General features: G+C 43.7%; 3 protein-coding genes across 8 annotated transcripts; all 3 read left to right on the top strand.

Moving 5' to 3' along the window:
- The first annotated feature begins 32,027 nt into the window (after nt 1-32,027).
- On the top strand, nt 32,028-214,958 carry ACYP2 (acylphosphatase 2). Of its 2 annotated transcripts, XM_033939916.1 has the most exons (5): nt 32,028-32,329; nt 63,048-63,064; nt 75,592-75,701; nt 127,423-127,455; nt 214,191-214,958. In XM_033939916.1, the coding sequence occupies exons 1-5, from the start codon at nt 32,206-32,208 to the stop codon at nt 214,303-214,305; spliced, it is 399 nt and encodes a 132-aa protein (XP_033795807.1). In that variant the 5' UTR covers nt 32,028-32,205; the 3' UTR covers nt 214,306-214,958. The 2 variants fall into 2 exon arrangements, with proteins under 2 accessions (XP_033795807.1, XP_033795808.1); XM_033939917.1 differs by lacking the exon at nt 127,423-127,455 and having other exon boundaries at nt 32,043-32,329.
- A 13,517-nt stretch (nt 214,959-228,475) lies between these two features.
- On the top strand, nt 228,476-288,032 carry C3H2orf73 (chromosome 3 C2orf73 homolog). 3 transcript variants are annotated; one of them, XM_033935729.1, is made up of 6 exons: nt 228,480-228,860; nt 241,262-241,472; nt 249,651-249,879; nt 257,923-258,082; nt 282,785-282,900; nt 286,894-288,032. In XM_033935729.1, the coding sequence occupies exons 3-6, from the start codon at nt 249,703-249,705 to the stop codon at nt 287,377-287,379; spliced, it is 939 nt and encodes a 312-aa protein (XP_033791620.1). In that variant the 5' UTR covers nt 228,480-228,860; nt 241,262-241,472; nt 249,651-249,702; the 3' UTR covers nt 287,380-288,032. The 3 variants fall into 3 exon arrangements, with proteins under 3 accessions (XP_033791618.1, XP_033791620.1, XP_033791619.1); XM_033935727.1 differs by lacking the exon at nt 241,262-241,472 and having other exon boundaries at nt 228,476-228,860; XM_033935728.1 differs by lacking the exons at nt 228,480-228,860; nt 241,262-241,472 and adding an exon at nt 228,973-229,116.
- Nucleotides 288,033-375,149: 87,117 nt separating this feature from the next.
- SPTBN1 (spectrin beta, non-erythrocytic 1) lies at nt 375,150-944,279 on the top strand. 3 transcript variants are annotated; one of them, XM_033938992.1, is made up of 36 exons: nt 375,150-375,277; nt 454,636-454,827; nt 612,068-612,219; nt 635,991-636,164; nt 650,327-650,418; nt 654,712-654,792; nt 655,668-655,783; nt 663,050-663,162; nt 666,059-666,246; nt 690,833-690,950; nt 692,096-692,254; nt 706,544-706,846; nt 724,616-724,769; nt 727,205-728,075; nt 728,204-728,341; nt 744,691-745,447; nt 758,999-759,201; nt 777,936-778,026; nt 790,704-790,850; nt 791,816-792,079; nt 817,174-817,398; nt 817,599-817,688; nt 826,631-826,909; nt 828,830-828,960; nt 829,955-830,159; nt 831,990-832,364; nt 846,400-846,644; nt 859,161-859,299; nt 868,815-868,899; nt 881,192-881,388; nt 891,310-891,422; nt 891,517-891,583; nt 900,717-900,952; nt 911,394-911,567; nt 923,513-923,555; nt 942,945-943,166. In XM_033938992.1, exons 2-36 carry the CDS (start codon nt 454,686-454,688, stop codon nt 943,164-943,166), a joined length of 7,089 nt encoding a protein of 2,362 aa, XP_033794883.1. In that variant the 5' UTR covers nt 375,150-375,277; nt 454,636-454,685. The 3 variants fall into 3 exon arrangements, with proteins under 3 accessions (XP_033794883.1, XP_033794884.1, XP_033794885.1); XM_033938993.1 differs by lacking the exon at nt 375,150-375,277 and having other exon boundaries at nt 454,686-454,827; nt 942,945-944,279; XM_033938994.1 differs by lacking the exons at nt 375,150-375,277; nt 454,636-454,827 and adding an exon at nt 555,532-556,061 and having other exon boundaries at nt 942,945-944,279.
- The last annotated feature ends 12,101 nt before the right edge of the window (nt 944,280-956,380 follow it).

The following is a 956,380-nucleotide window of genomic DNA, read 5'->3' as shown; positions in this document are numbered from 1 at the left end:
ATTGACACATGAAATGTATACCGTATTTGCACCTTTTTGAAAAGACTGAGACATTCCTAGAAACTCCTAAAACAGAGTTGGCAATTCAATTCCCTGTTTTTCTTTGGCTGTGTTCCCTAATTATATCATCTTTTCATGGCACAAATGACCCTGCATTATCTATATGCAACTATAAGCAGGGTAATTTTCATAATTACAGGCTTGGCTGACTCCTTGTGTGCAAGAGGAGGACAGACGTAGGCTGCTATTTTTAGCAGTTGTGACTCATCAGGATTATTTTATTTTATACCATGAAAAATTTGTCCTTAGGTTAATTAAAGTTAGTTGTCTTATAGAAAAAATAAAGGGCCTCTTTCACAAAGCCATGGTAGCAAGTCCCAGCACAGGAAATGCGATGCACACGAATAGCTACCATGGCTTTGTGAAAGGAGCTCTAAAATGTTGCTTATGAAGAAATATCATAAGCCATACCATTCATCAACATATTTTGTAACACTGTTTAGGTCTTGTGAACAAAATGTATTTTCTTTCTTGTGATAAGTGTGTTACTAGAAGAAAGACTATTAAAGCTTTCCATAACCATCACAAGTGGGAAGTTTTTTCCATTCTAAATATAGTGCTGAAGGTGAAAGACAGCGTGATAATTATTTTTCTAATAATAAGCTAAACATCTGAGAACAAAGCATCAATTGGAATACCATGGAAATAGTATTCTAAAGAACTAGATTCTACTTTAGTTGTACTTGGTGCAAATATAAATGTTTGCGTTAAGCTAGTTTTTTTCATCCATTTGGATCAAAGGTTTCTTTATGTTGTGCTGTGTAATACTGGTATGGTGCTGTTTATGCTAATAATGCATGTGACAATATAGTCTGACTGTGTACAGGGGTACCTTGGTTTGCGAGCATAATTCATTCTAGAAGCATGCTCATAACCCAAAGCACTCGTATATCCAAGCGAATTTTCCTATAGGAAATAATGGAAACTCGGACAATTCATTCCACATCCCAAAAACTTTAATAGAAAATACAGTTCTGTACGTACTTGTATTGCAAGATCTCATTCGTTTCGAACAGCCACTACACTGCGGGTGAATTGGGCATGATGCTTTTATTACGTTCAGCCGCACTCAGCGTGAGATGTGCGTATGTTATGCGTGCTTAAACTGCGGATACATGTATTACATTCAGACGCGATCAGTGATACAATACGCATATATTGTGCTTGTACTGCAAGACAATGCTTGTTTATCGAGTTAAAATTTAAGAAAATGTTTTGCTCATCTTGCAAAACCCTTGTAAACCACATTACTCGCTATGCAAGGTTTGACTGTATTTGACTGTACTGATGTGTCATGTAGAGTGCCATCACATGAAATACTGTGGTGTAGTCGTCATGCTATTTCATCCACTAGAAGTGATATTTTCTTAAACCTGGTAAATGAAACAAAGTGATCAAGGCATGTGTGTCTCTTTCAATTGAGAGGAAACTCTGGAATGAGGGGGCATAGGATGAAAGTGAAAGGGGATAGACTCAGAAGTATCGTAACCTTAGAAAACTTTGCTTTTCTCGCATTTATAGGCTAAGAACTACAGTTACTAATTTGTGGTACCACATTGGTACACACTAATGCCATTAATGTGGCATTTACTACATTTCCTATTTTATGAAATGCAAGTTTCAAGTTTATTTAAAATATTTGATATAATCGCAGTATCCAAATCCAGTGCGATTTACAAAATTAAAAATAGAAAAAATAAAAAATTTCCAACAAACAGGACATTAAAGACAATTATGACGTAAAAACACTGATGAAGAGGAGGGGGGGGAAATGGATTAAATACAATTCGAAAATAAATAAAAAGGAAGGATAAGGAAACAAAAGGTTGGGGAATGGTACCCACTTAATTTCTACTTAATAGTGTTCCTTGTCCAGATAAATTCCAGGGAATGAGATAATGTGATTATGAAAAGGGTCAGTTAAAGGCATCCTTAAACAGCCAGCTTTTTAGTAGGCCTTTAAATTTAGTAGGTAATTTTTCTTCTCTTATATTGAGAGGAAGAGAGTTCCAAATTTGGGGAGCTGTAACAGAAAAGATCGAATCCCTCCTTGAATAAATAATTTTTAGTGAGGGAGTTACCAGCAAGGATTTTTCTTCTGATCTAAGAGATCTTACAGGACTGTATGGTATTAAAAATCATTCTAAAAATGCTGGGGCTTTGTTTACTAATATCTTATTTGTCAGTAAGGCAATTTTATAAGTGATTCTGTGGTTTATCGGTAACCAGTGATTCAGGACTGGTGTTACACATACACATGTTATCTGTAGCAGGTTTCATTGGAATCAGATGGGTCCTGTGGCAGATAACATACGTTAATCTTTAGTTTAAAAAAACAAAATGTGTTAACAGTATTTGGGTATATTAGCACCATTAGTTGCACGTCTGCTGACAGAGGAAACAGCATCACCTACTGACAGAACCCAGCAAGAACATCAGAGGCAGTCAGCGCAGTCTCTACAGGAGGAGGTCAGGGACAGGACTCATACCTTCGTGTGGTATTTCAGGGCAGTGAGGGAAAGGAGATGGGATTTGAAATACCGACTACACATGGGTGTAAGTTCCAAATGTTTATATGATCATAACAAGAAGAAATTTTATGAGTTGCAATGGAACATGGGAGCCCGAGACCCCGTGTCGATGGGCGAAATATAATACAGGGCTGGTGGGCCTCTGTGTCGCCCATTGGCCGGGGCGGTTGGGGGGGGCGGAGGAATTCACTTGGTGGCTGATTGGCCTGCTAAAAGGCATGAGCCAAACTTTAAATTCGATTGGAGGAAAGGCGGAGTGCGCGCGGAGGCGAGGGGATTTAAGGGGGGAGGCAGTGGAGGACTCAACCGTTTGGATCCTCCAGGGTGTTTTTCCCTCCCACCCTCCCTTTGTTTTTTCTTGTTCTAGGGAGTAGCTTGGGGGCGGATCTCCCGAGCTACTGGATCATTGGGGCTCATCAGGTGATGAGCGGTGGGCCGGCGGGCCGGCGGGGTGCCGTGCCTGGGGGTCAGGTGACCCGGATAAAGGGGCATGAGGGACATGCCACTCCTCTGACCCTTGCTGAGGTGGCAGGGTCGAGGGCACTGAATGTTTGTTTTTGGTAGCTCAGGAGGAGCTCTTGGATGTTATGTTAATTAAAGTTGTGATTGAAATTATAATATGTTAATTGTATTATTAATAAACTGAGCTGCGGCTAATTACCAAAAAGTAGTTGGTGTGTTTTGTTGAATGGGCAGGACGAGTATCAGGGTGTTAAGGGAGTGGGATTATAGGGGACAAAGGGGCCCATCCAGATCCCGTTGTTATGGAAATTAGTGTAATGTCAGTAGCAAAGCATACTCTAAAGTGGCCTGATACCAGCACCCCTAAGTTGATGATGCAGAATATCAAACCAGGACAGTCGGACAAAACAAGCCCCAGGCAACAGTTACTTTTAGCATCCCTTTTGTCTTTGGGGCTCATTTATTCACACTCTTACAGACTGAATAAACCCAAATTTTGTGCCCTGGACAGTCACCCTTCTTGTCCACCTCTTTTGATGATCCTGCATCAAACTTATAGCTTAATACCTTTGCCAATAATGTCTACAGTATGAGTAGTTTGATGCCTTTGTTCACCTTACTGATTTGTGATGCGTTTCTGTTATCAAGGTTTTCAGTTTTTAATATTACTTTTGCTAATCTGTTATTCAGGTCTTTAATTATAAGAGTTTACTTTCATAGTAACATAGTAAATGACAGCCGATAAAGACTTGAACAGTCCATCAAGTCTGCCCAGTAATCACACACATTATAAATTCATTATTAAATTGTATTTTTTCTTTAATATTTCTGGGACAAAGACCATAGAAGTCCACTCAGTACTGTCCTAAGGTTCCAACTACAAGAGTTGCCATCTAAGTTCACTCAAGCCTATCCAAACCATCTTGCTATTTATGGGATACAGATGGTAACAGTGTCCTCATGTTCCAAATTATTGGATTTGATGTCAAAGCTCTCCCCAGCCCATCCTAAACTAACCCCCTTTTTTTTTTTTTTTTTTTTTTTTACTAAGGTGCACTATGTGTTTTAGCACACACTAAATATACATGCGTGCTAACCACTAACACGTCCATAGACTAACATGCACGCGTTAGCATTTAGCGTTTGGTTAGTGCGCACTAATATTTAGTGCATGCTAAAACGCTTAGTGCATCTTTGAAAAAGGAGCCCTAAATTGCCAAGTATGGGACACAGATCATGAAAGTCTGCCCAGTACCAGCCTTAGTTCTTCATTTTATATCATTTTCTAATTAGAGTCCTCTGTGTTCACACCACACTTTTGAATTCCGTCATCTTTTTCATTTCTATAACCTCCCTCGGGATGGCATTCTAGGCATCAACCTAGCATTACTCCTGTCTACCACCCCATAACCTCAATTCATGCCCTCTAGTACCATTTTCCCTTCTCTGGAAAAGATTTGTTTCTATATTAATACCTTGCTAGATTATGTAATCAAGTTATTTTTGTATGCTTTATTTTGTGATGTAGTTAATACTTTATGGTTGTGAGGATGCTGTGGGGCTCATAATTTAAACAGAAATATGTCTAAAAACCTGCCTAAATCAGCACTTGGATAACCTAAAACCTCGTCCAAGTGCTGATCAAAACAGGTTTTTAAACGTATCCATGGACTTTTTAGGCCTCTGAATGCCACTGTATGCCCAGAGCTGAAAGGGGCATTATAGCAGGAGTGGTGAGGGCGGGATTTGGATGGGACATGGGCCGACCTGGACTTAGTCGTACTGCAAGTATAACTGAAAGTTTTACAAGGCTGCATGGACGGAACTTATACATTGTGACTTATGTGGTCTTAAAACAAGTCTAAGTACCCAGAAGTTATCCAAAGTGACCAGTTAACCACTGTAGACACAAAGTACAGACCCCCTCCAGTGATCACTGACCCCCCCCCCACACACACACCGCCATACAAATTGGAATAAAAACGTAAATACCTGGGTTAAGAACACGCACAGGTCTGATCCAAGATGGCCGTGAGTGGCTGAATTTCGGAAGCATCTCTTGAGTGTTCGGTAGAATTTTGAAATTCTACTTTATTATACCTGCTCAGCTTTGTTTGAGAGTTTCCCTATGCCTAAGAGGAGAGGGAGAAGTGCCGCTGGAGCCTCGTGGCACTCTGAAAATTCTCCTCCTCTCACTATCGAGCAGCTCTTGAACTGGCTTCAGAGGGAGTCAACTTCAGGGAATCGCCCGCAGGACTTGGCGGTGCAGAGTGACACCGCAAGGATCTCTGGGCTAGAGGTCACACTGAGCCCTGAAGCGAGAGACACTCCTCCCCAACCACATTGTACTAGCTCGCCGCAGGTATCAGGCGCGTCCAATAAGGCAGTGCCTGTAACCAAAGAGGCTTGTTCATCAGCGAGCTATGATACGGATTTATCGACTTTTTGAGTCTGGAGAGTGGTACTACGGTTGGAACATCGAGGAAGAGGAAGGCACAACAAGACCCAAAACCTACAAACTTGGGAGGTGAGGTTTCTTCTTTCATGGTTGAAAAACCCACTGAAATCACAATGGAGTCTCTCTGGGACCTAGTTGTTAAATTGGGAAACTCATTGAATCCACAAATTAAATTGCTGGAAATGAAAATTGATAAACAGGAACAAGAACTGACTGTATTACAATCAGAAATGACCTCAGTTAAAACTATTTCTCAAAAAAGTGAAATTGAAATAATAGGGGTCAAACAAGTACAAGAAACTGTGATTAAAGATTGATTGAAAATGGCTATCGTGCCAATAATTTGCGATTTCTAAATTTCCATAGGGTTCTTTCCATGTCCTCTAGAGAAATGTTAAAAAAATATTTCCTGGAAATTTTTTCAGTTTCAAAAGAATTAATTCCACCATTCATACAAGCATTTTATTTGCCTGATAGAAAATTGGACCAGCAATTGATTAATGAGGGACAACAGGAACCACAACTGGATATTGCTGCATTATTGGAAACTTCAATGAGTGAACTGGTTAAACCGGCAACATTGTTGGTGACTGTTGCATTGATGCCAGATAAGAACTGGATAATGAAAATAGAACTAAAGAGTTTCTGGGTCAGAAAGTGCAGATCTTCCCAAAGAGACTCAAAAACGGAGAAAGCAGTTTCTGTTATTAATTTCTGGAGTAATTTCAGTGGGGGGGGAGGAATTTTTCCTCGGATTTCCTTGTAAATGTATTATTCATTATGGTTCAGATAAATATGTTTTCTTTGATCCGACACACCTAACAAAATTTGTAGCGTTGAAATGTCTTGAGAAAGGTGAAATAATGGAAGGAACAACTGAGTCACATGTTTAATTACTCCCCGCGACTTCAGTCACTCAGATTTTCTTAAGATTATATTGATTTTCCTAGATTGTTATAGTCACTCTTTTGAAGTCTTGGATCATAAATTAATTGTGGACTATAGATTGTTTTTGTAAGGAGAATATGTTAATATCTCTTATACTGTAATTCCTTTATTTTTCTTTTAATTTTATAGTTTTCATTACAATCTTACTGTACAAGATGTTATGCTTGGGAATATTGTATAAAATTGATAAATCAATAAATAATTTAAAAAAAACAAATGTACATACCTGCCTCCAGAACATCAGCACCTAGCTTAGGAAAGCCTAGTAGAGCTGCACAGAGGTGGCTTAATTAGGCAGGGGACGGGGGCTAGTGAACCATAGAGAAAAAGACCCAGGTCCCATAAGCCACTCTAACCACTGCATTCATGGTGAAAAATGTGAGTCCACAAAAAAAAAAACCACTATTGTATTGCTATATAGCTGGCACCTGCAGCCATAAGGGCTATTGGGGTGGTAGAAAAGTGGATATAGTAGGTTTTGGGGTTGTTTGGGGGGGCTCACCATGACCTGCAAGGGAGTTGTGGTGAGATGTTTATGTAGCACCCTTTTTGTGAAGTTCACAGCAGTGCCCTGTAAGGTGCCCCACTATTCTGTTGCCACATCTGGGTGGCCAGTCCATCACTTTGCTGGCCCCTCCCATGTCCAAAAGATCTTTTTCTAGGCATTTGGGACTCTGATGATTTTTTGGACGAGAATGTGGTATAAAGATAGATGACTTGGCGATCTGGATGATCAAACAGCTGCCATTGATACTGTAAATCACAGCTTACTCCTTGATATGCTGTCCTCGTTTGGATTCCCTGATCCTGTCCTCTCCTGGTTTGCCTCCTACCTTTCCCAACGCACCTTTAGTGTATGTGTTGGTGGGTCCTCTTCTGCTGCTACCCCGCTAGTGGTTGGTGTACCCCAGGGTTCTGTCTTAGGACCTCTTCTCTTCTCTCTCTACATCTCTTCCCGCGGTGCCCTGATCTCCTCCCATGGCTTCCAGTATCACCTTTATGCTAATGACTCCCAGATCTACCTCTCTACACCTGAAATTTCACCTAAAGTCTAAGAAAAAGACTCTGCTTGTTTAGCTGACATTGCTGCCAGATGCATTGGAGGACACTTTCATTAGTGCACATCATTCTGTTCTAGACAATTCCACTCAGCCTTTGGTACATTTGAGTTTGTGGTTTTGGTTTTTTCCCCTGTTTTTGCCTGGATGTCCTGCCATCATCTGAAACTAAATATGTCCAAGACTGAGCTGCTCCTCTTTCCTCCTAAACCCTCTGCTCCTCCTTCTCCTTTCTCCATCTCTGTAAATAATACTGTCATTGTTCCAGTCTCCTCTGCTCGCAACCTTGGAGTCGTCTTCAATTCTGACCTCTCATTTTCTACGTATATCCAACAAGCTGCTAAGACCTGTCGCTTCTATCTCTTCAATATCACCAAAATTCACCCCTTCCTCTCTGAGCACACTACCCGGACCCTTGTCCAAGCTCTCGTAACCTCACGCTTAGATTACTGCAATTTACTCCTGATATCCCTCAGGGTCGCCTTTCTCCCTTGCAATCTGTGCAAATCTCTGCTGCGCAACTCATCTTCTACCAATCTTGCTACGCTCATGTCACCCTTCTCCTTAAGTCACTTCACTGGATCCACTGCATACAGTTCAAGATCATATTGCTGACCTACAAGGGTGTTCATTCTGCCACCCCTCAATATCTCTCCTTGCTTCTTTCTCCTTATACACCTCCCAGAGAACTCCGTTCTTCAGATAAGTCGTTCTTAATGTTACCCTTCTCCTCCACTGCCAATTCTAGACTTCGTTCCTTTCATCTAGCTGCCTCCTATGCCTGGAATAAATAACCTGAGTTTGTCCATCAAGCCCCTTCCCTTGTTTAAAAACAGACTGAAAACCCACCTTTTTGATATAGCTTTCAATCAGTAACCCTACTCCTCTGCCCTCCAACCAGCCAGCTGATTAACTGTTCCCCTTAACTGTATCCATGACATCCTGTTTGTCTGTCTTACCTGTTTAGATTGTAAGCTCTTTTGAGCAGGAACTGTTTTCTTACCCTTTGTGACTCTGTTCAGCGCTGCGTGCATCTGGTAGCGCTATAGAAATAATTAATAATAATAGTAGTAGTAGGCGAGTTTTGGGAAAAAAAAATATATATATTTTGGACGTATTTTTCAAGCATGGTCTTTAGACGCTGCCGACTTTGGGCAACTAGTGCCCTAGGCCCAAACTGGACTTAGACATATTTTTTGATTATGCCCCTTTATGAATTCTGAAATGTCTACTTAGTTATTTTCCCTGAAATTACATTACATTACATTAGTGATTTCTATTCCGCCATTACCTTGCAGTTCAAGGCAGATTACATAAGAGTTGTCATGAAGTTACAAGATGTATAGGTGGATTACATAAGAATTGTCTTGAAATTAGGTAATACATGTTGGGTAATTTTAACATTTTAGATATGATAAGGAGTAGACAGTGTTGTAGGTGGAGCTTGGGAAAGAATTGGTGGTGTTAAATAGGTTTTATGTATTTTTTGAAGAGTAGAGTTTTAGTTTATTTTTTGAAGGTTATGTAGTCTGTGGTCGAAGACAGCAGATTGGGTGAACTGAAAGAAGAGAAGAACAAATAAGGCAATCGAAAGTTCAGGATTCTAAAAGGGTCCCTTTTAAAAAGCTGTGCTAGAGGTTTTCAGCATGGGATGGCACAGTAAATGCTCCAATGCTCGTAGAAGTCCTATGAGCGTCTGAGCACTTACCTCACCGGCCTATACTAAAAACCTCTCGCACAGCTTGATAAAAAAAAAGGAGGAGGGATATATTTTATGTATAAATAGCTTTGATCTGCGCAGTGGCTGAAAATGTTTTATCAAATGCTCATAAACTAAACTAAAAGCAAATTTTCAAATTATTTCATACGAACTTAAATATAAAATACCCAAAAATGCTAAGTCAGGGGTATCTTTTTTTCCTCTGGTTTGGAAAACAAACATTTTTATAATGCAATAATATCCATAGTAATGTAAAACATTTTATCAATTTGAGTGGATTTAACTGAGTAGCCCAGAAGGATTGAAATCCAAGAAGCAACCGTATATGAATAGTGTTTGAGAGATGGTAAACAACAGTTGAGGAGGGTAAGATAATTAAATAATTATTGAAAAACATGAAAGAGAATAATATCAAGCCAAAGAGTGGGTGGTGGATCATTATCTTGATGAGTCATGTGTGTAAATCTTCAGTCTTTTTAACAAATTACTAATTTTGAAAGCAACAATGACAGATGCAGAAATAGATAGTATTGTAATTACTCTGAGCACAACTTTGGCCTGAATGATGAGAAATGTATCACTCAGGTGGCACACCTTTCATCTCTTTTTGAGTGCTTATGATGAGCGATGAGTTCAGACACTGAGGCTACCCCTGCAGTGGGTATTAGTTGAATATTGACTAACATGCATTTCACACTAATCTAATTACCCCTAATTTAACCATATATTTGATATTAATGTTTGTGAGAAGGTGGGCCAAAAAAAGGTGCATAATGCTAGCTTTAATGACAGCAAGAATATCATGACTGCATGGATCCATAGAGATTTGGAATTATTATACAATAAGTTGTGCATAGCTGGCATGCTGCCAGTCAGATATTATTAGCTGCAAAATGTGTGGTTTGTGGGTACATGTATTTGCTTACAGCAGGGGTGCCCACACTTTTTGGGTTTGCGAGCTACTTTTAAAATGACCAAGTCAAAATGATCTACCAACAATAAAATTTAAAAAAAACACAAAGCACACTGTACGCTGAGAAAATGGTAATTATCATTCCTATTCTGGGTTTTTTTCAAAGAGGTCAAGGCAGATGACTCTATGCACTGTCACCTCAGTAACAACCATACAAAAATAGGCAAATATACCCCCCTCCCTTTTTACTAAACCACAATAGCAGTTTTTAGCGCAGGGAGCTGCGATGAATGCCCAGCGCTGCTCTCGACGCTCATAGGCTCCCTGCGCTAAAAACCGCTATTGTGGTTTAGTACAAGGGGGACCATAGTGCAAAATATAGACAGCAGATAAAAATTCAGACACATTTTGATCACTAAATTGAAAATAAAATCATTTTTCCTACCTTTATTGTCTGGTGATTTCATGAGTCTCTGGTTGCACTTTCTTCTGTGCATTCAATCTTTCTTCCCTTCTTTCAGCCTGTATGCTTCCTCTCCTCCAGACCTCATTCCCTCCCCCAACTTTATCTTCCTCTCTCCCTGCCCTTTCTTTCTCCCTGCCTCCCTTTCTTTTTTTCTCTTTTCATGCCTCCTTTCTTTTTTTCTGTTTCCCTTCTTTCTCCCTGCCTGCCCCCTTTCTTTCTTTCTCCCTGCCCTCGACCAAGCCACTGCTGCCACCATTGGGGAACAGGCCCCCAAGCCACCGCCACCACCGCCATCGGGTAACAGGTCCCAAAGCCGCTGCCGCCCCAAGCTCTCCCTGCTTCCCTGCGTCGGGCCAACCAGCATTCCTCTCCCCGATGTCAATTCTGCCGTTGGAGAGGAAGTTCCAGCCCAGCCAGGCAGCGATTGGCTGGCCCGAACTTCCTCTCCGACGGCAGAATTGACGTCGGGGAGAGGAAGGCTGATCGGTCCAGTAGATCGCCAAGGCAAAGTGAGTCTATCACGAAACCTGGGATGGGCTCCGCGATCAACTCACTTTGCCTTGGCGATCCACCGGTCGATCGCGATTGACCTATTGGGCACCCCTGGCTTACAACATCAGAGACCATTAATGTATGGAATAGCAATGGTGCAGCAACTGGAGTGTCTAGGTAGCCCTTTCTTGGCCTTCACATATTGGAAAGTATAGTAAACTATGAATGATGTGAAGCATCTATAGATCACCCTAATGGGTACATCATGCATAGATACTGGTGAAAAGCATTGATGGATACATAATCACTAGTGAAGGCTTAGTGCCAAGGATTGTGTACAGTAGATGTATTATTGCTTTGGGCTATGGAAATGCCTAGCCTCTAACACTCTATATTTATTATGAGGGGGTTCTGAAAAGTTCTCAGTCCAACAATTAAGAGAATGACGTGGATATAGTTTAATCATTGATCTGAAACAATATCAAAACATAGACTTTTGTGTCTGCAAATTGGCACCTAACAAAATAAGATAACACTCTTTTCAGCGACAGGCAAAATGACGCTCAGAATTTAGGAAGTTGTTTGGGCTGAGAACTTTTTGGCAACCCCTCATACATGGAGTCCAAAGACCTTGATAGTTGTCTGTAGACTTACTCATTGCTGAAGTCTGTGGTAACAGTGGTTAGCATATCTGGGTTTCAAAAAGCTTTGGGCAAGTTCCTTGAGGAAAAGTCCATAGTCTGTTATTGAGATAAGACGTTGGAGAAGCCACTGCTTGCCCTGAGATTGGTAGCATGGAATGTTGCTACTATCTGGGTTTCTGCCAGGTACTTTTGACCTGGATTGGCCACTGTAGAAACAGGATACTGGGCTAGATGGACCCTTGTTCTGACCCAGTATGGCTATTCTTATGTTCCTATATGAAATCAAGTGCCATTAAAGTATGTGAAAGATATCACAAAGATAGTGTGCTTATTGTTCATTGGTGTGACAAGTCTGGCATTCCTCAGTGTCACTGACATATGTGAGTAATGGCTAGAGACTGTATAGGGTCCATAGGGTTGTGACTTCATTGTCCTGTACTGGTAGGCAATGGTGCATACATGATGTTTGTTGCATATAGATTTTTTAATGGAATATATAGTAACATGGAAACCCTGAGATTTGGGTAAATGATATCATACTTCCTTACCAAGATAGATACCATACACATGAGTCAGTAAGTACTGATATGCATGCATTAATATGATCTGTGGTCAGGTCTCAACAACAAGATGATATATCTTTTGGCAATCCAGTGATACTCCAAAACTTGAAATGCAATATGAGATTTACTGTATAGGCGAGTCATTCTTTGGGGAATGGTCTATAATGATTGTCATAGGTTTGGGGATCTGTCACCCATGCTCAATGAGCACAGGTTTTTGGTAGATGATATGTGCCCCTATAGGCAAAGACATGCAATTTTTATATTGCAGCCTTTTTTGTTGCGTAACAAAAGTAATGCAACAGAGGCGCACAGGCAGTATGGGGAAAACCATGATAATTCCAATTAAAATGTGAACTACTTTATACCACTACACATTTTCCATCTATAATGGACTTTCTGTGTGTTATGGCCCTAATAATGCTAAACCTTGATTCAAAGAGTGTATTACTCAGAGGGTCAAAGGATCATGTGCATATAAATTTGCATCACAGAACAGGTAGTATCATGCATGTAGAAAAAACATGCATAATAGTAGTATAATAGGATTACTACCACTACTTATCATTTTTATAGTACTGCTAGATGTGTAAAGCACTGTACATGGAACATGTAAGAGACAGTCCCTTCTTGACAGAGCATACAATCTAATTAAAAAAAAGGACAAATAAGGGATTAAGGAATTGCTTAAGTTGGGAATGATTAAAATAGGCATAGATATTTAACAAGTGAGTAGGAGTTAGGACTTAAAAGCAGCCTAAAAAATGGGCTTTTAGGATAGTAGAGGACGATGTAGTACATTCTTGTGTTATAAGCGCCCTGAGGCTGTGGATTCAAACTTCGCACTGCTCCTTGTGAACCTGACCAAGTCACTGAGAGCTGGACGCACTAAAAATGGTTGTTAAGACCGTGTGGGTCGCTGCGGGCCAATTTTTTGGCCGATTTCAAAACTGCGATCGATGTTCAAATGGCTTCCCTTGCAAATTAGTTTTGCGGAGCTCTGCCATCATCCCATCTGATTATTCAGAAAGCAACTCTCACATTTGCGCAGAGCCGACAGGAAGCCCCAAAGCAGCCTCCTGCCACTCAGCTGTTTGGGGCTTTTTTCAGTGGTACAGATGTTGTGCGTGTTACACATGCAAAAAAACATTCCTGCCCCCTAATACCATAGTCAGTGGTGTAGCAAGGGTGAGTGGTGTCCCTCCCTTGCCCTCTTCCCCACCCCCCTGCCGCGTGCACACCCCTTCCCTGTACCTTTACAAGACTTAGAAGAAATTAATAAAAGGATGCAGCATTTAGCAGCAGTACTTTGAACAAGGGAAAAACAAGGGGAGGTTATTGGCCTAGCGAAACCACATAATAACAGTGTGAGATGCAACAGGGCTTGAATGTAGATCTCCTAATCAAATTGCAAGGGCTTTTACTGAATTTTATCACACACTTTAAACTCCAGAGATGGTGGTCAACTCAGATTGTATGGATGACTATTTACAAAGGGCCTATCATCCCAGTTTGTCACCGAAAGAGGCTGCTTGCCTCTCAGCCCCCATAACTGAGGAAGAAACACTTTGGGCAATTCATTCTCTGCCTTATGGAAAGGCCCCAGGCCTAGACGGTTTCACTAATCACTTTTATAAGTGCTATAAGCGGCTATTAACCCTTTCAGGACCAAGGGACATATTTGTCCCATAACTTTAAAATCCTATAAATTTTGATTGGGATAGTCTACAGTTCTAAATTTGATATGTACGGATTCCATATGATACTGCCTTTATGTAAACAAACTGGTTCCGACATTCATTCATTAGCGTCGTTGCTAGATTGACGAGAAGATTCACTTGCCACACTGTCCATAAGCCAGAAGTGTGATTTTTTTAAATAAAAATAATGATATTTCACAAAAAAAATCAATTTTTTGGCATCTGCAAGCCCTTTTTACCATAAAAATGTCGTCAAAACCACAAAAATTGGCCTACGATCCTTATGGTCCTGAAAGGGTTAATTAAACCCTTAACAGCAGTATTTAATTGTTTTGAAGGGAAATGTGAACTACCCCTTTCTTGTTGGCTGGCAGGTATCACTTTAATCACAAAACACGGTAAGGACCCTACTAACTGTGGCTCTTATAGGCCTGTCTCTCTGTTAGACACCAATTACAAAATCTTCACTAAAATACTAGTACACAGATTACAAGCTCATATGCCCAAATTGGTTAGGGATGATCAGGCTGGATTTATAGAAGGTAGACTTTTGACAACATCAATGATTCTATGACACTTCTCTTAAGCATTGATGCAGAGAAAGCCTTTGACAGAGTTTCCTGGCCTTACTTGCTGAGTACCCTGTTGAAGGTGGGAATAAGTACAGACGCTGAGGAATAATAATCATATTATATAAAGCTATGTGCCCCATTAAGGATAATGGATATGGTTACCAAACATGCAATTTGTGCTCCATGACCTGTAACAGTGGAAGAACATTTATGTTCACCAACTACGACAGATCTATGGGGATTCAGACATGCAAGTATCGAATAACCTCATCTGCCCAAGCAAATGGAAACTTTCCCACCCAATTTGTCTGTATGGACATTGGAGCTTCTAGCATCACCAATTTATGTTTATTCAAGCAATAACCAGAATAATACCTAAACTCATCTACTACTACTAATACTACTACTGTTATTTCTATAGTGCTACCAGATGCATGCAGAGCTGCACAATGTCACAAAAAGTAAAAAAAAAAAAAAAAATAGTCCCTGCTCGAAAGAGCTTACAATCTAAACAGGCAAGATAGACAAACAGGATGTCATGGATACAGTTAAGGGGAACGGTTAATCAGCGGGCTGGGTTGGAGGGCAGAGAGAGTACAGGACAATCAAGCTATTGTGATATCACTGAGGAGGTTGGCTCTTATTGGTGAAATGAGGCATTATGACATCACAAGCTCAGCTCTGCTTCCCAAAGACAAACAGGATGTCATGGATACAGTTAAGGGGAACGATTAATCAGCTGGGTTGGAGGGCAGAGGAGTAGGGTTAAGGATTGAAAGCTATATCATAAAGGTGGGTTTTCAGTCTGCTTTTAAACAAGGGAAGGAGCTTGACGGACAAACTCGGGTAATTTATTTTGGGCATAGGGGGCAGCTAGATGAAAGGAACTAAAGTCAAAGGGACACAGAAACAGTACAATTTAATATATGTGTACATTAGTAATGTAGCACTATCATTGATTTTAATATTTTACAAGTGTTACTTTTCTACTATCTAAAAGCATTAGATATACAGTAAACAATGGCATGTATTCTTCATTTGAGAAACCATGAATCAAACATAATTAATGCATGAATAAGTGTGGCACATATGTCTTAGTGTCACTTTGGAACTAAAAGCACACATTGTATCTGAGTCATAAAATACAAAACTGAGCTGCTGTATGCTGAATCCATCTGTACCACTTGCGTCAACAAATTATTGCAGTAGGAGGAATTCCATTGAAAAGAAGCTTAAATAGAATTGCTAACCTTCAAGAGTAATCAATGATTTCAAGGTCCTGGAGTGCCAAAGCTCTGAAAACTATGAAAATAATGTATTTCATTTATCTCATCTTTTCCTGTTTTACTATTGGCATGCTTTAAAGTGGGGGTGTTACTAGGTGCCCATAATTACTTTTGGCCTTAGACTTGTAAAATAAAATTTGAAACTGTTCCACTTACTAACAATAACAGGGGTCTGAACCTCCAAAAGTTGACAGAATATAATGACAGAATATAGTGACAGAATATAATGTTTTTGCAAATGTCTCCTTCCAAAGGTTTTTGTTTTTTTTTAAATAAGGTTGCAGGAGATAAAAGCATGGTTGGTTCTTTTTGGTTTAATTGATGAATTGTGGTAGGTACAGCAATATTGTTTTGCTACATAATGCATCTCAGTGCACAAATTCCTTTATTTCTGTGATTTTATTGGCTCCCTTTTCCTGTTCATATGTCCCATTCTTATATTCCCTATTCACTCTCTCGGCTTCTCATCCACCATGCATCTCTCACACATTCTCACATCCTGGAATCATCCCCTAATCAAGCTGGACAGGTCGGACACTATCATATTTAACTATTGTCATGTCATTCTGAACTACTTGCTCTTTTGAGGGTATGATACTGTATCCACTTGGACTTAGTCTTAAACCTAGCATTATGCAGTTCATAGGATGCCAATTCACTCATCCTTGGTAAGTGGGGGGTACATCTTCTCCCACCAAGTGTTTAAGACTTGTACTTTTTAATAGGAAGCAGTACCTATTTATGTACATTTTATTTTTGCTGTCTGCAGCTTCTTTGCACCCAGTAGCTTCTCCTCAACAATAACAAACTATCCCCCATCATTCTATAATCTTGCATGCAGATTGTCTGGCTTGGTGCACCAAATTATGTACAATACTGGTGTAGTATGGGGGGGCGGATGACCCCCAGGCACGGCATTTCTACTCTTCCTTCTCCCCATGCATCCTCCCCCCCATACCTGTTAAAATTTTAATCGGCTGTGAGTAACATCTTTTACTCACTGCTTGCACCAGCCTCATCCCTCTTTCTGATGTCACTTCCTGTACACAGAGACCAGGAAGAGACATCAGAGGGATAGCATATTCCAGGAACAAAAAATTTAAAAGAAGTGTTGAGCCCAGCCATTTTTGATGGTGGCAAAGAGCAAGAGAGGGTCAGTAAATGGACATTATCGTTGTGGCTCATATAACACATGTGCAATAACTTTACAAGGGAAGAACCCTTGTTAATCCAGAAAATGGCAAAAAAAATATGTGTTGAAGAATTTTACTAACTGAAAGATTGAGTTTATAATATACATGATTGTTTGCCTATGTCCTAAAATTTACATCGGTATGATCTCAAGAAATTTAAGACTAAGAATGAATGAGCATTAGTCTAACTTGAAAAATATGAGGAATTAACCTATTCTAGAGCACTGTATAGTTTATTCCCATGCATTTGAAGATCTGAGTTGTTTCATAGATGATGAGCTGACACATATAGTAGAACTGTCATCTGTTAAGAACTATAAATTGATTAGCAATCATCTGAGGTTAAGATTTCTGAATCCTAGAGATATTAAATATAAAACAATACACTCTATAGGGTCATTCCATGTCAAATGGTCCAATTTTGAAACATGTCCCCAGTTCCCAGTTGATCATCTCAGAATTCCATTAAATTTTATATATAAGTAGCCTAAGATCTTAAACTAAGCTGTGCAAAATATTAGACTCATATGTATTTTTTCCTGAATTAGAGCATCCAACGCAAGGGGTACTCTTGTTAGTCTGCACGCGACCGGACCAAAGTGGCTACTTTCAGTATCTACAGTAAATAAACCAAAACTGGCAGAAAGCTCAAATGTGTCTTATCTATACAGTCTTTGAAGTTTAATTCAGATATACTGATGGGATTATCCAGATCAGATTACTTGTTTCATTATTGCCCAGCAAAATGGGCCAAAAATTTAATCACACAAAACAAGGCTCATATTTTGGTCATCAATAACTTGGAAAATATTTTATCAAATGCCTCATAACTTTACAAGAATATGAACAATGCTGGCTTCTGTGCATATATGAGGGCAAATCAAAAATTAAAGGTAATTGTTAAATTATGCGTACTCGTACATTGTCTGTTGGATTGTTTGTTCACGCACAGTGCAGCGTTCGGCCTTTAGTCGTGTGGCAGCCATGAGGTCAAAAACATGGACGCTCCATTGCAAGATTGCACCATGAAAGAACAACGTGCAGTAGTGCGCTTTCTTTGAGCAGAGTGAGTGAAACCTGTGAAAATTCACCATCTGCTATTGACTTAGTATGGACATAGCACCAAGAATCAATTAAAGGTTTATAAGTGGATAAAAAGTTGACAAGCAGTAAGAACTGGTGTAACCAACGAAGATCATTTTGGTTGTCCATCAATATCACATACACAAAAGCACATTGACAGGGTGAATGCCTTGATTAGAGAAGACCAATGGATAATGGTGTCTCAGTTGGCTGCAAATTGGGAAATCAGCTATAGATCTGCATTTGCTGTAATGCATGACGACTTTGTGATACAGGAAAGTCTACACATGATGGGTTCCTAAACAGCTTACTGATCTGCACAAGCAACAGCATGTGGAGGTTGTGATCTTGTTCCTAAGGCGGTATGAAGAAGATCCGAGTATTCTAGAGAAAACTGTCACTGGCAATGAGACATGGGTGCCTTACTATGACCCAGAGAGAAAAAGACAAAAGCATGGAGTGGAGACATACGTCTTCTTAAGTGAAGAAATTATAATGTCAGCCCTCCTCCAAGAAAATCATGTTAACCTTCTTTTGGAACATGAAGAGGCTTATTCTGGCACATTTCCAAGTGCACGGGCAAATAGTGAACAGTGAAAATTACTGTGTATTGCTGCAAAATGAACTTAAACCTGCAAGTCACAGCAAAAGAAGAGGAATGTTATCCAAAACAGTCTTGCTGCACCATCCTCATACAGCGACAAAAGAGAAAGTGCAACAGCTTGGGTTCAAACGTCTTCCACATCCTCCTTACAGCCTGAATCTGATGCCTAGCGATTATCACATCTTCAGTCCACTGAAGGAGATGCTGCAAGGTCACAGATTCACCTCTGATGATGAAGAAAAGGAAGTGATGATCACCTGGCTTTGGGAACAGCAAAAAACTTCTCTGCAGAAATGCAGAAGCTAGTTGAATGATACAACAAATGCACCGTCTTGCATGGGGACTATGTGGAAAAGTGATATTTTCAATTGCTCACAGTTACTTCTATTACAGCCATTAAATGTATTTTGCCTTTACTTTTTCATATACCATAGTTTCTGTGCATATATAAATTATGAGCTACCAGCAAGAGTTCCTGCTAAAATATAGCATAGTAAAAATGAGGCTCCGGACTACTCCCTTTGGCGATGTCGTCTGATCCCGCTTCTGATGTGGGAGCGCAGAGGAGTACAGGACATTTCCTCCCTGCTTGGACGGGCTTTTCAAAGGACCTGGGAACCCTTTTGGAATACGATGACGTCAGCTGCCCGGAGCCGAATATTGAATTGTTAGACTTGATTTCTTTGTATCTTGAGTTTAGTCCCTTGTACTTCTGCCTTGCATAGTTCTTGGTAGATTTTTCGGGCGCCTTTCTGGGTGTGGACTGATGGGAGGACAATTGGGTGGGGGACGGTTGGGTGGGGGGGGGTGGAATTGGAGGCTGGGATGGGTCATACCTGGGGCAAATGTTGAGAGGGTCTTGCTGTATTTTGGGTATCTGCCTTTGCTGTTTTTCTTGATGCTCAATAAAATATATTTGACAATAGCATTGTAAAAATACCCTTGTGAACTTGTGCTTTAATTTTGCCTTGTTTTCAGGGCAATATCTCTCATTTGGGCTATCTTAGATTTTTAAAAAATGTTTTATATCAAAAGAAAGAGTATCTTTTCTTCTACAAAGGACAATATTTATTATTTATTTATTTATTTAGATTTTTATCTCGTCCTCCCAGTAGCTCAGAACGGTCTACAAGTGAACATACACAATGGAGAGTAATTAGACATATAAGAAGTACAATAGGTTTAAATGTTTGGACATACAAGACTGTGTAGTAATTTAAATACAGGGAGTATACAGCAAATTAAGAGTAGAGTTTAAGTATAAGTAGTTTAGTTTAAGTACAAGTTATTTGAGTTTAGATACAATTTGTCAGAGTATAGACTTAAGAGAGGACTATACTGAAATTTAGGGAGAAGATAGACAGGGGAGAGAGGTGGGGCTTAAGGGGGGAGTAGACTGAGGGTGATCTTTAGTTGAAGAGGAGGGTCTTTACCATTTTACGGAATGTTAATAATGAGTTCTGTTGTCTGAGTTGAGGGGGGAGTTGGTTCCAGAGATGTGGAATGAAGTGGTTGTAGGATCGTTTGTGGACAGTTTCTGAGAGGAGGGACCTTCCGGGGGGAGTGCATAGGCGTATCTCCGATTTTGAGCGGAGGGTGCGAGTGGGGGTGTAGATGGGAAGCTTGGATTTTATGTAGGAGGGGGTGGTGGAGTAAATTCTCTTGTGGGCTATTGCCAGGGCCTTGAAAGCACAGCGCTGGCTAATTGGGAGCCAGTGTTCAGCATCTTGCTCCCAAACCTTCTACGCAGTGTTTCTCAACCTTTTCAAGCCAAGTACCCCCTAAACCTAACAAATACCATACGAGTACCCACGGCCAAACTCTGCCCCAGACTCCAGCCCCATAATAATAATACTAATTGTAATGCAATTTCTTCCATCCATTTTTCATAAACACACAATATAATCTTAATACATAATGGTAACCACAAAATTAAAAAACACCCAGAAAGCATACTGTACGCAGAAAAAATGTTAATTATCATTTATATCTGGGGGGTTTTCAAAGATGTCAAAGCAGATAACTTTAAAATATGCAATATCACCTCAGTAATAACTATAGAAAAATAGACAAATATGGTGCAAAATATAGACAGCATATATAAATTATCAAAACTGTCACATTTTGATCACTAAATTGAAAATAAAATCATTTTTCCTACCTTTGTTGTCTGGTGATTTCATGAGTCTCTGGTTGCACTTCTTTCTGACTGTGCATCCAATATTTATTTATTTATTTCTTCACTCAGGCCCAACAGTTATCCCTTTCTATTCCCTCCCTTCCTCCCTCCTCCCTCCCCTCCCTCCTTCCTATGTCCCAAGTTAGTGCCCCCTTCCTCCCTCCCTCCTTCCTATGTCCCACGTTACTGCCCCCTTCCTCCCTCCCTTCTTCCTATGTCCCAAGTTAGTCCCCATTCCTCCCTCCCTCCCCCGAAGCTGTGCCGAAGCCTGCCTACCCCTAAGCCGACACACCGCTGATTCCTCCTCTCCCCCAGTCCATCTCCTCCTGCTGCTGCTTGCCGCCTGCCCGCTCTATTTAATTACCTCCCCACTGCTACCACGACTCCAATGCTGAAATTGCACACCACCGGCCCATGAGCCTCCCCCCACGACATCAATTCATACATCGGAGAGAAGAGTCCGGGCCAGCCAATTGCTGCTTGGCTGGCCCAGACCTTCTTTCCATCAGAATTGACATCAAGGGGAAGGCTTATGGGTCGTGGCGTGCAATTGCTGCACACACCTGGCCCTTTTGGAGTTATGGCAGCAGCGGGGCCGGGAGGTAATCAAATAGAGTGGGCAAGCAGCGGCGGCGGGCAGGAAGCGGTCAGCCCACATACCCCCAACAGGCGGTCTGCATATCCCCTAGAGTACGTGTACTGCAGGTTGAGAAACCCTGTTCTATGGCCTTTAAAACTGCTTGAAACAGAAGCATATTCCGGGATGCACTGCACATTGTGAATATATTTTGTATTACTATTACAGGTTCACACCAAAGGGTAAAGTGGTTGAAACTTGATATACCACTTTTTCTGTGTGGTTACAAACAAAGCAGTTTACATATTTTAGACAGGTACTTATTTTGTATTAGGTGCAATGAAGTGTTAAGTGACTTGCCCAGAGTCAGAAGGAGCTATAGTGAGAATCAAACTCACACCTTCCGGGTGCTGGGGCAGCTGCTCTAACCACTAGGTCACTCCTCTACTCCATTTCTGAGACACTAGGCACACAGGATAAGGTGTTTTATGGCAAACAGATAAGTGGTCCCCTTTTCTTATATAAAATGGATTTATTGAATACATTTGAATAAATGTATGTTTAATAGTGATACAAGTACTTATTTTTAGAGGGAGGTGGGTTTAGATAAGTGATAGAAACATTTTTCTAGATCTCCGGATCTGGAACAACTGTGTGTTGTAGGACACCCTATGTCCTGTTTAAATTATTTACTTATATATTCCCCCCTCTTCACTGTACACATCACTGGATAACAAATTTTTCCAAAGGTTTTGCTTCCTTAAAACAAACTGGTGATTATGATAGACCCCCTTCAAAAATAAATACAAATATAATTTCCAACTGACTGTATCATGTAGGAATTTTGAGAAACATGATGGTATCTTTAATTGACTATAACATTTTTAATGCACAAAGTTTCTGATATGCTTGACAGCAGGGAAAACACTTTTAGCCACGGTAAACTGATTTTCATTTGTACTCAATGTCTGGTGCATCTCACTCATTGTCCAATGATAGCCAGCATTGATGGATTCTTCTTTCCCTGATATCTTTTTTTCCATAGTGGCAATGTCCTGGTGAGACCTTTCACCATGTTCGTCGCTGACTGCACCAAGATTTGCGGGGAAGAAGTCCAAGTGTGAATGTAGAAAGTGCATCTTCAGTGACATGTTGCACTTCATGGTTTTGTATGCTCTAAGAAGTTTGTCAGCCAGTTGAATATAGTTTGGTGCTCTGTAACTGCCAAGAAAATTCTCAACGACATCCTTGAATGCATTCCAGGCAATTTTCTCTGGCCCGGCTAACAGATCTTCAAATCTCTCAGTATTGATGATGTGACTGATCTGTGGACTGACAAAAAATGCCTTTCTTAAAACCTTGGCGTCAGTTATCCTTGGAAACATCTGTGTTAGACAAAGAAAACCTTTGCCTTCCTTGTTCATTGCTTTTTATTTGTAGAGGAGGCAAAGATATCTTTGTCGAGTCAACAAGTAGTTAATGTACCACATTTTTCTGTCCTGGAACCAAATGCTTATGGAGTGGCCAGTTCTTTTGAATGTAATGCAACTCCTTAGTATGGCTGTCCCATTCACAAATAAAACAACAGTACTTGGTATACCCAAGCTGCATTCCAAGTAGCAGAGCTACTACTTTAAGATCACTACCGATGTTCCAGTTGTACTTTGTGTACTGGATATGCTTTAACAGCAGTTCCATGTTTTCATATGTTTCTTTCATGTGTGCAGCATTTCTCTCATGTGTGCAGCATAGTCAAAAGGTATTGACAGGTAGATAATGCCATTGTGTAACAAAATAGCCTTGAGGCTTAACACTGATGAATCAATAAAAAGACGCCACTCCTGTGGGTCATGCATACAACCCAAAGCTGTGAAAAACCCTTCAATGTTAGTGCAACCTCTGCAAAGAAATTTGCTAAATAGCGGCTTCGAGAGCAAACACCATCCCTGCAGTCTTGAACCCAATAATTCTGCTTTTGCTTTTGACTAACCTAAGTCCCCTAACTAGGTCGTTTAATTATGACTGTGTTATAAGATGAGGCTCAGAAGAATGAACCAAAAACTCTGTGAATTGTTTCTGTTGTTGCTCTTATAAGACGAGGCTCACCCGACGTAACCTGTAACATAGAAACATGATGGCAGATAAAGGTCGAATGGCCCATCTAGTCTACCCATCCACAGTAACCATTATCTCTTTCTCTCTCTGAGAGATCCCACGTGCCTGTCTCCACCACCTCTTCTGGGAGACTGTTCAACGCATCTATCACCCTTTGTGTAAAAACGTATTTCCTTAGATTACTCCTGAGCCTATCACTAGAGAATGACACGGGGAAAAAATCTGTCCCCGTCACCGCCCCGTCACCGGCCCACCATCCTCTGCACCGCCCCGTCACCGCCGTTCCCTTCACCACCCCGTCACCGTCACCGCCATCCCTTTCACCGCCCCGTCACCGCCACTGCCATCCCATTCACCGCCCCTGCCATCCCATTCACCGCCCCGTCACCGTCCCCGCTGCATCCATATAAGCCTTAGTACTGTAATATTTAGCTTATTCCTTTCTTATAAATCAAAGTTCCTGCTGCTGAACTAGAGAAAGAGATGTTCAGCTGGCAGGGCTTTGTTTATAAATTTTTATCAACACAACTAATATACTATTTTATCCTAAAGCAAAAAATAAATAAATAAATATAATTTTTTTTTTCTACCTTTGTTGTCTGGTTTCTGCTTTCCACATCTTCTCATTGAATTCCTTCCATCCACTGTGTGTCTTCTCTCTGCGTCTTCCATTTGCTGTTACTGTGCCTCTCCCTTAACCCCCCCCCCCCCCCCCAATTGGTCTAGCACCCATCTTCTTCCCTCCGCTCCCGCATAGTCTGGCATCTGTCTTCTTCCCACTCTGTCTTCCACATTTCCCTTGGGGGTCTGTTCCTCTCCACCCTCCTTCAATGTCTGTTCTATTCCTTTCCACCAACACCCTTCCCTCCCTCCTTTACCATCTGTTCCTTTCTACTACCCTTCAGCTCCTCTCGCGTGGCCTATCTACCTTCCTTCCTCTTATTTTCATGGCACGTTACAATGTAATTTGTGCAAGCCACTGGAGCCTGCAAGCTCGGTCCCTGTCCCATCCCCACAAACCATCTCGCTTCTGTGCTCCTATTTTCTCCATTTCTAATATCTCCCCTATGTATCTGTCATTGCCCCCCCTGTGTCCATATACCATCCCCATGGCATGTCCCCTTTATGTCTCTGTCCCTATGCCCCATGCACATAATTTCCCCTCTTTCTGTTACCTTCCTGTGTCCAGATTTCCCCTATCTTCCTCTTCCATACCAGTGTGTCTCTTCTTTTCAACCCCATCTAGCTTTTTTCCCTCTTTCTTCCCCCCCCCCTGCTTCTAGCATCTGGCTCACCTGCCAGTCCTTCCCTTTCTTTCCTGCTGTGGGTTTTTCTTTCCGACTTCATCCCCTTGGCCCAGAATCCTTTTCCCTTTCACTCCCTCCTTCCAATTTGAGCCGGGAACACTAGCGATCGCATGGTCCCCGCAGCCACTACCTGCCTGCCCAATCGATCCTAGTGTTTAGCCAGCTCTCTCCCTTCTCCTCACCTTAGTTTATAGGTTTTCTTTTTCGGCGACCTGCACGCTTTCCCAAAGAGCCGCGCATGCGCGGCTGCTCTGTGTTCAATCTTCTGCTCTGCTGCAACTTCCTGTTTCCGGTTGCGTCAGAGCAGAAAATCGAAACTGAGCAGCAGCGGGTGCGCGGCTCTCTGATAGCGTGCGGGTCACTGAAAAAGAAAATCTACAAACTAAGGTGAGGAGAAGGGAGAGAGCTGGCTAAACACTAGAATCGATTGGGCAGGCGGGTGTGAGCTGTGGGGACTGCGCGATCCTTCATGCCTCACTGCGGGGACAAGACCATTCACCGCCCCGCGGGCGGTGAATGGCCTTGTCCCCGTCGCTGCAGCGACTGCTAGTTTTCTTCCCCGTTTTTGGCGGGTGACCTGCGGCTAAAATGCGGTGGCCGCGGGTAAACCGCCACCGTGTCATTCTCTACCTATCACCTCTTAACTTCATCCTATGCCCTCTCATTCCACAGCTTCCTTTCAAATGAAAGAGACTCAACTCATGTGCATTTATGCCACGTAGGTATTTAAACGTCTCTATCATATCTCCCCTCTCCTGCCTTTCAAAGGATACAGATTGAGATTTTTAAGTCTGTTCCCATACACTTTATGCTGAAGACCATGCACCATTTTAGTAGCCTTCCTCTGGACCAACTCTATCCTTTTTATATCTTTTTGAAGGTGCGGCCTCCAGAATTCTACATGATATTATAAATGAGGTCTCACCAGAGTCTTATACAGAGGCATCAATACCTCCTTTTTCCTACTGACCATACCTCTCCCTATGCAACCTAGCATCCTTCTAGCTTTTGCACTTCCAGGGCCTTCCAGCTGGGGCACTGAATTTAGTGTGCCGCTGGACGGAAAGTATGCGAGACACTGCTCTACAAGCATACTAAAAATCCTGACATTTTTTGTTATGTTATTTTTTAGGACACATATATACAATGCCCAGTCTCCTCTTAAATGTTGTTGTTGAGGGGGGGGGGGAGTGTGTATACTTGTATGGATGGTTGTGTGTATAGGACTCTGTGAATGTGGTGCTCCTCCCCTAGGGGATGTGACTGGAGGACTGGAGGCATTTGGGGTATTATGAAAAATTAGGTTTCTGGGAAAGTTCATTGGAGAGTTTTCTTCCCTACCTAATGGTGGCATCACACTCTGATATTTTTTGGACTGATATTAGTGCATTATCATGTATTCCATCTTTCAGAAGGAAACCTCTGGACAATGGGGTTGTTATTGATGCAGTTGATATCTTTGTTAGTAGCCTTTACCAAGGCAAGAATGTATTGCAAACTTTTGAGTGGTTTTTTTTTTTTGTTTGAAATTTTCTGCTTTTAGTGCAGCAGAATTGTTTGTACTAGTCTGTGCTTAGTTTTCAGAAACCGATTTTGCCCAATTACTGCATGCATTTGTGTTATCCTGCTTAGCTTATTACAACGCACTACTAGTGGGCTTACCTGTAAAAAACCTTTCCCACCTCCAAAGTGTGCAAAATGCAGCCATCCGACTCCTGAAAAACCTGAGCTTCCGAGCCCACGTCACACCAGCACTAACATCCATGCACTGGTTACCTATCCAAAAATACTGTGCCTTTAACGCCTTGGTCCTAGCCTTCAAGACCTTCCACAAGATGATACCGAACTACATGACATCAAAACTACAAATTTACATCCCAAACAGATCACTGAGATCTCAAGCAGAGAAACGGCTCACATTACCACCTGGCCACTCACTCATAACTGAAACAGCCCGCAAACGCTTTTATTCAGTTTGTACCCAGATTTTGGCACATCATCCCCCACATCCATTAGCTCACTAGACAGCCTATGGACCTTTAGGAAGGCCGTGAAAACCTTCCTCTTCAATAATCCAGCTCCTTAATGACCGACACTACTCATGGAAACTTAACTGCCGATCACCAATCATGCACTCTCTTACAACACTAAGGCCTCCTTTTACTAAGGTGCGTTAGCGTTTTTAGCGCACGCAGGATTTTAGCGCATGCTAAACCCGCGCTACGCTTCTAGAACTAATGCCAGCTCAATGCTGGCGTTAAGGTCTAGTGTGTGCGGCAATTCAGCGTGCACTATACCACGCATTAAAGAACTAAGACACCTTTGTAAAAGGAGCCCTAAAGCTTTAGTACCTTTATGTTCTGTTCTGTTAGTATAGTGAATGCTTCTCTAAAACTATGCTATGTCATGTAATATCTTCTATTAATGCTGCAAATTCTTCTAAGCTAGGTCTGTCAAATATGTCTCTCTTTGTAACCCATTCTGGGCTCCTTTGGGAGGACGGGCTAAATAAATGAATAAATAAATATCAAGTTTTAAGTTTATTAGGTTTTTATATACTGCCTATCAAGGTTTATCTAAGCGGTTTTTTTTTACAATCAGGTACCCAAGCATTTTCCCTATCTGTCCCGGGGGGTTCACAATCTATCTAACGTACCTGGGGCTATGGAGGACTGAGCGACTTGCCCAGGGTCACAAGGAGCAGCGCGGGGTTTGAACCCACAACCCCAGGGTGCTGAGGCTGTAGCTCCAACCAATGCGCCACACACTCCTTGTGTTTTTGACTGTATGCACACTGCTATTTACTCCTGTGATACCTTAATAAAAATTATTGCAAAAAAAAAAAAAAAAAAAAGTAATCCTACAGGTAAACGCCTATTTTGATACTTAAGTAAACGTATAGTGAAAAAAATTAAAAATTTACTCAAGTAAAAGTAAAAAAGTGTCTAAAATAATACTTGTTGAATAAAAAGTAATACTGCAACTACAATGTCTGCTAATCAAGAATTGCTACCAGCTTCAGCTTCATCTCTGCTTTAAAATGACCCAGCTCATCAAACCAGTTCAAAAACACAGACAAACTGCACTGTTCTTATACCAGGTCTGCAGTAGCAAAATCCTGTCCCAGTTTTGCTGTTTCATTTGGTTTACTGAGGAACTATCATTTACAGCTCCCTTCCACTTTTACTTTTTTACCGCAAGCATCAAATGTAACTAGGAAAAAGTAATAAAAATTAGCAAAATGATGACTTCGATAAAAGTCAAAGTACCAAAATGTTATCCTGTTCTTCTTTACAAGTATCAAATGTGTACTTAAGTACAGTAATTACTTACATTCACTAAGTTACTATACAGTACTGTTCAGGATACAGTTGAGAGTAGTAATTTAGTGCACTGCTTTCTCAGAATTGCTGTCTATAACCAGGGCAGGATTAATTTGTTGAGGGCCCCTAGGCACACAAGTACACTGGGCCCCCTGCGCCCAGGCGGAAACAGGAAGCTGTGTCAGAGGGAAGCTTTGGGCAAGCAGCACCACTTGTACAATTACAGTTCCCGTTGCCTTTCTTACCCGCGTTGCTTGCTTGTTTTACTTTCTGTTGATGGGAGGGCTGCATTGCCGATCAGGGAGGGGAGAGGCGGGGGCAGGGGGGGCCCACGTTGCTGATCGATGCTGGAGGGGCCCATCGCCGTTTGGAAAAAAACAATATTGATGCCTTCCTTCATCGGGCCACCCTGATCATTTTGGGCCCTAAGCACGTGCCTACTTGGCCTATTGATTAATCCTGCCCTGTCTATAACTAACTGTTCCCCAGGTTAGCTTGCTGCTTTGAATCAGCAGATCCAGAGAGAGCAAACCACATAGAAAATGCAACGCAACTGCCGCCTCCTGCATCTTATATCCTTATGAAACGCGGAATTTCCACGTCCTCTTCCAGATGCTTGACTCTTGGACGGGAAGGAATAAAATGCGGACCTCGCGGATCTAAAAAGGTCTGTCAGAGTCAGAAACTAGAAGTGGTGCGGACCCAGTGGCGTACAAAGGGGGGGGGGGGCGGTCCGCCCTGGATGCATAGCTTTGGGGGATGCACAGTCGGCCAGGTCCGGGTCCTCCTGCCCTTCCTTTCCCCTGGCCGCGCCACTACAATCCTACATCCCCCCGCCGACAAGAAGTCTTTCCAATGTCAATTCTGATGTCCCCTTTTGATGAAAAAAATAAATGGCCACGTTACCTCTGACTTACTTTCTCTGCAGCAGAGTTGGCAGCCGTGCTGAGGTGCAGGAAGGTCCCGCATTGACTCGTCTGCCGGCTCTGCTCCGGAAGAAGTAAGTTACGTCGGAGGGGGTGGACCCGGCAGACGCAGTCATTGCGGGACTTTGCCACAACTCCCTGCGTCCGCCGTGTCCACCCTCTCCAACGTAACTTACTTTTTCTGGAGCAGAGTCAGCAGACGAGTCATTGCGGGACCTTCCAGCATGCGGCTGCTGAGTCCGCTCCACAGCAAGTACGTCGGAGTGGGGTGGACTGGCAGCTGGCAGCTACAATCATCGTGGGACCTTGCTGCATTTAGGAAGAGAAAGGAGCAGGATTGCTGGAATGGAAGAGTGGTGGAGGGAAAGAAAGGGGGCAGGGTGGTATGAAAGGGTGGTGCTTATAGAACTGATGTACAGAGAAAGGGGAGAGACATAAGGGGGAAGGATATTGGAGGGAGAGAAAGGGGCAGATGCTGATTGAAAGGGGTGGATGGCAAGAGAAAGGGCAGACATTGGATGGTAGTGGGGAGCCTATGCTGGAGAGAAGTGCAGATGGGAGAGATAAGGGAGCAAATGCAGGAAGGAAATGGGAGGAAAGAAAGAGGGGAGCAGACGTTTTGGATGGAAGTGGACAGAGAGAGGAGAAGGTACTAGATGGAAGGGTTGGAGAAAGAGGGTATATGATGGAAGGAGGGGATAAATAAAAGGAGAGCACATGATGGGGAGAAAAGGATTGAGTTAGGGAAATACTGGAGGGTGAGGGAAAGAAGTGGCAAGCTTTAGGTAGACAGTAAAAAAAGACATGATGAGAGGGTAGTAAGAACGTAATCTAGACAGATGCAGAAAATAAATTGAAAGGAAAATGAGGGGAAAAAAGGAAAGGGATTGTGGGAGAGAGATGCCAGACCAATGGGGGTGAAAGGAGAGATGGAAGGGGAGGCGTACAGTTTCTAGAAGGGACATAGGAGAGAAGATGCCATATAGGGGAAGAGAAACGGCAGACAGTGCATGGAAGGAAGAGAGTTACAAGAAGATGAGGAAAGCAGAAACCACAGAAGACAAAGGTAAAAAAAAAATTTCTATTTATTTATTGTTTTAGGAGACATGTGTCACTGTTTCTGTGGTGCACTGTATGCAGAGTCCAGCTTCTTACTGGTTCAATTTAACCTTTGTCTATGTATTTCTATTTTATCCCCCTTTTACAAAACCGTGGATCGTTTTTTAGCACCAGCCGTGGTGGTAGCAGCTCTGATGCTCGGAATTCTATGAGCGTCAGAGCTGTTACCACTATGGCTAAAATCCACACTACAGTTTTGTAAAAGGGGCAGGGGTTAGTATGTGATTACATATTCCATACTAGGCGAAGGTGTTTTCTGTGTTCTGTGTGTTTGAAAGACATGTTTTTTTTGTTAGGATTGACTGCAGGATTGATCTGTACTAGTCTGGCTTGTTTAGTTTTACAATGGGTGTATTGATGTTGTACTGCTCACTGCAGTATGTAAGACTGCCTTTTCCTAGGTACTACATAGTAACATAGTAGATGACGGCAGATAAAGACCCGAATGGTCCATCCAGTCTGCCCAACCTGATTCAATTTAAATTTTTAATTTTTTCTTCTTAGCTATTTCTGGGCAAGAATCCAAAGCTCTACCCGGTACTGTGCTTGGGTTCCAACTGCCAAAATCTCTGTTAAGACTTACTCCAGCCCATCTACACCCTGCCCATCCTCCACCAAACGGCCATACACAGACACAGACCGTGCAAGTCTGCCCAGTAACTGGCCTAGTTCAATATTTAATATTATTTTCTGATTCTAAATCTTCTGTGTTCATCCCACGCTTCTTTGAACTCAGTCACAGTTTTACTCTCCACCACCTCTCTCGGGAGCGCATTCCAGGCATCCACTACCCTCTCCGTAAAGTAGAATTTCCTAACATTGCCCCTGAATCTACCACCCCTCAACCTCAAATTATGTCCTCTGGTTTTACCATTTTCCTTTCTCTGGAAAAGATTTTGTTCTACGTTAATACCCTTTAAGTATTTGAACGTCTGAATCATATCTCCCCTGTCTCTCCTTTCTTCTAGGGTATACATATTCAGGGCTTCCAGTCTCTCCTCATACGTCTTCTGGCGCAAGCCTCCTATCATTTTCGTCGCCCTCCTCTGAACCGCCTCAAGTCTTCTTACGTCTTTCGCCAGATACGGTCTCCAAAACTGAACACAATACTCCAAATGGGGCCTCACCAATGACCTGTACAGGGGCATCAACACCTTCTTCCTTCTACTGACTACGCCTCTCTTTATACAGCCCAGAATCCTTCTGGCAGCAGCCACTGCCTTGTCACACTGTTTTTTCGCCTTTAGATCTTCGGACACTATCACCCCAAGGTCCCTCTCCCCGTCCGTGCATATCAGCTTCTCTCCTCCCAGCATATACGGTTCCTTCCTATTATTAATCCCCAAATGCATTACTCTGCATTTCTTTGCATTGAATTTTAGTTGCCAGGCATTAGACCATTCCTCTAACTTTTGCAGATCCTTTTTCATATTTTCCACTCCCTCTTCGGTGTCTACTCTGTTAGAAATCTTGTGTGACATGTGGCTTGTTACTAAAAATCAAGTTTTTTGTACAGATGGGGGGGGGGGGGGGGGGGGGTGTCAAAAAATGATGGGCCCCGGGTGTCACATATGCTAGGTATGCCACTGCGCGGACCTCAGATTTTTAAGGACGTGCGGTTTTACCCCTTCCTCTCTTAGACAGAGACGAGCAAAGACGTCTCATAAAAAAAAACCCAAACAAACAACCGGTGCCACAGTAGGAGGGGAGCTCGAAATTATGGGGCGTGGTCGTGAAAATACAGGAGTCGAGCAGAAACGGTGGTTTTCCGCCTTAAGTTTATGAGCCGTTCTTTATGTTGCTACAGAACGACAGAGAGCTGCGCCCGAGAAGTTCGCACTTGGCCGCTCCCGCGGTGGTTTGACCTCTGTGGCGTCCCGTCCCCCAGACGCAGGCGCGTTGATGCATGAGAGTGCCGGTCCGCCGCCTCCTCCTCCTCTTCTGCCTCATAATGGTTTCTAGAGCCTTGTCCAATGTGGCTAGACCTAAACTGAAGTCGGTGGATTATGAAGTTTTTGGCCGTGTTCAGGGTAGGTAGGGGGGGGGGGGTTGTTGTTTTAAGGAGAGCTAAGATCACACACACCCTCCACCACATGTCACTTACTGAGGAGGGGGTGGTGGTGTATGGAAAGTCTGGTGGTTCAGGTGCATGATACGTCAAATTCAGTGGTTTACAAATGATAAAAGCTATATCGTTTATGAGGCTTTGTTTACCGCCTTTTTGAAGGAGGTCACTAGAGCCGGTGTAGAGCAAGAATGCCTGCTTAAATCTTGCTAAAACATTGGCGCGTTATTTTGCCTTTCTTGGACAGATATTTTTAGGCGCTCCCGAAACCCATGAGTACTATAATAACACTGGCAGAGAACGCCTTGCAGCTGTCAGCCCTGTGCTACCTAAGCAGTTTATAAATGATCATCCAAATTCATTTTGGCTTCTGGAGGGCAAATAGAGCAACAATTCTAAGCTGCACCTGTCAAAAAGTTGTTTTTTAACCAGCACTGCTACAGTTTTAATCGGGGAACTAATATACCATACATAACTAAAATCACATTACAGTAAAATAAGTCATAAAAATAAGTATTCCTGGTTGATACCAATAACCAGAAAGAAATGTGTTGCTTGATGTAGTAGCTTTTTACATGTGGGGGTTTTGTACTTCCAAAACAACTTTTTCACTGATCAGTTCTGGAGAAAATGTTCTGGAGAAGAGGGGCAGGCAGAGAGGATAGTAAATGTGTGGAATAGTCTCCCTGTAGAGGTGGTGGAGACAAACACTGTGTCTGAATGGGCCAGAAATGGGGGACTCCTTTTATATTCGGGTCAGCGCCCACCTGCCTCCCTCCCGGACTTCTTTCAGGCCTCTGCTGGCCTGCCGTATGACCTGATGATCCAATCAAGTAAAGCAACCAGGGTATTGCAACTCAGAAGTGGGAGATCAGTAAAATATACTCAATATATATAAATGTAGACTAACTCCTATACAGTCAAGATAATTTTTTTACCTCCCTGCTGCCTCCCCCTGCATACCTTTATGAATCTCTGGTGGTTCAGCGGTGTACCGGGCAGGAGTTATCTTTCCGCGCTCCTGCTCCACACTGAGCCCCTCTGAATGGCTGCTGCGAGTTCTTTCAGTCCAGTGGTGTATTGGGCAGAAGTGAGCTTTTTGCTCTCCTGCCTGGTGCTGAGCCGCTCGCTGAATGGCTGCCATCAGTTCTTGCGGGACTCGTGAGAACTGGTGGCAGCCATTCAAGGAGTGACTCAGGGCCAGGGAGGAGCACAAAAAGCTCACTCGTGCCTGGTATACTGCTGGGCCATAAGAATTCGAGGCAACCATTCAGGAAGGGGCTCTGCGCGGGTCAGGAGTGCAGAAAGCTCGCTCCTGTCCAGTATACCGCTGGACCACCAGTGATTCAAAAAGGTATGTGGGAGGGAGGTAAAAAATTGTCAGTCGATAGGGACAGGAGGCGGGAGTGATCCCTCCTGTCCTGGCTTATCGGTGGAGGCCTGCAGGACATCGGGAGAGAGGGGAGACATGGTACGAGACAGGGAGGTGGGACAGGGTGCAGAGCCTGGCAGGGAGGGAGTGAGGGAGGCTGGGTGCAGATCCTGGCAAGGCACATGAATATTAAACCCCCTCGCCCCAGTTTATATTTGAGTCAACCTTTTTTCCTCCTTTTTTGGGGGAAATAGGGTACCTCAACTTATATTTGGATCATCTTATATTCGAGTATATACAGTATGTGTATAGCCCTTGATGGAAACTGCTCCAACTTTGTTGGTGGGCTGAGAACTTCATGGTGGCCCCTTGTAGTGGATGCTGTGGATGGGCAGACTGGATGGGCCATTTGGCCTTTATCTGCCATCATATTCCTATGTTTATAATCAAATCTCACGAGTAACACAAATACTTGTAGCAAAGGAAGACGAATGAGGTACACCAAAATGATACACTTTATTGAAGGGACTTGACACGGTCATGTTTCAGCAATGATGCCTGTATCAGGAGCCCATCAACCTTGGTGGCAATGATGTAAGGTCAAGGCAATCTTTGCTGGCCATCTGGTACTTAAGACTAAAAACAACTTCAGACAGCAGAGTCATCACCAAAACAAGGCCTTGTTAAGTCTCTTCAATAAAGTGCATTTTTCTAACTTTTGGCACTTATTTTGGTTTACCTCATTCCTCCTTTGCTATCTGGAGAGGAGGGGGTTATATCAGCCAACTGCAATGGTATTACCTCTTCCTTACCTGAATCTGGGTGACAGTATTATATGCTTATAAGAATAATTCTCAACCAATAAAATATATCACTCAGAGGAATATATTTTATGTTTAAATGATTTTTATTATTCCAGCAGTAAGAAGCAAATACAAACAGTAGTACCATTCAGGAAATAACATTTTCAACAACATAATCAGTTCCCCTCCCATCCCCCCTCCCCTCCCCAAGAATCCAAGGCCAGTCCAACAGCTGAGAGTGGGATTAAAATCTTAAAGATTCAAAAGTCTACTGTGAGCACGCGGTGTGAGGTCCTGCCAGAAGTGCTCTCACACCTGACAAAATTTGCGACCCGGGCCAAGAGTCAAGTCTCCCACCATGCGTCTCTCCAGTGTTGCGTACACTATCATTAGGGATCTCCATTGTGCATATGACGGGGGATCACGGGAGAGCCAGTTGGTGAGGATGGCTTTTTTTCCCATCAAAAGGGCTCTGGAGATAAATGCTGACATTCCCCTGGGTTTGGGCGAGGCTATATTATAAAATCCAAATAACGCCCTCGGTTGCGGAAGCCATCTTCGTCCCCAAAGCGATGTGGTATATAGGCCAAGATGTCTCCAAAACTGTTGGATTGCGGGGTAGGCCCAAAACATGTGACTCAAATATGCGTGAGCCTGATTGCATTTCGGGCAAGAATGTGACGCAGTAATCCCCATCCGGGCTGCACGTTCCGGTGGAATGTAAAGTCTAAGAACAATTTTCAATTGTATTTCCCAGTGAGTAATATTGGGTGACACCTTCTGAATGTTCTTCAGGACCCGTTGTAACTGTTGAGCAGTCAACTGGCAATGCAAATCCTCTGCCCACGTTGTCGCTAATATATCCAGATTCGTACTTGGTTGGCAATCCCGGATCCCCACAATATGAAATCGTAGAGGAATCCTCTGTTGGGCTGAAAGGCTGAAGAGTTCCGAAAGCGCCTCCCTGCAGACTTCAGTAAGGGCAGCCACTGGGAGGGACTGAACATAGTGACGGATCTGGTAATAGGCGAAGAGATCATTGGGAGGAATATATTTTATAAAGCAGTATTAATTTGGGGAAAGCCTTGCCTTTTTTCAAAGTAGAGAATGATTTTCCCCGTCCCCGCAGAAACTTAATTTCCATGTCCTGTCCCCACAAGTTTTGTCCCTGTCCCATTCCTGCAAGCTCTGCCTTAACTGCACAAGCCTCAAACACTTATAATTTTAAAGTGTTTGAGGCTTGTGCTGATGAGGATGGAGCTTGTAGAAATGGGGCAGGGACAGGAAAAGAACTCGACAGAATTGGAAAATGAGTTCCCAAGGGGACAAAGAAAAATTTGTCCCTGTGTCATTCTCTATTTCAAAGCTTAGATCTGTATAATATATGTTAAAGAGCAGAAACTTAGAGCATGTGAAGACAAAACTGGAAATTTATTCTTACAGAGCAGATTTATTTATAAGATCAGGCAGGTAGAACAGTATATTCAGTTACAAATTCAGGGATCTTTAAACAAGGGAAAATGTGCCACAAGATAAAATATTGCTAGAGAAGCAGAATGATTAAATTTAGCTGGGTTTAGATTCAAACGGTTTTATTGATGCAAACATCATCAAATACAACAAATATAACATCAAGGCACTGATTGATTACAAGAATAATGCATCAATCAAATATAATAAAATAATATACATAATAAAATAAACATATTCCATTTTCAATAAACCCCCAATTTTATCTATATGTGACTATGGGTTTGAACCTTTCAATAACCTCTACCACCCCTCTCCTCACCCTCCCCACCCCACCCAATGGTACTCTCTACCCTACCTTATCAAAACATACCAGTATTATTTTCATTTAATTAAAAAAAAGCCCAATTAAGAGACCCAACTTAGAACCGCACTACAACCCTTAGGATGTAAATCTTGCAAATATGAATCCCAGGTTTGTAGAAACAACATCTTTCGCTTTCTAGTAAATCCAGCATCTCAAATGGCCAACTGATGTAATTGGTTTCGCCAATGCCAAAACCACGGAGGGTCAGGGATCGTCCAATATTGAAGTATACATTTTCTAGCCAATAGACTCATTTTCCTACACAGCGCCTTATGTCCCTTAGGCAAATGGCCAAAAGCTTCTGTCAAATCCAAAATAAAGAGGGAAGGAGAACAGCGCAAAGGTCTTCCAATTATCTTTGACATATAATTTATTATTCGCTTCCAAAAGTGCTGAATTATGGGACAAAACCAAAATGCATGACCTAAAGTATGACCCTCCCTCCCACATTTATGACATAATGGTGTAGGAAGACTTCTACTATAAAACAATTGTGTACGCGTATAATAGGCACGTAATGTAACCCTATAATATGTTTCTCTTAACCATGTACATGACGTCACCCTAGTTGTCGCTCTTAAAGTATGGGCAACGGTCACCTGACGCTATGAGCGAGTGAGGACGTGTTCCCGCTCAGCTCCAAGACCCCGTCTCTACCCTCGCGTTCGCCGCCGACATTCGGACCGCACACGGACATAAATTGCCTAGCAACGGGCGCCGGATTGCATGGAACGTTATTTAACACGTTCCCAAGAAGCGGCGCGCATGAAACCAGTGCGCAAAGACAAGGAGCGTGCGAGCCCCAGGGCGGGCAAGATGGCGGCCGCATCCGGAACGGTGGTCACAGAATTTTCGGCAGGGGCATTACTGGAACTAAAGGCGGCGGTGGCACAGGTCCTGGCTCCCCAGATGGAAGCGCTAACATCCCAAATGACTAGACTCGAGCAACTAATGTCTGACACGACGGCCAGAACGTCTGAATTAGAGCACCGAGTCTCAGCAGCAGAAGACACCCTAAACTCACATGAACTGGATCTCTCGACCCTGCAAGAAACGGTTCACCTACAAGCAGCTAAAATAGATGATTTGGAGAACCGTTCGCGCAGAGGAAATCTGCGTTTTATGGGTGTGCCTGAAACAATACCGGATAACCAACTAACTGCTGAGCTGGAAGGCTGGCTGGAGCTGGAATTTCCAGACACTGAATCCCTGGGCCCACTGTGCCTAGAACGGGCACACCGCCTTGGCCCACGGCCGACCAAGGATTCGAGGCCTAGGGTGGTGATCGTAAAAATCCTCAACTACAGACACAAACTGGAGATCCTGCGACAGTATCGAGCTAAACGTGACACCGTGAAGTTTAGAGGTTCTGCAATCCGAATAAGCCAGGATTATTCAGCAGCTCTCACTGAACGCAGGAAAGCCTTCTACCCACTGTGTTCTAAGCTGGAAGAAAACAAGTACCGTTTTCAATTCATCTATCCAGCGGTCCTAAAGATACACCATGAGGGCTCATGGCACGTGTTCACCGAGGCTTTGGCAGCTGCAGACTATATAAACAAGGCAATTCCACCAACATCCGAGCCGACATAGGCACAGACGAAGAGGTGGCGTGATTCGCACCGGAAAGCAGAACCTGCTATCGTAATGTTGAATACTACTGAACTGTTATTAGTCTGAAATGATGGGGGCACTGTTGATTTCTTGTTTACAGGGGTGGGGGTGGGGTCTTGTGAGGCGCCATTCTCGGACCTACCACATATTCCTTCGGGGATATGGTATTCGGGATTTCTGGGGGTAAGGGGGGGAGGGTGATGGAGTGTGGGGAACAGCCTACTGATTGGTTATTGGGGATGTTGCTTATTCATATCTGCCTGTTTACTAGTTGCTACGGGGACATAATGGTTCACCTGGGTGAGGCTGGGCACCTGGGTGTTGATCACTTGCGGCTGGACGGTTCAGGCTGTTGGTGCTTTGACCCTGGGTGACCACTCTCTCCGAATCCTGTCATGGAATGTGTCTGGGATCACATCACCAATTAAGCGTACGAAGCTCTTGAGACAGATAAAACATCATAGGGCTGACTTAGCATGCCTCCAGGAGACTAAATTGACCCGGGAAGAACACCAAAAACTGCAAAGGGGATGGGTGGGATCAGTTTATTCAGCCTCCTCTTCTGGGAAAAGAGCCGGGATATGTCTGCTAATACGCAAGGGATTACACTGTTCAGTGACGTCACTTGCTGAAGATCTTGAGGGTAGATATTTACTCTTAAAGATATCTATGCAGGGCACAGATTTCCGGCTGCTGATTGTATATGGGCCAAACACGTATTCACAAGTATTTTTTGATAAATTGGTATCCCTGGGCTTGCAAGACACCACCCTGCCTTTGATAATAGCTGGGGACCTTAATCAAGTGCTAGATACTTCCTTAGATCGTTCCGGTCCCCAAACGTTGACGGTGCCAAACTTAAACAAAGGTATCCCCTTTCTCTGTCAATCATTGGGTTTGGTAGATCCATGGAGACTTCTCCACTCAACAGAACGAGATTACACACACCAATCTCGGGCACACGGATCATTCTCACGTATAGACTACACGCTAGTTTAGGAATCCTGGTTTGGTCGAGTCACAGAATCTACTATAGGCCCTATGGAGGTATCGGACCATTGTCCTGTTTGGGTAGACCTGGCTTGGGGACAGCCTCCTCAGGGAGCCTGCCGGTGGAGATTCCCATCCTATCTTCAAGAGGACCCAGACTTTGGGGCTTACCTCCGAACACGTTGGGAGGATTTCTTAATAAATAACGCACAACATCGTACCGAACCGGGCCTATTTTGGGAAACCGCAAAGTCAGTTCTCAGGGGGGAGATCATTGCCTACGTTGTGGCAAGAAATAAACGCATAGCGGCCAGTATTATAAGCTTGGAAAGAAAATGCACAGCCTTGAAGGCGGACTTTATAAATACACCAACCACTGCTTTGAGGGAAGAACTTCATGTAGCACAAGTAGCTCTCAATACATTAATACATGACCGTACCAAACGCTCTATAATTTACCGCAAATATAAATTCCACAGGTACGGAAACAAACCAGGCCGGATGTTAGCATCAATAACTAAGAACTGGCAGGACTCCAGATATATTCCAAAAATTAAACATGGACCCACTACCTATCACACCGCACCAAAAGACATTGCGGACGCATTCTACCAGCACTTCTCGACATTCTACGCGAATCCCAAACCATACTCAGGCCCTGATGTTTTAGATTATCTAACTGATGCTGGCCTGCCTAATTTCACTGAACACCAACGGGAAACTCTGAACAGACCCCTGCAAGGCCAAGAGATACAAAAAGCCATTAAGACCTTGCGTTCCTGCACTGCCCCGGGCCCTGACGGGTTTTCGGCAGAATTTTATAAGATGATGTCACCCCAGCTCTGTGAGCCATTGATGTCTTACTATGAGGAGGTGACGGAGACTGGAGCTTTCCCGGCCTACGCTAATTCAGCCACTATTACACTGATCCCCAAACCGAATAAACCTAGGGAGGAGGTTGACTCCTACAGACCTATATCCCTACTTAACGTGGACATAAAAATTCTATCCCGTTTGTTGGCAAACCGTCTGACTCCGCTTTTATCACACATTATATCATCTGCACAGGTGGGCTTTGTTCAGGGTCGCCACTCTGTCCTCAACGTGAGACGCACTCTTTTGGCTATGGCTAGGGCGCAAGAATCGCGCGTTGGGGGCATTTTGGTGAGCCTGGATGCGGCCAAAGCATTCGATCAGGTCCTGTGGCCCTACTTGTTTTCGGTTCTTGAATATGTAGGTATAGGCGGGCATTTTCTAGCCGCACTGCGAGCACTGTACACATCCCCCACAGCATCCATACTGGTAAACGGAATCCATACACCATCCTTTGAGGTAGGCAGGGGGGCACGCCAGGGTTGCCCATTGTCACCATTACTATTCATACTATATCTGGAACCCCTCCTCAGAACAATACAAAAAGATGATGTTTTAGTAGGATTAATGGAGGGAACATCCCAATTACGGGTATTAGCATTTGCTGACGATATTTTGCTAACCCTGGCTTGCCCCCAGCAATCCTTGACTAGAGCCCTCGAGCTGTTGGATGAGTTCCATTTATTCTCTGGCCTAATCCTAAACAAACAAAAATCCTTAGTCATGCCTTTGCAGGATGATGTCCGAACCTTCTGGCAAGGGCCTTTCAATTGGAATGGGCCACGAAATCTTTACGTTACCAGGGGATATGGATCCCACAAGACTTAACTCAATTATACAAACTCAATGTTCTCCCCCGTCTTCAACAAACGGGACGGAGACTTCGAGCCTGGCGCTCTTACCCTTTATCTTTATTAGGACGAATAGCCCTGTATAATATGATGATCATCCCCCAATGGCTGTATTTATTACAGACCTTACCCTTGCTGTTACAACACCGTCATCTTAGTGTTCTTCACAAGTCATTAAATGGGTATCTGTGGGGCGGCAGGCGTTCGCGTATACCACTCCGTACACTATTTCTACCCGTATCTCAGGGAGGCTTAGGACTCTTACATCTGGGGAGAATGAATATGGCATGCCAGCTTCGACATCTAAATGATTGGCTATGTGGGACTTCCCATTTTTCGGTGGCCGAGGTCGAATGCCTAGCATTTACCCCCTATCATTGCAGCTACTTGATACATGTTCCCACACTGCCTCCGCGTACACAACATTATGGGGATATTTTACTGGGTCCGTTGAGGAAAACCTGGAAGAAACTGTGCAAACAACTGCACATTAGACCGGAAGTGACACCTTATTTACCAATACATGGCAACGTTGCTTATGCTCCTGGAATAGGTCTCAAGGCCCCTACTAGGTGGGCTCGAGGGGGAGTGTTTTATCTGTCTCAGATTTTAAACGCGGATGGGACCCTCTATTCATTTCAGAAATTGTTAGATACTAAAATCCTTTCTGCTAATGACTGGCTGAGTTATGGGCAACTGTCTCACTATGTGAATTCCTTACCTAGACAGGCTTTGTTGGACATTGTTCAAGATACGTTATCTGAGGCCCTCTGCTTAACAGCTCAAGACCCCACCCCACTCAGTGTTTACCATCGCTATTTGCAGGGGTTGGCTGGAGACCTGGACTACAGAACCTTGGCTGAATCCTGGTCCTTGGACCTACAAACCACAATTACAGAGTCCATGATAAAGAGGAGCTTTAAATTGAGATCACATATCCTGGTAGCAGCAATAGAGAGGGAACGATATTATAAATTCTTGGTTCGTGCCTATATGGCACCCATAAGAGCACACCAAGCCCACATCAGTACTTCAGCAAGATGCCCCAGATGTGCGGCTGCCAGAGCTACTCTTGGACACATGTTTTTGCTATGCCCCGGTATTCAAGCCTACTGGCGGCGCATAGGACGCACAATACAGTCTCTATGGAATTGCTCCTGGACACGGACGTCGACTTTTCTCTTTACATTGAAATTCTCATTGGACCCGGTTAAACCAGGGGTGAATGCATTTGTACAAAGGGCTATTCTGGTGGGCATAAAGACTATTTTACAATGCTGGTTGTCCCTGCATACGCCTTCTGTTTCGCAATGGCGGACACAGATGATTTATTGGGCTGGTTATGAAAGACAAGATGTTCTAGACATACATTCTAGGAAAGGGGTCCAATTTCTTCGATGCTGGAGACCCTTTTGTTCAACATTGTCTCCCGTAGCAAAAGCTAGATTATTGGAGTGAACCTATTCAGGCGAACTTAACAGTGGCTGTTCCCTAGGGGGGGGGGAACGGGAGGGGGGATCATTCTTTTGTGTATTGCACTATGTTATGACTTGCATCTTATGTTTGTTGTTTATCGAAACTAATAAAACAAATTTAAACATAAAAAAAAAAAAAAAGTATGGGCAACATCCCAATGACTCAAATTAAGCTGCAAATCTTTCTCCCATTTCTCCCGAATATTCTGATAGTCCTTATCTGGTTGTAATTTTTGTAAAATAGCATGGATACTAGACACCGAAAAAGACATCCCCTCCTCCTGAACAAACAACTCTCTCAATCTAGCCCCCAAATGCAAACTCAACTGTGCTCTATCAAGGGATCTCACATAATGTTCCACTTGTATACACGCAAACTGCGCTCCCCAAGTCTCTCCCACCTTAGCTAACAATTCTGCACGGGTCAATAGCTCCCCCTCATCTCCCAGTATATGTTAAATTTAGCTGGGTTTAAAAGTTACTCACTATGATGCAGGGCCATGCTTGTTGCAGACTCTGCAGAGTTCTTTTAGGAGCACATGGCATGTTGATTGAACAGCGGAGAGAGCACCGCACGTGTTTCCAGTGATGGTCCAAAGAGAAAGAGCATGATGAATTTTCCTCTTTTCATGGATACTGGGGGATTGAAGTCTGGTCCAATTACTGAGGTAGGAACCCAAAAGCAGTGTCCAATCCCTGAGGAGCCTGGCATAGTCTCCAATCACAATTCAGAAATTAAATTCAAAACTTTTTTTCCTGTTCCTGATGAGGATCATCTGATTGAATTTTAATAGTGTCTGTTGTCTTATCTCAATCTGAGTGGCTTAAGTTCTGCTATGTATTGGTAAGGTTACTAAGCATTGTCCTTGCAGACTGGGGCAGTTCACACTGTTGCTTAGTTGAATGTGGTATGAGGAGATACTGGGCACACTCCCTGCCATTCTTTGTTCTTCATTGAACAGGTGTTTAACTTACAGCAGATGGCAGTTTCTTAGAGTTCAAATCAGAAACACACTTTATTTCAAGCCATAATTTCTATAATCGCTAAATCCAGCCAAAATTAATCATATCTTGGCTCAGGTAACAATTTATACTTTAAATCCAGCAAAATTAATCATATCATGCTACAACAGAAGTGTTTGCATCAATGCAGCTCTTCAACATCAAAGGAGACTTGAACCGGGGAGGTATCGGATGAAGTGGAGGCTGAGGGATCCTTAGCTGCGTCCATCTTGAACATCGATTCCCACAATAGGCAACGCCGCTTGAATGAGCGTGCCGTAAGGGTAGAGCAAGGCCTGCACGATTTCGGAATGTGGTCAGGGCCCAACCACTGCAAACAGCGCCAGTGAGGGTCCGTGAGTGAAATCGCGCGTTGGCACTTGCTGCACTTTTTAAACCCGGTGATTGGCCGGGACATAGGCCGGAAAATCTCCGCCGCGAGGTCGAAGCCAGTGGGCCTGAGCCACGTGGCTGGCCCGTTCGACCCGCCGGAGGAAATAATCTTCTCTTTTTTTTTTTTTTTTTTACCGAAAAGAAAAGAACTGTTAACTGTAATTAAAAGAAAGCGAAAACGCGGACAAGGAAGGCAAATTTAACTGAATTCAGCTAGCGCATGATGAAGTTGAACTTCTCAGCTCCGCGGAAAAGAAAGAACTGAGGAGACACGCCCGGATCTCCGGGTAGGAAGGCACCGGCGCATGCGCGGTGCGGGCATCTAGAAACTTTAAGTTTCTACAAGCAACACGTGCTTGTGAGACGTCCGTACCGGGGCTCTGTCTGATGACATCACCCACTAGTGAGAATACCTGCCTGCTTGTCCTGGGATAATTATAGCTACTGTGGTGAAATCTACAGACCTTATGGACAGGGTAATTTTTATAACAAGTGGCCTATAACTTGGCAGATAGTAGCTGCCCTGTAGCCTTCTCTTCACCCATCGCTGCCTTGCTCTCTTTTCTCCTTCCCCTTCCTTTTGCAAAAAATCCAAATGGACTTAAAGGCCTGAGAATATCTACTGCCAGCCTGGGGATCAAAGGGTCTCTTGAAATTAGCTCATGCTTATTTCAGTTGTAGCTCAGGGCAAGTTACATTCAGCAATCCCCAGAGGGTTTCCAATCTAAGGAGCCCTTCTACTAAAGGGCATTAAGATTTGGGCTTAGCATGCTATAAGGTGGGATTTTAACAAGCGGTAAATCCAAAGCTAACGCTGCATCAAGAAGGGGCATGCCTACTATTTTCTATTGCATTAACTCAGTGTTAGGCAATTAACCACCTGCCAAACACCTTCCATGCCCACTCTCTGTCACGTCATACCGGGTAAAGCTTTGGATTCTCGCCCAGAAATAGCTAAGAAGAAAAAAAAAAAAAAAAAAATTTAAATTGAATCAGGTTGGGCAGACTGGATGGACCATTCGGGTCTTTATCTGCCGTCATCTACTATGTTACTATGTTACTATGTTTTGACCGAGAAATTCACAAAAATGAAGTAACACATGTGAACAGGCAAACTAGAGAATGACACGGGGAAAAAATGTATCACCGTTCCTGCCCCGTCCCCATGAGCTCAGTTCCCATCCGTGCCCTGTCCCCGCGAGCTTGGTCCCCATCCTTGCCATGTTCCCGCAAACTCAGCCCCCGCCCCATCCCCGCGAGCTCAGTTCCCGTCCCCGCCCTGCATGCTCGGTCTCTGTCCCTGCCCTGCAAACTGTCAGATCCCATCCGCACAAGCCTCAAATTGTTATGATTTTATACTGAACTTATTTTATTAAAGTATAAAGAAACAATATTCTTTAAAATTGTCATTTTATAAACACAAATAATACAGAGCAAGGATCAACAAAACCCCTGTCTCCCCTCTCTTTCACAAATATCCCCTCCACTATTGTGAAAACTGAACAAACCAGATTACTGCAGAATGCTACATAGAAAAATCAAGCTAACAGAATACTTCAGTCATACATGGCAGGAATAGTGTTAGGGGAGTGCAACTAGGGCAACTGCCCACTGGTCAGAGCAAGAGTCCTAAGCCATCTGGAAGCTAAAGAAGCACAGCCTGGGCTTTGCAGTCCCCAGTTATGTCTAATACCAGCTCTAGCAGGATGCATATTTCAAATCTGTGTTCTCTCTTCTCGTCTTCTGCTTATTGGCTGCGGTGTGGATGCCGCTGCTTGCATCGGGTACTGAGTTGGAGTGGTTCTTGGGGACCGCAGCTTCCCTTTCGTGCTGGCGGGACTGCATTGTACCTGATGGCTGCACTGTTGGCTCATTCCTTCTGGCGCCAGAGATTGTTGTGCATCACTTTTCTGGCAGGCCGGGACCAAGGACAGTTGACAGAGGCTGTGTTGTTGGCTTGCATTGGTGGGTCTTCCTGGATGCTGTGCAGTGGGTTGGCGACTGCGTCAGATGACCTTTCGTGGCCTGCCTTTTCTTCCTGGTTTCTTTGCCTTCTGCTCTTTGCCCAGATTGCAGCCGTTGATTCCTTCACCTCTGGCAGGGATGGCCCCACAGCCCACCATCACTTTTTTGTGTCGATCCTTCCTTGCAGATTTAGCACCAGATTGGAATGTATTTTGCTCAATCTCCAATCTCTTAAACTTATTTGTATATTTTAGCTTTATTCTTTTTTTATTATTTGAATTGTACCTTTCCCTCACAATTCTTGGAATTTTGTTATATCTTTTTTAATAATTGTTTACTCAGGAACTTTAGCTAGATTGTGACCACTTAGATCTGTAATATGCTTAAGTGATATATCAAATGTTAATAAAATATAATCACAAAATATAAAATAAATTACTTTTTTTCTACTTTTTGTTGTCTGGTAATTTTATTCTTCAAATCACATTGGTCTCAGGCTTTGGTTTTGGGTTCCTTCTGTCTTCATTGTGGCATGGCTGGCTCCTGAAGGTAAAATAGGCGCAAGAGGAGCTGGGGAGGAGATGCCGAGTCTGACACAGGTGTAATTTTTTTTACCACAGGAGCAAGACTTTTCACCGCTCCCATGGGGCGGTAAAAGGTCTTGTCCCCATTCCTGCGGTAAACTAGTTGCAAATGTCTCCATTCCTGCGGATTTACTGTGGTGACTACTGTTTTCCGCAGTACGCGGTGCCCATGTCGTTCTCTAAGGCAAACTACTGCAAGACCCCTTAATATGACTGTGTATTAGCCATAAGGAGGTCATTTTCAAAAGGCCGCCTAAAGTTGGGTGCCAGAATAATGTACACTAAGGCCCAAATACAGTAACCAGCGCCTAAAGTTAGGCACCTATTTTGGAGGTGTCCAACTAGATAGGCGCCTATCTAAATTGAATAAGAAGCTCCATTAAGCTTTTTAATCAGCACCGATTGAAACATAGGCACATATCAAGAAAAGCGCAATTCTGTAACAAGGCACTTCTAAAAATTTAGGCGGCCTTCAAAAAATTAGGCGCTATTGCTGCTGGTTGTCAAGGCCAGCAGCGTGCCAGATTTTAAGAATAAATGGGATGCGCATGTGGGATCTCTAAGAGGATAATAGTGGGGGGGGGAGTCATCGGAATAGGCAGACTCGATGACATATAGGATATCTGGGAGAATAAATTTAGGGAAGGGGATCTTTAGTGTGGGCAGACTGGATGGGCTATGGCCCTTTTCTGCCGTCATTTTTCTATGTTTCTATGTTTCTGTACATGTTAGGAATGGGCGTGGCTACATGTTAGGTGTCTTGTTGCAGAATCACTGCTCTTAAGCTTTCTTAAGCACTTGCATGGGCGCCTAACTTTTAGCTGTGCCTAGAGCTGGCCTATTTACTGGGCGCATCCAAAATATGTGCCGCTCAGCGTGATTCACTAAACAACACCCGATTGTGCTTGAATCGCACTGAACGGTGCCTATATCGGCGCCTAACTTTTGGCCGCTTCTTATAGAATTTGCCCCCAAGTGCTGATTCTATAATAGGAATTGTGTACATTATTATTATTATTATAAAATATATCTTTATTTATGTGCCTGACTTTAGATATGAACACTTACGCAAGCCAAAAGGCTGGTGTAAATGTTTGCATCCAGTTGTAGGTATTCTATAACTTGCATATGTAACTGATAGGCATGCTCCTGACCCACCCATTGGAGGCGTAGGTTGGTGGGGTGCAAGGGGAATAGCTGCTCCCCTAAACAGACTTCAAAAGAAAATGGCTTCTATGCAGTTTTATAAATCTACTCGTGCTCCCACCTATTTTTTTTACACTGTCTGCGCCCCCGATGCCAAAACCTGTCTACACTTCTGTCTGTTATGCACTCTGGAGTTTGGGTAACTGGAGGCAGTTATGCACGTAACTGCTAACTACTGCCAGTTTTTGGTTAACACCAATTATCAGCTTGTTAGTTAATTGCATGCATAGTTAACCCTCTTCTATAAATTATGTTAGTCACAAAGATGGGCGCACAACTTTAATTAGGGAGCAAGCATTTAGGGGCTGATTCTTTATAGGACGCTGGTCTCGGTGGCCGCCTAAAAAGCGACTGAGAATTGTATACTGGCATCCTAAGAAGCGACTGAGAATTGCAGCACCCAGCGCCAGTTAGAGAGCGTGGTAGATGCGGCCGGCTGAACTGATTGTGGCATGAATCCCTGATCAGCTGAGCTGGCAGGACTCCCCAAAGCTGCGTCAACTTCGAGGCTTCCCCTGCCACTCAACGCTGAGCTGATGGGGAAGCCCCAAAGAACTGAGTGGCAAGGGAATCCCTGAAGCTGCCAATTGGCACTTTGGGGACTCCTGCCGGCTCAGCTGATCAACTGGTAGGGAGAGCAACAAAATAAAGAAAAAAAAGTGCCCCCCTTTCTCCCCCCTTCTCCCTCGTGCAAGCCCCCAAAACCCAACCCACCCTGCTGAGCCCCTTACAAAAAAAATGCACCTGGTGGTCCAGTGGGCCACCACCACTGCCCCAACATCCCCAAACCCCCTAGTACCTTTTAGTTGCAAAAGTTTAGTAGGAGTGATGCCCACTCCCTCCTGCTGGCAGGTCTGCCTCTTCAAAATGCTGGCCTCTCCTTTCCTGGTGCATCTTGGGATGCATTGGGAGGGGCCTAAGGCCCTGATTGGTTCAAGGTGCCTAAAGCCCCTTCCAGAGGAAGGGAAAGAGGCGTGCCTGCCATTTTGAAGAGACAGGCCTGCCAGCAGTAGGGAGTGCACATCTCTCCTACTGGGTTTTCATAAAAAAATTATCCCAGGACAAGCAGGCTGCATATTCTCACAGATGGGTGATATCATCCACGGAGCCTGGTAGAGACAGTGCAAAAGTGTACTGTCACTTTAATTTCCTAGAAGTTTCAAGACTACCCATACTACACATACGTGAGTGTCTTCCTACCCAATGCCGGCTCACGGGACTATCAGTTTTTAGCGGAGCTAAGAAGATGTGTGTTTTTGGAGTCTCTCCAATTGTGCTATTTTTTTTCCTTTTTGTGCCTTTCTATATTGATTTTCTTCATTACTTTCTTTTTATTCGATATTACTTTATTTTCTCTGAGTTCTGTTTAAAAATGTTTACTTTTTCATTTGTGAGCCTTCAGCCCTCCTTCAGTTGGTTTTCTGGCCGGTGGCATTGACTTTTTCGGTCGCAAATTTACTTGACCTTTGAAGGAAAAATTAATTCCTTCGATCGCGCATCGTGTTTTTTCCCTTGATGTCAAAGCCTTCTAATGGCTTCAAGAGATGTTTTCAGTGCAGTAGGGCCATATCAGTCACTGACCCACACAATTGGCTTCTTCAGTCCTGAACACTGGGTAGACTCTTGTAATTTTGTTCTAAGTTACAAAAACATTTACAACTTCTAAATTAAACACCCCTTAATGACCCGCTGTGATTAAAACCACCAAAGTGGTGTTTAATTTGGAAGTTGTACCAGTGCAGTACTTCATGGACACACCACTTCTCCTCTAAGAAGTTTTATTCATCTAAGATAAGTAATTTATTTAACAACATGTTATGCTTATACTTAGAGTGACTTTGTATTATATTGAAGGCGATGTCTGGGACTCATTAGTGCCATGATGGTCCTGGCAAACAACTAGCGCTAATCTAATCTAATGCTTAGCTTTATATACCGAGTCTTCATTCTAGGAAAGCTTGACTCGTTTTACAATAGTTGACTTAGACAGATAAGAACCATAAGAAGAAAAAATAAGAAAAAAATTAATTTCCAAAGTGCTTAGTGAATAAAAAGGTTTTCAAAAGCTTACGGAAAGATGGGAGAGAACTGGAGCTTCTTAAAAGAAACAGGAGATTATTCCAAAGTTGGGAAAACTTAAAAATCAAAGATTGACCAAAAATCTTAACTCCTTTAATCCCTTTTCTGGAATGAAGAAATAGTTTAAATTGTTGGTTGCCTCTTACAAAAGAGAATCGATAGAAATTCCAGGATAAAGAAACCAGAGGAGTGAAGATACCATAAAGAATTTGAAAAATGACACAAGCACATTTAAATTGAACTCTAAAATAAACAGGGAGCCAATGAAGACTTTGAAGCAACTGTGTCATGTGATCAAACTTGCGTTTCCCGAAAATCAATTTTGCAGCAGTATTCTGGACCAGTTGTAATCTATGAAGGCAAGTTTTTGTAAAACTGATGTAGGGATGGAACACAGCGAACACACACACAGGATACGAGTTGGGAAGGAGGCGTTGCCAGTGGCTAGCTCTGAGCCCCTTTTATTATGCTTCTATGCTATTGACATCATAGTAACTCCCTCGATTACATGTCTAATGATTGGTGGAAACAAAGTCACATGCATTTACATTGTATTACCCTCAACTCTGCACGTAGGCAATGCCTGATTAACACGTTGACAAACCCTGAGTCTCTGCACGTATCCAAGGCCTGTCAGCTGATGTCCTTTCCAAATGACTAGTTAAATTAAGATAAGGGTTAATTTGTGACAGGTAGAGGGGGAGAGAGGGAATGATTCAGCATTTCTTTCACAGGGACCAGGAAATCAGTGTGCTGATCTCGCCCTGTTTCAGAATGGCATCCTCAGCGTCCCCACATTTCTCCTTACTTTACTATTTTTAAGGGCTTTATGGAGGTAAGGCAAATCTGCTCAGGATAATTTGCGGTAATGACCATGACATGGCCTTACACATAGGAAAACAAAGAAGGCAGGCATTGGACAAAGCAACAGAGAGCGATCAAAAGACCTATTTCAATGAGTAAATACTGCATAAGGACCCGGATCCATTGGCCGGATGGAAGCCAGGACCATAAAGCATTCCACTACTGTGGTAAGATATCTTGTTGCATTTGAGAAGCCAATTCATGTAGTTGTTGAATTTGTTCTTCGATTCTGTTGCTGTTATCGGTCAGATTAAAACAGCACATATTTTTAATGGTTTCGCAGCCGTGATGATGTAATAGTAAGAGGTAATCTATGGCTGCTATGTTGTCTAACACAGCTGTCCGTATTTTATTTTGTTCTTGATTTAGCAAACTAAGTGCGTGTGAGGTATGATTAATGTTTTTTTGCCAATGCATATGCTAATCGGGCTAAAGTTTTATGATTATATAATGCTAACCCAGGTACACCAACTAAAGATACTGCCAAAGAAATATATTCAGCTTTTGATAGCAAGTCGACATTACTATCACACTGGTTGTCTAATGGATAATTATTAGAGGTTAAAGAGATAGAGCGTCTTTCTTTAGTAGTCCTGGGATTAATCAGTTGCTCCTTATTTACCAATGCTGCCACTAATCTACTTAGGCTGCATTGGGTATTGTATGTTAAATTAGCTGGAATGTAATTCCATGTTCGCTGTTCACAGGTCCAAAACCAATCTGCAGGCAGGACAAGGTGAGCATTAATATATGACTTCAATTATAGGGAAGATGGTGGAAGCTATGATCAAGGACAGTATTTGCGAGCACATCGAGAGAAATGGCCTACTGAGAACAAGCCAGCATGGATTCTGTAAGGGAAGGTCATGCTTAACGAACCTTCTGTACTTCTTTGAGGGAATAAGCAGTCGGGTGGACAATGGGGAACCTATAGACATCATTTACCTCGATTTTCAAAAGGCTTTCGACAAGGTGCCACATGAAAGGCTGCTTAGGAAGCTGTGGAACCACGGGGTGGGAGGGGATGTACACAGATGGATCGAGCACTGGTTGTCGGGTAGACTGCAGAGGGTCGGAGTGAAGGGCCAATATTCTGACTGGCGGGGAGTCATGAGCGGTGTGCCACAGGGAACGGTGCTGGGGCCGTTACTCTTCAACATATTTATCAATGACCTGGAAAAGGAGGCAAAGTGCGAGGTTATAAAATTTGCAGATGATACCAAACTGTGCAGCAGAGTTAGGTCCAGGGAGGAGTGTGAAGATCTACAAAGGGACCTGGACAAACTGGAAGACTGGGCAAACAAATGGCAAATGCGCTTTAACGTGGAAAAATGCAAGGTCATGCATATAGGGAAAAAGAACCCGTTGTTCAACTACAAATTGGGGGGGGGCATTGTTGGGAGACAGCAGTCTTGAGAGAGACTTGGGTGTGCTGGTGGATGCATCACTGAAGCCATCTGCACAGTGCGCAGCAGCCTCGAAAAAAGCCAACAGGATGCTGGGCATCATAAAGAGGGGCATAACAACCAGGACGCGGGAAGTCATCATGCCATTGTATCGAGCAATGGTGCGTCCACATCTGGAATACTGCGTTCAATATTGGTCGCCGTACCTCAAGAAGGACATGGCAGTACTTGAGAGAGTCCAAAGGAGAGCAACGAAACTGGTAAGAGGGCTGGAACACTGCCCATACGCCGAGAGGTTGGATAGGCTGGGGCTCTTCTCTCTGGAAAAAAGGAGGCTCAGAGGAGATATGATAGAGACCTTCAAGATCATGAGGGGCATAGAGAGGGTGGATAGGGACAGATTCTTCAGGCTGAAGGGGACAACAGGTACGAGGGGGCATTCGGAAAAACTGAAGGGAGACAGGTTAAAAAAAAATGCAAGGAAGTTTTTTTTCACACAAAGGGTCGTGGACACTTGGAATGCGCTACCGGAGGAAGTGATCAGGCAGAGTACGGTACAGGGATTCAAACAGGGATTGGACGGATTTCTGAGGGATAAAGGGATCGTGGGATACTGAGAGAGGTGCTGGGATGTAACACAAGTATAGAAAGCTAACCAGGTAATAAGTATAGAAACCCAATCAGGTCGTGCATGTGCAAGACCGGAGGGTTAGGACTTCGATGGGAAGATAGTACTTCAATGAGAAACCAAGGTGGCAAGGGAGCCCCTTCTGGTGATTCAGACAGGTCGTGACCTGTTTGGGCCGCCGCGGGAGCGGACTGCCGGGCAGGATGGACCTATGGTCTGACCCGGCGGAGGCACTGCTTATGTTCTTATTTACAAAATGCGAACAGTTCCACAAGGGTAGTCCACTGTTAATGCAATTTCTAGTACAATTTTGTACCCTAGCACATGACAGATTTTTATGATTTGCTACTATAGGGGTATAAATAGTCATGGTCAGGTAATTTTCTGACTACTTTTCCCCATGATGTAAACATGGTATATAATACTTCATCTTCAGTCATAAAATTGGTTAGTTGGAAAATATCTCTTATTCCCCCTGGAGCTTTACACACTGGAATTAAACAGGAACCTAACAAAATGTGTGCATCTATGCTCTGCTGTAAACAGAAGTTGTCATTACCTGAAATATCTGCTATTTTTCCCCAAATGTTATATTGCATTCTTTGCTCCCATGATTTCCCAGCAGAAGGTAAAAGAAAGGCTAAGAAAAGTTAACAAGCAAATAACAATCATTAAAGAATTATAAGTTAATTGTGCAAAAATAGCAGCAGTAAAATTTTCAGGTGTCATTTCTTTATCAGTCTTTTTCAAGGTGAGAATGGCTTGGTCACTCAAGCTTTTAATGTGTCCCCAAGTCACAGGATCAGTCTTAGAATGACGCTTTCTTTTCCGGTCGTCTTGCTGTGGTATGGGGATTTGTTGTGGTTTCCATAAGATGAATTCGAATTCAGGAATGGGATTCTGCAATTGTTGATGCCGGGACATTCCCTTCTTCTTCTGTAGTTTCTGAGACTGCGCGTGCCGGTCACACGTGTTTGCTCGGCACCCAAAACAGACCTGTAGGAGCTGAGACAGCGGCATAGCCCCTCCCCCAAGTTATTAAGGGAGCAGGTCCATGCCAGACAGAATTAGGAGACAGTTTATATTTAACTAAAGGTTGCTGTAATGGAACTGCCTTTTGATGATGTTTATCATGTGCAGAATACTCTGAAAAATAGTTCAAATGGTTAATAGAGAATAAAACAATGGATAAAGACATTTTAACCTGTCTCAAATTAGAAACGGCATATTTCACTGGTTTCTGTTTTAATAAATATGATTTTAATGTACGATTTGCTTGTTCTACAATGGCTTGTCCTGAGGAATTATAAGGCAAACCGTGAATCAGCTGGATATCCCATTGTAAGCAAAACTCAGAAAAAGCATTGGAAGAATATGTAGAACCATTATCTGTTTTTAAAGTTTTTGGCTTTCCCATAACAGCAATGCATTGTAACATATGATGAATTACTTGATTCGTAGTTTCTCCTGTTTGTGACGTCACCCAAAGAAAGCTAGAATAGGTGTCAATAGTAACGTGCAGATATTTCCATTTCCTGAAAGGGAGATATTACGTGACATCCATTTTCCATACTTGATTTACTGCAAGTCCCCTGGGGTTTACCCCGTACTCAGCCGAATGAAGCTGTGAGCATTGTGGGCAAGATTGAACTATAGTTGTAGCTTGATTTAATGGAATTTTAAACATTTTTACCAGGGCTTTGGCATTTTGGTGGAAGAATGCATGACTGTCTATGGGGGTAGTAAATTGTGCAAAAACCTTCCTGGTTGCAGCATCTGCAATAGTATTTCCTGCAGAAATGACTCCAGGAAGATTTTGATGGCTACGAATATGAAACGCGCTAAGAGAGTGTTTACGTTTTGACAATAATGAGCGTAATTCAAGAAACAATGATAGCAAGTTGTCATTAATTGATGGGGTGATGTAGGGACCAGGAAGCTGGTAAATTAAATTACAAAGGTACAGACTGTCTGTGATCAGGTTCAATAGACAGTGGGAAATGGTTTACAGTGCAAGAATAACAGAGGCTACTTCTGATCGCTGAGCGGATTGTTGCGGGGGAGTAAATAAGACCCGAGAAGCATTTTCTTGGGTCCAGTGCATGACGCTGCGTGGCTTATTGCCATCTGTATAGACAGTGAACGCGTCGATTATAGGTGTTAAGCTTAGTGCAGAATGAAAATCTAAAACGCCTTCTGCAACTAGAATTAATCGTTTATCTAAAGATAAATGATAACAAATATGGCCAATGTAATTTGTTAATGCAATTTGCAATTCATCATTATATTTAAAAAGAAATTCCCATTGCTCTTGTGAAATGGGAACGGTGATAGATACCAAGTCGAATCCCATAAGGTCTAATGCTCTATTTCTCGCCTTACAAATTAGCGAACTATACATGTATTGAGGAGAGCTGATATTCTTAGGGGGGTAAGTGGTAAATATATCCATTCCACTATATGTAACCGATTATCTGGGGTTAGCTGGCCTAAAACCGCAATAGGTTGGCATTTCTGCGGAAGGATTAATAAGGAAAGTGCTATATTATCAACCCATTGCATTAATAAATGCTGGTTAATAATCGCTGTCACTTTTTGAATGTCTGGTGTTATATAGATCAAATCTACAGGTTGTTTGCCTTTAGTCAAAAGATGAAATAAGGAGCTGAGAAGATCAGTAGGTATATTAAATAGGGGCGTAACCAATTAAGAGTGCCCAGAATTTGTTGCAGTTCAACATACGTGATTGTAGAATTAAGTTTTAAAGTGATAATGGTAGCAGCTGCATATGATTGTAGTAAGTTGTGACCCAAATAGATATAAGGATACTGTTTCTGAATTTTTTCAGGTGCAATGCACAAACCGTAATGTTTTAAATGTGTGGTCAACTCAGAAATCCATTCTGTTATAAAACAAGCCCAGAGCATTTCCTGTATACATTTCAGCGCCATCTACTGGATTGACACTGAGATAGATGACAGGATCCTATAGGAGACTTATAGGTTGTAAGATCTATTCCTACATTTTGCTCGAGTTGCTGAAGTCATGGGCTTGTACAAAGTGGTTTCAGTTCAGATGCTGAGATGCTAATGTGTGGCATGTGAGTGTGTAAGATTTCTTGCTGTGAAAAGTTTCTCAAGGACACAAAACAGTGCTGTAAAGACAATGAGCTATTTAACAGTGCTGAAAGAAAATGCAAGTCAGCAGAACACTCCATCCGGGAACCTAAGAACTGATAAAGAGATGCCAGGCTAGTGCACTGAGGCACTGATACCGATGTACCCGTGTGAAGAATGGAAACTTCAAGAAGGAGAAAGTTCAGAAGCTATGCCTGACCAGGGCCCGCCAGGGAAGAATGGAGGCATGGACTAGGAGTGGGCTAGCTAGGCAGCATATCTACTCCAATAGGGTGATACATATTCACAGGCAGGGGATGGTCTAAGTGAGTTTTTTCTTCTCTACATTGTATATGTCCAAACTGATTTATTTCTAATTTGCCAAATGCTGCTATAATACTTATTACTAGAATAAAAAGTTATTTGCTTTGGAATATACAATGTAATCTTGTGAGGTTTGGTTTTTTTTTTCCCTTCAGGGTGAATCCCCAGTGAGGTAAAGTAAGCAGCCTTTATTTCAGTTGTGACCCCCGTGTGATGCAATAGCGCCCTCTAGTGGTTGCTATGTAAAGGGTGGAGACAGACTTTTATTTTTCAGGTGAAACTTATCCAGGGGATGTGAGAATGTCTTAGTGCTGGGTAGAAGTTTAGAGAAACCTACCCAGGGGATGTGAGAACGTCTTGGTGCTGGGTAGAAGGTGCTTCAGTTCTAAGCGAGTCGCATTGAGACCATATGGATACAACATTGTACAAATTGTAAGTAGAACCTTTTATTTATTTTTTACAATTGTATCAGATATCAGTTTTAGTAATAGGGAAAGACAGTAGACATTGTACATTTGTGTGTGTATGTGTGTATATATATATATATATATATATATATATATATATACATACATACACACACACACACACACTAGGGGAAGGAATAGGGTTGAGTCAAGATCTGGATTGAGATTTTTCTGTGACACCTTACTAGTGTGTCAGTGACATGGAGAGAGAGTGAAGGTGGGATAACAAATCCTAATAAAACTTGGAACTACCATTCAGGCACTTGGTGACTGCTTTAGATGGCAAGACATGAAGCAACAACAAATGGGTAGGTCCCATTGGAAAAATGCTGGATTCTGCTAAAGAACTGGAAATAAATCCTGATTTCTTAAGGCCATGATCTTCCTTAACTCAGCGATGAGGTGATTAAAGAAAAGCACAGATCAAAGCTATGGCTATAGAATTGTAACTACCATTAGAACAAGTGTCTTGCCGAATGATCTGGCTCTGTTGGAAATAGGACCCGTGTCACATAGCAGATGTCTCACAACAGCTGTAAGATTCAAGAGAATATGGATTTCCAAGCATAATCTGAAAGGAAAGAGTCTGTAAAACTTAAGAAAGATTTTAGAGTTTTGTGTTGGGGTTTACATGGTAAACTGGTCTAATATAAAAATAAATAACAATTGGGCACAAGGTCCCAGGCATCTCCTCTTCCAACTGCAATGCTGAAAGAACATTGTGAAGAGATAAGGAAGGTGGTCATGCCTATAGTGAGAAGGTCAACTTGGTATGGTTATAGCGAGTCTTTTTGCAAGTTATATTGTGCCGTGAAGAGGAACAGGAGAGAAGACATGCTGCACCGGAGAAGATATTAAAGATCAGAAGTGAAGGAGATGAGAAAACACAACTTGGAGATAGCAGGATGAGACCCAGGAAAACACCATCCATTAACACTGAGGCAACTACACTCATCTATTTTCTTGACTGGGGCTCCGGAGTCTCTAAGCCTCCTCTTACTTGTACCATGACAACAGCAGAGATCAAGGCATTTCTGAGCAGGCCTATGGTGGTTCCATATTGGCTATTACACACCCAGTCCATAGAAAGGTGTGTAGAAATGACATATGTACCAGCAGGAGAGGTGGGGACATTATATTAGGAGTCAGAAGCAAGGAGTTCATGAGCTATAACAGAAGCAAACAAGATATGGCCTCTTTGCTGGATTTTGTTTAATAACAAATTAGCTGCATAAATGACATTTTAAAGATAATTATGTGAACATAAGAATAGCCTCACTGGATCAGACCAATGGTCCTTCTAGCCCAGTATCCCATCTTCATGGAGGCCATTCCAGGTCACAAATACCTGGCAAAAACCCAAATAGTAGCAGCATTCCATGCCACCATCCAGGGCAAGTAGTGTCTTCTTCTGTGTCTGTCTCAACAGCAGTTTATGGACTTTTCCTCCAGTAACTTGTCCAAACCTTTTTTAAAACCATCTATATTAACTGCTCTTACCGCATCCTCTGGCAACGCATTCCAAAGCTTAATTATTCTCTAAGTGAAAAAAATATTTCCTCCTATTGGTTTTAAATAATTAATCTGTAACTTTGAGTGTCTCCTGGTCTTTGTAAATCTTGATGCAGTAAAAAATCGATCCACTTGTACCCGTTCTACACCATTCAGGATTTTGTAGATTTTGATCATATCTCCCCTCAGCCATCTCTTTTCCAAGCTGAAGAGCCCTAACCTCTTTAGTCTTTCCTCATAGGAGAGAAGTTCCAATCTCTTTTTCATCTTGGTCGCTCTTTTTTGAACCTTTTCTAGCGCCACTATATCTTTCTTGAGATAAGGAGACCAGAATTGAACGCAATACTCCAGATAAGGTCGCACCATGGAGCGATACAGGGGCATTATAATATTCTTAGTCTTGTTAACCATCCCTTTTTTTAAATCATTCCTAGCATCTTGTTTGCTTTTTTGGCCGCTGCCGCTGCACATTGGACAGAAGGTTTCATCATATTGTCTACACTGATACCCAGATCCTTTTCTTGGGCGCTAATCCCCAAGGTGGACCCTAGCATCCAGTAACTGTGATTCAGGTTATTCTTCCCAATGCATCATTTTGCATTTGTCCACATTATATTTCATCTTCCAATTTCCTAAGGTCTTCCTGCAGTTTTTCTACTAAGGAGAGTACCGCAGGGATCTGTCCTTGGGCAGGCTCTTTATTACATCTTTGTGAGTGAAGTGATATTGAAGAAAGAATGTCTGGTAAAGTTTGTCTTTCTGAGAATGATGGCAAATTCTTTAATAGAGTAGACACCCTGGACGGTGTAGATAACATGAGGAGGGATCTAGTGAAGCTTGAGAAATGGTCCACAAACTGGCAACTAAGATTTAATGCTAAAAAATGCAGTGTCATGCACTTGGGCTGTAAAAATCCAAAAGAACAGTTTAGTTTAGGTGGCGAAGTACGAAAGATGGATGGATGTTCAGACTATTTGTACATTTAGATAAATATTACATTTAGCATGCAAAACTGCATAATTTGGTTATTACTGGTTTGTACAATTTGAAAAAATAAAAAAATCTATCTTTAAAATTCTGACACTACCTGTGGCTTTCTGGTATAAAATTACCCTCAAAATGTTAAATAAAATGTATTATTGAATAAGAGTCTGAAAAATTAGAAATCCTTATGAGCTAATCTTTATATCAGTATTATGCAATTAATGTATATGTTTATCTATTAAGCATAAAAATAGAAATTCATGCTCTCTTATTTGAAAATTGATGCATTTAAGTTAGCAAAATAGACAGGTTATATTGCTCTTTAGCTCTCTCTTGTGGCTACAGTGTGTAATTTGTCACACATTAAGAAAGTAGTATGAGAATCTGCTGTACCCCTCCCTCTTCAGAGTTTTATTTCTCTGAGCTAAGTTTTTGTATAGCGGGTCCTCCTCCTGGGTTATGTTAAGTTATTGAGTCAGTCTGTTCTTTTTCACAGTCTAGTTTTTCTGACTCCTAGTTACATTGTCCCTGCTGAAGTGGAAACGTACTTGTATTTTAAGCAGTAAAATTGATGCCTGCTCCTGAGTAGGCATAAATGTTCACACTTTATAGGCACGATTTCTGCAAAATATGTGCTAATATTATATAAATAATATTATATAAACATAAAATTAAAAAAGCCAAGCGCTACACCTCGTTTTTTAATTTTCATGCTGTCCAAACAAAAGACCTCGGCAGTAACTCATTTCACATGAAGTATCTCACTCCAAGACCCACTTGATCTCGTCATTGGTCTTAACCTATTACATTCTCCTGTGTTATCTACTCTTTAACATATTTTATTATTAAAGCCAACTCTTATGAATTATCCAATGAGTTAAAAATAAATTCACTTAGCTTTCAAATATGAAACTACTTCATTCGGTCCAAATGCCATGAAACAACTTCATTCGGTCCCAGTACCAACAATGGCCATGTTTCACATCCTTCCGATTTGTAGCAAAAAACAACTCGGAAATGTGAACAGCTAATAATGTTAGAACAAACACTTTCACCAATGCAATAGAATGTCACAAAAAACAGTGCTGCTGCAGTTTCAGTAAAGGAAGTTTCAAATGACTGGAGGAAAAAGCCTCAGACTGGAACCCTTCCACCACCACAATGGTGGTCCAAGGTGGTCAGGCGAACACCTCTCTGGCAAAAAACCTCCAGACCGACTCCCAATAGTAGTAAACTTGAAGCAGGGCTGTTGTGCAAAAGATAGAGGAAAAATCCACTTATCTAATTTGTTGATCGGTACACCATATCTGCTGCCTCAGGGTGTAAAGCAATCTTTTGATCTTGAGATGTGGTTTGCGTCCAGCTTAAAGTTTGATCGGATCGCTTTACACCCTGAGGCAGCAGATATGGTGTACCGATCAACAAATTAGATAAGTGGATTTTTCCTCTATCTTTTGCACAACAGCCCTGCTTCAAGTTTACTACTATTGGGAGTCAGTCTGGAGGTTTTTTGCCAGTGAGGTGTTCGCCTGACCACCTTGGACCACCATTGTGGTGGTGGAAGGGTTCCAGTCTGAGGCTTTTTCCTCCAGTCATTTGAAACTTCCTTTACTGAAACTGCAGCAGCACTGTTTTTTGTGACATTCTATTGCATTGGTGAAAGTGTTTGTTCTAACATAATCACATCCTTCCGATGACACCTCAGGGCTAGGACCAAAGTTCTCTGTATTTTCAGTTCATATTAGCATATAAAGGCTCGTAAGTGGAAAAATAGGCACTTCCTGCCCAGTTAATATATGTGACCTATTATAAAATAAGAACATAAAAATAGCCTTACTGAGTGAAATCAGTGGTCTATCAAGCCCAGTAGCCCGTTCTCAAGGTGGCCAATCCAGGTCACTAGTACCTGGCCAAAACCCAAAGAGTAGCAATATTCCATGCTACCAATACGGGGCAAGCACCTTTGTGCCTACGTTTATGCTATTTATGTGTAGGAGTTCCTGAGGCTTGACAGTGGATGGAATGGGGTTAGGACTGGCACTTATGTATATATGGCAAAACCACATCTACTAGGGTTGTCCAGAAAAACCAAAAGTTGGAAAAACTGTTCAGATTGAAGTTTTTCCCATGAATTTGATTGTGATTTATGGGGTCTCTCAAAGCCACTGATTATATAAAAGAAGACATATTTTATATGTTAACATGTACATTTTTAATTGTCTTTCCTGTAAATGAATTGTGTATATATAATTGTAACCCACCTAGGTGTTAGGTGGGCAAGAAATATTAAAATAAATAAATCTGTTTTTCTTAAAATTTGCTATTATTTTTGCTTAATGGGAACAAATTTCTTGGTATTATAGCTATAACTTTTAGGTTTTCACACTCAGCAATGAAATATTGTTAAAAAGACATTTTATGTCAAGTCTTTTATTGAGAAAGAACAATAAATCAATACAGAAATAACACTACAGAGTCTCCAATATGCTTATTATAACAAGTGGGGTTGGATTCCTTAGAACCTCACTAATACCGTGTTACAACCACAAAAGAATAGGAAAACATTCTCCTGTCATCAAATAATGATAAAAAAACATTTTATGCAAAACATCTAGCAGTATTTTATTAAATGAACCTTCAATATCTGTGCTTTTTTTGTGGAAAATAACAGAAATTTAACATACTTTGCTAAATATTTACACTTTGGTGTAGTCATTTCCCAATGGCATTCCAAACCCTTGAGCATTCAATGTGTGGCCTTGTTGCAAGGGGTTGAACAGCATCACAAGCTTTATCTTGATTATCTCAAGAAGTTATTGTGGGTCGGATTCTACAACCAGCGCCAGTCGCATGTCAATCATGTACCAGCACTGGTTGCCGAATGAGAATCGCGTCCACAGGGGCTCTTACCAGCACCTATGGTAATTTCCAGCACAAGCCACTCCCACTTTGACCATCGGCACCAATAGGCGCCTCTGTGGACAGGACATCGGCGGCCTATTCTGGAGGCGCCTACATTTTTAAAAATTAGTTTTTAATTGGTTTTAAACAACATGGTCAATTACCACTTAGTTTTTTGCCAATTAACCCCCCCCCCCTTTTTACAAAATTGCAAAACTGGCTTTTAGAACAGGCCGGCACGCTGAATGCTCTGCGCTGCTCCCGACACCCTGAGTTCCTATGAGCGTCGGGAGCAGCATAGGGCATTCATTGTGTCAGCCAGCATTCTGCTTCTGCAGTTTTGTAAAAAGGGGGGGGGGATTAGTTAAGTGGCAGCAGGACGTCTACCACTGCCTAACATTTGGCATCCTTATGAGGGGCTGAATGCTTGAATATTTGGAATGCCATTGGTAGATGATTACACCAAAGTGTATGTGTTTAGCTATTAGTGAAGTATGTTAAATTTCTGCTATTTTCCACAATAAAGTACAGATATTAAGGGTTCATTTAATAAAATACTGCTAGATTTTTTTTGCATAACATGGCTTTTTTTATCAATGTATCATTGCTGAGTGTGAAAATATAAAAGTTATAGCTAGAGAGAAAGTTATTAAATTACTCAGCAACCTGTAATTTAATAACTCTCTCTCACCTAATTACTACTGTCCATTTTTATTTTCATCTAATTGTAACATTCCATCGTTCCAGTGTCATACCTCTATTTCAGTGGTCTCAAACTTAAACCCTTTGCAGGGCCACATTTTGGATTTGTCGGTACTTGGAGGGCTGCAGAAAAAATCGTTAATGTCTTATTAAAGAAATGACACTTTTGCATGAAGTAAAACTCTTTATAGTTTATAAATCTTTCCTTTAAGCTGCCAGAGACTATGTTGAAGCATGTAAGCATTATAAATCAAGATTTCCTCATTCGGATGAAGTGTCTTAGGGGATAGAAATCATATATATAAAAGTTAAGTTGGCTTCATATATATACATAAAGTACATTACATAGATGAAATAAGTAAAAAAGAAAAAATTCGTCAAAACATCAAAAATGCTAGGTTGGGATTAATGATGATTTTACCACCATGAGTTACCTGGATACCTGAGCATTGGCGTATGCATAGTTAAACTCACTATAACACTGGTTCTTTATCACTTGTGGAAGTTATATGTTAACCGTGGGTGTGGCAGACCTATCTGAAAATCAATCCAGGACCTTCCATGTGGAAATATGCAGCACTGCCACCTATTCACCAGGCTAGACTGATTCACTTTTTGTTTTAGATTAATAGATTGGTAATGTGTTGGTTGGCAAGAATATTAGGAAAACATATCTACTGCATTCATTTGTTTTCACAGTCTCACGTTTGTTTTTGTGGTTTATGTTTTTTACAGGTGTTTGCTTCAGAATGGTAAGGACCCATTGATGCTTCTGTTTTATTTTACCCCATTGAAAATGTGGAAGGAAAGTCCTGAATCACAGTATATATATTTTACAACATAGCATACAATTTTCCAAAGCTTTTGTTTCATCTGGGAAGATAAGTATTCTCTTTGTGTTTTTGTGTATGTTCTGTTTGTGTGGTTCATATTCTATATTTTTTTAAAATATTTGCCGCCTTGTAGCATTTGATTGCATTAGTTGACAAATAGCGTTGAAGTTTTTAACCTTTGATTCCCCCCAAATCACAGCAGAGGAAAACAAGTGACAATAAAAGCAAACACCACCTCAATCCCTAGCATGCTAGCCACCCTTTACCCATACACACTCAATTCCTAATCTTCCTACCCATCCTCCCATCCCTCTACCATATAAGAAGGAACCTCAAATCGGACCACTCAGCATTCTCAAGCACATACACTGTCAGCCACATATACAAAAAAAAAAAAAAGTAACCCTAAGTAAGATATTACTGAGCATAAAAGTAAACCAGGGCAAGCAGTGAGTGTATTCTCTCTGTAGTTCCAAGTTCACACTGGGTTCCAGATAAGGCCAACATATCCATTAGCAGGCTCTCAAAACAGATATCCATCAGCTTACAGGAGCAGAAAAAGCCCCTCAAAACAACACAAACCATGGGACCGGTGAGAACCAGCAACTATTCAAGTTTCAAGTTTATTTAAAATTTCTTAAATTGCCTAACCAAACTTTCAAGGCAGTGTACAAAAATACCAAAACAGTGTACCAAATAGAGTCAGGGTGTAGTCAAAGACAAATTGGGGAAAAGGCAAATTTTTTAAAAACATTGACGAACAGGAAAGAAGGGTGGAACTACAATTGATAGAAAGAGAAAGAACATTTAAGGAAAAGAACAAAAGGAAGGGAGACTGGAGTTAAAAACCTTTCCAATCTGGTTTGTTCTTAAAAGGGCAGTTTAAGTAACAAAGACATCAAGGAATAAAAATGTCTTTAACTTTGCCTTAAATTTGGCAAGACTTGTTATTTCACGTAAGTGATTTGGAATACTATTCCAAAGCAAGGGGGCACTAACGGAAAAAATTGTAGCCCTCATTGTACTGATATACTTCAACAAGGGAATAGTTAGAAGGTTGTGAGCTATGGATCTTAAAGTCCTAGATTGATTATATGGAATACATACATAGATGGATCAGAAACTGGTTAGCGGGTAGGAAACAGAGGGTAGGGGTAAAGGGCCACTACTCGGACTGGAGGAAGGTCACGAGTGGTGTTCCGCAGGGCTCAGTGCTTGGGCTGCTGCTATTTAATATATTCATAAATGATCTAGAAACAGGGACGAAGTGTGAGATAATAAAATTTGCGGACGACACCAAACTATTTAGTGGAGCTCAGACTAAAGAGGACTGTGAAGAATTACAAAGGGACTTGAACAGACTAGGGGAATGGGCAACGAGATGGCAGATGAAGTTCAACGTTGAGAAGTGTAAAGTACTGCATGTGGGAAGTAAAAATCTGAGGTACAACTATACGATGGGAGGGATGTTATTGAATGAGAGTACCCAAGAAAGGGACTTGGGGGTAATGGTGGACATGACAATGAAGCCGACGGCACAGTGCGCAGCGGCCGCTAAGAGAGCGAATAGAATGCTAGGTATAATCAAGAAGGGTATTACAACCAGAACGAAAGAAGTTATCCTGCCGTTGTATTGGGCGATGGTGCGTCCGCATCTGGAGTACTGCGTTCAATATTGGTCGCCGTACCTTAAGAAGGATATGGCATTACTCGAGAGGGTTCAGAGGAGAGCGACACGTCTGATAAAAGGGATGAAAAACCTTTCATACGCTGAGAGATTGGAGAAACTGGGTCTCTTTTCCCTGGAGAAGAGGAGACTTAGAGGGGATATGATAGAGACTTACATGATCATGAAGGGCATAGAGAGAGTAGAGAGGGACAGAATCTTCAAACTTTCAAAAAATAAAAGAACAAGAGGGCTTTCGGAAAAGTTGAAAGGGGACAGATTCAAAACGAATGCTAGGAAGTTCTTCTTTACCCAATGTGTGGTGGACACCTGGAATGCGCTTCCAGAGGAAATAATAGGGCAAAGTACGGTACTGGGGTTTAAGAAAGGATTGGACAATTTCCTGCTGGAAAAGGGGATAGAAGGGTATAGATAGAGGATTACTAGACAGGTCCTGGACCTGTTGGGCCGCCACGTGAGCGGTCTGCTGGGCACGATGGACCTCAGATCTGACCCAGTGGAGGCATTGCTTATGTTCTTATGAATAAGTAGGTTGTTAATAAATTCAGGTTGATTATTTGCTCTGGTTTTAAAAGTAAGTGAAAGAATTTTGTAAGTGATCCTATGTTCTATTGGAGGCCAATGAGTTTCTGTAAGAGGGGAGTGACATGGTCATACTTTTTTGCATTGAATATGATTTTAACTGCGGTGTTTTGTACTATTTGAAGTCTTCTTATTTCCTTTTTTGTAATGCCTTTGAGGAGGGCGTTACAGTAGTCTAAGCATGAAATGACAGGTGAATGGATTAAAATGTTCAGAGATGAGGGATCTAACAATTTTGCTAAAGCTTTAATCATACATAATCGATGAAAACAATGTTGAACAATTGAACTGATATGTAAGTGATAAGAAAGTTTACTATCAAATGTAACTCCCAGTAATTTAAGAGAGGATACCACTTTGATAGGTAGATTTTTAAGTATTAGCTGGGATTGAAGAGAGAGGCCATTTTTAACTGGAAAATCCATTAGTTTTGACTTGTTTACATTCAAAGAAAGCTTGTGTATGTCAAGCCAGGAGTTAATCTTTTCTAATTTTTGATTGATGAGAATAATTTCATTAGGTTATTTAGGTCTATTGGGTGAACTAGTTGAACATCATCCGCATAAGCGAATGTTGTAAATCTGATAGATTGACCTAAGGTTATGGGAGGGGCTAAAAAGATATTGAAGAGTAAGGGAGAGAGAATTGAGCCTTGCGGGATACCATAAGCAGTAGTTTTAGGGTCAGAAGATGTTGAGTTAAAGACAACCTTGTAGATCCGGTCAGAAAAGAAAGAGGAAAACCAGTCAAGAACTAGATCTGAGATACCGATATCTTCTAATTGCACGAGAAGTTTGTGATCTATGGTATCAAAAGCTGATGAAAGATCCAATGAAATGAGTAATACCGACTGATGATGATCTAAATGATAAAGAATTTTGGTGGTCAGCCCAATAAGTGAAAGTTTGGTGGAGTGATGTTGACGAAATCTAATCTAATCTAATCCTTAGATTTGTATACCGCATCATCTCCACGTTCGTAGAGCTCGACGCGGTTTACAATAGGAGAAATAGGAAGGAACTACAACAGAGGGTTAGAGGTAGAAGTGTGAAGAAAATTTAGAGGACTTGGGATGCCAAGATATAAGAGTTTCCTTGATTCCTAAGTTGGAGGGAGACTTACATTTTTTGAGAAAAGCCAGGTTTTCAGATGTTTGCGGAAAACTTGGAGAGAGCTCAAATTCCGAAAAGGGGACGTCAGAGAAAGGGCGGGACCGCCGGAAGAGGAAGCAGCGTAGAGCAGGGCTCAGAGAAGGGACGGGACCGCCGGCAGAGGAAGCTGCTGGGCTCACTGGCATCCGGAAACAATGGTAGGCAGCTTCTCCATGCGGGAGGGGGAGGGGGAGGCTGTGGGGGTGCAAGCGGTCCTTCGGGTGGGGGTGCGAGAGGTCCTTCGGAAAGTAGAGTCGGGGCGGGCGAGAGGAGAGTCGGGACGGCATATGCGGTATACGCGTGTGCGCGCTATAGTAAAATTTTTTTACATAAATTTCTGTTCCCCGCGCGCTATACCCGTGTGCGCGTTTTACACGGGTGCGTGGTATATGGGTGAAAATACGGTAGTAACTAAACTTTCACGATGGATTATTGCTAAACTGCCTCCTTTTTTACCCATTCGGTGATTGTATTGGTAACAGTAGCCTGAGGCACATGAACGGGAGAGATAACTTTCTTCGCCCTCTACAAGCCAAGTTTCAGTAATACAAAGAATGAAGCCCAGAGTGCACTACAGATCCCAATCCACTATTCCCTCTTTCCTCTCCCTCATCCTCATTTACACATTATGCATTCATACACTCCCATTGTCAGATATAAGTCTCCAATACAACCAAAAGCGTCCAAAAAGAAAGATAAGTCTCTGGGCATAAAACAGATATCCCACCATCATCGCAAAAAACAATGCATTGTGAAAAGGTCCCAGAAATCCTCCATAACCATAGTCTTGGCTGTTGTTATAGGAATCCAGGTCTCCAAATAACGTGAAATTGTCATCAAGCTCCCCAAATTGAGCACTGAAGATACCAGGAGCTGGCTGTACATGGGTAGACATCCTATCACCAGAATGCCTTGGTCATTGTATTGAATCAAAAAGCTATTTCCAATGTTAGGAGCTGCCCAGCTGTGGGCAAAGTGGCTACAAAGGATTGGGCTTCCGCCACCGTGTCGTAATACTTTGTTGTCCCATTCTGGTGCACCTGAGGCATGCTGGATATAACAATGCAAATCTGATATTGTGGGCAATCAAGGTGGAACATACTGGGGCAAAGGCCTACCTTTGATGTACCACTTTAGTAGAATAGTCTTGAAAGCACAGTATGCATTTATTTGCATACATAAGAGATTGGCCTCCTCTCAACGCTCTTAAAATGGCTTGATTATGAGCTTAGTTCAGGATTTTTATAATTACCACCTGCTGTTTTGCTGCCGTTGTCTGGCGCAATCCAAGTCTGTGTGCCTGTTCTATATAAAGAGGGCCCAAACCAGCAGGCAAAGTAAGTGAGCTAGTAAGCCAAGTCTCCAGTGAGTCTGCTGTTGAGACAGCCATGGGGGAAACCACTGCTTGACCTGGATTGGTGGCATTGAATGCTTTTAATATTTGGGTTTTTGCCAGGTGCTTATAACTTGGATTGGCCTCCCTGGAGATGGGATACTGGGCTAGATGGACCATTGGTCTGATCCAGTAAGGCTATTCTTCTTATATCCTCAGACAAAGCGAAGATCACACCTCCTAGATCTATTTTCAAGGTCTTCTAGTTGGTCCTCCAATGTTGCAATAGATTTTTGATGATGAGTGTGGGCTGCCTCCACGGCTTGTACATGATCATCCAAGACCCCCACTCATTGTTGGAAGGCTACAAACTCTTGCCCCATATTCTCCAGCTTTGCTTGCACTTGTGTCAATTGGAAGAAAGGATTTTTCCAAAACCAACTCCATCGTTGAGGTGACCTCTGTTGTAATTTCTGCGATCCACACAGTCCTGACAGTGGACTCCATGGGGCTGGAGGAAGGCACTGCCATCTTGTGCTCTCCCAGCCTAGCACAATTGCAGTCCTCCTTTGTTGATTTTACTGATATGCTACCTGAAAGAATCACCTTACATAGGTTGGCAGCTCTCAAGGGGATTCACACTGCTGAATCGATGTTTAGAAGGTGGATTAAGGTAAGTTAGAAGGAGTTTTCTGGGAAGGTTGGCAGAAGAGACACCAACTAACGTCCTCCTGCAGCCATGGTGTCTTCTCCAGTTTGTTTTAAATTTACTACTTAGTAGCTTCATTGCATGTCCCTTAGTCCTAGTATTTTTGGAAAGAGTAAACAAGTGATTCATATCTACCCATTCCACTCCACTCAGAATTTTATAGACCTCTATCATATCTCCCCTGAATCATCTCTTCTTCATGCTGAAGAGTCCTAGCCACTTTAATCTTTCCTCACAGGGAAGTTGCCCCATCAGTTTTATCATTTTTGTTGCCCTTTTCTCTACCTTTTCTAATTCTGCTATATCTTTTTTGAGCTGTGTTGACTAGAATTGCAGTTGCACCATAGAGTGGTACAAGTCATCAAGATGGAAGAATGTTCAAAAATAAATAAACAGAATATTTCAATTTGGGTGGTTCAAAAATAGGTAATCTTGAATTCTGAAAAATATAAGTTGGATCAGGAGAATGTCAGCTTAACTGACATACCACAGAGATGTAAAGATAGGTAAAGTGACTTATACATTTGATACATGAAATTAAACTGTCTTGAAACAACCAGTATGAGTTGTTGTTCCAAGTACTGGTTTCTGGTAGTATTTGGTATTTTTGGTTTTGTTTTGTTTTTTGCTTTGAAGGAATAATGCTATAGTTCTGCTGACATTTTAAAATGGTATTGCATCACTCAAAATTAGCATCTGGGACTTGTTAAAGTGATGGGAAATTGGGTTCCAGCAGATCAGATCCACCAAAAATAATATTTTCTGACCGGCATGGAGTTTTACAGTAAAAAGAAACTAGACAGATAAATATTTTTCTTGTGCTAAGACTTTCTTAACCTGCTGCTACATCATTTAAATTTTTCCAGTGCTTAGAGGGAAAAGGGAAAAACGATTTATCCCTTTGCTGTACTCAAAATGAATAAACAAAGGATGTGTGGCCTGAAGGAGAGGGAAGAAGGCAGAGGATTTCCAGACTACTGACTCATTTTCAGAAATGGATCCATTAATCTGATCTGGCGTGACTCGAGATGCAAGAAAGATGAAAATAATGGTCAACAAACAAGTAATGGGTTATATTCTTGTACAGAGGCCAACCAAAACTGCTTTTTCAGTTTCAGCTGAAACCGAAAGCAACCAAAATGCATTACCTGATTTCGGCAAAAACAAAAACTCAGGTTTTATATGAATATGGATCGCTGAGGGCCACCAAGGGCATAGAAACATGATGGCAGATAAAGGCCAAATGGGCCATCCACAATAACCATTATCTCTTCCTCTTTCTAAGAGATCTCACATGCCTATCTCAAGCTTTCATGAATTCAGACACAGTCTCTGTCTCCACCACCTCTTCCGGGAGACTGTTCCATGCATCTGCCACTCTTTTTGTAACAAAGCATTTCCTTAGATTACTCCTGAGCCTATCACCTCTTAATTTCATCCTGTGCCCTCTCATTCCAGAGCTTCATTTCAAATGAAAGAGACTCGACTCATGCACATCTACATGTGTCTATCATTTCCCGCTTTTCCTCCAAAGTATACAGATTGAGATCTTTAAATCTGTTCCCATACACCTTATGACAAAGACCACACACTATTTTAGTAGCCTTCCTCTGGACTGGAGCCATCCTTTTTAATATCTTTTTGAAGGTGTGGCCTTCAGAATTGTGCACAATATTCTAAATGAGGTCTCACCAAAGTCTTATACAGGGGCATTAATACCTCCTTTTTCCTACTGGCCATACCTCTCCCTGTGCAATCTAGCATCCTTCTAGCTTTCGCCCTCACCTTTTCAACCTGTTCGCCCACCTTAAGATCATCACATACAATAACACCCAAGTCCCGCTCTTCTGTCATGCATATAAGTTCTTTACTCCCTAAACTGTACCGTTCCCTCGGGTTTTTGCAGCCCAAATGCATGACCTTGCATTTCTTAGCATTAAATTTTAGCTGCCAAATTTCAGACCATTCTTCAAGCTTTGCCAGGTCTTTCTTCATGTTATTCACACCATCCTGGGTGTCTAATCTATTGAAGATTTTGGCATCATCCACAAAGAGGCAAATCTTACCCAACAGCCCTTCAGCATCTCTCTGCTAAACCCACATGACCCGATATTCAGTACTATTTAGCTGGCCAGTTAACTAGCATTTGGCTGGCTAAGCGCTAATATTCAGCAGGAGGTAGCCAGCTATCTCTGCTGAATATTAGCACTCAGGCCCAAATTCTCTAAATGGCGCCATAAGTTAGATGGCAATAGGTGCCACCTAATTTAATCGTTTTAATTGGTGTTAATTGACGTAATGATTGACTGCATCATTTAAAACCCGATTAAAATGTCTTTAAAAGAAACACCTATAAAACGCCTATAAAAAGGATCATGTCTACAGAGGCGCCTAACAATGCCTAAGGTCCAAGTAAGCATGGTTTAGGTCAGAAATAACCTTAGGCGCCTCTAGGCACCTTTGTTTAACAAGAATCGCATCTACATAGGTGCTGGAAATGTAGGCCTTCAAAACTCTGATCTATATTACTAGTGCCTGTGTTTAACGGTAGGCATGATTCTGCATGATTGACACGTGATCAGCAGCATTTTGGTAGGCGGCTGCTGATATAGGTGCCGTTTTTAGAATTCAGCCCTAAGCCTTTCTCTATTTGCCTGCTTTATCTCCCTTCCCATTTCTGTCTCCACCAGTTTTTCTCACTCCCTCTCTTTCAGTCCCCACCACTCTGTCTCCTTTCCTCCTCATATCTTTCTTTCTATTGTTTTTTTTTTTTAATATCACTTGCTTGGCTGCCTTTCACAACAAAGCTCTTCCTTTCTTTCTCCTTTCCTCCCCTTTCGATGAGAGTCTCTTTCTGTTCCCCTCCAACCAGTCTTCACTACTCAGTCTCTGTCTCTTTTTCCTCCTAGTCAATCTCACCAGACTCTCTTTCTCTCTCTTGTCTTCCCCATCAGCCAGTCCCATCAACTTCTCACTCTCTTTCTCACTTTCATACAGACTCTAGCACTCTCTTCCCCCCTAAACAATAAAATCTCTTCCTGTCCTTATCTGTTGATGTTGAAGAGCGGGGCAGGAAGGAGAGAGTCGGCGGGTAGCTGAACAGGAGACAGGCAGAGAGCAGCGGGGAAAAGAGAGAGAGAAGGCAGGAGAGAGTGAGGGGCAGCGGTGAGAGATAGCTCCGCCCACCCCTCCGACATCATCCAACCTCTGAACCGTAGCTCCCCCTTAAAAGGGAGAGGCCAACGGCACTCAGCCATTCGGTGCGCTTTGCGAAGGGCCTTAAGAAGGGATGAGTCACTGCAAAGGAGAGCAGAGGGCAGCCGCAACACACAGAAGACACACAAGCAAGCCGGGAGAGCAGAGGGCAACCGCAGTAGACACAGAAGACACACAAGCAAGCCGGGAGAGCAGAGGGCAACCGCAGCAAACACAGAACATACACAAGCAAGCCAGGAGAGCAGAGGGCAACTGCAGTAGACAGAGAAGACACACAAGCAAGCCGGGAGAGCAAAGGGCAACCGCAGCAGGCACAAAAGACACACAAGCAAGCCGGGAGAGCAGAGGGCAACCGCAGCAGGCACAGAAGACACACAAGCAAGCTGGGCGAGCAGAGGGCAACCGCAGCAGACGCAGAGGACACAAAAACAAGCAAGGAGAGCAGAGGGCAACCACAGCAGACGTAGAGGACAGCCATAGTATACCGGCAAGCGGGCAGCAATGGAAGCAGCAGACAGAAGCAAGAAGTTGAGCTACCCAGTTTTCTGCCATATGTATGACTACCTCCCCTCTGGGAGGTGGTCTTATGTATGCACTCGATGCGGGGAACTGGAGAGCCTGAAAAAACAAGTCAGACTCCTGGAGGGCAGAATATTGGAATTGGAAGGACTTCGAGCAGTGGAGGAGGAGGATAGGGATGCAGAGAACGTCATGACAGAGGAAACCATCGAGGAAGAAGTCCGGGAGTTAGAGAAGTTCATCGAGGAGGCATACAGGGAGGCTGTGGAAAATCAACAGCAACAGTGGAACTGCCCAGATACAGATACACCTACAGAAAGTGAGGACCATCTGGAGGACAATCACAAGGAAGAAATGGGCGACACAGCAGCGAGATCTGGAAACAGCGGAGGGAACCCACAAGAAGACGAGTCCAGTGCAAGCCAACGCCAGGATGAGGGAAGATGGATGTGCACAGAGGACACGGACCTACGGCTGGAGAGATGGTCATACACCAGAGACATGGACCTGTGGCTAGAGAGGCAAGAGAAGATAAAGAGGATAGCAATCATCGTGTGGGACTCCATCATCAGATAAGTCAACAGCCACATAGCGGGAGGAAGACAGGATCGGCTGGTGATCTGCCTACCGGGAGCCAAGGTAGAAGACATACTGAGCCGCATCGACAGTATGGAAGAGGAAGATACGGCGGTGGTGATCCATGTGGGGACAAACAACATGAGCAACAGGAACTACAACAGGGAAATACTGAAGGACCAGTTCTGGACGCTAGGAAGGAAGCTGAAGACCAGAACGCAGAGGGTAACGTTCTTGGAGATCCCTCCGGTACCTAGGGTCAACGAGAAGAGGCAGACGGAGCTGCAAGCAGTCAACGTGTGGATGCGGCGCAGGGGTGAGGAAGAAGGAGTGCCATATTTATAAACGATCTGGAAATTGGTACGATGAGTGAGGTGATTAAATTTGTGGACAATACGAAGTTATTCAGAGTAGTGAAGATGCAGGAGGATTGCGAAGATCTGCAAAGTGACATAAACACACTCGAGAGATGGGCAAATGAGGTTCAATGTGGATAAGTGTAAGGTGATGCATGTCGGTAACATGTCAGCCCCCCTTTTCCTATCTGTCCAGCTGGTTTAGCTTTCATGTATTTTAGCAGCGGATTATCAAAACAGCTTACCATGGTCTTTTCCAAGTATCCTAGCAGTCTCCGACTCTGCCATGCAAATGTATTACAGCTAGGTCGTTAATATTTAAATGAGCATTCCGGGTGATTCTCTGTTATCGCCGAGTGATTCCCTAACCTCTACATTTGCGAGCAAAATTTTTTGGCAGGTCTGAGCTGTCCTAGCCTTACTTTTTGATCCGTGCCTGAGCGCTGATTGGCTCAGGCATTGACAGGAAAGTAAGGCTTGACAGCTTAGAACTACCAGAAAATTTTGCCATCATCAACCCCCGCACTTGGGCAGCAGGAGGGATGTCCACTCCCTCCCGCCGATGCCGTTAAATAAATCCCCCCAATACCACCCCCGATAGTGAGAGGAATGCCCACTTCTTCCCGCCACTGCCATTAAGCAACCCCCCCCCTCCCCGACAACCACTCTGGCAGCAGGAGAGATGCCCACTCCCTCCCGCTGCCAAGCAACCACCCCAGCACCTCCCCGACCCAGCAACGGGAGAGATGCCCACTCCCACCCGTCACCAAGCAACCACCTGCCATCTCCCTGGCAGTGGGAGGGATGCCCACTCTGTGCTTATCAATAGAAATCCTTTAAACGTGGTCAAATAACTTCCAAACTGGCCTGTATTCGTATCATAAGCACACACATCAATAGCCAGCAGACAAAACATAAAAGTTACTTTATTTAAAGAGCCATCAGAGACGGCGCTCAAAATGATTAATAAAACCCAACCTTACTCGATGAGCAATAGTATCTGCCACTGGCTTCCTCATTGGCTCAGAATTATCACTATTCTTCCCAATACGTATTTTCATTTGTATTCATCAATTTCAATAGATTTAAAGAAGAACTTATCTTAAACTGTTGTCCAAAAACCCAAGATATTTGGATGAATAGTGATATATCTGAGCCAATGAGGAAGCTAGCGGCAGATACTATTGCTCAACAAATATGTTTTTTTTTCTCTCATTTTGAGTGCCACCTGTAATGGCTCTTTAGATAAAGTAATTTTCATGTTTTAAGTGTGTGAGTTTACGAATCATAGAAATAAAGCATTTTCTTTTACTTGCAACCCTATGTGTAAAATTGTGTTTGTGCAGGTTTCGATCCTGATCATGTTACAACGTGGCCATTCTCTCGTTTGCTGTGATGTGCTCTTTCTATCCCCTGGCTACAGAGATAACTGAGAGGGCTAGGTGGGAGCAGCAGTTACTTAGATGAGCGAGAAAAATGGTGCTGAGGGATTTCTGTGCACCACCCTTTTTTGTTTCGCTGGCTCCATTGATTTATGACCCTCCTAGTTGCTTCCACCCGGGCTTTTACCTCTCCTCTCTCATTTGTCTCTCACTCTTACCTGTTCACTCCTTCTTCCTCCCCATTATGTGCTCTCTGCTCATCCTTCTTGTTCCCTCTCCCTAGTGTCCAAAGTGTGCTTAGGCTGTCGCACATTTGTGCCTGGCCCCTTTATCAGCTGGTAGCTTTAATCTCTGAACTTTTCATACTGTCAGAGTCATGGTTTTGAACTTTATGTTCACTTCAGAAAAGATTGCATCATAATAATAATCAGAGTACAACAGATAAGTAAATGAAACATGTTCCAAAGCTAATAATGATCTCAACTCCAGCCATTCCAAGCTTTGGCGTTCATCAGTTGATTCCCAGATGTTGCTTTTTGAAAAGGTCTGAATAGATGACCTCTGTTTTGAGTTTTTTTTCTTCATTAGGATATTTTAAGGGTAAAGGGTCAGGGATTTGATATTCTGCCTTTCTATGGACCAAGCAAAGCAGTTTACATTTTTATATGCAGGTAATTTCTAATGGGCTCACAAGCTAAATTTTCAAAGTATTATTATCTGCATTTTTTTCACAGCGTATTTTGGCAAGGAAAAAGATTTATAGTGCTACAATCCTTGCTGAGACAGGTTCTCAATAAACTGGATAAAAACACAGAGCCAAATAGAAAAAATATGAATTCTCAGTTGGTTACTAATTAGAAATCCAATACCTTCATTTTAAAGTATATTATGCTCACTTTACATGCAGTGTGGTTATGTTGGTTTTTCTCCCCTAGTATGCAGAAGATGAAGCCAGAAGACATGGAGTGGTTGGATGGGTCAAAAACACAGGAGAGGGAACTGTAACGGGCCAAGTTCAGGGGCCAGAAGATAAAGTCAATTTAATGTAAGTATTAATACATCTGTATTTGAGATTTTATGAACAATTAACAGCTGTAATAATTTTTAAATAAATATGATTTGAATTTCATTTTTCAAAACATGAGGTTCGTTCAAATTCTAGGGCTCTGTTTTGGCTTTAATACTCAACCTATTTACAGAGTGTGCATGGTGATATGGATTATATTACTTTGAAAGTAAAACTGAATGAGAGGCTTTTAAGAAGTTCATCTTTAGGTGAAGAAATCGGTTACTAGCTGATATTGAGCAATGCTCTGATGTTTCCATAAGCCTGACTTTGGAATGCAGGGAAATGTTTTGGAGAATAATGTGAAAAACAGATTTCTTTTCCATCTGTTGTGTCCTTGGGTAGGTGTGGTATTTGAGTGGGATGGCTATAGTTCAGTAGTTCAATCCACCTCTGGGCTAGCTGTTGAATTCAGTCGTATTCAGCTTAATTATTAATGTTTAAAAGAATAGTGCATCCTCAGCAGCTGCTTGCTGTATCTCTCTCAAGTTTTAATAAACTAATTCTCATCAGAATAAATTTAGAAAAGTAAATAAATGAAGCTGTCACATTCCTTTTATTTATTCTTAAAAATATTTTTAAAATTTTCTCTCTTTGATGAGCTAACATTGTCCCAGGGCTTAAAACTCTGTATTACTGATATTGTGCATTGCTTATTTTATTGGAACACTTTCAGTCTGGACTATGATTTGTACAATAGAGAACTTGGCAGTGTTTAGTTAGTTATTCCTGCTGAAGCATTGCTCGGTTAGGAAACTATTTACTGGACAGGTGTCAAGCAGTTTATATAAGAATTTATTTCTGGCATGACATCAGTATGCGTTGAAGCTGCATAAAAATCTACTCTGCTTTCCTTTATTTTTGAAGTTTGTCCTGTACTATATTAAAGATGCATTCTCAGGGAAAGCATAGGTAAGGTCTCTTGGCCGACACTTTTGCCCATCAGTTTCCTCCTCCTACTTTGGGTTCCCAGTTCTGTTAGAAGAATCCTTCATTGGGCTACATTGCACAAGCATTTCCATTACCATTTTATCCCATGCTGTACTACTCCTTCAACCACTGCAGTGACAGATTTCAGCTCCTTATGGAACTGGGTAAGCATTCACCCTAAGTTTGGCTAATAGGAATCACTGTTGAGCAGCAACTAAGACTCCTTTCCCAGTCCCTAGGGCTGTATGAACTGCTGCCACAGTATTTCTAGTTATCCTTAAAAAGAATAAAAAATAAAATGTAAAAAAGCAATTTACAATAAAATTTCCCATAAATATTACCAAAACAAAAAACCAAGGAAGTAGTCCAGAGGAATTAAAATAAAGCACAGAAGAAAGTAGCAGAAAGAGGAAGGAAATAGTAAGATCTCAATCTGTATACTTTGGAGAAAAGGCAGGAGAGGGGAGCTATGATAGAGATGTTTAAATACCTATGTAATATAAATGCGCATGAGTCGAGTCTCTTTCATTTGAAAGGAAGCTCTGGAATGAGAGGGCATAGGATGAAGTTAAGAGGTGATAGGCTCAAGAGTAATCTAAGGAAATACTTTTTTACAGAAAGGGTGGTAGATGCATGGAACAGCCTTCTGGTAGAGGTGGTGGAGACAGAGACTGTATCTAATTTCAAGAAAGCGTGGGATAGGCACATCGCAAAAGAAATCTGTGGTAGAGACATTTAATTTTCAAAAGGGAGACTATGATAAAATAAGGAAAATTGGTTAAAAAGAAGCTAAAAGGATCAATTGCAAAGGTAAGGACTGTAAATCAGGCATGGATGTTATTTAAAAATACCATTGTGGAAGCCCAGACCAAATATATTCCACATATTAGTAAAGGTAGAAAGAAGAGGAAATGAGAGCCGGCATGGTTAAAAAGTGAAGTGAAAGAGGCTGTTAGAGCCAAAAAAACATCCTTTAAAGAATGAAAAAAGGATACGAATGAAGAGACACAAGCACTGGCAAGTTAGATGCAAAGCATTGATAAAGAAAGCTAAGAAAGAATATGAAGAGAAACTTGCCAAAGAGGCAAAAAGCCCATAACAATTTCTTTAGGTACATCAGAAGCAGAAAACCAGTGAGGACCGTGGGACCTTTGCATGATCAAGGAGCAAAAGAAGCACTCTGGGAGGATAAGGCCATAGCGGAGAGACTGAATGAATTCTTTGCTTCGGTCTTTATAGAAGAAGATGTAAGAGATCTACCAGAATTGGAAATGGTATTCAAGGGTGATGATGCGGAGGAACTGAAAGAAATCTTTGTGAATCTGGAAGATGTACTAAGTCAAATCAACAGGTTAAAAAGTGATAAATCACCTGGACTGGATGTATACATCCCAGAATACTAAAGGAATTCAAACATGAAATTGCTGAACTGCTGTTAGTAATCTGTAACCTGTTGCTAAAATCATCTGTAGTACCTGAAGATTGGAGGTGGTCAATGTTATGCCGATTTTTTTATTTTTTTTTTAAATTTAATATTTCTTTATTGGGCAAAAGCAACAGCACAGAAAAGACAAAAATGCATCCGCCAAGTCACACCACCCACCCCATACAGGGCAGAATACAATCATAACAAAACAAGTACAAAAGGAGGCAGATGTCAAAATGGAAGCATAAGCCCAATACAGTAGTTTTAAAATAAACCAAGTCCTCCCACCCCCACAACAAGCTAGTCAACCCAAACAACAGAAGACAGAGATGTAAATCAACAACCAAACCTCCCCCCCTTCCCACCCACCCCCCCCTCCCAGACCTGTGTGGGAATCGGTCCGTACGGAAAAGAGAAAAAGACAATAAATAAGAAAGGAAAAAGAAGAAACAATGCCAACCAGACGCCTGTCTTGGAAAAGTAAGAAAGAAGAAAGGAAGAAAGAGAAACAAATCAAGGCTCCCCGTCAAGAGCAAAAAAGAAAGAAAAAGAAAGGGTAAAAGAGTAAAAGAAAAACCTCCAAGGGTAAGTCAAACACAGGGAGAGGCCACTCCTAACCACCCCATTAACAATTCAACAACAGGCTCCTCTCTCTGTGCGGAAGGGACAACCAGTACACCTCCCAGACATCCTGAAATTTAGTCCAAAGGTGCTCCACGCGTGTCCCCACTGCCCTCCGTTCCAAAAGAGCTAGATCAAAGAGCGATAATTGCCACTGGGAGAAGGAAGGAGCATGCGGCGCCCTCCAGAATATCAAAATGGCCCTCTTAGCCAGAAGGAGAGCTTTGAATACCAACATCCGCTGCCCAACAGAACATCGAGGAAAAGCAGCTCCATCATAAAATAGGGCAATGGTAGGGGTACATGCAGGCAACGAGGGAAACAAGGATGACAAAAAAGCCAATACCTGCTGCCAGAAGGCCCGGATCCGAGGACAAGCCCAGAACATATGTCCCAAGGTGGCAGAGGACGTCGGACACCTGGGACAACAGGCATGAGCAGCAAATCCCGCCCGATATGCCCTCTGTGGTGAGACAAAGGTACGATGAAAAAATTTATATTCCTATTCTCTATGCAGCATATTAAAAGAGAGAGTGCGCAGAGAGACAAAACAATGGGAGATCAAGGTGGAGGGGATAGTGCACCCCAAGTCAGCGCTCCATGCCCCAGCCAGCAAATCAGCCCGCTCCGTGGACTGAGAGAGCTGTGATGCAGTGACAAAGAAACGAAGCCGCGGGGCTGAATCCTCCCACAAAGCTAGACACCGACCAAAACACTTCGCTACCGAAGCACACAGGGAGGTCCCATCAAGACTTAGAATATAATGTCGAAGTTGTAAATAACCATAGGCATGCACTCGATCTAGTCCGTATAAGGACGCTAGCTCGTCCGAAGAAAGAAGAGTCCCTTGTTCAGTAAGAGTATCCCCCACTCTACGAATCCCATGCGCATGCCAATGTTGGAAGATGCGATTAGTACTTTCCGGGCTAAATTGTAAATTCCCCACAATTGGCAACATGGGAGAGATACTATAGTTAACACCCAATTGTTTACAAAGCACCCGCCAAACAAGTCGCATATAGGACCAAACCACATGCCCCCGTAAAACCGGATCCAGCTGGACGGATGGTGCATGCAGCAAAAATAAACCCGAAACAGGACGCAGAAAATCCCTCTCCACCGAAAAGGTCAAGAAGGAGGAGCTCTCCAAGCACCAATCCCAAACCTGGCGCAGGCCACACGCCAGATTATATGAGCGTAGATCTAAAAGACCGAATCCCCCCTGTTCCTCCGGCAGCAGCAGAACGCGCAGGGGCAAACGAGGCCGTCGTCCCCGCCACAAAAACACCCTCAGAGCACTATATAACTCCTCCAAATCCCTACGGCGGAGCCAAATTGGCAAAGTCTGTAATAAATAAAGCCACCTGGGAACTATCATCATATTATATAAGAAGATGCGTCCCGCAAGGGATACCGGCAGAGCCCTCCATAATCGTAGACTCTCGACAGATCTCCGAAGTAAAGGCCGCACATTCAGCTCATAAAGGCGCGCTAAAGAAGAAGGGATCAGAACCCCCAGATATTTCACCTGCCGGGAGGCCTCCTTCAGGGGGAAATCAGACCACAAATAAGAAATATTTAAATGAAGAGGGAGCGCTTCTGACTTGGACACATTAAGTTTAAGACCCGAGAGTTCCCCAAACTTCCGGAACAACTCCAACAAGACGGAAAGATTGGCGACCGGTTCAGTTAAGATAACCATGATATCATCTGCAAAAGCCATACTACGTAAAGAAGAAGTGCCCACCTCCACTCCGGTGAGCTCGGGATGCATTCGAATGTGAAGTAATAAAGGTTCCAAGAATAGAATGTAAAGCAAAGGAGACAGGGGACAACCCTGCCGAGTGCCCCGGTGCAAAGAAAAAACCGGAGAAGCAACCCCATTGACCAGCACAGCAGCCGCAGGATTAGAATAGAGGGCACGGAGAGCCCTCATATAAAACCCAGCCACCCTGTAACGATGTAGTAACGGGAAAAGAAAAGCCCACTCAACCCTATCAAAGGCTTTTTCGGAATCAAAGCTAATAGCCAGGGCAGGCAACCTCCGAGCATCACAATGGGCCAAAGCGATCAGGAGCTTTCGGACATTATGACCCGCCTGACGACCTCTCACAAAACCTACCTGATCAACCCCCACCAGAGAAGGAACCAGCGGAGCCAGTCTATCAGCCAAGATCTGGGCTAAGATTTTAAGATCAACGTTGATAAGGGAAATAGGTCTATAAGACTCTACCAAAAGAGGGTCTTTGCCCGGTTTGGGCAGTACGGTAATTAACGCCTGATTTGAGCAAGGTGGAAAAGAACCCCCAGTCACCGCCTGCTCATAAAACTGTCTCAGGGGATCAGCTACATAGCCCTGCAGCAGACGATAGAATTCCCCGCTGAATCCATCCGGACCTGGAGATTTACAAAGAGGTAAGTTTTTAATAACCCCCCAAAACCTCCTCCCTAGTAATAGGAGAGGCCAGACCCGCACTATCGGTATCTGAGAGTCGGGGCAAAGGCAGAGAGTCTAGATATGCTTGAATCAGAGAATCCCAGTCCACCACCTCCGCTGTGTAAAGGGAGCTGTAGAAGCTGTTCAAAATGGGACTCAGCTGTAACCAGCCGTCCCCCAGTATCTCTAAGTGAAGTGATGGAGGAGGAACCCCTTCGTGCCCTGGTCAACTGGGCCAGCATTCTGCCAGGTCGATTACCAAAGCGGTGTAACCTGTATTTGTAATAAAAAAGGGATTTTTGGGCTCTGTCATGTAAAAGGACATGGAGCGCTGACTGTGCCATCTGAAAATCATGCTTATGAGACACAGTGGGGGAATGCAGCATTAAAAGTCTACTCTCCCGTACTCTACGTTCAAGAGCCAAAATCTTTGCCGCCATCATTTTCTTCCGGCGAGCACTATATGCCAACACAGCCCCTCGAATCACTGCCTTGGCAGCCTCCCAAAAAAGAACACCATCACCTGCATATACCCCATTAAACTCAACATAATCCCGCCATTGCCTCTTGATACGGTTTAAAATCAGGGTCAGAGTAGAGCCCTACTGGAAAACGCCAGCGCCCACCACCCCCAGAGGGTCTATCCGCAAGACTGACATCCATCCATACCAGAGTATGATCAGAGAGGACCAACGCTCCAATCTCAGCTCTGTGAACTGCATAGAAGGAGGAACGCGAAAGAAAAATATAGTCTATTCTAGAGGAGGAATCATGCACCCTAGAAGTATGAGTAAAATCCCTCTCCCCAGGATGGAGCGTTCTCCACACATCTACCAGATCTAAGGTGTTCACCCAGCCATTAAGCCCATTATCCGATCTCCGAGAGGAACCGGCGGACCCCTTGGTGGAATCCAGCACGGGATCCAAAATAGAGTTAAAGTCCCCCAGGAAAATTTTTCGGGCCACAGGAGTCTGGGGCAGGGACATTAAGACCCCCAAGATCTTGTTATAAAAGGCCCTTTGAGCACTAATGGAGCATATACAGACATCAAAAGGACAGGTTGCTGATAAAGGGTGCCCTGAACCAATACATAGTGACCCTCCGGATCCGAAATTACCCCAGTCATGACAAAAGGCAGCGATTTATGTATCAGCAAAGCCACCCCTGCCTTAGCCCTTGGAGAAGAGGCAAAGTAACATTGACCTACCCAGGATTGTCGCAGCTTACCATGTTCCTTCTCATTAAGTTTAGTCTCTTGCAAGCCCACAATGTCAGCCCGATGTCGAGCCAAGTGCTGTAAAATCTTGGTTCTTTTAATTGGGGAATTAATACCAGACACATTCCACGTCACACAGCGCACACCCCGCTTAGGTATCATCCAAGACCAGAACCCAAAGATACCAGCACAGGAGAAAAACATAAAATAGAAAATTCCTGCCGAGAGTCCCAGCCCTCCTCTCGGCAGCCAAACATCCGAAACACATACAAACTCAACTTCCCATCATCCACACAGATCCAAGCCCCCCTCCCCACTCCCCCCCCAACCCCAACACCCCCCTCCCAAACCCCCCCAAACCCCAAAGACCACCACTCCAGAGAAGGGACACTAAAGGCCCAAGTCCCCCCCTCTCCAACCTCCCAGACAACAACAACCCCGCACCCAGTATAATGTAGAAAAACAAAAAAGAAAAGAGAGAAAGAAGGGCTAGAACATCAACTACAACAACCCCTCTTCCAACGTGTGCAGAAAGATAAGCCAAGTATGCCTGAGCACATTCGGGCAAAAGGCATATGCAGCACCAAACAATGGCAAAGATAGCATGAAGTATAGAAAAAAACAAAGGAAAAGCTCCAAACAAGTGCTGTATCAAATGCAAACAGTAAATTAAAGTCCAAGATGTCCCCGTAGTGGTATAAGCCACTCTCCACAGGGACCCCCAGTCAGGCAAGTATAAATATAAAGCCACAAAGAAGACCCTTCATTCTTCAGGTGCTGGGTGCCAAGTCAGGGTACCATAAAAGCACTTGTGCCTTGGCTGCATCACTGGTGTCGAACAGGAATGGCTGACCATTGTAGAGCACCCGGAGCCTGGCAGGGAATTGTAATGTGAAGCGCAACTTCTTTTCCGTGAGGTGCTTACAGACAGGCGAGAAGCTCCGACGGAGAGATGCCACCTGAGCCGAATAATCCTGGAAGAGCAGGACACGCTGATTCTGGAACTGAAGATCTTGTTTATGCCGGTAGTTCTTCAACAGCAAATCTTTAATAGCAAAGTTAAGGATATGGATAATCACCACCCGAGGCCTGGTAGAACCCTCCTGCCTCCTGCCCAGCCGATGCGCCCGCTCAATGCGCAAGGGGCCCAGGCCATGTGCCACCAGCAGCTCAGAAGATAGCCATTTTTCCAGCGTGGTGAGGAGATCCGCATCCAGTACAGATTCGGGGATGCCAACTAAATGCAGGTTGTTCCTTCTGGAGCGATTCTCCAAATCCTCCATTTTCTCCTCACAGTGGAGCACTTTACGTTGCAAACGCTGAAGCTCCTCCTGCACTGAAACCAGGGAGTCCTCCGCGGAGCTAACACGCTGTTCCACATCAGTAACTCAGGTAGAGAAGTCAGCTACAGTGGTGGCAAGTGTCGCTAAGGTGTCTTGCACTTTGTCCAAACGGGTTCCTAGGGCAGCCACCACCGCCTCAGTCAAACGAGCGATCATGTCATCGCTCCTAGAGTCCGCTGCATCGGCCGCACCCGCCATTTTCCCCTCACTACTAGGCCCCGATTTCAGACCGCCACGCTTCTCCTTACCCGATTTTGTAGCCATTTCCGCCCCACCTTTCTGCACTAATTTGTCCATAAGCCCTCCGAATCAGAAAATGAGTGCTGGGTGAGATATTAGCCGCCGATTATACTGCAGGGAGGCCGAAGTAGAGGGAAGACTGCGGAGCTCAAGGAAAGTACGTCTTCCCCGTTCTCAGCACGGCCACGCCCCCCCCCCCCCCCCCCCCCGTTATGCCAATTTTTAAAAAGGGCTCCAGGGAAGATCTAGGAAATTACAAACCAGTAAGCCTGACTTCAGTGCCGGGCAAAATGGTGGTAACAAATAAAATTGTGGAACACGTAGACAAACATGATTTAATGAGACAGAGTCAGCATGGGTTCAGCCGAGGGAGTTCTTGCTTCACCAATTTGCTTGACTTCTTTGAAGGTGTGAATAAACATGTGGATAAAGGTGAGCCGGTTGATTCATTGTATCTAGATTTTCAGAAAGCTTTTGACAAAGTTCTTCATGAGAGGCTCCTGAGAAAATTAGAGAGTCATGGGATAGGAGGCAAAGTTCAGTTGTGGATTACGAATTGGTTATCAATTAGAAAACAGAGAGTAGGGTTAAATGGTAATTTTTCTCAATGGAGATTATTATTATTAGGATTTTATATACCGCCTATCAAGGTTATCTAAGCGGTTTTACAATCAGGTACTCAAGCATTTTCCCTATCTGTCCCGGTGGGCTCACAATCTATCTGTGGAGTGCCACAGGGATCTGTACTGGGACCAGTGCTATTTAACTTTTAAAAGTTTATAAATCACAATCTGGAAGTTGGAACGACAAGTGAGGTGATTAAATTTGCAGATGACACTAAACTGTTCAAAGTTGTTAAAACGCATGAGGATTGTGAAATATTGCAGGAAGCTGGAAGACTGGGCGTCCAAGTGGCAGATGAAATTTAATGTGGACAAATGCAAAGTGATGCATATTGGGAAAAATAACCCAAATCACAGTTACCGGATGCTAGGATCCACCTTGGGGGTTAGCACCCAAGAAAGGGATCTGGGTATCATTTTAGACAATGCGATGAAACCTTCCACCCAATGTGCTGTGGTGGCAGTGGCCAAAAAAGCAAACAAGATGCTAGGAATTATTTTAAAAGGGATGGTTAACAAGACTAAAGATATTATAATGCCTCTGTATCACTCCATGGTGCGACCTCATCTGGAGTATTGCGTTCAATTCTGGTCTCCTTATCTCAATCATAAACTATATTTTTATATTAGTGCAATACTATATTCATTTCAGGCTCTATATACTGTATTAAAAATTCCACTATAGACCGAATAGAGGACCCAAGATGGCGACAGATTAGGTTGGCCGAGTGGACTGCTCCTGCGGGTTTCCTTCAGAAATTAGATTTTCCTCTTCTATTAAAATCTTCTTACCTGAAAATGCCGAAGAGGAGAGGAAGAAGCGCCGCTAATGCCTCGCGATGCTCCGGGACTCCCCCCCCTCGGAAACATAGAGGAACTTACCAGGCGTATGCAGGGCATGCCGATAGCATCAGAGTCTCCCTCGCTGGAGACGCTGCAAAGAAGCAGATCACAGCCGTTCTCCCTGGGGCTTGAAACAACTCTCAGTCCCGACATGAGAGCACCGCCCCCACATCTCCAGACTACCAGTTCCCCACGGGTGGAGGAGCTTCCGGGAGTCAGAGTGCTAGCTCCTCTGGAGGCTGTGGAGATCGTTCAGGGGAACGGGGATTCAGGTTCCCAGCTTTTACAAGGGAACCTGAATTTGGACTTGGAGGATTCGTCAACACCAGGGGCTGGAACTGCCCAACCAGAACAGCAACAGGAAGACTTGCCAGTTGCTGAGCACAAATCTTTACATTTACAATTTCTTCAATTTCATAAGCCCCAGGAAGTAACTTTGGACGCCCTGTGGGACCTGGTAGCTAATATTCTTAAAACAATTGCCCCTCAATTTCAACAGATAGAAGGATGATTAAAAGAGCACGATAAAGGTATTTCTGACTTAAAGAAAATGACTGGTGAGTTTAATTCACTAGTAGAAAAACATTAACAAGAAATAAAGTCTTCAAAATTAATACAAGAGACACTAATTAAGGGCAACACGAATTTAAGAAGAAAACTTGAATCATTTGAAAATGCTTCTAGAAGTAATAACCTTTAGATTGATTAATTTCCCTAGGATTGTCACGACAACTTCCAGGGCAATGCTGAAGCGTTACTTGACAGAAATATTGGAGGTCCCTGAGGGGTCATTACCTCCATTTACTCAGGTTTACTACCTTCCAAGTAAGGAACAAAATAATCAACAAAAAGTGATTCAAGACCCATTAAATTTATCAGCCCTATTAGAGGTCTCGGATAGGGAAGTAGCTATTCCTGCTACTTTGATTCTCTCAGTTGCTCTTAAACATGGCTTTTGAGATTGTATTTTAAAAATAAGCTAGCCCTTTGTTGACAAAGGCAGTTGAGAAATTTTAACTTATTTTAATTTAATATTCTTTCTCTGCCACCTTTTGACTGAACACTAAACTGGTTTAGCAATATAGAGAGAGTACAAGAAAAAAGAAAAGCACTGTACAGTACTGCCTTGGGTGAACCTCTTCATAAAGATGGTTAATAACTCCCTAAAAATTAATAAGCTATCCAAACCCTCCCCCCCCAAAAAAATGTATCTGTTTAACAGGAAAATGAAGGACACAGACTGAGGGACAGGAAAGAAAGACCCCTTTTGGGACTGCTGGGAAATAAAATCTCAGATCATAGGGATCCTATATAAGAGACCATAAACACCCTATATGTGCTTTCCCATCCTCAACCACAACCTCCCCAACAGAGTCAACTTGCCTGGCAACTAAACCAGAGTAAACACTAGTGCTGCCTGCTAGTTTGATTCCAAGTCAAGGCAAAAAGTGCCCTTTCTCCATAGTCCAGCAGCTTTCTTTACACTCCTTCTCCCCCACTGCTGCTGCTTGAGACGTGTGCCTATATACCACCTATCCCAGATAAAAGGCATAGGCAGTATATAAAATTATAAACTTGGATAGGGCTGTTGGGGTTGTTGTCGCTGCATATCGCTGCTGCCTTTGCCAGTTTCACCTTCTCTGATGTAGACTCCCTGTTTCAGAGGGAAAGACTAGCAGAGCTAGTAACGGCTGACCCCCCAAGGCAGTGGCCCCATTCCACTCTTCTGTTTTTATCCACTACTGCAGGTCCTAGGAAGAAACAGCAGCAAAGGTAGCGGCGAATGGATGGAGGAACTGGAGATGCTGAGCACAATGGGGGGGAGGTGGGGAGGGAGAAATAAGTAGGTCCTGGGTCTGATGAAAGGAGGAAAACCAGGACCTGCTGGATCATGAGTTGTGAGGGAAACAGGAGATGCTGGGGTAGAAGAGAAGAAAGAGGATTTGTGACTTGTATAGGGGGGATGGAAACAAGAGGGGAATAAAGGAACAGAGGGGTACTTTGGCTCACGGATAGGGAAAGAAAAGCTATAAAGGAGACATGCTGAGGGAAGGGCGTTGTAAATAGATACTGTAAATGCTAGATAAGGGGAATGAACACGCTCTCTATTAATCTATTATTTATAAAGTACCGTATGTACTCGAATATAAGGAGGAAAAATGGTTGACTAATATAAGATGGGGGCTTAATATTCAAGTGCCATTCCCTGCCAGGATCTGCAACCAGTGTCCCCTCCCTCACACCCTCCCCTGCCAGGCTCTGCACTCAGCCTCCCTCCCTGCCAGGTTCTGCACCCAGCCCCCTTCCCTCCCTCCCTGCCCTACAAGGCTCTGAACCCAGCCCCCTTCCCTACCAGGCTCTGCACCAAGCTTTCCTGCCCTACCAGGCTCTGTACCCAGCCCCCCTCACTCCCTGCCAGGCTCTGTACCCAGCCCCCCTCACTCCCTGCCAGGCTGTGCACCCTGTTCCCCCTCCTTCCCAGGCTCTGCACCCTGTCCCACTTTCCTGCCCTATCCCCTGTCCCCCCCTCTGGTGGACTAGTGGTAGGCAGGAACAGGAGGGATCCCTCCCGTCTCCTGCCCTGGCCAATTCTAACAAATTTTTTACCTCCCTCCCCTCACATACCTTTTTTCACGGTGTATCGGACAGGAGCGAGCTTTCCACGCTGAGTCCCTCCCTCCCTCCTCTCTGGAAGGCTGCCTCAGATCTTTCTCGCGAGAATTGGTGGCAGCCATTCAAGGAGCAGTACAGGGCTGATCGGGCGCTCGAAAAGCTCGTTCCTGCCGGGTACGCCACTGGCCGCGAGAAAGATCTGAGTTAGCCATCCAGGGAGGGAGGGGCTCAGCGCAGGGCAGGAGCGTGGAAAGCTCGCTTCTGCCTGATACATCGCTGGACCACCAGGGATTCAAAAAAGGCTAAAAAAGGTACACGGGGGAGAGGGTTAAAAAATTGTTAGAATCAGCCGGGACAGGAAATCCTGTCCTGGCCTACCAGGTCATACGGCAGGCCGGAAGAGGCTTGCAACAAGTCCGGGAGGGGGGTTGGGTGATGACCCGAATATAGGACAAGACCCCTGTTTTTGGGCCATTTTTATGGCCCAAAAATCTCATCCTATATACTGTATAGAATGTTGCATGCATCTGGATATTGGTGTAGAATGTTGGCTTCTATCATTAACTGATTGTTTTAGATTGTAGAGCACTAGATGGAGCCAGTTGTGTCACAGATGGCTATGCTGTTCCAGCTAAAAGATGCATTGCATGTACAGTATATTGCTGATTTTATAAGTATATTTACAAAGGTATTCTTAAAGCACTGTAGAGTGGGAGAAGTAGTTTTAGATAAAACTAGTCTGTGCTAGTTAGTTATCTAAAAGTTATTCAAAAAGTTAGTTTTGAAGTTGATTATATAATCATATTTTGCATTGCAGCTTTTTGAGTATATACTGTATTACATTTCCTTGCGTCATAGGATCAGACATTATTTCAGATATGATTACTTTAAAATTTTACTTAGGCTGCTATCTTGACTCTAGATTATATGGGTTGTGTCCTGAAATGTATAACTAACTATAAACTCTACAAAATACTTCAGCAGCTACTCCCTTATTACTGAAATTACTTTGGATTGTCTGTAGAATATCATGCTACATTTAAATTAAGCTGTTTGGTCTTTAGGATGCATTTAGGTCAGGCTCAGCTAATAACTTTTTCAAATTGCTTTAGATAACCATGTCAGGGCAATTTGACTCTACATTTTCTGGATACAAAAGAAATTAGACAATAAAAGACTGTTTGCTCAATCTTTGGCACACCAAGAAGTGCTGGCAGAGTTGTTTAATGCTTGAAATCATATTGCAAATTAATTATAAGATCTTCCAGAAAAAGCTGAAAACATACTTGTTGAGGAAATCTTTTGGGACATGTGCTGTATGTTTCTGATTATTGGTTAATGCCTATTTTATTCTTGTATATGCTAGAAAAGTCTAGATTAGTGGGAAACCCCCAGCCAGCCAGGTTTTCAAGATATCCTAATGAATATGCATGAGGCAGATTTGCATGCCCATCACCTCTATTATATGCAAATATGCATATTCTTTAGGGTTATCTTGAAATCCTGACTGGCTGTGGGTCACCCAGGACAGATTTAAGAACCACTCGTCTAAATGGCTCTCTTGTGATCTGCATTAGACCGAATTGATGATTTGTGAAATATTAGCTTTGTATTGTATTCCAGTGTACAGCTGTTGAGCCTTAATGACTCCAGTTTAGCTTTTCTTTTAAAATATATTTATTGAATTTGATGCAAATAGTTAAATACAGCATGCAAAAATAAGAAACTATCAATAGCATACAGTAATCTGTATAAAGTTACATTGACAATGAAATATCTTAACTACCGTATTTTTCGCTCCATAAGATGCACTTTTTTCCACCCAAAAGTGGATGGAAATCTCGGCGTGTCTTATGAAGCGAAGGTGCAAAATTTGAATCCCCCGCACAGCTGCAACAGCCCCCCCGCGCACCAGCCGCACCACCTTGTCTTTCAGCCCCCCAGACAATTGCAAAACACTCCCCCCCACCGCAGCCGCACTACCTTTTAACACCGCTTGACGCCCCCCGTTCAATTCCAAAAGACCCCCCGCACCGCACTACCTTTTTTTTTTAAACAAAGCCTCCCGCTGCTGTTGTTGCCATCGCTGCCAAACCTTTTTCCAAGTCTGGTGGTCTAGCGTATGGCTCTGTATTCCCGGCAGCAGGCGCACGATTCAGGAGCATGGCGGTCAGGGCCAAGCTTTACACTCTTCCGCTTGGGCCCGCGTCGCTTTCCGAATGGCTGGCTGCAGTTCTCGCGGGACTTTTGAGAACTGCCGGCAGCCATTCAGAAAGCAGTGCGGACCCAAGCAGGAGTGTGTGAAGCTTGGCCCTGACCGCCGTGTTCCTGAATCGTGCACCTGCTAGCTAGAAATAGCAAGGAGCCGTCGAGGGAGGGAGGAAAGAATTAAAAAAAGGTATGGGGTTAAAAAAAAAAAGTACGGGGGGAGTATGATTAAAAAGGTAGAAGGGGATGATTAAAGGTACAAGGGGGGTATGATTAAAAAGGTGCAAGGGGGATGATTAAAGGTACAATGGGGTATGATTAAACAGGTGCAAGGGGGATGATTAAAGGTACAAGGGGGATGATTAAAGGTATGGGGGGGATGATTGAAAAAGGTACTGGGAGTATGTGGGGGGGATGATTTAAGGTACTTGGGGGGTACGTGGGGGGTATGGGTCCTGCCTGTCACTAGGCCTGCCTGCCTGCCTGCCCTGTGCCCTGTCCCCTGTCCCAGCCTACCACTAGACCACCGGGGGGGGGGGGGGGGAGGCAGGGTACAGAGTAGAGAATGTCACAGTGACAAAATTCATCACCGTTCCCGTCCCCGCGGATAACCGCGAGAATCCATCTTCATGTCATTCTTTAAGGAGAGAGGGAAGAATCAGAGTATAAATGGCCACAACCACCGACCCGCAAGCTTTGCTTTGAAGAATGCTGGTGTAGAAGGACTGAGGTTGAAATAGACACTAGAAAATGACATGGGATTATTTCCTGCGGTTATCCGCGGGGACGGGAACGATGATGAATTTTGTCACCGTGTCATTCTCTAGTAAAGAGCCTGGCAGGAAGGGGGAACAAGGTGCAGAACCTGGCAAGGAGTAAGGAGTTGGGTGCAGAGCCTGGCAGGGAGAATTTGGTTCGGAATGGTTTTTTTCCTTGTTTTCCTCCTCTAAATCTAGGGTGTGTCTTATGGTCAGATGCGTCTTATGGAGTGAAAAATACGGTAATCAGTTTAGCTTTTCACATTGTTTGTAAAGTGAGTGATCTTGTCATTCTGAGTAATTTAAGCACTGAACTACCATTTTTAAAACCCTGTCCATTACAGCTTTCTTGTATCTTTTGGTACCATATGATTTTTAAGATATGGCTTCAGGGCAGGGGTCAGCAACCTTTTAACAGCAAAGAACCAATTTATCCAAAATGTTTGACCCAAGATTTACAAAGAGCCACAAGGTGTAGCTTCACTCCCCTCCAACCCCTCCCAGATCTCTGTACCTCTTATCTCTCCCTCCCCTGCCCATAGGCAAAGTTTTCTCCCCTCTCCAGGCCCCAACCCTTTAATCTCTCTCCCAACCTCAAGATCCCCCCCTCGCCCCGGCCTACTGAGGTACCTGGTGCTTCAGCGGGAGTCTTTGTGGCAGGAGCAGGGCCTTCTCACTCCGGCCTCCTCATGGCTGCTTTCTAAAATGTCTGCTGCAACCTCTCGGGACAGCTCATAGTACTATAGAAAATACCATGAGCAGCTGCGAGAGGTTATGGCAGCTAGAGGACCACGCTCCTGCCACAAAGACCCCCGCTGAACCACCAGGTATCTCGGTAGATTGGGGAGGGTTCTTGGGGTTGGGAGGGAGATTAAAGGGTTGGGGCCTGCAGAGCTGCAGCCAGATACAAGAAGAGCTGCATGAGACTCACGAGCTGCAGGTTGCCGACCTCTGATCTAGGGCAAGGCTTAACTTAAAGAATAACAGTATTTAGATTAGTGCTGAATTTAGCAAAAATTGAAGTAGTGCTGGTGGGAGAAATGTAGATTTAGAGTTCCTTTTACTAAGGTGCGCTAGTGGTTTTAGCGCACACGCTAATGCCTCCATAGAGCTTGCGTTAGTATTTTTTGTTTAGTGCTTGTGCTCATCTTGAGCGCGCGCTAAAAACGCTAGCATACCTTAGTAAAAGGAGCTCTTAATGGTGTTTCTTTTATGCTGGATGAATTATTTCTTCCTGTGAAACACAGATGAAGAATTTGGGCATTATTATTGATTCTTGGCTGTCCTTTTAGGAACAGATTGGACAAGTTGTAAATTCTTTTTTTTCATTTATGGAAATTAGTAAATTGAAGCCCTTGTTGATTGAGTCCCTATGATTTTAGAATGATGGTACAAAGTTTGATATTGACCCGGCTGAATTATTGTAATGCATTATATTTAGGGGTGGTTAAAAATCACATTGTCAGGCTTTACAAGTAATTCAAAATGATTATGGGTGTGAATAGGTATGAGCACGTGATATCACTACTTAGGCAACTACATTGGTTTCCTGTGGCATATCGAATACAATATAAAGTTGATATTGATTTGTCAAATTTTATGTCAGACAGTGCTTTGGCACATTTCACAGATAGTGCTGTTTTATCCTTCATGGTAGCTTAGATCTGAGAATGTTAAGGTAGGGTTGAATAAATTATGTGGAAACTAAAACAAGAACTTTTTCAATTGCTGGCCTATTGTTATGGAACAAGCTCCCTGGCCGTCTGTGTTTTTGTCCAAATTTGTCACAATTTAAGAAGTTTTTGAAAACTCACCTTTCTAGTGCAACAGAACATGTGGGTAGTCAATCTCTTCTCGCAAGAATTCTTGTAGGGAGCTTCATTAGCATTCTTTTGCTCCATCCTTCTGGGCTGTCCTCCAATTCCTCAGTTGTCTATCTAGAAGCAAGATGATAGAAGCCATATTTTACTGCTCGTGTTTATTTTTCAATTATATTCTTTATTTTTTTTGGTACTGTTTGCAAGGCTTTTCGTTGCTGCAGAGGATCCCACTCTTGGGACAGCTCTGGTTGCAGGAGAGTGTGGACTCTGAGGTTGAGGGTCTGCTTCCAAGGGGCAGAGTGCTTTGCAGTGCACCTACTTGGACAACCTGCACTAACAGTTTGGGGGCTCAGAGACCATTTCCTTGGGAGCAAGGTTCACCCCAGGTTTGGCTGCAGTGGCTTGAGTGCAGGCTGAGTGGCTCTGTGGTGGTTTTTCCAGGATTGGAAAAAACTTCTTTCCTCCCCCTATTTGCGTGTGCATGATCCGATGGGGGGCTGAGGTATTCGGCTGGTTCGTTGAGCCCGAGAGACAATCGGAAGACTCAAGCAGTCCAGATTCCAGGCTTGTTGAGGCAAAAGTTCTCCCTGAAAGCTGTTTGCAGCTTCCACACTTGCAGCTCCCAGCACACATCATGACACAATGAGTTGACAGCCTGACAAACAAAATTTGGGGGGGGAGGTTCTTTAAAATCAGGTTTTTGTATGGGGGTTCTGGGATTAGAATTAGGTTTCTCCACCTCTAAAATCATTTATTTTTATTTACCAGTGTAACTCCCCCGCGTTGTTTTTGGCACTAAAATCACTGCCATGGTGGCCATCTTGGATTTCCCAATTTGAAAATAAAAGCCTATATCTGCCTTAAAACACCTCGATTTTGCTTATAAACAGGTGCAATGGACTACTCAGGCCAGGATACCTTGGATTCATGCCAAGTTTGCAGTGAATGGCACATGAGGTGGGGGCGGGATCCTCTGGCTTAGCCTCCTCTGGTTCCTCGGGGGCTGTTACTACTACTATTAATTATTTATATAGCACTACCAAACGTATGCAGTGCTGTACAGAGTCACAAAGAAGACAGTCCCTGATCGAAAGTGCATACAATCTAAATAGACAAGACAGACAAACAGAATGTCATGGATACAGTTAAGGGGTACGGTAAATCTGCTGGTTGGGTTCGTGGGCAGTGGGGAGTAGGGTTATGGATTGAAGGCTATATCAAAAGGTGGGTTTTCAGTCTGCTTTTAAACAAGACAAGGGGCTTAGCGGACAAACTCGGGTAATTTATTCCAGGCATAGGGGGCAGCAAGATGAAAGGTACAAAGTCTGGAACTGGCAGTGGAGGAGAAGGGTACAGCTAAGAGCAGCTTATCTGAGGAACGGAGATCTATGGGAGGTGTATAAGGAGAGAGAAGGGAAGAGAGATATTGAGGGACAGCAGAATTGGTCTGAGGGTCTGGCAAAAAGTCCAGATTTGAACCAGGGAGCAGCGCAAGTGCGTCCCCAGTGAAATGTATCCATGATTACTTTAGCTAGATTGTGAGCCTTCGGGACAGATAGGGTAGTTTTTCTCAAGTACCTAATTTCATTTTAGTTTGATACATTGTAAACCGCTAAGGTAAGTAAAATGCAGGAGCGGTAAATACTGTAAACATAAACATGATGCGGCCGCAATACCCCTGAAAGGAGCTCATGGATGTCCTGGTCAGGGGTTTCCCCCTGTGTTCATCAATATGACATTTGAAGCTTACATAATTAACAAGGGCTGTATGGAATCCTCAGGGATCAGGGCCCTGTTGGTGCCCCGGGGTTCTCTCGCCAAGAGCGCAGTTCCCCAGCCACAGTGCCATGCGCAAAATGAGGAAGTTCAGTCTGAGGAAGACTGGGATGAAATGGACTCTAGGGGTCTACCAGGTCTAAGGCTTCACAAAAGTATGGCAATCCTTTACGGTGACTTAAGATAATTCCATGACTTGGCAAGGACCTATCTAACAAAGGGTCAAAAACTTGATTAAAGTCTCCAGCGAGCTGTTTAGTCTGTGTGGACAATTGTACAAGTTTTCAAAAAAAAGCATACTCATAGTTGTTAGGAGCATAAACTGTCAGTTAATAAATTTCCAGGCCCGGGACCTCTACTTGCAATAGGAGATAGCAACATAAGTATAACTTTTGGACTTGGGTAACCCGACCCATAAATCCCTTATGTACCAACACTGCCACCCCACCCCTTTTTTTCTGTGGGTTGGAAGACTAGAAATCCTGACCCACCCAGGTGGTCTGAAGTTTAAGATGCTCTTCATCAGTAAGTTTAGTTTCTTGCACACAACATAAGAACATAAGATTTGCCGCTGCTGGGTCAGACCAGTGGTCCATCGTGCTCAGCAGTTCGCTCACGTGGCGGCCCTTAGGTCAAAGACCAGTGCCCTACTAGAGTCTAGCCTTACCTGCGTATGTTGTAGTCCAGCAGGAACTTAGCTAACCTTTTCTTGAATCCCTGTAGGGTGCTTTCCCCTATAACAGCCTCTGGAAGAGCATTCCAGATTTCTATCACTCTCTGGGTGAAGAAGAACTTCCTTATGTTTGTGCGGAGTCTATCCCCTTTTAACTTTAGAGAGTGCCCTCTCGTTCTCTCCACCTTGGAGAGGGTGAACAATCTCTCTTTCTCAACTAAGTCAATTCCCTTCAATATCTTGAATGTTTCGATCATGTCCCCTCTCAGTCTCCTCTTCTCAAGGGAGAAGAGGCCCAGTTTCTCTAGCCTCTCATTGTACGGCAACTCCTCCAGTCCCTTAACCATTTTTGTCATTCTTCTTTGGACCCTCTTCAGTAGTACTATGTCCTTTTTCATGTACGGCGACCAGTGTTGGATGCAGTACTCCAGGTGGGGGCACACCATGGCCCAGTACCGTGGCATGATAACCTTCTCCGATCTGTTTATGATCCCCTTCTTAATCAATCTAGCATTCTGTTCACCCTTTTCGCAGCTGCAGCACATTGCGCAGATGGTTTAATTGTCTTGTCTACCAGTACTCCCAAGTCTCTTTCCTGGGGCTCAAGCTATATCTATTGCGTGAAATTGGGAGAGAATTTTAGTTCGTTTTACTAGTGAGGTAATCCCAGGAACATTCCAAGTGGCAATCTTCAATTTAGAGGAAGGCATTTTAAAAGACACATAAAACCATAGAATCAGATATATAGTTAAGAAAGCATCCCGAGTGCCCAGCTTCCACCCAGGACTACTCTATCAGAAGAAAGACTGTAAAGAAAAAATGTCCAATAATCCAGTAGAAAGCCTAGAAACCAGACTGTAACATCAGTGAGGAGCAAGCAAATAACCAATGCAGCTTCAAGTAAACACATTCCCTTGACCCCAACCCACCACCAAACATAATATCCTCCTGCTGAAAACCAAACATAATATCCATTGGTCTCAACCCTCAGATGGATGCTAGGTTATATAGAGAGAGGCGTAACCAGTAGAAGAAAGAAGGTGTTGATGCCCCTATACAGGTCATTGGTGAGGCCCCACTAGGAGTATTGTGTTCATTTTGAAGACTGTATCTGGCAAAGGACATAAGAAGTCTTGAAGCGTTTCAGAGGAAGGCGATGAAAATGGTAGGAGGTTTGCACTAAAAGATGTATGAGGAAGCCTTGAATATGTATACCCTAGAGCAGAGGTCCCGAATGTCCCTCCTTGAGGGCCGAATCCAGTCGGGTTTTCCGGATTTCCCCAATGAATATGCATGAGATCTATGTGCATGCACTGCTTTCAATGCATATTCATTGGGGAAATCCTGAAAACCTGACTGGATTCGGCCCTCAAGGAGGGACTTTGGGGACCCCTGCCCTAGAGGAAAGGACGGAGAGGGGAGATATGATTCAGACATTCACATACTTGAAAGGGATTAACGTAGAAGAAAATATTTTCCAGAGTAAGGAAAATGGTAAAACCAGAGAGCATAGTTTGAGGTAGAGGAGTGGTAGACTCAAGAATAATGTTAGGAAATTATTCTTGGGAGGAGTGTGTGACGCAGTGGTTGGAGCTACAGCCTCAGCACCCTGGGGTTGTCGGTTCAAACCCCGCGTGGCTTCCTGTGGGCAAGTCACTTAATCCTCCATAGCCCCAGGTATGTTAGATAGATTGTGAGCCCACCGGGACAGAAAGGGAAAATGCTTGAGTACCTGATTGTAAAACCGCTTAGATAACCTTGATAGGCGGTATACAAAAACTTGAAACTTCTTTACAGAGGGTGGCTGATGGAGAAGAAAACGGTGACAGAGTTAAAAAATAAAAGTGTGAGATGAACACAGAAGATCTCTGATCAGAAAATAATGGTATATATTGAAGAACTAAGGCCATTTCTGGGCAGACTTGCATGGTCTGTGTGTGTCCCGTATATGGCCATTCGATTGAGGATGGGCTAGGGAGGGCTTCTATGGCTGGGATGGTTTTGATAGCCTGGAGTGAGCCTTGACAGAGACTTCAGTAGATGGAACCTAAGCACAGTACTGGGCAGAGCTCTGGGTTTCTGGCCCAGAAATATCTAGGAAAAAGGACAATTTAAATTAAATCAGTAATTTAAAGAGAGTACAGTTGGGCAGACTGTATGGACCATCATTCACTATGTTACTATGAAACATTAGGAGCTTAGCACTGATTTTCAGCCCTAAACTCGTAAATTAGGGTCCTAAATACAGACAAATTAAAGGCAGGTAAACATACGCATAACTATGAAGCTCCTAAATTAAGACAAATTTTCAGCTGAAAACTTAGGGGCTCCTTTTACAAAGGTGCGCTAGCGGTTTAACGCGCGTAATAGCGTGCGCTAAACCGCCGGATGCGCTAGCCGCTACCGCCTCCTCTTGAGCAGGTGGTAGATTTGGGCCAGCGCGGGGGTTAGTGTGTGATGAAAAGTTGCGCGCGTTAACCCCCCCTCTCCCCCCGCTAGCGCAGCTTTGTAAAAGGAACCCTTAGGGGTCCTTTTACTAAGCTGTGGAAAAAAGTAGCCTTAGTGTGCCCTTGCACTGGCTTTTACCAGCAGCCGTTTCCATTTTTTGTATTAATTGCCCTGCGCTGTTGCCATTAGTATTCCGCATTTTAAAAAAAATGATCACATGAGCACATATCATCACCAATCCTGCATTAACCGGGGTAATGTAGATGCACTAACTGATAAGTGCAGGAACATCCCTGACGCTCCCCCTTCCCCCCCAAAAAAAATTTCTTAGCATGTGGATTAGCGTGTGCTAACATGGCACTTACAGTAGGACACCTAAGCACTTCCTGCAGTCTGTCACTTTAAAGTTGGCATTAGATATCATAACAATAATAACAGTTTATATATCGCAGGACCGTGAGGTTCTATGCGGTTTGCAATGATTAAAAAATGTTACAGATCGAGTAGTACTAACAGAGTTAAAGTTTAGCGGTCGGTTATTGTGGGGAAAGATTGTGCAGGGCAGCTGCCTACGTACTTTAGGAACAGATATGTTTTTAGGTGTTTCCTAAATTCCCCATAAGTACCGTATTTTCACGCATATAATGCGCGCGTTATACAAGATTTTACAAACCGAGCATAACCATGAGCACGTTATACAATTGTTTTCTGTCTTGCTGGCGCCCTCCTCCATCTTCCTGCAGCGTTCGCTGAAAGCCGCAACAGCGGCTTCCATGTGCCTCCTGCGGCTGGGAAGCGTTCCCTCCAACGTCTTGACGTCAGAGGAACACTTCTGGGCCGGCCGCAAGAGGCACATAGGATCCGCTGCCCGCGGCTTTCAGCGAACGATACAGGAAGATGGAGGAGGGCGCCAGCAAGACAGAAAACACCGCATCACAATAGAATAGGCATTACAATAGAAAACCTGGGAAACAAAATGAGGAGCGTGCGCGGTATACGCGTGGGCGCGCTATACCAAAATTTTTTTTACATAAATTCCTTGTTCCCGCACGCTATACCCGTGTGCGTGTTGTACACGTGCGCGCGTTATATGCGTGAAACTACGGTATTCGCAAGCATGAGTCATTGTTTCAGATCTTTGGCCCATAATGCTGCCTGATGTGAGAAGAGAGGTTGAAGCTGTCTTTTAAATTTACATCCTCTGACCACAGCTGAGTAAAAGAGCCCCTTAGGCTCCTAAACGTACCTAGAAGTAGGACACAAATTTAGGAGCTCAGTCTTTTTGTGAATATTGAGCCTACTGATTACAAATCATAATAGACATAATGGGACTTGGGAATCTCTTTGGAGAACAAAAGAGTTTGAGGTTACATTCTCTTTAAATAGACTGAAAACTGACCTGTAGGTGGGGATTTTAAAATTCAGATGAACTGAAATGCCACAGAAAGGTTTGTGCTAGATGTGTGAAGCAAGATTGTTTTCTTCACTGTCTGCTCCTTCCTTTTCTTCCTCCTTAACGATAAAGTGAAGCTTCAAGGCTCTGATGTCATATCTAGTCCCATAGTAACAGATGGTGCTACCAGGGGAAAAAATGCTTAGGGCTCCTTTTCCAAAGCCGTGCTAGGGCCTTAATGCACGGAATAGCGCGTGCTAATTTGCCGCGCGCACTAGCCGCTACCACATCCTTTTGAGCAGGCGGTAGATTTTCTGCTGGCGCGCGCTGTAGCACGTGCTAATCCGGTGTGTACGTTAAAACCGCTAGCGCGGCTTAGCAAAATGAGCCCTTAATCTTCCCAGCTGAAAACAGTTAACTTGGAATTGTTCAATTCAGATAAATTCAGAATCCACAAAGTGAGCAGAAAAGTAAAAAACTGCAGGAAGGACTAGTTTTAACGTACCAAGGACTCGCAGCTCTAGAATTTAAGTATATTTTTGCCAGCATGTTATGAAAGACTGCAAATGTGCTCATCTTTGCAAAAAAGGTACAATATAAACATTTATATTTCACTACATTGTCAAGACATTAGTGCAGATTACAAGAAAGTTAAATAAAAAGAAGCAATCCTCCTTGATTTATATGCGTAAATTCCATAAACATCTTAAGTAATATCTAATAATACAGTCTCAGCATATAAAATGACATCTTATAGAGATGTGTTTTCAATAATTTACGTAACCTTATATAAGTAGTAAAAATACATGACCCTGCCTTTATCCAAATATAATCTTAAATTCATCCATGAGGATAATGAGACTGTTTAGGTTGGGTTTTTTGTTGTGTGTTTTTTTTTGTTTTTGTTTTTTTTTATAAATCAGTATCTAAAGCTCATCTGTGAGGAGTCCAATTTATAATTTTCTAGGAACTCCTGAAACTGATTAGCCACCAGTGCCTCAGTCAATTTTCTAAGAAGAGCAAATTAGAGAGAGGTCTATAACTGAAGCACAGGCTCTAATTTTAAGTAAGAAGCAAAACTGCAGTTTTCAGAGAGCATGGGTATGGCCCTGATTTATGTGAATGATTCAGGAACATAACTTGTCCACCCAAGTTGCTTTGCTTATTTTTTTATTTATTTAATTTGATTTAGTCACTCACACCTTTTTCCGTAGTAGCTCAAGGTTAGTACATGGAAGTTCTAAGCTGACCAATGGAGTAGGTCAAATGGCCTCAAAGAAGTGGCACCAAGGATCTTCCAAAAATAGCACAAGTCTCATTTGAGACTTAAAGCACAGCCATCTTCCAATACCAGAAGACTGGTAACCTTACTCTGCCTTTCTCCTTCCCATTGACATTGGGAGAGCATGTTTTTCTTCTGTATGCCTTCTCTGCCAGCTTTAACTGATGTCTTTTAATTTCGTGGAGCCTATTCAGAGGCTGGATTGAAACCAGCAGAATGAGGCATACACAGGTATGAAGTGCTGATTGCCCCCAGCCACTGGGAGTGAAAGAGGTTGAGCGTCATTCAAGATTTGGTTCAGTGTGCCACAAGATCTGAGCAAACTTGAAAGTATGCTGCAAAATAAAAATGATTTAAGAAGCACTGCTGTAAAAGACTCGGCACAAAGTCAGATCTCTTAAAGGAAATGGGCCAGAGTGTTTGAAGAACAGGATCTCCTTCTACGCATCTCCAAGGTCACTAAGGTCTCAACCTTTTTCATATAATGGGCCACATTGTGAATACGAGACAGCTCTGAGGGCCACAAAAAGATATCAAGCTTTAACAAACTACTGTACTAATTTTATAAGCCACCTTGACCAACTTGTTCAGGCTGCATATTAAACATTAAAAATCAATACTAATATTGATTCTACAGAATATATTTTAAAAACTTTATTTTGTATTATCAACAGTAAAAATGTCATAAATGAGGAGATTGCAGTTACTATATCAAGTGAGCAAGATTGAAATTAATGCATTTACAATACTGTACTATACTACATGTGGCTAAGTAGATTGCAGAAGAGATTCCTCTAACACTTAAGAGGGAACGATTATATAATTAAAATACAATTCACATCTAGGTCAGTATTTGAACCTATTTACAGGATGTAAAGAGCATTTCAGCCAATTGTTTGAGGGCCAAGCCTTGAAGACCACTGTCTTAGGGAGTATCCCTAATCATGCCCTCTCCAAAGGACATCACACAATGTGACACCCGCCAGCAAGCCTTCTCTGAAGTAGCCCTCACACTCTGGAAAGCACTTCCTGAAAGGCCTTGATCAATGCAAGACTATGTCTACATCAGGAAGCAGGTAAAAGTTGGTCTTTTCTCACAAGCCTTTAATGGAAGAAGCAATTAACTTGCTGGTCACACAGGACAAACACGGGCTGCATGAACTGTAGCAAGACTTGTAGCATACTATATATTGTTATTTGAATGTTATTCCTGAAATAATTATTGCCTATTTTTAACTTCTTCTTGCTGTACATTGCCTTGGGTGAACATACATGTGTACAGGCCTCAGTTTAAGACAACTTCAAAGTTTCTGTCTGAAGCACTGGAGAAGTGTAGGCACCTCAGCACAGATGACCTTCAGGGTAAAGAATGACATGGGGACAAATTTGTCCCCTTCCCCGCTGGTACTCAATTTCCCTACCCCGTCCCCGCGAGTTTTGTCGCTGTCTTTGTCACATTCCTGTAAGCTTTGTCTTAACTGTACAAGCCTCGAACAATTATGATTATTTCCCAACTTTTATAGATATCATCAAGCCTATATTATGCGTCAGGGTATGTATTGGGTCCTCCCTGAGCTCATGAAAAATCTCCCAGATTGGTTATGGCTGGAATGGCAACTCATGTCACCATTGAGATTGAGTCATGTGTTAAGTATCAAGATGCTCAGGTTATATAAGGACAATAGACTACTAGTAGATACATGGAAAACATTAAAATATGTGAATAATTTAACACCTATTCCAATTCATAAATCAACTTATCAAACCTTATGACTGAACTCCAAGATTCAAATTGGCTGATTCAAAGTCATTTGGAAATATTGGATGAAGGCAGGTATACGCACTTTGGTTGATGTTATTTCTGATGGTAAGATGCTTGACTTTTCACAATTGCAACACAAATTTGGTTTTAATAAATCACAAAATTATAAATGGTTGCAGTTGAAGCAGGCTATTCAGGTGGGGTTCCTTGAATGGAAAAATCTTAGTAATCAGTATAGTCTGCCATTCTTATGTTCCTGGGACACCAGGCCGCTCAGTAGTATAAATTAATATCTGGATTTTTGAATAAGAAACCAAAGACTGGTCTGCATGACATTTGGAGCATTGAGATTAAGCATCAGATTACTGTGTCTCAATGGCCATGAATTTGGACTTGGAGGTTGAAATGTACGGTGTCAGCATCTATGAGACAAACTTGTTTTTTCTTATTACATAGAGATTTTTGGACCCCTGTTCATTTACATAAATTAGATAGTTCCAAGTCTAATAGATGCTGGCATTTGTCATCTTGAAGCTGGGACTTTTGATCATTTACTTTACTATTGTCCCTTGATACTGCAGTTTTGGAGGTCTATTTGGGATCAAGTAAATAATATGTTGGAGAATCCAGTGGCTTTATCTTATGATACTATTTTATTTGGTACTCTTATGAGAGCTAAAAGTCAAATATCTACAAAATAATAACAAACTTCTATTAGTAATGACAGGGGTTGCCATGCAGCTTATTTTAAGAATTTTGAAAAACTGGGATAGGATGAACTACTCATTTTGGTGGGAATCCCTGTGTTATACTTATAAAATAGAACGATGTATGGCTATACAACAGGGTCGTTTTAAGAGTTTTATGGGTGTTTGGGAACCATTGGCTAAATGCTGTAAAGAAAAATAATTGTGTTTCATTGAATAGACAAGTACACATACACATCCTGGGGGATGGGGAGGAAGGGAAGGGAAGGGAATGGTATTCAAATTGGTCTAAGGATTTTATGAATAGTTTCATGAAGGTTTGATATATTTACTTTTTAATTGGGAGGGTGGGATAAATTTTTTTGTGTTGCAATATTTGAAAGTTTTGTTGCACTTATATAATGTACATATATGTGAATCATTAATGCGCATTTGTAGTTTGAAAATCAATAAAGAATTCAAAAAAAAAAAAAGTGTTTGAGGCTTGTGCAGATGAAGACAGAGCTTGCAGCAATAGAGCAGGGACGGGGAAATGAGTTCCCACGGGGACAGGGAAAAATTTGTCCCCATGTCATTCTCTACTTCAGAGCTCAATCTCTAAGCACAAATCAGCACAGGCATCTTCTGTAAGAGACTTCAGCAAGATCACAGCACTGGCCTGAGGTTCTCTGTCCTCAGCTTAGACACCTCATTGCCCTCTTAAGCTGTTCATGACAGCTGTCTGATCAATAGTGATGTCTTCTTGTTTTCTAATCATAGCGCAGTTTGTTTATTTAGATTTGGTATACAGTACTCCCCCGAAATTCACTGGGGTTCCATTCCAGGAACCCCCGCGAATTTCAAAAAACCACATGGTTTTTCGTGGGGGAGACTGGAGAGGGCAGCGGGAGAGGCAGGAGAGAGCAGCCGGAGCGCCGGCGAGTGAAGGAAATCACTCGCTGTATGCTCCAACCGCCTCTTCCTGTACTAAAGTTGGGCCTTACCAACCAGGAGCTGCGTGTCAAAGTAGCTCCTGATTGGTGAGGCCCGACTTTAGTACAGGAAGAGGCGGTCGGAGCATACAGCGAGTGATTTCCTTCACTTGCCGGTGCTCCAGCTGCCCTCTCCTGCTCGGTCATTCGTGGTTGGAAAATACCGCGAATGACCGGAACCGTGAACCGCCGACCGCAAATTAGCGGGGGAGCAATGTACTGCAATTTGTAGGTTGCATCAAAACAGTTTACAAAATCAAAATTAAACTGCAATTTGTAGGATGCGATGCATCAAAGCAGTTTACAAAGTCAAATTAAACTAAGTGTGACCCCCCCCCCCCCTTGAAAAATCCTTCCACTGAAAACAGTGTGGAGAATTTTTCAGGTGGTCACAGTGGTTTCATTCTGTGGCTAGCACAGACTGAAGAGGGAGGAGTTAGAGGGCTTTTTCCCCTGTGAGAAGGGAGAGGCTATAAAAGGAAAGAGCAGAGTAAATTAAAGGCTTTTGGTTCTTTCTCCCGCCAAAGCCCAAGACCAAGGGAGACTGTCGGAGTGATTTGAGAGGGAACTGAACACTTAGACCAGGGGTAGGGAACTCCGGTCCTCGAGAGCCATATTCCAGTTGGGTTTTCGGGATTTCCCCAATGAATATGCATGAGATCTATTTGCATGCACTGCTTTCAATGCATATTCATTGGGGAAATCCTGAAAACCCGACTGGAATACGGCTCTCGAGGACCGGAGTTCCCTACCCCTGACCTAGACTCTCTTTTACTAAGGTGCGCTAACCGATTAGCGCGCGCTAAATGCTAATGCACGCATGTTAGTCTATGGATGCGTTAGCGTTTAGTGCGCATTAATCGGTTAGCACACCTTAGTAAAAGAGGGGGTTAATGTAAATAGTGAGGAATGCACATAAAATTGGAAGTAACAGGGAGAAATGTGAGGATAGAGCCGAATTATCTGTCTGCTCACTGAATGACTGTAAATAGTTTAAAGACTGTTTTGATCAACTTTAAATAAAGTTCCTGTTTGGTTCACTCATACCTTGGGCCGAGCTGTCTTTTCGTCCGAAGGAGAGTGAAGAGTTCGAGCGAAGTGAGTAAAGACCTCCGGAGTTGCCCATCCTCCAGCCTACTGAAGTTATCCAGCTCCGGCCTACGCCCAAGCTCGATTGCGAGTCAGTAAATGACTACCCCACCCCCACCCCCGGCTGTTGCTGCCAGAAGTAAGAAACACAGATTTAATACTCTTTTTGTGAGCCTTGGTGTTGGGCGGGAGACTCCCCCCTGACCCGACGAGTGGCCAGAGCCCTGCGCCATATGGTGGGGGGGTGGGACCAGGGCTACATAAGCATTATAGGAAAGGAATACCAAAAAAAAGAATTACAAACTTGGAATAGAAGACTAAGTAGAGAAAACAATGGACCAACGAGAGGCACTCAGTCATACATAAGGAAGCAGAAGTGCCCATCAAATAAAGGGAAGGAAAAGCTCATAGTAAAATATCATCAGGGCCAATGATAGTTTTTGCTCCTCCCTGTTGCACAGAAGCAGCGAACTGTAAATGGATTATGATGCTGCCGCAAGTGTGATGGATTCAGTCGTAGGCCCTAAGTGGGGTATGGTTGCTTCTCAAGATTAAGTGGCTTTCCCAAGACCACAAGAAGCTGCCGGAGGATTTGAACCTGGGCCTTCCTGTTCCCAGCCCCCTGCTCTAGTTATTTGGTTGCTCTCTGATCACAGTGAAAGAGCCAGGAAAAAGCCAGAGTATGCAAACCTGTTTTTGAGGGCTGCCTCAAATTTGGTGTATGAAAGCTCTGTTCTGACTTGTCAAGGGAAAATATATCATAATGAAGCAACCAAAAAAGAAAGAGCGCTGTGTTGACTCCAAATGGACTTGCTGAGGAGTAGGAAGGACTAAACGATAGATTTTCAATGAAGAATGGAAGCAGTGTGTTGAAACCTGAAAATTGACAAAGATATTTTTTGGGAGGGGGAATGTAAGTGAGTTATGGTCAAAATCTTACTGTACCTAGAATGTATTGGTTGCCAATGGAGCTAAAACAAAGAAGGGAAAACATAGTTATTTTCTTTTGCTGTAACATAAAAGACAGGCCGCTGTATTTTAAACTGTATGCAAGCCTCTGTAGTTGCAGAGAGAGGTGAAACAAAGGACTTTTGTTTATAGACATTTTTCCAGAGTGAAATAAAAAATGGAACCTAGCCCACATAAAACCATTCCAACTCAAATATAGAACAAAGAAAGAACTCAAAAACAAGAAGAAAATAGAGTTGGAGAAGGTGTGAGGTAATGTTGAAGCTCATTTTTGGAAACTGCCTAGGTTTAGGCCAGGGATCTCAAAGTCCCTCCTTGAGGGCCGCAATCCAGTCGGGTTTTCAGGATTTCCCCAATGAATATGCTTGAGATCTATGTGCATGCACTGCTTTCAATGCATATTTATTGGGGAAATCCTGAAAACCCGACTGGATTGCGGCCCTCTAGGAGGGACTTTGAGATCCCTGGTTTAGGCGGTGTATAAATTTTTTAAATACATTTCTTTTTAACTAGGTGTAGACAGAGAAAGTTCTTTTCTTATTGCAAATTTTGCAAATATTTATCTGTACATAATTTGTTGTCAGCATATCTTTGGGATAATATCTTAGGCCTGCACAATATATTCCACTTGTTTACTTAATTGGCAAACTTATCAAGTAGTGAAAATCCCTAGAACTACTCGGAGCAAGCTGAACAGGAAATGACAGCAAATAATGACTACACCGCTCATTATTTCTGTTCCATTTTTGTATCCTCTTTTCTTTACTTTCTTGAGAGTTCCGTCTGCCCTGAAGCTTACCCATTAAATTCTGTCATCCTGTGTAATACTTTTTGAATTATGATGCTGTTTTTCCCTCTGTCACCCAGTATAAGTACATCCAGCCAAGTCTTTCTGAAAAGATGTATTTTGTTATGGCATTCATGAATTTCAGACGATAAACTCCTTGCACTAGAGCTTCCTTTCCATTGTGAAGTAGCAATTGATATACTTAGGATTCTGTGTTCTTGATCACTATTTGTGTCATTCTTTAAAACTGGGGAAAACCAGCTGATGCATTGATATTGTGTTTTATTAAGAAAGTGCATCTCAGTCTTGTCATTTGAAGCTGAAAAGACTTTTGGTATGATTGAATGCCTCTAAAACTTTATGGAAACTTTTGAACTAAGGGAAAATAGATTATTGTAACCCCTTATATCAGGGAATCTGTCAGAAAGATATCAGGTGCTTACAGTTAGTATAAAATACTGCCATCAGAGTGATTACAAACTCTGGAAAATACGAACACGTTACCCCTCTTTTAAAAAAAAGCCCATTGGCTTCCAGGCCAATACAGGATAACTTATAAGATTGCCTTTTTAATATTCAAAACCCTCAAAACTAAAGAACCAGCATACTCTCTTGCTGGAGCTGGCGCTGCTTGAGATCTGATGCTGGCGTGCTGGACAGACAGTGTACAGCAGACAGAAGTGTCTCTGTTAATGTTTTCTCACTTACTTATATTAGCCCAGTTGCTATGAACCCTTGGACATACTTTGGGTGTTTTGTGACCTGAAAGAACATTTTTCTTTATTGTTGGTTGAGAATTGACATCGGGGGGAAGGCTTGTGTGGCGCTGCATGTGCCGAGGCCTGTCCCTTCACGGAGTTGCTTCTGGGTGGGGATGGAGTGTGTCGGCTCCAGCGAGGTGGCAGAGTTGGCTTCGGGGCTGGGGAGTGGTGCAGTGAGTGGCGAGGCAGGGAGGGATCCCCGGCAGCAGCTTCAGCAGGGGACAGGCAGGGATCCCTGGTGGTACCTGCGTCTTCAGGGAGGGAGGGGGCATGAACTGGACACAGAAGGAAGGGAAGAGGCATGAACATGGGGGCATTAACTTGGGACATAGGAGGGCGGGAATAGAAAGGGAGAATTGATGGGCATGAGTGTGTGAGTTAGAGATGGCGCACATGGGAAAAGGAAGAAAGGAAAATTGGGCAGAGAGAGAGAGGAGTGAGGTAGAGATGCATGGGCAATAGAAGGATGAGAGGGAGAAATGTTGGATATGGTGGTGGAAAAACAACAAGTCTCCCCTGACCCGAAAAACGGGGTGCGGAGCAGAGGCAGCTGAACCGAACCAACCTACTACAAATTATTATTGGTGAATGGGAAGCCCTCAGTCTCACAGCTTGCAGTGGGAACACGTCCCTAAAGCACCAGCTGTCACAGTCATACACCCAGATGGGTATTATCTGTGAAACATCCCTGGGCTCCCCCCTTTTTGGGTTTTTGTATTTTTCATGGATATGGTGGTGGAATAGAGGAACAGATTGAAGGTGATGCAAGAGGGAGGAATGTTTGACTTAGTGATGGAGGGAGTGATATAGCATTGTGCTGGAGAAGGGTAATAAAAGGAGAAATGGGCATGGGGATAATGGGCAGTGGTGAAAAATAATGCATATGATTCGGGGGATGAGAGAGGGAGAAATGTTGGATGTGACAATAAAGAGGGTGGGAGAGATGCCTGGATTTCTCAAGACAAATGGACAGTAAGAGAGAGAGAGAGAGAGGAGACATATTGCCAATAGGGGTGGAGGAGAGAGGAAGAAAAGTTGGACTCATGGAGGGACAGAGAGAGATAGATGTTGGTTGGGGAAGGGAATGGGTTCGGAGGAGAGGAAGCATGAAGGAGGCAGAAATAAATAAATATTGGAAATGCAACCAGAGATTCATGAAATCACCAGACAACAAAGGTAGGAAAAATAATTTTATTTTCAATTTAGTGATCAAAATGTGTTAGTTTTGTGAATTTATATCTGCTGTCTATATTTTGTTCTATATTTGTTTATTTTTCTACAGTTGTTACTGATTGCATATTTTAAAGTCATCTGCCTTGATCTCTTTGAACCCCCCCCGAATATAAATGATAATTAACATTTTCTGTGTGTACAGTGAGCTTTGTGTTTTTTTAAATTTTGTGGTTACCATTATGTATTAATAAGATTATATTGTGTGTATATGAAAAATGGATGGAAGAAATTGCATTATAATTAGTACTATTATTATTAGGGTGGGGGTACTTGGTATTTTTTAGGCTTAGGGGGTACTTGGCTTGAAGAATTTGAGAAACTGACCTAAGACTTCTGGGATTTGTTCACAAGGTCCAGCTAAGAAGACTCACTGCCTACTTTCTACCTATGCCATACTGCTAAAAGTCTAGTGGCTTTGGAGGGGTTTTCCTCCTTGACTCTAGCTTATAGCACTTCTTGTGTGAGCACAAGTTGCACTCCCAACTACTTGTACACTTCAAAAGGAGTTTCACAGCTGAACAGAGGAGCCGGCTGCAGATAGAATGCAGACTCACTAATACCAATGGCTGTTTCACCATCAGTAGGAAGAGGACCTTTCAGCTTTAGTTGGGATTCAAGGTTGTGATACTGGTATGCTGAACAACATTATGAAATTAGAAGTTCCTTTTTGCTTCAATATACTGCAGTTCCATTTGTTGGACTTACTGTTTTATGATTTTGTGTGCATGGGAAGAAAGGAGGCTCAGTGTTATGTAGGTTCATATGGGCTTGAAGTGTGGTGAGGGGAGGGGTGGTTTTGGTATGAGGATGGATGAATGGGGGGAAGAAGCTTACGCAAATAAGAATGCTTGGTCTGATATTGAGGATTTTGATAGGAATAAGAGAGGGGAAGGGTTTTGGGATGGGATTGGTAGTGTTTGGGGAAATGGTTGGAATACTGTTAACAAAGGGAAGTGTAACTGGTTAATGTTTGGGGTACCTGTGTATTATTATGATGGGTCAAGCACAGTGGGGGTTCTTTTGGAGTGCTTGCAGTCTTGAGGGGTGGTCCAGCTGGGGTATCTGAGCTTTCTTACTCTTGATACGATATACCTTGCTAATTTGTGGAGATGACTTAAGTTGTGCATTGCTATGCTAAACGTCAATGGAATTCATTCCCCAGTAAAGAGAACTAAAATTCTGTCTTAATGTAAGCAATTGCATATAGATGTACTTTGAATGCAAGAAACGTACCTTATGAGTACAGAGCATGGGAAATTGAAAAAGGATTGGATAGGTGAGCTTGCCTTTGCTTCTTTTAATGGCAGAAAGCATTGAGTAACTATACTCGTTCACAAAAGATTAGCTTTTCTTAATTTTAAAGCTATACAAGATCCTGATGGGTGCTGTTTTCTGGCTTGGAGAACTCATGGGGAAGAAGGTAACATTGGGCTCCATCTATGCTCTAAGTCTTTATTCTAAGTATTTCTTGTCTCTCCTCGCCACACTAATATTCCTTGCTTTGCAGGAATATCAACTTATTGTAGGGGGGGGGACTTTAATGTCACAGCTGAAAAGGGGACGCGACAGGAGTGCCCGCTTTCTCCAATGCTGTTTGAGTGGGATTTTCATATTTTGTATTTGAATGTGACCAATGCAGGTTCTTTGTCTGTACACATACATTGTTTAGTCTCCTCATTTCATGTTATTGTCTGCCATACCCTGCAACTGCATAGAAATCCTTCCGTAACCCTTACATGCACCTACCCACATGCAGCAGGGTTACCCTCATCAAACAACTAAAACTATGTACAAAAGGTTAAAAAAAACTCCAGCTATGTACAAAGGGTTTAAAACATTCACCTCCCCAAGTCCATTCACATGCCCACCTTCCCTGCTCAAAACAATAAGCACACAAAGAAAAAATGGGCATGGGGGCACTAATATAAAGACATATACATACCTCTTTGTACCTCTTCCCCCAGAAAGTGCTGCCACATCTCTGAACCAAGCCTGCCCCAAGCACAATGTTGCTGATAGTGCTAATTTGGACATCCAATGGTTGTTATGAATCTATTGAGTAATAATTGAAAACCATAGCTCAGAATGTCCAAGCATAATGCCAAATTAATGGTACAATTACGACTTTTACACGCCAGCTGTAAAATGGCAAACATACATGTTTTTAGGTTGTAACTGTTCACATCTGCTAACGATTTCAGAGACATCCATGTAGATTTATAAATATTTTCAGCCTTCCCACCTCAACATTTTTCTAAAATACATATATAAACATGCAGGTTGCCAGTATGCAATCTCTGAGACTTGTGCCATAGGGAACATTAGAATGGTTCCTAAGCAACAAGTTTTACATAGAAACAGAGAAAAATTAAGGCAGATAAAGACCACATGGCCTATCGGGTCTGCCCAACCATGCCATCTTCTATTCCCTCCTCTCCCTTAGAAATCCAACATGCTTGCCCCAAGCTTTCTTGAATTCAATGCTCCTTTGACCTCCTCAAGAACTGCCTTAATTCTTTAGTTGTGGAGCTAACTGAGGTTCTGAAAGGGTTGCGCATGCTGAGAACTAATTGCATCACTCACTTGTGGGCTTTTATCAGTGGGTTTTCTTTTACTGGTACTTTAAAATCGGAATAGTTCCCTGAAAATCTCGCATTTCAAGCAGATTGGTGTTTCTACCAGCAGGTGGTGCCACAGGCAGCAAAGCAATGAACCCAAGATGTAAAAATGAAAGCCTGAAAGGCAAAAAACTGAAACGGGGGTGGGGAGGACACAAAAAAGAGACAGGAATGGAGAAGAGGATGGGGGTTAGGGAAACATAATAGGAAAAAAATAAAGGGACAATGAGTCAGGAGTTGAAAGTTGCAAGTTTATTAAAATTTGATATACTGTGCCATTAACAGTGGTTCCGAGTGGTTCACAGCAATAAGTCATAAACAGATAGAAAGAAATACAAAATCAATAAGAAAAGGAAAATAGCAAGAGAGAAATATAAAATTCAATATTAAAAAACCCCCATAAATAAAGTAGACCACAATAACCTGAATGATTATGAGAAAGTAAACCTGAGAGAGAGAGAAGAGATAATAAATCAGAGATGCAGAAAGGTTGGGAAAATGTTTAGTTATCACAATCTGTCAGCTGCTGTTTGATATGTACTTTTTATACACACAGTTGCAGGATGTTTTTCTTACATTGGAGTCCTTCATTATAATGTATAAATATTGTTTAAAAATATTCCTTCCTGGTCTGGTATTCAGCGGTGTGGCTCTTTTCCTCCTGTTTGTTTGCTTTTCGGTACTAGAGAACCTTGCACCCATCCCATGGTTTGCTCTGCTGCCAGCATTACTGCCTGTTGGATTAGGTATTGATGCAGCAAGGAATCTTTAGCATAAGCTGTAACCAGCAGGCCACAGAGAATCAGCCTCATGTTCTGCATGATAAAACGTCTCATTTCGAGGCTAAGGAATTTTTCCAGATGATGGTAACGTATGGGTTAGGCCTGCACATAAATTTTACACAGAGCCGAATACATTTCTCCTGCTAAAATTCAGAGACTGTGCTTGAAGCAAAGAAAAACCTCTGACCTTCTGCTCTTTTAGTGTCTTAGCAGGGATGCACTGAACTGATATGACTGGGACATGTTATCATCACGTGTTCCAGCTTGGAGACTTTTCTGGGGTACACTGGCCCTTTTAGACAACTTAGAGCCCAGTCATTCTGGGGATCACCAGGAGGAGCCAAGGTTCCTGGGATTTCCCTATAGTAAGTCTAAAGCAATGTCTCACAAACTTTCCGGCCAGCGGCACACTAAACTCAGTGCCCCGGCCGGAAGGCACCTGGAACGCGCGTGTGTGCCGTCATTGCGTCTAAGTCCACACATGCGCGGAGGCCTGTCTGGTCACGACCCGCTTCAGTGGAGGGATCCGGGAGGAGGGGAGGTGCAGTGAGAGGAGGAGAGATGCTGGCAAGGAGGAGAATCATCCGCGCTGGCTGACTGCCTACAGGACATTCCTCTCGCTGTGAGATGCACATCCTGTAGGCAGTCAGTCGGCGCGGATGACTCTCCTTGCCAGTGTGTGGCAACACATCTGAAATCTCAGGAGGCTCACTGATGTGCCACAGCACACAGTTTACGATACACTGGTCTAAAGGATATTTCTGGAGATGCTCAGGTCAAGAGGTTGGAACAGGAGGTGTGGAAAGCATCATCTTCCCAGGTAGGAACTGAGTCCAAAAGACAATAAAAAATAATTCCTCATGATTCCTGATTATCATTGTTTAAGAAGGGACCCCCATGCTTGTGGCTTCTGACAAACACTGCTAAGAAGGAGACATTCTGCTAGTTCCTGATCCTGAGGTCTGCTTGCTCTGCTATGCCTGAGCTACCCTTCAAGTATGTAACAGAGCCTGAATGGCTGGACCCAGACTTCTGCCATTCCAGTGTATAGGCCTCCTCCAGAACACCTGCAGAGTTCCTGTTGCCTGAGAGACCTCTCTCCCGCACAGACCATTTTGGGCAGCATGCTTGATCCTGCGCCATACCAGAGTTCAAGGTGACCAAGGAAGGACCTTCCCTGCATGCACAGGTTGTATCAGCTTTCTGGGTAATAAGGGAGAAGTCAGGAGGCCCAGTTATTAGCCTGCACAGCAAACATGTTTTTGCTCTCCCAAATAAACCCTAGCCTACCTACACACTAACAAGTCTCATACCTAATTTGCACTTTCTGATTTATCATTATTATTTTTCACACTGCACCAAATATATCAGAATTCCTTCTCAGGGTTAGAGACTCATCCAGAACTAACAATCGTATGTATCCCTGATCAATAATAATTCCTTTTAAATTTGCACCATTATCTGCAATTTATAATAATAACTTTATTTTTGTATACCGCCACACCATATTAGTTCTGGGCGGTTTACATCAAGAGGACTGTTACAAAACAGCGATCATTACATGTCATATAGTATAGCAGTAATATTCAAATTACAAATCATTTCAATCCTTAAAAACTTTCCCTTTTCAGAAGTTTGTTTTATCCAACTTCTAGCTGCTAAATTGCCATTTTAACAGTTCCATGTATTTTTTAAAACTTTATTGTTTACTGAGAATTGTCCTAGTCATTAGTTTTGAAATTCGCATTGGACTGTGCAGGTAAATATGGAAAATAATCTTTAATGCAGTGTCTCGCAAACTTTAAATCCAGTGCCCCAGCCGGAAGGCACCCGGAAGTGCGCGGGTGTCGACACAATGACATCACGCACATGAATGACATCATCGCCTCGACATCCGTGCATGTGCAGAGGCCCATCTGGCTGCGACCCGCTTCAGTGGAGGGATCTGGGAGGTGCAGGTAGAGGAGGAGAGTGCTGGCTGACTTCCTACAGGACGTGCCTCTTGCTGGGAGAGGCACGTCCTTTAGGCAGTCAGCTGGCATGGATGACTCTCTTCCTCGCCAGTGTGTTGGGACACACCTGAAATTGCAGGAGGAACACTGGTGTGCCGTGGCACACAGTTTGGGATACACTGCTTTAATGTAATTATTGAATACACTTTTGGATTGCTCTAAACCTGATTTAGGTGCCTAGATAGATCGGAGGGGAGCTGCTCTACAGACCCAAAAAAGCCTACTGTATCTTGCATAACTTAACACTAAAGCACAGAATACCACTCCCTGAGGGACTGAGCCATAGGATGGGGAAACAGCGGAGAATGACAAGGCACCACCATCACAAGATTAGGTACATTCACAGCAGCAAGGCACTGCAGCAAGGGATGAACTCATATACTACTCATTTCATAGTAACATAGTAGATGACGGCAGATAAAGACCCGAATGGTCCATCCAGTCTGCCCAACGTGATTCAATTTAAATTTTTTAATTTTTTTCTTCTTAGCTATTTCTGGGCGAGAATCCAAAGCTTTACCCGGTACTGTGCTTGGGTTCCAACTGCCGAAATCTCTGTTAAGACTTACTCCAGCCCATCTACACCCTCCCAGCCATTGAAGCCCTCCCCTGCCCATCCTCCTCCAAACGGCCATACACAGACACAGACCGTACAAGTCTGCCCAGTAACTGGCCTAGTTCAATCTTTAATATTATTTTCTGATTCTAAATCTTCTGTGTTCATCCCACGCTTCTTTGAACTCAGTCACAGTTTTACTCTCCACCACCTCTCTCGGGAGCGCATTCCAGGCATCCACCACCCTCTCCGTAAAGTAGAATTTCCTAACATTGCCCCTGAATCTACCACCCCTCAACCTCAAATTATGTCCTCTGGTTTTACCATTTTCCTTTCTCTGGAAAAGATTTTGTTCTGTGAAGGTATGCTTTAATGTCTGAACAAGTTAGGCATGTGTACAAAATGCCAACTAAGTCTTTGAGATTTCTCATCCCATCAGTGTTAGCCCATACCATCCATCTCTTTTCACAAAACCTTTGGAACTTTGTGTGTCTAAGTCAGTGTTCCGCAAACTTTCTGAAGCTGCAGCACACTAAACTCAGTGCCGTGGTTGGAGGGCATCTAGAAATGCGCAAATGTCGATGCGATGATGTCATACACACGCGTGACATTACATTGACGTCTGCATGTGCGCAGAGCCTGCTATTATTACGCCGTTGGGGGGTGCTGGAGGAGGAGAGACGACAGCACTGACTTGATTGCCTACAGGACGTGCCTCTCACCACGAGAGGCATATCCTGTAAGCAGTCAGCTGGCGCCGATGCCTCTTCTCCTTGCTGGTCTCGTAGCACCCCTGGAATCTTGCCACGGCACACAGTTTGTGATACACTGATGTAAGCACTTTGAAAATATGCCTCATTATAATAATAATAATAATAATTTTATTTCTTATATACCGCTGTACCGTGAGGTTCTAAGCGGTTTACAGTATAAACAGAAGAAATGCAATAAGTAAGATTAATTAAGATGAAGAGAAAGTACTTAGAGTTCCCTGACTGTCCCAAAGGCTCACATTCTTGCTAAAGTACTTGAGAAAAATAAATTAGTTAGGTTATAAACATAGAGTAGAAGAAGGTAGGAAAACAGTTCATAGGAAAATTAATTTCGAATACATTATACATTATATATTGTTCAAGGCGGAATACAAATTATAGGAATTACTAAAAGAATTGCATAATATAGATTATCTAGATAAATTACATAACAGTGATTCGTGTACATTACATGGTGTGGTAGAGGATTCAATTTTGAGAATTACATATCAAGGGAATCAAGTGATAACAGAATATAGTGGAGATTATCAGTATATACTGTTTACAGATTGGAAGTTACCTAATAATGAAGTAAGAAATTTATTGGATAGTGTGGAAAATGTTTATATAGGAATCAGAGTATGTATGATAGGAAAGGTTCTAAGAATTGAATTAATGTGTTATTCTATCGAGGGAGAGCTTGTGCATAAAGGGAGGATATTAGTTGGTAATGACGTGTTTTCTGAATAGAAATGTTTTGATTTCTTTTCGAAACACTTTGATGTCTGTTGTATTGATCATTAGTTTGGTGATTGTGGGGTCAATTTTTGCTGCCTGTGTCGCTAGAAGGCTGTCGTATAGTTTCTTACACTTCTCCCTCTGTATCCGCAGTTTCCGTATCTGCGGATTTGCTTATATGCGATTTTTCGGCTGCTGACTCCGCCCTCAAAAATTATGTCATCATTAAAGTTCTTTTACTGTACCGATAAAAAAGTTTATCGCTTACCATTCACTCTGAAAATCGCTGCTTCCGTGCTTTCGCCCATAAAATCGCTGTTTCCCTGCTTCCAAGTGTGCACTGAGAAAAACGCTTTTTCCCCACATCCATAGAGAGAAAGGCTTCTTCCCAGCATGCATGGAAAAAAATCGCTGCTTGCCTGCTCCAGTATTGAACTTTTTTTTTGCCCTGAGAATTATGACTGTACAGGTATTGTTGTATAATAAAAATTTGCGAATTTCAATAGTAGTAATAGTGGCTTATTTCAAAAACCATGAAAAAACAGTAGAAAAGTTATTTGCGATTTTTCCATATTTGCGCCTATGGTCCGCCCGCATCCCCTGCGAATATGGAGGGAGAAGTCTAGGTACTTTCTCTGTCCCTAGTGGGCTGACAGTCTAAGTTTTGTTTGTTTGTTTTTTTACCTGGGGCGGTGGAGTGTTAAATGACTTCCCAGAGTGACAAAAGGAGCTACAGTGGGAATTGAACCCAGTTCTCCAGGATCTCAGCCCACCTGCACTAGCCATTAGGCTACTCCTCTATAAGTCTTGTTGCATAATCACAGGGCAGCTTGTGGATTTTTTCCCCCTTCTCCAGTATTATGCTTTGAAATTGAGACCCAGCTGGTATGATAAAGGGCAGATTGCTCCTGCAGGTGAGAAACAATTCCAATAAGTGATTTGATTTTCTTTGTAGAGAGTGTTTTCCACTTCAGCATATAGTAGGAATAAGCAGTAGATGCCAGCAGTGTGACGATGAGGAAACACCAAACTTTAATAGTTGGAGCAAAGTGCTTAGCAAGGCTGCAGTATGTAAATATAAATCAATAAATGTCAGGATCCAAAACCTTCTGAAGAAGCCATCTAATTTACTTACATATTAGTCTGTTTAGTCACTGCATCAGCACTTTTTCCTGTTTAAAGTGCTTTAGAAATCCTAAGTGGAACATCGCACAAAAAGGAAGTCTGGATAGTGCCCTTTAAGGCTATTAGTTTAGAACATTTACCCATTTGGCATTTAAGATGCTTTGAAAGTAAGAATGGTCAAACTGTTTGCCCAAGAATATTGGCTGCTTCTGCACACAAACCTCTGCTCAGTTCTTGAATTTCTTTTCTTTCTTGCTTTTTTGAATAGCATGACAATGATTATATGAATTCACTTCAATTCACAGAAATAAAGGTTAACAAACAAATAATATGAGCTGATACCTTTTCATTATATTAACTTAATCCATTTCTTGACTAGCTTTCCGGAGCTACATGTCCTTCCTCAGATTCATTGCAAGCCGTTTGCTGTATATGCTGAAGCTGTGACTGTGAAGAAATTTGCATCAACCAGACATGTCTAAGTTTGGCATTATTCCTACTGGATATTTTTTTACTTACCACTGACGCAGTCCTTGTAAGAGCGAAGCATGGTTGTATTGATCTTTTAGAGACTGTTTCATGTTTTAATCTGCTTGTGGTGTATAGTTTTATCGTGCTGGTTTACTCCATTTTGTTGCCTTCCTCAGATAAGAAAAAAATGAGCAAAACTAACACTGTGAGAACACATTAGTGAAACATGAAGTGTGCAGTCCGGTGATAGTGGGAAGGGGGGCAGTTGATGTGTGAGGGTCATCACAGGGTGATAGGCAGTGCAAGTTTATGCTGCTTTTCTTGTTATTGTTTATGTTTATTGAAAATTTTTCCAACCACAGCCATTCTCAAAACTGAATTGACAGACATAGGCCCTCTTTTACAAAGGCGAGCTAAACGTTAATGCGTGCATGTTATCCTATGGATGCGTTAGCGCACGCGTTGATTTAGTGCGTGCTAAAATTCTTAGTGCGCCTTTGTAAAATAGGGGGGATAATGTACAGAACATCAGTGAACTTTACCCGTAACCCCAACCCAACTCCCCCCCTCCCTATCCCTGTAAAATAAATCCAATCTCTAACTTAGGGTACCATACTCGGATGCCATGAAAGACCAGAATGCTATGGTACAATCGCAGCCGGAAATAAAACAGAGGATATAATCAAATAGTCTACTATCCAGAGAAGAATGTCCAGTTCATTGTGTGTTCAGAAACCAGGTCTCTGCTAAACCCTTTCTTCTCAATTTAATTAAAAAAGCCTTATGTTTATGGGTTGTTTAAAATTTCCCTTTGAGTATCCTAATCATAAGGTTATTAATTTAGTGGTCTGGTCCTGAAAAGTGTTCCCTTGCTGAGGTATTTTCTTAGTCTTTTCTGTACGTCTGATCTTGAGTCTCTGTAAGTTAGTTTGTTTTTTGCTTTTAATATTTCATTTTTAACATAACATACAGTATTTATTTTTAAAAATTCCATACCGTCTAGTTCCTATCCACATACATAATACCTAAAAACAATACAAAAGAGAGACAAATCATCAAAATTTAAATTCAAAATAATTCATCCGGTTTCCAGGAAGTATCTCTGTTTTCAAATCAATTGCTGTCATTACCAATACAAGGTACTTCCCTTTGGCCTGGCATTTTCCCCCAGAGTCTTCACGAAGTGCCTAATTGTGGCTGCCTCTCTCTGATCACACGGCCTTCAAGTTTTTCCTTACTTGGACGACTGGTTGATCAAGGCTGTCTCCTCTCAGGAAGTGGTCCAAGCAAGATCTCAGACCATCTCTTTTCTCCAGGTTCTAGGATTCGAAATCAACTTCCCCCAAATCACATTTCATTCCAACTCAATGTCTGCAATTCATTGGGGCAATCCTAGACACCACTCTCATGAGAGCGTTTCTTCCTCCAGATCGTCTTCAGGCTCTCATCCGTCTGTGTCAGCAATTGCTTCCTTTTCAAACCATCTCTGCCAGACGTATGATGGTTCTTCTAGGCCACATGGCTTCAACTGTACATGTTACACCACTGGCAAGACTACATCTTTGCACTCTTCAGTGGACCCTTGCTTCCCAGTGGTCTCAGGCGACGGATCGTCTCTCACAATATATATCTGTGACATCATCTCTTCTGTGGTTGCTTCACTGGTGGATGACCTCCTCCAATCTATCCAAAGGTCTCCTTTTTCATTTACCCCCTCATCACAAGATCATCATGACAGACGCATCCCCTTATGCCTGGGAGGCTCATATGGACGATCTGCAGACTCAAGGGTTTTGGACCGCCAAGGAGCTGAAATTTCATATGCTGGGCATCATAAAGAAGGGCATAACAACCAGGACGCGGGAAGTCATCATGCCATTGTATCGAGCGATGGTGCATCCACATCTGGAATACTGCATTCAGTATTGGTCGCCGCACCTCAAGAAGGACATGGCGGTACTTGAGAGAGTCCAAAGGAGAGCAACGAAACTGATAAAAGGGCTGGAACACTGCCCATACGCCGAGAGGTTGGATAGGCTGGGGCTCTTCTCTTTGGAAAAAAGGAGGCTCAGGGGAGATATGATAGAGACCTTCAAGATCATGAGGGGCATAGAGAGGGTGGATAGGGACAGATTCTTCAGACTGAAGGGGACAACAAGTACGAGGGGGCATTCGGAGAAACTGAAGGGAGATAGGTTCAAAACAAATGCAAGGAAGTTTTTTTTCATCCAAAGGGTCGTGGACACTTGGAATGCACTACCGGAGGAAGTGATCAGGCAGAGTACGGTACAGGGATTCAAACAGGGATTGGACGGATTCCTGAGGGATAAAGGGATCGTGGGATACTGAGGGAGGAGCTGGGATGTAACACAAGTATAGAAAGCTAACCAGGTAATAAGTATAGAAACCCAACAGGTCGTGCATGTGCAAGACCGGAGGGTTAGGACTTCGATGGGAAGATAGGACTTCAATGAGAAACTAAGGTGGCAAGGGAGCCCCTTCTGGTGATTCAGACAGGTCGTGACCTGTTTGGGCCGCCGCGGGAGCGGACTGCCGGGCAGGATGGACCTATGGTCTGACCCGGCGGAGGCACTGCTTATGTTCTTAGAACTCAGAGTGATGTTTTATGCCCTCAAGGCTTTTCATCATCTTCTTTGCCCTCAAGTCCTCCTTCTTTGCACGGACAATCAAGTAGCAATGTACTACATCAACAAATAAGGAGATACGGGCTCTCTCCTATTTTGTCAGGAGGCCCAGAAAATCTGGACTTGGGTGACAGTTTGCAATCTATTTTTGAAGGCGGTCTACATTCAAGGAGAGAAGAATTCCCTAGCAGAAAACCTCAGCAGAATTCTTCAACCTCACGAATGGACTCTCAACTCTGCAACTTTCCAGTCCATCTTTGCTCAGTGGGGCACTCCTCAAGTGGACTTGTTTGCGTCTCCTCACAATCACCAGTTGCCCCAGTTTTGTTCCAGACTTCACTGTCTTCTCCGTCTGGCAGCAGATGCCTTTCTCCTAGATTGGACGGGTCTGTTTCTATATGCATTCCCTCCACTTCTTCTCATGTTGAGAACTTTATTCAAGGTCAAGAGAGAAGCAGCCACCATGATTCTCATTGTTCCACGGTGGCCCAGACAACATTGGTTCTCCCTTCTGCTTCAACTCAGCTTCAGGGAGCCCATATCTCTTCCAATATTTCCTACTCTGCTCACTTAGAATCAGGAATCGTTTCTACATCCCAACCTGCAATCTCTATACCTGACAGCTTGGTTTCTCTCGGACTGAATCCATCTGCCTTACGTCTTTTCCAGCATGTTCGTCACATTCTGGAAGCATCCAGGAAACCAGCCACTCAGCAATGTTACTAACAAAAGTGGACTAGATTTTCTTCCTGGTGTCTTCTTCATCATCACAATCCAACATCCTTGGCAGTGGAATTGGTGTTGGATTATCTTCTTCATCTGTCTGACGCTGGTCTCGAGTCTACATCTATCAGAGTCCATCTCAGTGCTATTACAGCTTTTCACATGCCAGTCCAGGGAAAACCTCTCACTGCTCATCCTTTGGTCTCCAGGTTTATGAAAGGACGTTTTTCAATGTGAAACCACCTCTCAAGCCTTCACCTGTCTTCTGGGACCTTAACGTGGTACTTTCCAGTTTGATGAAGCCACCATTTGAACCAATGGCCACAGCTCATCTCAAGTTTCTTACCTGGAAAGTGGTCTTTCTTATTGCTCTCACCTCTCCCAGGAGGGTCAGTGAGTTACAAGCATTAGTAGCAGATCCACCCTTCACAGTTTTTCATCATGACAAGGTGGTTCTGCGTACACATCCAAAGTTTCTTCCAAAAGTTGTCACTGAATTTCATCTCAATCAGTCAATTGTTCTTCCAGTGTTTTTCCCTAAACCTCATTCTCATGCTGGAGAGACTGCCTTGCATACTTTGGACTGTAAGAGGGCTTTGGCCTACTACATTGACCGGACAAAGCCACAGCGAATTTCTCCCCAACTTTTCATTTCTTTTGATCCAAACAAGTCGGGGCACCCTGTATCCAAGCGAACAATTTCCAACTATCTGGCTGCCTGCATCTCGTTCTGCTATACACAGACTGGTCTGGCACTGGTGAGTCATGTCACAGACCACAAAGTTAGAGCTATGGCAGCTTCTGTTGTTTTCCTTAGATCTACGCCATTGAGAAAATCTGTAAAGCTGCCACCTGGTCCTCAGTTCATACTTTCACCTCTCACTATTGTCTGGAATCTTTTTCCAGATGGGATGGGCACTTCGGCCAATCTGTGTTACAACATTTATTTTCTTAGGCCAACACTCCCACCATCCCATCTCTGTTAGCTTGGAGATCACCCATTCATGAGAATATGCTGCCTGCTTGTCCTGGGATAAAGCACAGTTACTTACTGTAACAGGTGTTATCCAGGGACAGCAGGCAGATATTCTCACATCCCACCCATCTCCTCGGGTTGGCTTCTTAGTTGGCTTATCTTAACTGAGGGACCGCACACCCTACGTCGGGTGGGGAGGCACTCGCGCATGCGCAGTTTGGGCTATCGCGAACTTTCTAAAGACTTAAAGTGGCAATGCATTTTTAAAGTGGTCCATACCGGGGCTCCGTTGGTGACATCACCTATTCGTGAGAATATCTGCCTGCTGTCCCTGGATAACCTGTTGTTGGCAGTGTGGTATATTTCAAGGATTTGTGTCAGTTTTTTTCTTGCTGAGTTACTATTAAAAGTCGCCTTTTAAAGCTTTATGTTCTTGATTTCCATCCTTGCTGGAACTATTTATGTAAACATCTTTTGATCTTTTTGAGTTACGTATTTCTTTTTCACAGGAGCGTTTTCCCCACTGATATCTCTTGGAATTGTGTCTAATGACTGTTTAGGTAGGATATAAATTGTGTTGCCTGACAGAAGAAGTTGATTTGGCTTGAACTGGGGAAGGCTGACATGGCCAATAAAAATGGAGAACAGGAAATCTTGACTCCTGGGGAATAGATAGCAAAGTGTGAAACTTTCCACTGTCTAACCCCCCCCCCCCCCCCCAAGCATCCTGTCCATGGAACATAACCTTGTTTATCTCTCCAATCTAAGTGTTGGACTGAAGCATGTCAACTCATCTGCAGCTGTATCAGAGTGTACACAAAATGCACATAAATTAGCATCCTAGAACATTGTTCACATTTGCTGTGACTTGATAGAGGAAGCAATATGCTGGTTTCTTTGAAAATAGACTGCCTAAGTTGTTTTTTTTTTCACATAAGTTCATTCAAAATGCTTACACATCAAAGAACTAACCTAGCTCAGCTGATGTTTCAACTCGTATTTTAATAAACTGTATGCAGATTATTCTAAATGAGTGAAATGTTTTGACAGAAATCATATACAGAAAGTGTCTTCATTTTTGACAAATGGGTTTATCTCTGAGGATTTTATTTCATTTGGATTTTTTTTGTCAACAAAGCAAACTAAATTTATAAAAATTTCACATGTAAAGCTTGTTCTGTATGAAGAAACAACATCCATAAAAGTAGGGTTACCAGATTTTATTTATAGTAAAATCTGGACCCCCTAGACCTGACCCCCCCCCAGACCTGCCCAGTTTCACCCATCCCCGCCTCATTATGCCCCAGTCCCGCCCTAGCCCTGCCCCAGCTCCACCCCCCACTGCCTGCTCTCGTCAGGCAGGAGGGCATAAGCGCATGCGTGGATGCGACACAATGATGTCACGCACATGCATTTTAAAGTCGTCCGGACACCCGACATCATCGAAAAGGAGGACGTGTCCGGGGAATCCAGACGTCTGATAACCCTACATATGCGAAGACTCGTTTTGTTAGCCTCCAACAGCTCTTTTTAAATAAATAAATAAAGAATGTACTGTAGGGATCGTAGGCACCAACATTTTCAAAACTGAGTGGAGTTGCCAAACACGATACAAATTACCCCTTCCTGGATATAGGGCCTGATTCTCTATAGCACGCGCTGATAACTAAAGGCTACTTTTACTAAACCACAGTAGAGCTTTGCATTTCAAGCTAGTGCAATGAATTCATGTTGGAGTATGCTTATTCCCCAAGCTCAGTCTTATTATTTATTTAGAAAAATTCTTAAAACTTATCTATTTGAAAAATATGTGACTTAATTGCCATTTTGTATTTTGCGAGAAATTTTGATATGCTTATGTAAGTAATTCACTGTTTGTGCAGGTCTTTCTTGCTGTAAACCACCTTGAACTAATGGTTTGGCGGTATATAAGAATAAATTATTATTATTATTACTGCAGACTGGCGAGGTAAATGCTCTGATGCTCATTTAATTCCTATGAGCATTGGAGCTTTTATCTTGCCGGCCCACTGTACTGCAGTTTAGTAAAAGCCAGCATAAGATCATTATTTGGATTGTTTGCATATCTGCTTCTTGGGTTCTTTATATTGTTTTAAGCTTAAAGATGGGATGTTTTAAGACTAGTTTCCTGTTAAGAAAACAGCAATATAAAATCATGATGGCTGTGCACTTTTTCCTTCCTCAGTAATTTCAGAATATTGATCTATTGACTCCTGATTCACGCTTTCTGTATACTATAGATACAACATTTAGAACATCCTCTTCTTTATTCCAGTAGAGAAGTGGGCACTTGAGGTCAGTTGAATATTGACTCCTTAGGGACTTTTCAGAAATTATTGTATATATTCTCCTAAAGTATCTTTCTGGCTATGCACCTAAAGGAATCGCAGTCCAAGGAGGAGAGTGTGGTACAGTGATTAGAGCTACAACCCTGAGGTTCTGGGTTCAAACCCTGTGCTGCTCCTTGTGACCCTGGGCAAGTCACTTAATCCTCCATTGCCCCAGGTACATTAGATAGACTGAGCCCACTGGGACAGATAGGGAAAATGTTTGAAGTACCTGTATGTAAAAATCCCTATCCCTAATTGCAATTTTGATAATAAAATCCTTTAACTCCCACCCTTTGGTTCCTTTGTTTTATTTACCCACAACGTTCCATCTCCTTGTATTCTTATTTGTCTCGCTCATCATTTATCCATTGTATGGTGTTAATGTTAGAAGGAAAAATGTTTATAAAGCACCTTTCTTTATTCCTAGATTCAACCAGCTCACCTTTAACCACATGTTCATTCACCCCTTCAAAGAGGGAGGGAGGGGAGGGAGTTAAAAGATTTTATTACTAAAATGTAGGTTTCCCTTGATTAAATCCATGTTGGCTTTCTCTTATTAATCCATGCTTAAGTACATGTTTTGTCATTTTGTTCTTTATAATAGTCTCTGTCATTTTGCTCAGCACCAACATCAGACTCACCAGTCTATAATTTCCTGGATCACCTCTAGAACATTACATTGGCCATCCTCCAGTCTTGCACTCCAGTCCAGGCGATTTACTGCTGTTCAGTTTGTCAAATTGACTCATTACATCTTCCAGTGTCACAGAGATTTATTTCAGTTTCTCTTGCTCAATAGCATTGAATACCATTTCTGGCACCAGTATCTCCCCAGTATCACATAAGAGGGGCGTTGTGTCATAGACCAGTATCTCCCCCACATCTTTCTCGGTGAAGACCAAAGCAAAGAATTCATTCAGTCTCTCCACTATAGCCTTGTTTTCCTTGAGCGCCGCTTTTACCCCTCAATCATCTAGCGGTCCAACTGATTCTTTTCCCAATTTGAAGCTTCTAATATAAATAAAAACGGTTTTACTGTTAGGGGCATTTTCAAAACACTAGATGTCCAAAAATCAGCATAAATCTGCACTTGGACATCCAAGTTCAGATTTTCAAAACCATCATTCTGGACATCTTGCAAGGCATCCTAGCTGCTGTATGTCCAAAACTAAAGGGGGAGGCATGTTGGAGGTGTATTCTGAGTGGACTTTGGATGTGCTTAGACTGGGCATCTTGCAGTGATAAGCAAACGTTTCCCAAGACATCCTGGATAGAACTTTGACATCCGGCGCTATACCAGTTTTTAAAAGCATCTTAAGTGCTAAAAAGGTACCCAGACTGACCAGATGACCACTGGATGTAATGACCCACCCCACCCCCATACACACTCCCCAGTGTTCACTGCCCTCCTCCCACCTCCCAAAAATCTGAATGATACCTGGTATGGAAAAGCCTAGTAAACTGTCACACAGATGTCTTAAGTAGCCTAGTGAGTGGGCTAGTGAGGTATAGATAGGAGGACCCAGGCCTATAAGCCACTCTAACTACTACATTTATGGTGGAAAGTGTGAGCCCACCAAAATCCTACTATAGTGCTGTATAGATGCCACCTATCGCCATAGGGGATATTGGGGTGGTAGACAGGTAGGTGTAGTAGATTATGGAGTTTTGGAGGGCTTACCATACATCATAAGTGGGTTCTGGTGAGACATACACCTGGCACCCTTTATCATATCTCCCCCTCCTACCTTTCTGCTGTATTTGGATGTAATGTGGATGTAATTCGTCATTCCCCTGAGGTAGCCCGATTAAGGAGTGAATTATCGGGATTTGTCGGGATTTATCTTTTTGATGATAGATATTCAATTGCCTGATGGATTGTGGACACAGCGATTGAGATAAGGAATACATTTTTTCTAATGTTTTAAGTGCTGGGACATGGTTCACAAGAAGTTGCTGAATAATCACTTTCAACGCATATACATTTGGGTTCACTACTGTTGCCATTATTATCCTATATAATAAAACCCTAGCCGTGCATGCGCACTCCTACTTGCATGTTCCATTTTCCCTGATCTGTGAGATATAGGTCCGTGGCCGCAGGAGTGTGCATGCGCGAGTCCCCAGCCCCTACCTACCAGGACTGGCCGCCAGCGCTGGACTCCCTGCTCTCCACACGATCGGTAAGGCTCACTTACTCCCTTGCTGCCCCCCCCCCCTTCCCTTCCAGCGATCTGACCGGCTCACTTACTCCCTTCCCTTCCCGCGGTCCCGACTCCAAACCTGCGACTCCAGCAGAATCTGCAGCACTCTACCCACGCTGCTTTGGGGCCTTCTACTGCCCTGATTTACTCTGGCACGTCCCTGATGACATCATCAGAGATGCAGCAGAGCAAATCAGGGCAGTAGAAGGCCCCGAAGCAGCGTGTGTAGAGTGCTGCAAATGCTGCTGGAGTTGCAGGTTTGTCAGGACCGTGGGAAGGGAAGGGAAGGGGGGGGGCGGAAAAGGACTAAGGGAGCCTGCTAGACCGCGGGAAGGGAAAAGGGGGTTAGGGGAAACGCTGCTGCTGCACAGGGAAGTAGTGTGGGGGGGGAGGGAAATGGAGGGGGAGGGAATGCTGCTGTGGCTGCTGCACAGGGAAGTGGGGGGAGAGGAATGCTGCTGCATAGGAGGCAGGGAGAGAGGCAGACAGATAGATAGAAAGAAAGATAGGCAGTGGGAGGAAGGGAGACAGAAAGAAAAGAAGAAAGACACAGGGGCAGGGAGAGACACAGAAAGACAGACAAAGGAAGCCAGGGAGAGAGACAGTCAGAAAGAAAGACAGTGGGAGGGAGAGAGAGACAGAAATAAGGAAAGACAGACAGACATATATTCTAGCTCCCTTTAATGTAACGGGATAAAATACTAGTATTATATAAGTTTGGTGTTGTGGATTATTACTAAGAAGATACATACTGAAGAGAATTAAGATTTTGTATGAATGTATCTTGATTTTGATGTAGTGAAGTTTTTTTTTACAGACCCATGATGACATGGGCTCCAGTGGGTGCTGGGTAAGTTCAGGAGCTAATTATTGAGGTCTGTTTTTCTCCACTTGGCACTTTACTATTATTTATTTTGATTTCAGTTTTTGTACATTTGAATGGTGGTCCAAGCAACCCTTATAGTACAGACTGTATATTTTTGAGTATATGTCTGTGTCTGTTGGATTTGTGCTGTCACAAGGTTCATACCCAACAAGAAGGGAAGAAGAGGTCTTCTTGCCTTTACAATATACAAGAAACCACAAGGAAAATGCAAGTAGTGGAGCCTGGTAATTTATTTATACCAAGGTGACAATATAAACAGTCTCTGTTGATAACTCAGTGATCCTGAAATGCAGGCAAGAGTCCAGGCAAGACTAGGAACCCAGTTTCGGCATATAAAAATGCCTTCTTCAGAGGACACTTCAATAAACAAATAAATATGCATCAAGAAAAACATAATTAAACCATAATAAAAAAATTGAACAATTAATAAAAATGGGTAAATACAGTCATAATATATCAAAATAATCACATCAGTTAAAACCGTCAAATATAGCCTTGACCGGACGTTCTTATAGATCACTGCTTCATTCATTCATCCTAAACTAAACTAACCTTAAGTTTATATACCGCATCATCTCCACGGAAGTAGAGCTCGGCACGGTTTACAAGAACTTAAAAATGAGAAAGGGTAGGAAAATGTTTACATAAGTTTATAGATCGAGTGGTAAAGTAAGGGAAAAAAGAAATTACATGTTAGAGAAGAGCCAGGTTTTTAGTTGCTTGCGGAATAAGTGGAGGGAGCTCAGGTTCCGCAGCGGGATAGTAAGATCATTCCAGAGACCTGTGATTTTGAATAGAAGTGATTTTCCTGTATTTCAGGATTACTGAGATAGTATCAACAGAGACTCTATTTGAGACTGTTTATATTGTCACTTTGGTTTAAATAAATCACCAGGTTACATTGACATCTTACTTGCCTTTTCCTTGTTGTTTCAAGGTTAATACCCAGTTATTTATAAGCTGTAGAGCTGTAAATATTCTAGAATCATTTTAGTTCAAGAGGAAGAGCTCATTTATTCATGTGCATGAATAAATTTGCATATGTTAGTAAATGTGGACTTTGTCATTCCCATTGCCTTTATTTTTAGTGAAAAATGAGACCACTTTGAACTGATGTATCCAGGTAAATCCCAAGCCATATTTTGCGAGCACCTTTCACTCTTTTACTGTTCTATCGTGTGATATTTCTTACTTACCAGTATCTCCTTTTCCTTGTGTACACCATGTTCTTATTTTTCCATGCCAAAATGACATTCAGGGCAGTTTAGGTAGGTCCTAAACCATCTTGGGTAATTGAAAATAGATAACGAGTAGCATTTTTGCAGTGAATAGTGGTTGCTGTGCAACACTAAAAGTATATTTAGAAAGTTAACCTGACTTGGCTAAAAATAGAGTCCTGGCTTTTAGGGTGAATTTCTGTTTCTGTGCGAAGCTGATCAAATGTGGGCTTTGAAAACACATTCTGACATTTTCAACCAAAGCAGGAGAAAGAAAACTCGATGTTCTTCATATGTACACAATTCAGCTTTGAATTTTGATTTCCTTACAGTATATACCAGTATCTTAAAAGCCATCCATCCACATTGTTTATATGCTTGTAATATTTCTGAACCCGTTCTGAGCTCTTTGGGGAAAACGGGATAGAAAATGAATTAAATAATATTTTTGATCCCTACAACAAAATGTAAACCCTTGTAGCTCCAGAAGGAGCAAAGGTGAAATGGATTTTCTTAGTTTCAGAAGATAAGATCATAAACCAGAATCCATCCTAAATTCCCTGACAGCCTGAAGAGCAGGTACTTAGCCAATATAAGTTTTATTGTGAGGTTTCATGAGGCCCCTCTCTGTAAGCAAATTTATTGGACAGAGGAAAGCTCATGGAATATATTCAATCTAGGGGCAAAAATCCAAAATCCCATATAATAGTCATAATCCTGCATTATTTATACATTTTCTGCAGCACTTAGGGCTAGATTCACTAAAGATAGCAATTCAGTCACTGTTGGCTGATTCCTGGCCGATTTTTAAACAGCGATTGATTCACTATCTAGTTTGCATGCAAATGATTTGCACGGAGGTGCAAATCATTTGCATGCAAACTCCCCGACTCAATCACTCAGTGAGCGATTGAGTCGGGGTAGTAGTGACAGGAGAAGCAGCCTCCTGTCACTGCTGTCGGCGGCTTTTTCTTTCTTTTTTTTTTAAATGGGCCAGGTATTTTGCACGTATTACAGATGCAAAATATCTGGCCACTTAAAAAAAAAAAAAAAAAAGCCCCCCCCCCCCACCCCCGACAAGCTTTGTTAGAGTTTTTGAAAAGCAATCTCCACAAAGGGTAGGATACAAACCTTTGGGAATTCTTGGTACAAAAGGTAAGGGTGTGTGAAAACATTATAACACTGTACTTCCTTTCCTGTTCCTGCAATGGTCATTTAGTTGGCTTAGCATTCCTTTTCCCTTACGCTGAGGATTCCTAAAACTGTCAACCCCTCCACTCCCCCCCCCCATCACACACACACACACACACAGAGCTGGTCAGGTTTTTAAGATATCCACAATGAATATGCATGTGATACATTTCTATATAGTTGTCTTCAGATGTACCATAGGATCTAGAAGTTAGACTGAACATTGTTCACCTGCCTCTATCCAATAAGAGAGAAGAGACTAAAGTAATTCAGATTTGAAAGCTGGTATAGGAAAGTTATTAAGTATTTTCTTTTTTTTTTTTTGGGGGGGGGATGTATTGGAGCAATATCTTGCAAGATAAGGATCTATACCAGGGCTGGACAATTAATTTTCCTAAAGGGCCACATGAGAAACTGGGACTGTTTTGGAGGGTTCGACCAATAGGCTGAACTGCTACTAGTAAATGCTAAGATTAGGCTATGAAAATGTGAAACAAGCATAGTGAAAACACCAACATTACATCATTGGTAAAACCCCTTTTTGCAGCTTAGCTAACAAAGCTTCAGATATCCATGCCTGCTCTGCATCAATTAAGTTCTTATATTTCTCTGCGTGTTTAGTCTCATAATGACAATTCAAATTGTAATCTCTACAAACTAAGCGCATGGCTTTACCTTTGACTTCAGTAAATAAATACTTAGAAGTCCGTGTCTTGTTAAAAACTCTACGTTCTTTATCAGTCTTTCTTTTTTTATGTGAGATGACATTTGTGAGGCTTAACAGCTACCACATCTCTTGTAAACGTCTGTTCACAACACATTACAGTGAAGGTACATAACACTCATGCACAGACACATGCACGAACGTACGTAAATGATCATACCAAGTTTACAGTGACAATACTCATTCCTTCAGCTGGGTAAACTCATGTGGAGTCCCACAGGGCTCCCCCCTATCCCCCACACTGTTCAACATTTACCTGGCCGCACTGGGGAATCTATTGCAAAGTTTAAAAATCAAATTTTACATCTATGCTGATGACATCACCATAGTCTTTCCCCTAACAAACCTAACTCCCGAGACGAAGAATCACCTGGCATCTATCTTAAAGCAAATCGAACTATGGATGGCCAAATTCAAATTGAACTCAATTCAGAAAAAAACAAATTCTTCCTGGCGAGTCCGAACGACAAAATCAAAGATTCATCAATTTCCTTGTATGGTCAAGTCTTTCCTATTACAGATTCCATAAAAATTCTGGGAGTGACTCTGGACCGCTACCTTACTCTTGAAGCAAACACTGACTCACTGGTCAGAAAAGGCTTCTCAACATTATGGAAAGTACTTTGATGCAATCTCATTCCGCTTACTGGTGCGATCCTCCATTCTAAGCTTACTCTACTACTATAACATCATTTATTTGGGGTCTTTCAAAAAAAACCATTCAAAGACTCCGAATCATCCAAAATTTGGCAATCCAATTGATTTTTGGGTTAAAAAAAAATGGGAACACATAACTCCCTACTACCAAAAACTCAACCGGCTGCCCCTAGAAGCAAGAGTGCTATTCAAATTTGCCTGTCTCTGTTTCAAATCCATTCTTGGTTCGGCCCCCATGTACTTGGTTCCCCATTTTAACTTAGATTGTTCATCTAGACCTACACACAGAGTACATCTGTTTAACCATCCAACACTAAAGGCCTGCTGTTACAAAAATTACCTGAACAGAACATTTGGTTTCCAAGCAGATCAACTGAACGATTGGCTGGGTAATATTATCACATACTCTTCATCCTACCTAAGTTTCAGAAAATTAGTAAAAACAAACTTGTTTAACCGATTTTTAACCTAAGACCTCTTAAGCCTTATCTCTTCAACTCTAACCAAATTATTTCCCAAGTTCTCTTATGCCTTACCTCTGTATCCAAACAACACTACACTCAATAATGTGCCAAAAAATCCTCTGTATCCTGCTCACCTGTATTTTGATGACTTTACATTGTACCTATATTCGCTGATTGTCCAGCTCTTCTTTGTTGTAAACCGCCTCAAACTACTACATCTTTGGCGGTATATAAGAATAAAATTATTATTATTATTAAATTGATTAAAAACATAGAAACATGATGGCAGCTGAAGGCCAAATGGTCCATCTAGTCTGCCCATCCACAGTAACCATTATCTCTTTCTATCTTCGAGAGATCCCACGTGCCTATACCAGGTCCTTTTGAATTCAGACACAGTCTCTGTTTCCACCACTTCTTCAGGGAGACTGTTCCACGCATCTACCACCCTTTCTGCAAAAAAGTATTTCCTTAGATTACTCCGGAACCTATCACCTCTTAACTTCATCCTATGCCCTCTCATTGTAGAGTTTCCTTTCAAATGAAAGAGACTCAACTCATGCGCATTTACATTATGTAGGTATTTAAATGTCTCTATCATATCTCCTCTCTCCTGCCTTTCCTCCAAAGGATACAGATTGAGATCTTGAAGTCTGTCCCCATATGCCTATCATTTCTCCAGGATAATCTTAACAGGGGTGTGGCTGGTGCCCCCTCAAAGTATAAGTACTCTTGTGCTTTGAGGCTCGAATGGAAGAGGTGTCGGCCTCTTTTCCAGTTGTCTCCAGATTTTTGAAAGGATTGTGGCTCCATTTGCCTTTGTGACAGTTGTTCCCAATGTGGGATGTTACCTTGGTGCTATGGTGCCAAAATATGTCGGGCATTGTGTAAAAGTTGATTTTGAAGTCTGGATATACACACCTTGGACAACTCTTTGATGCTAATAAAGACTGAGTTTGAGCCTACATTTCCCTTGCTGCTTTTTTTAAACATATTTCCCAATGTATAGGCCCCCTGCTTTGTATAGGCTGCAGGAAACGCCTATTCTTGTTTTAAAACTCCTAGATAAGCCGCCCCATTATACAAGCCGTGGCGCTACTGGAATCCCACGTACCTTTTAAAATAGCTCCCTCGCTGGACGGCTGCCTCCTCCAATGTCGCGGCCAGCAGTGCAGGGCAGGAGCGATCTTTTTGACATCCAGCCTGGCCCCGCGCTGCTTCCTCAATGCCTGCTGTCAGTTCTCAATAATAATAATAATAATAACTTTATTTTTCTATACCGCCATAGTCAGACTGACTTCTAGGCGGTTCACATAGAAAAAAGGCTGGACAATCAGCGAATTACACAATGCAAGAAGAAGGGAGTTACATGATGATTAGGGGAGCATGGGGAAGGAATACATGAGAGAAAGAAGTTACATAATACATTGGGGTTATAAGGGGAAAGAATACCTGAGAGAGGTCATCTGATTAAGCAAGGAATTTGTCAAATAGAGTGGTTTTAATTGATTTTCGGAATGTGTTGTAGGTCTGGCTTTGTTTATGTGGTTTCCCAGCCAGGATTGCTGTCTGTTTGCTTGGAACATGAAGGTTCTGTCTAGGAAGGATTTGTATTTGTAGCCTATGATCTTTGGGTATGCAAGGGAAATTCGGTATATATTTCTCTACATTGGATTTGCAGTTTATTTTTTGTCTCTCTTTTTATCTATAAAATTACCCTCCACCAGTGTTCCCTCCAGTGTTCCCGCTAAGCTGCGCTGGCGTGCGCTGGCGCACAAAATATTACATCGCAGCACACAAGTTTCACATCACAGCGCACACTCGAGCGGAGGTGAGAGGAAGCGGCGGCGGTCTGCCCTGATCGCCTAAGATGCAGCAGCGGCGGCTCCTTTCATGATCCCCGTAAATTACGGGGATGCCGCCGCTGCTGCATCTTAGGCGATCAGGGCAGACCGCCGCCGCTTCCTCTCACCTCCGCTCGAGTGTGCGCTGTGACGTGAAACTTGTGCGCTGCGATGTAATATTTTGTGCGCCAGCACACGCCAGCGCAGCTTAACGGGAACACTGGTTCCCTCTAAGGTGAGCGCATGAGCGATCGCTCACTATTTTCAGTGGCGTAGCTCATACGCTTTCCGCTGTCACTCACTCGAGGGAGATGAGAGGAAGCGGCGGCAGCGGCCTGTATTTTCCAAAGTTGAAAGATGCAGCGGCGGCTCCTCTCAAGATCCCCAACTGCATCGGACTTCGTGAGAGGAGCCGCTGCCACGTCTTCAGTGGCTACCAAGGGGAGGGGGGGCGGTCCGCTCCGGCTGTGCACATCCCCTAAGGCTGCAGTTGGAGAGGAAGTTCGGGCCAGCCAATCGCTGCCTTGCTGGGCGGAACTTCCTCTCCGACGGCAGAATTGACGTCGCGGGAAGCAGAGAGAGCTTGGGGCAGCTGCGGCGGTGGCTTTGGGGTCTGTTTCCCCCCGATGGTTGCGGCGGTGGCTTTGGGGCCTGTTTCCCCCGATGGTTGCAGCGGTGGCTTTGGGGCCTGTTTCCCCTGATGATTGCGGCAGTGGCTTTGTGGAGGGTAGGGAGCAAGAAAGGGGGCAGGCAGGGAGACAGAAGGGAAACAGAAAAAAAGAAAGGGGGCATCAAGAGGAAAAAAAAGGAAGAAAGGACAAGGAGAGAGGAAGAAAAAGTTGGGGGAAGGAATGAGGTCTGGAGGAGAGGAAGCATACAGGCTGAAAGAAGGGAAGAAAGATTGGATGCACAGTCAGAAGATGAAAGTGCAACCAGAGACTCATGAAATCACCAGACAAGGTAGGAAAAATGATTTTATTTTAAATTTAGTGATCAAAATGTGCCTGAATTTATATATGCTGTCTATATTTTGCACTATGGCCCCCTTTTACTAAACCGCAATAGTGTTTTTTAGCGCAGGGAGCCTATGAGTGTCGAGAGCAGCGCTGGGCATTTAGCGCAGTTCCCTGCGTTAAAAACTGCTATTGTGGTTTAATAAAAAGGAAGGGGGGTATATTTGTCTATTTTTGTATGGTTGTTACTGAGGTGACAATGCATAGAGTCATCTGCTTTGACCTCTTTGAAAAAAACCCAGAATAGAAATGATAATTAACATTTTCTCAGCGTATAGTGTGCTTTGTGTTTTTTAATTTTATTGTTGGTAGATCATTTTGACTTGGTCATTTTAAAGTAGCTCGCAAGCCCAAAAAGTTTGGGCACCCCTGAGCTAGAGCGTTGAAGCTGTGTATTTCTATTTTATCCCCCCTTTTACAAAACTGTGGAGCGTTTTTTAGCACCAGCCGTGGTGGTAGCAGCTCTGATGCTCAGAATTCTATGAGCGTCAGGGCTGTTACCACTGTAGCTAAAATCCACACTACAGTTTTGTAAAAGGGGGAGGGGTTAGTTTGTGATGACATATTCCATACTAGGCGAAGGTGTTTTCTGTGTTCTGTGTGTTCGAAAGACATGGTTTTCTGTTAGGATTGACAGTGTAGGATTGATCTGTGCTGGTCTGGCTTGTTTAGTTTTACAATGGGTGTATTGATGTACTGCTCACTGCAATATGTAAGATGCTGCCTTTTCCTAGGTACTCATGTGTGACGTGTGGTTTGTTACTAAAAATCATGTTTTTCTTACAGATGGGGGGGGGGGGGTGCCAAAAAATGATGGGCCCCGGGTGTTACATATGCTACGTATGCCACTGTATGTAAAGATACCAGAAAGCTGGCGTAGCAAAAACTTTAGGTAAATTGTTATTCTTCTAAGTTTTGAGTATTTAACCCTCCCACAATCTCACGGGCACTCGTTTCAAGTTTATTGAGATTTTGATTTAAACGCAATATCAAATATTTTCAATGTGTATAACAAAAATAAATTAGGGGAAATAAATAAAATCATTTGAACAATAAACATACAAACATATCCATAGGTGATTAAAAATACATAAGGAGTACAAGGATAAACTACATTTGTTTAAAAATGCGTCCTCCGCGCCTGCTCATAAATTTGTGGAGTATGTAATTTGTCGCTCATGCATATTTTTTTTTGCACACACCTCATCAATCCTTAGAGGGAACATTGCCCTCCACATGCACTCAGCTGGGCTTTTGTAAAATTGTTCGGAAGTATCTGTGCATGAAAAGTGGATGTACAGAAACATAACACTTTTAACCAATGTGTGCATAAGGTGTTCTGAGGACTGAAAGCAAGCGATTGGGATGAGATTGGTACTTAGGTGCTTATTTGTAAAATATACACAAGTATTCATCTATTCTTAGCAGCAGAAATGTATTTATTTAAAACAATTTCTATTTCACTGTTCACAGCAATGAGAGCTTTATTTGGACTCTTAGAACCAGTACACACACACGCATGTACACACACGCGTCAATTACGCGATGGCTCTGGTTACAGAATTACGCCTCCAGCAAAGGTAGGCACTGGAATTGTAGGCCATGGTTTTCTAGGCCTACATTTGCGGTTTCCCCTCCTTTGAGGTGAATCGTACCTCCATAGGCACTTTAGGCTGCCTAATTCCACTTCCGGTGTTAGCCACGCCTACTGTGGAATTAGGTGGCATTAAGCGCTTATGGAGGCACGATTCCCACACCGATTTTTTTTAGACGACAGTTGGCGCCTTGAAACTTGGTCAAAAACGTCATTTAAACAACCTTTTTAGCTTGGGCACCAATCGGTGCCATTTAGAGAATCCAGGCCTTAGTGGCTCGCCGCTAACTGCAGATATCCAGCAGGAACTAGCTGGTTATTTCCTGCTGAATATCCATGGTTAGGCATTAAAATGCTATTTAACCAGCCAGGAGCCATTCCTTGATGGTTAAATAGTTTTGAATATTGGCTAGCAAGATGCCATTATAGAATACCAGTATAAGTTGGCATTGATACCAAAATGTAGATGCCAATCGTTATACACTTCTCCCTCCATATTCGCTGTGATAGGAGATTAACAGAACCGCAAATACAGAAAAAATAACTTTTCTATTAAAAACCATCGTGAATATGGTGAAACTGCAAATAACATGGTGGGAGAGCTGGCCTGTTCCTGAAGGAGAGGCAAAACACGGTGAAGAAAGTGCTGGGAATTGGCGATTTCTCTATGCAAATTGATGTAATTGGGGGGGAGGGGGAGGAGCCAGCAAGCTAAAAACCATGAATAATCGAAACCGTGAATGCTGAAACAGCGAATACGAAGAGAGAAGTGTGCCTGTCTGTGGCAGGCATAACTGTTGGCACTGAAGTTTGCCAAGTGGCACACATAACATAGAGTATTCTTTTTTGGTTTTTGTTTCAATCATGTTTATTAACTTTCAAGAAAATACAGAATCAAGAATAACAAGGCGACACAAAGAAAAGTTGTCATGTACAATAAACCAAAGCAGAGACAGTGTCACAAAGGTCAACAAAGTCAGTGACTATCCATCCCTACTACCAACTCCCCCTCCCCCAGGAATGTGAAGGATGAGCAGCACAAAACACAATTCAGGGCCAGCCAATTAAGACACGGCTGCGTGCATGTGGAGTCAAAGTATCCAAAAAGGGCTGCCAAATAGTAAGCTACACCAGTGATTCCCAACCCTGTCCTGGAGGAACACCAGGCCAATCGGGTTTTCAGGCTAGCCCTAATGAATATGCATGAGAGAGATTTGCATATGATGGAAGTGATAGGCATGCAAATTTGCTTCATGCATATTCATTAGGGCTAGCCTGAAAACCCAATTGGCCTGGTGTTCCTCCAGGACAGGGTTGGGAACCACTGAGCTACACAACATACAGGATTCTTTTAGCTATGCATATAACTGGGAGACCCACCTGTGCTCTGCCCTGTGTTTGCCTTTTTCATTTGCACACTAAACAGTTTGTGTGTGCAAGGTTATAGAATAGCACCTGGCCACGTGCACAAGGTCACATTAAACGTGCATAAGCGCTAGTGTTCTATAACTTGTGTGTGCAATTAGCACCTAAGTTTAGGCGCCAGGTTACAGAATGAAGCGGGTAGTGTCCAGCACTGTGTATCCTCTAGAGCAGGGGGTGTCACTAAGTCCTTCCTGGAGGGCCGCAACCCAGTCGGGTTTTCAGGATTTCCACAATGAATATGCATGAGATCTATTTGCATGCACTGCTTTCATTGTATGCTAATAGATCTCATGCGTGTTCATTGGGGAAATCCTGTAAACCCGACTGGATTGTGGCCCTCAAGGAGGGACTTTGACACTGCTGATCTATAGAATAGGTGCAAAATGTGCACCTATCAGGGATAGTTACTAAGCTGTAATAAAATCTCACTTTACCATGCGATTTACTAACCTTAGGCCTATTTTTACTGTTTTATGAGGGCTGATGCTACCCTGGTATTCTTTGTGCCTGATCCTTACTGTGCCAAAGATAAATTTGCTTAGTGGCTGGGCAGGAACGATCCCTAGCCACTCTTATCACGTTGCCTCCTGCCTTCAAAACTGTGCTTCTGAACCCCAAGCAGTAGTCTTGTAGTACTACCGCTAGGAGTGAAACAAGCCGAAACTACTATTAGGAGTAAAAAAAATAAAAATAAAATATATCGATAACAGGGCACTGAGATCCCTACTGTCCAACCACTAGCCACCAGGGAAACTTTTGGTAGGTGCTGTGCTGTTGTTAATTGGACCTGTTGTGGCAGGGGGAGGGGAGTGGATATATTGGATGGCAAGCATGGGGAATCAGGGGCGTGATCTTTTTTTTTTTGGCAATAGCCTCCTTAATAGGCTCCACATAAACATCAGACCATATATTAGTGACCTGACGTTCCAGAGAAAGAGCATTAAAATTGTGAGCCCACTAAAGATAAAGTATTTACTATATTACGTTATCTGTATATAATATGTAAACTGCAGTATATCAAGACTTTAATACTATATTAGTTGCTGTCCTTTTATATGTCTTGGTAGCCTAGGTGCCCTTATATAAACTTATCTCTTTCATGTTGAAGTTTTCTTTTATCCAGCTTAGGGGTTGTCATGTTTTTGCTAAGATATTACTAACAAGTATTCAGATGAACAGTAATAATGCACTGAAGGCTCTCCTCCTTGGCTCTGGCCTGCTCATCTTTGAAGTATTGTTCATTATCTTCCAGATTCACAGATAAAGCTGTCCTATTGGAATCCAAGGGAAACAGGAAGGTGACTTAAGCAGCCTTGTAGTAGAGGTCTGCACGGGAACAGGGATCGCGGGAATCCTGCGGATCCCGCGGGAATCCCCCCTAACCCACGGGACTCCCATGGGGACCCCCTCTAGCCAACGGGACTCCCACGGGGATGGAAGGCTTTGGAAGCAGGGTTCGTCCATATAATATAATGGACACGTCAGCCTTAGTAAAAGAGGGGGTTTATAAGTTAATTACCTGAACAGAAAACAAAAAAAGGGTTCCACCAAAGAGATTCCACAAGGAAAACAGCAGCGCAAACACAAAAGAAACTGGAATTGATGATCCTGTCAGAAGTAATTGCTGCTTTTTATGGGGACGGGTGGGGATGGAGGTAATTCCTTGCGGGAATGAGTGGGGACGGAGAGGATCCTGACGGGGACGGGTGGGGACGAGAGGATCCTGACGGGGATGGGTGGGGATGGAGAGGATCCTGGCAGGGACGGGCGGGGATGGGTGGGATTTCTGTCTTCATGCAACTCTCTACCTTGTAGAAAAGACTGTAATGAACTTTCTCAGTTATTATTGGCGAATAACCAGTTATAACGTAATAGCAGTGAACTAATTGAAAGGGGAGGGGCAGCACTGGCAACCTCATCCCACTTACTGCCTGCCATTGAAATCGTCACACTTGTGGCAGCCCCACGAGCCATTGACAGCTCCCCCCACTTGTGGGCAGCATGAACGAGAGAGAAAGTTGGAAGGAGCACTCTTCCATAAACAAGCAGGGGTATATGAGCAGGACAAAACATATGTATAAGTTTTAGCATATTTTGTGCAAATATGTTATAGACGTGAGGCCAGTGCGTTACAAATGCTGGTCATTAAATTTGTTTTCCGTTTTTATCAGCTTAAAAATGAATTGCATTGTAATATTGTTAGTGGAAGCATTTACTGTTGCCACAGTTTCTACTTGAGCAGAGATTCTCAAGTACTTGGAAGCTTAGAAAGCAAAATGCACTTAGTGGAAGTAATGTAATGCCTTCAAAAATCCATAAATGTTTGAATGTATTCATATAAAGGTCTTTACTGATTTGTACAGGCCGGTTGCCATTAAGTCCAATGCCCCTGGGCTCATAAGACTTGCTTTCTCCAAGTTGTACCCAAGCTATTCCTTTTATGTTTGTTCCAGGCTGACCTATTTGTTACAGTGTCCTTTTTTTTTTTTTTTTTTTAATGATCAAGACTCTCATTTTCTTGCAATTGCTCCTTATATGTTTAGTATAGATACTCCTTGAGCAGTGGTCTCAAACTCACGGCCTGGGGGCCACATGCGGCCCTCCAGGTACTATTTTGCGGCCCACGGTCTGTACTAGTGCTGCCCGCTCTTTGCAGGGTCCTCCGGCTTCCCCCCCTGGCCTCCAGCTCTTATCTTCAGATAATTACAGTAGCATGCAGAGAGGATTGCCAGTGCTGTAGCGATCCTCAGCATCATGTTCCCTCTGCTGCGATCCTGTCCCTGACGTTAAAGGAGGAGCAGGACCGCGGCAGAGGGAACATGCGGAGGCCAATGGCAGCCTGCAAGGAATGTTACAGCACCGGTGATCCTCTCTGCAGGCATAGTAATTAGCTGAAACTAAGACTGGGAGGCCAGGGGAGAAGCTGGAGGATGCTGCAAAGAAGGGGGGAGCATGCAGGCCTTTGGGGGGGGGAGATTTATAAACTATAAAGAGTTTTACCTCATGCAAAATTGTCATTTCTTTAATAAGACATTAACTTTTTTTCCTGCGGCCCTCCAAGTACCTACAAATCTAAAATGTGGCCCTGCAAAGGATTTGAGTTTGAGACCACTGTCCTAGAGTGTCCGTATTATCAGCCAAACACTTCTTAAATCTACAGTGGCAAACATGGCCATTGTTTCATAAAGTGTCAGAGTTTTATAATAGTTTAGGAACAAGACTATTTATAATTGATGGGGGTGGAGTGGGGGAACAGAAGACTCCATGTCCCATTTAGTCTCGTACTTCATCAGGACAGGCTGCTGCATTCCCAATACCCCTACGTCTAGGATTTTAGCTTGGGAAGGGACTAGGAAGGCGTGAGGATATGTTTATTTTGCATGATCTACATAGAAGCCTGACTAAATAGAAAGTAATCTACACACAGTCTTGATTATTGCAAACCTTTCTTTAGTTATGATGAAGGTAATATTGAGTTGTTTTGGTTTGGACTATAAAAGAGCTGATGTAAAGTTTGTCTTTCTTTTCGCTTTTCTTAAAGAAAATGGGGTCCTTGAGGGATAATTTAATAATAACAGGGATACAGAAGTTGGAACTATTTTCTATAGAAAATTAAGTACTTATTTCACCTTTCAGAATTACCACACAAGAAGTCCATGCACAGCTATTTAATATGCACAGATTTTAGGTACATCATCCCCAAATACAGAATTACCTACTCCTGGCTTAAACTCTGGGTTGTTAGTTATTAGATGCACAACCCAATTACATTTTCCCCCCTCCCAGCTTATCCTTCAACAACTCCACGCCTTTTTAAAGGGGTCTGAACTAGAGAATGATACAGGGACATTCTCTAAAAGCTGTTCCAACTAGATGGAACAGCATCTATAAAATGCTAGTATCAATAAGTCAAAACTTAACAAATCTACTGGCAACCAAATTAAATGATAAAAGTGCAGAAGCTGCTTTTAGATTTAAATGAAGCACTGTTAAGTGACATCATTTATGTCTTGTCTGTCTTTGATGTGGGAACAAGAGTCTTGTCTGTTCAAACTCCTACCATCTGCAACGCCCTTCTATCACCCGCCCAGTTACTCAAGCATCTTACTGTTACTGCAACAGATTCATTCATTGTTGCTGGCGTCAAGGAGCATTTCCAGCATTTAATAGACACTTATTTTCCTATTTTTCCAAAATTCAGTGTTGGTTTTCTTCTACACCCACATCTGAAAAACAATCCAATGATCTTCCCGGACGATGTAAAAGCACACGAATCTGAATCTTTGGGAAGAATGCAGCAAAACCAGATCAAAATGGAAGGCTCTATTTGTGATTTATAAACAGTTTTGCAGTATATTGCCCCTTTTGTTACTTTAATAAAAATATTTAAATATAAAATTATAAATGTTCGAGGCTTGTGCAGATAGGGACAGAGCTCATGGGGACGGGGCGGGAATGGAGACAGAGCCCATAGGGATGGGGTCAAAGCCTGTGGGAACAAGAACAAACTTTGTCCCCGTGTCATTCTCTAGTCTAAACATCTAGCTTTTTTTATCCACTAGTTCCTTCAGACAGGTTTTCGGCTGCAAGAGTGCAAAGGCACTAAATGGTTTAACTCATCTAGCAAATAGCCCCACAAGAGTATCACATACCTCCTTTACAGAGATGAATCCAGCACATGAGGAACAACTGTTTATCCTAGGACAAGCAGGCAGCATATTCTCACATATGGGTGACGTCATCCATGGAGCCCGGTATGGACTGTCTGACAAGTGAACTGTCACTTTAAGTTTGAAAAAATTTTGTAACTGTGCGCACCGCGTATGTGTGAGTGCCTTCTCACCTGCCAAGGTGCAAGACACCCCAGTTCTTCGTTTTCCATGTAACAAAGTTCATTTTCTCCTGAACTCTGTTCAGTTTGTTACTTGCCTTCCCGCTAGGCGTCTTTTTCTCTATATATTTTTTCTACATTTCTTTTCTTCAGGTTGACGGGGTTCTTAAAAAAAAAAAAAATCAACAACTTTCCATCAAGTCGATTAGCCAATATTCCATGTTTAGGAGATGAGCTGTTTAGAGATTCTATTGAAGCAGCTACACAAAAATTAACATTGCATGGAACCAATTGGGATTCTTTGGTTAAAACAAAGCCTAAACCTTCCACTTCAAGGCAGTCAACCAAGCCTTCTTATTCATGTCAGAGGCATTTTACTGCTAAGCAACTTGTTTCTAGACAGCCTCCTCAGAAGAAACAAAGGCAACAATGCTCTCAAAAGTCTCAATCAGCAGCCCCTCAGAAGCCTGCTCAATCTTTTTGAAGTGGAGTAGAGCGGGATACAAGTGGATCAATTTTTCACTCCATCAAAAATTACAAAGGCTAGGGGACACTCGAAGAAGTTACAGGGAAATACTTTTAAAACCAGTAAGAGGAAATTTTTTTCACTCAGAGAATAGTTAAGCTCTGGAACGCATTACCAGAGATTGTGGTAAGAGCGCATAGTGTAGCTGGTTATTGACAAAGACAGGGGGGAAGCCACTGCTTGCCATGGATTGGTAGCATGGAATATTGCTACTCCTTGGGTTTTGGTCAGGTACTAGTGACCTGGATTAGCCACTGTGAGAACGGGCTACTGGACTTGATGGACAATTGGTCTGACCCAGTAAGGCTATTCTTATGTTCTTATTATTCTTTTCGAGAGCAAGCATAGCTGCTCTTCCTCTCTCACAGCCTCTGCCTCAATCAATCAGAGTTCATCTGCAAATTTATTACCAACGTTGGACTCTGATAATGACCAATTTCTGGGTTCTCAAAATAATCAAGGATGGTTTTTCTCTCCTTGCCTCCAAATCATCCACCAAGAGAGTCCTCTTTCAACCATCAGCAGAAGTCCTTTCTTCTTCGGGAAAGAGAGGCTTTACTTCATCTGAATGCCGTAAAGGTAGTCCCTCTCTCTCAGAAAAATCAGGGATTCTACTCCAGTATTTTCTTGTCCCAAAGAAGATGGGAGGTCTGCACCCCATCTTCAACCTCTGACATCTCAACAAGTTTCTAGTAAAAGAGAAATTTTGAATGTTATTACATCTGTTCGCCTATCCCTCAGTAAAATTTTGCCAGTATAAAAGGTTTTGTGAAAGAATCTTTGCCTTTCAGGCAGCTAAATTAAATATTTGGCTTGCCTGGTGTGTGTTAGAAGCCTCTTCTTACCTGGATTTTAGAAAACAGATAAAAACTCAATTATTTAATAGGCTAGGGTCTTAATACTTTTTTATATTTTTATCTTGATTTGTAAAATTCTCCGCATTCTTTTATACTGCATGCACTTTGTATTTTATGTATTTCTTCTACCAGATGCCTTCAATTGCTGTCTTTTTAAATAACTTGTGCTATTTGTATCTTATCCAATTGTTGTGAACCGCTTAGAACTCTCGGGTATGGCGGTATATAAAAATAAATTTTTTATTATTATTATTATCTCTAGGAACTCTATACCCGTGTTAGATCACAATGATTGGCTATGCTCTCTAGATCTAGATCAAAGAGGCTTATATTCGCATACCAATTTATCCAGCTCACAGAAAATTTCTGCAGTTTTGAATTGCCCACCAACACTTCCAATACAAGGTCCTGCCCTTCAGCTTGGCCTCCTCTCTAAGGGTCTTCACCAAGTGCCTTGTTGTTGAAGCAGCAGCTCGAAGTAGTCAAGGGTTTCAAGTCTTTCCTTATCTCGATGATTGGCTGATAAAAGATGCCTCTCCCCAAGGCATATGCTTGGCAACTCAGTCCACAGTCCTTTTTCTTCAGCATTTGGAGTTCAAGGTCAACTTCTCCAAATCACAACTTCAACCCTTTCAAACTCTTCAGATTATAGGAGCCCTGCTCAACACCATACAACTCGGAGCATTCCTACCGCAACAAAGATAAGCCAACTTCATACAATTTTGCAGTCAAGTTACAAATTACAAAACGTAAATGTGCAAGTTCACTTTTTAATTCTTTTAGTACTCGGGGGCATAAACCATCCAGTCCAAGTGATTTGCTGCTCCTTAGCGTGTCAGTTTGGCCTATTACATCTTCCAGGATCATCAAAATTTGTGTTATTTATCTGTTTTGTCACCTTCAAATACCATTTCTGACATTGGAGGCCCTTACATCTAACTCAGTAAAGGCCAAAGCAAATAATTTTAGTCTTTCCACTATGGCCTTGCCCTCTCTTTTTACTCCTTGATGATCTAATGGCCCAATTGACTCTTTCACAGGCTTTCTGCTTCTAATGTACCTGAATTTGTAACCAGACATAATCCTGCTATGCCTATGTCTGTAAGTAGTAAAACATTTTACTAGATTAACAGAGAATTATCCAGAGATAATGTAGTGCATGAACCGCCCAATATTCAACGCTATTTAACTAGCCAGGAATGGCTCCTGGCTGCTTTAATAGCATTTGGCCAGCTAAGTACTAGTATTTAGTGAAAGGTAGCTAGCTATCTCTACTAAATATTAGCACTTAGGGCCATATTCTATAAACGGCACCATAAGTTAGGCAGTAGTAGGTGCCCTACCGCTGCCTAAATTCATTGTTTTAATTGGCTTTAATCAATGCGATAATTGACCATATAATTTAAAACCAATTAAAAATTCATTTAAAAAAAGTAGGCACCGGGAGGCATTTTCAGTGTAGTCTTCTAGAACCTTAACCTTTTCCTATTGTAATAAATTTTACATTACGCTGGTTCCAATTGTAATTATTTTAGCAAAGTTTTGTATTATTCACCGTTATCATTTACGGCTATCTAATATAATAAAAGGCTAAGCGCGCATGCACACTCTTACCAGCGTGTTCCCATTTTCCGTGTGCTATAGGTCCCCGCAGGTAGGAGTGCTCATGCGCGCTTCCACGCATCTCTCTCTCTCTCTCTCTCTCTCCCAAGGCGGATGTCGGCTTCAGGTGGCGCAGAGGCTGTCGGCCGCAGTGGCTCTTGGTGTCTGCAGGCTGTGGCGGCTGTCGGTGCCTGCAGGCCGCGGCAGCTGTCGGCGCTTGCAGGCCGCTGCGGCTGTCAGCACCTGCAGGCCGCGGCTGCTTGAGACGGCTGTCAGCAGAGGGCAGTCGTGAGGTAAGGGGTGCTGCTGGACAGGGGAAGAGATGGGGAGGGGAGAAAAAGGAAGGGAGGCCTACTGCTGGACAGGGGAGCAGGAAAGAGGTGCTAGGGGGGAAGAAAAAGGAAGGGAGGCCTACTGCTGGACAGGGGGACAGGAAAGAGGTGCTGCTGGACAGGGGGGAGATAAAAAAAAGAGAGAAGGGCTGCTGCTGGATAAGGGGAGCAGTGAAGGGGTGGTGGTGGACACAGGGAATGTAAAAGGAAGGGAGAATGGATGGACAGCCGAGGAAAAAGAAAGACAGAAATACAGAAAGCGGCTAAGGAGAGAGAGAGAGAGAAATAAAGACAAGACACACACACATATATTCTAGCACCCGTTAATCTAACGGGCCATAAGACTAGTTGTAAACATAATGTAAATGTCATAAGTCTGTAAATTCAAATATTTTGTGTTCCTGGCTCTTTATTAGTCCATACAGACTGTTTATCAACTGTCTATGTCATTTTTGGAATGTCCCGTCATCCGGGACACACGATAGGAAAAGGTTAAGCCTAAATGGGCGTGGTTAGGGGTGGATCAGGACTTAGACATGATTCACTAAAGAATTTAGGCATCTGCAATGTAGGCCAGTAAAATCCTGGCCTACTTTTCAGACGTCTAAGTTTTCTGGTAGGCGCCGTTAGCTGTGCTTCTTTAAATGGCACCTAAGCATGATTGACATGGGGCCAGTGCCATTTTTGTAGCTGGCTGCAGATTTAGGCACCTTTTACAGAATCTGGACCTTAGCGGTTAAAATTTAGCCAACTAAATTACACTATAGTTACTGATTTTAACATAACATAAGAACTGCCATCTCCGGATCAGACCTTCGGTTCATCAAGTCCGGCGATCTGCACACGCGGAGACCCAGCCAGGTTTACACCTTGCGTAATTTTAGTCACCCATATCCCTCTATGCCTCTCGTAAGGAGATGTGCATCTAGTTTGCTTTTAAATCCTAGAACTGTGGATTCCGCAATAACCTCCTCTGGTAGAGCATTCCAGGTGCCCACCACTCGTTGCATGAAGCAGAACTTCCTGATATTTGTCCTGGACTTGTCCCCCCTTAGCTTCAGTCCATGTCCTCTTGTCCATGTCACATTGGACATTGTAAATGTCCAGAATCAGGTTGGGCAGACTGGAGGGACCATTCGGGTCTTTATCTGCCGTCATCTACTATGTTACTATGTATGTTACTATGTTACTATGTTACTATGTAAATAATCTTTTTTCCTGTTCTATTTTGTTGATTCCTTTCAGTATTTTGAAAGTCTTGATCATATTCCCTCACAGTCTCCTTTTCTCAAGGGAGAACAATCCCAGTCTCTTAAGTCGTTCCTCGTATTCCAAGTTCTCCATACCTTTTACCAGCTTTGTTGCTCGTCTCTGCACCCTCTCCAGCAGTTTTATATCCTTCTTTAGGTTGGGAGACCAGTGTTGGACACAGTATTCCAAGTGTGGTCTGACCATTGCTCTATAAAGCAGCAGTATAATTTTCTCCGATCTACTCGTGATTCCTTTCTTTATCATGCCTAACATTCTGTTTGCTTTCTTTGCCGCTGCCGCGCATTGTGCCGACGGTTTCAGGGTCCTATCTATCAGTACACCCAGGTCCTTTTCTTGTTCGCTCTTACCCAGAGTTGCGCCTGACATTCTATACTCGGGTTCCTTGTTCTTTCTGCCTAAATGCATTACTTTGCACTTCTCCACATTAAACTTCATCTGCCATTTCTCCGCCGATTTCTCTAACTGACACAAGTTCCTCGCTATCCTCCAGCCAATTGTAGCAGCCAAATTGGGCCTTGCAAGTAGCTGGACTATCTTTGGCTGCTATAACTTAACTGGCTAGCGCTTAAAATCGACTTAGCAGGCTATGTTTGAGCCGGTTAAAAATAGGCTGGATATTCAATGCCGATCACCAGAAATGGCCTGGCATTGAGAATCTGGGCTTAGGACCAACCGCAGGAGTTAGCCAGCCACTATCACTAGAAGAAGGGACCTAAGTAATCTTAAAAGTTAATCATGTAACTGATATTTAAACTAAAATGTATTTAATTATTTTATTTATTTCAGATATTTATTACCCGCCTACCGCCAATTCAGTTTATAATAAGAACATTCATGATTACATAAAATTGTATATATATACAATCTCTAGTATAACAAGAATCAATGGTAATGGTGTTAGGCTTACACAGGCTACAGAGGCAAAAGTAGTAAATATTTTTTACTTCAGGAATTTACTCCTCCTTTTACAAAGCCGCCTTAGGCTTTTTTATTACCAGCTGTGGCAGTATTAGATCAGATGCTCATAGGAATTCTATCAGCATCAGAGCTAATACCATGCAGCCAGCGATAAAAAAAAAAAAAAAAGCCTAACACAGCTTCGTAAAAGGGGGCCTTAGATTATACTGTAATTTCTTAAAACTAGAGTAGAGAATGACACGAGGAAAAATTTTTTCTCAATTTCCCCGACCCTGTGAGTTTTGTCACCATCCCTGTCCCATTCCTGTAAACTCTGCCTTATCCGCACAAGCCTCGAATACTTATGATTTTAAAGTGTTTGAGGCTTGTGCAGATGAGGACGGAGCTTAGGCATTGGTGGAATGAGGCATTATGACATCACAATCTGAGCTCTAGAATGTTGCTACTTATGATTTTAAAATGTTTGAGGCTTGTGCAGATGAGGACGGAGCTTAGGCATTGGTGGAATGAGGCATTATGACATCACAATCTGAGCTCTAGAATGTTGCTACTTATGATTTTAAAATGTTTGAGGCTTGTGCAGATGAGGACGGAGCTTAGGCATTGGTGGAATGAGGCATTATGACATCACAATCTGAGCTCTAGAATGTTGCTACTTATGATTTTAAAATGTTTGAGGCTTGTGCAGATGAGGACGGAGCTTAGGCATTGGTGGAATGAGGCATTATGACATCACAATCTGAGCTCTAGAATGTTGCTACTTATGATTTTAAAATGTTTGAGGCTTGTGCAGATGAGGACGGAGTTTAGGCATTGGTGGAATGAGGCATTATGACATCACAATCTGAGCTCTAGAATGTTGCTACTTATGATTTTAAAATGTTTGAGGCTTGTGCAGATGAGGACGGAGCTTAGGCATTGGTGGAATGAGGCATTATGACATCACAATCTGAGCTCTAGAATGTTGCTACTTATGATTTTAAAATGTTTGAGGCTTGTGCAGATGAGGACGGAGCTTAGGCATTGGTGGAATGAGGCATTATGACATCACAATCTGAGCTCTAGAATGTTGCTACTTATGATTTTAAAATGTTTGAGGCTTGTGCAGATGAGGACGGAGTTTAGGCATTGGTGGAATGAGGCATTATGACATCACAATCTGAGCTCTAGAATGTTGCTACTTATGATTTTAAAATGTTTGAGGCTTGTGCAGATGAGGACGGAGCTTAGGCATTGGTGGAATGAGGCATTATGACATCACAATCTGAGCTCTAGAATGTTGCTACTTATGATTTTAAAATGTTTGAGGCTTGTGCAGATGAGGACGGAGCTTAGGCATTGGTGGAATGAGGCATTATGACATCACAATCTGAGCTCTAGAATGTTGCTACTTATGATTTTAAAATGTTTGAGGCTTGTGCAGATGAGGACGGAGCTTAGGCATTGGTGGAATGAGGCATTATGACATCACAATCTGAGCTCTAGAATGTTGCTACTTATGATTTTAAAATGTTTGAGGCTTGTGCAGATGAGGACGGAGTTTAGGCATTGGTGGAATGAGGCATTATGACATCACAATCTGAGCTCTAGAATGTTGCTACTTATGATTTTAAAATGTTTGAGGCTTGTGCAGATGAGGACGGAGCTTAGGCATTGGTGGAATGAGGCATTATGACATCACAATCTGAGCTCTAGAATGTTGCTACTTATGATTTTAAAATGTTTGAGGCTTGTGCAGATGAGGACGGAGTTTAGGCATTGGTGGAATGAGGCATTATGACATCACAATCTGAGCTCTAGAATGTTGCTACTTATGATTTTAAAATGTTTGAGGCTTGTGCAGATGAGGACGGAGCTTAGGCATTGGTGGAATGAGGCATTATGACATCACAATCTGAGCTCTAGAATGTTGCTACTTATGATTTTAAAATGTTTGAGGCTTGTGCAGATGAGGACGGAGCTTAGGCATTGGTGGAATGAGGCATTATGACATCACAATCTGAGCTCTAGAATGTTGCTACTTATGATTTTAAAATGTTTGAGGCTTGTGCAGATGAGGACGGAGTTTAGGCATTGGTGGAATGAGGCATTATGACATCACAATCTGAGCTCTAGAATGTTGCTACTTATGATTTTAAAATGTTTGAGGCTTGTGCAGATGAGGACGGAGCTTAGGCATTGGTGGAATGAGGCATTATGACATCACAATCTGAGCTCTAGAATGTTGCTACTTATGATTTTAAAATGTTTGAGGCTTGTGCAGATGAGGACGGAGTTTAGGCATTGGTGGAATGAGGCATTATGACATCACAATCTGAGCTCTAGAATGTTGCTACTTATGATTTTAAAATGTTTGAGGCTTGTGCAGATGAGGACGGAGCTTAGGCATTGGTGGAATGAGGCATTATGACATCACAATCTGAGCTCTAGAATTTTGCTACTTATGATTTTAAAATGTTTGAGGCTTGTGCAGATGAGGACAGAGCTTGCAGGAATGGGGCAGGGACAGGAAAAGAACTCACCAGGATGGGAAAATAAGTTCCCGTAAGGACGGGGGAAAATTTGTCCCCATGTCATTCTCTAAGTTAGAGCACTGCTTCTGCCATATTTCTGTTATACTTCTATTGCAAAATCTTTTTAGACTTAGGTTCAGTGGCAAATGTTGAATTTTTTTATTTTTTGCTGGTGTGGAAAATTTCATGTTTTTTGCTAATGATCATTATTTTATTTCACAAAAGGCTTCAGAAGCACATCTTTGGGCTCTTCTTTTGAGAGGGAAAGTAAAAACCCCTTAGAATAATAGCCTTACTTTGGAGTTGTCCTTGTGCTTAACTATTTGCCTTAATATTTTTATTACCTCAACATAGTTGTTTTTAGGATTATTTAGCCTATAGCACCTGTAATAACATTATGATGTATTTTGAACTTTTGTTCTGTTATGATTGGGCCTGGTGGCTCAGTTGCAGTGAAAATAGCTTTGAGGTTTCCTCTGGTAAAAATGAACTTACATCAACTTTTGGGTATGTTGAAAAAAGAGCTTGGAGTTAGAAGTGAAAACTTCATTTATCCCAGGACAAGCAGGCAGCATATTCTCTACATGTGGGTGATGTCACCGACGGAGCCCCCTAGTGGACATTTTCACAAGCAGACTTGCTTGAAGATCTTCAAGCTTGAGATTGGCCCGCGCATGTGCTCGTGCCCCTCCTGCCCGGCCTAGGGCATGCATGTCCTCAGTTCTCTGTTTTCCGCGGAGCCAGAAGCGCTGCTCCCTTGCTTCGCGTGTTCTCTTTGTCCCTCTTGCACCGCGGCTTGTTTGCTTATTGTTGATTGAGTCGCTGTGCTCACGTCTTTTATTTCTTTTATTTTTCAGTTCGTTTCAATTTGACCGGGTTCCCGGTTTTCCCTTAGCCGCCAGGCCTCGCGGGGCTGTGGCCATATTTTTTCTTATGTCCTGGCCTCGTTTCAGATTTAAAAACTGTACTAATTGCAACCGGGTTATCTCCATCACCGATCCTCATCGTTGGTATGTGGAGTGCCTGGGTGCAGAGCACGCGCTGAGTCATGTCCCTGTTGTGTGACTTTGCAACCGCGGGCCCTTCGTCGGCGGGTGGCCAAGATTCTCAAACTCTTTGGCCCCATGGATCCTGCGGGACAGGCCTCGAGCTCGGCCTCGGCGCCATCTTTGGGTGCCTTGGCCTCAAAGTCTTCGGCCTCAAAGTCCCCGTCAGCCTTGAAGCTCCGGCCTCGGCTCCTCCTGCTACTCAGCCTTGGGTAAGTCTCCTCTTTCCTCCTCAGGTGTGCCGGCTAAGAAGCCTACCTCGGAGTGTCATGTCAGTGCCACCTCGGCGTCTTCGAGACATCACTTTAAGCATGCCTCCTCACATAGGGAATACTCTTCCTCGAGGTCACCCCCAAAGGTGCGCACTGCTGCACCTATGACCCAACTTCCTTTGCTCTCGGTGCCTATGTTCGAGGACATGCTTAAGGCTATACTTACCACGCAGCTTTCCTCGATGGTGAGCCAACTGGTCCCGACTTCGACGCCTCTCACCTCGGTCTCAACCGCTCTCGGTCTGACCAACCTGAGTGTCACCTGCTTCGTGACCAAGTGGTGCTGGTTCGCATGGACAATTAGGTTGCCATGTATTATATCAACAAACAGGGGGGCACGGGGTCCCGGTCCCTGTGCATGGAGTCACTGCGGCTCTGGGCTTGGGCCATCCACCGCAACATATTCCTTCGAGCTGTCTACATTCAGGGCCAGAGAAATTGTCTGGCGGACAGGTTGAGTCGTTTTCTGCAGCCTCACGAGTAGTTCATCCACTCTGTGACCTTGCGTCAGGTGTTTGCTCATTGGGGGATTCCGGATGTCGATCTGTTCGCGTCCCCCCTCAATCACAAGTTGCCCTGTTTCTGCTCCAAAGTTTACACCCCTCTCAGGATCGAGGCGGATGCCTTCCTTCTGGATTGGACGAACCAGTTCCTATATGCGTTCCTTCCATTCCCTCTGATTCTGAAGACTCTCATCAGGCTAAAGTCTTTGCATGCCACCATGATTCTGATAGCTCCTCGGTGGCCCCGACAACCGTGGTTCTCCCTTCTGTTTCAACTCAGTTCCAGGGAGCCTCTTCCTCGGCCTGTTTTTCCTCCTCTGCTTACGCAGAGTCAGGGTTCTCTGCTTCATCCCAACCTCCAGTCTCTGCACTTAACTGCTTGGTTCCTCGAGACTTGATGCCCTCGTTCCAGTTCTCCCAGTCTGTGCTGGACATCCTGGAGGCATCTTGGAAGGAGTCCACTCGCCAATGTTACCATCAGAAGTGGACCCGTTTTTCTTCCTGGTGTGCTGCTCGACAGCAGGAGCCGCTGTCTTATCTGCTGTCTTGAATTATCTGTTGCACTTGTCTGGCGCTGGTCTCAAGTCCTCTTCGGTTCGAGTCCACCTTAGTGCCATTGCTGCTTTTCATCAGCCGATTTGATGGGAAGCCTGTTTCTGTTCATCCTGTGGTTTTCCGCTTCATGAAAGGCCTTTTTCATGTTCATCCGCCCCTTAAACCCCCTCCTGAGGTTTGGGATCTTACCGTGGTCCTTACTCAATTGATGAAACCCCCGTTCGAGCCACTAGCACGGGCTCACTTGAAGTATCTTACTTGGAAGGTTGTGTTTCTTATTGTTCTCACTTCTGCCCATTGGGTCAGCGAGCTCCAAGCCTAGGTTGCGGACCCACCTTTCACTGTCTTCCATCACGATAAGGTGGTCCTCCGTACCCATCCTAAGTTCTTGCCTAAGGTTGTTTCTGAGTTTCACATCAACCAATCCATTGTCCTTCCTGTGTTTTTTCCGAAGCCCCATTCTCACCCTGGAGAAGTGGCTCTGCATTCTCTTGATGTAAGCGTGCGCTGGCTTTCTACTTGAAGCGCACCTCTCCTCACCGTTCTGCTCCCCAGCTGTTTCTCTCCTTTGATCTTAATCGCTTGGGTCGCTTTGTTTCTAAGTGGACCATTTCTAACTGGTTGGCCGCTTGTATCTCTTTCTGTTACGCTCAGGCTGGTCTCTCCCTGCCGGGTCGAGTCACGGGCCACAAGGTCCGAGCGATGGCGGCGTCTGTTGCTTTCCTCCGCTCAACTCCCATCGAGGAAATCTGTAAAGCTGCCACTTGGTCCTCGGTTCATACGTTCACCTCGCATTACTTTCTGGATGTTTTCTCCAGGCGTGATGGCCACTTTGGCCAGTCAGTTTTGCAGAATCTGTTCTCCTAAATTGCCAACTCTCCCCCCCATCCCATTCTGGTTAGCTTGGAGGTCTCCCACATGTAGAGAATATGTTGCCTTCTTGTCCTGTGATAAAGCACAGTTACTTACCGTAACATGTGTTATCCAGGGACAGCAGGCAGATATTCTCGCAACCCACCCACCTCCCCGTGGTTGGCTTTTTTTCTAGCTATCTGAACTGAGGACACGCTGAGGAGACGCATGCCCTAGACCGGGCAGGAGGGGCATGCGCGGGCCAATCTCAAGCTTGAAGATCTTCAAGCAAGTCTGCTTGCGAAAACGTCCGCTAGGGGGCTTCGTCGGTGACATCACCCACATGTAGAGAATATATGCCTGCTGTCCCTGGATAACAACTGTTACGGTAAGAAACTGTGCTTTACTGCTTCCTCACAGGCATAATTGAAAAAGTGAGATATGTGTATTCAGTAGTATTTAGGATCCACTTGGTGTTCTTGCTTGCTTGCTTGCTTTTATGTGTTTGACAAGGATATATTTAGGTATGTCATTAGTAAAATGAGTAGAGACAGACCACACAAATTCCAGCTGTTTCTCTGTTGACCTGCTGCTTTTAGCTACATGTGTAATAATCTTCATTGTGTCATTGAAAATCACCCTGTCCCTGCATGCTAAATAGACTCACTATTTTGGATGCAGCTTGTTCTTGCTTGTGCAGCTCATCTGTATAAACATAGTGTATGCATCTATACCTTGTTTACAGTAAATTGTTAACTCCCAAGGCAGGCGCTGAAACACAAAAATGCATTAGGTCTTTAAAAAAATAAAATCCTTGTGCGCCTCCACTCTTCTTGTTTTCTGTGGTTGCTATACATAGAAGATTGTCTTCTTTTTTTTCTACATTAGTATAATTTCCATTTTCATAAGCTAAATGTACATGTAATGTCCCCCTCAGGGCAGCTCTAGGACCAGGGCACAACTTTGCTGGAATCCCCCAAAGGCAATCTCTGTCGGTCCCTCATTTGGTTAGCGCTCGGTGCCTCCACCTGGGGAAAAGAAATGTCGGGAAAAATCCAAAAAGAGCTCTGGGTACAAGTCGACTAATAAATGCCTCCACCTGGGGAAAAGAAATGTCGGGAAAAATCCAAAAAGAGCTCTGGGTACAAGTCGACTAATAAATGCCTCCACCTGGGGAAAAGAAATGTCGGGAAAAATCCAAAAAGAGCTCTGGGTACAAGTCGGCTAATAAATTAAACAGATTTATTTGAACTATATGCATAGGCCTAGTCATAAAACCATTTATCATAAACACTTTCAGTGGTTTCAGTGATCACACACTTAAAACAATACTTATGTAGTTAAACCAGCAGCATTAGCTTATATTTCAGATATCAAAACCCATTAACTCAGTCTTTTGAACCTTTTAACCTCTCAGTTCTACGTATTTTAATCTCTTGAAACTTTACACCTCTTCCATCTCTGACTGCCAACACTGTAACTGCAGCTCCTCCCAAATTTCTTAGTTCAGTCAAATAGGTGGACGTGACTGTGTGCCTAAACCCCTCCTCTCCTTTTCAATCCATCCTCACCCAGTCTCCAAAATCTCACCCATCTGTGGAAACTCTCAGGAGTAGGTGGCTGCTGTCCTTCCAGGCTGGCTGAGCCTGCTCCTGCTGTAGCATCTTAGGGGTTCTTGGAGCTCTGAAGGCTGATGCCATCCCAAAAGTTGTCCCTCTCATCTGGCTGTTCCCAGGGAGCTTCCTCCCTCATTGGGCTACTGATGCCGATTGTACCCCAGTAGCCTGGTTCCTCAGTTGAGCTATTAGTGCTGATCGCACTCCAGTAGCCTCCCCTGCCTTTAAGAGGAGCCTCTGAGGTAGTTCCTTGCTGGGATCCAGATTAGCAGCCCTTAACAAGGCTCTGTAACTGCCAGTAGCAGGGCTCCCTCTAGAGCACAGGTGTCAAAGTCAGGCCTCGAGGGCCACAATCCAGTCCTGTTTTCAGGATTTCCCCAATGAATATGCATGAAATCTATTAGCATACAATGAAAGCAGTGCATGCAAATAGATCCCATGCATATTCATTGGGGAAATCCTGAAAACCTGACTGGATTGCGGCCCTCTAGGAGGGTCTTTGACACCCCTGCTCTAGAGGGCTGCCTCTACTCTTCTCAGCCCTTAGGCACCAATAGTGCCTTCACAGGCCCTTTTCTTCTGTCCTGTTTGCCTTGAGCATAGCTCCCAAGGGTTATTGGTCTTTTTCTTCAGCCCTGAATTTCCAGCACCACTTCTGGTGGTACACCTCTGCTGGTACACAGAATACCAGCTCTAATAAGAGCTCTGAAGAGGCCAGTAACAGTGTTTCCCACAAAGATTGCTGTCTGCTCAATGAGTATATTGCACAGAGATGACTCTTTGCAGTGTAAGACTAATCGATTCCAGACTCTTCAACTTTTTCTTTTTTTCTGCATTTCAGTTCACTAGACTTTCCACAATTTTCTCTCTCCGTTGAATTCATGGGGAATAGATTTCCACTTCCCCTATTCTGATTCAGCTCTTCTCAGTTTATATCCCCCACATTAATTTGGGCCTACAAGCTTTATTTCCATTCAAGAAATAATCTCTTAAAAGGTATAACAGTCCTCCCAAATGTCTGTGGAAGGGGCCTTAGGCAACTGAACTAATCATAATCTTAAGCCCCTCCTTGTGAATCCCAGGATTCACCGGGAAGAGGAAGGCCTGCCATTTTAAAGAGGCTGGCCTACTTGCAGTTTGAATAAGATGTGGGGCGGGTACAGAGGGATGTGTTGGGTGGCCAAGGCAGGACAAAGTGGGCATCCCTCCTACCTACTGATCTTCACACTCACAACATCTATGCCCATTAAAAAAAACTACTACTCCTGCCCTGAACAGCTGAGTAACAGGAGGCTGCTTTGGGACTTCCCCTGCCACTCAGCTGTTCGGGCTTCCTTTACCAGCTCTGCACATGTGTCAGTCGCTTTCTCCAATGACTGATCAGATAGGATTATGGCAGACCTCCATGATACTCGGCTTTGGAATTCGTTGCCAGAGAATGTGATGAAATCAGTTAGCTTAGCGGGGTGTAAAAAAGGTTTGGATAATTTCCTTAAAGAGAAGTCCATAGGCCATGATTGAGATGGCTTGGAGAAATCCACTGCTTATTCCTAGGATAAGCAGCATAGAATCTGTTTTACTACTTGGGATCTTGCCAGGTACTTGGGACTTGGGTTGGCTACTGTTGGAAACAAGATACTGGGCTTGACAGACCTTCGGTCTATCCCAGTATGGCAATTCTTATTTATAAGCCTAGTACTAAAAATCAGTGCTAAGCAACTAAGTCCTCTTTTACTAAGGTGCGCTAACCGATTAGCGCATGCTAAACACTAACACATGCTTGTTAGTCTCGGTTAGCGCACCTTAGTAAAAGAGGGGATAACTTCTTTTCCCTTCTTAAATCCATCTGTTACTGTTTATGTTCCTAAATTTCTTGTAGTTCTCATAATCTTTATTCAAATTTGAGAAAAAAAACAATAAAATCAGAAACAAAAAGATATACAATAAATGGTAATGATCCCTAAAAGGAAATTTTTTTTTTTTTTTTTACAAAAGCTAAGCTAAGGATAGACAATATTATCTAAATTTAAGAGTTTAGTGAAATTATGAGCAAAACTTTATGTATTTAGCCCTAGTATATTTTCAAAGAGGCCAATTTATGAACATAAGTCTTGTTAATTTTCTGAGAATAACGCAGCTTGCAAACTTTAGCACAAGGCATGTTATTCTGCTTTGCATTGTGCTGGGTTTACAGACTAGAAAATAGCACACAGTATGATGCATTGATTATAATTTCCAATTATTATTTCACTCTTAGATGTGCTAACATGTTCTAAAATAGGGCTACTACACACAAACTTGATAATGCAGCTCAAGAAATCGGTCCCTTTGTTCTTTCAAGAAAAATCAGGCTTCACACAAAACGAGCATTTTTCAAAGATTAGTCTGGGAGCAGATACATACTTATAGCGTAATCGGTTTTGTGCAAAGGAATAGAGTTTCTAGAAATTTTTTGTCTGAGGGTATCTTAAAATTTCTACATATCTGGTTCACAGACTGCATTTCACAGCCAAAAATATATCAGAAAAGGTATAAGCATTACTGATGTTCATACACCATTGATCTTGCTTTTAGGTCCCATTTTTCTTCCAGCAGTTTCTAAAAAGGGAAATGAGTGACAGTATGAAGGGAGAGTCAAAGGTACTGGAAATTCAGGGACAGCTGGTTTATTGGAACAGGAGATGTTGCCTTGTTTTAAAGGGAGGGGGGAAGGGTCAAGGCTTAAGTACATCACTGCCGTTCATTCCTTGATATGAAATTATAGCAAAGTAAACATTAATATTTCATTGAATTAAGCCCTGCTAAGTCCCAGCTGTGGGCTTACAGGCAGGCTTTGTATGGATAAAAATAATATCTCTTCATACCTACAGCTGATGCCTCTGCGCAGCTGATAAGACTCTGTGTCCCTGACTCCCTACACTAACATCATTAAGTTTGGTATGTGAATCTTGTATGGCATGTAGTCTGCACCTTAAAACTTACATAAACAGTAGACAGCAAACTGGACTATAAGAATTATAAGCTTCTAAATTTAATGTTGGAAAATTCTCCACGCAATTAAATCAGTGTTCAAAAGAGACATGGAAGGGTAGAAGGTGAGAAGAACAATGGTAAAGCAGAAGAGACATGGAAGGGTAGAAGAGAGACATGGAAGGGTAGAAGGTGAGGAGAACAGTGGTAAAGCAGAAGAGACATGGAAGGGCAGAAGGTGAGGAGAACAGTGGTAAAGCAGAAGAGACATGGAAGGGCAGAAGGTGAGGAGAACAGTGGTAAAGCAGAAGAGACATGGAAGGGTAGAAGGTGAGGAGAACAGTGGTAAAGCAGAAAAGACATGGAAGGGTAGAAGAGAGACATGGAAGGGTAGAAGGTGAGGAGAACAGTGGTAAAGCAGAAAAGACATGGAAGGGTAGAAGAGAGACATGGAAGGGTAGAAGGTGAGGAGAACAATGGTAAAGGAGAAGAGACATGGAAGGGTAGAAGAGAGACATGGAAGGGTAGAAGGTGAGGAGAACAGTGGTAAAGCAGAAGAGACATGGAAGGGTAGAAGAGAGACATGGAAGGGTAGAAGGTGAGGAGAACGGTGGTAAAGCAGAAGAGACATGGAAGGGTAGAAAATGAGAACAGTGGAAAAGCAGAAGAGACATGGAAGGGTAGAAGAGAGACATGGAAGGGTAGAAGGTGAGGAGAACAGTGGTAAAGCAGAAGAGACATGGAAGGGTAGAAGAGAGACATGGAAGGGTAGAAGGTGAGGAGAGCAGTGGTAAAGCAGAAAAGACATGGAAGAGTAGAAGGTGAGGAGAACAGTGGAAAAGCAGAAGAGACATGGAAGGGTAGAAGGTGAGGAGAACAGTGGTAAAGCAGAAGAGATATGGGAGGATTGAAGAGAGGCATGGAAGGGTAGAAGGTGAGGAGAACAGTGGTAAAGCAGAAGAGATATGGGAGGATTGAAGAGAGGCATGGAAGAGTAGAAGGTGAGGAGAACAGTGGAAAAGCAGAAGAGACATGGAAGGGTAGAAGGTGAGGAGAACAGTGGTAAAGCAGAAGAGACATGGGAGGATTGAAGAGAGGCATGGAAGGGTAGAAGGTGAGGAGAACAGTGGTAAAGCAGGGATTAGAACAGTGCTCAAAGTTTTCTATTTCCTAAACTGCCAGCTTAGGTTTCCATGAAAACATTTCAATGGGTACTTTTTCATTAGGGAATTTTGAAAGTGAAAGTACTGCATATGTATAGTTTTCATTTTTAAAATTAGTAGAAAATCTATAAGTAAAAAGTCCTGCAGTATAAAAATTGATCTCTAAAACACAGTGCTGAAAATCGGTGCCCAAAAAACGTGTGCTGAGTGCTATTCTGTAAATGGTGGGCTGAGGTGGGCTTCAATATATGAAAACAAGCCTTAGTCCAAATGAGAGGGGTCAAAAGTCCTGTGTGTACAAATTGAGACCTGCCTAGACTGATTGTAGCAAATAAAGTTATAATACTGTGTCTAGGGGTGTTAATCAGTTGGTGGGAACTCGTGTGACCTTTTTTCTGAGTTTACCAGGTTCAATACCGCCAGCAACACCCATGCATGCCAAGCAGACGTTACCCACTAACATCACTTTATACACCTTATGAGCCAATTAAATATAAAAATCTCTAATACTAAAGTTTTTTTTTCCTTTTGTACTTTTTTAACTGTGTTTATTTCAAAAACTTGCTAGTCAACCCAAATACCCTGGTGTTTGATACCATATATATGAAGAATTCAAAGTTCATGATATAATATTGCATCATTTAGAAAGCTCCTGCAATACCCAGTCTTGTGATTTTACACTATTATAGAGCTAATTTATAAAGCTACTGAGAAACCAGGAACTTATCTTTTTCTGCATACTGCTGTTATTCCAACGGGGTGCCAACTGATTGCCCTACAGAGCCCCATTTCGTAGCCTTCATCAGGGGCAACCTCAGGGGCATCTCCTGTTGTAGTGTGAACCAAGGTGCTGGTTCTCCGCGGTGCAGTTGAGCTAAAAATGAAAGCGAGATTATTTAAATCTTATAGAGCGCTCCACAGTCCCTCACTCCAACTGTTTCAAATCCTGGTGGTTAGATTGGATGACATTCAAGATTTTTCACCCAATCCCCGTCCTCCCATCTAGTTGGGCACCATTTATAGAATATGCTTACTGCCAGATCCATGGCAAAGCTTTAGGCATGGGGATTTACACCAGCTGAAACCTGATATAATTCCCTGGGCCTAATTTAGGTGCCTGCATGCAAATCGTTGGAACACTCGAATTTGCGCGCACCTCTTTATGGAATGCGCCTAAAAAGATGTTGTGTAAATTCTAATGATTGCCAATTAGTGTTGACAACTGATTGTTACTGCTCATCATTGAGACTGATTGGCTCGTTTTACAATTAGGTTGCACATGCAAATTGGACAAGGATCCAGATTTGTGTGCGCACCTCAAAGCACTATATATAGAGTCTGGGGGTTAATGTGTAAAGTCCTTTTCACTGGCTCTCCATCTTATTTAGCCTTCTTGATTACATTTCATACTTCATCTAAGGACATTATGCTGTCTACATGATGGACAGTTTACCTTCTCCAAGTTTGGCATTTTTGGAATCAACATTTCAGAACTGATACCCTTAACATTGTACATAGAACCCTCTTTTCCAAAATTTAAGGCAGCTTTCAAAACATATCTTTTTCTTAAGACTTATGATGGGATCTGATGGTGGGTATAGAGAATGCAGAACATAAGCTCCATTTATTTCCCTTTCTGTGTTCCTTTTCCTTTTTCTTTCCTCCCCTCCCCATGCACAGCTAAGGGAGGAAGGGATAGGTCATGTGGGCTTTATCTACAATCATTTTCTATGTTTCTGTGTTACTGACTCTTTATTGTTTCTTTTAATAAACAAGGAACTTGATGTATTCAGGAAAAAGATCACATAAGAAATTTCTTTACTGCAGTGTAAATCCAGAGATAGATTGGTCTTTTTTCTTGAGCAGAATAGTGCATGCTCGTGTAGATAGAGCCAGCTCTCATTTGGTTTTCTCCCTCCATGGCAAGAATTCCACAAGTCACATTTTGTGGACTGGCCATGAAAGTAGCTCATAGATTATGCTTCTTTGTGTAACAAATATATTAACATCACAAATGAGAGAGAGACTAAAGGGACCTCAGATAAGGTGGTTAGGGCTGCAATTGTTGCTTCATGCAGGTTGCCTGCCCTTTCTATTTATTTGCATTTGTATACCACTTAATTTGTAAACCTTCAAAGAGATGTATAATATTTATTCTGTAAAAGCACATTAAAACAGATATTATAAAATATCAGAAGTGTTTCTATAAAACTAATAAAATCAACATCAGAATGCTATATAAATACATATGATATGTAGCCTGTGGAAATTTTCACACTGTTTCTCTGTGGAGGAAAAAAAAAATTCCCACAGCCTCTTCCAATCAGAAGAATTTTGTATGCAAAGACATTACCTGTCACTGGGAGAAGCACAGCTCTGAGGATTTCTTTGCCCTTTTCTTTTCTTAGTACCTGGAAGACCGAGCTTCGCTCGGGGAAGTATTGCAAATTATGTCTTGAAATCATGTTTTGATGTAAGTATTTTCAAACAATTTGTCACAGTAGGCACGCTGGAAGGTGTAATCCATAGGTACGCTAGAAGCACGTTGGAAGGTATATATTGTGGCCGAGCTAGGCCCCAAGCAAGTGGGAAAACCCGGCTCGGACCACAGGTAAGATTTTTATGCGCCTTTTGTATGTTTGGGAGAAGGAAAACCTGGACACTGGATTCAGTCCACACAAAACTTCACCAGGTTTATTGTAAGGAAAAAGAAAATCCAAAACATAAAACTACTTTTCACAGTCACTAGTCACACAGTTCACTTTACATAATTCCAGTGTCTGTTATATGAAATACAGTTCAGGGATTGGACAGTCCTTGTCACCAATTTATAAGCAAAAATCCAAAGTATGACTTCTCAGTCTCTCAGAATCCTAGATTGCCTTTCTTAGGGGCTGCTGGCTACTCCAAGCCACAGTCCTGGCCAGCACTGCTCAGGCACTTCAGGTGCCCTCACTTCTCCAACCAACAGCATAACGAGAAAATAAAAATAAAAAAAATCTTCTTCTCTCTGATTTTATTATTAGCACTTTTGTCCCTCCTAGGACTTTCACCGCCCTGCTCTGCAGGCTGTGTGGAAGCAACCCTCCCTTTTGCATTCAGCTGTTCAGGCCCTCCCATATGCCCCAAAGTCCTTTAGCTTTTGTTACCTAGGGACCTTGCTAATAAAGCTTCAAGCATGGTTCAAACTAACAGGCTCTGCTGCTTGGCTGCTTCTATGGCGTCAATTAAGCCCAGGCTTCTCTGTGCAGTTTTTACTTTAGAAGGAGGAATGTCACAACTTATAACTTTTAAATCAGGTTTCCATACATTCCTCTGGCACACTTAACTCTGCTTCAGCCTCACTGCACCATCTCCCCAAGGCTCAACTGAGGACTCACAGTACCTAGCTGGCTGCTGGATTCCTCTCCCTCCTTGCTCGCCTAGGGAAACCCCTCGTTCTTGGTGGCTTGCAAAAGTGGTTGGCCTCCTCTCAATGTGCCGTGCTCTGCTTCCCTTGTTAGAGTCAGCTGGTGTTAATTTATTCACCTGCCTTCCTCCTGCTTGAGGCTTATGTGACTGCAGAGATTCGTGACAAATTCTACCCCCTTCTGTGTTGACTCTCTGTTTCTCCTTAGAGCAGGGAAAGGAATAATAATAATAATAATAATTTTATTTCTTATATACCGCGTGAGGTTCAGTAATAGAGGCTAGATTGTGTTTTAGGTGCTCTTCCTGCCTGAATCCCTGGCTGCTGAATCACCTGGTTTTTTCTCTTTTCTCTCTGGCTGGGTTAAAGCTCGGCTTTTGCCTTGGTGTAAAGGCTTTATTTTAGAGAGAGCTTTACAGCAGGGTTTTTAGACTTGACAGGGGCTTCCCTGTCACAATATTCTGTTACATGAAACACAGTAGAAGTATAGTGCAAGTTTTTTGTCATCTTAGTACAAACAGTTTTTGTAGTGTCTGTAGTTGATAGGGTTGTTGACATGAGCAGTGGTGGTAAGCAGCCAGAACATATAACTGTGGAGAGTTAAAAATAGGAAAAATCTGTTCAGCAATAAAAATGGTAAAGTTAAAAAAAATAAAATAAAATAGTGCTTCTGTGTAGGGTTTGCTTGTGTATAAAAACAGAGACAGACAATTTTGCTCTCTTAGTGTGTTTTATTAAATTTACATTGATGGTAGTCAACAGTTTATATGATAAAGCAATGAATATGTTGTATTTTTGAGGATTTTTAAACTGAAAAAAGGATGTAGTTGGTGGTGGTTCTTGTAGAACTGTAGTGTGGGCACATATGGAGGTTGTGTGTTGAAATTATGTTTTTTCAGCCTAACTTCTCTGCTGTGTGTTTTTTAAGTGCCCAGGTTGTGTATTGAAATCATGGTTTTATTAACCTAACTTCACTTTTCTGTGTTTGTGAAGTGCCCAGGTTGTTTAAATCAGTGTTCTTCAACCACCGGTCCATGGACCAGTGGCGGTCCACAGAAATTTCCTGCCGGTCTACAGGGCCAGCATGTGCATCAGGCCCAAAACAGTGTTCTTCAACCGCAGGTCCATGGTGCGATCGATGCAGCGTTATCTTTGAGCCAGCTCCCTCTTCCTAACAAAGCCACGGGCAGTGGCTCCTATGGGCATCCTTTCTCCTGAACCGGAAGCCTTCTCTCTGACGTTGCAACATCAGAGGGAAGGCTTCCAGATGAGGCACGGGATGTGCACGGTGCAATTAGTACTATTATGGGGGTGGGGTCTGTTGTGGAGATTGGGTAGAGATGGGCGGGGTCTGGCCCACAACTTAGTCCAGTGTTCTTCAACTGCCGGTCCACGGACCGATGCCGGTCCACAGAATAATTCTTTTATTTCTGCCGGTCCATAGGTGTTAAAAGGTTGAAAAACACTGGTTTAAATCATGGTTTATCAGCACAACTACCCTCCTGTGTGTTTGTGAAGTGTCCAGATTATGTGTTGAAATCATGGTTTATTAGCCTAACTTCCTTTCTGTGTGTTTGTGAACTGCCAAGGTTGTGTGCTGAAATCATGGTTCTGTCAGTGTAACTGCCCTCCTGTGCGTTTAAGTGCCCAGCCTCCTTATCTGTTTAATTTTCATCAGGTTGTTTGCTGAAATTATGCTTTTATAAGTGTAACTGCCCTCCTGTGTGTTTGTGAAGTGGCAATCTGTTTAATTTGACTTAGGTTCTGTGCTGAAATCATGATTCTATCAGCTTAACTGCCCTCCTGTATGTTTCTGAAGTGCCCAGCTTCGTTACCTGTTTAATTTTCCTCAGGTTGTGTGCTGAAATCATGGTTTTATCAACCTAACTTCCCTCCTGTGTATTTGTAAAGTTACCCAGATTGTGTCTTGAAATCATGCTTTTATAAGCGTAACATTCCTCAGGTTTTTTGCTGAAATCATGGTTTCATCAGATTAAATTCCCTCCTCTGTGTGAAGTGCCCAGGTTGTGTCTTGAAATCATGGTTTATCAGCCTAACTTCCTTCCTGCGTGTTTGTGAACTGAAGTGCCCTCTTGTTTATTTGTGAAGTGCCTAACCTGATGGTTTTATTTGTCAAACTTCCCTCCTGTCTTTTTCCTCAGGTTGTGTGTTGAAATCTTTCTCAGTGTGTTCTAAGCTTCATTCTGAAGCTCCAATAACCTTTCAAACCTCGTACTCCAGCAGTCTTGTGCGTTCCATGCTTCATTCTGTTGTTCCAATAGAATTTCTTAGTGCATTCCAAACATCACTCTGGCTCTCCAATAGTCTTTCTAAGTGTGTTCCAAGCCTCATTCTGATGCTGCTCCAAATGTCTTTTCAAATCCCCAAAACACTGCACCCCAATGAATTTTCTCAAACTTGGCACCTAGCCAAATTGCTTTCTGGTACCCTAAAACATAACCTCTCCCCATTTCATCAAAATCCTTAGAGTCGTTTTCAAGGTAAAATTTCCAACCAACGTACTGTGCTCTTTATAGTATAGGATTAAGATGGAGGGGGTTAAGGAGTCCAGTATTATAATGAAAAAGAAGGCTTTCTTTAGGAGGAAATTTTGCTTTGGTACAGAAATCAAGGGCAAAATTCAAATCTCTTGTTTTTTGGTCTTCCCTGCTTTCAGGACTCTCACATCTAGGGAGATTCTCAAACAGGCAGAAGCAGCACGATATTTGTTTGCTAGCTCAGTGAACCATAAAAAGAACTAAAATGAAGATATAACTGTCAGGTTCTAATCATTAAGGAAATATTATCCTGCAGTCTGGGTGAAATAGGGATACTGGGGAGCCACTCCACCTATTTAACCTCCCTTATATTGAGCCTTGCTGCCAAGCCGCCCATAGGATTTGAATAGGCAGCTCAGCATTTAGCTCCTGCTGCTCAGCAGCATGCCTTGATAAAGTGGGGGGGGGGATAAGGGAAGTATAAATGAAAGTAAACTGCTTTCTTTTAACTAATCTACTAGCTTGGCATCCAGCTGAGTATTTAATTCAAGGCTAAGGTGAGGAATACTCACACCATCTAACAGTGCCCTGGAAAAGACCCCCAGGAGATTCACCATCTCCAAAGTCCCAGGTGCCAGAGAGATCGTCAAAGTATTGTAAATGTTGTTTTCTTTATTATAATCAGCAGTCCTACTAAAAATACTGATAATTATAGATGTGAATGTTAAAAAATGGTCTGCTCTCCTTGTGGAATTTTAAAGGTTTTGGATTTAAGAAATTAGAGCCTCTGCATTTGTAAATGTTTGCTGCCTGCCCCTTCTGAAGAGTGCCTGTTAAACTGATTTGAAATAATTCAGTAAACAAGAAATGGTTCAGAGTAGTATTGTCCGATTCGCTGATTCGAATCGATTCACTTTGGTGAATCAATTCATTTTAGGAGAAAGTGAGATCTGACATACCTCCGAGACCTCCTAAAGCCGTCGTTGTGGCGGTGGCAGCAGTAGACGGTCAGCAGCAGTATCATTCTGAATGGGCTGCTCGCGGCCTGCCCTGCCAGGGCCTTCCCTCTGCCACATCACTGATGATGTCACTGTTGATGTAGCAGAGGGACGCCCTAGCAGGGCAGGCCGTGAGTAGCCTGTTCAGAGTGATGTCTCTGCTTACAGGCCACTGTCACTGCTGCTTTAGGAGGCCTTGGAGGTACGTCATGTCTCTCAGTAGGAGAGTTGGTGGGGGTGCTGCTACACAGGGGGATGGTAAGAAGGGATGGAAAACTACTGCACAGGGGATTGGGATGGTGGGAGAGATGGAGAGCTACTACACAGAGGAATGGATGGGAGAAGAGAAAAGCTGCTGCTCAGGGGGATGGGAGGGGAGGAAAGATGCACATGGGGGGAAGAGAGGAAGAATTTTTGGAGTGGAGGAGAGGAAGGAAAAGAAGGAGAGAAGGGAGAGAATGGGATGAGAAGGAGAAATCCAGCCTATGGTGGAGGGAAGGGAATCATGCATGGAAAAGAGAGAGGGAGAAATGTTGGTCATAGAGTGGAGGGCAGGGAGAGATGGTGCATGGAGAGAGAGAAAGAAATGTTGCACATGATAATGGAGGGGAAGGGAAATATGCTGCATGGAGGGGACTAGAGACGTTTGACCCAGGGCACACAAGGCAGGGAGAGAGAGATGGTAGACAGTGGGAAAGAAGCAAATGTTGCAGTGGAAGGTAGAAAAAAATAATTTTATTTTCTATTTTGTGATTACAAGATGTCAGACTTGAAATGTGTATCCTGCCAGAGCTGGTGTTAGACAGCAAGCGTGAGCTAGGACCTAACAGAGAGAGGAAAAGCCTTTTTTGTTTATTTTGTTTACACTACAGCACCGGTGTAGGGTTGGGAAAGGAAAATGGGGGTGGGGGTGTTGGAAAACTACAAAAGAAACCTGCCAGGATGTTTGGGGAAAAAAACAAAAAAACTACAACACCCAATTGGGCAGGAAAAGCAAATTGAAAACGATTCAATAGGCTGAATCAAATTGAAAAAAAGTTCCCTGAATTGGGCAGCACTAGTTCAGAGCACATCTATGGTGTTGTCTCTATTTATTGAGAAGGAGAATATACAAATTTTGTGTATAAAGATCACATCTGAGAGTGCCACCCTAACATTTGGACCTTAGGCACATGCCTAGTTTGCCTATGCCATCCTATTCACCAAGACTCTTAAATTGTATGTGTTTCTTTTATTTGATTCAGTTCTCCAGGGTGATCCTCCCCCTCCCTTCCCCAAGGGAAGAGAGTAACTACATTATCTTTAGCTTGTGATTGGAACAATAGTAGATAAATCAAAGATACACATTCCTTAGGAAAGCACAAGAGTCATTTCTCCCTATTTGTTATGGTATCTTTGACAATTGCTAGGGCCTCATTCAATGGAATGCTTGTATAGAGAAATTGAATGTCTAGCGAGGTACAGTGTTGTCTTTCATTCCCCTTATTCCCTTTTACAGACATTACTATTCTTCAATCCTTACATTTACACAGCAGCATCTTTTCTTGGTCTCAGTAAATACTTGGATCTCTTTAGACAAACATTCCATATAAGGAAGTCATAGAAACTAGATACAGTACTTTAATGAATGGGAATGGCACACATTTCTGTTGAATTTTTCTAAGTAGAGCAATACTAAGTTTTATGAGCAGATTAAAAGCACTGCTATGGGTGTGTCTATGACCACAAATATATCTATATAATTTATATATAACCAAATTTGAAAACAGTCACTTATTGTGGTATTGAGGTGCAGGTATATCAATTACTTCAGTGTAAGAGATATTTAGAAGATCTTCACACATTATTCAATTGGTTGAACTCTGAGGGAGAAATTCTGTAAGAGGCCCCCTTTTATCAAGCCACATTAGGGTATTTTATCGTCAAAAACAAAAGGAATTGACCCCAAATGCAAATGCAAGCAGTGTCTCACTTCCTGCTCACCACACAATTGTTTCCCACGTACTCACCTTTATAGGACCCCCAGGGACCCCTGAAGAAGACTTTTTGTCGAAACGCGGACCGTGTTGGGTCCTATATCCTTAGCGGACTAGGTCCTTTAAGGCTCTTATGTGGATGATTTACTTTTATGTGGATGGAATTATTTTATGTGGATGATTTTAGTGTACCTTTGGAACTTTGATACTTTCAAATAAAGTCCATTTGGGAACATTGTCACTCCACAGAGTTTTTTTGGTTTTTTTCGGTATTTTATCGATAGCCACTCACAGAGGCCGGCGATAAAAAATCCTAACGCGGCTTGATAAAAGGGGACCTTAATTAGTAAATTGGCTTCAATTATGAGCTTTAACAAGCTCATAAAATAAATTAATTGGGCAATAGGCGCAAATCTGCAAAAGATAAGAGCCCAACTCCAAAGCAGTCATGTTTAGGAGCGGAGAAGGGCAGGCACCACTAGGCGCAATTCTCTAAAGGACTTAGGCGTCTATAACGTAGGCCTTTAAAACTCTGGCCTACATTACAGGTGCCTAAGTTTTAAGTTAGGCGCAATTCGGCAATAGGGCCTAAGGCCCTATTCTATCAAACTGCACTAGCAGTTTTCAGCACGGTGAGCCTTACTGAATGGTCTGCGCTGCTCCCGACGCTCATTGAGTTCCTATGAGCGTCGGGAGCAGCGCGGGACATTCAGCGTGGCTCCCCGCGGTAAAAACTGCTATTGCAGTTTGATAGAAGAGGGTCTAAGTGTGATGGACAAGAGATAGGTGCCTATCTTTTTAGACACCCATTTACAAAATTTCCCCCTTAGGGCATTAATCTGAGGTTTCAAATAAAGGTGAGTATTGGGGACATTCCATTTATCAAAAATCTTGATTATAAAGATAGACAGTGGGTTTTCTATTACAACCTCTAGGAAACCAACAGAATGGAATAAACTGTCTGCAACACCAAAAGGAGACCAAAGCAAAGAATTCATTTACAGTCAAACCTCAGTTTGCAAGTAACTCGATTTGCGAGCACCCCCCCCAAGAACCGGCATTGCTCCCTCCTGCTTGCAAAGGCCCCCCAGCTGGAACCTACACCCCCCCCTCACGCAAAGTGGCACCCCCCGCCCGAACAACTTGAAACTTATACCCCCGTCTGGCACCGGCACACACCCCACAGGACGTGCCGGTGCCGCTTGAAGAACTTCCTGCCTCTGCCGGGCCTTGAGCATGCATCTGCACATGCTCAAGGCCTTCTAATTCTTCCTTTTACTACTATTTTTGTAAACCATTTAGCTAATACTTGATAGATGATATGTCAAATGATAAATAATCTAATAATACAACTCTGATACTTGGAAACTTAGGATAAAATGAGGAGAATGGTAAAAAAAAGAAAGAAACTTAGAGAAGCAGATGTAAAGATCAAAGATGTAAATCAGACTTGGATGTTATTCAAAAATACCATCCTGGAAGCCTAGACCAGATACTGTATATTCCATGCATTAAAAAAGAGGAAGCAAGACCAAACAGGAATTCCTTCAGAAAGTGGAAGAAGGAACTGACTGGAGATAAAAGGAAACAGTATAAAGAATTGCAAGTCATATACAAGGCAAGGATAAGGAAGGCAAAGAGCAACCTTGAAAAGAATATTGCACTGGAAGCAAAAACACACAGTAAAAACTTTTTTAGGTATATTAGAAGCAAGAAACCAGGAAAAGAATCAGTTGGACTGCTAGATGACCAAGGGGTAAAAGTGGCACTCAAGGAAGACAAGGCCATAGTGGAGTGATTAAATGAATTCTTTGTTTCACTCTTCACCGTGGAAGATGTGGGAGAGATACTGATGCCAGAAATGGTATTCAGTGCTGAAGAGTCAGAGAAACTGAAGAAAATCTCTGTAACACTAGAAGATGTAATGGTGCTGGGGCCAATTCTGTTCAATATGTTTGTGAGCGATGTTGCCAAAGGGTTAAAAGGTATAGTTTGCCTTTCTGAAGATGATACAAAGATTTGTAACAGAGTGGACACCCTGGAGGGAGTGGAAAACATGAAAAAGGATCTGCAAGTTAGAAGAATGGCACCTAAAATTCAATGCAAAAAAAGTGTAGATTAATGCATTTAGGGAGGCAAAAAATTGAGGGAGATGTATATGCTGGGAGGCAAGAGGCTGATATGTATGGCTGTGGAGAGCGTATGAGGATCTGAAGACGATGAAACAGTGTGACAAGGCGGTGGCTGTAGCCAGAAGGATGCTAGGCTGTATAGAGAGAATTATAACCAGCAGAAGAAAGAAGGTATCAATGCCCCTGTTCAAGTCATTGATGAGGCCCCACTTGGAGAATTTTGTTCAGTTTTGGAGGCCATATCTGGCTAAGGATATAAGAAGACTTAAAATGGTCCAGAGGAAGGTGACAAAAATAAGAGGGGATTTGTGCCAAAAGACGTATGAGAAGAGACTGGAAAGTGGAGAATCCAAACAAAAAGAATAGAATGGAGTAAATTATTTTCACCTCGGGGGTTCGGGACTTATCATGGCTGCGCAGTGCTGGAGAGTCGCTAGGAGCCGGCTGCTGCTGTCAGTACCATTGCGGTGCACAGACCGCCTTTGCAGCAGCGGGTTTGAGATTGGAGGCTCCAGCAAACCTGCCTTATCCAGGCCAGGAGGCTTAGTGGTGGTGCTGGAACCAGAAAGTTCCTCGGCTGCTTCAGCTGAGAGCGGTAAGAAGGGACCTGCAAAGCGTACAGATTCTTTTGCCTATCTTTTGAGACAGTCTCCTTTAATTCAGTTGGGACCTGCCAAAGATAAAATAGTCATTGGCAAAATCATCCATGTTTTGGAAGATGACCTCTACATAGACTTCGGAGGCAAGTTTCATTGTGTATGCAAAAAGCCAGAAAAGGATGCAAAGAAATATCAAAAAGGGACCAGAATGCGGCTAAGATTGGTGGACTTGGAACTTACTTCAAGATTTCTTGGAGGAGCCACAGATACAACTTTACTAGAGGCTGATGCAGTGCTACTGGGGCTTCAAGAAAGTAGAGAATCCAAACAAAAAGAATAGAATGGAGTAAATTATTTTGTATGCCTTATACTTCTGTTTCCTTGTAATTCAATGGGTTTTGAATTTTTAAATCATTATCCTTGTCTTAGTACTTTAAATACATATTTTCACATCAGTATCAGTTATAAGATTATTTAGTATGTCATGTTTAATTCACATATTATAGAAGGGTAATTTGAAAAGTTTGGTTAAAAAAAAAAAAGCAAGTTAAACAACGTTCATATACCTACTCCTCTCCACTTTTTACCATTCAAATACTGACAAATGTTCTACTCTTTACAACTTTTGAAATGACAAATGTTCTTCCATTGTAACCCCCCTTTCATAAATCTTTTGTAATCCACCTTGAACCGCAAGGTAATGGCGGAATAGAAATCTCTAATGTAATGTAATGTAATGTAAAGGGAACCAATCAGAAAAAAATGCATTCCTAAGAGCAAATCAAACCAGATTGCATCCTTGGTGGGCCAGTCATGGTAATCTGCATCATCAGGCTTTGCTTTGTGTAAGAGGCAAGAAGAGGCTATAGCTCACTTCCTATATGAGGGGAGCTTGTTATAAACACGACAGTGGAAACTGAGCAGCATTTAGTTACATCACTAGGTCAACACATATTCAAGATATTTGCTAAGGAACCCATTTTCATTTGAAAACAGTTTTCTATCTGGTGCCTCACGAATGATCACAATCTCATTCACTGTCCTCAAGTTATTTTAAACCATTTATACTATTGCAGTTGTCTGAGACTTCAAAGTTCTTCTATTAATTAATTTTATTTTCTATCCCGTTCTCCCCAACAAGCTCAGAATGGGTTACAGGTTAACATGCATAATATACAGTCAAAAAGGGTTACAATTAGCAATACTTACAATACAATGTGTTCATCCTAACTCGACATATACAGAGGATCGAGTTCCAATATACATCTTTTTTTTTATTTTTTATTAATCATATGACAATAGGCAAGGAATTAGGAGAAGAGGTAAGTTTTTATTGCTTTTCAATTTCAGGAACCCTTCGAGGGATTTGATCTCCGGGAGCAGTTGATTCCAGTAGTATTTAGAGTGCATTTCAGAGCTCTTGTGACACATCATACTCAGAATGACGTACACTCATTTGTCGATTCATGGAAGGGCTTCTTCCTGTCAAACCATCATTGGAGAAACTTCCTGTGCCATGTGACTTTAACATTGTCCTTACCTCACTTATGAAGACACTCTTTGAACTACTGGAGTCTGCCTCGCATCAGTATCTTGCATGGAATGGCAATTACCTCAGCTAGAAGCACATGAGCTTCAAGTTTCAGTAACCAGTACCTATGAGCCTTACGCTCAGTTTCAACCTGATCAAGTATTTCTCTGAACTTAATCCCAAGTTTTTGGTCAAAAATAGTATTGCCTTTCCACATAAAAGAGGACATTCTCATAAGAATCTACTTGAGAAAGCCTGCTACACTGCAATGTAAAGCTCTTGCTTAATACTTCAAAAGAACAGAATCCATCAGAAAACCCATGCAGTTTGTCTCCTTCTACCCCAGCAGAATTGGCATTCCAGTCACAAAATGACCTTTAGAAAATTGGCTGGCATCATGCATCCAATCTGTTATGAACAAGCTGATGGTCCTCTGACTAAAAGAGAACCTCACCAAATCAAAGCTGCAACGGTGGCTGTTGCTTTGCTGAAGCCTTCTTCATTAGACACCATTTGTAAAGCAGCTACCTGGTCCTCACTTCATACATTTTTATCACATTATTGCTTGGGCAATCCACAGTAAGAGCATTTGATTGAATTGTGCTGGCCAATGTGACTCTGTGCTATTACAACTTTCATGCAGCTTTTCCTGTTGTTGTGGACTGTTGCTGGACAATGGACAGTAAATGAGAAGCTAGACAGCAATAAGCTTTGGAGTCGCCCACTTGTTTGATTGACAGAGCATTGTTTCTCGACTGCAACAGATGTCTTCCATAATCATCAGGACTGATTCAGTACATAATAAGCCTTCCATCTCTCTCAGAGCTGCATTCATTCTTGCACTGAGCAGCTGAGGAGACTGTTCCATGTGGGAAGAACCATACAAGCTTAGAACTTTAGACCAAATTCTAAGCTCTGGGAGAGCTGTTCCATCCCAGAAACATGCAACGATGTCACCCAGTGGTGGGCCTGATCACTCCTGCTGTCTGCATACAACATCTGTTACAGGTGAATAGTGCTTTTTCCCTTCCTTCTCTTTCCCCATGTCCGCTGATGACTATGCTATAGTTAGGACTCCCCAATGTTCAGAACGAGTTAACAGTTTGGCAATGGCCATTTTCAGCAGGAGATAACAGGTTATCTCAACTGAAAATTGCCAGTTAGCACCAGAACGCTAGTTGACGATCTTGGGGATGTTCTGAGAACTTATAGGGGGCTGATCTGATATAGACTTGATTTTCAGCGCTAACCAGCCAAGGTTAGCGTATAGATAAGGACCGTATATATAACAATCCTATTTTTGTGCTGGCTGATGGAGAGGGGTAAGAAAATAGAGATAATAGTGATGTTGCAGTATTAATACGTAATCAAATAAATTCATGCCACACTCTATTGTGTTTAATTATTATCAATATCACTTTTTGCTTACAGAAATTTCATACATACATCTTTCTTTCTTTTTTTTCTTTTTTTTTGCACTGAGGATATTTTATCTGTGTTTACTGGTTAAAAATCTAAAAGCAAAAGCTTTAATTATAAGCAACCATTTGTCCCTGTTTGTATGAGAGCCCTAATCCTGTCATTTTCTTATTCTTTTCACCACTTGTTTTGTTCTAATTACAGCTCTGCAAAAGTAATTGAATACTTTCCTTCTCAGGTGAAAGCTGGAAAGATCGAGTTATTTTAAGTACACTACGTGACCTGCATTCACAGAGAGTGACAACATATCTCTTACTCTCTCCTGACTATTGAGTTAAGCTGTTGCATCCAGGAGTCTCACCTTGATTAAACCATTAGGTCAGACTTTGTTCCTTTCATCTAGCTGCCCCCTGTGCCTGGAATAAATTACCGTATTTTTCGCTCCATAAGAAGACTTTTTTCCCATCCAAAAGTGGATGGAAATCTCGGTGCATCTTATGTAGCAAAGGTACAAAAATATGTACCCCCGTACCATTTAAAAACACTCCTCCTGCTGCGCCGCCACACACACGCTGCGCCTTTGTTAAACACTCCCCCTTGCATGCCCACCGCCGCCGAACCTTTTTAAAACCCCAACCCGCCCGCCCGCCATCCGCGGCAACTTGTTGCAAATAACCTGGTAGTACAGTGTGATATCTCCCTCGCTAGCTGTCTCCACCTATTTCCCAGCCAGTGGCGCGGAGGTCAGGAGCAAAGCTTTCTACACTCCTGCTTCAGCCGCGCTGCTTTCTGAATGGCTGCAATCAGTTCTCACGGGACTCGTGAGAACTGATCACAACCATTCAGAAAGCAGCGGGAGCGCGGAAAGTTTTGCTTCTGACCTCCGCGTCGCTGGCTGGGAAATAAGAGGAGACAGCTATTCAGAGAGGAAGGGATTTTAAAAGGTACCGGAGGGTGGGAGGATGTTTAAAATACCAGGACAGCCGTCTAGGGAGGGATTTTAAAAGGTACTGAGGGTGGGGGGATGTTTAAAATACCAGGATAGCCGTCTAGGGAGGGAGGGAGGGATTTTAAAAGGTACGGGGGGTTTGATTAAAAAAGGTACTGGGGGTACGTAGGGGGGATGGGGGGATGATTTAAGGTACTGGGGGTATGTGGTAGGTATGGGGGAATGATTTAGGGTAAGTGAGGGGTATGGGGCCTGCCTGCCTGCCTGCCTGTCTGTCAGTAGGCCTGCCTGCCCTGTGCCCTGTCCCTGCCTACCACTAGACCACCAGAGGGGGGACAGGGTACAGAGCCTGGCAGGGAGGGGAGGATAGGGTGCAGAGCCTGACAAAGAGTTTGGGGTGCAGAGCCTGGCAGGGAGAATTTGGTTCAGAATGTTTTTTTTTCTTGTTTTCCTCCTCTAAATCTAAGGTGCGTCTTATGGTCAGGTGTCTTATGGAGCGAAAAATACAGTACATGAGCAGGGCTGTCAGCTCAGATTCCTTTGTCAAACCTCTGGCTGATGTATGGAAAGTGAGGTTTGATAGAGGGAAGGCAAGCTGATTGCGCCACCATCTAAACAGACTGTTCCTACCATCTGTTTACAATTTGGTTTGTAGATCAGACATAACTTTTGACATTTCTGCCTGTAAGGAAAGGAACAGTAACGCCTGGGCTTCCAGCAACGATAGTATCTCCCAGAAACTTGCATCTTCCTGCCTGACTTCCTATCTGTTTCTCTGGCCTCACATATGCAAATATGCAGATGGCTATTTAGATTTAAAGAACCCTCAATAGGCACACCAGAAATCATTTTTAAAACCATGAGATTTCTACAGAGAATCTTTAAGTTATAAGTATGTAAAACTCTGAAATTGGCTGATTTCAGCATTTTTATGCCCCAGGAATAGGCAGATTTGAGGGGTAACCTTCTGTTACCTTCTGTGTTTAATCTCACAGATACCTGAAGCAATCTCTGTGCTCGTACTCGGAGACTTGTAAAAACATTTAGCCTCACTTCTCCAAAGCTTATGAGTCTGACAAAATGAATGAAATGCCAGCAAAATTCTGGGAGAAAGCATGAGTTGTTTCTGAAATGAAGCCACGAATGATTTTAGGAGATAATGAAAACAGAGCAGAAACATTCACTCCTTGAATCAGTTTGAATCAAGCTCTCAGTCTCTAGAGAAGAACTATAGTAATAAATTGACCAGTGATTAACTACAGGAACTTAAATTAGGAAGAGGGGTAGAGTTTGGAAGAAATTTTCTAGAATTGCGAAAATTAGACTCATTTGAGAGATGTTTGTAGCTCAGACACTGAAAAAGAGGCACAAGTTTGCTTTTAAAGAGGGAGGTACCATGAAAAATCTGTTTTCCAGTATATTTGCCCCTTGTGTAATAGCTTACCCTCCCACCCTTTAAATTTTATAAGTCAGATTGAAAACCTTTTCCTTTCCACATTTAGAAACTAGAGTATGACTTGTTGGGTACACCCTTCCTCAGTGGAGCGATAGCTAGGTCTGAAAAACTGAGATAGGAAAATAAATTCATAAGAGATTTTTTTCCTGTTAAGAATTAAGGAAACATGCATAAAAATGACTTGCCTCACCAGCTGTTCATGATCTATCTTTTATATCTGAATAAGCTGAAGTACAACACCAAACATTTCATCAATACAGTGAAATTGACTTGTTTACATTTATGAAGCATTTGCCCTCAGAGGGTTTATTCCTAATATGGAAAAATATTAAACAAATTTGCTGCAAATGTATTTTGGACCACTGCACTAATTGTTTGGTTTTTTTAATATGTACTCTACCAGATGGCTACTATTGAAGTCAGACCCACCATCTTTAATGAGATTGGTACCACAAATAGCCTCTGTTAAAGTAGATATGGACAGCTGGAGTCCTGTTTGGAAGATTACATATGCAAAGTCACAGAACTTCAGCTTGGTGTAGGGTTACCATATGGCTTCAGAAAAAGGAGGACGGCATGAGACATCCGGGTTTTACTTCCATTGCTTTCAAGGACGGATTGGGACATCCGGGTTTTACTTCCATTGCTTTCAATGAAAGTAAAACCCGGGATATCTTAATCCATCCTCCTTTTTTTCTGGAGTCATATGGTAACCCTAGCTCGGTGTGATGAGCCATGCTGACAGTCCATAGATCATATTACAGCTAATTTTGCCACTAGAAATTAATGTTTTAAAAATTGTGTGAGGAAAAGGTACAGAAACTGGGAAGCAGGCTTATGAGCTAGCAGGCTGTACTTTATTTGATTGTGAGGTGGAGATGGAAGGAATATTGTCATGCCAGGTGGGAGACTAAGAGTATGAGTGGGTTTCGAATTTGCCTTTAATAGGTGCCACAACTGTTGCCGAGCGAGGGACACGAGGGGACACCACCAGGATTTACTGTTGGGTAATACATTTACAAACTAGTGTCCCAAAATGTTGAAACATTCATCAAAAACAATAGATAGGAGCACTACAAGCGTAAGATCACTTTATAAATTTCCCGAAGGAGCTCCTTCAGGAAATTTATAAAGTGATCTTACGCTTGTAGTGCTCCTATCTATTGTTTTTGATGAATCCTTCAAACTGAACAGCATGGATACCAGAATCTTATGTGGCCATGGCCATCAACAGGCTGTCTTTACTGACTGTCAGTGTACAATCCTGGCACAGCTATGCAAGTAACTGCAGTTGGCTGGGTGCAATATAAGAATAAATGGCGAGCTATAGAGCACAGTGTTGATGTTTTTACAAACAGGGTTCTAGTCAGAGGGGCCTGATGAGAAATAATGCATCATAAAATCATCAGACTTTCTGCTTGACTATGCCGCTTTTTCGGTATGCATTTACTTCTCTCTCTGTGTTTTCTGTCTCAGTCTTCCATGACTACTCCACCCACAGTAGAAAAACACTGGAAGTAGCTACTGTTGCCATAGCTACGGAAGCCTGGGAGCTCACACTTTTCAATGGCAGCCAATTTATGAATTAATCGGCACTGAAAAGGTCAAAACCAGTTCAAAGCTAAAATGCAGGATGGGTGAAAAATTTAGATTTCAATCCAAGGTGCATTCATTTCAACTTGTAAACCTAGCAAAAATCCAAGCCAGGGAACAGTATTCCAGTCACACAGCCATACCAGCTTGCAAACTCTTTAGCTTGTCACTATTAAACTTCCTGGGGTGTTTGTTATTTTGGGGGCGGGGAGGAAATTATTAAAAGAAAATAAGGAAGATTTGGATAGGTTCCTGAAGGATAAGGGGATTGAGGGGTACAGATAGAAGCAGAGGTAGGTTATATAAATGGTCAGGAACCACTTCACAGGTCATGGACCTGATGGGCCGCCGCGGGAGCGGACCGCTGGGCGTGATGGACCTCTGGTCTGACCCAGTGGAGGCAACTTCTTATGTTCTTAAAATGAATTGTATTAGGAAACTTTATGCTGTAGAGCAGAGATTCTCAATATATGGTACTCGTATCTCAGGAGCTCCGCACCATTGTCAGGGGGTACCCGGTACAGCCCTGGAAGTCTCCCACCCTTCTGCTGTCTCATATTCCACCATTGTTTTCTCTCCCCAGCCCTCCCAGTCTAGCAGCAGCAGCTGTATTCTTAACTTCCCCACACAGCTGCCGCTAGCATTACTTTAGCGATTACACCAGGCTGCAGCCTTGGGGCCTTTGCTAGTGGCCCGCCTCTAATGATGCAACTTCCTCTTTCTTCAGAGGCGTACCTGCGAACTGGATCCCAGAATTGAATCTTGTGGGACACCACTTGTAACATCCCTTTCCTCAGAGTGGAAGGTATTGCGTTGAGGAAGCTGTTAAGTCCGGGACAATTCTGGAAACTGAACAAAGGTCTCATTATCCCATAATAGTCCCCAAGTATTCAGGCCCACTGATTCTATCTACTAAATGCAAAGGTCTCCATCACAGGTTGAAAAAGAGAATTAAAAGCAATATGAGAAAATCTAGAGAGCCAGAAATTCTCAACATCATCCATATGATCCCAACACTTAAGTATATTCAAAACAGTAGGACAGACCCCCAGCAGAGCCCAAAACCTCTGAGGAAGCCTCAGCAAGTGAGCCAGTTTTAACCATCCCACAATCATCTTCTGTTCAGTTCTGATCCAAATATTTGGGGGTTGATTTTCAAAGAACTCTGAAGCAGATTTGACTTGTGCTGCTTGATAACTTAAAAAGCAAGATGGGATACTCTCAGTCCTCCCTTTCTCTTCTGATTTTGATTTAGCAAGGTCTTAGAAGTCAAGAACATTTATTATTCCAGATAAACTGTAACTTGTAGCAATCTGTTCTGGAGCATATTAGAACCGCAAGGCACAAGCGGAATAGAAATCACTAATGTAATGTAATGTAATGTAATGTAAATTATTTAGATGCCAACATTGAAAGGGATTGAAATAAGTAAAAGAACCCAGGTAATATGGTCATCTTTATAGTGGCAAATCTATCAAGAAAGCAAACAGGATGCTAGGAATTATTAGAAAATGAATGGTAAATAAGACTGAGAATATTATAATGCCTCTTTATCGTTCTATGGTGCAACCTCACCTTGAATATTGCAATCAATTCTGGTCGCCATATCTCAAAAAAATGTAGCAGAATTAGAAAAGGTTCAAAAAAAGAGTGACCAAGATGATAAAAAGGATGAAACTCCTTTTGTATGAGGAAAGACTAAAGAGTTTAGGGCTCTTCAGCTTGGAAAAGAGACAGCTGAGGGTAGATATGATTGAAGTCCACAAAATCCTGAGTGGTGTAGAACAGGTACAAGTGAATCAATTTTTTACTCCATCAAAAATTACAAAGATTAGGGGACACTCAATGAAGTTACAAGGAAATACTTTTAAAACCAATAAGGGGAAACATTTTTTCACTCAAAGAATAGTTAAGCTCTCGAACTCATTGCCAGAGGATGTTGTAACATCAGTTAACATAGATGGTTTGGACAAGTTCCTGGAGAAAAAGTCCATAGTCTGCTATTGAGACCAACATTATATTTACTTATTTATTCAATTTTCTATACCGTTCTCCCAAGGGAGCTCAGAATGGTTTACATTAATTTATTCAGTTACTCAAGCATTGTTCCGTCTGTCCTGGTGGGCTCACAGTCTATCTAATGTACCTGAGTCAATGGGGGGATTAAGTGACTTGCCTAGTGTCACATGGAGCAACGTGGGTTTGAACCCACAACCCCAGGGTGCTGAGGCTATAGCTTTAACCACTGTGCCACACACTCCCCATGAGAAAAGCCATTGCTTGCCCTGGGATAGGTAGCACGGAATATTGCTACTATTTGGGTTTCTGTCAGTGTCTTAGATTTGCCACTGTGGAAACAGGATACTGGACTTTATGGACCATTGGTCTGACACAGTATGGCTATTTTTATGTTCTTATGTCCTGTTTAACCTTCAGGACTTGCAGTGACAACCTGCTATGTCTGAATTGAAGAAAGCATGGGACAGACACGTTGGATCTCTTAAGGGGAGAAGTAGATTGTGGATGGGCAGACTGAATGGGCCATTTGGCCTTTATCTGACTTCATGTTTCTGTGTAACACCACACTTTTTGTTGCCCACTTTATCTGAGGCAAACGGCATCTTAGAATACTGTGGATGGTAGAAAGGATGTTCATGCTCACGTTGGAAATGTGTTTCCTGCAGCAGCCCACATGAGGGATTAAGGTAGATAGCTCCTGGAAGAGTAACTGCCCTTAATGTTCAATGTTAGTACCTTCAGATTAGAGCTCATAACCTGAGCTTTGATAATACACTAACATTCTTTTAAACTTTAACAATATGAAGAACAGGCTTTACAGTATAGTTGTACCATGGTTCCCTACCTTTACCCTCCATCTCCTTCCCCCATGTGAAGAAGCCCAAACAAACCACCTACCTACCTGATGTCCTCTGTGAAGGAAGAATGGGTGAATATAGTAGAAGAAGAGAGGCATATAACCCACCCAGCTTTCAATTCACCTCTCCCATATATCTACATACAAATTTTACTTTGGGGTGTGAGGGTGTGTTTACTTTGGGGTGTCAAGGGTTGTCAGGGTGTGTTGGGGAATGTCAGATGAGTGATGGGGAGTATCGGAGAATGTCAGGTGGATGTTGGGGAGTGTCGATTGGGTGTTGGAGAATGTCGGGTGGATGTTGGGGAGTGTCAGGGTTTCAGAGGATTGATGGGGCTGGTGGTAGGAGCAAGTGGGCATCTTTCCTGCCAATTAGATGTGAGGAATGTCATGGGATCGGTGGGGTCAGCAGCAGGGGGGAGTGGGCATCCCTCCTGCTGTGGACAGTGTCGGGTGGTTCGGGGTTGGTGGTGGGAGGAATTGGGCATCCCTTCTGCCAGCCAAGTTCACCGGGGGAGGGGGAATCAGGGATTCCCTGCCGCAGTCGCTCAGCTGATCGCGGCAGGGGGATTTCCTTGCTGTGATCAGCTGATGGCAAGGGATCAGCCGCAATTCTCTAACCGATGCCTGTGACATGTGCACCAGTTAGGCGAGGTTAAGCATCTGTCCCTTAGGGCAGACGCGATTCTATATAGGATGCCAGTGTGCGATTCTCAGCTGCTTCATAGGTGGCTGCAGAAACCGGTGTCCTATACTGAATTTCCCCCTAATATTTTAATACAATTCTATTTATTATGAGATACTTTTTCTAAGCTGCACAAAAAGTGGCTTTTAGAACACTCTGGATCTTCCCCATGTGCTAAGGCTATTTGTAGCACAGCCAGAAGATGGCCGATTTTCCAAATTAATGGTCACATGCTAATTTTGCTTTAGCACATAACCATCAAAAAAGATTACCACATGAGCCCTTACAGCTACCTATTTTGTAGATGGTAAGAGTTCACATGCTAAGTACAATCAGTGTACGGGAAAACAGATGTGCTAACTGATTAGCACAGAAATACCCAATCTGCCTTCTCAGACATGCCCCCTCTGTGAAAGCACAATTTTTTAGCACACAGTTTGCGTCCGTACTTTGCAAAATTACCTTGGGACATTACAGCACATCCCACAGTAAGCCCTTTTTGAAAGGACCCTTGTATATTCTTTATTTCCTTTTGGCACATCCCTTGGTCATGTCTGTCTATTCACTGTTCTGATTCATTTTGATGATCTGCAGGTGTTATACTTACCTTCTCTCCTTTTCTTGGATGTTTTTGGTGCATGAAATATTAGGCACCTCTGAATAAACAGAGATGATTTTTTTAGGTTCATAATTCATTCGAAAGTGCCGAGTTCATTTTTCCAAGACAGTTTGCTCATGGTTGTTTTCTTAAAGATGATGGTCCTAATTCTCAGCATAATACTGTACAAGTATTTAATGCCATAAATGACAGTTCAATAATCCTCAGACACTATTTCTAAGCATTATGAATAAATTTCAACTTAAGTATTTCCAGATGAGCTCTTTCTTTGACAGAACTTCAGGAAGCGAATTAATGGAGTAGAAATCTGCATAAAAATATAGACATTTCTTCTGCAAATAGTTTTTTGCACTTATATACCAAGTTTATTATGTACTTGACATGCTATCAATCAGTAATTTATCTAGACGGTTTACAATCATTAAAGAATAAAAACAAGTTAAAAGAAAAATAATATCCTCAAACAGATAATAACATTTGCTGTGGTGAGGGGGGTTACAGGACCAAAAAGACTTAACAGGACGGGAGAGAAGAAACAATAAGTGGTGAAAAATACATCGAGATTAAAAAAGAAAACTATTTTTTTTTAATGAGGGAGGGGGGAGGATGTACAAGAGGGAGGGATTCACTTCAAAAGAAGCGTTTGGTAGAGAGAGCCTGGATGGAATCTTTCAGGGCAGAGATACAGGCTCAGGCAATAACTATTAAAGGCTTTCTTGAATAAAAAGGTTTTGATTTTTGACCAAAATAGTTTTTGAGAGGGATCTTGTTTGATATGAAGGGGAAGAGCATTCCAGAGTGAGGGTTCCATTATGGAGAAAATAGATTTTCTGGTGTAATCATAGAATATTTCTCGAGTGGAAAGGACTACTAGCAGATCTTGATTATTTGAACATGGTGTTCTGATAGCTGTATAGGGAATCAGATGTTTGTCAATGAAGGATGGGATATTGGAAAGTTTGGTTTTGTAGGTGAGAAATAGAATTTTAATTGTGATGCGGTGGAGGATGGGGAGCCAGTGTGCATCATGAAGAAGGGGAGTGACATGGTCAAATTATTTTGCATGGTACAAGCAAGAATATACTTCAAATTCTACTGCCTACTTTTCAAAGCTATTAATGGAGAAAGTCCATCCTACTTGAACAACCGATTAACTTAATCCACCTCAACCAGACAAAGGAGAACCCACTCACTCTTCACACACCCACCAACCAAAAATGTCAAATGAAGAAAATTATATGACAATCTAATGGCCTCCAAAGCAGCAAAACTAGACAGACAAATCACCAATCTGCTGTCCTCAACCACAAGCTACAAAACCTTCAAAAAAGAAACTAAAACCCTACTCTTCAAAAAATACATAAAACCTATTTAACACAACCAGTTCCATCTCAATCTCCATCCACCACACCCACTGCCCCTTGTTTCTAATTACCCAACATGTATCGCCTCAAGTTCCCAACAATTCTTCTACAACTCCTATGTAATTCCTATGACAATTCTTATGTAAAGTTACAATTCTTGTAACTCCGGATAAATCTTATGTAATCTGCCTTGAACCGCAAGGTATTGGCGGAATAGAAATCACTAATGTAATGTAATGTAATGGTATATGAGTTTAACTGCTGTATTTTGCAGTATTTGTAGTCTATTAATTTCTTTCTGAGTGATGCCTAGGTAGAGTGAATTGCTTAGTCAATGTGGGATATTACTAAGGAGTGAATAAGAGGAGTCAAGTATTGAGCTAATTTGCTCATGGAATGTTAGTTTTCAGTCCAAGATTACTCCTAATATTTTGACCTTTGTGTCCATCTGAACCGGAGTAGAGTCTACATAGATAGGAAGGGATAAAGTGTCCGTATCGGGGCTGGAAATAATCCACTTTTTGTTCTGTTGACATTCAATGCGAGCATGTTCTGAAGCCATGTGCTAATTTTAGTCAGTTTGGAAATGATTTCAGAAATCTCAAGATTGTTATTTGGGTTGAGAGGGTGAATGTCATCTGTGTAAGTGAAGATGGTGAATTCTATTGAATGAGCAAGTGTGAGCAGGGGAACAAGAAAAACATTGAATAGAAGTGGTAAAAGAATGGAACCTTGAGGGATGCCTTATGACTGAGAAATGTTTGTCAATGTAGAGTTGTTAAAATTTAAATTTGTGGTTCTAAAAGTAAGATGAGAACCAATTTAAAGCTGTACCTGTGATACCAGTGGAATGGAGGATGTGATCAACAGTTTCAAAGGCAGCTGTGAGATTTAGAGAGATTAATAATACAGATTTTTTATGGTCCAAAACTCCTTTGGCTCGGCCCAAAATTAGACCATCTACCTTCCTCCATCCCATTGTCCTCCGGCCCCCCATTACAGCTCGAGTTCTCAAGCAAAGTTCTGGGTGTCACCTTAGACTCTTCTCTATCCTTCAACGAACATCTCCAATCCCTGGTGAAGAAATGCTTCTTCAGCCTTCACATGCTAAGGAAAGTCAGACCCTATTTTCACCAAAAACACTTCGCAGTCTTAGTACAATCCATCATCCTCTCCAGATTGGATTATTGCAATTCTGTCTACCTCAGCCTAACCAAGAAAAGCCTCCACAGACTTCAGCGGATTCAGAACGCCGCAACTAAGCTTGTTTTCGCGAAAAGCAAATTTGATCACGTCTCACCACTCCTGTCTAAGCTCCATTGGCTCCCAGTAATCCCCAGGATCCACTTCAAATGTGCGTGTCTGGCCTACAAGATCCTACATGGCATCCTTCCTGCCGTTATCCCTCTATCCTGGAACTCCCCAACCCCTACTTCCTCCAGATCCTCCCAAATTTTTAAACTATCCTTCCCTTCCATAAAAGGTATTTCCCATGCAGGCAAACTTGGGTCATCCCTCCCCTTTAGAATCACTGAGATCTGGAATAACCTCCCCTCCCCACTCCGAACCTCAAGCTCCCTCCAACTCTTCCGCAAACACCTAAAAACCTGGCTATTCTCAAAACTGTAACACTTCCCCCCTCTTAGGCCTCTCACCTTCCCCCTTTACACCTAACTCTTTAATCTCTCCACTGTACTTCCTCTCTCATCCTTCTTCCTGTAAACCGTGCCGAGCTCCGCATTCGTGGAGATGGTGCGGTATATAAACCCAAGGTTTAGTTTAGTTTAGTTTAGTTTAGATTTTTTATGGTCCCTATAATAATGGATGGCTGTAGTTAGTCCAATTAATGAAAGTTCTATGGAGTAATGTTGATGAAAACTGGTTTAATTCGGGTGGAAAGCAATAGTTTTTTCAAGAAAGGTAGAAGTCTGGTTAAATATTAATTCTTCGATTTTGGACACAAATGGAAGATTAGCAATGGGCCGATAGTTTAAGCATTGATCTTCTGGTAAGTTTGTGTTTTTGAGTTTAGGGAAGACTTGCCAGTTTACATGATTTAAGGCTTGTTCCTGTTTGGAGGCTTTTGCTGATCATTTCTTAGATAAAAGGGCCAAATATCACAAAATGTTTTTTAAGGGTCAGAGGATTGATAGAATCTTGAAGAGTTATTTGATGTATTCATCGTCTGTATGGTTCTATAAATACCTTCTGATGATGGGTCATGGAAATCAGATAGGGAGCTGAATGGAAGATGGGTGAAAGCATCAGAGAAAATGAGTGAAAGTGAAAGAGTATTGCGGACTTGTGTGATTTTATCATCAAATAACGATGCTAAGTCAAGGGACATTGGTTTGTCCAACTGAGAGGAATTTGATCTGGGCAGTGACGTTAGAAAGCGGACAATTGAATAGAGGGCAGAAGTATTACAAGCTTTAGAAATATGTTTAGAGTAATAGGTTTATTTTTGCCTTTTGAAATTAGAGTTTATATTGGGTAGCTTTTACACGGTAGAGATTTTGATCGAAGCGAGAGCGGTGTCATCGCCAGCGATGTTCAAGAGAACGTAGTTGCCTGCGGAGGGCTACTAAAGGCCAGCGTGACCCAGCCTCTCTCCAGCCCACTGCGGGCCGATGAAAGTTTTACCTTTTTTCCCCGATCCAGCGCCTCCAAGGCAGAGGAAGGAGGAAGCTTCCTCCATCTTGTTCCTCCTTCCTCCACCCGACGCCACTCCTGCAGGAGCGTGCGGACCTGCTCTTCACTAGCAACTTTGCCCCACAGCCCACCCAAGAGCTGCCAAAGCCCCTGCAAGACTGTACTAGCACGCTTGGGCTCCTCTCTGCCTCACCCCACCGCCCTCCCCCTCCTTGGCCTATCAAGGTCCACTGAAGGCCTCCAGACTCTCAGCTCCCCTTACCCAACCCGGATTCTGCCCGTTGTCAAAGTTTACCATTGTTTATACCCCTGTTTTCTGTACCATATTTTACTATTGTATTTGCTTCTGTTTTGATGCCAAACTTTTACCTGTTTTTTTGCTCAGTTTCTGCACCATACTGTACTCTCTGCCAAAGGTTTTTTACCAGTCTCTCACTTCAGTTGCCCCGTTCCCCTAGCACATCCTGGGCTACTTATATATCTTAACTGTGCAATCCCCCTATTACCCATTTATTACCCCAAGTCTCTCCGCTCTAGACACCACACGGAAAGCGCTTAGCCACAAATTGTCCTCACTAGCCCCTTTAGTCCCTAAAAAAAAAAAATATATATATATATATATATAAAAGAAAAAAAAAAGGCTCTCCTCCCCTCTCTCGGCCCCGTACTTAGTAAGCTCAATTCAAGTTTCCCCTGCTCCTTCCTCAACCAACTCTACTCCCCCTTGCTGCAGACTCTCACACACCAACCACCCCACCATGAATCCATCCTTCTGGATCCTTCTCCTCCTACTCTGCTCACCTCTCTATCCTTCCCTCTGTCTGAAACCTCCCTCCCCCAACCTTCTCGACCCCGCTAACACCAATACCATCTGCCCCGGACTCAGAATCCCCACATTGATACGCACCAGAAATTCCCCTCCCAAGAAAAACCCCCGAAAAGTCAACCAAGATTCCCTAAAGCCCCTACCCCCCGCCAATCCTCCCAACACTGTCCCAGACTCTCTCACCCCAGTCCCGACACTTTATTGCAATGCCAGATCCGCGTGCAACAAGACCCAAATCTTGAAAGACCTTCTAGATGAGCTCGACCCTGGATTCCTGTGCATCACAGAATCATGGATCACCAAAGACGACCTATTCACACAAAACGAACTCCTCCCCCACAGTTACCAAGGCCTCTTTTCCCCCAGACCCAATCGAAAAGGAGGTGGCCTGGCACTCCTCTACAAATCTTTCTTCGACGTCCAGCTCCTTGAGACGGGCACCCATCCTTCTCTAGAATATTTGCTTGCTTCAGTCAATGACGAACTCCGCACCCACCCATTGGGCATCCTATTACTATACCGGCCACCCACCCCTTGGGCGAAATCTTCAAATCTCGTCTATGAGACCATAACAAATGCCTTCCTTAAATTCCAAAGACTTCTGATTGTTGGTGATATCAATCTCCACCTCGACGACACAAACAACAATGATACATCCGAATTCAACAACTTCCTTACCTCTCTTGGCTTTCCCTCACCCACCCCATCCCCAACCCACGAAAAAGGGCATACTCTAGACTTCACCACCTTCATTGATCTTACCACCTTCAAAACCTCAACCGACGACACTCGCTGGGAACAAGTCCCTTGGTCAGACCACTTCTTAGGGACTACCTGTCTCCCCGTCTTCATGTCACATCTTGACTCCCCACCCCACTCCTCTCATTCCATAACCTTCCGCAAAAAAAACCTCGAGCAACCTATTCTGGCCCAAATTTCTCAACAAACTCTCCTCCAACCCTAGACCTATAGACCCCGAATCACATTGGCACAACTGGACCGTCCTCTCCGAGTCCACCTACCACTCCCTTGCTCCACTAACCACCAAAACCATCTCCTACCCCCGAAAGGCCCCCTGGTACCTACCTCTTCACAGAGAATTGAAACAGAAGTGTCGCGCTTTGGAGCGCAAATGGAAAAAATCCAAATCCCCCTCTGATAGACAGACCTGGAGGGCTAATATTAAATTTTACAATTCAACATTAAAAAAAGCCAGGAAAAACTTCTTTGGAGACAAGATCTCCAGATCCAACAACCAGATCAGTGCGCTGTTCAACATCTGGCGCTCCCTAACTACAAAAAAAGACCCGTCTTTGCTTCCACCATCTCTATCAGCCGAGGCCCTTGCAAATTTCTTTAATGAAAAGATTTCCACCCTAAGATGCTCCTTCCCCCCCACAGTCTCCTACAATTCCCTGACCTCTATTGTTCCCAACTCTACCTTACCTGTATCCATTCCTGCCGACAGATCCTGGACCACCTTCGAGCTTGTCTCTGAACCGCAAGTCTCCAAACTCTGCCTCAAACTAAAAACTTGCAAGTGCATTTTGGATCCTTTCCCCTCCTACCTATTCGAGAATATCCCTACACAGGCCATCGCTTCCCTCACCGAACTTATAAACTCTGCCCTAACATCAGGCCTTTTCTCCCCTGACATGGGACACATTTCACTGTCCCCTCTACTGAAAAAGGCCTACCTCGATCCCTCCATTCCATCAAATTACCGTCCTATAGCAAATATCCCTCTCCTAACCAAGCTATTAGAATCCATCATATCCACCCAACTCTCATCCTACCTAGAACGATTCTCTATCCTCCTACCCCACCAATTCGGCTTCAGACCCAACTTCAGCACCGAATCCCTCTTGGCTTCACTAATCTCTAAGGTGCAACAACTCCATTCTCGCAACAAATTTGCTGTTCTTCTTCAATTCGACCTCTCCGCAGCCTTCGATGTCGTTCACCACGACATCCTAATCTTCCAACTCTCCGAAATAGGCATAAGCTCCACAGTCCTGGATTGGTTCTCGAAATTCCTACGCTCCCGCTCCTACACCGTTAACACAAACGGTACCTCATCCCCCGCCTGGAAGCCGAAATGTGGAGTCCCGCAAGGCTCACCCCTCTCCCCTATCCTTTTCAACATCTACATGTCCTCTCTGAAACTCCTTCATTTATCCCCCCTAGAAACTCTCTACTCCTACGCTGATGACATCCTCATCCTCCTCGAAACCGACTCGAACCTCTCGAACCTCGCTGAGAACATCTCCACATGTATTACGAACCTCCAATCCTGGGCCCAATCTGTACAAATGAAACTGAATGAGTCCAAAACCAAACTACTTTGGCTCGGCCCAATCTCAGACCATTTACCCACCTCCATCCCTCTACCTTCCGGCCCCACTCTTCAGCTTGAGTTTTCAAGCAAAGTCCTAGGCATCATCTTAGATTCCTCTCTCTCCTTCAACGATCACCTCAACTCCCTGGTAAAAAAATGCTTCTTTAGCCTCCATATGTTGAGGAAAGTAAGATCCTGCTTTCATCATTCTCATTTCGCCATCCTCGTCCAATCCACCATCCTCTCTAGACTGGACTACTGCAACTCCATCTATATAAGCCTAACTAAGAAAAACCTCCATAGACTTCAGCTAATTCAGAACGCCACGGCCAAGCTTATTTTCGCAAAAGGCAAGTTCGACCACGTTTCCCCACTCCTCTCCAAGCTTCACTGGCTCCCAGTATACTCCAGAGTCCTCTATAAATGTGCCTGCATAGCCTTCAAGATTCTACACGGCGTCCTCCCTCCCGTTATCCCACTCTTCTGGAATTCCTCAAACCCGCTCTCGACTAGATCCTCCCAAAAACTGAAACTATCTTTCCCTTCTATAAAAGGTATATCCCGCGCAGGAAAACTTGGAACATCCCTCCCCTTTAGAACCACAGAACTCTGGAACAACCTTTCATCCCCGCTCAGAAATTCTAGCTCCTTCCAATCCTTCCGCAAACACTTGAAAACTTGGCTCTTTTCAAAAATCTAATCACCTCCCGTGCTCTAGTATCCTGTCCCCCTCTATCTCCTCAGTCCCTCTCCTATATCCTTTCTTTGTAGTTCCTTTCCTCTCAACCTCTGTAAACCGTGCCGAGCTCTGCGCACGCGGAGATGGTGCGGTATACAAACCTAAGGTTTAGTTTAGTTTAGTTTAATTCTTCTGAGAACCAGGGTTTTCTTTTTGATCTCGGTCCAAGATGTTGTTTGCTAGGTGCTAATGAGTCTATAAACTTCTGAGTGGAGATTTTCCAGAGTGAACATTGATTCTCTAAGTCGAGCTTGGAGAAGTCTTCTAGTTGGAGATCGAATGTGCTCATAATAGCTGAAGTGGTAAGATTTCTGTAATCCCTGGTGACATAAGAGTGAGGAGGTTGATGTAAAATTGTATCCTGAATTTGAAGATTTAGTGAGATTAAAAAATGGTTAGTAAAGGTGCATCCCAAGATTGTTGAAGTTAAGGGAGAAGGAGTAATAATCATATCAATAGTATGTGTGAGTGGGAATGGAGATAAGCTTTGTGAGGTTGATGTCTGTCATGAAAGATATGATTTCAGATGTGCATTAGTTGTTGGGTTGGTCAAAATGGATATTATAATCCCCCCAGAATTATGGGATTGACATGGGAAATACAGAAATCAAGAATTGCTGTTTGGAGAGTCGACAATGAGTTTTTGGTTATTGGGGGAGGGCGATAGAGAAGGAGGAAATGAAGCAAGGAGGGGGGTCTGAGATAAGAGTCTCGAGATAAGAGGGGAAGGATGGGGAAGGTGATTCAAATTTAAGGGAATGGTAGAGAGATGAATTACTGCCAGCCCTCCTCCTTTTCTGTTTTCACGACAGTGCATTTGAAATGTATAGCCATTTGGGCAGGCTTGCGAGATGCAGGCTTCTTCTCCATTGATTAACCAAATTTCTGTAAGGCAAAGAATATGAAAACTGTGATGTAGGATAAGATCATGTAAAAAGTGGTGCTTATTTCTGACATATTGAATATTCAGCTTTGGTTGTGTTTGAGAGGGAGTTGCATGGGTTGGGAGAGGGTGGGAAGAGATGAATGGAATGGTTGTTAAGCAACTGGGTCTAATTGAAAAAGATGTAGAACTGCGAGATAGGGGGGCGATGTCCCCAGAAAGAAGGAATTGGAGAATTCATGAAAATTATTTATATTATGAACTGAGGGGTAATAGGTGGTCCTGGTAAAGTTTGGAAATAAGAGAAAAGTAGATATGGTTAGCAAAAATAACATTTTAAAAGTGAGAAAACTATTAGTGAGTGTATGAAGGAAGCGCACCAAGGAGCAGGAAATGCTCCTTAAGTGCGCTTTTGCGGCATGTGCCGCAGAATGCGGGAATTTAAATTATTGCCTACCGGAGCCATTTCGCAACGCAACGGCAGCAATCTTCAGGAAAAAAATGGTGGTTGACCTGGGGAGAAAGTAAAGTTTTAAGCAGAGGCTAGGCAACAACAAGGGATGATTGTGACTTTGTCAAGAATTGGGGTAACAACAGAAAATTGTACAGAAAAGCTATAAAATGATAGATATAAAATAACAGTTTTTGAGATGGTGAATTTAGGCCTTAAAGCAGCTGTGGCAACGCCCTGTGTGGCATGCGCCTGTCTCTCTCGGCTGCGTACGCTGGAGACTGATTCGGTGGATCCGCCTCCTCTGCTTCTGATGGCTGGGATAGACTACATGGCAGATGCCTTATAGGGCCTTTTGAAAGTCAGCATATTCTATTTTGGCACGCCGAATGCTGTGGGTTCAGCAGTGGGCTGGTGATTCCACCTCCGAGGCAACTTTAGCACAGCTGCCTTTCAAGGGAAAGATATCGGAACCAAGTTCCTTCGTGTTGCAGTGCTCAGCACTACCTCTGAGCCACCAGGTCAAATCAACCATTATTTTTAAGACATCTTTAATGCAAGAAATTTATAAAACAGATATTTTAACCATAGATTTTATAACTGAAGTTCAAAAAGATAGACGTACTGAGGACAAGCACATCAGAGAATTGGCCATTTTTGAAACAAAAAGATAGATGTTTTTCTGTTTCAAAAACGGTCATGTTTGCTACTGGATTTTTGTGCATGTTCTTAAAATGTACAAAATCCACATCAGTTAGGAAAAGTCTCCTTTCAAAATGCTTCACCTCTGATCTGTACTGTCCTCACCCTAGCTACCCCATCCCCCCAAACTAACCTAATCCAAAAAAAACTGTCCAATACAACTGTCTCACCCTTACCCCAAAAGTTACACCCCACAAGTGCTTGTCACCTCTCAAACTGCTTTCAACCCAAAAAAACAACCACCTGTTACTGCCTCACCAGCCCAACTCCAAATAGTATTCCTAAATTGTCCCAGCCTCCAAAACTAGCCCCCACAACTGCCCCATGACTCCAAACTGCTCTCAGCCCTCAAACTCCCTTTAACTACTCTAAATTCCTCCAATCCCAAGTATTATCCACAAACTTCCCAATCCCCAAAATTACTTGTCCCAACCCCATATCTACCCCCAAACTTTCCCATCATTTCACAGTCTCCCAATCCCCACAAACTTTCTCCAGAATTGACCCCCCCCCCCAACTGCTCCACTTCTACAGTGCATCCAAATTCCAGAACTACTCTTCCTCAACCATTCCACCACCTCACAATCTGCCACAGCCCCTCAAAACTAGCTCCTCATAACTACCCCACTCCCCAAGACTCCGCCTCACAATTACTTCTCTATCGCCAACCCCCAACTGTCTCCTTATAGTGTATTAACAGTTTGAAACATTTTGGTGCATTCTATGCAGCTAGAAATTGTACAGCTTATGTCTCCCTCCACATTTAATTTATTTATAAAATGTCAATATAACTGTGGTTCAGTGAAAGGACCTTTGGGACCCTTTTTACCTTTTATTCCACTTGGACTTTATGTTGTTATTTATGTTCTGCTTATATCATCTGTTTAGCCAATTCCTTATCCATTCTCAAATATTACTGATAACTTCCAAGTTCTGTAATTTGTAAACTGGCTTTCATAAGACTGCTATCTGAAAAGATTTAACAAAATTCAACGCCATACTTCCTACTTACATTGCTAAAAGCCAATAAGATTGGTCTGACCCCATAATGACCTTGATTTACCTGCACAGTAATGCTTACAGTATATGCTCTGTAATAATCTCGCCCAGTATTTTTCCTAGAATTTACATTAATCTACTCAGTGCATGGTTAACTAAGAGAAAGGTCAAAGAAGCAATTTACTATTCATTCTACTCAGAAACAAAGTAAAATTAAAAGTTTTGGAAGTTTAGAATGTTAATAATTCACAGCTGGAACTGTTTCTTGTGATTCGGTGTGACATATATCATACCCTTCAGCAACCTTTCCTTTTAAAGTACACAATGTACACTGAACACAGGTGAAATAATTTTAAAAGTGTTCTATATAAGCTTTTTACCATTGAAAATCTTCAAAGTGTTTTGCTTCTGCTGCATATTTTTTTCTTACCCTAAAGAGGTTGACATTTTGATTCTGAATGCTTTTATTTAAATTTACGTTGCAAGGTTAATCTGAAAATATTCAGTTTAACAATATTTCACAAATCAGGTTTCAGGCTAGACTTAGGATAGGAGTAGACTTGCTTTCTAGTACAGGTACAAGATCATTTGATTTGTTTGTTTGTTTTATTTATTTCTACATATTATCTGAAATTCTAAAAACCGAAAAGCTCCAAAACCCAAAATTTTTTGTAACCTTGTTGCATTACTAATCTGCACAAAAAAGCCTACTTTTCAGCATCAAAAGTGAAATCTGGCCCCAAAGTCTCCTATGGGGTATCTGGGCCAATCAGAGTCTTAGGCCCCTTCCTGTGGCATCTGGGGAGAGGCCTGAGGCTCTGATTGGACCAAGTTGTTTAAGGCCCCTCCTACCCCATCCCGTGCTCCACTGATTCATTTCCAATTTGTCCTCAAATTAATAAGCCCTAGGTATTTCATAACTATTATATCGGTACTTTATATAAGCTGGAGGGATACAAATTCAGTTCTAATCATGAACTCTTACTATATTTATTTTGATTTAAAATAGACCACAAAGGCATGTTTCATTTAGAACTCCTCCAAACAAATAATTATAGCCAGTCTCTCATTGGGGGGGGTGAGGATAGCCATGGAGGTCTTCAACAAAAACATCAAAAAATTATAGAAGTAACTGGTACTTTAAATAGAAAGAAGATATCAAAAACAAAAAAACTAACACCCACCTAACATGAAGTGGAAGGGCATTTTCAATACGATGTCTGTCTAATTTGGCTGTTTAGGGAAAAAAATATCTGGAAATCCAGTAGAGAAAAAGTCCATTCTCAAAACAGCCAGTCATGTGTCTTTTATTTTTTAAAATGACCTATATAGACATTTTCATCCTTAGTAAGTCTGTCTTTTTTGGCTATTCGCAAACTTCCTGAAGGAATGAGCAGCTGAGTTCCACAGTGGGAGAAGAAGAGGCATCATAGACTTAAACGTCCTATCAAAAATGCCACTCAGTGCTTCTAGAGCAGGGGTCCTTGAGAGCCACAATCCAGTTGGGTTTTCAGGATTTCCCCAATGAATATGCATGAGATCTATGTGCATGCACTGCTTTCAATGCATATTCATTGGGGAAATCCTGAAAACCCGACTGGATTGTGGCCCTCAAGGGGGGACTTTAAGATCCCTATTCTAGAGCCTCCCAGAAAAGAAAGGAACTTTTTTTTCTTTTCTGACCAGGTGTTTTGTATCTAGGTGTTTTGTACTGGCTTAGTTTTTCCTATCACAGCTTACTAAATGGCCCTATTAAGAGGCTCTAGTAAATGGGCTTATCCCATCCTAAAGCTTGACTTTCTCGCATGCTAAGCCCATTTCTAGAGTGGACATAAATATAACCTTTTTTTCTGTTATATCCTATTTAGGAGGCACTAAGGGGTTTATAATCAAAAAAAAATAAAACATCAAAAAAAACTGCCTATGTTGGCACTTGGACATCCTAATCACGTCCAAGTGCTGATAATGAAAACCCTTTTCCTGGACATCTAGCGAGATATTTCTCCCACTGTGTGTCCAGAGTTCCAGGGGGTGTGCTAGGAGGTAGAGAATGACACGGTGACAAAATTCATCACCGTTCCCATCCCCGCGGATAACCGCGGGAAATAATCCCATGTCATTTTCTAGTGTCTATTTCAATCTCAATCCTTCTACACCAGCATTCTTCAAAACAAAGCTTGCGGGTCAGTGGTTGTGGCCATTCATACTCTGATTCTTCCCTCTCTCCTTAAAGAATGACATGAAGATGGTTTCCCGCGGTTATCCGCGGGGACGGTGATGAATTTTGTCACCGTGTCATTCTCTAATCGAAACTTTTCCAAGATGTCTTGGATGGAACTTAGATGTTCAGAGCTAGAACTGTTTTAGAAGCAGCTAAGTGCCACAATGGTACCCAAACTGGCCAGATGACCCCTAGATACATTAAGGAATGATTCCCCATGCTCCCCCACTTCTCACTATCCCCCTCCTACCTCTCAAAGATCTGAATGAAAGAGTACAAAGCTGTTTCTAGAACAGCAGCACTTGGTATGGGAAAGCCTAGTAGAGCATCACACAGGTGTCTTAAGTAGCCTGATGGATGGGCTAGTAAACCATAGAGAGGAGGACCCAGGCCCATAAACCACTCTAACCACTACATTTATGGTGGAAAGTGTGAGCCCACCAAAACCCTATTCTACTGCCATATAGGTGCCACCTACAGCTATGAGGGTTATTGGGGTCTAATAATTATAGCCAGTCTCTCATTGGGGGGGGGGGGTGAGGTAGCCATGGAGGTCTTCAACAAAAACATCAAAAAATTATAGAAGTAACTGGTACTTTAAATAGAGAGAAGATATCAAAAACAAAAAACTAGCACCCACCTAATATGTTTTGGGGGAGTTTTGGAGGGCTCAGCATAATAAGGGGTGAGATATACTTCTGGTACTCTTTATATGAAGTTCACAGCAGTGCCCTTTTAGGTGTCCCACTGCTCTGTTTGGCTAGTTCAGAGGTCAGCAATTCCAATCCTCTAGAGCCACCACCCAGTCGGGTTTTCAAGATTTCCACAATGAATATGCATGAGATTAATTTGCATGGACTGCTTCCATTGTATGCAAATCAGTCTCACGCATATTCATTGTGAAAATCTTGAATACCTGACTGGGTTGTGGCTCTCGAGGAACAGAATTGCCTACCCCTAGCCCTAGGCTAGTCCATCACACTGCTGGTCTCTCCCATGTCCAAATGGTCTGGATTTGGACATTTCTCTAGTCGAAAATGGGGTATAAAGTTAGGCATCCTAAGGGTTGGATGTCCTGTTGGCCTAGACGTCCAAGTAGACGATTTTCAAAAAATATCTATTTTTGGATGTCTAGCAGTTTGGCTTTCGGAAATAGATGTTTCTGTGCTTCCGACTTTGAATATTTGACAGGAAATGTCCAAATCAGACTTGGACGTCCTTTTCAAACATGGCCCTCTACAGGTTCTCATGTTAAGTCCACTTTATGCAGTTTGGGGTGCTAATGTCAGTGCACTAAAGAAATGGCACTTCCATGCCCATTCTCTGCCCCTAATATCCCTCCTCTCAAGAAAAAAATACTACAGTTAACGCATGCAAATGACTAAACTAATGCAAAACGATTTACTGTGTCCTGTGTTAAGCGCACATTAGTGCTTAGTGCAATTTAGGAAAATGGTCCATAAATTTCCTACTTAAGAAAGCTGAAACTTTAGCAAGAGACCATTCTTCTATTGCATCATCTCTTCTTTAGATCTAGTTTCTTGGAATTGTGAAATTTTTCACCCCCTAAATTCTGGTCTATAAACATTTCCTTTTGTTGGCATTTTTATTTTTGTTTTCTTTTATATCTTGTTTTTCCTTATGCCAGCACTCACCAATTCTTCTTTGGTCACAGCCCCAGTTCACATGGCTTCAGAAATCGCATGACCCCCCCCTGACAGCAGATCATGACACCAGGTGTGGGTTTTTGGGTTTTGCAACCCTGTTTGAAGTCATGACCCACAGTTTGGGAAGCTCTAGCTTATGGTATGCTATCACAAGAATGTTTTTTTGTTGGGAAAAGTTGTAAAATTTGGAAAACAAAATAAGCAGCAAAACCAATCCATAAGTCTAAAAGATAAATGGTAGCTCAAATTCCTTGGATTTGAAGAACATCTCAATGCTCTTTCCCTTATTACTTCTCTCTGTTGGTGTCGTAAGAGACTATAGCTTCCTTTCAGATGATTGAGAAACCTAATTAATTAAATAAAAAAAAGTATAAAGACAGCTCCAGTGTAATAGCACTCTGGACAATAACAGTAAACTTCTTAAGTCCCTTCAGTTTATGAGAGGTATATCCCCTAGGTGGAGATATAATTCATGGGATTTAGTTACACTCCTTTCTAAGTGTACAAGAAAGATAGATGATGTTTTTTCTACCTATGGTGGATGGATGGTTGGGTGTTTTTTTCCCCCCTCCTGTATAACTGAGTCTTTTTCTTTTGTTGGCTTTCATATGGTATCAGAGTTCAGTTCTTGCTGCTGGGTGTTCAATTCTCTTGTGGGGAGATTTTGTAAACGGTATTTAGACACCCTTGACTGTGCCATATTCAAGTGGATAACTCTAGCCACTCCTTTTTCCTGGATTCTTTCCCAGAAGGAAGACACACTGCTCCTGCATACAAGGCTTTTTATACTGTAGCTCCTTCCAGCTTAGGAAGGGCACACTTGCCCATCTGGGTCTGAGGTAAGATGTCCACAATGACCTTCTCTGGCACACTTTTAAGGCTCCCGCAACAAAACTTTGCGGTTTTATTGCTCTGTATTACACTTCAAGTGAAATCTATGCACCGCGGAAAGTGAGATTGTGACCCTTGAGGCAGGCACTTTGGGCCAAAACACAGATCTATGTTGGGTCTTTTTTTGCTCTATCCAAATCCTTAGTGGTAATGCTTTATTTCTTTTTATTTTTTGTACCTACAATAAAATTGCTTTGGTTTCACCACTAGCGCCTCTTTTTTGTTAGTGCCCATGGTCCATCTCTACTTTTTGTCCTACATTTTGTTCTCCTTGATGTAAGGTTTTTGCGCTGTTCTTTTGCCTTTTGGTGCTCATTGAATACTTCATCCAAGTTTTAGTGGAAAGCTTGCGGCAGAAGCCATTTGGTTAACACCTGTACCTCAAAGCTTTCTGCATTGGCCCCTTGTATATATAAATTAATCCCTGAGAATAAGTTTGGTTTGGTTTAATTATATTCCGCCTTAAACAAGACGAAGTACATCAGTGCATCAGTACATTCACAATGGTTATCCAGATACTCGCTGGTGTCCGACCATTTTCAATGTAATATGTATAATAGTTAATTCTTATACTGCAACCTATGTTTACTTTTGCTTCTAACCACCTTGCACCTGTAATCACTGACTGCTCAGTGACCTCCTATCTATTTAATTTACTGTAATTCGCTGATTGTACAGCTATTCTTCATTGTGAACCGCCTAGAAATCGCAAGATTATGGCGGTATAGAAAAATAAAGTTATTATTATTATTATATATATATTCATGTTAATTTTTATTTTTGTAAAATAGTCAAAATGTTATATATATATATATATATATATATATTTATATAACATTTTGACTATTTTACAAAAATAAAAATTAACACCACGAGATTTATCTGACAAAGGAAGCCTCCCCGCATTTCCCAAAAAGTGGTGTGGGCTACCAGAGATTTAGGGGGTAGAGGGGTTCCCAATTTGTTTCCCAATTTCAGTCGGCTCAGCTCAGATTGCTATTGGATTGGGAAATAGGGGAGTTTAAGAGTGGAGTGCAATTAGAGTAGGCATGTGGGGGCCTGGACCCACTTAAATATAAGCTTTGGCTTTCAGGCACATTTCGTATCTGGGCAAAAAGTGTTAATAATCCATTTTTACGGCATCTTATCTTGTTGTGGAAGTGGGTGAGGGATCAGTTGTGAAAGTGGGTGAGGGAATGTTTCAGTGGTGTCCTCGTTGGCGCTGATCTGTGCAGAGCCCCACTTTGTAGCAGGGCAGGAGTGTTTCGTATTTGGGCTCGATTGGGTTTGATTACCTTTCGTGACTTGATGGAAGAGGAGGGGTTGCTATCTTTTGATCGGATTCAAAGGAAGTCTGGGATACCCGAGTGGGATTATTTGGCTTATCTTCAAGTCTGTCATTTTTTTGAGAGCTCAGGGTTGGGATTCTAGATCGCCAATTCAGGGGGAACACCTTGAGAATTTGTGGCTCTTATTGCAGAAGCTTCCTTGCCCTATCTCTGTCCTATATCAATATTGGAGGGAACACACTGTATCTCAGTTTACATTTATGAATAAATGGGAAGGGGATTTTGGAAGGAAGTGGGGGATTATATGTGGGAAAATATATAAGGTTTCCTCTTGTGCACTAGTTGAGGAGAATGCCTATAAGGTTCTGACCCGCTGGTGCTATACACCTAAGCAATTGCATAGAATGTTTCCCCAAGTTTCCAATCATTGCTGGAGATGTAGAACTCCAGTGGGTACCTGCCTGCATATTTGGTGGGACTGTCCAGTTTTGAGACCCTTTTCGAGGAGAGTGGTCCAAACACTAACGTATCTGTTAGGAAAGCCAGCGGGAGCAACACCAATCGGTTGCTTGTTTGGTTTGCATAACATTGAGGAATATAAATGGCAAACCAAACTTTTTCGTATAGGTCTGGCAGCCGCTAAATGCCTAATAGCGAAATGTTGGAAAAGCAGCACAGCCCCTTCACATGATGAGTGGATCAATAGGTTAGGATCCTTGGAAAGAATGAAAATCTCTGTAGCAAAGTGGCATCACTATTATGCATCTCAGGTGTCCACCTGGACGACAGGGGATAAATTAGATGTTCTTTAGATATTAGTCATTGCGTTCCGCTGTCCTGCTGGGGCGATGGGTGAAGGGAGGCATGGAGGGGGGATTAAGGATAATTTGTTGTTGCAGGGGTTTAGCTTGTTATATATTCTAGAACAAGGGAATGTTTACACTTTGTAATGTTGTACATGTGTGTTCCTCTTGGTTGTTTGTATTTTCTATTGAGAGTGCTATTGGTGGTGTGTTGTACATTGTACTTTATTTTAAAAAACCCCAATAAAAACCTTAAAGTTTTTTTTAAAAAAATTAACACCAACAAATTACATAATTAGACTGATATATCAACATTAAGATTGTCAAACAACCCTGCCTTTACATTACATTAGAGATTTCTATTCCGCCATTACGTTTCTGTTCAAGGCAGATTACATAAGATTTATTAATGGAGGTTACAATGGAAGAACAATTGTCATTTCTAGAGTTGTAAGCAGTAAGGTCGTTTGTCAAGTGGTAAAAAGTGGTGTAGAGTAGGTAGATATATATGAATGGAGGGTGACAAAGGAAGATCATTTGTCATTTCTCAGGTTGTATAGAGAAGGTCTGTGCCGGGAGGGAGGAGTGCTATTGTAAGTGAAGTTAGGGCTGTTTCAGGAATTTCTTGAAGAGTATAGTTTTTATTTCTTTTCTGAATATCTTATAGTTTGGGGTGGTTATCAGAAGGTTGGAGATCTGGTTATCTAGTTTTGCGGCTTGAGTGGCTAGGAGGCCATCGTATAATTTTGTCCGTTTTACTTCTTTGATCGGGGGGGGTGAAAGGGGAGTGCGTTTTTCTATGTCTGGTTGAGGATGCTTGGATGAGTCGGTTGTTCAGGTAGGATGGGCTGTCTACGTTTAGAGTTTTAAATAACATGCAGTATAATTTAAATAATATTCTTTCTTGGATTGGTGGCCAGTGTGAGTTGATGTAAGCTTCTATGATATGGTCATGTTTCCCAAAAGGATCAATTCAATGAGCATAACATGCAATAACATAACATCACATCATACCTATAAACTGTGTAACCATAAGTTCAACGCGGTTAACAAAAGATTAATAATCGTGTTTTAAAGCAAACTTTTGTGCTGCTTCATGAATGGGTGTATGAGTTCCAGGGGATGTGTTTGGTCAGCATGTGCATATTTCCAAGTTTATTAAAATCTTACTATCCTGCACCATGGGCAGTTTACAATCTGAAAGCCAATAATACAAATAATAAACACTTTCAAACAAATCAAATATACACGTTATAAAATATGCTCAAATGCACCCAAAATGAACCCAGATATTAACCCAAATCGAAGAGTAGATGTAAATTTAGTCACTTACTCCCTTTCCCCCCCCCCTCTTTATCAAGCTGCGCTAGAGGTTTTTAGCGCAGGCCAGTGAAATAAGTGCTCCGACGCTCATAGGAATTCTGTGAGCATCGAAACATTTACTATGCTGGATCACACTAAAAACCTCTAGTTTAGCTTGATGAAAGGGGCCCTTAGTTTCCAGGAAGTGAATGTTATTTGATTAGGACAAATATAAGCCTAAGTTCCCTTTATAAAATAAGTGTAAGTTTTGCCGATTTCTGACACACAGGGTAGATTCCAGTTACAAAGTCTAGTAACACATGTTTAGGCAAATTAAGTCACAAATTATCTGTGCAGATGAGTTTGAAACTTGTCCTCTATAGGACCTTTACTAAAAATATCTTTTGATTTCTCTCAAAATGTTCCATGACACTATAGCTATTTACAGAAGCTCTGTTCCACTGTGCAAAAGACTGACATAGTTTCTTGCTCAGCTTAGACCTCGCTTACATAGCTTGCCACCGCTGACATGATTATTGTATGAATTTTCGAATAATATGATCGGTGTCTGTTAATAACTAGACAGGTCAATGCTAAGTTGGCTGGTTTAATAAATGTTGTTTTAATGCTAATGCACTCAGGTTTATATTTCCCAAGGCTACTGTGATTTTTGGAAAACAGAGCCAGGTCATTCTGTTATAAACAAAGCCTGTGTGACATAAAGTACTTAGCATACTACTTCATCATTAAAAGGGGAGGAGTTATCAATATGTGCTATTGTTAAGTTGGCTTATTTCCCTGGAGTCCAATTATTTTAGCACAGGTTCTCATTGCTTAAACAACTCACTTAGCAGTAGCCCACATTGATAACTTTCCTGATGACTAAAATAAAGGTGCATTATTATCTGAAACTCTTTATTGCAAAATTCTTTTGTATTATGTACCATTTCCTTTTTAAATAAGAACTTCACTTTCCAAAACTCTTGAGTTAGAAAAGTTTCCATTTAAAAGTTATTCACAAACCTATGACCGTATGAAAAAGCAGTCTTTGTTCAATGTACTCCCAGGATGCAGATAAAATGCCCGATTTGGCCACATTTCACCAGAGATGTCTACACCAGGGTCAAAACAACTGAATTAATACACACAGGGGCAAACAGTGAAAATGACTGTGCATTGCTGCAAAATGAACTTAAACCTGCAATTCACAGCAAAAGAAGAATGTTGTCCAAAACTGTCTTGCTGCACCATGACAATGTACGCCTTCAAACAGCAGCAGCAACAACAGCTTGGGTTTGAGTGTCTTCCACCTCCTCCTTATAGCCCGGATCTGGCGCCTAGCAATTGTCATCTCTTTGGTTCACTGAAGGGGACGCTGCGAGGTCGCAGATTCACCTCTGATGAAGAAAAGGAAGTGGTGCTTACCTGGCTTCAGGAGCAGCTGAAACAACTTTTCTGCAGGAATGCAGAAGCTACGGTTGAACAGTACAATAAATGTGTCGTCTTGCATGGGGACTGTGTGGAAAAGTGATTTGTTCAATTGTTCACATTCACTTCTATAAAAGCTGTTAGATGTATTTTGCCTTATATAGATATATATTTTGCCTTTGATTTTAAGCTCTGGTTACCATGTGTTTTTGTAGTGTTGAGTTCCATGAGATGGTTTATCTAGTTATTTCATCGTGTTTTAAAGTTTTGGTTTCTACTTTTTGGGACACTGCAGACACCATATTTCATTTAACTGAGATGATTTTCTGTGGTTTTGGTTTCAGATGGTTTTAAGAGGTTCCTCGGCCTCTTTCCTTTTTTTAGGACTTTCAATTTTCTTCCATGGTTGGGGAATGAATCAATGATATTAGTGGAATGCATGGTATTGAAATCAATGGTTTCCACCACAATTTTAATGTTTTTAAAGTTATTTTTTGAGATTTAAAGGTGAATATTTATGGTGATTTGACAAGTTATGGATTAATATAAACTTCTCAGGAAAATGTTTTATGGGTTTGCTTTATTTTTCTAATACAGTACTACTTTCCCTCATATTGGGAATGCCACCATGGACTTTTTAAATGTTATAAAACCTACTTTTAAGCTTTGTGGTTTGTTATTACATCCTTTGCAGCTCTGATACTTACATCCTTAAGTTTCCCTCTTTTAGATCAAAGATTTTATGTCTTTCTTGAAATTTTTAGGGTTAGAAGGAAAAGTGTGTCTTTTTGCAGATGTCACAAAGATTTGCAACAGAGTAGATATGCTGGAGGGAATAGAAAACATTAAAAGAGATCTGTGAATGTTGGAAGAATGGGCTAATGTCTGACAGTTAAAATTTAATGCAAAGAAGTGCACAGTGATTCACTTGGGGAGTAAAAATTCAAAGGAGCTGTATATGCTTTGGGTTGAGAAGCTAATTTGCATGGACAGGGAGAGGGACCTTGGTATGATAATGTCTGAAGATCTCAGTGTGACAAAAACAGTGGCCATAGCCAGAAGGATGCTGGGCTGCATAGATAGAGGAATCACCAGCAGAAAAAGAGAAGTGTTGATGCCCCTCTACAAGTCATTGAGGCCCCACATGGTATATTGTGTTCAGTTCTGGAGCCTGAACCTTGTTAAGGATGTAAGAAGACCTGAAGTGGTCCAGAGGAAGGTAACAAAAATGATATCGGGATTGCGCCAAGAGACATATGAAAAGATTCTTGAATACCTGAATACGTATACCATGGAGGAAAGAAGAGATATACACTTCTCCCTCGTCATTCGCGGGGGATATGGGCAGAGCCGGACCACGAATGCTGAAAAACCACGATTATCTGGCTCTGACCCACCTCCACCTCCCTGCCGCCTTCCCGGCCTTACCTGGTGGTCTAGAGGGCTTTCGGGGCAGGAGCGATCTTCCTACGCTCCTGCCCTGTGCAGATCGCCATCAGGAAATGGCTGTAGGGAGTTCCCGACGTATTCTCGAGAGACTTCGGGAACTCCCAGCAGCCATTTCCTCATGGCGATCTGCACGGGGCAGGAGCGTAGGAAGATTGCTCTTGCCCCGAAAGCCCTCTAAGACCACCACGTAAGGCCGGGAAGGCGGCAGGGAGGAAAAAAAGATGGATTTTTTTTACATGAAGACTGTTTTTTTTATTTTCCCCTTCCCCAGAAAAAAAATCGCGATTATATGAAACCACGAGTGTAGGAACCGCGAATGGGGAGGGGGAAGTGTAGGTGTAAATTGTCAATTATCAGCAATGATTAGGCCAATTAATCAATTAAGTTGAACACATAGCTTCATGCACCAATGTGTGCTTACTATATTACTATGCATGGGATTAATTAAAAGTTACGTGCACAACTCAGTGAGATTCTGTAAAAAATAGTGCTTGAATGTGAAAAGGAGGCGTGTTCAGTCACAATTTAGTCACACTGTTTTATAATACACCTAATGCATACATAACTCAGGCACAGGCATTTAGGTCAGCTGAAACACAGGCCTGCACCTGAGTCAGTGTATCGCAAACTGTGTGCCACGAGACTTCAGAATCCCCCATCGGTAAAGTGACAGGTTCAGGGTTGCGGCCAGAGGGCCTCCGCACATGTTCCATCGTCGACGTGACGATGTCACACATGAACGTGATGTCATCACATTGACATCCACAGACTTCTGGATGCCTTCCGGCTGTGTCACCGGGTTTAGTGTGCTGCGGTGCCAAAAAGTTTGTGGGACACTGACCTAAGTTATGTGTTCCAGTCAATGCTGATTTTTTTTAGTCACCATATGTAGATATGGCTCTTAATGTGTAAGTGCTTGTCCTGCTCCTGCCCCTGCCCCGGCCCCGCCCTGCTCCTCTTGCAGGTATTCACTACAGAATTTAGGCACTAATATTATAGAACAACTCCCAAGTGTTTAACTGCAGTTAGTGCTAATTATTGGCAATTAATTCCAATAATCACCGATGATTGGTTTTTAATTTCAGTTTGCACCTAATTAGGCAATTAACTCATGCATTTAACTGGCATTAGTCTATAACCTGTCGTGCACACAATTTTATGCACTTAAGTACAAAAACGTACGTGCAAGATTTTAGAATGAGAGTGTTAGATTCATTGTCTTCATGTCACGATTGTTATGCATTTGATTAAATTTATAAACAATGTCAATCACACAAATGACTTTTAAGTTAAGTTTTTACTTTCATCAAAGATTATTTTACAAGAAGGGAATTGGAGTATATACTTTAGCACCCTATATTGATGGAAACTTAGAGGTTTGGCCAGCATCTCACGTGGAGTTCTTTATTCACATGCATAAAAGTCAAGAATTTATGATATTTTCAGGCATTTTTCAGAATGCGAGTTGTTTCTTTGGTAAAAGATAATATAATTTAAACAGTGTTTGATTTGGCTTACCGTATATACTCGAATATAAGTTGAGATTTTGGGGCCCTAAAATGGGGGTCCTGGCTTATATTTAGGTCAGTGCCTACTCGGCCCCCTCCCAGACCTGTTGCACGCCTCCACCAGACCTGCCATAAGGCCTGGTGGTCCAGCGGTGGGCCGGGACAGGAAGGATCCCTCCCATCTGCTGTTCCGGCTGATTCTATAAACTTTTACTTCCCTCCCACCTCCCCTGCACACCTTTCAATTCCCTGGTGGTCCAGTGGTGGACTAGGACAGGAGGGATCCCACCTGCTTCCCAAGAACTCGCAGCAGCCATTCGCTAGCAGCTCTGCATGGGGTAGGAGCATGGGAAGACTGCTCCTGCTCCGGTTCACCGCTGGACCACTAGATATTTTAAAGGTACATGGGGGAGGTGGGAGGGAGGTAAAAGTTGTAACGGCTGGGATAGGAGGCAGGAGGGATCCCTTCTGTCCTAGCCCACTGCTGGACCACCAGGTCTTATGTCAAGCCCAGTGGAGGCCTGCAAGGCATCAGGAGGGTGGGGAGACAAGGTAGGGAGGAAGGGGGGACAGGGTGCAGAGTCTGGAAGGGCAGGAAGGGAGGAGGGGACAGTGTACAGAGTCTGGCAGGGAGGGAGAGGGCTGGATGCAGAGCCTGGCAGGGAGGGATGTGGGACAAAACCCGCAGTCACCGGCAGGAAGGTGTTCAACCCTTCCTGCTGGTATCCCCACCCCCGACAATCATGACAGGAGAGTGCCCAACCCCTCCTGCCCAACAGAGCCCACCCCCCCAAAGATCACCGGCATAGGGCACCCAACCCCTCCTGCTGGACCCCTTCTGGATCCTCGAACCATCCGGCCAGCAGGCCCGTCTCTGTTGAAATCAGGTGGGCCTGCCCCACCCCTGCTCAACCCACAGGATCCTAGGGCCTGATTGGCCCAGGTGCCTAAGGCCCCTCCTGCTATAAGAGGGGCCTTAGGCGCTTGGGCCAATCAGGCCCTAGGATCTTGTGGGTTGGCAGGGGTGGGACGGGCCCACCTCATTTGGACAGAGGCGGGCCTGCTGGCTGGATGGTGCGAAGACCCATCCAGCCAACTTGCAGGTAAGCCTGAGGGGCCCGTTCGAGGTTGGGGGTTTCGTTGGGAGGGTCTGTCAGGAGAGGTTGGGCACCCTTCTGCCAGCAATCTTCAGGGGGGGCCGTTGGGGGGGTCCGGGGAGGGGGGTTGGGGCATTTTGTTTGGGGAGATTGTTGGGGGGGTCCAGCAGGAGGAATTGTGTACCCTCCTGCCAGTGATCTTCGGGGGGGCAGGATCTGTCGGCAGGAGGGGTTGGGCACCCTCCTGCCACGATCATCGGGGGAGGAGGGGAGACTGTCGGCCGTAGCCAAGGCCGCTACACTAATCGCAGCAAGGAGATCACTTGCTGTGATTTACGTATAGCGGCGGCGTCTAAACAAACCCGATTCTGTAACCGGCATCTGCAACATGGACGTCGGTTACAGAATCGGGTTTGATTTCTTTATGAGTATTATACTGTTATGTCAGAGACAGATAGGGATTTGTTATTGTGGCCAACAAAAGGATCACAAGGTGCGTACAGAGCCCCCACTACATCAATGATAGAGTCATTTCCATCCACATCAAAGGGAAATCTCAGAATGTGACCATCATTCAAGTCTATGCACCAGCAGCAAACGCGTTGAAGCAGGACATTGAGGACTTCTATGCCCAGGTCCAAAGTGCATTCGATAGAACCCCAAGAAAGGACATCATCTACATTATGAGCAACTTCAGTGCCAAAGTTGGAGAATGAGAGGATTCAGGAGAGGTTGGCAGGCATGGCCTAGGGAGAGGAATGAAGCTGGGGACCACCTTTAACAGTTCTGCTAAGAGAGCAAGCTTAGAATCGCCAATACCTTCTTCACCCAGCTGAAGCGGTGCCTCTACACCTGGACATCCCCAAATGGGCAGCATCATAACCAAATTGACTACATCATCTGCCAGTAAAAATGGAAGGGATCAATTTTCTCTGCAAAAACACTACCAGGTGCAGCCTGTGACTCTGATCACTCCTTGTAGCTAAACTCGGGGTCAGACTATGCAAGATCAAGCATCCAGATATGCAGAGGAAGTCTGATGTCAGTAAGATCCCTGTGCAGTATGCAATCGAAGTGAGTAACAGGTTCAACCTGCTCAGGCAGGAAGGAGGGGGCCCAGACAAATTGTGGGCAGAGGTCAAAGGAATCATCACTAAAACTGTTCAAAAGCATGTGCCATAAAAGAAGCCAGTATGTGATAAAAACTGGTTAACTGCAACCACCCTCCAAATCACTAGTAAAAGGAGAGAGGCAAAGGCTAAGGGCAGGTTGAATGAGGTGGGCGACTCAATGCTGATTTTCAAAGAGCAGCCAGGAAAGACAAGAACAACTTCCTGAATGCTCAAAGCATGAACCTCAAAGAAGCCTATAAGAAGGGCCACACCAGGGAATTATTCACCATAGTGAAACAAATAAAAAAGCCTTAGCACACCAATCAACCATCAAAGACTGTGATGGGAATGAAATTAGCGACCAGCAGGACATCAAACAGAGATAGAAAGAATACACAGAGGAATTATACATCCTCACCAGCATGAACTACCCTAAAGAGCTTGGGGGTCATGAGGAAGCAGAAACAGACCTATTGAAAAGTGAAGTGGATTGGGCACTGAGGCAGCTGCCAAACAACAAAGCACCTGGCATTGATGGAATCCCTGCAGAGCTGCTCAAACCAGTCCCAAGATCCATACTGACCGCACTATGCCAGAAGATCTGGAGGACCTGCATATTGCCAAAGGACTGGTAAAGATCAGTTTTTATCCCACTGCTGAAAAAAAGCTACACCAGGGCCTGTGCCAACTACAGAACAATCGCCCTGATCCCCCACACCACAAGGTGTTTCTAAAGATCATCCAGAGACACTTGGGCAACATTCATGATGCCCAAGCTGGATTCTGTAAGGGCAAAGGGACCCTTGATCACATCACAAACTTGAGGTAGATCATAGAAAAGGTGAGGAAGTATCAGAAGAAGCTCCACCTGTGCTTCATTGTTTATACCAAGGCGTTTGACTGTGTTGAGCACTACAAGCTTTGGGAAGCACTGAGTAAGATAGGAGTGCCAGCACACCTGATCAGGTTAATCAGATCGCTCTACTAAGATCAAGAAGCTACAATGCGAACCAGGTACTGAGATACAGGTTCTTGGGAACTGGTTGGGCCACTATTGGAAACAAGATACTGGGCTTGATGGACCTTCGGTCTGTCCTAGTATGGAAATTCTTATGTTCTTAATGGTTCAAGATCAAAAAGGGTACATGACAAGGATGCATCCTCTTCTTTTCAACCTCTATGCAGAAGTAATCATGAGGAAGCTGGACTTAGATGATTCAAATGTTGGGGTGAAAACAAGTGGAAGAACCATCAGCAATCTGAGATAAGCAGATGATACTACCCTGGTGGCAGAGAGTGAGAAGGACCTCAAGAAGTTGATCCTGAAGCTGAAACGAGAAAATGGGACTTTACCTGAACATCAAGAAGATCAAAATCATGACTACTGCCAACAAGAAAGTCCACATAAAGATCAACAATAAAGAAATAGAAGTGATTGACAACTTCATTTTCCTTGGATCCCTCATTAATCACAGTTGCTGTTCGACAGCAGAAATCAAGCTTCGATTAGCACTGGGGTGTGCAGCCTTGATGAGTATGGACAAATATGGAAGTGCAAGGACGTCTCAATCACCATCAAACAAAGACTGATCACTGCCATTGTGCTCACAGTCGGACATATGGCTGTGAGATATGGACACTCACAAAAGCAGATAGAAGAAAAATCAACACCTTCAGGCTGTGATGCTGGAGAAGACTTCTACAAATCCCATGGACAGCTAGGATCACCAACAAAGATGTTCTTGATCATATAAACCCAGAGTTGTCCCTGGAAGGCAAGATTACCAGACAGAAACTGATCTATTTTGGACATGTGATAGCTAATTCACTAGAAAAAGAGGGGCTACTTGGAATGGTCAGTGGTAAAAGGATCCCCGTATATAAGAACATAAGAACATAAGAAGTTGCCTCCGCTGAGGCAGACCCTAGGTCCATCCTGCTCAGCGGTCCGCTCCCGCGGCGGCCCATCAGGCCCATTTCCTGAGCAATGGTCTATACCTATCTATACCCCTCAATCCCTTTTTCTTCTAGGAATCTATCCAAACCTTCTTTGAAACCATTTAATGTTTTCTTGTCTACAACAGCCTCTGGAAGCGCGTTCCACGTATCCACCACCCTCTGAGTGAAAAAGAACTTCCTAGCGTTTGTTCTAAACCTGCCCCCTTTCAATTTCTCCGAGTGCCCCCTTGTACTTGTGGCGCCCCTTAATTTGAAAAATCTGTCCCTGTCTACTTTTTCTATGCCCTTCAGGATCTTGAAGGTTTCTATCATGTCTCCTCTAAGTCTTCGCTTCTCCAGGGAGAAAAGTCCCAACTGCTTGAATCTTTCGGTATATGGAAGTTTTTCCATTCCCTTTATCAGTCTAGTTGCTCTTCTTTGTACTCCCTCAAGTACCGCCATGTCTTTCTTGAGGTACGGCGACCAGTACTGGACGCAGTACTTCAGGTGCGGCCGCACCATTGCACGATATAGCGGCATGATGACTTCTTTCGTCCTGGTTGTAATACCCTTCTTAATGATACCCAACATTCTGTTTGCTTTCCTTGAGGCCGTGGCGCATTGTGCTGATGCCTTCAGTGTTTCATCTACCATCACTCCCAGGTCTCTCTCCAGGTTGCTGACCCCTAGTGATGTTCCCCCCATTTTGTATGTGAACATCGGGTTCTTTTTCCCCACGTGCATGACCTTGCATTTCCCCACGTTGAAGCTCATCTGCCATTTTTCGGCCCACTTTTCCAGCTGTGTTAGATCCTTTTGAAGATCTTCGCAGTCTTCCCTGGTTTGAGCCCTGCTGCATAGTTTGGTGTCATCTACAAATTTAATGACCTCACACTTGATTCCCGCCTCTAGGTCGTTTATGTAGATATTGAACAGGAGCAGTCCCAGCACCGACCCCTGTGGAACTCCGCTCGTGACCCCTTTCCAGTCTGAGTAGTGGCCCTTTACGCCAACCCTCTGCTTCCTGTTTGCCAGCCAGACCTTGATCCATCGGTGGACCTCCCCTTGTACCCCGTGGTTCCATATCTTTTTAAGCAGTCTCTCGTGTGGCACCTTGTCGAAGGCTTTTTGGAAGTCAAGGTAAATGATGTCTATAGATTCCCCTTTATCCACCTGACTGCTCACCCCCTCAAAGAAGTACAATAAGTTAGTGAGGCATGACCTACCCTTGCAGAAGCCGTGTTGACTCGGTTTTAGCTGCCCATTTTTTTCGATGTGCTCACAGATGCTGTCTTTGATCAGTGCCTCCATCATCTTTCCCGGGACTGAGGTCAGGCTTACCGGCCTGTAGTTTCCCGGGTCTCCTCTTGCGCCCTTCTTGAAGATGGGCGTGACATTTGCTATTTTCCAATCCTCCGGGATCTCACCGGTTTTTAAGGATAGGTTGCATATCTGTCGAAATGGCTCCGCTATTTCGTTTTTTAGCTCCTTGAGTACCCTTGGGTGAATGCCGTCCGGACCTGGCGATTTGTCGTTCTTTAGTCTGTCAATCTGCTTAAGTACATCCTACATACTACTGGGCAATGTTTTAAATATAAGTGTGTCCCAAAGGAGCAATACTAATTATAGGAAACAAAAGGGAACACTAATGGGAAGTGAAAATCCGTTAAACTGACAGAAGGTGCTCAGAACCTGCTGCAGTGAAAACTTCAGTAACCCTTTATTTTTCATTCAAGTCAAGTTAAGTAATATTTTACTCTTCTAACTTTGAAGATACAGTATAAGCAACTTAATATACATTTTTTGATGCCTATATATACACATTTTTTGATGCCTATATATACACATAACAAAAATACTTTTCACTGATTAAAGAAAAAAGGTGCGATGATAGACTTATGAAACCGCATTTAGGGGCTTGTCCCCGTTTGTGAGCTTCCTACCATCTGGTTCTGAGCACCTTCTGTCAGTTTAACTGATTTTCATTTTCCATTTGTGTTCCCTTTTGTTTCCTATAATGAGTGGTAAAAGGAAGCAGGAGAGACCAAAGGCCCGTTGGCTGGATACCATAAAAAATGAACATGGGAATGAACATCAGGCAGTTGAAAGAAGCTGTGGAAATCAGAGAAGCATGACGAGGACTGGCCTACAGAGTATCCAAGGGTCAGATATAACTGAATGGATAGTAGTAGTATTATACTGTAAATAGTGACATAGTAAATGTTAGCAGATAAAAAACTACACGATCCATCCAATCTGCTCAACAAGGTGCCCAGAGTTGTATCTGGTTCTCTGCGCAGGTTCCACTTCTTCATGATTAAATATTGACATCATAAATAAGGCAGTTGGCAACGTGCCTCATCAATCTCATAGGGAAAGTTATATGATGCGATTTTGGAACATACAGTTGCTTTCAACCCTAAAATTGTCTTCCCCTCCTCCATCGTTGACTAGCATGATCTATTAACTAATATCAACTTTATGATTCTACCCATCCCCCATTCATATAGATACATAGCACCTGCAATCTTAGAATTGAGAGAGATTAAGGGCTCTTTTACAAAGCTGCAGTAGCGGTTTTAGTGCACGCACTGGATTAGCGCGCGCTATAGCGCGCACTAGCCAAAAATCTACTGCCTGCTCAAAAGGAGGCAATAGTGGCTAGCATGCGCGGCAGTTTAGCGCACGCTATTCTGTGCGGCGTTGTAAAAGGAGCCCTAAGAATGTGCATATCATATCACAATCTCTTCCTTCTAGTTTTGGGGCACAAATCGTATAGGTCTGCCCAGTACCAGTTTTATTTTCCAACTAATGTGAAGAAATACAAGCTATTTCTTTTTCATCTAACATCAAGCATCCCATGTATTAAACAATATTAGAAGTAGTCATTTGGATTGTAGCACAATTATAGACTAAATTTCTTTCTTAAAATTCATTGCTCCACAATGTAAACCAAGAGAGATGCTCATAATATTAATAGAAGGCTATATGTGGTCTAGAAAATTTGGGCACAATACGTTGTGAGTTTTTTGACTTGATGCAGACTTCTCTTATGATACGTATAATACAGTCAAACCTCGGTTTGCGAGTAATGCGGTTTGCAAGTGTTTTGCAAGATGAGCAAAACATTTGCAAAATTTGTGACTCACAAAATGAGCATTGACTTGCAAAACGAGCAGTCAAATACCTTTTTCCCGCTGGGAGTGCGTCCTTGTTGCGAGGTGACCGGATCTGAGGAAGGTACTGGTGAGCGCGCCTTCCTCTGGGGATGGGACGGTGCATGCGTTCGCTCGAGGCGGGGCTATTTCTCTGCAGCTCGCGCACCTGGTTAGAACTCCTGTACTTTGCACATTTGGAGCTCCAGGATGTGGGGTCAGCACGTGCATACAGGTTCGGCCAGTGTTGATGGTGTTTACATGGATGGTGCATGCGTACAGGTCCGGTGGTGTTTACGTTTCTGCAGGGTGTACATTGGGACCCTGAGGAGCCTGGGAAAGAATGGCGAATACCGCCTGCGGATTCACCGCTTCTGCTCCACACAGTGCCACGCCTGCTTCTGCAGCAGTACTGAACCCAGCTCCGGAAGCAACGGTGGCTGCTAAGACAGGAGCAACAGTACCGGGGAGCCACCCAGGCTGCAGTTCTTTTCCTCTTCCTCCTCTGGCGGTTCGGCTTCTTTCTCCTTTTTATTTTATTCAGGTATGTTAGTTTTTGGTTATTTTATTCTGTACATTAGTTTTGGGGTTGTGGGACGAATCATCTGGGCTTCCATTATTTCCTATGGGGAAATAAGCTTTGATATACGAGTGCTTTGGATTGCGAGCATGCTTCTGGAACAAATTATGCTCGCAAACCAAGGTACCACTGTATATGCAATTTTATCTCAGTAGTTTAGTACATGTCGTGATTTACGCCTGTATTAATATGCCAAAATGATCGCACATTGGTTATATCAGGCCCTTAGCAACAGATTGAGTGCTTATAGTTTAACTTCTTTTGAAAACAGGATCTACTAATGTATTGTTTCTTTTTTTAAAAAAATAGTTTTTTTTAATTAAAAGCTGTGGTAGCAAAAAAAACCCAGCAATAGCAAGTGTTACAAGATCAACGATATACATACAGAGATCATCAATACAGATCAAAATATCAGACCAGAGATATGATGCCTGGGCACTCCAGACGAGCACTCTAATGTATTGTTTCTATTCAGTCCATGCACAGGATTTGTTAGATCCGTATTTAATTTAGTATAAATAAGTAAGTATTTTTTTCAGGGTAAGCTAGTCTAAATTTTATAATCAGTATATAATGTTTTTTCATATCTCTAATTCTTTCTCTTTTCAGGATGGACTGGTTGAGCAAAGTTGGCAGTCCTAGTTCTCGGATTGATCAAATACAGTTCTCCAATGAGAAAGAAATCGATAAACTTGAATTCAAAGAATTTGTCACCAAATATTGAAGAAAATGTGGAAGACTAAGCACAAAATTAGAGTCTCAGCTGCACAGTAATTAATCATCTCATGCCTCATTAAGTACTTTCTCAGCCTGACTAGAGTTGCTGGAAGAGGGGAAGCTTTCGTATTTCTTATACACTTTAAATAAAACAAAATTAGCCTACTGTTGCATTAAATATTAAATGAGGGTAATTCCATAACTGTTTGCTTCCAGTTAGGTCCTCCGATTCCATGTGATTCTATAATGACATCTGGACATCTAGGTGTCATAAAATACTAAATAAACTCAGTATCGGAAGACCTAGCCTGTATATACTGGCATTTGCACAAGCTTTAGACCCGCAAGTATCTAAATGCGGCAGGGCCATATAACTTATATTGTTCTGTAAGTTATTTAATAATAATAATAATAACAGCTTATATACCGCAATACATAAGTAGAAGCCCTGCCCATGTACTGCACACATTTTTACCCATTTTGTGCTGGTTCCTTTTGCTTATTTTTAAATATGATTTAATTTTTTTATATAGTTTGATTTGAATTGAACTGTGTTTTGTTACAATTTTGTGCCTCTGACGCAGCCTTGGGTGAAACATGGCCACATCAGGCATTTTATTGTCATTTTATTTAATTAAAGTTCTTCAGGTTTTATGTTCACCTGGTCTGCCCTTTGTATCACAGATCGCCTGCCTCTTTTACGCTTCTTTGTTCATCTACCCACTTTGTAGTTACACACTATAGCACGTAACACATGCCCTTATAGAATAGTGCTTAGGGCATTTTATGCTTAATAGCTCACACACAAGGGGTGCACAACTACTGACACTTAGTTTTAGAATTGCCCTTGTTATGCTTTAAGCAGGTAATTTTATAAAGATTTTCACACTTACGTCAGTGCTTATAAAACACCAACCAGCATAAAAATATGTGCAGTGACATGATAATGTGTACTTTACCAGTAGGCATGTCCAGAGGTAGAGTTTGCGTGGAGCATGAGTGGAGTTCTCAAGAACATGCATGGATTATACAGTAAAATGTGCTGACTTGAATATTTAGGTACAGGTGTAAGTATCCACGCCTTCAAGGTAGGCACAAACCATGCTGCTTATGCTAGTCGCCTATGTTTCATTATAAAATAGTGCCTACTAGACCTCTTAAACTAGTTGCCGTCTAAAAGTGTTCTAGAATCATATCACATGAAATAATGCATGCTTGTATTACTGGATTTGAAGAAAAAGCACATTTACTTACCGTAACAGGTGTTATCCAGGGACAGCAGGCAGCTATTCTCACATATGGGTGACGTCATCAGCGGAGCCCAGATGCGGAAGCTCGCAAGCAGACTTGCTTGAAGAAACTAGAAGTTTCGAGTCGACCGCACCGCACATGCACGAGTGCCTTCCCGCCCAGCGTAGGGCGCATCTCCTCAGTTCAGATAGCTAGCAGAGAAGCCAACCAGGGGAGGTGGGTTGTGAGAATAGCTGCCTGCTGACCCTGGATAACACCTGTTATGGTAAGTAACTGTGTTTTATCCCAAGACAAGCAGGCAGGCTATTCTCACATATGGGTGACCTCCAAGCTAACCAGAATGGGATGGTGGGAGTGTTGGCAATTTAGAAGAAAAAATTTTGTAAAACTGTTTGGCCAAACTGTCCATCCCGTCTGGAGAAAGTATCCAGATAATAGTGAGAAGTGAAAGTATGAACCGAGGACCAAGTAGCAGCCTTGTAAATTTCCTCAATAGGTGTAGATCTGAGGAAGCTACTGAAGCTGCCATTGCTCTAACTTTATGGGCTGTAACTCTACTGTGTAGAGGTAATCCAGCCTGGGCATAGTACATCACGGGACGGGTACATAGTACATCACGGGACGGGTCAAGGTGGAAGATGATATCTTTCTTCTCAAGGGACCCTCGACCACAAGAGGACATCCGCTCAAACTCAAGGGAGGGAAGTTTCGTGGAGACGCCAGGAAGTACTTCTTCACGGAGAGAGTGATTGAGCATTGGAACAAGCTTCCAGTGCAGGTGGTCGAGGCACGCAGCATCCCAGACTTCAAGAACAAATGGGATACCTATGTGGGATCCCTACGAGGTCATGCCAAGGGATAGGGTCACTAGGACTTGAATGAGCAGGTCAGTAGAGTGACAATATAATTACAATTATACTTTAGGGGGTCAGTAGACTTAAGAGGGTGGGTAAATAGTGTGGGCAGACTTGATGGGCTATAGCCCTTATCTACCGTCATCTTTCTATGTTTCTATGAATGAGATACAAGTAGCCATCCAGTTGGAGATTGTATGCTTAGAGATAGGATGTCCCAACTTATTTGGATCAAAGGATAAAAAAAGTTGAGGAGCAGTTCTGTGTAGTTTAGTGCGTTCAAAATAGAAGGCCAAAGCACGTTTACAGTCCAGAGTATGAAGAGCTATTTCTCCAGGAATGAGAATGAGGCTTCGGAAAGAACACTGGAAGAACAATGAATTGGTTGAGATAAAATTCCGATACCACTTTAGGGAGGAATTTAGGATGAGTTCGAAGGACCACTTTGTCTTGATGAAATACCATGAAAGATGGATCAGCAACTAAAGCTTGCAGCTCACCTACTCTTCGAGCAGAAGTGAGGACAATGAGAAACACCACTTTCCACGTGAGATACATAAGATGAGCCTTGTCAGTTGGTTCAAATGGAGGCTTCATCAGTTGAGCAAGGACAACATTGAGGTCCCAAATCACAGGAGGTAGTTTGAGAGGAGGTTTGACATTGAAAAGTCTTTTCATGAATCTGGAAACCACCGGATGAGCAGAGACGGATTTCCCTTCAATAGGCAGATGGAAAGCCGCAATAGCACTGAGGTGGACTCGGATCGATGTAGACTTGAGACCAGAAGTAGATAAGTGCAAAAGGTAATCCAAAACAGAAGATAAGGAGGAATGTTGAGGCTCCTTATCATGAGAAAAACACCATGTAGAAAATCTAGTCCATTTTTGGTGATAGCATTGTCTAGTGGCAGGCTTCCTAGAAGCCTCTAAAACGTCTCGTACAGATTGAGAAAACTGAAGAGGAGTTTTGTTGAGAGGTACCAAGTTGTCAGGTGTAGAGACTGCAGGTTGGGATGAAAAACTGGAAGGAGGTATGGCTCACTGCTGCTGAGCTGAAGTAGAAGGGAGTACCAAGGTTGTCTCAGCCACCGAGGAGCAATCAGAATCATGGTGGCATGATCGTTCTTCAATTTGACCAGAGTCTTGAGAATGAGAGGGAATGGAGGGAATGCATAGAGGAAGAGATTCGTCAATGAGGAGAGTATATCCTGGAGCAGAACTGAGGCAGTTTGTAGTTGTGGGGAGCTGCAAAGAGGTCTATATGAGGGGTTCCCCACTGGGAAAAAATGTGATGAAGAGGCGAAGAATGGAGTGTCCATTCGTGAGGTTGCAGAAGATGACTCAAGTTGTCCGCCAAGCAATTGTCCGCCTCTTGGATGTAGACAACTTTGAGGAAGGTGTTGTGGCGGATTGCCCAGTCCCAAACCTTCAGAACTTCTTGACAAAGGAAGACAGATCCCATCCCTCCCTATTTGTTGACATAATACATGGCGAATGAGGACTGGTCGTGAAGAAGATGTTGAAAAGCGTTGAGAGCCTTGAAAATTGCTCTGAGTTACAACAGATTTATGTGACACTGACGATCTGTACTGGTCCAGTGGCCTTGTGTACGGAGACCATCGAGGTGAGCGCCCCAAGCATAGGTCGAAGAATCTGTCGTGAGGACCTTCTGATGGAGCATTTGAAAAAGCAAGCCTCTGGAGAGATTGGAAGAGAGCATCCACCAACGGAGAGACTGCTTCAAAGAGAGAGTGAGTGTTATGTGTTGAGAAAGTGGGTTGCAAACCTGCGTCCATTGAGATGCCAGGGTCCACTGAGGGATTCTGAGGTGAAATCTGGCAAAAGGAGTCACGTGGACTGTGGAAACCATGTGACCTAGTAGTTCCATCATGTGTCTCGCTGAGATGGAAGAGCTATTTTGGAGGCGGCCAAGAAACAGGCCCCGCTCTAGGCATACCTAAAAGGTGCCTAGCTGAGCGCAGAAGCACACTTAAGAGCAGTGATTGTGCAAGAAGGCGCCTAACACGTAGCCACGCCCAACATGCATAGCGTCTATTTTTTTGAAAGCCGCCTAAATTTTTAGAGGCGCCTTGTTACAGAATCGGGCTTTCTTGAGAGGCGCCTATGTTTCAATCGGTGCTGATTAAAAAGCTTAATGGAGCTTCTTATTCAATTTAGATAGGCGCCTATCTAGTTGGGCGCCTCCGAAATAGGTGCCTAACTTTAGGCGCTGGTTACAGAATTTGGGCCTAAGTGAAGACTTAATAAACGGTGTCCTGTCTTCTACAACCCTTTCTTCCACTTAGAAGTATATTTATACGAGGGCTTATTGAAAAGTAATGAGACTGCCTCTTGTTTTTCTTTCCAAAAATTTAGGCATGGCAACGCTGTGCTGGTTCTTGTGAAGCTCTTGTATCAACGTTTCTGAACCTGCAGTTGGACTGCCGTAGTCTTCATTGTTGGGTCACAGCGAGAAGAACTTCATACGTTTTATCTTGGCAGATGAGGAAGACGTGGCTGTGAGAGTACGCAGCACAGCTAATTGTGTCACCACCATAGGCGGATGGGCCATTTGGCCTTTATCTGGCCATTATGTTTCTATGTTTCTATATGCTTGCCGTAACAGTTCAAGAGTTTCATTATCACTCTTTCTAAGTTTGACACAAAATTCAATCACACACCTCTGGCGTACTCTCACCAGCACAGAGTTGCCACATCTACTTCTTGGAAAGAAAAACAGAGGCAGTCTTGTTACTTTTGAGTCATCCCTCATAAAATAAATGGCACAGAAAACAGACATTCTAAAATATTTTATTGTAAAATTGTATTTCTTATTGACCTGCATTTTCAAGTCAAATGTATATTGTAAAATTAAGGAGATTTTTGTTCTGCTTATACCAAAAATATTGTATTGTATCTAACATTCATGCTGTGCCCTGCATTTCCAGAAAAAATGGGGTTTTATTCATTAACAATATTTTCTTCAGTGGGAAAGTAAAATATCAGATTTCCTTGAATCAAAATATTTTGTATAGGCTAACATAACTTAGTACTTTATTTTCACAAGATAGTCAGGTATATGTGATGATTGTGCAAAGGTATCTAGGAGAAACATACTTAGAGAAACTGAGGGTTAGGTTTCATATGAATAAGCCTTTCTATATATTAAAAGGGAAAAATAACTTCTTGTGTTACATGTGTCAAAATTCAAATTAGCTATGAATAGGAAAATAATTTTAACTATAGGAAGGATAAAGAAACACCAGGGTGGTATTTATCCTAATGACTCTGTGCAAATTTGTATTTGTCAGAATCTTGTATAAACAGCCTGCCATTCTGAAATCCCAAAAGAGGATGTATAATCTCAAATTCCATTTTTTGTGTGTAGTGTCTGAAGAATATGTAGGGGCCTATTTACTAAGCTGTGATAAGGTTTTGCAGTTGCCACACGGTAATTGCCAAACTGAAAGCATGATTACCACACAACCTCTATGTTAACTGTTGGTATGCTCCTAGCAGTTTTTTCTTCAGTTAATGCAGATAAAATCTTACTGTATAGAAACCGAGGTAACCTTTTTTCCCCCAAAAAAAGGAGGAAAAAAGGTTGGTTCAAGTATAAACGGGGAGGGAGTGCAGTGCCCTGCCAGGCTCTGCTTCCAGCACACACCCCCAATCCCTCCCTTGCCCTGCCAGGCTCTGCTCACCCCCTCCCTCCCTGCTAGGCTCTGCACCATTTTTGCCCTTCCTCCCTGCTCTGCCAGGCTTTGCATCCAGCCCCCTCCCTTACTCCCTCACCTGCCATGCCAGTCTCTGCACCCAGTCCCCCTCCCTCCCTGCCAGACTCTGCATTCAACCTCCTCCCTCACTCCCTCCTCTGCCAGGTTCTGTACCCTGCCCCCCCCCCCTCCCTCCCAAAGCCTTACAGGCCTCCACCAAGCCTACCATAAGCCCTGGTGGTCCAGGACATGAGGGATCTCTCCCATCTCCTGCCCCAGCCAACTTTATCAATTGTTATCTCCGTCCCACCACCTCCCCCACCCCTGGGTACCTTTTAAATCTCTGGTGGTCCAGCGGTGGGCCGGGACAGGAGGGATCCTTTCTGTCTCCTGCCCCAATCAACTTTAAACAACTTTTAACTCACTCCTGCCCCCTACACGTACCTGTTAAGTCCCTGGTGGTCCAGCGGTGAACTGCAGCAGGAGCAACTTTCCTTTGTTCCTGTCCATGCAGAGCCGCTAGCTATTTGGCTGCCCACCGCAGGACCACAGGTCTTACCACAGGCCCGGCAAAGGCCTGTAATAGGTTTGGGAAGGGGGGGGGGGCGGATCATCGTTGATCCGAATGTAAACCAAGACCCCCATTTTTGGGGCATTTTTTGGCCCAAAAATCTCTGTTTTTGTGCCACATACTAATGCTGGACACCTTTTCTGGTGGAATAAAATATAGGAATTGTCTGTGCAGAAAACTTGAATGTAGAATACAAGAAAAGGGAAGATGAGGGGTGGCAGAATATGAGGGATATTGTTGTTGTGGTGGTGGTGGGGATTTGTATACAGTATATCCAGAAGATACCTATTTTAGGAGCCCTTGTATTAAAACACTTGAAAATCTAGGCTTAATGCATTTGAATGCAGGCATTTCCCCATATGCTAAGCCCAGATTTAATACAGTAGTACTTGAGGCTCTTTTTGGGGGGTCCTGTGCTATATTTTCCATTAGCACACAGTACCACTTATCCAATTCTGGCATGCAAGGTTAGGGCATCGATCGGATACCTGGTTTTAACGACCTCATTTGCATGCCAGAATCGGAGAATGTAGGACCACACGGAAAATCATGCGGTAAGCGGTCCTGTGCATCGGTTCTGCAAATTCAGTTAGTTGCTAAACCAGTATAGCAACGATTGTTAGACGATCGGGGACTTTAGTGCATCTAGCCCAAAGTGACACCAATGTTCATACTGCCAATGTACCAAGACCCTTTGAAAATGGCCCTCAAGAAGGATAATTCTTGAATAAGGCACCTAATAAGGCCAGTAGTTACAATGCCTATTCTAAGCCTATTCTATAAAGGAAAATAGTTGTCATCTTTTTATAGACTACTAATGCATGTGGCTGAAAACACGCTTATGTTTAAGGCACAATCACTTACACCAGCCACATAGCTGCAATAAATGGCTGTACTTGTATGTTAGGATGAACGGGGCTGATTCTGTATAGGATGCCTAAGCGGCAGCTGAGAATCAAACACCAGCGCCCTATACAGAATTGTGTCTGACTTAACAGACAGATGCCTAAAGCTGCCCGATTCTGTAACCGGCACCCATGTCACAGGCGCTGGTTAGAGAATTGTGTTGCCGCTGAGCTGATCACAGCAAGGCAATCCCTCCCCCCCCCCCCCCCTGCCATGATCAGCTCAGTGGCTGCAGCAAAGAGACCCCACTCCTGCAAATACCGCCAGTAGAAGGGATTTCCAATTTCTCCTTCCTCCACCCCTGAAACAATCCCCAGCAGGAAGGAATTCGGGAGCGGGAGGGCATTCAGTAAAGATCACCCCAAATTAGTTGCCACACAGCGCTGCTGTGATAGAATACTAGTTTAAGCCTGCATTTTTTCACCTAACTTTAAGCAGGAGCACTTATGGCAGACAAAGACAAAGGCTTCAGTAAATGATCATGTCCAACTACTAGCATTTAGGTGACTAAATTCAAGTATTTTGTAAAATTATGCTTAAATAGTGGGCATGCCCCCTTTGGAATGGCTCACTATAAAAATTAGGCACATTGTATGTAGAATATCAGCTACATGCATAACTACTAATTTGTGCAAATTAGCACTTATTAAGGCCAATTATTGATAGTTATTGTCAATTAAGCCAATTAATTAACATGCATGACTGACCCTATTCTTTAACTACGCCCCTTTGGGCGCCATTTATAGAACTTGAGGGCATATTGCTATTAATGTGCTTTCCTGGTGGTTACAACTACGCAGCTCCTTATAGGATTTCCTCCATAATGTGCATTTTTGGTAAGTGAAAAGAAAAAAAAATCTTTTGCATTATATAGGGAAATGTCAGGTAAGAATAGTTCCGAGAAGTATTTGAAAGATGCCATTGCAATCTATCCAAAGAAAATCCTTCCTAGCTGGAACCTGACAGTGCTAGCATACTGTCTGTTCTGTTGCTATGTATCAGAAAAATGCCTGCATAGCAGAGGAATATTTATTGCATGGAACATTAGTAGGATACAATATTAGGCCAAGGACATGCCACTATAAGCATCAATTACAGACTGTTTTGCAAAATATCTTTACATTGTAACACTGAATGAGAACACAACCGGAATACAAATATACAGCTATGGATTAGAAAATCTGTTAAAAGGTGCACTTTTCTCAAATAAAATTCACTGGTTTAACTTGATGTTTGAATTTCATTAAAGATCTGGGAAGTATCTTTTCTAAGCAGAATGTTTTATTTGAAAAAGGGTATATGTTCCATGATGTTACATTTTTCACTATAAGCTTGGCACTTTTCTTATAACTATTCCAGCCCACCTCCAGCAGACACAAATAGTCCCATGTAACTATAAAAGGATAATTTTATAACAGGTGCTTAGACTGTCAAAGGAAATTTTGCCTTTCCAATCTACCACATTTCTTTGAAGGGGTGAATAAAGGTTAGCCAGTTGATATTGTGTATCTGAATTTTCAAAAGGCATTTACAAAGTACCTCATGAAAGACTCTGAGGTGCCTTTCTGTAGTACAACCAAAGGAGTAAAAGCCAGCCCATGTACAAGATTACAAATTCATCCACATCCCCCCCCCTTACATACATAGTTAAAAGCAGTCCAGGGGGACCCTGAATTATAACCAAGATCATATACAAGATTAAACAGGTAGGCAAGGGCATAGTGTGACTGACTGCCTGTTTGTGGTGCACTAGAAAATTTGCTGCGGTCATGTGCCTTGAAAATAAGAATTTGAAGACAATTCTAGTCAAATTATATTTGATCCTCTGTCTGGCTTAAGTTCTCAGACTGCAATTATTCTATTTACGCTAGGCTACAAAATGTTAATTTAAAGTTAATGTTAAAATTAAAATGCTTTCAATATCAGAAGAAAGGAACCATCTGGCTAAGGCTCCTTCTCCAGCCCACAGTCTCCATTGCTGGCGCCTCAGCATATCAAAAAATATATATATATATATATATTTTTTTTTTTTTTTTTAACAGATCCCTTAGTCACACATGCAGAACACAGACCATTGCCCAATGCAGATTAAGTGAACCCATATTAGAACTAGAAGAGTGCAGACCAAATTTAAACTGGATATCCCAAAATGTCAGACTCTGCATGCCATGCAACAAAGATAGAAATCTTTTTTTTTTTGTACTAGACAAAGTACAGCTCCTAGGCAGCGAAACGCTTTTTTGTTTGGTGGGGGCCCAGAAGCTCTACCCTAGACCCAGCATGATCCTGAAGCACGACCTCTCTCTCCAACTCCCGACTCCCCCACCTACCTTCCCCAGTCACTGTAATTTTAAATCTTCAGGCAGCCCGCCGTGCAGCGTCAATGAGCAGGCCTGCCCCTGAAGTCTTCATTCTGCATCGATGCCGCGTGGCAGCTGTCCAAACATTTAAAATTACAGCGGCCAGGAGGAGGTGTGTGTGTGAGTTGAGTCATAAGGGATTATTTTGACTGTCAATTTTTGGGGAGACCATAGCCCCTGTGGCCTCACCCGTTCTGACGCCTATACAATACTATAACAGATGCGTATCGCCAAAGCTAACATTCTTGATTGCTAAATTAAAAAAGGGCTCTTGTTACAGAGCCACGATAGTGATTACAAATGCACCAGTACTTCAGTGCATCTGCCATGCAGGAATCGCTACTGTAGATTTGTGTAAAGGGGTCCGAAATGTTTTGTCTGATCAGATCAATCCCAGTCTCTCTTGTAAACTTTCCTCATCTGTCTTCATCTATGAGCTTGGCTATGGTCTTCTTTCCATTTTCTGTTTCTTCTCACTCACATATCTTCTTCCCCTGCATTTTTACAATTGATCTTCGCTTTCATTTCTCTTCTTCTGCACCTATCTATTCATAGCTAGATGTTACTTCTCCTTCTTCCTTTCACTTGCCAGTCCTCAAGTTGCTTTTTTGCACCTATTACCTATGCAGTTTCCTGTTGCCCAGCTCTCACTCCTTCCATAGTCTCCTTTTCTCTTAATCCCTATCTTTTGCTCACCTCTTCTACAGTCTATGGGGCTCATAAAACTTTAAAACGTCCAAAAACCAGCCTAAGTTGACATTTGGATGTCCTAATAGCAGGGAAGTCCAAGTGCCGATAAAACCATTCAGCGAGTGGCTCAGAGCTGGGTAGGAGTGAGGAAAGTTCGCTCATGACCAGTCCAGCACTGGGCCACAAGAACTCAAGGCAGCCATTCAGGGAAGGGCTCAACAAGGGGCAGGAGCACAGAAAGCTTGCTCCTTCTCAGTACACCACTGGATCATCAGGGATTTTAAAAGGTAAACTGGGAGGAAGGTAAAAAAACAATTGGCAGAGTCAGCCAGGACAGATGATACGAGGGATCCCTCCTGTCTGCGCACCCCACCAGGCCATTTGGCAGGCCTGACAGAGGCCTGCAACAAGTCCTGGAAGGGGGGGGGCAGGTGAGCAATGACCTAAATATAAACCGAGACCCCCATTTTGGGGCCCAATAATCTTGGTTTATATTCAAGTATATACAGTATATGGATTTCCTAATTGATCTGCATCATTTTTAATTGTGAAGACTTTTTAATAAATTTCCAGATCAAGATCATCAACTCCACAGTTTTGTTTTGGTTTTTTTGCTTGGTTTCCCCTGTTTTTCTGTGCAACATTTTGGTGATTTTCTTTGGCTTGCCTGGGACCCTTTCTGTCAATGCATGAGCCAGTCACCACTCATGTACTGACAGGTAGGATGACATTTCACAATGAGCTGTGTATTATTACTGCACAATTATAACACATCAGTAATATGCATGTTCATTGATTAGTTCAGGAATCTTGCATTAGAAATCATGCAATCAGTAGCTCTAATGCATGGCTTTCTGCAATGGCTCCTCACAGTAGAGGCTGCAGTTTCAATTTAGGTAGGTTTCCAGTTCTTTTGTTATCTATCTTTTCCTTCCTCTCACTATTTTTCCCTATTTACTTTTTGTGGTTCCTTTCTCTCGCTGTTTTCCATTTTGTAATTTGCTATGATTGTGCCCATTGAAAGGTGGTTTATCAAATACTGACATAAACATAAATAAGGGAATGTCCACCCCAATATCACAGCCATGTTCAGCTCAGTTTTGGAACTTGAATGCATTTGGTTCAATTACTCATCTTTTACTTCCACTTTGTCAGATTCCTTAGAAGCTTTTTCAGCAAAGTATATTACTATCCCAAGACTTTTTAATATAAATAGATAGATATGCCCTTTATTGTTTGTAATTTTAAAAAAATTATCCAAAAATTTAATTCTGCCTTCCACAATAAAATAGAAATAAAACAGCTGGCAGGGACAACTGAAGAAAACTATTCAAATAACAGTACCATGGGAACAATGGGTAGAAAACGGCCTAACAAGCCAACATAATACTTCTAAGCTGTTAGTAAACTAGAATATTTTCAGAAAATCTACATGAAAATTATGATTTTTTTTTCATGTACGTTTCTGTCTTGTTCCGGATGAGAGCCTCATACTCGGGAAGTCCAACATTAAAATGATAGAAAACTCAAAATCTGAGAATCTGCAAATTGCAGCATGCCTATCTTTACTGCATTTTCTCAAGGAATAGTATTTATTCCAGTTTTCCTTTCCTTAAGAGCTTTATCTATCTAGCCTTTCCTAATCCCATTTTACAACTGCAAACACTTATAAAACTATTCTGAGTCTGATCAGAAGGAATATGAATGCAAATAGGAAAGGGGTAAAATGCAGACCTTGCGGATCTTAACTGCACGTCCTTAAAAATCTTCATTTAATGACAGCTGAGATTTCACATTTCACGTCTGCAGGTCCGCGTTTTAGCCCCTAATTCCACCGCTGTATCTGTTGCCGTTTCTGACCCCATGGATCTGTGCTGACAGTCTTTTATTAATAATAGTTAATATGAGGAAACACTTTAGCTAAGGAAGGTCTGTGTTTTACCCCAGAGCTGCAGCAGGAAAATGTATCTTGGCTTGGTTCAAGCTGGTCTTGAACCCAGATCAGTAGGGCCCAAGTCAACTGCCCTAACCTCTAGGCTACTTTGGTAGCTTGTGAAATAGTAAGGTTCTGCCATTTTTAGTCTCAACATAGGTCATGGCTCTGACAGACCTCCATGACACTTTAGCTCTGATGGACCCTAATGCTTCTCCCTCCCTATGCTGAGACTAAAAGTGGCACGGACCTCACCGCAAAAGTTTTGTCACTTTTAGTCTCAGCATAGGGAAGAAGAAGCATTAGGGTCCGCCAAAGCTAAAGTGTCATGGAGGTCTGTCAGAGCCATGACCTATGCTGAGACTAGCTTGAACCAAGCCAAGATTCATTTTCCTGCCACAGCTCTGGAGTAAAAAGCAGACCTCGCTTAGCTGAAGTGTTTCCTCAAATTAATTATTATTAATAAAAGACTGTCGGGTCAGAAATGGCAACAGATACAGTGGTGGAATGAGGGGCTAAATCGCAGACCTGCACACATAAAACCTGAAACCTCGTCAATAAATGAAGATTTTTAAGGACCTGCGGTTGAGATCCATAAAGTCCGTGTTTTACCCCTTCCCAGGCAAATAGCACTAGAGCAACTTTTCAAAATAGCTGGGCATGCTAAACCCAACACAAAATAAAGGACACAGTGAAGGAGTTTAATCAAAGTTAGGGATGCTCAACAAACCCACTGTACCCATATAGATGAAACAAAGAGAGACAGATTTCCCAGATACAAACTTGCTCTGCAAAATTCATTTCATCTCCTGAAAATATTGTCTCGATCCCAAAGGTGAAACTATTTATTTATACTGTTCTCCCAGGATAGCTCAGAACAGTTTACATGAGTTTTTATTCAGGTACTCAAGCATTTTCACAATCTATCTAATGTACCTGGAGCAACAGGGGATTAAGTGACTTGTCCAGGGTCACAAGGAGCAGTGTGGGTTTGACCCCACAACCCCAGGGTGCTGAGGCTGTAGCTTTAACCACTGCACCACACTCTTCCTAACTAGGTAGTGAACGAGAGAGACTGCTCTCCCAAGTGGACTTTGAATAACATGGCACCTATGTGGATCAGCCCTTTAGCTTCACATTGACAACTGGATCAGGATGGGAGCATAGAATTTATTAAATATTTGAGTTTTTGTCAGGTGCTAGTGACCTGGATTGGCCACCATGAAGATGGGCTACTGGGCTAGATGGACCATTGGTCTGACTCCGGAAGGCCAGGGCAGGATTAACCAATAGGCCAAGTAGGCACGGGCCTAGGGCCCGAAATGGTCAGGGGGGCCCAATGAAGGACGGTATCAACATTGATTTTCCAAATGGTGATGGGCCCCTTCAGCATCGATTGGCAACGCTTCCCCCCTCACCCCCCCCCCCCCCCCATCGACAGAAAGTAAGACAAGCAACAATGCGGGTAAGAAAGGCAACGGGAACTGTAATTGTGCAAGCGGTGCTGCTTGCCCAAAGCTTCCTTCTGATGCACTTCCTGTTTCTACCTGGGCGCATGGTGGGGTGGGGAAGGGGGCCCAGTGTACTTGGGTGCCTAGGGGCCCTCGACGAATTAATCCTGCCCTGAGTAAGGCTATTCTTATGTTCTTATAAAAGGTCTGTCTCCTTGACATCAAAATCTGGTCAGGCTGCTGTTTGGTCCCTATATTCCCTATTACCACTATTAGTGCCAAGAAGATCCAACACAGTGATTGCCCTAATCAGACCAAATCCAGATGTTTTCTTACCCATCCCTGTTTCTAATGCGTAGACTGAAACCGCCATTTGTTTCGCCGATTATGGGCACAATCATTTAAAATAGGCCTAACTGGGAGACATGAAAAAAATATATAAAGATTTGTTAGAGGGAAGAACGCATGCATTACAACACGGTCTCCCTATTTCTCTACTGAGCTGATCCCCATTGCCTCATAAGCACAGATTCAAAGGAACTCAGTCCTGAGAAGACTTTAAAATTGCGCCATTCTCGAACAGCTCCCGCGCACCTGCCGAGCCGTCGACCTTTCTTCACTAAAGGGCGGAGCGCGCGCAGGCCCGGGGCGGTTGCCTAGCGACTGGCAAGCAACATTCGCGGCGTTCCGGCAGGTGCGCGAGGCGAGGCGAGGCGAGGCGAGGCGGAGTTGTAAAGTTCTGCGTTCTTCACTCCCCTTGTCTTAGGCACTATGTTTAATTCCATCGAAATCTGCATGGCCAGGAAGAAGAGAGTACCTGAACGTTACATGTAAGGTGTTTTTAGGATTTGTTTGTTTTTTAAGTTGCATTCTGTGTCCATCTTACACCAGTCATATAATTTCTGAACGCTTTTTTTTCTCATTCCGTATGTATAGGGAAAAAAAGGTTTCGTAAATCAGGCCCAACTAAAGGGGCTCTTTTACTAAAAGGAGTTAAACCCTAATGCACATTTAGTGGTATTGTTACTAAAGCTTAGAGCACGCTAATGAAGATTATAAAGAAATGTATATTGGCACCAAAACCCGGTATGTAAAGGAGACTTGTAAAATCTTGCTCTGTACTATGGCAAATCTAACCTATAAATTGTGTGTCAAGTTAGGATAAAACTTGTACAGGAAAATTTGTACTGCAAGGATAACTGACAAATTGTAACAGGTAAACTGTATATTATATATTAGACCCCCTTGTATGTGTCAAGTTAGCATAAAAACTTGTATCATAAACTTGTTCTTGCAAATCCATTGCAAATCATAGCCTGTTAACTGTACTGTATATTAAATATGTTTAACCTGTAACCCAGGATAAAAACAAATTACATAAATAAATTATTAACATAAGCAGGCTGCACCTCCTCTTCCGCCCAGCCCTAGCATTAAGAACAAACTCACAGAGACAGTTCTGGGAATGAAAGGCCACAACTTTATTAATAATATGCATGACATAACACCCTAGGAAGCACCCGAGCCAAAACCCCTCTCCAGGACTTGCTCCCCGCCTTGCGCTCCAGCGAGGGAGCATGCGCTTCAGTCCCTTCCGTGACCTGCCATCCTCCATTTATTAGCAGAAGTTATTTATCTGCTTATGCTCTCTGGTTTGCTGTATAGGCGGACCTTTTGTTTCTGTGTGTTTCCTACATTCCGTTTTTTCTGCACTATTGTTATCTCTTGCCTTGTTTCAGATTTGGGGACCCTATAGATATTGCTGACTTGATTCGGGGCTCGGGGAGGCATCTTTTTGTGATTTCACACACCTTCAGGCCTTCATTGGTGGGATCTGTAGATGTGTCCGATCCAGGGGGGGTATAGAAATTGGGGGAGGGAAGAATGGGGGAGGTGGGGTAGGGTGGAGATAGTCGGGGAGGGAGGATTTTGGATGGGAGATGTTTCTTGCAAGTGCTTAGTGTGAGTTGGTTCATTTATTCTTTCTTTATTTGTATTATATCATTGGAGTATCCACCCTGGGTTAGGCTGGGAGCCTGGGGGGAATTTGGGTTGATGGGTCAGTTTAGTTTAGTACTTCAATTTTTTGCCCCTGTATGGCCCTAGCCAATGCTCTCCGCATAGTTTCTTGGAATGTTTCGGGTATCACCTCCCCTATTAAACGTACAAAAATATTGCACCAGTTGAAACGCTATAAAGCAGATATAGTGTGTCTCCAAGAAACCCGCTTGAACATTCCAAGTTAAAGAGATCCTGGGTGGGTGAAATTTATGCAGCTTCTTCGCCGCATAAAAAAGCAGGTGTAGCCATTTTGATTAAAAAATCCGTGCCACAGCAGACACGCCTAGTTGAACGCGACCCACAGGGCCGTTTCATATTGCTCCATGTTACAGTGGGCACATACTCTTTCTATCTTATGAGTTTATATGCTCCGAATGTTTATGATCACTCCTTTTTTGAGCGTTTGGCGAAAGTGTTGGTAGCGGACACAGGAGATCCATTGTTTTTGGCGGGCGACTATAATCAGGTTCTTGATCCTAGTTGTGATCGCTCTAACTCTGGACCCTCTCTGTCGGGGATGGGGACTCATGGAGTCCCATTTTTATGTTCGGCTTTGGATTTAGTGGACCCCTGGCGCTTACTGCATACTACGGAATGGGATTATACTCATAGATCTAGAGCGCATGGAACATTTTCTAGGATTGATTATATTTTTACTTCTAGACACAACTTTCTGAATGTAGACTCGGCCGTCATTGGACCCGCGGTTATCTCCGATCATGCTCTGATTTGACTGGATGTCAATATTGGTTTTGGTGTCAGGGGACCTACTCGTTGGCATTTTCCTAGTTATTTGTTCCATGATGCTTATTTTAGAGAATTTCTTTTTTAAAAGTGGGAGGAGTTTTTGGAGTTTAATGGTCAACATATGAATAACCCGGAATTGTTTTGGAGTACTGCTAAGGTAGTTCTTAGGGGAGATTGTATTGCTTATGTAATAGCCCGTAATCGCCGGTTGTCTCAGGGTATTATTCGTCTGGAGAGGAACTTAGCAGCTGCTAAGCGACGTTACACGGCCTGTCCATCTTCAGCCGCTAAAGAATCTATACTTTCCATAGAGACATCTCTGAACACCCATGTTCATGAACAAACGATGAAAATGTTATTTTATCAAAAATTTAAATATCATAAATATGGTAATCATGCAGGCAAATTGTTATCTTATGTCACGAAATGGGCGAGAGGACAGCGTTTTATCCTGGGGATAAAAGATGGAACAGGGAGGCTTCACCATAAAACATCCCAGATTGCAAACGTCTTTCGTTCCTATTTTCAGGATTTTTATGCAGAGCGTAATCAAGAAGCGGGTTCCCTGATTGGGGATTATCTTGCGGATTCGGGTTTACCCAAGCTTCCTGATGAAGACATTGCGACTTTAAATGTCCATATCACGTCTAGAGAATTACAGTGGGTGATTCAAATTCAAAGGAATTTCTCTGCTCCTGGACCTGATGGCTTTACAGCCGAATTTTTCAAATTGTTGTGCTCTCTGATTGGTGCTCCTTTGAGAGATTATTTTACTCATGTCATTGTACAAGGGAGTTTCCCTTTAGGTGCTAATGAGGCCTGGATTACACTAATTTTGAAACCCGGAAAAGAGGCTATTTCCCCTGAGTCTTATCGCCCTGTTTCACTTAATGTAGATGTAAAAATTTTGGCAAAGATTTTGGCAGACCGTTTGTCCTTACTTCTCCCGGATCTTATCGGGGTGGAGCAGGTGGGATTTATGAGGGGCAGACAGTCTGTACAAAATGTTCAAAAAGTACTTTTAGCTATGGCCCATGCTCAAGTCCATGACATCCCTCTACTATTGGTGAGTTTAGATGCAGCTCGTGCTTTTGATCAAGTTGACTGGACATTCCTGTTTGGTGTCCTGGATTATATGGGAGTGTTGGGTTGGTTTGCATGGGCGATAAAGACTTTATATACCTCTCCAGTAACGCGTTTATTAATTAATGATACCATCATTGAGAGTTTTCCAATAGAACGTGGAACTCGGCAGGGTTGTCCATTGTCCCCACTTCTTTTTTTGCTTTATTTGGAACCTTTTTTAAGAACCGTAGTGCTATGGCGGGGATGACATTTGCTAATCATACAGTAAAGGTTTTGGCCTTTGCTGATGATTTAATATTCACACTGACACAACCTCTTTATTTGTTGCCCCATCTTTTGCAGTCTTTGGAAGAATTTAAGTTTTATTCGGGGTTCACATTGAATTATTCTAAATCTAAGGCCTTAGCTATTCCTATAGTTCTTCAGGATAGGGGTAGGGGAATTTCCTTTTTCTTGGGCTCCTAAGGCACTCTACTATTTAGGGGTCTGGTTACCTCGTGATCTGTCCACTCTTTATACATATAATGTTTCTCCGTTATTGGAGGAAACAAGGTGCCAGTTAAAAATTTGGCAGACTTTTCCCCTATCAGTTGCAGGGAGGGTGGCCCTGTTTAACATGATATTGTTTCCCAAATGGCTATATCGATTCCAGGTTTTACCGCTGTTATTAACGCATGCCCACTATGTACAACTCTCCAGATTGTTACAATTTTATTTGGGGGGGGGAGCAAGAAACCGCACATGACCATTTTGCGTATGTCAGCCCAGGGAGAGGGGAGGTTATGGTTTGTTGAATATTCGATGATATGCCCTGGCCTGCCAGATGTGACATATTAATGATTGGTTTCGAGGTATGTCTTATTTTTCTGCCACACAGATGGAGTTGTTTGTTTTAACTCCTTATCATATTAGTTATTTATTACATGTCTCAGCCCCAGCTCTCCGCTATGTAGTGGCAAACTATCCTTTCTTTGCCCCTGCGAGGCGGACGTGGCGATGGGTTTGTGCTTGTTTAAAACAATCCTCTTTGATTTCTCCATACCTCCCAAAACAGGGGAATTGTGCCTTTGTTCCCGGATTGCAGAACCCCCCTTTTCGGAGGTGGTCATCCCAAGGATTACAATATCTTTCTCAACTATACACCGAGGAGGGGACACTGGCCTCCTTTCACTCCTTACAGCTGATGGATGGGGAGGAATCCCCCTGCTGCAATCGGCTGCTGCGGTCTGGCAGCAGATAAGTGGCTGAAATGTAGACCTGGCTTTTCCGGGCCTATATGTCAACCGCCTATCTTGGCGTAATTCTGTAACCGGTGTCCTGGAATGATTGACAGGCGATCGGTGGCTGCTTTTAAGGCGGCCACCGACTTGGGCGCCAGTTACAGAATCCGGCCCTTATTGGCTACCAGTGTACTTCTGAAAGCTTTTCTCTTTTTATTTTGCAAATTATGATTCATGCCCCAGGGGTTTAGGTTTTATAAATTTTTTTGTGATTTATCAATCATCAGTTCATATAAGAAGCAATTTTAAGAGCCACTGACCTAGTTGAATGGTGAATTTGGTCTATCTGAAAATTCCCCTCATTCAAGCTCACTAAAGTATGTGCAGTCTTTAGCCAGAACAAAAAGAGGTATTCCTCGAGGTATTTTACTTGGAGAAGGAATCATATGCTTTCATGCTATTATAGTTTCCTCTATCATTCGTACAAAATAACGGACACAAAAATACACAGGTACTTATAATGTGCATACATTATACTAGCATTCAAACTTACAATGCTTTTTTGAAAATTATGGGGCTCATAATCAAAAGAGAAAAACATCCAAAAACCGGCCTAAGTCAGCACTTGGACAAACATTGTCAAAATACGTCCAAGTGCCGATAATGAAAACGGGTTTTGGACGTATTTCTAAATGACCTAAGCCTTCACAGTGCTGCTGAATGACCAAAGCTAAACGGGGCGTTTCAGGAGGAGTGTCGAGGGCGGGACGTGGGCGGGATGTGGGCCAGCTTAGACTTAGTCATACAGCATGTATACAGCCCAGCATAGACAAAACTTGGACGTTGTGACTTAGACCATTTAAAACATGGTCTAAGTCACAAAAGCCCACCTAAAGTCACCAGATAAGCACTGCAAACACATAATACAGACCCCCCCACACACTACCTCAGTGATCACTGACCCCCCTCCCTAATCCCCATAAAAATCGTAATCACACCTTTAAAATTTAGCCTCCAGACCATCATCACCTGGCAGCCTAGCATAGGAAAGCCTAGTCATCCAGCACAGAGGCGGCTTAAGCCATCTTGGGGGTGGGTTAGGGAACCATGGAGAGGAGGACCTATGCCCATAAGCCCCTGTAATCACTGCATTGATACTTAAACATGTGCATTCCCCTATACACCCGAAAACCCTTTTGTACTGCCATATAAGTGGCTCCTGCAGCCATAAGGGCTATTGGGGTGGTAGATAAGTGGGTCTAGGGGATTCTGGAGGTGGTTTGGGGGGCTCACTATGACCTATAAGGGAGCTGTAGTGAGGAGAAGACATAGCACCCTTTTTGTACCCCGCTATTTAGGTGCCGTGTCTGGGTGTTCAGTCCATCACTTTGCAGACCCCTCCCACATCCAACAGGGCTTGTTCTAGGTGTTTTTTGACTTGGATGAAAAGTCAGACGAAAATGTGGTATAAAGATGGACGATTTAGCGACTTGGACGATCAGATCGACAGGATGTATAGTTAGACGATTTTCGAAACAAAAAAAATTTTGGTCGTATTTTTTGAAAATGTGTCCTAGGCTGTTTTTTTACTTTGGACGACTTGCGACTTAGACGAAAACGGATTTAGCCGTTCCTTTCAATTATTCCCCTCCACGTCTCTAGCAGGGCTCAGGCTAGGGTTTTAGGCACCCTATGTGAACCATCAGCTTTGCATTCTTCCCCATATTTTCAATTACCCTTCAGGCCTCCCCCAATGAGATTTTGGTAATTAAACTGTAGTAGTCATGATCACATCAAAATCACCCCTTCTAGTCAAAACGATCCCATAAAGACACATAATTGGAAATCATACTTTTAAACATAAAACCTTATTTTGCATGTATTGTATATATAGATACATACACACTGAAGGCAATTTCCATTAACCAATTAACTGAAATGGGCAGTTTGAAAACTGCCTACTGTCTCTGCACTTAAAAATATGTGCTGATGGTTCTTTTGACTTGGCATGATGTAAGAAGCTAGAATTTTGCATGAACCAGGGTCCAGTGCAAGTGTACTATATACCCTAGGAATTCAGCCTCTAGGGATGCCCCTGTCAGATCTGATATACTTGCCACTCCCCACCACTCTTCCTTCATAAGGTGGGCACTGCAAGCATACTCATGCATGGTTGCAGATCAACATAAAGCAATGGTAGCCATGCGACCACATGTTTTTTTGTTGGGTCTTTTTTTAAATTCTTTATTCATTTTTAAAACTACAATTGTGCACAAGAGATGATACATTTACATAAAATATAAACATTATAACACAATAAACTTAATTGAAATAATGACAATACTTATTTTCCCCCACCCATTTTCCAATTGAACAACAACTCATAAAATTACCTGTAAACAACCTATCTATACCTCTTAAACAGTGCCAAAACATACCCCTCCCCAGGATGAGTATGTTTTCCTCATTTATATAAATAAATCAATCTTTACAATATTTAGTTAATGGTTCCCAAACTTCCATACATTTTTTTATAATATCCCTTCTGAATAGCCACAAACTTTTCCATTTTAAAGACATAACATAGGGATTCCCACCAGAATGAATAATTTAATCTATCCCAATTTTTCCAATTCTTTAAGATAAGCTGCATGGCAACCCCCGTCATTATAAACAAAAGTTTGTTATTTTTCCCCGAAATTTGACTCTTTGCCCTTAGATGTTCCAAATAAAATGGTATCATATGGTGGTGCCACTGGATTTTCTAATAAATTATTAACTTGATCCCAAATAGATCTCCAGAATTTTAGTATCAAGGGACAGTAGTATAGTAAGTGATCCAACGTCCACGACCACATGTTTTGAACTTGCCCATAGTGGCAGCCTTAACGGGTGGAAGAGTGGTAGAGTGCCATTGCCCTGCCAAGTCCACTTAGTTCTCTTTTCAGCTGGTGTGAAATGCTAAGACGCCCAGAGAACATAATGGGCGACTTAGTATTTAGCATTCGATAAATCGGTTAGCGCGCCTTAGTAAAAGGTCCCCTATGTTTGTATGGTTTTTCTTTTACTGTTAACCACACCCAATGGCAAGTTTTTGCGGTATATAAATAAACTTTTATGTTGTGTTAAAAGCTGAGGAATTTCAAAATTAACTGCTGTCATTCCTTGGGATTAACAAAAAACAAAAAAGGAAACAAAAAAACCAAAATGAAAATGACTTTAAACCTCGAAGGTGCTCAGAACCAATATATGGTAAGAAAGTGACCAAACCGGGGCAACAACCCCTGTAAGGGCTTTCAAAGAGTCTATCATTGCACCATCCTCAAACGGTAGAAAGATATCTTTTTTTTCTTCTTTTTTCTATTAAGTGTCCATTTAAAATGTCCAATGTTTAAGTGAAAACTATGATCCTCAAAGTAGGCAAAACTTAACTGTGAGTATTTAGGAAGCCAACTTGCTACAGCAGGTACAGGTGGGTCCTAACGCGTTTCGCCGACAGGCTTCTTCAGAGAACCCCCCCATGCTGGATGGAACATCAAGTTCAACAACTTCCTGAATTTTCACTTCTAAACCGATTGCATTTCCTTGGGATTAAGCAGGGCTCCCCATCAGTTTCCGTGTACACTCCAAAGATGTAGAAACTGTTGGAAAGCAAGCAGATCATTTGTATGGGCCCTCCCAAAGCTTCAGTCCCGCATGTCTGCTCTGTCCAGCCCCATTTAATATGACATTGAGGGCTCCTTTTACAAAGGTGCGTTAGAGCCTTAACGCGCGGAATAGCACGCGCTAAAATGCCCCGCGCGCCAGCCGCTACCGCCTCCTCTTGAGCAGGCGGCAGTTTTTCGGTTAGCGCGCGCTAAAAACGCTAGTGCACCTTTGTAAAAGGAGACCTGAGTGTCTTATTATGTCCTGAATAATGAAGTACAGTCAAACCTCGGTTTGCGAGTAACCCGGTTTGCGAGTGTTTTGCAAGACGATAACCGATTACCAGCATCGCTCCCTCCCGCTCGAATCAGCACCCCCCCCCCCCCCGCGAGAACAGGAACCCCCCGCCCGACCAACTTTAACTCACCCCTCCTTTGGTACCGGCATGCAGCCCACAAGTGCTGGTGCCGCTTGAAGATCTTCTTCTTCCCAGTCTCTGCCGGCTTTGAGCATGCATCTGTGCATGCTCAAGCCCTTCTAATTCTCCCTCTCGCCGTATCAAAGCGAGTTTCCATTATTTCCTATGGGGAAACTCACTTTGATAAACGAGCATTTTGGATTACGAGCATGCTCCTGGAACGGATTATGCTCGTAATCCAAGGTACCACTGTATGAGGAAGCGGTTCAGCTCCTGGAATATCCTAGGTCTGTAGTTAATTTTGTTTAAATAATGTCAAATATTAAAATGGATTCCAAACGATGTATTATATTTCTTCAAACTGAAATATTCCCACTCTACAACATAGAAAGTAAAAACATCTGCTAGAGTTCTGAGTCGATTAATAGCTGATTTAAAGAGCATGCAGAAGATGCAGATGATTCTCTTTTCTCAGAACAGAAATTGAAAAGTAGCGTGAAGGAATCTGAAAAGTGTTGACAGTGACCTGGACAATTGTCAAAATAAAAAAGCAAGCAAAAGATTCAACTCTGGTGTGTTTCTGATATTGACAAATGACATGTGGATGTCATATTGCCAGAAATCATTCTTCAAGAGCAGACATTACTCAGACTCCTGGCACCACCAAGTAAAAACATGCACACTTAAATTATCCCCACTCCCCATCATCACCTTTTCGCTAACCTTTGCAGTACAAAATGAAATATTCTTTTTTCCTAAGTCCCTTGAAAGGAAGAGTTCATCCCCCCACCCCCCACTCACTCACACATATTTCTTTAATCACATTCCTCTTTTTCTCTCTGTCCATGTGCATGAAGTGTTATTTTCAGAAGTGCACATGGTTTACAAAATAAAACTTCAGTTGTTTTTGGTAGTGTCCTTATGACGCAGAAGAAGACCCCGATGCCAGTGGGATCCATTTGCTATATCCCACAGGTCTTATATGATCATTTTATTTCCTTTAGTCCCATCAGACCAGTCCATATTCCCTCCCTGTAATATTAAATACTACACCATGTTAAGAGCCAGGCTAATTGTGTCAGCTGGGTTTCTATATCACCAGTCATTACTTCAGCTATGTCTAACCTTTCTCTCCACATTCAGCAAGCGCCTACAGGAGTGAAAGACATACTTAGTAATTGGTATACTTGGAGTACTCCAGGTTCCTTCTGCTTTTCTTCCTCTTGGGATCTTTGCTTGGACATTCTTTTTTTTGTTAATATACAGTGGTGCCTCACACAACGAACTTAATTCGTTCCAGGAGCAAGTTTGTTATGCGAAAAGTTCGTTATGTGAAACGCGTTTTCCCATAACAATACATGTTAAAAAAAATAATTCGTTCTGTAGCATAAAATATGCTAAGGTGACATAAAAAAAGATAAATTTTTGGTTACTATTTTTATTTAGATACATCTAAAAACATAATTGTTTTTTAAAACAACACACATTTTTTAAATTTAAAGACAGACTAAGTAGAGTCTAATTTTACAGTGAGAGAGGGCAGAGTCTCAGCGGCAAAAACTGGGACTTAACTGTTCATTTTTTTTTTTTTTTCTACCGTGTTTCCCCGATGATAAGGCAGGGCCATCAAATAAGACAGCCCCCCCTTTTTAGAAAAAAATGTAAAATAAGGCACCCCCCCCGCAAATAAGCCACCCACCGATACCTGCGCTTACCCGAATCGGGTGGTACGGTGGGTGACTCCGTGTGGTCCCTGGCACCCCCGACACGATCGGGGCAAGAGGGAGCTCAAGCCCTCTTGCCCCCCCGACTCCCCGACACGATCGGGGCAAGAGGGAGCTCAAGCCCTCTTGCCCCCCCGACTCCCCGACACGATCGGGGCAAAAGGGAGCTCAAGCCCTCTTGCCCCCCCGACTCCCCGACACGATCGGGGCAAAAGGGAGCCCAAGCCCTCTTGCCCCGCCGATTCCCCAACTCCCCGACAATATCGGGCCAGGAGGGAGCCCAAGTCCTCCTGGCCACGGCGACCCCCTAACCCCACCCTGCACTACATTACGGGCAGGAGGGATCCCAGGCCCTCCTGCCCTCGACGCAAACCCCCCCCCCCCCCAACGACCGCCCCCCCCAAGAACCTCCGACCGCCCCCCCAGCCGACCCGCGACCCCCCTGGCCGACCCCCACGACACCCCCAACCCCTTCCCCGTACCTTTCTGTAGTTGGCCGGACAGACGGGAGCCAAACCCGCCTGTCCGGCAGGCAGCCAACGACGGAATGAGGCCGGATTGGCCCATCCGTCCCAAAGCTCCGCCTACTGGTGGGGCCTAAGGCGCCTGGGCCAATCAGAATAGGCCCGGGAGCCTTAGGTCCCTCCTGGGGGCAGGGCCTGAGGCACATGGGCCCAACCCGACCATGTGCCTCAGGCCCTGCCCCCAGGAGGGACCTAAGGCTCCCGGGCCTATTCTGATTGGCCCAGGCGCCTTAGGCCCCACCAGTAGGCGGAGCTTTGGGACGGATGGGCCAATCCGGCCTCATTCCGTCGTTGGCTGCCTGCCGGACAGGCGGGTTTGGCTCCCGTCTGTCCGGCCAACTACAGAAAGGTACGGGGAAGGGGGTTGGGGGTGTCGTGGGGGTCGGCCAGGGGGGTCGCGGGTCGGCTGGGGGGGCGGTCGGAGGTTCTTGGGGGGGGGGCGGGCGTTGGGGGGGGGGGGGGTTTGCGTCGAGGGCAGGAGGGCCTGGGATCCCTCCTGCCCGTAATGTAGTGCAGGGTGGGGTTAGGGGGTCGCCGTGGCCAGGAGGACTTGGGCTCCCTCCTGGCCCGATATTGTCGGGGAGTTGGGGAATCGGCGGGGCAAGAGGGCTTGGGCTCCTTTTTGCCCCGATCGTGTCGGGGAGTCGGGGGGGCAAGAGGGAGCCAGGCGGAGAGAGGGCAGTTAAGCGCAGTGCCTGCGCGGAAGGATGCAGCTCGGGCGACTTCGTTGTGTGAAACGAAGTTCGTTGTAGGGAGCAAGACATAAAGTTCGTTGTGCGCAGCGTTCGCTGTGCGAGGCGTTCGTTATGCGAGGCACCACTGTATTTTATTATTTTATTATTTTATTTAGTTACAATAGTGTAATACATTTGATTTAAAGTAACAAAATATTACAAAGAATACACTATCTCAAACAATAATATTACAGAATCATAGCTATACCAACCCCTTTCCATCAATTATTAATATTGACAATATTAAACATTTTAAATATGAAGAATTAATATCCATATATATCAGAATAATTCCCTACCCCACCCCCATCCCAACCCAGATGTGTAATGAAAAAAACTCAGAAGGTATTATATTATCTTTTAATGTGAACCAGCAAGTAAAGCCAATGGACTCCATATTTTGTTAAATAAAACACTAAACCCTAAACATTCTGTGTTCATTTTCTCATATCTATATGTATTACATACATTTGTCCACCAAAATGTATAATTTAACCTGTCATGGTTTTTCCAGTTTGTTGTGATCATTTGAACCGCAATTTCAGTTAAAATCAAGAAAAGACGACTTCTAAATTTATCAAGGGGAGGTTTAATATGTAAAATAGTACCACAAATTATTGCTTCGTATGTTAACAGAATATCTGATTCTAAGACTATATTTATTTGTCCCCAAATTGACTTCTAAAAATCAAATATCAGCGGACAAAAAAATAACAGATGATCTAAAGTCCCTATGTCAGTATGACAGTGCCAGCATCTATTTGATCTAGAGCTATCTAATTTTTGCAACTGAACTGGGGTCCAAAAAATTATATGTAATAAAAATAACCATATTTGTCTCATAGATGCTGACGCCGTACATTTTAACCTCCAATTCCAAATTCATGACCAATGAGATACAGAAATATACTGCTTAATCTCGATGCTCCAAATATCTCTAAGACTTTTTTTGGTTTTTTATTCACAAATTCAGAAATTAATTTATACCACTGGGCAGCCTGATGTCCTATTAAATCTGTCTGGTAGCAAAGGATTTGCAGACTAAAATAATTTTTTAAATTTTTCCATTCAGGGAACCCACTCCGAATGGCCTGCTTCAACTGCAACCACCTATACTGTTGAGAATTCAAAATACCAAATAATTGTTGCAATTGTGAAAATTCCAGCAGTTTCTCATTAGATACAATATCATCCAATGTCCGAATTCCTGCCTGCATCCAATTCTTCCAGGCGATCCCAGCACCGCCCACTTGAATCATGGAATTTAACCACAAGGACTGAAAGTAGATTTCATTATAGGAACATCTGTTAATTTATCAATACATTTAATTGTTTTCCATGTATCCAATAAAATAACATTATCTCTAGCATAACTAGGTAATCTGATACTTAGTACATGTGCAAGTCACATGTACAAGTACTTCCATCTGAGAGTTCCTGAGGAAGGGACGGTAATCTCCCGAAACCGGGCTTGGTTGAACCCGCCATTCGGCACTCAGCTATTTTCAACAGTTCCATCATTGCTTGAAGATAAGTTGGTTGTGGCCTCTGTTCTTTGCATTTGTGGGAGTTGGCTGGGGAGGGTTCTCTGAGTGCTTTTTGAATCCTTCACATTGAGTATTATTATCACCTGATTGTGGTTTATTACTATTGATTTGTTTTATGCACACATGAGGCCACCAGTGATGGTGTGCAGGCAAGAGTATTGTACTTTTGTTCTTTTGTGTGAAGCGCTGGAGTTTTTCTCCCTTCGCTGACCCTCACACTGAGGTGGCCTCTATCACGTTATTAATTTATTATTGATTATTTACCTTGGTTATTTAACTCAGGTGTGTTGCTTTTTGCGTTTAGCACTCTCAGAACCCTTAGACTAGGTTTTGCCTCATTTTTGGATCTTTTAAGTATCTTTGGCAAAATTGTTGAGGAGTTATTTTGTACAAGTCACATTGGGGACATAATTTTCCATTCTAGATGTAACCAATCTGGCATATGTTCCATAAGCTCTGGGAGGATCCAATACATTCCTTGGCGCATAATATAGGCCTAGTGATACCTATAAAAGTTGGGAAAATTTACCCCCACCCTCCGCAATCGGCTTTTGTAAAGTTACCATAGCAATTCTAGCATTTTTACCCAGCCAAATAAATTTAACAAGAATATTATTTAATTTTTTATAGAAAGACCCCTGAAAGTAAACTGGTATCATCCCTAATTGGTAGCAAACTACTGGCAAAATCATAATTTTTACAGTCTGAACTCTCCCCCACCATGACAAATGCAGTGGATTCCAATGCTGACACATCTCTCAGACCTTTAGCAATATGGATTTTTCATTTACTTGCATCGTTTCTTCCAGTGTTTTTTGGATCCAAATACCTAAATATTTAATACCTCCTTCTTTCCACAAGAAAGAAAATTTATCAAATAATCCCTTGGTACAGTGAACGTGTAAAGGGAGAACCTCGGATTTACTCCAATTTATCTTATACCCTGAAAATTTCCCAAATTTTTCAATCAAATCAAGTAAATGTGGAATGATTGTTTCTGGATTCCTCAGGTGAAGCAAAATGTCATCTGTATAAGCAGAGACTTTATATTCCCGACCTGCATAAGGAATAGCCTGAATCTCCTCTGTTAATAATAAGGGTTCCAAAACAATATCAAACAGTAAAGGAGATAATGGACATCCTTGCCTAACACCCCTCCCCAGACAAAAACTCTCTGAGAAAGTATTATTAATGTACAATCTGGCAGAAGGGGAGCTATACAAGGTTTGAATCATTTGAATAAATCCAGACCCAATTCCAAACCAATCCATCGCTTGATACATGAAGGTCCATTCAACCCGATCAAATGCCTTTTAAGCATCCAAGGATACAGTGAAGGCCGGATCATTAATCATTTTTGATAGACTTAACATATGTAATGCTAGTGTTGTTAGAAGAATGTCTTTGAGCAACAAAACCTAGTTTGGTGCATTCCAATGATATAAGGGAGAGCCTTAGCCAAGCGTAAAGCTAATAATTTAGCCAAGATTTTACCATCTACATTTATCAAAGAAATAGGTCTGTAGTTTGAAACCAATGTAGGATCTTTATTTGGCTTCGGCAAAACAATAGTTAAGGATTCTGCCATAGTACCTAAAATGCAACCTTTAGTTATTTGTTAAATTTATATCAGGCTCAACTAAGGTGATAGGGTATTTTGAAATGATTTATAAAATTTCACTGTGTAACCTTCACCACTTGGAGCGGATCCAACTCTAAGGGACTTCAATGCTGTTTGTAATTCCTTTATCGATATGGGCTTTTCAAGACTATCTTTTATATGCTCGGGAATTTTGGGACCTTTAATTAATTTTAAAAATTCTACACCATCTTTTTCTTTGTTTGAATAAAGCTAAGAAGAATACAAAGATTTGTAAAAATTTAAAAACTTTCAGAATATTTGTACTTTGTAAATGAGTGTCACCTTTTTCATCTTTAATGGCAATTATTTTTACTTTCCTTTTTTTTGCTTTAAGCTAGTAATCTTCCCGCTTTATTCGAGTTTCCATAATACAGAGCTTGTTGTAAAAACAAATCTTTCCTTCCCAGCTGTGAGGAAATCTCATTATATTTATATGTGAACCTTTAATAGAGCTTGTAAATAATTTTTTTCCCAATTTGCTGATAATTTTGTTTCTAAATCCTTAATCTTTTTTTCCAAATTAGTAAGTTTCAAGTTTAATCTTTATTTGATAAATCGCTTATAATAATATCTAAGCGATGTACAATATAAAAACCATCAGATTGTGGTAATACATTTAGATAACAAAAGTCAATTAAAAGACAGACAATATTGGACTGACACGAGGGGTTGGGAAAAAAGGGAAAAAGTTACAATGTTGTTTTACAATAGAAATTAACTTCAAAAGGAATGCACATTAGGTAATAATGGGTTAAGAAAATCTAATAAGAATGTGAAAACTTGAAAAGTTATGTTCTATGAGTCGTATGCATCTTGAAATAGATATGTTTTTAAAATTTTCTTAAATGTGACAAGGTCTGTTTCGCTTTTAATATAGTTTGGAAGGGAATTCCATAATGTAGGGGCTTTCACAGAAAACATATCATTTCGTCTTGTACCTATGATTCTTAGCGAAGGGATTGAAAGTAATTGCAATGAGGAGGATCTTAACGGACGAGAGGATTTGTATGGGACAATCATTTTTGCAATGAATTGGGGTTCGTTAAAGGTCAGCGTTTTGTAAACCAAAAATAAAGTTTTAAAGGTAATTCGATGAGTTATGGGAAGCCAATGTGATTTGATTAATAAGGGGGTAACATGATCGAATTTCTTTGCTTTATGAATTAATTTGCATGATGTATTTTGGACGATTTGGAGACGTCTATTTTCTTTTTGAGTTATGTTGATTAGGAGAGAATTACAGTAGTCCAGTTTAGAGATGATAAGAGAGTGAACTAAAATATTGAGTGATTTATCATCCAAGAAAGTAGAAATTGAACGTAAGAGCCGTAATCTGTAAAAACATGATCTTACTATTTCACTAATATGATCATGAAAAGATAGATCTACATCTATTATTACGCCAAGGATTTTCAGCTTTGATACTGATTCTATGGGAGTGTTATTAAGTATGAAAGGTATGTTTTGAAATATATCTCCTTTCCAATTGAAGAGCATAGTTTTTGTTTTTTGGATGTTCAGGACCAGTTTGTTGTTGTTTAACCAGTTATTCATTTTTTCTAATTTACCGTTGATAATTTTTATTTCATCTGCATTTTCTGGATTGAAAGGATGCATGAGCTGAATGTCGTCAGCGTAAGAAAAAGTTGTAAAACCTAGAGACTGTGACATGGTGATAAGTAAACTCTATATTAAGTTTTTTTCCTAACATGTGTTGCAAATGAAATGATTTGTCCCCTAATGGTTGCTTTAAAAGCATCCTATAATATTTCCTCTGAAATTTCTTCTGATGCATTGATTTGAAAATATTCCTCCATTTTTTGTTGAATTTCCTCAATAAAGTTTGAATCTGCAAGCCATGTATTATTAAATCTCCAAACAGGTCTTCCCATATTTTCTTCATTCACCCTCAATTCAATCCAAACACCTCCATGATCTGATAAGATGATTGGATCTATATTAGCTTTAGTCACTTTTTGTACTAATGAATCTGAAACAAAAATATCTATCCTTGAAAATGAATTATAAACATGAGAACAAAATGAAAATTCCCGATCATTAAAATGCAGGATCCTCCAAATATCTTTTAAACCACAAGATTGTACCATGTTATTTAATCCCATTGATTTAATTATCCTACTAGGATTTTTGTCTGACAATGGGTCCATTACAGCATTAAAGTCTACAGCTACCACTAATTTAGAAGTAGCTAGTGGCAATAGCAATTTTTGTATGGATATAAAAAATTCTGATTGATTAGAATTAGGGGCATAGATATTAACGAGCGCCAAAGAATTTTCCCCAAACTTCATTTCTGTATGCACCCATCTTCCTGAGGGATCTCTATTTTTAAAAGTAAATATAGCCGTACACCTTTTATGAATCAGAATAGCCACTCCAGCTTTTTTCCCTACCGCTGGAGTGTAAAAACAATGTTTTATCCATCCTGTTTTTAACTTTTTTGATTCTATTTCAGATAGATGTGCCTCCTATATAAAATAGATATCTGCGGCCTGTTGATTTAAAAAATTAAGTGTTCTTTTACATTTAATAGGGTGATTTAGCCCATTGACATTTAACAAGAAGATTTTTAGATCCATTTACACAATTATTACTATCCTGTTCATCAAAGATAACATATAATAATTCAATGTCATACCCTTCCTTTGTTTCCTCATTACACATCTATACACCCCTATTCATAACCCATTAAAATACCCTCCCTCTACCCATATATATAGTACGAATACTTGAGAACACCTATAAAGACAAGTAACTGTAAAACTCCCCCCAGGTTATCCACAATTATTCATTATAAATAATGCATCTTCCAATTGAAAAATTAAATAGCCAATAATAAATTAATATGTCAAATTATTCTGTTAACTTATAATCAACCTTATTAAAAACTACTATAAGCTTTTCCACAATCAATCATTTAAGTGTCATATAATGCTTACGAGCTTAGATATTATAAAGAACTCATGTGATTAATTAACTATATTTCAGATTGTATCTAGAATACTTCTTATTATTTAAATAAATATCTGAACCAATAACATACATAACCAATTTAAAAATGTTCATTACCCATTCAATTATGCTATTATCTACACAACTCTCTAGTATATCCTAATGAAATATTTCATTTTAATTTTCCCATATATTGTCATCTTTAACTTACTATAATCCATTATCATCTCAGAAAATAATGTTATCTAGTTGCTTATAAAAATGAAGTTAATATATATAGATGAATCAGTTCACAAATTACAACTTTATATTGTCCCCATATTTTAAAAATCCAATGAAAAAATACATATTCCTTAAAAGTACTATAATGTATATTCAATCTTACTATTATTTGCATTTACCAATTTACAAGTTTTAGTAGAAAATCCTCATGCAACTCTTATACCTTTGAGTAATAAATTCTAAAATCCCTACAACATTGGAAAAAATGGATTTATATCCTCCTTTATTATATATTTTCCTATTGCTTAATATAGGCTAAATAAAATTCCTCTTATTTCTATTATAAATAAGCAATAAGCTACCAATTTTATCTAACTTTTCTCATTATATTACCACTTCCTATTTCTCCTACTGTAAACCGCGTCGAGCTCTACGAACGTGGAGATGATGCGGTATACAAACCTAAGGATTAGATTAGATTAGATTTAAATTAATCTTCAAAAGCCATCCTTCTATTTATCATTTTCCCCTCCCCCCTTTTTAAAGTATTTTATATTTATCTACCCATATCAATATAAACTCTAATCATTTAAACATTTCTCTATATAAAATAATATATCATTACAGATATCATTAATTTTCCCTATATATGCATTTTTTTAATTATTATTATTTTTTTCCCCAATGACTCATAAAGAAACCAGCTTTTCATTTCTAATTTCTATTCCTCAAAATTAATTCATCTTTACTTACCAACATGTTCCAAACATTCATCAGTTCAACTTATTCCAATTTAAGCATTTACTCTTTCATCATATACATTCTAACTATAATTTCTTTCAAAAAGCACAGTAGCTTCCGAGTTAAATTTTTCTCACTGTCAAACGAAACCGTATTATACATCAAAGTCTGCAATTCCATTAAGATATATATCAATCTGACAATCTTCAGCCTATTTGCCCGAGTCTCTTCATTATCCAACATTAACTCTTGAAAACACTCCTTGTTTAAATTACCTCCGAGACCTTTTTGATAGAGATGTCCGTGTTCTTTCTTTCTGAAAATAAAAAAGTTCCGATAAATGTTGACCTAGTAGTTGTCACATTTATTTCCTGTTGACCTTTTGATGATGATGATGTTGACGCTAACGTAGCCTTGAGCGCATGCATTAATGTTATTGTTATTACCACCAACAACCTTACACAAACATCATTACGCAGTCAGTCTATTATCTCGTGAACCAGCCAATCATTGACACTTTCATGAAATCGGATGCAGTCTTCGTCTCAATGGTAACATAACGCAATGTCATTCAACTGTCAAATCAGAATCCTTTGTGCAATTCATCCCAATGTATTCACTCAACTGGAATGAAATTCTTCCCTTTCAAATTTATCCTTTTTAAGATGAAAAAGAAATGTGATTTTCATATCCGCAACTGTAATCCTCTTTTCTTTACTACTCCAGGTGCATTCACATAACCTAGATGTGTTTTGAGTTGGTAAAACATTAATACATGGGTTCCTCCTGCTGAGAAATAAAATATTTTAGCTTTTCCGGACTATCAAATTGAGAGGTTATATTCTTATATGTGACTTTCATGATAGCAGGGCAAAAAAGGCTTAATCGTGCCCCCAGTTGCTTCAGTTGTGGTCTAAATGATAACATTTGTTTCCTTAAATTAGCCGTTGTACTGGTGAAATCAGGAACAAAGTAATTTTTTTTTCCTTTGAACTCCATGTTTCTACTTTCTTTGGCCAGTTTCAATATTTCTATAGCCTGCTGATATCGTAACATACGAAAAATCAGAGGTCTAGGAGTCATTTGACCGTTAGATTTTCTCACTGGAATTCTATGGGCATGTTCTATCTCTAATGAAAATCTTGTATTAATCTTAAATATTTTTGGAAGAAAATGTAATGTAATGTAATGTAATTTATTTCTTATATACCGCTACATCCGTTAGGTTCTAAGCGGTTTGAAGAAAATATGCATTAAGATTATAAATGAGAAGTAAGAAGGTACTTAAAAAATTCCCTTACTGTCCCGAAGGCTCACAATCTAACTAAAGTACCTGGAAATTAATAAAGAAGAGAAAATAAAGATGGTTGAAAAAAGAAAAATTCTATGTGAACTTATAGGATGGAAATTAAACTGACAGTGAAGAACTGTATGAAAAATACATATGGAATGCAGTTAGAGAGGGTAGGTTACAATCTATTTATGGTATTTGTTTAATTGGAAGGTGTTAAGGTGAGTAATTTGGGGGAAGGTTATCTGAAGGTAGGTGAATCTTCTGGAGGTAAAAGAGGAGGGGTTAAGATATTTGGATGAATTTTTTGAAAAGCAGGGTTTTGATTTCTTTTCTGAATGTTTTGAAGTTGTCTGATATTGTCATAAGATTGGAGATGGAATGAAAAGATTCCAGAAATGCAATAGCATCTTTCTCTTTGGCCCCTTCCTCTAACCCTAAAAGTCTCACATTATTTCTACGTGAGCGGTTTGTCATTTGAAATACTGATGAGCTTATGCTACACGGCACCCATATAGGATCTTATAGGGCAAAGCACACAGGACTTTTATATTTCTGTGTCTTCATCTGCTGGTTGATGGACCTAACCCACAAGGTCTGGTCTGGACTGGTCTGACTAAAGGAAAGAAAATTAGCAGGTAAGACCTAATTTCTTCATCTAGGCATACCACTAGTACTGCAGGCATATACAAACATAAAGGCCTGACCACACACACTTCTAGAGGCAAACACATAGGCAGGCAGGCAAACACACAGGCAGCCACACTCAGCAGGAGCAATCATGCAAATATACTCAAATAACAAATGAGCCAAAGCCCTGTGGTTATGAACTTGACACAATAATAAAGCAAACTATTGACAATTATTTAAAAAAACTATTTATTTGGCTTATTTCTGTCTGACAGTACTTCTAATGGAATATGTAATGGTTAGCATAAGGCATTTCAGACAACTGAAGATAATTCCAAACATAAATTTTTAACTATCACAAAATCAAAACCAATCTATTATTGCCTTGTGTTAACATTTTTCCTAATATTTTCAGCCCAAATACATTCCGTATATTTCATGCAAAAGTATCAGATGTGAACCTGGGAATGGAATGGTATGGTCCGTTACACCCATGGGAAATCAAGGAGCCTTCAGTGCATCCAAAATCACCAAATCGACACAATGTTCCTCATCCATATTATGCAAAATTCATTGAAAATAATTCCAGATATTTTAATGAGCCTGTTTGCCACATGAAAACAGCAGATACCATGAATGAACAGGTAAATCATTTTTCAAATCAGTCTAGGAAGTTTTCCTTTGAAAAATGTAGCACCAAACAAGTTCTGCAAAGCTGCGTAACCAGTTTTAAGCGGTACACCGACAAATCTGCGAACGACAAATGCACCCCAGCAATTGCGCACAAGGACAAGTTCGCGCACATGAATTACGGCCCGTCATTGCACCTTGTGACTGAATCTGCCATAAGTTGATATCAGGAAGGCCCCGATTTTCTCAGACTCCTCAGGCCCCCTCCCAAGGAACAGGGCCTGAGGAGTCTGAGGAAATCAAGCCCTTTCAGATATCACTTATGTAAAGGGTTCCCATAATCATGATGTAAACCTTATCCTAACACTAGATAGCAAGTGAATTTTTTAACTGTAGTGGGGGGGGGGAAGTCCCCCTCCACCTCTCCTCAAAAACAGAGGGTTACTTTGTAATAGAGAATGACACGGTGACAAAATTAATCACCGTTCCCGTCCCCATGGATAACCGCAGGAAACCATCTTCATGTCATTCTTTAAGGAGAGAGGGAAGAATCAGAGTATGAATGGCCACAACCACTGACCCTCAAGCTTTGCTTTGAAGAATGCTGAGATTGAGCAGCAACATTCCAGAGCAGATATTGTGATGTCATAATGCCTCATTCCACCAGTGCCTAAGAGCCAATCACATCAGTGATGTCACAATGACTTCATTATCCTTGGCTCCCATAAGAATCAGAGTATGAATGGCCACAACCACTGACCCGCAAGCTTTGCTTTGAAGAATGCTGGTGTAGAAGGACCGAGGTTGAAATAGACACTAGAAAATGACATGGGATTATTTCCCGCGGTTATCTGCGGGGATGGGAACGGTGATGAATTTTGTCACCATGTCATTCTCTACTTTGTAACCCTCAAAAAGACAAAATAGTATCCACCGTCGGGGCGCATTTGACAGGTCACCTCCCATTCAGTGCACGCATTTGTAGTGCACGCAATTGTCGGGGCGCAATTGTGTACGCATTTGATGGGTCACCATTCTACGCATATTACAGGGATAATTTTATAGCAGAACTCCTGTACAAGAAGTTCAAAAAAGTGCCTGTTTTAAACATATTTTATAAAGACAACATAGGCAACTATGTGCCCTATAAAACAGGCTCCCAAATCACACTTCCAGTAGTGCACGGTTGTCAGTGATCAAGATTATGCCTATTCCAAAGGTGTAAATTCTTGTGTGTACGCTATTCCCCAAGATTGCATCTATGGTGCCCAGTGTTGCACACACAAATTTGGTTACACATGCAATGTCATTGAGTACCAAGCCAATTAGCACCAATAATTGACTGCTAACAATCAATTATTGGCATTAATTAGCAATAATTTGGATTTGAATGCACATATTTCTATACACTATAAAGATGAGCGTGCAAATATTTTAATATGTAACTGGAAAGGAGCGTGGCTATGGGAGGGGCATGAATGGATCATGGGCATTCACTAAAGATACACACACTATTATGTAATTTGGGGGACCCATGCAAGGATTTACAGCAGGTTTCACTTGGTGTAAATCCTCACGCCCAAAGCTGAGTGTGGATCCTGGCGCTATGTGCTATTCTCTAAATGGTGCCCAACATGGAGCAATGATTAGAGCAGTGTGTCGCAAACAGTGTGCCGCAGCAGATTCCAGGTGTGCTGCGAGACACCGGTAAGGAGGAGAGGTGCCAGCACCAGCTGACTGTTTACAGGACGTGCCTCTCGGAGCAAGAGGCACATCCTGTGGGCAGTCAGCCAGCGCCGACAACTCTCTTCTTTGCCAGCGACTCTCCTCCTCTTCCCGCATCTCCCCTCCTCCAGAACCCCCATTGGCAAAGTGACAGGTTTAGTGTTGTGTCCGGAGGGCCTCTGTGCAGGACTGGAGGCCTTCCGGCTGGGGCACCGGGTTTAGTGTGTTACCACGCCGAAAAGTCTAATCCAGTGTGAATTAGAGAATAGAGCTCGGTGCTTTTTTTTTTGGTGCCTAAATGTGTGTGTCATTTACTGAATCTAGTCATTAGAGGGTATTTTATAACAGGTCCTCATGGGAAGGCGCTATTTTATAATGATATATGGGTAACTTCTGTACTTTTATTTTTAAAATACAAGTGTAAGTCGCCTATTGCACACCTGCATTCCAGGCCTGAGCATTTGCACCAGCTTAAGAGTAGGTGAAAATGTACCTATAGTTTTCAAGTATGCACGTAAATTATAGTAGTTCATAATCTATGTATATGCTTGTGCACACCCACCATGATTGACCAAACTCTGCCCAAGTATTCCCACTGGTATAGTATATGCTCCTTGATTTCAAAGTGCTTACTTTTATGCAGTCAGCATTTGGTAAGATATCATTTATGCATATAAAGTATGTGGCCACATACCTATGCACAGGGATGATTTTATAGAATTACCTTGGGGGCATTTTCTCCAAATGGGTTACCTAAGCACATAGAATTGTACATAAAAGGTAACAAAACTTAATGACACAACTATATCTCTTATTGTTACCTAACCAGTCAGTGGAAGGAACCTTCAGAGTATCCAGCAATCATCAAAAAAATGTGGAGAAAACTCACAAGGCTCGTAGTCACTTGTTAAATCCATAATTTCTTAACATCATGGCACACTGGAACTTGGCATCTTATTGTATAATGGCTGGATAGTACAGTTGAGTGGATGAGTGGGGCCTAGGGGGGGTAGGGGGAGGAAGGGTGGGAAAGGTATTTCATACAAACTGTTTCTGTATTTCTGATTTTGTATGTATTGAAAATTTTGAATAAAAATATTTTTCCCAAAAATGTGGAGGAAAAAAAACCTCAGTCTTACATGGCAGCATTAACATAGAAAATTTGAAGCTGCCCTCAGTCTTATCATTGGCATAAAAAAAATTCCACATACATTTGTTATAAATATCTCAGAAAGGACCAATCTACTACTATGCACAGGATTACTATTCAATCACTTAGCTTTAGCTGAAGAAGCAGTTACGTAGTCCACAGTCACAAAGGTTCAAAAAATCTTCAAAGAATAATTCTATTGGTCCAGAAAAACTGATCATTTTCATTGATCCAACAAAGAATCCATGATCCTGACAAAAGTCCTTGTTTTGCCTGACCACCTGGCTGCATCAGAGAAAATATCCAACTACCGTATAGACTCAAATATAAACTGAGATTTTGGGGCCAAAAATGGCCCAAGAATGGGGGTCTTGGTCTATGTTCGGGTGAGCACTGACCTACCCCCCTCCCGAACCTGTTGCAGTCCTTTGCTGGGCCTGCGGTTAAGACCTGGTGGGTCAGCAGTAGGCCAGGACAGGAGCAAGCCCTCCTGTCTCCTGCCCCAACAGTTTTTATCTCCCTCCCACCACCTCCCCCCCATACTTTTAAATCCCTGGTGGTCCAGCGGTGGGCCCTGACAGGTGGGATCCCTTCCATCTCCTGCCCCGGCTGACTTTAAACAACTGTTATCTCCCTTCCGCCCCTTCCGCGTACCTGTTAAGTCCCTGGTGGTCCAGCAGTGAACCGCAGCAGAAGCAACCTTCCTTTGCTCCTGCCTGGAGCTAATTGACTGCCGGGAGTTCTCACAGTCCCGCTTCTCTTACAATTACTTAAAACTATAGGAATTAAGGACCTAGCTCTAGACTGGTTCTCCTCTTACTTCTCTGAACGATCATCTAAGGTAATAATAAATAAAATCTCATCTGACTCCATCCAACAAAATTACGGTATACCACAAGGTTTGATTCTTTCCCCATTCCTCATTAACATCTTCACTGCCCCCCTACTGACCTTGGGACAATCCATCGGATTCACAATTTATGTCTACACTGATGACATTCAGCTACTACACCCCATAGCTCCCAATGATTCAAACGCAATCCAAAACATTAAACAGAAACTAGAACACATTAGCCAATGGCTAAATGATAATATGCTAGTGCTAAATACATCCAAATATAAAATAATGCTTTTCCCATGTAAGGATACTCACTACATCTCAATACCAGTCTACCTTAAATCAACACCTCTATAAACAGTACATACCATAAAAATTCTAGGCGTAACACTTGATGAAAAATTAAATGATCATAACCAGATCAGTACCGTTGTACAAATTGCTTCTACTGCCTATGAATGATCCGTTCTATAGCAAATTTACTACAACCTTCTTCCCTGAACATCCTAATACACTCCCTCATTATATCAAGATTAGACTACTGCAATGCACTCTATAAAGGCATCACCCAGAAATAACTAAGATTACAAATACAGTCAAACCTCGGTTTGTAAGTAACCCGGTTTGCGAGTGTTTTGCAAGATGAGCAAAACTTGTCTCGTAAACCGAGTGTTGACTGCGTCTGCTGGCTCTGCTCTGGAAGACGTAAGTGACATTGGAGAGGGTGGACCAGCAGCCGTAGTCATCACGGGACCTTGCCACAATTCCCTGCATCTGCCCCTCCAATGTCACTTACATCTTTTGGAGCAGAGGCAGCAGAAGCAGTCATTACAGGACCTTGCTGGTTTGGAGGGAGATAGGAGCATAGAAGGGTGGTGGAGGGAGAGAAAGGGGCAGGGTGGTATGCAAAGATGGTGGAAGGAGAGAAAGGGGGCAGATGCTGATGGAATTGGAGTGTAGGGAAAGGGGAGAGAGACATAAGGGGAAGGATACTGGATGGAATTAGGTTGGAGGAAAAGAAAGGGGGCAGATGCTGAAGGAATTGGTGTGCGGGGAAAGGATACTGGATGGAATTGGGTTGGAGGGAAAGAAAGGGGACAGATGCTTATGGAAGTGGGGGGAAGGGAGAGGAAAGAGAGAAATAGAGAGTTGCGCAGGGACAGAAATCCCACCCATCCCCGCCAAAATCCCACCCATCCCCGTGAGGAATCCCTCCGTCCCCACCCGTCCCCACGAGGAATCCCTCCGTCCCCACCCATCCCTGCGAGGAATCCCTTGCATCCCCACCCATCCCCGCAAGGAATCCCCTCCGTCCCCGCCCATCCCTATAAACTTCAGAAATAGTTATTTCATTTTTTTATGCTACTGGATTAAAGGCTCTGGTAGAGACCCATTTACAAATAAGCAAAGACACTTTATTAATTTGGAAATATTAATTGGGAAGAATACATACTTTGTAAATGGGTTTCTACCAGAGCCTCTAATGTAAATATAAAATATAAATACTCAGCTGATGAGAACCCTCCAAGCTGTCAGCTGATGACTTCCTTTGCAGTTGGCCGGGGGTCCCTTTTGCCAAGCTTGGCAGATAGCAGTAGCGTCCCTGAGTTACAGATGCTGGCACCTCAGTGGCTCATGGATGTTGCCAGCGACTGCTGTGCTTGGTGGAGGGGAGTTCTAGTCGTCTCTAGAGGAGGTCCTCTGCTGGCGGTGCTTGGTGATCCCTGGTATAAGGGGGGTTTGGGCTTACTAAATCTTCGCCATCTGACTATTGTTTGCAGTATGCGTCATATTAATGATCTTTTTAGGGGTACGGCTCACTTTACTAACACTTCTTTGGAGCGTTCTTGTTTTACTAAACTACACTTCAGTGCCTATCTACACATTCTGTGCCTATGACTCCATCTGATTCTCTTCCCCTTCCTCTCATGGTCTTACACTACCCCTTGCGTAAGGCTTGGCAATGGGTTTGCAAATTTCATTCTCTTAGTTCTAATGTCTCTCCCTTTTTGCCTTTACGCTCTAATGGAAATTTTTTGCCTGGGGTGTTCGGGGCCTGTTTTGTTCGCTGGGAAGCAGGGGGGATTCACTATCGGTTTCAATTGTTAGATGATGAAGGGAAGATTAAGTCTTTCGACACGTTGTGTCTGGAATTTAATATCCCTCGTACTGATGGCTTTGCTTATTTACAAATCCGTCATTATATTGCTTCTTTGCCACTCTGCCATTTGACGGCATCTTGTCAGGAGCTACTGTCCATGGCTTTTACCCTTGGCTCACTGTACCCCTTAAATTTCATCATAGAGATTTGAAGGATGAATCCCCCATGCTTGACCATACTAAACTCGGGGACGCTTGGGCTCAAGATCTTTTGGTAGTATTGCCTGATGATGTTATTCTTTGTGCTATACGCAAACTGCCTGTTTATTACAAATATACTACCTTTTGGGAACAGCATTACAAAGTGCTTTTTGCGCTTATATATCTCTCCTAAAAGGGCTCACCTTGCAGGGTTCCACACCTCTGCTGCCTGTCCTCGTTGTGACGCTCCTGATGCCTGCTTGGGACATATGTTCTGGACTTGTCCTGTTATTCAGTCCTTCTGGGAAGCTATTTTTCTCTTTGTGGAAACTATTTGGAATGTTGTTATTCAACATTCCCCACTGCTTATTTTTGGCGTTCCCCTCCACTTTTCACCTCGACGACCAGGGACTGCTGCCTTTCTTCGGTGGACTGTGGTGACAGCCCTCAAATGCATTCTGCTTAAGTGGCTGGAGAAAGAGGGACCTGATTATTCCCTTTGGCGATGTTGCCTGATCACACTGTTGATGTGGGAACGTAGGGATATACAAGACTTTTCTTCACTCTTGGGACGTACCTTTCAACGTACCTGGGAGCCCTTTTGGAACACTGTGACTTCGGTGGCACGTAGCCGCCTCTTAAATTGTTGACTTTTTGTTTTGCTCGGTTTCCCACACCTACTGCTTGTTTTCGTTTTTATTTGTTTTCTGCTTTTCTCTTGGGTTTCCACATAAGGAGGACTGGAGAGGGGGGTGGGGTGGAGGGAGTTGGGAGAGGGATGTACTTTGATTGTATCTCGAGCTGTATTTGTTGTATGCTGAATCTTGTTGCTTGCTTTGTAATTGGGGGGTACAGGGGGGTTTCATCTGTAGAGGTGGTTTTCTAGGGCTGTTTCTTGTTACCTAAATGCGAGCTTATTTCCTTTGGTTTTTTATGCTCTTGTACCTTCCCTTGTTGAGTTCAATAAAATATACTTGACAATAAAAACCTTTTTCACATTCAAGCTTTTTTCACTTTCCCATGGATCATCATGTAGATAAATATGATCAGCAGTCACAAGAAGGTTGAACTGCATAGGATTCTTACCTTTTTATTATTATTATTTATTTATAATTTTATACATTATTCCCAAGCATAAACATCTTGTACAGTAAGATTGTTTTGAAAAAAGTAAAGAAAAAGAAAACAAATTACAATACAATATAGAAGATATTAAATATCATAACATCTTCTTATAAAGACAATCTCTAGTCCACAATTATTGGATCCTAGACTTCAATAGGGTGAAATAAAACAAAAAGATCATAAGATTAATCTTATACTTAAGAAAATCTAAATGGATGAAATCGCAGGGAGCTAATTATGTATTTCTGTTGTTGTTTCCATTTTTTCACCTTTCTCAAGACGTTTCAATGCCACAAATTTGGTTAGGTGTGTCGGATCAAAGAAAACATATTTATCAGAACCATAATGAACAATACCTTCTTTTAATATAACTATGCAGTTTATACATATAATCTGAGCATAACAAGAATTAACTAGAAGCACAATAAAATATGTTAACACAAAAAAAGAAAGAATAATGAGCCAAGAAAAATCAACAGAACAGAGAAACTTACAAGTTAATGTTTAAAGGTGCAGAAAATTTGATAAAACGACCCCCTTTCCCTATGTAAAACCTGTTTTACACATATATCATGTGACAGTCACAGAGCATCTCTGAAAGAGAGGAAGGGTTTGCAGAGGAGTTGCCTACTGGTTAGGACTGCTAGGTCAACACCCTGAGGTTGTGGGCTCAGTCCCAGCACCTCTCCGTGCAATCCTGAGCAAGTCACCTATTGTCCCTGATATCATAGATAAGATTGTGAGCCTGCTGGGATGGATAGGGAAAATACTTAGGAGTACCTGGTTAGAAAGTGAACCATTCAGTTGGCTTTGTGGATTGATGGTATATCAAAAGCAAAACAAACTTGGAATGGATGAATAGGTCATGTGATATTTTTCTGCCATCATGTTCTTATGTTTTTGTGTTTTGTTACAAAGGGAGTTTGGTGGACATGCGATCTACCGAAATCCGCCCCATACTTCTCTCCCTACGACATGCAGAGCACTCAAAGAAGCGATTTTCAAGAATTAGCTTGTATAACGTCTCCTGCATCACGACACAGCATGAACCCCAACAAGTTTCCTGTTCATGGAATTGGTAAGAACACAAGTGTACACATTCCTTTCCCTAAATCTCCAGTGTTAAATTTAGCTTGTCACAGTCCAAAGTAACTCCAAAGCAAAGACTATAAACTACAATGTGCTATGATGTGGATATCATCATGAGTTTGGCAGCTGAAGCAGTATAGGGAGACATAGGAACTATCCACAAATAAGGCTGCAGTGCTGGTTTAATTTAAAAAAAGATCAGTCCAAATATTGTTGTACCAAGAGTTATGATCTTTTAAGTACTGTGGTTATGGAGTTTGCCTGCTTAGTGTTGTAGTGTATGATGATACCATGGGTAAAGCTGCATTGTCCTGAACAGCCTCTTTCAGACCATGCTTACCATATTTTTTTGCTCCATAAAATGCACCTGACTATAAGACACACCCTAGATTTAGAGGAGAAAAACAAGAAAAAAAACCATTCTGAACCAAATTCTCCCTACCAGGCTCTGCACCCAACCCCACACTCCTTGCCAAACTCTGCACCCTGTTCCCCCTCCCTGCCAGGCTCTGTACCCTGTCCCCCTCTGGTGGTCTAGTGATAGGCCGGGACAGGGGACAGGGCAGGCAGGCCTAATGTCTGGCAGGCAGGCAGGCCTAGCGGCAGGCAGGCTTGCCTCCCCCCTCCTAGGCAGCCCCCCAGGCAGGCAGGAGCACTCCCCCTTCCAGGCATACCCCCCCAGGCAGGCAGGCCTACCCCCTCCCAGGTAGCCCCCCCATTCAGGAAGGCCCCCCTTCTAGGCAGCTCCCCCAGGCAGGCTGGTAGGAGCCCTACCCCCTCCCAGGCCTACCCACCAAGCAGGCAGGCAGGCCTACCCCCCTCCCAGGTATCCCCCCCAGGCAGGCAATCAGGCTTCCCCCCTCCCAGGCCTCCCCGCAGGCAGGCCCAACCTCGCCCTCCTTATTTTTAATTCGGATGTAGGCAGGCAGGCAGGCCCCCGCCCACCCCCCTGGTACCTATTTTTAATTAGGCAGGGCAGCTCCTGGCCTCCCTCCCCCCCCCCCACCATTACCTTTTTAAAATTCTGAGGCCCTCCCTTTCTGGACGTGGCTGCCTGGAGCACTGACGTGGCTTCCTTGGAGTCCTCTTCCCTTGCAGCAGAAGGCTGCCGGCCTGGTCCCATGCCGCTTCCCGAGAGAACTCTCCTATTAATAACTCTCGAGGGAAGCGGCATGGAACCATGCTGGCAGCCTTGTTCACCGCTCTGCTGCAAGGGAAGAGGACTCAGAGGCAGCCGCATCAGTTGTGAGTGCTCTAGGCCGCCGCATCCAGCAAGGGAGGGCCTCAGAATTTACAAAAAGGTAACGGATGGGGGTTTGGGTATTCACTTCATAAGACGCTCCCTTATTTCCATCCCCTTTTTGGGGGTGGAAAAAGTGTGTCTTATGGAGCGAAAAATACAGTATATGACAAAGTGCAATCAGAGGATTACAGCTTTATTAATAGTGCATTGAATTGACTCGGCATAACTGAGATCAGGTTTCTAAGTTAAATTTCTGCCTGCGTAAATCGCTTTGAATATCCTCCCAGATTGTTACTCACCTGTAACAGGTGCTTTTTATAGGCTGCTGGATTGTTTAGGCTCCCCCCATCCCTCCCAGCTCCCTAAGAGTTGCGCTTATTTTCTTGGTCTATGGAACTAACCAGAGGGGCTGAGGAGATGGCTGTGTGCAGGAAGGGCCAGACACATGCAGAGCTTTCTAAGCTGTGGGAGAGCTGTTCTGTCAGTGCACCTTGGAATGACATCATCCACTTGGGGTATCCAGTGTCTATAGCAACGTATCGCAAACTGTGTGCCGCAGCGAGATTCTGGGTGTGCCGTGAGACACCGGTGAGGAGAAAAGGCACTGGCACCGGCTGATTGCCTACAGCAGGGGTGCCCACACTTTTTGGGCTTGCGAGCTATTTTTAAAATGACCAAGTCAAAATGATCTACCAACAATAAAAAATTTTTAAAACCCCCACAAAGCACACTGAAAGGCAGAGAAAATGTTAATTATCATTCATATTCCGGGTTTTTTCAAAGAGGTCAAGGCAGATGACTCTATGCAATGTCATCTCAATAACAACCATACAAAAATAGACAAATATAGCCCCTCCCTTTTTACTAAACCACATAGCAGTTTTTAGCGCAGGGAGTTGCGCTGAATGCCCCACGCTGCTCTCGACGCTCATAGGCTCCCTGCGCTAAAAACCGCTATTGTGGTTTAGTAAAAGGGAGCCATAGTGCAAAATATAGACAGCAGATATAAATTCTCAAAACAGACACATTTTGATCACTAAATTGAAAATAAAATCATTTTTCCTACTTTTGTTTGATGATTTCATGAGTCTCTGGTTGCACTTTCTTCTTCTGACTTCTTCTCACTTCACTCTGGCTGCACTTCTTCTGACATCTTCTGATTTCAGCCCACTCCTTCTTTCAGCCTCCTATATGCTTTCTCTCTTCCATACCTCATTCTCTCCCCCAACTTTTTCTTTCTTTCTCCCTGCCTCCTGTTCTTTCTTTCTCTCTCTCTCTCCATGCCCACTTTCTTTCTGTCTCCCTGCTTGCCCCCTTTGTTTCTTTCTCCCTGCCCTCCCCCAAGCCACTAGGTTTGCTGTCGCCACCGGGGAACAGGCCTCCAAGCCACCGCCCCCCCAAGCTCTGCATGCAGAAGCCTTGCACTGACCAGCATTCTGCTCCCCTTCAATTCTGATGTCGGAGAGGAAGTTCCGGGCCAGCCAGGCAGCGATTGGCTGGCCCAGAAATTCCTCTCCGATGTAAGAATTGATGTCGGGGAGAGGAATGCTGGTCAGCGTTAGGCTTCTGCAGGCCCAAATCTCTGGATCCCCAGGGCCGAGGAAAAGAAAAGAAAAAAAGCCAGTCTTCCATGAGAGCCGTTCCAGTCTCTTTTTAGCAGGACACTCAACTTCACATTTTCAGGCTCAAGACGTCAGAGCAGCAGCAGCAGCTCCGGCATTTTTGGGCAGAGCACCTCCTGCTCCCGACCGCCTTTCTCCAGTCTGGCTTGTCAATTCCACCAGGGGCAGCCGGCGCTCAGCTCTCAAGGGTCGTGACTTCCCTAGACCTCCCTCCCGCCTTCTCCCGAAGGAAGTGACTTCATCCCCCAGTCGGAAGACGCAGTCGGGCAGGAAGGGCGCAGCAAGAATGAGTGTGCGTGGGGAACCTTGGGGAGATTCCGGTGGGGAACCTTGGGGAGAGGAAGGCTGATCGGCCGGCCGATTGGAACGGCAACACGAGATCGACTGGCGTTGCCTTCCCGATCGACCGGTCGATCGCGATCGACGTGTTGGGCACCCCTGGCCTACAGGATGTGCCTCTCACCACGAGAGGCAAGTCCTCCTCCTCTCACACCACCTCCCCCACCACCACCACCACTGGTGTAGTAATAGCAAGCTCAGGGCCCCTTCTGGAGGGCCTTTATACATGTCAATGTGATGATGTCACACATGTATATGATGTCATCACGTCAACATCCATGCCTTCCAGACACGGCCCCGAGTTTAGTGTGCTGCAGCTTCAAAAGGTGTGCTGGACACTGGTCTACAGAAACATCTATTACAGATTAGCAACAATCTTCTATAACCTTTTTACATTTACCACACCCCCTCCCTTTTACAAAACCGCAGAAGCATTTTTTAGCACAGGCTAGCTTGCTGAATGCTCTGTGCTGCTCCCAACGCTCATAGGAACTCTATGAATGCCGGGAGCAGCGCAAAGCATTCACCATGCTGGCCTGTGCTAAAAACCGCTTTCGCGGTTTTGTTAGAGCATGAAGGGTTAGAAATATTAAAAAATGTAACATGTCAGCATGTGCATTTCAGCGAACAAATAATTAAAATTGAAATCCGTCACTGCATGCTGGATGCATTTGTTTAGAAATCTTACTGATGAAACAAAACATACTCCTTGCAGGAAAAGGAAACTGTAATACACTGGAAAGGGCATTTCTAGCTGAAACTGTCGGAGGAATTCGGCCATCCAGTCTTTTAGGCATTGCTCTTTCCTAAATTGACACTCTTGCTACCGTTATTGTTAGAAGGTGGGTTCGATTAACCTCCCTTGATTACCGGAAAAAGAGGCACAGCTTGGAAGTGTGGAGTGCCCACACAATGTTATTGTTTGTTAAATGCTTAAAAAAAAAAAAAAATTATTTTAATATTTCCATGACTACAGTAAGGGGGTGGAGGGGAATGAGATGGTCTGCTTCCCAGTAAACAAACAGCCATCAGGAAACAGGGAACGTGCACAACGTTTCAAACAAGTGGAATAACTTGAAAAAGTAGTACTGCTTGTATGCTCTTTGTATACTTCTGGTTTTAAAACAAAACTGATGGGTCCTTACAGGAAAGCGGAACTTTATAATACCTTAGCAGTGTTTAGAACTACAAATGCAGAAGTTTGTCAAGAGGTTGCCCTAAAGGCACAGAATGAAACAAAGTCTATTTTAAATTGATCTTTACCAGAGGAACTTATGTTGCTAAGGGCACTATTTTTGTGTCTTGCTTTATTTTTTTTTTTCTTGTCTTTTGTGTGTGGAGGGGCAGTAATTTCATCTTTCTCCTATTTCATGCTGCTCAATTGGACCTAAGGGCTAGAATAGATTCTCAAAACTTTGTAGTAGAAACCGATGGGCCGCTGTCGCAGCCGTTATTTTAGTGATTTCAAAAAGGCGAGTCATTCTTTAAAAAAAAACATGAACGCAAATGAGACTGGCGGAGAATAGCAAAGGTTCGCTAAATTTACATGAGATGAAATGCATGTAAATCTTATAATTTGTTTTTAATGTCAAAATTTATCATGAACCACAGCCAGAAACACATAAGACATGGCTATAATAAACACGCTCAAGAAGTGTACTTTTGTCCAACACCTCCACACACTCAAATTTAAGGATCAAGTTAATTCTCATGTTAAAAAAAAAAGGTTTTTTCAATCTCCGTGTTTTGCGGAAGGTTCGAGCGCTTTTTCATCAACAGCATTTCTCCATCTTGGTTCGATCAATCATTCTAGCACTTCTGGACTACTGCAATTCAATCTACGTTGGCTTATCCAAGGCTAATCTGCAGAGACTCCAGTTGATACAGAATACCGCTGCCAGAATCATTTTTGGCAAGAGTAAGTTTGACCATGTGTCCCCATTGCTCAGAGAACTACACTGGCTCCCAGTTCATTTGAGAATTCAATTTAAATGCATCTGTATTGCATTTAAGATTTTATTTGGCTTCTTAACTACTCTTGTCCTTTTGGACTGGAATGTGTGTAGATCTCACCTGGCCAGAAGATCTCAGACATTAAAACTCTCCTTTCCTTCTCTTAGGGGTAAAAATAAATCTATTAAGCAATTTAGTCATTCTTTCTCCTTCAAATTGACAGAGCTCTGGAATAAACTGCCGCTTTCGTTAAGAAGCTTAGGCCCCTTCTTATCATTCAGGAAGGCTTTGAAGACAATTCTGTTCGCCAAGCACTTTGGAAATTAACTACTTCTACCTCTTCTGCTTTAGTTCTTTTCTTATCTAGTTCTTTTTTATTTTTCCTTTTTTTAATGTTAACTGAGTCGAGCTCCAAATTGACTGATGACCCGGTTTATAAAACTAAGTTTTAGTTTAGTTTACTATAATTTATGTTAATCGTGTAATTTTTATTTTATTTCAGCAGCCACAGTCAAAACACACGCCAAAGATACGCTTTTCACAGTGCTGGCACAGTACTGGTTGCTGTTTTTTCTCGCCAAAAGCCGACTCTGTGCTTCGAGAATTACTCGGTGATGTTGAAGAATCAACCAGAGTGCTCGTTTAAATATTGATGAGCCCATTTGTATGACAGAATTGGAGACTGCTAGGAAGCTCAGAAAAGACCACGGTAATCTGTTTTGATAATCTGCCACTAAAATACATGCAGGCTAAACTGTCTGGAACCGATTTAGAGACCGCGTTAAAGGCAACCATGCCTCCTTTTGGGTTGGTTGTGTGTGAGAAGATTTGGGTGTAGATCTTTATACCTTAGAATCACACACAGCTAGATCCACACACAAAATCCAAATTAGAGATAATTAATTTCAATAATTGATAACAGCCAATTATTAATTGACATTGGCTCATTAACTGATTTATTAGTGTGCAGATCTCAGGATTGCGTATAATTTGGGGCACCTTTGGGAACACATGATAGTCATGATTCCAGCAATGCAAAAAAATATTGACTATGGGATTTACTAACCTTCAATGCTGAGGTACCCTGGGATTCATTAATCTCACAGTCAATTGACACACAAGCACACTACTTTGCTATGGGTTAGCAAAGGCCACAACTGTACTGTTGTGCTTTGGATTAGTAAATAGGGGCCTAAGTAACTGGAGCAGTGGAAGACAATGTGACGTAGCCAAGGTCACAAGGAGAGTCAGCTAGACGAAGATAATTTTAACCCTGGCTTCCGGGTTCTTAGCCTGCTCTTCTAACTAGGTCTTGCCTGCAGTAGAGGAGATTGATCAAATGCTGGTGGAAAGGATGGAAGAGACAGGAAAGAGAATACGGTGAAAAAGGAGAAGAGACAGGAGATTGAATAATTGTGTGAGGAAGGAGACAGGAGGATTGGGAGAAGGAAGAAAATAGAACAATGGATGCTGAAGGGGAAAGATGGTGGAAGAGACAGGTGGGCAAATGCTGGGGAAGAGAGATTGAAGAAGCAAGAATGGAAATGGAGGCATTATAAGGATAAGGGATTTTGTGGGCTTAAAGAAGTAGTGGAAGAAACGGGAGACAAAAGGAATTGAAGGTTAGGAGAGAGGAAAATGGGGTGGACTGACAGGTGAGAGCTGAAAGACATGAGAAGCTAGGAAGGAGTGAGAAGTGATGAAGATTAAAAGAAAAGAGATGGAAGCTGAGAATGAAGGAGACCAGCAGAGCATGACTCCCTGGTGTTGGTATGGCAGCTGCAGCATATCTAATCTAGTATTTTTGCATCGTGCATACCTGTGCAGGCTCAAGGCGACTTACAATGTAATGAGAAAAAGGATACATAAGACACGGAGGGGAATTGGGGGAAGAAGGAGAGAATAGATAGGAAATATACAGAGAAAGAAGCCTGGTCAATATCAAAAGAATATTGAGTGTTCATGTAGAGTTAATTTGTTGAAGAGAATTTAGTTATCAATTAGAAGGGTCTTCAATTTCTTCCAAATTGAGGTGTGGTTGGGTTCCGTTCTTATTGTCTCTGCGAGGTTATTCCAGGTTTTTACTCCTAGGAAGGTGAGCATGGAGTGGAATATACGCCAATATTTGAGGTTTTCTGTTGAAGGGAGGTTTTGTTGTATCTTATTGAGAGCTCTGCGAGAGGTTGACCATGCCTTAGAGAAGAGTTGGATAAGAGGGGTGGCTGCGTTTCCGTAGAGTATTTTGAATTTTATCCGAGATGAGATGGGCAGCCCAGAAGTTGCTTAAAGTAGGCAGAAATTGAGTCGTATTTTTTCAGTTTGAATATGAGCCTTATAGCCGTGTTTTGGATAAGCTGCATTTGATGGACTAGGTTGGCGTTGATTCCCACAGTGGTAGACTATCTCAGGAGGTGACCCCAGTCTCTCTGCTCCCTTGCAGAAAAGATCCGCCTGATGTTCAGCCAGCAGTGGGCAGCGCTTTGACTGCCCACCACTAACATTAAACCCGGATGTTCAATGCCGGGCTGTTTCCGGTGATCAGCATTAATATCTGAGTTTTTCAATGCCAGCTAGTGCAGGGCTGGTTAAGGTGATATTCAGACTTAACTGGCCATGGCTTAGCAGGCAAAGATAGACCTGCTTAGTATGCAGCCTTATTTGCTTGCTTAGCTTGGCTGCTTAAGTTCCAAATATTGGGACTTAAGTGGTCATGCTTCTGAAACACCTCCGGCATCGCTGGCTTGTTTTTTGGCATTTTCAGTGGCAATAACCAGTTAAATGCTGCTGAAAATGCCCGATTAGCCACCCAGATATGAGTTAACTGGTCAGCAGCCATTCCCAGCCAGTTAACTACTTAACCCCAGGATAATAACAGAGCGCTACCTCCCACCCCTTTCCAAACTGCAAAGCCAGTTGCTGCAGAAAGCTATATATAGACGGACTTCTAATTCCTCATGTCGTTGATTCTCACGCAGGCAGGAATAAAACTGTATTTGTGTCTTCCAAACTATTATTTGTTCCAAGCATGAATAATGGCTTTCTGGCCTTCCCTTTCCTGTGCACGGCAGGGAAACTGAAGCTGGCAAGGATAGATTATTATAATTCCTGTCATTTAGAAACAGCAGGCTAAAACAAGTCTCAGTGCTGAATAGGCCTTCACTCCAAGCTGCAGAACATCAACATCACTCACAATGCAGCACCTGAAAAAACAGCCATGAAATGATAGAATTTTCAAGCCTAGGTTGAACGTCCTCGGGAGACAGAGAAATAATGTACCTGAAATGCAACTCACCTTGAAATACTATTGAAATTAGCATAAGTTAAACCCAAATATAAAAATACATTTGTCAATGGTAAAAGGAAGAGATTTATTTATTGGGCAGATTTATTTATTTACTCCTTTTTTTTTTTTTTAGCCCATCCACCCAAAACAGCCCAGAATGGGTTACACATCAACATACATAAAATTATGTAATCAGCAGCAGGGTAGTACAAACACGTGTTCTTATACAGCCTACAATTGGTTTCCACGGTTACAGAATTGGAGACCCATCCAAGTATCAATTTAAAATTCAAGATCTAGATTTGCAGACATTTTATGTAAAAAGATAAGTTTTCACAGTTTTCCTGAAACTCAACATCCCATCCAATGACCTAACAAATGATGGGATTTGATTTGATGGTGTAGGCATGCAATGATAATAAGCTTGCCTGCGGGCACATTCTAAGTGGAGGGATCATCCTGAAAGCAAATACAGCCATCTCTCTTCTTATTCCACACTTGACACTTTTCATTTCATATCATATCATTAAAACAAAAGGCGTTAAGAAAAGTGTGGAATAACTTGTTTCATGGCTCCACATCATTCTCTTCTTGGTTGGGCTGAGAACTTTTCAGTTGCCCCTCGTAATATATAATCTGGAACCATATTATGAAAAACTAAAGGCCAAAACCAGGCTCTTAAAGATATATCTTCTGATACGCAACCAATGAACAGAGGCCAATGCAGGAGACAAGATCATGGAAGTCTAGACTTTTCAGCAGACAAACTGCTTCGTTCTGTACATGTTGCAATCACAGGAAATTCTTGGCTGACAAACCCACAAATAATGCATTACAATAGTCCATATGGGATAAAACAAGTGCATAAAATATTTGAGCAAAATCTGCTTCAGAAAAATCCATTCAAATTTTTCTTAGCTGACATAAATAGCAGAAGGAAGTTAATACAACCTGAGAAACATGATTTGTAAGTGACAATTCAAACAAAAGAAATATTAGACTAAACCGGGGAAAAAAGAAAACATGAAGCGGGAAGGCAACGCCAGCTGAACAGAGTTCAGTCAAAACAAACTTTGCTCCACGGAAAACGGAAAACGAAAAACTGAGTTACCACGAGCAGGCGTCGGGCAGGAAGGCACTCACAAAGTTTCTTAAAACTTAAAGTGACAGTGCACTTTTGATGCTGTCTGTCCCGGGCTCCATGGATGACATCACCCATATGTGAGAATATGCTGCCTGCTTGTCCTAGGATAAAATATGGTACACATCAATACTAACATACATTTTTCAATATAAGCTTGGCACTTTTCTTATAACTAGTCCAGCCCACCTCCAACAGACACAAATAACCAGTCCCAGGATAAGTTAATAACAGGTGCTTAGACTGTCAAAGGAAATTTTGCCTTACCAATCTACTACATTTCTTTGAAGGGGTGAATAAAGGTTATCCAGTTGATATTGTGTATCTGGATTTTCAAAAGGCATTTACAAAGTACCTCATGAAAGACTCTGAGGAAATCAGAAAGCATGGGATAGGAGGTAATAGCAAAATACACAGAACAACTCCACTAGCACCACTGCTGAGAAGCTTAAAATTTGAAGAGAAAAAAGCCTCAGATCGGAGAGAGCCACTTTTTAACTCAGTTCAACTCACAAGCATCATAGGCATAAAAAACCTTCGGAACTAACCCTGTTTGACTAAGGTGCGAAATGCAGCAGGGGACACACATAAGTTATACTATTCTGCAATGAGGGGGCATAAGATAAAGGGGAAAGGAAATACTTCTTCTTGTAAAGGGTAGTGAATGTATGGAATGGCCTGGGGGAGGTGAAGACAGTCTGAATTCAAGAAAGCTTGGGATAAATTTGTAAAGTCTCTAAGGGAGAGGAAGTAGGGTTACCAGATTTTACATAAGTAAAATCTGGACCCATAGACCCGCCTCCAGGCCCACCCAGTTCCACCCCATTACACCCACGCCATGCCCCTAGTTCCACCCCCTTCAGCCTGCACTTATCGGTGGGGAGGGCATCCGTGCAATCTGCTTTTCAAAACCTGGACAAAGTGTTGGGTTTTGAAAAGCGGTCCAGACACCCAGACCCTCTATAAAGAGGACATGTCCGGGTAAATCTGGATGTCTGATAACCCTAAGAGGAAGGATAGTCAGTGGTATGCATGGGCAAACTGAATAGGCCATATGATCTTTATCTACTTTAATATGTTTCTATGTTTATATTCTCCAAGTTACATGCATAAGTAGGAGTCCCGCCTGTGTCCCACCTAGGTAAGTTAAGCACAAATTTGCACCCTGCTAACACTTAAGTGGTTATATGAGCACAGCTATGTATAAACCAGGGATCCCAAAGTCCCTCCTTGAGGGCCGCAATCCAATCGGGTTTTCAGGATTTCCCCAATGAATATGCATTGAAAGCAGTGCATGCACAAAGACCTCATGCATATTCATTGTGGAAATCATGAAAACCTGACTGGATTGCGGCCCTCAAGGAGGGACTTTGAGACTCCTGGTATAAACCAAATTGTAACCACTCCAGTATAAAATGTTAGCTTTTTTTCTGCTGGTGAGGAAGTTGCAGGAATAGAATTTATTTAATATTGCTCACACTCTCTTGTGACTTGGACATTTGGCCCCTATAATATTTGAAGCATAAGAACATAAGAAGTTGCCACCACTGGGTCAGACCAGAGGTCCATCGTGCCCAGCGGTCTGCTCCCGTGGCGGCCCATCAGGCCTATGACCTGTGAAGTGGTCCCTGATTATTCCTATAACCTACCTCTACTTCTATCTGTACCCCTCAATCCCCTTATCTTTTAGGAATCTATCTAAACCTTCCTTGAACCCCTGTAGCGTGCTCTGGCCTATCACAACCTCCAGAAGCGCGTTCCATGTGTCCACCACCCTCTGGGTAAAAAAGAACTTCCTAGCGTTTGTTCTAAATCTGTCCCCTTTCAATTTCTCCGAGTGCCCCCTTGTACTTGTGGTTCCCCACAGTCTGAAGAATCTGTCCCTGTCTACCTTCTCTATGCCCTTCAGGATTTTGAAAGTTTCTATCATGTCTCCTCTAAGTCTCCGCTTTTCCAGGGAGAATAGCCCCAGCATTTCCAACCTATCAGCGTATGAAAAGTTTTCCATACCTTTTATCAGTTTAGTCGCTCTTCTCTGAACTCCATCAAGTACTGCCATGTCCTTCTTGAGGTAAGGCGACCAGTACTGGACACAGTACTCCAGATGTGGGTGCACCATTGCACGATACAGCAGCATGATGACTTCCTTCGTCCTGATCGTGATACCCTTTTTAATGATACCCAACATTCTGTTCGCTTTCTTTGAGGCTGTCGCACACTGTGCTGATGCTTTCAATGTTGTGTCCACCATCACCCCCAGGTCTCTTTCAAGGTTGCTTACCCTTAGCAATGATCCCCCCATTTTGTAGCTGAACATCGGGTTCTTTCTCCCTATATGCATTTCTCTATGTTAAAGCTCATTTGCCACTTTTTTGCCCACTCTTCCAGCCTCGTTAGGTCCCTTTGCAGGTCTTCGCAGTCTTCCGCGGTTCTAACCCTGCTGCAGAGTTTGGTGCCATCCGCAAATTTAATAGCCTCACATTTTGTTCCCGCCTCCAGGTCGTTAATAAATATATTGAACAGGAGCGGTCCCAGCACCGACCCCTGTGGAACTCCGCTCATGACCCATTGCCAGTCTGAGTAATGGCCCTTTACTCCAACCCTCTGTTTCCTGCCCGCCAGCCAGTGTTTGATCCATCGGTGGACATACCCTTACACCCCGTGGTTCCACAGCTTCTTAAGCAGCCGTTCGTGGGGTACCTTGTCGAAGGCTTTTTGGAAGTCAAGGTAAATTATGTCTATGGATTCCCCTTTATCCATCTGGCTGTTTATTCCCTCAAAGAAGTACAGTAAGTTCGTGAGGCACGACCTTCCCTTGCAGAAGCCGTGCTGGCTCGCCTTCAGCTGTCCATTGTTTTCTATGTGTTTGCAGATGCTGTCCTTAACCAGTGCTTCCATCATCTTTCCCGGAACCGAGGTCAAGCTCACCGGCCTGTAGTTTCCCGGGTCACCCCTTGATCCCTTCTTAAAGATGGGCGTGACATTTGCTATTTTCCAGTCCTCCGGGATCTCCCCAGTTTTTAAGGATAGGTTACATATTTGGCGAAGTGTTTCTGCTATTTCGTTTCTCAGTTCTTTTAATACCCTTGGGTGGATGCTGTCCGGGCCTGGTGATTTGTCGCTTTTCAGTCTGTCTATCTGTCGGAGGACATCCTCTTGGCTTACCTCTAGTTGGACCAGCTATTCATCCTGATCCCCACTTATGATCTCCTCGGGTTCTGGAATATTGGATGTGTCCTCTCTCGTGAAGACTGACGAGAAGAACTTGTTTAACCTGTCAGCTATCTCTTTTTCCTCCTTTACCACTCCCTTCTTGTCTCCATCATCCAATGGTCCCACTTCCTCCCTGGCCGGTTGCCTCCCCTTCACGTACCTGAAGAATGGTTTGAAGTTTCTTGCTTCCCCCGCTAGTCTCTCTTCATATTCTCTTTTTGCTTTCCTAACACTTGGTGACATTCCTTTTGGTGTCTTTTGTGCTCCTTCTGGTTGTCCTTGGTTTGGTCCTTTTTCCATTTTCTGAACGATGTTTTCTTGTCCCTTATCGCCTTTTTTACTGCATTTGTTATCGACACCGGGTTTTTTGTTCGATTCTTTTTGCACCCTTTCCTAAACTTGGGGACGTACAGGTTCTGTGCTTTGTGCACCGTGTCCTTGAGTGGGGACCAGGCTTTTTCTACGGTCTCCATCTTCCCTGATCTGCTGCTGAGTTTCTTTCCCACCATTTTCCTCATGGCCTCGTAATTCCCTTTTCTGAAATTGAGTGCTGTTGTTGTGGTTCTTTTCACCTTTGATGTTCCTATTGCTAGCTTGCACTAGTTTTCCTTCTTTCTTCAGCATTATGCATCATATATTTTATTAATATTTTTTTTACTGGAGTGGTTAGATGATTTTGGCTTATAGATTACTGGGTAATTTCCTCTAGTTCTATTTCCATTTTTCTGATTATACAAGCACACACATAAGTGCTCATATTTTAACCATTTATGCATAAAATAGGTGTATACCTGTAAATGTTAGTGCACAGCTTATAGAATGTATTATTTGGATTTAGTTCATATCTTTTCAGTAGTTGTTCAAGTTGCACTGAGTATTGCCCTGACCTCAGAAGCCTGATAAACTAGTGTAGCCCTGGAGGTAAGGAGTAGTGCATATATTCCCTATGACTGCGAGTAAAAAGTGTAAAAGTTTGCAGTTTAAAATTATCAGAGCTGTGTTGTACTGCGTTCTACAAAAAAAAGTGTGAACTTCTGACCTGTATGTGCTAAGCTGCCTTGCATCTGGGTTTCCAGGGAAAAGGGAGAGTAGCTTCAGACATTTAGGCACCTTTGAAACTGCCTTTGGTTTCCAGCACTGGCTCCCAATAATCTCCAGAATCCATTTCAAATGTTCCTGCCTGGCTTTCAAGATCATTCACGGAATCCTGCCTCCTCTTATCCCACTGTCTTTCAACTCCTCCAGTCCCGACTCCTCCAGAACTGCCCAAAGGCTTAAACTAGCCTTCCCCTCTCCACGCGGCATCCACTATGCAGGCAAACTAGGAAAATCCCTTCTCTTCAAAATCACAAGTCTTTGGAACGACCTCACCACCCCGCTGCGGAACCTGAGCTCCCTTCAGTTATTCCGCAAACAACTGAAAACCTGGCTTTTCAGCAAATTGTAGCTCTATCCTTCCCCCCTTTCTCTCCCCCCTTCTACACATAAGTTCATGTAATCCTTTTTCTTCTTCTCTACCCACTATTTTAAGTTCTTGTAAACCGTGTCGAGCTCCATACTCATGGAGATGATGCGGTATATAAACTTAAGGATTAGATTAGCAGTTTCCAGAAGACACAGAGGTAATGTGAGAAGCCAGACTAGCTCTTAAACTCCTGGAAGGTGGGCTCAGGAAAATGGCATCACTCCAGATGAGTCTTAACTCTACTCTAGCTCTGGGCAGGAAGTTGTCTTATGGGCAGTACAATCCAACTGATCACAACAGAAAACTCAGGTTTAGGTCTATCACTAACGTGACCATTTATTAATATTCAGTATAGGTATTATCCCAGGACAAGCAGGCAGCATATTCTTAACACATGGGTGACGTCACCGACGGAGCCCTCGGTACGGACCTTTTTAACTAGAAGTTTCTAGTTGGCCGCACCGCGCGTGCGCGAGTGCCTTCCCGCCCGACGGAGGAGTGCGTGGTCCCCAGTTTCTTCGTTTCCGCGGAGCGAAGAAGACGCGTGTGTTTTTTCAACGGCCGTTGAAACCACTTTTTGCCTTCCCGCTCGCGCTTTTTTTCCTTATTTTTTCTTTCTTTACCTTCGGGTTTATTTTTCTTTGATTTGCAAAAAAAAACAAAAAAAAAACTTTGCTTTTTTCCCCTTTTTTTTTTCGTTTTTGCCCCGGCGGGGCCTGTTGCCAGTATACAGGCCTCGGGCTTCGATTTTGCGGAGGCTATCTTCCCCTTCATGCCCCCGCAGGTCGGTTTTAAGAAGTGCCAGCGGTGTGCACGCCCGATCTCCATCACTGACCCACACAATTGGTGCTTGCAGTGTCTGGGACCGGAGCATCGGGCGGACTCCTGCACCCGCTGTGCCACTCTTCAAAAGAGAACCCTTAAAAACCGAAGAATTCAACAAACTCTTCTCTTCGGCACCGAGTCGGCGATGGACTCCTCAACTTCAACGGCGGTACCTCAAAAATCGGCACCGTCGACCTCGACACCGACCGACCCCACATCGGCGTCGCTGGCGCCAGGTAAGCCAGCTAAGAAGCCTTCCTCTTCCCTCGAGCGCCCTCCAGCTACGGTGGCGACACCATCCCTACCGGCATCGCACCGGTCCCGCAAACGCTCCGCCCCGATCTCGGTGAGTGCCTCGTCATCGGCCTCCTCATCGCCGGGGCGTGGAGCGGCATCCAAGGAACCAAAGAAAAAGAAAGCGGTTCCGATGCCACCCCTAGATGACCGTATCTCGGCCATCTTAAAGGCTCAACTCCAGGAGCAGTTAAAGAAACAACTTGAACACCTGTTGCCCACTATCCTGGCACCGCTCCTTCCGGTACCAGACCGGCCCGAGCCCCGTACCGAGCCCCCGGTGTCCACCCCTTCGGTACCTGTGAACACCTCCATGCCGATCCTTTCGGCCCAACAACTCCATGGCGATCCGGTGGTTCATTCTCAGGCCACATTGGATCCTCCTCGGCACCAGGCGGGACGGCATTCTTCCCGGGACCGAGATCGACGCCGGTCGTCCTCTCCTGGTACCGTTTCGGTGCGCTCTGGAAAGTCTTTGTCCAAGACTCGCCATACCGCGCCCTCCACCCCGGTGTCTCGACATGCACCAGAGGTCAGGGACCCTGACTTATGGGAGGAAACTCCTCTCGGTACCGAGGAGGATCCCTCCTCATCTGATGAGGAACCATCGGCACCCGATGCCACCTCTAAACCAGAGCAGTCCTCATTTTCCAAATTTCTGAGAGAAATGTCTGCTGCCCTGTCCCTTCCCCTAGAATCTGACTCAAAAAAGTCTCAAGCCTTTCTAGAGGCTTTAGACTTTGAGCAACCTCCTAAGGAGTTCCTCAAGCTTCCCGTGCATGACATCCTACGGGAAACGTTCTACAAAAACTTGGAAAATCCCCTCACGGTACCGGGAGCCCCCCGTAAACTGGACAACCTTTACCGTGTCATCCCTATTCCTGGATTCGACAAATCTCAATTGCCCCATGAGTCCCTTCTGGTTGAATCCACCTTAAAAAAGACTCAGGGCTCCAGTGTCTATGCCTCTACCCCTCCTGGCAGAGAAGGTAAGACCATGGACAAGTTTGGCAAGAGGCTTTACCAGAATGTCATGCTTGCCAACAGGGCAAACAACTATTCCTTCCATTTTTCTTTCTATCTGAAACATTTGGTCCAACAACTGTCTGCCCTCCAGAAGTACCTTCCTGAGCGCAAGGTCCCGCTATTCCAACAACACATCTCTGGCCTTCTCCAAATGCGCAAATATATGGTCCGCTCGATATACGACTCCTTCGAGCTCACCTCTCGGGCCTCTGCCATGGCCGTAGCCATGCGTCGCTTAGCCTGGCTCAGAGTCTCCGACCTGGACATCAACCACCAGGATCGTTTGGCCAACGCCCCCTGTCTCGGGGATGAACTCTTTGGAGAGTCACTGGATTCCACCACCCAGAAACTCTCGGCCCATGAGACCAGGTGGGACACCCTGATCAAGCCGAAAAAGAAGGCTCCGCCTGCCCGACCCTATCGGCCTCAATCATCTTACCAGCGGAGGTTCTCAGCCAGGCCACTCAATCCGCCTCCCCAACAATCTCGGCGACCCCGTCAACAGCAGCACCATGCCCAGGCTCGATCTCAGGCCACTCAACCCTCTAAGCCTCCTCAGCCTGCTAAACAATCTCAGCCCTTTTGACTCTTCTCTCCAGGGCATAGCCAGTCATCCACCCTCGCTGCTTCTTCCACAGCCTATCGGGGGTCGTCTCACCATTTTCTCCAGCCGTTGGGAAGTCATCACGTCGGACCAGTGGGTCCTCAACATCATCCGCCACGGCTACTCTCTCAACTTCCAGACTCTTCCACCGGACAACCTTCCCGTAGAGTCTGCTTCACACTCATCTCAAACCCCCCTCCTCCTGAGGGAGGTTCAATCCCTCCTCCTTCTCAATGCCATCGAAGAAGTACCTCCAGATCAAAGGGGTCAGGGATTCTACTCCCGCTACTTCCTGGTTCCCAAAAAGACGGGAGACCTCCGTCCCATTCTCGATCTCAGGGACCTCAACAAGTGTCTGGTCAAGGAAAAGTTCAGAATGCTCTCCCTTGCCACGCTTTACCCTCTTCTTTCTCAACACGACTGGCTATGTTCCCTGGACCTCAAAGAGGCCTACACTCACATCTCCATCAATCAGAATTCTCGCCGCTACCTGCGGTTCCAGGTGCTACACCACCACTATCAGTACAAAGTGCTACCGTTTGGCCTCGCCTCCTCCCCCAGAGTCTTCACCAAGTGCCTTATAGTGGTGGCGGCCTTCCTCAGATCTCACAACCTCCAGGTGTTCCCCTACTTGGACGATTGGTTGGTGAAAGCACCTTCATCTCAACTCGTGCTACAAGCTACTCATCACACCATCTCTCTCCTCCACCTCCTGGGGTTCGAGATCAACTACCCCAAGTCGCATCTGCTTCCCACCCAGCGACTTCAATTCATTGGAGCAGTTCTGGACACCACGCTGATGAGGGCCTTTCTCCCCTCTGATCGCCAGCGGACCCTGCTCCATCTCTGCCGTCAGGTACTCATGCATCCCTCCATTCCTGCCCGACAGATGATGGTCCTCCTGGGTCACATGGCCTCGACGGTGCATGTCCTTCCTCTGGCACGTCTCCACCTTCGTACGCCTCAGTGGACTCTCGCCAACCAATGGTCACAGACTACGGATCTTCTTTCTCATCCCATCTCTGTGACATCATCTCTTCAGCAATCTCTCCAATGGTGGTTGAACTCCTCAAATCTTTCCAGGGGTCTACTTTTTCATCTGCCCCCCCACTCTATGATCATCACCACAGATGCGTCCCCCTACGCGTGGGGAGCTCACCTAGGAGATCTACGCACCCAGGGACTTTGGACCCCACAGGAGCGTCGTCATCACCTAAATTTCCTGGAACTCAGAGCCATGTTCTACGCCCTCAAGGCTTTCCAACATCTTCTCTGCCCTCAAGTCCTCCTCCTGTGCACAGACAATCAAGTCGCCATGTACTACATAAACAAGCAAGGCGGCACCGGATCTCGCCCCCTTTGTTTGGAGGCTCTGCGCATCTGGACCTGGGCCACGGACCGCAATCTCTTTCTCAGGGCGGTCTATATCCAGGGCGAACAGAACTCTCTGGCCGACAATCTCAGCCGCATCCTTCAACCTCATGAGTGGACGTTGGACCCTCCGACTCTGCTCTCCATCTTTGCTCGATGGGGCACTCCGCAGGTGGACCTCTTTGCAGCACCTCACAACCATCAGCTGCCCCAATTCTGTTCCAGACTCTTCTTTCCTCACCGTCTGGCTCCGGATGCATTCCTGCTCGACTGGAGGGATCGGTTCCTGTATGCCTTCCCTCCACTTCCTCTGATGTTGCGGACCTTGTCCAAACTCCGCAAGGACAACGCCACCATGATTCTTATCGCACCTCGGTGGCCTCGCCAACACTGGTTCTCACTCCTGCTCCAACTCAGCTCCAGGGAACCCATTCTCCTTCCTGTGTTTCCTACTCTACTTACGCAGCAGCATCAGTCTCTACTGCATCCCAATCTGTCTTCGCTCCACCTGACAGCTTGGTTTCTCTCGGGCTGACCTCTCCAGAGAACCTATCTCAGCCGGTCCGCCTCATCTTGGACGCCTCCAGGAAGCCGGCCACCCTCCAATGTTACCATCAGAAATGGACCAGATTCTCCTCGTGGTGTCTCCGGCATCATCAGGAACCCACCTCCTTAGCGGTGGAAACTGTATTGGAATATTTGCTCTCGCTGTCCAATGCTGGCCTCAAAACTACCTCCATCAGAGTCCACCTCAGTGCCATCACTGCGTTTCATGAGCCTATTCTCGGAAAACCCCTCACGGCTCATCCTCTGGTTTCCAGATTTATGAGAGGTCTCTTCAATATCAAACCGCCTCTCAAGCCTCCTCCTGTCGTCTGGGACCTCAATGTGGTTCTCTCAGCACTCATGAAACCTCCGTTTGAGCCTCTTGCCACTACTTCGCTCAGGCTTCTTACCTGGAAGGTGCTTTTCCTAATTGCCATCACCTCTGCCAGGAGGGTTAGCGAACTGCATGCACTGGTTGCTGACCCACCATTCACTGTTTTTCACCATGACAAGGTTGTTCTACGTACCCACCCTAAATTCCTTCCCAAGGTGGTCTCGGCTTTTCACCTCAACCAGTCCATTGTGTTGCCCGTCTTCTTCCCTAAGCCTCACTCGCATCCTGGGGAACAGGCGTTGCACACGCTGGATTGTAAGCGTGCCCTTGCTTACTACCTTGATCGTACCAGAGCTCAACGAACATCCACTCAGCTATTTTTGTCTTTCGATCCCAACCGTTTGGGTCGTCCTGTCTCCAAACGGACACTTTCAAATTGGCTTGCTGCCTGTATTGCATTCTGCTATGCTCGGGCCGGTCTCTCTCTGGAAGGAACTGTCACGGCCCACAGAGTCCGAGCTATGGCTGCTTCTGTAGCTTTCCTCCGTTCCACGCCCATCGAGGAAATCTGCAAGGCGGCCACTTGGTCCTCAGTTCACACGTTCACTACTCACTACTGTCTGGATGCGTTCTCCAGACGGGATGGACACTTCGGCCAATCTGTGTTACAAAATTTATTTTCCTAATGGCCAACCATCCCACCTCCCTCTTTGTTAGCTTGGAGGTCACCCATGTGTTAAGAATATGCTGCCTGCTTGTCCTGGGATAAAGCACAGTTACTTACTGTAACAGGTGTTATCCAGGGACAGCAGGCAGATATTCTTACGTCCCACCCACCTCCCCGGGTTGGCTTCTTAGCTGGCTTATCCTAACTGGGGACCACGCACTCCTCTGTCGGGCGGGAAGGCACTCGCGCACGCGCGGTGCGGCCAACTAGAAACTTCTAGTTAAAAAGGTCCGTACCGAGGGCTCCGTCGGTGACGTCACCCATGTGTTAAGAATATCTGCCTGCTGTCCCTGGATAACACCTGTTACGGTAAGTAACTGTGCTTTTTGCGACTCACAAATGGAAGATTGGATTCGATTAGATTAGAATGGGTACAAAATTATCACCCGCTGGTGTTATATTCCTTTTAAATTTCATCAGATATATGGGACAGGCTCAGCTCTTTGTTGGCGTGGCTGCAAGCGACCGGGGGGGGGGGGGATTTTTGTCACGTGTGGTGGTGGTGTCCTGTTATACAACAATATTGGTAAGAGGTGGGAAAATTGCTGGTTAGTACCTTACGTAAACATTGCCCTCTGCTAATAGCGTGTTGTTTGCTTAGTGTTCCAGTCCCTGGATTTACGAAATCAGAACATCTGTTTGCTTTACATCTATTTTCTGCGGCTCGTATGGTGTTGGCCACCAACTGGAAAGGCAGGCTGATGCCAGATATGCAGAAAGTTCATTCTAGGTTGGACTATTATTTTACATCTCATGTCTAAGTTGACAGCCATTACATGCCACACTATGAATACTTATCATAAGGTATGGAATAATTATTTAGATTGGAAAACAAAAGTTGCAAGGATTTATGGGGTAGATCTTGGGAACCCCTTGTCCTGTTACCATTATTAGTTTTGCATGTTGCACCTGAGGTGAGACTTTCTCTTTTTTAGTTTGAGGAAAGTGGGAGGGGATAGGGATGTTGCACACTCTGTGATATTTTTTTATATCGCTAATAACTCTATAATATGAAGATTAGTAGTCATTTGTGATTATTCTGTTGTGTTCATTTGCGGCCTTTATGGGCCTGTGTATTTTGGAATATTCAATACAAATTATTTAAAATAAAAACAACCCTTTAATAAAGCCTTGATTGCTTTGTTGTTCAAGTTAGGATAACTACTGGATAAAAACTAAAACTACTTGTTAGTTTTCAAGGACCAATCACTTCAAAGAATGATACTTGTTTGGGCAGTTACATCCTTACGCACGCAGATGCTCATAACATTGACAGACTCTTGTGTACGTGACGTACATGTCATCCATTGTATACTTATGAAGGGAAATTTAAAAAAATAAAGTAAAACTCTGGAATCTCTTCAGGGCACACCATTGTGCCGTGGCACACAGTTTGAGGGACACTGCTTTATGGCTTGACTTAAAATGGACCAGGAGTCGGAACACTTACATGGCTGCTGTCTGTACATATTTTGTTCCCTATCCTTACAGCAGCCTTCATTATTCATGCGTTATTGCTTGTTAAATGGAAATCCTGCCTGTCTTTCCAGGCCCAGCTTTGGCAATGAATATGCAAGTTCAGATCCGAGTAAAAAAGATCTTGGTTTGCCCATGCCCTACAGACCTGGAAGGTGTCCATGCATTTCAACACCATTAAACAAACCGAGCTTTGAAAATGTAACCAATAGTGTTTGCAATGTAAAAATGGCAAGCTAGATAATAATGAAGGAAATATTTAAAGTTGTGAATGTTTTAATTTTATGTACTATTCAATAAAAGCTTTTGTCCTAACTCAACACAAACTAGGAATTTAAAACTAATATACATAATATACAGTTTACAAGTTAAATTTGTCATAGTTACAGTGCAAAATTTTTCAAAGCTACTACTACTTATCATTTATAGAGCGCTGAAAGATGTATGCAGCGCTGTACATTTTGACATTTATAGACGGTCCCTACTCGGAAGAGCTTACAATCTCACTCGGACAGAGAAGACATGACATAGAGGGTAGAACCCAAGGTGAAAGGAGTTAGGAGTTGAAAGCACTCTTAAAGAGGTGGGCTTTTAAACCTTAGAATACAGATAGATGGTGATGTTCAGTTGCTATCCGGATAGCTATGCAGATAGAGTTAGAGATCCAACATACTTGCAGGCCTCCCAGCGCAGCAGTAGCAGTGGCAGCCAGCCGGCACAGGCAACGCTGTGAACAGGCTGCTCGCGGCTGGCCCTGCTGGGTCCTTCCCTCAGCTGCATCATCTATCTACAGGAAGTGATTCAGCAGAGGGAAGGCCCCGGCAGGGCTGGCCATAAGCTGCCTGTTCACAGCACTGCCTCTCTACCCCTTCCATCTACTGTTCACCCTCTGTCTCGCCCCTTCCATTCTCTGCCCTCTCCAGTGTCCGCCCTCTCTCTCTTCCTTATGGTATCTTCCTTCTTTCTATGCTCCTTCCATAAACTGTCTTCTTTGTACATGATTCATTTCAGCTTCACCCCCTCTCAATTTTTCTGTCTCCCTATGCTCTGGAATCTCTCTCTTCTCCTTTCCTTCCTACTCCACCCCAAGGTCTGGTGTCTCTGTCTCCTTCCCTTCCCTCCCCCATGCCCTGGCATTTCTCTCCCTCCATGGTCTGGCACCTCCTCTCCCTCTGGTCTGGCATTTGTTTCCCGTCTCTCCACCCATGCCCTTGGCATATTTCTCCTCTCCTTCCAACTCCCCCTCCCCTTCCATTATCTGGCATCTCCTCTCCTTCTTTTCTCTCCCTCCCTCCTTCCTTCTTTTCACATGGTCTGATATCTGACTTCTCCCCCCCATGCCCTGGCATCTCTCTCCCCCTCCATGCCCTGGCATCTCCTTTCCTTTCCCTCCCTGCCATGGACTTGGCATTTCTCATTCCTCTTCCTTTTCCTTCTCCCTCTTTCTGAGTCAGCATGCCCCAATATCCAGAACCTCCTTTTTCTTCTTATTGCATCCACCCCGTGTCCAGCATCTCCCACCTGTCTTCCTACTCACTTCATGTCTGTTTTTTTTTCCTTCACCAAACAACCTCCATGTCCAGCATCTTCCCGTGTTTTTTTCCTTCCTTATCCTTCTAAAACGTTGGTTTGTCTGCCCCGCATCCCCTTACCTAATAGGTCCCTTCTACACCTCCTGAGTCCCCGCTGCTGCATCCCCCACTTCAGTCCGCAATACATTATCTTCCCCCCGAACACGGACCTGCAGTTGTTTACCCCGCAGAGCCTTGAAACACTCCTTCTTATGCAGAGCTTCGGCATGCAACCGGCCGACGCCATCTGCCATCTTCCCACAATGCACCGCTCCCGCCAGGCCCCACACAAACTACCGCCAAGCCCTGCGGCTGCTATGCTAAGGACCCATCCTATGGGACAGTGGAGAGGGCAGAACGCATCGATTGGTGCCTGAGCGCTGTTCCTATTCCATTAATGAAAGGGAAAGTCCAGAAGAAGCACTGCCCTGCCTGTCCTGTTGGCCCCACACACAGCTTCGGGATGCCGTCTCTGAAAATGGGACACTTTGGCGTCCTGAAGCTGTGCATGGGGACAACGGGAAAGGGGAACTGAAAAAGGGACAGTCCCGTTCAAAACAGGATGTATGGTCACCTTAAGCATTCCCCCACCTATCTCTCTTCCCCCATCCAGCATTGCCTCTCTATTTCTCCCTCCTCCTATGCTGTATTCCCTCTCTCTTCGGTTTCTCCAGCTCAGTAGCATAGACGGACCTCAGCTTTTCAGTGCCTGGGGATGAACTGGATAGGCACAATTCACTAATTTATTCACTGCCTGCTCCCCCCCCTCCAAAGTAGTAAAAATAAATACCTTGGGTAGCGGGGATCCCTGGGCTCCTTCAGCTGAGGAATCCTCTCTGGAGTACCCCTCATGAGCATTCTCATTTCCGCAGCAGTCAACAGCACATTCCCAGCAGGCAATATTGGCACTGCACCCCTCCATGCATGCTCAATTCAACCCCTATGCACACATGCATGGGGGTGCTAATTGGACTGAGCATGCATTGATGGGATGCCAGCATCAGGAGCTGGAACTCCTCTACTGACTGCTGTGGGGAAGAAACTACTTGGGGAACTCCAAAGAGGGCCCAGGGATCTCTTCCAGCTATGCTAACGATATGTGTCACATGGCTATGCCACTATTTCAGCCTATTCAACATTACCGTGTTTCCCCGAAAATAAGACAGTATCATATTAATGTTGGGTCAAAAAATTGCACTAGGGCTTACTTTCGGGGATGTCTTATTTTTTCATGTAAAACAATTCTCTCCCTTTCTCTCCTCCACCCCAATTCTTCCTCTTTCCTTTCTCCCTCACCCCAATATTCAGCATCTTTCCTCCCCCCTCTCACCCATCCCCTTGTGCAACAGAACTACCAACCCTCCCACCATGAGACTGACATACCTCCACTCTGAGGCCTCCTAAAGCAGCAGGGATGGGGTTTGCTGAATCGACGAGTCCAATTTTTTCAGCAAATCAGGCAGCACTCGTGTCAGGGATGGAGTCAGGGAGTGTCGGGAATATAGTATAAATTCTTATGCCTAAAGTTAGGCATGGATCCTGGTGATAAGCGCTGTTTTATAAACTGCACTTAACTTTTTCAGTGCCATTTATAGAATTGAGTCCAAAGTGAAGTACATATTCTTACTTTTTTCAGTCCCTTTTTTTTTCCCTCATAGTTCCACTTGTAGTTCCCAAGACAAAATCGACAGTACCGAAAATATTACAAGAACAGATATCTTTCCAGCATGAGCTTGACTGCAGAAAATCTCCTTCTGAGCCCATTCGAGGAAAGGTAAGGCAAGAATGCAGGGCTGCAGGGAGACATTTTGCTACCAACAGGTAGCATATTAGTTTTGTGCCTCTCCAATTATACAGTAACTTTAAAAATGTGCTGATCCCCTTCCACACATAGCCACAGCCACACCAGAGAAGAGCCCTTTTTCCCAAAACCTGCTATGGCCATGGATATGAACAGAAGTGTTACAGAGAAGAGGAAGCAATTTTCACCTACTTGCAAACAAGAATCATGCATTTTAAAATGTTCTTGCAGAAGACTGCAGTTGGTGTTCCTGATATAGACAGACTATAATATACGAAGGGCCGCTGAAAAGTTCTCAGCCCAACCAAGCAGAGAATGATGTGGAGCCATGAAACTTACAAGTTATTCTACACTTTTCTTGACACGGTTCGTTTTAGTAATATGTCTCCTCAGCTACTGCTCCCACCTCCCCCTGCAGCCTATAGGTCAGACATTCCTTAGCCAGCCAATAAGCAGCAAAATAGGCAGGACTAGTAGCTCAGGAAACACTACTGGCCTGACAATCCTTATACAGCCTGTAGGGAAAAACAGGACAGAAGGTTGATGTCTTCTAAATTACTGGTCCTCCTCCTCCCCTGCAGCTATTGACTGGCTAAGTAATGGCTGAAGCACAAACAAAGCAAAAGGCAAGAGAGATGTTCTAATCAACCAATATTCAAACTTTATTCTGAAAAAAGTCCCAGCAAGGATCCAAGTTTCGGCATCTATGATGCCTTCATCAGGGGACACTAAAAACATAAGATAAACATATGTATCTAAATAAACAAAGCAATTGAAAGACAATAAATAAAACACAATCGGTAAAAGTTTTGGTTTACCTGCAAGGGATCTTATTGAGTGCGCATGCACTCTTCCGGCTGTTATTTTAACTGTTCTTTTGTTTACCCTCAGTCAAGCATAATCTCCCGGACCCTAATTTTAGTCTGAATATACAGTACATTTATGGTTTTAATATGGGTGCCAGTTTGGTTTATGATATTACAAGTATATAAGTAGAAAAAAACTTGATGGTTACCTATCAATTAAATACAATATATAGAACCACCAAAATAAACCAAAATGACACTGGATATAGTCTCTTTTCTTCTCTCTATTTATAGACGGGGCAAGCCTCAGAATATTGAGTATTAGATTTTCACCCATACAGGGTTCTTTCAAAGAGAAAGACATTTCTTTTCTCTTACTCACATTCACATCACTGGCTTGAATCCATCCTCCCTACCTTTGTTTTGCTATTTTATGATGTTTTATACTTTTACTGATTGTGTTTTATTTGTTGTTGGGATTTTTTCACAATAAAGTTTGAATATTGGTTGATTAGGACATCTCTCTTGCCTTTTGCTTTGTTTGCTTTGTGTTCTCTCATAAGGCAACTACTCTCTCTGTTGGTTTGCTAAGTAATGGCTGAGCAATCGGCCCATAGTGGAAAGCAGAGGAGAACAGAGGGAGGTCAGAGTGGCTTCCTGCCTTTGGTCTACCATAGAAGGGAGGGGGGAGGTGCTGAGGGAGGCACTGGGAAAGGAATGCAGAATTGATAGAGAAGCAGGGAAAGGAAAGAGTAGCACAGGCACTGATAGGCTGTGAGGAAAAGAGGCTGTGGGAAGAGATTTGGAATGTGAAAGTGAGAACAGAGTTGAAGTGCATAGAAGCTAGGGGTAATGAGCTTAAATAAAAAGCTCTAAAGAAACTACACACAAGTTCCTCAGAATGCCACACAGTATAACGTATGGTAGCTGTCCTCATAGGAACCTTACAGTGTGCGATTTTTTTACTTTATATATTTTTTCAATAAATTATAAGGTGCTTGTGCTTAATAATTTATAGCATTTTATAGCATAGTAGCAATTACTTAGCTTTTTTAGAAATTGGGTCTGGCTCAATCCCCACCCAGTTTCTAAACCCCCAGACCCAGTTTCTAAAAAAGCTAAGTAATTGCTACTATGCTACTATCGCTACTATGCTATAAAATGCTATAAATTATTAAGCATTGGCTCAAACTCCTCTTACTGAGCTATGTGTATTCACGCTGCAGCTCCTCAATATTTCACCTCTCATATCTCTCCCTATACTCCGCCCCAGGAACTCTGTTTATCGGGATAAGTCTCTCTTGTCTGTTCCCTTCTGCTCTACTGCCAACACTCAACTCTGTCCCTTCTACCTTGCTGCACTGTTTACCTGGAACAACCTGACTCAGGCCTAGATTCTCAGAAAACCATGTTAAAAAACAACAGGCTGCTATCGTAGCCGTTCTGGTAGCGATTAAAAAAAAAGCGAGCCATTCTCCAAAAAACGCTCATGCAAATGAGGTTGGCAGAGAGTAGTGAAGACTTGCTAAATTTGCATGTGCCCATCGCTGGTGATAGCGATGGGCACATGTGCAGAATAAACGCAAAAAATAAAAACACAACAGCGGGAGAGATATTCAGTCTCTCCCACTGCCAACCAACACCCCCTCCCCCCCAGTAGTGGGAGAGATGCCCACTCTCTCCTGCTGCCAAGTGAACCCCCCCCCCGCAGCGGGAGAGATGCCCACTCACTCCTGCTGCTGGAGGGGGGGGGGGGGTTGCTTGGCAGTGGGAGAGAGTGGGCATCTCTCCTGTTGCCGGGGTTTTAAAACAGTGCTGTAACTGTACCAGCAGCCCTGGACCAGTCACTGATTTTTGTTGCCAAAAACTGACGCAGCTTTTGAAGAATGGCTTGGCGATTTTAAAGAATCCACTGGAGTGCTTACTTCAACGTTGAAGAGCCCACTGGCATGGCAGTGTCTGAGATGGCTAGAAAGCGCACTAAAGCCAGAGATAAGCCATTTTGTTAATCCACTGCTCAAATGCGTACAGGGCTAAACCGTCGGAAACCATTTTAGCGACCTTGTTAAAGTTTTTATGAGAATCTGGCCCTTAGTACTTCGGGCTCCATCTCTGGCGGCATTCAAATCCAGGCTGAAAGACCACTTTTTCAAAGCTGTGTTTAAGTGCTAACCCTATCAACTGGTAAAGCACCCTATTTGTTTGTCATTCCCTCTGTAGTCCCCTACCCTCTCTACCTCTTCATCCCTTTGTATTTCTCTACTTGAGCAGCTTATATTGATTCACCATTTTTGTCCAGTGTGTCTGTCGTAATTAGGTTGTAAGCTCTTTTGAGCAGGGACCATCTCTTGCATGTTTAATATATAGTGCTGCGTGTGTCTGGTAGCACTAAAGGAATAATAAATAGTAGTAGTAGAGGACAGGGGTTCTGATGTCACAGGGGTGTTTGGAGGTCAGCAGGTTCTGTGAGGGCGTCAGTTTTAAAAAGTTGTTCCCACACATGGGGGAGGAGAGGGTATATTGCATGAGTGTTTCCCCCACATGCTTTTTAAAATCACTGCCCCAACTGTACATGGGGAGCCATACTGTGCAGTCCTGCACCTATTATACAAAATGCTTTACATTTGGCTGACTCTCCTGTAAAATACTGTGGGAATTCTCCACACCCTGGCCTGGATGTCTGAATTCCCCTTCCAAGGCTTTTCTCAAATAAGGCTCAAAGTGAATAGAATAGTCATAAATCCTTTAGGTTAGAAAAGACACCAGTTTATAATTGTAGTCATGGTGACTCCTGTAGCAGGAAATGAGATCTGATCTGAATAGCCTTGCACAGGAGTGCTCTATTGCGACTCATATGCAGTGGGATAGACGCTCTGTGATTCTGAACCAGAGAAAATAAGACCGATTTTGTTTTTGGTGTTGCTTCTTTCCAAGATTTTTTTTTTCTGCATGCCTCTATTTCATGAATAAAGAAGTTGACAGGCTAGTCATTATTCCAGTGCCTTCATCTATCAGGTTATGGGCTCCTAGCCAATAAAGCAACACAGAAACAAGTGGATGTAGTGCCAGCTCTTGAGCTAATATATGAACGCAAATCACAGCTGCATGTACGAACTGCTTGTGTGCCCCTGGTTAACGTCAACCTTGTTTTCCTTCCTAGCACCATGGATCTTTTGTGTGGACAGAGATAAAACCAGTGAGTGAGCCGATAACTCCTAAGGGAATTAAAGCACTCCTAAGTGCCACAGGGTCACATCCACCAGAACAGCCAAAAACAGGGAAAGGAAACTCGGTGAAAAGCAGAATGACCTCACCCAGTCTCTGCGTCCAACATTCCCAGCAGATGTGCGATTCCGAATCTCACTTATCAAAAACAGACTTCAGAGAAGCAGCCAAGGCCTATCCCAGAATTCCTGCAAGTGGACAGAGCAGTTCAAGCATTTCCCAGACAGCTGAAGAGGACGCTGGCCATCTCACTAAGGAGGAGCCTTCCTGTTACACAATGAGCAATCCTCTCGGCAAACCAGAGGGCAGACTACTACCTAAGTCAATGATATTGCCAGCATCCACTGCGATAGTCACCGAGCTTTCAACCATTCCCTGCATCAATAACACCAAACACAAGCTGGCACCATTGAATTGTTAGAAGGAACACAGTGACCCTTTGATACAGCATCAGCTACACTTCACTTTGATGTTCTGTAATTACCGCAGTTTGTGTCCACTTGCATTTTACCTAATCCAATTGTCTGTGCGGCTACCTCTTCTAAGTTTTGCCCAACAGAGTTAATCCAGTCCAGGTTTTACCCTATTGCAGGTAGGAATTTGTAGTTCCCTAAGAAAAACAAGATGACAAGGCCCTGAATGCAATAGCGGTACACCCGGGACTGAATCAAGCCTGTTGAGCAAATCTACAGCCATTTGGCAACTCTAGCTGTGGGTTGTCCTAATTCTTACACAGGATTCATTTTTTTTCAGTCATAAAGAAAATCTGTAGGACTACTGCATATAGTTTGTACTGCAGATAACATGGCATTTAAATGCAGAGTAATTGCACAATGATTAGACGACAGAACTGGTCTTTATTTTAGAATTTTATGAAAGCGAGGGAAGCATAATGTTAACATTTCAATTATGCTTTTTCCTTGACCTCTATATAATGTCATTTATATGTAATCACATTTTTAATAAATATGCTGATTTTACATTTAGCAGCACATTTAATTTAAAACAATATATGGAAATGACTATAGGATCACATTACAACAGGAAATGGTATTAAAGCATGTTTGATATCTACTGGAATCTCGTGAAGTGTCATTATGACTTTTAGAATCCATGGTAACAGAACAGGAAAACCCATAGTAAATCAAAAAGCCTCAGTGCAACGGAGCATAATACACTAGGAAGCAGAATAAATGTTGCAGCGTAAGCCTACATGTAAGTTTTGTTTATTCTGAAACCTTTCTTTTCAGGCGCACGCATTTCTGACATATTTTATTTATTTAAAGAACTAATTATCCGCTTATCTCCAAAGCAGCTTACAAGTAAACATACACAGTAGAGGTCAAATTTTACCATACATTTTCCTCCCAAGATGCACCGGGGAGGGGAAGGCCCATTTTAGATGATGCAGCTGCTGGGAGGAGGGTGTCCATGTCCCTCCGGGTCATCTGTTTTGAGTCATTAGAAGCAATAAAGTTTTTTCTGTTTGAACACCATTCTTGCATGGTTCATTACCATCTACTCTGCTGTTGCTTGTTTGACAAAACTTCAACATTTCCAACAATTGTTTCAACATATCACAAGCTGAGGACCAGTACAGCAATCCAAGGTGGATTTGTTCCCTAGCAGAAGGAAGCTTCACTCCTTAGGTGTGTATGCTAGAAACCACAAAACTTTTTTCATGCACAACAGTATTATGGCAAAGTATTTACATATAAATGGTTTTCAGGCAGTAACAATTTAGTGTAAAGTGCATTCTCAGCTGAAGAATCAGTGCGCTTTGTTTATACATCCATAGCATTTGGTCAGCAAGTATTTCTTAAAATGCTCTATAGCAGTAAATTCCACTGGGTATGGCTAAGGAAATTCCTTTAAACCTCTTCAAATACCTGGAAATCCTGTTCCACACTGTTCTCAGTTTACACCCCTACAGACAAGTCTCTCCTTCTGTTCAGTACCTTTTTGGCACAGTTCCTCTTCACTCACTTTGTACCACCATTCTAGCCCGTTACACATACTAAATGAAGTTCACAAAACTCAAGGCAAGCAACCCTATGACAAATATACAGCAAAGAAAAAGTGGGGAAGAAACTGTACATATCAGTCTGCGATGAAATTAAGTTGATTAAATACAATCATCTATTAAAATACATATAAGATAATCAGTTCGTCTTTCATATCCTTCCAGACCCGACACAATCCGTGTTTCGACTTCAAAAGGGAAGCCTGCTTCAGGGGTGTAGATGTAAATCCAATAGGTAGTGCTGGAGCACTAAACATCTAAAAAGAAAATGCTTTAAGGTGCAAAATGAAATGTTGATAAAACTCTGTTAAAAAGGGTATCGATGGAGGAGCTGCGTGGCTGAATGTACTCAAACAGGGTAAAAAGTGAGGGGAAGCGCCAACGGGTCTCAGGAACCTCCTGGGACCTGCACTTCAGCGCGGCTGCCGGTCCACCCCTGCGACCAAGAAAAAGGCTAAGAAGCTGGCGGGAGTGGCAAAAGCGTCCTTTAAGGAACACCCTCGTGATCTGGCTCTATCCCACCTCCTTTGTGACGCCACCGGACAGCGTTCTCAGCCATTGGTTGACTTTGCCTGGGCGCTGCAACCCAGGCAAGGTTGACCAATGGCTGAGAACGCTGTCTGGTGGCATCACGAAGGGAGCGGGATAGAGCCAGATCAGGAGGATGTTCCTTAAAGGATGCTTTCACCGCTCCTGCTGGCTTCTTAGCCTTTTTCAAACTGTAGCAGTGGTGTACCAAGGGCAGAGAGGTGTGTCCAAAAAATGATGGGCCGGGGGGGGGGGGGGTGTCCAAAAAATGATGGGCCCTGGGTGTCACATAACCTAGGTATGCCACTGCCTGGCGGGCCGCAAATTTGAGACCACTGCTTTAGCATGTACTATGTTAGACCATTTTTCCTGAATTAGGCATGCATTAGTGTCTAATGAAAATTATTAGGTCAAATTGTTGCATCTGTTGAAAGAACGCTAAATTATATATTAAGTGGTCTTGATTATTAATACCATATTAGTTCTTTGAGATAATTCTAGTCTGCATGCCCCTTAGATTTATAAACTCCATCATATCTCAGCAACAGGAGAGCAAATAAACAGGATGTCACACAGGATTAACTCTCACAGAAAAGAGATTAGCTGATTGGAAGACTGCTGAGGAAAAGGTAGGGACTTTGGTATGTACTTCCTTTTCTTTCTTGTGTTTTTTTGTTTTTTTTGTTTAAAGATACTAGAGCTCTAAACAGCAATAAGATGACTGGGAAGCACTGTTGGGAAAAGCTATCACCACTGTTATTCCTTGTACCTCTGTCCAGACAGATATCCTGATTGATTGTGTGAAACCAATAAAGGCGCCTCAGGAAACAGGTGGCAAAACTGAGGGAAGCGGTAAGGCAGAGAAGCATCTGTGACAATGAGTATTACATTGTAGAAATATTTGAGGTGTATTATATGTCCAGCAGAAGGGAAGACATATCTGAACTATGAAATCACAGCTGGACAAACATGACTTCTTTTATCACCTGTTGGACCCTAAGCAAACTTTTATGCCCTCTCCAGCCACCCCCCCCCCAGTCCAGTAGAGAAGATTATTTATCCCCTTACCAAGGCAGTCACTTCCCAGGGGAAAAAAGGGCATAAAAGCATAGAGATAATGTCAGTCCATCCATGCCACTGAGGGCTCTGCCAGCCCCACTCCTACTGATTTCTGGTTTCTGAGGGGCAGGACTGGCAGAGCCATCAGTGGTATACAGCAGTGTTTTCCAATTCTGTCCTGGAGTACCCCCCTTGCCAGTCAGACTCTCAGGATATTCACAAGGAATATGCTTGAAATTTATTTGCATACACTGCATCCATTACAATGGGTTGCTGAAAACTTCTCAGCCCAACCAACAAAGTTGGGGCAGTCTCCATGGAGGGCTATACACTTAATCCAGCAATTTTCCATTTTATTTGTTCCGCATTTTTCCGATGGAATTTAAAAAGTGGAATATCACTGGACAAAGTGTATTGCTTTCCATGGAGACTGCCCAACTTTGTTGGTTGGGCTGAGAACTTTTCAGCGACCTCTTGTATATGCAAATCTCTGACTTGAGAAACACTGGTGCACAGTGATAGTGGTGCTATGCCTTTATGCCACTTTTTTTCCCCTAGGAAGCAGCAGGGCTGGAAGGGGGTATAAGGAATTTGCTGTACCAGGAAAGGGGAAGGGAGGGAAGGAAAATGTGTTTATCTCTTATGTCTAAGCTGTTGGAGTGTGTTGTCATCTTGGAACTTACCTCATTTATTGACAAAAAGCTATCCCTATCATACTATACTGGGACATTATTGGTCGCTTTATATAATGAAATATGCTAAATAAGTGATCAAATGAATTAAGCTATATTGGTGTCATTGGATCCTTCTGCATTTGGTAAAATAGATCATGATGTTTATTTACTCATCTTCACTCCTGTGACATCTCTAGTTCAGTTTACCAATGGTTTCAGTCCTACCTTACTCACAGGCCATTTCAAGTAAAGACTTTATTGTAGTTCCTCCTCATCCCCTTTTGTTAATTGTCTTTTATGTCTTTGTATTTAGTTTGTATGTATTAATTTTGCATTCCCCCTTTTTTATTATTATTGCATTTTCACCTAGAATTCAGGATAGGTGAGTAATCAAATCTATATATAAAAAATCAGATGTATGAGTGTATGTTCCAGCATAACTCATAACTACGAAACGCATGTCCAGATTTCATCCAAACTTGGTATACATATCATTTACTATCTGGGAACAAACACTGTAAGGGTGGGAAGGGATGACATGTAAAGAATCATTGAAAAAGACAGATATTGCTTTGACCAATTGTGTGAATCTTGGGGAATGATGTCACACTGTGCTGTGCTGTCATTGCTGTAACAATGCCTCCAAGGAAACGTAATGCAATTGGTCAAGTGCAATCAAAGTTACATCTAGAGCTTCAGAGACAGCAGCTGCATGAGGCCAATTTTATTCCTTTTCCTGTCTAATAGAAGATTAGAATAAATAAATAACCAGGATAAATAAATACCCGGGCAATGCCTGGCAATCTGCTAGTTTTAAATAAACTATGAAGTTAGTCTCTTCCACCTCAGTCTCCCAATCCTATTCTGCTCTGTATAGAGTCCCTCAGGGATCAAACCTTTGCACCTACACCTCTTTAATACTTTTCTTGCACCCTCCCCCTTCTATTGGTGATTCAGTCTTAAAAAGGGAAAGGAAATGGGACATGATATACACTACCTCTCTGTGGTTACAATCAAAGTGGTTTACATATTATATACAGGTAATTATTTTGAACTCAGGGCAATAGAGTAAGTGACTTGCCCCAGAGTCAAAAGGAGTTGCAGTGAATATTAAACCCAGTTCCCCAGGCTGCTGCACTAACCTCAAGGCTAAGTTCCTAATGATATGCCAGTGACATTCAGATCTTATTTTAGGTTTCTTCTCCACCAACTAACATTGCTTCATTGAATCACTGCTTAAATGCAGGGTTCTGCTCTCATCACCTGTTCCCTAACACTACCAAATGTGAAGCTATCCGCTTCCTTAACCTCTCCGTTCTTCAACACTACTTTTCGACAATAATCTAGTTCATCACCAAGACACTATTTGTATTTTTGGACATAAGTTCAATTCTCACAAAGAAATGCTGGACTGGAGCCAGCCTGCAGTTAAACTCTCTACCGCTGCTTGATATAAGCCAGCATTAATGAGAAAGCCCTTAGCATCTCCTAAATAGGCTCCCTTGTTCATTTTGGTGTTCAGTGGTCCCATTCTAATGCTAGTGTATGGCTAGAAAAATCTATAATACAAAAAAAGGCTGAATTTACACCTGCACTAGAAATGGGTTTAGTGTTTGGGAATGTCCCATGTTAGGATGCATCAAGCCCATTTACTAGTGCAGCTTAGTGAAAGGGCCCCTACTACTGAAGCTACTTAGTAAATTTAAAGTAAGTTGGAGAACGTGTATACAGTAAACTCTGGAATTCATTGCCAGAGAATGTGGTGAAAGCAGTTAGCTTAGCAGGGTTTTAAAAAAGTTTGGATAATTCTCTGAACGTAAAGTCCATAAGCCATTATTAAGATGGACTGGGGAAAATCCACTGCTTGTTTCTGTTGTAAGCAGTATGAAATCTGTTTTGCTCTTTTGGGACCTTGCTGTATTCTAGTGACCAGGATTGGCCACTACTTAATACTGGGATTAATGAACCTTTGGTCTACTCTGTACCAATATGGCAACTCATGTTCTTAAGTAACATGAGGGTATTGCCTTCCTAGCTCAGAATCTGAATGTAATTCACCCAGTATTAATTTGAGATATAAACGAGTATTTGATTCTTCTTCTCTAATAATGTAATCCTTAACAGTAACTTTATTCTGACAGAAAGTCAGAAACACTGTCTCTTTCACTTGCTTTTCTTCTGCATCATAATGTCTGTTTTTTGTTGTAGATTTCTGGTGTATTATGCAACATTCTTTGTTCAGAATTCATGGATCAAGCACGTTCCATATGAAGCTTTGGCAAGCAGATGCTCTCTTCATCTTTGTCAGGACTAAGGTGCTGGTGCCAGAAAGTCATTTAAAAACCCCCCTTTTTTTTTTTCTATACACCACAGTGCTCTCATCATGCTGAAAACGTTTTGAGGGGGAGGTTTAAAGCAAAAGACAGGAAGATCTTTGTCAAGGCTTCTGAGATGCCTGGTGCTCAGAGAGGTCATTTATGCATTATTTCCATTTCTGACATTCCTAGTGACTTAATGACTATATTTGCTAAATATAAATGGCATAATTCCCTTTCAAAATTAAATTATGTAATATCAGTAGCAATTATTCAAAGTGTCAGTGACCCTGTGGTTTAGAAAAATGTGTAAATGAAAATATACATGCAAACTTTTATTTTTAAAGTATTTAAAAATACCTTATGAAATACAGGCCTTACCTGTTTATTTTTGTCCCTCTCTGTTAGAAACCTTTGGTTTTGGCTAAGAGTAGTTCAATAGGTTTTATGCTCAGATTTTAAGTTTTATTTTTTGTTGATTGTCTATTGATTATGAATGTATGCTGATAAGCAGACTAGAAATGTATAAAAATAAAATTTTATATATAAACATGGCTAGTAATAGTTTATAAACTCTATATTCAGGAATTTTTCTAAATCTAAACTAAACTAAACTAAGCCTTAGGTTTATATACCGCATCATCTCCACGGAAGTGGAGCTCGACATGGTTTACAAAGCTTAAAAATATAAGAAGAGAGGAGAATGATTTACAAGAGTGTATGGGTAGAAGGAATATAAACAGGAGAAGAAATGATCTTATGTTAGAAAGATGATTATGTGTTAGAAAAGAGCCAGGTTTTCAGTTGTTTGCGGAATAATTGGAGGGAGCTCAGGTTCCGCAGCGGGATAGTGAGATCGTTCCAAAGGCCCGTGATTTTGGAGACGAGGGACTTTCCCAGTTTGCCCGCGTAGAGGATACCATGCAAAGAGGGGAAGGATAGTTTATGTCTGTGGGCGGATCTGGTGGTAGAAGGCCTTGAGGCGTTAGAAGATAGTGGGATTAGGGGCGGAAGGATGCCGTGAATGATCTTGAAAGCCAGACAGGAGCATTTGAAATGAATTCTGGAAAGCACTGGAAGTCAGTGAAGATTGGTAAGTAGTGGGAAGACGTGGTCGAATTTGCGTTTTGCAAAAATCAACTTGGCTGCGGTATTTTGGATAAGCTGGAGTCTGTGGAGACTTTAAAAATTTATAAGAACATAAGAATTACCACACTGGGATAGCTTGGAAAAGAGATGTCTGAGGGGAGATATGATTGAAATCTACAAAATCCTGAGTGAAGTAGAATGGGTACAAGTGGATCGATTTTTCACTCCATCAAAAATTACAAAGACTAGGGGACAATCGATGAAGTTACAAGGAAATACTTTTCAAAACCAATAGGAGGAATTTTTTTTCATTCAGAGAATAGTTAAGCTCTGGAACGTATTGCCAGAAGCTGTGGTAAGAGCGAGTAGTGTAGCTGGTTTTAAGAAAGGTCTAAACAATTTTCTGGAGGGAAAGTCCATAGTCTGTTATTGAGACAGACTTGGGGAAGCCAGTGCTTATCCTGGATCAGTAGCATGGAATGTTGCTACTCTTTGGGTTTTTGTCAGATACTAGTGACCTGGATTGGCCACTGTGAGGACGGGCTACTGGGCTAGATGGACCATTGGTCTGACCCAATAAGATTATTCTTATGTTCTTATGGGATAGATCAAATGTTAATCAAGCCCAAATATTCTGTTTCCAACAGTGGCCAACCCAGGTCCCATGTACCTAGCTAGATCACAAGTTATAAAACATTCAGAGCTAAATGCACTAAACAGGATTGGTAAGACCGTGTGAGACCACACCGATCTGATTTTTGGCCAATTCTAAAATTGCTATTGATGCACTAAAAATTTTGCATGCAAATGATTCACTTGGAAGTTCGTCATAATCCCCGACTCTCCTGTCTGATTGATCACTGTGAGAGCGACTTTCACACATGCACAGAGCCGGCAGGGGAAGCCCGAACAGCTGACAGGTAGGGGAAGTCCCAAACCAGCTTCCTGCCAATCAGCTGTTTGGGCTTCCCCTGCCCCTTTTTTTTAATGGGCACAGATGCTGTGTGTGTTACACACGTACAATATCTGCTTCATTAAAAAAAGGGGGGGGGGGGGAAACCCCTTACTGATGACAGCCCTCCCCAATGTCGGCTTAGCTGATCAGGGAGGAAAATACTCCTGCTATGAGCAGCTGAGGTCCCCTCCTACAAGTACCCCTGAAATCGTCAGGAGGGATATCCACTCCCTCCTGCCACTGGTCCCCAAACATCCCCCCCATCCCACAAAGCACCAGCAGCAGGAAGGATGCCCACTTCTTCCTGCTGGCACTCCGCAGAACCCCTGATGACCCCCCTGGCACCCCCACCCCACATACATTTAATGAAGAAAGGCTGGCCGAATGGATGTTTAGTCCCTCTGGCTGGCAGGCTCGTCTCTGCAAAATAGCAGGCCTTCCCCTTCCCAGTGCATCTTGGGATGGAATGGGCATGGCCTAAGACTCCGATTGGTCGAATCTGCCATCTGGAGGGAGTAAGCATCCCTCCGGTTGGTCTTTCTTCATTAAAGTTATGGGGGTGGCGGGTGTCGAGGTGGTCTTAGGGGTGCAGAGTGGGGGTCTAGAGGGTTGGGGGTGCTGGGGGTTCTGGAGGTTTGGAGGGTGTCAGGGGGGTCTAGAGGATCAGGGGGTATCTCTGGTTGGGGGTGGCGGTAGCAGTAGGGGGGAGTGGGCATCTCTCCAGCCGAGCTACATTCTAGGGGGATTGGCAGCAGGATGGTGTTTCATCGGAGGGGGTGGCAGGGGATCGCTGGCCAGTGGCAGGAGGGAGTAGGCATCCCTCCTGACAAATTTGGGGGAACCTGTCAGGGAGTCCCCTGCTGCAGCTGCTGAGCAGATCACAGCAGGGGTATTTTCCCCCAATCAGTTCAGCTGGCAGGACTCCCCAAAGCCATGGCTTCAGGGAGGCCTGCCAGCTCAACTTATCAGGGATTCTCTTGCCACATTGGCTCAGCTGGCTGCATCTACTTTTAACTTTAGAAGTGTAGGCCAGCATTTTGCTGGCCTACATTTCAGGCATCTGTCAGGGCTCTGAGACACCTAGGGCCGCTTAAGCTGCCTAAGGACACTTCTGTGCAAAACTGTGCCCAGCCATGGGCGAGCCTAAGTGTCCCTAGGCATCTCCCAGCACCTACAACTAATGCCTACAGTGTAGGTGGCCTGCCTCAGGTTTTGGTTTTTTTTTAAAATGTGCATCACGATTGGCTGCCAGACAGCAGTGGGATGCCTGATTACTTCTACACTCATTTCCTGTCCATGGCATGCATTCTGAAAAATTTCTGAAAATAAACAAATAATATGTGCTTAGCATGTGCTGACAAGTCTCTCTTCATAGAAACATAGAAACAAGCAGCAGAAAAGGGCTATAGCCCACCAAGTCTGCCCATTCCAAGTATCCCCTCCCCTGAATTTACTCCCTTAAAGATCCCACGTGAGTATCCCATTTTTTCTTAAAATCCATCACGCTGCTGGCCTTTATCACCTGGAGTGGGAGTCTATTCCAATGATCCACCACTCTTTCGGTGAAGAAGTACTTCCTGGAGTCGCCATGAAACTCCCCTCCCCTGATCTTCAGCGGATGCCCTCTGGTGGTCGAGGGTCCCATGAGCCAGAAGATATCATCTTCTGACTCGATGCGTCCCGTGATGTACTTATATGTACTTATACTTGCGTTAAGCATGCATTAATGCTTAACATGGTTTAGTAAAAGTGCTTCTACATTTTAAAAACTGAAACATAACCCGAAGTATTGTTGAAAATCTTTGAATGAACTGGAACAGATCCATAAAAATCATTGTTGATTTCCAGATCACTAATAAAAGCTTGAATTAAAATGAAACGTGACATGGTACATAGTTTTCCCCAGAAACAAACTGAACATAAAATCAGTATCTGGGAAGATTTAGATTTTGTGTTTTTCTAGGGAAGCCTTCTACATACTGTGCCCTTATCAAGGGCTGGAAAATATGTGAGGTAGAGTTTGGTCTGGAGGCCAGATTCCTCTTTCAAGAACAAGCCACTGCAACAGCCTAGTAGATGAAGGAAGGGGAAAGGGCATCATTCCAATGCACTATAGATTGTCTTTCCTATTCTGCAGTGCTCAGGCAGCTTCTGTTAGTATGAAAGATTAAGCAGCCCTTTTACTAAAGCTTAGTGCATTCTAACGGATATTAGCATGTACTAAGAAACCCATTATATACCTATGGGCTTCTTAGAATTTATTACACACTAAGGGCTCCTTTTACAAAGCCGTGTTAGCGGTTTAATACGCGTAATAGCGCACGCTAAACTGCCAGCTGTGCTAGACGCTAACACCAGCTGGCGTTAGTTCTAGCCGCGTAGCGCAGCATTAGCGTGCGCTAAAAAGCTTCATGCGCTAAAACCGCTGACACAGCTTCATAAAAGGAGCCCTAAGCTTTAGTAAAAGGACCTCTAAGAGACTGATGTCCTAAACTGCAAAAAGGGTGTTTAATGCAAAAGCAAAAGTGTTAAATGTAAAACACACAAAAATGTAAAAATTTTAACATCTTGCATGAATACCTGTTTTGTAAAACAACTTTGCACATTTTTCTTTTGCAAATAATAATTATGCATTAATGAGCTGTACTGAAGAAGGACACAGTAAATGTAAAAATTATTTTGCGTATCCTAACATAGAAAGTCAAAGGGTAGGGGTTTAAGCAAAGGGGTTGGAAAAAGCTTTTGCTTAAAGAATCTTCAGGGAAGACAAAGACTGTGAATGTAAGAGTTCTTCAGAGGAATCCAGAAGAGCTCTTGCATCCAAGCAGTAGTCTGGTATTATTTTAAGAGTGATGAGGATTAAAATGCCCCCCTAGTGCATGCACCCGGGGCGGTCCATCCCACTTCCATCCCACCCTTTGTACGCCACTACCGCCAGGTACTATTTTGAGGCCCTTGGTGTGTTTATCATAATCACAAAAGTAAAATAAAACAGTTTCTTGATCATATGTCTCTTTAGCTATAAATGACAATATTATTGTTATGACTTAGCCAAAAGGAAAGATTTGAAAACTATAAAGTTTTACCTCATGCAAAATTGTCATTTCTTTAATATGACATTAACTATTTTTTTCTGAGGCCCTTCAAGTACCTACAAATCCCAAATGTGGCCCTGCAAAGGGTTTGAGTTGGAGACCACTGATTTAAAATTTGATATATCGCCCATAGATAGTTTGAAGGTGGGGTACATTTAAAATTAGCATGTAGCCTGACAGAAGTCAAAACATTTATTAACAATTCACGCAACAAATTAACTTAGTGGAAATAAGAGCGTAGACAGGGAGAACTACAATATTGAATAGAAAAGAAACAATGAGGGCCAGAATAGGTAGGATAAAATAAAAAAGCGAATACAAGTAAAAAAGTCATCATAAAGATATTATCATTATTGTCACCTTCGAATAAAAATGCTTTAAGTTTTGATTTAAATTGGCTCAATGGTGTTTCTTCTCTTAGATTAATTGGAGCTGCATTCCACAATGTGGGGGCGGTTACCGAAAAAATCATGGGCTTTAATCAATGCAGTAGCTGACCGCACCATTTAAAAACCAATTTAAATCTTGTTTAAAAAAGTAGGCACTGGAATTACACCTACAGCATGGCGTCTAGCAGTGTCTAAGGGCAATGTAGGCGTGGCTAGGGGGGCGGAGCCGATTTTAGGTGCCACTAGGTGTGATTCTCCCAAAAGGTGCCAGTAATGTAAGCCTTTAAAACCCTGGCCTATGCTACTGACATCTACGTTTATTTCTTAGATGCTGGGAGCCACAATTCCGGGAACGGTGCCTTCACATGACTGGCATGCAGCCAGCGCCGTTTTTCGAGGCGCCGTTTACAGAATCCAGGCAACGTTGTCCTGGTGGACTGCGCTTTCTATCCCGTATTACAAATTCTGCACGTACGACGATAGAAAAGTGAAACGTACGTTTTTGCTCCTTGTTTTGCTGTATTTCATCTAGTTTGAGCCCTGAGCTATGTTTCCTCTTGTCCTCAAGACAGTGCTGGTTCAAGGGCACCAAAAGCCCGCTTCACTGGTTCATCCTTCTGTTTTCTTCACGGCCACCAGCACCTACAGATGAGCACAGGTTCTTCCTGTTCTCACGTTTCAACCTAAAGCAGTGCCGGCCATTATACAGATCAGGTCGCTAGACTCACTAATGACCGTCCGCAGAGCAGTAAAGACCTTCCTCTTCCGCCAATCGGGCCATTAAAAACTGCCTCCTCCATATACTTCTCTTAGTACTCTTCGCTATGACCAGTCTGGTCTCTAGAATAAGCTCTGTTATTTGTCTACTGTAACCTATTTGTTGTCATGACTAGTCTGTCTTCAAACGATTGTGAATGTCTACTTGTAAGACGTTCTGAGCTTCTGGGAGAACGGGATAGAAATCGAAATAAATATACACAGCAGCATGAGAAAAAAACCCCAAAATGTTCTCGGCAGATTTTAAAGGACAGATGCAGGCAAACAGGAACAGGGCGTTGCAAAGGGAACCACAAAGCAAAAATTAGCTCAAAGAGCCGCAATCCCTTGAGTCTGCACTGCTTCAAGGACTCTTGTCTTTTAAGTGCTCATTTTGATGTTTTCTTATATGACCCACTGAAAGCAGCAGCACATCTGGAGCTACGCACACACCCTCAGCCAGCAGCATAAACCCCCGTTTTACAAAACCGTACCATGTTTTTTTTAGCGCCGGCCGTGGTGGTAACAGCTCCGACGCTCCTAAAATTCCTATGAGCGTCATAGCTGTTACTGCCGTGACTGGGGCTAAAAAACACGCTACGGTTTTGTAAATGGAGGGGAACGCTTTTTGTTAATATTTTAGCCAGCTGTTTCTTCCACCCATACTTATTGCTATTTTGCTTTTTCAATGTTGATATACCTGCATTATTTTCAGTGTTGTCTTGTAACTAACCCCCCTCCTTTATTATCGAGTAGCGCGGGTTTTAGCGCTGGCAGCGGCTGTAACTGCTCTGATGCTCATAGGAATTCTATGAGTGTCGGGAACAGTTCCCGCCGCTGGTGGCGCTAAAACCCGCACTGCGCATTAGTAAAGGAGAGGGTAAGTGTAGCCTGGGGTAACTTCCTGCATCAGGCGTAGTGAGGTTAAGCGCATTAATTTTCCTAGCAGTAAAGAGCAGTTTCTGAACAAGGGCTGCAGGTACATTTCACAGTGAGGTTAAGTGAAGTGATTAACCCCCCTCTTTTACTAACATGTAGCATGGGTTTTAGCACCAGCAGCAGTGGTAACTGATCCGACGCTCATAGAACTTACTGCCGCCGCCTGCGCTAAAACCCATGCTACGCGTTAGTACGGGAGGGGGTAAGTGTACGTTTTTCAGTCTGCAGTGAGCAGCTTGTAGAAGGCTGACTCTGTAATTGTTACTTGAGGTCTACGGCCTGTAGAAGGCTGCTTTCCTGATCTGAAATATGAACCCTAAGGCAGTTGGTCGTTTAGCCTTTGAGTTCCAGCACTTTCTGGAACTCAGAGGGGTTTCATGTGTGACATCATCAGAGTTTAAAAGATCCTGTCTTAGGCAGGACAGTGTCTTCTGGCAGTCTTCAGACCTGGGTTCCCATCGATAAAGGAGTCTAACCAATTGGAGAATAAATAACTCATCATCTTGTACGAAAAATAACAGATGTACATAGTTTGTTATTTTCAAAGTTTGTAACTGAGTTTCAAGAGGTGCCTCTCACCTGTTCCCGAGAGAAGGAAAATAAACTTGGTCTGAATCATTAAGAAGAAAGCTTGCTCCAGCCTGCCAGCAGGCGTTCTGGTCCCGGCTCATGGCCCAACCTATAAAAATACCTTGTGGCAAACTCTAACCCAGCAGCCAGGTTAACAGGGGTCTGTTGCATAAGTAAATATAACTAGTTACTGTACTTAAGTAAATGATTTGTTCCTTTTACTTGTGAAGAAGTACAGGATAACATTTGCTACTTTTACTGAAGTAATAATTTCACCAATTTTCAATACTTTTACTAGTTATATCTGATGCTTGTAGTTAAAAGTAAAAGTGGAAGCAAGATATAAATGATGATTTCTCAGTAAAGCAAATGAAACAGCAAAACTGGAAACCTCAGCACAGAAACAGTGGATCATTACATCTTAAATTTTACAGTTCAGTGAATATAGCCTATCAAAAAAAATGGAGTTGCCTGTGTTTGTTGAACCAGTTACTGGTCTCCGGCCAACAGAACAGTGATGAGTTGGGTTACTGAAGCAGATATAAAGCTGAATCTGGTTGCAATTCTTGGTGAACAGATATCTCTACCACAACAGACAGATGGTCATTCGATGGAAAATGTAACATTGGGGTTACTGTCCATTTGATTGATATAGTCTTTAGAGAGGAAGTTGTCTTGTCTGGCCCCAAGACTGAAAGGTTCCCACACATTTGACTTTCTTGTATCAGTTCTTGAAGATATTCAAACAGAGTTTGCCATCAGATGAAAAATTGTAAGAACGACAACAACAGACAACGATTCCAGCTTTGTGAAAGCCTTCTCTGTAATTGGCCAACATGGTGATGATAACGAAGATAAAGATGAAGATGCAAACCTAATGCAGATGATAATGACCATGGCAATGATAAAGTGTTCTTCATTATATGAAAGCCAAGTGTTTTAGTCAGAGATTCCCTTGATCAATATCTGCAGACTCGGTCAAAAGACATCAGTAATACTGCAGCCTGGCATGATGTGAAGGAACCTTTTAATCAGACAGAAATCCACTTTCTACCAGTGCAGTTGCTGAACACTCTTTTAGCTGGGCTGATTTAATAATGGTTCCCTTTTACAAAGCCATGGTAGCAGCAGCCATGCAGCAAATGTTTCAACGCCCATTAAATCTCTATGGGCGTCAGAGCGATTACCACAGCCGCAGCCACTACCATGGCTTTGTAAAAGGAGGCCTTACTTTTACTAAGAGCAAAGTGGTTTGAATTGTAGAGCAATAAAATTGTTGGGATGAAAACCCATTAACAACAGTTACAATAATGATAGTTATGATACTTTTACTCAAAAAGTATTATATTAGATAATAACTTTTTCACTTTCACTTAAGTACATTTTTTAATATGTTCTTCACTGTACTTTTAATTACCCCCCCCCCCCCTTTTACAAAAGCATAGCGTGGTTTTTAGCATTGGCTGCAGTGGTAACGGGTCGGTAAGGTAAATGCTCAGATGCTCATTCAATTCCTATGTGTATCGGAGAATTTACCATGCCGGTTGACACTAAAATCTGTAGCACGGTTTGATAAAAAGGAGTCCTAAATTCTTAATTAATTAATTTTCTTATTGGTGTAGTCTATAAAACAAAGAATATGTTGGAGAGGAAGGGAACACAGAAGAATTTAGAAACTCTAAATGCTACTAAGAAAGATCTAACAATGGATGTTATCCTATAATCTGTTTTTAAAAAAAGGGCTCCTTTTACTAAGCTGCGCTAGTGGTTTTAGCGCAAGCATAGCGCGTGCTAAATTGTCACGCGTGCTAGACGCTAATACCTCCATTGAGCTGGCGTTAGTTTCTCTGCATAGCGTGGGGGTTAGTGCGTGCTAAAAACGCTACCGTAGCTTAGTAAAAGGAGCCCATAGTATAAGATAAAATGTCCCTTTTTTAATTTGATATTTCTAAATTTGAAAATAAATATTTCAAGAAACTTTGAATGCAGAAAAAAATTAGGTCATATATCCAAAAAATAAATTTAGGTCCTAACAAACAACAACCTAGTTATACAAATAAGAAATACATACAAAGAAACACAATGAATTTGATACTATTAATGACCATGTTAGACCCCCAACAAAGGGGAAAGGAGTTAGTACATAAGTGAGAAAATAATGAGATTTCCTAACTAGAAAAAATATATATCTTAGCAGCTTTTTTTTTTTTTTTTTTTTAATATCATGTTTATTAAGACAAGAAACACAAGGACAACCACTGTCCTCTACAATACGAAGCCAAATCAAAAAACAGTATCAAAAACAGTATCAAAAACAGTGTCAAGAACAGTACAGGGGTCATGAGAGTACAGGAATGAGCAGTGAAGTCCAATCTGCCCTGCTTAACCACAACAGATCAATGCGAATAACATACAAAACAAGCATGAGCAGAGGATTATGTATAGTAAAAAGGCTCAACACCCCCGCAGATAATGGATATCTAGCGGCAGGAGATATCAGCATGCCGTCCTGCATCCCTCGCCTTTATTTTCAAATGAGAGAGAACTACAACCATAAAATCCCCCATGCGTTCCAACACATCCGCGCCACAGTCACACCCCATGCGAAACATTCAAACCGTCACACACACCACGAACATTCTGACTGACACACGCTTATACTGTTTTATTCCAATGTGTAAAAGTTACTCTGGCCCCAATTAAATATGCAAGTACTCGATCAAGCAAGACACAGCGTTATAATTAAGAGAAGGGTACATGAGTTAGGAAATGGGGTACCGAGAGACAGAACTATACACAGACACAGGAGAAGTCCAGTCCACACATTGGCTATGCAACCTAAGCTAAGGATTTCTCCCAAAAGGAGCAGTAAAGTTTCCAATGAGGCTGGGGTCGGGACTCATAGGTGTCCAACTCAAACCTCGCTTGATGTTTCATGCGCTCCAGCCACATACCATAAGTCGGTGTTTCCTCAGCAGCCCAATATTTTAGAATGAGTTGTTTGCCCACAAGGATCGCGTGGAGGAGGTACTTTTGAGCAGAGAAATCCAGACCATGCTGATTGAAGTCCGTGACATCGCCCAGTAGCAGTGCGGGAGGGTTCCAGGGCACTGTACAGTTCAGGACCCCCGCCAGAAAGAGCTGCACTGAAGCCCAGAAGTTCAATACAGAGCAAGTAAAGAAAGAGTGGACAAAGTCGCCCCTGTGGCTTTTACATTTAGAGCATGTGTCATCGCACCATAGTCCCATGTGAGAGCCTCTAGCTCTAGTGATATAAGATCGATGCAGTATTTTATATTGAGTTTCTTGTAGGCCTGCAGCTTTCACATGTAAGTAAAGTGTTTGAAATAAGAGCCCTAAGTCATCCTCGGAGACCTGCATTCCAAGCTCTGTGGACCATTCCCCTCCCAAGACACTGAGGCATCCCTCTCCTGAGTGATTTCTTCCCGCCTTATACCATGTGGAAATCCTATTGGAATCAGTGGGGGTGGTGAGAAAGATCAAATCCAGAGGGCCACATCTCCAACTATCCCCGTGAGCTCGTACTAATGAATGAAAATAGTGATGGATTTGCAAATAAGTGTACATGTGTGCTGGAGGCAGGTGCCACTCCGACCGCATTTGGGCAAAGGAAGGGAATTCCCCCCCTCCCAGAGCCAGAACATCACCCACAGTCGTGGTACGGGTGGTGCGATCCCTCAGTCCCGCCAAGCCCCCCACTCCGGAAGCGAAGCTAGGATTCCATAGAAGAGAGAGAAATGGAGAAACAGTAGGTGTTTTATGTTGCAGGCTTTGCCACCAATGCCACGCCCTTCTAAAAGGAAGGAGGAAAGGAGAAATAGCGGCGTGGGGCTGCGCGTCCCCCCTCCCGCTCCATGGATAAAGGAGGAGAAGGACCATGGCAAGCAGCAATCCTCAAGTAAAGATTTGGGTGAATAGCGCCGAGAGGATACCAGTTGCTCATGAATCCATCTAAGGAGCGCAGCGACGTTATAGATGCGCAGGGATGGCAGGCCCAAGCCCCCTCGATTCCGACTTTGAGATAGTTTAATCGCGTTGATGCGTGGCCTTCTCCCCCTCCATACAAAAGAGCTGATGATGGATTGATAGGCGCGCTCGTCCGCACGGGAGATCCAGACAGGTATAGTTTGCAATGGGTAGAGTAGTTTCGGGAACATCACCATTTTTACCAGGGCCACACGTCCCAGAAGCGATAGTGGCAGCGAGTGCCACTTAAGACAAAGTGTTTTAATCCGTCCGATAGTGGCTGAAATATTAGCTTCATACAGTTTATGCGGGTCTGTGAAAAGCATGATACCGAGATATTTCAACTTTCCCGGGGCAATACTCACCCCGAGACCCCCATACCAGGAGTCCGTTTGTGAACCCCCCAGCAAGAGGGCCTCTGTTTTGTCAAAATTAATTTTCAGACCAGAGAAGGCGCCGTACTCGCGAATGAGTGACATCAGGGCAGGCATTGTCCGATCTGCGTGATTTACATACAAGAGCATGTCATCGGCAAACATGCTTATACGAAATTCGTTGGAGCCCACCTGAATACCCTCCAACCCCACATCCTGACGGATGCGAGCAGCCAAAGGTTCAAGCGAAAGTAGAAAAAGGAGGGGCGAAAGGGGGCATCCTTGACGTGTGCCTCGACCCAAAGAGAAGGTATTAGAAAGGCTACCGTTCACCAAAAGTTGGGACGTGGGGCAATGGTATAGAGCCAGCAACCAAGCGAGAAAGTCCCCCTGGATCCCGAACCGGGTCAGCGTTCAAAATAAATGGGGCCATGAGACCATGTCGAACGCTTTTTCCACGTCCAGGCTAGTAATGAGCGCCCGGTCAGAAACTGCGCGAGGGTGTTGTAACACCGCCAGGACACGGAGGAGATTCATGGAGGCGTGCCTGCCCGGTACAAAGCCGACTTGATCTTCGTGGATGAGTATTGGTAGGAATTTATTGAGGCGCGTCGCCAAGATGCTAGCCAAAAGTTTTACATCTTGATTGAGAAGAGAAATGGGGCGGTAGGATCCTAAAGCGTCAAGGGGACGCCCGGGCTTAGGGAGGATAATGACATGCGCTTTATTATGCGAGTTCCCTGGAGGAGTGTCACTGCGGAGTCCCATAAAGTATTGTTGTAAGGAGGCCAGTGCCGGAGGATCTAGTAGTTTATAAAATTCTGGGCCGAAGCCATCGGGGCCTGGTGTTTTAGCCAACTGGAGCTTTTTGATGGCAGCCTGCAGTTCTTCTCCCAGAATAGGGCCATTTAAAGCAAGACTTTGAGATTCCGTCAAGGTGGGGAGACAGAGGCCGTTAAAAAACCGCTCACTTGCAGTCTCATCATAAGGCTGCTCTGTGTACAGGTCGGTGTAGAATTGCACAAACTGTTGTGTGATAGACGAGTGAGTAACATGCGTGACGCCACGATTGTCTTTGATAGAAGTAATGGTGTGACGGGTGTTGTGCGGGCGCACCAAATTTGCCAATAGTCTCCCCATTTTATCCCCCCATCGGTAGAGTTTGTATTTGTAACAGTATATATTGCGAGTGGCCCTTTGATCTAAGAGTAGGTTAAGTTTTGTCTTAACGTCGTGCATGGCCTGCTTGGAAGTGTCGTCTAGACGCGAAATATGTAGAGAGCGATAGCTGGCAAGGTCCCGCGATAAGGCCAAGAGTTCCCCGTCCCGCTTCTTATGCCGCGACGCGGTGTATGCCAATATATGGCCTCGCATAACCGCCTTAGCTGCCTCCCAGTAAACAATGGGGCCTACATCTGTTACTGAATTAGTGCTATGAAACTCCTCCCACTTCTTTTGAAAAAATTTCCGAAATTCCGCGTCTTTGTAAAGGAATGGGGACATCCGCCAAATACGACTCTCGGTCTGTGATCCGAATTGTAAGTCAAGGCTTAATAGAGCATGGTCAGATACTAAAGGTGGGGAGAGACTCGCCGCCGATAGGTGCGGGAAGAGAGAGGCTGAGATGAGAAAGTAGTCAATGCGCGAGTGAGAGAGATGGGGGTGAGAATAGAAAGAGAAATCAAGTTCAGAGGGGTGCAGCGTGCGCCAAGAGTCCAGCAAATCCAGCTCCTTAATGAGAAAGTGTACCCCTCTAGCGAAGTGTCCCTTTGGCACTGTCTTAGCCGGTCTACGATCCCATTGGGGATGTGCAACAAAGTTAAAGTCGCCTCCCATTATGACCGGTTGAGGCATGAGAGGTGCCAAGTGACCCACCACTGACGAAAAGAAGGCCTGAGAATACGTATTAGGTGCATAGATATTGCACAAAAGTAAAGGTTTGCCCCATAGCTCGCCCACGAGGATAAGAAACCTCCCATTGGGGTCATCAATTTGGCTATGCAGGTGGAAGGGTAAATTCTTATTTATGAGAATAGCCACCCTGCATTTCCGAGAGGTAAATGATGCAGAGTGTACCTGTCCCACCCATCCCCTACGCAGTTTCCCATGTTCCCCAGAGCTCAGATGGGTCTCCTGTAGGAATGCTATGTCAGTGTGTTCACGCTTAAGATATGCTAAGATTTTAGTACGCTTAATGGGTGAATGTATCCCATCTACATTTAAGGATTTAACATGCAATTGTACCATTTAACCGACAGATATATATGAAGCATACATATAATAACCAAAAGAGGAGCAGTAGAGGCTGTCCCAGCCTGTGCCTCCACCCACTCTTGAAATATCTAAGTAACCTGCACATACCAGAACAGTGACTCAGCATTGAAGGACTCATACAAGCATCCAAACACCCCTCAGACATACCCCTCATACATACCCGAACCAGACGCCCATCCACACCCTCAGGCAAGTTCCATACGGTGATCCACCATAGAAAACAAGCATACAAACCCATACAAGCAACCACACAGTCCACAGGCACCCGAACACTCATTTGCCCCCCCTCCCAGCCCACCCAATAGGCATCACAGCAAGGAAAATCCTCACTAATCCCCAACTCTTAAATCAAAACCAACAGGTAGCCCCGGGCCGCAGCACTGCGTGATATGGGCTACTCCAACACGTCCAAGACCCCTACACAGAGAAAGCGGCCCAGACCCATATGTAAACAATAATAAAATGAGAATAAAATAAAGGTCAAATGGGAGCGAGTTATCAGACACTCAAGCCCCCAAAAAGAAAGAAACCTTGCAATAGTAGAGAACATGCTATGCAAGAGGAAGTAACTGTAGCTGATAAGATCCATAAGGCAAACATGGCTCACAGATACCACTGGGTAGGGTCAGCCTAAGCATGTGCACCGCAGTACATCCAAAGCATGAAAACAGGGAATCCAGTGTACCAGTCAGCCCCGCCTGAGCAGGAGTAAGAGGGCCGAGTATTGCTCAGGAGCAGTCCCCGACAGAGCACAGTTGCCCAATCTCCGCCACAAGACCACCTTATGCCAGGAACAGGCAGCTCCAGCGTACAGCCACCCAGCACAGGACGTCCAAGGGGGCTGCCCCCGGCACAACACAGCAGAGTGAAGGATCTTCATAACAGCATCAACATCAGCAGCCCCCCGTCAGTCTACGTGCCCAAAGTGTAACAGGATAACAAGGCATATGGGGGTTAGTCCGAGGACCGGTGTAGAAAGGAATCCCCTACAGGTCAGGAGATCCCCCGGTCCCCGCGTGCGGCAGCAGGAAGGGATTTGATGAAGCCCTCCAACGCCTCCGGAATATCATAAAAAGTAGTGGTGTTGTTGTAAGATACTCGGGCCCTAGCCGGGTACAAGAGGGCAAAGCGGATGTTGCACTTGAAGAGCTCGCTGCAGTAAGGCGCCATGGCCCGGCGTCTAGACGAGACCTGAGGGGAGAAATCTTGGAAGAAAAGAATCTTGTGCCCCTCAAACTGCAGGTTCAGATTTTTGTCACGTCTGTAGGCAGCCAGCACCCTCTCCTTCATAGCGTAATTGTGGAACCTTGCAATGACCGGCCGGGGCCTGGCATCGTCCTCTCGCCGGGATCCCAGTCTATGGGCGCGCTCGATAAAGAACGGCGCCGGTTTATCAGGCAGGCCAACAGCCTTAGGCAGCCATTCCTCCAGCCAGCAGCGCAGGTCCACGTCGCAGATAGAGTTAGGGACCCCCACAAACCGGAGATTATTACGTCGGCCTCTGTTCTCCTGATCCTCGAGGCGCTCCAATAAAGTCTTGTTCGTAGATTCCAGCGTGCGCAGCCTTTCCTCATGATTAGCCACAGTGTCCTCCTGCTGAGCAATGCGGTCCTCAGCCCTCTGCAGCCGCCCAGCTTGAGAGTCAAGGCTTTCCTTTATGCCCTCCATGAAGGTATGGATGGTGGCCAACTTATCTTCCATGACCAGCGTGAGGGATCGGGTCAGCTCCTGAACCACCGCTGCCTCCAGCGTAAAAACAGGCGCCTCGTGGCTGTCTGCCATTTTGGCGTCCGTTCCCCTCTGTCTGTCCCTCGCGGTTCGTGCGGGTTTAGCGGTCATCAACAGGTCCCGAGGCCGGGAAGATGACAAAAGACGCGGCCGCCCAAGGGACACCGAAGCTGCTTTTAAAACGGGACCGCCGGTCTGGGTAAAGCTGCGAAATGTAGCAAGATATATGCGCGCAGCCCGGAGCTACTCAGAGGCACGTCCGTTCACTCTCCCGGCATCACATGCCCCCCATATCTTAGCAGCTTTATCCTTAAAAAGTGATAGTATATCCATTGTTATTTACATTGATAGCAGGAGGGCTTGGGATCTTGAATAAACCACTTTGGTTGAACCACAGAAAGGTGGTACTGTACATCAGATCTACTATACTTTACCCTTAACTTGGACAAAATAATATCTTAGAGTCCAAAAAGAAATATAATTACTTGGGGTAAAGCAAGCATAATTTATACCAGAAAACTTCACCAAGGGTTCACATGGATATTTAAGGGAAAAGAGGCCCTCCAACTCCCTAGCATCCCTTAGCATAGCCAGGAAAGCTTTATGCCTGAGCCACTTTAGTTGAATCAGGAAAGATAAGTAAAGCTTGCAGTTTATAAATGTAGAAGCACATAATCATATTTATTGTAGGCCCCTCTTAAATATTAATGAAACAGGCAAAGTAGCCTTTTCCCATATCATCAGTCTAGAGCAGTGGTCTCAAACTCACGGCCTGCCAGGTACTATTTTGAGGCCCTCGGTATGTTGCCATTGTTCTGAAACGTTGCTCGCTATAACCTCACACAAGAACTTTCCTGTGTCTGTACGTGATTGTCCTCTCCACTCCACCTCACAGACGCAGGAAAGCGCTTGTGTGAGGTAACAGCGGTGAGGAGGGCAACGTCCCAGAACGTTCCAGAACCATTGGAGGCAGTGCAGCTTGTGAGTGTGTACGTAATCTCGCAAAACTCGGCACCTCTGCTGGCAATGACTGCTTGATGTATGATGGCAGTTGTGTCCAGTGCTGGAGGAGGTGAGAGCTGAAGGCAGTTGCGGACGCGACCACCGGAAACTTAAGGCACAAGTCGGATATTGATTCTCCCCTCTACAAAAATGCCTAGAGGACTACACCAAAATCTTGTCTCTTGCAGTTGATACTTTAGAATCTAAATCACAATTTTGTATGAGGTTAAACTCTTTATAGTTTACAATTCTTTCTTTAATTGCTTCTGATAATTTCAGCTATACACAGCTGAAAGCAGTGCAACATGCAGAAAGTGAAATTTAGATAGTTTTTCACTTTCTGCATGTTGCACTGCTTTCAGCTGTGTATAGCTGAAATTATCAGAAGCAATTAAGGAAAGATTTATAATCTATTACAAGTTTTACCTCTTGCAAAGTTGTCATTTCTGTAATAAGACATTAACTATTTTTTTTCTGTGGCCCTCCAAGTACCTACAAATCCAAAATGTGGCCCTGCAAACGGTTTGAGTTTGAGACCACTGGTCTAGAGTCTTCCAGATTTTCTGAGATGTCCAGCCCTAGAATCTCTGCCCCACTTCCTGTTTCAACTGTGCTGCTTGTATAACAGATAGCAGCTGTGTTATTAGGCAGCAAACCAAGAGAAATCACACCAACACCCTTTGAGAAAACTCACTTTCTTAATTTCCACTGTTTATCACAAAATAAACAACCAAGGAACTTGTAGATATGTGAAATCAAGAATGCTGCATCGAGTCCTTCTGTAAACATTTCATTGAATAACTGATAACTCAAAGGATGGTTTTCTGAATTTTTGTATGATAAGATGAGGAGGATAAAGGACAGCAGTCTAATTTGTTTTCCTGTCCAAGTTGGAGAATTCTCATTCAAAAGGTAGGGTTCAGCAGATTGCCCACAAGGAATAGAGGACCCTAGAGATGACTAATGGGTTAAGTTACATCATGATTTCATGACACGAAAAGGAATGGGTTGCGTCCAACATTCAAGCTAGACGATAAAGAACATATGGCCCTTGCAGGAAAATGGTTTGTTCTAGCACAATACAAAACATAATGTAAACATGCACACATGAACTGTGAGGGCAGAACAGCCACTGATGTTTCACTTCTTTGGGAATTCTGCAAATAAAACACTTTGCCCATTGGAAAAGAAACAGCTGGAATATTGAGGATTTCTGCTTATTATGTTAAAAAAAAAAAAAAATGACAAGGGGCCATTCCTTCAACTTTTGGAAAGTTCAACAAGCAGAGACTGAGATGTCTTCATAACATTTTTCAACTGCTCCACTTTCCTAGCCAGCAGAAGTTGTCCTGGATAAGAAAAGAGTGAGGAGATTTTGTAGTTACAAGTTTCAAGCTTCAAGTTTTATTTTAGTTTGATGAATCGCTTATTTAGTTTTACTAAGTGAGGTACAAAATTGGTAAAAGTATAAACATATATTTAAACATACAATTTAAAATAATGGGTTAGACAAATAGACTTACAGACTGACTAATACACAAGGAAAGAGGGATCAGAACTACAATTCAGTGTTTTAAAGTACAGAGGAGGACTATATATGGAAAGAACAATAGGGAGGGAAAAGTGCAATCAAAGACGAAAACTAATACCACATCTTTTCCCAAGATTACAATCCTCTCTTTGTGCTCCTTAGCTAAAACCTCCATCTATTGTAACAGTAGCTAGCATTGTATCTCACCTTATCAGAGTTCCCAAAATAGCATCCAGAGTAATTGCTGCTGGTTTTCCCAAAGATAGTCTTGTAAACACATGTGGTCTCAAATCGGAATGTGAGCTGCCTCCACCATTGCAGCCTGAGAGAAGCCTTTTCACCCTCCTCCGTGATAGGCAGCGCCTTTAGCACTGCAATCATTCTAGCAAGATCTTATGGAGTGGCAACATTTGCAGAGCTCTCCCTCTAACATCCATGACTTGCTGGGTGATATCGTCCTCCAGCATGGGCAAGCTGAACCCACACACACAGCAGCCACAGCAATCAATCTAGATTAAACAAGATCTCTCCCAGTAACAACAGTCTTTCCTCAGCAGCCAGAGCAGTAGCAATGCCAACTCCTGGTCAAGCCAAAATATTTACTTGGTACCACTGAAGGCTCCACCAGATAAGCCTTAGGTTTACCCTTCCATTTCTGCAAAATTAGAAGACATAAGACAAAGGAAAAACTGAGGAATATTTAATATAATGTCCTTCCCTCCTCTGGGATAGTACTGATGCAGCAATCAGCATGCCTATGCACAGAGACCTTGGGAATTCTGCAGTAGGGGTTATTCTAGAGAATTCCATAAGGCCTTACCAAAAAGCAGTAGAGTTTGGACTTTGGAGTGACATCACTGGGAAGGAACATTATATATCCGACCTCTTTAGCTCTGAATAGATCTGAAAGGTATGCGTGACCCTTCGTCTAATTTTCTAATCAGGAGATTAGTATTGGAAGGAGCTGCTCAGGTGTATATAGCCCTGTGCAAACATCAAGTCCTGGTCTTTGGTTTGCCTCTGACCACACACGTGCGAGTAGGATCTTTTCCGGGCTTTATCATGGTAGATAGTGCCGCTAAAAATGTCCTTTTAGTGCCTACTGCGAAATTGGTTATTTAGGGGATGTTCAGGGGCTGAAGTCAGTTAAATGCTGATATCCGGTACTTAACCAGCCAAGGTAACTCTATACATATAGGACTGATATTTATTGGGTCCTATCTTACACCCCTTATACTAAGGTTTTTACCGCGGCCCAAATATTCTGACACTGCTCCAACCTATGAGTGTTGGAGCATTTAGTGCACCAGATCGTGATGGAAACCTCTATCGCAGCTTAGTAAAAGAGGGCCTTAATGCATTTAACCATACTTAGTTACATGCTGAATATCACATTTAACTTGCCTTGATTTAGCTGGTCTTTATACTCAGAAATTCAAGGCCAGAGCCCCAACACAGCCCAGCATTGATTTTCTGGGGATAACACCAGCAGTGATCAGCAAAACACAGACTGCTGCCTGAATATTGGGCTCCTGGGGTTTACCATATTTTAATTCTATGCTGCTTTATTTTAAGGTTAAAATATGGAAAAAAAAAAAAAAAAATCTCAATATGGGAGAGAGGAAATTTACCTCATTCCCAAGACAGAGAAGTTACCTCTATATTTCTTCCCTAACTATAAAAAAATAATCTTTGTCAATAGACCGTGTGAATTCAGCCCAATTTCTCTCTAGTGTATTGTAACATGAAAAAAACCCACATAAACGTCATGTTCAAACTTTGGACAGAAAGCTCAAGCTAAAGTATTTTTTGGCATGCATACAAATAGAGCTACTGAACTGTTCTACAGGAATTCTAAGGACCTGCCTTAGAAATGTAAACAGGTCACACACGTTTAAATCCCAAGCCTACAGACCTCACTTTTTAAGAAAAACTAGAGCAGCAGGTCAAACGCATTTTCATATGCTACACCAGCCATACTCTAGATCAGTGATTCCCAACCCTGTCCTGGAGGAACACCAGGCCAATCGGGTTTTCAGGCTAGCCCTAATGAATATGCATGAGAGAGATTTGCATATGATGGAAGTTATAGGCATGCAAATTTGCTTCATGCATATTCATTAGGGCTAGCCTGAAAACCCAATTGGCCTGGTGTTCCTCCAGGACAGGGTTGGGAACCACTGCTCTAGATTCTTTTCACGACCTTATTATGGTTCATAAAATGAAGACAATCTCAGTTCAAAATATGTTTTTTTAAAAGAAAATGTAAAATTTATATGTCCCATAGAATTGTCCCTTAAAGGTCAGTTATAGACAAGTAGTCGCCTTTGGAGCAAAAAGAGCACTGAACCAATATAGCTACAATTTTTTCCATAGACTGCAGCAATTGCTACAGCCATACTGCTGGTGACATCATCACAGATGGAGCCAAGTCAGGATTACCTTCCCATAGGTCAGAAACACTCTGGAAAACAATTCTAAGACTGCGTAGGTTTTCCTGTGCTTCTGGCTTGCCTGTTGCTGTCAGTCTATTTTCATCCATGGTTGCAATCAGTTGGGAGTGGCACCCACACAGTGTGCCCGTGGAAAGTACTGCGACCAGCACGGAGCTTTCAGCATTGATGCATGCTCAAAGGGCTGCAATCCTGCTCCCTTCAAACTTCCTATTTTGTAAGGAGTGGAATCTGGTAGGCCAGCTGTGATGTATTCTGTATGTATATGTATATATATATATATATATGGGGTTTTATTAGTTTTCCTAAGGTTCTGTCTATTAAGTGCCCGGGAAAGGAGCAGTTCCCAGAAGCAATTACCAGACACAGCTCATTGGCTCCACAAGTTCTTGCGGGACTGCAAGAACTCGCAGCAGCCCATTAGCTAGCAACTCTGCATGGGCAGGAACGAAAGAAGGTCGCTCCTGCCGTGATTCACCTCTGGACCACCAGGGATACTTAAGGTACGTGGGGGAGTCGGGAGGGAGATAAAAATAATTAGAATCGGGCTGGGACAGGAGACAGGAGGATCCCTCCTGTCCCGGCTACCACTGGACCATGAGGTCTCCCAGCAAGCCCAGTGGAGGCCTGCAATGCATCAGGAGGTTACAGAACTTGGCAGGGAGGGAGGGGGGCTGGGTGCAGGGGCGGTAGTGAATGAAGGGAAAGAATGCAAAGCCTGGCAGAGCAGCGAGGGGGGCAGGGCAAGGCTCTGTACTTGAATATTAACACACACACACGGTTTATATTTGAGTTAACCATTTTTCCTCTTTTTTGGGGGGATAAAGGTTACCTCAGTTTATATTTGGGTCGCTTTATATTCGAGTATATTGTATACGGTATATTGTATGGTGAGCCCTCAAAAACCTACTGTAGCTACATTAAGATGACACCTGCAGGCATAAGGGCTATTGTTGTGGTGTACAGATGGGTACAGTAAGTTTTGGATGATTTTTGGAGGGCTCACCATACAATATAAGCAAGATATAGTGACATCTGTACCTGGGACTTTTAATGTGAAAATCACTACAGTACTTCTTAGAAGAGCCCCTCTGCTATGCTCAGCTGTCTGAACAGTTTGCTAAGAATGCAGGCTGCCTAGAGGAAAACTTTTGTGTGTTTTTCATGTGGACATATTTATATTCGAGAATGGCCAAAAACATAGATGTACTAAGGCCAAAATGTCTACATAGGTCATTTAAACAAACAAACAAAAAAAAGATAGACGTCTTACTGTTTTAAGAATGAACATTGTTTCTACTGGATTTCTTTTAAGTTCAAATATTTTTATTATATTTTCAATAAATGGTAACCAAAACAGTAACAATAAGATCAAGCTTTCATAAGGTAATGCATCTAAATATGTGATTTGAGAAATAAATTCTGAGTTCAGACATTGCATTACAAACTAAGAGGAATAATATGAAAGGAAACTAACATAAATAGTAAATCAATAGTAATGAGAGAGAAATGAGAAAGAGAAAAAAGAGAGAAAGAATGACTGCTTGGTTAGTTTTCATAGGTATGAGGCATAGAATATATATCTTATAGTAAACAACATCACATCAAGCGGAGCAATAGTCCAATAATGGTTTCCATATATTTTGTGTTTTGTGCAGTGATCCTTTTCGCTCAGCAGCAGCCAGTTCAAATTTAGCAGTAAGGCACCTCCTTGAAGGCCTGTCCCCCCCTTGAAGGCCTCTCCCACCCCCTGTCCCCCCCCTTAAAGGCCTGCCTGCCTGTCCCCCCCTTGAAGGCCTGCCTGCCTGTCCCCCCCAGAGCCTGTCTCCCCCCATGAAGGCTTGTCCCCCCCCTTTAAGGCCTGCATCTCCCCCTGAAGGCCTGCCTGCCTGCCCCACCCCGAAGGACCGCTCGCCCCCCCCCTCCAGACGTCCGGTTCTTCCCCTCTGGCCTTCCCGCACCATTTAGAGTAAAAGCAGCCTGCAGCAAGATTGCGATGTCAGCAATCTTGAGCTGCTTGTGCTGTCCTCCGCCGCGGACTCGCCCCCCTCCTCTGACATCAGTGGAGGGGGCTGGACTGCGGCGGAGGACAGCATGAAGCAGCGCAAGATCGCTGACATCGCGATCTTGCTGCAGGCTGCTTTGGTACTCTTAATGGTGCGGGGAGGCCAGAGAGGAAGAACCAGATGTCGGGGGGGGGGGAACGGACGCCGGAGCACCCCTCAGGGCTCGCACCCGGGGCGGACCGCCCCTCCCGCCCCCCCCTTGGTACGCCACTGCCTGGTGGTCTAGTGGGTTTTCAGGCAGAAGCAATCTTCCCACGCTTCTGCCCTGTGCAGATCGCTCACAGGAAATGGCTGCCTTGAGCTCCTGTAGTCTGTGAGCGATCTGCAAGGGGCAGGAGCGTGGGAAGATCGCTCCTGCCCTGAAAACTCACTAGACCACCAGGTAAGGCGTAAGGGGTGGGGTTTACAGGGCTTAAAATAGCCCGAAAAATTAAAATAAATTTTTTAAATTTATAACTGCGAATAAGCGAATCCATAGATTTGGAATTCGCGAATACGGAGAGGGAAGTGTACTATGTATGTAAACTTGTAACTCATTCTGAGCTCTTCACGGGGGGATAGGATATAAATAAATAAAGTGCTGCTAAATATGACCTGCTAGTCCTGGACACAAGATTTAACCACCAGGAACCATTTCTAGCTGGTCAAATTGTTTCGAATATTGACCCCTAGGTATTCTTTTTTTAAGTTCTTTTTCAAAGTGTTCTCCATCTCCATTTCTCTCTTTAAGAATACCTTTGGAACACAGGTTGTCATGTACAGTTTAAGTAGTGATATTAGTTCTGGAGAAAATCAGAGTCCATAAGTTCCTGGGTTTTAGATCTTTTACAAATCTATAATCTACAACTGACAAAGACACAAGAGCTCAAAACCCAGAACTGCAACAGATACTAGGAATTTAATCAAGCCAAACCAAGATTCCGCTTCACTAATAGGCAGGGGACAGATGTTGAAGCCAGATATATTGGCATGAAAATCAGATTTGATGAGGGGTTCCTTTAGGACTGGCTTGAGAAATACTGGCCTAGGGTACCAGATTCTGGGGAAGTGGAAGATGAGGGGAGAAGAAATACAAACAGAAAGAGTGACCGCAAAATAGGTCCTGAGTGCCACAGAAACTTAATGAACCATCAGTGATTTTAATCCCTTTGTCTTTACATTTTGCATGTGTATGTAAACATCTACCCCCAGTGATGTAATGAGGGGGTGGGGGTGGACTTCCCCAGGCACTGTCTTGGCAGGGCCGCCAGTACCTCTCCTCCCACCCACCTACCTCTTCAAATGATCACCAGCATATTTAACCTGCTACTCATGCAGGCCTCAGCCCTTCCTCGGACATCACTTCCTGGTTGTGGGACCATGTAGTGATGTCAGAGGTAGAGTTACCAGATGTCCAGGAAAACCCGGACATGTCCTCTTTTTAGAGGACTATCCAGGCTCCCGGATAGACTTTCCAAAACCCGGCATTTGTCCAGGTTTAGGAAAGCCCCGACGAGCTCTGGTCCTGTTTGGAGGGCCTCTGAGCATGCGCAGATGACATCACAAACATCCATGCATGCTTCAGGCCCTCCAGAAGGAGATGGAGCTCATCTGGAAGAAGAGAGGATGCTTTGTGGGGGGTGGGTCTGGGAGTGGAAGAAGGTGGGGCTGGAAGCAGAATTGGGCAAGGCTGTAGGTGGACCTGGGCAGGGTGGGGTCATGTGTCCGTGGTTTCCCAGGACAAAAATATGGTAACCCTAGTCAGAGGGAGAGCTGAGGCCAGCACAAGCAGCAGGTTAGAATTGTTGCTCACTGCCAGTGATCATTTCAAGTGGTATGTTGGGGGGGGGGGGCATGCGCAGCAGGGAAGGAATACAGGGTAGGTGAGGCTGCAGCGGGGAAGAATGCTGGGGGCGCATGATACGGTGATGCTGGCCACCTCCTTCCCTCGCTACACCACTGCCTACCTCAATACTGTTTACTTTTGTGGTTTACATTTTTTTCCTCACCTTTTCTGTATGTTTGTAACAGGACCTGGGTATCTAGCTTTCAGCTTTGCTCTCACTTCCCAAGGCTTATCATGTAGTACACGAAAAAGGATGGAAGGGGCTGATGTGGGACTAGCAGAGAAAATGAAAAGAGCTATACTGTACCCAGATTTCAACTCAGTCAAACCCAAACTCATCTCCACCGGTTTACCCTTCTCGCCAGTTGCTCTCTCCTCCCTCCCCCCAACAGATCCATGGAAGCTGCAGGGAATAGGATAGGAGGGGTGAAGATAGAGTAGAGATGCCATTGTGACATCATTGATGAGGTTGGCTCTTATTGGTTGACTGAGACATTATGATATTTCAATCTCAGCTCTGCTTTCCAAAGACTTAAACTCTTCACACAACTACTACTATGAATTATTTCTATAGTGTTACCAGACGTACACAGCGCTGTACAGAGCCACAAGAAGAAGGCAGTCCCTGCTATATCTAGGTCTCCCTTCATGTTCACAGGGGTTAGGGGCACAGCTCCTTCACAAATATTTAAAAAATCGAAATAACTTTAGGGTCCCCACCTTGACTCCCTCCTGCTTCCCAGACCCCTCCACAGCTTACCTTTAAAGCCCTGGTAGTTTAGTAGTGAACCAGGGCAGGAGCAAACTCCTATACTTCTGTCCTATACATTACATTAGTGATTTCTATTCCGCCATTACCTTGCGGTTCAAGGCGGATTACATAAGAATTGTCGTGAAATTAGGTAATACATGTTGGGTAATTTTAACATTTTAGATTTGATAAGGAGTAGACAATAGGTGGAGCTCGGGATGGATCTGATTGTGTTAAATAGGTTTTATGCATTTTTTGAAGAGTAGAGTTTTTGTTCCTTTTTTGAAGATTTTGTAATCTGTGATCGAGGACAGCAGATATATATCCACTATCAAAAATGGCTGCCTCAAGTTCCTGTGTCAGTCTCATGAGACCATAGGAACTCACGAGATCGATGTGGGAACTTCAGGCAGCCATTTTTTTAATAGCAGATCTGCATGGGGCAAGAGTATAGGATGATCACTGTTGCCCCACTCCACCAGGGTTTTAAAGGTAAGCTGTGGAGGCGGGAGGGAGGCTGTTTGTTTGTAGACTCTCAAATAACCAAATTTGTGAATCCCAAAACCGCAAATATGCACTGGGAAGGTGGCCTAGGACTCCGGTTGGCTCAGGTGCCTAAAGTCCCCCCTATGGGATGGGCCTTAGGCACCTAAGCCAATCAGGGCCATAGGCTCCTCCCTGGTGCATCACAGAATGCATGGGAAGGAGAAGGCCCACCATTTTGCAGTGGCAGGCCTGCTGGCCAGAGGGTGTATGCCACCCTCTGGCTGGATCTTCATTTCAAAAGATATGGGGGGAGTGAGGGGTGGTGTTCCTGTTAGGGGGGATGCCAGGTGGGGTCGCCAGGTGGGTGGGGCTGACCTGGAAAGGGAGTCTCTGGTTAGCTGGGGAATGTTTCAGGGGGGTTATTCTTTGGGGAGGTGGCAGGAGGAATTGGGCACTCCTCCTGCCAGGCAATGCTTCGGGGTGGTGGCAGCAGGTGGAATTGGGCACTCCTGCTGGGGAATGCTTTGGGGGGGAGGCTTGAGGCAGGAGGAATTGGGCACTCCTGCCGAGGTATGCTTCGGGAGGTGGTGGCAGGAGTAATTGGGGACTCCTGCTGGGAGATGCTTTGGTGTGCGGATTGCAGCAGGAGGAACTGGGCACTCCTACCAGGGGATGCTTTGGGGGGGAGGGGGGTTGCAATGCTTAAGGGGGAGTGGCGGCAGGAGGGAGTGAGCATCCCTCCTTACAGCTGACTTTGCATAGGAAGGTGAGTTCCCTGCTTCGGCTGCTCATCTGATCGCAGCAGGGAAATTTCCTTGCTGCTATCAGTGTAGCAGCCACGTCTAATTGAAATATAGGCCAGCATTTCAATGGCCTACATTTCAGGTGCCTATTGCAGCCCTAGGGAAACACCGAGGGCTGCTTAAGCTCGCACAAAGCCACTTCCGGGTGAAACCATGCGCAAGCCCAGCCTTGTGCAAGCTTAAGTGTCCCTATGCATCTTCCTTAACCACAACAGACACCTATAGTGTAGGCAGGCTGCCTCAGGGTGGTGTTTATTTTTTACGTGCATCCTAATTGGCTGGTTAGACAGTGGTAAGACACCTACCACTGACTACAATTGGGATACAATTTATAGAATTTGGCCAATAAGTATTCAAACTTAGTACCTAGACTAGCCCACTTCACAAAACAAAGGCTACTGGGGGGGAGGGGGGAGGTTTACTACTGAAAGAACTCAAACATTAAATTGCTAATATGCTGTTAGTGATCTGTAACCTGTCACTAAAATCACACGTTGTACCAGAAGATTGGAGGGTGGCCAATGTTACGCCAATTTTTTTTTTTTATGTAATAATATTTCTTTATTGAGCAAAATCAGCAATAGACAGAACAAGAAAAAGCAAACATACAGCCGCATCTCCCATTGAGGTGCTAAAATAAATCAACCGGAGAACTCAGTAACAATACAACAGGAGAGCGCCCAGGCAAGAATGCTAGAGAGTGCCCAATACAGGATTTTACCATAATAATAATGCCCGACACCCCCCCCTACAACCTCAACCCCCCAACCCCACCTTCCCCAAACCCAGACCCGTGTGGTTAGATGGGAAAAACAAAAGAAAACTGAGCAGAAAGAAAGAAAGAAAGAAAGAAGGAAGGGTGGAACAAGACAACGAGAAAAGAGGGAGTAGAGCAGACAACAGAGTAAGGAAAGCAGCACCCAACTCCTGCCAAAGATACCACAGCTTACAAGGTTAGCAGTTCAGCAACAAACTCCGCTCCCGGTGTGAAAGAGACAACCAATACTCCTCCCACACATCCTGAAATTTGGTCCAACTGCCTTCATCATGTCTCCCCACCATCCTACGCTCCAGCAGCGCTAAGTCATATAGGGATAAATACCACTGGGAAAAAGAAGGAGCATGGGGAGTCCGCCACGAGATTAAAATGGCCTTCTTGGCCAGAAGGAGAGCCTTAAACACCAACATCCGCTGCCCAGCAGAGCAGTGAGAAAGAGTCGCTCCATCATAAAAAAGAACTATAGGAGGGGTGCATGCGGGCAACGATGGAGAGATAGAGGACAAAAAGGTCCACACTTGCAGCCAGAAAGCCCGTATCCTGGGACAGTCCCAGAACATATGTCCCAGGGTAGCAGAACTCACAGGGCACTTGGGACAACAGGCGTGAGTGGCAAAGCCGGCTCGATAGGCCCTCTGTGGAGAGATATACGCTCTGTGAAGAAATTTATATTCCTGCTCCCTATGGAGCATATTGCAGGAGAGAGCACGCAGGAAGACAAAACAATAAGAAATCAAGGAGGGCAAAATAGCGCACCCCAGTTCAGCGCTCCACGCCCCAGCCAACAGATCCGCTTACGCCAATTTTTTAAAAGGGTTCCAGGGGAGATCTGGGATATTCAGACCAGCAAGCCTGGCTTCAGTGCCATACAAAAAAGTGGAAACAATTATAAAAAAAAATAAAATTATGGAATACATAGACAAACATGATTTAATGGGACAGAGTCAGCATAGATTCAGCCGAGGGAGATCTTGCCTCACCAATTTGCTTGACTTCTTTGAAAGTGTGAATAAACATGTGGAACAAAGTGAGCTGGTTGATGTAGTCTGTCTAGATTTTCAGAAAGCTTTTGACAAAGTTCCTCATGAGAGGGTGGCAAGATGGTGGCGGTGTGAGGAGCCGAGTGAGACGCAGTAAAGATCTAACTGCCTCTGCTTTCCTCATTACACATATCGTACCTTGTTTTTCCTCGATGCCCCATACGAAGAGGAAAGGGGTGATTAGGGCCATTTCCTCACCGGCCCTGGCATCCAACCTGATCCAGCAGACAATGGATCATTTTTTCTCAGCTCTCCCAGCAACTGTGCAGTCCGGAGTGGAGAGCCCGGTATTGGGCAGAGATGAGAGAGAATCTTTTGCTCTTTCGGGCATGGAAACATCATTTTCTCCTCCAGGTTCCCTCAATCCTCCATGTCCAGCGACTACCGGGGCGCTGAGGAAGGAGACACGGGTCTCCCAGCGAGGGCATGATGTCCACGACAGAACAGCTGATGGTTGCAAGCAAGAGAGAAGAGTTTTCATCCTCTCCCACGGAGGTGTCCTTGAATAACATTTGGCTTCTCCTTCAGAACAAAATGACCAAAATCATCGGAAGAGGTAACCAAAATAACAGATAAACTTGACTCCTTAAATAAAACTGTTGAATTAATGAAAATGGATTTTATAGGCCAAGCCAAGCAAATGCAGGATGAAATACATCATTTGCAGCAGTTTAAGATAGCATCAATTAAGGACAATACACATAGGAAATTGGAACAATTTGAGAATTTTAATATACGTTTAAATCTTTGTTTCCTAAATTTTCCACTAATTCCGGGTGTGTTACCCCTGGATTTACTAAAAAGGTATCTGAATGAAAATGTAAGAATTTCCTCAAACTGTATTCCTCCAATAAATAAGATCAATTATTTGCCTAATAAAAAGATTTCCGGAAGAGAAGAAGAAAAAGGGAAAAAGAACAATGTAATGTGACTGCTCTTCTTGAACATACCTTTGTATCTTGAATTTAATATAGAATGTAACCATTAATGAATTTTCCCATTGTTTCGATATAATTAGTACCAACTTAATTTTTTTAAATTGTGTTTGTTTTTTGTAATCTTGTCCATTTATATAATATTTTACCTATGTTTATATAATTTTTTACCTATGTTTATAATTATTTGTTTTATCTTGTACATCGCCTTGAATGTAGAGTAGGCGATTAATCAAATCATTTAATAAACTTGGAAACTTGGAATAACAGCTGACACTGATAGAGCCATGCTCTTGGTGTCATTTGTATTTGAGCAGGATGTTAATATGATCTTGAACTCATACTTTAAAAATTCTCAAAAACTATTTGGGGAACAGAAAATATGGATATACCCTGATGTTGCTAAGACTACTCAAGAACAGAGGAATTTCTTTCTTTGCGTTAAGAAACAACTAAATTAGGAATACCCCTGCAAGTGCCTGGTTAGGTACTTAGGAGCCAATTATACCTTTTTTTCTCCAGACCACCTGAAGGAATTTATAGATGTTAAGAAGATCGTCAAGGAATGACTTTAGAGGGGATTTGTAAAGCAGTTGTTTAGATACATTAAGCCTTTTAATTTTAACCAATTTCCTTTTTTTCACCTCTCGTTTAGTTTGACCACTCTCCCCATTATTGTGGTCTAAGAAGGGGATTATGATCGATTGATTGATTGATATTGTAAGTTTGATTTTCAATGCCTTGATTTGATTTTCTTCCCTGTGTTTAATGGTGCAAGATTTACTCTTGTGAAGTTTAATGTAAAATTAGAAATAAAAAATAAAGAAAAGTTCCTCATGAGAGACTCCTGAGAAAATTATGTTTCCTCAAAGGTATGTAGAGGACCAATTTATTTTTTATGTACTCTCAGGGCAGGATTAAAGCATAGGCAAACTAGGCATGTGCCTAGGGCCCAAAATGTTCATGAGGGGCCCTTTGAGATGTACTAATTCAATAGCTCCCAAGGTATAATTTTGCCCTGATACATCAGCAGCTGGCAGGATGAAGAGTTGCAGGTGAGAAAGCAAAGCAACCTTTGCCCATAGAGGTCAGTTTATGCTCCATCTCTCTGCTTGTCTTCTGGTCAGCAAGAGGAATTAAAACGTAGCACTTCTTACTTTCTCTTTCCTCCTCTGCTGGTTGTCATCTGCAGTCAGAACCAAGGGGCACTCCTATTTGTTGGAGATTTAAAATATATTTATATTTCAAAGGGGACCCAACATGCTTGTTTGTCTAGGGTCCCCTAGCAGGTTAATCCTGCCCTGTGTACTCTGGTGCATTTTGTCTGAAAGCTTTGAAAATCAAAGTTTAAATGTCACCTTGTAGGGTACTGGTAGACAGTGCAGTTTTTGCAGAAAGGGTGCGATGTGGTCATACCACTTGCAACCCTATATCAATTGTACTATTCCTAATTACAGAGTGGGTTAGCCTCAGAATCACACACAATAACTGAAAGCTGCTTTTAGATTATTTTCCAGTATTAAGTTATATATAGTATGCAATACTTCCAAACAATATGTCCTAAACACTTCTCTAGGTGAACAATTAGTTGGAGCTGGTGCAAACTCTTTATAGTTTGACCAATGTACAGGGTGTTACAGTAGTCTTGCTATGATGCTGTCAGACCATGATGCTGTCAGGGTGACGGGACTAAATCGCACGAGACAACGGAGCGCAGACAACTGAGCGCAAGGTTGACAGCGCGCCGAAGAAAAGCACTATTTTAAAGGGCTCCGACGGGGGTGTGGGGGGAACCCCTCCACTTTACTTAACAGACATTGCGCTGGCGTTGTGGGGGGTTGTAAACCCCCCCATTATACTTAAAACTGAACTTTTTCCCTAAAAAATAGGCAAAAAGTTCGGTTTCAAGTATAATGAGGGGGGTTACAACCCCCCAAACCCCCCACAACGCCAGCGCAATGTCTGTTAAGTAAAATAGGAGGGGTTCCCCACCAACACCCCCCGTCGGAACCCTTTAAAATAGTGCTTTTATTCGGCGCGCCGTCAACCTTGCGCTCAGTTGTCTGCGCGCCGTTGTCTCGCGCGATTTTGTCTATGAACCTGCTGTCAGACTGTGATTAGGGTTACCGGACGTCCAGATTTCCTCGTGACATGTCCTCCTTTTTGAGGACCTGTCTGGGGGTCCAGACGGCTTTTCAAAACCCGGCACTTTATCCGAGTTTTGAAAAGCTTTGTCAAAATCGCATCAGGCAGGAGGGCATCTGCGGATGTGTGGATGCCCTCCTGCCCGATGAGAGCAGGCAGCGGGGGATGGGGCTAGGGTGGGATTGGGGGCAAGACTGGGGCATAATGGGGCGGGAATGGGTGGAACTGGGCATGCCTGGGGGCAGGTCTAGGGGGCCCTAATTGTGATCAGTCTCACATGCTCAATATATGGAGAGATTTTGTAATTATCATAGTGACAAAGGCAGTTTTTAAAGGTTGTTTAAATTTGCCCTCTATATTCAAACAAGTTTTGCATACAAGTGGTGTGCAGTAACCATCAGAACACAGCTTGTTTAACTCCAGTGCTAATGAAGGTATTGGCTAAGGGGTCCTTTTATTAAGGCACGCTAGCTGTTTTAGTGGGCACTAGACGCTAACACATCCATTATATCGTATGGACACGTTAGCGTTTAGTGAGCATTAAAACAGCTAGCGTGCCTTAGTACAAAGACCCCTAAATGCAGACACAAAGAAGGGTGCAGAAGATGCAAAAGATGAGCAGAGGATTTCCTAACACTGGAGCTTTAACATCAGGTCTGAGGAAGAGTAAATATTCAGCTCTGTAGCATTAGTAAATGGATCCTATTGAAAAGAAAATGTAATTTTTAAATGTTAGTTCTTGAATTAGTCCCGAAAGTAAAGCTTTAATTTTAGCAAGGTTAAGCAGTATCTGTGTAATATAAACAACTGCGTATTCTTTGATTGAAAAGAAATTGAATTATCTCTTTCTAAATAAATCTCACCCCCTTAGACATAAACATTCAACTAAACCTGCAGCCCATTAAGAGTACAAATCAGATAATTTAATATAAATGGTTAATTTTAATGGCAACTAAGAAATAACTTGTGGGATTAATTATGCTTTAGGAGCACAGTAAATGGCGAATCACGGGTTTATTTTGCTTCAGTTGCATAGCAGTGATTAAACATCCATTCAATTCTCGATGTTATTTACCCCCGTTTTTAGCGCCGGCTGTGGCTGCAAAAGCTCAGACGCTCATAGGAATTCTATGAGCATCAGAGCTGTTACTGCGGCAGCTGGCGCTAAAAACAATAGCGCAGCTTTGTAGAGGAGGGGGTTAATGATCAAAGAAAGCAATGAGGGGATCAGAGATTTGCCTTGGTAAGTTCAGTGTCTATCTGTTAAAACTGTACTGAATGTACTTACTCGTAGCACTGACTGTATATTTATGTTATATAACTCCATTTCTTCTCCCTATAGTATTGTACTTGGGGATTTTATTTTACACTTAGAGAAAGATTCCTTAGATAAAACGGATCTTATTACCTTTTTTGTCTTCGTTAGATTACACCATTCCTGGTTTTTCACAATCTCATGAGAAAAGCCACCACTATCTGGTGACCTTTTCTACTAAAGAAATCCTTGATCTATCTATTTCAATAATCAACGGTTTATGGAGCACAAATATATGGTCAGATCACTTCATTTATAATTTTAATCTCAGATAGGGTTATAAATCAATTAAGCAATCATCACTTCAAAAAAGGGAAATAATTTCAAAGAGATGATTAGATCCGTTTTCCTTCTGGACAACTTATGAACAAATCCAAGGTCCAGACTCTCCTAAAGAGTTTGAATCGCATTGTGAAACTATTTTAGATAAATTAGCTCATAAACAAAAACAACATTTCATAAAGAAACATTTTTGTAATTCTAAACAATGGTTTGATAATGATCTCTTAGATTTAAAATGTAAAGTACAGAGATTGGAACGAGTCTGGTTAAAATCGGAATCAATTGGAGGAAAGAGGTTCATTCTTATAAACAATTAATCAAAGCAAAACGTAAGACATTTTACTTTTTCAAAAATCAGTATAACAGGTACTAACACCAAAGAACTATTTAAAATTGTTATTAGTGTTTTTGAAATAAATTACATTACATTGGTGATTTCTATTCCGCCATTACCTTGCGGTTCAAGGCAGATTACATAGTTTCAAGTTTATTAAGATTTGTTATCTACGCAATATCATATATTTCAATGCGTATAACAATTTGTTAAAAAAAGGGGAGGACAAGACAAGACATTGGATACAAATTATATACGTTCTGATACAAACTGGTACAAAAAGCAAGAGGGTGAACTACAATCTTTAGAGGTACATAAGTAGTCTGGACATTTTCTAAGTTGCTAAGGATTGGAGAGTATTGCAGGTGATGCTTGAGATAGATCTAGCTGTGTTAGTTTGGTTTTATGTATTTTTTTGAATAGTAGGGTTTTTGTTTCTTTTTTGAAGGTTTTGTAGTCTGTGGTCGAAATCAGTAAGTTGGAGAGTTGGTGGTCCAGTTTTGCTGCTCGAGTGGCTAAGAGGTTGTTGTACTGTTTTTTTCCACAGCAGGTTGTATATTCCTGGCTGCTCCATGAAAAAATCCCCTGGATTATTAGCAAAGGCTATATGACGCCATGTAATAGCCTTGCATCCTGTTACAGATTATAATGAGTGTCTTTCTGACAATTCTACTCCTGGATCCATGTTTGTGTTGAGAAAAGTGCTACTCTATTTCCAGTCAGTCTACCAAATTAGATTTTGAGAGTACATTCTGTCTCCTAGAAAACCACTTTTGTTGTTTGGACCACTCTACTTTTTGACAATATGTAAAGTGTATGTGGTGTGTTACATACAGTTTTCTCCATCATCATCTACCTTGAATTGGCTCGATATTATCTGTAACAGTATCTCAGAGACTCTGGTTCTGCTGAATCCTATAAGATGTATGTGACATTGGCAACCCATTATGCTTTTGAATACATACATAAAAAAGCACTTAACTTGAACAGAGCAGAGTGAATGGTGCAGTAGTGTCATCAGACGCACATAAGGCCTTTGACAGAATGCATCGGCTGTATCTCTTTGCCAATGTTGTAATGCGAGTGAAGACGGGCCTGGAGCTACACAACGGGAGCAGGTAAAGGAAAATACTATTTATTATAAGCGTCAGGTAGGGGTCCTGTTCTATTTATAGGTGGAGGAGAGAAAACAAACACAAAAATGTTCCTTAGATGTAATAAGATGCTCCAGAGGCCTGCTTCTGCAGGGCCATGGTGTATATTATTGTTTCCCAGCATGGCAGTACACATTTCTGACCTGGTTTCCCAGAGTTACCAATGTAGTGCCTCAGAGCTGGATTGAGGTACTATGGCATCCTGAGGCAAATCTTGTATCAGCACCCTCAACCCATGATCCATTAGCTTCCCCTCTGTCTCATGTCCCCCCCCCCAAAAAAAAAAAATATACTGGTGATAAAGGGCACCAAAATCCTGAATCACAATCCAGCATCTCTTCCTTCGCAGAGGGGAGGAAAGAAAGAGGGAGAGATGCTGAACTGGGATTTTGGTACCCTGCTGCCTCTGCACCCAGAGTTTGTGAGATCAAATCCCAGTGCTGCTCCTTATGACCCTGGGCAAGTCACTTAATCCTTCAGTGCCTACCGCTTTGAATGTCAGCTTTGAAATGCCAAAGCCACAAAAAGGCGGTATACAAGTCCCCCTTGTCACCAACACCCTAGGCCAAGGCTCACCTTGCTAGACACTCAGCCAACCCTGAGTGTCTAGCAGTTACTTGAGTCAAAAATGCAAAGTTGCAAGGTTCCAAGTTACCCTTGGCCTATTGACTGTAGCAGTTGCAGATAGGTGGTGGCGGCAAATGCAGTTTAGCATCACTGCTTCTCTCTGGGCCTTCTTAACCTAGCTGGGCTCACACTCTATCTAATGTACCTGGGACAATTGGGGATTAAGTGACTTGTCCAGGGTCACAAGGAGTAGAATGGGATTTGAACCCACAACCTCAGGGTGCACCACACACAGAGATGCCTCAAGGGGCTGGATACAGCTTGAGGAGGCACTGACAGAGAGATATTCTTTACCATTGCTGTTAGTTTCTCCTTCAGTGGATAATGGAAGCTACAAAATCGGATAATGGGAGCTACAAGAATGGATAGCATAGGTCAGTGTCCCGCAAACTTTTCCAGCTGGCGGCACACTAAATGCAGTGCCCTGGCCGGAAGGCACCCGGAAAGCGCGGAGGTCCATCTTGCTGCGACCCCGCTGTTATAGGGATCCAGGAGGTGCAGGGACAAGAGGAGAGATGCCGGCCAAGAGGAGAGTCGTCCATGCCAGCTGACTTCCTACAGGACGTGCCTCTTGCGGCACACCAGAAATCTCAGGAGGCACACAGTTTGCGATACACTGGTGCAGCTGGTTTTAAGAAGGGTTTGGACAATTTCCCGGAGGAAAAGTCCATAGTCTGTTATTGAGAAAGACATGGGGCAAACCACTGCTTGCCTTGGATTGGTAGCATGGAATGTTGCTGCTCTATGGGTTTTGGCCAGGTACTAGTGACCTGACTTGCCCACTGTGAGAACAGGCTACTGGGTTTTATGGACCTTTGGTCTAACCCAGTAAGCTATTTACAGTAAATCATACTGTAACCTCCATAAAGGGAGCACGTCTCAAACAAATTGTAACGGAGCCCACTAGGGCCCAGGCGATCCTCGACCTGGTACTCACCAACAGGGAAAGCGTCTCAGAGGTCTCAGTAGGAGATACGCTAGCCTCCAGCGACCACAACATAGTATGGTTCAACCTTAGGAAAGGCTTCCCTAGATCAAACACGAAAACAAAGGTACTCAATTTCCGGGGCACAGACTTCGCACGCATGGGAGATTTCGTCCATCGGACGCTGCAGGACCTAGCAGAGACCGATGATGTAGAAGCTAAGTGGTTAACACTGAAATCAACCATACATGAAGCAACTAGCCGCTTCATAAAATCAGTAAATAAACGACAAAGAAACAATAAACCCCAATGGTTCACCGCGGAGATCTCGCACCTCATTAAGGAGAAGAAAAAAGCGTTTCTCTCCTACAAGCGCACGGAGAAAAGAGAGGCAAAGGTAGAATATAGGATCAAGGTCTACAGCAGGTCAAAATGGCAGTTAGGGAGGCAAAACTTTCGAGTGGAAGAAATTCTGGCAAAAAACATTAAAAAGGGGGACAAATCCTTCTTCAGGTATATTAGTGACAGAAAAAGGAACACAGGCGGGATAGTACGCCTTAGAAGACCGGACGGAAGTTACGTGGAAGCAGATTCCGATAAAGCCGAACTACTGAATGAATACTTCTGCTCAGTCTTCACCTGTGAGGCACCGGGACACGGTCCACAGTTGAAGGCAACACAAAGCCCAGAAGACCCGTTTCAGAATTTTGAGTTCACACCAGGTGAAGTTTACAGTGAACTGGCAAGACTCAAGGTGAACAAAGCCATGGGACCAGACAATTTGCACCCAAGAATGCTCAGAGAATTGAGCGATGTCCTGGCGAAACCGTTGGCTGAGCTATTCAATCTCTCCCTAAGTAAGGGGAAAGTTCCCCTGGACTGGAAATTAGCTAATGTCGTTCCTCTGCATAAAAAGGCAGGGCAGAGGCTGCGAATTATAGACCGGTGAGTCTCACATCAATAGTGTGCAAACTCATGGAAACACTAATTAAAAGCAAATTGGACACGATCTTGAATGAAGGGAATCTTCGGGATCCCAGTCAGCATGGATTCACCAAGGGTAGGTCCTGCCAATCCAATCTCATCAGCTTCTTTGACTGGGTAACAAGAAAGTTGGACTTGGGAGAGTCTTTGGACATCGTATACCTGGACTTCAGTAAAGCTTTTGACAGTGTCCCACACCACAGGCTGCTAAGGAAGATGGAATCGATGGGGTTAGGAGAGACACTAACTGCATGGGTCAATGATTGGCTAAGTGGCAGATTTCAGAGGGTGGTGGTTAATGGTACCCTCTCTAAAACATTGGAGGTGACCAGTGGAGTGCCGCAGGGCTCGGTCCTGGGTCCACTCCTTTTCAACATATTCATAGGGGATCTGACTCAAGGGCTTCAAGGTAAAATAACACTAATCGCCGATGACGCCAAACTATGTAATATAGTAAGTGAATGCAGTTTACAGAATTATATGGCGCAGGACCTGCTTACATTGGAAAGTTGGTCCTCAACCTGGCAGCTAGGCTTCAATGCTAAGAAATGTAAGGTCATGCACCTTGGAAGTGGAAATCCATGCAGGACGTACTTCTTGAATGGAGAAACTTTAACTAGGACTTCAGCAGAACGAGATTTAGGAGTAATCATCAGTGCAGACATGAAAACTGCCAATCAAGTGGAGAAGGCTTCATCTAAGGCAAGGCAGATATTGGGTTGTATCAATAGAAGTTTCGTCAGCCGAAAGCCTGAAGTCATAATGCCGTTGTACAGGGCCATGGTGAGACCTCATCTGGAGTACTGTGTGCAATTCTGGAGGCCACATTACAGTAAAGATGTGCGCAGAATTGAATCGGTTTAGCGGACGGCCACCAGGATGATCTCGGGGCTCAAGGGTCTCTCGTATGAAGAGAGACTGAACAAATTGCAGCTCTACACTCTCGAGGAACGTAGGGAGAGGGGAGACATGATCAAAACATTTAAGTACCTCACGGGATGTGTCGAAGTGGAAGATGATATTTTCTTTCTCAAGAGACCCTCGGCCACAAGAGGGCACCCGCTCAAACTCAGGGGCGGAAAATTTCATGGCGACACCAGAAAGTATTTCTTCACAGAGAGAGTGGTTGATCATTGGAACAAGCTTCCAGTGCAGGTGATCGATGCAGACAGCGTTCCAGACTTTAAGAATAAATGGGATACCCATGTTGGATCCCTACGACGGTCAAGATAAGAAAATTGGGTCATTAGGGCATAGACAGGGGGTGGGTAAGCAGAGTGGGCAGACTTGATGGGCTGTAGCCCTTTTCTGCCGTCATCTTCTATGTTTCTATTATTAGAGTATTGCATCAAGATCAGTGGGTCATTCTGGGGGAGATTGTGTCTCCAAAAACCCTGCTGTCTAAAAATCTCCATATAGCCTATAGTACTTTTGTGTTTGAGATGGGAAAGTGGAAACAGCGAGGCTTTTGTTTTGTTTGGGACCTGATGCATTGTGAGCAATTCAAAGATTTTAGCTCCCTGGCTTGGGAATTTCAATAGTCGCCACAATTGGAGAGTATTTATATACTACTTACAGAGGCATTTCAAAGATTGGAGGAGCAGGGCTAGAAATATTGATGGCCACATCCTTTTGAGTTATTCTTGAGTGCTCTGGGTCCTGATTATAAGTGGATCTCTCAGTTATATTACGAGATATATTCTACTTAATGCTACTAAGTCTACAACACCATTGTAATGACTGCTCAATGGAACATGAATTTACAGGCAAAGCTAGATCAGTCTGATTGGGAAGTTGTTTAGCTCAGACTGATTGTTACATTAGGCTTATAGATCCCCATTCTTTTATGGCAGATATGCAGGCACAACCTCAAACCTATGTTGGCAGGGGTATAGGAGACAGGGTAAATTTATCACACATGGTGGACTTGCCCATTAATGGGTTCTTTTTGGTAGGCTTTCTATGGAGAGATCAGGATCATACTGAGGCAATCCTATTCTTTTGACCCCCCCCCCACCTCTCTTTATTATTTGATAGGATATTGGAGGGATATTGAGCTCAGGGAGGGAAGAGAGATAGGTGATTGGCAGGACTTTCTGGCCAGTTTACTGTGGCCACTTTATGGAAAACAGCCATGTCCATTGGTGGAGAATGCATTTATCAAAAAATTGTCTTACACCTTAAAGGGAAAGACTGATATATATACAATATATGATCAAATCTGGGATAAATAATGAAAATTTCAAAACAAACATGCTCAATGATGGCTTGATATGAGTTCTACTGTTGGAACCTGGGAGGGGAGGGGGGACTTGTCTGCTGCAACTTGATTCCCTGGCACTGTATACAGAAATATTTACACCCTCACATATGCTTTTCATCTGGCTTTCCCAGATATTGTTTCCTGTCTTTCTCTTTCTGCAAACTCCTGTAGTTTATAAAGGCTAACCTCTTTTTCCTTACTTTTCAGCGATTACTTTTGAAAACCAAAGCAGCCTTCTTCTCCTCTTCCTTTTGTTTACTTTCCTCACAAAAAGGTTTATAGTACCTGATTAAAATCATCAGCAAGGACCACTGGAAGCTGTTGGTCCTGCATAGATAGCTGTACAAGTTTGTGGAAGAAGGCATGCTCATAGTTGTTAGGTGCATAAACTGTTAGTAAATAAAAGGCTAAGCCCGGGGTCTGTACCTGCAGTAGAAGATACCTACCATAGATGTGCTTTTGGATTTGTTTAATATGGCCAGTACCACCATCCCTTTTTTTAAGTGGATTTGAAGAGTAGAAAAACTGGCCCACCCATGCGGTCTGAAGTTTAAGATGCTTTTTGTCAGTAAGTTTAGATTCCTGCTACAACTACTACTACTATTAATGATATCTATAGCACTACCAGACGTATGAAGCGCTGTACAGAGTCACAAAGAAGAAAACAGTCCCTTCTCAAAAGAACTTAAATCTAAACAGTCAAGACAGACAAACACAATGTCAAGGACACAGTTAAGGGAACAGTTAATCAGCTGGCTGGGATGGTGGGCAGAGGAGTAGGGTTAAGGATTGAAGGCTATATCAAAAAGGTGGGTTTTCAGTCTGCTTTTAAACAAGGTAAGGGAAGGGGCTTGGCAGACAAACTAAAGTAATTTATTCCAGGCATAGGGGACAACTAGATGAAAGGAACAAAATCTGGAATTGGCAGTGGAAGAGAAGGGTATAGCTAATAGCAGTTTATCTGAGGAATGGAGTTCTCTGGGAGGTGTATAAGGAGAGAGAAGAGATATTGAGGGGCAGCAGAATGAACACACTTGTAAGTCAGCAATAGGAGCTTCAACTGTATGCGATGGCGGATAGGGAGCCAGTGAAGTGACTTAAGGAAAGGGGTGACATGAGCATAGCAAGGTTGGTATGAGTCGAGTCGTGCAGCATAGTTTTGCACAGATTGAAAGGGGGAGAAGCGACACTGCGGGAGACCAGTTAGAAGTAGTTTGCAGTAATCTAAGCATGAGATTACGAATGCTTAGAGGGCAAGCTGGACCAAGGGGAAAACAGGCCCAAGAGACAGAACAGAAAGGAACTGAAGGGCTTAGAATGAATAACTAACCAGTTGCTGGAGGAAAGATGAGGCCAATCAGGACAGCATGCAAGCTATATCAACTGCATGGCGTTTAAATTGGGAGAGGATAGTTGTTCATTTTATTGGTGAGGTAATCCCTAAAACATTCCAAGTAACAAGCTTTAGTTAGAGGAAGGCTTTGAAAAATATACATAACTGCAAAATCCAAAGTCCAGACAATAAGGCGTCCTGGGTGCCTAGCCTCCATCTGGGACATCACTAACATGAAAAAAAATCTTGGGAGAAAAATAAGCCCAGAAATTCAGCAAAACAAAAGAAAAACCCTGTTGTAACAGTTGCAAGCAGCAATCAAATGACCAACATAACAGCAAGATAACTCTGAAGAATCAACAGGAAATGAGACAGTTGTCCACCATAACTATTCTCACCTCCCAACCCCCCTCCCATATTTACCCACCCTCCCAAAAGAATCCTCAGACAAATGCGAGTGCCTTAGCCTCCGCTAATATTCCTGGCCAACATAAATATACAAAGTAACATAGACCTTGCCCCAACGCACCCATAAACCCTCCTTTCCCATAACAGCTAGTTCCACTATACAGGCCCCATTCTGATCTGCTTAAAGTGAACCAGAACACGTGAGTCATACCCTGATGTGAACAGGTCCCCCATCCCATTGGGTCTCCCCAAACCCATATAGACTAACCCTCACAACCTACCCAGCATCCACACATGTCATCCAGGTAAAGTTATCTGTTAAACAGGAAACTAATTCTCCATTCATTCAAAATACATGCACACTACCGTGTTTCCCCCAAAGTAAGACAGTGTCTTATATTCATTTGGGGCCCAAAAAAGGCATTAGGTTTTATTTTCGGGTATGGCTTATGGTTACTGCGGATGGGCAGACTAGATGGGCCATTTGGCCTTTATCTGCCATCATGTTTCTATTAGGAATAGCAGGTCAAAAATGTGGCTCGGTGAGTTTGTAGCAAAAAAATTGCTCTTTCAAATGGTGCAAGAAAGAGATTAGAGGATGTACAGTTGTGATACATAACTTTAAATATAGGTAAAAATTTGCATAACTTTTTTTTTTCAATAATCTTACTCTCCTTCATATGAAGCCAATACCCATTTTACGCAAAACTGCAAATAAATACACCTAACTCATCCGGTCAAACGCTTTTTCAGTGTCCAGGGATAAGATCAAAGCAGGGGAACCTTCCCGATGAACATGTCACATCAAATGTAAAGCAGATTTAATATTATCAAATGGCTGTCATCGGGAAATAAAACCGGCCTGATTGACATGGACTAATTGCAGCATATAGGCCTGTAGTCGCAGAGCCAAAGCTTTAGTAAAGATTTTATAATCAATGTTAAGCAGCGAGATTGGCCTATACACCGCACAAGAGGATGGATCTTTACACTTCTTATAAATCAATGTCACCGCTGCAGTACGCCAAGTGGAGGGCAACAGATGGGTCGAATTAAAATGATTAAACACACGAACTAATACTGGTACCAATAACTGCTGGAAAGTTTTGTAAAATTTATTGGAAAACCCATCTAAACCAGGGGCAGTGTTCAAGTAGAGAGATTGAATAACCTCCGCCACTTCTGTGATAGGTCAAGAGAGTCGGGTTGCTTCTCCCTCAGACAGAGCCTCCAGGGGGATTTGATCTAAGCACTCCTCAATCTCCGGTTCCCGAGAAGCCGGATCCCTCTGATAAAGCTCATTATAAAACTGCAAGAAGGCACGCCCCATATGTGGTACAGAAGTACAGCAGGCCCCGTGGAATCAACAACATGGGAAATATCATTTCTGGTGGTCCGAGTTTTCAATTTATGTGCCAAAAGCTTACTGCGCATATCATTATACTCAAAATATTCCTGCCGCGTCTGCCGCAATGCTACCTCAATACTAGCTAATTCCAGAGCCTTCAAATCCAAATGCGATTTAGCTGAGCATTATCTTGGGCTGATCTACGACAGCCCTTAACCCAGGATTCAAGATTATAGAATTCCCGCCTCTTAGCCAATTCTGCTTTTGTTTTTTCCTTTTTAACATGGGCCTGCAGAGCAATTACTTTCCTCCTAATTACAGCTTTCAAGGCATCTCATAATATAATAGGATTAATATCATTCAGTTCAAGAGTCTGTAATATCTTTAGTCAATTGTATCACAGCAGAAGGGTCCGCCAATAAATTATCATTAAATCGTTAATAATCAACAGGACGGAGCTGTCTCTCTCCCACTAAGCTCAAACTTAAGGCAGCATTATCCGCCAAAATAGTAGGATGGATTTCACACTGCTGGACAGACTGACAGAAAGTCTCATCCCCAAACCTGTAATCAATACGAGAATCTGTATTATACACAAAAGAATGATACGTATAATCCTGTCTCCAGGATGTTTAAAAAAAAACAAAAAAAAAAAAACTGGAAAACTCCCAAGCCCCAAGCTGAAAACTGTAATCAGGGGTAGAGACCGCCCACAAGGAGAGCTTCCTTGTTTAAGACATCAAATATCCTGGAGTCCCCAATGTATAAGCAAGGTTTGCAGTCCCTTGCGATCAGCTGGCGCAGCTGAGGATTTACGAGAAGAGTTATCATAGAGGGAATCCAACAGGAGATTACAGTCTCTCCCTAAGAGCAATAAACCCTCTACTTATGGCTGAAGGGTGTCATCGAGATGGGAGCAAAATTCCCCCTGTCCTGAATTAGAAGCAAAGAAATTACAAAGAGTATATACCTGACCAGCAATGGACACACATAGTAAGATATAACGCCCCATCCGTGTCTCGCACCTCTTTCAACACTTGTAACTGAAATCTATTATGTATAAGAATAGCAACCCCCCTAGTCTTTTTAGCCTGTTGATTCGAAGCAAAGTAAATGTGAGAAAACCCAGGGTGCTGGTCTTTGACCAGAGGGCCGCCACGTGAGTGGACTGCTGGTCTGACCCAGCAGCGGCAATTCTTATGTTCCTATGTCTAGGCAGCAGGTGTGTCTCCTGTAAAAATACAATTTGAGCCTTTTGACATGCCAACTCCTTATAAAGGAGATGCGCTTCATCGGGACATTAAGCCCCCATACATTAAGGGACACAAATTTCAAAGCACATATATAGTCATACGCAAAGCAAAACAACAGCCATACACACTATCAACAGCCCACCAAAAATACCACAAAATTAGCCCTCCATCGCCCCCACCTCCCAAAACCCCTCACTCCCTCTCACCCAAAAGTCTCACACAAGAGAGCACTAACAAAAAGAAGAAAAGCACACTCCTGTGATCCTAGAAGGGAAGGGCCCCTCTCCTTGTGCCTTCCCAAAACTAGTGAGCCTACCAGCCCACTAGGCGGAGGCTCAATATGGAACCCTCTCTGACAAACCCTCAAAGGAAGATCATCAACCCTAGTGCAAAACTAAGCACCCCACACTCATGCCACACAGCTAAAAAGCTATGCCGAACTAGCACAGCACAGAAAATGCTTCACACAATGTAAAAAGATCAGGTCCCCTGTAGACCAGTCTCTTCAGGTGCCAGGCAATACTCAGCTCTGGATCCAGCGATTGATGTTTCAGGCATCCACCCACCTGGTGGGTATGCTGCCACCGAGGTTGCGAAAGCCCAGGCCTTCCAGGGCGACCACTAGCCATCCTATCTGGTGAAGAGGAAGAGGGCTCTCCAAATTGGACTCCATGAAAGATCTGGGAAGCATCTGACAATGATCTCACCATACACAGAGAGCCCTCCAAGTAAAAAAGGAGAGCAAAAGGATGGCAAAAACCAAAGGAAAATCCAACGAAGCAAAAGGATGACACCATATATACTTGATTTGGTGGTCAACCAGATAGCGTAGTAGGGGCTTCAATTTCGCCCGCCCGCGCAAAATAACAGCAGACAAATCTTGATAAAGTTCAAACTCCACCGAATCTCAAGTTTATTAAGATTTGTTATCTACGCAATATCATATATTTCAATGCGTATAACAATTAAAAAAAAAAAAAAAAAGGGTGAGGACAAAACAAGACATTGTATACTAATTATATACGTTCTAATACTAACTGGTACAAAAGGCAAGGGGGATGAACTACAATCTTTAAAGAAAGAAAAAGAAACATTTAGGGAAGAACACATATGGTGGGAGCACATAAAAAGAAAATAAAGAATAATTTGGTGACCTACTCATAAGATTCATTAAGGTCTAAAGATTTAGTACTTGGTAAGTTATACTGTCTATGTTTTGAATGCGTCCTTGTACAAAAAGCTTTTTAAGGAGCGCTTGAATTTTTCTAAGGAAGGTTCATTATGTAGATATAATGGTAAATTGTTCCAAAGCTGGGGTGCTATGACCGAGAAAATACAGGGAGAGATCTGGCCTTCTGCAAAATAGCTTCCTTGGTCTTAAAATCCTTAAAGCAGACCACTATATCTCTCGACTTATTGCCCCAGGGAGCAGTTAAAGCTCTGTGAGCACATTCGATAGGAATGTCCGCTTCAGATTGGTATTCCGAATCCATAGCCAAAAGTAGTAATGCAATTTGTTGCACCATCTTCTCACAGTTCATATATTCTGCAGATTCCAGTATACCCCGGATTCTTAAATTGGCCCACTGGCTCCTATTTTCAAGATCTTCTAATTTGTCATAGATATATACTTGCTGTGCTTGCAGATCCTTCAAGCGGGAATCCACCATGGTCAACGCTGCATGCTGATCCTCCAAGGAAGTCTCCACCTATCCCACACGGTTACCAAGGTCCACCATTTCAGAGCGAAGATTCTTTGCCAGTGTAGTAAACTCGCCATGAAGGCCCTTCATATCAGTGCAGATTTCTTTGAATAACTCTTGAACTTCTGCCAAGGGGTCAGGCGGGAGAGAAGAATCCTCCCCTGCAGCTGTTTTAGGCAGAAGCGGCGGAGCAACCACGCTGCCCCCCTTCGGCGCCATTTTAAAGGCATCTGCTTGCAGTGGGCCAAACGCAAAATCTTTCAGCATTTTGCGGGCAAATTGAGCCATAGAGACACGTCAACTGAGTGAGTTGAAAATGCTAGTTAGAGAGGGTTAACCGCTGAAATTATGATCGAGGCAAACGGAGCTGAGCAGTCACCCATCCATTCAGCCCAGTGATGTCACTTCTTCCCCCCCCCCATGTTAGGCATTTTTATCATCAGCCGTGGCGGTAAAAATTCCAACGCTCATAGAATTCCTATGAGTATCAGTTAATACCACTGTGTCCGGCGATAAAAAAGCCTCATGCAGCTTCTTAAAAGGGGGCCTTAATAAAGATTTATCTCAAAAAATAAAAGCACAGTGTGCCTAAAGGTTTATGGGGCAGTAACTGACCATAATCTCTTCCAGTTCCTAAAATCTGAGCTCTATTGTGCTTTCTATTCAGGAGCTATGTTGTGTCAAATATTTGCCTGTGCATTCCATGACAAACTTTTCATCAACTTTGTGGCCCACCCAGTGATATACCAAAGCATACACTAATGATCTGAGTGGTATATTTGGATTCAGCACAAAAAGTTATACTAGAAATATGACTTTTAGCTTGGTCAAGCAACTATCCTTTCCACAACCTGAACCAAAAGTTTACCTTTTTTTTCACTATCTTCCTAGAATAAAAAAATGTGGCCCCAATAAGAGGCCTCTAACCGGAAAAAGTTGAGATCCTGCTCTAAGACCATGCACATATTCATTGTATATGTCCTATTGTACTTCCAGCACAAATTTCATCAACTTCTGAGATGGTTAAGAGGGGAGGCCTAGACCACTTGATATGGAATGATCCATCCTATATAATAAAGAGCTAGCCGCGCATGCGCACTCCTATTTGCGTGTTCTGTGCGGTGTAGGTCTGTGGCTGCAGGAGTGCGCATGCGCGAGTCCCCAGCCTTGGCCGCGGCTTGAGGCGTATGCGCCAGTTAGCTGCATCGGGCGACAGGAGCGGCTCTGGCAGCGGATGGCGGGAGGAGGGCTCATGGTCCTGCCGCCGCTACCGCCCCTGTTCACAGCGCCTGCACGTCGCCGACTCACCCCCTCCCGCAACAACCGCTACCGCTCCTGTTCTTCCCCTCCCTCCAGTCACCGCTGCCATTCCTATTTAAAACGGCCTGCTGAGGTTCGCGGCCGGCTGTAGCGAACCTCGCAGGCCGCTCTCCACGTGGTAGCACGTTCCCTCTGACGCTGACACGATCGCGTCAGAGGGAACATGCTACTGAGGTGAACAGCGGCCTGCGAGGTTCGCTACAGCTAGCCGTGAACCTCAGCAGGCCGTTTTAAATAGGAATGGCAGCGGTGACTGGAGGGAGGGGAAGAGGAAAAAGAAGGGCCATGGAGCAGGCAGGAAAGGGGGCTGTAATGGTGGGAGGGTTGTGCTGAGTGCAGATAGCGGAGAGTTGGGCCAACCTCTCCTTCCTCACCGACAGCAAAGAAGCTGCAGGCCCTGCTCCCTGTCGCGCTCTGAGCACACACGATTGGCTGAAGGGTGTCGTGCCAGTGCTGCAGGTACAGGGGGATGCTTTTGTTGGAGAGGTGTGCTGGGGGGTAGACAGCTTTGCTCGGGGGGGGGAGGGGGAAGACACAAGAGGGTCAGGGAGAGGGAAAGGGGGCTGCTTTGGGGGAAGGGGTATGCTGGAAGCAGACAGCTTAGCTCTGGGGGGGCGGGGGAATGACACAAGGACACAGACACAAAGAATGACACACAGGGGGCCATTGAGACAGACAGAAAGGAAGATATTCAGGCAGCTTCCAAGGAGAGACAGCCAGTGTCCAAGGAGAGAAAAACAAATAAACATAGACAGACAGACAGCGGCCAAGGGGAGAGAGAGAAAGAAAGAAAAACAGACACACACATCTATTCTAGCACCCGTTAATGTAACGGGCTTAAAGACTAGTAAGGAGGGGATCACGTGATGCTGTGAGCTGAGCGGCTGTGTTTCCGTTCGGCTCCGGAGCCCTGCGCTTCCTCCGGCACAAATTAGCTAATCGGCACGAAAAATTTTTGACCCCCGCAACCGCGAAAAACGTGCTCCTTGTATGGACAGGTTCCTTTCACCTTCGGCGTCTCAAATGGCTACTAAATCGGGGAAAAAAGATCAGGAGAAGGTGCGGCCCAGCGAAGACAAAATGGCGGCCACACCTCGAGTAGACACACCGGCACCTGCTTTTACCCCTGAAATGATTATGGAGCTGCAACAGGTAATTTTGCAAGCGTTGGGGCCGCGAATGAAAACGATTTCCTCACAACTAACTAAACTCGAATCCCTCTTAGAGGACAACGCGAAGCGAGTGACTGAACTAGAGGGTCAGGTTTCAGCAGTGGAGGACGGGGCCATAGCATGGGATACCACGGTGTCCACCTTATCTACACAGCTTCGTTTTTGCCAAGAAAAAATTGAAGATTTGGAAAACAGGTCTCATCGGGGAAACCTGCGTTTCATCGGCTTACCTGAGACAATATCTGATTCGGTGCTTCTTTCAGTGGTGGAATCGTGGCTGGCAAGTGAGCTCCCTATGCCGTCCTCCCTGGGCCCTGCGAGATTTGAGCGTGTACACAGAGTGGGGCCTCGCTCGGGAACAGACCAGAGACCCAGAGTTGTAATTGGTAAACTCCACAATTATAGACACAAAGTAGAACTGCTGCGGGCATTTCGCACTAAAAGGGAGCCTCTGACGTATGAAACATTACCTGTACGCATAGGTCAAGATTATTCTGCAGCACTGACTGAAAAACGCAAGATTTTCCATCCTCTCTGCTCTAAACTTGTGGACCAAAAGCGGAGGTTTATGTTTCTCTACCCTGCAATCCTCAAAATACATCATAATGGAAAGTGGCATACATTTGATTCTGCGGACTCAGCTGGAGAATTTATTAACCGTCCGGATTTCACTTCTGGAGCTACTTGACTAACATTATTCTCAGTTCTTGTATGCCTGGTATTGGGGGTCGCTACAATTTAGATTGAGAGTTATAAGTTTTATTGTGCATATATTATACAATGATTATAGAAGGCAGGGCTCTGATAGCCTCTAAGATGTGATCTGCTTTCCTAAAACCTGGAGGGTTTTGGGTCAGTACAGATTCCAGAAGGTTGGGGAATAGATGGGATAAGGGGGAGTATGGGGGAACGGGATGGGGTGGGTAGGGATGGAGGGCAAGGGGGATTGGAGAAACTGGGTCTCTTTTCCCTGGAGAAGAGGAGACTTAGAGGGGATATGATAGAGACTTATAAGATCATGAAGGGCATAGAGAGAGTAGAGAAGGACAGATTCTTCAAACTTTCGAAAAATAAAAGAACAAGAGGACACTTGGAAAAGTTGAAAGGGGACAGATTTAAAACGAATGCTAGGAAGTTCTTCTTTACCCAACGAGTGGTGGACACCTGGAATGCGCTTCCAGAGGGAGTAATAGGGCAGAGTACAATACAGGGGTTTAAGAAAGGATTGGACAATTTCCTGCTGGAAAAGGGGATAGAGGGGTATAAATAGAGGATTACTGCACAGGTCCTGGACCTGTTGGGCCGCCGCGTGAGCGGACTGCTGGGCATGATGGACCTCAGGTCTGACCCAGCAGAGGCATTGCTTATGTTCTTATGTTCTTATATCTGTAGATGTGAATTTGGTATTATCTGTCATCTTTCATGTTTTTCCTTCCAGTGTGGTCTCTGAGAGTGTTCCATATACAATCTTCTGTTTAGCTTTACTGCTTTGGTTGCCTGCATTGTCCCCCTGGTATGGCTGGGAGCCGGGGGATATGGGTAAGAGGTATTGTGAAATGTACATTCTGCTTGATTTCTTGTGAATACTAAAACATTTCGCATTTTGTCCTGGAATGTATGTGGGATTACCTCTCCAATAAAGTGCAGTAAAATCTTACAGCGTCTCCAGCACCATAAAGCTGACTTGGCCTGTCTTCAGGAGACCAGGCTCTCAGATGCTGAACACGCTAAACTTCTGCGAGGCTGGGTGGGACAGGTTTGTTATTCTTCCTCCACTAACGGGAAGGCAGGTGTGTTTTTGTTGGTGAGAAAGGGATTTCCGGGAACAGTAGAACAAATCTATCACGATACTTTGGGGAGGACTTTATTATGTAAGGTTAAAATGTCCGGCTCTACACTTAACTTGCTTATGATTTATGCACCTAACCAATATGATCATACATTTTTTACCGCATTGACAGGGCTTGGCGTCCGGGACCCTAATAACCCTTTGATACTTTTGGGTGATTTTAATCAGGTACTGGACCCTAGCATGGATAGAACGGGCCCGGGTTCATCTCAGTCATTCGGTCTTACTAAGGGTATACCATATCTATGTGAAACATTAGACCTTATTGATCCATGGCGTCTGTTACACCCTACCGACCGGGATTTTACACATCAATCTCGTGCACATCATACTTTTTCCCGCATAGATTACATATTGACATCGTCAGCATATTTACCTAACATACAGGCTTCAGAAGTGGGTCCTCTTTCTGTGTCTGATCATTGCCCCATTTGGCTTGACATACTGACTGGTACCGATTCAGTACATGGGGGAACTTGGAGGTTCCCGTCCTATTTATTTAGAAACTTGCATTTTCAGAAATATCTAACTCAGAAATGGGACGATTATGTTACCTTCAATTCTCAGCATCAGGTTCAACCGTTATTATTTTGGGAAGCGGCTAAATCCGTGCTTCGGGGAGACATTATTTCCTATGTTAGTGCACACAGACTTCGGCTTTCTCGGGGAATTCTACATTTGGAGGACGAGTATAAACGTCTAAAGAGGGCTCATATTGCACATCCATCCCAACAGTCGCAGGAGGCATTGGCGGCATCCCAGCATGCCCTAAATACTTTAATGCATGAACGCACTCAACACTATTTTCATTACTGCAGGTTTAAATTTTACAGATTTGGGAACAGAGCAGGCCGTCTACTGGCTAACTTGACTAAACCTAAACGTCCCAATCGTCACATTTCTCGCATTCTTCTTAGTTCAGGTAGAGAACTTACTACAACGCCGGACATAGTGGATAGATTTCTCCAGTACTATAAAGATTTTTACGCATCCAGAGATGGCCGGGGGGGTCCAGAGGTGGAGGATTATCTGTCAGTTGCAGGGGTACCCAGACTAACCTCACCTGATCGTTTCATGCTGAATCGTCCCATCCAGGGCAAGGAGTTACAGGGAGCGGTTAAACAGCTTAAAGGGGGTACATCACCGGGCCCAGATGGTTTTTCCCCAGAATTCTACAAACTTCTTTTTCCATCTCTCTGTGGACCTCTGGAGGCCTACTATAACGCCGCTTTAGAGGGTGGCTCCTTTCCCCAGGGGGCCAATCAGGCCTTCATAACTTTAATACCTAAACCGGGTAAACTGGAGACGGACATTGAATCTTACCGACCGATATCCCTAATTAATGTGGATATTAAAATATTGGACAAAATATTGGCTAATAGACTTGCAACTTTATTGCCCCGCTTGATAGTTCCGGAACAAGTAGGCTTCGTACAACATCGTCACTCAGTTCTCAATGTTCGCAGACTACTTACCGCATTACAACGTTCCAAAGACTCTGCATATCAGGGGATATTGGTGGGCTTGGACGCAGCTAAGGCTTTTGACCAAGTTAATTGGGAGTACCTTTTTAATGTACTAACATATATGGGCTTCGATGGGTGGTTCCTAGACATGCTACACTTGCTATATAAAGATCCCACGGCTTGTATTTTGGTTAATGGTACGCGTTCCCCTGTCTTTCAGATAGCACGTGGGACGAGGCAAGGAAGTCCGCTTTCTCCACTTCTTTTCTTACTATACCTTGACCCCTTTCTGCGCACTATACTACGGGATGACATCCTGATAGGGTTACCAGAGGGGGACTCCCATTTACGAGTACTGGCTTATGCCGATGACCTTCTATTAACATTGGGATCTCCTGCAACATCACTCCCTAGGGCCTGGAACTGTTGGATGAATTTAGTATGTATTCGGGCATGCAGTTGAACAAATCAAAATCTATGGTATTGCCTTTGACTGTGGAGGTCCAGACGCAATGGCAGGGTGTTTTTCCCCTGGTCTGGGCGTCGGGTCACCTTACATATTTGGGTATCATTATAACACCTGATCCTGCTGAACTGTACAAACTTAACATAGACCCTCTGGTTCTTACTTCTGTTCAAAGGTTGGAGAACTGGAGGGTGTATCCACTCTCATTACTGGGTAAAATAGCATTGTATAATATGGTTTTGGTGCCTCAATGGCTTTATATATTTCAAATGATTCCTGTTTTATTAAGTGCACGACATGAAAAGCAACTTGGTAGAAGCCTACAACGCTTCCTGTGGAATGGAAAGAGAGCAAGAATATCTTTGTCTGGACTGGCACGCCCTAGAGACCGTGGTGGTTTTGGTCTTCGTAGCCTCCGCATGTTATCTTGGGCGTGTCAAATGCGTCATCTCAATGACTGGTTCAGGGGCACTGAACATTTCTCGGCAACTTCACAGGAACTATTACTTTGTTCTCCATATCATTTCAGCTACCTACTCCATGTTCCTCATTTACCACGGAAAACTTCTTCTGCAAGGGACCTATTTTTGATGCCTTTACGACGTTTATGGAAGATACTATGTAAACAACTTCATATCTCCTTCACGGCGACTCCTTATCTGCCTCTCCAAGGTAATGGCGCCTTTACAGCGGGCCTGGATTCGGTGTCCTCTGCTGTGTGGACATTACAACCTAATCAATACGTGTTTCAATTAGTGCATTCCTCGGGGGCACTGAAGACGTTTGAGGAGCTGCGACGTGATAACGGCTGGCGGCCCACTGACTGGTTGTCTTACCTTCAACTGTCGTCATATGTGACTTCTTTGCCTCGCAACGCCATCACTGACAGCTGTATGGAGTCCCTCTCGGAAGCGTTGAGTTTAACAGCACAAGTTCAGATCCCATTGCGATTTCATCATCGTCACCTTCAGCAACAATTAGGTGAGCCCTCTTATGAGTCAATTGCACTTAAATGGACTCAGGAACTTTCCTGTGAGGTGACCTCCTTCATGATCCGTAGGGGCACGTCTCGGGTGGCTTGAGTGACTCATAATGTGACTCTGTTTGAAATGGAATACAAATTTCACCATCGGCTCTACAGATCTACTTCATATCAATTTAGGGCAAAAATGTGCACTTCTGACCAATGCCTTAAATGTGCACACTCTCCATCTACCTTGGGTCACCAGTTTTGGACTTGCCCTAGGATTTTTACCTTTTGGCAGCGGCTTGGTACTCATATTCAAGCAATGTGGAATTACAGATTTGCCCTGAACCCGGTGATGTTGTTTACTTTGACTTATATTCCTTTGTCTGCTCCGAAGGGCTTCCGCAGCTTTTTGGCCAGAGCAGTGTTGCTTGGGAAGAAGGCAGTCTTACATTGCTGGATCTCTGTGGAATCTCCGACACTATCCCGGTGGAGAACCTTGATGATTCATCAAGCTTCAATGGAGAGATTGTGCTTTTCTTCTTTGGATTCTGAACAAGGCAGATTATTTTGTTCTCGTTGGACACCATTCTGTGATACACTGATGCCTAGAGCTCGTAGTAAATTGTTGAATGTTTGAGCTTATAGAGGAGACCATACTGGAATGGATTTTGTGTTTTGCTGAAGTTTGGGTAGGTTGGGGGGGGGAGGGGAGGGCGGGGTGGTGGGGGGAGAATTCACTGAATGTCAAGTGAAGAATAGCAGTGTTCTGGTGTTCATTTCTTTCAACTGTACACTTACATTCAGGAAGTTTGTGTTTTATTCTGAAAAATCAATAAAATATACTTTTCAAAAAAAAAAGACTAGTAAGGAATAATTGACCAACTAGCGTAAGACATTCTGTCCTCAATTCATATGTTTTAAGATAAGCCTTGTTGTCAAGGTGGAAGTTTGTGTATGAAATCAGTTGCTTAGCAATTTAATTCCTTGTAGATATTTAACATGCATGGAAATTTGCACTATTGCTCAGAACACTACTTTTCTGGAATTGTTTAACGAGCCAAAAGCCATAATTCATTACTGAAATACAGAGGGACACATCGCCATCCAGCCTAAGGGATCAGCCCTGCTAGCAAAATAATCTCTCCTTCATTAGGGCATCCCATACAAAATTATTTCTTCTTTGAAAGTCAAACAAGAACTCTAGTGAGTACAAATCATTCATACAGAACTGTTTTGATAGAAAATTCTGTCCTCTCTTAGCTAAGATTGATATCTGAGTGACTGATCTGAAGTTAGTGACATCTGCCTCAGGTCATACAGTAAAACTTAAGGGTCAGCTGTACATAAACTGAGGATGTACAAAAACATACTGTTCAAAGCTATTTGCTGGACTAGTCAAGCAAAAAAAGTAACATGTTATAAAAATCAACAGCCCAATGCTTATGAAAATCTAGAAAAATTCCTTTTATTTGTGTTGGGCTGGCCTCCATTCAGGATTATATCATACTTCATTATGCATAATCCTCACTATCCCCTTTTTTGTGAAGAATGTGTTGCCTTACATTGTCAACATCTGGAATTGGGTGGGGAAGGTTCAGTGAGAATTTTCCTGCCTTGATGTCATATCAGACTTAGAGCAAGAAACCAAAAATATTTGTCCATACTTCAGTGACTACAGTGATTTAAATATGTTTACAAGCTTTTATGCCGCAATGGGAAGTAATTAAGCTATAAGGAAGAATAAAATAAAAGTTATTTCTAAACTGAAATTGTCATAATTAGAAGTATGTAGTAGACTTTCATATTACTCTACAGGGTGAGGCAAAAAAAGATAACCCCTCTAGAGTTTTTTGCTGTTTTCTCATAGCTGCTTGAAATTTCAAAATGAAATTATTGCTTTGTTGTTACAATCTAAGTTTATGTGCAAAGTGAAATGAGATTATTTTTAAACATGGCAAAATTACAGACTTTATAGTGTGACAACTTAGTGATTTTTACATGTTCAAAAATGTTTGCACTGTAAAACTACTATCTGAAAAAAAGGGGTACCAGCTTACTGTTAATTATGTCACAGTGATGTAGACTTTTATCTGGGAGCTATTTTGGAGGCCTATCACAAGCTCCACCCAAAGCCACAAATAATCGCTAAATTCTAAGAAGCACTTTAGATGATCTGGAACAGTCTGCCACAGGAACCGACCAACAAAGCTGTTAAGAGCTTCCCAAAGTGACAGAAGGTCTTTGTTAAAAATAAGGGTGGATACTTTGGGCCAGATTCTGTATAGGACGCCCGGTCTCAGAAGCCACCTAAGCGGCTTTTGATAATCATGTCCAATGTCCTATACAGAATCGCGTCTGCTTCATGGACAGACACCTAAGCCCACCTAACACCACAATTCTCTAACTGGCGTCCATGTCACAGGCACTGGGCATCCCCCCTTGCCAGGGGATGTCTTGGGGTGGTAGCAGAAGGAGGAATTGGGCACTCCTCCTGCTGTGGACATTTGGGGAGGGCAGCTTCAGGGGTTAGGGCATCCCTCCTGCCGGTAGTCTTTGTAGGGAGTCACAGGTTCCCTGCTGCAGCCGCTAATCTGATCGCGGCAGGAAGATTCCCTTGCCACGATTGGATCAGCAGCCCCATCTATCTGAAATGTAGACCAGCATGTTGCTTGCCTACATTTCAGGTGCCTATCTCAGCCTTTTTTCCTCTCCCTATGCAGCCTAGCATCCTTCTAGTTTTCACTGTCACCTTTTCAACCCATTTGGCCACTTAAGATCATCACATACAATCACATCCAAGTCCCGCTTAAAATAGGCATCAATGTACACCAAGGTTTCAACCTGCGTTGAATGTTAAAATATGTTGGAGATGTAGACAGGCACTGGAATAATGAGAGAAACTTTGAAATGGAAATTTGAAACTTTCTAATAATTGTAAATTTTTATCAGGATGAAAATTTAATGTGATCAAAGAACAGTATGGTGAGAAAAGAGTAACAATTTCAAAGACAAATCGTGCTTCACAATCATTTCAAATGCTTTTCATCATGCAGCTAGCCTGAGTACAATGCCTTAAATTTGTTACCAATATTGGACAACACAGTTCATGAATAGCTTATTGCCTTCCTGTTGAGGTTGTCTTTGGAGCTTCAAGAACCATAAAAATATGTTCCTCTGAACAGGGCCACCAAGAGAAAGTCTGGGCCCTGGTACAAAGAAGGGGTGTGGGCCAAATCTACTAGTCGCGCTTGTGACAAAATTTTTTACCAGCTTTAGCTTGCTGAATGAGCGTTCTGTAGAGGTGACAGTGACAGGAATTGTCAACAGAATACGCAGACGGACGCATATATTTGGAAAAAGTCCTTCCAGTTTGTACTTCTTCAAGCAATTCAGTAGCTCCAATGGGCTCAGCTGCTTCTCTCAAAATTTGATTGATGAACAGTTGGCAGATGACTCATCTCCATTACAAGATCTCAGCAGGATATTGATTTGTCATTGATTTTGATTTTTCTTTCAGCTCATCTACAGGAATTGTTAGGTACTTCCAAAGGAAGCTGTACTTCTCAGAAATGTTCACTGCAGCATTGAAACAAACTATGAGTCCACCAATAACATTACATAGAAAACAGACTTTCTGAAATATGCTTCTTCAGGGGAATCATCCATTTCATGTTGTTGTGACAATTTGGCATGTTCACCATGGAACCTCCTTTTGCGTTTTGCGTCACCACAACTTCCAGATAGTTTAATTTCTATGTGTAAATTGGAAGCAATATGCATAGCTTCACTCCACATACTTTTCCAGCTGTTGCGGAGATCTGTCAGTTCTGAAATCAAGGTTTTTATGTTAGACACTTCAACATCCAGTGTTGCATTTCTGGATTGGATAACTTTGTTACAGATATCAACTGGAACTAATATTTTGTACCATACAACAGACATTATCATATAAACGAATGATGTCACATAAGACAAAGCTCCATTAATCTCTGTTCTTGTATTGGCAGTTAGGTTCAGCTTCAAGAGGTCTTCTAATGCTAATTTGATGCCAGGCAGATGGGCTACAAAGGGCTTTATACTTTCAACACGGTCTGACCACCGTGTGCTAGATATGCCATGAAGAGAACAGCCAATACGATTTTGCTAAATTTTCCATTAATGTGGACTACAGCTAAACAAGTTTTAAACAGTTTGTATAGTTCCAAAGTATGTTATGGTTTCAGGAATACATTCTGCAGCATTTCCACACAAATTGAGTGTGTGGCATCCATATGGAGGAAATATAGCTGTTGGACATTGCTCAAGTATTCTTGCTTGTGCACCTTTATATTTTCCTGACATGTTGGCAGCGTTGTCATAACCTTGGGATTCATTGGGCCCCCTTGAGCTTCATAGGCCCTGGAGCGATGTACCGGCTGCACCCCCCTCTTCTCGGGCCTGCATCTGAGGAGATTTCAGAGATATTTCCAATCCACCAATTGTCATACATGCAAGCAACATATTGGCCAGGCTGCAGGTTGACAAGTTTAATAAATTAAGGAGGATTATAAGCTTTAGTGACATCAGGAATGATAAATGTTTATCCCATGATATTCTGATGACACAAATTTTGGTATCATTAATTGACTTAAGCTGGTGATTTTCCTGAATTCCAGCTACTGTATGGCCATTCTCAAACCTGGATTCCTGAATAGGTCTTAATTTCTCAATATCTTCCTTTGAAATGAATAAAAATTTACACAAACTTTGGACTTTTCATGAGAATTCTTTGTATGCTTGTTTGATTTTTGCCTAGCGGCACTGTTCATCTGTATTACTGTTTCTTAAGTGCTGTATTTGGCTTGGCTGCTGTTTGTTTCTCTTGTGATTTGTTCATCCAATAAACATACAATTAAAAAAAAAGAAATGAATAAAAATTTGACCTCAGTAATATTTTCTTCACAAAAGCTAAACAAATTGGGAGTCAAGAACTAATTTTGCAGTGGCAAGCTGGCATGTGCATAAAGACGTTTTATAGTTCTCATAATACCATCACATGGTGATTTTCCTTGGCTAGTACCAAAAAAAATTCCATTCAGCAGGAATTTCAAAGTCTTTGTAATGGCTGCAAAGATTAACAAAATTTGTGTCATTTTTGTATTATGTTGCAGATCCATCGATAAAGTAATGCACATTTTTTTATCCAAGAATTAGTTGGTTCATAAACCTCCCTTTTACTAAGCTGCGGTAGAATTCCTATGAACATCAGAGCATATAGCGCCCAGGCCACGGTAGAAACCTCTACCACAGCTTAGTAATAGAGGGCCAAAGGCAATTAAAGCTTTAAAAAAGGCATGAACTGCAACAGTGTCATGCTTCAAGCAATTATTAATTATGCAGAGTCTCAAATTCTGAAGTCCTGAGCCAGAACTGAAGTAAAGCATAAAGGGATGCAAAGTTGCTTGGTTATTTTCCCACTGAAAGCCTTGGACTGTATCATAAGAATTGACATACTGGAACAGACCGAAGGTCCATCAAGCCCAGTATCCTGTTTTTAACAGTGGCTTACCTAGGGCCCAAGTACCTAGCAAAATATGCTGCTTATCCTAGGAATAAGCAGTGGATTTCCCCAAGCCTGGACTATAAAAGAATAGTTCTCTGCAAAGTCCATTAAGATAATGATGTGATCTTCCTTTAAGTTTTCTTTTAGGGTTCTAAGGTAGGAGCTCGTGGTGACTGGTAAGTTGGAATATCTTTGTTACAAGTTCTGCTACAAAGTCCTCAGTGCTCAACTGACATATCTAGAATTCAATTGGGTTGTCAGGGTCTGAATCTTTGAACATCTCAGACAAGTAATCCTCAAGTGCCTCCTTGCCTGGACACAATTCACAGCGATGTAGCATGCAATTTTAAAATCTAAACTGCATTCAATTTTGCCCATTAAAAATTTTTAGTCATCATTTAAGGAATTAGCTACCAACATAAGTTACAAACATAAGTTTTTATATTTTGATAAATTGCACAAAGGCACACAGAAGAGCTGGCTATATGTACCATTATGAACGAAGCTCACAAAATTTAGAAAAAATTTTCAAAAACATTGATATATATATATATATATATATATATATATATATATATATATATAATAACTTATCTTTTAACTACGACACCTCTCCCAACATGAAATCATGTTTCACCCTCTTTGTCAAAGTTACAACGCAAAAAAACTTCATTAAATCTTCTCATAACAACCAAATTCAAACCATCATGCTTCTTCCCACTGATTCACTAATCTTTATAAAAACTACATTAAAAACCCTTACCATTTATGCCTCCTTTTACGAAACTGCGATAGCAGTTTCTAGTGTGGGGAGCTGCGCTAAATGGCCTGCGCTGCTGCCGACGCTCATTGAGTTCCTATGAGCGTCAGGAGCAGCGCGGGCCATTCAGCGCGGCTTCCCATGCTAGAAACTGCTATTGCAGTTTCGTAAAAGAGGGGGGTTAGTGTTGCCACATTCATTTCAAAATGGCCACAGCGTTTCACACTGCAGAAACATAGAAACATAGAAATAGACGGCAGATAAGGGCCCACGGCCCATCTAGTCTGCCCACTTTAATGTCCCTCCCCTACCTTTGCCCTGTGAATAGATCCCATGTGCCGATCCCATTTGGCCTTAAAATCAGGCACGCTGCTGGCCTCAATCACCTGTAGTGGAAGACTATTCCAGCGATCAACCACTCTTTCAGTGAAAAATAATTTCCTGGTGTCACCTCGTAGTTTCCCGCCCCTGATTTTCAACGGTTGCCCTCTTGTTGTCGTGGGACCCTTGAAAAAGAAGATATCTTCCTCCGCCTCGATGCGGCCCGTAAGATACTTGAACGTCTCGATCATGTCCCCCCTCTCTCTGCGCTCCTCGAGCGAGTATAGCTGTAATTTGTCAAGCCGTTTTTCGTATGGTAGATCCTTGAGTCCCGAGACCATCCGGGTGGCCATTCTTTGCACCGACTCCAGTCTCAGCACATCCTTGCGATAATGCGGCTTCCAGAATTGCACACAGTATTCCAGGTGGGGCCTCACCATGGATCTATACAATGGCATAATGACTTCCGCCTTACGACTGACGAAACCCCTTCGTATGCAGCCCATGATTTGTCTTGCCTTGGACGAAGCCTGCTCCACTTGATTGGCAGACTTCATGTCCTCACTGACGATTACCCCCAAGTCTCGTTCTGCTACCGTTTTTGCTAGGATCTCGCCATTAAGGGTATAAGACTTGCATGGATTCTGGCTGCCCAGGTGCATAACTTTGCATTTTTTGGCATTGAAGTTGAGTTGCCATGTCCTAGACCATCGCTCCAGTAGGAGTAGGTCGTGCATCATGTTGTCGGGCACTGAATCTTCGTCTGTTGTGCATTTGCCCACTACATTACTCAGTTTGGCGTCATTGGCGAATAATGTTATTTTACCTCGAAGCCCTTCTGCCAAGTCTCTTATAAAGATGTTGATTAGGATTGGGCCCAAGACTGAGCCCTGTGGTACTCCACTAATCACCTCCGTCATTTCGGAGGGGGTGCCGTTCACCACCACCCTTTGGAGCCTACCTCCAAGCCAGCTCCCAACCCATTTCGTCAATGTGTTACCTAATCCTATAGAACTCATCTTGCTCAGTAACCTGCGGTGTGGTACGCTATTGAATGCTTTGCTAAAGTCCAGGTACACGATGTCCAGGGACTCCCCAATATCCAGCTTCCCCGTTACCCAGTCAAAAAAGCTGATCAGGTTGGATTGGCAAAATCTCCCCTTAGTAAATCCATGTTGTCGGAGATCCCGTAGATTCTCCTCATCCAGGATCTTATCTAATTGGTGTTTGATTAGAGTTTCCATTAGTTTGCTCACTATCGATGTTAGACTCACTGGTCTGTAGTTTGCTGTCTCCATCTTTGAGCCTTTCTTGTGGAGTGGAATGACGTTAGCCTGTACTAAGGGAGAGGTTGAAGAGCGCGGACAGTGGCTCCGCCAAGACATCACTCAGCTCCCTAAGCACCCTGGGGTGCAGGTTGTCCGGCCCCATTGCTTTGTTAACCTTGAGCTTTGACAGCTCACCGTAGACACTGCTGGGCGTAAACTCAAAGTTACTAAACGGGTCAACTGAGCCAACCCTTGTCTGTAGCTGAGGGCCGAGCCCTGGCGCTTCTCGGGTGAAGACTGAGCAGAAGTATTCATTTAATAGTTGGGCTTTTTCCGAATCCTTTTCCACATAGTCTCCGTCTGGTTTCCTAAGACGTACAATCCCGCCTGAGTTTTTTCTTCTATCACTGATATACCTGAAGAAGGATTTATCTCCCTTCTGGATGTTCTTTGCTAGAGACTCCTCCATGAGGAATTTAGCCTCCCTGACTGCTGTTTTGACGGCTTTTGATTTGGCCAGGTAGTCTGCTCTAGAGTCCTGCTTCCCTGATTGTTTGTAAGAGATGAATGCTTTTTTCTTCTCCTTGATCAGGTCTGAGATCTCCGCAGTAAACCACTGTGGCTTATTGTTCCTTCGCCGTTTACTTACTGATTTTACATAGTGGTTTGTTGCTTCTTGTATGGTTGCTTTCAAAGTCGACCACATGTCTTCCACGTTATCGGTTTCTTCTTGGCTTTGTAGCGCCTGGTGAACGAAGTCTCCCATTTCTTTGAAATTTGTGTCCTTGAATTTGAGGACTTTGGTTAGTGTAGTAGATTTAGTGAAACCTTTCCTGATATTGAACCATACCATGTTGTGGTCACTGGAGGCCAATGTGTCGCCCACCGAGACCTCTGTGACACTTTCTCCAATGGTAAGTATCAGGTCCAGTATTGCCTGATCCCTTGTCGGTTCCAACACGAGTTGCCTGAGGCTTGCTCCTTTCATAGAGTTTAATAGCCTCCTGCTGCTGCCGGAAGCAGAGGTAAGTGTAACCCAATCAAACTGTGATTCTTTATAGCCTGCCCCCTTTGATGTCAGTGTTGAATGGCAACCAATCAAATTGCCCTTTACTTTTTCATTCATTACTTTTTCATTCATAACTTTACTACCTGGATCATCACAAATCTGTTCTTCTAATATCTATTGATCTCTCATTTGCTTTCGACACAATAGATCATAACCTCCTTTTAGAAAGACTACAGACTATTGGCTTCAGGGATCAGGTCTTTCTTGGTTTAGATCCTATTTCTCTAATCGATCCTCGATTGTGTCTTTCAACAATAGTAGCTCAGAACGATTCTCATCAACACATGGTATTCCTCAAGGGTCCATTCTCTCACCTCTGTTATTTAATATTTTTCTTGCACCCCTGATGACTCTCTACCAATCCATTGGCTTTAACGTATTCGCTTACGCTGATGATATTCAGTTTTTACACCCGTTAGACTCCAATAACCCTTTTGAAACAACAGCAATCACTAAGAAATTTGAACAGATTCACCAATGGCTTGATGCTAATAGATTAGCTCTCAATGTTAATAAATCAAATGTTATGCTCTTCCCTGGAAAGATGGTCATAAGCTCATGTTCCCAATTACTATCAAGGGTTCCATCCTGAAGTCGATCAGTAGCATTAAGATCCTAGGGGTTATCATGAACATATTAGTAATATTAGTAATAACTTATCATGAACATATTAGTAATACTGTTAAATCTACCTTCTTTAGACTACATCAAATTCATTCAGTTTCTAAATTCTTATGCCCTAAGTCATTTAACACACTAATTCATTCTCTGGTGATTTCAAAAATTGACTACTGCAATGCGCTATTTAAAGGAATTGCCCAAAAAGAAATCAGATGATTACAGATCATTCAAAATGCTTCAATTAAACTCATAAGAAAAGCCAAGAAATTCGACCATGTGACACCTCTCCTTAAGAAAGCGCATTGGCTCCCAGTTGCTCATCGCATAACATATAAATTAAGTCTACTGACTTTCAAATCTCTTCTTTATAAAACTCCCGCCTTTATTCATAGATTACTGATTCTCCATACTTCTACAAGATTACTCAGGTCTACCGACCAACATCTATTAATTGTTCCCTCACTCAAAAACATTAATACACGGCGGCAATTCATCTTTTCTGTCACAGCTCCCCAAATATGGAATTCTCTCTCTATTTACATATGAGAAGAATGCAATTTAGACAGATTCAAGAGCAAGTTAAATGCGTTCTTTTTAAAGATGCATTTGACAGCTAGAAATCTAGATTAGGAGCCTTAATTGAATCTTAGTTCCCAATTTTTTAAAAAACCCACTGCTCTCCCCCTCCCTTTGTTTTTTCCCTTACTCGTCTTATTTACTATCAATAACTTGTATTTCTTTCCCCATTTTTTCCTTTTGTATTATATGTTTTGTCAGGTTAGTCGTATTTATTTGGTTTATTTCCCCCAGAAACTTATAATTTTACTGTTTTTGTACATTGCTTAGAATTTTGAATAAGTGATTAATCAAATCCATAATAAATTTGAATCTCCAACATTGAATATAAATTAGATTCTTTGTTGCTACGCTTAGCAATCATACTCAGTATTCACCTCAGTTCAAAACACAGCTAAATATGAACAACGTAAAGGCAGAAATAAATAAAAACATTTAATTGTCCACAATCAGGAACTGGGGCAATGGCTTACAATATATCCACAGTTGTATGGTAGTGATATTTCATAACCCCGTTCAACCAATCTAATAATTGTAAGCAGTCCACCGTATCAAAATTGATCTTCTTCAAAACGCCAAAGTCAATTTGCTCAGTTCTCTCAATCTATTAACGATATCCATTCCATGCTTTTATTTAAGCCTTTAGGGATTAATGTATTCAAATGGAAAATCTATCTTTGTTTCTTTAAATTTAATAATCTTTCAATATTACCATCCTCCCACCCTTCTTTAACTTAATCCATTATGTGCCATTTGATATCTTGAAATTTATGGCCCATTATTTGCCAGTGTCAGACCACAGGAGTAGTATCATTATCTGGATTCATTCTGGATTTGTGATCATTCAATCAAATTTTTACTGAATGTGTTATCCGAGTTATATAAAATTTATAGCAAGGGCATTGAATCATGTAATAAACCACATTGGGTGTATTACAATCTGTAGTATCTCTTGCATATAAAATTTTCCCAGTACTCTGATCCATCCAACTATGTTCAACCATGACATAAAAGTACCACTGGCATTTCCTATAGCTGTTATGAAATCATTTTGTTAGATTCTGTAATTTTGGTTGTATACTGGAATTAACCATCTCACCAATGTTTTTTGCCCATTAGTAAGAAAGCATCAAATTCTCAGTGATAATATCACATGCCAACCTTGCTACATGCTAGTGCTTCAGTATTATTTGGTTAATTTGGGATGATTCAATGCCCTTGCCAATAGGATTTTTAATTTGCTTTAAGTTTGCTATTGTTCAAACTTTCATTGTGTTACCATCCATTATCGTAGCATCCAAAGTTGTTTCTTCAATTGGAACTTCCTCTAAACTTCACACTGCTACCACACTGGGCAATCACACTCTGAGCAGCCTATCTCAACAGCATCCAGTGCAGAGCCATGAGACTGTAGAACGCTCCATGCTGTTTTCCCATGCTGAAGAGAGAAGGGTTTTTCAATATTTTTAGTAGGTCAGGAGCAATGAGGAATCAAAGTAGGCATTAAATTTCTTTTAAAACATTTTTTGTCTACTTTGCTGGCTTATGTGTAAATCTGTTTTATTGAATTTTCAAATAACCTACAAAATAGACAATCACACAATAAAGGTCAAACACAAGAGAAAAAGAAAAAACCCACCCCCTGCCCACCCCTCACCCCCCCCCCCCGGGATACAGCTACACCAAGACCAAACAAGTTGAGCAAGTCAATTCAATAATCTACTTCTAGCAGTAGGTGTCAAAGTAGAACAGAAAGGCAACCAACAGCGAATAAATAATGTGCCCTGTTTAGAGTCCATGTCATAAATAGCCTGATGTTCATACCCCGCCAAGTGGATCATTTGGGTCCACCAGTGTGACACCGTGGGAGTATGTGGAGACAGACAGCATTGAAGAATAGTTTTAAGTCCCATAAAAATAGCTTTTTGAATAAAGGCAGCAGCGCCTGGCCGAGCCGGAACCAAGGAAAGTTTCAGAGTAAAAAGAATGGTGTATGTGGGTACCCAAGTGCAGTTCCACAAAGATTTGATCTGAAAACAAAGATGTCTCCAGTAGGCCTGGATGCCTGGACATAACCAAAACATATGTCCCAGAGTGGCTCTGGGAGCAGCACATTTAGGGCAACTGTCTGATGAGCTAATGTGAGCTTTGTAGGCTCTGGCAGGCGCAAAGTAAGCTTGAACCAGGAATTTATAATACCTTTCTCGCTCTGCTGCCACGACCAATAGGTTATTCCCCAGCTTGATACTCCGCTTTAGCATGGTAGCAGGAATTTGCAGATGTAAGTCCTGGGTCCATTTTGTTGCCACTTTGCTGGCTTATAAAAGGAAGGTAAACTAATGTTACATTCTAAACTTTGCACATGAAGTTAGTGCCAGGGGTTGTATTAATCTGCAAAACCTAAATTCTCTTGGAGACTTTGTTGGGTGTAGTGGCTAGATAAAGTTGCTATTTTGTGTTATGCAGAGCAAAGTACTCTAAGAGTGACCTATATTTGATAGCCTCAAACCAATAGAGATCCAGCTGAAAATGTTTACATGGTTTCATTTGAGGCTATAGGGAACATCCACACAAAATTGTATTCAATTTGGAGGAGGTTGAGTGGGGATGATTTTCAATATTGGACCACTTGACATGGAATGATCCTTGTCATTATTTTAGATGTAGTAACTAGGGTACAGCTGGTTTCTTAATTCCTCACTCCCTCTCCCCATGGAATGTTTGGCTTGCAGCCAGAGCAAAAGTGTTTCTCTTATGCATAGTTAGTTTAAAAGCATGTTAGTTGAGCCCTTACCAAGCACAATAAGCAGATGTAAGAAGCTGTAATTTAAAACCTAAATTCCAGGAGATGAAAGATCAGAGGGAGAGGAAAGAAGTAAACCAAACAACATACCAACAGAAATAACTTGCAGTACATTGCCTTAATCAATCATCAGTGTAGTTACGAAAAAAGGAGCAACCCATAGGTACTTGGAGAGGCAGATAAATTACATTCAATGTTTTATTCAATTAGACTTTTTTTTTTTGAGAAATATATTTTATTAAATTTTCAAAGAAATGAGAAAACACTCAAATATACATGGTGTACAACATAGGAACATGGATACCAAAGAACTGCCCAAATTCACCAGTCATCCGAGCCACCCCCATCCCACCCCCCAACCCCATCCCGCAACCTAAACAGCAAACTAAGAACAACAAAAAATCCACTCCAGTGCAGTCCCCACAATCAAATCAGACATTCATCAAATGACTACGAGCTCTTGGTGTTAAAGTGTCCCAAAATGGTGTACAGCAAAGACAAAATAATCGGCCCAAGGCAGAGTTCATAGAAGTGAAGCACAAGCGCTCCATGGGATGCTTGATGTATCATCAGAGTCCGCCAACGAGAAAGGGTCGGAGAGTCCGAAGTAATCCAGCATAAGAGAATCGCCTTCTTCCCCAATAGCACGGAGCGGGAAAGAAAGCTCCGAAACCCCTTTGGGGCAGACAGAGGAATGTGATCCAGTGTAAACAACATCTTCTGATCCAAGGTAAATTTGTAATTCCACATGGTGCAAATATGAGTACACATCTGGTGCCAAAAGGTACGTATCCGAGTGCAAGCCCAAAACTGATGTCCAAGAGTAGATGGAGAATGAGAACATTTAAGGCAAAGGTCAGACAAACACATCTTTGCCCGAAATTGGTATGCAGTAGACCTGTATAACCTGTGCAAAAATTTATAATTCATTTCAAACAGGATCACACTGTGGGACACTCGAGCTATCCGAAGGACCCCCCTTTGAATCATGGTCGCTGTCACTTCACAAGAAAGATCCTGTGACCATTTAAGGGTGCAGGATTCATAGGAAGGTTCACCCAGGTGCCCCTGAAGATGGCGATGGTGAAATCTCAGTGGAATTGGTACCTGTGCTGACAGACTCAACGCTTCAGAAATGGATTCCATACAGCTGTCAGCAATGGATGCCTGTGGCAATGAGCAAATGTAGGAGGAAAGTTGAAGGTAAGAAAGCCAATCAGTAGGCCTCCAACCATGATCTCGTTGAAGTTCCTCGAACGATTTGAAGGTACCATTGGAATGGACCAGTTGAAAAACATATTGAGTAGATTGTAAGGTCCAAACCGGGGATGAAACTGGATCCATGCCCGCTGGGAAGGCCCCATTGCCCCGCAGCGGTAAGTATGGAGTCACCTGAAAGGGAATCAGAAGCTGTTTGCACAATAGTTTCCAAAGACGTCGCAAGGGCAATAGGAACAAGTCCCGTGCATTTGAAGTTTTCCGTGGCAATTGAGGAACATGAAGCAAATAGCTAAAATGATATGGAGCACAAAGGGAGAACTCCTGCCGGGAGGCCGAAAAATGGCTAGTCTCCCGATACCAATCATTCAAATGTCTCATCTGACACGCCTGAGACAATAAACGAAGACTACGGAGGCCGAAACCACCACGATCTCTAGGCGGGCCAGATGAGACAAAGATAAATGGGCTCTCTTCCCATTCCACAAAAACTTTTGTAAACATTTCCCTATCAGTTTATCGTGACGGGAAGAGAGTAATACAGGTATCATTTGAAATACATAAAGCCACTGGGACACCAGTACCATGTTATACAATGCTATCCTACCCATTAAAGAAAGCGGATAAACCCTCCAATTCTCCAATTTCTGCACAGTGGTTTGAACTAGAGGGTCTATATTGAGAGCATATAACTTGGAAGGGTTAGGAGAAATAACAATACCAAAATAAGTAATATGTTCTGACGCCCATGTGAGAGGAAAGGGCCCCCTCCACTGCGTCTGTACATCCGGGGTCAAAGGCAAAACTATTGACTTTAATTTGTTTAACGCCAAGCCTGAGTACATACTAAACTCATCCAACAATTCTAAAGCTCTAGGGAGAGAGAGTTCCGGTGACCCCAGTGTTAATAAAAGGTCATCCGCATAAGCCAATACTCTCAGTTGGGAATCCCCCTCTGGCAGGCCCTGTACAACATCATCCCGCATTATAGAACGCAAGAAGGGGTCCAAATACAGTAAGAAGAGAAGAGGGGAAAGCGGGCTACCCTGCTGCGTTCCGCGCGCTATGTGAAATACAGGTGTACGGGTACCATTGACCAATATGCAAGCTGTGGGGTCCGTATAAAGCAAGTGAAGCATGTCTAAAAACCACCCATCAAATCCCATGTATGTGAGCACTCGGAAAAGATATCCCCAATTGACCTGGTCAAAGGCCTTCGCTGCATCTAAACCCACCAGTATTCCCGGAAGTTCGGAATCCCTAGAGCACTGCATTGCAGTGAGTAATCTTCGAACATTGAGTACCGAATGACGGTGTTGTACAAAACCTACTTGTTCCTGTACTATCAACCTAGGTAACATGGTAGCCAGTCTATTAGCCAGTATTTTATCCAATATTTTGATGTCCACATTGAATGATATGGGTCGATAGGATTCTATATCTGTCTCAATTTTACCCGGTTTAAGTATTAAAGTTATGAAAGCCTGATTAGCCCCCGACGGAAAGGACCCACCCTCAAGGGCCGATGTATAGTATGCTTCCAGAGGACCACAGAGGGAGGGAAAAAGAAGTTTATAGAACTCAGGAGAAAATCCATCGGGGCCTGGCGATGTGCCTCCCTTGAGCTGTTAAACTGCCCTTTGAAGTTCCTTACCCTGAATAGGACGGTTCAAGTGTAGGCGATCTGGTGAAGTTAATCGAGGAACCCCAGCATCCGTCAGGTAATCCTCAACCTCAGGTCCCCCCTGCCCCTCCCTGGAAGCATAAAATTCTGTATAGTATGGAAGAAAGCCCTCCGCTATGTCTGGAACTCAATAGAATACGGGAAATATGGCGATTAGGGCGTTTAGGTTTGGTCAAATTAGCCAATAGCCGCCCCGCTCTATTTCCAAATCTGTAGAATTTAAACTTACAATAGTGAAAATAGTGTTGCGTGCGTTCATGTAATAAAGTATTCAAGGCATTCTGCGCCGCCACCATAGCCTCCTGGGACTGCGGGGAAGGATGCGCAAGATGGGTACGCTTCAGACGTTTATACTCACCCTCCAAGTGTAAAATTCCCCGGGAAAGGCGAGCCCTATGGGCACTGACATAGGAAATGACGTCCCCCCGAAGTACAGATTTGGCTGCCTCCCAAAAGAGCAAGGGTGTGTTCCGATGTTGTGCATTGAAAGCCACATAATCATCCCATTTCTGTGTAAGATACTTCTGAAAATTCGAATTTTTAAATAGGTAGGACGGAAACCTCCAGGTACCCCCGGGCATGTTGTCATGACCTCTTAAGATGTCTAACCATATAGGAAAATGATCCGACACAGAAAGAGGTCCTATTTCAGATGTGTGTATCTTAGGCAAGTAAGTAGTCGACGTCAATATGTAATCTATGCGGGAAAACGTTTGATGTGCGCGGGACTGATGAGTGTAATCCCGTTCCGTTGTGTGTAGCACTCGCCATGGGTCAATTAGGTCTAAGGTGTCATATAAGTATGGAATGCCTTTCGATGGGCCAAATGTCTGAGAGGAACCCGGGCCCGTTCTATCTAAAGTGGGATCCAACATCTGGTTAAAATCACCCAGCAGTATGAGGGTTAGTGGGATCACGAACACCCACTCCCACTAAGGAAGTATAAAAGGAGTGATCATATTGGTTGGGGGCATAAATCATTAACAAGTTAATAACGGACCCCGACATAGTGACCTTACACAGTAAAATCCTTCCCAAAGCATCCCTGTAGAGCTGTTCTATCTTACCTGGAAATCCCCCTCACACCAACAGTACCACACCTGCCTTCTTAGTAGAAGAGGAGGAATAAAACACCTGTCCCACCCATCCTCGAAGAAGCTTAGCATGTTCAAAATCCGAAAGTCTGGTCTCTTGTAAACAGGCCAAATCAGCTTTATGATGTTGAAGGCGCTGAAGAATCTTACTTCTCTTTACCGGGGAAGTAATGCCACATACATTCCAAGATAATATACGAAAGGTATGAGAGCTCATGGCTGAGAGAGAGAACAGATAACAACCCAATTCCACAGACAAGATCTCCCAGGCTCCCAGCCAGACCAAGGAGAATTCAAAACAATTACCTTCATAGATAAACAAAATGGAGACTGAAACCTTATGAACACAGAAACCGCACTGGAGTGAAAAACACAAAAAAATTCTGAATACTCAGTTCCCCTAAACCCAAACCCAAACTCCCCCCAATCCCTACCCAAACCCACCCCAATCCCCCCTTCATTCCCTACCTTACCATTCCCCTGCCCCACTAAATTCTGAGCTAACCTAAAACCCTCCAGGTCCTAGGATAGCAGATCACGCCATGAGGCTTTCAGAACCTTCCCTTCTGCAAGTAAATACAAAATGCGCATACAGCATACAATAGACATTCAGTTATAGCAAAACCCCCACAACCAGCATTGCAGAAATCACAAAACATGATGATCAAGTAGCTCCGGCAGTGGGCACAGCACGATTAATGAACTCGCTAGCAGAGTCTGCAGAATCAAACACATGCCACTTCCCATTTTGATGTATTTTTAAGACAGCAGGATAGAGAAACATAAACCGTCGCTTTTATTCCACCAATTTTGCGCAAAGAGGATGGAAGACTTTGCGACGGTCAGTCAACGCTGCTGAGTAATCCTGACCAATTCGCACCGGTGAGGTTTCATAGGTCAAAGGCTCTTTTTTAGTGCGAAAGGCTCGCAGCAGCTCTACTTTATGACGATAGTTGTGCAGTTTACCAATTACCACTCTGGGACGTTGTTCAGGTCCCACTCGAGGGCCCACCCTGTGTACCCTTTCAAAACGGGCCGGTCCCAGAGAAGAGGGCATGGGGAGTTCGCTTGCCAGCCAGGACTCCACCACTGATAAAAACACCATGTCTGAGATTGTTTCAGGTAATCCAATGAAACGCAAGTTCCCTCTGCGAGACCGGTTTTCCAAGTCCTCAAGTTTGTCCTGGCAGAATCTCAACTGGGTGGTGAGAGTGGTCACTGTGGACTCCATTGCCGTAGCCCCATCCTCCACCGCCGAGACCCGCGTCTCCAGCTCGGTGACTCGTGTGGAATTGTCCTCCAGCATTGATTCTAATTTTGTCAGTTGAGTGGAAATTAGCTCCATCCGCGACCCCAGAGCCTGCAAGATTACTTGTTGCAGCTCTGTGATCATTTCGGGGGTAAATGCCGCCACCGGCACCTCAGCACGAGGCGCGGCCACCATCTTTTCATCCCCAGGCCGCACTTTCTCCCGATCTTTTTTCGCCAATTTAGACGCCATCGGAACCGTCAAAGAAGTCAAGAATCTGTCCATATAATATGTAAGTAGTTTGCCGGCAGATATTGTTAAAGCCGCTCGCGCATTTGCGCTATTAATAGGCCGGATGAAGGGAAGGGCTCCGGAGCCGATCGATCACATAGCCGACCAGCTCACAGCATCACGTGATCTCTCAATTAGACTTTTAACAAGGATCTGGAATACCACAAATCTCTTGCAGTGGGACTGGCAATCTTGTATACTTTTCCACTTCTTTCAAAATACCTCTTCATGTCAGTGTTCTCCTTTTGGCTACAGTACAGATTTGAATATACCAGAGTCGTATTTGGAGGTATATAGTCTCCCCTGGACTTGAGTATCCAAGACTCATACTGATGGTACACAATACACTCAATGAGAAGCAGTGACCACAGCAAAAATTATTGATTTTACAATAAAGCAAAGGTTGCTTTTTTATTAAATGGCAGCAGCTTACAAGTCAGGCCAACTGTACCAAGTTCTTTTAGATAAAATGTCTGTGCCCTCTGGAATTTTCCAACTAGATTTCTTCCTCTGTGTTCATCAATGTTATTGCTTCTAGTTCATGAACTTCCATATTTTATGTAATGTGATTCTCAGAAAGGTTACACAGCATTGGGCAAAAACAACAGTAAATTGAGATTTTGATCATTAATTATTGATATAAGTTAATTAAACAGAAGATGGGGAAGAGGTGTCTTTAAAACAATTTTTCATGCTTCTGCCCCTTCTCTTAGGTCCCCCACCTCCAAAATCAAGCTATTAGTTACCACAATGTCATATCAAACTCTTAACATCACCACACCCCATGCTGTATGAGGTCTTGTCCTTTCATATCCTATTAAGTATTATCATGCTTTTTGAGTACCATCATGCTTCCCTATGTATTGTCCTATCATGTCATAATCTAAAATGTACCATCAAGCTGTACATTACTATACTTTATTATGTAAACCGTTATGCCTTATTATGTATATACCCTGTCATGTCTTATTATTTATGCAAACTTGTAACCTGTTCTGAACTCTTCTGGGAGGATGAAATATAAATCCAAATAAATAAATAAAAATCGCTGATTTTTTGTTTTAATTAAAGAGTTTTTGAGCCATTTTATGGTGCCAAAATGTAGCTGCCTTAGCTATCCTACATTTCCCAATGTTTTTTAAAAGATCGCCAGAACTTTCAAATCACCTAATTTTGCCTCATGACTGGCAGAGAGGGAGTCCTCAGGCTCCTTTACCCCTAGGTTTTCTAGGTTTGAGCTGGATGAGCAACAAAGAGTGCCCTTGTGCCATGTGCAGCACAGTATGTAAAGGGGCAAGAGCGGTTAGCTTAGCTTTCCCTTTGCTCTTTAGGGCTGAGGAATAGTCAGGGGGTTCGTCGGTTGGGGGTAAATCCCTTCCAGAGTCACAGAATGGTAGTCATTCTAAGCTCAGGGGAGAGCAGAGGGCGCGGATCCCAAGGGACGCAAGCTGGAGTTATCTAAAGGAGACTCCATGCTGCCTAATAAGGCATTTTCTTTGGAATTTGCCAATCTAATGTAGAGAGCTTATCTGGATGACTGAGATCCACAAGGGATATCTGGAGCGCACCAGGTGGCGCATGAGGGAGCAGGGGCTCTCAGGGTGCATCTGTCTCAGTGTCAGATACTGGCCAGGATCTGGTGGGCCTTTCCAAGGGAGACTCAGAAGATGAGGGTTCTATTTATATGCCTATACTATCACAGAGTTAGCCCTCCCTGTTTGGAGATGCAGTGTTGCAGGCAGGTGCATCTGCACAAGATACAGTGGTGGCCCTTGATCAAGGGGATGACCCCATGGTCCATTGGCTGTTCAGACCCTCGTCTCTGTTAAAGCTTATCGCTGACTCTATGCAGGAGTTAAACTTGAACTCTCAGCAGATCCCCTTTGCTTCCTACTTTGTAATGAGCAGAGGGAAAGCCTAGTCTTCTTCATTTTCCTGGCATCCTGATATCAGTGTATTGATCATGTAGCTTTGGAATGCCAAGACAATGGCTTGGCCATATCCAATGGCACAGGAGTGTCAGCAGCTGTTCGCTCAGCCCATGGTGGATTCTTTGGTAGCATAGGTAATCAAATGCACATCCCTACCAAGTAAGGGAAGCGTGGTATTAAAGGATATATGCAGGATTGCAGAGTAGATATGATTCTTAAAAGACAATTTGAAGTGCTGGCTTTAGGAATCAAAGCAGTTGCAGCATCTTCCTTTATGACACGTGCATATTATACTGGGTTGCAGGGGCTTAAGCTGGCAGAGGTTGAGCCTTTACCCTAGCTCCTATAGCTGGAGTGGATTATGTAGCCGATGCTCTCTACGACATCATCAGAGTCATGAGCAAAGTTTCGGCTTATTTGATCTCAGTCTGCAGAATGCTATGGATCAGACAATGGGTGGGAGATTCCACTTTCAAGGCTACCCTCAGCAGACTTCCTTTCAAGGGACAAATGTTCAGACCAGCGTGGCAGATTGTCAGCTGAAATCTCTACCTGACAGCAGACCATGAACCTCTAGAGGCTCTGGACGGTCTAATTTTTGTAGCTCCAGGTGCTTTCAGCAATACTCAGGAGGAGCCTCCTCTCAGAGATCCTTCCAGAGAATCAGAAAGAGACTCTCAAGTCCCAGGTGGAGCTAAGCCTCGAATTCTCATTCTGCTTCAATCTCCAAGAAAGAACAATAATGCCAGGTCTGGAGCAGTTACCCTGAAAATAGGGGGATGACTCTTACGGCCTCTTTTATAAAGGCGCGCTAGCAGCTGCGCTGTGCTAACGGCCCTGAAGCTCATATAGATTTAAAGGGTTTCGGAGCTGTTGCTGCGCAGCTTTGTAAAAGAGGCCATTAGAGTATGCGAAGGCCTGGACGCAGATCTCATCAGACCGTAGGGTACTGGAGATCATTGAGAGCGGTTACAAGCTTGAATTCACCCAGCCCTTAATGGACTGGTTTAAGGACACCCTGGTGGGGCGTTCAGAGAAAGCAAGGTCATGGCTACAGTTAAGAGGCTGATAGATATTCAAGCCAGAGTCTGTGCCGCCCAAAGATTTGAGCTTGCCCAAAAAAGGCTCAGATGATTAGAGACCCATTCTGGATCTTACAATATCAATGCAGTGCTGAAAGTTCTGCGCGTTCACATGAAGACAGTACAATCAGCCATAGCAGCAGTGATACTGGGGGAATTTCTGGCCTGTCTGGATTTGACAGAGGCCTACCTGCACATTTCCATGTTTCCAGAACACAGAGAGTTCCTGAGATTTCATGTCCTGGAAAACTATTACCAGTTCTTGGTTCTTCCCTTTGGGCTGGCAACAACACCTCACACGTTTATCAAGGTAATGGTGGTGGTAGTAGCTGCCCATCTACGCAACACAGGCTTGCAGGTTCACTCATACCTGGATAGCTGGCTGATCAGAACTCCATCATTCCCAGAAGAACAAGCAGGTGGTTCACCTGGTCCAGGACCTGCAGAACCTGAATTGACTAGTGAATTTCTGAAACAGCCAACTAGTTTTGTCCTAATCCCTGAACACCTGGAAGTCTTCTTCAACACGACATAAGGTCATGTCTATCTTCTAAAGGCATGCAGACAGAAGCTTTGCACCCAGATAATGAGCTTGTTGGTCAAGCCAGCTCTGTCTGTCTGACACTACCTTGAAGTGCTAGGCTCCATGGCAGCCGTGATAGATGTGGACCCTTGGGAGAAGGCTCACATACATCCTCTCCAGAACACATTGCTATGGCAGTGGTCACCTCAATCAGACTCCCTGCAGATGTCTCTGCCATGGACACCAAAATCCCAGGCCAATTTGGGCTGGTGGCTCCATCCACAGGCATTATCAAGGGGCATGCCCCTCAGGATAACCTTGTGGATAATTGTAACAACAGATGCCAGCCTGTTTGGTTGGGTGGGCTCACTACTATGGATGCCCAATCCAGGTGCATTGGTTGGCTTCTCAAAGGAAGTGGTCAATCAACAGATTGGAACTTCAAGCCATTTGATTGGCAATATAAAGCAATTATGCTATATCATCAATTTCTATATGGCACGATTCCCGAATTTTTTAAGTTTGATGTCTGGTTACCAACCATCAAGATCATTGTGTTCTGAAAATTCTGCACTATTGAAAACAAAGGCCAATCCCAAGTATGTGGAAACAAATGCTATGACCTTTTCGTGTGCAGGAGTATAACAGTGGAGTGGCCTTGTTGGCCAAATTTGGAAATGTGGTGATAGGAGTTCATTCAGGAAACTGCTGAAAACGCAATTATTTGTTGATGCATTTCTTTGAGCATTTGACCTATTGTAAGGATTGAATCTTTGTGCTTTTGCTTTTATTGGTTGTGACCTGTTTCAATATTTTATGTATGTAATTTTATTGTAAACTGTTTTGGAATAAAACGGTATAGAAATTTTAATAAATAAAAAAAATAAATTGCAGAGGCTGGAGAAGAGTCTGGAGGAACAAGTGGTCTAAGTCTTCTCAAACAATGCTATTGAGGTGGCATATGTCAATCACCTGGAAGGCACCAAGAGTGTGCAGCTGAGTCTGGAGGCCCACTTACAGTTCGAGTGGGCAGAGTCTTATCTTCAGGATCTTTCAGTGGTGCATGTAGTGGGAGTGAACAATGTCTAGGCCGATCTTCAGCAGATACTGGATACAGGAGCGAGAATCTCCTTTGTTCATCGCTGGGATGATTTGATCGCAACAGCAAGAAACAAAGGGGCAGACAGATTCTTCAGTCAAAGATCCAATCCCAGAATTGCAGGTCTGGACGCTCTGGTCCAGCTTGGCCAAAGAGCAACTTTTGTATGTGTTTCCTCTGTGACCTATGCTAAGCCAGAAACCCCATAGGATTGCAAGAAATCAGGGAACAGTCATTCTTGTGGCTCCAGATTGGCCATGCAGACCTAGTGCATATTCAAAGGGACACAAATCTCAAACTGCGAGAACAGCCAGACCTTCTTTTGCAGGAACCAGTAGATCCATGAGATCTGGATCGTTTTGCTCTTATGGCATGGCTCTTGCGCGATTTCCAGTGCACAAGGGATAATCAGGGGTGGTCATTGCTACTCTGCTCAGAGCCAAAAAGTGTATGACAATCTCTGCTTATGCTAAAGCATGGGAAACATTTCAGCTCTGGTGCATTAAGGAAAACAAGGAGCCATTCTCTGCTCCGATCTCAGTGGTGTTAGCTGTCTTCCAGGCTGGCATTGACAAGGGTCTTACAGAGGTGTTCCTCAGAGTTCGGAACTCTCTTATTGTAAGGCATGAGAGCATAAAGCTTTTTTAGCATCTCATCCGGATATAGCCAGATTCCTTAAGGGGGTGCTGTGATTCAGACCACTGGTAAAATACCCGTTTTCTTCAAGGAACCTTAACGTGGTTTTGCAAGGCCTCAGTCAGGCTCCATATGAACTGCTAAAGAAAGCATCCTTGATGGATCTGATGCTCAAGACGGCTTTTCTTATGGCTCTTACCTCAGCGAGAAGAGTCTCAGAGCTACAGGCTCTTTCTTGCAGACAGCCTTTCCTCAAGTTCACAGCGGCAAGAGTTTCTTTGCGCACTGTTCATGCAGTCATAATCATCAAAATAAACTCAAAAAGTACATGGAACTTTTGAAGAGCTACATTGAAGTGTGCAGGTACCCCTGTAAGATTTGTTTTGAGACCGTCTATTCAGCACGCTAAACTGACGTATTTATTTAATTCATTTTCTATCCCGTTGTCCCCAAAGAGCTCAGATGGGTTACAGGTTAAACATATGTGGAAGGCCATAATCAAAAGAAATGTCTAAGTCTGATTTAGATGTAGGGCGCTGTAGTAAGATTTATGGTTGTACTAATTAGTTACATTAAAAAGTTATGTGTCTCTTAGTTTTCTAGGGAAAAACATAAACTCCATCTAGGTTCAGCAAGCTTTGTCTACTTACACGACACAGAGACCCAGGCTCTATGAAATACTTTTATTATGAAAATAGAAAAATATTATTCATAAGCCAGCAGCAATAACTAATTATTGTTCACAAAATATCCAAATACATATATGAAACTCAGTACATAATTATCACACCACACTTGTTAGATAAATGAGTAAAACTAATTCTTACACTCTAAATAATTCCTTGTAATAATAATTCCTGATTAGCAGCAACTAAAAATATAGCTTATCACCACAGGTACTTCACGTCCTTGTCCCAAAGACAATAGAATTCTCTCTCTAACCCAGCTGAAAAGACAATAGAATTCCTTATTCTCACCACATAGATCAGGCCTCAGTAAAATCGGGGAGAAAGAATCGGTGTCTTTCCTCCGCTTAGCAGATATAAAAATTCTTCTGATTAGGAACAGTCCGTCAGCCACTGGAAAAGCTGTAAATTGGGTTGGCAGCAAAGGATTCCTTTATGTGATGGAATCCAGATGTGTAAAAGTCCGGTTCTCTCTCTCTCTCAGGCAGAGAGTCACAAGAGGTGACTTTTCAGGTCTTAATTATTATAGAAGAGGTGCAGAGAATCCAATGTTAAGATGCAAACTCCCTCACACCTCAACACAGAATAATTAATAATTAGGCACCTTCTATTCGGTTCTTGTCAGATGACCTCTCTGGACCAATCCAGAAACATAACTTAGATGAATAGCTTTTCTGTATAGAGTCTCGCACAGGCTGTAACAGAGGCGCCTTCAGTAGATAAGAACAGCAGAGGAGCAATGCCTCCCCCAAGATTCACACCGGCTGAGCATGTAGGCATAGCTGGATGTCCTTGACTAGAATACAGTTCTGGTACATACCCAGAATGCATCAGGCATCATAAATAGCAAAGATGTTTTCTTCTTTCTCTTCTTGCATGGTTCAGGCTGGAATGATTTCTTGCAGATAATGGTTCAGGTTTTATGATGTCAGAGAGGCCTAACCTTCAGGTGTGAATATGGAAACACCCCTACAATGCTAGCTGCCCAAAGTCAGCAGTGGCAAAATATCCATTCTCGAAAAGTACGTTCAAAATATTTTTTTTCAAAAATCATCTAATTCTACATCCAGCTGTTTGATTGTCCAGATTGCTAGTACGCCTATGTTTACATTACTTTAGTGATTTCTATTCCGCCAATACCTTGCGGTTCAAGGCGGATATGTTTATACAACATTTTTGTCCAAAAAAATCATCCAAGTCCCCAACACCTAGAACAAGACCTTTTGGACATGGGAGGGGCCAGCAAAGTGATGGACTGGCCATCCAAACATGGCAACACAACAATGGGGATGAAATCAGAGCACCAAGAGGTGTCAATGGAGAAGAGATCCCAGGACAGATTCCTAAGGTATGCCAACTGATAGTGGAATAGCAGTGGTGAAGGATCCTGCAGAGCTTACACTAAAGGTGTGACAGGATAAGAAGAAAGCCATGAAATAGCAAGAGTCCTGAAACCCATGTGAAGACAGCGGATTAATGAGTAGACAGTGATCTACGGTTTCAAATGCCACAGGTAGATCAAGGAGGATGAAGATGGAGTAGAATCTTTTCGATTTGGCCAGGAGCAGGTCATTGGAGACTTTAGCAAGGGCAGTTTCTGTAGACTAAAGGGGCAGAAGCCCAACTGAAGGGGGTCAAGGATAGCTTGAGCTAAAAGGAAGTCAAGACAATGGCGGTGGACAGTTCATTCTAGTAGTTTGGCTAAGAAGTGGAGAAGAGAGATGAGGCAATAACTGGAGAAGCAGGTAGGGTCCAGTGATTTTTTTTTCAGGAGTGATGTAATTATGGTGTGTTTGAAGGCATCGGTTACAGTTGCAGTGGAGAGCTATAGGTTGAGGATATGGATGATAGTAGGGGAGATGGTGTTCAGTAGATGGATGGGAATGAGATAGAGAGGAACAGGTGGCGAGTTTGGAGGAGGAAAGAAGATGTGCAGTTTCCTCTTCGGTGATTTCTGGGAAGGAGGAAAAGGTGGCAGGGGACAATGGAGGGTCAGCAGGGCAGGCTGGAGTAAGTGGTGGAGGCAGATTGGCTGAGAACTCTAGGTTAATTTTGTGTACCTTATCATTGAAGTACTGAACCATGGTCTGGGGAGACAGCAAAGGAGGAGTCGGAGGCGAGATCACCTTTAGTAGAGAGCATGGCAAAGAGACAGTGAGGGTTGTATCCGAAGGAATCGGTCAAATGGGTGTAATAGTCTTCTTTTTGCAAGCAAGAAGACATCTTGAAAGGAGGTCAGCATGACTTTGAGGTGTAAGAAGTCCGCATGAGTGTGGGATTTCAGCCAATGGCGTTCCGCAAATCAGGCACATGAATGTAAGTGGAAGATATTGGAGGTCAGCCAGGGCTGGGGTTTGGCGTGCCTTACGGAGCTTGAGATGGAAGAAACAAGGGTGTCTAGAGCAGAGGGGAGACTTCGTTGACAGATTAACGTAGCATAGTGCTCAAGGGGGGAGACCATGGCAGAGAGAGTACACAAGTCAATAGATTGAAGATTCCTGAAATTATTGGTGAGGGTCGGTTGTTTCTGGGAGGCAGAGTGATGACTCATGAAAGTTACGAGATCATAGAAAGGGGAAGAGTTGAGGTAGAGAAGTTGGCAATGGAGCAGTTAAGAGGAGAACATCAACGTAGTGGCCTTTTTGTTGCATAAGAGTGCTAGAGCACAGCTGGCGATTGGAGACGGATATGAGAGCAAGGAACTTTGAAGTATAGGCATGAATGTTAAAATCACCAAGGATGCAGTTAGAGAAACAGGAGAGCCAGGAGTCAAAGTCAGTGAGAAAGGAAGAAAGGGATTTCTCAGGGGGGTCAATGAATAACCGCTATTCGGAGAGGTAGGGGGGTTAAGTAATAACATACTCATGTACTAATGTAGCCCAGGTGGAAGATTCAACTTGTAGGTAATAATTTGATGGCTATTTATATATGCTGTTAATAAACAAAGCTGCTGCCTATTTTCTTCCAAAAATGAGTCTCATTGTCTTTTGTTTGTTATTAATGAATGAAGGGAATAAAGAAAAGGTAAAGGTGTTTCAAGGATGGGTATTCCAGAGGGCCAGTCCAGATCCAAGGGTTAGAGCTTTGCTTCCAATCCTAGGTTGTGATCAGCCTTCCTATCAAGCCAATCTATGTTTGCAGTGTGTAGCGCAGTAGTTCAAGCCACAGCCTCAGCACCCTGGGGTTGTGCGTTCAAATCCTGCACTGCTCCTTGTGACCCTGGGCAAGTCACTTAATCCTCCATCACCCAGGTACATTAGACAGAGCTTGAACCCACCGGGACAAATAAGGAAAAATGCTTCCGGTATATCAATGTAAACCACTTAGGCTATAAGTGGTATATAAATACTCAAAAATAAATAAACACGACATACAGTATGAAAGAATGGTCCTTGAAGTTGAGGCAGAAAGTCCAGCATGAAAACGAGGAAGCAATGCGTTCACTTCTTTTGGAATACCATTTTTTTTAAACCAAATACTTCGGAACAAGGTAAAGAGCAGATCCATGGAATACCATCGTTTACCCAGGTCCACAATTTCCATTTTCGACCGTTTAATAGCATCTGGAGAACGCCATCCGATCCAATGCGTGACAGATGTCTATGGGGGAGGTGGGTGGAAACCAAGACAAGGTGAAGTATGCGCCAACATTCCAGTAGTTCCCGGGTTGAGACCCACAGACAAGTTGGGGACGTGTTGAGACCTTCGCTTTATTTTCCACAGAGCTTCCGGCCGGTGCCCAAGAGCCCTTTGCCAAACAGCGCGCCATCCTGCTTCCAGTGTTAATTCACCCGGCCCGTGCACGAGACTAGCAGACTACAAGCTCGGAAAGATTCCGCTTTGCGTTCGTCACACAAGGTGGGGGGGGGGGGGGTGTGTGGAGGGTGAGTAGGAGGAGAAAGAGGGAGGCCTGCGCGAGAGTGGCGCTCCAGCTCTTCTCCCTCCCCCCCTCGCGGCCCCTCCCCTCGCGTTGAATCAGTGCAGCTGTTGCTGAGGCTGGAGGCGCGGGCTGCGCATTCCCACTGTCACTCCCTGCGCTGCGTCAGCATCCGAGCCCAGGTCCACTCGAGAGCGAGCCCTCAGGACTGCACCAGCCTAGCTCGGCAACGTTGCTGCTGCGAGAGGTAGGTGCGCCCCCCCCTCCTCCTTTGCCCCGCTGGTGGGCGTCGGTGCTGTCGTTAGTCTTCCCGACCTCGTTGGGCTGCTGGCGGGGAGGGGGGCTCGGCAGACACCGCCGCAGACTGTTGCACTGCGGCCGGAGCTTCGCGTGAGCCTCTAGGGACGCTTTCTCTCCGCGCGCCCTGCTCCTCCGTTCTATCTCGTCAACGGCTTGCGGTCGAATTGTTTATTGTATTCTCCTGAGCTGGGTTTTATGCCATCTTGTGTTTTGCTTATTCAGGGAAGGTGGAGGGGGAGGATGTAGAGGTGACGGGATTGAGCGCTCTAAATGGCCGTGAGGTAGTTACAGAGGGTGAGGGAAACCGTCGCTGGGTGTTTACAGGCTGCGGATGGATGTAACGGTCCAGGGATGTGAACAGGCGTGGCTGAGCCGGAGAGCTGCAGCCGCTGCCGCCTCTTTTCCCCGTAGCCCACTTGGCTTTTCGCTTTCCCCCGATTCTTTCTTCAACAGGTTTGCTGGGAGTGCCTCCTTGCCCTTGCTGTGCTGCAGCACCTGTCACCCCTGCTCGGCAGTAGGATAGTCCCCTTTCCTGGCAGGAACTTTGGTGGATTCTGGGCAGGGCAAAGCTGCGCAGTGTTGTTCGCGGATAGGGAAATCTGGTTGGCTGGGGCTGGGAGTTTTCAGCCTGGCAGAGGGATGCAACCCAGTGGTGCAGTCAGAATCTCATTTGCGTCTATCAGGGCGCCTTGTGCATCCTCTTTGTGGCTCCCTGTTCTAGCCCTGTCTGGGCAGAAATCGGTCCTTCGTCCCAGGATGATCATTCAGGAAGGAATGGAAATCTCGGTTGTCCTTGCTCTTGGCTCTTTACTAATGAGAGAGGGAGGGGGGTAATTGCAGTTCTGCAGCTGTAATGCGGTCAGACTCCAGCCTACAGCTGAGGAACATTAAACTAATACTACTGAAGTAGCAGTAATACCATTAAAGAGGAGGTTATTGCAAAAAAAATAAAAAATAAAAAAATGATGGTACACGATTTGTGTGCATAAGATCTGAATTATGGTGAATGGACATATATAATCAGTGTTTTTTTTCTGGAGGTTTTAAACGCTATTTAATAAACTTCTGATTAAAAGGTTGGTTGAGGATGGTAGAATTTGGTATGATGCACTTTCAAAATATTAGGTATAAAATTCCAGCCTTATGCAGGTATTTAAGTATGAATTTTCGTGGTTATGAAATCTGCCATACTTTGAGTAATAGGTTCTTGGGTTTTCTAGTAAGATACCTATACATTTAAGACCATAACACAGTTTCTACCTAATGTTTTCTGTCATTCTTTCTGCAATTTCTATTTATCCTGTTAAAGGCTGATCAACAGCTAGAGTCTATTACAAGACATTTTGCCCTTTTGATTAATCCTCTAGGTGCAAAATTCCCAGTTGGTAAAAAAAACACTTGTATCTTGCAGTCTCTAGAGCTAAAAAACTAGCCCATGACCAGATGAATGACAGGGATCAGAAGACACATTGAAGGAATTACTGTAGTTACTTTTCCTTATTTTGAAAGTTGATTTAAAAGCAATATATTTTCACTTTTTAGTATTAGATTCTACAGCATATTGACTACATTCTGGAGGGAAATAGCATGTGGATATGAAAGCTCTGAATGACCACTCAGTATTATTATTATTATAATAATATATTTTTACCTCACAGGGAGAATAGGTGGAAAAATACTACTAAAATCAACCCTGGGAGCTATTGGAAAGTCTGGTTGATGATTTAGAAGCAGTGTGGAAGATTGAGAGTTATAAGAAGCAGTCTTGCAGTGAGATAAAAATACAGTAGATTATATAGGATGCTCTCTAGAGATGCAGCTAGTTTTGCAAAGTCTTATTGCTATGCTTTGTTTTGTGGGGTCTCTTATGCCCAGGAAGGACTTGAATTTTTTTGGACACAGACTCAAGAATACTCCATGTTAAAAGCCTACCATGACCACTGTGCCCTGTGTGGTGTTACACATCAGATAGCTTATGCATTTCTAGCTGGTAGGTTCAATCCTGTTTTTGTATGTTCTACATATGCACATATTCATTTGATGTTTGTTCTTGAAATGTTCAGGATCCCATATACTGTACCCAAAATAGGAGATAAAAGGGGCTCTTTGTGGGTGTAATGAAATAGCCAAAGGTATCTGTAATTTCCTGAGGAAATGGAGAGAGTGAGTATCCCCATCTAAGGAGGTGGTTGACAGAAAAATAGTCACATAATCCAAAAGAGTTTGGACAAACATACAGGATCCTTGGTAGCAATAGAATGGAAATAAGGCCCAGAGATAAATTAAAACCTAAAACTGGGGGAGGTGGGGGGGGATGGGATTTGAAATCCCTTCTGTGGCCACAAAGTGGTACTTAGCAACAGGTGCACCCCTAAAACCAATGGCTCTAAGAGAAAGCAGGGGAGAGGGAATAACCTGCATGGAATTGCAGTGGTACCACTTTTATAGATTACCGTAGGTGAGAGACATAGAGAAAAGGCTTTGGGGTAGTGTGTAATTTAGAGCTTTACCAAATAGCATATTTTACTATTCATCTGAATACGAATAATGGGCATTAAGCTTTTTTTATTTTTTTTTTATTTCAATATGTTTATTAATTTTGCAAAAGAAGAAAAAACAGTCAATACGCATGAGTACATGGTGGTCAACTGAATACATGAATACCAACAGTCTCCCAAACTTCACCACATACCAAAACTCCCACCCTCCCCTACCCCATCCCCATCTCAGTCCCAATCCCAATACAACATGAAACACTCCATTCCAGAATAAGCTACAGAATAAAAATCAGACATTAAGCAAATGACTACGAGCTCTGTGTGTTAAAGTGAGCCAAAAGGGTTCCCAACAAAAACTAAAAGTTCGTCCCAATTCTGTGTCCAAAGAAGAAAATTGTAAACGTTCCATAGAGGCCTGTTGCAGCATCAGAGTATGCCAATGAGAGAGCGTGGGGGAATCCGAGGAAATCCAAATGGGCATTAAGCTTTAAACATAACAAATAATAAAAGAAGCAACATAAAATCAGTGATCAAGGATTTATTTTAGTAGGATTTAAAACAGCAGAGCCCTGGATTATTCATATTCTGTCAAATATGACTAATGTATTCATGGCATTATTCAGGGCTGAATTGAATCCGAATATTCAGTACAGCCCTAGTGTACATACTAGTTCTTATACAGAATCCATCTACACCATGTGGACAAATTCGTAGCTGAGCAGGCCATTTTTGGCTTTGCTACTGTCATTCACTAATACTATGTTCTGTTATGGTTGTCACAGTTTGACTCATAGAAGTTGTCTTGTATTGAAATGACATTCAGACCAGGATTCTCTAACTGTTGCCAGGTTTTTTTTAGGTGTTGGTAGGTGCCCAAACTCATAAAAAAAAAAAATCACCATTGAAACAACGTTTTTAATTGCATTTCAAAGCGTCTACCAGTGCCTAAATAATCTGTGCTGGAATCGTGCCTATAGAAGTGCAATTCACATCATAGGCACTGGAAATGTAGGCCAGAAAAACCCTGACCTACATTTCCAGTGTACCTATCTTTTGCCAGAGGCGTGATTCTGTACCTGGTGCCATCGTGATTGACGTGTATGGCAGCCACCTACAAGGGCGCTGGTTACAGAATCTGGTCCTCGGTTCATGAACCAGTTAAAGATGTTTTAATTAATTTATGATACACTTTTTAAAGTGCAAAGTAATTGCAGGAGACCTGCTTGAAGTTGAGTGTGAAAAAAAAGAAATAAAGATCAAAGCATACATGTACATTGCTGTTCATATGTTATTGGAAAGTGTGTGTGATGGTACTGTTTTTCCCAAGATGATATTTGGTATTTTGCTGACTCAGGTGCACTTCTCATTAATAATTTCTTTAACTCAGTAAACCATTGAAGTACAGATACAGACAGGATATATAGAAGTTTTAAGCACCATCTGAAAATGGATTAGAACTACTTTTATAATGGTGAAAAAGATTATTAATAAAACATAAGTGTAATTAAAATCCACTTTTATATTTTTCTTAATCTGATTCCTCTAGGCAATTTGGTGTTTAAACCTTTTCAAATTGCCAAATTTTAAAACTATGTCCAACTTTACAAATCTATAAAACCAAAGAAACTGCTAGTGCTGGCTCATGATATTCAGCAGTCTACATACAGCATAAAGATCTGTTACAGTTATTTTATTTGATATATTGCAATTTTTAATATGAATAGTCAAACCAAAGCGATTTACAGAATAAAACCAATGGGCAAAAGGTTAAAAAAAAATCAATAAGGATGGACAAGGTAAAAAGAGCTGGACTTAACAGTTAGCTAGTGACTAAGGGGCCCTTTTATTAAGGTGTGCTAACCGATTTAGCGCGCGCAAAAGATTAGTGTGTGTTAAATGCTAAGACATCCAATATATTCCTATGGGCATTTTAGTGCATTCTAAATCGGTTAGCATACCTTAATAAAAGGACCCCTCAGGGAAATGTTTTTCTTCAAATAGTGTTTGTAATTCAAGAAAGTGTGATTAAGTGTTAACATCACGATTACCTCATTCCTCCTATCTTCTTAACTCTCTGAAAATACCCGCCTTATTCTCTACCTTCCTTAGTCATGACCACTGATCTCTTCTTGTAACAGACCAACCATAAATCTTTTGTAATCCGCCTTGAACCGCAAGATAATGGCGGAATAGAAATCTCTAATGTAATGTAATAGGCACATGGGATCTCTTAGAGAGAGGAAGAGATAATGATTACTGCGGATGGGCAGACTGGATGGGCTACTTGGCCTTTTATCTGCCATCATACTTCTATGTAATTTCTGTATAATAAAAGATGTATCTAATTTAATTTATTAAAAAGTCTAAAAATAAAATATTTGGCACATGAAAGCACAGTAGACTTCCTTTATCTCCTTTTCTTGTTTAAGCAGGACAGGTTTGGAACCCAGATATAAACTGAAAAGGTAGGCCTTATCCCATCCTGCCGGATGTATTTCTGTTAAGCTGCAGATGAGTGTCGGTTGCTATAAATGTCACATCTTTTGCTGATGTATTTCAGTTGACAAACAAATCCCAGTCATTTACCCTTTCCCAAACCTTAATAAGGTTCTTGGTGGTATTTTACCTTTTTTTGTTAGGGGGTGGGGGGGTTGAAGTAGCTTTTATTTTTACAGTAGGTAAATGGAGGAGACATCAACTGGTATTTGTTAATAAACTATCAAATGTGAATTGAGCAGTGACTTAATACCTACTTTGACATTGCCCGGAAGAGGTGGTGGAAACAGAGACTGTGTCTGAATTCAAGAGGGCCTGGGATTGGCACGTGGGATCTCTGAGAGAGAAAGAGATAATGGTTACTGTGACTGGGCAGACTAGATGGGCCCTTTGGCCTTTATCTGCTGTCATGTTTCTATGAAGCTCTTCATAACCTTAGTAGTTTATCATTATAGCATGGCCTACTATTAGTGTACATTGGTTATGTTCCAGCAGGGGAGAGAACTACAGGAGGAGCAGCGCTGACGGTGCTCGGCGCCAACTGCCAGTTTCACTAGTGGCCAGATCGGGAGCCCTTTCCAGCAGGGCACCTAGAATCATCTACACCCCTCCCCCGTTCCAGCAGGGGAGAGAACTATGGGAGGAGCAGCGCTGATGGCGCTCGGCACCAACGGCCAGATCGGGAGCCCTTTCCAGCAGGGCACCTAGCATCATCTACACCCCTCCCCGATTCCAGCAGGGGAGAGCCAACAGAGGAGAGCTGCAGTCCGACGCTCAGACCAATGGTCGGTTCGGGAGCCCGTTCCAGCAGGGTACCCGACACCATCTTCACTCCTCCCCCATTCCGAAGGGTCTACCTCTGAGGATCTCTCATCATGTGCGGCAGCGGTGGAGATTACCTTGCCAGAGATGTCGCCTGTTCTTGGAGGAAACTCGGGACCCAGATGATAGCCATCAGAACTGGGGTTGACGGCAGTTAAAGAATAGAATGGGAATGGTGGTTGAAGTGAATTGGGGTGGAGATGGAGGTGGGTATGGAGAGGGATAGAGATATGATGTATTCCGGAAAGGCATTTAAGATCTGGTGTTAAATGATCATGATCTTGATGCTTTTTTGGAGTGTGTTTCTGTTTCTCTCTATGCTTATTTTTATCTCTATTTTGTTTACTTTAATTATTATTTTAATTCTATCTTTAAATTATTTATTCATTACTTGTTGGAATATTTCATTTCTATCTCTATCTCTACCTCTGTCTTTTTATTTTTATTTTTCATACCGTTTCTTCAGGTACTTTAGTTAGATTGTGAGCCTTTGGGACAGTTAGGGAATTTCCAAGTACCTATCTTATTTATTTAGTTTTTATTTATTGTATCTTTAATGCATCATTTTTGTAAACCGCTTAGAAACCTCACGGTTATTAGCAGTATATAAGAATTAAATTAAAATTAAATTTTATAATAGTCATTGGATATTATTAATAAGAAACTAAGACTAGTCATACTGAGTCAAACCAATGGTCCATCTAACCCGGTGGCTAAAACCAGGTCACAAATATCTGGTAGAAACCCAAGAACATGAGAATTGTCAGACCAATGGTCTACCTAGCCTAGCATCCCGTCCTCATGGTGGCCAAAACCCAAATAGTAGCAGCATTCTGTGCTATTGATCCCAGGACAAGCAGTGCTTCTCCCATTTTTGTCTCAATTAGCAGACTATGGACTTTTCCAAATCTTTTTTTTTTTTTTTAACCCAGCTACATTAACTGCTATTACCATAGCCTTCTGCAATGAGTGCCAGAGCTTAACTATTCTTTGAGTAAAAAAATTTATCCCAGGACAAGCAGACAGCCTATTCTCACATATGGGTGACATCATCAACGGAGCACGGATGCAGAAGCCTCGCAAGTAGAATTGCTTGTAGAAACTAGAAGTTTTGAGTCGACTGCACCGCCATGCGCGAGTGCCTTCCCGCCCAGCATAGGGCGCATCTTCTCAGTTTTCCGCGGAGCCGAGAAGTCCGTCTTTGACTCTCTGCGTTTAACTTCGTTACTTTGTGCTTCTTTGAACCGCGGTTTGTCTTTTTTCTTCACGAATCGCTGTTCTTGTTTTATTTCTTTTATTTCTAGTTAAAAAAAAAAAAAAAAAATTTTTCAATCTTCCGTCCGTCTGCCGGAGCAGGCCGCAGCCCAAGAGGTTCGATCTTGTGGTGGCTATTTTCCTTCTATGTCCTGGCCTGTCACAGGCTTCAAGAAGTTTAGCCAGTGCCAGCACGTGAAGCAAGGAGTAGAATCTTTGCAAGTGCCTCGGCAGGAATCTTCACACTCTATACAAGGAGCAGAGTCTTTGGGAGTGTATCGAGGTTCCTCCATCAAGCCTCTGGAGCTTCGATCTATAGCCTCCAGTCCTATCCATTCTTTGGTGGCATCGGCTGCTTCTGTCTCCGAGGTGAAGTCTCCTTGATCTTCGAGATCTGCTTCCAAGCACTGTTCTCACCGACGATCGAGGCCTTCATCGAGGCATGCTTTCAGGCATAGTTCTTCTTCGAAAGAACGTCCCTCTTCAACTAAGCCTAGCTCTACTCCTACTTCGACTAGACCGCCGACTCCTCGCTCGAGGTCTCCACTTCCACACCTCGAGGACGCAGCGGTTTCGATTGCTTCGTCCAATTTTCCATATTCTTTTGATGCCTTTTTTCCTGCCGAAGCTTCATCTTCGACCCAGGCTGCCTCGATGTCCTCGAGTCCTTCTTGAGGCAAAGCATTGGCGGATCAGCTATTTTTCTCATCTTTTCTTCGTCAGATGGCTGTTGACTTGGATCTTCAGTTAGATGCTGGTTCCAAATACTCTAAGGAGTACCTCAAAGTCATGCATCTCCTTCAACCTCCGGCAGAGTCACTTAAGCTTCCTCTTCACAAGCTTTTGTCTCAGACCTGGAGACCCCTTATACCATACCGGCTGTTCCAGGCTAATTGGACTCTAGGTATAAAACTGTACATCGCAAAGGATTTGACAACTCACAGTTATCTCATCAGTCCCTGCTAGTCCTTGAAGAAGTCCCATCCTTCCAAGGTTTATGCCACCGTTCCTCCTGGAAGGGAAGGGAAAACTATGGACAAATTCAGATGTCGCATCTATCAAAATGCCATGATGTCCTCTAAAGTCCTCAATTATAATTTTATTACTTATTTTGAGTTCCTCATTTCTCTATTACCAAAATTCTTGACTTATTTGGATACTCAAAAGCACTTTGAATGTCAAGAAGTCCTTGCTTCTTTTTCACAACTCCGATTACATCTCCTCCAGTCATCTTATGATGCCTTCGAGTTGTCTGCCCTGGCAGCTGCTTGCTCTGTAGCCATGCGTCGCCTGCCTGGCTTCGTACCATTGACATGGACCCTAATCTTCAGGATCGATTAGCTAATATTCCTTGTGCAGGCAATGACCTCTTTGATGAATCTTTCGAGGTGGCCACCAATAAATTTTCTGAACATGAAAAATCCTTTGCTTCTATTGTCAGACCTAAGCCAAAGCCAGCTCCTGCCAAACCTACACGCCCTGCTCCTATCTATCAACGGTGTTTTGCTCCGAGGACGGCTCCTTACAGTCGCCCTCCTCTTAAAAAAACAGCAGCCTCAGAAGCAACAAAAACCTCAACCTTCTGCTGCACCTAAGGCTATTCAGCCTTTTTGACTGTTTAAAACAGAGTATAACCTCCACCGTTCTGACTCTACCTTCTTTTCCCCCTATAGGAGGTCGTCTCCATCTTTTTTACCATCGATGGAGGTCAATTACATCCGACCTCTGGGTACTGACCATCATCAGGGAAGGATACTCTCTTCATTTCACTCAGGTTCCTCCAGAGCTTCCTCCAAGAGAGTATCTTTCTAATCCTTCCCAGACTGCCCTTCTTCAGGAAGCTCAAGCTCTGCTTCATCTCCATGCCATTGAACCAGTTCCTCTGGACCAGCAGAGTAGGGGTTTTTATTCCCGTTTCTTCCTTGTTCCGAAGAAAACGGGCGATCTGCGGCCCATTCTAGATCTCAGGGCTCTCAACAAATTTTGGGTTGAAGAAAAATTTCGAATGTTGTCCCTGGCATCTCTTTATCCCCTTCTAGAGCAGAACTACTGGTTATGCTCTCTGGATCTCAAGGAGGCCTAAACTCACATTCCCATTCATCTGGCCTCCTGTCAATACCTCAGATTTTGGGTGGGGAATCTGCATTATCAATACAGAGTGCTGCCCTTCGGTCTGGCTTCCTCTCCCAGAGTATTCACCAAGTGCCTGGTTGTGGTAGCAGCAGCTCTAAGGAACCATGGTCTTCAGGTATTTCCCTACCTCGATGACTGGCTCATCAAAGATTCAACATCCCAGGGGGTTATTGTAGCGACCCAACGGACTACCTGGTTCCTACAAAGTTTGGGATTCGAAATCAACTTTCCCAAATCCCATCTTCAGCCCTCACAGAATCTACAATTCATCGAACTGTCCTGGATACTATCCAACTCAGAGCATTCCTTCCAAAACAACGTCTGGAAGCTCTTTTTCAACTCTTGTCATACAGTGTCTTCCTGCTCTTCCATCTCAGCGAGACACATGATGGTACTTCTGGGTCACATGGCCTCCACAGTACACGTGACTCCTTTTGCCAGACTTCACCTCAGAATTCCTCAGTGGACCCTGGCATCTCAATGGACGCAGGATTGCGACCCACTTTCTCGACACATAAGTCAGTCCTTCATTGAAGCAGTCTCTCCATTGGTGGATGCTCTCTTCCAATCTCTCCAGAGGCTTGCTTTTTCAAACGCCTCCCCATCAGAAGGTCCTCACAACAGATTCTTCGACCTACGCTTGGGGCGCTCATCTCGATGGTCTCCGTACCCAAGGCCACTGGACCAGTACGTATCGTCGGTGTCATATCAATCTATTGGAACTCATAGCAATCCTCAAGGCTCTCAACGCTTTTCAACATCTTCTTCACGAGCAGGTAGTTCTCATTCGGATGGACAACCAAGTCACCATGTATTATATCAACAAACAGGGAGAGACGGGATCTGCCTCCCTTTGTCAAGAAGTTCTGAAGGTTTGGGACTGGGCAATCTGCCACAACACCTTCCTCAAAGCTGTCTGCATCCAAGGGGCGGACAACTTGAGTCGTCTTCTGCAACCACACGAATGGACACTCCATTCCTCGCCTCTTCATCACATTTTTTCACAGTGGGGAACACCTTAGATAGACCTCTTTGTAGCTCCCCACAACTACAAACTGCCTCAGTTCTGCTCCAGGATATACTCTTCTCATTGTCTCGAGGCAGATGCTTTTCTTCTGGAATGGACAAATCTCTTCCTATATGCATTCCCTCCATTCCCTCTCATTCTCAAGACTTTCCTCGGTGGCTGAGACAACCTTGGCACTCTCTTGTACTTCAACTCAGCAGCAGGGAGCCCTACCTTCTACCAGTTTTTCTATCTCTGCTTACACAGAGTCAGGGATCTCTGCTTCATCACATCCTGAATTCTGTACACCTGACAGCTTGGTACCTCTCAACATGACTCCTCTGCAGTTTTCTCAACCTGTCAGACATTTTAGAGGCTTCTAGGAAACCTACCACTAGACAATGCTATCACCAAAAATGGACTAGATTTTCTAAGTGGTGTTTTTCTCATGATAAGGAGCCCCAACATTCCTCCTTATCTTCTGTTTTGGATTACCTTTTGCACTTATCGACTTCTGACCTCAAGTCTACATTGATCCGAGTCCATCTCAGTGCAATTGCTGCATTCCATCAGCCTATCGAAGGGAAACCTCTCTCTGCTCATCCGGTGGTTTCCAGATTCATAAAATGACTTTTCAATGTCAAACCTCCTCTCAAACCGCCTCCTGTGGTTTGGGACCTCAATGTTGTCCTTGCTCAACTGATGAAGCCTCCATTTGAACCAATTGACAAGGCTCATCTGAAGTATCTCACTTGGAAAGTAGTGTTTCTCATTGCCCTCACTTCTGCTCGATGAGTCAGTGAGCTGCAAGCTTTAGTTGCTGATCCATCTTTCACGGTGTTTCATCATGACAAGGTGGTCCTCCGAACTCATCCAAAATTCCTTCCTAAAGTGGTATCGGAATTTCATCTCAATCAATCTATTGCTCTTCCAGTATTCTTTCCGAAGCCTCATTCTCATCCTTGAAAAGTAGCTTTTCATACTCTGGACTGTAAACCTGCTTTGGCCTTCTATTTGGAACGCACCAAACCACACAGAACTGCTCTCCTTTGATTCAAACAAGTTGGGGCATCCTATCTCTAAGCGTACCGTCTCCAATTGGATGGCTGCTTGTATCTCATTCTGCTATCCCCGGGCTGGATTGCCCCTCCACAGTAGAGTCACAGCCCAATAGGTCAGAGCAGTGGCAGCTTCCGTAGCTTTCCTCAGATCTACTCCCATTGAGGAAATTTGCAAAGCTGCTACGTGGTCCTCGGTTCATACTTTCACATCTCACTATTGTCTGGATACTTTTTCCAGACGGGATGGACAGTTTGGCCAAACAGTATTACAAAATTGATTCTCCTAAATTGCCAACACTCCCACCATCCCATTCTGGTTAGCTTGGAGGTCACTCATATGTGAGAATAGGCTTCCTGCTTGTTCTGGGATAAAGCACAGTTACTTACCATAACAGGTGTTATCCAGGGACAGCAGGCAGCTATTCTCACAACCCACCCACTTCCCCTGTTTGGCTTCTCTGCTAGCTATCTGAACTGAGGAGACACGCCCTACGCTGGGTGGGAAGGCACTCGCGCATGTGCAGTGCGGTCAACTCAAAACTTCTAGTTTCTACAAGCAAGTCTGCTTGCGAGGCTTCTGCATCCGGGCTCCGTCGATGACATCACCCATATGTAAGAATAGCTGCCTGCTGTCCCTGGATAACACCTGTTACGGTAAGTAACTGTGCTATTTCTTCCTATTTGTTGTAAAGGTATTTCTATGTAACTTCATTGAGTGTCATCTTTGTAATGTTTGAATAGTAAAATATCGATTGATTCTTACCCATTCTACACCACTCAGGTTTTGTAGACCTCAATAATAATAATAATAATAATAATAGCTTTATTTATATCCCATCATACCTTTTCAGTTCAAAACAGTGTACAGTAAAGGAGAGGTACATTGTGGGTACAGGTATCGATACAAGTATAGGGACTAGGGAGTACATTAGTACAGGGATATTACTGTGTTGGTTTAGAGTGTGAAAGGGTAGTCCATGGAGTAGTGAGATGCAAAGGAAGTAAGAGGAGGGGAAGATGGGGTATAATTAGTCTGGAAGGTGAGGTTGGAAGATCAGACATACTTGTCGAATAAGTGGGTTTTCAGGTTTTTTCTGAAAGATTGGTAAGATGGCGAATTCAAGAGAAGGTCACTTAGGGTATTGTTCCAAATGCCTGCTTAAAAGGACAGTGTCCTGTCCAGGAATCTTTTGAAGTGGTTGGAGGAGCTGCCGTACAATGAAAGATTGGAGAAACTGGGCCTCTTCTCCCTTGCACAGAGGAGATTGAGAGGGGACATTCAAGGTACTGAAGGGGATAGACTTAGTAGATAAGGACAGGTTGTTCACTCTCTCCAAGGTAGGGAGTACGAGAGGGCACTCTCTAAAGTTGAAAGGGGATAGATTCCAGACGAACGTAAGGAAGTTCTTCTTCACCCAGAGAGTGGTGGAAAACTGGAATGCTCTTCCAGAGTCTGTCATAGGGGAGAGCACCCTCCAGGGATTCAAGACAGGGTTGGACAGGTTCCTGCTGAACAAGAAGTGCGCTGGTAGGGCTAGTCTCAGTTAGGGTACTGGTCTTTGACCTGGAGGTTGCCACTTGAGCGGACTGCTGGGTACGATGGACCACTAGTCTGACCCAGCAGCGGCAATTCTTATGTTCTTATGTTATGTTCCTTGGGAGTTGGGAACAAAAAAAGTAATGTTTTGTGGGAAAGACGCGGGTTATCCTGTAGGATAAAGTGTTTCAGGAGGTAGGAAGGGGAGGTACCAATCATATCTCACTTCAGTTGTCTCTTTTCTAAGCTGAAGAGCCCTAACCATTTTAGCTTTCTCATATGAGGAGTTCCATCCTCTTTATCATTGTGGTTGCTCTTCTTTGAACCTTTTCTAATTCTGCTATATCTTTCTTGAGATAGGGCAACCAGAATTGAACACAGTATTGAAGGTGAGGTTGCACCATGGAGGATATAGATACATTATAATATTCTTGGTCTTATTTACCATGTCTTTCGTAATGATTCCTAGCTTCCTGTTTACTTTTTTTGGCCACCACTGCACACTTGGCAGAAGATTTCAGCCTATTGTCTATGATGACCATAGTGTGGACCATAGTATAAGATGCAGTAAATACTGCATTTTTCGCTCCATAAGACACACTTTCCCCTCCCCAAAATGTGGGTGAAAATTAAGGGTTTGTTTTATGGAGCGAATACAAGTTTACCTCCTTCCCCCCTCCCCCCCACCAGGTACCTTTTTAAAAATTCCTGTGGCAGTGGTCCAGCATGGTCTCGGCAGGAGTTTTCTGCTGCTTCTCTTTCTGCAGAGCAGCGCATAAAGTGCCGGGTCCCGTACCACTCACTGAATGGCTGCCATCAAATCACTGCACCAGAACAGCAACGTTCTACTTTTTCTTCGGTGAGAAGCCCCTCCCCCTTTTTGCCTGAGCAGCCATTTTCTGCCAGCCCTTGAAAGGACTTTGATCCAGAGCGTGGCAAGCTTATTCCAGCACAGTGAGGGGAAAGGAGGCCAGCAGTCCCCGTCACTATACCAGAACAGCAACATAAGAAGTTGCCTCCGCTGAGGCAGACCATAGGTCCATCCTGCTCAGCGGTCCGCTCCCGCGGCGGCCCATCAGGCCCATTGCCTGAGCAATGGTCTATACCTATCTGTACCCCCCAATCCCTTTTTCTTCTAGGAATCTATCCAAACCTTCTTTAAATCCATTTAGTGTTTTCTTGTCCACAACAGCCTCTGGAAGCGCGTTCCATGTATCTACCACCCTCTGAGTGAAAAAGTACTTCCTAGCGTTTGTTCTAAACCTGTCCCCTTTCAATTTCCCCCAATGCCCCCTTGTACTTGTGGTGCCCCTTAATTTGAAAAATCTGTCTCTGTCTACTTTTTCTATGCCCTTCAGGATCTTGAAGGTTTCTATCATGTCTCCTCTAAGTCTTCGCTTCTCCAGGGAGAAAAGTCCCAACTGCTTCAATCTGTCGGTATATGGGAGATTTTCCATTCCCTTTATCAGTTTGGTTGCTCTTCTTTGTACTCCCTCAAGTACCGCCATGTCTTTCTTGAGGTATGGCGACCAGTACTGGACACAGTACTCCAGATGCGGCCGTACCATTGCACGATACAGCGGCATGATAACTTCCTTTGTCCTGGTCGTAATACCCCTCTTAATGATACCCAGCATTCTGTTTGCTTTCCTAGAGGCTGTGGCGCATTGCGCCGATGCCTTCAGTGTTGCGTCTACCATCACTCCCAGGTCTCTCTCCAGGTTACTAACCCCTAGCGGTGTTCCCCCCATTTTGTATGTGAACATCTGGTTCTTTTTCCCCACGTGCATGACCTTGCATTTTCCCACGTTGAAGCTCATCTGCCATTTTTCGGCCCACTTTTCCAGCTGCGTTAGATCTTTTTGGAGCTCCTCGCAGTCTTCCTTGGTTTGAGCCCTGCTGTATAGTTTGGTGTCATCTTCAAATTTAATGACTTCACACTTTGTTCCCGCCTCTAGGTCATTTATGTAGATATTGAACAAGAGCGGTCCCAGCACTGACCCCTGCGGAACTCCGCTCGTGACCCCTTTCCAGTCTGAGTAGTGGCCCTTTACGCCAACCCTCTGCTTCCTGTTTGCCAGCCAGTTTTTGATCCATCGGTGGACCTCCCCTTGTACCCCGTGGTTCCATATCTTTTTAAGCAGTCTCTCGTGTGGCACCTTGTTGAAGGCTTTTTGGAAGTCAAGGTAAATGATGTCTATAGATTCCCCTTTATCCACCTGGCTGTTCACTCCCTCAAAGAAGTACAATAAGTTTGTGAGGCATGACCTACCCTTACAGAAGCCATGTTGACTTGGTTTTAGCTGCCCATTTTTTTCGATGTGCTCACAGATGCCGTCTTTAATCAGTGCCTCCATCATCTTTCCCGGAACTGAGTCAGGCTCACCGGCCTGTAGTTTCCCGGGTCCCCCCTTGCGCCCTTCTTGAAGATGGGCGTGACATTTGCTATTTTCCAATCCTCCGGGATCTCTCCGGTTTTTAAGGATAGGTTGCATATTTGTCGAAGTGGCTCCGCTATTACGTCTTTTAGTTCCTTGAGTACCCTTGGGTGAATGCCATCTGGACCCGGCGATTTGTCGCTCTTTAGTCTGTCAATCTGCTTGAGTACATCCTCTTGGCTTACCTCTAAGTTGACCAGCTTATCGTCTTGGTCTCCTATTACGATCTCCTCGGGTTCCGGAATGTTGGTTATATTCTCCATCGTGAAGACTGACGTGAAGAACTCATTTAACCTGTCAGCTATCTCTTTCTCTTCTTTTACAACTCCCTTTCGGTCTCCATCGTCCAATGGTCCCACTTCTTCTCTCGCCGGTTGCTTCCCCTTGACGTATCTGAAGAACGACTTGAAGTTTGTTGCTTCCTTTGCTAGTCTCTCTTCGTATTCTCTTTTTGCTTTTCTAACCACTCGGTGACACTCTTTCTGGCGTTCTTTGTGCCCTTTTTGGTTCTCCTCTGTTTGGTCCTTTTTCCATTTTCTGAACGATGCTTTCTTGTCGCTTATCGCCTTCTTCACTGCACTTGTTATCCACACTGGGTTTTTTGTTCTATTTTTTTTGCACCCTTTTCTGAACTTGGGGATGCATATGCTTTGTGCTTCGTGCACAGTCTCCTTGAGTAAGGTCCAGGCTTTTTCTACGGATTCCGTTTTCCCTATGTTGCCTTTGAGCTTCTTTCCCACCATTTTTCTCATGGCATCATAATTTCCTTTTTTGAAGTTGAGTGCCGTCGTTGTGGTTCTTTTCCCCTTTGTTGATCCAATTTCAAGCTTGCACTGGATCATGTTGTGATCGCTGTTACCTAGTGGGGGTAATACCGCCACCTCCTTTGCTGGCCCCCCTAGTCCGTTGAAGATTAGGTCAAGAGTGGCATCGCCCCGTGTTGGTTCCGTGACCAGCTGCTCCATGAAACAGTCCCTCGTGACTTCTATGAATTTTGTCTCTCTTGCGCAGTTTGAGTGCCCAATACTCCAGTCTATCCCAGGATGGTTGAAGTCCCCCATGACCACCACATTTCCGCTTTTGCATACCTGTTTCAGTTCAGCCTCCATCTCCTGGTCGATTTCTTCCGGTTGTCCAGGTGGGCGGTAGTACAGACCCAGTTTAATGTCTGCTCCTGCTCCTCCCTGTAGCTTAACCCATAGTGATTCCAGGCCATCTGCCCGTACTGTTGTTTCCATCCTGGCTGATGGTATGGAGTCTTTTATGTACAGCGCTATTCCTGTTCTACTCTTTCTTCAGTGGAAGCCTCGCCCCCTTCTTGCTTGAACAGTCATTTCCTGCCAGCTGAAAGGTTTTTTCCAGAGAAAATCATGGCAGAGGAAGGAGGAAGGTTCCCTCCTTCTTGTCCCTCCTTCCCCCACCTGACACTGCTCCAGGTGTGAGGACGGGCTCCGCCCACTACAGAGTTTCTGTTCCTCTTCAACTTTATTAGAGACCGCTGAAAGGTCGTCACAGAGAACAGCAAGGCAGAGGAAGGAGGAAGGTTCCCTCCATCTTGCTCCTCCGCCTGACGCTGCTCCAGACGTGAGGATCAGGCTTGGTTCTGCCCACTGCATAGTTCCTGCTCCTCTTCAACCTTATTTGAGGGCTGCCGAAAAAGCAGACACATCCTGCCGATGAACCCTTTGGGAGGCCCTTTATGCGGACCAAGACACCAAACTATACAAAAAAAAACAGTAAAAGATCTCGCTACAACAAAATAATCCTCTCCTGACCAAAACAATCACCAGTGAAAACACCAAAAGAAACACAGCTCAATCCACCCAATCCTCACCTTCCAACTCCACAAAAAATGAAGACCATTATACATCGCCCTACTACTCTTAAGAATATAACATAAGAACATAAGCATCACCTCTGCTGAGTCAGACCATAGGTCCATCATGCCCAGTAGTCCGCTCCCGCGGTGGCCCCCCTGGTCAATGACCTGTAAGTGATCTATTACTCAAAAGCATTTGTACTGTATAGTACCTCTCAATTGTACCCTTCAATCCTCTTTTCCTTCAGGAACTTGTCCAGTCCCATTTTGAAACCCAAAATCGTACTCTGCTCTACCACATCCTCTGGAAGCGCGTTCCAGGTGTCCACCACCCTCTGAGTGAAGAAGAACTTCCTGGCATTCGTTCTGAATCTGTCTCCCTTCAATTTTTTTTGAATTCCCTCTAGTTTCTGTTGCCCTCGCCAGACGGAAGAATCTGTCCCTCTCTATCTTCTCTATACCCTTCATGATCTTGTAAGTTTCTATCATATCCCCTCTAAGTTTCCACTTTTCCAGGGAAAAGAGCCCCAGCTTCTCCAATCTCTCATCATACGAAAAGTTCTCCATCCCCCTTATCATTTTTGTTGCTCTTCTCTGGACCCTCTCCAGTATCGCCATATCCTTCTTAAGGTACGGCGACCAGTATTGAACGCAGTACTCCAGATGCAGTCGCACCATCGCCCTATACAGCGGAAGGATAACTTCCTTGCTTCTGGTAGCAATACCTTTCTTGATAATGCCCAACATTCTGTTCGCCTTTTTCAATGCCATGGCGTATTGTGCCACCGGTTTCGTTCTATCCACCATAACCCCCAAGTCCCTTTCTAGGTTGCCTTCCCCCAATAATATCCCCCCCTAACATTCCTGAAAGCAAAAGAAAACTATAACTTGCCAATTCCAGTTATAGTTACAAGCAATAGAAACCACCACCCAGCAGGGAGAAACCATATAAACATGGTTGACTGCTCCATCCCCTTGCACCATAGCATCTCCCATACCTGGTGGAGAAGACCCACAAATGCCTCCCAAAACCATCCCAGCACCAAACCCACCCCCCAAGCAGATACCCTTATCTACCCAAAAATACCACACAACACTAAAACAGAATTTACATCGATAAAATGTACATGCATGAACACTTGGCTGGGCCTCCGCTTGTGCTGATTGCCGGACTTGATGTACCAAAGATCTGATCTGGAGATGGCAGTTCTTATGTTCTAGCCCAAAAACTGAGATCATATAGGACTGGATAGAAACAGAAAAACTAGGATGCCTCTTCCTCACAGAAACATGGCTAACCTCAGACACCGACCCTAGAATAACGGAAGTTTGCCCACAAGGCTACAAATTACAAGTAGTTTGCAGAGACAAAAAAACAAGGAGAAGGACTAGCCATCTTGGCCAAAAATACTCTAAATATAGCGCTACAGGACTATACCTCCACCCCTCACATGAATCTACTCGCCTGCCAATTATTGAGCCCCACACTCAGGAACCCTAACCTGCCTACTATGCTACATAACACCAGGAAAATGGAACATAGCAAAATCAGAATTCAAAGAATTTATACTCTGAAACTCCCTCATATCAACATACAACCTAATCCTAGGTGATCTTAACCTATACCTGGAAGACAACTCTTCCAACCAAACAGAAAGCCTCCTTTCTTTCCTCAAAACCCTATCTTACAAAATCCTGGACCCACAAACCACACACGAGAAGGGCCACCAACTCGACATAGCAGCCTTCATGTCCAAACAACCCACCACACCAAAAATTCACACCACAAATGGAACATGGTCACGCACCCTCTGGTCAGACCACTACTTGCACCAATCAAAATAACCAAAGCTCACAAAAAGATCGACCCACTTAAATTCTGGAACAAAGTAGACACCATGATACAAGATGGAAACCCCAAGGGCTTCATTAACCACTGGTGCACCCTAAGCACATCCATCCTTGAAGACATAACACAACCGCAGAAAAAGACCAGAATCTGCAGATGCTCAGATAAATGGTTTGACAACGAACTACTGCAACTCAAACGACAATGCAGATGTCTTGAAAGAAAATGGAGAAAAAACAACCGAGAACTCACAAAAACAACCTGGAGTACACTGAACAAACAATACAAACAAAAGCTAAAAGAAAAATAAAGTCATACTACACCAACTAGATAGGTACAGAAATCCAAGACACCAAAAAACTTTTCAAACTACTAAAGGAACTCAGACACCAAACCCTACCTGGCCACCAAAACTGGCCTTCTCCCCACAGCCAATCAATTGGCTGAATTCTTCAGAAACAAAATCTCAACAGCCAGAAATACCTTCACTGGAACCCCAAACTACCTTGACAAAATCTCAATACCACCTATATAAAATGATGCCTACGCAGCAGACAGAAACTGGTCAGACTTCCCAGACACACAATGGCACGACTTAGACAAATTCTACAAAAAATACAATCATACAGCCTCAACCACTGTCCCCCATACCTGTTAAAAGCCACCAGCACTAGATTCCGTACCCACCTCATGCGGTGGATTAGTTACATGCTCATAGAGGGCCAATTTCTACAAAAACTCGCCAAATTCATCATAACCCCTATTCTGAAAGACCCAAAGGGAGCAACAGATCAGCCAACCAATTACAGACCTATAGCCTCAATACTGCTATACATCAAACTAATGGAAGGTCTTGTAGCAAAACTTCTCACTGAATACTTAGAAACCCACAACAATCTCCACCCCTCACAATTGGGCTTCAGAAACACTACTAGTCTCTCTCCTAGACACAGCCAAATTCCACCTAAGCAAAAAAATGCTACTCATACAACTCGATCTCACAGTGGCATTTGATCTAGTAGATCATGACATCCTACTATAAACACTGGAGGCAATAGGAATCACAGACAAAGTCTACAGTTGGATTAAAGGATTCCTCCCCTCAAGAAGATACAGAGTAAAAGCAAACAATGAACAATCGGAATCCTGGAATAACCCTTGCAGAGACCCCCAAGGCTCCCCACTATTGCCAACACTCTTCAACCTTTACATAGCTACACGTGGCACATGCTTAGACAAATTAGGTATAATGTCATATAGCTAGGCAGACGATATCACCATGCTCCTGCCTTTCGACCAATCCACCCCCAACACAACAAGCAAACTACACATTCCACTAGAAACAGTGTCAAAATGGATGAGAGACCACAAATTAAAACTGAGTCAAGACAAAACCAAATTCTTACTTCTAGAAAGAAACAAAACCCCAACCATAACAAACCTACAAATAAACTCCATCACATATCCCTTACAACCCAACCTAAAACTGCTGGGAATAATAAGACAAAGGCTGCACCATGCAACTTCAAATCAGCAAAACGGTTCAGAAGAAATTCGCAATTATGCGCAACTTAAGACAAATCCGAAAATACTTCAACAACAAACATATCAAACTCATAGTACAAGTGCTAATCCTAGGACTCCTGGACTACTGTAATATACTTTACCTGTCTTCTCAGATCCCAATGCATACTATAGCCATCAACCTTGTAATCTTCCTGGGAATGCCCAGAATTGAAAACCGCCTAGAACTGTAATCCGCCTAGAGCTGAAAAGTATTGGGATAGAAGACACCAGCGTAATGTAAGGTATTGTTGGGGATGCAGAAGAATAGTGAATAGGCTTGTTGATGAATCCTCTGGTCAGACAGCATGTCTCATCAATATAACAACAGAACGGGGGGGCGCTAGCGAGCCCGATGAGCTAGGTAGCTGAACGCAAGAGCTCCGTTTGCTCAGGCTCGAAAAACAATCAAAAAGACTTCATTCCTGCCTTAACAAAAGCGCACTTACCTACATCGGGTGTTTAAATGTCTGCCGGTAAGCCCCATAAGCGCAAAAGCGCTGAACCAACAACGCCGACTAAGGCAGACGCCAGCAAAGCCGACGACGCGGCAGCCGCGGCTACGGCAGCCATATTGAGTGAACTTCGCTCAATAAAAGAATTATTACTAGAAACCAAGCAAGATGTAGGGGATTTGAAAACGGATTTCACTGCTTTGAAAGAAGAGCTAGCAGCGTTGCAAACCTCGACTGCACTTCTGGAGACAAGAACAACAGCAGTAGAATTGTCAATAAAATCGCTGTCTAAGCAAAAAAACCGCGTGGCAGCGCTGGAAAAAGTGCTTGAAGATGCAGATAACCGCGCAAGGCGGACCAGCTTCCGACTTTTAGGCCTCCCGGAGGGTCGGGAGGCTTGTGACCTGGTGGAATTCCTGGCTGCCCTACTACCTCAACTCCTCAAGATGAACGACGAGATCAAGCTGGATTTTGACTGTGCCTTCAGACTACCATAGCCTAACATCTTTAACAAGAAATACCCCAGACCTATATTGGTTACCTTGCTTCGGCATCAACAAGTGCTAAAAATAATGCAACAGGCGAAACTGCATTCTCCCATAACATTTGAAGGAAACAAAATTCTGTTTGTACCGGATTTAGCCAAAGAAACTGCAAAGAAAAGAAAGCTGCTGCTCTCATACAGACCACAGCTGAAAAACATTGGTGCTAAGTTTGGTATGTTATACCCAGCTAGACTTAGAGTTACTTATAATAACTCTACTAAAGATTATCTTAACCCAGCAGAACTCGCTAATTTTATTGAGCAAGTAAAGCCCACTGCTATTGATAAAACTTAATAGGAATGCATTTCTTGTGCTGTTTATTCAGTATATTCCATTGTACTTGTCCTGCTCAGCTCACAGTATTTTGCTGTCCATTATTGCACTACTAATTCAATCTTTTATCATTAGGATATGTTGCCTGTCCTGGCGGAGCCTGCTGTTTAGGCTTATCTCTCTTGTCAGCTTTCTTACCCATAGTGTTTTTTCCACTGTTAGTTACAGTTTATTGTGTTATTGCAGTTACTGATGTTTCTGGTTGTGCAGAACTTATTTTACTATTTTTCAGGTGGTATCCTCTCAATAACTGGATTGTTGACTCTCTGACATCTATAATACTCTATTGTGGCTCAAGCTGTATCTTTATTGATGTATTTCAATGTCATTTTAACATATTTTTCCTTAAATGTAAAAGGATTCCACAACCCGGTGAAAAGACAGAAACTGCTACGCTACACTGAATAGCACAACCCTGATATCGTATTCTATCAAGAAACACACCTTAATGACACTGAGGCAAAAAAAATAACCCCGAAATGGGCATCTGCCCCACTGTTTTCCCCGGCAATTGGTGGGAAGAATGGGGTTATTACCTTAATAAGAAAACGGCATGACATCAAAATAATCTTCTCTTCCCATGATATGGAAGGTAGATGGATCCGTGTCACACTAGAAATTGGGAAATATATTATTCACGCCTACAATGTTTATGCTCCTAATCTGGACTGCCCGGCCTATTTTGAAGCTTTGGCCAATGATATCAGCTCTGTAGCATCTCAGCCAATAATTATAGGTGGGGATTTCAATTTGATTTTAAACCCAGAGAAAGATAGGAAATCTAAGACCTCATATAGGAAATCCAAAGCTTGATATTGTTTGCAGGATCTCTTATATCAGCTGAAACTAGTAGACCCCTGGAGGCTGCATCACCAAAACGATGAGGCCTATACTTTTTTCTCTCATCCTCATGCCTCCTATTCGAGAATTGATTTTTTTCTACAAAGTTATTCTTTACTGCATAAAGTAGATTCAGCAGACATACATCCTATATCTGTTTCAGATCATTCAGCCATTACCCTTGAATTGAAAGATATTACTATACCAAAAACTACTAATATTTGGAGATTTAATTCCTCTTTGCTGCAGGATCCCTCATTCAAAGAACACGTAAACATGCATATAACTGAGTATTTCACTAACAACAGAGCAGAAGAGACCTCTTGGCAGACCACGTGGGATGCATTTAAATCATTTATTAGAGGAATAATCATCTCGTATGCTGCTAAGAAACAAGCTGACCGTCGCAGACAGTTAAGAGAGTTGGAATCCTGTATATCATCTTTGGAATCTGCCTGTATTACTGACCCTACCAACATGACTTTTCAAATGGATCGGAATAAAAAGCGTTATGAGTATAACCTTATTTTGAGTACTGCAGCTGCTTCTGAGGTTCTCCTACAAGCGTCACATTACTACGCTACATCCAATAAGGCTGGTCATCAATTAGCACAATATTCAAAACTGAAGATGGAAAAAACATCCATACCAGCCATTAAAATGTCTAACGGTGAACTTGTAATGTCTGACAAGGAAATTTGTCAGCAATTTCATTCTTTTTACAGTGATCTTTACAAATCGGAAGAACCGACAGCATCCGACATAGAGGGGTATCTAAAAAGTCTCATTGGTCCTAAGTTGGACGAGAGTGATAATGAAATTTTATCATCACCATTGGACCTTTCGCAGATCAAAGAGACCCTAAACTCCATGGCCAAGAGTAAAGCACCAGGCCCAGATGGATTAACAGTGGAATTCTATATGGCCTTTCAAGACACATTGTTACCATTTTTGTTAGAATACTTGAACCATCTTATAGAACGAGGCCTGGCTATGGGTACCTTTACAGAGGCTTTAATTATTGTACTACCGAAACCTGACAAGGATCCTTTATATGTTTCAAACTACAGACCCCTGTCACTGATAAATATTGATGCCAAGTTGTATGCAAAACTTTTGGCTTCTAGATTGCAGCTAGTATTACCAAAGTTAATTCATCAAGATCAAAATGGGTTTATGAAAGGGCGTCTAGCAAGCGACAACTCCCGCTTATTCTCACATATCGTATCACTTACCTTAGGTTCTTCTTTGCCATATGTCATAATAGCCTTAGACGCAGAAAAGACATTTGATAGGGTGGAATGGTCATTTTTATTTCAGGTATTGTTATGGTTTGGTTTTAAAGAATCTTTTCTCCAAATGATAAAAGTATTGTACTCATATCCATCTACCAGACTTCGCATTAATAATGTGTTATCAACACCATTTCGGCCATCAAGAGGAACAAGACAAGGCTGTCCACTGTCACCTTTATTGTTTAATTTAGCTTTAGAACCTTTACTAATTGCTATACGAGCTAATTCCTCTATAAATGGATTTCAACTAGCGGGTATACATTTCAAGCTGACTGCGTATGCAGATGATGTCCAAATATACACTCACTTAGATTCTGTTCCAGCTGTTTTGAGCACTATAGCTACATACTCATCGGTCTCTGGTTATAAACTCAATTTATCAAAATCCGAGGTTATGCCGCTTACTGGATTACCATGTGGTGAGGAAGTGAGGTCCATGGGCCTGAAGTATGCTCCTATTAAACTGAAATATTTTGGAGTCTATTTTGGAGTCTCAATGGATGAAACTCAGGACTTTAACATATCTTATATAATGGACGTCATTAATAACACCACCTCTAGATGGTCACCCTTGAAACTGTTGTGGTGGGGCCGTCTAGATTCCATCAAAATGGTTTTGGCACCGAAAATAACGTACATATTGTCTATGATACCGTTTTTGTTTCCTCCTGCAGCATATAAGAAATTTGAAACTGCACTGACCAAATTTTTATGGAATGCAAAAACCCCCCGTATTGCTTTAAAGAAATTGAAATGTACCAAGGAAAATGGGGGGGGGGGGGGTTAACTTTCCCAGCCTGTATGACTATCATTTAGCTTTCTTATGTAGGCAAGGATCTAAATGGATCAACGATTCCACTGATTCATTGCAACCGGCTTGGTTGCGTTTAGAATGTGCCTTGTTACCAGAGGAAAAACTTAAATTTCTTCCCTTTGCTCAAAAAGAGAATACCTTGAGTACCAATTTAATACTCTCCTCTACTATAACAGCTTTACGTGAATTAGACAAGATTGCTCCCATAAAATGGAATGATACTACTAGTTCTCCTATATGGCGTAATCCATGTTTACAGATTCAAGGTCGCTATATTGAGTGGAAGTCATGGCGAAGGAAGGGCATATGGTCCATTGATCAATTATTAATAGATCTTCAATGTGTGGATTTTGGAATACTAGTTAAGAAATATGACCTGGAGCAAGTTCACCATTATAAATGGCTTCAATTAAAGCACTGCCTTTCAACTCATCTCAAGACGACTAAGCTGACAACTGATATCCCTACTTTAATACAATGGTCTACACTCATTGACTCTGCTAAAGGACAGGCGTCGGCTTGGTACAAATTATTGCACAAAAATACCTATACTCCGCCTACAGTGTTATATGATATATGGGCTCATGATATTTCAATTCCAGTAGAACAATATAATTGGAATTAAATTTGGCTTACTTCATTTAAAGCACTAAAGTCAACTGCTATTTGGCATACTGTATTGTTCTTTTATCATAGAGCATACTGGACACCGCTCAAACTCTCTAAGATTGATACTACTGTTTCAAATAAATGCTGGTCCTGTATGACTGCTGTGGGTACCCTAGATCACATGATTTATTACTGTACTCAATTGATACCGTTCTGGACGGAGGTGTGGTTCATCATTAGTCAGATGCTACATCTCCATGAGGATATATCACTTGCTATAGTCATTTATGGTGCCAGTACCTTAAAAATTGTCGAATGGATAAATATGAAGCTAGATTGCTTAAATGTCTAATACTTATAGCATTCAAAACTATTTTATCCAATTGGAAGGACTTTTCAATGTTGCATTGTAATTCTTGGTGGAATACTGTGTGCCTCTTTTCTAAATATGAGTCGTTAGCTGCTGATAAGACTAACTCCAGTTACACCCATAACAAAGTGTGGGGCCCTGTCTTAAACTATTGTAAATCGGCATAATCTGTTATATAGCTGTCAGAATGTATTATGAGCATTTAGATCATTTCGATGATTGTATATTAGATCTTCTTTACCATTAATACCAGTTTGTGCACGACATGTAGCTCAATATATGTTTTGCTGCAATACATTTTTGTAGTTCTATGTTCTGTGTTTTGTACTGTTTACAAAAATTCAATAAAAAACTGATTGAACTTAAAAATATAACAACAGAACAAGGCACAGTTCATAGCAATGCCAGCAAAACTTGCTCCTATGCATCTTCGCAGAACAAGAGGAGCCCGCACTGGTAGATGACCTTGGCTGTGAACACACAAGTAAACAAGTCCATAATGCTTCTGGAGAGAAAAAGGTGGTTCATGGCTTAAGTTAGGCCTCAAGCCTCCAAACGATAAAACAGAGATACCCCTATAGGACCCTAACATCTGGTAACTATGATTTGGATAATTATCTCAATGTGCATCACTTTGCATTTGTCTACATTAAACTTCATCTGCCATTTGAATGCTCGGTCTTCCAGTTTCCTAAGGTCTTTAATTTTTCACAGTTCACATGTGTTTTAACAACTTTGAATAGTTTGGTGTCATTTACAAATTTAATCATCTCACTTGTCATTTTAATTTCCAGATCATTTATAAATATGTTAAATAGCACCAGCCCAAATACAGATCCCTGTGGCACTTCACTATTCACCCTACTTCACTGAGAAAAATGGCCATTTAACCCTATTCTCTGTTTTCTGTCCAATAACCAATTCAAATGTAGGAGTTCAGCTTTAGATATGTAGCGGTAGCGGTAGCATTCTATTGGAAGGAAATTTTGGCAAGGTTAATGTAATGGGAATTTGGAAATTTCTAAAGACTGGTTCTTATTCCATTGTTAAGCCTTATTTATTTTCTTTTCACTCCTTGTTTTAAAAACTTGTAATGAATACTTTGAGAACTGGAGCTTTTTATTCAGTCCCTGTGATAATGATGCTGCAAAAATAAAAACACAGTGGAGAAGGTGATGTTCAAGATGCAGGCTTTATTGAAAGTACAGTCAGATAATCCACATGACAAGATACCTAGTACCCAAGTTGTTGGGGACTATGGACCCAACACGGTCTGTATTTCAACAAAAACTGTCTTCCTCGGGGATCCCTGATGGACCTAATGCAAAAAACACATTGACAAATACTAAAACCAGCACTGGAAGAAAACTCTGCATGGTTGAGAAGTCCTCAATAGTGGGAGAAAAAAGCTTCACCACAGTTATAAATAGTAAACACTAGTTTCTCAGGATTGGTACTCAACTCTTTGAGTTAATACTATCGCATTATCTTGCTTCTAAATTGCTAAACAAATATTACAGCCTGCAGCTTAGACCTGGAAAAATATTAGAAAGTTAAAGCAGGACATTCTAATGATCATGGCAGGATGACAAATGTTGGTCCCTCGCATGCCATAAACAGGGTTGCTAAATTAAGAAACAAATCTGTTGTATGGAAATATCTCACATTTGTAAATTTGTTGTGAGATATTTCCATATTTCCAGGCAGCTCCTGCCTGGGCCCTCACCGATCTCCGAATGGCTGCAGTCAGCTCTTGCGGGACTCACGAGAACTGACTTGCAGCCAGTCGGAGATTGGCATGGGCCCAGGCAGGAGTGTGGAGGGCTTGCTCCTGATCTCTGTGCTTCTGGCCTGTGCGCCTGCTGGCTGGGAAAAATGAGAGCCGCCTAAGCAGGGAGGAATTTAAAAAAATATCGAAGGGATATGAATAAAGGTACTTGGGGGATGATTTAAGGTACTGGGAGGGCATGTGGTTGTATGGGGGAATAATTTAAGGTACTGGGGGATACATGGGATGATTTAAGGACATGGGTGATGATTTAAGGTACTGGGGGCATGTGGGGGTATGGGGGGATAATTTAAGGTACTGAAGGCATGTGGGGATATGGGGGATGATTTAAGGTACTGGAGGGCATGTGGTTGTATGGGGATAATTTAAGGTACTGGGGGCATGTGGGGGTATGGGGGATGATTTAAGGTACTGGGGAGCATGTGAGGGTATGGAGGTTGATTTAAGGTATTGGGGGGGGGTACGTGAGGGGTATGGGGTTGGCCTGCCTGCCTGCCTGTCACTAGGCCACTTGGTCTGCCTGTCACTAGGCCACTACGCCTGCCTACTTTGTGCCCTGTCTTGGCCTACCACTAGACCACAAGAGGGAGGGGACAGGGTGCAGAGCCTGGCAAGGAGAATTTGGGTCAGAATGTTTGTTTTTTTCTTGTTTTCCTCCTTTAAATTTAGGGTGCATCTTATGGTCAGGTGTGTCTTAATGGAGGGAAAAATACAGTATATGCTTTAAGTTTCTTTAATATCTGTGTTATTTTCCATTCAAACATTTGGACCTGGTTCATTTAAGCATTTTCATAACTCGGCAAATTTAACTGTTTAGTTTTTGTTCCTAACTGTACTTTAGGATACCTGTTGATCTATTATCACAGAAGGGTTAATCTGTACAAAGCAGGTTTTCTAAAATTCGGCATTAAGTTCAGCAATGCCTCCTACTTTCTTATCAACAGAAAATTGTTAGGCAAAGGAAGTAACATAGCTAAATAAACCTACTAACCAATATAGAAACTGCAGTGAAAGACGCCCAATAATTTAATTTCTTCAGTAATATGGGATAAGTAATAAAGAGAGGCATGCAGGCTGGGCATGTGCCCAACTTATGTCTTTGACATGACATTCTGTGCATCAATGGGGAATGTCAAAAAGAGCCAATTGTGAAAAAATAACGTGACCCAACAGCACTCCTGCAGTTTCCAGTGAAAGAGGGGACTTGGAAACCTTAAGCAAAATTTTTTAAAGTTGTGGTCCTGCAGTATTTATTAGACTGAACGCAATCTTGACTTTTACTGTCCAGCTGAAATCATGGTTTGGCTCTAAAACCCAACTTTTCATACAAATTGGATGCTGTGAGTTTCTCTTTGAGTCATAGCAATGCTGGTAGGCTCCTGTAATCTACAGCAGCCTCGTATAACAAAAGGATGCAATTGTCGAGAAATATTTTCTGTTTTGGCCTTACGCAATCACTACATTAATGACACTAATTTTTAGAAGTAGGGACAAAATCACTTGAGCATTTCTAAAGACACAAAAAGAGTAGAAACTTAATAGATGTGATCTAATGCAGTTTTCAGACTATCCACAATGAGTATGCATGAGATAGATTGCATGCTGTACCTTCATTATATGCAAATTTCTCTCATGTATATTCATTGTGGGTATCCCGAAAAACTGGTGGGAACACCTAATCTAAAGTGATTAAAATGTGTATGTGTGCAAAGTAATGGCTACAAGAGGAGGCGATATAGCGGGAGTAGTGCATTATACTATCAGCTATTCCCTACTTGTTTCTTGACCCTTTGACGTGTGTGCTTCTAGCACAATATGAGGAGTGGTTCATAGTCTCATGTTTTAACTTTCTAGTTCTTACTCATTGTCAAGTTTATTCATGTACCTGCTTTAGGTGTTACAACTTCTTTAAGAAAGTTTTTACTGAGCTCTGAAAACTACATGTGGTGGTCTTTTGAGGTAAATAATGACATTAGAGAAGACACATATTGTAACCTGCTTTTAATACTTTGTGCTGAGAGGTATATAAAGTGAATAAATCAAATCAAATGGCAGGTTGAGATGCCATTCAAAAACCTTTCCTTCTGTTTCCTTTGAATTAGTACTAGTATGATTTGACAAAAAATTATGCTCAGCTATATACCCTTTTTGTGCTCAGCAGAAGTAATAGAAGTTTTCTAAGGACATAAGAATTGCTGCTGCCATTTCCTTATTATGATTCGTTTCTAATGTGAACTATTTGATCTTTGTTCAAGTTATATTATGCTTGATTGTAAAACTAAGAAGTTATAAATAAATAAAATTTTAAAAAAGAATTGCCGCTGCTGGGTCAGACCAGTGGTCCATCATGCCCAGCAGTCCGCCCATGCGGTGGCCCTCTGGTCAAAGACCAATACCCTAACTGAGACTAGTCCTACCAGCGTACGTCCTTGTCCATTATGAACCTGTCTAACTTTGTCTTGAATCCCTGGAGGGTGTAGTGTTTCTAGAAACTGTTCTCATTTTGTAGTGCTTACTTAACTAGCAAGATACCTGTATTTTTCTCTCCATAAGACGCACCCTAGATTTAAAGGAGGAAAATAAGGAAAAAAACATTCTGAACCAAATTCTCCCTGCCAGGCTCTGCACCTAACTCTACACTCCTTGCCAGGCTCTGCACCCTGTCCCCTCTCCATACCAGGCTCTGTATCCTGTCTGGTGGTCTAGTGGTAGGCTGGGACAGGGCAGGCAGGCCTAGTGGTCAGATTTTTATGCCCCTACCCCCAGATTCCCCTATAGTACAACACAGAAGAAAGAAAAGGTGAGGGGAAGACAGTTTTAAGTTGACCTGCCTTTATCCCCCTAGTTTTTTTTAAGATGAAAAACATTGAAAGAAAAAATAAAGCACACACCAGAGAAGAGTCCTAGATGGGGATCCTAATGAGTGGTAACTAGAACTGAATTGTGGGGTGGAAGGGGTGTGTGGGGTGGAGCGTGCAAGCAGGCCTGTTGGCAGATACTGTTCTTAGCACGACTACTAGCTCACTCTACCTGGAATGAAATGACCCAGCCTTGGTATTACTGGGAACCGTGTCTGGGGTGCCCCCAGAAAGGGGATCATGGAGTTCCTGATCTACTTCCTGAGCCTGCCTTGAGTCCCATGGATACGGTAGTTTTGATGAGAACGGCAGGCATGTTGCCACCATTCTCCCATTTTGCAGAGCACAGTGGGTAGGGCACTTCTTTGGTGGTATGGTAGGGAGGACAGGGCCTTCTAATTCCCTGATTTTGAATGGGGAGGGGGGTGGAGGACTCTTACAGGCCTGAATGGATGGAGGCCTTGGTTCAATATGCCTATCAGGTACCTGCCCTTATGGCTAAAGACATGGCAGACATGGCTGTGCCAGTCCTCAAAGCCAGATCCCTCCCCTCCTGTATTTTATTTATTTATTTATTTTTTAACTCTGTACCTTTTAAATTTCTTCCTTCTCTCCCTTGACGGCTCCATACTATTTCTGGGCAGCAGTCACACAAGTCAGGGGCGTGGAGGTCAGGTGCGAGCTTTTCGCGTTCCCTCCTGGCCCTGTGCTGTTTTCTGAATGGCTGTTGGCAGTTCTCGCTAGTCCCGTGAGAACTGTCGCCAGCCATTCAAAAAGCGGCACGAGCCCAAGTGGGAGCGTGGAAAGCTTAGTCCTGATCTCCGCGCTCCTGGCTCGTGTGCCTGATGCCCTGAAATAGTATGGAGCTGTCGAGGGAGAGAAGCAAGAAATTTAAAAGGCACAGGGTTAAAAAAAAAAAAAGGTACACGAGGGGTAAGATTAAAAAGGTAGAGGACCACCAGGCTGCTTGAAAAAGGGATGGCGGTGGCGGCGGCTGGTGATGTGTTTGTTTTAAAAAAGTGGTCCTGCGGTGGCGGGCGGGCGGTGTTCTGAAAGGTGGTGTGGCTGCGCACGGGGGGTGTATGTGTGTGTGGTTTTACAACTGTATGGGGGGAGGGGTGTACAAATTTTGTATCTTCGCTTCATAAGAAAAGTGCATCTTATGGAGTGAAAAATATGGTAAATGAGGTTCCAAGAAAACATTAAGGGTTCTTTTTACTAAGGTGCGCGTGCTAGCCAAAAAATTACTGTCTGCTTATAAGGAGGCAGTAGCGGCTAGCGCATGCGGCAATTTAGCACACAATATTCTGCGCATTAAGGCCCTAACGCACCTTTGTAAAAGAAGCCCTAAGTGTTCATTAATAATGATTTGGAATGGTCAAGGGTTTTTCCACCCCCCCCCATTAAGGTAATTAATCTGTAAATGCACAGTGTTCTCCCCAGACATTTTTTCCAGCCGGGTGGCATGAAAAAGTAGCCGGGTGGGGCGCGATAGGAAAATTTGGTGGTGGGGAAAATTAACCCCCTCTTTTACTAAGGTGCGCTAACATTTTTAGCACGCGCAAACTCCTGTGCTACACGGGAAAACTAACGCCAGCTCAATGCTGGCATTAGCGTCTAGCGCATGTGGTAATTCTGTGTGCGCTAAGCACACGCTAAAACTATTTTCGCAACTTAGTAAAAGAAGCCCTAAATGTGTACTATTTTTATTAGTTAATTATTATTATTTTCCAATGCTCAATATGACTTCCTTTTTTAAGGTTTGACACTTGTGCCAGAATATTTTTACTTAATTTAAGAAGCATCCAATGCTAGAAGGGAATAATTAGATATTTGCCCTCTTTCGCAGGGATCTCAAAGTCCCTCCTTGAGGGCCGCAATCCAGTTGGGTTTTCAGGATTTCCCCAATGAATATGCATTGAAAGCAGTGCATGCACATAGATCTCATGCATATTCATTGAGGAAATCCTGAAAACCCGACTGGATTGCAGCCCTCAAGGAGGGACTTTGAGACCCCTGGTATAGAGGTTTAAAAAAGGGAAAGGCGTTAATGAAGTCATTAGGTTCAATTTAGCCATTTATTTCTGCATGAATTTAAACAACTAAAAAAAAAAGATAAATATAGCTCATCCAGTCATACAAGAATGGCTCTACAGCAGGAGTGCCCACACTTTTTGGGCTTGCGAGCTACTTTTAAAATAACCAGTCAAAATGATCTACCAACAATAAAATTTTAAAAAACACAAAGCACACTATACGGAGAGAAAATGTTAATTATCATTTATATTCCGCGAGTTTTCAGAGGTCAAGGCAGATGACTTTACGCAATGTCACCTCAGGAACAACTGTACAAAAATAAACAAATATACCCCCTCCCTTTTTACTAAACCACAATAACGTTTTTTAGCGCAGGGAGATGTGTTGAATGCCCTGCACTGCTCTCGATGCTCATAGGCTCCCTGTGCTATAAACCGCTATTGCGGTTTAGTATAAGTGGGCCATAGTGCAAAATATAGACAGCAAATATAAATTCTCAAAATGGACACATTTTGATCACTAAATTGAAAATAAAATCATTTTTCCTACCTTTTTGTCTGGTGATTTCATGAGTCTCTGGTTGCACTTCCTTCTTCTGACTGTAAATCCAATATTTATTTCTTTCTGCCACTTCCCTTTTCTTTCTGTCTCTCTTTCTTTCTCTCTCCCCCCTGACTGCCTGTTTCTCTCTCCCCCTGCCCCCTCTTTATTTCTGCCTTTCTTTCTCTCTCCCCCTGTCCCCCCCAAGCCAGCACGCCGATTTATCCACTTCCCCCATTCTTTCCCTACCCCCTAAGCCACCACGCCAATTTCTCCCTGCTGCTTCCCTGAGCTAGGCCAGGCATGTACAAGCGCCGGACTCACAAGACTTTACCTCTGACGTCAATTCTAACGTCGGAGAGGAAGTTCCAGGCCAGCCAGGCAGCGATTGGCTGGCCCAGAACTACCTCACTGACGTCAGAATTGACGTCAGAGGTGAAGTCTTGTGAGTCTGGCGCCTGGCCTGGCTCGGGGAGGCAGGAAGAAAAAGATTGCAAAGGCAAAGCAATCGACTCACATTGCCTTTGTGATCTACTGGTTGATTGCGATCGACCATTTGGGCACCCCTGCTGTTATGGTATCCTGTCCTGACCTGAGGAAAGGGGTTTAGTCCCAAAAAAACTGCCTTATTTCAATTTCCTATTTATAAACTTTAATTAATACAGTTACAATACTACTTGATTCTACGTAAAGCAACAAAAAAAAAATTTTTTTTTCTACCTTTTTGTCGTTTCAGCGTTTATCCTCGCTCCCTTCCATGCAACATCTGTCATCTCTTTGCCCCTTCCACCCAGCCTCTGCCCTCTCTCTCTCTACACCTTCCATCTACTGTCCACCCTCTCTCTGCCCCTTGCATTCTCTGTCTACCCTCTCTGCCCTTTCCATCCAGTGTCCGCCCTTTTTCTGTTCTATATGGCATCTTCCCTCTTTCTATGTCCCTTCAATAAACTGTATATCCTGTGCCCTTTCTCTCCTTTGTACATGATTCATTTCAGTTTCACCCCTCCCCTATGCTCTGGCATCTCTCTCTTCTCCTTTCCTTCCTTTCTTCCCACTCCACCCCATGGTCTGGCATCTCTATCTCCTTCCCTTCTCTTCCCCATGCCCTAGCTTCTCCCTCCTCCCCCATATGTGCTGACATCTCTCCCCCCTCCCAATGGTCTGGTAGCTCCTTTCCTTTCCCTGCCTCCCATGGTCTTGGCATCTCTTGCCTCTCCTCTCCCTTCCCTAATCTTCCTTCTCCCCTCTCTCTCCCCAATTAGGTGCTGCTGCAACAGCACTTCTCATCCCCCTCCCCAATTGGGTGCTGCTGCTGCACTTTTCTTCCCCTCCCCAATTGGGTGCAGCAGCAGCTTTTCTCTTCCCCCTCCCCCCCAAAAAAAATTGGGTCAGCAGCAACATTTCTCTTCCCTTCCCCCCAAAATGGGTGCAGCAGCAGAATATTTTTCTTCCCCCTCCCCTCCCCTATTCGGTGCAGCAACAGCATTTCTCTTCCCATCCTTCCTAGCTCACAAACTCGGTAGTCGCTAGGCAAGTTGTAAGTTTCCCTCCATCGCTGACCTATCTTTCATAGATCAGCGATGGAGGGAAGCTTACAACTTGCTGCTTTTACTTGCTTCGGGCCTTCCTCTTTGCCAGGTCCTGCCTACTTTCTTTTTCCGTGAAGGCAGAACCCGGCAGCGAGGAAGGCCCGAAGCAAGTAAAAGCAGTAAGTTGTAAGCTTCTCTCCGGGGCTCTGTGTGCGTGCTGGCTTCCCTTTTCTCCGAAACCGGAAGTTGCATCCCGTGGGGGGGAAGGAAGAGAAGGGAAGCCGGCATGCACACAGAGCCCCGGAGGGAAGCTTACAACTTACTGCTTTTACTTGCTTCGGGCCTTCTTCGCTGCCGGGTCCTGCCTTCACAGAAACAGAAATTAGGTAGGACCTGGCAACAGGAAGGCCCGAAGCAAGTAAAAGCATGCTGGAAAAGAAAAAAAAAAAAAGGCAGGCGTCAAACAAAATTTTCGGCGGCGAGTCAGCCCGGGAAGAAGCATCGGCAGCAGCAGCAGCAGGATTAGCTGGGCGGTCATCTAAATCAGCCGGGCGCAGCGCCCAGCTGTAAGGCCCTGGGGAGAACACTATGCATTCTACTTTCTCCTTAACTCATCTAAAGTTAGGAAGACATAACAAAAAAAGGTCAAAAATGTCTTGGCAAATTTATTTATTTATTTTAAAAATTTCTATACCATTTACAACTAAACGGTTTACATAGTTACATAATTTTAAAACAAAACATAAAATTAACTCTGAAAACTTAATGAAATGGGATGGAACTTGTCACTGGGGAAGCCCTACCCATCTAGTTAAAAAATGTGTCTGATTGGACCAAGGGTTCCAAAAATAGAAGCCAGAGCCCCCATCCCCTTAAAAAGGTCAGTTAATTTCCCAGCGCCCCACTTCCGGCATACTATTCTGCATCCCTCCTGGAAAGTGGCTAAAAGCTGAACCACAGCTCTCGGACGTCTCAAGAACCATGGTACAATATGACTTCACTTTGATCATAGGAGATCTCAACCTCCACCTAGACTCAACCTCAAACTCTCAAACCCTGACTGACCTCTTAAATGAGCTAGACCTCAAACCCTTGTTTCAACAATCCACACACCTACTCCTACTTCTAGAATTCATCATACCTACCACCTACTCCTAGAATTCACCATATTCTGGAAAAAGATATCAATAACCAAACTCCCCCAAGTAGCCTTTTATTATCCCAGGACTAGTGCTGCCCAATTCATGATTCAAATTGATTCACCGATTCATTTCGGGTGAATTGATTCGAATCGATTTACCCCCAACAAAAAATCGGCCTCACGATTCGTTGACTGATCCTCCACACTCGCCCTCTAAAGCAGGAGCAGCAGCGCTGCCTTTTGCTGGCCTGCCGCTCCTGCTTTAGAGGGCGAGTGGGGAGGGTCAGTCAGGAAGTAGCTTACCCGCTGGCCTCCCGCTGCTGTGCTGTCCTGTCAGTCTTCCCCACTGGCCTCCCGGAATGAATTTTCCTAATTTCAGCAGCCTGCAATAAGATCGCTGGCGCTAGCAATCTTTGCAAGCTGCCATACGGCTTTGGAGCATCTTCTCTCTGCCGCGGTCCCGCCCCTTCTCTGACGTCAGAGAAGGGGCGGGCCGCAGCAAATAGAAGAGAGCTCCGAAGCCGTACAGCAGCTTGCAAAGATCACTAGCGCCAGCGATTTTATTGCAGGCTTCCAAAATTAGGAAAATTCATTCCGGGAGGCCAGGGGGAACACGCAGGCCTTCCTAGGGGGAGCAGCCTTTCGGGAGAGGGGGGTACAGGCCTTCAGAGGAGATAGGCAGGCCGGCCTGCAGGGGAGATGCAGTCCTTCTAAGGGGGGTGGAACAGGCTTTCAAGGGGGGACAGGCAGGCAGGCCTTTGGGGGGGATGCAGGCCTTCAAAGGGGGGGACAGGCAGGCATGCCTTTGGGGGGGATGCAGACCTTCAAAGGAGGGGGGACAGGCCTTCAGGGGGGACAGGCAGGCCTTCGGGGGGATGCAGGCCTTCAAGGGAGGGACAGGCCTTCAGGGGGAGGTGTAGGCCTTCAAGGGGGGGGGACAGACCAGGGGAGGGGGGCCCTGGTGTAAAAGTACACGGAGGGAGGGAGGGAAGGGGGGGTTCAAAGAGACGTGCATATGCCGGACTTTGGGGGAGGGAAGAAATAATGTGTCTGAAAATAGAGGAAAGGAAGAGAGATGGACAATGGGATTTAGGGAGGGAAGGAACAGAAAGGGAGAGAAGTTGGACACAAAGGATGGTGTGTGGGGGGAATGAAGATATTGGATAGGAGGGTAGTTGGGAAAAGAAAGGGAGAGATGGTGGACCTTAGGGTGTGGTGGGGAAGGAGAGAGAGATGCTGGATGAAAGGGTAGTTAAGAAAAGGTGGATCTGTGGATGGAGACGAAAAAAAGAAAGATGCCAGACCTCCGGGGGAGGGAAGAGAAACGGAAGGGGAGGACAGAGATGGAAGATGGATGGTTAGAACGGAGAAAGAAGAAAGAAGGAGACCCTGGCAAGCAAGTTATCAGAAGAGAACCAGAGCCTGGGACCAACAAGATTTGAATAATGACCAGACAACAAAAGGTAGAAAAACTAATTTTATTTTTCATTTTGTGATTACAATATGTCAGATTTGAAACATGTATCCTGCCAGAGCTGGTGTTAGACCCCAAACGTGAGCTAGGATTTAAGAGAGAGAGGAAAAGTCTCTTTTGTTTGTTTATTTTGTTTACACCACAGCGCCAGTGTGGTTAAGAAAAGGCAAAGAGGGTGAAGAGGCTATAAAATAAACCCATCAGGATGTTTGAAAAACAATACCCAATTGGGCAGGAAAATCGAATCAAATCGAAAACCCAATTCAGTAGGCTGAATCGAATTGAAATTTTTTTTTCTTGAATCGGGCAGCACTGGTGTCAGGTCAAAAGCGCGCCGGGACAAAGGCGCGCCCAGACAATTGAGCGCAGCGCGGAGGTGCACGCCACTCAAAATTACTGTTTTTAGGGCTCCGACGGGGGGGCGTGGGGGGAATCCCCCACTTTACTTAATAGACATCGCGCCGCGTTGTGGGGGCATTGTGAGGGGTGTGGGGGGTTGTAACCCCCCACATTTTACTGAAAACTTAACTTTTTCCCTGTTTTTAGGGAAAAAGTTAAATTTACAGTAAAATGTGGAGGGTTACAACCCCCCAAATCCCCCATAACGCCGGCGCGATGTCTATTAAGTTAAGTGGGGGGGGTTCCCCAACAAAACCCCCCGTCGGAACTCCTAAAAACTGTAATTTTGAGTGGCGTGCGCCTCCGTCTTGCGCTCAGTTGTCGGCGCGCGCCTTTGTCTTTCGCGCCGTTGTCTATGAACCGGCAGCACTACCCAGGACAAGCAGGCAGCCTATTCTCACATATGGGTGACGTCATCCACGGAGCCCCCATGCGGACAGCCTCGCAAGCATACTTGCTTGTAGAAAACTTTAGAAGTTTCGAGTCAGCCACACCGCACATGCGCGAGTGCCTTCCCGCCCAGTAAAGGGTGAGTCTTCTAAGTTCTCAGTTTTCAGCGGAGTCGAGAAGTCTGTACTTTTTTTTTTTTGGTTATAATTTGAATAATACATTATTCAATAATACAAAGGAAAAAAAGAGAATCTACAAACATAGTAAATAATACATCATACACAAATCCTTTTTAAGCCCACCAAAAGGGGGATCAGAATACTAAATTCAACAAAAAAAAGAGTAAAGGAAAAGATAAGGAAATAATTCTTAGTTCACCTACGCGAACCTTCTCCTCAATATCTAAGCAATGAAACATACAAGAAAAATAAAACTATTTCTGTTCACGAGCTACTAGAAATTGTTGCAATTGAATGGGATCCCAAAAATCATATTCAACATCATGTAACTTAACTAAACATTTACAAGGAAATTTTAAATAAAAAGATGCCTCTAGGGCCAAAACTCTAAGTTTTAACCTCAAAAACTCTTTCCTTCTACATTGAGTAGCTCTAGAATCATCTGGGAAAATCCTAACTAAGTCACCACAAAATTTTAAAGTAAAGTTTCATGATTAACATTTTATCTATCTCACTCATGCATGTTACCACCAAGGTGGCCCAACTCTGAATCACATCCTGAGTATCTTCCAAAAATTCAGTTGTTAATTTCTGTTGTGATCAGGTGGTCCACCTCTTGTCCAATTCTTTTTTTTTTTTTTGAAGTACATAATAATTATTTCTTGGAAAATTCTCCGTATTGGGCAACCCCAGTATTTCTTTAAAATATTTTTTAACAAAATTTCAGGCGATAATAGATGAGTTACAGGGAAATTGACTAAGTGGAGATTTCTCGCTCTATTCATGTTTTCCGTAGATTCTAATTTAGCATGCATCACAGTAAAATCTTTAACAGCAGAGATTGAGACAGCTTGTAAGGTATTACATTGAGCTTCCGTAACATTTAAACGTTTGTCCAAACAGCTTAAATTGGAATCCACATTTTCTAATTTACAAGAGACAGATTGTGAAAAGTCCCCCATTTGATTCATCGTTGACCTAAGAAACCCTTCAACCCTAGTAACCACAAATCTTTAAGTGTAATATCTTGTGCATCCACCGAAGGTGCTTGTTCTTCCACTAGACCTGAAAAAACCAAACCTTTAGGTATTTCAGAGTAGACCAGCTTATTAGTCTGAGTGGATGTTACCACCTGTTCGGGGTATATAGCAGGAGCAATATTCCTGCTTTTACCAGATACTGGATGAAGGGGAGGAGATCTTTCGAGGGGACTCATTGATGCACCAGACACGGAAGAGTTCATGTTAATTGGTACTACAGCGGAATTATCAGTTACTAATGTTAAATGCCTATCCATGGGGCCAGAAATGGCTGGTGTAGAACTCTTTGGCTTAATTTTTCTTTTCCCCATGTTGACCCAGCTTTAACATTATATAGTTACCATCAACTATCAATTCCAGCTTCCCTGCTCCTTGTGGCTCCAAGGGGCACCCAAGGGGCTTGGCGTGCCCCTTTTGGGCACGTCCCTTCGTCCACACCCTGCAGCAGCAACCGTGGCGGTGACTCCACTAAATCCGATTCGAGATGGACCCAATGACGTCAGGGGTCCGTCTCCGTCGATGCCTGCAGGTAGTTTCAACAAAAAAGTCTCCGCTGCTGCGGGAAGTGCAGGGGCAGCCACAAACAAGCCCTCGTTTCCCTCTGGTATGGTTCTCCTGCTCCCTGAAGTCTGTACTTTGACGTTCTGTGCTGAACTTTGTTTGCTTCGTGCCTTCTCTCACCGCGGTTCTTTGTAGTCATGAATCGCTGTGCTACTTATTTTCTTTTACTTTAAAAAAAAAAAGAAAAGAAAGAAGACGACAACTTTATTTTATTTTTCTTCGTCGACGACTGGTGGGACAAGCTGCTCAGCTGCAGCCTGCGGGCTTCGACTTCGCAGTGGCTATCTTCCCTCCTATGTCCCGGCCAGTAACGGGCTTCAAGAAGTGTAGCCAGTGCCAGTGTGCGATTTCTCTCATGGACCCACACCGCTGGTGCCTCAAGTGCCTCGGGCCTGACCATAGTCCTAAGTCATGCGAGTGCTGTGCTACTCTTCAACCTCAAGCCCTTAAATGTTGTCGGGTTTTAATGGAAAAACTCTTCAGGATGGACTCTTCAGTGACACCCTCGATCTCGAGTGCTGCCTTGGTCCCACCTTCCACCGAGGGTCCTCCTGCTTCCACGACTCTGACCTCGAGTCTCATCAGACCGTCCTCGTTTGGATCGTCTTTAGCCTCGAGTGCACCTGCTTTATCTTCCCCTGAGCTCTCCTCAGGTCAGATCCCTAATCAGAAAATTCCGACGGTGGTCCTCAAGCTCTCCAAGACCTCCAAGTTGAAGCATATCTCCACTGCCACCTTGGAGCCTTTAGCCTCAGCATGTGGTCTGGTTTCAGATGCGGATCCACATTTCCAAGCTTCTCTCCAGACTATGTTGGAGCAGCAATTTGTTCAATTACTGAGCAAATATGGTTCTGCCTCGACAATGCCTCCTGTAATCCAGCCTGGGCAATCAGCAGTCTCCTGCGAGGTTGAGTCCCTGCTTGTGCCTCGAGCTGAAGCTTCACGCTCTATGCAAGGAGCAGAGTCTTTGCGAGTGTGTGGTCTGGCATCTACACACTAGATGCCAGGAGTAGATTCTTTGCAAGTATCTTGACAGGAATCCTCACACTCCATACAAGGAGAAGAGTGTTTGGGAGTGTTTCGAGATTTCTCGATCCAAACCACTGAGTTTCGATCTACAGCTTACAGCCCTATTCATTCACCAGCAACATTGTCTGTTTCCATACATAGGGCAAAATCTCCTCAATCCTACTTGAGACCTGCTTCTAGGCATCACTCTCGTTGTCGATCGAGGTGCAGGTCTCCTTCCAAAGAGCAGCCTTCCTCGTCTAGACCTCATTCCAGACCTTCTAGCTCTTCGAAGCCTCCAACTCTTCGATCGAAGTCGCCGCTTCCAGACCCAGAGGAGTCAGATGCTTCCATTGCCTCCTCCAAGTCTCCATATTCTTTGGATTGCTACTTCTCCAGAGAGGCTTCACCTTAGTTCTCCATTCAAGGTGCCTTGAGGTCATTGAGTCCCTCTCGAGGCAGGGCCCTGGCAGATCAGCTCTCCTTCTCTTCCTTCCTTCGTCAGATGGCTGATGACCTGGAAATTCAATTAGATGCTGGTTCTAAATACTCTAAGGCAGGGGTCTCAAAGTCCCTCCTTGAGGGCCGCAATCCAGTCGGGTTTTCAGGATTTCCCCAATGAATATGCATGAAATCATTGTGCATGCACTGCTTTCAATGCATATTCATTGGGGAAATCCTGAAAACCCTACTGGATTGCGGCCCTCAAGGAGGGACTTTGAGATCCCTGCTCTAAGGAGTATCTCAAGGTCATCCATCTGCCTCAATCTCCTGCAGAGTCACTTAAGCTTCCTCTTAAAAAGCTTTTGTCTCAAACTTTCAAATGATGTCTGGAGACTCCTTATGCTATGCCTGTTGTTCCAGGCAAGTTGGACTCGAGGTATAGAACTCTACATTGCAAAGGTTTTGAGAATTCACAGTTATCTCACCAATCCCTCCTTGTGGAGTTATCTTTGAAAAGAACCCATCCTTCCAGGGTCTATGCTACAGTTCTCCTGGAAGAGAGGGTAAGACCATGGACAAGTTTGGACGTTGTCTTTATCAAAATGCTATGATGTCCTCCAAAGTCCTTAACTACAATTTTATCTTCGTTACTCATCTCAAGTTCCTCATTGATATTCTTCCAGGCTTTCTCAAGAACCTGGATCAACATAGGCATTTCGAGTTCCAAGAAGTCACTGCTACTCTGTCACAACTCAGATTGCATCTTCTCCAGTCATCTTATGATGCCTTTGAACTGTCTGCTAGGGCCACTGCTTTCTCTATAGCCATGCACTGCTTGGCCTGGCTTCGCACTATTGACATGGATCCTAATCTTCAGTACCGTCTGGCTAACATTCCTTGTGAGGGCAATGACCTCTTTGATGAATCCATAGAGGCTGCCACTAAGAAATTGTTTGAACATGAAAAGTCTTGCTTCCATTGTCAGACCAAAGCCAAAGCCAGCTCCTGCAAAACCTCCACGCCCTACTCCAGTTTTCCAGAGGCGTTATACTCTAAGGGCGGCTCCTTACACTCGAGCACCTCCCAAGAAACAACAGCAGCAGAAGCAACAGAAACCTCAGCCTTCTGTTGCACCTAAGGCTGCGCAGCCTTTTTGACTGTTTAAAACAGAGCATAACCTCCATCGTTCTGCCTCTGTCCTCCCTTCCCCCCATAGGTAGTCGTCTCCATCATTTTTACCATCGATGGGAGACCATTATATCCGACCTCTGAGTGCTGTCAATAATCAGGGAAGGATACTCTCTTCATTTCACTCAGGTTCCTCCAGAGCTACCTCCAAGAGAGTATCCTTCCAATCCATCCCAGACTGCCCTTCTTCTTCAGGAAGCTCAAGCTCTGCTTCATCTCCTGCCATCGAAGAAGTTCCTCTGGAAGAGCAGAGCAGGGTTTTTTTTACTCCCGTTACTTCCTAGTTCCGAAGAAGACAGGCAATCTGTGACCCAATCTGGGTCTCAGGGCTCTCAACAAATTTTTAGTCAAAGAAAAATTTTGCACGTTGTCCCTGACGTCTCTTTACCCCCTTCTAGATCAGAATGATTGGTTGTCTTCCTCTAATTTTTAAATACTTTGTACAACGCTTTGAACTGTTGGATAAGCGTTTAATCAAATATTTTGAATAAACAATAAACAATCTCAAGGAGGCTTATACTCGCATCCCCATTCATCCAACCTCCCGTCAGTACCTCAGATTTCGGGTGGGGAATCTGCATTACCAATACAGAGTGCTACCCTTTGGCCTGGCTTCATCTCTCAGAGTGTTCACCAAGTGCCTGGTAGTAGTAGCAGCTCTAAGGAACCATGGTCTTCAGGTGTTTCCCTACTTAGACGACTGGCTCATCAAAGATTCAACATATCAGGGGGTTATTGTAGCGACCCAACGGACTATGTGGTTCCTACAAAGCTTGGGATTCGAAATCAACTTCCCCAAATCCCAACTTCAGCCCTCTCAGAATCTACAGTTCATTGGAGCTGTTCTGGACACTATCCAACTCAGAGCATTCCTTCCTCAACAACATCTGGATGCTCTTCTTCAACTCTGTCATGCAGTGTCTTCCCGCTCTTCAATCTCAGCGAGACACATGATGGTCCTCCTAGGTCACATGGCCTCCATAGTGCACGTGACTCCTTTTGCCAGACTTCACCTCAGAATTCCTCAGTGGACCCTGGCATCTCAGTGGACGCAAGCTTGCGAACCACTCTCTCAACACATTACAGTCACTCCTTCGTTGAGACAGTCTCTCCGTTGGTGGATGCTCTCTTCCAATCTCTCCAGAGGCTTGCTGTTTCAAACGCCCCCTCATCAGAAGGTCCTCACGACAGATTCCTCGACCTACGCTTGTGGGGCTCATCTCGATGGTCTCCGTACTCAAGGCCACTGATCCAGCACAGATCGTCAGTGTCACATCAATCTGTTGGAACTCAGAGTGTTTTCTTCAATGCTGTCAAAGCTTTTCAATATCTTCTTCATGACCAGGTAGTCCTCATTCAGATGGACAACTAAGTCGCCACGTACTATGTCAACAAACAGGAAGGAACGGGATCTCCCTCCCTTTGTCAAGAAGCTCTGAAGGTTTGGGACTGGGCAATTCTCCACAACACCTTCCTGAAAGCTGTCTACATCCAGGGGCGAAAAACTGTTTGGCGGACAAATTGAGTCGTCTTCTGCAACCTCCCGAATGGATACTCAATTCCTCGCCTCAAATTTTTAGAATGATCTCCACCTTACCATTTCCAATTTCAATGAAAATTGCATATAGACGCTCTGGCTTGAAAATCTAAGCCCTTGAAAACACGAAATTCATGTAGTAAGAGATGTCTAAATAGAGGCCTTAAAATTTTTGTGCGTGTCGTACAAAACAAATGGACAACTTCAAGGACCTCCTATACACAGAGTGCTAATATCAGCTTGAAATCTATTCTACAACTTTTTGTACTTAATAAGCTTTCAATTTTGAAACACTTTTAAGTGTTTGTAACAAATTTTAATGGTTTCTTCTCACAGTGGGGAACTCCTCAGATAGATCTTTTTGCATCTCCCCACAACCACAATCTGCCTCAATTCTGCTCCAGGATATATTCTCCTCATTGCCTCGAGGCAGATGCTTTTCTACTGGAATGGACGAATCTCTTCATGTATGCATTCCCTCCATTCCGTCTCATTCTCAAGACTCTAGTCAAATTGAAGAGCGATCATGCCACCATGATTCTGATAGCTCCTCGGTGGCTGAGACAACCTTGGTATTCCCTTCTACTTCAGCAGTAGGGAGCCATACCCTCTACAAGTTTTTCCGTCTCTGCTTACACAGAGTCAAGGATCTCTATTTCATCCCAAACTGCAGTCTCTGCACCTGACAGCTTGGTACCTCTCAACATAATTCTTCAGTTTTCTCAACCTGTAAGAGACATTTTAGAGGCTTCTAGAAAGCCTACCACTAGACAATGCTACCATCAAATATGGACAATGCTATCATCAATTTCTTCTTATGAAACAAACAAAAACTTGATTTTTGTCAAATTTTGGTCACAAAACTTTTAACAGGTCACTTGGTAAAAAAATTTGGTTTTCTTTTGGCCATTGTAAGCTTGCATGTATGTTGTGCATGGCTTGTACTAAAGAAATTCCACTCAGCATGAATACCAAAGTTTTAAAAGTTTTTGTATTGTGCAGCAGAGCATCACTGAAATATCTTATGTACTTAACATTGGCAGAAAGTAAGCTTTTTATGTGAAGAATCAACTTTTCCAAAAAAACGTGCACTGCCACTGTATCATGCCTTAAGCTGTCACTAATGATACAAATACTCATGCATTGAATTTCACTGTTAAGGTGGAACTAGACAACAAAAGGGTATAAAGTGGCTTGGCTATTTTCCTAATGGAAACCCTGAACAGGATCTTGAACAACAAAGGAATAAATTTCAGCAAAATCCATTAGAACAGGGGTGTCAAACTCAGCCGCATAAGGGGCTGAAATCTAAAACATAGGCCAAGTTGAGGGCTGAATTTTTAATTAAGATACTTAGGGGTCCTTTAATTAGGGTACACTAACCGATGTTGCTTGTGCTAAATGCGCCCATTAATAAAAGCACCCCTTTATCTCACTAAGACTTCTAAGAGAAGTATAGGATTACCCCACGCCAAAATTAAAAACATGGACAAAGTCATGGACCGACATTTATATTTATTTAAAAAATTACCATAAATATATGTGAAATCCAGGCAGCAGCAGTAGAGCTACAGAAATTATAAATAATAATGGGGGTTAAAAAAAACTTATTTGCAGTCCCTACCCCACCATACAGCATTAACCCCCCTCAAAAAAAATGTAACCCAATCAAACAAAACGCATTTCGAAGTCCTTTCCCAAACATACAGCATTGCAATGGTGATAAAAAAATTGCCTGCTGGGAGGATTAAGTTTAGGTAGGCGGGAGGACCAGCAGCAGGGAGGATCAGGCAGCCGCAAGCATCAACGTGAAGAAAACAATTTTAAAGACTCCCCCCCCCCCCCCAGGAATACCACAGCAGGAATGGGGACCATTATCATGGTATTCCCATGGTAATGCGGAGACGTTTTGGACCACCTTAGCTTTTTTTCTTATTGCTAACGCTGTAATCCTCCATAGTCTTTCTAGCCAGCATCTGTCCTCTCTCTGTCATCCATGCAGCATCAGCCCCTTCATGTCTGCCCTCTCTCTCTCTCTCTCTGTCCCTGCTATCCACTGTCAGCTCTCTCACCGTTCCATATGCATTTTCCTTCTTTCTATGCTCTTTCCATAAACTGTCTATCTTGTGCCCCTTCTCTCCTTTGTACATGATTAATTTCAGCTCTGCCACCTTTTCATTTTTCTCTGTAACCACCCCCTCCCCTATGCTCTGGTATCTCTCTCTTCTTTCCTTACCACCCCACGGTCTGTCTCCTTCCATTCCCTGATTCCCTGGCAACTCTCATTTCCTTTCATCTCTCCCTCCCTATCCATGCTCTGACATCTCCTTCTTCCTTTTCCCTTGCTCTGGCAAACCTTCCTCCTTCCCTCCATGTCTTGGCATATCTCCCTCCCTCTCTTCCCCCATGCCTTGACATCTCTTCCCTCCATGCCATGGCATCTCTTCTTCCCTCCATGCCCTGGCAAGCTTTAGTTGCTGATCCACCTTTCACAGTTTTCCATCATGACAAGGTGTTCCTCTGTACTTATCCTAAATTCTTACCTAAAGTGGTTTCAGAATTTCATCTCAATCAATCCATTGTACTTCCAGTGTTTTTTCTAAGACCTTATTCTCATCCTGGAGAAATCAGCTCTTCATACTCTGGACTATAAGCGTGCTTTGGCCTTCTACTTGGAACGCACCAAACCATACAGATCTGCTCCTCAACTTTTTGTCTCATTCGATCCAAACTAGTTGGGACATCCGATTTCTAACCGAACCATCTCCAACTGGATGGCTGCTTTTATCTCTTTCTGCTATGCTCAGGCTGGACTGCATCTACAGCAGTGGTCTCAAACTCGCGGCCTGGGGGCCACATGCGGCCCACCAGGTACTATTTTGAGGCCCTCGGTATGTTTATCATAATCACAAAAGTAAAATACAGTAAAACAGTTTCTTGATCATATCTCTTTAGCTATAAATTACAATATTATTATTAAAACTTAGCCAAAAGGAAAGATTTATAAACTATAAAGAGTTTTACCTCATGCAAAATTGTCATTTCTTTAATAAGACATTAACTATTTTTTTCTGCAGCCCTCCAAGTATTGACAAATCCAAAATGTGGCCCTGCAAAGGGTTTGAGTTTGAATTGAGACCACTGATCTACAGAGTCGAGTCATAGCCCACAAAGTCAGAGCCAGGGCGGCTTCAGTAGCTTTCCTCAGATCCACTCCTATTAAGGACATTTGCAAAGCTGCCACCTGGTCCTCGGTTCATACTTTCACCTCTCATTATTATCTGGATGTTTTCTCCAGATGGGATGACTATTTTGGCCAGAGTATTACAAAATTTATTCTCCTAAGTTGCCAACACTCCCACCATCCCATCCTGGTTAGCTTGGAGGTCAGCAAAACACAGGGGAAACAAATCCACAAAAGATAGAGCAATGATAAAAACAAGTGGAACTGTCCAATAAGAAAGGTGCAACAAATAAAAATGTCTTTCAACTCATCTGGACAATCAGGTTATTCTTTATTCTTCCAAAAATGCTCGACCCAGGTATCGAGTATTTTTGGAAGAATAAAGAATAACCTGATTGTCCAGATGAGTTGAAAGACATTTTTATTTGTTGCACCTTTCTTATTGGACAGTTCCACTTGTTTTTATCATAGCTTGGAGGTCACCCACATGTGAGAATAGGCTGCCTGCTTGTCCTGGGATAAAGCACAGTTGCTTACTGTAACAGTTGTTATTCAGGGACAGAAGGCAGCTATTCTCACAACCCACTCACCTCCCCTGGTTGGCTTCTCTGCTAAACTATCTGAACTGAGGAGACTCGCCCTGTGCTGGGCGGGAAGGCACTCGCGCATGTGCGGTGCGGCAGACTCAAAACTTCTCAGTTTTCTACAAGCAAGTCTGCTTGTGAGGATGTCCGCATCCGGGCTCCGTGGATGATGTCACCCACATGTGAGAATAGCTGTCTGTTGTCCCTGGATAACACCTGTTATGGTAAGTAACTGTACTTTACAGTAAGTAACTGCTTTTTTCTTTTAAGCCAGGGGTGCCCACACTTTATGGGCTTGTGAGCTACTTTTATAATGACTAAGTCAAAATGATCTACCAACAATAAAATTTTTTAAAAAACACAAAGCACACTGAAAGGCAGAGAAAATGTTAATTATTCATATTCCGGGTTTTTTCAAAGAGGTCACGGCAGATGACTCTATGCAATGTCACCTCAGTAACAAAATACAAAAATAGACAAATATACCCCCTCTCTTTTTACTAAACCACGATAGTAGATTTTAGCACAGGGAGTTACGCTGAATGCCTCAGGCTACTCTCAATGCTCATAGGTTCCCTGCGCTAAAAAGCGTTATTGCAGTTTAGTAAAAGGGAGCCAAAGTGCAAAATATAGACAGCAGATATAAATTCTCAAAACAGACACATTTTGATCACTAAATTGAAAATAAAATCATTTTTCCTACCTTTGCTGTTTGGTGATTTCATGAGTCTCTGGTTGCACTTTCTTCTTCTGACTGTGCATCCAATCTTTCTTCCTTTCTTTCAGCCTCCTGTATGTTTCTTCTCTTCCAGACCTCATTCTCTCCCCCAACTTTTTATTTCTGTCTCCCTGTTCTCCCTTCTTTCTGTCTCCCTGTCTGCCCCCTTTCTTTCTTTCTCCGTGCCCTCCCCCAAGCCACTCGGTTTGCTGCCACCGCCATCGGGGAACAGCCCCCAAGCCACCGCCGTCCCAAGCTTTCCTGCAGAAGCGTCGCGCTGACCAACATTCCGCTCCCTGATGTCAATTCTGACATAGGAGAGGAAGTTCCAGGCCAACAAGGAATTTCTCCCCATTCCATCCAGCCTGAGGCCCCATCTCTTCTTGATCCAGCATTTCCCTTCTGTGTCTGTCAGAATTACCATTCCACCTATTTTCTAGCATCACCCTTTTTTGTGTCCATCTTACCACTTTTTCAGAATCTTCATTTGTCTCTGTCCTTGTCTTTACCCCATGTTCACCATTTGCCCTTTCAATGTCTTTATCTCCCCCCCCCACACTTTTTCAGCATTACTTCTATGTCTCTATTTCACCTCCTCTTCATGTCCCCTCTGTATCTCTATCCTTATTCAGTAGGTCCTGCTTACCCTTTCTCTTCTTTGTGTCACTATCTCCATTTTCAGCTTTCCCCCCTTTTCCTTTGTTAATGCACTCTGTAGCCAGAATCCCTCCCTCCACTCTGGCCTAGCCCAGTATGAAATATTTCCTTTTGTTTCCCTCCCCTCTCTCTTCTGCTCCCTCACCCACGAGTCCTGCATCTGGCCCTCTCCCTTCTACCTGCACCCGGCAACACCCCCTGCTCCGCGGCTCTCTTCATCAACTCGTCAGCAGCGGTGATCAAGACAGGCTGCCGACATCAAGGCCTTCCCTCTACGAGTCCCGCCTTTGTGGAAAAAGGAAGTTGAAACAAGTGGGACTCGCAGAGGGTAGGCCCCGATGTCAGAAGCTTGTGTCGATCGCTGCTGCTGAGTTGCCGAAGAGAGCCGCGGAGCAGGGGGTGTGGCTGGAAGCAGGTAGAAGGGAAGAGGGCCAGATAGGAAGGCTGCTGGAAGAGGTAGAAGTTCCGGAGCATTACACCGACCCGGGCCAGGATGATTTCTTTTTCAGGCTGCTGCTGCCGCCGCCACCTCCCCCCCCAAATGACAAAAACAGCCTAAAGTGGATGCCCGGCGTCTTTGACGAGTCTATCACGGAGCCTGGGATGGGCTCTGCGATCGACTGACATTGCCTTCCTGAGCTACCGGTCGATCACGATTGACGTATTGGGCACCCCTGTTTTAAGCCATTTGTTGTTAACCTGGGATCTGTTAACTTGGATGGGAAAAATTATTTTTTCTTCTAGCCTCTAATTGAAATAAGAACACAAGAATAGTCTTACTGACCAGTGATACATCAAGCCCAGTAGATAGTTCTCACTATGGCCAATCCATGTCACTAGTACCATGCCAAAACCCAAACAATAGCAACATTCCATGCTACCGATCCAGGGCAAGCAGTGTTTTTTTCCCCATGCCTTTCTCAATAACAGACAATTTCCTCCAGCATACCTGATTTTAAGAAAGGTTTGGATAATTTCCTCCAGATAACACTAAACTGTTCAAGTTGTTAAAACGCATGCAGATTGTGAAAAATTGTAGGCGGACCTTAGGAAATTGGAAAACTGGGCATTCAAGTGGCAGATGAAATTTAATGTGGACAAATGCAAAGTGATGCTTGAGAAGAGAACTGTTGACTAAAAGTCTTTTTTGAGACTATGGGGAATAGTGGGAGAGAGGCCTGGAAAACTGTTGAATTAGGCCAAGCATTCTATACTTCATGGGGGTATAAATCCTCTCACTCTAACCTAAAAACACTCCTTGAGGAGAGTCCTCTGGCTGGTTTCAGCTAGAGAATGACACGGGGAAAAAAATTTACCCTGTCTCCGCCCCATCCCTGTGAGCTCGGTCCCTGTCCCCACCCCATCCCCATGAACTTGGTCCCCATCTCCGCAAGTTCGGTCCCTGCCCTGTTCCTGCAAACCATCTGATCCCATCCATACAAGCCTCAAATAGTTATGATTTTATATTGAACTTATTTTATTCAGTATAAAAAGAAACAATATTCTGTACAATTGTCATTTTATACACAGAAATAATATAGAGCAAGGATCAACAAAACCCCTGTCTCCCCTCCCCGTCACATATATCCCCTTCACTATCAAGAAAACTGAATAAGCCAAATTATTACAGAATGCTATACAGGAATATCATGCTAACAGAATATTGCAGTCACATATGACAGGAATAGTGTTAGGGGAGTGCAACTAGAGCAACTGCCTCCTGGTCAGAGAGAGTCCTAAGCCAGCTGGAAGCTAAAGAAGCACGGCCTGGGCTTTGCGGCCCCCAGTTATGTCTAACAGCAGCTTTAGCAGGATACATATTTCAAATCTGATATATTCTAATCACAAAATAGAAAATAAAATTATTTTTCTACCTTTTGTTGTCTCGTCATTTTATTCTTTAAATCAGGTTAGTCTCAGGCGCTGGTCTCTATTTTCTTTTGCCTTCTCTTAACTCATATGCCAGGGTCTCCTGACCATTTGACACTTCTTCTTTCTCAATACTTACCATTCATCTTCCATCTCTGTATATGTTTTTCCCCATATTCAGCATCTACTTCTCTATGCCTCCAATACATCCCTTTCTAATATTTCCCCTGTGCCCATCCTCCCTTCCTTCATCTCACCAGTCTATGATCCCCTGCCCCTGTGTACAGGGAGTGGGGAAAGAGAGAGAGAGAGAGATCCAGGGTGCATCTCTCCTATTCCCTCTACTGCCATATCCAACCTTTCTCCCTCTCTCATCTCCCGGATTATGTGCAGCATAATTTTTCACCATTGCCCACCAGCCCCATGCCCAATATTTCTCCTTCTATCACCCCTCTCCAGCACCATGCCATCTCTCTCCTTCCATCGTTATGTCCAACATTCCTCCCCCTTGCATCCCCTTCAATCTGTCCCTCTGTTCCCTCTCTACCATCATATCCAACATTTCTCCCTCTCATCCTTCTCTTCCCCATGTATCTCTACCTCACTCCTCTCATTCTCTATGCCCAACAATTTTCCTCTTTCTTCCTTTCCCCATGTGTACCATCTTTCCCTCTCACACTCATCGCCAACAATTCTCCCTTTCTATTCCCTCCTTTGCATCCGAAGTTCATGCCCCCTCCCTACCTTCTGTGTCCTGAGTTCATGTCCCTGCCTTCCAGCCTTTGTCCCAAATTCATGCCCCTCCCATGTCCCAACGCGCTTCCCCCCCCATTTTCTCCCTTTCTCCCACGTTCTCCCCTCTCTCCCATACTTGGTCATTTCAGGGGCGTCCAGCTGGGCATGCCCCCTCCGCCAAAGCTGACGTTGGAAGGAAGCCTTTCTGGTCAGCCGGGGATCCCAGTTACCTCAACAGTCGGACATCGTCCTCCTTCCAGCCTGGCTGCTCCTTCTTCAGTGCCAGCCACATTTGTTTGTCGGGACAGTACGCAGTGGCTCTTGTACGATGCACATGGTTGACCTGGAAGCTGACATGCTTCTGAATCAGCCACGTGCAGCGTGCAAGAGCCTCTGTGCACTGTCCTAGCAAACAAGTACAGCTGGTGCTGAAGATAAGAAGGAGGACAGTGTCCAAAAGTCAAGGTAACTGGGATCCCTGGCTGACCAGAAAAGCTTCCTTCCGACTTCAGCTCCTCAGCTCTGACATAGGAGGTAAGCCCGTGCGTTGGCTTTTGGTGGAGGGGGGCTTGGTGTGAGGGTGGGGACTGTTCCACTAGCGATGGGGAGGAAGGATGGTTGTTGGACTTGGGGGGGGGGGGGGAGGGTTGCTGTACGCACGAGGGAAGCTACCAGTGCTGATCTGAAGGGGAAGGAAGGGAGGCAACTCGGCAGATCCTTTACAGTTCCAGATAATTATTTCCCCCGTTCCAGTGGGTTACCCGGCGGGTAACTGTCACCATGCCATTCTCTAATTTCAGCCTCTTAGTTTGAAACTGAGGACTTTCTTAAGAGATCAGACTCCACAGGTGACCCTTGAGGGAGGAATGCTGGCCCAGTGTCTAATCCTCAGTAAGCCTTGTTCTAAGAGACAGATTGTCTTAGAGCCTTGTTCTAAGAGACAGATTGTAGAGGCTCAGCATTAAAGGCAGGAGAGGGAAGATATGATAGAGACGTTTAAATACCTATGTGGCATAAATGCACATGAGTCGTGTCTCTTTCATTTGAAAGGAAGCAGTGGAATGAGAGGACATAGGATGAAGTTAAGAGATGATGGCATCAGGAGTAATCTAAGGAAATACTTTTTTACAGAAAGTGTGGTAGATGTGTGGAACAGTCTCTTGGAAGAAGTGGTAGAGACGGAGACTGTGTCTGAATTCAAGAAGGCGTGGGATAGGCATGTGGGATCTCTTAGAGAGAGGAAGAGATAATGGTTACTGTGGATGGGCAGACTGGATAGGCCATTTGATCTGCCATTATGTTTCTATGTCTTGGAATTTTACCTTCCTAGCATTCCCTCATAACATAACATAACATCGTACTTATAAATCGCATAATTGTAAGTTCAATGCGGTGAACAAAAGATTAAAAATAACATAACCTAAGGATGATTTAAATTAGTTCGCTAAATATTTTGAAAAAAGATGAGTTTTCAATTGAGTTCTAAAGTGCTTGTAAGAGCAAGCACTACGCAACAGTGGCCTAAATTCCCTGTCATAGAAAGCAGACTGAAATGCTAGTGTATGTTCCAAGGATTTCTTGCTCTTACAACCTTGAACAGATGGAAAATTAAACAATGCATGTGATTCTCTCCTATGTTTAAGAAATGCTATGAGAAATCTATCAGTCATATAGTTTGGAGCAATACCATACGCAACTTTGTAACAAAGACAACCCAGCTTAAACAAAACACACGCCTCGACTGGAAGGCAATGCAACTCTCGGTGGAAAGGAGTCACATAATCATATTTCTTTAGACCATAAATTAATTTGACCCCCATATTTTGAATCAGTCTAAGCCTAGCTATCTCTTTCTTGGTACATGTCAAATAGACACTGTTAAATAGTAAAGAAGACTTAGAAGTAACGGCTGAACTAAAAGTTTAAAGGCCGGAAACTCAAAATATGATTTTATGGCACGCAGCTTCCACAATGTGTAATAACCCTTTGCACCACAGCATCTACTTGCTTTTTCATGGTCAAGTGTTGATCTATAACAACCCAATATTTTAATCGTTGGATTGATCTTATAAAATGTTGAGTCTATAGTAATTGATGGTTCATGTAAAATTCTAGGTGGAGACGCAACAAAGAATTTGGTCTTATCATGATTTAATTTGAATTTAAATTCTTGCATCCATGATTCCATCAGTTTCAGTATAGACTCAATTATTTGGGTAATATGAGATATAGCTGTATTACAAGGAATGTTGATCGTAATGTCATCGGCATAACTAAATAGTCTACAGCCCAGTTTGTTCAAATAAAACACTAGAGAAGATAGATACACATTAAATAATGTGGGGGAGAGTGGGGAACCCTGAAGGACCCCGTAAGAGTTTTTCCAAGCTACGGAAAGAAGATTGATAGACTTAACTTGATAGTCTCTATCCAAGGAACCCTTTGAACCATGAGAGAACATTCAACCAATTAGTGTTGAAGTAATTGAAATCACTACATTTATGCCCTATATGAAAAGTGAAGGAGCCCCCCCACCTCACCCCGACACTATCAAGCACTAACTGCAAGCACTCACACAAACCCCACTGGAGGGAGAATTGGTGTGCTGGTGTTTCATCAAAGAAGTGGGCCCCCTCCGGGCTGCTTTAGCGTCTCAACTTTTCTTCAGCAGCACTGTGAATGTACTTGGAAGATCTTATTTGAATGAAGGGGTGTATGAGAAGTGGAGTTTTTAAAAAAACAATGAAGCTGAATTGAGGTTTTTCTCCACTTCTCTTAGAATATTCTTCCTCCAGTTGGAGTTTGTGTGAGTGCTTGCAGTTGGGGCTTGGTAGTGTGGTGGTGGTGGGGGGGGGAAGCTCCTTCAGTTTCCATATAGGGCATAATTGTGTTTGTTGTGATTTAGGGGTCCTTTCCCTAGGTTTATTTAGTAATTGAAATCACCCATTATTATGCTGTCGCCCAATTCTCCAGCTTTCCTGATCTCTGAAAACATTTCTTCATTTGTCTGCTCGTTTTGTCCCTTCACATATGTAATTTCTATTCATATGGATTCCACACTGTTAGCCATATCATGCAGAATGTTTATTTTATTTGATTCAATTCCCTCTTTAACATACAGCGCAACTCCCCCTCCGATTTGATGTACTCTGTGATATAATTTGTACCCAGGAAATACAGTGTGCCATTGATTATTCTCCTTCCACCAGGTCTCTGAAATGCCTATTATTTCTACCTCATAATTCAGTGCTATATACTCTCCTATTTTATTTTTTAGGCTTCTAGCTTTTCCTTTAATAATGAATGTAAATTATGGCCTGTAGACTCCAAAAATGTTAAATTAATCTCACTATCCAAAATTATACTCTAAAAAAGCAAAACAGAATATATTTAGTTGTATGAAATACAATGGTACCTTGGTTTACGAGTGTACTGGTTTGCAAATGTTTTGCAAGACGAGCAAATCATTTGCAAAATCGGCGCCTCAGAAACAGAGCGTAACTCGATTTACGAGCTCCCCCACGCGATCCGGCACCCCCCACCGCGATCTGAAGTCCCCCAGATTCTCGGAGATCTCGGAGAGAGCGTGAACTCGCAGGCCTTGAGCATACTCAGATAGTCAAGGCCCAGCAAGAAGAGGAGGCCAATCTTCAGGCACCGGCACCAACGCAAAGGACATGCTGGTGCCGGTGCCGAGGCCGAGATGAAAGTAAGAAGCAGGTTCGGGTGGGTCTGGGGGACTTCAGGTTGCGGCGAGGGAGGGTGCCAGATCGCGGGGGGGGCCTTCGGGGGGAGCAATGCCGGTTCTCGTGAGGGGGGGGATAGAGTAGCGCCGCTGGCCTCAGGGGGTGGGAACGTATCAAAGCGAGTTTCCCCATAGGAAATAATGGAAACTCGCTTTGATATTTTGGTTTACGAGCATGCTTCTGGAACGAATTATGCTCATTAACCAAGGTACCACTGTACCTTTTTCTTTGAATGTGTGTAATTGATAATGGTGAACATCTTTTTAAATATTTTGATAACCTAATTGATAATATAGTCTACATTTTTCTCTGAAAAGGATCCACTACTTTCAAATGGGTCTGTGGCAGAAGAAGGTCAAGAATCTCTGTTTCCTTAGCAGCAGATGAATCCGGAAACATGTGGGGTTGTGACCATCTGCCAGCAGGTGGAGATAGAGAACATACTGGCTGAGTAAGGAGCATCTCGCTCTATAAGATAGGCTCCGATTCACTAAAGTCAGCGGCAACGATCACTGCTAACCGACCCAATTCACAAAACGGCCCACTGCAAGTTTTTCCCCTCAAGCGCCCATTTTCCAATCCGGCCATGCAAATTAGTAAAACCCTATGCAAAATAGCCAAGCAAAATATCTGCCCAATAATAAAAAATGAAAAAATCCTCCTGACAACGCCCCCTCCCTCCCTCCCTCCCTGAAACCAAAAAAATGGCAGGAGGGATGCCCACTCCCTCCTGCCGCCGGGTCCCCCCCTGCCATCACTTCCCCCCCCCATACCTTTAAGTTGGGAGCAGGAGGGTTGCTCAGTCAGACCCTCTTGCTCTGGCCTGTGCAATGCGGGCCTTAGGCCCCTTACCAGTGAATCTTGTGATGCATGGGGAGGGTCTAAGGCACTGATTGGCTAAGGTGCCTCGAGCTCCTCCCTTGGCTGGGGCCCGATGGCAGGAGGAAGTGGGCATCCTTCCTGCCATATCTAAGTTTGGCGGGGGGGGGGGGGGCCCGATGGCTGGAGTGAGTGGGCATCCCTCACTCCAGCTATGAAAACCAGATTGCTATGATTGCTATGAAAACCAGAGTGAGTCAAAAGTAAATAAGAAAACGTAAATTAAAGGATGAATTAGGTCACTAAAAATACGTAATGCGAACTATATGTAGGAAACAAAATGTTGTGTGAAAGACTATTCGTGAAAAATCATTAAAATTACATAGATGACTCAAAGGATATACAGTATTTATTTAAAACGACACATGCATATTTCCAAAGGGCATACATTTTGTAGTAGACATATATCTTAAAAAAAGTGTCAAACATAAGAACACAAGACAAAATTGAAGGTGTGAAGGTGTGCTACTGTTTTTTAAAATAAAACTACACCAAATGTGGCAAAACGTGCTGCTGAAGGGAGAAGCTAGACCCCTGGTAAAAAACACATGCAGCCTATCTGCAGGGACAGCTGGGCAAAGGGAAGTGAAGTGAAGTGTGGAATCTGGAGTCACAGTTCCTTCGATTGGGAGAGACTGAGGCACAATTCCAAGTCGCACTAGTGTAATCGCAGGGAAATCCTCTGGCACTTCAAAGGTCATGCCAAGAGGAAGAGGAGCAGTGGAGTGCAGTTTATAAGCCAGCATGCCTACTCTTTCCCTCTTCCTCCTTCACATCCCTTTGATCTTGATTGGGGGAGGAGTGCAGTTTACAAGTCAGCCAACTCAGGTTCCTTAGAAGCTTTGATGAGCAGCAATCAGCAACTGGAATCCAGCTCTGTGCAGTCACACAGCTTAAAGGGAACACTGCGCAGACACAGATCTCTGCTTTCTCCCACCACAACAAACTTCCACAGTGCTCCTGACTCTATACCCTCAATCACATTGTGTCCGATGCCTTTCTTATTCATTGGGGGAACAGGTTTGTCAATTCATTCCCTCCACAACCTCTCATCAGGAAAACTATTCAAGCTTCACCAAGATCAAGTCACTATGATAATCATAGGACTTAATTAGCCACACCAGGTTTGGCCCACTCCTCCTAGAACTCTTGACCAAGAAACTGTGCAAGTTACAAATCTTCCCAACAGTGCTGATGCAGAACGAGCGATCCCTCCTTCCCTGCAACCAACACTCTTTAACACTTAACAGCATGGTTTATTTCACCAACCAAGTAGATGTTTTCTCCCTCTTGTCTGCAGTGTCTGGTGTCATTGAAGTATCAGGGGTAATGTAAAAAATTGGTTTTGTGGCTTTTTAAAAAGTAGAACAAGGGGGCGTGGCCGTGCCGAGAGCAGGGAAGACGCGTTTTCCTTGAGCTCCGCTGCTCTTCCCCTGCCTCGGCCTCCCGGATCCAGACTCAGCGAGAAAAATCGCCACCAAGCATTTTCTCCCGACTCCTTGGGGCTTTATGGACAAATTTATACTAAAAGGGAGCGGAGACATGGCGGCGAAGGCGGGTAAAAAGGAGCGCGAACGACTGAAATCGGGGTCGGGCACGGAAGGCAAGATGGCCGGCTCGGGAGACGCTGCTGATTCAGCGGGGGCGGACATGATAGCGCGCCTCACGGAGGCAGTCGTGCTGGCGCTGGGGACGCGCTTGGATAAAGTACACGAGTCCATAGCAACCCTCTCTACATCAGTGGCTGAGTTTAACAATCGCGTTTCTGAAGCTGAGCAGAGGATCAGCACTGCAGAGGACACCATTACTTTTATGCAGGCAGAGATACAGCAACTACAGCGTAAAGTGGGGCAATGTGAGGAGAAGATGGAGGATCTGGAGAATCGCTCCAGACGAAATAATCTGCGCCTGGTGGGGGTCCCTGAAACCATATCGGATGGAGATCTCCTGCCTACCCTTGAAGCATGGCTGACGACTGAGCTGCTGGCTACGCGGGGCCTGGGTCCCTTGCGTATAGAACGGGCACATCGGCTGGGCAGGAGGCAGGAGAGCTCGACCAGGCCGCGTGTGGTAATCCTCCGCATCCTCAATTTTGCTATCAAAGATCTTCTGCTTCGCACCTATCGCCAGAAAAAGGATTTACAGTTCCAGAACCAGCGTATCCTGATGTTCCAGGATTATTCTGCTCAGGTGGCATCTCTCCGCCGAGGCTACTCGACTGTCTGCAAGCAACTCACCGAGAAAAAGCTGCGCTTCACTTTGCAATATCCTGCCAAGCTCCGGGTGCTACATGGGGGTCAACCCTTCCTCTTTGAAACCAGTGAGGCTGCCCGGGCTCAGGTTCTTCTGTGGTATCCTGATCTGGAGCCGAGCACTTGAGGGCCCCTGACAGTGGCTGGAGGTTCCTGTTTGCTATGAGTGGGGGAGCGCCCGTGGGATCCTGGTGGTGTTCCCCTTGAGACATGATGGCTCATATTATGTTGACTATCTTTGTTTAGTGGCTCCTCCCTGGGGGTCACTTTGGTTTGTTCTGGACACTGTTCTCTGGCTTTTTGAGCTAGATTGTTGTTGTGTCCTGCAGGGGTGAGACTTTGCGATTTGTTCTTCCTTTAGATGCTCTTTCCCTAAGGGGTCCTGCCGTTGTTGATGGTATTTGCCCCTTGGCTTTTGCCTTTTCTCCTTCTTGTTTTGTACTGCTTGGTATCTGTATGGGAGGTTGAGGGGGGGAGGGACTTTGGGCCCTTGGTGTACCCTCTTCTGGAGTGGTGGGCTGGGGTATCAGAGGGGGTATGGGAGGGGGATGTTGGGTTTGGGAGGAGGGGTAGGGAGGGTGGGAGGGGGAGTTGGGCTAGGGTGGGGTGGGGGGGGTATGGGAGGGGGGAGTTGGGGTTGAAGAGGGATAGTGGTTGGAGGGGTGGGGGACTTGGATCGGTGTGGTTGATGGTGGGAGGTCTGTGTGTGCGTGCTGGATGGGTGGCTGTCGGGAGGAGGGCTGGGACTCTCGGCAGGAGTTTTCTACTCCTTTATTTTGTAGACCATGTTGGTTTTCTTCTGAATGACGCCTAAGAGGGGAGTGCGATGTGTGACGTGGAATGTGTCGGGTATTAACTCTCCGATAAAGAGAACCAAGATTTTGCAGCATTTAGCCCGGCATCGGGCAGATATAGTGGGCCTGCAGGAGACTAAGCTTTCCGAGACAGAACATGGTAAGCTGAGGCAGTCCTGGGTGGGACAATGTTATTCTGCTTCTTCTCCTAAGGCTAAGGCCGGGGTGGCTCTCCTGCTACATAAGTCCATCCCTTTTGTTCACTCTCGGGTCCTGTCTGACTCGGAGGGTCACTATGTGCTGGTCCAGGGTACATTGTACCAGCGCCCGGTACTCTTACTGTCAGTGTATGCTCCCAATGCTGCCCAACGGTCTTTTTATAAGAAGCTTCTGGGGGTGATCCTGTCGGTGACCTTGTTACCTGGGACTCATTTGATTATCCTGGGGGATTTCAACTCTATTCTGGATCCTGTCCTGGATTCTTTTAGGGGGCCCTCTCGTTCCTCTGGGAGGTCGGATAACGGGCTAAGTGCTTGGCTGCAGGCTTTGGATGTGGTAGATGTCTGGAGAACCCTTCATCCTGGAGAGAGGGATTTTACTCATACTTCCAAAGTGCATGATTCCTCTTCTAGGATAGACTATGTTTTTCTCTCCCGCTCCTCCTTCTATGCAGTCCATCAAGCTGAGATTGGGGTGTTGGCTATTTCTGATCATACTATGGTTTGGATGGACCTTGGTCTTGCTGATGGGTCCTCTGCTGGGGGTGGGCGCTGGCGTTTTCCGGTAGCACTTTATTCTGACCCTGATTTTAAACAGTATCTAGAAGTGCAGTGGAGGGAGTATGTTGAGTTCAATGGGGTGCATGCGGAGGACGGAGCTCTTTTTTGGGAGGCAGCCAAGGTGGTGCTCCGTGGAGCTGTGATAGCCTACTGTGCCCGACGGAAGAAACGGATGGCGGCAAAGATATTAGCTCTCGAGCGTAAAGTGCGGGAGGGCAGGCTTCTAGTGTTGCATTCTCCCACTCTATCCCACAAACATGAGTTTCAGGCGGCCCAGGCGGCGCTCCATGCCCTCTTACATGAACGGGCACACAAGTCGCTCTTCTATTATAAATATCGCCTTCATAGGTTTGGTAATCGCCCGGGTAGAATGTTAGCGCAGTTGACTAGGGCGCGGAGGGGGTCCTCGTCCATCACCTCACTTCGAGGAGCTGGGGGGCAGCTGGTCACAGCCCAGCCTCAACTTGAACAGCTTTTTGTTTCTTTTTACAGCTCTCTTTACTCGGCGGAGGTGGTGGACCGGGACTCTGCGATTCAGGCGTACTTTGACTCGCTGCCCTTGCCTCGGCTCTCGGAGACCGACAGTGCGAACTTGGTCTCCCCTATTACTGGGGAGGAGGTCTTGGGGGTTATTAAAACCTTGCCTCTCTGTAAATCTCCGGGTCCGGATGGCTTTGGCGGGGAATTTTATCGTCTCTTGCAGGGGTTTGTGGCGGATCCGTTGAGGCGGTATTATGAGCGAGCGGTGGAGGGGGGGTCCTTCCCTCCTGGTTCGAATCAGGCGCTGATAACTGTGCTGCCTAAACCGGGGAAGGACCCTCTCTTGGTGGGGTCTTATAGGCCCATTTCGCTTATCAACGTAGATCTTAAAATTCTGGCCCGGCTGCTGGCTAATCGGTTGGCCCCGCTTGTCCCTTCACTGGTGGGACTGGACCAGGTGGGGTTTGTGAAGGGCCGTCAGGCAGGTCATAATGTTCGGAAGCTTCTACTGGCTCTGGCCCACTGTGACTCTCGGCGTCAGCCTACCTTGGCCATTAGTTTTGATTCTGAAAAAGCCTTTGACAGGGTTGAGTGGGCTTTCCTCTTCCCGTTGTTACTCCGCTATGGGGTGACTGGCTATTATCTGAACGCTCTTCGTGCTCTATACTCTAACCCCGAGGCTGCTGTGATTGTCAATGGGGTAGCTTCCCCGGTTTTTTCCCTGCGGCGGGGTACTCGGCAGGGTTGCCCCCTGTCTCCTTTGCTTTATATTTTATTTTTGGAACCTCTGTTGCTTTGTATCCGCACTCATCCGTTGCTTGAGGGCGTGGAGGTGGGAGCTTCCTCCCTGCGTAGTTTGGCCTTTGCGGATGACATCATGATTCTTTTGTCTGACCCGGTCTCGCACCTTTCTTTGTTGCTGGAGTTGTTTCGGCAGTTTGGAGAGCTCTCGGGCCTCAAACTCAATGTATCTAAATCGGAAGCTCTCCCTCTTCATCTGCGTGTCTCTCACCTGTGGTCGGACTTTCCTCTGAAGGAGGCTTCGGCTCAGGTGAAATACTTGGGGGTTCTTATTCCCTCCACCTTGACGCGCCTTTATGAGATTAATGTTCGACCTATGCTTCGGTCTTCTGTTGAGAGTCTGCGCTTATGGGGGGCTCTGCCGGTTTCCCTTGCGGGCCGCGTCTTTTTATATAATATGATGATTGTGCCGCGGTGGCTCTACTTGTTGCAGACTTTACCAATTTGGTTGAGACATAGGGATTTGGAGGAGCTGTACCGGGCTTTGCGGATTTTCCTGTGGCGGGGAGGGCGTCCTCGCCTGCCCCTTCGCGTTCTGATGCTGCCAGAGGCGCAGGGGGGGTTCGGTCTTCTAGATCTTCGCGCTTATAACTTGGCATGTGGCTTACGCCAGATTCGGGATTGGTGTCTGGAGAGTTCCTCCTTTTTGACCTTCTCTGTGGACAGGGACTTCCTGTCCCCTGTCTCGGGATTGTTCTTGTTGCATGCTCCGTCGGTTCGGTTAGACTCTTTCCAGAGGGGTCATGTGGTGTGGTCATATATGAGATGTATCTGGAAACAGCTGTGCCACCGCTTGGGGGTCAATTATAGTGCAACACCAATGTTGCCCTTAGTGGGCAACGCGCAGTTCGGTCCTGGAAGTGACAGCCGAGTATTCCGGATTTGGCATGCACATGGGATCCGTAGAGTGGGAGATGTGCTCACTGAGAGGGGGATTCTTCTTTCTCCTGCTGAGTTGGCGTCCCTCTACGGTTTGGATCATGTGGATGCATTTGGTTATTTACAGCTGAGTCATTATGTTCGCAGTCTCGGAGAGCCGTCCTTGCGGTACTCGGTGGCGCAGGGTCTTGGCTTGAGTTTGGGTTTGTGGGAGGATCCGGCTCCGCGCCTGCGTTACTTTGTTACTGCGCTATTGTCACCATTGTCAACCGAGAGGGCGGACATGTTGGCTGGGGCGTGGAGCGCTGACCTGGGGTGCACTATCTTGTCCTCCTTGATTTCTCGTTGCTTTGTCTTCCTGCGTGCCCTCTCCTGCAATATGCTCCATAGGGAGCAGGAATATAAATTCCTCCACAGAGCGTTTATTTCCCCACAGAGGGCTTATCGAGCGGGCTTTGCAGCTCAGGCCTGTTGTCCCAAGTGTCCTGTGAGTCCTGCTACCCTGGGACATATGTTCTGGGACTGTCCCCGGATACGGGCTTTCTGGCTGCGAGTGTGGACCTTTTTGTCTTCTATCTCTCCTCAGTTGCCTGCATGCACCCCTTCTATAGTCCTTTTTTATGATGGAGCGGCTTTCTCTCGTTGCTCCGTTGGGCAGCGGATGTTGGTGTTTAAGGCCCTCCTTTTAGCCAAGAAGGCCATTTTGATTTCGTGGCGGGCTCCCCAAGCTCCCTCTTTTTCTAAGTGGCACTTGTCCCTATATGACTTAGCGCTTCTGGAGCGCAGGATGGTGGGGAGACAGGACGAGGGCCGGTGGGCCACATTTCAGGGTGTGTGGGAGGGGTACTGGTTGTCTCTTCCGCACAGGGAGCGGAGTATGCTGTTGAACTGCTAACCCTGTCAGCTGTGGTGACGTGGGTGGGAGTTGGGTGCTGCAGTTTTCTCTATGTAGTCTGCCTCGTCTTTCTTTCCTCTTGGTCTTGTTCCACCTTTCTTTCTTTCTTTTTGGCCTGTTTTCTTTGTGGTCAGTTTTTTCTTGTCTTCCCATCTAATCACACGGGTCTGGGTTTGGGGGGGTATCTTTGGGGGAGTGGGGGGTTGGGGGTTTAGGATGTGTGGGGGGGGTGGGGTATTCTGGTAAAACCATGTATTGGGCACTCTAGCATTTTTGCCTGGGCGCTCTCCTGTTGTATTGTTTCTGAGTTCCCTGGCTGCCTTGTTTTAGCACTTTACCGGGAGCTGCGGCCGTATGCTTCTTTTTCTTGTTCTGTACGTTGCTGAATTTGCTCAATAAAGAAATATTATAAATCAAAAAAAAAAAAAAAGTAGAACATATGAAGTATTTACTGAAGGTAAATACTCTTTTTCATGGATGAACTCCTGTGGAGTTCCGCAGGGCTTTCCTTTGTCTCCAACATTTTTTAATTATATATTTAGTTTCTTTGGTGCAGTTACTCTAAAGTCTAAATGTGATGTTTTACATATACGCAGATGATATCACCATTTCCCTAGCAACAGCAGCAGATGAATCCAGAGACCAATGGGATAGCACACATCTACCAGCAGGCGGAGATAGAGAAACTGATTAACAGGTGGTCCCATTGGCTGGCACTCCTCCTATATCTCCAGTATTCTCTATCTCCCAGCAGGATTTGGTCGCTATTCAACTAGTTCCTGAATTCTGGCTGTGACTGGAACTTTATTTTCTCCTGTTGAGGTTTCTCTTCAGTGAGACTGCCATTCTGTTTCTCCTGTTGAGGTTTCTCTTCAGTGAGCTGGCAATGCTATTTCTCCTGTTGAGATTTTCTCTTCAGTGAGACACGAGTGTCCGGCTGAATGGTGCCGGCTTTAGGGGTTACACCTGGGCCCCCCCAGGTCCCTGCCTCACCCTCCCTGCATTGCTAGAGGGTCTGACTGGGTCTCAATTTTTTTCTTCTTTCCCTTCTCTGTAAAAAAAAAAAAAAGAGACCACAGTTGCTCCATTCTGCGATGTTACTGCTGCTCAACCAGCTTTAACTGGCTTCAACCGGCCCTAACAACAAGCTTGTGAGTATGTCTCTGTTTTTTAATATTGGTTGAACTTCAGGTTCTGTTTGGGAGTCTTAGTAATGTGGGTTCGGTCAACGTATGTTTAAGGAATGGATATTTTATTGAGGCTAAGTTTTATGACTAGAAATCCGTGGAGGGAGCCGGGACTTCCCGCCCTTTGCATGCATGCGCTTGGTTTCCTTGTTGGCTACAGCGCGGCAGTAGCGGTGCGATTTCATGCTCGCACTTGTTCTCATTGTTGGGTTTCAGTGCAGCAGTAGTAGTCCTGTTTATTCTGAGGCTCTCTTTCATCGGTGTTTGTCACCGCCATGTTCAGCTGATTGTGCAGGTGCTGGTTAATAGCAGCGCACATGAGATGGGACATGTTTTTTTCTGGCACTGTGGGCCGTTCTTCTGGTTATTCCCTGAGTCTGATTTTCTTTCTATGCAAGCCGCGGCAGGGTAAATTTTGCGGGGCTTGAATCCGTCTGTTTCTAGGAGCGTTGATGCAGCGGCCATGTGTCGGCGAGAATCAGGCGCGCACTTGGGTCTCCGGTGATGGCGGGAGAGCTGCAGCGTTCCGGTAGTTTATTTCCAGTTGACTTTGGTCAAGGTATGCTGCGGCTTCTCTCCTTTCCAGTTCAGACAAGTTGTTTGTGTTTCACCAGCTTTGGAACAAGCTTGGGCAGATTTATATGCCTATGTCTGTGTTCCTGCTGTATTCACTTGAAGGAAGTTGCTAGTTTAATCGGACTCTGGGGTTAGCACGCAAGGGGATTACCAGAGAGACTCTGACCTGTGCTAGGTCACCCAGTCTCGGTTTGTCTCCGGATTGGGTTGACATATGGCAAATCATGGCACAGTGAGATAAGCAGTAAGATAGTGCCCTGTATTTCACATGGGTATCTCATTGTCTTTCTTGGGGTCCCTGCAGATTGAGCCTTTGTCTGTTGGTAACTGTCCTTCTTATTTGGGCCTCTGTGCTGCGCTGCATGTGTCTAGTAGTGGCATAGGATATATATACCTAAAGGTAGTACAAACAGTTTCCAAGTTTGGGCTGTCTCTATGGGCATAATGACACTTCGCATCTTCCTGCGGCCAGGACTCTCTTTCTCTATTTCTGAGGGGGCCTGGACTTCAGATTTCCATGCTTACCATGGTGGTTTCTCCTGTCGCCATTTTCTCATGGCACATGCTAAATGGACCCCCTGACCAGACAGGAAGGGCTGTACAGCTCCTTATAACCAGGAGCCAGTTACCTATTCTATCAAACCCGCGGAGGAGCACATGCTATGTGGCTGTTAGCCTCATCTCTGAAGCTCTCATTAGCGATGTGAGCTTTGTCTGATACCTGTTAGGATGCTGTTGTTTTCCACAGGGTGGTAGATGCAGCATCTTGATTGCGTCTAGTACGTATTCACTTTAAAGGACATACGTATTTTGCTCACATTGCATGGAGTTAGTACTGTTTTCATGGTTCCAGTATACTCCTCTTTACATTGTGAAACTTGATGTTTCATAGGAGAGTTTCTTCTTACAGATCCTATAGTTCTCATCCTGCCGTTCTCTGACCTTCTGCACTTAATTCTGAGGGGATCTTGACTTCTTCCAATGACTCTTCAGGCTTTCTCATGAGGGAGGAAGACGCTATAATGTCAGGTCAGGGGGCTGTAAACATTTTTCAGGATGCTTGCAACTTTGCATCCTCCTCAGGTTTCCAGTTCGTTCTTGGAGTCTCTATGTTTTGTGTTTCCCTAAGTGTTACTGGTCCTCAGGGCAGTTCTTGTAGTGCTTCAGGAACTAAGGGACTTTGTTCCACTTACTGAATGGTGCCCAAGACGGGGGCATTGGGCAGGCTGGATCTCATTCTGCTGAATTAGTTTCTTAGGGTTACACATTTCTGTAGAAAAACTGGGGGAATATTTATATTTTCACTATGGACTCAGAATCGGCACTAGGTTTGCTTGCCTGTCTTGGAGCAGCGCTTTCAGTTTTGGCACATGCCATTTCGCCTGCCTAAGGCTTCACGAACATTTTAGAATATGTGGGCAGTGGTACCGTTTTGGCACTACCAGACGATTCACCTACTTTCTTCTTTACTGACTGCTTGATTTGGACGTCTTCCTGTTGGGCCATTTGACTGACACGAAAAGGGTGGTTTCTTCTCCTCTCTTCTTTGGACGTGAATCTTCGAATTTGCACAGCGCTCTTTTCTCCTGTACTATTTATAGGTATATCGGGGAGATGTTTTTATTCATATAGGAGAGAAATGTGTTTCTTCCTAGAGACTAGGGTGATGGGTCACAATCTCAGGTTTGCATTCTTTGGTAACCATGACCAAGAGTATGGGATTCTGTACAGGTTCTAGGATCCATGTTGCTGACTCCACTGGTAACTTCGGCTTGCTTTCCCATTATAACTCAACAGCAGGCACTTTTGTTCCGATGGTTCCCGGTATCTCAGGGCTCCAATTATTTGGTAGGCTCCTCAAGCATCGCGCTGTATGATTTGGTGGCTCAGCGAGATTTCTCTTTTCAAAGGCATGCCTCGGTCTTTGCTGGACTAGCTCATGGTCACCCGGGCTGTCGGGTTGGGGGGCTCGGTGCCTTCCATCCTCAGCTACAGGAGTCTGGTCTTAAGAGGTGACTCAGTACTTGTTCATTCTACTCTGGAACATGGTCAGGCTACTGTTTCTGGAGCTTCAGACCATTCTTCCGGAATGACACTGAAGGTCTTTTCAGTCAGTATTATGATGGGGGTATTTCTCTATAGCCTAGGCCCCCCCCCCCTATCTAAACAACCGCCTAAACCAGATCCTCACCGCAAGACAAAGAAGAACTCCGAACCCTTTTGCCTTTCCTCCACTCAAGGGCACTCAGCGCAAAAAGATGTTTGATAACCTTCTAGTGACACAAGCAGCAAAACTTAACCACTCCATCTCCAACCTGTTGACGGCAACGGGCGACTTCAAAACTTTTTGAAAAGAAATCAAAACCCTACTTTTCAAAAAATTTATCCAGATATCTTAACCCGACCCTTCCCCCCCTCCTAGATAAATTCTCCCCCAAAACCTCCACTTAAATAATCTCTTCCTCCCCAAAACACCAACCAAGTATTCAGATCCCTGAAATGTAACTTAATCTTATTTGTACTCTAACTGTAATCTATTTGTTATATCACACAGTAACGTACAGTCAATTTAATATTCAATTTGCAAGTTCTTCCAGAATTAATCCAGGTACCTCTCCTCCCTTGTAACAAAAAACAAAAAAACCCCAAAACTGTTGTAACTTCACTGGAAATGTCCAGTTAGTTCTTTTGTAATCCGCCTTGAACTGCAAGGTACTATAGGCGGAATAGAAGTCCTTAATGTAATGTAATGTAACTCAGTTGGCGGGTAAAGTTGTGGTTATACTTCAATGGGTGGACCCTCATCTTCCTCTTCTGTTGGCAGATCATTTTATGGGTCAGGAAAAGAGTTTGGATAGACTTTCTTTCTGCGAAATCTGAGCTTTGCCCATTTATTGTATGTTGCAGTGTACAGCACTGTGTATACTCTAGAAAGTGTAAATGTTAGTAATAGTGAATTCTTCTACATCCTGGATATTGAGAATTTTGGCTCAGGTGTTCCAGCTCTTTTTATGGAAGTGAGATCTCCTGGAACTAGACTTCATGGCCTCATCTCGAAATTCTAAGCTTCCTATCTTCTTCGGCGGGCACAGGGAGTGGGAGTCAGAAGGGGTAGCAGCGTGGCTTCTTTCTCGCTTCTGGTTTCTCTTTTTTCAGTGTTTTCCCTGGCTGATGATGGCTTGGATTTACCATCTCAAGTTCGCTTTCAGGGCATAGTATTTGTAGAATCTCTGGATTGGCTGCGACATCCTTGCTATGCGGATCTGATGAGTCTTTCGACAGCCGGACTGTTGAGTTTCCTGGTATCTCCGGATTTGCTTACCTGTTTGAGCAGCATGGATATTCGTACTACTTTGATATTACGACCTAGCTTTTGAAAAGTCATGGCTTACATGTAAGGGTTATGTGAAGCAGGTTGTTTCTTCTCTTATCCAGGCGCTACAGACGTCTTCACCTGTGGCTTCTGCTTCCTTTTGGAGGTTTTTCCTTTTTTGGATATGTCTCAACATTTGCACCCTTCTAGAGTTCTTTTTTGGCAGAAGTGTATTGCCAAGGGCTTAGCGTTCAATTCCCTTCAGCTTCAAGTGCCATTCTTAGCTTGTTACAAGGGCTAGGTATATTGATTTTCGCTTACTTCTCAGCTTCATGTAGTTCAGTTCCTAAACAGAGTATGGTATATTCGTACACCTCTTAGAAAGCCCTGTCTGGAGTACAGTTTTAAGGTACTTCTTAGCAGTTTACCGAAGGCTTCATTTCATCCTTGTCTTTGGAGACTCTAAAGGGATGTGCTGTTGAACACGGGGTTTCTTGTGGCCATGGCTTCAGCTCAGCGGTTTTCTGAGTTGCAGGCCTTGTTTGGCGGGGATTCCTATTTCTGGTTTATAAAATCTGGGGTGTCAAGTTCAGACGGTACCACAATTTCTTTCTAAGGAGGCGTCATCCTTTCTATTATGACACTCACTTTTCCTTCCTTCTTCCTGGGAGGAGAAATGGGGAGACGTGCTTTTATTCTCTGCATTTTTTTGAAAGTGCGTAGCATTCTCCGCAAGCTAGGTTTCTAATGACTTTTAGTTGTTTAGATCACTTTTTTATATTTTTCAAGGGACATCTCAAACGTATGGCGTCGTCGAAAGCCTCCATCGCTCGATGGGTCCAGGAGGTCATTCTTTACGCTTGCTTGATGGCAGAGAAGCAGTTGGTGAAAGAACTTCATGACCATTCCGCCAGAGCGATGGCTACTTCTTGGACTTGGTCCAGAGGTTTTTTTCCTTGGAGTTTTGTCTCGTGGCTACTTGGTCTTCCGAGAGTGCTTTATCTCAGCATTACTGGTTGGATGTGGGGGCGCATGTGGTGGATGCATTTAGTGCTTCGGTTGTTGCGGAGGCTGCGTTTGCTTCCCACCCAGATTGAGGATTGCTTTGCTTCATCCCATTGGTCTCTGGATTCATCTGCTGCTGTTGCTAAAGAAAAAAAAATTATGTTCTTACCTGTTAATTTTCTTTCCTTTAGAAGCAGCAGATGAATCCAGAGCCCCACCCTTTCTGGATATTGTCTGTCAGTTTTTTCTTTGCAACTTTTGAAGTTTGTTATTATTGATGGTTATTGTATTATTGCCTTTTGAGATTTGTTATGGGAAAAATTTTTTTTACATGCTATGCCTATTGATGGTACGGATGCTTGGGCAAGGAGCTATACTGAAGATACAGGAGGAGTGCAAGCCAATAGGACAACCTGTTAATCAGTTTCTCTATCTCCGCCTGCTGCTAGATGTGTGGTATCCCATTGGTCTCTGGATTCATCTGCTGCATCTAAAGGAAAGAAAATTAACAGGTAAGAACATAATTTTTCCATGCGCGTCCTGCACCTGAACCGGAAGCCTTCTTTCTGACGTCACAACATCAGAAGGAAGGCTTCCAGATGAGGCGCGGGACACACCACTGCCCACAGCTTTGTGCAATGCAGCACTCGGGGAGCCGGCCCGAAGACGCCGCATTGATCGCACTGTGGACCGGCACGAAGGGGGTGGGGGGCAGGCCAGAAGGCAAGACACAGCATGGAGGGAGAGAGACAACAATGGTAGGGGGAATGCTTTTAGTGTTTTATTTAGTGATTGATTTACATCTGCTGTCTGTTCAGGAAGAAATGCATTTGTTTCTTTTCCTCTGGGGTTGTACTGCTTGCAGAGTCTTGCATCTTGCGGTTTGTTTGTAAATATTAGTACTTTTAGTTTTTGGTCCTGCATTTGCATAAGGTTATCTGTTTTTTGATAGGAATGAATGTTGAAAAGCATACAGTGTGCTTTGTGTATTTTAATTTTGTGGATAACTATTATGTGTTGTTAATACGATTATACTGTGTATGTATGATAAATGAACTGAAAAAATGGTGTTACAATTAGTACTATTATGGGGGCGGGGTCTGGGGTGGAGATGGTCACTACTTAGCCCAGTGTTCTTCAACTGCCGGTCCACAAAATAATTATTTTATTTCCGCCGGTCCATAGGTGTCAAAAGGTTGAAGAACATTGAACTAACTGATGGTCCCACAAGCTGATGGGTGGGAAGGCACCAGCACAGGCATAGTATGGGCACTGCCTAAAGATTTGTGACAGTGCACTTGGTAGTGTCCATACCGGGTTCCATGGATGACATCATTCACATGTAAAAATATTTGCTTGTTGCCCTTGGAGAACACTTGTTACAGGTATCTTTGGTTTACTGAGTGCTGGCAGTATCTACTTTTTTTTCCTTGTAAACTGCATTGGATTTGTCAGTAGGTGGCACCAAAGAACCAGATGAGATCATGTTGATGTGAATACTTGTGCTTAACCATCAGTCTCTTTTTACAGTTTATATTTGTTTCTTCCTAAATTAGACCATTATTTTGTTGGTAATAAAGATGGTGACAGATTTTAGCCTTAGATAATAGGGCTTTGCCCAAGGTAGAGCTATATCAAAATCTAGTTTGCAGAGGGAGTTCTAAGAAAAGAAAAAGAGGAAGCTTCACTGGGTGAATATTACTTTACTGAGAGATTTGCTGACTTAAAGCTTGAGATAGAAGAGAATTGGTATTTTTAAAATTTATAAAAATCAGTTTAAATTTCATTAAACAAAGAAAACAGCTTGTTTAAATAGTTTAATTTGCTTTTCCCATTGTGCATATTTGTTAGAGCCCTACAGTGGTAAAAAAAATGTTTGTTAGGTTATTAGATACTTATTAGGTCTGCATAATTTTGTCTTAATTTACTCTTCTTTTCCACCCAACCTAGGCACATCTTTTAATTTATGGTCAGTTGGGTGGCTGCTAGATGTAAGGATCATTTAGTATTTGCCTGCTTGGTGTGAAGGTAGCATACCTCCATGCGAGAACCAGAAGGCCTTGAGCATGTGCAAGTGCAGATGCTCAAGGCCCAGGCAAGAGGCAGGAACTTCTTGCAGCGGCACATCCTGTGGGCTGCGTGCCGGTGCCAGATGGTGTAAGGCTGAATGCTGTTCAGGCGGGCAGTGCCAGTTCGCAAGCGGGGGGGGGGGGGGGGGGGGGGGTGATGCCGCTGGCCTCAGGGGGTGGGGTTGGGTGGGAACCTATCAAGCGAGTTTCCCTTACTTCTATGGGGAAACTCGCTTTGATATATGAGTAATTTGGTTTACAAGCATGCTTCTGGAACAAATTATGCTCGTAAACCAAGGTTCCACTGTATTCTCAGTGGAGAAAGGTAAATAGTAGGGTTCCACAGGGGTCTGTGCTAGAACCACTGCTTTTTAACATATTTTACAAATGATCTAGAGATGGGAATAACTAGTGAGATAATTACATTTTGCCAATGACACAAAGTTGTTTGAAGTTGTTAAATTGCAAATTGGATTGTGAAAAATTGCAAAAGGACCTTGTGAGTAGGAGACTGGGCATCAAAATGTTTGTTTATTGAAAGCTGGGTAAGTCAATTCAGATTAGTTTAATGAACTTCTGCACAGATATTATAATAATGTTAGAGTGTTTCTGCGATGGTTTTCAGTATAGCACTCACTCGGGATTGTGGTATGGTGTATACAGTATTTATACACTATTCTATTCATTTGAATTGTTGCACTATTGTATAATTAAGTTTATCCCAGGACAAGCAGGCAGCATATTCTCACATGTGGGTGACGCCATCCACAGAGCCTGGATGCGGACAGCTTCGCAAGCAGATTTGCTTGTAGAACTTCAGAAAGTTCATGAGTGCCGCACCGCACATGCAGGAGTGCCTTCCCACCCACTGACCCTCACTGACCCACATCGGTGGTGTATTCAGTGTTTGGAACCTGACCATTGTCCTGAGCCATGTGCCCGCTGTGATACCCTTCAACCTTGTGCCTGTAAACGTCGTCGAGTTCAGGTGGAAAAACTCTTTGGAGGTATGGATCCACTTGCCCCGGTCTCGACCTCGACTCCGGTCAAGCTTACAGGAATTCAGTCTTCTGCCTCGACCTCGTCTTCAACTTTAATTAAGCCATCCTCATTCGGCGAGTCCTTGTCCTCGAGTAAATCTGCTAAGTCTTCTCCTGACGAGACGCTTGCCTCACTGCCTCCCTCAGGTCAGGTGCCAGCAGTAGTTATCAGCAAGAAGCATGTCTCCAAGTCGAAGATTCATTCTTCTTCCTCTTCCTCGGAGACTATAGCCACACCAAATGTACCAGATCCTCAAGTCTCGGTGTCACATTTGGAGGCTTTGATCCAAACCATCTTGGATCATCAGTTTGGTAATATGCTTGCCAAACATGCTCCCAGATTCTGTACTTCCACCACTTTCTGCTCCAAAGTTGTTACTTTCTCCAATTGCTGAACTAAGCCTTGGGACTGAGAAACAATTTGTTCAGAAACATTTTTCATTTCATCCTCCATTTTATTCACTCTTCTCAAAAAAGAGGAATTTAAGTCCTGTAAAGCCTCCCAAAGTACCTCTAAGGTTATAACGGCTGGCTTCTTATTTTTCACACCTACAGAACTTTCAGAAGGGTCTTCCCCCCACATGTCCCACTCAGTTTCAGCTAGATACAAAGAAAGTCTGTGGAGTGTAGACACCTTCACCGACACACTTTGCTTTGGGGAAGAAAACTCTACTGAGGAGAGATTCCCGGACAGCGATAGAGAAGTCTGAGTTCAGCCTCCTCCCCCCAGGCTTCCATGCTGATTCTCTCGATCCAGTAGACTCCTTCCAGGCTTCAGCCATTCTATTCTTGGGACTCAATGAGATCCCGTTGCCGCTAGTGCAACTCACATGCGCATGTTGCATGTGATCAGAAGAAACAACTGACATGGGTCCAGTTGGCATTCAGTAATCCTCCAAGTTAGTTTGTTTTATCGGTGATACTTGGCTAACTGCCGGGACTTGAAATTTTGCCATTCCCTTTCTCTTACCCATTTTCTCGGCAAGAGAACTGATACACTCGCCACCACGGAGCTCCAGAAAAGCTTCTCCGCCGCTCCGTCTCTCAGCTGCTAAGCCTCTCAGCAAGACACCATCTTGGATTGAAAGTTGCCCACTTCAGAGATCTTTTTATTACTAATAACAATACATGCAAATGAGCGTTCAGTTCTGGTTTCCTTATCTCAAGAAAGATATAGTGGCACTAGAAAAGATTCAAAGAGCGACCAAGATGATAAAGGAGATGGAACTCCTCTTGTATAAGTAAAGACTAAAAAGGTTAGGGCTCTTCAGCTTGGATAAGAGACAAATTTATTTTCTACATATTGTAGGGCCCCAGAGGGCTTCACCCAAGTTCCCTAGGTACACACTCACACTCTCACACTTTGTACAGAAAAACAAGAAAGATAAAGACACAGAGCTCCTAATCCTCTAAAAGCAGGCTGCACTTTTTGTCTCTAGCTCAAAGGAGCAAGAGGGTGTAACATGATCTCGTGAGGGCAAAAGAATGTAAAGTATGCTACTGAGATAAGGTACTCTAGTTTACGTACAGGCAAAAAGAACCTACATTGCAGAAAGATAGAAAAAGAAACTTAGAGAAAAGAGTATATCATATATATGCAGGAAAGAGGTCTTTTCCTAAACAGCTGACTAGAGCCCTAATAGACTAATTCATTGATAGACAACATGCATACTAGAAAACAGGGAGATATAAAAAGCTGCAAGAATAATGAGAAGCAAAGGCTCAGAATGTAGGAAAGATTCCTCACTTAAGCTGATACTTAGTATTTCATCCCCAGAGACACAATTGAGGATGGTATACTGCAATTATCTGATCACACACGCACTTAGAAACTTGAGCCTTACAATAGGACCAAGAGAAATGCACGGATTCACACCAGGTGCAAGGCCGATGCAAGAGAATCAGATGAAGATAAATGCACATCACAAAGAGAGGAAAGAAAAAGTCTATAAGAAATATTCTCAGGTACTGTGGGATAGCAGCAAATCCAATCCCAAAGTCTATACAGGAACAAACACACAAATAGGGAAAGAATGGCTATCTAACCATTCATACATTCAAAGTCACAGACATAGAGAGTCACTTACGTACTTGGGGAGTTCTACTAAGCCGGGTCACAAGGGCTCACGCTGGCATTAGCAGAAGACCTCAAACCATGGAAATATAACCAGGTTTTTTACTCTTCCAGTCCTATAGACTGCAATGGGGAACCCTAATTGACCATCTTTGACATTCAGGATCACATAAATAATATTTTCCCAGTCTTTGAAGTTGTCGGTATTCTCATAACAATACTTTTGCAAAAATAATGAGCTAAAGATAACACTTTCTTGTCATAATGAAATCATACACAGCTGTTGCTCCTTGCCCAAAATAATTTTAAGGATACCACTAGTTGGACTTGGCTATAAATGAGGCAAACCTAGATGTTCAAGATGGGGGCAAAAGCACCAAACTATCCATCATTTTGGTAGACTAGATCACATGCCCAAAAACCTGCTCAGTACAAATATACCTTATCAAGGGGACAAAACAATTTAATTAGATAACCTTTGGCCTACCCTCCATGACCTGAGCAAAGAGAATGACCTATACCAAAGAACATGATGATTGAAAAAAGTCAGAACAAAAGTCAGATTAACGGTCATAAGAAAAATATAAGACAGTTTAAGGAGAATAAGGCCTGCAAGCCTTGTCTAGCTGGTAAATATTCTTGTGCACAATTTCTGTGAATATTTCCATTCATCTCACTTGGGATTAACCCTCTCTCTCTGTTTGCTCACCGGTATTTCAGCTAGCCAGGCCTAGTGCATGTGTCAAAAATGAAAAATTAAAGCTGTCTATACTGTTTGTTAAACTCCATGTACAGTGGTACCTTGGATTACGATTATAATCCGTTCCAGGAGCATGCTCGTAATCCAAAATGCTTATTTATCGATGCAAGTTTCCTCATAGGAATTAATGGAAACTCGCTTTGATATGTTCCCCCCGAAGAGAACCGGCATTTCTTCCCTCCGAAGGCCCCCCCTGCGATCCAGCACCCTCCCCCCCCCGCGATTCGGCGCACCCCCCGCTGCGATTGGGCACTCCCCTGCCGCTTCATACCGTCATCTGGGCACCGGCACCGGCATGTCCTGTGCTTGGTGCCGGTGCCCGAAGATTGGCTTCTTCTTCTGCTGGGCCTTGAGCATCTGCGCATGCTCAAGGCCTGCGAGTTTACGTTCTGAACGTGAACTCGCAGGCCTTGAGCATGCGCAGATGCTCAAGGCCCAGCAGAAGAAGAAGCCAATCTTCGGGCACCGGCATCAAACACAGGACATGCTGGTGCTGGTGCCCAGATGACGGTAAGAAATGGCGGGGGGAGGGTGCCGGATCGGGGGGGGGGGCGCTCGTAAATCGAGCCACGCTTGGTTTCCGAGGTGCCGATTTTGCAAATGTTTTGCTCGTCTTGCAAAACACTCGCAAACCGGTGCACCCGTAAACCGAGGTACCACTGTACTAACAATAGTCATTGTGGATACTGTGTTTCTTCCTTGTTCCCCTGATTCTTATGCCATTCTTATAGCTAATATCCCATGTCTAAGGGACAAACTCTTCGGGGGCAAAATAAAAGAGGCTACCCAGAAGATCACTAGGTATGAGCAGTCAGTGTCTACTTTATCCACATCAAAATCTGCTAAACTGCTACCTGCTAAACACTATTATACTACTAAGAAGCCTTCTTGCTGTTTCAGGCATCGGTATGTCCTCTCTTCCACCTCATCTAGAGCTTCTCAACAACTCCCCAGACAGCAGAGGATTCAAAAGTCGCAGCCATAATCTCAGCAAAAATCTCAACAGTCTTTTTGACTGTCTCATTCAGAGCCTCGCCATCATTCACCAACCCAGTCCTCAGACTCTACCCATAGGAGGCCATCTCACCTACTTTTACTAATGTTGGGCCCTCATTACCAGAGACTAGTGGGTACTAAAAATAATGACACCAGGTTATGCAGAACACATCTCCAGACCATCCTCCAAAAGAGTCTGTTCTCAATTCCCATCAGACCAATCTTCTTAAACAAGAGCTCTCAGCCTTGCTTTGGCTCAATGCCATCGACCAGGTTTCTCGACAGGAATGGGGCTGAGGGCGCTACTCCAAATACTTCCTAATTCCAAAGAAGACCGGAGGCCTTCATCCAATTCTGTATCTCTGCACCCTCAACAAATATTTAGTGTAGGAGAAGTTTTTTATGATCTCTAGGAATCCTATTACTCTTCCTGGACAAGAACAACTGACTCTGTTCTCTGGATATCAAGGAAGCCTATACACACAATTCCCATCAGCCCACAGAAAATACCTGTGCTTCTGTCTGGGGACACACCACTTCCAGTACAGGATACTTTTCTTTGAACTAGCATAGGCACCCAGAGTATTCAGAAAATGTATAGTTGTAGTGACTGCAACACTTCGCTCTTACAGCTTTCATGTGTTCCCTTATCTGGATGACTGGTTGATCAAAGCCCCCATCATCTCAGACTGTTCATTTAGCCATGACTTCAATAGTGCGTCTCCTAGAACTTCTAAGATTTGCAATCAATTACCAGGGTACAGAGCCTGGCAAGGAGTGTGTGGGGTTGGGTACAGAGCCTGGCAAGGAGTGTGGGGTTGGGTACAGAACCTGGCAAGGAGTGAGGGGAGTTGGGTGCAGAGCCTAGTATATTTTATGAAATATATTAGTACACCATTTGGCTCAGAATATTTTTTTTCTTGTTTTCCTCCTCTAAACCTAGGTGCGTCTTATAGTGCAAAAAATACAGTACTTACCTGTAATGGGTGTTATCCGAGGACAACAGGCAGATATTCTCACAACCCTCCCACCCTCTCCTAGTTGGCTTTTTAACTCTTATACTGAACTGATGGTCCTGTGAGCCAATGTCGGGTGGGAAGGCACCGACACGTGTGGTATGGGCAGTCTCGAGACTCTGAAAGATTTAAAGTGACAGTACACTTTTGCAAAGTGATGGTATACTTTTGCACTGTCCATACTGGGCTCTGTGGATGACATCACCCACATGTGAGAATATCTGCTTGCTATCCTCATAACAATCATTGCAGGTAAGTAACTGTGCTTTATATACTGCTAATACCTCTCGGTTCTAAGCAGCTAACGAAAGAGAAAGTTAAGACATACCTCTGGAAATTAAGGATTTGCTTTAAACTGTTGCTTCTGAATCTGTGCTTATTATACTATTTCTCCCACATATTTGGCGTCCTTTTTAACCCCTTATTCCCCTTGGTTTCTTGGGTTAGTTAGTTCAAACTTTCTGACTTGTATCTTCATTTCTTGTGTAAGACTTGATTTTCTTCACTAGATGACTTTCTGCTCTGCTGCTCCATTGTTCTGGAACCCTTTTCCTCCAAACCTCTACCTTCTCATTAGAGAATGAAACGGGGACAAATTTGTCCTTGTCCCTGTGGGATCTCTCTCCATCCCTGTCCCTGCTCCATACCTGTAAGCTCTGTTCTCATTTGCACAAGCCTCAAACACTTGTGCCTAGATTCTTAAAATTTTAACACCGTCGCTAAACTGTTTTCCGACGTTTTAGCTTGTACGCAGTTTAGCGATGGATTATCTCCCTCTTTAGCGAGGTTTCTAGCGGTCTACGACACTGACAAGCAAATGGACTCTTCAAGATTGAAAAGAGCTGTCCGGTGGATTCTTTAAAAATGCTGAGCCATTTGGCGTCTGCTTTTGGCAGTTATAAAAAGCAACTAGTCCAGGGGTGCTGGTCAAGTAGTCAAGCCTGCTAGAAAGCTCACCGCCACTAAACTGACCCCCCCCTCCCCGCAGCGGGAGAGATGCCCACACTCTCCTGCTGCCCCAAAACCTTCCCCACCACTAACCCGACCCCCCTCCCGCAGTGGGAGAGATGCCCACACTCTCCTTCTCCACTAAAACCATCCTTGCCACTAACCTGACTCGCCCCCCTTCCCGCAGTGGGAGAGATGCCCACACTGTCCTGCTGCACTAAAACCTTCCCCGCCACTAACCTGACACCCCCCCCACTGTTGGAGAGATGCCCACTCTCTCCTGCTGGCAAGTAACCCCCCCTGCTCTCCCCCATTACCTGCCAGCTGCCTGTGTTGTGTAAGGGAATTCCCCTCCCCGGTGCATCTTGGGATGCATCCGGGGAGGGACCAGAGGCTCTGATTATCCCAAGTTGTTTAAGGCCCCTCCAGTCACTCCAAGCTCCACCAGGCCCTCCAGCTTCTCAACTGCTCCCAGTCTAAGTTGTCTTCTCCCAGACACACACCCTGAGGACTCTCCTAGTCACTCAGTCTCTTCCTAATGATTTTTCTGGTCTCTCAGCTGCTCTCCGTGAGAACTGTCCCAGTCACTCGCTCTCTCTGAGGACTCTCCCAGTCACTCTCGCACTCTTCCACCAGGCCCTCTGCTGGTTGTCAAGCTTGAGTCCTCTCTGGTCACTCCAAGCTCTACTGGAAAGATCAGTCTAAGTCAGGCTTACCGAGGATTAGGCCAAAGCCAGCATTCCTACCCCCGTGGGTCATCTAGTTCCCGAAGGAGCTCCTCTTGCGTTTCCCAGCTGTCTGCCCTGGAACTGTTCTTTTCAGCAGGTGTGAAGAGAACCAGCAAGATCTCTATGCAAATGAGCACCACACACCACTGTTGAGGCTTCCTCATGACAGGAACTTTACTCTGTCACAGACACAAAAATTAGTCTTCTTCTGTTTCTAACTTCATTCAGCCATTGCCACCATGACAGTACTCAACCAGGGGCTGAAAACCATTGTATGATCTGGAACTTGGATAGTCTGGACCTTGAGTTTAGCTATATGTGTTGCTATTGAATAATGATTGAGATTCCCTTGTGAATGGTATGTTTGTGGCCTGTGTAGGCTTGAGGAGTAGAAGCCTAGCTCGGGAATTAAATTGGGCCATCTTCAAAGAAACTTCTGCTATTAAATAGTTTTCAGGAATAATGTCATATGCTGTTTTTGTCTTCCCAGAGTCATAAGAAGAAAAAACTGATGACGAGGAGCGGCTAGAGGAGTTAAAAATGACTGCGATTGCAACAGATTATGACAACATTGACATCCAACAGCAGTACAGTGATGTTAACAACCGTTGGGATGATGAATGGGACAACGAGAACAGCTCTGCACGGCTGTTTGAGCGCTCTCGGATTAAAGCCTTAGCAGGTAGGCTGCCTCTTGCTAGATGCCGAAGGTTATGCAGAATTCTGTACAACTAATCAGTCTTGGATATTTCACAAGTTGCTAACACACTAAATTTTTCAGGTTTCAATGGTAAATATAATGAGGAGAGACAGCTAGTTGACATAGTGCTGATGTTTTGCTGCTTGATATCCTTCATTGTAGATCACTTGATATGTCTTTGGAAGAGTAAAATAGCACTAGAATTAAAAAAACAACAACTGACAAAGATGATGAGTGATAATATTGAGGAAATCATTTTTGAGACACCAAGGATATAAAGGCTATAGAGGAACTATAGGCAGCAATAGGAAGGCAAATGTAGAAAACAAATCTTCGTAAATGAGGGTAGCAGAGGGAGGAGGATACGGATATAATACAGTTTAATAAAGAGACTGGAGTAAACAAATTGGGAAATGCAAAAATACAAAAAGAAGAAACAAACAAAAATATTAGCAAAAAGAAAGGCAGGGAAGGCAGTTAGACATATTTGCCCGCATGGTGGGAAACCTTTCCATTCAATAAAAAAGAAATATAATTTTTTTGATATATATAAAAAATAATGAAAAAAAAAGTATTCAAGGTAAATGCTAAATGTTTGTGTTATACTTATATTTACACTGTCTTTACAGAGGTAGTGCATGGTAAGTTACTATGTACTAACTGCAGTGCATAATACATGCCTATTCTTGTTTTAAAATTTCTCTGAGGATAAGCAGGCATAATATTCTCACATGTGGGTGAAGTCATCTACTGAACCCGGTACAGACACTGCCACGTGCACTGTCACTTTAGACAGTGCCCATACCACGTGCATGTTGGTACCTTCCCACCCAATATTGGCTTGCAGGACCATCAGCTCTTAGTTTTCTGCAGAGCCAAGAAACTATGTTTATGGTTTTGCCTCAGCGTGTCCATCTTAGTCATTTTTTGTGCCTTCCCAATTTTAGTTTTTGCCATTTTCTTCATAATTCTTTATTTTTTCTGTTTGGTTTTTTCTTTCACTTTTCCCTTGAGTTTGGTTCAGTTTGGTCAATTTTTTGTTTTTTGGCTTTCGTGCCACTTTGACACTCCCTGAGTCAAATAAGAGTGTCAAAGTTTCTCAGTATACTTTTCACTTGACCTCCTCAGATCGAGCCTTTTGACTTCATGTTTTTCCTTCCATGTCAAAGAGGGTGCCGAGCAGCTTCCATCTGCTTAGTTTGGACAATAGAGTCCAATTTCATTGTTTCCACAGTTTTAGTTAATGAGTCCAAACTCTCCACTATTTTAATTACCTCTTCAGATGATTTTTCCATTTTAGTCTCCATCCGCTGAAGCAAAGACCAGATGCTATGCAGGGAAACCTCCATCGGAGAGGACAGATTCTCCCCTCTCTTGCTTGCTTCCATCAGCTGTGCCCTTGTCGGGAGACCCCGCGTCTCCATTTCCGGGATCGCGTGTCTCTCGCCTCAGCGTCTCGGTGGTTGCCGGACATGGAGGTGTGAGGGACACTGGAGGAGACAGAGATGTTTCTATGCCCGAAAGGGCAAGCGACTCCCTCACTTCGCCGCCCAGTGCCGGACTCTCCACTCCGGGACATGCTGGCGCCGGAAGGGCCGAAAAGAAGCGATCCACAGTTTGCTGCAATGGGGTGGACGCCAGGGCCGGTGAGGAAAGGACCCTGACCACCCCTTTCCTCTTCACATGGGGCATCTGGAGAAAAGGTATAATTGATTAGGAGAAGCAAACTCGGAGAGATCTCATGGCTCCTGTCTCATGTCTCTCATGGCTCCTCACATCGCCGCCATCTTGGCTCGCCCCCCGCCAAGCAGCTTCAAAAAATGTATGTGATGCAATCAGACCATTTCAGGCTCTGAATCCCATAATTGGTGTATTCAGGGTCCTAACCATCGGGACATTCATTGTGAAATCTGTGTGTGTTAAACTTTTTAATGAAGGCAGACCAAAAAAGTTATTTGGATAGTGCTGGTGCAGTCTGTATATTCAAGGAAAGGGGAAGGAATATGATATACCACTTTCTCTAGTACTGCACATATTTAGATAGATATGGATTATTGGAATTCATTCTGGCAAAGATAACGACTGGTAGGATGCCTCAAGGTTCATTGCTGAGGCAGTCTTTTTATCTTTTTCTCATTTTTGCTTTTTAGGTGATAAATAGAAATAAAACAAAACAAAAGATGATAAAATGCATTTTTTAAAGAAAATTCTATTTAACAGTACTACAAATAATTATATAGTAAACATGTAAGTAAACCATCACAGAACAATTTACAAAGAGCAGTTGAATGTAATGGAACATTCTGATGTAGTGGTGCATTTTCCAACAAAAGGTAACCTAAAAGCATTGTAGCCTAAACAAGAAACACTGACTGAAGTTTATTTCATCTCTGTAATCACCAACTTAAAACCTTCTAACAAAATGAGCTATTTCCCCCCCCCTTCTTCCACCCACCCATTCTCTCAATCCAAACTCCCAGAGTGCTCAAGTAGAACCTAATCAAACCAATCAAATATTTAATAAGGCACTATGGGGGATGTTTTATAAATGGTGCTGAAACTTAGGTGCCTAAGTTAATTGAGAAATGCTGTTTAAATTGGTAAAAAATGGTAAGAATAAAGCCCCTACCTGTGCCTAAATAAAAGGTGCCAAAATTGCACCTGCATAGGCGCTTTAGGCTGCTGAATGCCAAAATAGGCTTGGCCAACACCGGAAGTGGTGTTAGGCGGCCTAAAGCACCTTCGTAGGCGAGATTCATGCAAAGACAAGTGCCAGAAATGTAGGCCTGGAAAACTCAGGCTTACATTTCTGGTGCCTTTCTTTGCCAGGGGATCGTGAAAATAGTGCACAGATTGCTGGTTCAGCTGATTGCAGTCAGGGGAATCCCTGATCAGCTGAGTCAGGGAATCCCTGATCAGCTGAGTCAGCAGGACTCCCCAAAACTGTGACTTTGGGGAGTCTTGCTGGCTCAGCTGATCAGGGATTTCCCTGCTGTGATCAGCTGAACCAAAAAGGAGATCCCCATTTCCTCTCTCTGTCCTTCCCCCCCCCAATTCCACCCATACCTTTGATGAAACATCAACAGGAGATATTCCCACTCCTTCCTACCAACAGGGCTGCCTCATCAGAATGTTTGCCCTTCCCCCTCCCAGTGCATCTTGGGATGCACTGGGAGGGGGGCCTAAGGCCCTAAGCCAGTCAGGTCCCTCCCAGTGCATCCTGAGATACACTGGGAGTAGACTAAGATAAGAATCTAATTTTTCAATGTACCTGCAAGAGTGGGTTTGTAGCCAAGTACTTTCACTGTTGGCTCTTGAGCCTTGGCAGTGTTTTTTCAACTTTTTGAAAGGACAAGTCACATTGCTGTCACTTTTTTGTGTAGTAGTATTGCCCACCTTCAAGAAAGAATAGAGGACATCACTCCGATTGTGTGTGTGTTTTTTTTTTCCAGGATGTCATCATTACACTTCCCAACATAATATTATATTTGAAATTTGTCCTGAGGGAACAATCTGAGCATTAAACTTTGATGAGGGAGTATGGTATAGTAAGGTGAGAGACCATTTGCTGGGTTTCGTACTATGTGTAGGTGGAAGGAATTTGATTTGCAGTCTCTTATGATACATCATAATTTGAGTAGAATATTTTGTATGTTGAGTTGTAAAGTGTGAAACCTCTTCCACGTTTCATCCATTATTTGGGGTATTTATTGGTTGATGTAGGAATGTTGTGTGTAAATTAATGCAACAAAGGAGAGGGATTGCAAGGCATAGAAAACAAAGCCAAGCAACAAAGAACAAGTTATATTGCTCTCACTTTTTTATTGGTGATATTGCCCACTGATACAGAACAGAGGACACCACTCTGACTGATAGTAATGCATCCTTTCATCCATTAGCGTAGTAAGGAGAGTGCGAATCGCCTCGGGCACCAAGTCTGTGGGGGCACTGGCACCTCTCTGTTCCACCCTGCCACCCTTGCACCATCCCTCCCTCCCTACCCTGTTCCTCCGTATTATCTTCGCTAGCGCAAGCAACATCTGCCTGTTGCTTGCGCCAGCCTGATTCCCCTCTGAATCATTTCTGGGTTGCGGGGCCAGGAAGTGATATCTGAGGAAATCCAATGCTGGTGCGAGGAGCATGCTTGCAGAAGTCACTCGTGCTGGCGAAGATTGAGATACTGGGGGAGGGTGGGGGTGGAAGGGAGAGCGCGAATGTGGGGGGGGGGAGTGGGCCACAGCCCCTCTTACTTACGCCAAGTGCTGCTTTTTTCCTCAGCCATATCTCTGAATTCTGAGATGCAAGTTACACACTGCAGCAAATTAGATACAACCTGCTCTGAATGCCCTAGTGAGCAGGATCGGATTAATCACAAGGCAACTAGGTACGTGCTTAGGGCCCGAAACTGTGAGGGGGGTCTGGTGAAGGAGGGCGACTCACCTTGCTATTTTTCAACGGCAACGGGCCCCCCTGCAGTAACGGCAACAGCCCCCACCCACACACAGTAACGGCAACGGACCGCCCGCCCGCAGCAACGGCAATATGGCCGGATGTGTTACTGGAAGGTCCCGCGATGACTGCTTCTGCCGGTCCAGCCCCCTCCGACGTCCCTTACTTGCTCTGGAAGAAGTGACGTCGGAGGGGGTTGGACCAACAGAAGCAGTCATCACGGGACTTTCCTGTAACACATTCGGCCACGTTGATGTTGCTGTTGCTGCGGGCGGGGAGGGCCCATTGCTGTTACTGCAGGGAGGGGGGGCGTTGCCGTTGCTGGGGGGGCGATGCTGTTCGATGCGGGGGAGAGACGTTGCCGTGGGGGAGAGAGAAAGGATGATGGAAGGGTGGTGGAGGGAGAGAAAGGGAGCAGGGTGGTATAGAAGGGTTGTGAGAAGGGTGGTGGAGGAAGAGAAAGGGGGCAGGGTGGTATGGAAGGGTGGTGGAAGGAGAGAAAGGGGCTGATAGAATTGGTGTGCAGGGGAAGGGGAGAGATATAAGGGGAAGGATACTGGATGGAATTGGGTTGAAGTGAGAGAAAGGGAGCAGATGCTGATGGAAGTGGGAGAAAGGGAGAGAAGATAGTGAAATGCCTGACCATGGGGATGTGGGAGAGGGAAGGAGAGGAGAGAGATGCCAGACCATTGGAGAAGGGAAGAGAAGATGATGGATGCCACTCCAATGTGGGGGAGGGGGGAAATAGAGATGGAAGAGAGAGGCAAACAATTTCTGGAAGAGGCACAGACGGACAGAAGATGAAAAGAAGATGAGGAGAGCAGAAACCAGAGAAGACAAAGGTAGAAAAAAATTTCTATTTATTTATTTTTTTGCTTTAGGGGACATCGCTGTTTGCTTTAGGGTACATCGCTGTTTCTGTGCTGTTGAGTCCAGCTTCTTGGTGGTTTTATTTAACCTTTGTCTACGTATTTATATTTTATCCCCCCTTTTACAAAACTATAGAGCATTTTTTAGCACTGGCCGTGGCTAAAAGCCATACTACAGTTTTGTAAAAGGGGAGAGGTTAGTTTGTGATTACATATTCCATACTAGGCAAAGGTGTTTTCTGTGTTCTGTTTGTATGAAAGACATGATTTTTTGTTAGCGTTGACTAGCCTTGTTTGGCGAAATGCATCAAGCATGGTTCTTGGGAGCACCTTGAATTAATCTGATTTGAATCTCCTTATTTTTTTGCCAATCTTCTTTTGTTTCATGTTGGATTCTTTGGTGGACTGCTTGCCTTGTTGTTTCGTTGCAAGTTAACATACATGGAGTGGAACATGCTAGAGGAGTTAACAGATTTGGTTGTTTATACATAGTAACATAGTAGATGACGGCAGATGAATACCCGAATGGTCCATCCAGTCTGTCCAACATGATTCAATTAAAATTTTTTAAAATTTTTTTCTTTTTAGCTATTTCTGGGCAAGAATCCAAAGCTCTACCCGGTACTGTGCTTGGGTTCCAACTGCCAAAATCTCCGTCAAAACCTACTGCAGCCCATCTACACCCTCCCAGCCATTGAAGCCCTCTCCAGCCCATCCTCCCCCAAATTGCCATATACAGACCGTGCAAGTCTGCCCAGTACTGGCCTTAGTTCAATATTTAATATTATTTTCTGATTCTAGATCCTCTGTGTTCATCCCAAGCTTCTTTGAACATATGGGTTACAGTTGGTTGATGTAGAGTGAGGTAGTTGAGAGGCGTTGTAAACTTGGTTATTAATATAGTCATATTTCGGATAGTATTACTGCTTTACAAATATTTGAACACTTTTATATATGCATGAAAAGGGTTCAGAGTTAAAGTCCTGGGTAAGTAGGTGGGAAGGAAGGGGGATTTGTTCAGAGATGTTTGGGGGTTGCATAGAAGAAAATCTGTGCACTGGTATGCTAATTTTTGTTTTGAATTAAAAAAAAAAAAAAGAAATACAAGGAGAAATAAAGAAGTAAATAAGAAAACAGATAAATGGGGGTGGGGCATGGATGGGGTGGGGGTGGGGCATGGGTAGGGGCGGAGCAGGGCAGGGCCAGGGGGGCCCAGCGTACTTGGGTGCCTAGGGGTCCTCGAAGAATTAATCCTGCTAGTGAGGATGAAATACAGTATGCCCTGTGAAGCACCCTGCTAATGCCAGCACTCCTTATATTCTCAAACTGTTCTGATTTTTTTAAAAATCTGTGTATGAATAATCTTCAGTCTCAGGATTCAGCTCTCTTCTGTACCAGATATTATGCATTAGTATCCATTGGTCTGCACCATATGTTCTGTGTTGTTTGTTGTGGTTTTATAAAACCTAATAAAACATTTTTGAACTAAAAAAAAAAAGGATTCAGTCTAGCTCTCCTTTCTTCCATAATCTTTCCTGCGATAGAAAATGTTCTTTCAGTAGATATGCTGGTAGCAGGAATGCACAGGATCCTTTGTGCAACCTGTGCTAGTTTTGGCCAGCTCTTTTGCTTATTTTTCCAAAATGTCAGAACGTTATTGTTGGCATTAGTTGAACATAAATAACTCATTAACAGTCTTCCAAGAAGACCTTATTGCATAAGTCTCTCAGAAACTGCTAATACTAACATACATTTTTATTCTTTTGGAGGGTCCCGGGGGCTCTTCCACAGATGTTACTCTTTCTGGAAATTCAAGTTGTGGAGGATCCTGAGATGTTGATGGACTTATCAAAGAAGCATTTACAAATAAGTCAATATCATGATGACACACATCCCACATACTGTCTCAGGTTGCTTGCTATAACTGCACACATGACGGTGAATTTCAGTTCAAAATCATAAGAATAGTCTTACTGGGTCAGACCAAATTGGTCCCTCAAGCCCAGAAGCCCATTCTTATGGTGGCCAATCCAGGTCACTAGCACATGGCTAAAACCCAAAAAGTAGCAACATTCCATACTACCGATTCAGGGCAAGCAGTGGCTTCCCCCATAGTCTGACTTTTCCTCCAGGAACTTGTCCAAATCTTTCTTAAAACTAGCTAAGCTATCTGCTCTTAACCACAACCTCTGGCAACACATTCCAGAGCTTAACTATTCTCTGAGTGAAAAAAAATTTCTTCCTATTGGTTTTAAAAGTATTTCCCTGTAACTTTGAGTGTCCCCTAGTCTTTGTAATTTTTGATGGAGTGAAAAATGTATTCACTTGTACCCGTTCTACTCCACTCAGGATTTTATAGACTTCAATCATATCTCCCTTCAGCTGTCTTTTTCTTTTCCAAACTAAAGAGCCCTAACCTTTTTAGTCTTTCCTCATTTGAGAGGAGTTCCATCCCCTTTATCATCTTGGTCGCTCTTCTTTGAACCTTTTCTAGTGCCACTATATCTTGAAATGAGACTAGAATTGAGATAAGGAGACTAGTATCCTATTTGGAGAGAGAACTGAAGAAGCGGCAGATAAAATTTAGAAAGCATTATGATGCAGTGACAGCTCCTTCAAAAACACATACATCTTAGTCTTCCACATCATCTCACTATTATCGGCCTTCCTTTTCATCTAGATCAACCAACCAAAGATAGAAACTTGATGGCAGATAAAGGCCAAATGGCCCATCTAGTCTGCCCATCCGCAGTAACCATTCTGTCTTCCTATCTCTGAGATTCCATTTGCCTGTCCCATGCCTTCTTGAATTCAGAGACAGTGTCTGTCTCCACCACTTCTTCAAGGAGACTGTTCCACACATCTGCCAACCTTTCTGTAAAAAAGTATTTCCTTAGATTACTCCTGAGCCTATCACCTTTCAACTTCATCCTATGCCCTCTCATTCCAGAGCTTCTTTTCAAATGAGACTCGACTCATGTGCATTTATGCCATATCGGTATTTAAACTTCTCTATCATATCTCCCCTCTCCTGCCTTTCCTCCAAAATATACATATTGAGATTTTATAAGTCTGTCACCATACACCTTATGATGAAGACCACACACCATTTTAGTAGCCTTTCTCTGGACTGATTCCATCCTTTTTATATCTTTTTGAAGGGGCAGTCTCCAGAATTGTACACAATATTCTAAATGAGGCTTCACCAGAGTCTTATACATGGCCACAAGTCACTTCAGACTTTCATCACTCCCTTCAATGGTGGATGCTTCCATCCAATCTCTCCTGAGATCTCCTCTTCTAGCTGCCATCTCATCACAAATGTTTCACCATAGATATTTTGATGCTAGGCTGGGGAGCTCATCTTGATGGCCTCCACACTCAGGGAGTCTGGTTTCCTCATAAGAAAACTCTCCACATCAATCTTCTAGAGCTCTGAGCAATTCAAAATGCTCTCCACACATTTCAAGACACTCTTAACTAAATAGTCCTCATCTGCACTGACAATCAGGTCGTCATAATCTATCTAACAAGGAGGCACAGGATCTCACCCTCTGCATGGAAACCAACCAGATTTGGACTTGGGCAAGTGTTCATAGCATTCTCCTCAGAGCACTTTATCTAGCAGGGAAGCAAAATGTGTTGGCAGACAAACTCAGCGGACTCCTTCATACCCATGAATGGTCTCTCAACATGTCCATCCTGTGCCAGATTTTCCCCAAATGGGGGAACCTGGACTTAGATCTTTTTGCTTCCCCCACAACAACAAACTTCCACTCTTCTGCTCCAGACTCTGTGTCTCCAATCTTCTGGAATCCAATGCTTTCTTCATCCACTGGGGGAACAGATTCTTATCCCAGGACAAGCAGGCAGCATATTCTTAACGCATGGGTGACGTCACCGACGGAGCCCCAGTACGGACCTTTTTAACTAGAAAGTTCTAGTTGGCCGCACCGCGCATGCGCGAGTGCCTTCCCGCCCGACGGAGGAGAGCGTGGTCCCCAGTTTCTTCGTTTCCGCGAAGCGAAGAAGACGCATGTGTTTTCAACGGCCGTTGAAAAACTAATTTTTGCCTTCCCGCTCGCGTATTTTTTCACTTTTTTTCCTTTTTTCTTAACGGATTCCCTTTATTTTTGTTTTCAAAAAAACAAACAAACAAAAAACTCGTCTAGTTTTCCTTATTTTTTCAGGCCGGCCCCGGCGGGGCCTGTTGCCACCATACAGGCCTCCGGATTCGATTTTGCGGAGGCCGTGTTTCCATTCATGCCCCCTCAACCGGGTTTTAAGAAGTGCCAGTGGTGTGCACGCCCGATCTCCCTCACCGACCCACACAATTGGTGCCTCCAGTGCTTGGGTCCAGAGCATCGGGCTGACACCTGCACCCCCTGTGCTACGCTTAAAAAGCATACTTTGAAAAATCGGCAGATCCAGCAAAATATTTTGTTTGGTACCGGATCTGCCATGGAACCGGCTGCGACGTCGACGGCACCACAAAAGTCGGCACCGACGACATCAACACCACCGGACCCTTCCTCGGGGTCGTTGGGCCCAGGTAAGCCGGCTAAGAAGCCTCCCACTTCCCTTGAGCGCCCTCCTGCCACGGTTGCGACACCGGCACTCCCGACACCGCACCGGCCCTGCAAAAGCTCCGCTCCGATCTCGGTGAGTGCCTCATCATCGGCCTCCTCATCACCGGAGCGTAGAGCGGCACCTATGGTACCGAAGAAGAAAAAAGCGGTACCGGTGCCTCCCCTGGACGACCGCATCACGGCCATACTCCAAACACAGTTACAGGAACAGCTGCAACAACAGCTCCAACAACTGTTGCCGGCGTTGCTGGCACCGCACCTTCCGGTACGGGACCGGTCCGAGCCTCACACTGTCCCATCGGTGTCGACCCCCTCGGTACCGATTAATACTTCCATGCCGGTGCTCTTGGCAGAAACACCTACAGTACATACCCGTGATGCTGCCGACCCTGTCCGGTCCCAGGAACGACATCGGTCTTCCTCACCCGGTACCGCTTCCGTGCGCTCAGGTAAATCTCTTTCAAAGACCCTCCATGCCGAGCCCTCCACACCGATGTCCAAACGTACGCACCCCAACGTTAGGGACCCAGATTTGTGGGAAGACTCCCCTCACGGTACTGAGGAGGACGCTTCGTCAACCGACGAAGAACCCTCCATGACCGACACCGTCTCCAAACCAGAGCAATCCTCTTTCTCAAAATTCCTTAGGGAGATGTCAGCAGCTCTTTCCATTCCCTTAGAGTCCGACTCTAAAAAGTCTCAGGCTTTCCTCGATGCCCTAGACTTTGAGCAACCTCCCAAAGAATTTCTGAAGTTGCCCGTCCACGACATCTTACGGGAAACTTTCTATAAAAACTGGGAAGCTCCCCTCACAGTTCCTGGAGCCCCTCGTAAATTGGATAGCTTGTACCGGGTTATTCCAATCCCAGGGTTTGATAAACCTCAATTGCCCCACGAGTCCCTCCTGGTGGAATCTACTTTGAAAAAATCTCAGGGTTCCAGTGTATATGCCTCCACCCCTCCTGGCAGAGAGGGAAAGACCATGGATAAATTTGGTAAGCGCCTTTTCCAAAATGCCATGTTAGCCAATAGAGCTAACAACTACACCTTCCACTTCTCCTTCTACATGAAGCATCTGGTGCAACAGCTCTCCTCCTTACAGAAATACCTTCCTGAACGTAAGGTCCCTCTTTTCCAGCAACATATTTCCAGCCTCCTCCAACTCAGGAAATTCATGGTTCACTCCATCTACGACTCATTTGAGCTGACCTCTCGCGCATCTGCCATGGCGGTGGCCATGCGACGTTTGGCATGGCTGAGAGTCTCTGACCTGGACATTAACCACCAGGACCGCCTGGCTAACACACCTTGTCTGGGTGATGAACTCTTCGGAGAGTCCCTGGACTCAACAACCCAGAAACTCTCAGCACATGAGACCAGGTGGGACACTCTGATTAAACCTAAAAAGAAGACTCCACCTGCTCGCACCTACAGACAGCAGTCTTCATACCAGCGCAGGTTCTCGGCCAGACCTCTCAACCCGCCTCAACAGCAGCCCCACCGACCTCGTCAACAGCATCAATCTCAGGCTCGCTCACTGTCTCACCAACCTGCCAAGCCTCTCCCTCCGTCAAAACCATCTCAGCCCTTTTGACTTTTTCCTCCAGGGCATAGCCAGTCTCCCATCATCATTGCCTCTTCCTCAGCCTATCGGAGGTCACCTCCAAATCTTCCTCAGCCGTTGGGAGGTCATCACATCAGACCAATGGGTCCTCAACATCATTCGCCACGGCTACTCTCTCAACTTCCAGACTCTTCCACCAGACAATCCTCCCGTAGAGTCTGCTTCTCACTCCTCCCAAACCCCCCTCCTCCTGAGGGAGGTCCAATCCCTCCTTCTTCTCAATGCCATCGAAGAGGTGCCTCCGGCCCAAAGGGGTCAGGGATTCTACTCCCGCTACTTCCTGGTTCCCAAGAAGACAGGAGACCTTCGTCCCATCCTCGATCTCAGGGACCTCAACAAGTGTCTGGTCAAGGAGAAGTTCAGAATGCTCTCCCTTGCCACGCTTTACCCTCTTCTCTCTCAACACGACTGGCTATGTTCCCTGGACCTCAAAGAGGCCTACACTCACATCCCAATCAATCCGACTTCACGTTGCTACCTACGGTTTCAGATACAGCACCGTCACTATCAGTACAAAGTGCTACCTTTTGGCCTCGCTTCATTGCCCAGGGTGTTCACCAAGTGCCTTATTGTGGTGGCGGCCTTCCTCAAGTCTCACAACCTCCAGGTGTTCCCCTACTTGGACAATTGGTTGGTGAAAGCACCTACGTCTCCAATTGTGCTACAAGCCACTCATCACACCATCTCTTTCCTCCATCTCCTGGGGTTCGAGATCAACTACCCCAAGTCGCATCTGCTTCCCACACAGCGACTTCAGTTCATTGGAGCAGTTCTCGACACCACACTAATGAGGGCATTTCTCCCCTCCGACCGTCAACGGACCCTGCTCCACCTCTGTCGTCAGGTGCTCCTTCATCACTCCATTCCTGCCCGACAGATGATGGTCCTCCTGGGCCACATGGCCTCGACGGTCCATGTGCTTCCTCTGGCGCGACTCTACCTCAGGACACCTCAATGGACTCTTGCCAACCAATGGTCACAGACCACAGATCTTCTTTCTCATCCCATCTCTGTGACATCGTCTCTTCAGCAATCTCTTCAATGGTGGTTGAACTCCTCAAATCTTTCCAGGGGTCTACTCTTTCATCTACCCCCTCACTCCATGATCATAACCACGGATGCCTCCCCCTATGCGTGGGGAGCTCACCTGGGAGATCTACGCACCCAGGGACTCTGGACCCCTCAGGAGCGTCAACATCACATCAATTTCCTGGAACTCAGAGCCATGTTCTATGCTCTCAAGGCCTTCCAGCACCTTCTCTGCCCTCAGGTCCTTCTCCTGTGCACAGACAATCAAGTCGCCATGTACTACATAAACAAGCAAGGCGGCACTGGATCTCGCCTCCTTTGTCAGGAGGCTCTCAGCATCTGGACCTGGGCCATGGCCCGCAATCTCTTCCTCAAGGCTGTCTATATCCAGGGCGAACAGAACTCCCTGGCCGACAATCTCAGCCGCATCCTTCAACCTCACGAGTGGACTCTGGACCCTTCAACACTCCACTCCATCTTTGCTCACTGGGGCACTCCGCAGGTGGACCTCTTTGCAGCGCCTCACAACCATCAGCTACCCCAGTTCTGTTCCAGACTCTTCTCTCCTCATCGTCTGACCCCAGATGCATTCCTGCTCGACTGGACGGATCGGTTCCTCTATGCCTTTCCTCCACTACCTCTGATGTTGCGGACGTTATCCAAACTCCGCAGGGACAGGGCCATCATGATTCTCATCGCTCCTCGGTGGCCCCGCCAACACTGGTTCTCCCTCCTGCTTCAGCTCAGCTCCAGGGAGCCCATTCCTCTTCCTGTGTTTCCTACTCTACTTACGCAGCAATGTCAGTCTCTACTGCATCCCAATCTGTCTTCGCTCCACCTGACAGCTTGGTTTCTCTCGGGCTGACCTCTCCAGAGAATCTGTCTCAGCCTGTCCGTCGCATTTTGGATGCCTCCAGGAAACCGGCCACCCTCCAATGTTACCATCAGAAGTGGACCAGGTTCTCCTCTTGGTGTCTACTGCGTTATCACGATCCCACCTCATTAGCGGTGGAAACTGTACTGGACTATTTGCTCTCTCTGTCCGACGCTGGCCTCAAGTCTACCTCAATCAGAGTCCACCTCAGTGCCATCACTGCGTTTCATGAGCCTATCCTTGGAAAACCTCTCACGGCTCATCCACTGGTTTCCCGGTTCATGAGAGGCCTCTTCAATGTCAAACCACCTCTGAAGCCTCCTCCTGTCGTCTGGGACCTGAATGTGGTTTTATCAGCCCTCATGAAACCCCCTTTTGAGCCTCTTGCCACAACTTCGCTCAAACTTCTAACATGGAAGGTGCTTTTCCTCATTGCCATCACCTCTGCCAGGAGGGTTAGTGAGATGCATGCACTGGTCGCCGATCCACCGTTCACTGTTTTTCACCATGACAAGGTGGTTCTGCGTACCCATCCTAAATTCCTTCCCAAGGTGGTCTCGGCTTTTCACCTCAACCAGTCCATTGTGTTGCCTGTCTTTTTCCCTAAACCCCATTCTCATCCTGGGGAACAGGCGTTACACACGCTGGATTGTAAGCGTGCCCTTGCATACTACCTTGACCGTACCAGGGCTCACCGCTCGTCCCCTCAGCTCTCTTTCTGACCTTCGATCCTAACCGTCTAGGTCGTCCTGTCTCTAAACGGATGCTTTCCAATTGGCTTGCTGCCTGTATTGCGTTCTGTTATGCTCGGGCTGGTCTCTCACTGGAAGGTGCTGTCACGGCCCACAGGGTCAGAGCTATGGCTGCTTCTGTGGCTTTCCTCCGTTCCACGCCCATCGAGGAAATCTGCAAGGCTGCCACTTGGTCCTCAGTTCACACGTTCACTACTCACTACTGTCTGGATGCCTTCTCCAGACGGGATGGACACTTCGGCCAATCTGTGTTACAAAATTTATTTTTCTAATGGCCAACCATCCCTCCTCCCTCTCTGTTAGCTTGGAGGTCACCCATGCATTAAGAATATGCTGCCTGCTTGTCCTGGGATAAAGCACAGTTACTTACCGTAACAGGTGTAATCCAGGGACAGCAGGCAGATATTCTTACGTCCCACCCTCCTCCCCGGGTTGGCTTCTTAGCTGGCTTATCTTAACTGGGGACCATGCTCTCCTCCGTCGGGCGGGAAGGCACTCGCGCATGCGCGGTGCGGCCAACTAGAACTTTCTAGTTAAAAAGGTCCGTACCGGGGCTCCGTCGGTGACGTCACCCATGCGTTAAGAATATCTGCCTGCTGTCCCTGGATAACACCTGTTACGGTAAGTAACTGTGCTTTATATGCAATCCCTCAAATACCTCTCTTAAGGGAAAATTCTACTCAAACTTCGCCATGATTAAGGTACCATGTTCCTTATTGCACCTCGCTGGCCACATCACCATGGTTCCCTCTCCTACAGATCTCAACTCAGGAACCCTATAAATTGCAAATGTTCCCAACACTACTAATACAGAATGATGGCTGTCTCCTTCATTAGCGCTCATAACATGGTATCTCTCTCCGGGCTTATAAATATCTATACATTTTCTTCTCCAGTCTTGGCTATCCTTGAAGCTTCCAGAAAACCCTTCACACAAAAGTGCGACTATTTCAAATGGACTCAGTTCACTGTCTGGTGTGGTCTCCATTCTCTGGAACCTCTCACTTGTCCACTACCTTCAGTTCTGGACTACTTCCATCTCTCTTTTTTTTTTTTAATTCTTTATTAATTTTCAAGCTTTGACAGTGTATTACAATTAATATAACTTTAACAGATTGCATAAAATGCACCATATTACACACATTATTAAAGAAAACATCCATTTTCCCCCTCCTCCCAATTATTAATATATTAAATCATATTATTTATTACTTCCATCTGTCTAATTCAAGCCTCAAGAGTAACTCAATTTGAGTTAATCTCGGTGCCATCAGTGCATTTCACTCCCCATTAAAAAAGAAACCATTTTCTGTTCATCCTTTGGTTTCCAGATTCATGAAAGGGTTTTACCATATTAAACCACCTATCAAGCCTCCATCTGTTGCCTGGGATATAAACGTGGTACTAGCTGCTCTTATGAAGTCTTCCTTTGAACCACTCATGACTTGCTCACTAAAACATGTTACTTGGAAAGTAGTTTTTTTTTTCATGGCCCTTATGTCTGCATGCTGGGTGAAGTGAGCTTCAAGCATTTCTATCATATCCACCCTATACAAGATTCTACCACGACAGAGTAGTCCGGCAGTCTCATCCGAAATTCCTTCCAAAGATCGTTTTGGGATTTCATCTTAGTCTATATAGTTCTACCTGTCTTCTTCCCAAAACATTCTCATCCGGGTGAAGCAGCTCTCCACACTTTAGACCGCAAACGTGCTCTAGCATAATACTTGAATCAGACTAAACCTCAAAAAACTTCCTCCTAGCTCTTTGCAGCTTTGAGACCCTAACAGATTTGGAGTTCCTGTGACCAAGATAATCATCTCCACTTGGCTCTCTCTCAAACGCATATACTTGGGCTTGGTTGATGCTATAGGTCAATGTTATAGCATATAGTGTACAAAGTATAGTGGCTTCAGTAGCCCATTTCTGCCCACTTCTTTCAAGGACATCTGCAAAGCAGCCACTTGGTCCTCAGTTCATACATTGACCTCACACTACTGTTTAACTCCAGAAGAAACAGTCTGTTTGGGCAAGCAGTTTTGCAAAATCTTTTTACTTTCTGAGTACCAACTTTCCCTCCAGCCCTTTTGGATTTTGCCAGGCTCATGCACTATATATTCAATGTTAAACCTCCTCCAGAGTAATGATCCTGGCATTTTGGGAGTCTCACATGAGAGTATTATCCCTGCTTGTCCTCAGGGGACAACAGGTATATATTCTCACAACCTGTTCACTAGTTGGCTTCTTAGTTTTGTTACTGAACTGCAAGTCCTATGAGCCGACATTGGGTAGGAAAACACCAACATGCACACAGTATGGGCACTGCCTTAAAATTTAGAATGACAGTCCATTTGCTATGTCTCTGTACCAGGTTCTGTGGATGTCACACCCACATGTGAGAATATATACCTGCTATCCTTGGAGAACACCTGGTACAGATAAGTATCTTTGCTTTTTCCAGTGGTTTTCCACATGTTCCCATTCCTACATCATGCTCCACTGCAGACTCGCTCTCAGAGGCCTATTGTGCATTGTTGTTTGGAATAGTCCACAGAGTATAATTGAAGACAATTATTGTGTTCACACCCTACTTAAAACATTAGAGAGTGAAGCAGAGTGGCTTAGTGTAGATTAATTTATAAGGTGGTAGGCAACTTATAGTGCCACTTTAACACCTTAACATATTTACTTCAGTTCTATAAATTGACACCTCATTTTAGGGTCCACAAATGGACATGCTTAGCGCCAATTCTATGATAGTTTAAAAGCATTCCTAAGTTGTTATAGAGTACTAGTGCAAAGTCATATCAATGTGCCCAAAGATTGCTGTTGTTACTTAGGACAATGGCTTGCCTAAGTGCGCCATGCATTGTGCCAAACTTAATATTCTATAAGTTGTGTGCACTGTTGGGTTACATGCCCATGCTCTGCCCATATGTACACCCCTCTGACAGTTGCATGCTTAGCAATTTAGGTGCACAGTTTAGAGTAGAGCAGGGGTGCCCACACTTTATGGGCTTGCGAGCTACTTTTATAATGACTAAGTCAAAATGATCTACCAACAATAAAATTTTTAAAAAAACACAAAGCACACTGAAAGGCAGAGAAAATGTTAATTATTCATATTCCGGGTTTTTTCAAAGAGGTCACGGCAGATGACTCTATGCAATGTCACCTCAGTAACAAAATACAAAAATAGACAAATACACCCCCTCCCTTTTTACTAAACCACAATAGTAGGTTTTAGCACTGGGAGATACGCTGAATGCCTCATGCTGCTCTCAATGCTCATAGGCTCCCTGCACTAAAAAAGGCTATTGCGGTTTAGTAAAAGGGAGCCATAGTGCAAAATATAGACAGCAGATATAAATTCTCAAAACCGACACATTTTGATCACTAAATTGAAAATAAAATCATTTTTCCTACCTTTGCTGTTTGGTGATTTCATGAGTCTCTGGTTGCACTTTCTTCTTCTGACTATGCATCCAATCTTTCTTCCTTTCTTTCAGCCTCCTGTATGTTTCCTCTCCTCCAGACCTCATTCTCTCCCCCAACTTTTTCTTTCTGTCTCCCTGTTCCCCCTTCTTTCTGTCTCCCTGTCTGCCCCCTTTCTTTCTTTCTCCGTGCCCTCCCCCAAGCCACTCGGTTTGCTGCCACTGCCATCGGGGAACAGCCCCCAAGCCACCGCCGTCCCAAGCTTTCCCTGCAGAAGCGTCGCGCTGACCAGCATTCCGCTCCCTGACGTCAATTCTGACGTAGGAGAGGAAGATCCGGGCCAACAAGGCATTTCTCCTCATTCCATCCAGCCTGAGCCCCATCTCTCCTTGATCCAGCATTTCCCTTCTGTGTCTGTCAGAATTACCATTCCACCTATTTTCCAGCATCACCCTTCTTTGTGTCCATCTCATCTATATCCCTATCTCACCACTTTTTCAGAATCTTCATTTGTCTCTGTCCTTGTCTTTACCCCATGTTCACCATTTACCCTTTCAGTGTCTTTATCTCCCCCCGCACACACTTTTTCAGCATTACTTCTATGTCTCTATTTCACCTCCTCTTCATGTCCCCTCTGTATCTCTATCCTTATTCAGTAGGTCCTGCTTACTCTTTCTTTTCTTTGTGTCACTATCTCCATTTTCAGCTTTCCCCCCTTTTCCTTTGTTAATGCACCCTGTAGCCAGAATCTTTCCACCCTCCCTCCACTCCGGCCCAGCCCAGTATGAAATATTTCCTTTTGTTTCCCCTCCCCTCTCTCTTTCTCTCTCTCTTCTGCTCCCTCACCCATGAGTCCTGCATCTGACCCTCTCCCTTCTACCTGCACCTGGCAAAAAACCCCTGGCTCCGCGGCTCTCTTAAGCAACTCGTCAGCAGCGGTGATCAAGACAAGCTGCCGACATCGAGGCTTTCCCTCTACGAGTCCCGCCTTTGTGGAAAAAAGAAGTTGAAATAAGTGGGACTCGCAGAAGGTAGGCCCCGACGTCAGAAGCTTGTGTTGATCGCTGCTGCTGAGTTACCGAAGAGAGCCGCGGAGCAGGGGGTGTGGCCGGAAGCAGGTAGAAGGGAGAGGGAGATAGGAAGGCTGTAGAAGCTGCGGAGCATGACACCGACCCCGGCCAGGATGATTTATTTTTCAGGCTGTTGCTGCTGCCGCCGCCAAGCCCCCCCCCCTCCCTCCCGAAATGACAAAAAACAGCCTAATGCCCGGCGTCGGCATCTTTGACGTCGGGGAGAGGAAGGCTGAAAGGCCCGGTAGATCAGGACGGCAACACGAGTCTATCACAGAGCCCGGGATGGGCTCTGCGATCGACTCGTGTTGCCTTCCTGAGCTACCGGTCGATCGCGATCGACGCGTTGGGCACCCCTGGAGTAGAGCATAGTACTTGGGTGCGAAACTTCCAAATGTTGGCACCAATCATACACACAATGCTACTATTCTATCAGTTGGGTGCAGGTGTCTAAATGTAGGTACCAGCTCAATAGAATTGCCTTTGTTTGTGTAGCTTGGCTTAACAGAGCTCATGCTTAGATATGATCAGATGATTGATGTCACATTACTTACAAGGAAACATTAGAAATATTAAAGCTCATCTTTTGTAGTATAAAGGATTGTGGGTTGTTGAAGGGGGCATGTTAGCTTGTTGGAAGGCAGTTGATGCTCCATTAAATCATGGACTGTATGATCCTAGGATGGACCGGGATGGGCCTAAGGCCCTGATTGGCTCAGACACTTAAGGCCCCTGAGCCAATCAGAGTCTTGGATCTATGCCTGGTACATCCTGTGATGCACCAGGAAGGGGAAGGTCTGCCATTTTGAAGAGGAAGGCCTGCCAGCAGGAGGGACTGAGCATCCCTCCTGCTGTCGTCTTCTGTATAAGGTACAGGTGGCTGAGGTGGAAATGGGGTGGGGGAGCATTGGAGGTCCAGGTGGCCACAATTTTCTTAGGGGGGGTAGGGAGTGTGGCGGTGGGGTCAGGATGACCGAGGCAGGAGGGAGTGGGCATCCTTCCTGCTGACGATCCTCACAGGGGTGTGTCAAGAGTGTGTGGGTGGGGGCCAGGTTTTGAGGCAGGAGGGGAGTGGGCATCCCTCCTGCTTTCTTCATGGAGATGGGGGGGGGGGGGATCGGGAAGCCGGGGATCTGTGGCTGACAAGGGCACACATAAAGCGCACCTTTAATGCACATGAATATGGCAGACTTGTCAGTAATTTTGGAGTCAGAAGTCGGTGCTATATTTTGTGCATGACTAAGCAATGTTAGGGCATTGGTCAGAGTGCTCGTTTTAATATTAATGAGCTTGTTTGCATAGTAGAATCGGAGGCTGCAATGAATGCACGGAAAAGCATGCAGTAAGCCTTCGTGTGCATCAGTTGGTAAATTACTTCAATGCTAAACCAATTCAAACTGGTTTAGCAACGATTGTTAAACGCACAGCGAGTTTAGTGTATTTGGGCCATAGTCTTTAAAGGCAACTTTAAGGTATGCAAGAAAGAACACCACAGGAATTGAAACACATTTTTCTTTCACCTATAGATTAAAAATAAGATGCTAGATTCTTGACTTAATTCTAATGACGTATTAACTTTGCCAAATTGTTCACAAGAATAACATCTCAAGTCCACCCAGATATTACTGATTAGTGCTAAATTCTGGTATATCCCTTCCAGATTCTATACGCAAGGTGTCCAATCCATTTCTGCAATCCGGGACTTGCAGAAATCCATACACTTTTCTCACCATGTGCTTCTACTATTACTGAGAGAGAGACTCCTGCAGTTTCAATTTCTGAAACAATGCGTGCAGAAGTCTTTCTGATCTGCTCTGCATCTTTTTCTTCTCTTTCGATTTAAAGTTTGTTTTCGGTGGCTTAGGTGCCATTAGATCCCTTGCAGTGGTTTTCTGCTGGAGGAAAGGAAGCAGCTTCAGTGGAGCCAGACTGTAGCTTCACAGAGAAACTTCAGTGGACCTATGGAGCCAACCTTCTATGTGTCATCTTTGGGCTCAGGGTCCATTCCCTTGGAAGCTAGCTTGCCTTCTGACCTTGTCAGAGGTTTAAGAACAGGCTGAATGTGTCCTGAATAATAGCCCCTCAGGGGTTTCATGGCACAGACTGCATTTCCTGCCCCCGATCATATGGAGAGGTTCCGAGGGGGCAGAGTTTTCATTCAGAGTTCACCCAACTGGCAGATCTTGAAGCTGGGTCCTTTTGGAACATTTCTGAGGCAGAAAATCCTTTTTCTCCATTCAGCTGCAATAAAAAAAAAAAAGCATCGGGGGTGGTCTGAAAAAAGCGTTTTTAAGGGTTTCTGTGGGTAGAGTTCAGGTCTCCCACCTCCCCAAACACCAAACCGCTATTTTTTTATATTTGAGAAAACTTTTTTTTTTCCCCATTTTTGTATGAATTCACTGTGGTGTCTATCTTGAATTTTATCCATCTCTTTTCTAAGCATTAAATTCTGCATCAAAAACCTCTCCGATTTGCTTAAAATCAGTAGGGATGGACTCCTCAGTCCTTATCGTGTCGAACACATGTTTGGATTGCACGAGATGATGGCAAAGAAGTACCTGTGTACCCAAACAGCAGTACGCTGGAAGAGGGGGCGGGAGCTTTAGGCCTCGCCGCCTCTGGGTCCTCGAGGGCTGGGGAGCCAGCAAGGGGTCCTTACTGGGCCAGAAAATCCTGCCCAATATCTGTTTTTTGTTGGTGGTGACAAACGCCTGCGCACCAAGTCAATTGACTCCTTCCAAGTAGCACCAGTGATTCATTGAGATCCGGATGGTGCCCCAGAGTATGTGTCTTCTTGGATGTTGTTCAGCTCTTGTGGAGAGTGTATTACCACAGTCCCAGCTCATATGACTTAGCATGGTAAATGCGTCTCCTTTCAAACCAGGTCTTTTCATTGCCTTATGTCTCTTTGTAGGGCTCCTCTATGCAGGCTACCACAGACCCAGATTGCCTTAGATTGCACAGGGATACAATTTCTGTCCTTTGGACACTGCTTCCATCCTGGTTGAGGCTGATTCCCTCCGAGTTATTTCAGAGAGAGATCTCTTGAGAGTCTGGATGTGGGTGAGGACCCTTCCATCTGCAGGCTCTTCAAGTCTATATCTGTCTTACCATATCATCACAGATGCCATGAAAGAGACTCAATTAGAATCTCAACCCTCTATATCACATTGTTCGGTCATAAGTTGCCTCTAATGCTCTGACCTCCCTTTTTTCCAACACATCCGGAGCTCACGGAGCTGGTTAAGGGCCAATGGGATGCCCCCGAAAATTTCTTTCCAGCTGTCTAAAGCTCTGTCTAGGCTTTATCTGGTGCCTCCTGCTTTTCAGCAGGTTGTTTTTTGACCTGGACGGATCTTTCTTCGGGTGAACTGAAAAAAAGGGGGAACATTCTTGAAAGCGTATAGCCTGCTTCAAGTCTTGTCTGGATAGCGCGACATGGGACATGCGAGTAGCTGCGAGCTCTGTGTAAGATTATTGTTGTTTGCATATGTTTTTGTATCTGTTTTATGGCAGTTGCTTGAATGTTATGTTTGTTGGTAATGTTTGTTACAGAGCAGAACAGAATTGTACTGTTGGGGATTCTTCCCCATTTCCCTCCTTCCGTTTATGTCTTTCATTACAATGCTACTTAATTGCTTTTGTATGAACTGAAGGGGCAGGAGCAGCTCCCTTAGAAGGAGGTGATTTGAAAAGATGATTGACAGTTTTTTGCAAGCAATTTGTGGGTTCAGATGCAAAACCCTATGATTCAGGGACCACTAGACATATCTACAAGAGAGAAGATTATTGAGGTAAGAACTTAATTTTTTTTTCCTCTAGACACCTCCTAATGACTTCTCTTATTTCAAGTTTCCCTCTGATGCTTTGTATAAAAAAGTTTCATTGCCCAGTCACATCTGAAGAAGAGGCCTGTGAAATCTTGAAGGCTCTTGAACATCTTTTCTGTTGATTTTTAAACAACCTATAAAGACTCCGGTTCTCTCCAGAACAATTATGACCAGTAAAACAAAGTTGAATGCTCTGTGTCCAGTGCTGTTTATTACTCTGCAATACATGCTAACCATGTATGTTTACCTTGGCAGAAGAGTTCTCTCACTATTTTCTAGCCATTTAAAGCAGTGGAGCAGAAAGAGCACTTGCTGGCACAATGAAATTTTTCTTTTAATTTTTTTTTCAACAAGAGCTGCTTTTGCCTTGATCACATTTTAGTAACAACAGTTACATTTGTTGCTTTAGGGATTTGCACAAGTCATCTCTCCTTTTACCAATTTCAAGCACTGATCTGATATGCTCTGCTTTTAGTTTTTCAAAAACCAAAATTGCTTTATTGTAGAAAAAATGGCTATCAAACCACTTTTTGTTCATTTGTTTAGCCTATATAATAGTTTTGATTCATGGGACTATTACTCCATCACGAGTGCTGCCAGACATTCTCCTAAAGGAAGTTGAGATGATTAAAATATTTAGCAAAGAGCTGACATGTCAAAGGACATTATGATCTGTTGTACTGAACATATTCTCTTTAAAACACTTGGGGCTTCTTCGGTTTAGAATTACTCAAATATGTGATTTATTTTAATGTCATAAAATGGGACATAGACTAACATAGACTAAAATAGTTCACTGTATTATATGGGTGTCAAATTCTGCATTTTTACTCTTGCATACAATTAAGTACGTTTTTCTGGGGAATTGTAGGGGTTTCCTGTCATGCTCTATGCTTGCAAAGCCATTTTTTGCATGTTCTGTAAATGATTTCCTGAAATCCAGGGTGGCATGCACACATTCCTGACCTCTGAGCAAAATGTCTCAATGGAGTAGGGAAAGCAGCTCCAGCTCCAAAGGAATCTAGCTCTCTGCTGGTTTATTTTCATCTATCTTTTGAACTATGCTATTGGAAATGAGCAGCAGTAGGGTTTTTATTTATTTATACTCTGCCCGTTTTCAGTGTTAAAAGGTGTATGTCTAGCAGCACTGTAGAAATTAGTAGCAATTCTGCTGGTTCATAGACAACGGCGCGAAAGACAAAAGCGCGCGCCGATAATTGAGCGCAGTGCGCGCCACCGCGCCGCTCTAAATTACAGTTTTTAGGGGCTTCGATAGGGGTTTTTGTTGGGGAACCCCCTCAGTTTACTTAATAGACATCGCGCCAGCGTTATGGGGGGTTTGGGGGGTTGTAACCCTTCACATTTTACTGTAAACTGAACTTTTTCCCTAAAAACAGGGAAAAAGTGAAGTTTTCAGTAAAATGTGGGGGGTTACAACCCCCCACACGCCTTACAACACCCCCACAATGCGGCGCGATGTCTATTAAGTAAAGTGGGGGGTTCCCCCCCACGCCCCCCCGTCGGAGCCCTAAAAACTGTAATTTAGAGCGGTGCGGCGGTGCGCGCTGCGCTCAATTGTCTGGGCGCACCTTTGTCCCGGCGCGCTTTTCACCTGACACCAATTCTGCTAATGTAACTACTTAAGAAAGTACAGTACTTATTTAGAGTATGGCTGTTGGAATTTTTTCCAACTCCTTTGAAAGATATATGTGTGGAGGGAGCAGGGCCGGCGTTAGGCAGGGGGAGGAAATAGGGCAGTTGCCCTGGGCCCTAAGGCTCTTGGGGGGGGGGGGCCATGGCCCTTCCCCCTTCTCTCCGTGCCAGTCCGATGTCGCCCTCACCTTCTGTCTCACAGAAAAATCTACCAGCCTTGGTAGCGATTCAGAAACATTGGCCACAGTTCCTCTACTTGCTTTCCGTCTGCTGTGGTCCACCTGGGCGGAAACAGGAAATTGCGTCATTGGAGAATAGACCATGGCAGATGGAAATCAAGAAGAGGAACTGCAGGCAATACATGGTGCTCACAAAAACACTCCTTGATTTTAAATGGTTACACAATCAAAACATATTGGAATATGTTTATAAATAATGACAGCAAATACAAGTCCCAAAATGCACAGTTAGCAAGATCTTGCACAATCGCACTTTCACCATTATAAGCTGCAATTGGTGCAGAAGTTACAACCTTCAGACAGAGCAATGCGACAAAATGACCATGTGTTCAAGTGGCCCACGAGATCACCGGACATTACTGTTTGTCATTTTTTCCTTTGGGGTAAGTGAAACACAGACAGAGTGTACGTACCTCAACTACCCACAACTACGGATAAAGCTATAAATGGTGATTCACGTCAGATATGCTTCGGAGAGTCTGGTCCAAGCTCGATTATCGCATTGATGTTTATCGAGTAACAAGTAGGGTGCACATTGAGTGTATGTAATCAACAGATACCACATGAAACTTTGAGTTGATGAAACTGTAGCCTCAAAGGTGAAAAAATATTCCAATAAATTTTGGTTTTGTAACCATTTAAAATCAAGAAGTGTTTTTGTGAGCACTCTGTATTTCTGAATCGATGCCGAGGCTGACGGATTTTTCAATAAGACAGAAAGTGAGTGTGACATCGGACCGGCGCAGAGAGAAGAGGGAGAACATGCTGGGCTGAGGAAGCCCACTGGACTAACTTAAAAAAAAAAAAAAAAAAAAGTCTGAAGGGCGAGAATATTAAAAGAAGTGCCAGACTAGGCGTGGGGGAGAGGTTATGGGGCCAGAAACAAAGGAGAGAGATGGTGGGAAAGGGTCTGAAGGGAGAGAAGTTGGGCCTGGGGAAAGGGATACTTGAAGGAAGAACTGTTGGAAAGAGAAGGAGAGAGATGGTGGTCCTGGGGGAGGGAGGGAGGCAGGTAGGGAGAGATGTGGAATGGGGAGCAGTTGGGAAGAGAAAGGGAGAGGCTGTACCTAGGGATGGAAGGGGGGAGAGAAATGTTAGGCCTGGTGGTGGAAGGGAGAGAGAGATGCAGCATCTCTTTCCCCCCTCCATCTCATTGTTCTGCTTCAAGGGGGAGGGAAGAACAAACAATAGAAAAGAGGGAGAAAATTGTTGGGACCATGGGGGGGATAGAAAGAGAGATGAGCTCATGGAAGGGCAGGAGGGAAGAAAGCTGGGATAAGAAAATGCTAGGGGATGGAGAGAAAGGGACAGGGAGATATAGCATGACCAGTGGAGTGAGGGAGGTGTATTCTAAAAGTGGTGAGCCATTTGGATGAAGTCAAAAGGGAGATGACAAGATGAGTGAGAAAACAGTGAGTACAGTGGTAGAAATGTGGTAATGAGGAGTAGATAGAAGGAAATAGGAGGCTGGGAAAGGAGTGAGATGGGAAATAGGAGAATTTGAGAGGCAGCTAAAAATTTAAAAAGAAGGGTGAGAAAGAGGGCAAGATTTGAGTGGACAGAGGCAGAAAAGAAAAAGTTAGGAAAGCTGAAAAATCAATATGTTGGAGGTAGGCATAAGAAGGGAATAGAACAAGAGAGAAAAGGAGAAAAATGGACAGCAGATACCGGAAAGAGAATTAGTAGAAGATAGACAAAAAGCAGAAAGAGAAACTAGGACCAAGATGATGGAAAAACAAAATGTCCAGGTAACAAGGTAGAACAAATTGTTTTATTTTGAATTTATTAACTGGAATATGTTAGCTTTGGGATATAGCAATTGTAGAGCTGGCTATCCAATGGCCGGAATCCAATATATCTAATTCAACATCAAAACTTCCAGCACTTAAATCAAATAATTAAGACCATACATAATAAGAGTTTGGAATAATAGTAGTAATGATCCTCAGAGGGCTAATCTGCCCCAATGGTTTATGTGAAACAAATCACAAAACCCGACCTTCATTGGATCATAGCTAATTTAATTATATTTTTAACTTTTTTTGAAATTATTTTTGAATTTTTCAAAATATTTTCTATTTATCTTCTTTCCTTCATAACTTCATATATTCATACTCCAATTTATATTTAACTTAATAGTACTTAGCTTTAAATAGTTAAGGGAGCGTCTCTACCAACATGTCCATGTTTCAATTGGCTTTCCTCAGGGTGAGGCTCCCAATGTTAGATATATAAATGAATAAATAACACGAATGAGCGAAGTGCATCAAACTTACTATCATGCATACGAGAAACTGCTCCTCTCCATAAAGTATCATGCTTTAATGGCGTCTGTCGCCAGTTCCGGTTAAAACTAGACTTTACAAACCAAACCAAACCAAAAAATCTGATAGGAGCAAGTTCCTGCCGTGCTCAAGCAGTAAGAGAGCTTGAACACTAACAAGATCGTAAATCTAACTTTATTTAACAGAACTATTTTAATAAATAGATTAATTCCTATAAGGGAAATAATTTAAATACTCTAAGTAATTCAGTTGAAAAGTTGCTTTTGAAAAACCTTATTCATTTTTTAAACTAAGGACATCCAGTCAATTTCTTCGTTCAGTCCATTAGGTGTCAAGGTATTCAGGATTCTCGGAGAGAATGAGAGCCAGAAGGCCTTGAGCATGCGCAGATGCTGAAGGCCCAGTCCGGCAAGCAGCACGATCTTCGGGCACTGGCACCTGCACCTCCTGTTGGTTGGTGCTGCGTGCCAGTGCCAGTTGGGGGTAAGGCATCAATTTGGGTGGGCATTTGTGAGTTGGGCGCGATGCCAGTTCGCGGGGGGGGGGGGGGGGGAATGTGGAAGTGCACCAGTGGCCTCGGGGGTGAAGGGGTCTTTTGGGGATGTGGTAGGTTGGGGTGAAGCAGCACCAATGGCCCGGGGAGGGGAGGGAGGAAGTGGTGGAACCAATCAAGCGAGTTTCCCTTACTTCCTATGGGGAAACTCACTTTGATATACAAGTAATTTGGTTTACGAGCATGCTTCTGGAATGAATTATGCTCGTAAACCAAGGTTCCACTGTACTTAGAAAGATGCAATTCCTCAATCACTGTGGCACAATTAATCAGCGTATGTATACTAGAGCTGGTATAACAGTTTCTCCCATAGAAATGCATTAGGGCATTTTTATTTTTGGGCTGGGTTTCATTTCTCTTCCATATCCCCACTATATGTAGAAACTTCATTTCTACAGCACAGACAATTTCCACCAGATGACCACCTACCATATTTACTCGAATATAAACCAAGGTATCCTTTTTTCCTTCCAAAATGTATATATATATTGTGTCCATGCAAAATTATTCATTTAACAATCATTAAAATAAAGTTTTTAACAATTTTCCAAAGATATAAGAAGAAGAAACTTTTCTTAGTGCAATTTTGTTTCTATAAACTCAAAAGATTTGTTGTTCATCAAAGATTTCAAACGACCTTATGAACTTATAGAATAGCCGAGCTCCAATGACTGTTTATATTGGGAAGTAGCTCTATTTATTGGGAAAGTTATATACTTTATTAAACCTTCTGGTCCCATTCCCTGCAACAATTTATATATTACCAATTTAAAACTTACTGTCTTCTCAACCTTCAACCAATGCAATTGATTCAGAGGAGGAGTAACCTGGTCATATTTTTTTGCTCTAAAAATCAAATGCATAGCTGTATTTTGAAGCAATTGCAGCCTAATTTTTAAATTCAATGTAACACCACAATATAAAGAATTACAGTAATCCAACTGAGGCAGTATGATAGCTTTTACCATTGTTTGAAAATTCTCTAAAGATAGAACATATTGCTTGTAATTGGCTCAAATGAAAAAATACTCTATTTGCCAATCCATTTATTTGATTCTCAAATGTCAAACCACAATCCAAAATAATTCCCTAAACCCTATATTTTTCTTCTATCATAAGAATTTCTCCAGTACTCGGTACTATTTTCTGACCAATAAACCTATTTGGATTACCAAAACAAACTAACTAATTTTTTTTTGTTCAGCTGCCTAATTATTGTCTGCCTAATTATTCACTAACTAGTGTTTAAGCCCGTTACAATAATGGGTGCTAGAGTAGATGTCTGTATGTCTGTTTTTTGTTTTTTATTTATCTCTCTCTCTCCCTGGATGCTGTCTGTCTGTCATTCTTTGTGTCTGTGTCTCACCCTGGTCCCCTGTCTGTGGGTCTTTCTTTCTGTCTGTCTCCCTGGCCCCCCTGCTTGCCAAAGCAGCCTCCTTTCCCTCTCCCCCTGTTGTGCAATGCCTGCCTGCTTCTTGGCCCCCTTCTGTTCCCCCCCCCATGATTGCTGTCTGCCCCAGAACAAACATCCCCCAAAGCAGCCCCCTTTCCCTCCCCCCCTGGCCCCCAGTTGTGCCATGCCTGCCTGCTCTGTGGCCCCCTTATGTCCTCCCCCCATGATTGCTTTCTGCCCCCAGAACAACCATTCCCCCAAAGCAGCCCCCTTTGCCTCTCCCTCTGGCCCCCTGTTGTGCCATGCCTGCCTGCTCCTTGGCCCTCTTCTGTTCCCCCCATGATTGCTGTCGGCCCCCAGCACATCCATCCCCCCAAAGCAGCCCCCTTTGCCTCTCCCTCTGTTGTGCAATGGCTGCCTGCCTGCTTCGTGCACTCAGCACAACCCTCCCACCAAAACAGCTCCCTTTTTTGGCTGCTCCAGGGCCCTTCTTTTTTGGCTTCCCCTCCTGTTCTTACCTTCCTCCATGCATCCATGTTTCCTGCCGCCGCTGCCGCTCCTGTTCCTGTTCAAAGCGGCCTGCTTAGGTTCATGGGCGGCTGTATTGAACCTCGCAGGCCGCTCTCCATATGGTAGCATGTTCCTTCTGACGCGATCGCGTCAGAGGGAATGTGCTTCATGTGGAGAGCGGCCTGCGAGGTTCGCTACAGCCGGCCGCGAACCTCATCAAGCCGCTTCAAACAGGAGCGGCAGCGGTTGGTGCGGGAGGGGGGAGTCGTCGACTTGTTCCCTACTGCTGTGGCGCGAAAGTTGCTGGGTTCTTCGGTGGGGGCGCTGAGTGGCCGCGATCCCTCTCCTCCCAGACCCCCCCCCCTCCAGGAAGGAACGGAGATCGGCGGTGTCTTTATCCACTGCTGAGTTACCGAAGAGCAGGGAGTCCAGCAATGGCGGCCAGTGCTGCGCGTGTAGCTAGGAGCTGGGGACTCGCGCATGCGCACTCCTGCTTGGCCGCGGACCTACTGAACATGGAACAGGGATTACAGATCACGAAAGTTGGACTGCGCATGCGCAGCTAGCGGTTTTATTATATAGGATATAATTATCTTTTGAACAATTCTCAAAGCCTCCTCCAGATTATCCAGGGCTTGATTTAAGTTAAAAATATAATCAGCATAAGATAAAATAAAAATTCCTACATTTGTCAACCATTTACCCAAAGAGCTCATATACAAATTAAAAAGCAAAGGAGACGCATGTGACCCTTGAGGAACATCACAATTTGCACTACAATATTCTGAATTTACATTAATTCCTTTAATACACAATACCTTCTTGTCCTTAAAAAACTTGAAAACCAATTCAACACCTTTCCACCCAATCAAATAGCAGTCAATCTAGACAGCATAACATTTATAATCTGTTGAATCAAACGCTGCAGATATATCAAACTGAAGCAATAATGTCCATTTTCCAAAACTCATAATCTTTATTAGAAATTAATAAAATAATTTCAGTATTATGGAGCAGTTGAAAACCATGTTGTGTAGGGTGCAGGCAACCCTTAGAAGATATATCAACAAACTGTTACGTTATAAATTTCCAGCAGTTTTGTCTGCTATGGAATACTTGCTGATGGATGATAATGCTTGACTTTACTCAAATTCACATTAAGTGCTTTCAGAATTGTATCATTACAATATCAGCAAGACAACCTGGATAGAAACCCTCAATTAAGACCTTGTTTACAAAACTAGTCGACCAACAAAGTATTTTTGTTGGAATTGATGTTAATAAGAAAGGACAAGTGTCCAAAATACAATGTTTATTCGACAACTGTGATAAAACTTTTAAAATTTGTTCCTCTGAGACCCGAACAAAGGTAGTCCAACATAAATCACCAACAATTCCTAGTTCTTCATTACATATACCATAATCTGGCAGTTCCTATGGAACTTGATTCATAAAAGACATCCTAATTTTTTCTACTTTAGTTTGAAAAAAATTGCCACCTTTTCTGCAGTAGGTACAGACTCTTGCTATGGAAGTAAAAGAATCCAACTTAGGTTATTTGAGTATTGCTTTGGTCCTAGTGTCTCTTCTGTTTTTCTTTTTTTTGTTTTCTTAACTCTCTTTAGGGTCTCCTGTCCTTTTGACATTTCTTTTCTATCTCCACCATCCATCTTTGTATCTCTATTCATACTGTCCAAGTGTCTCCTCTGTGTCCCTATCTCAATGGTCCCTCTAGAGCGAGCATCTCTTGCATCCCTGTTCTTACTCATGATTGGCTTCTCTCCTCTGTCTTCCTTTCCTCTTGCACCCGCTGACCCCCACCCACCTTCTTTAGTCTGGCATCTCTTTCCCTCCCTATGTTGGGCCAGTGTCTGTCCTCAATCCATTTTCCTTCTCTGGTTCTCTTCTCCCCCATCATTCTAGCATCTACCCTTCTACTTCCCCTTTGCTTCCAGGTCTTTCTATATCTTCCCTCAACTCCCCTAGTCCCCCAGGTCCAGCATCTCTCTTCCCCCTCTCCTTTGCTCCAGGTCTATCTTGTTCTCACTGTATTTCCTCTGCTCGCTCCCTCTACTCTTCCACTTGGGTCCAGCATCTGCTGATCCTCCAAACACTGTGACTAATCACTGCAGAAGTAGCACCGAAAGTTTTCTGGGGGAGCCTCTCCACAACTGTGTCCTGCCCACAGGAAGTTGCTGCAGAGAAGCAGGACATGGCAGAGGAAAGGCCCCGCTGGACAAAGCAGCTTTCAGCATGTTTGGAGGATTGGGGAGGGGGTAAGATAGACAGAAACTGGACTACGAATGCATATGGAGAGAGATGCTGGATCAAGGTACAGGAGGGAAGAGGTGGCAGTTTCATGTGACCTCGGCATTTTGCTGAGCTTGCTTAATGATAGCTACACAGCCTGGAGAAGAGATGGCTCAGGGAAGATATGATAATAGTTGTAAAGTATAAAATACTATTTGGAGTAGAATGGGTAGATGTGAATCGCTTGTTTACTCTTGCCAAAAATACTAGGACCATGAGGCATGCAATGAAGCTACTAAGTAGCTTGACTTCTTTGAAGGTGTGAATAAACATGTGGATAAAGGTGAGCTGGTGGATGTAGTGTGTCTAGATTTTTAGAAAGCTTTTGATAAAGTTCCTCATGAGAGACTACTGAGAAAATTAAAGAGTCAAGGGGTAGGTGGTAAAATTCAGTTGTGGATTAGGAATTGGTTATCAGATAGAAAACAGAGAGTAGGGTTAAATTGTCATTTTCTCAATGGAGGAGAGTAAACAGTGGAGTGCCACAGGGATCTGTACTGTGACCGGTGCTATTTAACTTATTTATAAATGATCTGGAAATTGCAACGATGAGTGAGGTGATTAAATTTGCAGATGATACTAAACTGTTCAAAGTTGCTAAAACGCATGCAGATTGTGAAAAATTGCAGACAGACCTTAGGAAATTGGAAGACTGGGCATCCAAGTGGCAGATTAAACTTAATTTGGACAAATAAAAAGTGATGCACATTGGGAAGAATAACCCAAATCACAGTTATTGGATTTATGATCCACCTTTGGGGTTAGCACCCAAGAAAAGGATCTGGGTGTCATTATAGACAATACGATGAAATCTTCTGCCCAATGTGCTGGATGGGCGCCTAAAGAGTTCCCTTGTGCCATGCAGCAAATGAACAGGGTGCGGGAGTGTCTGGCTTAGTCTCTCCTTTACTCTCTAGGAGCCCCAGAATAGTGGTCTTTCTAAGCACAGGAACATGGAGGCCGCAGAGCCCAAGAAACACAAGCTGGAGTCAATTAAAGGAAACACCGCACTGCTTTTAATATGGCATTTTCTCCAGAATTTGTCAGTCTGGTATGGAGAGCATTTCTGGATGGACGAGATCCCCAGGGGAAGTCTGGCAGCGTACAAGGAAGCGCCCGAGGGTGCTTAGGCTCACAGGGTACATCTGCCTCAGTGTCACAGCCTGGCAAGGATCCAGTGGGTTTTTCTTATGGTGTATTAAATGATCTATTTGTATGCCTTTACTTTCACAGAGCAAGCCCTCCCTGTTGGGAGATGCAAGATCACAGGCCAGTGTGAGTTCACAAGGTACAGTGGTGGCCCTCGATCAAGGGGATGACCCCATGATCTGCTGGCTGTTCACACCTCTGTTGGAGCTTATTGCAGACTCTTAAAAAGAGTTAAACTTGGACTCCCAGCAGGTCACCTCTGCTCCCTGCTCTATAATGAGCAGAGTGAGAGCCCAGTCTTCCTCGTTTCCCTGTCATCCTGATATCAATGTATTAGTCACAGAGCATTGGGAAGCTCCTGAAGGGTCCCTTAAAATAGCCAAGACAATGGCTCGACTGTATCCGATGGCACAGAATTGTCAGCAGTTGTTCACTCGGTCCTTGGTAGCACAGGTAACCAAACGCATGTCCCTACCAAATGAGGGAAGCATGGTATTAAAGATATGCAGGATTACAGAGTGGATGTGATTCTTAAAAGACAATTCAAAGCGCTATCCTTGGGAATCAAGGTAGCTGCAGCAGCTTCCTTTGTGACACTTGCCTGTCATACCAGGTTGCAGGGGCTTGAGCTGGCGGAGGGTGAGCCTTTGCCCCAGCTCCTATTAATTGGAGTGGATTACATAGCTGATGCTCTCGTTGACATCATCAGAGTCATGAGCAAAGTTTCAGCTTATTTGGTTTTTTTTTCGCAGAATGCTCTGGATCAGGCAGTGGCCTGGAGATTCCTCCTTCAAGGCAACCCTCAGCAGGCTTCCTTTTAAGGGATGTTGTTCGGAAAGGGACTGGCCAATCTCATGATCAAAGTGGCAGATCGCCGGCTGAATCTCTACCTGACAGCAGACTGTGAGTCTCTAGAGGCTCTGGGCAGTCTAATTTTCATGGCTCCAGGCGCATTCATCAGTACTCAGAAGGAGCCTCCTCTCAGAGATCCTCCAGAGAGCCAGAAAGAGATTCTCAGGTTCCAGGTGGAGCAAAACCTCCAATTCTCATTCCGCTTCAATCTCCTAGAAAGCTCAATGATGTCAGGTCTGGAGCAGTTCCTTTGAAAATAGGGGGATGACTCTTGAGTATGCAAAGGCCTGGACACAGATCTCATCAGACCATTGGGTACTGGAGATCATTCAGAGCATTTACAACTTCAGATTTGCCCAGCTCTTAGCGGACTGGCTTGTGGACTCCCCAGTGGGGCAACCAGAGAAAGCTAGCAAGGTCACAGCTACAGTTCAGAGGCTGTTAGATATTCAGACCATAAAGTTTGTGCCGCCCAAAGATTTGTGTTTTAGCAGATATTTCATATACTTTGTTATGCTCAAGAAAAGCTCAGACGATTGGAAATCCATTCTGGATATTACACATATCAATGCAGCGTTGAAAGTATCACACTTTCGCCTGGAGACAGTTCAATCAGTCATCGCGGTGGTGGCACCGGGGAAATTTCTGGCCTCGATGGATTTGACTGAAGTCCACTGAACATTCCCATCTTTCCAGAACATAGAAAGTTCCTGAGATTTCATGTCCTGGAAAACCCTTTGGGCTGGCAACATGTTTATTAAGATAATGGTGGTGGTAGCTGCCCATCTATGCAAGACGGGTTTGTAGGTTCATCCATACCTGGATGACTTACCAGATCTATCCAAAAGCTTAAGTTATCTTTCCCCTCGTTAAAAGGCGTTATCAATATTGGAAAATTAGGGAAATCTCTTTACTTTAAAATTACTGAGCTTTAGAATAATTATCCTGTCCAGCTGCGTAATTTGGGCTCTTTCCAACTATTTCGAAAACATCTGAAAACTTGGCTATTTTCAAAAATGTAAATTTTGCTGCTCTCTATATAATCGCTAATTCTTATTATATTTTCCTTTCTTTAAAATTTTTGTAAACCGTGCCGAGCTCTATCTTCATAGAGGAGATGCGGTATATAAGCTTAAAGTTTAGTTTAGTTTTAGTTTAGTCATTTCCAGAAGGAGATCAAGTGGTGGCTCACATGGTCTAGGTCCTGTAAAACCCAGACTGGATAGTGAATTTCTGAAAGAGCCAGCTGGTTCTGTCCCTATTCCATGAATACCTGGGAGTCGTCTTCAGCATGGCAGAAGGTCATGTTTGGGCAGAAATTGTATATGTTTCAAATTATTGGAGAGTAGTTTCTGAACACCTTTGAAGCCTGTGTTGGCATTTAACTTTACTGTTGGTTGAATTCTTGAGCAGAACAGTTGGTTTGAGCCTGTTGCTACAGGTGCCTCTACTTCACGTGTATTGGGTGGCTCTCTGTGCTTGGGTACTAACTGTAGATGGAGCTAAACAGCTCAGTGAAGTACTATAGAGGCAGAGTGAAAAACCTGGAATGGATTCCTTCTGCAGCATGTGGCTAAAGGGAAATAACCCTATTTTATCCTTAGACAAGCAGGCAGCATATTCTCACATGTGGGTGACGTCATCCATGGAACCCATACGGACAGTAAAAAGTGTAGTATCACTTTAAGCTTTTGCAAGCTTTCAGACTGCCTGCACCGCACATGCGTGAGTGCCTTCAAGCCTGATTCCAGCTCGCAAAGTCATCAGTTTTTCGTTTTCCGTGGAGTAAAGATGATGTATCTCTTGTTACTCTGTCGAGTTGCCTTCCCATTTCTTTCTTTTTCCAAATATTTTCTTCTATCCATTGTCTACTTTTCTTCAGAAAACAAAGAAGAAAAATAGAAGGAAAAAGAAATGTTGGACTTCAAATTTCTTTCTGTGTTTAGCAGCCTTCACACAAATTTCCATCCTTAGTTCCTTTTTGATCATCGATGGATTTTCAGCCTTGCTTCTACTACCACCCCGGCTCATCCTTTGACTGTTTCTGACTCAGAGGCTATATATTAGAGCAGGGGTAGGGAACTCCGGTCCTCGAGAGCCGTATTCCAGTTGGGTTTTCAAGATTTCTCCAATGAATATGCATGAGATCTATTTGCATGCACTGCTTTCAATGCATTTCATTGGGGAAATCCTGAAAACCCGACTGGAATACGGCTCTTGAGGACCGGAGTTTCCTACCCCTGTATTAGAGGAAGATTAACACTGTTGATGAATGTCAAAGATTTTCTTCTCTTGTCTTTTTCTTTATTTCAGAATATAAGTCTGGAGTCGGACTTGATACTACCATCTACTTGCATCGGTGGGATATTAGCATCATGCTTGAGTACCTGATTGTAAAAACCGCTTAGATAACCTTGATAGGCGGTATATAAAATCCTAATAAACTTGACATGAAAAAAAAAAACTTTGATGCATGCCTTTCTGTAACCGATGTTTCAACCATGTCAATGCAGATGCATTGCAGTGGATACCCTGCCAATTAAGCTTCGAGTTTGTTTGATGCATGGCTTTATGAGCGATACACTTTGTCATTTCTTAAGTGCATTGCCTTTTTAAGCACTCATGCTTTGATGCCTGTGGCACCTTCGATACTATTTGATATTATATGGTCTTGGTCGGGGGAGCCCCTTGTAGAGTCTCTTATAGGGGAGACCCCGTTTCAAGGGGCTGGAGCCGTGAGAGTTCAAGAAGAGCAAGGAGTTCTGGGAGCCGATTAGGATGCTAGCTCTGAGATAACAAGACATTCGGTGATGGCCTTGAGAGTATTTGGGAGGCTCTCAAGAGGCTGAACTCTTCGGTTGACAAGTCTTCCCAGGAAGTCACCAATCTTGTGAATATTGTTGATGGTTTGGGGAAATCCCTAAACAATACCAAAGAATATTTTGCCTCAGAAATAAAAAAGGTCAAAGACAATGTGTAATATCTGCAGGTTTTAACTAATGGATTGGTTAAAGAAAAAATTCTGCTTAATAGGAAAATCGACCAATTAGAAAATTACAATCGTAGGCTAAATATTCGCCATTTCTAGCTCTGCAAAGGCAGACCGAGCTGTACGCGCCTGAACAAAACAGACCCCTGAACAAGCCGTAACCAGTGAAACGGGTCCCGTTGGGCCCGCTTAATTCAAGCTCAACAAGGCAAGCGATTCATTAAAAAGATAAGTGTCGCTGTTTAACCTAGCTTTTGTTTGTTGATTTGCACAAAAGTTCAAGCATTTAAATTAAAATTTTAAAACAGTTCTAAAAATTTTATGAATGGCCCGATGAAAAGACAACGTGCAAAACCTGTACATAGCCGCTTCAGTGTGACTATTGTGATCACTGTGCAGCACAGGTATCTGAGGGCTTCATTCGTAAAAGCAAGTGTTAGCAAGTCCGTGTTTGGATTACTTTTTTCCCCATTTTACTGTGTCAGCTATTTTTTCTTCCATTTGTATCTTTGCTTTCCTGACTTCTCGACCAGCCTCTCCTAACTTTTCCAGATATTTTTGCCTGTCTTCCTCTTCTGCGATCTTTTTTAGTTTCAGAAAGTTAACCTCTTATTCCTTACCTTCTCAGCTACTACTTTTGCGAACCAAAGCAGCCTTCTTTTCCTCTTACCTTTTACTTACTTGCATCACAAAAAGGTTTGTCACCCTTACAATAACTCCTTTCAGTTTTGCCCACTGCATTTCTACTCCTTCCAGATGTTCCCATCCAGATAACAATTCTTTGACATAATCCTACATCCAAACAAAGTTTGTTTTGTTTTTTTTTAAGTCTAGAACCTTTACTTTTGAATGAGTCCTCTCTGTATACCCATCTTAATATTAAACCATATCATGCAGTGATCACTGGATGCCAGATGATCACCCACTTGTATCATCAGAAATACTTTCCCCATTTGTAAGCACTAAGCCCAGTATGACCCCATCCCGTATAACATAGTAACATAGTAAATCACGGCAGATAAAGACCCGAGTTGTCCATCCAGTCTGCCCAACCATACATGCTCCATAAATTAATTTAGTTTAAATGGTCCTTTTTCTTAGATATTTCTGGGCCAGAAACCCAAAACCCTGCCCAGTAGTGTGCTTAGGTTCTATCTACTGAAGTCTCCATCAAAGCTCACTCCAGCCTATCTTAACAATCTCAGACATCGAAACCCTCCCCAGCCCGTCCTTAACTGAATGTCCATATAGGGACACAGGCTGTGCAAGCCTGCCCCAGTACTGGCCTTAGTTCCTTCAATGTATACCCAATATTTTCTGATTAGAGATACTCCTGTGTTCATCCCACGCTTGTTTGAACTCTGTCACCGTTTTCTTCTCCACCACCTCCTTCGGAGCGCATTCCATGCATCAACCACTCTCTCCGTAAAGAAGAATTTCCTAACATTACTCTTGAATCTACCACCCCCTCAACCTCACATTATGCCCTCTGGTTTTACCATTTTCCTTTCTCTGGAATAGATTTTGTTCTACCTTAATACCTTTGAAGTATTTATTTGTATGTATTTTTAATTAATTTTCAAATACAAACAAGCAAACTTTTTACTTGCATACAGATTTAGAAATAAAATATCCACTTTAAATTGTGATATATATACAGTCTTAGGTAAATTATAGTAATTATTTAGTCCACAGTATTTGTAAGATCCAAGAAAAGGAAAGAAAAAAAAAAGAGACAATAATAAACAATTTTACGAAAAGGGTAGCATTAGGAAACACCCCAATTGCCTGTTTAAATTGTAGTAGATACTATTGTGCCTAACATCACTCCTTCCCCCTCTCTAGCCACAATAAATTCTAATAACTGTTTTGGTTCAAAAAAAAGAAAAATTTTCCCTTCTAATGAAACACAGCACTTAGATGGAAATTTTAATATAAAAGAAGCAACTAAAGCTTGGACTCTTGACCTGTAAATCAAAAAGTCCTTTCTTCTTTTCTGAGTTACTTGAGAAATATCAGGAAAGGTGTATAATTGAACTGAAAAATTTATCATTCATATGTCAGAAGTAAGTCCAAAGATTAAATTCCTATCAAATTCCAGTGCAAATGTCACTAAGAATAACCCTTTCTGTTATTACTTCCAAGGAATTTTCCAAAAAGTTGGTCAAATTCAGTTTGCCTTCTGCTCACATCACTTCAGTAGGAGTGGAATTAACTTGTTTATTTCCAAAGGAATATTTGTTATAGGTGATAAGCTCTCCGTAGGTATTAAGATCTCTTTCAAATACCTACGAACCATTTCCACTGGTGATACAATTGGTGACTTAGGAAAATTCATGAGTCTTAAATTATTTTTCCTTACCTTTTTATACTCTCAGCTTGTTCATGAAGATTATCTCCATGAGAGTTTACCTGTGAATTGATAATAGCGCAATCATTTCTAACCATGATTACTGCTTTCCTGTGGTTAGAGTCCACTACCTCAATAGCTTTCCACAATTCGTCCATATTAACTATTGCAGGCTTTACCAACTCACCAAACTGTTCACTTTCACGGAAGGTAGTACTTCACTTGTCTCCACAGTAAGTGCCGATGTTAATGGCCCAGTGGGATCCTCTTCTTCCACCAATTCTCCTCCCATTGCTCCTCCAGGGCTAGGCAGTAATCTTCCCTCTCGTGGGAGCAGCATCGCCTCTCTCTCTCTCTGCAGAGCCTGCCCCTGAATTGAGCTCAAGGAAACCCGATCATAACTGAGGCTTGCCAGAGAATTCGGCGTTCCTCCCAAAGTTGAGTGTGTCTCCTTTGCTTGGGGCACGATTCTTCCATCCAAAGTGGTCTGAATCAGACCTCACAGAGTCCCAGTCACTAGAGGAGATGCCCTGGAATTTCCTTTCCGCTTACCCATGGCCAGAAATGAGCAAGGAAATCGGCACCTCAATGCCTACACAAAATAAAGGTGAGATGAGATCTAATTAAGCAGGAGCTCTGTGCCCAGTGTCTGGTTTTGAAGTATTTGAACGTCTGAAGCATATCGCCCCTGTCCCCTGTTTGATCATGTAACACTCCTTCTAAAAAACACGCATTTGCTTCCAGTTATCCATCGGATAACATATAAACTCTGTTTACTCACTTTCAAATCTCTTGTTAATAAAACCCCAGCATTTATATATAAATTATTAATTCCATATTCTCCAAATAGAACTTTAAGATCTTATGAACAGAATTTACTAACTATTCCTTCGCTAAAGGTTATTAATACAAGACGGCAATTTATTTTCTCGGTTACCGCACCACAGACTTGGAACGCCCTTCCAATTTATTTAAGAGAGGAACAAGATCTGGGAAAATTCAAAAGTAATTTAAAAACATTTCTCTTTAAAGATGCCTTTGGTAACTAATTTAATAATCCTCAGGCCAAGTTATTTCTACTGTATTACATTATACCTTTCATTTGTTTACCTCTTGTATTTTTCCCTTTTTTGTTCTGCTTTCCTATATTGATTTGTATTTCGCATCCCCTTTTTCCTTGTTTCATGAGTATGTTAAGTTAATCTTTAATCCCAATGTTATTATTTAAAGTTTTGTATTGTATTGTTTCCTAACAAATGTAATTTTAAACTGTTCATCGCTTAGAATTATGATTAAGCGATTAATCAAAAAAACCATTAAACTTGAAACTTGTCCCTTCTTTCCTCTAGGGCAGGGTTGCCCAATTCTGGTCCTCGAGATCTACTAGCAGGCCAGGTTTTCAGGATATCCACAATGAACATGCATGAGAGAGATTGGCATACCAAGAAGGCAGTGCAGGCAAATTTCTCTCATGCATATTCATTGTGAATATCCTGAAAACCTGGCCTGCTAGTAGATCTTGAGGACCAGAATTGGGCAGCCCTGCCCTAAGGTATACGTATTCATGGCTTCCAGTCTCTCTTTGTACGTTTTCTGGCACAAACCTCCTACTGTTTACGTCGCCTTCCTCTGGACTACTTCAAGTCTTTTTATGTCCTTCGCCAGGTGCAGTCTCCAAAATTGAACACATTACTCAAGTGGGGCCTCTCCATTACCAACTGAACACATTACTCAAGTGGGGCCTCACCATTACCAATTGAACACATTACTCAAGTGAGGCCTCACCATTACCTATGGACTCTCTTTTTTAGGAAATTATCCAAACTTTTATTAAACCCTGCTATGTTAACTGATTTCATCACATTCTCTGGCAACAAATTCCTGTTTAATTACATGTGTGAAGAAATAGTTTCTCTTGCATTTTTTAGAAAGAGTAGACAGCGAGTCACATCTACACTTCAAATTCCACTCAGTATTTTATAGACCTCTCTATCATATCCCATCTTAGCCATCTCTTTTCCAATCTCTTTAGCCTTTCCTCTCCCTCAACATAACTTCCTGTTTCTATGAAGATGAAAAGCTCTGGATCAGATCTCAGGCAGCAATTCTATTCACCGTATCTCAAAAAAATACAGCAGAAGAAAAGGTTCAGAGAAAGGCGACAAAATAAAGGAGACAAAATAAAAGAGATGAGGCGACTTCCCTATCAGAAAAGGCTAAAACGGCTAGGGCTCTTCAGCTTTGAGAAGAGACAGCTGAGGGCTGATAATGATGGTCTGTAAAATACTGAGTGGAGTGGAAGGGGCAGATGTGAATTGCTTGTCTACTTTTCCCAAAAATACTAGGACTAGAGAGCATGTGATGATGCTACTAAGGAGTATATTTAAAACAAACCAGAGAAAATATTTCTTCACACAAAGGGTAATTAAACTTTGGAATTTGTTGCTGGAGAATCTGGTGAAATCAGTTAGGTTAGCAGAGTTTAAAAAAGGTTTGGATAATTTCTTTAAAGAAAAGTTCATAGGCCATTATTTAGATGGCTTTGAGAAATCCACTGCTTATTCCTAGGATAAGCAGCATAAAATGTGTTTTACTACTTAGGATCTTGCTAGGTACTTGGGACCTGGATTGGCCACTGTTGGAAACAAGATACAGGACTTGATGGACCGTCGGTCTGTCTAGTATGGCAATTATAGTTAATGAATAGCTAGGCTGCCTTTTCCTATCCGAAACCTGGCTTTCCTCCTACTCGGACCCAAGCATTACAGAATTTTGCCCCAAGGGATACAACCTTGAATTAGTCTGCCGAGAAAAAAAGCAAGGGGGCGGTTTGGCCATCCTAGTAAAAAACAACCTTACCATCACTGTCCTAGACAAACACTCCACCCCACAATCAGACCTGCTTGCCGTCCAAATTTCCAGTAACTCACTCAAAGACACCCTTACCTGCATCCTCTGCTACATAGCTCCAGGAAAATGGAACACCACAAAACACGATCTTGAAGATTTCATCTTCCGGAACTCATTAACCTCAACACACAACCTGCTCCTCGGAGACATAAATCTCCACCTAGAAGACACCTCCTCCAAACAAGCTTCTGGCATAATTTCATACCTCAACGCACTCTCTTACCAAATTCTATATCCTCAACCCACACATGAAAAAGGCCACCAACTTGATATTACAGCCTACATGTCACAACACCCCCACGCACCGAACATTCATATCTCCAATGGGGCCTGGCACCCCTCCCTCTGGTCTGACCACTTCAAATTCACCACTTCAAATTCACCTTCAACATCAACTGGACTCAAAGCACTAACAAGCACAAAACCCACAAAACCTCCTTCAAAACCCGACCAAAAATCGACCCTTCTACATTCTGGACCACAGTAGACCCATTAATCGTCTCCATAGACCACGATGTATTCATTCACCAGTGGCGCTCGCTGAGTGAAAATCCTTGAACGGTCTAGCCCCAGAAAAGACAAAACACAAACTCTGCAGATCTTCAGACAAATGGTTCGACACAGAACTTCTTCAACTAAAGAGACACTGCAGACAACTCGAAAGAGCATGGCAAAAAAAGAACCAAGAACCAACCAAAGTAACTTGGAGAAACCTAATAAAACAATACAAGATCAAACTTAAGGAAAAACGAAGAGCCTATTACTCCAAACTAATAGGCACAGAATCCTTAGACACAAAGAAACTCTTCCAACTTGTGAAGAACCTCACTGACACTCAACCATTCCTAACCACTCAAGGAATCCACCCTCCAACGGCCACCCAACTAGCGAACCATTTCAAGAATAAGATCGCCAATATTAGAGCCTCCTTCAACAACTCACCGTCCCTCCTAGACGAGATCATAATAAACCCTACAACTGATGAAGCCACTGCAGCTGACAGGCACTGGTCCAACTTTACAAAGGTGCAATGGCTGGACATGAACAGACTCTACAGAAAATACAGTCAAGCGTCATGCGACCTGAACAACTGCCCGTCATATCTACTGACAAACGCATCCCCCAAATTTAGAGCTTGCCTCTTGCAATGGATCCAAACAACTCTCACGGAAGGCCATTTCCCACAAGACCTAGGGGAAATCATAATCACCCCAATACTGAAAGATCCCAAAGGACCAATAGACACCCCCTCCAACTACAGACCCATCGCCTCAATTCCATTATATGTTAAACTAATAGAAGGTCTGGTTGCCAAATACCTCACCAACTACCTTGAAGACCACAACCTACTCCACCCAACTCAATCGGGGTTCAGATCTAACCACAGCACCGAGACACTGCTAGCTTCCCTTCTAGATATAGCCAGACAGCACCTTAGCAAAGGAAGAAGGATGCTGATAATTCAACTCGACCTCTCTGCCGCATTCGACCTGGTCGACCACACCATACTTCTTCAGATATTAGAAGCAATAGGGATCTCAGGCGAAGTATACAACTGGTTTCAAGGATTCCTTAAAACAAGAACATACAGAGTAAAAACAAAGGATCTTATATCGGAGCCTTGGACCAACCCCTGCGGAGTACCCCAAGGTTCCCCACTGTCACCCATGCTCTTCAATCTTTACATTTCCTCCCTCGGTACCCTGTTAGACAAACTCAAAGTAACTTCATTCAGCTACGCAGACGATATCACCATACTCCTCCCCTTTGACAAACAAGACCCCACCAAATCAGGCACCCTGGAAAAAACTCTAGAAGCAGTGGAAAAATGGATGACAGAACATAAACTGAAGCTCAACCCAGATAAAACTAAATTTCTACTGCTTGAAAAGGACAAAACCCCTTCTATAACTGAGCTAGAAATAAAAACCACCAAATATCCCCTACAACCCACTCTCAAACTCCTTGGAGTAACAGTAGACAGAGGTTGCACTCTTCAGGTGCAAATCAACAAAATCACACAAAAAGCTTTCTTCACCATGCGCAACCTTCGCAAAATCAGAAAATTCTTTGAAAAAGAACAATTCAGACTCATAGCTCAATACCTAGTCCTAAGTCTATTGGATTACTGCAATATCCTCTACCTTTCTTGTCCTACCTACCTAATAAAACAACTACAGACCGTGCAGAACACTGCCCTCAGAATGATCTATTCCCTTGGAAAATTTGACCACATCACCAACGCCTTCCTAGACTCACACTGGCTTCCAATACAAGCCCGCATCCAATTCAAACTATACTGTATTTTATTCAAAACCTTAAACGGAACGGCACCCACCCACCTAAACAACCGTCTAAACAGGAACCTCTCAACCAGACAGAGGAGAACCCAATCCCCTTTCTCCTTCCCCCCTTTTAAAGGAACTAAACGCAAAAAGATGTATGACAACTTACTTGCAACTCATGCAGCTAAATTGGACCCCTCCATCACCAACCTACTGACAGCATCAACTGACCTCAAGGCTTTCCGCAAAGAAATCAAGACCCTACTATTCAAGAAATTCACCCAAACGTCCTAATCCCTTCCTTTTCCTCTCTCTACCCCTCTTAGAATCTACTCATCAAAATTGCTTTAGACCTTACGCCTTAATTGTAATTTGTATTTCTCTTCCTGGAAATGTCCAGTTATCGTTCTGATGTAATCCGCTTAGAACTGAAAGGTACAGGCGGAATATAAGCCAGTTATGTAATGTAATTATGTTCTTATGTTAAAGAGGGGTAAGGGAGTAGGAGTGATGCCTGCCTGTGGATTGGGGACAGGAGGGGTGTTTGGTGTGTGGAAGTGCAACAATGAGAGTGAGGCAGGCTTTTAGCTTCCTTGAACTTCAGCGCCCTGAGCCAACGCCTCACCTGATACATACTTTGAGCTGGCCTACCTTGTGCTTACCATCTCCTTCCCACAGCTAAGGGCTGTCATTATAATGACTGGACTAAAAGTAAATTGGAAAGGGATATAATATAGGTGAAAAAACTGTTAAGACCAGAAAGTCCAAAGAGACAAGAGAAGACTGTTGGTTCCAAAAAAATCTAAGGGAGAGTTAATCTGCTTTTTTTTTTTTTTTTTTGCTGTTCCTTTTAAAAGGATTAAGGGTGTGTATTTTTCCGGTTTTTATCTTGGCATGGTTGTTTTGTGACTGGAGTATTTCCTCTTCCGGACATTATATGGTCTCCCCAGAGATAAACAGGAAACCTGCAAAGTTCCTTCTACAGTTGCTTAAGAACATTCCATATTAAACTTAAATTTTTCATCTCTTGGGAGTGAAACATTTCTAAGATCATAGAGATTTGACTCTTTATGGTGAACGTGCAACAAAATATTAGCCAATTTAATCATAAACAAAAGTCAGAACTTTGAGGCTTACTAAATGGACCAAATGTGCATTCATTAAAAAAGCAATGTTCTCTGAATAACCACTGAAATATCACATCAAAGTGTATTCATTTGACTTACATATTGAAGATTAAGACCCTCAAACCCCATTTCAAGTAAATTGGCAAAGACTAATAAATATACTGTAGCTTTTGCTTTGTTTTTCTTGGTGATTTGTGCCATACTTAACATTTGTCCCTAGAGACTGAGAAACAATTCTAGACTCCTTGTCTCAAAAAATTGGTGTAAATGATTGCACTTTAAAGGAATCAAATATAAATCTATTTTGATTGAAGGAGAGATCTTAACTGCCATTACACATTTAGGATTATGTAGATTAGAGGCTCCCAACACGATGTACGCATAACTCAAAGGGTACGCGAACTGCTAATGGGGAATATGCAGCACCAAACGGGTCTCCCGCACTCCTTCCTTCCTCCCCACTCCCCGTTGAGCCATTGTCGCCACTGCAATCATTTTACTTCCTGGATTGGGGGGGGGGAGCTCCCGTGCTAAGTGCTTCTCCTCTCATCTCAATCTCTTGCTTCAGTTGGTCAGTGGCAGCAATTCCTACATGCTGACTATCCCTGACCTAGAAGCCTCTCCTCTGTCATGTCCCAGCTTCTGTCAGAACTTCCTGTTTTGCCCAATCCGGGATGTGGCAAAGGAGAGGCTTCATGGTTAGTACCAGGCATCGTTTAGAAAGCACTGCCACTGACCCATTGTTCAAGAAAGAGCATGTTAATTGTGAGTGGGGTTGGGGGAGGGAAGGAAGGTAGGAAGGAAAGATGTTGCAGAAGGGGTTGAGAGAGGGAGAAAGATATAGAAAGGGAGGGGATAGATAAATGGATATAGGGGTGAAGTGGAGGGGAGTGATGGTGAATGGGGATAGTAAGAAATGGACATAGGGGTGGAGGAGAGAAAGAGATGGTTCTTGGGGGAGGGGGAGAAATGGACATGAGGTAGAGGGGAGGGGGGGAGAGAGAGATGTTGGACATTAGGGTGTTAGAGAGGAGGGAGAAATGCACAGCAGGGCATTGGGGTGTTAGAGAGGGGGAAGAGATGCACAGCAGGTGGAGAGGAGAAAAAGAGGGAGCAGAAGGGAGTGATGGATCAGTGCTGGCCAATGGGAATGAGGGATGGGAGGGCAGGAGGGAAGGGACAGGGATATATTAGCTTAGGAGAGCAGAAAAAGGAGGAAGAGGAAGCAAATGCTGGACTAGAAGAGTGAAGGGTGAAAGATGCTGGAAATAGTGGAACCATATTGAATAGGGGAAGGAAACGAATAGGAGGATAGTGATTACAGAGCATAGAAATGTGCTAATGGGGAGTAAATTTAAGATGAAAGGGAATGGAAAGTTAAGGAAGGGGTAATATGGGGAATGGGAGTAGTTAATGGGTGAATGAAGATGGAAATTTGATAGGTAGCTGAAAAGTAAAGAGGGAGAAGGGTGAGAGAGGCAGAAAAGAGCTAAAAAGGAATGATAGATATGTCAGAGATAGGTGTAGTGAGGGAATACTGTAGGTAGGAGAGAGGAGATAATAGAAATAGAAACAGCTGTTTGAAGAATTAGTAGCAGAAAACAGGACAGCAGAAAAGAAAAACTGGAACCAACATGATAGAAAAATAAAATGTCCAGGCAAAGGTAGAAAAAAAGCATTTTATTTTGAATGTTTTAAATGGAACAAATTACAGAGGATGTTATAATACTGGTTAACATAGCTGGGTTTAAAAAAAGGTTTGGACAAATTCCTGGAGGAAAAGTCCATAGTCTGCTATTCAGACAACAAAGGTAGAAAAAAGTATTTCATTCTGAATTTATTAATTGGAATATGCCAGTCATTGGAAATGCACATCTCTGATATATTGTATTTCTGTTCCTCTAGTATTGCTGTATATGCTGAGTCTAACTTCTTGAGGTTTCCAGTTAAGATTTTTGCCTTCAAATCTCTATTACTGATCTGTGGTTTGTTGAGGGTCTGCTGTGTCTTGCTTATGTGACCAGGGTGTGGTATTCTGCTAGTATGTCGTTTCTGTGTAGATGTCTTGCAGCAGTCTCATTGTTCTGTTTTCTCACTAGGTGCTGTATTAGTATTTTAGGACCTGGTATAATATTTACAGTGCATAAGTTTGTTGCTCTTTGAGTTTCAGAAGTTAATGCTATTATGATATGGTAAGGTGCCAGGTTTGTTTATTGGCCTTACTAGAGTGATATCAATCTTTAATATAGTTTTTGTCATAGCATCAGGCAGGGCTTTAGACATTTTGTAGTAACTGATATGTGTTGAGGTGCAAGAAGAGCCGGTTGATCTTCTAACTCTCGTTGATCTTCTAACTCTCAATCCCATGAGACAGCAAAATCAACAAATGAGCAGAGTGGCTGAGGGTAGATGGGATGTGTCAGAAGGAGAAGGACAGAGTGGCTGAGGGCAGGTGGATGTGTGTATGAGAACTTGTCCATAGTGACCAATCAGAGTTCATTTTTCATTTTCCCAGAGGAAAAAAGGAAGCAGTATTGGTCAACAATGGCAACTTTTGTTGAGGTCTTCCTTTTCTCCTGTTCTTATAAATAGGCCCCGTCTAAGTTTCATTGTTCATTTTCATTTTGTAAGAATGACACACCACCTGTCCAGAGGACAGTTTATAAGAGACTGAAATATATGAACTGCTCATGCCAAGTATGCCTTTGTCTGTATGCCAGTTTCAGTGACCTGTAGTTATGCATGTTGCCTAGTTAGTTACTATTTAACAATAAAATGTCCATTTCAAAATCTCTGCTGCTCAGAGCTCATGGGTACTCGGTTGAAATTTTTTGAACTTGGTGGTACTTGGCTTGAAAAAGTTGGGAAATTTTATGTAAATAATATGTGAGAGAACACACTTGTGCATTTGTGTATGCTCTAGTTGCAATGTATAGGGCTCGTGAAGTGTACTGAAACCATTTAATATGCATTCCATTGTTCTTTGTTGTTGTTGTATTTTAAAAATACAAACAAACTGAAATCTAATTTTTTTTTCTACTCGGTTCGTTTTTTTTCACTGAACATAAAAACACATAATGATGTTGGTAGTGATTGTGGTGTTGACATTGATTTGGCAATGGTCATTGACTACAAGCACAACCCCCATTTTCCTGCTATACCTTGGCTTGGGCAAAGGGGGATAGATTCTGTTGCAAGAATAAGACAATTCTACAGCAGAAGTTTGTTTATGCTCTATTTGTTGTATTAGTTTCCATATGCTTTTTCTTTTTTTTATATATTTAAATGTTTATTAAAGATTTGGTAAGATATAATAATCACACAATGCAACAGTCAGCAAACAACATCAAATGCAGAAAATACAGCAAAGACAAAGGAATAAAAAGCTCACCAACCTTACATTTTTTCTCCCCTGTAATTCCCCTTCCCCCCCTTCCCCCCACCCCCCTGAACTGAATTCCCTTGCCCAATACTCTCCAAGTTACCCCCCTCTACCACCGAACAGACGAACAAAGTATCAAGGGCCAAAGAACCCACTATAAAGCAGCCAACAGCGCTTCCAATTTGCGCCATGTTGAGGTTTGGGGTATATATACATGGCGACATTTAGCAACAGCCATCTCCATTCTCCCCAAGGAGACCGATCTATTGACCCAAGCAAGATGAGATGGGGCCACCCTATTTTTCCAATGATTGGCAATTAAACATTTTGCTGCCGCCAAACCCCAATGAAGGAACTTGGTCTGCTAGAGATGCTCCCTATTATTATGTAACCCGAGCAAGCAACTCTGAGGGATCATTGCAACACAGTCTCCCAGACACCCAGACAGGGTACGAGCCACTTCAATGCAAAAGGGGCTAATATACCTCCCTACAAATAACCCTCCAGTCTTTAGTGGTAAAATGCAACTCTAAGTCCCCCGCCCAATGCCTTTGAAAGGAAAAAGAAGTGGGCGAGTTACCTCTCCAATACTAGTACACCACTGAAAGCGGTCTAGGAACCTTCTGCAAAAGCAGCCACAAATTCTCCAGGTATTCCCGGTCACGTGGAGACTGAGAGCCCCAACCTTGAGCCCTCATAAAATGTTGGATCTGAAAATAGGCCAAATAGTCCCCATCAGGCAAGTTATATTTCCTCTGGAGCATAGCAAAAGAAAGGATCCCCGAGGACCCCATCAAGTCTCTAAAGACATGGATCCCCTTCTGAGATCACCGATGAAAAACCCGAATGTCCTTGCCCGCTGGGAATTTGGGCTCTGCCTGTATATTAGCCAGGGATGTCACTAAGGCTCCATTACCCAATGTAGTACGTGCTTGGGTCCACACCCTAGCCAAATGTTGTACAAAGTGGTTATGAATGCTTTGGATCCATGGACGCTGCAAACCCGACACCCAAAGCCTATGCTTCAACAACTCCCGGCCACCATACTGATGTTCCAGTTGTACCCCACTTTTGTGTTCCCCCCAGTTCCCAGTCAAGCACCAATTTAAGCTGTGCCGATTGATAATACCACTCAAGATTAGGTAGCCCCCTACCCCCTACTTCTCTAGCTGCCCATAATAAATCTGGGAGGCTTACGTTGCCAAATAAAACTACGAATCTCCTTTCCCAGCCCCCGCAACTCCCCTGAGGGCACTGGTACAGGCAGCGTTTGAAAGAGGAACAGCAACCTAGGGACAACGGCTATCCTACCCTACCAGGATAGCCATAAACCTGTAGATCAGTTCTGATACGACGATAAATAGGTGGATAATTCTGCTCATAAACTCGAGCAAGATCCCTGGGGATATAAATGCCCAGGTACCTAATCCCCTGGGCCGCCCATCGAAAAGGAAAACGCCCCTTAAGTCCATCAACCTCTAGTGGCGTCAAGGTCAAATTAAAAATTTCCGTCTTATCCAAATTTATTTTAAAACCCGAGACATTCCCATAAGTTTCAAAAAGTTGTAAAAGATGCGGAATGGTAACCTCCGGTTGCCCCACATATAAAAGAATATCATCTGCAAAGAGCGCTATGCGATGGTCCTCACCATGCCTCAAAAATCCAACCAGGTCAGGATGGTGTCGAATGGCCAAAGCCAGAGGTTCAATAGACACCGCAAATAATAAAGGTGAAAGCAGGTAGCCCAGCCGGGTCCCATGATAAATAGAAAAAAAATCAGTATAAGATTGATTGATCCGTAAGCAAGCCCCCAAACCCATACGACCCATCACATCCCAAAGAAACCCCCCCAAAACCCGATCAAAGGCCTTTTCAGTATCTACAGAGATCAAAACCGTTTTGTCCGGAAGGGAGCCAGCTTCCCAAAGCAAATTAAGAGTTCGCCGAATGTTATCACTCACCTGTCTACATTGTATAAACCCAGCCTTGTTACTATGTTCATAGATATTAAGTTGGAAGCGTTCACGTATCCGGTCCGTTTCTGCCACCTGAAATTGATAAAGTTCATCTCTCGCCCGCTGCAATTGGGCCAGTGTCTGCGCATCTCGCCTAGCCTGGTGATCCATTTCCAACTGGGAAAAACGATCGCATAGCTGGAGGAAATTTTGGGTTCGCTGATGCTTATATCTAGCCCCCCATTTAATAAGCTCACCTCGAACCACCACTTTAAGTGCGTCCCACAGAATAGCATCAGTCACCTCCCCAGTGTCATTTGTAGCCAAATAATCCTGCATAGTTCTTTCTACAGCTGAGGGGAACTCAGGAGAGACTCATTAAGTCTTCAATATCTACGACCCCTCCTGTTCCAACAGACCAGTACAAGCCATCCAAACAGGAGCATGGTCTGAAATATGCATCGTTTCTATTTCTGCCCTGTGGAGCCCTCTTATCTGGTTCCTATGAATCCATAACCCATCCAACCTAGTATAGGTATTCTGAGCATGGGAATAGAAGGTGAACACCTTCTGAGTGCCATGAAGCAAGCGCCAGCTATCTACCAAACCAAACGATCACATCAATGTACGAAGCGCTTTAGCAGAGCTCTGCAATGATCTACGCCCCCCCTTCCCGAGTTCATATGCTTTTTCTTATGATATGAAAACTAATAATTTCTGAAGAAAAAAGTTTTCATGCTGTGTTTCTTTTTTTTTTTTAATAAAAGCTTTTTATTTATCCTATATAATAAAACCCTAAGCGTGCATGCGCACTTAGGGTTTCGTGATTCCTGCCACTGTGTTTTCTGATCCGTGGCCGAATTCTATTTTAGAACGCGGCGGCAGGGAACACTCTGGTCACTCCCCTCCTCCTGCCCTGATTCACTGAAAGGTCCGCTGTTCATCGTCGTCGCCCTCCCCGTCGCATCCAAAACCCTGTTGACCAACCCACCGCGAGACGACCGACAAACCTCCTGGCTCCAGCGGCGTACGCAGCATTCTAAATACGCTGCTTCGGGGCCTTCTACTGCCCTGATTTCCTCTGCTGCGTCCCTGCATGGCGGCGGAGGGGGGGGGGGGAGATGGAAAAATGCTGCTCAAGGGTTCTACTGCACAGGGAGATGGGAGGTAGGGAGGCAGGCAGGCTTTGGAGGTGGGGGTGGGACAAAGTCTGAAAGGCAGTGAGGGGGACATAGGAAGGAGGCACTGGGGGCACTAAGGATATGGGAAGGAGGCACTGGGGGCACTAAGGACACGGGATGGAGGGACTGGGGGCACTAAGGACATAGGAAGGGGCACTAAGAACATAGGAAGGAGGCACTGAAGGCACTAAGGACATAGGATGGGACACCAGGAACATAGGAAGGTGGCACTGGGGGCACTAAGGACAAAGGATGGGACACTAAGGACATAGGAAGGGGGCACTAAGGACATAGGAAGGAGGCACTGGGGGCACTAAGGACATAGGAAGGAGGCATTGGGGGCACTAAGGACATAGGAAGGGGGCCACAGAGAGACAGACAGGCATGGCGCAACAGAGAAATATAGGCAGGCAGGGGGACAGGAAGATAGAGACAGAAAGAAAGACAGATAGACAGGGGGCCAGGGAGAGACACAGACAGAAAGAATGACAGACAGCGTCCAAGGAGAGAGAGAGAGAAACAAAGAAAAAAAAAGATAGACAGACATCTACTCTAGCACCCGTTAATGTAACGGGCTTAAACACTAGTTGAAAGTATAATAGGAAACAGCATCAATTAGAAACAAAACTAATGCAGTGTACAAAAGAGTACAGCACTTGAAGAATATGACAACCAGTAAAAACAGCCACAACATATTCAAAAGAACAAAGCAATACAGAGAAAATCCAACAATAGCCAATCCACAACAATTCCCCCCCCCCCACCCCAGGACAGATCACAAAACCCAAGTCACAGACAAATAGGCAGTCTCTTCCAACAAAAAGAAAATCCAAAACAATGGAAGAGCATCTTCTCTCTACTCCCACAACCCAGTAGGCCAGACACATTCCACCTATCTCCAACCCTACTATGGAACCCTACACAGAGCTCCCCCGGAAGTTTCGCCAAATAGAGGCATACCCATGCTGTTTGCCATGCTGCATGGCCATAAAATGGTACAGAAGCTGCCAATGCTGCAGATGCTGATTCACCAACTTCCAGGTGAGAGGTGCCGACTGGTTCCAGGCAGCAGCCAGAACCAACTGAGCAGCAGTGATAGCCAGCTTGCAAAACAGGGATTTCCCCCATTCTAGATCTAGCTGATGTCAAAACAGTAGGGCATGGCGCCAAGCAGCTGGGACCGGCTTACGAATAATCTGGGAGATATGAGCAAAAACCCCAGTCCAAAAGCCCCACACCCTCCCACAAGACCACTACATATGGAGATAGGTACCCATATCCCCTCCAACAGAGCCCCACCCCCTTGCCATTTAGTGAAAACTTGAGGGGTATAATACCACCGAAAAAGGACCTTATAACCATTTTCAACCAACAAGGCTGCTATACCCGCTGTGGACACCTCCCTCCAGATAACCTCCCAAGTTTCTGGAGAAATAGCAGATCCCCAATCCCCTTCCCAGACTATCATATAAGGCAATAAGGTAGCTCCCCGAACATACAGGGCCAACAACGCGCCCTTCCGGAGCACTGGACCGAGCAACAACTCAAAAGATGTCTTTCCCCCCGTCAGCTCACCCAAGATCCCCGACATCTGTATATAGTGAAGAACTTGCAGATTGGGGAATAAATCTCTAGAAGGCAGCCCATAGCGGATTTGAAGTTCCCTGAAGGACCGTACATGGTGCAAAACCAGATCACACAGTTGCCCACACACACCAACCCCTGGGCCTCCCAGCGCGCAAACACCCCATCTCCCCCTACCAGGCACAAATCCGGATTATAAAGCAACGGGGTATACCATGAGTGGTGCCATCCCGATAATAGCACCTTCCGAGCCAGCCGCCAAACCTTCAGAGAGGTGTCCACAGAGGACAAACCCCCCTCTGTCCTCACCCTCCCAGGCAGGCAGGGGCGATGTAACAACGATACTCCCCCTCACCAAGTCCTGCTCAGTCACCACCCACAGTTTCGGGTCCTGTGCTTGTCATTCCAAAAGAGCACGTAACTGAGCAGCCTGATAATATTTCAGCACATTAGAGACCACCAATCCCCACCTCTTTCCGCCCCAAGTAAAGAACTTGCCGACTCACCGGGGCTGACGTCCAGCCCAAATAAAGCAAAGGATACTACGTTGCATCCCCTCCAGAACCCGCTTACTAACCCATATCGGAAGCACTTGAAACAAAAACAAAAGACGTGGCAGTACCATCATTTTCACTATCTCCACCCTACCCAGCCAGGAGAAATATTGTGTGTGTCCCCTCCCCAATTATCCAGATCCGATTGAATGCGGCGAAACAATGGGGGATAATTCAGGTCATAAACACTGGTATTGGGCGGGCCAAAATAAACCCCCAGATATCTCAAGAAGTGCTTAACCCACCAAAATGAAAAACGCCTCTGAAAATACTCCACCCGATCCTTGGACAAGTTCACATTAAGTAGCTCAGATTTACCTACATTCACCCGAAATCCCGAAACGACCCCAAAGGCCTCCAACTCCTGCAGAATAGCCGGCAATGAATGCTCTGGGCCCTCCACTGTGAAGAGGAGATCATGAGCAAAGAGGGTCAGTTGATAGTCCCCCCCCCAGGCGTAGAGATACCCCTAATATCTCTATCCCCCGCACCCTCTGCGCCAAAGGCTCCACCATCAACGCAAAGAGAAGGGGAGAGAGAGGGCACCCCTGGTGAGTACCCCGTGCCAAAGAGAAGGTGTTAGAATAACCCCCGTTCACCTTAATACAGCCCAAAGGACAAGTATAGAGGATACGGATCCACTCCCTCATGCGTGGGCCAAGGCCAATGGATTCCAACACCTGAAAGAGAAAGGGCCAAGAGACCCTATCAAAGGCCTTCACAGCATCAATAGATTAAAAAACCGCCTCCTGGGCCTGGCCCCGGGCCCTCTCCAACAAGTTATAAACCCGCCGAACATTATCCCCCACCTGCCGCCCTACCACAAACCCCCGACTGGTCAGAATGAATCAGCCGTGGGATCCAACTCATCAAACGGTCCGCCAAAATACACGTAAAGATCTTAGTATCAATCCCCAACAAAGAAATCGGATGGTAAGAGGCACACTGCATAGGATCCTTACTCTCCTTCGCCAAAACGGTAACCCCAGCCAACCTCATAAAGAAAGGGAGCACACTATCCTCTTCCAGAGAATTAAGGTAATACAAGAGGGGCGGCAACAAAAAATCCTGAAAGCACTTATAATACCGGACAGTGAAACCGTCCAGCCCAGGAGACTTGCCTAGTTTCATAGACCGCAAAGCCCCCCTCACCTCAATCAGCGTAAGTGGCCAGTCCAACCACCCCACGTCATCCTCCGCAATCCGTGGCAACGACGCAGAGGCCATAAAGTGATCCCGATCCTGCTGAGTCCCTTCCGCCTCTGGTGTATAGAGTTGAGTAGTAAGCCACAAACCGAGCTCTAATATCCTCTTCCTTGCTCAAAATAGCCCCAGAGGCCGCCCGGATAGACAGAATATGATTGCGCATTTGCCTAACCTTCAGGTGGTGTGAAACCAACCTATTAGCCTTATTGGAGAACTCAAAATATTTCTGCTGTAAAAGTTGCAAATTGAAGAGCAAGCGCTCCAACTCCAAAACCTGTTGCAATTGTTTTCCCACCTCCACATTCCAAGGCTGATGCTTATGCATCCCCTTCAATCTCCCAATCCGATGTACCAGCACAGTAACCACCTCTCGACGACGTTTCTGCCTGGCTGAGGCCATGGTAATCAGACGACCACGCAGGGTGGCCTTCAACCCCTCCCAGATAGCCTCTGAGGAAGCCCCACACTCCAAATTCAAATCCAGATATTCGCGAAGCCACTCCTCAATCTGAGCCACCACCTCGGAGTCATTCAAAAGACTATCGTTGAAGCACCAATACTTCCGTCCTGAGCCACCCCCATCCCCCGCAAACTGCACCCAGATGGGTGCATGACCCGACCAAGTAACCGTTTCAATACCCGCCCTATCTATCCGCTGAAGGAGACCACGTTCCACAAAAATGTAATCGATTCTAGAATACAAGGCATGTGTCCGGGAAAAATGCACATAGTCCCGTACCAACGGATGTAGCCAACGCCAACCATCCTCCACATTCAAGGAAGCCAATGCTGTCCTCAACAATTTATGGTCTCGCCAGCCATAGCACCCAGCCCTCCCCGAGTTATCTAAGTGAGGCGTCACAGTAAGGTTAAAATCCCCACCAAAAATCAAGGAACCCTCTTTAATCTGCAATATCCGGGGCACCAGCTCTCGAAAGAAGGCTCCCTGACCCTCATTAGGTGCATAAATGTTAACCAAAGAGTACAAACTGTCCTAAATCAAAGCTTCCACCATGATATACCTACCCTGGGGGTCCCTCACTACCCTGCGTACCTCACAGTGCACCCCCTTACTAAACAAGATCCCCACATCACCCTTCTTAGTATTACCCGTTCTGGATGTCCAAAAGTACTGGGGAAACCTAGAGTCCCGTACCAAGGATTCATGAGATGTCAGTAGGTAAGTTTCTTGAACAAAGCAAACTGCAGCCCTCAGCCGTGTCTGCTCCCGGAAGAAGGTCCTGCATTTGTGAAGAGAGTTGAGACCCCTAATATTGTAAGATACCAGCTTAAGCCCCACCATAGGAAAAAATAGAAACACAGTGCAAACGCCCCCCACAACCATGATCTGTCCCATCCCCACCCCACCCCACCCTCCCTCCCCAAAGCACCGCACCACATCCCACCATCCCCCCTTCCCCCAAGTGAGATCCACCAGGCCTTTCACCAACATACAAGGAAGTAAACAGTCCCCATCGCCTATTGCCCCCAAATCCAAATCCAAAACCACAACTATCCCCCCCACACACACCTCACCCATAGAGCAAATGTCCCACCCCCCACCAAGCGCTCACCATTCATACTGTTTTTCTGCTTCCCTTTATTCTTTCCTTTTCTGTCCTGTCTCTTTCCATATTTCTCCATCTTCTGTTTTCTGCCTACCTTCCTGACTTGCATTCTCACATGTTTTGGGGTTTTTTTTAACCTGGATCACATTGGTAGTGGAAGGCAGGTAATCAGCTCCAGGCCTTACTTTCATGTTGATAGAATGAGGGTAGACCCAGCTCTTACTGCATTCGCAACAAGAGGAGGAAAGACAGGGTAATTGAGTGATCCCTAGGGCCAAATTTCTGATATAAATGCTTATCACAGGATAAGCAGGCAGCATATTCTCACGTGTGTGACATCATCCACGGAGCTCTGGTACGGACACTTTAAAAGTGCATCGCCGCTTTTAAGATTTTTAAAAAGTTCATGATAAGAGTGCTTTCCCGCCTGATGTAGGCGCGCGGTTCCTCGGTTCTTGAGTTCCAGACGGATTACAATAAAGCAGATGACTGGAAACAACCCCGGTTAAACAGGCACATATTGAAAAAAAATCATAAAAATAAACAGTTCAGAAATTTCTTAAATAAAACTGTTTTTACAACTTTCCAAAAACTAAATAATTAGTTTCTGATCTAACAGTGAGAGGAAGTTTATGCCAAATAGTCAGAGCTTGATAACTAGATGAAGCACTAAGTTGACGGAATAGCTTAATTGATTTAGGCAATGGAAACTGTAAACAGAATTGATTTTGTTGTATATGACCTTGTCTACCAATCATTAAGGAAACTAAATCCAGCCAATAAGGAGGAGCTAGGCCATGTAAAATATTAAAAACCAATACATTGACCTTATAAGTGATCCTGGCAGAAATTGAACAAAGTAAGGTGTAATCCTTTCATATTTGGGAATTGAGTCTTCACCAAAGGACTTTTATGATTCAGACTTAGTCTGACTCAGTGGATGAGTACCTCCATAGCCCCAGGTACGTTAGATAGATTGTGAGCCCACCGGGACAGATAGGGAAAATGCTTGAGTACCTGATTGTAAAAACCGCTTAGATAACCTTGATAAGCGGTATATCAAATCCTAATAAACTTGAAACTTAATAATAATAAACTTGATGATATCCCTGAGTCTACTACAGAGGTTTATGACACTACTTCTGAGGAGTCTCTTCAGAAGCTCCACAAAAAGCTGAGTCTCCTACTGAAAGGCTGTCTTTTACAAAATTCATTCGGCATTTAGGCAAAGAGCTTCCAGTCAAGTTAGAAGCCGATTCTGCTCATAGTGCTGAATATATGGAGACTTTGGACTATGATGAGCCTCCTAAAGAACTTGTTCATCTCCCATTACATGGTATTCTCAAGGAGAGTCTTCATAAGAACTGGGAGACTCCTCTTACAATTACTGTGGCTCCCAGAAAATTGGACTCTCTATACAAAATAATTTCTTCTCCTGGTTCAGCATCAGTCTCAGGTGGTAGAATCGACTTTGAAAAAAAATCTACTCCATTCAGAGTTTGTCTCAGTACCCCCGGGACGAGTGGGACGCACTATGGACAAGTTTGGCCGTCACTTATACCAAAACACCATGTTGGCTAAGAGTCCTCAACTACAATTTCTATATTTCCTGCTATGTCAAGCATTTGGTTAAGAAATTGTCTTCTTTTGATAGATACATTCCTTCAAAGCAATTTTTTACATTTTTCACGCCCTTTCCATATGGCTAAGAGGTATATGACGAGATTGGCTTATGATGCCTTTGAATTGTCTTCCAGAGCCTCGGCTATGTCAGTGGTAATGAGACATCTAGCATGGCTCAGAGTCTCTGATATAGATATCAACCTCTATGATAGACTGGCAAAAATCCATGCTTGGGTAATAAGCTATTTGAGGACTCTATTGAAAATGCCACTCAAAAGCTTACTGATCATGAAAAACATTGGGATGTCTTAGTGAAATCCAAGTCTAAGCCTTCAACTTTCAAGCCTTTTAAGTCTTCCTATCAAAGGCATTTTTCTTTCAAACCTGATGCTACTGCTCGACCACAGCAGAAGAAACAGAAGCAACAGTGTCCTTAAAAAGCCCAGGCAGCAGCTCCACAGAAGCCTGCTTAGTCTTTTTGACGTGCTTCTAGAGAGCATAGCCGCTGTTCTGTATCCCAGCCACTCCCCTAGCCCATTGGAAGACGGCTTCAACTCTGTCACCCTCACTGGGAACTGATTACCACAGACCTCTGGGTTTAAAAGTCATTCAAGAGGGTAGCATGGGAGGGATTGGTGCGGCGGCTAGGGGGGAATCCGCGGGTGACTAATTTGATGCCCCTTACGGGCAATCTTCTTTTTGTGCCTGGGATTGACAATCCTAGTTTTTGTCGCTGGAAGGTGCTGGGAATCTCTTTGGTGGAACATTTTATGCTAGCCACGGGGGGGGCTGAGGCCTTTAGCTGCTCTCCAGGATTGTATGGGGCGTTGCTGGGGGGACACTCTTGACTATTGTCAAGCTAAACACTATTTCAACTCTCTTCCTCAGGGGCCCTCCAACTTCCAATGGGTCTTCGTATTTGAGATTTTTTTGCCCGGGTTGAGCTTTCTCAGACCTCAGTGTCCGCCTTGTATAAAGCCTTGCTTCCCTTTGAGGCTCCTTGGGACTGTCAACGGGAGAAACTTCATATGGGTTTGGCTCCCTTGGAATCTGGTGAGTCTGCCGAGTTTAATCTGGCGTGCTGTATTGAGGGAATGCTATGCTTGCGTTTTGTATAGAGGGTACTTCACCCAGGTTCAGCTTCATAAAATTGGGGGTATTGCCTCGCCCTGGTGTCTCAAGTGTGGGAGAGCCCCAAATTCCTTTTTGCATGCCCTCTGGAAGTGCTGGTGCATCCGGGCCTTTTGGACTGAGGTGGTACAATACTTAATTTTTTGGGCAGCTCAGTTGCGAGCAGCATTGACCAAGTGGTGCTCGATGTTCCGGGCACTTTTGGGACCTTGCCTCAGGGGGGATCACTGGCTGTGTCGTAAGGTGTGTCTCCTGGCTCGCCATTGTATTATGCAGCAGTTGACCTCTTTTTGGCAGTGGCGAGCTCGCCTCCATGCCTTGGTTCTTTGGAAGGCTCAGGAGGTGGGGTTCTCTGTTAAACGCCATAGATCGTTTTTACTTTTATGGGATTCTTATTTGCGCTCTTTGTCTCCTAGGGGATGCAGGCTATCAGCACTGCACCAGCGCACTTGAAGTCACTTTACATTTGAAGTCTTATACTCAACACCCTTGCTTAATGGTTACTTGCCTTTAGGTTTGTTCTGGATCTCTGTATCTCTCTGCTCTGGGGGGAGGGGGAGGGGGGGTTGTTTTTTGGCAGGGATGCCCAGACTTGGTGTGTGCCCTGGGGCCATCTGAGTCCAATCCCTAGGGGGAACCTGATTCTTTTTCTTTTCGTTTTATATTAGGACTGGCTTGGGCTTTCCCTGCATCGGGAGTCCCTGGACTTTTTGGGGAAATTTGGGTGGATATAACTGACATGTGCCTTTGTATTTTTTTGCCTTATTCTTGCGAATTTCCCACCACTGTTTGTTGTATTTGATGGTTTGCTGTTTTCTTCTGATACCGCCTTTTTTCAGTCAATAAAAAATTGTTTGCAATCTAAAAGTCATTCGAGAGGGATACTCTCTTCATTTTATCGACATCCCTCCAGATCATCCTCCAAGAGAGTCGTCTTTTCACCCTCAGCAGACATCTTTTCTTCTTCAGGAGATAGAATCTCTTCTTCTTTTCAATGCCATCGAGCAGGTTCCTCCAGGTCAGAGAAACTGGGGGTTTTACTCCTGATATTTTCTTGTTCCGAAGAAGACAGTTTTGTACCTCAGGGATCTCGACAAGTTTCTAGTGAAGGAAAAGTTTTGAATGTTATTCCTGGCAACTTTATAGCCCCTCTTAGATCGCAATGATTGGCTATGCTCTCTGAATTTGAAAGAAGCCTACACTCACATTACAGTACATCTGGCCTCCCAGGAAATTCCTCCGATTTCAAGTGGCTCACCACCATTATCAGTACAAAGTACTACCCTTTGGCCTTGCATCCTCTCCCAGAGTATTCACCAAGTGCTTTGTGGTAGTGGCAGCCACGTTACGGACTCAGGGCCTTCATGTCTTTCCTTACCTGGAGGACTGGCTGATCAAGGACCCTAAAGGGGTGACAGTAGCAACTTGTATGACAATTCTCTTCCATCAACAGTTGGGTTTCAAAATCAATTTTCCCAAATCCCAGCTTCAGCCATCTCAAACTCTACAGTTCATAGGTGATCTGCTTGACATCATTCATCTCAGGGCATTTCTACTGCAGCAAAGACAAGACAATTTGATCCAGCTTTGCACTCAGACTTATCTGCCATCAATCTCAGCCAAACAAATGATGGTGCTACTGGGTCACATGGCTTCCACAGTGCATATTACTCCGTTTGCGAGGCTTCATCTTAGGATCCCTCAATAGACTCTCGCATCTCAGTGGTCTCAAGTGTTCGACCCTCATTCTCAACACATTACAGTCACTGCAGTGATGGATGAACTCTTCCAATCTGTCTAAAGAATTGTTGTTCCATACCACTCCTCATCAGAAAATTCTGACCACAGACTCGTCAACCTATGCTTGAGGGGCTCATGTGGACAGTCTTTGCACACAAGGTCTGCCTAGGACCATCTTTTGTCATATAAATCTGTTGGAAACTTAGAGCGATCTACAATTCTCTCAGAACTTTCCAGCACATTGTGACCAACACCGTCCTTCTTATCCGCACGGACAATCAGGTTGCAATGTATTACATAAACAAAGGGGCACGGGGTCCTTCAGTCTTTGTCAGAAGGCCCAGAAGATTTGGACCTGGGCCATTGCTTGCAATATATTCCTGGAAGCAATATACTTGTACATTCAAGGGGAACAGAATTCTCTTGCAGACAAACTCAGCAGGTTTCTTCAACACAAGTGGACACTCAACTCTGAAGTTCTACGTCCCATATTTTATCATTGGGGGACTCCTCAGATAGACTTGTTTGTGTCCCCCCCCAACCACAAACTACCCTAGTTTTGTTCCCGGCAGTACTCTCCTCATCGTCTGGAAGCGGATGCTTTTCTACTGGATTGGACTCACAAGTTTCTCTATACTTTTCCTCCAATCCCTATTCTCAAAACGCTTGTCAAGTTCAAACAGGAATCGGCCACAATGATCCTTATAGCTCCTCGGTGGCCCAGACAACCAGGGTTTTCCCTTCTACTTCAACTCAGTGTGAAGGAACCAATACCTCTTCAGATTTTCCTATCTTCTCTCACACAGAATCATGGATCTCTTCTGCATTCCAATCTTGCAGCATTGCACCTGACAGCTTGGTAACTCTCGGCCTAGCATCTGCTGATCTTCACCTTTCTCAGCCTGTCAGACTAATCTTGGAAGCATTTAGAAAACCATCCAAGCAGCAGTGTTACCAGCAGAAATGGAAATGGTTTTCCACCTGGTGTGTTCTTCATCATGAGGCTACATCCACCTCTGTTGCTTCAATATTGAACTTTCTTCTATATTTATCCAATTCAGGTCTTAAAACCGCTTCAATTAGACTTCATCTTGGTGCTATCAATGCTTTCCATGAGCCAGTTGATAGGGAAACCTCTCACTGCTCATCCTCTTGTGTCCAGGTTCATGAAAGGGCTTTTCAATGTCAAACCACCACTCAAACCACCTTCAGTAGTTTGGGATTTTAATGTGGTTCGTGCTGCTTTGATGAATTCTCATTTTGACCCAATGTCTGGGGCTCATCTCAAGCATCTTACTTGGAAAGAGGTCTTTCTTATCTCCCTTACTTCAGCTCAACGAATCAGTGAACGTGAAGCACTGGTGGCAGATCCTCCTTTCAAAGTGTTTCACCATGACAAGGTGGTGCTTCACACCCATCCCAAGTTTCTTCCAAAGGTCGTCACTGAATTCCACCTTAATCAATCTATTGTACTTCCAGTATTCTTTTCTAAGCCTCATTCTGTAGAAACGGCTCTTCACGCTCCAGACTGCAAACAAGCAGTAGCCTACTATTTGCAGAAAACTCAATCTCATAGAACATCTCCTCAACTTTTCATCTACTTTGATCCTAACAAGTTGGAACATCTAGTATCCAAAAGAACGATTTCCACCTGGTTGGCCTCTTGTATCTCCTTCTGTTATGCTCAGGCTGGGAGTCGTGTCACAGCCCACAAAGTCATAGCTATGGCAGCTTCTGTTGCTTTTCTTCGCTCAACTCCTATTGATGAAATCTGTAAAGTTGCTACTTGGTCCTCAGTTCACACATTAACATCACACTACTGTTTGGAATCTTTTTCCAGATGGAATGGTCACTTCAGCCAAGCAGTATTGCAAAATTTATTTTCCTAATGGCCAACTCTCCCTTCTTCCCATTCTAGTAAGCTAGGGAGTTCCCACATGTGAGAATATGCTGCTTGCTTGTCCTGGGATAAAGCACAGTTATTTACTGTAACGGGTGTTATCCAGGGACAACAGGCAGATATTCTCACAACCCACCCACCTCCCCTGGTTGGCTTCTTAGCTTGCTTAACGAACTGAGGAGCTGTGCGCTTACGTTGGGCAGGAAGGCACTCGTGCATGCGCGGTGCGGGCTATTGCAAACTTTCTAAAAAAATCTTTAAAGTGCCGATGTACTTTTAAAGTATCCATACCGGGGCTCCGTGGATGACATCACCCACATGTGAGAATATCTGCCTGCTGTCCCTGGATAACACCTGTTAACGGTAAGTAACTGTGCTTTATAGAGCTAGAAATCAAAGGGACCCTCCTTGAGTTCCTTTGCCAGGGACTTCTTCACCCCCCCAAGCTCTCTCCAGTCTTCCCTTTCCCTTTGTTGAATATTGTTCCACCCTTCCCCCCCAAGCTCTCCAGTCTTCCCTTTCCCTTTGTTGAATATTGTTCCAGGACCATCCAGATTTTCAGGTAGCAACAAAGAAGAAAAATAAGCAGATTCTTTGTTCTCAGAGGTCCTGTGATAGACTCTTCCCTGTTCTGAACTGACTTGTGTAAAGGCAGGACTGCTGTGGTACCTGACTATGTGCTGGTTCAGCAATGCAATTTTTTTTGGGTGCTGAAGATCTGATTGAGTATGCATGTCTCTCTGACAGACTGATGCTGGCAGTAGAAACTCATGGCAATAGAAACTCAAAAGTGGTGTCACAAACTCTTACCTTTAATTTCAAGTGGAAATTCAGGTTGGGTATGGCTCTTGCTCTTAGAGGGAGATATCCAAATAGAATACATTAGAAATTGTCAAGTAAGAGATGGAGTGTTATCTGTACGTTGTTTATCATATCCTCAGCAATTCTGGGTATCTCTACTATGTTCACCCTATCATATTACTAGTGGGAACTAGCCCACTATCTCCTCTGTGTTGCATTATCAGTGGACATTTTGCAGCAATCACTATAGAATTATAGGAAACTGAAGCACTGGTACACCATCTGGAAGATTATAATACATAATTCTCAAACATTTAAGAGTTCTGTGTCATACACACACACAGCTGTTGTTGAAGATGCATTGCTGCTGTTTGTTGTTGTGCAGGGTGTATGAATTTTGGGTGTATATTCAGATGAATTTTGTCTGACAAATTCACAAGCATTTTATTAGGAATTTCAGTATTTTTTCTGGATTTTAGAGACATTTGACCTGGTAGAAGGGCTGAAACTAGTCTAGAAGATGACAAGTTAAAAGCTTTGATTTAGCAAAAAGTATTGAGCGGAAGCAAATCTTAGAGAAGTGCTTATGAATAATGTAAAAGCCTTCAAGATTGCTGAGTGCATTAATGAAGGGAAGTCAGATGATAACATCTGAAGAATTCACGATACAGAAAGGAAACCAATTTTACTAAATTTTATTTATTTAGTCAATTTTCTAATCTTTCCTCCCAAAAGAGCCCAGAACGGGTTACAATTTTATATACAGAGTAGAAGGCTAGCATAAGGTTACAAGTTTACATACAAGCAGATATACAGAACAGCAGATTAAAAAAGATGAACAGCAACTGCCCATTTTATTCCGTTTCTCTGAGCTGATGCTTCAGGGGACTAAAAGGTTGGGCTGGAATAGAGATTCATTTTTTTTGCATTGGTGGTGAATGTAATTGATGGAACTTATCTAATAATTTACAAGTAAACACTTAGATGATTATTAATAATAAAAACTAAATTATACAACCTCACATTTAGATCAATCTTAAATGCATAAAACCACTAGTTGTAACCCCCCCAACCCTCATTTCTTTTTAACTATAATCATCTCAAGATGTTGTTAACATTTGGTAAAAGGAGCCATGGAGAAACTGATGGGTGCCCAGCAATGGTCAACTATTCAGTCTGTTTACTCTTTTTTGTAATTTATACACAAAAATCTTCTCAGAATATTGTTTTTTTCTGAAGGAAGACACTACTTTGAGAATCAACATGAGATGGACCTTATCATGCTGAACATGATGCAGTGAATTGATGGCATAGTTTCAGACTCCAGGGGATGTAGTTTAGACTCTGTATGTTGATATTGTATTTAATAAACAGCCTTTTTAATTGTTCTTCCTTTGAATAAATCCATAAGCATTGTTGCTAGGAGAAAATGTGCTCTTAATTGTATGGGGTTAGGCAGTTGGGAGAATTTTTGTAGCCTCTCGTTTGGAAATAAGAGATTTATTTTGAGCTCTGATTCTGTGTCCATCTGCATATATCCTGCAGAGTTGTAAAGGGATTTGGATTTAAATTCGTACCTTTTACAGTAGGTCAAGATGAGTTATATTTAGTGCAAGCAGTCCCCAGTTTAAGAAAGTTCAACTTATTTTGAACTCGTACTTATGAACCGGGGTACTGCCTGTCCCAATGCAACCCTTCTCCTCCCTTCCATGTCCCAATGCACTCTTTCTTCCTCCCTTTGTGTCCTAATGCAATCTTCCTCCTCCCTTCCATGCCTCAGCGCGCCCCTCACAATCCCTTCATTCTGGTAATGATACCTTTTTTGATAATGCCCAACATTCTGTTTGCCTTCTTTGAGGCCGCTGCGCATTGTGCCGCCGGCTTCATTGTTTTATCCACCAAAACCCCCAAGTCCTTTTCTAGGTTGCCTTCCCCCTGTACCATCCCTCCCATCATGTAGTTATCCATTGGGTTTCCTTTCCCTATGTGCAAGACTTTACATTTTAAACATTGTAGACTGAATTTGCTCTGTCTGATAAAAAAAAGAGTTACAGTAGTCCAGTCTGCTGGTGACAAGAGCATGCGCTATTTTTATCAAATTCCGTTCAGTCAAAACAAATTTCAGTTGATGTATCAGTAACAAGAAAAAACGCCAAGATTTTAGTATTGCCAATCTGAAGATTAAATTTCAACACGTTTCCCATCAGAAGCCCAAGGTTACTGTATCCTGCAGTCTTGGCACATATCTCAGGTAGAACAAACAATATATTTACATGAAACCGACATTGCTGATGAGTTTTCAGTGTTTATAATTATACTTGCACATTTATAAGAAACTTCACGTTCTAACAGACTAAAAGAGAAAGCATACTCTTGTGATGATAAGAAGCTGAATGTTGTCTGCAAAAAAAGTGAAAATGATACCAAATACTACTAGTATTATTTATTATTTCTGTATCACTACTAGATGCACACAGTGCTGTACATCAAACACACAAGAGGTGGTCCCTGAGCAAAAGAGCTTACAATCTAATTATGAAAGACACCAAATACTACTACTACTACTATTTATTATTTCTGTATCACTACTAGATGCACACAGTGCTGTACATCAATACACAAGAAATGGTCCCTGAACAAAAGAGCTTACATTCTAATTATGAAAGACACAGTGGACAAAAATGGTGAATCAATGTATGCTGCTCAGGTAAGGAAATACAAAGGGGGAGAAGAGGTAGTTATTGTCCAGCTGTTTTATGTGCCTTATTGCACTCTTATCAGCCGGAACGCATCCTGCAATCTGTTGACAGGAAATGGTTGCTAGTACCATCATTGAATACTGTGAAGCTATCTGTTAGTCACAAAACAATGTTTTCAGTGCATGGACCAGTGTGCTGGAATACCCTTTCCTTGGGATTAAGACAGGTGTCTACTTTATTGCAGTTCAAGAAGGGATTAAAAACTGCTTTATTTAAATGTTGTTTTGTCAAGTAAAGTGAGCTTTAAGCAGTTTGAGAACAGGTTTTTTGTTGAGCAGCTGTTTTAAGGTATTCTGTGTGTTTTATTGTTGACTGTTTGTGTTGTGAAGGGGGAGGGGTGTGTTTTATGAATCTGTGTATACTTTTTGTGCTTTTATTATGTATGTATGATTTTTGTTACCTGTTTAGAATTGTGGATTTGCGGAATATAAGTATTTAATAAACTTAAATGCAGTTTTGCAAAAGTGAGCCTTCATCCTAGACTTGAACACTGCCAGAAACTGAGTCAGACATACTGAGTCAGGCAAGTGGTTCCAGGCATACAGCACAGTAAGACATAAGGGATGGAGTCAGGAGTTGTCCATAGAGGAGAATGGTACAGACAAGAGAGATTCATCCGATGAATGGAGTTTCCTGGGTTGGAGTATAGAGAGAGATAAGCGAGATTGAGGAGCTACAGAGTGAATTCACTTGTAGGTCAGTAAGAGGAGTTTGAACTGTATGCGGAAGCAGATAGGGAGCCAATGAAGTGACTTGAGGAGAGGGCTAACATGAGCTTAACACAGGCAGAATATGAAGTGCGCTACAGGAGAGAGATGGCTTAGTGGAAGACCTTCGAGAAGCACATTGCCGTAATCTAGGCGAGAGGTGATGAGAGCATGGATGAGGGTCTTGGTAGCATGTTCAGAAAGAAAAGTTCAGATTTTAGCAACATTATAGAAGCGACAAGTTGTGGCAGTCTGTTGGATATGTGAAGAGAAGGAGAGAGAAGAATCAAAGATGACTCTGAGGTTGGAAGATGACAAGACAAGGGAGAATGAGTGTTATCTACTGAAATAGAGAACGGAAGGGGAGAGGCAGGTTTAGAAGGAACGATAAGGAATTCAAATTTAGATGATGGTGAGACATCCAGGTAGCAATGTCAGACAAGCAGGCCAAGACTTGGATCTGGATTTTTGTAGACTTTTTGTGCTTGAGAGGTAGATTTATCAGCATAGAAATGGTACTGGAAGCCGTGGGAGGAGATTAGAGTGCTAAGGAAGGAAGTGTAGATTGAGAAAAGAAGGTCTCCGGACCGAGCTCTGAGGTAAACTGACTGATAGCAGAATGGCAGCAGAGGAAGATCCTTCGGAACATAAGCTAAAAATGTGATGGGAAAAATAGGAGGAGAATCATGTGATAACGGAGCCCTGGAATCCAAGTGAGGACAGCATATCAATGATAGGCAGTGATCTGCAGTTTCAAAGATGGATCAAGGAGGATGAGAATGGAATAGAGGCCTTTGGATTTGGCCAGGAGCAGGTCATTGGAGACTATAGCAAGAGTACTTTCTGTAGGATAGAGAGGGCAAAAGCTCAATTGAAGGGGGTCAAGAGTAGTTCATTCCCTAATTAGCAAAATGTATGTTGGAATAATTTATTTATAGGATTTATCACCTTTTTGAAGGAATTAACTCAAAGCAGTTTACACAAGTATAAGTTAAACCTAGTAAAAATATTCAAACAACAATGCAAGATATGGCATAGTATGCTACATTACAACACAATACACAAACTTGTGAAGGTTAATTTTAAATCGTTAAGATCAGGACAAAAAGCTGTGGTACCCTTCTATAGGTCTAACATCATTTTCCAAAGGTATTATGCAACATTATTATTGGATTTGTGTTGTCCTGTAAAAGTTATCAGTCTCCAAAAGGGAAAATATATTCATTTTTCTTTTTTTTAAGTGGGAAGAAAACTTAGTAGCTGCCGATCAGAATAAAGTGATGTCTTCCTTTACTGTGGAATTCATATAGCAGAAAAGAAAAACCAAAAGAAACAGCTTAAGTGGCAAACAGTAAATTTAAAAACAAACAAACTATTTCTTATTCAGTGAAAAATCAGACTATAGAATTTGTTGCCAGAGAAATATAGCTGTTTAAAAGGGGTATAGACAATCATAGAGGAAGGCAGTCCATAAACTATCATTAGCTAGTTATAGGGATTCAGTCAATGTTTCTACCCCTCTTCAAGCACAGTTTGTTCCTCAGCAGATCTGTTGCTACCACTGGCACCTGTCTGCCACGATTCTGTCTACAGAGCTGTTTGATGCAGGAAGTCTTGTGAGATTTGCATCAGAGAATCAAAGTGCAATTTAAAATTTAGACGAGCTATGCTGGATGGTGCAGTTAGGGCCAGCAGCACAGAAGAAAAAAAATGATAAAATTATTATTATTATTATTATTATGTTCTTGTATACCGCCATACCCAATGAGTTCTAGGCGGTTCACATAAATTAATTAGGATCCGATCTGCACACGGATTTACAACATTTTGTCGGAGTTACAAGCAACGAGGAGGGAAATGTTGGAACATTTTAGCAGAAATTTATCAGAGTTACAGGCAGCGACAAGTGGATTGGCCGGAAAGAGGGAGGGAGATAGAAACATAGGAGGGGAGGGGGGGAGGAGAGTGGAGGGGGAGGGTGGGAGTTGGATTATTGCAGGGGAGTGAGGGTTAAGGGTCCTGTTCGCGAAATAGGTATGTTTTGAGAAGTTTTCTAAAGTCGAGGTAGGTCGAGGCCTCGAGAATCATTTGGGCTAGCCAAGGGTTCAGCTTAGCCGCCTGGAAGGCGAAGGTTTTGTCGAGGTATCTTTTGAGCTGACATAATTTTATGGAGGAGAAGGCGAACAGCTGAATTCTGCGGGATTTCTTATTGGTGCAAATCATAGCGAAATGGGGAGAGAGGTATTTTGGTGATAAACCAAATACTTTTTGTAACAGAAGCAGGCGAACTTGAAAAGGACTCTGGATTCGAACGGTAGCCAATGTAGTTGGTGGTAGAAAGGAGTGATGTGTTCCCATTTGTTCAGGCCGAAAATGAGGCGGACGGCTGTGTTTTGAATCAATTTTAGTCTTCTGGTGGTTTTCTTCGTGGAGCTCAGGTAAATGATATTGCAATAATCCAGTATGCTAAGAATAGAGGATTGTACTAGTAGGCGGAATGCGGTGTCACCTGACCGTGAGACCGAAATACAGTACCTTATAACAAACTGCATCATCGGCAGCACAGGCCCCCATCGCGGCTTTCTCACGCCTGGACGTTCCTCTGCCATGCTGCTGATGACATCAGCAGTGCAGCAGAGGAATACCCGGGCATGAGAAAGCTGCAATGGGGCCTGTGTTGTCAATGATGCAGTTTGTTATAAGGTACTGTATTTCGGTCTCGCGGTCTGGGTTCGGATGGGTGGGAGAGATAAAAGGGTCAGCAGGAAGAGGAGAGGTGCATGGCAGAGGAGAGGTGCGTGGCGGAGGAGGGGGGATGGGAGGGATTAAAAAATGCTCCATGGGGGATGGGAGGAAGTGAGGGATATAAACTGCAAGGGTTCTGCTACACAGGGGAATGGAGGGAGGGGGAAGGGATAGAAAGATACTGTACAAGGGGATGGGTGAGAGGGGAGGACAGATGCTGCACATGTGGGGGAGAGAAAGGAAATAGGAAGAATTGGGGTGGAGGAGAGGAAGGGAGAGATAATCATTGTACATGAAAAAAAAATAAGACCTAGTGCCTTTTTGGGGCCCAAAAATTAATATGACAGTGTCTTATTTGGGGGGAAACATGGTAGTTATTCACTACCTCCCACAAAATGTAAATTATAGTCAAAACAAGACCACATCTTAGTGTTTCAACAAGCAGTAGATGCATTTTTAATTACTTTAATAATTTTAATTCCAGCTTTAATTCAGAATTCTGAAATGGGTATAACTAGCTTGAACTATCGTTACAGGAAATGGGCAACAATCTGTTGCTTCATGTGAGGAAATGACAACTTGCATCAGTTATGTTCATGGTCATGTAATACAAAGCAGCTGCTAAAGGTGTCTGGTTTCCTTGCTGTGAAAGAATTGAAAATCCTAAGTTTCCCTCAAGAATGTAACTTGTATTGCTGAGGCATCAAGGGGCCCTTTTACTGAGCTTTGTTAAGAACTGAAGTGGGGTTTTCAGCACAGAAGACAATAGCACACTTGCATTACTGTCTACTTTGTGTTAAAAATCCCACATTGATTGCCTGTGACATGGGTGGAAGTGTGGCAAGTGGGGACAACTAGAGCATGGGTCAGTAACACGTACACCTACCATGACTATTTATAACCCAGCTGCTTTTACTAACATTTCTAGAGGAGGCAGTAAATGCTGCTGCCCTACCAGGAGTGCAGCCACTGGCTTAATGTTGAGGATGGTGGCCCTCTTGCACTTTTCCAAGTGAGTGATATGTTTAAACTCATTACTCTGACATTGACTCCCTCGGTACCGGCCCAGCCTGAGCATAAGGCCACCAGGTCCTGCGGCACTGACACTGGCTCTCCAGAGCGGCATTGACGTTCCACGCCCAAGAGTAGACCATCTCATCGCAGGTCCAGTTCTCCATTGAGGCCCCACTCCAGTTCATCAAGGCATCATCGTTCTTCCTTCTCATCTCCACACTCCAAGTCCAGTAAACATCGTTACTCTTCAGGAGCTTCGAAAAGAAAGCACCGCTGTCCCTCATGGTCCTCAAAACGTAAAAGAGTGTCACGTCATGCATCATCATTGTCATTGGATCTACACTGGGCTTGATGTCAGCATCAATATTTCCTATGCACTCCTTCACCAAAGCCCTTTTATGACTCTGACTTACAGTCTGATTCAGCATAGGACTTACCTGAGTCTACAAGGGAGGTTTATGACACTACCTCGAAAAGTCTCCACAAAAGCCTCCACCAAGAGCTAAATCTCCTACTGACAGACTTTCTTTCACTACATTTATTAGGAAATTGAGCAAAGAGGTACCAGTCAAGCTAGAAGCTGATTCTGCTTACAGTGCTGAATATTTGGCGGCCTTAGATTATGATGAGCCTCCTAAAGAATTTCTCAGACTGCCTTTGCATGGTATTCTCAAAGAGACTTCACAAGAACTTGGAAACGCCCCTAACCATTACGATGGCTTCAGGAAATTGGACTCTTTATATAAAATAATTTCTTCTCTGGGTTTTGACAAACCACAACTTTAGCACTAGTCCTTAGTGGTAGAGTCGACTTTCAAAACACATCTACTCCATCGAGAGTCTATGCCTCAGTGCCACCAAGGCGTGAAGGGCGCACTATGGACAAATTTGGATGTTGCCTGTACCAAAATTCCATGTTGGCGAATAGAGCTCTAAATTACAATTTCTATATTTCCTGCTATGTAAAGCACCTTGTAAATAAATTGTCTTCTTTTGATAGATACATTCCTCCCCAACATTTACAGGAATTTCATCATATTTCTCGTACCCTTGCCCTAGCTAGTATAGGGCAAGATCTGCTTATGATGCGTTTTAATTATCTTTCAGAGCCTTAGCTATGTCAGTGGCAATGAGACGTTTTGCATGGCTAATAGTCTCAGATATGGACATCTATCTTCAGGATAGATTAGCGAACATTCCCTGCTTGGGAGATGAGCTGTTTGGTGACTCTGTTGAAAATGCCACACAAAAGCTTACTGATCATGAGAAGCATTGGGATGCCGGTTGGATCTTCTCAGAACCGATTGTTTAACAGCATTATCTATAGCCAGCAGTGATGTGACTGAACATCACAAAACCTGTAACTGTTCTAACAGTAATCCGATTAAGAAGAGCAGAACATTTATTAGAGTTCTAAGATTTTAGAATATCCAGCATTGGGTCTCCTGAAGCAGACAACGAAACGGGGCCACGTTGGGACCCCCTAAACCACATTCAAAAGATAAGTGAATACAGTGGTGGCAGTTTGTTTGCTAAATTAGAGAAGATAAAAAAATATATTTTTTGCAAGTGATAAGGACTTTAATCTTTTCTATTTGAGTCTTGAAGTGTGACCTGGGCTTGTGAAGTTGCAATGAGTTTGACTGGAAGGTGAACTCTTTTCAGGGAGGTTTGACAGCCTTCCCTTCAGAGTTTCATATTTCTGAGCTTAGTTTCATATAGTCATTTGGGTCACATTTTATAGACTAGTCTTTATTGAAGCCAGTCTTTTTTGATATAACCATAGCCCTTGCCTGGCTTTTTTGATCTTTTGATATTTTCAACCCTGACTTACTCATAAGGAAAGATGGATGCAAGGCAGAAAGTGAAGAAGGAGCGAAAAACAGTCAATGGATAAGAAGGCACTGGAAACATAGTTAAAAGCACAGAAAAATATTCACCATACAACACAGGTAGGGAAAGTGATTTTATTGTCAATATAGTGATTGAAATATGTCAGTTTTGAGAATTTATATCTACTGTGTATATTGTGTGTATGTGAAAAATGAATGGAAATAATTGCATTACAATTTGTAAAGGGGATAGAGCTTGTATGGGCCTAAGGCAGAGCTTTAGGGGGTACTCAGTTCAAGGTTTCAAAGTTTTTATTAAAATTTGATTTGATCACTTATCCAATTTCTAAGCGAGTTTACAATATAAAAAATAAAAGAAAAAACAGAACATGGCCATAATAAAAATGCCAATAACAATACCATTAACACATAGAGAGAGAAAACAATTATAGAGAAGCATCAACTAATACATGGCATATTAAAAGGGGATAAATGTGACAGACAGACGGGAGACAAAAGGAAATAGAGTTAGAAACACAAATTGGATAGGAACGAAAGCCAAACAAGGAAAAAAAACAAAAGGAAAGGGCTCATTACTGCTTAATTCTTTAAGGGAGTTAAAAGGATACTGTAAATTATTAAATCAAATGTTAAAAGCTTCTTTAAATAAATGACTCTTGAGTAGGCTTTTGAAATGTTCAAAATTAGCTTCTTCCCTTATGAGAGCTGGTAGGGTATTCCAAAGTTGTGGGGCAACAACTGAGAAAATGTGCCTTTTGGTTCCTATTATATGAAGGGAGGAGACGATCAGCAATTTACGTTTAGACGATCTAAGACTGCAGGGTGGCTCATATGGGATAAGATATTTATCAATAAATTAGGGCAGTTTAGAATGAATTGTTTTAAATGTTATTAAAGAGATTTTGTAAGAGATTCTTTGATTAATTGGCAGCCAATGTTCATTTCGAAGTAAGGGGTTACATGGTCGTATTTTCTAGATTTTGTTATTAATCTAATTGCGGCATTTTGAATTATTTGTAGGCGTCTTTAATTCTTTCTGGGTTACAGTAATCTAATTTTGCAATGATTAAAGAATGAACCAGAATGTTAATGGATTTTGGTTCTAAAAATGTAGAGATTGACCAAATCAGTTGTAGCTTGAAAAAACATGATTTGATTACAGAACTTATATGGTTGTGGAAGGTTAGTTTTTTTAATCAAATATAATCCCTAGGATTTTTATAGAGTCAACATAGTCCAGGGGATAGGTATTGAGGAGAATTGGGGTATTCAGCGCTATTCCCTCTTTCCAGGGGAAGAACATTATTTTTGTTTTTGATGCGTTTAAGGCTAGCATATTTTCTTTCAGCCATAATCTAATCTGGTTGAGTTTATTGTTAATTTCAGTGACTTCATGGGTATTTTCTGGGTTTAGCGGGTGTAATAATTGGATATCATCTATGTAAGCAAATGTTGAAAAAATGATTGACTGACATAGGGTAAGTAGAGGAGAGAGGAAAATATTAAACAGTAAAGGAGAAAGAATAGAGTCTTGTGGTACTCCACTTTGACAAGCAAAGAGATCTGATGAGATATTATTGAAAATGACTTTAGATTGACGATTTGAGAAGTAGGATTTTAGCCATTTGAGTACCTGGTCTGTATTCCATTGAATTCAAGTCTTTCTAAGAGAAGTGTATGATCTACCATGTCAAAAGCAGCAAAGAAGTCTAGAGAGATAAAGACCACTGATTTGTGGAGGTCTAGATGGTAAAGTATGGTAGTTTGCATCCCTAATAGAGAATGTTCGGTTGAATGGTTTATCCTAAAGCCTGTTTGGTGGGGGTGCAGAATGTTAATAGATTTAGTGAATTTTGAAATCTGGTTAAACAATTTTTTCTGTCAACTTCACAAAAAACGGAATTTTCTCTATTGGGTTTAATTATATTTTTCAGATACGCTAACTTGTTGATCCTTAATGATGGGGTTAATGATAGAAGTTTTCCATAGTTGTGGTAAAGTTCCTGATTATAAGCTGTTAATTACTAGTGAGTGTATAAAGACCCCAAACCGAGAAAAAAATTTCTTCAAGATGAATGGGGGTTGATATTTGTTAGATTTAGGGGGTACTTAGCTTGAAGTAGTTGAGAAGCACTGCTGTAGGCAAACAGCCGGTGCCAGCGCCTCGCCTTCTCTCCAGCCCTCTTCCCTGCTGGCACCCCTACTGGGGTGTCAGGGCCCATGTGGAGGGCCTCTGTGCATGCGTGGACGTTGATGTGATGATGTCATGCATGTATGTGGTGTCATCACAGTGACGTCTGCCCACTTCCGAGTGCCTTGCGCCATGGCCACGCTTCTGTAGACTAATAATGTTTGTATTGCATCTTTGTAAACCAACGTCATTTAACTAAGAATTTGACCTTGTGTTCCTCTATGCATGTTGGTATGCAAGGAAACCATTTTAGAATAGTTTATTTTTTTCTTTTTCTTCTTCTTTTTTTTTTTTAGGGGTCAACAAATCTTAAAATTCATTCACTATAAGGTTTAACATAATAAAATTCATATTAGTTAAGGAATCCTGGTGGTTTTTCTGTTTTAACAGGCAGGTTCATACAAAGTCCAAAACTGTAAAAACAGTTTCAGGGCTTTGGTGCACATGAAAACCTTGTGATATTGACATAGAAACGTGATGGCAGATAAAGGCAAATGGCCCATCCAATCTGCCCATCTGTTATCTCCTCCTCTCCCTAAGAGATACCACGTGCCTGTCCTATGCTTTCTTGAATTCAGACACAGTCTGTCTTCACACAGCTACAGTAAACACAACACTAAACTTGCAGGTACTCTGTACTTGAGTTTATCAAAGCAGTCAAAAGACTGAAAAATGGGCCTGGCAAAATCTCAGTTGAATCTAGCTGGAAAACCTTTGAGACATCTTGTTGCTGTAGAAAGTCAGAAGGGAGAACACATGTGCATTTGTTTATTAGAAGCAAAATCTGCTTCTCCAATGCTCTTCCCCAATACATAACCCTTTTTTTTAAATTAAATAGTTCATTTACATTTGAAGAGCAGGAAGAAAAAACATTAAATATAGTATCCCAGATAGATCTTCTAAGCAGCATGCATTGCTAGTTACTTGTTAACTTGCAGCTATTTTCTGAAAACTCTTGCTTGAGACTGCAGGAGAGTGTAATTTGGAACTGTTTATTTCTGTCCTTTTTTCCACCTCCAGATTTTTTTTTGTTCTAGCATTGCTTTAAAAAATGGCTAAAAGATAACAATACTAGTGGATCAATTTTTTGCTTAAATTTGGTTTTAAGAAATGAAACAAACCCATTAATTCTCCTCCCCCTCTTTTTTATAATGTATATAATTTGTGAAAAATATTGCCCTTTTAACTTTAGGGTCATGTGTGTGTTTTTAAACATTCCATACTTAAAGTACACCTACCATTATCCATCTGATTGGGTTGCTGTTCTTCTGGTCCCTTTATTGGAACCCCATAGCATACAGTAATACATAATATTAAAAAAAAGGGGGGGCTCCTTTTACTAAACTGCAGTAGAGCTTCTTACTGTAGGCCAGTGAGATAAATGCTCCGATGTTCATTCTTGCGCCAGTAAGGATGCCTCTCAGTACCTAACAGCAACGCCAAATTGCACTCCTGCTCGTGCTGCTCAGCGGCTGAAGAAACTCATGGCAGCCGATTAGCAGCAGGGCAGGAACTTGGAAAGTTCTCTCCTACCCGCTGCACCTCCACCGGGCATCAGCAAGATGAGGTATGAGGAGGGGGCAGGGGGCAGAGCCTTGCGGCAGCGGCCTGCAATAATTCTGGGAGGGGGTGTATTGTTGGCTCAAATATAAACCGGGACCCCTATTTTTGGGCCAATTTTTTTGGCGCAAAAATCCCAGTTTATATTCAAGTATATATGGTACATATTCCTGTTAGAACTCTTGCTTTGATGGGTGCCAAACAAAATTTTCTTCCCAAGCAGGTCTGATATTTCTAAAATGGCAAAACGATAATTGCTGCTTTCATGGCTAGACTTATGTGTGCTGGTATAGTTTATAGAATTGGTTATGGGCAGTTAGGCCACTACCAGGCTAAAATGACCTCTTGTGGCATTTTTTCATGCCTCTTCAGATCAAGTTAGTGTCTTCTTCCCCCCCCCCCTTCTCTAAATTTTATTTACTAAGGATCTGGGTTATGTAATCTTCAAATAGTTTTACAAAAAGACTATTTTTTTACATTTGAGCAAAAAACTGCTTCTGCATTGGCAAACATTTACACCTAAGTACAAGGCGTAGGAAGACTCCTATCATAAAATGGAGGCGTGGCTTAGTGATTAGAACTTCTGCCTCAGCACCCTGAAGTTGCAGGTTCAATCCCTGTGCTGATGCTTGTGACTCTGGACAAGTGACTTAATCCTCCATTGCCTCAGGTACTGTAGATAAATTGTGAGCCTGCCAGGACTGATGAGGAAAAATATGTAGAGTACCTGTATGTAAAAACTGCATGTAAAAACTGCAATGTTTATTTAGGCAGTACACAAGTACCTAAATAAACATAATTGTTCAGCACACACATGATACCACTTTCTATCCATGTCTCCTAAATTCCTTTTTTTATCTAACAGTATTTAGGCTCCTAAATCCTTTGAAAATTGGCCTGACCTTGAGAGTAGAGAGCTGTACAGGGCCAACGGGAATCCCGTAGAACCTGTGGGGATCCTGCAGGCAGTAACGTAGTAACGTAGCTTTGGGAAATGTATATGCAGATGTCTTTGTATTGTGTTAAACAGTAAAGGAAATGCATTGCTGATTTTATTTCTCCAGTGTTGAAGTACTTGCTGACCCTTGCTGTAGCTGGTGGGGATTCGCAAGCACTACCTGCTGAGGACCTCCTCCAAAGGTGGCTAGAACTCCCCCTTCATTAAATGTAGCAGTCGCAGGCAGCATCCCTGAGCCACTGAGGTGCCAGCATCTGTGCCTCGGTGATGCTGCTTCTGCCTACTAAGCTTGGTAAAAAGGACCCTGGGTTTCCTTTAGAGGAAGTTCTCAGCTGACATAGCTTGAAGTTCCTCATTAGCTGGAGTATTGTATATTTTATATTTACATTAGAGGTTCAGGCAGTGACCCATTTGCAAAGAATGCATTCTTCCCAATTTATATTTCCAAATGAATACAGTGTCTTTGCTTATTTGTAAATGGGTCTCTACTAGAGCCTTTAATTTAGTAGCATAATTAAATTAAATAACTATGTTTGAAGTTTATGGGGACAGGCAGGGACGGAAGAGATTACTTGCGAGGATAGGTAAGGACGGATTCGATTTCCAGTAGGGACGGGTTTGACTTCTGTCCCCACACAATTCTTCTACTTGAGAGTGAGAGCCTTAAATTGGATTGTCTTAAAATTGACTAGAGCTGAGTTTCTAAATTTAGGATCCTATTCTACTTCTCTCTTAAATTTAGGTGAATAAATAGTGGTCAATCTGAGATAGGATTTTGACTTGGAGGGAAAAGTTAGGAGCTTAGGCACCTAACTTAGGAGTCCTTTTGCATTATCCCTAATGTGTGCTTAGGACATGGGAAAATGCTACTGCAAAATACGTTAATGCGTTTTGCAGCAAGTTGGCATTTTCTACTTGCTAAGCATGCATTAATGAATATTTTAAAATATTTTTTCAGAATGGGCAGTGTATGGGCGCATTAATTGATTAATACAGAGTTAATGCAAGAGCACTAAATAGGAGGTGGTAAGGGCTCTTGCATTAATTGGTAGGTCTTGCACGCTAATGGAACCTACTATCTGTTTCATCCATCAAAGAATTTTATTATACCAGGAAAACCAATTTTTCAGTAATTGCCCCATCTTTATGGAATGCTTTGCCCTCCCAACTCCGCCACGAAAATCTCCTCGATAAATTCAAAACTAAACTAAAAACATTCTTATTTTAAGATGCATTCCATAATTCCTAAATCTCTCATTACCATTTCTACCAACCGCTTTTAAGAAGCAACCCAACTCCTGATGTTATGTCCCCTCGCCTCTTTTCTTCTCACCTTTTTTTTTTGTTGTTGTTTGTTTGTTTCCCCCCCCATTAATTAGAACAATGTAACTTTACCCCCCTTTTTTTTCCTTTTAACCCCATTCTCATGTTTGCCTTTGTAAAACGTCTTTAATGTTCACTCTCCCCCCCCCCTTTTATAAGTATTATTTTTAATTTTTTTTTTTTTTTTTTTTAGCATTGTAAAACCAACTAGATACCTGTTGATGTATATTAAAAATAATAAACTTGAACTTGGAAAAATTAAAGCAAGACTTGAAAATGCAGTTCTGGGCTGCAGCGAGGCAGGGCCGACTCAGTTCTAGGCCGCAGCGAGGCAGGGCCAACACAGTTCTGGGATGCAGTGAGGCAGGTATTCTTTACAAATTCCGCTTTGCGAAGTTGCTTAGAATTCCACCAGCAGTAATTTGTAGTATTTCTTACAAGGCCAGTCATTGTCTAACCATATTAAACTTTGCTGGTGGTGAAAATAAGTTCTCTGCTGCCAAGGCTCCACCCTTTACAAACAGGTGTTGTCATGGTTGTAATATAGAGCTAGAATGTAACACTAGATAAGAGGCCAGTAATAGTTCTGTTTAAAGGGAACCTACACCTGTAAGGTAAAGGCTATGTTTAGAAAGATTTTACTCATAAGCTCCTGGGTGATCTAATCTCCTCTTGAGACTAGAATTCTTACATTTGCAAATTATAGCAGACTCCTTTTCTAGTCTGTGATGCAGGACTTGCACTGTATTGAGGCCCTGTGAAATGAAAGGAATATTCAACAAAATATCACATAAGTGTTCGGTTTGCTTGAGGAATTCTGTGATAGAAACATAGAAACATGACGGCAGAAAAAGGCCATATGGCCCATCTAGTCTGCCCATCCACAGTAACAATTCTCTCTCTCTCATCCCACATGCCTATCCCAGGCCCTCTTGAATTCAGACACAGTCTCTGTTTGCATCTGCCACCCTTTCTGTAAAAAAGTATTTCCTCAGATTACTCTGGAGCCTATCACCTCTTAACTTCAACCTATGCCCTCTCATTGCAGAGTTTCCTTTCAAATGAAAGAGACGCAACTCATGCACATTTATATTATGTAGGTATTGAAACGTCTCTATCATATCTCCCCTCTTCCGCCTTTCGTCCAAAATATACAGATTGAGATCTTTAAGTCGGTCCCCATATGCCTTATCACGAAGACCACATGCCATTTTAGTAGCCTTCCTCTGGACCGACTCCATCCTTTTTATATCTTTTTGAAGGTGCGACCTCCAGAATTGTACACAATATTCTAAATGAGGTCTCACCAGAGTCTTATACAGAGGCATCAATACCTCTTTTTTCCTACTGGCCATACCTCTTCCTATGCAACCTAGCATCCTTCTAGCTTTCACCGCCACCTTTTCAACCTGTTTGGCCACCTTAAGATTATCACATACAATCACACCCAAGTCCTGCTGTTCTGTCATGCACATAAGTTCTTCATCCCCTAAACTGTACCGTTCCCTCTGGTTTTTGCAGCCCAAAAGCATGACCTTGCATTTCGTAGCATTAAAGTTTAGCGACCAAATTTCAGACCATTCATCATGCTTCGCCAGGTCTTTCTTCATGTTATTCACACCATCCTGGGTGTCTACTCTATTGCAGATTTTGGTATCATCCGCAAAGAGGCAAATCTTACCCGACAATCCTTCAGCAATAAAAAGAACAGGCCCAAGAACAGAACCTTGAGACACACCACTGGTAACATCCCTTTCCTCAGAGCGATCTCCATTGATCACTACCCTCTGTCGCCTTCCACTCATCCAGTTCCTGACATAGCCTGCCACTTTGGGACCCATCCCAAGGGCACTCAGTTTATTTATCAGACGTCTGTGTGGAACACTGTCAAAGGCTTTGCTAATACACCACATCTAGCGCACATCCTCCATCCAATTCTCTGGTCACCCAGTCAAAGAAATTAATCAGATTTGTCTGAGAAGATCTACCTCTAGTGAATCCATGTTGCCTCCAGTCTTGTAATCCACAGGATTCCAGAAACTTGACCATTTTCTGTTTTAAAACTGTTTCCATTAATTTGCTTACCACAGAAGTCAGACTTACCAGCCTGTAATTCCCTTCTTCTTCCTTACTTCCGCTTTTATGGAGAGGGACCATATCCACCCTTCTCCAGTCCTCCAGTACCACTCCCGACTCTAGAGATGCATTGAAAAGGTCAGTTAGCGGAGCTACCAGAACTTCCCTAATTCCTTCAGTAACCTTGGATGTACTCTATCCGGCCCCATCGCTTTATCTACCTTTATTTTAGCTAGCTACTCATGAGCAAAACCCTCTGAAAATCGATCAGGGTCTATTACTCCTCCATCCCTATTCACATTTGTCTTCTGCAGTCCCTCTCCCGGAGCTTCAGCTGTGAACACAGAACAGAAATATTTGTTATGCAATTTGGCCTTTTCTTTATCGCCTTTAAGTCTCACAATGCCACTTTTGCACTTCATCCTAATATATCTAAAAAAAAGTCTTGTCTCCCCGTTTTACCGTGTCAGCTATTTTTTCTTCCATTTGCATATTTGCGTTCATGACTACACAACCAGCCTCTCTTAACTTTTCCAGATATTTTTGCCTGTCTTCCTCTTTCTGCAATCTTTTGTAGTTTATGGAAGCTAACCTCTTATTCCTTACCTTCTCGGCTAATACTTTTGAGAACCAAAGCGGCCTTCTTTTCCTCTTACCTTTACTTACTTGCCTCACAAAAAGGTTTGTCGCCCTTACAATCGCTCCTTTCAGTTTTGCCCACCGCATTTGCACTCCTTCCAGATGTTCCCACCCACACAACAATTCCTTGATGTAAACCCCCATCTGAACAAAGTTAGTTTTTTAGAAGTCTAGAACCTTTACTTTTGAATGAGCCCTCTCTATACCCATCTTAATGCCAGATGATCACCCACTGTAACATCAGAAACATTTTCTTTGTTTGTAAGCACTAAATCCAGTATGGCATTGTGGGTGGTTTGGGGGGTTGTAACCCCCCTCATTATACTGTAAACTTAACTTTTTCCCTGTTCCCCCCACACCCCCCGTCGGAGCCCCTAAAAACAGTTATTTTCTTCGGTGCGCGCCTCCGCGCTGCACTTAGTTGTCGGCACGCGCCTTTGTCTTCCGCGGTTTTGACCTGACACCCAGTGGAACAATACTCATCTGAGATGGAAAACAAAAAGCATACCACACATCAACGATGGCCAGTATTTCGCTTGTTATAAGCTGCCTCAGGATGTAAAGGTGGTTAATCTTTCACTGGAGCTCCAAGTTTCTCCATTTCTATTTCTATTTCCAGTGAAAATATAAGTATTTTCTAAACAGCCCCGTTTGTTTTGCATGATTTATATGTTTACTGTGCTGTGAACATTTTTGAGAGTGTGGTTTGATAATAACACTGTGCAACAGAGGTTTTGGGGCATGAATTGTAGTGGGTGGTCTATAGTGATTTGGGATCACTGAATTCAAAACTGACCTTAATTTTTCAGTATAACCCTCAGATTTTTGGCAAAAGAGCATTATAATGAAAAAAATTAACATATTTGCTATATTTTCTAATGTTTGGAGTAAATGTTACAACAATCTCTGAAATATTAAAACAGTTTGCCTCAAATTAGATTTTTCCCCCAATAATCTTGGTAGTGTTAGTGATGAGCATGGGGAAAGGTTTCACCAGGACACTGCTACAATGGAGAAGTGATATCAGGGCAGATGGAATTCATCAATGTTGGCTGACTATTGTTGGACATTAATTAGAGGTGCTCCTAATCTCGTTTATAAACGTACTTCAACAGCAAATAATATTTATAGGAACTCTTAAATTGGCGTAATAAGTTACATTATGAGTTCTCATGCTATAAATATTTGCAATTTGCTCAAAACTATACGTGATAGGAGAAAACTGAGGCTATTTTCATGTACAGGAGGTCAAATTCTATAAAGTAAACTTCATTTTCTTCTTGCCCCAGAAAAAAAGTAAAAATTTGTTGCGCAGTGTAATCTATTGCTATAACACATTGGGGAAATGTTTGAGCTCCATAAATATTTCTGATTGGTATGGTTATTTTGATGATTCAGTTTTTCAATTAAAATGTTCAACATATTTGTTAAACTTTTAGAGCAGGTCAGATTTGTATTTCGGAGAGTCTCCCCATACCTCCTCTTGTGTGTTCCTATATAGGGCTATCGCCTGCTTTGGTATAAACTGAAGGGGGCACAGAGTCCTCTGGAGAAGGGGGAGGAATTGAAAATCTGGAGTGGATTCCTTCTGCACAATTCATAAGCATGGGGAAAATACCCGTACTGTCCAGAATGACACACCTATCTATTAGAAAAGATTAGCAAGATAAGAACCTAATCTCTTATTTTCTTTCTCTGTTTCAAAAAAGCTTTAATCTAGTACTGAGAAATTCCATAGATGTAAATGAATTCTGCAGAACCCTGCCTGATCACTCCTACTGAGGATTACTTAGTAACAGTGACATAAATTCCATCCAAATAGCTCCTGTGGTGCAGATGAGCCAAAGAAGAAGAGGCCCCTCTGTAATTGCTCTTGAATTTTGAAATGGGCTCCCTGCTTTACTAGCTCTATCTGAAATTATTGCATTGGGGACCTTATATTTGAACATTGTTTGTTAGTTTGTTTGTGAGCTAGAGAGAGAAAGACGGCTGTGAATGGTTCTATACAAGTAGGTAGGAGGATACATAGACAGAAGTAGCCATTCATCAAGACAAATTTTGCTTCACTGTTCACAATTGCTGCTGACATTTAACTTTGCTAAATTCACTTGGTTTAAAAGTAGGGAAGAATTGTACCGTTATAATGTTAGGACATGCCATTTTTAAATGTGATGTAATCTTTAAGCCTATTGTGAGGTAGGAAGAGAAGAACTGACTTGCATGCCAAGGAATTTTGCCCACCACAAACAAACAAAACAGTGCTTCTGTAGCTCTTTGTGTAAATACCAGACACACTAAAAGGAAACTGCAAGGCAGCCAGTCTGGGATGTGAAAGGATGCATGTTGCTATTGAAGACCTTGCATTTTTCTAGTAGGTGGGGGTTTCAAAGGGAAAACAAAAATTGCTTTAATCTAGAATCGGTCCTGATTAGTTCTGTAAAGCCTACATAATTTAATCACCATATCATCATCATATCAGCTCACAAGTTTATTTCTCGCACATTGTTCAGGGCTAATTTAACCACTAGGGGGAAGATTCTCAAAATTAAAATGTGCCTTTAAAGTGCTTGCTAAATCAGTTCCAGCTGGTTTAGCGTGCATGTATTTTAGCAGCAGATTATCAAAATGGTTTACCATGGTTTTTTCTGAGTTTCCTAGCACTCTCCAATACTGCTGTGCAAATGTAGTGCAATCCAGGTCATTAATATTAAAATGAGCATTTCAAGTGATTCTCTATCATTGCCGACTGATTCTCTAACCTCGATGTGCCATATTTGTGGCCAAAATTTGCTGACAGGTCTGAGCTGTTGTAGCCTTGCTTTCTGATCAGTGTCAGAGTGCCTTTAAAGGCATTGACAGGAAAGTAAGGTTTGACTGCTTAGACCCTCCATGCAAATTTTTTTTTTTTTTAAATTATAATTTTGAATACTTACAATATCCAATAATTCAAAAGGAAAAAAAAGAAATCTCACAAACAATACATAATCATTCATACATACATAATTCCTTTTTAAGCCCACATTATGGGGAAACATGTTACAATTTCTAAACAAACAAATTTTCAAGAAAAGATAAAGGACAATAATTCTCAGTTCATCCTAACGAACCTTGAATCATTCCTTACTTAACTGGGATACTAATTTTCTCCTCTTTTTTTCTCAGCAAATGAAACAAACTCATTTCTGTTCTCTCGCAACTAAAAATTGTTGTAATTGAATGGGATCCTAAAAAACATACTCAATATCCTGTAACTTTACCAAACATTTACAAGGAAATTTCAGATAAAAAGATGCTTCTAGAGCCAAAACTCTAACCTTTAACTTCAGAAACTCTTTCCTTCTTAATTGAGTGGCTCTAGAGACATCCGGAAAAATCCTAACCAGATCCCCACAAAATTTCATTAACCTGTTTTTAAAATAAAGTTTCATTATTAACATCTTATCTATCTCACTCATGCATGTTATCACCAGGGTGGACCGACTCTGGATCACATCCTGATTATCTTCCAAGAATTCAGTCAAATTTACTTCAGTCATGATCAAATGGTCCACAGAATATTGTTTCTTTTTATACTTTAATATAATAAGTTCAATATAAAACAATTCAAGGCTTGTGTAGATGGAATCAGGTGGTTTGTGGGGATGAGGACCGAGCTTACGGGGGATTAGTCCAATAAAATGGTATTTTCTAATTTCTCATTATTTGTTTTATTTTTATTTGTTAATTTGTAAAGTGGTGATTGTTATGTATCAGTTTTTTCAAATTTACATCTACCGTCTTTATATTTTGCACAGTATTAGAGGACATGTATTACTGTTTTTGTGGTGTTGTGGTGTTGCATTGTATGCAGAGTCTGGTTTCTTGGCAGTTCCGTTTAACTTTTGTCTACATATTTCTATTTTTAGTTTGTGATTATTCCATATTGGGCGAGGGTGTATCTATCTGTGTGTATGAAAGGGACATGGCTTTCTGATAGCATCGACTGTACAGGATCAATTGACTGTGCAGGATCTGGTTTGTTTAGTTTTACAATGTATGTGTTGGTGTTCTAGTGCTCACTGCAGTGTTTAAGATGCTGCCTTTTCCTAGGTACACTCTTGTTGTGCGATATGTAGATTGTTACTAAAAATCATATTTTTCATATAGTTGGGGGGGGGGTGTCAAAAAAATGATGGGCCCCGGGTGTCACATATGCTAGGTATGCCACTGATACTAACCAGATGTTATTTGGATGTCCAGCTGTGAATACAGTGTGAACCAAAGGAAAAAATCCCATCATTCATCCAGAGGACTGCTACAAGGCGTAGTCAGGGTGAGAACTCAGGATTTACTCCTATAGTTGGGGATTTAGATTCTGTTATCTCTGCCAAAATCAGCATTATTGCCCTATTGCACAAGGGTTCGGTTTACTAGTTGGACTGGCAGAGGAAGGCAGAGGCTGTGTTCACATCAGGCTCCTATGATTCAGGTTAAATATTACAATATTTGTTTCTATACTGATCAAATTTTTACACACTTCTGCTCAGTCTATGTTGGGATGCCAGTCGCAAGTTTTATTTTGAGTTTTTTTCCTTCACTTATCCCCCCTTTAATGAAAGCTGCATTAGCATTTTTTATTGCCGGCTGTGGCGGTAAAAGTTCCGATGCTCATAGGAATTCTATGAGTGTCAGAGCTAATACCACTGTGGCTGGCAATAAAAAAGCCTAGCGTGGCTTTATAAAAAAAAAAAAAAGGGGGGGGGGGTAATTATTTTCATGTTTTCTTTGGATAAAAGCAACCTTTTGCCTCCCTGCACTTTTCAAGCAAGCACCTTTTCTTTCTGAGCCGTATCCACAACAAGAAGCTTCTAGTGATCTGCATCAATCAGATCTTCAAAGGACATTGGGATCAGAAACTGCAAAACGAGGAATCCATAACTGCAATCTGTGAGTTGAAGTTCCTATCTTTATCTTTAATTTAAATAATCTATAAATTTCTGATATTCTGCTCAATCTCCCTATGCATTAAAACTCCCAAATAATTTCACAGCACTGAATAGTCATTTGATTTAATCTCCAGTGAACAGAAGTTCTTTGCTAGATATTAGATGCTGGATTTTAAAAACTATTTTACCTTGTTTCAAGAAACAATTTCAGCACATTTATCAAGAAAACTAAAGTTTATGAAACTTTAAAAGAACCAACATGCGAAATCCTGTGAAAAGCACTTCATTCTGATCACATTCCAGAGGGTTGTTAAGCCTAAGGACTCTATTATGTTAAGTGGTTTTCACCAGCTATGTCTGCTTTGACCCAAAGCAATTGGAGAAATTAGAAATAAAAGTAGTTTTAACCTTCTTCCAAGTACATCTGGCGAGTCAGTGGACCTGCCCCTTCCACCTCCCACCGGGAATCAGGCAAGACAACTGAGCAGACCCTCACCCACCAAAAACTGCCCATTAAAGCCCCAAATGACTGCAGCGACCCAAAAAGCAATAGAGGAGCGGAGAGAATCTCTGCCCCCCCCAATGCCAATATTCCAAGTCCACGACAACTATCCTCCAGGACACCAGGGAGCAGGGAGGATGTTGGGGTTAGCCCTCGCCTACCAGGAGCTACCCATTGAAACCTCCAAACAACTGCAGCGGCCCGAGGAGCAGGGGTGGGGCCTGTGTGGGAAAATTGCTACACCCCTGATGCTGATGTCACTTGTGGTACCCATGGTAACCATCTTCCAGGGCACCGAAACCCTTCACCCACCAGGAATTGACCGTTGAAGTCTCTAAACAACTGCAGCAGCCCAAAAATCATCAGAAGAGCAAAGAGAGTCAGGACTGGCATGGGAGAATCGCTCTGATTCCCCCCTCTCCCTCCCCCAATGCTGATGTTACTTGTGGAACCCACAACAACCATCTTCCAGGGTACTGGGAAAGAGATACAACATTGGGTTAGCCCCTCATCCACCAGGAGCTGCCTATTAATGCCTCCAAATGACTGCAGTAGCCCAAAAAGCATCAGAGGAGCAGAGAGAATCGGGGCTAGGGTGGAAAAATCGCACTGTTCCCCCCCCTCCCCCCAATATGCTGACTTCACTTGCAGTGCCCACGGCAACCCTCTTCCAAAGCATTGAGCAGCAGGACTTTGGGTCAGCCTCATCAACCAAGACTGCCCGTTGAAACTCCCAAATGACTTCAGTAGCCCAAAAAGCATCGGGGCTGGCGTAGGAGAATCATCCCCCCCTCGATGCTGATGTCACTCGCAGCGCCCACTCAGACACAATTATAGCAATTAATCACACCTATAGGCTATAGGGAATCAACCTCTGAACATGAGCCAATTCAGATACAATTACAGCACCTAACTAAACTTACCTGATATAGTGAGTTCACTCAAATACATCTACAACACCCACCCAGTCTACTTTCTACATTGAACTAACTAAAATGAGTTGGTATCTCTTAACAATTCTCTGCCTACTGATTAGCACCAGATGAACCAAAGCCTACTCCATTCCTCCCAGCATTAGATCAAATAACCCTTCAGATACACAGTCCTATCATGGAATCGCCCTATATGATAAACTGCGCCAACCACATGCACTGGATTGAATCCCCCAGTCATCAAAAATGATGCCACAATCACATCACTAAACCAAACTTGGACAACCTAATAAGAATCTCAACCACTTAAACTAATGAAGTCCTACTCAACTCAATCCCATATGGATATGATCATGTGAGATCAGTGGTCAGCAAGACTTTAATTATAAAAGATTTTCTCTGAATTACAACCCAGCTTTCCAGTACAGATACTTGAAAAGTGAATTGCATCTTTAAATTTTAGAAAGTTCGCAATCAGCCCTCACTGCGCATGCACGCGTAGGCACGCGGTCCTTCAGTTTCTTAGTTTCCGTGGAGCTAAGAAGATGCGTTTCAACTGCCGTTGAAAATTTTCATGCCTTTCTGCTTTCACGTTTGTGATTTTTTAGTCACTTTCATCTTATTTTTTATTTTCTTTTGTTTACCTTGTATTTAGTTAAAAAAAAAAAAGAAATCTTTTTTCTCCCTCATGGGTTTTGGTCCTGTGGGGCCTGTTTGGCCACCTTGGCCACTGGTTTTAATTTGACTGAGACAGTCTTCCCATCGATGTCCCTCCCGCAGACGGGATTTAAGAAGTGTGGTCGCTGTGCTCGGTCCATCTCTGTGACTGATCCACATCGCTGGTGTCTCCAGTGTCTAGGGCCTGAGCACCGTCCAGAGTCATTACTTCAAAAAGTACTTTGAAAGCACCATCCAGAATCCTGTTCATCGCTTCAAAAAAGAACTTTGAAAGACTGCATTCTTCAACAACGACTGTTAAGTGTCGCTATGGAGGGTAAGCTGACATTGCTACCAACACCGATGGCACGACCAAGTCGACACCAGCAGAAACATCTCCGGTGTCGCAGCATTCAGTGGGTAAGCTGACTAAGAAGCCTTCCCCTACCCCATCTGGGACTCAGGTCAAAATGGCATTTAGTCGAGCCATGTTGACCGTAAGCATACGGTCCCGATCTCGGTGGGTGCCTTGACATCGGCTTCCTCATCACCAGACTGGAGTGCTGCACCAGTGGTACCGGTGCTTTCCTTCAGCAAAAGATTGACAATTTGCTTCGGGAGGAACTGGGTGAGCATTTTCAAATGCTGTTGCCGACTCAACTTATGGCCATGTTGACACCAACTCTCCAGGCTGATGGTTCAGTCTGAGCAAACGACGACACCGACTGCACCTAAATCTGATGCTCCACCGGTGCAGAGATTATCAACACTGGAGTTGATCCCTCTCCGCAGCACCAGTCGTCGTCGACACAAACATCAAGAGAGGTTACTCCAGTGCGATACAAAAAGCACTCTCATAAGACCAAGCATCTCGAGGCTTCGACACTGAGTCTTCGACACCGACCTCATTCCATACAGGATTCAGATTTATTTGGAGACTCAGAACAGGAACCACTCTCTACTGCAGATGAGGACTCTTCTGGTTCAGATTCACCTCAACGATCGCCTCAAGGACATTCTGTGTTTTCTGAGTGGTCCTCTTTTTCCAAATTTCTCTGTCAAATGTCTGAGGATCTTTCCATCTCGCTAGAAGCGGATTCCAAGCATAGCAAGGATTTTTGGGAGGCTTTAGATTATGACCAACCTCCTAAAGACCTGAAGCTCCCACTCCATGATATTTTATGAGAGACTTTCTGTAAGAACCTTGAAACTCCTCTCTCCATTCCGGTGGCTCCTAAACTGGACTGGTGGTTCCTACTCCAGGTTTTGCTAAACCGCAGCTTCTTTAATGGTTGAATCCACTCTAACGAAATTGTCTGGAGCTAGTGTCTATGCAACTGTACCTCCTGGCAGAGAAGGTAGAGCGATGGACAAGTTTGGTAAGCGTCTTTACCAGAATGCAATGTTGGCCAACAGAGCTGGTAACTATAATTTCCATTTCTCGTTTTACCTGAAATATTTGGTCAAATTGTCTTTTCAAAAGTATATTCCTTCCCATAAGCTGCTGAGTTTCCAACAACTCATTGCTTCAGCTTTTCAAGTGTGGAAATATATGGTTCGCACTACCTATGATACTTTTGAACTTACATCACGAGCTGCGGCCATGTCAGTGGCCATGAAGCGTCTTGCCTGGCTTCATGTCTCTGAGCTTGATGTGAATCACCAGGACTGCTTGACCAATGCTTCCTGTCCAGGGGATGAGCTTTGGGACACTTTGATTAAACCAAACAAGAAGCCTCAAGCTACCCGTACTTTCAAGCCCACTTCTTCATACTGGCACAGGTTTTCGGCTAAGCTTGCTCCTCCTCAACCTAGGAAACAAAAGCAGCAACCACGTCAGCAACCTAAACAACAGGCTGCTCAACAAAAGCCCACACTGCCTTTTTGACGTGTTCCTCAGGAGCATAGCCACAGTTCCCATTCTCAAATCTCTGCCTCAGCCGATCAGAGGGCGACTTCAACATTTCATCCACTGGTGGGAGCTCATTACTACAGATCTCTGGGTTCTAGACATAATTCGTCAGGGGTATGCTCTCCACTTTCATACCCTACTTCCGGCTCATCCTCCAAGAGAGTCTATTTCAGACCCTGCACAGTCTTCTCTTTTCATTCAGGAGATTCAATCCCTCTTTCTTCTAAATGCCATCAAAGAGGTTCCTCTATCTCAGCAGAATCGGAGATACTACTCCCGATATTTTTTTAATTCCTAAAAAGACAGGAGGTATACGACCCATTCTAGATCTCAGAGATCTCAACAAATTTCTAGTCAAAGAAAAATTCTAGATGCTCTCCCTTGCCCTTCTTTATCCACTTTTAGATTGGAACGACTAGCTATACTCTCTGGATCTCAAAGAAGCCTACACACTTATACCAATTCATCAGGCTTCCTGCAAGTACCTTCGTTTTCAAGTGAATAGATGTCATTACCAATACAAGGTTCTTCCTTTCGGCCTGGCATCCTCTCCCAGAGTCTTCACAAAATGCCTGATTGTTGTAGTCACATTTTTCCGATCCCACAGTCTTCAAGTCTTTCCTTACCTGGACGACTGTTTGATCAAAGGGGTGTCATTTCAGGAGGTGGCTCTAGCAACATCTCAGACCATTTCCTTTCTACAAGCTTTGGGATTCGAAGTCTATGTCCCCAAATTTCACCTAATTCTGACTCAACGTCTTCAGATCATTGGGGCTATTCTCGATACTACTCTAATGAGAATGTTTCTCCATCCAGATCACCTGAACACTCTTCTCATCCTCTGTCAACAGATGTTAAAGGTTCACACCATCTCTGCGAGGCGCATGATGGTTCTACTGAGCCACATAGCTTCCACAGTTCATGTAACCCCACTAGCAAGGCTACATCTTTGCATTCCTTTTTTTTTTTATTTATAATTTTAATAATTGACAATAATTACAGGTCAATAAAAGAAAACATGCAGTGTAAATTGAAATTAAATCAAAATTCCAAACAACTAAGGAATATCAAAATATACATCGCATTATTAGTCAACAATTTTGGAGACGAGGCTGATGAAAAAGACTGAAATAAGTCATCAAGGCAATTAGTATAAGGCAAAAAAGATAGGCGTTTTGAGTGCTCTTGAACCAATATTTTTGAGCTTAACAAGAGAGCAAGGAAGCTCATGAAGACTCTCTATCAGAAATAAATTTAGATAACTGCTGTGAATCATAAAATACATATCTATTCCCCCCATATGTCAAAACGCATTTACAGGGATATCTTAGAACAAAGGTTGCCCCTAGCTGAACAGCCTGTGGTCTCAATATTAAGAATTGTTTTCTTCTTTTCTGGGTCGAGCGAGATACATCAGGGTACATCCTAATTATATTTGTCATAAATGGAACATCTCTATGCTTAAAAAACATTTTAAGCAGCCAATCCCTGTCTGAGTCAATTGCAAACTGTACTATTAATGTAGCAGGGACCTGATTCTCCGTATCCGACCTCTCTAGAAAATGTGTTAAATCCAAACTATCAACAGATAAATTCTGTTGATTTGGATTTTGAGATTTAACTCTCGTTGGCAGGTAATATATTTTTGTGAGAGGTGGGTATGAAGTTTCTGGTACCTTCAAAATTTCTGACAAATATTTTTTAAACATAACTAGAGCAGTTATTGTTTGTACTTTTGGAAAATTAATAATCCGAAGATTACATCTTCTAACAGAATTTTCCAGCATTTCTTGTTTAAAGTGCAAACTAGCACTGTCCTTAATCCAAGTCTGGGCTTGTACTTCCAAAGTGTTTACTTTAGGCTCAATGTCACTCATTTTATTTTCCAGACTTGTAACTTTATCTTTAAGTTCCAAATTTTCCGATATAACAGTAGTGCAACTCAAAGATAATTGTTGAATTTGACTCCCCAGTAAAGTTTGCATATTGGATATGGCCTCCCATATGGATTCCATCGTAATTACCTTGGGCCTTTGCAAGGGAACAATCTCAGTTCCAGGAATCCCTGCAATGCCCATTGAGCCAGATACCACTTCATTTATCAAAAGATTTTCTTGGGCTCATCTTTGCATTCATCAGTGGGCCCTGGCTTCTCAGTGGTCTCAAGCGACAGATCGTCTCTCACAACATATTTATGTGACATCATCTCTTCAGCAGTCGTTTCATTGGTGGATGATATCCTTCAATCTATCCAAAGGTCTCCATTTTCATTTGCCCCCTCACCAAAAGGGTGATAATGACGGATGCATCTCCTTATGCCTGGGGGGCGCATCTGAATGGCCTTCAAACCCAAGGTCATTGGTCTGCCAGGGAGTGTAAATTTCACATCAATTTACTCAAGCTCCGAGCGATATAGTATGCTCTCAAAGCTTTCCAACACTTCTTGAGTCCTCAAGTCCTCCTCCTTCACACAGACAATCAATTAGCAATGTACTACATAAACAAGGAGGCACGAGCTCTCTTTTGTTATGTCAGGAAACTCAGAAAATCTGGCTTTTGGCGACAGCTCGCAGCATTTTCTTAAAGGCTGTCTACATTCAAGGGGAGAAGAATTCCCTAGCAGACAACTTCAGCAGAATTCTTCAGCCTCACGAATGGACTCTCAGCTCTACAACCATCCATCACATCTTCGCTCAGGTGGACTTTTTTGTGACCCATCACAATCACAAGTTGCCCCAGTTTTGCTCCAGGCTTTACTCTCCTCACCGTCTGGAAGCCGATGCGTTTCTCCTGGATTGGACGAGCCTGTTTCTATGTGCATTCCCTCCAATTCCTCTCCTGTTAAAAACTCTGTTCAAACTCAAACGAGAGTCAGCCACCATGATTCTCATTGCTCCTCGGAGGCCCAGACAGCATTGGTTCTCCCTTCTTCTTCAGCTCAGCACCAGGGAGCCAATTCCTCTACCAATCTTTCCTACTCTGTTTACTCAGAAACAAGGATCACTTCTATAAAGCACAAGCAAGAGCGCTTGATGCAGAGTAAACATCGGTGTTGTGATCGCAGCACTAAAGAGTGAGCAAAAAGAACAGAGAGCTCAAGGTCCAAACACCAAATGGTAAAACTGGAAGGCATAATTTTTATTTTTTTATCTTCTTTCATTCTTTCTATTTCTTTGATTTTTGATCTTAGAAATGTATTACATATTTTTATTTTAATCAGGTACTTTAGCTAGATTTTGAGCCTTTGGGACAGATAGGGTAGTTTTTCTCAAGTAGCTAATTTCATTTTAGTTTGATACATTGTAAACCGCTTAGGTCAGTAAAATGCAGGAGTGATATATCAAATTTTAAATAAACATTAATATAGTTTGAGGTTACAGGGAGGAAGACTTAGGAGCAATGTTAGGAAATTCTTCACAGAGAGGGTAGTAGATGCCTGGAATGACTTCCCGAGGGAAGTGGTGGAGAGGAAAATGGTGATGGAATTCAAAACGGTTTGGGATAAAAATTGAGGATCTCTAATTAGAAAATGAAGGATGCAAATTAAAGAACTAAGGCCGGTATTGGACAGACATGCACGGTCTGTGTTCCATATATGGTGATTCGGTGTAGGATGGGCTGGGGTGGGCATCAATGTGAACTCCACTAATATGGAACATGAGAATGTTACTGACCAGACTTTACGGTAGATATCCTGCAAACAACAGAATGGTTGGATAGGCTGGAGTGAGCTTGGATGGCAACTTCAGCATTTGGAATCTAGGACAATACCAGAAATATCAAAGAAGAGACAAGTTAATCTAATCATGTATTTTTTAATGGGTATAACTTATGGGCAGATTGGATGGACTGTTCAGGTCTTCATCTGCCATCATTTACTATGTTATGTTACATCCCAACCTGCAATTGTTACACCTGGTTTCTCTCGGGCTGAACCCATACGAATTACATCTCTCTCAGCCTGTCCGCAATATTATTGATGCCTCCAGGAAGCCAGCCACGCAACAATGTTAACAAATGCGGACTAGGCTTTCTTCCTGGTGTCTTCTTCATCATCATGATCCAACTTCTTTATCAGGGGAACTGCTGTTGGATTATCTACTTCATCTGTCTGATTCTGGACTCAAATCCACATTTATTCGAGTCCATCTCAGTGCTATTACAGCTTTTCACCTGCCAGTCCAGGGTAAACCTTGGTCTCCAGGTTCATGAAAGGACTTTTCAATGTGAAACCACCTCTCAAACCTCCTCCAGTAGTCTGGGACCTTAATGTGGTTCTTTCCAGGTTGATGAAGCCTCCATTTGAACCTATGGCCACAGCTCATCTCAAGTTTCTTACCTGGAAAGTTGTTTTTCTCATTTCTCTCACCTCTAACAGGAGGGTCAGTGAGTTGCAAGCATTGGTGGAAGATCCACCCTTCACAGTGTTTCACCATGAAAAAAGTGGTTTTACGCACCCCCCCCCCCCCCAAAGTTTCTTTTGAAAGTGGTGACGGAGTTTCATATCAATCGGTCAATTGTTCTTCCAGTTTTTTCCCCTAAGCCTTATTCTCATGCAGGAGAAACAGCCCTTCACACTCTGGACTGTAACCGTGCTTTGGCCTATTACATCGACAGGACAAAGCCACACTGCACATCTCCTCAACTCTTCGTCTCATTTAATCCTATCAAGTTGGGTCATCCCAACGGGATCCCAGTCAACACGGATTCATCAAGGATAGGTCCTGCCAATCCAATCTCATCAGCTTCTTTAACTGGGTAACAAAACAGCTGGACTTGGGAGAATCCCTGGACGTCGTATATCTGGACTTCAGCAAAGCATTCGATAGTGTCCCGCATCTCAGGCTGTTGAGCAAGATGAAATCAATGGGGTTGGGAGAAACACTAACTACATGGGTCAATGACTGGCTGAGTGGCAGACTCCAGAGGGTGGTGGTTAATGGTACCCTCTCTAAAACATCAGTGGTGACCAGTGGAGTACCGCAGGGCTCAGTCTTGGGCCCGCTCCTTTTCAACATATTCATAGGGGACCTAACTCAGGGGCTTCAAGGTAAGATAACGTTATTCGTGGACGACGCCAAACTATGCAATATAGTGAGCGATGGCTATTCACCCAATAGTATGACGCAGGACCTACATTTGTTGGAGCTTTGGTCCTCGACCTGGCAGCTGGGCTTCAATGCTAAGAAATGCAAGATCATACACCTCAGCAGCAGAAATCTGTGCAGAACTTACACCTTAAATGGTGAGACCTTAGCTAGAACCTAAACAGAACGAAACTTGGGAGTGATCATCAGCACAGACATGAAAACTGCTGATCATCTAAGGCAAGACAGTTAGGTTGCATCCGCAGGAGTTTCGTCAGCAGGAAGCCTGAAGTCATAATGCCATTGTAAAGAACCATGGTGAGACCTCATTTGGAATACTGTGTGCAATTCTGGAGGCCACACTACCGAAAAGATGTGCTGAGAATAGAGTCGGTGCAACGGATGGCCACCAGGATGGTCTCGGGGCTCAAGGATCTCACGTACGAAGAAAGGCTGAAAAATTTGCGGCTCTACTCACTTGAGGAACGTTAGAAGAGAGGAGACATGATCGAGACGTTTAAGTATATCACCGGCCATATCGAGATGGAAGAAGAGATTCTCTTTCTCAAGGGACCCTCAGCCACAAGAGGGCATCCTCTCAAACTCAGGGGCGGGAAATTTCATGGCAACACCAGGAAATATTTCTTCACTGAGAGAGTGGTTGATCCTTGGAACGAGCTCCCGGTGCAGGTGGTCGAGGCAAACAGCGTGCAAGAATTTAAGAGCAAATGGGATGCCCAGTGGGATCCCTTAGAGCACAGGTGTCAAAGTCGGTCCTCGAGGGCCGGAATCCAGTCGGGTTTTCAGGATTTCCCCAATGAATATGCATGAGATCTATGTGCCTGCACTGCTTTCAATGCATATTCATTGGGGAAATCCTGAAAACCCGACTGGATTACGGCCCTCGAGGAGGGACTTTGACACCCCTGCCTTAGAGGGTTAAGCTAAGGAAACCTGTCATCAGGTGTGGAATCCCTAGAATAGTAGACTTGGGGGTGGGTCAGTAGAGTGGGCAGACCTGATGAGCTATGGCCCTTATCTGCCGTCATCTTCTATGTTTCTATGTTTCTATCCTGTTTCCAAGAGAACGATTTCTTACTGGGTAGCTGCCTATATATCGTTCTGTTATGCTCAGACTGCACTGCACCTGTAGAGTCGTGTCACAGCTCTCAAAGTCTGAGCTATGGCAGCTTCTGTTGCTTTCATCAGATCTACTCCTATTGAGGAAATCTGTAAAGCTGCTACTTGGACCTGTCAGTATTACAAAATTTATTTTCTTGAAGGCCAACACTCCCATCATCCCTTTCTGGTTAGCTTGGAGGTCACCCATGTGTGAGAATATGCTGCCTGGGATAAAGCACAGTTACTTACTGAAACAGGTGTTATCCAGGGGCAGCAGGCAGATATTATCACAACCCACCCTCCTCCCCAGGTTGGCTTCTTAGCTGGCATATCTTAACTAAGGGACCGTGTGCCTACGTCAGGCGGGAAGGCACTCGTGCATGCGCAGTGTGGGGCTGATCGCAAACTTTCCAAACTTAAAAGTTGTGATTCACTTTTCAAGTGTCTGAACCAGGGCTGCCTGCTGTCCCTGGATAACACCTGTTACGGTAAGTTACTGTGCTTTTCCAGTGCAATAAGTATCATTCTGGACAACTGGGTTATCTCCCCATGATTGCAAGCCTCTGCAGAAGGAATCCACTCCAGATTTTTTTATGTAACCCTCCTACTTCACTGAGAGCTCTACTGCCACCAACAGTTTTTCCCTTCTGTACGTGAGCTGGAAGGAGTGTTTCTATTCTGCTCTGCTCATTTCTTTATTTTATTTGAGTTATTTTTGGATTTTCTTCTGTCTTTCAGTGCTTGGAGTAACCTGCAGTATATGCAGTGCTTCATTAGTACAATTTATGGTTTCACATATTTATTAGCATTGATTACTCCAAAAACAGTGACTGACTCCTGATGCAGGCATATTTGCCGAAACATGGCCTGTGTCAAGACCCTATTGTATGCTTAGATGACATTTTGTAGATGTTATTTTGGTTGCCATTAAAATGTGGTTTGTTTGAAGACCCAGCTCATTCTGCTCCTTCTTTGGGCTCCCTGGGACTTGTGCAGAGTATATTTTCTCTGGTATTTGGTAAAAAAAAAAAAAGGACACAGGACTAGGGTTACTAGATTTCCTCTAAAAAAGAAGAAAAAAAAAAAAGGGAACACTTGGCCCTGCTCTGTTCCGCCCCCAGCCCTGCCCCACATGAACCATGTGTCTCTTTCCTTGAGCTTTGGGCTGCCTCTAGACTCTAGAGCAGTGTTTTTCAACCGCTGTTCCGCGGCACACTAGTGTGCCGCGAGATGTTGCCTGGTATGCCGCAGGGCCGCCATCAGGGCAGTACTACCAGTCCTGCATTCAGGGGCCCGGAGCTGACAGGGGGCCCGAGGCAGGGGCGCCAGTAGCTCGCCAAGGCAAAGTGAGTCGATCACCCAGGACTCACTTTGTCTTGGCGATCTAATCTATCGAGCCGATAAGTCTTCTTCTCCCCGACGTCAATTCTGCAGTCGGAGAGGAAGTTCGGGCCAGCCAATCGCTGCCTGGCTGGGCGGAACTTCCTCTCCGATTGCAGAATTGACGTCAGGGAGAGCATGCGTCGGCGTCGGCTTTGGGGCCTGTTATCCATTGGTGGGTCCTGTTCCCCGATGGCAGTGGCAGTGGCTTGGGGAACGGCAGGGAGAAAGAAAGAAAGGGGGCAGGCAGGGAAACAGAAGGAAAGAAGAGAAACAGAAAAAAAGAAAGAAAGGTCAGGGAGAGAGGAAGAAAAAGTTGGGGGAGGGAATGAGGTGTGGAGGAGAGAAAGCATACAGGCTGATAGAAGGGAAGAAAGATTGGATGCACAGTCAGAAGAAGAAAGTGCAACCAGAAATCACCAGACAAGGTAGGAAAAATGATTTTATTTTAAATTTAGCAAAGTGGAGGCAGTATTTCCACAGTTTTCAAAGGAATTTGCCCAAATAACTTAATAGTTAACTGGGTAAATTCCCAGAGATGAAAACTTCCCTTCACTTACTATGCACAGTTCTGAATTTATATCTGCTGTCTATATTTTACAATATGGTCACCTTTTACTAAACCGCAATAGTGGTTTTTAGCGCAGGGAGCCTATGAGCGTCAAGAGCAGCGCTGGGCATTCAGCGCAGCTCCCTGCGCTAAAAACTGCTATTGTGGTTTAATAAAAAGGATGGAGGGTATATTTGTCTATTTTTGTATGCTATAAAAACCAAATACAGAGACTGAGAGCTGTTGATGAAGAGCTACGTGTGTGTCTTTCTTCGATTCCAGCCAGAATATCAGCTTTGTGTTCAGCCAAACAGGCCCAGGTTTCGCATTGAATAAAGTATTTTATAATTTTTCACTATTCTGTTTACTTAATATTTCATAATAAAGTAATTATAAAATACTTTCTTTGTGTTTATTTGATTCCTATTCAAGAGAATTACTTTATATATAGTCAATATAGGCACAGAGTTAAATTTTTTAACATTTTCTAATGGTGGTGTGCCTCGTGATTTTTTTCATGATTTTTTTCGTGATTTGCCCAAAAAAGGTTGAAAAACACTGCTCTAGAGGATGTCTGCACATGCGCAGATATTGACACAATGATGTCGTCATGATGATGTCATAACATCGATGTCCGTGCATGTGCAAAGGACATTCAGACACGTCCCTGAGCTCAGTTCAAAAACTCAAACTGCCAGGTTTTGAATATCCTCCCGTGCACCCAGATAATCCTCTAAAAAGAGGACATGTCTGGGTTTCCCCGGACTTCTAGTATCTCTCTCTTGTTGTCACTCCGGATGGCTTTCACCCTTGTCTGAGTTTTTTTTCCTACCTCTTGCTCCGCTGAAATTTAATCTTTGGGCTGGGCTGCAGCAGCAACATGAGCTTGATACTGTCGAGCTGCCCCAAAAGCTACCTCTCTGGAGCATTCCGCCTGTGTGGAAACAGGAAGTCGCTCCAGAGAGAAGGCTTCTGGGGCAGGCTGACGGTGGCAGGCTTATCTCGCTGCTGTAGATGGCTGCTTCTGGGGCAGGCTGACGGTGGCAGGCTCATCTTGCTGCTGCATCTGGGTGCCCGAAGATTACATTTCAGCAGAGCCGGAGGTAGACGGGGGACAGAAAAGAAAACCTGGACAAGGGTGACAGCTGTCTGGACACCAAGACAGTCCTCTAAAAAGAGGACATGTCCGGTTAAATCTGGACGTCTGATAACCTTAAATTTTACACTACTCCCTTCTAATCTCCAAATATATTGAGGCAATCTAACTGGCTGAAGGTTTGATTAGTTGGTTTTGGAATGTGCAGGTCAGAGGGGTAGTGGTGGTTATTTTCACTGAGCAGAATAACCTGCATCTATTTAAAAGTTGGTATGATGGAAAGGAAGTGATGTTTAAATCTAAGCTGTTTTTGTTTGGAGTCTTGAGATGCAGATGAGATTTATTTTTTCCTTAAGTTTTTTTTGTTGTTGTTTTTTTCCCATAAAGCATAGCTACCATAGTGACCGTGTTTGAGGCCATAGATGATTCTGAGCAACCTTTCTTATTGTTGCAATAACCACATAGGATCAGGCAGGTCTTGCTCACTGAGATGTGAACACATGGATCATAAAGAACAAACGATTAATGGTTTTTATACACACAACTTAAAAGTGTACTGGAAAGATAATTGAAGAAAACGCGATTGCACTTTAACGTAATAGTAATCTGATACTTTTCCGTTACATGAGGCGACTAACAAAAGGTTGTAATTCCACCAGGTTTACTTAGGGAGGTACCATCCTGCCCGCATTATTTATGGGTGTTGCCAGTTTGTTCCTGTCAGGGCTGGACTTCTTACTTTTGATATAAGTGGCCACAATAAAGGATAGCTTTATGGAATATACTGGGCTAGTAGCTGGTTTAGGTTGTAGTTCTACTTTCAGTGCACGCTTCCTTTTCCCCCTCTCTTACCGTGGTACAGCCTTTCCTTCCTCCTCAATGTCTTATGCTAATCCCGTGACATCATCACTAAATACACAGAGTGGCTACTGGTTAAATTACAAACCAGCAGAAAGGTTGGACGAGGTGTGCTGCTTCTGGAAGGGCTGGAAAAGAGGAGGGGGCATGCTTGCATTCCTCTCTTCAGAGCATGCTTTGAAAGGTTCTTTTAATTTCTCGGTTTGTTTACTTTTGGAGGTGGCTAGGCTGGGTTTCAAGCTAACTTAAGCCCAGAGAGGCTGCATGCTGAGGCCCCCCACCGCCCAGAGCTCACGCTGGTCAGGTTTGGATCCGTTACAGATCTCTTTGCCATCAGCTGGCGGAGCTGGATTTTGAACTGAAGTTGTATTTACTTAAGGTTCAGCCAAGTGTTTTCACGGAGAAATGAAGCCGCATTTCTGAGGACGCTAGAGTTTGGACGGATCTATGTTGGAACACTTTGTGTCTTTTGCATGTTTTAGGTCGGCGCATTGCAATATTTGTCATAAATGGAATTACAAAGGACCTCCAGTATGCCGGGGCCCCTGGTGCCTGGATACACAACCCAGGTACCATATAATTATAATCAGTTAGAGGGAAGATTCAAACAACTACAAGGTGAGTTCCAGCGTTTTCTTAGTTCTGATACTGTAGACTGATAGTAACAAGAGTTTTACTTTTGTTAAATAAAGATTGTGTTCACTAGAATGCGTTAATGATGTGAAAGAAAGAGACGTTTTGTTCCCGTAAAATTAGTGTGTGTGGATTTGGGGGGGATTTTTTTTTTGTTTTTTTTTAAATACAGTTGTAAATGTATAATGTGAGACTGTCTGGTACATACTGAATGGTACATACTCCATTTTACTCCGTTTTCTAAACTGTATTATAGTCTTAAATGTAATAGAGCTATCCCAGTCTGGGTCATCTGTAACAATAGCAAATGGGGGAGGAGGGAGTGGTCTTTGTTAAGAGTCCCTTGCAATTTACAGGCTTGAATAATGGTGAATCATAGGAAATTGCATCAGTTAGGTTAATTAGCAAAACACTTAGAGTATGTTTCTTGCAATATTTAACATGCCATTTGTAATAGAATGGGTTTCTTAATAGTAAGCATGTGCCAGTTATTGAGGTACAAAGTCCTGTGAAATGTGTTGAGATATTTTCATTATACTTTAGTTGTGAGACCCAGACAACTGCAACAATCATGGGGATATTTGTTCTAACTTTGTGCAGAAACAGGAGTAAATGCTTAAATATTCCACTAATTTACTATATCACCATATTTTATGCTCCATAAGACGCATTCCCCCCCAAAAAAAAGTGAGTGGAAATAAGGGTGCGTCTTATGGAGTGAATATAACAACTCCCCCCCCCCCCCCCTTTCTCGGTACCTTTTTTAAAAAATTCCGTCAGTCCAGCGTGCTTTCCACACTCCTGTCTCGCTGGACGGTTGCCTCCTGATCTATTACCCTGTTCTCTTCCGGCAGCGGCAGAGTGGCGCACGAGGCAGGCACACACTTTTTACATGCCTGCCTGGTCCTGTGCTGCTCCCTGAATGGCTGCTGTCAGTTCTCGCTGGACTCGCAAGAACTGATGGCAGCCATTCAGGGAGCTGTGCGGGACCAGGCAGGTATGCAAAAAGCGCACGCCTGCCTTGTGCGCCACTCTGCTGCTGCCAGAAGAGAGCAGGGGAACAGATAGGAGGCAGCTGTCCAGCGAGGCAGGAGCGCGGAAAGCGCACTGGACTGCCGGGATTAAAAAAAAAAAAAAAGGTACGGGGAGATTTTAAAAAAGGTACCGGGGGGCTGCCTACCACTAGACCTGTCTTGTACCCTCTCCCGACCTACCACTAGATCACCAGATGGGAAGGCAGGGCGGTGGGCAGAATTTTTCTTACTTGGGTTTCCCTCTACAGGGGGGGGGGGGGTGCGTCTTATGGTCGGGTGGTCTTATGAAGCGAAAAATACGGTATATGCTGCATGCATTAAAAAAATGTGCTTAGGATTTTTTCCCTCCTACAGTCGTTTGAAAAATAATGTTTATCGCCATACCTAACATAAAAAGAAGCAGCTACACTGAATAAACTGAATGTATCTTGATGTTTCATGAGACCTTTTTTTTTTTTTGTATCCATGAAATAGCACATGTTTGTACATTCAGGAAGGGGGAAGAATTTGTAAGTGGGTTAGAATCTTTTTGAAAGAACACCTCACAGTTCATATACTTTAAAAACCAGCAGTAAATTTACATTAGGTACCAGCATATTAGGTCTGGTCTGAAAATAACATTTTAAGAATTAGCAAGCTTAAAAAAAGTTTGTGTGGTAGCACTAGGATGTGTTAAGTCCTTTGTAATTCAAGCATACAGAACTGATATAGTAAATTGAAAGTTCTTGGAATGTAGAATTCATTTTTATTGAAGAAATAGTTTAGTATATCTGGGAGAGAGAAGCCCATTTTATAATCTTTTTTAGGGTCTAATTTCTAATTTTTGAAATCATGGCTCTTCAGAAATTGATGGACAGCCAATTCACATCAGATCATGAACAACAGAGTTTTGAGGCGAACATTGTTTGTACTTTATTGCAGTGCTAATCTCTTGTTCAAAAGCACACTTGGAATGCACAAGTACAAGAATATTTTCAGATTAGAGAAATCTAGTAACTGATTTCTCCCAGTCTCTTGTAATTTATTTGCAAGTATGGGCAAAGAAAAACAATCCAGTTTATTAGCAGGGTGCTGGGTGGAGCCTTTCAGCTGTCCACCCCTAATACAAGGCGCTTTCTCTGAGGAGAAGTAGGCATAATATTCTCACATGTGGATGTTGTCATCTGATATAGCTCAATGCGGACACTGTCAAATGTAGCATCACTTTAAATTTTAGAGACAGCATCCCTATTATGCATCCTCGGGTGCCTTCCCGCCTGATGTTAGAGCACAGGACCATCAAGCTTAGATTCTCAAAAACTAAGTTAAAAAACGAATGGCTGCTATTGCAGCCGTTCTGGTAGTGAATTGAAAAAAGTGAGTCATTCTCCCAAAATGCTCATACAAATGAGATTGGCGGAGAGTTGCAAAGACTCATTAAATTTGCATGTGCCCATCGCTGGTGATAGTGATGGGCACATGCGCAGAAAAAACATGAAAAAACCCCCCAAAACAGCGGGCGAGATGCCCATTTTCTCCTGCTGCCACACAACCCTCCCCCCTTGCAGCGGGAGAGATTCCCACTCTGTGCTGGGGTTTGAAACAGTGCTGTCACTGTACTGGCACCCCTGGACCAGTTGCTGATTTTTGTTGTCAAAAGCTGACGTCGCTCTTAGAAAATGGCTTGGTGATTTTTAATAATCCACCGAGTGCTCATTTTAATGTTGAAGAGCCCATTTGCATGCCAGTGTCGGAGATTGCTAAAAAACTCGCTAAAGCCAGAGATAAGCTGTTTTCGATAATCTGCCGCTAAAATGCGTGCAGGCTAAACTGTCAAAAACCAGTTTAGCGACCGTGTTAAAGTTTTGAGAATCTGGGCCTCAGTCTCTAGTTTTACATGGAGCAGAGAGATTGCTCTGTCAATCTTTCCTCAGAATATCAAACCTTTTTTTTTTTTTTTTTTTTTACACCTTATGGTGCCTTCCCTTGTGCTTTGTTGGTTTTTTTTTGTTTTTTTTTTTAAATAGTTCATATTGTCTTTTTTTTTTCCTTTTTAATTTTTTTTCAGGTTCATGGTTTTGCAGCCTTTGGGGCCTCAAAGGTCTGTTTTTCTCCGAAGAACATTGACATTTTTCAGTACATCTAGTATTTGAGCTCCCTGAGCTATTGAGCCATAGCAATGGCCATTTTTCCCTTCATGTCATAGAGTAGTGTCTCTCAAACTTTCTCGAGCCAGGGCACACTAAAGGTAGTGGCCATGGTAGTGGTAAAGGTAGTGGCCATGGCTCAAGGCACCCAGAAATTTACGGATGTCACCGTGATGAAATCATGCACATGCGTGACATCATCACACTGACACCCATGCATGTGCAGAGGCCCTGAAATGCCAGTAGGACATGCCAGCAGGGAAGTCTAACAAATATCAGCTGAGTATCCCCAACCACAGACCTCCCAAACTCCACCCAAGCTCTTCCCCCAGATCCCACCCCCCCTTTACTAATTGTAATGCAATTTTTTCCCATTCATTTTTCATATACACACAATATACACTAGAGATATAAATTCTCAATACTGACACATTTCAATCGCTATATTGAAAATAAAATAATTTTCCCTACCTTTATATCTGATGTCTTTATTTTTCTGTGCTTTTAACTGTTTCCAGGGCCTTCGTATCCATTGACTGGTTTTCTCTCTGTCTTCACTTTCTGCCTTGCATCTTTCTTTGGCATTAATTTAACATTCAATATTTCCATTTTTCTGCTTTCTTCTCAAAATCTACTTTTCCATGTCTTATCTTCCCTTCCTATCTCTCTCTCCATCCCTCCCTATTTCCATGGTCTGACATCTCTCTCTTTCCCTCCTTGCCCCCCGTGGTCCGACATCTCTGTCCTTCCTTTCTCCCTTCCCAGTCTGGCATCTCTCTACTACCACTATTATTTTTCTATAGCGCTACCAGACTCCCCTCCTTCCCTTCCATTCCCTGGTCTGGTATCGCTCACTCCCTTTAGTCATCTCTCCTCTATCCACCCCCCACAGTGTAGCATTTCTCTTTCCCTTCCTCCTTTCTGCCTCTTCCCAATCCAACATTTCTCCCTCCTTTCCACCAGTTCAACATTTTTTTTCTTCCTCCTGCATGCTTCTCCTCTGGTCCTCCTTCCTTCCCTCCCCCAACCAACATCTCTCTCTTTCTCCCCCTCCATGAGTCCAACTTTTCAATCTCTGCCCTCTCCCCCTTCCCTAGTGTAACATTTCTCCTTCCCTCCTTTCTATCCTCCCCATCCATCTTGCCCGCTCCATGAGTTGAACACTTTCTGCCTCCTGCACGCTTTCTCTCTCTGTCCTTGGCTCTTCTCTGGAGTGGCATCCCTCCTTCCCACCCCCCAACCAAACATGCTCTCTCCCCATGCACCATCTCACCCTCTCCTTCAGTGTGTAGCACATTTCCTTTCCCTCCCTTTCTGCCAGGTCCATCAGCACCTCTTCTCCCTTCCTTTTACCTCCCCCCTTTCCAGCAGTACCCCTTTCCTCCTCCCCCTGTCCAGCAGTACCCCTTCTCCCTCCCCTTCCAGCATTACCCCTTCTCCCTTCCCTCCTCACCGTTGTCCAGCAGTACCCCTTCTCCCTTCGCTGTCCAGCAATACCTCCCCTGTCTAGCCTAGCGGCAGCTCACTGTGTGCTTTTAACTTCGGCACACAGCTGCCGCTAGCAGTAGTTTAGCCATGGTTTCATCAGGCAGTCTCTGGGGCCTTTGCTAGGCTGGCCCTCTTCAATGATGCGATGTGGGCTGACCGAGCAAAGGCCCCAAGGCTGCCTGATGAAACCGCGGCTAAACTACTGCTTAGCGGTAGCTGTGTGCCGAATTTAAAAGCACAAAGAAATGCCGCTTCTGGTCTGGTGGTGTGAAGATGAGGAAGGCAGGAGTCCTGGCAGATACGCAACCAACACGACAGTAAGAGAAGTCAGCTGACACAGGTGCCGAAGCCTTTATTCCTGCCCAGTGAGCCGCAGCACACTTAAAATCTCAAAAGGCACACTAGTGTTTCGCAGCACAGGTCATTTCAGATTCTGATCTCCATAATTGGTGTTCAGTGCTCATAGTAACATAGTAGATGATGGCAGATAAATATCCGAATGGTCCATCCAGTCTGCCCAACCTGATTCAATCTAAAAATTTGTTGAGTTTTTTTTTTTCCTTCTTTAGCTATTTCTGGGCAAGAATCCCAAAGCTCTGCCCGGTACTGTTCTTAGGTTCCAACTACTGAATTCTCCCTTAAAGCTCATTCCAGTCCATCTACACCAGTGGTCTCAAACTCAAACCCTTTGCAGGGCCACATTTTGGATTTGTAGGTACTTGGAGGGCCTCAGAAAAAAATAGTTAATGTCTTATTAAAGAAATGACAATTTTGCAGGAGGTAAAAACTCTTTATAGTTTATAAATCTTTCCTTTAAGCTAAGTCGTAATAATAATTTTGTAATTTATAGCTAAAGAGACATATAATCAAGAAATTGTTCTATTTTACTTTTGGGATTATGATAAACATACCGAGGGCCTCAAAATAGTACCTGGCGGGCTGCATGTGACCCCCCCAGGCTGCGATTTTGGGACCACTGATCTACACCATCCCTGTCATTGAATCCCTCCCCAGCCCATCCTCCACCAAACGGCATAGATTCTACACTCTTCACCACGTTGACAGCCTGCTGGATACTCGAGGTCTCCTACACTTTGACATGCTATACCACAATCTGCCTCCACACCAGATTCCCAGCCTGCACTGATGCTTTCTATCCAGGAGGAGAGCTGGACTAATCTTAAAAAAGAAGCTTTCAGGGCTTTTATGAAGAGAATATTTAAATTGTGCTCCATCTAGTAGCTAGCAAAATTTTAGAATATTGTAAAACATTGCCATAAGGGTTTAACACTTGGCAGAACTACACTTCTCCCTCCGAAACTGCGGTTTCAGTATCCACAGATTCAGTTATTCGCGATTTTTTATTTAAAAAAAAAAAAAAGTTAATTCCGGACCTTCACTGCCTCCCTCCTGGCATCCCTCATAGATCACTCATAGAAAATGGCTGTCGTTTTCATCGTAGTCTCAAGAGACTACGGGAACTCACGTCAGCCATTTGCTATGAGTGATCTGCATGGGGCAGAAGTGTAGGAAGATCGCTCCTGCCCCGAAAGCCCGCTAGACCATCAGGTAAGGTCTGGGATGCTGAAAGGGAGGAGGTAAGGTCTGGAATGAGGCAGGGGTAGGTCAGAGCCAGCCGAAAACTTATTCGCGATTTTTCACACTTCGCGGTCTGGCTCTGCACCCAACCCCCGCAAATACCGAGGGAGAAGTGTATCTGGATCCTCGCTACTGGCAAGTTTTTGTCAGATATATAAGAACTTTTGTTGGTTGTGCAATAAGATTCTGGGTTTTTAAATTGTTTTTTAAAATGTACTATTCCATTTTATTTCCCTCTTAAGATTACAAATATACAGTACTCCCCCGCGAATTTGCGGCTTCAGTAATTTGTGGAGTTTTTTCTTCTAACTTATGATCTAGTAGTAGAAGCCAGAAAGGGCTGAAAATGGACAAATAGGTCAAGATCTAGCATTTCGTTCGACTATACTTACTTTGGCCAGTATTCCCATTCAACTCTCATGGCAAGAGAAGCCTTAAAACCTTGCTGGAAGAGCTCGATTGTGTAAGCCACAACAGAGGCTGTGACTGAAACAATTCCACACCCCTGCCTGTGTTCCGGCAGCTCAGGCTCTCTTATCTCTTTGTGAAATGAGCGAGGTGTTCTCGTGGTTTACGGTAGACAACATTGCCAAACTCCTACCGAGAGGCCCTCCCAGTCAGTGAATACTTCTGAATGACATTGCAGGAAATTAATATAGTACTCCCCCCATGAATTCGTGATTTTTTTGGACCACATCCATTTTTACATATTTTCATAATTCGCAGGGACTGAGATACCTAACCCCTGTGAATTTTGGTGGGGGTGGGGGGGGGGGGGGTGTACTGGGATCCAGTGTTCTCCCTAGAAATGTTTTCCAGCCGGGTGGCATGAAAAAGTAGCCGGGCGGGACGGGGAAATTTGGTGGTGGGGAAAATTAAATGTGCATTATTTTTATTATTATTAACTAGCTGATGCCCCGGTGTTGCACGGGTATTTAATTATAGCAATAACACTGTAAATGGATTCAAATAAAGATACTTTATAGTGGTGAATGAAATTATTTTTTTACAGCTTAATAAAAAGTACAATATTCAAATTATAATGTGAAATATTTGACAAAATGAATACAATACAACTAACGCAAAACGTGATTATAAACAACATTTTTAGTTTCACCTCCTGGAGCAAGAACATATAAATTCTTGGGTGAACCCACCCTTGAGCAAGCAACATAGAGTTGTGGGCCGCGAGACCCCCAGAACATATCACCCCAGGTAGTGAGGGATCTGCATACCAAGTTTCGTTCAAACCGGTCAAGCCGTTTTTTAATAACTGTGAGAATGGCAGCTTTTTACATTTTTTCCATTGACATGAATGGGTGAAATCTGAATTTATGTTTGTAGCTCCGCCCACGTGTGCAGGTGGGCCGCGAGACCCCCCAGAACATATCACCCCAGGTAGTGAGGGATCTGCATACCAAGTTTCGTTCAAATCGGTCAAGCCGTTTTTGAATTACTGTGAGAATGGCAGCTTTTTACATTTTTTCCATTGACATGAATGGGTGAAATCTGAATTTATGTTTGTAGCTCCGCCCACATGTGCAGGTGGGCCGCGAGACCCCCCAGAACATATCACCCCAGGTAGTGAGGGATCTGCATACCAAGTTTCGTTCAAATCGGTCAAGCTGTTTTTGAATTACTGTGAGAATGGCAGCTTTTTACATTTTTTCCATTGACATGAATGGGTGAAATCTGATTTTATGTTTGTAACTCCGCCCAAGTGTGCAGGTGGGCCGCGAGACCCCCAGAACATATCATCCCAGGTAGTGAGGGATCTGCATACCAAGTTTCGTTCAAATCGGTCAAGCCGTTTTTGCGTGATCGCGGCACATACACACACACACACATACACACCTCCGATTTTATATATATATATATATACAGTGGTGCCTCGCATAACGGTCGCCTCGCACAGCGGACGCTGCGCACAACGAACTTTATGTCGTGATCCGTATAACGTACTTCGTTTCACACAACGAAGTCGCCCGAGCTGCATCCTTCCGGGGTTCCTGCGGGGTTGGATCGCAGCGGGGTTGGTTGAGGGTAGTCTCCTTCTCCTTACCTGCCCTGTCGCAGCACACAGCCGAACGGAAATCTTCCCGATGTCAGCGCTGACGTCGGAGGGAGGGCTTAAGCAAAGCCCTCCCTTCCTCCGACGTCAGCGCTGACATCAGGAAGACTTCCGGTCGGCTGTGTGCGGCTGCGGCAGGGCAGGTAGGAAGAAGGCAATGGCGAACGAAAGAGGGGGGAGGGGGCGGTCCGCCCCGAAGAATGTGCACAGCTGGTCAGGTCCCCCGATCGACCGACAACAGGCCCGGCCGACAAACCTCCCTGCCCTGTAGCCGCGAATCTAAATTACCTCTTACAGCAGCTTCAATAATCCAGCTGCTGTAAGAAGGTAATTTAGATTCGCGGCTACAGGACAGGGAGATTTGTCCGACCGGGCCTGTTCTGTTGTCGGTCGGGTGCAAAAGCGCCACAAAGGTGGAGGCAGGGAGGGAGGAAAGGTGGAGTGGAGAAGAAAAGACGCTTAAGGGGGGAGAAGGCCGCTGAAAGCACATGTTGGAGCAGGGGATGAGAGGGAGGGAGAGAAGGGGAAATATTGGACAAGGGCAGAAGGGATGCTAAATCATAGGGTGACAGGCAGAGAGAACAACAGGAAAAAGAGTGGAAGCAATCTTGAACCCTGAGGGTGAGGGCAGAGAGAGGTGGTGAGATGATTGATCATGGGGAGAGGGACAAAAGGGAATAGAGATGGGATAGGAAGATAGTGGAAGTAAAAGGACAGGGAGATGTATGTTTTTAGATGTATCTAAATAAAAATAATAACAAAAAATTTATCTTTTTTATGTCATCTTAGCATATTTTATGCTGCAGAACGAATTATTTTTTTTTACATGTATTCCTATGGGAAAACGCGTTTCACATAACGAACGTTTCACATAACAAACTTGCTCCTGGAACCAATTAAGTTCGTTGTGTGAGGCACCACTGTATATATATATATATATAGATTATTTTCTAATGCTCAATATGACTTCCTTTTTTAAGGTTTGACACGTAAGCAGTGTTCCAGTAGCATTTAAGCCACCCTTGAAAAAAAGTAATGCAGATCCTCTTTACCTTAGCAACAGCAGCAGATGAATCCAGAGACCAATGGGATAGCACACATCTACCAGCAGGCGGAGATAGAGAAACTGATTAACAGGTGGTCCTATTGGCTGGCATTCCTCCTGTATCTCCAATATGCTCTATCTCCAAGCAGGTGATGGTTGCTATTCGAATAGCTCCTGGATTCTGGCTGTGACTGGAACTTTATTTTCTCCTGTTGAGGTTTCTCTTCATTGAGACTGCCATTCTGTTTCTCCTGTTGAGGTTTCTCTTCAGTGAGACAGGGGTGACCGGCTGAATGGTGCTGGCTTTAGGGGTTACATATGGGCCTCCCCAGGTCCCTGCCTCACCCTTCCTCCATTGCTAGAGGGTCTGACTGGCTCTCAAATTTTTTTCTTCTTTCCCTTCTCTGTTTAAAAAAAAAAAAAAAAGAAAGAAAGAAAAGGGAGACCACAGTTGCTACATTCTGCTCTGTTAGTGCTGCACATCCAGCTCTAACTGGCTTCAACCGGCCCTAACAACAAGCTTGTGAGTATGTATGTGTTTTTTACTGTTGTTTGATCTTCAGGTTCTGTTTGGGAGTCTTAGTACTGTGGGTTCAGTCAATGTATGTTTAAGGAATGGATATTTTATTGAGGCTAAGTTTTATGACTAGAAATCCATTGAAGGAGCCGGGACTTTCCTGCCCTTTGCATTCACACGCTTGGTTTCCTTGTTGGTTACAGCGCGGGAGTAGCGGTGCGATTTCATGCTCGCACTTGTTCTCCTCGTTGGGTTTCAGTGCAGCAGTAGTAGTCCTGTTTATTCTGAGGCTCTCTTTCGTCGGTGTTTGTCACGGTCATGTGCAGCTGATTGTGCCGGTGCCGATTTATAGCAGCGTGCATGAGATGGGATATGTTTTTTCCGGCGCTGTGGGAAGCACCGCACCGTTCTTCTGGTTATTCCCTGAGTCTGATTTTCTTTTTATGCAGGCCGTGGCAGGGTAAATTTTGTGGGGCTTGAATCCAACTGTTTCTAGGAGCGTTGATGCAGCGGCCATTTATTGGTGAGAATCGGGCGTGCGCTTGGGTCTCCGGCAATGGCAGGAGAGCTGCAGCATTCCGGTAGTTTATTTCCAGCTGACTTTGGTCAGGCTATGCTACGGCTTCTCTCCTTTCTGGTTCAGACAAGTTGTACGTGTTTCACCAGCTTTGGGACAAGCTTGGGCAGATTTATATGTCTATGTCTGTGTTCCTACTGTATTCCCTTGCAGGAAGCTGCAGGTTTAATCGGACTCTGGGATTAGCACTCAAGGGCATTACCAGAGAGACTCTGACCTGTGCTAGGTCACCAGTCTCGGTTTGTCTCCGGACTGGGTCGACATACGGCAACTCACGGCACAGTGAGATCATCAGTAAGATAGTGCCCTGTCTTTCACACGGGTATCTCATTGTCTCTCTTGGGATCCCTGCAGATTGAGCCTTTTACTGTTGGTAACTGTCCTTCTTATTTGGGCCTCTGTGCTGCGCTGCATGTGTCTAGTAGTAGCATAGGATATATATGCCTAAAGGTAGTACTAATAGTTTCCAAGTTCGGGCTGTCTTTGTGGACATAATGACACTTCGCATCTTCCTGCGGCCAGGACTCTCTTTCTCTATTTCTGAGAGGGCCTGGACTTCAGATTTCCATGCTTATCACGCTGGTTTCTCTTGTCGCCATCTTCTCATGGTACATGCTAGATGGACCCCATGACCAGACAGGAAGGGCTGTGCAGCTCCTTCTAACCAGGAGCCAGTTACCTATTCTATCAAACCCGCGGAGGAGTGCGTACTATGTGGCGGATAGTCTCATTCCTGAAGCTCTCATTAGCGATGTGAGCTTTGTCTGATACCTGTTAGGTTGCTGTTGTTTTCCACAGGGCGGTAGATGCAGCATCTTGATTACATCTAGTACGTATTCACTTTAAAGGACATACGTGTTTTGCTCATGTTGCATGGAGTTAGTACTGTTTTCATGGCTCCAGTATACTCCTCTTTACATTGCGAAACTTGATTTTTCCTAGGAGAATTTCTTTCTTCTTACAGATCCTACAGTTCTCATCCTGCTGATCCCTGACCTTCTGCACTTCATTCTGAGGGGATCTTGACTTCTTCCAATGACTCTTCAGGCTTTCTCATGAGGGAGAAGCTATAATGTCAGGTCAGGGGGCTGTGAACATTTTTCAGGATGCCTGCAACTTTGCATCCTCCTCAGGTTTCCGGTTCGTTCTTGGAGTCTCTATGTTTTGTGTTTCCCTTTTAAGTGTTACTGGTCCTCAGGGCAGTTCTTGTAGTTCTTCAGGAACTAAGGGACGTTGTTCCACTTACTGCATGGTGCCCAAGACGGGGGCATTGGGCAGGCTAGATCCCATTCTGCTGAATTAGTTTCTCAGGGTTACACATTTCTGCAGAAAACCTGGAAGAATATTTACATTTTCACTATGGACTCCGAATCTGCACTAGGTTTGCTTGCCTCTCTTGGAACAGTGCTTTCGGTTTTGGCACATACCATTTCATTGAGGAGGCAGCGTTTGCTTCCCACCCAGATTGAGGATTGCTTTGCTACATCCCATTGGTCTCTGGATTCATCTGCTGCTGTTGCTAGGGAAGGAAAAATTATGTTCTTACCTGTTAATTTTCTTTCCCTTAGACGTAGCAGATGAATCCAGAGCCCCACCCTTTCTGGTATTTGGCTGTCGGTTTTTTCATGTACAACTTTTGCGGTTTGTGGTTGTTGATGGTGGTATTCTGTATCATTGCCTTTTGCGATTTGTTCTGGGAAAGAAGTTTTTTACATGCTATGACTATTGATGGTTAGGTGTGCTTGGGCAAGGAGCTATACTGATGAGACAGGAGGAGTGCCAGCCAATAGGACCACCTGTTAATCAGTTTCTCTATCTCCGCCTGCTGGTAGATGTGGGCTATCCCCATTGGTCTCTGGATTCATCTGCTGCGTCTAAGGGAAAGAAAATGAACAGGTAAGAACATAATTTTTCCATAGCCAGAATGCAATTTCAGGAGTGTGTGTTGGGGGAGGGGGGGCACAGGGTTAACCTGGGAAGCAATAAACATACAGTCTTCCCCCTTATATCAATGTGTGTCATTCATAGCAGTAGTAACCAAGCATGTCACTCTACTCATCACTCTTGTCTTCCTTCTCTGATGTGTGGACATTAGTGCTGCCCGATTCAGGAAAAAAAAATTTGATTCGATTCAGCCTATTGAATCGATTATTCTACCCAAGTGGATGTGTTTTTCAAATATCCTGGTGGGTTTATTTTATAGCCTCGTTAACCACTTTGCCCTCTCCTGGCACTGTGGTGTAAACAAAATAAACAAACAAAAAACACTTTTCTCTCTCTCTTAAATCCTAGCTCACATTCGTGGTCTAACACCATAAAATAGAAAATAAAATTATTTTTTTCTACCTTTTGTTGTCTGATCATTATTTAGATCTTATCGGTCCTAGGCTTCGGTTGTCTTCTGATAACTTGCTTGCCAGGGTCTCCTTCTTTCTTTTTTCTCCATGCTAACTATCCATCTTCTGTTTCTGTCCTCCCCTTCTGTTTCCCTTCCCTCCTCGGAGGTCTGGTATCTTTCTTTTTTTCGTCTCCATCCACAGATCCACTTTTTCTGAATTACCCTTTCATCCTTCATCTCTCTCTCCTTTCCCACCACCCCAGGGTCCACCATCTCTCCCTTTCTCTTCACAACTAACCTCCTATCCAGTATCTCTATCCCCCCCTCCACACCATCCCTGTGTCCAACTTCTCTCCCTTTTTGTTCCTTCCCTCCCTAAATCCCATTGTCCACCATCTATCTCCCTCTCCTGTTTTTAGATCCTTATTTCTTCTATCCTTCCCCCATCTCCCCTCTCCATGATCTCTCCCAAGTCCATATCACCCCTCCACCAAATTAATTTCTCCCATCTATCTTCTCCCCATCTCTCCTCCAGTCCACCAACTCCACATCTACCTTTTTTAAATTTTTTTAATGGCATATCCCCACCACCACACTTCCACACCTTTCCCAAAGAGAGTCCGGAAGAGGTCTGCCGGTGACGGTAGCGATCCACTCCTGCCACTACTCCTAGCATCTTCTCTCTACTGCAGCCTGCCCTCAGTGAAAACTTCCTGTTTCCACTTGGGCGGCCGAATGGAGAGAAGATGCCCAGAGTAGCAGCAAGATAGTGAATTGAATTCGCTACCGCTGCTTTTGCCTGGCCAGGGAGGAGAAGAGAGAGCCGTGCTGCCTCTATATGCACCATAGATCCATTCGGGCTTCCCCTCTGCCACTGGAGTCCTTGCTTCGATGTAACTTCTGGTTTTGCAAGGACTCCGGTGGCAGAGTGGAAGCCTGAACAAGTCTCTGGTGCAGATCGGGGCAGCAAGGCTTTCTCTTCTCCTCCCTGGCCAGGCAAAAGCGGCAGTAGCAACGGGGCCAACGCATCGGTAAGTCCGATTTTGTTTAATAGTAAACCGATTTGAATTGATTCACCAAAAGTGAATCGGAGAATCGATTCAAATCGCGAATCGGCAGCACTAATAGACAGCATGTCACATTCATGATTTTATGAGATAAGAACATAAGAAGTTGCCTCTGCTGGGTCAGACCAGAGGTCCATCGTGCCCAGCAGTCCGCATCCGCGGCGGCCCATCAGGTCCATGACCTGTCAAATGGTCCCTGAGGTCTTAACAGGCGCCCTTGGTTTGTGGATATCTTCTGCCAGTGGAGCTTTGGTATACCCACTAGCTATGATAACTCAAGCTGACCGTGGTTTTACCAGAGGAATTTTAGGGCTTTCACCCCTTCAGGCTCACTTGTGGTTATGTTCCTAATACATATTTGAGGATTAGCTTAGCAATCAAAGTTATATCATTCAAAATAGTTGTAGAAATGACCCACAATTTACTCCCCCTATTCCTTCCTTTATGCTGCCTCTGTTGCTGTACATTAGAATTAGTAATATACAGTCTTCAATTAGTAATGTACAATTAGTAATGTACAGTCTTCAATTCTTTGGAGCCTGTACGGCAACAGAGCCACTGATTTAAACATTCCAAAAGTTTTTTTTAGGCACTTGAGAATAGATTCAGTACATGGCGGCCAAATTTGGGCTGAGTGCTATTTTATAACTGGTGCTCCAAGTTGTGTGCCTTAAAAGAACGCTTAGAGGCAATTTCTATGCCAAACTTTGGGTGCTTGGATTTACACCAACTGAAATCTGGTATAATCCTGGTGCACAAGTTAGGTGAGGACCCCGGTATTCAGTAATACTGTGTGCATCTTTAGTGAACACCTCTGATCTTCCTATGCCCTTCCTATGACCTCTATCCCATTTTGAGATATGAGCTAAAACAATTTGTGCACAGATTATAGAACAGTGCCTAGTAAGATGCAAGTGTAAATCCTAATTGGACCAATTAACTAATTTCTAGCACCCAATTATTACTAGCAAATTGAAGCATTGGAAGATTTCAAGTAGTCTGTACAAACTATCTTTTTTTTATTATTATTTATTTATCATTTTTCAATTAACATATCAAGTATAAACTTGTACAGAAAGGTAAGGTTAAGCAGAAAATAAAATACAATGCAAAATGCAATACAAAGCAGATTAATATCTGCTATCATAACACAAGTATATATAGCTTAACTTTAACTCAAGTCCTCATTAAACCAAGATGTAGAATCGGCGAAAATATAATAAAGAATTACAAACTACAAGACTACAAACTACAGAAGGATGTCAAATCACATATTTCAGCTCCTCCTTCTTCCCTAATGGAGTATAATGCCTTCTTCAGTGTTTTCCTTCTGAAAGCGAACTGAGGGTGCTCTGATCTGCTTTGTTCGGTTTTATTATTGGATGTTTTTTAATATCCATTTTATGAGAATTTGGCACCTAGAGGTCCCCAATTTAGGGCTACTCTGCCTGGGAGAGGATGCATATTTTTCATGGGTAGTCTGCAGCTTACGGGGCAGCCCCCAGGTGTACCTGCTGAGCCAGCCTTCTCTGTGTAACTTGGGTCCCTTTTCCCTTGGAACTAGCTCACCATCTGATTTATCAGAGGCTTAAGTGCAGTCCATGGGGCTACTGTGTTAGTCCCTTCAAACTTCAGGGAGCTAGCTGTGTTTTCTGCTCACTGTTGTGGTTCCCTATGCAAGAGCGCAAAGGGAATCCCTTTTCACCAGGTGGTCCTCCCAATATCATTCCCTCCAGATGCAAGGATCAGCTTGTGCTGGTGGCTCTGAGTAGACTCCTTATCAAGAGGCATTCAGTTCCAAACCCCTTATGGGTGATCCTAACAACCAATGCCAGCCTGTCAAGTTGGGAGACCCATTGTGGCAAGTGTCTGGTACAAGGCTGATGGTCTGTCCATCAAAGAAAATGGTTCATAAATCATCTAGAACTGCGAGCCATACATCTAGCCTTAAAGTCATTGGTGAAAGATCTGGTAGGCAAGGCAGGCAGAGTGTTCTCAGCCAATGCCACTGTGGTAGCAATATGTGAACTGGCAAGGAGGCACCAAGAGTGCTCTATTATTTTTGGAGATTCAGATGATGTTGAGGATAGAACATTCATGTTTCAAGCAAGTAAACATCAATCTTGGTTAGGCAATTATGTCAATGGAGCCAGGTTGACCTATGGCGCATAAGAACATAAGCAATGGCTCCACTGGGTCAGACCTGAGGTCCATCGTGCCCAGCAGTTCACTCACGCGGTGGCCCAACAGGTCCAGGACCTGTGCAGTAGCCCTCTATCTATACCTCTCTATCCCTTTTTCCAGCAGGAAATTGTCAAATCCTTTCTTGAACCCCAGTACTGTGCTCTGCCCTATTATGCCCTTTGGAAGCACATTACAGGTGTCCATCACATGCTGGGTAAAGAAAAACTTCCTAGCATTCGTTTTGAATCTGTCCCCTTTCAGACTGCATTGTTTGACAGATTTATTTCCTAAACAGAAGTCATACTAAATTTAATAATTCTATGCTGACTATCCTTGAGAAATATGTTGTACTTTTATTGTTTGTATTTTGTAAATCGCTGATTGTCCAGTTCTTTTCAGTATAAACCGCCTAGAAGTCGTATGATTGTGGCGGTATAGAAGAATAAAGTTATGTTATTCACAGTTCATGTAGCAGGAGTGGAAAACATGCAGGCTGATTTCTTAGCAGGTACATGCTAGATCCAGGAGAATGGCCACTTTATCGAAGAGCATTCAGTCTCATTATGCAATTCTGGGGAAGTCTGGTAATGGACTTGATGGTCTCAGCCAAAAACCTGAATGTGACTCTCTCCTACAGCCAAAGAGATGAATCAGGAAGCACAAGGTTGGACATATTGGTTCAGCCCTGGCTGGAGGAGAGGCTGCCTTATGTGTTCCCACTGTGGCCCATGGAGGGTTGGTACAGAAAAAAACAAGGGAAAAAACCTATACAAGAAATGATTCAAACAGAAAAAGTGGGGATGGAACTGTACATTAGTGCTGCCCGATTCAGGAAAAAAAATTTCGATTCAATTCAGCCTATTGAATTAGTTATTTGATTCGATTTTCCTTCCCAATTGGGTGTTTTTTTCAAACATCCTGGTGGGTTTATTTTACAGCCTTTTCACCCTCTTTGCCTTCTCCTAACCACACTGGCACTGTGGTGTAAACAAAAATCAACAAACAAAAAAGACTTCCTCTCTCTGTTAAATCCTAACTCACGTTTGCGGTCTAACTCCAGCTCTGGCAGGATACACATTTCAAATCTGACAAATTGTAATCGCAAAACAGAAAATAAAATTATTTTTCCTACCTTTTGTTGTCTGGTCGTTATTCAAATCTTGTTGTCTTCTGATAACTTGCTTGCCAGAGTCTCCTTCTTTCTTCTTTCTCCGTGCTAACCATCCACCTGCCATCTCTGTCCTCTAGCATCTTTCCTTTTTTTCGTCTCCCTCCACAGATCCACCTTTTCTTAACTACCTTTTCATCCAGCATCTCTCCCTCCTTCCCCCCCATCCCAGGGTTCACCATCTCTCCCTTTCTTTTCTCAACTACCCTCCTATCCAGTATCTCTATCCCCCCTCCACACCATCCCTTGTGTCCAACTTCTCTCCCTTTCTGTTCCTTCCTTCCCTAAATCCCATTGTCCATCATCTCTCTTCTCCTCTATTTTTAGACCCATTATTTCTTCCCCCCAAAGTCCAGCATATGCACGTGTCTTTGAACCCTCCTTCCCTCCCTTCCTCTGTATACTTCTACACCAGGGCCTCCTCCCTTGAAGGTCAGTCCCCCCCGAAGGCCTGTACCCCACCCCTGAAGGCCTGGCTGTCCCCCCTGAAGGTCAGTCCCCCCCTTGAAGACCTGTCCCCCCCTGCAAGGCTTGCACCCCCTTAAAGGCTTGTCCCCCCCTTGATGGCCTGTCTCCCCCCCTCCCCCTAAAGCCTGTCCCAACCCCCACACCGAAGGACTGCTCACACTCCCACTCCCCTGGAAGGCCTGCGAGTTCCCCCTGGCCTCCCACTGGTGTCCGGCTTCCCCCCTGGCCTTCTCGCACCCATTTACCTTTGAAGAGTAGCCTGCACAGAAGATCACGGCATTAGCGATGTCTGCAAACAGCTTCGGAGCTGTTTCCTCTGCCACGGTCCCGCCCCTCCTCTGGGGAAGCCAGGCGCCAAGGGGGTTAACAGGATGCCGGGGGAGGGACCGGACGCTGGGGGGCGAACTGGACAGCAGTACTTCGCGACTGACCCTCTCCCCTCGCCCTCTAAAGCAGGTGCAGCAGCAGCCAGCCAACAAGAGCAGCGCTGCCATTCCTGCTTTAGGGGGCGAGGGGGGGAGGGTCAGCCGAATTAGGAAGCAGATTTTTTGTTATTTTAAATCGATTCAAATTGATTCATCCAAAGTGAATCGGTGAACCGATTCGAATCGTGAATCGGGCAGCACTACTGTACACATCAACCTGGCATCAATACACAAAATTGAGTATGAATGTTGAAGAAATATACTTTATTTGTTTTATAACTCAATTTTTGGTGCCAAGAATCCTGATGGTGGCCCTCATGGATTTTAACAATTTTTTTTTTGTTTCCTGCAACTTCAAAGCTTTGTTTTGCCTCAAAACTTGTAGGGATGGAGTCCTTGGGCTCTTTTACCACCAATCCCATGCCAGGAATATGCAAAATGTGTGTCTCAGTCGGGCATCCTTGTGCCACGTGCTGCCCTGCATATGAAGGAGAGGCGGGGGCATCCAACTTAGCCTTTCCTTTGTGCTCTAGGGCCCAGTGGTTCGAGCGTTTTTCTTTTCTGGATATAGAAATGGCGACCATCCTGCACAGAAGCTGCAGAGCTCAAGAGATGCAAATTACAGTCATCTTTGGATGACTCTCTGCTGCCTAGTACAGCTTTTTCTCCTGAATTTAATTTAATGTGGAAAGGCTTTTAGGACAGCCGTCTTTCCCAAGCAAAGGTAGACTGTGCTTCGGATGCTGCATGTGAGTGTTCGGCCCCTCTAGGTGCATTTGCTTCTCAGTCTGACACTGCCCAGGGCTTGGGAGATCCCTTTTGATGGGATTTTGGGGGATGCAGATCCAGTTTTAGCCATGGATACTGGGGATGATTCCACGGTCCTGCATTTCTTTAAGCCCATGAAGCTATTGGATCTCATTTGTGAGTCGTTGCGTGAGCTAAATCTGAACTCTCAGCCAGTTCCATCTACTTCCTCCTCCTTTATGAGTGGCGTGAAGGTTTAGTCTTCAGTGTTTCCCTGGCATCCGGACCTTAATGTCCTAGTCACTGAACAGTAGGGTTCTCCAGAGGTCCCTTAAGGTTGCAAGTTCAATGTCTCGACTGTATCCTATGGCATTGGAGTGGCAGCAGCTTTTTGCCCAGCCTAAAGTGGATTCCTTGGTTATGCAGGCAACTAAGTGCACCTCTTTTCCAAGCAAAGGAGGTGTAGTGCTCAAGGACATGCAAGATCACCATGTGAATGTGGTTGTCAAGTGGCTTTTTGAGACGTTGGCTTTGTAAGTTAAAGCAGCCTCAGCGGCTTTCTTTATGATACCTGTCTGTCTTTCCAGGCTGCATACTATGGAGCATGAGGGTGAGGAGCCCGTACAGCAGCTCCTTTTGTCTGGTGAGGATTATGTGGCATATGCTCTCTACGACATTATTTGTGTCATGAGTAAAGTGTTAGCTTATTCAATCTCTGCATGCAGAATGCTCTGGATCAGACACTGGGCTGGTGATTCCATTTCTAAAGCTACTCTTATCAGACTCCTTTTTAAGGGGCAATTGCTATTCAGAAAAGGTCTGGACAACCTCATGTCTTGTGTGGTAGACCATTGTCCCAGGACCCTGCCTGACAGCAGACCCAGAACATCTAGAGGCTCAGGTCGCTCTAATTTTCACAGCTCCAAGTGGTCTCGTGGTTTTCAGCCTCCACTTCTCAGATTCTCCCAGAATTACAAGCATAAGTTTTCTGGGCCCAGACCAAACCCAACTTCATCACCCTGTGCAGTTCCCTCCACTAAGAAGTAGTAAAGATGTCAGGTTGAAGGCGGTCCCTCTCAGGATAGAGGGCCAGCTCTTGGATTTTCTACAGGCCCGGGTTCAGATTTTGTCAGATCGCTGGGTTCTGGACATCGCCTCTAAGGATTATTTTGTGGACTCTCCCATAGGATGCCAGGCAAAAGCAACCCGAGTTCAAGCCGCTGTGAGCAGGCTGCTAGAGATTCAGGCTGCTAGACATTCTATCTGTCATAGCGGCTGTGTCTCTGGGGGAGTTCATGGTCAGTTCTACTTGCATATTCCCATTTTCCCAGACCACAGAAGGTTCCTAAGATTTCATGTCCTAGAGCAGCATTTCCAGTTCTCGGCCTTGCCTTTTGGCCTGGTGATAGCTCCCTGCACATTCACCAATGTCTTGGTGGTGGTGGCGGCTCACGTGCAAAGAATAGGTCTGCAGGTGCGACTAGCTGATCCAGTCCCCCTTGTTGTCCGAGGCTCGGCACACGGTGGATTAGGTGCTAAGAGTCCTAGAGGGTTTTGGTTGGATTGTGAATTACCAAAAGAGCTATTTATCTCTGACACAATCCCTGGAGTACCTGAGTGTTTTCTTTGCACAAACCCTGGCGTACCTGGGTGTCTTGTTTGGCACAGCTGCAGGCTGTGTCTATCTTCTAGAGCAGGAGTGCCTGACGCGTGAGTCTGGCGCGTATAAGTGCCAGACTCGCAAGACTTCACCTCTGACATCAATACTGACGTCGGAGAGGAAGTTCTGGCCTGGAGCTGTCTCTCTGGCGTTAGAATTGATGTCGGCAGTGAAGTCTTGTCGGTCCGGCACTTGTATGCGCCAGGCCTGACTCAGGGAAGCGGCAGGGAGAACTTGGCGTGGTGGCTTCGGGGGGGGGGGGGTGGAGGTAGGGAAAGAATTGGGGAAGTGGAGAAATCGGCGCGATGGCTTGGGGAGAGAGAAAAAGAAAGACAGGCAGGCAGGGGGAGAGAGAAAGAAAGAGGGGGGTAGGGGGAGAGGGAAAGAAAGGCTGAAAGAAAGAAATATTGGCGTTACAGAAGAAGGAAGTGCAACCAGAGACTCTGAAATCACCAGACAAAAAGGTAGGAAAAATGATTTTATTTTCAATTTAGTGATCAAAATTGTTAATTATCATTTGTATTCGGGGGGTGGGGGTTCAGAGGTCAAGGCAGATGACTTTAAAATATGCAATGTCACCTCAGTTACAACTATACAAAAATAGACAAATATACCCCCTCCCCTTTTACTAAACCGCGATAAAGGTTTTTAGCGCAGGAAGCTGCGCTGAATGCCCCTCGCAGCTCCCGACGCTCAAATGAAGTGGTCGATCAACTGACTAAAACTTCATGTCATTTAGCTGACTCTGGTGGAACTGCAGAAGACTCTGGAAGGCCAGGCAGTCTGGGTCATCTTGGACAATGCTACAGTAGTGGCCTATGTCAGTCACCAGGTGAGAACCAAGAGTGCCCATTTGTGTCTGGAGGCCCACTTCCTCTTCACTTGGGTGGAACATCATCTGCAGGTATTCTTGGCGGTGCATGTAGTGGGAGTGGACAATGTTGAAACTGACTTTCTCAGCAGACAGACCTTTGGGTTGGCCACAATTCGACCTTATGGCTAAAGCAAAAGAACATATAAAGTGTACAGGTGTCTTTAGTTGAAGATTTGAGCCTGGAAGCGAAGGCCAAACTGTGGCCACAGAGCAAACTTCTTTGTCTTTCCCTTGTGGCCCATGGTGGGCTGAATTCTTCAAAGGATTGCAAGTCATCGGGGAAAGTTTATTCTCATTACTCTGGCCTGGCCATACGGATCATGGTATGTGGATCTGGTGCATCTCCAGATGGGTCCCAGTCTCAGGGCATCTTGATCTTCTTTCTCGAGGTTCTGTGTGCTTAGAAGATCCGGATTGCTTTGCTTTTACAGCATGGCTCTTGAACATGAAGCGTTAGCCCATAAGGGGTACTCTGAGGTAGTCATTTCCACTCTCCTCAAGTCTATAAATCTGACAAGGGTCTTAGCCTATGCTAAGGCGTGGCAGACTTTCCTGCAGTGGTGTGCCCAGAAATAGGTGGAGCTGTTTTCAGCTTCAGTTTTTGTAGTGTTGGCTTTTCTCTAAGCCAGCCTTGACAAAAGACTTATGGTGGCTTCCCTTTGGGTCCAGGATGCCGGGCTCTTGTGTTTCAGAGCTTGGGACTGCAGATTTATGCTAGTGCCAGATTTTTAAAGGGTACACTGTGCGTCAAACCCTCCCAGTCAAAGCCCTGTTCCCTTTGTGGAATTTTTAATGTGGTTCGGGGGGGGGGGGGGTCTCAGCCATACTCCATTTCAGCACTGAAGGAAGCGTCACGTATGGACTTGACTCTCAAGACAATCTTTCTAGTGGCCGTGACCTCGGCGAGACAGGTCTTGGAGCTCCAGGCTTTCTTGTAGGGAGATGTTCCTTAAAACCTGACACTGGTGTCTCTTTAAGCACTGTTCTTCCTTCGTGCCAAAAGTGGTTTTGGCGTTTCATGTCAATCAGAAAGTTTGATTAAAGGAGGATGATAGAACAGCGAACTTGCAAGTATACCAAAAAAAAAAAAAATGTTGTGCAGTATTTGAGGTGAATCATGTTCATTCTGTTTCCTAATTTTGAATCAGCAGATTAACAAACTGCTGTCTGTTTTCTTTCTTAGTAAAGGGCTGTAGGTGAAAGGAGAGGAGGTAAAGTGTCATATTCTTAAAATGTTTTAAGCAGTGTTTATTGCATACATTCATATCTTGTAGCAGATATATTAATGCCATATGTGGTAATAAGATACCTCAGACTATCCCAGTGTGATCTCTGAGAGGAACTGGTAATTAAAACATTGTGCTAGGGAACAGTGGGAAAGAGGTAATGCACCTTCTTGCTTAAAACACAAATTTGGAACATCTGGATAAAATACTCTTAAACTGTGCTTCAGAAAATATAAACAAAGGAATGTTGGTTTTGAGTGGCAAGCGGGAAAAGTTGTTTTGGATATTTTGCTGCATGCTCATTTCTTGTATATGAGGCAGCAGTAGTACTAGGCTGTTGGTTTTTTTTGTTTTTTTTTTAGCTCTTTCTCTAGTTTTTAGATCTAGTTTTTCTTATATTTTAATATTTAATATACTGTAATTTTACACTGCAATAGTAATGTAATATATACAAAGTTATCATTAGAGTCAAGGTGAGCTGTGGTTTAAAAAAATTTTCCTTGTCATCAACAGCAGATGAATCCAGAGACTAGTGGGATTATGTCCATCAACCAGCAGGTGGAGATACTAAACTAAACTAAACCTTAGGTTTGTATACCGCGCCATCTCCACAAGCGTAGAGCTCGGCACGGTTTACAGAGTCAATGAAGGGTTATAGGAAAGGAACAAGAAGAAAGAGAGGGACAAGGGTCCCAGAGAGCAGGAGGTGTTAGATTTTTGAAAAGAGCCAAGTTTTCAGGTGTTAGAGATAGAGAGAACTGAGTTGTCCTCAGCCTTATTAGATGCACAGCTCTCTATGTCCCGCAGGCTGATGGATGTGTTTCTCACAGCTCCTGGCTTCTGCTTGTGGATTTCGGTTCAGGCCTGGATATTTCAAGATGAGGGGTGTCTGGCTGAGCGGTGCCAGCTTTAGGGGTTACACCTGGGCTCCTCAGGTCCCTGCCTCACCCTCTTCTGGGATACACCTGTTCATCGCAGGTCCCTTTCCCTCTCTGCAGTTGTGACTTATTTATTTCTCCTTTCCCACGTTTACAAAAAAAAAAAAAAGTCACTTATAAGGACTGGCTTTCAACAGCGGTTTTCATCCTCAACAGCTTAAGCTCCCTTCATGCAAACATCATGTGTTCCTGCTCCTTCAGCTGCCCTTCATTATTGATTGCAGGGGGGTGTTTATTTTTCCCTTTTGCGGTGTCGGGTTTTCGATGCTGTTCGCGTTTTGGGCACCTGAAGGAGCTGACAAGTGCTCGGTTGAACAGTTTGGCCTAGCTCCGCCGTGATTCAGGCGTGAATCTGGACTGTCTTCGCTCCACTATAGAGGGCTCTGGCGGGAGAAGTATGTGGCCTTTTCCCGCGCGGGTGTGCTGAGACCGATTTTTGAATCAGGCATTTGCGGCCATTTTGGTTTGCCTGCAATGGCCGCTTGTGCACATTTCGTCCGCTGTTCACTGAGGTGTTAATGATGCTTTCATATGTAGCGTTCCTGCTGGGTTGCTGTGGCAGTTCGCTGTTCTAGGCGTACTCAATGTACAGTAGTCGGGACGCGGGATCGGGTGCTCTAGGGAGCCAACGATCACCGAGATTGTCTACCGGCAGTCAGTTTTTGTTGCGCTTCAGCAGCGGTTGTACCTATCTGCCCTGCCCAAGCTGCATAGTTGTCTTGTTATCTAGGTGGTTTTCTTCCTCGGAGGGGAGTTACTTACTTTGATTGTTCCCTCCCTGTCAGCATGGCACAGATATATCACAGCCTCGAGCTGTGGTCATGGAAAGTATGCTGATGAAACCCAATAGAAAGGCCAGAAAACCTGACTGCCTTGCACAGGTGGTGTGACTCCGTAACGTGTGAATGTCATCATAAAATAAAAAAAAAAAAAAGGGAACCTGTGGCGATGTACCGTACTACACATATATGCCTCGATTGCATGATACCCTATTTCAACTTCTTTTGCCTTGCGCCGCTAGACTTTAGGGTGTTCTGTCTACCTACTTATTCATTGCTGAATTGGTTACCTCCTGTCTTTTGACAGTTTTCTGGATGTCATGATTACCATATAGAGAACTCTCAGTTTGTTTCTCTTCTCTCGCATTGACACTGGTCTCTCTGTCTGTCTTTAATTCTGACTAGTAGAATGTTCTAGCATGTTAGTCAGACAGTTTTCACCTCTTGGGGTCTGGCCTTATGTTCTGTCCTTCTCTCAGTGTCATCTTTCTATGCTACCCTATGGGTATTGTAGTTTGGTTGTAACTGGACCCCCTTTTTTTTCCGGTGCTTGCGGTTGTTTCTTTCTGGCAGAATTATTTCTCTGTATGCGTGTCTGGGGCTCGAGTGGCTGCAATTTCTACTTGGTTTGTCTACTAGTCAGTTCTTCAGCCGTCATAGGTGTGCATCTGCACTTGAGCACATGAGGTACTCCTGACCTCTTTAGCACGCTGTCTGGGAAACAATTTCCAGTTCCTCCTTTTCCTGTCTGTTGAGTCTCAGGTGTCATTTTCGGTATGGTGCCTCATTTATCCATTTTGGGATACGAAGGGGGGTTCTCTTGACGTTGAGTCTTGTGCCATTCTAGGTTTGGTTTCTCATTTTTCCAGTTTGGGATACAAAGGGGATTCTCTTGACGTTGAGTCTCCTATGCCATTCTAGGTTTGGTGCCTCCTTCATCTCTTCATCTCTTATCATATGTGCATTTTCACGTACTGTTATGTTGTAAGCTTGCGTTCCCTAGGCACAGTTGGACGGGGAGGCAGCTGCTCTGGATGTTACTCTGGTTGGTATCTGTAGCAATTTGTTTTCGATCTGTCTGGGAGATCTTCTTCTTGTCATGCTCTGCTGGTCCGGTTTGCCGTCTTTTCCCCTGACTACTCTGTTTATTCAAATTTATCCATCGAATTATCTATAGGTTCTTGCGTTTTGCTCAATTTTTCTTCAAATTGGAACTTAAATTTCTTGGCCTGTCCTAGGGGTGGACTGAATAATCCACCCTGAGTTATGTGATGGCTCTTTGGTGAGAGCACACTCAGGTGGTCTGGCGTCTTGCTTGGGTAACACTCTGTTCTCTTTCTCAATCCAGAGGAAGTCACCACAAACATTACATTACATTACATTACATTAGAGATTTCTATTCCGCCTGTGCCTTGCGGTTCTAAGCGGATTACAAAATTGGGTAAAAACTGGACATTTCCAGGGAGTTTACATATCAGGCATATAACATATACATAACAAGTTTACATAACAATAGCAATACATACAAATTAGGAAGATTGTTACATAACGTTGAGGGACGGAATATTCTGGTTACAGATGGAGGTTGCTTACATAGTGTTAAGGGAAGCAATATTCTGATCCCGGGTGGAGGTTGTATTTTTAGGTTTCTGAGTATGATTTTGGGGAAGGTTTGAAGAATTTGGCTAGGGGATACTATAGGGGTGGTGTTTATGAAGGGGTATGCGTGTGCGTGTAGGTTAGAATGATGGAAGGTGTTTTTTGAATAGAAGAGTTTTGATTTCTTTTCGGAAAAGTTTGATGTCTGTTGTTTTGGTCAGCAATTTGGAGACGGTTGGGTCAATTTTCACAGTCTTTGTCGCTAGAAGGTTGTCACTTTGGACATCATAAGTGGGGCTGTCACAAGAAATATGGGACTGGCCTGCCCAGGAGCTGACGGCCACAGAAGGGGTAATGGTTGATATTGGTATTTCTTCTGCAGCGGTTGGGCTACGTTTCTTCTTCCATGCCTTCCTGGTGGGCTCATCTTTCTCTCTTCAGTTTATGGATCTCTGGTCCATGTGTCTGGATGAGTATCCATTTTATCGGAGGTTTGGGTCGGTTACCCTTGGTACAAGCATATCTGTTTCTGTTACAATATTTATTATAGCCCATCCTGTGGTGAGGGCGGTGTTTGCAGACTTTCTCGGTACATCTAGTTTGTCTCCTATGCTGGCCGCCTCTGCTGAGCGTGGTTTGTCTGCATTTTGTCCCTTCTTTTCTGTGTATTTTTGCAGTTTAGCCAATGTAGGTGGACTATATTCTACCATCTCACTTCGCCTCTACTTGGATCTGTATTTATTTCTCTACAGTAGTATCACGTATTCACTTTCAGTTGATTTGGTTACTCTAGGTTCCTCCAGCTTTCTTCTTGATTTCTGGAGTATGGCTTGGCGCCATTCGTTGGACCTAAGCGGCTAGAGGGTGGAGGCCTTTTGTAGCCTCCTACGTGTAGGGGTAGGGGTCTTTGCCTCTCCTAGGTGAGGATTTCTTCTTACCTTTGTTCAGCAATTTGACTCTTTTTGGAGTCCTGTTGATTTATTACTTTGAGATTGCTCTTCTTTAGGTTGTGACCCTTTACTTTTTTTGTTTCCTAACTCCATGCCCTAGTACCTTGCAAGGGGAAGGAGGTCTGTTATGCTTTTTTCATGAATGTCTTGGCTTTCCAATGGGCTCAGGGCAGTGCAGGATATAGTGGATTCAATCCTCAGTAGTTTTGTCGGTATCGTTAGGGGTCACGGCAATTTGGTGCTCTTTGTGGTGGGGAATGGCAGCTGTGGCTTCCACAGCATAGTTTTCTTAGATATTGTTTACACCTGCTCGCGGGTATTCCGAGCTTAGACTCTTATCTGCTTGTAGAGTCCGTTCACTCTGTAATTTCAAATCTCCTTGACCAAATCCTGCGTAGCATGACTTGGAGGGGGCAGTTTTCATGATATCTTGGTTGTTCTATACATATCTCCAGATAGTCTGGGTGTGGGGCTTCTTCTGACATAGTCGTTGGTACGTTGGAATTTATGCAGTAGTGTTTATTTCCTTCCCTACATTAGGACTGCTTTGCTACATCCCACTAGTCCAGGGGTAGGGAACTCCGGTCCTCGAGAGAGGTTTTCAGGATTTCCCCAATGAATATGCATTGAAAGCAGTGCATGCAAATAGATCTCATGCATATTCATTGAGGAAATCCTGAAAACCTGACTGGAATATGGTTCTCGAGGACTGAAGTTCCCTACCCCTGCACTAGTCTCTGGATTCATCTGCTGTTGATGACAAGGAAGGAAAAATTATGTTCTTACCTGTTAATTTTCTTTCCTTTAGTCACAGCAGATGAATCCAGAGCCCCATCCTGTTTCAGTATTCGTAACTATTGCGCGTGGTTTGGATATTTTTTTTATGCTGGAGTTGCATTTTCGATTGTTTGCATATTAGTTTTTCATGTTCATATGTGTGGGAAAGGGGTTTCTTCAGTTTGAGTTTATTTTTTGAATGCTCTGAGATGACCTGTACTGGTTGGCCTGGAGGCTGAGGACAACTCAGTTCTCTCTATCTCCACCTGCTGGTTGATAGATGTAATCCCACTAGTCTCTGGATTCATCTGCTGTGACTAAAGGAAAGAAAATTAACAGGTAAGAACATAATTTTTCCTTTGTTATATGTCCACATCTCCATGCATGTTTAAAGTTTATGTGTATCAGGGCAATATTATGTTCTTATAATATGTTTTCGTTTTTGTGTGTCAATTGAAATGTAGGCTCCTGAGGTAAGCCACTGAGACCGAAACACGTGCGTGTCGGGCCATCACACTTTTAGGCAGAATTTTGGAATAAAGTTGCACATCAGGAACTTTGAACATCTCCACTGTTGCTTTGTTCCTTTCTGATTACTATCTATCTCTATTAACAATTCATCACTAATGGGATCAATACATATTACAATTAATGTAAAATCTCCATGTTTAACAAAATCAGTAATGGTCATTCTAATCCAGAGAGTAATTGAATAGTCTTACAGAAAAGTGGTCTAACCAATGTTTCATACCTGAAGTGGTTGGCCCAGTTGTCTATGTAGCCAAAAGGGAGCCCATTCAGTCATGTGCAAAAATGTTTATTAAAATTCTTTATATACCGCTTAATTTGACAAATAGATCAAAGCAGTTAACAAAAAATCCAAAGAAATAGAAAGGAACTTCATTAAAAATAGAAAAGAAAAGAAAAAACAAAACAGAATCACAATATTCAGGGCTGCCCAAGTCTGGTCCTCGAGATCTACTGGCAGGCCAACTCTTCCGTAAACATCTGAAAACCTGGTTATTCTCAAAAATGTAACTCTACCTCCCTCTCTGATTATTCTAGTCCTCTAAATTTCCTCTTCCCTCCTAAAATCCTTCCCTCCTCTGGAGTTCCTTTCTACTCTAACTCCTGTTAACCGTATCGAGCTTTGCGAATGTAGAGGTGATGCGGTATACAAACCTAAGGTTTAGTTTAGTTTAGAATATGTATGAGTTAGATTTGCCTGCACTGCCTTCTTGGTATGCAAATCTCTCTCATGCATGTTCATTGTGGATATCCTGAAAACCTGGCCTGCCAGTAGATCTTGAGGACAGGACTTGGGCAGCCCTGCAATATATAAATTAAAATAACATAACTCATACTTTACAATATGTCTATAATGTATAAATAAAATTATAATGTGATATAGATTAAAACACTGAATTTAGGTCCTGTGATTGTAAAAAAGCCAGTTGAAAATAATAGGCTTTTAAATATCTTTTAAAATTTATTAAAGACTCTTCTTTTCTCAACTCCAATGGTAGACTGTTCCACAAAACAGCTATTGCTCCTTCCATGAGCTACCTGAAGTGTGAAACATCTCAAATTTAAATCCAGGTCCCTTTCCATGGCACTACCACTGCGTTAACCTAATTTGCATTTGTTCGAATGTGAGAAAATATTGCAAAAGCAAATGAAACTTTGCAGCTGAGCAATATTGTTAAAACTGGTTTAAGAAGATAATTACTGATAATCATGGGTTTTTTTTCATTCATACTTGAAGGGCACAATGGTAGATGAGATTCGTGTTACCACAAAGAACATCGTACATTTTGAACATGAACTGTGGTAGTGAGTTGTGAGAGTCTTTTGTGAGACACAGAAGGGCTGTGTCCAGTCTAATATTAAACAGTCTTCAAAGAATAAGATACACTGAATACACTACTTTGTTTCAGATTTCAAAGTCCTTTCATTTTTCAAGAGGAGCAGTACATTTAAATAATTAGAGACCAGAGGCTGCGCTAGTTAATGGGGGCCTGTGAAAAATGTACTATTAATAAGTAGTCTTTATAGTTCTCACATGATGCAAATGGAAAATTAGATAATTAATGTGCACACCAGTCCATCTTCAGGATCATAAGGAGGAACCCCAGTCTGATACTGTGAGACCAGTTTAAGCTTTCAAGTTACTCATATTTCATTTCAAATAACATCCCAAGGATTTCAGTGTTGTGCAGACAGAAGAGAAAACTCTGACTCCTGGCATGATTTGGCTGCTGTGCATTGCCACTGTTTGAAGAGACATTGTTGAGTAGGGGCCCTCTGGGGAGTTTAGTTTTAATCACTGACAATTCTTGCTCTGAAGGATCTTGTGGGTAACATAACACAACATCGTACTTCTTGACCGCATAACCATAAGTTCTACGCAGTTTACAAAAGATTATAAACTGAAGACAATTTAATGATGGCAGGAAAATTATTTGACCAAGTATTTTGAGAAAAGATGAGTTTTCAATTGGGTACTGAAATGTTTATAAGAACGAGCTCCAAGCAATAACAATTGAAACTCTCTATCGTGGGAAGCCGCTTGGAATGCAAAAGTGTGGTCAAGAAATTTCTTGCTTTTACAGCCCTGTACTGGTGGAAAAGTAAACAGGGCATGAGATCTACTATATTTATATGATGCTAAGGAAAATCTATTAGCCATGTAAAATGGAGCGGTACCATACATAACCTTAAAAGCAGAAACAACCCAACTTGAACAGGACACGAGACTCCATTGGAAGCCAGTGCAACTCACGATAAAATGGAGTTACATGGTCATACTTTTTAAGACCGTAACAGTTTTTGTCTTAAAATTTTTCAAACTGAATACAAATGAAAGGGATGGAAATATATTAAACTTAAGGTGCCTGGCAGGTTTTAACAGTTAGGAAAAATTTTTCCCCTATTTGACTTTGTTTTGCATGTGTTCCGATAATTTTGTTCTTTATCTCTATTTTTAGTATACTTTTTTTTTTTTTTTGCCTGTTCAGAATTTGAAATACCAATTGCCATATCTTAGGTTCTCAAGTGATCTGGCTGCATGGGGTTTTCCATTGCTGAGAATGAGAGTGCTTCTGGTTGTGAGATGTTTGTCCTGTTTCAGAGAGATACTGTTGAAATTCTTAATTTTATTCTAGAAATAAAGATCAAAAAAGTGCTTTGAATTTTAATTAATCGAAAACCCTTATAAATGTAAGAAGGGGTCCCAGAACTAAATACAAACTCTTAGAGGGAAAAAAAAAAAAAAAAGATTCTGAGCCTGGTAGAGGCTTAACCCTAGAGGAGCCAGCAATTACTCCACTGGATGTCCTTCAGCCTCTTCAGGAAATTGGAGGGTCCTTGGCCTCTAGCATCTAGCAGGGGTGAATACTACCTAGAATGCTATGTTTGCTCACTGCTGCTTGGTGTGCCAGCCGCGATCAGCTTCTGCAGCACCTCTGCATTGCTGGTGGCTCTTCCACAGTACACAGAAATTACTGTCAGGCTTCCCATGGTGTGTAGCGCTGTAAAAAAGAAAGGTGCAAATTGCATGGTAGTTTTCCAGCTTGCAGTGGAAGCAGGGGAACTAATAAAGTGGTGGCCGACCATGTGAAGTGCTGCTCCTGTTATGGGAAGCAGAGAACAGCGTCGGGTCTTTGCTTCTCCTGTTCTTTAGTAGCAGGATCATTGGGGTTACTTTGGGGTACCCCAGTATTGTTTCCCTCCACAGGAGGGGACTCTGTAGGCTTAAAAGTGGCCTTGGGCTCATTGGGAGCAGCTGGGACCTCACAGGGTCTTTTTGCTGCAGCAGCAGTTAGTGCAGCAAGGAGGTTCTCCTGCTATTATGGCTCACCAGAATGCTTCTGGTCAGTGGGCCACTGGACATTCAGCTTCTGGGCTCCCAGTGGATTTGGAGGGTCTGGAGCCTTTCGCCCTGGAATTTTTTCTTCTTCATCAGGCTTACCTCCTGAAGCAGTCTTAACTCCTCAGTGGGAACTCTTTTGGCCAGTTAGTCGCCTCTGGAGGATACGGCATTCAAGCACTAGAGATTGGAGGTGGACCCAGATTTACAGGGTCTTGCCACTCTCTTGAATGTTCGACAGCCAAGAGGTGCATGCTTTGGACTCCGAGTCTGATTGGAAATCTGAAGGAGGGTGAATTGGCTCTGGAAGGGTTAGATGATTTTTCCACCATCCAACTGTTTAAGAAGGAGGAGCTGCCTTCCTTTATTATTGAGGCCCTAGAAGCACTTGACACTTTTTCTTCTGAGATGGTTATCTCTTTCTCAGCCAACCGTAAGATGGCTCGTACTGGGTGACCCCCCCCCTAGATTTTTTTTTTTCCCCTTGTCCAAGAAGCTGTCCAGGAGTTGATTGCTGCTCAATGGACTCCTCCGGATACAGGCTTGCTTGTATCCTCTGCTGCAGAAGGAACTGCATAAGTTCAAGTGGATGAAGGTAGATGCGTTAGTGGTTGCTGTTACTAAAATCACGATTTTTGTGGAGATTGGAGTGACGCTTTAAAGATGCTCAAGATTGCAAGCTGGAGGCTTCTCTTGAGCTTTCCTTCAAAGTTGTGACTCTTTCCCTTCGAATGGTGGTATGCAGCTCGGGCCTGCCTTAGCTGGGCTCAGTAGGCAGCTGATGAGATTGCACAGTTGGAGTTGTCTGAGTTCCAGGAATGTAACAAAAACAAAATGAAAACCCAATATTCCACAGTGAAAACAACGATAAAAACAAGACTGTGTGGATGTAGATGTTCTGAAAGATGATTTATTATTCGTTCTTCACAATAAAAACATAATAATACAAGTATAAATCTAAGTATGTAGTACATGTGTGATTGTCCAACTGGGCCCTACACTGTCCATGTTTCGGCAAACATGCCTTCCTCAGGGGTCCGGATGATATAGGGTACACAGATAAAAGTATTTGAGCAGATAACTGAAAATGGCTTGAGACGAGCAAAGTGGTGTGAAAAATCGCAGGAACTGCTGTTAATAGAGACAGGGCCAACCTATCCTTTTGGCCTGGTCATTTTTATCAATGGAGGAGAGTAAACAGTGAAGTGCTGCATGGATCTGTACTGAGACCAGTGCTTTTTAACTTATTTATAAATGATTTGGAAATTGGAATGACGCGTGAGGTGATTAAATTTTTAGATGGCACTAAACTGTTCAAAGTTGTTAAAATGCATGTGGATTGTGAAATATTGCAGGCAGACCTTTGGAAATTGGAAGACTGGGCGTCCAAGTGGCAGATGAAATTTAATGTGGACAAATTCAAAGTGGTGCATATTGGGAAGAATAACCCAAATCACAGTTACCAGATTCTAGGGTCCACTTTGGGGGTTAGCACCCAAGAAAGGGATCTGGGTGTCATTGTAGATAATACGATGAAACCTTCTGCCCAATATTTGGTGGCGGCCAAAAAAGTAAACAGGTTGCTAGGAATTATCTAAAAAGGGATGGTTAACAAGACTAAAGATCATAATATGATCAAGTTCAAGGTTGAAGTAGGCATACCGAACGGAAAGAGAACCATAGCGACATCTTTCAACTTCAGGAAAGGAAACTATGAAGCAATGAGGGAAATGGTAAGGAAGAAACTTAGGAACACTTCCAAAAAATGGCAAACAGTAGAACATGCCTGGTCTTTTTTCAAAGACACAGTGAGCGAGGCACAAAATCTGCACATCCCCAGATTCAGAAAGGGGTGCAAAAAGGGTCGAACAAAAGACCCAGTATGGATGACTAAAATAGTGAAGGAAGCGATAGGCAATAAGAAAAATTCATTCAGGGAATGGAAAAAGGACAAAACTGAAGGGAACCAGAAGGAGCACAGGAAGTATCAAAAAGAATGTCACCGTGTGGTTCGAAAAGCCAAAAGAGAGTATGAAGAGAGGCTAGCCAGGGAGGCACGAAATTTCAAACCGTTCTTCAGATATGTTAAAGGGAAACAGCCAGCTAGGGAGGAGGTAGGACCGCTGGACGAAGGAGACAGGAAGGGAGCGGTGAAGGAGGAGAAAGAAGTCGCAGAAAGACTCAACATGTTCTTCTCGTCTGTATTTACAAACGAAGACACAACCAACATACCGGAACCTGAACAAATATTCAATGGAAATCAAGCAGAAAAATTAACATCCATGGAAGTGAGCCTTGATGATGTACACAGGCAGATAGAAAAACTTAAAACTGACAAATCCCCGGGTCCGGACGGAATCCATCCCAGGGTTCTGAAGGAATTAAAGGAGGAGATAGCGGAACTACTGCAGCAAATTTGCAACCTATCCTTGAAAACAGGCATGATCCCGGAGGATTGGAAGATAGCCAATGTCACGCCCATCTTTAAAAAGGGATCAAGAGGTGACCCGGGAAACTACAGACCAGTGAGTTTGGCTTCGGTTCCGGGGAAACTGACGGAAGCACTGATTAAAGAACACATCGATGAACATCTGGAAAGAAACGAACTTTTGAAAACAACCCAACATGGTTTCTGCAGGGGGAGATCGTGCCTAACGAACTTATTGCACTTCTTCGAAGGAATTAACAAACGGATGGACAGAGGAGACCCCATAGACATCATATACCTTGATTTCCAAAAAGCCTTTGACAAGGTGCCTCACGAACGTCTACTCCGGAAACTGAAGAACCATGGAGTGGACGGAGACGTACATAGATGGATCAGAAACTGGTTGGCGGGTAGGAAACAGAGGGTAGGGGTGAAGGGCCACTACTCGGACTGGATGGGGGTCACGAGTGGTGTTCCGCAGGGCTCAGTGCTCGGGCTGCTGCTATTTAATATATTCATAAATGATCTAGAAACAGGCACGAAGTGTGAGATAATAAAATTTGCGGACGATACAAAACTATTTAGTGGAGCTGGGACTAAAGAGGAATGCGAAGAATTGCAAAGGGACTTGAACAAATTGGGGGAATGGGCGGCGAGATGGCAGATGAAGTTCAACGTTGAGAAATGTAAAGTATTGCATGTTGGAAACAGAAACCCGAGGTACAACTATACGATGGGAGGGATATTATTGAATGAGAGCAACCAAGAAAGGGACTTGGGGGTAATGGTGGACATGACAATGAAGCCGACGGCACAGTGCGCAACAGCCGCTAAGAAAGCAAATAGAATGCTAGGCATAATCAAGAAGGGTATTACAACAAGGACAAAAGAAGTTATCCTGCCATTGTATCGGGCGATGGTGCGCCCGCATCTGGAATACTGCGTCCAATATTGGTCTCCGTACCTTAGGAAGGATATGGCGTTACTCGAGAGGGTTCAGAGGAGAGCGACACGCTTGATAAAAGGGATGGAAAACCTCTCATACGCTGAGAGATTGGAGAAACTGGGTCTCTTTTCCCTGGAGAAGAGGAGACTTAGAGGGGATATGATAGAGACTTATAAGATCATGAAGGGCATAGAGAGAGTAGAGAAGGACAGATTCTTCAAACTTTCAAAAAATAAAAGAACAAGAGGACACTTGGAAAAGTTGAAAGGGGACAGATTTAAAACGAATGCTAGGAAGTTCTTCTTTACCCAACGAGTGGTGGACACCTGGAATGCGCTTCCAGAGGGAGTAATAGGGCAGAGTACAGTACAGGGGTTTAAGAAAGGATTGGACAATTTCCTGCTGGAAAAGGGGATAGAGGGGTATAAATAGAGGATTACTGCACAGGTCCTGGACCTGTTGGGCCGCCGCGTGAGCGGACTGCTGGGCATGATGGACCTCAGGTCTGACCCAGCAGAGGCATTGCTTATGTTCTTATGTTCTTATATCTCTGTATCGTTCCATGGTGCAACCTCATCTGGAGTATTGCGTTCAATTTTGGTCTCCTTATCTCAAGTAGTCTCTCGAGACTACGGTAGGAGCTCACGGCAGCCATTTCCTATTGGCGATCTGCACGGGGCAGGAGCGTAGGAAGATCGCTCCTGCCCAAAAAGCCCGCTAGACCACCCAGGTAAGGCCGGGGGGAAGGTGGGAGAGAGGCGGGGAAGGTCTGAAACGAAGCTTTCCCCCCCCCTCAAAAAAAAAAAAATTGCGAATAACCAAATCCACAGATGCTGAAACCGCGGATTCGGAGGGGAAAGTGTACTTCAATCATATCTCTCCTCAGCATTCTCTTTTCCAAGCTGAAGAGCCCTAACCTTTTTAGTCTTTACTCATACAAGAGGAGTCTTTCCTCATACTTCAATCATATCTCCCCTCAGCATTCTCTTTTCCAAGCTGAAGTCTACAAAATCCTGAGTGTAATAGAACGGGTACAAGTGGATCGATTTTTCATGCCGTCAAAAGTTACAAAGATTAGGGGACACTCGATGAAACTGCAGGGAAATATTTTTAAAGCCAATAGGAGGAAATATTTTTTCACTCAGAGAATAGTTAAGATCTGAAACGTGTTGCCAGAGGTTGTGGTAAAAGCGGATAGCGTAGCTGGTTTTAAGAAAGGTTTGGACAAATTCCTGGAGGAAAAGTCCATAGTCTGTTAAGACATGGGGGAAGCCTCTGCTTTCTCTGGATTGGTAGCATGGAATATTGCTACTCTTTGGGATTTGACCTGGATTGGCCATTGTGAGAACGGGGCTACTGGGCTTGATGGACTATTGGTCTTACCCAGTAAGGTTATTCTGATGACTTAGTGATGCCTAGTAAAGCCTTTTCTCTTGAATTTGTAAATTTGATGTGGGGAGCTTATTTGGATAGCTGGGATCCTCATATGAGGTTTGGCAGTGAGTCAGGGGGTCACACAAGGGGGCTTGAGCTCCCAGGGCTCATCGGGGTCATTGGCAGCTAGGCTTCAATGCTAAAAAATGCAAGATAATGCACCTAGGCAAGAGTAATCCGCGTAGAACTTACGTACTGAATGGAGAAACATTGGTCAAGACCAGTGCAGAACGCGATCTAGGGGTGATTATTAGTGAGGATATGAAGGCTGCCAATCAAGTGGAGAAGGCTTCCTCCAGGGCAAGACAGATGATGGGTTGCATCCGCAGAGGTTTTGTCAGCAGGAGACCCGAAGTAATGATGCCGTTATACAGATCCATGGTGAGGCCTCACTTGGAGTACTGTATTCAGTTCTGGAGACCACACTACCTTAAGGACATACTGAGGATCGAGTCGGTTCAACGAATGGCGACAAGGTTGGTCTTGGGGCTCCAGGATCTCACGTATGAAGAAAGACTAAAAAAGTTGCGGCTTTACTCACTTGAGGAAAGAAGAGAAAGGGGAGACATGATTGAAACGTATAAGTACATCACGGGACGTATCGAGTTGGAAGATGATCTCTTCTGTCTCATAGGACCCTCAACCACCAGAGGGCATCCGCTGAAAATCAGGGGAGGGAAATTTCGTAGCGACTCCAGAAAGTACTTCTTCACCGAGAGAGTGGTGGATCATTGGAATGAACTCCCATTGCAGGTGATTGAAGCCAGCAGCGTGACGGATTTTAAGAGGAAATGGGATATTCACGTGGGATCTCTAGGGGAGTGAACTCTGGGGGGCGGATAATTGGAAAGGGCAGACTAGGTGGGCTATGGCCCTTTACTGCCGTCATTTTCTATGTTTCTATGTTTCTATCCTTTCCTGTGGACCTTTCTGACAGAGACTCAGAGGGTGAGGGATCAGTGTATGCCCTTGCTGTAACAGAACAAGTCTTCCCTGCTGGGAGATATAGGGTTGCAAACAGGAGCAAATACACAGGAAGCAGTGGTGGCCCTTGACTAAGGGGCGCATCTCACAGTACCAGTGTTCTCCCTAGGGCCTTTTAGCCGGGCACTCCACCCGGCTAATTTAGATGACCGCCCGGCTGTCATCTATCACGAATCCTGCTGCTGCTCAACATTTAAAAAAAAACCTTAGCCCGTAGCGAACTCATGCTTCGGGGCTCTAACGTGTGCGTGCCGGCTTCCCTTCTCTTCCCTCCGAAACCGGAAGTTACGTCCCGGGTGGGTAGGGGGGAAAAGAGAAGGGAAGCCGGCACGGACACGTTAGAGCCCCGAAGCACGAGTTCGCTACGGGCTAAGGAAGGAGACAGGTCAACGATGGAGGGAAGCTAAAACTTGCTTCGGGCCTTCCTCGCTGCCAGGTCCTGCTTACTTTCTGTTTCTGTGAAGGCAAGGCCCGAAGCGAGGAAGGCCCAAAGCAAGAAAGAGCAGCAAGTTGTAAGCTTCCCTCTGTCGCTGACCTATAGAAGATAGGTCAGCGATGGAGGGAAGCTTACAACTTGCCTAGCGACTCTGCCGCTGGGTGTGCGAGAATGGAGGGATGGGAAGAGAAATGCTGCTGCACCCAATGGGGAGGAAGTTCCAGGACAGCCAGGCAGAGATTGGCTGGCTCAGAACTTCCTCTCCGATGTCAGAATTGATCTCGAAGGTGAAGTCTTGTGAGTTCAGCACTTGTATGCGCCTGGCCTGGCTCGGGGAGGCAGGAAGAAAAAGATCACAAAGGCTGGATAGCAGAGTGCGAACCTCTAGACTAGAGAGGTTCTGGGCAGTCTAATTTTGTAATTCCAGGATCTTTTGACAGTATTCAGGAGGAGCCTCATCTCAGAGATCTTATCAGGGATCAAGATAGAGATTCACAGGAATTGAGTAGCCCTGCCCTAGAATGTGACTATGATGAACTATTTCCCCTGTTTAACTACTGCTACCAGTGGCTATCATGGACATTTTAATTCTCGAAGCCGTGTTCTAATACACTGGTCTCCAACCTTTTATTATAAGGGCTGCAAAGGGGACATGAGAAAGCGCCAGGAATCACCAAAAGATTTTAAGCTTACAAATGTAATTTTAAATACTAATTTTGATTCTGCCAGCATACTACTATCCAACAGTAGAAGACCATGCAAGTAGGTGCAAGTAATGAGAGTGCACACAACACAGCTGCTACATTCAAATACTGCCTTTGGCCCACCTTGTTGCAAAGTACCTCAGACCTTTTTCTAATTTTCAAACCTATCTAGCCAATTATAAAATGGGAGGTTTAGGTCACCAGCAACTAATAAACCTGTAACTCCCCTTTGCTGAGCTGGAGCAGAGGTGCACTGTTGGGAGGTTTTGCCGCTATTGCAGGTAGAGAAAAGGCCCCATGAAGTTCTGTTGGGTTATGTATGACTGCGTAGTCACGTTGATGTACATGCATGGGGAGTAGCAAATTGACTAGCATTTGCATATGCACACATGTTTATCAATATGATTCAGGGACACATGACCCAGCAGAGCTTTATGGGTCCTTTAATCTACCTGCAGTAGTGACGGGGATCGCTGGATATGAAGGCTGCAAAAATAGACTGTGAGGGCTGTGTTTTGGAAACCACTGCCCTTTACTTAAATTCCTGGTTGCGGACAGCTACATTGTGTGTCTGTAAAACAGTAGGCCAAAGTAACATCCTGCATCCTGACAGCTGGCTAAAGGCCACATTATTAGATGCCTGAAGATGTGTTTCCATGTACACTTTTGACCTGAAGTCTTACAATTCTAATAATTGTGGGAAGCTTGAAAGTTTGAATAGCATAATGCAAAAGCATGAATCTGGAAGAATACTTTTTCTTCTTCCTGCAATTGTGTGCAGTAAAATGACAAGTAATACATAATGAGACAATTGCTTGCCTGAAATTTTCTTTCAGTTTTGGAGTATTTGCAAGGCCAATTATTCTTTTATTCTTAAAAACACACTATAAGTTGGAAAGAATACAAAAGGGGTGAAAAATGTTTGGGGGCAAAATAACTCTGAAAACTTAACAGAATGGGATGAATCCTGACCTTTGGGAAAACCCAAAGAAAAAGACCATGGGTTTGAAAATGGACTAAATCAGCTTCAAGGTTCCAGAGAAATAAGTTGCCCTTTCCCCACTAGTCCCTCTGGGAGAAGGAGTTCCAGCTTCTGTAGCATAGATAAATTAAACAGAATAATATGAAACCTGGCATATGGGAAAAAAACAATAAAAAGATATATTTGATTTAAAAATGGGCCAAATCAGACTGGAAGTTCCAGAAAAATAAGCACCCCTCAAAAATGGGCTCAGTACATTTTCTTAGGGAAGGGGGAAATCTTCTGCAGCATAGAAACTTAAGCCAGGATTCTAAAAAAAAAAAAAAAAAAAAAAAAAAAAGCGTTAAAAGCGACGGTCTGCTAATGCAGCTGTTTTGATAGCAAATTGAAAAAAGCAAGACATTTTCAAAAAATCGCACATGCAGATGAGGTCGGTGGACAGCAGCGAAGATTTGCTAAATTTGCAGGTACCCTTTGCTGGTGATAGCGATGGGCACATGTGCAGAAAAAAAACATTTAAAAAACCCAAAACACAACAACAGGAGAGATGCCCAAGTTCCCCACTGCCAAGACATGCCTGCTGCTGTTCAGAGGGAGAGATGCCCACTCTCCCCGCTGCAAAGACATGCTCAACCACGCACACCTCCCACAGCAGGAGAGATGCCCACTCTCCCTGCTGCCAAGTGACCCACCATAGAACACCCCCTCCTCCCACATAGATGCACAGAGGGCAGACTCCCTCCTCCCAACTGCCCTGCCTGCGTTATCTAAAATGGGCCTTCCCTTCCCCGGTGCACCAGGGAGGGGCCTATAGCTCTGATTGGCCCAAGTTGTATAAGGCCCCTCCCAATGGTGCCAATTAGAGCCTCAGGCCCCTCCCGGGATGCACCATTGGAGGCGGGAGGAGGGGTGTTCTATGGCAGGGGGGTCACTTTGCAGTGGGGAGAGTGGGCATCTCTCTCGCTTGGGGGGTGGGTGTGCACGGTTAAGTGGCGGCAGGCGTTTCTTGGCAGCAGGGAGAGTGGGCATCCCTGATTTGTATTTATTTATTTGGGCTTCATCTCATGCTTCTTCTGTAATAGTTCAAAATGAATTACATTCAGGCACATGAGGCACTTTTCTGTCCACAGAGGACTTAGTCTGTAGTGATGCTGGTTGGTGCAGTATCCTCTTATCTATATTTGTGTAATGAATATCATGTGTTATGTATATGATTTGTATGCAAATTATAAATAAGAAAAAAAAATATTTATGCCTTTTTAAAATGTATTGCTTGGAAGACTGTATTTGAGAATGTCACTGAGTGATGTCACAGTACGGCATTTTGGAAAATTAAATATTATAGGATAATGCATAAGAGGGCCAATCTTGTTAAATCACAACTGTGAAGCTTGAACTGACCAACCCCAATAACTAATGGTAATTGGGTTTCCGTGAAAGGAAATTTCTCTGCTAGTGTTACCTTGAGATAAGTTTGATAAAATACTATTAGTACAGTCCTTAGGGCTACTTTCAGCTTCCTGCAGCATGTGCTTTGTAGATGCACTTTTTGTTATCCCCTGGGAAAGAAATGTTTTTCAAGCCTCTGGGCAATTGCATCTCCACCCATATCCTTTACATTACGTTTTTAAAATCTAAAAATATCTTATCTTTGAACATCTGCCCTACTTAGTTAAGAATGCATCAGTAATCAAGTAGCTACTGTATGAATACAGAACTCCATTGCATATGAAGTTATCTTTTCATGTCCCACAGTAAATAAAAATGCAGCTTGTGTGCACTAGTTCTATCAAAGAAAAGTCAAGTATTATACTTGTTCCTGTTTAGTAATTTCTCATTTCAATACACATGCCAATATAATGTAAACTTACATGTGTTTTCTTCAGTAAAATTATAGGATCACAAGATCTTTCACCCAGTTTATTGGTTGGAAGGCTTTGCTTAGGTGATCGCAAGAAGGAAGTTGTTGTGAAAGAAATGATCCTTTCACATGATTAGAACTTTTACTGAACCAGCCTTCACTGGTAGCACATTTTTTAAAGTATTTATCAAGCATCATTTTAATTAGAAGCAAGGGGTAGAATAGGTGGGAAGAAATTTATTAGGAGGAAGCAAGTATTAAATCTCTCATTCCTTAGTATTTTTAGCTACAGTGTTCTGCACAAATGGGTGGAGGTAGAGAAAACACAATTCTACAAGAGTCCTTACTCCCTGAAACAATCCAGTATTTTTCTTTACCTCTAATAGGTGATAGGTAGTGCTACTCCTTGGCCTTGCTCCCCATAGTGCACACAGTGAGATCAAATCTAACTACTGTTTCCAGGCTTTCCAGTCCCGGTACTGTATCTGGTTGAGTTCAGAGCTTGGGTCCACTTCCCTCAGTCATACTTAGTGCCACTGGGTGAGGCTTCAGCTTAGTCCTGCGTGGGATCTCTTAGAGCAGTGTCTCTCAAACTTTCTTGAGCTGGGAGTGGGACATACTAAAAGTAGTGGCCACAGCTCGAGGCACCCGGAAATGCGCAGATGTTACTGTGATGACATGTGCATACGTGACATCACATCAACACCCACTCATGCGCAGAGGCCCTCCAGACAGGCCCTGAAATGCCAGTAGGGCATGCCAGCAGGGAAGTCTATCAAATATCAACTGAGTACCCCAACCATAGACCTCCCAAGCTCTACCCTAGACCCACCCAAGCTCTTCCCCAGATCCCGCCCCCTTTACTAATTGTAATGCAATTTTTCCCATTCATTTCATATACACACAATATACACAGCAGATATAAATTCTCAAAACTGACACATTTCAATCACTATATTGAAAATAAAATAATTTTCTCTACCTTTGTTGTCTGGTGACTTTATTTTTCTGTGCTTTTAACCTGTGTAACATTTTCTCTCCCTTCCTCCTTTCTGGCCCCCTGGGATAAATAAATAAGATAAACTCAGGCGTATTATGCTATAAATAGATATAATAAAGAATATTCACAGAAGTCACTTAATTGTTCTCAGAGAACCACTAATAGGTGTAAACCGTACAGTGAGCTAGAGAGCCCACCACTGAAATGACACATTTCTCAATCACTGCATAAAATTGCTTCTTTTAAAGTGTTTGTCTCAAAATACTTCCAACTTTTATAATTGCTCAAAACTTTAAATATTATAGAAAGAGACTTAACTTGATGTGAACTTGTGAAATGATTTATAAGCGAGTCTCAGGTCCCCTTCCCATTCCAACATATCTCCTTCCTTTCCACCAGTCCAACATTTCTTTCTCTCTTCCCCCTTCATGCTGCTTCTCCTCCTTTCCTCTCTAACTGTCTCTCTCTCTCTCTCCCTCCATGAGTGCAACTTTTCACTCTGTCCTCTCCCCCTTCCCCCCGAGTGTGACATTTCTCCTTCCCCTCCTTTCTGTCCTCCCCATCTGTCTCGCCCTCTCCATGAGTCCAACCCTTTCTGCCTCCTCTCTCTCTCTCCCCCCCTCTCCTTCTCTCTCTCCCTCCCCTCCCCCTCTCCCTCATCTCCCTCTCTCCCTCCTTTTGTGACAGCCTTCCCACTCCCCAACCCATCGGCCTGCCTCTGATAAAAGAGGAACAGGAGTCCCGGGAGATACACGACGGCAGCAGCAAGATGTTGCCGGTAGACATAAAGTGTGTGATCTTCCCCAGGATTTCTCTGCAGATCCCAGGCTTGGCCTAATTTAAAAGATTTTATTTATAACAAAAAAGTCTTGTAGAGAAAAAGAGATTGAGACTAGTTCATCAAGAGAACCAGGGAACAGTGTCAGCCTGAGCAGCAGTGCAGGACATCAGCTGAGTACAGCTGCCACTTCTGTCTGCTTTGCCTGTGATGGGCCATTTCTGACATCAGAAACAGCCAGTGGGGGGTGAAGGAGGAAACGCCAGAGCTAATTCTGCGTTTTCCTCAGCTGAAGCATCACGATGACTTTGCTGTGAAAATGCCTTTTCTCCTACTGTTGTTTCTCAGCAGCAGTAAGCAGCTCAGTCCCTATTGGGACTCAGTAAGGTGGGGGTCTTCATTCCCTACTCTGTTTAAGTTCATCTGCTGGGGGTTTTGTTGGGGCCCTGGGACTTTTTTGACTCCAGAGCTTAGCCAAAATGGTTAGGCAAGCCCTGCAGGCAGATGCTGGTTCCCCTCTTAGTAGTATGACCTCTGAGGGCCCGGAGGGCAACCATCAAGTGCCCCGTTTTGGGTTCAAAGCACTGCAAGAGGATTCTGGGCTTTTCAGAGGCCTGGTCTCCTCAGAGGTTGTGACAGAAGACCCTTGGATTGTGATTCGGAGGACCAGCTCTTTCGTTGTGAGGAATTCTCATCTTAATAATGAGGTTTTTGATGGCCCTATTCTCAAGCCCCCAGCCATGGACCTTTCTGAGGGAGAAACCCACTGCTGGAGGGCCTTATGAGGCCCTTGAAGGATTTTCCACTCTGGAATGCTTGCATCCTTATGATCAGCAGTCTCAAACTCAAACCCTTTGCAGGGCCATATTTTGGAGTTGTAGATAGTTGAAGGGCTGCAGAAAAAATAGTTAATGTCTTATTAAAGAAATGACAACATTGCATGAGGTAAAACTCGTTATAGTTTATAAATCTTTCCTTAATTGCTTCTGATAATTTCAGCTATACACAGCTGAAAGCAGTGCAACATGCAGAAAGTGAAGTTTAAATGGTTTTTCACTTTCTGCATGTTGCACTGCTTTAAGCTGTGTATAGCTGAAATTATCAGAAGCAATTAAGGAAAGATTTATAAACTATAAAGAGTTTTACCTCATGCAAAATTGTGATTTAGATTCTAAAGTATCAACTGCAAGAGACAAGATTTTGGTGTGGTCCTCTAGGCTTTTTTGTAGAGGGGAGAATCAATATCCGACTTGTGCCTTGAAAACTTGTGCCTTAAGTGTCCAGTGGTTGCATCCACAATCGTCTTCAGCTCTCACCTCCTCCAGAACTGGACTCAATCGCCATCTTACATCAAGCAGTCACTGCCAGGAGAGGTGCCGAATTTCGCGAGAGTTCACGAGATTATGTACACACACAAGCTGCACTGCCTCCAATGGTTACCTTAAGTTCTGGAACATTTCCCGCCTCACTGCTGTAACCTCACACAAGCGCTTTCCTGCATCTGTACGCGATTGTTCTCTTCACTCTACCTCACAATTGTGTACAGACGCAGGAAAGCACTTGCGTGAGGTTACAGCAGTGAGGCGGACAATGTTCCAGAACAATGGTAACATACTGAGGGCCTTAAAATAGTACCTGGTGGGCCGCTAGTTTGAGACCACTGCTTATGATGATGGTGGAGTGGGAGATTCTAGAATGTGCCTCTGAATGTTCATGTGTTCCCTCTAAGGTGAGCGCATGAGCGATTCCTCACTATTTTCAGTGGCGTCGCTCATGCGCTTTCTCCTGTCGCTCACTTGAGGGCGAGGTGAGAGGAAGCGGCGGCGGCCTGTATTTTAAAAGTTGAAATATGCAGCGGTGGCTCCTCTCAAGATCCCCGACTGCATCGGACTTCCGACGCAGGTGGGGATTCGTGAGAGGAGCCGCTGCCATGTCTTCAGTGTCATACCGGGGGGGGGGGGGGGAATCCGCCCTGGCACCCGCCCTGGCACCCGCCCTAAGGCTGCAGTCGGAGAGGAAGTTCGGGCCAGCCAATCGCTGCCTGGCTGGGCGGAACTTCCTCTCCGATGGCAGAATTGACGTCGGGGTAAGCAAAGAGAGCTTGGGGCAGCCGCGGCAGTGGCTTTGGGGCCTGTTTCCCCCGATGGTTGCAGCGGTGGATTTGGGGCCTGTTTCCCCCGATGGTTGCAACGGTGGCTTTGGGGCCTGTTTCCCCCAATGGTTGCGGTGGTGGCTTTGGGGCCTGTTTCCCCCGATGGTGGCAGCAGTAGCTTTGTGGAGGGTAGGGAGAAAGAAAGGGGGCAGGCAGGGAGACAGAAGGGAAACAGAAAAAAAGAAAGGGGGCATCAAGAGAGAAAAAAAAAAGAAAGGGCAGGGGGAGAGGAAGAAAAGGTTGGGGGAGGGAATGAGGTCTGGAGGAAAGGAAGCATACAGGCTGAAAGAAGGGAAGAAAGATTGGATGCACAATCAGAAGATGAAAGTGCAACCAGAGACTCATTAAATCACCAGACAAGGTAGGAAAATTGATTTTATTTTAAATTTAGGAATCAAAATGTGTCTGAATTTATATATGCTGTCTATATTTGGCACTATAGCCCCCTTTTACTAAACCGCAATAGTGTTTTTTAGCACAGGGAGCCTATGAGCGTCGAGAGCAGCGCTGGGCATTTAGCGCAGTTCCCTGCGCTAAAAACTGCTATTGCGGTTTAATAAAAAGGGAGGGGGTATATTTGTCTATTTTTGTATGGTTGTTACTGAGATGACAATGCATAGAGTCATCTGCCTTGACCTCTTTGAAAAAAACCCAGAATAGGAATGATAATTAACATTTTCTCAGCGTATAGTGTGCTTTGTGTTTTTTAATTTTATTGTTGGTAGATCATTTTGACTTGGTCATTTTAAAGTAGCTCGCAAGCCCAAAACGTTTGGGCACCTCTGAGCTAGAGCGTTGAAGCTGTGTATTTCTATTTTATCCCCCCTTTTACAAAACTGTGGAGCGTTTTTTAGCGCCAGCCGTGGTGGTGGTAGCGCTGATGCTCAGAATTCTATGAGCATTAGAGCTGTTACCACCGTGGCTAAAATCCACATTACAGTTTTGTAAAAGGGGGAGGGGTTAGTTTGTGATGACATATTCCATACTAGGCGAAGGTGTTTTCTGTGTTCTGTGTGTTCAAAAGACATGGTTTTCTGTTAAGATTGACGTAGGATTGATCTGTGCTGGTCTGGCTTGTTTAGTTTTACAATGGGTGTATTGATGTACTGCTCACTGCAATATGTAAGATACTGCCTTTTCCTAGGTACTCATGTGTGACGTGTGGCTTGTTACTAAAAATCATGTTTTTCGTACAGATGGGGGGGGGGGGGGGTTGCCAAAAAATGATGGGCCCTGGGTGTTACATATGCTAGGTACGCCACTGTATGTAAAGATACCAGAAAGCTGGCGAAGCAAAAACTTTAAGTAAATTGTTATTCTTCTAAGTTTTGAGTATTTAACCCTCCCACAATCTCATGGGCACTCGTTTCAAGTTTATTGAGATTTTGATTTAAACGCAATATCAAATATTTTCAATGCGTATAACAAAAATAAATTTGGGGAAATAAATAAAACCATTTGAACAATAAACATACAAACATATCCATAGATGATTAAAAATACATAAGGAGTACAAGGATAAACTACATTTGTTTAAAAATGCATCCTCCGCGCCTGTTCATAAATTTGTGGAGTATGTAACTTGTCGCTCATGCATATTTTTTTTTGCACACACCTCATCAATCCTTAGAGGGAACATTGGTGGTGACCCCCTCTTTTCTTTTGAAGGTAGAATTGATGGACTTTCTCTAGCTGCAGAGCCAGATGTGGGTCATTTTTTTTAGTGCAATCTAGCAAATTCAGCTTCCATTGCAAGGGACTCTGATCCTTGGGGATATCAGTTTAGTCCTGTGGTCATTCTAGATATCCTCTGAGCCTTTGAAGCATATTATGCTGAAAGATTTGTCATTGAAAATGGACTTTTTAGTAGACATCTGTTTGATCAGGAGGATATCCAAATTGCAAACCTTTTCTTGCAGGGATCTTTTATCTTTCCTTTTTGGTTGACTTTTTCTATAAGGATAATGCCTTCTTTTTCTCTGAAGATGGTAGTGTCCTGGTGGTGTTTAGCTACTTTCTTTAGGACTGCTTTTTCCTGTTCATTATATGTAGTTTTCTGGAATCTATAGAGGGGTTCCCCAGTTGGTAATGGATTTTACCTGAATATAAGTTTCTTAAGTTAATTATTGTATGAAGAATAGGACTCCCTTTCCCACAAGTGGCTATGAGTATTGCATCCACATCTCCTGACCCTGGCCAGTTTGGAGAACACAGGTTCTCACGCTGGAATCAAGAACAGGTCCTCCACATAACAGTGCCATTGAGGCACCAGCTGGTGACATGTGCGAGACCTTCTCTGTATTCATGAAGATCTCATGAGTGTATTCTCACCATATAGGAAAATAGCTGAAGGTCAAGAGTTAAGGTGACAATTTTATTCATTGAAAGTTTTCCTAGTTACTATGCTCTGAAGGCATCGTAACATGTAGCATATGTTTTACCAATTTTTCCTGTAAAAATGGACTTCAAAGCACCCCATGTTAGTGATTATTTTAGATTTTGATTTATATATTGTATGTATAAATAGTACAGCAGGACAGACCCACATGTACCATCCAAATGGCTGAGCATGCCTGCTAGCAGGTTTCAGTGCCTACAAGAGCTACCAGATTAGCACATATGCCAGCATGGTCTATCTTCTTGCAATGGACCATTTCCAACCAGAAATGGCTTCAGTGGAGAGGAGTTTCTTCTACCTCTCCGTGCTCTCGAGCATCAGGACCAGCAGTCTTGATTTCTTCAGTGGGAGCGGCAAATTTGTCCAAATTTTGATTTTTTTTTTCTGCTGCTGTCTCTCAGTAGTAGGCTTCCTTTCAACCTCTATCAGGGCTTGGGGGTGGGGTGGGAAGGGTGTTTCATTCTGGCCCACTCTGGATCTGCCTGTCAGTGGATATCCCTTAGGATCCCCAGGGGCTTTTTAGTTCCAGAGCTTAGCCGAAATCGTCAAACAAGCCCTGCAGGGGGAGGCTGTCCCTTAGGAGCCCGTATATCCCCAGCCAGGGCCCTCTTGGGGGAATCAAGCGCTACAGGGTAGTTCAAGATGCCATGAAACCATGGTCAGCTCTAGGAAGGGGACCTGGATGTCTTCTCTCTCAGTCTCTTTTGGACTTGGATTTAGAGGAATCTCCCCCATGGGAGGAAGAGAAGGCAGAGCAGTCCTGTGTGATCAAGCTCTTCCTTTGTGAGGAATTCTCGTGTCTTACTGATGAAGTCACAGGATGCTCTAATATCCCACTGTGGACCTGTTTAAGGGGACTCACTCTTAGAGGTCCTTGTGAGATCTGAGAAGCAATTTTTGTTTCATAAGGTACTCAAACACATGATTCTGGCAGAATGGGAGTCCCCAGATAAAGCTCTCAGGAGGGCTTGGACTCTTGATTGCCATCCCCTCAGGGGCAAAATAATAAAGGCTAAGTATTGGTCGTATACCAAGGTGTATATGCTCATCACGGCATTTCTAAAGCTACCTACTACTAAACATTTCTATAGCACTGATAGACATATGCAGCACTGTACAACAACATATTTAAGATACCGTCCCTGCTCAGTAGAGCTTACAATCTAAAATTAACAGACAACAGGACAATTAGAGGCATAGGGAGTTACTCAGGGTGCTTAGGGTTGAGGGGGTTATGAGTTAAATGTACTCTCAAAGAGGTGGGCTTTTACTCTGGATTTGAATAGCTCAGATGAAAGTCTAGATCAGGGGTGTCCAACCTTTTGGCTTCCCTGGGCCACACTGGTACGTTAGATAGATTGTGAGCCCACCAGGACAGATAGGGAAAATGCTTGAGTACCTGATTGTAAAACCGCTTAGATAACCTTGATAGGCGGTATATAAAAACCTGAAACTTGGCTGAAAAAAATGTTTCTGGGGCTGCACAAATGCGCAAACACTGTAGCAAGACAGAGGAGGGAGCTGGCAAGACGGTAAACACCTGGGGGAAGCCTTTTCCTTTCCCTGCCAGGTAGATCTGCTTCAGTACATCCCACATAAGCAAAACAGTATAGCTAGGCACTAAAGAAGTAGTTGTCTTATCTGGTGATGATTTTCTTTCCTTTAGTCAGCTACACTGCTCTGCAATCCGCCTTCAGAATACTTAATCCCAGGGTTATGGATCTGCTTTGTGCTTTCCCCTACAGTTGAAAAGTAAAATGAGATGGACCAGTCCCACTTAACACAAGATTGCTGTATCCTGGAGAATGCAGGGTAGTGAGTGCCATTCTGGTGTTATGTTCTCTTTATTATCATTGCATCTGCATTATGGGGTATGTGTGTGTTGCACAAAAAGACCTGCTGCTGTTTAGGCAGATATATACTGGATATTTCCCGGGCGCGCCACAGTTAATACCTGTAAGGTCACTGGCTAAACTGTTTTCTCTACCTTTATAAGCTGGTAGGAAGGGACGTCACCCTACTTGAGCAGAATAGAGTTGGACAGAAAATTATCAGGTAAGACAGTTTCTCCTATAGATGTTAAATGGAAAGATACTTTATTATGGAAAGATACTTTATTTTTTGTATCGATAGCCTTGAGGTCCATTGTGCCTGAGAGAAGATTTTTATGAATTTGTTTTATCTAGTTCAACATTAGGATTATATCACCTCTTGTTGGGTGACATAAGTATTCATATGGATCAGATGAGTACAGATGTTGATGATTTATTTTCTTTTCTAAAGAGTTTGGATTTTGTATTACCACAACAGGAAAAAAAAACATATTAAGGGCCATCAATTAGATTTGGTGACTTTTTCTAAAAAAAAAAAAAAAAAAAAGTACATTCTAATATTACTATTGACTTTTCAGAGGTATCATGGAATGATACAGTCTGGTCTGACCATCGTTTACCTAATTTATTTTGCCATGATAAATAAAAATTACATAAAGAAAGCGATGTAATGAGAAATATAAAAAAGAAGGTTGGTATTACGGGAAAGGGTAAGGTGGATCTTGTAGAATTTTGGTCACATTATGAATTGAAGATTATAGACGGACAAGAAAATATTCTTTTATCCAATTGGGTAAATTTAAGTACTCAAATTTTAGATAATATATAGCACCTCATAAGAAAATGTTTAGGAGAGAAAAAGTACACATTTTGGTTAGATTCAGAGCCATTAGAACAAAAAAGGACACTCAGAAGGATGGAGAAAGTTTGGATAAAATCAGATAAAGAGGAACATAGAACCAATTGGAGATCGAAACTAGAGAATGACACGGTGGTGGTTTACCCGCGGCCACCGCATTTTAGCCGCGGGTCACCTGCCGAAAACGGGGAAGAAAACTAGCAGTCGCTGCGGCGACGGGGACAAGGCCATTCACCGCCCGCGGGGCGGTGAATGGTCTTGTCCCCGCAGTGAGGCATGAAGGATCGCGCGGTCCCCGCAGCTCACACCCGCCTGCCCAATCGATTCTAGTGTTTAGCCAGCTCTCTCCCTTCTCCTCACCTTAGTTTGTAGATTTTCTTTTTCGGCGACCCACACGCTATCAGAGAGCCGCGCACGCGCGGCTGCTCAGTGTTCAATCTTCTGCTCTGACGCAACCGGAAACAGGAAGTTGCAGCAGAGCAGAAGATTGAACACTGAGCAGCCGCGCGTGCGGGTCGCCGAAAAAGAAAATCTACAAACTAAGGTGAGGAGAAGGGAGAGAGCTGGCTAAACACTAGAATCGATTGGGCAGGCGGGTGTGAGCTGCGGGGACCGTGCGATCGCTAGTGTTCCCGGCTCAAATTGGAAGGAGGGAGTGAAAGGGAAAGAGATTCTGGGCCAAGGGGATGAAGTCGGAAAGAAAAACCCACAGCAGGAAAGAAAGGGAAGGACTGGCAGGTGAGCCAGATGCTAGAAGCAGGGGGGGGGGAAGAAAGAGGGAAAAAAGCTAGATGGGGTTGAAAAGAAGAGACACACTGGTATGGAAGAGGAAGATAGGGGAAATCTGGACACAGGAAGGTAACAGAAAGAGGGGAAATTATGTGCATGGGGCATAGGGACAGAGACATAAAGGGGACATGCCATGGGGATGGTATATGGACACAGGGGGGGCAATGACAGATACATAGGGGAGATATTAGAAATGGAGAAAATAGGAGCACAGAAGCGAGATGGTTTGTGGGGATGGGACAGGGACCGAGCTTGCAGGCTCCAGTGGCTTGCACAAATTACATTGTAACGTGCCATGAAAATAAGAGGAAGGAAGGTAGATAGGCCACGCGAGAGGAGCTGAAGGGTAGTAGAAAGGAACAGATGGTAAAGGAGGGAGGGAAGGGTGGTGGTGGAAAGGAATAGAACAGACATTGAAGGAGGGTGGAGAGGAACAGACCCCCAAGGGAAATGTGGAAGACAGAGTGGGAAGAAGACAGATGCCAGACTATGCGGGAGCGGAGGGAAGAAGATGGGTGCTAGACCAATTGGGGGGGGGGGGTTAAGGGAGAGGCACAGTAACAGCAAATGGAAGACGCAGAGAGAAGACACACAGTGGATGGAAGGAATTCAATGAGAAGATGTGGAAAGCAGAAACCAGACAACAAAGGTAGAAAAAAAAATTATATTTATTTATTTATTTTTTGCTTTAGGATAAAATAGTATATTAGTTGTGTTGATAAAAATTTATAAACAAAGCCCTGCCAGCTGAACATCTCTTTCTCTAGTTCAGCAGCAGGAACTTTGATTTATAAGAAAGGAATAAGCTAAATATTACAGTACTAAGGCTTATATGGATGCAGCGGGGACGGTGACGGGGCGGTGAATGGGATGGCAGTGGCGGTGACGGGGCGGTGAAAGGGATGGCGGTGACAGTGACGGGGCGGTGAAGGGAACGGCGGTGACGGAGCGGTGCAGAGGATGGTGGGGCGGTGACGGGGACAGATTTTTTCCCCGTGTCATTCTCTAATCGAAACTAAAGGAATAGAAAACTATGATTGTAGACAAACATAGCACTTATTACAAAGAAAAGATTGGTGACGTAAAAGCTAATAGCAAAAAGCTCTTCAAATTGGTTTATGGGTTATCTGAGACTTATTCAAAAAAAATGATCAAATAAGGAAACCATTCCATCTGCTGAAAAGATGGCAGAATTTTTCAAAAATAAAATTAGTGACTTGCAAATTGTTCTTAATGATCAAGAGAATAATGATAAAGTTAATAATTTTATAAACTTACCAGGACAATTAGAGGGAGTTAGGACACATATGAACTGAGAACATTTCGCTATTCCAGATTGGGATTTTTTTCTGTAAATTATACTCAAAGTATGCAAAAAATAATTATTATTTAGATCAGTGTTTTTCAACCTTTTTTGGGCAAAGGCACACTTGTTTCATGAAAAAAATCACGAGGCACACCACCATTAGAAAATGTTAAAAAATTTAACTCTGTGCCTATATTGACTATATATAAAGTAATTCTCTTGAATAGGAATCAAATAAACACAAAGAAAGTATTTTATAATGCTGCCACCGCCAACAACACCGTTGGCGGCGGTGGCACTCAAGTGGCTAAAGAGCCGCAGTTTGCCGGCCTAGGGACAACACTGGAGGGTGGCCAGCTGTGCACCCCCTTGGGACGTAAACCCGGGGTGGGGCAGACCGCCCCCCCCCCCCCACCCTGGTATGCCACTATCTATACCTCACTCCCTCCCTATGACCAAAAATTCTCCTTTCTTCTATTCCCCGTGTACACAACCATCTCTTTCCCTCCCTTCCTCTCCAAAGTCCATTTCTTCTGTGTCCAAAAACGCATTCCCTCCCCCACCTCAGCATCTCTTTCCCTCCCTTCCTCTCTCCCAAGTTCATGCCTTGTGTCCAAAACGCACTCCCTCCCCCCTTTTGTGTTCCGTGTTTGCCTCCCAGCCCATCTTTGCAACTTTCTCAGCAAAACGAAGCTCGAGCCGCAAGGCTTGTCTTCTGCTTCCTGCCTGCCCTGCCGCGCACAAATAGCCGAACGGAAGTATTCTCCGACGTCAGCGCTGACGTCGGAGGGCAGGCTTTGCTTAAGCCCTCCCTCCGACGTCAGCGCTGACATCTGGGAACGCTTGCGATCGGCTATATGTTAGCTGCAGGGCAGGCAGGAACAGAAGACGAGCCTCGCGGCTCGAGATGTATTGAACTCTGCGGGTCTCCCGTCCAGCTCTCTCCTGTCCACGTGGGGCGGACCGCCCCTCTCCCTAGACTGGTGGTACTGCCCTGATGGCGGCCCTGACCGTACGGCACACCAGGCAACATCTCGCGGCACACTAGTGTGCCGCGGAACAGCGGTTGAAAAACACTGATTTAGATATCTGCCCAAGGAACGTATTGAGGAATGCATCATTTACTTTTTGAACCCAGCTCTTTAAATGGATTATTATTCAGCTGCATTCTGGACAAGTTGAGAAAAATTTAGGAAGGATTATAATTGGACCTATTGTAAAAAAACCTAAGGAATCACTTAATAGTGAAAATAACTACAGACCAGTAGCTAGCATTCCACTGTTAGAAAAAATAATGGAGGGATTAGTAAATGCGGAATTGGTAAAATATTTGGATAAGTTCAATATTTTACATGATAATCAATCTGGATTTTGTTCAGAATATAGCACAGAAACAGTGATAGCATCATTACTAAACCAACTCACAATTCTGTTTAGCATTGGTACCAGTGCCCTGATCCTATAAATGGACTTGAGTAGCACTTTTGATCTAGTGGATCATGATCAACTGTTAAACTGCTTGGATTCAATTAGGATCAGTGGTAATGTAAAAAACTGGTTTAGAGGGTTCTTAAGACAAAGAACATATGAAGTGTTTATTGAAGATAACTATTCTTCTTCATGGAAGAATTCTTGTGAAGTTCCTCAAGGTTCTCCTCTATCTCCAACGTTTAATAAGCACATAAGCATTACCTCTGCCGAGTCAGACCATAGGTCCATCATGCCCAGTAGTCCGCTGCCGCGGCGGCCCCCCAGGTCAATGAACTGTAGTGAACTATTACTCAAGAGCATTTTGTCTTATATAGTAACCCTCTAATTGTACCCCTGGATTCCCTTACCCTTCAGGAATTCGTCCAATCCCTTTTTGAAACCCAAAACTGTACTCTGCTCAACCACCCCCTCTGGATGCGCATTCCAGGTGTCCACCACCCTCTGGGTGAAGAAGAACTTCCTAGCATTTGTTCTGAACCTATCTCCCTTCAATTTTTTTGAGTGCCCTCTAGTTTTTGTTGCCCCCGCCAGTCTGAAGAATCTGTCTCTCTCTACCTTCACTATACCCTTCATGATCTTATAAGTTTCTATCATATCCCCTCTAAGTCTCCGCTTTTCCAGGGAAAAGAGCCCCAGCTTCTCCAGCCTCTCAGCATACGAGAGGTTTTCCATGCCCTTTATCATTTTTGTTGCTCTTCTCTGGACCCTCTCGAGTATCGCCATATCTTTCTTTAGGTACGGCGACCAGTACTGGACGCAGTACTCCAGATGCGGTCGCACCATTGCCCTGTACAGCGGGAGGATAACTTCCTTGGTTCTGGTAGTGATACCTTTTTTGATAATGCCCAATATTCTGTTCGCCTTTTTTGAGGCCGTTGCGCATTGTGCTGCTGGTTTCATTGTTTTATCCACCAAAACCCCCAAGTCCTTTTCTAGGTTGCCTTTTCCCAGTTCCTCTGGCATATTTACTTAAAAGCCTGGATGTAATGTTTTATGTTTACGCAGATGATATCACCATATTGTTACCTTGTAAGACTATCTCGAAAGAGTTGATGACTGAAATTTCTAATATTTTTGGATAAGGTAGAACAGTGAATGTCACAGGTTAGGTTGAAACTTAACCCCGGAAAAACTAAGATTTTCTTAGCAAGCCCTAATGACAAAATACAGGAAACTGCTATCCAATTGAAGGGTCAAAGCTTCGAGATAGTGCCAAATTTGAAAATTTTTGGAATAACTTTGGATCGTAGCTTAACTTTTAGGAAGCATACAGATCTGCTAATTTTAAAAAGTTATGCAATAATGTGGAAATTAAGGACCATCAAGAAGTACTTTGATAAGAAGTCCTTCCGGTTGTTGGTCCAATCTACTGTACTATCCACTTTGGATTATTGTAATATTGTTTATTTGGGGCTACCGAAAAAAAACTTTATTAAGACTCCGATTAGTTCAGAATGCTGCTGTTCGCTTAATTTTTGGTCTTAAAAAATATGACCATGTTAGTCCTTTCTATGCCAAATTGCATTTGTTGCCATTTGGGGCTAGAGTGTTTTTTTAAGTTTGGGTGAATTTGTTATAAGGCACTTTTTGGATTATTGCCATCCTATTTGATTTCTTATTTGAAATTGTCTTGTTCAATAAAAGGTACCAGAAACTCGGGTATGTTCGTCTTCCCTGCCCCAAGGGCCTACCATTACAAAACTTTTTTGGACAGGCCATTGGAGTATCAGGCTGGGAAGATGAATTCCTGCTAAATCCACTGATTGCTCAAACCTACTCTTATTTTACATTTAGGAAATCATTAAAAACTTATTTATTCAATAAACAAGAATGCTGATTTTAATTTTACGATGTGTTTTATTTTTATTCTTCTAAACTTTTATTTTTTTAGTAATTGGGAACTGTATTTTAACTAATGCTGTATCTGACTGCTGTATGAAGTATTGTTTTATGAAATTGTATTTTTTCGCTGAGATGTTTCAGTTTTTCTTCTGTTATGAATCGCCTAGAACTGTTGGTAGGGTGCTATATAAGAAAATAAATTATTATTATTATTTAAAGTAACAGCATGTTTCTGTTTTATCAGATGAACGTGAGGCTGTTCAGAAGAAGACTTTTACGAAGTGGGTCAATTCCCACCTGTCTCGTGTGTCCTGCAGAATTACAGACCTGTATACAGATCTTCGTGATGGGAGGATGCTTATCAAACTGCTGGAGGTGCTATCGGGGGAGAGGCTTGTAAGTGTTTGACCACATACCATGTGGGGATTTATGTGAAGTTATGTCTTTGGCTTTCAGCTTTAAATATAATAAGGAAACAAATCTTAACATTAGATTGTTCATATCAATATTTCAATTCTTTAACATGGTTGTCCAAAGCACTTAAGACCTAAAACACATGTATCGCCATCAGAATAAAACTAAATAGTAAATATAAAACCCTTTAAATAAATCTTTATAAGACCTTGTGATGGCATAAGCTATACTGTTAACTTTATACATTATCCCTTATGCTGATATTAGGAACATCATTTATCATTGGTTTTTGCCATATCAAAGCAGTGTACAGACTGAATTAAGATAGAAAGGAATTCCACTGTATAAATAGCAAGTGGAAAGGAAAGACGGAAAAACAATTACACAATTAATTTTTAAACATACAAACTTCAGTATAATACAGCAAAAGGAGTCTCGCTGAAGGGGCACCTGTATACTTACAAAACACCTTAGTGAATAGAAAAGTTTTCACACCTGCTTTAAACTTAACGGAGGCAAACTGTTTTGGTGTTATCATCTTGGTGGACTTTGTATGTGCCCTGGACTGCAGCGCTTCTTTGTTATTCTGAAGCTGGAGAGTCGGGAGTCGTTTCCTACCGGGCACCCGTGGAGACAGACGCACTGACGTCACGCGGGTCCTTCCTCCGGGGATAAAAGGACGCCGCAACTGCAGGAGACCGGAGAGGCAAACTGTTTTGGCGTTATCATCTTGGTGGACTTTGTATGTGCCCTGGACTGCAGCGCTTCTTTGTTATTCTGAAGCTGGAGAGTCGGGAGTCGTTTCCTACCGGGCACCCGCGGAGACAGATGCACTGACGTCACGCGGGTCCTTCCTCCGGGGATAAAAGGACGCCGCGACTGCAGGAGACCGGAGAGGCAAACTGTTTTGGTGTTATCATCTTGGTGGACTTTGTATGTGCCCTGGACTGCAGCGCTTCTTTGTTATTCTGAAGCTGGAGAGTCGGGAGTCGTTTCCTACCGGGCACCCGCGGAGACAGATGCACTGACGTCACGCGGGTCCTTCCTCCGGGGATAAAAGGACGCCGTGACTGCAGGAGACCGGAGAGGCAAACTGTTTTGGTGTTATCATCTTGGTGGACTTTGTATGTGCCCTGGACTGCAGCGCTTCTTTGTTATTCTGAAGCTGGAGAGTCGGGAGTCGTTTCCTACCGGGCACCCGCGGAGACAGACGCAATGACGTCACGCGGGTCCTTCCTCCGGGGATAAAAGGACGCCGCGACTGCGGTGCGTGGCTGCAGGGCGCGGCCAAAGGGGCGTGCCCTAAGGGGCACGTTTGCCCCTTGGGAGCCCCTTGGAGACACTGGGAGGAACGGGAGGAACTGTATGTATTAAATTTTTACTATTATGGGGAAAAGGAAAGGTAAAGCAAAGGTGTCCACACCGATATTATTAGGTCCCATAGATCGGCACTTTATTCCATCCAGTGCCTTAGGTTACAGCCAAGGAGCGGATTCGCTATCAGGGGCATTTCTTAGCCCCCCAGGTAGAACTCCTCCCCCTCAACCGAATAATCCTGATGTCTTGGAGCCCAAGATTGGCTCCAGTAGTCAGTCGGAAGAACTCCCTGGGCAGGTGGGATCACCTTCATTGGTTTATGGGGTGATGCCCAAAGCCTTATCTTTTCAAGATGAGGCTTTGTTTGCCAGAGAGCCTCCGACTGAACCTCAGGAAGTTACTTTAAAAGATCTTTCGCAAATTAACACTCGTATGGAGGGGTTATTAAAATCTGTGGCAACACAAAATGTAAAATTTTCGCAAGAAGTGATTGAAAAATTTGCAAATGTTGATTCAAATTTAAAAATTATGGAAAAATCGATTAGAACAACTGAGTCTCAAGTGGTTACATTACAAGCAGTTTCTTCAACAGCAGTTAAGGATTTTCATATCACTCATATGAAATTTGAGAAAATGGAGAACTTACATAGAGCAAAAAATCTACGTCTAGTTAATTTCCCCAAAACTCATTTATTATCTCCAGAAATATTGGTTAAGAAATACTTTAAGGAAGTTTTGGGTATGACGGACGTAGAAAATTTGCCTTTGACAAATTTGTATTATATTCCACAGAGGAAAAAAGTTCCCACAGAATCAGGTATAGATCAGTTGGAACAAATTGATTTTGATTTAACTGGTTTTTTAGAAGACTCACAGGATATAATTCAAACTAGATCTACACTCCTTATAACTTGTACAAGAGAGATAGATAAATCCTTGATAATGAAAGCTTATTTTCAAAATAAGCAGACTAAATTATGTGGAGATAATGTACTGATTTTTCCAGATGTGGCCCAAGCAACGCAATTGAGAAGAAAATCCTTTTTGGCTTTGAAACCTAGGGTGTTGGCTTTAGGAGCCACATTTTATTTAAAATTTCCCTGTAAATGCTTGATTAAATTTAAGGAGAATGATTATGTTTATTGGGACTCAACTCAGTTAGAACAATTTTTGCAACATCAAGAATCTATTAGTATTTCTTCTGCTACCACATAATTAATTATTTGGAGTTTGAATTTCTAAACACTAATATGTTTGGTCTATATGATCATGTTTATTTGACTTTTTGTTATGATATATAGTATTTGCTCTCCCACAGTTATGAGGACTAGAGGAATTTTGTGATAGCCTTTTGGTTGTAATAATGTCTTAATTTTATTTATGTATTATCCTTACTTTATTATTATGTATATGTAATAATGTTATAAACTTGAATAAAAAAAAAAAATAAATAAACTTAACAAAATTAAGTTCAGTCTGCAACTCAAAGATAATTGAATGTCTACTTGAACCCAAACCTGCATGAGAGGAAAAGGCCCCTGACATTAAAAGCTCAGTAGAAGATCGAAGCTGATGTGAAGATTGATAAGGGAAAACCAAAGGAACTAAGGCTCAGATGCACTAAAGCCAGTGATTTTCGCTGAACCTATTTTAACAGCTTTAGCAACGATCACATTTGCCAAACCAATGCAGAAAACGACTCACCATTGGTTTTCTGCACGATTTCTCATTCTCCGATCTGACTATGCAAATAAGATAATTAATATTAAAATGCCATGTAAACTAATAGAGTGATTAATGCTCTAACGTGGCTTCCCAATGTACTAAGGCCCCTCCCCGTGCATCACATGATGCACATGGGAGGAAAAGTCCACCATTATGGAGAGGCTTTTTTTCCTTTTTTTAATGGGGCAGATATTGTGCTTGTGTAACACGCACAGCATCTGTTCCCATTAAAAAAAAAATTAAGAAAAAAAGGTATCCTGCACTGAACGGCTGAATGGCAGGAACCTGCTTTCGAAGCATCCCCTGCCTCTCAGCTATTCAGGCTTCCCCTGCCAGCTCTGCACATGTGTTAGTCACTTTCACTGCAGTCAATTGGATGACAGAGTTGGGGATTGCAAGGAACACCGCTTGAATCATTTGCATGCAAACTTTTTAGTGCATTAATAGCTCTTTCTGAATCGAAAAAAAAATCAGATTGGTGCAGACCCACACAGTCTTACTGTTCCTCTTAGTGCAAGGGTGTCAATCCAGTTGGGTTTTCAGGATTTTCCCAATGAATATGCATGAGATCTATTAGCATACAATGAAAGCAGTGCATGCAAATAGATCTCATGCATATTCATTGGGGAAATCCTGAAAACCCGACTGGATTGCGGCCCTTGAGTTGAGACTGACACCCCTGTCTTAGTGTATCTAGCCCTAAGCAGGATGAGACCAATGGTTCATCAAGCCCAGTAACCCATTCTCACGGTGGCCAATCCAGGTCCCTAGTATCTGGCCAGAACCCAAGGAGTAGCAACATTCCATGCTACTGTTCCAGGGCAAGCAGTGGCTTCTCCCATGTCTTTCTCAATAACAGACCATGGACTTTTCCTCCAGGAAATTGTGTAAACCTTTCTTAAAACCAGCTAGGCTATTTGCTCTTACCACAACCTCTGGCAATTTGTTCCAGATCTTATCTGTTCTCTGAGTGAAAAAAAATTTATTCCTATTGGTTTTAAAAGTATTTCCCTGTAACTTCATCTAGTGTCTTCTAGTCTTTAATTTTTAACGGAGTGAAAAATCGATCCATTTGTACTCATTCTACTCCATTCAGGATTTTGTAAACTTCAGTCATATCTCCCCTCAGCCCAAATGTAGCACTCTTGAGTTAGAATAAGAATTTTAAACTATAATAGGAAATTCTTTGGAAGCCAATGATATTTTTAAAAAAGAGGAGTTATATACGGTTCAAATTTCTCATATAACATAAAATTCTGATAGCTGTATGTTGAACTGTTTGAAGATGTTCCAAAGAAGACTGCTCACTTAGGGTGAGATGCACAAAACTCTGACACCACAGGAAAAAATTACCATAGTAGGAGCGATTTATTTTTTTTTTTTTGGATGGGAGATACCAGTAGCTAATTTACCCCCTCTCCTTTTTACTAAACCGCGAAAGCTGTTATTAGCGCAGGGAGCCGCTCTGAATGCTCTGCGCTGCTCCCAACATTCCATGCTCATTCCTATGAGCATCGGGAGCAGCACGGAGCATCCAGCCCTGCTCCCTGCGCTAATAACCGCTATCACGGTTTAGTAAAGGGGAGGAGTGTTAAAGTGTAAGTTATGACTTTTAGGGATGAATTTATCATGTGTTTAGAAGTCTGAATAGTAGATCTAGGTTTTATAAGGTGTTTTACTCCCATCTGTTTAATTAGAAATGCTTGTATAGTAATCCTTGATGGTTTTGGATTAATGTGCTTTAAAGAAAAGGATCCAACATTTGTTTATTTCTGTTGCAAAGATAAAGGATTCTATACTGAAGCAGTTGTCCTCCTCTACTTGCAAACCTTGCTGAAGGGTATCGCTCATATCCTTCAACTCCTCCCCTTCTGCAGTGTAGTTCAGTTTTTCCAAGTGAACTGAAGTATATTCTGATCTTCTCTTTCTTCTTTTTATTATTTTCACGTCTATTGGTCCATTGGTTCCTTTCAGTGCTCAGAGGTACCTTTGGGCTTTCTCTGCCAGGGAAAGGATGCAGATCCTCGAGGCCAATCTCTTGGAGTGCCTGTGGAGCCAGCCTGCTTTGTGATTTATCAAAAGCTCAGGGTCCGTTCCCCTGGGAGCTTGCTCGCATGCTGATTTATCAGAGGCTTGAGTGCAGGCTGTTGGGGCCCCTATGTCACAATACTTTGGGCATCAGGGAGCTAACTGAATTATCTGCCCCTGATGCACCGCATGGATTTTTGGGGTTCGGAGCCCTTGGTCAGAGTCCTCCTAACTGGTAGCCAGAATATTTCCAGTGGTGGATTCATTCCAGCAGTTTCAGAGGCAGAAATCCTTTTCCTGTAGGCAGGCAGCTGCAAGCTGACAGGCACCAGAAGCAATAGTGAGTACTCCTTGTATTCTCTATGGGGAAAATCAAGGTGGGGGGTGTCAGAAAATGTTAGATCTGAGGATTTCTGGGGTTAAAGTTAGGTTCCTCCACATCTTAAACACCTTTTTCAGCTTTTTTTTGCATTTCAGGAAAGCTTCCACAGGCTGTTTTTGGTGCAATTTTACTGGCAGCAGCAATCTTGGATTTTTTATTAATTTTTTTTTTTTCTCAAAAATTTCCTTATGCCTCAAAAGCCCTTGTTTTGCTCAGAGATTATCTGCCCAATTCCTCAGCCAATCTGCCCATATTTTATGCAGCTTTGTTGGCAGATGAGCGACTGTGTTCCACTTGCTGCAGGAGGAATGGGCTCAGCCTCCTTAGAGTTCTCCAGGGCATGAAAACCCCAAAATACCCACCCATCATTGAAGAGATCTCATTCAGAAGCCGCATACAACAAGGGTACGAAACACAAACGTGTGGAGGCGGCGGAAGTCCAACTACCCAGTCAGGGGTCCTGCAGGGGTCTTTAGGGCTAGTTGTCCAGGGGTTTTCAGGTTTTGTCAATCTCTTGTGGAAAGCCTTTTGACGGGCCCTTGGATCACTGCACTGCCTGCGAGTATGCCAGCACCGGTACAGGGAGAGTTCCATCCCAACCAGGCTTCCCCACCTAGGAATTAGCCAGTTCCAAATGTCAGTGACCACTTGAAGCAGGACTGGGAGGACTGGAAGTTTTTTTCCCCATGCTTTTATTATCTTAAGGATTCACTGTGTACTTGGATGAGGCCGAATGTCAGGAAGCTGTGGCTGCTATTGATCAGGGTGACAATTGCTTAGTGCACCAACTTTTCAAGTCCGCCACTATTTCACTTGTCATTTTGGACACTCTCTGCGAATTGAAGTTGGACTTCAAAAGCCCTCCATCTCCCAGTGTTACATTATGAGTGGTAAAAATGCACAAACTGCTGTCTTTCCGGCACATCCAGAAATCACCTCTTTAGTCATTGACCAAAGGGGGTCCCTAGAAAGCTCCATAAAGGTGGCAAAGGCTATATATCCAGGCTTTATCCTATGGCTCTAGTCTTCCAACAGCTATTTTCCAAACCGAAGGTGGATTCTGCGGTAGCTCAAGAGACTTAAGTGTACCTCCCTTCCTAGTGAGGGAGGGGTTATGCTGTAGATAAGGTCAACATGGTCTTTAAGACAGTTTGATGCACTGGCTTTGGGTATCAAAGCAGCAGTGGCTGCCTCCTTTGTGGCACAGGCCTGTCATACCAGGTTGTGACATAGCTCTTCGGAAATGAAGGACAGCTGTCCCCAATTGATTATAAACAAAATGGATTATGTGGCCGATGCTCTTTATGACCTCAGAATCATGAGCAAGATGTCAGCTCATGCTGTTTCTGTCTGATGGATGATCTGGATTAGGTGCTGGGAGGGCAATTCAGCCTTCAAGGCTATTCAAACAAATTACCCTTTAAGGGGCAGAAGCTTTTGGCAAAGGCTTTTGGCCTGTGTGGCAGTTTGCTATTCCAAATTTCTACCAGACAGCAGAATTCAGTGTTCCACTGAGAGTGGCAATTTTTGTTCCTCTCGATCCCGTCAGTTCTCCGGTTCCTCTTCCCAGAGACCCTTCCAAGGGTCCAGACAGAGATTTGGCAACTACTGACACCAACCCTCATGTGAAGGCTCAGCCACCAAAAAGCTACAATGATGCCAGGTCGACCACCACACCACCTCACGTTGGCGGGAGACTGTCTGCTTTCTGGAGGAAAGGGGAGCAGATCTCATCAGATTGCTGGGTTTGGGGTATTATTTGATAGGGACACAGGATTGAGTTTTTTCATCCACCTCCAGAACTGTTCCTTGACTCCCCATCTGGATGGTCAGAAAAGAGTTCAGGATCCGAGCAAATGTTGTTATAATATTTTTTGGTTTTTTGAAGCCTATATGATAACTCTTGGACATTCATGCCATAGAACCAGTACTCCATATACTTCATAATGCTTAAGAAACGCACAGAAGTTTGGAGACCTATCCTGGACCTAAAATCCATAAATGATGCACTGATTCACATGCTTTTTTTGCATGGAGATGGTCTGGTCAGTCATCGCAGTGGTGGCTTCAGGGTATTATCCCAGGACAAGCAGCCAGGTATTCTCGCATATGGGTGACGTCACCGACGGAGCCCGGATGCGGACGCCTCACAAGCAGACTTGCCAGCACCACACAAGCCAGCTCGAACGGGCCGGCATGGGAGCCCTGCTCCGCCCCCCCGTTCCCGCAGGAGGACACCATTTAAAAAAAAACAGACCCGACGCCAGCACCACACAAGCCAGCTCGAACGGGCCGGCGTGGGAGCCCTGCTCCGCCCCCCCGTTCCCGCAGGAGGACACCATTTTAAAAAAAACAGACCCGACGCCAGCACCACACAAGCCAGCTCGAACGGGCCGGCGTGGGAGCCCTGCTCCGCCCCCCCCGGTCCCGCAGGAGGCCACCATTTTAAAAAAAACAGACCCGACGCCAGCACCACACAAGCCAGCTCGAACGGGCCGGCGTGGGAGCCCTGCTCCGCCCCCCCCGTTCCCGCAGGAGGACACCATTTTAAAAAAAACAGACCCGACGCCAGCACCACACAAGCCAGCTCGAACGGGCCGGCGTGGGAGCCCTGCTCCGCCCCCCCGTTCCCGCAGGAGGACACCATATTTAATTCGACCCAGGGTCAACGGCGCACCGCCGTTCGGCGCGCCGACGAAGGCGCACGACAAAGGCGCCTGCGCCTTAGTGAGCGCCTTCGTGGAGCACCTGAGAGGAGCACTTGCGGACCTAGGAACCGGGAACACCTACGCCCCAAAGACCACTACACAGGACCTCCTGCCGACTTCCAACATAAGGTAAGGAGCGTGAGATCCCCGCTCCTCCCCCTCCTCCCAGCACGAAAAAACCAGCCACTCCCGATCCAGCTGGGACTCAAAAGGAGAACCATTCCTTCTACCTAACACTCCGAACCAGTCATCAAAAATGAAGCTCTCCTTGCATACACACACACTAGCCACCCTTTTGATAATCCTCCTCATTTCTAGTTGGAAAGCAGCAGCAAACAACTTACCCACCACAACCACATCCTCCAGTACAACCAACTTCCAACTTCCCAACAGAAGAATAATCACATCAAGAAACTCAAACCACCACGCCAGCACTCAACACTCCATCACTGTTACCTGGAGAAGAAGATCAACACTTCCGAAAACAAAATCTCATCCATCTCCCACAACACTCATATATCCGGAAACAACACACATTCCCCAGACTGACACGACCTCCCTTACATGTGCCTATGTTAACATCAGAGCACTAGGACCCAAAACAGAAAACATAAAAAATTGGATAAAAACAGAAAAACTCGACTGCCTATTCCTCACTGAAACCTGGTTAACCTCAGACACAGACCCAAGAATAAAAGAAGTATGCCCGCCGGGATACAAAATAACAGTAACCTGCAGAGAAAAAAAAAGAGGAGGAGGACTAGCAATAATAATCAAGAATTCCCTAACTCTAAACATACTTGAAAAAACATCCACCCCGCAAATGGATTTCCTAGCGTGTCATCTCACAAACCCAACACTAAAAAAATCACTAAACTGCTTGCTCTGCTACATAACACCAGGAAACTGGACCACAGTGAGACCTGAATTTGAAAACTTCATCTACCAAAACTCATTAACAGCAGAATATAACCTCATCCTAGGAGACCTAAACCTACACCTAGAAGACACAACCTCCACACCAGCAAATAACTGTCTATCCTTCCTCAATGCCTTATCCTTCCAGATCCTAAACCCACAAACCACCCATGAAAAAGGTCATCAACTGGACATTGCTGCATTCATGACTCACCAACCATCCAATCCAGCAATCCAAACTCCTAACGGAACATGGTCCCCATCCCTATGGTCAGACCACTACACATACAACTTCAACATCAACTGGACCATGACCAAACACACACCTCAATCAAAAAAAACCACATATACCACACGCAAACATATCGACCCAACCATTTTTTGGTCAAATGTAGACAAAACTATCCAAGACTGCGACCCAAAAAACTTCATCTCCCACTGGAAAAATGTGTCCACCAACATCCTTGATGATCTGGCCCCCCTACAAACCAAAACCAGAACCAGCAGGAAATCAGACCAATGGTTTGATAATGAATTACTCCAACTCAAAAGACAGTGTAGAAGATTAGAAAGAAAATGGAGAAAAAAGAACCAAGATCAAACAAAAACCGAATGGAAAAAAATCAACAAACAATACAAAAATCAACTAAGGGATAAGAGGAAAAGCTACTATACTAATCTCATAGGCACGGAAACCCAAGATTCCAAAAAAATATTCCAAATCCTGAAAGAATTAACAGACACCAAACCATACACAACCACCACGAACACCCCTCCACCATCACCCACCCTCTTAGCAGAACACTTCAAGAACAAAATTACCAATACCAGAGCCACTCTCATCCTTAACCCATCCCATCAAAACCCAATCACAATCCACCCTTCAGGAAAAGAGGCAACTGCAGCAGACAGAATTTGGACTCAATTCCCCAACATACAATGGTCAGAATTCAACAAAATCTACAAAAAATACAGCCATGCCTCCTGTGACCTCAACCATTGCTCCTCATATCTCCTTACCACCTCTAGTGTAAAATTCCGCACCATAATTCTACAATGGATTAAATTCACGCTCACAGAAGGCACATTCCCTGCTGACCTCAGCGAAATCGTCATCACCCCAATCCAAAAAGACCCAAAAGCACCACAAAACCACCCATCTAACTTTAGACCTATAGCCTCAATTCCGCTATATGTCAAAATTATAGAAGGCCTAGTAGCCAAACTCCTCACCAATTACATAGATGACCACAACCTACTCCACCCCATGCAATCAGGCTTCAGAACAAACTTCAGTACAGAGACACTACTAGGCTCCCTTATGGATACCGTCAGACAACACCTTAGTACAGGGAAAAAAATGCTTCTCATACAACTGGACCTAACTGCGGCATTCGACTTAGTGGATCACAACATCCTTCTACAGATCTTAGACGCAATAGGCATCTCAGATAAAGTATACTCTTGGTTTGAAGGATTCCTAAAACTCAGAACCTACAGTGTAAAATCAAACAAAGAAAAGTCAGAATCCTGGTCAAACCCCTGCGGCATACCACAAGGATCTCCACTATCCCCCACCCTCTTCAATCTCTACACTGCTTCTCTAGGAACGCATCTAGACAATCTGGGCATAACCACCTATAGTTATGCTGATGACATCACCATCCTCATCCCATACGATCATTCTAAACCTACCATGACAGACAAACTTCACCAAACACTTGAAACAGTCACAACCAAGACAAAACAAAATTCATCCTTCTCGAAAATGACAAGATCCAAACCACAACCAACTTAGACATAAACGCAATCAAATATCCCATCCAAACCACCATAAAACTACTTGGCATGACCATAGACAGATGCTGCACTATGCAACCGCAAATAAATAAAACAATTCAGAAATCATTCGCAATCATGAGAAATCTGAGACAAGTCCGAAAATTCTTTGAAAGAACACAATTCCAACTTATAGTACAATCCCTAATACTAGGTATATTGGACTACTGCAACATCCTCTTCCTTCCTTGCCCTGCAACTACGATCAGACAACTCCAAACAATCCAAAATACAGCTTTGAGACTCATCTACTCATTGAAAAAACATGACCACATCACTGAAGCCTTCATCAACTCACATTGGCTTCCAATCCAAGAAAGAATCCAATTCAAATTCTACTGCATATTATTTAAAACCCTACACGGAGACAGCCCATCATACTTGAACAATCGCCTCATCCAAGCACCCACTACAAGACACAGAAAAACGCACTCCCCATTCATACCCCCCCCCAATCAAGGAAGTAAAAAGAACAAAACTACACGACGGCCTCCTAGCCACCCAAGCCGCAAGGCTGGACAACCAGATCTCCAACCTCTTGATGACCACCCCAGACTATAGGACGTTCAGAAAAGAAATAAAAACCACACTCTTCAAGAAATTCCTGAAGCAGCAATAACATCACGACCGTTTAGTAACTCTAAAACTGACATTTGATCTACCCATTACTGCACTAATAATAACAAAAGAACTTCCACTATGACCACCTATTAACTCTTTTACAAACCACCTCACCCTCAACAACCCGCTAAATGTTTATAAGATCTACAACTTACCTCTCTTGCTAATCATTGTAACTCTGTTTTTTTTTTTTAAATTAACCTTTTGTAATCCGCCTTGAACCGCAAGGTAATGGCGGAATAGAAATCCCTAATGTAATGTAATGTAATGTAATCCCAGGACAAGCAGCCAGGTATTCTCGCATATGGGTGACGTCACCGACGGAGCCCGGATGCGGACGCCTCACAAGCAGACTTGCTTGAAGAAACTCGAAGTTTTGAGTCGCCTGCACCGCGCATGCGCAAGTGCCTTCCTGCCCAGCGCAGGGCGCGTCTTCTCAGTTTTCTGCGGAGCAGAGAAGTCCGTCTTTGACTCTCTTCGTTTTACTTCATTCCTTTGTGCCTTCTCTCAACCGCAGTTTGTGGGTTTTTTTCTTCACGAATTGCTGTTTTTAGTTTATTTCTTTTATTTTTAGTAAAAAAAAATAAATTTTTTTCTTCTTCCATTTGTTTTCCGGTACAGGCCGCTCGGCCGCAGCCTGAGGGCTTCAATTTTGCGGCGGCTATTTTTCCTTCTATGTCCCAGCCTGCCACGGGCTTCAAGAGGCTTCAGCGCGCAATCTCTCTTACGGACCCTCACGGACGCTGCCTCAAGTGCCTTGGGCCAAAACATCATCTTAGGTTGTGCCTGCCTTGCCAAACACTTCATCCTCGTGCTCTCAAGCGTCGTTGTATTTTGGTGGACAAGCTCTTCAAGATGGAGTCTTCTACTGATCCCTCGATTTCGAAGGCGTCTTCGGCCTCGACTCCCACCGTGGCTCCTTCTGCGCCTACTGCTTCCATCTCGAGCTTCATCAGACCTTCGTCGTTTGCAGCGGCTCTTGCTTCGACGTCATCTGCTGTATCTTCCCCCGTTTCCTCAGGTCAGATAGCTCAACAGTCGGATCCGCCGGTGGTAATTAAAGTGTCTAAGACTCCCAGGTCGAAGCACACTCACACTACCTCGAAGGAACCTCCAGTCAAAGCAGGTGATCCGGTTTCAGACGCGGATCCATCCTTGCTGGCTTCTTTCCAGACCATGTTAGAGAAGCAGTTTATTCAGTTCCTTACTAACATGGGACTCAAATTGCTTCCTCTTATCCAGCCTGGGTATTCAGCAGACTCCCGTGAGGTCGAGCTGCCCCAGTCTGACCTTACACACACTTTGCAGGGAGCAGAGTCTCTGGGAGTGTCTGGTCTGGCATCCAAGCACATAAAGCAAGGAGCATATTCTTTGCGAGTGCCTTGATGGGAATCCTCACACTCTATGCTCCTTGCTTTATGTGCTTGGATGCCAGACCAGACACTCCCAGAGACTCTGTTCCCTGCAAAGTGTGTGTAAGGTCAGACTGGATGAAGTGTTTGGGGATGCATCGAGGATGAAGTGTTTGGGAATGCATCGAGGTTCCTCCACCAAGCCTCTGGAGTTTTGATCTACAGCCTCTAGTCCTATTCATCTGATGGCTTTGGCTGCTCTTGTCTCCGAGGCAAAGTCTCCTCGATCCTCGAGATCTGGTTCCAGACACAGTTCTCACCGACGTTAGAGGCCTTCCTCGAGGCATCATTCCAGGCATAGTTCTTCTTCTCAGGACAGACCATCTTCCTCTAAACTTCGATCTACTCCAACCTCGACCAGACCACCGATGTCTCGTTCGAGGTCTCCGATGCCGGACCTTGAGGATATTCCGGTTTCGATTGCCTCATCCAAATCACCAGGTTCCTTTGATGCCGAAGCTTCATCTTCGACTCAGGCTGCCTCGACGTCCTCGAGTCCTTCTCGAGGCAAAGCACTGGCAGATCAGCTTTCTTTCTCATCTTTCCTCCGTTAGATGGCTGTGGACTTGAATTTTCAATTAGATACTGGCTCAAAATACTCTAAGGAGTATCTAGAAGTCATGCATCTTCCTCAACCTCTGGCAGAGTTTCTTAAGCTTCCACTTCATAAGCTTTTGAAACAGACTTTTGGTCGATGCATGGAAACACCTTCTTCCATACCAGCCGTTCCAGGCAAATTGGACTCTAGGTATAAAACTGTGCATCACAAAGGATTTGACAACACTCAGTTATCTCATCAATCCCTCCTTGTCGAGTCCTCCTTAAAGAGGTCCCATCCTTCCAAGGTTTATGCCACCATTCCTCCTGGAAGGGAAGCGAAAACTATGGACAAATTCGGACGTCGCATCTATCAAAATGCTGTGATGTCCTCTAAAGTCCTCAATTATAATTTTCAATTCATCACTTATTTTGAATTTCTTATTTCTTTATTACCGAAGTTCTTGCATTATCTGGATACTCAAATGCACTTTGAATTTCAAGAGGTTATTGCTTCTTTGTCTCAACTCCGGTTGCATCTCCTCCAGTCATCTTATGATGTATTCGAGTTGTCTGCTCGAGCAGCTGCTTGCTCTGCTGCTTACTATGCGTCGTCTCGCCTGCCTTCGTACCATTGATATGGACCCTAATCTTCAAGGCCGCTTAGCTAACATTCCTTGTGAGGGCAATGACCTCTTTGATGAATCTATCGAGGCAGCCACCAAGAAATTGTCTGACCATGAGAAATCTTTTGCTTCAGTTGTCAGACCTAAGCAAAAGCCAGCTCCGGCCAAGCCTGCATGCCCTACTTTGATCTATCAATGGCATTATGCTCCAAAGCCGGCTCCATACACTCGCCCTCCTCTTAAGAAATAGCAACCTCAGAAGCAGCAAAAACCCCAACCTTCTGCTGCACCTAAGGCTTCTCAGCCTTTTTGACCGTTTTAAACAGAGCATAATTACCGTTCTGTCTCTGTCTCATTTTCCCCCTATAGGAGGTCGTCTCCATCATTTTTACGACTGATGGACATTAATTACCTCCGAACTCTGGGTGCTTACCATCCTGAGAGAAGGATACTCTCTTCATTTCACTCAGGTTCCACCAGAGCTTCCTCTAACAGAGTATCCTTCCAATCCATCCCAGACTGCCCTTCTTCTTCAGGAAGCTCAAGCTCTGCTTCGACTCCATGCCATCGAACCAGTTCCTCTGGATAGCAAAACAGGGGTTTTTACTCCCGTTACTTCCTTGTTCCAAAGAAGACGGGCGATCTGCGACCCATTTTGGATCTCAGGGCTCTCAACAAATTTCTAGTCAAAGAAAAGTTTCAAATGCTGTCCCTGGCATCCCTTTATCCCCTTCTCGAGCAGAATGACTGGTTATGTTCTCTGGATCTCAAGGAGGCCTATACTCATATTCCCATTCATCCGGCCTCCCGTCAGTACCTCAGATTTCGGGTGGGGAATCTGCATTATCAATACAGAGTACTACCCTTCAGCCTGGCCTCGTCTCCCAGAGTGTTCACCAAGTGCCTGGTAGTGGTAGCAGCAGCTCTACGGAATCATGGTCTTCAGGTGTTTCCCTACCTCGACGACAGGCTCATCAAAGATTCCACATCTCAAGGGGTTATTGTAGCGGCCCAACAGACTACAAAGTTTGGGATTCGAGATCAATTTTCCCAAATCTCAGCTTCAACCCTCACAGACTACAATTCATTGAAGCTGTTCTGGACACTGTCCAACTCATAGCATTCCTTCCACTGCAACGTCTGGAAGCTCTACTTCAACTCTGTCATACAGTATCTTCCCGCTCTTCCATCTCAGCGAGACACATGATGGTACTCCTAAGTCACATGGCCTCCACAGTACACATCACTCCTTTTGCCAGACTTCACCTCAAAATTCCTCAGTGGACCCTGGCATCTCAATGGACGCAGGTTTGCGATCCTCTTTCTCAACACATCACAGTCACTCCTTCTTTGAAACAGTCTCTCCGTTGGTGGATGCTCTCTTCCAATCTTTCCAGAGGCTTGCTTTTTCAAACTTTCCCTCAACAGAAGGTCCTCACAACAGACTCTTCGACCTACGCTTGGGGCGCTCATCTCGATGGTCTCCGTATTCAAGGCCTCTGGACCAGTATGGATCGTCAGTGTCATATCAATCAGTTGGAACTCAGAGCGATCCTCAAAGCTCTCCACGCTTTTCAACATCTGCTTCAAGACACAGTAGTCCTCATTCGGACGAACAACCAAGTCGCCATGTATTATGTCAACAATCAGGGAGGGACAGGGTCCCTTTGTCAAGAAGCTCTGGAGGTTTGGGACTGGGCAATCCGTCACAATACCTTCCTCAAAGCTGTCTACATTCAAGGGGCAAAGAATTGCTTAGCGGACAACTTGAGTCGTCTACTGCAACCTCACAAATGGACTCTCCATTCTTCGCCTCTTCATCACATTTTTTCACAGTGGGGAATGCCTCAGATAGACCTCTTTGCAGCTCTCCACAATTACAAACTGCCTCAGTTCTGCTCCAGGATATACTCTCCTCACCGCCTCGAGGCAAATGCTTTTCTTCTGGAATGGACGAATGTCTTCCTCTACGCATTCCCTCCATTCCCAAGTTTCTGGTCAAGTTGAAGAACGATCATGCCAACATGATACTAATCGCTCCTCGGTGGCCAAGACAACCCTGGTACTTCATTCTACTTCAACTCAGCAGCAGGGAGCCATACATTCTACCAATTTTTCCTTCTCTGCTTACACAGAGTCAAGGATCTCTGCTTCATCCCAACCTGCAGTCTCTACACCTGACAGCTTGGTACCTCTCAACATAACCCCTCTTCAGTTTTCTCAGTCTGTAAGAGACGTTTTAGAGGCTTCTAGAAAGCTTACCACTAGACAATGCTATCACCAAAAATGTACTAGATTTTCTACATGGTGTTTTTCTCATCATAAGGAGCCTCAGCATTCCTCCTTATCTTCTGTTTTGGACTATCTTTTGCACTTATCCAATTCTGGCCTCAAGTCTACATCTATACGAGTCCATCTCAGTGCAATTGCGGCTTTCCATCAGCCTATTGAAGAGAAACCCCTCTCTGCTCATTTGGTGGTTTTTGGGATCTCAGTGTTGTCCTTACTCAACTCATGAAGCCTCCATTTGAACCAATTGATAAGGCTCATCTGAAGTATCTTACTTGGAAAGTGGTATTTCTCATTGCCCTCACTTCTGCTCGACGAGTCAGTGAGCTGCAAGCTTTAGTTGCTGACCCACCATTCACGGTGTTCCATCATGACAAAGTGATTCTTCGTACTCATCCTAAATTCCTCCGGAATTTCATCTCAACCAATCCATTGTTCTTCCAGTGTTTTTTCCAAAGCCTCATTGTCATCCTGGAGAATCAGCCCTTCATACTCTAGACTGTAAACGTGCTTTGGCCTTCTACTTGGAACACACCAAACCACACAGAACTGCTTCTCAACTTTTTTTTTCTTTCGATCCCAATAAGTTGGAACATCCTATTTCTAAGCATACCATCTCCAACTGGATGGCGGCTTGTATCTCATTTTGCTATGCCTAGGCTGGAACACCCCTTCACAGTAAAGTCACAGCCCATAAAGTCAGAGCAATGGCAGCTTCAGTGGCTTTCCTCAGATCTACACCTATTGAGGAAATTTGTAAGGCTGTTACTTGGTCCTCGGTTCATACCTTCACTTTTCACTATTGTCTGGATACTTTCTCCAGACGGGATGGACAGTTTGGCCAAACAGTATTACTAAATTGCCAACACTCCACCATTCCATTCTAGTTAGCTTGGAGGTCACCCATATGTGAGAATACCTGCCTGCTTGTCCTGGGATAAAGCACAGTTACTTACCGTAACAGGTGTTATCCAGGGACATCAGGCAGCTATTCTCACAACCCACCCACCTCCCCTGGTTGGCTTCTCTGCTTGAAAGAGATTTGGGTGTACTGGTGGATACAACAATGAAGCCAATGGCGCAATGTGCAGCAGCCGCGAAGAAGGCAAACAGAATGTTGGGTATTATTAAAAATGGTATTACGACCAGAACAAAAGAAGTCATCCTGCCGTTGTATCGGGCAATGGTGCGCCCGCACCTGGAGTACTGTGTTCAGTATTGGTCACTGTACCTTAAGAAGGATATGGCAATACTTGAGAGGGTCCAGAGGAGAGCGACACGAATGATTAAGGGCATGGAAAACCTTTCATACACTGAAAGATTGGAGAGGCTGGAGCTCTTCTCCCTGGAAAAGCGGAGACTCAGAGGAGACATGATAGAGACCTACAAGATCACGAAGGGCATAGAGAAAGTAGAGAGAGATAGATTCTTCAAATTTTCAAAACATATAAGAACAAGAGGGCATTCGGAAAAATTGGAAGGGGATAGATTCAAAACAAATGCTAGGAAGTTTTTCTTTACTCAGCGGGTGGTGGACACCTGGAATGCGCTTCCAGAGGACGTAATAGGACAGAGTACGGTACTGGAGTTCAAGAAAGGATTGGACAATTTCTTGCTGAAGAAAGGGATAGAGGGGTATAGATAGGGGGCTACTGCGCAGGTCCTGGATCTGTTGGGCCGCCGCGTGATCGGACTGCTGGGCACGATGGACCTCGGGTCTGACTCAGTGGAGGCATTGCTTATGTTCTTATGTTCTATCTGAACTGAGGAGATGCGCCCTGCACTGGGCGGGAAGGCACTTGCGCATGCGTGGTGCGGGCAACTCTAAACTTCGAGTTTCTTCAAGCAAGTCTGCTTGTGAGGCGTCCGCATCTAGGCTCCGTCGGTGATGTCATCCATATGTGAGAATAGCTGCCTGCTGTCCCTGATTAATACCTGTTTCGGTAAGTAACTGTGCTATTCTTAGTCTTGCTGGATTTAATGGAGGCATATCTTCACATTCCTGTTTTTCCAGATCACAGAATATATCTGAGATTCCATGTTTTCCAGAGGCACTTCCAGTTTGTTTTGCTGCATTTCGCATTGGCCATGGTCCCATGCACCTTTGCCAAAGTAATGGTGGTGGTAGCGGCTCACCTTCACAGGGTGGGTATACAGGTTCACCCATACCTGGATGATTGACTAATCAGAGCCCCCTCGAGACAGGAAGGCATGCACACAGTGGATCTCCTCCAGGGATTCGGGGGTGGGGTGGGGATGGGGGTGGGGAGGATAGTCAGTTTCAGGAAGAGTCAATTGCAACAGACTTAGAATATGTGGGAATTTGCTTCGACGCAGTAAGAATCTGTCTGTCTTCTTGAGCAGCGCAAACAGAGCTCAGGAAGCAGATCACAGAGCTCTTGGCATTGCTGAGCCCTATGGCTTGGCATTACCTTTAGGTACTGGACTTTATGGCGGCCACCCTGGAGGGTGTTTCCTTGGGTAAAGGTGCATATGTGTCCTATCCAGGATTCCCTTCTCTCCAGGTGGTCTCCTCAATGACACTCTCTACAGAGTCATGGTGGGCAAGGAACAGCTTACTTTGTTGGCTCCAGGGGGGATTCCTTGTCGAAGGGCATACCCTTCAGAATCACCTCATGGGTGATACTCATGAGCAATGCCAGCCTGTGCGGCTGGGGGACCCACTGCTGTGGTTGCCCACTCCAGAGCAAGTGGATGCCATCGGAAGGCAAGTGGTCCATAAATAGTCTGGAACTGAGAGCCATTCATTTGGCATTGAAAGCACTAGAGTCTTTCCTAACAGGAGAAGCAATCAGAGTATTCTCTGAGAATGCCGCTGCAGTAGCTTATGTGATCAGACAGGCACCAGAAGCGTCCCATTGTTACTCAAGGTATAGATATTCAAGTTGGTGGAAGCTCACAGGCACGTGGTGGGAGTAGAGAACATTCAAACTGACTTCTTAAGCAGGCAGACTCTGGATCCAGGGAGTGGTCCCTATTCCAGGGAATGTTAAGCCTCATTGTCCTGAACTAGGGAAGACCAGAAATGGATCTCATGGCCTCAGCTAAGATTGCAAAAGCAGATCGCTTCTACAGTTGAAGAGCTGAACTAGGATGCACAGGGCTGGATGCCCTTGTTTCAGTCCTGGTCTACAGAGAAGCTACTCTGTTTCCACTGTGGGCTATGGTAGACTGGATCATCTGCAGATCCACCAGGGTCTAGTAGTAGTGGTAGCTTCGGACTGGCCTCATTGGTATGCAACTCATTAGCCTCATTGGTGCAACTCTAAAAAGACAGGTGTCTCAAGCTGTTGGTTCATCCGGGTCTCCATAGTCAGGGCCTAGTTCCCATGGAGAATCCAGAGTGCTTTGGACTTACGGCATGGCTGTTGAGTGCACTGTACTGTTCCTTCTGATTTTTGCAGCCCAAAGGCTTGATCTGGCATTTCTTAGTTCCCTGACTCGTAAGGGTTACTTGTCATTGCGACTCTGCTTAGAGTAAAGAAGCCTTCGACATTTGCTGCTTACACCAAAACCTGGAATGTTTTCTATCTCTGGTGTGCCAAGGTGTAGAACTTTTTCAGGCACCAATTCTGATGATCCTGGCAATTTTGCAAGCCAAACTTGAAAAAGGCCTAATGGTCGCATCTCTCAAAGTACAGGTGGCAGGCCTCTCGTGCTTTCGAGCTCAAGGAGATAAGCAGTCACGTCTCATCCAGGTATCACTCAGTTCTTGAGGGGGTGGTCAGATTGCATCCTCCATGGTGTCGGCCTTTCCCATCAAGGGACCTTAATGTCATTTTGAAGGCCCTTTCTCAGGCTCTATACGAGCTTCTGGAAAATGCTTCCCTTTTGCTCCTTATGATCAAGATGGTATTTCTGGTGGCCATTGTCTTAGCAAGGCAAATCTCAGATTTATATGCTCACTCCTGCTTCAATTAATAGCCAGATCGAGAAGGATGGCGAATGTTACGCTGATCTTCAAAAAAGGTTTGAGGGGAGATCCGGGAAACTACAGACCGGTGAGTCAGACCTCGGTACTGGGAAAGATGGTAGAGGCGCTGATAATGGACAGAATCTGATGAGGACCAGTCAGCATGGCTTCAGCAAAGGACGATCTTGCTTGATGAACTTGCTGCGCTTCTTTGAGGGGGTAAACAGGCAGATAGACAAGTGTGACCCGGTCCACATTGTATATCTGGATTTTCAGAAGATGTTCGACAAGGTTCTGCATGAACGACTACTTCGAAAAATTGAGAGCCATGGAATAGAGGGTGAAATATTCACGTGGATTAAAAACTGGCTAACAGATAGGAAACAGAGAGTGGGGATAAATGGACAATGCTCAAACTGGAAGAAAGTCACCAATAGGGTGCCGGAGGGCTTGGTGCTTGGACCCATGCTCTTCAACATATTCACAAATGATCTGGAAATGGGTACGGCGAGTGAGGTGATTAAATTTGCAGACGATACGAAGTTATTCAGAGTAGTGAAGATGCAGGGGGATTGTGAAGATCTGCAAAGCGATATAACCATACTCGAGAAATGGACAGCGACATGGCAAATGAGGTTCAACGTGGATAAGTGTGAGGTAATGCATGTCGGTATCAAAAATCCCATACACGAATACAAGATGTCCAGGGCGGTACTTGGAGAGACTCCGCAGGAAAGAGACCTGGGAGTACTGGTCAACTAGTCAATGAAGCCGTGTGCGCAATGTGTGGTGGCGGCGGCAAAAAGGGCAAACAGAATGCTAGGAATGATTAAGAAGGGGATCACAAACAGATCGGAGAAGGTTATCATGCCGCTGTATCGGGCAATGGTACACCCTCACCTGGAATACTGCGTCCAGCACTGGTCGCCGTACATGAAGAAGGACACGGTACTACTCAACAGGGTCCAGAGAATAGTGACTAAAATGGTTAAGGGGTTGGAGGAGTTGCCGTACAGTGAGTGATTAGGGAAGCTTGGCCTGTTCTCCCTTGAAAAGAGGAGATTGAGAGGAGAATGATCGAAATATTCAAGATATTGAAGGGAATAGACTTAGTACATAAAGACAGGTTGTACACCCTCTCCAAGGTAGAGAGAATGAGAGGGCACTCTCTGAAGTTGAAAGGGGATAGATTCCGTACAAACATAAGGAAGTTCTTCTTCACCCAGAGTGGTAGAGAACTGGAATGCTCTTCCAGAGTCTGTTGTAAGGGAAAACACTCTCCAGGGATTCAAGACAAGGTTAGACAAGTTCCTGCTGAACCAGAATGAATGCAGGTAGGGCTGGTCTTGGTTAGGGCTCAGGTCTTTGACCTGGTGGCTGCCACGTGAGCAGACTGCTGAGCACGATGGACCACTGGTCTGACCCAGCAGTGGCAATTCTTATGTTCCTCCAAAGAACCTTTCCTCAGGTTTACAGAGTCCAGTGTTTCTCTTCAAACAGTACCTTCTTTTCTTCCAAAGGTGGTCTCAGCTTTTCGCGTCAATCAAGAGATTTGTTTGCCCGCTTAGATTTGTTTGTCCGCTTTTTACCCTACAAGTTTGGCTAAACAGAACAGCATTATGCAGAGGTTGGATATGCAAAGAGTTCTACTTCACTACCTGTAGAGGACCAATGATATCTGGAGACAATTTAAAATGGCATCGAGGACAGATACGAGATGTGGATCTCTCCCTTAACATCGTTCTGCCTGCCCTTTTCCCCTTACCAGAGAATTTTTTACCTGGGTGAAGTTTCTTCGGCGAGTTGTTGCTGATTGTGTGTCGACATGGGAAAAAGGAAGGGAGCTGCCCGATCAATTCCTCCGGTGCCTGGGAGCTCCAAAAATTTAATCCAGACAATGATAGATGGAAAGACTCCGCAGCAAGTGAAGAAAACACTTCCGACTATGGGAGGCATGCCGAATTCAGCGGCAATCCTTAGTTCAGATCGGGTTTCCCTTACCTGATCCAGGGGCAGGCTCCTCTCCAACCCAGAAGAGAGAGCCCCATAGAGAGCAAGGTAGTGAAGTTTGCCCAAGGAGACTGGCAAATACTAAGCCCTGGAGGAGCATTTAGTGGAGAGTTGGAAAGAGAAGAGGAACCCACTGGAGCCCTGACATCGACCCCCACCGTGGAGCCAGGAGAGGTTTCATCTTCCATTGGTAGAAGTGATCAATATGGATGAACTTTGGAGAGCTATTGAAGTTATGGACTCCAACCTCAGAAAGGCAGTGACTATGGTAAGAACTGATTGTGCTTCTTTCAGCTTCCAGGTAAATATCCATAGTGAAATTTTATAAAAACAAAGTGAGAGCTTAAAAAGACATGAAGAACAAATTAATCAAATTAAAATCTTGGTAATTTTCTTTCTGTTATTTTCTGAATGCCGCTGGCTTGACAAGTAGTGTTTATGTTACTTTCTGTTATAAGACATAGGATTCTGTATGGCCCGCCCTGTGTAGACTTCCAATTCACTTGTTTTCTGCCTCAGACATTGCTGGTGTCCGTCAAGGGACAACTTCTCCTGTCATTTGGATGAGTTAAAAAAAACCAAACCCAACAACACTACAGGAGTATGCATAATACTATTTGTCTTAACCTTTGGGGTTTTTATACTACAGTACTAGTTGCATATAGATTGGTTCCCGGATATTCTTAAGTTCAAGTTAGTTATTGCTCTTTTTTGTCATAAGTTACAGAGCAAAACAGAAATGTAGTTTGTGTCCTGGAAAGTTCCCTGTGCCCTTCCTTCTGTTTCAGTGGAGTTTGATTGCTTTAGTACTAACTGAAGAGGGAGCTATTCTCCACTGGTGAAGGGGAGCAGTTGAAAGATATTAGTGACACCTTTTTGCAGGTGTTACTAGAGGAGAACAGCTTCAGTACAGAATGCTATTCAAAAAGACTATACAACCTTCACATCCCCCCCTCGCATCCTCCCCCCTCTACACAAACTACCGCTGACCTCCTACCCCTTCACTAATATCTCCCCTATGACCCTATCAAGTAACCAACCCTAAACTTCTTCTTCCCTTCTAGTAATCCTCAATTCTCCCCCTTCCTCAATTTTCTCCCCTTCGCCTCAACTAGTTAACGCCCCCAAAACTGTAACTCCCCTGCATCAACTGTGTAAGTGTCCTCTGCATCTACTGTGTAAGCGCCCCCTAAATTCTAACTTCCTGGAAATGTCCAGCTGTCTTATACTGTAATTTGTAACTTCCTGGAAATGTCCAGCTATATTATACTGTGATCCGCTTAGAACTGCAAGGTACAGGCAGAATAGAAGTCACCAATGTAATGTAATGTGATGTAATATAACAGAAAGAACATTGCAGAGATAAGAACCTAATCTTTCATTCTTCAATTTGTAATATATCTATAGCCCAAACCCACTAAGGGAAGAATGCGCATCCATTGTTTGGAGAACGTTGACAAAGCCCTCCAGTTCCTGAAAGAGCAGCGGGTACACTTAGAGAACATGGGGTCCCATGATATTGTGGATGGGAATCACAGGCTAACACTGGGTCTAATCTGGACGATCATTCTGAGGTTCCAGGTAAGTCCAAGAAGTTAAATTGTTTTGTTAAAATGCCTTGTTCTAAGAAGCTAATGGAGGAGGAGCAGACATGAGTGCCATAGCAGCTCTAGATTTTGAACAGTTACCTCTCTCTCTGTAACTTTGAATACCTGAGAAGCTTTGAAAATTGAAATTTCATATAGAGTTCTGGGAATAATATTAGACTCATAAGAACATAAGAATAGCATTATGGTAAGACCAATGGTCCATCATGCCCAGTGGCCAATCCAGGTCACTAATACCTGGCCAAAACCCAAGGAGTAGCAATATTCCACGCTACCAATCCAGGGCAAGCAGTGGCTTCAATAAAGTACTATGGACTTTTCCTCCAGGAAATTGTCCAAACATTTCTTAAAACCAGCTACATTATCTGCTCATACCACAATGGTAGGAGGTTTGCACCAAAAGACGTATGAGGAGAGATTGGAAGCCCTGGATATGTATACCCTAGAACAGGGGTGCCCACACTTTTTTGACTCGCGAGCTACTTTTAAAATAACCAAGTCAAAATGATCTACCAACAATAAAATTAAAAAAAAAAACACAACGCACACTGTACGCATAGAATTGTTAATTATCATTCCTATTCCGGGGTTTTTTCAAAGAGGTCAAAGCAGATGACTCTATGCTCTGTCACCTCAGTAACAACCATACAAAAATAGACAAATACCCACCCCCTCCCTTTTTACTAAACCACAATAGCAGTTTTTAGCGCAGGGAGCTGCGCTGAATGCCCAGCGCTGCTCTCGACGCTCATAGGCTCCCTGCGCTAAAAACTACTATTGCGGTCTAGTACAAGGGGACCATATTGTAAAATATAGACAGCAGATATAAATTCAGACACATTTTGATCACTAAATTTAAAATAAAATCATTTTTCCTACCTTGTCTGGTGATTTCATGAGTCTCTGGTTGCACTTTCTTCTTCTGACTGTGCATCCAATCTTTCTTTCAGCCTGTATGCTTCCTCTCCTCCACACCTCATTCCCTCCCCCAACTTTTTCTTTCTCTCTCCCTGACCTTTCTTTCTTTCTCTCTTCATGCCCCCTTTCTTTTTTTCTGTTTCTCTTCTTTCCTTCTGTTTCCCTGCCTGCCCCCTTTCTTTCTTTCTCCCTGCCCTTCCCCAAGCCACTGCCATCAGGGAACAGGACCCAAATGCCACCAATAGATAACGCCGACGCCACCCCATGCTCTCTCTGCTTCGGGCCGATCAATCTTCCTCTCCCTGACGTCAATTCTGCCGTCGGAGAGGAAGATCCCCCCAGCCAGGCAGCGATTGGCTGGCCCGAACTTCCTCTCCGACGGCAGAATTGACGTCGGGGAGAGGAAGATTGATCGGCCCGATAGATCGCCAAGGCAAAGTGAGTCCTGGATGATTGACTCACTTTGCCTTGGCGAGCTACCGGTCGATTGCGATCGACCTATTGGGCACCCCTGCCCTAGAAGAAAGGAGGGACAGGAGAGATACAATTCAGACATTCAAATACTTGAAAGGGTATTAACTTAGAACAAAATATTTTCCAGAGAAAGGAAAATGGTAAAACCGGAGGACATAATATGAGGTTGAGGGATGGTAGACTCAAGAGTAATGTTAGGAAATTTTTCTTTATGGAGAGAATGGTTGATGCCTGGAATGCACTCCCGAGGGAAGTGGTGGAGAGGAAAGCTGTGATAGAGTTCAAAAAAGCGTGGGATGAACACAGAGGATCTCTAATCAGAAAATAATGCTAAATAATGCCAGTACTGGGCAGACTTGCACGGTCTGTGTCACGTATATGGCAATTCAGTTGAGGATAGGCTGGGATGGTTTAGATGAGCTGGAGTGAGCTTTGACGGAGACTCCAGTAGATGCACAATACCGGGCAGAGCTTTGGGTTTCTGACCCAGAAATATCTAAGAAAAAGAAAAGTTTAAATTAAATCATTAAATTATTTAGTGTATGTTTGGGCAGACCAAATGGACCATTCATGTCTTTATCTGCTGTCATTTACTATGTTACTATCAGCCTCTTTTACAAAGCCGCACTAACGACCCCGAAGCCCACAGAGATTTAAAGGGCTTCTGGGCTGTTGCTGCACAGCTTTGTAAAAAAGGCAGTATGATTTTTTTCAGGCAGACTTCCATGGCTGACAGATCCTAGACCCAGGAGCAAGGTTCCTCTCTCAGGAGGCGTTCTGTCTGATTGTAGAGCGCTGGAGTTAGCCCCAGATGGACTTGTTGGCAGGGAACTCTAAGGCCAGGCGCTTTTTCAGTCGACGAACGGTGAGGAAGTTAGGGCCGGATGCCTTGGTTCGGCTCTGGCCGGCTCACGAGCTCCTGTATGATGCTTCCTCCGTGACCTCTGGTCGGTCGGGTCCTCCGCTAGATGTGCTAAGAATCACATGGAGCCTGAGAGGGCTCCCTTTTTGGAGGTTCTGGTTTTTCTTCAGGTGGGCCTAGAAACAGGTTTAGCAGTGGCTTCCGTTAGAGTTCAGGTTTCAGGCCTTTCATATTTTAGAGTGCACAGAGGCACTTGCTGCTCATCTAGCTGTGTCCAGATTTCTGAGAGGGGCACTTTGTTTGCAACCTTCCTTGCGTTGTCTTTTCCTTTTGTGAAAGCTTATCATCCTGCAGGGCCTTGGAAAGACCCTATTTGAACCATTGAAGGATGCTTGTCTTCTGGATTAGACAGTCAAGACTGTCTTTCTGGTCACCATTGTCTCAGCATGACCACAGTGATTCGATGATTCAGGCTCTTTCATGCAGGGCGTCCTTTATCTGTATTACAGACGCGGGAGTTTTCTCCATACTGTACCTTCCTTCCTTTCTATCAAAGGTGGTTTCTGCCTTCCATATCATCCAGGAAGTTCGTTTGTCTGCTTTTCCTTCCACAGGCTCAGAGTGAAAGGATCAGATCTTGCGCAAATTGGCTGTCAGGAGAGTCTTGCTCCACTGTTTGGACTAATGATTTCCGACTGTCTGATCGTTTATTTGTTCTGACTGCTGCGCCTTGCTGTGGTCGACTGGCGGCCAAGGCTTCGATCGTTCAATGGATTTGAATGTCCATTTCCGCATCTTACATCGCCTGTGGCAAGTTGCTGGCGATTTCATTTAACGCTCGACTGGAAGTATGTTTGTGTCGTGGACGGAGTCTCATGCGATTCATCCTGATGAACTTTGCAGGGCAGCTACTTAGTTCTCTCTTCATGCTGTTACCTGGTCTTACCGAATGGATGTGGCAGTTTGTTCTGATGCTGCTTTCTGGGACCTTGGTGTTGAGAGCAGGCTCATCGTTCCCTCTCTAGATGTTACCGTTGCGTTGGTACGTCACCTAGCGTATGGAATCCGGAAGGAACGTAACGGAATAGAAGATTAGGTTTATACTTTTGATAACCTTCTTTCTGTTGGTCCCTGTAGGATTCCATACAACCTGCCCTCTCTGTGTACACTCATTTGTTTGGAATAGCCTTCTTTCTTCCGTGATGATTCTCCTTACAGGTTTGAATGCTTTCCAGCCAGTTGACAGATCCTGTGGGGAGTCTTTTGTGAGTATGCGCATTACCGAATGCTTTTCTTTGGGTGCTTGTTGAACACAACATGTTAGTTCTACGTTGTTCTTATGTTTGTCTGAGTTGCCTTTGCGCCTGTTTATTACTTGTTCATCTTTTGCAGAGCAGTTCAGTTCAAGAATTGTTTGTTGCTGGGGATTTTCCCCTGTATCCCCCTTGTCTTTGATTTGTTTAGTTATGTGGCTTGGCTTTGGGACTTAACTGGATATGTTTGCTAGCTCTCAGGCTAAGGGGGTGGAGCTGATGTTCAGAAAAGTGTTAGATTTCTGCAAGTCCCGGATTGCAGGTTAAGAACATAAGAATTGCTCCTTCTGGGTCAGACCAGTGGTCCATCGTGCCCAGCAGTCTACTCACACGGCAGCCCTTAAATCATAGACTAGTGCCCTATTTGAGTCTAGCCTTATCTGTGTACGTTATGGTTCAGCAGGAACTTATCTAACCTTTTCTTGAATCCCTGGAGGGTGCTTTTCCCTATAATAACCTCCGGAAGAGCATTCCAGATTTCTACCAGTCTCTGGGTGAAGAACTTCCTTACGTTTGTTCGGAATCTATCCCCTTTTAACTTTAGAGAGTGCCTTCTCGTTCTCTCCACCTTGGAGAGGGTGAACAATCTCTCTTTCTCTGCTAAGTCAATTCCCTTCAATATCTTGAATGTCTCGATCATATCCCTTCTCAGTCTCCTCTTTTCAAGGAAGAAGAGGCTCAGTTTCTCTAGCATCTCATTGTATGGCAACTTCTCCTGTCCTTTAACCATTTTTGTCGCTCTTCTCTGGACCCTTTCAAGTAGTACTATGTCATTTTTCATGTACGGCAACCAGTGTTGGACGCAGTATTCCAGGTGGGGGCGCACCATGGCCCGGTACAGCGGCATGATAACCTTCTCTGATCTGTTTGTGATCCCCTTCTTAATCATTCCTAGCATTCTGTTCACTCTTTTTGCTGCTGCAGCACATTGCACAGACAGCTTCATTGATTTGCCTACAAGTATTCCCAAGTCTCTTTTCTGGGGGGCTCTCTCCGAGTACAGCACCAGACATCCTGTATTCGTGCATATGATATTTGTTACCGACATGCATCACCTAGCACTTATCCAAGTTGAACCTTATTTGCCATTTCGCGGCCCATTCCTCTGGTGCATTTATGTCTCGTTGTAGGTCTTCGCAATCCTTCTGTGTCCTCACTACTCTGAATAACTTTGTATCATCCACAAATTTAATCACCTCACTCATACCAATTTCCAGGTCGTTTATAAATATGTTGAAGAGCATGGGCCCGAGCACTGAACCCTGTGGCACTCCACTCGTGACGCTCTTCCAGTCCCGAGTATTATCCATTCACCCCCACTTTCTGTTTCCTATCTGCCATCCAGTTTTTAATCCACATGAGTATATCACCCTCGATTCCATGGCTTGTAATTTTTCGAAGTAGACATTCATGTGAAACCTTGTCAAACACCTTCTGACAATCTGGATATACAATGTCGAACTAATACGGCTTTGGCGGTATATAAGAATAAAATTATTATTATTATTAAATACATCTAAAACCCCGTTCGATTATCGGCACTTGGACTACTAGTCTTTTAGATCGTCCAAGTGCCGATTTAGGCCAGTTTTTAGATGTTTTTCTGTTTAGATTATGAGCCCCCTGGCATTTGGAATCCTATAGGGACTAACAGAAAGAAGACTATGGAAGATATAAACCTAATTGTCCATTATATAACCACTGGATTGATGGAGAAGGAAGAAGACGAAAGGAGAAATGAGACACCTAGACTTGACTTTATGGGTTTCTTAGAAAACTCTGTGATTATATCTGCTAGATTAACCATAGTGGCTTTTGCCTTAGAATCTAAGAGAAATTAGATCCTGAGACTGTATTTTCATTATAAGGGGAGTAAATTTTGTGGTTCAAATGTGCTGTTTTTTCCAGATTTATCCAGAGTGATACCGATTAGGCGTAAGACCTCTTTGGCTCTACGCCAGAAAGTGTTATCACTGGGTCTTACTTATTTCCTTTAATTAACTTGTAAATGTATTGTTAAATATCAGTCATACCGATGTGTTTCTAGAACCAATACACTTGAAAAAATTTTTGGAAGTTAAAATTTTTCTGATTTCGATGGCTATTTCTTCTGCTTTAAATTAGATCTAGCTCTTGAATTCTCGCTTTATTTTAAGTATCATAAACCTTTCTTTTATTATTTTCTTTTTCTTTGATATGTAGAGAGGATTTTCTCTGGTATTGCTCTCTTTTTCAACCCATTTCTTGTCCCCTTTTTTGTGGTCGCAGACATATATTGCTAGTTTAATTTCCTGAATGATGATAAGCTTTCCTTTGGAAGTTTGTAGTGATGCAATTGTCTTTTCAAATTCAGGTGTGAACCTATGTATTTTCTTTGAAAATTAAAAAAAGAATTTTAAAAAAAGATCATCATACTTTTTGACACCAGTAAACATTTTCTTCAACAGTTGTCCCCCCCCCCTTAATATGTAAATCTCAGAATTTTAATGTTCCAAAGGCAGATTAGTCTGTCTTAATTTCTTTGTCTTATTATTTTTTCTTTTATTGTGAGAAGTATGGATGTTGTTATAATAGTACGCTTAGAACCTAACGGATGTAGCGGTATATAAGAAATAAATTACATTACATTACATTACTTATGTTTAGTTATAAAATCATTACTTTAATAACAGCTTTCTCAGGGGATCACGTGATGTTCTGTGCAGTGGCGAATGTGTTTTGCATCAGCCCATGACTTTACGATGCCATTCACATCTTAGCACATCTTCTTTATACTGAAACCACATCATTTTTCATAGTGTTCTTGACTGGCATTCTATGGATAGATTGTGACTAAATCTACTAAATCTATGAGCACAAAAACCTTTAAAAGAGACCGGTATCGTGTAAAGTAGAGAATGATAACGGTGGCTGTTACCCACGGCTAGCCGCGGGTAACCCGCTAACATGGGGGGGGAGGGAGTACTCACTGCAGGTACGGGGATAAGGCCATCCACCGCCCTGTGGAGCTGTGAATGGCCTTGACCCCGCAGTTAAGGGAGGAAATGTGTGCGGCCACTTCCCTCCTTCCTACCTACCCGAATCTATCTATCTCCCTCCCTCCTCCTTACCTTCGCGGCACATTTTAAGATAACTTGTTCAAAGCCGTCGGAGCCTGCATGCAGTCACGTGCGCCTGTGGGCGGAAGCTTCTCCTCTGATGCAACTTCCGGCTGCGTCAGAGGAGAAGCTTCCATCCACAGATGCACACTACTGCTTGCAGGCTCCAACGGCTTTGAACAAGTTATCTTAAAATGCGCTTCGAAGGTAAGGGGGAGGGAGGGAGATACTCGGATCGCGAAGGGTGCTAAATGGCGGTGAAGTAGCGAGAGGGAAGGGTGGTGGAGGAAAGGAACAGACGCTGAAGGGGGGTGTAGAGGAACAGACGCTGAAGGGAAATGGGGAAGACAGAGTGGGGAGAAGACGCGGAAGGGAAATGGGGAAGACAGAGTGGGGAGAAGACGCTGAAGGGAAATGGGGAAGACAGAGTGGGGAGAAGACGTTGAAGGGAAATGGGGAAGACAGAGTGGGGAGAAGATGTGGAAGGGAAGAAGGAGGCAGAGATGGCAGACTATGGGGGAAGCGGAGGGAAGAAGATGGGTGCCAGTTTTGCCAGACCAATTGGGGGGGGGGGGTGAAGGGAGAGGCATAGTAACAGAGCAAATGTAACAGAGCACAGTAACAGAGAGTAACAGAGAGAAGACAGACAGTGGATGAAAGGAATTGAATGAGAAGATGAGGAAAGCAGAAACTAGATCAGTGTTTTTCAACCTTTTTTGGGCAAAGGCACACTTGTTTCATGAAAAAAATCACGAGGCACACCACCATTAGAAAAAGTTAAAAAATTTAACTGTGCCTATATTGACTATATATAAATATATAGGAATCAAATAAACACAAAGAAAGTATTTTATAATGCTGCCACCGCCACTGGGGAATAGGCTGCCACTGCCGCCATCAGGAACAGGCCGGCACCGAGTTCTCCCTGCTTCTCTTCCCCGCAGGGCCGACCAACTCTCGCCACCCGTCGTCAATTCTAACGTCGGAGAGGACGTTCTAGGCCAGCCAGGCAGCGATTGGCTGGCCCAGAACGTCCTCTCCGATGTCAGAATTGACGCGAGTGGCGAGAGTTGGCCGGCCCCACAGGGAAAAGCAGGGAGAACTTGGCGCCGGCCTGTTCCCGATGGCGGCGGTGGCACTCAAGTGGCTAAAGAGCCGCAGTTTGCCGGCCTAGGGACAACACTGGAGGGTGGCCAGCTGTGCACCCCCTTGGGACGTAAACCCGGGGTGGGGCAGACCGCCCCCCCCCCCACCCTGGTATGCCACTATCTGTACCTCACTCCCTCCCTATGACCAAAAATTCTCCTTTCTTCTATTCCCCGTGTACACAACCATCTCTTTCCCTCCCTTCCTCTCTCCCAAGTCCATTTCTTCTGTGTCCAAAAACGCATTCCCTCCCCCACCTCAGCATCTCTTTCCCTCCCTTCCTCTCTCCCAAGTCCATTTCTTCTGTGTCCAAAAACGCATTCCCTCCCCCACCTCAGCATCTCTTTCCCTCCCTTCCTCTCTCCCAAGTTCATGTCTTGTGTCCAAAACGCACTCCCTCCCCCCTTTTGTGTTCCGTGTTTGCCTCCCAGCCCATCTTTGCAACTTTCTCAGCAAAACGAAGCTCAAGCCGCGAGGCTTGTCTTCTGCTTCCTGCCTGCCCTGCCGCGCACAAATAGCCGAACGGAAGTATTCTCCGACGTCAGCGCTGACGTCGGAGGGCAGGCTTTGCTTAAGCCCTCCCTCTGACGTCAGCGCTGACATCGGGGAACGCTTGCGATCGGCTATATGTTAGCTGCAGGGCAGGCAGGAACAGAAGACGAGCCTCGCGGCTCGAGATGTATTGAACTCCGCGGGTCCCCCGTCCAGCTCTCTCCTGTCCACGTGGGGCGGACCGCCCCTCTCCCTAGACTGGTGGTACTGACCTGATGGCGGCCCTGACCGTACGGCACACCAGGCAACATCTCGCGGCACACTAGTGTGCCGCGGAACAGCGGTTGAAAAACACTGAACTAGATGACAAAGGTAGAAAAACAAATTTATATTTTTTTCTTTCTTTCTTTTTGCTTTAGGATAAAATAGTATATTAGTTGTGTTTATAAAACTTTATAAACAAAGCCCTGCCAGCTGAATGTCTTTCTTTAGTTCAGCAGCCAGAACTTTGCTTTATAAGGAAGGAATAAGCTAAATATTGTAGTACTGAGGCTTGTATGGATGCTGTAGGGACAGTGGTTGTGGGGACAGGGCGTGGACAGGGATGGTAGTCGCAGGGATGGGACGGTGATGGGGACCAATTTTTTCCCCGTGTCATTCTCTAGTGTAAAGCACTTGTAGGACAAGATGGTAGATCTGCAGATTGAACGTGTGCTGCAACTTACCACAGATCACTTGGAAACCTAGAAGTCTGCAGTGGTGTCCACACTAGACCTGCGGATAGTGCAAATGTCTAGCCAAATTGCCAATCTGGAAACTCTAATTTCTGGCATGACTCGTCAAACTGGTGAGTTAGAGCAAAAAGTCTCCAACATCAAGGATTCCTCAACTACATTGTTGGTAGAGATGATGGAGCTGCGCGGTCAATTGTGTAAACAGGCCAAAATGTTGGATGAATTGGAGAATTGTGTACGCAGGTGCCGGAATCTAGTCTAATAAATGGTTTGGAGACTTGGTTAAGGCAGGAGTTTCACTTTTTAGCGTTGGCAGGCTCTGTGAGATGGAGGGTGCTCACTGCTTGGGCCGTAAGGTCCAGGAACCCTCAAAGCCCCTCATTATCATTGTGAAATTTATATACATAAAGTGGAGATTCTATGTCTTTGTAGAGTGAAACGAGATTCTCTGCACTATGATGACCATCCTGTACACATTTCCCATGATTTTTCAGCTGCATTGATGGAACAACGCAGGAAATTTACACCACTTTGTAGCAAGCTTCAAGAAAAACAACTTTGTTTCATGTTAATATAACCAGCAATACTAAAAATGCATTATGAAGGGCAATGGAAGTAACTTGTCACCCTGACCTCTGCCCAGGATTTTTTGAATACGGATAGTTCCCGGATTATGAACTTCAGACTTGTGTTACAAACAAGGTCCTCCTTCTCCCATGTCTCAACATTCCTTCTTCCTTCCTTTCATGTCCCATCATGCCCCTCTCCCTCTATTCTGTGTCCCATATTTGTGCCTCCCTCTCACTGTTTTTTACCTATTCTGACGGGGTTCCTACTTCTTCTTCCATTTGCACTTGTTTCTCTTAATAAAGCCGCAGGCTGCGGTTCCTACACGCAACCTGTGGCTGACTCAGAAGCCGCTGCCCATGACTGTGTGAAGAGAAATAAGTGCGGCTAGAGCAAAGGAGGAGGAGAGAACCTGCCAGAACAGGTAAATGCCATGAGAGGGAGGCATGGAGCGTCACAGAATGGAGGGAGAGGTGCTTTCCATCCCGGCGGGGACTTCCCATCCCGGCGGCGGCAGAGCCCGATATCCATCACTTCCATTTATACTACAGTACTTTATTTTGAGGACTGTTTCTTTAATGTTTTTATAGACTGTGTACTGTACAGGAGAACATAAATACACAGATTCTCACATGATCCCAGTTACATACAAATTCAACGTAATAACAGTTTTAAAAATGGAATTCGTTCTTAATTCTGGGACTGCCTGTACACTAGACTTGCTCGAGGCCCCTCCAGGACCTATGGTATCTCTACGCAGTCTTTAGTAATTTGTGATTTCTACCCTTGTCTTGAGTCTCGCTGAGCTGTGTATTTCTTTTCTTGTTAACAAGTGGTGCTGCTGTTCTGTTGATGGGATGGCATCAGGGAGTTGCAGGTGTTTTGGGTTATGGTTGGTAAGTGGGGTAGGTGGGAGAGCTGGGAATTACTGTGCAATTGCAAGATTCTTATTTGTTCAATACTGGGGTGGGAGTACTGCGGGCGGGGTATGAATTCCTTAAAGTCCCTTCTCACTTTTGTAACTGTCTTTCTATCTGCAGTACAATTCTCACTGGCTCTTGCTGTCTCACGCATAGGTATTAACCACTTGTGGGGGCGCTATGCGAGGTGCATTGTGAAATTTCATACTCCGGGGGAGACTGGGCTTCTGGGGTGGGCTCTTAAGCTGGTCTCCTGGATTGTTAGTGGAATAACTTCTCCTGTTAAGCGCACTAAAATTCTTGCAGTACTTAATCGATGCAAAGCTGATATCGCTTGCCTCCAGGAGACCAGACTGACAGACGCAAATTATTTAAAACTACATCAATCTTGGGCAGGGGGAATCTATTTCTCTTCCTCAGTGGGCTGACACGGTGAGGTGGCAGTTCTTTTTCACAAGTTCTTGTCTTTCAGGGTCCAAGTGTTAGAGACAGACGTTCATGGTAGATACTTGCTGTTGAGATTGACCTTGGGAGACCGGGAATATCTCTTGATGGTTGTTTATGGTCCCAATAATGCTGATGTTTCCTTTTTGCAATATCTTGTTGCCATATGATCTCGCTACCTATACACATCTTTGATCCTTTTAGAGGATTTTAACCTAGTCCTGGACCCCACTCTAGACAAATCTAGCACTCCAATTAATTCTTTAAGGACACGGGGCAACTGTTGCTAGATCTCTGCTGAACTTTAGATGTGGTGAACTCTTGGAGAATGCTGCACCCCAAAGTATGGGACTATATCCACCTGTCTGGTGTGCACGGCAGCTGGTCTTGGCTAGACTCTTTATCTTTCTCTTATATTTTCCATGGTTGTGTCTGCGATAGAGAGTGACAAGGGGACAAATTTGTCCCTGTAAACACAGGTACTCAATTTCCCTGTCCTGTCCCATCCCCAACCCTGCCCCATTCCTGTAAGCTCTGCCTTAACCGCATAAGCCTCAAACACTTATGATTTTAACGTGTTTGAGGCTTGTCTAGATGAGGACAAAGCCTGCGGGAAAAGGGCGGGGACAAGACAGGAAAATGAGTTCCTGCGGGGATGGGGAAAAATTTGTCCCCGTGTTATTCTCTAGTTTGCAGTTATTGGCCCTTTTAATCATGCCCCCATTTGGGTTGATATTCAATATGACCCTATTCATTGTCAGATTAAACATTTTCCAACTTGAGCCAGGGCCCTGACTTTTGTAAATTTTTGGTTGCCCAGTGGTAAGATTTTGCACTGCTCAATAATCATGGATGAACCTTTACTTTTTTGGGAAATGGCCAAGACTGTATTGAGGGGCCATATCATTTCATATACCTGCATTAGGAATAGTGGAATTAACCAAAGTATTATAATTTTAGAGAATTCACTACAGAAAGCCAAGAGGGAGCATTCAGGTAGGGTTCCCTGAATGGGAAAGTCTTAGTGATCAGTATAGTTTGCCGTTCTTGTGTTTTCAGGTGGACTTTCTAGGACACCAAGCTGCTCAGTGGTATAAATTGATATCTGGATTTATGAATAAAAAACCAAAGACTGGTCTTAGGGACATTTGGAGCATTGAGATTAAGCATCAAATTACTGTCTTTCAATGGCCACGAATTTAGTCTTGGAGGATGAGATGTACAATGTCTGCATCTATGAGATAAACTTGTTTTTTTCTTTTACATAGAACATTTTGGACCCCGGTGCGTTTACAGAAATTAGATAGATGCTGGCACTGTCATCTCGAAGCTGGGACATTAGATCATTTGTTATTCTATTATCCATTGATTCTTACTTTTTGGAAATCAATATGGGGTCAAATAAATTGTATGTTGGAAAATCTAGTTGCATTATCGTATGATACTGTGTTGTTTAGCATGCCAATGAGGGCTGAGTCAAATATCTAAAAATAATAGATTTTTACTTATTATGACAGGGGTTGCCATTCAGCAGATTACAAGCAATTGGAAAAATTGGAAGAGACTTAATTACAGTTTCTGGTGGAACTCTTTGTCATCTTTGTAAAATGGAAAGGACAATAGCCACACATCAAGGGAATTTTAGAAAATTTCAGGAGATTTGGGAGCCATTAACAAAATATTGTAACGATTGAATATTATATTTCCCCTTAAAAATGCACAACCAGGGTGGGGGAAAGGAGGGAAGGGTTTTTTGATTTGAATAATAAATAAAGTATATGGGAATGAGGTTTATGATAGGTTTTCTTGAATTTAAAGAATTTAAATTGATTAGGGGGATAATTTCTGATGTGGATTTTTCACAGATTATTAAGTGTTGTATTAGACTTTAATATGTTATAAATGCTGTTACTTATTGTAAGCCTTTTTAAAAAATGAATAAAGAATTTGGAAAAAAAATTACTGGCTCGGATTCCAGATCCCTGATTTAGTGGTTGACAATGAAGTAGGGTTTGTCAGATGTATACAGTCTGTAATGTACATAAAGTTTTGCGTGCTTGGCTCACTGCCAATATCATTGCATTCTATTATATCTACTCTGGATTCCGTACATGTGGTGATCAAATCCATTCCTGTGAGCTGGACTTGCAGAAGTAGAATACTTAACAGCTTTGAGCACCTTGCATGTGGAGGCGGAGCCCAGTGCACCTGCCAGTTTTTCTTCTGCAAATGCAGAAGTGTTGCTGATACTCTCTGCTTAGATTTTTTTTTTCTTTCTTTCTTGCGTTCAGAGTTTGATTTTCTGAAGCTTTGGTGCCCTGATACCCCATTCATCCTAACTGGGAAAAGGCACAGGGTTCGCTGAGCCAGACTGCAGCTCTGGTGGACCTGGAGGGCCAGCCTGCTATGTTTCTTCTGGGCTCGGGGGTCTGATCCCTTGGTATCCGGCTCGTCTGCTGAGTTTCTCTGTGGTTTTGAGTGCAGGCTGTGGGTGCCGAGCCCTTGGGGTATTGGCACCAGCTGCATATTTATCCACCCCTGTCGTGCTTCAAGGTTCTTGGAGGTGTGGGTTGGTTTTAGTCCAACTGGCAGCCCCAAGATTCCTTGGTTTTGGAGAGTCACAGGAAGTTTCTGAGGCAGAAAGTCCTTTTCAGCTGCTTTGAAAAAGCTGCTACATTTGTTGGCTTGGGAACAGCGAAATATAACAGACTTCTCTATATGTGAAGTTAGCTTCCAGACATCCTAGGAGCCCTTTTTGAATACTTTAATCTTGAACTGTTGATGCTTTTCTGTTCCTGCAAGTGTGTTCGGTTATTTGTTTCGCTACGGCTGTATGGGAATTGCCTTTTGGGATTCGGGGGGAGGGGGGTTTAAATTAGTCTTTGTCAAAACACTGAACTGCACAATTGAAGAATGTTATTGTGATTACCTTATTTTGTTTGTCAGTTCAATAAAAAAATATTTGAACATAATATCTTTCTTAGAAAATAAACATTAATATCTAGAAATGTTACTTTAGTTCTTAATATTATTTGCTCTGTGTTGTACCATGCAGAGGTTTAGTGCAAGAAAATATTTAAGTGAAAAATATTTTGCTTTGGGTTGACTTATTGATGGAGCTATGGAGGCACTAATTGCATTTTACTAAAATTAATTTGTGTACCTCAGATTCAAGATATTAGTGTGGAAACAGAAGATAATAAGGAGAAGAAATCTGCCAAGGATGCCTTGCTTTTGTGGTGCCAGATGAAGACAGCTGGGTGGGTACAGATGCATCAATTTATCAATAAAACACCACTTAGAGTTCTGAGTTTTCAGGAAAATAATTTAGGAATTTGTAAATATCTCTAAACTGCATTATTTCAAGACTACTTGGCAACATCCTGGCAGTCAGACACTCGGACCTCGATAATCAAACATGGCACTAAAGGCAGTTAACTCTGAACTAGAACTGGTGTTAGTGTCCAGCATGTTCAGTGGGCACTAGTAAATCATATTCAAATGTAGTCAGATGATATCATTTGGATTCCCTCTCAATGTTCTGAGAACAGCACATGTGTAACTGCTGCCCTTAACACTGGAAACCTCCTACCAGCTTGGGGGAAGCGTTGAAGGTTTTGGAGAGAGGATTTCTCTAGAATTTAACGCTTTAAACTTCTAGTTTTGTGTTCTTTAAGAATCGGAAGGAAGCTTGGGCAGCCTATAAGCCCCCATAGTGAGTCTGAGACAATCTGAAAGTGAAAGGACACTTGACGCCTGTTTTCTGTGCCTGTCAAGTGAAAAAAATTGAAAAGCTTACCATATTTTTCTCTCTCCATAAGACGCACCTGACCATAAGATGCACCCTAGATTTAGAGTAGGCAAACAAGAAAAAAACCATTCTGAACCAAATTGTGTACTAACATATACCAGGTTTTGCACCCAACCCCCTTACTCCCTGCCAGGCTCTGCATTCAACCCCACACTCATTGTCAGGCTCTGCTCCCTGTCCCTCTCCCCTACTAATTGTAATGCAATTTTTTCCTTTCACTTTTCATATACACACAGCAGATATAGATTCTCAAAACTGATACATTTCGATCACTAAATTGAAAATAAAATCATTTTTCCTACCTTTGTTGTCTGGTGATTTAATTAGTTTCTGATTGGACTTCCTTCTGACTGTGCATCCAACATTTCTTTCACAATCCAGCCCCTTTGGGTCCAGGTCTCTATCTCTTTTCCCTCTTTTTACCCTCCCCAGATCCAGTGTCAGTTCTCCTTTGTACCTACCACCACCTTTGTTCCAGGTCTCCCTCTCTTTCCCTCCCTGGTCCAGAATCTTTCCACCTCTCTGCAGTCTCTTTCTCTCTCTTCCCTCTATACACCCCCAAGTCCAAACATCTGCCCCCCTGCCTTTCCTTTGTTTCAGGTTTCTCCCTCTATCTTCTTTCTGCTAACATTTTTGAGTCCTCCTCATCTCCCCCCTCTAGTCCAGCATCTGCCCTGTCTTCAAGTCTGTTTTCCCGCCCCTCCTCAAGGTCCTTTTCTGTCTCTCTCTCTCCCCCCCCCCCCCCATGTCTAGATCCAGCGTCCCACCGGGGCCTTTGCAACTGGTGGGGCCTTTCCTTTTGGAAAAGTTTCTATGTAACTTGAAGGAGTGCATGAGACATTTTCAAGCCATTCATGAAGGCTGCTAGGACTTGTGGATTTTGCATGATTTGATCTGCCAGTTTTTCTGTTTTTCACCACTTTCTAGTAAGTTTAAAGCAGTATTTTCTGCTTTTTTGTTTGCTGCCATCCTTGGAATCCACCTTCAAACTTATCTCTCAGGTCGCCCGTGATCGAGCCCTTACTTTTCCCTTTCTCCTGCGTCCCGCCACTTCCGACACAATATCTTTCCCCTCAGCCACAATTACTCTGCTGGAAACAGGAAGTGGCATCAGATGGGGCGGGACGCGGCTGAGAGGAGGTGATAGGACGCTGGAGGTAGTTTTCTGCGCTTTGACCGCCACTAAGCTAATTATGGCAGCCTGCAGAGCAAACCTAGCAGGCTGCCATTAGCCTTCGAAGGACGTTGCCTCTGCCGCGGTCCCGCCACTCCTCTGACATCAGGGGTGGGACCGCAGCAGAGGCAACATTTTCGGAGGCCAATGGCAGTCTGCTTAGTTCACTGTGCAGGCTGCCGTAATTAGGTTAGTGGCGGTCACAGTGTGGAAGATGACCTCTCTCGATGAGTCAGGAAGCAGCTTGGAGGTAAGGCCCCACCCGTCACGAGGGCGGGACACTGTATCGACACCATGGGTGAGAGTGAGATGAGGCTTCAGGCGCTCATCAACGCTAGGGGGAGCCGTATGGGGTGCAGGCATTTAAAACGGTATGTCGGGATGGGGTGTTTAAAAAAAGTACCTTCGCTGCATAAGATGCACGGACATTTCCACCCACTTTTGGGTGGAAAAAAGTGTTTTATGGAGCGAAAAATACGATATATTTAAAGGCACAGAAGATTGGTGCTGATGTATACGTGCATATCCAGTTTTGCCTGGGCTAGTTCTCAAGAGCTGCACTTACAACAAAACCTCTGTACGCATGTGCCAGGCACATTCTTCCCTATTGCTTTCAGTTTCACAGGATACATAGTAGAGAATGACATGGGAAAAAAATTTGTCCATGTCTCCTCCCCATCCCCGCGAACTCAGTTCCTGTCCCCACCCTGTCCCTGTGAGCTTGGTCCCTGTCACCACAAACCATCTGATTCCATCTGCACAAGTCTTGAATAGATTTATACTGAACTTATTTCATAAAGTATAAAAAAAAACCAACATTCTGTATAATTGTCATTTTATAAATCAGAGTTCTGGCTACTAAACTAGAGGAAGAGATCTTCAGCTGGCAGGGCTTTGTTTATAAACATTTATCAACACGGCTACAATTCTACTTTATCCTAAAACAAAAAAGAAAATAAATAGACATTTTTTTCTACCTTTGTTGTCTGGTTTCTGCTTTCTCATCTCATCATTCTCTTCCTTCCATCCATTGTCTTACTTCTCTCTGCCTCTTCCATATGGCATCTGCTCTTATTTCTATGCCTCTACCAGAAACTGTCTGCCTCTCCCTTCCAAAATCTCTCCCCTATTTTCCCTCCCCACCCCACCCCCAGTCATTGATCTGGCACCCATCTTCTTCCCTCCGCTCCCCCAATGGTCTGGCATCTCTGTCTTCTTCCCTTCCATCTCACACTCCTTCCCCCAAGTGGTTTTTAGCATCTCTCCTTTCTTCCCTTCAAATCTGATATCTGTCTACTCCCCCTCCCCCAATGCTCTGGTATCTCTCCTCTCGCTTTCCCTTTCTTTTCTTTTCTGCTCTTCCTTCTCAATTTGTTTTCTACCTCTTGTCTACTTTCTTACCTTTCAGTCCTCAATTTCCCTTTCATTGTGCCTATCTACAGCTTGCCACCTCTTTCCCTCACCCCTTCCAGTATCTCACTAAATCTGTCCTCATCCCCAATCCAGCATGTGCTATTTTTCTTTATCCTCTCCTTCCATCCAGTATGTTCTCTCTCTTCTTTCCATTTCCTTTCAGAGTATGCTTCCCTCTCTCTATCCCCTCCCATCAAGCGTCTAATCCCCTTTCTTGCCTCCCCACTTCCTTCTAGCGTTTGTGCCCTCTCTTTCCACTTTCAGTGTCTGTTCTCCTCTCTCCCCTCATTTCCCTTCAGCATCTGTTACCCTTCCCCCATCTCCCTTCACTTCCCTTCAGCACCACTCAACCTCTTTCCCTCACCTTCGCCAGCGCTCTTCAGAGTTTTCTCTTTCTAAGGTGTCTGGACGCGGCAACATTCTCACAAGTCCCGCACAACTGCCCCAAAGCTTTTTGACCCAAGCTGCCCAGGCGGAAACAGGAAGTACGTCAGAGGAGAAGCTTTGAGTTAATCGCGCAGGACTTGTGAGAATGGTTACTATGTCTGGATACCTCAGAAAGAGAAAATTCTGAAGAGCGCCCGTGAATATGAGAGGAAGGGAAGGAAGTGGCTAGATGAGGGGAAGATATGCCCAGATGTTTTGGGTTGGTTTTTTTTTGCCGCCAGTGGAAGGGAGCAATCGTGAGGAGGGCTGCTGACTAGGAGGGTTGAGAAGGGAAGCAATGCGGAAGATACTTTACTACAGGGACAAGGCCATTCACCGCTCCACGAGGCGGTGAATGGCCTTGATTTGTACCCTCGGCGACCAGTTTTTTTTCCTTCCCATTTCGGCGGTAACAGTTACCATGTCATTCTCTAACACATATAACTTGAATAGTTTTGTTTGCGCATTGGAGGGCTCCATTTTTGTGCTTATATGATGCTATGGGATGGGTGCTGTTGGGTTTAGTGCTGGAGTTTTTAACATTGGAGCCTTAGAGATTTTAGACCGAGTTGACAAGAGAAGTAGCTCTGATTTATTTGTATTTCTCAGGAAACTGCTTGTGGGCTTCATGTGTCTGCAGGTTGTGGAATGTACTGTTCTTCATTGAGAATTTGAAACATATAGTTGGAACAAATGCTATGGATAACATTACTGTTTTTGTATTGACAGTTATCCTAACGTCAACATTCACAACTTTACCACCAGCTGGAGAGATGGGATGGCTTTCAATGCACTTATACACAAACACCGGTATGAGCTTTCTGAAATGCATTATGCCCTTTCCTTTAAAGTTACTTTTAATAAAGCTATACAGCTCCCCCTCCAGATTCGTGGTTTCTCTACTCGTGAATTTGATTATTCGCAATTTTTTTTTTCTTTTTTGCAGGCTGCCCGAACCTCCCTGGACCTTACCTGGTGGTCTAGCGGTGACACAGGGCAGGATCGATTGTCCTATGCTCCTGCCCCGTGCAGAGCCGTCATCAAAATGGTTGCCGTGAGTTCCCGTTGTAGTCTCGAGACCACAATGGGAACTCAAGTCAGCCATTTTGATGACGGCTTTGCACGGGGCAGGAGCATAGGACCACTAGACCACCAGGTAAGGTCCAGGGGTTGGGTCAGAGCCGGCCCCCCAAATTATTCACAATTTTTCCTTATTCGCAGGCCGGCTCTGCACCTAACCCCTAAATATGGAGGGAGAGCTGTAATTGAGTTTGTTTTTTTATCCTCAGTCACTACAGTTTCTGATGGTACTTTTCTTTCACTACTAAATTCACTAGCAGAATCCTTAAAGGTTTAAGCAGATGTCTGCTCGATACTGTGGCATTTCAGAAAATGTGGAGGAAATAGGGATTATGGCTAAGTGTAAACATCCTCCTTAGTGACCTGTTTTATAGCCTTAATCCCCAGGATGATAGACAGCCCATAAGCATAAGGCAAAGTATGGTACCTTGTCTATGTAGTCTTGGATAAAACTGATCTGGATTCAGTGATTAATAATTGGTTTTATTTTATCTTGACTTTTTTCTCTCTTCAGTTTCAGGACCAAAAATATCTTAGTGCTAAGATGTATAGAGTGTCACATTTGTTTAAAACTGTTTGCTTTTTTGTTTTTAAATCTAAATTAGGCCTGACTTAATAGATTTTGATAAATTGAAGAAATCAAATGTGCACTACAATCTTCAGAATGCATTTAACCTTGCAGAGCAACATCTCGGCCTTACTAAGCTGCTGGACCCTGAAGGTAAATCTTGGACAGAATTGCATGGCAGAGAAACAGTACTTTGATGTTCAGGAACATTGTGCACACTCATTTGTCCAACACAGTTTTAATAAGTTAAAAAAAAAATCCAAGCATTCATGTCCTGCAGGTTGGATAAAAGTGTACAATTTCAGATATAGAAATGTGATTTCATAGTCTCCCCCACCAAAAAAAAAAAAAAATCATTCATTTAATATAGGGGTAATTTTATAACTGTTCATATTAAGTGAAAAGTACAGTTCTTGTACAATCCCACTTTAATCTGGGACCAGTGGGTTCTTTCCTTTCACCCGCCAGGGTCTGTATGAAGCCTCAAAACTTCAGAGGCTTTTCCCCCCTCACATACCTCCTACCTGAGCATGTGTATCAGTCTTTTCTTCTTACAAGCTAGGCTGTAGGAGTAGAGAATGACACGGGGGAAACATTTGTCCTTTTCTCTGCCCTGTCACCGCAAACTCAGTCCCCACAAACTCAGTCCCTGCCCCGTTCCCGCGAACTCAGTCCCCGTCCCATCCCCACAAGCAGGATGCTCTGGATCCAGCAATGGACTGGTGATTCATCTTCTAAGGCTACATTGAGCTGTTTGCCCTTCAAGGGTCAGCTTCTGTTCGGTCAGGGTCGTAAACCCAAGGCGTTGCCTGGGAGCAGGTCCCGTCCTTCTGGGCATTCTAATTTTCATCCATTTCGCTGTTCTCGCCTGTATTCGGGCTCTTCCACAGGTCATCATTCCTCCTAGTCTGCCAGACCGCACTTTGGCGGGTCTCACCGTCAACAGTCTGCAGCAAGTCGACCGGCGGTTGCTGCCAAGAAACAGTTTTGATGCCAAGCCGCTGTCTCCCCCTTCATGCATTGGAGGGCGGTTGTCGGCCTTTCTGGCAGAATGGGAGGCTATCACCTCCAACCACTGGGTTCTGGAGGTTCTCTGAGATGTTTACAAGTTGGAGTTTCTCTGTCCTCTGACCGAGTATTTTTTGGATTCTCCTGCCAGCTGCCCTGAGAAGGTGGTTCGGGTGCAGCCCACAGTCCGCAGACTTTTGGATATTACAGCCATAGAACCCGTGCCAGAGCAAGACTCTGGCTCTGAGAGATATTTGATATACTTCATTGTTCCAAAGAAAGGATCCAACAATTGGAGATTAATTCTGGACCTCAAGGCAGTCAATGCAGCCCTGAAAATCCCTCGATTCTGCATGAAGACAGTGCACTCGGTGATTGCATCGGTTGCGCCGGGGGAGTTTCTAGCCTTCATGGATCTGACGGAGGCATTCCCATGTTCCTGGACCACTGGAAGTATTTGCAATTTCATATTCTGGGATGACATTTCCAGTTTGAGGCACTGCCTTTTGAGTTGGCGATGGCTCACCGAACCTTCACCAAAGTTAAGGTGGTGGTAATGGCCCATCTGCGTGCCATGGGTACCCACCTGCACCTGCTGCAGGATGCCCTGCTTTCGTGCTGGAATCCTCAATGGGACCCATTACATGTAGCGCGTAACAGTCTAGCATGGTGGTTGCGTCCTCTCTCGTTGTCACAGACTGGATGATCTTGTCAACAGATGTGAGTCTCAAAGGATGGGGAGCTGTGTGCATGTCTGTCATTGTTCAGGGACGGTGGGTGCCCTCAGAGTGCAAGTGGGTCGATCAATCACCTGGAACTGTGGATGATTTCAGCTGGCCCTTATCTTCGAGAGTCGTCTTCGTCATCGAGCCTTCCTTGTGTTTTCGGACAATGGTGGTGGCTTCCATCAATCATCAGGGGAGCATGAAGAGTCCCTCTGAGTGTGGAGGCTCAGCTGCTCTTTTGGTGGGTGAAGAGATGCCTCGCTGTCTATGGCGCACATGACAGGAATGTACAAAGTCTAAGCAGACTTTCTCAGTCGTCGGATGCTGGAGAATGGTCACTTTCTCGAAGAGCATTCGTTTGCATAGTGCATCATTGAGGGTGTCCCACAGTCAATCTCATGGTGACGGCGGCCAACAAAAAAGCTGATCATTTCTTCAGTAGTCTGTGAGAGGCTGGAAGCAAATTCCTGGACGCTCTGGTTCAGCCCTGGGCCCAGGAGGGTCTTCTTTACGTCTTCATTCCGTGGCCCATGATGGTCATCTGTAGAAATGCATAGTGGGCCACGAGAGTCTGGTGATTCTGGTGGCACCTGATTAACCGAGGTGGCCGTGGTATGCCAACTTGGCTCCAGCAAGTTTGGGGGCTCAGGCTTCCTTGTCATTCTCGCCTTCTCACACGGTCCGATTGGAATGCAAGATCTGGACTGCTTTGGTCTTATGGCATGGCTCTTGAGCATGCGGACTTGACTAGCCAGGACTATTCTTCAGCAGTAATCACCACGTTGCTTCCCAGCAAGCGGACATCCACATTTGCAGCCTTTGCGAAGGCTTGGAAGCGTTACTACGCCTAGTGCGCCCTGAGGCAGGTTGTCCCTTATTTTCCATTGATTCCTTGGGTCCTGGAGTTTCTGCAAAATGGCCCAAAGAAAGGTCTAGCAATAGCTTCAATCTAGGTTCAGATTACTGGGCTTTTGTGTATGGGCCCTCCTCATCGGCAGTCCATCCACATGTGGTTTTATGTGGGGAGCATTGCAGCTCAGGCCTCACTTGCGCCTTCCCTGTCCAACCTGGAACCTTAATCTGGTTCTTCGCTCTCTTGCTCGCCCTCCGTATGTGCCTCTAGAGCAAGTGTCTCTAATGGATCTCACGCTCAAGACAGTTTTCTTGGTGGCTGTTAGCTCAGTCCACAGGGTTTTAGAGCTGCAGGCCCTCATCTGCAGAGTTCCTTTTCTACGGGTTATGGATTCTGCGGTGATGGTGCATACTGTACCTTCCTTTCTTCTGAAAGTGGTTTCCACTTTCCTTATGAATCAGGAAGTCTGGCTTCCTGCTTTTGCTTCCTCTGGTTCGCGGAAGCAAGATCAGGTATTGCTGTCATTGGCCTTGCGCAGAAGTTTATTGTGGTATCTGGAGGCCACCAATGAGTTTCGCCTCTCTGACCAACTGTTTGGGTGGGTCTTGCCTGCAGAGGGAAGCCAGCTTCTATGGCTACCATTTTACAGCTTATGTGGTGGTTGGAAAGAGGCCCTCCCTCAGGGTCTGGGCTCCTTCAACCAGAGAGGTTTTCTTCCTCGAGCAGTACATCAGCTGTGTCTTTGGATGAGATTTGCAGGGCTGCTACCTGGTCCTCCTTGCATACATTCACCAAGTTTTACAGGATCAATGTGGCGGCCAAGCAAGATGGTGATTTTGGTGCCTCTGTGTTGGCAGCAGGCTAATCAGTTCCACCCTGAATTTTCGGGACTGCTCTGTTACGTTCCACTGGTCTTGGAATAAAGTAGGTTTGTATAAGAATGAAAGATTAGGTTCTTACCTCTGCTAATCTTCTTTCTTGTAAATCCACACTTTATTCTGTGAACCTGCCCTATACTTGCTGATTCACCGATTGTCTGCCTTTACAAATACTGGTAAGCTGTGTTTCTGTCCAGTTTTTATTAGAGTACCATCAGAATGGGGTTAGCACTCAGTTTGGGGGAGTCCCCAGTTAGGGCGCCCTCTTCGTGTCGTGTCGTGTTTCTACTTCTAGCACTGTTATTGTAATTCAGGTCACTGATGTTTGTTATCCTGATTTGATTATATTCCCTTGTTGCTGTTTTGCATTTATAATTGTGAGCAGAATATACTTGCTTGTCAGGGAGTGTCCCCGTTCCCTTCTCTCTCTTGTTCTTATCCTCTACAGATATTCCTGGCTGCTTTCAGACTGACTGGTGAGCATGCTCAGGGATGAGATATGTAAGGGAGGGGGGAAAAAGCCTCTGAAGTTTTGAGAGATTTCCTACAGACTCTGGCAGGTGCAGGGAAATAATCCACTGGTCCCGGAATAAAGTGTGAATTTACAAGAAAGAAGATTAGCAGACGTAAGAACCTAATCTTTCGTCATTTGAAAAAATTAGGACACCCCATGAAATATTCAGTTCTTTCTTAAGAAATGTTCACATATCGATATCAAATCTTTTTTTTATTATTATTTTTGGAAAAGAAAGTGATGTAATTGCAAGTAAAAATTTTCTTGATTTACTCATGAAACAAAAGATATCTACAAAAATGTGTATTCTAACTGAGGAATAAATTAGGACACCCTAATAGCTTGTGTTACCCCTTTTGTTTGAAATAACTGCAGTGAGACGCTTCTTGTAGCATCTACCAGTCTCTGACATCAGTCTGAGGAAAGTTCGGCCCACTTCTCAATTCAGAATTCTTTCAGCTGTGAGATGTTTGAGGGGTTTCTTGCATGTTACTGCCCATTTCAAATCACCCCACTGCATCTTAATGGGATTAAGATAAGGGCTTTGACTCGGCCACTCCAGGACTCCCCATTTCTTAGTTTTCAGCCACTCCTTGGTGGATTTACTGGTGTGTCTTGGGATCATTGTCGTGTTGCAGAGACCAGTTCCGCTTCAGCTTTAATTTTCTTACAGATGGTCTCGCATGTTCCTCAAGTACCCTCTAATACACGGTAGAATTTATTGTGGATTCTGTGATGATGAGCTGGCTAGATCCTGCTGCAGCAAAGCATCCCTAAATCATGGCACTTCCCACCTCCATGCTTCACAGTTGGCATGATGTTCTTTTCCTGGAATTCTGTATTTGGTGTATGCCAAACATGTCCTCTTTTCTAGTGTTCAAATAATTCAATTTTAGACTCATCTGTCCATAGAACACTATTCCAGAAGTCCTGGTGTTTGTCTACGTTCTCTCTGGCAAACTTCGGTCTGGCCTTGATGTTATTCTTAGAGAGCAAAGGTTTCCTCCTTGCACACCTCCCATGCAAGTTAAATTTGTGTAGTCTCTTTCTGATTATAGAGGCATGCACTTTCACATCAACAGTAGCAAGAGCCTGCTGTAGGTCCCATGATGACATTTTAGGGTTTTGGGAGATTTATTTTAGCATCTTGTGGTTTGTTCTGGAAGTCAACTTGCTTGAACGGCCAGACCTGGGTATGTTGGCAGTTGTTTAGAAAGTCTTCCACTTGTACACTATTTTCCGGACCGTGGAATGCTAATGTCAAATTTTTTTGAGATCTTTTTAAATCCATTACCAGACTTATAAGCTTCTACAGTCTTCTTTCTTAAGACCTCAGACAGCTCTTTTGATCTCACCATGGTGTTCACTCACCACAGCAGTCATGAGCACACCAAACTAAATGTCTGAGGTTACTTCAAAATGTGAGTAACAATGTTCTAATCATATGCACCTGATACACTTGAGTGTGATTTGAGCCACCTTAAGTGGGAGGATATATGGGGTGTCCTAATTTATTCCTCAGTTAGAATACACATTTTTGTGGATATCTTTTGTTTCATGAGTAAATCAAGGAAATTTTTGTTGTTTACTTGCAATTACCATATTTTTCACTTCATGACACACTTTTTCCACTCAAAAAAGTGGGTAGAAAAAAGGGTGCGTCCTATGGAGCAAATACCCAAATCTCCCCCCCCCCCTCCATTACCTTCCAAGACCTCCCCTGGTTGCTCACTGCCAAAATTAGAAGGGAAAGGCCAGGCGGGTGCAGCGATTGCACGCTGCCAGCCCAGAAGCCTTACCTCCGACGTCAATTCTGATGTCGGGGGGAATGTCCGGGCCCCCCCCCTGCTGCTTCTATTTCGGCAACGTGTCCTTAAAGCAGCAGCAGCAGCAGGTAATTAAATCCAGCGGGCAGGCAGGCTTTGGGAGGGGGCAGAAGAGGGCAGAGGCTGGAAGGCAGTGAGGGGAACAGGAGGGAGGGAGAAAGGGACATTTGTTTTGCCTGAGGAAGGAAAGAAAGAAATCACCAGACAACGGGGGGGGGGGGGGGGCACGGAGGGTAGGAAGAGGACAAAGGCTGGAAGGCATTGAGGGCCTGAGTTTAGGGGGGGGAGAAGAGGACAAAGGCTGGAAGGCAGTGAGGGATACATAGGAGGGAGGGAGGAAGGGACAATTGTTGGGCCTGAGGAAGGAAGGAAAGAAAAATCACCAGACATCAGGGGGGAGGAAGAGGCAAAGGCTGGAAGGCATTGAGGGGGACATAGGAAGAAGGAAGGGACAATTGTTAGGCCTGTGGAAGGAAAGAAAAAAAGAAATCACCTGATAGGAAAAAAAATCATTTTCAATTTAGTGATCAAAATGTGTCAATTTTGAGAATTTATATCTGCTGTCTATTTTTCTCACTATATTTGTCTATTTTTCTCTAGTTGTTACTAAGGTGACATTGCATATTTTAAAAAGTCATCTGCCTTGACATTTGTGCCCTGTCCCTGTCTGCCCTATGCCCTGTCCCTGCCCGGCCTACCAGTAGACCACCAGAGGGGGGACAGGGTACAGAGCCTGGCAGGGAAAGGGGACAGGGTGCAGAACCTGGCAGGGAGAAATTGGTTCAGAATGTTTTTTTCTTGTTTCCTCCTGTAAATCTAGGGTGCGTCTTATGGTCAGGTGCGTCTTATGAAGCGAAAAGTACAGTACATCATTTTCTTTTCCAGAGAAAAATAAAAAAAAGATTTGACAATGAGATGTGAACATTTCTTAAGAAAGAACTGAATATTTCATGGTGTGTCCTAATTTTTTCACAAGACTGCGTACTATACTGGATTTTCAAAGTGATTGATAGTACATGCATATGTTTGCTTGGGTCAGTATCCCAGGAAAACTGTGTACACATTTACACCAGCTTTTTGCATATGTTTGAAATTCAGATATATGTGAATTAGTGCAAACCCTTCAAAAACACCTCACTAAACACTAAACGTTATGGGCAAGTCTAAAATATATTTGGTCATAATTACTGTTTGCTGAAACCATTTGATTATTCTGCAGATGCATGATTGTGATGTTTTGTTATTGTCTAGTGTTTTATGCTTGTATTATGAATGTTTCATCTGTAAATCACAGGCTATAACTTTTAATAAATAGATAAATAAACAGCACTAAAGAATAGCTGAACATATTGTTAGGATGTATTTTACTTGGACTAAGATTCTGCCCTTGTCTTCAGGATTCATTTACAATCTTTTACCAAGGGTTCAGCAAGTCTGGAGATACCATTGAGATTATGAGCTTGGACTTGTGGAGAGTGAGCAGCAGGTGCATGCAACTTGGGCAGTATAGACCTGTATTGCCTCTAGCATAATCTGTGAGGGACTGTATGCATAGCTTCTACAAAAGCTAGTTTCATATTTCCAAGTTCTTTTATAAGTATAATTTTCTTTGCAGATATCAGTGTGGATCATCCTGATGAAAAGTCCATTATTACCTATGTAGTGACATATTACCACTACTTTTCCAAGATGAAAGCATTGGCTGTGGAAGGGAAGCGCATAGGAAAGGTGATTAAGCTGAAAGAGGCTCAACGTTAATGCGAGCCATTCAAGTCATTTATGGGGGGGGGGGGGGTTTCTAAGCAGTATGGACGTAACACCTGTTTTTAGTGTATTTAATTTGTGCATACAGTTTCTTTGTATTTTCTATTTTATAAACTTTATAGACCACCAGCTTACAATGCCTTGTTCCTCTTTTTAGGGCTTCCTTTCCATGTTTAAAAAAAGTTAGGAGAAATTTGAACCAATTTGCCAATTTTTGCTTATTTGTTTTGTGATACTAGCGTAGATCCCGTATATACGCAAATATAAGCCCATCCGAGTATAAACAGAGATACCATTTTTAGCCCCCTTTTTAGGGGAAAAATGATAACCCGAATATAAACCGAGGGTTTATTTTCTACCACTTCTCCCCCTACACACCACAGGCAACTCTCCCGGTGGTGTCTCCTCCGCCCATACTGCACCACACCGCACCGGCAGATTCTCTGCCATCTGCCCCAACCCTGCAATTTCCCGATTTTCAGTACGTCCTTCCTTCCCTTTTCACCCCACCCCGAAGATGTACTCTCCCCCCCCTTTCCCGAATCCAGCACTAAGACCCTCAGTTCTACTGTGCTTCCCTGGTGGTCTAGCAGAGTGGGATAGGAGCGATGCTCACTCGCTCTTGCTCGTGTTCTCTTAGTGCTGAAAATGGTTGCTGAGACTTCCAGCAACAGTCTCAGCAACCATTTTAAGCATCAAGAGAGCTTGGGCAGGAACGAGAGAATTGCTCCTGCCCCAACGCCCCCACTGGGAGTCAAAAATTGGAATGATCTCGCAGAGACGACAAGAACAGAAGCCAACCACGCTCTATTCCGAAAGAAACTGAAAACTCTACTGTTTGACAGTTAATATCTACAAGATCACAATAGACACCTATTTTTGCTTAGTTCAGTTAAGATCACAATAGGCACCTGTCTTTGCTTAGTTCGATTAGGCTCTTCTTCTCCTTTCCTGTCCATCCTCTTCTATTCTCCCCTCTTGCCCCAGCTACTCTTTCATTCTTTAAGTCGCCTAGAGCCTGTTTAGGTTGTGCAATGCACAAATATTAGATTAGATTAGACTAGACCAGGGGTAGAAAATTCCGGTACTCGAGAGCCACAGGCAGGTCAGGTTTTCTTGATATCCACAATAAATGTGCATGAGATAGATTTGCATCTCAAGGAGGCAGTGCATGCAAATCCATCTCATATACTGTATATTCATTGTGGATATACTGAAAATCTGACCTGCCTGTGATTCTTGAGGACTGGAATTGCCTACCCTTGCGCTATACCACCAGGAAAGCACAGTAGGCCTGGGGGTTCTATTGCTGGATATGGAAAGGGGGGTGCGCCTCTTCAGGGTGGGGTGAAGAGGAAGGGATATGCTGATTGTGAAAGAAATTGCTGGATTGTGGGGGCTGATAGCGGGGGAATTGCCAGTTTTGGGTGGAGAAGAAGGGACGCTACCAGGTGGGTAGACTCAAATATAAACAGAGACCCCCATTTTGGGGCAATTTTTTAGCCAGTTTATATTTGAGTATATACAGTGCAGTCCTTATTTTTCTACATTTTCACATGCTTAGTTGTGAAATAAACCTGGCATTCTTGCATCATGGGCTGATTTTCTGTAGCGCTGCGTTTTTTTTCTGAGCACATAAGATTTTTTTATTTTTTTTTATTCTTTATTCATTTTATGTTTTACATCAAGTGCACAGAAAGTAACAACAATTTAACTAATGTCACTTGAAATTTCACAAACTTTTTCATTAAATAAAATTTATCCCCCTCCCTCCCACCACACTAATCTAATATAATAAAATGGTAGGACGCGCATGCGCACTAAAAAAATCGTGTTCCCTGAGCTGTCGCTTTTTTTTTAGTGCGCATGCGCGGGTTGTACGTCACCAATGTTCCTCCTCCACCATGCAACGCAAGCCATGTCTGCCGCCGGCCTCGAGCTACTGGGGGCCGGTGGCGCGAGCCGCCCGGCCGGTGCTGAGGCCCCGCCTCCCGCTTTCGCCCTACACGGCGACGCCAGACCCGGACCTACAAAACACTGAGGCCCGTCTTCCGACCTACACGGCGCCGCCAGATCCGGCACCACAAAACAGCCCTCACATCCGCGAACATGCTTGCCATGGAAACAGAGGGGATCAGGAGCTAAACATCGATTTTAAAAAACAAACAAACAACAGTGCACAACGACAGAGACACACAGACACTCACAGAAGGACAGGGGGCTAAAGAGACAGATTTAAAAAAATAACAAAACACTAAGGAGAAAGAGAGACACAGGTAAGGAATGCTGCTGGGCAGGGGGAGCAGGAAAGAGGGTCAGGGGAGAAAAGAAGGAGTGCTGCTGGACAGACAGAGCAGGGAAGAGGAACGGGGAGCAGGTAAGAAGTTCTGCTGGACAGGGGGAGCAGGGAATAATGACTGCAGAGCAGGGAAGAAGCTGGACAGGGGGAGCAGGGAAGAGGGACAGGGGGAGCAGGTAAGGAGTGCTGCTGGACAGGGGTAGGTAAAAGGAAGGGAGAAGGCCTACTGCTGGACAGGTGGAACAGGCAAGGGGTGATGGTTGACAGCCGAGGAAAGAGAGAGACAGAAAGCGGTCAAGAGGAGAGAGAGAAAAAGAAATAAAGACACACACATCTATTCTAGCACCTGTTAATGTAACGGGCTTAAATACTAGTATTAAATAATACACATAATATAATAAATTATTCCTTCCCTTCATAATAAATAATTAAATCCAAAAACCCACCCCCCTCCCCATTCTTTCATTTATGTTAATCAGGGAAAAATGATATCTATTCATTACAATAATATTTATGTTTTGTCTTTGCTTTGTTCAGTCATTAATTCAATTCATGTTACAGGTGCTTGATAATGCTATTGAAACTGAAAAAATGATTGAAAAATATGAATCTCTTGCTTCTGATCTTCTTGAGTGGATTGAACAAACCATCATAATCTTGAACAATCGCAAATTTGCTAACTCACTGGTTGGTGTACAGCAGCAGTTACAGGCATTCAACACTTACCGTACAGTGGAGAAACCTCCCAAGTAAGAGTCAAATAATTTTTCAGTACATTTTACTATCCATTTTACTGCATTTATTCAGACTGTTAAGGATCAAAAAAATATTACACTTAAAAATATTTTGAGATGTCAGTAGTAGTAAATTAATTTCACCAAATTATAACCTAGTTGCTTCTTAAAACTACTTATTTCTGTAGCGCTACTAGAAATATGCAGCGCTGTACATAGTATATACAGGTACTTTTTCTGTCCCTAGTGTTCTCAGAAATATAACAATTTTGCTGTAAAAAATTGCAAATAAATTAAAAAAAAAAAAAAAAAAGAAATATAACAATTTTAATTATTAAAGTAGCTTGCAATTTCTCCCTCCTTGTGGCATGATTCGGGATGGCTGTTTGAGAGTATTACTGTAGTTCCTAGTGTGACTGGGTTGTAGGAATGTTAGGAGTGGGGGGTTTCTTTTCATTGGTCTTCTGTACAGCTTTGTACTGCCTTTCTTGGTTGTTTGGACAACATTCTTGATATAGCATCATTAGGCATGTGGTTTGCTTGTCCATTGGATCCACCACCTTTTTGTCATTGAGGGCAACTGGAGTTTGTGTGTGTTTTCTGAGGGGGTTTCCAATTTGTGTTTCACTTCTTCCAAAGGGGATGGAGCCCTCACGGTGACCTCAGCCCATAGGATTTGTTATGGTAGGATATTCTTGGGGAAGGGGTGTATGGTTAAGGAGTGGGATGGAAATGGCCTGTTAGGGGGACACAAGGTATGGTAATTTCAGAGATGGGGTCTGTTCTTTTTCAGTTTAATGGGTCTTGTTTTGTGAGATGCTGGAGCTTACTCCATATCTTTGCTTGCCTGGAGGGAATGTGGAGGGGGGCTGGAGGCTGGGCTAGCCCTTCGTTCTATAAACATTACTGTTTCGTTACTATTTTCTCATATTGCAAAGGCCATTTGGGTTGTTTTGCAATGATGTTAACACTGTTTTTCTTGGAATGTTAGTGGTATCACTTATCCCATAATACAGCAAAAAATATTGCAAGTGCTGAACTGTCATAGGGCAGATATGTGACCTTTTTACAGGAAACCCATTTGTCAGCAAAGGAACATGAGAAATTCAACAAATGGGGGTTGGCTACCTTTTGGGAGTCCGAACAGTTCAGCGCAAAGCAGGGGTATTGATATTGATTCATCGGGGCCTTCATTTGGAGGTTCAGTAACAATGGCTTGAACCTGGTGGAAGATATGTCATAGGCAAGGATAATATTGATGGACACTTGCAGTTACTTTGTAATATCTATTATCCCAGGACAAGCAGGCAGCATATTCTTTACGCATGGGTGACGTCACCGACGGAGCCCACGGTACTGACCTTTTTACTAGAAAGTTCTAGTTGGCCGCACCGCGCGTGCGCCTTCCCGCCCGACGGAGGAGAGCGTGGTCCCCAGTTTCTTCGTTTCCGCGGAGCGAAGAAGACGTGCGTTTTTCAACTCCGATTGAAATCCTCTTTTTGCCTTCCCGCTCGCGTTCTTTTTTCGTTTTATTTACCTTCGGGTTCTTTTTTCTTTCATTTCCAAAAAAAAAAAAAAAAAAAAATATTTCTTTTTGTTTCGTTTTTTGTCCTTGCCCCGGCGGGGCCTGTTGTCACGATCCAGGCCTCGGGGTTTGATTTTGCGGAGGCCGTGTTTCCATTCATGCCCCCGCAGCCCGGTTTTAAGAAGTGCCAGCGGTGTGCACGCCCGATCTCCCTCACTGACCCACACAATTGGTGTTTACAGTGCTTGGGACCGGAGCATCGGGCGGACTCGTGCACCCGCTGTGCCACTCTTAAAAAACGCACTTTGAAGAATCGCCAAATCCAGCAAAGTCTGCTTTTCGGCACCGGCCCGACTATGGACTCGACTTCTTCAACTGCGGCACCATCGAAGTCGGCACCGACCACCTCGACACCGCCTGACATTACATCGGCGCCACCGGCGCCAGGTAAGCCGGCTAAGAAGCCTTCCACCCTTGAGCGCCCTCCCACCTCGGTGGCGACACCGGCTCTTATCCCAGGACAAGCAGGCAGCATATTCTTTACGCATGGGTGACGTCACCGACGGAGCCCTCGGTACGGACCTTTTTACTAGAAAGTTCTAGTTGGCCGCACCGCGCGTGCGCGAGTGCCTTCCCGCCCGACGGAGGAGTGCGTGGTCCCCAGTTTTTTCGTTTCCGCGGAGCGAAGAAGACGTGTGTTTTTTCAACAGAGTTGAAATCCTCCTTTTGCCTTCCCGCTCGCGTTATTTTTTTCGGTTTTTCACCTTCGGGTACTTTTTTTCTTTCCAATTCCAAAAAAAAAAAAAAAAAAAATTCTTTCTTTTGTTTTATTTTTTCGTTCCTACCCCGGCGGGGCCTGTTGCCACGATCCAGGCCTCGGGGTTTGATTTTGCGGAGGCCGTGTTTCCATTCATGCCCCCGCAGCCAGGTTTTAAGAAGTGCCAGCGGTGTGCACGCCCGATCTCCCTCACTGACCCACACAATTGGTGCTTGCAGTGTCTGGGACCAGAGCATCGGGCGGACTCCTGCACCCGCTGTGCCACTCTCAAAAAGCGCACGTTGAAGAATCGTCAAATCCAACAAAATTTACTTTTCGGCACCGGCCCGTCTATGGATTCGACATCTTCATCTGCGGCACCGTCGAAATCGACACCGACCACTTCGACGACGCCTGAGACGACGTCGGCGCCTCCGGCGCCAGGTAAGCCGGCTAAGAAGCCTTCCCCCCTTGAGCGCCCTCCCGCCTCGGGGACGGCACCAGTCCTCTCGGCTCCACGCCGGGCCAAGAAACGCTCCACTCCGATATCGGTGAGTGCCTCGTCATCGGCACCCTCATCGCCGGAGTGTAGAGCGGCACCCAAGGAACCAAAAAAGAAAAAAGTGGTTCCGGTGCCTCCCCTGGATGACCGCATTGCGGCCATCCTCCAGGACAAGTTGCAAGAGCAACTCCACCAACAACTTCAGCAGCTCTTACCATCTATCTTGGCACCGCTGCTCTCGGTACCAGACCGGCCCGAGCCCCGCACCGTCCAACCGGTATCCACTCCATTGGTACCTATGGACTCCTCCATGCCCATTCTCTCGGCACCGCATCTCCATTCCCATACCGAGTCAGTCGCCTTAACGACGACGGATCCTCCTCGGGACCGAGCAGGACACCGGTCTTCCCATGACCCGGACCGGCACCGGTCTTCCCGAGACCCGGACCGGCACCGTTCTTCCCGGGATCGGGACAGACACAGGTCTACATCGCCAGGAAATGTCTCGGTACGCTCAGGCAAGTCTTTGTCTAAGACTCACCATGCCGACCCGTCCACTCCGGTCTCTCGACACGCAACCACCGATGTCAGAGACCCGGACCTATGGGAAGAATCCCCCCCCGGTACCGAGGAGGATGCATCGTCGTCGGACGAAGAGCCTTCCGCACCCGAGACCGCTTCCAAACCTGAACAATCTTCCTTCTCTAAATTTCTCAGGGAGTTGTCAGGGGCTTTGTCTTTGCCATTGGAATCTGACTCCAAAAAGTCACAAGCTTTCCTGGAGGCTCTGGATTTCGATCAACCTCCCAAGGAGTTCCTAAAGTTACCTGTTCACGATATCCTACGGGAAACTTTTTATAAAAATTGGGAGAACCCGCTAACTGTCCCTGGGGCCCCCCGTAAATTGGACAGTCTCTATAGGGTCATACCAATCCCAGGTTTTGATAAACCCCAACTGCCCCACGAGTCTCTCCTGGTAGAATCCACCTTGAAAAAGACTCAGGGCACCAGTGTGTATGCCTCCACCCCTCCTGGCAGAGAAGGAAAAACTATGGACAAATTTGGCAAACGGCTCTACCAAAATGCCATGCTTGCCAATAGGGCAAACAACTACTCCTTCCATTTTTCCTTCTACCTGAAACATCTGGTAATGCAACTCTCCTCCATGCAAAAATACATGCCGGAGCACAAGGTCCCTCTTTTCCAGCAGCACATCTCCAGCCTGCTTCAACTGAGGAAGTTCATGGTGCGCTCTGTCTATGACTCCTTTGAGCTCTCCTCCCGTGCATCTGCCATCGCTGTGGCTATGCGCCGCCTGGCCTGGCTCAGGGTCTCTGATCTAGACGTCAACCATCAGGACCGTCTAGCCAACGCCCCATGTCTGGGAGATGAACTATTCGGAGAGTCCCTGGATACCACCACTCAGAAGCTCTCCGCCCATGAGACCAGATGGGATACTCTCATTAAACCAAAGAAAAAGACTCCTCCTACTCGTCCTTATAGACCGCAGACATCATATCAACGCAGGTTCTCTGCCAGACCGCTCAACCCACCTGCACAGCAACCTAGGCGGGCCCGCCAGCACCAACACACCCAGGCTCGTGCCCAGCCTAATCAACCTGCCAAGCCTCTTCCTCCTGCCAAACCTTCTCAGCCCTTTTGACTCCTCTCTCCAGGGCTTAGCCAGTCTTCCACCCTCATTGCCTCTTCCTCAGCCAATCGGAGGCAGGCTCCACATTTTCTTCAGCCGTTGGGAGGTCATCACATCGGACCAGTGGGTCCTCAACATCATCCGCCACGGCTACTCCCTCAACTTCCAGACTCTTCCGCCAGACAATCCTCCCGTCGAGTCTGCTTCTCTCTCAACTCAAACCCCCCTCCTCCTGAGGGAGGTTCAATCCCTCCTCCTTCTCAATGCCATCGAAGAAGTACCTCCAGATCAAAGGGGTCAGGGATTCTACTCCCGCTACTTCCTGGTACCCAAAAAGACAGGAGACCTTCGTCCCATTCTCGATCTCAGGGACCTCAACAAGTGTCTAGTCAAGGAGAAGTTCAGAATGCTCTCCCTTGCCACGCTTTACCCTCATCTCTCTCACAACGACTGGCTATGTTCCCTGGACCTCAAAGAGGCCTACACTCACATACCAATCAATCCAACTTCACGTCGCTACCTGCGATTCCAGGTGCACCATCGCCATTATCAGTACAAGGTGCTACCTTTTGGCCTCGCTTCATCACCCAGGGTGTTCACCAAATGCCTCATTGTGGCGGCGGCCTTCCTCAGGTCTCACAACCTCCAAGTGTTTCCCTACTTGGACGATTGGTTAGTGAAAGCTCCTACGTCTCCTCTTGTGCTACAAGCCACTCAACATACCATCTCTCTTCTCCATCTACTGGGGTTCGAGATCAACTACCCCAAGTCGCATCTGCTTCCCACACAGCGCCTTCAGTTCATCGGAGCAGTTCTCGATACCACACTAATGAGGGCATTCCTCCCCTCCGATCGTCGACGGACTCTGCTCCACCTCTGTCATCAGGTGCTCCTTCATCAAACCATCCCAGCTCGACAGATGATGGTCCTCCTGGGACACATGGCATCAACGGTGCATGTGCTTCCCCTAGCACGACTCCACCTCAGGACACCTCAATGGACTCTAGCCGACCAGTGGTCACAGACCTCGAATCTTCTTTCTCATCCCATCTCTGTGACATCATCTCTTCGGCGATCTCTACAATGGTGGTTGAACTCCTCAAATCTTTCCAGGGGCCTTCTGTTGCATCTGCCCCCACATTCCATGATCATCACCACGGATGCCTCCCCTTATGCATGGGGAGCTCACCTGGGAGACCTACGCACCCAGGGTCTTTGGACCCCACAGGAGCGTCGACATCACATCAATTTTCTAGAACTACGAGCCATGTTCTATGCTCTCAAGGCCTTCCAGCACCTTCTTTGTCCTCAGGTTCTGCTCCTGTGCACGGACAACCAAGTCGCCATGTACTACATAAACAAACAGGGCGGCACGGGATCTCGCCTCCTTTGTCAGGAGGCTCTTCGTATTTGGACCTGGGCCACGGCCCGCAGTCTCTTCCTCAAGGCGGTCTATATCCAGGGCGAACAGAACTCCCTGGCCGACACTCTCAGCCGCATCCTTCAGCCTCACGAGTGGACTTTAGATCCTCCCACGCTCCACTCCATCTTTGCTCGCTGGGGCACTCCGCAAGTGGACTTATTCGCAGCTCCTCACAACCATCAGCTGCCCCAGTTCTGCTCCAGACTCTTCTCTCCTCACCGTCTGGCCCCGGATGCATTCCTACTCGACTGGACGGATCGGTTCCTCTATGCCTTTCCTCCACTACCTCTGATGTTGCGGACTTTATTCAAACTCCGCAGGGACAGAGCCACCATGATCCTCATAGCCCCCCGGTGGCCTCGTCAACACTGGTTCTCCCTCCTGCTTCAACTCAGCTCCAGGGAGCCCATTCCTCTACCTGTGTTTCCTACTCTACTTACACAGCAGCATCAGTCTCTACTACATCCCAATCTGTCTTCACTCCACCTGACAGCTTGGTTTCTCTCGGGCTGACCTCTCCAGGAAATCTGTCTCAGCCTGTTCGTCTCGTTTTAGACGCCTCCAGGAAACCAGCCACCCTTCAATGCTACCATCAGAAGTGGACCAGGTTCTCCTCTTGGTGTCTCCGGCATCATCACAATCCCACCTCCTTAGCGGTGGAACCTGTTCTGGACTACTTGCTCTCCCTGTCCAACGCAGGCCTCAAGTCTACCTCAATCAGAGTCCATCTCAGTGCCATCACGGCTTTTCATGAACCTGTCCTGGGAAAACTCCTCACGGCTCACCCTCTGGTTTCCCGATTCATGAGGGGTCTCTTCAACATCAAACCACCTCTACAACCTCCTCCGGTCGTCTGGGACCTGAATGTGGTTTTATCTGCCCTCATGAAACCTCCCTTTGAGCCGCTTGCCACAACTTCGCTCAAATTTCTGACATGGAAGGTTCTTTTCCTCATTGCCATCACCTCTGCCAGGAGGGTTAGTGAGCTTCATGCACTGGTTGCCGATCCACCGTTCACTATTTTTCACCATGACAAGGTGGTTCTACGCACCCATCCAAAGTTCCTTCCTAAGGTGGTCTCAGCTTTTCACCTCAACCAGTCCATTGTGTTGCCTGTTTTCTTCCCGAAACCTCATTCACATCCCGGAGAACAGGCATTGCACAGTCTTGACTGCAAGCGTGCCCTGGCTTACTATCTTGATCGCACAAGGGCTCACCGCTTGTCCCCTCAGCTCTTCCTGACCTTCGACCCAAATCGTTTGGGTCGACCGGTCTCTAAACGGACGCTATCCAACTGGCTTGCAGCTTGCATCGCGTTCTGTTACGCTCGGGCCGGTCTGTCACTAGACGGTGCTGTCACGGCCCACAGGGTAAGAGCTATGGCCGCTTCTGTTGCTTTCCTCCGTTCCACACCCATTGAGGAAATCTGCAAGGCGGCCACCTGGTCCTCAGTTCACACATTCACTACTCACTACTGTCTGGATGCTTTCTCCAGACGGGATGGGCACTTCGGCCAATCTGTACTTCAGAATTTATTTTCCTAATGGCCAACCATCCCTCCTCCCTCTTTGTTAGCTTGGAGGTCACCCATGCGTAAAGAATATGCTGCCTGCTTGTCCTGGGATAAAGCACAGTTACTTACCGTAACAGGTGTTATCCAGGGACAGCAGGCAGATATTCTTACGTCCCACCCTCCTCCCCGGGTTGGCTTCTTAGCTGGCTTATACTAACTGGGGACCACGCACTCCTCCGTCGGGCGGGAAGGCACTCGCGCACGCGCGGTGCGGCCAACTAGAACTTTCTAGTAAAAAGGTCCGTACCGAGGGCTCCGTCGGTGACGTCACCCATGCGTAAAGAATATCTGCCTGCTGTCCCTGGATAACACCTGTTACGGTAAGTAACTGTGCTTTTCGGCTCCACGCCGAACTAAAAAGCGCTCCGCTCCGATATCGGTGAGTGCCTCGTCATCGGCCTCCTCATCGCCGGAGCGTAGAGCGGCACCCATGGAACCAAAGCAGAAAAAAGTGGTTCCGGTGCCACCCCTGGATGACCGCATTGCGGCCATCCTCCAGGATAAGTTGCAGGAACAACTCCAACAGCAACTTAAACAGCTCTTGCCCTCTATCCTGGCACCGCTGCTATCGGTACCAGACCGGCCCGAGCCCCACACCGTCCAACCGGTATCCACGCCATCGGTACCTATGGACCCCTCCATGCCCATTCTCTCGGCACCGCATATCCATGCCCATGCCGAGGCCGTCGCTCTGACGACATCCGATCCTCCTCGGGACCGAGCGGAACACCGGTCTTCCCGCGAACCTGACCGGCACCGTTCTTCCCGGGACCGAGACAGACACAGGTCTTCATCCCCCGGTACCGTCTCGGTACGCTCAGGCAAGTCTCGGTCTAAAGCTCATCATACCGAGCCTTCCACTCCAGTCTCTCGGCACGCACACACCGATGTCAGAGACCCGGACCTCTGGGAAGAATCTCCCCTCGGTACCGAGGAGGATGCATCGTCGTCGGACGAAGAGCCCTCGGCCCCCGATACCACATCTAAACCTGAGCAATCTTCTTTTTCAAAATTCCTCAGGGAATTATCGGGGGCCTTATCTTTGCCTCTGGAATCTGACTCCAAGAAGTCACAAGCTTTCCTGGAGGCATTAGATTTCGACCAACCTCCTAAGGAGTTCCTGAAGTTACCCGTGCATGACATCCTACGGGAAACTTTTTATAAAAATTGGGAAAATCCATTAACTGTCCCTGGGGCACCCCGTAAACTGGATAGCCTTTACAGGGTTATTCCAATCCCGGGATTTGATAAACCCCAGCTGCCCCATGAATCTCTCCTGGTTGAGTCCACTTTAAAAAAGACTCAAGGCTCCAGTGTATATGCCTCTACCCCTCCTGGCAGGGAGGGCAAAACTATGGACAAGTTTGGCAAGCGGCTCTACCAGAATGCCATGCTTGCCAACAGAGCAAACAATTACTCTTTCCACTTTTCATTCTACCTGAAACATCTGGTAATGCAACTCTCCGCCATGCAAAAGTACATGCCGGAGCACAAGGTTCCACTATTCCAGCAGCACATCTCCAGCCTGCTTCAACTTAGAAAATTTATGGTGCGCTCCATCTATGATTCCTTTGAGCTCACCTCTCGTGCATCTGCCATCGCTGTGGCCATGCGCCGACTGGCCTGGCTCAGGGTCTCTGATCTGGATGTCAACCATCAGGACCGACTAGCCAACGCCCCATGTATGGGAGACGAATTGTTCGGAGAGTCTCTGGATACCACCACACAAAAACTCTCCGCCCATGAGACCAGATGGGATACTCTCATTAAACCAAAGAAGAAGGCCCCTCCTGCTCGGCCTTACAAACCACAGTCTTCATACCAGCGCAGATTCTCCGCTAGGCCGCTTAACCCACCTTCACAGCAACCTAGGCGGGCTCGCCAACACCAACACAACCAGGCTCGTGCACAGTCTAATCAGCCTGCCAAGCCTCTTCCTCCTGCCAAACCTTCTCAGCCCTTTTGACTCCTCTCTCCAGGGCTTAGCCAGTCTTCCACCCTCATTGCCTCTCCCTCAACCAATCGGAGGCAGGCTCCACATTTTTCTCAGCCGTTGGGAGGTCATCACATCAGACCAGTGGGTCCTCAACATCATCCGCCACGGCTACTCTCTCAACTTCCAGACTCTTCCACCAGACAATCCTCCCGTAGAGTCTGCTTCTCTTTCAACTCAAACCCCCCTCCTCCTGAGGGAGGTCCAATCCCTCCTTCTCCTCAATGCCATCGAAGAAGTACCTCTGGAACAAAGGGGCCGGGGATTCTACTCCCGTTACTTTCTGGTTCCAAAAAAGACAGGAGACCTGCGTCCCATTCTCGATCTCAGGGACCTCAACAAATGTCTTGTCAAGGAGAAGTTCAGAATGCTCTCCCTTGCCACGCTTTACCCTCATCTCTCTCAGAACGACTGGCTATGTTCCCTGGACCTCAAAGAGGCCTACACTCACATACCAATCAATCCAACCTCACGTCGCTACCTAAGATTCCAGGTGCACCATCGCCATTATCAGTACAAAGTGCTACCATTTGGCCTCGCTTCATCACCCAGGGTGTTCACCAAATGCCTCATTGTGGCGGCGGCCTTCCTCAGGTCTCACAACCTCCAGGTGTTTCCCTACTTGGACGATTGGTTGGTGATAGCACCTACGTCTCCACTTGTGCTACAAGCCACTCATCATACCATCTCTCTCCTCCACCTCCTGGGGTTCGAGATCAACTACCCCAAGTCGCATCTGCTTCCCACACAGCGCCTTCAGTTCATTGGAGCAGTTCTCGACACCACACTAATGAGGGCGTTTCTCCCCTCCGACCGTCAGCGGAACCTGCTCCGCCTGTGTCGTCAGGTGCTCCTTCATCACTCCATCTCTGCCAGACAGATGATGGTCCTCCTGGGCCACATGGCCTCGACGGTGCATGTGCTTCCCCTGGCACGACTCCACCTCAGGACACCTCAATGGACTCTGGCCAACCAATGGTCGCAGACCTCGAATCTTCTTTCTCATCCCATCTCTGTGACATCGTCTCTTCAGCAATCTCTACAATGGTGGTTGAACTCCTCAAATCTTTCCAGGGGCCTTCTTTTTCATCTGCCCCCGCATTCCATGACCATCACCACGGATGCCTCCCCTTATGCATGGGGAGCTCACCTGGGAGACCTACGCACCCAAGGTCTTTGGACCCCGCAGGAGCGTCTTCATCACATCAATTTCCTGGAACTACGAGCCATGTTCTATGCTCTCAAGGCCTTCCAGCACCTTCTTTGCCCTCAGGTTCTGCTCCTGTGCACGGACAACCAAGTTGCCATGTACTACATCAACAAACAGGGCGGCACCGGATCTCGCCTCCTTTGTCAGGAGGCTCTTCGCATTTGGACCTGGGCCACGGCCCGCAGTCTCTTCCTCAAGGCTGTCTACATCCAGGGCGAACAGAACTCCCTGGCCGACAATCTCAGCCGCATCCTTCAACCTCACGAGTGGACTTTGGATCCTCCCACGCTCCACTCCATCTTTGCTCGCTGGGGCACTCCGCAGGTGGACCTATTCGCAGCTCCTCACAACCATCAGCTGCCCCAGTACTGCTCCAGACTCTTCTCTCCTCATCGTCTGGCCCCGGATGCATTCCTTCTCGACTGGACGGATCGGTTCCTCTATGCCTTTCCTCCTCTACCTCTGATGTTGCGGACTTTATCCAAACTCCGCAGGGACGGAGCCACCATGATCCTCATAGCTCCCCGGTGGCCTCGTCAACACTGGTTCTCCCTCCTGCTTCAACTCAGCTCCAGGGATCCAATTCCTCTACCTGTGTTTCCTACTCTACTTACACAGCAACATCAGTCTCTACTACATCCCAATCTGTCTTCGCTCCACCTGACAGCTTGGTTTCTCTCGGGCTGACCTCTTCAGGAAATCTGTCCCAGCCTGTCCGTCTCATTTTGGACGCCTCCAGGAAACCGGCCACCCTCCAATGTTATCATCAGAAGTGGACCAGGTTCTCCTCTTGGTGCCTCCGTCATCATCACAATCCCACCTCTTTAGCGGTGGAAACTGTTCTGGACTACTTGCTCTCCCTGTCCAACGCAGGCCTCAAGTCTACCTCTATCAGAGTCCATCTCAGTGCCATCACGGCGTTTCATGAGCCGGTCTTTGGAAAACCTCTCACGGCTCACCCTCTGGTTTCCCGATTCATGAGGGGCCTCTTCAACATCAAACCACCTCTGAAGCCTCCTCCGGTCGTCTGGGACCTGAATGTGGTTTTATCTGCCCTCATGAAACCTCCCTTTGAGCCACTTGCCACAACTTCGCTCAAATTTCTGACATGGAAGGTTCTTTTCCTCATTGCCATCACCTCTGCCAGGAGGGTTAGTGAGCTTCATGCACTGGTTGCCGATCCACCGTTCACTATTTTTCACCATGACAAGGTGGTTCTGCGCACCCATCCAAAATTCCTTCCAAAGGTGGTCTCAGCTTTTCACCTCAACCAGTCCATTGTGTTGCCTGTTTTCTTCCCGAAACCTCATTCACATCCCGGAGAACAGGCATTGCACAGTCTTGACTGCAAGCGTGTCCTGGCTTACTATCTTGATCGTACAAGGGCTCACCGCTTGTCCCCTCAGCTCTTCCTGACCTTCGACCCGAATCGTTTGGGTCGACCGGTCTCTAAACGGACGCTATCCAACTGGCTTGCAGCTTGCATCGCGTTCTGTTACGCTCGGGCCGGTCTGTCACTAGACGGTGCTGTCACGGCCCACAGGGTAAGAGCTATGGCCGCTTCTGTTGCTTTCCTCCGTTCCACACCCATTGAGGAAATCTGCAAGGCGGCCACCTGGTCCTCAGTTCACACATTCACTACTCACTACTGTCTGGATGCTTTCTTCAGACGGGATGGGCACTTCGGCCAATCTGTACTTCAGAATTTATTTTCCTAATGGCCAACCATCCCTCCTCCCTCTTTGTTAGCTTGGAGGTCACCCATGCGTAAAGAATATGCTGCCTGCTTGTCCTGGGATAAAGCACAGTTACTTACCGTAACAGGTGTTATCCAGGGACAGCAGGCAGATATTCTTACGTCCCACCCTCCTCCCCGGGTTGGCTTCTTAGCTGGCTTATACTAACTGGGGACCACGCTCTCCTCCGTCGGGCGGGAAGGCACTCGCGCACGCGCGGTGCGGCCAACTAGAACTTTCTAGTAAAAAGGTCCGTACCGTGGGCTCCGTCGGTGACGTCACCCATGCGTAAAGAATATCTGCCTGCTGTCCCTGGATAACACCTGTTACGGTAAGTAACTGTGCTTTCACCAAATGTGTATGGCAAATGCTTCTTTCATTCTTTAAAGTCACAGTGGCTGCCCTTCCAGAGGTCTCGGTTGTGATGGGGGGGGGGGTAATTTTAATTGTGTGTATGATTATAAAATATGAATATGAGAATGATGTGTTGTATTTAAAGTGTTACATGAAGGAAAATCAAGTGTGTATTTATAAGATCATATGAATTTTTCTGATACACTTGTTGTAATATGCAAAACTGAATAAAGAAATTAATATATAATTGTGTGTATGATCCCTGTTTGGATAAGTTACAGTCTGGTGCGGGGGACTAGATTAACAACCTAAAGGGTCTTCTGTTGTTTTGGTACACCTTGGATTTAATTGATATCTTGAGGGTCTTTCATCCTGGAGAGTGGGACTATATATATCTGTTGAGGGCGCATGCTTCCCAGTCTCAAATCGATTACTGGCTAATTTCTAGTCTTTCATTTTCTCATATATATAGAGCTGATATTGGCTCCTATGAGGTGTTGGATCACACTATGATCTCTCTTATTCTTCATTTTGAAGCTCCTGCCAGCAACCATATTTGTGACATTTTCCTTTATACCTGTACAGAGACTCTAAATTCCATGATTTGTTGCGTGCAAGTGGGCAGATTATAAGCTTCATAGTGCCCTTCATTTAGCCAATCTAGTGTTGTTCTGGGAAGCTGTTAAGGCAGTCCTTCGTGGTGAAATTCTTGCTTATTATACCTTTTATCATAGAACTAGAGACTGGGACATTCTTCTCTTGGATAGGCAGGTGCGCAAAGACAGGCTTCAATATAGTAGACAACCTATTGCGTCCCTTAGGGCTCAATTGTTGGCCTCCCAGTGCGAGCTTAATGAGCTGCTTAATGATTGGACATAAATGTCACTCGCATATTACAAATAACTTTTTTTTTACATGGTAATGAGGTAAACTGTTAGCACGGGTCATGATGAGGGCTTGGAGCCATTTGAAAATGTTAGAATTTCAAACTGCAACAGGAACTAAAGTCTGGACTGATGGGGAGATAAATGCTATTTTGAGAGTATTACAAAACCTTATATACCAAACAATCAGGTTTGTTGCCTAGCAACATTTATTTAACTAGTCTTATCTTCCGAGTTTCACCTTAAGCTCAATGCTCCCATCTCAGATGATGAAGTGATGGTAGCAATTCAGACTGGAGCATTACTTAAAACACCGAGCACCGATGGTTTTCATATGGAATTTTTGAAAGAGGATCTGTCTCCTTTGTTGGCTACTGTATTTAACAAGATTATTCTTACAGGTCAAATGCCAGATTTATTACAATTGGCGTGTATTATTAGTGTGTCAAAACCGGGGAAAAACTCTGAGCATCCGTCTTCATATAGGCCTATTTCATTGATTAATGTGCCCCCTTTCTCCTTTATTGTTCCTTCTGACTCTAGATCCCTTTTTACGGGATGTGCTGGTAAATATGGAGATCAAGGGGGTCCACATGGGAGCAGCAAATTTAACTTTTGGCATTCGCCAATGACTTTTTAGTTCATCTAATGGACCCTCAGGTATTTTTAGCCACTCTTATGGAATGTTTTATGGAGTATGGTGATTTTTCAGGGTTCAAACTCAATATGGAGAAATCTTTAGCATTGCCTACTTCCCTGGAGATTCCTTGTACCTGGGAAGGCCCTTTCAAGTTTAAGATATTTGATATAATCGCAATATCCAAATCCAATGCGATTTACAAAGATTAAAAATAGGAAAAATATAAAAATCCAACAAACAGGACATTAAAAACAATTATGACATTAAAATGCAATTGAGAAGAAGAGGGTTAAAAAAAATTGGATTAAATACAATTCCAAAATAAATGAAAAAGGATGGGTAAGGAGACAAAAGGTTAGGAAACGTTACCCACTTAATTTCTGCTTAACAGTGTTCCTTGTCCAGATAAATTCCAGAATGAAGTCATATGAGGTCATATGACGCCTTGTCCTTAAACAGCCAACTTTTTAGTAGGCCTTTGAACTTATTAAGTAATTTTTCTTCTCTTATGTTGAAAGGAAGCAAGTTCCAAATTTGAGGAGCTGTAACAGAAAAGATCATTTCCCTCCTTGAATAAATGATTTCCATTACAATGGGAGCGCATGGCTTTTCGATATTTGGGAATCATACTTACTCTGAAAATCTTGAACCTTTATGATTACAATCTAACCCCTTTAATGGCTTACATTCAGGATAGTCTGTCTAGGTTGTCTATGTTGCCTGTTTCCTTACAGGGCAAAATTCACTTATTTGGAATGATCCTTTTCCTCAGTTGGCTTTAAACATGCAGTCGCTGCCATTACCGTATTTTCACGCATATAACGCGTGCGTTATATGTGTTTTTACAAACCGTGCATAACCTTGCGCGGTATACGCGTGAGCGCGTTGTACAAAATTTTTTTTACATAGTTCCCCCCCGACGTCCGATTCACCCCCCCCCCCCCGCAGGACCGCTCGCACCCCCACCCCGAAGGACCGCTCGCACGCACCCGCACCCCCACCCCGAAGGACCGCTCGCACGCGCTCCCACCCGCACCCCCACCCTGAAGGACCGCTCGCATGCACTCCCACCTGCACCCCCACCCTGAAGGACCGCTCGCACGCACTCCCGCCCTCTTGCCCCAGCCAACCGCGGCACCCCCGACACGATCGGGGCAAGAGGGAGCTCAAGCCCTCTTGCCCCAGCCAACCGCGGCACCCCCGACACAATCGGGGCAAGAGGGAGCTCAAGCCCTTTTGCCCCCCCCCCCGACACGATCGGGGCAAAAGGGAGCCCAAGCCCTCTTGCCCCGCCGACTCCCCAACTCCCCGACAATATCGGGCCAGGAGGGAGCCCAAACCCTCCTGGCCACGGCGACCCCCTACCCCCCTACGACCGCCCCCCCAAGAGCCTCCGACCGCCCCCCCCAGCCGACCAGCGACCCCCCTGGCCGACCCCCACGACACCCCCACCCCTCTTCCCCGTACCTTTGTGTAGTTGGCCGGACAGACGGGAGCCAAACCCGCCTGTCCGGCAGTCAGCCAACGACGGAATGAGGCCGGATTGGCCCATCCGTCCCAAAGCTCCGCCTACTGGTGGGGCCTAAGGCGCCTGGGCCAATCAGAATAGGCCCGGGAGCCTTAGGTCCCTCCTGGGGGCGGGGCCTTGGGCACATGGTCGGGTTGGGCCCATGTGCCTCAGGCTCCGCCCCCAGGAGGGACCTAAGGCTCCCGGGCTTATTCTGATTGGCCCAGGCGCCTTAGGCCCCACCAGTAGGCAGAGCTTTGGGACGGATGGGCCAATCCGGCCTCATTCCGTTGTTGGCTGCCTGCCGGACAGGCGTGTTTGGCTCCCGTTTGTCCGGCCAACTACACAAAGGTACGGGGAAGGGGGGTGGGGGTGTCGTGGGGGTCGGCCAGGGGGGGGTCGCGGGTCGGCTGGGGGGGGGCGGTCGGAGGTTCTTGGTGGGGGCGGTCGTTGGGGGGAGGGGGGTTTGCATCGAGGGCAGGAGGGCCTGGGATCCCTCCTGCCCGTAATGTAGTGCAGGGTGGGGGTAGGGGGTCGCCGTGGCCAGAAGGATTTGGGCTCCCTCCTGGCCCGATATTGTCGGGGAGTTGGGGAGTCGGCGGGGCAAGAGGGCTTGGGCTCCCTTTTGCCCCGATCGTGTCGGGGGGGCAAGAGGGCTTGAGCTCCCTCTTGTCCCGATCGTGTCGTGGAGTCGGCGGGGCAAGAGGGATTGACGTTAGAGAAAGGGCGACCGCTGGAAGAGGAAGCAGCGCAGGGCTCACGGAAGGGCTGGGACCGCCAAGAGAAAGCAGCAGGACACCGCTTCTACATGATGGGGGGGGGGGGGTCGGGATGCTGTGGGGGTGCGAGCAGTCCTTCAGGGTGCGAGTGCGGGTGGGAGTGCGTGTGAGCGGTCCTTCGGGGTGGGGGTGCGAGCGGTCCTGCGTTGGGGTGAATCGGACGTCGGGGGGGGGGGGGGCATCAGGTTTTCAGGGTGGGGACAGGACTTCAAGGGGGAGAGGAGAGTCGGGGTGGCCAGAAGAGAGTCGGGGCGGGTGAAAGGAGAGTCGGGCAGCATGCGCGGTATACGGGTGTGCGCGGTATATAAAAATTTCTGTACATAAATTTGTGTTTTCCGCGCGCTATACCCGTGTGCGCGTTATCTACGTGAAAATACGGTACTGTTAAAGAGGGATGTTGCTCTGCTGAATTCTCTGCTCTCTTGCATTTGTTGGAACAACAAAATGCCACATATCGCTTTTTGTTTGCTGTGTTGTGGCTGGAAAACTGGTAGGTTAGGTATCCCTGACATCCAACTTTATAATTTGGCCTCTCTGCTTCACCACTTGGGGGAATGGTTTTCTGATCATCAGGATTACACTCCAAAACTGTTTGAGCAGGCTTTGTTTGCCCCTTGGCATGTTAGTTCTCTTTTGCATGCTCCCTTAGCACTGATCCTTTCTGAACTTAGGCATAACTTTTTGTTGTGTCCGTTGCATGCAGTTTGGAGGGAATTGGTGGGAAGGTGGGCTTGGAATCCCAGTTGTTCTAGTGCAGTGGTCTCCAACTTGTGGCCCGGGGACCCACCATGTACTATTTTGAGGTCCTCGGTATTGTGGCCACTGGGCCCTGGGCTAGGTGAATAGCGCCCCGGGTGGACCACAGGTAAATTGCGCTGGCGTGCTGCTCAAACTGGAGACAGTCCCCACAGGCCAAATATCAGATAAATCAGTCAAGAGGAAACCAGGTAATTAGTCAAATTATATCCAGGGTTCTTTATTCCACAAAAACAAAATCAGAATGGCAAACAAGAAACAATAAGAAAAAACTCAAAGCAAAAATCCTGGTAAGCAAATCAGGATATACAAAGTCCCAGTGCCTTAGCAAGTTTGGCACCACTTCCTGCAGCTAGGCCTCACCTCACACAGTGAAAAAACAAAACTTTCACTGCATTACTTCCATAAAACATCAAAGCAAAAAAGTAAATGTTTAGGAGGCCCACAGCTCTGCTCCTGAGCTGGGGCAGGAGAACTGCCAAGTTTGTCTTCAATAATATTCAAATATTCTCACCTGAGAGGTTGACAAACTTCTCCCCATTAGTACAGTTCTCAGTTCCTGGGCTATACTGCGCTCAAACAAAAACCATGCAGTTCAAAATAAAACAAAACATTTCCCCAGCAAAACAAACTGGGAATGCACCAGTAACAGTCCTTTAAACATTATAGCTAAAGAACCCTGCCTCCTGCCTGGGGCCTGGTAATGGGCCACAGTAGTGCTGTGGGCCTAAGTAGCACAAAGGAGAAAGTTTAAAAAAAAAAAACAAAACCTCTTTCTCCCTAAGTTGCAGGCAGCAACACAAGCCCTAATAATTGTTCATACAAAAAAAAAACCCAAAACCCCCAGCATTCAAACAGTTCATTTCTCACAAAACAAAATCAGTTTTAGAGCTCAGTGGGCCTTACAGGCAACTCCTATTTCCATGGCTTCCTGGTCTGGAAATACCTGTTCAACAATGTCCATTTCTTCCTCCTGAGGCATGTCCTCAGCTCCCTGGTCTGGAGCTAAATGATCTACTTCCATGGGCTCAAGGCTATTCAGTTGCTCTGGACTGGCTGGCTGTTGAGCACCGGAGAGAGGACCTTTTCCCTTCCTTGGTCTCTCTGATTCTGAAGGGAAAGCAGCTGTCTTTTCAGAGGGAGAGCCACGCCCTGCTCTCAGTGTACCTTCTAGTGCTGCCCGATTCAGGGAAAAAATTTCGATTCGATTCAGCCTATTGAATTGGTTTTTCGATTCGATTTGATTTTCCTGCCCAATTGGGTGTTTTTGGTTGTTTTTTTTCCAAACATCCTGGTGGGTTTATTTTACAGCCTTTTCACCCCCTTTGCCTTCTCCTAACCACACTGGCGCTGTGGTGTAAACAAAATAAACAAACAAAAAAGACTTTTCTTCTCTCTGTTAAATCCTAGCTCACGTTTGCAGTCTAACACCAGCTCTGGCTGGATACACATTTCAAATCTTGACACATTGTAATCACAAAACAGAAAATAAAATTAGTTTTTCTACCTTTTGTTATCTGGTCATTATTCAAATTTTGTTGGTCTCAGTCTTCTGATAACTTGCTTGCCAGGGTCTCCTTCTTTCTTCTGCTAACCATCTATCTTCCATCTCTGTCTACCCCTTCCGTTTCTCTTCCCTCCCCAGGAGGTCTGGCATCTTTCCTTTTTTTCGTCTCCCTCAACAGATCCACCTTTTCTTAACTACCCTTTCATCCAGCATCTCTCCTTCCTTCCCCACCACCTCAGGGTCCACCATCTCTCCCTTTCTTTTCCCAACTACCCTCCTATCCAGTATCTCTATCTCCCCCTCCACACCATCCCTTGCGTCCAACTTCTCTCCCTTTCTGTTCCTTCCCTCCCTAAATTCCATTGTCCATCATCTCTCTCCCTCTCCTCTATTTTCAGACCCATATCTTCCTCCCCAAAGTCCGGCATATGCACATCTCTTTGAACCCCCCTTCCCTCCCTCCGTGTACTTCTATACCAGGGTCCCCCTCCCCTGAAGGTCTGACCCCCTTGAAGGTCTGTCTCCCCCTGAAGGCGTGCACCCCACCCCTGAAGGCCTGTTTCCCCCTTGAAGACTTGTCCCCCCCCCCTTAAAGGTCTGCATCCCATCCCTAAAGGCCTGCCTGTCCCCCCCCGAAGGCTTGTCCCCCCCCTTGAAGGCTTGTGCCCCCCCTTGAAGGCCTATCCCACCCCTGAAGGCCTGCCTGTCCCCCCTAAAGGCCTGTCCCCCCCTTGAAGACCTGTCCTCCCCTTTGAAGGCCTGCCTCCCCCCCTTGAAGGCTTGTCCCCACCCTTGAAGGCCTGCCTGTCCCCCCCTTGAAGACCTGCCCCCCCTTTGAAGGTCTGCCTGCCGCACCCCGAAGGACTGCCCACTCCCCCCCCCCCTGCTTCTGGCTTCCACCCCCTTGGCCTTCTGCTTCACCCGAAGTGAATCGGTGAACCGATTCGAATTGTGAATCGGGCATCACTAGTACCTACACTGCTCTGAGGCTCTCTTGGGCTCCCCCTGTGGATGGTCAGGTAAATGCAGGGTTTTCTCACAGGGGCATTTTGCCTAAACCTAATATTCACAGGTTTGGAGCAAACCTAGCAGAACTGGGCTGAGTTTCCATGTCCTCCACTTCTGAATAGTCAGATACGACCTCATCTTCAGTGGAGTCCTCCCTAATGTACTCAGGGAACCTAGGCTGCTGGGCTCTGCGGGGCTTGGGAACAGCTTTCCTAGCCTTATCTCTTCCTCTCCTGGGGTTTCTAGCTGGGAACATGTCGGGCACAGAATCTGACTGGTCACAGTATGTTTAGCATAATCATAAAGGTAAAATAAAACAGTTTCTTGATCATATGTCCCTTTAGCTGTAAATTACAATATTATTATTAAGACTTCAACAAAAGGAAAGATTTATAAACTATAAAGAGTTTTACCTCATGTAAAATTGTCATTATCCCAGGACAAGCAGGCAGGTATTATCACATATGGGTGACGTCATCCGGCTGAGCCCCGATGCGGACGCCTCACAAGCAGACTTGCTTGAAGAAACTAGAAGTTTCGAGTCGCCCGCATGTGCGAGTGCCTTCCCGCCCAGTGCACAGGGCATGTCTCATCAGTTCTTAGTTTTCCGCGGAGCCGAGAAGTCTGAATTTTTGGCTCTCTCCGGTTACTCCGTCGTTCGTGCCTTCTCTCACCGCGGTTTGTGTTTTATTTTTCTCATGAATCGCTGTATTGTTACTTTTCTTTCTTTTAAAAAAAAAAAAAGAGATTTTACTTCCGTCCGGTACAGGCCGCTCGGCCGCAGCCTGCGTGCTTCGACTTTGCGTCGGCTGTATTTTTGTCTATGCCCCGGCCTGTCACCGGTTTCAAACGGTGTAGCAAGTGCAAGCGCACAATATCTCTTACGGACCCTCATGGAAGCTGCCTCAAGTGCCTTGGGCCGAAGCATCATCCTGCTTCGTGCCTGCCTTGCCAAACACTTAAGCCTCGTGCTTTTAAGCGTCGTTGCATCCTGGTGGATAGCCTCTTCGAGATGGAGTCTATTAATCCTTCAACATCGAAGGTGTCTTCGGCTTCGACCCCCGTCGAAGCCTCTACCTCTACTGCTTCCACCTCGCCTCATCAGACCTCATCAGACCTTCATTGGAGCAGCTCTTGCTTCGACGTCCTCTGCTGCGATATCTTCTCCTGTCTCCTCAGGACAGATAGCTCAGCACTTGGTTCCGCCAGTAGTGATTAAAGTGTCGAAGCCTCCCAAGTCGAAACACTCTCACACCACTGTGCGGGACCCTTCAGCCAAGGCAGGTGGGCCGGTTCCAGACGCGGTACCCTCCTTGCCGGCTTCGTCCCATACCTCTTTGGAGGAGCAGATTATTAAGGTCCTCATTAACATGGGACCCACACTGCTCACTCTTCTCCAGCCTGGGCATGCAGTAGTCTCCCGCGAGGTCGAGCCGCTTTTGCCCCGGTCTGATCCTCCACACTCGATGCAGGGAGTGGAGTCTCTGCGAGTGTCTGGTCTGGCTTCCAAGCACAAAACGCATGGAGTAGATTCTTTGCGAGTGCATCGACAGGATACCTGTGTTGCCCTTGCCAGCCTCTCCCTCTGCTCAGGGTTATAGCGGAGACCAGCAAAGAAGAGCAGCCGGTGCCTGCGGCTGATGGAGCCAGAGACGAGTGTAATGGAGGTCAAAAGCCGGTGTAACACTTAGCCGGTGGATCAGCCCTGTTGGATGCGACTGACTGTTGGACTCTGAGATGGCGGTTATTTTAGCATGGATCCCTCTCACACCACCGGGAGTCCTGGGCCTGCTGTGCCATTCAGGCAGCGGCGCGGGACCAGGCAGGCGCACGAAAAGGCTGTGCCTGCCTTGTTCGCTGCTCTGCCTCTCGCTGCCGCAACCATCCAGCAAGGGAAGCGCTGAAATTAAAAACAGGTACCGGGGGGGGGGATGGACCCTGCCTGCCTGCCTGCCTGCCTGCCTGCCTGCCCTGTCCCTACCTGCCTGCCAGCCAGCCACTAGGCCTGCCTGCCCTGTGTCCTGGCCCTACCTGCCTTCCAGCCACTAGGCCTGCCTGCCCTGTCCCTGCCTGCCAGCCACTAGGCCTGCCTGCCCTGTCCCTACCTGCCTGTCAGCCAGCCACTAGGCCTGCCCTGTCCCTGCCTGCCAGCCACTAGGCCTGCATGCCCTGTCCGTACCTGCCTGCCAGCCACTAGACCACCAGAGGGGGGGACAAGGTACAGAGCCATGCAGGGAGAGGGACAGGGTGCAGAGCTTGGCAAGGAGTGTGGGTTTGGGTGCAGAGCTTGGTAGGGAGAATTTGGTTCAGAATGTTTTTTTTCTTGCTTTCCTCCTCTAAATATAGGGTTCGTCTTATGGAGCGAAAAATACGGTATATGTGCTATCTTTATATTTTGCTCGGTATTAGGGGACATGCATCACTGTTTCTGTTTCTTTGGTGCTGCACTGTATGCAGAGTCTGATTTCTTGGCAGTTCAGTTTAACTTTTGACTACATATTTCTTTATTTTAGTTTGTGATTACTTATGCCATACTGGGCGTATCTGTTTCCATCTATATGAAAAAGACAGGATATGTTAGCATTGACTACACAGGTTCAATCTGTTCTAATCTGGCTGGTTTAGTTTTACAGTGGTGCCTCACACAACGAACTTAATCCGTTCCAGGAGCAAGTTTGTTATGTGAAACGTTCGTTGTGTGAAACGCGTTTTCCCATAAGAATACATGTAAAACAAAATAATTTGTTCTGCAGCCCTGTTGTCCCATAAGAATACCTGTAAAACAAAATAATTCGTTCTGCAGCCCTACATTTCCCTCCCTCCACCTCACCTCACATGCAGAGCCTGCCAGCCTTTTCCCTCACCCAGCCGCACGATCTGCAGGAGGCTAAGAACTTCGGGAACTGGGTCAGTTCCCACTGCAGCTCCATGTGACTCTAGGCAAATCACCTGACCCTCCAGTTGTCCTAGGTCAGTGGTCGGCAAACCGCGGCTCGCGAGCCGCATGTGGCTCTTTAGCCACTTGAGTGCAGCTCTGCACTTGCCTAGGGCCCGAAACTGTCAGAAGGGTCCCAGGGCTGGCGTAAGAGGGGGGAGCATAGATCTAAGGGGCCCTGCGATCCAAACTTCTTTATTAAACACCTAAATTTTCCTTTTCAGAGGGACCCCGACATGGCAGCTGTTCTCATAAACTTCCGGTAGCTGCCCCGAAGCTTTCCCTTTGCGGCGATCTGCCCTATCAGAAACGGGAAGTTGCAGCAGAGGGAAAACTTCGGGGCAGCCGCAGGCAGTTTGTGAGAATGGCTGCCATGTCGGGGTCCCTCTGAAAAGGAAAATTTTGGCTGGAGAGGGCAGTGATCTCTTGCCTTCCCTACTGCTCCTCCCCCGTACTGTCCAGCTTTCCCTCCCCTGCTGGCCAGAACTCCTCATCTTTCCCCCAAGAAATTCAACAGTTTTCCTTCCTCCCTCTTCGGCTGTACCAGCAGGTTAGTTTGTCTGCACAATATTCACTGCTGCTGTGCATCAGCGGGTCTGGCTCCCGGCACGATCTCAAAAAGCTGTGCACGCGCAGCTGCTGGAGTTGATCAATGTTCTCCTCTCCTGCAACTTCCGGTTTCCGGTTGCGTCAGAGGAGAAGATTGAACAACAGAGCATGCGCGCATGTGCTGCTCCCTGAAAGCGTGTGGCTGGCCGAAAAAGAAAGCCGGAAAACTCGGCATCCGAGGTAAGGTGAGGGTGCTGCTGTTCCCGGCTCACATTAGGAAGCGGCGAGAGTAGTTCCGCCCCCCCCCCGGGCCCCTCGGGCGACTTCGTTGTGTGAAACAAAGTTCGTTATAGGGAGCAAGACAAAAAGTTCGTTATGCGCAGCGTTCGCTGTGCGAGGCGTCCGTTATGCGAGGCACCACTGTACAGTGAATATACTGATGATCTAATTCTCACTGCAGTGTTTTAAGATGCTGGCTTTTCCTAGAACACCCTTGTTGTATGACTTGTGGATTATTGCTAAAAATATGTTTTTCATATAGAGGAGGGGGAGTTTTAAAAGATGATCAACTCCAGGTGTCAAATATCCAAGTTATATCACTACTGGCGCATGTATATATCTTAGTTTGTGTGGGGGTCAGGAAGGGGCGGTGCAGAGTGGGGCAATGTGTCTTCTTTTTTGTCTTAGCCCCACTCTTCACCGCCCCTTCCTGATCCCCACACAAACTAAGCCATATACATGCACCAGTAGTGATATAACTCTTATATTTGACACCTGGAGTTGATCATCTTTTAACACTCCCCCTCCTCTATATGAAAAACATATTTTTGGTAATAATCCACGAGTCACACAACAAGGTGTACCTAGGAAAAGGCAGCATCTTCATTTTTGTCTTCACAAGGGATTGCATGTTGACCATTTGCGCTTCATAGAATTGGAAGATGTGGATTAAAGCTTACCATCCTGTCTTCTCTCATATAATGGGAGGCTGACCTATTGCTTGGGAAAGCATAGAAGAGAAAGAAGGGATGACTTACCATAGATCCTCATTTCTCCTCTCTCCACATGAAATTGATTATGGCTTATCAGAAGCAGGGAGATGAGGATGATCACCACCCTCCCTGCAGCTCCAATTCTAATGATACCTAATTTGACTTACTGTTTTATTGCGCTGGAGCATGGGCTTTAGTGAACCAATGCTTCTATCTTCCTGTTTGATGCCTTGTTAAATCTGGTGACTTTTTTTCTGTCATCTGATAGATATGTAATGCTGTCCCTTCTAATATGTCTGATTTGTTTTATTCATCTTTAGATTTACAGAAAAAGGAAACTTGGAAGTCCTGCTCTTTACCATCCAGAGTAAAATGAGAGCTAATAATCAGAAAGTGTACATGCCGAGGGAGGGCAAACTCATCTCAGATATAAATAAGGTGAAGAAGTTCATTTTTCCATCTTATTTCATGTGTTAATATTAGTTAAAGGAACTCTGTGTATTAATGGGTAGGCAGTACCAGAACATGTACAATGGAAAGTTTTCTAGCTAGTTAAGCAGTAATAAGTCAAACAGAGGTCTTTCTTTTCGGACTAATGTCTTCAAACTGTTAGATTTGAAGCTGTTTTCTTGCCATGCTTGAAATTCCCAGTGCAGCTGTTAATGCGAATGGAGTCAGGGAGAGCAAGGAGAACTACAACTCCCCCAGCTTCCTTAAGTTCCCACCAATTAGTTCTCAGTTAGTTCTTCAGATACTTGAGTTTGAAGCAATTTCACATCTGTTATGTATCAGGGCAATTTTGCATATAATGTGATTAATTGGAAGAATTTTTGACATACTGTGGAAAAGATAACAAAATGTTGATGTAGTTTAACTCGACTATTCTGTGATTCAGAAAGATGTGTAACACAGGTGGATATGTGTTCTATGGGAATTGATTTATGATGATTTTGCAAACACAGAATACAGTTTTTGACTTTATTTAAATTTCTTTCTAGCTGAAGTTAAAGTTTGTATTACCAATGCATTAAAAATTGAGTTCCTTGGAGGTCTTTTTGTTTTTCTTATTTTTAAAATAGATTGCCTAATTTGGTAGCAATATGCTATAGCATATTGGACCTAGTGTCTCTTTCACATGGTCCAGGACCAGGCTGTCCATTTTATATATTCCTTGGCCACTGTTGGCTAAAAGTTGTAGCGAAGAGTTGCATCCTTGTACTGCCTTCTCCTGATATCTTTTGACTTCTTAAAGTTATTGGTAAAAATATGGGGACAAATAAATAAAGGAAGCTAAGTATTCATAATTAAATTTATTTATATGACATTGGTTACAAAAAAAAAAGCCTGATGTGAGTTTTATGATGCTGGACAAATATCAAATGTCAATTATTGAAAGAGAGAGGCAGCCAATTTCAACCAAGAGTACCCCTCCCTTGACTGAATGAAAGTTTGCACCCTGCACCCACAGAATGACCACTGAGACAAATAATAACTGAGTAGTAACTCTTCTATTTTGTTTACTAAAGTATGTGGTGTGTTCCTGACAGCTGTATAACTGAGTCAAAAGCTGTTCTTTGATGTAGGCCTGGGAAAGACTGGAAAAAGCTGAACATGAAAGAGAACTGGCACTGCGAACTGAGCTCATACGACAAGAGAAACTGGAACAACTTGCTCGTCGATTTGATCGCAAGGCAGCTATGAGGGAAACGTGGCTCAGTGAGAATCAACGGCTTGTTTCTCAGGTGCTGTTTACTGCTATAATTACAAGTGCTATATTGCATTACTGTATCAAGTATAGCAAGTGCTAGGTTGGCTTTCTCCATCAATCTGGGGATCATTTTTAAATAGAAGAACCTGTGGGCAACTTTAGAAAAACATGTACCCGCAGCCTTCACATTTCCTGTACTGCACATATTATAATGTATGACTGGGAATTTGAGTGAACTCTTCATATACATGCAGTGAAATCATCATACACATGCTTGAACATGAAAGACTGAAAATAAAAGCCATTAGAATTGGTCTTAAGAAGAGAGCAAAAGTAAAACACTTGTTATAGAGGATGTGCACAGAAAAGGTTCATTTTCAGATAATTTATGGACTTTCACAATTCTTTGCCATTTGTTGTTTGCGTCATAGATTTATGTTTAAAAATTAATGTTAATCAGCTTAACAGCTGTTAATTTGTTGATTGACATGCGTACTCTACCTAAAATGCATGTTTTATCAAGCACATCTTATTGGGCAGTATTTGTATGTGTGTTAGGTCTATCACTCCTATCCAGAATAGCCAATGAGAGAAAACCATAAACCATGTCAATGTAGTGCGTGTTTCTGTTGGCCAGTGTTTGGTTATATAAAGAAATAACAGCAGATTTAGTGTAGATTTATTTGGCTTTTTATTTTCTGTTCATTCAAGAATATTAGATCAGATTGTTTTCCAGTGAGCAAGATAACATGTTAAAATGGTTTTGGGGTTTTTTGAGCAAAAGGTCATATCAAGTCTATAGTGACAATAAAAAATCCTTTAGTTGGGTAAACTCTTGTGGAGTCCCGCAAGGCTCTCCTCTTTCCCCTACATTGTTCAACATCTACCTTGCCTCATTGGGGAACTTACTACAAAGCTTAAAAGTTAAATTTTATATCTATGCTGATGACATCACCATTGTTATTCCCCTTACTACTCTGACCCCCGAAACTAAGATTCATCTATCATCCATTCTAAAGCAAATTGAACTATGGATGACTGAATTCAAATTGAAGCTCAACACTGACAAAACCAAATTTTCCTTGCAAGCCCTAACGACAAAATTGACCACTCCATTGAAATCCTGGGAGTCACCCTGAACCGCCACCTCACTCTAAATGCTCACACAAATTTAATGGTTAAAAAATGCTTTTCGGAACTATGGAAACTCAGAACCATCAGAAAATACTTTGATGCAACATCCTTCCGCTTACTGGTTCAATATTCCATCCTAAGCTTGCTTGATTATTACAACATCATTTACTTGGGATGCTTAAAAAAAACCATTCTAAGACTCAGAGTCATTCAAAATTTGGCAGTTCGACTAATTTTTGGGCTGAAGAAATGGGAACACATAAGCCCCTATTATCAAAAATTCCATTGGCTGCCCCTGGAGGCGCGAATCCTGTTTAAGTTCTCTTGTCTGTGTTATAAATCAATATTTGGTCTGGCCCCCACTTACCTAGTTTCCCATTTTAATCTGGCAAGTTCTTTTAGGCCCACACGAAGAATACATCTGTTCACCTATCCGACAATAAAAGCCTGCCACTACAAAAGATTCTTGGACAGAACTCTTGCCTTCCAGGCAGACAAATGGAACGATTGGCTTGGTAACTTTATCACGCTCTCCTCATCCTACTTCAATTTTAGAAAATTGGTAAAAACGAGTTTGTTCAATTGATTTGTAAACTAAGAATCTACACAGCTCTGCTAAGAACTATATAGCTTTCCAATTCTTTCATTATGTAAGATTATACTGTTGACTTTGATTGTAACCTCTTTGCTGATTGTCCAGTGCTTCTTGCTGTAAACCGTCTCGAACTTCCATGGCTTTGGCGGTATATAAGAATAAAAATTATTATTATTATTAAACTGGCATACACATAAGGGCTCATTTATTAAAATGTAGAAATGTGCTCTTTTGGAGACCATGAGAGAGTATGGGGATTATGCAGGCTTCCGTTTGAATTTGCTTAAATCTGAGGCCTTGCCGTCCTCACAGGAACTGCAGGTTCGGTGGGGCGCCTCTTTTCCTTTACGCTGGGCCCAGGGCTCCTTTCGATATTTGGGGGTCTACATTTCGGTTTCCACGACTCAGCTTTATTCGCTTAATATTCCCAAGCTTTTGGCTGATACTAAGGTCCAGCTGGAGGCCTGGGAGGGCCTCCCTCTGACCCTGTTGGGCCGCATCTCTTTGGTTCGCATGGTGATTTTTCCGCGATGGCTGTATGTGATGCAGACGTTGCCGCTTCGTTTGTTGAAAAAGGATGTCAACGGTTTATATCGTTTGCTGTCCCGTTTCTGTTGGAATTCGCGCAAACCGAAGGTTCGGTTATCCTATTTGGTGGGAGGTTGGCGACAGGGAGGACTGGGACTTCCGGATTTTGGCCTTTATAATGAGGCCTGTTTGCTGCGCCATTTGAAAGACTGGCTCCTGGATGAACATCAGTATACTCCGTTGGATTTTGAACGGGCCTTCTATGCTCCTCATACCTTGAACAGTCTCTTACACTTGCCCGCTACGGATCTTCCCCCGGAGTTCCGTGCGTGTGTTTCTTTGAAGTCTATGCGTGCTGTGTGGGAGAGCTTGGTCGGCAGACTGGGAGGGGACCCGAGGGTGTCGAATCAACTTCCCCTACGGGGGAATTTGGCCTTTGCGCCAGGCCGGGATAGCCAGGCTTTTCTCGACTGGGCGGCCCGCGGCTTTCATCTTTTGGAACATCTGTTGACGGAGGAGGGCGGTCTGCAGCCTTTGGACGCTTTGAGGGATCGATTGGGTGGGGGTTGGGGAGATATTTTTGCCTATTGGCAGGTTAAGCATTATGGTCAAATATATTTTATTGAGCAATCATAAACACAGCAAGATGACACAAAAGTACAGAACCAGCTCAAAATTTTAAATAGTCCCCAAAAGAACCAGTCCCCCCCCCAACCCCCCCCAAACCCCCCCCCCCATCGTACCCACCCCTGGGTCCTCCTTCGAAACACAAAGTAACAAAGAATCTAAGTAACAAACCATACAAAAGAGTACAAAAGGGTATGTACAGACAAAGCTTCAGTTAAGTATCCGGCTACGAGCCAGAGGGGTCAAAGTATTCCAGAAAGGTTCCCAAGTGGTCTGGAAAAGACGACCTTGACGAGAAGACAAGTCAGTCACATCCCTGCGCTCCCACATCAAAAGAGAAATCATGCGACTCCTCCAAAGGGCATAGTCCGGAGCCTCAGCTGCAAGCCAGTTGAGCAGGATGCATTTCAGTGCAATCAGGATAGCCCACTTGAGGAAAGCAGCAACTCCCTTGGAGCGTGGAAAGTAGTGAGGAACAATCCCAAATAAAATCAAAGGGGAACTGCGAACAGTTACATGCCAAAGACTCTCCACAAAAGCAAATATAGCAGTCCAAAAAGGTTGTATCTGAGGACAAGTCCAAAACATGTGGCCCAAGCTGGCCTCCGGAGCCTGACAACGAAGGCAGGCTGCATGGGGACGGAAGTGAGCCAAATATGCCCTTTTAGGAGAAACATACAAACGAAAAACCAATTTAAAATGCTGCTCCCAAAAGGTAGTATATTTACGAAAAGCAGGTAGTCTACGAACAGCCTGAAGGAGGATGTCAGAAGGCAAATCAACAGCAAGATCACCGGACCAAGCATCACGCAACTTAGTATGGTCAAACAAAGGGCATTCATCCTTCAAGTGGCGGTGATGAAACGTGAGGGGGACCGGCAGCTGAGAACCAAAGGTAAAGGCCGTAGACAAAGTCTCATGACAGGCAGCCTGCAAGGAGCTAGATGGCAAGGAAGAGATATAATGATGGATTTGCATGTAAGCAAAATAGTCAGTAGGAGGGAGATCAAATTCAGTTCGCAACTGAGCAAAAGATTTAGGGGCGCCTTCATCAGTAACCAAGTGAAATAGATATTGAATGCCCTTTGTTTCCCATCGAGCAAAACTCGGTCCATCAATCCCAGGTAAGAAAGAACCATTAAAACGAATAGGAAGGAAGGGAGAGACAGAAGGAGAAAGAGTGTGAAATTTACAGACCCAACGCCAAACCTTCCGTAAGGGTCGATGTAGAACTTTCATAGAAAGAGACTCAGGTGCAAGAGAAGGAGTAGAATGAAGATAGGCACTAAAATGAGTAGAAGAAAAGCAAGAAAGTTCCAGAGCTGAGTTAGTAAATGCTGAAGTACCCCTAAAGAGATCATTAATATGCCTCATTCCACAACCAACTGTCAAATAGCGGAGATTCAACAATCCCAAGCCACCCCTATACCAGGGAGTCGCCGCCCGCTTATAAGGCAAGCGAGGCCTCTTACCGGCCCAAAGAAATTTCTGAACCAGTCGTTCCAACCGGCGCTCGTCACGAGACGTCAAATAAAGGGGAAGGACCTGAAAAACATAAAGCCAACAGGGGACCAGAAGCATGTTATACAGGTGTACTCGACCCAAAAGTGAGAAAGGAAGAGACTCCCAAAGGTGCAACCTATTCTGTAACGTCTGAAACAGAGGGGTCACATTCAGCCGGTACAAACTAGATAAGTCCAGCGGAATATTAACCCCCAAGTACCGCAAAGAAGAGTCAGCCCAACGAAGTGGGAAAACACCCCTCCACGATGTGCGCAAATCCGGCGGAAAAGATAAGGCCAAGGATTTATCAAAGTTGAGAGACAGCCCAGAATAAAAACCAAATTCAGAGATGAGATCCAGAGCCGCCGGGAGAGAATCTTCAGGTCGGGTAAGAATTAAAAACATATCATCCGCGTACGCCAGAGTCTTAAGTTCGAAGTCACCAACCGAGAGACCTCGGACCTCCGCGAACCCCCGAAGAGTGCATAACAACGGTTCCAAAGAAAGAAGGAACAAAAGAGGGGAAAGAGGGCATCCCTGACGGGTGCCACGAAGAATAGGGAAAGAGTCAGTACAAGTCCCATTAACAAGCAAGGAAGCCAAGGGATTGGAATAGAGGGAACGCACAGCATCTAGAAAGAACCCCCCGAGCCCCACATATTCCAAGGTACGAAACAAGAAGGACCAGTGAATGCTATCAAACGCCTTAGAGGCATCAAGGCTGACAAACAAGGTCGGAATCTGAAAAGATTGACACTGAGAAAGAGCAAGAAGTACCTTGCGGACATTATGTACGGACTGGCGGCCCCGAACAAAACCCACCTGATCCTCATGGATAAGCAGCGGTAAATGAGGAGCAAGACGATCAGCCAACATACGAGCAAAAAGTTTTAGATCTACATTGATCAAGGAAATGGGACGATATGATTCCGGCAAATCCGCAGTCTTACCAGGCTTCAAGAGTAAGGTAATAAGGGCCTCATTGGCAAAACGTGGAAAAGAACCACGGGCAACAGCTGCATTAAAATATGCCAATAAAGGTCCATAAAGTGTTGGAGAAAGGAGCCGATAGAAATCACCCGAGAACCCATCCGGGCCCGGAGCCCGATCAGAGCGGAGCGATTTAATAGCAGACTCCAATTCAACCGCCCTAAACGGACTATTAAGAGAGGCAATCGCAGCCGCTGACAGACGAGGCAACCCAGAAGAGTGAAGATAGTCCGACATCATATCCAAAGAAGCGTCTTCCGGAGCTTCATATAACCGACTGAAGAAATCAAATAAAACCCCAGAGATCTCGGAAGTCCGAGACACCACACCGCCGCCCTGGGTACGCATAGATAAAATCGGCTTCCTGCCAGTCGCAGCGTTAACCAAACGAGCCATAAGACGGCCGGGTTTGTTACCGTAACGAAGGAAACGATGATGATAAAAGGCTTTACATTTTTGGGAACGAGAATGGAGAAGGGAGTTCAGGGCCACCTGAGTAGATAAATAGCAGTCTCGAGTCTCCGGAGAAGGGTGAAGAGAAAAGGACCGCTTTGCCAGACGTAAAGCCCGTTCCAGAGTAACGATCCCCTGATTAATACGCTTATGACGAGCACATAAAAATGAAATGATATGTCCCCGAATCACCGCCTTCCCAGCCTCCCAAAACAAGATAGGATCATCCATGTGGGGAGCATTATTTGTCGAATAATCGTCCCATTGAGTCTGCAAAAAAGCACGAAAGTCCTCATCCTTAGCAAGGTAAAAGGGGAACCGCCAGGACGGTGCGCGGAGGTACGTAGGATCCAAGACAACATCAACCCAAATCGGGGCATGATCCGAGATAGACAAAGGGCCAAGCTCCGCCGAGTGAACAGAAGGAAAAAGAGAAGAGGACAAGAAAATATAATCGAGACGGGACCAAGTGCCATGGGCACGAGAGAGATGGGTATAGTCACGAACCTCAGGGTGTAGAAGACGCCACGGGTCTACAATCGAAAGGGAGTCACAGAAATTAGAAAGGAGATGACCTTTAGAACCCAAAGAAGAGGCAGAAGAGCTAGATTTATCCTGATCGGGATGCATCACCAAATTAAAATCACCCAAAAGAAGCAGCGGGTCATCAGGAAAGCGAGAACGAAGCTGAAGCAACCGCTGTAAAAAGGCTGATTCTCCAGAATTAGGGCCATAAACCACAAGGAAAAGATAGGAGCGACCACCCAAAGTAAGGCGAAGAAGCAAGAAGCGACCGTCAGACGACTTATCAAGAACCCGGACACCTATTGGCGAAGACTTACGGACCAGCACTGCTATGCCCCCATGACGACCCGAAGAGGAAGCAAAAAACACCTCCCCCACCCAGGATCGACGTAACTTAAGATGTTCTGCATCAGTCAATCTAGTTTCCTGTAAACAAGCAATGTCAGTCCGGTAGCGTTGTAGAGCAACAAGTATTTTGGATCTCTTGACAGGCGACGTGATCCCCCCAACATTCCAAGAGGCAATTCTAAAAGGGGTACTCATAGTAGAAAAACAGGAAGGAAACAGTGCCAGAAAAGGAAAAGCAAGTGAAAACTACCCCAAGGGCCCAGCCTCCCCCAGAGCAGTAAGAATCGCCAAATAATTGTAGGGGACAGAAAAGACCAACAATAAAACGTATCAAACTTATTGAGCAAATATACCGAAGGAGGACCCCCCACCCCCATGAACCCACCCCAACAATTCCCAAAGCCAACCACCCCAACCCACCCCCAAAAAAGAACCAAGTAACACCTTCTAGAAGGTAATAGAAGAAATACAATTGGAAGGTGGACCCCCCACCCCCCAAACCCAACCCAACCCACCCTATCCCAAGACCCCTTAACTACCCAACCCATCCCAACTCCCACCCCCTTGGAAATTCTGCTCCACAAAAGGGAACAGAAAAGAGTCACACAAGGATGTGAACGGGGCCCCCAATCCCCCCAATCCCACTCCCATCATACGCACCCCAGGTACTACAACACTCATCCAATCATCCAAACAAACCCCACCAAAACCAGGAGAAACTAGGGCCCAAAATGTGGCAGGGCTGTGAAACCAGGGGAACAGAGAAGCCCGCCAACCGCCAGTACTAAAGCCCCCCCCCCACTTCCAAACAGTGCAGCAGTAGCCCAACAAGCGAACCATAAACCATGCAAAGGCCTTGCAAACCAAAGAAACAAACAGTCTTTCCCCAAAACAGGCAAACCAAACATACACACACACACTGGAGACCCAAAGCCACAGCGGACCCCATAAGCAATGCAAGCAAGGAGCTGACACCCAAGAACCCACAAAAGAAAAAAGGGGGGGGGGGTCAGCAGGCATCACAGGAAACCCTCCAGAAATGGAGCCCTTCATAGGCCAAGCTAGGGTGGCTGCCCGCCCTCGCCTCAATGTGCTTAAACCAAAGGTACAGCGGGGGCCCCCTGGGCGTCGCTCCCCGACAGGTGGCCCGCAAAAGCTCCAAACAAGCACAGTGGTCAAGCTACCAAGAAGCAGGCAGAACCGGGTCCATCCAAAGTGCAGGGCAGGGGATGCAAGGCCGCGATGACAGCAAAAGTCAAAAAGGTAAAGCAATGGAAAAGTGTACAGACTCAAAGGGATAAACAAAACAAAGGCAAGGGAGAGTGAACACTCCAACAGGGACCAAAATGCCAAAAGAGCCAAATAGAAATAGGGATCCATCCCAGAGTCACAAAGCTGGGTCCCGCAGACCAAGGGAAGAGCTCTCCAGTGGAAAGTGCTAGGTCAGCGCAGCAACCAGGACAGGAAGACTCAGGGGGCCGAAGAAGGCCCTGCTTCACCGGGTAACTCATCCAGGTAGGTTTGCGCGGCTTCCGCTGAGTGGAACATTCGCCATCCCGAAGGGGTCCAGATCTTGAGCTGCGCCGGGTAAAGAAGCTGGAATCGCAGTTTTCGGTCGTAGAGAGCCGAACACACAGGGGAGAAGCGCCTCCGGCGTTCCTGTAGCGCGGGGGAGTAGTCCTGGAACAGGCGCACCGGGACGTCTTCAAAAGAAAGAGTATTCCTCTTCAGCCGGTACTGCCGCATTAATTCAGCTTTAACAGCCGAGTTGTGAATCTTGCAAATAGTTACTCGAGCCCGCTCTCGATCATCAGAGCGCCGGCCCAGGCGGTGTGCACGGTCCAGCCGCAGCGGTCCCACGCCAGATGGAAGCGGCAGTGCCGTTTGCAGCCAGGACTCCAAGGTGGAAAGCAGTCTGGCATCGGGGACCGTCTCGGGGAGACCCACCAGGCGCAAGTTGTCCCGCCTCGAGCGATTCTCGAGGTCCTCCAGCTTGTCGGCCTGGCGCTGAAGCTGCGCCTTCATGGAGGTCAAATCGATAGCGGAGGCCGCACACGTGTCTTCAACTCCCGAGACGCGGCTCTCCAGTTCCCCCGTGCGCCTGGTAGTCTCCCCCAGCAGAGCTTCAAGCGAGGTGAGCTGGCTAGACAGGTGGTCAAATCGCGAGTCAAGAGCTCTAACCACCGAAGCCGACAGCGCTGCGATATGGGCCTCTGACAAGGGAAGCGCGGAACCCAAGTCCCCCGCCGCCATTTTAGAGTCAGACCGCGCCGAACGAGTCTCCCTTTCCTTAGCAGCACGACTCGGCTTACTGCTCATGACCGGGCTAGGTTGCTGCACGAACCGATCCATGCACGGTCCCAGAGGTCCGGGAATGCGCGGGCCAACACAAAAGAAGCGTAAGGAGTGGAGAGATTCGGGGCCCCGGAGCACGAGTAAGGCACGTCTCACTCGGCTCAACACATCACGTGACCTCCCGCAGGTTAAGCATTATATTCTTTCTCTTCCGCAGGATCGCCTTGCTTTCCCGATGGGGGTGCGTCTTCGGTTATTTTTTGATGGGGTGGCAGTGGCTTTTACTTCGGTGTCGGCATTATATAGGGCCTTGTTGGAGCTTATGGATACTAAGGAGGTGTCGCAGCTTAGGCGAAGCTGGGGTCGTGAACTTGGTCTAGATCTTGGTGCTTGGGATGTTTTGCGAGCGGTGCGTGGGGTCCCTCATCTGATTACGGGGGCGGAGTATCGTGAGTGTTATGTTAGAGTGATTTATAGGGCCTATCTTACTCAAGTCCAATTGCATAAAATGGGAGGTATTGACTCCCCTTTGTGCTTGAAATGTGGCAGGGCCCCCAATACTTTCGCTCACTCCTTTTGGGATTGTTGGACTATACAGGTTTTTTGGAGGGCTATTGCTCGATATTTCCGTGGGTTATTTGTGAGTGCTATTGTGGGTACTGTAGAGCAGCTGGTTCTTGACCTTCCTGGGGCCTTTCGCGGTCTTCCTAGAGGGGGTAGCCTTTGGTGTCGTAAGGTGTGTCTCCTTGCTCGCAAATGCATTTTGAAATCTTGGACTGTCTCGGAGCCTCCCTCTTTTTGGTCCTGGAGAGCGCTGGTGCATAATTTGGCCATGTGGGAGGCCCGTGAGGCTGTTGGCCACCCTCGTCGCCGACGTCATTTTTTGCTTGTCTGGGGAGTTTATTTGGACTCCTTATCTCCTAGAGGGCGTAGTCTCCTGTTGAATCCTCTGGTTTAGCTGGGCTGAGGCTCTAGGCATCTCCTGGGTTCGGGCACCGCTCCCCCTTTCTTTCTTTCTTTTTTTTTTTGTTTTCTTTTTCCTCTATTTATTAGTTTTCTTCTTTAGGGTTGTTGAGGGAGGGATGGGTGATTCCTTGGGTCAGCTGGGGGCCACCAGAACACGGGCCTTTGGTATTTGGAAGTTACGTCTTTTGGCTTCTGTTTGTTGGGGGTGGGGGTGGGGGCTGTTTTGGGGGGGGGAGGGTGGGGTTGGGGGGTTGTTGGCTTTGTACGACTTTATACTGCACGGATTTGGGTATTTTTGGAAGCTTAGCCTTTTCAGTGTGGTAGTTGTTATTTGTTGCTTTCTTATTCACTTAATAAAAAATAGATTTGAACATAAAATGTAGAAATGTGTGTTAAACACCTATCAGTCATCTAATAAATTAGAGTTAATGGTTAATAATAATAATAAATTTATATACCATAATACCTGCACCTCAGTGCAGTTTACAATAAGAGGTAAAACTGTAAAAACACAGTGAATTTACACCACAAAACACAGTACAATATATATAAAATATAACATTAAGAAATTATTAACTTACCTAGATTATACATATTTATCAAACAGATAAGTTTTTAACAATCTCCTAAAGGCCTGGTAAGAAGAATAATTTAAGATCAAACCACTAAAACTTTTGTTCCAAAGTCCTGCCTGAAAGGATAGGGTTCTATTAAAAAACCTTTTATTGAGGGCAAAAAAAAAATAAGATGGTGTTTTGTGAAGAATGTCTGTTTTCTACTAGTTCAAAATGATCTAAAAGGTAATTTGGGGCTCCTTTTACAAGCTGAGCTAGCGGTTTTAGCGCACGCTAAATGCTAATGCCTCCCTTGAGCTGGCGTTAGTTTCTCTGCGTAGCGTGGGGGTTAGCGCACACTAATCTGCAGTGCACGCTAAAAAACGCTACTGCAGCTTAGTAAAAGGAGCCCTTGGTGTAAGACCGTATGTTTTATAACAAATACAGGCCAATTTAAAAATTATGCTTGCCTCTACCAGAAGCCAATGCAACTTTCAATAGTATGTTGTTACATGTTCTGATTTTTTTTAGATTGAAAATTAGGCGCACAGCTGTATTTTGGATAATTCGCATCCTCCTAATGATTTTACAATAGTCTAAAGTACTCAGAACCAAGGACTTGCACAAACAATCTGAAAGACAAGAAATCAAAATAAAGATTTAATTGTGTGAAGCTTCCATAGTGTGAAAAACTTTTCTTTACTAAAGCATAAGTTGAACATTGAATGATAAGTTTTGGTCAAGATATACTCCTAAGATTTTAATAACTGGACTGATAGAATAATTAATTCAATTCAGCATTAAATAATTTTCTTTAATCTTCAACATTAAAGAATTTTCTTTAATCGTATTAGCTGGACTTGCCAAAAAAATCTTAGTTTTTTTAGAGTTTAATTTTAGTCTAAATTCTTTTGACCATTGCTCAACAATACAGATGATACAAAATGTCAAGTATCCAATATTAATAGAAACATAGAAACATGATGGCAGATAAAGGCCAAATGGCCCATCTAGTCTGCCCATCCGCAGTAACCATTATCTCTTTCTCTCTCCAAGAGATCCCACGTGCCTATCCCAGGCCCTTTTGAATTCAGACACAGTCTCTGTCTCCACCACCTCTTCTGGGAGACTGTTCCATGCATCTACCACCCTTTCTGTAAAAAAGTATTTCCTTAGATTACTCCAGAGCCTATCACCTCTTAACTTCATCCTATGCCCTCTCATTGCAGTATTTCTTTTCAAATTAAAGAGACTCAACTCATTAGCATTTATATTATGTAGGTATTTAAACGTCTTTCATATCTCCCCTCTCCCGCCTTTCCTCCAAAGTATACAGATTGAGATCTTTAAGTCTATCCCCATACGTCTTATGATAAAGACCACATACCATTTTAGTAGCCTTCCTCTGGACCGACTCCATCCTTTTTATATCTTTTTAAAGGTGCGGCCTCCAGAATTGTACACAATATTCTAAATGAGGTCTCACCAAAGTCTTATACAGGGGCATCAATACCTCCTTTTTCCTACTAGCCTATCAACCTAGCATCCTTCTAGCTTTCGCCATCATCTTTTCAACCTGTTTGGCCACCTTAAGATCATCACATATAATCACACCCAAGTCCTGCTCTTTTGTCATGCACATAAACTCTTCACTCCCTAATCTGTTCTGAAGAAATAAGGACTACAATTGTTATATTATCTGCTTAACTATATAATTTCAAGCCTAGACTTGTTGGTTTATTGCCCAAGGATGCCAAATAAACATTGAATAGTGAGAGAGAAAGTGGAGAACCCTGCGGAACGCCACTTGTGTTACTCCAGACATAGCATATTGTTCATCGCTACGAACCTGATAAGTTCAATATTTTAAAAACCCTTCAAACCATTGGAGAGCAGAACCCGAAATACCATAAATTGGTATTAACATTAATTTATTTAACATCTTTTAATACAAAAATGTATGTTAACTCTGTCAGTTGCATATCTGCTTACTAATAATTATTATACTTCCATCCGTACCCAACTGGGCCACTCAAAGTGGCTTATAAAAACTTTTTGTATATCAACCTGAAAACATATTCGCATGGATTACTGTAAATCTGTGCTTAGCAACCCAGTCCTCAGGGCACACTCAGTCAGTCACGAACATGTATGAAAAAGATTTGCATACTGAGGATGCAGTACATTCAAATCTATCTCATGCATACTCATTGTGGATATCTTGAAAACCCGAAGGAGGCGCTGTAAGTTGCTTTAAGCCACCAGATATATAGTAACCCACAAATAAGCTGGTTATGTGTTAGTCCCATTTTCCCCTTCTCTCCCAGCAGAGGCAAAAATGTGACCTTCACTCCCTGAGTGATATGCAGGATGAAAGAGTATTGGTCCAGTTGGTTTCATCTGATACCTCAGAGTGAGGGGGTTTGCTTTTTCTCTGAAAGATTCCTGAGCTACTTAAAATAGGAGTAGGCAAGAGTATGAAGGAGAGGAGAGTACCCGAGGGGCTAGGAGCTTCCTTCTCCCCTGTTGAAACTCTTGGGAAGGTGGGAAGAGTGGTAGTTTGCTTTACACATTTTTGGGGGGATGCATTCCTTCCAGGTAGCGAGTGTAGTTATGCTGTTAAGAGGAGTGATCAGGGCCATGTTACTGCTTATTGAGGGAAGTTAAGTTGAACTACCATATCATTTAGGTTGAGTGAAATGGTTTTCATCATAGATAGTTCTTGATAGTTTGGGGGGGAGTGCAGGAGATAAGAAAGGAAATCAGTCCAACATTATACAGTTAGAAATATATACCGTATATACTCGAATATAAACTGGGATTTTTGGGCCAAAAAATTGGCCCAAAAATGGGGGTCCTGGTTTATATTCGAGCCTTTACACCCCCTTCCAAAATTATTGCGGGCCACTGCCGCAAGGCTCTGCACCCTGCTGTTCTCCCTGTCCTAGCCTCATTCCTCTACTGCCGATTGTCGGTGCTGGTGCAGCGGTCAGGAGGAAACTTTCCAAGTTCCTTCCCCGCTGTTAACTGGCTGCCGTGAGTATCTTCAGCCGCTGAGAAGCGTGATCAGGCGCACGATTTGGCGCTGCTGTTCAGTGCTGAGCGGCTTCCTTAATGGTTCCCCCAAATTCTCGCAGGAGCCATTAAGGAAGTCGCTCAGCACTGAGCAGAAGCACTAAATCGCACGCTGCTCATGCTTCTCAGCAGCTGAAGACACTCAAGGCAGCCAGTTAACAGCGGGGCAGGAACTTGGAAAGTTCACTCCTGCCCGCTGCACCTCCACCGACGATCGGCAGTAGAGGTATGAGGCTAGAACAGGGAGGGCGGCAGGGTGCAGAGCCTGGGAGGGAGGGAGGGAGGGTCCGAGTCTGATGGGGGAGGGAAGGAAGGGTTCTGGGTGCAGAGCCTGACAGGAAGGGTTCTGGGTGCAGTGCCTGGCAGAAAGGGAGCTGGGTGCAGAGCCTGACAGGGCAGGGCACTTGAATATTAAACTGCCCGACATATATTCAAGTCAACCATTTTTTCTCCTTTTTTTTGGGGGGGAAGGGGGTCTCAACTTATATTCGGATTGACTTATATTCAAGTATATACGGTATATGCTTCTGCTACTAATAACTTCCATGCTTTACTGACTATAGTAAAACTTGTTTTTTTGTAATTTATTTAGAAATCTGCACTAAATTTCTCATTAAATTTCAAACTGTTTAATAAATGCCCCTTAATATGTTATGCATTAGTTTTCTTTGAGATTCAAAAATGTGGTAATGACAAAATTACTAAGCTGATTTCTTTTGTTTCATTGTAGGACAACTTTGGTTTTGACCTTCCAGCAGTGGAAGCTGCCACTAAAAAGCATGAAGCCATTGAAACAGACATTGCGGCCTATGAAGAACGTGTAGAAGCAGTGGTTGCTGTGGCAAGAGAACTTGAGGCTGAGAACTATCATGACATCAAACGCATTACTGCCAGGAAGGACAATGTAATCCGCCTTTGGGAATACCTGCTAGAATTGTTGAAGGCACGCCGACACCGGCTGGAGCTGAACCTTGGGCTGCAGAAAGTTTTCCAGGAGATGCTGTACATTATGGATTGGATGGATGAAATGAAGGTAAGCTCAGAAAATGAGGCATAAGGGTTTAAGGATGGAGGTTTCTCCATGAACAAGTCTAATCAGCCATAGGTGTCGTCATCCCTCATGGTGCTAGTTCAGAACCATTCTCTTGGAGCCCATAGAAGGCTTTTGGGGCATGCTCAAGTGCTCCTTTTACACAGATAGCTTTATCTCTCAGTCTTCATTATCTGGGTGGCAGAATGGTAATAGATTCTCTGTCTCGTAGTTAAAAAGAAAAAAGCAGCTCCAAACCAAAGGGCTCAGTTCAGTACCTGTATATTCCTTTTTTTTTTTTTTTTTCAAAATTCTTTATTCATTTTCAATCTTACATCAAGTGCACAAACAATAAAACAATACAATTAAACATATCACTTGACAATCTTTCTGATTTATCTTACAAAACATAAAATTACCACCCTCCCCTCCCATCATTCCTCTATTATTTCCCCAATAAGAAAAATGTAAAATATACCTCCCCCTCCCCCCAATCATTAGACGGTGTATATTACAATAGAAAATGGTGTTTACTCATTACAATAAGAAGTTAATGGCTCCCAAATTTTATTAAATTTCTTATAGCTTCCTTGTTGTATAGCTATTGCTCTTTCCATTTTATATATGTGACATAATGAGTTCCACCAGAAATTATAACTGAGTCTACTGTAATTTTTCCAATTATTTATATAATAATAATAACTTTATTTTTTCTATACTGTCATAATCTTGCGACTTTTAGGCGGTTTACAGTAAAAGAGAGCTGTACAATCAGCGAATTACAAGGTGAGAACAAGTAGGAAGTCACTGAGTAATCAGTGTTTACAGGTTACAAATAGGTTACAGTATAATCTTAAGCATTTTACATCAAAGGGGCTGGATGGTCAGCGAATTATTGAATACAGGTGGTGAGGAAGACACTGAATAGTCAAGAGAAGAACAGAATACATTTGTGAAGAGTGTAGTATCAATGTAAAGAGAAATGTGAAGAGTGTAGTATCAATGTAAAGAGAAAGGTTTTAGGAGGGGGGGGCGTTGTCTGGCTGGGAAATAAATCTATTGAATAGAGCGGTCTTGATTTCTTTCCGAAAGGCGCCATAGGTCTGCCTGGTTTTGTCGGTGAAGTTGCCTAGCCAGGTTTGCTGTCTGGCAGCTTGAAACTTAAAAGTTTAATGGAGATTAAACTCTTTTCTCTTAAAGTTAATGGCCTCAATTACCTGTATGTTCCTTAATTCTGCCTTGAACTGAAAAAAATTGCCTCTCCACAGGTCTTTGTGGCTAATTTTAGGCAGTAGCTATCCCTGGCAGAAGCTCTGAGCTGTACTGTAAGCATGCAATACTAGATGATCCCTTAGCAAAGGGATTCATTTAACCCACTGCTGAGAATGCTCTGCTGCTTCATCATCCCTTAAAATAGTGTCAATGGCAGTATAGGTTAAACAAACAAAAACCCCACCTTGTCATCCAAACAGATCAGTCTAGGACTTGTGTGTTATGCCCATTGACTGGCGGATAGAGACAGAGGAAGAAAATAGTTCCTTGTGATGCGTTTCATAAGGTCACAATGCAGCTCCTGACCTAGTTTTTAATTAGCATTCGCAGTTGAGTCTGGTTCCCTCTTTGGAGTTGTGTTTTTTTTATAAGCCAATTTAAATCTGAGCTCCAGTTGACTTGGGAATGCCTTAATTGGCTTATTCTCCTGAACCAGTATTATACTGTGTTTCAGTCAAACTTGGTTGTTCCCTCGTGTGTTTATTCTGGATTTCAGTTGAGTTTGGGCCTTGCTTGGCTCTTCAGATACTTGAGTTTGAAGCAGTGTTATGTATCGGAAATTTTGCATATAGTGTGATTGGAAGAATTTTTGACATACTGTGGAAAAGATAATAAAATGTTGGTGTAGTTTAACTCGACTTTTCAGTGATTCAGAAAGATGTTCTTAAAAAAAAAAAAAAAAAAGGAAAATTAGAAGAGAAGCTGAGGTACATACCAGAGGTTCTGGGTTCTCTAACTTTACCCCTTGAACTACCATATAATTGTCCTTTCCAGTGCAATAGGGATAGTATGCTGTACTAAAGAGGCGTCAAACTCAAAAAAATGTACGATGGCCTACTAGCCATGCAGGCAGTGAAACTTGACCACCAATTATCCAATCTATTGATGACGACACCAGACTACAAAACCTTCAGAAAAGAAATTAACACCCTACTATTCAAGAAATACATTAAGACAAACTAACTCCACAGAAAGTATCTTAATCCCCCAAAGTAAACTGCTCAACTATGTAATCTCTTCTGGAATTGTCCAGATAACCTCTAATGTAATCCGCCTTGAACCGCAAGGTAATGGAATAAAAATCACTAATGTAATGCAATGCAGTCTTGCTCCCATGAGTCTGTTGTAGCAGATTCTGATCACCGCTTTCAGTACCTCCTCCTTTTCACCCCTTCTCCCTCCTCCTTCTCCTTCTCCATGACCCCCAGTCAGTTATTACTTCTGCAAGCAAGCTTGCTGGAGCAACTTTGATCTGCTTGGTGGTCTTTTTTGTTTTGCTTTTATCTTTTGTGGTTTTTCGTGGAATTTTGTGTTTCCATTTAGCTCCAGTACCTGCTTGAGAGGAGCAGACTGCAGCTGACAGATGGATCCTGCGGGGGACCTGCTCTGCTCAGTCATTGTGCTGAAACTGTGGAACCTCAGAGGTTTCCCCTGCTGTCTGCTTACTCCTTGGCTAGATCAGGAGTGCAGCGCAGGTTGTACAGGAACCAATTGCATTCCTTCGGAGCGCAAAAAGTTTTGGCTGCATTTTCCTCCCCCCTCTTCGCAGAGTTTGGATTATCCCAGGACAAGCAGGCAGCATATTCTTTACGCATGGGTGACGTCACCGACGGAGCCCACGGTACGGACCTTTTTACTAGAAAGTTCTAGTTGGCCGCACCGCGCGTGCGCGAGTGCCTTCCCGCCCGACGGAGGAGAGCGTGGTCCCCAGTTTCTTCGTTTCCGCGGAGCGAAGAAGACGTGCGTTTTTCAACTCCGATTGAAATCCTCTTTTTGCCTTCCCGCTCGCGTTCTTTTTTCGTTTTATTTACCTTCGGGTTCTGCGCACCCATCCAAAATTCCTTCCAAAGGTGGTCTCAGCTTTTCACCTCAACCAGTCCATTGTGTTGCCTGTTTTCTTCCCGAAACCTCATTCACATCCCGGAGAACAGGCATTGCACAGTCTTGACTGCAAGCGTGTCCTGGCTTACTATCTTGATCGTACAAGGGCTCACCGCTTGTCCCCTCAGCTCTTCCTGACCTTCGACCCGAATCGTTTGGGTCGACCGGTCTCTAAACGGACGCTATCCAACTGGCTTGCAGCTTGCATCGCGTTCTGTTACGCTCGGGCCGGTCACTAGACGGTGCTGTCACGGCCCACAGGGTAAGAGCTATGGCCGCTTCTGTTGCTTTCCTCCGTTCCACACCCATTGAGGAAATCTGCAAGGCGGCCACCTGGTCCTCAGTTCACACATTCACTACTCACTACTGTCTGGATGCTTTCTCCAGACGGGATGGGCACTTCGGCCAATCTGTACTTCAGAATTTATTTTCCTAATGGCCAACCATCCCTCCTCCCTCTTTGTTAGCTTGGAGGTCACCCATGCGTAAAGAATATGCTGCCTGCTTGTCCTGGGATAAAGCACAGTTACTTACCGTAACAGGTGTTATCCAGGGACAGCAGGCAGATATTCTTACGTCCCACCCTCCTCCCCGGGTTGGCTTCTTAGCTGGCTTATACTAACTGGGGACCACGCTCTCCTCCGTCGGGCGGGAAGGCACTCGCGCACGCGCGGTGCGGCCAACTAGAACTTTCTAGTAAAAAGGTCCGTACCGTGGGCTCCGTCGGTGACGTCACCCATGCGTAAAGAATATCTGCCTGCTGTCCCTGGATAACACCTGTTACGGTAAGTAACTGTGCTTTCTAGTCTTGGGGGTTGAGGCTCAGTCTGGTTGTGATCTGACTGGCAGCTGAAGAGGCAGACATAACAGCTTTCCTGGTGCCAGAGGTCCTCTCATTCCAGCTACCTTGAGAGGACCTGTGGCAGACTGCAGCACCTCTTCCCAGCATCTGGTCTGTGAGTATGGGTGTTGTAGCCCATGGTAGTTTTTTGGGGGGCAGGGATGGTCCTGAAATTGTGGTTTTTAAGGTTATATTCGATTGTAGCCTTGTTCCCTTGCCCACAAAATCCTAAAATTGCTGGGTCCTTTGGTGGAGTTATAGCTGTTTTTTTCAGCGGGAAATCCTAGTGGTGGGCTATCTTGGATTTTTCCCGATTTGAATGATAAGTTCTCAGACTTCTTCAAAAATCCTAGTTTTTTATTCTAACCACCAGATATAGAAACATAGAAGATGACGGCAGAAAAGGGCCATGGCCCAACAAGTCTGCCCACTATAATGACCCACCCCCTAAATTCTTCCCTGAAGTGATCCCACATGTTTATCCCATTTTCTCTTAAAGTCCAGCGTGCTGCTGGCCTGAATTACCTGCAGTGAAAGACTATTCCAATGATCAACCACCCTTTCGGTGAAGAAGTACTTCCTGGTGTCACTAAGAAATCTCCCACCCCTGAGTTTCAACGGATGTCCTCTTGTCGCCTTAGGTTCTTTAAGAAAAAAGATATCCTCTTCTACCTCAATACGGCCTGTGACATATTTGAACGTCTCAATCATGTCTCCTCTCTCTGCGCTCCTCGAGTGACTATAGCTGCAACTTACCCAGCCTGTCCTCATACGGGAGATCCTTGAGTCCTGAGACCATCCTGGTAGCCATTCGCTGAACCGACTGCATTCTCTGCACATCTTTTTGATAATGCGGTCTCCAGAATTGTATACAATATTCCAGATGAGGTCTCACCATGGATCTGAACAAAGGCATTATAACTTCGGTCTTCCGTCTGATGAAGCTTCTTAGGATACAACCCATCATTTGTCTAGCCTTGGATGAAGCTTTCTCCACTTGATTGTCAGACTTCATGTCTTCGCTAATGATTACTCCCAAGTCCCGTTCTGCTGTAGTTCTTGCTAAGGTCTCACCATTTAGGGTGTAAGTTCTGCATGGATTTCTGTTGCCAAGGTGCATGACCTTACACTTTTTGGCATTAAAACTTACTTGCCAAGTTGAGGACCAATGTTCCAGTAAGAGTAGGTCCTGCGTCATGCAGTTGGGCACTGTGCTTTTGCCTACTATGTTACATAGTTTGGCGTCATCGGCGAATAATGCAATTTTCCCTCGAAGCCCTTGAGCCAGGTCCCTTACGAAGATATTAAATAGGATCGGACCCAAGACCGAACCGTGCGGCACTCCACTGATCACTTCTGACATTTCAGAGAGAGTACCGTTCACCACCGCCCTCTTAAAGTCTACCACTGAGCCAGTCTTTTACCCATGCAGTTAACGTTTCTCCTAATCCCATCGAACTCATCTTGCTCAATAACCTGCGGTGTGGGACACTATCAAAAGCCTTACTGAAGTCCAAGTACACGACGTCCAGGGACTCCCCCATATCCAGCTTTTTCGTTACCCAGTCAAAGAAGCTGATCAGATTGGATTGACAAGACCTTCCCTTTGTAAATCCATGTTGATGGGGGTTTCATAGATTCTCGTCATTCAGGATCGTATCTAATTTGTATTTGATTAGTGTTTCCATAATTTTACACACTATTGATGTGAGACTCACCGGTCTGTAGTTTTCAGCCTCCGTTCTGCATCCCTTTTTGTGGAGTGGAATGACGTTAGCTGTTTTCCAGTCCAATGGGACTTCCTGTATTCAGGGAAAGATTGAAGAGCGCGGATAACGGTTCCGCTAGGACATCACTCAACTCTCTAAGCATTCTGGGATGTAGTTTGTCAGGTCCCATGGCTTTGTTCACTTTGAGCCTTGAAAGTTCGTAGTAGACGCTGCTGGACGTAAATTCAAAATCTCGAAACTGGTCTTCCGAGCTTTCCCTTGTCTGCAGCTGTGGACCGGATCCCAGCGCCTCGCAGGTAAAGACTGAGCAGAAGTATTCATTTAGTAGTTCGACTTTATCGGAGTCCGATTCTACATAGTTCCCGTTTGGTTTCTTAAGGCGCAAAATCCCATCCGTATTCCTTTTTATGTCACTGATATACCTGAAGAAGGATTTATCCCTTTTTTTTAATGTTCTCTGCTAGATTCTCTTCCATCCGGAATTTGGCCTCTCTGACTGCTGTTTTGACGGCTCTAGACTTGGCCAGATAGTCTTCTTTGGTCTCTCGTTTTCCTGATTGTTTGCAGGAGATAAATGCTTTTTTCTTCTTTTTTATGAGGTCTGAGATCTCCGCAGAGAACCACTGAGGTTTATTGTTCCTCCACCGTTTACTTACTGTTTTTATGTAGAGTTTGGTTGCTTCGTGTAGGGTAGATTTCAGAGCTGACCACATTGCCTCTACATTATCAGTTGCAGCCTGATTTTGCAGCACCCGATAAACGAAATCACCCATGTTTTTGAAGTTAGTGCCCCTAAAGTTGAGGACCTTTGTGGATGTGTTAGATCTAGTGAATCCTTTCCTGAGGTGAAACCACACCATGTTGTGGTCACTGGAGGCCAACTTATCGCCTAACGAAACTCTGTGACACTTTCCCTGTTGGCGAGTACCAGGTCCAGTATCGCCTGATCCCTAGTGGGCTCCAATACCATCTGTCTGAGTTGTGCTCCCTTTATGGAGATTAGTAGCCTTTTGCTGCCGCTGGTTGTAGCGGAATGTTTGTTCCAATCTGCGTCAGGCATATTGAAATCCCCTAACAACACCGTGTCTCCACGCAAAGTGATGGTCTCTATATCTTTAATTAGTTCTATATGTATGTTTTCCTGTTGTCTTGGAGGTCTGTATACAACTCCAAGATACAGGCATTTGTCATTCCCCCTGGCCAGGTTCACCCAAAGGGATTCCCCGGTGTACTTGACGTCCGTGATCCTGGTAACTTTGATGTCCTCCTTAGTGTATAGTGCTACCCTTCCCCCTGTTTTGCCCTCTCTGTCTCGACGAAGTAAGTTGTATCCCGGTATAGCCATATCCCACCCATGGGAATCCGTGAGCCAGTCTCGGATATCACTACCACATTTAGGTCGGCGTTCCTTATTTTCATTTCTAATTCCAGAATTTTATTACCTAAACTGTGGGCATTAACGTACATAGCCCTCCATACTTTGTTTGTTAGGACCCCTTGGCGATTTTTCCACCTGAGTTAGTGTGGTTCCTACAGTACGATTTGTCATGTGTGTACTTACCTCAGACTCAGAAATGGAGTGGCAACTTACCTCGCTAGGATGGTTACTTACCACGCCGGAGGAGTGTGTGGCGCAGTGGTTGACGCTACAGCCTCAGCACCCTGGGGTTGTGGGTTCAAACCCCACGCTGCTCCTTGTGATCGCAGGCAAGTCACTTAATCCTCCATGGCCCCAGGTACGTTAGATAGATTGTGAGCCCACCGGGACAGATAGGGAAAATGCTTGAGTACCTGATTGTAAAACCGCTTAGATAACCTTGATAGGCGGTATTTAAAATCCTAATAAAACATAAAAAAAAAAAACACATCAGTACGTGAGTGGGTACCCTCCCCCAACTTACCTAGTTTAAAGCCCTACGACTCAAAATTGATCCCCCTCAACCTACTTCCCACTAGTGCTGCCCGATTCAGGGAAAAAAAATTTGATTCGGTTCAGCCTATTGAATCGATTTTTCGATTCAATTCGATTTTCCTGCCCAGTTGGGTGTTTTTATAAAACATCCTGGTGGGTTTATTTTAAAGCCTCTTCACGCCCTTTGCCTTCTTCTAACCACACTGGCACTGTTGTGTAAACAAAATAAACAAAAAAGACTTTTCCTCTCTGTTAAATCCTAGCTCACGTTTGCGGTCTAACAAAGCTCTAGCAGGATACACTTTTCAAATCTGACATATTGTAATCACAAAACAGAAAATAAAATTATTTTTTTCTACCTTTTGTTGTCTGGTCAATATTCAAATTTTGTTGGTCCCAGGCTCTGGTTGTCTTCTGATAACTTGCTTGCCAGGATTTCCTTCTTTTCTTCTTTCTCCGTGCTAACCATCAATCTTCTATCTCTGTCCTCCCCTTTCGTGTCTCTTCCCTCCCCTGCAGATCTGGCATCTTTCCTTTTTTTCATCTCCATCCACAGATTCACCTTTTCTCAACTACCTTTTCATCCAGCATCTCTCCCTCCTTCCCCACCACCCCAAGGTCCACCATCTCTCCCTTTCTATTCCCAACTACCCTCCTATCCAGTATCTATCCCCCCCTCCACACCATCTCTTCAAGTTTCAAGTTTATTCATGTATTTGATTAAACGCTTATCCTAAGATACTAAGCGTTGTACAATAATAATTAAAACATTTACAGGGGTACAAAAGACAGACAATTTTTTAACGTACTTAACTATTAAAACCATGGAGGTACAATAGGAAGGGGGGGGAGAACTACAATATTTATCGAGAAAAGGTACATAAAAGGGAAGTACATTAGGACGGGGAAAGGTTAAAAGTTGCTGGACTTAAATCAAAAGGTTAATTAAAGGCATCTTTAAAAATAAAACATTTTAAATTACTTTTAAACTTCTGTAAATTGTGTTCAGATCTTATATGTATAGGAAGAGAATTCCAAATCATAGGGGCAGTCACTGAGGTGCGATGAGTATCTATTATCCATAGGTATGGGACATTAAGAGTGTACTGAGAGGTGGATCTAAGGGCTCTGGGGGGGTCATATGGAATTAGAAGTCTGTCAATGAATGCTGGGGCGTGTGTTTGTATTGTTTTAAAGGTTAAAAGGGCAATTTTATATGATATCCTATATATGACTGGTAGCCAATGAGCTTTTTGTAGTAATGGAGTAACGTGATCACATTTTTTAGGACCAGATATGAGTTTGATTGCTGTGTTTTGGATTAATTGTAGACGTTTTATTTCTTTTAAATCTATCCCTTTAAGTAGAGAATTACAATAGTCCATTTTGGATATTACAAGGGAGTGAATTAGTACTGTAAGGGATTTGGCATCAAGAAGGGAGACCAATGATCTGATCATTAATTTATAAAAACAGTTTTTAACTAAAGCACTGATTTGTAGGCGAAATGTATGTTTATTGTCAATTAGAACATCTCTTGTGTCCAACTTCTCTCCCTTTCTGTTCCTTCCCTCCCTAAATCCCATTATCCACCATCTCTCTCCCACTCCTCTGTTTTTATACCCATTATTTCTTCCCTCAAGTCCAGCATATACACGTCTCTTTGAACCCCTCCTTTCCTCCCTCCCCGCGGAAGGCCTGTATGTTCCTTCTGGCCTCCGGTGCCTCCCTTTACCTGATTGCAGCAGAGAGCAGCCTACAGAAAGGATCATGGGTACTTTAGCGATCCTTGCAGGTTGCCATAGGCTTCAGGAGCTGTCCTTCTGCCGCGGTCCCGCCCCTCCTCTGACGTCAGAGGCAGGATCGCGGCAGAGGGATGACAGCTCCGGAGGCCTATGGCAACCTGCAAGGATTGCTAAAGTACCCGCAATCCTTTTGACAGGCTGCTATCAGGCAAAGGGAGGTGTGGGAGGCCAGGGGGGAAGCCGGACACTGCAGCACTTCCTGACTGACCCTCCCCCCTCGCCCTCTAAAGCAGGAGTGGCAGCGCCAGCCAGCAAGAGGCAGTGCTGCTGATCCTGCTTTAGGGAGCAAGGGGGTAGATTCAGACAGTGAATCGGAAGGCCGATTTTTTATTTTTTATTTTTTTTTTTTGCTGTTGTTGTTTTTGTTTTGTTCTGAATCGATTCAAATCGATTCACTCGAAATGAATCGGTGAATCAATTTGAATCGGGCAGCACTACTTCCTACTATTCTCTGTTGAGAGACCCAGATACAAATGTCCTGATTTCTGAGCACTGAGAGAACCTGGAGGGCTCTCTTAAAGCTGCAAAAGCTATACCCTATGGATCAGAAGTTCCAGTAAATGTTTGCTTTGCCTAAAGTGGCCCCCCCTGGTGTCTCAAGTGACCAAGCACACATCCCTCCCCAATGGTGGAGGGGGGGGGTAGTAGTGCTTAAGGATCAAGAGGATCGCAGACTGGATATGTTGCTTAAGAGGCAGCTTGAGACCTTGTCTCTGGTAATGATGGCTGCTGCAGCAGCCTCCTTTGTGGCTTGAGCGTGCCACTCTAAATTGTGTGACCCAAGCTGTGCGCTCTCTGATCCTCCTTCCCAGCTGTTACTGGTGGGAGTGGACTATGTGGCTGATGCCTTATGTGATCTATTGAGGGTAGTGAAAATATCAGCTTATTATCCCAGGACAAGCAGGCAGGTATTCTCACTAGTGGGTGATGTCATCCGACAGAGCCCCAATGCGGACGTCTCAAAAGCATACTTGCTTGAAGAAACTTCAGAAGTTTCGAGATGCCCGCACCGCGCATGCGCGAGTGCCTTCCCGCCCGATGCACCGGGCGTGTCTCCTCAGTTCAGATAGCTAGCAGAGAAGCCAACCCAGGGGAGGTGGATGGGACATGAGAATAGCTGCCTGCTGTCCCTGGATAACAACTGTTACGGTAAGTAACATTGCTTTATCCCAGGACAAGCAGGCAGGTATTCTCACTAGTGGGTGACCTCCAAGCTAACCTCAATGAGATGGTGGGAGAGTTGTGCTTGTTTCCTCTAATACCCTTGATAGGAAAACTTCTTTTCAAACTTAAATGGGAGCCAGCTGTTATGATCCTCATTGCTTCGAGATAGTCAAAACAGTCATGGTTCCCTCTTCTGCTTCAACTCAGTATCAGAATCCATCCCTCTACAGATTTTCCCAACTCTTATCATTCAAACCTAGAGGTTCCTCCGTCTCCCAAATCTGCGTTCACTAGCTCTCACAGCCTAGTATCTATCTCCCAACGAGTAAATGAATTCCGTCTCTCTGCTCCAGTATCAGCTGTTATAGATGCTGTAAGAAAACCATCCACACAGTGCTGTTGCCCGCTTCACTCTATGGTGTAATCAGCATTCCATAGCAAAGCAGCAGATGAATCCAGACTAGTGGGTATAGCTCACATCGACCAGCAGGTGGAGATAGAGAACTGATTAACAGTTGGCCTTAAAGCCTGGTGTTCCTCTTGTTACTTCAGTTTTGCTCTATCTCCCAGCAGGAATGGAGCTTACTCTACTAGCTCCGGGATTCTGGCTGGGGCCGGTTTAGGTGGTGTTCCTGTGGCTTCCTCTGTTGAGACTCTGTCTCTTCAGTAGGACAGGGGTGCCTGGCTGATCGGTGCCGGCTTTGGGAGCTACACCTGGGCCCTCCCAGGTCCCTTCTCCACCCTCCCCTCCGTTTGTTTGAGCGGGTTCTTGGGCCACTGCAGGAGGTTTGTGCTTAGGTTTCTTCATTCCAGTAAAAAAAAAAAAAACAACAAAAAAAAAAAAAAACAACGACTTCCTGCTTGTGCTGAGCCGTGCTGTGTTCGTGTGGCTTTCAGTGCGATTACCAGCTGTTACCCGACTGCAGTTAGAGCGGGGGACCGGTTGGTGAGTAACTTGGTTTGCTGTCTGCCTCCTCTTGCGTTCGTTGGTCGTTCGGGCCGTTCCGGCGGTAGCGGGGGGTGGGCGGAGTCGGCGCGGCGGCGTGTTACCGCGTTTGTGGAAAAAAAAAAAAAAAAAAAAGTTTTTTGTATCGCCGTTTTTAGCGATGGCAGCAGAGGCTACTCAGCGGTGCTCGCGCTGTGGGAAGCGCCGAGCACTGTCGGGCTTCTGCTCTGCAGGGTGTGGGGATACACCGGCAGAAGATGCCTTCCTGCAAGCGTGTGAGTTAGACATCTCCCGTGTCAGCGGGGCACGGTCTACTTCCCCGGGCCTCGAGGGCGACTCGGGGGGACTGCAAGGCTCTGCCGCGGCTGAGGGGATGTCAGCGGCGGTCGGGGAGCCAGGGTCGCTAGGGGACGGCGCGGCTGCGCGCCCTAGCATTGATCAGGCCGGTTCTTCTTTAATGGGGGTGAGTTCCTTCTCCCCGGAGTTTATTATGCTATTGCACCGAGCTTTTCTGCTACAGGGCTCGCAGCCGGCCCAGTCGGTACCGGCGACCTGGCCGTCCCTCCCTGGGCCTTCTACCTCCACGGGCTTATCCGGTGCGAATGCCGGCCCGACTACGGGGCCTGTGCTGTCGCCTGGGCGGTCGCAGGGGGCGAAGAAACGCAGACTCGCGACCGTGGACGCGGAGGGTAATCTTCCCTTATCACCTTTCTCCCTTCCTGAATCATTAGAGGAAGGGGAGGTCTTAGATTGGGAGGCAGAGGATCCCCCGGGCAGGGAAGTTGATGATCCTTCCGCGCTCCGGCTGTTTCATAGAGAGGAGCTGGCGTCCTTGATTTCCAAGGCTTTGCAGGGTTTAAATATCTCTCAGGAGGATGCTAAGGTGTCGAGTAACCCCCTGATGGCAGGTACGCGTAAGCCACCTAGGTCCTTTCCGGTGCATGAAGCCATGCAGGAGCTGATCTCGGCGCAATGGGATACGCCGGAGGCCAGTTTACGAGTGGCAAAGGCCATGCGGCTCCTGTATCCGGTTGACCCGACCGAACTTGAAAAGTTTCGGTTACCTAGGGTGGACGCTTTGGTGGCAGCGGTAACGAAAAAGACTACCTTGCCGGTGGAAGGGGGGGTGACACTAAAGGATGCGCAGGATAGGAAGATTGAATCTTCACTAAAAATGTCCTTTGAAGTAGCTGCGGTTACCTTACAGGCCGCTATTTGCAGCTCGTATGCGGCGAGGGCATGTTTGCAGTGGTCACAAGGGATGACCGATAATTTAATGGAGTCCGGGGGTTCTGTCCCTTCGGAACTGGCTGATTTGGAGTCAGGCTTGGCCTATTTGGCAGACTCCTTATATGACATTGTTCGAGCATCTGCGAAACAGATGGCTCTGTCAGTGGTATCGCGCAGATCCTTATGGCTCCGACATTGGGCAGCAGATGCTGCATCCAAACTTAGGCTGGTGAGACTCCCTTTTAAGGGAGGTTTATTATTTGGAGAGGACTTAGAGAGATTGGTGAAAGATTTTGGGGATACCAAAACACAGCGTCTACCGGAGGATAGGGCTAGGCCCCCTGTGAGGTCCTCCTCGTCTAGACCGCGCTTCAGAGATGTGAGGCGGTCCAGGCCTGGTAAACCATTCTTCAGATCAGCATATGGTTCTTTCTCTGCGGCGAGGCCTAGGTTTCAGCAGAGGAGTTCCTTTCGGACGACGAAACCCTCTTCAGGTCAGCCAACACGTACACCACCAAGTCGCACTCCGCAATGACGGTGGCTTGGCTCCCTCCGCCCTTCCCTTAGGGGGCCGGCTTTCGGCGTTCCGGGCGGAGTGGGCCACAATCACGTCAGATCAGTGGGTGTTGGACATTGTTCGGGAAGGGTACAAGTTGGAGTTCGCCTCTCCCGTCGAAGATTCTTTCTTGGTGTCCCCGTGCCATGGGGCGGCCAAGGGAGAGGCGGTCCGCATGACTCTTCAGGGGCTGCTCGATCTGGGGGCGGTGGTACCGGTACCCCCGGAAGAGGTAGGCCGCGGGATATATTCCCTGTACTTCATTGTTCCAAAGAAGGGGGGGTCGTTCAGACCGGTGCTGGACCTCAAAGTGGTCAGCAGATTTCTCAATGTTCGCCATTTCCGGATGGAGACGGTACGCTCGGTCATTGCGGCAGTTCGACCGGGAGAGTTCCTCACGTCCCTAGATCTCAAGGAGGCGTACCTACATATCCCGATCTGGCCTCCGCATCAGCGGTATCTAAGGTTTGCGATTCTTGGCCAGCACTATCAGTTTCGGGCAATGCCCTTTGGCCTGGCGACGGCTCCCCGCACCTTTTCCAAAGTCATGGTCGTGGTAGCAGCCTCTCTTCGCAAGGAAGGGATTCGGGTACACCCTTACTTAGACGACTGGCTGATCCGCGCCTCGTCCAGACAGGAGAGTTTGTCGGTTACTCAGAGGGTAATATCTCTCCTTCAGTCGTTAGGGTGGATCGTCAATTTTCCCAAGAGTTTTCTGTCCCCGTCGCAGTCTTTGGTACATCTGGGGGTCAGATTCGACACTGCTCTGGGGAGAGTATTTCTACCCCGCGACCGGGGAGAGAAATTGCAGGCTCAGATTCGCCTACTTCTCGGGTCGCCCAGACCTCGGGTTTGGGATTATGTGCAGGTTTTGGGCTCCATGGTAGCGACTCTGGAGGTGGTCCCCTGGGCTCGGGGCCACATGAGACCCTTACAACAGTCGCTTCTCTCTCACTGGTCCCCAGCTTCTCTGGACTACAATGTGCGTCTCCGATGGAGTCCTCGGGCGGCTCGCAGCATGCAATGGTGGCTACACGAGTTGCACCTGTGGCGGGGCATGCCGTTAGCCACACCGGAGTGGGTGGTGGTGACGACGGATGCCAGTCTGAGGGGCTGGGGGGCCCAGTGCCTGCAAGCATCGGTGCAGGGAGTGTGGTCCTTAGAGGAAGCACAGTGGCCCATCAATTTGTTGGAGTTAAAAGCGATCAGATTGGCGCTGAGGGCTTTTCAGTCCCTGATTCAGGACAGACCGACCAGAATCTTTTCGGACAGTGTCACGGCGGTAGCATATGTCAATCGTCAGGGGGGCACTCGGAGTCCGCAGTTGGCCGAAGAGGCAAGGATATTGTTTCAGTGGGCAGAAGGGCATGTTCCGCTTCTGTCGGCGGCATACATTGCAGGTCACGAAAACGTGCAAGCGGACTTCCTCAGCAGAAATCTTCTAGATCCGGGCGAGTGGGAGTTGTCGGCTCGAGCGTTCGACCTGCTAGTCCGTCGGTGGGGGTTGCCAGAGTTGGATCTCATGGCTTCGTCCCGCAATGCGAAGTTGCCTCGCTTCTTCAGCAGGCGCACGGAGACGGGCTCGGAGGGGGTGGACGCGTTGGCCCTCCCATGGCCTCCAAATTCCCTTCTGTATGTGTTCCCGCCTTGGCCCATGATAGGGCGGGTGTTACAACGCATCGCTCTCTTTCACGGCAGGGTGATCCTGGTGGCTCCGGATTGGCCGCGTCGACCGTGGTACGCAGATCTCGTTCAGCTTTCAGTAGGCGATCGGGTGACGTTCCAGGTAACTCCGGACTTACTAACTCAGGGCCCAATCTGGATGGAAGATCCGGCCCGCTTTGGTCTTACGGCCTGGCTCTTGAGCGGTCAAGGCTAAAGAAGAAGGGCTATTCGGAGCAGGTGATTGCCACGCTTCTTAAAGCTAAGAAGATTTCGACTTCGACCTCCTATGCGAGAGTCTGGAAGATTTTTGATGCTTGGTGCGGTCGACAGGGAATCGCGCCCTTCCATGCATCTCTGGCGGCTATTCTTGCCTTTCTGCAGGAAGGCGTAGAGAAAGGATTAGCCTATAACTCTTTAAGGGTTCAGGTGGCGGCCCTTGCCTGTTACAGGGGCCGGGTGGCTGGCGCGTCGCTGGCGTCGCAGCCGGACGTGGTCCGTTTCCTCAAAGGGGTTCATCATATCCGCCCGCCGGTAAGGCGAATTTGTCCTTCCTGGAATCTTAAACTCGTCCTGGGGAGGTTGCAGGGGGCACCTTTTGAACCCCTGTCAGCGGCCACTTTGAAGGATGTCACGCTGAAAACAGTGTTCTTGGTGGCAATAGCTTCGGCGAGGCGAGTATCGGAGCTTCAGGCGCTTTCTTGCAGAGAACCCTTCTTACGTTTTTCTGAGACGGGGGTGTCAGTGCGGCCGGTGCCCTCCTTCCTGCCTAAGGTGATTTCTTCATTTCATGTGAACCAGAGTGTATTCCTCCCGTCCTTCCGGAAGGAGGATTGGGGTAAACGATTTTTGTCTTTGCGTCGACTGGATGTGCGGCGTATGCTTCTCCATTATTTGGGAGTGACGAATGATTTTCGTAGGTCGGACCATCTCTTTGTATTGTTCGTGGGTAAGAACAAGGGGATGGCGGCGTCTAAAGCGTCCATTGCGCGTTGGGTCAAGGAGACGATTGCTTCGGCTTATGTGTTGACAGGTAAGAAAGTACCGGAGCACCTTCATGCTCATTCCACTCGGGCATTGGCTACGTCTTGGGCGGAGTCCGGGGGGATGTCTTTGGAGGAAATTTGCCGAGCGGCCACTTGGTCGTCGGGTAATACCTTTTCGAAGCATTATCGCTTAGACGTAGCAGCCAGTGCGGAGGCAAGTTTTGGCACTGCGGTACTGGCGGAGGCGGCATTGGCGTCCCACCCGGTTTGAGTTTGCTTTGCTACATCCCACTAGTCTGGATTCATCTGCTGCTTTGCTATGGAAGGTAAAATTATGGTCTTACCTGTTAATTTTCTTTCCTTTAGAAGCAGCAGATGAATCCAGAGCCCCTCCCCAAGGGCACTCTATGTGTGTAGGGTGTTTGTTTATGGTTTTGGTTGGGATATGGTTGGTAATTGTATTATTTAGGGGCACATTTTCTACTGGAATGAAGTTTTGGGGATGCTCATGCTCCTTTCGGGCTGCTTGGGCAAAATGCATAACTGAAGTAACAAGAGGAACACCAGGCTTTAAGGCCAACTGTTAATCAGTTCTCTATCTCCACCTGCTGGTCGATGTGAGCTATACCCACTAGTCTGGATTCATCTGCTGCTTCTAAAGGAAAGAAAATTAACAGGTAAGACCATAATTTTACCTTCTTTATTTCCAGACACGTGTCCTCTGTCATCAGTATTGGACTACCTCTTACATCTCTCAAACTCTGGTCTAAAGACCACTTTGGTGTGAGTGCACCTCAGTGCCATAAGAGTCTTTCACATTCCTCTTCATGAAAAACCTCTGGCTACATATCCACTGGTTTCCAAATTTATGAAAGGACTGTTACACGTTAAACCCCCAATCAAGCCTTCTCCAATAGCTTGGGACCTCAGGCTTTAATAAAGCCGCCATTTAAGCCACTGGCATCTTCATCTCTCAAGTATCTAACGTGGGAAGTGGTTTTCTTAATCTGCATCACTTCAGTATGCCGAGTTGGTGAGCTTCAAGCACTGGTTTCAGATCTGCCTTATACAGCATTCTAAAGAATGACACAGAGACTGTTTCCTGCAGGTAGCTATGGGAAACCCGCAGGAACGGGAGGAAAAATTGACTGGTTGTTGTGGGTATGGGGACAAGGCTTTTCAACACCCCATGGAGCGGTGAATGATATTGCCCCCGCAGTAAAAGATATGCCATGAGTTGCCATCCTTCCCTCTTCTCCAAGTCAGCAGCCCTCCTCCCTCCCTATCACGGGTCCAACATCCCCCCTCTCTTGCACCCTCCCCTGCTCGCGATCGTAGCTACCAGCAAAAAAAAAAAAAGAACCTGTAACTCTCCTGTCGGCCCCTTTGTGCCTCCCAGGGTGGGCCTACCAGCTTCTTAGAAGCGTTTGTAGGATGGAGAGGCAATGTCGTCGTACGCAGCGCTGAAGTTCACTGAACCTTCTTCCCGCCAAATCCCTCCTTTTGATGTAACTTCCGGTTTCGCCAGCTAGCAAAATGTTGTTGAGCTTGAGTGGGTACTTTTGGATCGGCAGCCTACAGCGAACATTATCCAGTGTGTCTGCATTATTTTGTTGTCCACAAAGAACACCTACTACAGGTAAGCAACTTTGTTTTATTAACCTAGAAGGGAAATAGTTGACATGGTTATAATTTGTGTAGATGTGAAATATCAGAAGTGAAGTACAGTAGTGTCGCAGGTTTACAATATGTCATAAAACATGCTTGTTTTCTTATGTTCTGTGTAGGTGCTGCTCCTGTCTCAGGATTATGGCAAACATCTGCTGGGAGTGGAGGACCTGTTACAAAAGCATGCGCTTGTGGAAGCAGACATTGCCATTCAGGCAGAGAGAGTCAGAGCAGTCAATGCCTCTGCTCAGAAATTTGCCACAGAAGGAGAAGGTAAACCTGTGTTGATATATTTACTTTAAAAAAAGTCACTTTTTGTGGACTTTAAAAAAAGTTTTTTGTGGACTTGCAAATTGTGAGTTAATACGGCTGCTGTTTTAGTTTACATATGCATATAGAAGCAGAGCACAAGGTAACCAGTGGGACTATACAGTACCTTAGAGGAATAATCTGACTATTCAGAGTATCTATTTGGAACTTAACCTATTGATCCACCTGACTGCATCTTTAATACTCCATGCTTTAGTAAAATATTTCCTTATCCTTTTATGCAGAGGATAATATGCTAGTTAATTTGATTTTTAGTTCTATAAATTGCTATATAGCTCTTTAAATACCTTAGTGAAAAAAGCATATAATTAAATAAACTTATGTTATATAGATTCACATATCTGACGATGCTATCTGGACAATTGATGAGTACTAACCTCTCATCCATTTTACTCTGGATAAATATAATGCTATGAAGTCAAGAGATTGGATGAAAAGAACTAAAATGGTTAAGGGGCTGGAGGAGTTGCCGTACAGTGTGAGATTGGAGAAACTGGGCCTCTTCTCCCTTGAAAAGAGGAGACATGATCGAAACGTTCAAAATACTGAAGGGAATAGACTTAGTAGATAAAGACAGATTTTTCACCCTCTCCAAGGTAGGGAGAACGAGAGGGCACTCTCTAAAGCTGAAAGGGACAGATTCCGTACAAACGTAAGGAAGTTCTTCTTCACCCAGAGAGTGATAGAAAACTGGAACGCTCTTCCGGAGGCTGTAATAGGGGAAAGCACCCTCCAGGGATTCAAGACAAAGTTGGACAAGTTCCTGCTAAACTGGAACATACGCAGATGAGGCTGGACTCATTTAGAGCACTGGGCTTTGCCCTGGGGGCCACCACATGAGCGGACTGCTGGGCACGATGGACCACTGGTCTGTCCCAGCACAGCAATTCTTATGTTCTTATGTAAGAATGTTGTGCTGGATGCTGTCCAGCAAGGAGAAAACAAAGGGCAGATGAGAAAATATAAACAACCTGGTAACATAGCAGTGTGTGGCATAACATACTGGAATCAACCCAGCTACATCTCCTCAGAAGCCAGCTGGGTCATTTCATAATGGTGGGTTGGGGCAGAGAAGTTAGTGGAGTTTTAAGTTGTGCACAACAAGGAGGTAATGAGAAAAGGGTGACACAAAAATCTCTACAGGTTGCAGCTTCCCAGAATGTAGCTGGTTCAGTGCTAGTGGATTAATAGTGGCCAGTAAGTACCATCCAACAAAGCCATTAGGACTCAGCAGGCCAAGTGTTCAGGTAGCAGGCTCTCTCCTTTGACTGTCTGGATTAATACAAAACTTCCTGGTTAAGACATGAGTGTAGAAGCTAGATGCTTGATAAAAAGTTTTGAGATCTTATGTAGCTCTGTAGCCAAAATGTTAAAACTCTGACCTCAGTAAGTTGTAATAATTCTACAATTGCTCAAGCCTCTGCAGTTAAGCCAGCTGAGTTATATCATTGCAGTGTGAACAGGAAGAAATGGGCAGTGTGGATGGGCCCTTGGTCTTTTCTGTGATCTATTACATGCTTTGCAGGGCAATAAAACAAAGTGAATTTATTTTGAATCCTGTGCAAAGCTAACAAATGAGAATTTTGGGGTAAATATTTAGCTGCTAGTAGTTAGCAGTTTTTTGGCTACCGTTTTCATTATGCCCAAATATCCAGTGATGGGCCATATCCTAGCATTGGGCTGAATATCCAGTTATGTGTGGCCACCTAAGTGAAACTAGACAGAGAACTAAGTTGTATGCGGTCTGATCTTGTCAGGTTAACTTAGGCAGTTACAGTGCTAAATATTGACATGAACCATATTAAGTGCTGACGCTTCCCCATGCTGCCTTTAAAATCACCAGCTGTGTCTAGCAGTTAGTGCTGATATTCAGTAGTACTAACCAGTTAAGTGCCACTGAATATTAGCTAGTAGTCCCACACAAGTAGGAAGGGAGCCTCTTCTGCCTGGTTAAATCACTTTGAATATCAATCCCATCTGTTTAAGTTCCTACTTGTAACTAAACAACTTTTAAAGTTAATTAGAATAATTTTTGTGAATTTGCTTTGTAGCAGGACTAATGAAGAAGATATTAGATGTTATCACTCAGCTACCAAACATTGAAGGGTAACTGTTGGTCCCAACTTTAAAACTAGAACACCAGGTAGTATCCTACTTGTGTCAGGCAGAAATAGAAAATTTATTGTGGATATGTTAGACTTGAACTAATGCTTAAATTTTTCCAGCAATTATATACCAGTGTTTAAGATCTAATCTAAACCTTAAGTTGAAGCATATTTGTTTAAGAGATTACTACTGCTGAATACTTTTACAGATGGGAGGGTGCACATTTTATATTTAAGGTTTGAAAATAAGAAAATGTGCTAACTTCTTAACAGGTTACAAACCATGTGATCCACAAGTTATTCGGGACCGTGTAGCTCATATGGAGTTCTGTTACCAAGAATTGTGTCAGCTTGCAGCAGAACGTCGTGCACGCTTGGAAGAGTCTAGACGTTTGTGGAAGTTCTTCTGGGAAATGGCTGAAGAAGAAGGTTGGATACGAGAAAAAGAGCAGATCCTGTCATCTGATGACTATGGGAAGGATTTGACAAGTGTAATTCGCCTCCTGAGTAAGCATAAAGCCTTTGAAGATGAAATGAGTGGGCGTTGTGGTCACTTCCAGCAGACAATAAGAGAAGGTGAAGATATGATTGCCGAGGAGCACTTTGGGTCTGAGAAAATTAGAGAGCGAATTAAGGATATTCAAAAGCAGTGGGATAATCTTGCACAATTATCTGCTATTAGGAAGACACGCTTAGAAGATGCCTCCAGTGTCCACCAGTTTCAAGCTGATGCTGATGATATTGATGCCTGGATGTTGGACATCCTCAGAATTGTGTCCAGCAGTGATGTTGGCCATGATGAATATTCCACTCAGGCCTTGGTCAAGAAACATAAAGATGTGGCAGAAGAAATTGCAAGCTACAGGCAAATTATTGATTCCCTTCATGAACAGGCCAGGTCTCTTCCAGATGAACATGCTGAATCCCCAGATGTGCAGGGCAGATTGTCTGGAATAGAGGAAAGATATAAAGAGGTTGCTGAACTTGCACGGCTTCGTAAACAGGCTCTGCAAGATGCTCTTGCTCTTTACAAGATGTTCAGTGAAGCAGATGCTTGTGAATTGTGGATTGATGAGAAGGAATCATGGTTGAACAATATGCAGATTCCAGAGAAACTTGAAGACTTAGAAGTTGTACAGCACAGGTGAGAGCAATTTCTATCACTAGTTATTGAAGAATTATTAAATATATGTGGCTGCTAGCTGACATATTTAAAACCTAATTTTGTAGCAATTGAACCTTTTTAATATTCTGTTGGAATTTTTATGTCAGATTTGAAAGTTTGGAACCAGAGATGAACAATCAAGCCTCTCGTGTGGCAGTGGTGAACCAGATTGCTCGACAGCTAATTCATAGTGGGCATCCAAGTGAGAAGGAAATCAAAGCACAGCAAGACAAGCTTAACACAAGGTACATATCTTGAATAGTGTGAATATTAAGAGAGATGCGGAAAATCATTCAGTGCTTCTGTATAAATAACTACTATAATTCTTCAAAGTATGTTGAGATCCTTCCATGTGTAGAAGAGCCTCGGTAAAACTGAAAGACTCAGCTTCTGTTTGACTTAAGTAATTAAATTATATTTTTATTTCCATTTCATTTATATTTCAAAATGTGGTTCAAATTGCAGGTATTTTCATCAGTATATTTAATAATAATAATAGCTTTATTTATATTTCGTCATACCTTTTCAGTTCAAGACGGTATACAGTAAAGTAGAAATATAGTGTGGATACCGCAGGTATCAATACAAGTGAAGAGAACGGAGATTACAGCATTGGTTTAGAGGGGGGAAAGGGAAGAGGGAAGGTTGCACAGGTAGGAGGAGGTGTGTGTTGGGATTGTAGGCAGGCTGGATGGGTTTTGTGGGATCAGATAAACTTGCCAAATAAGTGGGTTTTCAGAGATTTTCTGAAGGATTGGTATGATGGGAAAGTTCAGGAGGAGTGTGCTTAGGGTGTTGTTCCAGCTGCCTGCCTAAAAGGATAGTGTCCTATCAAGAAATTTTTTGTAACGACATTCCTTGGGAGTAGGGAATGCAAACGGAAGTGTTTTGTGGGAGGGGCAGACGAAGTGTTTCATGAGGTAGGTGGGCGAGGTGCCGAATAGCGTTCTGTAACAAAGGCAGCTGAATTTGAAGATGATTCTGGCTTCAAGTGGTAGCCAGTGCAGTTTTTTGAAGTATGGGGAGATGTGGTTGGATTTTTTTCAGGCCGAAGATCAGTCTTGCTGCCGTGTTTTGGATAGCTCTTAGTCTCCTAATGGGTTTTTTGTGGGATCCTAGGTAGATTATGTTGCAATAGTCCAATGAGCTTATAATTAAAGATTGAACTAGCTACCTAGACATTTAAATGTAAGAATTAAGGCAGATCTACAGTTTTAGAACATAAAATATGTCTTTTTTTGTTTTAAATCTCTTAGCCCCCCCCCCCCCCCCCCCCCATTTTACTAAGCCATGATAGAGGTTTTTATCCCAGGACAAGCAGGCAGCATATTCTTTACGCATGGGTGACGTCACCGACGGAGCCCACGGTACGGACCTTTTTACTAGAAAGTTCTAGTTGGCCGCACCGCGCGTGCGCGAGTGCCTTCCCGCCCGACGGAGGAGAGCGTGGTCCCCAGTTTCTTCGTTTCCGCGGAGCGAAGAAGACGTGCGTTTTTCAACTCCGATTGAAATCCTCTTTTTGCCTTCCCGCTCGCGTTCTTTTTTCGTTTTATTTACCTTTGGGTTCTTTTTTCTTTCATTTCAAAAAAAAAAAAAAAAAAATTATTTCTTTTTGTTTCGTTTTTTGTCCTTGCCCCGGCGGGGCCTGTTGTCACGATCCAGGCCTCGGGGTTTGATTTTGCGGAGGCCGTGTTTCCATTCATGCCCCCGCAGCCCGGTTTTAAGAAGTGCCAGCGGTGTGCACGCCCGATCTCCCTCACTGACCCACACAATTGGTGTTTACAGTGCTTGGGACCGGAGCATCGGGCGGACTCGTGCACCCGCTGTGCCACTCTTAAAAAACGCACGTTGAAGAATCGCCAAATCCAGCAAAGTCTGCTTTTCGGCACCGGCCCGACTATGGACTCGACTTCTTCAACTGCGGCACCATCGAAGTCGGCACCGACCACCTCGACACCGCCTGACATTACATCGGCGCCACCGGCGCCAGGTAAGCCGGCTAAGAAGCCTTCCACCCTTGAGCGCCCTCCCACCTCGGTGGCGACACCGGCTCTTTCGGCTCCACGCCGAACTAAAAAGCGCTCCGCTCCGATATCGGTGAGTGCCTCGTCATCGGCCTCCTCATCGCCGGAGCGTAGAGCGGCACCCATGGAACCAAAGCAGAAAAAAGTGGTTCCGGTGCCACCCCTGGATGACCGCATTGCGGCCATCCTCCAGGATAAGTTGCAGGAACAACTCCAACAGCAACTTAAACAGCTCTTGCCCTCTATCCTGGCACCGCTGCTTTCGGTACCAGACCGGCCCGAGCCCCACACCGTCCAACCGGTATCCACGCCATCGGTACCTATGGACCCCTCCATGCCCATTCTCTCGGCACCGCATATCCATGCCCATGCCGAGGCCGTCGCTCTGACGACATCCGATCCTCCTCGGGACCGAGCGGAACACCGGTCTTCCCGCGAACCTGACCGGCACCGTTCTTCCCGGGACCGAGACAGACACAGGTCTTCATCCCCCCGGTACCGTCTCGGTACGCTCAGGCAAGTCTCGGTCTAAAGCTCATCATACCGAGCCTTCCACTCCAGTCTCTCGGCACGCACACACCGATGTCAGAGACCCGGACCTCTGGGAAGAATCTCCCCTCGGTACCGAGGAGGATGCATCGTCGTCGGACGAAGAGCCCTCGGCCCCCGATACCACATCTAAACCTGAGCAATCTTCTTTTTCAAAATTCCTCAGGGAATTATCGGGGGCCTTATCTTTGCCTCTGGAATCTGACTCCAAGAAGTCACAAGCTTTCCTGGAGGCATTAGATTTCGACCAACCTCCTAAGGAGTTCCTGAAGTTACCCGTGCATGACATCCTACGGGAAACTTTTTATAAAAATTGGGAAAATCCATTAACTGTCCCTGGGGCACCCCGTAAACTGGATAGCCTTTACAGGGTTATTCCAATCCCGGGATTTGATAAACCCCAGCTACCCCATGAATCTCTCCTGGTTGAGTCCACTTTAAAAAAGACTCAAGGCTCCAGTGTATATGCCTCTACCCCTCCTGGCAGAGAGGGCAAAACTATGGACAAGTTTGGCAAGCGGCTCTACCAGAATGCCATGCTTGCCAACAGAGCAAACAATTACTCTTTCCACTTTTCATTCTACCTGAAACATCTGGTAATGCAACTCTCCGCCATGCAAAAGTACATGCCGGAGCACAAGGTTCCACTATTCCAGCAGCACATCTCCAGCCTGCTTCAACTTAGAAAATTTATGGTGCGCTCCATCTATGATTCCTTTGAGCTCACCTCTCGTGCATCTGCCATCGCTGTGGCCATGCGCCGACTGGCCTGGCTCAGGGTCTCTGATCTGGATGTCAACCATCAGGACCGACTAGCCAACGCCCCATGTATGGGAGACGAATTGTTCGGAGAGTCTCTGGATACCACCACACAAAAACTCTCCGCCCATGAGACCAGATGGGATACTCTCATTAAACCAAAGAAGAAGGCCCCTCCTGCTCGGCCTTACAAACCACAGTCTTCATACCAGCGCAGATTCTCCGCTAGGCCGCTTAACCCACCTTCACAGCAACCTAGGCGGGCTCGCCAACACCAACACAACCAGGCTCGTGCACAGTCTAATCAGCCTGCCAAGCCTCTTCCTCCTGCCAAACCTTCTCAGCCCTTTTGACTCCTCTCTCCAGGGCTTAGCCAGTCTTCCACCCTCATTGCCTCTCCCTCAACCAATCGGAGGCAGGCTCCACATTTTTCTCAGCCGTTGGGAGGTCATCACATCAGACCAGTGGGTCCTCAACATCATCCGCCACGGCTACTCTCTCAACTTCCAGACTCTTCCACCAGACAATCCTCCCGTAGAGTCTGCTTCTCTTTCAACTCAAACCCCCCTCCTCCTGAGGGAGGTCCAATCCCTCCTTCTCCTCAATGCCATCGAAGAAGTACCTCTGGAACAAAGGGGCCGGGGATTCTACTCCCGTTACTTTCTAGTCCCAAAAAAGACAGGAGACCTACGTCCCATTCTCGATCTCAGGGACCTCAACAAATGTCTTGTCAAGGAGAAGTTCAGAATGCTCTCCCTTGCCACGCTTTACCCTCATCTCTCTCAGAACGACTGGCTATGTTCCCTGGACCTCAAAGAGGCCTACACTCACATACCAATCAATCCAGCCTCACGTCGCTACCTAAGATTCCAGGTGCACCATCGCCATTATCAGTACAAAGTGCTACCATTTGGCCTCGCTTCATCACCCAGGGTGTTCACCAAATGCCTCATTGTGGCGGCGGCCTTCCTCAGGTCTCACAACCTCCAGGTGTTTCCCTACTTGGACGATTGGTTGGTGAAAGCACCTACGTCTCCACTTGTGCTACAAGCCACTCATCATACCATCTCTCTCCTCCACCTCCTGGGGTTCGAGATCAACTACCCCAAGTCGCATCTGCTTCCCACACAGCGCCTTCAGTTCATTGGAGCAGTTCTCGACACCACACTAATGAGGGCGTTTCTCCCCTCCGACCGTCAGCGGAACCTGCTCCGCCTGTGTCGTCAGGTGCTCCTTCATCACTCCATCTCTGCCAGACAGATGATGGTCCTCCTGGGCCACATGGCCTCGACGGTGCATGTGCTTCCCCTGGCACGACTCCACCTCAGGACACCTCAATGGACTCTGGCCAACCAATGGTCGCAGACCTCGAATCTTCTTTCTCATCCCATCTCTGTGACATCGTCTCTTCAGCAATCTCTACAATGGTGGTTGAACTCCTCAAATCTTTCCAGGGGCCTTCTTTTTCATCTGCCCCCGCATTCCATGACCATCACCACGGATGCCTCCCCTTATGCATGGGGAGCTCACCTGGGAGACCTACGCACCCAAGGTCTTTGGACCCCGCAGGAGCGTCTTCATCACATCAATTTCCTGGAACTACGAGCCATGTTCTATGCTCTCAAGGCCTTCCAGCACCTTCTTTGCCCTCAGGTTCTGCTCCTGTGCACGGACAACCAAGTTGCCATGTACTACATCAACAAACAGGGCGGCACCGGATCTCGCCTCCTTTGTCAGGAGGCTCTTCGCATTTGGACCTGGGCCACGGCCCGCAGTCTCTTCCTCAAGGCTGTCTACATCCAGGGCGAACGGAACTCCCTGGCCGACAATCTCAGCCGCATCCTTCAACCTCACGAGTGGACTTTGGATCCTCCCACGCTCCACTCCATCTTTGCTCGCTGGGGCACTCCGCAGGTGGACCTATTCGCAGCTCCTCACAACCATCAGCTGCCCCAGTACTGCTCCAGACTCTTCTCTCCTCATCGTCTGGCCCCGGATGCATTCCTTCTCGACTGGACGGATCGGTTCCTCTATGCCTTTCCTCCTCTACCTCTGATGTTGCGGACTTTATCCAAACTCCGCAGGAACGGAGCCACCATGATCTTCATAGCTCCCCGGTGGCCTCGTCAACACTGGTTCTCCCTCCTGCTTCAACTCAGCTCCAGGGATCCCATTCCTCTACCTGTGTTTCCTACTCTACTTACACAGCAACATCAGTCTCTACTACATCCCAATCTGTCTTCGCTCCACCTGACAGCTTGGTTTCTCTCGGGCTGACCTCTTCAGGAAATCTGTCCCAGCCTGTCCGTCTCATTTTGGACGCCTCCAGGAAACCGGCCACCCTCCAATGTTACCATCAGAAGTGGACCAGGTTCTCCTCTTGGTGCCTCCGTCATCATCACAATCCCACCTCTTTAGCGGTGGAAACTGTTCTGGACTACTTGCTCTCCCTGTCCAACGCAGGCCTCAAGTCTACCTCTATCAGAGTCCATCTCAGTGCCATCACGGCGTTTCATGAGCCGGTCTTTGGAAAACCTCTCACGGCTCACCCTCTGGTTTCCCGATTCATGAGGGGCCTCTTCAACATCAAACCACCTCTGAAGCCTCCTCCGGTCGTCTGGGACCTGAATGTGGTTTTATCTGCCCTCATGAAACCTCCCTTTGAGCCACTTGCCACAACTTCGCTCAAATTTCTGACATGGAAGGTTCTTTTCCTCATTGCCATCACCTCTGCCAGGAGGGTTAGTGAGCTTCATGCACTAGTTGCCGATCCACCGTTCACTATTTTTCACCATGACAAGGTGGTTCTGCGCACCCATCCAAAATTCCTTCCAAAGGTGGTCTCAGCTTTTCACCTCAACCAGTCCATTGTGTTGCCTGTTTTCTTCCCGAAACCTCATTCACATCCCGGAGAACAGGCATTGCACAGTCTTGACTGCAAGCGTGTCCTGGCTTACTATCTTGATCGTACAAGGGCTCACCGCTTGTCCCCTCAGCTCTTCCTGACCTTCGACCCGAATCGTTTGGGTCGACCGGTCTCTAAACGGACGCTATCCAACTGGCTTGCAGCTTGCATCGCGTTCTGTTACGCTCGGGCCGGTCTGTCACTAGACGGTGCTGTCACGGCCCACAGGGTAAGAGCTATGGCCGCTTCTGTTGCTTTCCTCCGTTCCACACCCATTGAGGAAATCTGCAAGGCGGCCACCTGGTCCTCAGTTCACACATTCACTACTCACTACTGTCTGGATGCTTTCTCCAGACGGGATGGGCACTTCGGCCAATCTGTACTTCAGAATTTATTTTCCTAATGGCCAACCATCCCTCCTCCCTCTTTGTTAGCTTGGAGGTCACCCATGCGTAAAGAATATGCTGCCTGCTTGTCCTGGGATAAAGCACAGTTACTTACCGTAACAGGTGTTATCCAGGGACAGCAGGCAGATATTCTTACGTCCCACCCTCCTCCCCGGGTTGGCTTCTTAGCTGGCTTATACTAACTGGGGACCACGCTCTCCTCCGTCGGGCGGGAAGGCACTCGCGCACGCGCGGTGCGGCCAACTAGAACTTTCTAGTAAAAAGGTCCGTACCGTGGGCTCCGTCGGTGACGTCACCCATGCGTAAAGAATATCTGCCTGCTGTCCCTGGATAACACCTGTTACGGTAAGTAACTGTGCTATACTGCAGCCCAGAGCGCTACAAGCATCTGGATCTCAAAGGTTTATTTGCACATCCCGATTTTTCCAGCTCACCGCAAATTTCTACACTTTCATGTCTTAAAAAATCATTACCAATTCTCAGCTCTTCCATTCAGCTCCAAGGTGATGGGGTTGTGGCAGCTCAGTTGAGGCAAATGGGTTTGCAGGTGCACCCGTAATTGGACAACTGGCTAATTAGAGCCTCTTCATTTGCTGAGAGTCAGCACACTGTTGATCAGGTGATCCGGATACTGGAGGACCTTAGGTGGATTGTGAATTACAGAAGGAGCAGTTTGTTCCCAAACAATCTCTGGAGTACCTGGGTGTTCTGTTCGACATGGCAGTGGGCTGCATCTATCTTCCAGAGGCATGCAGACAGAAGCTGTGTGCTCAGATTTCTTCTCTTCTGGACAAGGTAGCTCCATCAGTGTGGGACTATCTTCAGGTCCTGGGGTCCATGGCATCCACACTGGATTGTAGTGCCATGGGCAAGAGTGCACATGCATCCTCTCCAGCATGCGTTGCTCTCCTGCTGGGCTCCGCACAAGGATGCATTACAGACCTTCTTTCTTGGACTCTGGAGGTCAGAGCCAGCATGAATTGGTGGCTCCATTCACAGTCTCTTTCCATAGGCATGCCGCTGCGGATTGCTTCCTGGGTCATTGTAATGACGGATGCCAGCCTTAGTGGCAATCATCGTCCCATTCAGGGGTGTTGGATCCCTTCTAAAAAGAAATGGTCGATCAACCAGTTGGAGCTGACGTCCATTCGTTTGGCTCTGATGCGAGTGCAGAAACTCTGTAGGGCCAAGCAGTCATGGTCTTCTCCAACAACACGACAGCAGTGGCCTATGTCAATCTTCAAGGAGGTACAAAGAGTGCATCTCTGGCTCTGGAAACCCGCCTACTCTTTCACTTGACAGAGCATCACCTCCAGGTGCTCTCAGCAGCGCATGTGGCAGGAGTCGACAGTGTTCAAGCAGACTTTCTCAGTAGATAGACTCTGGATCCAGGCGAGTGGGTGCTGTCCTCGGTGGTATTCCAAGTCATCGTACGGCGCTGGAGTTAACCTCTCTTCGACCTAATGGCCATAGCACAAAACAGGAAGGCAGACCGCTTTTTCAGTTGAAGAGCAGAGCCAGGAATTAGAGGGTCTCGATACTCTAGTTCAGCCATGGCCACAGCGAGTCCTTTTGTATGTTTTTCATCCCTGGCCCACGATCAGCTGAGTCGTTCAGTGGATCACAACCCATCAGGGCTGAGTCATTCTGGTGGCTCTAAGGAGTAGACTACTTTCTCTGCCTAAGGCTTCATATTAGACTTCCTATTAAGCCTCCATTCCTTTCTTGGGACCTGAACTTGGTTCTGTCTGACCTTACCAAGGCTCCTTTTGAGCCTCTGAGAGATGCTTCCCTCTTGGACTTGATGCTCAAGACTGCTTTTTTGGTCATCGTTACTTCCACAAAATATGTCTTGGAACTCCAGACTCGTTCTTGTTGAGAGCCTTTCCTGCGAATCTCAGATACTGGGATTTCCTTGCACATGGTCCCCTCTTTTCTGCCCAATGTTGTTTTGGATTTCCATGTTTGCATTTACCTGTTTTTCAGCCTTTCTGGCTCAAAGATGCAGGATCGCAGAAAATTGGACGTACACAGGGGCTCTTCTGCGTTATCTGGAGGTTACTAACGAGTTTCATCTCTTGGACCATCTATTTGTGCTGATTCATTCTTCTGAGCAGGGTGCCCCGCTTCCAAGGCCACTATTTCCAGATGGCTCCAAAAGGCCATTTCATCATGATCAGCTAGGTTTGCTCATAGGTGGGTAGAAAATACATGAAAAATGGCACGATGATGCAAATTTTATTAAAATATTTATTTCATTTATTAATTGCCATAATGAATTATCAAAATAGTAGTTGCGTCATCTGGGAGATCTTTACAGACGCCAAACGCTGGCATTCTGACAAAGAATCTCAATCTGATAATTTGTTGCTCTCCAATATGTACCTTTTGTCCTGTATGACATCATTACTTGTTAGCCAATCCACTAACAGAGGCTGTCCTTAACTTTGGACAAAGGAAATTACTTTACAAGTTTTTTAAACTCAAAGACATAGTTTTTAAAGTCATATTTTTGTTTACATTAATTTCTGAATATGCATAAACCCATTATTATAACATAGCCAAAGAAAACTTTAAATCTAAACCTGCTGAAAAGTTCATGTTCCTGTCAGCACAATGAGAAGAAGGAGGGGCTATTCCCCTCCTGCTCTGAGCTTTGCAAAAACTGACAGTTTCAAGTTTCACTGACACACACACACAGAAGACCTAGATCCCTTCCTATACTAGAGGTCAGAGGGTTTCCATGGTAACAGTGTTCCTGGCTTTAACCTAACCATTTCCAGATGTTGCCTAAGGATTTCTTCTTAAAGTTTCTATACAACATTTAAATATAAGTACAGATCATTTTCTCACATCTCATTCATAGCATCCATCATTCATTCGGGGCCCCATTCACACATCCAACACGATATATTGCATTCATACTTAATACATGACCCATTTTGGGATACGTAATCCTAATATGCTCCTAAACAGCTCAAGCACATCTGTTATCAATTAGAACCACGAGGCTCAAAGCGGGAAACGAATAAAGACAGAGAGAGAGAGAAAGAAACATGGAGACAGTTTAATTCCTCTGGAAGTGTGTCCTGATTTCCCTTATGGTCTTGCTTCACCGAACAATTCACATAAATATAAAATTCCCATTTTCCTATGCTGCACATCGATTTCCTGGTCTTTTGTTAATTAACCTGCCTTCTCAAAGCTTTAAATGTGTTTGCATGTATATAAGACCCTCTGATCAGAACTAGGGAGGTCTCTGTCGTGCCCTGATAACGCTTCTGCGTACAGTGCACCAAACCAGGCTTCTTCAGTCAGCTTACATTCTTTCCGGGAAACATTTTCCCGTCTCTGTAAAGGCACGTTCTACCAGAAGTGTAGCTGCTTCAGGGGGCAAAGTTAGAGCAGTTTTTCTGAAGGAAATTTGCAGGGCAGCGACATAGTCCACTTTGCACACGTTTTGCTAAATTTTACAGAGTGAATATGATAGCAAGACAGGACTCTGTCTTTGGGTCATCGGTCTTGAGGGCCGGCACAGTCAGTCCACCTAGCTCTTTGGGACTGCTTTTGTACATCCCACATGTCTAGATTGTCTCACCTATTGCACTGGAAAAAGAGATTATATTCTTATCTTGGTAATATTTTCCAGTAGATGGGTGAGACATTCTAGACTCTCATCCTGTCCTTCCTGTGCCTGCCTACTCTCTCATTTTGTTTATGCTTCTCCAAATTGCTCTTGGATTCCATTCAGCCCTTCAGGATTTCAAAGTAATTCTGTATATAGGTTCATGTGTATGCAGGGGTCTTTCCTGAGCTCCTTTGAAGTACAGGAAAGTCACAGAAAAAAATCTGAAGTGGATTCCTTCTACATATGGCACCTGTCCATTGGGATACAACCCACATGTTTAGAATGTCTCACCTATCTACTGGAAAAGATATTATCAAGGTAAGAACATAAGCTCTTCTTATCTGAATATTCATCGATTGAAAATTCCCAGATTGTTCCTTTATCGTTAATAAAAATTTGTAATATAGAAAACTACCTACTCACCAGAAAACGTCATTATTCAGAATGACCTAGCCTTAACTATTGTAAATAATGCCATGCTGTAATATAAATAAAAATAAAAATGGTGACTACTTCTGTAACTGATGGTATTATACATACTGTATTCACTCCTGCGAATTATATATTAAACAAAAATCAAAATAATGTTCAAAAATGCAACATATTGAACAGAATAATATTTGCAGTAGTTTTAAAATATATGGAGCTACTTTAATACTTAGCTTGCCAGTCCAATATCTTCCTGTTTGCCATATAAATAGTGGTATTCAGTAGCAGTAGCAATCATAAACCTATGTTTTTGGTAGGTTGCCAAATGGTCACCAGGCTTTCAGCTCTGCTAGCCTTTATTAAGGGGTTGAGTTACCAAAGATTAGATACAGCTAATATAGATAATGTGTTATCTGTATTAGCTATACCGAATAATTTTGCTGCTGCTCCTTGAAATTTTGGACAAGTCACTTAACCATCCATTGAATTGGGTACTAAACTTAAGCCCTTCAGGATGATGAAAATACCTACTGTACCTGAATGAAACTTGCCTTAAGCTATTATTGAGAAAGGTGTGATCTAAATCCAAAATCAAGTAACAGTCATACTATGAAGTAATACAGAACACTACAAATGTCACCCAGGACCTGAAAAGCAATTCTACCATACCGTAATAGCAGTAACATCCACAAGACACATAACAAGGACCTACTTAAGAAAACACAGCACCAAACACTACAATGCGTACTGGAATATCAATAAACCCATTGGAATACTAAAGAAGCCTGATCAGTACAGATCCACCCTGCATAGTTAATGCTAACAGAAAAGCATGTCTCTTTCATATGCAGAGAACATACACAGACCCTCAAACAGTATAGAATAACTAACCACAAATTAAAAATAGAAACAAGTAGAAAAATATTAAATTGAATCCCCAAACAGCCACAATGCAACACCAGAGAAAGAGAAAAAGTGATGGATTGTTTCTTAGTACATATAGACCACCCTTCGCAATAACAGCAGAACGGTTTACAAATTTAAAACAAACCAGAAAGGAACTCTATTGTCAATAGGAAAGATCAATTAAATAGCCCCCTGTACTGTGCAAAATATAAAGATCAGTGTTCTCCCCAGGGCCTTTTAGCCGGGCGCACTGCCCAGCTAATTTAGATGACCGCAAGGCGACTCCTTCTGCTGCTGCCGATGCTCCTTCCCGGGCTGACTCTCTGCCGAAAATTTTGTTTTACGCCTGCCTTTTTTTTTGCCAGCATGCTTTTACTTGCTTCGGCCCTTCCTCGTTGCCAGGTCCTGCCTACTTTGTTTCCGCAAAGGCAGGACCCGGCAGCGAAGAAAGCCCGAACCAAGTAAAAGCAGCAAGTTGTAAGCTTCCCTCCGGGGCTCTGTGTGCGTGCCGGCTTCCCTTCTCTTCCCTCGCCCCCCCCCCCCCCCCCACGGGACGCAACTTTCGGTTTCGGAGGGAAGAGAAGGGAAGCCGGCAAGCACACACAGCCCCAGAGGGAAGCTTACAGCTTGCTGCTTTTACTTGCTTCGGGCCTTCCTCATTGCCATGTCCTGCCTTCGCGGAAACAGAAAGTAGGCAGGACCCGGCAACAAGGAAGGCCCGAAGCAAGTAAAAGCAGCAAGTTGTAAGCTTCCCTATGTCGCTGATCTATGAAAGATAGGTCAGCAATGGAGGGAAGCTTACAACTTCCCTAGCGACTCTACCGACGGGTTTGTGAGCTGGGAGGGATGGGAAGAGAAATGCTGCTGCTGCACCGAATAGGGGAGGGGAGGGGGAAGAGAAATATTTTGCTGCTGCACCCAATTTTTTGGGAGGGAGGGGGAAGAGAAAAGCTGGTGCACCCAATGGGAGGGAGAGAAAAGTTGTAGCAGCACCCAATTGGGGAGGGGGGAGGGGGATGAGAAGTGCTGCTGCAGCAGCACCTGATTGGGGAGAGAGAGGGGATAAGGAAGACCAGGGAAGGGAGAGGAGAGGAGAGGCAAGAGACACCAAGACTATGGGAGGGAGGGAAAGGAAAGGAGCTACCAAACATAAGAACATAAGATATGCCTTCACCGGATCAGACCGAGGTCCATCTTGTCCGGCGATCCGCGCACGCGGTGGCCCATTTAGGTACTCCATTTTGGAGACCCGGATTTCCCGTATCCCTCAATATGATTTGCAAGAAGATGTGCATCCAGATCATAGAGGGGGGAGAGATGTCAGCGCATTTGGGGGGAGGGGGAGGAGGGAGATACCAGGGCATGGGGGAAGAAGGGAAGGAGATAGAGATGCCAGACCATGGGGTGGAGTGGGAAGGAAGGAAAGAAAGGAGAAGAGAGAGATGCCAGAGCATAGGGGAGGGGGATGAAGCTGAAATGAATCATGTACAAAGGAGAGAAAGGGCACAGGATATACAGTTTATTGAAGGGACATAGAAAGAGGGAAGATGCCATATGGAACAGAGAAAGGGCGGACACTGGATGGAAAGGGCAGAGAGGGTGGACAGTGAATGCAAGGGGCAGAGAGAGGGTGGACAGTAGATGGAAGGGGTAGAGAGAGAGGGGGCAGAGGCTGGGTGGAAGGGGCAAAGAGAGAGGACAGATGTTGCATGGAAGGGAGCGAAGAGAAGATGATTAAAGCAGAAACGACAAAAGGTAGAAAAAAAATTTCTTTGTTGTTTTACGTAGAATCAAGTAGTATTGTAACTGTATTAATTAAAGTTTATAAATAGGAAATTGAAATAAGGCAGTTTTTTGGAACTAAACCCCTGTCCTCAGGTCAGGACAGGATGCCATAACAGCAGGGGTGCCCAAATGGTCGATTGCGATCGACCAGTAGATCGCAAAGGCAATGTGAGTCGATTGTGTTGCCTTTGCAATCTTTTTCTTCCTGCCTCCCTGAGCCAGGCCAGGCATGTACAAGTGCCAAACTCATAAGACTTCACCTCTGACGTCATTTCTGAGTCTGAGAGGAAGTTCTGGGCCAGCCAATCGCTGCCTGGTTGGCCTGGAACTTCCTCTCCGACGTTAGAATTAATGTCAGAGGTGAAGTCTTATGAGTCCGGCGCTTGTACTTGCCTGGCCTAGCTCAGGGAAGCAGCAGGGAGAAATTGGCGTGGTGGCTTAGGGGGTAGGGAAAGAATCGGGGAAGTGGAGAAATCGACGCGATGGCTTGGGGGGGGCAGGGGGAGAGAGAGAAAGAAAGACAGGCAGGGGGAGAGAGAGAAAGAAAGGCAGAAATAAAGAGGGGGCAGGGGGGAGAGAGAAACAGGCAGTCAGGGGGAGACAGAAAGAAATGGGAAGTGGCAGAAAGAAAGAAATATTGGATTTATAGTCAGAAGAAGAAAGTGTAACCAGAGACTCATGAAATCACCAGACAAAAAGGTAGGTTAAATGATTGTATTTTCAATTTAGTGATCAAAATGTGTCCGTTTTGAGAATTTATATCTGCTGTCTATATTTTGCCCTATGGCCCCCTTTTATTAAACCGTAATAGTGTTTTTTAGCGCAGGAAGCCTGTGAGCATCGAGAGCAGTGCAGGGCATTCAGCGCATCTCCCTGTGCTATAAACCGCTATTGTGGTTTAGTAAAAAGGGAGGGAGTATATTTGTCTATTTTTGTATAGTTGTTCCTGAGGTGACATTGCATAAAGTCATCTGCCTTGACCTCTTTGAAAACCCGCGGAATATAAATGATAATTAACATTTTCTCTGCGTACAGTGTGCTTTGTGTTTTTTAAAATTTTATTGTTGGTAAATCATTTTGACTTGGTCATTTTAAAAGTAGCTCACATGCCCAAAAAGTGTGGGCACTCCTGCTGTAGAGCCATTCTTGTATGACTGGATGAGCTATATTTATCTTTTTTTTTAGTTGTTTAAATTCATGTAGAAATAAATGGCTAGATTGAACCTAATGACTTCATTAACGCCTTTCCCTTTTTTAAATCTCTATACCATTTGAAAGAGGGCAGATATCTAATTATTCCCTTCTTGCATTGGATGCTTCTTAAATTTAGTAAAAATATTCTGGCACAAGTATCAAACCTCAAAAAAGGAAGTCATATTGAACATTGGAAAATAATAATAATTAACTATTAAAAATAGTATACATTTAGGGCTCCTTTTACTAAGTTGGGAAAATGGTTTTAGCGTTTGCTTAGCGTGCACAGAATTACCACACGCGCTAGATGCTAATGTCAGCATTGAGCTGGCGTTAGTTTTCCCGCATAGTGTGGGAGTTTGCACGTGCTAAAAATGTTGGCGCACCTTAGTAAAAGAGGGGGTTAATTTTCCCCACCACCAAATTTCCCCATCCCACCCCACCCGGTTACTTTTTCTTGCCACCCGGCTGGAAAAAATTTAAGGGGAGAACACTGAAGATGATAGATGTAAATTTCAAAACTGACATTTTACAATCACTATATTAAAGGTTAACACCTGTTGTATCATTCTCTCCCTCCTCATACACCCCCATGTTAATCATCTCTCTCTCTCCCTCCCTTGCAGCCTTGGTCCAACATTTATCCTTTCCCTTATGCAGCATTCTCTCCCTTTCTCTGTCATGTCCAACATCTCTGTCTCTCTCCCATTATCTACCAGCTATCTCCCCTCTTTTGTGCCCTGGGTCAAACATCTCTGCCTTCCTCCATAATTTTTAACATCTCTCCCCATGCACCCCTATTCTCCAACATTTCTACCTCTCTTGCCCCTCTACTTGCAGTCTGTCTGTCTCCCCCCTCTACCACATATGTGACATTTTCCCTTGCCCCTCTCCACCCCTTTACAGTATCCCTCCCTCCTTCCCCATGTCGTAAAATCCTTCTTCTCTTGTCCTTTCAACCTGGTGCATTATCTTTCTTTCCTATCCATCCACCACCACTCTTACAGCTAACTCTCTTGCTGGCTCCTGCACATCACTCTCCATCTTCAATGGGTCAGAGTCAGCAGCAGTTGCTACAGGCTGCTTCTGCTAACTCAGAAGATTCACTGCAGTGTCCTGCCCCATCAGAAACATGAAGTTGTAAATAGTGGCGGAGGAAAGGCTTCCAGATTAGCGGCAGGCAGTCTGTAGCAGTTGCTGCTGCTGACTGACCCATTGAAACTGGCCAGCAGAGAGTGAAGAGAGGGAGGTGCAGGGAATGTGGGACCTAACCTGTCTCTCCAATGCTGATGTGGAAGTGGGTGGGGGGGCTGCACATGTGGCCAGGCCCACCCATTGTTATACCGCTGTCCCCCCTTCCTGTGCCATCCCTCTGTGTCTTCCTGCATACCTACCCCACCCCCCTTTGTGATCCAATGCTGACCTTGCTGCCCTATTCTCTACCTTTTAATATCTCCAGTGGTGTAGTGGCTTCTTTGGGAACATAAGAGCCCAATCCTTTCCTACCACTGCTAGAGTCGCCTGCCACTGGCAGTCTGAAGATTCTGAAAATAGTTGAGAGTTCATGAAGTGTCACAAGGCTGCCCCATGAAAAACACAGGCAGACCTATCTGTAACACAGTTACCGACAGCTAGACCTGTCTGCTTTTCTGGGTCGGTCCTACCAACCTGATTCTTGCTTGCAAGTTTAGGGCATTGATTGGATGCCTGGTTTTAATATTAATGATCTCATTTGCATGCCAGAATTTGAGAATGTAGGACCGCATGGAAAACTGCACGGTGATCAGTTTTGGGTTGGCAAATACGTTCGGTCGCTAAAGCAGTCAAGCCGGTTTAGCAATGATTATAAGACGATGGGACACTTTATTGCATCTAGCCCTTAGTCCAAGAGTTATGTTTTAACTTTAATGTTTTCTTGGCTGGCTTAAAAAAAAAAATTCAGTTCATTTGAAATGTGCATGCATACTTTTATGTTGGGTACCATTGATTGTGTTTCTTCTGTTTTCAGGTGGAGTCAGTTCAGAGAACTGGTGGATAGAAGGAAGGATGCACTTAACTCTGCCCTGAGTATCCAGAATTACCATCTTGAATGTAATGAAACCAAGTCATGGATTAGAGAAAAGACCAAAGTCATTGAATCTACACAAGAACTGGGCAATGACCTTGCTGGAGTCATGGCTCTTCAGAGGAAGTTAACAGGCATGGAACGAGACCTAGCAGCTATTGAAGCTAAACTAACTGATCTGGAGAAGGAGGCAGAAAAGCTAGAAGCTGAGCATCCTGACCAAGCTCAGGCCATCCTGGCACGGCTTTCTGAAATCAATAATGTATGGGAAGAAATGAAAACTACTCTCAAGAATCGGGAAGAGTCCCTTGGGGAGGCCAGCAAATTGCAACAATTTCTGCGTGATCTGGATGACTTCCAATCTTGGTTATCTAGAACCCAGACTGCAATTGCTTCAGAAGATATGCCAAACACCCTGGCTGAGGCTGAAAAGTTGCTGACTCAACACGAGAACATCAAGAATGAAATTGATAACTATGAAGATGATTATCAGAAGATGAGGGACATGGGGGAGATGGTAACCCAGGGGCAAACTGATGCACAGTATATGTTCTTACGTCAGCGTCTGCAAGCCTTGGACACTGGGTGGAATGAGCTTCACAAGATGTGGGAGAACAGGCAGAGCCTCCTCTCTCAGTCCCATGCCTACCAGTTGTTCCTCAGAGACACTAAGCAAGCAGAAGCATTTCTTAATAATCAGGTGGGTTAAAAGTTTAACTATAAAGTTGATGAGGATAAAATGTACAGGTTCATTCAATGAAACACTATGAAAACAGTAAAGCCAGTTTTCTCCAATCCCCAGTTCATTGTCCTTGCGACTGAAACTGTGCAAGATAAAAGAACTTTTGTTGTAAGGAGGTTTACAACCTTTCAAGTCTATCACTAGCAGCCCACTTTTTAGATACTGATATAAATAAATTTGTTAGTAAAAAAGAAAAGTTTTCTATCTTTTAAAGCATCACAATAACTTTGTATTTTAAGGATTTATCTGTTTATATTTATCATATAGACTCAAAGTGATGTACAACAAAAAGAACATGTCAGAAATCTAATGTTTGTAGTTTTTTATATTTATTATAACAGGTTAAAACTAATGTAGGCTGATTGTTACAGTTGTCCGGGCCTATCCATGTCTGGGTAGGTAGAACAGATGTTTCAGCCACCAAGCTGTGGCTTTCTTCAGGATTGCTGTGAGGCTGAAAAATGCCACAGCATGATGGCTGAAATATCAGTTCTACCTAACCAGACATGGTGAGACCCTGACAACTACAATAATCATGACCCCAGTCACTGAAGCCTAAGAGAATAATAAAGGCTGTTTGATTTTGCACATATTATAAATGAAATGAAGAGCATGGTATATAAATAATTATTCTAGGATAAGAAGGCAGCATATTCTCACATGTGGGTTAACGTCATCCACGGAGCCTCGGTACGGGCAATGAAAAAATGCACCTGCTCTTTAAGAATTCAAAAGCTTTAAGACTGCCAGCACTGTGTATGCACGAATGCCTTCCCGCCTGATGTCAGCTTGCGAGGTTGTCAGTTTTTCGTTTTCCGCAAAGTGAAGAAGACATTTCTTGTTTCTCCGTCAAGTTGCCTTCCCGTTTAAATTTTTTAACAAATTTTTTCAAGTATTTCAAGTTTCTTCTTTACTGATTAAAAAAAAAATAGTAGAAAAAAATTTTAGACTTCCTTAAAAAAAAAAAAAAAAAAGAACTTCTTTCAAAGCTCAACGGCCCTCACACAAATCTCCATCCGTGATCATCGATGGACTTTTGGCCTTGTTTCTACTCTATCTCTGCTCACCCTCTCAGATTGCGGGGCTATAGATTAGAAGAAGATAAATACTATTGATCAATGTCAAAAATGTTCTTCTTTTGTTTCTCTATTTCAACATATAGGTCTGGAGTCAGACTTTCAGTGACTGGGACTTGCCGGTACTGGTATACATCAATATCTCAATCTACTTACATCGGTGGCATATTAGCATCGAATCCAATTAATGTTTGCCTTTCTGTAACCGATGTTTCTACCATGTCAACACAAATGCATTGCAGTAGATAGTGCCCTGCCAATTAAGCATCAAGTCCATTTGATGCATGGCTTTCTGGGCAATACAGGTTGTCATTTCTGAAGCGCATTTCCCAATACCATTTGATATTACATGGTCTTGGTGCCTCCTCTTCATTGATGAACATCGGTAAAGGTTATTGTTTGGAAGTGTGGTGCCTCCACTATATATCAACCTTCATTGGTACCGATCCATGCTAAGTGTAGTATATTCATCAATGGTACTTTCTCCAAGTTCTTCTTACATCAAAACATTGATTGATCATCAAACCTTTAAAATAGTTTTTCTTCAGTACTAAGGTATCTACATCGATGATACCTGTCCAGGATACATCATCGAGGAATAACTCCACATCGACACCGTCCTTCTGTGCAAGTTGTGTCTCCTATTGGGCATGCACCCTCTTTGAGGTCTTCTACCCCTCTACACCCTGCAGCACCATTGATACCTGCTCAGTCTGAGGTATCAGTGCAGGATATTGATTCCAGGATCGATGACTTGTGTACATTGCTTCACATTGTTTTCATAGATTATGACCTACTTACTCTTGACAGAGCATTAGTTGCTGTTTGAGGGAGTGTTTCATTGGAGCGGTATCGAAGATATCGGTTCCATTTCAACCTCTGTTCTTCAAGTCATCGTTGATGTTCATCTTCAGAGCGTCAGTCGGTATCCAGAGGACACCAACACTCGGAGCATTGAGTGTCATCAAAGCATCATCGTATGTCTGCACATCAAAAAAAATTCTGCATTGAGGCATTGACGTGCTTCATCTCTTTGAGATTTTGCATTGAAGATCGTCATCGAGTCAATTTATCAAAGCAGCGACGTTCTTCATTAGAGCATTGAATTTCTTCATCTAAACACTGATGTTCTTTACATTGAGGCTGTACATCAAGGTATCAAAAATTTGAATTCGCCTTTAGCCATGACACAACATTCCAGCTCAAGTTTCTTAATTTCCAGCAATTTTTGAACTTTATTTTCCTATGGACTTCATTGCGTAAACTCGCATAAGAAGAAAAATTGATGTTTTGTCACAGATGGCATTGTTGCTTATCTTGGAGCGTCAGTATGTGTCCTAAAGAACCAAGATTCTGCATCGATATAGTTGATTTTCATCGGGATACTGTGACAGGAATCCACCATAGGTATGTAGAGCCTGTAAGGTGGTCTTTTTCCTGTTGCCTGAACTCAATCACTCAAAGACTAGTGTTGGAATTTAATATGGGTGTAGAGCCGCCTGTTAAGTTAGATTCCTTACCATGTTTTAAAAAAAGAAAAACAAAGAGTAAGAGTAAACATCAGGTGGTTCTCTTTCTCCATGTTAACCAATGGTTCTCTGTTTTATCCTCTAGCCAGATCAACTAGCATTAATCCAAGTTGCAAATGGCCTTTCCATACTACTTCAGAAATCCACCATGGGTGTAGAGCCTGTAAAGGTGGTCTTTTTCCTGTTCTCTGGATACAAACATACAAAGGAAAGTGGTGGAATCTAACATGGGTGTAGAGCCTGTTAAGTTAGCTTCCTTACCATATTAAAAGAAAAAAAAAAAGTAAGACAAGCAGTGTTTACTTTTGTGCTTTATACACTGTCAATGGACATTCTCTTTCTCAATATTAATCATTGAAGCAGAATGGTTCTCTGCTTTATCTTCTAAGCCTGATCAACCAGTTTCAGTTTTTTACTGAAATATGCCTTCCCTTCTACTGTACCATCAATGTTTATACAGTACTTTCCAGGAGGCTCATATAATTACTTTGAAGTATCTTTCCCTACACATGTTTCTCCTATTGTTTAATGGACAATATCCACAACACCCTTTGCTTCATCTCCTTTTTTATTCTAAAGGAATCCAGAGATTTGGGAGTGGCTGTAGGGGAGAAGGAGCCACTACATCCTTTTTGGGATGCGTTTTCATTTTACTCCAGTTTATCTCAGAGTTTCTGAACTGAAGGTTTCATGTACACGGTCTAAAGTTAGAGGGTTATACTTTCGAACATCAGTGCTCACTACCCAAATTCTAATAGATTAAGATTGTAAATCTAGACCTGTTCCTGCTTTGCATTCTACATAGGTCACATTCATATCTTTCAGCTTCATTTTTAATCTCTAGACAGAGAAAATGGATATGCTCGGGTGCAATTAGTGTATGCAAGTTTTAATAGCATCGCATAGTACCATTGGGTATTGTTTCTTACTGAAATCAAGCCGTACCTTTGTCACAGGTCCTTAGGTTTTATATCGATCTTCATTCAGTGCATTACTATTCTACCTGTTATACTTCTCTGCAGTATGCACCAATTGCACCGTGGACTGGCGGTTGAAGAACACTGTTTTGGGCCTGATGTGACATCAGAGGGAACGCTTCCAGATCAGCCACAGGAGGCGTGTGGGAGTCGCTGCCTGCGGCTTTGAGCGAACACTGCAAGATGGAGGAGGGAGCAGGAAAAAGATAAACACCTGTGGCACAGAAGGGAGAAAGGGAGAAGGGCGTGAGACTTGAGAGGGAGGGAGCACAAACAGGAAAAATGATGGAAGGAAGGAGGGAGAGGCATGAACTTAGGACACAAAATGAAGAGAAAGATACAGGGGAGCATGAGCCATAAGATGGAAGAATGGAGGGAGGGAGGGAAAGAGATGCAGAGGTGAAGGAGACAATAGAAAGGGAGAATTGGGTGTCTGAGAGAAGGAAAGAGATGGTGCAATTGGGGAGATAAAGAAAGAGGAGAACTGTTGGGCAAAAGAGGAGGGACAGAGAGAGAGAATTATTGGACATGGTGGTGGGAGAGGAGTGAGGTAGAGGTGCATGGGTGCAGAGAGAAGGGGGAGAACCATGCTGGGCCGAGGAAGCTTCCTGGATGTTGGGGTTTTTGGGGGGGGGGGTTTTTGGGGGGAGAGTATTAAAAGAAGTGCCAGATTGGGCCTGGGGGGAGAGCTTATTACATTACATTAGTGATTTCTATTCCACCAATACTTTGCAGTTCAAGGCGGATTACATAAAAGTTATCAGAGATTATATAAAAAATTTACATAAAACTTTACAGGAATAGCATAAGAGATGTCATAAGAGTTACATAAGAATTACCAAAGAGTTGTCGTTATCTTAAGGTGATAAATGTTGGGTAATAAGAATTACCAAAGAGTTGTCGAGATCTTAAGGTGGTAAGTGATGGGTAAATAGAGGTATTTTAGCATTAGTTGGGTAATTAGAAGTGGGGTTTAGGTAGGAACTGGTTGTGTTTAGGTAGGAACTGGTCGTGTTAGATAGGTTTTATGTATTTTTTGAAGAGAAGGGTTTTAGTATTTTTCTTGAAGGTTTTGTAGTCTGTGGTCGATGACAACAGAATGGTGATTTGTCTGTCCAGTTTATCTGCTTTGGTGGCTATTAGGTTGTCATATAGTTTTTTTCGCTTGACATTTTTGGATGGTGGGTGTGTGAAAAGTGAGTGGGTTCTGCGGTGCCTGGATGAGGAAGATTGAGTTAGTCGGTTATTCCAGTAGGTTGGCTTTCTCCGTTAATGACTTTGAATAGTAGGCAGTAGAATTTGAAATGTACTCTTGCCTGTATTGGGAGCCAGTGAGAGTCATGGTATGCTTCTGTGATGTGGCCATATTTTTTCAACGAGTAGATGAGTCTTAGGGCTGTATTTTGTATAGTTTGTAATTGTTTTATCATGGTCGCTATACATGGGAGATAAAGTATGTTGCAGTAGTCTATTAGTCCAAGGATAAGGGATTGTACCAACAGTAGGAATTGTTTTCTGTCAAAGAATTTTCAGATTTGTCTTAGATTTCTCATGGTCACGAATGATGCTTTTATTACCTTGTTGATCTGTGGTTGCATGGTACAGCCTCTGTCATTTAGTACTCCCAGAAGTTTTAGTGTGGGTTGACTAGGGTATTTGAGATCAAGTTTACTACTAGATTTGTTAAGGTAGGAGTTTTATTGTTTTCTAGGAGGATGAAGTTTGTTTTATCAGGGTTAAGTTTTTAATTTGTGCTCTGTCATCCATGTTGCTACTGTTTTGAGAGTTCTGTGTATTGTGCTTGTCATGGCGGGTTCTGGGTGGTCGAAGGGGAGGAGGATAGTGATGTCATCTGCATAGCTGTATGAGGTTATGCCATGTTTGTCTAGGTAGAAGCTGAGGGAGGCTATGTATATATTGAATAGTGTAGGTGACAGGGGTGATCCCTGGGGTACTCCACAGGGGTTGAACCAGGGTTCTGATTTTTCTTGCTTCATTTTAACCCTTTAGGTTCTGGATTGTAGGAAGCCTTTGAAGCATGAAAGTACCTTATCTGAGATTCCAATGGAGTCTAGAGTTTGTATGAGAATGCTGTGATCAACTAGGTCGAAGGCTGCAGAAAGGTCTAGTTGTATGAGCAGGATTTTCTTGCCTGTACAGAGGTATTGTCTGGCAGTGTCCATTAGTGTTCTTAGTAGGGTCTCCGTGCAGTGGTTGGCTCTGAAGCCTGACTGTGTGGGGTGGAGTAGATTGTGTTTGTCTAGGTATGAGCGGTCTTGGCTACGAGGCCTTCCATCAGCTTGACGTACAGTGGGATTGACACTGCGTGTCTGTAGTTGGATGGTTGGTCCGTTGCTCCTTTGGGGTCTTTTAATATCGGAGTTATGGTGATTTCGCTGAGTTCTTGTGGGAAATGACTCTCTAATAGTAAAGATTGTATCCATTGTAGAAGCAAGTAACGTAATAATGTACTTGAGGTTTTCAATAGGTATGAGGGGCAGTGACTTAGGTCACAGGCTGTGTGGCTGTATTTATTATATAGATTGTTGAAGTCTGACCATTGTACGGGTGAGAAATGGGACCAAGTTCTATCTGCTGCAATTGGTTCTTTTTCTGTGGGGGGAAATGAGGTCTCTATGTGTGAGGGGGTTCCGTTGAATGTGGCTCTGATGTTTGCGATCTTGTTTTTGAAGTATGTGGCTGAGAGGGTGGCTGAAGGAGGGGTGGGGTTGCTGTTGGCTATGTAGGGTGTGGTGTCTGTGAGAACTTTTAGTAGCTGGAATAGCTTTTTTGTGTCTTGGGGTCCTTCTCCTATTTGTTTTGAGTAGTATGTCTTTCTTTTTTCTTTCAGTTCTTGTTTATATTTTCGGTTTGTTGCTATCCATGCTGTTTTTGTGGATTCTTAGCTGTTTTTTCTCCATTTTCTTTCTAGTTGTGTGCATTGTCTTTTGAGTTGGAGTAGTTCATTGTCGAACCACTTGTCTGATTTTCTCTGTATTTTTGTTTTGAGCTTTTCTGGGACTAGTTCACCCAGGGTTGCAGTACTTAGGTGGTTCCATTGTGAGATGAAGTCTTTGGGTGTGTAATGTTGGATTATGGTATCTGTTTTTGTCCAGAATGTGGTGGGATCTATATGTTTGCGTGATTTGAGAGTTGTTTGTTGAGTAGTTGGAATGCATTTGTTGCTGGACCAATTGATTTCAAAGGAGTATGTGTAGTGATCAGACCAAAGGGAATGGTTCCAATTATCGTTTGATGTTTGGATTTCTGGTTGTGTGGGCTGTTGAGACATGTAGGCTGCGATGTCTAGTTGGTGTCCTTTTTCGTGTGTGGTTTGAGGATCTAAGATTTTGTATGTTAAGGCCTGGAGATATGCTAGTAAGGATTCTACATTTTTGCAGGATTGGTTTTTGAGGTGAAGGTTGAGATCTCCTAGAAGTAGGTTGTAGGTTGTCGTTAGAGAGTTTTGATAAATAAATTCTTCAAATATTGGTTTAGCTGTATTCCAGTTACTTGGGGTTATGTAGCATAGAATGCATGTTAGCGTTCCTTCAAGTGATGTGCTTGAAAGTTGGTATGCTAGTAAGTCCATGTATTGGTTGGTTGTTTTGTCTTCTATTGTTAGGTTTATTGTTTTTCTGGCTATAATGGCAATTCCTCCTCCTCTTTTATTTTCTCTGCAGACTAACGTTATTTTGTGGCTCTTTGGGCAAACTTCAGTTATTCTAGGGTCCGAGTCAGAGGTGAGCCATGTTTCTGTAAGGAAAAGGCAGTCTAAGTTATCTTCTTCTATCCAGTTTTTTATACGTTCTGTTTTAGGGCCTATGGCTCTGATGTTCACATATGCACATTTGAGAGTGGTGTATTCTATAGGTATGTTGTGAGTTGTTTTTGGATATATGAATGATCTTTTGTGGGGTGATTTTTTGGTTTTCTACTTGTTGATTTTGGGGCGGGTTGGTATGCGTAAGGCTGTTGGTTTGAGTTTCTGTCAATTGTGAGATGCCTGATTGGTCGGGTAATTCCCTTGGAATTTGCTATAATTGGTATTGGATATTATATTGTTTGCAGTTTCTTTCCAGTCAGTTAGGAGCAGGAATATCAGTAGGCTTGCTTGCGGAAAATATGGTGATGGGTTTGAGGAGTTAATCAATTCTAAAACTTTAATCTTATGGGGCCAGAAACAGAGGACAGAGAGGAGATGGTGGGCAATGGTCTGAAGGGAGAGAAGTTGGACCTGGGGTGGTGTAGAGTAAGAGGGAAAGAGATACTTGAAGAGGGAACTGTTGGCAAGAGAAAGGAAGAAATGGTGGACCTGGGGAAGAGAGGCAGGCAGACAGGGGGAGATATGGAACGGGTTAGTTAGGGAGAGAAGTTAGATCTAGGGATGGGAGGGTGGGAGAAATGTTAGGCTTGTGGATGGAAGGTAGAGAGATGCAGCATCTCTCTTTTTTTTCTTCATTTCATTGTTCAGCATCAAGGGGGAGAGAAGAAGAAAAACAGAAAAGAGAGGGAGCAAAATGTTAGACCATGGAGATAGAGGAGGAGAGATGGAACCATGGAAGGGCAGGAGGGAAGAGAGCTGGGATAAGATGATGCTAGGGGATGGAAAGAAAGGGACAAGGAATTATAGCCTGACCAGTGGAGAGAGGGACAGGGAGTTATAGCCTGACCAGTGGAGAGAGGGAGGGGGATTCTGAAAGTGGTGAGCCATGTGGATGAGGTCAAAAGGGAGATGACGAGTGAGAGAGCAGTGAGTACAGTGGTAGAAATGTGGTAATGGGAAGTTGATAGAAGGGAATAGGAGGCTGGGAAAGGAGTGAGATGGGAAATGGGAGAGCTAGGGACTGAGAGAAGATGAAGAATTGAGAGGTAGCTGAACATTTAAAAAGAAGAAGGGTGAGAAAGAAGGCAAGATTTGAGTGGACAGAGGCAGAAAAGAAAAAGTTAAGAAAGCTGAAAGGGAAAAATCAATACGTTGGAGAGAGGCATAAGAAGGAAATGGAACGACAGAAGAGGAGAAAAAAATGGACAGCAGACACTGGAAAGAGAATTAGTTGAAGATAGACAAAAAGCAGAAAGAGAAATTGGGACCAAAATGATGGAAAAACAAAACATCTAGACAAGGTAGAAAAATTGTTTTATTTTGAATTTATTAACTGGAATATGTTAGCTTTGGGATTTGTGCATCACAATTATTTTTGTATTCAGTGGTGTAGTCATATACAGCTGATTTGGGGGAGGGACTGGTGCCCAAAATTAGTGGATGGGCACCAAAGTTTCTCCCCACCTGAGTGCAATTTATAAATACTTGAGTTAGTGGGGATTCCCATGCCCTGCCAACTGAAGACATCGTCCTCCAGTCTGACAACTCAAACTCTCCAAGCTTTGCAGCCAATTGTAATATCCTCAAGCTGCCCCTGCTTTCATGCCCCTGTTTTCGTTTCTGTCGGGGGACAGGTTCCTGAAGAAGGGCTCCTCCCCGAAACCAGCGCGGTTGAACCTTTTCTCCTGGCGCGGTTTTTTGCGTTGCAGTTTGTGATTTCTTCTTTGGATAAGAATTTATTTATATATTTTTTTGCATGGTGACTTTTTGATTTTGTGGTCGTATTTTTCGGGGGGTCTGGCTGGCAGGGTTTGTTTGGGGGTCGCTCAGGTCACATTCTTTGATTTATATTGAGTTATTCACTCGTTTATTTATTGGTTTAATTGGTGAAGTTTGCTTTGATTCCTAGCACACCCTGGGTACTCTATGATGGTGTGCGGGTGGGGGCTTATCGCCTCGACCTAGAAGTGAAGTGTTGGAGCTGGACTCCTATCGCTGATGGTTCACACTGAGAGCACCCTCTACGTTACTGCACGTGGTTCGTGTGTAAAGCTTATGTCCCTGAGCGTTCTCCAAATGAACCTTGATGTGACTAGGTCTGCCTTTTTGTGTTATTCCTGCTTTCATGCGTGCATGAAAGCCAAGGGGGGGGGGGAAGGGAGGAGGGAAGGCAGCAGCTCTGCAATATTGCTGCCAGCTGCAGAACTTGGGAAGTTGGAGGGGGAGGAGGTGGCCGTCAGTTGGTGAGGCTTGGGGATCCCTACTAGCTACAGCAGGGGAGATATTCATTTTGAGGAAGTCCAAGCTCAAAGTGGGAGGCCCAAAAAAGCAGTAATATTTACCCTGATTAAATGATCCTCCATGTGCGCTGCTGACAGCTGATTCAGCATCCCCGCTCTGATGAGGCTCACCTCTGAAAAGGCTCACCGTAGCTGTAATAGAAGTGAATGGGAGAACCAGGAGCACGCATCCCTGCTCATCAGAATGGGGATGCGGAAGCCTGTGGCTGCTCCCACTGTCAGCGGTGCACATGGAGGGACCACTCAGTCAGTTTAAGTATTACTGCTTTTTTTGGTTCCTCTCTACAGTGTCCCTTTAATGAAGGTTTATTATTAGACTAGTCTTTAAGCCCGTTACATTAACGGGTGATAGAATAGATGTGTCTGTCTGTCTTTCTTTGTCTCTCTCTCATTGGCCGCTGTCTTTCTTTCTTTCTGTCTGTCTCTCTCTCTCTCTTTGGCTGCTGTCTTTCTGTCTGTGTCTCTCCTTGACCACTGTGTGTGTGTCTTTCTGTCTCTCTCTCTCTCTCTCTCTCTCCTTGGTCGCTGTCTGTCTGTCTGTCTGTCTCTCTCTTTGGCCGCTGTCTGTCTGTCTTTCTGTCTCTTTCTCTCTTTCTCGTTGGCAGCTGTGTCTGTCTTTCTGTCTCTTTCTTTCTCTCTCTCTCTCTCTCCTTGGCCGCTCTCTGTGTATGTTTGTCTCTTTCTCCTTGGCCGCTCTCTGTGTCTGTCTTTCTGTCTCTTTCTCTCTCCTTGGCCGCTGTCTTTGTATGTTTCTGCCTCTTTCTCGCTCTTTCTCCTTGGCCACTGTTTATGTGCCTTTCTGTCTCTCTCATTGGCCACTGTCTGTCTCTTTATCTCCTTGGCCACTGTATGTGTGCCTGTCTGTCTTTCTATCTTTTTCTCTCCTTGGCTGCTGTCTGTGTATGTTTCTGTCTTTTTCTCTCTTTCTTTCCTTGGCCAGTTTGTGCCTTTCTGTCTCTTTCTCTCTCTCTCTTTCCTTGGCCGCTGCCTGTGTGTCTTTCTGTCTCTCTCTCTCTTTAGCCGCTGTCTGTCTTTCTATCTCTTTCTCTCTCTCTCTCTCTCTCCTTGGCCACTGTCTTGTCTGTCTCTTTCCTTCACTCTCTCCCGTTCCCTGCCTGCGCCCCGCTCCCCTTCCTTTGACTGCCCCCCTAGCCCATTCCACCCCCCTCTGCGGCAGCGCCACCAGCCTCCAACAAATCCTCATCCTCGACTCGGAAATTCACCCAGAAGGGAGAGTGGAGGCAGAGGAGAAGGTTGTGTGACCACGGAGCGGCAGTAGTTGTGGCCTTCCCTCCCCTAGCTCCGTACTCGGTCGCCGCCACATCCTTCTCTCCCCAATGTCGGCTCCCAATGTGCGCACGCACCACACTCTGCAACATTTCTCTGCCGACCACAGAGCGACGGACACACGGAGCCACAAAAATTGAAGTGCGCATGTGCGCTAAGGGTATTATTATCTTAGATATATATATCTTCTATATTAGTGATTGCAGATTTGGGACCTGCTCAACCTTTTTTTTGCTCATCGGTTAGTGTTTGTGCGGCCCCAGAAAATATTTTTTGGCCAATGCGGCCCAGGGAAGCCAAAAGGCTGGACACCCCTGCTCTAAAGCTTTTCTTTTCAAGAAAGTCATGCTCAGGGACATGACTGGTTTCAACTGCTCATTTGGTCGGCTGCTCCATATGGGTGCATTAGCCAGTAGTCCTCTCTTATTTGGTTCTTGAATCTTTTTCGCATCTCCATCATCTATATTTAAGAGTCACCTACCTCTAGGAGGTCATTGATTATTTTTTCAACCTTCATGCATATATTTTTTTTCGGAATCCTCCTTTTACCTCTAGTAGAGCATGGAGTTCCTCTATTCAATTTTTACATTAGGTTCCTTCCCTTGCCTCCATGTTCTTGTATCAGATATTAGGTCTAGGTTTTTGCAATTCAAAATTTCTGAGATTCTTGGAACTCAGCTCTCTTTCCATCCCTTTTATTGAGGCTAGGGAGTCCTTGTTTTAAGTTTTTTATTCATTTTTCATATAACAACAAGTGTACCACTTAAATTTATACAATTTCATTATTCAATATTCCTTCATACATTACTATATATATAACGTATCATTATATAATCTTTTACTATAATCTTGAAACAGTATATAATATTTAATAAGTATACCAACTATTTCTCAATTATAAACCCATCCCCTCCCCTTCCTTTGGCAACTGCATATAATACAACAGGATATATTGATAAATTATTTATATTATAAGATGAATAAAATAAACCCTCCCACCCACCCCCCCTCTTATCAATATCTTATTATGGGAAAATTGTATCATTCATTGCAAAAATCTATTAATGGTCCCCAAATCTTCTTAAACTTATCTATATAACCTTTTTGTGTTGAAAATGTACGTTCCATTTTATACATATGGCATACTGAATTCCACTAAAAGTTATAATTTAACCTGTCATAACTTTTCCAATTGTATGTTATTTGTTGAACTGCTATTCCAGTTAATATAAATAAAAGTTTGTTGTTGTTTGAAGAAATTTGACTATGTGCTCTCATTGCTGTGCCAAATAAAATCGTATCATATGTCAAGGCTACTGGATTCTCCAACATCCTATTTATCTGAGACCAAATTGATTTCCAAAATAATAATATGAATGGACAATAAAATAAAAGAGGCTAGGGAGTCCTACATATGAGAACATGCTGACTGGCAGATATTCTCACAATCTACCCACCTCCCCTAGTTGACTTCTTTGCTTGAGCATAGAACTGATGACCTCGCGAGCTGGCATTGGGCGGTAAGGCTCTCGCACATACGCAGTGAAGGCAGTCTTAAAGCTTTTGAATTTTTAAAGTGCCAGTGCACTTTTTCATTGTCCATACCGGGGCTTCATGGATAACATCACCCCACATATGAGAAAATGCTACATGTGAGAATATCTGCCTGCTGTCTCCGGATAACACCTGTTATGGTAAGTAACTGCTTTAGCTACTGTTGTGTACTTTGTCAATTCAGACAGTATCCTTTAAGATAATGTATGCTTTGTGCTGTGCAGTGTTTCCCAAAATTGTAGAGAGTAAGTAAGAATAGTTATCAGTTGAAACATTTGCTTTTTAAATTATTAAAGTTTATTGTGAATTCCTAGGAGCCAGTTATTTGTGGTGCTGAGTGCTTGTTACAGAGTTGGCTCAGATTATATTGATATATGCCATTTTTTTTGTAACAAAAAGACTGGTCAAGGCTCTTTAAGCATGAGGTTAACCTTACTAACATGGCTGCTCCTAGGATTTCAGGGACAGTTACTGGAAGAATTTCCAGAATAAAGGTTTAGCAGTAATTATTATTGATGGACTGTGGTGATTTCTAGTATTCCATTGAAATTCGGTAGAAGGGACAGCTTTTAATGCTCACAAGGCCTGAGAAGCTTCAGTGAAAACCACATCCAAGCCATCCGCAGCTAAGACTGTGTCTGAGGAGAGAAATCGGAAAACCTTGATATTTTCAGCCTAAGTAAAAGACAATAATCATATCATTTAAATGTGGGCACCTTCATGCCTTGTGGGGAGAGGAGTAAGGCCTTGCAGACTTGGAGGATGAGAATCAGTTTCTTGTCCTTTGTGTCCTGATTTTACCCTTTATTTGTTTTCTTCTTTTCACTTTGGGGGTGGAAGTAATTATGCATTAGACCATTGTAGGCAACATTACCACCCAATTTAGCTTTTCTTGCTATTCTTCCCTTTTTGGCTAAGAAACTGAGCACATGAAGTGATGTACATTTCTATAATTTGCAGGAGTATGTTTTGGCACACACTGAGTTACCTACTACCTTGGAAGCAGCAGAGGCAGCTATTAAAAAGCAGGAGGACTTCATGACCACAATGGATGCAAGTGAGGAAAAGATAAATGCTGTAGTAGAAACAGGGAGAAGGCTAGAAAGTGATGGCAATATAAATTCTGACAAGATCCAAGAAAAAGTGGACTCTATAGATGACAGGTATTTGGTTTTCCCATAACTTTATTAATTTCTGAATAAGATCATCTGTGATACATGATGATTTTTAATTCTCCTCTTAGACTTTTACTATTGCTATTCCTAGATACTGATATAATCTGTTCCTCAATCCTGTCATCCAGTAATGATTTTTTTCTCTGAGGATAAGCATACATCATAATCTCCATTCACAGAACAAGGTATGCACTGTCACTTTAAATTTTTAAGCTAGTGTCCATACCACACGTATGCACCGGTGCCTTCCTGACCAATGTATGCTCACTGAACCTACAGTGCTTGGCTGTCTGCAGAACTAAGAAGCTGTGTCTTTAGTGTTCTATTCAGTGCATGAGACTTTTTGGTGTTCATTCTTTTAGACATAGTTTTTTACTTTTAGTATTTTCCTATATTCCTATTGACTTTGGTTTAATTTTGTCAACTTTACGTTTTTAGCCTTCAGGCCATTTTTGGAGCCCTTTTTTCTTCCCTGGAGCATCAATCGTTTTTGGTTTATTTTTCACTCAGTGTTCTCGATATAATCTGACCATTTCAGGCTCCAATCTGCATAATTGGTGCATCTAGTGCCTTGGTGTTGAATATCAGGACATTAACTAACTGTGTCTCCTGTCTCCATATGCAAAAGAGGTCATTAAAGCTCACAAACTACAATTCTTGTATTATCCCACTCTATTCCTGGACTAGTGGGTTATTTTCCCATACTCGCCAGAGCTTGTAGGAAGCCTTATTATACAGTCTTGAGCCCCTCCCCTCTTACCTCAGGACTGCCCCTCAAGAATCCAGTTTCTTTCCTACAAGCCAATCTGTAGGAGCTCGTCTTCTCTGCTCGTGTTTATTTTCTTTAAATTCAGTCTTTTTGTTCGTGAATTCCACCCTTCTGCTGCAAAGGTTCCCTGTGGGGACAGTTCCGGCTGTGGAAGATCACAGACTTTGGGGAAAGTCTGTTTCTATGGGGTTGGCTGCCTGGCAGTTCACCCTCTGGGCAGTCTGCACTTTCGGATTGGAGCTTAGGGACTGTTCTCTTGGGACCTGGCTCACTCCAGGTTTGTCCTCTAGTGGGTTTGAGCACAGGCTGCGTGGCTTCTTGGAGATGTGTCTAGGATCAGGACTGATTGCATCCCTCCGCCAGGTTGTGCACTTGGTGTGTTCTGGTGGCGGAGGCCCCTGGCCGCATGACTCGGGCCAGTGGAGCAGTCAGAAGACCAGCAGTCCAGTTTGCAAGGCTTGTTGAAGCAGAGGGTCTCCCTGTAAGCTGATTCAGCTTCTTTCTGCAGCCTTCCAGCACACAGCATAGCACATTGAGTACAGAGCTGACAGTCTGTCACAGAGATTTTGGGGGATTCTTAAAAGTGGTTTTTGTGCAGTTTGGGAGTTATCCCTAGTCACTCATACATAGAAGGATATCTGTAATGAGAAAGGAGGATAAGGGGTCTCAGAAACCTGCTTGGTTTAAAATCCAGATGTCCACTACCAAGAAAGACTGGTTCAGAGTCTCAATCATTGACCCTTATTTCCACCTACTCTTAGTGCTCAACTAAATTCTTACTGTGTCAATTATTTCTTTTTTTAAATTTTTCTTTTAAACTAATCAGCAAGACATAACACTTATCTTTCTCATTACAGATATCCTTCTGTAGGATTATATGTATGAGTGGATTGTTTCCAGTTAATCCTGCCATCCATATTTTCCTGACCTGTCAGTGGTTTACTGTAGTTATCCCTAGTCCCCTTCCCCCTAAAATCACTGCTTTTGGGGGGGTTCTTGTGCTTTTCCTGAGCTATTTTGATTTGAAAATTGCACAGTAGCCATCTTGGATTTTTCTTAATTGGAATTGAAAGTTATTTCTTGCCTCTACAAGCATTGTTTTTCCAAGAAAACCACTCAGATGGAGTTTCCAAGGCAGGATACTTCAGATTCATGCCTTGTTTGTGGTGGGTGGCTGGTGAGCGTCCGGGTTCCATGTGCTCTGCGGTGCGGGAGAGTTGGTGGAATTTTGTCGACTCAAGTACCCTCGACCTGTGAGGGGAGTTCTGCCATTGTTACTGCCCACGGGCAGGGGAAAATGTCAAAAGTGGGCCCCGAGGAATGCGCAGTTGCTGCCCTGGTGAAATGCATGCGATTCAGCAGCCAAATCTCATAAGCTGTCCAAGAGTTCTAAGAAGAATCTTTAGGAGGCTGCTTCTGCCCTAGATGGTGGGGTTTCTCCCAAATTTATTAACAAGATGTATCAGGCTTATTTGGCTAAGAAATTGATGCCAGCTACCTTACTGCAAATGTCCTCACCGGTTGTGGAGACTCCTCCTTTCCAGGGCATGGGGATTCTTTCCTGCTCCCTCACTGTGGTTCCGGTTAGTGCGCCAGCTGTATTCGCGGTTGACCCAGATGCCCTTGACCATGCCTTTAATTACGCAGGCAGGCACTACTACAAAGGGGAATGTTGCGGACCCTGCGGGTCTCAAGGACCAAGAATTGTGTGGACCTCTGGATCTGATGCGGACATTTTTTAAGCCATGGATTTGATCTCTTAGGTCCCTCCAGGAGTTGAAGCTGGAGGCTGGGCAACAAAATGTGTTAGTGGACAGGTTGAACAGACTCCTTCAACCTCATGAATGATCCCTCAGCACGAACATCCAGTGTCAGAATTTTTACAATTGAGCAACTTCGGACATGGATCTCTTTACTTCCCCCCACAACTACAAACTTTCTCTCTTCTGCTGTAGACTTTATGCCCCCAATCGCCTCAAGTCACATGCCTTCCTTTTCAATTGGGGAAAAAGAGTCCTGTACTCATTTTCACCAATACCTCTTAGTGAGAGGACTCTACTCATACTTGGCTAATATCTGGGCACGATGATTCTCATAGCTTCTTGTTTGGCCACATCAATCTTGGTTCCTACTTCTACAACTCCTGACACAGAAGCTGAACCACTTGCACCTATTCCCCTTGCTGCTAACATTGAACGATGGAACTCTCCTTCATCCCAACCTTTGGTCATTGGCACTCGCAGCTTGGTTTCTTTTACCAAACACATAAATGCCTTCACTCTCTTGGCTGCAGTCTCTACTATTGAAGTGTCCAGGAAACCACCTGCTTAGTGCCATGTATCAGATTTTCTGTCTGGTGTATTCTGCATTCTCTTTAACCCCTGTCACATGTCCACTCCCATCCACAGCAGACTACCATCTCCACCTCTCTCATTCTGGCCTAAAGACCAACTCAAATCAAGTACATCTTAGTGTTATAAGTGCTTTACACACTCTTTTGGACAAGAAACCTCTAGCTGTTCATACTTTGGTATCCAGGTTCATGAAAGAGCCACCTATCAAGCCTCCACCTGTTGTCTGGGATCATCTGCTTTTATTAAATCTCCATCTGAGCCACTTACAACTTGCTCTCTCAAACTTCTCATTCGGAAAATTATTTTCCTTATAGCCCCTCTTGTCTGTATGTTGTGTGAGTGAACTTCAAGCATTTGTATCAGATCCTCCCTATACAAGATTCTACTATGACAGAGTGGTCCTTTGAACTCACCCAAAGTTCCTACCCAAGGTTGTTTCAGAATTCTACCTTGACCAGTCTATAGTTTTACCTTTTTTCTTTCTGAAGCCACATTCCTGTCCAGGTGGATCAGCTCTTTATACTTTGGACTGCCAACATGCGTTCACATATTACCTGAACCAGACTAAACCTCATAGAAGATCTTCTCAGCTCTTTGTGGTGTTCAACCATAACAAATTTTGAATTCCTGTTACCAAGAGAACCATTTCCACTTGGCTAGCGAACTATATCTCCTTCACCACTTTGAACCTAACGGATTAGCGGTATATAAGAAATAAAATTACATTACATTACATATACTCAGGCTGGGCTAATGCTACAGGGCCATGTAATAGCCCACAGTGTCTGGGCAATGGCTGCTTTTGTTGCTTATTTTGCTCCACTTTTATTGAGGATGCTAGGTCCTCGATTCATATCTTCAGATCTCATTACTCATTCCTGGAATACCCCCTTCAGTCAGGTTTTTAGGATATCCACATTGAATATGCATAAACTTGATTTGCATACAATGCCTCCATTATATGCAAATTTCTTTCATACTTATCCATTGTGGATATGCCGATTACCTGACTGGAAAGAGGGTACTCCATGACAGAGTTGAGAAACACTGCCCTAAGGTACTGAAAGAACTCAAACATGAAATAGCTAATTCACTCTTAGTGTAACTTGTCATTAAAATTGTCCATTGTACCTGAAAATTGGAGGGTAGACAAAGTAACACCAAATTTTAATACTCCAGAAGAGACAGTTAGTTTGGGCAAGCAGTTATACAAAATCTTTTTAATTCCTGAGTGCCAACTTTCCCTCCACCTCACCAAGGTTTTGCCAAGTTCCTGTATGGTTAATATTTAACCTCTTCCACTGGATTCAAGATGGCGTTTAGATCAGACGCTTGGTGGTGAGCTCCTCACTAGCGCTGCTGCATTAACAGGAAATACCTCTTCCCTCTTACCTTGAGCATGGCCTGCCCGCGCGGCACTTGGATATCGCGGGAAGCTAGGTTTTTTTCTGCCGGCGATTGAATTTGATTTTCTATCTCTCATGAGCCCCGAACAGCGCTGTTGGACCAGGTGCAGAACGTGACCTGAATGAGGAAGAGGAAGGGCGCAACCTGGCCGACACCTCCGGCGACTGGAACCGCAAAGCCTTTAGTGCAGACGACGCTGGATAGAAAACTTGCTCCCTAGCTGAAGGAGACACCCCCGATTCTGGGAGGAACGCCGACTTCGGCAAAACTCAGTGATGATCGGATTTCCCTTAGCCCGATCCAGGGGCGAAGTCCTGCCCAACCCAGAAGAAGCCCTGCAGAGAATGTAGCTAACCAGCTTATCCAGGAAGGTGGTTTGCTGTCTAGCCCCAGAGGAGCAGTGGGAGGAGAAGGAGTGGTGGAAGAATACCCCACTGGAGCTCAGACATCAGCTTTCGAAACAGGCAGGAAACAATTCAACTTCTGTGAGTAACATTCAGTTTGGACAGTTGACAAAGCCAGCAGTAGTGAATTTAGATGAACTGTGCAGGGCTATTGAAATCATGGACTCTAATCTCCAAAAGGCGATGACTAAGGTACAAGCGGATTGTGTCTCTGTCAGTTCTCAGGTAGGGGCCCATGAGAAAATGTTAAAAGAACAGGGAGATTAATTAAAAAACCAAAAAGAACAAATTGTTCAAATAAAAAGGTAGAAATGGAGATTATTAAAGAAAGATCTTTTATTTTTAAAAAAACTTGAATATCTGGAAAATAAACAGAGACGAAACAAGCCTAAGATTATTAAATTTTCCTAAATCTCCAGTATTATCTCTACTTGAGATGGTGCGTAGATATAGATACTTGAAGGATAACTTAATGATTCTTGAAGATAATTTACCACCTGTCACCGTGGCTCAATCTATATCTTCAGGGAAGAAATAGGACAGTTCAACTCCTGTTGATACAGAAAGAATGGATCCAAGATGGCGATCTGAGACAGGACGCGCTGAGCTGCGTGTCCCAGGACTGTACTTCTCTTAATTTTCTTAACGGTAATTACTTACCGCGATGCCGAAGAGACGGGGCCGGAGTGCCGCTTCTGCCTCGCGGCGTCCTGGAGCCCAGGGTCTCGGGAATATTCAGGATTTACTGCGGCGCATGCAGGAGGTCGCAGTGACGTCGGATGGCGGCCCGCTGACAACACAGGGAGGCGAAACCAACGTGGATGTTCCTGGGCCCGACACTACACTGAGCCCCGACGTTAGGGCACCGCCCCCGCAACCCCAGACGACCAGCTCTCCCAGGGGCGGGGAAACCCCGGATTCATTGGTTTTCTCCTCTCCAGAGGCAAGGGAAGATTTACTGGAGAGTTTGGAGACTGGGGCCCACTTTTCCAGGGCCCCTATGGAGGTACCTGGGGGAATATCATCTCAACATGAGGGGGAAGGGCTGAAGACACCCCCCGAAGGACTTCAGAACGGTGAGCACTCTACACCTACACAAACCTCAATTGAATTGATTAAACCTGCAGAAGTGACTTTAGACTCTATCTGGGACTTATTGGCTGGTTTTGTTAAAAAAATTACTCCTACACTTCAACAAATTGAAGGGAAAATTAAGGAGCATGATAAAGAATTGAAGGATTTAAGAAAAGAAACGAATATTTCTAATTTATCTGTTCTAAAAATGGAAAAAGAAATTGTATCATTGAAACAAGTTCAAGAGGTCTTAGTTAAAGATAATATTAACCTAAGGAAGAAGACTGAAATGCTTGAGAACAATTCACGCAGTAATAACTTAAGGTTAATTAATTTTCCAAGACTTGAGTTAGTAACACCTAGAGAAATGCTTAAGAGATATCTAGTAGAGAACTTAGAGATACCCGAAGATTCATTACCACCATTTTCACGGGTTTATTATTTGCCTGATAAAGAACAAAATCAACAACTAAAAGAAAAACCTTCAGATCAAGAACCTCCAAATATATCACAGATCTTAGAAACATCTGAGAAGGATCTAGCATCACCAGCCACCATGATTATTACTTTAGCTTTTGCCAATTGATAAAACATGGTTGTTAAAACTTTTCTTTAAAAATAGACAAAAAAGCTTTCTTGGTTATAAAATACAAATGTTCCCAGATTTGGCACGGGAGACGCAAAGGCGTCGCCGTGAATTTCTTCTTTTGAAACCTGGGGTTTTATCTTTGGGAGCAACCTTTTATTTGAGACATCCGTGTAAATGTATTGTATATCACCGTACTCTTAAATATGTGTTTTTTGAACCATCACAATTGACAAACTTTGTGGCTATGTCTCGCCTAAATGTTAACAATCTTTGAGCCCTATATTTAGGATATTGTGACCTCATCTCAGTGCTATAGTTCTCAGCTTCTATTACAATTTTCTTTTTAGATAATTTCGCCAATTTTCAATAATTCTTGGATCCTAATTGTGGACTTGAGCATAAATAGTATAATTGTTTAATTTAAGATTTATATTGCTTTGTATTTGATATCTATCCTATTCTTGCTTTCTGTACAAGTGTAATACTTGAAATTTAAGTTGAAAATAATAAATAAATAATAAAAAAAAAAAAAAAAAAGAAAGAATGAACTTAACAGATTTTTGGGAAATTCCCTGGAGTAGTCATGGAAAGGATTACTCTCTTGGTGACGTTTGCCTTGGAGCATGACAGAGATTTAGTTTTTAGACTTTACAGACATATGAATGATAAGTTCTTTGACTCAGCAATTCAGATTTTTCTAGATATTGCTCAAGTGTCAGAAGAGGCGAAAAAAATTTGTGCTTTACAAACCCAGAGCTTTGGCCCTGGGTGCATCTTTTATATTGAAATTTCCAGCCAAATGCTGTGTTTCACTTCAAATGAAAAATTTTCTATTTTTCGAACCAAAGCAATTGTTGGAATTAATTTTGGCCAAGGAAGGGGGGGGGGCAGTGGTGATTGGTCCAATAACTCTTCCTGCAGTTTAAAGTACAGGCTGTTGGGATTTTACATCATTGTCTCCTGGGCTGTTCTTATAATTGATATATATTTCTTTATACTTAGTTCAATGCTTGGATCTTTATTTCTTAATTTTGTGGACTAAATAACGTATATTTATTTTGGTTTTCCATACATTATTGTTGTGAGTAGTGTTAGGTTTATTAATTTTCTTAGATTATTATTGCAAATCTGTATTCAAAAATTAATGTGCTTGTTTAAAATTTTGAAAAACTGAATAAATAAAGGAAAAAAATAAATAAATAACCTCTTCCAGATCCATCATTCTGGTGGCTTGAGAGTTCCATGTATGAGAATGTTATACCTGCTTGTCTTTGGAGAAAGCAAAGATACTTAACCTGTAGTAGGTATTCTCCGAAGAAAGTAGGCATATATTCTCACAACCCTCCCTCCTTCTTAGCTTTGTTACTGAACTGCAGGTCCCACAAGCCAAAGTCAGGCGGAAATGCACCAATATGTGCGGTTGAGGCACTGCCTTAAAATTTTAAAGTGACTGTGCACTTGATAGTGTCCATACTGGGTTCTATGGATGACCTCACCCACATGTGAGAATAAATGCCTGTTCTCAGAGAACACCTGCTTACAGTTTTTACCTGCTATTTCAGTGGCATGTTGTTTCAAATTTGCTAATGTAAGTAAGTGGTATTTTTCCACCCTGAAATTATTGATGTGTAGCACACCAACGTAACAACAACCTACCAATCGGCTTTATCTTGATTAGGCTTCACTAGGAACTTGAGATAAAATTTCCATTTTCATCTGCTATATCTGGATGGGGGTTTAAATGCAGTCCCTCTCCATTCTTCAGTTTTTGAAATATATAGATAGCAAGGTCTTCTAGCACAAAATAATCCTCTTGTCAGTTAAATAGTTTATCTGTTTGAGGTATCCAAGCTATTGCAGACCCTGAGGCTCATGGCCATATAATATTTGTAGAATGTTCACCTCCATGTTGCAGCAATTCATTGCACACAAGGGATATGTGTGCAGTTTACAGTGTTCATCTATAGCTTGGCAATTATGACGCATTCCTTGATAAGCAGAGATTGCATGTGTATAAAAATTATATACCCCCCCAGGGAGTCATGTGATGTCGTGCTTCTGAGAGGACGTCGGTGGTTGCTCCTGAGCCTCTTCTCTGTTTTCATTTTGTTTTCTCCTGCAAACTGCACTTAGTTTATACTGGAGTGGCTAAGAAATACCTTAAGATCTGACAGACCCTTTTGGAATGGGAGTTTCTGCCTTTTCTGCTTTGTGTCATCAAAATTACCCCATATAGAACTTAAAGGCATACAGTTGTTTGAAAAAACTCAAATAAGCAAAATGAGAAGTAAATTGCTTAAAAAAAATTGCTTATTGAAACACTTATGTTAAAGACTTACTATTATCAATAAATATTCATTTGTTCCACAGTTAAAAGGACTTCAGAGGTGACACTCATTGGAGCATGTCAGTTAGAATGATTTTCCACCGTGTCTCTTTACTAGTCCCATTTTTAAATATTTTTTCACAATGTTTTTCACAATGTGTTTAAAGTGCTAGAAGTGCTTAAAGTGCTTGAGCAAATTTGCCTGTTTATAGCCAGGGAATCAATACAGTGTAGCAAAGTAACTTGTTAAAAGAGTTAGTAACAAAGGTAGTAAAGTAACTTGTAAAATTTAGCTTTAGTGGAGTCAGGGAGGGAATGTTACTGCCAACACGATCATGTTTCGCTAGAGGCCTTGGAACAGCAGTATATTGAAACGGAGGGAGTGTGCCTTGAAATAGCCATTCTGACGAAACATGATCGTGTCTTCCAGGTTTCTAAAATCTTCCTGCAACTTTTCAGTCTCCATGCTTTTTAACATTTTGAAAAGTTTGTGTCATCTGAAAATTTAATCACATTACTTGTTTTGAATTCCAGATCATTTATATATATGTTAAATTGCATCAGTCCCAATACAGATCCTGGCAGCACTCTAAGTTTTCTCAGGAGTCTCTCATGAGGAACTTTGTCAAATGCTTTCTGAAATCTAGATTACACTATATCTACCGGCTCATCTTAATCCATATGTTTGTTCACTCCTTAAAAGAAATAAAGGAAATTAGTGAGGCAAGACTTCCTTTGTGCTGTCCCATTAAATCATATTTGTGTGTTCCATAATTTTATTCTTTATAATAGTTTCTGCTATTTTGCCCAGCACTGAAGTCAGGCTTACTGGTCTGTAATTTCCCTGATCACCCCTGGAACTCTTTTTAAAATTTGGTGTTACTTTGTCTACCCTCCAATTTTCAGGTACAATGGACAATTTTAATGACAAGTTACACTAAGAGTGAATTAGCTATTTCATGTTTGAGTTCTTTCAGTACCTTAGGGCAGTGTTTCTCAACTTTGTCATGGAGTACCCTCTTTCCAGTCAGGTAACTGGCATATCCACAATTGATAAGTATGAAAGAAATTTGCATATAATGGAGGCATTGTATGCAAATCAAGTTTATGCATATTCAATGTGGATATCCTACAAACCTGACTGAAGGGGGTATTCCAGGACTGAGTTGAGAAACACTGCCCTAGGGTACATGCCATCTGATTCATGTGGTTTAACTGCTCTTTAATTTGGCTTAGTATGTCTTCCAGGTTCACCAAGATTTCTTTCAGTTCCTCTGCATCATCACCCTTGAAAACCATTTCTGGTATAAGTAGATATCTTGCATCTTCCTCTCTAAAGACTGAAGCAAAGAATTAATTCAGTCTCTCCACTATGGCCTTCCTGAGTGCCTCTTTTGCTCTTTCATGATCTAACAGTCCTACATATTTCCTGCTTTCTTCTTTTGATGTACCTGAAAAAGTTGTTTTCAGCCCTGCCTTAACTTGCTGGCCTTACCAATGTCAGCAAAGGCCTATGGGAGATCATATTCATATCTGTTCTTGGGGCATGTCATTGCAAACAGCCTAAATTAAAGGTAACAAAGGACCTTGGTACAGCTAAGAGGTGCTAAAGACAGCTAAGATGTGTTAATGTCTGGTGCTTAAGACAGAGAGCTAAGGATAATCAGAAACCATTGTCAGAAGCATACTGGAAATTACATTTGACTCCAGTCTGTAAGGGACAGGTTTGTCCTCTATTCTTCTCCAGTCTCTCACACTCACTCACTTTATTCACCATTGTTTCAGTTTACAAAAGATAGGAGTACTTAACTTCAATAGATTCTATTTTTAGAACAAGCCTCAAACATAGAAATATGGGAGATTAGAACTCCCCCCCCCTCCTCTCGCTCTCTCTGTCTGGAACATCACCACCTTCTTCTTACATCTGATCTCTGTAAGGCAGGTAAACTGTCTTTTCTCTCTCCTTAATTGTAATGCTTGATGTATCTTTATGAATCTTGCTTTTCTGTAATATTAAGCTTATTTCTGCACAATATATATATTCTTTATGCAAGCACTCTTAGCTGTCTTTGTCAGTAATTTTACTTCCTACTGAATCTTCTACGAGGGTATTGAACCTGGGACTTGGCGGATTGTAAGGCCGCCTCAACATTACCCTTCCAAACCTTACATTTGGGGGGGACAAAACCTTACAGTTGTTACTTGCCTCTGTGCCAAGTTTCTCTTTATATTCTTTTTTAGCTTTCTTTATCAATGCTTTGCATCTAACGATTAACCTATTGACATTAAAACTAAAGGGCACTCCATGAATCTATTGTTCAGCAGATTGAAAACATAGAAAGCTATTTTTCATATGTAGATAATAGTGGAATCTGTTGAAGTATAAGGTGGAGGCAACTTAATAGAGCAGGATTCAGAAGAGGTTTGTACCCATCCCACCCTTTCCCAACCCCCCCAAATTAATAGTGAAAACTTGGCAACATACATTTGATATCAGGTGACGAAGAACTCTTCACAGGCTAAATTTTAAAAATAATTATACATTATAATAAGCCATTAAATTATATAGTCTGAATCATAAGTTTTATATTATTAATCTAACTTTGATACATACCCATACATATCCATTAAAAATATTGATATTTATAAACACTTAAATAATAGAAACCCTAAAAGAATCCATATTATCTAATAATAGAAATATTTTGTGCATCTTCATAAAGTAACATGTTTAAATAACAATTATTATTAAATTATATCTGTTTCCTATAAACATATAGAATTAGATTGTTTGCAAAATTAATATAATAATTAGGTGCAACTCTAATATCAATACATTAGACAAATTATAATAAAAAGATTCCACAATTCACAAAATCCCTTAATTCCAATATTTCATCTAATAAAATATTTTGACAAAATGAACTATATATCAATTTTATCCCTTCTAAAAATGTTACACTACCTCTTTTAATTTCTCCTAAATCTACAATATTCTTCTATAAGATGACATTAAATAATGAAATAATTAATAAGGTTATCATGTCTACCCTCATCTCCCTTCAAACATTATTTATATTCAATACTTATAACTTATTCTTAACCATGTAATCCCATCAATTTTATATTTCTATAATAAAACATTTAATGAATATGGACTAGTTATGAATTTTAACCATCCTAAAATTTCATATAACCCAACTTAATTTCCTTTATTTTACTATAATCTTTACCAATACCAAAACTATCATTAATTATATTTATTCTCCACAGGAAAACCACATTTCATACATGTAATATCTCAATATTGAATTATTTCAGCCTATATATTATCATATTTAATTTGAATTAACAAATAGTAAATAAACTATATTCATAAATAATAAATTTCTTAAGAAATCGATAAAATATCTTCTAACCCAATTGATGATCATGCTATATAAGAATCTAAGCAAAAATTTCTCCCATAAATACACTTCCCCTAAGCAAATTTAATTTCAAGCTCCCGGTAAAAGAATGTAAGAACATAGTTAAAATTTTAAATATGATGTGTCTGGATATTTTCGCTGAGAGACCCGACTTACTGACAGTATCTATCCTTTGCCTCCTTTTATCTTCTAAGAAAATAATCCATACTTAGATTCTAGAATTACATCTTTCTTCAGCTGATATAAATGCAGTCAAATATCTGTTAAAAAAAACTAGTACGGTGACTCCAAATCACTATTGTTATGTTATGTTAGCATCGGAATTCAGATCTCTATTTCAGAGGCATTTCCGTTCCTGGCAACTTCAAAAGCACTCATTTATTATCCCCGCAGAACGTATTTTATACGCCCACCTTCTTGCAGCTCTTCCCCTTTTAAAACAGGGGAGGAGGAGGTGATATGCGTCAGCTACCTGGATCGGAGCTAGGGCTAGTGTGACAGGGAGGAGAAGCCAGGGAACAGTGGCAACACTCGTAAGCAGCCGCCTCGGTTCACGATGGGAGGAGTGACTGGGGAGCCCACAATATGTGATATCAGAGCGATGCCCACCCCCACACATATGGAGCAAAGGGCAACCATGGCCGGGGCTCTGATGCTGCTTCTTTATCTCTTCACCCCTCCAGCAGAGTCAGGTATTGAGGCAGGGTTGCTTGCGTATGAGCTGCTGCTGCTGCCGCCAAACTTGTGGCATTTGCCAAACACTTATATGAATTGAGATGAAATGAAGAGGGGGACGTGCAGTGCAGTGCAGTTTTGTAGGATGTTTGCTATTAAGTTCCACGTGACAGGGTGAGCATCAGGGATTAGTTTATGCAGTTGATAGATTATGTAAGAAAAGATCTGGCGTTGCAGTCGTGCTTCTAATTAAAGCTATTAGCTGATAAAGCATGAACAGATAATTAAAGCACAAAAACCTAAGAGTTGACTCACTTAAATATCTTCTGCCTGGTAACTTATGGTAAATAGCCTATAGTGTCACATACAGTTCAGAATTTTATTCTGAGATGTTGCCTCCTTCTTCTAGGTTAGTGGCTGATACCAACCCAGACTTCGGATCCAAGTCTGGAATACTCCTTAGTTATTCTATACGCCATGGCAACCATCTAATTTACATAAATCTTGAGCATTCTTTTATAACGTTCTAAACAGAGTTTCATCCACTAACACTTACATCCAGGACAGTTACAACAGTTAATTCAAAAAAGATTCCATCTCTCATTCCATTCAGCTCCTTATGTAAAAATCCCATCTTTGTTTAAATAAAAATTTAAAAATTAATCAAATAATAAGTTAATAGAAGTGAATGACATTAGTTCCCTTTTTTCATGAAGGCATCGGGTGTTCACATGCATCCAAAAAGACCCTTAACTTTTCAGGATCTTCAAAACTCAATGTCTTATTGGCATAGGTAACCCCCATTATAGCAGGGTTCAGCAAACTGTATCTTGCCCCTAGACTTCTCATTTGTGGTCGCAATTCTAGTAGTTTTTTCCTTTTATCTGCGGTGACCTTAGCGAAATCTGGCACTATATGAATTTTTGAATCTTGACATTTCAAGTTTCTATTTTCTTTTGCAAGTCGTATAATTTCCATAACTTGCTAATGCCTTAAAAGTTTAAAAATAATTGGACATGGCCCCAGTAGTTTACCTGTTTTCCTTGAAGGAATCCTGTGAGCCCTCTCAATTTCCAATGGATATTTTGTATTGAGAGGCAGGATCTTTGGGAGGAAGTTTTCAAGGAAGGAGATTATCATTTTTTTCAACTCTCTCCGGGAGCCCAATTATTCTTAAATTGTTCCTTTTTCCTCTGTTAATACAGTCTTCAAGCTCCTTTAAGAGAGTATCTACTTTCTCTCTATATGATTTGGATAACCATACTTCAGATTCATTTGCAGCTGTTCTCTTTTCAATCTGATCTAATTTAAACTTCGATCTTTTCCATACGTATTGTGAGGTGTAAAACTTCGTCCTTCAATTCCTGCAGCTTTTGAGCATTGTCTGAGACAATTTCTTTAATTAGTTCCAGCTCTGCGAAAATGTCTCTGTTATCATCTTTGGGCAACGGCACCTTGGAAGGAGTCGCCGGTTCTGTCTTTGATCTTTTTGCACTCCCCGAACTTGTGCCAGCTATCTCATTCTTCATCTGCTTGCCCGTTGCCATTTTTAAAACTAATCTCCCAATTTTCACTAAAATAAAAACTAATTCAAAAGCTTAAAATTTCTTTCAAAAGCCTGTTACTGTGGAGCTCAGTCTTCACCAGACCATCCGGCTGCACCTCCAAGCCACTCCCCCACCACCCATCTATTTCATCTTGATTTACTTCCTAATTCTAAGGGAGATATTGACGTTTTAGGAAGCTGCTTCTATGGGTTCTTATACCACTTTTAATTGAGCAAGCTGGTGTTTTGCTGGACTTATCCCTATCAAAACCTGATGGTTTCACTTTGATACATGCAAGGTGTGAACACCTCAAGACTGCATTTATTAAAGGATCTATTTAAGAACATCCTGGTTTGTACATCTTTGCAGAAAATTACTGGTGCACAGACTGCACATAGGTTGTCTCTCTGTATGGCTCTAAAAAAGGGCAGGAGCTAGTGGGGGATTATAGATACATACTTATTTCAGGATGCATTTGGCCCTAGTTCATTATTTTGGTCTTTTCTCTTGTTTCTCTTGCATTCATCTCCTGGAGTGGGATGGGTAGACAGTCATAGCTGGTTCTGTTACTGTTAACACTAACTTTCCTTTTTGTATCATAAGAACATAAGAATTGCCATACTGGGACAGACCAAAGGTCCATTAAGCCCAGTATCCTGTTTCCAACAGTGGCCAACCCAGGTCCCAAGTACGTAGCTAGATCCCAAGTAGCAAAGCTGCTTATCCTAGGAATAAGCAGTGGATTTCCCCAAGCCATCTCAATAATGGCCTTTGGACTTCTCTTTTAGGAAATTATCCAAACCGTTTTAAAATCCCACTAAGCTAACTGATTTCACCACATTCTCCGGGAACGAATTCCAGAGTTTAAATGCATGTTGTGTGGAGAAATATTTTCTCCAGTTTGTTTTAAATCTACTACTTAGTAGCTTTATCACATGTCCCCTAGACCTAGTAGTTTTAGAAAGAGTGAACAAGCAGTTCACATCTACCCTTTCCACTCCACTCATTATTTTATAGAAATCTATCATATCACCCCTGAGTCGTCTGAAGAGCCCTTGCCGCTTTAGCCTCTCCTCATAAGGAAGTCATTTCATCTCTCGTATCATTTATCAATTGACCCATTACATCATCCAATATTAAAGAGATTTGTATGAGTTTCTCTGATTCATCAGAATTGAATACAATTTCTGGCACCGGTATCTCCCCCACAACTTCTTCAGTGAAGACTGAAGCAAAGAATTCATTTAATCTCTCCGCTATGTCCTTGTCTTCCCTGAGAGCCCCTTTTATCCCTCGGTTGTCTAGTGGTCCAACTGATTCTCTTCCCAACTTCTTGCTTTTAATATACCTTAAAAAGCTTTTTTTACTATGTTGTTTTTGCTTCCAGCGCAATCTGCTTTTCAGGATCTCTCTTTGTCTTCCTTATTAGCACCTTGCATTTGACTTGACATTCCTTGTGTTGTTTACACTTCTCCCTCCATATTCGCTGTGATAGGGGATTAACAGACCCAAGAATACAAAAGAACCGCAAATAACTTTTTCATATGTTATTTGCTGTTTTCTATTAAAAACCCTCGTGAATATGGTGAAACTGCAAATAACGTGGTAGGAGACCTGGCCTTTTCCTGAAGGAGAGGCAAAACATGATGAAGAAAGTGCTGGGAATCAGCGATTTTCTCTGTGCAAGCTGACATTATTTGGGGGAGGAGCCAGCAAGCAAAAAAAACGCAAATAATTGAAACCGCGATTGCTGAAACCACGAATATGGAGGGAGAAGTATACAATTATTTTTAGTAGGATCCTTCTTCCACTTCTGAAGGATTCTCTTTTAGTTCTAATAGCTTCCTTTACCTTACTCGTTAACCATGCTGGCTGCTTTTTGGTCTTCCTTTCTCCTTTTTTAATACATGGAATATATCTAGTCTGAGCTTCTGGGATGGAATATTTAAATAACATCCACGTCTGATATATATTTTTGACCTGTGCAGCTGCACCTTTAAGTTTCTTTTTTTTTTTACACCATTCTCCTCATGTTATAGTTAAAGTTAAGTGCTGTTGTATTGGATTTCTCGTGTAAACTTATTCCATGGATTATATCAGATCTAATCATGTTATGATCTCTGTTATCCAGCGGACCCAGCAGCATTACCTCCCTCACCAATTCATGTGCTCCACTATGAACTAGATCTAGAATTGTTTCACCTCTTGTCAGTTCCTGAACCAACTTCTCCATAAAGCAGTCCTTGATTTAATCAAGGAATTTTATTTGCCTAGTATGCCCTGATGATACATTTACCCAGTCAATATCAGGGGTAGTTGGAATCACCCTTTATTACTGTGTTACCCAGTTTGTTAGCCTCCCTAATTTCTGATAACATTTCAGCTTATGTCTGTTCATCTTGGACAGGTAGATGGTAGTACATTCCTATCACTATCCTTTTCCACTTACACATGGAATTTCTACCCATAGGGTTTCCAAGGTGTGTTTCTGCTTCTGTAGAATTTTTAGTCCATTCGATTCAAGGCCCTCCTTAACATATAACGCTATATCTCCACCAATTCGATCTTATCACTACGATATAACTTGTACCCCAGTATGATAGTATCCCATTGGTTATCTTCCTTTCACCAGGTTTAAGAGATGTCTATTATATCTATCTTTTCATTTAGTGCAATATATTCTAACTTTCCCAGCTTGTTTCTTAGGCTTCTTGCATTTGCATACAGACATTTCAAACAGTGTTTGTCATATCTATTTACAATTTGCTCAGCAGTTGGCATAGATAATTTGCAATCTTTAAAATCAACCTGCTCTGAATTTAAAGAAACCTGGTCTATTTCATCCTGTATTGCAATCTCACTATTGGTTTTGTACTTCTCAGTAAGTTGTTTTTGTTTTATAAATCTTTATTCATTTTCTTATGTTACAACAAGTGTTTCAAATAAATTCATTATAAACTTGAATAATCACACTTGATTAACTTACAGATTAATATCAAATTTAAAATTTCTTTAGAAAATCAATATTTTATAAAGTTATAATATTATGTAAGAAATCTAAATTAATTTAATTATTATTGAATATAATAATCTCCCCTCCCTCTCTCCCTCCCTATCAATATTGAATGAGAAATCTTTATTCATTTTCATATGTTACATCAACAATATAAATTCATACTAATATTTCAGAAAACTAAATTTATATAATTCTTAGTTAATATAATAATATCCCATCCCCTCCCCCCTCCCTTCTATTCAGTAATACATGAATAAAATTTTTAAATGTTATTTTATCCATATTTCATATTATAAATCTAGTATTAATATATTATATAATATTTAGAGATATGATCTCTTTTTCTTCTAATCAAATTCTATACATGGGAAAATTAATCATTCTTTACAATATTCAGTTAATGGTCTCCATATTTTTGGAAATTTATCTACATGTCCTTTTTGTGTTGCTATAGTGTAGTGTATAGTATAGTGTAGTAAGTTGTTTTATCATTTTATTTTAATCTGTTGTAAAGTTCTGAGAAAGTTAACTCTTAAGCAGTATATCAAATGATAATAAACATAAACATGCAATCGAAGAAGATAAAGGTTAGTTGCAGGAGAGGGTTAGAAAAAGTAGAGGTAAAGAGAAGGGGGTAGATACATGCAGATGAAAGAAAAAGGAGTCAATACTCAATTGCCAGACATACTGTAAAGTGCATGGTTACTGGGCTACAAGAGAGCTAAAGTTTGTGGCCCCTGTCTCAAGCCTTGTTATTGGAATGACTGAGCTAAATAAATTGGTTGTTGTGGAACCCTGGGTAACGGTAAATGAAGATTCTCAATTCCATAGCATCAGTAGAGGCGAGTTTCTCTTGAATTAGAAACCTAAAAGCAGGAAGAAGCTGCTGGATGAAAAATTCTAAAATTACATGGAGTGAAAGTGTGCACATGGTGCAGCCTGATGGAAGATTTGCTAGTCTAGTGCTCTTTAACTTCTCCACTACTGTATCTGAGACTTTAACAGGAAAATGACAAGGCTAAATTTATTTGTAATAGGCCTTCCTATGATGTGCCAGAAAGAATTTTAAAAATAAAATCCAAAGCTATAATTTACTGCATATTAATAATGAAAATGTTTTGTGTTTTAAATAGACACAAAAAGAATCGAGAGTCAGCCAGTGAGCTTCTGATGCGACTGAAAGACAACCGGGATCTTCAGAAGTTTCTTCAGGATTGCCAGGAGGTATTTGTCATCAGAATCTCTTCAGCATTCCCCTACAGTGTGGTGAAAGTTAGGCAGTAGCTTTGTAAATACCCTTATTTGTTCATTTTCTTTTGAATTCTTAATTTCTGCAATGTATTAATTCTTCTTTGAGATAGAAATTTCACATGCTCTGCTAAAAAGGCATGTCACCTGAACTGACTCTGTGTGCTGAAATGCCACCATCCCTTTCCCTTCCAGAGAGAATCCTATATAATAAAAAGCTAGCCGTGCATGCGCACTCCTATTTGTGTGTTCCGTGCGTTGTAGGTCTGTGACCGAAGGAGTGTGCATGTGCGCTTATACGTCACCAGCCGATCGCCTCCACAAGCCGGACCGCAGCCAGCCACCGATCTCCGTTCCTCCTGCACCATGGCATGCCAGGCATGTCCCTGCCTCCCCCGCCGCCGGCCTCGGGCTCCTGGGGGCCGGCGGTGTGAACCGCCCTGCCGGTGCTGAGGCCCCGCTTCCGCCCTACACGGCGCCGCCAGACCCGGACAGCTTCCCACGAGGAAATAACAAAACGGCCCTACACTCACAGACCCGTGAGCAGGGTTGCCATGGAAACCCAGCCGGAATAACATGCAGTCGCAACGGTCGGTGAGAGGGGATCAGGAGCTAAAGCGAGATTGAAAAAACAAACAAACAACAGTGGACAAGGAGAGAGAGACACACAGACACTCACAGAAGGACAGGGGGCTAAAGAGACAGATTGAAAAAATAACAAAACACAGAGGACAAGGAGAGAGAGAGACACAGGAAAAAAATGACAAACAGACATACAGCAGCCAAGGAGACGGACATACTTACAGCGTCCAAGTAGACAGAGAGACAGTGGGCAAGGAGACAGCAAAAAAAAAATACAAACAGCCAAGGAGACAAACAGAAAAAAATAAAAAATACAATGCCCAAGGATAAATTCAGGAAAAAATGACATACAGTGGCCAAGGAGTTAGACTGCAAAAAAGACATACAGACATACAACAGCCAATGAGACAGACAGACTGACAGTGACCAAGTAGACAATCAGCAAAAAAACACAAACAAACACAGAAAGCAAAAAAAGAGAAACATACAGCGGCCAAGGAGACAGGCATGCAACAAATAGGAAAAATATAAAAACTTTTAATATATCAACCATGCGTGAAGAAGGAATAAAAAAAAAAGGAAGAGACACCTACAGGGAAATACAGGATCAAGAGCATACAGAGAAAACAGAAATTTGCAGGAATCAGGAACATATAGAGAAAAGAGAGCAGAGACCCCTGCAAGAAGAGAAAAATAGCAAAGAGACTGGGGATGAGAAAGAGAGCAGAGATGCTTGCAGGGAGAAAAAGCTAAGCAGTAATGTTACAGCTTGAGAGTGCAGACTGAGGAAGAAAGCAGAGACAGCGCTACACAGGGAAATGGAGGGAGGAAAGAGACAGAAAGAAAAATACAGACAGACATAAATTCTAGCACCCGTTAATGTAACGGGCTTAACGACTAGTAGATCTATAAAACCGCATGTACGGTTTCTGTGGTATAGTTTTTCCTTTATTTCAACTAACAATAGTGCCCCTTTCATTCAACTACTTTGCCAATATAAATAAATATAAATAAAGTGCTCAGTGCCACCACCATTGACCTGGTGGTGGCACTGAGCACTTTATGATATTTAACATAAGAAAATTGTATTTTGAATGAAAGGGGCACTATTGTTAGTTGAAATATTGGAATTAGAGTGCCTATAAGTACAAATAATAGTTCCCATAGGAGATTTGTTTATAGTTTTTCCTTTTAAACACCTTTTTCTTGCTCTTTTCAGCACCCTGCATAAACATGCTTTGTGGCAGTTGTATTTCCAGCAGCACAGAGTGCCATTACTGGGCTATTAAGCTAACCTGTCTTAATGGGGTTGTTTTGGGGTTTTTTTTAACCTAGATCCTCCTTTTTAGCCACTCTCATTAATGAAGTTACGAGACTTCCTTGCTTATCCTTTTCAGAACTAGGTTTCACCTTGATGTGTTTAAGGCACTAGTACTGCACAGATAGAGTACACAGGGGAAATTTGTGTGTTTGTGCGATGCATGCGACTATCTCTAGGAAAAGGTGACTAAAGTAGCAGATCTAAAATGTTGAGTGGCTATTTTTTTTCATGACATGGGTCTATAAGCAGTCTGCAAAAGTCACATATTTGAACTTCTGCAACTTTTTTTTTTCACTTAAAAATATGAGATTTGAACTATTGCATTACAAATTGCTTGCACCAACAGAGTTCATTTAAACCTCTTTTTTTTGTTTGCTTTTAGTGATTTTAGTTACCTTGTCCCATAAATGGTCACATATCTGTATTCTGCCATTCCAAAACTTAATTTGTCCAAAGTGAAGAACAATATAAACACCTGTCCGTGCATACATTAAGCTCCTAGCAAAAATGCATTGTTAACATTAAGGGCTCCTTTTACGAAGGCGCATTAGGGCCTTAACACGCACTAAATTGCCGCGTGCACTAGCCGCTACCGCCTCCTTTTGAGCAGGTGGTAGATTTTCGGCTAGCGTGCACTAATCCGGTGCGTGCGCTAAAACGCCTAACGCATCTTCATAAAAGGAGCCCTAAATTATTTTTTTTTAAAAGGTAGCTGACTCTATTCTTTAAAACCTACCAGTATCTATATAATAAAACCGTAGGCGGCGCATGCGCAGTCTTATCAGCGTGCTTCCATGATCCGTATGTCCGTGGCCGCCAAGACTGCAGCATGCCCCGCGCTTACTACGGCCCCATGCGCAGCTCAGTTCGGCACGGCGGTTTCCCCAGATAGGGGAAGTCGAAAAACTCACTCCCGACGCGCAGCTGAGTTCGGCACGGCGATTTCCCCGGTTTCCCCAGATAGGGGAAGCCGAACTGCTCACTCCCGTCTCAGCGGCCTGCACATCGACGATTCAACCCCCTTCCCCCCCCCCCCCCCCCCCGGGGCTGCCTAAAGAAACAAAGTTTCACGGTGCTTGGCCCGCCAAACAATTCCTGCTGTTGCCGAAATTTGCCCCACCGTTCCTTCCCTTCCTCCATCAGGTCAGTTCAACTCCGCCTATGTTAAAAGGAGCTGCTTTGAAATTGGAGCCCTGCTGCCACCGTAACACGTTCCTCTCTGCCAAGGCAGAGGGGAAAGTGCTACGGCAGTGGCAGGCCTCCGATTTCGACGTGGCTCCTTTTAACATTGGTGGATTCACTACACCTGATGGAGGGAGGGAAGGAAAGGTGGTTGTGCGGCGCGGGAAGGGGGCGGCAAGGGACTAAGTTGGCCGGTAGTGCTGTTTTTCCATGAAGGAGGAACACGTGAAAAGAAAACAAAATAAAGAAAACGTTGGCCCCCGCCGAAGAAGTGGAATGTGGAGGAGGGGCGCGAGGAGCCGGAGAGCTGTATGTAAGTGTGTGCGCGCGCGTGTGTATAGCCAAGGAGGAAGTGCAGCAGGAGCAAGGAGGTGGGGAGAGTGGATTTCCCCTACTTGGATGTCAGTAAAAGCTTTGGTCCTGTGATCCTCACTCTTTTCCTGGGGCTACTGCTGGACAGAGGGGGAGCAGGACATAAAGGAGAAGAGCTACTGCTGGACAGGGGGAGGAGGGAATGGGAGGGGTGCTGCTGGACAGGGGGAGATAAAAGGAGAAGGGCTACTGCTATATGGGGGGAGCAGGGAAAGGGGGAGAGGTGTTGCTGGACAGGGAGGAGGTAAAAATAAGGGAGAAGGGCTGCTAGCACCCGTTAATGTAATGGGCTAAACAACTAGTATTAATATATAACAAAATAGCTAAGTTTGCCGTAGAGACTCCTTGATCTACGTCAGAGATCCTCCCTCTTGCCTGTACTGGGCTGGACTGGGCCTTGAGCATTTGCGCATGCTTAAGGCCTTCTGGTCTCGCTCTCTCCAAGATTCTGAATCTGAGAATCTCAGAGAGAGCGAGAACAGAAGGCTTTGAGCATGTGCAAATGCTCAAAGCCCAGTCCAGCCCAGCACAGGCAAAAGGGAGGATCTCCGACGCACCGCCCAGCACAGAAGAGGGAGGATCTTCCGGCACTGGCATGTCCTGTGCGTTGGTGCTGGTGCCGGTGCCCAATCGGGGTAAGGGATGTCGTTTCAGTGCTCGGGGGGGGGGGGGGGGGCGCTCGTAAATTGTGTCAAACTCGGTTTCCGAGGCGCCGATTTTGCGAATGTTTTGCTCGTCTTGAAAAACACTCGCAAACCGGTGCTCTCGTAAACCAAGGTTTGACTGTATATCTTTATTCATTTTTGCATCTTATAACAAGTGTACCGATAAATGACATTTGAAATTGAATACAACACTTGAATTTCTGTTAGAGAATAACACGGGGAAAAAATCTGTCCCCATCACTGCACCGTCCCCGGCCCATCATCCTCTGCACCGCCCCGTCACTGCCGATCCCTTCACCGCCCCGTCACCGCCATCCCTTTCACCGCCCCGTCACCGTCCCCGCAGCATCCATATAAGCCTCAGTACTGCGAAACACCATGAAGACAGAAGAGAATCCTGCCACCACTACTACTACTACTACTACTGCACTGAGAATCTGTTTCAGTGCCTCTGCCCTGTAGTAAAAACAGAACATAAAATAAATCAATTGACTTGTCCTCCCTTGCAATGACGTGTCCCCCATGTTCACCTATAGCTCGAATCAGGTCAATTGTGCACACTAAAAATGCAGGTGGATCTGGAACGTGAGCGCAGGCAGGCAGTGATACAAAAACAGCAGACATCCGACCGATTGCAGTGTTCCGCCATCTCCCTCCCTCCATCTCACCTTAGATGTAGAGTATGCTGGCTTTCTTTTTCGCCCAGCCGCACGTGCGGGTGCTCATTTGTTCAATATTCTCCTCTGATGCAACCGGAAACAGGAAGTTGTAAGAGAGGAGAAGATTGATCAACTCGAGCAGCCGTGCAAGCGCGGCTTTTTGAACGCGTGCGGCTGGGTGAAAAAGAAAGCCGGCATACTCTACATCAGTGTTTTTCAACCTTTTTACATCCGTGAACTGGCAGAAATAAAAGAATTATTTTGTGGACCGGCAAACTACTAGGACTAAAATTTTAAAAGCCTGTTTCCGTCCCATCTCCGCAAGTTCGGTCACCTCAGTAACTATAGAAAAATAGACAAATATAGTGCAAAATATAGACAGCAGATATAACTTCTCAAAACTGACTACATTTTAATGTAATGTAATGTAATTTTGATAACTAAATTGAAAATAAAATCATTTTTCCTACCTTTGCTGTCTGGTGATTGATTTCATGAGTCTCTGGTTGCGTTTCCTTCTGTCTGTGTATCCTTTCTTTCATTTCTTTCTTTCTGCACTCAGGCCCAAGAATTGTCCCTTTCTATTCCCTCCCTCTTTCCTTCCTATGTCCTTAGGGCCCCTGGTGCCTCCTTACTATGTCCTTAGTGCCCCCAGTGTCTCCTCCCCATGTCCTTAGTACCCCTTCCTATCTTTAGTGCCCCCAGTGCCTCCTCCCCATGTCTTTAGTGCCCCAGTGCCTCCTTCCCATGTCCTTAGTGCCCCTTCCTGTCTTTAGTGCCCCCAGTGCCTCCTCCCCATGTCTTTAGTGCCCCCAGTGCCTCTTTCCCATGTCCTTAGTGCCCATTCCTGTCTTTAGTGCCCCTAGTGCCTCCTTCCTATGTCCCTCTCACTGCCTTCTACACTTTGTCCCACCCCCACCCCCGAATCCTGCCTGCCTACCTTTCTCCCTCCCTAGCCAAAGCCAGCCTGCTGCCTTCCTGCCGCTCAAAAAAAAAAAAAAAAGCCTCCTTCCTTTTCCCTTGCTTTTACCGCCATGCTCATGCTGCAGCTACTAAAGCCGACAGGAAGTCTTTCCGACTCAATTCTGAAGTCGGAGAGGACGTTCTGGGCCAGCCAGGCAGCGATTGGCTGGCCCAGAACGTCCTCTCCGACGTCAGAATTGATTTTCCAATAAACAATTTATTTGGCCCCATATTGATTTCCAAAAGGCCTAGATATAAATAATAAGTAATGTAGAGTCCCTGCTACAAGATTACAATGCCAGCATCTATTAGACATAGAGCTATTTAACTTTTGTAATCTAACTGGGGTCCAAAATGCTCTATGCAGAAGAAAAAAACAAAGTTTATCTCATAGATGCAGACACTGTACATACATCTCATCCTCCAAGACCAAATTCGTGGCCATTGAGACGCAGAAATTTGATGCTTAATCTCAATGCTCCAAATATCCCTAAGACCAGTTTTAGGCTTTTTATTTACAAATCCGTTTATCAGTTTATACCACTGTGCGGCCTGGTGTCCTAGGAAGTCCACCTGAAAGCATAAAAATTCCAAACTATATTGCGTATTAGGATTTTTCCATTCAGGGAACCCTATCCAGTTTTTTTTACCATAGAATAATTTCTGAGAATTATAAAAAAACAGCCTGATAAAACTATTACTATCCTGTTCAAAAACAAAGGACACCTGTAGAGTCGCTCTTTCAGAATCTTCTGTAATTGTTGATTCTAGTATATCTGTGATATTTAAAGGTGGTTCTTCTGAATTCTTTTGTATGTTCTCTGAAGTGGCTCCCATTTCTTTTTTCCCAGGGAGGTAATAAATGTGGTTAATCGGGGGAATATTTTCTGAAAAAAACCTAGAACATAAGTCAAATATTTTCTAAGCAGTTCAGTAGCAGTCACACTCGGTGATTTAGGAGAATTCAAGTCTTAGATTTAGTCTATGATTATAGTTCTCAAGTTGTTCAATCTTTTTATTGAGGATAGTTTTTTCTTTTATTAATCCAGACGTTACTTCTTGCATTTTATCTGTTCTGTCTGTAAGTTTCTTCGTCAGTAAAGAAAACTCATCCTTAGTCCCATCTAATTTCTCCCCCAGAGTAGTTACAGTACTTACTAAAATTGGAACTTCATTAGAGGATCTGGAAACTGAAGTGTTCAATGTCTGGAGAGTTTTCCAAATGCTCTCCAGTGTTATTGCCTTCGGTCTTTCAAGCCAAGTGATAGTTTCTACTACCACTCCCAGCTCTCTCTGCTCCTCTCTAACTCTCGCGGCTAAAGCCCCTTGGATTGGGGTTTCCCCAGCTGAGTCTCCCTCGCCGGAATCCACCAGCTGAGTCATGGTATGAGCAGCGCAAGGCGGAGGAACAGAGTCCAGAAGAGACAAAGAAATGTTGAAGTCCATGTCCTTGGCATTTCCTCTCGCTGAAGATATAGCAGACTGGCCTCCGGGTGACTGCGGGGTTGCAGCGAAATCAAACTCCTCTAATGGACCGCTGAACAGATGAGGTGGTTCTAGCGGCCAAGGGATCCAGCTAAACGCTTCCCTTTCTTTTTGAAAGCAGCATTTTCCTAGGAAATAGAGAAGTCTCAGGGTCCAAGTCGAGCGTGTTTCACTGAGCTGTCGCCATGGTCCGCCCCCTGCAGAGATTTTTTTTCTCTAAAAGCATAGTTAAGATACTTCTCTACTGAAGCCCATGCCTGCAAAACTGTTAGCTTCTGTAAAATGCTTTATACCAGCATTAGTGCAGAACCAAATGTGAAACCATATCTTTTACTGACTAAGAAAATATTTTCAATGATATTGGGTTTTAAAAGTCGTAATGTTGTCTTCGTTTTGAAACTTTTTTTTAATTGTAAATTTCAAGTCCAGCAAGCCATCAGTCATTGCAACAGCAAGTTTCCTCACACCTCTGGACACATTCTTCCTATTGCTTCAGACCTCTCAGAGGCCAGAAAGAAACCTAGGTCATTTCTGAGCAGTACTCTGTACTTTAAATTCATGCATCTTTCACACCTCCTTGCAAACTGGCTAGTAGTTAAACAATCCTTATTCTCCTATATGGTGTCTTTGGGCTAGATTCACTAACCTCTTTTCCGTGCCTGATCCGTGGCCAATCCTTGCAGGCCCGACCAATTCACAACACAAAAACATTAAAATGAGGGCGATCGGAGGAACGCCCCTCTTCCGACCGCATGGATCGCTAGTGTGCGATCCTGATGCATGCGCAGACCATCTGCTTTCCCTGCAGATGGTCTGAGCATGCGTTTTGTGTCCATTTTTTTGCTGGTTTGGGGTTTTTTCTTGCTCTCACAGGAAAGGGCTAACCCCGGCGGCAGCAGCCTCTTCCCTTTCGCCAACACTGGCTTGTTGCCTTTCTGCTTCAGCAGCTTTGGAAAGTCGTCTCCTTTTAGAATTCCTTTTTGAACCATTGCCTTTGAAAGCTTTGTTTGATAGGGTGGTGCTGCTCGGTGCTCTCTTGGAGCTGGGAGATTTGTATTCTGCTGTTTTACAACGTCTTTGACTTTTCTTAAGTCCAAGGCCAACTTGTTCCCATCGACACTGAAGCCTTTTGCATAACACCAGAGCTTCGATTGCCTGATCAGTCTGTCAAATCCCTCCTGGGCTCTACCAAGTCTTTCTGGGAACTTGAAGCAGTGCAAAAGAGGGCTCCCCCTGTGTCATCTCCTGTACTGGAGGCTGAATAGGCAAGTAGCTGGGGCTTGCAGCTACCTCTTTAGATTTGCAACCAGGGGCGAAATCTTCACTTTTTCTATCAGCTTGATTGCTGAGACCTAATGAGTTCCCATTGTTTGGGAAAGATTGTGGCAGATCCTGCTTTCTCCTATCAGCCTGTCATGCCCTGCTCTCTGCCCCGAGCTCTGGATCTCTGTCGCCTTCCCTGCAGTGCGAGCCCGCAGGTTTAAAACGGGGCTGCACTGCGGCGTGCAGCCCCGCTTTAAACCCACGGGCTCGCACTGCAGGGAAGGCAGCAGAGAGAAGGACATGATCGGAGCAGAAAAAAGGGCTGGAAGATCGGGGCAGAGTGCAGGGTGGCAATGGAGCAGGAGAGTCGGCAGAGACGTATGCGACTGATCCTCAGCAGTCGCTTCTTCTGTTGATCGGTCAACCCAGTCGGTGTCCTAGATTTGTTTAGTGAATTGCGTCCCTGCCTACTTTGCATGCTGTTTCCCCTCATTTGCATGCACAGATCAGAAGCGGATCGGAGGAGAGGGCAGTGAATTGGGTCAGAGGGAAATTGGGTCAGAAACCTCCCTCTTTTATAAGTTACAATGAGTTTTTGGCCATTGTTAGAGCAAGTATTCTCTCTCTCTCTTTCTCTTTCAGTTATCCTTGTATTTATTGTCTTTCTCCTTTGTGGATCTCTGTTCCTCACTGCTTTTTTCTGTTTGGGCATGCAGGTTGATCGGAGCAGAGTCAGATTACCTCTTTTGTCTCTGTGATATCAGCACTTAGCAGCTCTTCTGCTCCCAGCTTTTAAATCATATCCCCCTTAAGGATCGTCTTTTGGCAGACTTTTCATTCTTTTAACCCTCTCCATCAGATGATCCAAATTAGATCTCCTCAATGAACCTATCCTTCCTGGGAGTAGTTTCTCCAAATGAGTTAGTTTTGCATATTCCATGACAGGAATGGATTTTACTAAGCCAGGGTATATGGAGTATATCTCAATCTTTCAATTTTACTCCTAACGCTCACTGAAAAACTTGCATAGTGCCAAAGAGAACTTCCATTTTGGAGTCTATAAGATGTGACACACATAGGCAACCTATCCAATTGTGCTTGAAAATTTATTTTTAATAAAGCCTATGGCACCCAGAGTGATGATAGGGCTGCATGCGGATAGAGATCACAAACAGGACTGCTTTCCCTTTTTTTTTTTTGAACCTTCACTGTTACTTGTACCCAGTAGTGAGCCTGTATGGGACCTGTGAGTTAAGTGAATGTTCTTGGGTCATAATCTGCCACCTTTTTGGGCTTCCTGTTAGAATGGGAACTCATAAAGGTTACTGACACATGGGGCCCTCTGCTGACTGCTGCTGCTGTTATGGCTGCAGCCCTTATTCTTTGGGTAAGTGTGGGGAGCAGAAGTGGATGAGGGGAGAGTGTGGCGCAGTGGTTAAAGCTACAGCCTCAGCACCCTGGGTTCATGGGTTCAAACCCACACTGCTCCTTGTGACCCTCATTGCCCTAGGTACATTAGATAGATTGTGAGTCCACCGGGACAGACAGGGAAAAATGCTTGAGTACCTGAATAAACTCATCTAAACCGTTCTGATCTCTCCTGGGAGAACGGTATAAAAAATTGACTAAATAAAATAAGGGGATGTCTGTTTTCTTTTAATTATCTGTGATCAGATGAATCTAATTGTTAAAATTGGGTCATATTTAATAAAAGTCTTGAAAAGTAATGGTTTATTCAACTTGTGAAGTTAGTGCCCTCTAATATGTGGCAGTCGGCTGTTCAGGTAGAGATGTGAGACTCTGCCATGGAGATTTGAGCAGAAACAGATGCATCTTTTCAGAAAAATGATTTTCATTTATTGTATGTGCTTGTTTATAAATTGATCTCTGTTTCATAAGATTTGTGTTCTCACTTAGCACTTCAGAAATCATTCTGCAGTGTCCATGAAAGATAAATGAAGTTCAGTTGCTAAACTTGCTGACTGGCCAGTAATGAATTAGCAGATCTTTATAGCCGCATGTGAACATATGACCCATTCCTCCGAGGCTTTTGTCTGCATTGGTCAGCTAGATGGGTTTAATAACATTCTTAGTTTCATCCTGTACAGTAAAGAACGCCAAATTCAGAATAAAAGGGAAAACAAAAAAAATAAGCTGACTTTTGAGTAGATACATAGTGAGCAAGTTTAGGAGATGGGAGAACAGGTCTATTAGAGTCAAGTGACCTCAAAGCACGAGAAGTTATTTTGTATCATAACAGATGCTAAGTAAACAGGCTGAGAAAAGTGAAGTGCTTTAAATGTTAAACACAGAATTTTAAACTGGTATCTGAACTGAATAGGTAACCAGTGTAAATGAATCAATAAGGGACATGATCATATAATGTAGCTTTACAAAGAAAGCATGCAGCTGAATTCTGAAGCGTTTGTAAACGACATAAGTTAAATGACGAAATTCCATAGTAAACTGTATTACAGTAGTCAATTCTTAAAAGAACAAATGCATGAACAAAAGTGTGTGTGATGCCAGAGTATCTAAAACTGATCTAATTTGCCAAAGCCAGTAGTAACCTTTTTTAAAAAGTTCTTGTGAGAAATGTAATGTAATGTAATTTATTTCTTATATACCGCTAATCCGTTAGGTTCTAAGCGGTTTACAGAAAATATACATTAGGGTGCATTAAAATTATAAGTAGGATAGGTACTTAGAAATTCCCTTACTGTCCCGAAGGCTCACAATCTAACTAAAGTACCTTGAGAGTAATAAAGAAGAGAAAAATAGAGATAGAGGAAAAGATAAGAAAATAAACATTCTGACAGGTTGAAGAGAGGAGAGATAGGAATAGATGCAGAAGGGAGGAACCGTTGAACAATAGAATTCTGGGGAAATTTAAATGATAAAAATAAAACAAAACAAGTGGCAAAACAATAAATGAGATTAAAATAATTCATAAACTGGAAAGAAAAATAAAATCAAAACATAGTCTTCAATCCACGATTTCAGCGTCAGTGATGGAGTGGAGCAAGTTAGTAAGTAAGTAAGGAGACTGCTTCAGAAGAGGTTGATGGTGATTGTAGGAATTTCTCTGCTGCGAAAAGCCGCCTGGTGCTGGTGTTGGTGCTGTTGGGGGCTGATAGGGGACCCCTGCTTTGCTGCTGCTGCTGAGGTAACGAGATCTGAGTCGAAAAGGGGCTACTGAAGCCGGGCATGTTCATCGCAGCGCACGGCTTGTGTGACACCGGCGAGAAACTCTGGAAAAAAGCTGGGCTAATGGACGATGGGATCCCAGGGTAGAAGTTCCCAGTCTCCGGGCCGGGTAAAGCATTGATCTGGCCGCTGTCACCAGGGTTAGGTGCGCCGGAGATAGGAGGAGGCGGCGAAGAGGTCTGTACCGACCACAGGGTGCTGAAGCCGGTCATAGGGGGTGAGGTGGAGCCTCCTAGGGCCGGGGGACCGGCCATCTCTTGTCTCGGCAGTTCGCTGAAGCCGGCGCTTCCTTTGCCTCCGCCGCCACAACTCAGCAGGTGATTCCCGGGGGGCTTCAGAGCGATCTTGGCTGTGGCCTGCAGATAGGCAGTGGCGGCGGACGACGACGACGGCGACACCACACTGGCCTCCGAGAGATATGAGAATCAAAAGAGAGTGCAGAATCAAAAATAGCTCCTAGATAACAAATTTACCTCTTAGTTAAGCACAATCTACAATGTAATTTATCTTCCGCACAGGTTAGACAGCCTGCTATAAAATTATCATCACTGTATTTACTTTTTAGCTGTAGTAACCAATTGTTTTCACTGTAGAGAATGGCACGGTGACAAAATTCATCACCATTCCTATCCCCACAGATAATCGCATTCTTTAAGGAGAGAGGGAAGAATCAGAGTATGAATGGGCATAACCACTGACCCTCAAGCCTTGCACTGAAAATGCTGGTATAGAAGGACTGAGGTTGAGATAGACACTAAAGAATGACACAGAATTGTTTCCCAGGGTTATCCGTGGGGACAGGAATGGTGATTAATTTTGTCACCATGTCATTCTCTGCTTTCAAGAACTTTCTATTGCCTTTCTAGTTAGTTTCCCAAGTTTGTTTTATTAAACGGATCCTGTGACAGCATGTTTTGTTTTTTTTTTCATAACTATGCTTTGCTCTTTTCCCAGCTGTCCCTCTGGATTAATGAGAAAATGCTTACAGCTCAGGACATGTCCTATGATGAGGCCAGAAACTTGCACAGCAAATGGCTGAAGCACCAGGCATTTATGGCAGAGCTGGCATCCAACAAAGAATGGCTGGACAAAATAGAAAAGGTAATCAGGAATGAGGTGCATTCTTTGTTTTGTTTTATTTTCTCCCTCTTGGGAAAGAAGCTCCTAGGCTAAACTTTTGGCAACAACCAAGATTCTAAAATGATTGTTTTGACAGGAATGCAGACACTTTATTTCTGTCCCATCTAAAAGCCACAAGCTTAAGACTTTGAGAGGAGATTTGTATAACATCTCTGGTAAATATTGGATGTGGCAGCATCTGGTTGCTTAAGCTTGTAAACTGCAAAGATAGCAATCGGATCTTTTGCCTATGAATTTCTCTATAACTTTGTGCCTGAGAAGGAAATGTTTCCTGGTGTATCTGCCACCATAAATAAAATGTTGTTTTTTGTTTGTTTGTTTTACTGAAGTATGCAAACTTGAATGCAATTACTATTTGCAATATCTTTTCAGACTTTCTGTATACAAACGATCATCACATGAGCTTTTTCTCAGGGGTTGATCTACAAGATAAACATCCCATGTATTGTTTCTTTGAAATTTCTGTATTGGAATTGAGCATATAGGATGAATATAGATGGTTCTGTTTCCTGTAACCTGAGGCAATTTAGTTTTGTAGCTGTCTTTGTGCAGCAAAGTCTTGTCCTGTTAAAGTCCTTGATAAATGAAAGTGACACAGAGCAAATTCCAGTGCAAACAAAAGACAGTAGAAGATGCTGTCTAGATTTTTGCCACTCGCATTGTCTGTTTCAGTGACATTATCCCTGTAGAATTATGCGTTTGGCAGATGGGTGTGACATGTGAATACACAAAAGCCTGAATAAACTATTCTCTGCTATTGCTCTTATAAATCAGGTAAGCAAATTCCACACTTTTTCATATTCTGGGGATGATGATATGGTAGAACTATCTAGTCAAAATAAATTGCATATTATTGGCATAATAAAGTTAGTATTGAGTCTTTGAATGTTATTTATGTATAAATGCATTGGTTCCATGTTTTGCAGGAGGGAAAGTTGCTGATTGCAGAGAAGCCAGAGACTGAGGCTGTGGTAAAAGAGAAGCTGACAAGCCTGCACAGAATGTGGGAAGAGCTTGAATCTACTACACAGACCAAGGCTCAGCGTCTTTTTGATGCTAACAAGGCTGAACTTTTTACCCAGAGCTGTGCAGATTTGGATAAATGGTTGAATGGCCTGGAGAACCAGATTCAGTCTGATGACTATGGAAAAGATCTCACCAGCGTAAACATCCTCCTGAAAAAGCAACAGGTATACAAGTTTAACAAAAAGCTAACTAAAATTCATGTATACAGACAGATGTAAGGGAAGCAAGATTGCTTAAGAGTTTGCAAACCTATGGTTTTAAATGAAAAATCTGTTTTTGAAGGTACAGTATTTTTCTGGATTGTGAATCCTGCTTGTACTCACTGTTATGTCTCTATGGGGGTGAAGGGAGGAGGACTGCAGCTAGATGTTAGGTTTTAGTTTTTATTGCTTATGTTATAGATTGGATTTAATTCACTTAATATACTACTTGTACAATGTATTAAGTGGTTTGCAAACTATAAATTTAAGAAAATAAATTTACATTACAGTGCATCAATATATTTACACCTTCATAGAAGTATGTATAATATAAAATATGGAGAAATAATCTAATGGTTGGAGCAGCAGGCTGGGAACCAGAGGGCCCACAGCAACTCCTTGTGGCCTGGGGCAAGCCACTTATCTCTCCATATCTAGAGGTGGTGCTAGCAACCTCACCCTATTTATGGTCTGCCATGGAAACTGTCACACTTGTGGTAGTCACGAGTCATTAATGGCTCACTGCTTTGAGTAGCAGAGATGTGTGAACATGTGTATATAATCACTCATCTCTAACCAATGAGGAGGAGTTGAGTCATAATATAATAACATATAAGAATGATCCAGTCTCTCAATGAGTTTTGCCTAGCATTTATCCCACAGCAGGCAGCTGGCTTGTTTCACATTTGTTTTCAAGGATGCCTTGTTACACTTGGGTTTGAAAGCCCATCAGTAGTAGCTGAGCAGAGCATGGTGTTCTGAAGGGAGAAATTCAGCTTCAAATACAATTATGTGAAAAAGTATTTCCCCCTCCCGCCTTCCCCAATTTCCTATATTATTGCATACATATCACATTTAGTATTTTCTGATCATTAAACAAAATATAATATTAGACAAAGGGAACATGAGTAAACACAATTTTTAACTATAACTTTATTTAAGGAACAAAGTTACCCATCATATTGCCCATGTGAAAAAGTCACCATCCTCTTAGTTAATCAACCAGTTGACCAATTTTAACTGATAATTAGATTCTGCTGTTTGATTGCAGCCAGCCTTGTTGATTCTAAACCTCACTATCAAGTTTATTAGTTTTTAATATACCGACCATCAACAAATATCTGGCCGGTTAACAATAAAATTTAAAAGGGTAAGAAAGATAAAAGATAAAATAATAGGCATTTAAAAATGAATAGAGTGAACATAGATAACATCAACTAGACAAACTTGAAAGTGAGGGTAAAAGAGAAGGGAGGGGAAAAGTTACATATTTGAGAAGTAAAGGAGAAAGTGGTAATGGGATAAAACGTATAGGGTAGGGTCGCTTTGTTAAAGCGGTTGGTTGCTTAAAAGAGAAAAGGAAGTAAAAAAAAATTTTTTTTTTTTTTTTTTTTAGAAAAGGAAAACAGAAGGTAAGTCTAAACACAGCCGAATGCATCACGAAATAAAAAAGTCTTTAGGTTTATCTTGAATTTGTCTAGATGTTGTTCATCGCGGAGTTGCTGTGGCAGAGAATTCCATAATGTTGGGGCAGCTACTGCGAAATTTATTTTCCGGGTGTAATAAAAGTCTTTTATGGAAGGAATAAAGAGAAGCTTTTAATCAATTGACCTTAGAGTGCGTGGGGAACATTGGGGAATGAGAAGCTTATCAAGAAATGAGGGCTGGTGAGAGAGTTTTATTTTGAAGGAGAGTAAGATGATTTTATAGGTGATATGGTGAGTGATGGGGAGCCAATGTGCCTCTTTTAGAAGAGGAGTAACATGGTCAAATTTGCCTATTTTGTAAATGAGTTTTATTGCTTTGTTTTGTATTAATTGAAGGCGTCGGATTTCTTTTTGGGGGAGACCGTTGAGAAGAGAGTTGCAATAATCTAAGTGGGAGATGACTAAGGAATGAATCAGGATATTGATTGAATCGGTCTCTAGAATTGAAATTAGTGACCGAATGATGCGGAGTTTGAAGAAACAGATTTTTGCGACCGAACTAATATGGTCGTGGAAAGTAAGATCCCTATCAATGATGACGCCTAATAGTTTTATTTTTGTTTCCATTTGTATTGGAGTGGATTTGATAGAAATTTTTCCCAATAAGGATTCGCAGGTTTTGATTGGAAGTAGGAGGCCACGGGATTTATCAATATTGAGGGAGAGTTTATTTGAGTAGAGCCAATCATTTATGGTGTCCAATTTATTGTTTATGTCTTTTATGTCTAAGATGTTTGAAGTGTTGACTGGGTGAAGAAGTTGTATGTCATCTGCATAGGCAAAGATTGTGAATCCAATAGATTGTGCTAATGTAAGAAGAGGAGACAGAAAGATATTAAATAGTAATGGGGATAGAATCGAACCTTGCGGGACACCATAGGTTTGTGATATAGATGAAGAAGTTTCATTCTTTACATGGACTTTAAAGCTACGTTCGTTAAAATAAGATGTGAACCATGAAAGAGCTGGACCTGTAATACCGCAGTCTTTGAGTCTATTAATAAGAAGAGAGTGGTCGATAGTATCAAAGGCTGCAGACAGGTCAAGAGAAATAAGAATAACAGATTTTTGATGGTCATGGTAGTAATGTATAGTTGAGATGAGGCCTAGCAGTGACAATTCTGTTGAATGTGAAGAACGAAAAGCCAGTTTGGCATGGATGTAAAGCATGGGTTTTTTCAATGAATTCTGTAAGTTGGATATGAATGATTTTTTCAGTTAGTTTAGAGATTAAGGGTAGATTAGCGATAGGGCGGTAATTTCTAGGTAGAGAGGAATCTAAGTTGTGTTGTTTAAGTTTTGGAAAAACAAGAGCTGTTTTCCAAGCAGTAGGTACTAAACTGTCGGAGAGAGACTTGGATATCATTTCCCAAATGTATGGGCCGAAAAAGGAGAAGAATTTTTTAAGAAGCGAAGGGGGAATGCTCTCCAAAAGATTGTTGGAAGTGTTTAAAGATTGTAAGATGAGAAGGAGATTTGCTAGTGAGGGCATTTTGAAATTTGAACAAGAGCTGAATGATAGTTGAGTAGAATCATTGAGAATGTGAGGAGAGGAAGCAGGAAATGAAGGTCCAAGATGTGATCTAATGTCTTTGATTTTTGTATCAAAGAAAAGTGATAGTTCGTCTGCAGATGGCTGGGTAATAGGGGGTAGGTGTTTTTTTTTTTTTAGAATATTTTAAGAGTGACTGAGCAAGATTGAAAAGGGTGGAAGAATTACGGGTGGAAGTAATAAGTTTAGAGTAGTATTCTTTTTTAGTTTGTTGAATGGCTTTGATAGAGAATGGATATGATAGAGACTTACAAGATCATGAAGGGCATAGAGAGAGTAGAGAGGGATAGATTCTTCAAACTTTCAGAACATAAAAAAACAAGAGGGCATTCGGAAAAGTTGAAAGGGGACAGATTCAAAACGAATGCTAGGAAGTTCTTCTTTACCCAACGTGTGGTGGACACCTGGAATGCGCTTCCAGAGGACGTTATAGGGCAGCGAACGGTACTGGGGTTTAAGAAAGGATTGGACAATTTCCTGCTGGAAAAGGGGATAGAGGGGTATAGATAAAAGATTACTGCACAGGTCCTGGACCTGATGGGCCGCCGCGTGAGCGGACTGCTGGGCGCGATGGACCTCAGGTCTGACCCAGCGGAGGCATTTCTTATGTTCTTATGTTTTTTATAATGAGAGGTTTTTTCCTTGAACAGAATAAGGAAATTATTGAGGAGTGTTTTACGCCATTTATGCTCTACGGAACGAAGTTGTCTACGAAGAAGAGCAAGTTTTTCGTTATACCTCAAAGTTCTATAAGCCATGATTTAAGAAAATTCCAGAAATGATGAGAAAAAGTTGAAATATATTAGTCTGGAAAGGGTTACAAAGCTATTTCTGAAGCTCTGGGACTCCACTAAACCAGAGTGAAAACCATTATCTGAAGACTTGGAACAGCTAGCCTGCCAAATTACTCCAAGAATACAGCAACAACTCATCTAGGAAGTCACACAACATCCCAAAAAAACTGCAGGTCTCTCTAGGCTCGGCTAAGGTCAGTGTTCTCCACTCCACAATGAGAGAGTGGGCAAAAACGGGAATAATGGAGGAAATAGCTAGCAACTCCTGACTAGGAAAATTACAGGGTAAACACAAAAGATACCCAAAATGCTGAGAATATGATAGATAAGTACAGATAACTAGAATTATCAGATGTGTGTAATTCTAGGATGAACATAATACATGATACTAGTATTAAGCGCATAAGTAAGTAGGTTTTAGAATGAATATAGGACACGATACAAGTATTATGTGTGTATATACATAAGATGTGAGTGTATTAACCATCACAGAAACACTCAAACTTTGATTTGTACAATCATTACAGAAGCTCATGTAAACTGCTCTGAATTGATTCCCCAGTCATAACATATGGATCTGGAATGGCCGAGTTGTCATCCCCTTACAACTCCACTTCCCCTACCCTCTCCCTTACCCCCTTAATCCCTAATGCCCTCATGTTACTTAATAATCAAAGCTTATATGACCTCAGCAATAATGTCAACAATGAATAGACCTCAGACACATTATTGATGGTAATAACCAGGCCACAGCTTTGTTTTTTGGGACAACAAATAAATAAGCAATCAACAATTGCTTCACATCCCCAGGAACAGCATGAGATGCCCCCATGGTCCCACTTGCCGCAGCGCACCATCACCTGCCCAGGTACACACCTCCTGAACACCGTCCGCACCGAAGGAAAGCATCAGAATAACCACCACTCACCGCAGCTCCAAGTGGCCAACCAAACAGGAGGGCTACCTACACCCCCAGTACCCCACCGCAAAACTAATAACTGGAAGCGGCTAAGCCACCTCCGGGAGCAGGATGTGCCCCCCTTCCCCCAACCAGAAGCAAATTGTAGACATAACTAAAACCCTTCAACCGGCCCCAACCCTGCAGTAGAACCACTCAGCAAGAAGGGCTGAAACAAACGGAAAGTCCCAACCCCCCAACGCCAGGCAAACCCTCCAAGACTGAAGCGCGGGACCTCCCCCCCCCCCAAGCCACTAAATACAAACACTAGCCAGACATAGGACCCTACACCGGCTGCACCTGACGATGTTGGACATAACATAAGAGTCCCTTCGCTCCCCTTAAGGACAACCCATCCCCCTGGTCCCCAATCTGAGAGATCAGCAACCTCTCCCTCTAGGTTATCCGTTAGGCCACGAATTACACAGTGGCCAACACGCCCAAGACCCAATCACTCCACGTCCGAATGCCAAGGATGCACCCCAAAAGAAAACACCCACCACTTACCTGTGGCAGAGAAACAACCTCCCTCACCATCACCAAGGAAGTCCCCCAAACCCTGAGGACCAAGTCGATGGCATCGCCCAGGCTATCCAGACCTGGGGGAAGATCACCCATCGTACCGAAAATAATATCACCCAGCAGTTCCAATGACCCACAGGATTGCACCGCAGATTGATAACCATGGAACCTTTCTTACCCTTGCCAGCAGAATAGGAACAAGAACAATAGGGGCCAAACCAGTACATTGCCTGAGGAGCCTGACCACATCCCCATTCAGCAGGGTCCCAAATCACCACCCTGTATGAGACAAGCACCCCTAGCCCAGCCAGTACAGCTAGGGCCTGAGGGCAGGCAAGGGCCTCCACCAGACCTCGTTAGACCCTCCACTGCACTACCCAGTCTCCTACCACCTGGCCCCTCCCAAAAGACTGCAGCTCCTGCTCAGGAGGGTACCGCTAAACCTCCCTGTTCACCCCATAGCGCTATATTTGCGACCACAGAAAATCCCAAGTCCTGCCATCTAGCAAAAAAGGGGGTAAGCCGGGTATCTATGGAACCCTAACCACAACCACTCCAGCCCCTCACGTTCCCACAGAACCACCAGTCCTGACAAAGGTCACCCAGACTGCTCTGTTCAGCTCTAGAAACCCCAGAACTACCTGGACTTGCCCTAAAAGATACCTCTGAACCACCCTATCCAACCTGTGCAGCGGCAGCCAACCTCCACCGTGCGGGATCGCAGAGCCTACTCCAAACCGCCCCAGCCCAATGGAAAGCACAGAAGCCTCAACCGCCGGCCAGGACACGTACTGAGCAGTCCCTCCCATCCACGGCGCACCTGCTCCACTTGAGCAGATGAAACAACTCCCTGGCCTCTGGGACAGCATCAGCCGAGTCCACCTTCAAAGCAACCAGAGCCAGCCCACCTGCAACAGCTGCCTCCGAGGAACAGGGAAGAATCCTGTGTCTTGGAGGCTCGAGTCTCCACACCCCCTCCCTTCATGCCCTGCTCCTCTTCCTGCAGCCAATCACTTCTGGGCTGCTCGGCGGGAAGTCAAGTTTCACCTTGCACTTCCTGCCGCCCCCCCTTTCCAATCTATTCCCCCAATTGCCTAAGAACATTCTCCCCATGGGTGACCAGTACGGGCCATCCAGTCCATTGTTATGGTCGCCCATCAAAACGAGCTCTCGGGCTCTTCTTTAGTAGTGGTATAAAGTAGAAGCTTTCAATAAACAATAATAGGAGAGTAGTAAGGCAGAATCTCTGCTATCCATGATAACATCAGTGTTAGTTTCACATTTCAAAATTGCACCTGGATGATGCCTCAAGCTTTTTGGAATAAAGTTCTGTGGACAGATGAGTCGAAATGAAACTCTTTGGACAACACAGGTTCAAATCTCATTGCTGCTCTTTGCGATCTTGGGCAAATCACTTAACCATCTGTTGCTTCAGGTAAAAATTAGACTGAGCCCTTCAGGGAAAGGAAAATAGTGTATCTGAATGTAACTCACTAGGCACATGCAGCACTATACATTATACATGCAAGAGAAGGTCCCTTCTCAGAACAGCTTACAATCTACTGGAAAAAGGTGTGAGCAGTATTCAAATGAATGAATGAAATAATAATTTAAAAAATATGTTTACTCAGGATCTCTTTGTCTAATATTACACTTTGTTTAAAGATCAAAAACCAGTGTGACATATGAAGTAATAGAGGAGTAAATACTTTTTCACATTACTATATATTCACCCACTAAAAGTAAAATCCAGCTCCTGCTCTTTACAACAGGTTGGTATGGAGGGAGCATTCAGAATTCACCAAAGCAAGAAAGTCACAGTCATTTTGTGTCAGCAACCACTGTCAACCAACTATAAAACTTGCTTGTGCAGAGTTTCAAAGGCAGTTTCATTTCACACTTTCTTGGCTCAGGAGTATTGTTGCAAGCCAGTTTGGGTATAAAAGCTGTTGAACAGGGACCCAGTTGTGAATGAATGAATGCTCCATGATACTTCAAGAGCTTGGTGGGTAAAGATACTGTCTGAGTTGGAAAACCTAGAAATCAGCCGTTGAAAGTTGCTAGGCAACTAAAAAAGTTTACTAGAAAGTGCCAGATTACTGTTACAGATCTAATTTCTCTCTGACTACTGGATTACCACCAAATTCACACAGAAAATTCTTTCTGTGACCTATTTGTCCAGTCACTAACACCTTAAGCAGGAGGTGTTCTTTTTTGTAATGCACATTCATTGGAAAAAGTATAGTGGACAAAGTAGGAAAATAAAAATAGGCGAACATCACTCTTATATGCTACAGTACTGGTAATTGAGTTATCAAATACACAAAATGCTGCTGTATAATATGAAAAGCAGTGATCTAATAATCTGAAGAGGCCAAGTTGGCATTAGAGGAAGAGATCGAGAGTTAAAAGTAACTGCTAATGGTCCAAGTTTTGGCTTACCATTTCTTATTAAACATGGGGTTGTCTCTCCAATCCCAGGCAGAATTTAAGTGGACCGATTTACTATGTAGCTCAGGGATGCCCAATAGGTCGATCGTGATTGACCGGTAGATCACCAAGGCAAAGTGAGTCGATCGCGGACCCCATCTCAGGTTCCGTGATAGACTTGAATTGCCTTCACAATCTACCGGGCCAATCAGCCTTCCTCTCCCCGACGTCAATTCTGCTGTTGGAGAGGAAGTTCTGGATCAGCCAATCGCTGCCTGGCTGGCCCAGAACTTCCTCTCTGACGGCAGAATTGATGTCGGGGAGAGGAATGCTGATCGACCTGACGCAGGGAAGCAAAGAGAGTTTGGGGCGGTGATGGCTTTGGGGCCTGTTCCCCAATGGCGGCAGCAGTGGCTTGGGGGAGGGCAGGAAGAAAGAAAGAAAAGGAGCAGGCAGGAAAACAGAAGGAAAGAAAGGAAACAGAAAGAAAGGGGGCATGAAGAGAGAAAAAAAGAAAGGGAGGCAGGGAGAAAGAAAGGGCAGGGAGAGAGGAAGAAAAAGTTGGGGGAGGGAATGAGGTCTGGAGGAGAGGAAGCATACAGGCTGAAGGAAGAAAAGAAAGATTGGATGCACAGTCAGAAGAAGAAAGTGCAACCAGAGACTCATGAAATCACCAGCCAACAAAGGTAGGAAAAATGATTTTATTTTCAATTTAGTGATCAAAATGTGTCCGTTTTGAGAATTTATATTTGCTGTCTATATTTTACACCATGACCTCCTTTTACTAAACCGCAATAGCAGTTTTTAGCGCAGGGAGCCTATGAGCGTCGAGAGCAGCGCTGGGCATTCAGCGCATCTCCCTGCGCTAAAAACTGCTATCGTGATTTAGTAAAAAGGGAGGGGGGTATATTTGTCTATTTTTGTATGGTTGTTACTGAGGTGACACTGCATAGAGTCATCTGCCTTGACCTCTTTAAAAATACCCCGGAATATAAATGATAATTAACATTTTCTCTGCGTACAGTGTGCTTTGTTTTTTTAAAATTTTATTGTTGGTAGATCATTTTGACTTGGTCATTTGAAAAATAGCTCGCAAGCCCAAAAAGTGTGGGCACCCTTGATGTAGATGTTTGGAGCATGCAAATGGATTTACTGCAACTATGACTGTACATCGATTAAAAAATTTAATCGCATGATTAATCACATAAAGTGCTCCCTATGTAGTGCACTATAGAGATAGCAGATGTAAATTCTCAAAATTGACTTATTTCAATTACTAAAGTAAAAATGAAATCATTTAAGAACATAACTTCCTTAGCAACAGCAGCAGATGAATCCAGAGACCAATGGGATAGCACACATCTACCAAGAGGGGGAGATAGAGAAACTGATTAACAGGTGGTCCTATTGGCTGGCACTCCTCCTGTATCTTCAGTATGCTCTATCTCCCAGCAGGTGATGGTCGCTATTCGAATAGCTCCTGGATTCTGGCTATGGCTGGAAAATTATTTTCTCCTGTTGAGGTTTCTCTTCAGTGAGACTGCCATTCTATTTCTCCTGTTGAGGTTTCTCTTCAGTGAGCTGGTGATGCTATTTCTCCTGTTGAGATTTTCTCTTCAGTGAGACAAGGGTGTCCGGCTGAACGGTGCCGACTTTAGGGGTTACACCTGGGCCCCCCCAGGTCCCTGCCTCACCCTCCCTCCAGTGATAGAGGGCTACCTGGGTCTCTATTTTTTCTTCTTTCCCTTAAAAAAAAGAGACCATTTGCTATTTATGATTGTGCCTTATCAGGGGTGCTCAACCAGTGTCTACGGCGTCTGCCAGCCCTGTCAGCCTGGTTGTGAGTATTCCTTTTTTACATTGCTTCTGCGGGCTATGTATTTTTTAGTGGTGTGAGAGCTGTGTGCTTTGTTTTGAGGTTGTCTTTGACCTAGGGTTTTTGTTGTTGGCATTATGTTTTATTCTGGGAAACCTGCAGCTGTGCGGTCGCATGGTTCACTACATAGATAATTTCTTTCTCAATAGTTTAACTTTGTTGGACAGTGGAAAATTTGCAGTATGTGGAAACTTTATTTTGGAAGTGTGGATGTTTCCGTGAAGGGCTCCAGATTGATGTTTTGGGCATGGTTGTTTGAATCGGTGCCTTCCCGCACGCGGGAGCGCAAGCTTGTTCTAGTACGTGGGTGGGAGAATCCTAATGTTTGCGGCCTGTTCCTGGGGCTGCCCTTTGTTCAAGTCGCCAAGATGGCCACTGTTTGTGGAGCCAGGGCCTTTCCGTGAGCGGGCAGCTCACGCTTGTGCTCCGACGCTGGCGGACGCGCTGCGGCGTTCTTGGAGTCTGTTTCGGCAGCTTCTTTTCTCTGCGCCTTCCTCAGCCTCCCTGTGTTTTCAACACAGTTGAAGGGGGCCGGCTCAACAGGCACATTCTTGTTCTCTGGCACTGCCGAGATCGTCATGGCGTGGATGGAGTTCTCAACGGAACGGCCTTGAGTTCGGGTGGCCGCGACGGTGTTTACTTATCCAGCTGGTAAGTTATTTTACTGTAGGCTGGGAGTCACTGTCTTACGGCGAGCAAGAGGCTCGCGCTCCTGCGCTGGTGGGGGCACCACAGCGTTCAGTGCGTTGTTTTTTTTAGCTGGCTGTTATTGGCGTCTGCCGCAACTTTCTATGCCTTCGGAGTCAGATGCATCGGCAGTGCTAGCAGTTTTCTGCATTAATGAGATATTAGATCTCGGGGTGTGGAGGTCTCCCGAGTTGTTTGATCTGCCTTGATAGCATTATACAGGCACTTAGAGGGAGAATCTGTTCTGTGCTTAACCAACCAGTTTCGGCTTACCTCTGTACTGGGAAAGCGGCAGGTGACTCATTGGACAATTTATGTCATTCGCAAGAGAGTTCCCAGTGCTTCATTCGGGTCTCTCCTCATCTATATCGGGGTCTCCTAAGGGTGAGACTGTATAGGTTTGGCTGTTTCCTGAATATTGGTGCCATTTCTGCAGCGTTGAATGTGTCTGGTAATGCTTTAGACCTGCTTACTGCACATTTGGGGCAGTTCTAGGGGCATAAAGGCTATGCTCGATTTCCTGCGAGCACGACTGTCTTTTTCTATTTCTAGAGTAACTGGGTCTACTGCAGGGGTGTCTGATCTTTTGCTTTCCCTGGGCTGCATTGAACAATTCAACAATAAAACATGAAACATTTTTTTTAAAAAAACCCCATGAAAATTGAATAAGAATTTTCCCTTTAAGGGCAGTCGTATTTTGGAAAAGCTGGCATACGGTATTCTGATCGCGTGGGCTGCCGCAGATTAATTATACTTGTTCTTACGTTGCATGCCTAGTATGTTCTCAGGAGAGTTCCTTTCTTCTATTCAGGACTTACGGCTCTCCTCCAGCTCATTTCCTGTCATCTGCTTCACTTGGAAGGGATCCTTGCTTCCTCTGACTGCTCTTTCAGCTTTCTTACGGAAAGGGAAATATGGTAATATCAGGTTGCGGGTCTTTGGATTTTTCTTTCAAGTTGTTTGCACCTTTGCATTATTTTCTCCCATTTCAGCTTCTTTCTTGGTATCACTGTGTATTGTGTGTCCAAAGGTGATGCTGGTGCGAGATCCCCTTCCCAGGTTGCTAGAACTTGGGACAGTGGTTTCTGCTCTTACGGAACTAGGGGTTGTTATTTCATTTTCTTCATAGTGCCCGAGAAGGGGGAATTGATCTGACTGGTGATGGTTTCATATGGGTCACTTTGTTTCTCCGAGTTTGCCATTTCATTTGGGAAACCGTGAGATTATCTGTCTGTCTTCTCATGTGGCCACCACGTCAGCAGTTTCTTCGCTTGGTTGTTCTCTGTTTAAGCAGACATCATTGGGCCTTGCCACGGTTCCAAACATTTTCATGGATGTTGGTATTAGTGCTAGCGTTTTGTCGCATAGAGGTGTTTTCTTCCTTGGACTACTGGTTGATTCGGACATCTTCCAGCTAGGTCAGTTTACCAGACGCACTTGGGTGCATTATTTTCTTCATTCTTTGTCTGTGGATATTCACATTTCCGATGAGTTCTCTTGTTCTAGGTCACATATTGGAATATCTGGGGATGTTGTTGGTCACGTACGAGAAGAGTGTGTTTCTTCTCAGGGAATGGGGTGACAGATTTCAATCTCCGGTTCCCCTCCTTCTTCTTCTTGTTCTTCAGTCACCCAGTGCATGTGTATGGGATTCTGAACGGGTTTTAGGATATCTGGTGATGACTCTCCTGGGACTTTCAGCTCGCTTTCACGTGAACTCACTGCAGCAGTCACTTTTGTTCAGGTGGTTCATGGTCTTTCAAAGGTTTACCTGTACTATCTAGTCGGCTCCTCAAGCCTCGCTCGGTGTGAATTGGTGACTCAGCAAGATTACTCTTTTCAAAGGCATGCCTTGGTCTTTGCTGGACTGGCGCATAGTCACCCCCCAGGCTGTCGGGTAGGGGGGCTCGGTGCCTTCCTTCCTCAGTACATGGCGTCTGGTATTACCAGGAGATTCTGTACTCGTTCATTCTTCTGGACTGCGACATGGTCTGGCTACCGTTTACTGAGTTTCAGGAATTCAGGAGTTTCAGCCCATTCTTCCGGCATGGCGTTACATGTCTTTTAGGAACATGTTATTGGGGTGGTGTTTCTCTACGTCCAGGACGGTACGTGATGTGCTTGGTTGGGCGAGTATAGTTCTGGTCTCCTTTGATGGGTGGAATCTCATCTTTCTCGTCTGCTCGTCCTTTTACGAGACAGGAGCAGGGTTTGGATGGCCTTTCTCACCTCAAACTCTGAGCGGGGACCATCTTTGTACAGCGCTGTGTTCACCTTTCCGCGCTTTGCAAGGACGTATAATAGTTGTAATACCATCTTCTACATCCTGGAGATTAGGAACTCTTCTCTCAAGCGTTCCGACTCTTTGTATGCAGGTGAGCTCTCCTTGAACTAGACCTCATGGCATCGTCTCCAAATTCCCAGTTTTCTAGTTCCTTTGGCGGATGCAAGGGTGGCATTCAGAGGGGGTAGCAGCATTGCTTATTTCTCACCTCTGGTTTCTCTCTTTTGGGTGTTTCCCCTGGCAGTTGATTGGATGGGTTTGTAATCTCAAGCTCGCTTTCAGGGTGCTGTACTCAGAGAATCTCCGGCTTGGCTGCGCCCTTCTTGCTATACGGATCTGATGTGTCTTTCAACGGCCACTCTGTTGGGATTCCTGGTACTTCCGGATTTGATTTACTAGGGTCTGACCACCCTGGTTATTCATCCTCCTTTGGTATTCTGACCTGGCTTTTGATAGGTCATGGGTGTCATGGCCCTCTGCCTGGCTTCTATGTTTTCTGTTTTTCCTTTTTGGCATATGCATTCTGCCAAGGGCTTTGTGTTCCATTCCCTTCCGCTTCAAGTGGCAGTATTGGCTTGTTTACAAAGCTCGGTGTCTTGCTCTTCGCTTACTTCTCAGCTTCATGAGGTGCAGTTCCTGGATGGAGTACTGTCTATTCGTACGCCTATTAGACCCTCTCCGGAGTCTAGTCTTCAGGTACTTCTTTGCCGTTTCCTGGAGGCTGTTTCATGCTTACTTTTTGAGCCTCTTACAGGCTATGTCTTTGAGCACAGTGTTTCTTGGGACCATGGCTTCAGCTCAACAGTTTTCTGTGTTGCAGGCCTTGTACGGCAGGGTTTACTATTTCTGATTTACGAAGTCTGGGGTGTCAGTTCGGACGGTACCACAATTTCTCAGGAGGTGTCATCCTTTCTTTTATGACACTCTCCCTTTTCCTTCCTTCTTCCTGGGTGGAGAAATGGGGAAACGTGCTGTTATTCACTGCATTTTTTTTAAAGTGCGGAGCGTTCACCGGGAGCTAGGTTACTAACGACTTTTGGTGGTTTAGATCACCTTTTTGTGTTCTCCAAGGGATGCTTCAAACTTATGGCGGTGTCTTAAGCCTCCGTTGCTTGATGGGTCCAGGAAGACATTATTAACGCTTGCTTGTTGGCAGGGCAGCAGTTGGCGAATGTATTTCATCACCATTCCGCTGTTTTGAAACATACAATGCCGTCTCGTAGTCATTCCAATGAGGTAAAATAAGTGGCATTACTTCAAACTAAATACCATCGAAGTGGTTTCACCTTCTCAGAAAAATCAGAGGTTTTACTCCAGGTGTTTCCTAATTTCAAAGAAGATGAGAGGTCTTTGTCCAATTCTCGACCTCCGAGCCTTAAACAAATTTCTAGTCAAAGTAAAGTTTTGCATGCTATCTTTAGGAACCCTATGCCCACTTCTAGAATGATTGGCTGTGCTCTCTAGACTCCAAAGAGGCTTACACACACACATCCATACATCCTCTTCACAGAAATTTTCTGCAGTTCCACATAGCTCATCAACACTTTCAGTACAAAATCCTGCCATTCGGCCTATGTTCCTCTCCAAGAGTATTCACCAAGTGCCTAGTGGTCGTGGCAGCAGCCCTTTGTACTCACGGGTTGCAAGTGCTGCTTCTTGTGACTCTGGGCAAGTCAGTTAATCCCCCCATTGCCCCAGGTAGAATGTGAGCTTACCAGGACAAATAAGGGAAAAATGCTTGAGTATCTGAATGTAAACCTCTTAGGTTATAAATGGTATATAAATACTAAAAATAAATAAATAATAGATGACTGGCTGATAGCTACATCTCCTCAAGCAGTACACTCAGCAGCACAAGTTGATAACTTCTTCAGCTTAAAAATAAGACCCAAATACTAAAAGATTTACTCGGAGATTTCGATCCGGGTTTCTTGTGCATCACTGAATCATGGATCGAAAAAGATGATTTTTTTCACACAAAAGAACTTTGCCCCCCTGGCTACTGCGGCCTCTTCTCTCCCAGAATCAACCGGAAAGGAGGAGGCCTGGCTCTGCTTTACAAATCATTCTTCGATGTCCAGCTCCTTGAAAAGGGCAGCCATACCTCTTTAGAATTCATGCTAGCTTCAGTCAACGATGAACTTCATCCCTACCCATTAGGTATCCTGTTACTTTACCGCCCACCTACCCCCTGGAACAAATCCTCCGAACTTGTTCTCAAGGCCATAACAAGGGCCTGCCTAAAATTCCAGAGTCTATTGATCATTGGTGATATTAACCTCCACCTAGACGATAACACCAACAAGGATGCAACTGATTTCAAAGACTTCCTCACCTCCCTAGGCTTCACTGCTCCTTCGCCCACCCCTACCCACGATAAGGGCATACTTAGACATCATCAGCTGTCTCGACCTGACCGAACACAAAACTTCTGCTTAAGAGGCCCGTTGGGAACATGTCCCCTGGTCTGATCACCTTCTAGGCTCCATCTGCCTTCCCATTTTCATGTCTCACCTTGGCACTCCACCCCGAGCCACTAACTCTATTACCTACTGCAAAAAAATCATGAGTGAATTGTTCTGGTCTCAATTTCTCAACCAACTTCCCCCTTTTCCTAAACATGCCGACCCAGATTCCAACTGGCACAACTGGGTAACCCTTTCTGGGACCACTTACCATGCTCTTGCCCCTTTATCTACTAAACCTATCTCCTATTCCCGCAATGCTCCCTGGTATCTTCCATACCACAGGGAATTGAAGCAGAAATGTCGAGCCCTTGAGCGTAAATGGAAAAAAATCGAAATCCCCTTCTGACAGACAATCCTGGAGAGACAATATCAAGTTCTATAACACTGTATTAAAAAAAGCAAGGAAGAATTTCTATGGAGATAAATCACCAGATCAAAAAACCAAAATACTACATTGTTCAACATCTGGCGCAACCTAACCTCAAAAAACGACTCCACCTTTCCCCCTTCCCCCCATCCGCAAACGACCTAGCCAAATTTTTCAATGAAAAGATTACTACCATTAGGAGTTCTTTCCCCCCAGCTGTCTCTTACAATTCTCTGCCTCCCAATGACTCCAACCCTATCCCTGCTGATAGATCCTGGACTGCCTTTGAACTTGTATCCGAACCCCAGATCTCTAAACTTTGTCTCAAACTGAAATCCTTCAAATGCATCCTAGATCCTTTCCCATCCTACCTTTATGAAAACATTCCTGCGCAGGCCATCTCATCCCTTACCAGTCTTATAAATACTGCTCTACTATCGGGCCTGTTTTCCACAGAAATGGGACACATTGCCTTATCCCCTCTTCTGAAAAAAGCCGATCTTGACCCTTCCTTACCATCGAACTACCGCCCCATAGCAAATATCCCTTTCCTAACTAAACTGCTAGAGGCCATAGTCGCTACCCAGCTCTCTTCTTACCTAGAAAGATTCTCCATTCTCCACCCCTACCAACACGGCTTCAGACCCAGCTTCAGCACTGAGTCCCTCTTAGTTTCCCTAATTTCAAAGGTTCAACAACTACATTCTCATAACAAATTCGCTGTTCTTTTACAATTCGATCTCTCTGCAGCTTTCGATGTCGTCCAGCATGACATACTACTTTATCAACTTTCTGAGATAGGAATTGACTCCACCATCCTAAAGTGGTTCTCAAACTTCCTTCGCTCTCACTCCTACACTGTCAACACAAATGGGTACCATGTCCATACCTTGGACACCATCTTGCGGTGTCCCTCAGGGATTACCCCTATCCCCTATTCTCTTTAACATCTACATGTCCTCCCTGAAGCTCCTCCAACTTTCCCCCCTTGAAACAATCTACACATACACTGATGACATCCTTGTCCTCCTTGTAACAGACCAGAACCTCACCAACCTCCACGAGAACATTACATCTTGCATAATGAGACTCCACTCCTGGTCCCTCTCTGTACAGATGAAACTAAATCAATCAAAAAAAAATTACTCTGGCTCGGCCCAAAGTTAGAACACCTGCCCACCATCTTCGCACTACCCACAGGCACTGTTCTGCACCTTGAGTTCTCAAGCAAGGTCCTTGGCATCACTATTGATTCTTCTCTCTTCCTCAACGACCACCTCAACTCCTTGGCAAAATCATGCTTTTTCAACCTTCACATGCTGAGGAAAGTAAGATCCTACTTTCGCCAAAAACATTTTGCCATCCTCGTCCAATCCATCATCCTCTCCAAACTTGACTACTGCAATGCCATTTACTTATGCCTAAGAAAAAAAAAGTCTTCAAAGACTCCAGCTTATCCAGAATACTGCAGCCAAGTTGATCTTTGCAAAACGCAAATCTGACCATGTCTCCCCACTCCTGTCCAATCTTCACTGGCTGACAGTGATTTCCAGAATCCATTTCAAATGCTCCTGCCTGGCTTTTAAGATCATTCACAGCATCCTTCCTCCCCTAATCCCACTATCCTTTAACTCCTCGAGTCCTGACTCCACCAGACTCGCTCAAAGATATAAACTATCCTTCCCCTCTCTACGCGGTATTCTCTATGCAGGTAAACTGGGAAAATCTCTTCTCTTCAAAATCACAGGTCTCTGGAACGACCTTACTATCCCGTTGCGGAACCTGGGCTCTCTCCAACTAATCTGCAAGCAACTGAAAACTTGGCTCTTCTCTAACATATAATTCTATTTTCCCCCTTACTCTTCCATTCTATATATAAGCTCATGTAAACCTTTTCCTTTCTCTTCTTATATTTTAAGTTCTTGTAAACCGTGCCGAGCTCCACTTCCGTGGAGAGGATGCGGTATATAAACTTAAAGTTTAGTTTAGTTTCTGGGATTTGACATCAACTTTCCAAAGTCGCTGCTTTGACCCTTTCAACTACTGCTATTCATAGGAGCCTTACCCAAAACTGTTCATCTATGGATGTTTCTGCTTCAACAAAGACGAGACACTTTGCTTCATCTTTGCACTCAAGTATCTACTCTACAAACCATCTCAGTGAGACAGATGATGTGACTCATAGGTCACATGGCCTCTGCAAGACCTCATCTCAGAACAGCTCAGTGGACTTTAGCATCTCAATGGTCTCAAGCTCTCGATCTCTTATCTCAAAAGATCAGTCGCCCAAAACTTGAAAAACTAGAAACTCTTCTTTAATCTCTTCAGTAGTGAATGGATTTGTCAGATCTCTCCAGGGGGTCTGTTGCTTCACGTCCCTTCACATCAGAAAGTACTCAAAATGGACATGTCCATGTATGTTTGGGGGGATTATTTAGACGGTCTCAAGACACAAGGTCGGTGGTCTGTTCAAGAGAAGACATTCCACATCATCTTGTTAGAGTTCCGAGCAATTTGAAATTCTCTAAAATCCTTTCTAGAGATTCTTTCTAACAAAGTAATCCTTGTTTGAACAAACAGACAAGTAGCGATGTACTACATCAACAAACAAGGAGGAACAGGTTCTCTTTCTCTCTGTCAAGAGGCAGAATACATATGGAACTGGGCAATTACTTGAAACATATTTCTCAAAGCCATATATGTACAAGAGAAATGGAATACTTTAGCTAACAAACTCAGCAGATTTCTTCAGCCTCACAAGTAGACTCTCAACTCCAAAGTATTTCGACACATCATCTATTTATGGGGGACTCCTCAAATAGACCTGTTTGCGTCTCCTTTCAATCACAAATTGCTTCAATTCTGCTCACAGCAGTACTCTTCTCATCGTCTCGAGGCAGATGCTTTTCTTCTGAACTTTTCTTCAAATTCCTCTACGCATTTCTACCAATCCCTGTAATTCTCAAGACTTTAGTCAAGCTCAAGAACAAGTCAGCCACCATGATTCTAATAGCTCCTCGGTGGCCTCAACAACCTTGGTTCTCCCTTCTACTTCAGCTGAGTTCCAAGGATCCAATTCCCTTACAATCCTTTCCATCTCTGTTCACTCAGAGTCAAGGATCTCTGTTACATCCCAACCTGCAATCTCTGCATCTGACAGCTTGGTACCTCTCAGTCTTACTCCAGCAGATTTTAATCTTTCTGAATCAATACAAGCCATTATAGCTGCTTCAAGAAAACCTTCTACTCAGCAATGCAATCAACAGAAGTGGACTTGCTTCAATTTGTGGTGCACTCTCCATCATCTAGATGCTTCATCCTCTTCAGTGTTGGATTATCTTTTCCATTTATCCAGTTCTGAACTGATAACTATTTCGATCAGAGTTCACCTCAATGCTATTAGTGCTTTCCATGTTATTGTCAACAATAAATCTCTGGCCACTCATCCTCTTGTTTCCAGGTTTATGAAAGGATTATTCAATTCCAAACCTTCACTCAAACCACTTTCATTTGTTTGGGATCTTCATTTGTTTCTCACTTGGAGAGTGATCTTCATGATCTCTGTCACTTCTGCTCGTCGAGTGAGAGAACTTCAAGCATTAGTTTCTGATCCACCATACACAGTATTTCATCATGATAAGGTGGTTCTTAGGACCCATCCAAAATTCCTTCCAAAAGTAGTCACAGAATTTCACCTTAATCCATTGTGCTTCCAGTCTTCTTCCGAAATCCTCATTTTTATCCTGGAGAAATAACTTTTCACACAAAACTAACCTTATAGACTAAACAGTTGCCAAAAAGTCCTGACTATAAATAAATCAATGATTGGCTAACCTAAGTAAATTCTTAGAGGGACTGTTTGATCTTGTGAAAGCCGATATAAGAAATATCTAAACTTAAACTTGAAGGACCTCAGTATGAGCTCTTAAGGTATAAACGAGGGGTATTAAGCTCAGGTAGTAACTTATGGATGACCAGCATCAGACAAAGTCTAAATAAGCATTACCTCATACATCATTTGTTCCATTGTTTGTGTAAATCACACTGAAAAGAAAGTATTAAACAAATCACATTCAACAGTCCCTCTAAGAAATAAACTTAATATAAAGGCTTAGTAAAAACTCCCAAGATATTACCTCGTGTCTAGAATAAAGTGCTAGTGCTAAATAAATACAATGAACTTTAAAGTGCTACAACCTAAACAAGTATATACATATATATATATATAGTAAAAAGATATAATGTAAAATATAAACTCAAATCAAGCCCCCTCAGCTGATAATAATATGCCAATAAATAAATAAGTTACATACATGCTATAACCTAAAGTGCAAAAGTAAATATGAAGGAAAGTATCTGAAGATACTGATTTACACAGCTGAAAAGCACTGACATGTATAGCTAACTGATAGCCATTCATAAAGTTCATAAAGTCACTTCTAGAACATGCCAGGCAGTGCATAGAGTCACTTCATCAAATCAAATATATTCCAAAGACATCCAAAATGTTCAAAAATGCACTGTATACGAAACCAAATCATGAAATCCTTGAGGGGTACTTGTAATCCGGACAATGCAGAAAGTACTACTACTCAACAGAGCTCCATTTCGTTCTCTTCATCAGGCGCGGATAGTGTATAGATTGCATCCGGCAGAAGATACTTTTCTACTGACGGCTCAAGATTCCGGAGCGTGGAGAAATTATTTGGATCTATCGCCACGGAAAACAATGATGGCGTCTCAGGAGTGGCATACATTGGACTGCAAGCGTGCCTTAACTTAATACATACAATGGACTAAGAGGCACAGGATTACACCTCAACTGTTAATCTCTTTTGATCCTAACAGATTGGGCCGGCCTGTAACTAAGAGAACTATTTCCACATGTCTAGCGGCCTACATTTCCATCCGCTATGCTCAGGCTGGGCTACAGATCAAGGGATGTGTGGCAGCACACAAGGTCCGAGCTAGGGCAACTTGAATGTCTTTCTTATGTTCCACTCCCATTGATTAGATTTGCAAAGCAGCTACTTGGTCCTCAATCCACACGTTCATATCTCCTACTGTCTAGAATTCTATTCCAGGTTTTGGCCAAGCTGTATTACAGAATTTATTTTTGTCTTAATGACCAACTCTCCCTCCATCCCATTACACTAAGCTACAGAGTCCCACATGTGAGAATATGCTGCCTGCTTGTCTTAGGATAAAGCACAGTTACTTACCATAACAGGTGTTATCTGGGGATATTCTCACATCTCTCCCACATCCCCTGGTTGGCTTCATAGCTTGCTTACAGAACTGAGGCACCATGAGCAATCGCGCATGCGCAGTGTGGGCAGTTGCAAAGTTTCTAAAAACTTAGTGGTAATACATTTTTACCATTTTCCGTACTGGGCTCTGTGGGTAATATCATCCACATGTGAGAATATCTGCCTGCTGTCTCAAAATAACACCTGTTACAGTAAGTAATTGTGCTTTTTTGAGTATTTGGTTTTGTATGAATACTGACCTGCCAATTTTGGATTGTTGCTTTTTTTTTTTTTTTTAATCTGTATTCATTTTAAAACTTACAATAAATGTCACAGCAAATAAAACTTTATAACTTAAATACAACACTTAATATTCTGCAATACTCCATTTTAAAAAGTTTATCTCCCACCCTCCCCTCCCTTCTATATCAGAAATATAATAGATATACCATATAACAAAATATTTCCTAACATTTCTTTTAATTATAAAAGGACCAAACTCTATCCCCCCCCCTTGGACATTTATTATTAAGGGAAAAATGGCATCTATTCATTACAATAATTTGTTAAAGGCTCCCAAACATCCTGAAATTTTCTTAAATACCCCTGCTGTGTAGCTATTGCCCTTTCCATTTTATATGTATGACATAAAGAATTCCACCAGAAACTATAGTTCAATCTATTACAATTCTTCCAATTACTTGTAATCTGTTGTATAGCAACCGCTGTCATAATAAGTAAAAGCTTATTATTATTATTATTATTATTTGAAGATATCTGGCTATGTTGCTTTTTGATTTCTGAACTTTGAGCTGTGCTTTTGTCTGTTTATTTTATTGTTATAAATAAAATCTTTTAAAAAATAAGACTGTGCCTGTCCCTCCCCACCCCCCTTTCTATGCCATTGTGCATACTGACTTTCATAGCCATACATAGATATATATGTGTGTAATAATTGAGTCAAACTTAGGTATTTAAAAACATATCCTATATAATAAAACCCTAACCACGCATGCGCACTTACCTGCATGCTTCCGTGATCTCTAATCTGTGATCAGTAGGTCTGTGGCCAGCAGGAGTGCGTATGCGGCGGCCAGACAAAGCGGAGAAACACAGCACAGCATGTGACTCCCCCCTCTCGCCATCACTTACTGCCAAAACCACCACCGCCAAAGCTTCCTCCTTCTCGTCAGCTCACCCGCATTTAAATTAAGAGCAAAGCGCTGCACCGCACTAACACTGGCCTCGCCGTCTTCTGTCCACTGCGGCCCGCCCTCTCTGACTACTTCCTGTTTCCGCTAGGGTTGGCTGCAGTGGCTAGAAGACGCCGAAGCCAGCGGTAGCGCAGTGCAGCGCTTTTCTCTCAATTTAAACGTGGCAGCTGGGAAGGGGGCGGCGGGAAATGCTGCTGCTGCACAGGGAAGGCCGGGAAATGCTGCTGCTGCTGCATAGGGAAGGGTGGGAAATGCTGCTGCTGCACAGGGAAGTGTATGTGTGTGGGGGGAATGCTGCTTCTGCACAGGGAAGGCAGGGAAATGCTGATGCTGCACAGGGAAGTGTGTGTGTGTGGGGGAAATGCTGCTTCTGCACAGGGAAGGCCGGGAAATGCTGCTGCTGCACAGGGTTGTGTGTGTGTGTGGGGGGTAAATGCTGCTGCTGCGCAGGGAAGGGCGGGAAATGCTGCTGCTGCACAGGGAAGGGTGGGAGGAAAATGCTGCTGCACAGGGAAGGGCAGGAAATGCTGCTGCTGCACAGGGAAGGGTGGGAGGAAAATGCTGCTGCACAGGGAAGTGGAGGGGACGGAGAGGGAAAAGGGGCCTGGGAGCAACCTTGGTTTGCTTTGGGAGAGGGGAGACAGAATGGGACCGTGGAGAGACAGAAAGATAGGCAGGCAGGCAGCACATTAGAACGAAAGACAGACACACAGAAAGACAGCAGGCAGGGTGAGAGACAAAGAAAGAAAGACAGACAGACAGGGTGCCAGAGAGAAAACCAGAAAGAAAGAAGGACAGATAGCAGGAGGGAGAAAGACAGAAAGAAAGGAAGAGAGACAGGGGCAGGGAAAGACACAGAAAGAAAGACAGACAGACATATATTTTAGCACCCGTTAATGTAACGGGCTTAAACACAGTGTGGAACCTTGGTTTACGAGCATAATTCGTTCCAGAAGCATGCTTGTAAACCAAAGTACTCGTATATCAAAGCGAGTTTCCCCATAGGAACTAAGGGAAATTCGCTTGATACGTTCCTACCCACCCCCACCCCCCGAGGCTAATGGAGCTGCTCTACCCCCCCCCTCCGAGAACCGGCATTGTTCCACCCGCTCTCGAAGGCCCCCCTGTGTGATCTGCCATCCCCCCGCTCGCGTCCCCCCCCCACCCATCCACCTACCCGAACACATTGCTTACCCCCATCTGGCACCGGCATCAACGCACAGGACATACCGGTGCCGGTGCCCGAAGATCTGCCGTCTTCCTTTTTCTGGGCCTTGAGCATCTGCTCAAGGCCTTCGAGTTCCCGCTCTCTCCGAGATTATCGCAGATGTGCAGGAACTCAAAGGCCTTGAGCATGCGCAGATGCTCAAGGCCCAGCAAAAAGAAGACGGCAGATCTTCGTGCACCAGCACCGGCATATCCTGTGCGTTGGTGCCGGTGCCAGATGAGGGTAAGCAATGTGTTCGGGTGGATGGGTGCGTGGGGGATACCAGATTGCGGGGGGAGGGGGCAACGCTAGCAAGGGAGGGGATGCCGGATCGCGGGGGGAGGGCGCTCGTAAATCGAGGCAAGCTCGGTTTCCGAGGCACCGATTTTGCAAATGTTTTGCTCATCTTGCAAAACACTCGCAAATCGGTGCACTCCTAAACTGAGGTACCACTGTATATATAATGTAAATAATTTATTTTCCTCTATGATTCTATTAAGGACATTCACACATTTCTCTGATACCATTCTCATGAAATAGTTATCATCTGAAGCAGTGGTTTTTAAACCTGTCCTGGGGGAGACCCCCGGTCAGTCGGATTTTCAAGATATCCCAAATGAATATGCATGAGGCAGATTTGCATTCCTGTCACCTCTATTATAGGCAAATCTTCCTCATGCATACTCATTTGAGATATCTTGAAAACCCGATTGGCTGGTTTAAGAACCTCAGAAGAGGAAAATGCTCTGCCCTATAGAAATATATAATTGGGGAAAAAATTAAAAGTCTTGAGAGATGTTTATTTAAAGGTAGGAAGTGAATAGGAGACTAAGATCTAATCAATATATAGTACTCAGATTTATTTTAGCTCTTATTGCCTGGCTTTGAAATCCTACCTCGCCCCAGTGTCTCAGTAATTATAATAATAATAAGTTTCTTTTTGTATACCGCCATACCACATAGTTCTAGGCTGTTCACATGCAATAAAAATTATACAATCAGTAAGTAAAATACAATTAACTAAAAATCAGTAAGTAAAATACAATTGATTAAAAAATGCGTTAAAATCAACTAAAATTAACAGATTTTTGCAATGACTGATTTTAATTTTTTCCCATAAGATAATGGTTAAAGAAGGGAGGGAGGGAAGGGGTAAAGAATTTATTCTCTTTATTATACATTATAAAAAATATATCATAATGAATGAATGATAGTCCTATGAGAAATTAATGTGATAAAGGGAGAGAAAAGGGTTCATAATTAAATAATAATTGATAAAATCATTACAATATATATGTTATATAAATTCATAAGAAAATAATATAAAATATGGTTTATATAAAATACATTATAGAGATATCAAGTGTATTGTTAAGATAAATGTATGGAAAATTTATAACACTTGTTGATATGTGAAAAAATCAATAAAATAATCACACTATAAGAACAATATACTATTTACCAATCAGGATTCTAAAACATCAGATTACAAATTTATCAAACAAATCAGTTTTTAGCAGTTTCCTAAAAGACATACAATGCTCCCCCGAGATCGGAACCCCCGCGAATATCGAAAAACCACAAATACGTTTTTTTATGGGGGAGCTGCAAGAGGGCAGGAGGAGAGCAGCCAGAATGCCGCAAGTGCAGGAAACCACTTGTGGTACGCTCCGACCGCCTCTTCCTGCACGAAATCGGGCCTTATCCAGTCAGGAGCTGCGTGTCAAAGTGATTTCCTGCACTCATGGCGCTCCGGCTGCTCTCTCCTTCCTCTCCCGCTGCCCTCTTCTTGTCGGCGGTTCGCAGTCGGAAATACCACAAATGACTGCGAACCGCCGGCCGCGAACAACCGGGGGAACACTGTATATTAATGGGCCTGAGAAATCATGGTACTTAACTATAAGTTCATTTTACCTGCCTGAAAACCGAGTAATTTATCAATTCCATCTCATTTTCCTTTTAGATGCTGGAGAACCAAATGGATGTACGTAAAAAAGAGGTGGAAGAACTACAGAGCCAGGTACAGGCTCTGACTCAAGAAGGGAAGGACACAGATGAGGTTGACGGCAAGCGTATTATTGTGGAGCAAAGGTTTATGGAGATGCTGGCACCTCTGACTGAAAGAAAGACTTACCTGTTGGCTTCCAAGGAGGTCCATCAGTTCAACAGAGATGTAGAAGATGAGATTGTAAGTGCTTTACTGAGACCTTTTAGAAATATGTCTAAACAGTTACAGAGCCATGTTTTGCTTCTCAGTTTATTTTCCTCAGTATCTTTCTATTCCTAACAGTTACAAATATGAGATTTTTGAATAATTCATTCTATGACCTTGAATACATGTTTGCATATTTCAGAAAAACCTTTTTCCCTATTTTCATATATTTGTAGTTATGGGTTGAAGAGAGAATGCCTCTTGCAACATCTACTGACCATGGTCACAATCTCCAAACCGTTCAACTTTTAATCAAGAAAAATCAGGTAAGCAACTCCTTAAATGATTCCTCTTTAATTTATTTATACCCAGTAATTGTGTTAACTGGTTAAAAGCATTTTTGGACTCTGATAATAGTTTCTTTTTTTTTGTATAAATATTTTTTATTCTTTTTTTTTTTAATTCTTACATCAAGTTTCATATTAGTTTTGTCACTTGTTTTCTTGTATTTTGGGATTACAGCTCAAAATACCTAGAATCAGTAGGTTGGAACTCTGAAATGTACTGTAGATATTGTTAACATTTGATAACAATAAAAGTCATTTGTTTAATATATTCCAGTGGTTCCGAACCCTGTCCTGGAAGACCACCAGGTCATTCGGGTTTTCAGGCTAGCCCTAATGAATATGCATGAGAGAGATTTGCATATAATGAAAGTGACAGGCATGCAAATCTGCTCCATGCATATTCATTAGGGTTAGCCTGAAAACCCAATTTGTCTGGTGGTCCTCCAGGACAGGGTTGGGAACCACTGATATATTCAATCACATGTTTGAAATAAACAGCGTATGTCTGTTTACAAACATTTTGTTCAAATTCCACTGGATTTGCACTTGTGTGTATTACCACAGAATAGAAAACCATGCATCTTTCTTAGCAGAAAACATTGTAGAAATACAGAATCCATAATTTCATAGCCCATCTATCGTTTCCCTGCAGTGGTCTCAACCACATTCTAACTCACCCCTCTGCTTGAGACATCCTGAAATTATGCATAAAGTAGTAAACCCAGAGAAGAGAGTTGTAAAGTTAGTTATCCCAGGACAAGCAGGCAGCATATTCTTGACTGATGGGTGACGGCACCGACGGAGCCCCGGTACGGACAATTTTAGAGTGATCTCACTCTAAGAACTTTTAGAAAGTTCTAGCTCGGCCGCACCGCGCACGCGCGAGTGCCTTCCCGCCCGACAGAGGCACGCGGTCCCTCAGTTTCTTAGTTTCCGCGGAGCTAAGAAGACGCGTTTTTTTCAACGGCTGTTGAAACTTTTTTTCTATTGCCTTCCCGCTCGCGTAAACTTTTGGCTAATTGGCCTTATTTCGTTTCTTTTTTCTTTTTTGTAAAAAAAAAAAAAAACAAAAAACAATTTTTTCTTTTCTTAATTTGATTTTCCCCGGCGGGGCCTTCTGCCACCATCGAAGCCTCGGCCTTCGATTTGGCGGAAGCCGTTTTTCCTTTCATGCCCCCTCAACCGGGTTTTAAAAAGTGCCAGCGGTGTGCTAGGCCTATATCTCTCACGGACCCACACAACTGGTGTTTACAGTGTTTGGGTCCTGAGCATCAGGCCTCTACTTGCACCCGCTGTGCTACTCTAAAAAAACGGACATTAAAAAATCGCCAAATACAGCAGCGATTACTGTTCGGTGCCGAGATGTCCGACCCCGTTCCCTCGACTCCGGCTTCGGCACCGATTCAGTCGGCACCCTCGTCTTCGACGCCGCGTGATTCCACACCGGCGTCTCAACAGTCAGGTAAGCCGGCTAAGAAGCCTTCCCCGCTGGAACGTCTTCCGGCCTCGAGTGCAGTGAGTCCAATCCTGCCGCCTGTAAGACGCCAGCGGAAGCGCTCCGCCCCTATAGAGGTGAGTCCCTCGACATCGGGCTCCTCATCTCCGGGGCGTCGAGCGGCACCGCAGGTACCGCAGAAGAAAAAAGCGGTACAGAAGAAAAAAGCGGTACCGGTGCCATCCCTTGATGACCGCATTACGGCCATCCTTCAGGTGCAGCTTAAGGAGCAATTAGAACGGCTCCTTCCTGCTATCATGACACCGAACCTTCCGGTGCCGGCCCGCACCGAGCTATCGGTACCGGTTGTGGAACAACCCGTATCGATACCGATTGTGGAACCCGTGTTACCCGCTTCCACTGTTTCGGTACCGCTTCACCTAACCTCATCGGTATCGATGCCAGTCCTTGCACCGGAGCCGAGAGCTCACCATCAATCGGTACAGACTTCGGCACCGGTGCGACCGATAACATCTCCTGACTCGGTATCGATGAGGTCGGGTAAGTCGGTGCGCAAAACCCGACACATGCAAACGTCGACACCTGAGTCTCGGGACCATTCTTCCCATGTCAGGGACCCTGATCTGTGGGGAGACTCAGAGGAACCCTTTCTTTCTGAAGGCGAATGTTCCTCAGAGGAGGAGGATTCGGCTGTCCCTGACCCATCCTCCAAACAGGTCACTTCCTCTTTCTCCTGTTTTTTGAAAGAGATGTGTGAATCCTTGTCCATTCCTTTGGAGGCTGAATCCAAAAAGTCTAAAGCTTTTTTGGATGCCCTTGATTTTGACCAGCCTCCAAAGGAATTTTTGAAACTTCCCCTTCATGACATCTTGAGGGAAACTTTCTATAAGAATTTAGAGACTCCTTTAACTGTCCCAGGGGCCCCACGTAAACTGGATTCTCTATATAAAGTAATTCCCATTCCTGGGTTCGACAAACCTCAACTTCCACACGAATCCTTATTTGTCGAATCCACCCTTAAAAAGACTTCAGGAGCCAGTGTATATGCATCTGTCCCTCCTGGCAGAGAAGGAAGGGCCATGGATAAATTTGGTAAGAGGCTATACCAAAATGCTATGTTAGCAAATAGGGCTAGTAATTATGCTTTTCATTTCTCTTTTTGTTTAAAGCATCTCCTTACCACCATGGCTTCTTTCGAAAAGTATCTTCCTTCACGAAAACATCATTCTTTTCACACCTGCCTGTCGTCTCTTTTCCAGTTACGTAAGTTTATGGTTAGATCCATATATGACACCTTTGAACTTACATCCAGAGCGACAGCAATGTCGGTGGCTATGCGCCGTTTGGCCTGGCTTCGGGTATCCGAGCTTGATGTTAACCATCAAGATCGGTTAGCCAACGCCCCGTGCCTAGGGGATGAGCTCTTTGGGGATTCCATGGACTCAACCACACAAAAGCTCTCTGCTCATGAGACGCGCTGGGATACCCTGCTTAAAAATAAAAAGAAGCCTCCTCCGCCAAAACCATATAGACAGCAGTCGGCCTATCAGCGCCGCTTCACAGCTCGTCCATTACCTACCACTGCTCAGCAACCCAGGCGTCAGAGGCAACAACAACGTCAGCCTCCCAGACAGCAGCAGCAGCAACAATCTGTGAAACAACCTCCTCAGCAGAAGTCACAGCCCTTTTGACTTCATTCTCCACAGTATAGCCAGTATCCCTATTCCTGCTCTCCTGCCTCAGCCTATAGGAGGTCGACTTTCTCTGTTCCTCAGCCGGTGGGAAGTAATCACTTCGGACCAATGGGTCCTCAACATCATCTGCCACGGCTACTCTCTCAACTTTCAGACTCTTCCACCTCAAAGCCTGCCAAAAGAGTCTGCTTTGCACAGTCCTCAATATGCCCTCCTTATTCAGGAAGTCCAATCCCTACTCCTTCTGAACGCTATAGAAGAAGTTCCTCTAGATCAAAAAGGGCAGGGATTCTACTCCCGTTATTTTCTAGTCCCCAAAAAAACAGGAGATCTCAGACCAATTTTAGATCTTCGCGATCTCAACAAATATCTGGTAAAAGAAAAATTCAAAATGCTTTCTTTAGCCATCCTTTATCCTCTTCTAAATCAAAACGACTGGCTATGCTCCCTCGATCTCAAAGAGGCTTACACTCACATACCGATCAATGTAACCTCAAGACCATATCTCCGATTCATGATCAATCATTGTCATTACCAATACAAGGTGCTGCCCTTCGGTCTAGCCTCATCTCCAAGGGTATTCACCAAATGTCTCATTGTGGTAGCGGCATTTCTACGCTCTCACCACCTTCATGTATTTCCTTACCTGGACGACTGGTTGATCAAAGCCACATCCGCTCAAGCAGTTCTCCTGGCCACCAACCAAACCATCCAGTTTCTACGAATTCTGGGGTTCGAAATCAATCTACCCAAATCTCATCTCATCCCCACTCAAAGACTTCAATTCATTGGAGCGATCCTGGATACTCTCCTAATGAGAGCTTTCCTACCATCCAATCGTCTTCAGACCCTTCGGTCTCTATGTCAGCAGGTGCTTTCACTTCCTTCCATCTCAGCCAGACACATGATGGTACTTTTGGGGCACATGGCATCCACAGTTCATGTCACACCTCACGCACGTCTTCACCTGCGCACTCCTCAATGGACCCTTGCTACTCAGTGGTCCCAAGCGTCGGATCCTTGTTCACGACACATATCTGTGACATCATCTCTTCGTCAGTCTCTTCAATGGTGGTTGGTATCCTCAAATCTATCCAGAGGTCTTCTGTTCCATCAGCCTCCTCATCAACTAGTCATCACCACCGACGCCTCTCTGTATGCATGGGGAGCTCACTTGAACGAGTTCCAGACTCAAGGTCTTTGGACAGCCCAGGAAAAGAAGCATCAAATCAATTTCCTGGAACTCAGAGCAATGTTTTATGCCCTCAAGGCCTTCCAACATCTTCTCTTTCCTCAGGTCCTTCTGTTGTGCACAGACAATCAGGTTGCGATGTACTACATCAACAAACAGGGTGGGACAGGCTCTCGCCTTTTATGCCAGGAAGCCCAAAAGATCTGGACTTGGGCCATAGATCACCATCTCTTCCTGAAAGCTATATACATTCAGGGGGCACAGAATTCTTTAGCGGACAAACTCAGCAGAATTCTCCAACCTCACGAGTGGACACTCGATCCTGTAACTCTGCAGTCTATCTTCACTCAATGGGGCACTCCTCAGATAGACCTCTTTGCAGCTCCTCACAATCATCAGCTGCCCCTATTCTGCTCCAGACTTTACTCTCCGCACCGTCTGGCAGCGGATGCTTTTCTCCTCGACTGGTCGGATCTATTCCTGTATGCCTTCCCTCCTCTGCCTCTCATGTTGAGAACCTTGTTCAAGCTCAAGAGGGAACGAGCCACCATGATTCTGATTGCTCCGAGGTGGCCCAGGCAACATTGGTTCTCCCTTCTACTTCAACTCAGTTCCAGGGAACCCTTTCTTCTTCCTCTGTTTCCATCTCTGCTTACGCAACAGCAGGAAACCCTTCTACATCCCAACCTCCAGTCTCTACACCTGACAGCTTGGTATCTCTCGGGCTGACTTCGACTGATACTCTTTTGTCTCAGCCCGTTCGTTCCATTCTGGATGCCTCCAGGAAACCAGCCACTCTGCAATGTTACCATCAAAAGTGGACGAGATTTTCTTCCTGGTGTCTTCTTCATCATCTTGATCCCACTTCCCTGGCAGTGGAGACGTTGTTGGATTATTTACTTTCTTTGTCTGACTCTGGCCTTAAGTCCTCTTCCATCAGAGTCCACCTCAGTGCCATTGCAGCTTTTCATGAGCCAGTCCATGGAAAACTTCTTTCAGCTCATCCCCTGGTGTCCAGGTTCATGCGTGGGCTTTTCAATGTGAAACCACCTCTTAAAGCCCCTCCGGTTATCTGGGATCTCAATGTAGTTCTTTCCGCTTTAATGAAGCCTCCATTTGAACCTTTGGCTACCTCTCCTTTCAAGTTTCTCACTTGGAAGGTACTTTTCCTTATTGCTCTTACCTCTGCCAGGAGAGTCAGTGAGCTTCATGCACTGGTTGCAGATCCACCTTTTACGGTTTTTCACCATGACAAGGTAGTTCTGCGTACACATCCAAAGTTTCTCCCTAAGGTTGTCTCTGAATTTCATCTCAACCAATCCATTGTTCTACCTGTTTTCTTTCCAAAACCTCATTCTCATTCTGGGGAACAAGCTCTGCATACTTTGGATTGTAAAAGGGCTCTTGCTTACTATCTGGAGCGTACGAAACCCCACAGATCAGTTCCCCAACTTTTTCTGTCCTTTGATCCGAATAATTTGGGACGCCCCGTTTCTAAACGCACGTTGTCTAATTGGCTAGCAGCGTGCATTTCATTCTGTTATGCTCAGACCGGACTGACACTGGAAGGTTCCGTCACAGCCCATAAAGTCAGAGCAATGGCAGCATCTGTAGCTTTCCTCCGTTCCACTCCTATTGAGGAAATCTGCAAGGCTGCTACTTGGTCCTCAGTTCACACTTTTACATCTCATTATTGTCTGGATGCATTCTCCAGAAGGGATGGTCACTTCGGCCAATCTGTTTTACAAAATTTGTTTTCCTAATGGCCAACCTTCCCTCCATCCCTCTTTTTGTTAGCTTGGAGGTCACCCATCAGTCAAGAATATGCTGCCTGCTTGTCCTGGGATAAAGCACAGTTACTTACCGTAACAGGTGTTATCCAGGGACAGCAGGCAGATATTCTTGCGTCCCACCCACCTCCCCGGGTTGGCTTCTTAGCTGGCTTATACTAACTGAGGGACCGCGCGCCTCTGTCGGGCGGGAAGGCACTCGCGCGTGCGCGGTGCGGCCGAGCTAGAACTTTCTAAAAGTTCTTAGAGTGAGATCACTCTAAAATTGTCCGTACCGGGGCTCCGTCGGTGCCGTCACCCATCAGTCAAGAATATCTGCCTGCTGTCCCTGGATAACACCTGTTACGGTAAGTAACTGTGCTTTCCTAGAAACTGCAATTAAAGCTTTTCCAGTACTGATCTAGATTTTACTAATCACTATTTAACTGAGAAATCTTCATTACCCTTAATTTACCTATTGCAGTACTACAGCTTTCAGGAGAGGTGGAGGAGTTTGTTTGTTTTTGTTCAAAACTGCGTGGGATAAACAGGGGATGCCTAAATAGAAAGAAGATAGAAACAAAACTTGGCTGTTTGAGGTGTTATATTGGACAAGAGTAGTTGGAAATTAAGACCAATGCTGGACGAACTTCTACAATCCATGTTCCACAAACGGCAAAAGACAGATGTAGGTTCAACAACTCCAGTATTTGAGTACTAAGGGCAATGTTGGACAGGATTCTAGGATATTTGTCTGCAACTGGCAAAAAAAAAAAAAAAAAAAACCACACCAGATGTAGATTTGACAGCTCTAGTATATGGAAACTAAGACCAATGATGGACAATCATAAGAACATAAGAATAGCCTTACTGGGTCAGACCAATGGTCCATCAAGCCCATTCTCACGGTGGCCAATCCAGGTCACTAGTACCTAGCCAAAACCCAAGGTGTAGCAATATTCCATGCTACCAGTATAGGGCAAGCAGTGGCTTCCCCCTTGTCTTTCTCAATAACAGACTATGGACTTTCCCTCCAGGAACTTGTCCAAACCTTTCTTATAACCAGCTACGCTATCCGCTCTTACCACATCCTCTGGCAAAGTGTTCCAGAGCTTAACTATTCTCTAAGTGAAAAAATTTCCTCCTATTGATTTTAAAAGTATTTCCGTGTAACTTCATCGAGTGTCCCCTAGTCTTTGTAATTTTTGATGGCACAAAAAATCAATCCATTTGTACCCATTCTATGCCACTAAGGATTTTGTAGACTTCAATCATATCTCCCCTCAGCTGTCTCTTTTCCAAGCTGAAGAGCCCTAACAGTTTTAGTCTTTCCTCATACGAGAGGAGTTACATCCCCTTTACCATCTTGGTCGCTCTTTGAACCTTTTCTAGTGCCACTATATCTTTCTTGAGATAAGGAGACCAGAATTAAAAGCAATGCTCCAAATGAGGTCGCACCATGGAGCGATACAGGGGCATCCCTTTTTTAATAATTCCCAGCATCCTGTTTGCGTTTTTGGCCGCCGCCACACATTGGGCAGAAGGTTTCATCGTACTGTCTACAGTGATACCCAGATCCTTTTCTTGGGTGCTAACCCACAAGGTGGACCCTAACATCCGGTAACTGTGATTCAGGTTATTCTTCCCAATGTGCATCACTTTGCATTTGTCCACATTAAATTTCATCTGCCACTTGGACACCTAGTCTTCCAGTTTCCTAAGGTCTGCCTGCAATTTTTCACAATCAAACTGTTCAAAGTTGTTAAAACGCATGTAGATTGGTAACACAATCTACATGCGTTTTAACAACTGTTAACAGTTTAATGTCACCTGCAAATTTAATCACCTCACTCATCGTTCCAATTTCCAGATCATTGATAAATAAGTTTAATAGCACCGGTCCCAGTACAGACCCCTGCGGCATTCCACTGTTTACTCTCCTCCTTTGAGAAAAATGACCATTTAACCCTACCCTCTGTTTTCTATCCGATAACCAATTCCTTATCCACAACTGAACTTTGCCACCTATCCCATGACTCTTTATTTTTCTCAGGAGCCTCTCGTGAGGAACTTTTATCAAAAGCTTTCTGAAAATTTAGATACACTATATCAACCGGCTCGCCTTTATCCATATGTTTATTCACACCTTCAAAGAAGTCAAGCAAATTTGTGAGGCAAGTTCTCCACCGGCTGAATCCATGCTGACTCTGTCTCATTAAATCATGTTTGTCTATGTGTTCCACAATTTTATTTTTTATAATCGTTTCTACCATTTTGCCTGGCACTGAAGTGAAGCTTACCGGTCTGTAATTTCCCGGATCTCCGAAGGCAGATACAGATCACATTTGCATATCATATATCACATTATCATATGCTACAAGTGAAGGTGCTGTGCTTCTTAAGGGAGAAGATATCCTAATGTTGAAATTAGCACCAACAGCAGCCACAGAGATGCAGGTAAACAATCATCAAAGCAGCGCTCTGTATCCAATGTGGCCAGTGCTTTCCCTCCAGCAGCAGGCCGATTTGACCTCAATGGGTCTAAATCTGACATGAACCATGGAGTCAGCCCCTCTCCCCTCCTCCCCTTGAATCCTTTTTAATCTTAGTATTTTAAGACAATATTCTTTTACTACACTTAGTAATACAGAAGTAGGTCTCAAGTCTTTTCTACCTCTGTTCATGTTTTATATGTTAGGGAAAAAGAGAATTTGAGAGGTGTTTTTCCCTTTCTCTCTGTCAGTTTGCCATTTGTATAAACCTTTCAGCCACCAGATTTCTGTTATGTTCACCTTTTTCCCCTCTTTTAGACTCTGCAGAAAGAAATCCAGGGCCATCAGCATCGAAATGATGATATATTTGAGAGGAGCCAAAATATTCTTACAGACAGCAGCCTAAATGCTGAAGCTATCAAGCAAAGACTTGTGGACCTGCAGCACCTCTGGAACCTGCTAATTGAGGAAACAGAGAAGCGCCACATTAGACTGGAAGAATCTCATAAAGCACAGCAATATTATTTTGATGCAGCAGAGGCAGAAGCTTGGATGAGTGAGCAGGAGCTGTACATGATGTCAGAAGAAAAGGCCAAGGTGAGAGTTATTTAGGAAGATGTGATGTTTGTTAAATAAATAGTGAAAGAACAAAATATGATGCTTAACAGCAACCAGTGTTAACATGACACACTTCACAAAACTAGCAATCCAGATTGGTTTGATATGCCTGGGTTCATTTTTGGCCTCAGCTGTGTCAAAGGGTGTGAGGCTCGTGAAACATATGAATGTTTGTGTGTAGCTGACTGAGTGTTTGCGTGCCTTTCAGTTTTACTGTGTTTATAGGGAAGTGATAATTAAAAGGATTATAAGGAAGTGTATTAAGATGGGTGTCACTGCAATAACTAGGAGGCATGATTTCTAGTAAGGTCTCCATTTTTTTTTCTTTTATGAGCAAGTGAATGAATAATGTATTTTTTATTTTATTTGCAGTTGTTAACTGCAGTCAGTGGTGACTGCGGTTAACAATCATCAACCAAGATTGGACAAACGCAAGAGGCAGAGGGGGAAAAAAAAGAAGAGGAATTAAAGATAGAATGAGGGGGGGGAGACTGATTGATATAGGAAGAAATTGATGTAGGAAGAAAGATCATCAAAGGGTAGTGAGTCCGAAGGCCTCAGGAAAGAGAGATGCTTTCAGGAATTTCTTAAATATGGGTACAAGGGTACAGATCTAAGGGGAGGTGGAGGGAAAGAGAGAGAGCTTGGGACCAAGATAACTGAAGACAGCGTTGTGGGAGATGAGGTGAAGTGAAGAGAGAGAGAGGTAAGGCAAAGGAGGTTGTCGTTGGAGGAACAGAGAGTGCAGAAGGGAGTGTAGGGGATGAGTAACTTCTTGATGTAGACAGGGCAGTGAGAGAACAAGCTTTGAAGATGAGGACCAGAAGTATAATGTGGTCGAAACAGTGGGCCCAATGAAGTTTCACTGCAGTGGACTGGATGAGCTGAAGACATTTAAGCAAGTAAAGAGGGAGCCCAGCATAGAGTTACAGTAAAATACTGAGTGATAACCAGGGCCATGAGGGGAGAGAATGTGATGAAGAACAAATAGAGAGGTGAATCACAGAGTAGAAAATGACAAGGGGACAAATTTTTCCCTATCCCTGCAGGAACTCAATTTCCCTGTCCCCACAAGTTTTGTCGCTGTCTCTGTCCTTTCCCTATTCCTGTAAGCTCTGTCTTAGCCACAACCACACAAGCCTTGATCACTATGATGATTTTAAAGTGTTTGAGGCTTGTGCAGATGAGGACAGAGTTTGCAGGAATAGGGCAGGGACAGGAAAATGAGTTCCCACAGGGACAGGGAAAAATTTGTCTCCGTGTCATTCTCTAACACAGAGTTGATTTGAACATTAAGAGAGGTTACTATCGAAGATCACACCCAAGGATTTTAACCGAATCCTGGAAATGAAGGGGCTAGTCAATAGAGGGGCAGGTGGGGAGATTAGAGTAAGGGATAGGGAAGACAATGGATTTAAACTTGGATGAGTTTAAGAAGACTAGATTGTTTTTCAGCCGGATAGGAGATGGAGTGTTGAAAGAGTAGAGTGTGTTTGTAGGATCAGAAATTAGACAAGAGAATTTGATTGTCATCAGAATGGAGTGCAATCAAGGACTTAGGTAAGAGTCAACAGTGGAGCCAGAAAGATATTGAATACTGCAGGTGCTAAAATTGAGCGTTAGGGGATACCTGACTACAGGGGGAGATGGGGTGGAGCCAAAGTGAGATAGTTGGAAGAAACATTGGAGAGATAGTAGGAGAACCAGGAAAGCAGTGTCTGAGATGCCCAGGGTATGTAGGCAGTGAAGAAGGAGGGCATAAACAACAAGGTCTAAGGACACAACAATGACAGAGTGGTACTGGTCAAGAGAGGAGCCGATAATGTTGTATAGGGAGAGGAGTACCTCCTCTTGTCTGCAACAGACCTTGACTGATGTAATGTTTTGTGCTTCCGGCAGGATGAGCAAAGTGCTGTCTCTATGCTGAAGAAGCATCAGATCCTGGAGCAAGCAGTGGAAGACTATGCTGAAACTGTACACCAGCTCTCCAAAACTAGCAGGGCTCTGGTGGCAGATGGACACCCAGAGAGGTGAGCACTTTACGCAAGGAGTAAGCTCTGGATGTTACTTTTGAATGGAAATGGAAGGTAAAATGTGGGTACCTGTTAAGATGCACTGACTTTATAGAAAAAGAATTGGTACAAATTTTCTTGCTAAACCAACACTAGGAAGGTAGTTGCATATAAATTCAATGAATCGAATAAACATCAACAATTAAATGGTTAAAAGGGTCTCAGTACGGGCTCAATTATCCCTACGAGTAACCAAAAAGCCTCAGGCAGGTATTTATGAGTGACTAGCACTGGACCAAAGCTTTAAATAAATCCTGCCCCATACATCATAATACCCTTGTGTTTTGTTTGGATAACTCTAATGAATAAATATAAAGTGCAAACGTGCATCCATAGTGGGTACAAGAAAAATATCAGAGTATATAAGAAAACCCACCCAAAAAAAACAAAAGCAAAAAATTCAAAAACCAATCAAAAAACTATCAAACACCTCAAAATCATAAACCATGAATGCATAAGTTATTAATAATTTCAAAAAAGCTGTGGCTACATGTTGATGTTACGCTCTTGCCTACATTTCAGGATTCTCTGTGGGCTGCCAAAGCAAAGTTCTACTTTTTAAGCCTCCTTTATGTACTCAATGTTGAGTCTGCCTTATGCCCTGACTCCATTTTGGTTTGGGATTTATTTGTTTCAATTTCCTCTTTGCTTAACTGGGATATTGAGTTGCACTGCCACCTGATTTGTTTAAAATTTTTCTTTACTGTGTGTTTTGTGGTACATTTGATTCAGTCTTGCTTTATAGTTCTTTTTCTATAATGCTGTTGCTTATTTTGTGGTATAAGAAAGCTTGAATACAGAAAAAAAATATTATAAGAGAAGGGAAAGCTGGCATTGAGCCCTCTGTTTGCAGAAACCTCAGAGTTCCTCGTCTCCATTGCAGTTTTCTCTTTGTCCGTTGAAGGACCCCTGTTGGTTGCCTGCTGACTCAGGATTTCTGTCTGTTTTTCAGCGAACGCATTAGCATGCGTCAGTCCCAGGTGGATAAACTGTATGCTGGTCTGAAGGATCTGTCTGAAGAGAGAAGGGGCAAACTGGACGAGAGACACCGTCTCTTCCAGTTGAATCGTGAGGTGGATGACTTGGAGCAGTGGATTGCTGAGAGGGAAGTGGTGGCAGGATCACATGAGCTAGGACAAGATTATGAGCATGTTACAGTAAGTTCCTCAGCATCTGTGTGATGTCACACACTAGTTCTGCTTATTTGTCAGCAGCCCACAGACAGCTGCATGCTTCTGATTGTTAAATGGGATGAGATGCATGTCAAATGGATAGAAAAACAATTATTCACAGTCAAAACTCCATCCTTAAGACCTTGGTTGTTTTTCATTAATACCATGTTTCCCCGAAAATAAGCCCTAGCATGATTTTTGGGGTAGGTCTTAATATAAGCCCTACCCCAAAAATAAGCCCAAGTTAGATCAACCCCTGAAGCCCCTCCCAAATGTCCCTGACACTGATCGACTCCATCCCTTGATTTGCCGGTAGCAGCAGCACTTCCCTCCGCCGCCGTGCAGCCGAACCTCGCTGACCCTCCCACCCACTCCCCTGCACTGCATCTTTCCATCTCTCCCTCGCATCTGAATCCCGTTGACCCTCCCACTGCGAGACCGACCTCCCTCCAACAGTAGCGTCGACAGCATCTCCCACCGGATCCTTCCCTCTGCCGTATCACTGATGATGTCATCAATGATGCGGCACAGGGAAGGCTCTGACAGGAGAAGGCTGAGAAGCGACCTGTTTAGAGTGCTGCCAACGCTGCTGTTTGGAGGGAGGTATGTTGGTCTCACGGTGGGAGGGTTGGTGGAGTTCTGCTGCAATGGGAGGTTGGGAGGGATGGATGGATAAAAAGATGCTGTGCAAGGGGTTCTGCTCCACAGGGGAATGGGAGGGATAGACAGATGCTGCTCAAGGTGTCTGCTGCACAGGGGGATGGGACGGAGGGATAGAAAGATGCTGTGCAAGGGTTCTGCTGCCCGGGGGTTGGGAGAGAAGGGATAGAAAGATGCTGCTCAAGGGTTCTGCTGCACAGGGAATGGGAAGGAGGGATGAATGAATAAAAAGATGCTGTGCAAGGGGTTCTGCTCCACAGGGGTTGGGAGAGAGGGATAAAAAGATGCTGCTCAAGGGTTCTGCTACACGGGGGGGATGGGAGGGATGGATAGAAAGATGCTGCAGAGGAAAGACACAAGGGGATGGGTGAGAGGGGAGGAAAGATGCTGCAGATGTGGGGGAGAAAAAGGAAAGATGAAGAATTAGGGTGGAGGAGAGGAAGGGAGAGATGATCATAATACATGAAAAAAATAAGACATCCCCTAGTGCATTTTTTGGACCCCAAATTTATTTATTTATTTTTTTTTTTTTTTTCCCATTATTTTTTATTTTCAAATTTTACATAAAGTGTACAAAATATTAAAGTACAATTGATAAATATATATTATCACTTTTATATCTAATACATTATATATCTAAATTTGATTTTCCCCCTCACCCTCCCCCCACCCTTTTATTACTTTAATATTAATATTTTTAATTTTCAAATTTTACAGAAAGTGTACAACATGTTAAAATACAATTGATGAATATTCAATAACATTTTTATATCTAATACATTAATATAAGACATTGTTTTATTTTCAGGGAAACACAGTAATAACAAATTGTGATTATAAATAGCCAAGTAATGATGTGGAGGGGGGGGGGGAATTTGTAATTCCACAAATCCCATCCCTTTGGAAATGCACAGACAATGGATGGAGTTTCAGATTATGGTTACTGATCTCTTAATTTTCAAGTCTCATTCCTTGCCTTTGCAGTTTTGTAAATATGAATTCCTTCCATTGATGATGTTGCTAACACAGTAGGGATAACAGAAATGATCAGGGAAATTTGCAGAAGGGTAGTGTGTGTACAAGATGACATGTGCAGGGTGGATTTTCTTTGGAGATCAGAAGCATACATTGAAGATGGGTATGTTTTCATTTCAGATGCTACAAGAGAGATTCCGGGAATTTGCCAGGGACACAGGGAACATTGGACAGGAGCGTGTGGACACAGTTAACCACATGGCAGATGATCTGATCAATTCAGGGCATTCAGATGCAGCAACAATTGCAGAGTGGAAGGATGGCCTCAATGAGGCTTGGGCTGATCTTCTGGAGCTGATTGATACGAGGACGCAGATTCTAGCTGCCTCTTATGAACTGCACAAGTTTTACCATGATGCCAAGGAGATCTTTGGCCGCATTCAGGACAAACACAAGAAGCTGCCAGAAGAGCTGGGCAGAGACCAAAACACAGTAGAAGCACTACAGAGGATGCACACAACCTTTGAACACGACATTCAGGCCTTGGGAACCCAGGTGTGTACTTGGTGCTGTCATGATTCCTTCACAGTGCATTTGTAGGTATGGTTTGGAATTGGTCTGCAGCTGCTAAGCAGATACAGCAAGGAAATGCATTTTATCCAGGGCTATGGAGTCTATACAGCAAACCTTCCACACCAACTCCTCTCAACCCTGACTCTGATTCTAACTCCTACTATATATAGTAAATCTAAGAAACATTTCAATAATTACAGAAACATAGGGTATTTCTTTGTACAAAATTAGGCCTAAGAGACCACAAAATGTATTTATTTGAAGTCTGAACAAAGATCCTGAACAACAATATAAGCATAAAATTATAAATTTAGCATCCTATATAATAAAACCTTACCGGCGCATGCGCTTTTAAAACGGCGTGATCTGTAATGGGTTCCATTGCTCACATAACTCCGTAACTTTTTTTAATACATATTTTTCATTCTCTTTTACAGTATCTTCAATTGTATTTTTAACTTGAATGCCAAGATATTTAAATCCTTCTTCTTTCCATATAAATGGAAAAGTGTCAAATAATCCTTTTGCACAATAAATATTTAAAGGTATAATTTCAGATTTATTCCAATTAATTTTATAACCTGAAAATTTGCCAAACTTATCAATTAATTCCAATAAAGAAGATAAGGTAGACTCTGGATTTCTCAAATAAAGCAAAATATCATCAGCATAAGCTGAAATTTTATATTCCATATCTGAATATGGAATACCTTGTATCTCCCTCGTTTGCTGTATTGCTAACAATAAGGGTTCTAATACAACATCAAATAACAAAGGAGATAAAGGACAACCTTGTCTAACTCCCCTCTGCAATTGAAAACCATCAGATATCTTATTATTAATATTTAATCTTGCAATCGGGAAGCTATACAATGTTTTTACCATTTGTATAAATCCAGAACCTATACCAAACCATTCTAAGGCTTGATACATAAAATTCCATTCTACTCTATCAAATGCTTTTTCAGCATCTAATGAAACTGTAAAAGCTGGTTCATCTATTTTTTTTGACAAGTTTAACATATGAAACAATAATCTAGAGTTATTAGAGGAATGTCTTTTAGCAACAAAACCCGTTTGATGCATATCTATAATATGTGGGAGAGCTTTGGCTAATCTCAAAGCCAAAATTTTTGCCAAAAGTTTATTATCAACATTTATCAAAGATATAGGCCTGTAGTTCGAAACCAAAGTAGGATCTTTATTTGGCTTAGGTATAACAATTATTATTGATTCAGCCATAGTACCTTTAATATCACCTTTTATAAGTTGTGTCTGATATAAATTTAGTAAATATGGGGAAAGGACATTTTGAAATGTTTTATAAAATTCTACTGTATAACCATCACCACCTGGAGCGGATCCAACTCTAAGAGATCTCAATGCTGTTTCTAATTCTTTTAATGATATAGGTTCATCTAAACTCCGTTTTATATGATCAGGAACCTTAGGTCCATTAATTAAATCTAAAAAATTTTTTCCATCTTTTTGTCTCTCCAAATAAGGCTCGGAAGAATAAAGGTCTTTATAAAATTTTAAAAATTGTTTTAATATTATATTTGTTTGATTTGTTATTATACCATTATCATCTTTTATTCCATTAATATTAGTTTTCCTTTTTTTTGCTTTAAGATAATTTGCCAATAATCTCCCCGCCTTATTAGAATTTCCATAATACATTGTTTGCTTGGAAAACAAATCTCTTCTTATCATTTTTGAAGTTAATTCATTATATTTACCTTTTGCTTTCAAAAGAGCTTGCAAAACTTCATTTTCCCATTTACTTACCAATTTAGCTTCTAATATTTTTATTTCTTTTTCTAATTCTATATATTGTATTTTAATCTGTTTCCTAATAAAAGCTGAATATGATATAATATTTCCCCTCATAGTTGCTTTAAATGCATCCCATACATTTTCTATAGATGTATCCTCCACTAAATTTAGTTGAAAAAATTCATTAATTTGTATTTTAAAATTTTCCAAAAATTTGTCATCCACAAGCAATGCATTATCAAATCTCCAAAGAGGTCTACCATTCTCTAATTGATCTAATTGTAATTCTATCCATACTCCCGCATGATCTGAAATAATAATAGGATCTATGGAAGCTTTAATCACTTGTTGCACTTTATTTGTTGAAACAAAAATATAATCTATTCTTGAAAATGATTTATGAACCTGTGAACAAAATGAAAATTCCTGATCATTAAAATGAAGAATACGCCATATATCTTTCAAATCACATGATTGAACCAAATTATCTAAACCTAAAGATTTTATACTTTTACCTGGTTTTTTATCCAATAATGGATCCATTACAGCATTAAAATCTCCAGCCACCACTAAATTAGAAGCAGCCAGTGGTAACAACATATTCTGTAATTTTTTAAAAAATTCTGATTGATTCGAATTAGGGGCATATATATTAAACAACGTCAGGGCATCTTTTCCCATACCTATATCAAAAAATGGTCTAAGAGATATTTGGAGCATTGAGATTGGACATCAGATTAATGCATCTCAATGGCCACTAATTTGGTCTTGGAGAATGGGATGTACAGTGTCAGCATCTATGAAACAAACTTGGTTCTTTTTATTACATAGAGCTTTTTGGACCCCTACACGTTTGCAAAAATTAGACAGTTCTAAGTCTAATAAATGCTGGCACTGTAATCTGGAACCAGGGACATTAGATCACTTACTTTATCATTGTCCCTACATTAAAATTTTTTGGAATTCAATTTGGCCACAAATTAATAAATTAATGGAAAATCATATAGCAATATCATATGATACGGTATTATTTGGAATGATGATGAGGAAAAATAGTCAAATTTCACCAGAAAATAACAAGCTTTTATTAATAATAACCTAAATTATACATTTTGGTGGAATACAATATGTCATATATTTAAAATGGAAAGAACAATAGCAATACAAAGAGGGACATATACTAAATTCATAAAAATATGGGGGCCATTGACAAAATACTGTAATGAATAAATATTAAGATTTTTCTTCTTCTTTTCTTCTTTAAAGTATCTTTTTTATGACACACATAGAGGGGGGGTAATGAAAATAATATCTACCGTATTTGCCGGCGTATAAGACGACTTTTTAGTACCTTAAAATCCTCCCCAAAGTCGGGGGTCGTCTTATACGCCGGGTACAGTTTACATGCCCTTACTTGCGGGGCTGGATGTACTCAGTCGCGCGGCTCTTCTTCTCCCTACCTTCTCTGCTTGCAGCACAGAGCCGAACGGAAGTCTTCCCGACGTCAGCGCTGACGTCGGAGGGGAGGGAGGGCTTAAACAAAGCTTAAACAAAGCCCTCCCTCCCTCCGACGTCAGCGCTGACGTCGGGAAGACTTCCGTTCGGCTCTGCTGCAGGCATGGCAGGTAAGGAGAGAGAGAGTACCAAGAGAGAGGGGCGGCCGCCCCGCCCCGGTTGCAGCACAGCCGGCTAGGTCCCCTTACTTTTGTGGCACTTCCCCGACCGACCGACAACAGCCCGGGTCCGACAAACTTCCTTGCCCTTAACCGCGAATCTAAATTACCTTCTTACAGCAGCTGTAAGAAGGTAATTTAGATTCGCGGTTAAGGGCAGGGAAGTTTGTCGGACCCGGGCTGTTGTCGGTCGGTCGGGGAAGTGCCACAAAAGTAAGGGGACCTGGCTGGCTGTGCTGCACCCGGGGCGGTAGAGAAGGGGGGGGGGGGAAGGACTCTGAAAGCACTTGAAGACAGAGGAGGGAGAAGAACGCTGAAAGCACATGGGGGAATACAAAGGGGTGGAGAAGGAAGAAGGGGTCGTCTTATACGGCGAGTATAACACAAAACTCTATTTTTTAACTAAAAGTTGGGGGGGTCGTCTTATACGCCCAGTCGTCCTATACGCCGGCAAATACGGTACATAATATTATATAATATGTTATACAATATGTATGAATGAAAAATAATAAAAGGGTGGGGGGAGGGAGAGGGGATAAAAATATATTTAGAATATGATGTATTAGATACAAAAATGATATTGTGTATTTATCAATTGTAATTTAATATTTTGTACATTTTATGTAAAATTTGAAAATTAAAAATATTATATTAAAGTAATAAAAGGGTGGGGGGAGGGTGAGGGGGAAAATCAAACTTAGATATATAATGTATTAGATATAAAAGTGATACTATGTATTTATAAATTGTATTTTAATATTTTGTACACTTTATGTAAAATTTGAAAATAAAAAATAATGGGGAAAAAAACAAAAAAAAACGGCGTGATCCCTGCCGCTGTGGTATGTGATCCGTGGCCGTTTTCCATTTTAGAACCCGGCGGCAGGGAACATTCTGGCCACTCCCCTCCTCCCACCCTCACTCTCCAACCGCTGGAGGAAGCTGGCCATATTCGGCGGCTTGAGGAGGTGGTGCAGAGCAGCGCTGGTGGCAACTGCCGGGAGGAGGGCTTCGAGCCGCTGAGGGTCGGGCACTGCTCCCGTGAGGATCGTGGCCGGCTCTACTAAACTTCGCAGGCCGCACAGCACCTCAGTAGAACGTTTCCTCTGACGTACGCGATCGCGTCAGAGGGAACGTACTTCTGAGGGGCAGAGCAGCCTACGAGGTTCGCAAAAGCCGGCCGCGATGCTCACAACGCTGCATACTAGACCGGGGAAACAGGTAAGGGGTGCTGCTGGAGCAGGGAAGAGCTGCTGTTGGACCAGGGGAGCAAGGAAAAGGGACAGGGGGAGCAGGGAAGAGGTGCTACTGGGCCGGGAGAGCAAGGAAGAGGTGCTTTTGGACCAGGGGAGCAAGGAAGAGGGACAGGGGGAGCAGAGAAGAGGTGCTACTAGGCCAGGGGAGCAATGAAGAGGAACAGGGGGTGCAAGGAAGAGGTGCTGCTGGACAGGGAAGTGGAGTGAGGAGGGAAAAGCTGCTGGTGAGAAAAGGAGACGGGCTGAAAGGGAACAGATGGGGGAAGGGGGCTGGGGAGGGGTAAAATGGGTTTGGAGCTGGTGCTAAAAATAGGGAACATGTGAGGGAAGGAGGCTTTACTAGCACCCGCTAATGTAAACAGGCTTAAACACTAGTGCGGGGGTCGACAACCTGCGGCTCTTTTCCACCTTTGCTGCGGCTCCGGTAGTGTGTCACGCAGGCATGCAGCTTAAGTCCGGCGTCGCGGCGGGAAATAGCCATGCTGAGCAGTGAGCTCAGCACATACACAGATGAAAGCCTTGCTTGCTGATTGGTCCGGCGGCCCCGCCCCGCCGGACCAATCAGCAAGCAAGGCTTTCATCTGTGTAGTGCTGAGCTCACTGCTCAGCATGGCTATTTCCCCCGCGACGCTGGACTTGTAAGGTGCCTGAAAAAGAAATCATCCTGGCCGGGGTCGGTGTCATGCTCCGGAGATCTACAGCCTTCCTATCTCCCTCTCCCTTCTACCTGCTTCCGGCCACATCCCCTGCTCCGCGGCTCTCTTCGGCAACTCAGCAGCAGCGATCGACACAAGCTTCTGACGTCGGGGCCTACCCTCTGCGAGTCCCGCTTGTTTCAACTTCCTTTTTCCACAAAGGCGGGACTCGTAGAGGGAAGGCCTCGATGTCGGCAGCTTGTCTTGATCACTGCTGCTGACGAGTTGCTGAAGAGAGCCGCGGAGCAGGGGGGTGTTGCCAGGTGCAGGTAGAAGGGAGAGGGCCAGATGCAGGACTCGTGGGTGAGGGAGCAGAAGAGAGAGAGAAAGAGAGAGGGGAGGGAAACAAAAGGAAATATTTCATACTGGGCTGGGCCGGAGTGGAGGGAGGGTGGAAAGATTCTAGCTACAGGGTGCAGTAACAAAGGAAAAGGGGGGAAAGCTGAAAATGGAGATAGTGACACAAAGAAGAGAAAGGGTAAGCAGGACCTACTGAATAAGGATAGAGATACAGAGGGGACATGAAGAGGAGGTGAAATAGAGACATAGAAGTAATGCTGAAAAAGTGTGTGGGGGGAGATAAAGACATTGAAAGGGCAAATGGTGAACATGGTGTAAAGATAAGGACAGAGACAAATGAAGATTCTGAAAAAGTGGTGAGATAGGGATATAGGTGAGATGGACACAAAGAAGGGTGATGCTGGAAAATAGGTGGAATGGTAATTCTGACAGACACAGAAGGGAAATGCTGGATCAAGGAGAGATGGGGCTCAGGCTGGATGGAATGAGGAGAAATGCCTTGTTGGCCCGGAACTTCCTCTCCTACGTCAGAATTGACGTCAGGGAGCGGAATGCTGGTCAGCGCAACACTTCTGCAGGGAAAGCTTGGGACGGCGGTGGCTTGGGGGCTGTTCCCCGATTGCGGTGGCAGCAAACCGAGTGGCTTGGGGGACGGCACGGAGACAGAAAGAAGGGGGAACAGGGAGACAGAAAGAAAAAGTTGGGGGGAGAGAATGAGGTCTGGAGGAGAGGAAACATACAGGAGGCTGAAAGAAAGGAAGAAAGATTGGATGCACAGTCAGAAGAAGAAAGTGCAACCAGAGACTCATGAAATCACCAAATAGCAAAGGTAGGAAAAATGATTTTATTTTCAATTTAGTGATCCTGTATATAGCATTAAGATAAGAAACAATATATGCAGTGTTAGATTTGTTTTATAATGGTTTTGCGGCTCCAAGTTTTTTTTTCTTTTCGAAAACGGGTCCAAGTGGCTCTTTATGTCTTAAAGGTTGCAGACCCCTGCACTAGTGTATTATAATGTTATATTTTGATACAAGTCAGTACATTGTTGCCAACTGACTCCACTGCCCTGACTTTATTATGGTCATTTTCCCATATCTGACTTCAATTGCTTTAATGTATGTTCATGAAAAACGATTAGTACAGGAATCTCACAGACTATTAGTTTTTCAACATAACCATAATGAATGTATACAAGATAAATTTGCATACATTGGAGATCTGTTTTATGCAGATATATTTCATGCATACTGATTTGGCTATTCTGAAAATCCATTTGGGTTGGAAGGTCTCAAGGACAGGTTTGTGAGTCAGCCTCCATAGCTTGAATATATGTGGGACTAACTTGATCAGATTGTGCTGAATTTGTTGGTTGAATATCCTTAGACCTACTGAAAACGTATATCTCTGGAATGTTAGTTTCCAAACGGGATTGCTTATTTGTATATCAAGAGGAAGCAGAACAGTTAATTTTAGAAAGGAGTTTTGTTAACAGTTATCATTGCTGCTAAATTGGATACCTATTGGTGCCTCAATTATAAACATTTAGGAGCAAATGTTTTATTTTCTGCAGGAGGTGTCGCAAATTGTCTGGAACCTCACATCTTAAAGAGCAATTAAACAAATTATACTGCAAAAATATTTCTAGTGCAAAGTCGAGTGGTCCTGAACACTAGGGTTTTCTGAACCCGCAAGTTGGTTGCAGAATGCTGTCAATCATCTTTTGAACTCTGCCTCTTTCCCAGGAAGCGACTCCTGCCCCTTCAGTTTTTTTCTGCAAGCAAATTGCTCAGAAATATTTCTGTTCTGCCCTCAGAGTCTGGGCTTTTATATGAAGGCTACTGGATCTTCATTCCTTAGAGCCGGAACCAGACAAATAATGGGCTGGGGCATATACACCATATACTTCATCTTACCAAAGAAAGGCTCAGACTACTGTACTAGAGGCAAATTCTGGAACTCAGGTCAGTCAGTGCTGCACTGAAAGTGCCACATTTCTATTTGGATTCCAGTCGGTTATAACGGCAGTGGTGCTGGGGGAGTTTCTTGCCTCCCTTGATTTGATGGAAGCTTATCTCCATATTCCCATTTTTTCGGCCCACAGGAGATACTTGCAGTTTCATGTGCTAGAGCAACATTTCCAGTTCTTGTGACTCTGGCCTCGCGATGGCACCTCATACTTTTACTATGGTGATAGTGGCAGCACATCTCAGCAAGGCAAGGGATCCAGGTGCACCCATTTTTGGACGATTGGCTAATCAGAGCCCCATCCAAGGAGAAAGGAAAAGTGGCAGTTTCTTTTTTTAAAAAAATTATTTATTCATCTTACATCTTACATCAAGTGTACAAATAATTTATATATTGAAATTGTATACATCACTTGAATTTCTTATCAATTTAACCTTAATACATAAGATTTAATCCCTTCCCTCCCATCCCTCTCCTTCTATATGTCATCAAATATACCGTTTAAGAATTCTTATCTAATGAACTATTTAATCAAATTCAGAACTCCCCCCCTTCATCCGTATTAGTACTCCTATCCGTATTAGTACTCCTATTCATTCATTGCAATATTTTGTCAATGGCTCCCAGATCTCTTTAAATTTATTATAATTTCATTTTTGTATCACAATTGTTCTTTCCATTTTATAAATGTGACGCAATGAGTTCCACCAGAAACAGTAATTGAGTCTACTCCAATTCTTCCAATTAGATGTAATATGTTGTATGGCAACTCCTGTCATCTATAATAATAAAACGCTAAGCGCGCATGCGTACTCGTGCCGCGTGTTCCCTGATCCCTGTTCTGTCGGGATGCGCCAAGGCGAGAGTGCGCATGCGCGCTCCGCAAGGGGAGTAGGGAGAGAGCTGGGGCTGTCCCGCTGGCAGCATGGCCCCGATCCCCCTGCACCCACTCACCGCCCTACTGCTGAGCTCCGGAGCGAAGAAGCCGCAGTCCGGCCCAGCCCGCTGAGAGGGAGAGTGGCGATGGCACCGGGGAGGGGGGGGACACACACAAGGGCTCTGCCGCCAGCTCAGCTCGGCTGCTCCGTGTCCTGCCGGGGCTAACAGCAGCAGCCCCCGAAGCTCCTCACCAGCCTGTCCCGCCCCCTCGAGAAGGGCTGAAAAGCTGGCCTCGCGCGCTGTGCAATCAACTGCTGCTCGCCTACCTGTGCCAGGGTGATGCGCAGGCGCGGGGGCTCCCGTAGTGTCCAGAAGTGGCGATGGTGGCGCTGCTGCTGGTGGCGCTACTCCCGCTACTGTGCACGAGCGACGTGCCAGAGCTGGACCCTGCTTGTCGGCAGCGGCTGACAGGAGGAGACAGAGGGGAGATGCTGGATTGATGGGAGATAGAGAGAAGGGAGATGCTGGACTTTTGGGGGATAGAGAAAGAGATGCTGGACTGATGGGGAGATAGACAGAGGGGAGATTCTGGTCTGGTGGGGGGGGAAGGAAGGGAGGCCTATTGCTGGATAGGGGAAGCAGGAAGAAGTGCTGATGGACGGGGGGGAAAAAGGATGAGAGGCCTACTGCTGAACAGGGGGAGCAGGAAGAGGTGCTGATGGACAGTGGGGGAAAAAGGAAGGGAGGCCTACTGCTGGACAGGGGGAGCAGGAAGAGGTGCTGATGGACGGGGGGAAGGTAAAACAGAGGGAAAAGGGCTGCTGCTGAATAAGGGGAGCAGTGAAGGGGTGATGGTGGACACAGGGGAGGTAAAAGGAAGGGAGAATAGACAGGGGGAGCACGCAAGGGGTGGTGGTGGACAGCCAAAAGAAAGAAAGACAGCAATACAGAAAGCGGCTAAGGAGACAGAGAGAGAGAGAAAGAAATAAAGACAGACACACACACATATATTCTAGCACCCGTTAATGTAACGGGCTATAAAGCTAGTAATCAATAAAACTTTGTTATTATTTGATGAAATTTGGCTCTGTGTTCTCATTGACATACCCAATAGAATTGTATCATACGATAATGCCACAGGATTCTCCAATAAACAATTTATTTGGCCCCAAATTGATTTCCAAAAGGCTAAAATAAAGGGACAATAGAATAACAAATGATCTAGAGTCCCTACTTCGAGAGTACAATGCCAGCATCTATTAGACTTAGAGCTGTTCAACTTTTGTAATCTAACTGGGGTCCAAAAAGCTCTATGTAGGAGAAAAAACCAAGTTTGTCTCATAGATGCACTGTAGATCTCATTAGAGAATGACACGGTGGCGGTTTACCCGCGGCTACTGCGTTTAGCCGTGGGTAACCCGCCAAAAACGTGGAATGAAAATTAGCAGCCTCTGTGGGGACGGGGACAAGGCCATCACTGCCTCGTGGAGCGGTAAATGGTCTTGTCACCGCAGTGAGGCATAAAGGATCATGCGGTTCCCGCAGCCCCCACCCGCACGCCCGCTCGATTGTTTAACCAGCTTCCTCTCTCCACCTCACCTTAGTTTGCCGGCTTTCTTTTTCGGCGACCGGAACGCTTTCAAAAGAGCCGCGCACGCGCGGCTGCTCAGTATTCAATCTTCTGCTCTGACCCAACCGGAAACAGGAAGTTGCAGCAGAGCAGAAGATTGAACTTTGAGCAGCCGCGCGTGCCGGTCGCCGAAAACAGACCGCTTCTCCCCCCTCCCAGCCGAACCCCCGCTGACCCTCCTATCTCTCCCCCCCAAGTGAACCTTTCCGACCCTCCCAGCGAAAGCAGCAAACCTCCCTCCAGTAGCGTCGGCTTTCTCCTCCCTCTGCCGCATCACTGATGACGTCATCAGTAACGCGGCAGAGGGAGGAGAAAGCCGCGAAGGAGGTTTGCTGCTCTCGCTGGGAGGGTCGGAAAGGTTCACGGAGGGGGGAGATAGGAGGGTCAGCGGGGGTTCGGCTGGGAGGGGGGAGAAGCGGTCTGCCTCGTGCTCCATTACCTTCTTCGGGCAGCAGCAGCGTTTACAATTCTCTGCTGTTGCCGGCTTCAGGCCTTGTTCTCTGCCGGGTCCTGCCTACTTCCTGTTTTCATGAAGACAGGACCCGACAGAGAGGAAGGCCTGAAGCGGGCAACAGCAGTGAATTGTGAATGCTGCTGCTGCCCGATGAAGTTCAGGACATCGGGGAAGGAGCAGGGAGAAATCGGCTGCTGACTTGGGGCTGAGGGTAGGGAAAGAATCATGGAAGTGGAGAAATTGGCACGATGGCTTTGTGGGAGCTAGGGGGAGAGAGAAAGAAAGGAAAAAAATAAAGAGGGGGGCCAGGGGGAGAGAGAAAGAAAGGCAGAAATAAAGAGGGGTCAGGGGGAGAGAGAAAGAAAAGCAGAAAGAAAGAGGGGGGCAAGAGGGAGAGAAAGAAAAGCAGAAAGAAAGAGGAGGGCCAGGGGGAGAGAGTAATAAAGAGGGAGGCCAGGGGAAGAGAGAAAGAAAGGCAGAAATAAAGAGGGGGGCCAGAGGGAGAGAGAAAGAAAGGCAGAAATAAAGAGTGGGTCAAATGGATTAAAATGACCATTTCCTCCATGTATGTGGGCTGCGGTAAGCAGCCACCAATCGCATTGAAACTAGAGTTGCTGCTACCTCATGGGCGGTTGAGGAAATCTAGAGCAGCTATATGGTCTACTCCTCATACCTTCACCAGGTTCTATTGGGTGGCATAACAGCCAGGAAAGATGTCTCTTTCAGGTCCTCCATTTTGAAGGCAGACTTAGCAGACCTGCCCTACACTCCGGAGACTGATTTGGTACTTCTCTGTGGTTCAGGACCACTAGACACATTGCATTAGAAAGAAAGATTAGGTTCTTACCTCGATAAGCTTCTTTCTGTAGATGTGTCTAGTGAGCCTGAAGCCCTGCCCTGTCAATGGGCTTTGCCTGCCTCCTGCCTTAAGATCAGTCTGAATTTGGGGATTTCTCTGTCTCTCAGATGTCTGTCTGTTTTGATCAACTACTTGAATGTTATAATGAATGAGATGTACAATGTCAGCGTCTATGAGACAAACATGGTTCTTTTTATTACATAGAGCTTTTTGGACCCCTACACGTTTGCAAAAATTAGATAGTTCCAAGTCCAATAGATGCTGGCACTGTAATCTGGAACCTGGAACGTTGGATCATTTACTGTATCATTGTCCCTATATTAAAAGTTTTTGGAATGCAATTTGGCCACAAATTAATAAATTGATGGAAAATCATATAGCAATATCATATGATACAGTGTTATTTGGAATGATGATGAGAAAAAAAAGTCAAATTTCACCAGAAAATAACAAGCTTTTATTAGTTATGACAGGGGTTGCCATTCAGCATATAACCAATAATTGGAAGAATTATAGTAACCTAAATTATACATTTTGGTGGAATACAATATGTCATATATTTAAAATGGAAAGAGCAATAGCAATACAAAGAGGGACATATACTAAATTTATAAAAATATGGGGGCCATTGACAAAATATTGTAATGAATGAATAGTAGGATTTCTCTTCTTCTTTTCTTCTTTTCAATATCTTCTTTGTGACACACATGAGGGGGGGATAATGAAAATAATTTTTACACAATATGCTATAATATGATATACAATATGTAATGGATGATTGGAAAGTACTTGAAGGGTGGGGGGAGGGAGAGGGGATAAAAATATGATTAGAATAATATGTATTAGATATAAAAGTGATATTGTATATTCATTAATTGTAATTTAATATTTTGTACACTTCATGTAAAATTTGAAAATGAATAAAAATTATTAATCAAAAAAAAAAAAAATAATAATGTTAAAGGATATGTTTGTTAAAGAACAGAATTGTAGTATCGGTGATGTTTCTCCATTTCCTACCTTCTGGTTGTGTGTCATTACAATGCTGCTTGATTACTTTTGTACACACTGAAGGGGCAGGAGCAGCTCCCTGGGAAGGAGGCAGAGTTCAAAAGATGATTAATAGTATTCTGCAAGCAATTTGCAGGTTCAGATGCAAAACCCTAGCGTTCAGGACCACTGCTTTCAGAACTCCAGAAATATCTGAAAAAGGCTGTTGCTAAGGATGCATCAAAAACATTCACCAGGCATCTGAGGTATTTGTCAGAAATTTTGGCTAGTATGGTCTTTTTTGATGACAGACTAAGCAATGAAGTAAAGTCCAAGATTTGGCAAACCTTCAGCTTCCACAATCCACAGGTTCAGTGAAATATCTCAATTGGTATCCCGAGTCACTCGGTCCCATCAGCCTGGCATCATGTATAACAAAAAGAATATACTAGGGCTGTTCAAAAAGTATCAGACCTTAATTTTTCTTGTGTAAACAAATAAAGCTAGGGAGGCGTGGTTTGGTACACATATGTAGGCGACCCTAATGTAAAAATTAAGATTACATTAAAGCAGAGCGGTCCCATGTCGGAAGCAGTAGAGATGGATGTAGTAGTAGAGGAGTTGAAGAAAACAGGAGGTGAGAGATAAATGACAAATGGATACAAAAACCTGGCATGAGAAGATGGGGGAAAGCAGAGATTGTGATCAGCATGATTAGAAAAATTAGATGTCTAGACAACAAAGGTAGGAACAATAATTGTAGGGCCATATGCCCTCTTCTTTTTTTTTTTTTGTTGTCTTCACAAAATGGTAACCCTACTGTGAAGTATTATGGGCATTTACCATTCACTGTTTGCATCATACATTCATGGATTTCCTTTAGAGTTTTCTTCTGCAGGAATAGAAACTTCATGATGGCAACACTGAAAATTTCACACTTTTTATTGACATAGTTCAATCAATGATCTGAAACAATGTCAAAACATAGCATTACAATTCTGCAAGTTAGCACTTTGCAAAATAAAATAGCACTATTTTTAACTACAATGGCATCCTCCTGTAATTTGAAGACCAGACTGGTTGAGTGTAGCCCAAGGTCTTATTTAAGGACCCTTGGCATAGAGCAAACCCTAACAAGTAACATAACTCAGCCTATCTCAGATATAGTATATCCAGACAAGTAGTATATCCAGATTTTGCTATAAGTGTCCAGCATGTTTCATAACATATATGTTAGCTTTTCTGCCAGGCCTCAAAATGGGGTCTCTGCTTCTTTTATTTTTTTTTATCTTAAAGAAAGTGGAATGAAATTGTTTAGTTTATGATCTCTTGTTTGCCAAAATTGTTATTGCTTCTGGAGGTTTGATTTAAATAAAGGAAAAAGTTGTTTGAGTGGTGTGCACCTGAACCCTTCATTAATGGTTTCCTGTGTTTGTGGGGACAGACGCCTCAGAAGCTATACCTGTAAAATTGTTGGAGGGGAAGCATAAATCACTGCAAAGCTCTGAAAAACCTTTGCTTTCTTTCCAAATCATAGGTAAGACAGCTTCAGGAAGACGCTGCACGTCTTCAGGCTGCTTATGCAGGAGATAAAGCTGATGACATCCAGAAACGGGAGAATGAGGTCTTGGAAGCCTGGAAAGCCTTATTAGATGCATGTGAGGGACGCAGAATAACGTTGGTGGACACAGGCGACAAATTCCGATTTTTCAGTATGGTGCGTGACCTCATGTTATGGATGGAGGACGTCATCCGACAGATTGAGGCACAGGAAAAGCCAAGGTAATGCAAGAATCTAATCCTAGAGTCCTGGAGTACCCTCTTTTCAGTCAGGAATTTCAGGATATTCACAATGAATATGCATGAAATAGATTTGCATATAGTGGAGGCAGTGTATGTAAATTGATCTCGTGTATTCACTGTGGATATCCTGAAATCCACAAGGGAGTAGTCCGGAACCCACTTGGGAAACACTGGTCTAGTGGAAAGAGGTTTTTAATGAAGCTACTACAAAGAACCAACCATTAGAAACCTGGTTAATGGGCATTACGTGAGCAATCTACATTTTTTGCTTCCGTAACACAATGTCATCAGGAAGTAGCTTTAACTGTAATTTGGGATTGTCCCATTCTAGTTCTGTGCTCCAAGTATTAGTTGATAATTTTTCTTTCTAGGAAAAGTTAACGTTATGTGCTAATGAGAACAAGAAATGACCTCTGACTGAATCTGAATCTGTTCAAACACTGTTCTGTGCAGAAGGTATTGTAAAACACAGTTACGTACCATAACAGGTGTTATCCAAGGACAGCAGGCAGATATTCTCTACATGTGGGTGATGTCATCGACGGAGCCCCCTAGTGGACGTTTTCGCAAGCAGACTTGCTTGAAGACCTCCCGCCCGGTCTAGGGCATGCGTCTCCTCAGCGTGTCCTCAGTTCAGATAGCTAGCAAAGAAGCCAATCAGGAGGTGGGTGGGTTGCGAGAATAACTGCCTGCTGTCCCTGGATAACACCTGTTAAGGTAAGTAACTGTGCTTTATCCCAGGACAAGCAGGCAGCATATTCTCTACATGTGGGAGACCTCCAAGCTAACCAGAATGGGATGGAGGGAGAGTTGGCAATTTAGGAGAACAAATTTTGCAAAACAGACTGGCCAAAATGGCCATCACGCCTGGAGAAAGCATCCAGACAGTAGTGCGAGGTAAATGTAAGAACCGAGGTCCAAGTGGCAGCCTTACAGATTTCCTCAACTGGAGTCGAGCGGAGGAAAGCAACAGACACCGCCATCGCTCTGACCTTGTGGCCAGTGACTTGACCCGGGAGGGAGAGACCAGCCTGAGCGTAACAAAAAGAGATACAAGCGGCCAACCAGTTAGAAATGGTCTGCTTAGAAACAGAACGACCCAAGCGCTTAGGATCGAAAGAGATGAACAGCTGGGGAGCAGTACGATGAGGAGCAGTGCGCTTCAAGTAGAAGGCTAGCGCACGCTTACAATCAAGAGAATGCAAAGCCACTTCTCCAGGGTGAGAATGGGCTTCGGAAAAAACACAGGGAGAACAATGGATTGGTTGATGTGAAACTGTTCTTTCTGTTAGTCCCTGGAGGATTCAATACAACCCGCCCTCTCTGTATTCATTCAGTTGTTTGGAGTAGCCTGCTCTTTTCTGCCTCGGTGACTCCAATTACAGGTTTGAAGATTTTCCAACCCGTTGGCAGATCCTGTGGGGTGTTTCTGTGAGTTTACACATTACCGAAGGCCTTTCTTGGGGTGCTTGCTGTACACTGCAGGTTAGTTCTACATTGTTGTCAAATTGTCATGAACTTTTTCAGGTATGTTGCTTGGCTTTAGGACTTAACTGGATATGTTTCCTAGCTCTCAGGCTAATGGGGTGCTCAGAAAAGTTGTGTATTCTTCAACACCCAGACTGTGGGTTGGGATTGAATACCTAGTGTATGGAATCCTCCAGGGACTAACAGGAAGAAGATTATTGGAGGTATAAACCTAATCTTCCATAAGTCTGGTAAAACTGGAACACAATGAGTTTATATCCTAGAATAGCAGTATCCATAGGGCTGTAGGCATAGAGTTTTTCTAGGCACTGTGTAAACCTCTTCACTGTCCAAATTCCTGTGGTGCCTTGTTTATGGAAAGATACAGCCACCATTCATTAGTAGAATTCCACAGTATCTCAGCTGCTGGGTTTAAAATTAAATAAGCTGCTCTGGACAATGAAGTGTCATTAACACCCCCTCCCCCTTATGAAACAGCGAAAGAGGTTTTTAGGTGCAGGCCACCTCTCTGAGATTCTTTGTGCTGCTCCTGACACTCATAGAATTCCTAAGAGCATTGGGAGCAGCGCAGAGTATTCAGTGCAGTGGCCTGTGCTTAAAACCATGTCTGTGGTTTTGTAAAAGGGGGAGAAAATGTCTCTGAGCCAGGTGCACTAAACAGAATCTGTAAGACTGCATGGGTCCTTTCCGATCCGATTTTTGTTTAATTCTAAAAGAGCTAATGATGCACTAAAAAGTTTGCATACAAATGATTCGTGTAGAGGTTCATCGTAATCCCCGTTTCTCCCATCCGATTGATCACTTTTTAGCAACTTTCACACATGCATAGGTTCCAAATTCTCTGTCATCAAGGTTGGTCTCCCTCCTTCTCTCTTCCCTAAGTTACTTTCCAGTGCAGTAGGGATGGTATGCTGAACCAGGGTCTTCCATCTGCTCCCGCAAGTTCATTGCAAGAGATATTAATCACTGTTTTTCAGTAATCTCTTCCCTGCTCTCTGCTGCACCCATCGTCTAGTTATTTTTTTCTGCAAGGTGAGCCAGCAGGAGTAACTTTGTTCTGCTCAGTCTTCTTTTTTTATTTTTCATGGGGGAGTTTTTGCAATTTTTCACAAGATTTTGTGTTCCTGTTCAGCTCCAGTGATTGTCTAGCCTGTGTGAGAGGAGCAGATTTTGTTCTGAAGCTGACAGATTGATCCTGCAGGGACCTGCTCAGCCAGCGTGCTTGAACTATGATGCTCAGGGGTTTCTCCTGCTGTTGCTCACTTCTTGACTTGATCAGGCTGTACGGGCACCAATTGTGTTTCTTCAGATCGCACATGGTGTCACTGCACTTTCTTTCCCCCTTTTTGTGGCGTTTGGATGTCCCAGGGGCTGAAGCTCAGTCCAACTCTGGTCCAACTGGCAGCTGAAGAGTCAGAACAGACAGCTTTTCTTGTGGCAGAAGTCCTCTCTTATTTCCAGCTACCCTGAGAGGAGCTGTGTGAGGCTAGAGCACATCTTCTCAACGTCTAGTTTGTGAGTAGGGTTATCACATCCTACAGGGCAGTTCAGGGAGGGAGGGTCTGAAATTGTAGTTTTTAAGATTATAATTTTCCCCACCCCAGCAATCCTAAAATAGCTAGGTTTTTAGGTCCTTCAATAGAGTTGCAGCTGTTATTCATTGGAAAATTCTGATGGTGGCCATCTTGGGTTTGTCCCGATTTGAATTCTAAGTTCTCATACTTCTTCAAAAAGCCTTGTTTTTTATCCTAACCACCAGGGATGGAGGCTAGAGACAAATTTCTACCCATCCCTGCAGGAACTCAATTTCCCTGTCCTGTCCCCATGAGTTTTTTCCCTGCCCCATTCCAGTAAGCACTGCCTTAACCACACAATCCTTGGATCACATGAATTTAAAGTGTTTGAGGCTTGTGCAGATGAGGACAGAGCTTGCAGGAATGAGGCAGAGGCAGGGGAAAAGAGCTCACCGGGACAGGAAAATGAGTTCCTGTGGGGGCGGGGAAAAATTTGTCCCCATGTCATTCTCTAATGGAGTCCTCATGCTCCAATGACATGAATTCATGAGAAGTTTGTGCTTCTTGGGCACCTGAAGAGCTCTCTTTTGCTGTGTGTTCTGCCACACATGCTGGGGAGGCAGGAACCTTGCGTTTAGCCTCTGACCACCTTATTAATGCTGTCAAACATCTGTTGGGATGGATATGAGATAATTTTACCCTTTTGGGGTTCCGTGATGTGGCACCAGTGCCTAACAAGGGGTCTGATAGCCCCAAAGCGAAAAGAAAGTGCTCTAACCGTCCTCTAGAAGAGGGTTCTTGGTTCCCTTTGCCCTTTACACCTGACTTTGTGAACTTGATCTGGCAAGCCTGTGTCGGCGGTACTGCCATGCCTTCTTGGTCATCTAGAAAGCAACCATCTGTGCAGCCTCCCTGTGTTTCAGCATCTGCTCCTCCACAAAGGCCTTTGTCTTCCCCCAGACACTGGCAGCTGGTCGGACAGGGCCCCTAAAGATAATAATCTGGACGCTTATCCTCTCTTCCAGAGTGAAGCTTTGGCCCAAAGACGGATGCAATACTGGGCAAAGTGGATCAGGGTTGGAGTGCTGTTGCAGACCAGAGCAAGGGACCCCTCAGTTCGAAAGCTGTTCAAATCTGCTTCTCTAATGGATCTTCTCATTGAGTCCTCTTAGGGGAACTCAAAATTGATCCTCCTCAGCCTACTTCCCATTGTTCCCTGTTGATCAGAGTCTGATTTCAGCCTACTGCCTTTCCATGGCACCCAGATATGAAAGTTCTGATTTCTGAGTACTGGGAGAACCCGGAGGGCTTCCTTAAAGTGGCAAAAGCCATGTCAAAGCTATATCCTATGGACCAGGAGTTCCAACAGATGCTTGCTATGCCTAAAGTGGACTCTGGTGGCTCAGATGACCAAGTGTGTATCGCTTCCCAGTGAGGGGGACGTGGTGCTTAAGGATCAACAGGATTGCAAACTGGACATGTTGCTCAAGGCAGTTTGAGACCTTATCTTTGGCGGTGTAGGCTGCTATAGCAGCTTCCTTTGGCTCAAGTGTGCCATTTTAAATTGTGTGACCCGAGCAATACGCATTCAGATCCCCCTTCCCAGCTAGTGCTGGTAGGAGTGGACTATGTGGCTGATGCTTTGTATGATCTTATTCAAGTAGTGGACAAAGTCTTAGCTTACTCTTTGTCTGCTCGCAGAATCCTGTGGATCAGACATTGGGCTAGGGATTCCACCTTCAAAGCCATGCTCAGAAGGCTTCCTTTCAGAGGCAATATGCTGTTTGGCCAGGGGTTAGATGACCTCATGGCTAGTGTCCAGGATCACCGCCTCAAGTCACTCCTGGACAGCAAGCCTAGGACCTCTAAAGGGCAATCCTGTGGGTCCTTTCATGGATCCCGCTATTTCCGCATTTTTCTCCTCTGGATTCTCATCTCAGAGGTCCTTTCAGAGCCCATGCCAGAGATTCTCCAGGAATAGAAAATCCCAGGGCTCCACCTCCCCGCCCAGGAGGTCAGATCAAGAAGTCCGCAATGACACCAGGACCTCAGCCTCTCCAGAAAAGATCGGAGGCAGGCTGCAGGACTTTTTGGCAACTTGGGAGACTGTCAATGACCGACCAATGTGTGCTGGAAGTCATCAAACAAGTTGGAGTTCACCTGCCCTCTCTCTGCCTGGTTTGTAAACTTGTCTGCAGGCAGACCGGAGAACACAACCCAGGTTCAGGTGACTGTCCAAAGGTTAATGGACATTCAGGTGATCGAGCAGGTTCCAGCCGCAGATTTGGGCTCCATATACTTCGTTGTGCCCAAGAAAGATGCTGAGTATTGGAGACCCTCACCATCAAAGTGCCTCATTTTCATATGGAGACTCTCTGTTCAGTCATTGCCCTAGTGCAGCTGGTGGAGTAGAGAATGACACGGGGAAAAATTTGTTCCCTGTCCCCACAGGAACTCAATTTTCCCGTCCCCACAAGTTTTGTCGCTGTCCCTGACCCTGCCCTATTCCTGTAAGCTTTGCTTTAACCACACAAGCCTCGAATACTTATGATTCTCAAGTGTTTGAGGCTTGTGCAGATGAGGACAGAGCTGGAGGAATGGGACAGGAAAAGAACTCTCTGGGATGGGAAAATGAGTTCCTGCGGGGATGGGGAAAAATTTGACCCTGTGTCATTCCCTACAGGGGAGTTCTTGGCAGCGCTGGACTTGATGGAGTTATATCTCCACATCCCAATATTTACAGATCACAGGCGCTTCCTTCAGTTTCATGTCCTAGAGTAGCATTTTCAATTCAAGGCTGTCTCATTTGATCTGGCTACAGCCCCCGGACCCTCCACAAACTGGGTTGGTTGGTCCACTCTTACTTGAACAACTGGTTCATCAGCGCGCCCTCGCAGGAGGAAGCAGAGAGAGCGGTTCAGACCATCTTGACTACCCTTCAACATCTGAAATGGATTGTCAACCTGAAGAAGACTCGGCTGAAGCCCGTTCAGTCTCTGGAGTATCTGGGTGTCCAATTCGACATAGAAAAAGGCTGGATGTCCCACACTGATCAAAGAAATTCAAGATGGTAGCAGCTATGTGCTTGCGCTCCTGAACTGACCTCTCTTGAGTTTGTGTTCAGAAAAGTTTCTCTTACCGCGATGCCGCATACTAAGCACAAGAGGATAGTTCAGGTAGATCCCTCGATGCCGAGAATCTCCTTTATGCAGCGGTCGATTCAGTTCACGACAATTGTTAATCCTGAAGACTTCCGGGGTGAGGACAGCGCTGTCCCTCGCTGGAGGAGAAACAGAGGACGTGGCCTTGGAGACCTCTTTATCCCCCCTGCTAGCTATTCCACCACTGCGCCCAGCTTCAACCGCGGCTCTATGTGGGGAGCCCTGCCAAATGGAGTTTGCAGGGGAAGCCCCAGATCGAGAGGCAGAAACCGTGAGAGTAAGAAAGAAATAGAGAGATTTGGAAGCGGGCATGGAAGTCAGCTCTCAATTAGTGAAACCTCCGGTTTTGACTCTGGAGAGTATTTGGGAGACTCTCTCCAGGCTGAATGACACCGTGACAGATCTTCATAGGAGGTTGCAGCGTTGTTGAGTACTGTGGATACTTTGAGTCTTCAACTTGATGGGACTAAGGAAGAATTTACAAACAACTTAACAGGTTACTGTAAAGGTGGAAAGTCTCCAAGAATTATCCTCAGGACTTATTAAAGAAAAAAATCAGTTAAATAGAAAGGTTGAGCAATTGGAGAACTTTAACCGCCGATTAAATATATGCCTTCTGAACTTTCCTAGAGTGATGGGGGTGGCTCCTGCTGCGATGTTTATAAAGTATCTTATTGAGGTTTTGAAATTTTCTCCTGAATGTATGCCACCTGTAAATCATATATATTATTTACCAGCAATAAAGGAGTAAGAGCGCACCCAGAGTCTGAATTAGTTAACTTAAATACCAATGGAGATTTAAATGTTACAGATTTGATTGAGACAACAGTATCTGAAACTTCAGAAAGAGTAATGATGTTAATTTCATTAGTATTTGAGCAAGATCTAAATGCTCTATTTAGACTATATTTCCCCACTTCACAAATATTGTTCTATGGAAAAATAGTATATATGTACCCAGATGTAACAGGACAGATGCAGGAGCATAGGAAACTGTTTCTTGTGATGAGACCAGAAATGTTGTCTTTAGGTGGTACATTTCTTCTAGCCTACCCCTGCAAGTGTCTAGTTAAATATGTATGGGTCAAATATGTGTTCTGTTCTCCAAAAATAGCTGTGAACCTTTTTAAACCTGAAGAAGCTGGCAATAGGGAACGTTTAGATATTTTGAATAGCAATTTAAAATAAGGGATTTAAGCTGTTAAGCCAATGCCTGATTTAATTATATGGAAATAAAGTTTCTTCTCACTTTTCTTTGAATTCCCCCTTCTAGGATTGAGGTCTAAGGAATAAAAATTTGTTGTTTCTTAAATGTTTGTTTAATATTTATATTATGATATTATTGTTTCCTATTATGTTTCTGGAGCAAGAGTTAATTCTTGTATTATAATTTGAAATTTAATAAATACATTTTTTAAAAAAAGAGAGAAAGGCTGGGTGTTTCTTCCAGAGGCAAGCAGACTGAAACTTGAGAACCAAATATCAGCTCTCCTGGAGTAGCAGTCTTCGTCGGCCTGGGATTATCTTCAGGTTCAGGGAGAGAGCACATGTGTGCCTACTTGAGCACTCCCTTATCTCTTGCTGGTCTCCGCAAAGGGACCCTCTTCATGTTCGGCTGCTCTGGATGACGGAGGCCTGCTGCAGCATGTCCTGCCCTTAATCGCTGTCTTCAGGGATGCCTCTAAGGATCAACTCCTGGACCACAGATGCCATCCTACTGAGCTGGGGAGCACATTTCGAGGATCGACCAGTGCAGGGGTTATGGTCCCTATCACAGTGCCATTGGTCCATCAGGCTGGAGCTCCAAACCATCCGGTTGGGACTAAAACAGTTTCAGCCCCAGGTGTTGAACAAAGCTGTCAGAGTGCTTTCTGACAACACGACAGCAGTGGCTTAAGTCAGTAAGCAAAGCAGTACCAGAAGTATCGGCCTCCAGAAGAAGGCGAAAGCTCTCTTCCGCTGGGCAATAATTCATCATCTCGCTGTCACTGCGGCTCACGTCACAAAAGTGCAAAACTTACAAGCAGACTTTCTGAGCAGACAGACTCTGGACCCGGGAGAGTTGTCCCTCTCGCCTCAGGCATTTCAGAACATCATCAGTCATTGGGGCAGCATTGTGTTTGATCTCATGATGATGATGAGCAGCAAGTAAACGGTGTGATTCTTCAGCCGCAGATACAAGTGCGGAAGCACCGGGATCATTGCACTGGTTCAACCTTGGCTGGCGGATGAACTCCTGTATGTGTTCCCTCCCTGGCCCATGGTAGAGAGAGTCCTGAGAAGGGTGGCCACGCATCAGGGAGAGGTTATCCTTGTGGCCCTGGACTGGCCTCGACATCTCTGGTATATGGACCTAGTGCGTGTTCAGGTCAGCGTCCTCTGAGACTTCAGCCATTCCTGGGACTCCTCTCAAGCTCCGATTGTCCTGCAAGATCTGGAGTGCTTTGATCTCATGGCATGGCTCTTGGGTGCTTGGCTTTGAGCTGGACAGGCTACCCAGATCTGGTTGTATGCACTCTTTTGAAAGCCAAGAAGCCTGCCAAATTCGCAGCATACACCAAGTCATGGGATACCTTCCAACATTGGTGCTGCAAGGAACAGCTTTGGTGTCTGCTGCCCTGTCCTTTCTTCCAAAAGGTCTAGATAAGGGGCTGGCAGTGTCATCCCTGAAGATTCAACTGGCTGGGAATTTCCTGTTTTCAGGTCCCAGGTTGCTCGGAGTTCTCTTTCTGTACACCCAGATGTCAGGTACTTCCCTGAGGCTGTGGCCCCCGGTTCGCCAGCCCTGCCCATCCTGGAATCTGAACATCTTGTTAGAAGGGCTCTCGAGGGCTCTGTTTGAGCCCTTGCAGGATGCCACCCTAATGGACTTAACTATAAAGACAATGTTTCTGGTTGCCTTCATTTCTGTGAGGCATGTCTCCAAACTGCATGCCTCATCATGCAGGGACCCTTACCTGTGTATCATGGAGGCCGGGTCCTCCTTGAGAACTAAATTCCTCTTTCTCGCCAAAGGTACTGTCTAGAGGTCTATTTTGCTTTACATGGAGGTTATGAATGACTTTTGTCTCTCGGACCACCTCTTTGTGTTGATGAATCTGGCTAAGAAGGGAAGGCTGGCTTCCAAGGCTACCATTTCAAGATGGATGCGGTCTGCAGTAGGCAGCCTCCCTTTGTGCTGAAGACATGTTCTAGTGTGGCGAGGGGGGACATATTAAGTCTCCTTTCTCCCTTCACTGTGCTGGGCTTCCTTCCTGTGCCTGTCTGCTGGGCCCTTTAAAGGGTTAAAGAGAGCAAGAGATCTGACATAGGATGGGGCAGGGTTTCCTGCCAAAGGCACGTTCCAATTCACTGAGGGGACGATTAGGTCTCCCTTCCCCTTCAATGTGCTGTTCACTGTTTGCTTGTTAATTGATCTTTGTTCTATTTCCTAAGCTTCAGAGCAGAATATGTTTGAGACTGGGGAAGTTTCCAATGCCTGTCCTCATTTTTCAGTGGAGTTCGATTGCTTTGGAACCAACTGAGAATGGAGCTGTTCTCCTCTACAGAAAGGGAGTTAAAGTTCTACAGTTTTGTGGGAATCAGCATCTAAAGTATGGACTTCTGTGTATCCTAACAGAGCCCAGATTATTGAGTTAATAACCTAATTCCTGTCATCACTACTTCTGAAAGTAACTATTAAGGTTGCTCTTCGAGTGATTTCCTGAATAGATTTTTCCAGGATCATGATCATGTCTACCTCCAAAACCACCTCAATCTATTCCCCAGAATTATTTTTATCAGATGAAGGAATATAAAAAGCTTTAACTATACTCAGGAAGGATATGGAGTCGAGGGAGAATTTCAACCATATTCTTTTTCAACATCATAGAAACGTAGAAGATGATGTCAGAAAAGGGCCATTGCCCAACAAGTCTGCCCACTCTAATGACCCACCCCCTAAATTCTTCCCTGAAGTGATCCCACATGCTTATTCCATTTTCTCTTAAAGTCCAGCATGCTGCTGACCTGAATTACCTGCAGTGAAAGACTATTCCAATGATCAACCACCCTTTTGGTGAAGAAGTACTTCCTGGTGTCACTATGAAATCTCCCACCCCTGAATTCCAACGGATGTCCTCTTGTCGCCATAGGTTCTTTAAGAAAAAAGATATCCTCTTCTACCTCAATACGGCCCGTGACATATTTGAACATCTCAATCATGTCTCCCCTCTCTCTACGCTCCTCGAGTGAGTATAGCTGCAACTTACCCAGCCTGTCTTGGAGAAATCATATTATTATAAGGAAAATTCAAAAGACGTAAATTATATATTAGCCCTCATCTGGTTCTCCATTTCTCTAATTTCCAGTAATAAAAAAAAAATGCAGTCCTAATAATTTCAAGTGGAAGAGGTTTGCTGTCTGCTGTGAGAGCAAAGCTCTAGATCCCTTTTCCTGCCCTACACAAAAACTTCTATAATATTTTTCTATACCTCTCTTAGTCTGAGCTGAAAACCAACTCTGTGAGGGTTCATCTCAGTGCAGTTGACATTTACCACCATGTGGAAGGCAAGTCCATCTCTGCACTGCCTTTATTTTGATTCATGAGAGGTTTGCTTGTAATGAAGTTCCCTATCAGTGTCATGAGACCTCAGTGTCCTCATTCATCTGATGAAAGCTCCTTTTGAGCCACTTGGCACCTGAAGTACCTGACCAGTAAGGTTTTGTTTTTGGTGATGGTCACTTCAGCACATAGGGTCCGTGAGTTTCAGGCCCTAGTAGCTGATCTGCTTTACACAAAATTTCATCATAATAGAATGTATGCAGAGGACTACTCTAAGTTCATTCCTAAAGTAGTATTGGAATTCTATCTTAATCAGTCAGTTCTCCTGCCAACATACTTTCCAAAGTCTTACGCCAATCCTGGCTGAAACGCACTGTCTACCTTGGACTACAAGGGAGCTTTGGCCTTCTGTCAGGACAGTCTGCCCAACTTTTTGTTTCTTTTAATCCAAACAAGGTGGAGGCAGCCATCGGAAAACACATTTTGTCCAATTGGCTAACAGATTACATCTCCTACAATTACACCTAGGCTGGACTGACTCTGGAAGGCCATGCCAAAGCTCACAACATTAAAGCCATGGCTGTTTCAGTGGGTTGCTTGAGATCAGTCTCCATTGAGATTTGTAAAGCTGCAATGTGGTCTTTAGCCTACACATTCACATCTCATTACTGCCTAGAGCAGGATTCCTGATGCTACAGCTGGTTCAATCAGGTAGTACTTCAGAATTTGTATGGGATCTAGAATCCATCTTCACCCTCCTAGGCCAGTCTTTTTTGTTTTGAGGCTGCACCTAAAGAAAAGGACTGTTCTAAGAATGTTTATTTGTTTTCTGGATGGCCTTGCCTGTTAAAAGTTCATGCTGTCCATTCTTTCTTGTTTTCAGTGAGCCTAGTAGCTAGGAACTCCCATATGGTAGTAATTTTTGTCCTGCTCGTTCTTGGAGAAAGTGCAGTGACTCACATGTAGTAGGTGTTCTCCGAGGACAACAAGACACACATTGCCAAGTACCGTCTTACCTCCCTCAGGAGTTGTATTCAACTTCTTGGTCCCACAATCAAGCCTGCCAAAAGCTTCTAGAAATAGAACCACTATGTAGCATCCATATCAGGGCTCCATAGGATGATAGCATCCACATATAATAGGTATCCTGCTGTCCTCAGAGCATACCTTTTCAGGTGACTAACTTTATCTGTTGTATCAATCCATGGTGCAACTGCACCATGAATGCTATACCTTATTTCAAAAAAGGCATAACGGAATTAGAAGTTTTGATGAAAATGTTAAAGGGATGGAATGGCTTCCAAGCAGAGAAAGGATAAGGAAGTTATAGCACTTCAGTCTTGGTGAAAGAGAGGTTATAATCATGGGTAATGTGGAGTGGGTAGGTAGGAAATTTTATTTCAAATACCTATAGGAAAATTGCCTGAGGCTAATAAGTAGTATTTTTAAAACACATTAAAGGAAGTGGTCACCAAACCTTATTTAGTGCACAACTAAACTGTGGAATTTTTACTGGAAGATGCAGTGAAGCAGTTAACATAGCTACTATATAACCTATATTGGCAGTCTTTGAAATCAGGATGCTGGGCATTTGATCTGACCTCATGTGGCATTCATGCACTCAGAAATGATTAGATACTTACCAGGGTTTGATTTTCTGCATTTAATTTACTTTCTCTTTTTTATCTAGTGTATTTGGGGGTTTTTTCATTCACTGAAAGCGGCAAAACATCTGCTATATAAGATACATAGACTTACTTACTTATTGCACTCATATTTGTCATTTTAGGGATGTTTCATCAGTGGAATTGCTAATGAACAATCATCAGGGTATTAAAGCTGAAATTGATGCTCGCAATGACAGTTTTACAACGTGCATTGAGCTGGGGAAATCTCTGTTGGCCAGGAAACATTATGCATCAGATGAGGTACTGTAACTAAATGCCATGGGACATCTGCACAAGTATGGTTCACTGGTAATTTGGAGGAGGCAGCCAGAACTATTCAGATCTGTTTTATTTCCCTATATTATTAACTATCTGATACAGCTTAAACCCGATATATTAACAATAAATTTTTAATGTGGAATGAAAGAATGTCCCACCAGAATTAGTTTCAGTGGCAAAGACTATACTGGAATTAGAGGTTCTTGCTCATCAAGATTATGAGGAGGAGGCGATTTGACCCAAGGCTAGCTCCTGTCTTTAACTAGTCTGATAGTTTTGCGCCTTCCTCCAGTGCTGCTGAAATTCTAGAGCAAGGGTTATCAACCCAGCCCTTAAGACATTCTCAACCAGTTTTCAGGTTATCCATATTGAATAAAGTGTAGAAATTCAGCAAACAGACCTCGGATGTCATAGCTACATGGAAACTGCCTGTACATTATATAGACTCCTCCCACTATCAGGAGCAGAGAGTAGAGAATAGCATGGGAACAAATTTTTCCCCATCCCCATAGGAACTCATTTTCCCGTCCTTGCGAGTTCTTTTCCTGCCCCTGCCCCATTCCTGCAAGCTCCATCCTCATCTGTACAAGCCTCAAACACTTTAAAATCATGTGTTTGAGGCTTGTGCGGTTAAGGCAGAGCTTACAGGAATGGGACAGTGACAAAACTCACGGGGATGAAATGGGGAAATTGAGTTCCTGCGAGGATGGGGACAAATTTGTCCCCGTGTCATTCTCTAGTAGAGAGCTACTATTGGCTATTTTGAAAGATTCCGAGATTTATTTATTTTTTTCTGAGGACTGTAGAGGAAGAGATAACTACAGCTGGAATAAGAAAGGGAAGGGATCCGTTTGGAGTACACTTCTCCCTCCGTATTCACGGTTTCAGCATTCACGGTTTTGATTATTCATGGTTTTTAGCTTGCTGGCTCCTCCCCCACAAATTACATCAGCTTGCGTAGAGAAATCGCTGATTCCAAGCTTTTACAGAGAAAATCAATGATTCCCAGCACTTTCTTCACCGTGTTTTGCCTCTCTTTCAGGAACAGGCCAGGTTTCTCACCATGTTATTCGCGGTTTCATCATATTCACGATGGTTTTTAATAGAAAACAGCGAACAACATATGAAAAAGTTATTCACGGTTTTTCTGTATTTGTGGTTCTGTTAATCCCCTATCACAGCGAATACGGAGGGAAAAGTGTACAGAGAAACAACCTGTCTCTCTCTAGTTAATAGTTTGGTGGGAGCTTCCAGAAAATTTCTCTAAGCAGCTAGTTACCTCAGTACATATAGCTCTGGGGATCAGTGTCCCAGAACCCTGAATAGATTGGTAAAGGGAGAATTTATTTTGTCCTATTTACCTTTATCTTACCTGGTAGTGTCCTTCTGGCCTGCTTCCTGGGCACATAACCATCCATGGGGTACCATAGGAGGCTGGGGTTACACAAATGGCACTCAAACAGCAGGGAACTATCTCAAAGAGCTGACCTTAATTTTGGTATATTTTGCTGCACTCCACTCTAGCCACTTTGGAGCACATTGGATGCTGTATCAGTGTGCCAGAGGAACAGGAATTTGTATTGGAAACAGTGGTTTGTGTGTTTTGGAGAATATTTCTGTGAAAATGGCAATGCAAACTATACTATACAGTATAGGGAATCAATTCTTCAAGGGCCTTTCTGTTACAAAAGGTTCCTTTGGAAATTCCCAGGAAATTTAGACTGTACTAGAGAAAAACACAAAAGTAGAAGCTATAATAATCCTAGGTAGAATCTTGGCGAGAGGGAGAATTAGAAGTCCTTGAGTATGCACAGATGCATGCTCAAGGCAGGCAGAAGCCGGAACATCTTCTAGGCACCGGCACGATCTGTGCCTGCATGCCAGTGCCAGATGGAGGGGCGGTAAGTTTAAGTTGTTCGGGCGGGGGGGCCGGTTGGACTGAGGGGGCCATTGTGAGTGGGGGGAGCGATGCCGGTTATCGGGGGGGGGGGAATGTATCAAAGCAAGTTTCCATTATTTTCTATGGGGAAACTCGCTTTGATAAACGAGCATTTTGGATTACGAGCATGCTCCTGGAACGGATTATGCTCGTAATCCAAGGTACCACTGTAATTGAATTATGAAATCAGCAAGGTACAGCTCTAGCTAACATTAAACCAATGCTCAGTCTCAGAGAAACTATAGTGACACTGCTTTTGTTATTCTAGCAATAGGAAACGTGCTAGAAAATAATCAAAAGACTCGGAGAAAACACTGTATATAAGAGGTTAAGAACTTTTTCAGGCAGACTTCCTGTGCTTGGAGAAAATAATGATTATTAAAATTGGATTGAGCAAGCTGTCAAGATGGTGCAGGAGTGGGAGTGCCTTGTCATGGAAAAAAGAAGGCAAATAGGTGAAATCCTAAGGGGTACAGATTTTTGGGGCTGTAAAAGCTGAAAACCCCCAATTTTCAGCTGAATAGTGCCTAGAAGCATTAGAAAGTTCATTTGGCACTGCAGAAAGTGGGCCCAACCTGTATTTTCAATTTAGAAGCACATGTCAAAAAGAGGGAGAAAAACTTTCAGATTATCTCTGGAGTCTAGAAGCTCTGCTTAGGATAGTAGTCAGAAAGGATGGCAAAACTCTGCATGATATAACAACTAGTAAGAGGTGCTTTCCATGCTGACAGAATGATCATGTACCTGAGGCTCCATGAGAGAAAAACAAACCCTCCTGTGTTTTTACAGTTGCTCAAAGAGAAAGAGATGAAGAGGAGCAGGAGGTAGCAAGTCTGGCTTTATTGGGGGCAGAGAAAATCCCTGAACAACCTGCCAGGTCTTTTGTCGAGATAAATTAAATGGCTTGCATAACAGTCTATTAGGCATTTACAAAAAGAAATATCCTCCTTGAGGACACAGGATAATGCTATGTCTATTCCAAAGGTTGAAAGAAAAGTAGTGGCTATTTTGATGACTATGGACCAAGAGAAGAATTTGCAGACCCTAGTGGCTAAGCTGTTCCAGGAAGTTGCAGCTCTAAAGGAGACACAAATGAGAGAAAGCCAGAGAGAAAGAACTCCAGATATGACAAGAAGTACAGGGAGTCTCAAACATCTCTCAATGCACATTATCCCAACAGTAAGGAAAGCACAAGATCTACTTCTGACGACAGGTACTGTATACAGAAGGAAGCCATTGGCAAAACATTAACCCCACAGGCCAGATAGAGCAACATAGAATTCTGCGTGAAACTAAGCCCACCAAACTACAGGGAAACTTTAGGGGGATTCCATAAGGCAAACAGTTCCAATACCAAACCAGTGTCCACCCGAAGTTCTGCCTCTACTATACCAAAAGGATTGATTGGACCCACACTGGTAGTCTCTGTGAAATTAGAAGGGAACGCATTGAAGACAGTGGGTCACAGATCACCATCATCTTTGACTACTGGTACATTGTATATCTGAGGCATCAGCCTCTACACCCTGTAGAGGGCTTGGCCATATGGGGCCTCAATGAAAGCATCTACCCATACCGAGGTTATATGATAGTAGAAGTTGAATTTCCAGAGAAATCACAGGGGTTCAAGAAACTGTACCTGTGATGGTACTAGTGTATCCTGAAGCTTGAGGAAAGGACAGTGCTTATCGAAACTAATGCTAGTCTGGGAGATTGGCTCAAAAGTGCCAAGAGATGGTGGGTCTTGACTATGTCAATGTGCTAACTATCCATCCACTACTCCAAGACGCTTATGTTAAAGCAGGGCAGCACCACTCTCAGACCCATGAAGAAGATTTGGGCCCTGTTTGGTATGCTTCCCCCAAGCCATTAAAGTTAATGCGTGGAACAGTAACCTCAGTTACCAGCCATGTAGAGCTTACTTCAAAGCTGAAGAAGCAGTCATTGGTGATAGATACTCGAGAGCACTTTGGCAGATTATTAGTACAACAAGGCATATATTACCTGTCTCTGATCTGAAAACAAATGAAGTGCAGATGTGGGTACGAAATGAATCCAAGAAAAAGATCACTTTATAAAAAGGATCACAAATAGCCCATGTATATAGAATGGAATCCATCACTACAGGCTGTTCTCTGCAAAAGGCAAAAATGGATCTATCCTTGTTCCATTTTGGGGACTCACCTCTTCCTCCTCATTGGAAGGATAAATTAATGTAGCAGTTTTTAGACAAAAGCAATGTATTCTCAACACATGAGTAGGATTTAGGTTTTGCCAAAGAAGTAGAACATCCCATACTTCTGCATGATCCATGCCCCTTCTGGAAGAGATTGAGATTGTCAGTGCTCGTAGAAGATGTTAGAAAGCACCTGCGAGAGTTTTTGGATGCTGGAATCATCAAAGAGTCCTGAAGTCCATATACCTCACCTATAGTGATGGCTAGGAATAACAATGAGTCCCATATGCCTGTATATAGACTATTGAATATTGAACAAAAACCCATACCAGACCAGTACACATTACCATGAAGACATGATATGTTGAACTGTCTGATGGGTAACAAGTGGTTCTCAGTTTTAGACTTGAGGAGTAGGTATTACCAGATACCTATGAAGAATGATAAAGAGAAGACTAGTTTCATCTGCCCACTGGGGTTTTACCAATTTGAATGGATGTCTCAAGAGACCACAGGAGTTCGAGTACGTTCCAAAGACTCACAGAGAAGACGGTTGGAGACATGAATCTCAGTGACCTCGTTGCAATTTGAAGAACACTAGAAAAACATGAAATGAGATTGATGAAGACCCTTGTCAGGATGGAGGCACGGGGGCTCAAGCTGTCATTAGACAAATGCCAGTTCTACCTGCCTCAAGTTAAATATGTGGGACATGTGTCTGAAAGAGGTATTGCTATGGATCCAGACAAGATTGCAGCAGTTGCCACTTGGGACAGACCTACTGGTTTGAAAGCCCTCAGATCATTCCTAGGATTGTGTGGCTACTAAAAGTTTATACAAAATTATTCAGCAATAGTACATCTGCTGATTGAGCTCATAAAAGATTACCTGCCTGAAAAGAAAGGAGGAGGCAAAACCCAAAAGTCAGGGCTACCATACTTAAAAACATTAGACCCTTTTAGATCCAGATGGACCCAGGTGTGTGAGTGAAGAGACTTTCAAGAAGATTATCCACTGTTTGACAAATGCTTCAGTGTTGACTTTTGCAGACATTTGACTGCCCTACATTTTGTATACAGATGCTAGCCAAGAAGGGTTAGGTACAGTATTGTACCAAGAGTATCCAGAGGGTATGTGGCCTGTTGCTTTTGCCAGCTGAAAATTATCTGAACATGAAAATAAGTATCCAGCTGGAATTCCTGGCATTAAAGTGGACTGTAGTAGACAAATTCCACAACTGTCTATGGGATGCCAGATTCACAATATGCACTAGTGCTGCCCGATTCAGGAAAAAAAATTTTGATTCAATTCAGCTTATTGAATCGATTTTTCATTTCAGTTTTCCTGCCCAATTGGGTGGGGTTTTTTGTTTTTTTTCCCAAACATCCTGGTGGGTTTATTTTATAGCCTCTTCACTCCTTTTTCCCTCTCCTACCCACACTGGCATTGTGGTGTAAACAAAAAAGACTTTTCCTCTCTGTTAAATCCTAGCTCACGTTTGCAGTCTAACACCAGCTCTGGCAGGATACACATTTCAATTCTGACATATTGTAATCACAAAACAGAAAATAAAATTATTTTTCTACCTTTTGTTGTCTGGTCATTATTCAAATCATGTTGGTTCCAGGCTCTGGTTGTCTCCTGATAACTCGCTTGACAGGGTCTCCTTCTTTCTTCTTTTTCTGTGCTAGCCATCCATCTCTATCCTCCCTTTCCATTTCCCTTCCCTGGGAACTGGGGCAGCCATTCACAGAGCGGTGCGGGACAAGGCAGGAAGCGAGAAACTCGCATCTGCCTGCTTACCACTCTGCCGGTGCCGCTCAGGGAGAGAAAGCAGGAGAGAAGGGCAGGAGGCTGAAAGCTCCTGCCCTACAGCTCTGGACTGCCATTCATGGAGCGGCGAGGCAGGAAGTGAAAAACTCGCACCTGCCTTCTTGCCGCTCTGACTCTGCCGCTGCTTGGGGAGAAAGCAGGATGGAAGGGCAGGAGGCTGAAAGCTCCTGCCTTACAGCGCTGGACTGCCGGAGGAGTTAAGGTAAGGGGGGATTCTGCCTGCTTCCGGATGGGGGGCCCTGCCTTCCTGCTTGCCTCGGGTTGGGGGGCCCTGTTGGGGGGGGGGTGAGGTGGGGCCCTGCCTGCCTGTCACTAGGCTTCTAGGCCTGCCTGCCTGCCACTAGGCCTGCCTGCCCTATCCCGGCCTAGCACTAAACCACCAGAGAGGGGACGGGGTACAGAGCCTGGCAGGGAGGGGGACAGGGTGCAGAGCCTGGCAAGGAGTGTGGGGTTGGGTGCAGAACCTGGTAGGGAGAATTTGGTTCAGAATGGTTTTTTTTCTTGTTTTCCTCCTCCTGATTCTTGGGTGCGTCTTATGGTTAGGTATGTCTTATGTAGGGAAAAATATGTTAATTCCTTTTTCTCCAGACCCTAATTAAAAACAAGCTTTGCTCTGATACGACCCAGCCTCACAAACAATTTGACAAGCTTCTTAAACAAATCTTCTAAATAGCTTTTTTATGTTTGTTTATTGTGCTTTGTGGAGGAAAATAGTCTTTTGAAAATATGATTTTAAGGCAAAGTAATGTAAGTTGAAAGAATATTTTTTTCTAATATGCTAGTTAATCTACAGAACATGTTTATATAGTCCCTTCTATAAATAACTACCAAACCAATTTTGAAAAATCCTACAGCAGAAATGAATATGCTACCACTGAAAGGTCACTGCACCATTACAGTTTAGACTGCCATTTGTGAAATGGAAGACTACATGTCAGATCTCATTTTGCTTGTACTTTACCTGATGAAGTAAATAAAACTACACTAAAAATATTCTAAAGATCCAAATAAAACCACATGATTTTTTTTGGTTTAGGTTAAGCTGTCTTGTCTTATCTGAAAAGTATGTTGTTCATTTAAAGGTTTACAATAAGGCCTTGTTTACTTAGAGCAGAATAGAGTGTGTGTGTGTGTGTGTGCATAGGCCTATGATTTTTGGTTATAACCAGAAAACTCCAATAAACCTCAATAAATTTGGGTTTTCCATTTACAACTGAAAGACTCTGAAAATCATCATGATCAGTGGCATTCCAATGACATCTGGCTGCTGCTATTAAAGCTAGATGATATCAGAGCAAGACTTTGACCAGTCAATACTTATATAAGCAGGGAGATGCTAAGATATCAGCACCTGCTAGGGTCAAATCTGCTTGATCTACTCAAATGGAAGATAAGCAGTAAAAAACATGAGGAAGGAAAGACAAGTAAAGCAAAGAGAGACTGAAAATGGAGAGAGATCAGGGAAGGAAAGAAGAATGAGAAAGTAAAGAGAGAGCATAGATGGGGAAGAGATATTTTAGTTTTATAACATGTTGACCTTGATTACCAGCAATTGTTCACGTTTGTTACTTGCTAAATAAGTGCTAGTTTTAGGGCTTATGATGAAAGGAACAAAGCAAAGGAGAATGTGTGATGACTATTGGTAAAAAAATGAAAGAAAAGAAATATTTATGTAATTTTTATATGTAAAACTTGGGGCCCCTTTTACAAAGCCACAGTAGTGATTCCTGCACAGCAAATGCAATGCAGCCCATTGAGTTCCTAAGGACTGCATTGCATTTGCCGCACCAGGACTCGCTATCATGGCTTTGTAAAAGTGGCCCTTAATTTTCTGACATGAGAACACTGATGTAAACTGATATTTAGTACCCTTTCAAAGTATCTCAGCTTGAAAATAAACATACAAATTTACAATTGAAGGGCTTATTTCTAAAATTCTACTAAGTCCATATTTGGATTTGGAGGGTTCGGGAAATAAGCTCTTCAGTTTATAAATTTCTAGAATCAAAACCTTTTGTATGTGTAAAATATTTGGTAATATGAAGGTCATTTCATAAATAATGCACACTATTTTGGTTAATTTACATGGTTTTTTGTTTGAGTTTTTTTTTTCTTTCAAGTATTTCTTTACAATCCTTCAATATAGTCTCCCTGCATTGCAGTGACTTGAGTCCCAACGTCCAGGAAGCTTCATTATTCCATCCAAGACACCGTTTTTGTTCAGTTGCCGAATGGCTCGGGTAACGGTGGAAGAAAGTTCTTCCAGAGATGCGAAATGATGTCCATACATAGGTTGTTTCAACTTTGGAAAAAGGTCAAAGTCTGGTGGACTCATGTCTGGACTGTAGGGAGCACATGGTAACACCTCCCAGCTGTATTCGCATAGTTTTTCAATGATGATATTCCCTAAGTGCAGGCGAGCCCAAACAAGAGCAACTGAGGTCGGGTTTTGTGCATTTTTCTGCACTTTTTTTGCAAAAAATCACGTTAATACACTGCTGTGACACTTCGTCCACATGGAGCTTTGTGATGATGATGCCTTCATGATCATAAGCAAAAATCATAATTTGTTTGGCTTTTGATTGAGCTTGTCAAAATTTTTTTGGCCTTTGGGATGATGGAGCTCTCCAGTTATTGGACTGTGATTTCAGCTCCGTGGATATGGCTGGGAGGTGTTACCTCATGCTTCCTACAGTCCAGACATGAATCCACCAGACTTCGACCTTTTTCCAAAGTTGAAACAACCTATGCGTAGACATCGTTTTGCATCTCTGGAAGAGCTTTCTTCCGCTGTTACTGAGACATTTGGCAACTGAACAAAAACAGTGTCTTGGATGGAATAATGAAGCTTCCCAGATATTGGGACTCGGTCATTGCAAAGCAGGAAGACTATATTGAAGGATTGTAAAGAAATACTTGAAAAAAAAATAAACAAAAACATGTAAATTAAAAAAAAATAGTGTGCATTATTTATGAAATGACCCTCGTAGTTTGTAAAAATGTGTTTTTTTTCTCATTTTGGCTTTCAAAAGATCTTGTATTCTTTAGTGCCTACAGAAATGCTGCTTGAAGTATATAGCCTTGTATACACTAAGGAAAAAATTAAATGTTTTAACAAAAAGTGTTTGTGCAGTTTGCTTGTGGTGCCTGTAACAAATAGCGAGTTCATAACCCATCAGTTCTCCCAAACATCTGCTGAGTCAAATCAGAACCTGTTCTTATGGAAAACAAAACCCTGAAAAGATGACTGTGAAAGCATCATATGTATGCAGAAGTTTATTTTCAATACCATATATACTCAAGGTATGGTTTTAAGCTAAATTACTTTACTGGAAGACCTGAAGTGCTGCTTTGACTGCATTCCTCTAGTAGAGCCTCATCATAGAGCTGTGTAGACCAACGTGTTCCTGATGCATGAATGATACATTCCACATGGTTATATGTGGGACATGGATTTTGGCATAGTACAGGAAATTGTATATGTGCTCTGAGCTCTTTGAGGAGAATGTGCTCCTAGGATAACATGGCAGCATTTATTTTTGTTTACAGATCAAAGACAAGTTACTACAGCTGACAGAGAAGAGAAAAGAAATGATTGATAAATGGGAAGACAGATGGGAATGGCTCAGACTGAGTAAGGACATGGTTTGATTCTTGGTTTTATTGAGGAAGGGGGAAATGCTTATTCTTGTACATCTCCACTCTATTGCTGAACTCTTGAGTAGTCAATCCCTTCTTACGAGATCTCTTGTATGAAGCTTAATTTGCATAGTTTTGCTCCTCCTCTCTTACCTCTGCACCTCCCTCCAACTTCCAGTTGTCTTCCTACAAGTAAGACAATAGGAACTGGTCATTTCTGCTTGTGTTTATTTTTCTAAATTATTTTTTCCATGAGTTTGTGTGATTTAATTTTAATGCTGCAGAGGATCCCATTGGTGGATAGCTTTGGCTGTGGGAGATCACAGACGCTCAGGTGAAGAGTTCTTCCAAAGGTTTGGCTGCTTGGTAGTGCACCCACTTGGACAGTCTGCAATCACAGTTTAGGAGCTTAGGGACCATTCCCTTGGTGCATAGCTCACCTCAGGTTCGTCCATTATTGGGTTTGAGCGCAGACTGCGTGGCTCCATGGCAGTTTATCCAGAATTAGGGCCGACTGCATTCCTCCACCCATTAGGGGTGCGGGTTCCAGAAGGGGTGGAGGTCTCTGGCCAGTACGTTGGGCCCAGTACGTTGGGCCCAAGAAGCAATCAGAAGATACAGGCAGTCCAGGATCCAGATTTCGGCAGAGGACCTCTTGCAGCTCCCAACACATCTTGCAGCTCCCAACATATAGCTTGGCACAGTAACAGGCTGACAGCCCGGCAGATCAGTTGGGGAGGGGGGTTTCTCCAGAATTGCATTTTGGGAGGTTTAGAGGTTAGTCATGGGTCCCCCACCTCAAAAATCCTAAAATTGCCATTTTTTATTTTTTATTGTAGCTATCCCAGACAGTTTTTGGTGCTAAAATCACTGTCATAATGGCTATTTTGGATTTCCCAATTTCAAATTAAATGTGTTTATCTGCCTCGGAACACCTAATTTTTGCTCAAAAACAAGTGGGATTGACTTCTCAGGGCTGGATGCAACGGATGGCAATCAGAGGGGCATCCATGTTCTACGTGCCGCACAGCATATGAAGGGGGACAGGAGCCACTGTGTTGCCCCTCCTGCTCCTTTGGGGGATCCTGATACCCAGTCCACCTGAGGAGCTGCCAAAAATGAAAATTTGAGCCAGGAAGCAGTGTCAGTGCTTCCCTGGCAAAGCACAGCCGTGATTCAACGTCAAAACACCACAAACATCACAAGATGAGTTCACAGGAGCTCTCTGCCACTTAGGGGCAAGGATTTCCCCCTGAATTCATCAATATGAACTTTCAAGCCTATTTGATTAACAAGGGCCCCTATAAACCTATCTGGGATTGTGGCCTTGCTTGCACTAGGGTTTCCTCTTCCTAAGAGCGCAAGTACCCAACAAAAGTGCCATCCGCAGTCAGGGGACAGTCTGCCCGTGGAAGACATTGATGATTAGTATTCTGTTTTTATACATTTATTTTCCCTGACTGGAACTTCTACAGTGGGGATGCTGCTGCAGCCACAGGACTGCAGGACCCAGATCTCGGTGACGCTGATAGGGATGAACTTGGAATCCCCAGCTGTCTGGTCATCCAATCAAAAAATTCATTATCCCAGGACAAGCAGACAGCATATTCTCAACATGTGGGTGACGTCACCGATGGAGCCCCCTAGCGGACATTTTCACAAGCAGACTTGCTTGAAGACCTTCAAGCTTGCGATTGGCCTGCGCATGCGCGCATGCCCCTACAGCCCGACCTAGGGCATGTGTCTCCTCAGCGTGGCCTCAGTTCTATGTTTTCCGCGGAGCCAGAAATACTGCTCCCTTGCTTCGCGTGATCTCGTTGTCCCTCTTGCACTGCGGCTTATTTGGTTAATTTCAGTTGTCGCTGTGCCCGCGTCTTTATTTTTCTTTTTTTCCGTTCGTATATTTTTGACTGGGTTAACTGGTCATGCTTTGGCCGCCTGGCCTTGCGGGGCCGCGGCCATCTTTTTTCTTATGTCCCGGCCTCGTTACGGGTTATCTCCATCGTTGGTGTGTGGAGTGCCTGGGTGCGGAGCACAGCGCTGAGTCGTGTCCACGTTGTGCGACTTTGCAACCGTGGGCTCTTCGTTGGAGGGTGGCCAAGATTCTCCAACTCTTTGGCCCCATGATCCTGTGGAACAGGCCTCAAGCTCGGCTTCGTCACCCTCATTGGGTGCCTCGGCCTCGAAGTCCTCAGCCTCAAAGGCTCCAGCCTCGGCTCCTCCTGCTACTCTGGTCTCGGGTAAGTCTCCTCTTTCCTCCTCAAGTGTGCCGGCAAAGAAGCCTACCTCAGAGTCTCATGTCAGTGCCGCTTCGTCGGCGTCTTCGAGACATCATTCTAAGCGTGCCTCCTCACGTAGGGAATACTCTTCCTTGAGGTCGTCCCTGAAGGAGCGAATTGCTGCACCTACGATCCAACAGCATTTGGTCTTGGTGCCTATGTTCGAGGACATGCTTAAAGCTATACTTACCACGCAGCTTTCCTCGGTGGTGAGCCAACTGGTCCCGACCTCGATGCCTCTGACCTCGGTCTCGACCCGACCTCGGTCTGACCAGCCTGAGCATCCTTGTCTCGGGGCTGTGCCCGCAAGACTCGTCAGGTTCCCTCGAGCGATTCTTCATCCCCCAAGTCTCCTTTGACTTTACGAGGATCCAGGACAAGGGCTCACTTTTCACCCGCTACTATGTCGAGGCTTGCCCCTCCTAAAAAGCTCCGGTCTTCTCCGCCCCTTCGGGGCAGGTCTCCAACCACACAGCCTTCCAGGCACACCCTTGTCCTCAAGTTGGACTCTAGTTTGCGTTCCCCATCGAGAAGGATGCCAGCCTCTAAGGGGTCTTCTTCGAAACCGGTGGAGGAATTTTCCTTTGCCCTGTCTTCTCTGAGGCTCCGCCAGCTGATTCCTCGGACTCCGGGGTCCTCCCCGGTCCATCTTGCACGGGGTCGTTCCTCAACGCCCCCCAGATACTTTAGTCGAGCCTCTTTGATCTCCCATTCGCGGGACTCCGAGGCCATGGCTTATTATTCGAGGGAAATTTCTCCCTCTTTCTCGGCTGCCCCCAGATCTCGCTCGGGGTCTCCTCAGGAGGATGGTCTTCTTCTCGAAACTCCTCCTTTACTTGTTTCATCTCTGACATGGGTAGGGCCTTGAACCTGGACCTCCAGTCTTAGTCCCGTTATACACAGGAATTCCTGGTGGAAATGGGTGTTGATCATCCACCCCGTGAGGTGCTGCGCTTGCCATTGCACCAGGTTCTCCGGCAAACATTTCTCCGGAACCTGGAGACCCCCCTATGCAGTCACGGCCATTCCTCCAAGTTGGAGTCCCGTTACCGGATGATCCCGGTTAAGGGGTTTGAAAGTTCTCAGCTTTCTCACCAATCCTTGGTGGTTGAGTTTTCCTTGAAGAATTCCAACCCCTTGAAGGTCTACGCTGCCGTCCCTCTGGGCAGGGAGGGCCGTATGATGGACAAATTTGGTCGCCGTCTTTATCAAAACTCAATGATGGCGAATCGTGTCCTCAACTATAACTTTATCTTCATGTCCTACCTCCGGTTCTGTGTGGACGCCCTCCGCTCATTCTGGGAGGATGTGCAGAATTCTCGGCATCAGGAGTTTCGTCTACTCGAGGAGAACCTCTCCCAGCTCCACCTCTATATGTTTCAGGCGGCCTACGACGCCTTCGAGTTGTCCTCGAGGGTCACGGCCTTTGCGATCGCCATGCGTCACCTTGCTTGGCTCAGGATTGTGGATATGGATCCGAATCTACAGGATCGTCTTGCCAATCTCCCGTGTATGGGTCATGAGCTCTTTGATGATTCCATCGAGCGGCCACTAAGCGCCTCTCGGAACATGAATGGTCCTTCGCCTCTCTGGTGAGACTTAAGCCGAAGACCCCTCCGGCTTGGCAATACAAAATTTCTCTCCGGAGGTACCCGCAGAAATCTTGATTCATATGAATCTTGACCATTCCCTACTATTTGGGAATCTTACATCCACCAATTTCTCAGTAATGAATCATTTAAAACAATAAGGAAAACTCATGTCTGTTCTCGAGCTATTAGAAATTGTTGCAATTGAATAGGATCCCAAAATACATATTCAATGTCTTGTAATATAACAAGACATTTACATGGAAATTTTAGGTAAAAAGATGCCTCAAGAGCTAAGACTCTTGTTCTTAATTTCAAAAATTCTTTCCTTCTTAGTTGCATAGCTCTTGAGACATCAGGAAAAATTCTAACCAAATCTCCACAAAATTTTGTCAACCTATTTTTAAAGTAAAGTTTCATAATTAACATTTTATCTATCTCACTCATGCATGTTATTACCATGGTGTACCTACTCTGAATCACATCCTGAGTACTGTATCTTTCAAAAACTCTGTCAGATTTATTTCACTTGTTACCAGGTGGTCCACCTCCTGGGTCGGATTCTATTTTCTTTTGTGGAATATAATAATAATTATTTATTGGGAAATTCTCCGGATTGGGTAATCCCAGTATTTCTTTAAAAAACTTCCTTAACAAAATTTCAGGAGATAATAAGTGAATCACTGGGAAATTAACCAAGCGTAGATTCCTCGCTCTATGCATATTTTCCAACATTTCTATTTTAGAATGTAACACTGTAGAATCCTTAACAGCAGATACTGAGACAGCTTGCAATGTATTACTTTGAGTTTCAACCACACTTAATCTTTTATCCAAAGAACTTAAGTTAGAATCCACATTCTCAAACTTTTGAGACACAGATTCTCTGAGAAACCCTTCAACTCTAGAAATACCTAACCATAAATCTTTAAGGGTAATATCTTGTTTTTCCACTGCTAGTGGTTAATCCTCTACTACACCTGAAAATTAAAGTGGTTTAGATATTTCAGTAAAGTCTAGTTTACTTATCTGAGTAGATAATACCACTAATTCCGTAGATATAGCGGGAGTAATATTCCTGCTACCACAAGGTACTGGATGATGGGGGGTGTCCTTTCGAGGGGGCTCAATGATGCTCCTGATGTGGGAGAGTTCATATTAGGTAAAGGTTGTGATGAAATTTCTGTAGAAAATGTCAAATGTCTGTCCATAGGGCCAGAAATAGCAGGTGTTGAGCTCTTAGGCTTAATTTTCCTTTTGCCCATAATAACAGATTAAAGTTATACAACCTGAGCTCCTGCTTCCCAGCTCCTCGTTGCTCCAAGGGGTGAGACCTGCCCCTTAGGGCATGCCCCTTTGGCCACGCCCTGTGGCCGCAACTGCAGCAGCGGTTTCAAATTTAAAGAAATTCACAGCCAGGAAAGACGGACCCGGTGACGTCATGGGTCCGTCTTCCTCAGTGCCTGCCCAAATCCACCTCCGGGCCCTGCCGCTGCTGCGGGAACACGGAGCAGCGTTAAGGATCTCCTCCTGCATCCCAGTCAGGTAATCAATGCAGCTCCCAAAACACCGCGGCAGCAGTTTCAAATTTAAAGAAATTCACAGCCAGGAAAGACGGACCCGGTGACGTCAAGGATCCGTCTTCCTCAGTGCCTGCCCGATTCCACCTCCGGGCCCTGCCGCTGCTGCGGGAACATGGGGCAGCTTAAGGATCTCCTCCTGCGTCCCAGTCAGGTAATCAATACAGCTCCCTGGGAAAGTCTTACCACCAACATTTGGATGCTTTCTATCTTCCGGGAGAGGTACTCCCTTCACTTCAGTCACGTACCCCTGGACCTTCCTCCAAGAGAGTTTCCTTCTGCACTGCACGGTCTCAGCTGCCTCTCCTTCTTCAGGATCAGGCCCTTCTTTGTCTTCGAGCGGTCGAGGAGGTTCCCCCGGACCAGTGGAACACCGGATTTTATTCCTGATACTTTCTGGTGCCCAAGAAGATGGGGGACATGCTTCCAATCTTGGACCTCTGTGCTCTGAACAAGTTTCTGGTCAGGGAACGGTTCAGAATGCTCACCCTTCCTACGTTGTACCCCCTCTTGGACGAGGGGGACTGGCTGACCTCAAAGAGGCATACACGCACATTCCGATACACCTGGCCTCCCGCCGGTATCTCAGATTCTAGGTGGGGGATCTTCATCTCCAGTATCGTGTTCTTTCCTTTGGCCTGGCGGGCTCTCCGAGGGTTTTCATGAAATGTCTGGTTGTGGTAGCTGTGCCCCTGCGTCTCCGCGGCCTGCAGATGTTTCCCTACCTCGACAGCTGGTTGATCAAAGCGTCCTCTCGCCACGAAGTTCTGCAAGCGACGAATCAATCCATCTTTCTCCTTCAGAGTCTCGGCTTCGAGGTGAACTTCCCTAAGTCTCAGCTCTGCCCATCCCAGCCTCTCAAATTTATCGGAGTGGTCCTGGAAACGGCTCCTCTCCGCTCTTTCTTGCCTCATCCTCATCAGGAGGCCCTTGTTTGCTTATGCCAGAGGTAGCCCTTTCTGTACTCTTCTTCTTGGGTTTTTTTATATTTCAGGAACGCCAATTCTTTTGCCTATAACCAACTCTTTTGCCAACTCTACGCCTCTGTATCAATTCTATTATTGGGTAAGCCACAATGATTCCTAGCTGACACTTGTGAGATGCAAAAATCAGTATGGTATGGTAGGAATGAGAAGCATTAGCACAATGTAAGCAGAGATCGACAGTTCCCCTTATTCTTCCTTCATTCAATATAATAATAACAAATTTTGGCCAGCACATAACACCAGTCAAACAGCAAAAAGTCAAAACTTAACATTTGATAATGTAGATCAGTTTTTGTCAAGTGGGTTTTGGTTTACCAGACCAGATGCATTCTACATATTAGCAAAGGTGGAAAGATGAGAAAACAAGAGCCAGCATGGTTAAAAGGTGAAATGCCCCAAAAAATCCTTTAAAGAATGGATAAAGGATCCAAATGAAGAAAATAAGAAGAGAGATAAGCACTGGCAAGTTAGATGCAAAGCACTGATAAAGAAAGCTAAGAAAAAACATGAAGAGGCAAAAAACTCGTAGTAATCATTTTTTTTAGGTGCATCAGAAGCAGAAAATCTGTGAAGGAATCTGTGGGGACTGTAGGATGATCAAGGAGCAAAAGGGGCGCTCAGGGAGGATAAGGCCATAGGGGAGAGACTGACTGAATTATTGGTTTCGGTCTTTACAGAAAAAGATGTAAGAGATCTGCCTGAACCGTTAATGGTTTTCAAGGGTGATGATGCGGAGGAACTGAAAGAAATCTTGGTGAATCTGGAAGATGTACTAAGCCAAATTGACAAGTTAAAAATTGATAAATCACCTGGACCATACATTCCAGGGTAGTGATCTGTAACATGTTGCTAAAATCACCTGTAGTACCTGAAGATTGGAGGATGGCCACTGTTATGTTGATTTTTTTTTTTATTATTGAAAATATTTCTTACAATGTTACAAAGTAAAGACATGGATTTAAACATAATAATAAGGAAATAACAATAAAATGTTTAAAGTATAAAATTCAAAAGGGTTCCAGAAGAGATCTGGGAAATTACAGACTGGTAAGCCTGATTTCAATGCCGGGCAAAATAGTGGAAACAATTATAAAAAATAAAATTGTGGAACATGTAGACAAACATGATTTAATGGGACAAGAGACAGCATGAGTTCAGCCAAGGGAGATCTTGCCTCACCAATTTGCTTGACGTCTTTGAAGGTGTGAATAAACATGGATAAAGGTAAGATGATTGATGTAATATATCTAGATTTTAAGAAACCTTTTGACAAAGTTTCTCATGAGAGGCTCCTGAGAAAATTAGAGAGTCATGGGATAGAAGGCAATGTTCAGTTGTAGATAAGGAATTTGTTATTGACTAGAAAACAAAGGGGAGGGTTAAATGGATTTTTTTTTTTTCTTAATGGAGGAGAGCAAATGGTGGAGTGCCACAGGGATCTGTACTGGGACAGGTGTTATTTAACTTATTTATAAATTATCTTAAAATTGGAACGACAAGTGAGGTGATTAAATTTGTAGATGACACTAAACTATTCAAAGTTGTTAAAACACATGCAGATTGTGAAAAATTGCAGTCAGACCTTTGGAAATTGGAAGACTGTCCATCCAAATGGCAAATGAAATTTAATATGGGCAAATGCAAAGTGATGCACATTGGGAAGAATAACCCAAATCATAGCAAATGCTAGGATCCTTCTTGGTGTTCAGCACACAAGAAAAAGATCTAAGCGTTCAATTCTGGTCTTCTTACCTCAAGAAAGATATAGTGGCGCTAGAAAAGGTTCAAAGAAGAGCGACCAAGGTGATAAAGGGATGGAACTCTTCTCATATTAGGAAAGACTAAAACGGTTAGGGCTCTTCAGCTTGGAAAAGAGACGGCTGAGGGGAGATATGATTGAAGTCTACAAAATCCTGAGTGGAGTAGAACAGTATAAGTGGATCGATTTTTCACTCCGTCAAAAATTACAAAAACTATAGGACGCTCGATGAAGTTACAAGGAAATACTTTTAAAAACTATAGGAGGACACACGGATCCAAGATGGCGGATGGAACCGTTAGTTGAGTGCTTCACCACAGCACGTCTCATCAAAAAGTTTGTCTCGGATTACTTACGAGATATTTACCTGCGAGCCATGCCAAAAAGCAGAGGCTGAAGCACCGCTGGAGCCTCGCGATGCTCAGGCCAGCCCAGTCTTGGCACTATTGATGAGTTCCTGCGACGAATGCAGGAAGTATTGGCGGCGGCGATGCACCTACTTCGAGGCGAGACAGAAGTAATCTCCTTGGGTTTGGAGACCACCTTGAGCCCCGAAGCCAGAGCAACTCCCCCTCCTCCCCAGACTGCCAGCTCCCCGCGGGTAGAAGAGCTATCGGAGTGCAGAGTGCACTTTTCCCTGGAGGCCGGTGAGACCAGTGAGGGAAACTTGGAGTTGGACTCCCTGGATTTACAGGAGAGCCACGTGGAGCCTGGGATTTCATCTGCTCCAAGGGTGAATAGCAAACAGAAGAGCCCTGACCAGAAGGAGAAGCTGGTTGGTGAGACTATGAATGTTGAAACTCAAAAGATTTCCTTTACATTGGAGAAACCCATAGAGGTAACATTGGATCCTTTTGAGATCTCGTGGCAGACCTGGCTAAATCGATTAGTCCCAGCTGCTTCAGCTGGAGCAAAAAATCAATACCCAAGAAACTTAATTAAGATCTTAAACTGAGTTACAGGACTTTTAAAATTCTACTGTAGTATCTAAACAAATTACAGAAACTCTAATAAGAGATAATATAAATTTGAGAAGGAAAATGGAATCTTTAGAAAACTTTTCTTGTAACAATAATCTTAGATTGATCAACTTTCCTAGAGTAGCGACAATACCTCCTAGAGATATGTTAAAATGCTACATGACGGAAGTTTTGGAAATATCAGAGGATCTATTGCCACCTTTTTCTCAGATGTATTATTTACCTATAAGAAGAGATGTACAACTAAAATTACAGGATGATCAACAATCACCTAATATTACATCGATTTTGGAACTTTCGGATAGGGAAGTGGCAACAATGGTAATACTTCTTCTTACAGTAGCTTTAGCACCGAATAAAAATTGGTTACTTAGACTTTTCTTAAAAAATAAACAAAAGGAATTTCTTGGATTTAAAATACAAATGTTTTCAGATCTGGCACGAGACCACAAAAACGTAGACGTGAATTTTCTGATTATGAAACCAGGTGTTATTGCTCTTGGGGTGATTTTTTTTTCCTTCGTCACCCATGCAAATGTGTGATACAATATCAAATGCAAAAATATGTTGGGTTTTTTTTTACCCTAGCCAACTGACAACCTTCTTGTCTGAGGCCCGACTGAAAGCAGGGACAACATGAGTGCTTATTGAAGTTTAATATACTTCCTTAACTAATGGATTTTTCTTATTTCTTGTTTCTTATTTGCGTTATTAATTGCTCGCTGATTCTAAGTCTTAGATTCTATTTTGAGGACTTGAGTTAAAGTTAAACTACTAAATTCCTATTATACTGGTTAAATCATTATTATTGGTAAGTTATTTTTTCTTTTTCTGTTTAACTTTATCTTTCTGTACAAGTGGATACTTGATATGTTAATGAAAACTTGATTTAAAAAAAAAAAAACCCCAATAGGAGGAAATATTTTTCAATCAGGGAATAATTGAGCTCTGGAATGCATTGTCAGAAGTTGTGGTAAGAGCGGATAGTGTAGCTGGTTTTAAGAAAGGTTTGGACAATTTCCTGGAGAAAAAGTCCATAGTCTGTTATTGAGAAAGACATGGGGGAAGCCACTGCTTGCCCTTGATCGGTAGCATGGAATATTGCTACTCCTTGGGTTTTGGCCAGGTACTAGTGACCTAGATTGGCCACTGAGAATGGGCTACTGGGCTTGAAGGACCATTGGTCTGACCCAGTAAGACTATTCTTATATTCTTATGTGTCATTGTAGAGAATAGGATGAAACCTTTCCCAGTGTGCGGCAGCGGCCCAAAAAATCAAACAAGATGCTAGAAATTATTTTTAAAAAAGATGGTTAACAAGACTAAGACTGTTATAATGCTTCTATATCGCTCCATGGTGCATATTCAATGCTGGTGCCCAACATAGGCTGGCATTGAATATTTGAGGCTAATTCTGCCCACAGTGGTCAGTGTTTAAAAAAGCGTTGACTGCCACTTGCTGAATATTGGCTAGAAAGTTACCGTATTTTTCGCTCCATAAGACGCACCCTAGATTTAGAGTACAAAAACCAGGCTCTGTACCCAGCCCCCCTCACTCCCTGCCAGGCTCTGCACCCAACCCCACACTCCCTGCCAGGCTCTGCACCCTATCTCCCCTTCTCTGCCAGGCTGTTCCTTTCATTTTTCATATACACACAATACACACAGATATAAATTATCAAAACTGACATATTTTGATCACTAAATTGAAAATAAAATCATTTTTCCTACCTTGTTGTCTGGTGATTTCATGAGTCTCCTTCCTTCCTTTCTTTACTCAGGCCCAACAATTGTCCCTTTCTATTTCCTCCCTCCCATGTCCCAAGTTCGTGCCTCCTCACTGCCTTCCAGCCTTTGTCCTTCGACCTACCTACCTCCCATGTCCCGAGTTCTTGCCTCCTCATTGCCTTCCATCCTTTGTCATTCGTTCTCCCTCCCTCCCATGTCCCGAGTTCATGCCTCCTCCCCCTTACTGCCTTCCAAGCTTTTGTCCTTCCTGCCACGCCGGACACTGTCTTCCTCCCTCCCTGCTGCGCTGATGAAGCCTGCCTACCCTCCACTGATTCCTCCTCCTCTGGCCTGGGTCCGCTGCGCCACCACTCAAAGGAGGTAAGGGAAGGGCCAGCGTGCAGTGATTGCATGTCGCCGGCCCACAAGCCTTCACCCGACGTCAGAACTGACGTCAGTTCTGATGTTGGGAGAAGGCTTGTGGGCCGGCGACATGCAATCACTGCACGCTGGCCCTTCCCTTCTTTGAGTGGCGGCACAGCAGTGGACCCGGGCCAGAGAAGGAGAAATCGGCGGAGGGGTAGGCAGGCTTCAAAGCAACAGGGAGGAAGGAAAGTAGTGTCTGACGTGGCACGCTGGCCCTTCCCTTCCCTTCCTGGAGTTGCAGCACAGTGGCGGCCAGCAGGGAGCAACGGTGGCAGGCGGGTGGCAGTCAGCCCACGTACCCCCGACACGTGGGACATTTTGAAGAGGTACAACAGGGTAGGTGGGGGTGTTCTTAAAAATTTCCACCCAATTTTGGGTGAAAAAAAGTGCGTCTTATGAAGCGAAAAATACAGTACTTGTAGTGAGTGTTCTTCAAGGACAGCTGACTTAATCCTCAAAACTCTCTCACCTCCTCAATGACTTGTATTCTTCTAGCTCAGGGGTAGGAAACTCCAGTCCTCGAGAACCATATTCCAGGGGGGTTTTCAGGATTTCCCCAATGAATATGCATGAGATCTATTTGCATGCACTGCTTTCAATGCATATTCATTGGGGAAATCCTGAAAACCCGACTGGAATATGGCTCTCAAGGACCGGAGTTCCCTACCCCTGTTCTAGCTAGTAATAAGCTGAGAAAATCATTTGCAACAATGGCAGGAAAAGATTCGCAGGTGCAGTGAGCCTACCCAAAGGCTTTTAGGAAAAGTTGCTTGGTTACTGCTTCCCACGCTGGGTTCCATCAATAAAATCGCTCATAGGTGAGAAATTAAGTTTTGCTTTGCTCAGAGAATATGTTTTACAGATAAGTGAATTTGTTTTCTGTCGCTGGGATTTTTGATTCCTGCCCCTGGTTCTAGATTCCATCCATTCAGACTGATCATGTTTTCTGTTTTCCTTCAGTTCTGGAGGTACATCAGTTTTCCAGGGATGCCAGTGTGGCAGAAGCCTGGCTAATGGGGCAGGAGCCATACCTGTCCAGTCGAGAGATAGGACAGAGTGTGGATGAAGTGGAGAAACTGATAAAGAGACATGAGGCCTTTGAGAAGTCTGCAGCTACATGGGATGAAAGGTTCTCTGCCCTTGAAAGACTGACCACAGTAAGCTTCTTTTATATGTCTAGAAACTCTTCCCATTTAACCTTTTTAAAGATGAACATTCAACAACAACATTATCACTGATCAAAAATCTTTTGAGAAAATTTTCCTTCCCAGATCTTTAACTTATAAAAAGGAATGCTCTGGAATGTTAAATGTGATGAAAAAACACTATCACATGTGAATTATTGCATGCTAAGACATTTTTCCAGAACTTTTGTCTCTCATCAGAATGCTTTACTTTAAAATATGAAACAGGCATTCTGCTACTAATAGCTGTTAAGATGTAGAGCATTCCATATGTGTAAATACCAGTGTATTCTGGATTTAAAATCTAGATTCTTCATGGTTTAAATTAAATTTAGTTCTGGTATTTGGTGTGGTGGCCGTGTTAATCCACTTTTCTAGGTAATATATTGAAATAAAACAAAGGAAATAGAGTAATACTTTTTATTGGACTAACTCATCTAAATAATACATTTTATTTAGAGCTTTCGAAGGTAACCCTTCTTCAGATCAGAAAGTTCTGGTATTTTTAATCCACCTTGCTGACAATGGGCCAAACAAAGTGGATTATAGGAAATAAAATTATAAGAAAATGGAGGCAAAAAGTAAAATATAAATGATAAAAATCACATTAAAATGAGCAAGGTAGAAATTAGACTATTTGAATGGTGATTCATTCTGAGATGTATATGTTGCATTCTGGAGCTTCAACCTTGATGAAGATATTTTGAAACATGATCATGTTGGGAGAGGCGACCTGATCATGGGGAGAATTTATATAAATCTTACTTAGTAAGATTTATATAAGTAAGATTTATATAAATTGAAAACCAAAATTGAAATGAATGAAAAAAATTGAATTGTATACAAATATATACATTAATAAGCAATAGACAAAGAAAAGATTAATTTCAAGAAACAATCCTGTGAAATTCTGGCAACAGAATTGAGCTATGAAGCTATAAGCTCAAGTCAGCCATTTGAGGATCCATAATTATTTAATCAAATACAAATTTGTTGATAGATCATTTGGATATTGGTGTGTAAGAAGAAATATAAGGAGCAGCGTGAAGCCAGTTTGTTATATATTTAACAAAGCATTAAGGTAGAAAACATATATCTGCTTGTACCTTTACAGTGCAAAAATCTGTTCAATTAGGGTCTTAACTTGGCAACCACATTCCCTGTTCTCTGTGTATATGGAACTAGTAAGTAATTGCAGAAAATGTTCAAGAATAGCAGAGATGCTGTTGTGGAACAAGGTCTTTGCCAGTCATTTTCCCCCTCTTTGCTTTGTGGTCCTGGTCACTGTTAAGAAAGAAAGTATTCATACTCTAGAAATCACCACCTGTTTATGAAGACTGTAGCTGTGCCTTCTCATTTCTCAGTTAGCTTACTTTGCTTAATAAGCTTTGAGCACACTTCAGAACCTACTTTCAGCCTTGCATTTGCCATTTGTGATTATAAAAAAGGGTTCAAAAGCTTTTGTTGCCAGTGTTCAGAATCTTCTGGTCTTCTACAGCTCCTCTGAATGAGCCTGGAATTAAGAACATAAGAATTGCCATTCTGGGACAGACCAAAGGTTCATCAAGCCCAGTATCCTGTTTCCAACAGTGGGCAATTCAAGTTCCAGCTAGATCCCAAGTAGTAAAGCAGATTTTAGGCTGCTTATCCTAGGAATAAGCAGTGGATTTCCCCAAGCCATCTCAATAATGACCTATGGACTTCTCTCAGGAAATTATCCAAGCCTTTTTTATACCCCACTAAACTAACTGTATTCACCACATTCTCTGGAAACGAATTCCAGAGTTTAATTACATGTTGTGTGAAGAAATATTTTCTCTGGTTTCTTTTAAATCTACTACTTAGTAGCTTCATTACATGTCCCCTAGTCCTAGTATTTTTGGAAAGAGTGAACAAGTGATTCACATTTACCCTTTCCATTCCACTCATTTTATAAACCTCTATCATGTCGCTCCAGAACCATCTCTTCTCCAAGCTAAAGAGCCCTAGCCACTTTAGCCTTTCCTCATAGGGAAGTCGTCCCATCCCTTTTATCATTTTTGTCGCCCTTCTCTGTACCTTTTCTAATTGTGCTATATCTTTTTTGAGATATGGTGACCAGAACTGCACACAGTATTCAAGGTGCGGCCGTACCATAGAGTGATATAAGGACATTATAACATTTATCATCTTTGTTTTCATCTTTGTTTCCCCCCAATAAGTGGACCGAGGCCCAACAAGACTTCTTAGACTCCATACTTAGGAACTCACTCTCCTCCCCCTGCTGTCTTCTACTAGGAGACATTAATCTATACCTAGAACTCACTCACATCTAGACTGTCAAGGACCTCTTCAACTTTCTACAGTCCCCTGGATACTCACCTTCACCCACTCACTAGAAAGGACACCATTTCGTTACCACCCTGGAAGTTGACACAATATACACCAGTATAGCTCTGCAACACGGGGATTGGTTTCCCTCACTTTGGTCAGACCACTTCATGTACCGGTTTACTTACTTTGGCAGGAAGCCAAACAACACACTCCGCAGCCAATAAGAACCTATACAACCAGAAGTCACATTGAAGCACCCTCCTTTTGGTCCAAATTCAAAGATTTTGAAGAATTCTTAGACCCGCTAGATTTCCCTCACTTTGGTCAGACCACTTCATGTTCCGGTTTACTTACTTTGGCAGGAAGCCAAACAACACACTCCGCAGCCAATAAGAACCTATACAACCAGAAGTCACATTGAAGCACCCTCCTTTTGGTCCAAATTCAAAGATTTTGAAGAATTCTTAGACCCGCTAGATTTCTATGCTACCTGGGACAAAGCACCAACATCTACAACAGACTCCCCCTCAAATCCCTGTGAAAAAGATGGATCTGCAAGCCAGAAAAATGGTTTGATGAAGAGCGCTGCAACCTAAAACAAGCAGTCCGCTGCCTAGAGAGGATATGATACAAAGATGAAACCCAGGTCAACAAGGGACACTGGTGTGAACAAGTACACAAATATAAACAAATGCGCAAAGAAAAGCGCAAAGCCTACTACTCCCAGCTGGTAGGTGACCACTCCATCAACACCAAGGAACTCTTCAGGATAGTGTCTAAACTGACCAACATCACCAAATTATTCCTAGCTCCCCAGAAAGAACCCCCTCCAGTCAACATACTCACAGATTACTTCTATTCAAAGTTCCAGTTTCTCCATAATAAGCTCAGCTCCCCCAAAACACCAGAGAACTACCCATGTGTATTCTCTACTCATAATCACACAGCAGACCTAATCTGGGAAACGTTTTCCCCCCCTAGACTTAAACCTGTTCCAGAAGCTCTACACCAAATACCTGCATGGACAATGCCCATCAGACACCTGCCCACCTGAGATCATTAGACTCACTCCCCCAATACACAGGAGTCCATACTACTACTACTACTAATCACCTACATAGTGCTAAAAGGCTTACACAGCGCTGCACATTTTGACATTTATAGACAGGCCCTGCTCGGAAGAGCTTACAATCTAACTTGGACAGACTTTTCAGGGCTTATTCTTCTGGACTCAGACAATGCTTAACAAGGACACATTCCCAGAGAATAAAGGGCATATCATTACCAAGAACAAGAAGGAACCAATTTCTTATTTTGCTAGCTACTGGCCCATCGCCTCTATCCCTTTCTTTGTTAAACTACTAGAAGGAATAGTGTATCTGCTGCAGTAGAATCTCTATCTATGGGGAGAATTGTGAATTCGTTAGGATGGGTAGAGGTGTCGTTGAGGGTAGCTCTTGCATTGTCAATTTTATTTTGGAAGTGTTCTGCTAATAGAGTGGCTGAGGGGAGGGTATTATTGTTAGTGGTCAGGTAGGGTTTGGTGTCGGTTAGGGTTTTTAGAATTTGGAATAGTTTTTTGGTGTCTTGGGTTTCAGTACCTATTAGGTTGGTGTAGTGTGCTTTTATCTTGTCCTTTAATTGTGATTTGTATTGTTTGTTGATTTTTTTTCCAGGCGGATTTTGTATGATCCGAGTTTGATTTTCTCCATTTTCTCTCTAGTCGTCTACATTGTCTTTTGAGTTGTAGCAGTTTGGAGTCGAACCATTTATCTGATCTCCTGCTGGGTCTGGATTTGGTTTGCAGTGGGGCTAAATCATCAAGGGTGTTGGAGCAAAGTCTTTCCCAATGTAAGATGAAATCCTCGGGGTTGTTTTCTAGAATAGTTTCATCTATTTTAGACCAGAATATGGAGGGTTCGATGTGTTTGCGTGAGGTGTATGTTACTTTATTGAGTTTTGTTATAGTTTTTTTGTTGTTTTTGGTCCAGTTGATGTTGAAAGTGTAGGTGTAGTGGTCTGACCAGATGGATCCGGACTATGTTCCGTTAGATGTATGAATTTCTGTTAAGGATGGTTGGTGGGTCATGAAGGCTGCAATATCAAGTTGGTGGCCTTTTTCATGAGTTGTTTGTAGATTTAGCATTTGTATGGATAAGGCTTTGAGAAATGAGAGAAAGTTGTCTACTTGTTTGGATGATTGATCATCTAGGTGTAGATTTAGGTCTCCTAGGAGTAGGTTGTAGGTTGCTATTAGTGAGTTTTGGTATATGAAGTCTTCCACTTCGATTCTTGCTAAAGACCAGTTTCCCGGCGCTATGTAGCAGAGCATGCAGTTTAGTGTATCTTTTCGTGTGGTGCTTGAGAGTTGGCAAGCTAAAAGGTCCATGTACGGGTTAGATGTTTTCTCAATTATATTAAGGGTTAGATCTTGTTTGATTAAGATTGCTAGGCCTTCGCCTCTTTTTTTTCCATGCAGACCACTGTAATTTTGTATCCTTGTGGGCAGACTTCAGTTATTCTGGGGTCTTGAGTCGGAGGTTAGCCAGGTTTCTGTGAGGAAAAAACAGTCCAGGTTTTCTTGTGTTATCCAGGTTTTTATAAGCTCTGTTTTTGGACCTAGCGCCTCTGATATTTAAGTAGGTGCATTTGAGTGTGGATATCTCTGTGTGATAGTTGTGGGTTGTGTTTGGATATATAAGTGATTTGGTGTGCCGGTGTGGTTTAGTCTTAGTGTGTGTTGGTCTTCTTCCCCATGCTGTGATAATAGAGTGTAGAGTGTTAGATTGTAGGTTTGAGTTTCTGTCACTTGATGTTCTCCTATTTTGGAAGAGAGATTTATTTATATCTGTAGCGGGTGTAGGGAGGAGGTTATTTGCTGCTGTCTTCCCTCTGGTTAAAAGAAGGATTAACAGTATGAAGTGCTGGGCTCGTGAGGTTAGCTTCATTTTGGGTTTGTTTGGTTTTTTTTTTTTTGGTGGTTGGTGAAAGGAGGTAGAAGGGTCTTTGGTGGTTTGGCTGCTGTTTTTCGGTTGGTTTTACGTTTGGTAGTGTTGTGGGGGTGGATCGCTTCTTGGTCGCTTCACAAAGGTGCTATGAGCGTCTTAGACAGCATGCTGTTAGGCGCTGAATCTTTTATTGGTTCAGCGTAGTCCCGTCGGGTGGGGAGGAGGGGCGGAGTGCGCTCCCACTCCGGCAAGCCTCCCTGCCTGCTCCTGGGTCCAGCGATGTCAGCCAAAGTGAGATTCAAATAAAGCAAAAAGAAAAAGAGACACCTGGCTAATAATGGCTTGTCATGGCAAATTCTCTAGTCACACATCTACTGTATGGCTTCAGCTTATGCCAGATATCTTCAGCATCGAGTAAGACAATGCAGGCCATCCATCAACTGCATTCATTGTAACCTGGCCATCTACATCACTGGCCTTAAGTGGAACTTTCAGTCTCTTGGATCAGAGCGTCAGAGCCAGATTGTCCTACCTATATAATCCACACATCTATCCCACTGTGCTTCCTATGGAATTTCTTCTCTGCTGCGCAAAGTTGCCTCTAGCTTCAGTTTTAGCTGCTGAACAAGGACGTACGCTGATAGGGCTAGTCTCAGTTAGGGCGCTGGTCTTTGACTAGAGGGCTGCCGCATGAGCGGACTGCTGGGCATGATGGACCACTGATCTGACCCAGCAGCAGCAATTCTTATGTTCACCAAAGTTCTACTTCGTCAATGGGAGTACTACAGGAGGAATCCACTCTTTGCTTATATAGTGTAAATCCTTTTAAGTTTGGAATACCTTCCGCTGCGTACCTCACCGCAGCTCCTTTGCCCGTCTTCTACAGGATGCTCTTGAGGTTCCTCACTTGGTCTCATACCTCACAATACACTTCCCTGAGCCTGAATTCTCTGCTCCCAGATTCTTCAGACCTCCATCTGACCTATCTCCTGGCTTTGCATATCTGACTTTGATATCAGTGTCCACAATTGCCTAGTACCTATTCCTTATTCAAGCAGATAATTTTTTGGTGACAAGGTTTAGGATACTATGCACAGCTTATTCGTCATCAGTAGAACATGCCTCTCATCAATCAACTGCTCAGCAGGTTCAACCAGGTTCTTAGCAGGATCAACTAAGTTCTACTTTTGGGCATGCCTGTACAATGCATACCCGTTATTTTACTGTTTCTGCCTCCTCTTTAGACCAACAGAGGTCATCAATGCTGGCTCTCCTGTCCACTATCGCATAATCTTGTTCAGTGATACAAGAAGGCTTCCTGTTTTGTCTCAACAAGTTCCTCCACACTACTCTTCCGGAGCTTCTTTTTCAATTCCGTTTCTCCTCTTCCTTCAAGAACCCTGAAAGTTGCCGACCACCTGCTGCAGAGCTGGTGATGAAAAAAATGAAGAATTAAATAAATAAATGAAAGCACAGACATTGCCTTGAAAGCAGAAGCAGAGTTCTACTCCATTTACTTCCTCATTCTGAAGGATCTGGAGGAATAGGAGGGGCTATAGGGGAGGAAGAGGCCACTTCTGCATCCTAATCAGGATAGCATACTGACCCCGAAAGCGAAATGCCTCTTCCCATTTGGTCTATATATGTATACACTAGACCTCTTACAGACATTCACCTATACCTTCATCTGCAAATGCGGCTCACTTTCTTTGCATTTCATAATGCTCTTATGAAGAATTTTTGCTTATTGTTAGTTGTGGTAACACCAACAATTCCTTTCATGGCTACAGTTTTCTTTCTTGAGATGCTTACTTAATAGGAGTCTCATCTCCTTAAATACATTGTCTCCCAGAGCAATAATACTATCAGTGGATCTTCCAAGATTACTACTGAAATTTCAGTTCATATCAACAATTCTCATTATAATTCCCTTCCAGACTTGGCCTACAAACCCCCTCCTCCCTCCCCCAAAAAACCCCCACCTCTGTTTTGCACTGCCTATTCCACAGGTAAGCAATTACCCTACTATGCCAACTGGTGTCTGCTATGCATATGCCCCATTTGTATGCTTTTACCTCTGCAATGAATTCTGCTCTCACAATGGTCTCAGGTTTTAAAGAGGTGTTCTATGTATCTTCCACATACATCTCTCACACAAAATTCATCAATATATACATGCGAGCCTCCAACAAAGTCTGGGACTTCCCATGCACGCAGTGAGTATTTGGCACTCCTCTTCCAGAGTTCAAGCTTATCCTCTTCTAGGTTTTCTCTTTTGGACTTGTGTTATATCACCATACAACGATATCTGCAGTTTCTTCTACCATGTCATGAGATCACATACTGCAGACAGTGAATGGTCTTGCCCTGCTTCTCTCTCATGTCTGTATTTCTACAAGCTCAATACTTTTTTGCACTGCACTAATGGACTTTCCATTGCACAGCCTGGCACCAGATCCTCTCCCCTTGAGAACCTCCTCCTATGGATCTCTTTGAGTCTCCTAACAGTCTCATTTTGCTTCATTCTCTTCCACATTATTTTCCTCATAGCTAGTGGAAAATGCTTTTCTTCTAGCTTATACAAACATATTCTGGTATTCATTTCTGCCGATGAACAGAAAGTTACTCCAGAGGGTGTTAACCCTATTTAAGTGCTTACTGCCATGGGTACAAACCCAACTTGTGGCTTCAACAACTATTTTTTTGCCCACTAGTTCCTCGACTCGACTGACACCTAACCACCATCATTCTTCTACCTTTTTGGTGACCCTGGCAAACTTGTTTTCTTGTTTCTACTTCAACAGTACAAAAAATGAGAGAAACATATATTTATTTTCCATTTCCAATTCACTCAGAACCGAGATCTTCTGTTTCATAAAACCTTCACTCTCTGAATTCAACAGCTAAAAGGATGTCCTCTTCTGTCTAATTTCTACTATCATCACTGTGTACTATTCATCCAGTGTTTGATGTTTTTGCTTCCATTGGTTTTGTTTCACTCCTTCGTATTCCTCACCAGTTGCATCTAGATTCCTGGTTGCTCTCTTCATAGTTGCCCTACTGCTATTCCTGTTTAAGGAGAAGTTCTATGTTAGCAGTCATGGCTCTCAGTCCAGCAATCTCACTCCTTATCTCAGTAGAACCTGAGGTTAGATTTTTTTTTTGGCTCATGCTTCTGCTTTATTGCTATCAATTCCTCCTTCTTTTAGGTCATAATCCTCTCCATGAACATCCATTCGTTTCTACAATAATGGGTCACATTGAGGGATTCCAACCCTCCTGATCAAGCTTTCTCCAGCAGGTTGTGCTCTCCAACTGGTCTTATCTTCACTGATCTTTTTTCCAAATTAGAGCTCTGCTCTTTTTGACTTTCCTTACCTATCTTGGAAAGTACCACTTCTGCTCTACTTTATTTTTCCAGTTTGAGTCGGTGAACTTAGAGCACTGACCTCTGTTCACCTTATGGAAGTCCTACCAGAGCTCTGAGTAATCCCTAAGCTCAGTCAGCCCGTTCCCTATCATACAATGACCTAAGCCTTACACGACTTCACATAACCTGTTTCCTTTTCATTCTTAAACATCTCACCTTCCAGAACCCAACTAGACTACCTGGGTCTTCATAACATCTCCTTCTATGTTCCCATTCAGCTACTAATATGAGGTCTGGTTACATTTAACAACTTCAATCAGTGATAGCTTTACTGGATTACAGTATTTGCCTTTTACGCTTATTGAGCACACTTTTGTACCAATTACTAGTTCATATATTTAGTTCATATAGTTCCTTCCATTACTCTTAACATACTATGTTTGAGTTCATTCAGTTTTACTGCACAATTTATTCTTTATTTAGAGGCCAATTCTCCCTCAGTCCCATTTGTGAGAATATACTGCCTGCTTGTCCTGGGATAAAGCATAGTTACTTACCTGTGTTATCCAGAAACAGCAGGCAGATATTCTCAGAGCCCACCCACCTTCCCTAGTTGGCTTCTTCACTTGGGCATGGAACTGATGACCTCATGAGCCAGAGTTGGGCGAAAAGGCACTCGCGCATGCACAGTGCAGGCAGTCGCAAAGCTTCATTGAAGCTTAAAGTGACAGTATACTTTTCACTTCCATACCGGGCTCCGTGGATGGCGTTGCCCCTCTGTGAGAATATCTGCCTGCCGTCCCTGGATAAACACCTGTTACTTACAAGTAATTAACTGTGCTTTATGTTACGTCAAAATTTTAAGATACAGGTCATGAACAGAGCTTATCCAACCCTTAGACAAAACTAGGCAATTGCCTATGGCAGCAGCTTCTTTGGGAGAACGATGCAAAGAGCAGCTTCAGTCATAGATCCTGGCAGCCACTCAAATTCAAAGAACCATCCATGTAATATTTTATCTGCCTGAAAGATGGGCAATTGCTCTTATGACCTGAAGAGCCAGAATAGGGACCTGAAATGGGGGAGGGGTGGGTAAGGCTGAGGGTTTATGATGGTTTACCCAGGGTGTCCAGTACACTTAAGCCTGCCATGGTCATAATGTCTGGTAAGTTTCTAACAGTGTATGGGATGATATCATCACATGATGTAAACAACAATGAGATTTAATTTTATTATCTGACGTAAAACTCTTCTATTACATAGTTGGAGTTGCTGGAAGTACGCAGACAGCAGGAGGAAGAAGAAAGGAAGCGCCAGCCTCCTTCTCCTGAACTTAGCCCAAAGATGTCAGATGAGACAGAATCACCACAGCAGTGGTAAGTGCACATGTGTACATTACCAGCCCTGTATTTTAATGAGATGCATATTCCATATTAACAGGTTTCATACTTTCTGTGTTTGTTGTGATAGGGCTGGAATAAAGGAAGGAGAGCAGATTTCACAGAATGGGCTTCCTTCAGACCATGAGTCTCCACGGGTTAGTTACCGTTCCCAAACCTACCAAAACTACCAAAGTTTTAACAGCAGATGGACAGGCAGCGAGCGACCTCGTTCTGGACTGTGACCCTCACAGTGCTGTTCTCAGTAGTATCTCACTGGCTTACTTCTGCCTCCCTTTCCTATTGTTTCTTTGCACCTCTATGATTGGTTAAGTTTTCCTTAGGGCACTCTATAGGCTCTGTTAGAATGAACAATTATCACAATTTGAGAAAGTAAAAATAACTCTTGTCCTTACCCATAGTGTGTTGTCAGCAAAATCCTAAAAGTGAGTTGGAACAATAACATGGACTGCAAGAAAAATGAATAAAGAATTTGAAAAAAAAACAAAACCTAAAATTCAATAGCTCAACACTCGGGCAATGAATATGCATGAAATAAATTTGCCTGCACTTACCTCCATTGTATGCAGATTTATCTCATCCATATTCATTGTGGGTATCCTCCAGTCTGACTGGCTGCACGTGTCCAAGAGGATTGGTTTGAGAACCCCTACATTTTAGATAATGTTTAATTTGTGTTTTAATTTTGTTTTTGTTCTGTTCTGGCTTTTTTTGTTAAAAAAGAAAGAATTATCCAACTATTTATTGCTGCTGCAGCATTGTATTATAATCCAAGCAATAAGTTACTATGGCTTGAAAAGAACTTTTGATAAAATTTAGCATTTTTTCATATTTGAGCAATCTTTCCAATTTATGTTTTCAGTTTGTGTTTGTATCACAGTTATATCTTTTTAGCAAATGCATCTTTGCAATAATTGTCAGTTTGCATGTTTTAATTAAAGGGTAAATTAAGTGCAATTAAAGGGTCAATATCTTGTCATGTGATTTCACATAGGACTTCTAATTCTTCAGATGTTGAAATTGCTTTGTTCAGTCTCACATTTTGATTTGATGTGAGAGTGTCATTCTTAATGAGGAAGATGGAAAGGTTGTGGCAAGAATTTCTAAACAATGTAAATAATTGTACATAGAATCCATCTCCAGCAAGATAGAATGTTTTTTTTTTCATAACTCTACTCTGCATTATTACTTTTCTCACTTTTTTCTTGTTTATTTATATGCCAGCTTTAAGTCTCTCTGTCTTATAGCTTAATGTTGTATCTGATATTTTTTTTTATCTTTCTACTATAACACGATTAAAAAGCCAAAAACATCCCCTGGAAACACTCACAAATCATTTCAATCTGCTTTGTCTTATGCAGCAATGTGTGTCATCTTGAGTTAAATCTGCAAATTCCATGCTTGCAGTCCCTTTTCCGCTTCATTACTTCAATAACCAGTCAATTAAAGGCCATAATACCCCTCAATAAGGACCTTCCTTTTGCTTCTTCACTATTCACCACTTCAGTTCTCTATGGGACGGAAGATAACAGGGGTAGCAGGAGACAGTCTTAGTAGATAGAGAGCAAGAGAGCAGTAGGTAGTCTCAGAGAGGTTTACCCAGTTGTGCCAGTTGGCTTCTGGGGCATTGGGCTTGGAACAGAAGGAAAACTGATTAAGAAATTGGGTCCAGAACTGTTCACTCGCAATTTTTTTCCGGAAGGTAATAGATTTAGAGGCATGGGGTTGAACCCCAAGGTGAGACATGAAAATGGGGAGACAGAAGGTACCTAAAAAGTGGTCGGACCAAGGGACTTGTTCTCAACGAACACCTTCGGCTGAAGTTTTGTAATCAGTAAGGTCAAGGAAACTGATGATGTCTAGAGCATGCCCCTTTTCATGGGATGGAGAGGACTCAGAAGAAGTGAGAAAGTTGTTGAATTCAATCGCATCCTTACTAGTGTTATTGTCTAGGTGGAGATTAAGATTACCACTAATCAGTAATCTTTGAGATTTTAGGAAAGCGCTTGTTATGGTCTCAAAACTGAGTTCGGAGGATTTATTCCAAGGGATTGGTGGACGATACAGTAACAGAATACCCAATGGGTGATATTGGAGCTCATCGTTGACTGTAGCTAGCATATATCTAGTGAAGTGTTGCTACCCTTTTCAAGGAGCTGTACGTCAAAGAATGATTTGTAAGGAAGTGCCAGGCCTCCTCCTTTCCGGCAATTTCTGGAAGAGAAGAGACCTTGATAGCCATGGGAACAGAGTTCGTTTTGTGTAAATAAATCATCTTTTGCGATCCACGATTCCGTAATTCACAGGAATCCAGGATCAAAATCCACTAGTAGATCATTTAATATTTGGAGCTTGTTGCATGCTGATCTGACATTGCAATATAGTGTCAGGACTGGAATGAGAGAGTCAGAGGCAAGACTGGGCAAGCTGGCAGTAGGTACAGGCTTTAAAGAAGCATAGTTAACATCTCAAGGTTTGTTGTTTTTTTTAAGGGGTAATTTCTGGTGTGCACCAGCACGGGAATTCTGAGGCCAGGGCAGATCTCACTATCACTAGTGGAGTCAAGTATATTGGGGGAGAAAGGTTTTGTGCAGTGAGTAGTATTGAGAAATGAACAGAGTAAGAGAAAAAGGAACCAAAGGGGTGGTTTCATGATGAAAAATTAACAGAAACCACAGGGACTAATCTGAAGCTGCTAGATAACAGAAATAGTAAGAGAAAAGTAAATAGACTGATAAAAAGTAAGGTAGGAGCGCCGGCTAAGGAGCCAATCTGCTAAGCCCTTAGGAGAGCTAGAAGGTGAGCTGGGAGAAGAGGGAGGGTGGCCTTGACCGCTGATCCCTTAAGAGGGCTGGAAGGCAGGCCAGGTAAAGAAACAGCTGCTGGGGGCAAGGCTTCCTGCTGAACACGATCTGCCCTCCGGTGCAGTGAAGGGAGACGATTCGATCTCCCTTTCCCTTCACTGTGCTGCAGATGGAAATGGCCTGGTCTGCTGAGCCCTTAAGAGAGCTGGAAGGCAGGCCAGGTGAAGAAACAGCTGCTGGGGTGCCGAACATGAGAAGGAGGACGACTCGTGGGCAATAAAGATGCCATCTTTTTTGTGTAAGGAAACACGTTTCAGCGTGCCCCACTTTGAAAGCTCATGATCAGAGGTCACATCCTGAGGCAGCTGGCCATCGTTAGTGTTCTGACCGAGCTTTTCAATTTATTACACTGACAAAGATAAGTTATGAGTCATTTTATACTTAAAATTGTGACCACTTGCTATTTATTTGTACAACATAGAGCCTTATTAGGCTCCACGGGAGTTTTTTCTGCTGATAAGGTTCTCCGCCTGAGCACCTTATGCCACAGCTGTGGCGGTGGGAGGGCTTTGTCTGAGGCTTTTCCTCCCAGTGGACTCGTTATAGCTTTTTCTACCTTCTACACGCTCCATGTGAATGCGTTTTTCTTAGATTGTTATTGGATTTTTCACTGTTTCTGAGTTATTGGTAGTAACACAATTACCGACAGGTCTACAATCACAGCATCAAGGACTCCCGCAGAATCCAACTATTCGCCTACCCCTCCCTTAAACTCTGCCACTCTAAAAGATTCCTCGACAAAACCCTCGCCTTCCAAGCCACTAAGCTAAACCCATGGTTATCCCAAATGGCCCTCAAGGCCCCCAACTACCTCGGCTTTAGAAAACTACTCAAAACCCGCCTCTTCCAAGACCAGGATCCCAACGCCCCTTCTATCTAACACCCACTCTCCCCTCTACATCCTTCCCTCACCCCCCCCCCCCTGGCAACTTTGATCAATTTGTTATTGAACCGCTCATAACCCCGCTCAACTGCTGTAAACCACTTGTAACCTTGTTTAATTGATGTGAACCGCCTAGAACTCTTCCGGGTATGGCGGGATACAAAAATAAAGTTATTATTATTATTATTATTATTATTATTATTACAAGCAGTCAGGTTTTAGGATCGTAAAGCCTGATGCAAAATAGTCAAGCAAATATTAGTGGATCAATTGCTTGGCTATTTTGCATGGGGTTTTACAAATTTGCATGGCCAGATCGGAAAATGGATATTCGAGGGGGAAAAACATGCAGTGGGCCATTTTGTGAATTTGGTTGGTTAGCAGCAATCATTGCTAAACCTGACTTGCTGACTTTAGTGAATCGGGGCCTTAATAAGCTGCATTTTTTTTTGGTGTTTGAAGAAGTCATGCCTTTCTTTGATCTTCTGAGTTGTGATGCAGAGATTCACATTGCTGAATTAGGTGTAATGATATGTGTAATTTGATAATGACTGGGGCTCTTCTAGTTATTCCACTGCTGACACACACTGCATGATCAGAGTCCAGATTTTAGTGCCTTCATAGATGCTAATGCACTTACATACTAACCTCTATGCAAAAAAATTTGGAAAGAAAAAGTGAATTTGAATTGTTGTACTTGTAGTTCAGTTTCAGTGTTGTGTTATTGTGCAGTTATGTGTGTGCTTAAAAGCATGTTCTCATTAAAGTTTATTTAGCTTCTAGCTTTCTTACTTTTCTTTTTCTTTTGTTCCACATTGTCTTTCCAGTGTATGTATGTTCACTCATTTCTGTTCTCATCCCCGTTGCCAACAAATAATGAAAGCCATAACAATTTTTAAAAGGACTTTATTTTCTCACAAAGCTGCAAGTTGTGTGCCTTTTGTGTCTGATGTGTACAGTGAGAAGCAGTCTTCTCAAAGGCTGTAAACATACCTGGCAGTCTGGTATTTCAAAGCAAAAATTATATATGAGGGCTGATTCATAGGTCATGGCAACTATTTTTTTTTCTCTTGAAAATGCACCAACACTGGAAATCTAATATATACTTTTGTACAGTGGTACCTCGGTTTATGAGTGCACCGGTTTGCGAGTGTTTTGCAAGACGAGCAAAACATTTGCAAAATCAGTGCCTCGGAAACCGAGAATGGCTCGATTTACAAGCGCCCCCCGCAATCCGGCACTCTCCCCCCGCGATCCGGCACCCCCCCCCCTGCCTCTTCTTACCCTCATCTGGGCACCGGCATGTCCTGTGCTTGGTGCCGGTGCCCGAAGATCGGCCTCCTCTTCTGCTGGTCTTTGAGCATCTGAGCATGCTCAAGGCCTGTGAGTTCACGTTCAGAACGTGAACTCGCAGGCCTTGAGCATGCGCAGATGCTCAAGGCCCAGCAGAAGAGGAGGCTGATCTTCGGCACCAAGTACAGGACATGCTGGTGCCGGTGCCCAGATGAGGGTAAGAAGCGTCGAGGGGGGGTGCCGGATCGTGGCGGAGGGGGGTGCCCAATCGCATCGGGGGGGGGTGCCAGATCGTAGCAGGGGGGGATGCCAGATCGCAGGGGGGCCTTCAGAAGGAGCAATGCCGGTTCTCATGGGGGGGGAAACGCATCAAAGCGAGTTTCCATTATTTCCTATGGGGAAACTCGCTTTGATAAACGAGCATTTTGGATTACGAGCATGCTCCTGGAACGGATTATGCTCGTAATCCAAGGTACCTCTGTACTTCTTAATGCTGCCACAAGATTAGAGATGAGTGCAATGGTCTCTGGTAGGAGAGAAGCAAAAAACATGACATTTGAAATCATCGTTTTATTAAACAAACAAGTAATAAATGTTAGCTGTTTGACTTAGGGTTACCAGACATCTAGGAAAACCTGAATATGTCCTCTTTTTAGAAAACCCCGAGCTCCAGCCTGTCTGGAGGGTCTTCAACAAGCATGCGCGGATGACGTCGCACACATCAGCGCATGCTGGAGACCCTCCAGATGCAGCCTGGAGGTCAGAAAAAAGAGATGCAGCTTTTTGGGGACAGGGCTGGAGGCAGAATGGAGCAGGGTTGGAGGCGGAACAGGGCGGGATGAAGGCAGAACAAGGCGGGGCTGGGGTAGAACAGAGTGGGGCCATGTATCCGGGTTTGTCCATCTTTAAATCTGGTAACCCTATGTTTGACTAAACCAAGCACATAATCAGCTTGAGAGCGAATATGTGTAACTGTTAACATCCTTCAAAGTAGTCTCCCATCCCCAATTCTGTAAACAATCATGTGCTTTATGAGCTGTAGTGTTGTCATGTAGGATTATGGCGTTCTGTGACATTTCTGGACATTTCTCCCATACTTTATGACAGAGGGATACTACAGAAATGACTTGTAATACTGTGCATTCACAGGGTGTCCCTCACAAATTGGATGACACACAAGACAACCAGGGAAACTACTTTGAAGGATGTTAACAGTTTGTACTTGTACTTTGTTGTTCATATTGTACACTGTATGCCATAATAAAATGATGATTTCAAATGTCTTTTTTTTTTTGCTTCTCCTCTACCAGAGATTACTGTATTTCCCCATGTATAGGCTGCGGCCTATACATCGATTTTGCAAACCGACCTAGTGGGTGTGGCTTCCTTAAATGGGGCAGCCTATCCTCCCTCGCCGGTAAATGCCTCCTGGACAGCTGCCTCCTCCAAACACGTTGTGCAGGGCAGGAGCAATGTTTGCGATCTCAAGCCTCGCCCCGCACCGCTTTCTGATTGGCTGCTGTCGCAAGAACTGACAGCAGCAAATCAGGAAGCGGCACGGGGCGAGGCTTGAGATCGCAAACATCACTCCTGTGCTGCACAGCGTGTTTGGAGGAGGAGGCAGCCGTCCAGGAGGTATTTACTGGCGAGGGAAGTATTTAAGGGAGGAGAGGATGATGTATTGGCCGATGTAGGATTTAAAACTCTTAGATAAGCCACGGCTAGTAACATGGGGCAGTTTATCTAAGGGTTTTAAAACCTACATCTGCATTTCCTGCGGCCTATACAAAGGGGTGGCCTATACATGGGGAAATACAGTACTGCATTCATCTCTCATCTTGTAGTAACATTAAGAAGTACATGTCACACACTTTCAAACATATATATTAGATTTCCGGTGTTGGCATATTTTCAAGAGAAAAAAATATAGTTCCCATGACTTATGAACCAATCCTTGGTAGAAACTTCAGTACTAAGTTTTTTCTAGTCCCCATGGAGACAACCTGGCTATTGGTTATCATATTCTTCATTATCTTGCCCCTATTAATGTTAATCTAAATGTTATGCATATCTACTGCATAGCAGCTGTCAGCCAAGATGGAGAACTATGCACCTCAATACTTGGCCAAGCAAGAGACCATTTCCAGCATATTAAAAATGACACTGTTTTGAAGTGAATAGGTTTTTATGGCGGATGTTTAATAAAGTTTAATAGAAGTTAAATCTATCCATTGGTATTGGAATGGCACCTGCTATCAGCAGGAGCCCCTGTGAACAGCGAGGCTTAACATGTTCTATAACAGAAGGCAAAAAAATACAATGGTGTTTCCTGTTGAGGCATGGTATGAGAAACTGCACTACCTTACTAGAGCCATAAGTCAGCTGCTTCCTTGCAGCAGCTGTAGGTTATCAGAGATTTTGAACAGTAGAAGCAAAGAAAATCACATGATTTACTGCTGCCCATTTAATTGGATCTTTCTTAATTTTGTTATGAGAGAATCTTTAGTCTTATAGATAAAGTAAGTGAAGGTAAGGCCATCTTTCATAGCAAACCCCAGTCGTTTATATACTTCATGGCAGTATTCATTTGTGCATTAAACTTGCATCAAGGCTTTGTAGGCTTTCTTTGAACAAACAGCACTTTATTAAAAAGAGGTATTTTAAGACTATATAACATTCATGTCGTGTACTGTATGCTGTATCAGTAAATGCCAAAATCGTCCTGATATTGACATAGAATTTTTGCCAATTACGTTAAAAAATACATGACTAGAGTGCATGTGCTGTTTTGGAATGGAATTAATTGCCATGCATAGTGGATCATGATTTTGTATTTTTGGTCTGAGGCTGTTACAGATGCTGATTGTGTCTCAACTTTTGTCTCAATCTAGATTTTGTCAATCTAATATCTGTCTTTTGAGAGTTTAATTGATTTTAAAGATAGCTAACTGGCCCCTTCCCTTATTTAGATTGTCTTGTATGCGCATAGAGTCAAGACCAGAGAAATGAGGTTTGGAGTTGGCAGGGAAGACACATTTGCAGACCTATTTAATCCTATGCTGGTGCCTCCTGAGCTAGCTACTTACTCAGCAATTATCTTGGATGGTATTGCTAGGCCATTGACAAATACTCACTTGTCTGAATAGCACAGAATATAATTTACTAGAACACTAGCAGCACTAAATTTTAGTAATTTACTAATCCCACACACACCTGTTGTATAATCTGTGGGCTTCTTAAGGTGATCATGAATGAAAAAAAATATTAACTGGGACTAAGCTGTATTTCAAAGCCTAAAGCCATTTGGATTCCAAATAAAATGAATGTTGGATGAATGGCTCCTGAAGACATCACCGGCTTGACCAGTGAGAGCTGTTGGAGGCTCGACGGCCCCCTGCCTCTCCCGATCTCTGTGCTGCAAGCTTCACGATCCACAAAGCAAGCGATGGGCAAGGCCATGGTTCTTTCTTTGTCTTGGGGGTAAATAGCTGTGTGGAGTTGAGTGATTGTGGTGGTGTTTTCCAGTTCCTTTAACATAAATTTGATCTAGTTTATTAATAATAATCATAATAAAAAGTCTCCAGTGGACTTTGGTAAATCCATGTTTGACTTTCCTTGTTTTCCTCACCTTTATTTACAATCCAAAACCTAACTGGGTTGGTGGAAGTGAAATGCATGGTGTAATCTTCCTAATTTCTGCATGCTTTTGATTTGTTTTGTATATTATGGAACCAAATGAGCATTGACAGAAACCAGTTAAGCATGGAAAAAATTAAAAATTTCTGTTAATGATCATGTACAGCTTCAGTACTGAGCCATTTTGATTTGTGTTACTTCAAAGAAAAATATATTTTCTTTAGAATGATCACATGCTTTTCATGTAAAATGGCTGAAATATAACATAAGTGTCCACACTTTAATGAAACACTGTATCATTTGACAAACCTTCTGTAAGAGTTTGGTAATGAGATGCATCATCTTGAATTAGCAATGGACAATGAAGTACAGTAAAGCTCACTGATGTCTTGTTTCCTTCCTTGTACAACGGATACTAATCCATCCGTGCCATCTAATTTCCTTATTCATCCTGTTCAATATATATTGGTGTAAGTTTGGTTTTACTGTACTTCCGTGCCACTCTGTATACATTATATACAACCATGTTTGTCACTATAGAACCTGGAATATTTACATGATGTTTTACTGAAGCATTTCCTTCTGTTGGTCCAGGTTTCAGATAACATTGAAACAAATGAAATGGTCAATGGAGCTGCGGAGCAGAGATCAAGTTCAAAAGAGTCTAGTCCCATCCCTTCACCAACTTCAGATCGCAAGTCCAAGGCAGGCTTTCAAGCCCAGACTGCTGCCACTCTTCCTGCTAAGACTCAGGACTCAACAGCTCAGATGGAAGGCATTCTACATCGCAAACATGAGTGGGAGGCACACAACAAGAAAGCCTCAAGCAGGTAGACTTTGTACTCAAGGCAAGCTGTTGCCATATGACACAGATTTAACCATATATACAAATTGTAAGGACATGGAGCCTTTTTTAACCTCTCTCTTTTTTCTAACCACTTGTTCACACACAATCATCTTTCTTGTATCCAGGCTAAAAACCTACTTTTTTGAAACTGTGTTTATCCCAGGACAAGCAAGCAGCCTATTCTCACATGTGGGTGACGTCATCCATGGAGCCCGGATGCAGACATCCTCGCAAGCAGACTTGCTTGTAGAAACATAGAAGTTTCGAGTCTGCCACACCGCGCATACGCGAGTGCCTTCCCACCCAGCACAGGGCGAGTCTCCTCAGTTCTCAGTTTTCCACGGAGCCAAAAAGTCTGTCTTTGATGCTCTTTGTGAAACTTCGTTGCTTCGTGCCTTTTCTTCACCGCGGTTTGTCTTAGTTCTTTTGCGAATCGCTGTGTTTATTTCTTTATTTTCTGCTTTTTTTAAAAAAAATTTTTTCGTCAACTGACTGGTGGGGCAGGTCGGTCACTCGCAGCTTGCGGGCTTCGACTTCACAGTGGCTATCTTCCCTTCTATGTCCTGGCCAGTAATGGGCTTCAAGAAGTGTAGCCAGTGCCAGCGTGCGATTTCCCTCACGGACTCACACCGCTGGTGTCTTAAGTGTCTCAGTCCTGACCATAGTCCAAAGTTGTGCCTGCGCTGTGCTACTCTTCAACCTCGACCCCTTAAATGTCATCAAGTTCAAGTGGAAAAGCTGTTCAGGATGGACTCTTCGGCTACACCCTCGACCTCAGGACCTGACTCAGTCTAGACTTCAGCAGGGGGTCCTCCTGCTTCGACGACTCAGACCTCGAGTCTCATCAGACCTTCCTCATTTGGATCGTCTTTGGCCTCGAGTACACCTGCTTTATCTTCCCCTGAGCTTCCCTCAGGTCAGATACCTAAGCAGAAGGTTCCTGTAGTGGTCCTCAAGTTATCCAAGCATCAGTCCAAGCCAAAGCATGCTACTACTGCCACCTCAGAGCCTATAGCCTCAGCAAATGGTCCAGTTTCAAACTCGGATCCACAATTGCAGGCTTCTCTCCAGGCCATATTAGGTCAGCAATTTGTTCAGTTCCTGACCAAATACATGCCTGTCTCGACTCTGTTTCCTGCAGTCCAGCCTGGGCAATCAGCAATCTCCCACAAGGTTGAGTCCCTGCCTATATCTCGAGCTGTGTCTACACACACTATGCAAGGAGTCGAGTCTTTGCGAGTGTCTCAATTGGAATTTTCGCACTCTATGCAAGGAGTTGAGTCTTTGCGAGTGTCTCGATTGGAATCTTTGCACTCTATGCAAGGAGTCGAGTCTTTGCGAGTGCCTCGACAGGAATCCTCACACTCCATATAAGGAGCTGAGTCTTTGGGAGTGCTTCGAGATTCCTCGATCCAAACCACTGAGTCTATGGGGTTTCGATCTACAGTTTCTAGCCCTATTCATTCACCAGCGGCACTGCCTGTCTCCAGGCATAAAGCAACCTCTCCTCGATCTCAGTCGAGACCTACTTCCAGAAAGCACTCTCGTCATAGACCAAGGCCCTCATCGAGGCGCAGGTCATCTTCTGCAGAAAAGCCTTTCTCATCCAGGCTTCAATCCAAACCTTCCAGCTCTTCGAGGCCTCCAACCCCTCGCCAAGGTTTCCACTTCCAGACCCCAAGGACTCAACTGATTCCAAGTCTGTGTATTCTTTGGGTTACCAATACTCTAGAGCGGCTTCGCCTTCCTTCTTCACTCGAGGCGCCTCGAGGTCATCGAGTCCTTCTCGAGGCCAGGCTCTAGCAGATCAATTATCTTTTTCCTCCTTTCTTCGTCAAATGGCTGACGACATGGAAATTAAATTTTGAAGAGCCAGCTATTACGGCCTCCACTGATAGACCACTTGACTTCAAATGATATGAATTTAATAATAAAACAGCAATAGCTTACAGGAACAAATCATATAGCATATAAAGTGATAGAACATACACCAGGCTGGCCAGACTGATGGAGAACTTCCGAAGAGTTCTGAAACTATGGTCACGGAGCTTTCTTTTATATGATTATGACAGCTCTGGCCCACCTTGGTGCATGTTACATTTCACATTTTCATTGGTTAATCATAATTATTATCTCATTTATTAATCTATTGATTGGTTAGCATAATGAGTGATACTGTGTGTCACGCCCTTTCTTATCTAATTCTATCCTATTTCCCAGTAAATGTCCTGTTAATATATCAAGATCCTCTTTCAAGCACCTGGGCCTAATGGCTTTTCAGCTCTGTGGTTAGCTCTCTTACATTCTTACATCTCTTGTTTTTTGCGCAGCATCCGTCAGTATCGTGGTGAGCCTTTCCCATCATCATCCTTTTTCTTGTGAAACTTCCATCAGTTGAACCTGTTAATATAGGGCCAAGATCCCTTCTTCACTAGAATTGTTTTTCTCTCCAGCCTTCCGTTTGACCTTGCTCTCAAGAAAGCAGAAGTGTCTTTCAGAGCTGACAGTTTTTAGTCAGAGTGTCCATTTTGCTCTTTCAGCAGCCATTTTAGGTCTTAGCTGTTGGCCTGTTTTTACTATATTGGGGGATTCTCAGGGGTCTTCACCTGGGCTTTTTCTACACAGGACTTCTCTTCCCTTTCTCATTTGGACGCTGGTTCTAAATATTCTAAGGAATATTTAGAGGAAATGCATCTGCCTCAGCCTCCTGCGGAATCCCTCAAGCTTCCTCTTAATAGGCTTTTGTCTCAAACTTTCAAAAGAAATCTAGAGACTCCTTATGCTATACCTGCTGTTCCAAGTAAATTGGAATCTAGGTATAGAACACTACATTGCAAGAGATTTGAGAATTCACAGTTATCTCAAAAATCCCTTCTTGTGGAATCTTCATTAAAGAGGAGCCATCCTTCCAGAGTATATGAAAGAGAGGGCAAGACCATGGACAAGTTTGGCTGTCGCCTTTACCAGAATTCCATGATGGCCTCTAGAGTCCTAAATTACAATTTCATCTTCACGACTTATTTGAAATTTCTGATTGAACATCTTCCAAGTTTTATGAAGAACTTGGATGAACATAAACATGTTGAGTTTCTGGAGCTTGGTGCTACCTTGGCGCAACTCCGACTACATCTTCTCCAGTCATCTTACGATGCCTTTGAGCTTTCTTCTAGGATCACTGTTTTCTCAGTAGCAATGCGTCGCCTGGTCTGGCTTCGCACTATTGATATGGACCCTAATCTTCAGTACCGTCTAGCTAACATTCCTTGTGAGGGAAATTACCTCTTTGATGAATCTATAGAGGCTGCCACTAAGAAATTTTCTGAACATGAGAAATCTTTTGCTTCAATTGTCAGACCAAAGCCAGCTCCAGCAAAACCTTCTTGACCTCTTCCATCCTTCCAGAGGCATTATCCTCCAAGGGCGGCTCCTTACACTCGAGCACTCCCCAAAAAGTAGCAGAAGCAACAGAAACCTCAATCTTCTGCTGCACCTAAGGCTGCTCAGCCTTTTTGACTGTCTCACACAGCATAATCTCCATCGTTCTGCCTCTGTCCTCCCTTCCCCCATAGGAGGTTGTCTGTATCATTTTTACCATCGATGGGAGACCATTACATCTGACCTCTGGGTGTTGTCAATAATCAGGGAAAGATACTCTCTTCATTTCTCTCAGATTCCACCAGAGCTTCCTCCAAGAGAGTATCCTTCCATTCCATCCCAAACCGCACTTCTTCAGGAAGCTCAAGCTCTGCTTCATCTCCGTGCCATCGAAGAAGTTCCATTGGAACAGCAGAGAAGGGGGTTTTACTCCCGTTACTTCCTAGTTCCGAAGAAGACGGGCTATCTGCGGCCCATTCTGGATCGCAGGGCTCTCAACAAATTTTTAGTCAAAGAAAAATTTTTTTTTTTTTTTAATATATTCTTTATTCATTTTTAATCATTCAACAAGTGTACAAGAAAAAACCATACATAGTCTCAAAAACAACACTTGAAAAATTTATCAAGATAAACAACAATTGTATATATATAAACCTATAACCCACCCTCCCTCCCCAATATTATTTTTCTTTATTCATTTTTAACCTCTCATCAAAGAAAAATTTTGCATGCTGTCCCTGGCATCCTTTTATCCTCTTCTAGATCAGAACGATTAGTTATCTTCTCTAGATCTCAAGGAGACTTACACTCATATCCCCATTCATCCGGCCTCACGTCAGTACCTCAGATTTCGGATGGGGAATCTGCATTTTCAATACAGAGTGCTACACTTTGGCCTGGCATCATCTCCCAGAGTGTTCACCAAGTGCCTCATAGTGGTAGCAGCAGCTCTAAGGAACCATGGTCTTCAGGTGTTTCCCTACCTAGACGACTGGCTCATCAAAGATTCAATATCTCAGGGGTTTATTGTAGCGACCCAACGGACTACATGGTTCATACAAAGCTTGGGATTCAAAATCAACTTTCCCAAATCCCAACTTCAGCTCTCTTAGAATCTACAATTCATCAGAGCTGTTCTGGACACTATCCAACTCAGAGCATTCCTTCCTCAACAACGTCTGGATGCTCTTAATCAGCTCTGTCACAAAGTGTCTTCCCGCTCTTCACTCTCAGCAAGACACATGATGGTACTACTAGGTCACATGGCCTCCACAGTACAAGTGACTCCTTTTGCCAGACTTCACCTCCGAATTCTTCAGTAGACCCTGGCATCTCAGTGGACGCAGGCTTGTGATCCACTATCTCGACACATTACAGTCTCTCCTTCGTTGAGACAGTCTCTCCACTGGTGAATGCTCTCTTCCAATCTCTCCAGAGGTTTACTGTTTCAGACGCCACCTCATCAGAAGGTCCTCACGACAGATTCTTCGACCTACGCTTGGGGGGCTCACCTCGACGGTCTCCGTACTCAAGGCCACTGGTCTAGCACGGATCATCAGTGTTATATCAGTCTGTTATCAGTCTGTTGGAACTCGGAGCGATCTTCAATTCTCTCAAAGCTTTTCAACATCTTCATGACCAGGTAGTCCTCATCCGAACGGATAACCAAATCGCCATGTACTATGTCAGGGAGAAATGGGATCTCTCTCTCCCTTTGTCAAGAAGCTCTGAAGGTTTGGGACTGGGCAATCCTCCAGAACACCATCCAAGGGGTGAAAAACTGTTTAGCGGACAAATTGAGGTGTCTTCTGCCACCTCACGAATGGACACTCAATTCCTCGCCTCTTCATCACATTTTTTCTAAATGGGAAACTCCTCAGATAGATTTCTTTGCATCTCCCCACAACCACAAACTGCCTCAGTTCTGCTCCAGGATATATTCTCATCATCGCCTTGAGGCAGATGCTTTCCTACTGGAATGGACGAATCTATTCCTGTATGCATTCCCTCCATTCCCTCTCATTCTCAAAACTCTTGTCAAGTTGAAGAACAATCATGCCAACATGATTCTGATAGCTCCTCAGTGGCCGAGACAACCTTGGTCCACCCTTCTACTTCAACTCGGCAGCAGAGAGCAATACCCTCTACCAGTTTTTCCGTCTCTGCCAGTTTTTCCGTCTCTGCTTGCACAGAGTCAAGGATCTCTACTTCATTCCAATCTGCAGTCTCTGCACCTGACAGCTTGGTACCTCTCAACATAACTCCTCTTCAGTTTTCTCAACCTGTAAGAGACATTTCAGAGGCTTCTAGAAAGCCTGCCACTAGACCAGTGGTTCCCAACCCTGTCCTGGAGGACCACCACGCCAATCGGGTTTTCAGGGTAGCCCTAATGAATATGCTTGAGAGAGATTTGCATATAATGGAAGTGATAGGCATGCAAATCTGCTCAATGTATATTCATTAGGGCTAGCCTGAAAACCCGATTGGCCTGGTAGTCCTCCAGGACAGGGTTGGGAACCACTGCACTAGACAATGCTGCCATCAAACATTTTCTAGATTTTTTACATGGTGCATCTCTCATGACATGGAGCCTTGAGATACCTCCTTGGCTTCTGTCTTGGACTATCTTTTGCACTTGTCTACTTCTGGCCTCAAGTCTACATCCATTCGAGTCCATCTCAGTGCAATTACTGCTTTTCATCAGCCTATTGAAGGGAAACTCCTCTCTGCTCATCCAGTGGTTTCCAAATTTATGAAAGGACTTTTCAATGTCAAACCTCCTCAATGTTTGGGATCTCAATGTTGTTCTTGCTCAATTGATGAAGCCTCCATTTGAATTAATGTCTACAGCTCATCTGAAGTATCTCACTTGTTGCTTTAGTTGCTGATCCACCTTTCACAGTTTTCCATCATTCATTGTGTCACTTTTATAGAATGGAAAGATCACTGGCAGTACAGAATGGAAAGTATAAAAGTTTTATAAAAATATGGGAGCCATTAACATCTTTTTGTCATGATTAAATACCATTTTTCTATTAATTATACACCACTTAGTGATGAAAGAGGGGAAGGGTTTAATGGGAAAGTTTATGATCTTATAATGAATAATGGGCTTGGAGGGAGGGTTGCATTTATATTTATAAGATACAATGATAAGATGTTCAAGTGTTTATTATAATTTCTGTACACTTGATGAAAGTTTAAAAACGAATAAAGAATTTAAAAAAAAAAAAGTTGCTGATCCACCTTTCACTGTTTTCCATCATGACAAGGTGGTCCTCCATACTCATCCTAAATTCTTACCTAAAGTGGTTTCAAAATTTCATCTCAACCAATCTATTGTACTTTCAGTGTTTTTTTCAAGACCTTTTTTCATCCTGGAGAATCAGCTCTTCAAACTCTGGACTGTAAACATGCTTTGGCCTTCTATCTGGAACACACCAAACCACAGAGAACTGCTCCTCAACTTTTTGTCTCCTTCGATCCAAACGGGACATCCAATTTCTAAGCGTACCATCTCCAACTGGATGGCTGCTTGTATATCTTTCTGCTGGACTGCATCTACAGAGTCAAGTCAGAGCCATGGCGGCTTCAGTAGCTTTCCTCAGATCCACTCCTATTGAGGAAATTTGCAAAGCTGCCACCTGGTCCTTGGTTCTTATTTTCATCTCTCACTATTGTCTGGATGTTTTCTCCAGACGGGATGGCCATTTTGGCCAGAGAGTATTAGAACATAAGAACTGCCATCTCCGGATCAGACCTTAGGTCCATCTAGTCCAGTGATCCGCTCATGCAGAGGCCCAGCCAGGTGCAAAAAAAAGGTTAGTCACCCGTATCTTTCTATGCATCTTTTGAGGAGGATACAGGTGACTAACCTGGCTGTGTCTCCGCATGAGCGGATCACAGGACTAGATGGACCTAAGGTCTGATCCGGAGATGACAGCTTGAAGAGCTAATTCTCCTAAGTTGCCAATACTCCCACCATCCCATTCTGGTTAGCTTGGAGGTCACCCACATGTGAGAATAAGCTGCCTGCTTGTCCTGGGATAAGGTACAGTTACTTACCGTAACAGTTGTTATCCAGGGACAGCAGGCAGCTATTCTCACAACCCACCCACCTCCCCTGGTTGGCTTCTCTGCTAGCTATATGAACTGAGGAGACTCGCCCTGTGCTGGGTGGGAAGGCACATGCGCGGTGCGGCAGACTCGAAACTTCTATGTTTCTACAAGCAAGTCTGCTTGCAAGGCTATCCGCATCCAGGCTCCGTGGATGATGTCATCCACATGTGAGACTAGCTGCCTGCTGTCCCTGGATAACAACTGTTACGGTAAGTAACTGTGCTTTATGCCCTACTCTCTCAACTTGTAAATCACCCATATCTTTTGCCATTTCCTATTTACTCCTCTACTTCTAGTCCCTTGTATTTCCTCACCTATGTAACATGTATAATCCTTTGCCCAATGTCCGTCTTAATTAGATTGTAAGCTCTTTTGCACTGCGACTATCTCTTGTGTGTTAGTTATACAGCGTTGCGTGTGTCTGGTAGTGATTTATAAATAATGAATAGTAGTAGTAATAGTATAAGACATGAAGATATTGCAGTGGTGGTTTATCTAATGCTGGGATTTAGCTTAGAATAAAAAGGTTAGCTTGCTTTTCTGTGGGTAGTGTTAGTGTCAGTTTATTTACTTGTTCCAGCATAAGCTACCTGCCACTTTTTTCATATTGAAGGGGATGAGCGGACCAAAAAAAATCTGCAGAGGGATAAGAAAGTGAGGCAGTCCATCCCAAATGCAGTGTTAAAGAAGTGTTGTAATGTGACAGAAATTGATACCATACCAGTAATACAGTATAAGTATTTAAGCCCGTTGCATTAACAGGTGCTAGAATAGATGTGTAGATTTTTAGCACAATGGGGCGCTGAGGCCTTTCTTTCTGTCTGTCTTTTCCTCTCTCCCTGTCCCCTCTTTCTGTCTGTCTGTCTTTCTCTCTCCCTGGTCCCTTGTCTGCCTGTCTCTGTCTTTCTTTCTGTCTGTCTGTCTGTCTCTCTCCCTGGCCCCCTGTCTTTCTGTGTGTCCTTTTTCTTTCTTCCTTTTTTTCTTTGTTGTTTGATGACTTATTTTTCTGTGCTTTTAACTATGTTTTCAGGGCCTCCTGCATGCTTCTCCTCTGGTCCTCCTTCCCTCCCCCATATTCTCCCTTTCTTTTACTTCCCCACCTGTCCAGCTGTACCCCTTCTCCCTTCCCTGCTTCCCCTGTCCAGCAGCACCTCTTCTCCCCTTCCTTTTACCTCCCGTGTCCAGCAGTAGCCCTTCTCCCTTCCTTTTACCTCCCCCTGTTCAGCAGTAGCCCTTCTCTCTTCCTTTTACCTCCCCCCCTGTCCAGCATCCGCTAGCTTTAGTTTAGCTTTAGCTGCAGTTTCATCAGGCAGCCTCGGGGCTTTTGCTAGGCCGGCCCACCTCGCATCATCGAAGTGGGCCAGCCTAGCAAAGGCCCCACGGATGCTTGATGAAACCGCAGTTGCTGCCACTGCTGGTCCGGAAGTGAGAAGAAGAGGAGTCCCAGCAGCGTAGGCAGAAGGCAGGAAGTCAGCCAGCGTCAGCGATCAGGGCAGAAGGCAGGAAATCAGCTGACGCAGGCAGGTGATCGGCGGCAGAAGGCGAGATTATTCTACTGCGCATGCGGAGGCACGGAGTTTAAAGTGCGCATACGCGCTAAGGGTTTTATTACTATTGATGGAATATATATTTGGCATCCACACAACAAATCTGATGCTTATAATGCACGTGCATGCAGTTCATCCAGGTGCAGTTACAATCTCTGCACAAAATGTTGACTTTGCTACATGTTTCCATGATCACTAGCTTGCTTTCTGATTTGCACATTTTCATACAATTATGTTAGTTGACATTTTATATATCACCCTATCTTGGAGAAGTTCAGGGTGGTATATAATGTTTTTTCTGTCAGGTACTCTTAAGTATTTTCCCTATCTTTCCCAGTGGGCTCACAATATAACTATGATTTAGAGCAGCAACCTTAAAATTATGTTTTTAGTTGAGCATTAGAAAATATGGGGACCATTGACAAATTATTCTACTGATCAGATATAATAACACATGTATAGAACATATAGAAGGGGTAGGGAGGGAAAACTATTGTAATATTAATATGATATAAAATTCTGATAAAGGGTTTATTTAATTCACATTGTAAGAACATTTAATAATAATTTCAAGTGTTTTTTCATAATTGAATGTATTACATGTATTTCACTTGATGTAAGAATTTAAAAAAAGAATAAAAAATATTAAAAAAAAAAAAAGAAAAGAAAATAGTGCGCTCAGCTTCACTGTATGGTTCTAAAGCACAGCTTATTAAGTAAGTCCATCAGTCACAGCTAGGTGGATCAATTCCTGGGCAGTGCCAGAGAGCAGTGGTTGGGGAAATCCTTTTATCTTCGCCAGTATCGAGCTACTGCTCGTATCGGCCTCGGCTCCACCTCTGACCATGATGGGAGGGTGATGTTGGATGGGGAGCTGGGGCTGGCACAAGGAGTCTTCTGGCGAAGATATGAAGAAGAGGTGCTAAGCCCCCGCCAAGATAGTGCCTGGGGTGATCTACCCCCACTCACTATGCCTCTGTTCATACCTAACTTTAAATGTGAACATTTATGTCTGTTAAAGGCTGGTGTAAATGCTCACACCTAACTACTGTCAAGCACAGAAATGGAAGTATTGTATAACTCCACGCTTAAATCCTCGGAACACCTATGATCTAGCTATGTCCCTCCCTTGACCACGCCCCTTTTTGAGTTGTACATGTATCATTCCTTCTGCCAGAAACTCCCCAACCCTAAGATGTCCTGTCTGTCCAAATTAGATTGTAAGCTTTTCTGAGCAGGGACCATCTGTTGAATGGTAAATGTACAGCACTACGAATGCCTTTCAGCGCTATAGAAATGATAAATAATAGTGGTAGTACTGGTTGAAACAAGAACAAAAAAGTCCATAAATTCTCTGAATAAACGTTTTACTGTGTTTCAAAGGTCCTGGCATAATGTGTACTGTGTGATAAATACCCAGGAGATGGGCTTCTACAAAGATGCCAAGAGTGCTGCTTCTGGTATTCCATACCACAATGAAATTCCTGTTGGTCTGAAGGAGGCAGTTTGTGAAGTCGCAGTTGACTACAAGAAGAAAAAACACGTCTTCAAACTCAAGTAAGGCTTGTACATTCTGAACTATTTTCTTCTTTTGGTTTGTGACTTCTTTCTTTATTTTATCCAACCCAATGGAAATTGGAAAGAATTATGCAAAAGGAGTTCATGTCTGTCTGGCAAGGGGGGGGGAGGGCAAGGGAAATAATTGCAAAAATGTAACAAAATGGGATGAAAACAAACAGTAAATACACATATTGATTTGAAAATAAGCCATATCAGACTTGCTGTTCCAGAAAAATAAATTGCTACCCCCCCAAAAAAAAACTTGGCCAGTGCATTTCTGTTGGAGTAAATGTAGCTTTTGTAGCTCAGAAATTTCCAAACTGTGAACATAGCAGTTGGAGAATTCCACCTTTCACACTGCTTCTCCTTGTTCTCCACTCTCCCCTAAATATATCCCCAACTGCCTCACCGCCATTTAAAATGCCACACCCCTAAAACCTATCCCCTGCAACTTCCTTACTGCTCTTCAAACTACCACATCTCCAAAAAACACCTTCCTAATGAAAACTATCCCCCCACATACAATTGTTGCATCACTTCTCTAATTACCCCACCCACAAAATGTACTTTTCAGCAACCACACTTTGTCTGCAAGATAACTCCCCCTCAACCACAACTTCTGCCTCCAGTTACAGTCCATTCTTGTTATTTGTGGTAGTATGGTTCCTGGAAAAGTTTGCAAATAACGAAATTCTGCATCTATGGTTAGGTTCCAGCAGTACATTTTGCACCTCAAAACTGCGTAAAGTGAATAATGGATCCTATTGGAAAAATAGGGTTAGGTTCCTGCATGGCACAGCATTTGACAAAAACCATAGTAGAAATTTAGAATATCGCAAACATATTTTTTTTATTTGCAGTACTGCTTATAGAAGTAACATTCTTAAAATAATTGCACAGAACAGTGCTGGAAAATAAATATTGTAATGTACTACAGGCTACAGTATTGCACAACTACAATAAACAATTAGTGTGCTCATTAATCAGTGTGATGCACCATAGTTTCCTCATCCTTAAAAGTAACATTCTTAAACAAAAACATTGCACACAACAGTGCTGAAAAATAATATTGCACAACCACAGTAAACAATTTGTATGCTCATAAACCAATACCAGAAAATAGGATACTGGAATGCAATGTTCTTGAAGTAATGTTTATTCAAAATAGGTAAAAAAAAAAAAAAAACAAGGCAAATACATCCACTGTGTGAAGCAGCTGGCCCTGATAGTATTGGTGGAACCAACATGGTCCATGTTTTGGCTCACATGAGCCTTCCTCAGGAGTCCAAGTAAGGTTTCAGTATGAGGAATGGTCTGGTGGATGTCAAAGCTTGATAAAAACCTCCTTGCTTAAAGGAGCAAACTACTAAACCATCAGGTGGCTGCAATGTAATGCATTCCACAGTGTCCTATTTTCTGGTATCCCTTATTTCCTGTGGAACTCTTGGGCATGTTTTTGTTTGCTTGTGCTCATTAACCAATGTAATGCATCATGGTTTTCTCACCATTAGAAATACAGTAATGCTATTTTTTTTTTTTTAATTCTTTATTCAGTTTTAACTCTTGCAACAAGTGTACAAAATTCAATCAGATAATTCGTACAAATCACTTGACATTCTAACAATTATTGTTAAATGCATATAAAAAAGACCCCTCCCCCACCCATCCCATTCATCAGGAATAAACCCATTAAATCACATAACATACCTCCCCATACCCACATTAAATATAGTCCTATGTAATATAAAGGTGTCCAAGGTGTCTAATCATAAGAATATGCAATCAATATGGTGTCTGTTTCTGGTAGCAAAGCCAAAACATGAAGTGAAAGGAAACAAAGTATTTTTCTAAGGTCAGAGGTCTGCAAATATACAAACACGTGGCGCGAATAGCAGTCACAATGCATGTAACCCATGGATAAGTGAAATCACGAATCATGAACTGGCAAATAACAAGAGCAACTGTACTTCCCTCAGTGAGTGCACACAACAGAGGTACATATTAACAAACACTAGAGCCGGATTAAGGCATAAGCAAACTAGGCATGTATCTTGGGCCCAGAATTTTAGGAGGGGTGCCCTATCAGATATGCTTAGGATTCAGGAGGCTAGGATTGCCAATTGTCTAGATTTTTTCAGGATTCTTAAAATGTGTAACTTACCTGTCTCAAAGCCAGAAGGATAGTTAACTGTGTGAATATTTTTCAAAGTTTAGCACACTGTAACTTTTCATGCTCCCTCCTTCAGTGCAGATAGTATTACCAGATGTCCGGGAAAACATGGACATGTTCTCTTTTTAGAGGACTGTCTGAGTGCCCAGAGGGATGTCTAAAACCTAGCAGTTTGTCTGAGTTTTGGAAGACATCAAAAAACGTAGGGCTGCATCTGGAGAGCCCCTCTGCATGAGCAGATGTCAGCACGATGATGTCACATGCATGCGCTTGATGTCATTGCATCAAAGCATGCACAGAGGCATTCCATAAGCGTCCTCGAGCTCAAAGAAGGATTCATGAGGTTTGTATAGGGGCTGGGGTGGAGCAGAACCAGGTTAAAGAAGAAGTCTGGTAACTCTAAAGTGCAGAAGTTGTGATAGAATCCAGCCAGTGTGAAGGCTTCTTGTCACAGGAAGGGAGGGCTTGGGGGGGGGGGAAGCTGAGCTTTGTATAGGGTCTTTGGAGAGAATCAATGATTGTTCTTGGGGAGAGGGGAAATTGTTGCAAAGGAGCAGGAGTTAGGACTGAAGAATGGGGGAAAATAAAGGGTCTGCTGTTAGTTGAGGAAAAGGACTGGCAGCAAATGCCAGAACTTTACATGATGGTGGGCCAACCGAGGGGGAGGGCAATGCCTGAATGAGCAGCAGGACAGCTAGAAAGAGAGGTAGAAAGTGTCCCTGGTGAGGAAAATCTCATATAAATAAAGCTTTTCTTTAGAACATCTAGACTGGATGCAATGATTTATAGAGCTAAGGTAGTTCCACCATTCCGATAAATTCAATTGTGAGTTATCTTTCCAGTAACACACTAGTAGATGAACTGCTAAAGCTGTCATTAGAGTTACGAGTAAGAATCAGGAATTCCAAGATCTGGATTGCAGGATCTAAGAATGATAGTTTTATATGTTAAGTGATGTGGAATCTAGTAAGAAAATGTTGCAAATTTTGTTCCATATAGAGCAGGGGTGTCAAAGTCCCTCCTCGAGGGCCGCAATCCAGTCGGGTATTCAGGATTTCCCCAATGAATATGCATGAGATCTATTAGCATGCAATAAAAGCAGTGCATGCAAATAGATCTCATGCATATTCATTGGGGAAATCCTTTTTTTTTTTTTTTTTTTTCATTATTTTTTATTTTCAAATTTTTCATAAAGTGTACAAAATATTAAAATACAATTAATAAATACATAGTATCACTTTTATATCTAATACATTATATATCTAAATTTAATTTTCCCCCTCACCCTCCCCCCACCCTTTTATTACTTTAATATAATATTTTTAATTTTCAAATTTTACAGAAAGTATACAACATGTTAGAATATAATTGATAAATATTCAATAACATTTTTTTATCTAATACATTATGTTCTAAATAAATTTTATCCCCTCTCCCTCCCCCCACCCTTCTATTACTTTTCAATCATACATTACATATTGTATAATATATTATAACATATTATTTAGAAATTATTTTCCTTACCCCCCCTCTATGTGCGTCATAAAAAAGATCCTTAAAAGAAGAAAAGAAGAAGAAAAATCCTACTATTTATTCATTACAATATTTTGTCAATGGCCCCCATATTTTTATAAATTTAGTATATGTCCCCCTTTGTATTGCTATTGTTCTTTCCATTTTAAATATATGACATATTGTATTCCACCAAAATGTATAATTTAGGTTGTTATAATTCTTCCAGTTGTTAGTTATATGCTAGAATGGCAACCCCTGTCATAATTAATAAGAGCTTGTTATTTTCTGGTGAAATTTGACTTTTTTTTCTCATCATCATTCCAAATAATATTGTATCATATGATATTGCAATATGATTTTCCATCAATTTATTAATTTGTGGCCAAATTGAATTCCAAAAAATTTTAATATAGGGACAATGATACAATAAATGATCTAATGTCCCTGGTTCTAGATTACAGTGCCAGCATTTATTGGACTTAGAACTGTCTAATTTTTGCAAACGTGTAGGGGTCCAAAAAGCTCTATGTAATAAAAAGAACCAAGTTTGTCTCATAGATGCTGACACTGTACATCCCATTCTCCAAGACCAAATTAGTGGCCATTGAGATACATTAATCTGATGTCCAATCTCAATGCTCCAAATGTCTCTTAGACCATTTTTTGGTTTTTTATTCAAATATCCAGATATTAATTTATACCACAATTGGGGAAATCCTGAAAACCTGACTGGATTGTGGCCCTCGAGGAGGGACTTTGACACCCCTGATATAGAGCACCAGAAACTGTGCACCTTGTGAGAATGAAATAAGATGTGGGGTAGTATGCCTGGAGATATAGAGCATGACTAACATTTATTGAGGGAAATATTCTAGCTATTTTGTTAAATCATGGGCTCCCCTTGACAGATATTGTAATGACTATTATTATCTCTTGGTATGTCATTTTACATAGCTCACACACAAAGGGCCTGTATATGTTGCAGTGCCCTAAATAAATTTTTTTGGGTGGGAAAAAGACTTCAAGCACTCACAGGTGCTGAATATTATATTGAACTAGTGCAGTCCCTTCGTTGAGAGCTATCATTAGTCTTTTATTTTAAAAAACCCGGTATCATTTTTTATGAATTATTTAAATTTTTATTTTTTTATTTTTTTGCATTTTACAATATTCTCTCTATATTAAATAAAGCATGTAGCTCAAAGATGAAGACTGGCAGTTCAACAAAGTTTCCGTTTCACTGACTTAGTGTAATGCCTTCCATTACTTTACATACATAAACTTAACAAGTCTATGGAACAATTACTTGTTTTGCTTACCATACCTTTCATTAACACTTTCGTCTCCCACCGGCACTAGAGATTTGTAAATGCCAGCAGAGCACTTATGAAGTTAAAGAGCCATTGCATGATGACAAACACGCTTGCCAGCTCTGCATTGCATTGCCGCTGAATGCAAACAGGTTTATTAAAGGGATGCAATTAACTGGCAAATATATTTTTTTTTTTTTTAATTAAGAGCACAAACTGTTGGGACCTATGGAATTCTAATGTAGAATATGGTTCTGAGATACGAAAGTTGGCAGGACATCCCTTCATGGTGTTTTGTCCCTTTATAGAACCTGTTTGCATCAGCGGCAATGCAACGCAGAGCCGTTAAGTATGTTTACGTCATCACGCCAATGTAGTTGCTTCAGAACCAGGTTGTATTTTGAGTAACCTGCATTGCTTTCAACATATTCTTTGGAACACCTAGCAATAAACTGTTGCAGTAGTCAAAATATGTAGTGACTAGGCTCTTTATAACTAACCTATCATTGTCCATTGTCAGTCTTAATCTGTAAAATATCTATTTGATAAGATACCTATTCTTTCATCAATTTAGAATCTAAACATGCCCCCAAATTACATAATGTAAGCATAGTTAGGATAGTCACATCCCCAATTCTAGACATAGCCGCCCATAAACATACATAAACAAAAAGGGTTTGGAAAGATTTCCTTGAGCCATTCTCTGCAGCTTTTCCCCTGTATTTTTAAATTTTTAAATTCTTTATTCATTTTTGCATATATCATATGAACTTATAAATACACTTGATTAACTCTCATATAACACATTAAATATAACATTTCATTATATATTTATATTCTAATATCTTGAATATTATGTTTTACACCTGATATCTGAACAAATATTATTAAATAGAAAACCGTACGTAACAGTATGTCATACAATACATTGAGACTATTGACATATTCATATGTATTATGAGATAAATAAAAATAATACCCACCCTTTTCCCTTCTATCAAATATCTTACCTTAGGAAAATGTTATCATTCATTACAAAAGTCTGTTAATGGTCTCCATATTTTCTGAAATTTACCAAAATATCCTTTTTGTGTTGCTATTGTACGTTCCATTTTATATATATATGGCATATAGAATTCCATCATAAGTTATCATTTAATCTGTCGTAATTTTTCCAATTGTATGTTATTTGTTGAATTGCTACTCCAGTCAAAATAAATAAAAGTTTGTTGTCATTTGACGAAATTTGACTTTGCTCTCATTGCTGTGCCAAATAAAATAGTATCATATGTCAAGGCTACCGGATTTTCCAACATCCTATTTATTTGAGGCCAAATTGATTTCCCCTGTATTTTTTAACCCTGTAGAACATAAGAATTGCCGCTGCTGGGTCAGACCAGTGGTCCATCATGCCCAGTAGTCCGCTCCTGCGGTGGCTCTTAGTGTTTTTTTTGTGCCATGACAAGCAGACAGTATATTCTCACAGATGGTGACGTTAGCCACAGACCCCAGAATGGACCAGTGCAAAAGTGTACTGTCGAATGCGCAAGTGCCTTCCCGTCTGACATCAGCTCAATGGGACTATCAGTTCTTAGTCTTCCGTTGAGCTAAGAAGTTGTGTTTCTTGCATATGTCTCCAAACCATACATTTTTCTGTTTTTTTTCCTGTTTTCCTTTCTTTTTTTTCCTACATATTTCTTAATTATTTTATTTCCCTAGTACTTTAATTTGTTTTTCCTCTCAAAGATTTTCATTTTTAGGGCCTTTGAGCTCCTTTCAGTCTCTTTGCAGGCCGGCTTCCTTGATCGATTTTTGGGCTCCTCTTTACTCAACCTCTGCTACGATTGAGCCCTTCAACCTCACTGTGGTTATTTTTCTATCAATAGTTCGAGCCTTCCAGCGGGTTTAAAAAAGTGTTCTCAATGTAACATCACTGACCCACACAGCTTCAGTGTCTTGGTCCTGAACACCGAGTTGATACTTGTTTTCTGCTGTTTCTAGCCTTCAGAAACATTCTTTGACAGCTAGGCTTCTACAGCAGGAGAACCTTTTCAGGTCTTCTTCAACATCGACCATGTCTTCTTTTCCAACAAAGTCCAATAACCATTCCCCAGAGGCATCAACGTTAGCATCAGCACTCCCGTCTGTACCATCGAATTCTCCTTCTAAAATGCTAAGAAAGCATATCCATAACTTCTCCTACTCAGACATCAGAGTCTTCTCAAGCATCAAACATAAGAATCGCGCCCAGCAGTTCCCGCTCACAGCGGCGGCCCCCAGGTCAAAGACCAGTGCTCTAAAATGAGGTCCAGCCTCACCTGTGTACATCCCAGTTTAGCAGAAACTTGTCCAGCTAGAAGGTGTTTTCCCCTACAACAGACTCCGGAAGAGTATTCCAGCTCTCCACCACTCTCTGGGTGAAGAAGAACTTCCTTATGTTTGTACAGAATCTATTCCCTTTCAACTTTAGAGAGTGCCCTCTCGTTCTCCGTACCTTGGAGAGTCTGTCTTTACGTACTAATTCTATTCCCTTCAGTGTTTTGAATGTTTCAATCATGTCTCCTCTCAGTCTCCTCTTTTCAAGGGAGAAGAGGCCCCGTTTCTCCAATCTCTCACTGTACGGCAACTCCTCCAGCTCTTAACCATTTTAGTCGCTCTTCTCTGGACCCTTTTGAGTAGTACCATGTCTTTCTTCATGTACGGCGACTAGTGCTGGACGCAGTACTCCAGGTGAGGGCACACCATGGCCCGGTACCAAACGCCGACATAAGAAGCCAAGGTCTTCTTCCCTACAGTTAGTGTCTTTTCAGAGGTATGCCTCCTAATTGAGGTGGTCAACACCTCGATGCACTGCAGCACCGACAGCACCAACTGTACCAACAACATCTGCAGTACTGGTGCAATCCTGAAAAGAGCAAATTAGAAAGCTGCTTCAACAGTGTTGGCACTTATGTTGCAGACACAACCAGCTCTTATTCCTCCCTCGGCTTCCATTGGTACCATCCCAGCCCAAGCATTGCTCCACCAAGGATTCTGGTACCAAGCCTGTAACGCCTCATAGGCTCATAGTTCTTCATCTCTGAGACACCGATAGGCCAGGCACTGCAGTCATAGGTCTTCTCATTGACACATATTTAAATCAAAAGACCACTGCTCCAAACATGTCTCAACTCCTAGAAGAACAGATTATGACTCAGAACTCTCAGATCCAACATACTCTGACCCTGAACTCTCTCCTCCAGAGTCCCATGGTATAACTTCTGATTCTTCTCCTCTCCCTCTAGGCAGGAAGTCCTCCACCGGAGAGCTTGTCATTCACCTGATTCATTGTCAAATGGGGCAAGCCCTACCAGATAAGATGGAATCTGAATCAGAGCAGAGAGCTGAATTGTTTGATGCCTTAGAACTTTGAACAAATTCCTTAGGATTGTTTAAAATTTCTATTCCACCATCCCATGAATGGATACTAGGTTCAAAAACTGAAAGTCACCTCTTGTAAAAGTAGCACCAAGATAAGCTTGACTCCCTTTAGGCATGTACCAGGGTTGCTAAACCTCAACTATAACATCACTATCTCTCAGTTGAGTCTGCCCTAAAAAGATCAGCCAGTACTAAGACATATGTTAGTATGGCCGTTTGGAGGAGGATGGGCAGGGGAGGGCTTCAATGGCTGGGAGGGTGTAGATGGGCTGGAGTAAGTCTTAACAGAGATTTCGGCAGTTGGAACCCAAGCACAGTACCGGGTAAAGCTTTGGATTCTCGCCCAGAAATAGCTAAGAAGAAAAAAAAAAAAAAAAATTTAAGTTGAATCAGGTTGGGCAGACTGGATGGACCATTCGGGTCTTTATCTGCCGTCATCTACTATGTTACTATGTTAGTGTCCTCTCCTGGGAGAAAGGGCCAAACCCTAGACAAATATGGAAGATGACTTTTATAAGAACACCATGTTAATGAGTCGTATCCTAAGTTATAATTTTTATATGACCACCTACTTCAAGCAATTAGTCCAACAGTTGGCCACCTTTGAACAGCATACTCCTACAGATCTCCTTGATCAATTCCAGGATATCACTCATAATTTGTACAAAGCAAGAAAGTTCATGGCCAGATCAGTGTTCGATGCATTTGATGTCACTTCCAGAGCTTCAATACTGTCTTTTCCCATGCGACGCCAGGCTTGGTTGTGGGTCTCTGACCTAAGCCCTAATGTGCAAGACCATCTCGCTAATATTCCTTGCCTGGGAGATGAACTGTTTGGTGACAGATTGAAGAGGCCACTCAAAAGATGACCAAACATGAGCAAAGTATGACAACTCTCCTACCGCAAAATCTTCCAAAACCCCAGGCTACTAGAAGATACTACAATCCTAGGTATCAGTCAGCATCTTACAAGAGACGCTATTTCCAGCCCACGTCGTCTTCTAGGCTGCTTCCACAGAAACGTCTCAGGCAGCAATGTTCCCAGAAACAACAAACTCAGCCTCACAAAAATCTACTCAGTCCTTTTGACTCCCTCATCCAGAGACTAGCCACCATTCTTCCATCTCAACATCCTCCATAACCCATCGGAAGTCGCCAATCTCACTACCATTGTTGGTCCCTCATCACAACCGACAACTGGATTTTAAAGAGTCATAAGAGTGCTATGCTCTTCATCTTCACAAATTACCTGCACACAGACCTCCAAGAAGGTACTCTTTCAACTCACAACAGACCCCCCCCCCCCGTCTTCAGCAAGAACTCTCAGCCCTCCTGCAGTTGAATGCCATCGAACCAGTTCCTCCTCAGCAGAGGGGCCAGGGCTTTTACTCCAAATATCTCCTCATACCAAAGAAGAATGAAGGACTGCACCCAATCCTTGACCTCTGAGCCCACAGGCAATACCTCCACTTTCAGATGGGACCTATCATATCCAGTACAGAGTGCTACCATTCAGGCTAGCATCACCACCCAGAATTTATACAAAGTAGCTGCAACATTCTGCTCTTACGGATTTCATGTATTCCCCTATTCACCTCAAGCAGCTCAGATAAACATGTCCTCCACCATATGCCAATTGGAGCTTTTGGGATTTGTGATAAACTACCAGAAATCCCGTCTCCAACCATCCCAAACTCTGGAATTCATAGGATCACTCAAATTCATGCCTACCTTCCTCAGCAGAGGCTTGATAATCTAATCCGCTTTTGCAACCAAGTTTCTACTCAACAAACCATAACAGCGCATCGTATGATGCATCTACTGGGGCACATGGCATCCACAGTTATGTTACACAATTTGCCTGTCTTCATCTCGGGGATCCCCAATGGACTCTTGCCTCTCAGTGGTCTCAGGCCACAGATCCGCTCTCCCATCAGCTCAGAGTCATCTCACGTCTTTGTCAGTCTCTACAGTGGTGGCTTCTTCTGTCAAACCTCTCAGGGGGTCTACTATATCACGAGTCATCGTATCAAAAGATATGACAGATGCATCCATGTTTGGATGGGAAGTTCACCTGGACAGCCTTCGTACTCAAGGTACTTGGACTGTTCAAGAACAATCCTTTCACATCAATCTCTTAAAGTGCTGAGAAATTTGCAGAGCACTACACACTTTTCAGGATCACCTTCTCAATGAAGTGGTCCTGATATGCACAGACAATCAGGTCATTATATACTATTGTCAACAAACAAGGGTGCACAAGATCTCACCTCCTTTGCCGTGAAGTGACTCAAATTTGTAATTGGACCATTCAAAGAAACATTTTTCTTATTGCTGTATATCTGGCGGGCAAACAGAACATACTAGCAGACAAGCTGAGCAGATACCTTCAGCCTTACAAGTGGTCCCTGAACATAAAGGCAGTACCAACAAATCTTCTCGACATGGGGAACCCATCAGATCTATTTACGTCTCCCATCAATTACAAACTTCCACAGTTTTGCTCCAGACTACTCACCGCATTGCTTAAAATCCGATGCCATCTTGATAGACTGTAAGTGTTTGATATGAAGATGAGTTTAAAAGTAAGACACTTAGGGCCTCTTCTACTAAACCACGCTAGCGGTTTTAGCACCGGCCTCACGACTTCTAAAGAAGTTAGTGACTACACTTTTGCACTGTCCGTACTGGTGCTCCATTAATGATGTTACCCATCTGTGAAAATATATGCCTGCTGTCCCTGGATAACACCTGTTACAGGTAAGTAACTGCTTTTTTTTACTGTTTTCTCAGTTCAAACAACCTTCCTTTGCTCCTGCTTGCGCAGAGCTGCTAGCTGATTGGCAGCCAAGAGTTCTCGCAGTCCCCAATCAGCAAGCGGCTCTGCGCAGGCAGGAGTGAAGGAAGGTGACTCTTGCCGTGGTTTACTGCTGGAAAACCAGGAATACTAAAGGTACGCGGGAGAGGCAGGAGGGAGATAAAAATTCTTAGAATCGTCTGGGATAGGAGGCGGGAGAGATCCCTTCTGTCCCGACCACTGCTAGACCAGCAGGTTTCATGGCAGGACCAGCAGAGTCCTGCAACAGGTTCTGAGACCCCCATTTTTGGGGGCCATCTTTTAATATTTGAGTATATACGGTATGTGGAAAAGTGATATGTTCAATTGCTCACAGTTACTTCTAGTAAAGTTGTTAAATGTATTTTGCATTTACTTTTTTATTTACCCTCGCATCATAGTACAGAACTGCTGAATATAACTTTACAATGATATGCAATATATATGAAAGCAGAACTACATACTTATTTACTTATTCCCATCAATAGAAATAAGTAAGAACTCAAAATTGTAGCTTTGTTAGTGGTGGGGGGAGAAAAAAGGTATCAGGTCTCAGGAGTGGAGAAACAGCTTATGGTTTAAATTTAGTGTCTGGTATTCAAGTCAATTCTGTGACAGGTTGATTCTCTGAATTAATGCATGAATAAAGCTAAACATGGTGTCCTTTGTTTTGTTTTGTTTTTTATTGCAGACTCAGCGATGGTAATGAGTACCTTTTCCAAGCCAAAGATGATGTAAGTTTCTGACTTTGCTTTTTCTATAACACTAGATTGGGATGTCTAAGCAAATTCACATTGTCATGTTTTCTTTTTAGATTGCTACAGAAGGGAACATATCTGGCTCTGCCACATAGTGTATCATGATTTAATTCATCCTAGCTCTACTGTCATTTTGTAATTTACCAAGTACTCTTAAAAAAATATAATGCCTGTGATTCAACAGTTTTAAGAAGCAAATCACCCATATTTTGAGACTCAAATCAGTGGAAAAACCTGAACAAGCTAGTCTTTAGTGAAGACTGTCTTTCCTAGTCTCAGTTTCATATACCGTATTTTTTGCTCCATAAGATGCACCTGGCCATAAGACACACCCACCTCTAGAGGAGGAAAAATCAAGAAAAAAAATTCTGAACCAAATGATGTGCCCTGTGTCCTATCCCCGGTCTAGTGGTAGGCCGAGGCAGGGTACAGGGCACATCTAGTGGTGGGCATGTCTAATGGTAGGCAGTCCCAGGCCAGCCAGCCCAGGCCAATCATCCAGGCCCAAACCAGCCAGTCCCAAGTCAGCCACCTCCAGGCCAACCTGCCAGCCAGCCCCAAACCTATTATCCAGCCAACCCCAAGCCAGCCAGCTCCAGGCCAGCCCCCCGTACCTTTTAAAATCCTGCCCAGCAGCTCCAGCCAGCTTCCCTCCCTGCCTGTCGCGGCACCTATTTTGCAGATGGTGCTCACATCCTTCGCTCTTCCGGGCTCCTTATTTCCTGGCCAGCATCGAAACAGATCAGCAGCACAGACATCAGGAGCAAGGTTTACACTCTCCCACTTGGCCCTGCACTGCTTTCCAAATAGCTGTCGTACGTTTTTGTGAGTCCTGCGAGAACCTACAGCAGCCATTTGGAAATCAGTGCGGGGCTGAGTGGGAGTAGGTAAAGCTTTCTCCTGACGTCCACGCTGCTGATCTGTTTCGCTGCTGGCCGGGAAATAAGATGAGGACACTGGACCACCAGGTGAAAAAGGGGCGACAATAGACGACGGGGGTGTTAAAAAAAAGAAGGTGTTACAGCGGGTGAGTGGGTTTAAAAAGGTGGTGCGGCGGGTTTTACAATGGTACGTTGGTGGAGGGTAACAAAACTTGTGCCTTCGCTTCATAAGATGCGCTGAGATTTCCACCCACTTTTGAGATTTCCAAAAAAATATGGTAATATCTGACTAGCAATTGGTGTAAATAAAAGTGATACTTCAGAGAAGTTTAAGAGAACAATTGATAATCCATACCCTAGATCTGTACAGCATAATAGCATCTTTATAGCAAATGTCCTGAACTGGATGATACAATATATACCCCAGAGTACTGAAGGAATAAAATTGCTGTTCTCCTATTGGTAATCTTTAACACGTCATTAAAATTGTCCACAGTACCTGAAGATTGGAAGGTGGCCAACATAAAAAAAAACATCAATTTTTAAAGAATTCCAGGATAATCCAGTGCCAGGCCAAAGTGGTGGAAACTATTATAAAGAACAAAATTACCAAACACATGTGTTTATTAAGAAACACATGTGGTTTATTAGGACAAAATCAACATATATTCAATCAAGGGAAGTCTTGCCTCACCAATTTGTTATATTTTCTGGGGACATGGATAAATATGTTGATAAATGGGAGCCATTTGATGTAGTATATCTAGATTTTAAGAAAGCTTTTGATATAATCCCTCATGAGAGACTCTTGAGAAAATTTAAAAGCCACAGGATAGAAGGAATTGCTTTGTTGTGGATTTGGGACCAGTTCAAAGATAGATAACAAGAGTGTAAGATTAAATGGACAATTCTCAATGAAGAAAGGTTGACTAGTGCAGTGATTCCCAACCTTGTCCTGGAGGAACACCAGGCCAATCGGGTTTTCAGGCTAGCCCTAATGAATATGCATGAGAGAGATTTGCATATGATGGAAGTGATAGGCATGCAAATTTGCTTCATGCATATTCATTAGGGCTAGCCTGAAAACCCAATTGGCCTGGTGTTACTCCAGGACAGGGTTGGGAACCACTGGACTAGTGAATGCTGTAAGGAACCGGACTAGGTTCTGGTGCTGCTTTTTTTAGATTTTTTTAGATCTGTATTGAAGTACAAGCTTAAATACAATGTAGCAAATCTTCAATTCCAAGACACTATTGCCAAAATCAAAGGAAAGAAGCAACAAATGATACTTACATTGAATAGATCTTGGGAATCAGGTAAGCGTGAATCAATTGTTTACTCTTTCAAAAAGTACAAAGACCAGGGAATGCATCATAAAGTTATATAGTGGCACAATTGAAACAAATAGGAGAAATATTTTTTCACTCAGCACATAGTTTAAGCTTTGGAACTTTTTGCTAGAGCAAGAGGTAAAAACAATTAATATAGTTGAGTTTTAAAAAAGTTTGAACCAAGTCCTAGTGGAAAAGTTTATAAACTGTTATTAAATCTAGGGAAAACCATTGCTTATATTTTGTGCTTAAGTAGCATGGAGTCTTGCTGCCTTTTGGCTATGGTTGGAAACAGGATATTGGGCTAGATGGACCCTTAGTCTAACCCAGTAAAACATCTAATGTTTTTATGGAAGAACCACAGTAGGTGCAAATTGGCTATTTTTACAGTATATTGCTGAAATCTACCTAGTGCTCTGAAAGCTTCTGAATAGAAAAGTATTGTGCTTAATAGATACCATATCATTCTTAGTTATTTTTTTTTCCTTTCCAAGCAGTATGAAAACTGATTTCACATGGGGAGGAGGGTAGCAGTTGTATATATAGAGAATTTATAGACCTTCTTTTTCTGAAAACTCTCCTTTAAATTCACAGTCCTTCCAGGAATTCCTTTTGATTTATCAGCAACCTCTATGACTTTAGGCCAGGGGTGCCCAACACGTCGATCGCGATCGACCAGTAGCTCAGGAAGGCAACGTGAGTCGATCGCTAGACTCGTGTTGCTGTCCTGATCTACCGGGCCGATCAGCCTTCCTCTGTGTTCTCCCTAGGGCCTTTTAGCTGGGCGGTCCGCCCAGCTGTCATCTGCTGCCGCGGCTGCTGAACATTTGAAAAAAACCCGGATTGGAGATTTCAGCCTGTAGCGAACTTATGCTCCGGGCTCTAACGTGTGCGTGCCGGCTTCTCTTCTCTTCCCTCCAAAACCGGAAGTTATGTCCGGGGGGGGGGGAGGGAGGCCGGCACGCACATGTTGAGAGCCCTGAAGCAAGTGTTCGCTACGGGCTAAGGCGGGAGACAGGTTAGTGAAGCATTTCCTCTTCTTGCTGCCGGGTCCTGCCTACTTTCTGTTTCCGCGAAGGCAGGACCCGGCAGCATTTCCCCCAATAGGTCGATTGCGATGCTGGTCGGCCGAAGTAGGGACAGCTTGGGGCGGCATCGGCTTTCGGGCCTGTTATTGGTGGCAGTTTGGGTCCTGGTCCCGATGGCAGTTTGGTCCCCGTTGGCAGTGGCAGTGGCTTGGGGGAGGGCAGGGAGAAAGAAAGAAAAAAGGCAGGCAGGGAGACAGAAGGAAAGAAGAGAAACAGAAAAAAAGAAAGGGAGGCAGAGAGAAAGAAAGGGAAGGGAGAGAAGAAGGAAAAGTTGGGGGAGGGAATGAGGTCTGGAGGAGAGGAAGCATACAGGCTAAAAGAAGGGAAGAAAGATTGGATGCACAGTCAGAAGAAGAAAGTGCAACCAGAGACTCATGAAATCACCAGACAAGGTAGAAAAAATTATTTTATTTTAAATTTAGTGATCAAAATGTGTCTGAATTTATATCTGCTGTCTATATTTTACACTAAGGTCCCCTTTTACTAAACCACAATATAGGTTTTTAGCACAGGGAGCCTTTGAGCGTCGAGAGCAGCGCTGGGCATTCAGCGCAGCTCCCTGCGCTAAAACTGCTATCGTGGTTTAGTAAAAAGGGAGGGGGGTATATTTGTCTATTTTTGTATGGTTGTTACTGAGGTGATAGTGCATAGAGTCATCTACTTGACCTCTTTGAAAAACCCTGGAATAGGAATGATAATTAACATTTTCTATGTGTACAGTGTGCTTTGTGTTTTTTTAAAATTTTATTGTTGGTAGATCATTTTGACTTGGTCATTTTAAAAGTAGCTCGCAAGCCCAAAAAGTGTGGGCACCCCTGCTTTAGGCAATATAAGAGATCTGCAAAGCATTATAGCGCTTTCATTTTTAGAATTTTCTAACCTGATTAGCAGCATAACTCACTCTTGAATAATTTATGCAAAATCTGTAATTAACCATAGATAATGTTTCTTTATCATCACTAGATGATAAAGCTGCAAATTAGGATTCATCCCTAAGGACACTATTTAATACTCTCGTTCCTGGTATGATAAATTATTTCTATTAAAACAGCCTTGCCACTGGGAACATAAATAGTGAAAGAGGCATAATCCACAACATTTGACAGTGTTTTAGATTATACTCTTATTCTAAATGTAATTATTATTCAGATCATATTGAGAAGGCCCCACAACTAGGAAAATTTTATAATCTGAAACAATTTACTAAACTTTCATATGGAGCATATGCCTTTACTGCTATCTCTGATGCACTACCTTGATACTTTTTCCTAATATGGTTCATGATCCTTTCAGAAATCTCTAGGTTCCTTTGACTGGCTTCCTGAAGCCCATAATTAAAGGCGCTCATTTTGTAGTACTTGCTTTTTTCAAATCCATTTTCACACTTGCTTCGAGATAATCCATATTATCCCAGGACAAGCAGTCAGCATATTCTTAACGCATGGGTGACGTCACCAACGGAGCCCCGGTACGGACACTTTTAACTAGAAAGTTCTAGTTGGCCGCACCGCGCATGTGCGAGTGCCTTCCCGCCCGACGGAGGAGAGCGTGGTCCCCAGTTTCTTCATTTCCGCAGAGCAAAGAAGTCGCATGTGTTTCAACGGCTGTTGAAAACTTAGTTCTGCCTTCCCGCTCGCGTACTTTTTTCAATTTTTTCAATTTTTTTCCTTTCGGATCCCGTTAATTTTCTTTAAAAAAAAAAAAAAAACTCGTCGAGTTTTCTTTATTTTTTCGGGCCGTCCCCAGTGGGGCCTGTTGCCACCATACAGGCCTCCGGCTTTGATTTTGCGGAGGCCGTGTTTCCCTTCATGCCCCCTCAACCGGGCTTTAAGAAGTGCCAGCGGTGTGCACACCCGATCTCTCTTACCGACCCGCACAATTGGTGCCTGCAGTGCTTGGGTCCAGAGCATCGGGCGGACACCTGCACTCGCTGTGCTACGCTTAAAAAGCAAACATTAAAAAATAGGCAGATCCAGCAAAATATTCTATTCGGTACCGGATCTGACATGGAATCTGCCGCAACGTCGACGGCACCGCAAAAGTCGACACCGACTACTTTGACTCCACCGGATCCTTCTTCGGGGTCGCTGGCCCCAGGTAAGCCGGCTAAGAAGCTTTCCACTTCCCTTGAGCGCCCTCCTGCCACGGTTGCGACACCGGCAACCCCGGCACCGCACCGACCCCGCAAACACTCCGCTCCGATATCGGTGAGTGCCTCGTCATCGGCCTCCTCATCGCCGGAGCGTAGAGCAGCACCTATGGTACCGAAAAAGAAAAAAGCGGTACTGGTGCCCCCCCTGGACGACCGCATTGCAGCCATACTCCAAACCCAGTTACAGGAGCAGCTGCAGCAACAACTCCAACAACTGTTGCCGGCGTTACTGGCACCGCACCTTCCGGTACAGGACCGGTCTGAGCCTCGCACCGTTCCATCGGTGTCGACCCCCTCGGTACCGCTCAACACTTCCATGCCGGTCCTCTCGGCCGAGCCACATCTTTCCCAACCTGCGGTACAGACCCGCTCTGATGCCGATCCTTCTCGGTACCAGGTACGGCACCGGTCTTCCTCTCCCGATACCGTCTCGGTCCGCTCTGGCAAGTCTCTCTCCAAAACCCGCCATGCCGAGCCCTCCACACCGATGTCCTGCCGTGCGCACCCCAACATCAGGGACCCAGACTTATGGGAAGAATCCCCACCCGGTACCGAGGAAGACGCTTCCTCGGCAGATGAGGAACCTTCAGTGACTGATACCGTTTCAAAACCTGAACAGTCCTCGTTCACCAAATTCCTCAGGGAGATGTCAGCTGCTCTTTCCATTCCCTTAGAGTCCGACTCTAAGAAGTCACAGGCCTTTCTCGATGCCCTAGACTTTGAGCAACCTCCCAAAGAATTCCTTAAGTTACCCGTACATGACATCCTACGGGAAACTTTTTATAAGAACTGGGAGAACCCCCTCACTGTCCCTGGGGCCCCTCGCAAATTGGATAGCTTGTATCGGGTCATTTCCATCCCAGAGTTTGACAAGCCTCAATTGCCCCATGAATCTCTCCTGGTGGAGTCCACCTTAAAGAAAACTCAGGGCTCCAGTGTCTATGCCTCCACCCCTCCTGGCAGAGAGGGAAAAACTATGGATAAGTTTGGCAAGCGCCTTTTCCAGAATGCAATGCTGGCCAACAGGGCAAATAATTACACCTTTCACTTCTCCTTCTACATGAAGCATCTGGTGCAACAACTCTCCGCCTTACAAAAATACATCCCTGAACGTAAGGTACCTCTTTTTCAACAACAAATTTCCAGTCTGCTCCAACTCAGGAAATTCATGGTGTGCTCTATTTATGACTCGTTTGAGCTGACCTCTCGAGCGTCTGCCATGGCTGTTGCCATGCGGCGTCTGGCCTGGCTGAGAGTTTCTGACCTCGACATTAACCACCAAGACCGCCTGGCTAATGCACCTTGTCTTGGTGATGAACTCTTCGGGGAGTCCCTGGACTCAACCCAGAAGCTCTCGGCTCACGAGACCAGGTGGGACACCCTGGTGAAGCCTAAAAAGAAGACTCCGCCTGCTCGCCCCTACAGACAGCAGTCTTCCTACCAACGCAGGTTCTCGGCCAGACCCCTCAACCCACCTCAACAGCAGCCTCGCCGACCCCTCAACAGCATCAAACTCAGGCTCGCTCACAGTCTCACCAACCTGCCAAGCCTCCGTCAAAACCATCTCAGCCCTTTTGACTTTTTTCTCCAGGGCATAGCCAGTCTCCCACCATCATTGCCTCTTCCTCAGCCTATCGGAGGTCGCCTCCAACTCTTCCTCAGCCGTTGGGAGGTCATCACATCAGACCAATGGGTCCTCAACATCATTCGCCACGGCTACTCTCTCAACTTCCAGACTCTTCCACCAGACAATCCTCCCATAGAGTCTGCTTCTCACTCCTCCCAATCCCTCCTCCTCCTAAGGGAGGTCCAATCCCTCCTTCTTCTCAATGCCATCGAAGAGGTGCCCTCAAACCAAAGGGGTCAGGGATTCTACTCCCGCTACTTCCTGGTTCCCAAGAAGACAGGAGACCTCCATCCCATCCTCGATCTCAGGGACCTCAACAAGTGTCTGGTCAAGGAGAAGTTCAGAATGCTCTCCCTTGCCACGCTTTACCCTCTTCTCTGTCAACACGACTGGCTATGTTCCCTGGACCTCAAAGAGGCCTACACTCACATCCCAATCAATCCGACTTCAAGTCGCTACCTACGGTTTCAGATACAGCACCGTCACTATCAGTACAAAGTGCTACCCTTTGGCCTCGCATCATCACCCAGGGTGTTCACGAAGTGCCTTATTGTGGTGGCGGCCTTCCTCAGGTCTCACGACCTCCAGGTGTTCCCCTACTTGGACGATTGGTTGGTGAAAGCGCCTACATCTCCGCTTGTGCTACAAGCCACTCATCACACCATCTCGCTCCTCCATCTACTGGGGTTCGAGATCATCTACCCCAAGTCGCACCTACTTCCCACACAGCGACTTCAGTTCATTGGCGCAGTTCTCGACACCACTCTGATGAAGGCGTTTCACCCTCCGACCGACAACGGACCCTGATCCACCTCTGTCGTCAGGTGTTCCTTCATCAAACCATCCCAGCTCGGCAGATGATGGTCCTCCTGGGCCACATGGCCTCGACGGTCCATGTACTTCCTCTGGCACGACTCCACCTCAGGACACCTCAATGGACGCTGGCCAACCAATGGTCACAGACCACGGATCCTCTTTCTCATCCCATCTCTGTGACATCGTCTCTTCAGCAATCTCTTCAATGGTGGTTGAACTCCTCCAATCTTTCAAGGGGTCTACTCTTTCATCTACCCCCTCACTCCATGGTCATAACCACAGATGCCTCCCCCTATGCATGGGGCACTCACCTGGGAGATCTTCGCACCCAGGGACTCTGGACCCCTCAAGAGCGTCAACATCACATCAATTTCCTGGAACTCCGGGCCATGTTCTATGCTCTCAAGGCCTTCCAGCACCTTCTCTACCCTCAGGTTCTTCTCCTGTGCACAGACAACCAAGTCGCCATGTACTACATAAACAAGCAAGGCGGCACCGGATCTCCCCTCCTCTGTCAGGAGGCCATCCGCATCTGGACCTGGGCCACGGCCCACAGTCTCTTCCTCAAGGCTGTCTATATCCAGGGCGAACAGAACTTCCTGGCCGACAATCTCAGCCGCATCCTTCAACCTCACAAGTGGACCCTGGATCCTCCCACACTCCATCTTTGCTCTCTGGGGCACTCCTCAGGTGGACCTCTTTGCAGCTCCTCACAACCATCAGCTGCCCCAGTTCTGTTCCAGACTCTTCTCTCCTCATCGTCTGGCCCCGAATGCATTCCTGCTCGACTGGACGGATCGGTTCCTCTATGCCTTTCCTCCACTGCCTCTGATGTTGCGGACGCTATTCAAACTCCGCAGGGACAGAGCCACCATGATTCTCATCGCTCCTCGGTGGCCTCGCCAACACTGGTTCTCCCTCCTGCTCCAGCTCGGCTCCAGGGAGCCCATTCCTCTTCCTATGTTTCCTACTCTACTTACGCAGCAGCATCAGTCTCTACTACATCCCAATCTGTCCTCGCTCCACCTGACAGCTTGGTTTCTCTCGGGCTGACCTCCTTAGAGAATCTGTCTCAGCCTGTCCGTCGCATTTTGGATGCCTCCAGGAAACCGGCCACCCTCCAATGTTACCATCAGAAATGGACCAGGTTCTCCTCTTGGTGTCTACTGCATCACCACGATCCCACCTCATTGGCGGTGGAAACCGTACTGCATTATTTGCTCTCTCTATACGATACTGGCCTCAAATCCACCTCAATCAGAGTCCACCTCAGCGCCATCACTGCGTTTCATGAACCTATCCTCGGAAAACCTCTCACGGCTCATCCCCTGGTTTCCCGGTTCATGAGGGGCCTCTTCAATGTCAAACCACCTCTGAAGCCTCCCCCAGTCGTCTGGGCCTGAATATGGTTTTATCAGCCCTCATGAAACCTCCGTTTGAGCCTCTTGCCACTGCTTCACTCAAATTTCTGACATGGAAGGTGCTTTTCCTCATTGCCATCACCTCTGCCAGGAGGGTTAGTAAGCTGCATGCACTGGTTGCCGACCCACCTTTCACTGTTTTTCACCATGACAAGGTGGTTCTGCGTACCCATCCTAAATTCCTTCCCAAAGTGGTCTCGGACTTCCACCTCAACCAATCCATTGTGTTGCCTGTCTTTTTCCCTAAGCCCCATTCTCATCCTGGGGAACAGGCGTTGCACACGCTGGACTGTAAGCGTGCCCTTGCATACTACCTTGACCGTACCAGGGCTCACCGCTCGTCCCCTCAGCTCTTTTTGTCCTTCGACCCTAACCGTCTAGGTCGCCCTGTCTCTAAACGGACGCTTTCCAACTGGCTTGCTGCCTGCATCGCGTTCTGTTATGCTCGGGCCGGTCTCTCACTGGAAGGTGCTGTCACGGCCCACAGGGTCAGAGCTATGGCTGCTTCTGTGGCTTTCCTCCGTTCCACGCCCATCGAGGAAATCTGCAAGGCTGCCACTTGGTCCTCAGTTCACACGTTCACTACTCGCTACTGTCTGGATGCCTTCTCCAGACGGGATGGACACTTCGGCCAATCTGTGTTACATAATTTATTTTCCTAATGGCCATCCATCCCTCCTCCCTCTCTGTTAGCTTAGAGGTCACCCATGCGTTAAGAATATGCTGACTGCTTGTCCTGGGATAAAGCACAGTTACTTACCGTAACAGGTGTTATCCAGGGACAGCAGTCAGATATTCTTACGTCCCACCCACCTCCCCGGGTTGGCTTCTTCGCTGGCTTATCTTAACTGGAGACCACGCTCTCCTCCGTCGGGCGGGAAGGCACTCGCGCATGCGCGGTGCGGCCAACTAGATCTTTCTAGTTAAAAGTGTCCGTACCGGGGCTCCGTCGGTGACGTCACCCATGCGTTAAGAATATCTGACTGCTGTCCCTGGATAACACCTGTTACGGTAAGTAACTGTGCTGTCTTATCTGGCGTACTACAGCACCATATGACCCCCAGGTTAAAGATACCACAGTATGAAGATCCACCATCCCTAATTGTTGGCCAGTAGCTTATCATTTATTTTTGGTGCACAGGGCATATGAGTCCTGACAAGTAAGTTACTTTTCCTAAACTGCAAGTCTTTGCAGAAGGATGTCATCTACATTTTTTTCAGCTCCACCTCCTTCCCCAGTGAGCTGTACTGCATCCCTTCAGTTTTTCCTTCTGCAAGCGAGTTGAGAAGGTATCTTTCTGATCAGCTTGGAGTATATTTTATTATTTTGGGTTTTTTTATCCAAATCTGGAGGCTTTCAGTGCTCAAGAGGACCCCAGTAGCCCTGGGGCAGCTTTGCCTAGGAGAACACGCAGACTCTCTGACCAGAAATTTGCAGCATAATAGGACAAGCAACCCTTTTAGGGAACCTGTATTTGTGGAGCTCAAGGCTCGTCCCTGATTTATCAGACGCTTGAGTGCAGGCTGTTTGGCCCCTTGGCAATCTGGGAAGGACTTAAGTATGTGTGGATCTCTGGGGGTCTGAGGTCTCAGTTCAACTTCAGTCCAACTGGCAGCCTGAATATCACAGTGTTATGGACCTTGTCCAAGGCAGTAGGCTCCAGATTCCAGCTAAAGTGTGAGCTGAAGCAGATGAAAAGCACTAGTACAGCACAGTGAGTACATGCTATTATAGCCTATAGGGGGGGAGGGTCTCAAAATTGATGATTAGGTGAATTCTGGAGTTTTCCATAGGGTCCCCCACATCCAAACACCCTTTTCCAGAATTGGTGAAACTCTCCTGGGCCATTTTTTGGCACCAAAATGTGGCTATGGTGGCTATCTTGATTTTCCTGATTTTAAATAAAAAGCCTCTACCTGCCTGAAAACCCCTTGATTTGGCTTAAACTCACCTATAATGGACTTCTCAGACCTTTCTACCACTGTATCATGCCAGATTTGTGCTGGATGGATGGCTGAGGGGTGTCTGTGTGCTGCAGACAGGCGGGGTCAGGAGCCTGGTTGGGGAATCATTATTCAGACATCTGCACTTAGCAAAGTGCAGATGCACGGACGCCATGGAACCCAAGAGGAGATATGAGTACCTGAAGGGGTCTCTGGGCTTCCTGCTCAGGGCTTTACCCCAGATTTTGAGTCTTATGTGGAACGCTTACATAAGTTGCCGGGGTCCTTCTGTGCCATCAGAGGGTAGCTGCGCAAAGGGATTTATCCTCACAAAATGCACTCCCCCCAGAAAGGGTTACCAATCAGGCATCAGAAGACCAGTAGAGTAGGACTGGGGAGAGTGATGGTCAGAGTCTATGCCTTTACTGCTACAGAGTGAATCTTCGCTCTTAGGAGATTCGGGGTCTCAGACAGAGGTGGTGGTAGCCCTTGACCAGGAGGAGGATCCAATTGTAATGTTGCATTTTTAAGCTGACAGCCTTGCTTGAGATTATAATTGACTCTGCGAGAATTAAACCTTGAATCCCCGCAGATCTCGGCAGCAGAGTACTGTAAAACTCAGACCATATTTTTCCCCTCACATCCTGACATTGCTGTGCTACTCATGGAGCACTGGGAGATTCTGGAGGGTACCTTATAGGTTGCTAGCACCTGGCTCCTGAATTTCAGTAGCTGTTCAGTCTAAAGTGGATTTGTTGGTAGCTCAAAATGCCAAATATATTTCCCCTACCTAGTGAAGGAGTAATTTTAAAGGATTGCAGGATCGCAGGGTTGATGTCCTTAACAGGTAATTTGAGCCCCTTGCTTTGGAGATTAAGGTGGCAGCAGCGGCCTTGTTCATGGCACACGTTTGCCACCAGTTTACATCAGACTCCCACAAAGGATGACTGTTTACCCCCAGCTGGTAATGGCTGGTGTTGATTATATAGCAGATGCTATAATCAGTGTTAGGAGCAAGGTTTCTGCTTTTGCTATCTCCACTCGCAGAATGCTCTGGATCAGGCAATGGGCAGGAGATTCAGCTTTTAAAGCCACTTTGAGCAGGCTTCTTTTTACAGCATAGATGTAAGGATTTGGACGGTCTCATGGCCAGTGTGGCAGTTCGTCACCCTAAAGTTTTGCCAGACAGCAGACCTCGAGCAGTGCTTGCAAAATTTTTTTTTTGTCACAATATACTAAACTCAGGGCTGCATCTAAAGGGCCTCCAAGCATGCATCATCACGTCAATGCGCATGTTCATAGGCCCTCCAGACGTGGCCCTGAGCTCAGGGGTTTTCCAAAACCCGGACAAACTGCTGAGTTTTGGAAATTCTTCCTTCTGGTAACCCTAAAATTCCGGTATGCCTGGGAGCAGAGAAGAGGAGAGGTGCCGGAGCCTGGTACTAGCAATAACAGATGCTTACATGACCTATCTCTCGCAGCATGCCCCGAATCTCGCCACAACACACAGTTTGCAATACACTGCCCTAGAGGGCTTGGTTGTGCTAGTTTTCGAGGCTCTAATTTCATCAGTACTCAGGAAGCTCCTGTGCCCAAAGATCGTTTCAGTGATCTTGACAGAGGTTTGGAAGCACTAAGCGACACACCACACCACAACTGCCTCCAAGAAATCTGAATGATGCCAGGTCTATAGCTATACCACCTTAGATAGGAGGATGGCTATTGGTCTATTAGGAAACTTGGGTGCAGATCTGTTCGGACCACTGGGTGCTGGACATCATTCGAGAGGCATACAAGCTCGAGTTCTGTTGCCCACTCCTGGATCTATTTGTGGACTCTACAGCCGGACTACCAGAGAAAGCGATCAGAGTCTGAACGATGATAAAAAGGTTCTTGTATATTCAAGCCATAGAGCCAGTACCTTCAGTCTCATGACTGGAGATCAATCCTGAATCTGAAGTCCTTCAATGCTGCACTGAAAGTGCCTCAATACCGCATGGAAACTGTTTGATCAGTCATTGCGGCAATGGTGCCGTGGGAATTTCTAGTCTCTCTAGATTTGACAGAAGCCTATCTTCATAGTACCCATATTCCGGGATCATAGATAATATTTAAGACTTCATGTGCTGGGGAGACCTTTCCAGTTCTCTGCATTCCCCTTCAGTCTGGCAACAGCACCGTGCACCTTCACCAAGTTGATGGTTGTGATAACAGAACATCTCAATACTTGGATGATTGGCTGATCATAGCCCCATCAAAGTCAGGGAGAAAAAGCAGTGGCACAAGTGGTCCAGCTGTTGCAGGACCTGGGTTGGATTGTCAGTTTCCGGTAAAGCCACTTGGTACCTACCCAATCCCTGGATTTGGGAATCTGTTTCAATATGGCAGAAGGCTGTGTTTTTCTTCCCAATCCACACAAACAATATCACAAGCTACACTTCGGATCTCTTGATGATGCCAGCCCCTTTGGCTTGGCACCTTCTCCAGATGCTGGGGTTGATAGCAGTAACCATAGAGGTTGTGTCTTGGGTAAAGGCTCATATGTGCCCACTCCAGGACACGTCCCAATGGTCCCTGCAGATGAATTCACTCCAGATGCCTCTTGCCTGAACAGCAGAAGCACGATGCAGCCTGCATTGGTGGCTCTAGCCAGAGTCACTGGCAAGGGGCATACCAATCCATATAATCTCGTGGATGATCCTGATGACAGATGCTAGCCTCTTCGACTTGGGGATCATTGCAGTTGATACCCAGTTCATGGACGACGGACTCCCTCTCAAAGAAAATGGTTTATAAACCAGCTGGAGCTGTGAGCCATCCATCTGACATTACAGACACTGGAGAAATCCCAGGAAGGCAAAGTGTTCAGGGTTTTCTTTGAAAATGCCACAGTGGTGCCTTATGTCAACTGGCAGGGAGGCACCAGAAGTGCTCCGTTAATATGAGAGAACCAGTTAGTGTTTCATTGAGTAGAGGTTCATTTGCAGGCATCAGCAGCAGCACATATAGCAGGAGTGGAAAATGTGCAAGTAGACTATCTCGGACAGCAGAATCTGGACCCAGAAGAGTGGGCTCTGTCTCTGAAGACCTTTGACTGCATTATGTGAAGTTGGGAACGACCGATAGTCATTCTGATGGCTTCGGCAATAAACCAGAAAGTAGATTGTTTCTTCAGCTGAAGAGTCGAGCTTGGATGCACTGGTTTGGACGCTTTAGTTCAATCGTGGCCAGAAAAAGGATTGTTGCGTGTGTTACCCCCCTAGCCCATGTTAGGCTGAGTCATCCACAGAATAGCAAATCACTGGAAGTGCAGCAGATGCCATGTTTTTAAAGGTCCTAGGATGTTTTGACTTTCCAGCGAAAGTGGTAATTTGTTTTCCCATTACATTGCTTACTGGCTAGAATATGTAGTCACTCTTTCCCTACACCATTTATATCCTGAGCTGTGATGTAAGAATTCTTGATGGCAAAATTTTAAAGCTTGTCTATCTGGTCCTATATGCCTTCCTTTTTAATAATATGCTGAAATTTTAATTAGAATGTGACAAATTCCTCAGAATCTGCTCACAGCTTTTCCATAGCAATGTAGAGCTGCCTTATTCCATATTTTTTTCTTCCAACAGTCAAGCCATCTGATACTTGCAGTGAAATCAGGGTCACCTTCATTGAATCCCTTTCAAAGCACAAGGGCTTTCTCTTGCAATATAGGTCGTGATGTAGATATGCCCTTGTCTCTTTCCTGTATGAACCACAGAAATAAGGCTTTGCCCACCTTCTAATATTCACATTTTTTCAATAGTTTTTCTAGTATTCAGTGAAAAGTAGAGACCCAATTTGACCTCTTTTGCTCCAGCTCACTTCATTGCCTTTTCTAGTCAATAACTGTTAACTATCCTAGTTCTGTTGCAGTTTTTTTAGATGGATTCACCCTTGTCTATTCTTTTTAAAGCATCAAGTTTCTGCTCTAAGGACAAAAGAGCTTTTTTAGTCTTTTTGACTAGCCATTTCAAAAGTAATCTTCTGAAGGGGAAGAATAAAAATATAGTATTTTAGTGTAATAATGTTACAGAAAAAGAGTAAAAGTGCTCCAGAACTTTACTGATACAAGCAGTGTTCCTGGGTCACAATGATGCTGTTCTTCAGTAAAAGCAGGGTCCTGGGTCAGAAAAAAAATTGTCTTGGGAGCTTCTTAACAGTAACATGATGACATCACCAGGTATCTGTTGGATAGGTCAGATGGTCAAATTAGCACTGTTATGTAGTTTTATTCAGTGATACCTATTCTTATTCATGCAATCTATGATAGTATGTGATGATCTTAAGGTAGTCAAACAGGTTGAAAAGGCAACGGCGAAAGCTAGTAAGATGCTAGGTTTCATAGGGAGAGGTATGGCCAGTAGAAAAAAGGAGGTGAGACCTCATTTAGAATATTACATACAATTCTAGAGACTGCACCTTCAAAAAGATATAAACAGGATGAAGTCTGTCCAGAGGACAACTACTAAAATGGACAGTGGTCTTCATCAAAAGGCGTATGGGGACAGACTTAAAGATCTCAGTATGTATGTTTTGGAGGAAATGCGTGAGAGGGGGAGATATGATAGAGACTTTTAAATACCTAAGTGGCATTAAATGCACATAAGGCGAGTCTCTTTCATTTGAAAGGAAACTCCGGAATGAGAGGGTATAGAATGAAGTTAAGAGGTAATAGGCTCAAGAGTAATGTAAGGAAATTCTTTTTTCAGAAAGGGTAGTAGATGCGTGGAATAGTCTCCTGGCAGTGGTGATGGAGACAAAGACTGTATCTGAATTCAAGAAAGCGTGGGACAGGCACGTGGGATCTCATAGGGAGAGGAGGAAATAGTGGATGCTGTGGATTGGCAAACTGGATGGGTCATTTGACCTTGATTTGCCATCATGTTTCTATTTTTCCTATATAGGTTTGATGGGACAGGAGTCACAGTACATCCTGGTTCATCATCTTCACCAAAATAGTTAGAAGTGGGAAGCTGTGAACTAAATAGAAAAACTTATATGAAAGTATTGGAGGGAACACCAATCATTAAACAAAACTGATGTGTAAATCATAAATAGCATGTGGAGAAAAACAGTCCTCAATACTGTGTCTGTTGGGCCCATAAGATGCCTGTATGAGTTTGTATCATTACGGTTCTGTAAAAAAGTTTCACAACATGTAAATAATCATGCACACCAATATTTTTTGAACTTTTTCTTTTCAGTATGTTTGGTTAGTTTCCAGGACCCACACCAATAAACTTCATAGGTTGATGGCTACAATTGTATATAACACATACAGTATATCATTGCCAAAACTGGCATGAAAAAACTTCATAGGTTGATGGCTATAATTGTATATAACACATACAGTATATCATTGCCAAAACTGGCATGAAAAACCTTCACTGTCCCAGAGCAAAAGGCATTTCATGTCACTTATCTCATATAGCGGGAACATGCTCATGAAAAGAGTCCAACCGCCATGTCTGAGAACTGTGCCACTTATTTGGCAGCGTGATATGGATGAAAATCTTTTCAATTTCCCCTGATGTAGCGCATTGAGGCAACAAAACAGATGGACCCCTGTCTGGAGAAGACAGCAAACAGCGGTTGTGCCCCTTTACATTACATTAGTTTCTTTTATTCCGCCAATACCTTGCAGTTCTAGGCGGATTACAAAAGGAAGAGATTCTGGTTATTTCCAGAAGATTTCAGGGAAGCTATTGGTTGGAACATTTAAAGTCTGGTGATGGAGTGAGGATTTTGGTTGTATCAGGAGTTTGTCTTGACATATTTCTTTTACAACCTGGTTTTTATTTCCCTCCTGAAGGTGCTGAAATCAGTAAATTGGAGATGTGGCTGTCTAGTTTCGCTGCTTGCATGGCGAGTAGTCCGTCGTGTATTTTTTTTTTTACACTGAATGCCTTTGATTGGGGGGGTGGGTGAAGGGTGTCGAGTTCTCCTTGGTCTGGAAGACTTGTTCCGAGTCAGGTGAGTGTTCAGGTAGGGATGGCCATTTCCATGTAGGGTCTTGAAGAACATGCAGTAGAATTATTATGAGCCTGTTCCAGCTATATGAGATAAGTGACATTAAATGCCTTTTGCTCTGGGACAGTGCTTAAGAAGTGACTGAAGATTTTTCATGCCGGTTTTAGCACTGATATATATATATATATATATATACTAGTGTTTAAGCCCGTTACATTAACGGGTGCTAGAATATATGTCTGTCTTTCTTTCTTACTTTTGTGTCTCTTCCTGCCCCTGTCTCTCTCTTCCTTTCTTTCTGTCTGTCTTTCTCCCTCCCGCTGTCTGTCCTTCTTTCTTTCTGGTTCTCTCTCTGGCACCCTGTCTGTCTGTCTTTCTGTCTCTCTCCCTGCCTGCTGTCTTTCTGTGTGTCTGTCTTTCGTTCTAATGCGCTGCCTGCCTGTCTTTCTGTCTCTCCATGGCCCCCTTCTGTCTCTCCTCCCCCAAAGCAAACTAAGATTGCTCCCAGGCCCCCTTTCCCTCTCCATCCCCTCCACTTCCCTGTGCAACAGCAGCAGCATTTCCCTCCTACCCTTTCCTGTGCAGCAGCAGCATTTCCCCCCCACATACACACACACACTTCCCTATGCAGCAGCAGCATTTCCCCCCACCACACACACACACACACTTCCCTGTGCAGTAACAGCATTTCCCGGCCTTCCCTGTGCAGAAGCAGCATTTCCCGGCCTTCCTGTGCAGAAGCAGCATTTCCCACACACACACTTCCCTGTGCAGCAGCAGCATTTCCCATCCTTCCCTGTGCAGCAGCAGCATTTCCTGGCCTTCCCTGTGCAGCAGCAGCATTTCCCATCCTTCCCTGTGCAGCAGCAGCAGCATTTCCCGGCCTTCCCTGTACAGCAGCAGCATTTCCTGGCATTTCCTGTGCAGCAGCAGCATTTCCCGGCCTTTTCTGTGCTGCAGCAGCAGCATTTCCCGCCGCCCCCTTCCCAGCCGCCACGTTTAAATTCAGAGAAAAGCGCTGCATCGCACTACTGCTGGCTTCGGTGTCTTCTATCCACTGCGGCCAACCCTAGCGGAAACAGGAAGTAGTCAGAGAGGGCGGGCCGTAGTGGACAAAAGACGGCAAGGCCAGCGTTAGAGCGGTGCAGCGCTTTTCTCTGAATTTAAACGCGGGTGAGCTGGCGAGAAGGAGGAGGCTTAAGAGTAGCTGGTTTTGGCGGTGAGTGAGGGCGGGAGGGGGGAGTCACCGGCTGTGCTGTGTTTCTCCGCTTTCCAATTTATCTGGCCGCCGCATACGCACTCCTGTTTGCCCCGGACCTACTGATCACAGATCAGAGATCACGGAAGCACACAGGTAAGTGCGCATGCGCGGCTAGGGTTTTATTATATAGGATGTGTTATACACAGTAAAGTTTATTGGTGTGGAACATCATATTATCCACATCCTCCAGGGTGTCTACTCTATTAAAGAGTTTGGTATCATCCGCATAAAGACAATCTCTTGTCTCCTTCCACTTAATCTGTTTTTAATCCAGTCTGTCACTTTAGGGTCCATACCGAGGGCATTCAGTTTATTTATCAACTGTCTAGGCAGCACCATGTCAAAGGCTTTGCTAAAATCCAAGTACACTGCATCTAATGCCCCTCCCATAACCAACTGTTTGGTCACCTAGTCAAAGAAATCAATCATGGTGAGGCATACTCCCTCGATTACACATAAGCATTTATTTTTGCACATAAGTGGATTTACTTCCTTCTGCCTTTGCAGGCCATAATAGAGCTGTTGTAATTGTACCAAGATCACCAAAGAAAACAAAAAGAAGACCTTCTCAGACTTTTACATGTTTATGCCCACCTTTATACCACAAACAATCACATTTAGGTGCCATCTTAAACGTATTTTCATGTATTCACACAGTATATGCTGGTATTCTTGTCACAAGCATTCTTGGTACCCAAATTTTGGTTACTTTCATATATATACTAATATAGGCACTAGCATTTAACACAGTAGCTGTACTGGCTGAATATTGATCCCAATAATTTTAGGAAAAATATTATTCTGCAATCATTTTCTTATGTGTTCTTCTCTCATGTAGGAGGAAATGAATCTGTGGATACAGGCAATTACAAATGCAATCTCTTCTGACAAAAACGAGGTATCCGCAAGCACACAAAGCACCCCAGCTTCCAGCCGTGCCCAGACCTTGCCAGCTACTGTCACAGTAACCAGCGAGTCCAGCCCTGGCAAACGAGAAAAAGACAAAGACAAAGAAAAGGACAAAGAAAAGAGGTTCAGCCTGTTTGGCAAAAAGAAGTGACTTGTACATCTTGGGCACAGTACACTTCTTTCAGACCTTGTCAGTGAAACTCCAGCATGCAAGCTCAGAACCAATACTTTACTCTCTTGTGCCTAATGTTCCTTGGTGTGACTTAAACCCTTTATTTATAGAGTGTTTCAAAGAAAGGAACTGAAGATAACCAAGGTGTGAGGTGCACTAGGCAGCTTATATATGGAGAGGGAGGACCAGATTTCTTTATTTTTTTTTTTAAATGAAGTTAATGTAGACTAGACTTAATATTTAAAATTTTCCTCAATTTTGTGAGGCTGTCTTGGAAACAACCCACATCTAGTACTATCTTGTATGCAAGGCAGCGGTGCTTAGAAGGATCACTGGACCCACGTAAGACGAGGCACCCAGAGATAACTTTCAGGAACAGTTCCTTCCACGTACTTAAGGTTGTTATGCTAAGTCTTGACTAGTAGAACCTGCCATTACAGTTCTAACTTTTATTAAATGGATAGTGTATGTTCTTTCCTGTACCAAGTGTGCAGATTATTCATTTAATTTACAGACAAATCCTTTGTACCCTGTCACCAGTTATTAACACAACATTCATGCTTTTCTGCATCAAATATGACGGTTTTCAGAATGTTGGTGTACAAGAGCGGTTAGCATACAAATATAGTTTTAAATAATCTGTAATTTTAAACTTTTTTTGTTGAATTACATTATAATTGTACGTACATTTCAGATTATTCTAGTACAAAGTATAATGAAGCTAGATGTATAAAAACCCTTTAAAATCATTGTTGTTAAATGTAAAAGTGGAAATGAAGCATTTACTGGAAACAAAATAAAAAATAACGTTACTCAAATGGGCTTTTTGCTTGTCTGCTCCAGCACTGTTATAATTTTGCTACATTACTTTGCTAATTGGATACATAGTGTTGCATTTCTCCTTCACTGTATCTATTGTAATGAAAATCCATTGTATTGCACAATCAGATTCTCTTTATTAGGAATGAAATACTCTTGATGAATAGGGGGCCTGTAGTTGGAGCAGTACTGCAACTGGAGCTGTTTGGCACTGCCAGAATTTTACTCTATCTGTGAAATATATGCTATGTCATTAAATGCTTTTAAAACTAAGCTTGTTCAATTGGTTTTGCCTTTTTGTTTATTTTTAGTCTGTGATACTTCTGAAAACTTGTAATAACAAAAGTTAGCAAAGTGAAACATTTCTGTTCACTTTTTGTATTTTGGGTTCTGGTCATGTGGAATTTCCTCTGCCTCATGGCCAGCTTCTCTTATGCAAAACTGAAAATGAATGTATTAGATATTGGTTGTGTCTGATACAGGAAGATATCTTTTGCAGGATGTGATGACTTGTTGAATGAAGCAGGGGAGACCAAGAACCTGTATCAACTACAAATGTAAGAGAAAAAAATTGGTTTAGAATTACTGACTAAACTAATGACAAGTTACAGATAAGGACCTTTTCTAGTTCAATAGGAACATCGGTCTTGAACCATTGGGTATATGCACCTTCACCCATAGAGATTGTCATTTTGCATTTTTCCACTCTGCCTCCCTTCTCCCTGAGCTATCCTGTACTCCTCAGTTATTCTCACTATACTAGTGCTGCCCGATTCAGAGAAAAAATTTCGATTCAATTTGGCCTATTGAATTGATTTTTTTATTCAGTTTTCCTGCCCAATAGGGCATTTTTCCAAACATCCTGGCGGGTTTATTTTGTAGCCTCTTCACCCACCCCAGCCCCTTTGCCCTCTCCAGCCCTATGCTGGTGTTGTAGTGTAAACAAATTAAAAAAGACTTTTCTTCTCTCTGCTAGGTCCTAGCTCACAATCGCTATCTAACACCAGCTCTGGCAAGATACACATTTCAAATCTGACATATTGTAATCACAAAACAGAAAATTATTTTTTCTACCTTTTGTTTGGTCATTTTATTATTCAAATTATGTTGGTCCCAGGCTCTGGTTTCTGTTTGTCTTCTGTTAACTTGTTCGATTCCAATATTATTCTCAGTGCCACCACATTATATAGCGCTGAAGGTCTCATTCTCCTAACCCTCCCTTACTCCTCTCCAGAACTAGCTTGGTAAATATGCAAGTTTTTTGTTGAGTCATATAAAGGAGCTGATGATGCTCTTGAAGGAGCACTCTTCCTTGTGCTCTATCCAAATTGAGATAGTCTGAACGGGGTATAACAATGGAAATAGAATCATCTTAACCAAAGCTATTCTTTCCATTTAAGATAAAGGTAACTCCTTCCACATAATGCATAACTTCCTGATTTTCATAGAGGATCAAGGACATTGTACTTATACATAATCCTGGGACTAGGGCTTAGGAATTTTCCCAAATATCTTATCGGCTTCCGCACTGGTGGTATGAGAAGTGTGAGACGCCAAGGTTCTTCCTGAGAACCTGACAATGGCAATAACTCTGACTTACTCATCTTGAGGCCTGAAATTTTCCCAAAATCTTATACCATTTGAAGAGCCACTCCTAAATGTTGGGTTGCTTGGTCTAAATATAGTAAAATATCATCAGCAAAGAGGTTTATTCTGCTCTCCTGACTGCCAATCATAATGTCTTTTATTTCTCTTCACTGTCTGATTTTAATAGCAAGTGGTAAATGGCAAATGAAAATAATAAAGGGGACAGCGGGCAACCCTGTTATATCCCTCTCTCCAAATCAAATCTCTCTGTTAGGCATCCATTGATCATTAGTTGGGCTTGTGGATGTGTGTACAATGTATCCAATCTACAAATTGGCCAGTCAGTCCATACCTCTGTAGTGCCCAAAACAGATATTCCCATGATATACTGTATTATCAAAGGCTTTCTCCATATCTAACCCCAAGGTACCTCCTCAGCCTCTGTGTGCCTGAGTCAGATTCATAGATGCATATCTTCTGGACACAAAACCCACTTGATCATTATAAATTATAATAAGGAGATATTTATTCAGTCTTCTCCCCATGATATTTGTTAGGAGTTTGGCATCTTGTTTTAAAAGTGAAATGGGACGATAGGATCTCATCTGCTCAGGATCTTTTCCTGATTTGGGCTGAAGGACGTGTGTTAGATTTTGTTTGTGAACTCTATGATCCCTTTCCTCTGCATTCAAAAGTGTGTGTAAGGGTTTCTTAACCAGATTTGGGCCAAACCCATCACGGCCTGGTGCTTTAGCTAACTTAAAGCGCTTAATGCCACATCTGATTTCTTTTTCAGCTATTGGTGCGTTTAATCTAGACAGTTGTTCTAGGGAAAATTGCATTAGGTCTAGTTTCTGAAACAAGCTATCCCATACTTTTTCATCTAGGTCTTGGTGGTTGTATAATCATTATAATATATCACAAACTGTTCCCTGATTTGATGTTCTGCAGTATATTTGTTGCCTTGTACAGCTATGATCAATGTTCTTATCTTTCTTTTCTTATATGGACGAATTAAGTTAGTAAGCAGTCGTTCAGCTTTTCCTCCACAACTGTGAAGCTTATATTTGTGGTAATAAATATCTTGACAAGCCCTTTGGTTCAGTAAGGCATCAAGCTTCTTCTGTGCTTCAGATATTTTCTGCTTGGTTTTCTCATCCAGTCTGGATATACCGTATATACTTGAATTTAAACCGGGATTTTTGGGAGCCATTCAAGAAGCTGCTCAGCGGCTAAAGCCGGAACTCTCAGTAGCGACCGACTGGGTTAGCAGTGGGGCAGGAGCATGGAAAGCTCGCTCCTGCCCGCTACACCTCTGGACCACCAGGGAATTCAGCAGCAAAGGAGGTACGATGGGAAGGAAGGGGGACAGGGTCGAGAGCCTGGGAGGGAAGGGGGCTGGGTGCAGAGCCTGATGAGAGGGAGGGGACGCTGGGTTCAGATCCTGGCAGGGCACTTGAATATTAATCCACCTGACATATTCGAGTCAACCATTTTTCCTCCTTTTTTTGGGGGGGGAATCGGGGTCTTGACTTATATTCCCATGTATATGGTATGATCCCTATGTAGAGTAGTTAGTTGGTCTGACAGGTATAGTATTCCAACCTCCCTCTCACTCTGTAATCTCTTCATATAGGCTAGAATATGACCCATCATTACTTCTTTGGAGTCCTCCCAGTATATTATAGGGGGCATATTTCTCATATCATTTGCTGATACAGCAGCCATTGCTCCCTGAGATAAGTCTGAAATTTAAGATCCTGGTTTAATAATAATAATTTATTTTCTTGTATACGCCCTACCAGTAGTTCTGGGCGGTTTACAGCAAGAGAAACTGAAACATTTCAGTGAATAAATACAATTCAATAAGATACATATACCTATTTTTTTTTAAAACATAATTAATATATTGTTAAAAATTAACATTCGGATTTATAAAATAGATAAGTTTTCAATAGTTTCCTAAATTTAGAATAAGATTGGGATTGAACAATCAAAGGGCATATCCAGGAGTTCATCTTTCCTGCTTGAAATGCAAATGTTCTGTTCAAAAAAAGTTTTATAACAACAAGCCTTTGGAGCAGGGAAGATGAACATACCAGAATTTCTTGTGTGTTTATTTGACTTAAATAGTTTCAGATGAAAAACCAGATAAAAAGGTAATAAGCCAAAAAGTGCCATATCCTCTCCTAGGGTTCTGACACAGTACCCAACATTAGGTATACTGGCAAGTGATTGGATAAAATTTGGATCAATATTCTAACATCCACAATCCTAGAAAGTAAGGGTTTAGAAAGCAAAAAGTAATCAAGCCAAGTATATATTTTATGTAGGTTGGAGTAGAATGTAAAATCTCTTTCCTGAGGGTGCAAGGTCCTCCAGGCATCAATAGCCCCCAGTTGTCTGACTAGAAAATTTATTCCCTTACTCTCATAATCTTTTTCTCTTATTTGGGGTGGATTACCGTCTTAATAGTGGATCTGCCATGATGCTAAGATCTTTTAGCACCAGTTGATAACCAAGCAGTGCCACTATTGAGGCCACTATAGTGGGAAAAAATTATGGTTATAAATGTTAGGAGCATAAAGATTGCAAAACATAAATTTATCACCCTATAACTCTGTGGCCATGTGGACATATCTCCCATCCTTTTCCTGCTGCAACTTATGGAGGTGAAATTGTAGTTGTTTATGTAGCAGGATGACCACTCCCTATTGCCAGTCATTGAATACAGAATAACAATCTTCCGCACCCAGCCTCTCTTCATTTCCAAAGTGCTCAGATGGGTCTCCTGAAGGTAGGTTACATTCACCCTCTCCTGTAACCAGGATAACATTTTTTTTTCCTTTTAATGGGAGAGTGGATGCCATCCCCACATTCAAAGTGACGACCTTCAGCTGAACTATCTCATATACCATACCAACTCTTGTATCCTGTAAATGTCAGCTAGGAATCATTACGGCTTACACAATATTAGAATTGCTACAGAGACATAGATATTATATAGAAATTGCATGGAAGATGATATGCAGGGGACTGCATGGGAATGTGTCAATGCATTGAGGAAAAAAGGTGAGTTCAGTGTTTTCTTGATTTGAAAGTATGTGGGTGTTTTGTCAAAGGCTGCCCGGGAGGTTCTAGATTCTGGGCCCCTGAAACTCAAAGGTGGTCTCAACGAGAGCCTTCCTTCGAACATGGCAGGTGGAGGGGGGTGGTTGAATTGTCCTTGAGTTATGGAAGGATTGGGTGATTTGGATGGCAGAAATGAGTCCAGCTGAGTTCGCTGTAAATGGCCTTATGTACCCTGCATGCTACCTTAAATTGAACCCTGCTTCTGACTGGCAACCAGTGTAGTTCCTTAAGAAGAGGTGTAACCCTCTCATATTTGGTCTTGCGTAAGATTAGCCTCGCTGCTGTATTTTGGAGCAATTGTCTCTTAAGGTCTTTCTCAGCAATACGAGTGAGGTGATTAAATTTGCAAACTGTTCAAAGTTGTTAAAATGCATGCATATTGTGAAAAATTGCAGGCAGACCGTAGGAAATTGGAAGACTGGGCGTCCAAGTGGCAGATGAAATTTAATGTGGATACATGCAAAGTGATGCACATTGGGAAGAATAACCTAAATCACTTACTGGGTCCACCTTGGAGGATAGAGCTCAAGAAAAGGATCTGGGTGTCATTGTAGACAATACAATGAAACCTTCTGCCCAATGTGTGGTGGCGGCCAAAAAAGCCAACAGGATGCTAGGAATTATTAAAAAAGGGATAGCTGAACAAGACTAAGAATGTTATAATGCCTCTGTTTCACTCCATGGTGCTCACCCTGGAGTATTGCATTCAATTCCGGTCTCCTTATCTCAAGAAAGATATAGTGGCACTAGAAAAGGTTCAGAGAAGAGCAACCAAGATGGTAAAGGGGATGGAACTGTTCTCGAATGAGGAAAGACTAAAAAGGTTAGGGCTCTTCGGCTTGGAAAAGAGACGGGTGAGGGGAGATATGATTGAAGTCTACAAAATCCTGAGTGGAGTAGAACGGGTACAAGTGGATTGATTTTTCACTTTGTCAAAAATTATAAAGAGTAGGGGACACTCGAAGTTACAGGGAAATACTTTTAAAACCAATAGGAGGAAATTTTTTGCACTGAGAGAATAGTAAGCTCTGGAACACATTGCCAGAGGTTGTGGTAAAAGCAAATAGCGTAGTTGGTTTTTAAGAAGAGTCTGGACAATTTCTTGGAGGAAATGTCCATAGTCTGTTATTGAGAAAGACATGGGGTAAGACACTGCTTGCCCTGGATCGGTAGCATGGAATGTTGCTACTTTTCTAGGGTGGTTAAGGCAGAGATTGGCACACCTATCATTTTGGACCATTCTCTGGTTTGGATTGAGGTACATGGGGTACAGCTTGGACACTGTATTGGTAACTGGAGATTTCCTAGACATCTGTATTGGGATCAGCACTATAGGGCCTATATCATCAAATGGAACCAATTTTTAGCTGATAATGCTCCCTCAGTGACTGATCCAGTCCTATGAGAAACTGCTAAAGCTGTTCGGGGGGAGACAATAGCATATGTTGCATGGAAAAAGGAACAGGCATGAGAATTGCTTTACTTGCAATGGCAAATCGACATTATGTCTAGAAATCCTAATGATAAGGATCTGCTTCAGGCAGCATATGTGGCACTGAATGTAAAATTACAAAAGAAAATCATGAGATCCTAATATTATAAATTAGATATGATAACTGTACAGGTAAATTACTGGCGTGTTTAGTGCATCCCTGGCAGGGCTCTCATTTTTGTAAATGTCTTTTACATCACCATAAGATGGTCACTGATAGTGAGCAATTGATAACGGTGACGGGATAATTGTTTTACAGTCATTTTAAAGAACTTTATGTACAGAAACCCACTGCTGTTGGTGATTTAGCATCGTAATTTAGTGCAACACACTTGCCTCACTTATCAGAGGCAGATAACTCCTTCATCAGCCCATTACAGTGCTTGAGCTCGGAGAGGCCATTAAGAGGTCTCTGTTGCAGAAAGCTCCTGGCCCTGATGGCCTTTCTGCTGAATTTTACAAAATTTTGCAGGACCAAATAACTTCATCCCTGGAGGCTTATTTTCTTGGGTGGTGGCTACAGGGCAATTTCCTATTCAAACTAATCGTTCCTTTATACTGCTGATCCATAAACCAGATGATAACCCGATGTCTATGGACTCTTACAGGCCAATTTCATTGATAAATTTTTAGCTTAAATTGGCCAAAATATTACCAATGTTCCTGTCCCCCTTTTTGCCTGGGTTGATACATCCTGATCAAGTTGGGTTTGTCCAGGGCAAGCAAGCGGTATGGAATGTTAGGAAGGTTATAGCAGCGTTAGGCCACAGTGTCACTAATGATATCCCGGCTTTGTTAATAAGCCTTGACGCCCGCAAGGCCTTTGATTGTATAGCTTGGGAGTATTTTCAGTTTTGTAGAAATTTGGTATGGGTGGTCCCTTAACCCTTTAATTGGCAGATGATGAAAATGGCTGCTTTATGTAACTTGATGTTGGACAAGAACAACCGTGCCAAGTAACGCATTTGGAGCTAGAAGATCTCCCATAAGAGCCATAGAAAACACGTTGCTTCTAAGCAACAATGCCAAATAAAGGGTTAATATGGTTAAAACTCTCTATACAATTCCACTCTCAGCAGTACTGATCAATAGACAGGTGTCTGATTATTTCTTGTTGGAGAGAGGTATGCGCCAAGGTTGCCCCCTCTTGCCCTTACTGTTTTTTCTTTCATGGGAACCTTTGTTGTTGAAAATTAGGGAGGATGGGAATATAGTGAGCCTGGCTTTTGCTGATGACCTGCTCTTAGCCCAACCTTGGGCATCCTTACAGGGGCCCTACAGTTGATAGAGCAGCATGGGAGGGTGTCTGGTCTGGAATTGAATTTAGATAAGTCAGAGACCATGCCTTTCAGTGGGTACAATTATGAAGATTGGGTGACACTTTTCCCTCTTAACAAAGTAACCTACCACCTTAGATATCTCTGGGTCTACATTACTAATGATCTTATGAAAGCGTATTCCGAAAACTCATGTATTGTTGAAAAAAAATCACAGGATATTTTAACCCTTTAGACTAGTCTACCTCTAACTTTAAGGGGTAGTATAGCCTTGTTTAAAATGGTATTGTTTCCAAAATGGTTATATGTGATGCAGACCTTCCCAATGTATATGACAAATAAGAATTTAGTAATTTTTTTATAAGATATTAAGAAAGTTTCTCTGGAACAATAAGCCACCTCTCACTTTGACACAGATGTTTTTGCCTGTGGGATGGGGAGGTTTGGCCCTCCCTGATCTTTGTAGGTATAATGTTATTTGCTTAATGAGGCACCTAGTGGATTGGGTTAAAAATACTCAATATTATATTCCTGTATACCTTGAGCAGCAATTGATATCTCCTACACATTTGTTATATTACTTAACATGCTAGAAAACTTTATCAGATTTTTCCTACCAGAAGACATCCTTTATTGAAGTAAATGAGACAGTGTTGGTAATGGCTGTGTAAGTGTATGCATTTGCCTTCCTCTTCCACTGTTTTGCTCCCCTTGCGGGGTAACAAGGACTTGGACCCTGATGTGAACACAAAGTTATCCTACGCTTAGCGGGAGAAGCGTGTTTGCTTCTTAAGAGAGGGTCTTTGTTTTGTAAGAGACATAGTGAATGGGAGGATATGAAATCTTTTCAAGTTGCAGCTCAAAGGTCATTTGCAGGCACTGGACTGATTTTCTTATCAACAGGTCTCTCACTATATTCAATCACTGGATTCAGCTACTTTGAATGAAGATATGGCCAACATGGTTCAAGAGACTCTTTATCCTGCCAAACCAAAGCCAGTTTATCTTTTTATCAAATCAGTTTGGGTACATTCAGCACTCCATGGGACTATGATGCCTTGGCTGAAGTTTGGAATAGAGACCTTCTCCCTTCAGAATGGGTCACATGGGATGAACTGCAACTGCTTATGAAACATTTAAAGGTTTTGACTTGTTCTATCACTTTACATGAGTTGCAATATAAATTCCTCCTCCACCTGTATGTATCACTTTATTTTTGCTTCTCATGCAGAGTGTCCAAAATGTCATTATACCACTGCTGGGTTGATACATTCTTGTGTAACATGTTGTACTTTCACTATTTGCATTTTGTAATTCGCTGATTGTCCAGCTCTCTTCAGTGTGAACTGCCTAGAAGTCATCCGACTATGGCGGTATAGAAGAATAAAGTTATTATTATTGTATGTTTTGGTCTTATGAGAGAATATAAACATTTTGGTCATTTGTTGCCTTTTATCTACAAACTGTACTGAACAAGTGGATCCCCTTGAGGGCTGATTTACTGTTATTTTCTAATGTAAGGTTCTTGGGTATGTTGGGGGGGGAGCAGAATTCTTTGCTGCCTAAAACTTCCTTGTTAGTATGATGTATTTTGTTACACTGGAGACAATCTGATGCTTATAATGTTAAAAATGGAATACGTGGATGTAAAGAGAAGGTCACCTGTATGGGATGGTTTGTCCCATAGAGCAAGTAGTTTGCTCTTAAATTCATGATGCCGGAGCTCTCAGGTTTGGGGGAGGGAGTGTTTACACAGTTCTAGTCACAGTCCTTTAAGCTTTTTTGAAGAAACCACATGGTTAACTTTACATTGTCTATTGATGTTGGTTGTTCTTTGCATACCTCTTTCTTTTATGGTGTTTGCCATTGGAAAATTAATAAAAATTATATTTAAAATAAAAAAGTATTGAATAAAGTGGTGGGCCCTGAGGTTACACCTTTAACACTGTGTCCATTCTTCAGATATTTCTCCTTTCATTTTTACACTGTAAGATCTACTCAAAAAGATCCTTCCAACCAATAATCCTTTACCACCACTTCCAAAAAAGTTCAGAATCAACAATAAAAGTTGATGATCCACCATATTCTTTCTGAGAGGAGAGAAAGAGGGAAGAGGATATTCTCTTTCTGAGAGAAGAGTAGAAGACACATCTTTGTGTAAGTATACATTATTTTGCTTTGAGCTTTGATAGGTTTGGGGAGAAAATCTAAATTGTAGGTTCCCTTCTATAGACAGTTTTAAAAGAGCAAACTTTTCTTAGCTAGTCTCCAAAGAATAAGCCTTTTATAGTTTTACAGTTTTGTAAGCTTGAACCTTCTGCTAGAGATAGTTTCTGGCAGGCAGAGCAGGATCTGACTTAGTCTCCATTCCCTTCCACCCACCACTAGCTCATTTATTGTCAATTATTCTAATTAGGACAACAGGAGAACTTTATATTTTATTACCTGCTAAGAATCAAACACTAAATATGTATACAATATAACCCCAAGACTTAAATAACTAGCTAGATTGAATTGTAACACAAGAATGTGCCAATACTCATACACCTCCTAATCTCAGACGTCAAAGCTCCCAATAGGGTTTCAGTGCTGAAATGTTTTCTGAAATTTGATAGTGTGAAATGTAATAATTCATTTTTTATTGGGATTTATTAACTGCCTTTATGAAGAAATTCACCCAAGGCAGTGTATAGCAGATATAATTCAACATAAAACTTACAATTTTGTTAACAGCAAAACAGTAGTAAAAATACCAAATATACATAAATACAATGAATGAGGTAAAGTTAAAATAATAATATATGATGTTCTAAATATGATGTTCACAGCCACACCTGAAACAAATCATCAGATGGATCACCAAATTGCAACATAACTTACTAACCCAAGGTCAACTTCCAGAAGAAATGGGTAAAATTGCACTCCAATACCAAAATCACAGAACGTTGATCTCTCCACTCCCTCCAATTACAGACTCATCACCGACATACCTATATTCACCGAACTCCTAGAAACCCATGTAAGTAAACAACTTGCAACATATATTGCCTACATCCCTCAAAATTTTTATTACAACCGCAACATAGCACTGAACTGTTCCTCATGACCTTGACCACAAAAATCAAACAAATATTAAGCATAGGCCAGGAAGCATTCTCCAATTTGATATCTCTGCAGCCTTTGACTCAGTAGATCACCATTAAAAAACTCTGAAATAGGTATTACTGGTGCCATACTAAACTGGTTTAAGGACTCCTCATAAAGAGGGAGGAAAGATTTATCTTGAGGAAAGATTAATCTTGAGGAAAGATTAAATTTTCTCCAACACCTGGAAGATCGATTATGGAGTATCCCAAGGCTCCTCCACTCTCCCCAATCTTATTTAACCTATGCATGAGCTCGGAAACATAAAATTCAACCACATGAAAGCATACTATCATATGCAGATAACATCCTTCTCATTCCAATAACTAACAACCAACCCAACAACACCCCAAAAATCTCTGACAACATTGATAAAATACAAACATGCGCTACAATCCATAAACTCAAACACACCTAAAACCAAAATATTCTAGTTTCACATGCTACTACAAACTTCCCATAAACGTCATCCTCCCATCGGGAACCACCATCATGGTAGAAAAATCCTTGAAAGTGCTACGCTCTCCCTTGAACCACAAATCTGAAAGAAAACCTTCACTATGATACAACTGAGACTCATCAGACCATATTTCCATCACCAACATTTTGCACTAATTGTTCAAGTGCAAATGCTAATTCTATCACAACTGGGCTACTGCAGGTATCAATACCACTGATGCTTGCAAACTTCAGCTCATACAAAACATGGCAATATGACTCATATTCAAATTGAAAAAATATGACTCAATCTCTACCGCAAATAATTACACTGGTTAACCATCCCAGCCCGAATAAATTTCAAAATCTCCTCCATAATGATCCGCATAATCAACAGAAGCTCCGCCGCACCACTCATTCACCTATTCTCAGCATGGTCCTCTTCACCAGAAATCTTGACAGACTATAGCTGAACTTCCCCTCAACAAAAAATCTCAAATATAAATGCATTTTCAACACAATGTTTACATGCAAAGGCATGGAATTATCTCCCAACAATAATTAAATCTGAACAAAACTACCTTATATTTCGAAAGAAGCTAAAGACCCTTCTCTTTAACTTGATGTATTCTACAGACAACCCCTCATTCCCAAAAGAACGCACATACCTACAAATCCTATCTCTCCAAGACATCAAGTACTCATCCAACCATCTGAAACCAACTGTAATAGATAATCTCTACCTCCTAACATCACTCCTCAAATGATATTAGCTCTCTGTAAATTGTCTTTATAATGTACCTCCATAACATTCTGTATTGCTTTATCTGTATCTCTGTAAATGGCATTGTAAGACCCACCTACCTCAAACAATTTTGTAATGTACCTCCTATAGCATCCTTTGCTCTACACTAGTCAGTATTTCCTTGAAAATTGCTCTGTAAATTGCCTTGAACCTTCTTAGGCATAGTGTGACTCATAAAACCCAGATTAGATTAAATACTCTGTAATTTGATTAGCTACCACACTTTCTAGCATTTTGACATGTAATAGAATTGAAGCTACAGGTCTAAAATTCTTAACATCGCTCATATCTCCTTTTTGATCCTTTGGAATTAGGATCTGAATTATTTTTACTAAGGCCTCCTTTTATGAAACTGTGATAGCAGTTTCTAGCATGGGGAGCCTTGCTGCTCCTGACACTCATTGAGTTCCTATGAGCGTCGGGAGCAGCGCGGGCCATTCAACGTGGCTCCCCATGCTAGAAACTGCTATTGCAGTTTTGTAAAAGGGGGTGTGTAGGG

Source organism: Geotrypetes seraphini, chromosome 3 (assembly GCF_902459505.1).
Source record: "Geotrypetes seraphini chromosome 3, aGeoSer1.1, whole genome shotgun sequence".
Taxonomy (NCBI): domain Eukaryota; kingdom Metazoa; phylum Chordata; class Amphibia; order Gymnophiona; family Dermophiidae; genus Geotrypetes; species Geotrypetes seraphini.
This window is presented reverse-complemented; position numbering and strand designations above follow the sequence as displayed.

Excerpts from the sequence above, each read along its gene's own strand:
- ACYP2 (XM_033939916.1), top strand. The coding sequence starts at position 32,206 with ATGAGAGTGCCGGTCCGCCGCCTCCTCCTCCTCTTCTGCCTCATAATG. Across the intron at positions 75,702-127,422 it reads GAAGATAAAGTCAATTTAAT|ACCCATGATGACATGGGCTC; the intron begins GTAAGTATTAAT and ends TTTTTTTTACAG. Across the intron at positions 127,456-214,190 it reads TGGGCTCCAGTGGGTGCTGG|GATGGACTGGTTGAGCAAAG; the intron begins GTAAGTTCAGGA and ends TTCTCTTTTCAG.
- C3H2orf73 (XM_033935727.1), top strand. The coding sequence starts at position 228,802 with ATGTTTAATTCCATCGAAATCTGCATGGCCAGGAAGAAGAGAGTACCT. Across the intron at positions 228,861-249,650 it reads AGAGTACCTGAACGTTACAT|CCCAAATACATTCCGTATAT; the intron begins GTAAGGTGTTTT and ends TAATATTTTCAG. Across the intron at positions 282,901-286,893 it reads CTGAGCCCATTCGAGGAAAG|CACCATGGATCTTTTGTGTG; the intron begins GTAAGGCAAGAA and ends TTTCCTTCCTAG.
- SPTBN1 (XM_033938993.1), top strand. The coding sequence starts at position 454,686 with ATGACTGCGATTGCAACAGATTATGACAACATTGACATCCAACAGCAG. Across the intron at positions 655,784-663,049 it reads TAAGCTGCTGGACCCTGAAG|ATATCAGTGTGGATCATCCT; the intron begins GTAAATCTTGGA and ends TTTTCTTTGCAG. Across the intron at positions 817,689-826,630 it reads TTTTAATCAAGAAAAATCAG|ACTCTGCAGAAAGAAATCCA; the intron begins GTAAGCAACTCC and ends CCCCTCTTTTAG.